Genomic DNA, 1,077,274 nt, shown 5'->3' with positions numbered 1-1,077,274 from the left:
TTCACACTCATGCATTTTGTCTCTGGCTCACTGGCTGGTGTGTGGGGGAAACCTGGCTACCACCAATGCCCGGCCCCGAGTTCTCGGGGAAAAACTCTGGCTGCCCGATGACTTCTGCTGCCCAGCGTGACCCTGCCCAGTGGAACAGGTGCTATCAGGGAGGCCTCCACCGTCATGAGATGGCCATGCAGTGTAGTGATGAAGGAGGGGGTAGAGAGGGCAGTGGGGAGCTCCTGCCTCCTCAGGGCCAGGTCAGCAGGGTCCTGTGAGAAGCCCAGGTGAGGCCCTGCAGAAGCTGGGGACTCTGTGGGGTCCCCCCACCACCCTCCATCTTCAGCACTTTCACTCAGCTCTATTTCCCTTGTTAGAGCCAGTCTGGGGATTGAGACGTTGCTTCTGGGGTACCCTGGCTCCATCCCTAGAGCCCCTGGCTGGCCTTGCTGCTCCCCATCCTCAGGCCTCACCCCAGCCTGTCTGGGAAGGAAGACCAGCCAGCAATCTGGGAAGACGGTCAAGGCTTCTTGGAAAGCACTGGAGGCTTGGCCGGGCCGAGCTGTGCTGGGTCCAAATTCACAAACCAGCTGAGTGACCTTCGGCCAGTCCAGACGCACATACATACACGTACACACCCAACACATATACATACTACACACAGAAACACACATGGCCCACTCAGCACACATACATACTCACAGGCACACACATAGAGACATGTAAGCACACATACACAAATACACGTGTATGCTCACATCCCACACCTACATGATAAACACACATGTTCCATGCATACACACGTGCAAAAGGCAGGGACAGGCTTCACCAAGGCCAGAGGTAGCCCAGTCCCGATTCCCGGCATTTGGAGGACCGCACAGGGAGTCTGTAGGGGCACGCTGAGCCCTGGCAGTGCCGCTCTTCCCGCACAGACATGGCACCGCCACGCCCCGGGGCCCGACACAAAACCTCAGTCATCCCACTTTCCGTGGGCTCATTATCATCAGCGTCATTTCATCCTGGCCGCACAGGAATCCATTCCCTGTGTACGTGTGTGCATTATGCAAGATTCAAAGTCACTTGATGCCATGAGGAAAATAAAAAGGCTCTCTGCATAGGGCAGAAATAATTTGCAAGACCAACTTGGGGTAGAGTGTTCTCAAATGAACTCCAGTGGTCCCACAGCTTTCAGAGGACCAGCCAGGCACCCCCTTTGAAGGACCGGGTAACAAAAGGCCCCGGACGGGCGCATTATAACTTGCTCCGACCAGTTGCAAGGGACTCGTATTTTCAATAGTGTGGGGAGAAATACTAATGTCACAGCACGTGGGCATTGTGCTTCATATAAATATACACACAAAAGCTAAGGGAGGGTATTTGGGACGTCTTGTTGGGGAGGATGTAATTAAATTTACCTTGGCGAACCCTTTGAAGTCTGTGGCTAACTGTTTTATATAAAGGTAACACTCCCCATCAGCTGCTCTGCCAGTTGTACAACTCTCGCAAATTGGGAAAGTTGCTGAGGCAGAATCAATCCGTTTCCACTAGGAGTAAAATCTGTCTTTCAAGAGGGAAGACGCCACCCTGCGCTGGCTGTTTGAGTCAAGCACCCAGCTCACTGGAGATGCTTGCTGAATATGCTCAGTGAGCAGGGAAAGTCCAAGGCCCCCCGCGGGACAGGGCTGCTGAGCACAGCTCCCTGTGTGTGCCATGGGCGGCCTTGGTTTCTGGCTGGTATCAGCTTCTGTTCAGGTCTCATCCTGCTGGAGTGCCGCCCAATGAGATGTCCCCACACACTGAGGCCCGTAAGCACTGGAGCTTGGCTGTCAGGTAAAGTGCCATGTCTCACTGCTTAGATGGCTCTGGAAGTGGCCTGTCCTCCACACCCAGCATCCAAGTGTCACAGTGGGAGCTGTGCAAACTCTCTGTGGCTGGAGGAACTGCCTGGGGTCTGTGTCCACAGGTTTCCCCCTGCCCCACGCCAGAGGCTTCAGCGGGGGACCCTACCTTGCACCCCAGCCTCTCGGCTGCCCCTCTCCTCTGACCTTCTTGTCACGGATGAGCCTTGCCCTCCATTTCACACCATTCTGGTCACATTTCCCCAGACCAGACCGGAACTGGCTCTGCTTTGTGTCCAGGGTTCCCACCTTCCTGGGGGTCCTGGGGGCCTAAGGGCTGCCGTGGCAGGAGAAGGTGGTCACAGTGAAGTAGATAGTGGGGTCCTGGGCTCAGAGTCAAGACAACACAGAGGACAAAAGCGGGACCAGCAAGACTGAGGGTTCTAAGGCTGGGTAGGGACACGTGTGGGGTCCTGGGGTCGCTGTTTGGCTCACTGGGTCTCGTCTTTGAAAGCAGCTCACACTTGGACAGCCAATCACTAGGCCTTGTGGTGTGACAGGATGCATGCCAGGCCCGGAGGGGACAGTGGCTGTTGACTGGGGCAGATAGGGGTTTCCAGTGAGCAAACTGTGTAGTCTCTTTCACCTATTTTTTCTCTTCTAGAGTTTCTATGCTACAGGTATTTTAAGGTGATAATGTCCTCTTACTTCTGGGCCTTTATTTAGCTGCGTAAAATGTGGTCATTTCCTATGATATTTTTCATCATTAATCGATTCCTTAAAACTCACACTTTTCATTGTTTACCACGTTATCCACTTTCTGAAAACTCACCCTAGGTGAGCTCCCTAAGGACATGTAGAGACAAAGGTTTTAGGACAAAAATTGCCGTTAAAATTGCCAGCAGTGCACAGGTGCTGTAGAAGCATCTTTGAAACCAGGAACATTTAAAGGCACTTTCCCCCAGCAGGCGTGCACACATAGCGTTCCCATGGCCCAAGCCTCCGTTTTCACATGGTGATCTCTTTTCTTTTTATTTATACTTGCTTGTCATGGCTTTTTTCTTTAATGTTGTATTCTAACTGATGAAGCAGAGCCAGAAAGATGGATGCTAGGCTGGTGTGAAGAGCCCGCTTGGCTCCTGGAGGACGCAGGCAGGGGCAGCCAACCTCCCCGGGGCCCCGAGTGGCGTCACAGGCCAGTAATCAAAGACACAGACTGTCCCTGCCCTGAAGACGAGGCGTCCTCTGACCAGACAGGGCGCCAGCTCTAAAGCTGTGGGACATAAAACAAGGGGAGAGCAAGCAGGCTTGGGGGCCAGCTGCTCACCCTCCCCATAAGCACGGGCCCTACAGCTCTCGGGGGACCCTCGGCACTCTCGCGCCATTTGTTGTGTACATTTGGTGGCATGTGAAGGATGTGGGTGCCTTCTCAAGGATGCATCAGAGCCCAGCTATTGGGAGGCGTGGCAAGCCTGGCCACAGTCCTGTTGTCACCAGTGACTGTGACGACTGTCATGGGTTGAGGGTTAAGGGTTGTGAACAGACCCTTCATGTCTGGGTGCTTTGTCCTAAAGAAAACTGGAACTCGGAGCTAGAAGGTTCTTTATGGCGTTCTCCCAGGTCTTTTACAGACGAGGAAACACACGTGGCTGCTCCCTGGGGTCCACAGGGTGGGCGGCAGGTCACCAGGAGCTCGGCCTCCTTCTTGCACTTCCCAGTGACACGTGTGGTCTTGTGGTGTCGGAACTGCCCTGTGACTTTGGGAAGGCTTCTGGCTGACTTCTCTGAGCCCTGCTTGTAAAGCAGGGATATTGTTTCCGGTTTCTGGTAGAGCAGCACTTCCAGCTTGGTGACCATGCTCTCTGGGGCAGGTGCAGCGTCCCTTCCTGCCACCCCCACTCCCACATGCAGCTGAGGCCCTGGGGGTCCACGTCAGCCTTTCCTGCCACAGCTGGGGTCCCCTCCAAGTCCCCGAGGAGCAGGAAGCAGATGCTTTCATGGCAATACCCACTCAGTGTAGACAGTAAACACACCACCGCCGCTCCCCGGGGCCCAGAAGCACCTGCCTGGGCCTCTCCCCAACTGCTGCTCTGGCCTGTGGCCCCAGGGGAGGCCTGAAGCTCAGGGGCAAGGGGGGCCATGGGCATCTGCCATCAGTCCTACTGGGGAAATGGGGGCTGTGGGAGGTGTGTGTGTAGTATGCGTAGTGTGTATGCATGTGAACATATGTGTCACATGGGGGCTCAGCACCACGCATGGGCAACCCCAGAGCGCTGACGACACCTGCAGAGATCGCACCATCTTCTCACTGGGTTGGCTCCTCCAGTGGTCGAGGGCATCGGATACTCCCTCTGCTGGCAAAGACACCCCAGTCACTGGGCTCAAGGCCACCGTCCTTGATAAGGATGGGAACTTCTCTCGTTCCTCAAGGAGTCCATTGAGAGTTTCGGGAAGAGGTGGACCAGCCTGGCACCTGCCCAGGGGTCCAGTTGAAAGGGACACCAAAACAAGGCTGGGATCACAGTGCCCTCCAGTGGAGGTTTTCAGGCACTGCTCTTGCTCTGTCATGCCCGAGACTCGTCAGGAATCTCGTGTTCTAAATGTTAAGATGGAAGCACGTCATTTTATGAATAAGTACATTTCTTTACTATTAGAAAATAAGCTATTCCCCTTGTCCAAGATGTAAATGGTTACAGAACGGCCGTTGTTAGCCAGCCTGGGGGACTCCATGTCTCAACCTACGTGTGCTCACAGGAAGTGTCCATCAGAGGGATATCTCTCCCTTGGGACTGTGTGACATCTGGGAGATGGACACGTACAAGTAGAGAGGGAGGGAAGGGTGACCAAGAGTGAGAAGAGAGTCATGAAATAAGCAATTCCTTCGGACCTATTTTGTGCAAGGCACAGTTAGCTGTGGACCTCGTGATGAAGTGTCAGCTGACCGAGTGCCAGGTGGACTCTGGCCCAGGCCAGGGCCCCTGCGAAGAGCCTGCAGAATGGAAGGTCTCAGCCAACTGTGCGCACGACTGTTGTCCCAGCCCAGGCCTGACCTGTCCGATGGGAAACGCCGCAGTGCAAGGAAGATTTCAGGCTCCTCCTTGGGGTGTCTCATCTGGTCACCAACCACTAATTTACTTCTATTGGGTTACTATCACTGGCTAAGGGCTGCCCCAGAAGAGCATGACCTTGGCTTAGAAGATGATTCGTGAAGGCATCTGTGGGGACAGAGTCCCAGAGAGCAGTTTCCAGGCTCTCGGCCTCACGTGGAAAGGTGCTGGCTCAGGTAGTAGATGGTCATCAGCTGTAACTAGCTGGCCATCAGCTGTTACCGGTTAGCCATTAGCCACTAATATAACTGCTGTGGCTGAGCTAACAAGCACGGATTGCAGCTAGCAAATAGGGTGCGTTGGTTGGTTGGTTGGTTGGTTGGTTGGTTGGTTGGTTGGTTGGTTGGTTGGTTGACAGAGAAATGGAAGGCGGGTTGCGGATTGTGTGGCTCCTGCTTCCTGTGTCTCCAACCCAGCCACCAGCGAGAAAATAGTGGTATGAACCCCCCATCCATGGCTCCGTGGGTGTTCCTTTTTGGCCTCACCATATCCTGCGTTCTTGTGTGGGGATCAGGACCAGAGATCTTGCATGACACATGGTGCAGCGAGCAGGGTACGGTGCCGGCCAAAACTCTCCGAAGGGCGGTGGAGCAGTTTGTGCATATGAACACTCAGTCTCAGGAAGACCAGGAATAGCAGCTGCTGGAGAGCTGGACCCCACGGAGGGCTGGGAAGACATGGCCGATTCTCCAACCAGCATAGGAAAAAGCCATGCAGCGGCCAGAGAGCTGGGCCCCGTGCAGGGGTGGGAGGATGTGGACGGTTCTCCAACCAGCATAGGCTGGAGAAAGCGAAGGTGTTTGCAGCCGTGTGGGCTGGGCAGTGCTTGCTGAGGCAGCCCAGGTGTGGGACTTGTAGTCTCAGGAGGAAACACTTGCTGAGTCCTTGATGGAGGGTGCGGGTGAGGTCAAGGTCGTCCCTCACCCCAGGTTGGGGAGGACTTGGAGCCCTCGCCCTGCAGAGAGGGCACATGTGAGGCCAACACACAGCCCTGGCGAATGACTGTGGACTACGGGGAATTTCCTTCCATCCGTGATTTGATGGACAACTTGACTGTTCGCTTGGGAACGTACCACCATGTAGTGGAACTGGCAGATGTTTGCTTCCTGTGTCTCACCCGGCCTCCAGAGAGACTAGTGCTGGAAGACCCCTTGTAGGGGTGCAGGCGGATGTTTGCTTCCTGTGTCTCGACCGGCTGCCATCGAGAATATGTAAGTACCTTGGCTGTGAGCCACTATTGTTCCAGCACGGTACCCTGAGAACCCTGGTTGTGCCCAAGAAGTCTGGCTGTGCCCAGATGGACTGGCAGTGTCCTGGGAAACCCTGGCTGTGCCTAGAAAGGTGGACATCGAGGGAAACCCCCTGGGACATTATTTGAACTGGGCTGAAACTTTTTCTCATGAGCTGGGTTCCTGACGCAGGGCCCCTCATGGAAGACGCTTGTCGCATAAATGGTGAGGTGAGACCCTGGAAGGGTGGAGTGTGGGGACAGAGTCCCAGAGAGCAGTTTCCAGGCTCTCAACCTCACATGGAGAGGTGCTGGCTCGGGTAGTAGATGGTCATCAGCTGTAACCAGTTAGCCATTGGCCACTAATATAACTGCCGTGGCTGAGCTAGCAAGCGCAGATTGCAGTTAGCAAGGGGTTGGTTGGTTGCCAGAGTAGCGGACGGCGGATTGCGGATAGTGTGGCTCCTGCTTCCTGTGTCTCTAACCCAGCCGCCAGTGAGAATATAGTGGTATGACTCCCCTACCTATGGCTCCGTGGGTGTTCCTTTTTGGCCTCACCATGTCCTGCATTCTTATGTGGGGAGCGGGACCAGAGACCCTGCATGACAGCACCAACCCTTGGAGTCGACACTGGCGGTTTCCCTTACAACCGAAGGACATACTCTTTCTTGAAGGAAGGTCCAGGTGAACTTCCATGGCAGCTACGGGGACCCTAATCTCACAGCAGTGTGAGCATCAGCTGACCGGCCAGCTGGCCATCTGGGCCACAGCCAGTCATGCCACAGCAACCACCCTGTTACATATAGCTTTGTTCCTTGCTTCATCCATTTCTGCTAGACAGACTTCCCAAGAGTGGCCCGGCAGGGTCAAAGTTTCGTGCACACAGAAAGTAGAGAAGGGAGTGAAAGCCACACACTGCAGGGCTGTGGGCTCCAAGGCAGGGTCTCCTGGGTCATGGAGGATGCCTGTCAAAAACGTCTGCCTTCCTAGAAGCTGGTCAAGGGCAGGTGGGAGCCACATCGGGACAGCAAGACCTGGTGGAGACTTTCTGAGCCGCTGAGGTCTGCCTTCAGAGGCTCCCCACGCTGCCACTTCTGATGGCCAAGGGAAGGCTCTGATGCAAGCTCACTACCCCGTCCCTCCTAAAGATGTCCCCACTTTATTACAGGGGCATCAGCTGGATAGTGGAGCAAAAGGGTTATGCAGTGACGAGGGGGGTGTGACCTACTTTAACCTCTGTTTACACAGTAACATTAGTGAGTTAAGGCTATGAAACCAGGTGTTTGAAGAGGCGTGATACTAACCAGACAGGCTTAATATTCAAACGATTTGGAAGAAATCAAAAAGAGTAGGAAACTTGACATTGGCCCCTTCTCCTTCTCTCCTTACCAGGATGAGGGATGAGACGTGCCTTCCCCAGAGCTACAGAATCCTGTGACTGCCCATGATTTCCTCTCTGCCTTGGCCAGTGCTGGGAGACCATGACGGCTACGCTTCCCTCATCAAACCACCCTGACTGCCATCTCCAGTCACCTGTGCGGAAATGTGGCATCCTAATGACTGCCGCTGACTGTGGAAGGGAGAGCCAGGGCCCCTTAAATAGGGTGAAATTTTCAAAGCCTTCACCCGGTTGCTGTGGTGAATCCCTGGAATGGAGATTGCCGGGATGATAAGAGGGAGCCCAACCAGGAGAATGGAGGCGATATTCGTATATTGGGGCCAATAAATCTTCTTGAAAGTTGGTTTCTTAGAGACAAGTTGGGGACACCACAGTGCTTTCACCCATGTGTCCTGCTGGCATTATTAGGCCAATAAACTCTCTAAGATTCTATGAGCCAAATGGTCTCTCTCCCTACACATCACCCCTAGAGCCCAGGGCCCAACCTCCGTGAAGGGGAGGGGTGCTGGCAGCTGAAACAGACGCTGGTGTCACATGGCCACTTCCAGAATGCCTTGGGGTCAATAAAATGTCCTCAGACCCTGCCCTGCAGGCCCGATCTCTGCCTGAGGTCCCTGGAATTTCAGAGAGGACACAGCTAGTAAGACAGGGAGTAGGCTCACTGCACAAAACAGACACCTATTAAGTAGGAAGAGTTCCTAGGGGGCCACGGCAGAGAGGGGAAGTGTTTATGCGATCAGAAAACAGACCACCAAGGAGGGGAAAGGAAGGAGGCAGGACGGCTGGATCCTCAAGGTCGCTGGATCCTCAAGGTCGCCAAAAGGAGAAAGAATGAGTGATCCAGATTGGTTGTTAAGAAGCTGCCCGGGCACCCGGGGGTTCCTGGCAGGACCTGACCTGGCAGCTGACTGATGTTCCCGCTGCTATGGCCTCCCACGGAGGCCTCACCGCTGCTTCCCTGAGCAGCGCCCCCTTGTGGGACATTTCCCTGAATCAGGATCCTGTTACTCTGCAGATTCCTCATCAGTGGGTCAGGACTGGGACCCACGATTTGGCACTTCTGACAAACTAGTGGGTGAGACTGGTGCAGCAGGTCCCTGCAAACGTTATTAGCGTCTGGAACCCACCCCAGACCTACTGAATCCAAATCTGCTGTTTATTCCATCCCCATGGGGCTCACATGCACGTAAAATTTCAGTTCTGTTCTAGGCGCCCCTTAGGCACTCGTGATCTGAAAGAGGGCAGAGCTGTTGCATGTACCACGTGTCCTTCCTTCTCATTGCTGAGTAGAGCCCCTTGTGTGGATGGGGAAAGAACACTTGTCCCGTAAAGAACATCTGGGTTATTTTCAGTTTGGGATGATTATAAGTAATGCTGCTGTGACTACTCACATACAGGTTTTTGCGTGAACCTATGTTTTCATTTCTCTGGGATAAATGCCCAGGAGTGAAATTTCTGGGTCTGTGGAAATTGCATGTTCACTTTTATAAGAAATTGCCAGAGTGTTTTCCAGCATGGCTGCACTATTTTACATTCTCAGCAGCAACGGACGAGGGGTCATTTCTCTGCATCCTCGTCAGCATTTGGTGTTGTCACTATTTCTTGTGTTAGCCGCTCTGATAGGTGTGGAGTGATTTCTCAATGTCATTTTAATTTGCATGCCCCTGATGGTTCATGACATTGAACATCTTTTCATGTGTTTATTTGCCATCTGTGTCTCCTCTTCGGTGAAAAAGCTGTTCATGTCTTTTGCCCACTTTCCCTCTTTTTCACTAAGTTTAATGAACTAAAAATCTCAGTGCTGTTTTTAGAGAAATAGGCAGCATGCATCCCTGCCAGGGAGATGTGTAGCCTCCAAAGCTCATGAAATGACCCACAGAAATGACCATAACAATTTAGCTGAATTTATTAAACAATTATTGTCAAGAAGAGCATCCAAACACTTCAGCCAAAGCCTCAATTGTTTGCCAGATTCCTGAAGGTTCCAGAAGAATATTTGTGTATAATGAACAGGTTACTACTATCTGTAGGTATTTGAAGGAGGCGGGATGGGCGTGTTCATTGCTGACTGTGTCCTAGAGGGTCTGGTAGGATGTGGTCCCATCCTCACACCCAGTGCTGACTCTCCTGCACGAGCCTGTGGCCACAAATTAAGATTCTGTTTGGGTAGAAGTGGGCATTAAGGAGCTCCTGGCTTACAGTTTTCCTGACCACAATCATTTCTTCTCTGCTCTGTGTTCCAGCATTCTGGACGATGCCTGGTATTTGAGAAAGGACACTGTTTGGAGTTGTTTTCTTTGAGAGAAGCCCCAGCCCTGGGAACAGGACTTCTGCAGCCCCTCTGAGCCGGGGTAAGGGGCCCACGGGCGGGGGTGGGATGGGCTCTGTGCGTGGGCACACCCATGTTCATAGTGGCCCAAAGCTGGGAGCAACCCAAGTGCCCGGCTATGGATGAAGGGATACACAAAATGTGGTCCATACGTACAGTGAAATATTACTCCATTTTGAAAAGGAAGGCCGCCCGACACAGGCTATAGCATGCGTGAAGCTTGCGGACATTGTGCTGAGTCAAATAAGCCAGTCACGAAAGGACAGATACTGTGTGATTCCACTTATATGGGGCCCGTAGAGGAAACAAAGTCAGAGAGACAGAAAGTAGGTGCTGGGAGCCAGGGGCTGGGGAGGGGTGGGGTGAGTGAGTGTCTAACAGGGCCAGAGTGTCAGTTTGACAAAATAAAAAGTTCTGGGGACGGTGGTGGTGATGGTGGCACTGTGTGAATGTGCTTAAAGCCCCTGAACTGTGCACTTAAAAATGGTTAAAATGGAGGCCGGCCGGTTAGCCCGGTGGTTAGAGTGCGGTGCTCATAACACCAAGGTCACCAGTTCGATGCCCACATGGGCCACTGTGAGCTGCGCCCTCCACAACTAGATGGAAACAACTACTTGACTGGCAGCTGATGGGTCCTGGAAAAACACACTTAAAAGGAAAAAAGGTTAAAATGGCAGCTTTCAGTTCTGCATATCTTACCACAGTTTTCAATGGGCTCTTTACCTACAGATGCCTTGGTCCGCTCTTCCAGGTACTCGCCCAGGTGTGCCCAGAAGCAGCCGTGGCTTCATTCCCCAAACCTTCAGGAAAAAGCTAACCTGGCAACCGATTACCGTCACCTTGCGACGCGAAGACGACTCTCCGTCTGCCGGCAGCTGCTCCAGCTTCATCCGCTCCGCGTGGCATCACTCCCGGCCCTGCTGAGCAGCGGGAGGGAGAAGCTGGCTTCGGAGCAGGCGCTTGACGGAAATTCAGGTCTTGTTGGCACAGGAGATGCACTGCCTGGGGGTTCTAAGCGTGACTTAGTCTGGGTATCGAGAGCTTCTGAGCTAGAATGGAGCCAGGGGATAATTTCATGCCAGCCGCCCTGGGGAAACAGACCACACAGGACAGCAGGAAGGGACAGACCCAGGCCACCGCCCTCTGTCCCACACCCAGCCGTGGGCCTTTGCGCTTCTCTTGTCACAGCAGGTAGGGTCACAGTGAAGTTGTTGTCACAAAGACACCCTCCCCCTGCACCCACCCCCCGGCACACCCCCTCCCCGCACCCCAGAGATAGCCGCCCCCACGTCTTACCTGTGGCCGCCCAGGGGTAAGTGCTCACTGCTGCTGTGCACATGAGCTGTCAGCTAATGGAGCGCTTGGCCTCTGCAGTGGGAATGCCTCTGGCCTTTGTTCTGAGGGTTGAGTGTGGGTAAGCCCAGGGCTAGGCAGCCATGAACCAGCCACTTAGCTGGCTGTGGGTTAGCAGGACACATCTGGCCCCTGCTGGGCAGCCTGAGCTCAGCAGCCACTTCCCGGGGCTACAGGTGAGAGAAAGCCCCTGTGGGCAGTTCTGTGAGGGGACGGTGTTGGGAGGTGGTCTCTGCCATGCCTCTCCCCACTGCTGGTTGTGTCCTGCAGGGGAATGCGGGGAAGAGCTGTGAGTGGATTTATTTCTCAACGTCCCGAAAAAAGCCTCCCCCCTCCCCTGGGGTGCCCCGCCTTGTTAGGGACCCCTGGCCTTCATGCCAGGGGGGTTCCCTCTCCAGCCTCCTAGTGGGGACAGAGCCCAGGCCAGTGACAAGCAGAGCCGAGTACCTGGGCAGCCAGTACGCTGCGGCCCCAGCTCACCTATGTTCCTTGAACTGTATTGGTCTGAAGAGTACTTAGTCCAAAGGAGACAGCCTTGTCCTTTCAAAAAAGTCGTAGCCCTCCATCTGTTTACAATAAGGCTGCTGTCCTGAAGCAGACGGGAAGCCAGAATAGAGCCGGGTGAGATTTAGATGATAAAATCTAAATCCACCTCTTGTTTCTGCATGATTTAGAGTCAGAATTTTTGTGAACTGCTAAGCTGTCTTCAGCCAACTACTGGCTTTAGGCCCCGTGGCCTAGAAGAAACACCACCCAAGTTGCTAAGGCATTGTACAGGGCTGGCGGGTGGGGCTTTTTCATTTCCGCCTGTGGTTTTGGGCGATGAAAACATATCTCTCAATGGTGGTGTGGTTACATGACTGAATACATTTGTCAAAACTTAATGGTACTCTTAAAATGAGGGAATTTTATTGTATGTGAATTATACCTCAATAAAGTTAAGTCGCGTTTTTTGTTTTTTCTTTTATTTTAATATCCACTTGAGGGTAGTTTTTTCTTTAGCGGGAGGTTGACCAATTTACTTCCACTGGTTAGGTGTGCATCCTCACGAGGAAAACTGCCTAAATGGCACCATCTTTTGTGGTTCAGTCCAGCGGCGGTTTAGCAACCGTCGTGGTGAGCTTACTGGCTAGCTTCCAGATAGCAAAGTGCTCCAAAGAGTACCATGGCTAGATCAAGAAACACCCCTCAGCCCGGGGCTCACAGCTGTCCGTCAGCAGGCAGCCCCCCCCCCACCACTCCCAGGGGGCTTTCCCGCCAGGCAGCCTCGTCTCCCTGTTCCCCCTCCTGCTCCTCTCGGCCCAGATCCTAACCCTTGACAACCTCTCTTTTCCATTAACATCCGCTCCCTGGATCATATCCCGTCTAAAGGTCTCAAATATCATCCAAATGCTGGTGACCCCCAGTTCCCATCTCCCCCCCAGACCTTTTACTCAGACTAAAGATGGACCAGGATAGAACAAGGGAGACACTGTTATTGCAACAATTCGGGTGAGAGCTGGTGGCTTGGACCAGAGGCCAACTCCATGCCTTCCTTGGATATACAATAAGCAACTCAGCAGGTCCCAAGTCAAACTCCTGCCTTACCCCCAAAGCCTGTTTCTCCCCCAGTCTTCCCCAGTTTAGTACATAGAAACTGTACCCTCTAGCAGTTCCATCTGAAACCCCTCGAGTCATCCTTGACTCCCCTTCTTGTCACTCACACAGCTGTTCTATCAAGAAAGCCTGGCTATTCTGTCTTCAGAGTATACCCACATTCCAAATTCGCCTCATCTCAGCCATTGCTACCCCCCTGGTCCAAGCCATCAGCTCTCACCCGAATCACTGCAGTGGCTTCTTAATAATCTCCCTGGTTCTACCCTTGTCCCTGGGGCCCACCCAGAGCTCAGCAACTAAGGCAGACAAGTCACCTCTCTGCTGCAGACCCTCCAGTACCTTCCCGTCTCTCCCAGCAGAAGAGCCAGCATCCTTACAAGGACCTTAAGCCCCTCTGTGGCTTAGGTCCCATTCATTCTCTAGCTCACTGCACCCCAGCCTAGTGGCATCCAGCTGTCCCCTGGACACACCTGGCCTGCTCCTTGCTGCGGTGCCTTTGTACCTGCTGTCCTGTTAGCCTGGGATGCTCTCTCTCTGATACCTGTGTGACTGCTTCTCTCCCTTCCCTTGGTGCTGGCTCCCCTGCCTTTGACACGCTGTCTGAAAAACATTCCCTAGATTTATGACTAGTTGTCTGGTTGCCTTGTCAACCACATTATACAGCCTAGGGAGGAGGGATTATGTGTTCTGTCTCCACTCTCCACCTTCCTACAGTCGTGGGAACAGAGAGCATCAAGCAGATTGTTAAATGTGATCACTCTTTAGTCTGCCCTGACCGCCACACGTGGGTGGTCCCACACTCTGGGCGATGGACTCTCACTCGGGGAGAGTTATCTTCAGCTGTGGGTGGCCCAGGTCCCTGCAACTCCAGGCCACCTGGCAAGGGACCAAGAGAGTGAGTCCCCTCTTCTTCTCAGACACATGATCCTCCCGCCAACAATGGCATCATGTGGCTGGCAGAACAGGGAGACGATGGGATCCCCTCTGCATGGCCCACCAGCCTCATGGCCCCATCAGTCTGACAGGAAGCACACCCTCAAACACACGTGCTGCTCTTACACATCTATATGAAACCAACAGCCCCCCCTTCTGTCATCCCTCTTTTGATCCCTCCTGACTTTCCCCAGGGGGCAGTCGGAACCACCCACTGAGATGTCCCCGCCCTCCTTGGTTGTAATATGTCCTCGGTGGCTTTGGTGACTGGAGATTCTTCTCAGTGGCACAGAGGCCACCGAACCCTTCCATACTGTCCTGCCATGCTCTACGCCAGCTGTCCCTTGCAGGCTGAAGACGTGAAGACGACTGACGGAGCTAAACTGAGAACAAGTCACAGCCCTTGAACACAGGGCACATCCAACATGTCAGCTTCTCAAAGGAAGCAGAAGTCAGGATGGCAAATGGGGAGCAGTGTGGAAGGTAAGATGCCTGGGGTGGCTGCATGCCTTCAGAGCTCTTCGGTGGAAACTACGGAGAATTCTGATTTGTGGTTCCTTCCCCTCCATCCTCCTCCCCTCTCACCACCAACAGAGAGGGAGCTTCAAGCCAGAATACATTTGAATGGCAAAATAATTTATGCTTAATTAGGGTGTGGGATTTAAAATTAGAAGTTGAAACGCATAATCACATGGATTGTTTAATCCCATTGTGTTGCCACTCGTTAAACACTCTTCCTCCATGTCTGTGACCCTGGAGTCTTCTCCCTATTCCCAGGTACCCCTTCGTCTTTTTTCTACAAATTATGCCAAATTAACCTTTCTAAAATGCCACCTGGTCATCCCACAAGTTTCCTCTGAAAAATTGAATAGTTGGGCATCAACAGCCAGTTCCTGGTATCTAGGACCCTACATGCCAACCCACTTCCCTTCCATGGCACCACGCCCACGCCCACGCCCAGCCCATGCTCACGCCCAGCCCATGACCACACTCACGACCACGCCCACGCCCAGCCCATGACCACACTCACGACCACGCCCATGCTCACGACCACGCCCACAGTCACGGCCACGCCCACTCTCACGACCACGCCCACACTCGTGACCACGCCCACACTCATGACCACGCCCACGCCTACAGTCCTGGCCTACACACCTGGTGGTCCCTCCACATCCTTTTGCTCGCTCTCTTCCCTCTTCCGGGAGGGAACCTGTCTACCAACCATAATGCTGCCCTTTCCTGAGGCTCAAGCCCAAAGCCACCTGCCCACAAACTGTCTGGTGACAAGAAGGCATCTCCCGGCCACCGCCTCCTCACTGCCCACGCTGATCAACATCCTCACTCGCGATTCTTAGCTACTTGGCCCTGGAACCAGAGACCTTGTTCTACCGGCCTCACTGCATCCCCTCTCGGATTCAGGGGAACTGGAAGATAGGCCGTGTCTCTCCTCAACCCTCTGATAGATCAGAGAATGAGACGTGATGGGCTCAGAGCAGGAAGCGTCCCCTCCTGTAGGTGCTACTAGAACACACAGGCTCTGGGCGACGTCCACCAATTTCCTCTTTGCTCCAATCAGCTACCGCTCCCATTAACCACAACAGATATTTCTAATTTCCACTGCTGCATTCAAGCTCTCCACCCGATCATCTCTCCCCCTCTCTCAGAAAGTGACTTTGATTCTTATTTCACCCAAACAAAAGACAGCACTAGACTTACCCCCTCATTCTTCTGGACCCTGGGACACATTTACCTCTGTCTTTGGGGCATCCAGCCCTTCTCTTTCCCTCCAGCATCAGGTATGTTCCTGCTTCTGCTGGAGGCCACGCCCCTAACTCACTCTGATCACCAGCCCTTCTGCTCCATCGTATATTTCCTTTTTCTACAATACTCCCAATATTTCTCTCTATATAAGCATTTACCTCTTAGAATAGAAGCTCAAATCTCTGCAATCTCACTCAATTACACGTCTGTCATGCAGGGTCTCTGGTCCCGCTCCCCGCGTAAGAACACAGGACATGGTGAGGCCAAAAAGGAACACCCACAGAGCCATAGATAGGGGAGTCATACCGCTATATCCTTGCTGGCAGCTGGGTTGGAGACACAGGAAGCAGGAGTCACATGACCCACAACCTGCTTTCCGCTCCTCTGCAAACCGACCAACCAACCCCTTGCTAACAGCAGTCCGTGCTTGCTAGCTCAGCCATGGCAATTGTATCAGTGGCCAATGGCTCACTGGTTACAACTGATGGCCAACTAGTCACAGCTGATGACCATCTACTACCTGAGCCAGCACCTCCCCATGTGAGGCCAAGAGCCTGGAAACTGCTCTCTGGGACTCTGTCCCCACAACGTCCATCCCTATGACGGCGCGTTTTATGTGAAGATAGTATATTAAGCAAATAGTATCTGTTAAACGTGATTTCTGGGTGTGTCTGTGAGGGTGTTTCTGGAGGAGACTAGCGTTTGAGCCGGTGTGGGTGGGCCTCGGCCAATCCGTTGAGGGCCTGACTCGCACAAAGGGCAGAGGAAGGAGCGTTTGTTCCCTCTGCCAGACTGCGTAAGCTAGGACAGCAGTCTCCTCCTCCTGGTTCTCCGCTTCTCAGGCCTTTGGACTCAGACTGGAGTCACGCCACCAGCTTTCCTGGGTCTCCAGGGGTCAACGACTGACCGTGGGACTTCTCAGCCTCCATATTACGTGAGCCAATTCCATCCAATAAATCTGGAGAGCTGGTGAGATGATTCACATGTCTCATGCACCTGGCGAGGTGCATGCTCTATCAAGCTTCTATCTCACAAAAATAGATGGTTTTGCCCATGGGTCTCTACCATTTGTCCGGAGGTCAGAGGTCATCTCCCCTGGGCAGTATCAGGAGGCATCTATTAGCATTTAGCCTCTCTGGTCTTTTGCTGACCAACCCCCATCTAATTGACCCTTTCTTGAATGTATTGATTCATTCAGTCATTTTAGAGCTGACTCGCTGACCTCAAAACCATTCTTTCTACTTTCCTATTTTTATATAAACTATATGTAAACTACATCTATTACGTGTCCTCTTATAAAAGAAACAGATGCTCATTATAGAAAAAAATGTAATGCAGATAAATAAACAGAATAGGGGAGGCCAGATGGCTCAGTTGGATAGAGGGCGAGCTCTTAATAGAGTTGCTGGTTCGATTCCCACCTGGGTCAGTGAGCTGCGCCCTCCACAACTAGATTGCAGACTACGAGCTGCTGCTGAGCCCCTGGAGGGGCGGCCGGATGGCTCAGTTGGTTAGAGTGCGAGCTCTCAGCAACAAGTTTGCCGGTTCAATTCCCACATGGGATGGTGGGCTGTACCCCTGCAACTAAAGACTGAAAACGGCAACTGGATTTGGAGCTGAGCTGCACCCTCCACAACTAAATTAAAAGACAATGACTTGGAGCTGATGGGCCCTGGAGAAACACACTGTTCCCCAACATCCCCCAATAAAATTTATTAGAAAACAAGAAGAAGAAGAGGAGGAGGAGGAGGGAGAGGGAGAAGGAGAAAGAAAAATAAACAGAATAAAATAAAATGTATCCTTCAAGTCTCTAAACAAACTTTTTTATAAATATTGGGTCACAATATGCATTCAGTTTTGAAATCAGGTTTTCACTCCACAGCAAACTGTGAACAAATCTCCAAGCCGTTAACGACTCTGCCATCACAGATCCGTCGGGCTCGGCAGCTAGAACCCCGCTGAATCCGTGTGCCGTCATTTAGTTAGCAGTTCCCTGTCGCTGGATAGTTGGGTTGTTTCCAATTTATAGGGGTTATCAAGCAGCGCCCCACCAAAGAAAAACCCCTCTGCAGAAGGACACGCAAGCCTCCAAATGACAGCTTTTCAGCTTCAACAATTTTAAGATCCAGTGTCCGCTGAGAACCGTTTCTGCCCGTCTCCTCTGCTCCATCGGCCTGGTAACCCCACATCCATAGCACACCTCCGACCACCGTCGCGCTGTGCCTTCTAGGGAAGTCCCCTTCTTTGACACACTCCTCGAACTTTTCTGAACTATGCTCACATATGTATTCTTTTTCAAAAAAAATAGCTTCTTCAGCATGATTACGCAAGTAACCCTTTTATTGTAGAAAACTGAGAAAACACAGGTTTTTAAAAATACCCATTTAGAGATAACCAATATTAAATTTGGAATTCATCCTTCCAATCTTTCTTTAAGCATAATTTCATATATATTTTACCAAAAATAAAACCCTGACTTCCAGAAATGTTACACCCGCCAGAAGTGCATGAAAATGCACCTTTGCCTGGAGTCACCTCAACACACACACACACACACACACACACACACACACACACACATTTTTAAAGCTTTGTCAATTTAATATCTTGTTTTAATTTGTGTTTTCTCTGAATATCAGTGAAGTTCAGCATTAATTTCAGAGACTTTTTGGCATTTGAACTTTTTCTTTGTGAAATGGCTGCAAATGTCCCTGGTCCCTTTTGTCCCTGGACACTTGGAGTTGTGCTTATAAGTATTAGGAAGCCCTTCACATGTGAAGGTTGGATCCTGTCATATTTCTCACAAGTGTTCTGACCATTTGTTTTTAGGGCATTTTGATATTTAGAAGTTTAAAATTGCTCGCTTGGGCTAATCAATCTTCTTCTAGATTCATCTTCGTTTTAATTCAGGGAGCCCTTCTTCACCCCAAGGTAATAAAATATGTGGTTATATGATTTCATTTTCATTGTTTAACATTTTTAATCACCTGGGACTTCTTTTGGTGTGAAGTATAACAAACTTTTATTTTTACAGTTATCCCAACTCGCTTTATTGAAAATCCTTTCATTCCTGCTGACTTCAATGCCACAACTCCAGAATCTAAACATGCAAGTAAGACAATTACATTCACAAACTCATCCTAGAAAAAGTGCCAACGTGTTTCCCCGAAAATAAGATCTAGCTGGACAATCAGCTCTAATGCATCTTTTGGAGCAAAAATTAATATAAGACCCGGTCTTATTTTACTATAAGACCAGGTCTTAATATAATATAATACAACATAATGTAATATAACATAATGTAATACTGGGTACAATATAATATAATACCGGATCTTATGTAATATAAGATCCAGTCTTATATTAATTTTTGCTCCAAAAGACGCATTAGAGCTGATTGTCCGGCTAGATCTTATTTTTGGGGAAACAGGGTACATACTTCATTGCTGAATATCACTATGGTCACCTTTGAAGGACTCCCCTTGGGAAGCTATGCACCAACGCCAGTGCGTAGTCCATCCATCAAAGCAATTTTGGAACTTTTTCTGGAATGGCCATCAGAGCTGTCGTCATATTACCCGTGATGTCCTGAATGTCATCAAAATGTCTTCCTTTCAATATTTCCTTTATCTTCGGGTAAAGAAGGAAGTCATTGGGGGCCAGATCAGGTGAGCAGGGAGGGTGTTCCAATACAGTTATTTGTTTACTGGCTAAAAACTCCCTCATAGACAGTGCCGTGTGAGCTGATGCATTGTCGTGATGCAAGAGCCATGAATTGCTGGTGAAAAGTTCAGGTCGTCTAACTTTTCCACATAGGCTTTTCAGCACTTCCAAATAGTCAACTTGGTTAACTGTTTGTCCAGTTAATACAAATTCATAATGAATAATCCCTCTGATATCAAAAAAGGTTAGCAAGGGTGGCCGGTTAGCTCAGCTGGTTATAGTGTGGTGCTGATAACACCAAGGTTGCCAGTTCGATCCCCACATGGGCCACTGTGAGCTGGGCCCTCCTTAAAAAAGAAAAACAAAGTTAGCGACATTGGTGCAACAAGTTTGCAAACTCAATTGTCAGGCCTCGTATTTACTGTTTGTGTTTCTTAACTTTCTATTCTCTCCCACTGATCTCCCACAGATTCTTTGGCTGCTACCACACTAAGAACCATTTTGCCCCCTGCTAAGGCAGACTTCCTCTCAACAGTCTTCTTTTACTGAATTTCCTGAACATTTTTGTGAACTTAATTTTCCAGGTTTCTCTCCTCTCCACCTGGCCCAGTTTCCTGACTTTGCCGGTATATTGAAAAACTATTAATTTTGCTAATTTGGAAGAGCAATAAGCTAGCTCACTGGACATTTCCATAGGTTCTAGCTAATGTCTTTTCAGTTGACTCACTTGGATCTTATAGCTGTATCGTCTGCAGATAATAATGGTTGACCATTTTGATTTTTTTTAAAGCGATTTCTTGTTCTTATTTCTTTTCCTGACTTTATGCTGGCTGAAACTTCTCAAAGAGTGTAGAACACGGTCAGCAGTCTCCTTGGCCTCATGCCTCCATATGCAAAAACTTGTGTGATGCTTCCGGCCTCCTTCTAATGTCATGTCTTTCTCCTCGGGAGCACTTTCCTGGTAAGTATCTCTGGAGAGAGCATTTGCTTGCTTGGCTTAGTCCCTTCTGGATTCGTTTTGGGTCTGCCTCTCTGAGGAGAGGGTATCCTTTGTTTCTCTGCTTCCTGAGAAGGGTCAGTCGTAGCTGGGTGTGGGTGGGTCAGAGCTCCGAATTCCAGGATTGCTAGCAAGCTCCTGTGCCTTCTGATCCTAAGCCACCTTCCTCAGTTGACTTTCTCAGTCATGAAGCTGACATTTTGAGCCCCATCTGTCTGCTGCCTCCTCTCAGTTGATTTCAAACTGAAACAGGAAAGAAGTGGTAATAGCCAGCTTGCCTGTTTTGTGTTTGCCCATAGCAAAAATATCTGTTTCAGCATTAAACACGAGGTTGGTTGTTACTTTTAGAAAGATAATCTCTATCATGAAAGAAACCATTCTTTTGTTCTAGCCTCCTAGAAGTTTTAATAAGAAATGGATGTTAGATGTTATAAAATATTATTTTGGCATCTATTAAGAGGATCATATTGTTTTCTTCTTGGACATATTATGAGATAAAATATATTAGTAGGTTTTTTAAAGCCGAACAAATGTGTAATCCTACAATAAACTCTATTTGACCATGTTTGATTCTTTCAACGCATTGCTGGGTTTGATTTGTTGATGTTTTACATAAGATTCTTGCAATTTTGTTTACAATTGATGGTGGTCTAGCTTTGTTTGTTTTTATTCCTATGATTGCTGTTATGCTTGTTGTGTTTTATTTTGGCTTTTTGTGAATATTTCTTGGGCAGATTATTTTAGTTTCATTGACAAAATTGATATACTATGGTTTTCTACACCTTCATTATTTAGTTTTTGAGGTTGTTTTCCTGAAAAATTACCCATTTCATTAAGACTTTCAGATGAATTAAAATATATTTTCTGAAAGATTTAAAATTCCATTCTCTATCTAGTTATAGCTCCTTTTTCCCCGAGGTTAAGTATTTGTGCTTAATATCTTGGGGTTTTTATTGATCTTGCTAGAGTTTTCCTTTTTTTCAAAATATCATTGAGTTTTTAACTCATCTTGACTATTTTTCTATTGTTCTATTTCATTATGTTCTAACTTTATTAGCTCTATATTGATGCTTTCTTCATTTTATGTTTATATTACTTTCTCTGTTTTTTGAAGTCAATGTTCAGTTCCTTTGTTTCTTTCCTTTCTTAGTTCATAATAAAAGGATTGAAGGTCATGAATTTTCTTCTGAAAACAACATTGTCCACCTCCCATAACTCTGTTGTTTAGTGCCTTCATTGACATTCATTCGAAACAATTTCTGATGACTGATTTTATTTCTCCTCTAACTTATGAGTAATTCATAAAAAGTGCTTTTGTTTGTTTGTTTTCAATATCCAAGAGCTTCGATGATTTTGCTTATCTATAGATATTGTTATACTTTCATTTGATTCATTTGCAGGCAGGAAACATAACTACATTTCCAAAGAAATGTATTAATATTTTCTGTATGGCCTAGGATATGAACAAATGTCCATGCAACAATAAACGTTGCATGGACATTTGAAAAGACTGTGTGTTCTTGATTTCCATACTACAAAGTACAGTATGTATCGAGTACAGCTGTTTATTTATTATAGAATAGTGGGCAACACATCTACAATGCACAGCACGTTCCAGCTGGTTTCTGTCCAGTCTTATCTCAGTCAAGAAGTGTTTTTCTTCACACCTGTACCTCACTACAAGTGTCTTGCCCGTTTTTCTACTGGGCTGCCTACCTTTTTCCAATTGATTTGTAGGGGTTCTCTTTTCAGTGGGCTTTTGAGGACCCAGACCACTAAGAGTGAGGTTCCCACAGGCTTTAGTCAAGGAGAGGGAGAGGAGACAGACTGGGCAATTCTGGGACACCAAATGTCACCCCAGCCAGATGCTCCTTGGCCTGTAGGTTGACCTTTGACATATGGGGTCTAGCAGGTGAGCTAAGGGACACTTCAGCCCTGAGTCAGTCCCCGTGGAGCTTCCCGGCATTCACAATGTCAAGTCCTGTTCCCTTTCACCTGCCCCAACCCCAATCTTTTTCTTGGTTTCAAAGTAGGAAAAAGCTCTCAACAAAAGCTCCTCTGAATATTTGTCTGGTATCTATTCCAGCTGCTTTTTTTCTTTGAGATTGTCTATTTTTATCTTCTTTATATTATGAAGTACGAAATGCATACAGGAAAGTTCTCACACACACAAAATAACTACTCAATGAATTATCACCTACAGCCCTGCGACCGCCAACCAGCTCAAGAAGTAAAACGCTACCTGAAGGTCCCCTCACATCCCTTCCCAGGGACTCTCTGTCCTGAAATGCAATCACTGTCCTGACTTCGGTCACGATAGTTTGCTCTTGCCTGCTCTTTAATCTTTGCGTAAATGGTGACCTACAGAACTTATTCTTTGCTGTTGGGCAGCTTCTGTTTAGTCACCACTATGTTTGAGCGGTTCAAGCACTTGTGCCAGGTACCTGTGGGACATTCCCCTCCACGGCTGCGGCTTTCCCACTGCACCTCCTTTTCTACTGTATGTTTCATTGTTTACCATTTTTTTTAGCAGCTTTTCTTTAACCACACCTCCACTCTTGAGTGCTTAGTTTTCATTTTTACTCAACGAACTGGAATAATTCTTAAAATGATTTCTCTCAGATGATGTGTACGAGAAACCTGAGTCCTTGCATGACAGAAGATCTCTTTCCGATGCCCCACACGTGACCATCATTAGACTGGCTAAGAATGGAGTTCTCCCATTACAATCCTTTCCCCTCAAAACTTTGCAGACATTTCTCTGTTACTTTGTGCCACTTTGGTTATGAAGAAACCTGCTACTAATGACGTAATCTGGTTTTTCTACTGTAAACTTTAAGAGTTGTTCCTTTTTCCTTGAAATATCAAAATGTCACCAAAGTATATTCAGGGATGTTTCTATCTTTTCAAAGATCTCCTGAAAGATACACTAAATTTAAAGACAAACTTTAGTTTTTGAAGGCGGGTAAAGGGAGTTTTTAATTTGGAGAGAAGACATCCTTTAGCTCAAGGAACTCATCCTGAGTCTGCTGGAACCGCTATAACAAAAGAGCATAGAATGAGGGGCTTAAACAAAAGAATTTTATTTCTCACTCGTCTGGAGGCTGGAAGTCCAAGATCAAGGTGCCAGCAGGGTAGGTTTCATTCTGAGGCCTCTCCCTTGAATTATAGGCGGCCTTGATCTTGCGTGTCCTCACGTGGCCTTTCCTCTTTGCATGTGGGGAGAGAGAACTTTCGTGTGTCTTCCTCTTTTGTAAAGACACTTGTTTTATCACTTCAGTACCCGCGTCCCTATGCCCTCATTCAACCTTTACAAAGGCCCCATCTCCAATTTCAGTCACATGGGGTCAGGACTCCAACATGTGGATTTGGGGGATGGGAACACAATTCAGTCCAGAGCCAAACTAACTTTGTACTATTTCTTTATTTATTATATTCTCTCTGTCTTGTTTCTCCTACAACATAATGAATTTCCTTAACCTGTCTTCAATGTTACTTTCCTTTATACGTATATTTTTGTCCCTTTTACACTCTGAGCATGAGAAAATTTCTCTGTCTGATCTTTCCCTGATTTGATTTCTGCAATCTCCAATCACTGCATCAACTTCATTTTGAAATCTGAAATACCAGTTTCCATCTCAGACCAATCTTTCTTGCTCGTCTATCCTTCCTTTGCCATGAATATCATGTCCATCTAGATGCTCAGTGGTAATATGAATTGGGGATTTTCTCCAATTTTCTCATTTCTTGCAGCAACTCTCTCATAAAAAGACATGTGCTCCAATGACTCAAAATAATTCATTCTTTGCAGTACTGAATCAGAGTTCACTGTTTGCTTTTCCCTGAGTGTGGAAGGAGAGAATGAGAGAGAAACGATGAGGTTTACAGCTTTCTTAAAATGGTAGTTCAGATGGTATATTCATTATGTATTGTTGCATCACAAACTACCCCCAAAACCTAATGGTTTAAAATAACACACATTTGTAATTTTTCCGTTTCTGTGGATCAGGAATCCAGGCATAGCATAGGTGGGTGGTTCTAGCTTAAAGTCTCTCATGAGGATTATCTCAGTTATCTCAAGACTCCGCTAGGGCTGACGGTTCCACTGTCAAGCCCCTTCTGTGAGTGTCCACAGCCTCAGAATATCCACTTTCAGGTTCGCTCATGTGGGTCACTCCACAGGGCCGCCTCACAACACGGCAGCTGGCTGCCCCCAGGGTGACAATGCAAAAGAGAACAAAAGAACGCACCCAAGATAACAGCTGCAGTCTTTTTATAACCTAATCTCCAAGGTGACAATCCATCACTTCTGCTGCACCATATCTGTTAGAAGCAAGTCACAAAGCCCACTCTTGAGGAGAGGACATTACACAGGTGTGAACACCAGGGGGTGGGGTCATTAGGGTCATCTCAGAGGATTACAGATTGTGTGTGTCTGTGGCCAAATGTTGTTAGACCGAGACTAAGAGAAGAGAATGGAGTTTCACCTTACAGACGTTTTCCTTTCCTATAACGGGAGGGTAGAAAATGGAAAGAATTAGCTACAGAGACGGCCAGGAGCTTCATCACTGGAGCGGAAGTTCTCTCCCAAGTTTTTTGTTTGTTCATTGATTTGTGTGGTTTTGCTTTTGATTACATGACCATCCAAGAGGGCTGGTTGCTATGCCCCTTCCTGAAACAAGCATGACTGTCCTCCTGAGAGGCCACTGCTGTCCCTGCCTGTGTGTGCTGGGCATCAGGAGTGGAGTGTGACGTACGACGCTGCTGTCACACTGGGGGTCTCCGAGCCCCTTCCCAAACCTGCGGATGCGGCAGGATCTGCCCCACAGGCCCCTAGGGCCCCTCTGTACTTCCTCCTGCCCACCCACTGTGACCTGGGCAGCCCTCTCGCAATCAAACAGCTCTAGTTCTCGCAAAAATTCCTCAAGATTTTTGTCAGTGATGTGCTCTGCCCTCGGTTCAACCACTGACACAGACTCTCTATTTTTCTCCTTTTCCTTTATTGCCATGATGATCTGAGATGGGAGGAGTTAAAAATTTGAAAGCAGATTGCTGTCTCAGACTTTCTTCGGCATCCTTGAAGTGACTTTGTACAGTCCACTTTGATCCATCAGGTTGGTTTTAACGTTTAATTCTCAGAAGGCAAGCTTCTCACCTTACATCACTGGGCTTTCTGGAGGCTTCACTGTCACCCCAATCGACTGCAGGGCTGCTTGTAATTAGCTGTATAACTCTTAAAAAGCTGTGACCCTGGTGGTCCAGCCTCCACACAGCGTCTTGATTCGGGGACACCATCCAGCCGCCAAAGACTATTTCAAAGCAGTTGCCTCTCTTTCTTTATCTAATTCCCACACTCATGACAGCTGCTCCCAGCCTTGTCTCCCAAACACCCCTGGTCCTTACCTTAGACCTTTTTTCTTCCCTCCCACCCCACCTCCATCTTGTATCACAATAATACATCTCAAAAAAGACCCAAATAGCAGAAAGAAGGAAGAGGAAAACACTGATTGTGAGAGAGCAGAAGCGGACCATGAGGGTTTGGGCAGCAGAGGAACAGGGCCACCCAGTTCTGACGAGCACAGACTGCCCCCTTTCTATCTTCGCTCCGCCTCTTGGCAGCGGTGTGACGTGGAGCGAACTGTTCCACTGTCAGTGATCACGACAGCATCTGCCCCGCAGGATCGTTGCGAGGGGACGAGTTTGTACAGGCAACACCTTCAGAAGACTGCTGTGTGCGTTACGGATGACAGAATCAGCCTGTAGCATATGTGAGAATATGTGGGTCCTATATTCTCAGCACACTGAGAAGAGCTTGGTATATTCCAGGGCTCGAAAAGTGCTCAGTGACTGAAACTCATTTGTGTGTCGTTTTGTCTTTGATGGTTGTGTGAATGGAAAACGGCCACACCTCCAATCATGCAACTCCATCTTTGTGCAGTCCTAAAACATGTCCCCATAGAGAAGAAAAGACAGTGCAAGAGCAGGGACGGCTTTCATCACGCCCAGTTTGTGCCCACATCCCATCACGTTGTCTCAAGCCTTCTACAACACAAAGGAAATGAAAGGGGCCCTGTTTTCTCAGTGCACAAAGGGTTGCCCGCTAAGACCACAGAACAATGCCACTTTACAAAGTGGCCTCCCGCGGCCCGGCAGGTTGTTGGGCGAGCCAGTCCCTCCGCACGACGGTAAATACAGTCACACAAATGTCTTGGTGACGACTGTCAAGCTGGACATCTATGAGAGATGCATTAAAAAGGAATTTAGGGAAATCTTCAGCCAAACTGGAGAGCTACTGACCACAGAGAGACACATGTGTGTTGCTGGAGCTGGGCGCCAGGGGAGCCGCAAATCAGACAGCAGGAACGGAGACAGGAGGGGGGGGAGAGATGAAGGAAGCGCCGAGGCCTGGGAAGGAAGCCGCCGTGAAACCCTGACCTGGTGGGTGCGCAGCTGGATTTGGAAGAGAGACATGAGACAAGAGTGCCCAGGGGCCGACTGACCAGGAGCCGGCGTTGAAGGAGCAGCTCTCCAGGACCTCAGGAAACACAGGGGCATTTCAGGCTCAGAGAAGAAATGGGTCTCAGGAGCGGATCCATTTCCTGGAACTATGCCAAGGTTACTTTGAGTTTATCTGGTTATGTACAGGGCGTGTCCCTTACCCTGAGGTCAGAATGGGGTCTGAGTATTTGGGACCCACCATTTCTCCCAGCCCGTGACTGACTCACTGATGTTCAGTCCTGACACGGTGCTGAGACTAAGCGCGACCCACGCTGCACCCGTTCAGGCAGTTCTTTCCCTGCAGAATAGTCCACAAGCACGAGCGATGATGGAGAAGCTGTGCCAACTGGCAGCCTCTGAAGGCCTGCTTGTGGGCTCTGCACAGCTACAGCAAACTTGTACACCAGCCTGACCTCACTGAAGACAGACCGTGTGACACGGAAAATTCTAGAAACTATTTATGCTTCTCTATGGGGATCTGTGTTATTAGTCCTCATCTAAACACATTTGTAAACATAACTTGACATAAGTCACATACAATATATCACTGAAAATACGTGAATTATGGTGCCCTCCGAGGATTATTTAAAAATTAAGGTAGAACAATGAAGGGACCGACCTCTATCTGACTCGGAGAAAGCCGGATCTGTCTCCACTGATTGCTTAGATACAGTCAAGGTCGATCACAGAAGAAGAAAGTCAAATATAAGATTTCCAAGAAGTTAGGGGGAAAACACTGGTGCTGGTGTCCTTCCTCCTCGGGTGATAGTTCAGCCTGTGGCCGAGACAGTGTGTGTGTGTGGGGGGGGGGGTCGGGGGCAGGGGTCACATGAGCTAATAATCGAAAAAGAAAAGATAAAGAAATAGAGATGAGAAGGTTTCACACCGAAATAAAAAAATTCATGTTGCCTTCAATATAATTTGTGTTAGTTACATTTAAATTCCTAATTTATACATAGCGGGGTTGATAAAGAATTACATTGTAGCAAAATTAGCCAGAATAATTAGCATAGAGTGTGTGCCTCTGATTGAACACCCAGCAGACAGCCCTGTAATTAAGACCAGCGAGGGCCATATTCTGAGGCTTTGTCATCTTATTATCTGCCTACCAACTGTTTCATCTTCACCTCCCTTCTGATTTGAAGTTTGATAGCAATCTCTAATTATTCTCGGTTTATTTCTTTACCTTACCCAGATTCCGATAATTTTCCTGTGGTCACTACCCTCCCTCTTTTTCTATTTACACAAACGTGCTGCTGTCACGTGTCTTTCCGATGTGATGCTGCAGAGCCTCTGCGCTCGGGAATTCGGGTTCCAAAATTTCTTTCAAAACTCCTAATTCTTTGGCCGAAGAAAGAACGAGGGGCCGACGACACTGTCGGCACACGGCTCACACCTCCGAACTGAAGGCTGACCCACTGAGCTCACGTCTCCCTTCCTGGGGGAGCCCGTTGCCAGTGATTCCCAGAATGCCTCTGTCAGGGTTTCTTTCAGTCCCTGTGACACTGGGAGGCAGTCCCATGTGGCCCTGCCTGCCTGCTCGCTGATGGCCCTGCTCTTGACTCGGGGAGTCTGGGATTGGCTGCTGTCCTGGCAGCATCTGTGAGAGCTTATCACGGAAGGCAGGAGTCCAGTAACCAAAGAATAGAAAACATGGGGGGATTAACTCAAGGTCTTTACCACAGGCTGGGCCATTGCCGCTGCCTCTCTTTAGACTGAGATCAGGACATTTCCATGGCTTTCAAGGCAGAGTGAACACACTACCTATATCAACTTTCAGCTGCAAGTCACAGAAAACACAGGAACAGTGCTGAAGGAATAAAGACAAGAAGTCTGGGGGTTCGCAGCCCAGAGCAGGGACAAAAAGGAGCCATCGCGGCACCGTCTCTCCCCCTCTTTCTGTCCCAGTCTCCTTCATATGTTGGCCGTTCATCTGTCTGTCACCTCATGGCTGGAATATGGCTGCCACAGCTCCACACATCATGTCTATGTCCAAGGAAAGAAGAAAGGAAAAGGAGGTGCCAGCCACTACTTCCCCTCTCCATCAGGAAAGCCGAAGCCTTCCCAGATGCACCAGAGCAGACCCTGCCGACTCTCACTGCCCAGAACTGGTTGCCAGCAAGTCTGACACATTGAGGAGCTGGCAAAGGAGACAGGACTGATGGGACTGACCTCAGCCAACAGGATTCATCACCAGGGGCCAGGCACAGAGTCACAGCAAAGAAAACGCAGGCTCTGTTAGGTGGGAGAGAGGAGAGCAGATACTGGATGGGAACCCAGGGCTGGCTCCTTGAATGCAGATGCCACACGTGTTGGGAAAAGTGTCAGTACATGGAACAGAACCTGCAAAGTCATACATGGGAGCTGAGAGGAGGGCCATATCAGTCAGGGTTCTCCAGAGAAACAGAACCAACAGGGAGTGTGTGTGTGTGTGTGTGTGTGTGTGTGTGTGTGTGTGTGTGTGTGAGAGAGAGAGAGAGAGAGATTTATTTTAAGTAATTGGCTCATGCAATTACAGAGACTGGCAAGTCCAAAATCTGCGGGGAAGCCCCTCAGGCTGGAGACCCAGAAAAAGTTGCAGTTCAAGTCAAAGGCCATCTGTTGGCAGGACTCCCTCTTGCTCAGAGGACATTAGTCTTTGTCCTAGTCAGGCCTTCAACTGATTGGACGAGGCCCACCTACATTACGGAGGGTAATCTGCTTTACTCAAAGTCCACCGACTTCGGCATTAACTCCATCCAAAAGAAAAAATACCTTTGCAGGAACATCCAGAATAATGTTTGACCAACTATCTGGGTACCGTGGCCTACCCGAGTTGACACACAAAATGAACCATGACAAGAGGAGACGAGAGAAAGTGAGACAGAGAACAGGTGGTAAGATGGGATGCAAGGTGGAGGAGGCTGTATCAAAGCTCCTCGGGGACTAGGAGAGATGTGGTTTAAGGGCATAAACATGCACCTAGTAGATAAACAAGTGCTGAAATATAATGCACCGTATAGTAATTTTGACAACAATGTTGTGTTAGAAACATTAAACTTGGTAAGATACTAGATCATAATTATTCCCACCACAGAAAAGAAATGACAGTCAAGTGAGGTGACAGAGGTATGAGCTAACACAACAATGGCAACCATATTGCGACATATAAATGCATCAGATCAGCATGGTGCACACCTTCACCTAACACCATGGCATTTGGCAAATACACGAGGTGTGATCAAACAATATAGTGAATGTTTAAATTTAAAAAACACATTGTCATAAAAGATACATTGCCATTAATGCCCCTCAAAATATGTCCCCTCGCTTCTAACACACTTATCCCATCATTTTTGCCACTTTCTGAAGCAGTTCTGGAAGTCCTATTTCATGAGTGTCTTTAGTTGCCCTGTCGTGGCTGCCTCGATGTCCTGAATCAATTCAAAACATTTACCTTTCATGGTCATTTTGACTTTGGGGAAGAGCCAGAAGTCACAGTGCCAGATCCAGTGAATAAGATGGATGAGAACACACTAATGTTTTTATTTGGCAGAAATTGCTGTACCAGAAGCAATGTGTGACATGGAGCCTTTCTGTTGTGATCACAAAATACAGTGAATGCTGCTGCCAAGTGCCATCCAACAGAAAGGCAGGGATCTTCAATATGGGAAGCAGTGCATTGAAACTTAGTAACAGTGTGTGACAAGTTTCAACTTGTTTGGTGCAGTCAGTCGGGTGTGAGCTACAGTTGAGAGAAGGTGAGTTTTAAAGTGTGCCGTAAATCATCCTCCATCATGACAATGCCCCGTGTCTCACATCGCTTCCGTTATGGCAATTTCTGTCAAATAAAAACATTATGATGTGTCCTCATCCACCTTATTCAGTGGATCTGGCACCGTGTGACTTCTGGCTCTTCCCCAAAGTCAAAATGATTCAGGACATCGAGGCAGCCATGACAGTGCAACTGAAGACACTCACAAAAGAGGACTTCCAGAACTGCTTCAGAAAGTGGCAAGAATGATGGGATAAGTGTGTTCTAAGCGAGGGAGAGAATTTTGAGGGGGATTAATGGCAATGTGTCTTTTACGATTATAATTTTTTTTATTTAAACATTCACTGCATTGTTTGATCACACCTCGTATTTCCATTCAAAAAAAAATCAAAAAATTAATGAATTTTTTAAAGGCTGTATGGCACAGCCTGGGCCGCTCAGCTGGTCAAACACAGGCTAACTGCTGGAGCAGCTGTGTTCTGGGCCCAGGTTGCCGTGGGAAGTCCAGGGACACCAGAGACAGAGATCATGAGAACAAAAGCCCCCCCACCCCCCAGGAATGCACAGAAAGCAACATGAGGTGTTTTTGCACTCCCATGGGTGGTGCAATCAGGTGCTTTAAGGCCAGTTTACCAGCCCTAAGGGGGGCGGAAGCTGCTGCGAACACTTAGGTTGCTTTTCTTTGTTCACTTATGTGATGCTTTGTCTCCTTGGGACTAGCCGGTCCATCTCTAGATTTGGAAACCAAAGATTCCACTGCATTCCGTTCAGTTCAAAACATGTCCAATTTACAGTCAGCCAGACTCCCTTTTTAGATGAAACGAAGGAGTGTGTCCTGTAGAATATCACACAATGTTCCTTTCAACAGAACAGAGGTTCGAAGCCCAGTCTCAGGAAGAGACTTTTCAAGTTTCAGGGCAGAGTCTCACGTTTGATTAGAGGACGTTGTTCAACAGCATGTCTGAGAGCTTTCTGCTACATATTGTCCCCTCTTCCTCCCCACCCCCTACCCCAAGCACATCTACTGAGACCAATCGCTAGAAAAATCCCTAACTGAGGCCTCAGGGGAGATTAACTCCCATCTCCTGTGAAGCAGGGGGTGGGGAGGACTGTTGGCAGGTGTCCCTCCCCACTGGCTGTAACACTAGCCCTGTTTCTTCTATTTATAGCAACACCCACACCACCCTAGGGCACAGCTGCTAACTTGGGACTCAGCTGAGAAGAAAAGTCTGGTGAACACACACACAGCGTCGCAATGTCCAGCTCTGATTGCTGTCCCGACTACCCGCTCAGCTCAGACTTAGCGACCAGATTAAAGTCTGCCCTGGACGCCAAGGATGAGGAGAGAGTCAGCGACCTGCTCTGCACCGAAGTCAGGCACGTGGACGCTGTGATCGAGCTGGCCAACGATGACTGGATGAAAGACCCCGCGGCTCAGCTGCCCCCCGCGGTGCTCCTAGGTAACCAGCCGGGGTGAATCTGCTGTTTGAAACTAAACACCCATCGCGTGTGTGTGGGTGGGTGGGTGGGTGTGTGTGTGGGTGTGTGACCAGTGGGCCACTGCTGGGGGTGAGAGGACTGCCGCTGGCTGAAAAGGTGAACGCTATGTGCTGGACTCTCTGATGCTCGCATCTGAACATACACATGCTGTATATACTGTGTATGTCGCATAGGCAACAATTAGAGCGCGACACAAAAAATTTAAAAGAGAAAAATTAATCCATGGTACCACCATCCTAGCACAGTGTGGCTGGATTTCTCCGCATTTTTCCCAGCTAGCCCATTTGCATGCGTAAACGTCCCCTACTTACACCCAGGTCCTAGATAGAATTTGGTGTCCTGCTCCGACAAGGTAATACCTCTAGAGTAAGTTACATGTTGCGTCTGAATTTCAATCACCTGTTGAGGTGACTGATCACAAACCACTTAAACCAAATTTCTACCAGAGGGGACCCTTGGCTGCCTGTGTGGCCACTATCAGGAATGCCGTGAATAGCATCTTTATTAGCATTCCCAGGGCTTTTACCTTATTTGGGTCATGTCCTCAGGATGAATTCCTGGGAGCTGCATATCTGAACCGGGACAGAAAGTTTTCCAAATTGTTTTCTGGAAGGACTTTTATTCTGACAATGAGGGCCAGTGTCTCGCTACACTAGTCTTTAAATCGCCAGCTTAATAAGTGTGTCGTGGTCGTCCTCTCTGCTGCCTGCTCATCATTCCTTCCGGGACTGCTCACCACAAAGTCTTGTCCACGGGGTTGTGTTTTTCCATGTAGACCTTTCACAGGTGACTTGTCTATCTGGGTCCTTGGGCAGTACCTCTCCATTTCTTTGTATCTTTTTGTCATTTTTGTAAGACTTCTTTTTTAAAAACAGATTTTATTGGGGACGAGGAACAGTGTGTATCTCCAGGACTTTATTGGGGAACAGTGTGTTTTTCCCAGGACCCATCAGCTCCAAGTCAAGTTGTTGTCCTTCAGTCTTAGATGTGGAGGGCACAGCTCAGCTCCAGGTCCAGCCGCCTTTAGTTGCAGGGGCTCAGCCCATGATCCCATGTGGGAATTGAACCGCAACCTTGTTGTTGAGAGCTCGCCCTCTAACCAACTGAGCCATCCGGCCGCCCCTACAGAAGCTCAGCGGCAGCTCGTTGTCTTCAATCTAGTTGTGGAGGGTGCAGCTCACTGGCCTATGAGGGAATCAAACTGGCAACCCTGTTGTTCAGAGCTCGCGCTCTAACCTACTGAGCCATCCAGCCGCCCCTTTGTAAGACTTCTTCACATAACATATATATAATCTCTTTGTCGTATTTGCTGACAATATTTTCCCTGACCTGAGATTTACTTTTAATTGAACTGTGCTGTTATTATCCAGCTGGTCAGATGTGCCCTCCACAGTGTTAGTCTTGATGTCTTGACCCTAAGTGATGCTCAGGGCTTCTCTTCATCCACTAGACAGACTCCCTCCCAACACACGTATGTGTGTGTGCACATGTACATGTACACATGTGCGCACACACATACACACATGCATACATGCACACTCACACATGCACACACATGCTCAGGTGCATGTATATACACATGCAGGAAAACACGCTCATATGCATACACACACATTCAAGGACACATGCTCACACACACATGCAGGAAGTGCACCAAAAAAGGACATGCATGGGACACTGGGACTAGTGAGTGGAGCTCTAACATGATGAAGAGAGAAAGCAGAGATTGGAGCTTCAGGGGCCGACCGTCCCTCTCCTGCCTGTGGTATGGGTGCCTTCCCTGGGCTGCCTCCCACCGGGGATTTGCAAGCTGCTTTAGACTTTAGGGAGAAACCATCTCCTGCTTCTTCTTTGCCTTGGTTTTCCTAATATCTGGACAAGGGCCCTGGAGCCCTGAACCTTTGTTGGGACCTTAGCTCTGCCTACATAGGCCCGAGGCCTCACTGAGTCCTTGGGGAATATCCCTGACTCCGGACAAGAGCTGCTGGGGTTCAAATATGCATGTGGCGTCCTTAGAACATTTGAAGAGTGGTCCAAACTTTGGGCAACACCTTGACATGCAGCCCGTGTTAGGAATGGACACTGTAAAGAACTTAAATCCTGGAAGGAGGGTTATGAAGGGGAAGGAATGTGACTCGCAAGAAAACAGGGCTGGGCCAAGTGAGGGGCCAGAGCTGGGAGGGGCTACCCCAACCAGGAGAGGCAGGAGCCAAGGGTCGTGCTGGCAAAAGCATCCTGGGGAACGGAGAGGGGAAAGTGGTCCAGCCCAAGGGCAACCTGGCTGACAGAATTCTCGGTATTGTTCAAAAGATGGCAATTTACAAAAAGAAGAAAAAGAAAAGTAACAATTCTCTCTGCTTCTCAACATGAACACACAGGAGAGTGAAACGTCCGTGCTCACTGGTCTGTGAACATATTACTCCCACCAAATAGAACCGAAAATAACAATAATAATTTACATATTTCAGTGCATCCGTCAGCATCACAATAAAAGCATAAGGCAAAGGAGGCACTGGGTGAGAAAATGGTGTCAACATCTTTCTCTGGAGAATCCCCTCAGGTATCCCTGTGGAACTTAACACTTTAGCCCCAGCAGATAATGAGATAAAATGCAGAAATGTAGTGTCCCTACGTGGCCAGCCAGCAGCAAGCATGAGGCAGGAGAACGGTCCGCAACCAGGGTTCCCCAAAAGACGCAACTCACCTGCTTTCCTGCGGGGCAGACTTGGGATGCCCTGCGCGATGCTTGGGAGGGCGTGGGAACCTGCCATGCACACTCAGCCCCCCACTCAGACTCCTGATCTCTCCCAGCTCTGGACTTCCCCTGCTGTGAGGCACCCCAACACTCACCCATAATCAGCTCTCCCGTCTGTGCCACCCTCCCCATCCCAACTGGAACCTCCCCGCCAGGACGACACCCAATCCCAGGCTGTGTGAGCGCCTCCCCCACTCACCCAGACTGCCCTGTCCTTCCAGCCCCCGCACACAGGGTCGCCCCACTGGAAGCCCACCCCTGCCCATCCCGACCGCACATTCACCTCCTTCACCCTTGAGAGCACAGTGCCCTCAGTCTCCATGAGTTACTGAAACACACAGCCTTGCTCATTGTTATGTCCACTGAATATTTCAAAGTCAAACACGACCTACTCAAGGTCAAGATCCTTGCCTAACCCTTGTTGGTATCCAGAGCCTGGCAAGGAGCCCCAAGAAGCAGCTCCAAGTCTGGGTACCATGCCTGGCATGGGTGAGCCGAGCTGCTTTGCTAACATTAGCTGGGTGGGCACAGACTGCTTTTCCACAGACACTACCGGGGTTAGTCTTCCTGGCAAGAAATACCTAATTCTCCTTTCTGCTAAAACCAAATCTCTCTCTACTGTTTAATACTGTGACAGTTGCATTATTTGTCCTTGCCTCTTTCCAATGCCTATCAGCTCACTAACCACGGAGAACATAGGGAGGGAGAAAAGACAGCTGGGGAGGGGTGGCGAGACCCTTCTTGCCCCCAAATGCATCGACTGTACAATTTGGTAACTGGTGTAATCAAACTACTTAAGAAACAACTGATTACTAATTGCTATTATTAAAGATGTCAGCATTCATGATTTTGCTGCTGATATATACAAGTCAAGATGCTACTTGAATTCTTGATTGAAATAGAAAACGAGGGGCATTATGTTGTGTTTGGGGTAATGGTATTTGAGCATTTGGAGGCAAGTTAAAGAAATACTAATTGGGCTTTTATTAAGAGATCTCACCCAGCAGCGTGGATAGCTGGGGAATGAACCCGGTGAACACGTGAGGGGCCTGTGCACGCACGTTAAGACTTCTCGTTCAACAAGCGCCCAGCAGGCTCGACGCTGAGCATGCAGTGAGTTCGGGGTGGGGCGCAGCCACTGCTCCGTCCCCATTCGCGGGGAGGACCCGCCCCCAGGGCAGAGCAAACAGATGTCAGGTACACAAGCACAACTCCTGCCTCAAAGGACTCATATTCAAACCAAGGACAAGAGCGTGAGCCTCGCGGGCAGCTCTGAGACATGTGGGGAATCGGAAGCTCACAGTGAGGTGACCTGGGTTCTTGCGTGGGTGCTACCACTAGCTACCTGTGTGGTCTTGAACCTGGCAGTCCATCTCTCTGAACCTTCACTTCCCCATTAAAAAAAAAAAATGGGATCAGTTGGGCCACTTTCTCAGGGTCTTTAGAGGTTGAACTAATTAGGGTCCTAAGACCAACAACCTGTGTGTGGAAGAGACTCTCAAAACTTGGCTGCCTTTGCAGCAGTGGTGCATCCGATCAGAGGTCTGTGTACACGCCCCGCCTCCACAGGGATGGCGGGCTCCGGCCAGGTGCCAGGGAAAGCGTCACCTGGAAGGTTGCTGAGACTGGTTCATGAGCTGTAAGGCACCAGACACCGTGTTTCCCCGAAAATAAGCCCCAATGAAGATCGTCAGCCAGACGTCGCATTTTGTACGTTATGACGATGTTCCAGAGGAAGATGACATGACTGTATTTGATAAATGTAGATTGTGGCACATGAAAAAATAAGACATCACCTGAAAATATGCCCTAATGCGTCTTTTGGAGCAAAAATTAATATAAGATCCGGTCTTATTTTCAGGGAAATACAGTAGGGCACAGCCAGGTCCTGACAGGGAGAATAAGTCTGCAGGCCAGAGCCTGTGAGAACTGGAACCAGCCCTAAGGGGAGGCAGAGACAGAAGAATCCTTCCACGGTGCGGACTGCGTTTCCCAAGGGCAGCTGTCTTTCCCACCTTCCCGGCTGAGGAAAATGAGGCACAGAGAGGGCGCGTTCCACCCTGAGGTCGCAGTGCAGGGAGGAGGTGTAAATCCAGTGCCCTTCCCATGTTCCGTGATGCCCGTGGTTTTCCAGATGGGCCTTTGAGGCTCACATGTGTCCCCTTACTGGTCAGTAGCCAGTTAGGAACAGCGAATAAACCAGCTTTGTTTCCTGACTTGTTGTCAAGGGCTCCTGATGCTTACCCCCCTGCGACATGTTGAAGGAAGATCCAGGAAAAAATGTCCCCATTGATGCTGTGTACAACCCTTTGGCTTTATATTATACACACACACCACACACCATCGACATACACTACACACACACACTACACACACACCACACACACACACCACACACACACGCCACACACACACCACACACACACACTACACACACACTACACACACACCACACACACCACACACCACACACACACCACACACCATCGACATACACTACACACACACACTACACACACACCACACACACACACCACACACACACCACACACACACACCACACACACACCACACACACACACTACACACACACTACACACACACCACACACACACACCACACACACACCACACACACACTACACACACACACCACACACACACACACACACCACACACACACACACCACACACACACCACACACACCACACACACACCACACACACCACACACCATCCACACACACTACACACACACACTACACACACACCACACACACACACCACACACACACACCACACACACACCATCAATAACATGGAGTCCCCGGCTTCAATTAATTCAAATAAGAGGATCAAGAAACTATGTGGATGGACGAATAGGGTGCTTGGCTACAGAATAAAACCAGAAATGGGAAGCAGGAGGTCACCGATGACAGGCAAGGGTAGGAAGGAAAGCTCTCTGCCATCTCGACTGCACACCCTGAGCAAAGAGCGTGGGGGCAGGGAGACCCTGCTCGAAGCAAAATGAAATTAAACCTTCCTAAGTGCTTATAAATCAGCACCTAATGACACCATCCCACCACCAGTCAGAGCACTGCTCTTATTACTTTGATTCACAAGCCAGGAAAAGATCCGGAATTATGCACAAATTATTGTCCCATCTTCTTAATTAACGCTGATTGCAAAATTCTTGCTAAAGTCCTTGCTAACAGACTCAATTATGTGCTGCCTGAATTGATTCACCCAGATCAAGTGGAATTTATTAGAAATACAGTTTCCTACAATAACATCAGATTATCTTTGAATATAGTTAAATTATTTAGGAATGAAATGGCCCCAGCAGCAGCCCTTGCTGCAGATACGGAAAAATATCTCCCACCACCTAGAAGGAAGATATTCCTTTGCTTTCTACCAGACACACCCCCAGGCTCTGCTCTCCCCAGAAGCAGGTGGAATCCATGTGATGAGACGAGATGCACGTCTTAGAGCCAAGTGGTCAGCTTCAGAGCACATGAGCAGGAAGAAAAATCGTACAGGGTCGCATCTCAGCTCCCCCCAGTATGAACCCTCACTGCCTGTGGAACACAGTGAAATTGCAATTAGACTAAATCAGGATATTTTCAGAATCAAAATTGAGAAACAAGTTAATAAATAATGTATGCTGATGACATACTTCTATTAGCATCACTGCCACGCATACTGGAGAGTTTTGAAAGAACAAAAAGAAATGAGTATATAGTGAAGAGGCTTTATACCTTTCCAGGATGGTGATGGTTCCTGCAACGGCATGCTTTGCTTAGAATAACACCCTGAAGGAACTACTTAGAAACGGCAAACACACTACTGATAGCCTGGTTCTACTTGCCAATCCCATCGCCTGTCATCTCCTAATACCGAATTCAGCAGCTGGATATTGGACAGGGACTGGGTTTGTCCTAGTCATCTAGTGGCACACAGTAGGTATATAATAACCAAATAACATACGGGGGGCACAAAAGATCTCCTGGGTTGGCCCTTGAAAGACGAACATGTTCCCGACAGGCTATATAATCGAAAGGAAGGGGCTGCAAATAAAGGGAGCAGAATGAGCCCACGTGGGGCACACAGGGGCATGACACACTGGACAGAGAAGTAGGACCTGCTTGGAAATGGGGTGTGAAAATCAGAGGAGAGGAAGGAAAAGCCAGGCAAGTAAGTGGGGACCATATTGTGAGGCCACAAATTCTAGACATTGCTGTGTGGAGGGCCAGTGAGGAGCCATTCAGCAATGAAATAAGATCATCTAATATGGAAAAAAACAGAAACTCTTTCACATATGTAGGAAGGATAGAGGTGGCGAGACCGGTGCCAGGAGACGTGGCCAGCTGTCTCCTCACACCCACTCTCCCCTTTTTCTTTACTACTAGAGACCCTACGGCCACACTGTGGTGTCCACCTCCCTGGAAGTTAGGGCTGGCCTTGTGCTCATCAACAGTGAGCTTAACAGCAGATCAAAGATGACAGAAGAAAGTGTCAGGGAATCTGAAAACAGATCACCAGAAAGTATCCAATCTGAAGAGCAGAAAATAAAATGACTGAAAATCAGATGAACAGGGACTATGGACAGTGTAGGAGATCTGACGTACTCAACCGGAGTTCAAGAAAGAAGATGGAGCCGAAAAATATTTAAAGAAATAATTACCAAACGTTTCCCTAATTTGATGAAAGATATAGGTTTACAGATTCAAGAAGTTCAGCAAACCAGGAGCAGCAGAGACATGAGAGAAAGGAGTTAAATACATGCCTGGGTAGCTGGCTGCTTTTCTGATGTCAAGTTTGCCTTGACAATGATGAGCGGACCTCCCTGGAGTGAAGGGTGGGACAGGTATGCAGAGAGGAGGCAGTAATAGCTTCGCATTTGGAGGCACTCCTTCCTGCAAACCTGCAATGGTTCTCTACTGCCCACACAGAAGGCCAGCAAACTATGGGCGGAGGGCCTGCTGCCTGTTTTCATAAATAAAGTTATAGTGGGACACGGCCATGCTCACTCATTTGCATACTGTCCATGGCTGCTTTCTTGCTACAATGACAGAGGGGAGGAGTTGCCACAAAGCCCATGTGACCTACAACACCCAAAACATTTACGACCTGGCACTTTATAGAAAAAGTCTGGTGACTACTGTCCAACAGCGTACAGTTCAAATTTTTCAGCTGGGACTCAGTGCCTAAGAGATGCTTCGTGGGCTAACTAAGCCTGCCATGTCTCCCAGCATCCCTTCACCCACGCTTGACCCCTTGAGGTCCCTGGGCCACCTAGAAGGATGGCTGGGTGTGTTGTCAGAGCAGGTGAAGACAGGATAGCAGAGAGATGGCCCACCCAAAGGCTGCCCAGACTGATGGACAAAGGTGCCACTCAGAGCACGGTGGGAGTTCAGGCATTGCTCTGCCGAGCTTTGCCATGGAGACTGACAGGATGCATTGAGAAACACTGATAGCAATTTGTCAATTAACACAACATCCACATATGTGATTACTGACTTGTAATTATACGTCCTTTTCCCCCACTTTATTTCTTTCTTGTAATCAATTTTAATTGTATTTTGAAAGAGAATCAGTCTGTGACAAAGTGGGACCAAAAAAAAACAAAACCACCCCTGGTCTTTGACATCCGGTGGTTGAGAAACTCTGGTCCAAATCACACCTCAGTAGGCCATCAATGTCGTCTGTGGGTACCTGGCAGGACTTCTTCTTGGCCTTTGGGGAGGCTGTCTCTCCACTCTCATCTCACCTGCTTGACAACACACCCAGCCATCCTTCCAGGGGGCCCGTAGATCTCACAGGGTCACAGTTTGTGGCTGAGTGGAGTTTGCTTGCCAGGACATTTGCTGGGGATAAACGCCTGTGAAGGGCACCTGTGATTGGCACACAAGCCCTCCAGTGCCTTGACTAGCCCCTAGGGGAGCTTTGGAGCTGGTACACGTGTCACCTTTTTCCCACAGTGGGTCAGAATGGCAGGACCTCTCCACCCTCACCTGACTACCCATAAAACGTGCCGTCTCAGGAAGGGTATTCTTGGGTGAGGCAGCTCTCTGCAGCTGAGACAAACCCTGAAGTTGCTGGCAGCTGGGTGACAAGTCCTCCCTAACTGTGGGGTCTGGGTGGCACATCTCCCCATCTGCCCACGGGTCTAGGTCCTGCTGCTCACCTGGGCTCTGCACCCTCAGGCTGCTCTCTGCGGCTTGTTTCCTACCCAGGTCCCCCCTTTGCCTGACTCTGCCTACGTTCCTGAACCCCCACGTTTCAGACCCCCACTTTCCATACCCCCCCTTTCCAGACCCCAAGCAACACAGCCCTGAGGCTCAGCCCAGAATGACAGGACACAGATCCCCACGCCACAGGTCAAGAGGAGGGAGCAGACACTCTGGAGGACACGAGCCATCCTTGCCCTTCGGCTCCCTCTGTGCTTTGTTCAGATGCCACCTTCAGAGAAGCCTGTCCTACCCCCGCTGCCTGTCACTCTAATACTGACGTGCTTTCTCGTCATCACACCTGACCTCCACTGAGCAATCATTTCATCCACTCGCTAGTTCATGATTCGCTCGCCTATCTCCCTACAAACATAGTAACACTTCTTAATGGCAAGGATTCCACGCTTTATCCCACGAGCTGCTAGTACCTGAAAAGCACCCTGTATATGTAAACTCAGTAGAGAATACTTCCACGTTGCATAGAAATTTGCCCTTCCACCTGAAAACCATGAGAGCCCCAGCATCACCAAACTCTTCCAAACTTGATTTAAAAAAAAAAAAATTCATAGGCAGAAATCTCATTATTTTAACTTGCATTTTAAAGTAGTAAAATTGAAAATTGTGCATATGTTTAATAGTCATTTCTACTTTTTATGATGTCTCTTTTTCCTGTCCTGTTGGAAGTTCCAAGTTTTTGGTTTTTTGCCAACAGAAAAACAGGTAGAATGAACTTAGAATCCATCAGACAATACGCCTCACTTTGCAAAGCAGCCAAGAGTCTCCACCAGGAGCCCACCCTCCTTCACTGCAGGATCAGTAAACGTCTCACTTCTAGAGGGGACACAGACAATGATAGGACGCAGCAATCAGACCAATCCAACTTCAAGAGGGTATTTTGCTCCCTGTGTGACATTCATAAAAAACAACCAGTCTGCACATGCAATTTGTCTCGAGAGGCAGGAGATGCAATTGTACTATGTAATTAAATCCCCATGGCAGTTGTAAAGGAACTTCGTCACCTTTATCAGGGAAAGCGTCAGTGACATGCTTCCCAGTACTGTCCCCAGAGCCTGTGAAAGTCGGCCCATGGCTATTTACTCGAGGCTGTGAGTGCAAAGGGTCTGCAGCTCTGCCCCACACGCAGCCCCTGCCATCTGCAGGCTCAAGGGCACCTTTGTCCCTGAGCTTCCAAAAAGGCCTTCCGGGGCTGCAGGGGAGAGCAGCTCTTGACCTTTGGATAAGATGGCACTCATAATGGGACGTGACTCTGTTGTTTTGCAGGAACAGCACTGGACGGGGTAGCCTTGTCAGGAAAACAAGTTCCTGAGGGGCTTGTGTCCCCATGTTGCATTCTTCCCTGTGATGGGAATGAGGTTCCTTGACACATGACACGAGTGCAGACAATTTAAGTCTTCGTTAATAGATGCACTTGATCTGAGGCAGTCAAATGTTTGAATGTTGCGTTAAATGAGGTGTGCTGTGCTAACCTCGTGGTTCAGAAAGAAGGTGGACATGCTCTGACATTTTTGGGACTATTGTCTGTGCGTGTGACCAACTCAGGGGGGTGGGCAAATGTGTCCTGGAGCTCGTAAAAACAGAGCCTTACACACCTGCCCAGCTTACTACACCTTTTTTACATTTTTAATTTAAAAAGCTGAAGGGAGCAGAGATGAAGGAGGAACAGCCTTTAGAAATTAAGTGGGAGAGTGAGAATCAAAAAAGGAACAGGTGTGAAAGTAAGTGCAGTGTAAGGCCTGGGGCCACTGTGACAGGTGGTTGTAATGCTCGTGTCTGAGCATCCGGCAGGTTTAGTACACGGCCATTCGTAGAAGCACTTAGGGTAGGAAGCACACAATGGACCAGAATGACAACGTACGTTGGCATATTTGAGAAAACGCACAGATTCTCACGATATCCACAGGGGAATGGCTTCCTGCCCTAGCTTGTCCATTTACTTGGATATCTGAACCAAAAGGAAACCAGACAGTTATCCAACAGCCTTGGAAAGAGTCCATACATGCGCCCTTCCCCAAGAACACAAGGGAATGGTGGGCGGCCTGCCGCCTCTATCTTGTGGCCCAAACGCACGGCAAGTTCCTGCCATGGACAGAGAGCCTGGCTCTGCAGGAAAGCCCGCCTGCCCCACATTTCAGCCTCAGCTGAATTATTCCACAGAGACCAGCCGTGCTCATCCTCAGATGCTTCTGAGGAAACGAAAATCCTTTGCCAATTCAATGGCAGGATGCAAAGACCTTGAGATTGTGAAAATACTAATTACCATTTGAACACGACCATTTGCTGCAATCTTTTGAGGCCCGATTGTGTCATGCTCCACGTCACCCACCAATGTGACACGCACTCTTCCATATACTCACCCTAGTCATCGATAAGCAGATTGGACAGAATCAGGCTGAAAGCTTCCCTTTTGAGCTGTGGCTCTCAACCTGGGCTGCACGTTAGAAGCACCTGGGCAGTTTCTAGCGGTCCCGATGCTCGGGCTGCACCCTACAGCCCTCCAACCAGAAGCTCCCAGGTGACCCAAGTTACTGCCAAGGTCTGAGCCACTATGCCACGCGTACCACGTCTACTGTTTCTCCAGCTTGAGTTTCGTAGCAAGAGTTACCAAAAAAAAGGCCCATATTTTTTCCATCTTTGCTAAAAGTTCTCATGAAACCTTCCATCATGGGTTAAAAGACAAATGCTTACATCCCCTCTGTACATTTATGAAATAACCATGTCACAAAAGAAAATTCTTTCAGCCCACCGTGAGCCTAGTGACTTCCCCTAGTGACCCACGAAGCTGCAAGTGCCTTTTTCTAAATATCCGCAACCCAACTTTTTCGCAATCCACTGAGGGACCTTGCCCAGGACTAATGTCAATTCGGATTTGGAAGAATCCAGTTCTTTTCCTATATGACAATGAAAACCCCCATCTTTGGGTCCTTCTTCTGTTTTATCACCACCTCTTGAAGATTTTGACAGTTGCTCAGCAACTTCATGCACAAATTCACTCTTGGAAGAAGTTGAGGTTTTAATGTGGACTGAAGCAGTCAGAGAAGGTAAGATTTGAGTTGCATCCTGTAACCTATGCATTCATTGGCTTTGGCTAAGCAGAGAAGGATGAGGATGGTAAAAATGAGGTGAAAAGGGCTTGACCCAAGCAACGTACGGATGGGCAGAAATGGTGAGCCGCAGGCAAGAGTGTGGGTCAGGAAGCAGGGTTATTCACCCACCCCTGAAGGACGTCATTCAGCGGGTGGGAGAGAACCCTAAGGAACTCCTGTGTTTGGGGTCCTCTGGTCATTGCTTTTTCCTGTATGGTGCTGGAGGGCAGGGTTACTATAATTTTTACCTCCGAATCCAGAAAACCTACAAAAATACGTTAGCACATAATATTCCACGAATGTCTACTGAGAATCGATGAATAGATTGTTTTCAGATATTTGTGGGGGTTGTCGATTTTGTTGTTGTTTGGTTTCTAGTGTTTCTTGGGTGGTTTTTTAAATGTAATAGTCACACAAATAGCTATGCTTGTTTGTTAAAACAAAGGACACTCTGCCATGCCTCTGAAGTAACCTCCAAGTCTTACTTGTGAGACCAGTGTTGTCTATCACGAGCTGCTTTTAACACTTTCACAAAGAACCGAGTCTGTTTCTGAGCTACCACTCCCCACCCACCAAAATCAAGGCTGGATATTTTGGGTGCTGTTGACAAATATAACATTTGAAAAGCTAAATTTAGCGTAGAACATAGGCAGAATGCTCTGATCCCTGGACGCACTCCAGTGTCCCACACCTTTTAAAAATAACCGTGTCAAAATACATCAGGTACAAAAGAATTCTCCAGTCTGAAGTGAAATACAGGCTCAGGCTGGACGACAGGATAGTTGTGTGTGAATGCTCGTAAGTCCTTCAGAAATGCACCTCATCACCAACAGTCTGAGGACGGTAAGACGGCAACATGGCGCTGCTTAGAGGAATGAAACAGCTGAGGAATTAACGTTGCTAATGAAATGAATAGAGCACCTGCCGAATACGTAAGTGAATGGGAAGAGTACAGGACTTCACGTTCTAAGGTACCATGACAAGGGCAGTGGCCCCCACAGTGTGTCTGTCCACCATCTTCTGTACGCACCTGCCTCTTATGTCCGACGAGGCCGTACATTCCTTGCGGACATGGTCTGTGGGCTCTTTACCACTGCATTTTCCCCAACACTCAGCAGCGCTTAAGGCACGTAGGGACCCTCGAAAATAATCTCTGCTGTTCCCATTGACGATACTGATTCTGTCTTTGCTGCTGCTGATGGAGACAAGGGAGATGAACTTTAAAACGGGAAATGACATTTTAAGGAGCCCTTATGGCACATACAATAGACAAGGTCTTCTTATGAGACTCGGTACCTTTACACACAGGGAAAGGTGGGCTGTGCAGGGCAGCCCACACCGCTGAGATGGAGCCCCACCCCCGGCATCGGAATGCCTGCCCGTGATGCACCAAGAGTCCAAAGGGGAAAAGGTAGCGGACGGCCAAGAATGAGAGGAAATTAAACGCAGTGGAGCCAGTTTCAGAGAGACAGACCTATTCGTCCTTTCAACCATTTTCATGAGGACCTGTTGTGTATGACACACCATGCTGGACACTGAGAACCCCACGGACATGAGGAAGCAGAAGGCTGTGGTCAGGAAGCTCGCGGTCAAGTGGAGTAACCAGCACAGACACGTGACCCTCGGTACCAGCGTTGTGCCAGGTACCACGGAGAGGTGCCAGGACAGACATCGGGACCAGCCGGGGAGGAGGAGAGAGGCTTTGCTGAGTGGGGAGGGAAAAAGAGCGGGGCTGGCCAGGTGACAAGGGGAAAAGAAGAAAGCCAAGCAGAGGGGACAACATGGGCACCGCAAGGCGCCGTCAGGGGACTCACTGCACATCCTTGAGCTGCAGTGTCACGTGCTCAGACAGGGCTGAGGGACGAGGCGGGAAGCCCTCGAACTCAACGTGATGTGTTTGATCGTTGACCATCTCAGGGCTTGGAAACCTTGGGCGAGCTGCCTGACTCTGAGTCCCAGCTTCGTCTTCTGCCAATGGCACGAAGGCCACCCACGTTCAGGGTCCCCTGGGCAGAGAGCCACTTATAGGGGATGGCTGGGCAGCACAGCCTCCTCCTGCAGCTCTCTCTGAGCTCCGAGATTATGGGTGAGCTGATTATGGCTGAAGCCCTTGGGCCCTTCTGCCTCCTCTGCACTGAGCCTCAGCCCAGGCACCAGACAAGCGTGGTGAAGACAGACCCACACCCATGGCAGCCAGCTCAGGGAGTGACCGAGTTTCCTGCACCTCTTGCTGTCACCAATGTGAGCCCTTCAGCAGCAGAGATGGGCAGGAGGCCACACCTGTCCCATGCCAGCACCCCTGCAGCCCTCTTCTGTAGACAAGAGGCAGGTTTAACCACTGGGGACCCCCTAGGCTGTGGGTCAGGCTGTGCATGCACATATATGCCTGCAAATCAGGTCTGCCACGATAAAACAAATCTTTATTAAATTATAAAGGCATTCAACTCGCCTCCACCTTTTCCCCCTTCTAAGGAAGGCCAGGGGAGCTCTGCTGGACCCCCTTTTGTTGTGGAAAATCTTGGTGCAAGGAGCACCCCAAGGGCCAGGTTACCCTTCAAAACAAAGGCCCAACGAACGCCTAGAGCCTGCTTAGGCTTTGGGGAGCTCAGACAGAGGAGAGGCAAGCCACGGGGTGACTTTGGGGTGCAGAAGAGATTGAGACAGAGGGACATGGGAAAGGGGTGCTTCAGAAGTTCGGCTGTGACTAAGGGTCCATGAACCCTACTCCTTGACTTGAAGACTTTTTTCCTGCTGTTTTGTTTGATTGCAACACCACATAATGATGGGACCCCACGGGTCCCCAAGTGTAATGCTGGCACTGATGGATGGTGGCTGCCGTTATCCACCCTCGGAGTCTCCACCTGTCCTGTGCCTGTGCCCCACCCTCCCCTGTGCCCACACAGGCAGTGCCCGCTCCTTCCTCCTGCAGCCTCTGGTCACAAGCGTTTAACTGTAACTCATATGGACGTGGCCGAGGGTCCCGTAGCCCAACTGCACTGGCTCATTCCAACTTCCTAGTAGAAAGAAAGCAATTGGGAAAAAAAGGTATACGAACTGTGTATTAGCTACAAGAAAAAAATGGCCTTATAAATGCTTAGACTACAAAACAAAGCCCTGCACTAAACTGTAGCAAGTAAGTTACGCATAGAGCGCTGCTACCATTCATTAATTCAAAAAAAAAAAAAAAGAAGTTGTGGCATTTCTCATCTTCAGCAAAGGATGCGCATTTTGGGATCAGTTCTCAACAACTGAACGAAACAGTCCACCAGGGACCCCAGTTGACACCTTTGGAAACCCCGTCTGCCCCCTGGAGCCTCCCACCCGGGGACACCCATGTCGAGCTCGGTCACTTGCAGCATCCAGCTGGGCCTCCCTCACATATCCTCAGACCTGACACGCCCTCAGGACACACATCCACTCACCATGGTCACAGCAGCAAAGAAAGCAGTGGGACAAAAGCAAGACGACACCCTCTAAAACAAGAAAGAGAAGGGCCGCCCATTTTATGGTGTCTGCGCTTGTGTAGAGAGCTGTTTTGGAGACACACAGATGTATCTGTGTCTGGAGTTCACATCTATATAATCACCAGGGGTGGCTGGGCTCTGTGATGTCTCAATGGTCATATGACACTGGCCATATCAAGTGACCATTGTCACATCAGATCCCACAGGAGTTATAAATACGCCACCACTGAGGCCTAAGTGGATGACAATTAGCTCACACTCCATAAGACCATCTTCGCCTTCCTGAAGAACTTGTCCGCAAACAACGGCATTGCCATGGAGAGGTGGCCGGAGCCAGTTAGAGGGGAGCTTCTAATCTCTGAGAAGAGGCACAAAGAGCCTCAGGCTAGTGCTGCGTCCCCGGAAATTGAGTGCCACGCCGCCTTGGTCACAGGAGACCTGCAGCGCCTGGCGCCTCCCCTGGGCCAGTCCTTCCAGGGCGCCAACGTGGTGTCTGAGGTCAAGGAGGAGGAGATGCAGTGGCAGGTGCAACCCCCGCCACGTTTGGCCCCTCGGGTACCTGTGCTCCTTTAAAGCTGAGTTACTTAGTCTTAAGGAGCTACTAACATCCTGTGAACGTACAGCTCCAGTCTGCAGACTGCTTACATAGGCGCTGCATGTAACACACGTGAGCAAAGGAGGCCTATAAATGAAATTGGGTTCGCATGAGTTGTAAGATGGAGGTTTTAGGCGGAGGGAAGTGGGAGATCAAACTACAAAGGCCGAGATGCTGGTATGAAGTGCCCGCCGGGCGCCTCTTGTCTTTAAAAATAGAGCATCGTTTTGGGTGTTATCTGCCGGTGCCTGCTCTGGGCAGCCAGGGAGGCGGGGGATGGAGAAGAAACCCCTTCTTCTTCGCGTGTGCCCGGAGCAGGGCCCTGGCGTGAGCTCTGCCGGTGCCAGGTCCTTCCATGACCCCGTGAACACCACGGCTACAGTGGGGTGCCTGGGGCACAGCCAACATCAGCAGAGGGAGAGCTCTCAGCATCGTCTCCTCCTGGAACCTAGGGGAGCCAGATGGGGGGAGAAGGGTGAAGAAACCAGAGGTCCCTACGTAAGTCAGATCCTGGGAGCACTGTTGCTGCCTGAACACCACTATGAGCTGGGCAGGCAAGAGACCCCACAAGAGGGGAGAGTCCCCCCTCAGCCCCACCCGGGGTTGAACAGATTTGCTGAGCAGCAGGCTGCAGTGAGCTCTCTTTTTTTTTTTTTTCTAAAGATTTTATTGGGGAACAGTGTGCACTTTCAGGACTTTTCTCCAAGTCAAGTTGTTGTCCTTTCAATCTTAGTTGTAGAGGGTTCTGTTCAGCTTCAAGTTGTTGTTCTTTCAGTCTTAGTTGTGGAGCGTGCAGCTCAGCTCCAGGTCCAGTTGCCGTTGCTAGTTGCAGGGGGCACAGCCCACCACCCCTTGTGGGAGTCGAACCGGCAGCCTTGTGGTTGAGAGCCCACTGGCCCATGTGGGAATCGAACCGGCAGCCTTCAGAGTTAGGAGCACAGAGCTCTAACTGCCTGAGCCACCGGGCCGGCCCCTGCAGTGAGCTCTCTTGACTGGCACTTTGCATTGCGCACACTCTCTCCATGTGTCCAGATGCAATACATTGAACCAAGAGGGTCACGTGTCAGAATCCACAGCAGCTCTGCCAGACCAAGAGGATTCAAGACTCTGTGGTCAGTGGGCCAAAGGCCAGTGTCCTGTGTCCCCGACTCGTGAGCTCTGGCAGGCAAAGAATGTGGAAGGTCAACGCGGAAGGTCGGCCTCCAAAGAACTGACACAGTTCTGTTTCTACCTCCCACTGGAGAAGGGAATAAACCAAAACACTGTCAGAGCAGCTCCCAGCACCCAGTGAGGGGCAGGGACTGTGGGAAGACAAATGCATCCAGTCAGGGCCGCCCCACCCCCCAGTGAGGGAGTCCGGACCCCTTCTGGGCTTCCTCCCCTTCACCTGGCCCAGATGGGTGCACATGGTCCTCAAGGGCCTCGTGGAGATTCAATCAAGGATGCCAAATGCTCAGACGCTCAATGAATGTTTGTTTTCTAATCACGTGCCTCCCAGGCTTGCACATTCAGGAAAGCTCAAATGTTGCAATTTCAAATCGATAATAATGTTACCCCATAGTCCTGCGTAACGTTAGGGTAACAAACAGGCTTTTTCCTTTTTCCCTGCTCAGTTGTGCTGTTTTTTCTATGGCACCCCTGTACCACAGGAAGCTGGGGCACGCAGAGGGACCCGAGCTAGTAGGGAGGAACAGCTCCCAGAGAGCTAGTACTAACCCTGGCCTTGATGGGGGAGGGTGGAGGGAGGGGGAAGAGAGAGGGTGGGCAGCACTCAGGGCAGCTGGACTCCCAGGCTCAGCCACCTGCCTTCCCTTCAGCCGCAGAAATGACCAAATGCTGTTTTGAGAACAGCGGCCCCACACACTCTGCCCTCTCTCATATGAAGACTCTGATGGCTAACTCCAGCTCCCTCTAAAGAAGCCATGGGGAACGCGGTACATCTCTCAGGGTCACAGGGACCAGCCCCTTGGTACAGCTCACAGTCCGAGGACAGCACTGGCATGGAGGAGTGACGTTACAGGGAAGCCCCACGTGGGGAGAAGACTACGTCCGCACCCCTCCTGTGGCAGAGCCTGGACCATGGGGTGGGGATTCTAGGACGCTGCTTCAGGCTTCCTGCTCCAGACAGCTGCCTCAGAACCCAGGTTCTCCTGAAGGCTGGAAGCTGGGTGACATCTCCTGGGACCTGGACAAGGGTGCCGGCCCTAAGCGAGGGCTGAGCTACATGCCCATCACGGCCGCTTCCCGTCAGTCCATGGGAAGACTTGGAAATCCAGGGTGGGTGAACAGAGCTGCCAGTGGGTGGAGTGGGGCTGGGAATTCAGCAGGCCCTAGAGAACGCAGCACCCTCTTCTTTGCCCCCAGTGAAGTAGACTTCCTATCGCAGGAAAATAAGTAGAATCAAGAGCCAGGAACTGGGCCTGCCGGAATGTAGGTCAGTTATCATCTGGGACTATACGCACCCTCCCTGCTCCACATCAGACCAGGTCTTCACTGGGAAAGCAGCCCAAGCCCACGCAGGCCTGTGTCCCCCCGGGGCCTCTGGCCATCAGGATGACAGGTCCCCACACACCCCCACGGGTGTGTAACAACCTCCAGGCTGAGCCGTGGGGACGCGGGGCAGGCCGGAACTCTGCAGGTAGGTAATTAGGAGTGGTCTTTCACAACTGCACAGCATGGGTCCCAGGAAGGAGGTGGCCTGTGAAAAGGGTCTCCTCAGCAGCTCATTACAGCCACGGGATCGATTCTTCCATCATTATCAGAAGGCATTCCTGCCATGTGAAATCCTGTCCCTTGAAGTGTATTCACCAGGGGCTGCTTCCGCCATTTCCACGAGCGCTCCTGGACGCTAACAACCTTCCACGGGCCTTTTGAAAGCCCAAAGTTTTCAGAGAAGTAAAATGCATGTCACCCGCTCCATTCATCCCGCAAGAAAGAGCAACCCTACACAGACACACACACACACACACATACACACACACACACACACACACACACAAAACCCTAAAAAGCGCAAAGAAACAAACCACCATCACGCTCAATGTGGCTCGTCACATCAAAGTTGCTTCTGAAACTCAGCCACTTCCAACAGCACTAAACTTTCTGAGTCCTTTTCTTGAGCAGGGCTGGTGCTGTGGGTCAGTTTGTTTTGTCTGTTGCCGTCTGCTCTTGATGATAAAGGGTACGTTTGGGGCTCAATGAGAGAGCTGGATTCTAGAAAAATCCACAACTGACTTTCCTCCCTTCAACTGCCCCTAATTCAGAGCCTGGAGAATGTCAGTTCCTCACTGTCCACCCTGCTTGGTCAGCTTTTAACACCTTGAATGGCACCGGAGTCCGCAGTCACCCCCATATTTGGCAAAACAGTCCTATCTCCATACACCCTCCCCCATTCTCTCTGGTTCCATTTTGGCCTTTCCCACCTCGTTATTCCCTTTCTCCCGTGTCTCCATCTCTGCCCCCTTCTCATTAAGTCTCTGCTCAGTTTCTGTGTGTGTGTGTGTCCCCGTCATCTTCCCACACTTCTGTTTTCCCTTGATAGCTCTCTCTCTCTGCCCATCTCTGCGCTTGTCTTCGCCCCTGTATCTCCCCAGCCCTCACCCCCATCCGTGTGTCTAGCTGGGTCTCGCTGGGTTTCTCTGACCCAACCCTCGGCATCCTTGCACATCTCCCTACACACTCACCTGGTACCTACTTTTAAGAGATGGTTTCACCCTATTTCAGCCCTAATGGACCCCGCCCCACCCTGGTGGCCCCACTCACCTTACTTCTTGCCCTCCCCCCAGGCCTCTGGACCCTGGAGTACAAGCGGGAGCTCACCACGCCCCTGGGCATCGCTGCGGCCCGCGGCCACACAGACTGCCTGCACCACCTGCTCAGCCGCGGTGCGGACCCCGACGCCAGTCCCGGCGGCCGAGGGCCCCTGCACGAGGCCTGCCTGGGGGGCCACACGGCCTGTGCGCAGCTGCTGCTGCAGCACGGTGCCCACCCTGACCTGCTCAGCGCAGAGGGCCTGGCGCCCCTGCACCTCTGCCGCACCGCCGCTTCGCTCGGGTAAGACACACCGCTCGGCCCACGCCCCAGCCACCCACCCAGACCTCTCCGGAGCTGGCCACGCCCCTCCGCCCTGTCCCCGCCCCCAGACCCAATGGCCCCGCCCTGCCCCGGACCCGGACCCCTAATACCTCGCGCCACTTGACCCCACCCAGACCCAGAACCTGCCTTCGGCCACTACCCTGGCCCTCGCTGTCCATCAAAGCCCGGCAGGCACCTCACAGCCTGCTCCACCCCGGACCCCACCCCCGGACCCCGGACCCGGCTCTGGCCCCGGCCCCGGGAGGGTGTAATTAGCCTTGATTGCGAGTGTGAGGCGGGAGGCGCCACGCCGAGGTAATGAGCGGGCTGATCAGGGCCCGCAGACGCCGCGCTGAAGAATGCTAAAAGGCCACTGGCGGGGTTGGAGGCTGAAAAATTAGGGTTTTTAATGATAATTTTATGCAGAATAATTGTCACAGTGTGACATAAATGGTTAGCTCCTCAGGCGGGGCTTCAGAGTCCCACTAGGAAGCCGAGCTGGCCGGGCATTTTGAGGGGTGCAGCGGCCCCCCAGCCCACCGCCTACCCAGGTGCTGGGGTTCTGGAGGTTCTGCAACCACCCCTTCCAGCCCCGCATTTGTCCTTGCAGAGTATCTGTCCCCACGGGGTCCAGTAGGTCCGGGAGAGGCGGCGGGGCCACCGTGTCATTGCACAGGATTTATGTCCGGGTTCTCAGCTTGCAGTATGTCATCTTGACATTTCTTTTAGTCAAAATGTTCCAGTCCCTGCCCTCGGGGTTGTAATTTCTTGGCCTTCTATCTCTGCAGCTAGGATCAAATAAAATCACCATGTTAAGTGCAGGCTGGCAGGACCACTAGGCTCTCAGGGACCCAGGCAGGGGCATCACCTCCACCTCTCACCTGACTTCAGAGTGGGAACCCAGAAAGGCATGCAAGAGCACCTCAAGTCCTGAATGACTGAAGGAACAATGTTATAACCATGTGTTTTAGAAACAGCTTCACTAAGCTGTAACTGCATACAACAAGCTGCATATGTGTAAAAGGTACAACTTGATAAATTTGCACGGACACATATGCATTCATGACACCATCCCCATTTATCAAGGGAGTGAACACACCTCACCATCATCATCACAAGGTTCCCTTTTCCCATTGCTATCTCCGCCCGCTGCTCCCCTCCTCCATTATCTCATTGATCTGCACTATAGTTTAGCCTGAATTTGCTAGAACTTTATGTAAATGGAGTGCATTCTCTCTGCCTGGCTTCTGTCACCACCACTACTTCGAGTCATCATGTTGTGTGTATCTGTGAGTCACTCATTTTCATTGCTGAGTGGTAACCCGGGGTATGGAGGTACTGCTCTGTGTTCTCCATTCATATGTTGGAAGACATTTGGCTGTTTCCAGCTTGGGGCTATTACACATAATGCTGCTATGAACATTTGTGTACCAGCCTTCGTATGGGGGTAAATACCTAGGATTGGAATGGCTGGGCCATAGGATATGATTAAGAGAGAACCATTTACGAAACTACCCCACTGGTTCCCCAAGTGGCTGTCCCGTTTTCCATTCCCACCAGCAGAGTCTGAGGGGGCCGGTTGCTCCATCCTCACCAACATTTGGTGTGGACACTCTTTAATTGTAGACATTCTACAGGTGTGTACAAGTATATTTGAGAAATGATTTGCACTTCCCTAAAGACAAGTGATGGTGAGCATCTTTTCATGTACTTATTTGCTGTCTGCATATTTTCTTTGGTGATGTGCCTGTGTTAAAAATTGGGTTGCTTGTTTTCTTCTTAAATTTTAAGATTTCTTTATATAGTCTGGATACAAGTCTCTTGTCAGACGTGTGATTTATAAATATTATCTCCCAGTCTCTGGCGTATTTTCTTCTGTTAAAAGTATCTTTTGAAGAACAGAAGTTCTTAATTTTTGTGGGACCCAGCTTATCAATTTTTTTTATTTTAGGGATTGTGTTGGGTTATTGTATCTAAAAAAAAAATATTTGCCTAACCCAGGGTCACAAAGATTTCCCCCTATGTTTTCCTCTATAAATTGAATAATTTTATACTTTACATTTAAGTCTATAACCCATTTTGAGTTAAGTTCTGAATATGGTGTGAGGTGAGGTATGGCTGAAAGCATTTTTTTTTTTTTTTTTTTTTTTGGCATGTAGATAGCCAGTTGTTCCAGCGCCATTTGTCAAAAAGCCTTTCCTTTCTCCATTAAATTGACTTTGCACCTTTGTTGAAAACAACTGACTACATATGTGTCGGTTTATTTCTGGACTCTCTTGTCAAGTACACGCAAGACAGGGCAAGGTCTGACTGATTCAATTGATAAAGACCCAAGGAGCCATTCTTAGATTCAGACCATTTATCACTTACATACACAGTGAAAGAAAATAGCCAAAGGTGCCAATTCCTCACTGTCCTTGTTCCACACACTACAAAAACCAATAAACAAAAGGGGCCAGATGGTGGCAGTATGAGTTATAGGTTACCCTGTTGCTGAACAGCCAATCTAGACTTCAGCTGAGCAGTTTTATACTCTGCAGCTGTATTGGGGGCCTTGATGCTAGGGAAGGGTGGGGAGGTGGTATGGCAGGAAGTCGCAAACCTCATGAGAACCCAGGAGGCAAAGAAAAAATGTCTCATGAAACCCTCCCAAGGGGACTTTAGCAGCTCCTTACAAGCCTCCCATCCGGGAGGATCACAGCATGTTCTGCCGAGACTTACGATCAACAGTGGTTCAAACCTCTGTTTGTGTAGCCCTACGTGGACACAGGCAAGGCCACCAGGACTCCATGGCAAAGCCATTCTCCCCTAACTCTATTATATGCCACTGATGTGTTTGTCTGTTTTGACACCAGTAGCACATCACATTGAATACTGTGGCTCAATGAAAAATCTTGAAGTCCGTTAGCAATAGTGAGCATCCTTCTTCTTTTTTGAAGTTGTTTTGGCTATTCTAGCCTCTTTGCGTTTCCATATACATTTTAAAAATCAATTTCTACACAAAAGGCTGCTACTGGATTTTGACTGGGGTTGCTGTGAATCCATTTGGGGAGAACTGACATCATAAAAATACTGAATCTTCCAACCCATGAACACAGTAAAGCTCTCCATTTATTAAGGTCTTTAATTTCTCCCAGCCGTGTTTTTCAGTTTTCAGTGTATAGGGCTTGCATATGTTTTGTCAGATTTATCCCTACGTATTTCATATTTTTGATGCTTTTGTAAGTGGTATTTTTTATTTAAATTTCTGATTGTGTGTAGCTACTATATAAAATTAATAATTTATTTTTGTATATTAATAATGTATCCTGCAACCTTGCTAAGCTCACTAATTGTTCTAGTGGCCTATTGTACATTCCATAGGATTTCTATGTAGGCAATCAGGTCATCGGTAAATAAACACAATTTTATTTTTTTTCAATCTGGATGTCTTGGATTACTTTTTCTTGCTTTATTGCACTGGATAGAATCTCCAGTGCAATGTTGACTAGAAGTAATGAGAGCAGACAATTTGTTTATTCCTGATGTTAGAGGAAAGCCTTAAATTTTTCACCATTAAGTATGATATTATATGTATTTTTTCTTGTAGATGATCTTTTTCAGACTAAGAGAGTTCCCTTCTATTCATAGTTTGCTGCAAGTACAAATTACCACAAACTTCAAAATTTACAACACACATTATCTCATGGTTTCTGTGGGTGAGGAGGTTGGGCGTACCGTAGCTGGGTCCTCACAAGACCCAGCTATGTCAACATGTCAACAAGGGCTAGGGTTTCAATTGAAGGGTCAACTGGGGAAGAATCCGCTGCTGAATTCTCATGGTTATAGGCAGAATTCATTTCCTCAGGAACTATTGGACTGAAGGTCTCAGTTCCTTGCCGACTACTGCTTGAAGGCAATCCTCAGTTTGTGTCTTTATTTTTAAAGTAGATTTGTTGTAGGCAGATTATAATTGGGTCTTTTTTTTTTAATCCAACATGCTAGTCTCTGCCTTTTAATTGTGTGTTTAGATCATTTACATTTAATGTGATTTTGATATGGTAAGATTTAAATCAAACATCTTTCTATTTTTTATTTGCATCCATTCTTTGTTCCCTTTTCTTCTTCTTTTTATCCTTCTTCTGTATTAATTGAGCAGTTTTTCATGATTCCATTTTATCTCCTTTATGGCCTATTATATATAACTTTTTGTTGTGTAATTTTAGTTGTTGTTTTAGGGTTTATAGAATACATCTTTACTTTATCACAGTGTGTCCTCAAGTAATATCATACAACTTCACATATAATATAAAAACCATATAACAGTTTACTTCCATTTCTCTCCTTCTGGCATTTATGATATTGGTATCATACATTTCACTTCTGCACAAAAGTCCCACAATACATTGTTATTATTTTTTTCAAACAGTCAATTATCTTTTAAATATAGTGAAATAATAAGAAAAAGAGTTTTTATGTTTACCTATGTAGTTCCATTTCCAGATTCCTTCATTCCTTTGTATAGATCAAAGATTCCATCTGGTTTTATCTTCTGCTTGAAGGGTTTTCTTTAACATTTCTTACAGTGAAGTTCTTCTGGTGATGAATTCTTTCATGTTTGTTTGAAAAAGTCTTTATTTCTGTTTGAGTGTTTGAAAGGTACTTTACTCTCAGTACTTTAGACACATGACTCCACGGTCTTCTAACTTGCATTTTTTAATGGAAAAATCTGTCCTTCTCTCTTTGTTCTTTTATACATATTGTCCTTTTTTTCTGGTTTTAAGATTTTCTCCTTATCATTGATTTTAAGCAATTTGATAATGATGTGCTTTGATGTAGTTTTCTTCATGTGTCTTGTCCTTGAGATTCATTGAGTTTCTTGGATCTGTGGGCTTATACTTCTCATCAAATTTGGAAAATGTGGGGCAATTATTTCTTCACATTTTTTCCCTACAATCCCCTCCTCTTTTTCAGCGACTCCTATTGCACGTATTTTACAGCACTTGAAGTTGTTCCACCGTTCATTGATGCTTTGTTCATTTTTTCTCTGTAATTGATTTATCTTGTGTTCTGAAACGTCTGATTTGCCATTAATCCTGTTCAGTGTATTTTTCGTCTCAGACATGATAGTTTTCCATTTTAAATTTACAGTCTTCCAATTTATATCTTCCATGTCTACTTCACATGTTCAATCTTTGCTCTAGTTTCTCAAACATATGGAATACAGTTATAACTGTTTTAATGTTCCTGTCTACTTTTCAACCACCTAGGTCAGTTTTAATTGATTGGGGGTTTTTTCTCTTCATTTATCTTATTGGGCACGGTGTATTTTTGTGTTCCTGTCAATATTCTTGATCTCTGCTCCGGGATGTAAAGTAACTTGAAAATAGTTTCATCCTTTTGAGTTTTGCTTTTAAGCTTTGCTAGGCAGGATCAGTGCAGTATTCAGCCTAAGGTTAATTTTTCTCCCCGGTACTGAGACAACACCCTGCGTAGTACTCAAATCCATGCCTCATCATTTATGAGGTCTTGCACTCTGGTTGTTGAGAACAGGCACTATTCCTGGACTGGTGCATGCTATGGGCTTGATTCTCTCTACTTATTTCAGGTGGTTATTTCCCCAGCCTCAGGTAGTTTATTCACACATTCACACATACACACACACACACACACACACACACACACACACACACACGTCACTACTCAACTGAATACTCAAGGGGACCCTCTGCGAAGTTTTCTCCCAGAAGTCTGCCCTGCAAAGTCAAGCTGCCTTGGCTTCCCTAAACTCCCAGCTCCATCTCCTCAACTCTAAGAATCCACTGGGCTCTGCCTGGATCACCTTCACTGAGCCTCAGTCTGGGAGCCCAGAGGCTTTTTGGGAGGTCAAGAAATTGAGTGTTTGCCAATCATGTTGCAGAATGCACTCAAACCTTGTGACCCATTTCTGTCCTCAGCTGCAGGCCTTCTCCGCTTTCTACAGGGAGCTTCTTTCTAATTATTCAACATGGGGTCACCTAGTGGTTAGGGTTCGGTGCTCTTTCTCTCTCTCAACATGGGATTAATTTCTACCTGGTTTTAACTTCCTATTTCTGTCCTTGACTCATTTGGTAGATGATTTGCTGTTGCATGAAGTTGTTGCCATCTGGTGACAACATTATAGAAAACCCATCTATTTTTGAAAAGCACAGCCCCAAGGTCAACCCATAATAACTCCATTCCTGCAAGCATTCAATTGCCTATGAATTCTGTGAGATGCTAGGACTGCATTAGATGGTCTGTACCCTCAGGATGCTTTCAGTGTCAGGGGAGAGGAAGGTAATGAAAAGCAGTGTACTAGATGCTGGGACCAGACATGTGTAGCATATATGATGTGCTTGGAAGTCTGGGGTGTGGGCTGGTATCCAACAGCTGAAAATTTTCTAGGATTTTCTTATGTCCTTTATCAAAGGACATAAGCCGACCAAATCAAAGCAAAAGTCTTTCTATGTACTAAGAAAGCAGGCAAAATAATTAATCAATTATATGTTAATTGCATTCCGTTTTTATCATATTTTTTATACTATACAATTTTATATGCTACAAGTACACATTTTACATTTGAGGCCTTGACTGAACCCCAATTCCAACACTAATTAGCTGTGAAACCTTGGGTAAGTTATTTTATATTTCTGTCTCAGTGTTCTCATCTGTGAAATAGGGATGATACTTGAGCTTACTACATAGAATGCTTATGAGAATTAAATGAGTTAATACAGGTAAAATGTTTAGAAAAATATTTAGAAGAGCCTGGCGTATAGTAAGAATTATGTAGGTGCTGAATGCAATTGCTGGGGGTCTCTTATATAGTCATTGTGTTTCTTTTAAGAGTATTGAAACAGTATTTCTCTATTTTAAATTACTGTGGGGGTGTTGTTTCTTTCCTTTACCTCCATATCCGTTGGTCATCTGTGAGTTATTTGCTGTGATACCCTTAGTCAGGAATATAGTTCCCAATTATAACAGGCTCCTGTGGAAAACATAACCCATTTGATGATGTTCCAAGTCTAAGAATACACCATGCCTCCCTCAAAAAGAAGGTCTATATTTCCTTTCCTTTGTTCAGAATTAATTTCTCTAAATCCAACATGGTACCCTGGAACAGAACATGGGCATTGTGGGAAAACTGGTGAAATCCAAACAAAGTCTGCAGTTCAGTTAATAGAACTGTACTAATCTTAATTTCTTAATTTTGAGAAATGGACCGAAATATTATAAGATATTAACTTTAGGGAAAGCTGGGTGATGGGTATTTGGGAACTCTCCATATTATCTTTGCACCTCTTCTGTAAATCTAAAATAATTTAAAAAATAAAAAGAGTTTTAAACCACAAGTTTGCTTCACGCCTTGGGTTCCCACCTCCCAATGAAATTGTATCAGAAAAAAACATTGCTTTTTACTAAGAAATGAGAATGCAACACCTATCAGAGCACAAAATTTTGTGAATCCTGATAATATCCCTAACGCGGGCCAACAAGCTCCCATCTGGACCTCATGAGGGGCTGAGGGATGCATGGAACATTGGAGTGACTTGGCTTCTCTACTGTAAAATAGAAACTAATTTCCTAGCTCAGCTGGTTTTCAGAAATCATACAGGTCTCGCACATTGTTTAATGAGGACTTTTAAAATGTCTTTGTATTAAAGTGGGGCTCTACCAAATCTCTTCTCTTTTGTCTTCCTCCTGTTCTTTCTTCTTTTTCTTCTCATTTTCTCTCGTGTCCCTATGTGTGTCTCTACGTGAGTCTTTCTCCCTGCCAATTTAATTTGACAGTTTTGACTTATTTAAATCCTGGTTACTGGGGAAAAGTTTAAGATAAGTGATGAATACAGCAGAAGTTCAGGAAGAACTATGCATTGCTGACTTAGAATCCCTCCACTATCAATGATTATAATGGAAAAGGCTGGCAGATCCATTGAACACCTCTACAATAACACAGCCAACCTCCTTGAAGAATAAAAAGTTAATAGATGTCAGAAAGGGCTGGAGGTTTTGACCACCGCTTTTCAGCTTAAAGAGTCCCCCTAAAGTTACACTCCGAGGAGGTCTAGCTTCAGGTAGTATAAACATTATCACTTTGACAAGCTACTTTCTCTAGAATCTCTTTATACATAGTAGATTTTAGGTCATCCTTAATTTTTTTCCCTTACAGTAGAGAGGGGGTCGTTGACCTACATACAGAGCCATTTCATTTTCTTACTGTTGGTGACAATGGTCTCCGCACCTAGGGACCCAGTTCTGCTCCTTCCCCCTTTTAGTCGGCAATTCACCATGGGTGTAGGACTTTCAAACCTTTGAGTCTCTGAGTTCCTGGGATTTAAAAAAAAAAATGTCTGTGCTTCCTTCCAACCAGCAAGCTTCAGAATTCAGAATTCAACACACAAAAAAAGGAGATTGGACCTTTAATCTAGGAGACTTTTGAAGAGATTTTTCCCAAAAAGAAAAGTTGCAGTAAAGTTACTCTCTTCACATTAGTAGCCTGTGTGCCAGCCTCGCCCTATGTATTAGCAGATTCCTCTCCTTGACCTTTTTTCAAATTCTGAGATGATTAAAATGAGCAAAGAATTACCAGAGTCCTGATTCTTTTTCTCATCCAAAGCTGTCTTGATTTAAATAGAAGTGAAGAGGGCTTGTTTCCTTCATGGATATATTAGTACAAAGCATGCCATTTTCCTTTTTTGTCCTAGTTGTGTCAATTCAACTAAATAACAAATGATTCACAAACCAGAGTTGGACCTATGAGAGCAACTAGTTATCTTAGGGGGGGAAGGTGGGGGGACAGGGGGAATCGTTGAAGAAAATCATTGGGCAATTCTTTTCTAGTGCAGACCCAGCAGTTTGAAATCTGGGCAGAAAGGAAGGATTGCTTTTCCTGAGGCAAGAAAGGCACTCCCTGGCAGGAAAGGATGGATCGAGTGGGGATAATTGTCAGAGTCCGCACCCCAAAGCCAGAAGTCTCCACCTGGAGCAGGAAGTTTACCTGCATGAGGTGCCAGGGCCACGCACATTGATACGTAATCCATAAAACAGTCTACTTTTCCACCTCCCAGATGAGTGATTGATTCATTGTTCAGCCAGAGGGGAGAAAACCTGGTCTGGATCAACGGGAACTTGAGGTATCGTAAGGAATTTTAAAGAACACGGTGTCAGAGAGCGGCTGCCTCATTGGATGCTTTGATATTTCTAGAACTTCACTCGTGCCAAAGCACTTGTGCTGGGAAGTGTCTTACTTGCTGCTCTCCTCCCAGCAGGCCTGCAAGGCACAGTTATCCCCAGTCTACAGATTGGAAAACTGAATCTCATCTCGCCGGCCCCTGTTTTGCCAGTTAGGTGGCACACAGTGAAAATTGGCAGAGCCAGGCTCGAAAGCCAAGTGTTATTAGAGATGGATGCTGAACGATCTCTCCTTTGTTAACCTAATTTTTTTCAACAGTTGTGTAGAGTTCGGAGTAGCTCAGCTCACCTCTAATCAGCACCTTTCAAACATGTCCTGTCACTGGGTTACCCCCTTCCTGCCCCTTCGTAGCAAGCATCTCAGGTAGATTGCTCAGCTTTCTGGTCACTTGCCAAGTCCCATTTGAATACCTAGGACTCACTGTCAGGTAATCCAGGCCAAATCAAACCTTTATCTTCTGGGCAAAAGTCTTGATTAGACACTCAGGAAAGACGTACAAATGGCCAATAAGCAAATGAGAAGGTATTTAACATCGTTTCTCATCAGGGAAATGCAAATTAAAACCACAAGGAAATATTCACTAGTCCACACCTATTCGAAGGGCTAAGTCATAAAGAATGACAACAGCAAACATTTGCAAGAATGTGGAGCAATTGAAACCCCCATTCGTTGTCATTGGGAGTGTATAATGATATAATGACTGTGGAAAACTGTTTGGCAGATTATTTTAAAGTTAAATATACAATTCCACTTCTAGATATTTACCTTAGAGAAATGAGAACATGTAAGTCCACAAGAAGACTTATACAAAGATGTTCATAGCAGCCAGAAATACCCAAATGTCCACCAATATCAATAGGAGAATGAATTGGGCCGGCCCGGTGGCTCAGGCAGTTAGAGCTCTATGCTCCTAACTCCGAAGGCTGCCGGTTCGATTCCCACATGGGCCAGTGGGCTCTCAACCACAAGGTTGCCGGTTCGATTCCTTGACTCCCGCAAGGGATGGTGGGCTGTGCCCCTGCAACTAACAACGGCAACTGGACCAGGAGCTGAGCTGCGCCCTCCACAAGTAAGATTGAAAGGACAACAACTTGACTTGGAAAAAGTCCTGGAAGTACACACTGTTCCCCAATAAAGTCCTGTTCCCCTTCCCCAATAAAATCTTTTAAAATAAAAATAGGAGAATGGATTTTTAAATTGTGGTATATCTATATAATTAAGTATGACTTGAATAAAAAAGAATGAGTTACTCATGTATGCAATGATATGGATGAATGTCAGACATTATATTGAGCGAGAGGAGCCGGACATAATAAAAGTTCTAGAAAAGACAAAACCGTAGTAGCTTATGGGGGTGGTTGCAAAGGCAAGGGAACTTCTTGGAGAGATGGAAATAGTCTAGGTATTGAATGAGATGTCAGTTACACAGGTATATCCTTTGTAGAAATTCATACAGCTGTACTCTTTAAGATCTACGCATTTATCTGTGTGCAAATTTTACCTCACTTTAAAAATACATAAACACAAATAGACATAAAACTTTTACCTGGTCCAATTCAAAGCTCCCCCGACCTCACCCCCACCCTGGCCCAAGAAGTGGGTAGAGTCTTTTCTTTCACTTTTTCTGATTCTTCTCCCCTTCTCTGAAGCTTCTGGGCCTCCCTCTTCATCCACTGGGACCAGGGAAGGAGAAAAAGGTTGCCCATTTCTGTTGAGTGAAGTTTCCAGAAAGTCATATACGACTTCATGGGCAAGTGAGGCAAACCGTGAAGCTGATTTCTCAAAGTTTGTTCCCTAAATCATTTTTCAGTTCACCAAAATGCAGGGTTCCATTTGCAATCTGGGGAGAATTTGCCCCAAAATTAAATGGCAGCCATTGCTTCATGGGAAATCATAAGGATAGAAATGGCCAGCCAGTTTCTCTCTCAAACTCCTTTCTACACTTAAGGATTTGCCTGTTCACATCAGCCATTTCAACTGTAAACATTTGTGCCCAATAGTCTCAGAGCTTAGCATCCGGGGGAAAGGCAGAGAGAAGAAAATACAGAACAGAAAGAAAGGGGTGGGTGACACATCCCCAAAAGAGAGGCTCAGCAGAATGGCCACCGCCTGGCACTTGCCCAGCATCCAGCCGCTTCTGCCCCCACCCACGGACCCAGCCTTAGGGCTCCAGCCACCCTGCCCCAGAGATGGGTCTCCAGCCCATCTGCCTCCGTGTCAACTATGAGAAGGAAAAGTAGCGACAACGAGATTTGACAAGACTGGCTCCTGACACCTGTTACTGTCACTGAACACACTGTCTACATGAAACCCCTCTTTCTGTCGGGGGTGGGGTGGGGGGCAGCAAACACGTGAGGGGAACAGTGAAGGGCCATCTGGATTGTCCGAGGACCCAGTGACTTATGGTGACAGAAACCGCTGCTCAGGAGACAGATGCTTAAGATATCCAACAAAGCGCTTGTAAGCAAGGTCTGTCTCCCCTCAGAAACATTAAGTGATTTTTTTGAATCTTGAATTCAGCCAAAGAACCTTATGGTTCTTTGTCACTGTGGTTATCCCGCTCGCTCAGTATCATCTTTTGGTGGTTGTTGAGCTGTGCTGTCACATCCTTCAAGCAGGATGTGCCGGCTGTGGGGTCACCGTCATCTCCCTGGTCCTAACCCTTGAGGTCACTGCTCAAACCTCAAAAACTGAATCCTCGCCAAAAACTGGGGAGAATGAAATCTATCATGTAGGGTTGCTGGCAGGACTGGGCAAGCAGTGGGTGACCCCTGCCAGCCCCATGGCACATAGTCCATGCCTTCAGGGTCCTGTTAGCAAGTCTGTCCAGAAATTTTTGTGGATGGCTCAGAGAAGAAAGGCTTCCCCTGCCTTGAAAGACTGTTGTTGTACGAAGCACAGACCATGTTTTCTACTGGATGGATGGATGGATGGATGGATGGATGGATGGATGATGGATGGATGATGGATGGATGGATGGATGGATGGATGGATGGATGGATGGATGGATGATGGATGGATGGGTGGATGACGGATGACGGATGGATGGATGGATGGATGGATGGATGGATGGATGGATGGATGATGGATGGATGGATGAAAAGTTTAGAGATAACTTATGGGAAATGTCTAGTGTAGCGCCTGGCTCATAGAAGGCACCCCACAAATAATGCTGATGGGAAGAGGCAGCAGGGTGGGTGGTGGGACTGAGAACTTTGAAGCCAATCACAGCCACCCAGGTCACTGCTTTGTCATGTCCTGGGTGTCTGGCCTTATGCAAGTCACTGGTCTTCTTTTAAGCTTCAATTTCCCTATGTGTAAATTCTACCCACGATGCAGATTTGTAGCAAGAACTGAAGGTAACATTAAAAATAATAATAAATGAAAAACTAAGTAGTTGGGGGATGCAGTGACTTCCTGGCTCAGGACCAGAGGCTGTGAAATCCCACTCTGCGGACTTTGTGGCAACAGTGAAGGGGAGGAGGGAAGACGAAGAAGGAGAGCCTGGAACAGGCTCTGTCTCCTGGGAGGCAGGGAGACGTGGCAGGTGATGTGAAAGGGCCAGGGAAGAGGCGAACGGTGGGAAAGCCATGATGAGGCCATCACCACAAAGGCCCTCTGCGCCCTGGAGGTGACTGGTGCTTCAGGAACATGCTAGAGGGTGGCTGGGCACAGCGTGCAGGATGTGGGCACAGAATGCTTCTTCCCCTTTAGAAATAAGTAAAATGACACCAATTCAACAGTCCTTGGTGGCTCATCTCTCCTAACTCCTGCCTTTTTGCTCGAGCTAAAGTGTACCGTCAACCTTGGTTCCCTCCCTGTAACAGCCTGTCACCGTGCTCATTATCGAAGACAGGGATGAGGGATTGGAGGGTTTGTGTCTGCCCAAGTTGCTTCGTATCAGAAGCTGTTCAGACAGCACGGTGTCTCTTTAGTGCCCTGTAAGGCAGAGACAACCCGCTCGGACGTCCTCAGATGGGATTCTCCCCTTGGTTCCTGACAGTGACCGTCACAGCAGCTCCAGACCTTTCTGACTCATCTGTCTATGGGGGTAGCAGGAAACCGCCTGACAAAATCTCTCCCGGGAGGGAAGGGCTCGGGCACAGCTAGGTTACCCGCAATTCTGCACAGACTTGGGTCATGCTTTCCCCACTAGAGACACTGACACATACCAGGTGGGGTCCAGGAGGTCCCCAAGACTGTTATCATGTCTCTGCTTATCGCTGAGCACCTCCAACCTGCCCCAGCCCTCTCCTCTCTGCTCAGTTTCTCATTGGCACTGCCATTCATCCCTTCCAAGTTGGCTGCTTATGTCTAGACAGATAAACGGAAAATCCGAGAGCATTCTGGGAACCTGGACAGCGAAGCTGACATTCTTAGAACCCATGGGCTGTGGCTGTGGCTGGTGGGGGGTGGTTGTGTTATTAACAACCTCTGTTGCTATTCCTCTTTCAAACTGATTCCTTTCAGAAATTTTGAAAATACGACAGGCAAAAAGGAAATAAAAGCACCCATCACCCCATCATGCACACGTTGGCGTGTAGATTTCTTGGCTTGCTTTCTGTGCATATACATGTCTGTGGGTTTGTTTGTTTTTAATAACACTGCTCAGTGCTGTTTTGTAACCTGATCTTTTCACATAACCATTGCAAATATCTTTCCATGTCATTAAACAGGCCCCCACACCTTCATTTTTAATGACTGCCCAGGGTATACCAGCAGAGCTGTGCCCCAGTCAAGTTGTTGTGTTGTTTTTTCTCATGCCTGTGGTCTGAGAACAAAACGTACACCATGACCTGCTCTAAGAAAGCGCCAAGGTTTAGCCAATTAAAAGCGCTTCATTAAAAATGGAAACGGCACCTACAGCCCTCCAGAGGGTGGGCCAGTATCCTCCTTCTTCTGAAGGTATCTTAGTCACAAATAGCAGCCTGGCCATCAGCCAGACCGGCTGTGGACGTGAACAAGAGGATCACTCGAATTTCCCTATGGACGTCTTTGGGGAGACTGGGATGCTTTAAAAAAAAAAAGGTAGAAGACATGTTTTGTAATTGCTTGCGAGTGCACACAGGCTCAGTGGCAAAATAACATGGGACCCTTGAATTCTAACCTCCTGCTACACTGTTCAAAATTCCTCCCAGAGAGAGGCAAGGAGGAAGCAGATCTGAAGCACTCTGATTGTGAAATTTGCATCCTCTCTGAGCTGGTTATTGTCCCAAAGGACATTTCACATCAAATTGTACTTGTTTGCAATATCTTTCACCCAAGACAGACCACTTCTCAAGATACTGCTGATACTGAGACGAGAGCAATACAGAGAGAGAATGAAAACCACTGGGAGTCCCTGGGTAGAAATATAAACAGATTTAACAGCAGTCGCTTCAGCCTGGAAACCCTCAATGGATGATGTCGTTCAGAGCCCCAGTGAGGGAAATAACATGACAGACAGGAACAACATGACGGAAAGCTGCACGATGCTCATTAAGGAAATGTCTGTATGTAACGTGCTCTTAGGGAACCCCAACAGTGGGTTCCGCACTAGGCACCGACAAGCAGAGGTAAATAAACCTCCGTTTCTACACTCAAGGAGCCAACAGTCTAGGAGAGGAGTGGCACAGGCTAAGGAACATTTGAAGCATGGTGTGATAAACGCTGTGCCCAAGCAAGCACCGACGTACGAGGCATATGACAACACAGGGGTGCGACCCTCTGCTGGAGGCCCTGGGAAGGCAGGCGCCCGAGACGCGGAGGAAGGAAACATGGGACTGTGTCTGCCATCGTGCAGGCAGGGCTTCCCCGGAGGAGCAGCATGCAATATCACAGGGGCATGAAGCGTCAGGGTGTGTTCTCAGAACCACACCTGGCCAGGTAGGACTGAAGCACAGGATGGAACCTCAGGAAAGGAGACTGGGGAGGTCCACAGGTGCTGGGTGGCTCCACGTCCTGTGTCCTGGGGACAGCGGCGCGGCTTTCTCCAGCAGGCAGCAGGAGCAGCTGGGTGTGTAGCAGGCACGTGTCTGATTCACACAGAAAGGCTCTTTCCGGGTAGTATGGAGCTTGTGAGATTGGAGCAGGAGACAAATTAGGAGACTCATTAACGTTCAGGCAAGAAAGGATTTGGGCCTCAACAAAAGCCAGTGATAGTGGGAATGGAGGGAGGAAGCAGTTTAAGTGATTATTAAAGAGACGGAATTAACAGGGGTGGTGACCACTGAAATGGGGGAGGAGGAGGGAGGAGGCCCGGAAAAAGGCAAAGAGCAAGTAACTGACAGAGCAGGACCCCCAGGAAGCAGGAAAGGACTACACCTGGGGCAAGCTGACCAAGAGGGACTCCGTTCCTTAGACCATGGAGGAAGGCGGGAACAATCGTGGTAGGAACAGAGTCTAACAGGTGTGGGAGCAGATTCATTGGCAGAGGCAGAAGGGTGGTGGTTCCTGGGAGAGCCCACACTTCTTGAGTGACATAGGAGTAGATTGCCCAGAGGGAGGAGAGTAGAACCAGGCTCACTTGAAGATGGCAATGACATTTGGAGTCTGTACTGAAGGGCAAGCCATGGGGAGCTGGCCTTCCACCACTGGGAAATGTGAACCGAAGGTCCCTGAGGCCTAGCTGAGACCGGAGGCGAATCCACCAACGGTGTTTCCTCCAGCGGCCCTCAGCAGCCAAGGTGGGAGAGAGGGTGGACGATGACTAGGTCCCAAATGGGTGACTTGGCCACCTGGCGTAGGGGATGGCCACGTCCCCTCGATTCAAGGGAACTGAGGATGCCGAGAACAGAAGCACTGGAGTGCAGCCCAGGGAAGGAAGTGAAGGTAGGAACGGCTGAGAGAATGAGGGGTCAAGGACTCAAGTCTCAATAGAGCAGAGATGAGAAGGGTCCCAACAGGCGTGCGTGAGCTACAGGGACCGGAGGGTGTGGCCTGAAGTCATACTATGCAGATCAGACTCCAAAGGTGGAACGGCCACATGGACGGACCGTGACGTCCAGGAGGTGACCCGGGAGTGGGTGACTAATGTAGAGCTGGTGTTTTGACTGCGCCCAAAGGACAGGGGCCAGCGGACTGGAGGGGGGTCTGTGTGACTGGCCTCCCACATTTAGGCTGGGGCAGACCGAGTTTCCCACTGGTGTCTGAGACCCTGAGGTCCTGCAGTTTGGCCAGCAGCCTGCCGTCGCAGGCTGAGGTGTTTAGAATTCTCCCAGGTGTGGACAAGGCCCTGAGGAGAGGACAGTCTTGAGACCCAGCTGGTGGATCTGGACGCAACAGAAGACACTCATCAATGGGAGGGGACCACAGTCTTCCTTGGGAGCCCAGAACCCCCAGGAGACCATTGGGGAATTTGGGTACAGCCAAAATCTACTGTCTGTTCCGGAGGGTCTGGTTGAAACCAAGGTCCTCCCAGTTAGGCACGGCTGTGTGTCCCACCCATGCTTCCCACTCTGAGGGGCAACCCAGTGCCAGTCTGTCAGTGCCATGAGGGCTGGGTTGATTCCCTCCATGGGACCAAAGCAAACCTTGTCACACCATCGCCAAAGCTGAGCAGTTTACGGACATGGTACATGCCAGCTGAGAAAGAACGCGCCCGTCTAAGGGACCCTCCTTAGAATCGTGATTCCCAGGCCCTCCCTTAACTGCCACCTGTGACAAACAGCCCAAGTAATTAGCGCTTCAAGCACTGTCATTTGAACCACATTACCTGCCAAAGTAGCACCAGGCAGTTAGGAATTACTCATGTGCACGTGGGTTCTTAGGAAATGTCCCCAGCTCTGTTCACCACTTGCCATAACCTCCTTTTCTTTTTTTCAGCTCAGTTTAAACTCCTGTAGCTGGAGCAAGACAGATCTGAGCTTAAGTCCTTCCTCTCCGGCCACCTTGCTCTTTCAGGGAGCCGAGTCACCCGCGGGGTGTCCAAAGGCCCATAAACGGCAGCCAGGGCGTGGTGGGTAGGGGTGGCAGGATGTGGGTATCCAGTGTCCGCCTCCGCCTGGGCCGGTGACCAGCTTCAGCCTCCCCCGCAGGTGCGCGCAGGCACTGCTGAAGCACGGCGCGTCGGTGCACCGCACGGGCGGCACTGACCGGGACACGCCGCTGCACGTGGCGGCACAGTGTGGCCTGGACGAGCACGCCAGCCTCTACCTGGGCCACGGGGCGCGCGTGGACGCGAGGAACGGCCGTGGCGAGACAGCTCTGAGCACCGCGTGCGGCGTGGCGAGGCGGCCCGACGAGTACGCGCGCTGCCTGCGCCTGTGCGCGCTGCTGCTGCAACACGGGGCGGCGGCGGACGCGCGTGACGAGGACGAGCGCAGCCCACTGCACAAGGCCTGCGGCCACGCGCCCCCCGGCCTGGCGCGCCTCCTGCTGCGCCACGGCGCCAACCCTGCGGCGCTCGACTACGGCGGCGCCTCGCCACTGGGCCGCGTGCTGCAGACAGCCGCCTGCTCGCCCCACGCCGCGCCGCAGCACACCCTGCGGGAGCTGCTCAACCACGGGTCCCCCACCGTGTGGCCCGACGCCTTCCTCAAGGTAAGAGGTGGCCAAGGGACCTCTCACACTGAGCTTTGCCGTGCGGGGACCTGGCCTGCCGCTTGGGGGCGTGCAGCGCTTCTCAAACTTCCAGGGTCCCAGGAACCCCCTGGGGACTTGTGAAACTGCACACGCTGATGCCAGGGTCTAAGTGGGAGTGTGTGTATTTCTAACCGCTCCCAGGCGAACACAAGCCTGCTGGTCGTGGCGCTACACTTTGAGGAGCCAGAGCCTGGAAGCCACCCGCTAGAGTCACTAGAAAATTAAGAGGCTGGGTGTCAACAAGCAGGCCTGAGGGTGCTTTCAAAGCGGTCACCTGGGGAGGCCCGGCAGTGACTCTGATGACGACTCTGAAGCCGTCACCAAAAAGCCTGCCCGCCGTCGCCTCGCCTGCACGTAGCACGGTGGCACCTGCACTCCTGTCATGGCGGAAATTATTTCGGCAGCTCAGCTTTCGGTGTAATTTTCAGAACAATGAAAATCAGTTTCTTGTTACCCAATCCCAATCCCCAATCTTAATAATGAGGTTAATAACAGCACTGTACAGATCTGCAAATGTCCCTCTTTCGGCCCTCACTGCACCCCTGTGAAACACCAGGCAGGCAATGCTCTCATTCGCCCTGGGTTTCACCCCAGTGAGGTGCTCTGTCCAGGGTCAGGACTGTGCGGGGACCTCAGCCCCCCTTTGCAGACTTGACTCTGAGCAACTTGTCACTTTTTCCACGAGTCAGATCTAACCTGAAATAATAAAGAGGAAGAATAGCGATTTCTCATCAGAGAAAATACTCAAATGACGGAAAACATTTCCAAAAGAAAAGTTCTGAAAATAATGGTTGGAGTAAGAGATTGTCCTTCCCAAAAGAATTTGCTGAAAGGGAGTCACTCCGTTAGATGTAAAATTGGGTGTGCTTAGTTTAAAAATGATCCCCTCACCGGTGGTGGGCAAGAGACATACTTTGACCTGATAAATTTTGAACAAATAGTTGAAAGGCTGTTATCCAAAAAGGACAGTATTCGAGGTGGTCTGATGTAGTGAGAGTCACACATTTCTCTCAAATGCTAACTCTGTATTACAGATGCATGCAGAATAAAATTTGTGTCTGTAAAAACAGAGCTGAAAAGTGGAAAATCCACCCAGACAACGCCTTGTTTCTTTACTTGACAAACATTGTGACAACGTGTCTTGAGATAACTCTCACACCAGCTTTGAGCAATTCTCTCATGGCACCCTACCAATGCAGTGATTTCAATTTGGTGGGCCCTCAAAAGGGAAGAAATGCCAGCAATTTTATATTCTATAAGACCCACCTTTTATAGCCCTAATTTACATTTTAACATTTACCAATATTAGCAGCCTTGGTTTATCGCCCCATAACGTGGAGACAAGACTCACCCACTGCTCCTGCCATTCCCACGGTGTGCTTTAAACCAAGATGCACGCGTCAGCCCTCATCATGTGACACTGCGTAAAGAATAAAAACATAAACGAGGCTTTACAAGATGGGCCACAAGTGAAAACTATCGGGGCAAATTCTTTTGAAGACAAAGAGTCAATATACTTCAGTAGTGACTAGAAATAACCCTTAGTGATGCGTGAAGTCAGTCAGTTTGAGTGATATTTGCCCGCGTTCCCAAGGTGCAGCCCATGGGCACCCTCCTGGGGACAGGACCTCTCGCACCTGAGCTCCGTCTCCAGAGCTGCGGGAATTCACCGACCTTGACCTTGACGGGCAGGACGAGGCACAGTGCCTCCCCTTCAGGGGCCCTAGCCCGTGTCAGCCACACAGGAAGGGAGCATGGTCAGTGGGGGGTGCAAGTTCAGTTTAGGTTTAGGGGGCAGTTTGTTACTGGGGGAAGGGGCAAGAGGCCATGAGAAGTGACAATGCATCTCCCAGCAGTTGTGGAAGGAATTGGAGTTTCCCTGAGAAATCTTAATACTCTGAGGCTGTCACCACACACACTGCCCGTCGTCGCCTCCCCTGCACGTAGCAGGCGCACCGGCACCTCAGTCAGTGGGGAAAGTATGAAGGGGATTCCGGCAACGCCAGGGCGCCGCCTGCCGTTAAATCCTTGCAGACCGGGATTCCGGCTCTTGGTGCCGAGAACGACCACACCTCTAGGGGGCGCCCCACCGAGTGTTGTTGCAGACCACAGCCACTAGCCCAGCGCACTCCTGGCCGGGAGCAGGTCGCGGTGGGGAACGCAAGAACCACACTGAGCGTCCTCTGAGCAAAAGCACAAGTACCCGTGATGTTCTAGCCTGGCCCCAGGACAAACACTCTGGAAATCCGGCCGAAGCATCTTCCCCCACCCAGGCCCCCTGCAAGTGTTCACCAGGGAAGGGCTCTAATCACCACATGTGACATCAAAGGGACAGACCGACTCTGCTCAGCAGCCCCGTGGAGCACGCAGCAAACACAGTGAAACGGGCCACAAAGGGGCACCGCAGGCAAGATTCTGCGCCGTGGCGAGGCGTACACAGAGGCACCGGGGAATGTCACAGAGCACGCCGTCCGTGGGCAGCAGCCATGCTTTAAATAGATGTAAAGAGACACCCACGGAGCTCAAAATTACTGAGGCAAAAGGTTTCACAGCGAGCGCATGACATAAATCACAGTCCCCCATGCCCGGACAAAGGCACCGTCACCTCGGCAGGCGGACGCCAAGCGCCATGCACAGTGCTCTGCGGCAAACATCAAAGCGAGGGCACTGCTTGGGAGGCAAGCATGTTGACAATGCCAGGCCTTTGTGCCCGGCTGACCTCTAGTTAACATCGGAGTCAGATATAGGGGCGCCAGGGCAGGAGCAAGCTGCGTGGCAGGCTGCGGCCAGGTTTGAATTCTGGAAGTTGTGAGGTCAGGTGGAAGAGAGCCGCCTGGAGGGGGGCAGGCAGGAGGGCAGAGGAACACACACAGAAATGGGGTCCCAACAAGTTCTGCCGCTGCCACGAGCTCACGTTGTGGGTTGGATGCTTGGTCTGGAAGAAAGGGCTTTGCTCACTGGTCTCTCTCCTCCTGACCCTCACCTGGAAGATGGATTCACGAAACAAGAATGAAGCCCCATGTTATCTTTTTACAACTTTTCTCAGCCCACGTCTTTGAAGAGCGTATTCCTGGCTGGACCCCAGAATACAATGCTGGCACTGCAAAGGGTTAAGTCCCGCCCCACTCTGAGATGGGACATGATCTACCCAAAGTCACAGAGCTGGAAAGTAGCAGCTCCAGGCCAGATCCCCACATCCCGGGACTCAGACCCTGCTCTCTCATGCCTTCTCCATGCGTGTTCATTTGGGGGCCACCCTGCCTCACCGCTCAGATTAAGGGGCCAGCTTTATTTGTCCCTTGGTATATAAAGGGACCCCCTTCCATGAGCATTTCTCATTTGTAGTCAGCTGGTGTGGTTAACACATTCTAGCTCCTCCAACCCTGTCCCTTGTTTTGTGCCCTTTCCCAGAGACACTTCTGTTACCCACAGGGCAGAGGCCAGCAGCAACCAGTGAAAATGCACATGCTGGCAGCTGTAAATATTCCAACTCACTGCCCAAGAGTGGGGAGGTGCAGGAACAGCACCAGCAGTGGGCAGCACATAGGTTGTGCTTCCTGCGAGCGTCCCTTAAGCACTTATTCATTCAACAAATATTTCTGCTGTGCCCAGTGCTGCAGTTAGGGATGAACAGGAGTGTGCATGTTGCCTGCCCTCATGGAGCTGCTGGTCAGGAGGGTAAGACAACCAAACACAGCAAGGTGAAATTGCTGTGGTGAGACGAGCTGCAGAGCCAACACCCTCCCCTTCCTGAAAGTGCTACATAGGGAGATCCACCTGGCTCGGGGGATGGTCACAGGCTCCACCAAGCATGGGCTTAGTGAGCCCAGATCTGAAGGCTGAAGCCTTAGCTGTGTGAAGAGGGGAAGAGAAACCATCTGAGGCAGAAGGAACAGGTACGGGCAAACGTCCTGGGGCAGAAGCAGCATCGTGACACGTGCAGTCGGAAAGGTGACCCAGTAGCTGAAAAGGAAACAGCAAGAGGAGGCCAGTTGAGGCTAGACTGCTAGGCAGGGCCCTTGTTAAGTGTTTGAGCCTTTGTCTTGAGAACAAGGGGACTCTATTACATCATCGTAAGCAGGAGAGGTGACATAATCAAAGGAGAGTTTCGGGATGATTTCTCTGCTCAAATGCAGAGAAGATGTTGGGGTAGGCACTAGTGGAAAACCACAGACTGCTGGCAATCCAGGTGAGGCATGCAAATGGGGGGGAAGTGCAGGCTGATGGCAAGAATGGCAGATTACTCTAGAAACATCTGCAAAGTTCTGGTCTTGCCTCACCTTCTGGGCATTGACCGTGCTGAAAATACGATGGATGTAAAGTTTACGTGTTTTCTGTTCACCTAATTACAGAATTGGGTAAAGTGACATCACACTACCCCAGTAAAACCGGATTCTTAGTGGGTAAATCCTGGGGTAGCAGTAGTCAAAAACCAGGTCTCCATTTCCTGTCTTCACAGAGTCATGTGCACCCTGTCCCCAGGGGGAGGAGGGAGGGCGCTCTCCTAAATAACATGCCTCTTTTTCCTGCTCTTGTTTCATTTCTCCATCTACATACAGAGCAATGTGCCTGTGTGATTTTTCCCCTTAATTTTCTTTCTGCCGCCTCATTAGCTGAAGAGAGTGCTCGTGAACTCTAATGACATCAGCATGTCAGAATAATGTGGCAGCCGCTCCTCCACAGACAGCAAGGAGGAGCGGAGATTTTTAAACTGTGTTGGCGTAAAAATAATGGAGGCAGCCAGCTGCCTGGCAAACATGAGGGGGCACAGAGCTGGGGAATTGGGGAGGGCCAGGGAGCCCCAGAGAGGTGGAACAGAAGAGAGACAGGAAATGAATTCCCAGAGACAGGCAATAAGGCTTTGTCACAGTCTGTGACCCAGGGAGGAGGGGCCCCTGAGGACGAGGACGGGCGCTTTTGCTGATGGAGGGCAGCTCTTGGGGGGAGGGGACAGGGAGTCCTGCTTGTTGCAGGCAGTCGCTGGGAACCATTTAACATTTTGTAGAGAGAAGTGAGAGGGCCAGTGGGAGGGTCCCTGGAGGGTCAGGGGTAGCCTGAGGAAGGCCCGGAGAAGCAAGCATCACCTAGGAGACCATCTATATGTAACCAGACTAGATCTGGGGGGTCCAGTGTGAACCCTCACTTAACAGTGTGGTTTTCTCCCATCACAGGAGAATGATTGAAATCAGAGACTGCTGTGCTCTAGGAAATGGCGTGTTAATGGCGGCTTGTGTAAGCCAGACATTTCAACATGTCAAGAGCACACTGCGTAGGGAGCAGCCATGGCTGGACGAGGCAGGGGCGGGAAGATGCGCGCCTGCCTGGCTCTCCCTCTGCAGCTCAGTCTCCTGTGTCCACTCTGTCTCCCTCTTTCTCTAAAGCCCACTTAAGGCTGACTTTGTGACAGTAGTGGATTTGGGGAAAAACAAATTTGGGGTACGGAGGGGATGAGGGAATTCGTACAATATGAATATGATTACCAATTTTAAAAGGTCAGCTGTTCCAGCCTTTGTACTAAGATATCTGCAAAGACATAGACAATAGGAGGGGAGAAAAGGAGGAACGGAGGAAGGGAGAGGGGAAGGGAAGGAGGGAAAACAAATCCACAGCACCAAGAACAAGATGACCTCATGTCTGAGTCTGGAAGAGCCAGGCTCCTCTGCTCACCGCCCTAAGTTTTAAGCCAACCAGGCTGACATTACAAAGAAATGTTTTAAAAGTCAACCAAGCAGCAGGGGGCGCTTGTGGAGATGCACTGCATTCTGGGGGGTGCAGTGAAGTGCAGAGGGGGGCATGAGGAACCCAGGTGCAGAGCAGTGGAAGTCTGGGAGGGAGGTCAGAGGAAAAGGCGTCCTGGCAGAGCGCAGGTCCCCCAGGTGAATGTACAAACTGGAAACACACCCTCCAGCCTTCCTGCACGTCCCCTGCCCCTCCACATTCTCGCGAGTAGGCAGAGAATGGGACCATGGACTCCCCTGCATGTTGACAACCCTCGTGTCTGGATCTCATCTTAATCAAAGATGATTAAAGAGAAAAATAAATGGGTTTATGAGGGAGGAAAGGGGCAGAAAAAGAAAATAGGACAGCATCTAGAAAATGGGAAGTCTGTACTTCTCATCAAAAGATCCGGAAGAAAATCTGAGAAATTGTGTGCTGTGTGTGCCATCCTCTATGGAGTACAACAAGACATAGTCTTTAAGTCCCTAAAACAGCACAGGTTATGATGAGGAGTCAATAGAATGACATGAAAAGGAAAATGGAGTAGATAAATTTAGACGAAGAAAGCAAGAGCACAGGGTAGAACAGATTACACAATAAAGAAAGTGAAAGACAGAAGTGATTCATAAGAAAAGAATCAAGCCAGTGACGGAAACGAGGGAGCTGCACTGTTTGCCTGTGTGTCCTCACATCCTGCTGTCCCTGTGTCCCGAGGGCGTGGGCGCAGTGCAGTTCGCACCTTCAAGCTAACACAGTCCCATATCAGCTGGCTTCTGGCTGGGTTCAGCCAAGGGAGACACCATGGGAAATTGAATGTGGCGGGAAAAAGAAGCCACGGTACCTTGCCTCCTATTTCTCTGCCTTGAGTCGCTTCCTTAGCACCACCTGCATCTCCATGGCTCCAACACCCCCACATGGCATCTCTTAATAGTCACGGCTCCCTCTGGGCAACCCCTGATGTGGTTCCAGCCTCCCTCATGTCTCACGTGACAAGAAGCACAGAGGAAGAGCAGGCTTCATCATTGGCTGTTCCTGTGTCTCAGTGACATCATCACAGAACCATATGCTTTCCAGCCTCAATGAATCAGCTTTGCCCTCAAAATGGCTCCACTCTTGGTCACAAGATGGCTTCCAGCAACAACTGGCCAAGCAGCTGCTCTTTTATGGAAGCCCTGAGGAAGTCCCTCCTTGTGTTTCATTGGCCCCACCTGGCTTAAACCTGCCCTTCCCCAAACCAAGCTGAGTTTGGGGAACCAAACCAATAAATGTCAAAGAGGATGGGACACCTTGACTGGATTAATGTAACCATCTGGTACGTTGGGAAGTCGGCCCCAGTGACTGACTAATGTTAAGAGCTCTTAAGTGCAGGGCGGCTGGTTAGCTCAGCTGGCTAGAGTGTGGTGCTGATAACTCCAAGGTTGCCAGTTCAATCCCCACATGGGCCACTGTGAGCTGTGCCATCCTTAAAAATAAATAAATAAAAATAAAAGAATAAAAGCTCTTAAGTGCAAAAGAAAAAAACGAAGCCAAGAAACTAAAAGAGAAAGTGATGGCCATGAAAGACAGAGGAGAGCACCAACCCACAGAAACGTGATGTTGGTTCCTGAAGAAGAGCTTAGAACAAATGGCTCAGAAATAACAATCGAAGACATAATAGAAACAAACTTAGCTGCACGAAAAGTCTTAACTTACAGGAGTTGAGTGGATGTTCTCTGCAAATTAATGATGGAAGACACATACCTACACACATTCTAGCAAAAATGTTCTAAAACGTTACTTCATAAGGTATAAGAATGTTGAATCACTATGTTGTACACCTGAAATGAATATATTGTTTATCAACTATAAATAAAAAATATAAATTAATGAATAAATTAAAAAAATTTTTAAAGACATGGAAAAATCTTGCAAAGTATCCAAGCAAAAAACCGCTTCAAGGAATAAAAATCAGGCCGGACTCAGATCTCTCTGATGTGATTTATCCTAAGACAGATTTTTAAAGGAAACATTTGGATGCTAAAATTCTATACTCAGCCATGATAGCTTTCACAAGGATGGCAAAAGAAAGACACTTTTAGATATGAAGAGTTCCTAAAACATGCCTTCCTAATGCATTTTTTAAAAGAATAAACATACTTCTATTTATTCGATTATTTATTTAACAATATGTTTTGAGCACCAACAACATAAAGTGATAAGATATATTTGTGAACAGATGAGAAAAAAAGTACCCTGCCCTCATGGAGCTTACATTCTAATGAAGAAGACAGACAGTAAACAGCGAACATAGTAAACAGGACAATAAAGTAATAAGGACTATAGAGAGAAGTGGGGTGGGGGGCAGCTGCAGTTTTAAGTAGGGGACTTAGGGTGGGCGACCTCTGAGTAAAGACGTGAGAGAGGTGGGGAATCAGCTCTGCAGGTTTCCTGGAGGAAGAGCCGTCCAGCAGACGAGCAGCTAGTGTGGCCCTCAAGCTGGAGGGGGTCTGACCAGTGTGCAGAACAAGGGGACCAGTGTGACTGGAGGTGGAGACAGTAAGTGGGACAGTATAGGAGATGAGCTCAGAAAGATGGAGGAAGGTCACAGACGGCGTGGGCTCTTGTAGGACATTACAAGGACTCTGGCCATTGGAGGGGTTTGAGCAGAGGAGTGGTGTGGCCTGCCTGACATTTTATAGGTTTCCAGGCTGCGGAAATAGGAGGAGGAGACATGTTAGGAGGCTGTTGCCGCGATCCATGTGAGGGTGATGGTGGCGTGGATGTCCCGGAGAAGTGGTCTGATTCTGGATGTATGTTGAAGGTGGAGCTAACAGGATGCCTTAACAGATTTGATGTGGGATGTGAGAGAAAGAGAAGAGTCAGCGGTGACTCCAACGCTTTCAGCCTGAGAGATGGAAAGGATGGGTCTGCCACCATCTGAAATGGGGAAGGCTATGGGTAGAGAAAGCTTAGGGTCTGGGGGAGACCCGGGAGTTCGGTGTTTGGTATGTTCAATGTGAGCTAACCGCCAAGTGGAGATACCAAGTAAGCAGTTGGATATTCAAGTCCTGGGTTTGAGAGAGAGGTTTGACCGCCTTAGAAATATACTTTTGAGGGTCAGCGGCATAGGGATGGTATTTAAAGCCAGGGAACTGGATGAGATCACCAAGGAGTGAGAGTAAATAAAGAAGAGGAATGAGGACTGAATGCAGGGGTGTTGCAACATCAAGAAGATGGAGAGTTGAGAAAGCTGCCAAGGAAACCGAGTGGGAGCAAACCAGTGAGAGAGATGATGAAACAAGAGCGTGGCTTCCTGGAAGCCAAGTGAAGAATGTATCGAAGTGGAGCCCATGATTAACTGTGTCACATGTAGCTGATAGCACCCAGGTGAGGACGAGTATTGACCACTGGACGTAGCCAGACCATTGTGCCCTGGGCAAGGGCAGTTTGGCGAGGCTGTACTGTAAATGATGCATGTTCTCCAACTGACTAAGGGATGATGGGAAAGTCTGTCTCAGGAATGGGAAACTCAATCTACAGATTCTCTCACTCTCTCCACCTCCTAAATATCTCTCAAATTCTTTCTCTTTTTTCCCACCCTGACTGCCACCCGCTGAGTGTAGGCCACCACAATCTCTCCCCTAAATTGCAGAAACATGCTCCTAACTGGGCTCTCTGCCTCCAAAATGGTGCCTTGAAGCTCTTCGCAACCTTGCAGCCATCGCGATACTTCTAAAATTAAAACCTGACCCTGTCACTCACCCATCCATAACCTCTCAAGGTCTCCTGTGCCCTCAAGATAAAGTCCAGCCTTGTTGTCACGGCAGACAACACTCTTCATGATCTGACACTGCTTTCCTCTCCAGTGTCAGCTCTCACTGCAACTCACGTCAAATTCCATGCCCTCACCAACAGGTTTGGTCTTCACACCTTCTAAGTTTGGAAATGTTTTCTCCACCTAGAACACGCTTGTCCTTAGAACTCTCCATACCTTGTAACTCCTATTCCATACTCAGGCCTTAGCTTGAATGTCACTTCTTCCAGAAATCTTTCCCTGACCAACTCACCACCCCATTGTAAACGCAGGTCTGAGTTAGATGCCATTTCTAGCACGTTGTGATTTCCCCAGCACAGGACCGTGGTATCTTTATATGATTATTCGTGTTTGGGACCATATTGTTGGGACTGTAAAATTCTCTGAAGGCGGGGCTTGGCATCACATCACACAGACCTAACACAATTCCTGGCTTCTAGTAGGAGCTCGGTAAATATCTATGGAATGAATGGCTTAATGGACAGGTGGTGAGCGTACAACCCAGTTAACATAGAAACAACTTAAATAATTGTAAGTCACGTTGTAAAACTAAATGCAAACACCAAAATTAATTCCAAAGGAGATATAAACAAAATATGATTTTGTAATAATCATGATCTGGAAGCAAAATGCCAGATGTTATTAAGGAGGGAGAGGAACTGGTTGAGAGAGAGAGAGAGAGAGAGAGAGAGAGAGAGAGAGAGAGAGAGAGAGGTGGAAGAAGGGACAAATGGCTCATCCAGGACACAAAAGATACTATTTAGATATTTAGATAAATATAGGTTAATGTTTATTTTTAAAGTAACCACTAGTAGAATTTTAAAATACATACTTTCAAAACATAAAAGATAAATACAAACAAAATACAAACCTGTATAAGAGAAATCAGACAACAAAGGAAACAAGAGGTGTAAAAAATTATAAAGAATAAAATGAGATAGAAGTAAGACTAAATAGATTATTTATAATAATAAATATAAATTTCTTAAACTACCCTATTACCAGTACAGAGACTCTGAAACACTTTAAAACAGAAGGTTAAAATCAAAGAGTGAGTAGAGATAATTGTAACGAAAACAAACTAAAAAAAAAAAAAAAGGTATATTTTGATATCAATATACAACATAGAAGAGTTCCGGGGAAATACACAAAATGCAGAGAAGAAGAGATTCATATGCTACTGATAAAGGATACAGTCCATAATATAGAGATAACTATTATAAACCTTATGTGCCAAAAAAAGATTATGTTAAAATGAAGAAACTGACTGAAAAAGTAATAATTCTAGGTGATTTTTAATTCATATCTCAGTCTTTTACAAATCAAGTGGGCAAAAAAAAGTGTAGAAGCTGTAAATCATAAATGTGACAAATACATGTTGAACTTTGAAACTAGCAAACAGTACAACTTCTAAGACTCCGAAAGCAAACATTATTTAAAGCTATAATACAACACACTAGAAAATTAATAGCAAAAAGTTCATTTGAAAAAATAACCTTTTGAAAATTGCATGGCACATTCCCAAATGACCACTGCATCAATAGTTATTTAATTGCAGACTATTTTAAAAAGAAAGACAGGGAGAACTGTACCTCAAAACTCATGGCAATGACCATACGTCTGTTCAAAGGGAAATCCACACCATTTAAAAAGTTGCTTTTATGATGACTTGAGGGGGAAAAAATGTTACTAAATCAACTGAGCAGTCAATCAAAGGAGTTAGAAAGAGAAATAGAGACAGGTATCAATAACAATGAAGGAAAAAACTTATGGATTAGAATATTTTAAAAGAAAACTGATTTAAAAAAAATCCAGTAGCTAGGGAGATCCAAGATGCCGGAATAGATAAACACCGTGCCTGCTTCCATCCGTGAACACATTAAAATTACAACTAAATTATAGAACAATCAACCTGGAGAACCATCTGAAGTCTAGCCAAACAGAAGTCCTATAACTATGAAGAAGAAGCCACGACGAGACTGGCAGGAGGGACAGAGATGCGGAACGGGCCCCACACCTGCATGAGGTGGTTGAGAATCAGGAGGGATATCCAAGCTGTGGAGCTTCCCCTGGAGGAGCGAGGGGCCCCCAGCCGCACACTAAGCCCCACAGCCCGGAGTACTGGTGCCGGGAAGAGGAGCTCCCACTACACATGGCTGTGAAAAGCAGTGGAGAGTCCGACCATCCCGGTGGGACAGAAGGCAGCGGGAAACCCAGATGTCTTTTAAACGGCCCTCGCACAGACTCATTTGCTTGCAGGCACTCACCTTGTGCTCCAGTGCAGGGATGGTGATTCATGGGGGAGCTGGACACATCGTGGGGGCAGACTGAGGTATGTGGCTTCAGGCGAGAGCTGGTAGACAATTGGCACTTTCCCTGTGAGGAAGTCCTCCTCCCATGCAGCTGTCAGGTGGGCACCATCTTTGCTGTGTTGAGCCCGCCCCCTGTGCTTAGGTACAACCTGAATCTGATTGGCTGGGTGAGCTCCGCAGCCCCTCCCTGCTGACTCACTGGGATCCTGCCCCGCCCAACTCCCCAGCTGGAGGCACTTTCTCCCGAGCAGCCAGCCCAGCTGCAGCCGCTCTTTCTTGGGAAACTGTCAGTCCTACACACCCACCTGTGCTCTGAGCCTTGCTGAGTAGCTCCAGGCTCAGCACTGGCACCACAGCAGAGTCTGCATTAACCTGGTGACCACAGCTCTACAGCTCTTCCCACTCTAGTGACTCCCTGAGACCCTGCCTCACCCAACTTGCTTATTGCACGAGGCTCTATCAGTGGCTGAACCTTAAGAGAGCTGGCAGGTGGCAGCAGGCCTTAGGGTATCCTGGCTTTTTGTGGAGCTACCACAGGCCCAGTACTGGTGGTAAATGTCCTCATTTCTCAGTATGGCCTCTCCCACACACCTCCAGATTTAGCACAGGCAGCGAACAACTGCAGTTCACTGTAGCTTTTACCAGGTAGTCCTTGGCTGGTCACAGGCAAAGGGTGACCTGGGCCTGCACCGGAACCCCTCCCAAGAGGCCCCAGAACCAACATACTTGGAGATTGGTTTCAGAATACAGCAGAGCACCATCCAATTACTCCCACAAATGGCACATACAAAGGGCAGTCTTAACAGGCACCAGAGCCCACTGGGACAAATCCCACTCAGTGGGGTAAGCCCCCTTCACAGCAGCCCATAAGCTGTGGACATGGCCAAACCCGTGAGGGTCAATCCCACCTATGATGTACCAATACCAATCAAAGCTCAACTATAATAGGAGAGCACACACAACCCACACAAGGGATACTCCTGGAGCACCCGGAGCAGGTGACCACGGAGACTGGCAGAGCCCCACAGGGCACCTACTACATAAGGCCACTGGACCAAGACTGGGAGACATAGCAGATCTACCTAATACATAGAAACAAACACAGAGAGACAGCCAAAATGAGTAAGCAAAAAAATGCAACCCAAATGAAAGAAGAGTAGAAAGTTCTAGAAAAAGAACCAAACAAAATGGAGGCAAGCAACCTACCAGATACAGGGTTCAAAACAATGGTTATAAGAATGCTCAAGGAACTTAATGAGAACTAAGGAACTAAAGGAACTAAGGAACTAAGAACTAAAGAACTAAGGAACTTAGTGAGAACTTCAACAGAGAGATAGCGAGCATAAAAAAGGACATAGAAACCATAAAAAAAAACCAGTCAGAAGTGAAGAATACACTAACTGAAATGAAGACTGCACTAGAAGGAATCACCAGCAGACTAGATGAAGCAGAGGATCAAATCAGCAAATAGAAAGATAAGGTAGCAGAAAACACCCAATCAGAACAGCAAAAAGAAAAAAGAATCCAAAACAATGAGGATAGTTTAAGGGGCCCCTGGGCCAACATCAAAAATGTAACAACATTGCCATCATGGGGGGACCAGAAGGAGAAGAGAGAAAGCAAGGCATTGAAAACCTATCTGAAGAAATAATGACTGAAAACTTTTGTAACCTGGCAAAGGAAATAGACGTACAAGTCCACGAAGCACAGAGAGTCCCAAACAGGATGAACCCAAACAGGCCCACACCAAGACACATTATAATTAGAATGGCAAACGTTAAAGACAAAGAGAGAATCCTGAAAGTAGCAAGAGAAAGGCAACTGATAACTTATAAGGGAGCCCCCACAAGATCGTCAACTGATTTCTCAACAGAAACTTTGCAGACCAGAAGGAATTGGCACAAAATATTCAACGTGATGAAAAACAAGGACCTACAACCAGGATTACTCTACCCAGCAAGGCTATCATTTAAAACCAAAGGACAGATAAAGAGCTTCCCAGACTAGAAAAAGCTAAAGGACTTCCTCACCACCAAACCAGTATTACAAGGAATGTTACAGGAACTTCTTTAAGATGGAAAAACAAAACTCAAAATAATAAATAATAAAATGTCAATAACTACCTGTCTATCAACAATTACTTTCAATGTAAGTTGATTTAAAAACATAGGAGGGCTGAATGGATAAGAAAACAAAACCCTTACATATGATGCTTACAAGAGACTCACTTCAGATTAAAAGATACACACAGAAAGTAAAGGGATGGAAAAAGATATTTCATGAAAATGGAAATGAAAAAAAAATCTGTAGTAGCAATACTCATACCAGACAAAATAGACTTTTGAAAAAAAAGGCTATAACAAGAGACAAAGAAGGATCCAATAATCGTACTTCTGGGTCTTTATCCAAAGAAACCCAAACGCTACTTCAAGAGGATTTGTGCATCCATATGTTCATTGCAGCATTGTTTACAATGGCCAAGAGATGGAGGCAGCCTGGGTGTCCACTGATGGAAGGATGGATAAAGAGATGTAGTACACATATACAATGGAAAATTGCTTGGCCATGGAAGGAAATGGGTCCTTGCCATCTGCGGTAGCATGGATGGACCTGGTGGGTACTGTGCTGAGTGGAGTGTCAGACAGAGAAAGACAGATACAATGTGATTTCGCTTATATGTGGAATCTAAAGAACAAAATTAACAAACTCATAAATACAGAAAACATTTTGATGGTTGCCAGATGGGTATGTGGGTGAAAAAAGGGAAGGGATTAAGAAGTACAAGTTGGTAGTTACAAAACAGTCATGGGGATGTAGGGTTCAGCATAAGTAATGTAGTCAATAATATTGTAATAAATGTGTGGTGTCCGATGGGTACTAGATTTATTGGGGTGATAGATGGGTTTGGGGGCAGAGTGAAAAAGGTAAAGGGATTAAGAAGTACAAGCTGGTTGTTACAAAACAGTCATGGAGCTATAAGGTATAACATAAGGAATATAGTCAGTGATACAGTAATAACTATGTGTGGTGCCAGGTGGGTACTAGACTAGTCAGGGGGATCACTTCTTAAATTATATAAATGTCTAAGTACTATGCTGTACACCTGAAATTAATATAAAATAATATTGAATGTCAACTATAATTGAAACTTTAAAAAGGGGTGGGAAAGGTGAAGGGGAGTAAGAGGTCCAAATTTCAGGTATAAAACAAATAGGTCATGGGGATGTAATGTACAGAATGGGGAATATAGTCAATAATATTGTGACAGCATGGACCAGTGTCAGATGGTTGCTGGACTTACCATGGTGATCACTTCTTTAGGTCTATACATGTTGAATAACTATGGTGTACCCCTGCAACTAATATAATATTGGATGTTAACTATATTTGTAATAAAAAGCTTTTTTAAAAATCCAGTAGCTGATTTCTTGAAACAAAAAGCAATTAGATGAAATTCCAACAAGACTAAACAAGAAAAAACATTGAAAATACAAGTACAGTTAATTTCAAATGAGAAAAGGTGTTTATTCCTAAATATGGTGAAGATATGAGAGACAGATGGACACAGCTATGAGGCCACTGGCCTCCATCTTGCTGGGTTTGGCCAGTACAGTCTCCCAGGAACAGGAGGGAAAAAGAGAGTGAGGTCAGAGAATGTATTTGCTTGCCCCGCCCTCTGTTTCAGCTGGCTGTGTGTACCCCACCAAGGATCACTGCCTCCAGTAAGAGCCCACCCCACCCCACTCTCCACCCTCAGGCCCAGGAGTCAAAACAGCACTGCTGCCAACTCTACGATAAGGCACTATCCCTTGTAGTACACCTGGCTAAAAGCCCTGCATCAGTAACCTTCCCGAAATAATCCTGAATCAAATATGTCATCTGTTTCATACTGGAACCCTGACTGATACATATGCAATGCTAAGTTTCTTTAAAATGCAGATTGTTTTCCAGGAAAATATGGATTAATGAAATTGATTCAAGAAGAGATCAAAACAAAATATGCCAGTAACCAAAGAAGAAATTGAAAATATCAAATTATTACCTGCCATTAAAAGACAGCTTTAGACAATGTCAATGCAAGATCAGTCATGCCTTCTTAATTCCAATAATTACCTACTTTTAAAAATCTTCTGCAGCATTAAAAAGGTAAAACTCCTCAGATAGTTTTACTAAAGTTAACATAAAGTGATATTAAAACCTGAAAAAATAGCTCAAAAAAACTAAAACTATAAACTAAGTTCAGTTATTAAACATGATGCAAAATCTTAGTAAATTGAACCTGCCATTATATTTATAAGAATAGCCAAATAGAGTCTGCTTTATGAGGGCAAGAATGGGTCAATGTTGGAAAATCTTTTTATACTAACTTAGTTTAAAAAAGGCAAAAAATAAAATTAAATCCTGAAATTTGTAGTAATTTAGGAATAGAAAGATATTTCCTTAACTTAGAACAGACTATCTATTTGAAACTAATATCCAAGATTATATTTATGGTGAAACATTTGAGACAATCCTATAAAACTTAGGGATAAGATGACGATGCCTGCTATCAATACTGTTGTTTTACATTGAACTTTAAAGCTCTAGCCAATGTAAGAAGACAAGAAAAATAAATAAGAAATAACTAGTATTGAGGAGGAGAAATATCATTATTTGCCAAAATGATTGTCTACCTGAAAAACAAACTTAATAAATAACATGTACTTACAAATCAATGAAAAAAATGGAAACACTATAGAGAATGTGAGCAAAAGACATAATGTAGCAATTCACAAAAGAAGACAAATGGTCAACCAAAACAAAAGCAAATATTCTATATTGTACCTATCAAATTAAACAACAAGATGGTGTGGGTAGGGAGAAAGAGGCGCTCTCACACTCAATTCTTCAAAAAGTGTACCAGTTACACACTCACGGTTTGACAATATGTCTTAAAAACTTTAAATGTACATACCCTTTGACTCTGCATTTCTGCTTCTAGGAATTCAATGTAAGCCAGGGATGGAATTATCTTATTACCTAAGAATGGTTGGGGACAGAAAGAGATAGCATCACGTTCAAGGGTGCTCATGGTACATAGCTAATTTACTGAAAACATTATGATCCATTCATAAAATAAAATATTAGATGGCCACTAACATGATGCTCTTTTGTAATTTTTGTTCACAATCTATTGTGAGGAGACAAAAATCAAGTTTCAAAAATATGCAAAGTATTAGCCCATTTCTGTTACATATATGAATATTTTGTCTAACTGCATAAAACATTATTATACACAAAATGTTAATAGGGTTTATTTCTGAACAAAGAAATATGAATTTTTTTAATTTTGGGTTTTTTTTTTTCTGCATTTTAGAGGGATTTTAGATGTGAAAGAATCTGGGGAAGTTATAAAGGGAGCAAACATACTGCGTGATTTAAATACCTTTTTCGATTTGTGTTCAGGGAGCCCCGGTGACATGGTGCAGGCTGGGCTTAGCTGTTGGTTCGGACTCTTACCTGCTGTATGTATTTGGTGCCTGATCTTCGAAAAACAGCTTAAACTCAATGAGCTCAACCAAAAAATATGAAGAACAATTTTACGACACTTAGTAAATCTTAAACCTCAGAAATAGAGAACTGTGAAGTTGCCCTGTCCCTCCCTAAAATCAAAAGTGAATTGATCAAGCTTCCATGCTCAACTGCTAATTTACAGGAAGCTGAGGGAGAGCAGCGTGTTCAAAACACCTCACAGGGATACAATTCGCAAAATCCCAACAGTGAGAAACTCTACAGGACAAATACCTAGTGTCTTCAACAAATAATTCATGTGAAACACGAGAGATCTAAAAATACTTCATACCAACAAATCTCACTTACGTCGATTCTTATTCAAAGAAACAAATTATTTTTTAATATAATGGCATTTAAGAGAAATTTGTGAATGTAAACACTGGCTAGATATTATGTGACACTGAGAAACTATTATAGTGATGTTGTGTTTGTGTTTCTTCTAAGGGGTCCTTTAAGAGGCACACTGAAATATTTACAGATGAAATGATAGAATACATTGAATTTGCTTTAAAATAATATTAGAGGGGCTAAGAGTGTGGATGGAGCAGGTTGGCCATGGGTTGATGGTGAGTGCATGGGGGTTTACCATACTATTGGGTCTAGTTTTGTGTGCAAATTTCTCCTTAACAACAACAAGAGCGTTTATTTTCAAAAAGCAAAGTGTTCCCATCTTTATGATGAAGCTGATGGATTTGAATTCTAAATTTGCAAAGAAAATAGGAATCCTTTGACAGTCTGGACTGTGAAAATAAAACGGAAAGGCCGAGTTAAGAGGAAACCCAACAGCAGAGCAATTCTTCTCCCCCAATGTCCTGACATATTAGAAAATTGAGATGAGAAGTTGGGAGCACCGTCCTCGGGCCAGACGTCCGTCCTGCAGGCAGAACCTCAGGCCTACCTCTGAGCAGCTCTCCAGAGCCATCAGCATAGCCCCCTGGGAAGCCCTTGGCCCAGACTTTTCTTGGCGATAGGACAGGTCCCCTTGCCCAGTGCTGTCTGTGCTTATCTGTGACCTACCTCATGTGGCCCTACAACAATCCCACTGTACTATTCCTGTGATTGCCACTGTTCCCTGTGACACTGAGGCATAGTGAGGTCACACAGCCAGGAAGTGGCAGAAGTGGGACCCAAACACACCTCCATATCTCCCCACCATGTCCCCACTTAGATCCCAAACCCAGTCAACCTAATCTTGGTCTCCCTGTGTCCGACCAGGTGCTGAAAACCTGCGCACCGGCCCCTGCGGTCATTGAGGTCCTTTTCAACTCTTACCCTCAGCTCCGCGTGTCGGAATCCTGGAAGGAGGTGATTCCAGAAGAAGTATTTCAGGTGAGGGGGCTGCCCTTCCTTCCCCCGTGAGTGCAGAATTGTCTGTTTCTGCTCACCCAGTGTGAGGCATTCTGCGCTAATATCCACATGAAAATAAGCATCTAAAGAAGGAACAAGAAAGGGCCATTAGGGGCGTGTTTGAGGATTTCGGTTTTTCTCCTGGAGGCTTAGTAATCACACAGCTCAGAGCCTATAGTATATATAGTTGGGGTGCTTTTGGCTGCAAGGAGCAGAAACCGGCCCAGGCTGACGTGAGGAATGGCAGGGCTGGAGGACCCAGTGTCCACAGCAGGGCTGGCCCTGGGGCCTCCTGGATCCACAGGTCGTGGCTCCCGTGTGTCAGATATGACCGAGGCAGCTGTGGGCACTACTGCCACACCCAACGAGGTCTACAGATGACTCCGTTAAGAAAGAGTGAGAGCATTATTTCTCCAGAAGCCTCTAGAAAACTCCTCTTCATATTTCATTGACTGGAGCCCTGTGCACATGGCTGATCAGCAACTGTGCAAAGAGGCGGGGCAGAGCGGAACTGAAAGAGATGACGTGTTTTCTGAAATCTCCCAAGACAGAGTTCCCTGGGCCTCCGCAGGAAAGTGTACAGACCCTCCTACTGGAGGACGCCTCCTGCAAAGCGGGGCTTCTCCCTGTCATGTGGCTTCCAGCTGTCGGGTGGCCTGGAAAGGGCCTGCTGTGACTTCTGGCTAGGAGAAGAACGAGTGTGGGTGCCACGTGCACCAGCTGACGCTCGCCTGCCTTCCTTTCCAGATGCACCGGCCTTTCTACCAGTCTCTCTTTGCCGTGGCCCACGGCCCCCGCTGTCTGCAGCATCTCTGCCGCTGTGCTATTCGCAAATGGTTTGGCAAAAAGTGCTTTCACCTGGTCCCCCTGTTACCTTTGCCGAAGTCCCTGCAAAATTATCTCCTGTTGGAGCCAGAGGGTGTTTTGCACTGAAAACCAGAGCATTTGGACTAAGAGTCTTGGCCTCATCTTCGCCCTTCCGCTGCAGATAGGTGGTGAGAGCGCCCTAGATGGGGACGGGCAGACCCGGCTGGGACCTCCCACTCCCCCTGGTGGATGCACAGACCTCCCCGAGCTTCCGGGTCACGAGGGGATGGAATTGGTAATAAGAGCCCTTTCTGCCTCTCACGCTTGTTTGTGAGGATGAGAATTGTGAATATCACAGTACTTGTATCAGAAAGTACCTGTCCACAGAGTTGAACTAAAAGGTGTACATATTTTTCCAAGGTTTGTCTCCTGCCCACATGGGTTAACAGCCTGCAGCCTTCAGACTCTCTGCCTCCTGGGAAATGCCCCACCCCTCCTGGAGCCCAGCTACCTGGAAAGACTGTCCCCAAAACATGACAGATGTGCATATTGAGGGAGGACACTTGCTTCCATAACAAGAGCGCTTTCCCAGGAACCCCGCCCCCCCTTCCCAGCCAGGGCATCCAGAGCTCCCCAGAAGGACACTGGACATTTTGATCCCATGTGAGTCTTCTGTCGGACATCCCCACCCAACCCCACCTGGTCCAGCTCTAATGAGCAGTGCAGGAAGCCACATGCAGGGAATAGACACAGGTTGGTCGGGCGGCCGAGAGCTCACCCTGGGCATCCCTAACAAGAAACATGTTCCAAAGGTCTAGGGCTCTATTCACCAGGCTTTTATTTTCTGTATCCTGGTGCTTTGACATCTGGGGCCTTGCTGACCCTGGGGGGACTACCCGCCTTCCCCCCACAACCCCAGGGTTAGCCAATTCCTAGGGATAATAAACAACTTGCCACCAAGCACACTTTTCTAACGCAAGCCAGTCACTCCAGATCTCACACCGCCAGCCACGCCTTTATTGGGCGCTCATACCCCAGGCCACTAGCCACCCCAGGGCCAGGTACCAGACGACTGGGGACAGCCGCTATGCCCCAGTGAACTCCAGACTAGCTGATCTTAAGCCTGTCTATCTTGCCCCCCCCATGGAAACCACAACAAAGGCTCTTGCCCACATCCCCCCACCTCCTGGCCAACACTGGTGCTTCCCTGTGTGGCCCCCATGGTGTGGCATGTCCCTTCTCTTAAGAATGCTGAGTAATAAACTGCCTTTTCAATGACCACTGTCTCCTGATCTGTTGGCCTTACTTGAACTCAAGTTTTCTAGTGAATGATATTTTAAAACAAGGACTCTTTATGGTTCTCCTCTGAGGACAAGCAGTGGCTCTCCCCCCTCCTTCCCTCCCCCCAGTTTGAACCAGTGCAAGGTGCTTCTGGGACGACCCTCAGGAAGGGCAGGGCATGTTCTCCCACAGTCTAGAAGGGAGCTCACACCCCAGCAAATACTGCAGTATAAGGGGGGGGGTGTTTTGGGCGCTATGAGTGAAGCCCGCTGTGGGGGTGAGAAGGGGGCCAGGCAGGGGGCCAGCGAAGGTGGTCATCATGAAGGGGGCAGCCAGGCTGGGCCTTGGCGGGTGGTCAGATTTCAGTACAGTGGGTCTGCCAGGGAGTGACAGGATAGCATCCCGAGAGCCTTTAGCTGACCCCCCAGAGTCACCCTTTGAGACAGACAACTCAGAGGACCTAGAAAAGTCTATGTAAACGCAGCTGCAGGAGCCCTCACACCTCCACCCCACCCCAGGAGATGGCTCTCCCAAGCCCCTCCTGACAGACAGTCAGGAGTCATAATGCAGCAAAAGGCAAACTGGAACATAGGCAGGGGTGGCGTCCGGGGCCAAGTGCAACTCTTTTAAGACATGTTGACTTTACATTTCTAAAACTCTGATGAGTAACGGCCAATTATGAGGTCTCCAAAACATGTTTTTTCTCCAAATTACAGCTTAAAATGACAGCATGATTCTCTCGGTGAGCCCCAGACATCTCCCCAGAGCTGCCTGAAAGTCTGCCGTTGTGGAAAAATTCTCTTCTTTATTACTTTCACCCCCAAGAATTTTCTTTTAAAATTCAGAGGCTCCTAGGAATTGCTAATCCATGAAGTTCCTTGGGGATAAACCATTCACTCATCCATTCAGTCATTTGTTCATTCCTTCATCCAGTCCTGATGGAGCCTGCTGGAGCCGGAGCCCACTGCCTGGGGCTGAGGACCCATCATCCAGTCAGGTGCCTCATGCAGCTCACGGTCAAGCGAAGAGGGCAACTTGTCAGCAAGGCTGTTGGAGAGACGTGGGCACCTCAGCGGATGCGTGGACAGGAAGGGCTCTTGCCACCTTCTTTTTGGTTCCATCTCTGCATTGAATGAGCCCCTGCCTAGTCCCAAGGCAGGTGGCAGTTTGGACACTTCGCAGCTTCCCTCACCATCATGTCATCATTGTGTCCTACAGACAATCAGGTGACTTCCATGATGAACACGCCCTATCCCCTCCCCGGCCCATCAGTATAACATGACATGTATCCATACCTCCAGTCTAGCACTCTTGGGCAACATGGACCCATACGCAACAGAAACATGGCAATGAACTGAGCCTCTGAAGATTTCAGGAGCCCTTTACCCTGATCCCAACTCATCAGGAACATGACATCACAGCTGTACCAGGATAAATAGGAAATAAACCGGCACTAGAAATTGGTTCTGAATGACCTGGGTTCTAGCGGCTGTCCACATATGCTGAATACTGTTCCAAAACCACGGTCCTGACGGTATGGGACAAAAATGGCTAGTGTGGTTGTTTGGGGCTATCTGATCAGCAAATGGGATGGATTTCATTCGTGGGTTTTCAGAAATTAATTACTGCTAGCCTCAGCAATCTTGAGAAATAAGAACAAAGTGGGAGGTACAACGGTACCTGACATCAAACTATACTACAAGGCTACAGTAATCAAAACAGCATGGTACTGGCATGAAAACAGACACATAGATCAATGGAACAGAATAGAAAGCCCAGGAATAAATCCATGCCTATATGGTCATTTAATCTATGACAATGGAAGCAAGAATGTATGGTGGGGTAAAGACAGTCTATTCAATAAATGGTGCTGGGAAACCTGGACAGACACATGCAAAAAAAATGAAGCTGGACCACCTCCTTACACCACATACAAGAATAAATTCAAAATGGATTAAAGACTTAAATGTAAGATCTGAAACCATGAAACTCCTAGAAGAAAATATAGGAAGAAAGTTTACAGACATTACCCGGAGTAAGATTTTTACTGATATATCCCCTCGGGCAAGGGAAGTAAGAGAAAAAATGAACATGTGGGATTACATCAAACTGAAAAGTGTTTTCACAGCAAAGAAAACCATCAATAAAACAAAAAGGGATCCTACCGGATGGGAGAAGATATTTGCCAATGATATATCCAATAAGGGGTTAATATCCAAAATTTATTTAAAAACTCACTCAACTCAACTCCAAAAAAACAAACAACCCAATTAAAAAATGGGCAGAGGACATGAAGAGACATTTTTCTAAAAAGGACACACAGATGGCAAACAGACATATGAAGAAATGTTCAACCTCACTAACCATTAGAGAAATGCAAATAAAAACCACAATGAGATACCACCTCACCCCAGTCAGGATGGCTATCATCAATAAATCAACAAACAACAAGTGCTGGCGTGGATGCGGAGAAAAGGGAACGCTGGTGCACTGTTGGTGGGAATGCAGATTGGTGCAGCCACTATGGAAAACAGTTTGGAGATATCTCAAAAATCTGAAAATGGAACTACCTTATGATCCAGCAATCCCACTCCTAGGTATCTATCCGGAGAAATCCAAAACTCCAATTCAAAAATCTTTATGCACTCCTATGTTTATTGCAGCACTATATACAATAGCCAAGACCTGGAAACAACCGAAATGCCCATCAGTAGATGACTGGATTAAGAAACTGTGGTACATTTATACAATGGAGTATTACGCAGCCATAAAGAAGAAAGAAATCTTACCATTTGCAACAACATGGATGGACCTAGAGAACATTATGTTAAGTGAAATAAGTCAGAAAGAGAAAGACAAATACCATATGATCTCACTTATATGTGGAATCTAAAGAAAAGAATAAGTGAATGAACTAATCAGAAACAGTTTTGGAAAAATGGAGGAAAAACTGAGGGTTGCTAGATGGGCAGGGGGGTGGGGATAAGGGGAAGGTGAGAGGTTTTGGGAACGTACAGAGGGATAGTGGATGGGGGGAGGGGGGTTCACACAGTGTGAGGGATATAAATGATAAATGTCTAAGTTTTGCAAAAAAAAAAAAAAAAAAAAAAAAAAAAAAAAAAAGAATTAATGACAATCCTTCTGAAACTCTTCGAAAAATTGAAGAGGAGGGAACTCTTCCTAATTCATTCTGTGAAGTCAGCATTACCCTGATTCCAAAGACACTACAAAAGGAGAAAACTATAAACCAATATCACTTACGAATATTGATGCAAAAAAATTCTCAACAAAGTACTAGCAAACTGAAATCAGCAGCATATTAAAATGTATATATATTATAAAAAAAAAAAAAAAACAAACAACCCAATTAAAAACTGGGCAGAGGACATGAAGAGACATTTTTCTAAAGGGGACACACAGATGGCAAACAGCATATGAAAAAATGCTCAACCTCACTAATCATTAGACAAATGCAAATAAAAACCACAATGAGATACCACCTCACCCCAGTCAAAATGGCTATTATTAATAAATCAACAAACAACAAATGCTGGCGCGGATGTGGAGAAAAGGGAACCTTGTGCACTGTTGGTGGGATTGCAGATTGGTGCAGCCACTGTAGAAAACAGTATGGAGGTATCTCAAAAAACTAAAAATGGAACTACCTTATGACCCAGCAATTCCACTCCTAGGTATCTATCCGAAGAAATCCAAAACTCTAATTCGAAAAAAATTATGCACCCCTATGTTTATTGTAGCACTATACACAATAGCCAAGACATGGAAACAACCAAAATGCCCATCGGTAGACGACTGGATTAAGAAACTGTGGTACATTTATACAATGGAGTATTACGCAGCCATAAAGAAGAAAGAAATCTTACCATTTGCAACAATATGGATGGACCTAGAAAACATTACACTAAGTGAAATAAGTCAGACAGAGAAAGACAAATACCATATGATCTCACTTATATGTGGAATCTAAAGAAAAGAATAAATGAACGAACTAATCAGAAACAGTTTCAGAGACAGAGGAAAAACTGAAGGTTGCTAGATGGGAGGGGGGTGGGGATAAGGGGGAAGGTGAGGGGATTAGAAAATACAATCAGTAACCACAAGATTGTCACGGGGATATGAAAGTCAATTTGGGGAATGTAATCAATAATGTTGTAAAGATTTTGTAGGGTATCTGATGGACACTTGTCTCATTAGGGAGACCACCTCAGGGATGATATAAATGCCTGATCACTGCACTGTACACCTGAAGCTGAAGCTGAACAATAATGAATGTCAACTACAATTTTGTATATATGTATATACAATTTTGTATATATGTATATATATATATATATATATATATATATATATATATATATATATATGTATATAGTTACAAGAAGCGGAGTACAGCATTAAGAATAGAGACAGTGGAAATGTAATGGCTGTATGCACCTCAGAGGGGTAGTAGATGGGGGGAGGGGGGTTGATACAGTGTGAGGGATATAAATGATAAATGTCTAACTATTACATTGTTTTATACATCTGAAATTAATTAAAAAAAACAGAAAGAATTTCAGAAAATGAAAGTGCTGTGAAGAAAATAAAAGAGTTTGGAAGCTTATTGTGAATAAAACAAAAGAAATTAATTACTGCTAGCAATTTGCTTTGTTAAGCAAAAAATAAAGTGACTGTCAATTGTTTCAATGACTATGTCTAACTATGCTCATGCTACACGTATTAGGAAGTTCTAAAATTAAGGGACTTGTATAATTCCACATGGATAAATAGAGAAAAAGGAGGGGAGTGGGGGAGGGGAGGAGAAAGACAAGACCAAGAAAAGGGCGGAAGAGGGGGAAGGGAGGAGAAAAGGTGGGAGGGACGGAAAGAAGTAAGGTACTTGAGATAAACATCCAAAAGACATTGTCCTTTGAAGCCAGAATTACCCTGGCTGACTTCTTTTCCAGGAAACAAAATATACCCTGGAGTTTCTTTTATTAAAGGTCTAAAAATGTTTTGTATTCTTTAACATGGTACCTCTTTACTTTTCTCCTTGAGTATATTACATAAACTCAATTCCACAAACCCTAAATTGTTTTCTTTAACTTCAAATTTAGTTTTTAATGATGCATTCACATGGTTCAAAATTCAGAAGGTAACAAGACTAAATGTTGTTTCTACTGAAAAAAAGAGGACTATTTCCCTCCAACCCTCAGTGGATATCTTTGACTATACTACATGTCATGTGGCCACAGAGAATTCTGAAATGCACAAGGGAGGTCTTCCACCAACACTGGTCTTGAGGAGATCCGCCGCTTTACATCCTGACTACCCTGGACAGGAGGAAATGGCCCCAGCACAGCAGGGCAGCCAGCAGGCAATCGGTACACAGATGTGGCACGGTGTGACGTAGCATGTTTAAAATTCTGAACACAGCATTGGGCCTCTCTTTTTAGCGTATTTGTGCCCATTTAATTTTAAGTTACATGAGAATCATCAATTCAGCATGTTTGGAAGAAAATCAAAACCACTGCCTCTCTCGGAAGCATTTGCTAATTCCAGTCACTGTGTATAATCATCACATTCCCAATCTCCAAAATCACCCTTTAGACACACATTGATGGGGCAGGCTGTTGAACTTTGGCAGAGAACACTTAACCCTCTACCAAAATGATATAAAATATAGGCCTGGAGAATGAGCTGGTTTGCTCCAGTGACCGGTCCTAATGCAGGGCATCGGAGAGGAAGCTTAATTACTGCAATTGGGATGTCATTAGCCTGCCAAGTGCTTCGCGTCTCTTAAGGGCTGCCCAAGGACCAGGTGATAAACCAGGAATATGGCATCTTTTATTCCATTATTTCAAGAATAAATTATTCCTTAGACACATTTTCTATGTGCACTTGGGATATTCAGAAGCCCCAGTTTCAACTATGATCAATACTTCATCTTATTTTTGGATTTAAATAAGCTTTTCAAACTCCAGGGTTTGCCTTAAAACTGTCAACATCTTTTTGTTTTAAAACAAAAATTAATTTCATTAAATTGCTAAAACAAGCCTGGGGTTAATTTCTAGAGCCCGACGGGGGATTGCAGTATTGAAACTTATTTTCATAGAGTCCTGCAGGTGGCGCCATAAGCAAACGGTCTTACCCTTCGTCCACCAACCTGCTCTCCCAGAATTAAAGAAAACAAGATTTTAGCTCACATGATAAAGAGGAGGAGAGGATAGAGAAATGATAGAATGGTGACGTATCATATAGAATTGTGCTGCTATAATAAAAACCCAGTAATTAAAATATTGGCTACGGAATTGCCTACTTCCTTAGTATTAAATATGCACGTTTTATACGCAATGTGTTTATAAATAAATATAATTTTAAGTTGACTCTTTTATGATGCCGTAATGACAGCCTAATCCTCATTTGTGTGTGAAACGTGTTCTTTAACAAAATTATCCATATTCACCATTGCAGTGTAACCAGCCGGGTTTTCCGCCTCCATCTCATCTTCCAGAATGGTACTTCTGCAGCCCTGACGCTCTGCTTAATCACTCCAATAAAAAGAGTAGATTTCTTTGTAATGCAATTTGTAAGCAATAAACATGATTGAGAATGCAGTGTTTGCTGTCGACCACGTCTAATGCAGGGTTTTAATTCGGTGTGCAATTACTCATTCGGTAGGCACTTTTCCGTTCACGTTTCTTCTCCCCGCTCCAAAGAAAGTTGGTAAGTTTGGAGAACCTGGGGGACACAGGGTTTCCGTGTACTTTCCGCAAGCCGGAGTTTGATGCAGATGTTATGGAAAGAGAACGTTTTGATTTTTTTTTTTTATCTGCTAAAGACAGGAGGTCACATTAACTCGTAATACAGACACATAAAAATGTGATTATGGGTTCTAAACAGAACGCAGTAGGCTCCTAGTTAACACAATGAGATTTCTAGGAAGTGATGCATAAATTCTTCAAAAATGACACATTTCTCACGTTTCATTCCAATTAAATTACTGAGGCAGCTAACAGCGATGAGCACGAAGTACGGGGGTAAAATGAGGGTTTTCTTCTTGTAACTATCTCTGTGAAAGTATATTTTTATGAGAAGCAGTTAATATTAAGCTATTATTTTCAACTGTGCTGGAAGGGATGTCTTGAGCCTTTCTTTTAAGCTCGCCCCAGAGGAGTCTGTTCCTTTGTTTCTTGGGTTTGCTAATAGGAAGAGAGAATTACTCCACTGGGTAACGCCCCCACTCGGGTCTCGGGAGTAAAAGCCGCCAGCCCGGAAGGGGGTGCCCAACTCCAGTCCCCAGAGCCCGGCCCAATCTCTGCCCAGAGGCCTGCGGCCACGCGAATCAAAGGCGGGGGTAGGGGCAGCGGCGGGAGATGTGGGGCTGGAACCCACCCGCGATCCGGTAACACGCGGGCCTGTTCCCCCGGGCCCGGCTCAGGTCTCTCGATCCCGACTGCCCCTCAGCCGCACGAGGGGTTCTCAGCCCAGCTTTGAGGGGACTCTAGGTGGCCAGGGGGGTTCCAATTCGGGCGGGCCTGGGGGGCGCGGGGGTCCAGGCCCACCCTCCCCCAGCCCCCGCTCTCAGAGCAAAAGAGTTCAGGGCTACGCCCCCACGAAAGAGGCCCAAGGTCCACCGGGCCGCCGGTGGGGTGCGGGGGAGGCAGCTGAGGTGGGGGGGGGGGGCTTTGGAAGACAAAAGGATGTGAAGCTTTAAATTCAAAAAGATGTTTTGAAAGCCTCGTCCTGGGGTTTGAAAGGCGCACGGAGGACAGCGGCGGAGCGATCCCAATCAGAAATGCGATTTGAAGTCCTAATGAACTTGATTGCGTGAACATTTATAATCCCCCATGGCCCTAAATGAAATCAGATGTAATCAGAAGATACAGGGAAGGGAGTGTTTACAGCCGATGCCGCGCGGCTGCGGGATGGGGAGATGCGGCCCCGGTATTGATGTCGAAAATGATGGATAACGCGGGAATGGCAAATATACTATTTGTCTAATGGCTCGGCAATTAAATTCCCCTGTAAATGACCCATGCCTCATTTCATCCTAATCTATGGAATTTTGATTGAATTCGTCAGCTCTAATTGAAAAATACTGCACTTTAATGTCTGCATTGCAGTTTCAGGACGAGAGTGGTTTTAATGAGACAGTGCCCCCCTGACCCGGGATATTTGAGACTTTTATTCGGAATTTAAAGCCAGGCGATTGCTCAACTGAGCGCTACGATTTCCTCTCTTGTATCCACGTCCATCCACCTCCAGACACGATTTAATAAACGCACTTGGGGATAAATGCGAGCCCGACCCTTGCGCGCCTGTGGCACCGGGGGCGCCCCCTCCCCAGGATAAGAGGGGGGGGTCTCAGGGAGGTGCACAGGCGGAGGACGCAAAGGGGCATGCTCAGAGGGGGGGTTGTCCCCTCCCTGGGGCACAGGTCCCCGTCCCCCTGCTATTCGCCTCTCAGGGCCACATCGCGGACCATGGCCTCCTCCTCCTCGGACAAACCCAGGCGTACCCCTGGAGGAGGAGGCGCAGTTGCCTGCGACCCCGAGCACCCGAAGATGGGGCCGGCCCCCGACGCGCTTTATATGCAAATACCGAGGCGAAGCCATCCCTGAGAAATTAGCTACTTGCTGAAGCATATTTACTGGATTGAAATGAGTTAAAGAGAAACATTTTAAGTCATGCAAACGAGATAATTGGGCCACATTAAAACTGGAGATGTTTACTCTTTTCAAAAAAAAAGCTAGGGTGGTGAACAGCGCGCCCCCACACCAGAAATAAGGAAACGAGGCCCCAACTGCTCAGAGACCATAAGTCCGGGAGTGCGCGGGACCTGTCCCCGCGAGGATCTCGGCACCGCGTCTTTCCTCTGGAGTCGGGGCAGCTCCGCTCCCCGGCTCGGAGAGGCCGATCCCGACAGCGGCCCGCAGGGGGCACCCTTGAGCCAGGGTCCTCGGGGAGAACGGAGCCGAGGGGAGCCGAGGGGGCGGGTCAGTCCGGGGTCCTTGGCCGCAGCTCTCATCGGGTCCCCCAGCTTCGTCCGCCCTCCCACCCCCGTGCCTCCGCCGTGTTCAAAACTCAGACGGTGGGGTCGGGGTGGGGGCCCTGGGGAGACAGAGTTTGAGGGGAAACAAGAGGCCACAGCGCACGGATTGCCTACCTCCTCCCCAAAAGAGGACTGTATTTGAGGTTTGTTTGCTTAGCACCTAAATAGATCTTTTATTTAAAATAAAATAATCTAAAAGGACAAAGAAGTCATTTCGCTGGAAAGGCAGTGCCTTACGCCCTTCTGATGCATAACTTGGTGATGAGAGCGACGGCAGCTAGCCGCCCCAGGACCAGGTCTGTCCGTGCCTCAGTCTCGGTGTGTGCAAAGAGGAGGACGCTGTGCCGACCCAGGGGCTGCGCTTTGGGACCTCCCTTCCCGGTAGGAGTCGTGCGTTGTTAAACACTAGACTGCATCCTGATCCATGGGCGGCCTGCGGTTTGTTTTCCAGTGCTCTAAAGTCGTGCGGTTAGAAGCTGCCTCAAATTGATATTTTCACTCTGAGCGCACACGCTGGCGCCCCTGGCGGCCCCGCGTCCACCCGGCACCCTAACGCCTAGGGCTGGCGGGCGTGATTGCAGTTGAGCTACCCCACTGAGCATTCGCTCTGGGCCAGAAGCCCGGCCGGCGTGCTACGTGAGATAGCAGTCCCTGCCACAACCCATAATATAAGATTAATTATTCGCGATTTAGGGACGCCATCAGGCCGCTGGGGGGAGACAGCCGGGATTCCCACCCATTTCGCAGACGGAACAGCAGAGGCCTTGGTGAGCCCAGGCCTCTCAGGCCCAGATGCCGGAAGGTTTCTTATCCATCCTCCTCCAGGGTCAGTGTTTTAAAGAGAACCGAGGTGGGGTTTCTATTATCATGTTCAAATCTGATCGCTATTTCTTAACACCTTGTGCAATCGTGGAAGTCCGATTCCCTACCCCCCTCATTTGTAACAAAGGCTTCCCTTGTGTCCTAGACGTATATAATGAAAAGAAATTGGGAATCTTTTTTGTGTGGTTGTAGACATGAAAAAGGCGTCTCGACCCTTCTAATTCCGCGAGAAGAGGAGCCGTGCAGACACCTACTACTACTCCTCTCTGGAACCACAGAGCCCCTAAACAGGCCCTATAACAGATGCCATTCGTCACATGACCCATAGGGGGCGCTCTGGATCCCTGAACGTTCTGCACACCTATGTGGCTTTTCAAGGTAACACTTGTGAAATTGTGAAGCCTTAAATAAAACCGTTTCCTGCTACTTCCTCATTAATTTATTAAAATATACAATACTTATTTGAGTTCTGTTTACAGGTATGAAACAACCTCATTAGGTTAAAACAAAAATGTGCGATGTAAAATTTCGCTTGTACAATAAATTATTCCGTTCATTACATTTTAAAGTATAAATATCAAAATAATTTACACTACACTGAATGAACTAAATTTGAAGCTGGTTTGGGTTAGAATTAAGTTGAATTTTAAGAAGTCTTTCATCTCTTAAGTTTTCTGGGGTTTTCTTGTTTTATTTCGTTTGCAGTTTAAGTGGGTCTGAAACTTGAGAACAGGGGGAGGATTTATTAATATAATAACCAAGAGATAAGCTAGGAATATCCAGCAACAAATAGATCCCAAAATACTCATCTTCTCAACGTCAGTCAGTCAATCAGTAAGGAGGGGAGAGGGAAGGTCCCTGGAGGCATCCTATTGGTCACGCGATGTCCAGTCACCTTCCTTTTCGGAGCCATCGTGACCAACTTCTGCGCCTTCTGAAGCTTCGTGTGCATTATTGTCACAGACTTCAGGGAACAGAAGGTCTGTCTGGGTAGAGATGCACAGAACTGCTTCTGGCTTTGGTTCATTTCCCAGCAGAGATTAGTTTTGCCACACGCCCAGGAGAAAGGGAGCTGAGGGACAGCCCGTCTGGAAGAGGCCCATTCACCAAGCCCTCGCTTCTGGCCTGCTCTAGGGTTTGTCACTGTCCTCGATGGCTGCTCTGCTGTGTCCTGGTCGGAACAGGCATCCGACACTCATGGGAGCCCCACTTCTAGTGTCATTGGCAATGTCTCCTGAGCGTAGCACTCGCCCCAGCACCGACTGCCTCAGTGTATGGTGTGAAGAAACTACAGGAGAAACTTCCTGTTTTAAGCTCACTGTGCAGAATACTACATAGGGGGCTATGAACACTCTTACTTTAAATCTCTGTCCATTCAAAAAACAAAGAAAAACACTCAACACATGCATGGGTGGCAACTCACCCCATGCAAAGTGTTCTCTTCCTACAAAACCCAGGAGTACCCCCTGGGGAGGCCTGGAGCTTCCATTCTGAAGTTTTCCGGACTTTTCCTACTGCACCTCAAAGATCTCCATTTTTCATTCTTTTTTCTTTCTACTATGTGATCCGTATCCGCTTTAGCAGGTTGGCCCCTCGATGAAAATCCTTTGGGATAAGAGAGTTTGCTCTCTATCCTTGCCTTTGGTTCCTTATTTCTCTAAAGTTTGGGGACATCAGGCTGCACAATTAACAGTATAATCGTTGGCAGCAAAGTCATGCAAACTGAGTCCTTCGTAGTTTTCCAGATGACAAATGGAGCAAATTCAAAGGCTCTTCTGTTTCAAAGGCCTAGAAAGCCACAGTTTCCAACTTTTTCTGCGATTGGTTCCAAGGAGGGGCTGTATATTTAGGGGACCTGAGGCCAAGGACAATAAAGAGACCTAAAACAAGGATGCCCTCCTTCCTGTGCCATTTCAACCATCTCAAGCAGGGGCAGGGAGCATAAGGACGGTGGATGTGTATGATTTCACTAGGGGACAGTTTTAGATTTTCCCAGCCTGGCAAATGCAGACGCTCACTACATGTCATTTCTCAAGTTTCACTGAAGGACACTGGTTCACCCCTTGGTGGCCCATGACCTGCACCCACCCTCAGGTCAGTGAGCAAAGGATCACGGAGTAGCTGAGGGTTCAAAGAGTCTGAATGGCGTGGGGGAGGTTGAGTTGAGTCCGGTGACCAGCCTGTACTGACTGCCCTTCCGGTTGGCTCTGGTTCTCAGTGGCTTTCAAACAAGAGCCAAAGAGCTACATGGGGGTTTTCCTCCAAGGTGGAATGTGTCCCCCCAGTGGTGTCAGAGTCAGCTGTATTGTAAGTCAGGTGTTCTTGTTTACCTTTTCAGAGGGGGTCAGCATCTACTGTTATCTTCACTTAATTGTTGATTAATGCGGTGGCTTTCTGCTTCCCCACCCCCGCCCCCTCAGTACACATTGCCTCCTGTCCTCTCCTTGGAACAGTCAGTCATTTAAGGCAATGCTCCCTGAGGCTTCCTCCTAGTCAAAGCTGTCCCTTGGGGAAACCTCAAGGGACTGGTTGGTCAGTTACAGACATACCTACCAACTCTTGCGTTTCCCAGAAGAGCTTATTGGTAAGTGAACTTTTTACAATGACCTTTCATCCCCACTCCCACCCCCCACCCCCGACCAGGTAGGGCCTCTGTCATTCCAGTTCTCCCTCCCTGTTTAGCCAACATCTCTCCACTGTGTTTACACCCAATGCCCTGCCCCCATCTATGTGACATCCTTTCTGGGGCACGGTTTCTTATCAGAGAGGCCAGTGATCATAGGAAACGCCCGGCTCTGCTTGGCAAGTATTTCTCTAGGAAGGAGAAACGGAGCTCTGCCCAAGAGCACTCGCTGCTTTTGATTCGTCCCGCAGAAGGTGAAGTTGGAGTGGCGTCCTGATGGGAGTGGCTGTGGATCCTAACATCCTCTTGCTTCCTCGTGTGGTTTCTAAAGGGTTAAAAGGATGAAGCGCGTCCTCTTTAAAAGACAGCACCCCTGCAGCGAGTCGGGGCCGTCGAGGGGGCAGCTGGGGCCCTGTTTGGGGAGGGCCCTGGAGTCCCAAAGGCTCTGGGTCCAGACCCTGGCCGGGCTCTTCCCGACACACGGTGTCCTCCCGAGAGTTGGAAGTTTGGAAGGCGAACAGCTGGGCCCTGGCCATCGGTCATTGGCTCGATGCTTCCTACTTCAGCATCTACTCGACACCGGCTGTGCCAGCCCGGGTCCATCACTACATGCCCGCCGCTTTCCAAGATAAGGCGGGCAGGACGGGACGTGGGGATGGTTGCAGACCCCGGCGTCCCGAGAGGGCTGCCGGTATGGCGGTCCCCAAGGCCTAGCCCAGGTCGGCGCACCCCCTCACCTCTCCGTGCCCTCTGCCCTCCTCCCAGGCCTCCGCTTAGCGGCCCCGGGATTAGCATCTCTGTGAAGTCCTACAAACAATGCCCGCTGTGCGGGGAGATGAAAGTCGGGCGCGGGGTGGCAGGGCGCGTCTGAAGTCACCGAAAGGTGGGGCCGCGGGAATCTGAGGGGTAGATGGGAGGAGATAAAGCCAGGTGAGCAGCGCCGCGGCCCGCGCCTCCCTCTTCAGAGCCCCAGGGCCTGGGGTTCGCGGACAGGCGCGGCCACCCAGACCTCGGCTGGGCTGCCCCTGCTCGCGCGCCTTCCAGGCCTACGCCCCCAACTGCAGCCCTCGGGCCGGGCTCCCGGCCGGTCCTCCGCTTGATGCTCCCTCTGCCCAGGCTGGGAGCCCCGGGGCGGGCGGGCTGCTCGGTCCTGGCTGAGGATCCCCCATGGCCGGGGCTCGGTTCTCCCGGGGAGACGCGCGGTGAGCGCGGTTGCGGGGCTTCCAGGGCGAAGGCGCCGGGCGATCCAGTAACTCCAGTGGTCAGGAACTCCCCACTCCAACTGTAGGGCTGTTCCGGAAAGGGATGAGGACGTCCCCCCCCCCCCACTCAACCCGAGCCCCCGGACGCCTAAGCCCCGGCTCCGGAGCGGAGCACAGTGCGGTGTGCAGGGGAACCCCCCGGGTCCCAGAGCTCGCGGCGGGCGCCTGGGTGCGCGGTCGGCGCGTCCACGCCAGCAGTCCCTCCGGCTCCAGCGCGGTGCAGAAATCCCACCCCCACCTGGGCCCCCAGATACGGTACCAAGAGGGTTCGGCTGGAGGGCCACGCGGCTGTGGCCCTGCCTGCTGCTCCGCGATGGGGTGGGGAGGGCGGCGCAGGTGTGAAGGGTCACGTTTCCCCGCCTAAGGCCTGCAGGGAACATTTTCCAATTCCCCCGTGGAAAAGCCAAAAAAAAAAAAAAAAGTCTCCTCCCCATCACCTCTTTGGTTGGCGGTTTTGTTTCTGCTACTTTGAGGGTGGGGGACAAAAAGCAAAACTTTCTACATAAGAACGTCTCAGGACACACAGTCCCGCAAAGAGTTTCTTTTTCAGGGCACTTTAGAAAAACCCCCTGTCCTGCTTTCTGCCTGGTCAAGGAGCAGAATAATGAAACCAAAGACTTTTATTTTATAAACCACTTGATCTTTGCTTGGGAAACTCTATTAATTGAATGGGTTTGCCTTTTTTGCCAGTTCCCTTTATCATTATTTATGGGCTTTAAATTGTTTAAAGTTCCCTTGACGTTCAATTTACAAGTTTGGGGACTTTTTTTGTTCGGCCTTTTGTCCCGGAGAAAGACATCGTGTTGGAAGTGCTTTGAAAAGCCAAACATGAGAGGTTGGCAATGAAAGGGAAGCGGGCGAGATCCCTTTTAATTCCGTCCTGTTGGTGAATGGCTCTTTTACATAATTGCAGGAGCTATTTCAAAGCCAGCCAAGGGCTGACTTCACTTAGAACCACATGGAGTCTATTTTGGGCTTTCAGATTTAAAAAAAAAAAAAAAAAAAAAAAAAGCTGAATAAAATAGTTTAAAAAGATGAGGCTTCAATGCTTTCTGCTACTTGCAAATTGGTGTGTCTGATGGGGAATTTTACACAAGCACCCCTTTGTAAGTGCATCTTGGGCTGGGGAAAGACTGTTCTGGGTTAGATGGGTGTGAATCCCAATTGCCCTTCCATAAATAAAACCCATCCCAAGCTATTTCCCAACTCCTGCCAGGAGCAAGAGCCGCGGCAATGACCGAATGATCAGGCCACTCAAAGACCCTATCAATAAAAACAACACGGTTGCCGGAGAAACCAGCCTGTGGCCTAGGACGGGGCAGCAGGCGGGAGCGCCCGGCCCGCGAGGCCCGGGGTTGCTCCGCACCCACCTCGGAGACCCGGGGTTCCCACGCTGGCCCCCTTTCCACCATCACCGGCGACCTCGCCCCTGGCGGCAGCACCGAAGCGTGCGGTTCGCACTGCTCCCTCCTCTGGGCTGGAGCCCGCAGGCCCACGCAAGTTTGTTGCATGAATATTCATTTACTTGTGCGGGTAGCACTTTACACTCAGCCTGCACACACCTGCAGGCAAACGCCGACTGGGACCGCCCCGAAGCGTGGAGACAACTTAATTACCATCCCTTTTACTGAAGCCTGAGGTTTTAAGTGGCTTAATACGATCCTGACACCGGCTTGTCACAGGCCGAGGACAGTGCCCAGGGGCTGTGGCCAACTTCCACCCGGAGGGAAGTTCCCCGGAAAAAAGTTAGCGGAAGTTATATGGAGTTGGAGCACCCAGTCCTCCCCTCGGGTGCGTCCTTCAGTTTTCATAACCGGAGGGAGGGACGGAGGGATTCTTACAGCAAAGTTGCGAAGATCTGTGTCGGGAGGGTTTCCCGCGCAGCCAGGGCCAGCTGAGCCAACCCGGGGCTCTGCACTTTGAGGCAGTTGCGAGCTCAGCAGGTAAGAATCCCAAGGCTGGATAAGCCATGGACCTGTCGCTCGCTGCCCATAAATCTCTCCGAAGAGCCCAGGAAAAACTCTAAAGGCGTTTAGCATCCGCAGTCCCCACGCTCTGTACGCTTTGCAGGTGGCTGAGGTGCCCCAAATGAATCTTCTTACTCACGGCGAAACACAAGGATCCTTTTATGACGCGAACAGTCGTTTTCTAAGCAGTTAAGCATTAGATGAGAAAATATTACTGCTTTGCATTCGAGAAAAAGCACACTAGTAAATAAAATTCATATTGATGAGAATTCTCTGAACTCACTAATAAAAGAAGATTAGTACTATAACCCCTGCAGTCAATACTTTCCACAGCAATTTATGGATGCAAATAATATGCCATCAAATTATTTCAAGTGTAGCTATAATTCAACAGACCTATATCTTCGTGCTGAACTTTAAATGTAGAATTATCACCAAAATAATCAAAGGAATTCCTGGCTCTCAGAGGGTAATCAGGCGACGGAAGTCCCTAGAACAATATTTTTACGGCGAAATAGCAAAGTGAATGGCAAGTCTGCCTGGGAAAAATGAGTAACAGCCTACACCGGCATGCCAGCGTCAAACGGCGAGGGGACCCGGCTGTAGCAACGTAAATCAAGCCAGGAGTCGAGCGTTTTTTCTTAGTATTCAAAAAACACAAGTTAACCAGACCCGAGCCTGTGGGACTGTAACTATCCCTTAATGAGAGGGAGTATTTATTATGCTCATAAAGAAATCAGCCTTTTGCCCTGGGCTTCGATTATTTTTTTCGTTTCCTTTCCCCCTCTTTTTCTTCTTTTGTAGGAGTGGAGAAAGAGGGCTGGCGCTCAGAGACCCCACAGACACCTCCTCCCCCGTGGATCCCAACGGGGAATTCATTTCCCTGCACCGCCTAAGCCACCTCGGGGTCTGGGCGTGAACGGACTGGAGGCAGCGAGCGTCCTAATGAATTCCTTTCAAACCGCCTGCTGCCGGAGCCATCTATTACTGCGGCCTGGAGTGGGGAACGCGCTCGAGACGTCTTTGTCCGGGTGACGGTGGGGCGGGGGGAGGAAGTGAGGAGGAGGGCGGCTGGCGACAGGGCCCGTGAGTTTCCGCAGCACCTTCCCCTTTCCCGTCCAGGGCCCTTTGGGTGGGCAGTGGGTCTCCGGCCAGACTTTTGGGTGGGAAGGTGGTCCGGGATTAAGACGTTCTCCCGGAGGGCCTTGGGGTGAGAGCTCGAGAAAAAGGAAGAGGGAAAAAGGAAGGCTTCAAAGAATCGGGTCGATCAATTCATAAAGATCGATTTATCTTTATCTCCCAATTAAATGTGCTTGTAAGTGATACATAACACACGTCCAACACGGGCCAACTCCCCAACCACTAGCTTCTTGGCGTGAGCTGATTTTTAATGACCGATGTAACAATGCCCTTTGCTCCTCTCCTCCCGAGCCTGGTGCTTGTCGGCTGTTGGGGGCGAACGTCTAGACCCGGGAAGTTGGAGCCGAGGCCCTGGAGGCGCGTGGAAGTCCCGCGCGCGCTGGCGCGCTTTGCACCGTCTGCCCTTGCGAGGGAATGATTCCATTTTTAAAGGAAATACAAGAGCTGAAAGTTTTGTTTTCATCACCTCTTCCCCGCCAATTCCCGTGCTCCCAAATTCTGGGGTTTTACCATTGTCCAGACGGGGGAAGCATCTTGGGGGAATTGGCTCCGTCCTGCAGGAGGTAAAGGGGAGCCGCGAGCGCTCGAGTCCTCGCCCTGGAAACCGGGCGTCGGCGCCGGGGTGAGCGCTCCCTCGGTTCTCAACGTGCTTAATTAGCGCCTATTTACAAAACGCAGCTTTTATTTGAGCAAACATCATAAAGCTTTCATCAGGATAATCTCACGTTATACAATCTGGAGGCACAGCAACTCCCCCTTTCCTCCCCGAGGATGGAGCAGATAAAGGACTCGCTTTATTATCATAATTATCGTGGCTGTTATTTTGGTGCGCGCAGGCAAAGTGTGTAAATAGGTGCGATGATTAAGAATGTCATGAAAAATGAGAAGGGATCTCTTCTTACGGGAGAGCCCAGCTTGGTATGGGGGAACCAGCAGCCTCCCCGCCCCGCCGGGAGTGCAGGGGGCGCAACGAGCAACCTCGCGAGTTCCCTGAGGCCGGCAGGGGCTGTCAGCTCCTGATCGGCGCCCTAGGGGCGGATCTGAAGCGGCAGGATCTTGCCCCGAACTCCGAGAACCTCGTCGGGACCCCTGGCGCAGCAGTAGCTCCCAGAACTTGGGTAGCCGCGGGCAGGTTTATTCCAACGCAAAAGAAATATAACGCCCTCGGCCCAGCCGCGGTGGCCCCAGGCCGGGAAGCTGCCCTTGGAGGCGGCCTCGGCGGGGTTGCTGGGCCTCGGGATTCGAGCCTTGGGGGTGCCAACGGCCCCTTTCAAGTTTGCGCGGCGCGGGCAGGGCGCGCAGACTCGGGCTCTCGGGCCCGCGCGCTCGGCTGGTGGCGCCTGCAGCTAGCTCGCGGCCTGCCCTGGTGGAAGGGGCGGAGCTTCGCCTTCCCCGCCCCTCCTGGCGCAGCCAATAGGGGGCGGCGCTCGGCCCCACGTGACGCGAGCCGGGACGGGCAGCAGGCAAAATGTGAATGAGAAAGAGGAGCGCGATTTAAAGGTGCTGGCGGCGCCCGCGGAAGACAAGTGCGCCAGCTTCGCGCGCTCCCCAGCGACCCGTGGGAGGCGACGGACTGCTGGACGGACAGACGGACGCACCGACGGCTGTAAGCCGGGGCCAAGGGCCGCGGACGCGACGCGCGCGGGCTCCGCCGGGCAAGCGGCGGGCAGCGGCTCCAGCGAGCCTGCGGGGCCCGGGCGCCCTCTCCACTCCGGGGTGCACGGCCTCACCCCGCGTACCACCCACCGGGCATGCAACGGGCCCAGGACTGAGGGGCGGCGGCGTCTGCTCTCCGGGTACCGCTCCGCCCCTGCCCCGCACGCCCGGCTGTGCACCCCGCGCCCCGCAGGCTTCCTGGTGGCGGCGCGGTGCAGGGACTTTTCGCCTCTCGGTGGCCTCTCCCGAGCGCGTCTATGAGCGCAGCGTTCCCGCCGTCGCTGATGATGATGCAGCGCCCGCTGGGGAGTAGTACCGCCTTCAGCATAGACTCGCTGATCGGCAGCCCGCCGCAGCCCAGCCCCGGCCATTTCGTCTACACAGGCTACCCCATGTTCATGCCCTACCGGCCGGTGGTGCTCCCGCCTCCGCCGCCGCCGCCCGCGCTGCCCCAGGCCGCGCTGCAGCCGGCGCTGCCGCCCGCACACCCTCACCACCAGATCCCCAGCCTGCCCACCGGCTTCTGCTCCAGCTTGGCGCAAGGCATGGCGCTCACCTCCACGCTCATGGCCACGCTGCCCGGCGGCTTCTCCGCGTCTCCCCAACACCAGGAGGCGGCGGCCGCCCGCAAGTTCGCGCCGCAGCCGCTGCCCGGCGGCGGCAACTTCGACAAGGCGGAGGTGCTGCAAGCCGACGCCGACGATGGCAAAGCCTTCCTGGCCAAGGAGGGCTCGCTGCTCGCCTTCTCCGCGGCGGAGGCGGTGCAGGCGTCACTCGGTGAGTTGCTGGCGCGCGCGACCCGGGCGCAGGGGCGGGAGGAGGCGGGGGCGAGCCAGCTCCGGGTTACCAGCCTTGCAAAGGGGGCGAGGCCGAGCCCTCGCCCGACCCCCGCCCAGGTCCCCCCCCCTCCGCCTGCGGAGCCGTAGTATGCGGCCCAGCTGCGCCGCTGGGCCGGGGTGGGGGGGAGGCGGGGGCAGGCATTTAGAGCCAAGCAACTAGCTGGGCCGGGTGGGGGTGGCATTTAGCGCCTCTGGCCAGCTGCTGGACCGGGCAGCATATCTGTCTGGTGGGGAGTTTGGCCGACTCTACCCTGCCCTTTCCCGTGCGGGGACCTGGGGTCCCCGCTAGGTTTCAGCCTTAAGGGGAGGCGTGTTGGGCTGCACACAGTGCCTGTGCTCAGGGATGCCCAGCCTGATTGAACCCCCTCACTGCTCGCCTGGGATAATCGGATTCCTGGAGGCTGTGGTCTGCATGTGTATGTTGGGGTGTCTGGTGGGAAGTTCTCCTAAGGCTATCAAACTTCCCTTTGACCAACATTTTCTGTCTCAAAAAAAAATAATAATAAGACACGGTCTGGGATCTGCACCTTCCTACGTCTCCACTCTGGCTGCGACGAAAATTGAGGTTCACCAAATATTCACTGGGGGGGGGATCGTGAACTCCCACTCAGTCCTCACCGAACCCCCATCCCTGGAACAAAGAGGACGTTCTCTTGGGCCTGACGCCTCCTGTTACTTCGGCCTTAAGCTACTGGAGGCTGGGAGGGTGCAGAGGAGCCTCGGCGGGCCCCTTGAGTGATGGATCTGGGCAAAGGGCCTTCGCCTGTCCTGTCCCCTCCTCTCCTTTGAGCTTTCTCACGCCCCCCACCCCCCACCCCTCAAAGGCCAGGAAACCACAATGTGTTAATGTCATAGAAAGACAATTCGCTAAGGGGGAAAAATGCCCAAGTGACGGTGGGAAGGGGACAGGCAGGCCAGTGTGCGACATGTAATAAAACGCCGTTTGGTTTTGCTTTCAGTCGGGGCTGTCAGAGGGCAAGGGAAAGACGAGTCAAAAGTGGAAGACGACCCGAAGGGCAAGGAGGAGAGTTTCTCGCTGGAGAGCGATCTGGACTACAGCTCGGATGACAATCTTCCTGGCCAGGCGGCCCACAAGGAGGAAGACCCCGGCCACGCGCTGGAGGAGCCCCCGCCCAGCGGCGGAGCCGCAGGCAGCACCACGTCCACCGGCAAGAACCGGCGGCGACGGACGGCCTTCACCAGCGAGCAGCTCCTGGAACTGGAGAAGGAATTTCACTGCAAGAAGTACCTCTCTCTGACCGAGCGCTCGCAGATCGCCCACGCGCTCAAACTCAGCGAGGTGCAGGTGAAAATCTGGTTCCAGAACCGCCGGGCCAAGTGGAAACGCGTGAAGGCCGGCAATGCCAATTCCAAGACAGGGGAGCCCTCCCGGAACCCCAAGATCGTCGTCCCCATTCCCGTCCACGTCAGCAGGTTCGCCATTAGAAGTCAACATCAGCAGCTGGAGCAGGCCCGGCCCTAGGGCTCAGGGAGGGCCAGGGCCCGACCGCTGTGGAGAAACCACAGCCACAACGTCGGCCCCAGGGCGGACTCCGCACGTTCGAAGCAAGACTCAGCAGCAACCCAGCTTTGGACATCCCAAGTCAATTGAGAGTATATTCATTTAACAGGCTTAAAAGACTGCTTTTGAAGGGGCTACAGCTACAGCTGAAGACACACTAAATATTTATTATATTACCCTACTTTGTACATAGATATCTATATAGACTGGATCTCGGCTGCAGTATTTTGAAAGTTCTAGGACCAAACCACCCAGTAATATTCTCCACTCACATTCCAGATGAAAACAAAACTTCTGCTGTAATCAATCGGTCACCTATAGCAGCCACCTTTCCATACTTTTCCAAAGGTAAACATGACATACAAGAACACACACTGGGGTTGCCACTTATTTTTGTTTCTGTTCTGGCTTTTTTAGTTGACTGAAAAGCAGACGTTTTGGGACAGCCTGGAAATTTGCTTTGCTTTGGTTTTGCCTGGCTTTCTTTCCTGGGGTTGCATATCCTATCTGAGCCAAGTCTGAAGCACGTCTCTGTTGTGTTTAATTTATTTCAATGTAGCTTATTTTCTTATAAGTTATGACATTTAAACAATCTCAATCTTGTGAATAATAAAAAGGAAAGAGAGAGGGGGGAAAAAACGACGAATGCCTGGTTCTCATGAGTGTGTCCAGATTCGACTGGTTTGAGTGCACCGCCCGCGCGTGGTTGGGCAGCTGGTCTGGGACCAGAACCGGATAAACATCCCCTGGCCAGTTCTCAGGCTGGCTGGACATGAGCCACACGGCACCTTACCAGGTTTTAAATGGGAGAGCAAGAGCTCCAATTGGACTATAAATTTAAGGAAACCTAATTTTCACTTTAGAAATCTAACATCACCTTCCCCCCGACCCCGCTCGCACAGCCTGATCCGTACCTAAGGGGCCGCAGACTTAGGCCCGAGGAGGAGGGAAAGCGAACGCAGTGCTGGTGGCTTTGCACAAACTCCTGATGTTCTAAATAGACCACAGCCAGGGAGGAAACGCGTTTCCTCACAACCATCCCCGACCCGAAAAGAAGCGGTGCTCGCTCGCCCGGCGGGGCCGAGCGCCCATAAATCAGGTCGGGGCATTATCTTCCGACAGGAGTAGAAACTCAGCCAGCAGAACTGGGCTTCCCGGCAGCGCTCTGCTCGGGGGCGGAGGCGGAGGCGGGCTGTGAGCTCCTGCGGGCCGGACACCTCCCTCTCCGGGCGGGGTCCGAGGGGGCGGGACCCGACCACCGTCCCACCACAAGGGCGCCCAGATGCTGAGCAGCACAAAGGGGGTAGGGGAGGAACGCAGGCCGTTGGGGGCTGATTGTAGGGGTGCTTGAGAACTGGCCGCGAACCCCGCTTGGGAGGGGCGTGTCCGCCTCCCCAATCCCACCCACCCCCACCCTGGGTACCGTGTCCAGCGAGTCCAGGCCATTGTGCTCGCTCCTTTCACGCCTCGGAAGCACCCTACCAGACTCGAGCATGCAGGCCCACCGCAGATTGCCGTGGACAGGCCAGAGGTGACCCAGGGGCGTGGAGCGGGCGAGCGAGGGTGGGCGCAGTGGCAGAGCCCTTGCGGCCACCAAACCGAAAAGCGAAGAGAAGCTGGTGGCTTCTCCAACCTCAGCCTCCCGAATTGAGGCCGTGGAAGCGATAGCTAAGCCGTCAGTCGCGCACCGCACCCACCGCGATTCTCAGCCCAAGAAGGGGAAACGCGTCGCCGTGGGTCAGTATTAATATTGACTTAATTTATACGGTGTACAACCCGTCACCTCCCCGCAGCCCAGGTGCAAGGTGTGGGCCTGGCGCAACCGAGTCACCGTTTCCTGCCGCGTTTCCAAGATTTCCCGTAGCGGTCAATGGCCCAGGCTTGTTTCTGAGCACAATAAAATGGCCTGGCCTGGCCTCCGAGGGCCTCAGCCTACTCTTCGGTGTACCGAGCGCTGCGGAGGCTCTTTGCTGTCCTCCACCCAGCGGCCTGGGGCCGGCTGGTGGGGTGGCGCGCCCGAGCGGTTTCCTGCCCTGGCGCAAGCCCCTCAAGGACGGGCTGCTCCCCGCGGGTGGCCCGCCGCTCTGCGCACTCGGGTAGCAGGTTGGCGTCATCTCGGGGCAGGTGTCCACTAGCCACACGCCACTGCCGCGGCAGTCGAGGCTGGAGGAGACGCCGCCTACACTCACCCCCACCCCCACCCACACAACTGGGCCAGTCAGTCCTCGGGCCGGATGTGTGCCACCTGCGAAACTGGCTGGTGGCGCACGCGGTCCCCGGCTGAGGGCGTGGGGAGCTGCGGCCTCCCTGGCGGGGGCGCCTCCCCCCAACACTCGGGGTCTTAGGGAGGAACCCTGGGTATCCAGAACAGGCCATCCTGGAGTCCGTCCCGCACCCTCCCCCCACCCCCGCGCCCCTATATACCCTTCCACCATAACAGGTCCTCAAAAGGCCGGTGGCAACGACCGGAGGCACAAAGAGGCCCGAACCCTTAGCTACGCAAACACCGCGGGGGAAGTGAAGCTCCCTGGGAATGGGGGGCCGCCTTCAGGGAGCCTCACCCCAGGGCCCAACCTCCTTGGCCCTCCCCAGCGGCGCGATCCTCGCCATTTGGAAGCACGAGGATGAGGGGGGGCACTACACCGGTCCCCCTGCCCTCTCGGGGCACCTTTTCCCTCTCTTCCCAAATCTCTGACCGCGGGGGCGCCCCCGAGAGCCCGGCGCCGAGGCCGAGACCCTAGCGACAGGCCGAGGGGAAGAAGATAAACAAGCGGCGCTTGATGGCCGCTGTCATCATGGCCGTCATCATGGCTTTCATTTGGCTGCCTAATGAGTCACATCACAGGCAGAGAGAAAAATTGTCAATCGCCCGGGCCCTAATGAATTTTTTTGCAAATTGTAATCAAGCCAGGCCGTCTCAGCTGGCTGATTAATGAGACCCACGAGGCTCGGCCAGCACCTCAGCTTTTTATTCCATCCCGTCCTCCCTGCACTAAATTAACAGCAACTTGTCTGAGCTTCAAATTAACTCCCAATGATTAATTCTGATGGGGGGGCCTGAGGAATCGCTTGTTCTAATAGGCGCTGGCCTGAGATGCTGTTGGAAATTAATACACTTCCCCTTTGGCTGCCGCCTTTAATCCAAGGCTGGGTTTTGACATCACTATATTTGTTGTTACAATAAATTCCACTTACATCTGCAGATCAAATCATTACACTTGGGAGCACCATGGACCTGCGGCCCCGGTCGTGTACTAGGGCCCTCTAGGCTGCTTCCACCGTGTTTACCAACCCCCGGGAAGGGGTGCAAGGCCCCCCCTCAACAACCACTCGACCAGGCGATCCCGCCCTAGCTCCTCAGGGCGCGCGGCACTCCTCACCCGCTTTGGAGAATACAGGGTACTTTGAAAAGCAACAGCCACATCTTCGTGTGCCCGGGGTAGGGCCCTGTTTAGATCGGTCATGGGCCTCAAGCAACCTCTTTGGCCAGCTCTCTGCAGAGGTTGGGAGTACCCCTTGGGGTGGCCTGGGGGACCTTCCCCAACCCCAATCCAGGCTGGAATCATGAGACTTAGTGCCTGCTTCCGCTCCCAGCTCTCACCTCCCAGTCTTCAGCCCCTCCCCCGGGTGGGGGGTTCTTTCTCAGGGCCTCTTCAGCTAAATGAAGTGGGTGGAGGCTCTCCACGTGTTGTCGAGACCGGCTTTGACTCATTGGACCATCCGGATTAGAATCTGGTTGTCTGCGGGCCAGGCCTCCCCACTCAGCGTGTAGCTGAGTGGAGCACCTACATTCCACCATGCCCTTTCTCTCCAGGTCCGAGTCCACTCGGTCTTGAGTCTGTTTGTTCTGTTTGTTCCAGTTTAATTGACTTAATCATTTTAGCTGCGTCTGGCAAGTCTAGCAGAGGGCCTCTGAGGCTGCCCCCTCCAGCCCCAAGCCTGTCCCAAGTGGAGCCATGCTGTCCCCCTTGGCAGGGGGTTCTAGGTGCAGGGGGAAGCCAGGGACACTCTGGCGGCCTCGGGATCTGGTCACCACCTGGTTCTCGCCTCGGGGCCTTCCCTGCTCCCTGTGGCGGGTTCGGCGGCAGATTCGGCCTCCACATCATCTCCTCTCGCCTGCGGGGGACTTGGGTGTGGATGCGACAGAGTGGCCTGCACGCGCCCAGCTACGGCCTCCCTGGAAAGGAGACTCCTATGCATGTGCCCCTATTTGTCCCCCGGGAGATCCCAGCCTCTATTCAGGGGCACACAGCCCGAGCAGGTGGCCTGCTTGGACCCTCTGGCTTCCCGGATGGCCACCACGCGGCGCGGCCTGCTTTCCCCAAGCTCGCTGCGGGTGATCTGGAGTAGCCGGCTCTGGGTTCTAGGGGGATCCGCAGCTGGGGGTCTCCCGCCAGCGGCCTGGGCGAAGGGAGGCAGCATTCATCTTCATTGCAGGCCCTTATGGTGTAAACAGAAGAAATATGATCTTCGTAACCCAACATGAATGCAAATCACACCGTCTGAGTAATAAAGCACCTGAAACCTCTCCACACAAAAGCAACACCATATGTGTGAAGACAACCTGCATACATCATAAATTACGTCATAAAAATTGATTGGCTATTTGAACAGTTCAGAAGTGAAAGACCTAAGCTGACTTCCGCCCTCCATGACTTTGGGGAAATGTCAGGGAGCACATCCCCTTCCAATGGCCTCGGGCCACGGACACGGGGCCCAGAATCTGGGGCCACGACTGCAGCCCCGCTTGGTCATGCTGGACGCGGGAAGCGCACTTCTCACAGGGAGCTCACAGCTGGTTCCGCGCCACAGGAGGGGCGCGCCACACGTAAGGAAGCCCTCCCAGACCTGGTGCCAGCTTGGTGAAAGGTGCCACTGATCCCGGAGCTGCTGCTGGTCAAGTCCCAGTCTGGGGACTAGGAATGCCCTGTCCCAGATCAAAAGGACTGGCCCCTGGACGCTCGGGTCTGTGCGTGGTGCTGCTGCCCCGATGCCGCTCAGATTTCTGGCTTGGACCAAAGGTCCCTGCGAGGGCCTCCCTTCCCGCGGAGTTGGCTTTGTGACGAGCAGGGGTGTGAGTGTGTGGGTGTGGGTGTGAGTGTGAGCACGGCAGAGTGTTGGTATATGTGCCATTCCCCTCGCATCTAACCCTGCTTGGTCCAGTTTCTCTGGTTTCCTGGGTCCAGCATAGCCAAGAACAGGACCCCACTGGAAGGGCCGGAAACGCCGTCCCCCAGATCCCAGCGATGTGGAGCGCCCACTGTGCACGCGAATCCGCACCTCTGGGCTTCCCGACCTTGGACTACACCTCCGCCCCTCGGGAAGCCCCTTCCCCGGGCCTGTGCCTTTGAGCTCTATCTCCCTTCCTTTCCCTCTGAGTGGAGGCCCTGGCCTGGTCTCTGTCTCCCACACCTCACTCCTTAGTCCGCGTCCCTCCCGTTTGGCCTCTGAGCTTTCCCCACAGCTCCACTCTCCATCGCGGCCGATCCATCCCCTTCGGTATCCGGGATAACCACCATCCGCAGTCCCCTCCCCACAAACCAGGCCTTTGAGCTCGCCCTGGGTCTGGGATGCACCCTCTGCGCACCCCGCCTCCACCGCAAGGAGCTCCCGCAAAGCCCACAGGTGCGTGTGGGCCCTGGACTACCCCCTTGCACTGACGTGGTCCGTCCCAGCCTCCAGCCCCTTCCTGGAACAGGCCCCGAGTGACTCCTGCGCCACACGCTGGGCTAGGGAGAGGAAAGAGGCCCGGGCAGCTCAGGGAGAGAATGCCTGACCCGGAGGGGACGTTGGTCCTGGGTCCTGCCGGAACCGTCGTGCGCCAGCGTGGGCCTCCAGGGCGAGAGGAAGGAGGTCAGTTCACACCGGAGACTCCCAACTCGAGGGAGGCCGGGAGGCCGTCGGGGGGCGCGGCGCTCACCTCACGCACGATTCCCGCCCCACGCGACCTTGCTGGGGTAACGCTCCCGGGCCCTGAGCCTGAAATTGGGGCCCCGCCTAAAGTTAGCGCGCCCACGACGGGACAGCGGCCTAAGGTCCAGGCTAAGGCCTAGGGCAGGACCCGGCCTTGGATGCTGACGTCACGCTGGGCGGCCCCCCACCTCCACCCAAGCCTTCATCTCTTTATTTCCCCTATTGGGCCCCTGGCGGCCTTTGTCATGCGGGTTCGTCTCTGGTGTGGCCGCGAGTCATCTTAAAGGACCCGGCTCCCCAGCTTGGGTTCTGCAGTCGCCCGAATGACAAAGGCTGAAATGGGATTACACAGACCTGATCCCATTAAGCCTGCCCCCTGCCCGGGCTCGGGCTGACTCTAACCCCTCAGCTCCAGCCCTCTCCCCCTCTTCCCGCCCCAGCCCTACTTCGGCGGCCGCACCTGGCTGGGCCTGGACTCCATAGGGAGCTGAGCGCCTTGGGGGTTTGGAAGTGGCCGCTTGACTCCGGGGAAGGAACGCGGTCCCGGCTCTGAATGACAAAAGCCGAGCCCTGCCGCTCAGCGGAGGGAAACTTGGGAGGGTCCTACCCCACCCCACCTGGACAGGCCTCCCTGTAGGTAGCTGTGGGTGCAGCCCAGACTGTCAGACCCATACTGGGTGGTTTGCCTCGCAGCTTCCAGGGCACCTTTCCTACCTCGCCATCTAGGTAGTGGGGGCCTACGATACAAGTAGAACTAGAAAAGGTGTAACCCTGTACCCAGCGCTTTCCCTGCTCCCTCCTGCCTCACAGCCTGGGGCGCGCGCCGGCAGCGGGGAGGCTCCTGTCTGCAGATGTAGCAGCCAGGAGGCAGGCAACCGGCCTCCACCAAGACGGTGGGGCCTGGCCTCGATCATCCTAAACCTGATCTCTCTCACCACAAGCCTTGGAGGCTGAGGCTAAGGTCATTGACACATACCCCAGAACCCTGGGGTCAGGAGTCAGGAGAAGCCATTGGCTGGCTGGGGAAAGGTGGGAGATGGAGGCTGGTGGGAAAGAGCTTTGACTGCTCTTGCTGGTGGATGTGGGGTGGTGGTTTGGGGGCGTGGCATTGCTTGGCTCTGTTTCAAATTTCCCTTTTTTATTCTCTTCTTAGCAGAGTCATATATTTATTTAAAATTGGATAGGTCTTGTAGGAGAAAGCACTGGAGGGGGAGGCAGAGTCGCGTAGGGACTCCCCTTAGCCAGCCTTGACCACACCAGTGCCCCCATCTGAGCCTTGTTTCTTGACCTGATGACCAGGCACGGACCCAGCCTTCAAGACAGCTTGGTTTCTGGGGAGGTTAATGATGTAACACCACGAAGTGCACGGTAACGTCAGGCCACAGTAGCCTCTGGCTTAGGGCCTAGGTGCACAGCTGGCTAGTCAGACCAACTGGCTTCCCATCCTTGGATGTTTAAGTCTCCAATCTCAGTTTCCCTGTCAGCACCAGCAGGGCTGATCCAAGCTGATGCGGGCAAAGGTCACCAAGCCGAGCTGGGCACACGGTGAGTCAACATCAGCCATGGTCTCCATCCTTATTGGCAGCTGGGCAGGCTCCCCTTCCAAGGGATGGACCAGAAAAGGACCTCACCTGCCCCTCCTCCACAGCACTTCTGTGGGTTAGGTCTGTTGTGTGTAGTTCAAGTTCGTCACTGACAGCCTGTCCACCTACCCAGCCCAGGTCTGTCCTGCCGTAGCTCAGGCCATTGTCCTTCAAGTCTGTCCTTTGTGGAGACAGGCCGGAGTGAGTATGACCCTCTTCACTCAGCAAACAGTGTTCAGGTCCTGCTCCGGTGCTCCCCTGCCCCAAGGTGGGGGGAGCGCGACAGTCACAGATGCTGGTGACAGCTGTGCAGAGAGATGCCTCAGTAGGATGGCTCCTCGCCTCTTCAACCCAGGAAGACCATCTCAACCGAGTTTCTTCCCGTGAAACTAAACGGCCTCAATTATCCACATGCGCTGACTCCTGGGACCTGCTGTGGTATCTGAGACCCAGAGGCAGGAGTGTGGTCTGTTTTGCCGGCAGGGGAGGTCTCAGTGAACGTGTAAGTCATGAGAGGTCACATGAAGGCTCATTTCAGAAAGGCCTTCATCACTCCTAGGATTTGCACAGTCCCCCTCTGCACAGACAGCCACCTCCCCCCAGAGGTGCTTGTGGGGCTATTTAGAAAGCTGGCAGGAGCACAAGCCCTGTCAAAACTAAGAATCTCAAGGCCGTGTTGTCACTGTCCTTAGTCAAAGAATCCCTGAGTTGTGTGAACTCTGGCCAGACTAACCGTGTGGTTTTCCACGTGCAGGTCCCTGCGCCTCCCGAACCCAGAATGTCCACCTTCATGTGACTATTCGGAGCACGTGTCATTTACCACATGCTCGTATGGACGCGATTACTTTTGGACGTCGAGTATTTATCATTTAAAAAACGTCTATCAATAGTTTCAAAGTGGATTTCCGTTTTCCATGACCACAGCTGGGGTTTTTTCTCCCCCATAATTTTCATATTTCAGCATTTTGAAAGCTATAAATTGCCAGAAAAGAATGATAATCGCCCATCTCTAAATGAGAAATTGTTAATTTGGGATTTATAAAGGACCTTTCTTAATGAATAATAGTGAACACAGATTCGTCTTTCTGCCTCATTTTGCAAAGTCACATTTGTAAAGCCAGGATTTCCCATCCTTCCCCCTGATCAGTCTCTCTCTCCAGAAGGCAGTTCTGTAGCCAAGTAGAATCCACCGGGACGAGAGGAGGGCACTGTCTTGTGTCCTGGGTTCCAGAGCACCTGTCGAGGTTTCCCTCTCTTTAGGCCACGCCGCCCGTCTGCAGAGCTTCTCCCCCAGGGCTGGTCGGCGTTGGTGGTAGGACTGTTCCATGAAAGCCGGAGCTGTGACCCAGTCACATGTCAGCCCAAAGTGTCCTCAAGGAGGGTGGCACTGCCGTCAGTTCCAAACGCTTCTGTTGTCACTGCTAGGCATGGGGGCCCAACAGGCACGTGGGTGCAGGATACACCCTGGGTGTGCAGAGCCAACGGGGAAGGCACCTCGTTCCAGTGTGGGAGATCACTGTGCCCTGAGGTTCATGGCAAGGTTTACCAGCCAGTGTGGGCAAGAAAGTGCACGGGGCAGAGGCGCCTGGTGGAGGCCACTGGACGAGCGACATTCACCAGGGCCTCTGCCACGCCCCAGGCAACGACTCTGCTCTGGAGCAGCTCCGGGCCCCAACATAGCAGTGCGCCCTAGACCAGCTGCCTCCAGCTCAGTGCCCCCAGAAATCACCTGTTCTTCTACTCAGATGCCCCCTTGGCTCCAGGGTTCCTGCTCCCAGGTAAGCTTCATCCTGCTTCAGAAGCTGGAGGAGCCATCTTGCCCATTCGAGCTCAGCGGTCACAGCCAGCCATCACTGGCCGCTGCTAATGGGACCCCAGAGTTGTGGGCACCTGGGCGCAGAGCTGACAATGGGTGTGGGGCAAGCCCACCTCAGGGGTTTTCTCTGTCTTCCCAAGGCATCTCTCTCTGCAAAGACTGCACAGCAATTACTGGGTTTAACACCCCATGCCCTTGGTCTCAGGGCCAAAATGACCCTCGGTGTGTTTTGGGGGCACTGCAGGGGTCTTCTCTGGCAGCTCCGAGCTCTTGAGGGACTGAGCTGACTTCAGTCTCCACCTGACCACTGTGCCTTTGGAATGCTTTCTCAACATGAATGAATGACTAATCATCATAAATAATAATAACTAGTCCTTCCACCTGAGGCAGCCCCAGCCACGTGACCACCAAGGAAGTGGGGAGGTTTACAGTCTAATTTGGAGACATTTTAGCCGAGTCACTGAGCACGTGGAGCCTCACCTGCCAACATCCCGGTGCCCCCATTGCTGCAGCTGGAGGAATTCAGTGATGCTTGCAGGACATTTTCTCATCGACATTCTTTCTTTTGGGCAGGACTGCCTTGGTCTTGACGGGATGACTTAGTAAAATGAGCCCACGCCCCCCTCCAGTCCTGGGTCAGACCCTCCAGACTGGACTGGGAATTCCCAGATGCTTCATGGGCACCTCCCTCTCTTGACCCCTTTTCCCTGTAACTCTGCGGAGAGGCATCAGCCTAAGGAGAGACATCAGCGACACGAGTCAGAGGGAGACTGGTGTGCGGCCGGTGAGAGGACAAGGGTTGGAAAGACGTCTGTTTCCCAAATTCACTGGTTGCTTCAGTGCAATCCCAATCCGAATCCCAGAAGAGCATCTGAAACTGGACCAAATGACACTCACACAGAAGAAATGGACGTGGCTGGGGCTTAAAATAGACGCACAATGAGGAGGGGCACTTGCATGAATGAGGGCAAACATCTCATGTCCATTGGAGGGCGATGAGTCCTCTTCTGAGCGCTTGACATTTACTCATCAGGTGAATCCTCATGGCAGCCCTAGGAGCTAGATAGTACATTTAACTATACAAAATGCTGATATTTGCTAGCATTTTTGGACCCCCAAAGTGGCATTTTTTAAAAAGATTTTATTGGGGAAGGGGAACAGGACTTTACTGAGGGAACAGTGTGTACTTCCAGGCCTTTTTTCCAAGTCAAGTTGTTGTCCTTTCAATCTTAGTTGTGGAGGGTGCTGTTCAGCTTCAAGTTGTTGTCCTTTCAGTCTTAGTTGTGGAGGGCGCAGCTCAGCTCCAGGTCCAGTTGCCGTTGCTAGTTGCATGGGGCACAGCCCACCATCCCTTGCGGGAGTCGAACTGGCAACCTTGTGGTTGAGAGGATGCGCTCCAACCAACTGAGCCATCCAGGAGCTCAGCGGCAGCTCAGCTCAAGGTGCCGTGTTCAATCTTAGTTGCAGGGGGTGGAGCCCACCATCTGTTGCAGGACTCAAGGAATTGAACTGGCAACCTTGTGGTTGAGAGCCCACTGGCCCAAGTGGGAATCGAACCGGCAGCCTTTGGAGTTAGGAGCATGGAGCTCTAACCGCCTGAGCCACCGGACCGGCCCCAAAGTGGCAATTTTGTATTATTGTCATCCACATTTTTGCAAATGAGAAAACGGAGGCACAGAGAGGTTAAGTACTGTCCCAAGGTCACACAGCTAGCAATTAGTAGATCCAAGATTTAAACCCAGACAGGCTGGCTGCAGGGCTAGTTAGTGCTTATAAGATTACATTATATAATCGACAGACAATATTACTCAGAAATAGACTCTAGAAAATATGAAAATTGAACCTATGATGAAATCTTCACAAATTCGTAGAAAAGGAAGAACTGTTGCATATGTGATATTTAGAAAAAACCGGCTAATTGGAGGGAAAGAGAACAGATCTTCACCTCCCAACTTACCACAGGTCAATTATAGATGGATTAAAGAGTTCAATGTATGAAAGGAAACCTTCAAAACCTAGGAAAGAGGATTAGCTGAATAATTATCTGCTGAGTGGGGAGCACACAAGGAAAGCATAGAAAAGCTGTCTACATAAAAAACTTAACCTCCTGTTCATTAAAGAGGTCACATAACAGTTAAAAAGATAAGGAACAATTGGGGATAATACTTGTTAAAACATGACAAGGTAGATTAATATGTTGCCACATAACGAACTTGAATAAAAGGGAAAGGGAATTGGGAAAGGGCCTGGATGGACAATTCATGGAAGGTGAAAAGCAAATGCATCGATTCCACAAATATTTACCGGGCACTTATTACCAGCTAGACACTTTTCTGGTCTTGAAACGGAGCTTGCATTCTATGGAGTGAGATGGACATGAAACAAACCAGTAAGTGAATGTGCTACAACGCCAGGTGTTATGAAGACATGGAAGCGACAGGAAGGAGAGTCAGGCAGAGTAGGAGGTAGGGAGTGGCAGGTGCTACTTAGATGGGAGGTCAGAGACAACCTTGCTGACAAGGTGACAGTTGAGTAACTCCTAGAAAGAAGCACAGGAGCATGAACTACACAGGGAAAGTGGGTTCCAGGTAGAGGGACCTGCAATGAGACTGTGTGACATGTGACATGTGAGCGGACAGGTGAGGAGGAGAGTGATGGGATAGCAGGGCCACAGGGGGAGCCAGACACTTGACTGTGGAAGGCCTTGGAGGCTCTGGGAAGAATTTTGGATTTTATTTCAAGTAATATAGGAAGCAACTGGCAGGGTTAGAGCAGACAAGTGCATACTTGTACGTATTTCTTTAATTGCTAATAAATATATAGAATTGTTCAAAGAGATACAAATTAAAGCCAATGTAACACTTCAAGTTAGTACATCTATAATATAAAAATAATATAAGAATTTATAATATAAACAATTTGTGAGATTTCAACTTTAAAAGACACTGAGATGGTACAGTGGGGCGGACACTCTGCCATGGCTGGAGGAAGCACACCTGTTCGACAAATGAAAGAGCAGCCACTGTGAACCAGACCATCTCTGGGGGGCTGGGGAGGCAGCTGTGAATCAGACAGATGGGGATCCACGCTCAGGAGGGAGGGCAAAATCCTTCTTTCAGTGTACTTTAAATTTGTTGAGCAATCAACAATACACCTTACTATACAAAATGAATGGGATAATCACTATTACTACTTTTATTCAGCATTGTAGCTAGAGGTCCTAACCAAAGCAGTAAGATAAGAAAAATAAATAAAAGACATAAGGATGACGAGGTGGGAAATGAAAGCATATTTAGGAACAACAAAAATATAAGGTCCTTAGGAAAAATTATGAAATTTTTTTGAGAGACATTAAAGAACATCAGAATACAGAGAGACACCATGGTTATGGATAGAAACAGTCAATGTCATAAATGTGTCAGTTATCCCCAAATGGTTGAGAAGTTTCATTCAAAACCTCACGAGGAGTTTTTGAAGAACTTTGGTTAAGAATAAACATGACATATGTGAAGAAGGAAATAAGGTGAGGGGATGTATCCTACAAGATATCAAGCCTTGCAAGTTTCTGATAATCAAGGCAGTGTAGTATTGACATGGGAATAGACAAATAGAATAGTGAAACAGAATGGAAAGCCCAGTGCATATACCCCATGCACCCACACAAACTTGGTTTATCACACAGTTCTCTATAAGTAGTGCTGAAGCAATTATGTCTCTAGGAAAAATGAAACTGGATGCTTCCCTCACTACACACACACACACACACACACACACACACACACACACACGAATTATAAATAGATTAAAGATGTTGATGTCTAAGACAAAATTTAAAAATTATTAGAAGCAAACATAAAAGAATATTTTTTTCCTAAGGGAGAGAATTTCTTCAACAGATAACAAGATGCACTGTTCAACAAATCAGAGCACTAAAGAAACCCACCAATTATAAGAAAATCTTTGCAAGGAATTGGTATAAAGAACAATAAAAGAACTGTTACTGGTGAAAGAAAAAAAAAACCAGAAATCAATCAGCAAAAAAAAAAAAAAAAAAAAAAAAAAAAAGAAAAAATCTATGAGCAGGCATTTTATAGATGAGAAATATGATTGACAAGTAAATCTAGGAGCCTATGCCCAATGTCATTTGCCATCAGAGAAATTTAATTCAGGCCACAATGAACTACCATTTTACATCCAGCAGCTTGGGAACAATTTTAAAGTCTGACTATACCAAGTGGAAGCAGAGACGTGGAGTAGCTGGAACTCCCGTACACAGTCAGTGGGAATGTAAATTTGAACAACCAAATTGAAAAACAATTTGCCTGTGACATTGTGAAGCCAAACACCAGCATATTTTGCCACACAGAAAGTTTACTTTTCGGTATGTATTCTAGAACAGAGAACTCAAATGGGGGCGCATAAGAGACTTTCCCAGGAGTAATGAGAAAACTGATGGTTTGAAGGGGATCTATTCAGACAAACTTCCAAATGTCCTCCTTTCTATATTTTCTCCTTTCCCAAGTCACCCTTCTTCCACTTTCCCTTCACCACATCCAAACCCTCTCTTTGGTGCATCGCCCTAGGTTGTAAAAGCTATTCTAGGGTGCCAGACAAAGGTACAATGAGACATGCTGACATTGAAAAAGTGAATAACTAACTGGCGTCTAATGAATCTTTTCTAATTTATTGTTTTCTGTGTCATGGAAGAGGAACTAATCCAGTTATCAGCTGGTATGTTGTTAAAAATAATGTTTAACTAATTAGAGAAATAAGGTCACTCCTGGGAAGTTAAAGTAAATGAAAAATCCATGTTATATACATTTTTGTATTGCAGAGAAATATAACAGAGTGATCATTAGGTGACCTTTAAAGATACATGTAATAGGACAAAATTTTGTGGGGAGAATGGAATAAAAGTACAATTTCAAGGGGGAAAAAATGGAGTGATGTAAGATTTCTTAATGCTGAAGAGCCTGTTCACGTGGTTTTAAGTAGGGTGGTGATGGATATATTGAATTGCCATGCTGCTTGTACGCCAGTGGTTATGTTTTTTAAAAATGGTATAACTTGAAGAACTCTGGGAGCTATCTGTGAAGTGAGGCAAATAATAACGTATTTATTAGCCTTTAATCATCAGATTAGGCCTCGTACTGCTTTCTATCATTGACAAAATTTCTTATTTTTCTATATTCCTTATAAAATAGGAATGAGTTAAGTATAGTGAATTTGGAATACAATGAAATAAAACTACTTTATCTTAAAAAATTAAAAGATACTGTAAATTGTGAGGGATATAAATGATAAATGTCTAAGTTTTGCTTTGTCTTGTGCACCTGAAACTAATTAAATAAATAAAAAAAAGATACTGTAATTATTTTATTTTAAAATGTTATGTTTTAAAAATTACATCCTCTTCCATTCTTATAGTTATGATAAAAAAAATTGAGATTTCAACTTTAAAAGATGCAAGAGGATAGAGTGTTTTGAATTCTGTTACAGCGTGCTTGAAGGGAAAGTTGGAAGGACCTAGAGAAACTCTTGAACACGTGTGTGGGAAAAGGGAATGAGAATATTCTTGGTAGCTTAGTTGGTGACAGCAAAAACTGTTGAAATTCGAATCGAGAGAGGAGAAAAGTGAATATATTGTGACACAGTTACCTTCTGGAACTGTACCAACGCATGAACTACAGTGAATTATAGACACACAACATAGACAAACCTTGGAAAATCTGACTCCAGTTTTATAAAGCTCAGAAACAAGCAAAACCAAGGTGCTATGTGGCTAAACTGTTTTTCAAAAAGCAACGGAACAATTAACACAGAATTCGAGATAATGGTTGCCGCCTGTGGAAGAAACACCCAGGGGGCCCTGGTGATTTTCTAGTGCTCAAAATGGGATGGTGGATTTTATCATTCACTTCCACAGCTTACGAAAATGCCATTCTACTGTCACATTTTGTCTCATTAAATATTTTCCCAAATTTTTGTTTTGCAAGTTTTCAAACATATGGGAAAAATGAATAGCAAGTAATGACTTATATACCCTTTGCCTACATTCACCAGTTGTTAATATTTTATTATTATTTATTGTTGAACCACTCTAAATCCTTCGTGTATCTTTCGAGAATACAGACATTTGCTACACTGTTCTAAAACTGTCACCCACCTAATTAATTCCCCAGTAGTATCCAACATGGGAGTCATATCTAGATTTCCTCAATTGTCTCTCATTTGATAGCTTTTGAAAAGACCAGCACTGAATGAAGGTTCATAAATTGCATTTGTTTATTATGAATTTTAGTCTCTCTTGTTCTAGAATAATCCATCTTTTTATGACATTTACTTTTGTAAGGCTTCAGGTGAATATTCTTGTAGAATGCCCTCTTGACCACATTTGTCAAAGTATTTTTTCTTCTTCTATCCTCTAGATTTCCTATTGGTGATTAAAGTGCTGGGTGGGAAGGAAACCTCTAAGAAAAGAAAAACAATGCATTTTATTGTATAAGAGTGTTACATTTTTATGTAGTCAAATCTGTCCATTTTTCTAAGCTTTTGATTTTTATATCTTGACAAGGCAAGCCTTCTCCAGCCCAGGGTTCTAAAAATATTCCATATTTTCTTAGTATTTTTGTACTGTTTGTTTTTACATTTTGCTTTAATCTATTTGGAATTTCTTTTTGCATATGGTGGGGTAAGAGTGTAAGCATACTTGTCCTCAAATGGATAGCCAGTTGTCTCTCATTTATTACTTTATTTTTTCCACTGCTGTGAACTGCTTCTTTTATATTCTCAATACTCATATATCTATGGTCTATTTTCTAGAACCTAGATATAACTGGTCTGTTTGATACTTTCTACTCTAACGTCATATCTCTTTAATTTCTGTAGTTATTTTGATATCTGGTATGGTGACTTCTTCATTTTCATTTTTTTATTAGCTCATTCCAGAATCATCTCTTCCAGTTATTTTGAAAAATCCTTTTGGAGTTTTGATGGCACATGCATTAAATTTATAGGGTGTTAGGGGAGGGTAAGGGCTTTACAACACTGAGTCTTGTCATGCAGATCATGGCTGTCTCTCCACTCAGATCTTGCCATCCTTCCATAAAGATTTAGAATTTTTTTATATAGGCCTTACGCATACCTCACATAGGTTTATTCCTAGGTTTTGAGAAATATTGGTTGCTATTATAAATGAGAGCTTTTTCTTTTTTCCATGAAAATTTCTAGCTGCTTAATGACGATATTGTCAGCATCAATTGACATTTTATGTAGGTTTTGCCTCTCCTTTCCCAATATTCATACCCCTTTTCTTTCTTGTCTTATTGCGCTGGCTAGACCCTCTACTATAATCACAGATCGTAGTGTTGATAATGTGTGTATTTGATTTCTTCCTGACTTTCATGGGAATGCTTCCCTTCAGTTGTTCCCTTCAGTTGACCAACCTGTTGCTGGGTCAGGTTGAAATGTAGCATGTGTTGGCACAGGCACACACCCACAGGCAGAGCTTATATCACTCACCTAGGGACAATAGCCATCACATTTCAAGGGTGCTCAGGCCTCTGCTAGCTTTGCTTTCTCATACTAGTTGCATGGCCTCAGGCAGGTTCCAGTGGACAGGAATGCGATATCTGGAGCTGTGGCAGCTATATTTTTACTTTGAGGTGGCTTGCTAACAATAAAAGGAGCAGCATAAAAGAAACTTATTATTTTTTTAAATAACACTGCAGGACCAGCCTGGTGGCTCAGGTGGTTGGAGCGCCGTGCTCCTAACGCTGAGTTCGTCGGTTTGATTCCCACATGGGCCAGTGAGCTGCACCCTTTACAGCTAAGATTGTGAACAACGGCTCTCCCTGGAGCTGGACTGTGAGTGCTGCTGTGGGCTGCTGTGTGCTGCTGTAAGTGGCCGGCGGCTAGTGTGTGTTGCCATGAGTGGCCAGTGGCCAGCGTGAGTGGCCGGCAGCCATCGTGAGCGGCCAGCAGCCGGTGAGAGCTGCCATGAGCTGCTGTGAGCGGCCGACCGATGACCAGCGACCAACTGCCTCATCCAGGGGAAGTGCAAGGCTCATAACACCAGTGTGGGCCAGGGAGCTGTGTCCTACACAACTAGACTGAGAAACCACGGCTTGAACCGGATGTGGGGGGAGGCGAGAGTAGGGGGGGAGTAACACTGCAGAGTCACAGCACCAGCCCTGGACTGTCTGACTCTAAATATTGTGATCTGTGATACACTGCAATGTCTGTAATGCTTAATCCTGTTACTTGAGTAGTCTATTGTTTGCAGCCAAAGCATTCCTAACTCTGTAACATCCAAATACCTATTCAGTAGTGGACAGACGAGTCTAGAGCTCAGAGGAGAGGCAAGGCTAGAGATACAAATTTGGAAGTCAATGGCAAATATTGAAAACCCTGGGCCTAGATGAGATCACTTAGGAAGATCCAGGGGGAGGAGAACATAATAGAGCAGGACTGAGTTCTGGGACTTCCAACATTTGGAAGTCAAAAGAGAAGCAGCAGCCAGCAGAGGCGCCAAGAGGCACGCCAGACGGTGTTCTCTGTACACACACACGTGCACACACAGACACACGCACACACACACGCACACGCACGCACACACACTGACACACGCACACACAGAGACACACATGTGCACATGTGCACATACACAGACACACACATGCACACACATACACACGCACACACAGACACACATGCACACACACTGACACACATGCACACACAGACACACGCGCACACGTGCACACACACAGACACACACACGCACACACAGACACACACATGCACACACACACACGCACACACACAGACACACACGCACACATGTGCACACACAGACACAAACGCACACACACAGACACACACACACATGACCTTGGCTTTGGGCTCATGCTGTATGTCTACACACTACACTGCCACTTGAATTGTTTATTTGACAGTATATCATGGACACCTTCCCATGTCAGTATATATAATCTAATTTGTTCTTTTTAATGCCAGTATTTGTCTATTATATGGCTATTTCATAATTTATGTGTCATACATTGAAAAAGACTTACATCCTATTGTTTAATGGAATTGGTACGATAAGTTAACTTTTTGGAAAAAATAAAATTTTCACAAATGGAAGATGAATGAAAAGGTTCAAGATAACAAAGTGCCATAAAATAATAGATGTGCGTGAGACGAGGAATTGAGTTTTGCGTAATCTCGGGTGAGGAAAGACTTCCTAAGCACTATGGGCAAGAACGATAAAGGTAAAGCTGATTTGGTGACAGTGTTAAAATGCTGCACATTAAAAACTCATAAAATTAAAAAGGAAATGAAACAATGAGAACAAATTTGTAACATGTGATATGGAAAAGGTAAACACCCTCCAAGTCCACACATCATTAAGAAAAAGGTACAGTACTCCAAAAGAAAAGTAAGCAAAAAACATGGACGGGTAACCACAACGAAATGCAAATTGTCATTAAGCATAAAAAATTTCTACTCCAATAGTGTTAGAATGCAGAGCAGCTAAGAGATCCTATTTTTGCTTTTCAAATTGGAATAAAATAAAATGTTAGCACCATATTGGAGCAGTGCTGGAAGCCCGCGACCTCATTCCTGGCTGGTGAGTGTTTAAATCATATTAGCTATTTTTTTTTACATGAAAAGTTGTTCATGCTCATTTAAGTTTAAAGAAGTCGGTTATCATGACAATTAAGGGCTCCGTGTGATTATTGATTGGATCTTGGATGAGAGGAAAATCAGCTATAAAAGACATTATTGGGACGATTGAGGAGATTTGAATATGGCCTGCATATTATATCACATCCATGGGAACTGTCTTGGGAGTGATAATAGTCTCGTAGTTACCACACAGAAAGGCCTTGTGCTTATTTATTTAAGGGTGAAAAATCATGGTGCTGGTGTTTACTTTCAAATGGTTCAGCATAGTGTGTGTATGTGTGTATGTGTGCCTTTCTACCTGTATTATATCTATCTATCTGTCTGTCTGTCTGTCTGTCTATCTATCTATCATCTCCATCCCTCTATCTCTATTATTCCAATTATCTATCATCTATCTATCTATTCATCCATCCATCTCGATCATTCTACCTACCTACCTACCTACCTACCTACCTACCTACCTACCTACCTACTATTATCTATGTATCATCCATCCATCCATCCATCCATCCATCCATCCATCCATCCATCCATCATCTAATCTACCATCTAGAGATCACCGTATGTTAAAATGTTAACTACTGGTGAATATAAATGAGGCATCTCTGAGTGTTCACTGAAATATTCTATTCTTCAACTTTTCTGTAAGCTTTAAAAATTTCCAAACATTTCAAGGGAAGAGTAGGCTACAAAATAGTTTGAAGTATGTTACTTAATACACGTGTATTTTTTAAAAGGCTGAAAGGACACATGTTCAAATGTTCAGCGTGCCTAGCTCTCGGGGGCTGGTAATTGATCATTCATTTTCTTTCCTTATCTTAAAAATAGTTACAGGAGTAATAAATGTTCAGTTGAATCAGAAAATTCAAATGAGCAGAGAACAAGTTAAAATCAAGATTAATTTCAGAGAGAATGCCTGCTGACACTTGCTTCGTATTCTTTTGGGGGAGCGTCTGCACGCACATAAACATCTTTGTAAGCCCGCGTGTTACTTTTCCTGCCAAAACAGGGCTTATGGCGTACATGTGGCTCTTTGCACACTCTCACTCTGCTTTAGAAACACCTTTCCATCTCCTATGAATATTTACTGCTTGCACAGGGGTTGGGGAGGCTCTTAATGCTACGTACCGTGTTATTTGGGTGTCCACATTTTCTGTGATGATGATTTTTAATACTGTGGGCTCATTAAGGGGGAAGCGCCATGTTCTTTCCATGTATTAACTCATTTAATCTTCACAGCCCTCCAAGGTTAAGTGTTATCATCACATCCATGTACAGGGGGAAATCCAGGCTGTCTGGGTACACAGTCGGCGCCTTACACAACCCGACACATGGCCCTGGCTCTGAGCACGACATCATGTTGGTAAAAAGCACTATGACGTTTTCCGGGCCAAATGGCTCAGGTGCTGGAGAAGCCCCAGCCCCAGCTCTCTGAAGAACTCGCCTTGCAGGCAACACCGTATTTTCGGGGAGTGATTTGGCAAAGCCACGATGACCAGAGTGGAAGGAAAGTGACCAGGTCTCTGTGCATTTCGAAAGCCCACACAACCAGGGCAGAGTCCTGGGCCAGACCCTCCTCCCAGGCCCTCCCCGCCTGCCTGGTCAGAGTCACCTGGACAGGTAGCACGGGTGCGAGCAGCCACTCGGGGGGCCTAATCCGTTAAGTATTTCACAAGAGAGGGCCCTGCACACACGTTAATCACTGAATTCCTCAGCCAGGAGCAGTGCAATGCCAAGTTCCCATCATCCCTGCTAGTGTGTGTGTGTGTGGTATGTATGTGGTGTAGCATGTGTCGTGTGTGCACGTGCGTAGTATGTATGTGTGCATGTGGTGTGTGGTGTGTATGTGTATGTGATGTGTGTGTGGTATGTAAATGTGTGTGGTGTACCTGTGTGTGGTATGTGGTGTGGTGTCTGTGTGTGGTGTGTGTGTGTTGGCAGTGTATCCTTGCAGCGCAGTAAAGGAGTCTTTTTCCTCCAGCTTTGAAAATAAACAGATCTTGAAAGTGAGTGTAGCTAGCGATTGGTCAATACCATATGCAAATAAATAAGTGCTAATTGCCTGCAGTGTCTTTGGGTGTCAGGTGCGGTTATCGGACCACATTTATGGGCCAATTAGGCGCCTTAACCGGATTTGAGCGGTGATAAATTGTGGCTTAGCAGCTTCTCGGGATGTGCTGGGGCTGGTGGCACTCCCACCGCTGGTGAGCACGGTGAAGCCTTTGTCCCCGCACAGCTGCATGTGGCCTTGTGTGCCCCACTTACCTGCAGGCGGGGCAGGGCAGGAGCACCAGGGGACCCTGTGGGGACTGGCTGGGGACTCCCGTGGGGGCGGTCCGAGAGTGCACACCAAGTGGATCCCAACCCTAGAACACCGGCCACCACTGAGGTCCCACCAAAGTGCCTTGGGACGGCTGGGGGGATGTGACAGGCCTGGCAGGAAGTGGTACCCTCGGTGCTCACCTGGTGGCATTCCTCCAGACCATTTTCCCTCTCAGCCCTGTCACAGTTATGACGAGGTTTGGTTTCCTGAAAAGCAGAACCACCCAAAGAAAACGATTAGTGCAACCCGACCCTCGGTACCCACGTGTCCCCGCAGGGAGGGGCAGGCAAGGCCACTGGCAGGCCTGAGTTTTCCCTTTTCCCGAATCCTTCATTCAGTGGATATTTGGGCCGGCCCTGGGGCTCCAGGGGTGACCGAGGCAGACCCTGGGCCATGGAACCCAAGTGAGGTGCGGGAGGGGGTGAATTATCTCAGACAGAAACGCACGGGTCACAGAGCCTGCAAGGGCCCAGGGCTTGACTGAGTTGGGGTGGGGTGGGGAAGGCCTCGTGGAGGAAGGGACCTCATCTTATCTGAATCGCCAAGGATGAAGAGCGAGACACAAAGACGGGGGTCTCCCAGGGGGTGGAAAAGGTGGACAAAAGTCCAGAGCAGGAAAGAGGCCAGGATGTTGGGGTATGGCTGGTGCTGAGAGGGAGGGGTCCAGGGGCAAGGAGAGGCAGATGAGTGGGGTGGGGGGCAGAGCAAGCAAACCCTGGGGACAATTTTAGGGCTGGACTTCCAGTCAGAACAACGGGGAGCTAGGAAGGGATTCCAGGAAGGAACAGCAAGAGCAGATTTCAAGAAAGACTGTTGGCTGCAAGATGGGGGTTTGGAGGGGACAAGAGCTGGCAGGGCAGGGAAGCAGCCAGGGTCCTAGTGGGAGAGGAGGGGGCTTGGAGGAGGGAGAAGAACAGAAGGAGAGGACATGGGGAGGGCTGGCCTGGCCTTCTGGATGGTTCCCAGCTCTGTGACGGGTCTGTTTGAACTTTGCTCCTTCAGATTCCATAAATTGCGGTTTGCTCCTATGCTGAATGCTTCCCAATTTTTAATCAATTTGTTTCAGTAGTATATTAATCAATTAACCAACCCTGTCTCCATTTTTCAGTATGAGTGAAAAATGTTTTGACAAAAAACCCAACCACTTTCTTCAAAGTCAGTGGCTAACTGTGAGCTTTAATATGTACCTCAAAACAAATTTTGAAACATACATTTATGGAGAAGAGATGGACAGTAAGAATAAAAAAGTAAACTACCCAGAACTGCCAAGAGAGAGACAGCACTGCGAACATTTTGGATTTTTTTTCCTGAATATAAAGTGAGGATATAAAAATATTTTTATTTAATAGAGATCAGTCTTCCATACACTCTTTACCCTAACTTTTTACTTCCATTGTGTCGTTTCCCTATGTGATAAACCCGATCTGAAATGTCTCGTCTTCCCTCTCCCCTGTAATTTACCTAACCATCTCCCTACTGTTGGACTTTGAGCTTGTTCTCCGTAGTTTGTTATTATAAATACCATAGCACGAACTGAACATCTTTTAGGCAAATGCGTGTTTCACATCCCTCCTTGGTCCGTTTCCCAGGCATTGAATTCATCCATGAAATCAACATGCTTATGGAGCTCGTACTGCAGTGTCTGGACCCTGGATTCCTGGGCCGGAGGATTCACACGGCTTTGGATATGATTCTGTATTGCTTTGCAGAAATGCTTTTCGTTTCGGGCATTGGCATGTCAGTGACAGTCCCCTGGTGGCCAGGCCAGCACTGTGTCTGTTCACTTTAAAAATCCTGGCTTATACAAGCTAAACTTTCAGTCTTGCTTTTCTTACCCTACGATCTGACAGTTTCCCAGGGCGCTGGGCTTACGGACTTCACCTCAGTGAGTCAGTTCTACGCTCTGGGGGTTAGAGAAGCTATGATCTTCTCGGACGGGACAGCGGTGAGACTGGGGCAGCCTGCCCACTGGGCATCTCACTGGGGGAGCAAGGGTCGTTGTTTGCTGACAGAGGGTGTGTTTGAATGTTGGGGAACCAAAGGGGGGCAGGCAGAGACGGTGTGTTGCCTATTTAATACTTACTCTTCCTTACGTCCAGACTCCAAACCCCTCGCCTCCCACAGCTACGTTTCCCAGCCTCCCTTGCAGCCCGAGTGACCCACTCAGCTGCCTCTTCTCGTCTAAGCGGATGCTGGAGGTGGAACAGCCCTCTGTGGGTGCCAGGAGGAAACAAGCACCCGTGAACAATGGTTGACCAGATGGTCCGCAGGAGGTTGGGCCTGGAGTCTTCTGGAACTCTCCATGCCAGCCCTGGCCTGCCGACCTCCAAGTGTCTTCTCTTGTGAGGAAAAACAATCCCTTCACTTATTTCAGCCACGGTTTTGTAAATGTTACCAAATACAATAGACGGCCAATATGTATATGTATTCAAATGGAACCGGTTTTTCCTAAACCGCTTTCTTTGTCCTTCTTCACTTATGTTCTGGAGGACAAGTTACCCTTGTAACATTCTGCGTTTGGCTTGCTGGCTGTGGCGTAACCATGCCGCGTGGCTTCTGTGACCACGTGGCTGGGTGGGATGCTGCCACCCACCTGTGTGGCACCACATTCAGCCCGTGGTGTGTAGGGTCCGCAGGCAATGGGACAATGTCAACAGAAGATGTAAATAGTAACATGTCATGAAATCAAATGGCTCTGTATCTACTGACGTGGGAGAGTTGGGGTAACAGGGCATCTGCTGACCTGCCGGGAGAAGCATCCGGAAGACGTTCAAATCGCTGATCACAGGGATGTCTGCTGGGCACTTTGGTGGAGTTTTACCCTCTTTATTCTTCTCTCATTTGGGGGGGCGGTTGGTGGTAAACATATGATGCATTTTGCGTGAGGAAATGTAAATAATATTAACAGAAGCAGTATTTGTAATCGCATCCTTCCAGGATTTATTTCCTAGCCACCCTGCTGAATTGTCATCACATGTCTGGGGCAGTGCAGCTTATGGCAAAGATACAGCAGAAGCATCTGGAACTCCAGGGCCCATCCAACCCGCAGGCTGGGGAAACCACGGCCTCAGAGTTTCTTATAAATGAAGAAGTCGGACAAGATGCTGCTGATCTTTGCCCTCGTGCCCTGAGAGCCGGGCTGCTGGGCCTCACACACCCCCTTCCATAAGCAGTCGAAGCCCCTCTTCTCTCCGACTTAGTTTGCCTGGAACAAACCCAATTCTCACGACAAGTGAACCCCCCCAAACCCTAACAAAAACCTCCAGGGAAGTGGTATAGACATATTTTCAGTTCTTTATTAGAAAGAGGCCTCTACACTATAGCCACCTCTCTCCGTTACTTTACACATTTTTCTTTTTCTTCATTTTCCCCCTTAGAATACTGTACAGCTGACACAAAAAATCCCAGGGCAGGGAAATACAAACTGGCATAGTGAATCAAAACAAGATCATATGAAATAACAAGTGAAATGTCTGTCAATGGTTTTAATTACAGTACAAACAATATAAATAAAGCATCATTGAGTCATTGTGAAACATAAACTTGCTGAATGAGGTAATATAAAAACAACCAAAAAACCAAACCAAAAAAAAACACCAACCCATCTCTGATAAACCCAGGCTGTGCTTCCATCTTCTATACATCTCTATTTACAGAAAGAGAAAACTGTGCTATGAGGGGCGGAGGCTCCGCCTTCCTGGCTCCCTCCTAGAAATAATGCTCCCTCCTACAAATAAATGCCTCTTGGTGGTCACCTTTGACTAGCTCCGGGGCCCCTTTCAGAAACATACCCTGCGGCTGAATGGGAGCCCAATTCAGAGTCACAGGCAGGATAGGGGGCCGTGTGGGGCAGGAGCCATTCCCGGAACGTTCTTGTGGTCAGAGTGGCACAGCCGGCTGGGGGGGGGGGGGCATCCCTCCAGGCTCAGTAGTGAGCCCTTGGTCGTGTGCAGGACCCCTCCCCCACACCACCCCCTTCCCGGAATCAGGTGCTCAGGCCCCAGCAGGCGCAGCAACCTCCAGAATCTGATACATTTCAGACACAAAAACCCAGGTGGGGGAGGAGGGAAACCCTGATGCTTTTCAAGGTTCGCAGAAGGCATCATTTTTAATATCAAGATGTGTGAGCGGTCGCAGAGCAGTTTCTAAACGTACCCGTCGCCTGGCCGCTAAGGAACAGCCCCAACCCTCAGTCAAGACCGCATTTGCACCCCGTCTCTGTCCTGGGGAGAGCTACGGGGACCCCTGTGGGTGGGGCTGGGAGGTGCGTGACGCGCTCACGTGAGCAGTGAGCGCTAACTCCCCAGCCTGGCACCGGCTCACGCACTCCTGGTCTATCCTCTGACCTCCCACCCCCGCAGAACCCAGGCAGGACAGACAGTTTCCCCGACGACTCTGGAAAGTCAGGTGCAGGGCGATGTCTTTGCACGAGGCCTAGCACTCAGGATGTCTGCCCCCAGGTGTCACATCAGGAGTGCAAAGACGCAGGCGTCCTCATTCAGCCCAACGCTCCTTTAATTTTACGCGAGCAACCCCTCACCCAGGGAGCTTCCAGGACTTGGGGTGAGGTCTTCTCTCCCAAGAGGTTTCCAACCAACTCAGTCCTTCGCTTCCCAGGCTGGTGTGGACACCGCCTGGCACTGGGACAATGAAGGCATAATCTGATTCGGGGGCCACTGTCCCCGACAGCTGGGGTGTGAAGGGGCCTGTTCCATCGGATGATTTGCCAACACTGTCGCACCTTGTTTGGTTCCTTTCTCTCACCTGCCTCTTGGGACAAAGGTCATGCAGTCCCTTCCCACTGACACTAAAGTCTCCTCAGTCCTAAAGGGCGTGTCGCCATCACATGGCTTGATCGCCACCCTCAGGGGATCCTTCTCGACAGACGCCACAGGCCTGGCCAACATAAAACATCAGCCCTGAGCTGGTGTCTTGCACATGCACGAAAGCACCTTGCCTCACGCACATCAAGTGGCTGCCAGCGCAGCGTCACCTGGCCAGAAGCCGGAGCCTGTCTGTCCATGTAACCAGTGCTGCTCACACCTGAACACCTGCTGCTTTCAGACCCATGGTGGGCTCTGTGGGGAACACTGCCTGACCCTGCCCACCTCCGGGCACCGCCCGCAACCCTAAAGATGGGCTGAGGGCCTCAGACAAGGGCATTCTAGCCCCAGGTGGAGACCCAGAGCCAAATGCTGCCACCAGACAGCAAAACCAGCCCCTCACAACTGAAACGTGGTAAGGAGACATTTTCAAACGTGTGGTCGTTGAATGCTCGCTTGGGGGCGGGTGTTGGCCACACCAGTGAAACTGAAGGACTGCTAGAACCTGGGAGTTTTGAAAGTCACAGATTAAAAAGAGACTTTTTGGTTTCACAGAATCCGCTACTGATGAGATACTCTCTAATTTCAACTTGGACCCAAACTGAAAAAAACAAACTGGAAAAAAAGTATCAATCTATGTTTAAAAAGCAGCAGACATCTAAAATTAAACAAGGAATCTATGGATATTGTTTGGAAAATCTATTTAAGAACAGCATTTCCTCTCTAAGAGGAAGGATGCTTGCGTTTTTGAAGTACTAATGTCTAAGCTGTTCCACATTAGTTTTTCCTCATGAGGTGAGAGGTAAGGGGTCCCCCAGGGGTGTGCTGACTCAGAGTGGCACCACTTCTTTCTAAGCACGGAAGTCACGGCATCTTGGCTTCTAGGCAGTGATGGAAGGAAAAGTCTGAGGGCTGTGTGCATTCACCCCAAGTGGCTAACCCGGCCCCTTCTCTCTCCTGCGTAACTGGAAGGCATCTGACTGAAAGGCAGCCCGACTTAGGTGCCTCAGTGACAAAGGCCCCACCGGGGGGGTAGGGCCCGAGCAGGGCAGACCCCACCCTTCGGCAGGCCTGGTGGGTGGCTGGGCCCCTGCCCACGGGAGTCGCATACTTGGGGGCCCTGGGCTGGCCGCACAGGGGTGGGGCGCACACCAGGCTCACTGACCACAGGGCTTCATGAAGAAAGCCACCTGGGACTGCAAAAAAAAAAAAACACAAAAAAAAAACACCCCAAAAAATGTCAATAATGGCTAAGGGGTACAAAGGCCCTTATTTGCTTTTGGATGAAGCATGAGGGTAAAAATCACTCGGAGATGTGACTTTACAGCATGTGAAATCCACGTGTGAGGAGGCGGTTAGAAATGAATTCTATTTCCTGGGAAAGAAAGATGTGTATCTTCAGCATATTTCTATTTGAATTCCTTCCTGACTGCTTTTCAATTTGTTTGCTTGAAGGACATAAATACCATCCAGGGGAGTTCTAGAACAGTTGTGCTGACCTTGTGGGTTTGTGGGGGAAGAAACAGACCAGAGGTGGGGGAGGGAAGCAGCCCACCGGGGTGACAGATCTGCTTTCCAATTATCCTTGCCCTTTCAGAAGTTTTTGAGACCTCATCTTACTTACTCTTAGAGGATCTATATTGTTGCAAGGCTTCTGAACCTCCCTAGGCGGAAATATGGATTTCTCCCTCATTTCCAGAACATTCTAAATGCAAGGAGGAAGGGTTGGCAGAGTTGGAGCCATGGGCACCCAGGTCACTCGCGAGCGCTGCTCAGGTGGGGGGTTGGGCAGACCTGACGACAGTCTTAAGGGGGAAGATGTGACCACCACGTACAGGTACAAGATCAAGGTCACCTTGAAAGGGAAGGCAGCTCCAGCGAAGTGGACACTCACCGTCTAATCGTGTAGCTTAGTGAGGGAGAGAAAGCGGAGGACAGAGAGAGGCGCAGTAGAGCCTAAAACCACTTTCTACCAGGGGCCTTCCCACAAGCTCCAACTCTGACATGAAGCAGGCAAAAAACATGGAAACGAGGACCAACAGTCACGTCACTGCAGCTTCTCGGTGCCTGGAGGTGGTGTCTGAACGGGGGCAGGCCCGTCAGAGCCAACACAACACGGTGTAGGAGAGAGAAGTGGTCGTTTTGGGCCTAAGACAACATTGGTGAATGGCATGAGGCGAGACCCAACCCTTTCTTTGCCTCTGGAAAATCCATCTCAGACTAAAATGATGGAGGGTAAGTGGGGCTGACGAGATGGTACTTGGGCGGTTTGGGCTCGTCCCTCTGGGGAAGGTGGCTCTCGGGGGCAGGGGCCCTCAGAGCACCACCAGGCTCAGCAGAGAGGAGGAGCCATCGTGAATGCCCAGGACACAGGCTTGAGGACGCGCTGCCAGCTCAGAGGCAGCTTTCCGAGGGCTCCGGCTCTGGCCCTCTCCAAGCTCCTGTTCTGAATAATCACGCCCCTCTCCTGAGCAGCTAGCTCCTGGCGGCCATCAGGCTGGGCCATCAGGCTGGCACTGCTCACACTGCTCTGAAATGCCGCCCCAGGGTCACAGATGAGGAAAAAGCATCTGAGAAGCTGGAAACTTGCCCACGGCTGCACAGTGGGACAGCAAGGCCTGTGACCCAGGTCTGTGTGGTCCCTGGGCTGGCTTTCTTGTCAGACGTGTTTTTCCCTAATGAGTCAGTGACAGCTCCTTCGCAAATGTGGGGGATGTGCAGATTCTCTCCAAACTGGGAAGGATGGGGGCCTGCTGGGTGGCAGAGGCTGGGTCTGAGCGGACCTCATCAGACTGGACAACACCTCAGAAGCGGGGGCGGAGGGAAGCCCGAGGCCCTGCACTGGTGCTGGACGGGGATGGCCCGGGCTCACGGCCCTGCACAGAAGGTGCTGCTCCAAGGGTTTCCGCCCCGACTCATGTAGTACGAGGTGCACTCTTGGCACCTGGCAGCCCTGTGATCAGCAAGCACCCCACTGCCTGCACCTGCTCTCTGGGGTAACTACGCCTGGGGTGTGCTTGCCAGGAGGTAGGAAACTGCACCGGCTTGTGGGACGCAAGGCTCATGGCTGGGTCACTTGCTCACACTTGAGCGGCTCATCTCCTGGGATGACAGGAGATGGAAGGGACCAGGGACCACCCCGGGCCACGGGCTTGGCAAACCATCTGTCTAACCCCATGCTCAAGGTACGCGCATGCAGGCTCGGAACCAAGGCTCCTTTGTCCACAGGGTTTTCTTGGCCACAGAAGGAACCCAGTGTGGTCACAATATGTTCAGATCACCTGAGGGGACACCCTCCACCCTCTCGTGTGACCGACTGCCTGTTCATCACGTGCCTTCCCCAGTGGGTAGTTTCTCCTCAGAGGGAAAAATCTGAATAGAAAGGTTATGTGGTTTCTGCAGTGGTGGCTTCTTGTGTCACTGTCACTTCATGGAACGTACATGGGAAGAAACAATGAAAACTCAATCCCTTTCACAAAAACGGGTGATTTCTAACCCTGACCCTGGGTCCTCGCTTCTCCAGCCTTGGTGTGAGTAAGGCTTTAAGACGGGAATGAGAGCCCTGTCAGCAAAAGAGGACTTCTTGTCTGACACTGAAATACACACAGATTAGCCACCAGTCACCTTTACTTGAAACCCACCACCGCCTTTCCTCTGGTGCTCGAACTCCAGAAAGCAGGCTGTCCCCGGGAGCTGATCAGCGCTAAAAAGAGAAGAGAGGTCGAGTTTTCTAAGGAGGAGTCAGTGAAGTCCCGCTGCTGGAGGGAGGGGGAACAAAACAATCTAGCATCCAGGCCGTGAAAGGCTAAGTGAATAAAACATCATTTGGGAAAATACTACTCATGAACACATACAGTCATAGCTACACACTCATCTACATCCCAACGAGGCCTCACTAACAGTGCAGCTCCTCTTCCTGAGAAGGCTCTGCTATGATAGAGCATTCCTAGAGTGGGAATTCACTACAATGAAAGAATTTAAGAACTTCATTTATACCGTATCTGTGTTCACCACATAAAGTCTGTGTGGGGCGATGTGTCTAGCTGGGTTAGAACAGTAACGCTTCTTTAAAAATAGGCACTGACTTTTCTCCCCCCATTCACATTTAAAATAACTACAGTGATGACACACAGAATAAAAAACCGGGTGGAGGGTGATGGACCTGTTGTCAAGATTCTCCGACTCGTGGCTTCTGTCCCTGTGACTCCTGGGAACCGCCAAGTGCCACTCAGCTGAATGAAGGTTAGAAGCGTCCATGAAACACTGACCTACATCTAAATTCTGTGTAAAGCTTTATTTTTTCCCCGTCTACTTTTTTTTTTTTTTTTTTCAGTGAAAGGGAAAGAAGAGGACACATTCTTACAAAACAGAAGGTTTAATATATGAGAGCCAGGAACTTCCCGAGGCTGCTGGGAGAATGTGGCCCTGTGTTCCTGTGCTACCATGTGACAGCCACTGTCCCCACCACGCTGCCAAAGGGCTCCAGGCATAGTCACCCCCTTTCCTTTTGAGCCTATGGTTTCTTGATTTGGTTGACTATGTTTAGCCACCATGCTGGAGGTGGCTGAATACAGCAGGCCAATACCATGACGATGGCAAATCAGGTGACATACTAAAATGGAGAGCCTGGCTGCCACGTCAGTCTTAGGGGTTCTCCTGGGACAGTCTGAGCCACAGAACTGCCGGCAGCAGTCATGATCTGCCATGGCCCAGCAGCGGGGTCTGATATTTGGGAAATCACCCCTTGCCTCGCTTGCCAGAAACGGTGTCAGATCTAAGCCATATTTTCAGTGACAAGGAACCGCATGCCTCTTTCCCCCGCTAACATGCTGCAGTGTCTTTTTTTTTTCCTGTCTTGATTTTAATAAGCAAATTGTACCACCATTGTATTCTGATGTGCTCCTTTTTAAAAGCTGTATATCACATTAATGGGAGTGTTTACCGCTGTGAATATTTTCCATGTACAGTGATCTGTAACCCTCTTATCTCAACTAGTTGTACGTTATTAGTTCACATCCAGTTCAATTTATAAATTAACAGAGGTGCCATTTGTCTGTACAAAAATCAATGCATATTTATGCTTCTTTTATTCAAATAGATTTCCACACATCTAAACACATGATACAGAAGCCTGTGTGTGTGACTTGGGCAACGCGGCCCAGGAATGACTGAGACCCAACACGTCCCCCTTGGCAAAAGGACATAAAACATCTCTCACGTTTGGGGGGGCAACACAGCCTTTTATGCATTTACTTAGGTCACTAAATGCACACAAAGTGTTATTATTAGCGGAATTCGTGATTGCCTTGTGAATTTCCGGGTTATTCTTATTTATTTTTTTCCATTTTGTTTTTGCACCAAGGAGACTGCAGTCAAATAAGACTCAGCAACTGATTTCCTCTCTTTGGACTGAAAAATTAAACAGATACTAAATTATGACAGTGAATTTAGAAAGGAGGGCTCCGAGGGCCTGGGATAATACAATGCTTCTCCGAGTATTGCAATCACACGGTGGCAATCACCAGAGCGAGCTGCCTGACTACCTCCTCAGCTAATATGCTTTCTTCCCGGTGATGACTAATCACGTTCTATTAAACAGCGGTAATGCTGGAAGAACTCAACTATACAAGTGTAATGAAGCCAGTATTCCCCCTGGACAGATTAGCTACAACTGATTTGACACATACCATCATAGGGGCTTCAAACCTGACAAACTCTGCTTGCTTCTGATTTATGCCGTCAAGCTCCTCGGAGAAGAGATGAAATCCGAGTGTTCCGTTTGGTAGAGGTGAAATGTACTGATGTGCTTAAGTGCCAGTTAAGGAGAGTTACCCCTCTCCTCGCGCCTGCCTCCCCTCCCCCTCTCGTCCCCGTCCCCCGTCCCCTGTCCCCTGTCCCTTGTGCCGTGCTCTGTCTACAGGCCACCGGGACGAGGGTCCCGTGCTGCCGTGTGCTATCGTCAACCAACCAAGGCCCGTCGGTTGCTCCTACTTGTCGATTAGGGGAGTTTATGGAAAAAAAAACAACAACAAAAAATCGTTCCTGCTGCCTGCTGGCCTCCTCTTCGGCCCTTGAGGGCTGTCCAGGTTTTGTGATTTCGCTGGGGTGAGGGAAGGTAGGTGGGTGGCAGGTGCAGTGGAGGTGACCACCAGGGAGAGTGAGGGGACGCGGCGGGACTCACGTGTTGTCACCTCCGAGAGAGGATGCTGGCGGCTGCGGCCGCCCGGGGCACTGGGCAGGTGGGTGCGCCAACCCTCAGATGATGGTGGGCACTCTCCCACTGCTGTTGTTCCGGTTATTGTTCTTCCGCGACAGGTTGGGGGTGGCCATGAGCACGAAGCGCTCGTCCGGGCAGCCGTACTGGAGCAGCACGTCGATGCACTCCTGGCTGGCGGCCTGCCGGGCGTAGGCCAGCGCCGTGTTCCCGTGGGCATCGCGGGCCATGACGTCCACGCCGTACTGCAGAGGCAACACAGCCACGTTAGCGGCACCGTGACGGGGGAGGGGCACCGCGGCGGGGTGGGGGCGGGGGAGGGGCACCGCGGACATGGGCGGCCTGGGGACCGGCTGCAGCTGGCCTGCGGGGAGGGACTAACTGTCCAGAATCCGTGCTACAACCTGGCCCTGCGTTGCATTCTTTTCAGGAAAGAATGTGCTTTCTGCACCTGAAAGGCCCTCCTTTGTGCGACAGAAACGGAGCACGGATAACTCTGGTTCCGCTATTTCAATTTTGACCTTCCAATAATTGTAAATACAAAAAATGATCACTTTTTTGGATCTCCGAGGCAATTCATTGTCATTGTAGGAAGTACATAGCTCATACATCGGAGCACAAGAAAAATTCAATAATCTTGCTATTCACAGATAATCTTGGTTAAAGCTCAGTGTATTGCCTCTGAGTCTAAATGCAGATATGCATAATTGAGAAACTTACACAATTTGTTTCTTTCATTCTTTTTTTCACTGAGCACTGTACTATGATCACTTTCTCGCATCATTAAAAATTATTCAAAAGCATGCCACTCGATAGCCATCCAGGATTTCTCCAAGTGGACATAATCCGGGGACTCTGTCTGTCCTTGGTTGCTGCTACACATTGTTTAAAATTGTCACTGGTATAAACAGTGCTGTGCCATGCACCCTCCCATCGAATCTTTCTCAGGATCTCTGATTATTAGAGTGAGGAGAAGGGGAAATAGTAGGTTAAATTGCACACTTTTAAGTTTCTTGCTCTTCAAAAAGGGTGGACTGGCTTCCACTTGCACCACAGTATTTGGGAATCTCGTCAGCATGGGGCATGGCAATCAAAGGCATTTTTGGCCAATGTGGGAGGGAAAGATGGCATTCAGTTTGCTATGGAGCTAACTGTGTCCCCCCCAAATCTATATGCTGGAGTCCTAAGCCCCAGGACTTTAGAATGTGACTGTATTTGGAGGTGGGACCTTCAGAGAGGCAATTAAGGTTTAATGAGGTCATATGTGTGGGACCCTAATCCAACGGGACTGGTGTCCTTTTAAGAGGAAGGGACACCAGGGAGTCGCACAGAAGAAAGGACATGGAGAAGACAGCCGTCTGCAACCTAAGCAGAGAGCCCTCCGGAGGCAGAGACCTCGCCCTCACCTTGATCCGGGACTTCGGGCTTCCAAAACTGTGAGAAAATAAATGTTGGTTGTTTAAGTCCCCCAGTCTGTGGCGCTCTATTAGGGCGGCCTGAGCTGACAACACTTGAACAGTTTTTAAAGTGCAGCTGAACATTTGAGTGTGTTTGCTACCTGGGCATGTCCTTCTCCTGTTGCACCATCACAAAAGTCAGATGCAAACATGGAGAAAAGTGGCGTGAAGCTCAGCTGTGTTTGACAGACCCATCTCCTGCCCGGGCGTGGGGACAGCACAGCCCCAGCAGGGGGACCCACCTCTGGGCAGTGTCCCAGTATTGGGGAACCCCCCTCTCATTCAGGTACCCTCTTGGCAGGCAGTTTTCTGCCCCCCTACCAAAGGGCTGAAGACCCCAAAGGTGTGCCTGAAGCGACCATGTGGGGACGGAGCTTCTCAAAAGCAGCTCCTGGCCAGCTTGGGCAGCGTGTCTTTTCACAGCCATGGTTCTCCCCCTTTTTTCCCCATTCAAGCTTCATCACACATGCATAGGAATTAAAAAAAATAACTTTCCCCAGTAGAAATTCATCAGAATAGCCCAGACGAAGCCTGACAAACTCCTGGCACAGCAAATCTCAAAGTTTAGGATCTAGTATTCTTATGTCATGCGAATGAAACACCCCAAGGTTTGGAAAACCGTATAAACCATTCAGTTTTTATCCTCCCTTATCACCCCATCCCACGAAAACAGATGATGGGAGGTTATTTTCTAGGATAAACAAGAGAAACACCACCGACGCTGTTTGACCCAGAAGGGTAATCAGAAAGGTGACCTTTGCAGAAACTCTGGCAAATGCTGTGCAGAGGACGCTGTCCCCATATGAGGAGCACGTCCCACTGCCAGGTGAGCCGGGAAGACAGCTCCACACGAACCCTCAAGTCCGCGTTCCTGGTGCTTCCCTTGTTCAGGCCGGTCCCCACAGCGCCCTCAGTGACCCGGCTCCCCGCTGGGCACACAGGCAACCTACCCAGATGAGGAGCTGTGCCAGGACCACGTTCCCCTTCCGGCAGGCCAGATGCAGCGCCGTGCGGCCGTCCACTTCCCCGCACGTCTCGTTCACCTCGTCCCGGGAGCCGTGTGCCAGCAGCAGGATGACGGCCCGCAGGTCCTCGTCGGCGGTGGCCCGCAGCAGGTGCTGGCCCAGGGACAGCTCGGTGCACGGCAGCGGGGCCAGGAACAGCTTCTGCTCGTATTTGGCCCGGATCCAGCGCTCCTTCTCGTCCCTGCAAGAGCCATCAGACAGGCACGGTCACAATCAGGCGGGACAACTGAGGCTGCAACCCCTGTGTTCCACGCCGTGTGGCCGGGAGGCATCAGGGAGGAAGCGGAACAGCGGGAGACAAGTGTCCTCACAGGGCGGGGAAGCCTCTGGGGAAAGGCTCCCCTGTGCGTCACAAAGTGGGCCCCTGGCAGCAGCATCGCCACCACCTGGCAACCTGTTAGAAATGCAGGCTCTCAGGCCCCTGAATCAGAACCACCAGGGAGCTTTCAGGAATCCTGCAGGAGATTCTGACGGCCTGGGCCTGACGTGTGAGAACCACTTCCCAGGCCTATGGCTTGACCTGTCACGTGATGTCTTTCGTTTTCAGTGCAGAGCTGGGTCCAGGGAGAACCCACGCCTGCCGGCATCCATATGGCACAATGCAGGATGCACGCCATGGGCCCTGAGGTCCATTCTACCATTGTCAGTAGAGACTGAAGCCACTCGGTTGGAGTCAGGGCAGGACACCGGTGGGCCATCCCACCTGGGTGTAGCTTGCTCTTAGCTCAGGACCCATCTACCCAGGACGGGGTGTGTGAACTCTTTGGGTCTCTAAACACTTACGGCTGAAGAAAATATTGCTATAGACCCACATATGAAAGGGCAGAGACTCTGACGGGGAGGTTTAGAAAAGAGACACAAGCTATATACTCAGTCACCCTGTGCAACTGTGTAATCTCTCCGGATACTTGGGGAAGGCTTACGTGGAATGCTACGAATTCCTTAAACGACAAAGAGCAGCTGGGTTTTCTGAGGGAAAGTGTGTAGGGCCCAGCTTAGGAGACAAGGCATGTGGCCCCAAGACCAGAGCTGAGCTGGGGGTGCAGAGAGCAAAGATGGCAGCTGGCGCCCCTCCCCCGACGGCACAGCCTGCTGAGAGTGAGTATGAGGAGCTGGGTGGGTGTGATGACAGACGACCCTCACAGCCCCCCAGGCTCCAAAGGGGAGAGGACACTACCTCTGACATCTGGAAGGAGGATTGGGAAAAGGAGGAGGCGGCAGGATGAAAAGCAGGGCTAAAGAAAGAGAAAGAAGAAACCAACAGCAAGGTGTGTTTATACCGACTCCCACACTCCGTGGCCACTCATGGCGGATTTTCGTTTTGGTTTCTCAAAAACGGGGGTAAGAGACATTGAAAATAACTCAGCAATGCTCAGAAGTTGGCAGCACTGCTAGGAAAAAGAGAAGAGCAAGAAAAGGCAAGAGACCGAAGCAAGTAGCTGGTGGAATGGGAGGGGCAGGAGCACAGAGGGAAGGGGGCTGTGTCATCAGATAGATGCTTTTTGATGAGGGTGATGAGGGAAGAAAGAAAAGCCCTACAGATAAGGAGTGACTATAATTACCCACAGAGACTTAAATAACACACTGATTCACAAGCGCCCTCTCCGAAAATCCAGCCTTTTCTCCAGGAGAATAATCAGGGTCCATAGCTACCAATGACACAGAGAAATCACTTAGGGCTGTCCTGATGCTCCAGAAAGAAAACTCATTACCTGGGACATTTTTTCTTCCGAAGCACAGAAAAAAGGCCTTGTTTACACCTTTTACCCGTGTTGACACAGCTCCTAGTGATCTAGTGTCCGGTGAGCCTTAATCTGTTTTTAAATACTTAGGCAAACAGATTCTTCCAGGAGTAAATCTGGATTAGTTTTGCTTCACTTCCTGGTACATGCGAGTGACCCCAGAGTGACCCCCGACCTTTTTATGCGGAGATTTCCAGGCCAAACACTTGGCTGCGGCCGGTCCACCCAGCACCTGCAGACGTGGCTGCACCACCACGCCACCGGAGGAGGCAAGAGACACTGTCCCCACTCGGGCCACAACAGAAGTGGCAGGGTGCCTGCAATGTCTCAGAAATACCGGGTAGGATGAGAGACAGAAAACCCCCAAATAAACCATGTTTTCTTGTTCTTTAAAAAACCTTATTGAAAATGTATTAAACACATGTTGATGCGTTTCATAAATCACCAGAGAGAAAGAGCAAAACGTGAATTAAATGGAAACGGACAGTGTGAAGGACACGTCCAGGGTTTCAAGTTCCGATTTGCTAACTCTCATTTTTTTGGTCGGCATTAAAATCAGAACGGTTTTATTCTGCTCTGGTTGATTTTAATCCTCACAGCCAAATGGTCCAGGGATGAACTAGCAGACTGCACTGGAGATCTAACTGCAATGATTCAATTTTCTTTTTAATATTTGAGTACCCCGAAGAATGAGGATGAGCCCACAGCTTCTGAATCCAGTCTTGTTGTCGTGTGTGCTCACGGGGACGTGTGGGGTGACCTGTGCCGTCGGATGTGGTCACCCCACAAACAAGCTCTCCTGAATTCACTGACCTCACCATGCGTCTGGATGATGACCCTGTTCAAACGATTCTTTGCTTTAAAACATCAGTGTTTACAGGGGGCCCAGGTTTGGAGGGGCTGAAAACGCCTGCTCTTTGGGGAACCTTCTTTGGGAGAGAGACTAGTATCACGTGTGTGAAATCAGGGACAGGGTCTCGGAGAGCATCCATGAGCTTCCTGGCTGCTCCGCCTGTGACATGCAGTACTCGGGGGCAAGGTGACTGTTACTGACAAGGGCTTCAGCACCTCCAACAACTCACGTACAGCAGACAGATCTGATACTAAGCCCGTCTGAGCAATACGGGTCTAGGGCTTCCAGATGGCCTCTCGGTGGGGTCTTCCTCGCCCAGCCCTATGTCCACATGGCCCCTTGTCCCCCCTAGGGCGCCCCCCAGATGTGTGGCTTCTATAACTTGACGGAACCTCGGCTCTTCACCAACATTGTTTGTGCTATTTAGAAACAAGCTTTCAGTGCCCGACTCTCGGTCCTGTATGACTGCAGTGTTTTCTCAGAGATCAGGAGGTGGCCAGAAAGCGAACGGCAGCAGGCCACCGAACTCCGTGTCTGTGTCAGGTGGCTTCTTGGAGCAGCTGCAATCTAGCCAGTAGGGCCAGCGGACCCAGACATGAACATTTGGGTGTGTGGGTACTAATTCAGCAACCCCTATCCATGCGTGACCACTACTATGACTCGGACCCCTTCCTGTGCTTGCTGCCCCCCACCCACCTCCTGACAGTCTAGGACAAAGCTGAAGCCCGTGCTGTCTGCAGTGGCTGCAGTTTCAGCAGCAGAGAGATTGGGGTTTGTGTGTCTGCTTTGTTCTTAGTAGTGCAGATTTCCGCACCTTCAGTAATGCCTTGGACCTCCTTTCCTCACCTGTAAAATGGGCACAGTGATGTCTGCAGAAGGCAGGGTGGTGTGGAGATGCAAGGTCACGTGTCTGGATGATGTGCGGGCCACAGCAGTCACGGCAGACGGCAGCGGCTGGTATTTTAGACTGAAGAGCATGACATCTGCAATGATTCACACTGCTGTCAAGCACATGGGTGTGGTGTGTGTGACAAGGAGGTGGCCTGGGGGCTGGGGTGAGGGGAAACACCTGCTGGATGCTCCAGGCTCCTCAATCCGTCTGTGGTCAGTGTGCTCGGCCAGGGGCCTTGACAAGCCCTCAGTGTCTTGTGTGCCACCCCTCACCCCCCAGGGTGCAGGGGGCCTGAGACACTGGGACGGGGGGGGGCTCAGTTGGTTTAAGTAACCCCACGTCTGGCCAGCCCATCGACAGCCTTGAGATGTCTAAAGTCTACCTGGGTGTTTGGACTGAGTTGTGCCCCCGCAAACGTGTATGTTGACGCCCTAAGTCCCAAGGAACCTGTAGTTGGAGGCAGAATGTGTTGGAGGTAATCAAGGCTGAATGAAGTCTTCAGGGTGGGACCCAATCGAATGGGACTGGTGTTTTACAGGAGGAAGAGACACCAGGTGGGTCGGTCTGTCTGTCTGTCTCTCTCCACACAGAGGAAAGACCATGGAGGGCACAGTGAGTAGGCGCCATGCACAAGCCAGAAGAGGCCTCACCAGAACCCAAGCGTGCCGACACCTTGACCTTACACTTCCGGCCTTCGGGACTGTGAGAAAGGAAGTGTCTGCTATTTAAGCCCCACCAGTTCTCTGTCGTTCTCATTTGGTTTCTGAGCCAACGGTTAACACGTGAAAGGCACACACTCTGACAACGATCCCCGTTTCTGCCGAAACCCAAATATTTTGTCTGAAACCATCTGCCCTAAGACAGTCTCACGCCAAAGCACAAAGACGCGTCGTTACTCTGAGGTCTTGGTCTTACTTCTGGGTCCCACCTGGTGTGGGCTGAGCTCTCATTTTCCCCAAGGAAGGCCAGTTCAAGAGCAGTGTAGCCGGCAGTAGATCACCTCACCTCATCGCAATCCCCTGGAGGGCCACTGCTCACAGCCTCTGTTAGCTAATGAGCTAAAAAATGAATTATTGGCACGGCCGGCCGTCAGCAGAAAGGAGGAGGCTGGGCCCCTCATTTGAGCCCCTTGCTGACACACCTTTAAATAAATCAGCCGAACGGGAGTGAGAGAAAATGAGAGAACGGGCAACTAATCAGAAGACACTGACCCAATCCCCCAAAAGTAAGAGATACAGTCAAAGACAGTAGTACCTATTTTCTTCTCTGTCTGCCTAAAATGAAGCCCCTTCTGTAGGTGGCCCTCACCTCCGGCCCCCACCCCGGATCAGACGGCAGGTAAGGCCAAAGCCACGGGAACTGTGTGTCCCCCGAGGCTTCTGGGGGTCAGCCAGGCTCCACTGGCACTCCGGTCCTGCAGCCTGACAGACCAGGCTTTGCCACTCTTGGCCTTGAGGGTTGTTGACATGGCCAAAGCTCTGTGTGTCCCCCAAAGACGGTCCCTAGGACACGTCCCACCTGCAGCCTGTGGTTTTAGCGCCTGCCAAATGGAGTCAACTGTCAGCCTCAGGAGACACAGTGTGGCCCAGCTGGCGAGGGGGTCTCTACGCCACAGGAGCACTTCCTGTCACGATGCTGATGTCACCGACAATTTCTGACAACACTGGGCTCTTCCAGGGACCCTGGAGCACACTGCATGTTTTTTGGCAAAAGGCATGTGTGTGGCCAGATTTTGAGAAACTCTGACAAAAGGGAAAGGCCTCAGGTGAAAAGGAGATGGGTCGATTTTGTTCCAAGTTTCAGAAGAGGGGAAAGGGCGGGGAGTCTAGAATTGATAGACCTGGCTTCGCCTTTTGTGAAACGGGGTGGCTGGGCTGTGAAGCACACAGGAAGGACAGGGCTGTGGATGGAGACACACCCACTGGGGACCAGAGGGAGGCTCCAGGCTGGGGATGTGCTGTGGCTCAGAGCTTGGCTGGGCCACCGCTCTCCTCGCCAGAGGAGGGAATTGGGAAAATCAACCTGCACAGGGACCGGGGACCGACTCGGCTCGAGGGGTGGGGGGGCAGGAGGTGCCAACAACCCTCAGGGACTATTAAGATAAACCAGGTGGCACGCAGAAAGCAAGGAAGCTAACTCAGCACATGACAGGATCAAGGGTAGAGCATGAAAGACCAGGAGGGGGTGGGGCCAGGGATGGAAATGAGCACTGACTTTTGCAGAAGAAAGTGTGAGGTAAGGGTTGTGGGGAAGTAGAGCTTTGTCCCAATTTCTGTGGCAAGGACCTAGGGATGGGCTTGTCTGCACGTGGGGGCTGCACAGGGTTCCGTGTTGGTCATGGGGTGCGGTCCTAGCGTAAGGGCCACTGTGCTTGGTGCTGGCAGACGACTCGGTGCTTGATTCTAGGGGACATATGGGGGGCACTGATGTGCCAGAAGAGGTGGTCTGGGAGGTGGCACTGGAAGCCAAGAAAGCCGTCAGGGCAAGACAAGTCACATGACAACACTGGTGATGACTATGGTGACAAAGGCAGCCAGTTGTGAGGGTTTATCTGCCCGCAGGAAACTGAAGGGGTGACGTGGGAAGCGTTGGTGTCCCCAGCACTTCAAGCTCCTCAGTATGAGAACTGGCCCCTCTGACCCCAGTAAGTGGAGAGGTGGCAGCGGGATGCCTTTCCAGATGGGAATTTATCAGGGCAGTGCCCTTAGAAACTTCTGCTGTTTTATGATAAACTTTATCTTTCTCATCATTCCTCCATCTTCCTTTACAATTCTGCATCAGTCAAGCGATGGGTTTTGGTGATCAACCATGGACATGTGTTTATATACAAGTAAAGAGTCATGACGGAAATAGCTGGACTCTGGTACACAGACTCGGAAACCATCACCAACGTCATAGCTCGTGGTTAAGTACTGGCGATGTGTCAGTCCTCAGGTCTTTTGTACAATTACCTGGTTTAGTTCTGACGACTCCTGGTGAGGTGTGTCCTACTCAAAAGACCCTTCGGAAAACATGAAGAGCTGAGGAGGAGCCACATCTAGGCCTGGGCCTCATCCCTAGACTTGACTCAGTGCCCTTTCTGTGTTGCTTATGCATTGGGAGCTGCGAGGACACTGTCACAACTGCCATCAGCTGCATTTTGGGTCTGGCAGGAAGGGCTCAGCACGCTGCCAAGGGGTAACGAGGTTAATGGCTTGGACTCCCAGAACAGAACGTTTTTAACAAATAACCACAAAGCTTCTCATTGGCTTTCGACACTGCTCTGTGGTGTTCTAGGAGACGAGTCATTAGAAACACAGACACTGGAGCGGTGACCAGACGCCCTGCCTGTCCTCACGGGGGCCCATCGCTGAGGCAGGACTGATGATATTTTGCGGTGCCTTTGGCTTCAGCCTCCCCCCCAATCTCCACAAGTGAGGTTTTCACTGGACGCTTCTAGAAAATACTGAGCAGCAGCCTTTCCCGAAAACACCTCTTTGTCAAGTCTAATGTGTTCATTTTTATGAGAGGCCTTCCCCCTAAATGCTGAAAGGCCAAGAATGTTTTGTGTGTGCGCCCGTCACTTGTCACCCTGCTCCTTTACAAAACGTCTTTTTTCTCCCCTCCTCACTGGGTGGGAGAAGATTTTTCAGCACTGATTTTAAAGGACATGGTAGCAAAGTGTATCACAGTGGAAGGCTGTCCTCAGGGGAAAGGAGAAGACACTGGAGGAGCCCTGCACCGTTTTACCCGGTGACGGTGACACAGTGACACAGTAACCGAGAGGAGAGGAAGAGGGAAGAAAGGGCTAGCTAGCAGCAAGGAATTTGCAAAGTGTCTTTCTGCCTCCAGCAAAACAGGAACTGGGAGGGGAGGCATGGAAGAGGGGGCTGGAACAATATGGTAGGAAAACAGAGGGGGTTTCCTGTCTGCAGGGGGAGACCTGGCCCAGTTGGCTGCCCCTGGCACGCATGCCTTCTCCCCTGGCCGCGTTGCTAAGGGGGCCGGCCTCGGGGACAGGCCTCTGACGGAGGAAGGCCAACAAAGTCTGATGGATATTTATTTACTCCTTAATTACCGAAAGCTTTTAAGAAACTGGCCACTGTAAATCCCCCCACAGAGAGGAGGCAATGGCCAAGGATTTATGTTCATGGGGCAAAGACAAAATAAATATCCCGCCTGACTTCTGATCAATATTATGACTGTTTTTGCCAACCTGCAGGGTGTTTTATGAGCTCGGAGAAACAGAACAGGACCATTGTTAATTGAATAAAGTCAACTGTATTAGGCTTATTATTTCTGTGAATCACAGTTACAAGTGCCGGACTGCAGCTGTTAGGGTGGTAATTCCGTGGGCAGGTGCCACCCCAGGCAGCCCAGGAGGGTGACAGAGTGTGCCCAGGTGCCCGCGGGCTCTGCACTGTCCCAGAAGGCAGTAGCTGAGAGCACAGGTCACCGTGAGCAGAGCTGGGTCCAGTCCCCGTACCTCAGTCTGAGGCTCAGGTGAGACTAAGGGCCTTTGTGGCTTTTGTATCGTTAGCACCGGGCATCTCCCAACACCTGGCTGTTCAGAATCTGACCAGGCTGAGTGGGAAAATATGCCAGGATATAAGCAACAATACAAACACAACCTCATCCCTCTCAAGTTTTGCGGCATCTATGGGGGTTTTACTTCCAAACCACAGAGCGGGCGTGAGGGAGACGTGAGGCTGGGCTCCGGCTTGACTGGCCTGGGAGAGGAAACACTAGGCTGATTCCTGAACAAAACCAGCTGGAAAGCCACACCTTGGTGGGTGTTGCTCATGTGCCGGGGGCTCAGCGGGAAGAACACCCAGGCCTCTCTGGGAGGCCATGCTGACTCCGGGCTTTGGGCAAGACTAAAACCCACCCTATCTGGGCCTCGGTTTCCCCTCTGGAGAGTCTGGGCAATCGGATGGCCCCACAGGAGCATCTATTGGGAGGTAGTTGTAAATGACGGAACGGAAGGGATGGGACAGCCCTGCACTGTTGGGCCAGATGTCTACCAGGCCTTCCCCTCCCTGGGTTCACTCAAAGGAATGCCTCAGCCGAACTTTCCGTTTGGACAAATAAATCTATAAAGCGCAGGCTTTATATATATAAAATCCCAGGGCAGGCACCCCTCTGTTTGGGACCCAGCACACTCTCACTGCCATATGCAGAGGGGGCAAGGAAGCAGCTGGGGGGCCCCTCCCCTGGTCCGAGTCTTCAAGCCAGACCCTGACAGCTCCTCCGGCCTACTCCTGCATGACCTGTAGATGCCATCCTGCTGCCACCAGCACCGGGCAAATGAAAGTGGAATCACTGTCCCAGCACACAGCCTCCAAGAGTCTCACCCACCACCCTGCTTGAGCACCAGGTTGATGGAACTGCTTCCTCAGTGCCTTTCATGGGAAGTGAATCCCAGAATGAAAGAGTCTGATGATGTTTATTCTTTGGCCCCAGGGCTCACCCCTCTCAGACCTGTAACTGTTCACTTGGGAGGGTACCAGGTTAGAAAGGGTGGGTGTGGGTCAGGGGAGGGAGGGAGGGGGTGTCTTTCTCAGTGATGGATGGAGCTGGGGGCAGGTAAGGGAGGGAGGCCAGGTGCAGGGGGAAGGTGGGGAGAAGGCAGAGAGTGGGGCTCTGAGAGCAAATTAGAGAAAGTCTACCTCTTAAGAAAATCACTTTTGAAAACACGTTGTACTATTAGAAAATGGCAAAACATCCAGATTGTTCCAGCAGCAAATGAGATACTTTTATTTTCGATATTCCCCCCTCCCCCATTTTCTAAGCTATTATCAAACAACACAGTGAAACATAGGAAGTTAAAAGGCAAAAAAGCAACGTAGGTACACTATCTCAATTCACACACTTTCTTATCGTGTCTGCGTTCCCGTGTCATTTTCCACTCACAGACTATGTTGTCTTGTTGGAATTGTAGCACAGACACCTTTATTACTCTATGCAAACCTAGTTTGACAAATTAAGTTTGTGAATTAATTTGCAAACTGAATGTGTTTTTACCTAGTAATCACAGCTAAGAGACGGCATCCACACACACACTGGATGTTAGAAAAAAACGCGAGCAACTGAGTTAGAGCATTAATCCCGATAAATCTGTGCCAAGTGACAGGGGGCCCGAACCAGTCATGTGAAGTGGGCCGAGATCCCACGTAATGTGGCATGAAACGGGACGTACCTGGGCGGCCCTTGCCGCAGCCCTTGCGGTAGGACCCCATCACAGCGAATTAAGTTCACCATAACAGTGGCTGATGGGATCGGCTTTGGAACATATCGCATCATAAACAGATGAAGGAAGAGAAATGGCCCTTTGCCTCCACTCGGAATACTGTACAATGGATATAGCCTTCGCTGTATGTGCACCAGTGCCCTTTAAACATCCGGGAGCAGAAACGCTGAGGCTCTGCGTAAAGGAAAACCAAGGGACAAGGCAGGGTGATTGCAGAGGGCCAAGCCTGACCTACCTGGGGGCTTCTCAAAGACCTGTGGTTGGCTAAGTGGTCGTTAAACATGGAGGGGTGGGGGGGTGGGGGGGGGGAGAGAGAGAGAGAGAGAGGCTGCAGGTTACAGAGTGGAGGCACTTGGAAAGTGAGGGCGAGCAGAGCTCTGAGCAGGTTCCTAGTAAAAACTGCCCAGTGACTAAGAACTACTGCCCTTGGTAATACTGTTTTTTGAAAGACATGAGACTACTGATTTTGCACAATAAAGAGTCTTTTTAACGTTGTTTTCCCTTTAAAGTTTGGGGGGAGAAGGAGGTTGGAAAAGTCACATGGTTCCTCAATGGCCAAACAAACAAAACAATAATGACAATAATGAAACAGATTTTAAAAGAGGAGAAGCATTCCAGAAGGATGCTAATGAAAAAGGCATTTAAAATGAATCTGCATGTTCACTTTTTCCAAATACGAAAACACAGAAACATGCTGACAGACATGGACAGGATTAGGGTCTGCCTGACTGACCCTCACTTTCTTTACAGGGGGGATGGCCTGCCAACTAGCATTCACACGGGCTAGGACCGATTCCATGCCAGTGCAATGACATCTGAAAACCTATTGACTAGATACCCCTCTTAGAGAAAACTCAAGAGTAATAGCTGGGTTATCTTTCCCAATGAATCTTAAATGTTAAAAATATCAGACCCAAACCTATACATCCATGGGTACTGTTTTTTCTAAGTTTGGTCATGCAGTGGTGGGACTGATCCTGAGAATGACTCGCCGTGAGGTACACACAAACTGTCCTAGAGTGAGGAAAGCGTTATTATTTAACAAGCTAACGTTAATTAAAAATCACCAGCCTCTATGTAACTAATGGGATCAAGAGGCAGAAACTGGTCAGCTGTTTTATTTCCCACAATTGACACAGAGTTTAACTTGCCCAATGTCATTGTCTTTGATAATACAACATTAAAATTCTGCCTGGTCAGCTTTTTCCTGGAGAGGGAATCCTAGAACAGTGGCCCAGGGAAGACCCTAGGGGTTCACTAGCCCAGGGCCGGCGTCACGGGTGTGTGACCTCTGCAGCTGCACATGCCCCCGGACCACGCCTGCCTTCATGTTCTGTCGCGGTCTTGAAATTCCTAATAATTACCGAACAAGGGCATCTGATTCTCCCTGGGTCTCACCAATTCTCTACCGGGTCCTACATAGTCCAGTTGCTTTCAAGTATCACTTGGTGCCAGTCCGCTGACAAAGGGCAAAATATGAACAGTGTAGGGAGGTTTTTGCAAAGGTAAATTTATGAATTTGTAGGATGGTTCTTTTCTAATGTTATGCCCTTCCTGTCTTCTGGATGCTAACATGTCTTTTCATGAAATGATGGAGACAGCAAATAACTTATTTTATGTCCTAACTCAGCAGAGGTAAGAACCAGCCACTCTCCATCTATCCCCCAAATATACTTTAAAACTGACTTACCTGGGAAGCCCCTCCCCACAGGGGGTCTTGCCCCAGGCCACCCTGCTCGCTGCTGCTGTGCAGATGTTCCCTCTCTACCCTCTTGCATTAGGATGTCAGAAGGCCTTTTCTTTTTCTTTTTTTTTTTTAAGATTTTATTGGGAAAGGGGAACACGACTTTATTGGGGAACAATGTGTACTTCCAGGCCATTTTTCCAAGTCAAGTTGTTGTCCTTTCAATCTTAGTTGTGGAGGGCGCAGCTCAGCTCCAGGTCCAGTTGCCATTGCTAGTTGCAGGGGGCACAGCCAACCATCCTTTGCAGGAGTTGAACCGGCAACCTTGAGGTTGAGAGGACGCGCTCCAACCAACTGAGCCAACTGGGAGCTCAGCGGCAGCTCAGCTCAAGGTGCTGTGTTCAATCTTAGTTGCAGGGGGCGCAGCCCACCATCCCTTGCGGGACTCAAGGAATTGAACCGGCAACCTTGTGGTTGAGAGCCCACTGGCCCATGTGGGAATCGAACCGGCAGCCTTTGGAGTTAGGAGCATGGAGCTCTAACTGCCTGAGCCACTGGTCCGGCCTCAGAAAGGCCTTTAAAACAGGCTTTTAGAAAAAAGGATTCCATCGAGACAGCCGACACTCATTATTTAAATGTGTCAAAAATCTAGAATCTGGGAAAACAGTATGAAGGTTCCTCAAGAAATGAAACACAGAATTGCTGTGTGAGCCAGCCATTGCCCTCCGGGGTAAAAGCTGGGAGAACTGAAAGCCAGACACTGAACAGGTATTTAGACACCCATGTTCAGAAATAGCAGCATTAGTCACTGTAGCCAAAGGCGGACACAGCCCAGGAATCCATGCCCAGATGAATGGATGAACAGCACGTGTCCCATCTATAGGATGAAATCTTACTCAGCCTTAAAAAGGAAGGACATTGGACACGGGCTACATGCATGACACTCAACGACATTGTGCTCAGTGGAACAAGCCAGTCACAAGAGAGCCAGCATGGCATGGTTCCTCTTACTTACATGGGGTCCCTAGAGGAGTCACGTTCATGGAGACAGGAAGTAGAACGGGGGTGCCAGGGGCTGGGGCGAGGGAACGGGAGTTAGTAGTGTTTAATGGGTAGAGTTTGAATTTGGGGAGTTGATGGCAGCACAACAGTGTGAATGTACCTAATGCCACTGACCTCTACACTTACAATTGATTAAAATGGTAAATGCCATGTTATATGTCTTTCACAATTAAAAAATAAATCCAGAATTGAGTGCTCTTGCTCCCTTACACAGACACCACTGTGCGATTCTCACCACATCTTGATGGCGCATACGCAAGGACCTTAATGTCACTTATCACCAATAATATGTGGGCCACCTTCAGTTTTCCCCGTCTAGTTCCCAAATATCCTTTACAGATAAATTTTTCTTCCAACCCAGGAGTCCCTCAGTGAGGACGTGATGCATTTGGTCACCGCGTCTCTTTCATTTCCTTTAATCAAACACCCTCCCTAAGGCCCCCCTCTCTTTGTGGTCTTTCATTACATTGATATTTCGAGGCGTCCAAGCTATTTCTATTGTAGAATGTCCCCCAATCCTATCAGATCAGATTAAATTCAGGTTATATACATATATACATATACATATACATATACATATACGTATACGTATACATATACATATACATATACATATACATATATATATATATATATATATATATAATTTTTTTTTTCCTCTTCTTCTTTTTATTGGGGAATATTGGGGAACTGTGTTTTTTCTAGGACCCGTCAGCTCCAAGTCAAGTCATTGCCCTTCAACCTAGCTGTGGAGGGTGCAGCTCAGCTCGAAGTACAGTCACGGTTTTCAATCTTTAGTTGCAGGGGATGCAGCCGACCATCCCATGCGGGAATTGAACTGGCAACCTTGCTGTTGCGAGCTTGCCCTCTAACCCACTGAGCCATCTGGCCGTGGCCGGGTCACATATTTTTGATGAGAAAACTACAAGGCACCACGTGCTTTCCTCACATCACACCAGGAGGTACAGGCTCGGGGTGATCCTGTTCCCGAGTCTGAGCACATAGTTTACGCAGTGGCCCCCAGACCCCTCCTCTGTCCAGAACCTTCTCCCCTTTATAACTAACAAGTGATCTGGGGGCTGGTCCCTTGAGACGTTGAATCTCCTGTTTCTCTAAGACCTTTCCCTAAGCGTTGCAGTTGGGTTGACGATCCTGCTCAGTCAATCACTGCATTCTCGGATGCAAGAGAGATTTTGCAATCCTCTCCTTTCTTCAGTGCTTATTAGCTGGCATTTTCTGTAAAGAAGAGTCCCTCACCCCCAATCTCCTTTTAGGAGTATCACTGTAGACACACAGACTCAAAAAAAATTAAACGCGTCATGCAATCTATTACCAACGAATAGACTGGTTAGCATCTTTTTGATGCTTATGTCGTTCTAGGTTTGGCCAGCAGAGCCCGTCTGCATTGCCTCCTGGTCTCTCTGACCTGTCACCCTTAGTTCCTGACAGTTTCGTGCTTTCTGGTCCAGCAGCATGTTCCGGACCTGCCCTGTACTTTCTCAGCTCTGGAGTGAGCCATTTCCCTAAGGAGTCCTGATTCTTTTTATTAAAGTCACCATTCCCTTTGCTGTACTTACTTATTGTTTTACTTAAATTTTGAGATAATTGTAGATTCACATGTACTTGAAGGAAACAATACAGAGAGATCCCACGTGCCCCTTACCTAGTCTCCCCCAAGGGTAACATCTTGAGAAACTATAGCACAATATGACAATCAGCATACCTTGATATTGACGCAACCCACCCGCCTTGTCCGATGCCCCCAGGTTTACTTGCAGTCACTTGGGTTTGTGTGTGTCTGTTCCGTGCAATCTTATCACAATAGGTGCCCCTCCCCCCCAGCACAGTCAAGACTCAGCACAGCCCCATTACAAGTGCCCCCCCCACCCCCGCCACTGGCCTTTTATAACCACACCCACCTCCCTCCTGTCCATTCTCTCCAGCCATGACCCCGGAAACCACGATTTGCTGTTCATCTCTGTAATTCTGTCATTTCAAGAATGTTCTGTAATAGACTCACAGCACGTAATCTTCGGGGACTGGCTTTGTCACTAACCTAAAATGAAGCTGTTGTATCAACATTCCATTCTTTTTCAACACTTAGTATTCTGTGCTAAAGATGGGCCATAGCTTGTCTGACCAGTCCCCACTGGGGGACATCTGGGTTGTTTCCTGTTTTAGGCCATTGCAAATAAAGCTGCTATGAACCTTAGCAAACAGGTTTTTGTGTGAACTTGAGTTTTTCTTTCCCTGGGATACATGCCCAAGAGTTCAGCTGCCTGGTCATATGGGACGTGCACATTTAGTTTACTAAGAAACTACCAAAATACTTTACAGAGTAGAGCAACTGATTTTTAAAACAATACTTGATAAAAACCAACTCCATTATCAAAATGGATTTGTGCTCAGGGCCCTCGAAATTTAGAGAAATGTGACATCTGCCTTTGAAGGACAGCATGGGACACTGGGGGACCTGGAGCCACTACACCCTCCATCTCGGTCTCTCCAAAAGCCCAGGGTGGACAGAAGCACCGATGACCTGTAATTTGCCTCTGGGAGTAGATGGGACATAAAAATGAGCAAATATGCAAGTGTGTGCGTGCGCACGTGTGTGTGCGAGTGTAGAAACCACATGGTTGAAGGGATAGTGTGTAGGGATCGAAAAATTGTTCACCAATATATTTACAAGTGAGGCTTAAGTTTACAAGTTGCTCAGTAAGAAACTGTGAAGCCTCATGTCTGCTAGCTTCCAACAGAAAAAAGTGACAAAAGGAACAAAAATCTGAACAACTGAAAACACGTTGCAGGAGAAGGGTCTCCCACACCTCAGTGTTGCGAGGTCTGGGCCAAAACGTCCCCCCCCCCCCACCCCCCCCGCGCTGGCCTAGCAAAGCAGTGTTTGCTTTTCCATGCTTTCCTCCCGTTCTTCCTGAGTCTCTTTGGGGGCACATTTGGAAATTATTTAAAAAGATAAAATGCCTTTAATCTGTTACCAATTAGAAGAAACATGTGAATATTATTTTCTAATTTGTGACTCTTGACTGTGTCTCCAACACCAGAGAGAAGTAATTGAAATAATTATGTCTGCTCCTGAATATTTCTATTATGCTCTTGAAATAAGAGGGTGGAGGTGTCCTGTGTGTGTGCTATGCCCGAGGGTTGAATGTAGCATTAAGAACTTCAAAGCCTGGACAGGAACGGCCACAAAAGTGCAATTTCTACCCGGCTCATCGGTGGCCTGAGCAGCTGGAGCCCAGGGGCTGGCAGATGACAGCGCCAGTGGTCTTTGTGAAGAGCCGGAGGGGAGCAGAGAGCAGGGGTGAGAAGCGGTGGGCTTCCTGGTCAACAGTGGCTCTTCCCGGCAGCTCCCCTTGCCCCACACGTCCCCATCCGAGCGGCTCATTTGCGGCTGGAGAGCTGCCGTACAGGGCAGCAGTCTGATTTATAACATGGGCAACATGGATTTTTTTTTTTTAACCTCCTTATAGTGTGACTTGAGTGACTAACTCCTGAAAATTGGTAATTTCTTGGTGGTTAACAGTAGAAGGTCCACCAATGAGAGGCGAAGCCCACTAATAAATTTATAGGGCGTTATATGTCAATTAGGCCGCACCAGCCATTCAGAAGGCACGGACGCCAAGCAGGTTATCCCCCTGTCCCTCCACAAATGCTCTCTTTATTGCCGACATCCTTGCAATTCAATCCCCCATTTATATGTTTGAAAAGCAGCATATTAAGGCTGACTGTACAGGAATCTGTAATTTTCAGAGGGCTTTTCTGGTTACACAACCTCCCTTTTTTTCTGTGCAAACTTCCCTTTGTTCTCCAGCGGTAAACAGGGACTTGAGATGAGTGTGAAATCTCTAAGGAGCAAGATTCATTTGGACTTCCGGCTTCCCCTCCAGACAGGCTGTTAGGGAACCTTTGGTTTAGTCGTGTCACTATGTTTAGTCACCACATACTCTTCTGCTAATACCTGCAACCCAGCAGGCACTTGTCTTGTCCCAAGGTCACTGGAAAGTACCGCTGCTTGAAGACTCAGCATCCTGGCGACTGGGAGACCGAGAAGCACAGAGGTTGTTTTGCCCTTTTTGGAACAGAGAGGAAACCTGCAAATCTGCCCAGGAAACTCTGCATTAAAGCAATGGGCTGGACTGACTTTCATTCTGTATGTTGTCACAAAAGAAGTGCACGCTCTTTGAGAAAGCCAGCCGTGCAGAAATGTGCAACGTGGACTTGCCCCCTTTCCTGCTGGACCCTCCCGCTCTCCCCAGCACCCCCAGCATGGCCCCCCCTTCTCTTTCCACTCCTCCAAGTGATGGGTGTCCACATCGCTTCCACCTCTGTACTTTGAAACATCAATTTTTTTTTTTAGTTGAAGTGAGTTTTTTGAATTTGGTTCGATTACCATCATCATCTAATGCCCTATTAAGCATTCATTCTTTCAAGAAATATCAATTGTGCACTCACTAGGAGTTAGGCAGCGTGCTGCGCCAGGTCTGGGCTGCAGGTGAGTAGAGGCAGATGGATGAGTAAATGCATCACCACGGGGAAAGGACTCCATTGGTGGCCTAAGCTGGTATAACTCACAGGAACAAAACACACTGAGTAAAAGAGAGGATTCATCTTCTCTTGGTCTTTACTATGTGGGCAGCCCTGGATTGAATTTACAAAACTTAGATCGTAGCTCAATCCATATAAAAAGTGAACATGCTTTCCTGCAGCTGAAGAACACACAATGGACGCATCAGGAGACGTGAGAGCAGCGACGGTTTGCAGCTAGCCTGTGGCTCACTGAAACAAGCATTTAAGTTCACAGAGGCATCAACCTCAGGCTATACCTGCCACCCACTAACTCAGTGGGAAAGGCAGCCTTTTTGGACATGCCAGCCAACTAACCCGTGTGCCAAAATCGTGTAATGTGTGAGATGGTGGCCGCAGAGCGTGGCAGCACCAGACCCAAACACCATGTGTGCTGGTTGCTCAACGCCATCTCCATTTTTCAGCAGAGCTGGACTCGCTAGCATCTCCTTCGGGAAGCACCCAAACTCCTTCCAACATGGAAGACGGAACATCTCTGGCCAATTTCAAAGTGAAAACACTGATGACTCGCTCAGTAAGGTTAATGAAGGAGACCGGCATCCAAGGACACCCAATGCCCCACGCAGACGCTCAGATGCAGGAAGAGGCTTCCTCTGGACAACGCTTACCTGCCTACAAGCAGGTCCTCCACAGCTCAGACCTCAATCATCATCAATTCCCTCCCCGGGAGTTTCATTCATCAGGGAAGGTGGGCAGGTGTCCCAGAGAGATGAGAGGTCGGTGCCACACGCAGGCAGACTTTGTCACAAGCGACTGTCTCCCATCTATCCTCCTATGGGCCCGTTTATCTTTCCTAAAAACCATTTGTTCCCCCACAACGACGTCTGTCCCCCGTCTTTCCCTGTGCTGCTGCTGTGTGAGCTGTCAAGTCTCACCATTATCTTGGTACTTACTTCTTTCTCTGATCCCCCCGGGCACATAAAATGAAAAGTTAACATATATACCAAAAAGTGTATGCATATTTTAAGAGATGTTACCTGTGCTCAAGCAGTAGTTTGCTGTAATCAGAAGTGTCTGGACGCTGATGGGAACCGCTTTGAGCACCTCTTGTCATCACAGAAGTCAAACGTGACTTGTATTCGTCTTCTGTTATCGGTATATATTGAGTGTTACAATGAATACAGTTTTTTCCTTTCTTAAAATGTGTATACATTTTTTTGGCACCCTCTATATATGGCTTGTCTCCTGTTAATCTGCCTGTTGTCAGATGAATTCACAGGCCCCCAGCTCCAGGAGCCCCCCATCCCCACCCCACTGCTGGGGGGGCATCTCTGAGACCTGGCAAGGCTGGGAACCAGGAGAGGGAGCATGGCTGGAGGTCCTGGGGGGAGCGTCGTGGAGACCGAGGGTCTCTCTTGCCCCAGAGGGGGGTCTTGTCAGATCAGCACATCAATAAACTGGACAAGTCCCTTGTAACCTGTCCCTCAGGTGAGGGGACACTGAGTGTGTCTCATACACTTTCCCTGACCTTGGCCTGAGCTTGGTGCTGATGTTTAATACGACTTCCCACATCTGCTTACTTTCCTTCTGTGAAAGGTGGACCAGCCCTCAAGGTCCCCCCACACTTTAGAGCAGGTGGGGGGTGATGAGACAGAGGGGATTGTGATGGTGGCACTAAATCTTCTATTTTGAGATTTGGATTTGGATCTCAAAATAGAATATTTACTGCCAACAATACAACCCCCCTTGTGTCCTCGGGGGGGGGGTCTTAACCACAGAGGTCAGTCTTATTGCCCCCTCCCCACAGAGGTGACTGGTCTACCACCTCTCGCCAGAGCCCATTCTAGAGTCTTGTGTAACGATTCACCAACCTTGGTTAACTGAAGTCGCGACCCCTGCCTTGGTCCTTCATGGACAAAGAAATCGCATGTCTCTGGTTGTCGTCTAACAGAGGATGTCCCTGTAACTGGCCTTGATGAACTTCCCTCAGCATCACAGGTCCATACAAAAGCTTTTAAAAGTGTCAGTGACTGTGTTAGCATGTTACAGGAGGATGGGTCCCTGTGCAGCACATCAGACCAGTCCCAGGTGGGCTCGAGCCAGGTCGTGGCCACTCCTGGACAAGTATGCTTTGGGGTCAGATCCTACACCCATCACGTCAGCAGGAACCCTGGGGCGGGGGCAGGCTCCCTCAGGAAGACGGTGGGGTAGATTCGTGACACATACTAGCAGGACGTGTCACAGTGTGAACGGTAAGTGCTCCTGGACAGTGACGTTCTCTTTTCTTGGAGAACACAGAACGGCCGCCTTGGGCTTTGCTCCCCCACTCCCACCTCGCCCCTCAATAGCTCTGAAAGCCCTGTCCCCTGATGGGCTCCATAATGAGAAGCGCTGTCAATCAGGGTTCCATTAGCCTGGACAGACTTTCACTTCCTGAAACAATTTATTGGATTCCCAGAAGCAAATGGGCCTTCTTCCTTTTCAGCCCCGTTTTTTAGGGAGCTATTCAGAGGGAGTGTGTGTCCCTTCTGTTCCTGCTGAGCCGCCTTTGTTTCCTTCATTTACTCATGAAAACAGTTTCCTGAGTTTACCTACCTCCTCTGTCCTGGGTTTCCCGAGTGTTTGCCAAAACTTTTTTCCCCCACTGTTCAGTTGCTACACAAAACCCACCAGCTGTTTCCAGCTACTGAACCAGAGAGGGAGCCGAGAATTTTATTTGCAGATTTTTGGAGGGAGGCAGGGCAAGGGTGGGGGAGGGGAGCGGAGGGGCACATATTTGAAGAAATGAAATGCACGCCAAGAAATAAAGAAATGAGGCGGAAGCATGAATGACACATGCCGCCTCCTTACGTGTAACTCCGGGTCCGTGCCTTCTCTCTCTCCCTTATTCCTGACCAAGAATTTAACCAGCTCTATAAAAAATAGTTCAAGATGCCCCAGCTGAAACTGCATCTGACAGACATTAAAATTTTTTTCACTGTATTTACACTTATAAAATCTATGGGATGAGTGACAATTTTCCTGTGATAAAATTTCCAACTATTAAAAAAGAAAAAACACAATCATGCGACCCACAAAAAAAGTGGGCCCACAGAGTCTGAGGTCAATCTACCTTGGTTTCTGAATAGAAAAAGAGGACTCAAAATTACATAAAATAACATTTTTCTTCTACTGCTCTTTGTAGAGTAATAGACACTGAGCAACCATACTTGGGCAGGAAGGCGAGATCCCGTGAGCACAAATCAGCTTAACTTTTAACCTGGGAAGACAGACTGAGGAAGGCAGTTACATCTCACCTTCTGAGAATTTCACGTCAATAGTAAATTGGGGTGTGTGTGAGTGCCCCTGAGATGCGATCAGGGTAAAATTATGCAGCCACGTAAGAAATTGTATCTATTAGGCTAATTTAATCACCGAATACTTTACAGATGAATTAGAATTTAGAATCCAATTATTTCCAACATTCGGACTGTCAGAGCCCGGTTTCTAAGCAGGAGGAAAAAAATGGGCAATATGAGGGCAGGTTTTAAAGATGCAGTGAGTGGAATGGCTCCTCTCCTGCTCCAAGGCTGCAGAAGGAGCAGAGAAATGACAACTGGGATCAGGGTGTCATCACCCCACCCCACCGGGCCCAGTGAACCCAAGGCCAGGACACGGGATTTGTTATCCCTGACGGACAGCCATTGTCCCCACCAGCAGCCCCTGTCCGAGGGCTGGCAAACCCTCACAAAGGACGCCGCTGGGCCACATCCTGGGGTGGCCCAAGGAGCAGGGGAGCTCCCCAGGCCTGGAAACCGCAGGGTGCCGTCAGGGGCCACTGCAGGGGCCTGGTCTCGCCCTGGGCCTGCCTAGCCCTCTTCCGGCAGCACCTGCCCTCCCGCCCCCAGCTGTCTTTAGGGCTGCATTTCTTTCTGTGGACAGTGAAGGCTGTCAGGAGATGAGGCAGAGAGAAATGAAACAAAAAAAAGAGGCAGTCGAGAGAGAGCATGCAGAACCTCTGGGATGCATAGGGGCTGTTCCTAGCACACGGATGGGGGCTGTTGTTGTTCTATGGGTGGGGAAACTGAGGCTAGGGAAAAACCAGCCTCGCCCAGTGCTGCTCTGCCAAACCCGTCCACACAGGTGGGGGGAGCTGCAGGAATAAAAGAACTTTCTGATCTGTACAGTAAGTCTTGGAAAGCACCCCCAAAGATCAAGAGTTCCCCCGCCCCCTCCATTTGCACAGGCCGGTTCAGGCAGTAATGGAATTGTGTAAACACATTCTTACAATTGTTATCTAAGTCAGGGGTGTAACAAGACACATTTGTTTCAGGGTTTCCAAGTATTTAAATCCCAAACAGAGGTTTCTCTAGAGAAAAATGAGTAAAAGATTACTTTTTTTGCCGGCTACATTTTTTTTTTTTTTTTGAGAACAGAATATATAGAAATCCTTTGCATTACGGTTGCTTTGCAATGCCCAAGAATCTCCCACATACCCAACAACAGAGTAGAAACGTTAGAGAGAAACCTCCACTTATAATTCATTCCAGAAGGACCATCACAGAGTGAAGAGAGTGAACGTACGGTGCACTGAAATCTTCACATGCCAGTGGGTCACGGGGCTGGTGGTCAAGAACACGTGTGTAAGTTGGGGGTGCCGAGCAGACCCCTCCCTCGGGTTCAGGAAGGTGCTGCTGAAGTGAGTCACTGATCAGACATTCCCTACTGGGGCCTCTCCAGCCCCACTGCCAGCGAGAGGGAAATCTGGTGTTTACAGGCCAGGGGGGTTTATGACGGGGTTGCTGCTGGCCGGACCGAACAGACAGGTCCAGCCCTCAACTTTGTGAGTTCTCCCGTACATTTTCTTCCACCTGGCACACAATGCCTCCTTATTATCCCTTTAATTACTGAGCTGGCCTGCCTGCTCCCTCTCAACTAGAACCTTTGTGTGTGCCTGTACGCACGCGCACACACACACACATTCACATTTATCTCTTTGATTCATTTAATTGAGGGCAGAGACTGGACAGGATCTCAGAAGAGGCATTCCTTGTTCTAGGATGATTTATTACAGCTCTTGAAAACACCTGTTCATCAATTTACCCTTTCATATATTAAAAAAATACACACAAAATATTAGATTTAATATCTAGTTTCTTTCAGGTATTTACAAAAATCATCCCATGTAATATATTAAGTTAAAATAACTCCAAGTAATTATAAGAACAGAAACTCTATTTAAGAATAATCATAACAAAACCTCCCAAATTTGGGTGATCATTTCTCTAGGTATTCGTGTGGAGTATTCGAAACACACACATGTGGAGTTTCGAAAATAATTTCTTAGTAATGGGTATTTTCTATGCAACAAAGGTAAGCTGGTAACTGCTTGAAAACAGACTCTTCAGAGCAAAGCAAAAGTCACCTGAAGCATTTCGGCATTCTTTTCATGGGTGCAGACCGAAAAAGTCACTTCCTTATGACAAAATCCTACATGAATCCTGTACCGTTTCTCTGAGGGGAAAAGTCAGCCTGCAGGACTGTTGCCGCACAGTGAGCCGCAGCAGTTGCTCAGAGCAAACTCCGCTCCCCACACTGAGGTCTGCATTACTGGGAACGCACGGGGCTGATTCTTCAGTAAATCCAGAGCCGTCATAAACCCATCACCGCTGCAGGTAAGTTATCGGCCCGGGAGAGGCCTCTTGGGGACCATCTTCCTTCTGGAGGGGCTGGAGCCCTGCTTCCCCACCCCTAATCCTGGGCGCTTAGGAAAAGCTCTCTCTCCCCGAGATCAAATGGGCGGCAGCCTGGAAGCAGGACCTGGTCCCGGCCACTGCCACATGCCTAATTAATGACCCTGCTGGTCGCAGCTGGAAGAGCTGAGCTGGGGGTGATTAATTAAATTAGCTGGCAGAGGAAATTACAGTGGAAAAGCCAAAGTTTGATTGCCCCATAATTAACCGCAGTGCAAATAATATCTGCATCTATAACTTCCAGCAATGAGATCAGAAGCCAATTGAATTTGGCACTGATTGAAGCTGTAAATATCCTGTGGTGAAAAATGATAGGTTTGTTCTAGAGGGAAAACTTACAGAAATGGACATCTAGCAAATGTGATCAGGGGAAAAGGGCACGGGGGAACCGGCAGGAAGGAAGCCTTACCTTTCAAGCTGCCTTTTACCAACATTCAAACACCTCTTTTTTCATATTTCTTTTGGGTTACTGACTAGGCGGGCTCTCCGACACAGCCTGTCTCTAAATTTCAGATTTGACTTCCCATGCCTGGAACCCGTGTGTTAGGGTTCCATTTCCCTTCTTCGGGCCAGGGATTAAAACTCAATTCTAAAATAATTTCACAGGCTGATGAGAGGGGACCGCTTTCATCTCCCCTAAAAGAGGAATATTCTATTTAGACCATCAAATGCGTGAGCTATTGCTGCTTTTCTGGATAATGACATTTTTTCTCCTTTGTAACAATTTCATGTTCAAAATACGGCTTCATTAGCAACAGGATTCTACTTAAAAGAAAAAAAGTATTTTATACAGATAATTGCCCTGCAAAAAACTGCAGAACTTGAAGCAGACAGAAACACATTTTCTACCATCCACATATTTCCACTAGGAAGCTATTTCGACGCAGAAGCCACACATCTTGACTGGAGGAGCTTTCACTAGTGACTTGGTGGCTTTTCACCACAAGGTGTGTCATCTGCCGGGCAACCGGTCAACATTTTACCCCATTCTTGACACAGAGAAACTCTTAAGTCAAATGGAGGGACCGCTATAGGTATGAGAATGTGACGTACGCAGTGGCTGAACTTCAAGTGGATTATGGTTCAGAAGCGCATCCCTAGGCATCTGATGATAACCAGAGGGAAGGTAGGGCAAGAATTGTTAGTCTCACTTTTTTTTTTTTTTTTTTAGAAATAGGAAAGTTGAGGCTCTGGGTGGTGGCAGAGTATGACCAGCGCCCTGGCAGACACCCTCTTTCTAGCCTCGGACCTTCCTCTTCCAGATTCTACATGGTCTGCCTTCTAAGACACGGCCCCACCGGCAGCCCAGACTGAGATGTGCCCACAAACAGCACAGCTGGACAGAGACACACGCAGGCAGGGCCACGACAGTGGTGGGGCCATAGCGTCTAGAGAGGACAGAGTGATGTGGGTCCCCAAAGATGGCCACGTCCCACTCCCTAGACCCTGCAACTATGTCCCCTCACGTGGCAACCTAACCAGGAGGCAGGAGGGTCAGAGTCAGATGTGACCACAGGAGCAGAGGGCAGTGGTGCAGAGCCACCAGCTCCAGGTCTCGACAGGCAAATGGAGCCCCCACCCCCAGGGCCTCTAGAAAGAACGCAGCCATGTCCACCCATGTTAGACTTCTGACCTGACCTCCGGACTGTACGATAATGACTTTGTGGTCATTTGTTCCAGGGGCAGTAGGAAACTCATGTCCACAGTCTCAGGAAGAGGACTGGATGGAAACGTGACGAGGAGTGGGGGCTGCCTCGGTGGCGTGGCAGCCGAAGGGCCACTGAACTCGTCTGGCAGCACCATGCCATGTGGCCGTGTGGTCTCTAGGAAACCTCCTCTGCCTTTGGCCGGGGAAATGCACAGGCCGCCACTTGCCGGGCTGTACACTGGCCCCTTGTTTCCCCCCGTGCCCCTCCCAGCCTGAGAAGGGAGGGTTCTGGACTCTCGCAGAATCTAGACAGGAACGCTGATGGAAGAGGCGTCTGACCCATGTCCCTCCCTCCTGTGGGGAAACAACCCTTCAGTGGTCCTTGCATATCTGTGCATCCTCAGCAGAGGCTGGACGGCCTTCGTTTCCACTGTCTTTCCAAGAATGTTTGCACAGCGAGCGCTTTGAACCAGACACACCACCTTCCTCAGAGAAGAGGCAAATACCCATTTTTAAAGGTTGTGGTTCCCTAAGCTCAGGGCTCCTTCCCTGCAATGCAGCCGTGTGCAGCTGTCACTGGCCCGAGTGGCACCAGCATGGGGGAACAGGGTTTGGGGAACAGACACAGACACCAGTACTTTGGCTGCTGCTACCGGCATTGTTGTAAGAAGCTTTTCTTTGTCTCTGACCCAGGAGTTGCATGTTTTCGACCTGCCCCATGAAACGGTGGCAGGCGAACTTGGCATCAGAACAACCGCAGACCCATCAGTTTCTCACTCCCTGCTAATCCCTGCCTCGGGTGTTAGTTTTCAGTAGCAGTGAGATACATGTTAACATGTGTTGGTCCTTCATTGACACGTCTTTCAGCAGCAGCCCTCCCTGTCCCACCCATTTCCTGCCTAGAGTCTCCCTGCCTGCAGCTTTGCATGTATGTATCACATGATCAAGCAATTTTTAGTGTGTCTGTCTCCCTCTGGGTTCCGGGACCCGAAGGCAGCATTGGGGTTGCAGGGGCTACCACAGTGCTTGGCACGCAGGAGGAGGGCACTCTTTGCTGTGTGGGTGCCAGACCTGGTAGAGTGGGGGAGACCCCCAAACAGCAGGCAGGGGGTGTGGATGCCGGATGCCAGGGCCCCTCATGCAAAAAGGACTGGGACCTTGCTGCTGAAGCCCTGGGGCCACCGTGTGGGGCCAGACCTTCCACTGGAACAAAGGTAAAGCCGGTGGTGAGGAAGGAAAGGGAGGGGGTGTGGTCACTCATGTAACCACACGGGAGGGGGGTGCTCTGGGTGGTGAGAAGGGCATAAGCAAGCTCAAAGCCAAGGTAGGGGCAGGTGCCACTGCAGAGCGATCAGTCAAGTATAAGATTCCTATATGGCCGGGGCCAAGGGCAGGCTGGGCCCAGTTTGTGAAAGTACCAAGTTACAAGAGCCAGGAAGGGCCAGAAATGTTTGAAACCCATCCTGTGTCGGGAAATACCACTAAGTTGTTCAAGATGTCATCTGGTAGCTAGCTATACTTATCCAGGGAGATTATTCTTTAAAAGGCAAAAGGGCCCAATAAAATACGTCCCTAGAATGGACAGCCTGTTGGGATAGAATTATCTGGGCAACGGGAGCCATGGCAGGTGTGATGGTCAATTTCATGTGTCCAAGTGAGCAGGAGTGGTGCCCGGTGATTTAAGCAAACAGTGACCTAGGTATTGTTGTGAATGGTGACCATCACCTACAATCAGGTGCATTTAAGTAACGGAGATCACCCTTGCCAGTGTGGGTGGGCCACATCCAATCGTTGAAGGCCTCAGAGCAAAAACCTGAGGTTTCCTACAGAAGAAGGAATTGTAACTAGACTGGAGTATCAACTCTTAGCCCGAGTTTCCAGCCCACTGGCCTGCCCTGCAGATTTCAGATTGGCCAGGACAATCATGTGAGCCAATTCCTTAAAACAAATCTTTCTGTGCACATGAACACACACACACACACACACACACACACACGCGCGCGCGCACTTTTGGTTCAGCTGCTCTGGAGAACCCTGACTGACAGAGCAGATTTGTGACTACAGAAGTGACTCTATCCAAGTGCTGCTGTACAATCCTGAGTCTGGAGGTGACACATGGACGGGCTTCAAGGAGGCGAGTGGCGCAGAGTGAAGACGGAAGAGAAAGGAAGGATTCTTGGGGGGAGAGGGGGCAGCGCCTTCCTGCATACCATGGCAGTAACACGAATTAAATTCCTCAAAAAGTCCACAACCTTTGATCTAGTTGGGCGCCTCCTAGGAACACATCCTTAGAAAACAATTTGTCCTGATCCCCTCAAAGATGAACATACAAAGTGCTCATTCCAGCATTCTTTCAGTATTGCAATTATTCCCAATGTCCGAAGGTGAGTGATTAAATGATGGCTCACTCATTGGAAGGATGACTGTGATTCTGTTAAAAATAAAGCTTTAAGAGAAATACATAATAACACATAGAGAGGGAGGTTCGTGCCACAATGCTAGGCAAAAAAAAAAAAAAAAAGGTTTAAAATTTTTTTCTTTTTTTTCTCTTTTTAAGGAGGGCGCAGCTCTCAGTGGCCCAGTGGGGATTGAACCGCCAACCTTGTTATCAGCACCACACTCTAACCAACAGAGCTAACCGGTCACCCCTTAAAATTGTTTTAAAGCATTATTTCTTTTCAAAATTTTGTGTAGGAAGACTCTACGTAATACATCACACTAACTGGGGGTGGAATCACAGTTATGTGTGGATGTACATATTTCATCTGTGCACAGGGTACAGACCCCCCCCCCCCCCAAAGGTGGCCTTTGCTCCTGAGTAGGTACTTCTTCAGGAAGGGTTCCGTGTCAAATAAGTTTGGGAAACACTGAGCTTGGCTGGGATGTTCCCAGCAATCTTTGCCTCTGACTCGTTTGGGAAGTTGTACAGACCAGAAAGAAGCCACTTTAATGCTGTTTACTTCAGTTCTCAAACACGTCTTTTCCCAGAAACATCTATGATCATTTGCTGAAATGAAAACTCACAGCTGTACATTCTGGAAGTCACGGCTTTGACACGGCACGCCGGATCCAAGGCTGAGGAGGGCTGGACGGTGTATGTCCCATGTTTAGGGCATTCAGGAAACAGATGCTCTCGAGACTTAAAGGAAAAAAACATACAGGCTCCTGATTGTGATAACAAACCTACGTTCCTTTCCTAGATCTTACTGAGAAGGATGTGTGACGGAGGCCTGTGACCTGGTAAAGGGGTCGTGGAGAAGAGTGGCGTGGCCTCCATGGTCCCCGAGGCCTGTGTGCGGATGTCGTCATCCGCCATGGTACTAACTTCTTGTGCCCCACGGGCCGCTGCTGTGCTTTTTCCTTGAGGTTCTTCTGAATGGTTTTCTTCTCCAAATAAATTTCAGATTCTAAGCCATTTACCCCGACACAAGCTTTCGAATCTACAACCAACGGCGGTACCTTTATGACACGCTGGGCAATTTGCACAGCTGTTCTCATTGTCAGGGTCCCTCAGAATCCGTCAGAGACATAGGGACGTCTCCGAGGTCTGGGAAGAGCATGATGAGGTGACAGGCCTGAGGAGAAGGGTTCCTTCTTACTGGGGGTCCACGCAGGGGAGTAAAGGCCATTTCCAGTACTGAAGAGGCCCCAGCAGGTTCCATATTTACCCAAAGTCTTTGAAAATCAAGGAAAAGAGATCTGGGCTGGTTTCCTCGTCCTCGTCCCAGGCTGGAATACCGTTCACTATGACAACTGCAGCAGGGGACCCTTTGTGGCTTCCACCCCCATTGATGTTGCCGCTTTTTGTCTTGTGTTTTCTTCAGTTTTGTTAATAAACCAGGAGCCCCTGGGGTGGGGGTGGCTGGTACTAAGTCCTTTTGTCTTCCTAACAGCTTTATTGAGGTATAATTTACATACCATAAAATTCACCTGCTTAAAGTATACAATTCAAGGATTTTTCGTAAATCAACAGAGCTGTGCAACCATCACAATTAGGTTTTAGAACATTTTCAGCACCCCCAAAAGATCCCTCGTGGCCACCTGAAGTCATTCTCATTTCCACCCCCAAACCGCTCTAATCTCCTTTGGTCTCTTAGATTTGCCTTTTCTGGATATTTCACAGAAGCGAAGTCACACACCATGCAGGTCTTTTGCATCTGACTCTTTTCACTGACACTCAAGTCTTTCATGTTTGTTCCACAGACGACTGTTAGGTAAATGAAAACGGGACTTGCAAAGAAAAAAAATTCATCTGAGGGAGTGCTTTGCATCGAAGCAATTTTTGGTCACTGTTCAACTAATTCAATGACATGTTCACAACATTTCCACACGTCTATTTTGGTTCAGTGGGATTCAGAAACACCTACTGTAGTTAGGGGTTAGGTTTTATGCAGACTACTATTTAGTAAGAGCAAATGAACTTGAAATTGCTGAGTTTAAACTTTTGGAAATTAAGAACAGCCTGTGTGCGCCAGATAAAATTTGATCATTAATTTCCTGGAGAGCTTAATGTGAATTAACACCTCGGTGTCTTTATCCGTTAACCCGCTGATAAAGTCGCCCCCTTCGAAGAATCACCATTTGGGTGATTAAATGGAGGGTCGAAGAAGTTTCTTAGATGGTGTCTTCAGTCTACACTCCGTCTAACTCACACCAGAGAAATGTCCGAACCTCTTATACTTGATTATAAATGGGGAGGAAGAGAAGAGACGATCGCAGACTTCAAGCTACAAGGGGCGCTGTGGGGTCTTCTGCTCAAGCTTTCCCTTTGCAGAGGACACTGTTAGGAGAAGGTGCATGACCTGCTGTGACCTGTCACCCCAGCGGGCCGAGCATCCTTGGTTTCTCACTGGGCTGACTACTTCGTCCAGCTGCTCCCTCTCCCAGGCAGCTGGTGAGGAAGCACTAGGTCAGAAAGGACCTGTGACCAAGGACACCAGGACAAATCTCTAATGAAAACCGTCAATGGGTGTTTTTTTGTTTTGTTTTCTTTTTATACGTATATTTGTACAGGCTTTTCTGACGGCAAAGCGGCAATATGTGTCACTGGGTTTTTAACGAGGAGGGTTGTCTCTGCAGGACTGTCTGGGAGTCAGAAATCATGGGCTATCTGATTCTGGGGAAGCCCATGGCCTTCTTCACAATGCCACCCCTCTGACAGCAGCCTGGAGTTACTTCAGGAAGCTGGTGGCTCTGACTTTTCTGGCAATGGGTCAGCAGATACGCGCAACACCTGGCCAGCCAGGGGCTGTCTTACCAGGCTGTCTTTTCCTGTTTGGGAAAAGGGCTAGGTATGAAGCTGGTGGTCATCAGGGGCAGGCAGACGGAGACAGGAAGGCTCTGCTGGCCCAGGAGAGCGGTGGCCACACAGGACTTTGAGTCCAGGCAGGTGGCATTGATATACACGGTCTTGGGACAGCCTGAGATGTGGATGGTCCTCACAAGGCCAGGGGACAGGAAGTTCACACCTGAAGGTCTAGGGCCCCGGGAACTGGTCCAGGCCTGGGAGGCAGGACCCCTGGCCTTGGGAAGGCGATCAGGTAGAAGGCATGTCACCAAAACAGGGAGGAGGCAGACATCCAGGAGAATGTGGCACAGGAAGCCCGTGCCAGGAAGAACGCACCGTTTACTGCTCAGCTGTTCCGGGAGGGGCTTTACACTTCTGGGCTTAGGACAGTCGTATGCAGTGGACATTCTCTTCTCCAGGGTATGGAGGGGACACCAATGTCTGTAGAGGCTAAAGGATTTGCCCAAAGCCACAAGCTAGCAGGCAGGAGAGGCAGCTTCCAAACCCAGGTTCTCTGCAGTCAGAATTCTTCATAACATGGCACTGGACGGCTCTGACAGGCAAAAGCAGGTGGCAGAGCCTGAGAGGGCCCCATGGGACAAGCGTAGAAATCACAGCCAGCGCCCCCTAAGCTTTGCTTTCTCCCTCTTTCACACCTGCTTTGCCTGCTCGCAAAGGCAGGTTGGTTTGTCCAGGGAGTGCGGTGAAGGCTTACTGAGACCCGCGGGGCCATCTCTGTGAGGGCTGCAGGCACTTTCCCGCTGTTTCTTAGCTAGGTGATGGCTTGTGTCACCTCTGCAGCTTCTTTCTGGACGTGGGCTCTTTGCATGCCCTCCCCCACCACACCTCAATTCCGTGGGCATCAGGCAAAGCTTCTAGACGTCACTCCCCGTCCCAACTCCCTGGGGAACTTTGGAAATTCCTCCAAGGGCAACCCTCACCCCTGTCCAATCGTGACCTCTGGGGTGGGCCCCGCACTGGTAGCTTTAGAGCTCCCGGGCGAGTCTAATGAGCAGCCAGGGCTGAGCCGGGCCGAGAACACCATGCTAAGTGTGATTCCTGGCCCCGCAGCACCAGCCTTGCCCGGGACCTTGTTAGGAAAGCAAACTGCCCCATGGGACCCCGGGCCTATGCATCAAACTCTGGGTGGGGTCTCCAGGATCCTGACACCCATCCACGTTTGAGAACCCCGGCATCAGGGCCCATGTCTTAAACTTGGCACTACGGAGGTTTTGTCTGGATGATTCTTTGTGGTGGGGCCTATCTGTGCACTGCAGGCTACCTGGGAGCATCCCTGGCCCCCACCCACTAGATGCCAGCAACATCCCCCCTCTCCAGGCTGCGACAATCCAAAATGTCTCCAGACATGGCCAAATGTCCCCTGGGGGCAGAACCAGCCTCAGGTGAGAGCCGTGTGCAGGTGAGGCCCCAGCAGGCAGAGCGGAGGCGGGTGACCTGGGGTCCGCAGTGGGATTGCCTTGTGGGGGCGGAGGGGACTTTACAAAACGCCAGTGCCCAAGCTCAACTGGCAGAATCTGCTTCCGGGGGCCTGGAGCGAGGCTGCAGGTCGCCCAGCATACTGCCATGTGGAGCCAGGGCCGAGCACCGGAGTGAGAGAAGGCCCATGGGGATCGTGAGACAAGGCCGTGTCCGAGGCCCGGGGACGACCTGCTCCACTGCTGACCAAGGCAGACGTGCTCCCAAGCTCTCAGAGGCTTCCTTGCTCCAGGCTGCTGCCGGGGACCCTGGCATTGGGACCAGGTTACTTAGTAACCGTTCCCAGGTTACCTTATCACATGCGAACAGCACTGTAAGGTCTGTGCAGGAGACTAGCTTACACTGCCTCTGAGAGGTGTAAAACCAAGCGTGTCGACGTCTGACCGCCCCACTCCATAGCTGGTCGGCAGGTTGAGAGGGCAAACACCGCTTCCGTCTAGACCTTCCAACATGCCGTCTAGACCCAGTGTTGAAAATGGTAGTCACTGGCCACACGTGGCTACAGGACACTTGAGATGTGGCTAGTCTGAATGGAGATGCACCGTGGGCAATCACGTGCCTGATTTCAAAGGCTTGGTATAGAAGAAGCACGTAAATCTCTCGTTCATACTTTCTGATATTTTACTGTGTTGAAATAACGGTTTAGATATCTTGGGTTAATTCGTCATCATATTAAAATTGCTTCCCAGGTTCTTCTGACATTTTAAAACGTGGCTACTAGAACTTAAAATGATACATGGGGCTTCCAGTACACTTCTGGATAGTCCTGGAGTAGACAGTGGTGAGACGATGAAAAATGTGACGGGAAAATGTGAGCCTGCTCTTGTAGAGAAGAAACCATTTTTTCCCTCCTGCGCATTACGCATCAGTTTGCTCCTAGGGACGGCCAGGGACAGCCATGGGAAGGAGAGCGCCCATGCCACTGCCATGCCCTCTATGGACACTTCTGTTCTCGACGACAGTGGGTCATTCTGAAACCTGGCTTAGCTCTGAAAGCTGAGAAAAATTCCGACGTCGTGTGCTAGCTGTGCACAGGGGTGGGATACCATCCTGCATTGCCAAGGAGGCTGCCAGGGGTGCTGAGGAGGCCCCAAAGAGGGTGGGGCAGCAGCAACATCAGGAAACATGGCCCCACTCCATGTCATGTTTTTCTTTTTTACTCTGTTATTAAAACACTCACCTTTAACTGGTCTCTTCCAGGTAATAAGTCCAAATGGCCTTGGTGAGCTGCTCAGTGTCAGTTCGCTGCAGACAAGGTGGCACTTCCCGTTTCATCCACGGTGGCTCACGAACCCCCTGGCCCACTGCAAACACAGTCTCAAGTGTTTGCAAACACGACACACGCAGGGTCTGCAGGTAACATGGCTGCAGTGTGGCCTGGGAGACTTGCGGTTACACCAACGCTCTGCCGTCCAGCCTTCCCCACAGGTGGGCCATCGACCCCGTCCGTGGGCAGCCTCAGCCTGGCCCTGGTGCTGGACCCCTCCCTCCCTCCCGCGGAGGCCAGGGCAGCAGACGTGCTTGCAGGAAGCCACCATGACTCAGGCCATGACCGCCCCAGACAAGTTCACAAGTGCCTCCTGTTGTCTCAAGACAAACCCTCTGGGACATCAGAAATCCTGCAGGTTTAGCTCGAGCGAGTCCTTCATCTTCTGGGAAGGACTGTGCGTCAAAGACATGGACCAGCGCTGCCTTCAGAGCCCAGTGGTGCCAGGCGTCCTTGCCTCGTCCCCTCCGTGCTGGCTGCCACGCCTCGTGCTTCCTCAGGGTCACCATGCGCCTCGGACACACGATTTTCTGCAGCTTTGCTTAACACTTGAGAACATGCTCTCTTTGATTTTTCTCACCACTGAAAATGTGTGGCAATTTTTTTTCCTTTAACTGGTTAACTGAAATAGAATTCGCATTCCATACAATCCACTCATTCAAAGTGTGTAATTTAATGGCTTTAGCATTTTCACAGCTGTGCAACCGCTACCACAATTTTCGAACCGTTTCATCCTCCGCAAAGAAATCCTGAACCCTTAGCAGTCACTGCCCACTTCCCTGAGGCCCCCCGCACCCCCACTGCACCGGAACCCTGCCCCAGGCCTGCAACTTTCTCTACGGAATTGCCTGTTCTAGATGTTTTGTATCAACAGCATCATACAACACGGGGTCTCCTGTGACTGGCTTCTTACACTTAGCCCAGTGTTTTCAAGGCCATTCATGTTGTAGCATGAACAAGCACTTCATTCCTTTACATTTTGCTCAGTAGCAGTCCGTTGTATGGGTAGACGACATTTAAAAAAATCTGTTCATCAGGTGACACAGCTTTGGCCTGTCTCCGCTGTTTGGCCATGATGAATGATGCTGCGTTGAACGTTACTGTACAAGCTTCTCCATGGACGTGTTTTCATTCACCTTGTGCATACATACACCCCGGCGTGGGCCTACGGGGTTATGGTGACTCTGTCTAACCTTTTAAGGACTCAGTTTTACACGTGTTCCTCACCTGCCAATAGTCCTTCAGAATTAGTCTATTTAAATACAGCTTATTCTCATTATTTATCAACAGGTGGGTGAACGTGGCATTCTGGATGTGGTCCCTCCCCACCAACCCAGCCTCTGGGGACAAAAAAGAGACCCAGGTTCTGTTAAAAAACAGGAAACCGAGGCGTCGGAAGGGCCTATTTCAGGACTATACGGCTCAAGTCCAAGTACTACGCCTCCTACAGCTTCCACCCTCTTAGCCCAGAGCCACAGCCAGCGGGTGCCAGGGCTCCTGGCAACGGCACCCTTGGGTGATGCCAAGCTGCCATTCTCATACTGCCGCAAAAGCGTGGGCACTGGCGTCCTTCACGCCATAGACACACCCCAGTCCTTCTGGGGTTTCAGTCTCACAGACATCTTATAAAAAAGCCAATCAAAATTTTAAAATGGGGGCCGGACCAGTGCCTCAGGCGGTTTCCCAACACTTAAGGCTGCCAGTTCGAATCTCACATGGGCCAGTGGGCTCTCAACCACAAGGTTGCCGGTTCAACTCCTCGAGTCCTGCAAGGGATGGTGGGCAGCGCCCCCTGCAACTAAGATTGAACACAGCACCTTGAGCTGAGCTGCCTCCCAGATGGCTCAGTTGGTTGGAGCGCATCCTCTTAACCACAAGATTGCTGGTTCGACTCCCACAACGGATGGTGGGCTGTGCCCCCTGCAACTAGCAACGGCAACTGGACCTGGAGCTGAGCTGCGCCCTCCACAACTAAGACTGAAAGGACAACAACTTGACTTGGAAAAAAGGCCTGGAAGTACACACTGTTCCCCAATAAAGTCCTGTTCCCCTTCCCCAATAAAAAAAAAAAATCTTTAAAAAATTTTTTTTAAATGGTGGAAAATTAGAAAATAAGAATAAGCAATAAGTAAGAATAAATCAAAACCCCATCCTCCAGAAATTCCATGTTAATAATTTGGGGGTACATTCTAATTTATAAGATGCTTTTAACCTAATATACTGCGACCATCTCTCCCTGGTAATACATTTTCAGCTGTATCATTTTAAAGCCTTCAAAATATCTCACTGTATGCACTATGTCCTATAATCATATTTACATTTTATATTACGTCAGTACATATTTGTAAACTAAATAAATAACTTATTTAATCACCTATTTTGGCTTCTTGCTTTATTTAAAATTTTCAGCCATTCTGACAATGATGCAATGAATACCTTTGCGACTAAATCTTTTCACAGATCCTTCATTTTTTAGGATAAACCTTATGCGAAGAACTGCTGGGTCAAAAAGCACGTTGTTTTAAGGGCTGTTTATACATGTTGGCAAGTTCCTTCCAGGAAGATTTTCCCAATGTTTACTCTAACCAGCAGTGTTGGTGGTGGTGGGAGTGGGGAAGGGAAGGGACAGGGGCTCCCTTCCCTGAAAGCCTGGCCAACAGGAAGCAGCATGACTTTAAGAAACAGAACTACCTTTTTCACCCAACAGATGCTGCACACGGATTTGCAGCCGAGGATCTGACTTCAGTAGGCACCTCTCCACTTCACAGGAGTGTCTACCACACGCCTTTCTCTGTGTTGGACCAGCCAGTGCAAGGCCACCAGCTGACCGTGAAAATGATTTAGGACACAGTGCAAATACCCCAGCGATGGTAGCTGCTCTTGGGCTTCTGTGACCACCCAGGAAAATCCCCCGTGATCCCTGAGTCTCACCCCATACATACATAACGTGTATATTGCAAAGGACGTGAAGGACGCCCCCTAAGAGATGAGGGCTCCCCCAGAATTGGAGAAGAGATAGCATTTGCTTCTCTTCTTCAGATGTTGCTATTCTCAGGCTGAGCAACAGGATGTAGCACATAGTAACATATATTACCTTACACCATGTCGTAAGAAAACAATTGAAGGGTCTTTCCAGACATTCCTTCTAGTCTGTCTCAAGGGGGTTGGCCCACTATTACCGTAGATGCTGATGAAATGTTCTGATCACTTGATTTAGGACAACGTAACAACGGTGACGTGTGTATGCCGCAATTTCTTCCTGAGCTTGTTGAACTTGACCCTAAAGTATCTGAACTCTTAGACATTTTTCTCCTTTAAGAGCTAGGTGATTTTTCCCTAAAAGACTAATAGATGACCTTTATCTAGAATTCAGACCTTTATCTAGAAGATTAGGTATTCAGCACTGTGTTCCATATAATACTCATTTAATTCTCAGAATCATCCTAGGAGGGCAGGTACTACAACTATCCCCACTTTGCAGATGGGGCGACTGAGGCACACACAGCTCGAACAACCCAGGATATACAGCAAGTCAGTGGTGAAGTAAGATTTGACCCTGGTCAGTGGAACATGAGTCTGAACTTGAATCTCAACTTCAAAACCAGGTCTCCCTGGAGTTCATTTGATATAGACTAAGCATTAAGGTCTTAGTGATAAAAAAATTTAAAAGGTTTAAAAAACAACGGTTGATGAGAACCTACTATTTCACATATTCCTTTGAAAGAACAAAGCATGCGAAAATATGCCATTGGTAGAAAATATCCTTTCCAATATATTTTTGAGGGATAGCAGTCACAAAAACAGGACAGACCACATAATGCTGTTTATAGATATTTCTAAAGGAGGCAGAACTCATCTGTTCTGATAGAGACCAAATCCATGCCTGATTCTTAACAGGGAGATTAACTGCAGGGGTCCAAGGGGGCTTCCTGGGGGACAGAAATACACCGATAGGAGAGTGGGTTACACAGGTACATGCGGTTGTCAAAGCTGGTGGAACTGATCGCATACTCAAAACGTGTGAACACACTGTGTGCAAATGATATCAGGTTGGTGCAAAAGTAATTGTGGTTTCAAAGGTTAAAAATAATTGTCAAAAACACAATTACTTTTGCACCAACCTAATACCTTGAAATAAATTTTTTACAATGACTCTTCCTCCTCTTCACTAAATAGGACAATGATTTATCTCAATACTCTCAGAAAGATGGCTTCTGACTCTTTGGTTTATATTTGGAATTCTAGAATAAGGCATTCACATTTCTGGTAATGGCTTCTGCACACTCACGACAGCCTGCAGGTTAAAGCTTCTTGCAGTAAGTGGATTGCAGATCGGGTGGTCACTCCTGAGCTGGGGAAGCGTGGCCATCGGATGCGAAGGGGAAGACAGTGGACTGACCCTCAGACAGTGAGACCATTCTTGGACCAGGGAGATGAGGCGGGGAGCGGGGTTTTCCAGTACACACGGCCAAACCACGCTCGGAAGCACATCCCACCAACGCCACCAGCAGTGACACAGGCACCGCCCGACATGCGGGGTGCAGGGCCACCCTGGTTACACGACGGCTACGCCGTAGAACCTCAGCAGAAGCGCCGTGGGGAAAAGCCATGGTGCCGTGCAAGTTCACGTTCTGTGGCACCAGGGGCTCCCAGCAGATGAGGAGCTTGCTGGACAGTAAGTATCGGGGCTTTGAAAGGTCCCCCTCACACCAGTGTCAGAATGTGGGCCCCAGATCCTTCATTTAACACGCAGCCCAGCTGGCCATCACCGGGCTCTCAAACTCAACACCAGGCAACCCTCAAAAGATGCCTCCTTTTAAAGGGCCTAGTGACAGGAGCCGTTCCAGCAACAATTGGACCCACTCTCGTGCCTTGGGGCAGAGGATTTCACTGTAAATGTGCACGTTAAGAGTTGTTCCTTTTCCTCCTCGCCCTGCGCCCACAGGCTGGCTAAACGCCCTCCTGTTCTGCAGAGAGCCTGACGGGGTCAGCAGCGTGTCCGCAGAGGCTTGCAGGCCGCCTGCGAACGGAACACGTAGGGCAGCTCTTTGATGGCTGCTTCACTGCCAGATGAAAACCAGCCACGAGGGGAGCGCATTTCAGAGAGGAATGGCGGCCTGCGAAATTGGAGTAACAAGCAGGTGCGGCAACAGGGTGACCCACGCAGGAGGAAGGCGCCCACACTCCTAAATCAAAGCCAGCGGATGTGTCCCCCGGGATGTCATGCAGCCCCCCCCCCCCCCCCCCCAGCTCACCGATTTCCAAACCACACGTGCAGACCTTGGGACAGAGCCTTCTCCTCACTGTGCAAACCAGGGGGGTTAGGACGCTGTGATTAGGTCAGAATGTGTCACCTGCACCCTGGCCACCCGCAGGGGACAGACGAAACACCTGGTTTTCCATCTGCAGGGAATCACTAGACTTGTGGCCAAGTACCCCCACCGCTGGGCTCATCTTCCTGTCTCTGCCAGCTCTGGAGGCCGAGAGAAGTTTGTGTCACTTCCAGGCTCCCTGAGGCCCAAGGCAGCTGACCTCTGTCCACTGTCCTCATTTCCTGCATTGAGGTCGGCCACCCTGAAGGACAAGTTGGGATGAACACTCTGCTGGCTTTACCTGAGGTCCTTCCCTGCGGCCGACACGTGTGGTCAGGTGAAGGAACTGGCATAGGAAACGGTGTGTTAGCACTCAGACGAGGGCCGGCGAGGCTGACATGCCAACAGCGGCAACGATGGCTGTCCTGTTCTGTGGCCGCACACCCACCCGCGAGGCCCCAGCAGCCATCTGACACTGCAGGCGGTCAGCCGGGAGCCGGGGAGAGTGAAAGCATCCCCCTGCCCCAGCTGCAGGGTCCTCACTGCCTTGGGCCTCCCGTGGCTCTGCCCGCCAAGCTCGCCCTGCCCAGTGCACACGGCAGGCTGGGTGGGGCAGAGGAAGAAGTGCCGCCTGGAGAATCAGGGGAGAAGGGTGCAGAGCTAAACCCCGAGTGTGCCCTTCAGACCTGCTATTCTCGTAGCAGAAGTGGCTGCAGGTTAAAGAGGGCTTTTTAAGGAGGATGGAAAATGCCTCTGGAGGCTGGAAGTGGCACAAACCCCTCTTGGTTCCCAGATGCCTTAGTGGGAAAGGTCTCTTGTAAGCCCAGTGACCGCTTAAGAAGCAGTGGCCTTCACATACTACGGCACAGTCATGGCTGTTACTACACACGGGGGCCTGTCAAGGGGCATTTTAAATCTTCTTCCACTTGCGAGACCTCACAGAACATTCAGCTCCTCTGGCCCATGCGGGTTTCCTCCTGGCCCTCAGTGCTCTGTCCTCAACAGAACCAGGACTGCACCCAATCCCTTAGCACGACCTTCCCGGTCACAGAGACACTCATCCCCCTGGCGTTTAGTTCACTGGAAAAGGGCGCTATGCTTCGTTACAGCTGAGTCCAGAGACAGGCACCCCTGCTGGATGCCGGTGGCAGTGTCACTTCTGTCACCTCTCCCAAGACTATCAGGGAAGCCCTTCCCTGGCAGCCATCTTCCCACATGACACAGCCACTGGTTTCTGTTGTTCTTTGGGAAACAGAGTTGATCCCAGAGGATTAAAAGAATCTCACATACCCGTTGTCAAGATGGAACAGGATTGTTAAAAAACAAAACCAAAACGTCTGGAGACAGGAGTGTAATGGAAGACACAAGGATTTTAGAATCACAAGTACTTTTTATAACCAGCATAAGGAGATGAGACAGAAAATGACATCGTATCCCTTGCTTTCCTGATGCCAAAGCTAGTTTTTATTAAGATTTTAAGCAATTTTGTGTTCGTTTATATTTTTGCTTCAGGCTTTTTTTTTTTTTTTTAAATAGCTGCGTGGGGTCCACTGTTCCCACTAGCTTAGAGCAGTGTTGATAGAACCTGGACCCGCCTGCAGGCCCACAACCCCAGGGACACTGCTTCGCACCCGAGCCTCAGGATGCCCCTGCCTCGCAGTTCTCCACGCTGCCTTCCAGGCTCTAACAGCACCAAGGAGCTGGTGCATCGATCTTTCCATGTGATGTCGTGTCCCATTTCTGAGGACCAAGGTCCCCTCTATTGCGCGTGGAGCCTGCCACTGGATTGAGACCCCACGGAGCCTTTAGCCAACAACTTCCTTCCTCATCAATCATGTCTCATGGCTCAAACTTTAGTTTTGAGGGAAACACAATCTCTCAAATACTTACTGAGCACCTACTATGGTTCCTCTGGAACTTTATGAAATATGTCATTATTCTTGGTTTCATTTAATACATTTAGAAAGCTAGACTTTGGCATTCCAGAGTGAAAACATATGTATCTTTGTCAGGTTGTCCATTCCGTGGCCCCGGAAGCAATCTCCCGGGGAAGTTCCTGGCTTCCTGGAGGCCTCCGCGGGAGTGGTTTACAGGGTGTCAGAGGTCTGCAGGACAGCGGTCCTGCTCGCTCGGCAGCGGCGTAAGTTTGGGTTTTGGCCCCCTCCTCAGCAGGGGTTCTGCTGCTATTTTGGCAAAGCTATTCTCCCTTTCAAAGGCGTGTTTAGCACCCCAGGCCTCCAGGACTAAATGCCAGTCGTACCCTCTGCCCCACGGTCATTTTCAAATGCTCCCTGAGCTGAAAACCAGTGCAGGTGTGAGAAGGCCTGGCACAAGGGGCGAGCCACCCGCAGGTCCAACTCCATGCTTATCAGCCATGCAGTCACCTTCCCTGAGGCGCCTCTGGATGATGAGTTTGCTGGCTACTTAGGCTGGTCCGAGGCACTGGGTTACGCTACAGGCAAGCATGTCTCCTGTCTGGGTGTCCTCGTCTCTGGTTTAAACAGTTATCTCCTAATTTCCTTAAGGTCATCGGGATTGGTGTGAAAGCAGGGCAGCCCTTGAGGAGAAAGTCATCTGCAAGTCATCATGAATACGTCTTCATTCTCCAGGGTCATTTGTCTGAGACCATGCACATGAGAGATGCTTTCTGTCTGAGTGGGTCCCTAAGTCTGAGTGATGTGTGCTCCAGGTAACGTCTGTCTTCTGGACCCCAGGCTGACGAAATTTTGTATTAGTTACAAATGACATTTAATTATTTGAAGCTTTAATGGAGTTGCTACTGCTGTCCCCACTCTCTGGGGCCCCAAGCAATTTCTCAGAGAAACAGGGACTTTGCAGCAAGGGGGAAGGCTGGCTTTGTCCCGCTGGCTTTGGATGGTGTGCCCCAAGCCCAGAGATCCCGCTCCAAAGCCACAACTGGGGAGGCAAGGCGGGGCCCTGGCCGGCCGGGCTGCTTCACCACCTGTTGACACTGCTGGGCATGACTGTGTGCGCCTTCTACTTTTATGAGCACACAACCAAACCATCAGGATTCTACGACTGAAATTACCCTTTTGTCCTGCTGGTCATTTAAAGGCCTTGCCATCTGCCAGGGGCCTATAGCAGAACAGTAAACATCACCTGGGTAGTTGTCTTCCCCCAGGCCCCCCAGTTTGGGGGGTCGTGACGGTGTTATGCCTCTGGACCCCTTTGGCTGCCTCCTAGGAGGGCTGTGCAGCCAGCAAGACGGGCTGTACTCTGGCTCCTGCACGCACAGACTGAGTTTCTCGGGCCAGTTTCCTTCTCTGTCAAGGTGGGGAATGACGTTGGTCTGTCCTGTGGCTTCCAAGAAGCCCTGGCTGTCGTGCTGGGACGCTCACGGGTTCCTTGAGGGTCCTCAGTGTCGGGCGTGATTATCAGTCCTTCAGACTCACTCAGTGGAGACACGAGGCACCATCTTCTACCGGGCCTCACTCTCACAAGGTCTGTCCCCTCCAGAGCAGTTGTGGCTACAGCGCAAATCCTGCTCAGGACATCACGCTGGACAGACTTCTCCACTGGCTGCCCGTGCACGCGAGGACCCCATTCACTCAGCGTGCTGGCAGGGCTCACTCTTGTAGCGCGTATGACACTTCATTCCTTCTCGTGTCTGAGTAATATTCCACTGTATGGCGAGCCACGCTGCGTTTATCCATTTTCATTTGGTGGACCTTTGGTTTGTTTTCACTTTTTGGCTGTTATGAATAACGCTGCTGTGAACATGTACAAATTTTTGTGTGGACATAGTAACGTTTTCATTTCTCTTAGGTATGTACTTAGAAGAATTTCTGGGCCATATGCTAACTCTACGTCTAACTTTTAGAGGAACCGCTGGCATTTTCCAGAGTGGCTGTGTCATTTAATGTTCTCACTGGAAGTACACGAGGGTGCCAGTGTTTCCACATTGGTACCAACACCTGCCACTGTCTTTCTTTATTTTTATACCCATCCTAACACGTTTGATTGACATTTTCCCTAATAAGTAATATGTTTGGTATCTTTTCATGTGCTCGTCGGCTATTTGTAAATCTTGAGAAAAATGTCTGTTTAGATTCCTTGCACATTTTAAAATTGAGTTATTTGTCTTCTATTGCTGAGTTGTACACATTGAAAATATATTCTGGCTACTAACCTACTAGATATGCGGTTTTCAAATATTTTCACTCATTCTGTGTGTCTTTTTACTTTCTTGATACTGTCCTTTGAAGCACTAAAATTTCTAACTTTGATGAAGTACAATTTATCTATTTTTTCTGTTGCTTGTGCTTTAGCTATCATCAAGATTTACCTCTGTTTTCTTCTAAAAGTTTCATTGTTTCAGTTTTTATATTTAGGTCTTTGATTCACTTGGAGTTAACTTTTGTATATGGCATGGTATACAAAAGGGGTCTACCTTCATGATATCCAGTTGTTCTAGCACCACTTGTTGAAAAGACTATTCTTTCCCCACTGACTTGTCTTAGCATCTCCGTTGAAAATCAATTAACCCTAGATGTACGGGCTTACTTTAGGACTGTCAATTCTATTCCACTGATTTATAAGTCTGTTCTTAGGCCAGTACCACAGTCTCGGATTACCGTAGTTTTCCAATAAGTTTTGAAATCAGGATGTATGAGTCCTCCAATTTTGTTATTTTTCTTTAAGATTGTTTTGCCTAGCTGAGGGGCCTCTTGAATGTCTATATAAATGGAGAATCGGCTTGTCCATTTCTGCAAAAAAAAGCCACCGCATTTGTGATTTTGAAAGGGATTGTGTTGAATCTATACATCAATTTGTGGAGTTTTACTATCTTAACAATTTTAAGGCTTCCAATCCATGAACACAGATGTCTTGCCAATTATTTAGGTCTGTCATTTCTTTCAGTGATGCTTTGTGGTTTTCAGTATACAGCTTAAATTTATTTCTCAGCATATTATTCTTTCTGATGCTCTTATAATTGAAATTGTGTCCTTAGTTTTATTTAGAATTGTCCACTGATCATGTAGAGAAGCACAACTGAGTTTTGTATATTGACCCTGTACCTTTCCACCTTGGTGAACTCATTTATTAGCTCTAATAGTTTATTGTGGATTCCTTCAGATTTTCTATATACAAAAAATATCGTCTGCAAATAGTTTTACCTCTTCCTTTTTAATCTGGATGCCTTTGGTTTCTTTTTCTTGCCTAACTCCCTAGCTTGAACCAACACTGAACAAAAGTGGTGACAGTGGACATCCTGGTCTTATTCCTGCTCTTAGGAAGAATGCTTTTAGTGCTTTCCCATTAAGTATGATGTCAGCGGTGGGTCTCTCATAGATGCCCTTTACCAGGGTGAGGTAGTGCCCTTTTATTCCTGGTTTGCTGAGTGTTTGTACCAGGAAAAGGTACAGATTTTCGCCAAATGTATCTCCTGCATCTTGAGATGATTATGTAGCTTTTGTCTTTTATTCTATGAATGTGTTATATGACATTGATTGATTTTTGTGTATTGAACCAACCTTGCATTCCCGGGAAAAATGACATTCGATCATAATGTATAATCATCTTACTGGGGCCAGACACCGAGATATTCTATGGGTTGGAGCACTTGCTGGGATGGTGCACTGGAGATGCCAGGCCACACCAAAGTCAGTAAAGAAAGAGGGCACATACCTGATTTCTCAAGAAATCAGGAATAAGTTCAAGGATTTGGGCTAAGACAGGGAGGGGGACTCCAGGAAGGATTGTGGATATTTGTTTATACTACTTGGTGCAGACCAGTGCTTCCCAAACTTTAATGTGCATAAGAGTCACGTAGAGAAGTTATAACTCATCACTGGGCCCCACCCCGGGGATACTGACTGGGTCGGCTTGGTGTGGGGCCTGAGAATGTAAATTTCTAGGTAATGCTTAATAAACTACTCTACAGATACCAAGCACAACACATATAACTCTTATATGTCAACAGACCCTCCCTAGAACTTGAGAGGGCATGGGCCACTTGTTTCTCTCACTGCCAGCATATAGGACCCAGGTACAAAGCTGATTGCGTTTTCCAGATAAAAAGGATCCCAGAAAACTTCATAAAGTTTTCTTTTAGCATTAAATCTACATGATTAACTGGGTGGAAATAACGGCTAGTCTCATCTTACAAATAAGAAAATGCCCTGGTTTTTAAAAAATTAAAATTGCAGAAGATGCTGGCCATGCAACTGAAGCAGAAATCCTCTGGCCCAGCTCCACATGTCATCAGGCAAGTAATGCTAAGTGCGAGGCTGTCTGAAATACACACTGAACGTTTTCAACTGGCAGTGCTGGGTCAGGGACATGCCCAGAGGGCAGGTCAGGTGGGAGCACGTGGTTACACGGAAAGCTAGGGCTCGAACCCCAAGCCTATGTCGGCCAGATAGTTAGAGGTCTCAGCACTGTTTTCCACGAAGCTCTTAAGATCAACTACAGAGAATTAAGACTTTGGAATCATGACTGTGTGACTTACCACATCAGGTTTGCCACATGAACGCAAATTAAAATGCATGATGCTTTATTACTCTTATTTAAGTTACCATAATTGAGGCTACTAGATTTTGTAAGTGGAAAAATGTTGTAGTTATGTTATCATACATAATAAATTTATACTAGTTTTACACACACACACACACACACACACACACACAATGGTTAACAACAGTATGAGCTGGGGCCACGGGGAGGAGAAGGACAGGACACTGGCAAACACAACGGCATCGCTAGATGCTACAACGGACCACTGGGTTTGGCCACATGACGTGGGACATGACAAGCAAAGGAGCAGAAGGACCCAGGATGGGTGTTAGGAGTCGGATCCAGGGTTGAAGTGATCTGTTCCATTGTCCCGTGTGACCCTGGACAAATGACTCAAGGACCCGAACTGCACATTCTTCATCTAAAAACTGGGGATCATCCCGTGTCACCGGATGGCTCCATGCTAAGGAGAAGCACACGGTGCACTGTGAACCCTGGACGCAGGTTTGTTTCTGTCTCCATTATTAGGAAGAAGAAAGCAGAACAGGTCCTCAGAAGAGAGAAAGTTTCTAGGGCAAAATGATCAAAACACCACCGAAAGCAATGACCCTTTGGAAATGCTCTTCTGTCGGAGGGCTCAAAACAGGCAGCTATCTTCGAGAGTATTTATAGGTCCATGTTTGGAATGTCTTCCACGATATGTAATTCAAGTCTAAACAGTTTCACCTATACGTTATATTCCTTTACAGATGCTCACAAATGGACAGAGGCTTACACGTGGTCAGGGCACCTAGAAGACAGCTGATGCTTGCTGGTGACTTGCATTTTCATCTACCAGTGACAATACAATTTCTTAAAAAACAACAAATAAAACAACTCCTTAAGTGTCTCCATGGCTACATTTCAGAGAGTAAATGATCAGGATTTTCAACCCACGACAGACCCCTGGTCGCAAAGCTGGCTCCCAGTACACATTTGGTCTCCTGCAAGATCAAATAAGTACCTGGGGTCTGTGTGCAGCAGGAGGCCGTAATGAACTGACAGCATATTTGTCCATCTGGTTCAAAGGCAAACGGACGGTGCGGTTATCCTTTAAAAAGTGATCCCATTTTGCTCGACCTTAGGGAGAATCTTCTTAAATTCGCCTTTCTTATGATTAGAGCTGGTCTACGCTGAGCGCTTCTTCGGAGAGCAGTGCGGCTGAGCATGGAATCCCGCCAAGCTCCCTGGCCATGGCTGACTAGATGAATTGCTGTATCTGTTGTCAGCTGTAATCTATAGGTATTATTTTTGAGGCAGTGTTAATGCACTTGCACTTCTCATTTGTACATTTTCCTAATTGGCTTAATATTTATAGTGGAATATTTCTGATCTGGGCTCAGAGCTCTGGTAAACTAGAGCACATTTAGCAATGTGCTAATGAGGACCACTCAGTCACGAAGGGTCCCTAAGTGAGCTGTGGCTCTTGGAGTCTGATTCCAAGCCGGCCTGCTACGAGGAATCACTAAAATATCTTAAGTAAAACCCACGGTCCCCAAGCAGCTGTTGCATTTGCAGAGCCGTGGCCGCATAAACTTTACTGGCAGTAAATGTCAGTTCTGCACACAGACTGGCGTGCCTGCAAATCCCCGGCTCCTTGGCGCCTGCCACTGTCGCCCCTTGCTCAGGACATCGTCTCTGCCTAGCTGGGAGACCAGGAGGCTGGGCCCACTCTGCAGGCACAGGCCGGGGCAGGCCCGCTGACGGGCGCATCACGATGACAGAAATTCACTCTGAGTTGCAATTAGTGGCACTGTCATTTTCGGGGGCTCCTGCCAATTAATTAAGCCTGTCAAACAGGGAAACCACAGTGCTCACATGATAATTTATATTAGAAGAGACGAGCCTCACGGAGCACAGCGGCTTCTCCACTAACAGAATACTCCCTCAGAGCACTGGAATAAATAAGAGAAACTAAATAAAACAACACAACAAAAAAAGTGCGTGGGGGTGGGGGCGGTGTGCGGGGGAGAAGACAGTGAAGCTGCCCTTGTTATGGCTGTAACTCTGATCGCAGGAGTAGAAGACAGGCTGATTAAAACTCCAAACGAGCCCCCAGCTCCCTGAACCCTCGGCGTCCGTCCGGGATGATAGAATCAGAGGAGTTTATTCATACCATTAAGCCCCAGAGAACTTAATTGAAAGGAGAGCACAGCCCGGACCTTGACAAGCGGGAGGTCACAGTAATCGCTGCCGGACATACTTAACATTAAGATAATCAGGCCATTAATTACCCTTTGGATCATTAAATCAGCCAGTTGCAAAATGAAATTTCTGCCTCTATTACTCACTTGAGAGACCACAGGGGTGGCCTTTAATTTATCAGGGAGCTTGAGATACAAAGGCTGGGGCTGGGGGAGGGCAGGCGGGGAGGGGGACACGCGGTGGCGGTGACGCAGGGCAGGGCATCCATCGGCCATGCTCGGTGATCGTGGCAAATTAACTAGGTAAGATAACCTCCGCTTCCAAAGGCAGGAGCTGGGGGTATGTAAATAGATGAGGGCAGGCAGGGAGACCAGAGTCTGCACACCACTTAGGAGGATAATAAAGGAAATCATCCTTGATTATCAGTGCTAATTTGGACACTGCCGGTAGCTTGTTATGCGTGTTCTGAGTAGCATTTAATTAATTCAATTGCTTGTTAATGAGGGAAGTGACATGTGGGGAGCAGATGCCACCCAACTGCAGATGGGTTCTGGTCATCACTGCAAAGTCCTTTTTTTTTTCCTTCTATTTCTCCCCCTGCCCATTTTCTTTTCTTTCCTTTCTTTCTTTCTTTTTTTTTTTTTAAAGAAAGAAAATAGGAGAAGGTTTCAAGCATAGAGGAGCACTCAAAAGAGACAAAACACTGACCTCGGCGGGCCAAGAACTGTTGAAAAATAATAAGATGAGACAGTCCTACGGCGGTGGGTACCTGTGCTCCCTGAGGCCCATCTGGAACAGGGCGTCTCTATGCCAGAAATTTGAGCCTGAGATTACTATTTTGTGATCTTATGATCAAACCCAACGAGACAAAGACATGGCCAAGTGGTACTGCTTTTAATATCTCAGAGTTAGCGGTGGGGCTCCAATTATTTTCAGTTTGGATCCATTTCCCCTTTATCAATACCTCCCTGTGCATAAATAAGATGAAAGTGGCATTGCAGAATCAAAAAGAGCCGGAACTCGGATCACGGGGCGGGCGGACTTGGCCCGTCTGGAAGTGTCCAGCCGGTCTCTCCCACGCAGATTTCTGGCGTCCGGCCCCAAGTCTTCCTCCCGAAGTGACATCTTTTTATAAGTTAAAGGCGAGAGGGGAGTTTAGGTGCGCAGGCGAACTGACAAACAGTGACAGGAAGAGAAAGGATGCTGAAAGAGGGACAAGTGTGTATGCTAAAGCAGACTCCACGTGGGAAGGGGTGACTTCAGCTGGGCTTAGCGCTTCTCTCAAGGGCTCTTCGTGGAACACAGACCTCCCCTTCCAGGCTCTTTGGATTTCCTAGACTAACTCGGCAGACTCCCAAACCACCATGTAAATAAGCTGTCTGCGCTCACATGCCCTAGCAGCTGGTCCCTGCAGAACTGCATGGGCCCAACGCCCGGACACCGGACACCGAGACACAAAGATGGGAGGGAGATGAAGGGGGAAACGCAGCAGAGGGCTCTGTGCTCGGTTCTGGCAGGGAGTGATTTTCACCGCAGTCGATCCTAACCGCTCCTAAGTGAACCGGGGCTGAGAGTAAAGGACGACCCGCCATCGGCATGCAGATCGGCCCCTCAAGCCCCCCTGCGTGGCCGCGGGTGAGCGGCTGTTCACGTAGGTTTGCTGTGCGCAGGAAATGTCCAAGTCCCAATCTTAGTCAGACACACGAGGAATTCCGAGGCCCCGAGGTGGCAACAGCACCTGACAGGTGTATTCCAAGCTAACCAGTTCTATCACCTACTCATTTGTTCATTCATTCACGCAAGAAGCAGGCACTTGACTGTTTTAATATCTTGACCTCTGAGCTTATTATTCTTTCATTTGAAAGGGTCACTGAGGAGCTTGGTGACTTCTCCCTTGGGTCACAATGTGTGTCGTCACACTGGAACCAGAGCCGTGCTTGGCTGCTCCTGACCCCAGTGTCCACATGTGTACAACACACTGTACAGTGTCAAACACAAACTCACAGGCGGTGCCCTCAGGCCCAGCAAACGGCCCCTCCGCAAGCCCCTAAATTCTAGCCAATTCTGTCTGCTGTTAGTACCTCTACCCCACGTCAGCACCCCCATTTAAAGTCAGTATTTTAAGCGTGTGCTTAAATGGTATCAACGGCAATTAGAACGGGGAACTCTGATTCCACCCCAGATGTGGTTAATTGTTATAGCATCGATCTCTCGTACACGCTCCTTTCTCCAAATTAAACCTCCATTACAGACGGGGAAGGTAAGGGTAGCCTCTCCCCTCCTGTGACAATACATTTAATATCGAATGCACTGGAAAAAATGGCAGTTGTTGCAGAATCCATCCAAAAAGATTTTTTTTTCTTCCTGGGAGTAATTAAAAGATGCTTTTCTTGACTAATGATGGCCGGTTTCGGAATGGGAAGTCAATACGGCTCTGCCGCCGTCAGCTTCGATTGATCACAATACTGGTCAAGTTTGAACGGCAGTTCTCAGGGTGGCTGAGCACGGCTGGAACCAATTATGAGCCGTCCGAGCTGCCCTAATCAGGGAGTGGGGACAACAAGCCGAAAGCCAGCCAGCTGGGCAGAGGCGCCTGCTCTCCTAACTCACCCGCAGGTCTGGGTGACTCCAGTGGGCAGCGGTTTCTGAGGTTGTTTCTCTGGAGAAGGATCTGCCTTGTTCCACATCCCCATGGTGCTGGTGTGTGCGTGTGTGTGTGTGTGTGTGTGTGTGTGTAACAACACATTTCTAATTATATTTCACGGTCAGAATGAATCTTCTAAGCAAGATGGAATGGACTAGAGCGTCTCAGGAACACAGCTGGGCCCTTTTTTCAGAGAATTAGACTGCATATGTTGCACTTGACTTTTCCTTGGACAGAGATATACATTTATTAAAACATTTCTTTTTAGTATTACCTTAGGGCCACGTTACAAGAACCCTCCAGCTGCTTCTACCAACAATGACAGGTTTTGCAGAGACCAAAGTGGGGTGGGTGGGAGGGGATGTCTTTCCTTCTGATCCTGACTAGACATGCGTTCTCACACCCCACACGGAAGTCCACATGGGAATGCTAGCCCCCACCTTGAGTTTTTCATTTCTATTTGAGGAAACTGCAGAGGTAGTAAAGGTGGCCGGTGTCTGAGTTACTGTATGATTCCACTATGACCCATGTTGGTTTTTATTTTTTCACAGTGTATCTAAGGTTGGCATATGTGCCACCAGGACCACAGCCTTCCGACGGGTTGTCTCCACCCCTTCCAAGGATGCCGCTAGCTGCCTTCGGACCTCCTGCCACACGCAGAACATACGCGAACACGTAAACGGATCCAACAACCCCCCCACACCCCACCCCCAGCGTTGCTGTTATATCACCACCCCGGCGTCTCAGGGGCTCTCCCAGCCTCGGCTCTGGTTTGGCCCCACCGACCCCACTTCTGATTTACTCGAGGGAATAGCCCTATGGGTGACCGCCCCTCTGACGTCCACACTTACCCCCAAGGCTCCACACGCCTGTCCTTGCCCAGGGCACTCCCGGCCTCCAGCACATGCCCCAGCCCCTTAGGCCTGGAAATCGCCCCAGATTTCAAAGTTCAGCTCAGCTGTCATCTCTCCATTGAAAGTTCCCTGGAGCACAGTGGTGGTGAGAACCCCTCCATCGTGGGATTTCTCCCCAGTCCTGTGCCCTCAGCTGGCCCTGAGACCATCCACCAACCAATGCAGGGGTATAATTATCCTATTCTGTGAGAGGGCACTCAATGAATATTGGCTGAATTTAAGTAAAAACAGAACTTCCTGGGAGAATTCGTTAAAGGTACAGAGTGGTATTCAATTCTCAGGCGGGTTTATCTCCTTAGAGAGGGACGGATTTCAGAAGCTCCACAGCTACCTCTGGAATCACCAGGTTGACCACACCCCTCCCCATCACCTTGGAGAGGAATTACAACTCGGCACCGCTCTTTAGGGAAGTATGTGTGACCGAAGGCTCGGTGGGGATTAACGGCAGTCACTCCATTTATGTAAAAGGAAGATTGAAATGGCTGTGAACTATAGAGATGGCATGTGTATAACACTAGATGGGAGACAACGTCACACACTCAAGAGCAAATGAGAAGTGAAGCACATCTATACACAGTCTTCACTTAGGAATGAGGAGAACACGAATACAAAATATTTACCAGTTAAAACATTAACCTATATCTTTCTAAAAGAAAACAAGTAAAATGCACCTAAGCCATCAAAAAAAAAAAAAAAAAAAAGGAGAGAGAGAAAGAAAGAAAAAACTAACCCACGACTTTGTTTCCAATCATTCTAAATGCTCCTAATTAGGACAGATGAAAAAATTAATTTTTCTAATTCATGATGCTAACAATGGTACATATGCTCCTTTTACACATAAACAGGAAAGTGCATGAAGTTCATTTTTCCAACTTATTTTAATTTTCTGCACTCATACACAATCTAATTTCTACTCGTTTTTCATTTGCAGACCTAAATATCCTCCAGGGAAACTATATCTATGAAAAAATGTTTATTAAAACACGAATCAATCTTTTAAGAATGTCGCTCATTGGTGGCCTGGCTGATTTCTATGTCAGTGTTAAACATATCGAGATAAATAATTTTTAAAAGTGTATCAGTTCTTCAGTTTGTAAGGAAGTTGCCCACATTTACACCACATGCTACGTACAACTCGCATACTAACAAACCCGTCGCTGTAAACAGATACGCTTTGGGCACCTTCCCTGCGTCCCGCCTCGCTCTGCCCCCACAGAATATCTAACGTGAAGAGCGGGACTAATAACATACCAACTTCCTTCTCTAAAGTGAACCGAAGGTGGCACCACAAATTCATTTTTCAGGGCTGAGGAAACAGAGTCCACCCACGGTCAGCACTTAACACCACTTAGCGGGACAAACCCGTTTCTTATCCTTCACGCGCGGCCCAACCACAGGCTGTGCTTGGACTTCTCCTTCTCTGACCACCAGCAACACCCATCAGAGAAATTTAAAGAGTTTTCAAGTTGGGAGGCCTCCTCTCCCTTCATTTCTCCACACACCTGAGACGGGAATGAGGAAAGGGAACCCCACAACTACTTCAGACGTGGGAGATGCAACCCCAGAAGCCCCTTCCTCCAATACCGCAGAGCCGGAGCGGTCCTGCCTGCTGCTGGAAACAGGCCTCCCCAGAAGGCCTGCCATTTCCTCACCTCTCAGGTACATTAAATATGTATGTGTACTCAAACACGGTTTATAATAGCTGTAAATGAAAAATGGGAAACTAAATGGCCTCAAAATAAATGCGTTTTTTACACTGGGTAACAATTAACAGTAATGAGGAGTCACCATACATTATGCCACACTTGGCTGATTAAGTGTTTAGAAAATAAAGTATATTCTGTTTCCATAAACACTCATTTTGTATGTGTGTGCGCGAGCCAACTGAGGAGATGCTTATCAAAGATGTAAGAATGACAAAATTAAAGAATCAAAAATTCATAATTGGTGTTAACAGCACAGCTTATGCCTATTAGAAATGTATTAATTAAAGTGATATATTCATAAGGTTATAAGCTTAATACGTTTCTAAGAGGGAGAGAGGAATCCCCAAGGTGTAGAACAAACATAAAAATGCAAGAGCTTGAATTAGCCACGTCTGCTGAAGACCAATTTTAAATACAGGCATCTCCACGCTGGTCTAATTAGCACTCCTACAGGTTGCCAGGGCAGTTGCAATTGTGGCTGCCATTAAGGTCATTTCCAGTTGTCCGTTGGCAAGATGCCCCGTAGCCACCCCCTTCCCACGTCCCTACCTTGTGGAGTCCAGTGAAGGCTTCGTCCGCCCCTGGCTGTTCTCTTCCCAGACGCTGTTGGCCAGCTCGTTCCCAATGGACGACATCACCTTGATGAGCTCGACGGGCCAGTCGTCTAGGTCCAGAGACCGGACTCGGGAAAGGTGGGTGCCAAGATTCCGGTGGATCCCTGAGCACTCGATGCACATGAGGGCGCCCAAGTTCAAACTGGCCCAGTTCGGATCTGTGGGAAGAGGGACAGGCGCCACGTGAGGTCACATCACCCTCGCTCACCCCCTGCGCTTAGGGTCTTAGCAACAAAACAGCCCGTCAGTGAGACTGCACCGACTCCCTCCCTAGAATCACACGGCTCGAAAGCACATCCCTGCCAGTACTTGGTACTGGCTTAGGGGTCTCAAAAGATTGGACATGCTGGTGGCAACTCTTAAACACCTGGCTTTGGATAAAGCCTTGGAACTTCCTACACTTTCCGATATTTTCACAGCAGTATTCCCCTCGAGGCCAGATGCACATGAAAAAAATCCATGCGTGATTTGGTGTCCACTGTGGTGGCAGCTGATAGAGGGAACGGTGTGCTGACAGGGATGGTGACGGACAGCTGGTCATTCCCAAAACTAGAATGTCCCTCACAACTGCCTCTGCAACCATGGCACACCCAAGTTGTCAACAGTCACATGATGGGCGTGTTTGCAAATTTCAGAGATGAAAGAGAGGCACACTAGGATGAAAAAATATGATTTTCAGTGACTTTACGGGTACCCACTGAAAGAACTGCCCGTTTTCCATTCTCCACGGTGACAAGATGGCGGGCACAGCCAGTCCTTTGCTGAGGTCACTACCCAGCTCCATCACTCAGCCCTGACTCAGAGTGAATGGCAACATGCTTTTCTGATACTGGCCCACAGTGGATCACTCCCTGTGTGACACGGGCTCACATCACAAGACTGAGTACTCGGGCCCGGGGCTGGCTCCGTGCTGGAATCTACAGCAGATCTGTGGAGATGCGGCTGGCCTTGACAGTCAATGGCTTTCTCATCATTTAGGAACAATCGATGTTTACTTGAGGTGCACTTGAAGAGTCCACAATAACAACAAAAACCCAGGCAGCTGACATCATATTTATTTCGAGTCATTCTCTAGATGACAAATGACCAGGAATGGCTGCACGCTAATTCATCAGAAATCAGCCAGCCATTTATTTAATGTCTAAGTGGCACTCAGGAAGGTGGTGACAGAGGCCATGGGGAATACACGTGAAGTCTGTGACCTCAGAGACATTCCAATTGGGAAGAGAAAACAAATGCCCCAAATAATAGTAAGTTTTAAAAAATGAGTGAGGAAATGCAGACTAAACATTGAAGAGTACAGCCAAAAGAATAAACGCACAGGCTGCATGGGGGAGGGTTTGGCCCGGGCCTTGTGGGGTGTTTAGGGAAGGCGGTGGCGTGGCGAACAGTCTGCGGAAACTCAGCATCCCCCCACCCCCGGCTCTCACCTTGTCTCCACTCCCCTTCACGGCCCAACTTCTAACTGGTTGCCTCTGCTTCTGTGCCTCCCAAACGTTGCAACCTGGCCTCCATCCCCACCCGTCTCGAACAGGGCAGGCAGAGTCACCAGCCACCACTGTGGGCAAAACTCAAAGGACCCTGTTTGGCCACCATGTCACTTACTTCTGATACTTCTGACAACACTGCCTTCTGATGCCTTTTTGGTCAAGACGCTCCCTGGAATTTTCTCCCACCTTGATTTCCTTCCCAGCTTTCCCACCTGAATCTGCCCCTTACCTCAGGGGGTCTTGCAGGTGTCTCTTCTACCTAGTATGTTCTCTGCCAGGCAAACTCAACCCAACCCAGGGCCTTGCTAACCACCCAATGCTATCAACCACCCACAAATGTCCTCCACCGGCTCCTCTCCAGGGCCCACATGTAGCTACCACTGCACATTTCCGTTTGGATATCTTGGCAGGTACCTCCCATCATCTTGCACCCTGTAAGTGTCGTCTCCCAAAAGGGACCTTTCTGCTGCAGCAAACGGCTCCGGCATGCACCGTTATTCTGTCAGGATCCTGGGAGCCCACCCTGATTCTTCCATCATTCCTCCAGGCAATCAGCAAGTCTTCAGTCTCTCTCAAATCCCCCCCTTCTCGTTCCCAGCCCTCCTGGTTCCCACCGTGCCCACCTGGTCCATGCCACTGTCACAACGCGGGGTGCCCCAGCCTGTCTGCGGCCTCACCTTCCACTTCCTGCAGCCCACACTCCACACATCCGCCAGGGGTCTACACGGAGAGTCCTATCCTGTGGCAGCCCCAGGGACTCAAAACCTGCCGGGGGCTGCCATGTGCCATTGCGACCAAGCCCAGCATCTCTATCAGCAGGACCGGACGCTGGAGTGAGAACCCCGGGGCCTCAAAGCTCTGAATAGTCTCCTGCCTGCATCTCCGGCATCAGGCCCCTCACTTGCCAGCGTCGTGACTCCCAGGCTCTCCCCAGCGGGAGGCCCTGGGCTTGGTCCCCAGGGCTGACAGCCGAGAGTATCACTGCACTTTCCTGAGGCACGGAGTCAGTAGCAGAGGCTATGGAAGCCCGAGTCCCACGGTGTCCGTCACACCTGTGGTCATCGGGCCCGCCCTCCAGGCCAACCTTGGCTCAGACCCATCTTGCCTGCCAGACCCCCCAGGGGGCAAGAGGGGTGCCTCCTGGCTGTGACGCCTGAGGAAGCTGCAGTGGAACCCCATGAAGAAACTGCAGAGTGGGGCTCGGGGGAGATGCAGACAGGGCACTTTCCTAAGACATCTGTGTTCTATAGAAAAATTAGACAACCCTGATCACCGAAGACCCTGCCAGTCAGATACCTGGGGTTAAAACTAGAATGCATCCTTACAGATCTTTACTCCACAAACACCTGAAAAGCTTCACTGGGCTCTCCATGACGTACTGCCCTAAACACTGCCTCATTTCACGAGGCATCATGAAGTTTCTCCATCTCTGTGAAGACGTTTTTACACAACTGTTTAGGTTTGTGTATGTTTGTGTACGAGAACAGTTATCCTGTTAACTTGTGCACCGTTGGGAGGCTGTGACGTTCTGCTCTGTGAACTGGGCTGTGATGGACATTTGAGGCCAGTCTTTGCCGCCCGTGTCCCCGGCTTAGTTCCCGGAGGTACATGGCCGGAGGGAGGGGACGACCACTCGATGAGCACTTCTTGTGTACGCAGCCATACCGCCCTGCGAGGTCGTTACAGTTCTCTGTCCATGTGGACAGTATGTTTTCTAGCACTTTCACCCAAACTGGATGTTCTCACTTAAAAATAAAAAAGCCTCTGTCAATGTGTCATCTACTCGTGTCCTTAGTCTCTGTCTCTACAGCAGACGGCGGAGGGGATTCAAACCCTGCTACACAACTGCTGTTTTCATGACCTGGGAAATAGTATTGGCTGTCAGACTCTGCATTTCCTCCCCTATAACCGGGGCCCACTGGAGCTGCAGGAACTGAAGAAGACAGACGTGGGACCCCTGCCATTCCGGCTTCGTCTGACCCCCCACCGTCCACTGTGGAGCCCAGGCCCACGTTCCCCGTGCTCACTTACTCTGGGTCTCGCAGTCCACACAGTGGGAATTCCCTCGGATGTTTCGTATCGACTGCAAAGCCATGGCCTCGCTCTGGCTCGTCAGCCGCGACTGGACATAGAGGAAGACACACAAACGCACGCTGTAAGAATTCCGAGGGCAATGCTCATATCTACTACTAATGTCAGGGAAAAACAAACAGATCACGAGCAAATATAGGACGAGGGCGATTTCAAACAACTACGCCTCTGCTAATGAGAACGAGTGAGTGATGGAGAACGCACTTTGCATCGCGAGCAAGCGTCCCCTGCGAAGGTTTATCCCGTGAGACTGACTCTTCCCGACATGGGAACAAAGATTAAGTTCTGGATCATTTGTGAATGAACGTGGACAAAGCATATACTTGGTTAATGTACTTTCACTGTTGTGTGTCCACTAGGTATGAAGATTAGAAAATGAGAAAGAAATAATCTGCTTATAAGCAAAGGGTGAGGTTTAATCGGCACTGTTAAGATAAATGAGGTGTGATCAAAAACTACGGTGAATGCTGCTGCTGAGTGCCACCCAACAGAAAGGCAGGACCTTCAACATGGAAAGTGGCTGAACCACAGTAGTAAGTTTCAACTTGTTTGGTGCAGTCAGTCGGGTGTGAGCTACGGTTGAGAGAAGGTGTGTTTTCAAGTGTGCCGTAAATCGTCCTCCATTATGACAATGCTCTGTGTCACACATCACTTCTGGTATGGCAATTTCTGTCAAATAAAAACATTACTGTGTGTCCTCATCCACCTTATTCACTGGATCTGGTGCCGTGTGACTTCTGGCTCTTCCCCAAAGTCAAAATGATTCACGACATCAGGGCAGCTACAGCAGCACAACTAAAGACACTCACGAAAGAGGACTTCCAGAACTGCTTCAGAAAGTGGCAAGAATTATGGCTAAGTGTGTTCTAAGCGAGGGGCAGTATTCTGAGAGGGATTAATGGCAATGTATCTTTTACTGTAATAAAATTTTTTAATTTAAACGTTCACCGTATTGTTTGATCACACCTTGTATATCACGATTCCTTGTCAGGAGACCATGTCCACACCACACTTCAAGTTTCATTTTAAGACGAGCTCAGTGGCTACAGTAGCAGAGTCACTAACAGGTACGGGGCAGGGAGGAGTGGGAGTACAGCTGGGGCGTTTATCCTCACACTTACACTTGAATGCCTTCTCTAAGCGAGTTTAGAAAATACAGCAGGGGAAAGAATGACATGAAGATCTATAAGCTATGATATGATTATCACACGTCAGTTTAATTAACATTTTGATATCTGCTCCTGTAGCCTTTTCCTAAGCACATGTACGCACACGTTAGTATGTTTTAAGCCAACACACTATCTACTGTTTTGAAATCTGCCTTTCTAGTCTAATGACATATTGTTATCTTTCAATGCCACCACTTGCTCTCCAATACCATCGTTTTAAATGGCTGCTTAATATTCCACTTACGATGACTTATTTAAGACGTTCACTTTGATTGACATTTAAGTTGTTTCCAATTTTTCTCTCTTGTAAACAATGCTAAGTCTTTGCATGTATTTGTGATTACTTACTAAGGATAAATTCCTGGAAGCTGAGGTGTTAGGTAAAGCAATATACGTGTACCGTTTTTAAGGCTTATGCTGCATACGTTTAGCATAATGGTTAAAGCCAAATAAATTTCAGAGGGCACTTAGAATAAGCTTCATTTTTGTATAAGAATTCTTCATAAATTGAACCATCTCCTATCAAATTGTTTGCCATGAAACAATTTACTGCTTACCACTTAACAATAAATTATAATTTATTAATTGCTACTGACTAATAGCACAATGCATTATTGGGGGTTTATTCCCTTTGGTTAGATACCCAAGTATTCCAAGAATGTTAAACAATTTATATTGGCATCTGGAGTGTGTGTGTGTGTGTGTGTGTGTGTGTACACATACAGGGATGTGTCTGTCTGTCTGCACCTGCTACCCACTCTGAATTATCCACAGGCAGCTAACATTCTCAGCTGAGTCTACATTTTGCCCTCAAGCTATCCCTGTGGGTATTACTTCCATGCTGTACACTTTCACACCTGTTCAGCAAGCACCCAAGGTGAACAGGTGTGACTCTGCCTTCCTGAGTCCACCCAGGAACAGCACTTTCCTAAGAGTACACACGGCTAGCAGGAGAAAATGGGCAGCATTTTAAGGCTGGTGCGTGTGCACCAGGCCGAGGTGATGCCGTCTGTTTGTACAGAGAGCGGGAAGAGCCTGGCCAGGTGTGAGAAAGGCCGTCGCTCTCCCAGGTCCTCCTGAGTCCGGCTGATGCGGCGTGGAGTCTGGCCCGGGTGAGACATGGTGACTTTATACAAAATTTGAGATGCGTCTGTCACAGGCCCTGTGCTTGGCAACACAGGCCCTTCCCACTCCTGAAACTCAACTCCTGTGCTGTGTGGGTGACACGTGTGATCGCTCCCCATCGGCAAGGAGACGCAAGAGCATCGTCTGTGGCTGTGGGACTCATTAAGCCAAGGTGCTCAGAAACGAAAGGCAGTGATTCTCCCCACCTTGGGTATAAAACAGCTTTAAAAAAGAGAAGCAAATTACATTATAATAATAATGACTGTGGTCTGGTTTACCCTGGTTAAAGAGGGTAATAAAATAAGACACTCCATCTTTCTGAAAGATAGACTCTCTTCTTAATGACAAAGCTGGACATAAATCATTGGCAGAAATTTCTTTAAATTGTTTCAAATGAAACTGCAGGTCGGTGGGCAATGTCCTTTCTCTTAGTTTCTAGTTGATCATAGTTTGAAACTGACTCTGGGTGGTGAACACACAATGGGATTTATAGATGATGTAATACAGAATTGTACACCTGAAATCTATGTAATTTTACTAACAATTGTCACCCCAATAAATTAAAAAAAAAGAAAAAAAAAAGAAAAAAAAAGAAAAATCAAAATGTTCTCTAAGACTCTAAAATATCCCAGAAAAGGGGTTAAAAACATCCAAGCATTAACATTTGAAGGACTCTTTAATGGCAAAAAGGAAAAGGAAAAAAAAAGACTTTTGTATAAGGGTTATCACTGGGCAGGAATCTAGAAAATGCAGGTTAAAGTCTTTTTTTCCCCCTGGCTAAACAAGTGTGAAATAATTACCTCTAATTATTGACTGAAACGCATACCAGATTTTATCAGCAGAGTTCTGAAAATGCGCACGGTATCCTCTCTAACTCCCTGTATCTCACATCTGCATGTCTACTTTTCCTGTCTGTAACAAGAAACAGTTTCTCACTTGACATGGATTTGAGTTTTGTGCATTTATGAGAACAGAACAGTGCCCGGTTTTAGTCTGCATCTCTTTTCCTGAGTGTATTCTGCCTAAAACAAAAATAAATGTGGATGCATAAGTGACAAGAGCCTAAAAGATGCCATCATATACAATAAAAAGGTCCATGGTTTACATTTGGGATTAGGTGAGAGTAAAGATTTAAAAAGGGATTTATCTGTTGTCCGAAAATGGTTAAGCTAGGATACGAGTATTTGATATTTGATACAAATTGACACAAAGTGTTTCTTATCTTTTCCATTACTTGGCTTTTGCTCAGAAAGAATACCAGGGTCTTGTCAATCACACGTATCATATGATGCTTCCGCTCCCTTGGGCATCTCTCTCGGCCTCCATTTCCCTTTAATGATCAGCGGCTCTTGATTTCGGGGGGCAGCCTGCTAAGAGCCTTACCTTATTCTTGCTGCTTTCACACGACTGTAAGCTGGCTAGGATCTGGCTCTCGATGGCTTGGACCCATGCATCTCGCTCTTCATACGTGGTGGCTTCAAAGTGCCACGTCTGGCCAGTGAGGGACACAATGATAAACTCAAAGTTTTCTTCTTGCTCTGAAACACAGAGTGGTGGGGATGAAGAGTTCAGCTTTCATGCGACTGCGGCCCCTCTGCCAGCCCTCGGTCACAAAAGTGCCTTTGGGTTCAATCGTGCCCGCATGGGGCTGGAGGCACAGAGCACAGAGTTGCATCCACAGACCTGCAAACACTCCAGATCTGGTTCCCACAGCCTGCCTGGCTCAGCTAGGTTTGGATCAGTGCCCAGGGGAGAAGAAAAGAAAAGCAGCGTGTGATGTCAGTGTTTCTGTGTTAGGAACCCACAAGCAACAACACGGAGCAACTTAGGAAAATAACAGTGTAACTTACTGCTGACCACTGATACCTGTGGGATGCAAAGTAAGTTAATACTGCGAATCTCAGGATACAGTTTTGATTTCTGTGTAGGCCTCTTTGTACATCCACAGATACACCTGCAAAGAGGGGTGCCTGGGGTTTCTGCTCACTGTCGGCAGAAGACCCTGTTACAGTGCGGAAGGCTTTAATACTTTTGTCTTCAGAAGGGGAGAGCGAGCGGGATCCCAGGCGATTTAAAGGGATTTCACAGCTGCTGTGGGGCGACCGGACTGGGAAGAATTGGACTTGCCGCAAATCCTGCTGCTCTGCTAGCCACGTCGGGCACTTTGGACACAGTCCGGACCCCTCTGAGGCCGTCTGTCACCCTTACTATGGGGGAAAAGGCCACCTGCTTCATCGCGTGTCCCACTGGCTAAATGACATGTATGAACTCAGGTGGACAGAGTCTGGGCCACAGGTGACAGTCCACAAATGTCGGCATTTGTCCTGTTTTCTCATCTACCCCCCGGTCCTGCCACAGAAACAAAAGGGAGAGGAGGCGCCACCAGAAGCAGCAGAATCAGTCACAAATAACCACTAGGAAACCTCCAGCTGGAGTTTCAGGCATCACATCTCGTTTGATTCACAGTTTGCAATCACAGGCCCGTGAACGAGCTTCATTACATCACCTGGTGAGCACGTGTTATTAATAACGATAATAACTGCCGACCTACCTAGCTGACCACTGCTTCAGGTAATTATCATCTCAGTCATCTGCACACGGCCACTTGGCTCACTCATCTACTTCACGACCCTCCCACCTTCCTCTAGCCTGTCTCCAGAGCGCCAAGCACCCCTCACAGACCCTGTCCCCCTGCCCCTGACCTCTGCTAGGCTCCAGCTCAGGTTGGCCCCGCCCCTTCTCTAGGGGCTGTCAGGCCCTGTCTCAGCAGGCACCTTTCGACCTCCACACAAGGACGCTCAGGGCTCATCTCCGAAGCAGCAACAGCCATGTCCAGCCGCCCTTGCCTCCTCCCCTTCAGTGTCAGGAGAGAAGCAGCCCCCACTCTGTGGCTGAGACCTCCCACCCGATCCCATGGATCCCAGGGGGTGGGGACAGAGCAGGAAGGAGACGCTTGCATCCTTCCTAAGGCACAGCCAAGTAGAGGGAACAGCTTCTCTAAACCACCACCCATGGCCATGGAAACGGGGCCATGCCACTTTTGCACAAAATCTTTACACGCTCTGATAATTATGGTCTTGTGTTCTATGCAAAATCAGCATCACTGCTTTCTTAGAATTGAACGTCCTGGGGAGTTGTGCTTAACTCTATGGAAGTAGCTTTGAAGGGAACCGGGACATAGGGAAGGTGAGCACATCCTTTTGCAAAGCTACTGGTGGAGGGCTTCTATCTGTGCCCAGGCCCGGGAGCGTGAATGACGCTTCCTGAGGGTCCACTGGGGCTGTGGGAAAGTACAGGTCAGGCCCCCCGGGAGAGGGGCCAGGCTCCGCGAGTGCAGAAAGTGGGGAGTCACAGGAAACTCAGTCAACAAATAACCCCTGGCATTATGCAGAACACCCCACCTGCTATGGAAAAGGGAGGTGGGAGGAAACTGGGGGAGAGGGGTCTGCAGGCCCCTCCCCACCCCAGTAATGCCTTCGGACACAGGGCAGTTGTTGGGATTTTCACTTAAAAATTGGCTGTGACTTACAAATAGGTGTCCCCATGGCTGACCTGCAATGACTGGCTAGGGCACTATATCTGTGGTTTTTAAGAGGTCCAGCTTCTTGACTCACCGACGTGTATGTCCCAATACTATGAATGACAATCTTTTCTACATGGCTTCCTGTAAGACAGTGTTCTCCAGCTCATGTATTTGAGGCAACACCGTCCCAGTGAATGGACAGACAAGGCAAGACAGCACTGCAGAAGTCAAAGCTAGGCCACCAGGCAAACTTGCTCACTCAGGGCTGGGAAGCGGCACCTGCTGACGAGGAGATTACTGCACAGGCTCCTGGCTTGTGTTAATCTGTGAAGTTCAAAGGCACATTCAAAAGCTCCCTGAATTTACTGGATCTTTCAGTGAAAAAAATTACGACCATGAGCTTCCCATTCTGTAAGGCTGCGGTAAAGCTTTTCTGTTCAAATTCCTCGTCACAATCCTGAGCTACATTCACTAGAACGAAAGCGAAAGACCTAAGCTTGCTTTGCTCTGATGCAGGGCTCAGTCACTGGCTGTCCGCCCCTGCCGGATGTGCAAGGCTTCCAGAATGCAGGAGACCGTCTGCTCTGTCTCTAAGTGACAGGGACAGGAGCACACACACATCCTCAGATGACTGAACGTAAAGCACTGAAAACACTGAGGTCTGTAGCACGGGGCCGTCTGTATTTTTTGTCTCATTCCACCGCAGCGGCTGTAGTGGGCGACCTCCACTGAAATACTCAATGCTTCATGCTAAGGCCGAACTTCCAAATTCAAGTGCTAACATACAGTCGGGCTTTGCGCTACTAACTATGTAAACAAAATTTACCTATGCAAGCAAAATCTTCCTAAGGGAACGAACACATGGAAGCGTTCACAGGACCATCAGAATTCCTTTCTTGCCAATTTCCAAACGTACTCGTCCTACAGTATCTGCTCTGCAGCTTCCCAATCGATCACCTTAAAGATCAACTCCACCACCTATTTCTACTCATCCTGGACACAAGTTTCCTTTTCTAGTATCTTCTATGTCACTAACCTTTTCTGGCTCTACTTTCAGTAGATTCTCTCCACCGACACCCCCCCCCCCCCGCTATACACAGATGGAACAGCCACTACTTTTGGATTCTACCCCCTTGAGGGGTACAGCCCTTGTTGCATGGCCTTCTCAGAGAGAGTCTGGAGGAAACGGAGCATCGCAAAGAGGCCCAGTGGGGCCTTTTCAACTCTGAGATCCCACGGGAGAGACGCACAGCAGTGCTCAACTCCTTCGACTGTCCCTAAGTCCCAGAGCTTTGAACAGCTGCCAGGACGCCTGTATTGAGGATTCCAAGGTGGGCTCCCGGCTCGCGGAGAATGAGTGCTGGGATCAGTTAGCAATGTCTGCCCTGGAGCAAGCAGGGGCTCACCTGGCGCGCTTGCCGTCTGTCTGCCACAGCCAAGCAGCGTTTTCTTTCTAGCTTTTGAAACCATTGCTTCTTTTCCTCCTTCCGGGCTCCTCTGCAGGCGGCCGTCAGTGAAGGCGCAATCCAGGGTTAGTTCCCGGTCCTCCCCACTCCCTCACTGCCTTCCTAGGCTTCACTTCCTTCCAAAGCTCAGACAGTCACTTCCATATATGTGGACAATTCTCACATCTGTATCTGTGACCCCAAATGCAATCATTTGAGGATTTAAAAAACGTGTACAGATACTCTTCACACATTTGGTCCTCACATCAAATGAACAGGAATAACGTAGCCCTGTGATAACTTTCAAACGCTCCACTTAGGGTCTGTTAATGGTAACAATGCTATTTCTAGTGATGGAACTTCAGAATCACCCAGACTCCAGCCTCTGCCTCTTCCCACTGCCACCTGGTCACTTACAACACTGCCCACCAACGTCCCCAATCTGTACGTTTCTCTCCATTTCCTCGTACCTTCAGCCCTTGCCTGACTGTTCCTCTGGCTCCGGCTCAGCCTGGTCACGTCCCTCCAAGTTTCCCGTGTAACAGGTCTATGATCTCACTCCTCACACCAACACGTGAGCATGTCTCCATCGGCCCTGGCCCAGCTTCCGGGGCCATGGGTGCTGTGACCCAGCCTCTTCTTCCAACCAGACTGCCCCACAATATGGTGGGTAACATACATGGCAGGGTCTTCGCTATAAAACACACTTGTTATTGTGCTGATGGAGCAGCACTAAAGTATCATCTCCAAGCCCCAAGCCCACCCTCGTCTCCCCACCCAAACCAAATCTATGTGATAAAAAGCCAGAACCGTGAACTAAGTGCCAGACACCTGCAGAAGTGAACGCCACCCAAGGGGCAGACACTCCAGTGGCACAGCGACCAGGTCACCATGAGGTGTGGGAGAGAATCCCGAGCCCCGCATCCAGCAATCCTGGAAGGAAAGGGGCTGCGGGGGCTGCAGGGGCCCCAGGCCTGCAGAGCCAGCCTGGCTCCTGGCATCTTCTCGGAAAGAAAGCATTCCATACAGATCACCCATGTGTGAACTCAAAATTGAAGACACCGAACACACAGGAAATAGGACAACAGAGTTAGGTCCAAAGTATGATGGATACAGAATTTAAAATAACTATTACTGAAATGTTCAAAGAAATTAAAAAGTGGAATCCCCCAAATTTTCAAGTAAAAGACCATGAAAATGAACCAGGCAGCTCAGACAAAAAAAGATCTTTTGGAAATACAAATGATAATCGTTAAAACCCCCCAGAGTCCTCCATGGCTGGGTTCCCAGAGGAGCTAGTGAGAATGGTTGGGCTGGATGACAGACCTGGAGAAATGGGTTAAAACACAGAACAGAAGACGAGGAGAGTGGACACTGTGAGAGGGACAGGGTGTGGTGTGGAGACAAGTGCCAGAAACATAACCTACGTCTGCTTGCCAGACAAAGAGTGAGAATGTTACTGGACCGTTGAACGACAGAGTTCTAGACACAGGAAGCACAGGTACCAAGAAGGATTATGACAAGGAAATCCACCCCAAACGTTCACGCCAGTGTGGAAAACCAGAGACAAAAGAGGCTCTTGAGAATGACGCAGGAAAAGGCAGACTGCTCTTACAATCATGTCAGTAATACAGATGACGGACTTCTCAAGGGCAAAGTCATACGTGCAGGACAGAGAATAACATCCTCAAAGCGCCCAGAGAAAGTGATGCCATTTTAATATTGGGATCCAGGAAAACCCACTTTCAAGTAAAGAGTGGAATGAAGATATTTTCATGCAAAACATCGGAAAGAGCCTATTACCAATAGAACTTTACTAAAGAAACTAGCAAAAGTTACACTTCAGAAGATTCTAGAAAGAAGGTCAGAGCTAGAAGTGTTGTGGAACAAATGATTACGTATATAGATACAACAAAACCAAAATGATATCAAATACTACTTCTCATAATAATGTCTAATTTGGGGAAGGTGTAAACACTAGAGAAATGGAAATGGAGGTGAGGACATGAGTTAAAATGTCCCAGGACTTTGCACTGGTCCCCGGAGGAATATAAAACTAACTTTATGTTTTGGTAGATTAGGTACATAGGATAGAATATCAGGGTTGACCTCTTCAAGAAAAGTAGAATGTGTGACTTCCAATCAGAAGACGGGAAAGAAATTAATAAGAAAAATAAATACTAACGTCTTTGACCAAACTAGGAGGAGAAGGGAAACCCTTTACCCATCCAAAGCCACTCATCACCCTAATGATGAAATGTGAGAGGCAATCGTTCCACATCGGTTGGAGGGTGCCCAGGGCAGATACGCTGCCTAACAGCCTTCGTCAGGCCCGCTGGCCAGCGTAGTGAGTCAGAATAGAGAAAGGAAAGACCTCAGGGCGAGAGCAATCAAGACAGAAAACCGTCGTTCATGGATTACATGTTTGTTCGCACAGGAAGCCCCAAATAACCTACAAATGATGAGAAACAGTAGCTGTGAGCACATGGGCGAGATACAAGACCAACAGGACGAAATGTTAATTGCATTTCTGAACACGAGGATCAAATAGAAATAATATTTAAACACATGTTTACAAATACATCCTCTCCATTTGTGAGGCAGGGAAGGAGAGATACAAAGAACGGTGAATAAGCCAAACAATCCCCCTGAAGTCCCAGCTTCAAGGCTCACTCAGAACTGCAGTCCCGTAGCAGGTGGCGAAGAGAAGACCCCACACTGTGTTTGGAGGTGACGGATTAACCAGAGGGTGACAGGCGCCAGAGCAGGTTACATGCCTCGTCTCCCAGAACAGGAACCCCTGGCTGGGTCGCCTGCTAATTATAATGAAATGCCAACAGGGCTCAGTAGAGCCAGGAGCAAACGGACGCAGGACATTGCGTAACCTCGGCCTGGCGGCCCCCAGCTCAGGAGGGTGGCTGAGCCCGAAGAACAGGCCTGAAGGACCCTGGAAAGTGCCACCATGTCTCACGTCCCAGGTAAGAACCGACTGCGCAACTGTGCAAACACACAACGCTCCATCCATCTGAGACCGTTTTTCTCTTTTCTGGGGGTGGGGTGGGGGAGGAGTCCTGTGGGGTAACTGTAAACCTGGAAAGGCGCACAACTGCAGAAATAACAGACATGAAGAAAAATGCTTCTGGGACAAGGCATGGGGCCACAGTAAGTTTCGTAGTCACTGTGACACCCTGTGTGCGAGTCGTCCCTTTTTAAGGTATGACGTACACACGAAGGCCCCTTTGGACACAGCCAGGTACGAAGGTCAAGCCTTGTATTCAAGGCTGTTCAGTCCCAGTAGTGGCTGAATATGCAGTGAAACACTGATGAAGAATTCTTCGGGGAATTTCTTTGTTTGCACGGCTTGGCTTACATGCGGTCTTGTATACAGTGTCCAGCAGACACTCCCAGATAATGAGGCGATAGTGCCTCTCAGGTGGGACAGGCTGATGGGGCTCCTTGCCGAACCGTGCATGCAAACACCTGGACCCCCTGCGGGAGAGGGGTCCAGCTCACTGTGGAGAAGACAGGAGGAGGAGGGAGATGGAACCCCCACGCCGTCTCAGTGCAGAGGGGACCCCACTGGGGGCGCTACTCGGAGCCTTGTTTTGGACTTCAGGCCCTGGCAAAGGTGTCTTCCCAAGGAGCCTGGCAGTGGCATGGCCCCGCTTGCTGAGATTAAAAAACTGCTCGGAATCTGGTTGCAACCACGTGACACCACTGCCACCACATGGAATCCAGCTGTGCTCAGGGCACCCTTTTTCCCAGGGTACTGTCTTTATGTGGCTTTTTTTTGTTTTTTTTTTTTTTGAGAGAGAGTAATACGTTAACACCTACAGATACAGTTAGAATTGCAGAATTGAATTATATCTGCCACATGACTTTTGTCTGCCTCCCAAGATTAAAAAATAAGATCGAGGATTACACAGCAGTGGCATATTGAATCATGTTACATATGACTCCCACGAAGGGATACTTTGTTTCTTTGTAATGAATCCACTGCAACAGAATAATAAATACAAAAAACAATTCTACTGGGAGCCACTTGTGCCAGGAAAAATGCTAGGGCTTTAGAGGCATTATCTCAGTTAATTCTTTTTCTCTCTCTGAGTGGCCAGCAGTGTGCTTTCTCCATTTCCTAAAAACAAATGGACACTAAAAGGAACTCTCCTAGGGTGTCCAGTGGGAGTTGACAGAATCTCCCCAGTTCCCAGGGGCTTTGTTATTTCCCCTTACTGCTGATGCAAGAGCAAGGTGGTGGCCCTTTTAAGACTAGCTGTCGCAGAAATCTCTGCCCAGCTGTCACTACTGTCACATTTCTTTTTAACTGGTCTCGTCTGGAGAAGACTAGGGGACGTGACGAGTGGCTGTGGGAAAGCATTTCCGCTGTTGTCATCACATCTCCTGTGACGTGGACATGGCAGTCATAAGCCGGGACTTTCCAGCTGCTACCTTCCTGGGCATATGGCTCCCTGACAGTGACTGGAGGAGGTCAGCACGTGGAGGAGGACAGTCCCATCTGCACCAGGAAAATCAGAGCACATGGTGCTCTTGGTTGCTCGGCTCTGTTCTGGCAGGGGGCACACGATTCACATTTCCTCCTCCAGGTTGTCAGATCTGGGTGGGGGCCACAGAGCCCTGTCTTATCTGGGACCTGTCAAGACAGGTCCCAACAGGTTCAGGAGCCTTTGTCCCTCCACGGGAAGGAAAACCTCTGCTATCCAGGCCGCCAGCTGTGCAAGGTGACAATGCTACTGATCACAGAGTAGAGTGGGGACCCTGCTCTCTGCTCCAGACACCTGACCTACAGTTGGTGCATGAACCAATCCATTCTCCCCTTCCCCCTCCTTAAATTTTTTTTTTTCTTTAAACCCCTTTAAGTGGGCTCCTGTCACTTCCAAACCCAGTCCTGACAGCTCCAGTGGAGAAAAGTCCTGCACCTAGTGGTGGTGGTGGTGGTGGGGTCCAGGCTGCTACCTGGTCAACACCTGGTGCACCTCTGGATTTCATCCCTGCTTACATTTCCATATCGCTGCAGCGACTATTACACTCATTAAGCACTTAGTAGATGCTCTACCCAAATAGTTTTCCTTCTTCTGTACAGACAGAACATTAACGTGTTCAAAGGAGAATTTTCATCAGATGACGCAGCCTCTTCAAATCACTGATGGAGCAGGGAGAGTACATCACATTCTGAAGTGACACGGTGACGCTATTTTAGTTATCGGCAACTAGATAAAAAATGATAAAAATAGTAATTGGCAGTGTGAGGCCGATCAGTCAGAGAGACAGACGGAGCATCGCTCTTCACTGTCACACTCATTTAAAACGTGAAGAATGAACGCTCGGAGAGTGACAACGTACCATCGCCGTTTCATTTCGAGCAGCTTCATTTCCCTAACACAAACCTACTCGTAGGGACAATTATAGTGGCTTATATTTAATTCATTCTGTAAAACCGAACTCTGGTTGTAGACATTCCTGATTGCGTCTCCGTTAAAAGTATGTTTCTGTTTTACGATACACAGGGGATCAGCAAAGTTCCATCCCTTAGCCCCCCCCCCCTCCCCGCCCCATAATGACAAATCAAAGCCTCGCCACACCCAACGCCTGAAAGGAAGCCTGTTGTTTCCCAGCGGGACATCCCAGGGCTTAGCTGTTTCATAAAGTCTGTCACTGGGCTCCTAGGGATTTAAACAGTTTTCCGTGTTTAACGGTTAGCTGTGGAAAGGTCCACTATAATAGTATTTTAGCACCATGAACCTGTCGAAATCAACCTTCCCAATTATTCCCAACGACATTAATAACACCGGATATTACACTAATTGCGTCCAGTTTCTATGCAGACGAGGCCCCGTGGGGCTAATTTTGCCTCCTCAGGGGCAAGCAACTCAGCCATCAGACTGATTTCACAAGGAATCCCTCCTCATTACACAAGTCCGGGCTGTCAAACTTTTTTTTTTTAAAGGTTAATGGGCCAATCAGTCATCAATTATTTCCGCGGAATCCTAGCAGACAAAGGGTTAAAGGGCTAGAAGCAGCTGCAACTGTTTTACATTTGGAAGTTGTTTGCAACAGGAGACATCTGACAAAGAAGCATTGGGGGGGGGGATGGGAGAAGAGACGGGCAGATGCAGCCGTCTGTCTTGGGGGAACAACCACCCCATGTTTTTGCCAAGGCCGAGAGGACCCAGACCTCTGCACCAAACTGACGCATGATGGCTCAGAAATGTCCGCGGGAGGCAGGTGTGGGGTGATGCTGCTGGGTCGATTCGTGTCTTCTGAATTGAGAAGCATGCAGTGTGTGTCCGCGACCACTCACTCCAAGGTCCTCACTCAGCAGCTGAGGGGTCTCCGTGCATTCTGCCGGCTCCCCTACAAACCTGGAACCCAGACCCCCGGCCCGTTTCTATGCACAAGGCTAAGTGTCCTTCCTGACATATTTAAGGACGAACATATGATGAACAGTGTCATCTACACTATGCTGACAGGACAACTTTTAGCACGGAGGACGGATGTGTCCACGTGCAGAGGTGGCCAACAGGAGCCCAGGACGGGCAGAGTCCAGGCTTCCAGGGGGTCACCATTTAAAAATGATCTGAAGATAAAAACTGCCACGGCTGGCAGGGACATAGCTGAGCTCGCCACTTGTGACCTTTGCTGTCACAGAGTTAGGGCATTTGTTCTAGGAAACACAACGGTGTTCTGATTAGCGTGTTAACAGCAGCGCAAACCTTTGGCCACGCCATTTTTTCCTCATTAACAGGAGAGTATTAGCAACGGGTTTCTCCCAGTTTCTGGCTGACTCTCCACGTCGTCTTTTTCTTCACATCCTTTAGGTCTTGGGCTCCCTCCCCTTTTGGGGTTCTTTCTTCTGCAATGCACTTCCCTCCTTGCCCTTTCTGCTCTAACATCTACTAACTGGGGACCCACGAGCAGGCCAGTCCACCCTTTCAATGTCAGCTTGATTGGCAAGGGAGGCCCCAGGCTGGACTGGGCCCACAAAGGCCTGCTGCCCCCCTTTCGTCTGCCAGGAAAGACATTCGTAACTGATCTCAGAGAGGCTGATGCAGCCTCAGAAGCCTTCTTAACCCAACTGGCCAGGTAGCTGCTATCAATTTCCTCACATCAGAAACGGCAATGGCATGTGTCTGCCAGGTCCGCCACAATCTAGCCCTGAGAGTACACGAGGCGAAGTCATCCGGAGCCCCAGGCTTTTATGCTAATTTTTTGAGCCATACAGCTTGCAAAAAGCCTTCTCTATTTCTGCTTTCAAAGCCTGTATAACATAGATAGTTTATGCAATTCTGATGAAAACCACACACTTGTTTAAGCATCTAGCCCAAACCCACCAGAACATAAAAACTCAGTTTTCTTTAAATTTTTTCTCTCATTTTTGCGGGAAAAGATGAATGTGAAGGAAACCTGAAGAATACAATGCAGGTCTGTTGAAAACCAAGACCAAGGGCAAGAAAACCCCAAACCAAACCAAAACGAAAACCATAACATCACAACCTCTTCCCACTGGAGAAGTTGATCCTTTTAAACCAACCAACAAAAGACAATTTTTTTCTGGTCATTGTAAAGACATACATGGACCTTAGGTAAATATTTTTGCAAGCTCTGAATTTGGTAAATATCTTTGTTTAGTACAGCGTCCAACAGAGGGGCTGCACTGCGCTTCATTTAGAAGAGCAGAATTAATGCGGTAAAAAAGTGAGCCCCCCCAGGGAGGTCACAAAGTTAGGGGTGTTTGCTGCCAGGTGTTACCCCAGGAAGGCTCTCACAAAACACTGAGGTGTGTATTTTCCCAGCACATTGGATAGCAAGAGCTGGGAGAGCCGGCTGAGAGCCAGGGGGCCAGAAACTCCCTTCTATGAGCTTGGGCTTCCAGAATCATAGGGTGCCACGCATTTCGTAAATTAAGGAGAGTGTCTCACACAAAGCTCCTGAGAAAATAAATGATCAGATCCCAAACTGAAAACATTTCAGGATGCAGTAGACGGACGTGGCAACACATTCCCTGGCACTCGCTCGCTCGTGGCCCGGGCACCCCGTGAAAACTCAAGGCTCACCCACGCTTTTGGTTTAGAAAGAAAAACTAGAGGCGTCTGTTGGAATCTGTCCTTGTCACTGAGCAGTGTTCACTATTTGTGACTCATTCGAATTGTATTCATCACTTTTCAGAGGCCCGCTCTCCTGACGGTGAACCACGTGGGCTCGGCCACACTGGGCGGGCACAGGCTCCTTCCCAGAGACCTGGCTGTGCAGGTTCACCAGACCTTTGCGTGGGCCTTCACTGCCCACACGTGTCCTCTGCCAGGCGCTGCCCAACGCTCAAAGGACCGCCAGGACCATCCTTTTAAAAGTCGAGGGCTGGAGACACCAGCAATCTTGCTTCTCTGCCCAAAAAGTCAGTGTCTTCCCATGAAAGGGTTTCTCAAATTTGAATTTATCTGCATGAGATGTTCGTTTGGACTGTTCCCATCAACCCCCAGTGCTGGCTTTGGCCGATTCTGCCCTGAACTGACATACTCAACAGGCCTGAAAAATGGTTCCATGGACACTCTCCACAGAGTGTGTTTGTGGAATTATTTTTCTATTAGTGAGGTCTTCACAACAATTAGCAAGGCCCACTGTGGTCACTGTCATATGTGCCCCACTCTAGGTAAGGGCTTTGCAGGCTTCAGTCAACTTCTTCAATTACACTTTGAGGTAGGTTTTACTGTGTCCACTTTAGAGAACCCTAAGCGGGGGAAGGCGATACCCAGTAACCCATCTGAATTCACGCAGTTGGGATCGGTTCCCGGCGTGTCCGATTCCAGAGCCCAATGTCTACTTTTGTTGCTTCTTTAGAGGATGACAGTAAGTGGAGCTGGGAGGGGTAGATTTAAAAGTCTGGGGGGAAAAAGCTCGATTTTAAATCCCCCTTTACACTTTTGGGACATTTCCTGTTGACTCTCTCTGCTCCTTACTATGTAAATGACGCTCAGGCGTGTGAATTTTCTTTGAATGATGGGGTGTGTGTCACTCCCGACAAGAGGCAAGTACTAACAGTGATGACGGGGGAACTGTGGCGGCACCTCTGGATATACTGCCTCACTGACATGTCATCACAGCCTCTGGAGGAGGCCCCATCTCCCAGTTTACAGGTGGGGAAACCGAGGCACAGAGAGCAAGAGTCAAGGACCCAAGGTTGAGAACTGGACCACAACCACCCTGCTCGTGTCTGGGCTGGAAACCAGTGTCCACAGCGCACTTAGCAACACAAGGTTTGCAAATTTCCAGTCGAGAATCAGAAGGACTGAAAATGCGTGAAACGTGCTAAGAGTGAAGAGGACCCCCGCCTAGCATGGGGGCAGCCTGGAGGGGGGGGCATGTGTGGCCTGGGGGGGGGGCATTGGGGGTGGGGGCGGGGTTCAGACCCTGTAGGGAGTCCCTCAGGACGCAGGCCTGGTCACACCCCTACGGCGGAGCTGCTGTGTGCTGGGCGTCACAGCCCCCGGCCCCTCGCCGCTCAAGCCTCAGCGTGCTCCATGCTTGTGACCGAGCCCATGTCCAGGGCTCAGTTGGCAGCTGACCCTGATGCCAGCCTTGTCTCCATGTGCAGGTGTGCTTTCCTGGGGCTCCTGGCTGCTGTTCTCCATGCCTCAGTTTCTCCTCCTGTAAAACGTGAAGGAAGTGACCCCCCCAAGAGGTTGCTGGGGAGACAGGACAGGATGCCAGGCGATCACAGTGCTACAGTCACGGCCCCCATCAGGTCTCGTAGCTCAGAAGGCCCTCCCTTCCTGAGCCCCTACTTGAAATGCAGCTTCGTTGTGCAGTAAGCCCCCCGGGCCTCATTCAGAACATACCTTCCCTCCCCCCACGTCAGGGTCTCTGTCCGACACCCGCTGGGCTGCCCACCAGCCCTCCCGCTGTCCACGTGCCGGGACCTGGCACAGGCTGCCCGCATGGCGGCAGGAACACGTCCCTCTCAGGGGCCAGCGTGATCACGGCCTGCAGTTTGTTTAAGTCACGTTGAGTGCGGTGGACGCCTCAGAACCGGGACACCAGGTAGTGGACAGGGCGGTGACCGGAGCAGGGCCTGTTTGGAGCCACAGCGTCGGGGCTCCCTGAGTCCATTCATGTGGCTGCGGAAGGCACGCAAACCACAGGAGTCCCAGGTCTCTATGCAGGGCAGGTCCAGGCCCACAGAAACGGACGTCAGCGCAAAGGCTGAGCCGGGATGTCAGCGCAAAGGCCGAGCCGGGACCTCTGTGCAAAGGCCGAGCCGGGGCTTCAGGTAATGCTGCATCTGCTACCTGGATGTACACGCTGTCTGCAGTATTAAGTGGTCAGTTCAGCTCAAATGCTGTGGGTGACCTGACACCCTAAGAAACACCCCTTGCTCCCCAGTACACTTTTCCTTTACCCCTTTCTGCTTTATAAATGCACTGAAAGTACTTTCTTTGTAAAAGCAAAGAGGCCTTGACCCTCCCTGACAGAGTCCATCTGTTCACCAACTCACAGTGGACGGACATCGGCCTGTCTCCAGGTGTCCAGGGGACGGGGAGGCCCACAGACAGGCCGGTGGATTCTGGGGCCTCCCACGGCTGCCGGGGGTGGAGTGCCACGCACACAGCCCCACAGGGCTGATCCTCCTGCCCAGTGCTCTGGGCTCTTTCCCAGAGAGGGTTTTCCGTGCAGCCTCCCAGGTCGTCTCGGCACCTGCCGTGCAGGAGGCTTCTCCTCAGGTGGGGAGGCCGCTACAAACTGGGGAATCCCGTCATAAATATACCTTCCATTATACTTTACAGGCTCCTGAGATGGAAAAAGGAAAGCTGCGGTCTTGTTGGAGGGACTCAGATTTCACCAACCTTAGGAGAGAGTTGAATTTTTATAAAGTAACAAAGCTTTAAAAATTAGTGCAATATAACACACACAAATTAGGTTTCCATCTTGGTATCACAGACCATGAGCTTGAATGGACAAAAAAGAAGCAAAAGAGCATGTTTTTGTTTGTCTTGTATTCTTGCACGTGTGCTTCCCTAATTAGTTCTGTTTCATTTGTTCTCATCCACTCCTAACATCTACGCATTGTGCACCCGGGAATAAGTCCTGGAGTTGAGACATCTGGGCACATGTCCTGTCCCCAGAATGGGCTAGCTGTTGGCCCTGCAGAAAATCACTTGATTTGTCTACACCCAGATTTCCCATTGTACCAACCGGGCAGGTTACTCTGGCGTCTAAACGATAATGGAATCAGGGCCTGGAAAGAGTTGTTGTAAGAGAAAAGGGGCTTCAGAGTAAGACCATCGGGTCCAGTGTTGGTCGTGCCTGGCTCTCACCAACCGGAGCCCCCCCCCAGGCGAGTGCCATGTCTGAGCTGGACTCTCCAGAGCTGGAAAGGGGACTGCAGACCGCCGCCACTCCCCAACTGCAGCGAGGAGCCCCAAATGAGTGCACAGGCTCCCTGGGCAGGGCCGGGCTTGTAGCGGGCACCCTCCCCTGACTATTGAAACTCGAGTTCCAACTCCACAGGAAACTCTGGAGTCAACTGTATTTTGTGAACAAATTACTCAAGTGGACCATTTTAAAAAATACTCCATTTGGGGATGGGTACATTTAGTGTAACACTCAAGGCCTCAGGTTACAACAAAAGGTAGACAAAATTCAGGATATGAATTTTCATAAAGCATCATGTTATAAACAGACTATGTGATGACATCCTGCATTGAAATACTGGCAATTAGAAATGCATTTTGGTAATTTATTTTATGTAATTATACGAATCTAGCAATATACTATTAAAAGCTGTATGAAATGAGAGCGGGTACGCACAGATATCAATCTTAAAAGAAACCCAAAGTAAATGAAGAATGATCGTGTCGCTTAATTGAAGATTCATAAATGTAACTGAACAATGAACAAAAATGAAAGCAAACACTGAGGAAGAACTGGCTGTGTGGTCACTATTTACTCCAGTACCCCCAGAATTGCCTTTGGTAGCTGCTGCTAATGGAGTGAGGGGCCCTGAGCCGCAGCGTTACCAGGTATTGACAGATTTCAGACAGTGGCACTGCCCCTCCCTGCCCAGCGCCCTGGGCACTGTGGGTTACCTGATCGGTCAAGGTGAGAAGTTCCCTCTTCTGCAAATCGTCACACCTGTCGTGAGCTGCCGCCCACCAGGGTCTCCAGGAAGGCCCCATCAGCAAGTCTCGGGGGGACTGTCTGCCTCCTTACTGCCCCCCAACTTTGTATACAGTCTCATCTCGCGTAAAACTGCATGTCATGTAACTCATTCTGTTTTTTTTTTAAGGCCGTAAGTAAATAAACAAATTTGTTGTGACAGATGCACATACATACAAAAAAAAAACCCATGTCTGATTAGGTCACAGTGAAGAGAAATAATAGGCACCTTATGTTGAAAAACTAGTATCAAAAATAGTATTTTAACACCTTTTGAAATACAACAAAAATGAGACTGCATGTGACTGGTCCTAAAATTCTACTATGTTTCCCTCTCATTTTGCTTCCTCGAACGAGTGCTTTGAAAGAAGGCACCAAAGGGGTCAAGCTCCATTGGTAACTTAACAGACGACAATCTCCCCTTGAGGAATGGGAAAAAAAAATTATGATTAAAAAACAGGTCTTTAACAAGGCATCGTGAAAATGTAGTTTTGTTTTCCAGATTCTTCTTTTTTTTTTTTTTTCTTCCTGGCTGAGAGCAGGGCTTCCAGCAGCGAGACAGGAGTAATTGTGAAAGGAAGAAAAAAAAGGATGGTGCTATAAATCAGCAAAGGTTAATGATCAGATGTGAAGAGAGGGACTTGTTTACAGAAATACCGTGCAATTTAAAATTTACAAGAGATTTAATGCCACTGCTTGGCAATCACTAAAATCAACAGCCCAGAAAACAGTGACATTAAGAAAAATATTACAGTTATAATCATCCCCAAATAAGTCAATTAGTGTTAGGGCACGAGCTTGCGATTACTTGACCCATTTGGCTTGCACTTAAGTGAAAAAAAATGTCCCCCTATTATACCAAGATCGCTGGGTTGTGACCTATTTTGCATCGCACATATTGTACACCAACCTCCTTTACAAGGGCTGGGGCTGCCTGGTGGTGGTTTTCCTTTGCCTGGCATCAAAATAATTCTGACCCCTGACATTTGTAATCATAAAAAAAAGGCAATTTATAATTGTGTTGTTCAAATGAAGGTGGGGGAAAAAATTCAATCTGCTATTATACAAAAGCAATGACGGCTGTCTTCGGTGAAGAAAGCTACGCAAGTCAATTTGTGAACTTTGGCACTGGACGACCTTTAGAAACACAACAATATACTGAATTTACAAGCAGTAGCGCCCATGCAAATGACCCGGGCCTGGCTGCCTCTGGATTAGAGCTGCAGAGAGCATTATGGAGAACGAATCCACAAAACAAATTAAGACTGTTACTTAAATGTCACGGCACACTATTGTACTATTGTATTTGGCTACAGATCATTACACCTGATACTAACACTTTTAAAAACTGTAATAACTTGGGAAATATTACACTGAGTGCCCACATGTATAAAGGAAAAGAAAAAAAGAGGAGAAAATAGGTTTCTCAAGTAATTTAAACATCACTACTCTACGACTGAAGGGAAAGGTCAAAATTTAAGTAAGCTGAAAGGAACATGAATGGTAAAATAAAACACACAAACAAAAAGATGGAAAGACCACAGGAATGAGTCTGCAAACACAATGAGGGTGCATGCGGCTTGGGGACTCGCATTTCCGTGTCTGCACGGGGAAGGCAGGGGTGTGGAGGGAGGGTGGAGGGGGCGCGCGTTACCTTCGGTGTTGGTGCTGCTGCTGTATATATTTCGCAGGCTACCAACACGGTTTAGTTTCCATGCTTTGCGTTTGGCTGCATCCCGAGAGCAGAAAGGGGAGAGGGGGAAGAAGAGAGAAAACAAAAAGGAGAAGAAAACAAATGAAAAGGGGAGAAAAGAAAATGTCAAAGTAGCCCGTGACGTCACCTCCATCCGTTCCCGAGGGGCGGGCGGACGCTCGTGGGCCTCCCCACCCCCCACCGGCTCCGCTTCCCCGGTTAGGACACGCACTTACTCGGGAGGGCGGAGGCGTGCATGCCAACCAGCGTTATCAGGTTGGCACAAAATGCAGCGGCTGCCCAGACACGGAGTCCATGCTCCCGTGCCCCTGCTGGGTTTCCACACGTGGTGACTCCACACACTGCCAAGCTGGTCTTTTCCTTGGGGGCTGGTGGCATCTTTTGAAGGAGCTAGGGTGCCAGTAGCCCTTTGATTTGGCAACATACTGGCAGCACGTGAAAGCCAGAGACCCTGGTGACTAGCAGTTCCGGTGTGTGCAGCAGAAAGGAGGTCTTAACACCCAGGGCTGTCAAAAAAGGAAGTTTCCCCCCCCAACATATTTGGATCTGGACAGTAATCTACACCAGCAAAACTCAGCTATCTGCTGGCTGTGGTCAAAGGGTGGAGTCCCCTTCCTACAGGGCCCTTGGAGGCTCTGGATGGAGCTCCGAGGACCCCAAAGGGCACATACCTCCTTAAACGCTCAGCTCACGGACGGGAGCACCCAAAAAACAAGACAAATGACAAATGCCGACTTACCCACAGAGGAACCCTGGGTGTGGGAGTCAAATGCAGAGACAATTTAACAGGTGAGAATGCCCACCTCACACAGTGAGCTGTCACTGGCTGGAGAGACATTCTCACCTCATCAGCCCCCACCCTCCCAACCCTCCTCTGACTCAGGAATGCAGACACCTGTGGCCAGGTGGCTTTTGTGGAGCAAGTTACTGCACAAATGTAGCTAAGGCCTGCCACACATCACACATGTCCATGGTCAGTGATGGCCACAACCACCCGTGTTCCTGAAGAAGGGCCACAACTGGACCACCTGCCTCTCTCAACTCCCACGGCCAGGAAGAGAAACCAGGCAAACCTCCCACGAGGCTCTCTGATAACCGTTTGATTAATGTAGGTAAGAAGCGCTCCCCTGGGGAAGGCAGGTGCTTGCATTTCCACAGGTGTGTCTGAAGCTCAAAGCGGGAAGTGGGCGGACGCACAGACACAAGGTCCACCCTGCACTGGCCAGTGGTCAGCTCCCTCACCCCCACCCACTCCGGACTCAGGACGGGTGGGCTGTTCTCGCCTGCTGTAGGGCTAGAGCCCAAATACTCTACCTCCAGTGGTGCAGTGTGGGCTCTGGGCGTCACAAGACGACCCAGGGGGATGACCAGGTCTCCACGAGCAGTTCTGCTGAAGCAAATGTCATGTCCTTTGGGGCATATTGGGTTTCTTTACAGTGACAATACACACTTCATGCACGAAACGGGCATTAGAGGAAGTAAATGCCAGTCTGAAACTGTGCAGTCCTGTGTACCCAGGATGGGAATCATATTAATGGCGAGTAAGAACTAGCTGTAATTTACTTGCCCCTTGATTTAAAACAAGAAACAGCTAAGTTATAACGAAACACCTAAGAGTTACTTTGTACCTTGACAACGACACATCACTTAACAGTAAGAAATACAATCTCTCAACTAGTGGGCATCTAAGTTTGGTGACTGAGGCCTTCTGACACTGTATGGGTCTAAATTTAACTTTCCACATCTCTACATACTCAAGTCCCTCATCTCTGCATACTCAAGGCACCTTCACTATCTATAAGGTACCTGTCCCAGGTAACACCTAAGTCCCGGTCAGGTAAGAGCACACTTGGGAAAGGGGGCTTCCCAGGTGTGCCCACCAGTACAAACATCTTGTGTTAGAGACAAAAAGCCAAAACTAATGAGTTTTCAAATGTTTACTTTAGAAATGTTCAATGAATAGTTACCAGGGTCCTTAAGTATAACGGATTTTCTCAGAGTTAAGCATGTGTTTCATTTCTCCAATAGCCGAAGCTGTGCCATCTTGGCGCATGTTTCACGAGTCCCAGAAAGTAGAAGGCAGAGTCTGCCCTCCTCAGTGGTACACTGACCTCTTTATAAAACATTTACATATAAATAGGCAGAATCTAGGCAGGGCCCCCCTCCGGAAGGGGGGGAAGCCCCTGTACAGAAAACCTCTTTTCTCGCTTTGCATTTTTCAAACTCTGGGTTCCCATTACCTTAGGGATGTATAAGCAGGAAGTGAACTCGCAGCCTGGTTTTCTATTAACCTATTGATGAAATAATCAATTTTAATGTGTAAAATGTCATGCCTTTTTCTTCTCCTTAAACAAATGGACTTTTTCTGGCTGCTACCCAGGTCCTGATATGTGCATTTGTCTCCTGGGGCATTGATTGCCCAAAGTCCACTTGTTCAGAAGCTTCAACAAGAAAATACAATCATATCATCATCGATAAAATCTGGGGCCATGTGTGGTGCGGCTGCCTGGACTCACTTCCTAGGGAAATGGAGACACTGCAGCAAAAGGACGCATGGCGCTCTGGCTGGATGCCTGGCTCCATCTCAGCATTGTACTCCTTGGACATCACGCCGGCCCCTTGCTCTCAGGCTTTTCCTGAGGGCGTCATGTAGACTCACTCAAAAGACTACCTTTTCTGGGTCATCTTTATTTGAATTAAGACACGCAGTTTAAAAAAAAAAAAAATTTTTTTAGGAATGTAGTTTCTTCCATTTAAACATAGGCAAACTTACTTTGATGTTGTCACTAATGTTATTTCTCACAAAAACTATTCTTTTCGTATCAGAATCTCACCTTTTATCGCATGGAAAGCAAAGGAAGCCAAGTGCGAGCATTGTTAGTGTTTTCCATTCTGCAATCTGCGGACTGGATAAGCAAGTCTCTTCTGTCAGTCCGTCAGAATGCCTGGCACAGCTACTGCCTGCCATGGCACACTGTCTCAGCACTGTCGGAGGTCTGAGAACACAAATGAATGCAGGTCGCAGGGGACACAATGCCCACAACATACAACTTCAGACCTAGTGCAAAGTAAGTGGCAGCCTGAAAGGGGACGGTGAGACTCCTCTCGTCTCACTTCAGCCTGCACATTCAGTGGAACTTTCTGAACCCCAATCTGAGTGGGCAGAAAAGTCAGCAGGCCTGGGGAAAGGAAGCCATGAGCAGGACGCCCTGTCCCCACGACGGCGCCAAAACGTGAATGGAGAACTCGTCTAACACAGGCTGCTGTGGATGTGACAGTAAGACGTGGCACAAGGGACACGGCTCAGGGTCGAGAAGTAAAAATAGACAAGGTCGTGAGACTCATCATTATCCGAGTTGGAAAGTACTTTCCAAGGATTAAAAGGATCAAAACTTTGAAAAGGCAGGTAAGACAGTACAGAGACTTACCCCCAAACTGTAAGTTAAAACTTGACCGCCATGTGACCACAATGGTATTGCTAATTTACCCTTAAAATTAACACAGACACTCTTGGTTATGCACATTGAAGGTATTATTAGGAAGCTGAGTTTACAAGGCAATCTTTGCATTGCAGAGAGGTGCCTGTACCTCTGGCACCCAAATCCTAGGGGATGGCAAATGACACGGCCCCTTCTTAGAAGCTGCCCTGCTGTGATGGCTGCCTGGTTTTTCTGGTACTGGGTCACCAGATTGGCCGGTGGGGTGGCTGTCACCCACCTCATCCGGGTCTCAACTGCTGCCCATCCTGAGTGATACGTCCAAAGAAGAGAGGCTGGTGTGAACTCTAACTCGCAGAACATTTCTTTAAGGTGTCTGATAGTTACAAACGATGACTTTTGTGTCCGGAGGACGACACGAGATGTGGCATAAGACACTCAGCTCATAATTACTAACAGTCACAGCCTTTTCAAAGGAGACGGAGAAAAAGGGAAAAATGTGCAAATTATGGCTGCGTACTAAGAGTAGCTGGAATCATTTAGAGTTAACGACTCCCAATTATTACACACGGCCTTATTTTGTGGAAGCTACAGCTTTTCATATGAGTTCATGCAATCACGAGGGACTTAAAATTTTATTTTAAAACAAAGTATCTGTTATTTTGTTTCTCTAAGCGAAAAAAAAAATTTTCTTCTTACTACAGCATGTGAATGCCTGAGAACTAACGAATCGCAGACATTTCCAACACGAGAATCTTCTGACTAGCTCTTCATACGTGGAATAACAATATTCCTTAGTCTGTTGGCATGCTCAAAAGAGCAGGGTTTTATCCTAAACTCTTCCTCCATCGTTGTACCAGACCACAGGCTTATATTAATGTCGCCTCTGATCTCCTTCTGACAGCGCTCTTTGTTGATTAGATAAATATTCCTCAGATAGCTGATTAAAAAATGGTGCAGCCGTGAGGTTGGGTGTCCAAGCCTCGTCAGCCATGCTGGATATTTCAGGGTGCATGAATTACATCCTTGGCGTGAAGCGCACAGGGCTGGCTAAATGAGGCACGCTGCAGCCCTCAGAATCAATTATGAGAACTAATAGGATCTTTTTACCTCCACGGAGGAAGAGGCTGGGTGGAGGGTGTGCCATTCACTTCTAAGAAAGCCCTGTCTCAGAACGAAACAAATAACCCTCTCCATTCATAGCAGAGAGGGTAAACCTGGCCCTCTCAGAGAAGCCACATGACAACCGGGTCTGACGACGCTACTCCTGGCCCACACCACATGTGTATTTATCTATCTTTCAAGATGCCACGGGCATAAATGCCACTTGTGCGTTTCAGGCTGACTGAGGCACCAGGACACTTTATGTAAAGACCACCCCCAGGGACCGCCCCACGCGGGAATGGATGCCGCTGTGATTTTGTGTCACTTCAAATTTAGTGAGCCCGGTATCCCCGGGATCTTTTGTTGGTAGCGATTTCATTGTGGGGTTAGAGATGGGAGATTTCTTTTGTGCTGGCCATGTGAATGTTCGTTTGCTCAACAAGACTGTGTAAACGCTCTGTTCTCTTATAAAAAGGCGGTGGGGTTTTTCATTTCATAAGATGCAACCCCGAAGATTCTTACACTATGTGAACACACTACTTTAGCTGCGAAGGGGCTTGACATAATGGTCGTTTCCTAGGGGCTACCACACAGAGAAGTAGTCATGTTGAAACGTCCATTAAAAGGGCCTTTGAGAGGATTAAAAAAAAACAACAAACCCCGAGGCCAATATATATAGGACATATATTCGGGAAGCAAAATAACTTTGTCGTTACCAGCTTCCAGCAAGACTAGGGTCTTCTTCGGAATGTGAAGCCACAGAACTTGAGGAAGGTACAATATGTAACTAAATAAAACTCTGAAATAAGTAATCGACCTTTAATTAGAAAATTTTAATTCCATTTCTAATAACTCATAATGGCTTTCTTTACAGCACACACAATTTCCATGTTGGTGACTTCTTACCATCTGAAAACTGCCGAGGGCTTCTGCATAGTGGGCTAACGCAGATGCACACAGAAAATACCATTAACCCTGGAAAACAGCGAAAATAAAAACTGAGCAGAAACTCCAGGATACGCCATAAAACCCGAAGTTCCAATTAGGTAGAGAGTTGGTTTTCCTTTCGGCCTAGAAACCTACTGAGAGCAGAGCATGGGTTCAAGTGTATCCAGAATTAATTGGGTATTTCGTTCTGACACGAGTGTACCTTTTCACAGGGACTAAAATGAGAAGTGGGTTTCATGGAATATACCCTTCACGATACGTTCTCAGGTGGAAATTAGAATACATCACTGGGCAATGGAAACGTCTCTGCATGTCTTCATGGAATAGCTATTCATTTTGAGAAGGGAGGCTCTTTTTCTGGAGCGGGGGTGGGGGGGACGGCTTATTAGGAAATAGAAATTGGGACTCCTTGGCCTCTCGGCTTCATTCTCTTCTGGGTGTAGGATGAGGGTGAGAACAGAAACTGACCATGACGGGGATGGCTGGCTTCCCAGCATCACCAGGAATAATCCTCTGCTTTTTCAAGGCCTAGTTCCTCAGTGGACACTGTCCTATGTCCCCTTATCACTGCACAGGATGGGATCAGACACCTGACATTCAGAACAGAAGCAAAAAGCAAACCAAAATCTCACTTAAGAAAAAGGGAGGTTCAAGTCAGTTTCTCCAAGCCGGAGGGTGTGCACGAATTGTACCTTTCATGAGGTTTGTTCAGTTGTGTTTATACACAGGCAAGCAGGGGCAGTGTCTGAAAGTGGTGGCGGGTCTCCTGCCCCGGCCCCATCCCACGCCCCCTCTGCCAGGGCTGCTCACTGCTCTGTGAAGTGGGCGACAGGCGCAGGGCCGGCCGTGTGGGCGGGGGAGGCTGGGGCCCGGGGACCACCTCAGGCTCCCCGACACAGAAATGAGTGCTAATGGGAACCACTTGTCTCCTCTTTTCCCCTCTTTTCTTTCTTCTCTTATTTCTTCTCAATCTTCTCCAGCAGAACATACTGCAGGCTTTTTTTAAAACACAAAATCTTTCTCAACAATTCCAGAAAAAAAGTTTTTTAATAAAACTTCAAATTGTGCTATCGTATTTCAAAGGCAATGACCAGTTAGAGCAACTAATCAAAGGCATAATTATTAAATGACTGCTGCTCGTGCTCCTGGCAGGGCTGTAATTGAGGGGCTGTGATCACTGGACCACCACCCGTAACAATGGCAGACACTGCATTTGATCTGCCATCTTTGTAGCTGACTTCCTACAAATGCCCGAGTGAAATGATACACTTTAGGGTTATGCAGTCAATCACACTCCCCTCCTATGTGGCCATATGAATCTGAGAAGACCAGTGAAAATACCTTCGAGAAAACATTTTTAACCTTTTGCATTTCAGAAGGGCTTGCCTGGAAACTCCCAATAGTATTCTGATTTGTGGCTTGAGAAACCACAGAAGCCATAAGATACGTGGTATTTATTTAGTAAATCAAGTACAAAGAGCAGAGTGGGAAAACAAAAGAAGGATTCTAAGCTTTTGATTCTTCTTGCTATTATGGAAATACATTCCTTTAACCACTAACAGATTTCTGCCCATAAAACTACTTTGACTGTAAGAGCACAGCTTTTCGCACATCCCTTGGTTACTGTCCGGGATTACACAAGGTCATTATCATCCTAGGAGGGACTGCAGAAGTACTGCAAGTGCAGACACAACAAAATATAACAAACGTCTCATTTCTTCTATTTGAAAATAATTTAAGTATACTAACATTATTCAGTTTCAAGCAGGAACACACTGGAAGACTATCTTAATATTGCAAAAGCAGAGTGAATTTCACGTTAGTTTAATGTGAAGAATAAACCATGCCCAACCTGACTATCCTTTCCACTTTCCTTGTAAGTTGTTATCCACATACGTGCATAATTATCACATTTCTAAGGACAGCTCCGATAGATGCCCGTTCTACTTTTGAATGTAAGGTGTTATGGTACCACAGTTTTCAAAATTGTCCCTTTGGACAGTTACATTGTTGAGTTAGCACATCACAGCTGTCGCCATTCTTTACTGTTACACATTTACTTATTTTCAATATTACGCTATTAAATATACTACATTCTGCTTAACTTAATGTAGATACAGATGGTTACACATAGAGATATGTATACATACGGTGTATATACATGTTAATATACACACATATGTTTCTTTGCTGTTTCTGCTGAGAAGGTGGAGAAGTCATGACACCCCATGACCAACAAGCACACCTGGCCCCCAGGTCTTGGTTTCTAATACCTCTGGAGAATCCAAGAACCAGGGCTCCTTGGAGAAATGGCTGATGCTAGGATGGGGGCAGGAAACCAAAAGATGAGCCTGGACCATCCTGTAGTGCCAGAAAGTAAGGAAGGGCTAAAACAAACAATAAACAAACCCCACACTGATGGGAATATGACAAACAGGCACAGGAGCCAACTTCAAGAGCTGCCAATGGCCGAAACTGGAACAATTTGAGCAAGAAAACAAACAAAGTAGTAATGGGTTATAACCTGAAGCATAAAATAAATATCCAAGAGTCCTTACTGATACCAATAAATGAGTGAATAAATTAATACATGGGGAGAAGAGACAAATCTTCCATGCAGAAAATTCCAATTTATGTGGCTACCGCACCCTAAAGAAGTGGAGCACAACCCCCTACTCCTGAAGTGGGGGCTGTGCTGAGTCCTCCCAGAGGGCCAAGTGGAAGTGGGGAGGGAGGAACTTCTCAGAGGAGAAACCTGACAAGCCAGGTGATGAAGGTCAACACCGATAGTCGTAAGTCATATTGCTGGTGTATTCCCTTGACATGATGTGATGAAAATGGCACTTTTATCTCTGTGGTGTCACTCTCCGAATCCCATAACCCCAGAAAAATCCTGAAGAAAACAACAGACAAATTCCAATAGAGGGACATCGCACAATGTACCTGACCAATACTCCTCAAAATTGTCAAGGTCATCAAAAACAAGAAAAGTCTGAGAAGATGTCCCAGCCAAGAGGAGCCTAAGGAGACATGGCAACTACCTGTGATGTTAGGCAAAAACCAAGGAAATCCGAAGGAAATACAGACTTTAGCAAATAATAATGTATCAATATTGGTTCATTAATTTAAAGAAATATACCACACTAATAAAAGGTGTAAATAATAGGGGAAATTTTGCACATGTACGTGTGTGTGTGTGGGGGGTGGGGTGTATATGGGAGTTATCTGTACCATCTCAATCTTTCAGTTAAGTCTTAAACTCTTCCAGAGTATAAAGTCCATTAAAATACTATTATGAGCATCTTTGGGCAGGAATATGATTTTTTTTCTCCCAATCATTTTGTGTCCTTAGAATAAAATGCCAGGAGTAACACTGTTAAATGAAAGAATATTTTGTAGCTTGGAACATATACAGGGAGAACTACTATCTCATCACAAGATACCATTTATTCCACTCATTAAATCAACTTTTACAAATTAAAGACAATTTGAAAGCTTAGTGTGGGTCACACGTGCTGCTGAAATTCCCAACAACCTGAACGCCCACCCCAAAGGCAGTTGTGCTGAAAGACATGGTCTTTACTTCTGATTGTGAGGATGGGCTACCAAGTACGTTTGCTAACTAATATCCTTTAGAGGCAATGATTGCCCCATGACATTCTTCAGGGTACCATGCTGTCTCCTTGGACTTCATCTCGAATTGTTGACCTTGAAAGTATTATTTTTTTCCTGTAGGGGCCTGCAGTGTGCATTTGACTAGAATGTACCACGTTTGAACAATTTTCTAGGTAACTTCCAGGATTAGCTTTTCATGCTCAGAAAACAAGCTTTGGCCCATTGGGGTAAAAAGTCTGTGCTCATGGTGACTTTAGCTCTCAGCTTCTAATCAGCACAATAAATACCACATTTGTAATAAAAGTGACGGAGTTTAATAAAATTAAAGATGGGTGTCATGCTAAGCTGGCTGCATGAAATTCACTGACTTACCGATTCTGGGAAGGTTTGAACTCGGGGATGATGACCTCAAGCCTCTCAAGGGCTAGGGTCAGGAGACACAATTAGTGCCTTTTCTTAGAGAGGACCAGTGATCAAATTCTATACGAAAAATGAGTTTGTCATCACAGGTGCATCCAGAAAACACTGACCAAAGTACATACGTGTGTTGCTTGGGCACAAGCTATGAGGTGCCCGTTGGCTGTTCTCACCAAAGTCTGCTTCACATATAAACCCCCACAAATCTACGGCAAGAGAAAGAAATCCTACACTGCCTTATTCCACAGAAATACTAAGCTCACAGCCTGATGGTTTTATGGTTTTCAACCATCATTCTCACGAACGGGTATGGAACACATGAATCTGGAACCACATGTCCATCACCTGGGAGTTTTCTTTCATTATTTATTTTCCGGTTCTTTTTGGGGAGAACGGTGATATTTTATAGAGTGTGTAAGATGCGCAAACTGCCAAGAAGAAAGTATCAGGGCAGAATGAGGACAGCTGGGAGCCGCTCCCTCCCCGAGGAGACCTGGCTGCAGGGTGTGTCGCTTTCCGTGGGTTGATGACCGAATTTGACCAGTGTGGCGAGTGTCTACTACACCAGCAGCGCAAGGTGCAAGGTAAGATAGACAGCTGAAAAACGCGAAGGAGAGTGGAGGGGTGGGAAGCTGGTGCTCGGGCACCAATGCTGCCCTGCCCGGCAGGTGGCTGGGGCGGGTGGGGGGGACGTGGGGCTCTGCGCTGTGGTCCCCTTGTCTGTACACGAGGATCACCTCCATACGAGGGCCGTGACGAGCAGTAATGCAGGCAACACACCGAGAGGGGCGCCAAGTCTGGGCCTCCAGCGTCCCCCCATACTGCACGCGAGGTCAAGACCACGCAAACCACACTGACCCACGGAGAGAAAACCGCAATCAGCATGAAAGACACCAGTGAGGGGAACACTGGTTGAAAAGCACGGTTTGAAGAAAACTTTTCTAAGGAACTTCCGGGTTAGTTGGCTAGCGCCTCCATGCTCCTTTTTTCAGTTAGCAAAATGTAGGAAGAGTTGGAAGTAGAGCGGGTGTGTCCTGGTTGGGTTTCAATCCAGCCCCTCGGGGCGTCCTACTCATGCACATACAGATTTCACTATCAGGAAGTGTTGTCATTTAAAAAATAGACTTAATTTCAGAACATACTGAATTCAAGGCAAGAGATGATACAAATGGAATAAAATAGCGTCACGAAATAGGTTTCTGCAACTTTTGATGAAGTTCAATAATTTTATGAAATGCAGCCACTCAGGATGGCTCTTATGGCATCGTCCATCTCTAATCTGTGTCCCTCCTTTTTATGTTTGAATGTCCCATCTGGAAAGGGCAGGAGGAGGCAATGAGCGCCACCGTCAACGGCCAAGAACCTCTGATGACAAGAAACAGATGAAATTCTTTCTCATCAAGAAACTCTGACAACAGCCTCACGGAGGGGTGGGTGGGTGCTGATACTGTGTTAACATGTTTTCATGTCTCTTGTCAGAAAAGCTGACTTTGAAGCAGCTTATGACGCATACACACTAGGAAGAAAGTAAGTACGGGTGGAAGACAGGAATTCCAACAGAAGAACGACTGAAATTAAGAGGGTAAACCAGAACTGTCCATTTGAGAGGACTTTGAACTTCTCAGATAACAAGAAGACAGGTTTGTATTAGTCGCCCTGGAGACTGATGGCACTGGGGAAGCTGCAGCCGCTCAGAACTTCTCAAAACTATGCCTTCTTCAACAATACACCAGACACCTTAACAGGGGTCAACAGATGAGAAGCTACTAACCACTATTGCATGAGTCCCTAGGCACAGACGCCATGGGGCTCGGAGGCACAAGATACGGCCCCACCCTTCACAGAAATGTGCTGCCGAGCAGAAAGAATACAGAAGATTCACCTGAAGGTAGTATGGAAATATTTTCAGTAGTAGAAATACAATTCAGAATGATTTCTAGAATGATAGTATTTTAAAAGGTCTGCATCAAAGGCAATATGTGTGTCTATGTTCTCTCTCTCTCTCTCTCTCTCTCTCTCCATGACTGGCCACACAGAGCGCTGGTAGAATAATTAAATTATAGTCTCAATGATATATAAATAAACTCAGTGATGTTTTTCCCTCTCCTACTGTTAGCTAGTGGTAGAATCATATTTTCTGATACACTAAACTTGGGTGAAAAAGTGAAAAATTTAGCAAAACACAATCTCTCTGTGGCTCCCAATTTTTTAAAAATATGCAGGCCCTTTAGACGACCCTGATGTGGCAGCACTCCGAAACGACTCTGCCTGCCTTAGCCCCTATGTCGGCGTACACTCACTGGCGTCTACACAGCCGACACCTGCACTCAAGGCCCTTGGCATCTCCAGAGCCCCTTACCGCACGCTCGGAGCCACGGCTCCGCCTCCCCCTTTCTGTCCTCCAGATGCCTGGGGCTGTAGGCCGGCAGCGAGTCCCCGACGGGCAGCCAAAAGGCCAACACGCAGGCTCCACCGCACGCTCAAGCCGACATCACTGACTGAGGGGCAAGTATAACACCATCTAATCAAGGTGGCTGCCGTTTAAATCAAAGGGCGAAACTGTTTTGCATAAAGGCCCAGTGGGAGGTAAGAGAAACATGCCCACCCATGGACTCTTCTCACAACGACAGTGGAAATTAACCGTGCCACAACAGCATGACTTACAAAAATGAGAAGACATACATCAGACACTCACTATCTCTCACGTGCCAAGCGGCAGTGACCGGTGAGTCTGGCATAATTCCCGCCAGGGAGGTGGGCACTGAAGGTGTTTGCATCTCAGGCCTCAGGTGCAGGCGCTGGGCGGCTGCCCAGTCGGCAGAAGCTCTAGTTCTTAGCTCTGGGTGACTAAATGATGACGGCTGCTACTAATCGTTTACTGAATAATGAAACTGACACAACTGATAAAAGGTTTCCATCTTGAGAAAAATGATTGATCGCTGTTCAGTTCCCTGGCACTGCCATTTGTGTGACAAACGGTTGGAAAGCCCCCCGTTAATCTCTGCACACCTCCAAGCCTGAAGTGGCAGCTTCGGCTTGCGTACCCAGATAATCAGGAACAGCTAATAATGCCCTGTGCGAGGCTGTGCGGGCGCCACACTGGTATTTTATCAAGGCTGGTCTTTGAATCAATTTGCACAATGGATTTTTTTTTTTGGCGATGGGTGAGAGAGAGAGGAGACAGAGGAATAAAAGAAAGGACCCAACAACAACAAAGACAGATAAGCCCAGCTAGAAAGCGTGGTCCTAACACCCAGAGATGGAACTGTCATAGGATCAAAGCATAAGTGACTTCCGGTGGGCTCTGGGTAGCTCAGAGATTTTCTGGGTGGCACAATCTGAGCTGTGGCATCAAAGTGACCGATCAAGCTGGTTTGTCACCCAATAGTGCTGGGCTGCTGTGTGTGGCCAAACTGCCTTCCTCCCACGGATGCTCAGAGTATGTTTCTTCTTTAAGTAGATTTATTCTTTTTCCTTTTTTTCTATGGGAGGGTGGTAGGTAATGTGGCTTTAAGTAAATTAAAGGTGTTATTCATAAACAGTGCTCAAAACAACACATTTATTTCTATGGCACTCTATGGTGACGTTTATTCTCATTTTGGTGAAAATCAAATCAGTTCAACATGCTCTTCTTCCCCGAGAAACCCACATAACGTGGAAACCAACACAGTTCAGGGTTTTTAGCCCTCTATTGCTGCTTGCTGCTTGTGTCATCAGGTTGGGGAAAAGGTCAGGAGTCCAAAAGATAAGGCGCAGAAGGCGATTAGTATGTACCCTGTTTCCCTGAAGATAAGACCCAGTTGGACCATCAGCTCTAATGCCTCTTTTGGAGCAAAAATTAATATAAGACCCAGTATTATATTATATTATAGGAATTATATTATATTATAGCAGACCCGGTCTTATATTATGTGAAAATAAGACCAGGTCTTATGAATTTTTACTCCAAAAGACGCATTAAAGCTGATGGTCCAGCTATGTCTTATTTTCGGGGAAACACGGTAGCTCGGCAGAGTGTAAATAAAGAATACTAGCTACGATGATGATGATGAAGATCTACTTCTCAACTTTCAAAACAGAAAGGAACAAGCCTCTATCTATATTATCACCTACTGTACCAACAGGCACATTCCAGACGGACGTAAGTATACGCTCTAGAAGACTTCAGCTACATGAAAAGAAAGGGTTTGAGGTGCACTTTATCAAGTACGTTATTATACAGCTGGAGAAGTCGCGCAACACCCCTAAATGTAACTAACGTTTAGGAATGTGTGTAAAGACACAGGCACGGAAAAAGTGCTAAATGCAGTGGCCTGGGGACCCGGGGGAAGAGTCTGTCCTGGCAGTGAGCCCCAATGGTCATTGCGACCTCCCAACGCTGAACAAACACGCAGGGCCTGTTGGAACGTTCTGGGTTTTCACACGCGTGACCTCCCGTGTGCTCACCGAGTGTTTCCCAAATTAGAAGGGAGGAGGTTTCAGGGCTTTCTGAGCGCTGCTGCTGGAAAAGCAGTTACAACGCTCTGTGGTCATCGCATTTCCCCAGATGCGTTCCCGGGCAGGGCAGCGGTTCTGAGCACCGAGCCAGACTCTAGCTGGGCCAGAGCGAAAGCAAGGGTGCCCATGAGCTACATAAATTAGACGAGGTTTCCTCACCTGGTGTACACGAGGCCTGCTCAGGGCCTCCAGGTGCTCATGCCCACCTAACACTCCAAGAGGACTTTCTCCAAACCTTTCCTTTCAGAGCATCTTGCTGCATTCAGGGTCCACAATACAGACTTTGGGAAACACTGGTGTGTATCACACAAAGCCATACGTGCACCCAGAAAACCCACTTGGCACCTCCATGTGGGCCCACAGAGGTCCTCCGCCTGGGCACCTGCATTCACCAGGTGCACGTCACATGCACGCACAGTGCTGGCCTTGTGGGGACACTGACAAGTATGAGATGGGCCTCCTGCCTCCCTGGGCTTTCTATCTAGTTGAATGGATACAACTAATCCACGTGAAATGTTTCAAACAATTGTATCATGTACAGTGTACAAGGCTGCCCCCCGGCAGTAGGCAATTACCAACTGACTTGTCTAGACCAGTAAGAGTTGAGGATGAGACCAGGGTGTCCCCTGGACTCCCAACAAAGGACCAGGCTCTTTAGTTGTACAACTAGAAACTGCGGACATTCTATAGAGCGTGCTGTCAATGCGAGGGAGAACTCCACGTCTTTGTTAGGCATTGTCAGGCCCTGCCTGCCTATGAAAATCCATGCCTTGAAATCGTTTTTCCTTGCCATTAAGGAGAACCCTTCCTCCTGTTTCACCAGGAGGCTTCTCCTGCTAACGGCAGTCCTGACGGTGCCGACATTCTTTGGTGACTGTGGCTGGATGGGCTCTGCGGCCCCTGCAGCGGAAGACCAAGGATGATGGGTGAGTCACACCAGAGATCCACCGTCAAGGCGTCGAGAAGAGCCTGGTGAGGGGGACCCTGTAACCACTCGCCCCTGCTGTGTGCAAACAGCTCTCGTCCAGCGCAAACAGCAACGGGCCTGTCCACTGTCGCTGGTGCCCCTCTGCTCCCTCATCCACGGTGGCTAGAACGTTAGTGGGTTGGGTGCCCTGGACGACCTGAAGAATCAGCTAAAAAATGTTGGTAATGCTACTTAGCGGATCATCTCTGACTGTTAACCATCTTCAACCTTTGAAAAGAACAGTTTAACAAGTGCTCACTTAAGTCAGAGCATAATGATATCGCCGAGCCTTTCTTGGGTGAATTGGTTTAATCTCCAAATACACTGCACATAGTCTGGCTCTTCAAAGTCATAGTCTGGTATCTACAAAGAGAATCCCAAGGAAGGAAGCAGGGGTAGGCTGCGCTATGCACTCACAATGTCTGAGCTCACGGCACCCTGACGCCAGCCCTAGGAGGCAGACAGTGAGGTCGTCCCATTTGACAGCTCAGAGCACAGAGGCAGGAGGTGATACAAACCTGCCCAGGTCATTCCACCAGTAAGAGGTGGAGCTGGAATTCAAACCCAGGAGGCTTTGCTCCTCAGCCCAGTTCTCAACCACCACTATTTTCTTGGCGTCATTCCTGCCACCACCATCACAACCATTTTCCACGCACGGCCACCTAGCTGTCTGGACTTGCCATGCCCCATGGAAGGGGACACACCAGGGGAGCAGTGTCACTAGCCACTGAGACAGAAGAGAACAGCCTGGACACGTGCAACACTGGCTGAGTCACTTTCATGGCCAGCGAGATTCTAAGCATTTTTTCCAAAGTTTGACACTGTGGAGAATGTTTCAGTTTTTTTTTTCTGACTCACAATTCAAAAAGATATTACAAGAGACAATCAGAAGTAAAAGGAACATTTTCCAAAGTCGGAGCAATGAGTAGAAATAAAGCCCTAACAAGAAATATTTCAGTCAAAGAGAAATTTCTTCTTCATTAGAATAAGGAACTGCAGAGTGAAATGCCTTAATTACCCACGAAGCGAGAGAACCGTATGCAATTGCCTTCATTTTAAGAGCACTAGAAAAGAGACTACTGCATTAAATGCTTATGCCTTTTTGCAATTGTTGGAAAACCTCTGATACAATTCACCAACCTGAGAACACTCCTGGGCAGAATAAAACTATTTGAAAACTTTTTTGTATTTCATCTTCTTTATTTTAAATGGTTAGAGTGATATGCATAAAAATCGATCCATTTTTCTTGAGCATACTCTGTATTTGGTGGTTCTTTGGGCTGCTTTTAGAAAACGGCACAATTTTCTGATTCAGAGTGCTGCTTGGAGAGAATAAATTCTATAAGTATTGGAATATAATTGTACGTGGGGAACAAACTAGAAGACACCGAAATATTTTTAAACCGGCTTGCCCACTAAATGGAAGAATGGAAAAATAAGAAACGTATAACAATTCTTTAAAAATAAAATAAAACCCGACATACTACTTATTTACTATCTGTGGCAAGTCTCCCATAATGGCAAGAGCAATATTTTGGGTCCATGTGCTAGAATCTGGCCGTAATCTTAGATGATCTTAGCTAAACCGTTAGTTCTCAACCTGGCTGCGTGTTCGAGTCACCTGCCACCCAGGATCCCCGAGGCCACCTGAATCGAGAGCTCGGTTTTAAATTAGCATCTAAAAGCCAGAACTGGCCGCTGGCCACTCCCTCGGTTTCCTCCGGGCTGAGGGGTCACAGGGCTCCCTGTCTGTGGTGTCCCCAGCTGTGGGCTGGTCTGGCCCTTCTATTCCTCCGGGCTTTTCCCAAACGGATTGCCTGTCATGCAGGGTCTCCAGCCCTCCTTCCCCATCACGTGGCCTCATCCTCAGGGTCTCCTTGACTTGCTCCTTCCTCCGACACACCCCCAGGCTGGCCCGTCCTTAACGCTCCTGTCCCTTCTGCAGCTTCTCTCGCATCGCCCCCCCACAGCCCGCAGCTTCTTGCATGGTCCCTGTCCCCACATCCATGTGGGGACCTCCTCCCCAGAACAAGTGTGTCTGACGTCACCACCAAGCTTTGCACCACCCTCCCATGTCACCCTCTGCTGTTCTGTCTCCTGCCCACGGCACAGCTGAGGTGTGGCTTTAGGATTTGGGACACTGTGACCTTCTACAGTTCCTGGAAGGCCACACACCATGCCCCTGCCCCTGGGCTGCCTCTAGCTCCCTTCCGTGTTTTAGAAGCAACACAGGACAGTGTCCTCAGGCAGCGAGTGGCCAACAGGGTGTGTGATTAATCTGAATTAAAGACACTTAGATTCCAAGAAGGGCAGAAGGAGGGCACTGCGGGTTGCAAAGATCTGGTGTTGTCTACGTCTTCAGGGCAGTTTTACTAGCACTACTAATGCTAATGACCCCAAGACTTTATTTGAAGGATACTGGAGAGGACACGTCAGGGGATGCAACTCTGCAGAACAGAAAACCCCAAAAAACTGTTTAACTGTAAAGGGAGCTATGAGAACACAGAGTTCCTAGCCATGTGGTGCGCTCCCCAAAAGCCTGAACCCAAATCTGTGACGACAGAAAGGCACAAAAATTGATTCCACTGCCGTGCCCAGAATGGTCTTACACAAAATGAAGAGACTAGTACCAGGTATCAGAAGTCATCTGTTGGAAAATTCTCCAAATGATGAGAATTAAGGTGGTGACAGTGACACCCAGCCTTGGAACTATGCGCTGACCACAGCAAAATGAGTGGTGAATGAAGGGGCCTGGACGCTAAGCCACTAATTCTGAAGTGAAATGTAAAAGCTAGGTAATCTTGGCCAGTGTGAAGTCGGCAGGAGAAAGAAATAATCTCTTGTCTTTAGGATCCCATTTACCCACTGTCCCGTCATTACGGGAAAGTTATAGAAAAAATGCAAGCGTTTCAGAGATGATGGGAAAAGCTGACCTCTGTAGACAAATTGAAGCAGTGAGAAATGCCCGCCTGCCTCGACTAAGTAACTGCTGCTCGGGAAAGAGAGCCCTGGTCTCCAGGGAACACGGACCCTCAAGTTTAGAAATCGTTTCCTGATCGGGAAGAGCATGATGGGAAATGCCAAGGAGCATTTTAGGCAGGGTACGGCTGACTCGTGGGGGCGGGAGTGGGGATGCAACTGTCACTCACATGCCAATGAAAGGAACTAAAAATAACTACAAATATTTAGTAGGACTCTTCCAAAGAAAACTAGGAAATATTTAAAATACGTTAAAGTCATGCATTTTTGTAATTAAGAGGGAGCCAAAAAGTTGACTCACTCAATTGTAGGAGCTTCTTCAAGTCCATAAGTCCATAGGATGGGTGAGGAGAACAGGGAAGTTACTACTGAAAAACGGGAATTCAGGGGTTTCCACGGCGAGCTGAGCACACGCCTTGGTGTGTACGAGGTTGGACAATTACGTTCGCGAGCTCACCCTAGAAAGAGTGCTACTTACCTCAGTGCTGAATATCACTATGGTCACCTTCCAAGTACTCCCCTTGGGAAGCTATGCACCGACGCCAGCGCCTAGTCCACCCTACAAAGCAATTCTGGAACTTTTTCTGGAATGGCCATCAGAGCTGTTGTCATATTACCCTTGATGTCCTGAATGTCATCAAAATGTCTTCCTTTCAATACTTCCTTTATATTCGGGTAAAGAAAGAAGTCATTGGGGGCCTGATCAGGTGAGTAGGGAGGTTGTTCCAATACAGTTATTTGTTTACTGGCTAAAAACTCCCTCACACACAGTGGCGTGTGAGCTGGTGCATTGTCGTGATGCAAGAGCCATGAATTGGCGAAAAGTTCAGGTCGTCTAACTTTTCCACGCAGCCTTTTCAGCACTTCCAAATAGTAAACTTGGTTAACTGTTTGTCCAGTTGGCACAAACTCATAAGGAACAATCCCTCTGATATCAAAAAAAGGTTAGTAACTTGTTGCAACAAGTTCGTGACTTAATTGTCAGACCTCGTATGCACATGGCAAACAATTGATAATGGACTCAAACAGACATCCGTATGCCAGTGGTCATGGTGACATTACACGGTGCCCAAAGGTGGCAGCAACTCTGTGTCCAAGAACAGACGAGCAGATAAACAATGTGGTCTGTGCACACAGTGTAGTATTACTCAGCCATGGAAAGGAAGCTGGCGCCAACACTCGCTATGGCACGAACGGACCCTGATAACACGCTAAGCGAAAGCAGCCACACACCAAAGGATACCACTTATATGACATGTCTAGAACAGGCAAATCCAGAGAGATAGAAAGTAGATTAGTGGTTCCCAGAGCTGGAGAGGGGACCTGGGGAGTCACTAGAGTTTCTGTTTGAAGTGACGAAAACGTTTTGGAAAGAGCTAGAGGTGATGGCTGCTGAATGTAATGAATGCCACTTAAAAATGCTAAATTTTATGTTATATATTTTGCCACAATAAAAAGAAAGTTCAAAACGAGAAAAGGAAGGAAGGAAAGAGAATAAGAATGTGAGGGAGAAAAAGAAGTAGATTAAGGTGTGGGTGGGAAAGAGAGAACCAGAAAATAAGAGCGGAGAGAAAACAAGCAAGAAAGTCTTGGATGGAGGGAGGAGGGAAAGAAAGGAGGGGAAAGCGCCGGGGATGAAGAGCTAAGGAATCAAGAGACAGAGCCCAGGAAGGGGCGAGGTGAGCGCAGGCCACGCCAACCCGCGGAGCACCCCTGCACACGGGCCCTCCCGCCTGTACCCCTGCAGCCGCCCTGGTCCTTCTGCAACACCTGAGCCCCTGCTCCAGCCACTGTCTGCGGGCCCAGGCCCCTCCCCCACCCTCCTGGGGGTCCCACCTGGCCCCAGCTTCCCAGGAAAGAGCTGAGTCTCCGGGGGCAGGCTTTCTCTCCCAGCTTCCTTCCAGGAAGACCACCCACGCTGGCCCAGCAGCCGTGAGCACGGAGCACCCATGGAACCTTCCATGACATTCACAGCATGTGTGCACCCTGACAGTTGGAGGGGTGACCTGAAATACTGTTGGGGTTCGAACAAAAGTTACACCAAGAACTAGATTTCACCTATCAATTAATGGCCAGCAAATCCTGGCTTTGAATTCTTCAAGACCTTGGGAAAAAGTAAGCGTCCCGGATGAACTGGGCTGACTAACCATGCCTATGTCCCTTGCGACACTCTGGAAGAACAAAGAGGGAGGATGCAGGTACCTTTCTCCAGTGTCCCCAACAGCCAATGACAATGACAATACAGGTAACAGTCACTATTTACAACTTATTCAAGAAAACTGTCCCAACTGCCAACCACAGTGGTGGCTCCTGCTGACCCGGGCACACGACGCACGCAGGTTACCGCAGGAGATGAATTCCTCGCCCCCTCGCCCGCTCGCTCTAAGCGTGTGAGGAGTGAACTAATGTTCGGGGGAGAAACAAAAAAAGAAAGTACTCGCTGATCATAAGCTGTTTGCATTAATTAATTGGCCTGTTCAGGGTAATTACATGTTAATGACAGGAGGTACTCTGCATTCACTGATGAAATTATACCTTCAAGTTTACTGACTCTTTGTCTTTAAATATGACCACTGGATCCACTTGCTCAGGTGAATCACCAGGCTGTACAGATCATCGTAACGCACGCCAGCCTTGGAAAATCACGGCCTTTACAGCCTGAGTCATTTGCTGGGTTGTGGATGTGATATTTTCCAATTGTTGTGAAGATACATTTTGTCAGCCTATTGACACATAGCCATGGGTCAAGTGGCAGAAGTTTTTAACCGCTTGAATATTAACTTAATAAAATTAAGAAATAACCTTTTGATAGCTTATTACAAAATCCTTCATTTTATATCAACCTGATCCTTAGGAAACATCTTAGAGGAAGGAGCCAAGATGTGGCGTGAGGGAACGCCACTGAAAAGACACACGCGACCTTCCAGAGGGAAGGAGGCCAGTCACTGTGGGACAGCGTGAGGCACATGCTCCTGCGAGGTTACACAAGGACACACAGAGAGGTTTAGTCACAGTGCCGGCTCGTAGCAAGGAGTTAATCATTGGTTGCAGTTACTATTGCCAATAGATGGTCAACCTGATTTTCTGTTGTGATTGATTTTCTCTTTTAAAGACTTGCCACTAAATCTAAACTGAGATAGAAAATATTTCCATGAAATTGAAAATGAAAAAAAGACTTCCGTGTGTGTGTGCACATAGAACATAAAGTTAGGGCTTGGGGTCAATTCTCCCAAGAGTGTTCCATAACTCTGCGTTCAGCATATCATGGCTTCTGCAGAGAGCAAACTGAAGAGGAAAATTACTCCCACCTACAGGAAGCAAGCAGTATCCAGATGCAAACCAAGTGAAAGAACACAGCGACCCGTTTAATTAGGGAATCACGTCAGGTTATCGAGGAACCTACTGGCAGACTGCCAGGGTTACTGTCCCTTATGTCACCTCAGTAACTGGAGGTCACTGAACACTAAGCTCTTGGTGGATTCAAAATGGATTTCTGGAAACATCTCATACTGATCACTTGTGCTTGGGCGTGTTCAAAACCCTCAGCTTTGTACACCAGCGTGAAGCAGGGCTCTGAAGTTCTCCTATCTGCGGATTCTGAGCCAGTCTACACACCAAGAATCTGCTTTAAAGAGTGTAACATGAGGGAGAACAAATATTGATCTAGCAGAGTTTTCTCTTCGGTACATATTATGATTTGCTTAACTGTATGAGCTCCGTAATGGGCAATATCAAGCAATCCTTTTGGTAGGAAAAAAATCCCATCCTTTCAAACATCACTAGGCTTGGCGATCAATCAAAATGGGAGATAAACAAATGGATAAAACTCCGAGTAACAACCTTCTGGGCACAAGGCAGCAGGGTGTGCGAAGCCCAGCCACGTCCACGTCTGCTCCTCAGCTACTCCAGACCAGCGGTCAGCTGGAGGAAGCACTCAGCACCTATTTCCTGCCGACAGAAAGACCTCGAGACAATGAATGCCTTTTGCCAAGATGGAAACGACCCAACAGAGGTCCGTCTCCTCGAAGCTGGAGCCTCACCTGGATGAATCTGGGAGCCTGGCCATGGTGGCCCCGTCATCACACGTGTCCTTGACGCTCGACATGTGTGCTCAGCGGCAAACGCGATGAAACATCTTAAATGTTATCAAATGTTGTATCGTGAAGCAGAAATTAGACGGAGACAAGGGAAGCCTAAAAATTGACTAGGAGTTCAGATGCTCTAAATGGCTAATCCGTCCATTTTTCACCTGAAGCCCTCTCCAAATGCAGTTTTGCTATTAAGCAAAACCCAAAGAAAGGTAATCAATTCCAACTAAAAAGCACTTATCCTGGGAGGATGGTGTGCACGGCGCTTCAAACCCTTGGCTGCCTGCCAAAGCCAGACAACAGCCATCAATGTTTCTGCCTATCCGGGGAGCACAGGGGCCATGCATAATTGACTAGAAGATGGGCTAAAACTGTGCCCAATCAGTGTGTGATCAAAAACGCGTGGAATATTCAGCACCACTTGATTACACGGACCTCGTCCTTTCACTCTCCTCATGAAATCTCTTCAAGGTCCAGAGTACTGTAATAAGACCATTACTGTCAAGCGGTACAAATCGCAGGCAATGAGTCTTGGGATAGGAAGTCATACTTCACAAGCTCCCCTGGTTTCTCTCTCTCTCTCTCTTTTTTTTTTGTATTTTACTGCACGCAGAGGCAGCAAGGCGAGGAGGTAGCAGATAATGATCACATCACTGTGTGGCAACTAGAAAGGCACTTTTAAGAAAAAGCGGAGAGAAATCAGCTTAAGAGAAACTGAAACATTGTCCCTTTGCTTTTCTCCCCCCTTAAAAAAAAATTAAATGGAATTAAACTGTCCTGGTCGCTTTTCATGAACTGTGATACAATGTCATTGAACTTAAACATGTGAGAGACGTTCATATGGCAGCAAAGCCCATTACCCCAAGACAAGTGGCCAATTTTCTCCATGTCCCGTGTACAAAAGCAGCCCTGGTGTGTTGTGTGTGTGTGTAAAGGGCCCTACCTGCTGACTGCTTCACTGGACACACTTGTTTCATTGGTGACAACACCCTGGTGCCTATTATGAGTCTGAGTCGAGAAATGGGTGGCGTGGAAAGCAGGCGGCATTAGCAAAGATAACTAAACAAACACAGAGTTTATCTCCAACCACGCCCGCACCAGAGCATGCATGACACATCCAGGAACAGCAAGTACGCCACGACCAGACCTGGCAACCAGGGTGAGGCAGACATTTGATACTTAAATCAGCCACGAGGGACTCAAGTGAATGATGGGGGGAGGCGGGACGTCATCCATCACTCCCCTCCTCCCTGCATCAATGGCTTCACTCTGCTCATCCAAAAGAAAAAAGACAAAAAAAAGACTGTCGTTCCATCTGAGTTAAGCATCTGTTAAGTTCAAAAAAGTTTCAAGAGCTCTGTCCCCAGTCACACTGTCACACAGAGCGGAGGGGGCCTGAGCTCTGACCCAGCAGGTTCTAACTGCACAGGAGCGGAGGTGGTGGCGCCCTCTTTCCCTGGAATGGACCAGACTGCACACCCACCCACACACCAGAAGAAACACTGTTTGCAGAGAAGCCATGACACCACACGGATCCTGAAAACAGAGGCTGCAGTCAAAACCGGCAACGGGATGACTGCTTCCCAGTCCTTAGCGCTGCTGGGGACCGGCGGGTGTGACCCCACCAGGCTGCACTCAGGGGAAACGGAAGGCAGAGGGGAACCATAGCCAGCAGCAGGTGGCGGGCAGCCAGGACCTGCAGGAGGCCCCTCTCCATGGCAAGGCCCCCGAAGCCCTCTCCAAGGGGATGGCACAGGTGCAAAGTGAGGTGTGCACCTTCCACGTCTTACAGGCCGGATGTAGGCCCCAAATGTGCACTCACCTGCTGGTCCTGGGCCATCACGCAGCATCACTGAACCTTTTTTCCTTGCTTGTGAAAATGGAGAGAACACCACCCACTCACCAATATGATGGAGTGGTCTGAAGAATGCAATGAGCTAACACATGCTTAGGAGTATTGAACCAACCGTGTCTTCCTTCCTTTGTGCTTAAGCACGTTTTCTAACAAGGGACCAGAGACCCTGGGGAGGGAGAAGTGGGGTGGAGAGAACGGATGTGATCTGCAGAGCTGCTGTCGACTCAAGTCACTGAATCAGTGAAGGATCTTCTTCCTCATCTTCTTCCCTCGGGCGGGCACGTCCACTCCCAGACAGGAACAGAACGCTACAAGGCTCTCTGGGTTGAATGTCTGTGTGCCCCCTAAACTCATCTGCTGAAGCCCTGACTCCCAGTGTGATGGCACATGGAGATGGAGCCTCTGGGGGGAGATTAGGGTTCAAGTCGTGCGGGTGGGGCCCTTGGAGTGCAGTTAGTGGCTTTATAAGGAGAAGAACAGATCTCTCTCTCTCTTTTCATACTAAGAAAAGGCCATTCCAGGACACAGTGAGACGGTGGCCTCTGCCAGCTAGGAACTGGGCCCTCACCAGGGACCGAATGGGTCTGCACCTTGAGCTTGGACTTCCAGCCTCCAGAACGGTGGGAAACACATTCCTGCTGTTTAGACCTCTGTTCTGTGGTGCTGTTATGGCCGCCCGAGCTGACTGAGACACAGGTGTTTTACACTTTCCATTAGCCAAGCTGCTTTTACATTGAGTACACTTTGCATTTAGTCACTATCTTTTTTATTTGTTTTTACAACCTTAGGAAGAGGAATGAGGTCTCTTGTACGTGTGAAATAAAACACTGCCGAGCGTTAGTATGGCCAGGGCTGGGAGGAAGAAGGCAGGGTGCTCGGCTGGGATGTGTAAACCTCCCAGGTGCCTTCCTGTTGAAGCCCGGGACATGTGTGTCTAACGTGGAGTGTACAAACATCTGGGGCTGCCGGAGGGGGAGAAGCGTGAGACGCAGACACATCACGTCTTTCTTCTGAATCTACATCTGAACCTTAGTTTCAATTTGCATCCCTGCACTTTTTGTCATAAAATACAGGTAGCAAGTAGAAGCATGGAAAGTATACAAGCAGTTAGAACAGTAAGGAACACCCTAGTTGAAGCCCTGCCCTGCCTGCCCTGGCTGTGGGACCTTGTCTGAGCAGGTCACATCACATCCTGGGGCTCAATTTCATCGCTGATTTAAGTGATATCTCAAAAGGGCCTGACAGCTGTAACATTGTGAGAACATCCATAAAATGACTGCGAGAGATTATCTCGGAATCCCTGAAAGTCGGCCTATGTGGGGGTCTCCCAAGCTAAGCAGGACGCCAATCCCAGGCTGCCCAGAGGAAAACGTGGCATCCTGAGTTCTGTCGATGGACACGGAGGCTGTGAGTGGCTCAGGCTGACTGAGCCCCGCTGGCAGAAAAAGCATCCCTAAGTTTAGGGAAAAGAAAAAGCACACCGGTCCATTGCATGGGTGTGCTTTTAGAAGGGAACCTTGAGAGTAGCTGGCATTTCCCAAAGGTGAGGCCACTGTGCTGTGACAGAAGACCAAGGAGGATGAGCTTGTTCCGTTTCAGCAGGAGTCTCCCCAAGCCCCCCTAGAAGTCCCAAGTCACCTTGTAACAAGGTTTACCACATATCCACTCTTCATGTTGTTTCTTTTTTTTTTTTTAAATAACAGATGTTTCATTCTCTATGAAATGGGACGTGAACAGCTTGTGTCCTCTGCTAAACCTCCCCGAGGGGCTCCCAGGATCCTGAGGTGCTCCCTGCACAGGCTGCCTGGGTGGCCACGGCCTATCTATAAATCTGCTTTCTCCACTGGATGGTGGGCATCCTGAAGGCAGGGGCCACTTAGTCACTTTTATATCCAGTGCCAGGCACAGCTCGTGGCACGCAGTAGGTGATGGATGCACTTTCACGGAGTGGAAGCTAACTCTTTAGTTTGCGTGTACTTTAAAAGAAAGAAAAAGTACCCGAAATCCTTCTCTTGTGGTCAGTTCGTCATGATGGGAGTCCTGTGTTCTGGCTTCTCTTGCTGTGATTGACTCATCTTTGTTTATTTGCAACCTGCTGACTCCCACAAAGGATCTGTGTGCAATTACGGCTTGTGTGTGTTTGTGTTGGAGGGACTGTACCCTGCAGGATGGCTTTTGAGTCAACTGTGCCCTGTCTACAATGTCAATGTCTAAGTAAACCCAGGCCTACTCTATTTCAGCAAGTTCGTTCTCACGGAGGCTGGAGTTATAACCGGAGAACTGTCTCTGGCAACATGACCAGGTTTGTGGTGAGGAGGCCCGTGCATCAGAACACACGGTGCCTCCTACGACTTCCGGCTCAAGGGCAGGCACCCAGCCAATCTCTGGCTCCCTTCTCAGAGGCAAGGACGCTGTACTTTCGTGGGCTCTTCCAGTAAGATGCTCCGATTCTTGGTTTTTCACATTCACTATAATTAACTGCTGAGCTCAGCTATTCAGATGCACTAACCAACTGGGTGAAGAAGAAAGAAGTTCAATTAAGAAGTCCTTATTGTTATCAAAAACTATTGACTCTGGAGTTTACAGAGTCCCTTATGGAGACTTCTTGTTCCCTCTCCTTCCACTCAAGGTAGCTGCCAAACTTTAAGCAAGGAGGGACACAGAGCACTGCTGGTTTGTGTGCAAAGATTAAAAGGGGGAAATCCAAGAGTGACACGTGGTGGTAGCACCCACACAGCTCCCCCCCTTGCCCCTCCAGCCACGCCTCCAAATAACACAAAATGAAACAGGAAACCACGATGGCACCCCCTTGGCCCTGACTTCTTGCCGGTCCTGTGTCATATGCCATCACATATAACACGGAGTAACCAGCGTGTTACTCGTGCTCCAAGAGAGAGAAAAGATGAGAACAGCCTGGTGATAAGATACTTTAAATAACAAAAGAGGCAGCTGCCCTACCTGTCATGATGTGCAAACTCCCCAAATTACCCTATGATGCCCCAAACTGCACATGTTAACACAACCCAACGGTCACAGATGAACACGGCTTCCACAGACCTGCTATTGCTTTCTTACAAGTATTGTAATGGAAATAAGGAAAAAAGACCTGCACAATGCCTCATGCATAATTCTTTATTTTCTCTCCATAGTGTCTTCCTAAACATCAGATAGTAAAATTTTTTCCCCTAAAGTAAATAAAGAATAGCACCGTTGTTTTTTCCCCCCTAAAGTAAATAAAGAATAGCACCGCTGATTTCTTAGAAAACTTCCTTCTGTGACTAACTTAACCAGAACTGGGGTTTTAGGTTGTTGTAAATAGATGACATTTAATGAAAACGCGATGCTTTTTCTGCAGCGTTTTCTTAAATAAGATTACTGGTGTGTAGTAAGTCTGCAGAATATGAAATTAAGTTCTACAACAGGTTAGTTTTCCCAAACTTCCACAGCTAATGCTGTTTTATCCTGCCCAGGCCTTTCGGATAGTCTGCCTGAAATCTGGGTGTACTTTCCAGGGTGTTTCTCGTCTCGAGGCTCTGAGGGCCTCGAGTGAGAGAGGAAGCGAGTTTCATTTCTGGGTCTCCCACGGAGCCAAACATACAGTGCCTCCTCTGTGCTGGCTGCTGGCGATTTGATGAAAGAATGAAATGATTCACAATGTCAGGTTCTCCTTTCGAAGAATGAAGGAAAACCCAGTCCGGGCTGACCTTTGCAACTTGGAGTTAATGAAATTTGTAAACAGGCTCGGGCCTCACCTCTGATTGCTGTGGAGCAGCTGTGATGGGCAATTCATTTTCTACCACAACGGAGAGAGGCCAGTTTGTGACTTTCCCTCTATCAGATAATATTTCAATATCCATCCAGGATCCACCATACAATGGTTCTATAAAGACCCAGAATGAACAACCAAGGGATTGTGGATGATGAGAAGGATAAAATCAACTCCCTTCTGAGACCTTTAGAACAAAGCACCGTGAACCCAAGGGAGGAAAGAAAAACCACCAGGATTTCTGCATACCCTCTTGTATAACAAGATTGGGTAAATCCAGACTGAGCCTGCAATTTAAAAGAAAGGTCTATGCTACACAACTTCTAGATGTTATGAGCCATATAAAAGCCAGTGTCTTTACATGGAATCTGAAAATATCAAGGCAGCCACTCCGTCTGCCCCACTCCTACATTCAAAAGCCGCTTCATATACCTCAAAGACTTGCTTTTTGCCTGGTGGAAAGAGTTTGAGGCAGAGAATCAAGAGACAGTTCTGTCACCTACCAGCAACGTGACCTTGGACAAGAAAGCCACTTAACCTCTCTCTACTTCCGTCTTTTCACTGGGGAAACAGGGAAATTAACACTTGATGCAAACTTGCATGAATGTTATAAAACTAACGAGAACCACCGGACTCGGGTCCACAGGACAGGACTGCAGACACCACTGTTTCATTTTGCCAACGTTAACCTCACCACCGGACCCCAGATAAGAAGATGCCGAGAAAGCATCACAATTCAAAGAAAATGCCAGAAAAAGATGGCAAGTTGTTTAAGAGCTGCAAAATCCCCAGTGCCTGGAGCTTTCCAGGCACTTGCCCTAAAACTTGGTTGTGGTAAAAAATATGGGGTCCCTGGTGCCATCATCCTTCCAGAGTCCAAATTCCACTACCAGGGCCCAAGCAGTGCTGTGTCCACTGCAGGGGAAGAGGAAGTCCTGCCTCCCCGGGCAGCCCTGGCTCTTAGTTTTCCTTTTAATACCAGAACCAAATTCCATCGCCTTGAGGCTTCCACCCACCGGTCCCAGTGAGACGCCCTGGGGCCACCCAGGACGAGGTAGGTCTGTGTCCATCCTCTGAACAGTCACCATGCCGCCACGCCCGTCACCACTCGGCTCCCCACCTCCCCCACTTCAAAGGTGTCCCCGTCACCATGCTTTTGACCCACATCTGAATTTACTTATGTTGGTTGACAATCACCCTAGAGTACAGCATCCAGATCGGAACATACATTTTCTTAAAAATATTTAATAATTCTGAGCAAATCAAATCCAACTTGACATCAAGAATATCACGGACAGGGGAGGCTGGATGGCTCAGATGGTTAGAGTGCGAGCTCTCAACAACAAGGTTGCCAGTTCAATTCCTGCATGGGATGGTGGGCTGCGCCCCCTGCAACTAAAGACTGAAAACGGCGACTGGACTTGGGAGCTGATGGGCCCTGGAGAAACACACTGTTCCCCAATATTCCCCAATTAAATTTATTTAAAAAAAATCACAGATATTTTAATATCAATGTCCCCAAAGGTCTATTACATAGGAATAAAGTATAAACAGGATAGGTGAGGTTTTTTTCCTTTTCCTTTTTTTAAAAGCTTCATACCACCTTCACATTTTCACGCTAAGTCTACAGGACGTTGGTTCTAAGAGGCGCTCTCTCTCAAGATGAAGCTCAACCGTCAGTGTCCTAGTTCTGACATTCTCCACAGTCTAGTTTTCCTGGATAAAAACATCACCAAGTCACACAATATTACAAAGTCACACAATATTACAAAAAGGGCCACAGTCTTTGAAAAACTCTCAGACTTTTAGAGATTAAGAACAGCTCTAAGCCTCGGGGAGACCCGTGGCCGGCAGAGGGATGCCAAACGCCCCATGAATGCAGAGTACACTGGGGGGACACAGGGGTCCTTTCACGGCCAACACGGCAGCACCCCTCACCTGGCCAGAGGCAGCGCCTCAGGTGGCAGTCTGGGCACAGCGAGCCATCCATCCACCTGTCTGAGGCCCTTCTGCTAAAGGGACAGATGATGTCATCATCACAAAGCGAGCGGTCTCTGCCCTCGTTTGTACCTCACACTTCCGTCCGGAGGGGGCTGGACTACTTTTCCTCATAAAGTTTTGACTCCTTAAATGAGACCAGTAGTTACATACGAGCCCAGTGACGGCCTTGGTCATCCAAACACCTTCTCTCTGACTCGTCACGCACGTGGGCCAATGAAGTCACCACACCAGCACTTAAAATACTTACAAAGGAATTCTTCAGCCCGTCTTTGCTCCTATAATTAACTACATTTCTTCCATTCATTTAAAATTGTAAATGTAAGAAAATGATTGTGCTACTGAAGCTAGGTTACAGCACCTTCTGCCACGGGGTGTAGAACTCAGTCATTGTTCTCCAGCAGAAAATGAGTGCTGTGCCCGAGCAGAATGGGTGTGGGTGCAGTGAGGCACGCGGTGACAGGAATATCCCCATTCCCACCAGCCACACCAACAGCCCCCTTGGGGACAGAGGGTTTCTGGCTTTGAGGCAGCATGAAGCTGAGGAGACCCACTTAGCGTCTCATTTCTGAACAAGCGTGCCACAAGGCAGGACATACCCGGGGCCAGAACCTTGGCGCTTGGCGGAACGTCTAGAAGCCGTGCGGTGGCCCCTTCTCACGCCTGGCTGGGGAAGGGCCCTGAGGTGCATCCTCGAGGCTCTGCCACTCCTTCAGCTGGGCTCTGGCCGGGCCCCAGGGGACAGCGGACAGTACATAGTCCGGCCCTTAAGAAGCTTCTGGTCTACTGTGCTAATGAAAGACTAGCAGTGGGGTCAGGGCCAGACAACCCCGAGATTTGCAAGAGGCCCTGTGCCAGGCGGTCTCCACCTTCTCTGCCCTGGAGGCAGACGTGTGTGGCAGCAGCGGCAATTCTCACACCCTTTGGCTTCTGGTTGGGTTTGGTCAAGCAGCGGGGCAGGTAGGAGACCAGAGGTGGGAGGAGAGTGAGCTTACAGTGCTTCCCCTGGGCTCCCTCACGCTCGGGTGGGTCACCACGGGTGGACATGTCCCTGGTTGAAGACCACAGCTCTTGAGCAAAGGCCCTCCCCAGACAACTCTCTGCGTCCTAACAACCGCACTCACCTTTCCCCATTCCCAACGTCACAGTTGTTTTGGGGTTGATGATCTGTTCCAGTCCCTGGGGCTCTGCACCAGCCCTACAGCTCGCCCCGCACCTCTGTACACAGTCCCGTGTCAACTGCCCTCAATGCCACTTGAGGGAGCCATGTGTTCTCCAGGACTCTGGCTGAACTAGTTGACTTCCAGTGGGATTTTTCTTACATGCTAAAGAAAATTAAATCTAGTCATTTGTTCCAACGGGGTATGTCAAAAACCATAAAATTCAACTCCTTTACGATATCATCTATAAAACATTTTATACCTGCAATCACGACTTTTCAGCATGAGGTCGGGCAATAGACAATACCAGGCATAGTGGCCCCGCAGGAAAGAGAAACAGGAATATTTTCTTAAATTGAAATTAAACGGTATCCTCTAAAAATAAAATGTAACCTGACCCTGCGCAAGAAGGCCACGTACCCTCTTTCTACTACCTTTTGAGGGGAAACAGGGAAATGAACACTTGATGCAAACTTGCATGAATGGTATGAAACCAAAAACAGAATGCTTACATTTTCATGGTTTACACAATAGACTTCAAGGAGTTAAAAGCTACTGAGACTAATAAAAATACTGTCTATCATTGAGTCCAAAATGACCTCAACTGTAGGATGCATGACGGCCTCAGAGACGTTAAGATGGAGGTGGGGAAATGTGCCTTACAAATAATGAAATACAACCAGTAGTTTGTAAGTAGCTTTTCCTAGGGAAAAATGACACATTTTCGTTTTAGAGAACTTACTGTCTTATTTTCTATTGGAAAGATGCCATGGCCGTTGGTATTACATGGAGACGACACTCTCTTAACTAGAAAGTGCAGGGCGCTTTCGTCTCTGATCACTGGCATTGAACTTCTGAACACACGTCAACCTGTACTCATCATCCGTGCCCGAGATACCACTGTGACTTCTGATTTGGGTGTTTCTAGGGTGCCCGGGGAACTTGCTATTTACGTCACAGTTGTTCTGGGTGGATGATCTGTTTCAGCCTTGTCACAGGTTATTGTTCGTAGCACACAGTACAATCTCAGTAACTCACGACACTTCCTGAGGAAACACTCTGGGCATCCAGCTACCTCATGGTCACTTCTCAAATTTCCTTCCAACTTAGCACTCACTGGCTGACTGGGGCACTGGTTGAAACAGCAGTCGATCTAATTCAACACGCCACCGCTACTGACTGACTTTCAGGCAGTCTCTATTCACACCGTTTTCACCATGTCAGCAGGTGGGTGGGATAATTAAAATGTGTAAGGTACGAGATGACAGGTGTAATGTAGTTATAGGTGGACTCGATAACCAGTTTCTGCCAAATGGTGCTTTTGGAAGAAAGGCATTGGTTGGAAACGCACGACAAACACAAGAAGCTGTTTATGTGTGAAATGGGCCGGGGGCCTTCCCTAAAGCAAATCTCACTCCCCCCCAGGTATGCGTGACACACGTTACTCACTCTGGTGACAGGCCCCTCTTCGTCCTGTTTTTACCCCAAACCTGCGTCAGGGTGGGTGGGGTGTGGCCACTCGTACATGGCTCATGCTCTTTCCTGAACACTTGCAGGAAGGAGTCGCATCAACGCTCAGCATCTGTGGCCTCATCCTTCCCAGTGGGACATGCAGTGTCTGTCTGGGTGCTGTGACCCACGGTCATTACTGTTCACTGGGGATAGAACGGGCTCATTCTCATTTATCGTAACAGGACAGAAGTGGTGTTTACTGGCTACACTTGTTAGCAGGAAGCCTATGGGAGGCAAAGTGATAAGAAACGTGGGTGGGGAAGAAGCAGAGCTTCCAGTCGCTTCCCTACTCGGCGACTGTGAGAGCCCCAGCAAGCTGCTTGACACTCTGAACCTCGGTCTTGTTCATTACACATGAAACAATGCGGCCCAACTCACAGAATTACGGTAAACCCCACATTCACACATGTACCATGAACTCTCCTTAGTTCATCTCTGGCTACGAGAACGAAACAGGCCACTTTGGCAACACGGCCACATCTAACAATGCTACTTAGTCTGGAACAGGCAAACGTGTAGAAAAAGTGTGGCGGAAACCGAGAAAGAAATAGCATGTAAGTTCCAAAGGCAGTTTTGGGTATGTGGGGCCCTTGCTGAGAACACACCCTCTTACTGTTGTTGTCCTCCCGAATAATAATCCACATCCCACAACAAAGTTTTTACTTCCCTTTGAAGTGTCTCTTTAACTTGTTTACTACAACGGCATGAATCCCACTTCTGCTAACGTGGCTGATGTGCGCATGCGAGCGTGTGCGGACCTCCACTTGCATCCGTAGGATTGAAAAAAAAAAGGAAATCTAGTTGAAGGAGCCACTTCAGAGAGATCACATCCAGCCATCACAGAGTGAGAACTAAGGACTGGACAAGCCGTGAGCATTGGAGAATTCACGGGGCCACAGAACAGGAAGAGCGACAGCCGCTGTAGGAGGGCTCCATCGTCACCGGCCGCTGAATGCCAGCCCTGAGGCAGCTGATTAGAATTAGGCCCAGCCCATATCAGAGAAGATTCCTACATCAGGAGAGGCGACCGTCTTTATTAGTGTGATACAACACAGCACCCCTCAGCTGGAGTGGACACTGTGGATCTGGTTCCCCAGAGGTAGGGCAAAGCCAAAGAACCCACCTGGCCCGTGGCGGGGAAGCCAGCATTACCACCCGCCAGGCAGGGATCCTCTACCCGAAGGTAAGACAACTGATTTGGTGGAATCATCTCGAGAATCAGTGAGTGATGACAAGGTTGGAAACAGAATCACACTAAGGGCATGTGATTTCACCGATCTGAAAAACACAAGCCAATTTTCCGAAACGCAGACTCTCACCCTGACGGCCAGGAAACCTTACCTTCGGCGGTGCCCGAGAGACCGTCGGCTTTGAAGTTGCTGGTGCTTTTCTTCCTTCGGTGCTTCTTTCTGTTGGCGTGAGGGGAGGGGGGCGGGTCGAGCTTGGGGCTGGTGGTGCTGGAGACACTTGGGCTGGAACACACGGAGTCACCTAGCCCCGTGTCTGCCATGGGACCGGAAAAGGCAGAAGAACGCAAGGTTAACACTTAAAAAGTAGACTCTGCAAAAGTACTGAAGTAACGTTCTTCCAAGATCATGACAAGACCCACAGACACTATACTATTGAGCTCTAACACACATACACTACAGCATATGTAACATATAGACTACAGTACGAGACTGCCGGGTGGCAGGCCCAAAGCGTCCAGTGCTCAAGGGTCACAAAGGTGCTCAAAAGGTACAAACTTCCAGTTACAAAGTAAAATAGTTACTGTAATTAGTCTACATAATATAGTTACGTATGTAACATAATATATAGTTTATAGTACTGTAGCGTATATTTGAAAGTTGCTAAGAGAATAGATTTTACAAGTTCTCATCATAAGAAAAAAATGTCAGAACTGTGTGGTGATGAATGTCAGCTAGACTTCCTGTGGTCATTACACACACACACACACAGATACACACACACACACACACACACACACACACACCCCCGAATCAGTGTTACACACCTGAAACCATTATAGTGTGGTATGTCTATTATATATCAAGAAAAAAAGGCAAAAAGCAGACAAAATAGATCACGGTGTTCTCTGCTCTAATGTACCACCCGCCACCCAAAACCAGCCATTTATTTCTGCATCCTCTTTGTGCTGCAGAGAGTTAAATGTTGTCTACTGTGCATGACTAGCGTTCTGGAAAAGGAAAGTGGGAGGTCATGCTTTCCACGTGCTCCTTGTTCTCTTCCCATAATTACCTTGATATGTTAGGAAGGAAATTAAGACCCTTAGAAATGCATACGCAAGTGTCACCTTGAGTGGACGCGGTTCTCTGTGCCTACACACAGAATCAAGGTGATCCTAACTGCCTCTCTGTTCCCCCAACACCCCATGTGACTGGAACGTCAGCTCATTATCAGTGGCAAGCAGCACCGCATTTCTCTCTCTCACCAATGTCCCCTATTGCGTTTGGAAGTCGATATAGCAGACCAGCCCTCTTTGGATTCACTGAAGCTATTTATAAACTTTTACAACCAATGCACAAATGTGATAATTCTCTGTACGGGAAACTCTCAATTTATTGTATATTTTTATCTTTATTAAAGAGAAGACCAAAGTTGTGCTAGAAGACCAGCAATGAACATGTAATTCAACCACAGCAAAAGAGGACACTGAGAAAGTGATGGAGAAACACCATCTAAACACCTCCAACGTCTTACCAGGTGTTTATTTCATGACTCAGCATCTCTGTAATTCAAAAGGCAGAAATGCAATATATTTCATTCGTTCAACTAGTGTTTTTGAGCACCTACTGTGGGCCAGCCCCTTTTCTAGATGCTTGGGACCCATCACTGAGAAAAACGGATAAAGATGCCCAACGTGGTGGCACTGACACTGTGGCCGGGCCACAACCCAGAGTACATCAGGTGGTGGTAAGTGTTAGGAGAGAAAAGGGGCGTGTGGACGACTGGCAGCTGGGAGGTGATGGCAGAGGTGGGGATGGGGGTTGCCATTATAAACAGGTGGTCAGGGAGGTCTGGTTGACGAGGTGACATTTGAGCCAAATTTGAAGGTGGTAAACGAGTGAGAAGGTGGGTCACTGGGGGTGGAGGAAAAGCCAGAACCTGGCCCTAAGATGGAAGCACGCCTGGTGTGTTCCCCTGACAGACAGAAGGCACTGAGTGGCTGGGGAGGAAAGCAGCGACACGCAGGGAAGGGCATCAGAGAGGGGACGGGGCTCAGCTGCAGGGGGCTTGTGGGCCACTGTGAGGACCCTGGCTTTTACTCCACGGGACATCGGTTTGAGAAGGGTGACATGATTTCAAAGATAAAGATACTTGAAATCAAACTTTCAAATATTTTCATTTTGCAAAGTTCTAGAAAATTTTATCACACATTGAGAAATGTAAAAACATACAACTTAAGATATCTTTTTAGATACATAAATGTTTCCCCAAAATGCCCTAGGATGCAGTTTCCTAGATGTGCCAAGACCAGGGATCACGTGGCCATGTCGGAATTACGGGAAGGGTCCACCTTCTACCCATCACACGCAGAGGCAAGGCTTCGGAGCCCCGCCGGGGAGGCGCGTGAGGTGCCGGCCCACAGCTCCTGCAGGAGAACCTGGGTGGCGCCCAATGGCACGAGACCCTTGAGACTGTCAATGGGGTCCACTCTTCGTGCGCACACACTTGCTCACAAAATGCTGCTGAAATACTGTTAACCATTTTAAGGAACTGCAGGAACTGTGACAGCGGGTGTCGCAGGTACTGTTCTTGCCCTAAAAATGACCGACACCTTTTCATTTCTGCCAGACTCCCATCTTCCCATCCTCCCACCTGGTAAACCTCTCTGAGTAACTTGACCCAACGTGCAGAAGCATCCTGAGTCCCCTCTCGGCTGGTTCTGGGTGGGAAATGCAGGCTTAACTAAGACACGGCTCTTGCCTTGAGGGTTCTAAGTAAGTCTCTTTTCACAAAGTCACTCTTTCTGTGCAGCCTCTCCAACGAGCCACCCGCTCTCCATTGAAGCCACACGCACCCGTGGTCCTGTCCTAAGCAATGACTCACCCCCACCTCGACTGTGTGGCCAAGTCCAGGAGGCCCCTCTCCTTCCAGCTTTTCCCCTTTTAAGTTGTCTCAGTTTTTTATGACACTCACCTTCTAATAGTAGTGTTTCTTATACATATTTTTAAAATACTACAGCCCACTGACTATCAGTTAAGCTGTAGATATCCCAGGAAAAAAGGCTAGTCTAATTAATGTTTGCATACAATTTCAGAGGGTTCATCGCTAAAGGGTCTAGAGACCCCAAGACCGTTAGCTGTCTTTAAAGCAACGCTTTTACGTGTTATTTCATGCACCAACCTTACAATGAATATTTTGGTTCATTTCAAATATTTCCTGCCCAGGTTCCCAAAGTCTTCACCCTCTGACCCCATCCTCTGGGACAAATAAGTGTTAAGGACCCCCCGTGTCAGGAGGGTGACAGGCCGCGGGAAGACAGTTTTCACAAGGACCGACCTGCTCTCATTGGGCTGAACTCTAACCACGGAGGCAGGCAAGGAGAATGGCTGCCGTCTGCTCTACGACACTGGTGTTTTATCACTCCTCTCTGTCCCCTGGGCACCCACTCAGTGCAATGCACCCTGCTCACTGCCACCTCTGAGTCCTAAGCCTTACGTCGCTCCACAGCTGTGATGCTCTCTCCCAATCTAACATTTCTCATCTTGGATCTCCTGCTAAAGCTTGGGTTTTCTGTCACTTATCTGAATTAAACCATCACGCCCGTTCCCCAAGGCAGATAAAGGGGCTCATTCCCCCTGTGGTGAGCTGTGCGACGCTGAGCACCATTTTAACAAAACACCCTGGAGTCCCTTGCATTATCCAGCGGTTCTTTTCTAAGGTGTGTGCCAATAACTTCTTTTAAGGTACTTCGAATATATGCACATGCAACACAGTCCATATGAGGGGTGGCTCCATTTCGGCTGTCTGTTCTTTTCCTCTGCTCTTCCCATCTGCGTTTAACAGCACGTGACCCTCCTGTCTGCGTTCTAACGGCAAGTGACCCTCCCGTCCGCGTTCTAATGGCACGTGGTCCTCCCGTCTGCGTTCTAACGGCATGTGCTCTGGAAAGCTGTGGCTGTCTGAGTGATGTTGGGGCCTCAGATGGCAGGGCAAGTCTCCACACTGTTATCCTTCACAAGTGTCTTAGCTATTCATGGCTGTTGTGAGCATGCAGCTTTGTACTTCTCCTTCTAAATCAATGACAAAGGTATTGAATAGGTATTTTCCTTCTATACCTATTACATTAAGTGTCTTAATCATAAATGGATGTTGTGTCTTGTCAAATGCTTTTTCTGCATCAGTTGATATAATCATATTTTTGTCCTTTATTTTGTTTACGTGATGTATTACATTGATGTATTTGCGTATGTTGAACCATCCTTGTGCCCCTGGGATGAACCCCACCTGGTCGTGATGAATAATCTTTTTAATAAATTGTTGCATTCGATTTGCTAGAATTTTGTTTAGGATTTTTGCATCTGTATACATAAGAGATATTGGTCTGTAGTTTGTTTTGTGTGTGTGTTATCCATACCAGGGTAATGTTGGCCTCATAATATGAGTTAGGGAGTATTGTCTTTTCTTCAATTTTTTGGAAGAGTTTGAGTAGGACACGTATTAGATCCTCTTTGAAGGTTTCGTAGAATTCACTAGTGAAGCCATCTGGTCCCGGACTTTTGCTTTTGGTAAGGTTTTGGATTACTGATTCAATTTCCTTACTGATGATCGGTCTATTTAGGTCTTCCAATTCTTTGTGATTCAGCCTAGGAAGGCTATATGTTTCTAAGAACTTGTCCATTTCTTCTAGGTTATTGAATTTGATGGCATATAGTCCTTCATAGGATGGTCCTTTGTATTTCTGTGGCATCCGTGATAACTTACCCTCTTTCATTTCTAATTTTATTAGTGTCTTTTCTCTTTTTATCTTAATGAGCCTAGCCAAAGGTTTGTCAATTTTATTAATCTGTTCAAAGAACCAGTTCTTTGTCATATTAATTTTTTCTATTGTCTTTTTGTTCTCTATTTCATTTAGTTCTGCTCTGAGTTTTATTATTTCCTTTCTTCTGCTGACCTTGGGTTTCATTTGTTCTTCTTTCTCTAGTTCTTTAAGGTGTAACGTGAGGTTATTTATCTGGGATTTTTCTTGTTTCTTGAGATGGGCTGTAAAGATATAAATTTCCCTCTTAAAACTGCTTTTGCTGCATTCCAAAAATTTTGGTAGGATGTATTTTCATTCTCATTTGTTTCTATGTATCTTTTTATCTCTCCTCTTATTTCTTCTTTGACCCGGTCGTTCTTTAAAAAGTATGTCGTTTTATCTTCACATATTTGCATTTTTTCCTGCTTTCTTTTTGCAGTTGATATCCAATTTCAAAGTCTTGTGATCAGAAAATATGTTTGGTATGACTTCAATCTTCTTAAATTTGCTGAGGCTAGTTTTATATCCCAATATATGGTCTATCCTTGAGAATGTTCCATGTACACTAGAAAAAAACATATAGTCTGATGTTCTAGGATGAAGTGCTCTATAAATGTCAGTTATGTCCATTTCATCTAATGTGTCATTTAGGGCTGCTATTTCGTTATTTATTTTCTGTTTGGATGATCTATCCATAGCTGTCAATGATGTATTTAGGTCCCCTAGTATAATTGTGGTTTGGTCAATTTCTCCCTTCAGTTGTTAGCAGTTGCTTGGTATATTTCGGTGCTCCCTGATTGGGGGCATAAATATTGATGACTGTTATGTTTTCTTGTTGTATAGTCCCCTTTATCATTATGAAATGTCCTTCTTTGTCTCTTGTTACCTTTTTTATCCTGATGTCTGTTTTATCTGATATCAGTATGGCTACACCTGATTTTCTCTGGGTACCATTTGCTTGGAGTGTCAATTTCCACTCTTTCACTTTGAGTCTATGTTTGTCCTTGTAGCTGAGATGTGTCTCTTGGATGGTTGGGTTTAGTTTTTTGATTCAATCTGCTACTCTGTGCCTTTTTATTGGTGAGTTCAGTACCTTCACATTTAGGGTGATTATTGATATGTGAGGATTTCCTGTCATTCTATCTTTAGTTTTCTGGTAAGGCTGTGTCTCCATTGTTCCTTTGCCTTTTTGTTGTGTGACAAACCCTCAGCTAATATCATAACTAATGGTGAAAAACTGAAGCCCTTTGCTCTACGTTCAGGAACACGACAGGGCTGTCCCCTATCACCTCTGCTTTTCAACATAGTGTTGGAAGTCCTTGCCAGAGCAATCAGGCAAGAGAAAGAAATAAAAGGCATCCAAATTGGGAATGAAGAAGTTAAATTGTCACTCTCTGCAGATGACATGACGCTATATATATAGAAAACCCTAAAGACTCCACCAAAAAGCTATTAGAAACAATAAACGAATACAGTAAAGTTGTCAGCTACAAAATCAACATACAGAAGTCCACTGCATTCCTTATACTAACAATGAAATCTCAGAAAAAGAAAAAAAACAAAACAAAACAATTCCTTTTGCAATTGCAACAAAAAGAATAAAATATCTAGGAATAAACTTAACCAAAGATGTGAAAGACCTATATGCTGAAAACTATAGGACATTTTTAAAAGAAACTGAAGAAGACACAAAGAAATGGAAAGACATTCCGTGCTCATGGATTGGAAGAATCAACATAGTTAAAATGGCCATATTACCCAAAGCAACATACAGATTTAATGCAATCCCCATCAAAATCCCAATGGCACTTTTTAAAGAAATAGAACAAAAAATCAATTTGTATGGAACCACAAAAGACCCTGAATAGTCAAAGCAATCTTAAGAAAAAAGAACAATACTGGAGGTATTACACTCCCTGACTTTAGCTTGTACTACAGGGCTACAATAATCAAAACAGCATGGTATTGGCAGAAAAACAGATACATAGACCAAAGGAATAGAATTGAGAACCCAGAAATAAAACCACATAAATATGGACAGATAATTTTTGACAAAGAACCAAAAAACATACAATGGAGAAAAGACAGCCTCTTCAATAAATGGTGTTGGGAGAATTGGATAGCCACGTGCAAAAGAATGCAACTGGACTGCTATCTGTCACCACCTAACCAAAAATTAATTCAAGATGGATCAAAGACTTAAGCATAAGACTTGAAACAATAAACTGCATAGAAGAAAACATAGGTCCTAAACTTATGAACCTTGGGTTCAAAGAGCATTTTATGAATTTGACTCCAAAGGCAAGGGAAGTGAAAGCTAAAATAAATGAATGGGACTATATCAAACTTAAAAGCTTCTGCACGGCAAAAGAAACTATTAACAAAAGAAAGAGGAAACCAACTGAAATGGGAGAAGATTTTTGCAAACAGTGCCTCTGATAAGGTGCTAATATCCAAAATATAATATACAAGGAACTCATACAACTCAACAAGAAAAAAACAAACAACCCAATTGAAAAATGGACAGAGGACCTGAAGAGACATTTCTCCAAAGAGGACATACAAATGGCAAATAGACATATGAAAAAATGCTCAACATCACTAACCATCAGAGAAATGCAAATAAAAACCACAATGAGATATCACCTCACCCCAGTTAGAATGGCTATTATCAACAAGACAAATAGTAACAAGTGTTGGAGAGGCTGTGGAGAAAAAGGAACCCTCACACACTGTTGGTGGGAATGCAGATTGGTGCAGCCGTTATGGGAGGCAGTGTGGAGGTTCCTCAAAAAATTATGAATAGAATTACCATATGACCCAGCAATCCCTCTCCTGGGTATCTACCCAAAACATCTGAAAACATTTATCCATAAAGACAAGTGTGCTCCAATGTTCACTGCAGCTTTGTTTACGGTGGCCAAGACATGGACACAACCAAAATGTCCTTTGATAGATGAATGAATAAAGAAGTTGTGGTATATATACACAATGGAATACTATTTGGCGGTAAGAAAAGATGAAATAGGACCATTTGTGACAACATGGATGGATCGTGAAATTATAATGCGAAGCGAAGTAAGTCAGACAGAAAAAGCAGAGAACCATATGATTTTACTGATATGTGGTATATAAAACTGAAAACAACCAAAGAACAACACAAACAAATGAAGGAACAAAAACTCATAGACACAGACAATAGTTTAGTGGTTACCAGAGGGTAAGGAGGGAGAGGGGTGGTAGATGAGGGTAAAGGGGATCAAATATATGGTGATGGAAGGAGAACTGACTCTGGGTGGTGAACACACAATGGGATCTATAGATGATGTATTACAGAATTGTACATCTGAAATCTATGTAACGTTATTAACCATTGTCACCCCAATAAACTTTAATTTAAAAAAAGGGGGGCTGGCCGGTGGCTGGGGCGGTTAGAGCTCCATGCTCTTAACTCCGAAGGCTGCCAGTTTGATTCCCACATGGGCCAGTGGGCCCTCAACCACAAGGTTGCCGGTTCAACTCCTGCAAAGGATGGTGGGCTGTGCCCCCTGCAACTAGCAATGGCAATGGGACCTGGAGCTGAGCTGTGCCCTCCACAACTAAGACTGAAAGGACAACAACTTGAAGCTGAACGGCACCCTCCACAACTAAGACTGAAAGGACAACTTGACTTGGAAAAAAAGGCCTGGAAGTACACACTGTTCCCCGATAAAGTCCTGTTCCCCTTCCCCAATAAAGTCTAAAAAAAAGAAGGTATTGAATAGGGTGGGGTCAAGGTGGAGCCTCGACCCTTCAGACACGCCCACCACACCTGGAAGCCTTCGAGAGCCATCACGCTGCCTCTGCATCTGGCCTGTGAAGAAACTATGGGACAATCTCGACAAATACATACTTTGCTTCAGGCTAGACGGGCACCTGACTCAGACCTTAAAAGCAACAAAGGGAAACCCACGTAAGAGTTTCTCTCCTCAATGAACGGTCTCTGTTCAATTAAACTGTTGCCTTTCCTGTGCACACTTAACACTCCTTTGACAATCTACTCAGAAGCCTCCCTGGGCCGACCTCAGTCTCAGGGGAACAGGGCTCAGAATTCACCCTTCTGGAAACCAGAATGACACGTGTGTGTTCGAGGCCCCCCTCCCTTCTATCTGCAGACAACTTTCCCCAAAGCAATTGACAGCGGCCAGGCAATCTCATTTCCAAGTGCTCTGAGTATCCTGGAATACTTGTAAGTCAGGGAGAAACTCCTGACTCACTTGAAGCAAGTAGCTAAGTGGCATCTAGAGGAGGAAATCCTTGGGAGCAGTGACACCCACTTTCCCCGAAGGGGCCATGACAGCCAGGCCCCTCGGCATCCTTGATAGACTTCTTTCCTCAGGTGTGTTTCCTTCAATGCCTGTGCGTCTGCCCCTACGTGGCTCTGTGTTTCCACTAATCCACGGCTCACTAGTGGGAACCCCTGCTCTGGGACATCTGCCAAAGTCTGGATATATGTTTGGTTATCAAACTGAGCGGGTAGAGGGGCTCCTGGCATCAACTGGGCAGGAGCCCAAGATGCTGAAAAACATCCTACAACACAGGACAGCCCCCGCCCCCACAGGAAGAATTATCTGGCTGAAAGAGTCAAGAGTGAGAAGCCCGCAGAATCGACTGTTCTTCTGTTCTTCACCCTCTAAAAGTCCTCTGCTGGCGTGATGGTCTGTCAGTGCGAACTCCCCACACCGGGAACAGGTCACCTTCTCAGAAGGCTCTCTCCTGGGCGCACGCCTCCCAGGTGAGAGCATGTAAAGCCCCGTCCCCCAAAGCACACAGGTGGGCGAGGCGTCCGCGTTGCCCCCGTGCTGCTTTCAGACCACGCCTGCCTCCAGCCCAGGCCCTCTGACGCTAGGCTGCTGAGTACCCCAAGCTCCCCACTGACCTCCAGGAAACGCCCCTTCTCACCCCCCTCACTTGTGATGGCGTCCAGTTCCTCTAGGGTCCTGGCCGCTCGGGCCTCAGGGCCGCCGCCCCCTTCCCTGTGAAACTTTCCTTCCTCCTCCCTTTGCCACCCCCGTCACGGCCCTGACCCAGGCCCGCCACCAACAGGAACCAGCTCCTCTGGTCTGTGAGCCCTCCACCCCGTCTCCCCAGCTCACTACGCCAGGACCCCCGTGTCTGTCCTCAGGCCTGACTGGAGGAAAACAGCGCTGTGCTGCCCGGCCTCCTTTACATTTGTGCCCCCAACATTCCTGGGGTGGGTGGGCAGGGGACCTACTTCTGCCCCCAACATTCCTGGGGTGGGCGGGCAGGGGACCACATTATGGACTAAGCCCACTGCTATGCTCCTCAAACATCCCACACCTCCCCCCATCCCCACGAGGACCTCACTTCCCATGTCACTGAAAACGAAGAGCAAAACAGTAAAAGCAGTCATCAGAAGACGGCATCCCCCTTCCTGTCCCTGGTCCCCTGTCCTCAGGAGCTGAGGGGCGTCCCTCACCCTGCCCCCACCATCCTGCCCCTTCTTGCTCACACAGGGACTTTGCCTCCAGCAGGGACACCCTCTGGCCGCATCTCACCTGCTGTATTATCACCTGTGCCTGCTCACGGCTGCCCACGCCTGATCCCGCTCCTGTCCGCTCACATCCCACCAGCCGCTGACATGCCCTTGCTGAGGACGCCAGCGTCCCCACAGCGTTATCTGTGGGTCGGGCCCGACGGGAAGGAGTCAGTCTCAGGGAAAGGCCACAGGGATTACCCCTCCCCCTTTGCTGTGCTGAGGCTTCATGCTGGTTGGGTAGGACTGAAGCCGGGGGGGTGGGTGGGGGTGGGAGGGAGCCCCAAAGAAGCTCCCCACCCCCTTGTGTTCGAGGTGGCACTCACTACTTGGTGACACCACCGCACCTGTGCGTCTGTTTCCTGGTTTACTGGACACCTTTCCCGTGAAAGCATGAGCCTGATGGAGGCAGGGCCTTCACCAGGACACAGCCTGAAACATTTTCGCGGTGAATAATGGGCGTTCCATGTGTATTTGTACAACTGAGTTCTATGAGGAGTTGACCTCTCTTCGAGAGGTGCTCACACAGGTGGACGGGCTGCTGTTCGGTGGCCAATACAGAACTACGAACAGCGTGGCGGTAAAGCTGACCACGAGCGTGCTGCAGTCAAAGCACCGTTGTGTAAGTTGCCCTCCGTGTGCAATCTAGTTTTGGTGAGCAATCAAGGCCAGGAATGAACTCTGTTTACACTGCAGAAGCATCGCCCGTAAAACACGCCTTATAGTTACCGCGCACGCCTCACGAACTTGCTCTCCTGAGCCAGCTCTGTCCAGGGACCTGGGACACCTCAAAGAACAAAGGCGAGACCCCGTGTGCATGGAGCCCCGGGAACGAATGCCTGGCTAAGCTCGTGCTTGACGTCCTGATGGACTGTCTTTCTCGAACAGACGATGAAGACGGGGAGCCTTGTTATGGTGAACACGTCCACTGCATGGCTGTGAATGCGTGTGAGAGAGCTGCCTGCAGGGGAAAGTCGGGTGAGGGAGTGTGACGGCCGAGCCACGCTGGCCACCCTGTAGGCTCCCCTAAGAAACAGGGGTGTGAGTCTGGGACCACTGGCTGGGCTGTCAGGACCCAGAGAACAGGACTGACAGGGGGACAAAGGTACCACCGAGTGGGCCCAGGAGTGGGGTTAAGGGGGGAGAGAACAGGAAAACAGGAGCCCTGTTCTGTGACTGGAGGGAGGGGGCTTTATGATGACACGGGGTTGTCACATAATAACTAATCACAATAATGAAAACAGAAAGCAGCATGTGGAAGCCCCACCATTCCTTCTCAGACAAGGAGGAGCGTGAATAACATAACTGATGTGTGCAAAGCATCCTGGGATCCACGGAGGAAACGTCCATTGTCTGACTTGCTGCTCGCAGGGCCGAGGTCCCCCAAGGTGGGCGCCGAGAAAAACCATCTGGGGCCCCATGTAGACACAACAGGAGGGGAACTGACTTTCCCGGGCAGCCTGAGGGTAAGGGTGGAGCCTCTTCCCACGGTCTTCTGCTGTCCACGGCAGCGCTCCCCCCTACAGACCGGGGACCACTTAGAGCAGGGCGTTCACGGTGGTCAGGCTAAGGGGGGGGTGGCACCTAGGAAACAGATGCTCGGGGCGGGGGCTGGGGGGGTGGTGGGAGCAGGAGTCACCCAGAGGGGGCGCCACGTTCCAGGACCCGGCGGCCAGGAGCACAACTATTATACAACCACAACCCAGGCAAGGTGATCGCGGAGGCAAATTACGGCAGATCAAGGAGGGACGGCGGCGGTGGCGAGGGCGGCGGTCTGGCAGGGAGGGCAGCTGGGGGCGAGACCAGACAGGACCGGGGCTCATGCGGAGAAAGCCATGGTTTCTAGTGACCTGGGCCCCAGCCCCGGGGCCGGGATGCTAATGGCTCTGGCTGCCAGGTCTTCAGAACTTCCAAGAGCAGATGTTTAACACGCCCCTGGTTTAACATATGAGCCATCCAGACGCACGAGGCGTCCACGCGGTGACAGTTCCTCCTGCCTGACAAGGTATCCCTCAAAGTGAAGAGGCCCCGAAAGCCCAGCCTCACACACTGTAAATGAGGTCTAGCCGCAGCCCTGGGAACGCCGCCCGCGCCTCCTGACTGCATACAAATAATGCATTTTATTTTGTATCAATTACCAGGCCCTGCGACAGACGACAACTGTCGACAGCATTAAATGTGGGAGGGGAGAGGCGAGGAGAAAAAAGGCACGCCAGATTAAAAAAGCAGGCGCCTCATTACTCCACGTCTAAAGTGGCTTTGATGGGGGGGGGGGCACGAATGAACACGAACACACACACACACACACACACACACACACACACACACACGGCGGAGTCCCTGAGCCGCGTGCGTGGCACTGAGCCGGATGGGCTGGTCCACCGCCATCCTGTACGTTCAGTGTCAGCCATTAGTTCTTCCCAATCGGGCATCAATGTTCAACGCACACCCCAAAAAATATATAATCTGAGCACTAACGCTAACACTCTGCAGTCTCTCCGAGCTTCGGGACGTGAAGCATGAGTCAAAGAGGCAGTTTCGCTCTTCACTCGGGGAGCTGACAAGCATGACTACAGGGGGATAAAATAACACTCCGTTCGCATAAATATCAGGCAGCCTGCTCCAGACTGATGGGCCAGCGATGGATTCTCAGCTATCATTCCGGCAGACAGGCCCAAGGACACTCATAACTTATTTTACAATCATTTAGTTTCAGCTCAAGTGGAAAACGTGACAACTTATCTCTGCTGACAAGATGCCATATCGAACCTTACAATTAACTCTCCTCCGATTATCTGCCCAGCCGATCATTAGCGGGGCCGTTTTCGATGAACTGCAGCAGGGTGTGTGCCTCGGCCCTCGGCTGTCACGGCCAGGTGTGTGCTCTGCTCTGACTGCCAGGTGACACTCACACAGACGGGCTGCGAGCCTGCGGTTCCCAGGGCCTAGAAATGTGTCTGCAGGGGAGGTACCCTCCTGCACCGTCCCTGCCACTGCACGCGGGGACTACGACAATGAGCACCGTCACCACGGCCAGTGGCCTTCCCTGCGCACGTCCCTGGTCCCCACCAAGGTCAGGTCAGGCCCTTCTCCAGATGTGGAGTCTATTTCAGGGGGCCGTGGGCCCTCTGGAGAAATGCCTGCCACCACTCTTCCGTCGTGGGCTTGATCTGGAGAAGGGCACCAAGAACTGGCTGCCGGGAACCATTCACAGTGTTGGGAGGAGCTGGCTAACGGCCCCGAGGGCTGGCCGACTGCGAATTTCCTATGTGTCGATTAAAGATACAAAATGCTTTAAAATGCACGGGCACAAGAAGTGAGCGTGTCTATAAAAAAGGAAAAGAAAAAGGGGCAAGGTGTATGCGTTACCAGCACTGCTCTCCTTCACACATACCCTAACTTACTCATTTATCAGTATTAGGAGCAATATATGACTAAAAATCTTTTTTAGTTTTTGTATTAAAAGAATTCAAGATGATCAAAGCTAGGACCACTTGTCAGTGCTGGGGTGGGGGTGGGGGATGGGTTGAGGGCTCAGACCTTCTAGAAACTCAAGATGAAGTCTTTCATTGCAGGCTCTAGCAAATTAAAACCCGCTTCCTCTGAGACAAGGCCAACAATACAAAGCTAATTTGGATCTTGAACGCGGGCTCTGTTCCTTCTGAAGCCGAGAGAGACGTGCGGGCTGGTAAATAAAGGACAGGCCACCTCTGCCATCCAAGGAAATCACAACACCCCGGCCTCCCTTAGAAGGCGAGTGTGAAGCCAAGTTCAAAACCTCGCCCCTTCCCACAGTCCTTTTGACGGCCGCGTTCAGCGGGGGGAGGGCGACTTGCATCCCCATCTGTGAACATGTTCAGAGACGGCACATTGTCACGGCTCACGCAGAGGTACACGGTGTCAGAAGACGGGGCAGCGGGCACACCATGGGGGGTCGGGGAAGATGACAGGTGTTGGGGGAAAGGCAGCGACAACACAGTGTTAGGCTGAGTTACAGAAGTGGGGAGGAAAGGGACACAATAGGAGGGGGGGACGGAGAGAGAAATCTAGGGAGAAGCATGTCCTACCCGGGCGATCAGGCGCTTCCATAAATGAAGCTGAAGAAACTGAAATTTAGGGAATTCGACCTTCATTTAAATGAAGCCCTTGCGGAGTCTGTTTGACAAAGCCTCGAAAAGCAACCAGCACAAATGCTGGCCACTGGTTAGGGTGCAGGGTTTCTTTCTGAGGCAGTGAGAGGGCTTTAAAACCCACGGTGGCGATGGCTGCCTGCATCTGTGAATACACTAAAAATCTATTGCATTGTACACTTTAAATAGGTGAAGTGTACGTTACGTGAGTTTTGTCTCAATGAAGCTGTTCTTTAAAAAAGAAAAAACTAGAGTGGTCATTGTGTTTAACACCACAAAGCAATCAAATGAGAAGACAAAGAGTCAGCTGGACAGTCCAGCGAGAGGCAGTGCTGTGTCAGAGTGGAGAGTCAGGAGGGGCCTGGGACACTCAGGACCTAGAGCTGAAGGCCACTCGCAAGACTTGGGCCACAGAGCTGAGTTTGAGGGGACTGATGTGGCCGCCTGGGCCTCCAGCCACCGGCCGGGACCTGGCTCAGTGCTTCAGACCAATGGCAGGCCCTGGAATCTTCTGCCTCCTGAGGGAGCTGTCCCAGCCTCCTCCCCGTCCGACAGAGCAGAGCACATGCCTGCATTCCTCTCAAGGTTCCTCATGTCCCTTCCCTCCCAAGTCACCCGCCTGTCCTCGCCCACCTCCTGGCACACACACTGTCTTTGTGCCCATCCTCACCTGTCATCTCTCCCTTGGCACCCATTACGGCAGGCACCCGCAAATCCCTTAGGTTTTTCCTCACACCCGACGGCCAGCTCACACCAAATACCGTCATCTGATTTCAGGGGGTAAAATAAAGAATGTGTAGTGGTCCAGGGAGGCAGAAACCTGAAGTCCATGTGGGAACATGCCAGGGAGGAACGTGTAAGGGAATGCAAGTCAGATTTTATATTTAAGGGTCAAAAATCAAATTGTTCTCTGGTTGAATTTTAACTGCATGCCAGCTGCACACAGTGTAAATTAATCTGGTGTACTCCGAAAAATGTAAAGGCATTCTGAGCAGGACTGTGAGGTGGAAATGAAACCATTTCAAGAGATTCCTGTTTCTCTCCAGCCTCATCTCTTTTTACATAATCAGCCACAACCATTTCTCAAGTTTGGTGCTTACAGCTGCGAAATTACAAAGGGATTCTGTTTCACGTGGGCGCTCCTCTGGCTGAGCAGGCTGGGGAAAAAGACTGAGCGTGTCTAGAAGAAAACTCAATTAAACAGAGACGTTCATTAAATGTATGATCCCTCATTGATAACGTACATTTCCTGTCTTTAGAAACTTAGCTGTTTGTATTACAAGTCGCATGGAGTCGAATTACTGACCACTACACAAAGTGTCCTGTTCAGTGAGGCCAAGGCCACTGAGGGCTCTGTCCAGGGTCCTGAATATTTTGTGTGAGATAAAACATAACATACTCCACTTCATATATTTAAAGTGTACAATTCCGCTCATTGTAAAGAAACACCAAAACAAGGCTGCTTCTTCATGGCATGTCCCTGTCCCTAATCTACCAACATCATGTGGTTTGAAAAAGGAGAGCAATGGTGTCCCCAGCTTTAAGAAAACCTGATATACAGAAACCAAAAAAAGGGAGGTAATTTGACTTTGACCCACTGATCTAAGGTTACATGTCAACACGGTACATAACACATTTTTCTCTGACATCATAATGCACCTTAGTTGGCTTATTTCCCTACTGTTCAGATGGATTTCAAATTTTTGACCATAAATGAATACCTTTGAACACTTTTCAATATTTGGAATTGTTACATAAGGGCAGCTTTCAAGGTGTGGGTCCAAGAAAATGAGTCTTTGTGGGGCACTAGCTACATGCTGCTCAACTGCTTCTGGAAGTTCTGTGCTTCTCCCAGCAGCGTGCGTGATGGCATCCCGAGTCAGGTCCCTGAAGCCTGCAGACGGCTGGCTGACTGCAATCTCAGGTCCTCCATTAGGGCTGCCTAATACAGAAGTGGCCCGTCCCCAGCATGGCCACATCAAGTGGCACCAAAGGACAGCACAGTGAGGGCAGGGGAGGGAACTACACAACACGCTCCGTAAAGGAGCCAGCCCAGCCGTGGAATCGGAGGGAAGCTCAAAATCCCGGCCTGGCCCGCCGCCTACGCGACCCTGGGTAATTCGTCTCTTTTAGCCTCCATTTCTGCACAAGTAAATGGGCAGACGAGCCCTCCTGAACACCTGCTCTCCTCTCCATCTTGGTCAACAGCAACTCCACCCTCTCAGGGCACAGGCCGCCCTGCTTCCTCCCCCTTCCTCTCACGCCCCACACCAAGCCCTGAGGATGCAATGCTACGCAGGCCTTCAACCGTGGGCTCGGTGCAGGGCTGGACCAACTGCCCGGCAAACGATGGACAGACACACCCAGGCACCAGCGTCAGGCTCTCTTCTACACTTGTAACAACGGAAGTGAACAGAACCCAGCTCCTGTCCTACGTGGCTTACACTCAGGAGAGGAGGTATTATCAATGGATACGCACACACTCATGCTCACAGACTCACATCACACTCTAACGCACACACATACACATCCCCACGCAAATACTAACACACACGCACACACCCAATGCACACACACCTCAGAGGGATGACGGTAAGTGCTGGGGTCTACACCTGACGCACAGAGGGCGGAGGGGGAATCTGGGTGGGGGTGGGGGTCACCGCAGGCTGGGAGCCTCCCTTAATCCTGAAAACCATGTGGACACGGAAGCAAAGGGGGATCGAGTTGTTTAAACCAATAATCATTCAGTAAGTTAAAACGAAAGGCTCTCAACGCAGAACTACACCAGCAAAGCATACATTACTGATACAAAGGATTCTAAATTTAAAGGAAAAAGTTTTGATAACTGTTAGAGAGGATCTTGGGAAATCTCTATGTGCCACGATTAAAGCCGGACAAATGACGGTGCCAACTGACAACCTGCTCGACATGCCTGCAGTGGTGGGGACATCAGGGCCCAAGGACCTGCACTGAGACGTCCTCCCGGCCGCTAAGGAGGCCGCCGCTCTCTCAGCTGCCGCCACACCGGACCTTCTGAGCGCCGTGATTGGTTCTGGGAGGTTTCCCTTATGCGGCAGCGCCCCTTTGATTTGTAAGGTTATTCATTACGTGTGCCCAGTGGCCAGTAGGCACCAAGCACCAAGACAGGTGCTCAGTAAAAAGGTCTTTCCAGTAAAGAATCTTCCAAGGTACAAACTGCAGCACAAAGGAAATAACATAAATTTGAGTAGAGCTGTTCACTGTCAGGAAACAAAAAGTCAGTATATCTACAATGTATGAGTATATATAAGACCTAATGGAGGTTTTAAATATTATTTAAATACCAACTTTAAAAAACCTCTGTATTAAATATCCTCACAGTTTGGGGCACTTGGGAGAATAAATTACCACATGAAGATGATAAATTATATCTTCTTTTTAAAAACATCTTAATTTCCCTCAGGCATCACATATGATCTTTTGTTATATTGGAGTCAACAGCATTTCTTTTTTTTTTTTTTGGATGAAATCAAATGCTAATTTGCAAGGTCACAGAAATAATATCTTGTGAACATTTAAAACTGGAAAAACTTCTGGTTCTGTGTAATTTCACTAGTCTCTCCTAAGCCACGGGACAGGAGGTCTGCTTATGAAAGGGGTCCCTTGTGGTTCCCAAGCCGTTACTCATGTGGGTGGCACGCCACAGTCAGAGAAGCCAGCGACAGCCTGTGGTATCAGGTGCCTCAAACGGAAGGCCCGGTCACTTGAAAGAGGGGCCCCCAGGTCTCAGGAACGCCACTCCTTTCCGCCACACCTGGGTCCTAACAATCGCCCCAGTCAGTGGCCGTGAGGTTAGGGGTGGGACGCCCTGAGTCCCTGCACCATGGGGAAGCTTTGCAGGGCTGGGTGATCCCCCCGCAGTGGTCTCGCACAGAAAGCCCTGGGACTGAAGAGAGGGGCCGGCAACCACTCAGGCCCACAGGGGACGAAGCTCATCACTCAGGAGCATGACCTGCAGTACACTCCCAGGGAGCGTGGGCAGGTGTGCGAGGGCACGCACCGGACAAACTACCCAGCAGTGCTTTCGGGTCTGGGGAAAGAGCAGCAAACAAAACAGAAAGGTATTTTGGGTTTAAAACACAGACACAATTAACAGTGTGAAAACCCAACAGACCAATCCAATTGTGAGTGTATATTAAAGTCCCAAGAGGTGCTTGAAATACATTTACCTAAAGGGGCATCATGAGCTGCCTTGGCCCCCTGTTTTATACCTGCATAACCTTTCAACAAAATAAACATTTTTGATAAGAATACAGAAAAAAAGCCCCCACACTTAAATGTGAGGTTTCGGCCTATGCATTTTTTTCAAAGTGGGGGATGGCTTCCTTAACAGCCCCTGAAAAGAGCATTTCTGTTTCCTGCTGTTTGAGAATTTTCATGAACTGCTGCTAATGACTAATGACTGTGCTACACATTTTACGCAGATTCTAAGGCTGGGGTTGACCTCTAACTTCCCCTGCCTGAAAACCAGACGTGATCAACCCACGCGTGTGCCCCCACGGTGGCCGTGCGCCCTCCAGCACACTCACTGGAGTGCAGAGGTCGACACGTGAAGGTCGTCTGTGCACTGACTGTTGGACTCAATGTGGTGTGGCGTTCATGGGAAGATTCCAACGACCTTCGACCCTTGATGGCACTATTAAAACACTGTATTTAAAATATCTACCACGTCACAAATATGTGGCAGGTAGAACGACAGCAAGTTCCCCAAATCAGATGGCCAATGAGTAGATCAGAGTGAACTGTTTCGTTTCCACCCAAAATCTGTAGTTAAAACTTCTCTTTCTTTCAAAGGAGGCTGACAGTTGCTGACACGTAGCTAACTCTGAGTTCTGAGGGCATGAAAACCACCCTGAGCACGAAGGACTGGCAGGCTGGCCTGGTGGGATGCACGCGAAGCCCTGGGGGAGGCGATATTGTGGGTTTTGTGCTGGCACACACGGAGATTCCTGTGGGGGGTTCCAGGAGAATCAAAAGCTCCGTCTAACCTACTGTGATGAACCACCTCAATTAGGGGGACATTGGGCTGCTTTAGGCCCGTTCCCCAGCATAACGATTGTCACACGGTCATTACGATCTTAGCCCCACAATGCAGTCATTTCCAGAACTGACAGAAAGAACCAAGTTCCAAGAAGAGCAACGACCAGGACGACTAAGCTTGGATCAAGTAAGAAGTTTCACGAAAATGGAAAAGCCGCTCTGAACACCTGACCGCCAGTGTCCCATGCTGCGGAATCTCACGTCAGTCTCATGTCAGTCTCAGATGAAAAAACACCCCTGGGTCTGGTAAATGCCGGAAAAGTCTGTAACATGACAGGTCATTTTAACTTGCCTGAAAGTCTGTCCAATATTATACCTGAGGTAACTGTCTCCACCAATACCCCCATAAAGACACCGTGGATAATATCTTCACTCAAAACCGTAGACCAAACATCATTTCACCTCTGAAGTGCTCATTAAAGTATTGTTTTTTCCAATAGTTTAATAATATTGGCCAAATGAGTAGCTCTTATTTCGTCTTTTCCATTTTTCTGAATGAGAAATCATTCAGAGTGTAGTCTCTAAAATTAATGGTGTTTAAAAACGAAAATTAAACTTACTTCAGGAAAAAAGCAATTAATAACTCAGCATTCATTCTAGAACATTCTTTTAAAAAAGGAACTGACTTCCTTTGTACCACAACAGTTTTATCGTATTACTTGTACCACGATCTTGGAATTTGGGCTTTGTCCTGGCAAAAAATACAATAATACAATAAAATACAATAAAATAAAGTGCGTGGTGACCCTGAGTTGTACTTGCTTTGAATTGAAAGCATTTTCTTTATCATGGCTAAAATTTTGTCAATATAGTTCAATCAGATACTATGGTGGATCTTTGGGGAAACTGCTATAAAATAAAATGAAAGATAAGATTGTGTTCCCAAACATAATAACTGACATTTTTCTCTTTTTCCTTAAGCAGGAACCCAGCCCCCTGTGGCTGACGGAAGGGTCAGTGGAGGGTGCAGCAGCCCAGCCCAGAAGTGGAATCTGCAGTCTGCTATTCATCAAAGCATCCTCATTCCCATTCTTCCCGACTGTGCCCTTTATCCCCTGGGGTGAGGGTAAAAGAAACGACTGCCCACCAGCCTCCCCAACCAGGATGGGAGCCCTGCCAGCCCCCCACCCCCACCCCGTCCCTCAGGAACACGTTTCTTTTTCTCTTCTCCCCCATTACTGCAGAAGCTTTCCGCTGCCATCCGTCCGTCATGCTATCTAGAACACACTCTCGCCGACTGCTCCCGCCACACACCCAGTCACGTCCCACTGATAGCTGTGTCCTGTGTTTTGGGGACCCCATCGCCTGCTGGGGTGGAGGAAACTCCGAGTCCCCAGCAGGAGGTAGTGTCTTCCAGGCCGCCGGGGGCTGTAACCCCGGTCAGACACTCACACGCACCCCGTTTTCCACGGTCTCCAGCAAACACCTCACTCTGCAGTTCCCAGCAGGGAAGGGCTGCAGGGAGCAGCTTCGCTGCAATCTGTAGTGTCCCCTGAACGCCCTGGCTCTGACTCACAAAAGGAAGAAACAGGTGTACGTAATCTCCATGAAATTCCGGTTCACTTTCCAATTTTGAGCTCAGGACTCTTGAGCTCAGGTGAGGGAGGTGTCTCTGCCTCTCCCGGCAGACCTTCCCATTCTGCACGAATGAGACCCTGACCTTGGGATGGCAGTCGTCTAGGGGACAAGAACAGCCCACAGGCCAGGGACACACAGCGGGGCCTGGCTAGCTCAGCTCTGCCGGGGGTGTAAGCAGCTGCAGCAACTAAATTATGGACTTGGTCTTATATCTTGAGGATGAGTGGAAAACAGAAGAAAGAAGGTGCGATATGAGTGAAAAGAGCATGGCGCTGATAAGCTCCACGTGCAAAGAGGGCACCAGAATGGAATTCTGCGGGCATGCTCGCAGCGGCCGAGCCGAACAGCCCGGGACACTCGGGCAGTGCAGCCGATCTGGGCAACAGTGAAGAGAGAACACAATGATGATATGGAGACAGAGCAGACGAGGAGGCTGAAATGAGGCACAGTGAGGAATTTTGTAGCATTTCTAGCTCTCCGGAAAAGCCCAGCCCAGCCACCACTCTCCTTTCAAGTGTTATAGCTACAATTCTTACAAATTCAACTTTGATACGTTTCCAGGAAAAAATTAAAAATGAAATTATATATGGAGGTGGGGGCCTGCCTGTATCTGACTTCACATCGGGTATTGCTCCCAAATACTGGTCCTTCTAACTGTGCTTGCAGGGGCAGGGAGAGGGGCTGGGCCAGTCAGGGAGCCGAGGACACCCCGGCTGTTAGCATTATGACATGCGCCGTGTAATGAAACTCCAGTTGTGATCCTGTGATCCACCTGCTGCCCACACCTCACGCTTGTGAGAAATGCCCCTTTCTCCCGGAGCAAAGTCTGCTGTGCCGGAGACGGGACAGGCCCTGCTGAGCTTCTGCGTGGTTCTGCTTGGTGCTCGGAAGGAGCTGGGACTTGCTGCCCCTCTGGAAGGCTTGTCATTGTGTGGCAGGTGGCAGAACAGGGACAGGGACCCAGGCATCCTGACTGGTCAGACACTGGTCTTTCCCACAGCTGCAAACACCCCCTTGCTCTTCTCAGCTCCTCTGGGCTCTGTCACTGCCAGGCGAGGTCCACTTTCTTTCACCACAAACTCCCTGCTCTCCCTTTTTTGATAAATGACAGTTTCAAACTGACCATGTCCACTGCGAGGTGCACGTGGAAATTCTCTTGTGTTCACTGCTTAATTGGCTTCTTTCTAACTACAGAATCCATTTTGGAAAATAAGTTTATTTTACAAACATCTTTTCATGAATAACATGTATTCACTGCTGAACCAGGTAAAAACAGTTAAAACCTTGTGTCTCTTCCCCTGCTTCCATCCACGTGACTTCCGCGCACACACGTGTGCAGGTGGGTATACAGGCACCCCAGTCCAGCCCACAATTTGGGTTTCCATCTGCGCGTCACACAGCAGAACCGGGCCAGCTGTGCGACCTTGCGCAAGTGACTCAAATTCTCTAAGACTCAGTTCTGGCATTTAAAATAAGGGTAAGAGGAGCTCGTCACTGAGTTTACGGACCAGATGCTTCATCCAAGCCAGGACTTGCTACATAATGACATTCAGCTCTTCAGATAAAACCAGCGGGGATGTCCTCAGGGCAGTGCTGCTGAGGCAAACCCTGTTCTAGGCCTTGGGAACAGAGACCAGAGTCCTCACCCTTAAGAAACTGAACGTCTAGTTGGGGAAGATGACAGATAATACAATCAATGAGTAGATCACAAAGGTTGTTGGAAGGTGGTAAGTGGTATGGAGAAAGTCAAGCGGTGTAGAGGGCGGTGGTCACAGAAGGCTCATGTGTACAGGGAGCAGCTCCCCGACACAGCACGTGAAAGGCCCTGGGCTGGGAGGGCCATGTCTGGGTGGGACCAGCTGAGAGCGATGCCGAAGCAGGTTCCCAGGACAGTAACACCCAGTATTTACATGAACATCTTCTCTGCCTCCGTTATCACACAGAAAGCAACCTTCTAATGGCTACAGGGCATCCCCTGGGAGGGGTTTACTGTAAAGTATTTAATCCTCTCCTGCTGATCATCGAGGTTGTTTCCAATTTCTGAACTGTTTCCAGATACACTGGAAACAGCATTTTAACAGAAAGCCAGTTATGACATAATCCAATTTTGGGAAATAAGTAAGAACACAGACATGAACTGGAAGGGTATATACCCCCCACACTAAAACCTCAGTGTCTGAGCTTTTTCTGAAAGCAAACAGCTTCTCTGCGTTTTTTATTTTCCTAAAAGGCAGTGTTTTATAATCAGGGAAAAATGCCAAGTTATTGCTGCACAAATTCAGGAAGGGAAAAGGCAGTGAAGCCACTTGCTAGCGGGAAGAAGGCAGGCTCACTGAAACAGGACGAAGCACGCACGACTGACACCAACGCCACACTGTGTTCTAGCCACACGATGGATGCCACATCCACTTCCTGGTAGCACCTTTACACCAGTACATTCATGACCCCCACTTCTAGAAGTGAAAAGAATTTCAAAAATGAAGAAGAGCACAATTAACACACTTTTAAGGAAAAAAGGAATATGGTTTGAAAGGACAAATACTTTCCTTTTTTAAAAAAAATGAATTGTCTGGGAACTTGTATCATGGGATTTGACTGTGAACACGTGGGTGCACAGACTTGCCACAGCACCCAGACGACAGGCGTGTGTGACAGCCAGATGTTGCTGGCTCCAGGAAGAACCCAAACCTTTACTGCTTCAGATGGCATCACGTGACGGTAATTTTTCCAGAGTGTGTGGCCTGGATGGATGCACAGCCTTACAAATCTTATCTGGGGGCCTGACCCGTGTGTCTCGTTGGCGCTGCCACTGCTTCTGATTGATGGGGCCTGACGTGCCCCCAGACTTCAATTTCCCTCTGTACCCCTACCATAAAAGCATCTTGCATCGAGTGAAAGCACGGTGAGTGCTGCTTTCTAGACCTGGCTTTCCTGGATTCTGATGTCAAAGGAAAGTGACAGTCAGACAGAAGATTGCCGAGGTGCCGTTTTGGGGAGCAAAGATGCTTATTTCACCTTTCACATGAATGCAAATCGTGGTATGAAATGAAGGAAGGGTCAACAGCTGGTTGAAAATCGAGTTTCCAATCTTGGACAATTAAGCTTAAAATTCTGAAATACGCAAAGCAATTCTGTTCTCTATATTATACATGGAAAATATTTCAAAAGTAGCAATGCTTATCTCACTTATAATTTCAGAGTCCAGCTAAGGACTACTTTACAAACACTATGAAAAATGGAGTGAGTGCCCATCGAAAAAGGTAACTGATAAAGCTAACTTGACCTAATGCTGCAGAGAGCAAGCCTCGTATTAGAGATGACTTCTTGAACTCCAACCTGATGGAAAGGTCAGGAGTGGGAACTGTACAATGTATTCATCAATAATAATATTAAGCCCCCAAACTGTGCTTTAAATATAATTATAATTGTTTTCCTGTAAATAAGCATATATTTTAAGAGACTCTGAAACATACATAGAAACGCTGTCCTGCAAATGTAGTAAGATTTTAAAATCCCACTGCAGAAATAATGTAGCAATTAAAATAGCATTTATAACTAAATATGTTTAAATGTTTCTTCATATAAAAGAGTAAAATTTTAAGTCATTTAAAATAACCATCGGTTTCCCTATGATATAAAATTTTTAGTATCATTGTATAATTAATATTAATATCGCTTTTTGTTAATAATCTTATCTGTCAGATAATAAAGCAAAGATGTAATGAAAGATATATTCATGGAGAGAAGTTTTAGAATGTAAAACCAATGCAATATATAAACACTAATGAAGAAAATACAGAGGGTTTGAGAATGACTTTGATCAACCAATACATAGCTACATCCATCCAGCCACCGTCCACCCATCTTTTTAACCATCTTACAACTACTTGCATTTTAAGAACCATTCGTCCACCACCGTTACTTCCACTCCTTTCTTCTTGGTTCCCCCAAATTTTAAGGCCCTTTAGGCCTTTCCCTTTTTGCATGTATTTATAGATTCTGTAATAGGAAGCCAGGGAGGGACTGAAAAGATCTGACCAAATTGTATTTTATAATTGACAAAGTCACCAGGGAGACAGTGCGACGGAGTTTCTAAAGCTACTGATCCCTAGGTTGAGGGCCTGAGCAAAGCACAGAAATACAAAGTAAATGTTTCCTGGACCAAGAGTGGCATAAACCCATGAGAAAAAGTCCTATGTTACTTAAAAAATAGACACTGTTATAAAGTAAGATGGTTTAATGTTACAAATACAAAAGGTCACTTGAAATTTTCTTTCCAGTTGGAGAAACATCATATCTTTTTGACAAATCTTTTTGTACTCCGCCACCTCTGTGATTTGATATAGGTATTTGATGTAGGGTAGTAAATGGTGCTTTCTATCTTAAAAACAAACAAACAAACACTAAAATTCACAGTTTTCAATTAAAACTGTAGGGACCAACCCCTCCGCCCACCCGCAAAAAAAATCCCCTCAAAACTTCCTGGAGATTCATGCGTGGGCTGGGACCAGGCTACTCTCTCCTAGCCCACTTCTGCATCGCTCTGTACGTTAGATGACAGCCCACGCTGACTCAAGAGTTACCCTGTACCATCGCATCGCTCTCCTCCCAGAAAGCCACAAGCACCCTCCTGCCCAGGCTCCAGTCCAAAGCTTTCCAGGGTCCTCTCTCATCCGGATCTGGCGAGAACCCTCCCTTCCTGCCTCGTGTCTCGCCTCCAGCTAGTTCTCCTTGTTACCCACCCACAGAGCTCCCTGGATGAGTCCTGCCGCTCGCGGCCGCTGCATGGCATGGCCACGTCCTCCGGCCTGCTGAGTTCTGATGGCATGTAAGGCTCAGTTAACCCGGAGCTGTCTTACCTGGGGCCACTTGCAAACCCAGGGCACGAGTACACCTGATGAAATGCTCCCTAGGAACTTGGCGAGTGAGTGAGTGAGTGAACGGATAAACTGTTTTTATAAAAGTCTCAGCTGAACGCTCAGTAATTCCCACATTCATGCAAGACTCGATCAGAACGCAAACCGGACGTCTCAGCCACCCCTTCCCCTCTTTTTACGTCTCCTCACTTGACAAAGTATATTTCAGTTTGGTTACTTGGTGATTATTTGTCTGTCCTTCGCTCCCCCTCCAGAGTCCTGGGAATTCTGTTTTGATCCCTGCTCCCCGGCCAGGGCCAGGTAGTGGGTAACACACAGTAAAGGGTCAAGAAATGTTTGTGGAATAAAGAGTTAAATACGAAATAAAGCTGTGCAATGCTCCTAACTCGATCTCCCCACTTAATTTAGCACCGGTTTTACTTATGATTCTGAAATGGGTTGAGATCATCGAAGGCAGGACACTCAATTTGGAACTCTATTTACTATTATAAAAAAGAACATGTACAACGTGCTTCGGACGGTCCCTGGCGACCGTCAGAAACTGACTGTAGACATTGTCAGCGACACTCTCTGCTCTACCAACGGGCACCAGGTACGTCAGGAAGCAGCTCCTGGAGCACCACGCAAAGCATTTTACTTAAAAGCAAAAAACCCAAAACTTGATCTTCAAAATTTAAAGAATTTTATCACGTAAAACTGGCAGGGGCCTTGGGGCTCATTTTGCAAAGCCACCGTGCCACCCTGTCACCACGTGGCCCATTCCTCTTTGGGGGTGTTCTGGTAAAGGCCCACAAGAAAACAAGGCAGGATAACTTCAGGCAAAACAACACGGTAATGGGACCGAGAGGTGGCGGGGTGACCACTTCTGATTGGGTAGGAGGCAAACAAGCCAGATCTCAATCAAAGCACGCAGGTCAGGATGTCTTGGGAAGGGGTCAGAGGGGAAGCGGACAGGCCATCTGGGACGATGTGGACACACAGGAGCTGAGCCCCGAGGGACGTGGACGACTCACCAGAACTGGAGCCAAGGGGAGGGAGACTGGACGAGGGGCTGGGAGACCAAACAAGCCTCAGGGGCCAGGATGGCTGGGTCTTGTCGGCCAGAGGTAAAATACCAGGAATACAATTCACGTGCAGGGAGAAGCCACTGGAATGCCGTGTGGGTGGACTGGCAATCCGATGCATCTTTGTTTTTTTAAGGATGAGGCTGGCGCGTTTTAGGGAAGCAAGAGTCAGAGGCACAATTGTGGCACCAGCTGGACACGGAGGCCAGGGAGGGAGTGGGCAGCCCAGCAGGGATGCTGGGAAGTCACGGGGAGAGAACCAACCCCACGTGCTGCTTCTGCGAGGTGAGGTGGAGAGAACACTTAGGCAACTGTGTCTGTGGCCTGAGCTACTGGGAGGATGAGATGGTGGAAAGGCTGGGGAGAACACGGACTTTCAGAATGAAATCTGGAGTTCCACTTTGAATATACTGAGCGTGAGCTGGTCAACAGCCTCCCAAGTTCAATGGGGGAGAGAGTGGTCAGGCTGGCGTATGAACTCGGGAGTCTCTCGTGCGCAGCAGATGCCCAGGGAGAAAAGGTCGAGTCCTGAGCATCCTGACTCACAGTGGAGGCAGGTGACTGAGCAGCAGCCAGAGGACAGCAGGGAACCCAGAGAACATGTCGGCAGAAGAGCTAACAAGAGAGAGAGGCGAAGCAGGAGGCAGTGCTCAGTGGGCTCGCCACTGCTCAGCAGCCAATGCCGAAGGGAGGCAAGGAGCCCGGACTGACAGGTGGGCGTCTGGTCACCTGGATGACAGCGGGGCTCTCTCAGTACTGGGCGGAGAGGGCGGGATGGGTCAGAGAGCAAGTGGCCGGTGAGCAGCAGGAGACGGTGAGGACAGACAGCTGTCTGGGAAAGCGTGGGAAGCAGGAAAGCTGAGACAGGATGGCAGCAGCGGCAGAGGCCATGGGGCAGGAGGAGCAATGCAGGGCAGGTCTGTTTGCTGCAGGAGTGACCCGGCCGCCGGGGAGACTGACGGGGCAGGAAGGAGACAGGTAACCGGAGAAGCAGAGCCCTCTGGAAACGAGGTGATGGGTCCAATGAGAAAGGGATGACCTTTCACAAGGGCAGGGACACCTTGTCCCTTGTACGCGCAGGAAGAGATCAGATGCTGTAGCTCTGGGTGGGGGTTGGGGTGGGGAGATGAGTGAATCCCTGCCCTGTTTTACTGGTGAAGCACGGAGGGTCCTCAGGTGCCGGAGACAGTAGAAGATGCCAGAGGAAAACATCTGAAATAGCCACTTAGAAACACTACATGGCAGCATATTACTTTATGCTCCCTTGTGTCAAACTGTACTTCTGGAAACGTGAACCCGGAGTTCCCAGTTCAAGTCTCTGGATAGAAACAGCATAGGGCTCACATTCCTTCCCCGTGATCACCGCCCCCCCCCCCCCCCCCGCCCCAGGACAGTGGATCTGAACCCTGGCTGCACATCAGAGACTCCAGAGAACAGTCTAGTCCAACCCCCAACCCCCGTATGAAGCACATCCCCAGTCCCCGGCCCTAAGAACGCTCGAGAGTAAGACGTGCACCCCGGTTTGAGAACCCTGCCCAGGGGCCCACCCCTCGTCCTTCAGTCCCTCCCCATATGAAGTGGATTTCGGATCCTTCTCTTCCTCCCCACCTACTGCTTTGGACACTTCCCAATTTGCCAAAATCATTCTGGAAACATGGCCCCACAGAAGAACCCCGCAGGTGTGGTTTGGGAGACAAGGGGCCTCTCGCCGCTCAGGGTGAGGGAGTTTCTCCCCCACTTTGGCAGACCAGCTGCACCCGCTCTGCCCACCAAGCTCGGCAGTCCGTTCTATATTCGTCCCACTGGTTTGCTGACACTGAATTCACGATATTTATCTCTAAGTTTCACTTTGTCAGCTTAACCCACTGTGTGGCCTCTACATCTGGAGGGTGTCACGATGATGCCTGTGAATGTGTGTCATCCACACGACCTCGCACAGGCAGCAGGCAGACCCGCCTGACAGCCACAGCCATCCCGCCTGCGATGTGGGGCCGCCGCCCTCACGCAGGGGTCTTGGGGACAGCAAGTGTGGCGGTTACGAGAATGGCACAGGGACCTTAAAACACAGCTTGAGATGGAGTCTAGCCACGGCGGCCGGCCTGCGGTGTTCATGTAACCGTGTCTTCGTCTGAAAAGGGGACCACACCTGTCCTCATCCTGCTGGGTCCTTGTGTCCGGAGCAGCGAGCATCTGATGGATGCCACGTAACATCGCAATCGGCAGTAGCGCAGGACTGCCGTTGAGCCCACCATGTCCCCGTCTTCCGCCTGGGGGGATGGTCTGAGAAGCTGAGTTGAAAGTCTCACTGTGCGCAAGGCTCCACCATGGGTTGGCTGCAGGGACCCTCTCCAGAGAGGTGACAGGCTTCCATTTCTTCGGGAAGGATACGAATTCATGGTAGAATACAGTAACAGAGGCTGGAAGGGACCACAGAGCCGAAGCTTTTGTCACCTCACTCCCGGTTTCTCGATCTCGGCGTTCCTGACATTTGGGGCTGGATCGTTTTGCTGTGGGGGGCTGCCCTGTGCACTGCAGATTACTTACTAGCATTTCTGGCTTCTACCCATTAGATTCCAGTAGCCAGCCACTCCATGTCACGACCCCAAATGTCTCTAGACATCACCACATGTCCCCTGGGGGACACCAGCACCCCCAGTTCAGAACCACTGGTCTCGATGAAGATACTGAGGCCACAGGGCCTGCGGGACCTGACCCAGGTGCTATAGCAACTGGCAACAGTATCCCTCTCAACCTTCCGTTTAAAAGGATGTCTAGACTTTTGCCAGGCGAAATGAGAACCGCTGGCCTCCAGGCATGAAATCCACAGCTCCCCATTCTGATGCGGGGGCAGCATCTCGCCTGGCCAGCTCCTGCTGCTAGAAATAGCGGATCGGAAGCGACTAAGGAGACAAAGTACAAAGTACAAAGTTCTGGCTGGGAGGAAGAAAACATACCTTTACCCCCTGTGGCCAGTCACCCTAGGAAGTGCCTGCTTTCTCCTGGCGGCACGGAGAAAGGAAGCAGCTCCGAGCAGGGAAGCCAGCCGGGTCATCCCTTTAATTAGGCGACTAGCTGGCGAGGGGAGCAGACGGGCGCCTGAGACAGGGAGTGCCCGCCCAGCTCTGAGAGATGAGAGCCCACGGGCCCTTCTGAGCTACGCTGAAGGTTGATGACAAACCCCAGCAAACGGCCTTTGAATGCCAGCCAAGATTTGGGAGGAACCAATGATAAAGAGAAAGTTCAGGAAAGTGAGAGAAGGGGAAATGTGCAGCTAATTATATTGACTTAAAAAGCAAGCTTTAGAAAAAGAAACAAATTTTATGACACAATGTTTCAATCGTATTCATTTCTCCTGTGGAAAATAAAGCAGCAGAGGGAAAAACTATAAGCTTTGGAATCAGAAAGACCTGGTTTGAATTCTGGCTACTTGTTACGGGTGTGGTTGTAAGTTTCTCCACCTTTTAGAACCTCAGTTGTCAAACAGGGAGAATGAGTCTCCGGAAACGGCAGTGAGACGTCAAGCTCGGGAAACAGACGGGAAACAGAGCAGTCCATGTTTCCTCCTCCTTAAACCCCCTACAGAGGAAGCCTCCAGGTGAGACAGTGTCACACTACCACCACCTGCTGGTCACATACTAAAATTGTCAGCATATTCTCCAAGAGGAGACAAAAGAGCTCCAAGTGTGAAAATCAGAATTGACCAACCGCCAGTAAACAACCCAGGAACCCACCGTTGAAGCACGAGCTCTGTACCCTCAAATGCTGGGTTCTGACCCTGCTGGAGCCGGCTCTACGGGGAACGAGAAACAAAAAGAAGCACCAAAGCTGAAAGTTGTCTTTCTAACCTCTGTCATTACAACAGCCACACCAAAAAAATGTCCATCATGGGAAATAATACATAAAAGTCAGGAACAACTCAGACGCTCCGGACTCACGCTCCACGGCCTGCCAACCACAGACTCTGACAGGAAGACACGCAATGAAACGGTTAGAAGGAAATGTGTGCACACGCTCCTTCTACACAGAGGAGCAAAAGATGGATGTAGTTTTATACTCGGGGCTGACAAGGCTGGACGGTGGCCTGCTGGAGGCGGGTTGAAGTGACATGCTCGAGAGCCATCTCAAGCACTGCAATATTGACGGTGATGGCCAGTCAGTGCAACAGAGATTAACAGCTGGAATGAAGCAATCGGGGACGGGGTGGAGCCCGCGGAACAACCTGACAGTCAAGGGGCGGGGAACGTGGCTGTCATGGCAACAGCAACAGTTGAGGCCGTGGGGCCAAGGCTGGCGCTCTCGGGAGACGGGAGACAGGAGATGGCCCGCACGGCTTGCTGAGACGCTCGGCGACACATGCAGACAGATGTGTGGGGTCTCTGGCCTGTGCTGCGGCCGTCGGCCCAGGTGTGATGTGTCTAAAAACGCACTCGGCCTTGGAGTGAGATATGACAAGCAAGTGTGCTACAGATGACCCCCTGGGGTCCCCTCCTACCTACAGCAAGGCTAACTCTTGGCTAGGACTTCTAGAGAAACACCTATAGAAAAAATGATTCATTGATAGAAAAAAAAAAAAATTCACAGCCTCCCAACAAGATTCAAGAAAACCCTCAGCCAATGGTTGCTGCAGAGATAATTGTTCTGAATCTATCAATAACGCTAAGCTGCCCCTTCATTGACTGCAAACACCAATTTCTTTCAGCCAGGATTATAAGTTGGTGTTCACGAGCTCACCGCTGCCATCGAGGTGATAAACAGTTTAAACCACAACAGGCTCTGACATGTAGATCAATTCCAGGTCCATAAAGAATCTACACAAGGGGTTCCAGGACAGGAATTTACAGCCACCAGTTTTTATTCTCTCTTGCTGCAAAAATTACTTCTGTCAAACACTTAGGAAAGTGAGAAAAAATGTAAAAAAATTAATTTTTCATGCACTACGGGAACAGCCTTTTTCCATGCAGAAGCCCAAGACGAATATGTCTCTGCATTTAAAAAATTACGCTGAGCTGCACATGGTGCCTCAGTCGAAGAGGGACCAACCCTCTGCGCTGCCTGCAGGCCGGCAGACGGCCATTTGAAACCCTGAACGGAGCTGTCTGGATTTTCTCTGAGGCCAGATGCGGGTCTCATGTTAGCAACGCCAAATTATAGTAGACATTTCATTTTAAAGCTCAGGTACTTAAATGTAAAACCTCACAACAGTAATAGTCATAAAGCAGTGGGGCACTGCACTGCACAGAATGGGTTCCTTTCTTCCCCCGTTAATTTAACGAGAACCTCCTGTTTTGTAGTTTTGCACACTACAAAGTGATCTATCTAATTAGGAGTTGCTCACACATGCTTAAAAGACAGAAACCCCCACGGTACCTGTATGTCTAGAGGGGAAGACTTTGAAAAGTTCTCTGGAGCCAAAGTCTTAATTTAGTGTGGACAAGGGGGCAGAGAAAAATGGAATCCCAATGTTGTTATTATTATTATGTTTTACAATAAAGGCATGTGACAATGGGAAGGCATATTCACCCATACACGGGCATTTGAATTCAAACGCTGCCTAGCTTCTCCCATCCCTGCTGCTAGCACAGTGTCAGCTTTTTATGACTTCCACATCCACACTGGAGACTCAGGGGAAAAGGATAAAAATGACAAAAAAAGAAAAAAGAAAAAAAGAGGGTGGGGTTTGTACCAACTGCACCCAAAAAAGGAAAAGCATAGCAGAAAGCTCCTAACCCTATTGGTTTCTTTTGTGGTTGTCTTCCAAGTACAGACGGGAGTGCTGGTGCCTGAGTCCAAGTCCTGAAATCCACTCATAAATGTGTTTTCTTGAAGTCGTTCGACAGATCCTGTGCCCTGATGGTCATTAAAAAGGGCTCTGGTCTGGCTACGTGACAAATCAGGGGTGGTGGCAGGGATGGTGGCCAGGATGCTACCCTCACCGCAGGCAGAGAGGACTTCTCAACACTGAGTCGCCCGGGGATCTTGGGAACATGCAGCTCTGAGCCAGTAAGTCTTGGTGGAGCCTGGGGCCCTGCTCACTTCCACGGGCTGTCAGACACTGCTTGGTCCGTGCACCGGATGAAGAGGGGTGGTTGCAGACTTCAGCAGGCAGCGTCATTCCATGGAGGGGCTTGTTACCACACGGGTCCCTGGGCCCCCTGCTGTTTTAGATTCAGTGGCTCTGGGATGGCACTTAAGAATCTGCATTTCTAGCCAGGTCCCAGGAGGTGCTGTTGCGGCCATACGGGCGGCACACCTTGAGAAGCACCTAAGAAGACCTAAGGCCGGAATCAGGCCACCTGAGCTTTATCCCCGGCCTTATCAGCATGTGGCTTTGGACAAGTGATATTGAATCCTATGTACCAGTCTGCCCATCTGTAAAATGGAACCAATAACAGTGCCTACTCCCTGAGGATCAAATGACATAATCCACAGGAAGTCCTCAACCAATGTTAGCTTACTATTGTTACTACGACTGCTTTCCTTTCCAACAATATCTTGTGTATGACCTTCCATCAATCCTTGTAAAATATAGCCATGAAGGAAGAATCCCGAAAAACTGTAGGAATCATACTTCTGGGTAACATTTTGCAGTGATTCTTGATTTTGCTATTTAAAATGTCAGCTGTATGTTTTATAATATGATGCTAATTAATTTTGCAATTTTGGCCTCATACTCATTCCTTCTCTGCAGCTCTTATTTTACGGCACTCCAACGAACACCTTTCACTTAACTGTAGCTCCTCGGTGCTCCCATTTTCCCTCACCTCCTCTCCAAGTCTTTGTCCAAATTGCCTCAATGCTTATAATAACCTCCTCCTGCGGTTTTGCACAGAAAAAGTCCATCTGGTTCTTTAAGCATCGCTCAAGTTTGAGTCTTTCTGGGAAGTTTGCCTTGATTAACTCCATCACTCCTTCAGCTACCCGCACAATTTCATCCTGGCTTTCTCTAAAGTTCTCCATCCAGATCCCACAGCAGGCTTATACTGGGGCACAGACCTGTGTTTCTTTTCTCCTGTGTTCAGGGTTCAAAGCTGTGACAAACATGCTATATGAATGAAGAACGGCTGGCCGAGGGCATTCATGGACGAGAGATCACTTTGGACATTCAAAATCGGCATTCGTACATAGGCGACGTGTCTCGCACAGGTACTTCATAGAAATGGGGGTGTAGACTAATGCAAACAACTGTGGGAAGACATGTCCAACCAAAGCGAGGGTCTGGAAGTCACGTCTTTTTAGAATCTGGTGTTGTGGCGACGCCTACCTTGTACATGTATAACCACACACGCATAACCGGACACCAAGAGCTACGAAGTAGAGGGAAAGCTAGCTAGCGAACCATTACCAAAGACTTAACTGTTCAGAAGGGAAGTCAGTAGAGAGGGATTGTAGATTCATATGCTGATTCCAAAGCCTTCTCTATAAAAATATCGTGAGTGTAGGGAAGGCAAAGATTGAGGGTGATGGTTTCTTTCAGGAATTTTTTCTTCTAACCTCCTTCTTCCTCCCCAACTATAATTCCTACAGCACATGAGGAACAAACCTAAAGACTAACCCTCTAACACAGCAAGTCTCAGAGGAGGAAGGCTTTAGAAGGTCACTGTCTGACAAGGCAGGGCCCAGGCGGGGCGTGCACCAGGCTCTGGGAAGGCCAGCTTGGGTTCCTCCCACCCTCACACATCTTCACAGCAAGGCGGTGACAGAACAAACCCAATCGGCTAGCAATACTGATACTAATGGAAAAATCAATGCATTTCAAAGTATTTGATAATGCGATAATGAAATGCGTTAACTGCTTGCTCCTAAAGAAAGTAACTATGGTAAAAATAGTAGATATTCAGTACGGAAGACACAGAACAGGTGTAGTGCTACACACCTAGCGACTACCCAAAGGAGGGAAGAACACACCCATTGAACAGGTAAGAACACAGAGGCTCAGGGAGGTAAGGTTACCTGCCCAAGGCCTCCTGGGAGGCAGGTGGGGGCCTCTGAATGAGGGATGAGAAGGCCCACCATGGGGCCTCTGGGGCCGGCCATGGCTGTGAATGCGCGTATGTCCCATCACAAGGGAGTCAGCGGTGGGTGGTTCATTTCCAGTGACGTAGAACTCCCTTCACTGGGCTTCTCACAGTATCGTCATGATTTCAGATGAAAGGTGGAAAGCCTTGACGCGTCCCTGAAGACGAAGCAGGCAGACCTTCGCTGTCTACCGGAGCATCTTCTGAATGAGGAAGGCGTCCTGGAGCTGGAGCGTGCTGGGCACCATCCTCATGTGCTCCGAGCCACCAGCCTCCCCAGACCCGTGCTGCTATGGCCTCAACGTCTCCCCCTCCTGCGGTTTGGGGCTGCCTTTCTTTAAGGCCTCCGCGTGGCAGTGTTTGCTGGAGGACCGGAGGACCGCGCAGTACCAGAAATACGGATGGTGTTTACCCAACGCAAACGTCCTGAGCAGCAGCTGGTGGGTCTACAGGGAAGACCTGACGCTGAATCTTTTAATTAGAACAAATTATGCTAAAATTACTCTAAAACCCTGTCTGATAGATGACAACAGTGGGAATTCCTTTAAATACCGGTGAACAGGCCACAGACAAAATGCCACAGGCAAAGCATGTTGCGGGGAGCCGGGTAGCCCCGACGCTGCATAATTCATGTTTTCACATGTATGTCAACAGTTTCTGGTGTGCCACGTGTGCTTCCCAAGGGGCCGCCCCCACTTGTCAAGAAAATGGGGGTGTGAGACCACCCAAAATTTAGAGGATGTGCCAGGAACCTTGGAAAATGGATAAGGAGAAAGAATTATGCATTTTCCTTTGATGGAAAACCCCCAAACAGCATAAAATGAGCACTAATAGGGGGAGGGAAGCCACCGCGGGTAGGAAGTGCGATCAGGGGAATAAAACCTGCCGTCATCTCTCAGCCCTGCCGCTTCCCCGTCACGTGACCCTGAGTCTGTCCGTCCTTGTCCTGTCTGTGGCCTCACTTTTCCAATCTGTCAGGTGGGGATGGGCAGCGACTCCTCCCTGCACCAAAGAGGAACAAATGAGCTGACGTGGGCGACACAGCCCATGGAGGACACACCGCTCCACAGAGGAAAGGTGAGGTGCGCAGGGCCGCTCCCCGGTGCTGCCCGCACCGTGGGGCCGAGCTCGGGGGCGCTGTGACCAGCCCCTGGCCTACGACAGGACCCTGAGGTGGCCGCGGATCCGTGGGGCCGCGCCTCTCTTACCACTGCTGATGGCCGAGTTTGCAATGACCGTAGCGTCACTCCACTGGTCCGCACTGGAGACTGAGTAGGACCGCTGCTGCATGCCGTCCGGTCGGCTGCCGAAGGAGCCCAGGCTGACGCCGCTCGCCATCTGAGACCCAGACGCACTAGTGACATTCCCTAGGAATAAACAAGTCACGTGAACACCACCGCGGACGCAGACCCCAGAGCCAGCACGACGCAGCTTCGGGTGAGCGCACACAAACAATCCGCAAAAAGCACCCGCAGCATCAGGCCATCTCTGGACGGAGCAGCGGCAAAGACACTGACCCACTTTTGGGAAAAGCCAGCTCGGTGTCAGCGCATCGACGGACAGGGAGGTGGGCCTCGGTGGGGAGTCAACTGCCTGGGGCCAGAGGGCTATTTCCACGGTGAAGATGTACTTTACGATCAACACAAATCACAGTTCCTAGACACGGCATCGGAAGAAACGCAGGCTCTTAAACCAGGTAAGTTTACCCTTAACCTTGAAAAGACTACGCGGAGGAAACATAACCTCAGCAATTTCAGGGAGCGCATGGACTGTGATAAAAAATGATCCCACGGTACACTTAATGATTTGAATCAGTTGCTTAACATCAAAATGAATTATTATCTGGTCACACCAATTTTAGACTCAAAAACATAATTACGTGCATTTGTCTAAAGCTCAACCGAACATACCTTGCTGCCAGTGAATTAGTTCGATAGATCTACACGCAGCGCTTCAAACGTATTAGGTTTTCTTTTTTTAACTTTCCTCCCATGGTTTTAGTTTAGAACCAATTAAGTTCTAAATTGTTTTGGAAAGAAATCCTTCCGAAAGGGTGTCAGCCTGGGCCTCTTCCCAGGGGGGACCCTGATCCGCCACACCCACCAATCAGAGCTGATTTGGGGACGCGGCTCCGCCCCACACGCCCGCCTGGGGCTCCCAGGCCCCGCCCCCGATTCCATCACGTGAACCCCTGGCCGACAGAGGATCTAGGGCTGCTAACATGTTCAGGGTGGATGAAAGGAAAACGAAAGGCTAGAGACCAAGGGAAAACAACGAGAAGATACACGAAGCTGTGACCCACTGCTAAGCCACGCCCCAAGTCGACACTGCCCAGGGGACACCTGCCATAGAGTGAAACGTCAAGGAGACGAATCTTTCCTGCCGACAGTGCCCATTCAGACCTCTGGCAAGTCATTAAGTGTGGAAATCTGCCCACAAAACCTCATTTTATACCAGCTTAGGCACACAAGGCCAAAACGCCTCAAGAAACAAAAATAAATTCACTGTCTGTGGTTGAATGGACGATGCCAGACGACGCTGGGGCCCACTGTGCCACGCCCCTTGTCCGTTCTCTCCGGGGGGTGGCTCTCAGAGGATGACCAGTCTACAAACCTGACGTCTGTCCCTTCAAAGGCAGAGCGTTATCTTAGCGTGTCTATCCCAGACTGCCTGAGGCAACACCGGGAAACCAGTGTCCACACGCACACAGGACAGCCCTGGCACCCTGAACCCTGGCTAAGGACCCCGTGACGTGTTCAAGTGGTCTTAAGTTGACAAGTTCCGCGTGCCAAGGCCAAACATCCACCGCAGGAAAAGGAAATCAGCCTCCCTACTGTACACGCCAGTGCAATATCAGGTGGCGCTGCTGAGCGGGCATCTGTGGCTGGTCCACTGGTTTTCAGACTTCTGGTGGTTTGTCTGTCACGTGACATTCCAAGCCCAAGTCCACACGTTAACATGCCACTGAGCAGCTCTGGGGTTGGCTCCTCAGGGGGTCCCCAAGGAAGCACAGTGGGATCTCTGGGGTGCAGAAACGCCAGCCCAGGCTGCATGCTCTGGCGTCTGATTGCAGAATGCATCCCCGACCCCAAACAGCTGTGCAGAATCCTTCAGAAAGGCGACCTTAGGGCTCTTCGGCTCATGATGGTCTTCTGATCCCAACCACGCTCAATTCCCAACTGTTGCACTAAAGAGAAACGACATGATTCAATTCTGGCCAAATGAGCGTGTGCATACGGATACAGATTTATGAAAGTATAATTTTTAAACAGATCCAGAGACGTGTGTCCGGGAGTCCGGGTTGAGCTCATAGATGCGTTTTTACTTAGTGGATAATGACCTCTCTTGAAAAGTAGAATTAATTTGGGCGAGTTCATCTAAAGAATCTGCGGTTTCTGGCATCACTTGAAAAATGACAATATCGGGCAGCTATGGGCCTGTATTTGTGCTGACTACAGATGTTCCCCGACTTCCAATGGGGTTATGTCCCGATAAATTCATCGTAAATAGAAAATATTATAAGTCAAAAACGCATTTAATCACCTCACCTACTGAACATCAAGCTTCCCCTTGCCCCTGAAACACATCAGCCTACACTTGGGCAAAATCATCTCACTGAAGCTGCACAGCGTCATGTGACATCAGACTACTGGCTGGCCCACAGGTCACTAGCCTGGGAAAAGATTCAAGTTCAAATTCCAAGTACAGTTGACCCTTGAACAATGCGAGGGCTGGAGACGCCGACCCCCATGCAGTCGAAAACCTGCATATAACTTTTGACTCCCCCCAAAACTTAACTAGTAATAGCCCGCTGTCAATTGGAAGCCTTATCGATAACATAAACAGTCGATTAACACACACTTTGTATGTCGTATTATTATATACTGTATTCTTAAAGTAAGCGACAGAAAAGGTTATTGAGTCATAAGGAAGATAAAATCCATTTACTGTATTTATTGAAAAAAATCTACATGTAAGTGGATGCATGCAGGTCAAACCCATGTTGTTCAAGGGTCAACTGTACAATTTGTACTGAAAGTGGATCATTTTGGGATGGTCTTAAAGTCGAAAAATTGTCAGTCAAACCATCGTACGTCAGGGACCATCTGTCTACCTCCGAACCTGCCTGTAGGACTGTAGCCTGCACGGCGAAATCCAAGATACACACTGCCCTCCTGCCCACCACACTTCACTCATTACCCACCCGCCGGGTTCCTGGTCTTTGGTTAATGTGAATTACGAAATCTCCAAAAATATGCATGGAAGTAACACATTTCAGAAGTAAAATATTTCTGATTTTCTCTTGGGAGAGTAAATCTTTTTTATTTACTCATTCACTTTATTTGAATTTCAGTTAAAACTTTCCTGAAGATCAAATAATAAAAGACTAACTAACTGGGACATAAAGAAACAATAACATTTTCTGGGATGATACAGAAATACGCTTACTGAACTGAAAACAAACAACAAAATTGTGAAGGGGAAGAAATATTGTTTCTGCCTTAAATATACAGTTTGCAGATCCATAAACAGATTTTGCCTCTCACTGTAAATGCAAAGACACAAGCATTAACTTCCAGGCAAACCGGTGGTCTGTGGGCCGGGCCATAACACCGTGTTGGCTTGGTGGGGCCCGTGAAGCATGTCACTCCACGGTGGACAGTCCTGGGCCAGTGGTCACACTTGGAGGCATTTCTATATACTTGAGTCAATGCATCAGTCAAAGAAACCAACTACTCCCAAATATTTCGTGAATATTTTAAATAACTAGACAGACTTAAAATCTAATGACAGTATTTTATGTCATCATTCCTGATGCTTAGTTTTACACACACCCCAGCAAAGGCTAACACGTAGTTTCATTTCTGTTCCTGAATGAAGGTCACTAATTAACTGGTTAAGTAACACTGTCCCTCCCTCCAGTTTTTTCATTTTTTAAAATATGGATGCATCCAGTAATATCTGCCCTATACGTGAGCACACAGGGAGTTGTCCCTTTTGAAAACCCCTCCAAGCAAATTTAAAATCACTTTATTCTCTCTCAAAGTACTCCAGGGCTACTCTTTCCTTGAATGGTAATTCATTCCTTGAATGGTAATTCATTAACAAGTAATTAACCAAGGCTGAGAATCTGGAGTTCTCCTTTGTGAAAGGAGCCCATGACTTGTCTGATTTCCTAAGAGCTGAGGACCTTAAGGTCAAGACCACGTGGGACGCAAGTGGTGGCTAAACGCAGTTCTAAATGCCATCGGTCCTCAAGCCGCTCGGAGCAGCCTGCCTGGGCTCGGCTTCTCTCTCCGCAGCTGGCAGGGACGAATGGGACCTGAAACCCAGATGGCCACCGACAGTCAATAAAGAAATAAAGCTCTGGGGCCACTACATTAATTAGTTAAATCAAATTGACACCTGTACCTGATTAATTACAAGTGTGTTCAAGAAAAGCCCTGAGCTCTGGCTATCCCGCCATTAGAATCCTAAGTACAAGACAGCCAGTCGGACTGGAGTTACAACCCCAAACACCAGTAGGACTGGAGTTACAACCCCAAACACTCAGGGCAGGGCGTGTGCACGCCCTGAGCCAAGCAAGGGGCACATGGTTGGAGAGAAGCCCCGGCACGACCTGACCCATGGCCCTAGTGAGGCCCAGGAGAGAGACTCCTGTTTCCTTCCCCAGTAGGTGAGCACCTACACACGTATCGGTTAGTGTGGCTGAGAAGATGGGGGGGGTCTGGTCCAGGGGCGAAGGACTCTCAGCACATAGCTGGAAATCAATCCCTTTCTTTGCAGGCATGTCTGTCTTTTCCTAGAGGGAAGAGATTCTAAAAGCCAGGTTGGAACGTCTTCTCTCCTGGAGCAGAGGCGGCAGGTCCACCAGCTGGTTCTAACAGCAAGCGCTAAGCCAGGCTCAACAGACAGACGTGAGGTCTGACGGGGAAGCCAACGGCACACACGCCTCCCCGGGGTGGGCTGTGCTGTGGACTCCTTGAGGGTGGGACGGGGGTACTTCCCATGCTCTCCTTCCCCTCATCGTCCTCATGCCCGGCTCCCACGCTCCCTGACCTGCCAGAATACCCCACCCGCTGCTGACAACAGCTCCACGGGGCAAGTGCTTCTTCATGTCTGCTGGCACGGACGCCGCACCCTTTTGTTACGATGGTCTTTTCAGGAACAGACTTCCTTCAGAGGAGGGCAGGTTGGCTTGCTGTCTGGGATCACGACATCCCTGTCTAGGGCAAAGGTTGGGCAGGCTTGCTCGAGTCCCATTATAAAAGACTGGGGTTTGCTCAGCTTGGAGTTCCGAGGACATGACATCCCAGGACAACCCCAAAAGCTATTCTAACTGACTCACCCAATGTGAGGCCTTCACAGAACAGCCCATATGTTTTTTTCTCTTTCTTTCAAGATTCCTTGTTTTCTCTTATCCTCCAAACTGAAATCACACACACACACACACACACACACACACACACACACACACACACATATACACACATACACACACACACGCGTGCGCATGAACACACCCACCAAGGGACATGTGCAAGAATGTTCATGGCGGCATCTGCAGAATAGCCCCAACTGGAGATGGCAGGAATGTCCACCCCCAGGGGTACCACGTGGTCTATCCACACGATGGGACATTACACACCAGTAAGAACGGAAGAACCGCCAACACGAGCCACAAGAAGACGAATATCACAGATGACGTGGAGCCAAAGGAGACAAGCAAGACACCAACTGTCCTGATCCCATCCAACAGGTCAAAACCAACCCCACGGACCGATGTGGTGAGAAATCACACGGTGACCGCACGCGGGCGTGTGTGTGTGTGTGTGTGTGGTGTGGGCGCAGGTGGGCGACAGGGTGGTGCCCACAGGGTGGCGCTTCCTGGGCTGCTGGCCACCTGCTGCTCGATCTGTGCGGGTCGCCTGTACACTCAGCTATAACTTAGGATTTTGCACTTTCTATGTGTACATTGTATCAATAATTCTTTACCCCCTCCCACCCAAGGTCGTCTGAATGGTTTGTGAATGCAGACGTCAGGTCAGGAAGTCCGAGTGACAGAGTCGGGTGAGGCAGGAGACAGTTTCAGCAGGTCCCAAAGAGTGGCCAGACCTCCACAGCAAGGAACACTGGTGTCCATCGGAAGCAGGTAATAACAGCACCGCTTTGGCACCGTCTCAGTATTTCCCCCCCAAATATCTGCATGACCGTGAAATACATAGTCGACTTCCTGGCCCATTCTGAACTCAGCAAAAGTGTTTCCTCAAAGACCCCACTGGGATATAGAGTACAGCATATGGAACAGAGTCAATGCAATTGTAATAGATACATCCGATGCCAGAGGGGTAACAGATGGGGGGAGGGGAGTTATTACTTTGTGAGGGGTGAAATGTCTATTGCATTGTTTTGTACACCTGAAACTAAAAATAAAAATAAAATAAAAAATAGACCCCCCCGAGGGACTGGGGGCTGCCGGCCTGGTTAGCGGGGGCGGCTCCATTGGCACGCTACTCCCCGGAGCCTGTGCCATCTCCCTGGCACGTGTGCTCACTGGGCGCCCTGACAGGTGCACGCTTCCCTGTGTCAGAAGCACCAGATTCTTCGCCAAGAATCATTTCAGCTCTACTTACAGCCCTAGAGTGTCAGAGTTGATTTGAAAAGGTACTTACCTCCACCCTAAGCTCTTTTTCTTTAAACAATTTGCATTTCAAAGTGAATACGGCATTTTTCTTCGAATGAACATCAGTATGTTGCCTGAACTGATCTCAAACGCATGAAAAAGATGCTGGTTTTCTATTGAGCAAGAATGTTTTCATCCCCCAAATGACATCAAAGACACAATTCCTCTTTTAAGCTATAGGCTTATTATATTAAAAATAGCCTGTTCTGATTTTTAAAAATATACTCTGAAATAGGCTTTTCACTGCATTCAAATAAAGATTCATCAACAATCGTTTCTTTTAAGATACAAAACTGTGCCCGCTGCACTTCCTGAGTTTGGGCCGTACAAACAAGACTTGACCTTCCCGAAGGCTTTACAGAGGAAAACGATCCTCGGCATTTGACTTGTTGGTTCAATTGCCTGAAAAGCAGCCACTCTCGGTGATAAGTGATACTGAAGTGTCATGTCCTTAGAGTGGGAGAGAAAAACCCAAACAGGACTCTGTAAGCAAGTGAGTTGATAAGAAACATTCACTCCTATTGTGGAGCTTTATAACTTAAGAAATCGTAAAAAAAAAAAAAAAAAAAAAAAAAGAAATCGTGATTACAGGAATGGGAGTGATAGCTCTTCCCCTCGGAGGCCTCGCCCTTAGAAACATACTAGACTGCTTTTGAGGGTCCACTCTATCCCTATGCATCTCCAACCCAGTTATGAAAGCTCAGAGTGTGAGGACACCTGCAGTGCTCCTGGGAAAAGCAGGTTTGCTGGTATCAGGACTGGATGCTGGGAGCCTTCCCAATGGCCAGGTCTCTTCAAACTGGGCCTTCACCATCTGTTCCGTCCTCTAACTGTAACCCCCAAAAGCATACAATTCACAACACTGCCATAAAAAGTGAGATACGATGATTTAAGTACCTGTGAGCAGGGCCCCTTCGCCTCACTGCATTGGAAATCGGCCTATTGTTTCACAACCAGAGTTTCAGGCCGAGAGGATTTGGTCCCAGGACACATTCAGTACCTTTTTTAAATAAAAATACAGATGTCAAGGCCTCTGCATGATGTGACACCTGTTGCGTAAAAGTGTGCCATTCGACATGTCTAGTTGAGATAAAAATCTTGTCTTCCTCAGACGACTATGAGTTTTTTGTTAGATATTTTCCACAGCATGTTTACCAGAGGAAAAACAGAATGTACCGAGTCCAGACCCAGTGTGATGTTAAATGTAATTACTGCTAAATACAACATTGTGTTCAGAATTAAAATCCTGGAACTGGACAGTTCGCTGTTATTTTCTCCCTATTCTAATTATGATGCCGAGGGAAAAAATGGGAGTCTGTTTTGCCATATAAATTTCTTAGAGGTTCTCTTGCAAAATTATAAAGATATAAACATAATGTAAGTTAGCGATCTACAAAAATCCCACCTAACAGACCATCTCTATATTAAACACGGCATAAATTGTTCTTAGTTATGACCATAGAAAAGATGTAATTTTAGATTATACTCCTTTACTATGACTTCCCTCCATTTTCCATGTTGTCCCACAATCTTCACTATAATTTAAAATATATGACATCTTACTAATTTAATGTAGATAATCTCTATTATTACAGTTTTTTCTACTTTTGGATAGATTCAGTTGTTTCTCGTTTCTCACTAATATAAACAATACTGCAAAGGACATCTACTGTTAGATGTTTTTCTCGGGATAAAATCCCGGAAGAGTTATTACTGGGTCAAACAGCATTAACATCTTTCTGACTCATTATATATGTGTTTCCAATTAGTTTTCTTAATGACCAGAGGGCTAAAAGAACATGGAACCTGGGCATCTTGAAAACAATTCACTCCATCATTTGTAAAACGGATATAATAATGGTAACAAATGTTGATGATAATAATGATAATAATATGCCCGTATGGCTTAAATTACATAAAATACTTTGTAAACTGCAAAGCTTCTGCAGGTGTTAGTTACTAATTGTACCAATAGTGGGTTTTTCTTTTCTCGAGAGTTTATGTTTTTAGTAAAAGCGTAAAATGGTACTGTTGCTAATTTTGTTTGACTTTATAACCTAAAAAGTCTGAGTATTTCACTTATGTTTCTCTCCTGTTCTGTCTCTTCATGCATCAGCTGCTCATGTTGTTTGCCTCGTATCTGTGTTTTAGTGTTGTAGCCACTGTCCCTTTGCATGAGCCGAACACTCATTCTCTCGATGGCACTTTCTGAAGCCATGGACAGTGCAGTGCTCAGCAGAGGGACACCTCAGTGACACTCTTACCACTCAGCTTTCCAGAATTCCTAAGGCATGACGACCAGCTGTGCCCACACTGTCAGAGCTACAGCTGATAAAAGGCCAGAGACAAAGAAAGGAAATCCTGTGCTTGGGACACCATGCAAGCAAAGGGATGAAGGACGACGTGATGTGCGGCGAGGTGAGCGAGGGCCAGAGCCCCCACCTACACCCCATCACTGGCTACTGGTCCACCTTGGGGATGGATGCGCTTTGGTGTTTGGTATAATTCAAGATGAAACTACGAAGCACATCAGAAGGTAAGTTCTCATTTAAGTGATTGTGTTTAGAAATAAGTTTGAGTATTTATTCCAAAGACAGAATCTGCTTTTTCTGGCTACACACAACACTCATCACTGCAGGACGATGCTCGCACTTCTCACCTTGCCCATTTTTATCTGTGTAGAGGACACTTGCCTACAGATTCTCAGGTGACTGGAGAGACCGTGATGTTTACTTACGCTCACTTAATGCAATGGCTACGTAATGCTTCCTTAGCTACAATCCATTTCTTAGTAGGGGTTACATGAATGAATTCATACACAATATGGTAATAATAAGGTACGGCAACACAACACAAAAGGAGCATGGATAACACTGAGCATTTTCTTTTAAGTAATAAAATGTGGTTATAGCATTCAGTGATAATGTTTTATAAAACCTAAGTCCAAGATGCCCATATACTGTCGTCTAGGTTCTTATTTGGCAGTATACCCCCAACCATTTAATTCAATTGTTCATTTTCTTCTTTTGCCAAGCATAACAGTTCCATCTTTAAAATATGCTTTCTCCTTTATGTGACAAATGCAATTATGGGACAAATGCTTTGCACAAAATTCACTTTGATTTGACAGCACTGTTTGGAGGGGAGATTTCTCTGGCTACCACTGAATTTTCTAATCCTTTTCAGGGAAGAGGCCCAGGTGGTCACAGGCTCTACCCTCAGAAGCACTCATGTCAGCTTCGTTTTCTCCCTTCAAAACTGTCTTGGAAGCGAATAGAGAAACCACGTAGGGAGCAAGCGACCCAAGGAACACCCGTGGTCAGAACCTTGATGACGTGTAGGTGGGCTGCTTGTTCGTAGGTCAGGATATCTTTGGGTTTTGCCTCTCATTAGAAGTATTCTAGAAAGTCGTACGTTCTCTGTCAGAGAGGTTAACTGCAAAACAACAGGCCACAAGGCTTGGAGACGGCAAAATGCCATGACTAGCGTAGTACACTGAAAACCTCTCCCCTGCCAATGTGGGAATGAGAAGGTAGCACGCAGGCCAATCACACACTTGCCTCTAGCACAGGAGGCTCTTTCCCGAGGCCCCGGCTCCACCAAGGCCCAGGCCAGCCGTCAGCTGCCTCCCTGAAGGCTGCTGGGACAATTCACAGAGACCATCTCAGCACCTTCCTCTCCCACAGCCCTTCCCACGCTGACTATTATGCTGCTTTTGCTGGGCTGGAAAGCATCATGTCAACAATTGAAACACTATTTCTTCACCAAACACACATTTTTGAGAGGGGGAAGAAAAAAGTGTCTAAAGCAAATTTTTATTTACGTATAGGGCTCTCTATTCCCACAGAGATGTACTCTGCCATCCCTCTAATGTTTTTAACTAAAATCATTAAGGATCAAGCTGTTTTCATCTGTTTTTACAGAAAAGAACACTCCCAGTTAGAGTTCACATAACTGAAGGTTTCCTTAAACTGGAAAGTATGATCCTGATTTATACTCAAACTGTAACCCCAATAATCTTGACCACAGAATGCTACAATGAGGGCACTGTTATCCGAAAGAAAGTAAACAATACTTCTCAGTATTTATCACTTACATCTCATATAATGGGTGACACTCAGTAATATTTACTTAATGAAAAAATAATTGCTAGGTCACAAAACTAGGAGAGGATGACAAAGGAAGAGAAATAATGGTCTATGCCTCAAAGAGCTTACAATTTAATGATGGAAACAATGTAACAGAAATTTGCCAGAATCTCAGTGGGAGAAATGTATAAACAGAAATAACTAACAAGAAGAATGTGTTTCTCATAAAAGCTGATGATACCACAACTCTCTGTCTTAATTTCAGATGTAGCTAACTTCCTGAAATTTTAGTCTAAGAGAAACCCCATAAATCGTTTATTTTTACCCCCTAAAAATAATAAATTATTAAATAGCCGTCTCAACCTACTCCAGTAAAACTCAGTTTGTGGAAGCAGGTATCATCACATGGTACTGATTTTTGGATAACCTTTCAGCAAAATAATTCTCAACTAAGAAGGCTTCCCTTGCAAGTGTTCCCCAAGTTCTAGAGAAGAGTCTAGCAAGTGTGGCCCATGGACACCTCAGCAGATTCAGTGTTATAAACAAAGCCCCAAGTGTGGGAAATGAACGGGTGACAAGGGCAGACAGGGGGTGAGACCCCAGGTTCGGAGGTTCCAGCGCGTGGTGTGCGACGTGACAAACTGGGAGGGGACACATGGGGACACGCACAGCTCATTTGGCACACGGAACAGACTCCGGAGTTATTAAAATGTTTTCTAGACCATTTGAAACTAAACAAAGAAAAACTTTGCTTCTGTGAGACAACGGATGTAGTTTTGACGTGGCGTTGTTTTTTTTAATAGCTATTACCACTGTAACAGCAGCTCAGCGACTCGGCGTCTGCAGTGTGAGCAGTTTTGATAAACAGCCTCTGCGGGCCACACAACGGGGATAATGTATCCTTAAGTACCGCCAATGAGCTGCCATTCTGCACAGCCAATTACTTCTGTGCGTCTGTCACTCAAAGGAAAAATGACTGAGCCCATTAGATGAAACCTTTGTCACTGTTCCTAATGCACTCTTAGGCCTCATTAATCTCCGGGAGCAGCAACAGAGCCGCCGGTGTCTCATTGCCTCCCCCGAACAGGCCCACGTGAAGCCTCTCATCTCTCCCCCAAGTGCACGGCGTTAATCAGGCTCTCCTTATTACCCCGTCCCTGTCACGGCGGAGAGCGCGCTCCCTCTTAAATGCTCTCATTATGACCCATCTTTAGAGCCGGCTAAGTGGAAAAAAAGAGAGAGGGAGAGAGGGAGAAAGAGGACGGGAGAGAAAGACGAGAGGAAAAAGCGAGTCCGATCACATTAATATTCATGACAATAATTAGTATTCTAGGTCACTGAATATTCATGCTATTAGTTTGGTTTTTTATGGGTTTGCTGGATGTCCTGATTACTGAAGTGTAGAGGGAAACAGCATGGTTGAGACTTTAGATGTCAACGGCAGTTCAATACTCAAAACACACTGAGATCCCCGCCCCCCCACCCCCGGAAAAGCAGCCTCAACCCTCCGAGGGCTTTAATATTTTGAAACCACCCGGGGCCTGAAGTGAGGGGAGGTAGAGGAGGAGGAAAGGTTTCCTGTGACAAAGGTCTAAGCATCAATCTGGTTAGGATACAAACATATTCACAGTTGCAAAAACCCAACAAAGACACACTTTAGGGACAAGAAGATATCTGTCATCTCAGAACAAAATGTCACAATCAGGAGTTAAGAAGAAAGCCAGAATAGGGATGATGGGACAGCGTACTCTGTGGAAATCCTGCGAAGTCCCGGAGAGCACCCCTCTCTCCCTCCCGCCTGCCGGCTGGCTGCCATCAGGCGGGGAACACTGTCTGTTGGGGGCACGGGCTTGTTAAATCTAATCCATTACGTCTACTCAAAGGCTACGGAAACACTGGATGGCATTTAACATATTAATTCAAACACATAACTTCTCTCCCCTGTTCGTTTCCTTCGTCAGTGATGAGCACAACTGTGCTGGATTCCATCCCTGGTACAATTCTGAAGACTCACCTTGGGCCAGGCCTGGGAAAGGCAGGTAGCGTGTTGTCCTCGTAAGAATAGACGTGGGAATCATTGTTCCATTCTAAAGATGAGAAGCTGAGGTTTAGCGACAGACACCTGCACAAGGCCCTAAGATGGGGGAGGGCGGGTTCGATGGAGTGTTTCTGGGTCCCAAGCCCCTACTGTTGCAATTATGTTTTCCTGCTCTCTACTTAAATGTCAACATGATTGTCAGAGCTAATACAACTCTGCCTTCCATCATATGTGGATATAATTTTACCAAAGCAGCCTGACAAAAACTCGTGTCAGAAAATACCTTTGGACATTTGACTGTCTTCTCCGGAAGCAACCCTGAAATTACAGTTGGGTAGATTTTCTAAAATGTGACTTCTGATAGATTCCCCAGAGAATGGCAATTTAAGGCACTGTAAGTTCCAAGCTAAAGCAATGGAAATGACAGACTACGCCATGGGTACCCCGAGAGTGCGACCTTGGAGGAAGGGGGAATTAAACAGGCTGCAATAATATCTTTTGGACTCTTCTTTTTCTCTTTCTCTTTCTTCTGTTTTCTTTTTTTGCTGGAGTAGATGCTGAAGGCATTTTTTCAAAAAGCCATTGAGAGGGAAATTTATAGCTCTCTATGTGTTATCTAAGATGGTCATTTTTTCCCTCCCTTCACACTTAATTGATAATAATTTGGCTTGGCATCGGCTTCTGGGTTCAAAATTATTTGCCCTTAGAAGGGAATTCTTCTCTTATCTTTAAGCGCGGGGTGTTGTTCTCGAGGGTCCACAGTCCATCAGAATTCTCTTCCCTGGGAGGCGACCTTGCTCTTCTCCTATCTTGGCTGCTGTGTAGGACTTTCTCCATGTTGACAGCGCTTCTTCTCTCCCCATCTCGATCCCTGACCTTTCAGATGGGAAGACGCTGGCATGTCCCTCACCACCTCCAGCATATTTTCTTCTGTTATATCTTTGATTACCAACAGTGTCTTTAGCTGTGTTCTTTATAGTATTTTTTCTATGACATTTTTTTTGCAAACTTTTTTCTTGAATTTCCAATAACTCTTTGGGTTTTTAAAACTCCCCATGTTTTTCATACAATCTTTTGTTTGTCTCATTTTATGGCTACAGTAACTTTCTGATGATACTAGTTAGAATTTCCTCTTAAATTCTTTCCCCAAAGTATCATTCTCCCAGGATCCGCTGTCATTTTGCTCACCTTGTCCCTTCCCATTTGTACTGTCATTTTCCACAAATGTGTTGGCTGTCCGTCCATCCCTATGAAAAGGGGCGTGTGGGCTCATCAGGCAGAGGAAGGGGTTTTCTCTGCTGCCTTGGAGCAGAGCAGCTGTGGGGCACAAGTTGACTGGTGGGTTCTGGTTAAGCCCGACCGTGTGGGCTCCATAGGCAGGGCAGGCTGGTGCACTGTAGTCACACCCCTCATGGTCGGAGCCGCCTTTCCTTGCTGGTCACTTATTTTTGTCTGCGGTTGTGCAGAGGTCTGGGCCTCCCCATCTACTCCCTTCTCATTCGGGCACCGGCACGTCCATCAGGAGGCCCCGCCCTCCCAGGAGGGGGCGCCACTGGCCAGCTCTGCGTGACCGTGTCCCTCAGCTTGCACGCCACAGCCGCCCAAAGGAGCTTAGAACAGCCCCATCTTCACGGCAGCGCTCCCGCTCTAGTTAAACTGCATCCCCCCCCCCCCCCCAAAGTGAGACCTGGGCTTGGTCATCAGCATGTAAGGTCGCACAATAGCGTAGAGATTCAGTTCCTACTCGGACAGTGTGTTTTCTTCTCCTCACCCAAGGCCAAATACGACATTAAGAGCATCAGATTCCCAACATTTTATTATTGTATGGAAGGCAGTCAACATTCCAATACTGGCAAACCAACCCTCCGCCCGCCCCACCAGAAATAACATAAGACCCTCTCCCACCAGTAATTTTCTATCCAATTGCGTCCTTGGTCCTGTTAGCACTTATCCCAGCTTCAATGGTCTTATTTGTGTATTTATCTTCTGACTTCTTCACCTGTGCTGGGGTGTGAGGCCCCTGGAGGGAGGGTGTTGTACTGCCCCCCCCCCCCCCCCATCTCCAGAGCACTAATCGGGCCTGGGCACACAGCAGACTCAATAACGATAAGCGAAGGACACAGGAAGCAAAGCAGGAAGATACCCAAATCCTTACATTGGTTGGTAGAAACAAAGTCAACGTTGGCACACAGTTCGGCATTATAATATTTGAAATACGGGCTGCGTTATGACTGTATACTAGAAAATCAAGAGAAATATCCAAACAGCTATTACAACTAACAAGAGCTCAGCAAGATGCCTGGACTTAGAAGATACACAAATTAGCAGTTTTCTTATTTCTTACCAATTAGATGATATAATATACAACCCCCCCAACCCCCCAAAGATTAGCCTCACAATTCACCAAGAAATATAAACAGAATGAATTAACGAGACAGATAAAGGAGCAAAATGAAGAACCGTGTTAAACTCTACTGACGGATATAAACCAATTTGAATAAATTGGGAAAGAACTGTGTTCCATGGTGAGAAACTCAATATGGTAAAATTTCCGTTCCTTTACAATTAATTGGTAGGGTAAAAACCATGGCAATCAGAGTCACAATTTTGACGGGGAAGGAGGAGGTTTCAAGTTATTCTAAAATTTACTGGAAAAAAGAAATGGGTAGCAAGTGCCAAGGAAAACTGGAGGATAAGAGAGTAATACTAAACTGTACTAGACTACCAGTTATAGACTGGGCCACACAGCTAAGACAGTGCGGTAAGTCCACGTCAGGTAAGACAATGTGGAAATGGTAGGCCAAGGGCATAGATTCTTGAGCCCGGAAACACAGCTAATTTGATTACATGAGAGTTAGCTGCACAATAGTGGGACCAACAGAATCAACAGGGAAAGGAAACAATTCAACAAAGAGAGGAAGGACCATTAGTTACCTACTTGAATGAAAAATTTAATTAGATTACATGTAATGGACACAAATTAAAGGTGGATTAGAGGTTAAATTTAAAAAAAGGAAAAACAATAATAAAATGGTAAAACTCAGAAAAGAAAAAAAAAATATACATATATATATATAGTATATGAATTGTGATCTGATTTCAAAATTATTCAAGGCTTTCTAAGTGCCTAAAGTAGAAACCACAGAAGTAAAAAGACTTATGATTTGATTATATATTAAAAAGAGGAAGCCTCTATATGTAAAAAAGACCATAAAGTATGAAGAGCAAATAAGAAACGGGGGAAAATTCTGCAAAATATATTATAAAGGGATAACATCCTCAATATACAAAGAGTTCTCACATATCAGTAAGAAAAAAACAAGCAAAAACGGACAAAAGATACCTCTAAACAACTATGACATAAGAAATAGGTAGGATCAATAAACATGTCATATGTTCACCCTCACAATAATTGAAGAAATCCAAATAAACAAAGCATGAGGTATTTTAATTGCTTGTCAGATTAGCACGGAGTCTAAAAATGCTACTTAAAGCAATGCTAGCAAGTGTGTGTGGGTGAGACGGGCACTCACTTTATGGATGGAAGGGTATGGTATACAAAACCTCTCTAGAAATTCATTTGGAAATGCGGATCAAAAGTCTTATAAACGTTTACGCCCACTGACGGACTCACTTCACGTATGGACTTGTAAGACAATAATTAGTGTCACGTACAAAGATTCTGGTACATGCACGTATCAGGTCTATGCGAGTGGAAAAGGTACTAGAAGGGAAGGCATGAAGCACTGATCTAACTCAGTAACACTGATGTAAGAAAACAAATAAAAAAGAAGAGAAAGCATAAAAAGAAACAAACGTGTCCAGGTAACACAGAACTCTGAAACAGCTGTGGTATCTGCTCCAGCGAATGTCACAGCCTTACTTCCGCGTCTCTACCTGGGACCCAAAGAGGGAAAACTGGCCGGGCTCCCTGGGTGGGGACTGTCTTGGCTTGGGGTTGAAAGGATATGTTGTGATAAACTAAGGGTGGGTGTGACCACTGAAAAGGAATTTCAACTGTGTTCCAAACTCTCCCATATGCCCAACAGCAAGAGTCTTCAAGAGAATGAAAACGGCATTGAAAAACGAGCCTTCAGAGCACACAAACTCACTCCCTTAGCAGAGGCCCATGACATAAGCCACTCCATGGAATAATTATACAGTTTACATGGCATTTTGGATTTTCGAACTGTTATCAAACCTTACCTTTTCCTTAGGACGACAAGTGGCAATTGAGCACCAAAGACCACAAGTGTCAAAATGAAGCTCAAACTCCCAGTCTTACGTGTCCAGCACGTCAAATCATTGGAGCTCGTCCCTCAGCCTGTGCGCCTGGCGAACGCCCATCCTTCCTTCACACCCAGCTCAGCCTGGGGCAGAGCTGACCCTGCCCGTAGCCTTACTATGAGCTGCTGCCCCCATCAGAGGGCGAGACTCTGGAGGCCGGGTACTCTGTCTTATTCTCCATGGCCCCAGGGCCCACGACTGTGCCCAGCATACCTCAGAAATTCCATGAATGCTGGCTGACTTGAATAAATAAATAGCTAGGTGTGACATGGTGGGTTAGAAGGGGAAGTGGACAATTAGCTGGTTATAAGGTGACTGCCTCTTATGTGAATTCTGGAGGTGAGGGACGCATTATCCACAGCACATGCGATTCCTGGCACCGAGTGGTGCTCAGTAAGCATATGGTGACTATATGAAAACACAGTAATAAAGACATCAGCTTCATACTCACGATGAACACATTTGTTTCTTGGGCACTTCTTGTCCCAGAGCCAGCACACCATCCTGAAAAGGATGCTTTGTATACCTCAGATGCCTTGTATATGTCAGCAGGTCCTAAGAGACCAGGCAAAACAACCTCACCACCTTTCTGGAAGGAACTGATGTCTCCGTTAGCAGAAAGCCTGGTTTTATGTTGATTAGTAACACAGCTGATTGTCTTGTCCTTTACGAGTTCCCCAGCACTGTCACACGTTACCTCACCTGCCATCCCAGCTCTGACCCGGGCAGGCCGGTTACCTGCCCAACGCCGCTTGGCATCAGGCTGCTGGACCCCAGATGTTTGCTCCTTTTTAAGACCCCACTTTCTCCACCCAATGTCCTTTACGCCACAGAACCGTGGGGTCAGCAGCACCCCTCTTCAAAAGCACTTAACATTTCAGAAAGGGGAAAAAAGCAGCATCTTTAAGAAGCAGAAACGTATACTAGAAACCACTGCGGAACAGAAATTCATTACGAGAAGACTGGATGTCGGTCGGAGAGAACAGACTTTTTGCTGGAGAAACACATGAAGAGATTGCACATGATGAAGGCGCCTCCGTGTGTGAGGGGGAGGGCTCAAGCAGTTCTCAGCACCTGTTCTCCGGTGAGTAACCACGGAAGCCTAAAGCCAGAGCAGCACCATTTGCAAAGACTCTTCACCAAAAATGAACACGTCATCTTGACTTGCACACAAAGGCCAGGAATTTCTATGCACATCTCCTTTTGGGAAAAAAAACAACAACAAAAAAAACCCAACAAAAAAAACCCCCACTAACTTTCTCTGATGCTGAATTAAAAAGCAAATTCTCCCTTAAAAGAGAAGAAAACAAACGCCGTGTTAAAGAACAATATAACAGTTACAATACAAAGCAGAGAGAATGAAAATTTCACATAGGCCCAATGGTTTCCTTTAAATCTTGCTCCAAATGGCTTTTCCACTTTTATGCCCTTGTTCACTACCAATCAGTTCATACGAATGCTTGACACCTTAACAATTAATTCAGGCGCCTTTAGTCGGCCCTAAGAGCCTCAACCACACATAAACTCTACTTGAACTGCGCAGGCCTGGGAAAACCCAGTGGTTTGGTTTGTGCAGCTGTGACTCAAAGTGCCACCATTTGCCTGTTGGCAGGCACGGCACCTGCAGGTGCAGAGGAAAAGAACCATCCACAGAAGAGATGAGGCTTCTAAACCTTCACCGACACCACAACGGCTCGAGTCTCCACGGAACCCCCAAAAAGCTCAACAGCGCCCTCCAGCCAGCACCGACCACGGCCGCTGTGGTACCTGAGGTGTCCGCCGTAAGCTTACCTGAATTTGGTGAGATGTGTAAACTGCTCATGTCCTTGGACAGGCCGTTGGCTTTGGGGCTGGAGATGGGCGCGCAGGCCGAGGTGGCTCGCGGGGGCCTCTTGCCTGGGACTTTCACAGTGGTTCTCAGGAGATCAATCTCTTTACCGTGGACATTCTGCATGTAATCCTGTTCAAAATGTTAAACATCCAAGAGACATTAAAAACAAGACCTTTTCCAATCTAGGACAAGACGCTCTAGTACACATTACGTGTTGTAATCCTACGCCCTTTCTGTGGTGGCAAGCGCCTCAAAAATAATGGGGTCTGGATCTGTCTGTTACGGTACTGGTGGCATCAACATTATATTGCAGTCAGAGCTCTGCCTCTGAGTCTTGAACTAACCCAGGCCCTGGAAATACGAGGAGGCACAGGAGAGGCGTCCATCAAAGGGGATTAGAACCCAGCTGGAGAAAACAAGTATGGCCACGAAATCATAGTTGTTGTAACTGATGCTCATTACTTGGCACATCGGACACCGGGGCACTTTCTGTTTTTGCTATAATTCCACGGAGTCGGAATTATTCTGCAATAACCTTTTTTTCTCAGATGGCAACACCATGACACATCTAGAGAACACTGAAGCTGTCTGGAGGGAAGTCAGGTGAAAACTCAAGCCTTTTATTAAGATGGGTGAGGGACTGGTGGTACAGTGTTCAAACACCATGGAGTCACGGACGGGTATATAATGGCTGGGTGTTAAAAGAGTAAGTACATTGCTTGGCACTCAAGTGTTCTTTCCTCAAGGGGTTCACCGTACTCAACGCGTCTTGCTTTCTCTATGCTTTGGAGGCGAATGAGCAGCCATGATCAGGGAGCCACAGGTAGACAGTGACCTCTTTGTGCAGTCACCCAACCACTACCAAACAGCTCAGTGTGGGGTAAAACATCACCTAAAGATGGGTGGGTGGGCGGGGGAAGAGAAGGCATCTCAGAGCCAGGGTGAGGGGCCTGAGGACAAATTAGGAGTGGTCGTCCCCTCCATGCATTTTTTTAACGATCCCCTTTGCCTCCATAGATACATTATTAAGTCGAAATTGTATGTTACAAAAGGATATAGTCTAAATCACTCGTGTGTAAATCACATTTCAAGTGTTCTAAGACTAAGCGGCAATGGAATAAACAGGTTCCACCATTCTTACAGAATCTTCGTGAGTTCCTTTTAGAATATAAAGGGAAAAACCAATTAATTCATCGTTAGTATAAGCAATTAAGTTCATGTCAATGTCATTTTAGAAGAACTGCCAATCAACCGGTGTGTGGCTGTAAGGGACCCAGGGAGGTTCGAAAAGTTGGCTGTTTGCTCGTAACTGCCAACCAGCTAGCTAACTGATGCAGAGAAAGAACCCGCTAAAGTTCTAGAAGCACAGTGCAAAAGGTGGAGACCCCAGCCTGAGGGATGAGGGCAGTCGGTCAAAGTGTGTGGAGAAGCTTCAGGGGACCCAGAGAGCGGCATGGACGCCAAGAGAAGGACCCCCGTGGCCTCCGGGAAATGGGGCGTCGGTCTTTTAGTTGTAGGATGACGTCCACATTCTCATAGCTCAAGTGGTTGAGAAGCAGCCATTGGTTTATCAACAGGCAGGAAGTTAGCTGATGGCAGGAGGGCTACAGAAAGGAACCGAAAGTACAAGATTCTAACACGGAGGAAGGAACCCAGCGCGGTTCCTTGGACCGAGAGGGTGAAACAGCTGGCCTCTCTCTGCTGTCTGTGGGAGGCAGGGCCCGTCCTGCGTGTCCAGAGAGGAGACCTCGCCCAGAAGCCGACGTGATTAGAGGTGGCACTGCCTGGGAGCCCACCCGGACTCAGGAGAGAGGGGGGAAGAATTCTCAACAGGAGGAGGAAGGGCGGGCAGAGAAACTACAAGCTGGGCCACGGTGGGGAGACTGCTGCTGGGGAGGACAGAATCCTACAAGGTTCCCCAAGCACTGTCCCCGAGGAAAGATGCTTCAGGGTCGCTGGTGACTTCCGAAGGACAGGCCTCAGATGGCCAACCTTAGGGCAGAAGAGAAGCTCAGAAAGCCAGGCCCGGAGGAACAGATGGAGACAGGATGAGAACCAGCCACACGATGGGGACAAATTCGGCTGTGCTCTTCAGAGGGAGGGGCGAGGCTGAGCCCTCCACAGCAGATGTCAGTCTTAGACGCTGGGAGCAGAGGCCGGACCCACCCTGAGCCAGAGCAGTGCGATTTCACTCTCCCAGGGGCGGCCGGAAGGGAGTTGCCCTGACGTCCACCAGGCAGGCTGGCCGGGCTCAGCCATGGCCATGCTGGAGGAGAGTTGCGACTTTGGGGGAGGGGAGGGCTGGATCCAGGTCAGGACAGACTGAAGACTCCACAAGGATGTCAAGATGCCTGGAAAACTCCCCCAAGTATAATGGACCAGCTGTGGCTTTGAAAGGATGTGGACCAAAGATGTAAAGAAAAGTTATTACCATTAAATCAGACTGCGGGATAAGGCGGAGTCTGTGCTGAGCACGGGGCCTGAGAAGCACATAAAGGTGAAAGGGATGCTGGTGAGTGTAGAGCTAAGGGTCAAGGTTATTTAACAAAATGATCCTTCCTGAGCATCTTTCGTTTACTTCCTTTAACATCCATTGAAAAGATGCAAATCCAAGTTTCGAGACCACAGTGAAGGCTCGTACACAATGAAGCCCTTCTTGCACAGTTACTCCTTTAAAAATATCAACTTGCCATAACTTTCTTCTTTGATGCCAATTCTTAACAAATTAAAATACAATAACAGGAGTGTAATTGAGCATTTATTGCTTATGGGCTCTAAAATGAGGCTAATCAGATAGTGACTAAGCCTCAGCGTGTGCTCTTTTAATAGGCATGTTTTAACATACAATAACCAGGACATTTTATTTAAAATTATGATAGAAATCTACCAAGTGTCTGCGCTTAGGGTTTGAACGCACCAAGGGCTCCCCTTTATCCCTGGCCCAGCATGGGCCAAGGGACGATCTGTTCTCTTGCCTGAGTTATGTAGGCGCTGAAGCTTCACCACACCTAGTTCTAAACAGATCAGAATATAAATTTGGCAAGTGTTAAACTTCAAGCCACTACAATTTTTGTAAAACTTCACAAAGTGCACGTCCCGATCCATAGAAGCCCGTCCGGGTGGCACTGCAGGAAGAGGTGGGATACAGACGCCAAGTCTGTGGCTTCCAGGTTCTCCTAAGAGAAAGGACGTCGAGTTTCCTGTTTCTGAAAGAACTCATCCGTTCCAGGCCTCGCCAGCCTGGTACGGGAGGAATTAAAGCTACAAGCACTAAGCAACATGGCCTCCTCAGAAGTGGGATGATGCAGCCGGATGGGTCTGAGCGGGGACCTCCCTGGGTAAAATAAAGGCAGCAAGCTTGATTTTGATATGCAAATGTCACAGATACTACCCTTCTCGGTTCCTTGTAGAAAACGCTGATCTAAGATAAAAGGGGAAGAAACCCTTTAACAAGGCATGAGGGTAATTCAAAGCCAAGTACTTTTAAACAGCACTTAACAAGTCCCTGGGGCCCACTCAAGAGCCAGGCCCCCCCAGAGGTGCCATCCCCTGCCCCTCACCAGCTTGAAAAAGTAGTAATTGCAAACCGATTTGCATTTTCCTTCTCAACTTGTCCATGTTCGGCGTGCGGATTATTTTTTACAAGCCGGCGCCAGAGCAAAGGGACCCGTCCCGCACGGCACGCGTGGATAGACTTGCAGCCACGCTGCATGTCCCCCTGCCACTCTGCTCCTCCACCTTTGCCGTCCCTTGTTTTTTACATTTCGCTCCTAATTATGTTGCATCTATTGCCGTACACTTAATTAGCTGCATTAATGTGATTTCTTTTCACATAGTCAAGCAATTAAGAGCTATGATTGAGTTTCATTCAATTAGCCTCAACAAACATGCTAATTGATGTCCCAGATGCAAATGAGGTGCAATGAGAGAAACCTGCTAGCAATTGAGAGGCGTCAGAGACCCACAGCTTTCAGTTTGCTGACAGCAGCATAGCGTACATGGCTCCCACCTTCTGTGGGGCTGCCTTCTGAGAGAGACGTGGAGTCATTAGTGCCTCGGTTACCCGATCCCCCGATAGGGAGAACTAATTGATTGGCTGCTGTACAATGTCCTAGAATCTCAGTACGGTCTCGAGGACCGGGGAGATCATTAACTGGGTAACACTGCTCCAGCAAGGAGAGTGGTACAGTCTCCTCATCACAGCACCACAGGAGGCTGCTTCCAGAAAACCACAGGGGTTCTCTCCAAAACTACCAAGGGAAAAGACATGCATGTCTCATCTTGGCGATCCCAGAACCCTCCATGTGCGTGATGGCCGATCGAGGTCTCAGTAAATGGTGAGTTCATCTTAGTCAGCTCTGGGGCATTCGGCACTTCACGTTAAGCTCAAAATACAGCAATCCATCAACAGTCCCGAAAAATACTCACTGTATTGATTCTCACTGCCTCCCATCTGGACGGTACCTTTGGCTGTCTGGTGAAAGATGGTTTGTTTGACGTGTTCACAGAGGTACCAAAAGCAGTTAATAAGCTTTTAAAACTGAAATGCATAAATGGTACGACTGGCACCTCAAAGTTAAAAACACTTTGAAAGTCTACTCCCTTCAGGTATAGATGATGCAATCAACACCACCCCAATTGCACACATACTTTAAAAAAGTATTCAGTCTCTTCATTTCCAGTTAAATGATGGAAAAAATTGAAATTTTTGTTCCAATTTGGTTTTCCAAAAAAGTTCTGGTTTCTACCTGTACATAAACGTTGCGAAATTTAACACTTTATATTAATATGTAATATTTTGTCTAAGACAACTGTTAGGACGTGCTGATACTTGCTTTGGTCTTTGTGCCATGGTCTATCTAATTGGGTTTTTCCTCTTTGCATGAGCTAGCTTTGCAGTCCTCAAACAGTGGGCCTTCACACCCTATGGGGGGGAGGGGGCGGCGGAGCACAAGGTCAATACTGTTTTCAAAACTATTTCCAAGACACTGTCTGCCTTTTTCACTGTGTTGAAATTTGCCTGCGTGGTGCAACAGTGATGGTGGATGAAACTGCTGGCTCCTTAGCAGGAATCAAGGCAGTGGCAGGAAAATGCACTAGTTTGGTCATTATTTTATTCATTGTCATGCTCTCTAAACACAAACAAACAAGAACAGTTTCACTTAAGAATGGTCTTAATAACCCTCCCAACACACCCCCGTTTTTTAAAAACTGTCAACCCTTGAGTAAATGTCTTTTTAACGTTCTGGGTGGTGACCTGGAAAGCATACAGAATGCACTCCTGCTGCGTCCTGAAGGCTGAGGTTATCCTGTGGGAAAGCAGTCCCGCAATCGTTTGAGCTACAAGCTGAACTAGCCACTTTTTGCTGGGACGACATTTTTACTTGAAAGAATGACTATGTCAGACACGAACTATAGTCTTGAGTATTGGGTAGATACTTTCTGGGAAATGAAGGAAGTGAATGCTGCAAAGAAACAGCTGACAGTACTTGTGGTGAATGATACAATTTGAGCTTTCCAGTAACAGTGAGAATTTTGAAAACTTGTATCTTTCACCATAAGCTTGCCGCCTGCCAAATACTTAAGCGACTTTTCTGGCAAGACTGGTGGTGATATGTGATTTGTGGATATGACATAATGAAGTATCGCCATCTGGAAATCTGTGTACCTCGGTTAAACAACACCTTTGAAATGAGTGATGCATGGAGAAAACATCATTCAAAGTTCAAGACAGACCGATGGATTCTAATGGAGCAGAGAAGGAAAATGTAGTTATGTTGTTTCAAACCCCACATCGCGTCCCTAAGCTTTAAGGAAGTGTCCCAGGTTGAGTTTCGATGTTGTGTCCAAGAAGAACATCCACAAGCGTCGGAAATGGCTATTCAGTGACTCTTGTTTCCAAAAAAATATGTGTATAAGGTGAGAGTTTCTTCACATACTTTCACCAAAACAACATAGCACAACAGATTGAGGACAGAAGCAGCCATGACACTCCAGCACTCTTTTATGAAACCAGGTATCAAAGAGCTTGGACAACAATGTAAAATGATGCTATTCTCAGGCTTTTCTTTTGGAGGAATAGAGTTTTCATAAAAATCTTACTCATGTGATAATATTATGTAACTGATGGCTTATTATTATTTTAAATGAATTATATGAATATTTCAAAATTTTCTGTTTTAATTACTAATACGATAAATACCAATAGATATAATCCACAGAAACAAAAGCTCTTTCAGGCCTCCTCAATTTTTAAGAAAGTAAAGGGGTCCAGAGGCCAGCAGGTTTGAGAACCACCGTTATAGCTCCAAGTTCATGCAACAGCCAAGGGCTCTGTGCACAGGATTTCACGCACGTAGCGGGGGGGTGGGGGTGGGGGGGGCTCAAGAGCTGGACCTACACGAAGAAATCAGAAATGGTCTTCAGATTTGTCTGTCTTGTCCTGGAGGAAAGGAATGACTCATTATCCCTATTTTCACTGAACTTCACGAATTGTCTGTGGTTCAAAGAGGAAACAGTAGTTTGCATGAGTTTTACTTTTATAAACCATTACTTCTGGACTCAAAAAGCAGTATATAAGAGAAGCACTGTTCAATGTGCTGCCATTCCCAAACTCCACTTAACACTGTTTTCAAGGAAAACTAATCTATAAAGACATAGGAAACACCATCCATTCAAAGAAACCAAGCAAATGTTCGACTAGTGCAACATTTCAGAACAACAAGCCGGAGCCTCACACACAGTCACGGGCAGAGGAAAGTGAAACCCTGAAATTACTACAAAAAATCTTCTGGCCATGTCCTTCCGGATCACATATCTCTAAGAAGACCATTTCTCCTTCTCTCCAAGGGTCATCGTCACAATAACAAGGCAGGAGGCAGCTTCAAAGTGAACCACCGTATGAGAAAGCATTTTGTTTCCCCAAACTGCCAACAGAATTCCAGGGTTTCACTTTCGGAGCTGCCTTTGTAAAGAGCACTTGACTAACACTTGCAAAGGCATGTCAGTGTGACATGGGGCCACCACAGGAAGAAGGAAGGTACCTGGCAGACTGATGTCTCACGGTGACAGGCAAAAGTAACAGTTAGGACCTGACCGCTTACTTAACAAATGCCTTATTGGGCCTGGAAGAGAGAAGTGTCGTGGGGGATCCGGGGCGGCAGGCTTCACAGACAGTGGAGACAAAGCTTGGACCCCACCACGAGGACCACGCTCTCTAGCCCACGCGCTCCAGCGGCCAGCACCCAACACTGCGGGTTACAGCGCGACAGTAGCTGGGGGGACAGGTTAGTATAAATCAAAACGGCAGAGAATTCCAAACTGAATTATGAACACCTTCGGCTTTTTGACTGTCTCTGTCTTGATTGACCTAGTGTCCTGAGCTTCCCACAACGAGAAAGATTTTTCTCGTTTTAGGTTGAGTGTTACCCAGTTGTAACCCATGCGTGTTCAGACCTCGCCTGTACGAAATGCATGTGTCGGACATGAAATGGCTTCCTGTGTCTCAGCCATGGCCGGTCTCGTCCCAAGGCAGGTATGAGTGAACGTCACAGCAAGGAACTGCAGGGAGCCAGCACCATTCTTGGGTTATGTGACTATTTTCATAATCAGACATGGCTTCAAATACCTGGACCAGGAGTTAGACGCTTCACATTTCAAGTTATATAGGAATCGTCACCGTAAGGATATCAGGTCTATCGGAAGCTCTTTAAAACTTGAGACTTGGGGGGATGAATTTGCTAGAAGATGAAGTACTTACAGACACAGGTTTTTAAGGCAGAAGAGCACACACCTCTGTCCTCTGAGGGCATTAATTATCTCGAGGCCTTTCCTTCTGCTGTGTCACCCAACCTGGGACAGAAAAAGCCCCACTCCAGCCTTTGCCGGTCACAAGATTTAAGTCTTTCTCCTGATTTTTAAACCTTCATTAGGCCTGTTCAGAAGTCTCACTGTTTATTTTATCCCCCTACGTTGCTTTAATAGGCATTTTTCTATTTCCCTAATGCTACTGCCCGCCAAGGAGGTTTACAGGAATATAATCAGATTCATTTCAAATGAATAGCAGTCAATTCTCTGAGTAATAGAATTTTCTGGTTTCATACACTAAGTAAGTCTGCAGAAGACACAGCTTCCTCCCGGCCAGAGCATGGCCTCGGAGTCACAGCGCCTGGGCTCCAACCTCGACCCTTCAGGAGCAGGGCGCTCGGGGCATGCCACTTCACCATTCTGGGTCCCCGTTTCCACACCCCTGAAAATGGGGATCATAACAGTTCCTGCCTCATGGGACAGTGGTGGCGATGAGCTGAGATAATATATGAAGTGTTGGAAAGAATGCCAAACCCTCGACAAATGTTAACAATTATGACTTTTGTCCAATAAAAACACTGAAATAGCTGCCCTCTGATTTTATGTGGGCATTTCCTGAGCTAAAGGTGCTGTTCCCAATGAAGTAGCAATTCGGACCCGATAAGCCATTAGAGGAGCCCTGCACAGCGATTTTTCACTTCGCAGCATAGGAAAAAAAATCGTCCTCTGCAAACGCATGACATTTCCCACTTTTCCTTCCTTTTCTCCCCTCCTCCTTTTTCTTTCTTTCTTTCTTTTTTTTTTTTTTGGTGGGGGAGGCATGTGGATGGTAGTCAGACATTTTTATTGCAAAATGCCGTCTGGAAAAGATGCAAAACAAAATTGCTGAAATGCAAGGGAGAGAAATAAGGGGAAAACAAAAGGCCCCCTTCCCCTTGCTTATTGAGTCCAAAGGCATAACATGCTGCGCCCGGCAGCAAATGGGAAGCCACACTAATTTTAAAGCCATAAAACGCTATCAAGTGCCCTGCGGGGCAGGACTACACTGAAGCTCCCGGCACCTAAATAAGACATGGTTCATTTACTTCGCAGCTTAGCCTAATGTAATCATCAGCGGATTTTTAGCCTAGAGTTGTAACAGGCAAGTAGCCGCTTGGGGAGGCGGCACTCCCAGCCATCGAGGGGGCTGCGGCAAGATTGCTGTTGATTAGAAAATTTTTCAGTTTTGACAAGCACTTAATGAACATAAATCGCACCTTGATTGGTTTCCGTTTGGGGCCACAGGCACACCTGAGAAGCAGGCCTCTCCACCTCCACCTCTTCCTTCCTTGCAAGGCCTTAGCAACAAGCCGGCAATCAGGTTACGAGCCATGGAGGAAAATATTTATAAAATACCATAATGAAATGCAATTTCTTAGGAGACGTGGAGGACCGTTTCCTCACTACGTCCCACGTCCTTCCTCCGCTCCCACTGAGTTCTCGGTTGCGACTCACTGTCGGTGAAGAAAAGGGATGGTTTTGATTTATTTACCTCTGCTAAGAATTGCCAGCCATAATTAGTAACACAAAAAAGACCACAAAAAGGAGAAACAAAATGACACAGACTGGCTGAAACGGCCTCTGTGTACGGATAAGACAACGTCTGGTCGGCTCTACTAGAAAGAAGCTTAAAGACTGAGATCCACAAGGTACATGGTTAAATCTGTGTACTTACAAACACATACATATACACGTACACTTTGTTTTTGCTTTGCTTTTTAATTTAGAAAATTAAGAGGGAAGAAGAATTTTTCAATGTATAAAAAAATAGATTCAGTAAGATTGAGGGTGTTTGGTGGTTTAATTTATTTATTGAAATATGAGGCCTTTATTTTGTCTGCTCTCATCCTACTGTGTTATCAGGATAACCTGTCCCACAGCGAGCACACATTTTGGCCCATTCTTCAGTACACCCTAAACACTTTCCAAACCCTGAGGGTTAGCTATATAAAATAACCAAGGAATTCCTCAGGCAGAAATAAGACTTTGATAAAGAATCTAACTTTTTGGTACGTGCAATAATAGTATGAGGTTTTCAGTAGTCATTTTTTTCTAAGAGAAGTTATAGCTGTTCCCTGAAAATGTTCCTACCACCATGGCAGACCCATTCCATGAGTTTGAAAGCATCGATATATGGGAGAAACAATTTTTCATAGTATCTGAAACTGGTTGGATCAACACCAGAAACATTTCCCAGGTCCCCCCTGCCACACCCGGCATTTGGCAAACACAGGACAGCCCCTGTGAGCAGGGTTGGGTGGGTATTTTCATGCTGTGTGGGTCACGGGCCATCATCCAGGTTATTAAACCTCCATAATCCACTACATTCACGGCCGGGCCAGTAACTTTCCCAACAGCTTCTCTCAGCCAGGGCCCTGCTTCAGGGTGGACGTTTTCCTCTGTAGTTCTCCCACGTCGTAGATCTTACACTAAAACTTCACACTCCAAAGGCATATCTGCACACCCACGCCCACATAGCACCGTTCACAATAGCCAAAGGAGGAAACAACCCAAATGTGCATCCACAGATGAACGGATAACACAACACGGTCTTTACATACAATGGGATATTATTCAGCCCAAACAACAAAAAAAAGAAAACCCTGTAATAGGCTACAACGTGCATGACAACTGGGGGCACTATGCTGTGTGCAATAAGCCAGTCACAAAAAGACGAACCCTGCATGTGCATGATTCCAGTCACACGAGGTACTCAAGAGTCATCGCAAATCAGAGACAGAGCGAGAAGGTGGGTGCAGCGGCCGAGGGAGGGCGAATGGGGAGTGAGTGTTTCATGGAAGGGAGTTTCAGTTTTGCAAGATGAAAAACTTCTGGGGACGGATTAAACAACAATGTGAACAGACTTCACACTCGTGTACACTTAAAAATGGGTAAGATGGTAAATTTCATGTTAACGTCTGTTTAGCACAATTAAAAAACAAACTAAAACTAAAACAAAGCTAAACTCCAAATCTCCAGCTCCTCTCCTACTTGGAGCTCTTTTCTTTATAGAACGAGAATTACAAGGCGGAAAAGGAGAATGGAAGGCAGAACGCTGTTCCCTGCACAGGGACGGGTTTTGCAAACCCGACGGGCCCGCTGCTGGCTGCACCAGCAGACACACAGGTCTGCGAGTTCAGGAGATGCTGGGCTTGGGAAGCCATTGGGTCCGCCCGGCAGGAGGGAAGGTGGACACCAGGACGACAGTGGACGAGGAGGAACCACACAGTAACGGCCTTGAAGGGGTGTGGTGATGTCCACAGTGCACCACCGACACCGAGTGCCAGCGCGTCACAGGGCCACCTCCAGGCCACCAAGGTGGGGTGGGGCCACGCCAGGAGGGAACCCACCACAGGTTCCCAGTCCAGGGTTCTTTCCACCTGCACACGAAAAAGAATCGACCTAGAGGAGTGGATGAAACACCTTGGAAAGCAAGGAAGGAAGGAATTTCAGATGGATGGAGGTGATGGCATGGAGATCCCACACACACCTTGATTTCCTTCTCTACAGGACACAAGTGAAAATGCAGTCAAGCCCAGAGCTCTACGCGTACACGTGTGGGCCTATGTTGTCACGTGACTACACAGGTGTGCATCTACAACGCACTTTCACATCAACTGTCCGTCATAAGCGGCCTCAAAGCCTTTCTTGGAAAGAGGCAGAGCTTTAAGGTGCCTTGAAGCAGACAAATCGACACAAGGTCATGCCACATGCTGGCTGGAAGGGCCAGGTCTGCCCGTGACACGGACCCGTTTGGGTAACTGACAGTGGTTGTTTCGGGAAAGCAGAGACGCTCGTAGACCTGAGGATACAACCTGCTGTCCCAAACTCAACAAAGCTCAGACACTGAGCATTTATCCCCTTTGTCCCAATAATAGTAGACAAACTTGGGGTTTTTCTGCCTTTCCCAGAGCTGACTCCCGCCCATTTAGAAACTCTCGCAGAAGCACCAGCTGTGGCTTCACAGTTTACAAACCCATTCCCACTGCCCTGAAAGAGGCAGGCAGACAGAATAGAAAGGTTCGTTTGTTGCCAGAGAGCTCAAGACCTCTGCTCCTTGCTAGCTATGTATTTTCCTAATACACAGATTTTAAAAGGATTTTTTTTTTAAATTCCAGCTGTGTTTTCAGATTTTGTGGCATTTGTATAATGTCACATGTGTGTCCCTCCCCACCCTGATGTGAGCTAATTTACACTTAGGAAGGTCAACTTGTGCGACGTGATTAGTTTTCCTGCTCCTAATCTCACCGGGATTTTTAAAGCAGAGCCGGGATCATTACCGCTGAGGTTCCAAGCCAGGGCATCCGGGAGCAAAGACACTGCAGGGGCCACGTGACTCGATGCCGTGCGACCCACAAGTATTCATGTGTGTCATGTGCACACTAGCCCTGGGCCAACAGCAGGAACAGGCACAGTGCTTGCCCTTGATTAGGCTGCTCTAGAAGGGGCAGTACAGAGACATGGAAGGTGCCAGAACAGCTGGGAGCACTCTCACGGAAGAAGACCACGAAGGTCCACCTGGACAGCAGCCTGGAAATTCTAGAAGCCAGACTGGAAAGGAACATACAGACCAGAACACAGCTTCCAGCACTGAGGCTTATCTAGGGAAACAAGGTCAAGTCACCCTTCATCACAAAATGAATTGTGCTTACTGCAGGAGGTCACAGACGTGACACATCTGAAATCATTCTTGGGAGGGAGAGAAGGTCTGCCTTCTCAGGGTTATCGTCATTCCGTGACCCCAAAGGTTCTACACCTGGAAATCTGATTGTCTGTCTTATTGTCTAGATGCAAGCTAGTCTGACTTCTGCAATGTTCTGGGGAAACCATCCAAGAGTTTCTCTGCGTTAACTCAGTGTTCACCACTTCGAGAAACGTGAGGTCGACCTTAGCAGGTGTGTGAAGCTGGTCCAAGGGACTGACTCATCACAGGTGCTTAGTGACGCCTCACTCTGCAGGTAAAATGTCCTCATTTTATGAGACAATTGTGTGTACCCTGAATGACAATCACCAGCGGTGGGTGTGGGCAAGGGCTGTTGTTCTCACAACATACTGTAAGTACTTCTCCCTTTGTTCCTTGAATTTTCCCTTTTGAGAAGAATACCTACTTAGGAAATCATTCTTTCTGTTGTTTTTGCACCACCAATGAAGTGGATTTTGTTTGATTTTGAAACGAGAAACTTCCTGAAATCAGCCTTCCGATGACAACATAGGCCCCAGCTTGACTCTGCTGATGTGGAAACAAAACACACGTCAACCACCTGCAGAATCAAAGGCTTCGTGTGGCCGGAATGGGCCTATCTCGGGATGACTGTCCGGTAAGAAGGAAAGTCAGGGAGAAAGGACAGCACCATGGCTGTTTCCTACTCAGGCCACACACACACAGAATGGGAAAGAGATCCCAGAGGAGGTTTTCAAAGTGTGAGCTCTTCAAGCCCAGGTCAGCCGGGGGGGGGGCGCCTTGCCAGCCCTCACTGTCCTCACAGGAAGCCCAGGAGAGCCTTCATGGCCAGGGCGGCCTGAGGTCCTTGGCTTGGCTCGACCGTGCGGCCACAAGCCAATCCTTCCAGGTCCTCTCAGGAATCCCACCACACACCCTTTGTCAGCAGGAATTTCAGCCGTGCCCTCGACGGCGCTGTCTTGACATGGAAGATGAATGGGTGACGCTGGACGGTGAAGCCCGGCGGTCCAAGTGCTTTCTCATTAGCCCCTCCATTTTTCTATCAAGGTGCTCCCTGAGGCTGATATTGAAGTCCACAGAACAGGCCGCCCTTCGCTCAGCCCGACTGTGATCCAGCAAAGCGTCACAAAACCATGAGACACTCATACGTATCTCCCCGAAGGAAGTTAAGCGGTCAGGGCTTCTGAAAGGTCTTGCACATGGACGACTTTTAGAGCAACAAAAACACAGACCACGGAGCAGCTTCAGAAGTCTTGCTCTCCACTGTTTTAGTGTTACTGACGTATTTTGGGTTGTCTTAGCAAAATGTCAGTTGAAGTTGAAGGAGCAGTTAAGCTAATCAGGCCCAGAGGGAGGGTGACCAATGTGCCCCAGGTTGCCTGGGGCACAGCGCTGGAAGCCCTGCGTCCTGGGAACCCACTTGGTCCCGGGCACACAGGGCCGTTGCTCACCCTACTTGAAGCATCTCCAGAACAAAAGCAGCTTGTTTTGGTTGCACTTGGCATCGGTCTTAAAGTGGGTTATAGGTTTTATTTCATTTACTACCAGCATTTTGAGAAAGATGAATTGTGAGCTGGGTGTGTCTGGGCCCCGTGTTTGCCTTCCCACGTAACTGATCCCAGCCACCAGCTCCCATCTCGGGATGGGCCTTTCCTTAGAAATCCAAACGGACTCCTTTAGCCTCAGTTTGTTAAGAGATTTTGGTGAGAATTTCAGTCACAGACTCTTAAGCCTGAAGCGACCTTAGAAGACAATATCATCTCCCTTCTCACCCAGTAAAAGGATTCTTCCCCCAGATTTACAGACACCGTCCAGCCAGTTCTCAGTGCCCCCCTTAAAACGCAGCACGTCGACAGAAGGGGGCGCGACTACGCAGAAGGGCATGGAAGATCGGAGGCTTCCGGGCTGCCCCAGTTTCTGAGGAGGTGGCGTCCCAGGGCCATGCTGTACCAGCCGCTGAGGGCTCTGCTGCAGGTCCTTGGAGTGCTCCCCACTCGTCTGTCACCCTGCCCCTGCCGCCAGGCCCCGGGCTCTTGTGGGCACCACTGACCGTTAGGACACCTGGGGCTGAGATGCACTGTCATGTCCTCCCCTCGCGCCCGCGTCTCCTGCCCTCTAGCTACAATGCAGGGGGTGCGGCGACCCCATGGGGCCAAGGCAGCCACTGCAGAGGCGCCTAAACCCGGGGAAGGGCTGAAGCCGGCAGGACGAGTGGCCGTGGGGAAGGTGGGGTGACGGCTTCGCCGAGCACAGAGGGGTCTGGCGGTATTGCTAATATCAACTTTTAGGGAACTTTCTCAGTCGGGGTTGGATCAATGCTTTGCCCATTTTCCCTCTGATTTCCAGAAAAACTACCACTTCCTATGCTCTCAGCACACAAAGGCAATTCTGTTCTCCTGCTTACAGACAGCGGCCCTCTCCTCGGCTACAGAACCTTTGGAGGTTTTCTGCCACAGGAAACATGCCTGGGGCCAAAAGGTCCCCTCAACAACTTCTCTCTCTTGGGCGGGGGAGGTACAGGGAAAGCATGTGCTCAACGAATGACAGAGGCCAGGCTGCAGCTCAGAGGGACCCAGGGTTGTGGTCTCCTGAATAACCGTGCATGAGCCGAGTCTGTGGCTGGGGTAGGGGTGGGGGAATGATGCCACAGGACTGGGCTGACCTTGAGGGCCTGGGAAGGAGATGCAACTCAGGGAAAAGATGTGAACAAGGAAAGGGAAATCTGAAGCAATGGTGACCAGTGGGAAGTGACAACGTGGAGCCACCACCCAGCTGAGGTCCCCTGCTCGTACTCTTGTGCATGTAGGAGCCTGGCTGAGTTCTGAGGCCGCAGGCGGTCCACAGATGCCAGCATTGGGGCGCTTTCTGGCGCTGACCCATTCCAGGCACAGGGGGGGCCTGCCAGCCGCATGCCAAGCCCACCGGCTGCTGCAAAGCCCAGAGTCCCCAGTTCACAGCTGGCAGCCTGTTTCTGAAGCTATGGGGCTTCCACGGCACAGGGCACAGTGGCCCACACCCCGACTGTTTGTTTTGCTAAGAGGTCCCTTTCTGCCACACCTGTGTCTGCACTACGTCTGCTTGGGATCGAGACGTGGTCTGTGTCCAAAGGATGACCTTTTCCATAAACCCTCCCGAGGACATCTGTGGAATAAGGAGACCGATCTGTTCCCTAAGGAATGGAACTGACCTCCTCTCGGAGATCTTTTCTGTGAGGGCATCCAATCAAGGTATTGGAAAATACTTCCCAGGGTTCTTAGCAAGACTAGGGAATGGTGCCCTGAGCGAGTTATAGCTACAGCCCCTGCCCATGAGCATCTTTTCCAATCACATCGGCATTGCCAGGAGCGATGCAGCAAGGCTGGGGTGGGGACAGCTGTGTCCTCCAGCAGCAAACATGTGTCCGTCTCAGTAATTCTGGCCGCTGCCTGTCTGCCTGTCCACAGCACTGGCTGGGATGCTCACCTGGCAACTGAAGTCGGCCAATGAACGCAGGGGGTGCCTAGAGCAGCCGTGGGCGGGAGAGCAGCCTTACAGAACCATGCTCTCCAATACAGGTGACAGTAACACCCTGAGGGCCGCCCCCAATCCTGAGCACTGTGGCCTTTCCGTGAAGGGACCATAACCAAGGGATGACATTAAGGGAAGCCACGCCAGCCCTCGTATTTCCCTCGAAACTCGATTCCACCATTTACTCTTGCTCTGCCCTTCGATGTGTGTGAGACCCTGGCCCAGTTCCCTGGGCTTACCGTGATCAACTGGTCGAAGGTGGCTAGTGGTAAGAGTCAGGGTCCGGCCTGGTGGGGCGAGTGAGCAGCACACATGTGCACAGGGATAGCACACGTCTGTGCCCGCACCACAGGGCCCCCGGGCAGCTCGTACACACTGGGGCTGAAGGGGCGGCCGCAGGGCCCCACCTAAGGTCTGCTCGAGTCTTCTGTGTTTAGTGCACCCACAGGCCTGTTGCTCTCAAGCCCCCAGCACTCGTCCCATTATAAAAGTATTACCTCCTTAGAACCCACCCTCAAAAAGCACACCCGTTTCGCTTTTGGTAAACAAATCACCTAACCACTAAAAATTAGTGGTCTGGCAGCGTCACTCCACCACTGATAGACACTGGCTACCTGCAGAAAGCTGGATCTAGAAATGTCTTGTTGTTCAGCCACGCTGGTTTCCTTGGCCCCTTCCCTGGGGAGTTGTGAGCTAGGGGCTGCACTACTTGGCATCAGGCAGACCCCCTGGGGGGCCAGTAACAGGGAGGTGACCAACAGTGATGGAACCCAAAGCCACTAACCTGGGCAGATGTCCCCAATATTTAACCACTTATTCAGCATCACACATGGCCAACAAACTCACTTAGTGGTCTTTCTGCCACTAAGTGTCTCAGGGATAACCTAGAAAGTGGCTGTTACAGGGCCGTCGGGTTGGAGAGCATTGGGTTCTGTCACCTTTTGAAATTTTCCAGGCTAAACCAACCGGGCCATTCTTCATGGTACAGAACTCTGGCACCTGAATTTGCAACACATCTGCATACTCCCAAACTTCTTATCAAGGAGAGTCTGGACTCTGCCCAGGGGCAACCTCTTGCATGCCTACTCCCAGTCTGAACCAGACTGCCAGCCTAACTCAGCCCCCCAACAACTCAGATAGAATGTCTGTTCTATTCGGCCAATCTACCGGGAACTCACTGTCCCTCCAAACTCTCACCCAAAGCTCGCATGTGAAAATAAAGTTGGCGAAGGATTACAGTAAAGGTCATGCCATCGCTCCATGCCCTAGAATTGCCCTCCATTCCTGGCTTCAGCCACTCCCTGACGGAGGGAACTACGTACCTGTGTGAGCAATTTCAGTTCCCAGGCGGTGAGCCCTCACTGAACAGCACTTTCAAATGACACTGGCTCCTGCCGGCCACATAATTATGTAACAAAGCCCCACTGTGTTCCTTTCCTGTATTCCAATAATATCCATGCACACACGTTTAAAAAAGAAAAAAAAGGATGGAACTGACAAACATGGAGGGGCGTCACACGACGGAGCCTGTGTGAGAGAAGTTCTGAAGACCCGACTGATTATGTAATCAGAGGTGGGGATGAAGAGTAAGCAGGCATGAGCCCTCCTATGGGAACTTCCGGCTGCATACTGTTGTGGCTGTCGCCCCCGTTCGCAAGCAGCAGCAAAGCCCCTGTGACTGGACCTGGGCTTAGCAGGTGAGTGTCAGGTGCCCTGAGCTGCATTGTCAAGATCTCACTTTTTACTGCTCAGTCGTCCCAGCAAGAAGAGTATCTTGATTACACTTTCCTCTCTAAATAACACAAAGCAACTGGGTCAATAATTAGATCTTTGCTGTCTGACTGGGTCATAGGAAGAACTCAGCCAATGAGACCTGGTAGGACTCTGGGGTTCTGATGGGCAGGGGCTGGGGGTGCAGGGAGCTGCGTGGCCCAGGAGACCTGGATGGGGCAGGACTGGCGTTGCGTCCCAGACATGGAGGCCACCTGGAGAATCACCCTGACAAAAGCAAACAAAAGCAAGCACATAGGAATTTCCTGAGCACAATAAAGCATTGATATCTCAGAAGTCTCCTTCCTGGGGAGGCGTGGGCGCTACTCCCGCCAACATGAGAAACAGGTCAGTGGCGCCTCATGAAACCTGGTTTTCCACACGGCTCTGAAGGCGGGGCTGCTGCTCTAAGACAAGAGGTTGAAGGGCAATTCACCCCAGCAAGCACGCCATTGTTACCCCTCGTGTTGGAATGTATGTAAATTTCCTCTTTTAAAGTACACGTTCCCGAGGGTGCAGTGAGGACAAGCCCTCGGTATGCTGCCAGCGGAGAGAAGCCGAGACACTCTTTCCGGGACTTCGCCAACACACACCGGAAGCCCTAACAGCACGGATACTGTCCAACTGAGAAAGCCGATCGCTAGGAAGCTGTCTGGGGGAATGGACAAGGGCACAGCGATGCAAACAGAGGGTGTTGATTAGTCACGTGTAAAACTAATACAAAGTAAATCTATTTGCCAAATATCCCTTTGGAGATGGTGTGAAATCCATTCGGGCATGTCTACATGATGAGTATTACGTAACCATTACAAATGGCAGCTAAACGATTCAGCTGGTTAGAGCACAAGCTCTGAGCAACAAGGTTGCTGGTTCGATTCCCACAGGGGCCAGTGAGCTGCACCCTCCACAACTAGATTGAAGATAACGAGCTGCTGCTGAGCTGCTGGAGGGGCAGCCAGATGGCTCAGTTGGTTACAGCACGAGCTCTGAACAACAAGGTTGTCGGTTCAATCCTGCATGGGATGCTGGGCTGCACCCCCTGCAACTAAAGACTGGAAACGGCAACTGGACTTGGAGCTGAGCTGCGCCCTCCACAACTAGACTGAAGGACAATGACCTTGAGCTGATGATGGGCCCTGGAAGAACACACTGTTTGCCAACATTCCCCAATAAAATCTTAAAAAAAAAAAAAAGGTGGGTAGAACCGTATTTATTGGCTGACACGGGACGGTGCACAGGTCTGTCATTAGATAGGAAAGGGGACCAGAGGCAGAATACACAGGCCGACTGACCGTATGCTTGTGGAAGGACATAGCACACAATGGCTGGGAGCAAACACCCCAAGTGCTGGCAGTCATGTTCTCCAGGCGGTATTTTGGGAGTGATTTTCATTTTCTTCAATATGCCTATTTCTAACGTTTTGTCAATAACTGTGCAATTTTAAAAATATTTGAAATTTGAAATACAAAGCTTAACACAGTGATACAATCAGCTGACCAGCTGACACTATGTAGTCTAATCTACACATTTATCTACATTAGGACAGATTCAACGAGATGGAAAGATGTGAATCTATCGTTAACACCCCATTTTCGGAGTTTATCGAGGCTTTCTGAAAGAATTCACCACGGGTAGAATGTCTGCATTTCCCCCCCAAAATAAAATGACTTCTGCTTTTCACCTGTCTTACATAAATCACTAGTGTAACAAATTTTATGGACGCACAGAGAAAACTTCTCTTGCTTTAAGAACTGGTGTGTGTTGTTATTTGACAATAAAAACCGAGTCATGAATGACATGTAACTTCTTGCTTTTGCTCTCAGCTGCTCAGAGCGAAACTTGGGTGCTAATGCATTTGGGTCCCCTTTTCTAGATTTTCAGATAGATGGCTCTCTTTCCTCCTTTCTCTGTTACTACTTGCTCCTGTCTTTTTACACTCATTGAAAATTTTACTTCCTCTGTGCCTTTCATTGTGATTCTCTGTAGAATTAATTAGAGAGCAACAGACAGACCTGGAGGGGAAGAGCCAGGGTCTAACAGAGTGTGAGGGGCATAGCATTTATCTCCTGATGGAGCAGGAGACCCAGTCCGACTCCACCTTCTGAGAGGAGAGGCCTGACTGCTCCGGCATCCACCCCCCACCCGCACCCCCCATGCACAGTGAGGTCTGTGCCTGCTAACAGCTCCCAGGAGGCGACACTCACATGTAAGCTGGGATGATAGGTCAGCACGCCATTGTCACACAGGGTGACATACTTCTTCTTCCACTCTTTGTTCAATGATTTGCCACTTCGCTTCAGCAGCATGCCCTATAGGAAACAGGAGCCAAATATAAATTAACAAATACAAATTAGGAAGTCTTGTGTAAATTTTTCTTAAAGTAGGCACATTGCTAAGTTTTAAATTTTTAAACTATCATTTTAGTCTTGCAATGTCAAATGAAAATCATACCTATTTGCAGCTTGATAATTTGGTTTTCTCTTCCTTTTTATATACAACATATACATTCAACCAATTTCCTTTTGTGTGGATGTGTGTAGAACTTAACTTTGTGATACTAACGAGTGCTAAAAGATGTGCTATTGGTTCAACAAATGTCACACAACCTTCCTTACGCTAAGCAGGGAGTGAACATGTCAGTGCCTGTAGGCATAATATTTTAGAAGAGGAAACCTAAATTTTCTTTTCTAAAAATAAGACATTAACTGTATTCGTACCTTCTGCAAATAGGGACATTTTATTTCACAGTTTTTCATATCAGATTTTCAATTTATTAAAAACGAAATTCCATTTGCAAAGTCAGCAACAGCATTTAACAGATGAATTGTGTATAATTTACTTTAATCCCTTTTTAATGAAATCATATTAGGGCTTCTTGAAAAGCATTCAAAATGTGAAACTAACACACTATTGAAGCATGTGTAATCCAATTTTCCTGAGATGACTAATGAGAATTTATTCTTGTTTTAACTACCAATTCCCAGCAAACCTTCTGCCTCGCCTAGGCTTTCCTGGGCTATGAAAACCGACGGCCAGGGCTGGGCTCCTCCTGGCCCGTAACCTTGACCCCGCACTTCTCCTACCTGCTGGGTCTCCTAGCTCAGGAGACGCCAACTTAAGCTTTCATCTGTGCACTGTTCTAACTCCTGTCCACATGAAATGAGGACAATGGAGGACCCTCCTCCCCTGCTCTCCCTCTTACTGCCACAAACTCACATGGTCACAATTATGACCGAGAAAGCATAAGACGACTGAATGCTGGTGAATTCTCCCAGGTTGAGGCAGAAGGCAAGCTGTAAGTTTGAAATACGATTCGACACCTTGAAGAAGCAGGGGTGCCCTTGGGAGTGCTACCAGCCTCCACCGACCTCCAAATCCTGCCATCCCCCAGGAACCAAAGTTAAGTAAGCATTTTTGTGTGACCGTTAAGTTCCAGTTCCAGTTAATTACCAATATTGTGACGACACTGCTCTTTATACCAAATTGCACCCAGGCAGTGGGTTATGAGCCAACTTGGGACTCTGACCACCTCTTACATATTGCTCCTGGGAGAAAGTACTTCAGTTTGAAGCAACTCTCATTGGGATCTTGGAAGGATTATTGTAAGTTATTATTATTTAAGACAAACAAACAAACATGTGGCATAACACAGCAACCCTTCATTCTTAACCAATAAATACCAAACATGGCACTGAAACCAACCGAGTGAGCCAGGCCCAGAGGAAAACGCCCGTTACAAACCCAGGTGACCCAAGCCCTATGGCAAGAACCTGTAAGAGCTAGTGGGATGGGCGGTCCCTACTTGTGTCGTGATGACAAATAAGCAGTCACTTAAAGTCTTTAAACGTCCCTCCTGAGTGGGATTGCTGAGGTTTGTAAGCTCAGCACAGCGACGTCCTGCTGTGGGTTCCCATTCTCCCACGACCCGTCGGATGGAATCCCAACAACAGCAGGGCCGGGCTGGGGTCGCGGGCTGTCACTGGAGCTGAGCGCTGCGAGGGCTTCAGAGCTCAGTCCCTCTTCCCGCAGGTGCGCGGGGCCTCAGCTCACACCCCGGGGCTGCTTGGGGAGGCGGCTAGCGTGCAGTGTGGCTCCGTCGTGAGCAACCCTGCACCCCGCGTCTCCTCTTCCCAGTGAGGCCCAGAGGACTCACTTCTTAGGAGGATGAAGGGAAACGTTCCAACAGGGAGGCCACGTGAAGGGATGACATCCGCGGGCACTAACCTCAGCTGATTTGTTTTGGGACCAGGAAAACGCAATAATGGCTGGTGAAAGGAAGTCCAAATCTTGACAATCTTAAGTAAATTTTATGGTTCACCCTGGAGGGTAATCTCACATTCCATGTACTAATCAAATGCCGCAAGTCGGCGGGGCAGGAAGGACACCCCGTCCTAGAAGCTGGATTTCTGCCTCCAGCCTGGCCCCGCCCTCCAGCCTGGCCCCGCCCTCCAGCCTGGCCCCGCCTCCAGCCTGGCTCCGCCTCCAGCCTGGCTCCGCCTCCAGCCTGGCTCCGCCTCCAGCCTGGCCCAGCAGGGGGTATTACCACCTACCCCACCCACCAAGACTCTTGTGGACACTGAGCTCGCCGACCTGCTCCCCACCTCACAGCTGCACCCAAGCCCAGGCCCGCCCGGCTGCGGGTCTGTGGTGCTGCTGTACCAGGTAAGGCAACTGTTCCTTAAGTGGCCTGAGTGCGGACTCGCGCTGACATATTTCTGAGCATGTCACGTACACTCTCCCTTACTCCCCATAAGCAACAGGTGAGGGCCACAGTGTCATCCAGCTCCTTGTTACAGACAGACAAGACTCAGTCACAGACGTGAGGTCACTTGTTAGCTGATGGAAGTGCCAGGACCAGCTAGCTGCCTGCCCCCTTCATTCCTGCCATGCGCGGGGCTGCTAAGCCCTACTTGTGGGCACCGCCAGCCGCGGTCAAACCTCCAAGGGGCCCCTCCTCGGCCTGGCCTCCAGCCCGCAGTCCTGAACCAGCGGCGCCTCCTCCCAGAGCTGATACCGGACCTGAAAGGGGCAGTCATTCAGGGTCCTGGCAGGTGCCTGCAGCCCTATCTCCCCGAGGGGACAGTGAGAATCCAGAGACTGCAGACTGCTGTGACCCAACGATGCTGTACTCTGCATTCACCCAGCGAGAGAACAGACAAGCACCGCTCTGACACACACAAATCCAAATATATCCCTTAGAATATATTGCCAGTCGACCCAGAGCAAGGGGTTCCTGTTTGCTAAGTCAAGTACCCCAGGCATGCCCCAGACCCTACGAAAGAATTCCAGGAAGGGGGCGATCAGGCTGTGGCAAACTGGAGGGGCCAGACCTGCTTACCGGTGGGGTCCTTCACCTGGGACACAACTGGGCCACACATGCCCAGGAGCAGCCCCCTGGACTAGACGATACGGTGTCTCTTCAGGGGGTGCAGGGTCTCTGTGTCTGTGTCACCAGATTTCCCAATTACCCAAGAGAAGGAGAAAAACTGGAGTTTTATGTGATGGCTCCTTATGTTAAAATACTGGCAAAAGATTATACACTAGTTGCATGTAACAGAGGTCAAACCACACAAGTCTGCACGTTACACACAGGCAGGCTTTGCTTGTGACCTCTGGCCGGGTCACCAGAAGTAGGCAGAGGGGGCGGGACGCAGGCGCTGGACCTCCCACGGCTGGGCCACCTGGGACCTCTATCCTCTCCCAGACAGCAGCCATCCACAGACCTGCACATCCTGTAGGGCTGGTCCCCAGGAAGCCCAGGGCTGGAGGTTATGCCCACAGCTCTCTGAATTCAGGGTCCACGTCTGCACTTACACGTATTCACCTTTACAAAAGGCAAGCTGACTCACTGGGAGAAGCCAGAAAACTGTGCACTGTCTTTCTGTAATAATAAAAAGAGCCCATCCTGAAAAGCAAAAGCACGATGGACAGGAGCTGTCTGGTGAGTTAAGGCACATGGCTAGTGCTTCCGGGGCAGCAAACAAGATGGATTTTCCATTGGACTGAAAATGAGGAGACTCAGGAAATAGCTTCTGTGGACCTAAAACATGTTTTCTTTCTTTCCTTTTTTTTCCCACTTAGATTAATTCCAAACACTTATTTTTTTATGAGTATTTGTACCAAGTGAGAAGCACAGAATTTCAGAGTCTAAAGAGACCCCAGAAGTTGTTAAACCATTCAGTCCCGATCCGCTAGACTACTACGTCTGCACGATCCCTGCCCAGGGTCACGCCCTGCGGAGAGGCCGTCCGTGGCTCCGGACAGCTAGAGCACCTGCACAGGCGTCTACTGCCCGCCGAGGGGCAAGCCTGGTTCCCAGCTCTGGCGCTGCAGAGACGGAGCCGTTACTCTGCGGGACCAAGGAGACGGCTCGTCACACAGCCAAGCCCCTTAGTCCCAGACTCTTCCCAAAGCGAAAGGTTCCAGATCTCTGCCACTGTGAAACTCTCTTCTGAACACGGGATCCTCCAAAGTGCCAACGGATGAGAGTGAACCCATCGTTTCCCTTTGGCACAAATTTCTACGGATGCGACCAGAATACGTCCTGGCAGCCCCTCACTGCATCTGGCTGAGCCCTCCATGCTTCTGTCATTCTGAACTTACACACTTTCTACTCTACCAAGAAAATGGAAAGGCCTAAAAATAGCTCGTTTTAAACTTTTAAAGGACATGAAGCCACGATCCCACTGGCCAGAAGATGACAGAGGCCAGAAGGCTCTCTGCCTGAGACACACAGACGGGCAGTTCCCATGTGCGAGTGACAATGGCCGTTATGATTCTAAGTCGCTTTGATCCTGTGTAACCCAGGGCAAAGCCCCATGGAAGAATGTCAAAATGCGTACTTGGTCTATCCTTCAGATGCCACTTTTGAACATGTAAAAACGATCTCTGGCTCAAGACTGTTTCTCACTGACTGGCTATCACAGTGTAGACATCAATTATAATTAACGCTTTATTTGACTTTCAAATGGCCTACACATCTATTTTTTAAAATTTTTTATTTCAAAACAATATTGGGCTCAGCGTGAGCTGGGAGCTACTCTAACAGCCTTACAAGTATTAACCAATTGAAACCTTACAACGGACCTGATGGATTACCCCCATTTTACAGATGAGGCCACTGAGGCACGCAGAGGTTTGTAACTTGCTCAACTTGCACATTCAGCCTGGAAGCAGGTATGAAGACAGCTCCCAATGTAACATGTGTTGCGGTATTGTGCCCGTATAAACCATCCCACACTGGCTCGGGGAGGCCCGAGACTCACTTTAACCAACAGAATCAGCGTGAGTGACACAATCTACACTGGGTTTAAACCTTAAGAAATCCTGGCAGCTTCCTCGTTAGGGACCTCTGACAGAGAAGCCATGCTAGGCTCTGTCCAGAGTCCTGAACCTCCAAATGGCGAGAAATAATAAAATACCAGTTCTCTAAAATCACTAAGCTTCGGGGGTGAATCCTCATACAACAACAGATAAGAAAAACAGAACCAGCATCTTGTACCACTATAACAAAAATAAAAAGCACGTGCACTGGCTGAGGCTGGTGGGGACATTGCAGCTGTAGTGGAGGCCGGAAGGACAGTGAGGGAAATGCTCCCTGAGGCTGGAGATGGGCCCCAGTTGTGCACTGGCGGGAGGGGCCGCAGACCAGCTGCCTGTGGCACGTGCCGCACGTGCCGAGTGACCCCCCCACCTGGCTGAGGGGAGCACAGGGAGAACGCTGGACTTGCTCCTGGCTCTGATACACCTGGGAGGAGCGAGTTTTCAAGTAGTACTGCAAGAAACGTTTCCAATTTAAAAACCTCGCGGGACTGGGCCATGAGGAAAACTGTTCCGCACCTCCGCCCTCTAAAGCTTCTGCCAGTAGAAAACTTTCAGAGTAAGAAGTGGCCTCAGAACAAAGATCCAATCCAGGGGATGCCAGCCACGTGACCTCAGAATACGGGCCCCCATCAAGGGTGCGGTGGTCACCCCCTCTTCCTGAGAACTCAGGAAGATCGAAGGCAGGGCCTCCCGGACCCTACCAGTTAGAGGAGATTTGTGGGTTAGAGATACAGAGCTGTGGAGTGGCTTCTGTCTCATGGAATGGATGGTAATTTGCTACAAAGGACACCCACAAGATGTTTAAAGGAGTTATATATACCACCAGCACTAAAAGGCACGAAGTCCAACAGGAAAAGAGGCACCTGGGCCTCAACCTAAATGCAACAGGAAGCAGGCTGTGAAAACAGGCCATGTCTTACGGAAAAGGAAGGTTGGCTCAGACAACAGAGCCCAGGGCCAAGGAGGGTGCCCCGGGAGAACACACTCCGCGCCCAGAGCAGAGGGTCAGTACATGGCCCCGCTGGGCTCAGAGGTGCTGTGGACCAGTCACTGCCACGTGTCCCTCTCCTCCTCATGGAATAAAGGTGTCTGCTGCCGGCTTCCTGTCTGTCAGCACTGAGAGAGAGAGAGAGAGAGAGAGAGAGAGAGAGAGAGAGAGAGAGAGAGAGAGAGAGAGAGAGCGCTTGTCTGTTGAGCGCCCTGGTCTTCACATGGAAATGATCAGAGCTGAGAAGCCTGATGCACATGACGGCCTGGGACTTCGAGCTGGACGGAGCCAGATGCCACGACAGGATGAGGCTGCGGCTCTGGGGACAGGCTGAAGGCGTCCTGCGTGCGGGAGGGCAGATGAACGTAGCTGGTCTCCAGTGAAGACCCTCAAAAACCACCAGCTCCTGTGTGGCCCGGGCCCTCTGACTCAGTGTAACCAATAGAACGTGCTGGAAATTACACTGTGCCCACTCGGGCTGAAGCCTGAGGAAGGCCTGGCAGCTCCTGTTTTTACGCACGGAGCCCTTGCAGCCTTGTAAGAGATCCGGGGATTATGCTGTGGAGACTGTGAGGAGGGACAGGCCCTGACACATGCAGGAGACGCCAGGTCTCAGACACACAACTGCAGCTGACCTGCCAGCGTCCACTTCTGCCTCTGAGTCCACGTACCAAACGAGGGTCAAGGAATGACCTTGGACGCTCCAGCCCTCCAAGGCAGCCTGGGCAGTAGAAACGAGCTGTCCTCACTGTGCCTGGCCCAAATTCCTGACCCACTGAATGATGAGAAATGATGAAATGGTTATTGTTTCAAACCATTATGATTTGGGTTAACCACCAGGTAACCAGCCTGGCAGGGGGAGCCAGAAGCAACGCTCTATGCTTGTCACCCTGATGACACGCTGCCTCCCTGGGAGTCATCTCACCCTCCAGACCAATTTTAAAGCGTTAACACATCTTTTACTTGTATGTATAGTAAGAAATTTAAGGGCTTTGTGACATCTCAAACATTCCTCTTATCTTACTTGGAAATGGCAAATGTTGATCTAATTGCTACCACCTAGTTAATTTACTGATGCATCAGAAAGACTGTGATTTTAATGATCTACAACCAAAATATCAGATTCCAGGCAGGTGCTTCATGCTTTTTTGCTCAAGGAACTTTTTCTATGGGGGAGCAAATAGTAGAATTGTCTTCTGATTGCCATCTCTTTATTAGTCATGTGTATTCTTTGCCTAGTCCCAAGAGGTCACTGAAAGCCAAAAGCAATGTTAAGTGTACAAGCTTTAAATAACTTACAAAGTTAATGTAATGAATGAAAATGCTATCTGAAATCCATCACTCAGTGCTTGCCGCAGCCCCAAGCTGTGATAAAACACCACTCATAAATTTATATTAAAACTCTGCTCAATAGCAATTATTTACCAACAAAGATTTACTGACCGCATTCAAGACTGGGGGTCTTAAGCAGGCAAATCAGTCTTTGTTTCGGGTTGGAGGGACCGGGTGGCGTCGGCATCTGCTAGCACAGAGATTGTCATGACACAGGAGGGACATTTAATGGCCAGGGTCCTACATGGCAAGGGAGCCCGGCCGGCCGCAGGCGGCTGCCCGGAAAGATCAGATCACCACCAGGCACATCCACGAAGCACTGATCTCGTCTCTTGGGGCGGCATTTCTCATCTGCGTTAACAGCCGCTGGAGGCTGTGCATGCATTTGACTGCGAGGAGAGGAGACTACGTGTGTGACTTAGCAGTGATACAAATTGAATTATCCTGCTGCACCCGAGGGGGTGCCAACAGCTGCCTAATTACCAAGTTTAAAAAGACAATAGTTTTTCTATGCTTTAAAACAGCCACACAAGTTCAGAAATGTTTAATGTTTCTACTTCTTAAAAAAAAAAAAAAAAAAAAGAGGGCGGGGAGGGGGGAGGTTTGAGTCCTTTCTTTCTTTGGTTCTGTAGTGAACACCTGTGAACGGTGTCTCACTACCTTAGGATCCGCGTCCTTAATCCTTTTGAGTAGATTCTCATGATATGAGGGTCTATGAATTTTAAACTGTTGGAGAGAAAAGCTGCCATCTTTTTTTTTTTTTTTTGCCTCTTTCATCAGGTTTTCGTTCGACATGAGCTGTCCACATGATCTGACCTTAGGAATAAACACATGTAAGTGTCGGCCGCCGGCTTCTTTCCTTGTCTGGTGGGGTTCTTTTCTGTGGGCTTCTTCTCAGCTACTGGTTTCTTGGTCGCTGCAGCCTTTTCCCCACCAAAGGCTTCTGCTGCTTCGTGGCGCCACCAGCCTTCTCTCCTTCTTCCCCACTGGAGGCTGCTCGCCGGGAACCCCCTCCCATCGTTTGGCTTTTAGTGATGTTGCTGCCGCTTTACCCACTGGAGCCGCCAGTTCTTGGCCTGGCGGACAGGAACGTTCCAGCGCCTGGTCTTTGCACGTGGGTTTGGCTTCACTGAGATTCTGCTAAGGTCTGTGCTGGGTGTCTCGTGCCCCAGAAGGTTGCAATGACTCTTAAAGGAGGCAGCTTTATGCCAAGTGCCACACAGATCACCAATGCAGAAACGGCCCCCATGTCCATCTGTGGCAACTTTCAAAATGCTGGGTGTGCATACAGACTGCAGTTATCCCAGGGATGTTTCCGAAGGCTTTGATGATGCAGTGTTCTTATTACAGGTGACACAAGGTCCCCTCCCAGACATGACAACAGTTTCTCACTTGGCCCTTGCCAGCTCTCATTCGCTGAGAGGCACAGACCTTTCTGATATCATTACAGGCCTTAAGTTTGTAAAGGAGCAAAAGAGCTTCCGTGGTTTTCTTGTAGCCTTCAACTTTATCTTCTGCCACCAAAGGAATTTCAGGAACGTGCTCGATACGATGACCTGTACATGTGCCCAGGCGGCCAGGGCAGAGCAGGTGGCATATCGCTGCTGTGTTGTGTTCACTCTGCGGTGCCAATGGTACCAGGTTTTGGTTGGTGCACCCATGCAGCCCCATGACACATACTGCCAAAGCACCCTGGCCAGAACGATGTGTCTCACCTCTGGGGACGCTGGGAACCCGAACCACAGCCCTGCCAGGACCCACGGCTCAGCAATGGCTTGGCGACCAGCTAATCCACGGACAGCACAGGGTTGCCTGTTGTTTCTGCGCTAGTTGGAGGGAACAGAGTTCACTCCATGTGGTCATGTGAGAGGAAGCCCGGAACACAGCAGGCAGAGCGACATTTTGCTAGATGATCCCCCTTTTTGGAGTACGCTGAGGTCAGTGGACGAGCACAGGCCATGGTGGGGACAGGAGACGACCAGGCTACTCTCAGCCCCACGGCCCCCACAGGAAAAAGCGGAAAGCTGGCATTTTTAACTGAGACCCAAAGAGTGTGAACACGAGTCACTCAATTTTCACACGAGCAGTTATTACTTTTATTCTAATCAAGATTTTTCCTGTAACATGTACTAAACTTCTGGTTTACTTAATGCTTAATTGATAAACAACACAAAACAAAACAAAAACCTAGAAAATTTGAGGAGGTGGTAGGTGGATGGAAACTCATCACTGGCAACTGGGGAAGCAGAGGGGTTGTTGGTGGGCCTTCTCCCGTGTAGACATTCTCCCGTGGGGGCCTTCTCCCGTGGGGGCCTTCTCCCGTGTGGCCTTCTCCCATGTAGACATCCTCCTGTGGGGGCCTTCTCCCGTGGGGGCCTTCTCCCGTGTAGACATTCTCCCGTGTGGCCTTCTCCCGTGTGGCATTCTCCCGTGTGAGCATTCTCCCGGGTGGGCATTCTCCCATGTCATGGGCTCCTGTGGAAAGTGGTCCTTCTGGGCGTCGCTCCTGCTGGGCCTCTAATACCACACTCCCCCAGAATGAGAACGTATGTATCCTGTCCCTGCCCTCTCATGATGCTAAGCTGTCCCTGGCAGATAACACACTTTTCCAAGAACATTCCTAGACCCATGGGAGTGGAAATTCATGCACGGAAGTGTCTGCTGTGGGGGGCAGTCTGCTCAGGCCGCCTCCTGGCACCCCTCCATCACTCAAACACGGGCCTAGTGCTGACGTCAGCAAGCTCCTGTCACGGGGGACAGAGGTCTAGTTCTGAACATCTCCCTCATTCCCGGTTCACCAGGGGCTCGCCGGGCCAGTGCCCTCTAAGATACACCGTTAGTTGGGATCCGAAGCTGGCATAGTCTAGCCTGTGGGCCGGATCTCATCTCCTGCCTCTTTTTGTAAATAAAGTTTCATCAGAACACAGCCACGCTCACTTGTGCACATGGCTGTTTTCTGCCTGCCAATGGCAGGGGCCAGCGGCTCCAGGAAGGGCCGTGACTCGCAAAGCTAGAGTGCTTGCTTTGTGGCCTTTCACAGAAGGCAGCGCTGCTACAGGACATGAAACTATGCAGAAAGAATCAGCAGCCATCAATTTTCTTTAAAACTGGCGATTCTCTTCTTTCTCCCTGACATGCCTGAGTCCCCACCATCCTGGTAGACACCCTGCCCTTTCGTCCTGAGCTGCAGGGTCAGGGCTCTGGGCTTCCACCACCTTTGCCGAGTGAATGAGCATCACCCAGACCCTGAGATGAGGGCTGTTGTTTGAGCTGTGAGTGAGTCACACGTTCCCTGAATTCACATGACCCCCAGGACCTCAGAATGTGACTGGGTTTGGAGATGGGTCTTTAAAGTGGTGATTCTGGTTAAACGAGGCCATTAGGATGGGCCCAAATCCAGTATGACTGTGTCCTTATAGGAAAAGATTAGAACAATGGAAGACGATGGGAAGACACAGCGAGAAGACGGCCGTCTACAAACCTCAGCAGAAACCAGCCCTGCAGACACCTCACTCTCAGACTCCCAGCCTCCAGGACGGTGAGGAGTTCCGTTTCTGTTGCTTGAGCCCCCCAGTCTGTGGGGCTTTGTCATGGCAGTCCTAAGACTAACGCGTGGTGTATGAACAGGCCATAAATTGCTGTAGCAGAGAAGCGGTCGTCTTCCTCAGCGTCCCTGCGGCACCCAGCACAGGAGCTGTATGATGCTGGGTCTCGCCACACACGCCCTGCAGGTCCCTATGTCACACTTGTATCTTCAGCTGTCACTTTCCCACTGTTTGAGTCCTCACTTTTCATTCCCAACGGGGGGATAAAAAGGGGGAAGGACATACTTAGGGACGTCCTTCCCTGAGTATCTGTAGGCACCTCAAGTCCAGCACACCGCAGACAGACACACGACCTTCTTCCCCCGTGGACTGTCTCAGGGGGCGCTGGCTCCCAGATGCCCCCCAGTATCCGGCAGAGGGCTAGTCCTGACACCATCATCCCAATTTTCAGACAGTCCTACTTTTAAAATGTCTCCAAAAATCCAGTCTGCAAATAGCAAAGCAATCCGCCGAAAACCTGAAGTGGGGCGGGAGTAACATCCTGCCAATCAATTAAAATGCCATCGAGTCACCTCTGGGTGCGTGAGCCACACATTACGGGGAGCAGAATTTAGCAGAAAAAAGCAAGTGTGACAAAATGACAAGACCACAGAAACACCACGGATCAAAACAGCTTGTGGTTCAAGGTGTAGAAAATACTGTTAAGTGAAAGCGGTCAGTCTCAAGCGTTCACGGCGGGCTAAAAACTCATCCGGAATAACTGGTCTCCCCAGATCCTCCCGAAACGGAACACTTGCAGCAAACTTGCACACGTGATGCTTGGATAGATATTTTGGTAAAAAGGGACGGCCAGACGGCCAGTACACGCGAGCTCTGTCACCACCACACCATTCCAATTTTCTATCTAGTTTAAAGGGATTCCACAGAAACAGCAGGAAACCCCCTTAACTGAACTCTTTTTTTTTTTTTTTAACAGTAATATCTGCCTCCCTAGCCCTCCTCCGGAGGGTCCATTATACCACAAATGGAGGCTTTTCTCCCAGCTTGCGCTGCACGGGGAGGGGTGGGGGAGGGGCAAAGAGAGGAGAAGACGATTCTGGATCTTTAACCAGCTCCCTCGTGACGCCCTCCCCTGTCTGGTTAGTAATATTTCTGTCATTCTGCCAGGTTGTAGGGTACAAAGGGTTACACTTTAATTGAGCTGTCAGCATCTCCAACAATCCTATAAAGCCCCGATTATGCACGGCGGGGTTAGTGACACACTTGTTATTGTGGGTGCCCTATTTGCGAAACCCAAACCTGCGCCACACACAGGTCAGCTAACCCGCGTGACCTTCCTGTCATTAGCTGCGTCTGTTCCTACCTCACTGCTGAGAAAACCACACGGCACAGGCTTCAAAGCACCGGCCGGGACTGGATTCGACCAGGAGCTAATCACCCACAAATCCAGCTCAAATGGCAATAATTGGCTAAACTGCTCCCCTCTCCAGAGCTCAGCAGTAATTTGGGATAATAAAGAAAAGAATTATTCAGCTAACTGCCCCGAAATGTATGCTTTGTGGCCAACACACTTCACATTTTAATAATGATGGACACAGAATCCAATTTGATACCTTGTCACCTGATTAACGAGACCGAGAACAAGGAGGGGGAAGGGAAGAAAGTTTGTCGCACCCCCACCCCCCCTGTAGAAAACCACGCTGAGTCTGAGTAACACTGAGGAGACGTTACTTCGCATTGGGTCTGGCTGGAGCTATGGAGTCCCAACGAGAGCCAAGTGAATTCTGAACAGGGGCGGAAGGAAACAACAAAGCTGCGACACATTCGGATACGAAAACAACAAGTGTAAAAAACCTCCCTCATGCAAAGAAAAGAAAGGAGAAAGAAACTAAGAAAAAACATTTTTCCAGCTGGACTGACAGATCCCTTCTTGATTTTTCCAGTTAATAGTATCTCTTGATCGTCTCGTTTTTCTTCTCTTCCACCTGCCTCCTCCTGTCACAAGACTTTCAGCGGCAGGGAGGGATGACAGCATCTGCACAGAACAGCTGCAGGTGACACCTCCGCAGGCCGCCCCTCAATAGTGACCATCGTCCCGGGCCGCTGGGGCCGCTCAGCGGAGCAGAGCTGCTCTATCGCTTCCCGGGGGCCCATCCTGTCCTCCCACCCAGTCCACCTGCCCCTGGAGGCGACGACCACAGACGCAAGCAATGGGCTCACCCAGGTCTGGAAATGGACTTCACTCGGAGTCCAGGAGATTCCCCCTTTAGCCAGAGAAAATGAAACCGAACTCAATGCTGCCCAGGAAGCTGGCCCCAGGCGTCCGGGCAGGTCAGAGAGTGAGGGCAGGGATGGCCGGGCCAGACCCCTCCGTGTGACGGCGGGCACATCACCAAGTACCAACGCTCCATGCAACGCCACAGTGACATAGGCACGTGGCAGAGAGGAGTCCCTGCAACAGCAACCACAGCAAACCTGCGGCTGCTTCCTCACGGAGGCAAATGATTCCGCAAGCCAGGCCTCACCACAGAGGTCACACGGCCACGACCGCTGCTCATTAAAGTACGTGCAGGACATCGATCTCACGAGGGTCGAAGCTGAAACATCGGGCCAGCTGTGGAGGAGTTTATCATCTCTTCCTAAACTACGAGAGGTTTTCTGCATGGAGGTTTGCCTCCTCTCCCCTCGCCGGCATCAGTAAATGTGTTCTCCTCGAAATACGTTCTGTTCTCGCTCCCCTCTGGTCTCCCACCTGGCTCCTGAGTGCTGCCCTTGCTCAGAGCCCGTTTCAAGTGACGCTCTTCCTGTAGACAATGTCACCCACAGCTGTAGACACCACCCCCTGGCACCTCACCGCAGGTAGCTTGCTGTCAACTTGTCCAGCCAGGACACCCCGTCACGCCCACACCCGCTTCCTCCGGCTCTGCTGTACTTGGTGACAGCTGCAGTGCTGTCGTGTGCCCACCCAGGTGCCTCGGTGGCGCGGGACCCCCTCCCCTGCCACCCTGCCTCCCCAGCTCAGTCTCCTCGTCAGCATGAGGGTCACCACCAGCCCTGTGTGACAACTGATGATGCAACCCATGGTCAGTTCTGACACGTGCTGTAAATGTAAACTACACACCAGAGTTGACAGTTTCAGTAGGAAAAAGGGTAACTTTTTATATTGATTACAGGCTGAAATGATTAAATTTTAGACATACTTGCTTAAATAAAACATGTTATTAAAATTAATTTTACTTGTTTCTTTGGTACTTTTAAACTCTTTCTAACGTGGCTACCACAAGAAAACAGAAATCGTAGCTGCGGTTCATGTGGTTTCTAACTGACGGTGCTGTGCAGACATCCAGACCTCGTCAGGTCCTCCCGTCCGGCCCCTTCGCTGCTGCATCACCAGCTAAACAATGGTCGGGACGCTTCTCATCGTGCCCGTGTTTGTTTCCTGTAATGTGGCAAATAACATGTGTCCAAAAAATGCTTGTTGAATGAACAAACGACTGAATGGCTATAAACATGGCCGTGAAAGGCGAAAGTTACCACGGAGATGAAATAATTGTGCAAGGTAGTACAGCCAGTGAGTGAGCAGGAAAACCTGAACTGAAATCCAGGCTGTCTGCAGGGCTCTGATCCTACTGTCCCCACACGGCAAACGGGACTGGAACTAGCATGTTCATAAAGAGATCCCAGCAGAGGCCAAATCAATACATGCGCTCTTACTGCACATGTTATACGTGCCACTCGCTACTCTGGAAACGGGAGGCCTAAAAACACTGCACTCAGGGCCTGGCCCCGGATTCCTCCATCTGTGATGGAGGACGTGGCACGGGGAGCGGAGGGGAGGGCAGTGCAAACCTGGAGGGAATGATCCCTCACTTGCCTTCTGGTTAAAAAACAAAAGGTATGTGCAAACAGCCATGTTTCAATTTTAGGCCAAGACATAAACCAGGGATGACACCCACTCGGCAAGGGGTCTGCCATGTCTTTATCCTGCGCTGACAGCAGACGGCACTTGCAACCTGAGCCTCAGAAGCCTTCTCAACACAGCCCTCCAGGCAGCCTCGACTACGGATTACAGTGGGCACAGAAATGCATCGCACAGCTGTCCCTGGGAGGCCAGGCCCTCGTCTGCAGGAACATGCCACAGCTGACTTTTTACGAGCAGCACAAGTATGTCCTTCTGCCACTATCCCTCTGATGGCGACAGCGATGACCACCACTGCTACTGAATTTCTTGGCATCTGAACACCATCATGTACAGACTAGAAATTAAGAAAATAAGATTGTGCTTCTGGAAAACCAAAGTGGGTTCTGGTCAGTGCCACGTTCTGGGGGGTGTGTGTGTGTGTGTGTGTGCAGCTATCCCTGAACACTTCAGTTTTCTTTCTGAGAGGGTCACTTGCCAGGTGCTCAGGCAGCAGGCAGTCCGACCTGGAGGGATGCACCCTTGTTCTTGCTCTTTGACGAAAGCAGTGAGCTCACGTCAAGGAACCTGGGACACTTAGGACCCCGTCGGGCCGGGACCAAAATGGTTCTCTTCCTCCTAAATGGCCCTTTTTAAGTTGTATTACACCTAAGATGTCAGGAGAACTTTTCTATAGATTCCAGCATCTGCCTCATCAGTTTCATTTGAGGAAATGTCAGGTTGCTGCAAATTGCGATCAAATGAGGATACATGCTTATCAACAGATATGCCTAAGGAAGGTGAAGGGTTAGCGCCGGAACCATTCCCGTGGTGAGCAGGAACCCATGTATCTACCTCCCAGGCCACCAGGGAGTCTGATGACAGACACCAATCAGCTTATCTGTCTGAACTTATCTGGAACCAAGGAATGGAATCCAGCCGTCAGCATGCACACCGCACCTCACAGGCAGGGGCTACCCTGGGAACGGACACAGCGCCTGTGGGTGATGGTGACAGCTTGGATGTGTCCCTTTCTACCAAACATCAGTGTCTTCTCTGCTCCAACTTAGAGGCAGGGACAGGCTGCTGTCACCATCAACAAGAAATGCATTCCCTAATTATTGGGTACAATCAAGCGGCACCTACGATACCTCACTAATAGAAAACATCTGGATGAAATTCCCCACAGCAGTCCAAAATGCACCGTGGAGGTGAGCGCATAAAAGAGTCTATCCCTTATTTCCCTCCAAAGTCTTCAAATGCCAAAATCTAAGCTAGGAAAGAGGACAGAGCGGTGTTCAAAAAAAAAAAAAAAAAAGCCAAATCCTATTTCATCGCATTAAAAAAAATTACTCCAATGGCCTCACTCTAGAAGTTGATTGTTAATCAGGACAGTTTAATGATGAAACACTGCAAACATTGTGTCAGCAGTTAAAAATGGCCTCGTTGTTTCAATGTAAGAATCACTTAGTATATACTATATATAAAGTATTGTATTTCATGCCCCATTTACTGTAACATATTAGTGGGTTCAGTCATCAAGTAACAATTGTCTCTTTGCCGGGTTCAGCTACTGGGGAGGGGTCGGCAGGGGGAGAACAGCCGTCGGAGATGCCGAGGGCCAGATGTGTGTGCAGAGATTTGGCTCTCCGTTCACTTTATGGGCCCATCAACCATATTACAGAACCACACATCCACATTTCTGCAAATAGAAAGTCTCGGTGAAGACTTCGTTTCCAAATGCAACTAACTGAAGGACGGCCTGACAGGTTGGTCCTTGTGTAACTGTTTAAGATTATTTAACAAGACTAGCAAGCAGAGCCTTCCAGCAACTACTCGATTGATTCTCTTCACTATTGAAATGTCAGTATTTAGAAAAACAACAGGCAGCGACAATGACCACCTGTCTCAAAGCAAAAAGATTTGCAGTCTTTAATTAGGAACTTTTTGGAACCTCAGTCACTTTTTATGTTAAAAAATAAATAAACAAAAAGAGTCTGAACTTGAGACTAAACAGATAAGCATGTTTCACTTGTTGGATTCTCCTTCACACAATACGCGATCCTACTCATATTTATCTATGTTGTGAGAGCAGAATGTAGGGGAGACAATGCTGATTGGAAACCTGTGGGATTAGAAAATCTAACGCTTATATCATGATGCCATAAACCGTCTCCGTGAAGGAAAAGCCAAAAAAGGCAATTGCAATTCATGGTTTCAAGTCAGTCAAAACGGGGTAAAGGAAAGGAAGCAAGCACCTCCATCGGGACGCCAGCAAAGCTCGAACTGTATTTTCCTTTTGCCTTGACGGCCAGGACGCTCAAGATCAGTTTTCCTGAGTGTCGGTTTTCTGGTACAAATGCCTTTTCCTCTGTTGCCTGGCACCTAACTTTCTGTTGTTTGAATGAGAATCTGGGTTTCTTTTGGTGTAAGGTATAAGTGAAAGATAAACAATCAAAGGAAGGTTGGCCCCTAAACGTAGCATCACTCAGAGCATAAGAAAGCAATTAAGAGACAGGTTTGGGAGGGGCAGGTAGCCTGTGCGGATGGTGGTCCCGGACTAGTTCCTTCTGGAGGGGCATCCGAGGCAGCCATACAACCCCGGCTCCCGGTGGGTCAGCGCACAGGCCAGGCCTGAGCTGTGCTAGAATCCGGCCTGTTGGTTACGTCCAGCTGCCCAAAGAGATGCCGCTCTGGGCCGGAGGCATTTCTGGCCTCTGAACCGCTTCCAGCACTGCGTAGGGCAGACCACGGCTTTTCAGACAATCGTTCAGAACTTGTTCAGCAAAGCTCAGATTTTGTTTCCTTCAAAGGCTGAAACTTGTTCTACCGATAAAAGAAATGCCTTTGGGGAAAATAACGCTAAGGCCTTCTTGATAAACGCAAGTCTCTCCCACCGAGGACGGGCTGCTGTTGTGCCCAGGCACAGTCAGCTATGGGCACACAGGCAGAAACGGGAAGCCAGAACTTAAAAAACAAAAACATGGCTCAGAAAAGAGTAAGAAACTAGGTCCGATGCTAATTAGTCGTTCTTCTCTGAAGCTGGCCGACCCGCAAAGTGAGTATTTATCGGGGGGCTATGCTCCCATTTTGAAATGGGAGGGAACAAAAAAGGAAGCTTTGGAGGTTTCAGGATATGGCTCCAACAGGGCGAGTCACAGCCTTTCTTCCCCAAGAACAGAGAACGGTTCTCTGGCCTCGGCGAATAATTCCTCCCGTTTAACTTCTTTTAAAACTTCTCGTGGGTGGACAGGGAGTTAATAAAAGAAACAATATGGATAAGAAAATGCAAGGTGCCCAGAGTATGGCTAATGGAATCTGACGCTGGCTTTAATTTTAATGAACAAAGTTGCCACTAGCAACAAAACTGTCAGCAGCCACCGAGCACCATTAATAAAGCTGGAGACGACATTAGTGCCCAGCTCCAGTACAAAAGGTTCCCCTCGCTTCATGCTGTGCTAAATTGGCTGCCCAATTTTTCTTAAGTGTCCATTCTATTTAGAAGACAATTTATTAATTTTTGCCATTCATTGTCACTTGACAGGCCATCATTTTGTAGCCCGAATTTTAGATGAAAACTAATTGAAAAGACTGGCAGTATTTATGAGGGGTATTATTTGTCAATTACGGCAGCAAATACTCCTGGCTCCCACCAACTTTGACGCTCCTGTTCTTTGGGTGTGAGGACTGCTAGTGCTGGCATTAAAATATGAGGAAGTCTCTCCCAGCTCATCAGCTCATCAATTTCATAGGCACAGAGGGAACCCACCTTTCATGTTACATGGAGCTTTCAGGGTAGATGGATACATTGTAACTTCTGACAAAGGGAAGTACACATCAAGTAATGAGTACATTTAATTGTGCACACAAAATATAATTCACTATGAAATAATTCCGATTCGTTACTTTTTATCACGTCTAGATAAGAGTCACAAGAACTACTTAAAAGGTCTGCTTTCTTAATTTTGTAGTTGTAAAATAATTTCCCCCTAAATAACCATTAAACAAATTCAAATAAAGGTATATATTCTGCCCAATCTGCCAACTTGAAGGCTCAGTGTCTTCAACAAACAAACAAACAAACAAACAAACAAAAAAACCCCTAAGCCTTATCTTTTACAGGGAAAACTACTTTTAATTGGTAGAGAAAGACCTCTAGAACTTGGCAGCTGAAAGTGTGATGAACACACTTCTTTAAAGATGTTGTGTTCATATTCTACAGCATTATCTTTTCATTTTTTCACTAATGTTACCGAAACGTTGGATGAAATGTGTTGCGGCCATGCATAGTTATTTGCTTATCAACTAAAGAAAAATTAAATGAATTACAATTTTATATGTCCACCTTACGTTTCCTTTCTGCAGTAATGTTGATGATGGAATTTGGTGAAGGTTGCTACATAGCCTGGATTATGTTCAAATTCATACAAAGTTAAAGGTTTTAGCAATCAAAATAAGCATTTTCCCAAAATGACAAAACTAAATTCACGTACAACCAGGGTCTTGTCAGTTATCCCCAGTCCTCGGCCAGAACAATGAGAATTCCCCGAGATTCCCTAGGCGGCAGCGCCGAGTGGAGCGATAGCCACCTAACACATTCACTAGCAAAAAAACATGGCACAGATCAAAAGGCATCATCTGAGGATGAACTTCAGCAGACTTCTGGGTTCTTCAGGGCTTTTAACTGGGAAACCTTTCTTTATACCTAAATGACTCATGTGCTGGCTTTTTGAAAATCAGTTACAGGCATGCATAGAAAATGCTTGTCTGTTAGTTGTTCCTTATCACGAACTGACCTTGTACTTGCTACTATCCCAAGCTAGTTGACACACAGGAGATGCTCTTTGTGTCACTCAGGCAGGGTGCCTGGTGGAAAAACAGACAATGTGTGTGTGTGATATGCAACAATGTGTTTGCGTGTAACCACTTTTGCAGTTTCTGTTTTAACAGCAATGGCCATACGAAGGGTAGCACGCTCTTTCCAATGGATGTGCTTTGAGCTAGAGACCCAGGAAGGTGGGGACACCAGGGGAGGGAACTGTGTCTGAGGTCTCCTTGCAGGTGCTCAGGGAAGGCCCCAAGAGCAGCACCCCAGGAATGAACCACCCCTCCACTGAGAGCAACCGAGATGCTGACCCAGAATCTGGGGGGGCTCCAATGAGGGCACCCCACATGGAACGCTTGGCTCCCTCACAGATACATCTGCACCCAATAAAGACGGTGGCATTGAGTTTGTGTATCTTTCTGCTTCTCTACAGCTGTTCTTTCAGGCTCTGCTCTCACACTGACCATGCCTGACCAGCTTCCACACTATGGAAGCCGAGTGGCTTCCCAGACACCAGAGCTCATGGCACGAGGTCTTCGGGGTTTGGCCCCGGGCAGGCAGCACTGTCTGAAGTGGTGGCATTTAGGGTAGCTTTGGCAGGGGACATTGATTGGAGGCCATCCTGCATCTAAGCCCTCTCATGGCCACAGGTTTCTGATTCTGAACAGGAAGTCCACCCTTCCCACCTTCCCTGTGCACTCTGGTCAGCACGTGGCCTACGTCAAGTGCATCGCTCGCCACTGCACATTTCGTGCCCAAGTCACAGGGACTGGTCCAGTATCGGACTGTCAGGTGGCCCATGTGGGGCTGCTGAGCTCTCTGAGAGCCACTTCCAGGACTTGTGTTTGACTCAAGTGCACCGCTGAGCAGATGTGGACAGGACAGGAACTTCCAGTGCCGGGATCAGACATGGGGCACCAGACGTGCAGGGGTGACGGCGGCCTTTGCCCAGAGGGCGGAGCCAGGAGGTGCGTCCTGACGCCGCTGGGGGCGCCACCACTCGACCAGGGAGCCGCACCCTCAAATAGCAGGAGAGGAGCATGTTCCCACACACAACCCAAATAATTCGGGGCGAGACTAGGGACTGGGACAGACCCAAGGGAACAAGCTATAGCCTCTGTGACGCTAAATCACGATGAAAACTTAACACACGCTCGGTCCTTCTGACCCCAGGCTGACCCCTGGGAAAGCAGCAGCCTGTACGCATCGCACGGCCACCAAAGGCACACAGCCCACGTCTCTACCGCACGGGGGTCACGGATGTCTCCTCCCTCCCAGACGCCCGGTCACCCCGTCTCCAATTCAGTCAGATGGCCTTGACTTGTACTAAGTGGAGCTGCTCAGATCCCCGGTTTTCCAGCACCGTGGAGGACGAGGTCTGAGTAGACGTGTATTTACAATATAAAAACTGGAAGCTCGGAAGCTTGGGACAATGAATGCAAAGGGAAGGAAGACTGATGCTCTTTTTATTTAAACCTGGAATCACTCCATGTATAATTTAGTAAAATTACACTTTTATAACGTCAAAATATATCCCGGGCAAAATAAACTCAGCATTAGGTTTGAAGAATGACAAATCTGTAACTGGCTTAGTAACGCTAAGTACAAAGTAGTGATGCTATTTAAGTAAAGGAGAGCAGAGAATTGCAGGAGACATTCCCTCTGAATAAACGTGTGAACGGCGGGATTTGAAATGCCTGCCACACTACTGAACTACTAATGCCCTGATAGAGCCAGCTCACCGTTTCCCAGGTAGACGTCCGCTACCGGCCACCTTACTGGCCATTTCCTCGTGTCACTGCAATGCCCAGCACCCCCACACATCAGCAACCCCAAGTGCCTACGTGGGAGGACGCCGGTTTGGGGACCATCACACACAGATACCTTCATCTTTTCTTCCTTTAAATCTTTTCTGCTTTTCTTGCCCTTCACACAATTAGGTAGGGATCCATGAGTCACTCTAGTTTAAAATAACTGATGTTGGGATTTTAGAAGTAACAAATATAGAAAGAAAACCTGAAAGGTTTTCCTCTGTAGCATCCGACCAGGAGGAACATGTCACAAAGTGAGAGCTTGGACCAAACGTCCGGCTAAGGCCGTGAACATGATCTACACTTGGAGGGGTGGGTACTTTACAAAATAATGGCTTCAAAAATAAGGATGATCAAAGAACTTTCTTGTAATTTGCTCCATTAACTTTCATATTAAAAAAATAATAAGCGGGAGAAAAACGAGCCATTTTTTAGACCCTACCATCAGATTCCACCTGTTCAGCCTGGTAACCCACAGCTAATAGATGACACAAGTAAAGCTTAGACAGGTAAGAACTGCCCTAAATCGTGGCTAGTGAGTGCAAGTGGCTGGAGCAGGCACCAGGTGGCCTGGAGCCACAAAGCCCCTTGTTCCCACCACATGTCCAGGCCCTGAGCTAATCTCGGGGACCCACCTGTGGCTGTGCCCACACCTGAACCAGCTGCTGCAGAGCTGGGTGTCATTCTGCAGTACAACGGCCGCTGAAGGTGGGACAGGAGCTCGCTGGGCCCCGTTCTGTGAGATCGACAGGAGTGGCCCATCTGACACCACTCAAAGTATGGACCTCACCTTCCTCCTGAGGGGAGGGGAGGAAGGGAGAAAAAGGTGTGGGCGCACTCTCTCGGCTCCATGCCCCGTGGTTTGCCGATGGCCCTGGGGATAACTCCACTGGAAGCAGAAGGGGGCACGTGGTCTGCTCCAGGCCACAATCTCGATCTGTCGGCCTCGAACAACAGACGGCCAAAGCTGTGACAGGACTTGGAAAGGCTTGGTCATATTGGTCCTCACGGGTTTGTTGGAGATGACCCCAAGACTGCTGGCAGGTAAGGCAAGGCTGAGTGGGGGGAGTGTCTGCTAGATCATCGGGCGGTGCCACTTTCTCCAGCTAAGGGACGTGAGTCCCACAGCTCAGTCTCCATCATTCCAGGAGCCCACTCACTCATCTACCTCCGTCTTGTTCCCCAAAGAAAGCCCACAACTGGCATATTTACTCTATTTGCTCCATTAAAAAATTGGAGTCATTAGGTAGTGTTTCCATAGTGGAAGCTGATGAAGGCAGATGGCACTTACTAGGAATTTTTATTAATAATGTTATTTCCCAAATTAATTCTGAAAGCACTCTACATTTATTTCTAACCAAAGCCCACACAAACTGCCAATCATCCTTTCTCCCATCACAATACATCCGTCTGGGGCTTTCTTGTCTCACTCCGCTCAAAACGGAACTCGTTTGTTCTATAAATTTCAGCACTTGTAAATGCACTTATCGTACTTTACTCCCTAAATGAGGCTGAATAATATATTCGGTCTGATTAAATTTTCATTAACATTCAAAATCATTACCCAGTCATATTGCCTGGTAAAACATCCTGGCTTTGGAGTCCCAAAATAATTACCATTGGGTCTTGAAACGTGATACCTGGTCTTGCTAACAAAGAAACACAGAACTGTGGCCTAGTCTGTCGAAAACAGAGCAACTGCAGATGGAAAGAAAGAGTCCATCCTCGTATGTGCGTCATCCCAGCAGTGTGGAGAGATTTATCTGTACCTGCCTGGGGGTTAATTAGAGAGACAGCTCAAATCAGAAGGAAGTTGACAATCCCAGTCCAGAACTTTTCTGACTCAGTACCATAAGCAGCCACAAGTCACACTATGTTCCTTAAAAAGTTCGTCGCTTCACCTGGGCAAAGCACAGGGGCTTCAATCTTTAAACAGAGAAGGGGGCAGATTTTCCTCCCCATGCAGTCTGTGAAATGCAGTGAAGACAGGTCCTTTACACGACCTCTGATTTTACACCTTCCATTTTCACCATGGCTTGTGCCCCTCCCCCCAAACATGCAAAGCTCCAAAACAGGGTTTTTATTTTTATTTTTTTTAAATCAAAGAAAGAGTATTCGCTCTCATCGATTTCTTTCCTTTGTGGAGTGAATCGCCCGCTATAGAAATTCAGGGCTCTTTTGTAAGTGGCCCAACTTTCCGGGGAGCACTCCATTTTCCTTCTCTGCCTTCTGTAACCTCTTTGTTGGGAAGTGTCAAAGATCAGAGCTGCGGTGAAGTGGGGACAGACAGCAGCGGCCTGCGAGCTATCGGCCGATCTGCAGTCCACCTCTGCGTTCACTCCCACCGCTAATTCATCACGGCCCAGACAGCTGGGCTGACCGTGGGCCTCCAGCACAATGCGAGCCGGCTGACCACCCCTTGGCGCTGGCCGGCCGGGGAGGGCTGACGGCCGGGGCTTCGCTGGCCTGGGCTGAGATAAGTGCTGGTTGTCAGTGCAAGGACAAAGAAGGGCAGGCCCTGGGGAGAGAAAGGAGATAAAAAAAAACAGGAAACTCCTCACAACTGCTTTATCTGATGAGGGTTATGGCTAATTAATTATAAACTCAATTACCTAACCCTTACTTCAGCAGTCTCTATTCATTAAGAGATAAAACTTGACTGACGGTTAACTTTCCTCGCAGACACATACACACACAGCATACTTGCTTCCATTTAAGGCTCTCCAACACTCAATTTCCTAAAAGGATCTCCCCAAAGGCACCCATACCTGTCAGGTGCTTGTCAAAGGCTGGGAGGGTCCGAGTGTCCCCGTCTTCCAGCCCAGGCCCCTGCAGCTCACCACCCTGGGCCCTGGCATTAAAACGCAACACCCAGACACCAGACAATAGACATTACGTACACACGCCCCATTCACAGCTTCTCTCGCCTCTGCCGCATGTTAAGTGGATCTTTTAATTTGGGTGCAGAAATTGGGTAATCGGCTGCAAAACAGTTTTCCTTCTTCCCGAGTGAATCTCCCCAATCGGGAAAAGGGAGGAAACGAACACGCAGGCATTGATGAATTTTAAATTTAAATTCCCGTTTCCCCCCGAAATCCTGGACAGGCCTGACCTTCTTTTCCCGTTGCGGCACCTTGTTTCAGAGCCGGCGCAGCCGCAGGCCTCTCATCAGCAGGCTCCATTCAGCGGAGGCTGTTAATCTCTTTCACCTTCTCTGCTTTGCCCACTTTAATGTATTTTCATGTCTATAAGTTCTTTTAATAAGCTGGGAGGGTCTGGGAGAGAAATACTTCAGGTTTCCTTACTGCTCGTCGCCAAAATTACCTCTGGCGACTGCAGATGACACGCGCTGGCTGTGCATCCAAACACTCGGGCGCTTTCTTTTCTTAACGGGAGGCTCCTGTTCGAGCCCCGGGCTTTCGCATCCCCGGGATTATTTTTTGGAGAACCGTCCGGAGGCGTTCCTCAGCCCCTTCCTCCTTCCATCTGCTCACATGCTTCTGCACGGGTATTTCCCAGGGGCCTCTCAGGCGGCTCCCGGTGCTGGGCGCAGGTCTCAGCACCGTGCCCTGGCCCCGGCGTCCTGGCCCCAGGTGCCAATGACCCGAGATGGGGAAACTGAGGGCTGCTGCTGGCAAGGCAGGGACGAGAGCAAACAGCACATCTTGCCTTAAAAATCTCCAAAACGAGCTTCGTCCCCGGGGTCCCACGTGGTGCATGTGTGGAAGGTGAAGTTTAAGGGCAGGACGGTGCTAGGGCGTGAGTGTGGGTGGCGCTTCCCCTGCATCTCCCAGGAGTTGGCCCCACGTGGGTGCTTGCTCACCACTGCGACCTCCCAGCCCAAACCCCAGTTTGCAAAGCCCCTTCCCCCACTCCTGGCTGGGAAAGGCAGCAGGAACATCCAGAGGACGCTGACGATACATCCAGCGTCACCACTGGCTCCAGGCCAGGCCGCGAGCTCAGCGATGCAGGCAGGCCCAAGGCCAGCCAGCTGAGAGGACACCTAGTGACCAGGTTGGCTGGACAGGGGAGATTCCTGTAAAGGCCAATCCAGCCAACACCCGCCTGGGAGTGTCACAGTGCGAGGTGGAAGAGCTGGGGTGCGGGCCCAGCAATACCAAGTACAGACTCACTAAACAGGCCCAGGCAGGTCAGTCACCCACTGCCCACAGCAGACCACGGCCCCCCAGGTGGGTGCAGACCTGAAAACACAAAGATGCCCTGGAAGGGACGTGACACGAGTAGGCTATGGGCAGCCATGGGGCTGCCCGACTCTGCAGGGCAAGCATCATCTGTTCAAGTCTAGAACGTCCATGGTGGACTAAGGCCAACCGTGTGCGGGGAGTGGAGACCCAGCGTGATCACGAACACTCTTTGCAAAGCAACTGTCTTTTCAAGAATACAAGCAGCTAGTCACAGTTGTCCCAGAGCTTCCTTACAAAGCCCTCCCCGCCAGCGGCTTCAAGTAAAAAAGAAACACTGCACCAGCATTTTCCACATGTGGACTCTGAGATGAAAGCTGCTGAGAACAACCTGACTGCCAACGGCTACACGTGCTAATTCTGTGACGTGGAGACTTCTGCAGAGCTCACAACACACGGGTGCTGGGGGCCCTAGGAAGCCAGGTCACGGCCCCGGGGCATGTAGTTGTTTTTAGAACTGGAGAAACGTCACCAATTTATAAAGCAAGATTAGGAAAAGAGGCAGCAGTTAATATCTTGTGGCCACTGATATTTCTATTGTATTTAAATAAAACAGACTTTCTCATGGAGGAATGCGAATCGCTCTGTGCAGGTCCAAGGGGGCTTCCTCCTCCCTCAGGCTCTGCCCCGTTGGCTCCTGTGCACAGTGTTTCCTTCACGACCACGTCAGTAAGCCGTCCCATGCCTGTATCATCTGTGCATCAGAAAGAGGTGCTGCTGCTGGCACGAAGGCAGGTGGGGACGAGGGAGCCCCGACTTCCCAGAGCATTAGCACATCTCACTTCCTTCCCCCTTGTTGTCCTGGACCCAAGAGGAAGTGTCAGGGAAGAAGGGGGGGAGTGAGAGGCAGGGCAGGAAAGGTGCGCTGAGAGGCAGAGTACTTCACGGAGTGACACGGCCTGCATGGGGGCCAAGAGCACACCTTCTCCCCCAGGGGCAGGGAGGGGGAAAGACCCTGGTGCTGGAGAAGGTGGGGCGACAGGTAAGAGCCTGCAGTGGGCAGCGTCTCTCCTTCCCGGCTGGCATCCTGGGAGCAGAGATAAGTCACAGGTACAGAGGCTGAGCTTTGCACAGGCAGGGCAGAGGAGGGTGCTGGTTGGGGGTACTCAGGAACCCTTGCAGAGCTGCACACTGGAAACCTGCTCCCCAGCTGTGACGTCACACACCTAAGCCACGGACCAGCACAGGAGGAAGGGCCGCGGGTGGAAAGCTGCTTGGCAGCTTGTTTACATCACAGCACCCCTCCTCGGGAGGAATCGCTTTCAAATTCAATTGCAAACAATGAACACTGGGGGAGACAGGACAAAACCAGTTAATTATAGTCATACGTGGTGTCATAAGGGGCCCGAGTTGGCCAACAGAAGGAAGACGTTGGCAACTTTTCCCAGGAAACGATATTCTGACTCCTTCTCGAGGTGGACCTCGTCCTTTTTCTGAGGAAACTTGATGGCGGTCTTTAGTATTCACCGGCATAATTAGGACTGCAGTTAATTTCATTAAATTCTCTTGCTGCTAAATGAAGCAGATTATGAGACATCTTTTATTGCAAGGCGTGAAATTACAGCCTGTCAGCTGCCAATGGTGGGGTGAAACTAATGAATTACAGGGTAAATAACACCAGAATTAACCAGCCAATTTAACATACCGCCACGGAACAAAGTCATTTTTACTTAGAGCTTTAAGGAACAACACAGCCAGGACACCTCCACAGTACACACATGAATGGAGAGCTGGGTCCATTGGGGGAGAAAGGCCCCAGGCGCTGTGGGGAAAAGGCCCTGGACGCCAGGGGAGAAAGCAGCTGAGGACACAACTCAAAAGCCCTCCCCAACACTGGAAAAGCACCAAGAGCCAGACGAGAAAAAGCCCTCCAAATATTTACAGGCTGGGGGAGAAAGTTAAAGAAATAAATGGTCAAGGTGCATCTCGGTGTCCCTCACGCTTTTCGTTACGAGGACCTGTTACCTGCGTGCTGCGGGCCGATGCTACATTTCGACACACAAAAGAGCACCTTACAGGTGAACTACCTACCTAGTCAGTGCTATTCTCACCAGTAATGACGTCAGCATGGGCATCACAACCAATGGAGTCTTCTTTTCGGGTCAATTATCTCCCCTTGCTGCTAAATACAAATCTTTGTTGAGTCAACCATGCCTTTCCTCTTTGTCTGAGCTGCGTCCTAATACGGCCCAGGCAGGGCGACAGCTCCAGTATTAGAAGGATGCTACTTGCCTGTGAGGGTGACTGTGTCCCTTATCCACTCACCAGGTGCAGACTCCATCTGGTGCTGTGCCGCGGAGGGACGTGTGGGTGTGACGATGTGGTCCTACCCTGAAGAAGCCCAACACCGGTGGGCAAGTCTGAGAGGGGAACAGAAACCGGCGGGTCGGAGGATCGGCCAGAAATTATTTAATGCCAAAGGTTTTAGCCCCTCGCCCCAACCCCCAGGGTACTGACCAGACAGACTATGAAACTGCAGGGCTGTAAACGCCTGCAATGGGCAGTAACTTTCCAGGACACCCCGTAAAGTCCAATTGCTTGTTTTGATGGTGTAAAAGAAGAAACGAGAAGGAGAGCTGTAGGGAGGTCGGTGCAGGCTGCACCTTCAGACGAGACACCACAGGTCAGGGCCGTGGAGGAAAGTCACTGTCTTGGCAAATGAAGCCCCGACAGGCATCCATCTTAGGACATAGGAACCTAACTGGAACGGCAGACCGTCTCTTTAGGGTGCTGGCTGTACTACTTAAGTTATGAATGTTCAAAAACACTGGGAATGTTTCTTGTTTGATAAAATGACAGTTTAAATTACTGTGACTAGAACAGTTTTACGATAAATTTGATTCATTTTAACCCTGTCATAGCTTTTCAGAGATGTAATTTTCTATAGAGAATGAGCTTCAAGTTAAATAATTTATGAAGAGTTCACATTACTTATGCATTTAACACAGAGTATGTATACACACTCCAACAAGGTTGTTTCTGCCAGGGACCATTCTTCTTTGACAAAACCCAAAGCAAGAGTCACATGGATGGAAAAAGGGCTCTGAATTTGGGGACAGTATAAAAAGCCAGAATGGCCAAACTCGCGAGAAAAACAAAAAACACGACCAAGGCTCCCTCTGCTCTAGTTTCCTTTCTAAAGCAACGTTTTTTGTTGTTTTTTTCTGATCGGAACTATCTTTTCTTCCCTAGTTTCCGATTCTGTCTACACCCCCCCTCCCCTTCTTACACCCACTCGCAAACCCCAACGTCCCACGAGACGCTCCTGGTTTCAGCCTCTGGGATCAGACGCTGCCGAGCCCGGGCCCTCGGTCTGCCTGTGTGACCCCCACCGCGGCCTCTGCCACCTTCTCCACACACTTTGCTCAACATGTTCAAAGGGGGATGTCGACCGGTCTGCAGCTCTTACCACGTGGGCTGGGAGGGGCGAGGCCACGGCCCTTGGAAAAGTGTGGACCCTTTTCTGAGAAGGACCTGCCAACTCTACACTCCACTGGGGTTTCAGGGGCGTCTATAAACTCCGGGGTAAGAACTTACAAATAAATGGCTTTCTTCCAGTCTCCTTTCTTCTGAGTCCGAGACCCCATCTTCCCACTGTCCAGTAAACCGTTTTGGAGGTGCCTCTTTCAAACTCACCGGCTTCTGGAGAGAAACACACCTGCACAATCTCAACCAAACGTGGCAGGTGTGATGGGAAGTAAGTCTGAGCACACACTGAAAGACTGACTTCTAGAACAGACGTGGAGTGTTGGGGGCCCCCAGCCACCCCCAGGTAGATGACTCGCTAGGACTCAAGGAGCCGGTACAGTCGTACTCACAGCTGTGGTTTGCTACAGCGAGAGGATACAAATCACAGTCAGCCAAGGGAAAGGGTGCGTGGGGTGAAGGCCGGGGGGCGCCAGGGACAAGCCTCCAGGAGTCCTCGCCCAGTGGAGTCACGCAGGACATGCTGAAGTCCTCCCCCAAGGAGCTGTGACAACACGTGTGAAGTGCTGTCTGCCGGGGAAGCTCACAAAGGGCTCAGCACCCAGGGGTTTACTGGGGCTGGTCACGTGGCCACGCGCTGCCTGGCACGTACCCAAATCCCAGACTCCCAGGGGGAAAGCAGGTGTTCAGCCTGTACCACACTGTTTGTACAGTGTAGGCACAGTGAGCCGCTTTCATCGGTCAGTCAATGCTGGGAACCCTCCCCAAATCCAAGTTCCAGATGCCAACCAAGGGCCGCCTCGCAAGCAGGCTTCCCAAGGACAGCAGGCAGGCCTGCCGTGGGACCTCTCTCCTGCAGTTGGCCAGGTGGGCAGGGGAGTGGGCAGGAAGCCAAGTGAAGGCGCAGGGTGAGGGCTCAGACCAGGTCCCCAGGAGCACGAGGGCTGGGCCAGGACAAGGGAGCAGCCCCCTGAAGAGGGCAGACTGGCCAGGTATTCAGGACGACACGTGGGCAGGACAGGGTGACTATCCAGGAGCCGGCAGGGAAGGGCCTGGGGCAGCCCCTCGTTCCCACACAGCGATGCCACGACTGTCCCTGCGACCGACAGACGGACTCAGGGCTCAGGGAAGGAAGCGTAAGAAGAAATGGTCGTTGCAGATTGTAGGGCTGGAGGTGACCCCATGGCTAAGGACAGGGGGCGCAGCCTGTTTCTGTGTCCGCATCTGTGAACACCAGCCTTCAGGGAAGTGGGGGCCGAGTCTGGTTTGGCTCCGGGTGAAATATGAACATCATATGACTCAGGGTGTGGCTGGGGGCGTGTGGTCACCCCTGCACTCCCTCTGCCCCCATCTGAGAGCCTGGGACAGCCCTGAGGCTCCCTCCCAGGGCACGTTTCTGCTCCTGTCCAGGTAACTTGCCTTGTCAACTGTTGGACAGCAGAGCCCAGCTGCCAGGCCTGGGGACACCCCAAACCATAAGTTGTAATTGCCACCCACACAAGAAGCACCATCTAGGGAGGGTGGGGGTGGAAAGGATCACCGTCAGTCACCCGGACGCGGTGTGACAGGTGTGATGAGGTGCGTGTGCAGAGGCCATTTTAGGAATTAATGCTGGTGCACAGAAACAGGCACCTGCCCAGGCTGGGGAGAGGAAAGCCAGGAGGGCTGCTGAGGGGAGGCCGCTCTGACAGGTCAGGCCAGCAGGGCGAGCCAGGTGGAGGAGGGTGGTCAGGGAACACTGTGCAAAGATGTGGGGTAAGGGGAGGCAGCACACAGGCAGGAGACATAGTGGCGGCGTGGGTGGGACACGGGCTGGGACAGAGGCTGGGGCTGGGGGACAGAGGCAGGGCAAGCCCGGCCTGGAACCAGTGCTGAGATGCGTGCCATCCTGGAAAGGTGGGGTGAGGACCAAAGCCGAGATCCTGCCTGCTGGCTTGGGCCCCACTTCCAGCTCCCAGATGTGGTCACGTTCGTGTGACAAGTACTTAACGCTTTCTGAAATCAGCTGCCACCATTTAAAAATGACAAGATTTGAGACGCAAACCCCGATTCCTGGCTTCCTTTATAAACTAGCACCATCTGGGAATGTGGGTCACTGAGTAAGAGTGGCGTGGAAGTGACGGCTGCCTCTGGCAGAGGGAGCTGCCTTCCTCATGAAGCAAACCCACAGCCCCCACTCCCCGAACACACTCGTCAGAAGGGCCTGCGTGGCCCTACCGCACTCTGCTTGCAACTCCTGCATTGAACATTTTTATTCATTTGGCCACAGGCAGCCCAAGTCCACTGACGTCTTGAGGTCGGGCGGAGAGGTCCCACCCGGAAGTGTGCTTACGAGATCGAAAAGGTCCCACCGGCTATGGAGCTGGTCGGCCTAGAACCAGAGCTCTGTGATTCAGGGCCGAGCGGTGCAAGAGCTGGAAGCCCAGGGATGACAAGTGTGCTGAGTCACACAGCGCGGGACGTGACGCTGGCACAGGCAGGGACCCAGAGGTGCTACAAGGAGGGGGGAGCGCGAGGTGCAGGAACCCAGAGAAGAAAGGGGCGTCGCTTCTGCGGAAACGGCCGTCACTCCGGGGCCCAGACAGTAAGTACCCTTCCACGAGGAGAGTGGGGCGCGAGCGGAGAAGCAGAGGGTGGGGAAGAGCTGGCGAGGGCAGGAGGAGCGAGTGTACAGCGTCCCCAAGGAGAGGGGGAGAGAGTCCAGCGGGGGCAGGAAGAGTGGACAGAGAGGAGAGAGAGGGAGACAGTCTAGGTGAGAAAGAGGAGACAGTGGGGCCGTGAGACCCCGGAGCCTGGGAGGATGGAGCGAGAGCACAAGTGTCCCCGAGATGCTGCAACAGGACGGAGGGAGCTGACTGGTGCGGGGGTGGGGGTGGGGAGCGGGGCATCAACACTGACAGACAGATTCCCACGGCCTCGTGGGGCTCCAGGGTGAAAAGCGAGAGGGGGGAGGGATACCAGGGCAACAAGCATTCCCATTAACTTTGAAGACCTGTATCCTCAACTTTATATAGAAGCCTACATACGCGATGAGAACATTTTCAGTTTACAGAACTGACAGGCTAGGATAACGCGAATCCGCAGGGAGGTTTGCTAGGGTGAGTCCTTGGCGCTTCCCGAACAATCCCTTCTAAGAACAATGTCTTTTTAAATTCACAGGAACACAAAAGAACTGACTAAACTGAAGTACAGTAACCAAAATATTTTTTTAAAAAGTCTGTGGTAAACAATGCGTGTTTAGCACTCAAGTAAGATCTAGCGGCAGATGGCACACCTACCACACTCCCAAATAGTGCGAGTGTAAAGCAACCCATCAAATGATCAGTGACACCTGCCATGGGAGGTGAAATGTGGGTGACAAGTCACAGGAGGCTTGTTGCCTACGCTCACACCTGCAGGCGACGTCAGATTTCAGTCGGGGTTGGTAGAAATAAGATGCATCTCCCCACCCACGTTCTCGACCAACCCACCGAGGCCTCTAAAGAGCTCTGGCCATAGCACGTGGTCTGGGCCCTGGAGCAAGCGATTGCTCTGGGCTAAGACGTCGTCAAGCTGCAGTGGCTGGCGAGTGGGCGTGGCTTCTGTGCTCTAGGACAGGCAGGTCGTCTTTGCTCCGGAAGTAAGACTAGAGAATGGGAGGAAAGCCCAACGCCAGGCCACGCGGAGGTGTGAGCGCGTGCTTCTGGGAGGGGACCTCAGCCACACAAGTGGCACCTTGTAAGAGGAGGTACAAGTAGGTGCTCTCATCTGCGGAGTGGTGACCCCAGATTCCTCTTAGATACAGAGACATTTCCTAATTCTGGGCTCCAAGTTCTTTACCACACTGATGAATGTGAAAGTCAGACTTCACAAATGGTTAACAGAAGGAAGCGGCACCCACCGCTCTCTGAGAAGGGTGGGTATGGGGTGAGGAGACAGGAAAACATGAGGAAATGATACCAGAATGAGTCTGTGAGAAGGGTCGGATGCTGGAAATAATTTATTCTTTCAGCAATGGTAGAAGACGACAGAAATCCAGTGTCGTGTGGAAGGAACGGGCCTGCGGGAAGGCCCAGGCAGTCACACACGTGAAGCCATGTCCCAGACCCTAGCGTGGCGTCAGTACCTGGTAAACACGGGGAATTATTTATACATTGCTAAATGGTAAGCAAGTGACTATTCTGAAAATAAATGCATATCTAGTCAAGGTTCCTTGACGAGTGAGACTGTTGGTAACTTCTCTTCTGAACAGGAACTCTCAACATCGTTACCGCATGGTTTATTATCACACATTAACCCGTAACTTCAGGACCCCTTTTCCACCACAGGCAGGCTCCCTGTAAGTGTCACGTCCACTCACCGTCCAGCACCTTCCCCTCCTGCTCGTCATTCCATAGCCCGTCACCTGGCTTCCTCTCCATCACGTACAGTGTCATTGAAGACCTTGCCCCCAAGCCAACGCATGCTTCCCAGTCCTTTTCCCAGCCTATCTCCCTCTTTAAAACGCCGACTTCTTTTCCCCTACGATAGCAGTCTCTTAGTCTTTTCCTTGCTGTCCTGGTGCTATTTTCAGTTTTCTCTATGGGCTCTGCTTCACCTGCCCTTTCTTGTAACACCCATGTCCCTCAGAGGCCATCCTCGCCCTCTGTTCTCACTCTGTGATTCTTTGACCTCAAATACACTTACGTCTTCAATTGCCGTTTCTGTCTTGATGACCCCCAGACATGCACCGTTAGGCAGACTGCCTTCATCTATAGGAACGTCCACGACATGCTTGCTCTGGCTATTCCACTGGTTCCTGAAACTTAGGACGTCGAAAATCCACACTCGCCGCTTTTCCCGTGGTCCCATTCATCCTGTCCCGTGCATCCCCTCGTGCCTGGAGTGACTTCTATGAAGGTGGCCAAGCCAGAAATCTCAGTGTCAGCCCCCCTTCTTCTTTCTTCCTCACCCTCTACATCCAATCAACCGATCAGTCCTGTCCATTCTACTCCCATCAAGTCTCCCAGGTATGTCCTTTCCCCTCCCCTCCTGCAGCCATGACCTTCATGATCCAGCAGGTTCTCACGTGGATCACTGCTCTGCCTGCCTTCCCCTCACAGGGCTCCTGGTCCCTCTGACATGCTGCATCCTGCAGCCCGAATGACAACGCTTAAGCCCATCAGGTCTGAATACTACAAGTAACACCTGGGCCGATGAGTGTTGAGTTTTGACCCAGCACGTGGCAAGGCTTCCAAAGGCAGGAGCCAGAAAAGGAGCTGAGAAAGAGACCAGAGAGAGGGAGTGTTCCCAACTCCTTCTGGGCAAAGGTGACAATACGGCGGAAGAACAGCTGTGTTTCCTCTCTCCCCACATAAATAGCAGGTGCTGTGTCTCTAAGCCATTTGTTTCCTTAAGTGGTATCACAATGGTGGAAGCCATCAGAATCGTTGCCACTGGATAGCTTACTGTCACGAAAAGCTGGTCGTCAACAGGTGTGTCACCTCTGGGAATGTGCCTGATGTTGACCTAAGTCCAGGAGGGAGAAACCTGAAACCTCGGGCTGCAAGGAGACAGCGAGTCCCCGAAGATCACAAGAGGATATGATTACAAACATTCCTCTCCAACGTTTTGAGTAAACAGCTAATACACTCTTAGCTGGGAAATTATTTTGCTCATAAATTATTTCAGATTTTAATTTTCCCCTTTTCTGGTTATGCTGCCGCCCTTCATTGACTTTCTCATTTAAAAAAGAAGTTCATAATTCTTTATAAGTTTCTCTCATCCTGTGCTGGTGACATCTATTTCTGAGTGGAAATCAAACTACAAAAATATCTTTCAAATGATGAGAATCTGCAAATAAGGAAGCATTTCATGTGTGAAAGTACAGATACGCCTTCCTAGGACTCCTGGACAGGAGGCAACAGCAGCCTCCTTTATCTTCGCCTAAGGTTCCCCTAAAGTATTGATTCCTAATGGGGGTGGAGGTGGGATGGCCGGGAGAACTGATTGGAAACAAGCCTCCCCTCCTCATGAGAGCCCGTTCACAACACTGGGCTGTGGCTGCTCCAACACTAGGCTGTGCTGGGTGTGCGAGGTCTCCAGGTAATTCTAAGGAACAATCTTTGGCTGAGAATCACCAAAAGACTGGGAACCAGACTCAACCCAAACAGACCTGACTCTTGGCGGATGGAGGGGATGTGTCTGCATGTGTGCGCACAGACGTGTACGGATGTCCCTCCAAGACTGAGGACCACGGCCCAGAGGCCTTCTGCAGGCCCTTGTACAATATTTACACGGAAAAGGTATGTCTGCATTCTCAGACATTTAATTTCAAACTCAGCCTATTGTTTATAAGCTTTTCCCACAAAAGGTTGCTTCACACTAAAATGCAGACGTCAGTCCCTTGGGGACAGAAAAGCCATATGCATGTCTTCTGACAGCTAGACCTGTCACATTAAATATCCAACATGGTTAATTTGCTAAATACTAAAATATCAACAATGTGTCTCTTGAATAAATGTTGTTTGTTGTGGGAAGCCTAAAGAATGGCTTTTTACTTCAAACTTACATTTCTGAATGGCAAATTTTATCAGAACGTCTAAGAAACTGGATTTTCATTGTAAGTCTCCAGAAAATTATGTTTGCTTCTAATGTATGTTTCGTTTTTTTGTTTTTTAATATTGAACCAAGTTTAGCCTCTCAGAGCAAAAGGCTTTCTGTTCACAAAAGGTCCTCTATGGCAAACCCTGAAAAGCTGAGTACTGAGCATGAAGAATGCAGAGCCAGGTGAATGTTTCCCTCTGGTTCCCCTGGAACTTTCTGTTGCAGCAACTGGCAGAGTCTGATACCTATGATGGTTACTGAGACAAGCTGGCTTTCTTGCTAGTTTGTGAGTTTCCGGAGTATAGACTGTATCTCATTCAAACCAGTTTCTTTTTGTAACTAGTGATGGTGGTTAAGCCATACACGGTCGGCAACTGCGGCCTGAAATCATTTGTAGTTACTTGAATCATCTCATAATATTTTGGAGCCAACCATTTTGAATTATGTTAGTTTCCTAAATACTCATGCACGGGAAAAATTGCAAGAAAGAAAGAATACTTCAGAAAGCCTGGCTCCAATTCTTCCTTCTACTGTATGAAATGTCACAGCAAATCATGTCTTCTTCCCTTTTTAGCAAAATTAGTTTGGAGGCAAACCGTCACCAGCGGCAGCTTGTTCTTCATCAGGAGTGCCATTTAAATGACATCATCAGGTGTCTCAGTGACCACTGAAACGTGTGACACACACGTTAAGCTTTGTAGGAACTTGGCCGCTCCATCCTAAAACTCTCTATATGCTTGTATTCCACTCCCAGCTACCATTTTCATGCTCGCTAAAACCTTTAACACTTATCTAAAATTAAGAGTAATAAATTTATTGATGAAAAAGGAAACTCTCCTCCCACAGGCAGTTACTATGATCTAATAAAGTTGAATATATGGTGTTGACATACGTTTACTTTCATACAAATGCAGAGCTTATAGCCAGTATTTCCTGAGCTGTTATTATGTGCCACTTGCTGGACAGAGGCTACCTGTGAGCTCATGAACCCACCCAACAACCCTGGAGGACTGGTGGACCGTTCCCATTCTACAAACGAGTTAACTGAGGTTCAGAGAGGGTTGGGGGTTTGCCCCAGGTGCACAGCGGGTTCACACGGTCTCATTCTGAAAAGCTCAGATCTCTGCACCTTCCTGTAGGCCTGCACTGAAGGCCCGTTTTAAGGCTCATGCCAGCACTGGGCTTTGATCCTTTATATTAGACGTTCCATTTCAGTAAACACTTACTAGTACTTTTTTTTTTTTTTTAATGTAACACTGTCACCATATTTAACCCATTCTCAAAACCCTTGAACTCAGTCTCCATCTGCCCATCAGTTCATGACCTGCAGTTTAACAGACGCATTCTGAAATATTTGTAGCGGTAACCATGAAAATAAATGTTCCCCGGGTACCACATTCCTTCCCTTCTTTTTCTGCTCACATCTCTCCTGCCTTGGTTCTATTTCTCTGTCCCTTAGCCCTAAGCCAGGAGGCAGCTTTAGAGGAAACCCCAGGGGCTTGATTCTTCTGGAGCTGTTAGGATGCAAAGAGGCTGCCTCGCGAGGCAGGGGGCTGCCTGCCTTCATCATCTCCTGGCAAAGTCGATGAGCCCTGAACTTCTGGAATCACCCGTGTAAACTGGTTAATTTTAAATGCCTGCTCTTAAAAACATGACGAGCGTCAACGGAGTTTGAAATCTGAGAACCCAAGAGGAGACAAAAGGGTGACGGACAACAGATTTCAAATTTCTGGCCAAGCGCCCTGCAGCCTGCAGGCTGAAACGTTTACTATGCTATTATCACGGGAAGCATTACGTAAGTGACAGCGTGTTGAGGCAATCTCAGCATTCCCACTAGCACCCCCCCCCCCCCCAGGATGTGTTTCCCATGGGACCACTTATTTGGGTCTTCTCCCCAACGACTGCAGACTGGACTCTTTGGGGTCTCCGCCCCCAGCACTCTAATTGGACTATCACTCATTCGATACTGCTTTTGATGACTGTACCTTCACCAAACAAGGAGGGTAACAGGAAACTGACAATATGTACGTCGTCAAAAGTTGGCTTTCCGAGGGAAAGCGGCTAAAGGGCTTTCGCGGCTTGCTGTTCAGTTTACTCTTCTGATTGCTCTGCCACTACTATGTAAATCAATTTGTTAATGTTCCTTACAAAATGCATGAGCCAGTTACACTGACAAACACACAAAGCTCATTCGTAATTAGCAGTTAATTAGTAAGAAGGAACAGATGCTGTTAGAGTTTCAGCAGGCAAACAGGTTCTGTAAACAATGCTTATAAATCTAAATGAATTTATTAACCACAATACAACTGTCAACATTTTGTTGGCAGCCACACAAAATATGGCGGAATCCCCAAAATGTCTTTCTTTACAATGTATCACTAATCGCAGTGACAGCCGTGGCCTCAGCCCCTCCTCTCTCTTCCTGAGATGTGGCAGCTTGGTCATTGCTTTCTACCGTATCCCCCACACAGACTGGTTACTAACAACGTTTCACTTTCCGCCAATGAGAAGTGACCTTTCGACAGGCGAACAGGGCGAGAAGCCAGGGACCTGGAGCCCTCCAGGAACTCACTGTCCATTGGCAGGGCCACATATGCACGACTCCCCCTGCCCCACGAGACAAGGCTGACAGAACATGCCAGGTAACATAATAAAGAAACCGACAAAGTGCTACGAGGACCGTGGGGAGGAGGCAGCCCTGCCTCAGGTAACTATAGGTCTCAAAGGACAGTGGCTTCCATGAGCAGCATTTTAAGGTGAGACGTTTAGGAGACAGAGAGGGTAGAAGACAACACACCATGAGCTGAAGAACGTCTGTGGAAGGTGAGGAGGCACCACACACACAGTGTTTGGAAACCAAAAACCTTTCTGGGGTGGCTGGGTGCTACAAGGCTGTCTGAAGCCAGACCAGGGCGGGGGTGGGGGAGGGCTCCCGGCCTGCCAAGGGCGCTGGACGTCTTGGAGCAGGCAGTGGGGAACCACTGAAAAGTCTAAGCTCAGGGATGACACAAGCTAACTGGCATTTTCTGAAAGCCGCCTCTGGCCTCACTGGGGGACATGGGTGGAGGGGGAACATTTTGGGGGTGGGGGTTGGCTGTCCTTTCAGGGAGGCTGTCCTGCCATCCAGAGTGAGGGGGAGTGAGAAGAAGGGCTGGGGGGGATGGACGTGTGAGGCATTTCTGGTTGAGGACTGAAGAATGGCCATGGCTGGAGGGTGGGGACGTGGGAGGCAGCAAGTAGGTGACACCAAGGTTCTGAGCGAGTCTCTTCCTGACATAGTTTCTGAAAATCACTGCTGCCCATCACAATTAGTGAATCAAATGCTCTCACGAGATCACACAAACGATTCTGAAGGTGCCGGGACTCCGTCTGACCTCTTGCCGGGAGGGATTCCGACGGGCTCTCTGACGATGGAGGAGCCGCCCCCCATCCCGAAGCCGACCCTCAGCATTCAGCCCACGTCCCGAGAGTGGAACGTCCCTCCACACCAGCCTTCTCGCCAACGGCCTGCCTGATTTCAGAGCTTTCGTTCTGGGGTGACCTTTCATTTACATGGCATTTTCCTATCCTCTCGTGGGGACCTCCTTCTTAATAGTCTGTGAGATGAGTAACGGGAAAAATGAATGCCAACATGAGCAGACAGGCCCCCCCCCGCCCCCAAACTGACATTCCAGGTCAAACATTTTCTCAAGGCCGGCACGAACGTGTGTATCTGGAGTGGTTGTGATGGGTTCGGTCTGGAGAAATGTGAGGACTCCATCCTCCGGCTCGTTGGGCTGGCTCCGCTCAGCGCCCTTACCCAGCTCGGCAGCTCGGCTGGGGCCGTGCCAACCGACAGTCAGACGTCGCTGTGAGCAAGGCTGTCCACGCAGACGCCTCAGGGCTTCCCCAGGGCGCTCAGACTTCGCGGCTGACCTGGGATGACAGGTAACACACAAACACTGGCACAGGAGCCAGTGTTCCCAGGACGGCACTTTACAAAATGGGAGTCATGACAATTAGTGGGTGAAATCACGTTGGTGGGTTGCAACGAGCACTTTATAAAAAGAGAGAAGAGACTTGGAGGGAGTGCAACACACTTTAGTAAGTACTCCTGCACAGAACTTTCATTTCAATTACACGTGTGTGTACACATATATGTGCGCACATTTGTACACAAACTGTGTCGCAACGTAAGACGTATTTCTTACTATGTGCTGTGGCCAGCAGAGTCCGCGACATGTCAACCAGCTGGGAAAGGTTAGTGGGGACGTGTACGACCATCACCACATTCAGATACGGCCAAAGTGAACTTACGTCGTTACTGCTCTGACTACATCCTGGGATGTTAAACGTACACAGACGCGTAATGTGAGAATCAAATTGCTCATGTCTCTGCAATGAACTCATTTTAAAAAGCAAAGGGATGTGTTTAAAAAAACCAGTCCTTTCTGAAGCCTCAACATCTGGGCATCAGCAGGGCCTCCTCCTTCGGCTGGACCGGCTAGTATCTGCCGCTCAGGACACAGCGACCACGCGTCTCGCACACAGGTACCACCAGGAGGGGCGCCCAGGCAGGATGCCCTCCCTGCCTGGGGAGGTCACACTTGGGGCCTCTCTCCACTGCCCCCAGGGGCGAGGCCTTCAGGGACCCTTGGGGCACAGGCTGCTGCCTCCTGGACAAGGCCCCTCTCGCCCCCGCCCGAGAGCCGCAGCGCTCAGCCACCAGACTCCTAGACACCAGGTTTCCGGGGCCTGGCCCAGACGTGATCATTTCAGTCAAGCTGTGAAGACACTAGAAGGTCGTGGCCCCAGGCCAGGCCTAGACCACCCTGTGGTCAGATAAGCCCTGGCTTCACATGTCTGTGTCACCGTGGCCACTTGCACCGTGTGTGCTCACAGTCTGGCCCCCTGGGTGCCCTGGCCCAATGCTTATGAGCTGGGGGACCCTGGGCAAGTGATACCACCTCTGTCCAGGACCTAGGGCTTCTCTCTACCACAGGCCTCAAGGACCACAGGACAATATAAGCAAATTGGCAACAGTGTCTGGCCTATGACAAGCTCTCAGTAACTGCTGGCTATTGGTGTCATTTTTACTGTCTCACATTCTCTGCGGAACGTGCTCTTCCTCTCACCCCCATGGGAAACCGACAGCCTCCCTGGTAAGTGGGGACAGAAGGAAGGGGGGGCAGCATAGGCTTCCCTCCCCAGGGTCCAGCCATTCCTCCCCACCCCATAAGAGTCCCTCCTTCTGCGAGACCTCTCCTGCGGGATTTCAAAGCTTCGTCCAAACCTGCAGAATGAACTCGATGGGGTGTGGCCCGGGCAGCTGCGTCCTGAGACACGGCTGCTGACAGGACACGGTGGCATTCAGATCGGTAGGGTCCGGGTACACTCACCGGTCTGCGAAAGGTTAGCTGCCTGGAAGAATCAAACAGCTAAACAGTAAAAGGATGAAGTTACCGAGGGCTTGGAAGGAGAGGTGACCCTGAAGGCACAATTAACGAAGGAGGAAAATTCAAAATGAATAAGATTCAACTACAACATTTTTAAAACTTCTCAATGCAAAAAATGACGGTGAATAACGATGACGGCAAAACGTAACTGGGGGAACTGCGCAACATACACAAAAGCAAGTGGCTAACAAGCTTGGTGATGAGATTAACAGGCCAGGAATGACGATGCCAACAGGAAAATGAGCCACATTTAAACAGGCACGTCACACAAAAAATGCAAGTAGCCAATAAAAGTATTTTTAAAAACTGGTAATAGTAAAGGCAGTTTGTTTTTTAAAAAATAGGATGCAATTCTAACCTATAAAACTCACTAAGATAAAAAAACACAGTACATATATGTGTGTGTGTACACACATACACACACACGCACACACAAAACACCCAAATATAGACTAAAGTATGTAGAAATATCACTTGTAAAAGAGTGAATTTCAATATTTTGTCTAGAAAACCACTTGGAAATATACCTCCAAAGCCTTAAAATTCCTGTCCCCTTTGATTAAGCAAATCTTCTGCTAGAAAGGTATCCTGGGACACCAGGAAGGAGCACAAAGCAGGTCTGGCTCCCTGAGGTCCCTGCGCCCTCTGCGCCCCCCCCGCCCCCCCGCCCCGGTAACTGGGAGTTCAAATGCACCTGTGCAGACAGCTCCAACCATGACGCCCCGGGGGCTCAAAGGCTGGAACCAGAGCAGTTCCCAATGGCCTGTGCAGTGCGGTCTCACTTTATAAATAGATTTAAAGACACACCAGCTATTTTTCCATTTAGTTGTTCTTTCACTCAAGAAATATTTATTGTAAATCTATTATGACATTAACTGTAACCAAGAGTCAAGATTTCTTCCCTCACGGAACCCAGAGCAGGGGACCAACCAGGATGACATCAGTGCTCTGAGGGGGCCAGGGTGACAGGAGAGGGTCTGAGCACAGGCGATGGGTGTGAGGGGGACCTCACGGAGGGGAGGTAGGTTAGAAAACGGTTCCAGAGAAAGGGAACTTGCTACAATGAGCATTTTTTTTTTTTTTTGTAGTTTAGAAAACAATTCCATCCAGCCCTTTCTTCCTTCCCATTCTGGCCACCTGCAGCTCCCCTCACCATGCTCGGGAGCTCTTCCCCTCCCCTCCCCCAGGCACCCCTGGTCTTCCTTTAAGCACCAAGCCCTGCCCAGCAACCACCGCACCCAGCTGACATTTTCTGGCCTCCCAGGACTCAGCGAGCCTCATGCTGTGCCCCTGCCAGCACCTTCGCCCTGGCTGCAGGCTGAGGGTCCTCTGCAGCACCGCCCCATTTAAGAACCCTGCACCCAGCAGCCTGCCTGCTGACTTCCCGGGGGTCCTGCAGCAGCCCTTCCACCCTTCCTCCCGACACCTGCTCTCTGGCTCCCTTGTTCTCACTGCTACATTCCCCAGCCCATCTGCCCCTCCAGTCCTGGCTTCCAGTGCTGAAGTAAGTGCCTTGGGAGTTAGATGTGACATGGTGTCAGAGCCAGAGGCGGTCTGGGTCAGTGCTGGGGGCAGGGTGGGTGCTGGATGCCTTGTGCAGAGGGCCGCTTCCCTTCCTATGCCCATGAGAGGGGAGAGAGCAGCCCACGTGGCCCCACCCACAACTGACCTGAGTTGTGGGCTGGCTGCTCCCAGGCCTTCTTATCCAGGAGGTGGATACCCTAGCCTAAGGCCCAAGGGCTTAGTCTGCCCATGGTTACTCCAGCCAATGAACCCAGAAGCAAACAGGTGATTGATCACTTCCCCAGATGTTAATTACAGATGTCCACACTGACACAGGGCAGGGAGAATTATTATCCATAAGAACTTCACATATACCTGAATGCTTATTAACTGGAATTGAGTTTAGAAGGTCTACAATACGTAACCTGTAAAATGTCTCACCCATTCTTAATTAGTACCGTGTATAAAGTACCTGCAAGAATTAGAGCTGCTTCTGAGCGATTGTGTAAATCAAGAGTTAACGATTTTGAGGATGCACTTACCTACAACATATAATGGTTGAAATGCACGCAGGAATTCTACCAAACTGTAAAGAAAATGCTAAAGAAACATTACAGGCAAACTAAACAAACCCAAGATCAAAATGGAAGGGCACATTAAAAATGCCACGGCAAGCACGAAAAGACAATCATTAGACGTGGAAAGAGGGGTTGATCAAGACACTGAGAAGATGAGCCAGAGGCTGGGAGAAGAGATTTGCAAAGGACACATCTGACAAAGCACTCGTATCTATAACATAGAAAGAACTCTTAAAATCAACACTAAGAAAACAACCAAATGGAAAAATTTGAACAGAAACTTCACTGAAGATGATGTACAGATGGCAAGCAAGCATGTGAAAAGACGCCTGGCATCGCAGGTCACTAGGGAATAGCAAATGACAAGGCGCCACTACACACCTGTCCGAATGGCCCAAATCTGGGACACTGACAACACCCAATGCTGGTGAGGACGAGGAGCAGCAGGGACACTCAGGCACTGCTGGGGGGACGCACAGGGAGCAGCCTTTGTGGGAGATGGTTTGGCGGTTTCTGACAAAAGTAAAACTATTCTCACCATACCATCTAGCAGTCATGCTTCTCGGTATTTACCCAAAGAAACTGAAAATTTATGTTCACATAACAACCTGCACAGAAATGTTTATAGCCGCTTTATTCGAAATGCCCCAAATTGGAAGCAACCAAGACGTCCTTCCATAGGTGATGGATACACTGTGGTACGTCCATACAATGGGATATTGATTAATACAAAAAAGACACGAACTAGTAAGTCATGAAAAGACATGGGGGAACCTGAAACGCACACGACTCAGTGAAAGAAGCCAACTGAGCAGGCCAGATCTCATGATTCCAACTGTACGACATCCTGGAAAAGGCAAAAATACGGAGACAACAGAAAGGTCAGGGGTTGGCAGCGGTGGGGGCGGGGAGGGGTGAGTGGGCAGAGCACCGAGGATTTGGAGGGCAGTGGGACTATCGGTACGATAGGAATGATGGGTACCTGTCACTCTACATCTGGCCGAACCCACAGAACGTAAGACTCCGAGATGGAAAGCCAAGGTAAACTAGGGACTTGGGTGATTAACGTGTCGATTTGGTTCGTCGACTGTAACAAATGTACCAGGAAGAGGAGGAAGAAGAGTGAACCGCTGAGGACCCAGCACGTTCAAGTGCAGGGTGTGGACAAGCAGCGCTTTCGTCACCACACAGTGTCTTGGTGGTGCCCCGCCGTGGGTCCTGGGGGCTGCTGCTGCGCCAAGGGACATCCTGTAAGTGACAGACATGCCACCCGCATGGAAACACTTCACGGCTCACTAGTGGGGACCCGCCCGTGAGGACACAGCGCCCCACCTCTCCTTATTAATAGCTGTGCACGGCTAAGACTGACCCTTTAAGCGCCGACTGCTGCCCTCACTGAGAGGTGGACAGGACGAGAATGAGACTGTTAATCAACAGTGGATGTAAGAGAAGCGACTAAAAAATTCCAAGGAGCATGTTTCGCCAACGCCTTTACAACCCGCCGTAAGGTACGCCGTCTGGGGAGCAGCATGTTAGGCTGAGGTGGGCATGCTGGGGGCCAGTGGCCTGTCCTGCACGTGTCTGGGGACCCGAACCCGCATCACCACACACGCTCTCCATCCAGGAACCCCCAGTCCCCTCGACCCCCAAGGTCTCCTACAAAGCACTTTCGGCATAACAGCTGCTGACCTGGAAACTTCCCCAAGGAAAGGACACTCCTTCTCAGTGGCTTTCTGAACTGTCAGATGCCCACTGAAATGACTACTTTGAGAGAAAGATGACAAACACATCTGACTGCCTCCACACACCTTCTCATCAGAAATCCCACTGGGCTGGCTTTGACCTGAGTTACGGCAACACTCACTGACTGACAACAAGGATTTCTTTACAGACATTACCGAAGTGTAAAGAAAAATTTAAACTGCTAAATAATTAAGTACTAATAACTGTGTTAAATACAAGTCACTTATACTGAGTAAACCGAGCTGTCATGGCCACCAAAATGGCCAACTCGTCCCGCCCACCAGGTTGTCATCAAGAAATGCTCCAGAGCCACGTCCTTCCTGCCCCAAGTCTCCCATGGTCTCCCTGCTCCGTTCTCACTGCTGTTTCCGGCGTCGGACCAGTGGGAACCCCTTCTCGCCTCGGCCCTTTGCTTCTGTCGTCAGAACTAGGAAGCCCCTGCCTGCTGTCCAGGCATCATACAGTCCTGTCCCCAGTCTGTGTTCCTGTCTCCAGACAGTATCCAGGTGTGCCTGGCACTGTACACCGCCTGTCTTTGCCCAAAGCCCTCCTACCTGCCCCCACCCCACTGCCCACGGTGCCATCGTCCTCTGCCCTCCCTCCTAGAAGAGGGTGTCCCGGCTCTCTGCCAGCACTTTCCCACTCAGGCCTTCCCGCCCACCGCACTGAGACGCCTCAGGGCCCAAGGGAGCGCCTGTGCATCCTGCGTCTGCTCCACAGCCCAGCTCAGGTGGCTACTCAGCGCTAGGACTTGCCCTCGTGCTAGCAGACCAAACTCTCACGTAAGTGAAAGGCTTTCACGCAAAAAAAAAGATGCAGATATACAGTCAGAAAAATTAAAAAGCACTTTTCATCAACATTAAAAAATCTCTTCACAATATATAAAAAGCTAATGTTGTGATTAATTTTCTCAGAAATGTAGAAAAACTACAAAACTGGGTCCATCTGGAATGTTGATGAATTTTCCAGAAACAATCAAATACCTATTGGGTTGAAATTACCTCAGACGTCCAACTGTGGCCCTTTCTTGCTCACAAGGTCTCAGAGTTCTTATTCAAGTGCAAACTTGGTGAACACGGCATAATATTTCCATCGTGAAACAACTTCTGCTTTTGGAAATCAGGTAACAGACTTGCTAATGCGGCCTCCATGATATAATGGACACAGAGAAAATAAATCCTTGACCAATAAATGGAATTCGGACGCAGGTCATGGAGGTCCATTCTCCCTCTCCAGGGAGTAAAACCCACCATTGGGGACAGCCAGGCCAGCAGCAGGGGCGCTGCAGAGGGCACAGGGCCTGGGACATGAGCCAAGGATGGCCAGATTCTGCTTCAGGCCACGTGGCACAACAAGCCCTTGAACTCAGGTTGCAGAGACAGTCCTGGTGCCACCCCTCCCTGCCCCCCAGGGTCAAGAGGCGACAGGAACAAAAGAGAGATGCCGCCTGGTCCTATAGGATGACCTGCTCCATTTCCTTGGACACCTGGTCCCCAAATTGAAGAGTGACAGTCCCGCGAGACGTCTCTCACAAGCGAGGACGCATGCTCTTTCCTGGAGGTTCCACCACTTAGCAGAACAGTAAAGGTGCTATGAGACCTGCAATCCTTGTGTGACCCAGCATGTCAACGTGTCACCCAGTGACACCCGGTGACACCTACATCATGAATGGAACTGACAGTCTTGGAATGCACTTTGGGAAATGCCGGGCGACCGAAAGCACCCAGGATTCTCTCCTTGACCTTCCACTCTTAGGGAAACATGTAGTCAAAGTAAATTTGTGCCTAAATTCTACCCTGGGTTGTTCTCTAGACTTCCAGCACCAGAAGTTTATCATCTAAGGCACACACTCCACTGGGAAATTCTTCACAGGACCTCCCTGGATTCTTCCAGAAGAAATGTGACTCATGGCGAGTCCTACCTAAGGCATAAACCTCAGCGTTCTCCTTTCTCAGCTGTGTGACATCGAGCAAGCGGATTAACTTCTCTGAGTATTCGTTCTGTCTGTAAAATGGGGATTACACTAATATCCCTATAAGGTGAGTGTGAAACTGAGATTTTTTTTTTTTTCATTCAATACATATTTATTGAGAGCCCACTGCTCCAGGGGCTTGGGACACACCAATGGCCAAAGAAATTAAAACAGAAAAAAGTCCTGACTTCAAGGGGTTTACACATTAGGGTTCGGACACACAGCAATACTCAACATAGGCTAGCTCTTACTTTGTTGTCAAAAGATTTCCTCTATCAAGTCTTGTGCCCAAGAAAGAGTCCATGTTGAGCCCATTATTTCCCAGAAACCTGAGGACAAACCAGAAAATACGTCCCCAGAAAAGCAAAATGCAGGATTGCTGTGGATGCTAAGCTTTCCTTGGGACACTTGTCTTAATTCTGTCGACACGTGTCACCTTCCTGTGCGGTCATCAGAACCCACAGGGGCCGCTCGAGCTTAAGTGTCTGAGCTGCCCGCACCCAGCAGGAATCTGCCAGGCGGCATTTCCAACCCCTGGAAGCGTCTTTGTGGCCCGTCCTCCCCCACACACGGTAGTTCCCAGCTGGCCCTCCGTGGCACACCTTCAAAGTGTGATCCAACGCCTCGGACATGATTTAGTGAGGGAGGAACAGTATCCTCGCAGCCGGCGGGACACCCACTGTTGACTGCTCAGAGAGCAGAGGGAGGCTCACGGCTCTGGCCACTGCCCTCCTGCAGGGGCCGTGGCAAAGTATCCTGGCAGACTAAAGAACTTTTAAAAGTCATTGATAAGGCTCGTTAATGTATCAAAATGTCACCTACTCGGTATGATCCATTAAAAATTATTAGTACAAGTATTAGGAGAAATAGTCATTAAAGTGCAGAAATATGAGAAATATCATGGAGAAATATTCATCACCTTGGGCCTCACTGCCAGCTGTCACCTCCTGCTCCGACACCCTCAGCCTTGGGTGCCAGGAGACGCACCCTCGGGTCTCAGGCCAGGGAGGCGGGGGGCAGGACAGAGCCCTCAGCCACAGGGGTGGTGTTCGCAAAGCACTCACAACCACAGGCACACGCCAGGTGAGCCCTGGTGGGGGCCAATCTCCATCAGACACTTAGGGACACAGTCAGTAATTTAACTGACACATAGTCAGTAATTTAACTGATACATAATAGAAAACACATTCAAACACATGATATGCTCATGGAGCAGTAGATGAAAGTCACATATATTGTTAAAATAAAATGTTTACAGCTATGTCCTTCTAATCCCTCAAGGGGACATATTTCCTGTCCTTTGCAATTTGGGGAGAAGCATGAGCAAGACTATAAAGCCGCCCAGGGCTGTAAAACCCACGTCCTCCCACCCTCCCTCAGGCCAGTAATGGGAGCGGTGCTGAATTCTCCAGCCAGGACCCGCCACCTGAGTTATCTGCAAACTGAAGGCAGACTGATCTAACAGTCAGGGTTTGAGGCCACAAGGAGAAGGGCCTAGAAATCCATTGCTTCCAGGCTAAGCTAAATTCTGGTCTTTCCGAATTAACAGGCAGAGGAAGGTGCTGCGAAAGACAGGTACCTGCCTCCACAGGAACTTGTGCGACGTAACTTCCAGGGCAGCTACTGTGACCAGATACTTAAAATAAGGAACGGGGAAGCGAGCGGAGGAGGTGGATTTACAAAGAATAAACCCAAAGTGTATGATGATGGGACCTGGGACACACACAGCTTTCTTTTATGCCACGTCTGCCCGAGCACATCTCTCAGCAGACAGTGGCTGGGCTTCACGGGTCCCTCACAAACCCAGTTAATGAAGAAATTGCCAGCAATGCCATTTGGGGGCAGCTGGAAGGACTGTACCTGGAGTAAGGAACACGTGGCGGGTTCCTTCTCTGGGTCCTTGAGCCAACCCCTAGCACACCTGCTCGTTTTCCTCAAGGGCAGGACACCGCGTCAGCACACCTTAGCACAAGCACCGAAAATGAGCATGGCTTATGCATTTCCGATGAAACATTATGCTTCTCTATACACTGGCCGACACGCAGACACACTTAACTTGGTAACTAAGAGAATAATTGTGTCAAGTCTATGAAGAAGTAGTTCTCGCCCCAACTTTATACTTTGTAATAGAGACAATGCTAATTGCAAGCTTTTCCAACATTACCATTTTTGTTGCCATTGAAATAAACAACAGTTGCCCTGAACGTAGAAAAAGTGTAATGACATTTATACACGTAGGTGACTGTGGGGGAGGGCAACAGAAAAAAATGACAGACTGACCTAAAATTAATGTAATGATGCTGTTTTTTAAGAAGTCTTTTAAATTGCTTTTTGGGCCATAAGCACAGTCCACAAAATATTGAAAATGTGTTCTGTGCAACGACTCCGACGACACCATGCTAGCAGCTGTCCAAAATGACTGTCAGTTCTCCTTTCGAAAATCCAGGAGGACAGCAGTTTCTGCCTCCTCCTGCTCTGCAGCACAAACACGCGACAAGCCCAATGTCACTTCCCGTCTGTCAGCCAGCAGGCAGGGATGGGACAAGCAAGCAGGCCCCAGAGGCTCTCATCAGCCCCTGGTTCACAGCGCTCCTCTCTGATCCACACTCAATTTCAAGGCGGAGGACCCGGTCTCATTTTCTTCCATTATCATTTCTAGGAGCAATTTGCACGTTTCTACAAATGGTCTTTTGCATGGTTATTCTTGCTGAATTGCAAACAATAAGAAAAGACTTTCATAAATCAAGCCACCCGAATCTCCTCCTCGGTTGATAATAAAAGGAGGGTTTCCATTATGACAAAAAAAAAAAAAAAATCAAAAAAAAAATCAAAAAAAATCAGGGAACCTCTCTCAGACACGAGACATAGAAACATGCTTTCCTTTTGCTGAAATGATCCAGTCCCATGAACCAACTGGTTAGCTTGATGAGTGCTCATAAAGCAACAATGTACGTGCTGTATCTAAGGCAGATACATATACATATTTGTTTCTGCAAATATGAATGGGGGCAGTCTGATGTAAGAACGGACCTAATCTAAGTGTGAAAAATATTTTTATTGCTCCGGGAAGAGTCACTGTTAACTGAACGCAACAACAAAAAGGGGGGAGAACAAGAGCATGCAGACCCGAGGGAATTACCAAATCAATTAACAAGTAATTCAGGAACTAATTTCTACATTGCCTCTTAGCACAAAATTGTATCTTTAATTTCTCCTGCAATAAGCATCTCTGATGGTCCTAACGCTGCCGCTGTAAATGAGTTTACAAGGATCTCTTTTTGATTGGCTATACAACATTATTTCTTCACACTTCAGTGCTACTGCAGCCAAGTGCTCTAAAATATTTAATTAGACTGGTAGCTACCAGTTACCAATTTGCAAGACCCACAGTGAGTACAGTACATTTTAAAGAACTAGTAATCAACTAATTAAAACCACAGTGAACTCCAGATACTTCAATTACAAACAACTGCTGTGGAATAATACACTTAGAGGGTTCCTGCATTCCAGGGACGGCGACCTCGCAGGTCTGGCTGTACCATGGAGCGCGGATGCCACCAACTGAAGACCCCTCAGCACTGGAGCTATTTTGGAAACACGTCTGCTCTGAGCAGTCCCTGGGGTGGCCCTGTGCCTGCATTTTTCAGACAGCCAATGAAGTCACACTGGGAGATCAGCAAAGTGAATTAAGACCACGGGGTTTGGAAAGGGACAGACCTGGGTTTGAATCTTGTCTCTGCCTGTCACTGGCTTCCTGAAGTCAGGCAATGAGACCTCAGCATTCTCATCTCTAAAATGGAAAGACCGACGCCATGAGGCTCACAGGGTTTGCTGGGGGATCAGGGAGCCTGCGGGGCAAAGGGATGCCCCACACTGGTTCTTCACCCTCGGGAACCAGGTCTTTTCAAACGTAATGGTTTTTATCCATTCTCTCCCTCATTTTGTAACTAGACCAAAACAGTATGAAACTTAAGGATTTCACTCAGGAAAAGAGGTCTGGTTATAATACAATCAGAACATCTCCAAACATTATTTGTTATTTCTGTTTTTTTAAAAAAACCCAAGGAAGAAGAAAATGCCTTGATGTTGATGCTGAAAGTAGTAAAGCACTGGAGTAAAAATCGATGGTCCTGGTTCCTGTGACCCTGGGCAAGTCATTAACCTTCCCGGGACTCAATTTCCCTACGTGTCAGGGTCCCTTCCAGCTTTGAAACTGTGTTTTGTGTCCATTACACTGTAATTCTGTAATGGACACAACGAGAGCATGTGGTTATTGGGGCAAAATGGAAAGATCACAGGGAAAAATAAATCTTATTGGTAATATATTGAATTAGTATATGTCACTATTACATACATATATACACATATGTATTTTTTATTCTGAGGTAAATTAAGAAAAAAAGCAAGCTCCTGAGTAGTAGAATTTCAATTTTCATGCAAAAAGAAAAAAGAGAGATCTGAGACCAAATCCAAACGAGACCATGGAGTATGGCAGGGCCTTCCGGAAGCTTCCTTCCTACTTTACACCGAGTGCAACAGCTGGACGACAGTGGCACTCATTGCACATGTGCTGTTTGATAAACAGACCAAAGTGCTTTTAAGTGAAAGAAACCGACATGTATTCATCATTCCTTCGGGTTTGTTGAGAAGATACCACATGCTCACCGCCAAGGCCCACAGCTTCGGGTCAGCTGAGTTTGGGGACCGCCACCCGCTTTCACCAGGTCCACTCACCCCCCCCACACTCGCAGCTCCTCCTCACCCGTCTCCTGCAGCTTCTTCCCAGCAAGTTTCAAAACTGTCCCCGCGTGTCCCTTCCCTCCAGCACAGGAGGGGCTAAACAGGCATTTAAGTGCCTGTTTTCACACAGCAAATCAATGCAGAGTGAACAAAAAAATAACATTGGAACAATCTTAGTTGTCTTCTGACTATGAAATACTGCTGAGTTGCACATAATACTATGTCAAAAGGCTGAGAAGTACTTCAATGTTACCAGTTTACGTGTAACAACTGCTCTTGAAATCCCCTTGATCGGAAGAGACACTTCAATGTACTTAGACTTCTGACTCACCTAGTGTGAAAGAGGGAAATACATGCTTCTCTCTACTTATGTGCACACACACGTGTGCACCTACACACGTGTGCACCTACACACGCACCCAGGGCACTTTCAGACTATGCACATTTGTCAAAAGGAAATTGTCATCATTTTTAAAAACTTACGTGTTACTGAATGCAATTATTACTGAATACAATTTGTGTCAATAAAATGTTTTTACAGAATATCAGCAGTGCCCAGGTATCTCCCCCGGATATCCAGTGATACCTTCCAAGGGGAAAAATAACTTCCAGTGGAGCAACCCGGCAGACCCTACCTCCACCAAATGACCAAGGCTGATGTCACCAACAAGACAATGTGGGTACCATGTGCCCCCTGCTGAGGACACTGAGAAGGACACAACACTTCTGGGGGGTTCCTGCCCAAAAGGCATAACCTCAGACTATTCCGGAGAAGACATCAGACAGTGTAAACTGAGAGACATTGTACAGTGGAACCGATCAGTGTTGCTACACATTGCCAAGGTCACTGGAGGTACAAAGACCAAGGAACTGTCTCAGGGTGGAGCTGAAGCGACTCAGTGCCCAGAGGGAACCTGGACTGGATCCCGATGGCTGTGGGACAGGGTCTGCATGTGAGCTGTGTCACCCCCTGCCCATTTCCAGTCTGATGGCTATACCACGGAGCTGTCAACTGATAACACCAGGGGGAGCCAGGTAAAGGGCATATGGGAACTTTGTGCAACTTTTCCTCAAGTTTAAAATTATTTCACAACACAAGTTAAAAATTTTTTTAAATTCTCCATTACTCCCACCCCAGTTACACTTGTCTGTGTGCCCTATTCATCCAATTTCAGACCCAGCGTACACAGTTTCAGGTTTTAATGATGTGTTTTGCGCTTCCACTTATTTTATAGACACGTTTCACACCTCCAGAAGTCTCCCACCTGACCATGTTTGTGGCTATACGTCCTAGTACTGTTTATTTGACAATCACTAATTTAACTCCTTGCTTGCTAGACACTGGTTTTAATATTATAAATAACTCTGCTATGAACGTTTTTGTACACTGAAGGTTTTTTCCCCATTCTCCTAAAGAATTATTCCCCTGGGATAAATTTCTAGGTGAGAGATTATTGGGACAAAGTGAATAAAATTTTTTATGTCTTTTACCTACTGCTATTATCCCCTGGGGAGGACTGGGCCATCTTTTAGTAACACAGCAACACATTTCTAAGTGTTTCCCCCTAATTTTAGGTAAAAGTAGAATTTTATCATCTTTTGTTAATTATAAACCAAAGTATAAAAGGGTAACTCCTTGTTTTAATTTTCTAATACTTGAGATGTGAACAAAGGAAGGCCAAACATCCACCCATGTCTATCGACGTCTTTTGATTCTTATTTCCAACCTCTGCTATGTTACTCCTGTCCCCACTCGTGTGTTTATAAACCTGGTATATTCACACTTTTCTATGAAATTAATTTTTATGCATTACTAAAAACAATATAAATTATTTTTCTATACAAGAACTTCTTGACAATAAGCATTCTTTTCTTTTTTTTTTGCACTATTGCATTCATGACTATGGCTGACATGGAATGACTAGTGGGGTAAAAATTTGGCAATTACAAAAACAGTCCAGCATTACTAAAATTTGCGGGTCTGACATCAACAATTCCTATAAACAAAATGACATAATGAAGACATTTGTTTGGATGAAATTTCTTCTGCATGAATATTGAAGAGAAGTTTTAGAAGAAACCAGTTTTCCGAAATGATTTTGTTCACTGACAAAGGCTTTATTCTTTGAAGATTAAAAGACGTACCTTTTGTGTTTCACCTAAATAGGGGATCGACACGAACGAGGTAAATTTGGAAAATGTTGACTTAACTAGTATTCTGTACATTAAAATATCACTTAATATAGAGTGCAACTTCATACACACACACACACACACACACACACACATTTTTAAACATAAAATTTGTTTTGAGGAAAGAAAAACATTTTACATTATTGCCTTACTCAACCGACTATTACTACTACCCCATTACTGCTGCCACCACTACGATGACCACAACTACCACTACTAGCCTGGCTTCCTGCCCTGCCCTGTAGACCCTGCAGGAGAGAACCACCACCTAAGAGTGTGTACTCTCCGGAAGCACGTGGGCAAGGAGTCATGTGGAGGACACATATGTTCATACAGAGAAGATGGCAGCAAGTGCCCAAGACCTGATGAGGTGTCAAGGCAGGGAGGAGGGGAAGACACCACATCTCCTCGGGGACCAGGTATGTTTTCCTGGAACAGAAGGCATGTGACATGGGCCCTGAAGACGGGCAGACTATGACAAGTACAGATAAAAAGGACCAGAACCACCCAAAGTTGGGAGTCACATGTATGCAAAGAGGGAAGGGGCCCATGTGAGCCAGCCCTGACCTCATGGTCAACCCCTGTGCCTGTAGGTGACCCTGACACAGACTGTAGCATGAGGACCACAGCCAGTCTACGTGCCCGACAGCACGTGCTTTCAAGGATGGTCCCCACATAAAACACTCGTGCTGGAACCCCATGAGGAGTATACCATTCACTTGCTTTTTTATCTGTTTTAGAAAAGATGGTAACCTAAGCAAAGATTAAATCAGGGATGAATGGGACAGGCAAGACTGTTCTAGAAAGACGTTCTAGAGCACTCCTGGGTTTGAATCCCAGCTCCACCACTTATCAGCTCTGGAACCTTCACCCATGACTGAACCTCCCCCAGCCTCAGACTCCTCCTCTGTGGTCGGCAGTGGGCTGTCATGGGTTGGCAAACAATAAAATGAGTTCATATGATTAAAGTGACACAATTGTTTAGGATAATTTTACCACAGGAAAGGACCCAATGAAATCACGTTGGCTGCTTACTGGTGCTTTGTTTTTCTTTTCAAAACCAATCTGAAGGGTCTCCACTGACCAGGAGTAAAATATCTTAAGTTATATAACACACTGCATAGGGGGAGTTAGATGCTTCGTAGAAGGGTACATTCTAGAAACAGTCTTATTTCAAGTATCAATTTAGTGCAACTTAGGAGGATTTAAGTTGAAACCCTCAAATCAGAATGGTTTGAATCTTGCATGTTTCCTATCCGATACGCAGGGCCTCGTAAAACAGGTCCTTTTGATTCTCAGTAGGAATCAATGGAATAAATTGGCTTTCCCTTGTTAACACCAGAAAGGCCTAAGGGAGAACACCTAGAGGGAAGGAAGGTCACAGATGGCCCTGGGGGTCACAGACCCCCCCAGCTCTGCTATTCTTCGCCAGCTGTGTGTCACAGGCTGAACTGTGTTCCCCCCAAATTCATGTTTAAGCTCTCACCCCCAATGTGGCTTTATTTAGAGGTAGGGCCTTTAAGGTGGTAATTAAGGTTAAGTGAGGTCATATGGGTGGGGCCCTAATCCGAAGATTGGTGGCCTCATAAGAACAGGGAGACACCAGGACTGAACACACAGAGGAAAGGACATTGTGAGGACACAGAGAGCAGCTCACTGCTACCATAAATCTCACAGCCTCACACTGTCGCCTTGTGGAAACATCACGAGCCCCCACAGCCGATGGGGGACACCACCACCCCCTCTATATCTCTCCAAAGGGCAGCCACAGCCCTTGGTAGCTGGACACTGCTGTATTTTCAGGTTCCCCTCCTCACACACCCTCCCGCACCCCCCCTTCCCGTTGCTGTGGTCATTCCACATCCCTTCTACCTCTGGCTACCTCCTACTCCACCTCAAAGTCCAGTGGGATTGTCCCCCAACTTCGTGTCCCTGTCCCTTGTCATCACTTTTCCAGCTTAGTAGAATCCACCATTCTGTTGCTCCTGGGGCACCTTTGCAACCCTCACCCACTAGTGCTGGAGGCCACGGGTTGGGGTCTTCACTGCTCATCTGAGCGCGGCCTGGGTCGTAGACATCTTCTGTTTCCCCAACCCCCAAGGTATGTCTACACAGAATGAGCATATGATTGTCACCAGCTGTCTGAGTCTGATAGGAAATAACGCCCCAAACGCGTATCTTCTTATTCATCAAGACAAAACTAAATTCTGCTGATACATGCCGACGTTTGCTTTGAGAAACGTTCCTATATTTGTACAGGAGTTTATGTTTCTGAGCTCATAAGGAATTGCGTTTCACCATCACATTGAACTTTTAAAGAAAATAAACAACATTTTGCTGAAATGCATCACTTAGTCAGAGGGACACACTTTATCTTAAAATGAACTTCCCCTCTTGGAAAAATATGATGTTGCTGGCAGTTTACATTGTATCAAGCCCTTCAGCATATGTTACATTGTATCACCCTCCTGCAGCCCTAGGGAAGGGACCAAGGAAAGTATTATTATTTTAAACTGTTTCAGACTTATATTTAAATGATGGATTTTGCAATTTTGTTCACACAGTCTCTTTAAGCGTTTTGCACAGATCAGATGGCCATCCACTTACACTGCCATAGGGTCAGGGGTGGGGGAGGGGGTGCCCTATTCATTCAAAGGACAGATGACTGAATTCCTACATAGGCATCCTGGTATTCTGAACTGTTCTGCCAACGACAGTAGGAGATGTGAGGAGTCAAGTTAAAGGCACGTGATGCACCCACCTGACCCATTAAATGAATAACCGTAATTGGCTGAGCCTGGCGTGCAGCAGGCTGGACTCAATGCTCTCAGAGAGTTGTTCACCCAAGTGAGGTAAATTAGCTTTCAGGGCACTGGGGCCACGTCAGTAAATTATCCGCTTCTGGGGAAGTAAATGGGCCCCCGATGCCCGGGCCGGGCAGATTTGCCACATGGGTGAACAGCATATTCTCAGGGCGCCTTCTCTCCTTGTTTCCTCTGTGGTCAAACATAGCCACGATACCTCTGCAGACACAGGGACCTGCAGAATTCACTCTTCCTGTGTTCTGAGTGCAAGGGCATGGCAGCCCTTTCTTTTTCTCCCATCTCTCTCAAGTTTCAATGGAGTCTTCGATTTTGTTTCTTCCATGACAGCACACGACGGCTGAGCAATCAACCAACCAGCTGTGAACGGTGCCAACTTTCAGGAGATGTTACAGTGAGTGTCATTTGGTGGCTTTTATTGTGTCCACACCACACAGCCCACCCCCTCGTGTGGCTCCCAGGTACCAGACACCATAGGTCGGGGCCCGTGGCAGGCTGGCCAAGGGGGTTAACGCCAGAGGTTCCTTTCACTTCACTGACAGCTGCTTCTTTCTACTCAACTGAGAATCAAAACTGCGCACGGCTTCCAAACAGCTCACAGGCCTGATGGCGGCGTGCTACCGGAAAGTTCCACTCGGCTGGCTCTTCCTCTGACGCCTTGGGGAAGGTTTTCCTGCAGTCCAGGCGGCTGCTGAAGTATCTCTACTCTGACTGGCTGTCTACTCTAGGGGTGACCACGACCTACGGTTTATGGTCAAAATTAAGATTGTTTGAAGTCTAGTGAAGCCACGTGGTACCTCATGGAGCATCACGAAAGCAAGCAGGCCTCCAGCAGCCCCGCGTGGGCCCAAGTTCCCGGAAAGTGTGCCCTGGCTCGACGAGGCAGAGTAAACCCAGAGCAGACGACCCCCAGTGCCCAGCACAGCTGTCACCACAGCTCACATCTGCCTGCATACAGCTCTTTGCCTGAATTTCTTCAATGTTGATGGAGATTTGTTTCTCTGAAATGAGCAACCACTTGATGAAATAAATAAAAAAACTTCCAAAAGCAGTAAGCGGAGGCGGTGCTGCGCCCGTAAGTCTCCGAAAGCTCACTGGGAGTCCTGCTAGCTCTTGCATCTTTAAAAAACAAACCGACAGGCAAGGGACACACCAGCCATGACTGAGACAGCCTGTGGGGGTCCTTCTGAGGGGGCTGCACGGTCGGTGAGGGGTCTGTGCTGCAGCTGACTTACACGGTGGCCCCCGACACTTCCTGGGTCTCCCATTCCTAAGTGACCCTATGGCCCAACTAGGAACGTGGGACGGGGGGAAATGACTGGATCAACGCCGCTGGCCTGTCTGGAGGGGAGGAGCAGACTCACTTCCAAACAGAAGCAAAGACAGTGTTTTTTCTTTTTTTGGACTCATTTTCATTCTTTGAAATCGCCCAGGAGCCAACATCCTGCCTGGAAAGATTCAATGAGTTTTCTTATTTGTCCTCACCAAATAAAAAAATACATATGTACTTTCAATTGTGTAAGCAAGACAAGATACACTGATCAAGATTTAAAAATTTCCAATACACCCGAGTGTATGTTAGACAGTGTGAGGCTTGGGAGCTGAGGCCATTCGGCCCGTTTTTGCAGAGTGAACAAGCGGGGACACGGGGAAGAGAGGAGAGGGCCCCCTCCGGCCAGCAGTCTGTGGGGAAGGGGGCCGGGCCAGGGCCAGGGCTGCAGAGCTGTACCATAATATAGAGATTAACACACGCGGAGGGGAAAGAAAGAAAGGAGAGCACACAGCTGCCGTCCCCCAAACAGACCTCCCATCTGCCACCCACGATTTGCATGTCACCTTCTCCGGGCTCATTTGTACTTCATTAACTGCCATTGACTTAACAAGATTTATGCAAATGACACCATAGGAGCCCCCTAACTCCCACTGCAATCAAGTGATTATGTGTGTACAACTCTCCACAGCAATGAAAAATTAATACATGACAAGCCCACTCGCCGCTGAGCCGGGCCTCTGGCTTTCTATTTTTCTTGCTCTGCTTTTTAATTTTTATTCGAATAGACCTCATCTTATTAGTAACAAAAGAAGCCGCAGAACTGTCTGCACCAAATCTCCTCTGAGGCCGCAGAAAGGACAGAAAAAGGGGAGGTGGGCCCAGGTCCTCAAGAAATGAAGTTATTTTGCAGAAAATAAGTCATATGCTTGATGAAAAGTCTTTAACGGGGGAAAAAAGGGAAGAGATGAAACCACTGCCTGTTGCGATGCGACTCGCTCCCACGCTGCGGGAAGAAGCATCTGTCCTTACAAGGCACGAGCTGTAAAATGTGAGTGAAACATGGTTACCATAACTCACGGGAACACATGCAATCTGTAAAACCACGAGTCAGGTCGCAGAGCGCACTGAAGACGGCCTTGCCTGCGTCCTAAACCATCCCTTACAGGATCCCTGGGAAGGGGGAAAGAGACTGCAGCAGTCACACTCACCGGCCAGCCCCAGTCCAGTGCATGGCCAGCGGCACAGGGGTCCCTAAGGTACCCTGGCAGCTCGGCGAAGGGCCCATGAGCGCGGGTGAGGGGCCCCAACACGCAGACCAGGCCGTGTCCGCTGCTGGTGAGAAGGGCTGGAACCGAGCGTCCCCATGGGAGGAAATGACTCCTCCCCCACGAGAGCACATGCGTGAGATTTCCCTGGAGAAACGTGCTGCAGGCTCTGTCTTAGAAGTTTCTCGACACGCGCGGAAGGTATTTTTGCCTGAGGTCAGGGTTCATGCATCTTAAACACATAACTTTGCCCTCTAAGCCTTCTGAAGGCTTTTTGCCAAGGTAGTGGAGCACACGGGTGCCGGCCGAGAGAGAAGGGCCTGGGTCTGATGCCTGGCCCCACGGCCTCCGAAGCTGCCTGGTCTGGATCACTCAGCCTACCCGGGTTTAATTTACAGTGAGGAAAACACAGCTGGTGACGCTGGGGAAGCAATGGGATACTTATATGAGAAGCGCTGAACAAGTAACAAGCACTCATTTAATTGTTGGTTTCTTCAGCACAGGTCTGCCAAGTGTCTCGGGCGTGTCGGGCAGCCCCTGCCCCATCGGGCTCCTTCTTCGCAATCCTCTCATTTATTTCTCTGCGTTGAAGTCATCACACTGGGAGGGTTAAGAACTCAGACTGTCTCTAACGATCTCGGCTCCTTTATAAACATGGGCACACGTGTGTGTGAGATAAATCTATACAACTGTCTATAAATCCGCATCGATCTGAGCGACAAAGGTGCCGAGCATGACTAATTGGAAAATCCAGATCTCCCGGAATTTAAAAACAAATAAGTAAATAAATCTCTCTGGAATCTCCACATCCCAGGGTTTCGAGGCACTCGCATCGCCCCATTCGACAGATGCGGCATCTGAGGCCTGGACCATCCTGCCACAGGGGGACGCACGTGCCAGGCGTGGAAGGAGCTCGTGTGTGGCCGCACACGTGAGGACGCAGACGGACAGGAGCTGTGCGTGCCTCCGGTGACACCTCCAGGAAATCAGACCTTCACTTAGATTTCGACAAGACTCGGCTGCATGTTCACAACGAAAGGCTTCTAAGGACTGGATGAAGCTCATTTTCTGCCTGAGGGCACCCCCGTCCGCACACAGACGGGACACCTCGCCTGTCCAGTGAGCGCCTTCCACATGTGAGCGAGTGCAAACCGAGGCAAGGCTCCCGTTACACCAGGGCCCGCCCAACTCCATCCAGCACCCTGACTTGTTGACAGTAGATGAGAATTAAGGAAACAGTCTAGTATTAATTTTTAATATTCCCCAAAAGGAAATGTCCCAGGACCAATTTTCTAAATGAAAGGAAGAGTAAAATAATTTCTATAATTCTAGTAGAAACAGCATCAATAGCATAAAAATTACACGTTAAAATTACCTGATGAGAGAGTTGCCTTATAAATAACGGCACAAAGAAAGAATAAGCCACTATGTGCGTGGACCTCGCCAGTAAAGAAACTGTCAGTGAAGACATCGCCCACCGGCAGCGGATGGAAGAGGATTTCTCTGCAGGTGCCCGGGCAAGTGCACGCAGTAGCTCGACGTGCTGTGTAAGAAACCCTGTGGCCTCCCTGCTCTGGTGCCCCCTCGAGGCCCTTCTAACCACACTCTCTGACCCGTCCCTCGCCACGCTGCCACGCGAAAGCTGGGGCCCCCAGCTCCAGCTGTATTCCTGCTTGTTTCAGTGGGTGCAACTGTATTTGCAAAAGACTCTAGCTCTTTAAGGGTGGCCAGTGCCAACACAAGTCCCTGAAGGATGCGTAAAACCATCTCGGTACCCACAGAAGATGGCAAAGAGTGATCATGCAGAGGGACAAATCAGCCACAGCAGTGCCCACAAGAGGCAGAGCGGTTACCCTGCCCACAGGTTCTATTTCCAGCTCCGAAGCAGAATGCACTTTAAACAAAATGGCCTTCTTTTACGAACTATAAGATGACATTTCCAGAAACCACGGTGCCAGGTCGAACTCTTTACTTTTATTTTTTTCTTGTAAACATAACAGCAAAAAATGTCACGTGAATGCCGTTTTACTTGCGACAGCAAGTCATCTGGTGTCTGGATCCTGGGCTAATGCAAACCTACCTCGGGCTGGCAACCCAGGCCAAAACAAATGCTGGGATTCAAGTCCCGTTGTGTAATGAGGAAGTTTAATTAAGGCCCCACATTACAGCTGTAAATGTTCCTTTATATAATAAGGCCTAAATGAAACTGAACCTAATCAAAGTTACAATTCCTTCATTAGCAAATTACAAACAAGAGCACACAGCTGACACACCGGCTATGATTATCACAAGTAATTGCCTCGTTGTTACAAACGAGCCTGAAACAGTGCTCAGAGGTCCGTCTGTGCGAGCAAATTAGGGCCACGTCGGGCTGTTCCTGTGATCACAAGGGGCTCTTGTACGGAGATCTGATTTACCCCTGTCGACTGGCGGCCAGCGGCCCAATCAAAGCCAAGCGACAAAAGCCGCCTTTGAAGCCAGCTCAGCCTCGAAGCGCACTCCATATGCAGGCGGGCAGACTACTTCATTAGACCTGTTGCCACATTTCCCTCTTCTTATTCTAATGATCCTATTTTAATACACACAGGAACCTCTTCTAATTGATGTCAAGTGAGTGACTTCTACATTCATCAACACAGCACATCAAACAAACCTTGGTGCACGATCGGCATCAGAGCAAGGAGACCGAGGTGTGTCCCAGCTACAGGGACGGGGGAAGGGGGGCAGCGTGTACCTGCTTAATTGGGATGGCTCGACCGCTCCCGATGCTGTCCGCTCGGCTCTCCAGGCCTTTCTTCTCTTTGTCTGGGTCACTCCCTTTCCGAGACTGCAAAACGAAAACAAAGTTAGCATTTGGTAAGGGCTGCAGCTCACAGATGGCAGGGGGTCTGTCTGATGGGCACCGTTTCTGCAAACACGTTATGGCAAGGCCACAGCCATAGACGATGCGCGTGTATACAAACATACACGCACCTCCCAGAGCAGGCCCTGGATCTGTCCATTGCCACAGATCTGTCACGTCACAAAGAATTTTCTAAACTTTTCCCCCGCAAAATTATCTTTTCATTCTTTTTTACAGAGTTCAAAATTCAATTACTAGGAACCAATGGACCATATAGGAAAGTAACGCCCAACAGGAAAACACATTCTAAAGCTGCAGTTAATCCAGCCGAGGAGAAAAGGGCTCTCGGATGCCTGTTTGGGAAACCTGCGACATAAATGTATATATTTAATTACCGTCTGAAGGATTTAAAAAATTCTATTACCGACTCGGCTGTGCGATGTGATGCTACACTCTTGTTTCCTATCAAGGTGTTGTTGATGTTTCTTTTTATTGCTGCTAGATGATTAGAAAACAGCAAATTCAAAGTCAAACTAGTGTACAATACTGCAAAAAATAACAAGTGGGGGGAAAAAAGCTGAAAATATCTTTTTTGACAAAACGTCAGGACTCAGGGGAAAATGAGCAGCTTGGTTTATCAAGTTTCTGGAAGAGTTTTCCCGGCCGTCCTGCTGACATTACGTGAACGGCCCAGGAGCTGGTAGTGCCCCAGCCGGGAAGCCACACTTGAAGGCCACCAGGACCTGGGGACATTGAAGGAGCACCACAGCTCAAGTCTCCGTCTCTTGATGGCATGAGGAAGTGAGAGCACAATGATTTTCTGACAGATTTATTTTATTATGAGAGAAAGATCTGAGACTCGTCCTCCTTAATAACTGTGCTGACAAGTGACAACTTCACTCCATTACTTTTCAATGGGAACATTACTCACGCAATATTGAAAATGGAGAAACATTTTCATGTGCTTTTCAAATCTGAGATGATATATGAAATGAACAGACTTTGTGGTGTCCAGTGCTGCAACGAAAAGCTAATGAAATCCAGTTTCAAAGGGGTGTGAGACGGAGCAGCTGATTTCATTTTATTTTTCAGGGTTAAAGGGGGCAATATCATAGAAAAGTTCCCACGATATAAACTCTGAGGAGACACTTCAATGGGCCCTTAGAATCCTCTGCGGCGATTATAAGAGCTGACACTTAGTGAACACTTATGCCAGGCACTGCACACTTTTTCCTTTAGGACGGTAGAAGCCTGCAATGAGACCTTAGAAGAGAAAACAAGCACCAAATAGAAAGTTGCAGGACACAACACGTCAGGGTTACCCCGTGGGCTAGAAGGGAAATGGGGACATTTATCGATTCTTCGCCATGAATTTTGGCCAGGGGTTAGGGTCTCACTTTTCTCTAACGAGTTCTTTAATTAATAATGTATAGTAAGAGCCATGTAATAATCCTAAGTTCTCTTTTTCCCACGTCTCAGCTCATGGGAAAGCTGGAACTTGAGGTTTCTAGTTGTTAAATAAAATTCAAAGCTCACAGTGATAACATTTTAAAAAATTTTAAATCCACAGAGATCATTCAAGGGACTTTGGGAATGTCATGAATTCTAAGTTTCTAAATTTGGAAACCCATCTTCATTAGTCTCTATTAACCAGAATAATTAACAAAACAAACACACAAAAAATTAACATCTTCCTCAAGGCTGCACATCTGTCCCCAGAGTCACTCTGAGCAGAATTTCCAGATTCTGGGAGAAGCAGGACTATTAGGAAGGAACTACCATGTTTCCCTGAAAATAAGACCGGGTCTCACATTAATGTTTGCTCCAAAAGACGCATTAGGGCTTATGCTCCGGGGACGTCATCCTGCAAAATCATGCTAGGGCTTATTTTCTGGTTAGGGCTTATTTTGGGGGAAACCCGGTAAACTCAATGTTTGATCACACACTCTTAGATGAACAAGATTGAAACATTACCAACGTAAAAACAAAAATTCCCTGACAACTCTCCCATCTTGGTGAGAGTCCTCCTGCAACTAAGATGTCAAACGGAGAGCAGCAGCAAGCTGGAAGGCCGAAGGGCTTGCGCTCTCATTCCCACGATTCCTCTTTACAACAGGCTGGACTCTGATCAGTCAGATCGAAATGCAACCACTAAACGGAAACAAACCCGTCGTGCAGAGGACACTGCAGCACACCTCAGCTCCCAGGAAGGGCTCCGGAGTTTCTGCAGACGCTGAGACCACAGCAGGGGGGGCACATGCGCGTGTGGCTACGGGGATCGCTCCATGACACCACCACGTACAAAGCAGCTCTCGGTCCCCGCTGCATGTGTCAGCAGTGACTCTGCCATGTCCCGCCTAACACGCACAACAAGAAACCTAACGAGACTATCACACCCACCCCGGAAGGTTGGTTTCAAGCCAGAAGAGGGGCTGCTTAGCCTCTGCAAACACTGAATACAGAGGAAAGGGCTGTTAAGAGGCTCTAACAATCACCTCCTTCTGCACAAAAATGTTTAACTTTCTCCTGTGCGATGAAGGAAGCCAGGAAGGGAGCCCCCCCCCCCCCACTACATGCTCCAGGGACAGGAAGCATCGCTGCCAAGAGCCCTCACTATCAAGCGACACCTGCTTTCCCCCCGTGACCAGTGAGTAAGTCAGAGGCTGCTGGAACACACTGCAATAGGACCCACGCTCTCCTCCTCTACAAAAGACAAAACCCCATTCAGACCGTTCTTTTCACACTGTCAATGCTGATGCCTTCTTTTTAAGCAAGCTGTGATGAGCCGGGGAGCGTCTTCACAGTCTCTGGTTACAGGGTAGGTTTGGCTCTGTTCAGTGGTGTCAGCATTATACGGTCAGCTTGGCAAAATCCCACGTAAGTGACACCGTTATGATAAAGCTCGAAGCAAGGCAAAGCAATGCGATGTCCAATTATGGACACCTAGCAGATTAAGTCTGAAATGGATACAGACGACAAGCCCCAAAGTGAAAGCAGTGCTGGTCCCTGGACAGGGAGGAAGGGGGTGTCCCGGGGACACACCCGAACAGGCCCCAGCTGTTACCTGGGATGTGTTTGTTTCTTGAAGCAGCAGCAGCTGAGGCAGTAGCCACAACACGCTTGCTTGAGGAGCTGCATGGTGAGTAGATTCAAGTGCTTTTTATTCCCGTCTGTTTGGATTTACCTTCTAACGAAACATTGTAGCCACATGTAAATCTTGGCTACTAAACTAACTGTTCCAAGAACCCATGTTACAAAACCAAGAACTGAATGGATATAGCCTTTTAATATTTCTCTTCTCAAAATAATGATTTCCCCCCCCAAAGACATAAGCAAAATAAAATACAATTTTTGATTAGTAAAGTATAATCCCTATAACACACACATAACACATAATTTGCTCCTACAGAAGAGATTTTAAGTTTGTACAATTTTGTAAAAAGTGCATGTGATTTATTTTTGTTTAAAAATATGTATATATGCAAACAGAAACATCCAGGACAGTAAAACATGACTGTAAAATGTACATTACAGGTCTGCTTTATCAAATTTATAAGCATGGTATTTGAAACACGATGGTGTACTACTTAATTAACTGGCCTGTGTGGGGGTCTAATGAAAACGGTGGGCAGTGTGCCTTCACCAGGGTGTTACAGCCCCAGTCGGCACAGACCTTTATTCATGAAGACTGTCCGGCACACGGCATATCTGTGCTCCTGCTACACACTGTCGGCCACTTGAAGCCCATAATTACCAACAATCACCAGGGATGCAGAATCTATGAAATGTTACCTTTAAGAACAGGTGTAAATTGGTAACAATGAGAGTTTAGTTTCTTAATTGCTACAATTTCAAAATTAATTTGCCTTCTTTTCATTCCCTGGATGACACTGACATCTAGTGGAGTTGCTGTTTCCAAGCCCTTCAACTTAAAATTACCTACACATTACGCCCATGGCCGCCACCACCACCACCACCACCACCACCACCACCACCACCACCACCACCACCACCACCACCACCACCGTTTTGTTCATTGTCAAACCCAGTGATGACCAACACACAGGTCCTTCCTGGGATTTTCACTGGCTTCTCCTTAAACGTCATGAAGGAAACCCATTGTGTTTCCGTCTGTGACCCCAAATTTCTTTTCCCGCTAGTAACAGTTGTGCAGCTGGATTCGATTTCTAAAATGGTTCACTCTCCGACTGTCTTCCAACATTTAAAGAGAAAGAACAAGCATGACCACACATAGCTTAATAGGCAGGCCTTCGTATTACCAGGTACATTAATTATGACACAGTCGACACCATAATTCAGTCACCAGAAGGATGTTTTTATTGGCTCCGGCACCCACCGCACCTGGCCTGGGCAGCTGGGGTTCCCTGCTCTTCCAGAAGGCCTGTGCCAACTCGCACACGTGTGTGTGGTGTGAGAAGGCGGGAAGAGGCCCCATCCCTGCCTTGTCTGCTCTCCTCTGAGCACGCAGAGCCCCCCCCCTTTTCTCCCTAACCCCCCTTCTCTTGAATGTGGCTGACTCTGGCAATGACGATTCCTGCCAGACATGAAGCATGACGGGACCGGGGACAGTAGAGGGGAAGGAAATACTGTTACTGAGCTGCTGCTTTGATTCTTCCTTCCCTCAGGTTTTCTCCATTGTCAGCTCCCCCCGGGGCAGAGTCTGGGATACCATTTCTGTCACACCCCAACGCCAGCGCTGCCCTGCACCTGTGGGTGGGGTCACGCTGGGGCTCTCCTTAGGAACAGCCTCGCTTTTAAAGGTACTTCCCAGCTTCTCATCTCTTGCCTTAGAACAGAAACCAAAGCCAGTGAGCAGTAAACACTGCCCTGGGACAGTGTCCCGAGCCTGGGTGCCCTCTCCTCTCGCCACGCCCCCTCAGAAGTGGCAAAGATGCAGAAGACTCTGGTCCACGTTCCAGGCCGTCACTCCTCCCCGCCATGCTGGTATACCCTCCCCCGGCGTCTGACAACTGGCTTCTCAAGTAGGCTGAGTCACGAGTGAGGTGCGGCTGTTCTGCGAGCTGGTACTTCCTCAACCCAAAGTCCCCGAACCAGTGTCTGGAAGTGGTGCAGGGGTGGACACAGCCGGGCAGTGCTATTTATTTAGGTGACGGTCACTACTCTTGCTATGTGTGAGGAAGTGTCGCAGCAAGACCCCCTATTCATGTACCAAACTGAAGCACCTCAGATACTCACCTGTGTTCTGCAGAAACCTAAATGCCTCCCTCCCAGTCTATCCACTGCCCTACAAATTCTTCTGCTTTGTGTTGTCGGAAATCATTTCATAACGTCAGTGGTGGTGGGAAAGAAATGAAAGCAATGCCACAAAGACTCTGCCCCCACAGGAAATCTTCCCAGCAACCCCACTGCAACAGCTGCTATTTTCAGCTCAGAGAGGTTAAGTAACTCGCCCAAGGTCAAACAGCCGCTGGCAGTGGAGGCGGGGGTCCGAGCCCGCTCTGTGTGGTCCTCACTCTGTGCCTCCAGCAGCAGCGTCTGCCAGAACTCTGGTGGTGCAGGGCAAACAGTAAAGGAAAGGGGACACTGGAGGAGGGGCTGTGCTGTGGGCTACAGACTTGGCAGTCATGACTGCCCAGTGGTAAAACCGCCACGAACACGGTGGGGCAGGGATGGGGGTCGGGCCCTTGGCAGCGCGTACATCACGAACGCCATCCCCGAACGAGGGCCACAGATCAGATCACAGACACCCAGCCTCCCTTGTAGCGTCCTCCTTTACCTCAAGACCAGAACTACTGAGCTTGGACCGTTTTGCATCCAAGTCAGCAGTAATCAACCAAAAGAGAAGTCGAATTGCTTCAAACAGGGCCTCACTGGCATTAGAGCTGGCCATTCTTTTTGTGGGGCCGCCCTGCGCACTGCAGGATGTTCGCCAGCATCTCTGTCTGCTACCCATGACTGGGTGCCTGCAGTACCACTCCCCCAACCCCCAGTTGTTACAATTCAGAATTTCTCCAGAAATTTCCAAACATCCCCAGGGGAGCAAAAACACAGACTGAGAACTACTGGTTTAAAAGCATATTTTGTAATGCGCAGACCTAGTCCCGGAAGGGAAAATGTTCTTTAGTCAAATGACTCCCGTCACTCTGCCTGGAGTTCTGTGCTCGGAGTTCTGGGCTCAACTGCACAGCTTTCCATGATTGATTGGTAATGTCTGCTGTGAGTAAGGGAAGGGTCAGGGAGGCAGGACGTCTGCGTCCTCTGTAGTTCAGGGGTTCTCTGCATCCCAGGGAGCTTTTGAAAACTACCCATGCCTGGACCCCATGCAGATTCCAAGTTCATAAGCCTCAGTGCCAAGGGCTGATCTAGTTTTAAAACGCTCCACAGATGACTCTGAAGAAAAGCCCATGTAGAGAACCCTCAGGCTAACAAGCCTCTGAAACCCTCGTGGTCAACCCTCAGGCACCCCAGGCTGGGGAGAGAGGGTCTGTGGATGGACGTGGCTCCCGCATCTCATCGGAACGGCCAGAGGCACATGTATGGGGATTTGGGGAGAGTTTTGTCATCTCCTTGTACCCAAATGTGACCAGTCTCTAGCTAGAGACCAAAAAAAGTCTGAAGACAATAGACAGCTTTATGCAGACCCCTCACTCTTCATTTTTGACACATTTCTCAGAACTCACTGCACACTGAGAAATTCCCATTTTACTCAAAATCCAAATCTTTGCATCTCATAACTTTCTCAGACTTTCACAGAAAGTAATACTGTTCTCATTAATTTAGTTTGGATTCTATAAATATCACCGAACCATCTGGTGGCCAGATCGCAACTACGTGAAATTCTTTGAAATCACACTGATTTCTTTCCAGGGTGGACACTCACGGTGAAAAGGTTGGACCGGCGCTTGGACTGCTTGCGGACGGGCGTGGGCGTGTTGGCAGTGGGAGGCACGTCAATTCGCAGTTCTTTCTGGCTGGTGCTTGGCGTCGAGGGAACGGAGGAGGAATAGTCGCTTAAACTCCCACCTCCGTTGCTTGTCTGTAACGATGGAAAACCAAGGTTTCGTTAAGGACACACTCCAGGAAACCTAATGCCACCCTGTAGGCGGGGTCACAGTCACCCCAAAGAGGTGTCTGCACGACAGGCCAGGCAGCTGCTCTGGCTTTGCCAGCTGCACTGGCGCGTGGATTCTAGGACATACCAATCCCCTCAGAGTCACTTTATCTATGAAAAGTGACTTAAGAAAGAAAAGTCTCCATCATTTCATTTAAAAATTCTTCTGAGTGACCATGTCACTGTTTGTATTTTCTCTGAAAATGAAGGAGTTGGCGGAACTACACGGGTCCTATGGCTCCATTGCTCTCCATTTGACGCAGAAAGACCACTGTTTTGCGTAGTCGGACCACAACTCCCAGTTTGAAAAGGACGTTTTGCAAATGTGAATGCATCTGGAAGGCATTTCAAGACTCACAGGAAACCACAGATGCCTCAGTGACAGGAACAGCCTACAGGCCTCCACTGTACAGGCGGCTGTTTCCCGACCCCCCAAGGAAACGGGAAGCACGGCACCAAACCTTCCTGCATCCTTTCAAAAAGTGCCAATATAACGCCTGTCCAGGGAATGTTAATCACAATACAAGCGCAGCAAAAACAAGCCTATGGTTTTCTTAATGAGTTTTTTTGGTTAGGTTCTTCAAAGTGACAATTATGTTGTTTGCTTCCAAGTAAATAACTGAGCCAAGTGTTGCTACGGAAAGACAGTTCTGAGAGGGCCTAAGGGACATGGTGATTATAACGGAGGGCTGCTACCAGGTGTCAGCATCCTGGGGACTCACTGCCGAGAGCCACCCACCGCCGGTCAGCCTAGAACGGACACCAAGGCAGCTCGTTTAAATCAACAGCCAAGACAGAAGCGCACGCCTCACCTCCCGGCTCGAGCCAGCATGCCTCATCACGCAGGCAGCACGACAATGGGCAACGTTAACCAGTGGTTCCCATAAAAGCCACCGGCACAGCAGTTTGTGAAGGGAATGTTAAGGCAGTTGCCAGCATGCTGTTCTTTACCAAGTTTTGGAAAAGAAGAGGAAAATCCCCCTTAGAACGGGTGGAGGCCACGCGTTGGACCGGCACGTCCTCCTGGGCTCTGCCATGCCTCTCAGTGTCACCTGCCCTGAGCCCAACGTACCTGGCTGATGTGCACGGCAGACACCTGGGCGGAGCAGACGGACGAGTGGCTGGGAGAGTTGGGGAGCGACTTGCAGGGCCCGATGGACAGCTGCTGCTTCTTCCTTGTGGCAACGATCTTCTGAGCAACTAGTGGACAGGGAGACAAAAGACAGCAACGTGAAGCTGGTTCCCCGGTGCAGAGAACGTGGCAGGGACCCCGGCTTGTCCCTGTGTTACACTGTCCCCACGGAAACAGATTTCCTGCTTGTTAGCTGGGCACGGCATGACCGGAATGCAGCCTCCTCTGGTCCGTAAATGCGCCTGAACGTGGCCCCGCCAGTAAGCCCTGGCCAAGGGGGTGACAGCAGGCGGGCATGCTGCATTGCCCAGGGCTCTTCCTGGAGACAGCACCCTGCGGCCATGTCTTCCTACGTCTCAGTCCCTCTTGCAGCTTAAAAAGCGCACGTCACCCTGGGGACAGAAGCCACCCTGCTGGGACATGAGCAAGAAGGATCTCAGCCTCTGGCTCAAGAGCCCTGCACAAACCCCCTCAGAAGTCGTGAATGTAAAACAGAAAAATAGGCACCTATCTTGTTTAAATCATTCTAATAATATGATGTTTTTCCAGTTACTTCCAGCAAAAATACTCCTAAATAAGACAGGGTAACTTAAGCAAACCCCTCTGAAAATTAAAAATCTATTTATTTTTATTTTTATTTTTTTGCAGAGCCTAAAGAATTACTCTTAACTTTACAAGCTACTGCATAGAATTATATTCAAGGACATGTAATTATATCAAAGACTTTTTTTATTTAAATATATTGCTACACACATTAGAAGTTTCTTAATCAATACAAATCTAAATTCAACCAGCCATAACCTCCCTTGGCAACCAGTCTAGCTGATAAAGCATATTGGATTTAATTGGAAAGGAAGTCAACAATTAGAAAGCTCTTCCTACACCGGTAGGTGTCACTACAGGAGAATAACTACAGCTTTTATTGGACTAGATGTGTGTCTTTAGGGACCAGCTGTAATTAAGCCCAATGATATTCAATCCTTGTCTTTTGCCCACAGAGCTGTTATTTTTCGACCCCCATGCAAAGGAACACGTCACCGTCCCCACCGACAGGTTACAACACAGAAGGAGCGTCCACGGAGTTTCTTTTCCAAATGAATACAATTTTAATAAGGAACTGGCCTGTCCACAGCTTATGGCTTTCATGTAAATGAATGATTGTATAAATATGATTAAGTGAAAACGCAATCTATAAAAAATGGCTCCCGAGTTGAAGCAGCAGCTTCATTAGCTACAGCCCACCTCCACGCGGCCCCTTATCATCCTGAAAGGACGGTATCAATTAATTTATCTTCCCGTCGTGTATTGATCATAACCTTCATCAGCTAATCATGTTTAAATTACAGAGGAATATCGCGGCACTCTGTCATCTCAAAACCACTGGCGTATTGATCTGGGGTCTTTGAAGACGTGTATTAGAATATTTTATAAATCATTATGTGAACGCAAATATAAAATTTAAGATCAGATTCCAACAGCTGCAAAACATGTGTCATAGGGGTGAACTGAAATACCAAAGACCAAAAGTAAATTTACTTAAAATCATGATTGTTTGGGTGATTGCCAATTTACTTGTTTTTGGGTTTTTTTGGAAAGAGTGCAAAAGGGCGTGTTTGATTATCAACTCTAATGCATTTTTATTTTATTGCCAGCCTCAGAATTACTATTCACTTGGACGACCAGGCTGACTTTGATCTTAAAGCTCATTGGAAAAGTACAAATGTCAGAATTAAACAGGGCTAGGCTGTTTGGAGAGCTCTGCAGACATTTCCTATAAATGTTTTCTACGCAAAGGGGAGATACGAAAAACTAAGTCAAATATATTATTGAAATCACTTTATGGAAACTGTAGATGCGAATGAACGTTCCATCCTTCCTACTTGGAGGCCAGACAGCAAGTTCAAGCGCAAAAAGAGCATTTTTACATTACAAGCCTCTCGCTGAACAACAGGCAGCGTTGTGCAAAGCAGGGCCCACAGGCTAAGCACTAAAACTCTGTCCACGGACTTACTCTTCTACCACATTTACTTCCAAAAATTGAAGTCACAACTTCTAATAAATGGTAGCATTTTTTAAAACCTTATTAGCACTTTCTTCACATTTGTTCTGTTTCCCCACGATTGTTCCGTCTACACGCAAATAGAAGAAAGGAAATGATTTAGGAAAATGTTGTCTGAAATATACGGACTGCTTTATGATGAAACGATGACCCACAAAAGGAGGGGACGCTTAGGGAAGGACGACCACGTATGCGACTTGCACAGGAAGAAGACCAGGAAGAGGAAGAGGAGGAGACCACGTGACTGTTTTGTAAATGTGGGCCACCTTCTCCACAGGGAAGACGAAACTTACTGCACCCACGAGGCGGCGCAAGCTGCTAACTGCTGCTGTTGTCACTGCCGTGAGTCCTGGGAGCCGGGGGCGGGGGAGCGGGGTGTTTCGAGCTGCCTCACTTTAAGACTCTTCTAGATGAGCTGCTTGGGTGTGCCCAAGCTGAAGTGACCACTGCCATCCAAGAGTACCTCGGTCCATCTCTCAAATGACCTTGTGAAAAGTCAGGGTGAATTCACAAGTGCCTCCAGGCGGGAGAGCTGGGGTGCCCTGAGTGGACGAGCCCCCTCCTCAAAAACAGCTCAAAGGAAATGGAATGGCGGGGGGGACGGGGAAGGCACTGTTCTCTTGCAACTAAAATCATGAACTACTCATGATATTAGAACATTTAAATGTTAATAGATTTAAAACATGACTATTACCCCCGATTATACTGGCAGGGCAATTTTTACAACCACTGAGTTTTGTCTACATTTGATCATTCAACAAACGAATGTTACACATTTTATAAAAATACACGCGAAGGAAGAAATAAAACAGAAACACAAGCGCTTGAGGTTACTTAAAAGAATATAAAATCTTTATCACTGAGATGTGATGTTTTCTCATACTTGCCTTTATAGTAGCCACTGAGCTATTACACACCTCAGTCTGAAATGGGGTCTTCAGCAGAGACTGACCGTGTCCACTCTGTCCCCAGACACTCACCAATTTCACTAACCTCCTGATAGTCCAATACTAATAATGCTCCCTGTTGTTTTGAAAGTCACTTCCTCCCCAATTTTGAAACGTTATTAGGATAATACACAACAAACACCCTTTAATTAGCCCTTTCCATTGGATCTGTAATTACACTGTATAAACTTCACAACCAAGCAACCCAATCACCAGTGCCCGCGGGAGGGCAGGGGGGCTCCTGGAGGCTGGTAAGGGCCCCTTCTTGACCTGGGTGATGAGTCTGAGATCATTTTTAAAGCCCATTTTTCAATGAAAAAGAAGTTTATTTAAGCAATTAGGCAACAGGAAAAGTGAGTTATATTTCTACTTTCTCCACAAATTTTAAGTTTTCTCTTGGATACATGATGAAGTGGCACCTTTAATTAACGGTAAAAAGAAAAAAAGACTCTCAGCTCCTAAATAATCTCACTAAATCCTGGCCTGATGCCCGATTTCTGTTGTTTTCCCAATCGCCCGCTTTAGACGAGGAAGAGAGTATCACCTGGGCTGGACGGAGAGCCAGGCCCCGCCTGTCACACGCGCCTGGACCGTGTGCTGGGCAAGCTCCCTCCCCTTCCTGTGTGTTGCTTACATGTGACAACAGGCCCCATCCATTAAGTCAGTCCTCACGGATGAGGACACAAAGCAGAGGGGATTCCAGCAGTCAGCCTGGGTCCGCGAAACACCCTCCCTGCCAGCTACCCCCACGGGGCTCCACTTCCCCCAGGAAGGGCCGTGTGTCCCTCTGCTGTGCTCACCTTCTCCACATAAAAGGGCCCGGCCTGTGACGGGCACCAGGACATGCTCGGCCAATGCTGGTTCCAACTCCACTGTCACCATCAGACTCCTTGAAAGCAGGTAGACTTTCCCTGCCATCCCTTCCCGTTCTCCTGACCACTGCAGCGTGGCTCCCACCTCCGCCCCCCGGCAGACCCCCCCTTGCTGAGGTCCCTGGTGACCATCAAGCGGCCAGATCGCATCTCAGCTGACCTCTGGGCAGCATGCGGTTCCGTTCAATCCTCAAGCACTTCCCGGTTTCCTCCCGTTTGGAACTTCTCTCTCCTCCTCCTTCACTGGCCCTTAATATGGGGGCTTCTGGGCTTCCTTCTTTGGCCCTCTTTTATCTCCACATGCTCCCCCTGGGCAATCTCTCCACCTCAGTGCCGATGGCTCCCTCATATACACAGCCTGAGCCTTCCGTGTTCCAGAAGCGTCTCCAAGTGGCACCTCCCATCTCCCCGAGAGAAGACCCCGTGGCCCAACCGGAGCCTCGCCCTCTCCCAGAAAAACGGCTTCTCCAGCTCTTTTAACTCTCGACTGTACCCCACCCCCCAGGCATGGAGAAAGGAGCCGTAACAGATCACTGATCGTACCACCGGAATTTCTCTTCACCTCACCTTCACTGCCGCGGCCTGGATCCAAGACCTCACGCTTCCCTGGTCGGTGACAGAAATGGCTCCCACTGCAGTTCCGGTCACTGCAGCCCAAGGAACAACGCAGGGTGACCTTTGCCAGGCAGATCGTGTCACGGCATCATTCTGCTTATTCAATAGCTCCTGTCGCCATCCAGACACCCAAGCTGAAACTCCTCAGCAAAACGGGCCCTTCTGCTGGCGATGGCTGGGCTCTCCGCGCCTGCTCACGCCCTCCCACGCCTGGCCTCCCCACAGGGCCTCCTGGAAGTGGGCCGACCCACTGAGAAGTGGCTTATTTGCCTGGGAGTTTGGGAGAAGCCATCTGTCCCTGCTTAATCCCTCACCTGGGTGTCCAGGGCACAGGCGAGAGCGCGGGCTCCCTTGCCACCTGGAACCCGGCGGGCTCGTCTGTGTGATTCTGGTTTCCACAAAAGGAAGCCCGGACAAGCTTCATTTTCCAGTGCAGTTCTACCAATAAAAAAGCAATCATTTGACCTTTCAGGGCCTCTGGTCTTACTTCTTTACTGGTCCAGAGCCCCAGGGAGGACTAGGATGCCTTCTGAACCCAACATTTCACTTCCGGGGCCTCGTCACCACCGGGCACTCACTGCCCCACCTCCGCCAGGCAGGACTCAGCACGGCGGTCACGGCCACTGTGCTCTCTGAAGCAAGGTGCCACCACCGCCTGCAACAGGCCTCGCCGTCTCCCCGTGGCCAGCTCCTTCTCAGAGCCCCCATCTGGGCACCACCTCTCCTGGGGAGCCCTCCCCCGCTAACCATCCAGATTCTTCCATGGGGGCCCACACCCCATACCCACAGGCTCAAGGTGCTCAGCCCCGTGTCCCACCCACACCTTGACTAAACACTGCTGTGTGTGCAAGGACACGTCTACACACGTGCACACACACGCACGCAGCCAGGGCCTTCGTGAAGGTGGCAGCTCTACCTTTCTCCCCTGAATCCCTAGTATAGAAACTGCTCAATAAACGACTGTGCAACAAACAGCCCCAAACCAGACACGCGATCACCCCACACCAGGTTCTGGGTCTCCTGCTCTCTGCTGGTGGCCAGGGGCTGTCCCTGGGCGTCCTCCTGCGTTACACACCTGGGATCCGCAACACCAAAAATGCAGCACTTACATTGAGCCTGTTATTTTCATGAATGATTATGACATTTTGGGCACAGTCCAAAAAATGCTATTAAATTTAATCAGCAAAAACATCCTCTGTGGCTGAAATGATTTACTCGAATTAATCAATTAACAAGAACTTTTGCAGTGCCACCTGCGAGCCCAGCAAGGTAGGGAAGGAGGCAGGGGAAGAGAGGTACCACCTGGTCTCTAACCTCAGCAGCGTCCAGAAGCGCCAGGAGCCAAGTCCTCTGCAGCCCACACCCCCACACCCGTAGCTCCAACTTCCACAGCAGAGACAAGGCCACGGGATGGTCCCTCTTCCCCCACCCTCCTGTCTTCACTCATCATTTGCTCATCAGACCCTGCGACCCAGCCCTCTCCTGTGAGGGCTGCTAGGACCAGAGGCTTTCTGACCAGGCCCCAAACTGGCCTGCGCGTTCCCTCCTCTCACGCCAGTTCGCTGGCGCATGGAGGAGACTTACGTAATCAATGACCTGCTTTCTGACATGCTATGTTCCTCCAGCCTTCACAGTATCAACTTCCGCTATGCTAGCACGACTGGGAGCAGCCCAGCGTCCTCTGGAACGAGCAGAGCTCTCGCCGAGCCCCACGCACAGCTCAGGCTGTGTTGGGGGCAGAGGACTCATGGGAGCGGGGAGAAACGGGGGCCGCAGCTAAGGATGGCACTGTGGAAGCGTGGAGACTTCACTGACATTGAAGAGCCAACATGAGATGCCAAATGGCGACTTGGTATAAACCACGCCACACTGGAGAAAAACAAATGATTCTTTAGCTACTGCAACAAGCTATACACAGCACGCTGAGGCAAGTACAGGGTTGGGTGGCGGAGGCACCATTCTGGGTAGGCAGTGACAGAGACGCATTTGAATATGCACAGCAAATTTAATAACGTGTTAGACTTATGTCTGTTTATAACAGACACATTTAGAAACATCAACTAGCTTGAGACTCTCATTTTACCCCACAAAAATATGTTAGAAGCACAGCCTCAGGCTGGGAGTCCCGGCATGTTTCACCTTCCCCCGGTGCTGTCACCCCGAGGAGCATTTCTCACCGTTCCCTGAAAGGCTGTTCCCTTAGCACTGGGTGGGGGCGGAGGGCTTGGCCCCAGAATGCCCATAAATAATGGAAGCCACCAGGGACTGTAAATCTCCCAGCAACAAATAAAAGATCCCCTAATGTCTCAACTCAGTTTTAAATTACAGTTGAGTGATCATTAAACTATCTTACTAATTAAGAAGAAATTAATTACCAAATTATCTATGTAGTTCTGAATCTGTGACTCAGGAATGAAAAGAAATCAGAAGTGGCGTTTTTCTCACCATGGAAATCTCCAAGTTAATGAAGTGAAAGGGGACACATTCTGTGCCTGGTGTTGACCTATACCCATTCCCCAGACTTGTTTTCGTCTGATCTTAAGTTCTGAGAATAGAGGAAGCCCTGCCGGAAAAAACTAGCAAAGTGAAAAAGGAGACATTCTTGAAGGTCTCCGGGGTTGTTTGAAGCTCAATGACAATTAGGGACCCACAGGGACCCACCCACAGCCCGGCCTGACACCTACGAACCTGTGCAGTTCCTGCCAAACTGTGCTGCCGACTGGAAAACTGAGTCAGCTCACGTTCCCAGACAGCGGGCCCACCCCGTGGACCTCCAAACTATTCCGGAAATGACACGCACCAGGCTTTATTCACCTGCCCAGGGCGGACCTGTACCTGACACTCAACAAGCACTGGCCAACTGGCTGAATGACTAAACAGGTAAATCAACAGTGGGGATGGGTGAGTACGTTATGAGAAGGTGAGGGGAGAAGAAGCTTAAAAGGACAAGTGGAAACACATTTTAAGGATCTCATGCAAAGAAGAGTGACAAGTGTGGACTTTATCCTTAAGGCAACAGAAGGTCATCAAACCTATTCAAGGGCAAGTGACAAGACCCATCTTTGGAAGGACACCCAGTGTGGCCTGGAGAACACAGGGCACCTGTGTGGACACTGGAGACGGGGGTTGGGGGGGACCCTGTGACACAGCTGCGGGGTCGGGACTCCGGCGGCTCCCACAGCTTAAAGAGGCACCGAGCTGCTTGTTTGAGCCTCTCCTGTCTACAACTGCTGTGACTCCGCCCTTAGAACTCATTAATATTTCTGCGAGGCACAGAATTCTAGGCTGATTATGTGTCGTCTGATGATTCAAAGCCACCAAAAGACAGCTTGGACCCCGATTTCCAACTATGTTAGACGTTCCCGTCGGCACAATGGCCACACAATCCTTGTTCTAAAGAGGCTTCCATCGGGCTTGCCACCACCTTTAAAATCACTCAAGCGTCCTCTCAGAAGCCAACCTGTCCCACTGCACGCCATCCTTCCCACAGACACCGCGGTCATCGTTGTAAACACAGGTCCGGCCTGATCCGTCCATGTTGCAACAAAACAAACTACAAGCCATCACATTAGTTTGCTCATTTTAAGAAATATTAACAAGAAAGAAAAGGTCTTCTCTAACCGAGCAGGTCAGACAATTACTTTGGGGCGTGGGGGGTAAAAGGAAACACTCTTCTGTGCGTTGGCTTTTGGGTTCTCTGTCGCTGGCTTTTGGGTTCTCTGTCGGTGAAAACCTAACGACGGCTCTGGCCAAGAAAAAAAACACCTCGAATCCAAGACAGGCCATGGTTAAAAATCCAAACTTGCTTTGGTTAAAAACCCAAACTTGCTTTACTTTCTTCCAGCAAAGCTTTCAAGTTTTGTACCAAGGAACGAAGTCTGAATTCTTCATCTGAGATTCTGTTCTTGTCTGTATTCTTTTTATCTCGTTGTATTAAAACAAATTTATCTTCATTTATGTCACAGTTACCTATTAGGGTTGTTAATTTGCAGGAAATGAAGCTATTGTTTAATTGCTCCTATTAATTGGGGGGTTTAAATGCCGACTGTAATAAACAGTTACCTTCAGGACGGAGCAAAGTCACGGCTACTGACATTAATTTCAGAATTTGAGAGTGAGGGGAAATTTGTACCGTGTCCAAGGCAGCTGGATTTCCCTTTCCCTTTCAGAGAAAGTAAAAGAACGTAAAATTAAAAAACACCCTCATGCTGAAGTAAATATGGTCTATTTGACGTTTTTTACACGTGTACCCAATTCTGATATCAGGTTCTTATTTGTGGCAAGGAGGACACCAAGTCATCCTGTAAAAAATGCACGTCCCTCTCTTACATGTTTCTTCACAGGACAATCGTCTCTTAAAATTAAGTCCCAAAGTGCAGCTGCCACGCAGGTGTGCGAGTGCCAGAGCTGCTCCCGACAGGGGCTGGAGGGAGTGGGAGCCACGACGCCGGGGGCCTGCTGGGGTTCTGGGCCCCTGAAGGACACGGGGACCCTGTGTCCAGACCCACAGGGCTGCAAACACTCACTCTGACAGACAGGTCACAGTCTACACCAATAGCACCCTGTCAGGTGTCCTCTACCTGTCTGACCATGGCTGCTGGGGCTCCACACGGCTTCAATCAGCATTTGTCCCCTAGGAGAAAAGGAAGGCGTCCCAAACGGCCCAGAGTCCCCTCCAGGACGGCAGCACAGGCTCCGGTCTGGCCCAGGCACCCACAGGACGCCCCGTGGAGGGTCAGCTTGGACATTCTGGGGGACCCTCCGCTCACACGTGCTGTCGGTCTCCCCTCAGCACAACACGCACGGCCATGCCTCCTCCACCTCACATCCCAGCAGCGTCCTCGTCCAGGGCCTTGCCCCTCCCCCTCCCTCACTGTGCGGGCTGCTGGCTGCTTTTCCTGGCGACACGCTTCGCTAATTTAAAACCTTCCACTGCTCCAGCCTTCACTATGCTCAGGGATGAGGGGTTTCTCCACCCAGGTCCACCTGCTGCCTGAAGGACATTCTGTCTCTGGCTGGCTGTCCAGCACCTTAGGACGAGAGGGTTAGAAGGGACACAATCACGTGGCACCATGCTTTGCCCAGAGAAGCAGGGCACCCGCTGGGACAGCCTTGCATTGCTGACAAGTCCTAGCCCGCAGCCCCGTCCCCTCCGGGGTACACTTGTGCCAGCCTGCACTGCCTGGATCCTGACGGGTGACTCTCGGGGGAACAAAGGGGAGGAAGGAGGCACCCGGCCGCCCCTCTGACCAATCACTCACACGCAAGAGTGAACCCCACCCCTCGGGCACAGGTGAGGTCAGGAGGCCCCCGAGGGTGCAGCATTGACAACAATGACCCAGGAGGGTCCCAGGACATCCACGGCCACGCCACGAGTCTGCCCATGCTGTTTACTATGTGGAGTTGGCTGCTCTCCTTTCGTGTGTCAGGGTTCGCCTTTATCAGGCTTTATGGTGCCTCTCACTCACTCGCTATTTATTCTTTCCGCACATCATGGAGCATGGAACATGTGCCACGGGGCATCGTGGGAGCCAGACACACCTACGGCCATGCCACTGAGAAAGCGTGGCCGGAGTGGCTGGAAAGCGAAGCACCCCTCATGGCCTCCCTGTCAGAGCGCCCGTGGAAGAGACGCTGCACACAATTCCCATGCCCTCCTTTACCAAGGTCCCCAGCACCCGTCCATCTTGGTCTAGAAGCCCCAAACCTCTCGGCTCCTCGGCACCTGGTGTGCCCGCTGAGTGACAAGTGGTGGGGATATTAACAGTGCCCTGAAGAAAGCACGTATTTATGACACAAATGAAGCAGGACTCGTTTTCAAGAGGGAAATATGGAGAAATTACGAATACTGCACAGATACTGAAGAATCAATAAAAGCAGGAGAAATGTGGGAGCATGGCTAGTGAGGCATAAAACGTGCGAGCGTGTGGGGGCGGGCAGGCAGTGCTGACTGCAAGGTGAGTGCAGGTTCTCAGGACACGGGAAACTGGGGGTGGGGGTGGGGGAGGGGGTGTGTGTTTGTGTGGCACGGAAGCAGCAGCAAAGGGCTCCTGTGTCCCGTCAGCTCAGTTCGGAAGCAGGAGAAGGTGAGGCGTCTGAGAAGATGAAAACTCCAAGCGAGAGGGCTGCTGCTGACCACCGGCCGGAAGGCTGAGGAGCTCCGGGTCCGGAGCAGCTGACCTCTGAGCATCACCAGAGCAAGACTCCAGGTGGCAGGAGCGGTGCTCTGACAGGTGCTGAGATCCGGACAGGAGGCAGAGTGCCCGTCGGTCACCTGAGGCTTATGGACAAAGGACTTCTCCTTCAGGACCTGGCCAGCTCGGCAGTAAGAGAGATTTACTCTTCTGCTATGATGCTACAATCAGATTTTAAGGCTGAGTATCCATCATTTCATCCAATGTCCACCTAGCATTCATTATTATGATTCCACTTAATTGAATAAATAATCATTAATACAAGTCAGCAAAGTTTAAAAGCAGCTAACATGGCTTCGGGTCATCTGAAATGTAGAAAGACGTGCCAAAAGCACACATTCAAGACCTTTCAGAGAGTGACGCTTTCTGGACGAAGGAACCACGACATTCTCCCCAAGGTCCAGGGTAGCACGGAGCTGACCACGGACTCTGATTAGAAGGCATTTCAGGTGCTACAATTAGACCCAGTGCAGATCTGCTTAAGAGGCCCAGACGTGATTAACTTTCTCTCTCACTTATTCTCAAGTTGGATGCAAATCAGCATCTTTCAAGATGAGGCTGGTGCCTATCCCAATAAATTGGCAATACAATTTAGATGGCAGGCGAGGGTCTGAAAGATAAATGGCTTAAACAAAGAAGGGAAAAATGAGCCTGTCACTTCTTCTCACGTCATCAGGCTGTCTTGCAGAGGAAGCTGATGATTCCGGAGCAGAAGTGTTTCTGACACCCCCTGAAGGTGAAGCTCACTCCGGAACTCTTGCATGTGTAACGGGGAGGCTCCCCCCAGTCTGTCTGCATCAGGGAGGCCAGGGGATTCACCTTTTGGACCCATGATTTTTTTTTTTAAAAGGGCCCATTACGGGTCACAAAATACACTAACACAGTGTATCAGTGACGTGAAAGAAAGACCAAGGATAAACACCAATTAATGTGGTGATGCCAGCAGAAGATGACTGATACGCTACAAAGGAAGAACTGACAGAGGAAAAAAAGTACCTGCAGCAAGGATTTTAAAACATGAAAAAAATACCGTACAAAAAGGAGACGCGCACGGAAGTGATCGAGGTAAATTACCGAAGCTAAAGAAACTGCATGAGAATTTAAAGAAACATAGGAGATGCAGATAAATGAGGACTCGGAGATGAAAAGGGCCCAAAATAAGAGCCTACATGACATAAAAAGGCCACGATAGATTATGAAATCAGGAACCTCGAGACAAATACAGGCAAGGACAAAAACTGGTCTTCTTTTTAAAAAAAATTAATAGTTTGATTAATATTGGCTTAACCAAATTTACCAGGAACGATTTGCTTCCTAGTTTCCCATTATACACACCTGCGTACAGAAAAAGGGGAGAAGCTTCTCTAATCCCATTTGTCACAAGCACCAGCTCCTTCAGACACCTTGTAACTTTCAAGAAAAATGGACTTATCTACCACAGCTGTTTTCCCATATCCAGAAATAATTATCCTTACAACAATCTCCATAAAAAAGACATTTTCTTCTTCAGGTGGGGAGAAGACGTCTTGGCTGGAACCTGAGAAAATCATCCCTCTGCTCCCGGGTCCTGCTGATAACGAGGCAGCAGCGGTGGCCCCTGGTACGAGGCCTCTGAAGAAGTGACAGTGACACACGGTGAATTATACAATGTATTGTGATGCAATTAGGAAGAAGGATGAGATGGCAAAACAGATTTCCACTTGGTCTTCTGTAGGCCGTTGTGCAGGAAGCCACTGTAATGCCGTCCCCACCACCCACCAATTATCATTTAACTGGCACCACCACCCAGAAACCCACCTCTTCAAATTATATAAAAGTATTTTAGGTAAGAGTCACCTTTTGTGATATTATAGCGACATTAGACATTTATGTTACATCAATTTGAGGGCCCAAATAAAGAAATGATACATCATTCTAGGTAATTAACATAGAATTTGAGATCATTCTTTTCCATTCATCATGGTTACTAAAGAGTTAAGCATACAGTGCAGAGAAGCTTTCTGATGTTTTTTTCTTTATCAAGAAATTAAGTTTATCAATTGCCATGGTAATGACTCACAGCACCTTGGGTAATTAAATGAGATCCAAATCTAATTTTATTTACATTTAGAATACCTGAGGTCATGACGATCAAGATTTCACGTTAGTGACTAATAATGTGTAAGTGTTAATTAGAATACAGTAGAGAATACTGATTGATTTTGAATTTGTAATCAGCTGTAGTTTAGTCATGGTGACGAAGTCAAACTGCCCCTATCTGTTACTGCCAGTGTCTAGGAATTACTGAAATTCTTAAAAAGCATCATGCATGCATTTTAATCCCGGAAAGCCTCATTTAAAAAAAATTAGCGCTCCTAACAATACTGCACCCCTCCACCTGTGAGTGAGAAAGTACTCTGCATTAAATCTAGTTTACACAGACCCATCTAGTGTAAAATACCTACAGTGATACTTTAAAGGGATTAACAATTGTTCTGATTTCCTCCTAAATTATTATAATGCAGATTTTTAAACATGCGCAAGAAGTTGAAAGAATCTGAGGGAACCTCAGATTTTATCACTGTAACATGTTGCTAAACTTGCTTTATTACATATCCACCTGTCCATCATCTTATTTTTGTTACATTGTAAATATGTTGCAGACATTAGTTCACCCCTACACATCTCAGCATGGGCATAATTAATGTTCATTCGTTAGCTGTTTAAGGGTCCTTTTTTTGAGACCAAATGTCCATACCGTGAAATGCCAAAATCCCAGCTGCACCCTTCCACGAGTTTTGACAAATGTCACGTACCTGAAATCCCTTACAAAAGTTCGAAACATATCCATCCTTTAAGGAGTCCCTTGTGTCCCCCACCCCTCCCCCGTCAGTCTCTCGCTCTCACTCCCTCAAAACCATTCTCCGCTCTTTCTTAAACCTGAGGACCTTCGCCTGTTGTACAACTGCGTGTACACGGAGTCGTTCATTTTTCACTCTTCTGTACATACACCTCTTGTCACTCAACACCATGTTCTGTAGACACACCCGCAACGAGTTTTCAAACTCACGTCATCACCGGCAGAGAGACAATCACATAGTGAGAGGGACACAGCAGTTTCTCTCTCTCTCCCCGTGAACCCATCAGTCCTCTGCTTTCACTTCACAGGCCCTAGGAGAAGATGGCCCTCTCCTAGGTACGTACCGTCACTGACCTGCCAAGGATGAGAAAGAACAAAGGACCCACAGCTGTAGAACACTAAACCTATTTCTAAAGTTACTGGACCTGGGGTATACGTGTTAGCTGTAAATAAAAGGTTACAATGACTCTTTACACCTTAAGTTCAAAACCCGTCCGTCTTTACCCACAAGTCTCACTTTCATCCATTCTAAGAAAAATATCCTTCATTAACAGAAACCTGCGGAATGCTGGACTTGGTGATACCACAGTCCAAACTCAAATCCATGGTGGACACGTTGGAAACAGGCCACACACATACACACACCCCCCCAGCAGGTCACAGCAAGTTACCATTTGTACCTCAATAAAGGTTAAAAACTAAAAAACCCCACACAATTTTCTGCATGTAGCAGCTGAAGACAGCCTCTTCCATCCCTGCGGGCGCATAGCTGCTCTTACAACCACAAGCAGAGACCCAGCTGCAACTCCACACCTTACGGCTACTGCAATGTGGAAAACTGTGAAAATCACGCAGGACTGTGTTCCAACATCACGCCAGGGCAACAAAACAAAGAAGGAGCTGGTCGTGACTTTTATTAACTTCTACCACATTTAATCTACATACGCTGTCTACATACGTTTTTCTAGTGAAGCCTTTGGAAATTCATCTTGAGGAAAGAAAACCCAACATAGACAGAAGGAACTCAGGTTTCCGCTCGTTAATAACCCAAATCATCTATCTCAAGATTTAGGGAAAGTAACTCGAAAAGAACACTCTTGGTTCACTGAGGACACTCAAAGTACATCTGTGGATGAGACATGATAAGGAAAAGGCAAGTTACAGCCCAGGAGATTTAGTACGCTAAGTGACTTTCTTTTCAAAGAAAGTTTCGAAAATCCGGGCATTTATTTCCTTCCTCCAAAAAAAAAATTTTAAAACATAAAAATAAAAATAATAACATGAATGAGAAAAGATGATAAAGGTATGTATGGCCTTTGTCCTTAAAACAGATTCCCCTTTTGACGGGCAAAACCAGAAAAACCAAGGTTGCGGACAGGGCACAGGCAGAGCGGGGAGCTACCATGGGTGCGGATTCCAGAACCCGCTATAACGCGACTCAAAATCTTTTGCTGGTGGAGGGTCGTGCCTTCAGTTTGTGAAAACCACATCCGTGAAGCGTGAGAAGGGGGGTGTGACAAAACGAGGGTGCCTGAGTGGTAGCTGCAGCTGGCCTTCCAACGTGTTAAAAACTGACCGTGTGAGTCAACGCTCACGACGCAGATGACACACCCTGAGCTCCAGCCCCATCTGGAGGGCACCCTGCCCAACTCCACCTGTGCCCTGCAATGGAGAGCTGGCCCTGCACGCCAGTCCCAGGCCTTACAACAACAAATCCACAACAGCCGAACAGTGGCAGTCCAAGGTATCGCACTGTGTCACTGGCTAGAAAGTAAAGAAAGTGTCACAGCTGCCAGGATTCACCAACCTGTGGCTTTGTGAAGCCTCTTCGAGCCTCCAAAAGGAAGTCCTTACAAACTAGAGGCATTCCATTAGGGAAAGAGACATCCACGAGAAGATGAATGTACACCCCTCCAAATCAAACTGGTGATGGGAACAGAAAAGTGCTCTTTGTGTATTTTCACGACTGCTTGGGTGGCTGTGTCGTGGCTCGAGGGAGCGCTGGACACACTGCCTGGCATAATGAAGCTTCTGTGAGCACAGGAATGGCCAAGCATCCACTGGAAAGACGGCTGCCTCCGGAGAGCAGGGTTCAGTATCCCGTAAAGACTCAGCTCTTCCTTTGTGCCTCCCTGGCCTTTATAAGCATCTTACTGCCATAACATCTATAACTCAGCACAGAAAAGGCATCACGGAGCGTTTATGATAAATCTTACCAAACATACAAGGCCCCTTTGCACTTTAATCATTTGCTAACAGTTCCAATAAGATTGTATTAAAAATTTAAACGGCCCTACTTAAGCAATTTACCTTCAAACGTCCATTTCCAGGGAATGAATCCAGGGGTATGAATGTCGGACTCTCGGTCAGATTTATTGCACCAAAGAATATCCCTCCTGAAAGAGCTCTGATGAGTGAAGCCTAATGACTTTAGTTTTATTACTTTTTAAGCACTTAATGGGAAAATTTAGACATTTTCCCAAGACCGAGCTTCCATAAGAATGGTACATTTAAAGATGACAGGTAAGGAAAGGTCCACGAGATGACTTTAGACATCCCAGATTAAGTACAGCCAGTGGAAATTTTACGAAAATCACGAATACCATAAGTTTGCCTCTGCCATTATTACCCCAACCCCCGATCCCCCCATCTTAAATAGTCTAGAGGCTATTTAGCAGAGAGTAGCCAGATAATTTTATTATTACACCTGTAAAAATTTAAAGCCATTTAAAAAACGCCACAGTGTTCCCCTTTCCCCTCCCGCACGTAGAACCACCTACCATAGGGAGGTGACAAAGCAAACACCGTCGTCATCTCTGTGGGACTGCCTGAGCCCTGGCAGGAGCAGGGCTCTACGCCGATCATCCTGTCAGCAGGGAAGTGATCTTTAAGACACTCAGAAGCAAATCGGAAAGTTTTCCTTGACTTGAAGTCATTACCCCCCCCAACTTAGGCCCACGCAGCTGTGATCCCTCAGATTTCAATTAATGCCGGGGCAGTAATTCTGTCAATCACCCAGGACCATAAATTATTTTCTCTTTCTCATTAGCTACACCGTCGTGCAGCTTAAACATAAACATACCTTGCCACACGACGGTAAATCATGTGGCACGGGCAGCTTGACCCACCGTCGGAGGGGCAGGAGTGAGCCGAGAAAACGTGGGCACGCTCGCTACACGGAAGCTCATTTACACGTCTCCAAACCAGAAAGGAACAACCGACGTCCACACTGGCAGCTCCTCTCTTCAGGTTTGCTTATTTGGCTGGAAACTGGTAACGATCTGTCTTTATTAGTATTACTAAGTTTTATGGGCAAAATCCAATTTTCTGGGGAAATATATTTTTTGCTGCATCTGCCAATAATATCTGTGGCGGTTACCTGTAGCGATTAATTTTTTTTTTAAGACCTAAATTCCTCGACTTATTTTTTAAAGCTGTAAAAGGAAAAAAAAAACCCAATAAAACTATCTTCTTGAAGTAAAATTGGGCACAACTGTTAAGAGACGGCAGCCACAGGGGTTGGGAGGGACAGCCCCTCTGGAGGCACCTGTCACCTGCTTTGCTGAGACCTTTTTAAAAAGGCTGACAGGGTGATACCAATATTCCGAGCCTCAGGTGAAGAGCTTTGTCACGTTCTCTCTGATGGGACTGTGCAGTCCACTCCTTAAGGACACAAGACCAGTGAAGTTATTTGTCTGCAAGGAACAACCTTTAGGAACGGAGCAGCGCTGCCACTTTGGCCATTTGTTGCAAAGCCAGCCGCCCAAGGGCTCGGGCCTTTGGACAGCACTGTTTCAATAGCTGACCATGCTTCTGCCGTGAGCTTCTTGCTTCCGATCACATCCACTGTATGCTAATTTAATTAATTGTAGCTCTCAAATTAAAATTGATGTGGCACATTAACTGCCCACGTTCAGTCTGCAAAGCTTACAGGTTGATTCTCTCACCTGAAGGAAACCAAGGGCAGGGCACCGCTGGCCGTGACTGCACTGCCATCTAGTGGGCGCTGCTGTGATTACCCGACCTTCCCGAGCAGCTTGGGCGCCCGCCTGACAGCATTTCTGAGAACCTCAGGGAACGGCTGCGTTTTGATATATTCTAGGGCAGCCAAACATGCTACTGAAAGAGGTTCAGGAGAATATGCTATGATGAGAACGATTTACTTCACATGATAGGAAGAGGAGACGACATTCATCACAAATTGTTTTCAGACGGCAAACCCCCCAAGAGCTGAGGCAAAATGCCAAGCCAAAACACAAACCTCAAAATGAAACAGTTTAATAGGTCCCTTAGAGGGTACGTGAACTGTATCCCCAGTTATCTAAAAATAAACAACTCAGTTCATCAGTTCCCAAAGAGTTTCCTTTTTCAAGTCCTCTAGGGACAACTTCTCAAGTCCCTGAGGATTTGTTCGCTCCATTTAGAATTGTGGTAAATATTTGCCACCACAAAGGTGGTAAGCGCCACAGGGAAGGGCACGGGTGCAGGAGCAAGACTGCCTGGGTTCCCCTCTCAGCTCTGCACTGTCGCCTGCTGACAAGTGACCTGGCCATTACGAGCCTGTTTCCCCATCTCTATATGCTTACGGGGAGCAGGGTGAGGGGGCAGGCGCGCAAGGCAGGCCGACCTCGGAGACACTGTGGGTTAAGTTCCAGAACACTGTGCACTGTAACCTTTTTGCTGGTGAGGGTCTTGCCTTCAAGTTATAAAACACACAAGAAACAAAAAAACCCACATCTGTGAGGCAATAAAGCGAAACGCAATTAAAAAAAAGGTATACGTTACGTCATTTGATCAACATGGAGCAATCGGCACGTGCTTGACTCACGCAGTGAGGACCCCTGAGGTGCTAGTGATGAGGATGATGGTTAATGGGATGTTGGGGACACTGATTTGAGCCCACGTGGGGCCCGCTCTCCTGGGGCGTGTAGGCCCGGTGGGCGGCACGCACGCCAGCCAGAGCCCCACTGCGGAGCTCGGAGCCCTTCCTCTCTGTCAGAACCGGTGCTGAGCACTGGGCCATGACTAACTTGTGGCCGGCGCTCGCTCTGCTGTCACTCCGTTTACCAGCTGAGGAGCCGGGCACTCCCCCAGGTCACGAGGCAGGACGGCCGTCGGTGGTTCAGCTGGCTGACCAGGCACCCTGGGTGCACTGGGAGAAGGGCTGGAGGGGGAAATCGGGAGACACCTACGGAGTGGAAACTACAGACACTACCCCTGGTGGGAGGCGTGGTGGCTCGGCCACAGTACTGGTGGCAGTGGTCACACCAACAAAACTTAGTGACTACTGGACTCAGGCAGGAAGGCGGAGAGGTCAGATCGTGCCTCAGCTGTCTGACCCGAGTGACGGACAGATGCACTGGCCCCGGGATGGACAGGACACGAGCTGAGCTCCACGTGCCTCTACGACACCCGACAGGACATGTCAAGAAGATAGCTGATGACCCCGTCTCGAGCTCAGAAAAGAACTCTCAGCTGGCAGAAATGAGAAGCTTTGGTTAAACACGTAGATGATACTGCCCCATCAGAGGGGACAGGCGAGGAGGAAAACCAGCCCAGGACCGAGTCAGGCCTCCCCTCCCCTCCTCACAAAACCCCACTTTATTACGAACATTTTCAAGCACATGGAGACAGGTAACAACTAGTACAATGAACACCTATAAAGCCACCTACTACATCCAACGAATGCAAATACTTTGTCAGATCTGTTTGATTTCTGTATTTGTTAAAGGAACCAACTAAGCCACAGGTACTATTTCACCCAGACCTAAATACTTCCCATGTTCCTTTTCGAAACAGCCTTTTCCCACACAGCCCGTGACACGGGTGACGGTGACACTCAGGGAGGGGCCTGTGTGTCTGTGCCTGAGTGCGGGAGAGGCCTGAGCCTGCAGCCGTCAGTGGTCAGGACCCCAGGCTCCCCTCACTGCCACCTACAAACCTCACCCGTTTCACCTCAGGACCCTTCCTGGGCAGCGGCCCACAGCTAGTCAAGTTTGGAAACCACCACGGTGATCGCCAAAGACTTAGAGCGACTTGGAAAGAACGTACGTGGCTCTGTTCTAGAAGAGCCTGGGGGAAGACAGTGGAACAGAGCCCGGAGCAGGACCGTCTCTGCTTGGAGAAGGTAGGAAGCTGCCAGCGGTCTGGGTGAGACGCTCGGAGGCCTGGACTTCGGAGAGGGCAGCGGGGGCGAGGCCGACGGGCTGGATGGAGACCCTCACCGCACGCTGCTTACAAACCAGCCCCAGCCTCCTCCTTTGTGACTCTCCCTCTTCACCGACCTCACTATACCCCAGACACTGGGACCTGCATTTAGACACATATCCACTCCCTGCCCTTGTAAAGCTCGCACGTCTCACGTCTGGTATGGATTCCAACCAAAAGGCTCAGTGTGCTCAGCAACCTGACGCCCGTGTCTATGCTTCCCCACGAAACTGAAGAGACACTGTAGGACCTGCAGAGGACGCTATTTAGTCGACGCACGCGGCTTGCTCGGGCCTGGGAAACTTAGGCTTAAAATGAACCAACAGGCTGCCTGCAAATGAAGCTGTGTTGGCAAGAGGGCATGACAGCGCCTCCTTGAAGAAAACTGTCTCAAATTCCTAAAATTCATTTCCAATGTTTTCTAATCTTTGAAATACTTCCCGGACACTCGTGTCTTGATGAGTCACATGGACGTAGAACATAAGGCCGTGCAGGCTCTGACATCTGCCTCACCCCCAGGAACCTTGGCAGAGCAGTCGGTGAGCACACCGGTTTTAACCCTCAGTCTTGACACTTCTCAGCATTGGAAATTCGTAAGCATTTCTTTCCTGGCCACAGAGAAATCCAGGTGGATGGTGACAGAGGAAAGAACAGTGTGAAGCTTTCTGTGCAAATGAGCCCTGTTCGGCCATGAGCCCCCAAAGATGACAATTTTCTTGTTTCAACACAAAGAATGTCATTACATCTGTGATTATCGAGAACAGTTTTTACTCTCCTATAAAATTACATCTTGGTGGTTTAAAGTGCTCTCGTGACATACCATCAGGGCACCTCAAATGAAGGGGACATCAATGCAAATCCCCTCCCACAGAGAGTGACCCACCGTACAGCTCTGCCCAGCGGGGGGTGGTCAGTCTGGGACGGGGAGCTTCACGCTGGGTCGCTGTCCGTCACGGGCCCGAGCCTGCACCCCTGGCAGCACGTGTGGGCTCCCACACCCGCTCTGCCGGCAGATGAGACAGCCTGCAACGCCCTCCCCACACTGGCATTGTACCCAGCCGTCTTCTTCTCATCACGACGGCGTCAGCCTCCTCTCAGTCTTTCCCAGAAGCTACATAAAGGCAACCCCTTCATGAAAAGAAAAGCTGGACTCTCAGAAGACTTTCCCAGGTTGACACTGTTCCATGCACACGGTGACCTCGTTTTGGTGGCCCTGTGACTAACTGGGAGATGTGGGTGAATGGACAGTGTGCTAACGGTCCAGCACTCATTGGGATTTCTCTCCTGCTGCACACGTCTCTCATCTGAATTCTCTCTCACAGGATGGAAAACGGCTAGTAATTACTCCAGAACTACATCTGTTTTCGACTCTGAGACTTCACTGAAAATACCAAAATAAGTTCATTCGAAAGCTGATTGGAATCTAAGCACCTCCAGAGACGAAGGCGGCCCGCTGTAATGAAGGTAATTGGGAGCTGCCTAACAACTATTTTAATTACTGCATTTAAACCAGGTTTGACTTTGGAGCACTGGCGTTATTTCCATCTTAAACGCTACATTTCTCAACCCCAATCGCTTTACCATCAGCAGTGTTTAGGCTGCAGCCTTGAAGGTTTTGATTAGTGACTCTTCGTTTCCCAGGAGCCTACGTGTGTCCAAATCCAAGCTGACTTGGGGAGAGGGACTGAAGGGATGGGACGGAAGCATTTCATCCACAGACACTGTCCTCTTGTAAAACCGCAAGTGTGTTCACCTCTTGTCAGCACCATCCACCGTCGTCACAGGAGCCTCCTGTCCCCTGCAGACACCTCCCTTCTCCTCCACAGAACGGAGATCACACCAAGGACGCCGACGGGCTGTGGGGGACGAGGCAGCTGGTGGTTCTGTTCTACGGATTTTCCAGACGTGGGTTCCTCATTCGCCACATTCTGAGGGGAACGGGTAATATCTAGAGGAAAGCTGTCTGTTATTGGAATTGCCTTTTTAAGACTTACTGCAAAGAAGCTCAGGGATCGGGCCGTTTCATTGCAGGACAGTGTATCAACGTGAGCAAGATGAAGGGAGTCAGCTTCTGTTTGAGTAACTAGTAACTACTACCTACTGACGCCGTCTAGTTTTGCTGAGCGTTCTAGAGAAAAGGAGACCGACTGAACGGACCAGCAAGTGAGAGTCAAGCGATACTCATCTCCAAACAGGAAAAGAGTCTCTTCAATGAATTTTAGTAGTATTTTCAAGAGGGCATTAATATGTTTTGAGGTGTGAAGACAGAAAAATAAACCAGGAGGACTCGGCTAATTAGTAAGTAAATGACCCAAGGAGACCCACCGGTCCTCTCAGGGGCACTGTGACGGGGAGACGCGGTTCGTCACACACCTCACTGAATGGGTCCTTGAGAACCACTTTTACTGAGTTGGTGTTATTCATCTCCTTCCAGAACACAGAGGGAAAAGGTGCTTTTGGTCCCACATCTGGATGGACCTGGATAGGACAGAGCCATTTCAACACTGCTACTGGACAGGTGAGGAGCTCAAGGGCCAGTGGGCTGTGCAGCCTCCCAAAGGGCAGAGTCCACAGCTCTGGGAGGCCAGCTCCTGAGGGAGGCCGCCGCGGCTCTGCTCGCGGCTCTGTCTCTAGTCTCTGCCAAACGGACAACGCAGGGCGACCGCTCTGCTCTTTGCTGGCATCACGCCACCCCGGGGCCTCCCACTGCTGTCCTAACAGGTAGGGATTTCTTGCAAAGCCCTCCCAGCAAGCTATAGATGCATCCACTTACTAAGGGCAGTACTAGAAGTCGGTAATAATGGGAAAGTATTCCATTCCACAGCTGGGTAAACTGAGGAAGTGAGCTGCCGATTCACGTATAAGACAGAGGTGGGCCCAGAGCTCTGCCATCCGGCCCAGCCTTTATCCACGGGCCATCCAGGAGTGATGGTGTCCTGGTAACTGACTCAGCAAAATCTGAGATCACGATTCAATATCTATTGGACTCACGTGCCAACAGCCAGTAGCTGTTCAATAGCAGCTGTCTTTACAGAATTAAATCTCAAGTGCATCAAGAGAAATGGCATCTCTCAGTGTGTCACGTCATTTGCAATGGCTCAGCTTCTCTTGTCATTAGCAAACTTATAAGAAACATCTGGGTTCTGGGGCATTCCATTTACTTCAACTACCTTCTAAATAGAACCGGTAAATAATTCCACCGGAGTTTGCAGTTTGTGTTGCAAACCTTGGATGAATCTGCTTTCATTTCCACTGCACTTATTTTCAGAAAAGGCTGAACAAGAAAATGCAAAATACAACAGAGCTAAAATGAGAACAAATTCTGACTGCTAGTCATACTCAAATATTTTTCTAATGGTCTACACACTTTCTCGAATCAGCTGCATGATTTTAAATGTTTTTTTCGTGCTCTGAAAAGGCGAGTTGGGGCAGGTACCCAGGTGTGAGGTTTGGACATGTAATTCAAGGCCAGCCCCCACACTGGACGATCAGGAACACGTGGGCCTGAGGGTACATACTCTGGTGGTCATCTCTGGGCTGTGGAAAAGAACCCAGTGTCACGCGGTACTCAGTGAATCCTTGTGAGGGGGGGAGGTCAACACATGCCAACACTGGGGGTTGGTCTGCCCGCCCTGCTTCTCACCGCTGCATACTCGGTTCCTCACGCATAAAATATAAATATTGAATCAGTGACATGGATTTGGATTCTGTTTGTGATGACTGCAGAGGGAGAAATGCAGAGGCCGTCAATAAATTCCATCACTGGAAGGCTGGGCAGCAGAAACCCAGAGGAGGAAGAGCAGGTGTGCTGCGGTGGTGGAGTGGGGGACGCATAGGTGTTAGTTTCCAGGCAGGGCGCGTGTCAAGGTCAACAGGTGAGCACTAGATTTAGGAAAGGTCACTGGTGAGGCTGGTGAGATGGAGTGGGGGTGCAGGACTGCACAAGATTTCAGTCCTCAGATGAGGGACCAGAACCGCAGGAAAACAGCCAGCAGTCTGACCGCCCCTCCTCCAGCCCTGACCTTGAGGGGCCCGGGCTCACTCCTCTGAGCAGACAAGGAAGGGCAGATCCCAGCTCTCCAGCTGCCGCCTACCCTCCCTCCCCCCACCTTCCGCTGCCACTGAACCTGGGGTCCTCCAAGCCACTGATCAGAGACCTGCTTTCTCCTTACCCTCGGCCAGACTTGAAAAGCTGCTCCTGCTGTCCTGCGCCCCTTATAAGCCTGCGGTCATCCTGGCTGCTGGCGTGTGGCGGGTCCCCCGGGGCCCCTGGTGGTGCAGGTCTGCAGTGCACAGTGGGAGTCTGGGCTCCCTCTCCTCGCCCTTCTCCACTTGGGCACAACGGGGGACGGGGTTTCTCCTGGGACCTTCCTGTGTCACCTCGCCCCTTTCCCTACGCAGAAGCTTCCTGGGGCAGCTCTAACAAGTTCCCACAAACCTGGCGGCCTAACACAACAGGAATTTATTCTCTCACGATTCTAGAGGCTGAGTCCAAAATCTGTCACGGGGCTGACATCACAGTGCACGCTCCAGAAGCCCTAGGGGACATCCGAGCCTTGCGTGGCCTGGCCGCCGGTGGCCACTGGCATCCCCTGGCTTGCGGCCCGTCTGCAGATCTCTCTGCCCCTCTTCACATCGCCCTCTCCTCCATGTGGGGTCACATCTCTGCCCCTCTTACAAGGATACAGGTAACTGCAGTCAGGTCACCCAAAACCATCTGCCCGTCTGAACTTCATCACAGCTGCAAAGACCCCCATTTCCATGTGGGGTGCTAGTCACAGGACCCAGGGATTAGGACGTGCATATCTTTGGGGACCCACTTTCCAGCCCCCCACACCTCCTCAGCCATGGCTCACGTTCCTCAGCTTTGGAATCTGTCACGTGGAGACTAATTTTCCCAGCACTGTAGTATCCCACCAAAGGCATTTTCCCCACATATCTACTAGCTTTTCAATGTATTATAGTTTTAATACGATTCTGAATGATTCTGAGTGTCCTAAGACTTGTTCTTTAAGTTTCTATTTAATCTTTTAGAAGAGCTTATAGTTGGGTAAATTGACATGAGATTTGGGAATTAATCTTTATAAAATCTGGCTTAGTTTGGTAATTTGCCAGGAAAAGGGGGCAGGGGATTGAAAAGAGCCTCTCTGGTCCTTTGTAATTTTCGTCCAGTGTATGTATTAAATGATGTCAATCCCTGTATTTCCCATGAGAAACTACACATCAAGAAGACAGACTCCCTTCTGATGGTGGACCTGTCGTCTTGTGGCAAAGTCTACCTGGAAGCCAATTATCAGCCCGATAAAAAGTTTACTACAAGGTGGGACCACAGGTGATTTTAATTGGCTTCTTCATCGTTTTCTGTATTTTTACAAATGGGTTTTATTCAAATTAGGAAAAATGTGTTTGTTTAAATATATGTCAGTAGATAAGACAGAGGGCGCCAAAACAATGTATACACATTTTAAGAAAGGAAAAAACTATGAAAATTGTAGTACTCAATATATACTGATAACAAAAGGTGACTACAAGTCACGTTTGACTTCTACAATTACAAGAGGTGCTCAAAGTGGTTACCATCAGCGTCCAGACACTTCTGATGACGGCAAACTACTGCTTGAGCAACGCTGACCAAAGTGTCCACTTGTATACAATGTTGTGCCTCCCCCCGTATATGAAATATACATAAATGTGCATTTTAACAGAAATGGACGTGAACCATAACTGAAAATCAAAACTCCATGGAAAGGATATGACAACATTTTAGCCACTGAGGGTAACGGCCCCCCCGGCCCCCCACCTCCCAGTGCAGGACTCACTCAAGTACAAACGAAGTTGCCTCTGCTTCGCACACCCTGACCAGTTATCAAAACTACAGAAAAAGCACCACCACTGAGCTTCTGCTCGCACTTCCCCACTAGTACCTGACCAGGTCAGCGGTGGCACACGGAGCTGTCCCTTTAGTCATTTGACTGGCTTTACTGAACGCTCCCTCGTTATTTTAGCCATCATAATTTATAGCAATTACGTCAATTGTATCTTATGTTGAAAGATACCCTTTGTGGAGCATTTCTTCAAGGGCTTCCTCAGTGTTCTCACATGACACAACAGCGTGAACTACAACTGTGCCTTTCTTTAATAACCACTTGGGGAAAGAGGCTGCCAGGAGAAAGGGCAGAAAACAAAGGCAGGGGTGGCCTCCTCGTAGCACCTAAGGCACAGGCGGGAACCCCAAGAGGCAAACACAAAGAGCCCAGAGGTGGGACGTGCCCAGGAGAAAAAACATCCAGGAAGCGATCCAGCATTACGATTCTAATCTGATTTTGTGGAAATTCACTCACATTCACTCTGAAGTGCTTGATCATGAGGACACGCGCTGAGGTCTGTAATCAGGGTCACACCTAGGAGGTGTTTCTCGTACTGTATTTTCACAGCTTTTCTCCTTCCCTAACAACTTCCTCGTGCGGCTCTGACAATACAGACCCATCCGCAGCGGCTGCCCCCAGCCTCCCCAGAGCAGTACTCACTTTCTGCACGTCCTGTGGACTCACTTCGGCGCCTTGCCAGTAGCTTAATGCGGCTAAGTGGTTACTGAATTCAACGGAAACATCCAGAACTGAGGCCACTGCTCTACCTCCAGGGGCTCTCCTGCTGAAGTTCTCCTTCGCAGGGGCTGGGAAAACATTCTTCTTTGGCACCGAGACTAGTCTATGGAAGCTGCCCTCCGACGGCAGACGTTCCTCTTCATTCCGATGAAATTACCTAGCTGCGGTCCTCACTCACAAAACTCTGCCATGTTTCCACTCTTCCGAGGACTGAAAACTGTAGAATGCTCCAAATTATATTTGCTTCCTTATGAATCCTAAACACTCAGTCTGTAAGGAATCTGATAAAAGAAACTTCATTTGTACAGAATAGCCTGTGATTTGATGTTTCTCATTTGAGTTACACATGTGTAACCAGTCCCATTTTCCAAATAAAGAAATTGAAAAATGTCTGATTTGAGATGCTATAATTCCTAATGGAAATTACACAGGGGGAGAAAATACAACGTAAAAGCAAGAAATACGTAGATGGGGAAAAAAGCAGTGAGAAGTCCTCACTCAACCGGAGGGGTAAAATGTACTAATAAAGGAGAAAGTTACCACAAAACCCTCAAGAAACTAGAAGACTCAACCCAGGCAAATGTGTACGTACCACAGGCTCCTCTGTCCCCCATGGCCCCCACCCACCTGAGCACACGGAGAACAAGCACTGCTAACTCTCCAAAGGGCCCTCTGCACCACCAGGTGACCAGGAACCGTCAGTACTTCACCACTTTCAGCAATGCTGCACCTCTGCAAAAACAGCATCTACATCTCCAAACACGGATCAGACCCTTTCCCTGTGCCAGGAACATCGGCCAGACTTTCTCATCTGCCTCGTTTCCAATTACCAGACTGCAGACAGGAGCCCAGGGGACCCCATACAGGAAGGGGCAACAGCTGGACAGAGAGGCTGGCGGTAGTGTCTCCACCCCAAAGCCACACAGCCACGCTGCTCAGCCTCGTGTCAGGAGAGGCCTGTGCTCTACCTGCCTTCAGATCAAGGATGCAGATACTCAAGTGGGAAGCCTGGGCTGTCGCTCAGGCCAGCAGAACTCTTGGTCACTTAACACAGAACAACAGGCTTCCAGTCAAGATGGTGATGTAGGTAAATGCTGTGCTCACCTCCTACAACCTATGACCACTTCAAAATTATAACTAAACTACAGAACCACCAGCATTGAGAATCGCCTGAACTCTTGCTGAACAGAACATATATGAACTACGGACATACATGTAAAAGAAGCCAAGTGGACACTGGTAGGAGGGGCAGAGATGCAGAATGAGCTGGTCCCAAACCCACTTGTGACCATTAAAAATTGGGAGGGATATCTCAGCTGCAGAGGTCTCCCCGAGGAGTGAGGAGTCCCAGCCCCACACCAGGCCCCCCAGCCCAGGGTTGCAGTGCTGGGACACAAGTCCCCACGACTTCTGGCTGTGAAAACCCGCAGAGATTGTAGCTGAGTGTGACAAGGGCGGCTGCAGTCCCAGGGGATCCTCTTAAAGGGCCTGTGCATAGATTTACTCACTGACGGACTCACTCGCTCTGAGCTCCAGTGCTGGGACAGCAGCTCAAAAGGTGCCAGGGACATCCAGGGAAGAACTGAATTGTCTGGCTTCAGAGCAAGGGCTGGAAGGGCAGCTTTCCCACAGACAGAAGTGCTGACAGAAGCCACTGTTCCTTTGTTTGACACCTTCCCCCATAGTGTGCACGTGCAGGCAAAGGTCGGCACATATCTGAGTCTCCACCAACCTGGTTAACACTGTTCTCCCCGCCCCGGATGATTACCGGAGACCCCACCCCATCCAACTTGCAGGCCAACCTAAGCTGCTTCCAGTGTCTTTTCCATTCAAACAGCCTGTTCTGGTTCACGCTGAGAACTTTCCTAAAATCTCACAGTTTCACAAACCCTAAACAGCATCATGCCCCGTACCTCTTGCTAAGGATCCTCCAAGCCTGGCACTAGCAGCAGCCAGCCTTGGCTCCAGGCTCAGCACAAATGGCAACTATCTGAAGATCACTTTGTAGGTCAGATCAAGTGGCTCTAGGCATTGCACAGGCTGTGGTTGTCCTTGGCCTGCACTAATCCACCCCACCCCCCGGCCATGAGGACCCAAAACCAATACACCCGGTGGCCAGCTTCAGACCACACCAGAGGACCACCTAACCACCTCCACAAATGACACACCCAAGGAGCAGACTGGGCAGGCACCACAGCCCTGCTAAAGCAAATTCTGCTCCATAGGGTCAGCCCCCACACCACAGCTCCTCCACTGTAGCCACGGCCAGTCCTCATAACCAAGCAGCCTGAGGGTCAATCCCTCCCAATGACATGCAAACAGCAACCAAGATTCAACTACAATAGGAGGGCACACACAACTCACATAAGGGCACACACAACCCACACAAGGGACACAGCTGGAGAACCTGGATCTGATGACCAGAGAGACTGTACCACTGGGCCTCACAGCACACCTACTATATAAAGCCACTCTACTAAGACCAGAATACATAGCAGCCCTACCTAATACAGAAAAATAAACACAAGGAAGGAGGCAGCCAAAATGGGGAGACAAAGAAATATGCCCCAAATAAAAGAACAGAACAAACCTCCAGAAAAAGAACTAAGCAAAATGGAGACAAGCAACCTACCAGATGCAGAGTTCAAAACACTGGTTATAATGATGCTCAGTGATCTCAGGGAGAACTTCAACAAAGAAATAGGACACATAAAAATGGAGATAGAAAACGTAAAAAGAACCAGTCAGAAATAAAGAATACAATAACTGAAATGAAGAATATATTACAGGGAATCAACAGATTAGATGAAGGAGAGGATCAAATCAGCAATTTAGAAGGAAGCAGAAAACACCAAATCAAAACAGCAAAAAGAAAAAGAATCCCCAAAATGAGGATAGTTTAAGGGGCCTCTGGGACAACATCAAACACAGTAACATTTGCATCATAGGGGTACCAGGAGGAGGAGAGGGAGAGCGAGGAACTGTGAGAACCTATTTGAAGAAATAATGACTGAAAAGTTTCCATACCTGGCAAAGGAAACAGACATACAAGCCCAGGAAGCGCAGAGAGCCCTAAACAAGATGCACCCAAACAGGCCCACACCAAGACACATTATAATTAAAATGCCAAAGGTTAAAGACAAAGAGAGAATTTTAAAAGCAGCAAGAAAAAAGCAGTTACCTACAAGGGAGCCCCCATAAGACTATCAGCTGATTTCTCAACAGACACTTTGCAGGACAGAAGGGATTGGCAGGAAATACTCAAAGTGATGAAAAGTAAGGACCTACAACCAAGATTATTCTACAGCAAAGCTACGATTTAGAACCGAAGGACCGATTAAGAGCGTCCCAGACAAGAAAAAGCTAAAGGAGTTCATCACCACCAAGCCAGTATTACAAGAAATGTTAAAGGGACTTCTTTATGAAAAAAATAAAAAATATGAGTAATAAAATGGCAATAACTACATATCTATCAACAATTACTTTAAATGCGAATGTGTGAAATACTCCAATCAAAAGACACAGGATGGCTGAATAGATAGGAAAACAAGACCCTTACATATTCTGCCTACAAGAGATTCATTTCAGATAGAAAGATACACACAGACTGAAAGTAAAGGAATGGATAAAAATATTCCATGAAAAAAGAAAAAAAAAGCTGGGTTAGCAATATTTATACTAGACAAAATAGACTTTAAAACAAAGGCTATAACAAGATACAAAGAACCACTCAGTAATTCCACTCCTGGGTATTTATACATAGAAATCCTAAAAACTAATTTGAAAAGACATATAACTATGCATATATATGTTCATTGCAGCCTTATTTACAATGGCCAGGATATGGAAGCAACCTAAGTGTCCATCAGTAGACAACTGGATAAAGAAGAGGTAATACACACATACAATGGGAGATTACTCAGCCATAAAAAAGAATGAAATCTTGTCATCTTGCAACAACATGGATGGACCTAGAGGGTATTATGCTGAGTGAAATAAGTTAAACAGAGAAAGACAAATAGCGTACGATTTCACTTATATGTGGAATCTAAAGAACAAAATAAATAAACAAGCAGAATAAAAACAGACTCATTGATAAGTAATGGTTGCCTGATGGGAGGGGGTTTAGGGGGTTAGGGGAAATTGGAGGAGGGATTAAGAAGTACAAATTGGTAGCTACAAAATAGTCATGGGGGTGTAAAGTCAAACATAGGGAATATAGTCAATAACATTGTAGTAACTGTATAGTGTCAGGTGGGTACTATATTTATTGGATTAATCACTTCTAAGTTATACAAATGTCTAATCCCTATGTTGTACACCTGAAAATAATAGAGGGTGCCAAAAAAAAAAAAATATATATATACATATATATATATACACATATATATACACACACATATTTTTAGAAAGGAAAAAACTGTATTAAAGTTGTAATACTCAATATATACCAATAACAAAAAATGAATACAACTCGTGTACACATTTTTTTTGGCGTCCCCAGTATAGTGCATGCCCACTGTAATTGAGAAATAAAAAATTATTAAGAACAAAAGATTAAATAATAAATTTGGTTACTCCATTCTAAGAAAAGCATATCTTTTGCCAAATTTTGTTTCTTCTCTAAAGTCACATGCAAAGCAAAAAGGTAGAAGGGATTGGTAGTTAAATAGAATGTATCATTTCATCTTTTTAATTTTGATCTCCCCATTCCAATAAGCTAAACTTTTTTACTTCTGCATTCGTGTGCTGCTGACCTGGTAACTTACACTTTACGGAGTGCATCTTATTACAGGTCTAAATGATCTCTCAAACCGTGAGTTTTAGTACGTCTGTATTCTCCATAGTTAACAGCAAAAGGGAAAAATAGGCCAGTGAGAATAATCCTTATGCACGCCATTGGTGCCCCCTAGTGGCGTTTTACTAAACTACAAAACCGAGTACTTAAAAGCAAACCCTCCTTCCTTTTCACAGTATTTTCACTGACTCTCAGAGACCCTGTCACAGTGTTCTATTACCCACAGTCTGTTACATGGAGAAAACAGCCTGGGTGAGTTTCTATCAAACAGCTTTTTGGAAATAATTTATATGTTGATTACAGTATTGCATTTCACCCCCAAACTGTGAGTACTGAGATGGCTTACATTTTATTAAACATAATTATAACTTAACAGAGCATTTTTGTTTACCAGGTTTTAAAATGCAAGCAACAGCTTTTAAGTATAACATTTACTGAACAAAGATAAACATGTGCTGCTAAGAGACACAGACCTAACTTCTGGCTTCTCACTTGCTACTGATGAGGCTGAGGGGACGGCCTCGCGGCCCCGCCAGCTCATATGCACTGCGGGGCACAGCTGGCCAGGGCCTCGGGTCCTCCCATCGGAAACTCCGCATGTCTGTAGGTCAGGCAAGAAATGAATGCAAATGCAGAAGACACCTGGGTGTCTCATTTAATAACGGAATCTTGGTGCAGGGCCGGGAGTAGCTCCTAGCAGTTAGATGACACACCGGAGTTCAGAATCTCACACCTTCCAGGGCACAGACGCCTGTGCAGTGAGCTAACTCGGGACATGGTGGAAAAAAATGAACAAATGCTCACGATTTAATTCCTTAATTTTCACAGGAGTGATTTGTGTGAGTTTCCCAAATTGTGACATTTTAAACATTTAATAATGAAATAAGATAGCTATGACATCAAAAGTGGCGGGTGAGCTTTGAGGGTCTGGAAGACACCAGTCCTGATGAGCTCCAGGACCCCCCTCTAGGACAGAACACAGCAGAGAAAAGACACACCTAAGCTGCAGCCACCACAGACCTGCTCTGCGACCAGGGAGGCCCAGCCCTTCCCTGCAGCTCCCACTGCCTGGAAAGGAGGGGTGGGTCTGCAGGGCTTCTTGGGCCCTTCAGTGCTGCCATGACATAAAGCCAAGGGGAGGTCCAGACTCAAGGACCTGGGAGGGTCACTTCCTCTCTGTGCCCCTCAGAAGGTACCTCACGCCAGGTGACACGGGCAGCATGCTGATAACACCGTTCCTTGAAGAGACTGACAAAAGCTCGAGGACAGGCCATTTTGGCATCGAGCTAACCACCAAGGTCACAGCTACATAGGGACTGGGGACCAGCCTCTGTGCCGCCTGCCCTCTGGGGAGCTGGAGTGCTCCAGTCTCAGAGGACCTGCCTGACACACCCGACAGGGCACATCTGCAAAAGCAGCAGGGGCCACCTGGTCCCCATGTCACCTTCAACATGCCAGACCTTTTCCTGCCCAAGAGGCTGCTATCTCTTAACAAAACAACTGTGTGTGTGAGATGGGCTTATTTTCATAGTAAGGGACAGATCGACTGAAAATAATATTTAGAACACTAGAAGTTATGACTATTTGTCTATACGTGAAAAGTTTTTAAAATGAAAATGTCCAGTGTGGCCAGAGTGCAGAAAAGGGACACCTGTGGAGGAAACATGAGTCAGGACAGACTCCCTAGGAGGCCACAGGACAACAAGGACCAAAAGTGGAAAAGCGACACAGCTCACTGGCCCAGCAGTCAGACTGCTACAGTGTATCCTAAAGAAATGATCAAGGATGGAGACAAGCTTCAGGTCAAGGGCCTCCCACTGATCCTAAAACAAATAAACAAATACAGGGAGAAAAACATTCAATGTCTAATAGGAAATTACATTGTACAAAACGTATCCATGTGAGCAGGCAGGATATAAAATGTTACAATGGATTGTAAATGTTACAATCCATTTACACACACACACACACCAGGCCTCAACAGTAACTGCCACTGGGAGGAGATGCTATGGGTGGTTTTTATTTCCACATTTCACATCCTTTAAAAAAGTCCCCTCTCTTTTCTTTGGCAAATCTCACAAATTCCAACGTCCTCATCAAGGCTTTTACAGTCTGTTTTTCTTTCAGACAAACACGTCTGCAACCCGCTCCTCATGGTTTGCTTTAGCCTGAGTCAGGGAAGAGAGAGAAGGCTGTCAGTGTGTCCCAGTCTTCTTCACAAAACTTCCCATGGCTCCACACTCAATACGCAAGGCACCTCCAGATTCTGGGGCCTGTCCTTCGGGGATGCCTACCACCTGCGCCAAGCCTGACTCCCCACATACTCGTGGAGCCAACACCAGGCCAGGCCCACCCCGTAAACACCAACAACAAAAAAAACAGTCCATGGGGTAAGCGATCTTTTTCTCGTGTCAAAGATTTCACGGCTGAAAAGTCAGCCTCCTGGAGAATGACTTTTCCTTATGTTTCATGCACTGAACATTTGGGGGCTGCTAACCTAGTAGTTAGTGGATAGTTCTTCGATGAGGGAAGGTTAACGTCTAGCTCCGTCCATATTCTACAAGGGAAAAAAGTGATAAAGAACTTGGAAACATCAGCTACAGAGCATCACGACGTCTCACAACCCAGTTAAGTAATGTTTTCATATTCTTTCGCTCAGAGGCTCTGCGGAGGGTTACACAGGTCAAACAGTACATCGCTGCTTAATCATTTTAAAAACATTAGAAAGCGCAGAATGCCGTGGCCTCAAGAACAAAAACAAAAGCCATTTATTTGCATGCATTAATGATACATCAAGCTAATTCAAGCTGGCTAAGGTCATTAAGAGGGATCCTGGGGCAAAACACAGCCTCACTGCCGCAGTGCAGGAAAGTATTAAAATAACCATTTTCTATGTCATTGATAAAATTAATTCCGCGAGCAAAAGATAGGAGTCTCAACACGAAAATCAGAACCGAGCGCCTTCCCTAACTGCTTAATGGTCTCATGTTGGCGGCGTGAGACTTAATTCGGGCATTTCGGGGCAACACGAACATCGGCGCCGGCTTACCATCTCCAATAAGAGAAGCACAGCGTGAAAAATTGCAGACTTGGGGTAAGAGACTGCCAGAGGGAGCAAAGCCTCCAGGAACACACTGCTCCACAGCATCATGAAATGAGACTGTTTACTGTCTCTCGCCGTTTGTAGTAACATCAGTCTTGACAAAGCCTAAGATGACTTCTCAGGTTAGTTTTCAAAGAATCGAAACGCCTTTCCTTGAAACGGTTCCTTCTACCGGGAGCATCACCTGGCGGCAGGGTTATCAACTTTCACACTGAGTCCATATTTCTTAAGGCCGGCAGCTGCGGTCTACGGAGAATGGAGCACACTGACCATGTACACAGTACCCCTGCCTGACAACTTCCATTTTGGATGGGTGATTTTCAGCAGATCAACTGATACTCTAAGGAGATCATTGCCTCTTTAAAAGTCTGGCCTCCGTGTCCCCTGAACAGTTCAAAGGACAAGAAATAAACTCTTACAGAGAGCAACTTCTTGACAAAGGTCTACAAACAAGAAAGAAGCGGGTTTCTTACTTGTGACAATAATAATATTGAAAAACACTTGGATTCCGCAATCAAATCCTCAAATCAGTGCTGGAAACGCCTGCTGTCGCCAGTTCCCAGTTCCATGTCGGCTGAACACGCTGCTGTTTGTTGCATGTGTTCGGAAGGTCTGGCTGGGCGCAGATCAATGTGCCAGACGCTGGGCTCACTTGGCAACACGACTGCAGCTTCTCAAGTGTAGGAATTTTTGAACTCAAACTAATTTTTTCCCTAAAAATATTAACTCAAGCTTTGTTTTTCTTTTTGGATGTTTTTCCTTTAACCTCTAAAAATACGGTTTCCTACACCAAAAGTCTGTCTTTTGGTTCTGGTATTAAATCATTATTTCAATTTGTGGTTTAACTTTGTTACAGGTAAAAGCTTCTTTGGTTAAGAAATAAGCTCAATTTGCAAATGCATATAACAAGGGGTATTGGCATGTTTGTGTTTTATAAAAATAATCACTATAAATCAGTTATGCACGTTCCCACCCTAACACAAACCAGGGCTACAGCACAAAGGGAAGGACCCACCAAATTACACACCCTGCCCCCCACAGGCTCAATCCAAAGCCTACACCTGTGAAGACCAGGCACGCTTCTCCAACTTAGTGAGAGACGACCGCCACGGGCCAGTGGGGGCAACGTGCAGATGGTAACTTCAATGGGACTAGACCGTGTTAGAAGCCACCAAGCAATGACGCTGTGGTTACTGATGACAGCAGGGCAGCTGCCCAACCAGGAAGGAGCCGGCCGTGTGAGGCTCACCCATGAACTTGAGCATTTCCTCTTCATTTCCCCACCTTGGCAGCTCCGTGGAAGATCACACTGAATCCTGACACAGGCCCTGTTCTTAGAAAGCTTTAAAACACTACTCCCCATAATAAAGTGTAATTTAAGCAGCTGAACCTTTCTTGCCGCCCCGTCTTAACGCAAACTGCCCACCGGTCCTGGGGGTCCGTGCATGGACAACCTTCCATTGCAGAGAGGGCGGTGGGGGGGGTGATGGATGCGGTGACAGTGACGGGCAGATAGATGTACAGTGAAAACCGTGGGTAGAAAAGAACCCACTGGCCTGACACCAGGTGTATGATGGGACTGGGAACGTGGCTCCTGCTGTCTGTTGTTCCGGCCTAATGAAGATCTACTGTCTTCCAGCATAAGCCCTTAAACTGTGAAATAGTCATTACAAATGAGAAAAATACACAAGACTTGACAATTAAGGCCATGAACTCATCCAGAAAAAGCACTCCATACCTCATTGCTGAATATCACTATGGTCCCCTTCGAAGGACTCCCCTTGGGAAGCTATGCACCCACACCAGCACCTAGTCCACCCTTCAAAGCAATTTTGGAACTCTCTTTCTGGAATGGCCATCAGAGCTGTCGTCGTATTACCCTTGATGTCCTGAATGACATCAAAATGTCTTCCTTTCAGTATTTCCTTTACCTTCAGGTAAAGAAAGAAGTCACTGGGGGCCAGATCAGGTGAGTAGGGAGGGTGTTCCAATAGTTATTTGTTTACTGGCTAAAAACTCCCTCACACACAGTGTCTTGTGAGCTGGTGCATTGTCGTGATGCAAGAGCCGTGAATTGTTGGTGAAAAGCACAGGGTGTCTAACTTTTTCATGCGGCCTTTTCAGCACTTCCAAATAGTAAACTTGGTTAACTTTCCAGTTGGTACAAACTCATAATGAATAATCCCTCTGATATCAAAAAAAAAAAAAGGTTAGTACAACAAGTTCGCAAACTTAATTGTCAGACCTCGTGTATAACAGACACTCAATGACTCCTTAGTTCACCTTTCGACATGTATTAAATGCCAAATGCACACATATATTTGGATTGCTTTTAAATGTGAAAAATCTTATTTTTGAAGGCACACCCTTAGGGGGGAAAAGAAAATAAATTGGCTCCAATCTAATCTCTAACATTATAATGGAAAAAAACAAGAACAAAAATAATAGGCCACCCACAATAAAAATTAAGCTGTTCCAGGAAAGAGTGACCTCGGCCAGACAGACACACCTTTAACAGCACAAACAAAAGACCGCGGCATCAGCAAGACTGAATGGTACAAGGTGATGCCGCCCTCAGGAGAGAAACCCCACAAGGCTGCTTCACTTCATGATGCTGTAACGCACGCAGCTAGGCTGTGCCACCTGGCCTCACTGTACTGCCACCCTTGAGCTGAACACGCCTGTAACGAGGACCAACGGCCGCAGACGTTTCACGTGCAATGGACTCTTTGTCCATCAGGATTTCCATCTGTGGAAGCAAAGGACGGGAAGCGAACTAAGGCTCCCGGCATACTGCGTGACCTTGGACAAGTCAGGGGGCCTCTCCCTCCCGGCTCAGCCCTTCACACGGGTATCCTGGCCCAGGTGAGCCATCCCCAGGCAGGTGCGGGGGGTGAAAGACTGACATGGGGCTTCCTAGAACTGGGAGTGCTGTCAGACAGACGCCCACCCCCCAGGACAAGACATACTCCCAGCACTGGTCACCGACAGACACACCCTTTCAACGCTACTGCCCAGCTTTCCCGCCCACACGTACCTAAAACTGAATTGTTTCTTTTAGTATAAATCATGCAGCTCTATCGTAGAATGAAAGGTCTCCCATATGAAATCACGCAAGTATCCAATTATCCTCGACAAATAACACACGACAGAAACCGGCACAGAATGAAAGGGACAGTTCTGTTATTTGTAATTTAGCTACATCTTGGTCTTTATGGGTCTTGTACGTAGGATTCCCTACTGTCCTATAAACAGAAGCTTAACAAGGTAAGAGATCAAAACTTTATTGGGGAGTCTGCCTTCATATTTGTAACAGGCCTCTTTAGGAATTCAACAAATGACTACGGTTTAGGATCTATGTACAAGAGTATTAAATTCTGCACACAAAGCAACCGGCAGTGCGGAGCATGAGAGAACCCATCTACAGGATGAAACTGCTTACCATTCAGATCAATCTGCATCAGCTCTTTCTAGGAGAGAGAGGGGCAGAGGGGAGCAGCGGACGGACTAGTCCAATCGGGGGAAATTGAAACATGAGGTTCCACTCCTCATTCTGTGTGAAGGGAAACGACGCTTCCGTAGGTACCCAGGACCTTTACCTTTTTATCACATGCCAGTCAGATACCATAGTCTAAAAAAATAATAAAATATACCCCCCAAAGCTTAGGGGCTCCCTTGGCTCTATTCCATGAAATGTGAAAACGAAGAACTGACTCCCTCCTCCTCAGGCTGCATGAGGCTGTACTGACACAGCTCACTGTGCTCGTTACACGGCCGGTAGACGCCACTGTCACAGCAAAACAAGCCACACACATGGGCACTATAAGGTGAGAAGTTCCGAAGCGCTTGAAAAGAGACTTGAGTTCAATTTCCAAAAGCCAACTGCAGGGGAATAAAAGAAAGTGCTAGGGCATAGAGGAAGCCGGGACATCCAAGGCGATCTGACTAAACTGAGTCCATGGTGGTGGTGGTGGTGGGGGGGCGCCTGCGTGCTGGACGTGCCATCTGCCCGGCGTGCCCCGGGGGAGCGCTCAGGACCCAGGCTCCAGGGTGTCCAGACGGGGGCCCAGGTCAGCTGAGGCACCTCTGGTCACGTTACGGGCTTCTCTGAGCCTCGCTCTCTTGCACTCTCAAGCTTACACGTTCATTTCCTAGTTCATTAACATGGACTAGCCTCGCGAATGACTTCTAAGTACTGAGTACAGTTCCCACGCGGGTAGCAACTGCTCTGACCACTAACAACAAAAGTGTTCAGGATTCAGTAATAGTCACAATTGTGTGTCGTGGGGAGTATTTCCTGTGCAGACTCTATACAATCGAAATACTTACTGGGAGCATACTGCTTCTAAAATAAGAAGTGAGACGGACCGAGAACCTCCCAACCTTGTGGAAACCACACGACAGTGTAATGAGCTTCACCTGTCAATCTCTGAGGCGGTAGCCTATGAACGCCCACAGCAACGCCCACACTTCAATAGTTTATATTAACACGGTGACATTCGGAAAGGCCCCTCCCATGTCCCTGGGCCAGGGCTCCGACCTGGGGGTGGCAGAAGTGCTTCGGGCACGTGGCCATCACCTGACCACCGCCTGCCCATTCTGGATGCTGGGCATCGTAACCATGGCAGCCGTGTATGAACCAACTCAGTAAGACGAGTTCATCTAGTTATAAATGGATGAGTAACACGGTAATTGCGGGGGATACATGCCTCTGTGCCACTGAACGTGTACATCAGGGATCAGTGAACTTCCTGTGAAGGCCCGAGAGCCACACTGTCGCCCTTGGGGCCCACAGGGTCCCTAGTGCCACGACTCAGCTCTGCGGTGAAACCCATGAGCGGCCCAGCCCGCACGTCCCGCAGCCTGTGAGCGGCACGGCTGTGGCCAGAGAAGCCGGTCCACAAGAACAGGCGGCTGGCCAGCTCTGGCCGGTGGGCTCTGGTGTGGGGACGCTTCATGGCTCAGACTTCGCTGTAACTCTCAGGGGCGCTGGGGCTACTCAATGGCAAACGGCAACCTTGCCCTGTCAGAACCCTGAAGATGCCACATGCCTCCTGCCCTGATTCCTCAGTCTCACTAACGTTCATGGAGCTGTAGTCACTGGATTTAAGTGGGGGTTGCCGCCCACCGGTCCATGGGGTGGCCCGAGGAGGCCCACGGAGAGGTGAGGGGCAGTCTTTGAAATTTAATAAAATGCCAAAGTGTGGACTTCTTAACCATTTCATCAGAAAACTAATGTGGACATTTAAAAGAAAAGCTCCATCCCCTGGTTTGGGGGGTACAGCAGTCCTCTGATGACTGCTCCCACTATAATAATATTAGCGAGTGTTCGCCAGGGCTGGGGCGGGGCAGGCCTGCAGGACCTCGAGGCCACCTGGCCGCCTGCTCTGCCCCATCACCTGGTGGCACCAAGGCCAGATGTGGGCGTGGGCGTGTTGCTGCGGGTCTAACCCAGTAGGGGAGGGGCCTGGGGTTGACTCCCCACGATGCCCATCAGAAATGGGACCTGCTGCCCACAGCACCTTCGTCCCAGGTCAACGCTACAAGAGTCACTTTACCCCAGACAGTCCTGACCCCGCCAGGCTAGACACCACCTTCCCTCCCAGCTGCCGTCATCCGCCCCTCTCTCCCGACCAACATGTGGCATTACAGTTACTTGTGTGAACGTTTCACCCCGGCCCCCTCCCCCGGGGAACCTCACGCTCCTCCAGGAGAACGTCCCATGTGACGTGTGGCTGTTCCTGGAGTGGGTGTTCAATAATGAACGAACTCACATAAAGACAACCCCCACGTGCCCGCGCCAGCTCCCAGCCGTGCGTCCCAGGGTGTGATGACTCACACCCCCCCCCCCCCCCCGCAAACTTGACTCTCTCTTCTTTCAGCTTATTCTCCTCAAAGTCTAATGTGAACTATTTAAACCTTTATAAAGAGATGGGCTTGAACCAGGAATGGTCATCCACAGCGTAGGAGATATGGCGCATGTGTTTTAAATGTGACACATCGGGTACATAAGTAACAGTCTGAGAAACTTTTCATCCTGTACACAGAGGCCACATGACGTGACCCACAGAGCTCGCTGCAGGAGTGCGGTCGCAGCCTGTCAACACGCTGTTCTGAGTGGCACAGAGTCACCTCTCGAATGCAGTGCTCAGCTTTGACACTGATGCCCTCGCATCGAGCAATGAGTCCACCCTCCGTGGGGACAAGGGACCTGCAGTGGGAAAGCCATGCTGTATTCACAGCAGCGAGTATTTACCATCCTGAAAGACCCTCTCCACGTTCAGCCCGTACGTGGCACACGTCTCGTAGTAGGTGCACCTCTTCAGGTCGCTGGACAGCTTCCTCGCCCTGGCGTCGTCGATGACGCGTGGGTTCGTGGAGCTGATGGCATCTGGAACAGACAAACGCAAAGGCACCACGGGGTGACCACGAGCCACTCTGATTCCTCCCCCGGCAAACATCTCCGAGGAGCTTAAATCCTGCACCTACTGGCACTGACGTAATTCTTTTGGGAGTTTTGAAAACACAGTCTACCCCCAAAATCATAACCTCGAATGCTAGACTGGTCTTCATTAGTAGAAATGTTTCAGAGGATCTTGTTTCTGAAATGGAAAAGGATGCCCAGAAAGACCAGAGGAAGAAGTAAGAGTTAGATGTGGCCCCAGAAGAAAATATTTTAAGAAGGGAAACAAAGCCCAGGGTCACTGTTTGCGGGTGACCTTGGACACACAAAGCAGCCTACTAAGTGCATCCTACTCTGCAGCATGACTCCTCCGGGGGGGCCATGTACCCGCTCAGTACTTGTTCACGAGCCCCCTTGGGTCTGGTCCAGTTCTGGGCACAGACACCCCAGCAAACACAACAGGTGAAAATCCGAGTTCTTGTGGGGGACAGCAGGTCAGCTGAGGAGGGAGGCAGAAAATCGATAACAGAAACGGGGGGGGGGGGGGGCTATGAATGTCGGATGGTGGTGGGAGCAGAGATCAGCAGGGGTGGGTGGAGGAGGTCGGTACTCGGTGTGGTTTGCAGGGGAGCCTGGCCTGTGGGAGGTGGGGTGGTGGGGTGAGCAGCTGCGCAAGGGAGAGCCTGGCGTATTTAGGAAGGGCGGAGGGCGTGGGCAGGAGCGGGAGGCGAGTGAGCTGGGACGCAGGAAGGCAGTAAGCGCAGGTGTGCGAGCCAACCCGTCCTCACAGGAGCCCCCGCCTCCCGCAGGAGCTGGGTACAGATGGGGGCTTCTGAGCAGCAAGGCGGGTGTCGGGCACCAGGCATTAGTCTCCAATGAATCAATCAATCAATCAGCCCTTTTTCAGCTGGGCCTTGGTGATACCACACTCCACTCACTCCGTTATCGATGAGTTACGAGCGCCACCCTGTGCCCGGCACACGAATGGAGAAAGGGCCAAGATGTCAACGGCCGCTGTGCTTACATGTGAGCCAACAGGCCTTTTCAAGGACGTTTTCTAACGTGAAATCTTCTCAAAGGGTTTGAAAGCTCCTCTGCTACAGAAAACCCCCGACAGCCCTTTAAACCAAAACCCACCAGTGGGATGCCCTCTGCTCCTCTCACAGGAACAGTCGCATAACATAAGTGACACCAGACGGGGACAGTCTTTCCAGTTCTGTTTGCACAGGAAGTGCATCTGGCACCCGTTCTTTTAAAATAAAAACAGTGGTAACTTGAGGGAATAATAAATAATAAAATTTATAATTACATATTGAAATATATTTCAATAAATATAATTTAACAAAATTTTTATAATGAAATACTTTTAAATGATATATGAAAATTATTCATTTTCTCCCCCTCTTTCTCTTTTTCTTTCCTTGATCCCTATTTTATTTTTTTCACTCTATGGAATAAGTTTGACCTGATAGCCTTAATTACTCCGAGGGCAACCAACTGATTCAGGACTAGTTCCAGAACCTTCGCTGGCAAGGCCTGTTAGAGGCCTTTTTCAAAGAACGGCTCATCCTGCGTTCTTGTCTTACTGATCAATAAATGTGACTTGAATTTCACAACACTGAAGGAAAAGAAGTATTTTTTTCAGGTGTAAGCATCTTTTAAGAAAATAAAGTTAGAAATCCATAAGTTTTCAGTGCTCTTGAATAATCTGGAAAATACAGGCCACAGAGCATCAATCCTGCCCTGGGGCCCCCAAAACATTGCACAGCCCCTCCATCCTTGGGGGGATGCTCACGCTGTTTTTTTCCATCTCGTCTACACCATCACGGCCGGAAACGGGCCTGGTCGACTTGAGCTCTGCATTTCAGTCTATGCTGTGCCATTTTTCATTCCATCGTAACTACACGTAACTGTTAGAGCTGGTACTTCTCCCTCAAATCCATTTACTCCACAAGCCTTAAAAACAGAACTGTTTAAGCAAACATCTCAGTCACCTCGTTCACAAATGTCTTGTCCACTTAGGAATCCTCAGAGCTCCCTGACTGTCCCCAGAGAGGGGACATGTCCTCAGAGTGTCCGCCCACTTCTGGCTGAGGCCCTGCTACCTGCCAGGTATCTTAAGGAATTCACGTAACTCTTCCTCTTCTCTTATCCCTCACTTCCTACCTTGAGGTCACAGACCCAGCCACCTGGGAGGCACACTTCAGATTCCCATCTGGGACCTGACTCTCCCTGGCATTCCACCAAACCCGTGCAAAAAAGAAAGCATGACAAACACACAGGCCTCACATGAGGAGCGAGTTTGCAAGCAGTTAACCTGCAGGTAAGAGTGGAACCTGCAGAAGCCTCCCCTCACCCCAACTTCCTGCCATTGGGGGGTCTAGGGCACTCTGGGAAGTAGAGGTAGGGCTAGTGACTGGCCTTCCCTCTGCTAATGCACGCCCCTACCTGGTGATGCTCCTTCCTGACCTGCACATTTGGGGCGTGGCTATGCTGAGTATGAAGAGCATCTCAGGACACCTTCTCCAACCGTGCTCTGGGTGCTTATCAAACTAGTGGGAATGAAAACGGGTGGGGTCTTCCACTCAGGGCTTCCCCAAGCCTCTATGGGGCCATCCACAGCCCTCCTGGGCGGACACGCGCACCGTCCAGTGGGAGGTGTGGGCGAGCCCTCCTTCAGCTGGGGCGGGAGACACTCAGGGCCAGGCTTATCTGCCAGGGCCGGAGCACAGAGACGTTCTTCCAGCATCCCAAGCAGGGCTCCACTAAAACTGCCCAGTCACTGAAATACAAGGAACAGCAGCTGCCACGTCATCGCCACTGTTAGCCCATGGATGCTGAGTGCCCTGCACAGATTCTCCATGTAACCCCTGCCAGAGCCCAGGAGGCAGCAGTCAAGGTCACATGGCCAGGAGGCAGTGACGCTCCACTCCTGACTACCCAGAACCCTGTGCGAGACAACAAATCCCTCAAAACAACCTCTGGCCTGACTAAAACTGACCTGCTCCTTAACACAGTGAGTCTACAGCAAAAAGGCATTCCGAGTCCTAAATACAAACCCCTGAACTCAAGCAGCTCATAAGGAGACGCCCACACACACGGTCTCTGACTTTGCTCAGAAATACCCTGGACAGGCCTGCAGGAAGAGGCACTCGTTGCAAATGAATCGCTTCCTATATAAGAAGCTTTAAGCAGGGTCTGCTCCGGGTGAGCGACCCGCTCTAAAACACTATTTTCAAGACACCAGCTCAAACATGCCAATTCTATGCATTAGAACAAGACCGAGCACTTTCTACTGGTGTGCCCTTGTTTCTGGAAACCACTAGAGGGTGCTCTAGGCACAAAGAATCTCTTCCATTTGGTTTTAGGGCTACATCTGCCTCTGAAGACCACGGGCCATTACATTACAGGTGTGCTAAAAACACGGGGTGGGGGTGGCTGTGGCTGTGTGTGGCTGTGGCTGTGTGTGTGTGTGTGTGTGTGTGTGTGTGTGTGTGTGTGTGTGTGTGTGTGTGTGTGATGCTCTCCATGAAAACCCAACTCTAACATTTTACATCTAGCACAACGAGAAAATGCGTTTAGTTTATTCCACGCAGCTTTGTTTCTCCCAATACTCATAGCCACTCCATGAACGGGGCTTCCCAGGGTTTCCTCCCTGCCCGAGCTGTGTTCTACCAGGCGTTGTACGGTGCATACAGCTGACTGTGCCTGCTTGTTCAACACAGCTAATTTCTCATTTAGAAAAGTCTTAGCCAGGGCATGGAAGGGCATACGATGTGCTAATTCTAAAGGAATTAACAAAAACAGCAGATGAACAACAACAACAAAATAGTATAATCCAATTTTTCTTGACATGATTATTTTCCAAGTTACCTGTATCTCGGACAAAGCAGTTTGAAGGTTACCCTTCACCTGAATTTTAAAATGTTCTATGTGACACTTAGTTAGACCCCAGTGGAAGACATCAGTGGGTCTGTGAGCAAGAACAGGGGTACTAAGTGATGACACTTTGCTAAGAGACCAAGTTTTAAGTGACCAAAAAAAATAAGAAATGTGCTCATAGGATATGATTCTACACTCTCGGAGGGACCTGCTAGATTAAAAATAAGACATAGATCATAAGACATTAACAAACAGCAGAATAAAGCAAAACTGCTATCTGTCAGAAATCAGTATTATTTTAAAGGTGCAATGAAAGTTAAACAACCTTTTAGATGCTTATAAATTGCTTTACATAACAGATGAAGATATCCTAATACAGAAAATAGAAAATATATTTTATATTTTCTAAAGCACTTAGGGTGCGTGCGTGCGTGTGTGTGTGTGTGAGAGAGAGAGAGAGAGAGAGATTTTAAGGTTGCTGACAAGTGATTTCTCCGTAGCATCAACTCAGAAAATGCACCAATTTCAATTTTTACAGATTTTCACTGTAAAAAGTGAGCCTTCAGTAGGAAACGATTTCTTCTTTCACCCACTTTCAAATTCCTCCACACAGAAAACAGGGACCACGAATGTGCTCACGGCTGCACTGCTGGAGCCCCTGACACAGTCTGCAGGAGACACCACTCACCCTGGGTCCCCACGAGAACCAGAGGAATCTCGCTCGTGTTCCGGTAGTTGGCCATCCGACTGTAGTAGTGGTAGACAGTCTGGAAGCTAATCTCGTCCTCCAAGCTGAAGACAAATATAACAGCGTCCACCCACATGGCAAACTAGGGAGACAAGAAGGGGAGAGAGAGGAGGGAAGCGAGTGAGGAGACCCACGGGGAGAAAGGGCTGGAGCATCTTCACGAGCACAGGCCGCACGGCTGGCAGACCCCCTTCAGTCAGGCAAGTCGATGCTTGACGTCTGTCGTCACACGGTGCTGAGGCATCACTAACATCCTGCCCATCCCGAGCACAACTCGGCTGGAATGGGACCACCACCCACTTCCCATCGGCCACTCCTGTCTCCAGAAAACGCCCACTGTCTACCCTTCCCCATGGGAACCAACTGCCGTCCTGTCAACAGGAGGTCCCAGGGCCAATCTGGAGACTGAGTGACCCTGAGGCTTTCTGCTTCACATTACACTCCCCTGCAGAGCCTCCCGAGGAAGGCTTGCTGGACCCCTCTGAGATCGGGGTCCTCCCCTGGGCTCCCACAGCCTGCTCAGAGTCCTTCTGCCCCCCACCCCCTGACGGCCGAGTCCTCTGTCAGAAGAGGTCTTTGTAAAGATCAGCTGCCACTGAATTCCTGCAGTGCCCTGTGAGGGTATCGTCATTTATAGTTAGAGGAATTAACAAAATTAGCAAAAATTAGGGGAAAAAATTAAAACCTCACCACGACCTGACTCTTGTCATTTTATTCTTGTTTTACCTACATCCAGCTGAACCTACACCAAATCCACCTTCTGGCAGAGAACCACAGCAGTCAGGCACTATTAGCTCATGTGATACTCAGAACCATCCAGTGAGTCCCTGGGGCTCAGCCGCTCCCCAGGGCCACACGAATCCCAACAGTAGAATCAAGGCTGGCTCATTCTGGCACCAAACACACTTCTCTTTCCAAATGGAGATGTGTAATTCAACAATAATAGTAATAATAATAATAATAATAATAATATCCTGTTTGCTGTCTCTAAAAGAGGCAGCAGCTCCTAGGTAACAAGGCGTCAGCTCTAATATAGCTGGGAAATTTTGGGTGAGGTAAGCTGACTTCCACAGACGTGAAGAGTGTATTCAGTTACATGTGAAAATCTGATATGATAAAGTGCAAATAAACCCAAAGTTCAAAAGTTAAATATAAAATAAAGTGAGAACAAGAACGGAGGGTGAAAGAACCCTGAGACGGGAGAGAGAAAACCTGATGTCCCTCCAGAGCCCAGGGACCCAGGCCGACAGAGGCATCTTTCCTTCTCTACCACGAGGTATGTTTTCCCTTTCTCTTCCAAGAAGTGGGGAGAAGTCAGCTTCCTCAGCGTGTGAGCCCCTCAAGGACGCTTGTCCCCCAGGAGTAGCCCTTATCTCCCTGCACTGAAGCTGACAAACATCCGAACCTCCTGCAGAGGAAATGTAAACCATGCCTCATTCTCTCAATGGTGCATCCTGTCTGCCCAGCACCTAGCAGGCGTGGGGGGCGGTGCGTTCCATAAAATAGCCCCCACCCCAATGGCTTCCCCACCAATTGCTGTTAATTAGCAGAATTTTCACAGTACTCTAAAATGACACTAGTGGCCACACAAAGTCTTGTGATTTCATCCATGAAGCCATTATCTCTGGGTAGACGACATGAAATGATCTGAAATAATGAGAACGGAGATCATGCTCTCACACGCCTAGGAACCGTAACTTGAAAACTGATTGTTTTTCTAAAAAAATCACTCTGCCTGATTTTGTACAAAACCCTGTCCACCGTTTTGAAAGGCTCCATCTTGATACCCTCCAAAGTAGGAATCTTCAGGGAAAGCGTCTAGGCTAATGGCTTCTGAAGGAAGTGTGGCCTGAATGAATGGTCCTCAAAGAAACTGGGTGAACACTTTCTCACCTTCTGGGGTCCTGGCTCTACCTGCCCCCAGCGCCAGTGTCATCGGCAGGCAGACCACCTGGCTTTGTGCCCCATCACCTTGTCCAACCTTGGGTGAGACCTTAGGGCATCTGAGAGGAATGCTGGGAGCACCCTCCCCGAGGGGCATCTGGAGAATTATGCAAACGAGCTGACTCACGGAGGGTGGGCACTGACCCCGTGTTACCAGATTCAGCTCACAATTAGGTGTTTAGCTAGTAAAGTATGTCAGTAAAACACTAAACAGGAGAGTAAGTAAACCACACTCATGCTTTTTCATTTCCAGAATGTGCATCTTTCAAGGAACTTTCAAAGAAACCCCACTATCTATGCTGCCCACTGGTTTTCAGGGGGGACGGACTTGGCTCGAGAACCCGGGTGAGCAGCATGGTGGGGGTGGTGGTGAGGGGGGGGGGAAGACTACAGGAGTTTCCAGATGTCGATTCCACTGAGTTGACAAATTGGTGCAGATTCTACTTTCCCTTCCTTTTGAAAAACACGGAAAGTGAAAAGTCCCGAACTTCCTCTGGGATTTGGTCAGAATGAACAACAAATGTAATATCTTCGAGATGAGAAAAGCCTCAACCACAGAACACGCTGTCATGGGGCTCCTCCATCACCTTTTCTTGAGCATACTTGACTGACTTCTAAATCCACACCGAACTTGTGGAATCAGAAAGAACCCTGACAAGGAAAGAAGGTGACAGGCTCGTGGTTGTTGGCATGTAATACTCACCTGTGCCTCTGGGGGGCCCCCTTCATCTCTAATCAGCAGCAGATAACTCTGTCCGTCAACAACAATCTCTTTCTTGAATCTGCCACCTGCCACACACACAAAAAATCTCGTTACACAAGAAAGACAGAGTGTGAGGAGGGCAGACAGACGTGGGCTTCGCTTGTGGAAAAATACACCCTAAGCTGTCGCCCTGGAGGCAGCTCTGAGCATTTAGGAGCAGGTTTCGGATCTGCCTCCAGCAACCACTGGATTTGAAAAGAACTACTGAACTCAGACTTAAGTATGTATGTATCTTTAAGGACCCATGCTCATTTCTCTCTAGAATACACAGCCTCCCATGCAATGCCAGGACGACTTACGGCTGAGAAGGTGGAATTTTAGTGTCGGCTTTGTGCATCAATTCAGGAATTCTCACTCACTGGGAACACTTTGATCCACAGAGTTCAGAAACAGAGAACACTGAAATTGTCATTCTCTAGTTCACTTTGCAAAAGTGAAACGAATTTCTCATGCCTGCCGGTGCCTAGTCTGCAGCATGCAGACAAATTCAAGGGCCGAGAACCTGTATCCTCCTCAAGAGAAACCCAGTTCTTGGTGGGAACACAGAACATCATGGGGATGGTGTTTCCGCAGTCACAGTTCACAGGTGAGGGAAGGATGCGGCACTACTACACACGGTTAGACACACTACTGGATGGCGTCTCCACACACGAGAGAGAGCAGTGCAGCTGGCTGAGAGGCGTTAGCACCATGTTCGGTTAGTGAGAAGCCACCAGGGACCCCCGCTGGACAGAGGGCGGGGAGTGCCACGTGGAGGTGGCAAGGGCTGTCCTTGGACACCTGAGCCCCACACACACCCTGGAGGGGGAAGGGCACGCCACGGCCCTGCGCACGCGCATCTCCCGGTACCGCCCGGACACCGCCGGGCCTCTCCTGGATGCGGGACAGATGGCCACTCTGGGCTCCTGTGTGTCTCCAAAGACAAACCACCGTCCAATAGTCTGGGCTCTGGGTCCACTCCAGGTAACGCTCACTGGGCTTCTGAATTCTGTTTCTGAGCGAGGAACGCATCAGTACCTGCCCTCATTTTCAGCTCCTTGGCACAGGCGCCTTCCAGAAACGCCATCTAAACCTCAATTAACCGGACGGTGGAGAACCACGCTGGCGGAGTTCCCCACCGGCTCAGAGCCTGCGTGTCAGCCCTCTGCCACCCAGAGCCACATCTGGTTCCCACCTGTGGCCTCCCCGCCGATAAGGACCTTCCATCCCAAAGTCGGGGGTCTGGGTCATTCCAGCCCCTGTGAGGTAGAAACTAGGGTCCCACCCCAACCCTGAGCAGTGTCCGAGGCCTGCAGATGGGGTGCGGTTGTGTGAGGCTGGAATGGGCAGCGGGGAAGTGACCTTTCTGAACGCACACACACCCACTCCCACGCTTCTTCCAGGGCCTGATGTGACACGTAAAATGCACCTGCTTTATTGGGTATTGTCTACTCAATAATAAAAACCGAAGAAAACTTTCCAACATTAAAACAAAACATAAACTCTCATTTCGATCCCCTTCGCCAACACCAAAAAAAGGGCACAGCCTGCAGAGAAGGGTCAGAAGGAAACACATCCACCTAACAGGAGAACCTCACAGACTGTCTGCCCACCGGATCCAGACAAGCACCTGCCACTTCCAGCCACGGAAAATGACTTTTGGTCCCCAAATCGCTGGCTCCTCATAGGTAAGAGGAGATAACACCCCCTCTGGCGGGGCTGTGGTAATCACAGAACAAGCGAGCGAGGAAACAGCCAGCACACAACAGAAACCCTCACCCGCACCTCCCGTGACCCAGCCACACTCGGACGCTGGACCAGCTCCATGCAGACCCTGGTGCTGCCCTGACCAGCCCTGCCAAGACCTGGTTCTTGGATGTCTGGCCTCCAGGACTAAGAGACAATAAATGTCTGTGGTTTGAGCCCCAAGTCTGTGGTGTTTGCAGCCCTGGAAATTAACACAACCTCTGCTTACAAGTTCCTGTTCTTGCTCGGTACGTTCACCTAGAGTGTGTGTGCTCGCTCCTCTATCGCCCTCCTCCACCTCTTTCCCTCCCTCTGCGTTTAGCTTACCTCCAAAACATTCTCAAATCGCCTTTCTCTCTCCGTCCCTGCTGTCATTATTCACTGAGTTTGTCATTATTAAGTTTCCTGCCACCCCTGCGCCCAGCCCCAGCCCCACCTCCCTCCAAGGCCCCCCATAACTAGAGGGATCCTGCCACCATGCTGGTATGACACATACTCTTCTGCACCCGACCCCCCCCCCTCACCCCCCAGCCCGTGCTCAGCCCTGTGCCACCAGCAGCTTCCCAAACACACTCATGGGACACGTCAGGCCCTGAATGTACACGGAGGCCCTTGCTAGGTGGACTCAAACTGAACCTCCACGAGGGTCCACCCGGGCACACTGCTCACACGCGTGTGACTGCTCACTAGTCTGGGTGGTCTCCAAAGCAGGAGGGGAGAGCAGAGCCTGTCCCTGGGCCCACGGGAGTTCTAGTCCAGCTGCCTCCAGGCGTCCCCCAGACCTCTCTGCGGGACAGAGCCTGGCGGGCAGCACCACCCAGCTCTCCTGGAAGGACACTGGGCTCATGACCCTTCTGCTGTCGAGCATCTCTGCCTTGGCGCGTCTTGACATGGTAAGCACCTGCTGGGTGAACTCCACGTCTATTCTTTCACTCACTTCCTTTAGTATGTTTCTGTAGAGTCACGTTGGCAAGTTATGCTTCTAAATGGTCGGATCACAAGACTGAAGTCAAGCAAGGTTTCCTGGGGAAGCACCGGGCCCCCTGCGACCCTACCTCCTCGCCGCCGCGTCTCTCCTTTTGCCCTGCTATGGTCTCAGGCTTTGCAACCTCAAGCAAGGACTCCAGACCTCATTTTCACCACCTCCATCTGGAAGGCCCCTTCCAATTCTAAAATCACTTTACATCTCCCCTCCACCCCCATGCAGAATTAATATGTACTTTCAATATTTTACACTAATGCAAACATCAGGCAACTGCAACTGGCCTGTGTATTTTTGTCTGGTCGTATACGTACATCAGGAAACAAAATTAAATACTCATATCTACTTGCCATGAACCCAGAGGTTTAATAATTAGATAAAATTCAGCCAGCTGCTTAAGCCCCAGATTGTGAGAGTTATATATAAAAAATAAAGTCCTGCTGACTGCCACACGTTCAACTGGAATGTGACAGTTGGGGACCGGAGAAACATCGGCCAGCAGGTCAGTAAAATAAGACTTTAAAATTCGTTTTCTGCAGTTAACTTTAGAGACACCAAGGGGAAGCCTTAGGATGAAAGCGTGCGTGGCACCCAGCTGGCCTCACATGCAGCAGGGACACCGCTCAGGTTATTTTTAAGTCAAACCCTTCGTCTCACCCCAGCTAACATCATTTTCGACCAAAATCTTAGAGGGCACCACCAAACTCTACATCCAGTTTCATTTTTAATGTAGGTTTCGAAAATGCCTATTTTATAATCCGATTTCCAATTATTTCCCTGTAGGTCTATTTCACCCAACTTTGGCTCCCTAGCAGCCTGGCCCAGGGCACACGATAAATTTGTTACATGAAAGGTGTCCATCCTTCTCTGGCTGCCAATTATTATTACATGACATTAAATTACTGCAGGGATCATTTTATTTTTAGAAAGTGTCCCCTAACTTCTATCCTAGAAGCCATCAACCTGTGCTCGGCTCAGCACACCTGCATACAGGTGTGCAGGGGGCACGGCAGACGGGGACAAGCCGACTCTGAAGCCAGAGCCCGGCACATAACTGCCTGCCCGCCGGCTACAGTGACACCAGGGCTCTATCCCTTAGATGAGAAGGGAAAAACGGAGGGACCCCCTCACTAAATCTATGCCTCCCCAAGGTGTGGTGAGATCACTGAAGGTGGACGACAGATACCATGTTAACAATTCAGCCAACAGGTAGAGAAAGGCGCTGGCCAGAGCTAAGCATCACTCCTGGGCTGGATTTCCTTGCGTTTCACGGGACAGCAGAAGCAAGTGCTTTCACCTCACCTGAGCACAGAGGTCGGCTCTTCCTGTCTGAACTCAACCGTATGTGCAAGTTAGTGCATCTCTGGTTCACCCAAAGGCACGCTGCCAGCTCTCAGGGCTCCAAGAGAGCGGCCCGGTTACCTTCGTGTGCCCTTGAGCTTGCACTCTTCAGTGAGTCATTTCTTCCAAAGCCGGGTGAGAGGTGGCACTGAACATACCCATTTAGAACAGGGATGCAGACACACGTGTGTTGGGAACAGCACACCAGGAGGAAAAGGGTGCTTCCTTTTTCGTTGTTTTTTCTAAACATCTTTTAGAAAGACTAGAGGGTATCTATCCCTTACACTCCATAACCAATTATTCTAAAGGTTTCCAGGTCACTATCCTGAGTCCTGGTCTCCTGCCATGGGAACCAGTTTTAAACTTGGGATGCTGAGTTAGTAAAACAGCTAAGTTCCTTCCACTATTTAAACCCCAGCTAGGTAGGCTGCAGCTACGACAGAGCCCTCTTAAATACCAGGGCAGTCCACACACAGAGAGGAATCAGTGTCCCATCTGTGTTGTCATTTCTGCTTTGGGGGTGGGGGGCAGGGAGGGGGTGTTGTCATTTCTGCTTTGGGGGTGGGGGGCAGGGAGAGCAAACTAAATTTTCCTATTCCAAAAAGAAAAAAATATAAAAAAAGTTTTATTGGGAGTCAACACTGCCACAGATGTTTGACATTTCTAACATTTCGGCTAATTGGACTGAAAGCTATGAACGTAGTAACAGTTCTCCAAGCAATAGAAAGTAATAGCGGCAGCCTTATAGTACTTTACAGTTAACACAGCACTTTCCTTCCACCATCTCCATCATTCCTCACTCCATCGTGTGATGCAATGACCACCACCAACGTCCAAATCTCCTGGGAGGACAGCACGTCCCAACGCTGACCATGACTCCCACAGCCAGCACGTGGCAGGGCTCAGACGCAAATCCAGATGTGCTGACTCTTACCCTCCGCTCCTCGGGGTGAGTTTCTGCGAAGACAAGCTCTACCTTAACACCCCACGGCCACACGAGCCACACGGCCTCCGTGTCATCGTCTAGCGTCCACGGGGCCGACATGGAGAACACTGGGGGCCCTGACTTTTCCTCACCCCACTCTCCGCTCCACAAGGGGGTTGTCTTCAGTTCCAAAACTCATCCCCGTTGTTAGGAAACTAAAAAGAAATGCACTTGCCTATCCCTTTGTTTCCATGTTTTCACTGTTGGTTTTCATCTTTACTTGTCCATGCATAAACAAAGGGATGACAATTAGCCTTGAGTTTCAAACTGCATTTGTACAGCACACGATTTCCCGTTTCGCTAAGAAAAGGGGCAGGGCGTTATTCTAGCCTCTGATCTGTCAATCAGCTGTGATCCTTGCTGTAGGAACCAGCTGGCCGCAGGCCGACCCTCACCGGGGCTCTGGGTCTCCTACAGTCACAGTTTAGAGAGTCTAGGCCATGAAAACGTTTTGTGTATTTACCTAAAATTTTCTTCTTCCTCACTCAGCCCCATGATAAAACATAAAGAGGAGCTGCAGATTTTATTGTTTCCTAATTGTTTAAGACACGTGGAATGGGGGGGGGGGGGCGGCAGTGAAAAGGTCTGTGACTCTTACTTCTCCTTAGGAGGATATAAAAAATGTTTAATCACAAACGTGCCAGACATTTTTAAAATTAATTTTGCTCTTTTAACGTTGATAAAAATACTGAGGTCAGTAACTTATTAACATTGAGGGTTTGAAGAAGTTTTTGTATTGTGACATTTAAAAGGAATTTTGGGCCACATATTATTTTTAAACTGGGAAAAATGTTTTATTTGCAACATGTTAGTTTACAAAATTTAACCGAATCAGATTTCATTTGCTCTGCCAATTTTTTTTAAATTTAATTTTTTTTTTTAAATAAAGTAACTGCTATAAAAATGTACTAACAGTAAGGATCTAGTAGTGACTGCTGAGTATTTCCACGGGGGAAACGTTTGGGGCTGTGACGGGGTCTCAATGCACCGGCCAGGACCTCTGACGACTTCATTTCATCCTCATCCAAGTAAAATTAAAAAAGGAAGATGAGGAAACAAGTCCAAGTTCCAGGTTAAGACAGCAGATTTGAATGTCACTAATAATTGAATTTCCTTTCCTCCGTTCCTAGTAAAATGAGGGGAAAAGTAAAAACCAAAAAGGAAGAAAACTCACCATCCACCAAGAAAAGGGGCATAGCTTCATGTAACAAAAATCTCAAACACTGGCCTTAAGAATGAAGAGGGGCTCCTAATACCACACCCCCAGTAGACGACAAAGTGTGGAGGAAGAACTGGAAGAAGTGACCCCTCGGAGGACCGGGTGGGGGGTAGGGCACGTCGGACTCATTTGGTGCCGGGATTCAGGAAAAGCGCACCCAGCCTCAGGTCCTGGGGCCCCAGCACTTCCCTGCGGGCGATGGGTGACAGGTCTGGCAAATGCGAATGCGGGCGGAGGGGTCTGTCCCAGCACACTCAAGAGTAGGGCGTCTCCTCCACCCCTTTCTCCTGCCACAGGAAACCGGGTGATGGGGAGCTCCCCACACCCCATTTCTGACTGGGACTGAGTGAGACAGAAGCCTTCGCCAGAGCCAGCCGCTAAGATCTGCCTGCGGCCCCAGCCAGTGTGAGTGACCAGCCCCGAGCCGTGCAGGGGTCCCAGGGCACAGCCAAGACAGCATCCGTCTCAGCAGACAAAGGTCTGGGCAGGTGCCCAAGGAGGAGAAAGCTGGAGAAACGGTAAGGACATCATGCAAAGATACCACCAGAGGGAAAAAAGCGGAAGTGAAGAGGCGGCGGCAGGAAGGGAGCATGCGGAAAACACAGCCGGTGGAGAAAAAAACAAAACTCAAAAAGCAGAAGGAAACCCGTTCCCATTGATCCCCTCCCAGACTCAAACAGTCATTCAGAAAGACAAGAACTCCAGAGATGAGAACCTGCAAACAGTGTGGGATGAGATGGAAACCTCTAGAACTGCGGACCCAGAACATTTTGGAGGGAATGAATACAAGGTGAAAATGGAACAGAAGAGACACTGTTGAAAGCTGGGCTTCTGACACTGAGGAGTGGCTTGAAATAAACAGTCAATGAGATGGAAAAGACAGAGATAAAGTATTTAGAGAGACGCTAATTGACAGGCAGACAAACAAATGAACGGAACAAGAGGATAAATGGCGTGCCTGACGGCAAATCCCCCCCACAAGAACGAAAAGACTATTCAGAGGTGAAAACACACAGGAAGTTTCCTGAAATGCAGAAAAGATCCGAATCTGCTGATCAACACGATATTCCAGGAAAAGGTGACAGAAACTCTCATCACTGTCATGACGAGCAAACTGAGGCCCTGGTGACAAACGGCATGCCAGCCAAGGCTGTGTGCCTCACCACACAGCAGGGTGCAAAGGGGCTTCCAAGGGGCGCACCACCAGGGATTCTGGAAATGGCTGATTTAAGCAGTTCTTACATGTGTGTAACTGTTTTTGAAACTGTGTCGCAGTAACCAACCAGCCTGCCCTGGAGAGTAAGTTATACACTCAACAAAGAGACCAAGAACACACGGATGGGGCCGTGTCAGGTACACTCTTGTGCAAACACAGAACCCACCTTCTGAAACGCTGCGAAACGTACCACTTCGCACTGGCCTTTTAAAAACCCCACAAACTGTGCAGACAAGCACCCTGCGATGTCCCGCCTTCTCAGGCGTGACCAGCCGGCACGTGCGTGGTGGTGGCTTTCTGTGTGTGACACAAATCAGGGAAGCAAAATCAAGCACACCGAGGGTCCCCACAGCACATTCAATGGTCCCCACTTAGCCTTAGGGGAACTACTTTCTGAAACTGTTTGCAGAGCGAGAGCAGCTGCTTTTAAGAACTCAACTTGCAATTTTCAAAGTCCCATTATTCTTACTACTTGAACACTGTTGGATCCATTAGGTCGGCGCAAAAGTAACTGCGGTTTAAGAGGTTAAAAATAATTGTAAAGCCCGCAATTACCTTTGCACCAACCTACTACTTACTGGAAGAGTATCTTGAAATTGAAAACAGGTTGTACATTTATTTTAAAAACGTCACTAACTTGTGTAGCTCAAGCACTCGACGTCAAGCAAACAAAGCCGAAATTAACAGGCTGAAACAACAGATGTAGCACTGAAATTGGAGACCCTAAGGTCCTCCTGAGTGTCCACAGAGACAGCTTTGTTGTGGTCTTTGGTAAGCAATGGTCAGAAATGTACAAACCAGAAGGTGTACAAGTTTTATGAATGAAACGCCATCATGTTCCAGGGACCTACATAAACCGTGTTTACAAATATGCTATCGCTGCACAAAAAGAAGTTGGAAACTGATGTTTGAGGAAGTGGTTTGTTTACCAATAGTTACATTCAATTTCCTTACATCTCAGCATGACAGTTCACAGTTATATAGAATAATAATAAATCGAGTAGTAAAATGAGCAGTTTAACACATAAAACCTATTAAGAGCTCTCTCCTCCACGTAATGTCATTAAAGACTAAAATAGACACACAACTCTGGCCAGGTGTGCAGGCTGGTTTACCTGGCCAGTCTTTAGTCATCAGCATCTAAGTTCACTTTTCCTAAGTTTTATTAGCATCCCCCTAGAAAAAACACTAAAATTGCACTAAACTAACCTTACCCCCAACTAAATGATGCCCGTAGCAAAGGCTGCAGAATCTCAGGTACTTGGCCTTGGGCTTGGAGCCCCCAGACCCACTATGCGGTCCTGGCTCCACACACTCAGACTTTCCTGCAAAGCAGTGTTTGGAAGTTAGAACCAAACCCCCACAAAGCTAACACACTGCCCTCCACACAACTCAGTACTTTCCCCCATAACTCAGTGGCCTTTCCAAGGGTCAACTTCAGGCCCACATCTCCAGGCTTTTCCTAATATTTTGTGCTAATTCCACGTTTTCTGGAAGATTCAGGATAACACTTCCTTCTTCCCAAAGCAGAGCAGCTTCTGAAATAGCAAGTCGTGGCCGAGCTGCGCAGGGGGCCCCAGGAAGACAACACAGGGACGCCCCCTTTGGCAGAGCCCCACTATCTACCCAGGTGCACGTGCTTCGGTCTCAGAGCGGGACCCCCGTGTAAGCGAGTGATAAAATAACCCAAGGGAATTTATACCCAACTAATGACACTTTGGTTCTCACCAGTACATGTACAAGTGTCCCGTGTGCCTTCTGCCTTTTCTTCAACTGTAAGGGCCTCACTGCCAATTTCCCCGTGTTACCTCCCAATAAAATCTTGGGCTTCTGAACCACTGCTCAACCAGTATTTACTGTGTTCCCCCGAAAATAAGACCTAGCCAGACCATCAGCTCTAATGCGTCTTTGGGGGCAAAAATTACTATAAGACCCGGTCTTATTTTAATGGAAGACCAGGTCTTTATAAGACCGGATATAATACCCAGTTAATTTTTGCTCCAAAAGACGCATTAGAGCTGATGGTCCGGCTAGGTCTTATTTTCGGGGAAACACAGTAGCAAGTCCCCTTATGTGCAGTGCTGGTGCCACCAACAGGATGAACACGACAGAACCTCTGCCCTCATGGAGCTTATTATTGTCAAGGGCAGTGGACGGAAAAGGAAACTGATAAGGCGAGCTGGCTGGGCGGGGGACCAGGGGCTGGCACCATGCGCAGACGCAGCCTGTGCCCTGCAACCGAGAGGACGGGGCAGTGGGGGCTGGGTTTCAATCACCACTCAGAAGGAGAAAATAGTCATATAATGATGCCCTCCCCCAAGATAATCTAATTTATAGCCAGCGAAGCAAGCTGTTTACTGGAAATATTCCAACACCCACTGCTGAGTCTGTACTTGGATGTTCCAGCATCTACTACTATCTGGAAATAGCTTGGGTGGGAAATTAATAAAATATATTTAGTCACGCATATTTGTTTCTCTGGGAGAAAATGTACCTAAGGTTATTTGTTGGTTTTATTTTTAGTATTCTGCACATTTATTTTAAGCACTAAAAAAAAGTACAATTACAAGGAGCACTGCAGATTGGGGAGAAAGCGCTTCCCTCCTCACCTTGAGTATTTAAACAAGGCTTCCTGGCAAGTCACACCCCCCGTGGCCTGAGACGTACACTCCCAGGCAGGAGTGTGCAAACACGTGGGAGTGAGCAGGTGAGCACCAAACAGAAGCCGGAGGGGGGGTCATCCGGCTACCAACACTCGGGCAGATGGTTTCTGGGTCCCTCACATGTTACTGTTCTAAGCTAGTGTTTCCCACGTGAAAATAACTTTTTATTTAAAAAAAAATTTGTCATGTAAACTACTCTTGTGTGTGCAATTTTAGAACCGAACACGTGAAAGTACTACCTAGAAATCGTTCACACAAAATCTCTAAATATAAATCGGGTGTTTGTTTCAAGAAACTAGAAAAGGGTGGTTGCTGGTAGAACTGACCGTAGGGAGAAACCAAGAAAACCTACGCATCTTAGCGCTCCATGCGGTTTTCACAGGCTGCAGAGGCGGGGTCAGCCAACCATCTCTGTAAAGGGCCAGGTAATAAATATGCTGGGCACTGGGGGCCGCATGCTTCTTTGTTTCTGTTGGGGTTTTGTTTGTTTTTATAAACCTTTAGAAATGCCAACAATCCTTCTTCGTTCCTGGGCAGTAATAGCCCAGGTAGGGGACATCCCGGTGGGACAGGCAGTGTCCCCTTTGACATTTCTCTGGCTGACGCAAGCTTACTGTTTGGCCTGTCACTGCCCACTTTCTGTTGGGGGACTCTGTTACATTCCTATGGAAACAGTGTAAGTACTTTAATGGGAGTTCAGCAGATTTTGTCTCCAGGTTTCTGTCTCCATCCTAGAGAAGACTTTGGTTCCCAAGAACACCCTGGAGAACTGGCACCCTCTGAGCGGGGCACCATCAAGTCCTGGAGCAAAGCCTGGCATCCAGTGCGAGAGGAGACAGGACTGCCCAGGGCGTCCTCCCATGTGTACGCGTGTGCGTGTGAGTGTGTGCATGTACGTGTATCACGGCCTCTCAGGCAGAATCCGACCCTGCAGGGCCCAGGAGCTCCTGCACCTGGAACATCTTAGAAGCAGCTTAGCTTGCATCTGCCACCTGTGCACCGCCAGGCTGCCACCCAAGTGGAACAAGGTGCCCGGGCCTATGGCCCTGAACACGCCATGCAGCGGAGTTTCTCAGACCTAACAAGCAGCATCACTCCTCGTGGGGCTGCAGACGGTTCAGTGGTCGGTGGGTTCCCACCACGATGCGAGTTAGTTCCAACGCCCAGAGGGTGTGAGGGCTCTTCCCACTTGTCCTCTGGTGTCCCTCTCCAAAGCCAGCACTCGTGGAATGACCTGGCAGGAGCCCAGAGGTGCGGCCGCCCTGACTCCCCTCAGAATCCTTCTGTCAGCCACTCCCCACGGGGGCTGCTGTCCCCGCCCCTGGGCCCTGATGGAGGACGCACATGCCAGCCAGTCTGATCCACTCAGATTGTGCAGTGACACCACACCTGGGTCTGGACAGGCCCCACACACCTCCCTCCTTCCTGACCAGGCTCCAAACCTCCCTTCCTCATTCACCTAAACGCGGGTCCTCTCGTGCTCGTGTAGAGGTGAAGACATGCTGTGACCTGCTTTCTGTTACCAGTCCCCCCGCAATCTCCCCCACACACTCACACTTTCTACACCCCTGGCCCGTTCACGTCCCCAAACAGCACAAGGGCTGGTTCTTCTTTTGTTTGTGGTGGCGCTGTTTTTAAAATAAGCAAAACAGTAAGAAATGGGGCTGAAAAAAGGGTAACAATGGCTGGGCACAGGTGCTGCCCTCAGGGCGGTGTGAACAGAACACCAGCAGCTTCCAGATGCAGAGCAGGAGTCACCCATCCCACACACAAGGGATGTGAGGGGACCGAGATCCTGCCTCCGAATCCTTCCCAGCACAGGGCCTGCAGGAAGCCACCTACGATGGACAGAAGACTGACTGTGAGCTGACTCTTCTGGCCTGGGTCAACCACCCCGAATTCATGGTCAATGCGTATGCATCACACCAAACTGTCCTCTGGTGTAGAGAACTAACAGCCGTCGGTGCCACACGTGTAAGGACAGGCGCGCGTGCGCACACTGTCTGTCCCCATCTCAGACCTCACGCCTGCTCCCACCGGTGCCTCAGCTCTCAGGCTGGCGGGACCCGACTCCTGCAGGACACGTGAAGCAGAGGGAGAACTGGGGGGCCTTCCCATCGCACCACCACTTCTCCTTTATGCAATTTTCTGTCTTATTTTGCTGCTGGTGTTTGAACCTTGACCACCCTTCTCCCATGACCTGGCCCTGGGAGTTTGCCATGACCCCAAATAAAGTTTGCACTTAGAGTTCTGAGGTCGAGCACGATCTTACAGGATGCAGCACTTTCCTCACACAGCAGGTTAAGTTCATCTCCTACCAGCCACAGAGGGGATGTGTGGTCCGCATGTTGGCATCAATACCAAGCCTCCTCTGCCATGCGAACCCCTCCATCCTGACCCACACCATGGTGCTTGGGGAGCTCCCCACCCCCCGGCCTCCTCCCTCTCGTCTCCCCAGCTCGCCTGAGGCAGACCTCTACCCACTGTTCCTTCTTCTCTGTACGGTCTTCCACTGAAAACCTCTCACCCTCACGTCGGATCGCCTTAGTTAAAAGCCGGTTATGAGTGTCTTCTTGGTCCTGGGACCAATAAGACAGATTGAAAGGGAACAAGAGGTGGTGAATAAAGACGATGGTGGGAAGGGGGATGCAGAGAAATGATTCTGTGAGCTGATGCTTCAAGATCCAAACAGCGCACAATGACCAAAGAGTACGTCTTCTGTCCTTGAAGATCAAGAAGGAAAATCTTTCTGAAAAGCCTGAGGTCCACCTAATGAGAGATTTGCCAGAGGTCACAGTGGGGTGAGTTCCAACAGTATCCATCACGTCTTTAAGGCCACCAGGGTCTCGCGAGACAGACTGGGTCTAACAGACCGGTGAATCGGGAAAGTATCTAATCAGAAAGCCCCCTTAACCTACTGGTTAAGATGTAGGAAAAGTGCGGGACTCAAGCGATGCCAGTCAGAGCTGCCAGTGAGGCTTTCGCTGGAGCTGGGAAAAACCTTCCGTTCTTCCTCCCCATGTCCCGTGAGCACTAGGGACCAGGTGGCAAGCTGTTGCCACCAGGCAGGCAGACCCAGCTGAGAGCATGACGCCCAGCGGGGCAGGAAGCGGGAGAGGCAGCGTCCTCGTGAGCGTACACTGGTCAGCAGATTAGGGTCTTTCCACAGCGAAATCCATCCCCTTAGGGGCTCCCAGTATGCGAGTTAATGAAACCCCTCTTTTCTAGTTAAGCTCATTTACGTTAAGTCCTCCATTCTTTCCAACCTAGAAAGGCTAGTCTTACAATGAACACTGACCCACATCAGATCAGAGCCAGCCGCTGCCCGGGTTAGCGGGGGTCTGGCCGGCTGCCATTTGGGTCCCTGGACCGGGGCCGGCTGCCAGCAAGATGGCGCCATCAAGGCCAACGGTCGTGGGGAGGAGCAGCCATGGACCGAGGGGCCCACGCCCATGGTGACCCAGCTGTGACAGAGCCAATGGCTATTTTCTAACTTGCAATAAAAAGCGCAAGCATTTCAAGTTTTAAAACACACCTTAGGAGTTAACAATTTCTCTAGGAAAAATGATGTGGTAACTGCAGATGTGAAACGTGCTACACCCTCGTCTCCGTCTTCCGACGAGAGACATGGCTTTTGAAACAACTTTCAGTGTCACGAGGTGTCAGGGCAGCAGTGGTGCCTACAGCACGCATATGCTATTTTGGGGGCTCTGAGAGTCCAATGACATCAGTGAGCATCTGTGGGCTGCCGGGGGGCCTGGGGACTCTTCCCAGCAGAGGCCAGCACGTCCTCTTCCGAGCGCTCACAGATTCTCACTTGGCCAGGTGTAAATCACTACCATGAATTAGAGTTATGTCCCCAGCAGCCTCCTCTCTCTGGAATGCACGCCCGACCGCAGGCCCAGTGCCCAGGGCGCAGTGGGTCCGCGGTTTCTTGTCGACTTAATGAGAACAATATGGGACGAGTGTGTGTTCCGAGTTCCAACCAACGCAAAAACACATTTTGTACTGCCAATTTCATCAATGCCAATAACATGACAACCTCCTTATTCGAATTTTACAGCTTTCTTTTTCTGGTTCAAAATAAGGTACAGCATGCTTCTCTTTTATGCCTTGGGAGTGCTGGTAATATTTCAGTACTTCACCTGGTGTAGACAGTACCACCTGTTCCTCCACGGCTGCCGTGTGAGGACGGCAGACTTCGCTCACTGTTATCAACATGACGACAAGAGATGAGCAATGGCATTGCCGTGGTTAGACACTGGCTTAGTATCTGAAATAATCGGAGAAGACGGCTGAAATGATGTCTGTTTCACCCATTAAACCAACCAACCTACCAGTAGGCTCCCAATATAAGGCTTCCAGATAATACTCATTAAAATAAATTATCACATACTTATAATCATTTGGTTGCAAGTAACAGTAAAATTATGTTGAAAAATTTAAATGGCTGGATTTCAAAACTACTCAAATTTTATTAGAGTTTATAATTTTTTTTTCCATTGGAACATTAAACAGCACCCATGAACGTGTTTAGAAATAAACCCTAACATCTGCTGAGCAGTGGTAGCTGACAAACATTTTTTTTTATTTGATTTGGAAAGGGTTTCTGGAACTGACAGCTTAAATGCATTTCATGTGTCCCAGAAAATGGGCCCAAGTAAAGTTTACCACATGGTCTGTTTCTAAGAAACGAAGTAAACATTCATTAAAAAACTATTTAAGAGACATGTGCTCCTGAGAACACACTTACTGCCTGAGACAGATGCATCTGTTAGAAAGCAATTCCAGGCCGAGGCCTGAAGGGAAAAGGCAAGACTAACGGAGGGACAGCCAGCTGACCTGACAGCCAGCAGAAGTGACCACCAGAACTGTCCACCAGCACGTGACATCGGCAGCTGGGAACAGGCAGGGCAAGCCCACAGTGGAAACCCCAGGGCCATTCACCCAGGGAGGACAGCAGTGAGACTCAGAACGCCGGCAGGACAAGGCGTGGTCACCTGCTGTCCCACGCACTGGAACTGTCACGGTGCATGGAGTCTGTTCCTACCACCAGAGACGCTCCTGACGTGCGTCCATACAGCACCCCCACCCCCACGTGTGAGGAAGACCTCACAGAACTCAGCCCAATCTGGAAAAACCTGAGCGGGGTAGTCAGCCCACTTTCAATTCTCCTCTTTTCTCTAGTTTCTAGATCACATCATTGGGTCCCAGGCCACTCGCACAGGACTCTAGTTTTGATGACACTGTCTCTGAGCTCCAGTGAGAGCACTGGTGAGGGAAGGCCTCAGGCACTGCACAGCCTGGTCTGGGTGCGATCAAGGAACAGAAGAGCTGGGGTCTGATCAGAGCAGGATGCGAGGACCAGACGTCACTCCTGGGAACAGCCGAGGGGGCTGGGCTGACCACCTGGCACGGGAAGGCGAAGGAGCCGGGACCCACGGCTCCCAGGTGTGAGTCACTGAGCCAGGGGTTAACGCAGAGGCTTCCACACCCGTCTATGGGCCCTGCACCAGCCGTGAAGCAGCGAAGAGTAAGCTGAGGTTCAGTAGGACGGCAACCTGCCCGAGACGGCAAGAGCAGTGCGCTGCTGAGACAGGCGGGGAGGCTGTGGGGACAGAGCCAGGACTGGTTTCCAGGCCCTCGGCCTCACGTGGAAGGTGCTCACTCGGGTAGTAAATGGCCATCAACTGTGATTGCATGGCCATCAGCTGTGGCTAGTTGGCCGTCAGCTGTAACCAGTGAGCCATTGGCCACTAATATAACTGCCGTGGCTACACTAGCAGAAAATGGGGGGCTGGCAAGATGGTGGCTGAGCCTGCAAGCGCGGATTGCAGTTAGGATGGCGGGTTGCGGACAGTGTGGCTCCTGCTTCCTGTGTCTCCAACCCAGCCGCCAGCGAGAATATAGTGGTATGACTCCCCCATCTATGGCTCCGTGGGTGTTCCTTTTTGGCCTCACCATGTCCTACGTTCTTATGTGGGGAGTGGAACCAGAGACCCTGCAGGCCGCCCTGCATGACAGAAGCCCAAATTTCAATGTCCCTGGGTTGGAAGCTTCCAGAAGGTGTATCACGGGGGGTGTCATGCTGGGTCGCTGGTCCCACTCCCCACATAAGAACGCAGGACATGGTGAGGCCAAAAAGGAACACCCACGGAGCCATAGGTAGGGGAGTCATACCACTATGGTCTCACTGGAAGCTGGAGCCACACAACCTGCAACCCGCCATGCTAACTGCAATCCGCGCTTGCCAGCCACCATCTTCTTGCTAGCCCCCATTTGCTGCTAGTGTCGCCACGGCAGTTATATTAGTGGCCAGTGGCTCACTGGTTACAGCTGATGGCCATCCAATCACAGTTGATGGCCATTTACTACCTGAGCCAGCACCTGTCTATGTGAGGCCGAGAGCCTGGAAACTGCACTCCTGGCTCTGTCCCCACAAGGCAGTTCTTGCAGACCCTCAAGAGTCCAGGCAGGATGGGGACTGGGCCGCGGGGTGGGGGAGGCGGCCCCTCCAGCCCTGAAGTCCCACGTGCCAGGCTCCACGAAGCAAGACGCTCCAGCTCCCCACACACCCCCTTGCTTCATCTTGTCATGTCCGGCCTCCAAGCCTGAAGCCACTCCACCTGCCACACCACCCATCATCACAGCCCTGATCATTAAGGAACACGCCATGCGTTTCCAGATCTCTCCCTGGAATGGGGACCTCACTCCTTCTGAGGAAAGCTCCAGGTCTTTACCAAACTCCATGCATCTGATATAACCCCAGAAACAAGACTCCGGAGATTTAAAAGCTGGAACACACCCAGTATACTTTCCTACTACTCAGACACAAAACAAAAGCACATTTTGGAATTTCCTATTACTTATGTTCAAAGAGTCTAATTTCCTACCTTCAGTGATATGAACTGTCAGCCTTACTATCTCAACCATTTTCTCTTTCCTTACCTAATAGTTACAATCACTTAGTATCTAACATTTTTCCTGGAACTTTTCCTAATCAGGAGACACTCAGGTTTCTTCCATGTCCCTTGTCTGTTTCAGAGGATTCCAAAAGGAGAAATTTCCATCTGGGAGGACGCTGGCTTCCTCTCCCTGTCCTCCGACCAACTCCTACTGGGAGATCCACCTTTAGTTCTTCGCCTGTGCTCGTCGGACTATCTTCACTTGTTGTATCTGTGCAGTGATGCAGGGCCAGTTCCTAGCAGTAAATCCACGTTCTCCATTTTGGGGAGGAGTGGAGAGCCTGCTGTGGGAAGCTCCCGGTGTGGCCACACACGTTCAGTCACAGAGAGTAACGGGAAAGCACAGGGACGGCTCTCCCGTCACTGCGGAGATGACGGTGTCAGGCTCCTGGAGGTGAGAGGCGGCACGCCCCCCCCCCGCCCCCCCCAGGCTCTCGGCCAGACACTGCTGGCTGCCGGCCTACACAGGTTCGGGGCTGCCATGTCCTGAGAGCTTTCTGCCCACAAATGTGAGTTGACAAGAGCCTGTGAGAGGCTGAGGGTTCATCCACCTAAGGAATGAGTCCCTGAGGACTTCAGCTCACGAGGAACCAGGAATGTCACAGTCAGTGGCTCCTAAGTCACGCAGGCGAAGGCCCTTGTCAGCAAATCCCTTCCTGTGGCTGCAGCAGGTAATGACACCGCTGACCCCTGCTCCCGGGGAGGCAGGTGCCTGCCCTGCTTCCACCCCTTCCACACCCGGGCGAGGGTTTATTCCCAATTTGAATGAAAGAGACTCTCAGACAGCATGACTTCATCCAGGCACTTTCACCTCATTCAGAAGCCTAAAGTTCCTTAAAAAAATTAGCTGAGAGCAGTTAGTTTTATAATCACAGGAAGAAAGATCTCTGGACATTTCTACGTGTGTCACCACCAACCTTACAGTCTTCCGCTCACTGCACCAGACGGTTTAGGTTCGTCTCAGAGAGCAAGTGGTTCCTGCCCCGTTACTGCCACCCGGAAGGCACCCGCTGGGTTTTGGCTTTTCTGGGCCCAAGGTCCTTTCCTGCGAGCTGCGCTGCACAGCTCAGCATGGCCCACGGTGTGAGCAACGGGAGGAGCGGCAGAGAGGAATGTCACAGGGACGAGGTTTCAAGCAATGACTCGGAATCTCTGAAGGACACATGAACCCTGTCCCGCAAGGGGTGACGTGTCTCTGGGCAGGTCCTTGTTTCAAATTCTCACATAATACTGGGTGCCTGCTTTTCTCTCCTTTTTCTGAAGGGAGAGAGTTAAAAATTGAGTGGCGGTCACATAGGATATGATGAGATGCAGTGACTATTAAGACCCTAAACACATGAGGTAGAAACTCAAATTATACACCAAACGTCATTCACAATTCTAATTAGCAGCCATTAATAGGACACTAATGGCCACGCAGTCATTTTCATCTGATTCTCTTTACCGAGCGTGAGTGACAGCTGTGAAATTCCCATCAGACCTGTGAAGGTCACATGTAAACCAATTCATCTTTGTGAAGTTCTAGAGTATCAGTCGTTAACATCACAGGGAGGTCGGGGGCGTCCATTGCACGCTTGTCACCAGAAGTAACGGGCCCCTCACCCGTTCTGAGTGCAGCTTCTGTTTGAACACCATGTGTGTATCCTGTACACACTGCTGTGGGCTGAACTCTGTCCCACAAAAGACACATTCCAGTAGGAACTGCCAGTGCCTGAGGTGGCCTCATTTGGAAACAGGGTCTTTGCAGATACAGTCAAGTTAAGATGAGGTCACACTGGAGCAGGGTGGGCCCTAACCCCGTGACCAGTGCCCTCGTGAGGAGAGGGAACTCTGGACACAGGCACAGGAGAAGGCCAAGGAGGTTTATGTGTCCTTTCGGGAGGACAGCGTCAGAGGCTGGAGGGATGCTGGGGTCCAGTCACCACCAGCAGCGAGAAGAGGCACGGAACAGCCCTGTCACCACCCTGACCGACTTCTGGCCTCCAGGGCTGAGAATCCATCTGTTGTTATAAGCCACCAAGTTTGTGGCAATTTGTTACTGCAACCCTACGACTGAAAATGCATGAACATCACTCTCTCACTTCCTGGAGAGGGTATTTGCCGGTACAAGAATTTTACTCTTTGGATCACTTTCATGGCACCACAGGCTCCCTGCTGAGTTGCCCACTTTTGCATTGTTAATTCACTCATTAAAAAGCACATGTAATATTTACATCCATCCCTCATTTAAACTGCATGTTTAAAATTATCTAAATTGTGTGAGTCAGCTCTTTTTACTATAAGAATAGCAACCAAAATGTATCACACCATTAAAACACAACAAATGTTATCCTCTAAGACGCAGCTAAAGCCCATCTGATCTGATGGAAAGTGCGCTCAGGTGAAGGCTGGGAGACCACCCTGCATCAGAGTTTTCTACTGGGGGTCAGGGGGTCAGGAGGGGGGGGGCAACGAGAATGAACTCTTCTGGACACAGGAAGTCCCTTGCCACCTTACCCCTCCCAGCAATCTAGATCCCTGCCACGAGTCAGAGGAACGCTAAGGGATATCTGCACATTAGCTAAATCAAAAGACCCGCCATATACAGACATGAGGAGAGCAGGGAGCTCCAGCGAGCGTGTGGGGGCGATCACACAGCCACGCCAGCGGCAACATGCCTTCCACGGCAAGTCGCTGCCCACCTGGAGCCAGAGGCAGCCCTCATGCCAGCAGTTGTAAGAGGACAGGAGGGAAAATGGGAAGGTAGTGACACCAGGGATGGGATGGCTTCACAGCTCACGCAAAGTCCAGTCCCCTCGGCCTGGCACCCACAGGCTTCCGTCACCTGTGGTCTGACCTGCCCTTCTGTCTGTCTCCACAGTAATGGGGGAGTTGTGCAATCATGGCCTCATCTCCCGCCTGCATGACCAGGAGAGCAGTCCCGCTGCCCCATCTCTCCACAAACCTGGGCCACCACACAGAGCGTAAACTTAACTCCAGAGCATTCTGTATGTAAAGCTTCTCGATAAAGCACACGTAGGCGACTGGCATTAACACATTCGACAAGAATGGAAATCCCTTGCTGCTATAAGCTCCCTGACCGTGAGAAAACACTTCAGCATAGCAAGACAGCGAGCAATCACGCTGTAAATTCCTTTTCTTTCATAAACAACCAGCGACCATTCCTCCCTACTGGCGTTTTGAGACAGGATGTGGGAGTCAGTTGCCTGTTCTCCTTAAGACGTGGACACCTGCCCGTTCTAGGCATGCATGGGTGGCCGGCCCCAGGAAACAGGGATTCGAGGGGCTGACAGGCTTCCAGGTACAAGGCAGTACCTGTATTCACGATTCTTTTAGCACCCGGAGCCCACGGGAGGCACCTGGGTGGGGTGCCGCTCTGAGCTCCTGGCACCCAGTCCCCTGGACCTGCAGTCAATCAGTGAGAGGACAGGTGGCCAGCTGAGCTCCTGAAGTTGAGACAAAAGACTGGACAGTCATTCCCCTGCCCCAGGAGGCCTTGGGACAGACCCACAGAGGGAGAACATGTCTCCACTCTGCAGATAAAGGCGGGAGGCCCCTACAGGTACTTGCGTTGGCTTTTCTGCACTTAAAAAAATCACATCTTTTTAAAACTGTAATGCGATACCACAAGATTCGGTGGAGTAAATGGGTTACTTGAAAAAGCAGAGAAGCTGGGCTATTAGAGACCACAGGTTAGGTCCCCCCACAGGGTGTAATCTTTACGCTGTTGTATGAACGAACATTCAAGAGAAATGCCTTCATGCTAATCAAAATATAAGGCCGGTTGCAAAGACATCACAGTCAGGTCCAAATGCGATGGGACAAACTGAAGACGCGAAGGGAAAATGGCAGATGGCACTGGAGAAGGAGGGAAGAGGTGCCCCTGAGTGAAACAACCAGTGAATCCGCACCAACCACACCACACAGCGGAACCAAACGTGAGAAAAGCCAGAGCCTTGAGACAAAATCTGGGGCCCAGACCACAGAACCTCAGGACCCAGCTGGAATCGGAAAGCCCACGGCGGGTGGGGAAGGATGCAGGCAGATTACTCGACGAGGTGGTCACTTCACCTGCACTCAGGATACCCAGGGCTCAACAGCTCATGGTATCAAGCTATATAACAGCTAGTCCCGAGAAGTCAGTAGAAAACCCAAGGAAAAATCTCTAAAGGACCCTCTAGGGAAATCAAAATGACTACGGCTAAAAGCCAGGCTCAGACACAAAGCGACAAATACACCAGCATGGCCCAGGTACAGATCCCAGGAAAGGAATTAGAGACTCTTCACTTCCTCAGCTTCCTCACCTGTCTGAACCACACAACTTTCTAGCACCTGTACACACTTTCCATAGGACGGCCAGGTGCTAGCTCGTGGAATCCCACACTCAAGCCTTTGCATTAACCTCTGATCGTCCAAGGCTGGCCTCTCAGGATGGGTAATGCAAAAAGTAGGCCTCTGCCTGATGTGACCACCGCGAGGCTGTTACATGTGTGAAAACGTCTGCAAATCAATGGCAGAGCCCAAGCCAAGATGCCACAGAATTCCATCCCTCAGTACTTTTCCGAGCGGTTCCACAGTATCCGGGACAAAAGTTAAACACTAGAACAGGTGTTACAGGAAACACAGGAAGCTACTTAGGACTACTTCTAAAAACACGTCTAAGGGACACAACAGGGTGAAATGTTTAACTTACAAAAAAAGATAAAATGAAACAAAAGAGGATGGGACACAGAACACGAGGGAAGGGACGACAGTACAGTACGAAGCTGTGCCTCTTCTCTTCAAACAAGACAAGCGCTGCCATGAAGAAAACGTATAGTTACCTGCATCCATATCTGCAAAGAATGGAACAGCCAGTAAGAAAAAGAAGGAACCAGAAATTCAGTGTCTCAGAGTTGGATTTTGAAAGGTTATACGGAGAGAAAATATAATTTAGAAAAATTGCGTGTGAACTATACCTGGATTAGGGAACATGGGGGCTGAATGGGTATTACTACCATAATTTTACTTAAAGCAGAAAAAAACCACAACATCATGGAGATGTTAACTGAAGAAGTGAAAGCCCAATGGCACACGAAACGTCTTCTTCTCACACAAAATTATTATTAAAAGTTTATAATACAATATAAGGGGAAAACACACTCAAGCATAGAGTGGTCGGTGATCTGAAAGGCTCGTGGGTATGACTGAGTCACAGGACGGACAAATTAGGTATGAACTCAATATCGAGATCAATGTCTGAGCCGTATTTAAAGGACTAACACTGGATTAACATTTGACAGGACAGAACTATCGGGGGGGAACTAAGTTCCACCTCATTCCATGGTTCGACTGTTGCTCCCAAAGGCACATGGCGTATAACAGGTCGGCTAAAACACTACGCAGGAAACACTATCCCTTAGGATTTCTACAGCCTGGTAGTTTGGTGCTCTGACATGTGACACATCACAGTAACGGCTTAGAATAGGCTACAAAACAAATCTGAAATGCTCAGGCCCGAGGCTGCCCGCCCCCCAGCGTACCTTCGGGAGACTCTTCCTGGACGTACGTGCCGGTCAGGTAGCGGTGCACCAGCGCAGACTTGCCACTGGCCAGATTGCCCACGATCCCCTGAAACAAAGCAACAGACGGCCGTTACGTACCGTGACGTCAGGCTACTCACCAACGTGCAAAAGCAGGCAAAACGTGCAGCGAGTCCCCAAATCACAACTACACACCAGCTGGACGGTCAGAACTGGGCTCACTGGATCCGCCTGCTGGAGGAAAAAGGACCCCAGCAGCTTCATTACCGCCTCCCCTTCTCATCAGCCTCTACGGCTCTGAGGGTGTGGACACTGTCCCCACACACACCAGTGACGGCACTCTTCCAGACACTGTGTGCAGTGGGGACATCAGGAAAGGGTGTGTCAGCCAGCCCATCATTTATCATGAACCCTTCACACCCTGAGCAAGGTATAGGTGTTAAATGGGGCACTGTGGCCGGAGGGTAATACGCAAATGCGGAGGATATCCCGGTGCATTCCTTTGGGGCTTTGGGTAGGAGCCTGGAGCCCGGTTGGACTGGGTGAACTCAAGTGCACCGGGAGGGGACTGTGTGGGGGAGGGACCGAGGGCGAGGCCAGCACTGGCCGGAGGAGGAGAGCAAGCTGCTTCTCTGGAACGCAGGCTCCATGCTGCAGGGCTGAGAAAGGGACAGAGCTACATTACAAATGACCGTGAAGAGTCAGGGTGATGAGAGGGGCACAGCCCTCGCCACTGAGAGCAGGCTGAACGGGCCGGCACTTGCTCAGAAAAGGTCCCGTCACCATGGCTGAGACACCTGGACGTGAGGCCCCTCGGGAAGCGTCCCTCACCTGGGCTCACTCCCCCGTCACCTTCTCTGAGAAGCTGCTTATAAAGAACGTCTCCCTCTACTTTAATCTCTTCCTTCCCCACTAGAACTTTCCTGTCTGTGTGCGCGCCATCAGATGCAACAAGAAAACAAGAGACCCGCCCTGGGTATAGGTCCCTCTAAGGAGGAGCCTGCCCTCTGTGCTTGGCCACCAGCCCCAGGCTCGAGGCTACACCTGCTTCCGGTGGCTACAAGGACACAGCCCCTGAGGTCACCAATGACTTCTATCGCTGCATCCCCTAGCCTTTCTCTTGCTCTTGGCCCAGCCCCAGCCACAGACGCTGTAGACGACGTTCTCTTCCTTCAAACTTCCCGTCCTCCCCAACCCCCCTCCGTGCATGTGGGCTCCTTCCCTGGAGCTCAGCTTCTCCTGGATCTTCCGCTAGTTCCTCGACCCTAACGCCCCCACGTGTGCCTGGTCACATCCCACCTACGCCCAGGAAGCTGCTAATTCCAGAATCTCGTTCTCCAGTGTCCTCACCCCGCCGCCCTTCCAGGTACAACAATACAGCAGCTACAGTGACCGTTAATGACACCTCAGCCTGGCCAGTTCTTGCCATTCTCTCCCCAACCTGCTCACCAGCCTCTATGACCCCACCCGCCCCTCACACCAGATACCAGGAGCCATCCGCTGTTCCCTCCATGCCCAGAAGTCAGGGACCCTTGCTCGCACTTTGAAGCTCCTTCACAAACACAAGGGTAGGCTGTGTTGTCTGCTGGGTCGTGGGAGGGTGTTAGCTCATCTCCCTGTCTGTGAGCTCCGCCTCTTCACCCCGAGAAAACCAGAGGGACTCTGACATTATCTTAGCAAAAATGTTACTCCCTCATTTCATGTTCCTGGCAGCACTCCCACTGCCCAGGCCACAGCCCAAGTGTTTGAGGAACTATACCGAATGGCCTCCCTCCCAATCCGGGCACACGGCTTGTCTGCCGACACACAGGTCACAACACTAATGCTCACCCGCCCTTTCAGCTGGGCACCCGTCCCTTCCTCACAAGGCCAGCAGGGCACCACCGCTGCATCCCTACACTTACCAGGTTCCTACCCAACAAAGTGCCTGGTGAATATGGGGGGATGGAGGGAGGGAGGGAGGGAGGGAGGATGCATGAATGGAGGGAGGGAGGATAGATGGATAAATGGATGGAGGACGGATGGATGATGGATGGATCGATGAAGGAAAGGGAGCAGGCAGGCAACTTGAAGCTTGTCGCTGCAGAAAGACTGACGCGGTTGTGATGGGTCTGTTACCCTGGAGGGCAGCCTGGGGAACGTCCAGGGATTTCCGTAGTGAGGGGTGGCTTTCCAGGCGTGTCTGTTTGAAGTATGTTTTGTAATGGGTAAAAATGTCACTAAGGTTCAGGTCCTTTCCTAACTGAATCTTTTAATGCTTAGTCTCGACTGTGCAGTAACATGCAGAAAGCTCAGGAGCTTCAAGACCAAAGGAAACGCCAAGTACGCCAACGTGTGGCTTGAACATTACACCCTGGCAGGGCGACAACCTGGGGTGGGGAGGGAAGGCGGGGCTTTGTCAGGGGGGGACGTCTCTTCATCCTGGCGGACTTCTGTGGGGGCGCACGGCCTGGCTCTGAACAGGGGCCCCCGCCTTCCCTCAGCCTGTGTCTCAGTGGGCAGGGCTAGAGGACAAACGTAACAGTCTGTGCCTGCGTTCTTATAGCCACGCACTTTTGGTTTATTTTTTTTTTGGGGGGGCTGGGTTTGCTTTGATTTTTGGACATGTTTTATTCGACTTTTGGGGGAAGTATTTTTTATTATTATATTTGCTTTGTAAATAAAAGTGTGAAATACTAAAAAGCACAGAGGAGAAACCCCACATTATCTGCAGTCATGGACCCACCATTAGTTAATGGTTGGGGTGTATTCTTTAACACCTTCTTCTGCTTAAATTAAAAAAAAAAAAGGTAATTACAGTGTATGTTATAAACCTCTAACATTATTTTTAATAAGCAAAATATGCCTGAGAACATGAGACAATATAAAGAATACAACCAGCTTTTTTATTCAGTGTATCTTGAACCTAGAAAGTGAAGGTTTCTTATCACCCCAGCCCCAGGGCTGACCACTAACTAGTACAGCTTGTTGACTAGGCCTCTAACTCACCGATTCTCCAACATTTTGGCTTCAGGACCCCTTTACACTCTTAAAATTTGAGGACCCCCCAAAATATGTTGTATGTATAAATGGATGGATGGGAGGCAGTGAGGGAAGGAGACTGGCCAGTTGGATAAATGGATGGTGAGATCAGTTTGATCTAGTTGTTGTAACTAGAACAAACATGGGAGAGAACAAATTTGGCACGAAACTGAAAAATAAGTTAAAATTTGACCTTTCTGTATCTCATAACCCACCCTGCTCTCACCCAGACCACATCCTAACAGGTCTTGCTGTCTCTAGACACCTAGATCTTTCCACATCAATCACTGCCCGAAATACTACTCCTACTCATGGGTCAGCAATGAGCTGTCACCTCCTCCGAGAAGACCTCCTAATGCCACAGCTTCCACTGGGGGCCTCTCGTCAACGCACCTGAGCCACCTCCTTCTAATGCTGTCTCGTGACTTCCCCCTTCATCTGACCAACATCACTGTGTGGCTCTGACTCTCCAAGAGCCGGGACTGTGTCCCATTTGCCCCTGGGTCCTGTGTGTCCCAGCACGGCACCCAGCGCAAGGCAGACTCTCAGCGACACTGGTTAAATGAATGAAAGAATGTGTGAACGCACAACTCCAAAGCTAGTGAGTCTAAATGAGAAGCTTCACTACTGCGGCTCAAAGCCAGACTGTGGACAGGCCCTAAATAAAGTTGTTTCCCTTCCTGATTTGACTTCTGTCTGCTTTTTACCTTGGGCCTCTGTGAGCCGAGAATTTCCACCTATTAATTATTCTTTTGCTCAAGGGCACCTGCTGTTTGTCAGCTCCATGCTGAGAAAATCCAAAACAGTATGCCACAGAATGAAATTTTTAATTAAGATTAGACTTTCTCTTTCCCGAGGAGGCAAATGCTCAAAATCAAACACTGTTCAGCCTGGCAGCGGCCCTTCCTCCTCACACCAACGCTGTGCAAAGCAGAGCTCAGCCCTTAGAAAGGGCAAGTCCATCAATCCCGGGGACGGGATGAGGAGGGGTGGGGTGGGGTTTCACCGGGTTTGTTTTCGCACATGAGGGGCATTATTCTAACGTGAAACACTGGCAGAAACTGACCGGCAACTGCGCAGAGGAAATAAAACAACGAAGGAAGAAGGAAAGCCCCACGAGGCCCCTGCACTGCTCAGGCTGGGTCTCCAGGCTTTGTCGGGGGAAACAAGGCAACAAGGCTGAGGTTGTCCTGAAATCTGCAGAACTCTGGGTTTTAGGTGGCCACACGTCGTCACCACCGGCCCTTCACCCTCTGGGCAGGGCCACGAGCGGTCACGGCCAGAACCTGACGTCACCACATGACGAGAGCAGAAAGAGCCCCAGTGCTTTTTAAACTGACTCCTGACCGTGCCTACACCTCACTGCTTACCTGCAAACATGTGGTTTGTGGAAAAGGAAACCAAGGCTCAGAGCAAAACTCCCAGCTTCCCAGCAATGAAAACCCACAAATAGGATGTGACAAGTCGCTGCCTAAACCCGTCTGCAGGCAAGACGGCAGAGGTGTCTGTTCTCTCTGCCCAGAGAGCAGCACTGAGCGTGTGTGTGCTGCCTGCTGGGCACAATGAGAGCAGCCGGCGCTGGCAGCCACTGGGGCACCAAAAGCGACTGGTCACCGACTGCCCGACCGTAAGACAACCACAGAATGCACAAGGCATGGTACCACCACGCGTGACAAGAAAGCAAACACTGACATTTCTTTCCTCGGACAGACTCCAGAAGCTGTCTTGCAAAACAGGACATAAAGAGCCCATTTGAGGCTTGCTATTATGTCACTTCATCGCTGCGTTTGTGAAACAGTCAGTGCTTCCGCAGGCACTGACCTAACGGGCCACCTGTGTCGGGCTTCGGACGAGGGCAGGAGACAATTGCAGGCCTATGGACACACACAGGCTGGACAAGGGACACTTTCTGTGGACGCTGAGAGCCCCTTGGCCAGGAAGGCAGCTGCTGAGGCAGCCGGGGGAGGAGCGGCCGGCGGCCTGCACTTCGGGAGGAGCCAGCAGTCCTGCTGGGCTGTCTGTCCACACGCAGGTGAGGGGACAGGACGGAGAGAACCTCCCTCCTCCCACACCCCTGCACAGTCACTCACACTTCCTGAGCCACAGACGCAGTCAGGCCCCGCGGCAAACTCAAGCACTTCCAGAGAGTGTATTTGTGGGAACAGGAGGCCACGCCACCTTTGAAGGTCGTCACCTCCTACAATCCCGGGCAGTGACTGCAGACGATTACGTGCTGCTGAAATGCCAGCACAAAACAAGTCTTTGGTAGTTAGCACCCTCGGCCCCGGCTGGCACGAGCTCTGGCAGGAGCCCCCACACCTTTACCCAAACCGGTCTATACCAGATGGTTCAATATACTCGGTGAGCACAGTCAGTCTGTAACACGGTCAAAAGCGTGGCTTCAGTGGCTACTTCAATTTAAATTAATTACATACAATGTTCAAATTCAGCCCTTTATTCACACCAGCCACACTTCAAGTGCTTCAGTCACAGGGGGCCAGTGGCCACCACACCGGACAGCGAAGACGCAGAGCGTGTGTAGAAAGTCCTACAGGCTGTGCTGGTGTGGACAGAAGCACACGGTCTGGGCTGGAATCCCCGCTCCGCCCGTCCGGGCTGCAGCTCCACAGGCAATGTCTTCATGCAGCAGCGGCTCCAGTTCTTGTCCATGGAGTGGGGACAGTAACAGCACCCAGCTCCTGGGTTGGCTGTCAGGGCTGAATGACACACTCCCAACAGGCCCCGCCCAGAGCAAGCGCTTTCAAAGCATAGTCCGTCCTCACGGTCCCCAAACACCATTCCGGTGCTTTACGCTGACTGCGGAAACCACAGGGCACGTTGGTCTCACGAGGGCGTATGTGAAACTGGCCAACCTTTCTGAAACATTCCTGGTGGTGACAGTGCCAGCTTTGCAGCATCCGTTTCACAGGAATGTGTCCTGCGGGGTTCACACCATGCCAGGCATAGTGGTGACAACACAGACAGCGGACAGGTGGCAGTTTCAAGGTCAGTCTTGCAGAACCCGGGCTTCTGAAATGGGCACAGGGACTGACGGACCCTTTGTCATCCGTGAGAAAAGAAACCCGCTGGCAGGAGCCCAGAGCAGGCTCAGCACTCTGGTGGGAAGAGCGAGGGGGGAGGAGAAGGCCCAGCCGGCAACACCCGGCGATGGCAGCGGGGACGGGCATGCCAGACGTGACAGGGCAGGACCAGGAGGGACCACGCCTCCCAATGGCAGGAGGCCGTCCCACAAGTGGTCCTTGTTTTTAAAATGGATCCTTTTTCCTGCTGACAAAAGTCCCCTCCTCAGAAGCTGTACACGCTCCCTTCAGAACCTGGGTGCAGAACTGTGCAAGCTGCTCAGCTCAGAAACGAGAAGCCTGTCCCACGTCCAACCGGTGGGAGGAGGGGTCCAAGGGCCCGTGGGTCCCGGGGCAGACAGGCTGCAGCTACTGAGCAGTGTGGAGCTCGGGAGACCTGAGCAGGTCCAGGCCGCAGCCAAACTTCATCAGAGGAGCGCTGTACCTGCTTCCTCTCCTGTCGGAGCCCGTCACTTCCGAAGTTAAAACCCACACACACACACACACACATACAAATACATCCCCCAAACGCCCCTTACTTCGTAACAAAGAACATGTCTACTTAAAAGTTACGTGTTCCCTTCCTTCATCCTGAGTGTGGTGTGGGCACGTAGTGGGCTGGTGCTCGAGACCCAAGTCATTTTTTATAAGCTGATTTGAAGCTTCAAATAATCCCACTGAAAGAACATTTAAGGTTTACAATAAAAACAAAGTTCTTCTTTTAATTTTATGCCACTACTTTGTAATGCAGTAAAAAGTCACATTTTTTTAACGATGAATTCCAAACCTTGATGGATCATTATAGAAACCTTCCATGATATTCCACAAAGAATAAATAAAGCCATGGTTCTGCGTGTGTGTGCGCGCGCGTGCGCGCGAGTGAGAGAGCGAGAATCAGAAACATACACACAGACAGAGCCAGTGAAAGGTGGGTTCTGCCCTGCGCACACACGGCTCTCGCTGGCCGTCCAATGTCACCATCACAGGCATGCTCAGGGCTCCAGCCCCAAACTGCCAGCTACACCTGGCCCTTCAAGGGACACACCCAGAGGCAGGCTCCACCTCTGGGCCCCAGGGACGAGCAGGCCCCTCGGGATGCAGGCCTGGGTGTCTCACAGGCCACCCCACCTGCCACGGAGCCCAGGCCACCCCCTCTCCTGCCCCAGGTCCTGCAGGTGAGGAAAGACAAGTGCCAAGGCCACGGGAAGCACTCACCACTTTGAGCTCCGGGACAGACCGACTTAACGTCCATTCCTGGCTGTTCACAAAAGCATCTGTAACACAGGAAGGGAACACAGTGTTAGACGATGCATTGCTGTCCTGCGCGGTCAAAGGGCCTGATGTGCTGCTCTCCACACACAAGCTCACTGCAGATGGCGCAGGCCACCTCCTCCTGTCACCTCCACCCCACAGAAGCTGCGGTCCGCCTGGGTTCACAGGGCGGTTCCGATTCCCAGTCTGTGTTCTGTCCCGACCTTATGGCACACGCTGCCTGGAGAGCCAGGCCCCTGCAGCCCTACAGGTCCCTCCCCGGGGGGCGTGGAGACCCTTCTGACTGCACAGGTTTGCAAGTGTGAAGATTCAGGCGGCTCCTGGCTTTCCAGGGAATGACCCTCAGCCAGCCTGTCAACTTTTCGTCTTTTGGTTTTTCACTGAAACAGTCACTTGTCTGAAATCACACCAACCAAGCGATGGTAGACGACGGTTGGATTTTGGAAATCCAAATGTTGACAATACAGCATTCTGTGGTTTAGAGTTTTGTTGGAGTTTGGTTCCACACAAACATATTAGACACTGAAGGTCCCCTCAGCACACTTCAGGATGTCAGAAAGACAAGGGGTCCCCAGCCACTCGGGCGGCCTCCCCTGTCCAGCCGCCTGTGCCTCTCACCCCCGTGTGCGCAGGGGGACGTGGACCCACTCGACACAGACGACCCAATGGCCTGACTTCCCATGCCCCACGTGTGACACTTCTCATCAAGGGGCCCCCACGACACCAGAGTGTGGCAGCTGCAGCAGCCACCACGAGTGGACAGCAAACACCTCTCCTGCCAAATGGCACACACTTTCTCTGTATTTTCCACAAATTCAGGAATTTTACCTGACTCTACGTTATGTCCACGCACAAGTAAGTGACTCACAAAATGCCTAAAAGTCAAGCAACGCCATCAGTTTCACACCGACGCACGGTATTCACATGGACGGCGGCGGGAATGGCCGCCAGGGCCGTGCAGCTCCGCTGGGGAGGGCGCGGGAAGCCAAGAAACGCAGACGGAGGCAGGGAGGTGAACGCGACCCACGGTCACACGGTAACAGGCAGGCGGGCGGCCACCTGACAAAGCGGACACCGCTGGCCCTGCAAAGACGGAGGCAGAGGTCCACTGACGCTCGGGTGGGACGGGCCACCAGGGGCTCTGGTGCTGGAGGAAAGGATCAGGACGAGGGGTCAGGACGACAGTGGCCATAGCGGTGGGGAGAGATGCAAGGCTGATGGAGACGCCTGGGGAAACTGACACCTTCGCTGGAAGAGTGGAGGTCAGCGCTGGGCATCACAGGCTGGACTCAGGGAACCGAACGCCCGGCCAGGTGGGCAGAACTGCACCTGGAGGAGCTCAGAAGACGTTCACAAACGTGAAGACCCGAGCCACTGCCCCCACTGAAGTGAGCACGTTGGGGCTCAGCACTGCGGTGCACGGGGGGTTGGGCACCTGAACACCCACTCTTTGGTCAGCCAAGCGCCACCCTAACGTGCCCAAGACAGGACATCACCGGCAAACAGATAAATGTGGCTGGCACGCGCAGGGAGCCTGACCATGGCAAATGGTAAATAACATCGTTACCAGGGAAGAGCATCACCAATTAAGTTGCAAAACACTTATTTCCTGTCATCCACTGCTCTCTCAGGAACTGAGAATGTGGCTTATAGGACCTGTGGCGTGACCCCAATGGTCTGGGGAAGACAGGAGAATAAATGACAGTTATCCCCTCGACATGAAATGCACAACCAAGACGTCACTGTACGTGTAACACCCAACACGGGTCCACAATGTGGACACATCCCTACAGAGCCACAAAAAGAACACCTGAAGTCTCCACTTCCAAAGTGGTAACAACTACCCCCCGGTATAGTGATGGGGTGTGTGCGTCTGTGTGCACATGCGCGTGTGTAAAATACACGCGTGAGCTGGCAGGCTGAGAACATCTTGGGGCAGGATTACAAACTTAACAGTTGCTGATTTGGGGTCAGGGAACCAGGCGGCTTAGGGATAAGGGTTCTGAGACTTTTTTTCATGATCTTTTGGTACCTTTCAGACTTTATACGATTTGGCACGTAAAAACTTAAGTAACACAGTTTTTTTAATATGAACCTTAGTGGTGAAACAAAACGGGTAAAGTAGGAATTAAAATAAGCTCAATCCATTAAGGCAATGCTGATTTTTAAACACACACCACCAAAAGCTGATGTTTATGACAACAAATATTAAAAGTTCATTATAAATTGAGCAGGGCTCCATTAAACAAGGATGCCTGACTATATAAACACTGGAAGCGTGTGTAGCACCTTCTTACTTGCAAATATTTCCTTAGTCAAACAGAACACACTGGTGTTCATGGCAACTAGATTAATAAAATAAATGCCTGACTTAACTGACAAAAAACTCCTCTCCCATTCAAAGCCATTTGTTTTAAAACCTTTCATTACCTCCGTCGCTGCCCCCGTCAGAATGGAATGCTGCCGCAGACGAGGCTAAATGAAAAACGACGCAAGATTAGCAGAAGACGTCCATCCAGGACACGCCTTTATCCAACTCTTCTCTCGGGACCTCTGTGGGCTGGACACGATGCTAAGTGGGGCCGCAGAGACGAACGAGGCGCAGCCCGTACCTGGAAGGGTTCACCACAGGGTGAACGGGGCGGGGGCCAGAACAGGCTGGCGGCCCCGTTTCATGTTCACGGTGCAGCCACGCGTGAAGAATAAACACGCTTTGGAAACCCCTGGGAGTGTGTATGTGTGCGCGCGCACATGTGTATGTCCCTGCACCAGCTAGAACCAGAAGCCACAGAAGATGGGTGTCATTTCAGAAGAGGCCATTCTGCGCCCCACTCAACTCCCCCACTTGGAGCAGGACAGTAAGCAGATGCATCCATGCACTGGCTCAACGCCACTGAACTTGAGATGTTCACGGCACACACAGCCGGTGCCAGCGACGGCGTGTGGCCTGCCCACGATACGGCAGCTCCTTCATCCGCCCTCCTGCAGGCAGGTCAGCAGGGCCTGGCTGCTGGGGCCGCACACGAAGTCCTAACACAGTTTAGGAAAAGAACCGACTTAATAATTTCTTACCATTAACATGGCACCATTTCAAATGACATTCTATTATTTAGCTTGAAATAATATGAAAAAAAAAACTCTCAAAGAACCCCAAGGTCAGGGAACATAAAGCAATGAGCAACGTTTAGCAGGACTAAATCTCCCAAACTACTAGCTTCTTGGACAGGAATCTGAAGGCGGTCAGAGGAAACACACGACCCTGCAGGCAATGGTCAAAACAGACCCACCGGGACGAGGCATGAGGACACAGGAGGACGTCACTCCAAGAAGTGGAAAACCAGTCACTGCACACGGGGGTGGAAAGGAAAAGGCGAGCAATTCAATGGGGATTCTTTCTTGGCCCTACTTACGGAGAGTCGATGACCAAAGCACCTGAAGTTTAAGGAAAACACACCTACCCCCACTGTCACCGGCTAAGGGCCCATCGTTCATATTCGTGGCATATTATCATTATTTGCGTTCTTAAGAAAAGGAATTCTAAATCATGAAATGTGGTGCCAGCAGCAAACCTTCCTAACCTTACCCCGTGTTAACATAAGTCCAGCAAGCCCCAGCGTGTGGAAATGCTTTGTGACCACACACACGCCACTGTCCTGACGCAGGGTCACGAAGCCACCAGGATGGCACTTGCGAGGTCCAGCTGCCGGGGTCTGGACAAAGGGCGCCGAGCAGTAAGAAAAGCGAAATTCCACATGCCTGGGTCATCCATCTATGGTGCCTTGAGCAGGTTGTGTTTGTTTGCTTTTGCTGATCTGTCTATTTTTATCATCAGCTTTCGTTAGTCTTAACAGTCTTTTTAAATATGCAATTAAATAAAAGTAAGTGGGTGCTTTGCACAGACCTCCGCCAGCACTGCTGGCCGGGGAGGTGGGCTGGCCTCTGTCATTCCAGGCTGGGGAGGGCAGCTGAGACGTGGACCTGTTCACACCACGTTTCACTCCCACTTTGGTCTCTGACACTCTTGACTGAATGGGTTCCTGAGTTAACGAGCACGTTTACACACACAGCACACACGGAGGCAGACAACACTGCTGGAATGAAGCCAGTTCCTGCCCTGCCGGGTGAGAAGGAAACGGTGGCCGGGGCCTGGCTGCTGGCGAGTCCCTGCAGGTGGCCACCTGAGCAGGCCCACGGGGCTGTCGTGCTGTGTTCACCCCCAAACACTCCTGCTCTTACGTCGAGTAGTGGGCATGACTTTGGACTTTTTAAAAGAATTCTGAGCGTGTCTGCTTTGGAAACAAAAGACAAACAGTGGAAAACCCCTTCACCACAATCTGCAGACATCCCTCCTCTCCTCCATGTAGACCCCCTCTGCCCCATTTGCCGCTGTCCCCCGCACCCCTCTTTTACAACCTCAGAAACGTGTGTGGCGGCCAAGGCACCCTGCACCCACCTGCCTCCCTCCGCTCCCTCCTGTTAAGGGGCAGGGCCGGCCGGCGAGCTGGTCTGGGGTCTGCTGATCGCAGGGTGTGGGTGGGCAAGGCAGCTAGCTTCATGTAACTAAGAGCCACGGTCCCAAAGGAGCCTGGACTCCAAAGCTGCCCCACCCTCCTGGCCCCCCAACCCTGGTCTGTCTCCCAGTGGCAACCCTGAATCCTAACACAGTCGCCTGCACTTGGCTGTCTTTGAAACCGTGGACGCGCGCTCCAGAGGACACGGAGATCGAATGCTTCGTGGGCCTCTTGAAAGCATCTCAAGCGCTTGCCCCCAGACATTGCCCAAGTCCCTTTCCTGTTCTTTTTCAAAAGAGACACAGCTACAAAGGACTCCAGGCTTATGTCAGAGAAAAGATCCTAGCCCAGCATACAAGCTGCTTCTCTGAACCTCCCCTTCCACGGCCACCTCCAGCCCCAGACCAGCCACGTCTCGGTCACAAGGACAAGACTCTGGACCCCAAGGAACACAATTACCCACTGACACTGACAGATGACAGGAGCCCAGACCTGAGACCAGCTGGGGCAGCAAGCTGCGGAACAAAACCAAACCAAACCAAAACCAAACAAAACCAAAACAAAGCCATCGGTTGTTTATTTGTGTGTTCACGCCTGGGTAAACTGTTTCATTTCTCATCCCAGACTTTCTTAAAATTCATCCCGACCATAAAGTCCCTTCATTCTCCACTTGCTAATAAACACCAAGGGATGCCACTCCAGGTCCGTTTTCAAAAACACTCACATGCAGAACTACAAATGTAACCAGGAAAGTTAAGATCCTCATTAGACTCCACACAAAATATGCGCTCCAATTTGAAGGCCGGAAATGTTCCTTTCTGCAGAAGCCCGTTGGACCAAAGAGCAGAAGCCAGGAGGCCTGGGGTGGGTGGGGGACACAGGCCTGACTGCTAGCTGCTTAATGAGCTCCTACTGCCTCCAGGGATCGTGGATTAATCACCTAATGCCTAATTACTAGGAAGCCCAGTGAAGAAACAGTCCAGCCTGCAGACAAAATAATAGTTAATTCCATACTAGACAGCAAGGCTCTGCTTTTCCCTCTGCGCTCCTGGATCATTTTGTATATTATCAGAGCACTGACTCTTCCACTCTCTTCACTTGAAGTATCAAAAGCCCAAACTTCAAGTCATGAAACCAATAGGATTTTGCAAAGTAGCTGAAAAAATTGTATCCTGTCCTTGAAGCATTTTCCTCCAGTATCTCCGAGTGTATTTAAACTGGCGAGCATGCAGACCACTAGAGACTACATTAACCTCCTGGTCCCAGAAATAACCAGCAACGCTGGGGTTGAGATCCAGCAGTGACATCACCCCTTCATTATGTGCCTCTCCCCTGAGCCTGGACTGTGACACGCAGAAAAGCATCAAAGCTGTAGTGACTTCCTTCTTGCTCATTTCAGGAGAAAAACAAGCACCCGGGAAGGACAATCAGGAACTACTGGCAGAACAGTCCCTTTCAGTTAAACTAATTAGTTAGGAGGGACAATTTTATTAGCATCTCTGGTATTAAAACTCAAAAAAAGGGGACATTTTATTTTCTCCTGAGCCGCCTGTCCTGACCCTTCTGTAGACGCTAACATCCCTTCTCTCCAGACAAGACTGTGAAAGACTTTTCAGGAGCACAGAAGTTACAAAGAGTAAAAAGCACAAGTCTTCTGTATAAGACGCAATCAAGTCTGCGCAATGCAGGCAAACAACACAACGTTTCCATCCCAAGTAATGTGGTTTGCAGACAATGATTTCGGTAACAAAGAAAAGTGCCTTAGACAGAACACCACCCACGTCACATGACTTTCCCATCGTCTATGTAACGCAGAACGGCGGCCCTGGACCTATGGACTGAGGCAGGCAGAGAAAACGATACAACATTTCATTGGAGTTTTGTGACTGAACTTGTGATACTGCTGACACCCACCTCCTGAGCAGCTGCTGCGCTCCAGGCTCTCACTGCCCCACCCCCCACGTGTGTGGCTGGAGGGGGGGTCACTTCCGGAAGGTCCCGCAAGCAACACAGCTTGTAATCCCTCCCTCTTTACCTGCTGTGTTCCTCACAGTGCGCTCACTGGGACACGTGCTGAAACTGGCTGCCCAGACTCACCCTCTTGGCGCTGCAGAGCCTGCTTCTAACAAGCTCCCTGAAGGATTTCTTTACCCACCCTTACTCCTTCCATGTTTCAAATTTGCTAAGCAGATGTTGCAAAATGTAAAATTCCGACATCAGGGATTCAGACCGGGGATTATGGGAGCCCCGCTTCTCCCACCTGGCCCCACTCGTCCTGACGGCGGGGACCACAGCAGACGGAGACTGTCATGCGGGAGACCCTGCTCACTGCGCCATGTGTCGTGCGGGGCGGCCTGCGGGGTCTCTGGTCCCGCTCCCCACACAAGAACACAGGATATGGTGAGGCCAAAAAGGAACACCCACGGAGCCATAGGTAGGGGAGTCACACCGCTATAGTCTCACTGGAGGCTGGATTCACACGACATGTGACCTGCTGTCCGCTTTTCTGCCAACCGACCGACTCGACTCTCGACTCCCTCTCCCCACAGCTGTGGCAGTTGTATCAGTGGCCAATTGGCCAACTAGTTACAGCCGACGGCCAACTAGCCACAGCCGACAGCCATCTACTACCCGAGCCAGCACCCCTCCATGTGAGGCCGAGAGCCTGGAAACTGCTCTCCGGGGCTTTGTCCCCACAGAGACCCAGAGGAGGCAGAGGGAACTCGGTGCCCGGGAGTCACAGGCTGACCGCGACCTCAGTAAATTTCCGGGTCTCTTGACACTCAGTTTCTGTGCTGTTAAAACGCAAGTACCTGTATTTCCCTCCAGCTCAGAGAGGACATGCGGGATGGTGTCGCACGTCACCTGCAAACGGGCCACCTACGTGCTGTGGGAGCCCTCCATTGCCTTTGGGGTGTGATTAAAGAGCAAGGCTTCTGACACCCCATTTCCTGGGTGCTGCAGCCACTGGGGTGCACACACGCTGCCGAGTTCACTGCCTGTACCGGGGCCACAGGGGACAATGGGCCACAGATGAGTACAAAAGAACATGTGACCTGAAAAGCCTTGATTAAGCAATCAAACCCCAACTATCAGCTATTGCAGTTCAAAGCAACCCATCGACTTCAAAGGGAATGAAACCCCCAAAAAGTAACATCGGTAAGTTTCAATCCCAGGCCAAGTTATCGTCACTGAAGCTGATGGAACTGCCGTTTTGTAGGTCAAAGTGCGCACGGAAGGACATGCGTGTGCACGGAAAATAGGATCCATGTGGTGTGATGACAGGCGTGTATCAGAAAGTCTGCAGACTTCTAAAGCAATCCTCGGAAACACCTCGGTCCATTCTATCTTAGCAAAAACCAACAAGATCAAAGGAACTGAGAAGAGGACTCTGATAAACCAAGAAATCTCCCAGCGAACTTGAACGGAGATGCCGGCACGCCTGCACCACCTGTGAGCCGGTGGCATCTGGGGACCGCGAGGGCCGCTCAGCTTCTGCACAGGCCTCCATCTCCACAGCAGGCACCGCGTCCCTTCCTCAGGGGCTCAGCGCCGTCAGCCAAAGGCCCGGCATCCGTCAGACAAGGGAGCCCAAGCTCATGTTCAGGGTACTGAGCCGGCCACCCTCGGGCTCCTGGGCTCACTCCCCAGCAGGGCCAGGGACTTCCAAATTATCACCCAGAAGCACAGCATGTGGCCACAATTAGAATGACTTTCTGGTCTTTCTTTCCCAATCCCGTTTGGCTCCAGTGACCACAAATACAGGTTCCAGACAAACCTCGCGAAATTATACACGAGGGTAAAAAAGGGAGCCTGAAATTGCAGGTGAAATTTTTAAAAGAACATATTATCTTGGGGATTGAGACGTTTATTTGAAACCTTACATTTCACAAGCATTTTCTTTAAAAAATTCTTTTTAGCAACTAAAGCAGGAGCATTTATTTTTAGTTTAAAGCATCCGTAATCCCAAAATATAAACGAAAAGCACGATGGGAAACAGAAAGCACGTCCACAGAGCGGAGCCCACGACTCCCGCTGCGGCTCCGTTTCTGTGCTGTGGCAGGAAATGCATGTCCTTAATAAAATAAAGAAATCCATTTCGAGGCAGCAGGAAAGAGCCACCCTGCAAGCTGCTCCTACATAATACGGTGATGAGTCTCAGCTGCAGGACCCAACAGAAGCTCACTGGCACAGTTTGCCAGGGTATGATTTAATGTCTTATTTAAAAATCCTCAAATCTCTATAACAAATGGAATAAAGCATAAACCCTTGGGATACCCGATTTATTTTAGGCGTCCCTGGAAGTTCAAGTTGTTTTTCAGGGGCCTCAAAGATCCACAAACAAGACAGTTTCCCACCCCCACATCCCCACCAGCCGCCATTCACGAGGTGCACATACAGGGTGACGTGCGCCCAACACCAAGCCGGGGCCTAAAATGCCAAGCACCGTTCCTGAATCCCGATGCAACTCAGAATCCTTCGCAACACTACCAGCGTCTAACCAGAGCGTTCTCTTCTCCCCAAAAAAATTCTCCACCCCCCACCCCCCCAAGCAAGTGTGGCCGGCCCAGGCGAGCTCTGGGGGACTTGCAAGCTTTTAGAGGATGGATGACCCCTTTTCCCACATTTTCCTTAACAGTGCCCCCAAATGCTTCACACCACACCTGGTCCCAGAACTCTCTGAGAACCACACCTGGTCCCAGAACTCGCTGAGAACCACACCTGGTCCCAGAACTCGCTGAGAACACCACTGCTGTGCTGGGGGTGTGAAGAGCGGCTTAAAAGATACGGGTCTGAGGACAAGGAAAGAAGGGGTAGAGGATTTGAGAATGAGAACGGAGAGAGAGGATGATTTTCCTTTCCTCCTTCAAAATGTGAAAATGTAACGGTGACCCTATAGCTTCCGTTTTTGAAATTTAAACCTCTGATGAAATTCGATTTGACTTGGGACTTTTTGAAAGATTCCCCCCCTCTTTTTGTTTCCCTCCCCTTCCACCAAACTTCGAGGACTCTGTTTACTGTGCGTTCGCTCCGCACACCAGTTCCAATGGTTCTGTTTACTTCGGACCAGTGTGCTCACCTCACCCGGTAACTTGGGGGGGTTGTTTTGCATCTGTGTGGGGTTCACTCCTGACCCTGGGGCCGACCAGCCTCCAGGAAGGGCCTTTTCCTGAGGTTGCCTGGCCAACTTCTTCCTTGGCCCCTCCCTGTATGTCTATAAAACCTTTGGCGGTATTGAGAGGGCAAGGCAGCCTTTGTGACAGGGCGTCCACTGTCTTCCCTTAATGCTGGCATTTTGGAATAAACCTGCTTTTCTTTCCACCAACCTCACCTCTCAAATTTTGGCTTTTGTGCGGCGAGCAGCGGACCTTCTGCCCGGTAACAAATACAGGTGCCCGCCTCCAGCCTGGAGGGCACAGGACAAGTACCTTCAAAGGCCTTCTCCAGCAGCACTGACAGCTTTCTGTTGTTTCCTCCAGGAGGACATGCATTTCGTTAGCTGGTGCTGCTTCGGTATAATTAATCCATAAATAACGCAGCACTCCCAAAACCTGCGGCCTGGTTCCATCTGCCTTCTGTTTCCTGGCTTGTAAAGCCAGGGTGATAATGGGTCTTGCTGCAAATGTCTTTCCAGGGCAGGCTTTGGACCCCCAGGCAGGAGAAGCCTAAGGCCCCAGCTCTTATAACCTAAGAGACAGGATGCAAGCATTTTCACGTGCACAGGGCACAGCTCCGTCTCCAAGTGCCCACCAGGGGCCTTCTCTCAACACTGAAGCCCTGGGAAGACCAGCGTGGGCACACCTCTAAGACACTTCCTGCTGCTCCCTTGGCACCCGGGGCAAAGCATCACATCTTGCTGTTTCCTTCCTTCACCGGGGTCTCACCTCCAGTTTTAGCTCCCAAACCTCCACAGCCTGGGAGTGAGTTTAGACACCACCATTTGGAGATGACGGAGGACTGCACTGCAGTCCTCATAAAGCCTTGTCTGCTCACTAAGGTAAAGGAGAGAGAACATGTGCCTTTCATGTGATGGAAGCACCAGCATTAAAACAAAGGCTGCATTGCCATTGTGTTAACCCTTATGGTGGCAGAATGCAATCTGGACGTGGTCATTCACTTCTGGAAGGACATTTCATGGCTCTAAAGAGTAGATTTTGGCCAAGAAATGCACTAGGGGGTTTACAAAGAAGGAAAGACTCAATCAAGTGCTTGGGGATCCCCTTTAGCCAATGGGCATTCAAAGCGGGTAACAAAACTTTTGGGGAAAAGTACATTCACCTTTGAATATACTGCATTAGAGTTGAAAGCTACCATGTTATGAAAAGTCCACCCCAATTTCCCCTGCTAAACCACTGCGACCGAAACCTTATTTTCTATTTCAGCTTTCTACACACACCAAGACACCCCAAACCAAAGACAGTGCTTGAGTATGCAGGACGCCTCCCCACACCCTGGCCCCAACACCTGCCACCTGCCCCCCCACAAAGATATGGGGGAAAGGAGGGCACAGGTCTGAGCGTGGGGTCCTGGCGAGCCGCACCCACCCAGAGTCCTCTCCCTCCTTCCGTCCCGTATAAGCCAGGGGTAAGGGCTTGTGGGATGCCCAGACCGCCTCCATCTCCCCGGGCCCCCAGACCAGTATCGGGGACAGGCTCACGTCACTCTCCAGTCTGCGCCCCAGGGCACTGCCAGCGGGAGCCGGTTAGAGACCCAGCACAGGGACTGCACACAGAGCAGACATTCGACTGAACCCCACGAGGACTCACAACTGGGCCTTGGGAACAGTTTCTATAAAGTGGGACGACGCACAAGAATTTAAAACTATGGCTGGTGTGATTCATAATTATGGACTAATAAAGCCACCTTGCACATCGAGCTGCGACAAGGAAATGTCCTTGAGACAATGACCCTAGGAACACACTGTGTCGTGGCCCCACCACTAAAGAGCCAATTGCCATAGCCAAGGACGCACGGGCTCTTGCCGGTGGCTCCTGGAACTTGTAAGAAACTAAAGAATGTGGTTATCTCAGATCAACATCAGAAGCCTACATGTTACATGATGTAAAACTGTAAACAGACTTTAAGGATTCTTTAAAACACTGTAATATCTAACATCAAATTGCAGAGTCCTTGAAAGTGAAAAGCTGAAGGACAGTTTGTGAAAAGGTCCGAATCAGACATTGCCAGAGAAAACAAATCGATAGGTTAAATTCACAGCCATTATTCTGAAATGAAAAGGTGGACAGCTGTTCTTCCTTTTGCAGTTTGAGTGGCCGTATACATTAAAAGGTCATTTCCACTGTGCAGCCGAGATGCTGAAGGTAGGCGAGAACCACTTTATTTGTGGAAGTTAAGACAACGTGAAAGAATCAAGAACAAAATCTCCTGATTAAAAGAAACACTGAATTAAACAGGAGAGAAGACTCAGATATTTACAGTTCATTTGCTGAATTTCTGTCAGTCCTGTGCTGGATATAATTGGACCTGACAGTTTTAATTCCATAAAGAATTGTCAACAGTCAGTAATATTTTTAATTCATGGTGCAATTAATGTTTATAATAAGAGATGGCTTGCTAACAGAGGACAATGAATCCAGAAGATTACTACAGAACAAGCAATCAGAAGTAACTCTTTTCCTACCGCCCCTGAATTTCGGCCAGAACAGCCAGCAAGGGGGGGGGGGGTAAGGGGAGGCCACGTGGTCCTCAGGCCAGGGTCACGCTCCCCCGACAGCAGGGCGGAAAGCACAGGAGCCCACTGTGTGCCACCAGCACCTGTCCATCTCTCCAGCGGGACTGCAAGGAGTCGTGGGGGCAGGGGAGTGCTCACGTGGTCGGCCTCTCCTCAAGGTGCTTCGTGAGGACTCACGACATGACACAGAGACAGTGAATAACCAGCCCTCCCGAGGCTGCAGGTGGGAACGCCTGGCTCAAGTCCACGCTCTGCCCAGCAGGCAACTGCAAGCACGTCGCTTGGTCTCCTTGGACCCCACTCCCTTCATCTGTAAAACCTGGTCCCTTCTGGCTCTCACGACCCAGAATCTTCTCTCCTATGAACACGTGCAGACCACAGCCGGCTGGGGCCTGGGGCCGTCTCAGCTGCTCCCAACTGAACAGGCCTGGGCTGACCCAGAGGGAAGTTTCAAAAGCCCTGGGTCCCACACGGGGCTTCACAATGACCTTCAGGTAAACAGCCCTTGGCTTAATGGAGGTAACAACAAATCAAAAGAAAAAGAAGTTGGGGTAACTCTGTCGGGTTGGGGCAGGGCTCATCTCGGGAGTCAGCGAGAGCAATATCGCCCCACAAATAGGTCTGCAGCCCGTGCACAGGAAATGGGCAGATTTCACGGTGCCACTGCCAATTTTGTGGCTGCATTACATGATGAGAATAAATGCTGCCCATTAGCTCGTAATGCCCAGCAAATCTAATCACAATTACAGTCCTGGTAGCACAGACCCACCTCTCCTCTCCGTGGGCGTGGGCCTGGCCTCAGGTCCAGGAGACGGCCAGGCAGGCTGCAAAGGGAAGGGCCTGCCTCTTCGTCATACCTAAATGTCCACTGTGCACTCCAGGACCTCAGGTGACTGATAGGTCCCCCACTGTCACTGTCATTCAGGGTTAGCATGGGTCTTGAGCAATGGATTCAAAAGTGGAAAACAAAACACGTGTGCAAACTCCCCCCCCCCCCCCCCCCCCGGTTCAGGGCAGCGCCCGTCACCGCACTGTAGTCCTGGCACCCCACCCCCCATGCATGCATGCACCGCTCAGCCCCCGTTCCCAGCATGAAAGAATTTCCAGTGGTTGCAGAGAAAGGGACTAAAACCTGAAGTCCACGTGGAGGGGCAGGGGGTTGTCACAAATACCGGGGGCACCGCAGCCCGATGATGCCCATGGCCTCCGAAGCACCCGGTCACTTCTCCGGCAGCTCCCGGGCAGGACCGCCGCACCCTGCTGTCTCCTATGGCCCCCGGGCTTGGTGCGCCCTCAGTCCTATGCCCACACAGGCTCTCTTGGTGCCACCTGCCTGACGTATGACCTACCTCTTATCTCCTTCCCCCCGCACGGTACCCTCTACTGCACCTGACCCTGTGCCCTGATCAGCTCAAATTGACACCCCACAAAATACCACCCCATGAACAGAATCTGGCTGTGCATGGAAAAGCCCCATTCTGGATTACGTATAATACACTGGGTTACAGAACGTGTCACCTGAGCCCACAGCTGTACACCAGGTAATTAATTAATTAGTCAGACAGCATGTAAACAGCTGCAAGGAAGGTCATCTGGACTCCGGCAACTAGTCTGAGGGTGGTGCCTAGCTCTCAGGTGTGTCTGGGCGTGTGGGGGAACGGCACTGGGGGGGGGGGTTCTTCTTCCGTCTTACACTGACTTTGGTCCTGTTTTAATTCTTTACCACGGGCAGGTACGAGGAAGGTGATAAAACTACTTCCTCAGACAGGAGTACTACTGTGAGGTGACCCATCCATGTGGTGACCAAGGTGACAAACTAAGAAACCTTTAGAGATCAGTCTCAATGTCTAAGCAGCAAAAAGCATAATTAGGGAGGAAACACAAGAAAAAGGTCCCCGTTATTTCTGTACTTCTTATTCCCCAGACTACGAATGTCAGAAAATCTCACTTGGTTCTGAAATTACAAGGTCCGGGTAATAGTAAAATGATAGACATGGGATTTATATACATAGGTGAGGCACTCTCAACCCCCCACACACATGTGAGGCACTTTCAACCCCCACACACAAGTAAGGTGCTCTCCCCCCCACACACACAGGTGAGGCGCTCTCCCCCTGACACACAGGTGAGATGTTCTCCCCCCACACACACAGGTGAGATGTTCTCCCCACACACACACAGGTGAGATGTTCTCCCCACACACACACAGGTGAGGCGCTCTCCCCCCGACACACAGGTGAGGTGTTCTCCCCCCGACACACAGGTGAGGCGCGCTCCCCCCACACACACAGGTGAGATGTTCTCCCCCCCGACACACAGGTGAGGCGCGCTCCCCCCACACACACAGGTGAGATGCTCTCCCCCCACACCCGGCAGTGACTGCTCAGAGCCCCCACCAGGAAGGCGCCCAGACCACAAGGCCCCGCCCACCTGCTGAGCATCTACATCTGACCCCCACATCCTGGCCAGAGGCAGGAGTACCCGTCCCTTTCAGGAGTCCCTGTCCCTTTCCCGGCACCCTGCCCATTCCCTGACACCCCCCCCACAGCAGTGCCTACGGTTCACTCCCTGACACAGTAACTCACCCGGGCTCTGGAGTCAGGCCCCGCACCACAAATCACCCACCACCACCACCACCAACCTGCCTCTCACCCTTGAGAAGCACAGGACTGGAGGGGATGAGCCCACGAGAGGTGTCTAAGGACAGACTGATCACGCTGGGCAGGAAACACAGGGTACTGTGGTCAAGGGCGAGCGGGAAGGCGGCCTGGGGGAGTGTCCCTCAGGAAGGGGTCTCTGCGGTGCTGCCATTTAAGTTCCAGGACCTGGACCCCAAGCAGCTGGGAAGAACGTGGGGGGAGGGGTGTGGCTTGGAGCCCCAGTCAGGAGGGCAACTGGGGTGGGGGGAGAGGGAGGAGGACGGGTGGGGGGGCAGGCGGCATTCCCAGATGCTGGAGGAGAACGACAGGCACCCAGCTGAGGGGCAGATGGAAGGTGGATGTCAGTTCGGGGACGGGGGAGGGGCCAGAGGGGCAGGTGTGCGGCGTGGTCACCTCCGGAGGTATCGACACCCACCCTTAATGATCATGGGCACATGGGGACCCAACCCCGTGTGGGGCCTGATGTGGGGCCTGCCCGGAGGCCCCTCGGGCTCTGGCTCTGGGTCCACAGAACGCCTCCCACCCAAGGCCCCTGGATGGATGTCCAAAGCCAAACTCATTCTGCCGGCCCGGTGTCTGACCTTATTCTGTGTAACCGATTTACATCCTCTGAGGAAAGCTGTAAGGATTCTGGTAACTCAATCTATCTTGCAACCAGATAGCTGGCTGCCTAGCTATCCTGAGGGTGCTCATGGCTTTGAAAACTCTCACATACATTGCATGTTTATTTCTAGGAAACTGAATTTTGCATCTCCGCCTTGCCTCTGAGTTCCCTGGATGTCATTGGCGACTGTTCCCAAGCTTGGTCAGTGCTGCATCCCAGTCAGTGACTGAGGGCAGGTGGGGGAGGGGCACCACAACGGAGGCCACACTGAGGACACAGGAGGGAAGTGAGACACCGGTCCCCAGGGCAAGGCGGCCCCCCCCTTGAGGGCTCCGCAGATGTGAGCCCCCAGGGACAGGTAACAGCCTTCCTCCGCCGTCCACTGGAGTCCTGCCCACATGCGACCTTGCTGGGGTCACCCCCACGAATAACCAAGTTTATCTGCTTGAGACCCGGTGTGGCTGCTGCGTGGCAGGGCAGGGAGAAGGAAGAGGTGAGTCAAAGGTAATCAGACCCCTCGGAGCCCCAGCGGGATGTGGCACATCTCACATGAGTATCCGAGTTGCGGTCTAAGCAGCTTTTAAAGATGGGTTTACTTGTGCTTATTACAATGGAAGTGCGTAAACAGTCCCACCTCTGAGAGTATGTCATTGGCACCACAACATTTAAAAGGGACCCCCTTCTTCTCCCTGGATGGACAGTGTCCATCTGGACAGGCTGGCCTTTCCACGACGCAGCCCTTGGCCAGGAGGGCACACAGACCAGCAGCATGTGCCAGGAGGAAAGACGGCACTAGGTTTAGTACCCCAGAGCCCTGGCCCCTCAGAAAGGGGTGGACAGTCCTGGGCCCTGCCTGGCCTCAGCAGGAAAATCTGGCGGGAGGGGCAGAACCTCTCAGAAACAACCCCACCCCAATGCTCTGGCACTGTAAGTGGGGTGCTCTGAGATCCCAAGCCCAGAACCTAATCAGAGAAAAACCGGGAGTGCCTTCCAAGAAGGCTTCTGGCATATTTAAAATAGCAGCCAGGACTCTGTGCCAAACCCTCAGGCCCAGACTTCATGGGCTTGCACGGCTAGATTTAGAACTCGGAAAACAAAACCACCGACTTGAACTTCTCAAAAGCAACACAAGACGGGACTGGAGGGGAAAAAAATCACGAGCAAAGAAAAACACCATCACTTCAACCAAAGATACTGCAGGAGCAACAAACATCCAAGAACCAGGTGCCACCCCAAGCGTACCTGCGTCTGCCCAGCGGGGAACAGCTGCCCGGCCAAGCACCACTCCTGGGACAGAAGCGACAACCGAGGATGTGCCTTGAAGCTGCTCACCGTCCAAGTCAAGGAGCTAAGAATAAGCCACCTTTTGCTTCCTGGGGTATCACTTGTATTTTAAACTAAATGTTTCAAATGTACAATATTAAACTCTCCAATTTGGGCTTTGTAACAAAATGTAACCTTTAAGCCAGGCCTGCTGGCTGAGAGGGAGGGAGGCTGGGACGTGGACGGCTCACTCAGGTCCCCGGCCTCCCTCCGTGCTGCTTTCACCTTCAAAAGGGTGGATGGAGTGGGGGGTCAAAGTCCCTTCTAGTCTAACTTTCCAGGCTCATTCGTTTTAGAAATGCATCCTCTGAACACATTTCAGTAAAAGTGAAGCCACTAAACTGGCCGCATATGTGAGTCAGGAAGGCAGGTCCCTCCCCACACAAGAAAGGGGTAAGAAAAGCACCTTTGGCCCCATGGTGACTGGGAGAGAAGGGACATGTGTCTGGTGACGAGTGACAGGCAGTGGCTCCCAGGAAGCCATGCATTTACTATCATCTGATTTCCATCAAACATACGCAGCCGTCAGATAAGTTTACTCCAGGGAAAACAAACCAAAGAAGCATTTGTAAAAACAGTGTCAGTGGCACTTAATGTCCTTAAGAGCTCGACTCAGCCCCGGAAGCAAAGGACCCAACCTGGCAGCTGGCACCTGAGCTCCGGAGCCCCCAGGCAGGGTGCAAACCAGCAGCTCACTGCCCACCTGCTCAGACGGCACAGGCCTCAGCCCTGCCAGCCAAGTCTCGCACGCATGACCCAACACACGCACATGCCATGTGCATACACACACGTGCCGGCAGCATGTACCAGCGTCCGAAGTCTATGACTGCTGTGAAGAGGAAACCGCAACCCAGGGGAAATGGTGCAGGCCTTTCATTACCGGGGTTTGAGAGGGAGGCTGCGGGTTAGGGGAGCTCCCACCTGTGACCTGCCAGGGGGAGGGGGGCAGACAGCAGGGGCCTGGAGCTCATCCCTTAATCCCTCTATCACCTGGGTCTGTAGATCTCCAGGAGATCTCTCTACAGAGAGCAGACTCACCCAGCTGACTTATGGGACAGTCATTTACTTCACGGGGTCGTTGCTGGAACCAAGGAACGGACGTAGGCAGGGGCTCCCATCAGCGCCCCGCCTGACAAGCAAAGGCGGTGAGGCGGCCTTACTGTGACACAGCGACACAGCCAGTCTAGAAACAGGCACAGTCTTTTCCTCAAATAGCAGTGTGGTGGAAGGGGCTCCCAGGACCTCGGACTGCCTGCCACTCAGCCCGCAGCTCCCGGAGCTGGCGATCACCCCGCGCCCCAAGCGCCTTCTGTCCGCGGGGAAGGCTGTGAGTAGCTGCCGGGCGCTGTGGAGGAAGGGCGTCCCCTGAGATGAAGGACAAGTTTCATTTCAGCAGCAGGGGCTCCCTGTGTCGGTCAGAATGGGCACGAGTGTGCACAAGAGCATGACAACAACCTCCACCAAGGAAGAACCTCCAACCCCCACTTCCACGCCCGGAAACTGGAAATGCTCAAACAACAGGCTCCAGCAGGGCCTGGCGTCTCGTGTGCTGGGACCTGCTCTTCCTGAGAACAGGCTGAACCTGCAGGGGTCCAGAGGGAAGCAGAAAGTTCCAGAAGCGTTCTGGAAGCACAGGGGCTGGCAAAGTGAAAGGCCGTTGCACTGATGACACCCCCACTGATGCCCGGAAGAACAGGAGATTGGAGGGAACGTGCTCCCCAAACGCCAACAAACCACAGAGGAGCCTGACACCTGTGGTGCAGACTGGCCACGACCAGACTGACAGGTCAGACCTGCTTGTCTGAGCACAGAGGTTCAGAGGGGAAATCCAGGTCCATCCCCCCACCACCGAGAGCCTGGGCTCCCAGCACGTGTACTCTCCCCTCAAGAGATGCTTAATGATTTAAATTGTCCTGGCTTCCCTCGAGAGTCTGCAAATAGCCCCAGTAAATCCTTCACCATGTCTTGTGAATGAAGACAACACTCCTGTTCGTTTTGGAAACAGACAAAACACAAAGCTGACAGGTCATCTAAACAATCTGTTTCAAACACTGGTGAGCAGGCATAAAACACAGTTTTATCTGCCTGTTTTATTCAATTATAACTGACAGGCATGAAGCACATCTCAGTTTGGAAACTCACCGGAAATGGACTCTGTAAAAGAAAAAAAAACAGAGGGCGTCCTGTGGAAAGTCACCTCACAACAGGGTGCTCTGATCATCAGTTCCCACCTGGGCGGGTCATGGAGGGCACTGACACCCCAGGCACATAAGTTCTTCAGTAAAAGGTTATCTTTGCCTTAAGCAAGTCCGTCTATTGTTTCTGTGCAGCTAGGTTAACACACCTTTGAAATACGCCACAACCACCCTCCGGAGAGCACGTACTCTGGTTAACTATCCTGGAATCCAATCCCCGCCTGGCTTCTCCCACCTTCATGTTATCTTCCTTACTTTATGTTCCCTCCTTAGTCGCAAATACATAAAATAAACTGGGAAACTCATTCTCCAGAGCATTGTGAGATCTGGCTCCCCAGCATGGCGTCAGTTTGGTTCAAGCGAACTCTTACCAAAATTCTTACAGGTTTGGACGTTTCTTACCTTGACAATTTTAACCTGGTACCTACAGGAATGACGTTTTTAGGATTTATGTGGTATTAGTTATACACATCCTATTACTGCCCCAAAGGTAAATTTACAGGGAATCAAAGTCACGTTTCAAAGGCTGGCGTGGGGATGAAATCCCTGAGTATACGTAAAAAGTATTGTCACCATGTGCCACCTAAGGACAGTAAACCCGAAATCATGACCTGAGGAACCTGAGAACTCAGTTTCCTTCTGGGGACGAGTATCTATCTTAAGACTTTAAAGAAAAGGGAAATGCCATGAAAATCTCCCCCAGTGTGGAAAACTAACTGCCCTGGGAATGCCAATACTCGGTATTTGAGAGCAAATCCCCCAGGTTCTTGTGTTGAGAACTGTGTTCACTTCTAGGGCGAAGGTTCATCCCTTCATCAGACACAGGGGAAACCGAGGCCCGGAGAGGCTGGTACCAGCCCGCCCACCTGAGGTAGATGGGACTCATCAGGAAGAAGGAGCGAGCCGGGAAAGAATCAAGAAGGTGGTTATTCAAAATGTCTTCTTCTCAGCCACAGAGCAGGGGCTGTGTGACCACCCCGGCTGTGAGCGCTTGAAACCGTGGACCGCTCGAGGGCCCTCACCCGTTTACTGCTCTTCCTATATGAAAACAAGTAGTACCAGGGTGTAAGCGTGCAACTAAGCTAGACCCTCGGTCGGACGCGATGCGATGTGCCCATCGGAGGAAAACGACGCAGTTCCCCAGCACGCTTCACTCTGAGCCAGCTCACCTACCTACTCGCGATCTCCTCTTAAAAGCCAGTCACTCACCAGTCAGGACGCGCCACTCCTTGAGCGCTGGTCCACGCTAACGGGCGGGGAACTATGTTACACTTTCAGGTTCCAGAGCACTCAACACCCACTCGTGTCGGAACCTTGAGACCTATGTGTCTGTGTGTCTGTCTTGGGGGAGGGACGGCCAGGGTAGTTAACCTGAGGGGTGGAAGTCAGCTTAGGACAAAAGCGCTACGTTTGAAATAACTCTTCCGCTCCGTGTGCTTTCTACCTGGGCAGGCACTTGGAAGGGTCACAGCGAGTGTAAAAGGAGCACACATTTTCAGCTGACCAGCTGAAAGGGTCGGAAAGCCTAGCTGGCTGCATTCTGGATCGTGGCCGTGGACACGGCATCTCACCCGGTGCTCCAGCCTGTGTCAGCCCAGGTGGATGCAGGGAAGCGCGCCCAGGGGGACCCCATAACTGGTAGGATCGGCTTCAGAGCAGGGCCTGTAGGGGCCACAACACTCTTCCCACTGGGCCACATGCTCTTCCTAAAGATGGCAGAGCCGCCAGAACAAACATTTCCAGCAACGTGAGCCGTGGGGCCTGTGCTGGGCTCCAGCCCCCGCTCCCATGCACAGACACAGGGAGAGCCTTCCCTCGTGGCCTCTCTACACGGATCCTCTTTCACTGGCCGAGGGAGAGAACCACAGAACAAACATGGGGGCGGAGGGCAGGGGCGGGGGACCCGTCCAAATGGCCAGGCCCAAAGGCAATTCCTAACTTGCAGCTTCCGGAGGAGACCGCTCTGGACACCAGCATTCATGCTCAGACCCCCACGGGCTCAGGCCCGACGCTTTCCCCCACAGCCAGAGCAAAGCCTCAAATCCTGCTCACAGTTGCCCAGTTCCTTAAATACATAAGCCTCTTTCTAGTGACACAGCGGGTTTTCTCAATCTTATGTGAGTAGATATTTAATTTCCACTCCTCGGTCTTGGGGTGAGGGTCCCCAAGAGGAAGTCTGGCCTTGGGGCCAGCTCCCCGCCCTCTGACCTCTTGCATGTAAACCTGACGTGCCTCTCACTAGTTACTTCCTGGCACCAGTGAGGAACAAGCTCTGTGACATAATCTGAAACGGTCAAACCCCAGCGCTTTTATCCAGACGTTGTCCCCCTTATCCACGGTTTCACTTTCCCCGGCTTCAGATACCAAGGTCAACCGCACTCTGAAAATATTAAACAAAAAATCCCAGAAGTAAACACTTCCTAAGTTTTAAATTGCATGGCGTTCTGAGTAGCGTAATGAAATCTCGTGCCTGCCGGGGACGTGAATCCTCCCTTTGTCCGCGTCTGTTCATGCTCCCTGCCCTTCAGCCACTTTGCAGCCGTCTGGGTCATCAGACAGGGTATGAGACACAGACAGCTAGACAGACTCCAGTCAGATAACTTTATTACAGTGGATTGTTACAACTGTTCTACTTTATTATTAGTCACCGTTGGTCATCTCTTACTGTGCCTAATTCGTAAACTGAACTTTATTCTAGGTATGTACGTACAGGAAAAACATAGTATATGTCGGGTTTGGTACTATCTCAGGTTTCAGGCATTGACTGGGGGTCTTGGAACGTATCCCCTGCAAATAAGGGGGAACCATTGTACTTTATACACAAGAGTCAAAATGTTGTGTTGAGACCAACGCAGGTGCAATTCTACCATAATTCTACCATCTGTATCCTCGTACTAGAAACCCTAAATATTTGGAGATAATGTGGGGTGCCCCAATGACGTTTATTACACTGACTTCACTGAATCAATGTGATCAACAGGCCATATCGATGCTGATTGCTCTGAAGGCTGCAAATCATCCCCAGGAGCGCTTGTCACTGTTCCCTACAGCAGCCAGACACTTTTCCGGGACACACCTCTGCTTTTCAGGCCCCTCCCTGGCTGCTGTCCGTCCAGGAGGAAGCGCGAGCAGGGGTTACGAAGGGCAGTGCTCGCACGCAGCCCTCAGAATACGTTCTGGAATACATGGCTGCTCTCAGGAATGCAGTGAATCCGTGCGTTGCAAGGAACAGTCACTCTTCCAGTTACATTAAAGAAGGGAGGAGGAAGTACACCAAAGAAAAAAGGTGAGTGTTTCTCTATGTATAATTTTAAGGTATAGTGGTCAACAATTTAAAAAGAGTGAGAGTCAAAGGAGCAAAAATGTGTAGTTTTTGGTAGTTACAGAACAGTCCTGGGATGCACGGGGAATATAGTAAATAATACTGTAATAATTACGTGTGGTGCCGGGTGGGTACTAGACTCATCGGGGCATCACTTCGTAAGTTATACAAATGTCTCATCACCATGCTGTACACCTGAAACTAATGTAACATTGAACGTCAACTGTAATTGAAAACTAAAAGAGAAGCAGTAAGCTGAAGATCATGGGAAAATATAGGCTGACGCAGGAAAAACAAAATACGAGATGAACTTAAAACCTGTAGCTTCAGGAGTGGGTCTGCCCCCCCACCACCCACCCCCCCGGCAGACGTACAGCTCACAGCACATCAACTCAAGCGCGTCCACAGAGTTTACCTTTTCTGTCTTTGGATCTCTTGCAACACGACAGGTAATCATCCCAAAGCAAAGACCTGCTGTTGGTGGCAGAGTTCAGGACCTGCGTTCAGTCCTTTCTGGCCTTCCTGAGAATCAGAAAGGTGGTAGCTAGCGGGACTGGAAGGCTTTTCAAACAAACGAGGCAGAGGGGGCCCAGGGCAGTTCAAGGACACGGCAGCTCACTAGCCTGAGTGTCGCAGCCAAGACGCGCCCTCCTCCGCTGACTGAAGACCCTGCGCTCCCTCCCCGTGGCACCTGACAAGGCTCCCGCCACACACAGAAGAACGTTCTTTCCTCCCCCCACCACCGTGCTCCTCTCACACCTGCAGTCAGCTGTGAGTGACGGCACTAAGAGAAAGCTAGAAAGCGGCACAGGCTGCGACAGAATCAGAGTGCTGTCACTCTCGGACATCACCCACCCTGATGCCAGGAGGACAAATGGCTTCAGGACTGTGAGGGCTCAATGCCCCCCACGAGCCTGAAAGCAACAGCTACGGGGCAGCTCCTGGAGTGGCAGCGGGGAAGGGAGCAGACGGCCTCTGCTGGCAGGCGGACTCTTGCTGAGCCTCAGATTAGCCCGCAGAAGAAAGCAGGAGCCACAAGTGGGACAGGCAAGAGGACAGACCAAAGAAATTACCGACGGAACCAGCGCCCCTTCCTGAGTTCGGGAGAAAGCTACATACTGAGAGAAGCCCAGGGACAAAAATCATCCAAGTGCTAGATCCTGAAAGGACTCTCGGACTTAAAAACGAGGATGGAACCTAAAGACCGTCCCTTCTAAGCCCCAGATGACACACACAGCATCCCTCCCACAAGCCCGACTAGCCTTGCTTGAAAGCCGCCAGCGACGCAGTCTCCGTGCAAGGAGGCGGCCTACTCCAAAGTGTGGCTCAGCTTGTGAGGAGTGACTTCCGAATTCTGAGTCAAAATCCCTCTCTCTCTGCATCTCACTAAGCAGTACTCACTACCGGGTCCTCCTTGTGTCTACTTCTCAAACACTGGGAAACAAGCCTCCGTGCTCCCAGGCTTCTCCTTCAAATGAAAAGTCCCCAGTGCCGTCAACGAACTTGGCTTCTGGACTCCCCCCCAAAGCAGATTAGGCATCTCCTCTTCAGAGGGTTGGGATTCTAGCTCGGGAACTAAAATAACCCGAACAATCCGTATCCTGGAGCTATCGATGAGCTGTGTGACAGCAGGACCAGCTTTACCGGGTCTCCCACACCACAGGTTACTAACTCTGCCCACTTCTAAGGCAGCAGGACTCAGGGTGCAGGAAGGCCAGGGACAAAGCTGCACCCCTAAGTCCACATCCTGTTTCTCGTATGTCACAGACCGTCTGGTTTTTCTGTGGTTTTAAAGCCCTTGCTAATTGGAGCAGGAAGGTACCAAGGGGATAAATTCCCGCCACCTTCCCACCTCCATCTACTGAAAAAGTGGCATCTGAGTAGTTCTGGTCTGGTGTCAGAACGAGACACGAGAGAGAGCAGGGGCTGCCTCAGAAAAGCTGGTGGCAATGTTCACGGCGTCAATTCTCAAGTGTCTGCCAGGCAGCAGGACGGCTGAAAGACGCCCTTGCAACAACGACAGGCACAGAGGGTGAGGGGGAGTAAAATTCCTTTTGACAACCACCTCACACGAATGGGCATCCACTCAAAGGCACTTGTATCCCACTGGTACCCAAAGACCGTCCACTGAATAAAGGGAGAGGCCCTGCGTGGTGACCCAGACCGGCTCCCTACGTCCTGTAAAACCTTACAGCTAATGCTCACACCACCTACAGATTCCACGCCGTGTGCTATCCCCAACAAGAGCCGTTGGAGAACATAGCCCTCATTTTCCCTTTCACTCCCACCAACCAAAATGCACCTCTTAAAACTATCTTCAGTTAGATAAGGTGACCCCGTCCCACGCCTCTGGCTGGTACACCCTGGTACCGAATGAGTGACGTCTTCCCATCTTCTAACCCACGAAAGCATTTTTTCATAAACTTTCTGAGTCTTCACATCCATTAGTGATGTTAGAACCAAAAGCCAAACACAAAAACGAAAATAACAGGAAATTATAAGAAAACAAAGGGCCAAGGGCCAAGTTTCAATTAAAACCAGCCAAATGAATAGGCATGCACTAACATTTTCTTTCTTTCTTTCTTTCTTTCTTTTTTTTTTTTAAATTTTTAGAGCATCTACAGTAACGTCTTAAGTAAATTAACAGGAGAAAAGGGAACAGACAAATGTGAATGCCTATATCAGCTGAAATACATGAGAAACAGACTTCTAAGGCTGGCTCCCATAAACAAGCCACTATCAACACCAATTGGGGCAGAACAAAGCCTAGATCAAAACAGTGGCGGGCAGATGGCACTTCTCTGGGAATGACGCAAAGACAAACATCTCTCTTTTTTCCGCTCACTGGCTGACCTTAATTCCGCTTCTACCCACCACCTGGGGGTATAACTGCGGCCACACATACTTCACCTCAATCACCGCCCTCAATAAACAAAACCTTTACTTTCTTCATGATTTTGCTCATTGCAACATCATTTTAAACTGATATCATGATTTCAGATCATCACAGGGGGGAAAAAGCCTAAACATTTACCATCAAAAACAGAAGAAACCTTGCGCCAAAAAAATATTTTTTAAGAAAGCTCATTAATGTAAACCTAACACCCTTTTCAATGCTGATGTTGGCATTAATCATATAGATCTGGGGACGGGAATGATTTCTTGAGAGTTGGCTACAGAAACCGCAACACCTTGCTGGTAGAGAAATCTCCTCTATGCCTCCTGGTAAACTCCTACTGACCCTGCAAGACCCAAAGTGTTTTATCCCTCTGTGAATCCTTCATTAACTTCTTCTCCTGCTCATGGACATTTGCTGCCTTTTGTATCCCCGAGTCCTCTCATCCATTCCCTCCACAAACATTTATCCAAAGTCTGCACGCCAAGCACAGCGCCCTTAACGGCAGCACAAAGAGGGGTAACACAGGTTTCACGTCCAGGAGGGACTTCCAGTCAGAACTGGCAGACATGGAAACAAGGTGGTTATCACACACTGGGATCAGTGCTCGTGCAGGTATGCTGTGTGGAGAAATACACTCAGAACTCCCTTCCCGTAAGTGTCCCAGGAACTTCGCCATCTCCCCCAACAGCTTACTGGCCTCGGAATACAGGAACTGTGCTCTGCTCCCCACTCCCAGGGCAGAGCCCGTCATGGAAACTCAATCAAGGCCTGCTAATGCAATAGAAAAACAAGAGGACAGAAAGAAGGGAGCGGGGGGAAGGGAGGGGAGGGGAGAAGTATCACCGCTTTGTAGCTGGGTCTTACACTTCCTAACGAAAGCTCTCTGTTAACTGTATAACCAGCCAGATTGCTGCAACGGGCCTATGTTAAGAGTGGAGGACCCCCTAGCACTTGCATTTCTGGACATTCTTTTGGCAACAGGGTATTCCAGCCCCAGGCTGACATGAGGAAAGATACTAACCGGTGATCCCGCTGAAACATGGGCTCCAACTTGAGAAAATGCAACATGGCAAGATATAGCCCGAGCCTCCAAGGCCTGCTCCGCGGGGCCGTGGCTGACCTTGGGGCAGCTCTGCAGGTACCCGGAACCCCGAAAGAGCTGCTCTGTCTCCAGGAGGGCAATTCAACCTTGTTCCAAAAAAACTGGGTGTCCTAAATTGCTATCTGGAGTCACTTATAAAAAGCAAGTGAATTCCTAAACACTGAGTATGTAATTAGTTCAAAATGTTTCAGAGGAGAAGCTGAGTTACATTGTTTCTTTAAAACTCAGTATGTCCTTTTCAGTAACAAATCAAGTTTTAAAAATAAAGAAGTATCGAGTTATTTCAGTAATTTTATTTAATTGCTGCTTCCTCCAGTGAAAAAAATTTTAAAACTATATAAAACAGTCTATCATGCTGCAGAAATTGAGTGATACAAATCAAAGGAATCAGAAATTAAAGAACAAAGCCACTCATAAAACCGTGCTATCGAAAATCAGTTGTAAATTACTAATCTAAAAAGCTAGTAACCTCAGTCAGGGCGACGAAGGAATCACTTTATTGCTGTAATCAATCCTCCCAACAGCAACAGAACCCCCTGGAGACAGGGCAGTTCTGGCCTGGCACTGCCGATGGCTGGGTCCAAGGAGTGTTAGGCTGGCTGAGATGCAGAGAGCAGGTGCCAGAAAGTGACACCCTCCAATGGCATTAATCTTTTATTATTTGATCTTTCTTTGTATTAAATTATACTTGTGTCAACAGACTGCCCTAATACATATATATCAGGTCACAGGAACATGCCCTTGAGCTGACACAGGGCTTCCCTGGACTGTTCTGGGGCTCTGTAATAGTTACGAACCTTACAGAGAGTGAGTTGCCAGGGGTCTCTAGGAAGTGACTATGGAGGGGGCTGAGGGGGGAGAGGCAGAGCCTAAACAGATGAGAACCGGCAGGGATTACAAAGTACAGGAGAGTCATCCCACAAAGGCGGGTGCCTCAAGCCTTCCACCACGACGCCTTGAGTTAAGAATACAGGAAAACCACAGGGCCGTGATGTGGGAGCCTGTGTGTGTTTTAAAATAAGGCTCTAACCATAGCATCGGTACTTTGTCTAAGACTAAACACGTAACTCTAAGAGGCCAAGTAAACCATTTCAACTATTTAAGGAGTAATTACTTAGATAGTCCTTTAAAGTTATTTTTCTATCGTTAATTCAAAAATGTAATAGCTGAAAGCATGTAACAAAAGGAAAGCCTTCCTGATAAGTCTTTTCTAATTTCCTTTAGACTTGAAATCAACTTCAAATTTGAATACATTGCAGCCAAGATTTAAAGAAAGCTAGCGCTGCTGCTCACTATATATCATGCCACAGGTTCACAATAGCTTACCTGCAATTCTGAAAGCCAAACATGGAAGCTTTATTCTCAAATGTCTAGCAGACTGTTGGTGGCAAAACGTATTTATCGCACTGAGTGTGAGTAGCTCAGACTTGGCTACAAATTCCTGGTGTCTGATTATCGGGAGCTGGGGGACCTCACAGGCCATGTTCAGGTACACGCATGGGGTTCTGCGCACCCACCTGGCCCCTTGCTTTGGGCAAGGCCTGTGGGCCTTCACCCGACAGACATTTACAGGGAAACTGAGCCCGTGTTCCACCACGTCAGAATGTTACCTTAGAGAATTTTACCCTAAATTCAAAACCTCATTTAAACAGCACCTAAATTCTGACAAATCTATGTCACACAAAGCAAATGTACATAAAGTGGGAAAGTATATAATAAAATAAGAGCTGAAAGCCACGGGGGGCTGCGCCTTTCACTTGTAAGGACACTGGCCTTAGAAATATCTTAGAACCATGACAGTTCGGGCATTTTAACCAAAGGCAGGTGAAAGAGGCAGCACGTTTTGTGATTACCTGGAGCTTGGGAATAAGGGCCTGCAGTTCTGGCTGAGCGCCGTGACCCAGGCAGTTCTGTAACATGAAGTGTTTCTACACAACCCAAATGCCGGTGCTGTGTCTCAGACAGAAGCAACTCCACCCTGAGAAGGAATGGCCGCGAGGGACAAACCAACCAGGCACTATTGCGATCATTACTGTTAGTATGCTCTTCTGCCCTGCAGATCAAAATTCCAACACACTCCACACCTTTACTATTCCAAACCTACCAATCCACTTGACTGACAGGAAACCCAAAATGCCAAATGCTTTTAGTAGGTCCCACAATGGACAGTTCCCCCCCTCTCCATGATGCGTACTTGTCTGGAAGCGGGCGGCTAATTACTACTTTCTACAAAGCTCCTGAGAACAAAGATGCAAGCCTGCTATTAGAGGGAGAACCAGGACCTGCGTATTGGAACTTCCACTGAACGCAAATGACGGAAGTAGCAACTTCATACAAACCAACTGTTTTAACCACGTAATTCACATCGTTTAATATTTTCAGAGAATGCAGAAAGGGATGGGTTAACGGTTGGAGTCAAACACGGTGTCTTCCAAAGCAAGGATCCCAAGGCAGGCTGAAACACAAGATGTGTACAGCAAGCTCAACTGACGCCCACCTGGCAACAGGTAACTTTGTATTGCATCCTCACTAAGATAAAACATCAGATTCTAACACGACTGCACATACAATTGCTTGGTTTCAAATATTCTCTCACATTTGGAGAAACATAATATCAAGTGTTCAGAATATCAGATGTTCGCATATGAGAACATGACATTATTTGTTTTCAGTTCACCTTAAAAGTAAAGTGAGAGCGATTTCTTTGACTTGGCTGGTTTTAATGTGTACCCCAGGCAGTCAGGTAACCAGGGGAGGGTGGGGAGGGATCCTCTCTCTCCGGGGGGTGGCAATTAGCAGTTGAAAGTCTAATCAAAGGCCACACTGCAACCACCCTCATCTCTAGCAGTTCCACCAGAGTTGTGGTCATCAGCATAAGGGACATCACAAATGATTTTTCAGTGGTGAAATGCTTGGGGACGACATCCTTACACATCCTCTCCTGGCCCCTCCAGGAATGTGTAACATTCTGCCCCCCCCCCCAGCCTCTTCCTTTGGGGATGCCCAGGCAAGTGGGGAGATGGGGTCTGTGCTTCACAGGTTCTAGGGGATTCTGCGCCCCAAACACTACTAGGAGCTACCTGATCTGTGCAAGAGAATACTATCACATCTGCCTGGGGAACTGCCCTGCGAGGTCCATGTCAGAAGACATAAGAGAACAGACAACCAAGATGTCAGCACAGCCTGCGGGCTGCGATTTCCCTACCTGTGTGCTAGGACACACGACCAGGAAACAACCCTCTCCTCAAAAGATACCACTTGGCCGTGAGGCCTGGGGACAGCGGCCTACATCCCTAACTACTCGGATGAGTGGTCCTTACCAGGAGTGCAATAGGTGACAACTGCAAATCAGCTGAGGCCACCTCACAGCACCCACAGTACCATATCATGGCAGCGCCTACAGGGAGACGAGGCTTGGGGGTGGAGGAAGAAATGAGCGGGGATGAGCGCTGCTTCTCCCGGCCAGCCCTGCACAAACCACCTGCTGAAGAGCTTCAGGGCCCGAGGCCTGGCTCCCCGAAGCAGCCCACCGCTATTACAGCCGGCAAGTGGGGCACAGAGACCAGTCCCGGGGCCTGCTGATGGCGAAGGCTGCGCCAGCACCGGCAGGAGAAAGGCACCGTTGGCCAGGTTCTCTCTCCCCCACGGGCTCACAATGGCTGAGGTCACACACCGTGAAAGGTGCTGCCACACGCACCTAGGGACGGGCGGTCGACGTCAGACCGCCGCAGTATTACCGGGGAAACCGCCCGCAGCACCCGGCTTCACACCCAGCATGGCTGGTGACTTGGGAAGGCAGGTCCCTTAGCTGGTTCCAAGTCCCAGCGCGCTCTGCCGAGCTGACCCGCTGCGCGGCCGGACCGGTTCCCACCATCGCCCTCCCCACCTCGCCCGCGCTGCCCACCTCTGCGCGGGGACCCGTCGATGCTCTCAGCGCTGGAGGAGTGCGCGTCGGTCGGGGCGCGCCGCAGGCTGAAGTAGCCGCGTGGCCACAAGGGGCCGCTCCGCGGGGAGGGCCCTCCGGCGAGCGCGCTGTCCCTGCGCGCGAAGATGCCGCTGAAGAAGCGCAGCAGCCGGTGCTCGGAGGTCGAGCCGGGTCCGGCGGCCGCAGCGCGCGTGCGCTCCAGCCGCTGCAGGTCGCTGTTGTCCAGCGTGCGGTTCTTGCTCTTGCTGCGCTCCCAGCGCTCCAGGTCCGAGAGAGCATCGTTCTTGCTGAGCACCTCGCCCACATCCAGGGTGTTGCGCTTTTCCGAGGCAGGCTGCGCGGCGGCCACAGGCTCTGGGATGGCCCGGGGGCCGGCCGTGGCCTCGCCAGCCGGCGCCCAGGCCAGGTTCCCGGAGCTGCTGTGTCGCCTCCCGCGGCCCAGGACTGGGTCCCGCGGCACCTCCGACCCACTCCAATGCCTGAAGCTGAGGCTCCGCCGCAGGGGTGCGGCCCGGGCCCCCTCCACGTCGGGGCTGCCCGGCGCAGGCGAGCTGGGCTCCTGCCCCATGGTCGGGGAACTGCCGGCCAGGTCCGTGGGCGGCGGGCCGCGTGCGTACGGCCGAAACCGCCCGAGCTCCAGCTGCCCGGTGCTGCGGGTGCGGAAGGTGCGGAAGTCGCCGGCGCGCGGCTGGTGGCCCTCCGGCTCCTCAGTGTCCGCCTCCTCCGCCTCTTCCTCCACCAGGCGCCCAGGCGCGTCCGGGGAGCGCGCGGGCCGGAGCCTCCGAGCGGGGCGCAGCTCGGAGCCACCCGGGGCTGCCAGCTGCTCCTTCCTGACCATGGTCACGGAAATGCGGTAGACTGTCTTCCTGGGGGGCGTCCCGCGCGGCATCGTGTCCGCAGGCGGAGACGCGGGCTCGCAGCTGCCGTCCAGTAGGTACATTTCGTCTGGGGCCGCGGCCGCAGCGCCGCCCGCCGGGGCCGCGCCGCATCCGGCGGGCCGCGGGCCGGGACGCGTGGTCAGGCGGTCGCCGGACGAAGCGGCGAGAGCGAGCGCGCAGGGAGAGGGCCCACGCCCCCTGTTCACCGCGAGGGCCCGGCTGAAGCTGCGGGAAGGGCGCCCCTGGCGCCCACCAGCCCGTGCGCCGCGTGGCCAGAGTGCGGGGGTCCAGGCCTGGGGCGCCCAGCCATCCGCCAGCGGGGCGGGTGGGCGGAGCGGCGGAAGGGCGGGAGGACCGTCAGGCGCAGGGATGGTCTCGCCGGCAGGTGCGGCCGAGGCGCGCAGGGCCCGGGGCGGGCGGCGGCGCCCGCGGCTTCATTGTCTATGGCGCCGGCCCGCTCGCATCTTCAGGCCTTTTTTGCACAGTTCGGTGGCTCCGGAGCCTGCGCCACTCCCAGGGCCCGGGACGCGCGGGCAGCAGCGCTGGCCTCGGCAGTGGGACCGGCAGGCGGTGGTTTAAAATGGAAATGCGCGCCGGGGCGGGGCGGGGCGGGCAGGCGGGGGCCCGACGTGCGGGGACCACGGGGGCGCGCCCAGCCCCGCTGCCGAGTCCCGGGAGCGCAGGGCAGCGGGAGCGCGGCCGGCGGGCAGGCCGAAGCGCCGGGTTGGATCGCCGCTGCGCGGATTGGAGCCTCCGGGGGACAGCCTGGTCCCTGTCTGAACCCTAACCAGGCACCAAGGCTCCGGACTTTTACTGCAAAAACGAGCAAAATAAGGGGCCCCTCCACCTGTTGTGGGTTTATGAAGCACCTCTTCTAACCATGGTGTTTGAAGAGGCCCAAGACTCAGACAAATGACTTGTTCAAAAAAAGGTATCTTAGGTGCTTGTTACCCACTAACTTCACACAGGAACACCGGCACTCCCAGGAAGGAGGGACCAAAGAGGAACAAGGGAGGAGGATGGCAACTCAGGGACATGGCCATGTGTTTGCACCACTGCCCTCCAAGTGACGGACTTGCAGTTTCACTCCTCAAGATTTGCCGAATGTGCGGGGAAAGGCTTGGGACATGTAGGCACTTGCTCCCTCAACAAGAGGCAGGAGAACACAGTGCTTAAGAGAAGGAAGAAGTCATGCCTGTCCCAGCGAGGCCTGTGCACTTCCTAGCCACCTCAGTTTTTACACCTGTAAAATGGGGATGCAGAAAACAGGACCTAAACTCTGAGTACTCGTGAGAACTACAGTAGCTATGCGACGGCGCGCCAGGCATTCTGTGTAAGCACTAAATAGTCGCGGTGGGTACCAAGTGCTGAGTTTCTCTTTCATCACACCCCCCACGTGCCATCTCTTGGCTTTGCAGATCGTGGTTACCTGCCTGCTGCAGCAGTGCCCATACGTAGCTGAACAGCCTATCAGTTTTTCCCGATGTCCTGAACAGAGATGTTTCAGTTTCAGAAGGAAATGTCATCAATACAACGTCCACTAATCAAACGGGATGCGCACACGACCTGGAAGAGGCCACTCCAGGGACAGCCCTCCTGGCCCGGCGGTGCCCTGGGATTCCACGACTGTTTGCAAGTGCTGCTTTCCCCTTCTCTCATCTTTTAACAAATAATTATGGGCACCTAGTGTGTTCATGGCACTGAAAGCATATAAAAATGAGTCCTGAGGTGTCTTATGAAGGAGGTTATGACCTCACAAAGCTGGACTTATACCTCAGAGCGAAATTACATATTCAAATTTAATGAGGTACATCAGAAAAACTGCTAGTTGCTTCAGTTTATTTCTTTTTAAGCTACTTGAAAGCACAGAGGATTTTTAGGGCAGGAAAAATACTCTGTGTGATCCCGTAAGGATGGATATGTGCCATCATACATTTGTCCAAACCCACAGAATGTACACCACCAAGAGTGAACCCTAATATAAATTATGGACTTGGGGGGATACTGATGTGTCAATATGGGTTCATCAACTGTAACAAATGTAGCCCCCAGGTGGGGATGTTGACAGTAGGGTAGGCTCTGCATGTGTGGGGTGGGGGCACATGGGAAATCTTTGTATAATACCTCCTGTTCAGCACCGCTGTGAACCTAGAAAGAACCTAAAAAGCCTCTGAAAATTAAACTCTTTTAAAAAACACTTGAAAACACACTTGAGCGGCCTCATTGGCTCTCCGTGGGCATGACCGCCACCAATAGAGCCCGAAGCTCTAGCCACTTGCTGCGGGCACCCAAGGTTTCGGGAGCAGTGCCTCTGATACACCTGCACTGCAAAAATGGAGACCCCGGACAGATGGGCCTCACCTTCTGAGTTGCAATAAAAAGCCCTCTGATAAGACCCAACTTCTGATCAACTTCTAGAATGGGAGCCAGGCTGTAACATTCTTAACAGAATGAGGTGTCCAGAGCCCATCAGGTTAGGGGGATGTGTGTGTGTGTGTGTGTGGGGGGGGGGGGGGGGATGCTTTCCCCAAGGCCACACAGCTCATCGCTGGGGTCACACTGCCTGTCCTCATCCCCATGCTACAATGTCATTCCTTTGTCTTAGTGTCAGCATTCTGCTTTGTTGGCTACGAAGAGAGAAACAAATGTGTGACAAGTAGTGAACTTGACATCCATCAAACAGAAATGATCGTCCACCATCTCAGTAAGTTTTCATTCATTCATTTTTCTACTTGTTCATTTATTCATCAGGTATATTGGGCACCCACTGCAACGCTAAGCAGTGAGAAGGTAGGGTTTCCATCCTCAAAAAATTAAAAAACTCATGAAAAATGATGCTGTTTTCAAGGCCAAATTTTAACATAAAAACACCAGGAGACACTGCGTTGGTGACAAAGCAGGGCCTAGCACGCTGACAGATCAGTACCACTCAGATTTGGCAATTGTCTAACAATTTACAGCTGCAGCTAGACACACTTACAGGTCAACCCTGCTTGTACGAGGAGAAAGTCACACTCAGCAATGGTGAGACCAGAACCCAGTTCATTCCTAACTTGGCTTGGAGGCCATTCCCACTATTTGAGACCATGGCAACTTTCAAATATTGAGATGAATTTTAATGTGAAATTAGCTGGCCCGTAAGTGATATACACATATATCCTGTTATCTGAGGCAGTCATAGCAACCAAGGTTTAAAAAAAAAAAAAAAAAAGAAAGAAAGAAAAGGCATTCCTATAGAGCTCAACTATTCCTGTTAGTGTCTTCCAATTTTTGCTTGGTTGTCTAGAATCCAGCCCAGGTTTTACACTTAGCCATAGGAGGATGCAGCCTGCAGAGTAGAAGATTCCATTCAATCCACCTTAGATGACACTGAATCTTAGAAGACCCTGAATGAGGGAACGTCTTCCAGCCATAGCCCAGTGTGTTCACTATATTTCAGTGCCTTCTGCCTGGCAAGGAAGCATTGATCTTCTACACGGAACATAATGATTTCACACTAGCCGCGACTGTTTGGGCTGAAAAACCAGGAGAATCGCCTCTCCCCACTGCCTTGGATACATGGGCTCTTCCGATGCAAAGAATCAGAGGCTCAGACAGAACCTGTCACTCCAAAACCTAAATTCCCTTTACAAATCCAGACCTGCCTTTAAATAATCGTACTACGTGTGCTCAGGTGGCATTATGCTTTATTTTCCTGCTGCCTTTTAAACTGGCCCCTCTGGACCATCTTTCTTGAATTTTTCCATGACCTATCACCATTTTGGCTTAAAAAAAAAAAGGCTGGTGTTGATCTCACTACATCCAAACCCAATAGCAGGCAGGCAGGCAAAGCTTCCATGTTGCAGGGACTCGGCGGGAAGGCGTGCCGAGGGGGTCCAGGAAAGGGGGACAGCCCTGCCTCTGCCCCTGTCATCACCCTGGCAGCTGGCTGTGCTCTCCCAGTTGCAAGTCTAGGAGCTTTGGCCACCCTCCCACCACTTCCCTGTCCTGTGCCATTTCTAGCTGCCTATAAATTAAACATCCTCCACGAGAATATTATTTCGCAAGCGTTACTGGAGCTGATAAGCCTTATTTAAGGAAACCAGGAAACCGCTGGTAGTCAGCAGAGCCATCTGCTACACAAGCTGCCTTTCCAAATAACAGAACTCGCCAGTTAGTAATCACGTTTAGAGGATCTTAGCAGAACCACATCTGTGGGCAACAGAAAGCGGCCAACCCCTGAGTTTGCCCCGGCCCCTGAGCCCCCACCCCCCACCCCAGGTCACAGCCACTTAAAGGCTATGTTCTGGCAGCAGGTTGACCGACAGATACGGACAAGCAGCCAAGAAAGACATTTATGTTTTACTAACAATTTTATGTCTTACCTTTTGGCGTGAGGCCCAAGTAAGATCATTCCAGGAGGAATGGTCTCTGGTCTCAGAGCCACCAGGCCGCTGAACTCCCGCAGACAGACACCTCTGCCTTCGACCCGGCCCGGGCTGAACTCACCAGGGGCCCATCATTCTCATTTCCGAAGCTGAAGGTTAAAAGTGGAACAGTGAAAGAGCTAAGACCCTGACCCTCATCTCTGACTCACAGGAGGCCCGTGTGCGTGTCTGGTCCAGGGCGCCGTGAGCCAGCGGAGGAAACACCCCTGCAGGTCCTCTGAGCACCCACAGCCTGCCTGCTCATCCTCAGGGGACGCAGTGCAATTGCTGCCCACGGAACCGGGGGAGAGGGTGACGTGTGTGGACACACAGGCCCGTAAGGCAGCACCTGTGCTGCACACTCTCCTGTTGTAACCTCCACAGTTAACACCAGCTCGCACCACGAGGTGAAGACACCCGTCAGCGACTGCTTATCAAAACCCAGTTTGTGTGACCTAAACTCAGAAAGCTGTCTGCAGTCCGCCTTCGTCCAGAGGCATCCACGGATCTGAGAGTCGGGCAGGTCTGCCAGGGGAGCTGGGCACCTCTGTGGTGGGGCGGGTGGGCAGACGAGGAGGGGGAGACCCAGCCCCAGGGGTACCCTGAGTCCAGCTCAGTGTCCAGCCCACAGAGGTCGCACGACCGATCAATGGTAGGAGATGCTGACACCCTTTACTTGCAGAGCATTTCATGCACAGGGCCTCTCAGGAACGCTGCCCGACATGTGGCGGGCCTCCAACATTTCAGCAACAGGCCCCCCTGCTTTCAAGCTTCCATTGTCCAGAGGTAAACAGTGGCATGAAGTGCGGTAACCATGCCCAGAGCACTCTGCTCAGTGATGGGGGGGTGGGGGGGGTAATGGCCAGAGATTGACAAGGGTCACAAATACCCAAAAAACCCAGAAAACACCCAGACAAAAGTGTTATATAAAAAGAGGCAGGTAAGAGGAAGGCAGAATATTATTATTTCCCACCGAAACACTAAAAAAAAACAAGGCTTCCACAAAGGAGGTGGTATTAGGCTTTCACCCAGAGCAGCGTCTCCAGCTCAGTGCTGAGGCCTTGCTGTGGGCTTGGTCCCATGCACAGAGAATGTTCAGATGCCGGTAGACCCCTCCCTCAGTCATGACAACCAGAAACGGGGCAGATGTTGCCAGCTGTCTCCTGGGGGGCAAAATGCCACCAGTGGAGAAGCATTGCTGCAAAGGGACAGGCAAGACACAGATGGAAAGGGGCTGCGTGTTCCTATGTCTTACTAAGTTTTCATTTTATGTTTTATTAATTCAACCATTCCTTGAATCCTGCCACTAAATATCTTAATAAAAAGCTCCAGAAGGTCTCCCTATAAAAAGAGAAGCAATTATTTCCAGTAATTCCTCCCCAAATAGGGAGAACAGCAGTAGTTATCCATCAGGCCACTATAGGTCCTCATGCTGTGATTGACACGTTATCAGTTACAATTAGTTTCAATAAGTACCATGGACGTGATTAAAACGCTGGGAAGAAAAAGGTTAACTGTTGCCAACAACTGATTACTTAAATCTACAGCAGTGGATTATTTTTCATTAGAAAACAGCCTAAGGAAGATGTGTGAAGGCGGTGACCATGAGCCCTTGGTGGGAGATGGAGCCTGGAGAACACGCAGGTGTCCTCAGCTAAGCTCACTGTGGCTTTGCATGAGTGCCACCAGGAGCCCCTGCAGGGACTGAGCCCAGGACTGGACAGGCCGATGGACCCAGGCTGCAGCTGTCCTGTCACACTGTCCCATGTCACGCTTGCACAAGGTCAGGGGGACATTACTCCATCCTCTGCAAATGGGAACAGCGGTTTAAACTACAGCAACTAGGTCTGGGAGAGACCTTAACCCAACCCATTTTTTCAGTAAAGATGCTGATTCCAAGAGACGCCACCTGCCTGAGGCCACCGTGGGGACAGGAGAGGGGGTCCAGCCGCTGTTCTCTCCTCCGCACAGTGAGCCAAAAGGAAGCATCTAAACCCAAACGGAAACTCCAGACCCAGGGAGTAGGCCGATGAGAAGAAGTCCTGACTTTGAAGCTAACGCAGGAAGTGTCAGATACAGTAGATCCTCACTGAAACACAGGAAAATATCCGACATGTCTTGTTTCTTGCTTGCCACATGTCAGGCAAAGCTGACTAAAGATAACATTAAAACCACATCTATTAACGGTCACTTTAGGGAAACAAATACAAACACGCCTGCCTTGGTGTGGCAAAGGCAGCGGTTCCCGGCTCCCTCCCCTGTTCCTCCCTCCAGCCTCCAGCTCTCTGTGGACACTGAGTTGAGGAATCAGGAGGATTTACGGGCAGCACACACTGTGCACCTGTCCCCGGGACAGCTGCAAGGAAGCTCTGGAATTTGGGAGGAGAAAAACCAAAACACTCCTACCAAATGGCGAATCTTCCCAGCCTTCAAGTGCACCCAGGCCGGGCCCACCTGGTCACGTTTTCCTCTGCAGGACTCCCCGGAAGGGACCCCTCAAATAGTAACACCTGCACGACTCCCTACAGACACTACCAGCGAAACACAGGGCAGTCTGCTCTGGACACCCCCCCCCCAGCAGCCCCCCCAGAGCTCCACATCAATGACAGCTACCTAAAGATGTGTGACAACATCTGGTGCTTGCCGAGCTTGTTTTCAGAGCCACTGACCCCAACAATTTGTCAAATCCAAGATTTCCATGAAAATAAAAATGGAGTCCCTGGGAATTTTTATCAGTACTGTTGCAAACATCGCCATCAAGGAAAGCCTGTTTTATCAGACTTATCGCCTGTGCATCCCATGTGGCACTTAGCTGCAGAGGTATCTGAAATCTTTTATCTGTGCTCAGGGAACTTGAAGGTTTGATATATTTTTTTCTCTCAATGTCGAAAGCAACATGACTAAGATGCCTGTTCAAAGCCCAAATCCCCCTGCCCCCCACCCATTAGCAATGGGAGACACGTGACCACCTCTAGCCTTTCTGAACCACTGTGTCACCAGCTCAGTGTTCCCTAGGCTGGGAGGATGGACACAGCACGGGTGGTGGCTGGTGGCAGCAGTCACCCCCTTCCCCGGGCAGTTACAATCGGCATTAGAACTCTGGGGAGAGAAGTGGGTCATGAGAATCATTTCTGACACAATAACATGAAATAAAACAGCTGTGTATTCTCATCTGCTGGCCCCGCACTGGTCATCAGCAACCAGCAAGCAAGGAGCATGGGGAGGGGTCCCCCCGCAGAAGAGCACGGGGTGAGGACGCAGGCTGGGCAGCTGCTGGGCTCCTTCACCTGGTCGCCTGCTGAGCTCTGCTTGCCTCCTTTAAAAGAATCACCACCAATGACAGAATCATCCACGATGGAAGTGGAAGGAGATAAACTTGCCAAAGAATTTCCAGCATTCAGAGTCTTCACTCCCCTCCAATGTCACCTCTGTCCCCAGGCGCGCTGCTGAAGACGATCTGGCCGGTTACAAACCAACATAAAACTTTCCCAGTCTGGAAAATAAGGTTCATGACACCTCATCCACCTGGCTCTGGGCATGTCTGGCAGTGCATCAAAGGCTCCCTGAAAACCTCTGAAAGACATGAAGTTCCATGACCATCTAAGGTATTCTGACGTGGCTTTGGATTCATGTGCCATCCCCTTGGGTCCCTTGTTTCCTGTCATCACTCCCTCACAGCCACTCCACCCAAAGGAGGGGACCAGGGGAGTTCAGCGCCAGTGTGGGGCCAGGTCCCCAGCCTAGCCCACTCCAGGGGTGTCCTCCTTCACCTGGCTCCTAGGCCCCTCCCATGGCCACGCCCTTGACCTACCCAGCACTGCCATCTTGGCCTCCAACCACCCATTCTCTACCACAACCTAACATGCTGGTGCGGATGAAAAAGGGGTTCTACGGAAAGTGACCTCAGAGGGTGACCTGATCACAAATCCCTAACTGGGCGGGTCATGGCGGGCAGTCACGCCCAGGCAGCTAACTGCTTTAGTAAAAGGTTGACCTTTGCAATACCTTTCAGACCCCTCAAAGCAAAACTACCCTGGAGAGAGCACACGATCTTGTTAATTATCCTATAATCTAATCCCCACCTTGCTTTCTCCCACCTTCGTGGAATCTTCCTCCCCACCCCCACCCCCACTTTCTAATGCATAAAGAAACTGCAGAACTGTCCTTCTCGAGAGAATGTGAGATCTTGCTTCCCAGCAATTGTCAGTTTGGCTCAAATAAAATCTTATAAAAATTCTTTACAGGTTTAGATGTTTCTTACGTGCACACTGGCCATCCTTCCTTTCCAGAACTTCCACTGCAGCAGCCCGGAGGCTCATTTTAACACACCCTCTCCTGCCCAATCCTCCAGAGCCTTCTCTACACAGGAAAGGCCACTGGGCATCACACTGTCTCCTCCAGCCACTACTCTGACTGCCCCTTCCAGCTGAGACCTCAGCCTGGGTCCACAGACCAGCAGCATCGCTGGGAACCCGGCCTTGCCCGGCTGTCCACGCCTCCCGGAGACGCATGTGTGCACAGGTGTGGGCACACCCAGCCTGCTCCCCGAGCCCCATGCACACACACTCACACACCTGCATCCCGCAGGCCTCCTCGCAGCCCGGGGCAGCCGCTAGCCCACCCCAGCGATCCCAGCTGGCTGCCATCCCTGCAAACAGCACAGCACCATGTCCCCCTAGGAAAGTGCATTGGGGGCGGCTTCACTGGGGCCTCCCAACAGCACCCATCTCTCCCATGCAGAGCTGGTGCCATCAGTCACAGTCAGCGCCTCTCCTGGGACCAGCACAGAAAACACTCCATCATCTCCCATTTAATGAAAACAAAAACAGGAAGACCAGGAAACAAAAGCGTCTCCTCCACCTGCATGCCCTCTGGCCTCTACCGCTCACCTCCCAACTCCCGGACAGGCCAGTCTCCTTCCTGCCTCTATTCCCACCTCTTCATCCTTCCCTGTACTCCCAGAGCAATGGGGGGGGGGGGGGTCACAAATCTGCTCAGACCCCCACAGAGAACCCCGCCACTCCTTTGCTGGCATCCCAGCCCCCACCCAGCCCCGCTGCACCGAGTGGCTAAGGGACTGGGCTCCAAGGCCAGAATGATGGAAACCCGAGTGACTTCACCAAAGTGACCTTGAGTGTCTGCGTCCGGTTTCACTTCTGCAGTAAGGAGATGATAACAGGGAAGATGTGATGATGGGACTGCAGAGGGCGGGGGCGGGGGGTATAGGTTATAAGTTATCTGTACCCATCACAACCTAAATAAAGCACGGCAGCTGAAATATCTGATGATGTTTATGAAGATTCTGCCCCAGTGCTCAGAACAAACGTGTGTTGTCTGCTGTGTCCCAGGGAGCTGCACCCCACACGTCACCCAACACACCACGCCCAGTGTCACCACTGCCTCCTGCTGGGGATGGACTGCTGCAGCAGTTAAATCCTACTTGTCACAGGGACCTGGGCTGGGGAGTTCCCGCTGGCCACACACATCTGCCTGGGAACACCTGGGCCCTTCCCTTATCAGTGTCAATCATCCAGCTCTTCTGCGCCGCAATTTACATAAGCACTTCCCCCAGAAGACCAAGGTCCTTCACACAGGACCCAACTTTATCTCTAAATCCAGCCGTGCCGGTGTTCTGCTTAGCACATGCTGCCAGATGGTTAACTTTATCAATCCAGGTGGCTGACCCAAAATTAATTCTGGAAGGGAGCAGCAGTGCCTCCGTCACATTACAAGTAACAGCAGGGGTCAGCTGACTTGCTTGACATGCCACACACACACACACACACACACACACACACATATACACACACCCATTTACACTGCTACACCACATAGCGGTCCTCTACCCCCTTCAAGTTTATCTGTGAAGTCTCCAGTGGTTAGGGAAAGACACTGAGAAGAGGGTGATTCATTTCTTCCCAGGCCACAAAGAACCTCAGCTGCAGCTGATCTTGGGTGGCCGCCCCCCACCCCCACCCCCGGGAAAGCATGCCCCTCCCTCTGTGGAAAAGATGCCTGGGGAGCTGGGGGTTCCCAGAGTGTGACTGCCTGCCCTATAGCAGTTGCTTCATTTCAAGGAAGGGGGTGGGAGGGTGGGGAGGGTCTGGAACCTCAGGAAAGCCCTCTAGGGTGGGGTCCCTGGCAGGGAAGCTCCTCCCCTGCCCCCCCACCTGGGCCACGCCCACTGTGGGAAAGGAGGCAGGTGCTGATTGGCCAGTCCCCAGCAGGTGCTCAGCAAGTGTAGTGCAGGGCTCCCCGCAGAGCACTAGATATAAAGAAATGCCCTTGGTCCAGGTGCTTAGAATACCCAGGAAGAAATAGAACACTTGAAATAACTTAGAACCATTTAAAGGGAGGGTAACAATGGGCCCTATCCCAGCGTTAATGCAAAGAGCTTAGTGCCTGGTACTTCAGAAGTTCTCAAAATAATGGTTTCCATTCTTCAAATGGCACATTCAGGGTAGCTGTCAGGAGCTGCAGTGGGACCCTGTGCAGACGTCACAGTCAGATGAAGCCACAAATGGCTGCTGTGCACTGTGTGCAAACCCCCCATCCGACCACGCCCACCCCCCTCAGCCCCAACCTGCAAAGAATTCCAGAGAAGGAACAGCTGTCATTGGAAACTTCTGAGCGTCAAAAAGGTAACACTTGGCAACAGAATGTTCACGCAGAAGGACTTTTTCTCAGGAAGACTGCTCTGGGGAATTAAGAGTTCAAGCCCAAGGAAATCGAGCCCGAGAAGGCCTTCCAGGAAAGGAAGCTTTGGAGACTCCCAGTAGTTGCACACCACTCCCCTGGAACTTTCCAGCATTCACAGGCTGTCATCGAACATCGAGGCAAGGGGCCAGGCAGGGCCTCGGGGCTGCTCCCACCCCCCTCCCACCACAGCGCAGCCCCCCCCTCCCACCACAGCCGCAGCCTGGCAGAGGCAGATCTCACCGTGACAGAGCTGACGGCATGGTGCAGCCATTCTGTGTGAGCCGTGCGTGCAACACACTTGCAGTTCACCCATTCACTGTCAGACAGGATCTAAGAAGGCACACTGAAGACTCCCAGAACCCAAACGCCCTAGCCCTGTGGGGCCACCACCTACTAGGCAGCTTTACCTGGACTTAAGACACCAGTCCTCCGGACCCCCTCGCCGCCGACAGAGACCCAGGCCAAGGCTTGAGGACGGCACCACGGGGGCTCAGCTGGATGGAGCACCTCACAGATGTTAGTTCAGTTCATCCATTTCCTTCCCCCAGAGCCCGTGAGGCAGACACTATTATTATCCCTGTTTTGCAGTTAGGGAAAGCAAGTCACAGGGAGGCTGAACAGGAGCCCTGGGTCCTTGCCCCCCGCCCCCGCGCCAACCTCATCTGACCCTCAGCAAAGCACCCTCAGCAAAGCACCGTGGGGAGCCCTGCAGGGATTTGCAGAAGGAGGCTGGTGTGGAAGTCGGGTGAAAGGGAGGAAACAATGCAAGAGCCTGCAAAAGACGCCTCACTTAGCCCGGCTGCTGATCCAGTGGGGGGAAGGGGGGAGGGGAGGGAAAAGGAGGAGAGCACGTGGTCAGGACTTGGGAGCAGGGAAGCAGAAAAGGTAGTTACTCACATACACACGCCTCACCCACATTCCAAGGGACGGGGCACCGAACGTTCAAGGCCGATGGGCTAAAACAGGCTCCCATCTCCCATGTCATTCAAATCTCAAGGCACAAGGTACCAGCCCTGAGGTTAGGATTATCCCCCAAAGCCCCCCTCAAGACTCCCCTTTCCTTCTAGGGTCCCTGGAAAGGCTGAGCAAAGCCCTCAGCTCCCCCCACGCCCACCCCGACCCTCACCCCACTGGCTACAAGCTGGTTTCAGCCTCCACCTGAGACTCCAGGACAGCCCTCCCCAAAAACCAACGTGGCCCCAGATGCCACATCACTGCCCAGACTATGTTGAGCCCACCTCCTCCTGGGACCCCCCTCCTGCCTCCCCCTACCCCCACCCAGTGTGACCCCAGTGCCCTCTTGCCTGTCCTCCACCACAACCCTTGACCTTGACCCTGGAGGGCAGCAGGGAAGTCAGTCAATTGTAGCCCTCCTTCCCTAAAGCGGAATACTCACTTCTAAAGCCATAAATTCTTCCCATCAGACACATTCCAGATATGAAGAGACCAGTACCTAGGCTTGGCCATTAGAGAATCGCGCATTTCTCAGATTCTCCGCAGGTTGATCAACTCAAACCCCAAAGGGGAACGTTAGCAGCGTTATTTCTAAAGTAAAATCACGTATCTCGTAACAAGGCATTTTGCTAATAGAAAAACGTGTGCACGAAGCAGCAAAAACCACCACAGAAGGGCTAAAGAAAAGTGTAAAGGAAAAATTTCCGTAACTATTTAACTGGGTACACCCAGGTTTGATGGCCTTGACTATCAAGACCAACATTTTCAAGTTCATTATAATGTTCGAAATTCAGCGGGGGTTCCACAACCAAGTACTTCAAACCAGGGGGCTTAACCAGCAGTTGCTTTTCTCACTGAGATCAAGGTGCCATCAGGGCTGGTTCCTTCTGAGGCCTCGCTCCGTGGCGTGTGTCTGTGTCCTAATCTCCTCCTCTTATAAGGACACCAGTCAGACTGGATTAGGGTCCATCCTAGCGACCTAATTTGAACTTCCTGACTTCTGTCAAGACCACATCACCCAATACAGTCACATTCTGAGGTGCTGGGGGCTAGGACTTCAACAGATGAATTCTGGGGGACACAATTCAGCTCAAACCAGCTGCCACCATGGGTAGCAAATAACAATTCTTAAAGTAAGGGAGCATTCAGTGTGTAACAGTCACACTGGGATTTACGAAAGGCATTGTTCTCAGTGCAAACGCAAAGCAAGCTGGATACCCACAAGGCCCTGCAAAGCACAGCTGGGCCCCTGGGCTGCCCAGCGCCCCTCGTGGAATAAGTCACCAGCTGGTGAGAAAGGCAGGCCTGAGCGAGACCAGCTCCCCGGCCTGAGGGTGACGCTGGGCCTCTCCCCCCTGGAAGAAGCAGAGTCCCTCCCCTTCGAGTCTCTGGGGCACCCTATGAGGGAAACTAGGAAAAGTAACCGCACATGTGTGGGGGTGACCCTGCACTCGCTCCTTCCTGCCTGTCAGTGGAATCTGTCACGGAATTCATTTAAAGCCAGGAGTGTCTCGCTCAAATTTAAAGCAGAATCCGTGTGTTTGTGGTCAGCAATTTCAATGAAAGACCCCCAGCACGGAGCTGGATGGAGTGTATCTGCTTCTTCTGTGTGGCTGTTACGGTACAATGTGAACGCTTAACCTCGTGGAAATCAAGATGTGAGGCTTGAAGCCACTGTTTCTTGCTCCTCTTTTTTGTTTTTTAACACAGCCCTAAAAACAGGAAAGGTGCATCTTCTTTAAACCCAAATGTCTGTCCCACGGTGGCAATAAGGCACCCGGGTAAATGACAGCAATAGTCTCCTCTTCAGCAATCATGGCAGGAGCGCCCCCCAACCCCTGCCCCAGGGCGGGGCATGGAGCCACAGTCTTGGGGTAACGGACAGCGCACCCATCGTGGCAGAGAAGGACTGCAGGGCAGTGGACGGCCTTCCGGGGCAGGCTGCTTCTCCACGTGCCCGCGAGAGCCAGCCCTGCTCCTCGTCATCCGCAGTCAGAGCAGCAGCTGCCTGGCTGCCGTCTGCATCGCCCCCTCGTCTCTAAACGTTCAGAGCAAACACCGGGATCTCATGCCCACAGCGATGCCCGCACGGCACCCAGGACGAGCCTCACTGGGGTAAAGAAGGGAGCCTGGCAATCCCCACCGAATACACTCGAGCATGAATACAGCCTGCTTTCTGAAATGTGTTACAATGCGTGTCATATGTATGTGGTTACTTGCCCACTAGTACAGCAGCACCTGACACACGCTCGCACCTGTGCCTGCTCTGCTTGGGGCCCGATTCACACACGGCCTGGCCTGAGAAACACTGTAATTGTTACTAGTTGGTCAGAGAAAAGCACTCGGCACTGGTCTGTTTTTTCTACCAGCTGCACTTTGGAAATTGGGGGCTGGGGGACGGATAATCCTGGTGAAATAAAGGCAGATAAAGGGACAAAGCACAGAAGGGAGGCCCTGACGTGGAGAAGGGCCAGGAGCCTGAGCTGGGCAGGCTTGATGCAGCGGCTCTGAAAACGGTGCCTGGGCGTCATTAGTAGTAAAATGACCTGGAACCAATTCAGGACATCACCTTCTAGCTTTATGCCTATTACCATTTCCACCTCCTCGGTTTATTAACACGCCCCTGAAGAATGCACGTACCCCACCCACAGCAAAGCGTGACACCCCAATGGAAGAAAGTGCTTTAAAGAACAGAAATGGAGGCAATGACCCTGCCACCTTCCAGCTTCTGTACATTTAATTAATTCCACGTTCTCAATTCCAGCATGAATAAATTTTCAAAGCGTATGTCTGCTTTTAAATCTATGCTGACCTTGTATGGAATAACAAATGTTTCTGTTAACACACAACTTAACAACAACAAAAAAAGCTGGGGAATCACTCTGGGTATAGTAATTAATACTCTTTATTCATGAAAGAGCTTTGTTTGAAATTGCATGATTCAATCCGAAAGTCATTCTCTTTCCAACTTTGCTGGGCTTCCTACATGAATGCAAATTGTAGTGACAAAGACAGCACATTGGGATTGAAAACGCACTTCTTACTCCTTATAAATGTTTAAACTTGGTCTACATTTAGCCCTGAGAAGCACTTTGGAGATTCTGATAGAGTATGTCGGAAATGTTTATTCTCATTTTCTTGAGCCCACTTGCCTCCATGAAAATAAAGCAGAGACCCAGATGGAGACTTTTCAGATGAGATTATCATTCCCTGTCATGTGGGAAGAGAAGAGGTCTTTAAAAAGTCCTATGGGCTAAGATTACAGCATGTCAGTTCCAGGGCTGGCCAGGGGGACTACTGACCACCGACATCTAGTTCATGTCACTTTAACTGTGTCACTGTCCCGCGATCACTTCGTCTGCATTAAACCCGCACAAGGACCTCTGCAGATGACCTTCCACTGGGCAAACCACTCTGTTCTCTGGTCTCCATGTCGGGACAGTGAGGTACCTACTGGAAGTATCTTGTCATCCAGGCAGCTCCGTCCGTGATGGAGAATATGGTGTCCCTTTTCCATCCATCATGTGTTAAAATATTCACTTGGAAAATCTGTTTCCTTCATCTTGCTATTGTAGTTACACAGTTAAGCAACCTCAGCTGTCCAGGAAATACCACCGCAATGAACACATTATTGAGCAGAGAAGAATCAATTGGCTTTCCTGTCACATTTCACAGGCCACAAAGAGGGGGGAGGGGCGCGTCACACTAAATCTACAGTTATGAATAAAATCCCTCCATTGCCTTTTATCACTCATCACAGTCCAGAACGAAATAAGCTAAGAAACTGATGATACTCTCAGTAACAGTAAGATTTTTTTCTTCTTGATCTTTATCTGTATTTTCTAAAACTGACATGTATTGCTTTAAATAGGAAGGCTATGTTTAATTCTTAAAGTTTTATTTAGGCTGGCTTTTCAACAAGTTTGTTGGTGCTCTGAGCAAAATATAAATGATATGTAAAATCTCTCCTTACATCGGCCTGTGGTCTGCTCAAGCCGACGGCCTTCAAATGTTTCTTGGGGAGTTTCCCCCTCACTGCTTAATCCATCTAATAATAAACAAAGTTGGGGCCAGTCAGGGAGAAGAGCCCAGTGAATCTGCACCCCTCTCCCTTAAGTAGACAAGTAAGAGGGTGACCCCCACAGCAGTTGGGTGTTATTTCCTTTTCACAGGAGGAAACTGGCGTTGAGCGGTCACGTGACTTGCCCACGGCCAGCGAGCTGGTGAGTGGCCGTGCGGGACCTGGAGCCCGGGCAGCTGACTGCAGAGCCACACTGTCCCTCTCTGTGCCGTGCAGCCTGCACACCTGCTGGTCAGTGGAATAATGGGTATTGATCGCTCTTACACTTTTCATCTCCAGCATTCAACGCCCTCTTCCCTGAGGTTTCAGCAATGGCTGGGGTCTCCCGCGTTCGTTCACATGCACACCCCTGCCCGCACGCGTACCCTGCAATACCCCTGCCCGCATGCAATACCCCTGCCCGCATGCAATACCCCTGCCCGCACGCACCCCCCGCACGCACACCCCTGCCCACACGCGTACCCTGCAATACCCCTGCCCGCACGCACACCCCTGCCCACACGCGTACCCTGCAATACCCCTGCCCGCACGCACACCCCTGCCCACACGCGTACCCTGCAATACCCCTGCCCGCACGCACACCCCTGCCCACACGCGTACCCTGCAATACCCCTGCCCGCACGCACACCCCTGCCCACACGCGTACCCTGCAATACCCCTGCCTGCATGCAATACCCCTGCCCGCACGCACACCCTAGAATACCCCTGCCCACATGCAATACCCTGCCCGCACATGTACCCCTGCCCGCACGCACACCCCTGCCCACATGCGTACCCTGCAATACCCCTGCCCGCATGCAATACCCCCGCCCGCACACCCCCGCCCAGCCCCCAGTAGAGCACTCTTCATTCCAAGTGCAAGCCTTGTGGTCACCTCACAGACACGTGACCAGGTAACTTGCTGAGGGCGGTCTGTTGAGGTCGCATGAACCAATGAGGAGAGTGCAGGAGTGTGGGTCTCAGGGCACACAGAGGGGCCCAGGCAGGGCCTCGGACTGGGAGGGCAGAACCTCAGCCCACGACGCACAGAGGATGGAGGGTGGCCTGATGGCCTGGATGCTGTCCCCTGATTAACACGGAAGCCAGGGCCTGGCCGCTGGGGGTAGAGCGGGCTGGTCCCAGAGCCACAAGCTAATAGCATGTCAGTCAGGGAACTCAGCACAGATCCTTTCCTACTGCCATCTGGAAAGCTGGTCAGCTGGTCTCTAGCCCAGCCCAGGTACATTTTAAAATGAAGGTAAGCATACTTTCTTTGATCCATGGTTAGCACCATTCTGTATTTTTCTCCCAATTAAATAACCATTAAAAATCTGAGTTCAAAAACCAAAAAAATGGAGCCCCCAAATGCTAAGGATTCATGGACAGAAGACCTTTCCTCAGATGGTGCCTGGCCTTTCAACACCTGCCTGTCACTGCAGGCTGCTTTACATCCTTGCTGGAGAAGACAGGGTAGAAATATACATCAACCCATCAATCACGGTAAAAACATTTCTTTAGCTGAGATTCCTAGAAGTATAATTTCTGGGTCACAGTGTACGAGCCCTATATCTGGTCATATTTCCAAACTGCTTTCTAGAGAGAATGAACACGTTCGATTCCCACCATCACCATGAGGAGGGTTCAGTGCTGCCCGCCCCTCCCTACATGGACACACAGCCTTCCTCTGGTAACAGCCACCCCTCATCCGTGTTATGGTCACAGGAATGGATACTTCAATGTTACTGTCAGCAGTGGTTTTAATCTTTGCTTATTTGTTCAAATAATGGCATCTCAGACTTATTGGGTTTTGTCCATTTACCTGTGGGAATCTCTGTTTTTGTAATCAATTTCTATGAGCTTTTCAGACAGCAGGCATAGCCAGTTGTCTGTATCATTCACTGCAAATATGTTTCCTTTGACTTGTCAAAGTGGGGGTCCGGCGTACATCAAAAACAAAGAATTTTAAGAACACTGTTGATGTAGATTTTGGAGCATAGTTTTCTGAATGGTAGCAGATTTCCCTCCCGCTTGCTGTGACCCACGGAGTGGGTTCCCATCTTATCCACAGACAAGAGGTGTCTGTCGTGGCTGACTCTTCACACTGCCAACAGCCACAGAGGGTGGGACCCTTCTGAGGCACATGCCATCTCTTTCCACAAAACATTCCTTTAATAAGTCTTTCTAGACTTTTAACTGCAATGGAAGCCAAGCTCACAGGTTTGTCATACACAGGAACCACTCCTTTTCTATTCTGAGAACTGGTACCTTTTTTTGAATTGAGTTTGCTCACCTTGAAGTCTGCCAGGGATAATTCAGAGCAGGAGGGAGGAGGATGGGAGGACAAGCCCACTTGCAAGAACACCCAGCAAGAGCGTGCAGAGTTTTATGTTGTTCTTTTCTGCTGTATCGCCAGTGCCTAGCACTGCCATGTAAAACTAGCATACAATGGATGGATGGATGGATGGATGGATGGATGGATGGATGGATGGATGAATGGAGATAGATGAATGGTTGATGGATGGATGGAAGATGGATGGATAGGATGGATGGGTGGAAGGATGGATGGGTGGAAGGATGGATGGATGGATGGATGGATGGATGGATGGATGGATGGATGGATGGGTGAATGGAGATAGATGAATGGTGGATGGATGGATGGATGGATGGATGGGTAGGATGGATGGATGATGGATGGATGGATGGATGGGTGAATGGAGATAGATGAATGGTGGATGGATGGATGGATGGATGGATGGATGGATGGAAGATGGATGGATGGATGGATGGATGGAAGATGGATGGATGGATGGATGGGTGAATGGAGATAGATGAATGGTTGATGGATGGATGGATGGATGGAAGATGGATGGATAGGATGGATGGGTGGAAGGATGGATGGGTGGAAAGATGGATGGATGGATGGATGGATAGGATGGATACGACAGACGGGTGGAAGGATGGATGGAAGGATGGATGGATGGATGGATGGGTGGAAGGATGGATGGATGGATGGATGGGTGGGTGGGTGGGTGGGTGGGTGGATGGATGGATGGGTGGGTGGGTGGGTGGGTGGGTGGGTGGATGGATGGATGGATGGATAGGATGGATGGATAGGATGGATAGGATGGATGGGTGGAAGGATGGATGGATGGATGGATAGGATGGATGGATGGATAGGATGGATGGGTGGAAGGATGGATGGATGGGTGGGTGGGGAGACAGCACAGGGAAGGTAAGTGAATGAATGAACCCCCAAACGCACAAAGCCACACCGCTCCCAGAGCAGCAAGGGGCTTCCTCACAATCTCTTCACTCCATCTAGGTCTGATCAGTGCGTATTTTCATCTTTTCCATCCAAACATCACCTTCCAATCAAAAAGACATCCTTCTGATTGCCCACCAGCATTGTTATCCAGTTTGATTTACTGAATTCTGTTGCCTCAGAAACTCCATAAATTAACCGGAACTGGGAATTAAAAAGCTACTACTTTGATGTAAAGGCACTCCAGAGTAAATAATAAGAGGAGCCAGCCCACGATCTAATAGAAGAGCCAAAGCATTTCTAATCGATTTCATTTTCATCAACCTCTGGTGCTGCCCAGATCCTACAATCAGTGACACCTGCCACACTGTACGTGGCACAGCAGCCTTTAAATATACGTGCCCACCCCCCACTAGGGCAGCACCCCCACAGAACTAGGCCTGGGGGGTAGAAACGCAGACTCTCCAGCTCCACCCCTGACCCACTGAATCAGAATCCCTGGGTGTGGGGCCCAGGAATCTGTCTCCAGAAACTTCCAGATGCCTCCATGCATTTCTACACAAGTAGCCAAAGCAATGCTCCGGGGCACAGTGTGGGTACCTTGTCTGACATTTTGGGTATTAACAGCGACGTTTAAGCACTTTCCTCACACGTCTCCAAATGACTGCTCTAGGAAAAAGCCAAATGGTCTCTTTTTCCCACCCTTCCTTATTTCCCCCCAATTTTGGAAAAACAGTGCCTCACATTAAAAAATCATCAAAGTAACACATGTTTAAAAGACTTATACAAGTGTGAGAGGCTTTTAAAGTATGACAAGTCAACGATGGAATAATGGAAAATTTACAGTCTTCTGGAAACAGAGTGAGAGCTGCACCCAAAATGTCACGAAGCCTTATTTTGTAATAGAAAAATAAACACTGCTAGACTCACTCCCCAGCTTAGATTAGACAGACATTCCCTCAGCCCCACGAAGGTCTTGCCCCCCCCCCCCCCAGCTCTCCGGCCCGTCACCACACCCACCTCCACCAGGGCGCCCACCATCCCCTTTAGTTGTATTGCTTACAACTAAATTCCAAGGCAGGTCAAGTTCAGGGCTTTTTAAAAAAGCCTCTGAGAAGCGTCTAACACCCTCCTTTGGGCCCTCACAGAAGTCACACCATCCTTTTGTCCTCCCAGATCACAGCTGGGATGGAAAACAACCCCAATCAAAGTTAATGGCATCAGGTGCTCCGAACACAGCAGACATCTGGACCCATACATGTTAGGTGTGACTGCATTTAGTTCCCAGCAAGTTTCCCTCTCCTTTTTCCAAATAAAGAGCTGGAGGCGTAGAGGGGAGGCGCTCAGTCACACAGTGGGGGTTTGGGGTGGGGCGGCAGAAATCTGGAGCCGGGCCAGACTTGGTTTGGGAACCCTGCTCTTGACATAAGAGAAGGAAAGCCAGTTAAGAGGAAGGGGTGTTCTGAGCGGAGCTGCCGGGCACAGACCAACACGTTCTTTCTTCCTTCCGGCTTTAGCACGGGGTGCCCTGCTTCTCACATCCCGGGAGCCCAGCTAACACCCCACAGCTCCAGCACTGAGTCAGTGGCCTTTGTTCCTGCCCTAGTGTGGCGTTAGCTTTATGGCAGTCACAGTGACAAGCGGGCATGATCCCGACCAGGAGGGAGCACTTTTCAAGCTGTGGCTGAAATCACATTATAAAGGGAAAACCCTCTTTCCACGGGAAGAACCACCCAGAGGGAGAGACCACCTCACCACCCGCCTCTGGAACCTCTGACTTCAGGCACATTAATTTTAGCAAGTTTGAAATTGTCTTCTGCCAGCTCGTCACAGGTCCTTATTACGCGGCTCTCCGTGGGACGAGGGGCTGGAGCTGTTCCACCAGCGGCCTGTCACTGGCCTTGAGGCAGGGACAAGTGTACTGTCAATTTCAGGACCCAACCTAAACAGCCAACCAGAGGAGAGAAAAGAAACCAAGCCAGGATCAACGCGGGGGGCAGGGGATGGGGCCTGGAGGCTAACTAGAAGTTGCTAGAAGACAGAGACAGGGACAGAGATGGCAGTGGCATCGTACAGACATGACAACACACCCACAGCCAAAGCCTTCTCCATACTAGCCCACAACTCTGTGCAGCTTTCTAAGGGGCGGGGGGGGGGGGCTCTCTAGATAAGAAGTCACCTGTGTTAATGTCTGTCACCCCAGTACTGCTGACTTTTTCTGACTGTATTGGGGGGGAGGGCACATTAACTAAAAAATTAAATTTGTCTGAACTGGCAACAGTCTACTATAACCCAGACGGACGAGGGAAGTGAGTGGCTGTGTGGTCCCTGAAAGGATAAGAAAGAGGGACCCGCAGGTTCCACCTGCTCCCCCCTGGCCCCCCCGCACTGGTCAGACACTAGCCTGGACAATAAGAAAAGTGATGAGATGAGATTAAAACCATGGCGGAAGTTCATTCCAGAACTAAAATTCTATCATGTTAATACTAGGATTTCTCTAAAGGTGATTTCGCAACCGAAAACGTCTGTAAAGCTAGTTCAAAGGCCTCTGTGGGTGCTGAGACGTCCTGTTCCTCAGGTGCCCTCAGGAAAAGATTTCTCCCAGCTCAGCAAACCATGTAAATACTCTAACGGCAGGACAGACTGCGATCTATTGTCAAGATGATAAATTACAAAACTCATTTGCATGCAGCAGTGGCCAAACAGCCCAGGTACCTTAAAAAGCAAAGGAAAGGCTGCCCTCGGTGTCGTGGGCCACGGTTCAGTGTCAGAATTCACTTTCCAGGTCCAGGACGACCTTGCCCACCTAACCTCTCTTCCGCTGGCTAATGAATCTCTCTTCGTGAACAAACTCCTAAACAGTTACGTGAGCCTCCCTTTCACTGTACGGACAGGTCGTTCTTTTCCCACCGTAACTTGCATGGAGGCAGCACACGGGTCTAAGATCAGGGGTCTCCTCCCGTGATCGGCGCTGCCCCGTGACACACACAGGTTCCCTCTTGAAAGACAGCCGTGCTGAAACACTCTCAGAAATACTTCTGTATAAGTCAAAACATCAAACGTTGGGGTTCTCAGTCAGCAGACGACTGTGAACCAGTGGATGTGACAGCACGTGGCGGGACCTCGCCACCGCAGCCCGCCGTGCTGCATTCTGTTCTGTCTCCAATCCCAGAGCGCGTTGGCCACCCCTGCTCCTCGGTCACCTCGCGTCTGCAGGTCTCACCCCGCGGTGCCTCGTGCTTATTCAACGCGGCCGTACGAACGAGCCCCTCCACGTGACAGACCGTAACTGATCTCCAACGCGGGGGATGAAGGTTCTACAAGCAGCCTGTTTATTCCAGAGCAGACAGTGATGACGAGCTTCTCTCCACTAAACGGGGTGTCCTCTGTGGTTTCAGAGTGTAGACTCCTTGGAAACGCCTGAGGAAGCACCGGCACAGACAAGAGAGCAACAGCAACAATGAACTCTCGGAGAAGTCCCCACGGGGACACACGGGTCGGTGAGGCCGCCACATGACAGCGGAGTGGGAATGACACGCTTTGGCAGTGTGCTCACTCCCTCCTTCCCACTCTTCCTCGGAATTACTTCATCAGGAAGAAATCCAAGGGTCCTTCCAGACCGTCTTCTCCGAACCTCTCGTCTGGCCTCCCAGGATTCATCCAGGCCTTCCCACCCACCTGCAGCAGAAGCAGCTCCAATAATCCGGTGACATCTCCAAGGCTGCCCTTCCAAGGCTCAACGAGCACCCCACTTCCCGAGCGTGGAGGCTGCTCTGCCACAGACTGCACCCCTTTGGGCTGGGGGGCGCCTCCTTCCTGCTCATTCCAGACCTCCAGGCCCTCCACCACAGGCTCTGCCGTCTGCTTCCTCCGATTAGATAATCAGTTCTCTCTCAGAGGAAGGTCACAGGACGCAGGAAAACCCAATGGGCATCAGCTGACTCAGAAACTGGGGACCTTATTAAGAGACAGCACAATGGGAGATAAGTCGTTTTGTACCGTCTATTTCTAAGTTATGTTTCCACACTGTGCTTCTCGGCGTCTGGCTTCCTAGTCCAAAAGGAGTTTGCACTGAGTTGTGCTCCGACGATGAGCACGATAGCCTGACCTCCAGGACCCCTCACGGGCCAGGTAGCCTTAGCATTCCCCGGGGGATGTTCTGGGCATCTGTCACACAAAGAGCCTTTGCCACGTTCTTCCTTTCCTGTGTGTCACCATCGTCACTCCACCCTGACAAACACAATTAAAGGATAACGCGGGGGAAATCTTTCAAAGTTCCAAGAAACCACATGTCCACGGCACCCCTTCCCCATGCCTCAGTTTCCCCCTCTGCAGCAGGAGGCAGGGGGAAGATGGTTGCTACAGTCTGATCCAATTCTGTCCTCCCCGTCCTCCCGAGGGAATCCACTGTGAAGCCCAATCTGACCCTCACATCCCTTTTTTCTTCTAAAAGCAAGAGCTACGTGTGCGTCCTGCTAACTGGAGCCAGCCACCACCCGTGACGTCCTGAAGCAGAGGACCCACCGCTGCAACACCACCAGCTCACCTCCCAGTGGGCCGGCCACCCGGAGGCCCGAGCCCGCCTGTCCAGGGCGGGTCTGACTGTGGACAGCTGGCCCCTGTGGACGCCTCTGCCGACAGCTGTTAGGACACATGGAGGGTGGGGAGGATAAGTTCAAGCATGACCGTCCACTGCAGTCTTGGCAAAAGCAACACCAAGTCTCTGTCCAGATACCTTGGCTGTGCGAAGGCTCTCCCGCCGGGCCTACGGGGACAGTCCCTGCAGACAGATGCAGAAGGCATCTCAGGAGCCTGAGGCCAGTCTCTCTTCGGTCAGTCAGTGTATGTGGGCTGCCCAAGGCCCAGCTTCCCGATTCTTTGTAAAGCATCCCCCCCCCACAGAATGCGCCCCCCACCCTCAGTGAGGAGAGGGAGATGCACTTGAGAAAGAAGTCCCATTTCATGTGCAAGGAGCTCCCAGGACTCAGGAGACGGACGCTGGTAAGCGGAAGGCTGAGCTGGGAGGGAAGGAGCACAGAGGGGGGGACACGTTGGGAGGAACCGCTGGGATTCACGTGAAAACACAGGAACACGCGTGAAGCCACTGCAGGAGGGCTTCAGACTCAGGTGAAACACAAGGTGCTGGAAGATGACTGAAGAAACGGCCCCTCAGTGGTGAAGCACCAAACACTCCCATTCAGGGCACGAGGACGGACAGACAGACGGAGGCGCGGCTGACAGGACTTAGCAGCACTGCGCCGACCACGGGCCTGAAGGTGAGTGGCAGTGTGGGGACGCTGATGACAGCTGCTCAGAAGCACTGCATTAAGCGCATCTCTGCACAGAAGAGCAGGTTTGGAGGAGGACATGGGGAAATGAACACAGGTAGGGTGTCAGGGGGGTGACATCGGATTTGGGGAACCGTCCGTTAGCGAGTATTTCCTGCAGTGCAGTCACATCAGAGACGAGCAATAATGCCACTTGTGAAATGTCTAGCTTTTCCATTTAAAAGACAATGTCATGGAAAGTATGAAAGAATAAAGTAAAGCCTTTGGACAAACAGCAGAAGCAGGTTTGTGAGGGGACAAGTCTGTTGCCAGGAGTGCAGGAACGGAGGGGTCCGGAGAATCAGTGACGCAGCCAGCTCGGTGCCTCCAAGTTTCTGACATTTACCAAAGTGCTGCTTCAACTGCTACCTTGGAATACAAAGGCAGGTATCACACACACACACACACACACACACACACAGAAGCATTTTTTTTCTAATTACAAGTTTCCCTAAAACACAACTAGGGCATATTTAAAAAAAGAAAAAAGAAAAAAAGGATTCCACATTTTGGGGACATACACATATTTCTGTATAGTTCCATTTGCCTGAACTGTATGTGTAAGATTAGAGGGTTTTTTTTTGTTTTATTTTGGTTTTTTTGAAGTTCAAAACTCCCATCATGCACTGCTGTGGGTCATGTGTGGGTCTGCCTGACTCCATGTCTGCAACTGGCTGGTGGGCAGAGCGTGTGGTTTGGGTGGATTATGAGAAATACCCTCCAATCACAAACCGGAATGAAACTCCCAGAGGTTCAAAGAACTAGTGTAGGCACAGGTGTCAGGCCGGTTGTGACAAAAAGGCCGAGCTGGAGACATCGTCACTGGGCAGGAAAACACACAGGCAGACAGAACTGCTTTGTGGAAACTGACCAGCACCTGTGTCTCCCATCCACCGAACTTCTGACATGTCTCCTTCAAGTGGGAAGGAAAGAATCGGCCCCCAGCCTCACTCTACGGACAGACAGGCTAACCAACCATGACGTTCAAAGGGTTCGCCTGCCACTGCTCTTTACAATTTGCCCCCAAGGCATTCTCAAAAGAGGACGGGGAATAAAACGGGCGGTAGGTAGGAGAGAGCTGACGCATGGGTGAAAGATGGCAGCCTGTTCCACTTCCGGCCGCTGCTGCAGTCATTCCATTAGAAGCTTAATTACAGACCGCAGCTGTTTATGGACTGGAACAGCCAGCAAACAACCAGGAAACACAAACTCTTTACTGGTCTCTAATTAAGCTGAGCCTGTCGCCCAGCACTGGGGAAAATGATATGTGGAGTTTTAGGGTCTCCTTGCTTCTGAGTTCTGAGATGGGGGTCAGGATTTGGCAGGTAACATTAGGTGCATTCCATTTCTGGAAGACAGTCCTGGGCCCTGCGTAGAGCTGGCCTCTCCTGACCCCTGAACTCTTGGCGGGGAGAACAGCACCTTCCCTCCTGGCCTGGGGCCATATTGGCCATTAGGAATCACTTTTCCTTTGTAAGCGCACAGTAAACCAGCCAGACTCGGGACACGGGCCAGCCTGAATCCAACAGAGGCAGAAAATGTCCCAGTATCTCAGGCTCTCACGGCATGATGTCCCTGTGCCCCTGGGACTCCCTGGCGGCCACGGCTGCCTAGAACCGGCCACCTGGTGGGGGCGGGGGGTGGGGGGTCATGCACCACGGGAGGGAAGAAGTGCATGTGACAGAGAAACGGAATTAGGTGGCCCTGGAGGCTGGTAACTACCCACTAAGGGGACACCACAAACCAGTGGAGATCCTCAGGCCAAGGAAAACTAGAAATGCTCTTGAGCGACTAGGGGTGTCTGAACCCTGTAACGGACAAATCACAACTATAAAGATGCCAGTTTCCAAGAGGGCAAACTGTCTACTCCTGAGGACACGATCCATTCCTAGATCCCTTGAGACCTTGCAAATAATCCAAAAACCAAGTCCTAGGACAGTCTGACCTGCCCTTGAGTGTTTCCCACAGCTCTGAGAGGCAGAAAGGGATGGCCTGCCAATGCAGGACAAGACACACTGCTTGTGGTTTGACAGGCAGAATGCAGCCAGCCAAGCGCTGCTGTCCTCTAAGAGTGAGGGGGACTCCCCGTGATTCTTCCTCAGCCAGAAACGCACCTCCTGGACGCCCAGACACACAGCAGCCGCCTGACCAATCGTCTGGGGGGACTAAGTGGATGATTGGGCAAGTCCCACCCACAGTGTCCCCACAGCTGCCCGGGGCCTCCTCCTCACCGCCCAGCGGTCCCTGAGCAACAGCTCTGACCGGAAAAATAAATCCCCTTCTGGGCTCCTCTTCCTCTGGGGACTCCCCAGAGCTCCAACCCGGGCCAACCTCCTGGGCCACACAGCACCCACGGCTGCTTCTTGTCTCTGGATAACCTTCTAGTGGACACCCCTGCTCACATCGGAGCTTGAGGGCCACAGGCCCAACAACCTTCTGGACAGCACGGCTCAGCTATCCCCACGACGATGGCAGGACTGAGGCAGAACTCATCCCCGTGCCCCCAACCCAAGCGCCCCCATGATCTGCCCAGTTCCTTCCCCAAGCCTTACTCCCACCCTGCAGACCTGCACCCACCAAATGCAGTCAAGCCCCTAAGTCTCTGCAGTCTGTCCCCTTCCCGCCATCCCACTGCTACTCCCTCAGGCAACGGTCTCAAGGAGCCACTTTGCCCACAGGGGCTATCTGATCTGAACTGTCTGGACACGCTTTTGTTGTTTGGCAAGGGGTTACTGCTTGCATCTAACGGTCACAAGGCCAGGGAGGCTGTGAAACACCCCGCCATGCGCAGGGCGGCATCCCCCCTGTTCCCCCAGAACAAAGTTATGCAGCTCAAAATGCCAGCAGTGCTGAAGTTGGAAAACGCTGCCCTAGGCCGACCCCTTCCTTCTCCGGGATTGTTCCAAGCTTCCTGAGTGGTCTCCCCTCTCCCAGTCTCTGCTTGCCCAGCCTGTTCTCTACCAGGGAGCGAGAGAAGCGCTGGACTCCAGGACACGCTGAGCACAATGCTCTTCTCCCCCAGCCCTGGAAACCAGAGCTAGTGACTCCACTCTCCCCTCACAGGCAGCTGTAGTAACGCTGCTGTTTTCCTTCTGGTCTCTTATCTGGGAATACAGAGAAGATTTTAACTTTTTTTTTTTAACCAAATTGAGATAATAGTCAACCTACTACTTCGTAACTTGTTTTGACTGAATACAGTAACGTTAACATCTCCACACATTGTGTTGACGTTTACTTTAGACTATTCACTACTTTTCGTGGCCCACACTCCAGTTTTCTGCATCGTTGAGTCCCTGTGTACTTTCGGAACAGCCACTATGTGCAGTGCACCGGACAGCCCTATACGCGGTCTCTCCCTCACTTTACACACAAAGAAACTGAGCTCAAGTGCAAATGCCTCACACAGCACCCTGGGTCACACAGGGAGGCCGCTGGCTTTTTAGTTTCCTAGGGCTGCTGTGTTTAAGCCACAGACCGGGCGGCTGAAGCAGCAGAAATGTATGGTCTTAAAGTCCTGGAGACCAGAAATGCAAACTCAAAGCTGCGGCGGGGCTGGTCCTTCTGAGGCCGGGAGGGAGAATCTGCTACCAGTCTCTCCAGCTTTTGGCTGTTGGCTGGCAACTGGGGGCTCCCTGGCTTGGAGAGGCCTGCCTTCATCCTCACACAGCCTTCTCTCTGTGTGCAGGTTGGGCTCCAAACATCCCCTCTTCATAAGGACACGTCACACTGGAGTGGGGTGCACCCTACTCCAGTGTGACCTCACCCTAACTAATTATATCTCCAGCACCCCCATTTCCAAATAAGGTCACATCCTTGGGTCCCGGGAGCTAGGACTTCAACATAAGGATTTTGAGGGGGGCACAATTCAACCCACAGCAAGTGGAGATACAAGGGATCATTTGGTCTGGCTGAGTCCTGATGTGGGGGGTCCTAGAGGCCAGGGCCGTCGAGGAGTGGGCGCCTGGGCCTCCGTGAGGATGGACACATCCTCTTCCATCACCGACAACGTACCCGGAGGGCTCGCAACCGGACGTCACGTCCCTTTCCAGTACAGCAAGCCCAGAGAACCTCGGCAAGGTGGGTGCTCCTTCGTCAGCAGTCACCCCAGAAACCACGGCACAGAGGATGCCACCCTGTCCCTCTGCACATGGCCCGAGTCCTAGAAAGATGACCCAGGGGGAAAAGACCCAAGGCACTCACTGAAGTGGAGGAAAATTTCAGGACCAGCCTTGTTCTTCAGAACCCTTCTCTCTGCAGGAAGAGATGTCAAGATCCAGCGTGGAAAATGGCTGTCGTACCCAGGACAACGAGCGTGGGGTTTCCCCGCCTCACACACCACACTTGCAGGGAACAGCGGCTCCCTGGGGCCCACATGGCTTTGGGGAAGGGAGACAGCTCCCGGAAGGGGCCCACAGGTAACTACCTTCTACACCTACCCCGGCTAAGTCCCTGATCTAGTCAGTTCTTTCAAAAATAAAACCCAAGTGTCTGCCTCCTTATTTCTCAGAGACTTAACTCACTGTTGCCAAACCATTTTAAATGAAATTCTGGAGAAATTGGAATTCTCTGAATGATGGAGGAAAGAAAGAAACCTGTGTATGTATCTAAAAGCTCTACCAACTTTTCAGAGCACCTTGTTTTCCTGGGTGGGCCTGTTCCCGAGCAGGGTGAGAGCGGAATCCTATTAGACAGAAGGAGAAATGGAAGAAACACCCTGCATCTACCGGGAGTTTGGCGGTGACACAGCCTCGCCATCGGAGCACAGCAGGTCCTCGGATAGCACGGTTCCGTTCCACGGTCCATGAGACGCCGGAGCAGCTCAACTTGTTGACACGAACTAGCCTGCGGTAACACTGGTTTCATTACGCTTGCTCTGCGTAGAGTCTCAGACCCCATCAACTTTAAGTGAGGACTTACTATATGTCGCCTCCTTCCTCAGATAAGCGTGGGCAGGTGTCCTCATCCCCACTTACAGACCAGGAGGCAGAGGCTCAGAGAAGTTCAAGGACTTCCCCACGGCCACACAGCTGGGCTGTGACGTGAGGATTCAAACTCAGGACACCTGTTTCTTACACCACAGGTGCCTCCCGGCCACAGGTCCTGGGGGAGCAGGTTGTACAAGATTCCCCCTCGGGAAAGAAACGTTCCCGCTTCAGAGGCTGAGGAAGTGCCAGAGATCACCCATGCAGACCTCACAACATACAGCTGGCCACTGTCACTGCCAGTTCAGAGGGATGTGGGCCGAGGCGGTGGGGCAGGCAGGGGGCTGTCTGCTCCATCCACTCTCTTATCCAACCAGTAGGTGCAGTGCCCCCAACAACAAGCCAGAACTCAGCACAAAACGCAGGCTTCCTCGTGGAACATAAAGGCAACCCTCCCTGAAAAGCCAATGCTCTTTTCAACACTTTGAAGAGACTTTATTTTGACCAAAATGAAAACCAGCTCTCTCAGTTTCAATTGCACAACTGAAGTGGGAATGTAGAGAAACTGACGAGGGGAAAGCCACCGAGAGAGGGGACTCAAACCTCCCTGAATAGAAATGCTGAGAGAAGGGCTCGCTGACACAAATACAAGAGGGACGAGTCCCCCGACACCCACCCAAGGGTCCGCTTTTCTCTGACGACTCACAGGGTCCTGGGCAGAAATGGGCTCAAGGTGGTGAATTGAATAAAATGGGTTTAGTTCTTAGGCTGAGATTTGGCTTTGACAGAAGAAATAACTTTCTGAGGGGCAGGGTCTGGGCTCCCATTCCCATGAGAAGTTGTAAACGAGCTTGAGGGAACCTTCCCAAGTCCAGGCTCTCCAGGGTTTCAAATGGCCCTGGGCCCGAGGTCTGTAATTATCACAATGATGTCGCCACTGCTGCTGGGTTAAGACCCCTCAGGCTGCGGAGATGAAATGTAAACACACAGTTACCTTGTTTACACCCAGCACTCTCAAAAGCCTAACTTTCATCCAGCAATGCACCCAGGCAAAACTCAGGCATGGATTTCGGAACACATACAATCCATTATTACCAGGACTCAAAGAAGAAATTCAAGAGAGAGAGACGTAATTGTGGGAAAAATCGAGTGAAAAGCCCCACATTCGTCTTAAAGCCACAGAGGCCCCACTGGTCGGCCCACACGGTGGGTCCAGCAAGCCCAGGCTTTGAGAAAAATCAGGAAACCAGGCTGAAGCTTTTGGGGGAGGGGTTCAAGCAAAGCAGAACCCAGGAGCCCCCCAAGCTGACCCAGGGTGAGGGGCTAAGGCTGCACACTTCAGATTTTTAAGGAAGCAGAGACACCCTCCTGCCGTGCTAGGGCCAGCGAGGACTTCCAATGCCGCCATGTCGCCGTGTTTGTTTTCCAGCAGCTAAGCTTCAGCACCTGCCTCTGAAACAACCATGTCCCAGGTAAACAGGAAAATCAAAGCACCAGAACACGCTTTATGAACCGACACCCACATGCCAGCGGGCACCACCAAAGCAAGAGTGGGCAGACGAGCAGGCGACTGCTGGCTTTCCTGTCTCCTCATTAAATGGCAGGTGCTGTCCTGCAGCAGAAACACCAGCACCTAAGCAGCAGGAGAGACGACAAAGCCTCGACCCCCGACCCCCGAGAGAAGTGGAACTAGGAAAACGGAAGCCGCCAAGACCTGGATATGCCCGTCCGATTCTAGCTCGGAAAACCAACCCTGTAAAATGTGGCCCTTGGCAGATGGTCACCGGACAGGGCAGTCCCAGGTGTATTTAGGATTTGCCAGTTCACCACAGCCCATCACGTCAGCCAAGTTCAAGCTGTTGCAACTGTCATGGAAATGGTTAGGTAGGCTCGCCTCAGAGAGCAAGCTGGGGGCGCCCCTAACAATTCCCCACGTCCAGGGCACAGCCAGGCAGTCTCCTGGGAACACAGGTCAGGCGGAGAGACCTGAAGCCAGAAAGCCAGCTTAATTCACCCTAAGACCTTTCACTGCACGGGTGGCTAATCTCGCGGGTCTAGTAGATGACATATTTTCACCGTGCGTGAATTCAGATCATTTGGCCACACATAACTGAAAACCTCAAATAACAATGGCTTAAACAAGACAGAAAGGTAATTTCCCTCTCACATGAACGAAATCTCCGGCTGGGCTGTCCCAGGGGGCTGGGGACTCCATTAACCTGGACCCCTTCCAATTCCAGTGCAGCCCTTGTCGTCCGGTAAGAACGCATGCAGGCAACACGGGGGGGGGGGGGGGGCAGGAGGGGGCCCAGGCACCCACCTGCCGCCTTGTAATGAGGTCCTCCAGAAGCTGCCACACACCTCCGGCTGCACCTCAGGGGCGTGGCCACACCCAACAGCGAGGGCGCTTTATTCGGGCACCACAGTTCAGGGCGCGGACTAGCGACCACCTGCACTTCATTAGCATTTCCCATCTGCCACATCACCTCCCAGGGTTCTTCCATGCGCCCCTCACTGAATGCTCTCTGCAACCATGTTTTGTGGGTATTACCACCCCACCGCCTTCCCGCTGAGGACACTGAGGCACAAAGAGGTTAGGTCACTTGCCCAGGTTCACAGAGAAGCCAGGCGCAGGGAGACTGGCCCCCGAGGCTTTGCCGTCACCCGGGATCACTGCCCCTCCGGAAGGACGCAGGATGGGGGCACACGTCCCCTAGGAAGGGTGCTCCAGGAGGCCTCCAACCTTAGGCGGGCAGGCCTGCAACAACAGGCACAGGGTTTGGGCCTCGGGCGCACTCGGCCAACAGTGGCGGCGGGCAGCTCTCCCTCCACCCAGCCTCTCCTTGGCTACGTCCCACAGCCTGGCTGGTCACAGTTGCCCAGTCCATTATCTGTCCTTAATCCATGCACGGATTTTTCAGTTTAACGCTCTTAAAGCAACCTTTGCGAGTCTCTCGGGGACACCGTTCCACTGCCCCCAGTATGACAGCATCAGAACCATCAAGTCAGCTATTGACACATCAGAGCGAAACACAGCATCTCCTCAGCATGTTTATTTGCAGGAGTGATGAGCCCTGACGACAGTCCCCCCGTGGGTGGGTTTACCCTGGTATCAAGGCACTGCCGACACATTTGCATAGGAAGGAGCGAGACTGTGGGCCCTGTCAAAATATTTTATGACAGGCCAAAGACACGGTTTATGACACGAGCCTGAGTTAGCAGAGAACGTGTTCACAATATGTTTCCACAATCTGCCGCTCTCGCAGAGGCGGGCTCTGTGTTTGCATCAGGCTCCGCATGGGCTGACACTTGGGTTCATGCATTATGCAGACCCAGCACCAAGCTGGGCAGGCACAGGCCTGGGTTCCAATAATTAGGAGGAGGGAGGAGGAACCAGAGAGGAGACGGGGGTGGGGGGTCGGGGGTGGGGGAGCGTTGCCATGGCGGCAGCAGGGGAAGGTGGTGGTGCTGGGAAGAAGGACACAGGGACCCCCACCTGAGCGATGCTGCCACAAGGCAGTGACAGTGCACGAGCATCACGACTGACTGTGAAAATTGCGGCACAACCAGCCGCGACTCCCCCAGACACGCCCTAATCTTTTATCCAGTTCAGTCCACAGGGCAGGGCTGTGCTGTATTGTCACGTGACGTGGGAACCGCTCACGCCGTCAGGCTGCAAAACCCGACCGCAAACGTCTTTAAGAAATAACGTACAGAAAAATGTTCAGGAGAAATTCCACCAAAATATTAACGAGGACACGTGACAGGACTCTGGGTATTCAAAAAACAACTTGTCTTCCAATATGTGTTTTATTAGCACAAAGTCTCTCTGCAGTTCTCTGCTTTGAAGTTTCATATTCATGTTACTTTCCCAATAAAAACCTCAATGAAATATCCCACAGAAAGTGATGAGATAGTTAGTATCTGCTTCAGAAGGTGGTTTTGATTAATAAGGTGTCATTACATTCCGCCAAGTAATGGTCATTTCCTGCCTTCCATAAAGTCTTTTCACGTCAGATCCGCAACAGCGGTCCCCACTCTCGACACTTGGTCCCCACGCCTGGAGACGTTCCTCCTGTGTGTCCGTCCTGTTCTTCTCATGGGCTACACCGTCTGGCTGCGGCCACAGCACCCTCACCAGCTGCGTCCCTCCTCGCGCCCCAAGTCTGATCGTACGTATGTCGCTCAGCAGATCCGAGGAGGCTCGTCCATCCGCCCAGCCCAGCCTGGGTCCAGCTTCCCTCAGGTCCTGCACTTTCAAGCCTCTGGGCACATCCACCTTCTGTCCCCTCTGCCACAGCGCACCTGCTTTCCAGCCCCGACCGGTGCCCGGGGGCTCCCTGCCCAGTGTCACCCAACACCAGGCACAGCCCATGGCAGTAGTCTGGCCTCACGTCCTCTGTCCAACAGCAGCTTCACACAGGCGGCAGGAGTGAGGCCGCGTGAAGGGCCCCCGCCCCCTCCTCCTCTGTGGAAGGACCGGAGATGACACCATGGCAGTGCCCAGTGCGGACCTGTGTGTGCGCATAAACACACACAATATAAAACAAGCAAATGTGGTAACGTTGGAAATCAGGGAGATGTGTAATGACATCCATATGGCCTTGTCTCAGGACTTTAGTATTTGAACCATTGAATACTTCCAACAATTAAGATATAAGGTTCTCTCAATGGTTAAGGAGTTTCCTTTCAGCAAAACATCCCTTGGGGTGGCGGCTGCAGAACTGGTATTTGGCCACGAGCTCCCGAGTGGGCCGGCCACGTCTCCGTGTTCCTCTGTTAGTGATTAGCGGCGGTGCCGTCCCCGGAGTCCCGCTTATGGACACACTTGGTGTGACCTCACTTAGCCATGAGGCAGTTCCCACTGGAATCATCTTCCAAACGGAAACAAAATATTCCTCTTGGGTACTCTACCTTGTTAGACATGACCTTTTGTCATATTACAAATACTAAGTGTTTCATAAATACTGAAAACAGTACAACACTGAAAAAAAAAAAAAAATCGAACGTAGAAAGTACTGACTTAGGGTGGCAGAAAGCAGAGGCTGTCATCCATTCAGAGAAAATGCCTAAAGCGAGGGGCGGGGTGAAGAGCCAGAAGTCAAGAAATACGCCCCAAATGTGTCTCTGGGAGGCTTCCGGAAGTGCAAGCTCGTCCATCACAGACCTACAGCACAGCATCCCAGCCTCCCATTCCCGCCCAGCCCTGCGGGAAGGCCCCGGTCCCTTGCTGGCCCCTGGACACCAGTGTGGGGGCCCAGCATGACTGGGACAGGAACACAAAAGCCACCAACTAGGGGCTGAGACCAAGGTTCTGACCCAGGAGGAACAGCTCGTGATACCCTGAGACTTTGAAGCAGAAACTCTCAAAGCCACCACGTGCAGCACAAGCGAAGTCTAATTACCCGTCATTTCCAAATTAACTAATTTTCCATCCCCAAACATGTTTTGCTAACGTTTACACAAGCTGGCACGAGGCAAAGCAAAGCTTGCTGTGTGTATGGCTCCACCCAAAGATCTATTTCTGTGATGTGTGTGTCCAGCGTCCAGCATCAACAAGCAGAGGTCAGCCCGCAGAAGCACCCAGGTCCCCAGAGCCGGCCATCCATTCAGATGCATTGTTGCTGCAGCTGTATTGAAATTTCCAAAGGAAAGGCCCATCTGTGTGAAAACACCACACATGGCTCTGGCGCCCAGAGAACACGGAGCGAGCAACAGGAAAATGAGCTCGACCCTACAATATGTGACAGACCTCACTTTCCTGTGTCTGCAGATACTGTGCTTTTTACGAATTGAAGGGAAGACCCTTTACCAGCAAAAAGTTTATGACTTGAAGGTTCATACCGTGTTTCCCCGAAAATAAGACCCAGCCAGACGATCAGCTCTCATGCGTCTTTTGGAGCAAAACTTAAGATAAGTCCGGGTCTTATATTAAGTTTTGCTCCAAAAGATGCATCAGAGCTGATTGTCCAGGTAGGTCTTATTTTCGGGGCAACATGGTATTCCCTCCCCCCTCCCTCTGGGGTGCAGTGGGAAAGCCCAGGAGCATGAGCCCCAGCCCACCGAGACCTGTGCCCTCTTCCTTGAAGCAATGCTGACTGGCAGAAGACACTAGAAGCATCACAATTCACTTCCTGCAATGATTCACCGGTGTGTGTGTGCAAGAAGCAACACGTGTGCCCTTCCTGGGTCACACGTGTACCAGGTTCGGGGTAGATGAGTTAGCGCTAAGAACAGAGCCCGGTCCATGCATGTGCTCAATAAGCATTGACTGTCATGGTCCAAACAAGCCCTAAGGCTGATGTGAGCGGCCACGGAACTGCCCACGTGTCCTGGCTGCAGCTCCCAGTGTTACAGGTCTGGTTTCCAAGGGGTCAAGGCTGACTCTGGTGAGTCCACGTGCAGGGGCCACCGCAGATGAGTGAGAGAAAGCAGAGCAGCAGGGACCAGCGCTGAGCTGTCCCACAGCCGCCTCCGATCACGCTTACCTGGCTCTGTGCCATGAGACCAGGCACAAGGTCAGGTTTCCATTCAGCACCCCGGGCGCGTGCGGGCACACAGGTGCGAGCAGCGCATCCGTCACGCAGCCCAGGGAGCGCTGGAGAGGGAGGGTGCTACATACAGGCCACGGGCTGGCCGAGAGGAGGGCAGATAACTGAGTCCCTCTTTCCAGTACGCGCTGACAGCCGAAGCGCAGTGAACACTCCAAGGCCAGCAGGACGGCGTGCCCTTGGCATGCTGAAGGGACAGCAGGATGCCCGCAGGGCGTGAGCAGCAGCAGGTCAGGGCCACACAGCACCTGGAAAGCCAGGGGAGCGTCACCCCTGACTGGGTTTTGAGGGCTGCCCCCAGCTGCTGTGCGAAGCTGCCTGTCTGTCGGGGAGGGTGGGAGCAGCCAGAAGCCTGCAGCAGTGACCCAGCGATGTGACCACCTGGGACCAGGGTGCTGGCTGCATGAAGCCGTCACATCTAGACAGGCTGTGAAGGCTGAGCCCGGATTCGCTGACCCTTAGAAGGTGACGGATCTCAGCAAGGGACATGGGCGGCTGCAGATGTGACAGGAGTGAGGTCTCGGGGGGCCACAGGCAGGTGCTGCAGAAGCCCAGGAAGGCAGCACCCCGCTGGGGAACACGCAACGGGGGCGATCACAACACGGCCCTCCCTGAGACACGTCACCAAAGGCAGTGAGCCCATATCAGAAGGGCCACTGAGGCTCAGGGAAACCAAGCCCAGTGAAGACTCAGGCCGCATATCCTGGACAAAGCCCCACAGAGCAAGGCAGAGCAGGGTCCCCCTTTGAATGCAGGAGGAACCCCCCGCAGGTCAAGGCACCGAAAGGAATGATCACAGGGGCCAATGAGACCCTGAGCAAGATGTCCGGGAGACAGCGGAGGGTGTCACTGGCCGCACCTGCTGGCCCTCAGCAGACCTGTCCACTTGCAGCACAGCCCATGCAGGACACCCATGGAGCATCCCCATGACGTGGGGAAGATGCGTCCGCACAGAGCCTTTCCTCTCATCCAGGCCACGTACAGCAGAGGGCTATGGAGACTGAGCTCTGCATCCCACAGTCAAACAGTCCCAGGTTTGAGTCCGAGCTACACTGCACGACTAGCTGTGTGACCCTGAGCAAATTACTTAACTTCTCTGAACCTAGGTTTCTTTAAGTGTAAAAAGCAGAACAAACTTAGTGGCTTAAAGCAACACAGGTTTCATACGTTACATCCAAACTCAGTTTTGCCTGAAATCAAGGTGTTGGCAGGGCTGTGCGCTTTCTGGAAGCGCTCCGGGAGAACCCATTTCCCTGCCTTTCCAGCATCTAGAGGCTGCCCCTGTTCCTTGGCTCGTGGCTCCAACTAGGGTTTCCAGGCAGGAATTCTTGCCCATTCTCAGGAATTTTTTTTCGCTTTCCTGTTCCCCAATCCCAAGATAGAAACTGTTTTCTGTTCTCCACGATGAATCGTTTCCACAAAGTGACGGCCGATACTACCAACCACCTGGGTTCAAGGAGCCGATTTTCCCAATTTCCTGACCAAATTTTCTCGTGATTCGGGAACAGAAAAGCAAAAAAATTCCCTAGAACGGGCGGAAATTCCCACCCGGAAACCCTAGCGATAAATAGGAAAAATGTCTAAGAGATACATTGCGAGTAGTATGTTTATTTCCCATTGTGGTATTACTGGGTCCAAAGAGCCGATTTTCCCGATTTCCCGACCAACTTTTCTCGGGATTCGGGAACAGGAAAGCGAAAAAAATTCCTGAGAACGGGCGGGAATTCCCACCTGGAAACCCTCGCTCCATCACTCCAACTTCTGCTTTTGTCCTCACGTCTCCTATTCTGACTCTGACCCTGCTGCCTCCCTCTTGCAAAGACTCTTGTGATGACACTGGTCCCACCTGGGTGACCCGGGGAACCTCCCCACTGCAGGGCCTTATCTCACCTGCAAAGTCCAACTTACTGTGTAAAGTCACGTAGGCACAGGTTTCAGGGATTAGGACATGAACGCCTTTGGGGACCATTATTCTATCATATTTAAGCTTATTGTCCCAAATTTATTTTTCTTTTTTTTTAATAGGATTAAATGAGGCCATACATGCCACTTACCCAAGGCTTGATAAAATGTAAATATTACTATCAAAAGCTTATTAATAATAGTGACTAACAGTCACTATTAAAAGTCTTCTAATTTCAAGCTTTTATGGTACGTCAACTAAATATAAGCTCCGTGATGGATCTTATTAATGAAAAAGAAAGCTAGGATAATTTAAGCCCTGGTAGTCTATAAATCCTTAACTGGAAGCTTGCTCATTTGTGCCTGAAAATTTGTGCATCGATGTAAAATAAATCTACAGGAAAGTGAAAGTTAGGGAAGGACAGCAGGAAAGCCAATTAAACGGGACAGATCGGGGCTTAACGGACAAGAACAGACCAGGTACCCAACAACAACATGGACTGGCTCCTCCGAGTAGGTGTGGAGCCCACAAAGGCCAACTGCTCCAAAAAAATCACCCACAAAGCCTACTGGAAGCCTTCAGCCCCTGGTGCAGTAATGACGAGACAGAAATTGTTATTGGATCCTATGAGTCTGGAGCTCTGGGTGGAGACCAAAATACAGTCAATAGCCCCAGGTACCCACAGGTCACAGAGCACAACCGGAGTAATGGTAAGGGGAGCAGAACTTGCATACGTCCACGAGACTGAATTTACACAGCCCCGAACTGTGTGTTTGGGGTGAAATAACGACTCGAACTTTCCAAGCGCTTTCGCAAAATTAGGTCACGAAATGGTGGTTACTTAACTCCTTTCACTGAACTCTCTCCCCCCACTCCTAGCCCCCCCCCCCACCACAAAGGAGAGTCAATTCCCCAAACCGCTGCCTCAGTATTTAAACATAAACGTGAACTCATTTATGTCCTACAACTGGTCACTGTATTCACTCAATAAAAGAAGTCTGACTTCACAGAGTTAAAAAAACCCCACAAACTTCTTGAAGGTAAATATGGGTGGGGGTGGGGAAGGGGGAGAAGGTGAAGGGATTAGAAAGTACAAATTAGTAGTCACAAAACGGTCGCGGAGATGGGAAGTACAGTGTGGGGAATGTGACCAACAATGTTGTAAAGACCATGCAGGGAGGCCACTTGTCTTGTTAGGGAGACCACTTCACGGACCGTGTAGAGGCCTGACCACTGCGCTGTTCGTCTGAAGCTGAAGTGGAATAATACTGAGTGTCACCTATTATAAGTATATATTCACGGGATGTGGAGCACAGCACAGGCAATAGAGTCACTGGGATTGTAACGGCTGTATAGAATGTCACAGGGGTAGATTGGGGGGTTATCACTTTGTGAGGGGGGTAGATGTCTATTACGTTGCTTTGTACCCCTGAAACCAATAAAAATACAAAACTACAGAAAAAATCTCGGGAACGTAAAGTATAGCCTAGGAAATATAGTCAATAATATCGTAATAACCATGTATCGTGTCAGATGGGTACTAGACTTATTGGGGTGATTCCTTCATATGGTACATAAATGTGTAATCACTGTTGCACACCTGAAACTAATATAATATTGTATGTCAACTGTAATTGGAAAATAAGTTAATTTTATGGGAATGGAAAAAAAAAAGTTTCTGCCCAAACCTTCATCTGGGTCACAGATCAGAAACTGTAACTCAAAGCTAATGTTCTTCACAAGCACGAGAGCAGCAGTGAGCACAGGGCCAATGGATGGGGTGGGGGGTCATTGTTTCCACCGCTGTCCCTCTTACACTCCAGCGTTGCAATAATGTCTGTACAGAGTCACTCTCTGTGCCTGAAACAGAATAAAATCCAAGTCTATGGACATTTTAACCTGGTTTTTACAAATTATTCTTTTGATGGATGTCCCTCATCTGTTCACATTACAAAAGTTTTTCCTACGTTACAATTAATCCCTAAAATTAAAGTTGCCATCCCCTGCAAAGGCCTCTTCAGCACGCCAAAAATGACAACAAATGTTTCCCTTCATTACAAATTTGTAAATGGGAGCCCTGCCCAATCCCTGGAGAACTGCTGGGACTCTGACTTTTTAATTCATTCGAAGTTTAAAAAAAAAAAAAAAATAAAGATTCACATTTGTTCATGTTACAAGCATCTCTAGGGAAGTTAATAATAACATAATTTAAAACTTACACAATATGATCCCCCCCCCCCGCCTCAATGATGCAACAAGAAAGGCTTCTTTCTCAAGCTTTTGTTAAGCTGCAAAGGGATTTTTTAAAGTTATATGTTCAGAATTTTTCTTTTTACTATTAATTTTTAAAAACCTGCTCAGGGCAGAAACATTTATGAAAGGTCTACCCAAGTTAACCACAGATGGGCAGGGTGAGACCCCCAAATAGAAGCCATAAACCTTGGAGGGTTTCTATACCCTCACATGTGTGTTCTATTTAATGGGTTGAATTCACCCAGGGTTGAGGGTTGATAGGCAGAAGTGAAATTGCTAGGTCAAAAGCCACATACAATTTTAAGGCTTTTATTACATTTTGTCAAATTTTTTTTCCAGAAGGGCTGTTCCACTTGACATTCCTTCCACTAATGAAAAAGAGGGCCACTAAGGTCTGAATATGTATCCCCCAAATTTGTAGGTTGACATCTTAAGCCCCAGGGTGGAGGCATTGGGAGATGGGGCCTGTGCGGGGTGATTTGGTCATGAGGGCAGCGCCCTCAGGAACGGGGTTAGTGCTCTTGTGAGGGAGACCTCGCAGCAACCCCTCGCCCCCGCGTCACATGAGGATACAAGAAGTCTGTGGCCCACGGACGGCCCTCACGCAGCCATGACGGCACTGATCTCAGCCCGCCAGCCTCCAGAAATGTGTGCAGTTCATTTCTGTTGTTTAGGAGCCAACCAGCCTGTGGTTTTTTGTTACGGCCACCAGGTCAGACTGACAGGGACCCATTTCCAGATCCGTTTGTCAACACGGGGTCTCTACCTGTGTTTATGATTATACTTAACGAGGTTTGAAAAAGTCACCTCATCTTTTTCATTGTTCTTCTTTAACTGATAAAGCTAAACATATTTACATTTTATTTGCCCCTTTATTTCTTTTTTGTGAATCTGCGTCTGTTCCTTTTGTTGAGGAATTTCTTTTTCTTATTGTTTTGTAAGAACTCTTTACATATAAAAGGCAATCCTTTGCCATATGCTGTAAATATTTCCCCCCGTTTAGTTATTTGCCTTTTAATTTTGCTTCAAGTGTTTGCGATGTTCAGAAGATACGGTCAGGGCAAACCTCTTTCTTTCCATTTCTTTTCACTTTTTCTGATGGCCATCCCAAGACTACACGACTTTCAAGATTTGCTTTTTGAGGAAAGGGTTCTGTCTTTGGAATGACTATAGGCGAAAAGAGAAAAACAACTTGACCTAGTTTCACAATAACGCAGCTCCCGGAGGGAGGCAGCTTGCATAGTTATCCTGTGTTATCAGGGGGCCAGAGCACAGCTGACCCCACTGCCTTGAAATACTTTCCCTTGGCATAAAAAATAGGCTACAGTGGCTCAGAGATGAGAGCAATGCCAAACATACATTTGATCCAAGTTTACAGATAAATTTAGGCAAAATGGAATAAATTCTCTGCCGAGAACCACTAGGGAGATAATGCTTTGACAACATTTCTCAGGCTATGAGTAAAGCATAGGCTCGTTCCAATTTTAGGTCACTTTAGATGGCTCCAGTTTTAGCTGCACTGGCAAGCTCTGCAGGGTCACTTAAAAGACAGTACAAGCTGGAAAAGGATGGACGTTGTGGTCAAGATGCCCTGTGACGTCTGGTTGGCTGACGCCCAGTCATGTGACCCTGGTTGACTAAACTGAGCCCTGGACACTGCCCTCCACAGCTGGACTGTGGAGGTGACAACGCCTGCCTCTGACCAGGTGAAGTAGCAGAGGCCACACATCTTCTCGTCTCTTCACAGAGGACGCTACAACCATTCGCGTTTTATGAGAAAAACAACCCAACAGAAGAACCACTCGCCTCACTCGTGCGCGTGGGATTCTTTATTCGAGCTCACTGCCCATTAGGCAGAAGGTACTTGGCTGTGGGGCTTCGGGAGCCGGCCTGAGGATGACTGAGGTTGGGTGAACTGAGTCTGTTGTCAGAGTATCACATGCGGCATGTGCTCTAACAGAAAACATCTGAGCTCAACAGTTAACAGCTACACACTCGAATTTATTCCTAACAGGAAAAGAAAATGGAGAAAGACAGCCGGTGATGGCACCCAGTGTTTTGTTCTATTCCGCACAAAAGCGCTCACGGGGAACACTGAGGAAGCTGATCTAGCCCCTTCCCCAACCACCGGGACACCTACGTCTGCCCCCGGGCCTGACACATCCCAAATCCCAAGCCAGGCTGCCCAGGAGGGAAGGACAGGGGGACCCACATTCCTGTAAGGACCCTCACTGCTTCTGCTGTAAGTGAAAGGGCTCTCACTGCTCCCAGACGTTACGAAGAGCAAAACCCCTACCCTCTGCTCCATGCTTCTTTCATTCTCTCCTCTCTGGGCTGCAACAGCCTTCTTCCACTTCCTCAAATGCATCCCTCCCACCACAGGGCCTTTGCACATGCTGTACCCACTCTGGGATGAGACTCACTCCCACTGCCACCCCACCCCCACCCCGGAGAGCAGAAAGCAGGCAGCAGCTGGCTAGCAAACTCCCTCCTCATCAGAAGCCCAGCACCAGCCACCTTCTCTCTAGCAGCACTGATCACACTGCTAATTTCACGGTTACTGGGGTGACTCCAGCCTGAATTGACTCAAAACGTTTACCTTTCATGATCATTTTGACTTTGGTGAAGAGTTAGAAGTCAAACGGTGCCAGATCTGGTGAATAGGGGGGAAGAGGACACACGGTAAAGTTTTTATTTGACAGAAGTTGCTGTACCAGAAGCAATGGGTGACACGGAGCCTTTCCATTGTGATCACAAAATATGGTGAATGCTGCTGCCGAGTGCCATCCAATGGAAAGGCAGGGTCTTCAATATGGGAAGCAGCGCATCAAACCTTAGTAACAGTATGTGACAAGTTTCAAGTTGTTGGGTGCAGTCGGGTGTGAGCTACGGTTGAGAGAAGGTTTGTTTTCAAGTGTGTCATAAATCATCCTCCATCATGACAATGCTCTGTGTCACACATCACTTCTGGTTTTTGGCAATTTCTGTCAAATAAAAACATTACGGTGTGTCCTCATCCACCTTATTCACTGGATCTGGTGCCGTGCGACTTCTGGCTCTTCCCCAAAGTCAAAATGATTCAGGACATTGAGGCAGCCACAACGGTGCAACTAAAGACACTCAGGAAAGAGGACTCCCAGAACTGCTTCAGAAAGTGGCAAGAGTGATAAGTGTGTTGAAACAACGGGGAGTATTTTGAGGGGGATTAATGGCAATGTGTCTTTCACTGTAATGAGTTTTTTTTACTTAAACATTCACCCTATTGCTTGATCACTATATATGTGTGTGTGTGTATATATATATATGTGCATGTGTGTGTATACACACATACACACACACACACATATGAGGAAGGTAAATGTAAGAAGAAAATCATACCAAAGATTTGAACTCATCCATACCTTCCTAAATGACAAAGAAGACTTACGGGCCACCGCAGGCCAGGTGTCACCGGGGCTCCCTACACAGCAGATGGGCAAGGACGCCAGAGGACTAGGACAGGGCTGCAATATGCTAATTCGCTATTAATTATAGCCTCTCCCCAGCAGCAGGAGAAGCAGCTCTGGGAGGGCTGTGCCAATTAGGCATGTTCACAAAGAGGTATGTTAAAGTAATTACCAGCTATTCTAAATAACTTCATCAGTAGGTCACCTGGAGTAATAAGCAATAAAGTGGTTCTACTTACTTGTGATATAGTTTCCTCTTTTTTCCTTTTCCTTATAGTTTCTAGTAGTTTTTACAGGAGAGCAGGAGACGAGGGACCGTCCAGGGGCGAGAAGCCTTTTCTGTTCAGATAAAATTCTTTCCCCAGCCTCTATCTTGAACACCCAGGAGAAACAGGGTGTTCTGGTAGTTTCTGGATGCACAGTTTCTATTCAAATGAGTAATACTTCTCATTAAGGGAAGCTGAAAGGTCTGGAGGAAAAGCATTTCGACTTGTACATTAAATGTGAACAAGTTCAGATCACAAGGCAGAATCCGTTTTCTTATAAAATAAGTTGCCCAATTATTCAAGCACTTACGTCCCTAAGATGGTTGGCCTCAAAATCTCACATGAAGAGTATTAAGTGTAAAACTACTTCAATGCGACTTACATTTATCTGCTCACCTCCCCTTGGGAAATGGGGCCAATGCCACCTAACTGCACATGAACAGGTGTGTGACACCCCAGCCATACTCCGAGAAGCACGACACTTGAAAGATGGAAGGACGTCACGACCACCGCGCTAAGTCTCGCATGGAGGCAGAAGCTGGAACCCAGAGATGCTGGCGTGTGTGTCCACATGAGCTCGGTGTGGCTGGAAGGACCAGCTGACGTGGAGGCAGTCACCTGCCACCGCACACACGCCCGGAGAGGTCACTGAGCCTGGCTCTCTGGCACCCAACGCACAACGGCCACCAGACCCCAAGTGCCCTTGGATGTGCTGGCTGGGAACTCCCAAATTCTGTCCCCCCGAACCGCGACTCTTCTTACACTGATGTCACTGAGTGGCAAGTCCTCAAGAGTGGAGGGAAAGCCACACAGAGCCATGCTCGTTCCCTCAGCACCTGAGTGCAATTAGCGACTGAGTGTGTGTTTGTCAGTTTGAATGCACACAGGGGCCAAGCCCACTGCACAGATCATCTGGAGGGTCGCAGGCAGGCCCCCGAGGTACGGCCCCCGAGAGCTCATTACCAGCGGCAAGAGCCGCAGCTGACAGGAATTACTGACTGCAGCCCTGGCCCAGGATTATGCACAGGCCTCCTGTGGAAGAAGGTGCATCTGGACCCCGCTTGAAACAGACCACTGTCCAGCGGCACCTGCTCCAGCCGTGAAAGGTGCCATCAATGAACAAGCATCCAGAAGTCCTACCTGGGGGGCAGGACCCAGTGCCGGGGACCAAGCTGTACAACCCTCCCTCCAGCACAGCGAGCCCGCCCCACACACACTGGAGCTGCGGGCCATGGGCCTCCGCGGGAAAAGAGAGAGTGCGAAACAACAGCAATCTGGAAAACCAAGTCCTGAAACGGGGCTGGGCTTATGATGACGATGAGAAAAGAAAGTGTGTCTGTCCTCCAGAGACTGCAGGCTGCAGACCAGAATCATTTCACGTCGTTTATTCACATCAACACAGCCTAAGCGCTGCGAGCAGACCTGCTGTGCCCGCGGTTCCTCGGCACAGGCCTGAGGCGTGGTTTCTGAAGGACGGACCCACAAACATGCTACAGAATGTTCTAACACTGTGACAGAACACTGACGGATTTCTTTGCCTACCGTGTCAACATACTGGTGTGAAAATTCCTACGAAGAATTTCAAATCACAATTAGTGAGTGCTCTTTAAAGAAATGAAGACATTTACACCAACTCTACACTGTAGCACAAACTCAACTGTGCACTTTTTACTCTAACTGTGACGTACGCACACTCGTCCTTTGTAACAGGCTGTCTCCTGCTTATCCGTGGGGAGACCCAGCCAGCCTTGGACTCCTGTTCAGAGAACACACTCACAGAGGGATTCTCTGATTACCCCGTCCGTATTTGAGGTCTGAGCACCCCAGTTTTCTACACAGGCACGAAAATCACAGCTTCAAAACACCCCACGCACTCCAGGGTTATCACCTGTGCATGCCGCCAGCTCGCGACAACCCGCTCCTGCAAAGGTCAGTTCCTTAGAGATACTTATGCATCATGGCAACACCAAGGCTGTAGTGAGAATGACCGTGACACTGAAACAGGATCACGGTTTTGGTCTTTCAATCAGTGGAAGCATCCTGACCTCAAAGGGGCTGCAATTGGAAAGGGGCGCTCTTTGACCCCAGAGCATTTCATGGGTCATCAGGGCACCAACCCAAAGTGACATGTCAGCTGCTGAGAAGGCGCTCTGGGAACAGCATGGAAGCCGTGGCCCCTGAGCTGGCAAAATGAAGCAAGAGGCAGAGCCCGGCCCTCAGAGCAGTGGAAGGTCAGCACCAACCCAGCAGGGGCCCAGCACGGGGGAGCTGACATGGCCACAGGGCCATAGGGAAGTGGGCGATGCTGGGTTTCGAGCGGCCCTCTGAGATGCAGGGAGAGGATTCCAGGCAGGAGACAGCTGGAAAGAACCAGGCAGCAGAGTAAGGGTGAGAAGGGCGGGAGGGGGAGGGGTTATGGCGGGAAGGGGGCCTGCAAGCATGTTCTGACCCAGCGCACACCTGCAGCCCTGTTTAGAGCCCCCGAGGCCCCAGCTCCAGGGCAGGTACCCCAGGAGCAGAGTGTGCATCTCAGAGAGCATGTGAGTGGAGCACGTGACAAGGACCGAAATGTCCTTCCAAAATCCACTGAGTTGGAGCCCTAACCCCCAGTGTAAGGGTATCTGGAGGTGGGGCCTTTGGCAGGGGTTAGGGTTACATGAGGTCATGAGGGTGGGGCCCCATGAAGGCATCCGTGCCCTTATAAGGCCAGCCACCAGGCACCTGCTCCTCTCCCCACCAGGTGAGGGAGGACAAAGTGAGAAGGCGCCCTCTGCAGGCCAGGGAGAGGCCACACAAGCATGTGACCGGCTGGCACCCTGACCTGGGGGCTCAGCCTCCAGGACCCTGAGAAACCTGCGTGGGTGAAGCCCTCTGTCTGTGGCACCGCATTACTGCAGCCTGCGCTGAGACACGGGGACTCCGCACTTGGCATCAGCACAGCAGGTCCTGCGTGATGGACTAGGAAGCCTGGGAAGCAGAGCACAGAGCACGACTGGTTTATCAGCTAGTGTGGCATCAACACAGAGCAGGAGCGGGAGCCTGGTTGGAGCTTCTGCCAAAGGTGGGGACAAGCTGGTCACCCTGTCGGTCTGTGACCTTGAACGCCACACATCAGCCCTGCATGGGGTCAGGGAGCTCAGAAGGCAGGAGGGGCACGGCGAACGAAGGCCTTCGCAGTGAGGACACCTGGCCGGAGGAGCCTGTGTGTTTACAACTCTGTTTCAATTCTGATTACAGAGCATTTTGTAACAGGGAAGATGGCTTTTTATGTCATCTAAGAAGCACACACCATCGGTGGAGACAGAGGAAACCACGGTTTAGAAACAGAGGGGTAAACAGAAGGGGCTCAGGAACCGCCAGGCCCACAGCGGAGGGAGTGTGGGCCTCCCTGGGCCAGCCGTCCAGCTGCAGACGGGCCTGAGACGGGGCCTGGGTCCGAGCAGGAGACCAGCAGGCTCGGGAAGGAGGGGCAGACACAGCCCACGTGGGTCCGGCGGCCAGGGCCACGCCTCCCGAATGTCACTGATGCTGACACAACTGAGCATTTGCAACTGTCTTAAATGAAAAGCAACTTCCTTCCTAACCCAGAATTAGGCTATGCCAACATTTCTACATGACTGAGTTGTTCTTAAATACATTACTAGAGGCCAATGTGTTCATCTCAGAAGCTTCTACAGTGTTCACCTCTCAAGTTCCCTATGGAGACCAGAGGGCCCAGAACGGCCACTGCTCCTCCCAGAGCCCCCTAGGGACACAGCAGGGCTCAGAGATGCCTCATCTTGCAAAGGGACTGGCTCTCGGGCATTGCTTTTTCTGTTTTCTTTTCCCAAAAAGCAAGAAAGTATGAGAGTTCAAGCTTCCTTTCCCAGCCCTGCTGCCCAGCCAGCTACGGTGACACCTTGTACGGCCTCTTCCCGCCTAAGAACTGAGGGCATTTCAGTTCCTGACGTTCTTCTTCCCAACTCTGAAGACCTGGCTCACCCCCATTTTTCCATGACAGGACGTGGGGCACAGAGGCATCAGCGCAATGTGCACGAGTCACACAGCAGAGCAGGGCACATGGAATGTCAGTACCACTGTCCCGCTACAGGGGAAACCAGACCCGTGGTCCCATGGAGTCCAGCCCAAACCGGCCTCTCCCTCTCCCGATCCATCCAACCCTCATGAGACTCATGGACTCGGCGAGCTCCATGTCCAGCTCCAAACCATCAGGCCACAGAACAAAGGAGGGGATTCGATGGGAACGATGCACAGGCAGGAATGATAATGAACTGCTGGTGTAACACTCCCTTCCCCACCTGCTGGTCTACCTGTGCCACAGCCCACCCCTGCGGGTTCTCCCAGGACCAGCGCCCACAGCCCACCCCTGCGGGTTCTCCCAGGACCAGCGCCCACAGCCCACCCCTGCGGGTTCTCCCAGGACCTGTGCCACAGCCCACCCCTGCGGGTTCTCCCAGGACCTGTGCCACAGCCCACCCCTGCGGGTTCTCTGAGGACCAGCGCCCATGGCTCACCCCTGCGGGTTCTCCCAGGACCTGAGCCCACAGCCCACCCCTGCAGGTTCTCCCGGGACCTGCGCCCACAGCCCACCCCTGCGGGTTCTCCGAGGACCAATGCCCACGGCCCGCCCCTGAGGGTTCCCCGAGGACCAGAGCCCACAGCCCACCCCTGCGGGTTCTCCAAGGACCAGCGCCCACGGCCCACCCCTGCGGGTTCTCCCAGGACCAGCACCCACAGCCCGTCCCTGCGGGTTCTCCCAGGACCAGCGCCCATGGCCCGTCCCTGCGGGTTCTCCCAGGACCTGCGCCCACAGCCCGCCCCTGCGGGTTCTCCGACCACCAGCGCCCATGGTCCGTCCCTGCGGGTTCTCCGAGGACCACGCCTGGGCTTGTGCGGCTCATGCCCCCTCAGGGTTCGGCACAGCACCAGCAGGAGCTGTTGGGTGAACAACCGGATGAGAGGAGAGCAGTTGGCTGGAAGAATTATTCCCACTACCCTTAGCCAACAATTTCAAAATGTCATTAAAGGATGTCGGTACCTGAGTAATGCAGCCAGGAAACTAAAGTAAGGAACTCTAAACACACAGGCAAAGCACGTCCACAACTCATTTTCGTAATGTGGAAGATCACATTGCAAGAATACACGCTTCCTGACTTCAGAGCACTGTCAGGTAAGAATGGCCGTGAAATAATCAGATGGCTTCAAGTTGAAATCCACTCACCTGTTCACCCCAGCGCCAGGCCAAAGCTGAAGAGCTGACAGTCCAGACTTTGGAGCCTGCTACCATGTACCCATGAGAGTCTCCAGGTCTTATGAAAACCCTAGATTAATGGTTCCGAGGTGCTGACCCTCCTTATAAATAGTGCCAAACTGTCCCTGAGGAAGCAGATATTCAGTTCCTCTAAGGTGGTCGGCCAATCAATTCCTGTCCCCAGCCCAGTGACCTGACTCATGCACCTCATTGGCAAGGCTCCACCTGCCACCTGTGAAACACGAAGCCAGCAGTGGCATCTGCAATTCTGCTGCAGCCCCAAACACTTGCACACCTGCCCACCGCACTTCTTGGCCCACTGTGGGCCTGTGGGAACACTGAGCCATCCTGGCCAACGAGTTCTGAGAAAAAGTGACCCGTGTCACTTCTGAGCAAGAACATCTAACTGCAAACACAAGACCCCCCATTCCCCCCACCCCCAGAACTTTCCCCCGGCACAGAACTAGGAACGTTTCAAGTGACGACGCCTCCATCAGCCTGGGCCCCCGCCGGACTGAGACGGACCACAGCCCCTGTGCCTGGCCACACTGCACGTGCACACCTGGGCTGACCGAGACTGCTCGTCACTGCAGCATGGCCTGGCCCATCCTCACTGATCCCCTTCCTGCTTCCTTTTTCCACTGCCCTCGCCAGCCCCCAGCCTCTACTTGTTGTTGTTTTGCTAAACCTCACATGACAGTAAACCAGTCAGTCCCCGGGGGCTCCTGCTCATTCCCAGCCCTAATCCCCCTTCACTCTCTGCTTCACTGCCCCCCTTGGGCACACGTCATTGTTTTCTTCCAAGCACCACTGGGCACTTCAACTTTTCTCTTCCTCCCCTATGTTCCCACAGCTGGTTTTAGGATTACAATCAGTGATCGAGAAAAAAGTGCTCAGACAGCTGCTTCACTGAGACCTGGCCACGAATCTCCCCACACATCAAGAAAGAAACCCACCAGAAGAAACAACGAAGGAAAAGAAACCACCAAGCCCTGGGTAATAAGCATACTTCAAAACGACGAAGTTCGGCGCTGAATCACCTCTACGCAGCACTTAACCACTGCTTGCTTTCTCTGCGGTCGGTCCCGTAAATTGCTCTTCTATTTCTATTATTATTATTATTATTATTGTTATTATTACCCTTCCTACTACGTCTACTACTATCATTACTCTCAATGTGAGTACTCGGGGGGTTACCCAGAAAGCAGAGAGAAAAAGAGGTTTAATGACTCAGGGCGGGTCAGGCCAGATCCAACCTTCCCGGAGGTCCTAACACGGCTTTTGCTCTTGTCTCCTGCTTCCCCCGGCCTCTGTCAGACTGACCTCAAGGTCGTCCATCAGTTACATCTCACGGAAAATTGCTCTCTCTCTCCCACTAAAAGTAAGTAAGCAAAAGGAAAACAGTTTTTTGTTTGGCAGCTGCGAGGCAGCAGAGTCCAAGGAATCAGGGACCCTCATTCCTATTCCGGCTCCACCGTTTCTGTGTCTGTGACCTCGGAGGAAGGAGCCATCTAACCGTTAAGTCCCCCACGCCCTCCCCATTCATCCAGACGGCAGGGCCGGACACACAGGGAAGGCGCATGAGGCCCAGCCCCACCCTGGGCGGCGGGCAGGGCGGTGGGCCTGACTGCCCTCCCTGAGCATCTCTGGTGCCCTTCCTGGGACAGTGCCACCTCCCAAGGACCACGCCCGGCGGAATCCCTGCCAAGCCCTCGCAGCTGGCAACTCCAATCAGCGAGTCTCTTCCCAGAGTCACATTACAAGGGAAAAACACACACATGGAATTTTCCAGAATACAGTCAGCCAGCTCTGGTACCGACAGTCTCTGGCACTACTGGCCTGCAGTTTCCCTGTGAGCGTAAGAAGGGACCGAGACGTGCACCAGGCAGAGGAGTAGCCCTGAGGCTCAGCAAGGGGGCATGTGGAGCAGGCTGCTGTGACACCGGAAGTAAGAGCTACCCAGTGGGTGTGCAGGACACGGAGTCTCAGCCCCGCCCCCACTGCCGCCCTCCACACCAGGGCACCCTGCAAAGCGCAGGGCCGGCTGGTCATCGGTCCTTGCATCTGGGAGTCCATGGGCGTCCACTCAGTGCATTTCCGAGGCTGAGGAGGTCTGGGTGCGTTTTTGTCCAACATATTTTCAAAAGAACAATATTTGTTTCGGTGAAACACAACATCTAGATATTGTCTGTCCTTTAAAGATTCTAAAATACTAACACAACCTGAAAGAATGTCCCCCCACGGTGTCCTGGGGCCTGGGATCCAAGCCCCAGGAGCACAGCAGTAGCCTCTCCCCACTGCCCCCCCACTGCAGCATTCTGGGGAGACGCCAATCTGTCCCCCACCCCAGTGTGCTGGCTGAGAGGAGCCCCGGAGCGTTCTCAGTGGCCCTGGGGTGAACAGCCAGGCTCCCAGCAAGTGCTCCCGACCCCAGACCGCGTCTCTCCTGCCCTGGGCTCTGTGTGTCACCTTAGTCCTGCGGAGCACTGAAGGGACAAATGCAGCTGCAAATAACAGCAGCCGGCTTTCCACAGAACTACTGGGTTTCAGGAGTAAGAAGGTACAGCTGACCACGCACACTGCTTTCAGAACAAAGCGGTACAACTGGAACCCAAGCATCAATTGGCTGAGTCATGCATTGGTCTTTTATAAAATCTCCACACAGGACCCTCCCCAGCATGGCTGGGGACAGCCTGGGGTTGGGGAGAAGGTGGCTCTAGGCTCGCAGATACAGGAACTCATTTTGGCTCCAACTCTGCTACTTGGGAACCTGGGAGAAGTCCCTCAGTCACCTGACCCTGTTTCGTCACCCACAGGATGCAAACAAGAATCGAGTCCCCACCCCCAGCCTCAGTGGGCGAATGGGATGACATGTGTGGAAGAGGTTTGCGAATCATTATAATTTCCCAGAGGAAGTGCTGCTTCTTGCTTACAAACCGCACGGCACCAACACCTGCTTCTGCCATTATTCCCCGACCGCTTTGGCGATATGCAGGAGTCACTGTGATACCCAATTACATTTTTTGAAAAAAAACACCTCCTTCTGGATACGAGACATCAGCCCCGCGGACAGTTTCCTCAAACCAGGCCTGGACTCAAAACTGTGGAGACCCCAGCGGTACGGCTGCTCTGCCCCCACCCCCAGTGCACTGGAGGACGGATGGCCGAAGGGGGAATTATGTCCGCCTGGTGCAAACCAGTTTTGCCTCCACTAAAAATGGGCGCACCGTCAGCTCTCAGCCTCAAGCAAGCATGGGTGCGGCGGAGACAGCAGACCTCCATCCTGCCTCCCGCACCAGAAGGCCAGGGAGGTTAAAAGACGGGGCATGGTTGGGCAGCTGCAAACACATCAGGGCAGTAGTGCCCAGCATGACTGACCGCAGGCGGGCGACTGGCCGTAGCAGAAGCCTCAGTTTACACCTAAAAAGGCCTGGACAATGGTCAATTTGGGAAACCATGAATAGTTGCCAGTATCCACAGAATTCTTCTCTGCAGACATATAAACACATTTGCTGGCTTGATTGTTTTCTTTATGAAACACATGCTTATTACAGAAAGTCTAGAAAATTCTCAAAAGTGGAAAAGATCAGAACTCCAGCCGGCAAACACGTCTTCACATCGGAAACAACCGGCGTTCCATGAACCACCAAACTGAAGCAGCGGGAGGAAGAGGACGCAGTGTGCGTGTTGCCATGGTAACAGGCGCCGCGGGCAGGCACCACTTCCTCCACCCGGCAGATCTGTGGCTGAAATCCCAGAGTCATCAACTCACTGCTGGTTAAGGAGACTGTTGCACAACAAAAATGTGCTGAGCAGGTAGCGCTGGTCATGTGTAGAGAGCAGCCTCTTCAGAGCCTCCCCATTTCCAGCGCAGAAAAACAGTTTTTAAACGTACTTACTAGTTCTCAAAAGTTGGTCTCCTTATGTTTTCCCTCAGGGTGTCCTGACTGGGGCTCCCACCTGTTACACACCCACATGTCACGGGGCAGCACGGCCAGGAGAAAATGAACAGATACACACAAGATGGGGACAAACGCCATCAGGCTGAATGACGCGTGGAGAGGTTCAGAGCAGACTCAGGACGAGCGCCTGCGGCAACATTCCGCTCCCTGGGGGATGGGCTGTGCAGCCAGGGGTCAGCTACAAATTCCCCGACCTCAACGTTCCTCGTCTTTAAAATGGGTTAACACATATCAATGAAGATGGACGTGACATGCACGGCACGATTCCTGGAACATGGAAAGCACTCAACCAATGTTAGCCCCGCTTATCACTTTTTATTATTGCTTAATATTGTTTATCAGAAGAAATATAAACGTGCTACCCGAAGCAAACCAAAAAAACAAAAAGGCAGAAAGGATAAAGTGACGAGCAATGTACTAACCTGAGAAGGAAGGCTACGTCCCAAACAAATTTTTAAAATTCTATTCCCGATGCCACGTTATGCAGCTGGAGGCGGCCTCGATTCTGAGGGCAATGATTATATTTATCTTAAAACAAAAACATGAACAAACGAATCGCATGGCTAGAGAGCTTTTTAACAAGATCCAACTGCTACGCAGCAGTTTTTTATCTAGACGCTTAGATAAGGGATCTATTAATAGTAAACTTTCCAAAAGCAACAGAAAAGTGAACATGGGGAACGAGGGCTGGCACGTGGCCGTGACCTGGTGGAGGCTGCAGGGAGCCAGCAGAACCACAGGGCACCATCTGAGGGAAACGTGTGCTGGGCAGTGCGGCCGCATCTGACCTGGAGCTGGGAAACCCTTCTCACAAACTGGGATAAAACTAAGCTGCTTCTCTCTCAAGAATCCTAGGGCTCAGATTCCGCCCCACCCCCACCCCACCCCCAAACAGCCAAAATGTTTACACACTGGACTTTGCAGCTCTGGGAAAATATTTCACACATGCGGAGAGACACTCACTGTGAAGAGGAAAAGATACTTTCTTTCACTGTGAAGTAAATAAATAAATACATTTTTACTTCTTTAAGACAAAATCACTGCAAGTTTCATACTTACAGAATCTAGTGTGTTTTTTATACACAAAAGAGGAGGCCGCCCATCCAAACTGCCTTCTCTGGCCTGCGCTACAGAGTTTCTGAGCGTTCATTCTCTCTCTGACATGCACCTCCCGTCCTGAGCACCTAAGTTGCACAATATCTGTTTCACATTCAGTCATTCGACAAACGCGACTTGAGCACTAGGAACTGCTGGCTCCTCCTCAGGGCCCAGAGAGAGACGCAGACCCCTGTCCTGGGGGCGTCCAGTCAGCGGTGGAGGACAGGCTAGAAACAAAAACAGGGATCAGAAGCATGTCAGACGCTGATAACTGCTCTGGAAGACAAAAATGGAACAAGAGGGCCTGACGGCCTGTGCGGGTGGGTGGAAGTGGCACTGACCGGGGGGGCCCACTGAGAAGCTGAGATCTGAGCTAGGAATTGAGGGAAGTGAAAAACTTGAGAGGGAGGGCACGCCAGGAAGAGGGCACAGCTGCACTGAAGGCCCTGAGGCTGGCACATGGGAGGGAGGGCAAGGAGGTCAGGGGCTTGCAGAGGGAGCCGAGGGGCGCAGCAGGAGAGAAGGTCGGGGAAGGGGCTGCAGTAGCCCTGGCAAGCGCCAACTTTAGGTTTCTCGGGCCACGAGACACAACCGAGCGTGTGGGCAGGTCTCTGCCACAATCTCTCAACTCGGCCAGTGTGGCCTGAAAGCAGCCATCGAGGACGCGTGAGCAAAGGGGGTGGCTGTGATCCAATAAAATGCTGACGGGCACTTTCCTGACTGACGAGTGACCCTGAGCATCTCTTCACCACCTCGGAGCCATCTGCACGTCTTCTTCGGGAAAATGTCTATTCAAGTCCTTTGCCCATTTTTTAATCGGATTGTTTGGGGTATTTTTTGCAGGTTTCTGTCTTGGAGCTGGTGAGTGGGCTCTCGAAGCCATTTCCAGAAGGTTCTGGAGGCACATGAGCAAGGGCTCAGTGTTATGGGCAGTTTTCCAAAGCTGAGGGACCAGAACGTACAAGCCTGACTTGTGGAGAATGTTGTTTCTGTTTAGTCTTGTAGCCATGGTAACCCTCATGGGGCTCTGCGGGCATCGCCTGCACTGGCGATGGCATCACCAACTGCCACCCTTTTCTCTCGCTGATCAATGAAAGCACATGCCCCTGTGATCGACTCCAGTGCGCCAGCAGTGCCACCTCCCTGCCCACCCCTCCAGGGCAAAAGGCAGAGACCACCTCCCTGCCTCCTGGCCCCCACCCCCACCTTCCCTGTCACCCAATTCCTCCCGGGCAAAACTGGGCCAGGGAGAGAGAAAATACACACGCCTGCCGCCAGCACATTGCAACTCCAACTCACACCCCTGCACAAAACATACACCTGCAGGGCTCTCGGCATACGAGGAGGGGGTCGGCTACTGTAAACTGGGGTGCTCTCGAGAAGGGGCTAGAAGTTTCCATTTTGGCTTTAAGTTATCCACAGGAAAAACAGAGGAAGCATTTCAAACTGATTTACTACAGGCATCCAAAAGCATCCACTAAACATGTTTACCTGCCTCGAAGAAAACAATGAGCTCAGCTGTGTATACGAGCACTCGGGGCGAGGTCACCAAAGGAGAGGCTCCTACTCACTGTGCCCACCAGCCACACAGCTGAGCCCATCGCAGCCCCAAATGTTTAGACTAGTGAATGAAGAATTTGTTTTCTGGGTGCTGTGGAGCACGCAGCAAGTGAGAGGAATGGGCCCTAGCTCATCTGCCCATAGATGAGAAATAACCACCCCCAAGGGGCTGAGGCTCACAAAGGGGGAATAACTCTCTAGGGTCCATGACGGTGCTCTGAAGAGTGCCTCCCCCGCCCCCTGGACCACCAGACCTGCCTGCCTTAAGCGCCACCCAACACCCAAGCTCTCTGCTCCCTGAACAAGACAGAGGGCTCCCGACGTCACGTCCGCCAGGGCGACACCTCCCCCCAAGGCCCCCGTCACCTGCTGGGGCTTCTGACATCACTAGCCAAGGGCCTCACCTGCGTGCAGCTCTGTCTGCTCAATGCAAGGTCTCTGACAAATCCAAGCTGCCCACAACTTTCCCTTCTAAACATGGTGCCTGTATCTTACCGGCCAATGGATGGAAAGTGAGGATTGGCCAGTACGTACAGCAAAGCACCGGAACCGTTGCCCAAAACGCCACTAGCAGCTGGGTCTCAGCGGCGTTCAGGGGATATGTGTGCTTTCCTTTTGATTAAAATCTACACAACTTAATGATCCTAAAAAAACTAAAGACTTTGCCACGAGGCCCGCAGACACAGATGAGGAACTAAGACGTCTCACAGCCGAAGGAGACACACACCAAATGCATGGCCCCGGGCCACCCCCTGACTGCAGCAGTCAGACCCAGAGGGGCGACTTGGTGACAGAAAAAGCACCCACCTGTCACACTGAAAGTGGTTCCTTGTCACGTCCCTGCATTTAGTAATTTTGACTAAGTAGTCAGATTATCCAAGAGTGATGAGTATCAAGAGAACAGTCGCTTCGGGCAGCGCACCGTCCAGCCACCACTGTGGGAAAACTGGACATTCCCTCTGCGAGCCGTCCGTGCGTGGTTCAGAGCTGAAGCAGGACCCTGACTGTTCTGGGGTTCGGGCTCTCATCCCAGGAGACGAGTAACCACCCCACAAGGAGGAAAGGAAGAGGAACGGAAACAGCAGCAAACTAAGGGGCACCTGGCAGCCGGGTGGTCAGGATAAACGCCAGACGCCTGGACCATTCTCAGGGGCAGTGCCGGGGCCAAGTCCCTGGAGGAAGCGAGCCCCACCTTCATCTCTGGGGGCTGCGCTCCCTCCAACGCCACTACACTGTGTCCCAGCTCTGGGCTGGCGGCCAACCGTGGGAGTGGCCCCTGGCCCTGAGGCATGGGGTCGGGAGGGGCGTCATTCCCCACAGAGGCCTCCAGCCCTGACTCTCTCACTCCCCATGCCCTCTGTCTGCTGGGCTCCTCAGCTCGGCTACTACAGCAAAATCCCACAGACTTGGCCGGGACGAGAGAAAGTCACAGCTCTGGAGGCTGGAAGCCCAAGATCAAGGTGCCAGCACTTCTGTTCGAGGGGAGAGCTCTCTCTGGCTTCCACACGGCCACCGTCTCGCTGTGTCCTCACAGGTGGAGGGAGGAAGGAAGCAAGCTCTCTGGTCTTACGCTGAACAGCACGAATCCCATCACGAGGGCTCTGCCCTCATAACCTCAGGCCCACCTCCAGCTGCCATCACAGTGCGGGGCGGGGCCTCCACATACGGATTCTGGGAGGGACATGATTCTGTTCGCAGCTCTGCTCTTACGAAACACTGCTTTTCACGTCTCTAGGACTGGAGTGGGCAGGGGAAGAGTTAGGGCTGATCGCCAAAGTTTCCTCAGGATCTAAAATTCTAAAAATCCATTGCACAATTAATAACTCCTTATACAACCCCGTCAAATGCAGCCACATGATGACACGGCACTCCTGCTAGCCACGGGCTGCACAGGGCTCGCCAGCCTCACCTGCCTCTCCCGGACCAAGGACCTACAGCAGAGGCATTACCTGGGAGCCCATGAGAAAGAGACTCTCGGGCCCAGCCCAGACCCGCTGACGCTGAACCTGCAGGTGCCAAGGTGCCAGGTGGCCCTAGGCACTGGTGTTCGAGCAGTGCCCGCGCCCGGCCCGTGGTTCTAGTCTGGGACTCCCAGGAGGTGGCAAGCCCATCCTTGGCCACTGGAATGCTCCTCCCCTCCCCACCTCCCAGTGTGAGCACCTGTTGAATACGTGTGAATAAACACCTGTGGCTGGGTCCCCCGACTTCCTGTTTAAGCCCCTCGTATAGACCTGGGATTGTTTACAGTGTCCACGGATGGCTGTGCTACTCCCACTAGGTTTGACATGAGAGCAAAGCTGTGATTATGGGCAATTCCCAAGGAACACGGGCAGCCCTCTCCCATCGAGAGCACAGCAGGCCCCTGGGGCAAACCACTGCAGTTACATGACCAAAGGTCTCCAGTGACAGAGCCTGGTAAGTGTGACAAATGCCTGACAACCAGTGTACGACGTACGCAAGGTCACACACCATCGCTTCCTTCTGAAAAGAAAACATTTTGACCTGGTGTTTGCCGTAATGTTTTAAACCACCCTAGTTTGTGTTGATTTATTCTTAAATAGTCTTCTTAGCAAGGCAAATACATGGATAAATTTTTCTTCATTTTCAAGGACAACAGAAACATTCTAAAATAGACAATTCACATTGCGGACCACAGCTAGGTTTGTACAATTTCACATACTCCATCGGCTCTACCCGTCTCAGCTGAGTCAGCAGGGCGTTTATTAATGAGCTCCACGGAGCAACGGATTTACACCAACACCATGTAGCAGGACGGTCCTCTCTCCTTTGTTTACACATCTCACTCCATCTACTGGTGGCTGCTGAAAATGAGTGCCAGGAAAGTCCAGGCTTTTGTGTTAAAATGACTGGCACAGACGCATCTGCATAGCATTGCTTCCTTCGTTATAAGTAACGACATAATATGAAATGCTACATGCATTTAACCAAATTGAAAGAATATGAGCAGGCAAATGAAGACAACAGCGAACCTGAATTCTGGACTTCAGGAACGTTTCGTTCTGAGATGTCCGTGTATACACTGGACGTGGCTGCTGCAGGTTAATGTCACCTTTTCTGGCCTTCCCCAGGGCACGCTCCCTCAGGGGAAGCCTGCTTTTCTAACAAGTGTCTGCTGTTGGAATTCAAGAAGAGACCCGCAGTTGTGTGTGGGGTTTTCTGATGCTGGAAAAAAATACTTTAGTCAGCTCAGCAGTTGTTTACAAGGCGTCATAACCATGTGATGGACCCCCAGCCTTCTGACGGCACAGCCCCTTTCACCCCTCTTCCGGGCACTTGCTCAGGGCTGCCCCCCTACTCCCTGAGATCCCTGCCTGGGGACATCACAGCAGGGGTTTCAGGCCTGAAATAGAGTCCCCTGGGTCCACACCTGTGTCACCTGGGCCATTTCCCCTCAGGGGTCCCAGCACACAGGTGTCTCTCTTTCTCGTCATCACTGCTCACCTTTGGCGTCCTGATGCCAGCCACCTCCTCTGGATACGGTGGGAGGGAATTTCTTTAAATATTCTTTCAATGTTCTTATAGTTATGTTGATATCATTAAAAACACAATAATCTGGAAAACTCCACCTCGTATTCTCAGTTTTCCTTAAACTAGCCAAAGTGCTAAGTCTCATACAATGTCGGGACACAGAAATGCTCCAGGTATCGGCGGCAGGCAGGCCAGTGAGGAGTGAGCTAAAGGGAAATATGCTCATTTAAAATATCAGAACAGGGGGGACATCAGGTAGTTATGCCTGCGTCTCATGGAGCAGGAGGGAGACAGAGGAAGAGAGACCACTGCTGATCCCAGCTTTCTTTTACAGGTTTAATAATAAAAATAATATTAAAACAGGCAGGGGAAAAAATCAGAATGCCTACCGGCTATTGAGAACAAGCTCGTATAGCATTAGAATCACTTTATTCACCAGAAGGGGGCACCATCTTAAAGCGTATGTAAGAACGTGTAATTTATTCTGTCTCCAGGAAGAATCTCAAATACTAAAAACACACGGGAGAACCAAAACATCCCAGGTTTCCATTTAAATATCTCAATCTGCATTTCCTTCACATTGCTTTAAAATGTATATTTTTATTGCATGTGATTCTACAGATTAAATTTATTTATTTTATTTATTAAATGTATTTATTATTAAAAATTAAATTTTTAATAATTTTTATCTATTTATGTCTTATAAATTAACCTAGCTATTGGTCCATCTTTTTTCTTACTTAGCTGTCATGCTGTCTTACATTATTTGAATATACATTTTTTGAAAAATTCAAAGTCAAGAACACAGGCTGTATATGTAAAATATATCACTCTACACATAGGAAAACGTATTTATGGGATCCACTTAGCAGACAGCATCCACTAAAACACAGCAAAAGTCTTTAAAATTCAAAGTCATCAGAAACATTAATAATGTAAGTCCAGTAGAAAAACTGCGATAAAACAATTAAAAACAAATTCTCCCCGGCCCCAGTGGAAGTTCATGAATCTCCCTGTAACTCATTCTCAAACTAATTTTAAACTGTTGCTTTTGAAACGAAGCTATTTCTCTGAGTCTGACCGGTCTCATCCCAGGGCCTGTCTGGAGGGGCTGGAGAGGGGACACCATCCTCCTCCACGTCCAAGGACGGCCCACGTTCACGCACCGCGTCGCCTCCATCAGCTGAGAGCCCTGTGAAGGCGGCCATCTGGACCCTGCTCAGGAGCCACGGGCGGGTGGTTCCAATGCGCCGCGCGGGCTGGGAGCCGCGGACGTCAACACACTGAAGACCCACAACCTGTACTTCATCATTGTCCAGCCATCGCACACCTGGCCAGGTGAGGAGGGCCCTGAAGCAGGATGGGTCACCTAAGGCTTGTTATAGAGGCTCAGAGGTCCTCAAGGCCACTTTCCCTGCCACAGTCCCAACACCTATCCATGTGGTCATCACTGGTTGGGGTGGTCAGAGCGCCTGTCCTTATTTTGAGATAAACTACTCCTTTCTGGGACACTGATATTCTTGGAGGCGGCGCAGAGTAAGTTACACCCATTCCATCTTCTCTTTCCCATCTGGTCGTCTCTTATCCAGGAAAACAGTCCACCCAGTGTCTTCGACCCCGAGAGGCACGGTTTTCTGGCCATGGCCCCTGAGCAACCTCAGCCAAACTCAGACTTCACATGGTCACTGAACCAGACTTGCTGTGCGGTCCACCTGTGGCCACCAGGGCTCCTACGAGAGCCGAGGTTCTCCTCTCCCGTCATCTCACAACTGATACGACTACTGGAATTCAACACCCACCCACCCCCATCCCTCCCAGCAGGTCTCACCCATAACAGGAGGGGTCAGCTTGGAATCACTGACCACACTCTGCATGGACAAGATTCTTCATCTGGAGAACCCTCTGCGAATCGGCGCCCCCAGCCAGAAACCCACCATGGTGCTCGCTCCCCCGCATCAGCCTAGAACCGGCCTCTTCTCCAAAATCACTGGGAGACAGGGTCTTCTCCCAGATAAAGGTCCCCTCGCTCTGCGACACAGTGGCAAGGCCCCTTCCTTCACCATCCTGCTCATTCTAGAAGCTATGCTTTGTCTCCTGCAAGAGTGTGGTGTCCACACTAAATGTCCCCTCCCAGGGCTCTGAGCTGTGGAGGACAACACTTCCTTTGCCCCCAGGACAGATGACCAGCACAGCTCCTGGCCATCTCACTGACCCTCCCTGGACACAGCTATCCATCCTGTTGGGCCTGGACCCCTCAGAATCAAAGCCACGTCAATTCACCAGGTGGTCAGGGAACTAGACTCCCGCCTCAGACCTGACGTAAACATATGGCGCACAAATGAGGCACCCGCACTCTTCTGGACCCACATCGACTAAGGAAAAACGAGTGATGAACTCTGAACCCAAACCGGCACATTACTTCCTACTCGATTCCATCTCATTGAGTTAGTCCATTCTCCTTTTGCTGTTTATGGAATGTTTAATCTGATCTCAGAAGGCGTGGCCTATGTGGGTGGGTTTTGTTACGTTTAGATTTGATGGACGGGCTGTGGTGGTGGCGGGGGCGCTGTGTGGGGCTTTTCCGATGGCCTTCAGGGAGACGCTACCTGACCTGATCACTGTCTCCAGCACCACCTCCCAGGGAGCCAGAGGGGGCACAGCAGCCCTGCGGGGGACGAGACAGCACTCGGACGCCATCCCATGCCGGGGTCTGCCCCTTTCTTCGCATTCGACCCCAAAATAAGACAGATCCTTTTACTAAAATCATACTTAGCTTCTTGGCCAGGCTCAGCGTTCCCGACACTCCTCTCTCAGCTTCTTCCACGACCAGCCTCAGGCCCCATCTTGCCCGTGGTCGTTTGTCACCGGCTTCAACGCCCAACCTGGACACCAGGGACCTCACCGCCAGTGTGTGCAAACACGCAGGAAGCACCACACCCCCGGGCGACGCGGCACCCGGAAAAGCGTACAGGACGTGCACCAAAAAGGTAGGAACATTGACCTTTGGGTGCAGACGTTAGGGGTGCTTTCTACTTATGTTTGTATAATAACTAGTTTTAAAGAAAGGTTACCTTTGAGTGAAAACTGGGGTAGGTGGTAACAGTAAGAGAAAAGGAAAGATACTTCCTAATCTTTCCAAAAGCCTCCTAAGAGGTCACACTTCTTTCACTCCCTGGATTCCCTGGAACTCAGTGTCACTCCCCTGGGAGTGTACCCCGCCCGTGCCTTTCTCCTCCTTCCAGAAGCCTTGAGGACTGGGGCCACGGGGGGCCCAGGAAGGGCACTTCTGGGGCCCCCTGGAGAAAAGGGTGCACTTGGATCACCGGGCAGAGGTATTGCTACAGACAGAACTGTGTCCCAGAAAAACTCCTAGGTTGAAACCTAACCCCAAGGCAGTGGTGGTAGGAGGGGGGGCCTGTGGGAGGTGACAGGGTCGTGAGGGTGGAGCCCTGAGGAACGGGGTTAGTGCCCTTATACAGGAGGCGCCGGGGAGCTCCCGGCCTCTGCCTCCACACGAGGACACAAGGAGGAGACCGCAGACTGCACGCCAGGACGCGGGCTCCCTGCAGACACTGAGTCTGCGGGTGCCCTGACCTTGGCCTTCCAGACTCCAGAATCATGAAAAAGATGCCTGTTGTTTAAGCCCCCGGTCAATGGTGTTTTTGGTACAGCAGCCCGTACAGGCCAAGACAGATACACTGAAGGTAAAGGACACACAGGTGCACCTCAACACGGAAGCAAATACGTAAGCCCAACAAGAACAGCACAAAGTCCACAGTGCTGATAACTTAGGGGCTGGTTAAAATTCTGAAATAAGCTGGGAAAACCAGCCACTTGGGACCCTCCCCTCCCACCCCCCACCTCCCGCCGGAAGATTCTTTAAAGGGTCCCGACAGTAATAACAATATACGCTATAAAGGGAGCCCAGCTGTGTTTGCAGAGCCCGTTGATAAATTTCAGTAATGACATTTGTGGTATTCCTGATCTATAATTTACACTAATAATCTCCAAGTAAAAATGAACTTAAATGGAACAGAAAAATAACTACTGTGTCACTGTGAATTTAAGGAAATCCAGAAATTTTCCCCAAAAGGAATTTAGGAATTTGAATGGAGTATTAACTCCTTAAATCGACTGCTTGAAGACTGTTAATAGTTCTACTAAAAGCCAATGATTATTTTTAATCAGTTTAATACACGGAGGAATTAAGTGTCAGAGGCCAGACGAGACCAATACTCGCGTGAGTCGTGGGTTCTAAAGGTTTGCACATCTCAGCCTCAGGGACGGGGAAGGTGCAGGGTGAGGGGTGGGCCTGGTATTAGAGAACTGGGGCAGGGGGTTGAGCGCAGACAAGAGGCAGCAGGAGAAGAAACCCTAGTTGTCACTTTCATCTACATTTTATCCACAACTTGAGAATCTTGAGAACATCCCTTGGCCGTAACAATTTTCATTCAACAGTGGTGGGACAGAACCTGCCAGCCACATGAAAGTTCCTGATGCCACCAAAAAATGACCAAACCTCCGGTCCCGGGAGGCTGGGGAGGGGTTGGGGGCAGCAGGGCGCAGAACCTGGTGTTTCCTGCTGGCTTCCCACCCCCACCATAGTGGCCTCGGGCAGGTTCACTGACAAGCCCCCGACTCCAGCACCCTCTTCGGCAAAACAGATCACGGTGCCACAAAGGACACGACGGCTTTCCACTCCTTCCGAGAAGGCCAGGCACGCGGAGCTCAGAACCCCAACCTAAAAGAAGCTGCTGCCTCTGATTGTCTTCCATTCTCCAGCTGTCTGGAGCGCCATCTGTTTTAAAAGGCAAGACTCGGTCCTCCGTCAACTGAAAGCTCTTTCCTACTTTTCCACCCGCTGGTCCCTAGTCCAGGACTCTGCCCACAATGAGATAAGAGGTTGTTTGTTCAGTCAACAAGTGAAATAAAGTGGTTCTATTATTACCACCATGTTTACACCGGGGGAAGACCTTCTCCTGGTCTTTGAACAGTTCAGAAATTACTCCATTCAAGCCAGCGACTCATCCATTCAATGAAGAGTTAGCGAGCCTTTCCTCATTAACCTGCACGACACTTAACTGACGACAGCCAAGCAGAGTGTATGTGTCCTGATCTCAGTCACAGGACTACAGCCTCGCCCTGCGAACTCCAGGTGGCGGTTAGCACACGCCAGTCCCCCTCGCGGGAATTCTTCACATTGCACACGGAGGAGCTCCAGCGAAACACGTGCCCAAGAAGCCGCCGTCCCGGGTCCTCCCTCGCTGGCCATCCCCTCCTGTCCTCAGGGCGTGGGAAGGACCTGCCCTGCCCCCAGGCCACGTGTTCTCTGATGGAACAAGTCTGTCACGTCTCCTAGTGATGTTTTATTCACCTATACAACCTGTCCTCTACAGGAAGAGGGGAAAACGTGTGCACGTCCCTCACACCCCACGTGACAACAAAGCGGAAGGCTCTGAGGCTAGGACAGGAGACGCATGGGTTACCTGCCAGCCTGGGAGGGCTTTGGGGCCTGTGGTCCCGGGCACAGCATCCTCGGGCGTCGGCCTCAGCCAGGACGTGGGGAGCTGGCTCCGAGCCAACGTCAGGCGCTGTGCCTGCTGGAGCCCATTCCCTTCTGTCTCACACGTCACACAGAACCTGCCCTCCACCATCTCTCCCACGGGACAATCTCAACATTGGGGACGTCACTGTCCACCCAGCACACAGCCTCTCCCCAGGCTGATTCCCTTCTCCCTTCCAGTGTACAGCTGAGGGCGGATCAGCTAAGCCCGCGCTCGGTGCCCTTCTGGCTGCGAGTGTGCAGAGGTCAAGCAGAGGTCAACAGGTGGTGCAGCCTGCAGTGACAGCAGTGGGCTCCTCTCCCTTCCAGATAATGCGCCCCTATAGGTGGCATGAGGGCTCAGCCCACCCCAGCTCGTGAGTGTGTGACTGTGTGAGTGTGTGTGTGTGTGTACACATACGCCCGCACGCTATACGCCGACGCACACTGAACTGAAAGTCAGCTAAAATCCTGACTAGTTTTTCCAGGAGGCATTTCTTTCCAGCCCCACTTCCCCAGCCTGTCATCTGAGTAGCTGATGACCCAAGCTCCTGAGCCCCCTTCCCTCCCGCCCCACATCTAGTCTGCGCTCAAGAACCTGTCTAAGCACATGCAGCCTTCAGTGTCACTGCAATCGGTAACCTTAGAATGTAACTGATGTCTCCACTTAGCTTTGGTTTGTACAAACCCATGCAGCAGGGTTCCAGCTTCTAACCGCTCACCTTGCAATCGCAAGCTACTTACTCTCCAATTAAACAGAAACGATGAGACAGGCTTTATTTTGGGGTCTGCACAAAACAATGAGCTGACCCCACAGCAGAAGTTGAGACAGTGGTGGAAGCCAGTGGTGAAAACCTGGTGTGTCATAGATCTGAATGTACCTGTTGCTTTTAACATCAAGTTTTCAGGAAGGAAATAATATATTCAGTAAAAATGCACCCACATTTCTATCAGATCGTTTTAAGTTCCTCCTGCAATCCTACCTATGATCCCCCAGCCTCTGCAGGATGGCATCAGCCATCCTCACTCCTTTCACAGACCGGAAGTCAGCATGACACTCTGCTCTGCCCTCTTCCTGGCAGAAAACCACAGCCTGAAATAAAGTCACAAGGGTCCAAACACATTTCTTCAGCAAGATCGCCATGGCAGTGACTTTGTAATGTTGAGGCTCAGGGTGAACGTCGGATGCCCAGGCTGGGGCAGGCGGCCCCCCTAACTCTGGCCCCTGCAGTTGTCCCAGGGCCCTTGGCTTTGGCCTTTTACTTGTATGAATCAAGGGGAAATGAGGATTATTCTGGAAAATGCGCAAGTGGGTCTGGAGATGGCCAGTTTACTAGGGACTCATTTCAACTTTAAAAAAAATAAGGGCACCCAGCAGGTTCAGAGCCAAATCCTAGCAACCATTGTAAATGAATGGAAACCTCTTTTAAATGCCCCGTCCATTCCAGAAACACATCCTATCAAAAAAAAAATTCTTTCAATTCTTGCCGAAGCTGCTGCCTGAGGTCATTTCGTGTTAGAAAGGAAAGTCAGGACCAAAACAGAATGCTTCGACTCCTGAGAAGCTGGGAGGAAGGACGGGACCAGGCCCCTGCTGACAGCAACGGGTGAGACAAACTCAGGCTCCCAGTCACCTCTGACTTACCCTGGGCGCCGTCAGGCCATCACGTGGGGACATTTACACGTCCTTCCAAAAGGCGTCGGCACTTGTATCTGAGAAGCCCCAAAGCCGGTGCCCCTTTAATCTCAGGCTGCCCCCTGAAACCCAAGCACTGGTTGCACACACATCCCCATGTCTGACCTCTGAGGGCTTTGTCAGTCCACGAGCTGCCGTGATGTCTAAGGAGACACCTGTGTTTCCCAACAGGCCGCAACTGGCATCTGGAGCAAGTCGGTTCTGCACCATACGGGCCTGTCCAGCACACGGGGAACATGTGGCAATCCTGGCCTGGGGGCACGGAGGGCTGTGGTGTGACATCCCCACCAGCCACCGATCACAGCGCCTCTGGGAACAGCACCACCCCGGTGTGGAAAGTGCCCACCAAACGTCAGGCTCACACTGAGGCCACAATGTGCTGAAACCACAGCCAGGAGCTCGGGGGCCACATCTGGGGACCAGCTGTCTGTTCTCCGCCTAGAGAGTGGACACCCCAAGGCATCATCTCCTGACTCCCTCCTCGAGATTCTTTCCAGCGTCACAGCCACCACGCCACCCGCTGCAGGCTGGCTCCCTGGATGGGACGAACAGGTCACATCTTCTAGAGGCTTCTCTGCGTTAGTACACCAGGTTCTTGAAGAACATCAACACCGAGACCTTGGAGCTCCCCCAGGGTGAACAGGGAAAAGTAAAACCTTCCTGTGAGCTCTTCAAACAACCACGTTCCACGGTTTCCTTCGTATTTCGAGTTTTGACACCAATCGTCATGCTTCAGGATGTCCCTCTGACTTCAGGATATCACGTGGTACCCTCACTGGTTTTCCTTCTTTTTAAATGGCTTCAATTAATATATGTCCATCCATTTCACACTCAGTCCATTAAAAACAGAACGGTACAACCATTGTACTTCACAATCAAATTCTGTATAAATCTGGGTTCAAAAAATATGCTGTAACTCTCGGCACCTCTGCTTACAGTGTGCAACCCAAAGTCCCAATCTCTCTGAGTCTCTTGGTAAGGAAAGCTCACTCCATTATAAGGATCAGATCGTGTACCACTACATGTAAAAGTGTTGTGTAAACCGGACAGTCATGGAAACACGGCAGTTAGTGCCTATTCACTGTAATCGGAGCTCCATTGCTCGGAGATTACAGCAGAGAACCCATTGCTCGGATACGGGCAAATACCTCTCACACAGAGGCTCATGCAAAGCTTCTCTCTGGATTCTGTCCTTCCACCCTGTATGTGAACTGTCTGATTTTATTCACTGTTGGGTACCACCGAAATACTACTGCTAAAACATTAGAGGCCAAAGAAGGCAAAAGGAAGTAAACACAAAGTGATAGCCCTCATTGGTAATAAAACAATCCTAGATGAACGACACACTGAAAGGATTCTGGGACCAGAGGACGCCCAGAAATATGAGCACACAAGTACCTCTTCTTTATACACAAGAGTCATTTAGTCTAAGGGTGAAAGCACCCTGCATTCACCTGATGGTGCCCAAGAGAACACCTGCCTAACAACCGTCTCTACCTGGCACCTCCGAAAAGCCATTGTGACGGAGGCAAAAAAGGAGGAAACAGACCAACCCACAACTGGCAAGCAGCCAGCATGTAGACATTCTCACCACTGATTTAAAAAAAGGGGTGGGAGGCTGGGGGCAGAAGTTTGGTGGTGTCGTGAAAAGTTAGATGTAGAATTACCATATGACCCAACAATTCAGCTCCTAAGTATATTCCCAGAGGAACTGAAAACAGGTAACTCAAGCAAATACATACACAAATGTGTAACCCAGCAGCTCTCATCACAATAGCCAAAAGGTGGAAATCACCCGAACGTTCAGCAACAGCTGAGTGGACACTACAGACGAAGCACTGACCCTTGCGACGACATGGATGAGCCTCACACACACGACGCTGACAGAAGCCAGACGCAAAGGTCTACAGGCTGCACGAGTCCACTTATATGAAACGGCCAGAACAGGTAAAACCACAGAAAGAAGTGTGGCGGTTGCTGAGAGCTGGGGGGCAGTGGGGGGAGAGGAGGAGTGACAGCTAGTGGGTACGGGGTTTCCTTGGGGTCAAAGAAATTGCTTTGGAACTAGACAGAGGTGCTGATGGCGCATTATTGAGAATATACTAAATGTCACTGAAGTATTCACTTTAAAATGCTTCCTTTTTAAGTATGTGTGTGCTGTGTACCTTAACAATTAAAAACAAAATGGGCCACTTCACGGGCTGGGAGCCCGACAACCTAAACGTAAGGCTGTCCCGAGTCCCAAGAAGAGTGACATGCCCAAGGAAGAAGGCTTTTAAAGGAAAAGGTTTGTGACATGAGGCGGGGTGGGGGGGGAGCGCATCTCACTAGGAGGGACCAACCAATGGGCAAAGGCTTCGCTGGTAGCCCTTCAGGAACTGCCACGAGCTGCCTGGAGAGACAGTGGTCCGACTGCCCCAAACGGTCCCTGTCTGACATCCCAGTAAGACGTTCAGGGGCTTCCAAGACGCTTCCCACAAGGAGAAATGAGGCCGGGCCACCAGAGGCCGGCGAGTGGGACTAGAGGACACCTTTCATTTCTGACGTCCTCGCTGGGCAGACTGGCCCTCACATAGAAGCTTCATTGCAGACGCGACGTGAGAATGACCACGCCCCGTGACGAAAGGAATGCTGTGCGACGGTGACCACTTTGTTTTCTCATTTCCTTTCCAAGAGTATTAAACTGGGGGCCTTTGGACTTTAGCCGGTAGTAATAAAACCCTTTGCTCTTCTAAGACTCGGGCTATCAGAGGACAGGAAACGGAAATAACTTACATATCTATATGTAAACATAAATATATGCGTAATTTGAATTTTTTGAATGACGATAAATATAAATATACTACACATGTATAATTTTGACCCTACACTGAAAACGAATTGGGCTTGAACACAAATATTTATTTAAATAGTACACGCTAATCTTCGAATTGTGGTAAAAACATCCATGAAACTGACCACTCTGACCCTTTCTGAGTGTCGACTTCAGTGGCAGTAGTGCATTCATGTTCTGTGCTCATTAGCCGTTTCAAGGTCTCCCCAGGTCACTGACTTCTCACTAAGACGCCAGGAGTGAGGACAGTAGAGTAGGATGTGGGGGTGCTGCCCAGCAGGCCCCAGGCCCCAGGCGCCCTGCGGAGCCCCAGTCCACACCACAGTCACCTGCCGCTCACAAGGTCACCACCACGGCAGAAGCCTGCGATGGTCTCAGGTGCGGGCCGGGCCCCTGCGAATCTGCCCCCTCTGCAAAAGAAGCCTCGGCAAACAGCCCTATTCAGAGCAGGCCCGGGTTTCGGTTTTTCAGTCAGTACAAAGGCAATCAGTCAGGTCCCAAGCCTGCAGACATGAGGCTTTGTGCAGGCCTGAAAGGGGGTTGCATTTCAGAAATAGCCAGCCCACGCGCCCTCCTGGAGGAGGGGCAGACGCGCCCCTGCTGAAGGCACCTTTTGTTTATGGTTCAGCTGGCCGAGCCATCGAGCCATCGCAGGGTGACAATACACTCACCACACACTCCCCACTCAGTGAGTGTTCAGAGTGCTCGAGTTAACTGCCACACAGAAATAAAGAGATTGGGGGCAGGGCAGCCAATCGCCTGCCTGCCCCCAGCCACATAGCCACGCTCTCAGCAGAAAGGACGCTAGGCCACCACCAACCCCAGCAAGTGACACGAGAAATTCAGATTATTTCCGAACAAACACAGACTCCACTCCAGGTGGGCACATAGCGAGCAGCAGCGTCTCTTCTGGCAAAGGCTCTGGGCCAAATCTAAAGTCCAAATCTGAAGTCCAAGGCCACGCTGTTCAGCACGGAGGCCGCCGGCCACAGGGATTACAGGCCACTTGGAATGTGTGACGCGCGGTGACCGAACAATCCCACTGCAATGCAAGTGTGACATCCCTCCGTAATGAATGCCACGTAACTGCACGTCAGAAGGCACTGCTTTGGATGCACTGCAGTCAACAAAATGTATCAGTAAAATTAATTTCACCTGTTTCTTTTCACGGCTTTCTGTGGCTACTAGAAAGCTTGAAAGCCTTCTGTTTCCACTGGACAGAGGTGGTAAGGGATCTCAAGAAAGTCCCAGATTTCAACACAGTATCAATTCTTTCCTCGGGGAAGACACAGAGGTGGAGTCTGCATTCAGGGTGCGAATGGGAGAGGAGATCTGTGGACGGAGAGCAGGAAGCAGCACGAGGAGAGGAGAGAGAGAGGCCCGAGGACGGCACGGTCAGCCCCAGGGGGGCGTCGGCAGCGGCCAGGATGGGCCCAAGCGGCCCGACCTTCATGCCCAGGCAGACTCAGCCAAGGGCAGAGGGCCCAGGAGGATTGGCCCTCGAGGAGGCACATCTTCCTGAAGGGGCCACAGCCAACAGTGCTCCTGCAGCAGGCTGGCAGTCCTCTGGGGGGATGGGGAGCCCCAGCATCCCAGCGGCCCTCTCTCCTCTGCCTCCTCCTCTGGCTTAAACAACAGACATTTACTTCTCACAGCTCTTGAGGCTGGAAGTCCTAGATCAAGGTGACGGCCAATTTGCTTCCTGGTGACAGTCACTACCTGGCTAGAGGACAGACGCCTTCATGCTATATCCTCACATAATGGAGAGAAAGCAATCCCCAGAGTCTTTTCTTGTGAGGGCGCTAATTCCATCATGGGGGCCCCACCCTCTTGACATCGGCTAACCCTAATCACCTCCCAAATGCCCCACCTCCTAATACCCTCACGCAGGAGGTCAGGGTTTCAACATATGGCTTTGGGGGGGACACACCTAGGTCCACAGCGGGGTACACCAAAACTCCGTCATCCGTCGGCCCTCACGCAGCTACAGGAGAAACCTCTTCGGTGAAATTGTGAGTGTGACCTTGAATTGCCTCTATCTGGCTCAAAATCATGTTTAGTTCTAGCCGGAATCCGCCAGCTTGAAAGTCAGAGAGGAAACTGCTGTGTGAACACTCTGTCCATTCCTCACTGCCCCAAACGCTGCATCGTCACGAGGAGCGATTCTGGACACTGACCACGTCTGACTCTCAGGGTGTGAGCAGTGCCTTCCCCGCACACGGGATCCCGGAAGGCTGCCATGTCCTCTGCGGCCCTGAGTGGCCACAGCCAAGCAGACGCACGAGATACAACGGGACACGCGTCTTGACTCAGAGGTCCATGGAGGGGGCTTCAGGGGGTCTAGAAAGACCCCGGAATTGTCTGCAAACTGCTGGGTTCAGGCCTGTGAATCTTTCTGTAGCTCAGACCCCAAAAGTTAAAGAACTTCCATCAGTAGTTGGGGTTGGGGTGGGGGAGGAGTCGGGCGGGAAAACCCAGTGACATGGAAATTAACTACATGTCGTGACTTCACCTTGGCCTTGAGAATCCCCAACGCTGAGTCAGGCATGTCGGGAAACAAAACGCCCGTTGCTATTTTTACGAGTGGCATGAAGACTGAAATGCAAAGGAAAAGTGCTCGTGAGGCCTTTCAGTTGTGGATTTTTCTTTTTTAATACATCAAGAGCAAAACACTCTTTTCAGGGAACATAGTTTTGAAAGACTGGACGTCAAGAGGGAAATGAGGCAGCTTCAGCTGCAAAGCTTCCGAGAACACCCTCGTGCACCCACAAGAATAAAGTGGACCGTCCGCGGAGACGCAGATTTAAGTGGCCCCAACTCTAAAGAGGAGGACGGGTCCATGGACAGTGGCTTCTCCTGCACTTGGCAGGATGGCACAGAAGGGACAGGAAGTCAGCCCTAAATGGATATGACCCTATTAAATAATAAATACATAGAAAAATGTATTTAAAACTTTCTACCATGTTTCCCCGAAAATAAGACCTAGCCGGACCATCAGCTCTAAAGCATCTTTTGGAGCAAAAATTATAAGACCCAGTATTACGTTGTATTATATTGTATTATAACATATTATATTATACTATATTATATTATACTGTATTATATTATATTATACCTGGTCTTATAGTAAAATAAGACTGGATCTTATATTAACTTTTGCTCCAAAAGATGCATTAGAGCTGATGGTCCAGCTCGGTCTTATTTTCCAGTAAAATTAAGCTGGTCCATGAATACCACTTGACCTTGCCTTTACTCCCGTGCCCATTTCTTCTTCTTCTGTTACAACCCTGAGTGCAGGGAATGATAACGTGACAGTCCATGAGAGCTGTCTGGGGACCAGGGCCGGCTCTGTGGCCTGAACAAGTCATTCAAGTGCTGTGGCTCAGTCTCTCTACCTGTCACCTCCGGGGGTTAGTTAGCCACCTGCAGGGTCGCACGGCTCCACCAGGAGAGATTCACAGGACCCGATGGTCAGACTGAGGCAGAAGTGCAATGTCCCGATTCCGAGCTCCCGATCTTCCCGGTCTAGGACTCACTCATTGAGACGTTCTGCATCCACACAACAGCTCCGACATCAAATGTGTGGGTTTCTCCCACATCAGCAACGATTTCTCCATCTCCTCAGGCACCAAGTGTCCACGATTCACCTGAAATCTGACGCTAAGTACCCACACGGACTTAGCGTCAGACCGCACAGGTTAGGGGTCCCGTCTCACAAGAGCACCCCCACCTCAGACACCAGTACGAACCAGTCAGACGTCTCCCATCCTCCTGACCAAATGCATGGAAATTGGGGGTCTCATCTCCCCCGCCGTGGGTTTGATAATTTGCGAGAACAGCCCACAGAGCTCAGGAACAGCTTCCTTACTCTGACCAGTTTATGATGAAGGTACAGCGGGTCACACAGATGTGCAGGGCAGGGGATGGGGTACGTGGGGCTTCTGTGCCCTCTGGGCACACCCTTCTCCCAGCACCACAGGCTGGTCGGCAACCTGGAGGCTCACTGCTCAGGAGTCTGTACGCGCTCAGCCTCCATCTCCAGCCCCTCCCCTTCCTGGAGCTCAGGGGTCCGCGTGAAGGTTCCAGCTCTAATTACTTGGTCTTTGGGTGACCATCCCCATCCTGGGGCTATGCAGGGGCCCATGCAAGTCACCTTGTCAGCACGAACTCAAGTGTGATCCAAAGGGGCTCATCATAAACAACAAAAGTGACTCCTGTCACTCAGGAAATGCCCAGCATCTTAGAAGCTCTGTGCCAGGAACTCAGGACAAAGACCAGATATATTTCTTCTTGTACCCACTCATGTAATTAGCCCTGATAGCTGTCAGGGAACACTTATTTACTCTTTGGCCCTGAAGGAACTTATGTTTTCTGGAAGGATTCTTACAGCCGTCACCCACCAGAAGGGCAACAAGCAGGACACGTATTAGTCTGTTTCAGGGGAACAGAATCGGGGAAGTGAGGGGAGGGCAGGAATTCTTGATTTTCATCAGAAGCCCTTTTGCTCTGTTTCATCAGGAACAATAAGGAATCCATAAACGACAACCACCAAAGAGACAAAAAATCAACACAAAGAGGAAGAGATACTAGTGGAACTCTGGACAGGTGGCCCCTCAGGTCTCTCCACCCACCTCACTCCATCAACAATTTGATCATTTCAACCCATTGTCTCCCGTGTATTTCTAAAACACAAAAGTGCTAACCCCAGCAGCCACATCCTCTGTCTCGTCCGGGACATGTGTTTAAGTTCTTGACCCCCCGCGACTACACCTGAGCTGGATACAGAGTTCCGCTTGTCTGCACCCCACACCTGGCTGCCACAGTGTGTGCTTTCGTGGGAGTGGGGACCCAGCTCCCGAGTCCCATCCCTCCACCCCTGGGGAACAGACAGCTTTCAGCAGGGAGGGAAGAATGCTCTCACCCGTGTATTTCTCCCTTAGCAAATTCTCAGCTCCTTTTCTATGACCACGAGCGCGTGTGCGGCGCACGAAGTGTTAAGAGCGGTGCAGCCTTGCCACGCGTTTTGCAGCCTTGCCCATAGAGAAGTGCCATCAGCTGCAGAACTTTAACATCGGACGTTCTTTCAGACGAAAGGGCCCCCCCTACATAGGTGAGCGGCCCTTCTGGTCCCCCACGACATACGTGCACCACTGCCTGCGAACAGGGCCCTGGGGCTGGGTTTCACTGGCTCATTTCTCGAAGGCTCATGATGCATCGCTCAGACCCTCTGGAATGGGCAGCGATGGGCTACTGGCCCTCCGAAGAACACAAGGCAAGAACCAGAAAGTCTTCTGGCTTCCCTCAACCTTTCCCTATTCTGCCAGCCTTGACCAGTTTTTCTACTTGTTTCCTTTATAGAATCCTCGCTCGAAGGACTTTTGCATCTAAGCACTGAGCGCTCCAAGGTGGCAAGCAACCCTGCCCCGAGCACCGGGGGGCCCTTCCGGAACACCTCCCCGGCCGCCCAGCTCCCCGCCACCTCATACCTGGCCTGGCTGCCCACTCACATTCTCCAGGGCCACCACTCCTGCATCCCCGCTTAGTCCCAAGGACTGTGCCTGTCTGGCCTGTCCTCACACCGCGGTGTGGCTGGGAGCACCGTCCATCAGAAACAGCCACAGCCAAGGTCAAGTAGGGTGGCTGGGTCCCAGGAGTCCTGGTGGCACCCAGACGGCCACGCAGCAAGCCTGAGGGGAAGCCAGGGGACTCCTGGCCAATGTGGGAAGGGTTGGGCTCAATGCAGAGGCGACACCAGAGTGGAGGAAAGCTGCACAGAACGCCGACGGGCCAGATGACCCTGCCTGGAGATGGCTGCGGCTGTGTGACACAGTGCCCCCAGCCTCCGAGCTGGCCGGTCCCACTGATGGGGCCCAAGGAAGAATCTGGACTTCAGAAATGCAGTTTCCGTACAGTAACAGCTATCTGGACCGACCACCCAACCTGACTCTCCAGCTGAACTGGGCCTCGTGTCCCTGCTGAAACATACCTGCCGCATCCACCCACGCGGGGCTCAGGCGGGGCTCACTCCACCCACCAGCAGACAAGACAGGAGCCTGCAGCGTGGTTTCCAGCCTCCTTGTACCCACAGCTGCACTCACAACTGTAATTATGTCACTTAATTAAATATTACACAAATCGATTAAATGGGCGTTTTAATAAGAGGACCTGTAATAACATCATTTGATTTAAACATTACACAAATTGATTAAATAGGAATTTAAATAAGGAGGTTTTTTCCTATGGAAATTAAGTTGAATGTTTTGAGACGACTCAATGAAAACAAGTTACTTTTTAAAAATATGCCGTTCAAGTAAATGTGTGCGAGACCACTTTAAAGACGGGGAGGCAGGAGGGTAGGTAAGACCCTAACGGCAGCCAGCCACTTTCTCGTTTCCTATTTATTCTGTGTCTCTGTTCCTGTTCCCACAGGAATACTGGGAAGAGCGTCGGCTCGCCGCCCACCTCCATGCCCTGGGAGCCCCCGCAGAGCTGGCCTTGGGTCTCGTTCATCTATGAAGCCTCAGCCTCCAGCACATACTTGGCACACAGTAGGTCCTTGTCAGCCTGCCTGAAATCAGTGAAGTGACAGGTGTCTGCGCAGAGCAGACCATGGACCTCTGGGCTCCCAGGACGGGGGTGGGATGGGGGGGGGACGAGGGGGGTCCCTTCTCCTTGACTGAGCGCTGACACTCTCACTACCACAGGGCTGCTTGGCCTACTTCCTTTAGGCCAATCCATCCTTCTTTTAGAAGAGCTGCCTTTAAAACAAAGATTCACAATTTCCCTGTAACACACACGAGTTTTCCAAGTAAAATAAATATTGGAAGAAGGCCCAGGAAATTGGTTTATATAGAAAGGACGTACAGGTGGCTAAGATGTTAACCTCGGCCAGACCGGCCGACAGACTGTGCAAGAATGGAAACGGTCCTTACCTTCACTTTCCAAGATGGCAGCCACCAGCAACACGGGGCCACTGGACACTAAAGCTGTCTGGTGCGACCGAGGAACTGACTTTCTCATGTAATTTAAATTTAGCCCCGGGAGGCTGGTGGCTACAGGAGGACGCAGGTATAGACGTAAGGTATAGACGTCGTAAGTCTTTGCAAAGCAAGGCAGGAATGAGGGGGGTGCTTACATATATGTATTGTGCTTCCCACACGAAAGGGGCCCAAGTTTATTTGCATGTCTTTGTCCCCTTTTTGAGACTCTTGAAACAACTACTTGACTTGGAGCTGATGGGTCCTGGAAAAACACAAATAAATAAACTTTAAAAAAAAAAAAAAAGACTTTCTTGTACATTTTAAGAAAAAGATGTGGCTGTGACATTCTGTTGGCCGGTAAGACGGACACCAGGCTTAATAAAGCTGCTCTTGCTTTGGAAGGAGGCCCCAGACATCCATGGCTTCCAGATGGGGTGGGGCTGGTATGCGGGGCAGCTGCCTGTGGGGGCAGATGCGCCTTCTCCACCAGCACAAGGGCACCCGCTGCTGCTCCAGGAAGAACCGGAGCCTGACAACCCCTCCGAGGCAGGCTCAGCCCAGCAGGCTCAGCCCAGCAGGCAAAGCCCAGGCTGGATGGCAGCGGGGCCTGGAGGCCCTTTCTGCACAAACGACAAGGAGCGCCCACTGGCTTTCTCTCTAAAGAGCGAAACAATGAGAGAAACAGACAGAAGGAGGGAACGGGGAAAGGCACAGAGAGAAGCAAAGACAAGACGCCAGGTTCCCTAAACATTTTTCATCACGGGCCACAAACAGCATTGTTTCCTGTAGACAGACAATTTTGGTTTGACTGTTTCATTGCATAAACATATTAAATTTATACTGTTCTGACTGAGGAGGTAAAGAGAGCACTGAAAAATGAGTGTCCACTTTGGATGCTGATTATCAATGGGAATTCTGGCCCCCAGGGGCCTGAGTACTGAATACAACACATGGGTTAGTCTCTGAACCAACGAGAGGAAGGAGACCAGCACGTCGCCTGACCAGTGAGGCCAAGAAGAGCCCAGCCAAGGGGAGACTGCAAGCCCTTCACCTGAGCACAGCACACCCCGGCTACGCGGGGACACCTCTCACCTGGCACACACCTGCTACGCGGGGACACCCGTTCTGGTGGCCTCCCTCCTTCAGATCCCCGAACGCGGGCACAGGGCTTCCTCACAGACTGCTCTGATGGAGGGGGGCGGGATCCTGGGCTCAGACGCTTAGATGCTGGGCTCTCTTTCCATTCTGCCCATTACTGCGTGCAGGCCCCAAACAATCCCAGCCTCAGTTTCCCCATCTGTAAAACTGAGTAACCGTCGCCTTTGGGAGGTTGCTGTGGAGATTAAATGAGAACATACCTGAAGGGGTGCTTGGCCCAAGACAGGATCCAGAGCGGTCATGTTACTGCTCTGAGATCCTTCTCACAGTGTGACGGACACTGGAAGAGACTTCCTAGTCCCCTGAACCCGCGGACATGTCACCTTACATAGATAGCAAGTGGGGCTTTGCAGGTGTGAGCGAGTAGCTGAGCGTAGTTAGCCTGGATCACCCAGGTGGACCCAGTGAAGCACAAGGTCCTGATACGAGGGGAGCGGCAGAGCGAGAGTCGGATGGAGAGTAATGTGATGATGGAGCCGAGGGACAGAGAGACACTGAAGCTGGAGGAAGGGCCAGGAGCCAAGGAACGTGGGCAGCCTCTAGCAACTGGAAAAGGCATGGAAATGGGTCCTCCCCCAGAGCTTCTAGAAGGAATGCAGCCTCGTGGACACACGTAAGCACTTCCAACCCCCAGAACTCTGAGAAGACCCGTGGGTGGTTTACCGCCACGCATGCAGCACAATTTGTTACAGCAGCCACAGGAAACGCACACGCGGACACAGCGGTTTGCTCCTGTGTCTGCTCGGTGATGGTGGAAGAATGCACATGCTCTTCCGCAGTGGACACACGGAACTCCTGTCTCCTGCTCTGCCACTCTGAGCCAGCCCTCACCACATACACGCCCTGGGTGCCCAGCCCGTGCCCAGGCTTTGGGCCACGCATTCACCTTGCCCGTGAGCCTCAGCTTCCCTCTCAGCAAAAATAAGACGAACGCAATCCCAGTGGGCTGCTGTGCCAGCCACAGAGAACGGGTGCAGGTTCGCAGAGCGCCCAGCACGCAGCGCTGCAGGCAGCCAACGGACAGCAGCTCTGATTCCGTAAGCGCGGACGTGCGTGTCATCTGTAACACCCTTCACCCTCACTTAGGTGGGTGGAACTCCACAGACCCAGTCAGGGGCGAATTCTACATGGGCCTCGATGGGACAGCTTGTGCCTTTGAATGTCCCCTTTCAGGACACCTTCTAGGGGCCCCGATGGCACTAGAACCACTGCCAAGTCAATATGAAAATCCCCACTGAGTCAGAGCACCAGAGATGGAATGGCATGGGCTGTGTCATCCACCCCCACCCCCAACACACGCTGGGACAACCTCCCAGAGGGCGTCCAGCCAGCATTTCTAGAATACCAGCAAGGACACTGGCTGCAAAACCACCTTCCGGAAATTTCTCAGCTCTGGCCCCAAGGCCTCCCCCATAGTAACAAAGAATGTACACATCCCTTCTCTTCACAACTTCCCCCACTTGGAGACTGCTGTCACCCTCCCTGTCCCCTCCCAGCCGCATCACTGGCCTTCCCTTTTCCTCTTCCCTACAGCTTCCTCAGCCACCCCCACATCAACAATTCCCACCCTCCACCACGCCCTAGGCAGGCGTCCTCTTGCCTGCCCCATGGGATGCACCTCTCCTTTCCTCCCTCCCTGAGGGCCCCCTTCTCCCCAACCCCGCATTTCTGGGTGACAATTCGGACAGTTTAACAGTCCCACAGTATGCTATGGGGGGAGGAGGCTGTGGCTATAAGTTTGCCAACAGCGTGGAGAGCTCCCAGGCTGTTCACTGGCAGAAGACTGACCCGCGGACACGGACACGTGGCTCAGGTACAAGGAAGCGAGGTCCCTGCCCGTAAGAGGCCCAGGCAGAAGGGAGGCAGCAGGAGAGCACAGCCCAAGCAAAGGCGCAGAGAGGGATGCGGGACCTCCCGCAGCGCCAGCCGACTAGAGGGAGGGCAGTGCTCCGAGATAAAGACCAAAGACAAGACAAAGGGCAGATGATCTGGCTAAACGGTACCCAGCGCCCGGCTCCCAACCAAGGGAGGGAGCCATGGCTCACAACTTCTCTTGGGACAGACAGACTGACAGCAAGGCAGGCCTTCTCCCAAGAAGCAGACTGTTTCCCCCCTTTTCCAGGATCTCCACTTCCACACATCCTTCCAACAGAGATTCCAGCCCACACATTCAGCTCTGCGCACACCCTCTGCACAGCTGCCGGATGGCCCGGAGGTGGGCAAACTGGCAGCATGGACCCCTCTCCCCCTTAGGGGGAACCTGAAGAGGAGGTCCAGGCAGCCCACAAAACCAGGCTCGGGCCTGCAGGGCAGGTGATTCCCTGAGAATTCAGGAGACCTTCCCCTGGGCGACTGCCTTTCATCCTGCAAACTGTTGTCAGCCCACATGACCTTTTAAGATGTACTGATGAGCATGGCCCTGGCCCTTATCCATCGAATCTCACGACCAAGATGTGACATAGGATGCTTTTGGGGGCCACACCAGCAGCAACACACATTGTGTCCCATGAAGAGGTTTATGAGGGAGCATGGGTTTGAGAGCCCGAGACCTGTAGGGACTGCCCACTTCTCCTTACAGCCACGTGACCAGGAGCGAGCTTCCCAGCCCGCCCCAGCCTCAGTTTCCTCATCTGTAAGAGAGGGATCCACCTCCCACTCACAGGGGCCGTGACAAGGATTAAATCATACAACACTTGTAAGCAGCTGGCCCAGTGCCCGACACACACCAGACACTCAATAAATGCTGGTTTCCTGCTCTCTCTCCATGCAGGACCCCATCCCAAGCCATACAGAAAAGAATCTAGAATCAAGAGAATACAGCACATTTCTAGAAGTTACCCAGAAATCACAACATCGCCTTACCAAGAACAGGATGAGGACTTGCTTGTAACACTCAGTCCCCGGGGTTGTAATTTACACAGAGACTTACACACGACAACTTCCGATCTGGCTGCAAAAATAGAACAGTGTTTGTCGAAGACCCTGGATCCAATTAATGCATTAATTTCCTCCACAGGAGCTGGCGTATCCTAGTCTGTGCCCACGTGGAGGAGGAATCGGAAGGATTAGCAGGGCTGGGGACCCTTCTCAGGGAGCCCCTGAGGTCGTCTGGGCAAGAGTCAGAGCACGTGTGGACAGAAGCCACTGCCCCGAGGGTGAGGGCAGGGGACAGATTCCAGGGGGTGGGGTGGGCTGGGGTGGGGGCGCAGCAACAACATAACCAGACACAGAGGAAAAAGGGGCAGGACAGAAAGAACTGCCACCCTGAGGCCGGGGACACTGTGGAGTCTGGAGCTGGGAAGCACGGCCGAGGGCAGGCAGGGGACACCGGGACCTGCGACCTGCAGCGCACAGCAGACACACTGTGCTCGCGCGCGCCAGACACTGCACATGGGCTCACGTGTGGCATCTCCACAGCAGCCCCGGGAGCTAACAAAGTGCATGACTGCCCTCCCCACTTTACAGGTGGGAAAGTAGAGGCACAGTGACTTGTGCAAGGTCACCCAGCTAAGAAGAAGCAAAGCCAGGATTGGAACCCGAGCAGGATTGACGACTTTCACAACAAAAGCTGCAGGCAAGGAGGGTTTCTAGGAAAAAAGCAGGACTGAAAACACACCCACTGTGCTGGGGATGGGGGTGGGGGTCCGTGGGATCCATGCCATTCAAGAACGAGGTGATCCACTCCAAAATGCACAAAACGATGCAGTTTCAACTGGCCCTCCCCACGGTTAGTGAGCAGCCGTGGAATTAGAAACTCACCAACCCTTCAACCCCCCAGCGATGATACACTCACGCACTGTAGTCACCGCGGTGGCCGTACGTACGATGCTGTGATGTGACGACACTGCTTGCTTATTACGATACGAGAAAATAAAGGAAGTGTTTCGATTCCAACTAGTATAACAGATGCCTAAAGGATTCACTTTCCATCATAGTGAACAATAGCCTTAAAAGTTAACACAATTTCCTTTAAGGAGAGAGAACACCTGACATCATTTTTACATGCAAAACTTTAATACTATACACACCCCAGTCTCTAAGCTCAAATATTTCATCATTATTTGTTGAGTTTTGACAATGTCACAGTATTAGCGAGTTTGTTGGAGAAACACCTCATACTAGTCCGTGGAAGAGCCATAAACGTGAGCTGAAATTAAAAGCCTTGTGTTTTATAAAGTATGACAAAGTCAAAGTCGGGAGGGCATAAAGGAAGTTATGTTTCAACTTGACTGCAAGTCAGTGGCTTTTCTCTGCAAACAGAGGCAGCTTAGGCTCATATCTGTCAACAGTTTTTAAATCAAAGGCCTTAGTTTCTGCCTTAAACACGAAGTCAATTACAGTTCTAATCTGAAAAAAGGCATCTAATGGGCCTTTACGTTCACAGATATTTTTTCCAAATACTGAATTGGCTATTTAATCCTCTCGACGTTCTCACCAGACAGGCAGATGGCAGCAAGAGTGTGAGGTTTAGACGGGCGTCCGCCAATGCCCCGCCAAGCCCTGGCTTCCTTTCCGCACCCCCAAGATGGGCAACCACAGGAAGACGGCGATAAAGGGGGCAAGAGTTACACACCTGAACCAACTGGTGTGATTACACATCTGAATCAACTGGTGTGATTACACATCTGAATCAACTGGCAGGAACTCAGGAAAATGCCCACATGGCTGGGGAAACCCGCTAGTTCCCCCCACCAGCCCTGCCCCTAAATCAGCAGATGGGTCTGGCATCCCCGGAACTACAGGGCCTGCAGTGCCAATGCCAGGACACTCTGAGGGTGGCATGCCACCTTTTCCTTCCGCAGGCCTCCTCCACGTGGCCCAAACATCAAGGTAACAGAAACACTCAAGTCCTCTATTTGAGCTGATAATCTGGTCAACAGTTTTTAGGACTTTTCAACAAAACCTGAGGAACTCGGAGAGCGGGCAGAGTGTCTGCAGTGGCCTGAGATTTCCGGGGGCACCACTGGGTCTAGCAGACGACGTAACACCTGAAGTTTGACACATGTGAAAAAGCAGGTATATTCCTTTCCTACACTCTGTGATAAACCGCCGCAAATTCGGTGGCTTCCCCACAACAACTGCTGTCTCACAGTTCTGGAGGCCGAAGCCCGACTGGGTCTCACGGGGCTAAAATCAGGTGTCGGCTGCAGGGCCGAGGGGACAGTCCCCTCCTTGCCTTTTCCGACAGCTTTCAGAGGCCACCCACAGTCTTCCTGCCACCTCGAAGCCAGCAACGGTGCCCTGACCTGACCCTGGGCCACAGTCACGTCTCTCTCTCAGACTCGCCTCGTCCACTTGGAAGGACCCTCGTGACGACACTGGGCCCACGAGGTGATCCAGGACCGGCCCCATCTTGAGCTTCCTCACCTTTAATCACACCTACAAAGGTCCCTGTTGCCGTGTAAGGTAACCTGATCACAGGCTCTGGGGGCGAGGGCACGGACACCTTTGGGGGTCACTATTCTGCCAACACCGTAGGGGGAGACGAGGCAGGTTCACCCTCGTGCTCACAACGGCTTCTCAGTGTGGCCGCTGAGGACGGTGCCCAGAGCACTGCGGGGAGTTGGGGAAATGGGAAGAGAGCAGGCGGCGCCGCCCAGGTCTCGTTAAACAGGTGACGATGCCCCGCCGTACAGGGAGCGACGCGGGTCTGACAAACAGGTCTGGAGACGCAGGTGGAGACGCGTCCACACCCCGCCTCGGGAAAGCAGCAAACTGCACAACGGTACTTCCAGGAATCCATTTTTCTTTTCGAAAGTGAAGCATTACCCCTTTCTCACACCATATACAAAACGTAACTCAAAATAAGTCAAACGCCTAAATGTAAGCAGTAGAGCCACAAAACGCTCAGAAGAAAACATAGCAGTAAGTCTTCATGACCTTAGAGTGGGCAGGGCTTTCTGACACACGACACCAAAAGCCCACCCAAAACAGATCAACTGAACTTCACTAAAAGCTTCTGTACATCAAAGAACTCTGCCATAAAAGACACCCCATAAAATGGGAGAATGTATTTGCAATTCACAGACCTGATAAGAGCCTCCTATCCGGAATATAAAAATAACTCTTACAACTCAATAAAAACACAACCCAATTAAAATATGGGCAAAAGATCTGGAGAGACATTTCTCCTAAGAAGACACAAAAGTGGCTAATGCACACATGACAAACTGCTCCACACCACTAGTCATGAGGGAAACCACAAATGAGATACCACTTCACACCCACTAAGACGGCTGTAATCAAAAACACAGATAATGACGAGGATTGACAGGACGTGAGGAACTGGAACCCTCAGGCACTCCCGGTAAGAACTTACAAGAGCTAAAATATGGGAGCAACACAAGCGTCCACCCTCAGATGTCTGGATCACCAAAATGTGAAGCATGGAAAATAGATACCGAGATACACACATAGAGATACAGGGAGATAGGAATTCAGTCTTAAAAAGGGACTAACACAGGTCACAGCAGGGACGGACCTTGAAAGCATTATGCTATGAGAAAGAAGCCAGACACAAAAGACCACCATATTCTATTTACATGAAATGTCCAGAATAAGCAAATCCATGGAGACAGAAAGTAAAGGTTGCTGGGGTCGGGGAGGAGGAGAAATTAAGAGCATCTGCTAATGGCTACAATGTTCTTTTTGGGGTGACAAAAATGTTCTGAGATGAGATAGTGGTGATGGTCACACAACCCTGTGACTGATAATAAAAACCACGGAACGGTACACTTTAAAGGGTACGTGAATTTTATATCAATAAAGTGGTTATTTCTTTTAAAGTAAAAAGTCATATATTGGATTCCATGGGCACAGCACATTTCTGGAAGTCTCTCCAAGAAACATAAGCTACCTGGGGACTTACCTCTGTAAGTTCTGTGCTACCTAATTTTGTGTACAGTGAGTACACAGCACTCTCATAATGAAAAACGGAAGTGAAATCCTATTAGAGAATATAACACTACAACGAGAGACGCTGCCGCGGCATAACCACCACCCAGCGTGACCCGAGAACGCCCAGCCATCTGACGGCAGCTCGCGGCAAAGGAACGTCTGCTCGCCACACAGAGCGAGGGCGCAAGGACACAAAACAAGACAACAGTGCTCACTTCCCCGGACGACTTTCAGTCATAGGACATGCAAATCACCTCGTAATCCGACTCTCACCAATTCTAAACTGACAAATAATTAAAAAAACAAAACAAAACAAAACAAACAAACAAACCCAGCTTCAATGAAACGTGTACTAAACTGTTTTCTGATTACAAGCAGACCTGCTTGAGGCTACGGTCGGTAAGGGTTCCCGGAGTCAGTTCTGTATACGCCGAACCTTCACCCGCAGTTCCCTGCGGATCCTGGGGAATCAACCTGCACAGGGTATTCGTGGCCCAGTGCGTCACTTTACTATTACAAACCACAGCGGGTGGAAGCTGCGCCTCTGTCAGCAGAGCCTCCGCAGCTGCCTCTGCTGTGAGGGATGCAGCCCTGATCCTAGGGACGCAGCATCGTTCCTACGGGGAACCCAGGCGAGCTTCCTGGAACTGGTGTGAGGAAAGTGGGCCGGGCTCTCCTCAGGACTAAGGCCAGAGGGTGGCTGCGGTGACGTGACGCAGAAAGAGAAAGGAAGTTGATGGAGACGTGAAAACATTCTGGAAGGGCTGTTTTCAAGGCTGGAGAGGTCAGATTCCAACACATGGTTTTCCTGGTCTTGTTCATTCTTAGACTCCATCACAGGCATCACAGGCAGCGAGAAGGAGGGAAACCGAGGCCGAGAGGGAGACACACAGAGGACCCACGAAGTACAGACCCTGTCAGCCCAGCAGCAGACATGTCTTCATGGGGAACAAAGAAGAGTTACAGAAAGGATTTTCAGGGGATGGAAAGCGATTTCCATAAGGAGCCAAGGAGCCAAAGTCATCTGACGTAAATATGCAATGAGGGCAACACAGACTCAAGTAAGAGGTAAGTCCTGAAATGGGGACTAAGACAACCTGTGTCTAAAGGGCAGTGTTCCCACTGAGAGGAGGCCAGAGCATGTGGGGAGGGGGGCAGTCCTGAGCCGTCACCACACGCACGCACAAGCACATACCACGCACACTCACACACACAGCCTCATCCCTCCACAAGGCAGCCCTAGCGGGTACACACAGCTCTCCCTCCACGCACAGACTGGGGTCTGAGGCTCAGATGGGCCAAACACCAAGTCCAAGGTCAGCAAAAGGGGTGAGGCAGGGACTTGGCACCAGGCACGTCTGCCTCTACAAGCCCGTCGCTCATCCCACACCTATCATCTCACCAGCAGGTGAGCTAACCTGTCCAGGACCAACTCTCATTCGCAGGAGGAAGGGCTCAAGGAAGCCCCACCGTGGACCTCAGATGTCATTCAGGCATCACTAGTTAGCTGCAAATCAGAGCTACAGTGGTGACTGCAGCGACACAGATATAGCTAAGATGGGGACCCCAACACACACACACCGGTGCACACGGGCAGGTGGGAGTGGGCCATTAGGTGGCACTCTGGGGTCAGACAGTCTGGGTGGGCTCTGGTCTCCCCCATTATCCTGTGGCTTATGGCAAGTTTGAGAAGCCTCTGTGCCTCAGTTTCCTCATCTGGAAAGCAAGGAAAATTCTAGTATAGGATGACGATATATATATAGTATAGGAAAATTCTAGTATTGGATCAGAGGACGAAGTGGGATCCTTCAGGTTAAGCATTTAGAGTTCCTGGCACAGAGAAAAAGCCAATAAATGCTCACTGACATCACCATCTCCACCATCACCACCATGACTGTCACCATCACCGCCACCATCACCATCATCACCACCATGACCGTCACCATCACCACCACCATCACCATCATCACCACCATGACCATCACCATCACCACCACCATCATCACTACCATGACCGTCACCATCACCACCATCACCATCACCACCATGACCGTCACCATCACCACCACCATGACCGTCACCATCAACACCACCATCACCATCATCACCACCATGACCATCACCATCAACACCACCGTCACCATCATCACCACCATGACCGTCACCATGACCATCATCACCACCATGACTGTCACCATCACCACCACCATCACCATCACCACCACCATCACCATCACCACCACCATCACCATCATAACTACCATGACCGTCACCATAACCGTCATCATCACCACGATCATCACCATCACCATCATCACCATCATTTCTCGTTTTCCATTTTCCATTAGTTCTCTAAAGACAGAACCTTTGGCTTGAGTTCAGGCTCCATTCCATTCTCCAAGTCAAAATGGCCCCACGCCTCTGCCTGTACCCTGTTTCTGAGGAGTTACCTGCTCATTCCCTCAATTCCATCATGGGTCTTCCCAACGACGGTCAACAGAAAGGCTATGCAGCCCTGAAGAAAAGTTGCCACCCTGCAAACAACAGCTCCCAAAATAAAAAAACATTAGTGAATGACCAGGAGGGGCGGAGGCCTGGCGTGCGTGCCCACCTTCCCCTCATCCCTGAGCAGGAGCCGTCTTCGGTGCTCCCCCTCACAGGCCCAGGAATGCACGGGCCCCTTGGCCTTCCACCTCTGCTCACAGCCAGGAAGGAAGCAGACCTAGCTGACCAGGCAACCAGACCAGCAGGCTCCGGGTTGCTCCTTCCCACCCAGAGGCAGACAGATCCCAGATCCCCGCCCCCTCCCATCCCCCCTGGCTGGGAAACCCAGGACTGCCCCTCTGCTTCCACCCTCAATCTCCAGAAAGCCCAGGCGTGATGTGACAACAGTACCTGCTAAATGCTCAGTGTCCCTGGAAAATTATCAAACCCAGATCCAAAATAATATACCCTTCGGTTCAATATCTGACTTCTATGCTCCCCCCACGATAAAGCAAAACGGCACACAAGCGTGTGTCGGGGACTCAGCCAAAGCGAACTTCTGGAAACACATTCACAGGGCGATAAGTGCATTGTGACACTAGGCAGCAGTGCCTAGTCAGACAACCAAAATCCATTTCTAGACTCCTCACCTGTGGCCTGGTAGAGAAAAATGTTGGTATTCAGCCTCCTGCACTTTCTAAGGCAGGTGATAAATTAACACCTTGGGTTTGTATTCATTTATGTTAGCTTACACACTTGCACGCACGCACACGCACACACACACGCACGCACGCACTCCCATGCAAGGAAAGGGAGGGAGAGGCCACCCGCACACTGTGAACAAAGGCTCCCCCAGAGCTTTGCAGGAGGCTCTGCCCTCCCCTCTGCCCCCCAGGGCAGCTGTCACTCTCTGGCCCAGGCACAGTCTGAGCGCCAAGGGCAGGCTGTGGGCACTCATGGCCTCTCTGCTGAAGCCTTTCCCAGAGCTGTGTCACCTCAGTTTCCCACATGGCTCATCTATGTGAGGGGCTGGGGGCAGCCCCCTGAGCAGTGTCCCATCCGGGAAGGTGTGGGCAGCCGGGGAGAGCTTGGTGTGGGCTGTGGGCAGCTAAGTCGCAGGATGCAGAAGGTGTAGGCCAAGGACAGAGGGAGCAGGGGACACACACCTGTTCCTGGAGTGGGAGGCCAATGGATGGGCTGCCAGAAAGAGCCCCCTAGGACGCCAACCTCACCAGGAGGCGACTGAGGAGCCAGGGCCATCTCTGCTGAGCAGCAGCCGGTGACAGGCCCGGCCCCCAGGCCGTCTCCCACCAGCGCATGCCCCCCCTTCAGTCTCGGTCCACCTGTCTCTCCTTCCAGCACGAGGCCGCAGCCTGTCATATGTCACCATCCCCTCAGAGCTCTGACAATGAGCCGTCACACTCGGCCCACAGACAGAACTCAAGGAAGGTGGGAGCCAGGCTTGCTCCTCAGTCTGTGGACCTGGCCTCACGGTGGTATGTCGCACAGAGTAAGTGCCCAAATACGCAATAGCACAACCCGTCAACCACCCAGCCAGTCACCTGTCTAAAACTGCAGTGACATCAGCCACAGGCCACAGCCTCAGACACAGGGCACGCCATGTGCCAAGTAGCTTTTACCCTCAGACACTCAAGACACAGGCGGCGACCCCCATTTCTCTTCTCCTGAGCTCTTCAGCCAACCGTGGCTTCACACAGAGCCAGGCTGCCAAGACACGAGCAGGAGTTCACACACGTGCTGTGGGCCAGCTTCCTCCTACGCTGTGCAAGTGACCCGATGACAAGATGCCAGCACGGAGCCGCGCGTGTACAGCTCAGCCCCCGGACACGGCTGTCTTCCTGCTGTACAACAACTGGGGCTGACGGACGGGGACACCTGGAAAAAGCCTCTTCCGCTTGCAGCGGTGAGCCCGCTGGCCCCTGTCCAGCCTGGATGCGCCTGTAGCATGCGCCCTGACATGTGTGCCCCCACCCGGCAGACACAGGACACCTGTGAACATACAAGTGTCTCCCTGTGCACGCAGCCAGGCCTCAGGCACTGGACTGGGGGTTGCTTCATTCAGAGGCGGGAGATGGAGACCCATGGTACACATGCACGGGGAGTCCGTTCCTCGGCCCCTGCCCCTCTGGTTCTCAGCTGGGCAGACCTGCCGTGCAGGCAGAAGGGCCCACAGAGGATAGCAGCAGGCTCTCTGCATCCATCACAGACGGATGGGGACAGCCAGGGGGGCAGGACAGAGCAGACAAACGTCTGGCTCCTTTAAGAAGTGCTTTGCTCCCAAACCCAGAACCCTATGGAAAGGATCCATCTGGAGAAAAGAACCACAGAGCCCGCTAGGCCTGCCTGGGGCACCAGGGGCCCTGGACCACTTCCTGCCATCTGACCTCGCCAGGACTCGCGCTGGGTTTCAGCTGCTGAGAAAGCAACTGCTCCCACTGTGGGAAAGCACCTCCCCAGACCTCGCCACAGTTTTAGTGGCTGGAGAGCAAGTTTGTTTGGCAAACTCAACAAACAGCTCCAAGTGGCATCATGGCCTTGGCGAGGACCCTGGAACCGCCACCCGGAGACCAGTAAATGGACCGATCTTCTTTCCCTCGCTACCTGGTGGGGTCCTCAGAGGCCCGGAAGCAGCGGGCCACGTGCCATGGCAAGGGGCTTCCGGTGAAAGGGCGGTGCTATGGCAGCCTGGCCCTGGTGTTCTTTCTTACCAGGAAAGCTCCAAGTGGACCCAGGGTGCCCTGCAGATGGAGCCCCGCTCCCCCCAGCCCAGAGCTAATCAAGGGCCCCAGCTGCAGGCACACTTCACATAAGAAGCCGAATAGATGCTGAGGAGCCGCTGAACAGGCCGTGTGCTTGTGCACAAACACCAGCGGGCAGACGGTGCTAACGAGACGAGATGCTCCAGACCAGGTTCTCACCACCCGCCAAGTGGAGGTGCTGCTCGCCAGGCTCCCCGTCCTGCTCGCCAGGCCCCCCCGTCCGCCTCCCCAAAGCCTGCTCCCATCACTACCCCTTTCCATTTTTCAAGACCACGCCCCTGGGGTCCTTCTGCAGTGACTTCGTGTTACAAACAGGTTTCCCCGAGTTTCTGGCCACAGGTGACTCAGTGGAGAAAAGCCTCTGTGTGCCCAGGGGTCTGATCTTGGCTGGCGTCCCACCCGTTGGGGAGGGAGGTGGAATGGATAGCGGCGCCTGAACCCTAAGCTGAGGTCTTTTCATGCTTCAAGGGACCTCAGTTAAGCTACTTGTGTTGCAGAGCACAGGGGACTCCACTTAGAAATGTCACCTGTGCTTACAGGTACCCTGAGTGGCTCCTCCCCCTGCAGCCACACCTGCTGAAGGTCCTGACCTTTGCTCCCTGCAAATCCACACCCCGGAAAGCTGGCCGCCCACCCAACGGTCCTGCTGCGGTGCCAGATGTGAATTGTGAACACGGGCCTCCCTGGGAAGGGGACCCCCCCCCCCCCCGGTGGTGGCTGCCCAGGGCGCTGTCAGGAACCCTGGGACGAGGTGCAGTGCAGCAGACTGCACGGCCGGGATGAGTGATACCCACACGTGAGGGCATGAAACCAACTGACTTGTTGGGGGACAGACTGGACTGGCTTGGCCTGCTCTGGTGACGGCTACCGTGTTTCCCCGAAAATAGGACCTAACCAGAAAATAAGCCCTAGCATGATTTTTCAGGATGACGTCCCCTGAACATAAAAGCCCAAATGCGTCTTTTGGAGCAAAAACTTAATATAAGACCCCGTCTTATTTTCAGGGAAACACGGTAATCCCACGACCCTGAGTTTCTGCCCTCTGACCCCTCCCGTCACAGACACGCATCGTGTGGAAACTGTTCCCTCCAGAAGGCAAAGAAGACGGGGCTTGATCTTAAAGAATGAGGAGGGGCCAGCCAGGCCCTGGGGGGTGGGAGGTGGGCCTCCAGGCAGAGAGGCCCCATGAACAAGGGTCTGGGGGTGAGAATCTCACCTGCAATAGGCAGTGTTTCTCAAGCTAGTTTTCACTATTACCCACCTGAAAAGACCTTTTCAGAATTTTTTTCCTAATCGCTCTCCCCTATGAAATTTTAATTACACAGGAATACTGTGTATTTGTTTATGTGCTGCAGCCTTTTGACAAAATCTGGGATTTCTGTCACCTCCCCAAACCCCTTTGTTGCCCTGCGGAAATAAAATGCCTGGTATAAAGGGTTACAGGCAGCTCGAGTCCTTGAAGCAACAAGCATGGGTTTGCGCTGCCGTCGGTGCCCACCCCGTCCTCCAGGGTTGGGGGTCTCCTTCTGGGCCCTGCCTGTCCCCCGTATCAGAAGACCTACCACCTTCATGTTCTGTGTCCCACAAGTATTCAGCAAATGCCAGCCAACACTTGGTGCTTTGGCAAATAACAGGGTGTGGACAAGGTGGGCCCGGACCTCAAGTACCTTCAGACCCGTGGAGCCCAAGCAGAGTCCAGTCTGTCCATCATTAAGTGACATCCAACAGGGCCTTAAAAGAGTGTCACTGAGGGAGAGGAGGGCCAGGCGGTCAGGGCCTGCCTCCTGGAGGGGCAGGGGGGCTGGTACACACACTCCTCAGGGAGCGCTGCAGGCAGAGGCCAAACAGCAGGGACACACACCCAGCTGCAGCCTAATAGCACAACGCCTTCAGGGAGTCAGGGGCTTCAGGGAGCAGCTACTGAGTCGGACTAAATCTGACCATGTGTCAGACGCAGAAAACCAGCTACTATTTCCCCGCTTCATTATCTGCAGTTGCAAGAGACCCAGGTAGGTTTCAGCCCAGACTCAAATTTCCTCTGAATAGGCCTCTCAGGTTTCATTGTCGGCCCTGCAGGATGGCAGCTCCACGGACATTGTTTCTCCGGGAGCAGCATCCCTCCTTTCAAAAGCCAAATGCTCACCCTTAGGTTACACAGTTGGACTAAGGTGTGTTTCACTAGCATTCTTGCACACTTACGCTGTTTTCGGCGTGAGAAGGAAGTGAGAGCCGAAATGACTTTAACCAACAGCACTGTTACTAACACGCCCTTTGAACCCAGGTGGGTCACTGGGATCGGGTTTGGGAGTGTCCGCGCCATTGAGAGTCCAGGTCATGTTTCCCCCTAACAGACCGTGGTCTGAACAAACAAGACAGTGGCCATAACCAGCATGAGTGAGGGAATGGGGAGGAAAAGTCGAATTCTACTATGCAGGGTATGAAAGATACATCCAGTGTTCACGTGACAGCTTACCTCATTAGAATATTGTTTAACTCAAGCCAACAGCTGAAAACGAAACTATTAAAAACTTCCATCCACAGAATACAAGCCCATTGAGAAGAGGTAACACGACCCGGGACCAGTGTTACCCAGGAGGAAACAAAGCAATTCTGAAACCTGGGACAAAAAGTTCCCTAAAGTCAACATTCCAGTAGGAAGATACATTCTACAGTTGAATCAACTGGAAATTCAAGTTTGACAGTTAACATGGTGAGAAGGCCTCCAGTGGAGGGCCTCCTGGGAGGAGGAGCATTTGTTGTTTAGGCATCCACTGCGCGTGTGTGCGCGTGTGCGTGTGTATGTGCGTGTGCGGTGTAAGTGCATGTGTGTGCGTGTGTGCGGTACGCGTGCATGTGTGTGTGTGTAAGTGCATGTGTGTGCGTGTGCGGTGTGCATGTGTGTGCACATGTGTGCGTGCGCATGTGTGTGCGTGTGCGCGCGTGCATGCTCGGAGAGGGGTGTCCAGCAGGCCCCGCCACCCCCACCCAGCTAGGCACACACTTCCTCTCTGGTGGGTGACAGAGTCTGGGTTACCTCACCAGTAATTGCTGGGGCAGGGACTCACGTGGTCAGCCTCCACACTTGAAAGTTGACTTCCAGTGAACAAAGCCTATTTCCAGCCTCCCTGACTACAGGAAGAAGCCCTATTTCTATCCCCAGGAGGCTGGGTAAGCCCCAATGAGCAGCCGTTCCTTCCACTGCTTACATAATAGAAACTGAACAGACCCCTCCCGAGGGAAAAGTGGGGCCCTGTGGAACGGGGGGCCCTGTAAAAAAACACAAGTCCCCCACAGTCCTCACATATTTTTCACAAAAGCACTGCAGCCATCCCTGCTGGCTTTGTTCCGTCCACCAGGCCTGCCTCGGGGCTACCGCCTGGACCCCTGGACCGGAGATCTCTGCCACCCACTCCGATCAAGTTCCTGAAGCCAGTGAAAGCCCTATCGGGGCAATCAGTCCTCTGAGAAGACACTAGTCCCGCACTCCCTCACTCATGCTGGTTATGGCCACTGTCTTGTTTGTTCAGACCACGGTCTGTTAGGGGGAAACATGACCTGGACTCTCAATGGCGCGGACACTCCCAAACCCGATCCCAGTGACCCACCTGGGTTCAAAGGGCGTATTAGTAACAGCGCTGTTGGTTAAAGTCATTTCGGCTCTCACTTCCTTCTCACGCAGAAAACAGCATTAAGTGTGCAAGAATGCTAGCAGTGAAAAACGGCCATTCGCAAGTTAAAGGTCTGCAAGCATCTAAGCACATTCCAGCTGGTTAGCCTTATAAAAAGTCACTCCCGGTCATTCTGCATTCAAACGTGCTTCCTTGGATGGGGGAGAGGGAAGTGACAGGGCAGCCAGCACATGAGGACCGGAGCACGACCGGGGAGCCAGCCTGATTTAAGCCGCAGTGTCACAAGCATGGGCGGTAGACGTAGGAATTGCCACATCCATGCAGCAGGGAGAAACAGTGCCAAGCCCTTGGAGTGGCATCATCTTAGATCTGTCCTGTGATTTCCCGCATGAGTCTATATTTCAGGGGGCAACACTCCACTGGATACCCCAAAGTACACCTGCTAGCACAGGTGAGGGCTCAGAGGCCCCTCCTCCACCCCACTCAGCTCCCACTGCCGCGCCCGCAAATGCATGAGACCCCAGCTCACTGCGGGCGCCCGCAGCTGTAGTCACATCTGCGATTATTCGGCCAGGGGTGGCGGCAGGAAAATGAATTAACCATAGTTGTCACAGGAACTGAAGGATTCAAATAAGAGCCGGTCAGAAAAATACGTTCTGCCTTCACAGGCAGAACTGACGGATGCTTCCCTGAGGAGTTCTTTCCCTCCCCAGGAGCACCTAGCCTGCTGAAAAGTGCTCCAGAAACTTCTGAAAAAGGTACGGAAAATGGCTATCTTCTCTTGCTCGATCTGTTTGGAAACAAAATGTCAAATAGTGCCAACTGACCCCACCCAGAAGGAAGCCATGGTCCAGAATGGGTGACTCTGCGTGGGAGGTGTGGCAGGAGTCAGATGCGCCCATCCTGGGGCACAGCCTGGCTGTGCCTTCTCTCCAGGGTGGCCCTGTTCTGGGTCCTTCTCTGTTGTAACCTGGTCTACATCCTCTGGAGATGGTTGGTAGTTAACAGATATACTTTGTTTCCAAAGCAGGAAAAGCGACCTTTCCAAGCAAAGCCTGGGAGGCACTTCAGACTTGGAGAGCCCTGCAGGCCGGAGAGCTTCAACTTTCAAGGGAAAGCAAAGCAGAAAGAGGGCAGCCTAGCGCCAGGTCAGTCTCAGAGACGGCTTCTTGCTAAAGGTTACAGTTTCATCCCAGCCTCCGAGCCTGCAGGGCAGAGCTCCAGGAGGCACAAACACCCCCAACAGGGCAGGCTTGCTGGTGCCTTCATGCCGTCAAGACTCCAGGGCATAGCTCCAGGCCTGAGTAAGACCCCAACACACCCCCAGGCAGCCAGAGCCCTTGCCCAGGAGCCCAGTCCAACCTCCTTCCGTCAACTTGTCACCTGGGTGCTCTGACAGGCCCTTCACCTCCTAGTTATGATGGAACACCCATACACCGTGACCGGGCATGCCGACCGAAAATCCAGACTCGGAGTTAACCAAACCCTACTGAGCATGCTCCGCAGGACTAGAAACGTACTAGCAATCCAGTGGGTACTTTGTATCCCAAAGAAGAGCCGTTTCCCCCCTGGGGCACAGGCCAACTTCCTTTACTGCACTTGGCTTTACTGTGCTTCCCAGATCAGATACTGCATTGTTGTTTTTTTAACAAATTGATGGTTTGTGGCAACCCTGCTTCCAGAAAGGCTATCAGTGCCATTTTTTCCAACAGGCTCAGATGATGGTTAGCCTTTTTTAGCAATAAAGTACTTTTTAATTAAGGCAGTGCTATTTTTTTTAAGACAGTGCTATTGCACACTTAAGAGACTACAGTATAGTGTAAACATAACTTTTATATGCACTGGGAAACCAAAAAACTCGTGGGATTCGCTTTATTGCAATACGATAACTGTTTTATTGCTGTCGGGAACTGAACCCCCAGTATCTCAGGCCGGCCTGTATTTCTTACTGATGCTTCAGCACATGCTGCCCCTGCTCGGTCACCTCCTCACACAGAACCTGCCAGTGACCCTGAGCTCGTGGCCCTCCCCCTCAGCGTCCAGCCTGACCCACACAGCGCCAGGGAAGGGCCATACTGCCCAGGGAATGACAGTGCCTCAACTTGCCCACCAGGTCCCGGAGAAAAGGCAGCCCTCAGCCAACTGGTAAACAGGGAGGTCTCCATCAGCACCTCCCCAAATCTCGAAGATGAAGAATAAAATCCCAACTGCACTTTGCTTCCCCTATTCTGGTGGTCCAGCTCACACAGGGGAAAATAAAAGTCTGGGCCTTTTTTAAAAGCCACTTTGGCTATTATTGGGACAACTGGGAGTTGTAAATGACACCAGCACAGTAGAGTGGTACTGAATTAATGGTCCACAGTGAGTGGTTACTGAGGAGAACGGCCTCGTTCTCAGGAGAGGCATGTGGCAGTATTTAGTGCTGAAGCAACCGTGCTGCAGCCTCAGATGGCTCAGCAGCGAAAGGTACACGTACGTTCACATACACATAGGAAGGTACAGCACATGGGCCAAACTGTTTTGTAAAAGTTTCAAAGAAAATCAGTTTTCCTTCTAAGACCATCTCATGTATAAAATCTAGACAGTTTTATAAGCATTTTTAAAAATCTGAATGGACACATCCAAGTCATGTATTAGTACCAGGTAGGTGAGCAGGACTCTCGGATGCGGGGTTTTCCTGGTATTGTTTGATGTTTTGCTTGTTTGTTTGTTTTAGGCATTTTTTTGTTTGTTTGTTTTTGTGCTTTTTTTTTTTTTAACAGCGAACAGGTATTATCAGAAAGAAAAGGAGATTTTACTTCTCAGTGACAGAAGCTGGGAGCCGACGCCCGCTTTTGATCTGACGGCCACAGCACCGCTCAGACCCAGGAGGAAACACGCTCCATCAATTGCTTCCTTTTCATCTAAGGATTCACTTCCGCTCTCACGTGTCCACACAAAGAAGGCCGCCCTGAAGGTCAGGGCCGTGAACCCAGCCGTGATCCTTCTGCTCAGCATGGAGCCCTGCCCTCTGGCTTCCAACTCCGGACCTCGGGCTCTCTGACAGCTGGCCTGCAGGGACCACTGTGTCAACTGTACTCAGCCCTGGGCCCTGCTCTGAAGACTGGTCGTAACGTAGGACCCGAAAGTGAAAGACACAAGGCCTGCAAATAGGCAGCTCCAGCCTGCCGAGCAGTAACTCGGCTCCCACAGAGGGAATCAACTTCTTCCCTAGAACAGACTGATCATTCATAACCTGGGTCCGTATCCATTTTAAATGTCAGCTAATATCCAGTGTCTGCAGGGGGGAAAATGATGCAGCCACGGGAAAGAACAAGACAGAACCACAACGGGGGTCATACTGCGTGATTTGTAAAACAGACTACTATGCACCAGTGAAAACAAAGACGCCAAGTACACATATTATCACAACTCAATAACAAAATGATGTGTAGCCAAAAAAGCAAGTCACAGAATCACAGACAGATAAGTTCCATTTATGCACAATTTACAAAAACAGGCAAAATGGAGCAATACACATCATAGGGACACATATATTAAATAGTAAAACTGTAAATAAAAGAAAGGGAATCACGAACAGGAAATACAGGACAGTAGTTACACGTGTGTGCGGGGGGGGGGGGTGTTTAAGACGAGAAGAGGCATGTGGGCCAGCTGAAAGGTCCCTGCGTGTCTGCAGCTGGGGGCTGCGTGGGGGACGCTGCTGCCACCACTGTACGACCCCTGACCCTGTACATGGTCCCTGTGTCCAGTCCCCGGATGCAGGAGCCTGTCCAGCAGTTACTGTTAAACAGAGACTGATTAGAGATACGCGCTTCTACAAGCGTCGCGATTTTCTGGAATATCCCAAAGAACATTAACTATAATTACGTTGGTATTTATACTCCTTTTGCCCATAAACAAATATTAATATCACTTTTTAAAAAAATAAATTCTCTTCAAGTCTGTATCTATCCAGACTTTGCTCAAGCAACTGAATGGCAATATAAAGAACCATGTTGGGTAAAACATGGCGGCCAGCCTCCCTCCAAATCTGCGACTGTTGAATCTATGCCCCTAACACACCAGAAGCCGTTTACGTCACCATGAACTTTATTCACCTGAATGGCCGTCTCCTCACTTTTTATGCTGCCTGGGGCACGACGTGGATAAACTGTCCTCATAGATAACTGCGTGTCCTCCTGCACTTTCCTTCGTCCCTTCATAATGGTCTCTTCGCCCCCTTTTAATTCATCAAAGATTTGTTCACCACCTGCTCTGTCCCAGACACTCTAAGCAGGTTCTGTAGAGATTTCCTGTCTGCTCTTCCCCTCCGAAGAGGGTGCCCCCAGGAGAGTAAGCAGAGGCTTTCTGGGATCTTGAGAAAACATCACTTCTGTTGTTTTCCTGACAACCAGGCTCTTTTCTCTTTTGATCTTATGAAATAAAAATATTTTCTCCTCAACAAAGATAGAGAAAAGGACAGAGAGGGAGGACAATGAGAAAGGTAGTGTCCTCACCTGCTTTCATTTGTCCCCTGCCCGCGCCCCACTCTGGGCAGGACTGCGGGGCCCCAGCCCTGTCAGCCTGAATGGGGCCCCGGGAGGACCGGGGGGTCCCCAGGTGCAGGTGGCAGGTGCTTCTCTGTCCACACTAAAGGCCCTATGTGCAGGGCCCAACCCCTAATGGAAAGGAAACCCACTTTCCTTTTCATTTTCTCTCCTCTGCACCATCTCACATCCCCACCTCGGGCACCCAGAACTCACACACGCCCCACCCAGGCCCCACAGCACGCGAGGCATCTCTGACCTCAGCTTCCCTTCACAGAAACAAATGACTCACGGAAGGAGAACTGAAGATGAGGTGTATTTCAATTCCTTTTGCCCCACAGCTGAGTACCTCTGGGGCCACCTCCCCCCTAAGTGTCCTCCCTGCCGCCTGATAGAGGAAACATGGGATGGAGGGTGGAGGGGAAAATTACAAATCTACGTGCAGCACAAAAACCAACCACTCACCAAGAAGGGGGCAGCACGGCATCCTTACAAGGACTGAGCCCGCGAGGCAGGTAGCTCCGTGCAGGAACGAGATCCGTGACCCACCCCGTATCTCAGGATGAGTGTGGGGGTAGGTTAGAAAAATCCCCAGGACATCAGCTACGGAGCACATTCTAGGATCCCAAAGCACTGTTAGTGCTTATGCTCAGTGGTTTCGATTAAGCAGAGACCATCCAACGCACCGTCGATTTCAGCCAGAGGGGGCCATCCCTAACACGGTTCCCCAGGGGCAGGTACACGGGTGGCAAGGCCCTGGGGCCTCCAGACCACAGGTCACCACTTCCAACTAGGAAAAGGCGGATGGATGCACCAGCTCACTGCACTTCCTTACATCGCCTGGAAGTTTATGGAGTGTAAGAAAGGGCTCGTAAGAATGCAGCTGCACGGGGGCGGGGGTTATCACTTTGTGAGTGGTGTAAATGTCTAACTATTATATTGCTTTGTACACCTGAAACTTTAAAAAAGAATGCAGCTGCTTTGCGGTCAACAAAAAACAATGTACAAAGTAGTCGACACACAACCAAGACCAGGTTTTGCTTTCTGCCTCTCTCCCACCGGGAAAATAAATGGTTTAAAATGCTGCAATAAAGTAATAGTAAGCTTTAAAAACATCTTTCCTCTTGTTTTCTCCTTATGGTAACCCAATTCTCTCCCACTGGGTATTCTGTCCTGCTCTGGAATTTTAAGTCCTGCCTCAGACAACACACTCCAAAAATGTCCTCCCCAGGGAAAAGGCGTCCAGAGGAGGCAACCGTCTGATGAGAAGGTGGGAAAGAAAACCCAATGGCCTGAGATGGTTCGGTCTGGACCAAAGAGGCAGAGGGCGGCTCCTGCAGTGTTAAGGACCCCACGTGACAATCTGTGCCATGCACTCAACAAAGTGACAGGCGGCAAGGCCTATGGAATCCTGTGCAGAGAGAACTTCCAGAGATTGGGACCCCGGGCTCAGGAGCATCCCCTCCCCACCCTCTGTGCGGAGGTGCGCAGGTACACGTACACACACACACACACACACACACACACACACACACGGGAGAGAGACTGCACGTCCTCAGACTGTGTGAGTATAACCCACTGCATTTTGGGAACAAGCAATGCTTGTCACATAAAAATAAGGAACAATATGCCTCCGCCAGAAACTGATCTTGTCCCTGCCCTGGAGATTCAGACTTTACATTATAAGTAAGGAACACCCAATCTGTACGACCATAAACACTGCAAGGCTCCAAATAAGCCTGTAACCCTTTTTCCTTTCAACAACACCACAATATGGATTAGGCTTTTGAGTTGCCTCTGATTTATCCTGGGAGAACAGGGTATAAGCTGAGACTTGGCTTTTATCTTGAATGTGCAACAATTATGACTATATCGGGTGTGTTAGCAGCCACAGAAAACATGAATTAAGAGCAAACTTGAACCACTGAGTGTGGCCAGTACAAAATATTAGAAAAGTCTTTGGGCCTGCTAGTTAAGGGGAAAGCATGCCAGTTTTCCTGGTGACAGAGGTGCAAAATTTTCAATGTGACTGATGCAATGTAGGAAAAAGGAGGGCAAAAGAAAAACCAAAACATGCTAGTGACTCCCAGCTGTGAGTCCCCCGGGTCACTCAGTGAGTGACGCTGGCCTTAAAGCATCCGTGACTCCCAGCCAATGGTATCGCAGTTGCTGAGAATTATTGGACTGGATTCAGAATTCAATAATTTGAACTTGAAAGCCCCTGCAGGTTCAGCCATGTCAATATTGGAAATGACGGTCAGAATCCAGGGCAGTATTCAGACGGAGAGCTGTGCGTTCCTAAGGTTTCTCCTGTCTTACCCGTGGCCACAAACGGGGGAGCTGAGATGCGCCCGAGCTGGCTGTAACTGCAGTGCCACCCTCTTCCGTGCTCCGAAGGTCCCAGAGGCCATCGGCTCCCTGCCCCTACTCAGCCTCACAGGGCTGCCTCCTCAGGCCTCTGCCCCGCCCCCATTCCTGAAACCCGCAGGGCCCTCCCACCACCGGGCTCCGCCCCGAAGCTCCAGCCACCCCATCCGGACATGTCCACCCTTCCACACTCCCTTCCTCCAGGTCTGCGGTCAGTAGGTGTGCGGTCAGACACCCCTTCTCAGCCCTGCCTTCCCCACCTTCAACACCCCCACCCCACACACTCACACCCTTTCCCCGCTGTATTCGCTCCTTGGCTCGTTTTACTAGTGTTTTACTTGATCCTGTTGGTTTGTACCCTCTACCTACCCACGTACGTTGGTGCCAGGAAGGTGAGCTTGTGCCTGTTTTGTTCACTGTTGACTCATTGCCTGGCAGGGGTCTGGCACCTGGGAACCACTCAACCTGCTGAACTGTGAGTGAGGGAGCGAGTGAATGAACAAACGAACATTAGGCTCTGGTACCTGCCCCCATCGGACAAGCAGGGAGCTCTGAGTCTGTCTTGTTGGCAGGGACAGACAAGCACAGAACAGGGAGGAAAACAAAGCCACTGGGAGCGGAGAAAAGCTGACACACTGCCTCAACCGGCCACATGGTCTAAAACCACATGTGTGACGCTCTCCTCGCCTCTCGGGTGGAGCTCAGCTGTTCATCACACGTCTGCTCAGTACCAAGCACCAAAGTGCACAGTGCGGGGGGGCAAGGAGGGCCAGGGCGGTGCCGGTGCCCTAGGGACACGCACCCATGCCCACGTGTGCACACTCAAACACACTCACATGTACCCACGTGCATGCCCACACACGCACCCATGCCCACGTGTGCACAAACACTCACACGTACCCATGTGCACACCTGTGCACATGCACTCGTGTGCACACACATGCACGCACACACACCAAGTACTATGTGTTTGTGCCATAAGAAAACAACAGAGCCATGAAGAAGGGAGGCATCCCCACCCGGGGGCCAAAAGGAGAGCATTTTCATGGAAAAGTGAATGTTTGATCTGTCCTTGAAAGATTATTAGGACATCCACTAATGGGAACGCGGATGAATTCTTCTTCACGGGACAAAAGTCACCACCAAGGGGAAATGCAAAGTGACATAGCAACTCAGGCTGTAAAAGGTGACGCTCCTTCCAAACCAGCCAGCGAGGGGGATCAAAGCCCTGAGTGCAGCAGGACAAGCCAGGAAGGCCGCTGCGGTCAGATCCTGGAGAGCGCCCAGAAGCCAGGGCCTGGGGCTCTGAACGCGGCCCCACGCGAAGGCTCTGGAACCCGGCCCCGCTGCCTGCCGGTTGTGCAGACGGGCAACGTCCCCCCACGGAACCTGTCTCCACATTCAACTCTCCAAGTTCACTGTGTGTCACACACGCTCACTTATTAGGCATGAAAATGCAAGTTTTGTTAGAGGCAGAAAAAAGCCTTTTCTGTTGGAATGAAAGTGTGAGCCTCAGGCAGCGAAACGCATGAAAGACCTAGAGCTGCAGGCCGAGGCCTCACCAAGGGGCGCCGGCCCAGCCCGGCCCGGCCCCCGGGGTCTCTGAGCAAACCCTCTGCCAGGACACCTCGCCTCACTACCAGCAGCGAGGAACAGAAGGAGGGAAAATCAAGAGCAGAGGCGGTCATTTCATGTGCTGTTTAAACGCAAAACGCTGCCCTGAGATCAGTCCCCCCGCGCCTGGCCTGGGGCGGGCGGCCGACTCCTGATTGCACTCGGGAGTGACTGACAAGGGAGGGCCGGCGCCCGCGGCCTGCACTGCACGTCCTCCTCAGTACACCTGCTCATCACACAGTCTTTCCGCGTCTTGAACGCAGTCCTACCTGGAAGTTCACGTGTGCCCGTGCATGCGGTGAGACGACTGGCACAGGGCCCACGCACCCTCTCCCACAGGCACTCTCTCCAGCCAGGACCAGGATTCGGACGCAGCGGCCTCGCCCCCCCCGCCCCCCGCCCCAAAAGCTGGGGCGGAAATGCACTCACCGGGGAGGCTGGACCTTCTCCATCTCCAGACGCCTGAATCCTAGCGGAGGAGGGTGGGGAACTGGGCGAGGAAAGGCATCCACGGGTTGCTCCCTGGAGGCTGGCATCTGCTTCCCACTGTCACTGCCAGGCTTTCACCATACTGGTTTGGAGAAAAGCTCACTGCTACAAAGGATGACTCACCCAAGGAAGCCAGGACACGGCGGCATGAGGTTAAGACAGAAGGCCCTGCCAACGGGCAAATGAGAGAGGAAGGGAAGCCCGCTACCATCGCTGGGCAGTGATCCGTGCCCGGGCTGCTGCGAGCACGGCCAGAGGTGAACTTCCCAACACTGCTCTGAGGACGTCCCACCACTATCCCCGTGTTACTGGATCAGGAAACTGAGGCACAGGGCATCCCAGGGGTTTAAGGAAACCCTCTGCAGTGGGCATGCAGCATCAGACTAAGTAGCATAATTTAAACATGAACGCGTGTGCACAAATAAACTCCTGATTAGATTACTTTTCAAGCATTCATCGAAAAAGGCAAATGGCCTTGACACTGACACGGTTATGGAGACAGAAATCCCAGCCTGATGGGTAGGGGAGGTGTGGCTGAGGGGAAAGGAGCCGTGGGACCGAGCTAACAGTTCCTGCACGTGAGAAAACCCCAACACCGAGCTCGCGCTGGCTTCCCAGGACCATTTTCTGAGTGTTCCTGTTCTTTGGAGCAAAAGAGAAAAGAACAAAGACCACAAAACATAATAAAGCCTGGCTGATGATTTTAAAAACCGGAGGATACTTGCCACGTGTTTAACCTCAGCCAGAACGTAATTTCGCTCAACGTGCCCAGCAAAGTCTTCGTTTTGGTCCTGAGAACAAAATGCCACCCAGTTTCTAATTATCCGAGAGGCTTCTACACAATGGTAGTGATAATACAGTAAACTAAGGAGTGAGGGAGGTACACATTTCCCTAAGACCACTCTCCACTTGTCTGATCCAGAAAAATTAGTCATTAAGTTTTCTTACATAATTTCGGATTAAAATCCGCTTGATTTCCTGCCGGCCACAAACATTTGGATGCTCATTAATTCTACAAAGAAAGCCAAGACCTCTTTCATCAGAACGTGCTTGACTGCGGTTTTTAATGAACGGGACCATTTCTGGGTTTTAATGGACTATTACTAGACTGAAAACTAATTCTTTTTAAACAAAAACATCCCGAGTTGGGCCGTAACCCCACGCATCCTGGACGGTTATGAGCCTGGTCACGACCCACTGTGTCCCCCCACTCTCCCCACACTGGCACTGCGTACACTTTCTTCCTTTCTAAAATCAGTAGCAATACACGCTTCTTCCTTCGTTCCCTGCGAGGACCACCGTGACGAGTGTGAAGCCCCAATGACACAACCAAACCAAGGAGCGTAACCCCCGTGTTTGCCAACTTGTAAAAGAGGCAATGGGTGGCAGGGGCACCGGCTGCTCAAATTGATGCCCAGGGTCAGGCTGCCATTCAGCAGCCCCAGGAGGGAGCGGCCCGGAGGCCATACTGTGCACAGGTAAACTGAGGCAGGGGTTCTCAGCTCTCTTTTCATCTGGTTGAAAACATCAACTTTTGCCATTTTTTTCTCTATTTGAAGCCACCCACTCATGTAAAGAAGTTTTGTTTGTTTTTTTAAATCATCCAGTTTGGGATGAGTCAATTCCAGTACATCCATATGATTACATATCCTGCAGCCACAGAAAAAAGACCGTTGATGGAAAGGTGAGAACCCAGGAAAATGTCACTGTCACAAAGATTAAGAAAAAATTCTGTATGTGACACACGAGGCCTGACAATTACGTTCGCGAACTCACCCTAGAAAAAGTGCTCCACACCTCACTGCTGAATATCACTGTGGTCACCTTCAAAGTCCTCCCCTTGGGAAGCTATGCACCAACATGAACGCCTAGTCCACCCTTCAAAGCAATTTTGGAACTCTCTTTCTGGAATGGCCATCAGAGCTGTCATCATATTACCCTTGATGTCCTGAATGTCATCAAAATGTCTTCCTTTCAATATTTCCTTTACCTTCAGGTAAAGAAAGAAGTCATTGGGGCCAGATCAGGTGAGTAGGGAGGGTGTTCCAATACAGTTATTTGTTTACTAGCTCAAAACTCCCTCACAGACAGTGCCGTGTGAGCTGGTGCATTGTCGTGATGCAAGAGACGTGAATTGTTGGCGAAAAGTTCAGGTTGTCTAACTTTTATACGCAGCCTTTTCAGCACTTCCAAATAGTAAACTTGGTTAACTGTTTGTCCAGTTGGTACAAATTCATAATGAATAATCCCTCTGCTATCAAAAAACGTTAGCAACATCACTGCAACAAGTTTGTGAACTTCTCAGACCTCCTATACCAACCCGCATAAAACACTTAGGTGGGAAAAACAGAAAACTGCCCGAACGGAAGGGCAGCTGCCTCCAGATGGAAGATTTAGGGTGATTTTTCTTCTTCTTCTCTCTAGTCTCCCACATTTTCTATATTGAGCATGTAACACACTGATATTCAAAAAAGGGCATTGAATTCATTTTCTGCAAATTCTACTTTTTGTGACCAGAGCGCCCGTTCCTCCTGTTTTCTCTTTCCTGTTTGAAAGTCTAAAACCTAGACAAGCACCTGCCAGGAGCCCAGCCTTCTCGGGGTGGGGCCCTGCTCGCAGTTCAGAGGCGACGCTGGGCAGAGAACCAGGGTCAGTCAGCCCCCTGGCAACAACCGGGTTTTATGCCACGGCGTCTTTGGGACCCCACACCCCGGCAGCACGGTGGGTTCACTATCACAGGGACCTTATAATTCACGCCCACTTACCACCCTTCCTTCAACAAAACCTCCCGCTCTGTCCACTTCAGGGGGTGGCTGATAAACGTCTGGACACAGGTAAGAGGCATGAGACACGGGCTGGCCAGACCCCCTCTTCCCAGTACCTGGGTGCTGATTTCTGCCTCCCCAGCCCTACTTGAGCCCAAGGCCACACTGAGGCTTAGGGCTGAGAGGCTGTCCCTTATTTGAAGTGTCCAGGCCCGGACGGACAGGTATTCTCCAGCCCAGCCCATCACCCAGGAAGGCGCACTCAGCCTTTGCGCAGCCCAATTATTGCGGAACGGCCTAGCGGGAGCGGGAGTGGGAGTGGGAGTGGGGGCCGGCCCAGCCTCACTTCTCTCCTTCACCACTCAACCTCTACTTCTGACGTTGCCAACAGCCCTGACTGACAGTCAAGCCGAGGGGATGAAATGCATGACGGTCCCAAAGATTCACCTGCAAACGTGGGCACCTCACACAGAGGGTCACGCCGCTGGGGACAGAGCAACACAGTAATGAAAATAAACAGGGTGCAGAGATCCATCTCTCCCTTCCAGCTCTCGGCTTTCGCAGGGTGGGAGCTGAACTCTGTGGGCTGGAGCTCTCAGGTGCTCTGCACTAACTCTTTGGAGCTAATGGGTCTGTCTGACGCTGGCTGTGACTCTCTGTCCCTGGTCCCATGGAAACGCCCAGACGTCCCACAGCTCCTGCCAGCTCAGCCCCAGCTGTGGGCTGGAGTCAGGCACACCTGGATCTCACACCGGCTTCTCCAGTCACCACCCGCAGACCTTCCACGAGGTTCAGTCTCCTCATCCCCACAACAACATAACAATATGGATTTTGCAGGTTTTAAGAGGGAGCCAATGTATGTGAAATTTCTGGCACACAGCAGAGGCTCATTAAATTGCAGCTATTACAACCACCAGCAGAGAGCAACCTCTGGCATATGGTTAGAAATACTGGTTCCCTGGAGAGGACTTACAATGATTGCCTCCCACAGCCAAAAAGGATCCGTGTTCTAATTATGACAAGCACTCTGTGACACTGGATGGTGACAGAGGCTTTCTCACAGTGCCACTAGAAATCTTACCAGGCCACAGAAGGTGACCTGGGGCCACTCTCCATTCCCAGACAAGGGAACTGGGTGTTTTGTAGCCCTCGGAAGCAATCAGTCTGCAGACAAGGAAGGAGAGGGAAAAATCCAGAGTAGGACAATCCAGTAACCAACAGCCAAACTGTGATCCGAGCCAGCGATCACACATGAGCACACCTGTACACACCGCAGCTCACAGGAAGAGGACGGCAAGGCGTGTTCTCCCAGAGTTAGTTCCTGTGGGAAGTAAGTGGGGCAAACATGTGTGCGGAGAAGCCAATCTCTCACTGATGACATGACAATGACAAGCTCAGCCATCCCTCCCTAGGCAACGCCCACACATACTCTGCTGCTCCCTTCCCCAGTGTGGGGGGCACTTCTCCATCTCACCATCTAATTCCAGACCTGCAGTCAGCCAAGAGCCCATAATTACTGTTCTTATGAGCCTAAGAAATAAAAAGCACCAGTGGAGGGGGCAGGTGGCCAGGGAAGGGGTCCTGAAAACGCAGGTGGCAGTTTGTCCCTGGGGCTTGCTGGCGTGAAAGAATTAACTCAGCAGGCGGGCGGACGAGGAAAGGCGACCCCATTGCAACACTTCCCTCAAACATGCAAGTGGGAGTGGGGGACCCTGAGAGTGGGGGACCTACTGGGAGGAGGGCGGAGGATGGGGTCCGTTCTCCACGCTGGAGGGTAAACTGGTACAAACTTTCTGGAGTCGATGCAACAATACGTTGCTTTCATTAAAGAACATTTTGCCAGATCAATGACCTACCCAGGACAACGTCACGAAGAGGCACTCAGTGTGGTTATTATGAAAACATCCTTCATTGCTTCATTTAGAATAGTGAAAACTCCAGAGCAACTTAAATGCCCAACAAAGTGTGGCTGGTTACAAAACAGCCACTCACTTGAAAGGTGATGGAGGTGCAAACTGGTGAAGAATTCCAGTTCCATGGTGAGCTGTGAAGAGCAGAATTCTACACGCTTTCCGCGTCATGCGAGCCTCTGTTCTAAGATGTGAACAGGAGCGAGCAAAGAACATCTGAACAACACATGCAAAAATGACACACACATAAACGGTGCCCGCTGAAGTGGGAGGTTATGGGCTTTTTTTTCCTGTCTCTACCCCTACAAGGAACACAAATTATACATGTTTAAAGCAAGAGTCAGAAAAAAATAATAGGACGGCTATTTTTCAGGCATTTTCCCAACTTGGTAATTTCCTGGTTATGGTCACTTTAAATGCGTAACAAGCCACAGGCTCCACACTGACAATCGTGCCTGGGAGACGGCTTACTGACACCTGCACCCTCCTCTAATCGCACACCACACGTCATTTCCTGCTTGATGGGGATTTTGCAACCTCCCCTCCCATGTCTATTCCTAGTGACAATTACCGCTGCGAACAAAGTACTAAGTTGACACAGAAGAACTACTGTTTCACTTTTACTTGCTAGAGTTTCATGGAAGACTCCAAGTTGGAAAGTGTTTCCATTTCAGAAGAAACCCAAGAGGAGCCCACCACTATCCCAAAGGTTTGGAGAGAAATGCTTCCCCAAATCCACTGTCTCCGTTTCAGCGTTTCATTTCACAAGTAGAAGTTTGCCCGTATTTCTTTCTTTTTTTTTTTTTTTTTTGACAATTGCTACCAGAATTCACCCACATTCACTTACGATTTGAGAGAAAAAGTGTTCCTTTAACTTCTAGGTTCATTGTGTATCATACTTATTCTCAATCTAAAGACGCAACAGAGCCTCCAATTTCCAGCCTGAGGATGGTGATGGCCTGTTGCCCATCACCCCGCAGTTCACGTCCTCCTCGTATCTCCTTTTGATTTTAATTTATGCACAGTCACCTTGTAAAACTCCTACTGCTTGTAAGCTTTTTTTATCTTTAGGGGTTTTTTTTTTTTCCTTCTCCAAATAATTCATTCCTTGTTACCCTAACTTACTCACAAGATGCTTTTTTAAAAATGTAAATCGTTTTATGTAACAGGATTATAAGAGGGACATTCTACATTGTCAAACGATTTTCTTGCTGCAAAAATAAACATCTAACTCCCCAGTTTCCAAGTCAACAGAGATGAATTATAAGAAAAGGCAGCAGCCCTGCCCAAGCCGTCCCCTGGGAGAAGACGGCCAGGACACCTGTGCTCCACGAAGCCCCCCTTCCCCGGTGCCCCCCACGGACACCATCACAGTGGGTGCACAGGTGCACACCTTCCGAGAGAAGCCAGATATGCCTCCGCACTCACGTGCACTCATCAGCCACCGCGACACAGGCCCCACTCAGTCTACCCACCTGATAAACCAGTCTCTCCACCATGTACTGGAGACATTTGCTGAAGATCTATCTCATCAGTATCTCAAGTCCAAAGGAGACGACGTAAAATACAAATCTAACATTCAACAGTTACCACCCCAACAGGAAAGGAAATGAGAATGATCAGTCTCAATTTTCTTTGTGGCATTTCATGTCCGCCCCATCTACCCACCATTAGAAATTTAACCCTGACATTTTCAGGTGACTTTCATGTTATGCAGACTAAAGAGGAAGACATGATACAGTTTAAAGCTTTTTTTTTTTGAATGAAAAATCCTAGTTTGCAACAGAGACCGTTTACCTAGAATGTGCGCACAGAATTTGTTTATCTAGGATTTGATACCCAGTGAGCCAGCAAAATCCAAGACTCGAGACCCCAAGAGATGCCTGGTTCCCTGAGGAGGCCCTCCCTCCCCTTACGCGGAGTCCAGGATGAGCCAGAGGAGGCTGACGTGCTGCCGTCTCTTCTGGAGGCACGATCTCTCCCTCCCTCAGACCAGGACCTTGCTCAGCCCGCTCTCCAAGGTACAACCCTCCATTTCCAGACTAGGGTGACGAGAACGTGTACTGGAAGGGAGAGGGAGGCGTGTACAGCCAACGAGTCCCCTGGGAGAAGGTCTCACCATACAGCGGGTGGGTGGGGCGAGACACGTGGTCAGAACACGGTGGTACCCTCAGCGACGAGCAACTGTCCACCTGCATCCGCTCCTCACTCTAGTGCTCAGCTGAAAGGCTCAAGATTTTCCGCCACTGCCCGAGTCTTGATACAAATGTGTACTTTTATTTCCACAACCCTGTAGTTTCCTAACCACCCTGTACTTTTATTGCCAAACTGGACAGCCAAAAACAAGACGAAAGGCCCGGCCTCACACCAGCACGCAACCCACGCTTCTAACCAGAACCAGCGTCCATGGGTGTCACTGGATCCAGGTCTGCAGCACTAGCCGTAGGGACGCCGAGTTCAGCCAAACATAACGTGACAATGGTGTCTCCATGACAACCATGGTAACGGCGTAAATTGGGAACACCGATTAATCAGCGTCTACACGGAGCCAGGCCCTTGCTTGTGTGACGCCGCTTTCAACACTCACCACACAGCTCAGGCAATGGGCGGCATCATCTGGATGGAGGATGGGGAAAGCGGGACACAAGCCCACAGCCCGCTGAGGTGACACTGCGGGGTGGGGGGGAGGGGCTCAAACCCAGGCCCTGCAGCCACTGCCTGCCACCTCCCGCTCTGCACCACGGGGCCCCTTCCCTGCAGACACCCAGGAGGGCCCGCTCTGCTGCTGGAGAAACAACTGCTGTTCTTCCTCAGGTGGTAGGAAATCTCCTCAAAACCGGCTTATCCTGGTGCCGCGGCTGGACCGGGACACGTCTCGCAGGAGCCGCATATCCGCAGCACGGCTCAGGCACTGGAAAATCGGGCTCACAGGAAACTGCTCTCTCCCCGACATGCACTGGCAATCTCGATGCCCCAGAGCTGGGCCAAGACTAGACCTGCACAGAGAAAGAAACGCCTTCTTCCTGAGAGCCTCCCAGCAGCCCGGAAAGAATGGGGGGCAGCACCACAGTCTTCATCTGGCGGCCCCCAAGCACACAGGGATCCAGACAACATCACCAGCAGCTGCTAACGCCCACAGAAAGACCACCAGAGGCACGTCCTCCTGAGGACACCCAGCCAAAAAAAAAACAGAACCGGAACCGAAACAAGCCCCTGAACCACCAACTTACAGGGAAACACAGAAGGCAGACAGGAGCATGTCATGTAACTCCAAGAGGAGGCAGTGAAAAAACTCCAGACCGAGGCAATGCCACAAGACACCAGCCCGGCTTCAGTAACAAATGCATTACATGGGGAGACGACAAGACGGCCCTGGAGCCTACACAGTGAGAGTCAGAAGACGTATCAACCAACTGCAATGTGTGGACGTTATCTCGGTCCTGATTCAAACAAACTGAAGAAAAACCAATTGTGACGCTTCTGAGACCACGGCAATTTGGTATGTGGTGGTTTGAAGGAACAGCTCATTGGCTAAGCGTGATGTGGTCATGTGGTCACGGGTGCTTTAGTTCTGAGTCCTCACCCTTTGGAGACAGATACTGAAGTGCTTGTGGATGAAATGACGGGGTGCCTGGGACTTTTTTCAAAATGCATTGGCAGGTGGCAGGGTGTATACAGGCGGTAAGATCGGCCATGGGTGGATCATTACTGAAGCTGGCTGATAGTTATGCTATTCTATATACGTTCTATGTACTTGCATTTTTTAAGTTTTAGAAAATAATACCTCAAAAAGATCAAGTTTAAACTGTTTCTTCTGCCTTCACTCACCATACACACAACACAGACACACAGGGAACACACACATACACACCCCAATTCGATAGTTTCTATGTGTATCATCAGAGCTCCTCCTGGGGGGTGTGGGGGAGGGGAGGGATGCACTGCTCAGCACTCAGCACTTAGTCTGCAGTTTCCACACCTGTACATCAGCAATTATATTTCTATCTTTGAGTTGCTGTGAGGATGAAGCCAATTAACAAACGTAAGCTAAGTAACACAGTTCATATCACATAATCTACACGTTGCTATCGTTACAGTACCAGTTTCAGACACGTCAAGGTTTCTGCCCTGACAATTTTGTTGTTCCGAACAGCAACGGCACGGGGCCACCCGGCCATGGCCTCCTGCTGCTACGGCTGAGATGGGGCCCAAAGGCAGGGGACCTTCCCAAGGGCAGGGAACCTCCCCAAGGGCAGGGAACCTCCCCAAGGGTAGGGGACCCCCCTCAGCTGCAAGAGAAGCATGCCTTGAAAAGGTGCTATCAGGGGCGGCCGGATGGCTCCGTTGGTTAGAGCACGAGCTCTCAACAATAAGGTTGCCAGTTCAATTCCTGTATGGGGTGGTGGGCTGTGCCCCCTGCAACTAAGATTGAAAACGGCGACTGGACTTGGAGCTGAGCTGCGCCCTCCACAACTAGATTGAGGGACAACAACTTAAAGATGATGGGCCCTGGAGAAACACGCTGTTCCCCAACATTCCCCAATTAAATAAAAAAAATTTAAAAGAGATGAGGAGGGCAGCCCTTAATATTAAAAAAAAAAAAAGTTCTATCATACTATACACCCAAAACTAATATAAAATATATTGAATTGAAATACAATTAAAGTACAGAGGGTGCCAAAAAAATGTACACACATTTTAAGAAAGGAAAAAGCTTTATTAAAGTTATAATACTATATACCGATAACAAAAGACGAATACAAGTCACGTGTCTACATGTGTTTGGCACCCCCAGTACACACCCTCACAGGATGTACAGTACTGCCTAGGGAATAGAGTCGGGGGTACTGTAACAGCCACGTACGGTGGCAGAGGGGTATCAAACTTGTTGGGGTGATCACTTTGTGAGGGGGTAAATGTCTCATCATTATTTTGTTTGTATGCCTGAAACTAATTTTTAAAAATTATTTTAAAAAATAAATAAGACTTGAAAAGTGCTACGCGAGTCAGCAGCCTGGAAGAGATGAACTGAAGGAGTATGGTTACCGGTAGCCAGGCCACTGTCGCTCTGCTTTAAGATACAGAAATCACATTATTCTGAAGAGTCAAAAAAATCATCACTCATTTTTATCCTTGGCTTGTGTGTGTTGCTTTCCTATCAAAGCACTCAACACTGGATGTGCTCCCCGCTCTCACTGTGCTAGAGCAGGGGACACCAGCGGAAGACACATTCTGGAAACTCAGCACCGCTCCCAAAGCAAACTGCAGGGCAGCTGACACAGGCTGACCCACAACGGCCATCCTGCCTTCTGTGTCAGACGGGAGGTCAGAGTCAAGTCCAGGAAGACAGTGGGGGGGGGGGGGGGGCGACCACAGACAGTCTTGACAGACTCCAGACACCACTGGAGGCGAGCGGTTCGGGCTGAGAGCTCACTGCACTTCTGTCACCTTTAACATTCTTTATTGAAACCTGTTTTTAAAAGCATTCAAAGATCACTGTCAGTAGGTGTAGGAAGAGCCAGAGTCTTCAGACTGCCCAAAGCTGGGTTTGAGGACTCCTAATACAACTCAATCAATTGATCGGTATAAACATTTAGGTTGTTTCTGCCCGGATCAAATACCAGAGCTACAAAAAGAAATGTGGTGAAAGGAATGCGGCAGGACACAGGTCTTCAGGCAAAGACGGTCAGCCCTTCCCTCTTCTTTTGATGTCATTTCTGGGCCGAGCTGGCGGTTGGCATGGGCTACGGGTGGGCTCCCTGCTCCAGCCCCGGATGGCAGGCCCGGCTGACCCTGCGTCTACACATCCGCTGGCAAGACAGGACCATGCGGACCCGGGAGGCGGCCTCGCTGCCAGCAGTCTTTTCTACTTTTCATTTGGCTTCTCTTTGTAACTAAATCTTATGATTTTTCATAATTTAAAAGAAAAGCATTGCTTTGCTCTAAACACACTTTTTTTCATATTTTTATAAATAACCTCATTATTACTTTTTCCCAGCAAAACTTAGTCTCCACCTCAATTAAGATAAAATTAAACATATAAAAACATAGATGTTATAATTAAATACGTTATGCCTAATGGAAAGATATTATAAAATATACCATAAGAGTGAATTATAATAAAGATAGGAAGTAAATTGGTTCAAGTTCAGAAACTCACTGTCCCCTGGATCCACTCACTCTGGATGTCAGCGGCTGAGGCACCACCCACACCGCGGCGTCTGCCTGACACAGCCCTGCAGACAGAGCCCAGAGCCAAGCGGATAAACACCGTGATGCTCCAGCAACAGCAAATCCTCGGAAATCATGTGCGGGTGATATGGGGGATGCAGGGGCCGGGAAGGGCACTGCGATGGACTGAGTTGTGTCTCCCCAAAATTCATACACTGAAGTCCTAACCCCCAATGTAGCTGTATCTGTCACAGGGTATTTAAGGAGGAAATCAAAGATGAAGTCATTAGGTGAGCCCCTAACCCAACAGGCCTGGCACCCTCTAAGACGACAGACACCAGGGGTGCACACACAGACGAGGCCCTGGAGGCCACAGGGAGACAGTGTCCGTCCGCATCAGGGAGAAACCAAACCTGCCGACACCCGATGTCGGACTTACCGCCTCCAGAGCGGTGACAGTAAATGCTGCTTAAGCTCCCCAGGCTGTGGCAGTTTGTTAGGACAGCCCAGCAGACTGGTACAGACTCCAAACCCCTCCAGTACCCACTGCGGCCTCGGCCAATCAGATCTTACCCTGCAGGACCAAGGATGCTCTGCCTGCAGCTGTCCATCAACAGCAGCTGCCTGGCTGCCTCCTGGGTGCACCACATTCCAGAGGGTGAAGGCCCTGCAGCGACACAAAGGTGGGGGCAGCCCCACAGTTACTTCACAAGCTGGGCACCCACTCCACTGAGCCCCAGAATATGGTGAAGATGAAGTCTCCTAAGGGAGCAGAACGAATGTGCGTCCGCCGGACAAATAGCCGCCCTAAGGTCTCCGGGTGTGACAGGAGGCCAGCGTAAGGCCAGCGGGAAGAGCAGGACCTCGCACCGGCCTGAGGGTGCCAGCGCTGACACGCGGAGTACTCCCTCCGAGTGACGAGTGACGTAGGACACTCAGGCTCAGCATTCAAATGACCTCCCGGAGGCACAGAGCTCGAATGAAAGCAGCAGCAGCACATTTCATTCAAAAATGCTCCTTAAATACTACAGTATATGCCCCTCGATCAACGATGACATGACGATGAGCAGAAACCGCCACAAGGAGGGTTTAAACAGCCTACCCGTACATGACAGATGGAAAGAGCACAGCATCTCTGCATTGTCTGTTTCCAGGAGGGGGGAACAGAGCACACTCAGGAAGGGCATTACTTCCCCAAGAGTCCCCTGAGCACGGATTACGGCCAGACCTGCTCGTAAATGGGGTGCCATGAGTCCTGGGGGAGGGAAGATGGAACCGCAAAGGCTGGGAGAGGACACATGTGTCCGTGGGAAGCACCTGGTCTGCAGGAGCAGCAGTAAGAACCCAGGCCCCAGCGCCGAGGGGGCCCAGCCCCCCACCGTGCCCGCAGGACGACTGTCAGCCAAGCCCACACGCAGCCCAGCAACGTGTCCAGCACCGGGAGGCCCTCAAGCCGCCGGGACACTCAGCCACCCCACTCTAGGAAGCGTCTCACTTCCAGGGCGACTGACAGGCAACCCTGCCCTCTGGCATTTCCCCAGCTCCCTGTACGCTGCATTTCCATCCTTCATATTTGCAGAGAGTAATTCAAAATGTTTGGAGCCGCTTATTAGTTTGCACATCTTAAAGGTTAGCACCTGTGTCAAAAGTCACCAATGAACTTGTCACATCCTCTTTCAAACACTGCAAAATGTCTGGTGCAACCAGACACTTTCCTGCAGAATTACAGGAAACAGTGGACTTGGGCAGACGCATGAAACCGTGGTCATGACTCACCAGCAGCATCTCGTGCTAACAGGACAGACAGTGCCTGTTCTCCAGGCGGCTGGACAGGCACTGTTCCTGCCTGCTCAGCATCAACACCCTGGCTTTCGGAGACAGCGTCTCATTAGCCCTTGAGGGCCCGCTCCTCTTCTGTCCTGAAATCCTGATGGAGCTGTCAATCAATGTGACCAAAGGGTGTCTGGCTCTGAGCCACTGAGACTCCGGAAAACAGGAAACCCCAGTGGTGTCCGTGCAGAGAAGGGTGGTGCCCTGCCGACACAGCGACATGCACGGCCTGCTCCCTGGACCTTCCAGCGGCCTTGACTCCATCCATTCCCCCTGCCTGGTTCTCAGGCTGGCCACTCACAGTCATCACACATCCTTCTGGCAAATTCCATGTTGGCCTGAGTAAGCCAGGACGGGATTCTAATGTTTTCAACCAACGACCCAAACAGACCAATGTAACAACCATCCTCCCCAACTCTTTAAGAGCAAGCAAATCCTGAGTGTTCTGAGGGCAAAGACCGCCTGCTTAGGGCAAAGACTACTTAAATTTAGGAGGATTTTTTTTTTAATGCCCTAAACTCTGAAGACAATTCCCAAAATGGCAGCCATCGCAACCTTAAAGTCCTGGGCACACAGCCTCGCTGACTGGTCACCATGGCCGTGGGGCTCTCCTGGGGCACGTCTGAGTCCTTGAATGTGTGGCACACAAGATGTGGTCCTTCTTGCGACACACAGGCCCATCGAGGGATGATGTCTTCAAGGCCCCGGCTTGGCTCTCCCACTCTCTCAGTCAAGATCCATGGAGCTCTCACCACACCGTGGTCCTAAGATACGGGGTCTGGTCCCCAGACCACAGTCCCTGAGCACCTTGAGCCCAGGCTGGAGAGATGGGTGAGCCCACAATTAGACAAAGTGCGTCAGCCACACGCCTGGAATTGCCATCAGGCACCGTCTGAATGGCCTCCAGGGAGCGGTGACACCTGAGCTGAGTAGTGCAGGTATCAGTGGGGTTAAGGAAAGAGGCACAGCTCCGGGCAGGCCCAGACCACCAGGGCACGACCTGCAGTGAAGGTGCCCGTAAGGAGGGGCACGATCAGGCAGGCCAACCGCAAAGGGCCCTGGGTGCTCGGCGAAGCAAGGCCATTTCTGTTTCTTTATTTGCCCCGTGACTTGTTCTAAAAAGGTTCAGGGGTGAGGCCTGGAATTTCAACTCCATTCTGAAACCCTGCTGAGCCATTAAAGCTTTCCAGCAGGGCAAGGCCTGGCCAGATCTGTTCTGGAATCTACTTGTGGGTGAGCCAAGCTGCCAAACATGAATCCCCACGTCAGCGTCCTGGGACAGGCATGTGCACAGGTGCACGGCCTGCTGGCACACACCTGGCAGTGAGACGTGTCAGGACCGCTTGTGCTGAATCACGTAAATATCAACGGCAAAGAGGCAAGGGAAGTGCACAGCCTGGACGCTGAACATGAAACACCCTGACAGGATCCTAGCGGCACTCCCACCATTAAAACCTGAGGAGCTGTAAAACCATTTCCTTGGAAGAGCTCAGCTACTCTCAGGAAGGATTAATGCGAGCGGTCGTACGTTGGAACGCCTTTTGGTTTTTTGCCTGAGAAAGGGCTAGTGAATGGACCTAACTCACGGGTGTCACATGACAGCAAATCCGCACTGAGGTGTCCCAGCCCTGTTAGGTCCTCGGTTACCAACACGGATGTGCCCACAGGAAGTGCCCATATTTCAGATTCCTTTCCTCATGGCTCAGGTCATGACCCCAGGTTTGGGAGTCCCCAACGTGTGGCACCCAACCCAGCCGTGGGAGCAGCTGCTGCACCTGGGAGCTTCTCAGAGACAAGTCCCAAGCCACGCGAACCTCCTGACTGCCCAACCTGTTGTCACACTGACCACGGGACTCTGAGGCAGGCTGAGGCCTGAGACCCACTGCTCTCAAGGCTTCTGGCCCTAAGGTCAGGCCCCCAGGTAGGCCGCCAGCCACAGGCAGGTGCTGGGAGGACAGAACACACCTGCAGATGAGGTGTGATCAAAACACACGGCAACTATTTAAATTTTTAAAAATTTACTACTGTAGAGGATACAATACCATTAATCCTCCTCAAAATCCTCCCTCTTGCTTCAAACACATTTATCCCATCGTTCTGGCCACTTTCTGAAGCAGTTCTGGAAGTCCTCTTTCATGAGTGCCCTTAGTTGCGCTGTCGTGGCTGCCTCTGTCCTGAATCATTTTGACTTTGGGGAAGAGCCAGAAGCCACACGGTGCCAAATCCAGTGAATAAGGTGGATGAGGACACACCGTAAAGTTTTTATTTGACAGAAATTGCTATACCAGAAGTGATGTGTGACATGGAGAATTGTCGTGATGGAGGATGAAGTAAAGACACTCACAAAAGAGGAACTTCCAGAGCTGCTTCAGAACGTGGCAAGAACGATGGGATAAGTGTGTCTGAGGTGAGGGGGAGCATTGAGGGGGATTAATGGATTAATGCGTCATTTACTGTAATATTTTTTTTAATTTAAACATTCACCGCATCTTTTGATCCCACCGCGTCCGTGTGGAAGAGGGGAGGTCACACTCACAGACAGCTCCAGTAACACAGCAGCAATGTGTGAACTGACGTGAACGCGGGGGTGGGGACGAGGTGACACAGGACATATGGTCAATTTCGTGATTCCAAACCTTTAAGACAGTTTGGTATCAAGAAAAAGCTAGTGACGCCACACTGGAACTAGAAAAGCATAAACAGGCCCAATAAAACTGCAAACGAGATTTGAAGAGAAGGGACCACACCTGACCTGGAATGACACTGCGCCGAGCCAGGAGTGCCCAGCTCTAAGCAGTGCTGTCACCAAGAACCTTACAACTCGCCGAGGGCCCAGGCCAGCCAGCAACCCCTCACTCTTGTTACCGGCACAGCGCATTTTTCTGGTAATATTTTTCCTTTGACCAGCACTTAGTAGTATTTCACTCGTGTATCTGAATTTCCTGGACAGGGAGGCAGAGGTTCTCTGGCTGCGTGAAAGTTCCGTGGCCCTCGAGGGACAGGGGACCTCCTGAGCAGTGGCAGGACCCGGGCCGGCCAGGGTCTCCCTCCAGGTCAGAGCTCTCTGCCAACGGCACTCACGTGGCCCATCCTGAGAGGGAAAGCGAGGCAGGAAAGGGGACACACACGGGTTATCTTCTTGTTCCACGTCAGCAAAACCAGCAATTCCCATCCTTGGTATTCTTCCCCCAAAAGTAAGAAAACTGGTTTCCCAGCTCCCGACCAAGAAAAAGGCAGCTCTCCAGCACTTCGCTGATAGGGTGTGTGGGGAGGAAGTGACCGCGGACGTGGATGTGGACGTGGACTGCCGTCTCTCCACACACCGAACTGCGCCCTGAGCACATTTATGAGCAGCTTTGCAGCAGCAAAAGCCACGATTTACAAGAGGTTTTCTCCCCACCCCGTACGTAACAGAACTGCCAAGGGAACGTTCCAGAAAGTGGAGCTGTCAAAAGGATTTACACAGCAAAGTTTTGCAGAGGTTTCCTCTCAGCCAGAGAACAGTGAGTAGATTTGCTGAGCCTCGCCGAGGTTAAAAATCAAAGCAGCTCGTTAAGACGGACCTGGGCGCAGGCTGCCAGGCTGTCAGTCAGACAGAGCTGGGTGGAGCGTGCCTCCTGCAGCTACTGGAGGCAGCCCAGGACAGAAAGTCACCTCCCCACTGCGGAGTCAGTTTCCCAGACAACTGGGAAAAGTTGCTGACAGGCTCCTGCAGCCCCCACGCCCCCATCCTGAGGGCCTGGTCAGACCTGAGCGCTGCGGGCTCTTCAGCAGGGTCCCTGGTCCCCTCCTACCACGTGCCAGTTACACCTCCCTCCCCAAAGTGGTGACAAACACCAATTTCTCCAGACACTGCCCAACTTCCTCTGGGAGCAAAACTGGCCCCCTCCGTTTGTTCAGAGCCACTGATCTTGGCCAAACCCTGGGATTATGAGCAGGGGACCTGAGGTCAGCAGTCACGAAGCACCGTGGAGGAACGGCGCCCTAACCCCAGATGTCCCCCTGCCACCTTCTGGCCGCACCTGCGAGGAGGCAGCTCCTCACCGACTCTCTGAGGTCACCCAGAGGGCTGTAATTGTCAGTCACTTTGTAAGAGTCGGAACAGGTGTGACTTTCACCAACGTGGACGTGTGTAATCACAGCTCTTCCTCCCGTGGGCTCCTCAAGTCCAAAGCAGGGGTCACCTCTTTCCCACTCCTGCCCCCCATCCGTACAAAACGCCTCCCAGCCCATGAGACATGGACGCCAAACCCTCTTTCTAAGGACAGGTGTTACCCCCCCACCCACCCCAGTCACTGCCAGCAGCCTGTGGACTTGAACCCAAAGCAGAGCCTCTCACGCTGCAGGCAGGAGGGGGAAATCAGGCGCCCGACGTGGAAAACAGCCTGGAAGGTTTTTATACAGTTGACTATACACCACCGCACCTCGCAGCCACTCCTAGGTACTTACCCAAGGGAAATGGAAGCACCGCACGTGGGTGCTTGCAGCAGCTTCACTTATACAAGCCACACCCTGGACACAACTCAGTGGGTGGGGATCCACCCACAGGAGAAACGGTGTAAGGCAGCCCCCACGACGGAATACGACTCGTCAGGGAGCACAGCACACGAGGCCATGCAGGAGTGTCAAAGCTTCACACAGGCTGAGCGGAGCCAGGGCAAGGGTCCGTCACTGCGTGACTCTGTCTCTATCAGATTCCAGAAAATGTAAGCTGATCCACAGCGCCAGACAGCAGATGGGGCAGCAGGAGGGGTGGGTCACAGAGGGGGTAGGGACACATCTGGGAGATGGGCACGTTCAGTGTACACCTCGGCAAAAATCATCAAATCATCAACTTTCAACATGTAGTTTCTCTACATAATTGTAACTCTGCAAAGTTGTAGAAAATAAAATGACAGCAGAAAGAACACGACAGCTGTCATATTCACCAACTATTCTGATGGTAACACCAAGTGTTGTCACCTGAGGGTCACAGACGACTGCACAGGTGAGTCCTGCCTAAGCAGGTGAGGACTGCGCAGGTGGGGGCTCTCAGGTAGCGCTGCACAGACCTGTACGCTGCGCCAGCACCAGGAGCCAGAGAGGAACACGACCAGCCCCACTTACACTCCTTCCCCACCACCCAGGTCCCAGGCCCATCGCCCGCCCTGAGCCCGGGGCCAAAGGCAGGTGCTGTGGTCAGCTCCGTGCACAGGTGGGGCAGCGTGACTAAGCCATGCCTGCAAGGCCAGGCTGGCCTAAAACGGAGGAAGAATCCAGACTGCCACCCAATGCCCTTGGAAGGAATGCAGTGGACAGAGCACTGGACAGGAAGCAGAGGAACCATCCTGCAAAGTCAACTACAGGGCGACTCTGGGTGGCTCGGCCATTCTCTCCATCCCTGGTGCCCCCATCTGAAAGATGGACAGTGCCATCTGACCCACTGCCCCACGCCTGTGACAGAAAGCACAGCACCTTCCGAGCTCCCCAAGAGGAAAGCTGGCTCTGCTGCTGTGCCCAGGACTCTGCCACTTGCAGCTCTGCCACCGTGCTTGGCGTGACCTCGGCGAATCACTTTGATTCCCAGGGCATCAATGTCTCCCTGTTATGCTAATGACAGCTCAGAGGGAAAGTAACTTCTATTTATACATGTTAAAAATTAACTGCTTGCGAGCATCTCCAGTATTAAAATGTCACGTGATTCGCGTGGCTTACATTTAAGAGCTATCCTGTCAACCAGCCCAGATAAAGGTATTGCAGAACTCGGGGGGGGGGGGGGGGTGTTCAAAGGCACACTCTGGAAATTCTCCCTCCTCCCAGCCGTGAGCCTGTAATCATAGGCAGCCAGCTTGCCCCGTGTGTCCTCCTCATGGAATCACCACCGCCAGACGGAGCGTCCCAGGACCACCAAGCCTCAGCAGTGGGGCAGCAGGGAACCAGCAGCCGTTAGGCTCTTTAGACCCTCGGTGAGTAAAAGGCTGTGTGATGGGAGCTATGAATAACAAATCGGAATCAGCAGGAGCGGTGCACACAGAGAATTCCCCCGGCACCTCTGCTGACCTTGGGCTGACCTGAGAGGGTCCTTTCTCCTTTACTGAAACTTCATACCCAGTGGCCTGTGTGAGCAACTCCCGAGTCTGAATCCTGGCTCAGCTACCTCCAGGTGTGGGTGGATTTGGGCAAGGCTTTAATCTCTAGCTCTCGACCTGTGAAATGGGGGTTCTACCTCCTCTGTCCTGGGGTGACCGGGATAAAATGACAGAAAGTATATTAAGCCCTTGACACAGGGTCCCACAGATGGCACACACACAATAAACAGTTGGTGCTATTCTTATTTTATTAAGTGAGGGGAAGGGAAGAAACTAGGAAGGTGTTCATGAAATGTTCAATAGAAATTCCTGGAATCTGGAGCAGGACCAGCTGTCAGAGATGCCTCCAGGCAACAGTGTCATTTACAAGGCAAACCCAAGCCTGACCAGGCCTCACCCAGCCCCACTGCTTCTCGCTGACTGGCCCTCACAGCACGTGGCATTTAAGGTATCTGCTGACATCCGCTCTTCCTAAAATTCATAACCAAATTTGAGACAGAACCACAGCAGGGCAGAGGGTGCTCCGGCTCCTGAGGCAACAGGCATCGCGCGCTGGGCCGGGCACACAGGCCCGCCTGGTAGCTGGCCACCTCCCGACCACGTGACAGAGTCCGGACAGCTGCTTCCCTGGGGCTCTCCAGAAACAAGCTCTGCAAAAAAAAACCACCACCACACGTGATGGCAGTAACCCCCAAGGAAAGGGCAGGAAGACCAGAGGAAGGACTCAGCCCCAAAGGGTCGGTCAGCGTGGATGAGTGTGGCCTGGTGAGCGTGACCCGGCTGCCCCGGGGCTGCTCCAGCTTCCTTCCCGCTCAGACAAAAGGCTGGAATCGCACCGAGATGATAACACACGTGGAGAAAAGAGCAAGAAAACAGACTCTAGCAGCTCCCTCAGCAGATGGCCAGGGTCTCTGCCCGTTCAGCTCCCTGTCCACCCCAAACCTTACTTCTTCCCATCTTTACAGAGTTAACATCAACACGGGCTTGGTTGAGGAAAACAAGAGGAAAGGCTGGGCTTCCATCAGTGGCTTCCAGCCTCGGTGGCCCTGCTCCTGTGGACGCGACTTCTGACAGCTCCTAAGCAAGAATGTTCCCAGAGACATCATATTTTCAAACCAACAGAGTAACTCGTGGTCAAATACGAGTAAACTCAAGTTTCTGATTAAAAGTTCTGTTTTTATGTCCAGAAAACCCCCAAAAGGCAATGTCGTAGTCATCACAGTTTCAGGTATGTGTGTTTAAATATTGGAACCAAAGCTTTAAAAACCCGGAATCTGAATCTGAATCTAACAGGAGTTATGCAACAAGAGCCAAGGTAACAGTAACCATGGAAAATGTATCTTCCCAACACAAGTTTCTAGAGAAGTTCACTGCAATTAGCTTTGCACTGTACCTTCCTACAGAATTCTTAGGCAGGGCTCGTTTTAAGAATCAACATGTGTGTGCAGCAGGATGGAGAACTGTGAGAACTGTGTCCCCCCGGCACTAGCAGGCATAAACCCCAACCATGACGGCTCGGCCCACGCATGTCTCCATCCCCACCCACCACCCGCCCTCCACCCTGTTAACAAACAACTGCAAAGGCTGCTGCTTTAGGGATAAAACAGAAGACCCCCCCCCCCCAAGCTCCTGCCCTTGGGGGAAAAGACATCCAAACACATTCAAACACACAGGTATCTATAAATCGCATTAAGCTTCTACGACAGAAAGCGAGACGTGGCAGGGACGGGTGGGTAGGTGGGTGGGTGATGAACAGGGAGTCTGGCCAGGTGGGGGGGCCACGACAGACGCCCCGGGGTCCCTCCAGAAGTGGCATCTAAGACAAGGCTCGGGAGTAAGAGGCCTTTTCATACTTAGAGAAAGCCAAAAAGTTAAACTTTCTCCTCTGGGGGGCGTGGGGGTAACAGTGAGGCTGTGAGCCTGTGGGAGAAAGACTCACCAACCTTTCAGAAATTCAATCCCCAGCTGCATTTAAAGAGGAGACAACTGCACTATATTTGGACATAAATTCCCTTCACCTAAAAGCCTCCCCAACAAAATGGAGATGAAGGCCAGGGCTCTGGCAGGAGAGTTCAGACCCACTGGCTCATTCGAATGGAAATCTGGGCTGGAAGAGAGTGCCCTGCAGTCCAGGAGACTATGCGGTCCCGTTGGCCCCTGTGACAGCCTGCGCGTGTCACAGAGATGCCCTCTGGGACAAGGGACAGCAGCACAGAGCTGTGGTGAAGACTGCAGAGACGATGGGGGAAGGAAGCTGCTGATTCAGTCCCTGCCAATGCCCTGTGTGCACAGTCCAGCTCCGGGCAGGATGTGGGGAGAGCTGCAGGGGGTCAGGTGAGCAGGAGGCTGGGACTATTAGCCCAGGGTGAGGGGAGGTGGTCGCTGGCACAGCACAGCCCAGAAGACGTGCCCCATGTGGGCCTCGTCGGGTGCTGTAATGAACACTGCAGAGCCAGGAATCACGCATAACTCGGCTCCCAGGTCAGCCTGCAGATGAGGCCAGTTTGGAGGCTCCTCCCTGCACCTCATGACTGACAGCTGAACTAGACTCGTAGGGTTGCCTTAACACCTTCCGTCCACAGGTACAGACTCCTGAGTTGTCCCTGAGCACCCACCATGTGCTCACACAGTGACAATGACATGCCATCACCGGGGTTACACACAGTTCACACCTGCTTTTTACTGTCTCTCACTGAGCCCGGAGGGAGCAGGATATGGCAGAGAAGTTGGTCCTTCTGCAGACGCTGCACACACTCAGCTGAGGCCTTCGACACGTGTGCACATGTCACAGGCACACAAGTGCTAGACCATCCACGTACTACGTGGATTACATACACACACACAACGTGTTTCCTTTTTTGGATATTACTCTATTGAGCAGAGTTTCGCTGTTTGTTGGGGGAAGAGAACTGTGGGTAAAACAACTGAACACAACGCCCGAAGGCAATCTGCCCTCGTTGGACCGAGACTTCTCCTCCCCACCCTCCCATCCGCACCTTCGCCAGATCAAGTCAGTTCAGGGACTGAGGAGCAATGGATGGGGCAATCGCAGTCACTCTGGAGACAGGAGGAACCTTGCGATCAAAGTTTAACCCCATGGATTCGAGCCTCTGAAACTGAGGCCCAAGGGACACCCGCATTTCTCAAAGGTTCCGTGGCAGGAGCCTGTCTTGGATCCCCAGGCCAGGATTGTCTGCCCCCTACAGGACACAGAGAGTCGTCAAGGCAGTGGTCCTCCATCGTTCTGCTCCCAGGCAGCTGTCATGGTATATAACACGTTCCAAGAAAAAAATGCCTGAATTCTGTCTCAGTACATCGGCTGCTCCTAACAGCAAAGTCCTGGGACACAGAGGACTTTGTGCCACCGCTCTCACCCTCAAAACTACCGCGGCCCAAAGAGGGGCTGCCCTCCCCCACCCCCACCGCACACACACGCGAGCTCCGCTACAGATTTCCAGTCAGAGTTCAATTCAAAGTGTCCGTTTGCGTCCAAGTTTGAACTGTATCAAGATTAACACGACAGAAAGCTTACTTCCGAAGCACAAGTTAGCCAGCTCCCCCTGCAGAACGAGGCACCCTTGCATTCGACCCACACTTAATAAGCACGTGCCCCGCTGTGCCAACACTGCACCTGGAACCTGAAGCCACGACGCTGTTGCCAGAAATCCACTGGATTCCACGCCCAAGTCAGACCGGCCCTGGGAAACTTCGCATTCTGTAGAAAGTGCTGGCTCTGGGTGGACGGAGAGAGACCTAACGCTGACGAGTGGACAGCCAAGCCGATGGGTTGAAAGAAGAACATTCTTTCAACTCTTTCATATGTTTGACAATTTTATCAGAAAATGTTGAGAAAAAGATCATCCTCAAGTTGGAGCCAAATGTCATCTTTTAGCAGTGAGACGTCTTGCTTCACTAAACCCACGCCCTAGACTGTGGGACACCCCTTCCCCTGGGCAGAACTAGAAGAGCCCCCAAGCCCACAGGTGGGTCGGGGCTCCCTCGCCTCAGGGGAGCAGTCCGTTGTTGCCCCCCCCCACCCGCACAACACACAGCGCCCCAAAGCTTCTGTCCCAGACAGACAAACCAGAGATCCTTTGATCTCCGAGCAGGCAATCGGCAGACAGACTGAAAAGTCCGAGAGTGCCCATTCAAGCTGCATTCCACCAGAAGCAGAAGCTCGGACCCTGGGAAAAAATGCAGGCTCCCTCCTAAGTGTGGAGCTCGGAACCACTCCCAGGAAAAGCAGCCGTGCCATGAAGGCCCAACCCAGCTCACCGGCTCCGCGGGGCCTCTAGACTCTGGAGAGAAGCATGGAACCCAATGCCCAGGTCTTTGGGCAAGCTGGGAGGTGAAGGACAGCACTGGTGGCGCTGATGGGGAGGGAGGGACTCGAGAGTAAGGCTGCAGGCAGAAAGAGATGTATAACTTTCTTACTCCCCTGCACAGGATGACCAGAAAGGCAAGTACAGACTGAGACATCTGGGTAAAAATGAAATTACCTTAGTGAAAACTGGACACTGACTTTTTTATGTGAAGACAGTGGGATTTCTTTGGGCAGAAATGAGAGTTTCCCAAGGCCTCCTGCTGAGGCAAGATGACACGGCACCTGTCGGTGACCCCCTAAACGTCGTCAGCTCCCCATCTTCAGGAGCTCGGACAGGGCTTCCTCCTGGGCCTTCTGTGTACACCCTCTCCTCTGCTTGCCCACCGGTCCTGGCCTCGCACAGCCAATGGCCAGCTCACCTCTGTGGTCCAGCACCTGGCCCTACCAGCCCATGGATTAAACTCCCGGAGTAAAAAGTACACACCCTCATAGACAGACAGATAACTACAGATACAGATACAAATATGCAGACGTGGATGAACACGTCAGCCAAGCATCACTGGCCTGTGCTCTGCATTGCTCTGCAGAAGGCACAGCATCCAGGAGACCACCTGGTCAGGCAAGCAGCCGCAGGGGCCACCACAGCACAGGGTCTGTGAGCTGCCCGATCACATCCCGCCCGCAGACCGATTCAGCTCCTGGGGAGTGAAGCACACCAGCCCTCCTGCCAAGATGGCTGTGTACTTCAGACACTGTTACAGAACCTGCAGAGGAAGAAGAGGCTACAGTACATTCCAGACGCCTGCCTCTCAGCCCGTATGACAGAGGTCGTGGCCCCTGAACCTCCACATCCACGCCTGTGCTGTAGCGACAGGGCCCACCTTTACCAATCCCGTGACCATCCCGTGTGGCTGGCACTCCCTGCCACCTAAACCTGGGGGCATCTGCGATGGAACCCTCCCAACAAGCCCCCCGCTCCTGCGTTCCCAGGACCAAACCTCCGTCCCCCCCCCCCCCACTCCTCCACCCTGAGACTCACAGGCAACCTCAGGCTGCCCTCTGTGTCCACCTTTAGGGGCGCGTCTGCTTTCTCACTGCCTGGTTCCCCGCCTTCCCTCACAACCCTCTGAGCTGAAGCACCCTGCCACTCCCCACGACCACAGCCCCCATTCCTAGCCCATTGGCAACAGCTGAGCACACTGCCCCTCCCTCCCTACACGAGGGTCCATCCTCAAGAGCCCGCCCTGCCCAATACCGCGCCCGGCTGCTCTCTGGGGCCCACAGGCTCCACTCCATCCTCCCATCCTCCCCGCCCTCCCGTTCTCAGCAGACTGAAGAGATTCGGTCTGGAGGCTGCACTCCTGCTGCCCAGGGGCCTGGAAAGCCCTCCACTACTGCTTCCCACTCAGGTCCCCAGCACTGCCTGGCTCTATCTCTAAGGCTGTGGGCGCCTGGGCTAGCTCTGCAGGGCGCTCGCTGGGAGGAAGGCTCAGGTCGCCACAGCTGCCTAGCCCCCGCCCCAACACTGGCTTTGCCCGGGTTGGTGCCTGATAACATCTTGCCCAGGGATTCTCATGTGAACCACTTCCCATACTAAACAAAGTAAAGATAAACATGGCCCGCCCACTCCCATCCCTCAAAGTAAATATTTGCGTTTTGTGAAGCCACTGGAGAAGTTCGCACAAGCACACACCCCTCCACCCCTCGGTGGGGTCCTTATAAGCTCCTGGCCTCGGAGAGCCAGCATGGCCTTTGTGGAGGGGACAGGCAGTTCCCAGGACACTACAGAACCAACAAAGAAAATAACCCCTTGAGAATAAAAGAGTTGGCAGCACTTAGCTTTTGTTTTTCTTTTGTGCCTTTGCATAATTGCTACAAACAACAGAAACTGAACAGTGCTAATATGTAACTATTAAGACCACAGAACAGTTTAGGCCAAAAGTAGCAAATGAGTTTCCTTTCAAATACTCACCCAGATCCAAAGGCTCCCGAGAACCCAGGCCCCAGGTGGTGAGAAGGACTCCAGGTGGTGCCAGAAAGAGTATCCCATCGGCTAAGGAGGTCTCCCTGGAGCCAGGAGAGCGGAAGGGACCGGCCTGACTCAGGGGAATGGTACCATCCTCGTTCTAAAGGAAAGTACTTCTTGGTAAAGGACTTCACTCACCTAGCTCCATCTAGAAAGCTGGAATTAGTCAACTAACAAGGAATTAACCGTCTATAGAAAATCCTGCATTTGGAAAACCTAATGTCTAAAACAGTGCGGGGGAAATATATGTATTCGCCACTTAAACATTTGTTAACAAATAGAAAGAATGTAAATCAAAGGAAGGAGGAAGCAGCGACAGAGCCATGGTGAGGGGCAGGAACCAGACCTTGAACAGCAGTGCAAGGTCTCTCCAGACGGCGCCGGCCTGATGGCAGTGTTAGGATGGCTGAGTCAAGCCCAGGGAGGAAAGGTTAACAAGACGCAGCAAGCACTGTGCTCCCAGGCGGACAGGCAACACAACGGGGGCACGTGGGCAGCAAAAGGCACGGACGGGACCATGCACAGCCGCACTGGTCACACCCGCCCCAAACATGACCCAGACGCCCATCGATGGGAGAACAGATGGATAAACAAAGGCAACCACCTCTAACGAACGCACTGTGATGAGTCTCCCCGTGCAGCCGCCTTCTGGTTCTTGATCTGGATGCTGCTCACACACAGCGCTCAGTCTGTGGAAACGTCCTCCCTGTCTGTATTTAAGTTCTAGGGCCAAAAAGGGGGTTCAAAAAAATGAGCAAGTTTGAAGTGGTCTCATTCCCACCAATCCCAAACTCCAAATAAGAATACATGGAAAATCAGAGAGCAGGCAAAGCTAAAATCAAAACAATGATCCTTTGTTTGTTCGCATGTTTGCTTGTTTGTTTGTTTGCTTGAAATCAGGTTGCCAGCCTGCACTAACAGGAGCATGTCAGAAGAGGAGGAGACTGAAATCACTGCCCACAGCAGCACCCCAGATCTATGAAAAGAGCAAAGGGCGGGTGGACGGGTTTCCGGAAGTACCCTCCCTGGAAAATATACCAATTCTCCCCTCACAGAAAAGGACAACTGGAAACATGCAGCAGAATTTCAGGGCAATCAACTCCCCCCAAATTTCTACTGCATTGCAACAGCTCGCAAGTAACCTTCCCTGTAACAACAAACCTTGTGAAGCCCACCGTCTGCCCTGGCAGGGAGAGTATGTAAGAAGTAAAAACTCAGAAAACTAAGGTAGATCTTGTTTAGGGGTAGGCGTTCATTACAAAACATTCTCCTTCCTTCAAGTATCCTCAGTATGGTTAGTACATCCATTATCAACTACAACTCACTGAATTAAAACTAACTTCACACCCTAAAGATACTGTTTTCCCTTAGGACTATCACCTAAGAAAATGGTAACAGTAGCGTTTGGGAAGCCCTGATCCTCAGCTGAAATCAACATGGTTCTATTTGCGAGAGCTTTCTCAATGTTGACATTTCTAAGAACAAACATAAATCGTTTGTGAGCATGGCCGGGAATTATTTGGAATTCTTCTCCCAGAACCATGAAAAGCATTTCCCACCCCTTTAAAAAAAAAAAAAAAAAGGAAGAAAAAAGAAAAGAAAGCAGCTTCTAACCATGATACTAATGACAACCAGACGGCATGAGCAGTTTTAAAGATTAGACAGTTGCTTGTGTAGAAACACTGTGCAAATACTCCAACACTGCAGCCCAAAAAAGACAGTCCCCATCAAACAGCGGGAGAAGTGTGAAATTTGCAAATGAGCCCCTGGTTAAACAAAACACCAATCTGTTCCCAGAGAGCTCGGGGTGGCCACCTGTTCCGGGCTGGGGCTGGTGGCGAGTTCTGACTACCAGTGGAAGAAACAATATCGGAGCGATGACAGCCCCCCTCGGCCCCGGGCCCCACCCTCGAGCCTATATTTAGTCTGCTCTTTATAGAATATCTCCCAACCTCGCACACAGACAAGCTATTTGGCTGGTTATTCAAAGGGTCCATTAAGAGCCTCTTCTGGCAGGGGTGGTATTTGTTCTCCTTCCCTCTCCAGGCCCCAGACGCAACCAAGACACCCCTCCTGGCCCTGGTCAGCGTGAGCGAGGACCACAGGGGATGGAGGGACTGGACCCACGACAGTGCCAGCCTCACCCCGGGTGGGTCCGCACTACACAACGGGGGCCACCGATCCCTGTCCCCTGGGAGGCCAGCTCACTACAGCACCCACAAAGCCTCGCACTCATACCCCGTACCGAGATAACAGATGCTGCAGAGATTAGAGGCTGACATCTGCAGAGTGCATTTTGCTCCTCAGAGAAAAAGGTACTTAACAAAAGGAAGGAATTATGTAGCTAAGCACCAGATCAGAACCCCGAACCCCGGACTTTAAAAATAACTAAGCCTGATCTGCTTTGCCAAACTCAATCACTTAAGCGAAAGACTCAAGGGATCTGGTGTGTTGGGAAGGGGGTGGGGCTGAGGGAGGGGGTGCGGGTGGGGGCACGGGTTTGTTTGAAAGTTGAGAAACATGAAACAAGACCAAATCAGTAGTTAAAACAAGCCAGAGCCAGACTCACAAACTATAAACACCTGCAGGGTACACAGGCAAAAAGGATGCAAAATAAGGGATCTTAGTCTTAACAAAATAAAAAAGTCTGGTTTAGACAGAAAACAGAGGTGGTAGTAACAGGGCCACAGGTTTTGTTTTGCAGGTTCCTGTCGCTGCGTCTCCCTTCTGGCTCCTCTCACAGCCCTTTCAAGCTGCTAGTAACACCCAGCTCCCCACTCACAGAAACGCTCCTTCAGCTCTAAAACAGCAACTTCACACTGCGTCGCCTGCTGAACTGTCCTACCAAGTGAACTGTGCAGCGCCCTGTCTAACCGCACCGGAGACCACACTAAGACTCAACAATCTCCAGCGGAAAGGAGGAAGGTCCCCTAGAAGGAAACGGGACGTCCGCTGGTGCTACTCCCTCGGGCTCCCCAGGCGCTGACCACTTCCCCTCGCAGGGCGCTCAGTGGCATGGAGGTAGAGTGAACTCAGACAGGAACCCACTGGGACCTGGGTTTAAATCCCTCCTCTGCTATGTTTACACTGTGTGACCCCGAGCAACACCCTGGGCTGCTGGCCCTCCCCTGCAACCTGCAGGCCAGGTGAGAGCAGGCCGTCCGCATGACAGCGCTGCCCCAGGGGACTCGCCCTGGTCAGGGGGCTCCGGCCACCCACGGCCCAGCTTCTCCAAGTGCTTCTCTGGACCAGAGCATTGGCAGCCGCTGGAAACCCATTAGCACAGCAGGTTCTCGGGCCGCTCCGGACCTACAGACCTAGGAACTCTGGGGGAGGGGTCAGCATGTGCTTCCCCAGGTCCCCCTGCCCCCATGTGATCCGAGAACCACTGCTCTCAGTATTGCTGAAGACACTACACTATGTCGGCCACCCAGTGTGTCACTCATTTGTCTCCATCACTGAAACCGATCCTGTCTGAAATGCGCTGACACGCAGCATAAAGAAACATGGCTTTGCACACGGTCGGGTTGAAAACTTCGCCAGGAGTCAGCAAGCAGTCGGTCGTTGTCTTCCACTACGTACACGAAAGGAAATCCCCTCTGCACCGCCAGCACCACACGGCATTAGGTCTCCCCCCAAGCTCACCCACCAGACCCGAAAGGTGCGTGGCCCTAGACCTGTGCGCTGTGACAGGTGTCAAACGCCCTGACGCCCGTTTACACGGCCCCAGGAGGCGCAAAAGGACCCAAACTCCAGAGGAAAATGTTCGCGCCTCTGGCAAGTCAACAAACAACTCCTGACCATCCTGCGAGGACCAGACAGGACCCATCGAATCACACAGGAGATGAGCAATGACCAGGCCCTCACTCGTGCCCTCCCAGAGCTCCCGGCCTGTCAGGCTGGAGCGGTGTACGGACAGGAGCTGCAGGCAGCGGAGGGCACGGGGGAGGCGGACCTTTGTTTTGACTGGGAGAGGCCGGGAAAGATGCTGACATCAGCCAGACTGGAAGGGACGCCAGGACTGTCCCAGGGTCAGACCCACGGCCATTAAGGTGTGAGATGCAACCTGGAAGCAACGAGCAGCCACGTGAGAATTATGTTCCAGAAGGAGACTGTGGCATCTGTATCAATAACAAAAAGGCCCCCTACCTTTTGATTACACTGTTGATCACACTTGAAATATCGCAACTACAGTCGATAGTGGCAAAGGGAAACTATGCTCCTCGTGGCAGAAGAAGAAATGTGCTCCCTGAACACACGCACTTGCAACTCCCAGATGAAATACATTTCCGTACGGGAACACACTTGCAAAAGTCCTGCAAAAGTCCTGCCGTGGTAAGGACTCTACAGAGAACAGGATACTTCCAGGTATTTGCAGCATTCTCAAACCCTTCCCGTCCTGGACGAAGGGGACACACGACACATGCTTAGGACGGCTTGCACGCAGGGCTTGTGGGAACTGTGAACAACCACGCGCTCTATTTCTATGTCCAACGGAGCTGGAGAGCCGTCACGAAGGTCGGCTCTGCCCAGCCCACCTCTCTCAGGCACATCCACGCCTTCCGGGCGTCAGAGGTGGCATCTCGGTCACGGGACTGCCACAGAATGAGCTGGGCACTCTGCAGAGCACAGATGCTGAACAAAGGAGCTGCATCATGGGAGGAAGTGGGCCCCCACCTCATCTGCCCAGGTCCCCCACATGGGGGCCCAGCCCTGGAACCTCCCTGTGAAACGGCCCTTACCAGGGGTGCCGGGCAGAGCTCTCCTGCCAAGGATCAGACCATTGTGACCTACCTGGAGCCCTCAGAGGAAGCCACACAAACCACGGGTGGGGCCAGTGGGGAGCGCCGATCCTGGTGACCGGCCGCCTGGTGAGGGTGTTAGCACGAAAGCCGCTGCGGGCTGAAGCAGTGCCCTGCTGGCTGGGCTATCACTGGCACCACAGTTCTGCCACTGCCAAGCAGAATCACAATGTGCAATTGCCAACAGAGGCTTTGCCCCTAAAAGAACAGCTTTATTTAATAAGAAAGGCAGTTGACTCATTTTCCTCAACCCCATCAACCCCAGACAGGCTTTTTCAAGGAGAACTGAAGGGGAAACCTAGCCAAGCTGTTCGCACTGGAGGCAGGTCACTCCCAGCCTCTCTTCAGGGCACAAAGAACACCCGTGCTAGGGGCGGCACGTCACAGCATGCCACACCCCCATGGGACACTCCAGAAATCTGAAAACCATCAGCAATGCTTCCTCAAACTCCAGAGATTTGGGGAGAAAAATAAATCTCCCGAAATCTGAAATCAAGATTTAAAAACAGAATTTTTTTTTTTTTTTTTTGGCAAAGTAATGTTTTAAAACAAGACTGAGAACAAAATCACACTTCCCAGGCCTACAAACGGTCACAGACCCAGGCGTCTTTGGGGTCTCACTGAGCTCTTTCAACTGAAACATACACCACTGAGTCCATCTCATTAGAGATGTTTGCCCGCCAGGCCCACTCCAAATCCCTCTGACACGCGCATCAGCCTAAGCAGCGCTCCGTCTGACAAGGTCACTCCTTCCAACAGCAAAAGCTCCTGGAGCTGCCGGAGAAGAGGGAAATTTTAAATAAACTACAGCACAGCCAAATGCTGGCACAGTATGCCAACATGAGAAAACATATCTTCAAACTTTTTCATAACACGGAAAGGCGCTCACGTTGCGCTTGTCACAAAGCTTTGTAAGTTTCACTTCAATGTTGCGCATGCACGTGGGGGGTGGGGGGGGATCCTAGTAGCCGGAAGAGTTTCTCAAATGCACACTATTGTCTCTGTTTGGTGGGACGGGCGATTTTTAAACTATGTGCCATGATGTGCATATACTTTCCTGATTGGAAGTGGTTCTATTTTATAGTTTGGAACGAATGATTGACATTTTGCCGCTGTAACATCCTGACCTGCGAGGTTCACGGGCAGGGCAGATACGATGTTTCTTAGTCACTGGGAAGCTCCCGGAGCACGTCTAGTTGTCCCACTGGGTCCCTCCAAATACATCTGCAGTCGTGTCCCATGGCATGCGCTCGGGTTCGGTGTGAGTAGACAGCCCACACCCCACACAACACACCAAACTGTTTCTGTATCGTCCTCTCTCCTCATACAAAAAAATGTTGCCATGTCACCTTTGAGCAAACCTCTCAATTTCCTCACCATATCTGAAAACTGGCACGGGGGGGAGAACATTTCAGTGTAACACGTGAACCTACAGTTCATGAGAAGGGGCGGTGTGAGGTGCTGAGCGGCTGCAGAGCTGGGCTCTCCGTGCAAATGCTCGGAGACCAAATTCTGAACGGCCTCAGTAATGTCCAGGAGGTCATTTCCCCCCAGGACCTCCATCTTCTACAAAATGAAAACGAAGCCAGCACACATTCTCTCACAGGGTTGGTACAGCCACACAATGAGGTGACGAATGCGAGCGCATTTCAGAAGTTCTATAAAAATGAAAAGTGGTATCATTGTTGATAATGCAAAGAACAGAAGCATATCTGAATGATTCTTAAGCCTCGTTAAATTAACAGCTCTGACATAACAATACTATAGACATCCCTTTTATTTTTTTTTAACAGAAAAATCATAACACTATCAAAGTACCAAGCAGGATTCCTTCGCTGATTCTGAGTCTTATTGAAAATGACAAGGATTCCAGCACGAAGTCTCCCATCATAAAGGTAGACATCAAGCTACTAAAAACCATCCTCTGGGAACCACATAACATTTTTTTTTTTTTTTTAAAGAAACACAAAAACCACATCCTCTTGCTAGAAAGTCAAATTGCTTTGCTGGAAGTGCTGGAGACCCCAGAGCTGGGCTTCAAGAATGGGAAATGAATGCCAGGTGCCTCATGCATGACGCTCAGCCAGCGGTCTCTGCACAGCAACGCGGTGCTCTCAGCCAGGTGTGTTCAATACCTGGCACTGGCTTTCGAAGTGTTTCATCAGACTCCTGCGGGTGCTGCCAGAGAGCTGCAGACAGTGGAAACAGGCACAGCGCCCCTTCACTTTGACGGCAACAGGGCCGAGCTCAGGCCCCAGAGAACTTTCCTGCAGCACCACCCCACCGTCACAGTCTCCCACTCGTCTTGTCAGAGGCACACCAGAGCCCCTGCCTCTCAAGAAGTCTGGAAGCATCTTCAATTGCCAAGAGGGCAGCCTGGTGCCCTGAGAGCCAAGCCCCACAGACGGCTGGAGCGCCGTTCATACCCTGTCTGGGAGTGAACAGCCCCCTACGGATACAGTGGCCAGTCGGCAGCCTGGCCAGGCCACTGGTCAAGTCCACGGGGCTGCCAAGAGCACCATCAGTACCAAACATTCACTGCCTCCACCTGACTGGCCAAGCGTCAAACCAAGACACTGTGGGGTTAGAAGTGCAGATTGCATGGCGCCAGAGCAAAGCCTTCCTGTGGCCAATGCCCTGTTACTCACAGATGGAGAGGAGGTGGGCGACTGCCTAGGGCCGGGCTTTCGGACACGCTCCTGCCAGGCCTTGGAATGTTCTCAATGTTTCTCAACAGCGGCCCTAGTGGCCTTTGGTTAGGGCAGTTCTGAATTACAGACAAGCCGCCCCGTGAGCCTTCCACCATCAGTGGCCAACAGTGACAAGAGGGGAAAAACTGCTTGCTGACTGACTGGGGCTGAGGTATAACTCCACGTTCCACGTTTGCATCCCACCTGGTCCCCCAGGTGAATCTTGGCAGGACCAAATGGATAAAGCACGGAGACGATCCAGGAGCCCAGGAGCAGAATAGTAAGAGCCACCGGTAACCCTGAGGGAACACCAGCCCGGAAGAGACACGGTGCCGCACCTTTCCTGCAGGGTCACAAACTCATCCAACATGCAGGAAGAGGGGGTGGCCTCCAGGCAAGTGAAAGTGAGACCCTGAGGCTGACGGACCCCCGCCCTCCTGGCAGAGTTATTCTAATTCGCCCAGGACTTTTGCTAGAAAGCACTCTATGGAGGCCAGCCTTTGCACGGCGCAGGTGGACCTGGACACAACGCTACCTGCAGCAGGAGCTCACTCTCTGCATGGGCTCAGTTCAGTGGCCTCCACTGTGCCCCGGAACTGAGCAAAGACACGCAGCGGGCGGCCGTGCCCCGCCTAAACGAGCCGGCCAGAGCCTCACCCCAGCAGCAGCACTTCTCAAAACACATCTTCAACGTCCAGCAACACGCTCGGCCCTGGCCTGGTCACCTGTCACGGGTCCGGTGGCGCCAACCTCTCCAGCCCCCCCCAGGCATGGGCTGGGCCGGGTCACTCGGGCGATCCAGGACAAGACCGCACTAAACCACTGTCTACAGGAGAGGCTCGACAGCCCATTATCAAATTGACGCTGACCGCCCATCTTCTCGGACAGAGCTCGCTGGCCCGGCCCTCGGCCTCCCCGCCACCGCGGGTTCTCGCCCGGCCTTGCGGGGTAAGAAGCACCGCAGTGCTCACTCGGCGGGGCAGCCGCGTGCCACGGCCCGGCGCGTGTGTACACACGCACGCACACGCGCGCGCACACCCCGACGCGCCGGGGGCGCCCGCTCCCCTGCGTTTTCCAGCAGCCCCGCGGCGGCCCGGCCCTCACCTTCGATGGCGATGACGTGCTCTCGGATCTGGTTCTGCAGCACCGGCTCCTCCACGCGCTCCAGCAGCTCGTAGATGGAGTAGATGTTGGGGTGGACCGACTCGAAGCGCTGGATCTCGGCCCGGATGGCAGCCGAGTTGGCCAGCTGCTGCTGGTAGTTCATGGTGCAGGCGCCGCGCCCGGAGCCGCGCGCCCCCCGCCGCCCAGCGCCCCGGGGCCCGCGGGCCGCCGAGCCCGGGGCGCCGCAGCCCCCGGGGAGCCGGGCCCGCCGGCTGCGGGCGGAGGAGGCGCAAGAAGAAAGGAGCGGGCGGAGCAGGCGCGGGGCCGGCCCGCGGACTCAGTTCATGGCTGGGACGCGCGGCCGGCGAGCGAGCGGGCCCCGGGTCAGCGGGCCCCCATGGAGCGCGCCGCGGCGGGCGCGGCCAGCCCCAGAGGAGGCTCGCTCGGGCGCCTTCTCGCGCCGCAGCCGCTTCCACCCCTAGGCGCTGCCCCTCCGAGCAGCCATTAAAGCCCAGGCAGCCGCCGCGCTCCGAGCTCCGGGGCCGAGGGCCGGCCCCCGGGCAGTGGCCGCGCCGCTCCGGGCGCCCGGGCGCGGTGTGGGTCCGCGCGCTGCGTGCTGCGCTGCTCGGCTCGCTGGGGCCCCTGCGCTGAGCCTGCCGTGCGCCGCCCGCCGAGCCGGGACCGAGCCGCAGGCGCCGTGCAAGCCGCTGAGCCCGCTCCCAGTGCCGCCAGCCCGGCCGGCCCCCTCCCTGGCACGCAGGACTCTGGCCCACGTCGGCCCCGCCTCCGCCCTCGCCCCGCCTCCCGCGCGCTCCCCGCCCTCCGGCCGCTGCGTCCTCCGCGGCGCTTCCCAGCGCGCCGGATCCCGGGGAATTGCGCCAGGCTCCGCCCCGCGCCGGCCTCTGGGCTTCCTGGGACTTGTAGTCCGCGCCGCGTCGGCTCCCCGCCCGGGCAGCGGTGCGGGGGCGCGCGGGCTCGTCGCCAGGCGCGCAGCCAGGGACCCGGGACTGAGGGAGCCGGGCTTTCCCGCCCGCCCGCCCGCCTCCGGCGCGTTGCGGCTCGTGCCCCAGCCCCCTCCGCCGGCCCCTGCGCCGCCCCTCGGGACCCGGGAGGCGCTGCGCGACCCCGCCTGCCCGCGGTTTTGTTGTTTCCAAGTGGCTGGCTTGAGACTGCGATTCGCCAGTGTCCCCCGATGGCACTTTGTTGGCTTCCCTCCCCACCGTTTTTAACTTTCAGCCTCCTTTTCCGCAAGTGACATGCGTGCTCCCTCGGGGTGTGCGTGTTCATTCCACGAGTAAAGTGAAGTTTAGATAAGGATGCGCGTTAGGGGCGATGCAGTACCGCGGAGGCTTCCTGGGCGTCCTTCTCTTAGTTAAGGGGGGGCGCGGGCGGGGGTGGGGGGGAGAGATGGATCTCAAGCTGCAGCCCCCTGAGCGCTGCCGCGTGCTCGGCGTGGGTCCCCTGCCAGCCCCCACCCCAACCCTCGCGTAGCTCAGCCCCTGGTGACCCAGCGGAGCTGGACCGCACGGCACCAGCGGCCCCAGCGCGCGGAGGACTCGCTGCTCAGGTTTGAGGCACTTCGAAGGGTTGCCGACGTACCTGGTTTGTGCGCACCGGCCGAGTCCCTGCCCCACCCGTCTTTAAGGAACAGAAGTCCTCGGCTCTGGCAACCCCCAGTACAGCCACCTGAGGCTTCACCTGGTCCCATGCAGCCTGTATCTGGCTTACGCACCCAGGTAGCCAGCCTAGCTGGGTTACAGTCTCTGGGTTCACAATTCTCCAGATGAATGGACCCACCATCTTCTGCATTGTCACAGCCTCCTCCCCACGAGGGCCTTGTCACAGCCTCCTCCCCACGTCCAACTCCCAGCAGAGTCCCTGGCACAATTAGGCAGAGTTCATCACTCCATCCGCGAGATGCTTCTGGCTTTCAATGATCATAAGTAACTGCAATAACTGAGATGTCGGCAAGTGGCCTCGCTTCCCTTAGCCTGTCCGCAGCCATTGATCATTCCCCCTCCTTGAGAACCCTCCTCTTGGCTGTGATAATGTGCTCTCCGGGCTTTCCTTCTGCCTTCCTGGCTTCTCAGTCCCTTTAGTGATGCCGTCTTACTTCCATAACCTCTAAATATGGAAAGCCGCAGGGGACTCATCCTTGGGCCTCTTCTCTGTTTTATACGCCACATCTCTGTTTTTTGGCTTTGGATATCATATCCAGGTTAATGGACCTCAAATTTATATCTCCAGCCCAGGCCTCCCCCCTGGATAACATTTGTGTGTAACTGCCTCAGCATCTCTTCAATGCCCCTGGCAATTTAAATCCAACGTGTCTCAAGCTCCCTCTCACACACCTACCAAGATTCTCTTGACCACCATGTTGTAAGGAAGCCCAAGCCTCGGGGGCAGATTGCGTGTGAATAAAAGATCCTGAAGACGATTCCAGCCACCAGCCTTCAAGTCTTAAGAGCTGGAGCCCTGCACATAGTCGAGCGAGCCAAACTGTCCCCTCTGTGCCTTATCTGACTTCCTGACTCATAGAAACTATGAATGATAGTACATGATTAATGTTTTAAGTCACTGTGTTTTACAATAATTTGTTCTACAGTGATAGGTGCTAATAGAGAGAGGATCCTTGAACCTTGTGAAAACATGAGAATCATGGTATGTGTGAGAGAGACATCTTTGTTTCTTGATTCATCATTTATCGAGCGTTTACCATGAATAAGAGACCCCTTGAGAGACAGCCCAGTTCCCACACTGGCTTTGCTTGTCTTCTCCAGGGAGCCTTTATCTGACGGCCATGACTCATCTTCTTCCTGAGACCCTATTAGTATTACTTACTGTTGCTGCCATAAACTTAGTGGTGTTACTAGCACAAATGCATTACCCTGTAGTTGTGTGGGTCAGAAGTCTGACACGGGTCTCTCCAGGCTCAGGCGACAGACGCATTCCTTTTTATAAGCTCTGTGTAGGATCCCTTCCCTTGCCTTTTTCAGCTTCTTGAGGCCACCTGCTCTCCTTCACTCGTGACACTTTTCTCCTATTTCACAGCCACCAAGGTGAGGTGAGTTTTTTCTCACATCACATCACTCTGCCCCTCTCCTGCAGCTGCTTCCCCCACTTTTCAGAACCTTTGTGATCGCATTGATCCCACTCAGATAACCCAGGATAATGTTCCCATTTCAAGCTCATCTGATTAGTAACCTGTATTCCATCTGCAGCTTTAATTCCCCTTCGCCATGTAAGGTGATGCATCCACAGGTTCCAGGTATTGGGACATGGACATCTTTGGGGGCTAGGGGACATTATTCTGCCTATAACACATTAATAAACTCTGCCACTGTCCGATATGCACTTACTGTTTACTATTTGGAGGTGGTAATGTAATGGTAGTTGATTTGAACCTACACTTGTGTGTAAAGAGAAGAATCTTCAAAGGACACATTGGGTTGCCAGAATCAGCCTTGGACCCACCCACACGCCCTGGGGGTCAGGTATCCATTGGGAACTCACGAGCTTTGTGTACAGTGATAAGTCACCTACCACTAACATGTTCAGAATCTCACCACAGTGCCCCACAGACATGCCCCAAAGTGATGGAAAACAGAAACACAGGTGACCACAATGGCTAAATGCTTCCTTTGCACTTACACCTTTAGGTCAGCCAGTGTTCATTTGTAAGGTTAAAGGAATATCTTCACGTGCAAAGTAAACAAAATGAGCAGTAGTACTGTTTAGCTTAAGGTCATTTTTAAAAGGTTTTCACAATTATTGAATATCCTTAAAATTAATGGACTACATAGGAGCTTCAACCGAGATTTTCACTATCCCACTGAAAATGCGGAAGATTTCTGTATGGACTCCAAGTTTTATTTTGCCAAGTGTCACTAAAATGAGGGTGTTTCTTAAAGACACTTACAAAGCTTGAGGGGTAACAGAAGGTGGGGCAGGGGAAGGCAGGGTTCAGCAGAGATGGAGGCAAATTAACACTGAACACTGGACTGGGCTTTGCTGAGAAGCTCCTCGGTTAATGGCTGTCTGGAGAGCCCTCACTCGTCTTTCCTCACAGGCCCTTCTTTTCTCCTGCGGACAATTGCGCTTCCTCTCACTGTCTCAGCAATCTTGAATTGCCAGGATGAAATTTGCCCCAAACCATGATGCTTTAGAACTCTCACTTTACCTCTTTGGATAAAAACCCAAGGGGCCAAAAAATGTCCATCGCCATATTTTCTTATTAAAGAGGAATGGTTACTCCGAGATGAATTCTATGGGCCATGAAACTTTAATAGGTTGTGATCACTCTTATCAACAAATTGGATAGGATAGGATAGGATAGGATAGGATAGGATAGGATAGGATAGGATAGGATACAACAGAATAGATATCACTGTATAGTTGGAATGAGTTCTGTTCTGTGAGATTTGTTGTTGAGTAAAGACAGAAGAGGTACGATTTCTCGGAAGACAGGCATAGAAGCAAAACCCTCATCCTGCCTTTCATCTGGGAGTCTTTACTCAGCAAAACTATTCTGAAGCTCCCGGGTTGTATCAACTTCCTAGAGCTGCTGTAACAAATTAACACAAACTTAGCGGCTCACAACAACTCTTTACCTCACAGTTCTGAAAGACAGAAGTCTGAGATGGGTCTCACGAGGCTAAAATCGAGGTGTCAGCGGGGCTGTGTTCATTCTGGAGGCTCTAGAAGGGAATCTGTTTCCTTGCTTTCAAGTTTCTAGAAACTAATTGGATCCCTCGGCTTGGGGCCTTTTCCTCCGTTTTCAAAGCCAGCCGCACAGCATCTTCAAATCTCTCTTTGACCCTCCTGCCTCCCTCTTAAAAGGACCTTGTGATGTCATTGAGCCCACCTGGGTGATCCAGAATAATCTCCCCAACTCAGGATTTTTAATTTAATCGCACCTACCGAACCCCTTTTGCCAGGTAAGGTAGCGTTTTCACAGGTAGCTGGTCTACTCACTACCATAACTTTGAATTACTTATAAACACTATTTTAAGATATTTGTAACTGGAATGTGATGGGAACTTGTCTGATTTCTCTTGGTGACAAAGCCTCAGATGCTGCTAATACTTCTGTGGTCTGTTGTTTACATTCGTGATGGAAGGAAATACTGTATTTGAATTAGAGCTTCAAACACATTAAATTAAAGATGTAAATGTTTTCCTATCCAAGTTCACAGACACAGCCCCCCCCACCACCCCATCCCACTTTAAGGCCAAGACAGAGCTGGCAAGATTGGGTGTCCGGCCCAAGCAGAGGGTTAGGGTCTTCTAAGGCAAGTGCTTTTTAAAAAAACTGTAAAAAAAATACACATAACACAAAATGTATCATTGCCATGTGGGGCGGCCTGCGGGGTCTCAGCTCCTGCTCCCCACACAAGAACACAGGACATGGTGAGGCCAAAAAGGAACTCCCACAGACCCATAGATAGAGGACTCATACCACTATAGTCTCGCTGGCACCTGGGTTGGAGACACAGGAAGCAGGAGCCACACAATCCGCAACTGGCCGTCCACTTCTCTGCCAACCAACCAACCCCACTTGCTAACTGCAATCCGCGCTTGCCAGCCACCATCTCCTTGCTAGCCCCCCCTTTGCTGCTAACATAGCCACAGCAGTTATATTAGTGGCCAATGGCTCACTGCTTACAGCTGATGGCCAACTAGCCACAGCTGATGGCCATTTACTACCTGAGCCAGCACCTTTCCACGTGAGGCCGAGAGCCTGGAAACTGCACTCCTGGCTCTGTCCCCACAATCACTGTAACCACTTTTAAGTGTATAGCTAGGTAGTATTAAGCATATTCACATTGTTGTGCATCCAATCTCCAGAACTCTTTCCATCTTGCAAAACTGAAACAATATACCCATTAATCATCAACACCCATTCCCCTCTCTACGATTTTGATCATTCTAGGGACCTCCTGCAAGTGGGATAATACAATGTTTGTCTTTTTTGACTGGCTTATTCACTTGGCATAATGTCCTCTAGGTTTGTCAATGTTGCGGCATGTGTCAGAATTTCCTTTATTTTCAGGCTGAATTATATTTCACATATGAAACATTTTGTTTACCCATCCATCTGTTGATGGACTCTTGGGATGCTTCGAACATGGGTGTGCAAATGTCACCTGGAGACGCTGCTTTCGGTTCTTTGGGGGCATATGCCCAGAGGTGGGATTGCTGGACCAGGCAAGTCCTTTAAGTGGCATGGCAGAGGGACGCTCAGTTCCACCGAGGTCAGTCGGCTTTCAGGCCAGGGTTACGCTCCTAGGATTTGTGCTGGAGAGAAGGCTGTAGTCTCAGAGTGTCACAGAATTGATGCTATGGAGGGACTTCAGAGTCCTTTCATACACCAACGAGAAAACTGAAGCCCTACCGATGAAGTCACTTTCCCAACCTGCACTATTTGTTTGAAACAACCCAGGAGCAGAACTGAGCCTGTGAAAGCTACCAAGTCCTGGACCCACACGGAGGCCGGGGGTGGGGGACTCAACATGGCTACAGACCCCACAGGCTGGAGGTGTCAGGCAACCCAGAGCAGAGGGTGGTACCCGCCCCAGTACTGTGTAGTGGACACACCCCGCCCCTTGCCTGATGGGAATAGCCACACAACAGCTGTAGCCCTAGAACGTTTCTGTGCTAGAACGGCCAGGTGCTGTTCCTTTCTCGTTTCCAAATGAAGGTAAAAGGCAGAGACTCCCATGGTCCTAGCAACCCCCTCAAGCCCTCTTCTGCACGTGCCATGAGAACACTGGCCCATGTTCATGTCAGCTACTGGGGTGTGAAAGTGCATCTGTCATTTGCACACCGACCTGGGATTGGCAGCTGTTCTTAAAGTGGGTGTTTCGAGAGACACACACTAACACAATTGCGTAAATCATTTCCTCTGCGTAGCAAGGGCAAAGTGCGTGATAATTCTGAGTGTATGAATCCTTCTCTCATAAAACGGAAGATTAATTTGCTTCTACACATTCTGTGAGCTGATGAAAAAGCTGGTTTCATACACAGAGCTTTGGCTGATGAACAAATTAGACAGTGAGAAATCAGATGCAAATGAGTAGTTTCCAGAGACTTCTGAAATTTTATAATCACCTCCCAGATCATGACAAAACCAAGTAATAATTAGAACAGATTTAAGGCCGCTAAAAGGAGGGTCTCTGTAATGTTTACTGAGTTTATTTTTTTCTCATCATATTTATCATATATTTTTGAAAACATCTATACCCTGAGTTTTTTGTTTGTTTATTAGATTATCTGCTACAATATCTTTGGGGGTTTTGTTAAACTTTCAGATTTACTACATTTGGTAAACTGTTCCTTTTGATGTACCCTCTGAATGTACAGACAACAACCAAAAAATATTGCTGTTCTATTCTTCAATTTTCATTTGGTTTCCAAATATAGATTTAGTGTAAATATTTATCAATATTTACTTAGTGTCATGCAGGGCGGCATGTGGAGTCTCTGCTCCCGCTCCCCACATAAGAACGCAGGATATGGTGAGGCCAAAAAGGAACACCCACGGAGCCATAGGTAGGGGAGTCACACCACTACAGTCTCACAGGTGGCTGGGTTGGAGACACAGGAAGCAGGAGCCACACAACCCGCAACCCACTGTCCGCTTTTCTGCCGACCAACCAACCCCACTTGCTAGCTGCAATCTGCTGTGCTAACTGCAATCCACTCTTGCTAGCTCAGCCACCATCTTCTTGCTAGCCCCCATTTTTCTGCTAGCGTAGCCACAGCAGTTATATTAGTGTCCAATGGCTCACTGGTCACAGCCGATGGCCATCCAATCACAGTTGATGGCCATTTACTACCTGAGCCAGCACCTTTCCACGTGAGGCCGAGAGCCTGGAAACTGCACTCCTGGCTCTGTCCCCACACTTAGCCCAACACCTTTCAACCTTATCTCATTTAACCTTCAAAGACCTTGCTCAGCAGGTAAGGAAGGTGATTTGTCCAAGGTTGCAGCCAGAAGTGACACACCCAGGATTTAAAGCTCAATTGTCGATTTTCTAAGTGTAATCACCACTGCCTTCCATCCTAAGCGGGGTCCCTTCTACTTCTAAAAACACAATAGAATGATTCATCAGCGCAATCGCAGGGACATTTTCTGTGATACGGAAGACAAGCCCATTACATATCTGGATCCATGTGCGTGGTTACTGTACAGTTTCCCGTGTAACTGAAGAGCATTTTCCCCCGTCCCAACCTTGCTCTCCTCTCCTGTTCTCACTAGGTACTGCTTTTGGACTGTGAATGGATGCTTTGCTAAGCTGTAACCCACCCAGCAAAACGTGCTGGCTAACAAGAATGCCTTCCCTTCCCGTGTGTGGTTTCCGTCACGCTCTGCCCAGAGTGAGAGCGTGCCCTGCAGAGGAGGACCTGGCAAAGCCCGGCCGGGACCCCGGGCACACTTGGTATACAGCACACTGGCCAACTTTCCGCAGATGTGCCAGGAACAGAAACCGCTTTTGGAAAAGGAACAGCCGCCAATTGTTTGGACTGGCCTCCACCTTTCCTTAGAACAGAGGTTGTCAAACGGTGTTCCTTGAAGCCACGCCTCCCCCCCAAACCCACTAGCACTGGGCTGGGCCTCAGTTCACTGGGCTCTCCCATCTCCGCTCCCCCATCTTGGTTCCCTTTGCATAAAAGCTCCCCTTTTCTCTTAATACAGAGGGTGCCCCCAAAAATGTATACATATTTTAAGAAAGGAAAAAACTGTATTAAAATTGTAATGTTCGATATATACCAATAACAAAAGATGAATACAAGTCGTGTTTGACTTCTGCAATTACAAGAGGTGCTCAGAGTGGTTACCATCAGCGTAATTTTAATACAGGTTTTTCCTTTCTTAAAACGTGTGTACATTTTTTTGGCACCTTCTGTATATGAGGTTCCCTATTATAATAGCTTCACTTTGGGAGAAATTAAAGCGCAAGTGTAGGTATAGGGCTTGCAAATACTTTCTAGGTATTTGAACATTTTCTAGGCCCATGACACTCCTTCATTACTATCCACTGGGGGACTTTTTGCTCTGCTCACCATGGCAAGAGGCAGAGCAAAGGGAGGATGTGGGCAGAGGGGCGATTGGTGAATAAGACCCTCCTTTGCTTTCCTTTTTGACACCTCTCTCCAATTCTATTTCTTTTCCCTCCTTCCCTCCACCCAGAATACAGAGAGCCTATCAGAACACGAGGTTGGCAGCTGGCAAACTACCGTCTGTATGTCAAACCTTCCCCGTGGCCTGTTTCTGTGTGGTCTGTGAGGTAAGAATTATTGTATACATTTTAACTGTTTTTTGAAAAGTCAAAAGATGACTATTTCACAACATGTGGAAGTTATATAAAATTCAAAACTCAGTGTCTCCATAAAATGTTATCAGAACACACCCACGCCCGCTCTCACGCTGCAGAGTTGAGTAGTCATGGCAGAGACCACACTGGCCTGTGACGCCCAAGCTGTTGACTGCCAGGCCCTTTGCAGAGAGTGTGCAGAGCCCTGCATTAGTGTCAGTGGGGTCTGCCTAGTTTGGGGGGGTCTCTAGAAGATGTTGTCCTAACAGCAAACCTCTAGTGGCAACAGAACATGGGAAATCACAGGAGAGGTCTGGACCAAAGTCAGGGAGTCCTTAATCCTGCTGGTAGCGGCAACTGGCCCTGTGGGGGACCTCCGAGGACATAGTAAAGGGGCAGCAACGTAAATACAGAGCCTTTTATTTTGATGCCCATGGGAGCAAGGAAATAGGAGTTTTATGACTGTGCCAACAGTATACATCAACCTTTGGCAACTCATTTCTAAATTTCATTGGTTCTGTTGTAGCAACCAAATATTTGAAGCAGTTATGGAACCAAGAAGAGCTTACCAATCATCACACAAAGCTGGACAGAGCTGGCTGCGTGGCTTGGAAGGATAACAATTTGACACCCCTCCAAACCAATGTTTGCTAAACATTTAATATATGTAGATACAAAGCTAGGTTTCCCTAGGAGGGTAAAAAAAAATTTTTTTTTTTTTTTTTAAATAGGTGCCTGGGGGATATCTTGAGCCAGCCCTTGTCTCTATTCTTTATGGCAGTTCAGCTCTGTCCCAAACCTGCATCGCCCACTCAGCAAAACTAAAGCTCTGGAAGGATCTGGAAACCACCCTCCTTAGAATGCAGCATGATGACCGTCTCTGGGCTTCTCACCCCCCAGTTCAGTTGGATTTCTTCAGAAGCCAACTTTGAGATGAGGACTTGATTTGGGAGGTGCCCGAGGAAACTTCAGAAGGCATGTTGGGAAGCGAGAGAAGGAAAAGGCGGACGCCCATTTAGGGCGGACTCCTGAGAAGGGTGCTGCTGTCGGCCGCTGGGGCTCAGCCCCCCAGGGTCCGCTAAGACACTGCAGAAGATTCAGCCCACAGTGGCCCCTTCCCCCAACCAGTGGGGAAGCGAGGTATTTGTCCACCAATTCATTGGTTAAGGGCTGTTCTCTGAGGCGTCAGTTCCCTGACATTTCAAACTTAGCACATTCCCATGGTCCAGGAAGCCCTCAGGTTCTCACAGGGAAACCAAAGTTCCCAAGGTTCCCACAGAGAAAATCCATCTGTGTGTGTGGGAGGTGAGGCTACAGCGAAGGGAGAGGCACCCGCCACATTCTCCACATCCTTCTCCAGACACCGTGCAGCCTCTGCAGGGATTCTGGGACCTGTGTTCCCCACCTCGGTTCTTCTGCAGGGGTGTTTTGTGTCCCCAGCAGTTGGCTGCTGCAGGAGGCCACTCGGCTGTCCATCCTCCGACCGTCTCTGGGGCTACAGGAAGGGAAGAGGGTCTCAGAACTGGGGAGGAGGTGTCCAGGTAGAAGAAGGAATAGCAGTGGCGCCTCAGGTGGGGCTCCGCTGGCACCAACTTCCTGTCACCTGGAGTAAAGGACTTCCTTCCCTGGACTTCCGTTTCCTAACTTGAAAAATGTCAGATGGACCAGAGCACCTGTAGGTCAGCGCTTCTCAAACGCTCATGTGCACACAAATCACCTGGAATTCATTAAAAATGCAGGTTCCGACTCAGGAGGTCTCAGGTAGGGCCTGATATGCGGCACCTCCTACAAGTTCCAGGGGAAGCCACTGGTCCCGTTTGCCCATTGCAGGTTGAATAGCCAGGCTGCAGGGGACCTGCCCACCGAAAATCTCTGGTTAACCAGGATGGTACAAGAATGCGGCCTTACAACTTACGTAGCTGTTAGTGGAAATATTTTTGTTGCTGCTTTTTTAATCCTTGCTATGAAATTTCTCTCTAAAACAGTTTAGACCACAGCCCTAGTTTAGGAAGCCCAACGTATTCATGCAAACCAAAGCAGTTTCTAAAAGTTTCTCAGAAATGAATGCCATCCCCATTTCTTTCCCTGAAAAGGCGTTTCTCCGGGACTCTGAAGGCCCTGTGTGTGCCGTGATCCTGCACTGCCTTGCCTGGTTATTACAAGCACAAAGTCACTCCCCGGCTTGTCGGGCAAAATGCCCCAGGTGGGTCGAGGTGGGCATTCCAGCCAGTGCTTTTCCCCAGACCTGGAGGAGGATTTCATGGTCCTTGACTTCCGGCAGCAATTCTGGGCCTGGGCAGGTCACCCGCCTCCGTCTGCCAGCGGATGGGACCACAGCCTGGCTCGCTCTCGGCCACACCTCCCTTCCTGGAAACGATGATGGGCCCGGCCAGCCCTTGCGTGTGATGTCAGCACGCCACACCTGTGCACAGCACCTCCAGGTGGCTCTTGTTTACGGATGAGCTAACACAGGCGTAAAGCTAGCCTCAAGTCACCCAAAGGTCAATGGCAGAGGCAGCAGTAGCACAAAGTGTCAGGTCCACTGCCCTCTGCAAAGACCCACTAGATCTAACCAGAAGCAGAACTTGCAGAAGCCAGTTCACTTGATTCAAATTCTGGCCCTGCCATTGCCAGCTGTATGGGTGCATTCGTCCTCATCTTCAGCCCTTGGTTTCCTCTCCTGTAAAACGGAGCCCCCCCTGCCCAACACCTAGTACATACAGTTTTATGATTATGTTCCTGGATATTGACCCCACCAGCAATCTTATCAGTAACATCAGTTACTAATTCAATTTACACACATGCAATTACAATGTTTGCTTGTAAAAAAAATTACATTTGTTGTCAAACTCAAAATACATCTGAATTTAGGTTAAATATGCGCTTTGCAATCTTTTTATTTTCCAAAACTACGAGATCTGACAGTTAAGTTTGCAAACTTGTTGCAATGATGTTGCTAACGTTTTCTGATATCAGAGGGATTATTCATTATGAATTTGTACCAACTGGACAAACAGTTCACCAAGTTTACTATTTGGAAGTGCTGAAAAGGCTGCGTGAAAAAGTTAGACGAAAACGACCTGAACATTTTGCCAACAATTCATGGCTCTTGCATCAAAACACTGCACCAGCTCGCATGGCACTATAAGGGAGTTTTTAGCCAGTAAACAAAGAACTGTATTGGAACACCCTCCTTACTTACTTACCTTATCTGGCCCCCAGGGACTTCTTTTTTTATCCGAAGGTACAGGAAATATTGAAAGGAAGACATTTGGATGACATTCAGGACATCAAGGGTAATACGACGACAGCTCTGATGGCCATTCCGGAAAGAGAGTTCCAAAATTGCTTTGAAGGGTGGACTAGGCACTGGCATCTGTGCATAGCTTCTCAAGTGGAGTCCTTCGAAGGTGACCGTAGTGATATTCAGCAATGAGGTATGTAGCACTTTTTCTAGGCTGAGCTTGAGAACTTAATTGTCTTGTGTCCTCGTATACATTCATAGGCTAAGTTGGGGGTTAGCATAAAAATGGGGCCAGTTAACCTGTCAACAAATGTTTACTGAGCACCCACAGATTTGGGACACCACAGTAAATGAAACAGGAAAGTCACTTCCTTCTCAGAGCAGTCAGAGGGGACAGAGGTAAGGAAATACTTTCTCATCACTAATTCACTTAAAGTGTGTGCTGCAGCGGACTTGAGGTAAGTTACACTTCACGGCGGCCTCAGTGTCTTTGGCCCAAGGGTCTGGGCCAGATTTCCGTCTTCCTTTCCCCCGGGTTCACGTGTTCATTACCCGAACTACCCTGTGACCTTGACCTTCGTGGGCATGATGAACTGAAACTCCAGGGACAGGCTTGAGGGGAAGAAGGTGACCAAGTTTTAGCAAATGACAGGGTCGTTTATTTGCTTTGAAGAGAGCGAGTAAATGTTTATAGAAGCAGAGAGCTGAAAAGCCTCTGCCGATAATGGTGATTTTTTGAGGCTCTGTGGGAAGAGATGGGGAGAGGGTGAGATCCAGTGATAGGTAGACTGGTCTAAAACCTAGAGAGAAAAACAACATGACTAATGGGGATGTTTCATGAAATTTTACTACATGACATGTGATTTTTAAAAAGTATGTGGCATTCTTTTCTTCCCATGGGAAATCGGTAAAATCTACCTTACTTGCACATGCACTGGATCCAGATGTGGGTTTTTTAAATTTTGGATGGGAGGTGCTCAGACTGGTGCGGGGGAGGGGGGAAGCAAGCAGCAATACTCGCGGGTCCTCGCACAGGTACAAGTGTGTAGGTGGGGTAAGAGCAGGGCTCCTAGTCTCGCCATGCTTGCTCAGCAACCCCATCCACCAGTTCTGGTCTTGAGGGAACCACAGGTCCTTTCAGGAAGAAGCCCTATGGCCTAAGTGTTGAACCACATGGGGCTGTCCAATGCCGACTGGCCAGGATGTAGCAAAGGTCCTACAGGGAACACGATGTGGGAAGGAACACCATTATAGGCACGCTTCTCCATCTTGCCTCCAAAGGACCCGCCCCTGCTTACATGGGATGTCTCATCGTGGTGATGGGATGGGGCATGGGGGCTGAACTGAGAGGATTTTGGAAAAGTGATGCAATATGAACCCCTCTCTGTGAAAGTCACTCCTTTGAGCTCAGCCTGAGCTCTTGTATCACCTGTCACCAAGCTGCTGAAGATGTCTGGAGGCAGAAATGCTTTTACAGGTTCTCTAACCAAACGTACCTGTCTTCATGACCTACCCTTGGACCCCAGGGAAGCTGGGGAGGTCCTGGCGGTGGCATCAGGTCAACCAAAGGGCCGACAAGATTGGAGGCAGAAGAACCTGAGAGCGGACTGCTCAGTGGCAGGTTCAGATCTAGAAGGTAAGAGCCTCGCTCCCAGTTTGTGTTGGCTGAGCTCATACTTAGGGAAGGTTGTCGATTACAAACAAACCCGGTTGGGGGCAGTTTCCAGGTTTCAATATGGAAATCCAGCCTTCGCCACCCCTCTGATTTGTTGAGTTCCCCCCAAACTCATATTCCTTTTTCACACATCACACTCTGATTTTTCCCAGAGAAGTGGCTGAGGTGGTCCTTGGGCTCAAGTGGTCCAGGACCTTCCCTGGTGGGCAAGGCTGCTGTATGGACTGAACTGTGTCCCCCCAGTTCATATGTTGAAGCCCTAACCCCCAGTGTGACTGTGTTTAGAGATGGGGCTTTTAGGAAGTAATTAAGGTTAAATAAGGCCGTAAGGATGGGGTCCTACTCTGATAGGATTGGAGCCCTTATGAGAAGAGGTTGCTCTCTCTCTCTCTCTCTCTCTCTCTCTCTCTCTCTCTCTCTGTCTCTCATCATGTGAGGTCACAGTGAGAAGGCAGTCATCCTTAAGCTAGGAAGACAGCTCACACCAGGACCCAACAATGCTGGCACTCTGACCTTGGACTTCCAGCCGCTAGATAAGTGAGAAATAAGTTCCTGTTCTTTATGCCACCCAGTCCATGGTGTTTTGGTATAGCAGCCCAGCTCACAAAGACAGCTCCTGTTTTCCTGGCTTTGTGCATCCACCCTGTCAGATCCATTCATCTCTGCAGCTCGTAGGCACTGAATACTATTATAACCGGCTAGAAAGCAACGTGGCAGTCTGTTACAAAAATGTTTGTGTCTTCGGTCTTGTAACTTCAGACCTGAGTATTTTTAGGAAGTAATTTAACAGGAGGAAAATACTCTATACCCTGAAGATGCTCGTTGGAGTAATAGCTTTCAGGTCATTGTATCAGAAGTCCCCAATGATGTGGAGGTAGCCAACAACAGAAACAGTGTGTCAACTATGGGGCATTGAAACCACATGCAGGACCGCTACGTAGAGATGTGGAAAACATGTTTTCTTTTACATGGTTTAAAAAGGCAAAATGCTACGTTTTGTGTATGTGTTAGTTAGAAACGTGAAAAATGAATATTTATGTGAAGGAAGACAGGAAGAGAAAATGCCAAAATAAAATGAGTTGACTTTGGGTAGTGGGATGTTAGGGAATTTGAAAAATTTAAACATTTTCCCTGATCCTTGAAGTGCCATTGTTTCTACGGGGCCCAAAACAAGGTTTGCACTTGTCAGCTTACATCCTCAGCAGCGCCTCCGTCCAGCGCGTGTGTCTGCTCCGAGCTGAGTTTCCAGACCACACGAGGCCTTCTGTAACATGGTCCCAGGGGCTGTATTTTATAATAGAACATCCACTTGTCACCGGAACCGCGCCCTCCACAGCGGTGTAAACTGTCACAGCGGTCTCCGACAGCTTGCTCCGCTCCTTTCCATGAGCCTCACACGTGAGTTCACCTCTGGTTAATAGGAAAACCTCTGATAAGCCCTAAGCCAAGACCAGCCTCAGTTTACCACTGCTTTACACTGGGCAGCTGTTTCTCTCGCAGGCGTGTCACATGATTTGTTCTTGATGACAAAAGTCCCTGGAACCAGATCCTTCTATGAGTCAGAGCTGGGTGCTCTCGCCAAGTATCTGGTGGCTGGAGTTAGGTGACACCTGGCCTGGCGTTTTGACATTGAGACATCAGGACAGGGTGCTGTGGCTTCCCCCGTCCTGCTTTCAATGTGTGTTGGGCCGAGTTTCATCTTCTAGCACCTAACCTCATCCTAGTCCCTTTGTCTACCTGACTCGGGTGTACTGTCCTTTTGGCATTAAGTTTAGGCAGGAAGTGATGACCATTTTCCGTTTATACAGCACCTTATCAATTTTTGAAACTATTTCCTTTCTAATGTAAACAAGTGAAGGCATGCGTGAAGAACAAAAAGCACAAAAGTTCTAAAGAGAAAAACAAAACTATGCCCCCACCCACCAGGGCTACTCACCGGGACTAATTATAAGGAGCCATGTGTGTCCCTTGTGTGCACATATTTGCATATATGCAGAATCTATATGTATATTCTCTACATCTTAAAACGAAACCAAGCTAGGATCATACCGTGCACTGTTCTAGCCTTACATTTTCCACTTAATTATATGTCTTTTTTTCTGTAGGGTATTTATCAGCATATACGTTTGGAATGTGTGCATGGTGTCACCCCATATGACTATAACATGATTTATTTAACTAGATCTTTTAATAGACATTCAGATTTTTTAATTTCTTTTACTGAAACAAATAATGCTACAAGTGGCTACTTTATGCCCATAACTTTGTATACATTTGCAAGGTTATTCATAGGATAAATTCTTAATGATGAAAATACTGGGTCAAAGGTAATATGCATTATAAATTTAGATTTCTGCTGACACACTGCCTCCAGAGGGGGTTCTAGTTTATTCTTCTACCAACACTGTATGAATCCACCACACTTTCCACACTCTAGCTCATGATGCATGCACACTCTTAAATTTTGCCAATGATAGTTGAAAAGTGGCCTCTTTCATTGTTTAATAATGAAATCAGCATTTAATTTGCATTTCCTTAATTATAAGTAAGGTTAAACATCTTTTCATATATTTGTGCGCCATTTATATCTTTGGTCCTATGAAATGCGTGCCACCTGGCACATTTTTTTCTGTAGGGTATTTGTCTTTCTCTTATTTTGTTAAGGAACTTAGCTCTTTATCTGCTTATGGGTTATAAGTCCTCCCCTGGGTTTTCACAGTGTGAAACTTTGGTTATGAGGTTATCTTTCATACAGAGAAAATTTTAATTTTTACTTCATGATTTGAACGATTTTTCTCTGGTTTCTAGGTGTTAAAGTTGCTTTTAGATACTTCTCCATTCCAAGACTTTTACATTTGTGTTTAGTTTTCTCCTGGTGCTTTAATAGGGTAAGTTGTTACATTTAAACATTTGAACTATTTAAAGCAGCTTTGTTCAATAGAATTTTCTGTGATGATGGATGTGTTTTGTGTTGTCCAATATGGTAATCACCAGCTACAGGTGGTTTTTGAGCCCTTGAAATGTGGCTGATGGGTACTTACTTTTATTTAATTTTAATTAACTTAGGTTAAGCAGCCACACATTGGCTAGCAGCTACTGTGTTGTAAACCACACATCTAGATTTAGTTTGGTATTAAGACTGCGGCAAGGACCACGTCTCCTCTTCCTGCTAAATGCCTAACCAGTTGTCCCAATATTCTCCCTTAAACCTGTCTTTCCCCTTGGGTTGAAATAACCCCATTGTCACATGCTCCATTCCTGTATGCACTGGAGTCTATTTTTGGACACTCTGCTGGGTTCCATTGATTATACAGAATCGTCACTTCTGCAAAGAGCTTTTAGAGCTTCTCTAGTTACAGTAGGTCAGCGCCTTAGGATTACTTAACAGACGCTTCCCCTTCTTTCCTTTTGCATTTAAGATTCTTTCCTTGTTATTTCCTACATTTCTCTATCTCATTCTATTTTTCATTTTAATAGTTAATATTTAATATCCAAACTAACAGTGATGGCTGAAAACATAGAAAAACAGTGGGAGGATGGACACGTGTGATTTTAAAAACTGAAATGCACACACACAGATTTTCCCAGGGTGTCATGGGAGCCAGCTGGATGCAAGTGGGGCAGAGGTTCAGTGTCGGCGCCGTCACCTATTCCAGGCCTTTCCATCTCAGCAGCAGTTACTCCTCACCGAGCCTGAGCCTCAGCCTCCTCACACCCTCCGCATCTCACTCGCAGGAAGGACTGGGTCAAAGCCTCCCACATGAGAGCAGAAGGGGGCCTTTCCAGAGTGATGTGCATTTCCCAGGGGAGAAGCTCTCTGGTTTTATAATAATAAAGACAAATTGTTGTGGAATTTCTGGTACCACCATTGAGAAGGGGGCAGTAGTTGGGAGTTAGGTCATCCAAGACATATGATTTCCTAGGTTTGTAACTACAGTATGTGGAGTGGGTGAACCCTAAGAGCATCCGTCGTGAATGGCCTTCACTCTCGTGCTTCCAGTCCCATTCCACGGCCTGCCCCCCCACCCCTCCCGTGACCCTTCCGGGCAGAGCACCGCTGTTTGGTCTTCTCAGCTGTCACAGGCTCCTGTAGGTAATAGTGATTCCCTTCCGAGGATTAAATGATCAAAACTTCCATCTCATAACCAGGGTTTGCCGAGTTCCTCCAGCTCAAGCCTGGAGGGGAGAGATTCTTCTACTCAGCCCTCCTGTCTGAGACTCCCCGGTCAGGGCAGAAGGGACGAGCAGAAAGGAGCAAACACCCTTCCAGGTTGCAGGTGTTCTTTTTAGTTCTCTCTTGTCCGTAGAAGCTCTTGGTCACGACAGTCATCCAAATTCTGGTTCTTTGCCGCACTCCAGGTATCAGCTCTTTGGAGGACCCGCTCTTTGCTGATTTATTGCAACTTTCCTCAGCTCCTGCCCCACCGCTCCACCCCACAGCCTCTCACAGCTGAGGTCCCCAAGGCCTCGAAGGGTGGGTGCTCATAAAGTTGGCTCTTTCTGGCCATCGTTTCAACATCCACTTGACCCAAAGAAAACTCATGCATTTGTATCACACCAAATGTTGGGGGTCTGTGCAGCCCTCAACATTGGTATGGCTGCAGTATGGCTGCCCTCTGTCCTAGCCCTGCCATTGCAGGGGCCCCAGGCACCCCCACCGTCACAGCCCTCCATGGGGGAGCAGATCATAGTTCCCCAAAGCCCTCCCATCGAAGCTCTAGCCCAGTGTCGCAGGATTGCCAAGTTTCTGCAGCTCAGCCACCATTCAGGTGGGAATAAGACACAGGCAACCACAGTCTCTAAGGCGCGTGCTCCTGGAGCCTGTTGGGGCTGGCGGTGGGAGTCGTGGAAAACACCCAGGCCCCCTACCCCGCCCCCACAGTTTGAGGATTCCTACCTGTTATCTTCAATGAGCTCTCATCTTTGCCTAGAGAGCCTGCTTATGGAGCTGCCTTGAGGACGGCAGGGCCTACTCACCAACGCAGGATAAGTCCCATGGACATGTCTCCAAGCTCTGCGTTTGACCCTGAAGTTATTTATTTCCTATTGTTCTCAGGAATGGGCCTGAGAAAAGAAATCACCTGCATGGCACGGAGCACCGCCTTCCGCTGCTGGGGATCTGCTCCAATTCCTTTTTTCTTCTCCCTCTCATCCTTTTATCATATCCCAGTTCTTTTCTCAGAACTTCTAAGACTTTCTTTAGAACAACCTACTAGGAAAACAGTAAAATAAAAAGAGAAATAAAAAAAGGTTGGCAGGTACTCAGACCCATTTTGAAGTTCTTTTCAGCTCCTGGGAAGCTGACTTAGCCCCTTCCAGTCCAGTTCCCTGTGTGCTGTGAGCAGGTGACGGCAGGAGTCCGGCTGTGGATCGGCAGCTGGGCGGGAGCCAGCCTGAGGAGTCCGGGTGCAGGCAGCAGAGGTGGCCCCCTCAAGGTCTAGCATAGCTGTAGGGTCTCCCCAGGGGAACAGGCAGAACTTGTGCTGCGTCCAGATAAGAGGTATCCAATTAAGAAGAAATTTAAGGAGGACCCAATTTGTGCTCCCCGGTGCACAAATTCCACAGAGCTGTGGCTATTTAGGGACCACACGTTCACGATGGACCTGAATGTCATTTATTGGAAACCAGTAGCACGCAGCTGAGAGTCAGAGCTAGGGGTTTGGGAAATGGATCATCAGCTTCCACGTGCATAGTCTTCAGCTGCTTGTGAACAGAGACATTTTCCTCACGAATGAAAAACAAAGACTTATTTTCCTCTGTGCCGATATTGAGCTTTGAAAATCAGGTCAGAGGGCTTTGGTCTTGTATTTAAGTATCAATAATAATAATAATAATAATAATAATAAAAATAATAAAAATCTGTGCCTGGAGCTGGCCAGACCGCTTCGTCAATGCTGGAACGCCTGAGCATGGCTCCGTTTATGTTAAATGCTCTGAATCCACGTGTTTCGGCATTTTCTCTCGAGTGGAGCAGTTGTTTGGCGTAGCCCACATCCCTTGAAGAACATTGATAACAAGCCCCCAGGTGACGAGAGGTAGGTGGAAGGAAGAGGGTCAGCAGACGGGGCTTTTCATCCCGGTCCTGGGTGTACCTCTGAGCTGAAGCAGAGTGCCACAAACTGGAGGGCTTCAAACAACAGAAATGCGTTCTCTTGCAGTTATGGAGGACAGCAGTCAGCAGGGTTGGTTCCTTCTTGGTGGGGCGGGGGGGGGGGGTAGAGGGACTCAGAGGTTAAATTTGTTCCACGCGTCTCTTAGCTCTGCCAGCAATCCTTGGGGACCCTTGGTTTGTGGACGCATCACTCCCATTTCAGCCTCTCGACACCTTGTGTTCTCCTGTGTGTGTCTCTGTATCTCTTGTCCTCTTCTTATAAGGACACCAGTCACATTGGGGAAAGGGTCTATCTAGCTTTACTCTAGTATGAGCTCATCTTAACTTTCTTCATCACATCTACAAAGACCCTATTTCCAAATAAAGTCACATTCACAGGTACAGGGCTTAGGACTATCAGTCTATCTTTTTGGGGGACACAATTCCATCCCCAGCACCCCCTAACCCTGGCTTCCGCTGGTTGAATTCTTACTGTGAGAGTCCTGGGGAAATCTCTGAAGCTTGGCCAGCTTTCCTGGTGATGCTAGCTGGCTCACGCACAACCGCCTCTTCCCCAGTGCTCTAGGAAAACACTCCTGGGTACTAATGGCAGACCAGTGATTATAATCTGTTGTCTTCCTTTGGTCACAAAAACCCCCAAACTGATGCATAAAAAACAAAAGCAGAGGGTCACAAATAGTAATTGAACTAGTAAGAATCTCTTTAAAAATCTCTTCTGCACAAATCTCAATTTCTTCCAATCCACTGGCCTTTGGTCCACTTGAGTTATGGTACATGTCCCCTTGGTGTATTCATGTCCTTCTGCGATCTGAAAGGAATGTTCCTGTGAAAGCACACACTGGCCATGTTTCTTCTGAATTCTGGTCCCTTTAATTCTGATGCTTTGTCACCAACAGCCGTGCTGTTTCCTGTGCTGACAGACCAATGGCTTTGCTCGTATCTTCGCTCCCTGGCAGCACAACTCTGGGCTGTGTCCCTAGATATGGGGTAATTTCCACCAGTGTTTATGGAACATTCCATCTGTCCCATCTCCTCCAGGCTCTCATCATGTTCATTTTGGGAAGTTCACACTGGCCCATGTTGGTGGTCAGGGTGGCAGATGTGACCCAAGAGCCACAGAAGGGCCAGTAGCTTTCCTTCCAGAGTCACCTTTTTTGCCCTTTGCAAAACCAGGTCCCAGACTCCTGGCCTTGTCCATCTCCTCCGGTGGCTGGGCACTTAGTAGGGTGTTACCCATACTGATACCTTTAGGCCTTTTCCAGGGGAGCCGGCTCCAGCGTCTTGCCTCGAGCTGAGTTCCTGTGGCCCCTGAGAGCTGTCAGAGAAATGGCACTAGGGTTTCCATGCCCAGAATGTAAACATACACTTAACTTCCTGTCCTCAGCAGGGGCCCTGCCCTGCATGAAGCCTGGGGTCTTTTGCTTTTCTCTCTTCAGAGGGTTTACTTCTGGGCTTTGCAGGGTGGGGAAGAAATATTTCCTTACCCATTTCTCCTCGTTTTAGCTCTATACCCCCAACTCACCCCACTTCTAGATGCACCTGGTGCCCCCAGTTCCCAAACCTTTTGGGGATTGTACACTTTGGTTCTTAGCCTTCTCATTCCCTGCTTAAGTTTTCTCAGCTCTGCGAGGTCCTTATCAGCTCATCAGCCTGCTTTCCAAATTCCAAATCTTATGGCTGTTGTTTGTCTTATTTGTTTTCCTTTAAACAACTCTTTCACTGTTGGATGACTCTGTTGTAATGTATTTAATCAACCCACTATTGTTTTGGATATTCAAATTGTTTTCATTTTCTGTTATTATAACGACGCTGCATTAAACAGCCTTTTGTATATATGTTTCCACAGCTCTTTGACTAGTTCTTAGAATAAATTCTTGCAAGAGAAATTGCTAGATACACACATATATGCACAGATATATTTACTATATATGATATATATGTATCAAAAGACTTGTGAGTGTATATATGCTGATATATATATTCATATATACTCACACATATACTCATAAACTCACATGTGAGTGAATATACATACTTGTACATACTTATGGGTACATATGTCACACTGTCATGTATTAGAGAGCTACAATACATACACTAAAAAAGTTTTAGTACTCTCCACATGTACTTTTCATTCATTAATGTTAGGGTTCTGGGGTCAGACTACTGGGTTCCAAGCTCAGCTCTCCCATTCGCGGTGGGAGTGGTATCACCTCGCCTCTGCCTCAGTGCACTAGTGATGACAGAGTGCCTCCCTGCCAGAGCAGTAGTGAAAACCCAGCTCAGCGCGATGGTACCAGTCCTGGAATGTCCGGGCACGGAGCCTGGCACAGGGCCAGCCCTCCGTGAAGGTCGGTAGTATTTGTTTTTAGGGTCCATAAATGGCACTCCTCTCCGTCCTGATTTCTCAATAGCAGTAAATGAAGACAAAACAACCAGCAGATAGAGAGCTCATATCACCTTTACGACGGACTAGGACAGGTTCAGGAAACGGCCTGCTAGCTCCCTGCCTGCAGTCGAGACTTGGCACAGGCTGGAGAGGGACAGAGACTATGCCCAGCTGGCAAGTTTTACCGTCCTACCACGCTGGTCTGAGTGGGGAGAGCCGGGGAAGGCAGGCTCTCAGGGCCCAGACTCCTGGTGGGCGGCTCCATCCGTCACATGCAATGACGACTGGTGCCATTGGCTACAGAGCGCTTGCTCTAAGGCTGAGGTCCGGAGTGTTCTGGGGAAACCCCTCTTTCGTAGGTCAGAGGGGTGGCTGCTGTACTCGCAGCTTACTGTCCTTTTCCCCCATTGGGCTTACCTGTTGGGCCAACGGGCAACCACAGGCAAGCCCCACGTCTCAGACGAGGAGATCGGCAGTTTGTCAGGGCAGGTCTGTCCCCACCTTAGCACGATGCTGTCCCCAAGCCAGTCGTTGTCTTTCATGGATTCTCTCAGGGACTTGGAGAGCGATACAGACGCTGCTCCCAAACAGCTCCGACATCAGTAGGAACACAGCATGAGTTAAATCAACTCAAGGTCACGCTTTCCCCAAGGCCACACACAACTCACTCTGTTTTCTGTTTCCGCTCTCAAATGATGCCTGGCCGTGTTATTCGGCATTGTCTCGCAGAGGTTCTGCAATGGGATCAAATGACATCCTAAAAATCCTCCAAAAAGGAAGAGGCAGTAGGAAGTTGCCACGTATTTGAATAGAAAGACTTTCTTCGCTAAGAAGTTTCTGGGGATAAAATAAAATCAGAAGATGGGGTCCCTTGCAAGTTACACTTCAAAGAAGTGCAAATCCAAAGGAATCAAAGTTGGAATCACGTTTTTTCTTGCCCTTGTGAGTTAAAAGTCAAAGAAATTAAAGACCGAAAATCGAGTTCCTGGGTTTCTTGACGGGGTGTGTGGGCAGACCAAGGGTTCTTGGTGCCACCGGCCTGTCTCCCACTGGCAAGCGTGAGGGTCGCCAGCCTCACCACACAGCCCCGTCAGCTGGTGCGTCAGTTTCCTGGGGCCGCCGTAACAAAGCACCTCAAATCGAGGGCCTGAAAACCACAGAAATGGATTTTCTCGCAGCTTTGGAGGCTAGAAGTTGAAAATCAAGGGGTTGTCGGGGTTGGTTCCTCCAGGAGGCTCTGGAGGGGAGCGCATCCCAGGCCTTCTCCGAGCTTCTGGCGCTTGCTGGAAAGCCAGGGTGTTCCTTGTGAACCCGTCCCTCCAATCTCTGCCTCTGACTTCACACCGACTTCTCTGTGGCCCTTTTTTGTCTCTTACATGGACACTCCCATTGGACTTAGGGCCCACCCTCATCCAGTGTGCTCTCATCTTGATTTTTAACTAATTGCATCTGCAAAGATCCCATTCTCAAATAGGTTACTTTCTGAGGTTCTGGGTGGATAGAGATTTTTGTCCCACGACACCCGGAGAGTATGTATAACTCCCAGCACCCAGACCACCGCCCACACCTGTTCGTTCAGCATCTCTGGAGACCCGGGCATCAGTACTTTTTCAAGGTTCCTTGGGTGATTCAAATGTGCGGCCACAGCTGAGAGGCTGGCGTAGGCCTCAGCAGGTTGCCTGGGTCTCCGTGTGTGCCTCTTTGGAAGAGTCCAAGACTTAAGAGGGTAGGGGTGTCAGAGCACCCAGGTCACACCCCCGCGTTAGTGAGGGAGGCCAGCGCCCAGCCTTGCACGCAAACAAAGGGTGAGGGTGGAGACAACCTGGCTTTCACCCCCAGCCCCATGCCCACCAGTCTGGGACACTGGCTCAAGTCCTGACCCTGAGTTACACTTGACAGGGAGAAACCTGCCATCATGATGTTACCATGGTGCTGTGTTCCCCTTGTTAGGGGGCTCCACCTGCACACATGAGACGCCTGTCATTGCCTTCTGGAAGAGCTCAGACGTTGATTGTGTAAGACCCTTTCTTGGGCCCATCTTACATAAAGAAACGTCTGCTTTGGGGATTTGGTGCTTTAGCCCCCACTCTGGGCTGCTCCACTGAGAGCCCCTTTAGGGGCCTGGCCTCGCAGCGTTCGGTGGCTGGGCTCCCTTCTGCTGTCCTACTCCTCCCGAGGGCTCTTGAGTTTCTAGCAGCTTGAGTCCTTTCTGAAAGCCTCCTTCTCCTTCTCACGCATGTCGGGTTAGTCTGGGTGCCTTCCCTTCTATTTCCTTGTGGCTTTTGTTTTGCAAACATATTCCTCCATATGCTGCCTTGTGAGGCTGCTGGAGTGAGAAAAACGAAATTAAAATGCCCTAGGCCTGTGACAACCATCCACTATTCAAAGGGTCCTCATCTCCCTTCCTGAGGGGGACCATTCCACCAGGGGACATTCTCCCATCAGACGGGCATTTCAGCCAGGCCTGGACTCGATCTATTACTGTCCTCCTGGCTCGGGGCATCTTGGCTGGCCCTTCTCGTAGAATCCTCGTTCCTGAGGCTTGTTCTCACGATGCAGGATGTACCGGTACCACATCAACTGTGTCACCTTGAAACACACCTCGGGAAGTTGCTTGGAGTGTTTCACGCAGGTCTGGGCGGCCTTCTCTTGAAGCGTTCAAAATTTCTGTAACCACTTAGAATATCTGTCCAACTATTAATGGTGGTCGGTCCCTGCCCCCCAGGGAAAGAGGTCTTCCCAGCAGAGCTTCTGAGAGGGCAGACTTGTTAGATTTTGGGCTCCCTCACGTTCTGATCTGTTAACAACCAAGTTCCTGTCACACATCTTCCTCATTCTCTGTGAGAGCATGAGACCTGGGGGCGTCTTCTTTCCTGTTTATGTCTGTCTTTCTTGGATCTTAGATGTGCTGTTATTCCTTCCATACTTCCTTGGATGTCTGCTACAACCCCACCCTTCCTCCTGTCTCTTTAAGAAATCTCTCGCTGTCCAGTTTAATCCTCCCAATCTGCCTTATTTATTTTTGTTTTTCTACACCCCTGTTCTGACTATAAGCCTAAAGATTCCTGTTTGTTTTTACATGTTTATTATTAGAAATCCACGGGAAGGTGAGTCGGTTCAGGTCTCTGAAATCCAAAGCCAGGAACATAGCTTTTTTTTTTGGTAATGAACATGTCCAGAGCCCCTGTAGGCCCTGTGTGGAGCCACGTGATTCAGGCTCAGTCCCTCTGGCTTTCTTGTTGGCCGGGCATGTGACATGAATCTATCACTGCCCGTCTCGCCAGGCTCGGCCCCCATGTGCTAAAGCAAGAGCTAATTCTCACGGTGGGTGCAGAACTCAGCTGCCTTGCAGCTTAAAAGCACAAAATCAAGATCAAGGAGGTCTCCGCCAGCGGTGGCCTCACTGGTCATGCTGCTCTGCAAGTTTAAATGTCAGCTGCGTCTGCATAGCTCAAGGTTAAGCCACAGCAGCTGGCAGCCCACGGTCCCCGCACAGCTTCTGTCTGGCTAATGCACCGGCTTGCCCTGGTGGGGCGCACCTTTCCTAAGGCCCCTTCTCAGGTCCTGGGCTGCTCTCGGGGCTCATGACCCCTCCCTGACCCCAGGCTTGCTAAGGCTGGCACAGCCCGGGAGCACTTGCTAAGGTGTGGTAACGTGCTGGCTCAAGGTCAGGGCCTGCTGTCCTTCCTACAGAAAAACAAAACAGCCCAGAGCTGTTTTGACCAACGATTTGACCAAGGTCAAATCTCACCTGGTCTGTCTTAAATCTGCATGAAACTGTCAATATCCAAACCTGCGAGGCCTGTTCTCACTGAAGCCTCGAGGGACTTGTGTCTTTTGCCCCCCAAAGCACTCCCGGGCCAGATCATGGCTTAGGGGTGCAGCAACAGCCGGCTTAGAATGCGACCGACCAGCTCACACACAGGCAGCAGCACGGAACAGCACCTGTGCACAGGTGTGATTCTGGACCCGGAAAGCTTGGGGCTGGGAGGAGCCCACCAGAACCTCTGCTTTATGCTGCCAGGGGGGGCTGGGCTGCCCGCGCATGCCTGTCCTTTCCCTGACTTCCCGACCGGGTCACTGACTCCCGTTCCCTTGGGAAAAGTAACAGGTAGGAGAAGGAAGCAGTATTTAGGGAAAATTCCTCTCACGGGGCCCAGTGTAGCAATGGGAAAGCTTCGACAGGTGACTACTATCAAGGAGGAAGAGAAGTTGGCTGCCTTTTGGAGTTTCACCGCTGTCTTCGGGGCGTCACTGCTAAGCCTCACGTTGGTGCACAATACGCAATAGACACCACATCACGTGAGCATCTGAGCGCTGGGATTCCCATGTGCCCTTAAGTGTTAACTCAAATGACATGCATCTCTTTCAACCAAAATGCAGTTACTTGCTGTGACACTGGTAGAGCTTCAGTGTCAGCAAAGTGTAATTTTAGAAATAAGATTCAGCATAGTATAAGCATCTTAATTTATCGGACTCTCCGGTAGCCATAACACTTGGAGAAATGACAATAGTAATTAGACCATTTTAATTCTCTTTTGTGTCCTTGGCTTTGTGATCAAAACACAGGGCAAGTGTGGTTTACTTGTTGGTCATGAAGGCTGAGCCCCTACATCCATTTTAAGTTATGGCCCTGCAGAAGGATCTCAGATGATGTGTAACCCTGAGGTACGTCCATGAGCCTCAAGGCTACAGGACGAACTGGGGGGTTCTGGAAAATTGGTTTTGCTGTCATTTCCATGATGCTGGTAGCCTTTCCCATGTATTTACTTAAAGAAGGCTAAAATGAACCCTGTGGTGTTGAATTGGGATTAGAGGTATTAGTATAAACTCATGATTTGAGAGAGAGAGAGAGAGAGAGAGAGAGAGAGAGAGAGAGAGAAAGAGAGAGAGAGAGAGAGAGAGAGAGAAGATAGGGATAGAGAAACATAAATGTGTGTATACACATGGCTTACTATATATACATATATTTCTTAGCTGAGAGAGCCTAGAAGCAGTAACACCTCAGGAGCCATGAGTACACCTGCGCCCACATCTTGGTCCCTAAACACCATTCTCCAATGAAAGTAACCAGGGAAACGGGCTGATCCCAGCACTGGGGCAGCAAAAATACAAGATGAGCCTAGAACATCTTGTGGTGCCAGAAAGTAAGGAAGTGCTCAAAGAAAGATGGGAGCTTGTCTAAAGAACACAGGCACCAACCGGAAGGAACCCCAAGTGGCCAAAGCTGAAATATTTGAGCAACAAACTAAGTAATGATAGTATGAAATTTCAACACATAGAATAAAACAAAAAGCCATCCTGAGTTCATACTGGTATAAATAAATAATCGAATAAATAAATAAGAAAATACATGGGGGAGAGAGACAGCCCTTCCTGAAAATAGAATTTTAAATACTAAAGAAAGACAAAAGGAGGGAAATGGAGAAAGCCCATTAAGCAAACAAACACCTTAGTAATAACTGTTGCAGGCAAGAGCCACTGATGGGGGAGGAAGTTTGAGGAAAAGTAAAGTTTGCATAGTCTCAGAGTACCTCCCCTAATATTCTTATCCACTACCAAGAATTTAAATGGAGAAACCCAGGAGACACCAACGTAACCAGAATATCTGTTTGTATTAGTGCTACAGGTTAGTGCACCTTATTCTGACCAATTCTGTTTACACAATTCCCATAGCAAAATAAAAAAGTACGGCCCACTGAGAGCTGTGTGTGCTGCATTCTGGGGGCATTCCTGGTGGGAGAGGAATTCCATGTCACTAGGAATCTGCGAGAACTGAATCCTCAGCTTCCAATTATATACATGTACTGATTGGGAGGATTTCCCACAGTCTAGCTGCTGGCTTCTTCCTTTCAGCTTATTTTTGCTTCTCTACGTACATACTTGTGATGCTGGGAACCCAAGGATAGCTTTAAGTCACAACATGGCCACCAGGTCCTTTCATCAGGGACAGGCTATAGGACTATTCCTGACAGTCATTCTATGCTGAGATGGCGAGACATACCATAAACTATGTACAAAAGTAACCATGAACCAGATAAGTATGTCCATGAAACCCCAACGAGGAAACTTCCCTTCTGTCAGATCTCAAAAGTGCCCATTCCGCTCTAATGCCATAGGCACAAGCAGAAGCAGATGGAGAGGAAGGAGAGTGGTCGTCACCAACTGCTCTTAAGACATCCTTCTTCCACAAAGTTTTCAAAGGCATGGATGACCTTGTCAACACCTTTCTTGGCCTCTGCAAGCTGCCCCCCTCAAGTGAAAATGGATCTTTCCTGAAACCTTGGCTTTCTCCTATATTCGATTCCTAATTTCCAAATTGGCTCCTGTCAGATATTTGGCCTTTTCAGTCTCCATTTCTCGCCCCCTCTTTTCTAGTCCCACAGTGTGGAATCACTTTTGTCTCATTGGCTGCCTTTGTTTTCCTCTTCAAGACACTGCAAACAAGAGTCCTTCCCCTGGGGAAGCTGGGGGTGAGGGGTGGGAGAGAGGAAGCATGGTCCTGAGCTGACATTGCTTGTCTTGGTTCTACACTAGCAGTTTGGTTTCTGTTGCAGCCATCATTAATGACTGATACTTAATCGTACTGGGTGCCAGGCGATTCTCGAGCATTATCCCGCTGAATAGTCCCAGTGACTCTAGACGAGACAGGCTGTTCCAATTATTCAACTATTTCAACCTTGTTAGGGCAGGAGAAACGATTGATCAAAAGTAGACTTGCCACGGTGATAAAGCAGGGTCCTGGAGACTCACCGATGTGCCAAGCAAAAACCCTTTAGTTGTGGGAGAATGGGGGGACAGCCCTGGGGGAGAGGCAGGAAGAGTTGACAGGAAGAGTTCAGACAAAGAGATGACAGTGGCTATTTACCAAGTGGTAAATAAAAAGAGAAGGGCTATATTATTATGGAGAATTTACTATGTTTCCTGAAAAATGGAAGATCTTACTGTTAAAGGGTTATTTGTGAAGTGGTCACCGGAAACCAGCAAGGGTTCACTTCAAACAGGTCGTGTCGCTCACACAAGAAGCCCTTTTTGGTTGGGAGTTTGGAGGAGCAGATGAGTAGAACATGGAATTCCGGGGACATTCCTCGAGGTTCTTAAAATCTTCATGATATCAGTGGGGTGAAAAGCTCACATGTCCTGGATTATAGTTAATACATCTTGTATGGCTGTTGAAAAATTACCCCCCAAGACTGTTGATTAATTGACCAATGTCAACATGTGGGATGGTTTCCTACCGTGCTTTCTCTTGTCCTGGTCAACATTAAAAAACCTCTGAAGCCCCTTACCCACTTGTCCTCGCTACAGCCCCACAGCTTAGATCAGCCGTGGACCTGGCTTTGCACACGGTCCCCTTCCTGGTTGTCACGAAGGCCATGATGGCCTGTCTCCCGGGGCCCCTCGGGTCCACGGCACCCACGAGCTCCTCCTTGTAGCTTGTTATTAGCAGTGTCGGTTCTTCTTAGAGCCTGGTTACCATCTAGGCAGCGAGCTGGGTATTAAAACACCCTGAGACATTTTCAGAGGCTCTGCTTTTAGCCAAATGAGACATCCAGTGGACACCGAGTTCCGCCATGTATTTCACACCACACTTCGCTTTTGTAACAGAGGTTTTTGATGTAGGATGGAATCATACATTTCCTCTGAAAGGTCCCATGACCTTCCACCTTAGGGCGTTTACCCAACGGGTTTCTCCTGCCTGGAATCAGTCTTCTCCCTCCCTCCTCCTTTCCCCAAATTAGTTTCTATTCCTTCTCTATAGGCAAACCTAGGTGCTTCAGACTCTGCCTAACTTAGCCAACAGGGTTTAGCGCAAAGCTTAGAACATTTCCTCTTGGAATGGAAAATGAGAATTCTTCTTAATTAAACAATGGTGGACTATTTAGGGCTGAACGTCAACCTTTTTTGATAATTACAAAATTATTTCCCCTATAAACACTTAAACCTGCAAAAAAAACTCAAGAATGTACAAGGAAGTATTTCAAAGTCACATTGGAGATTGTATTCTGGGCTGTGATTCGATTTTCATTTGGGAATAGGGCACGCAGTTCAAGTATGTCTCTTCTAACTTTGGAAGTTGTTTTATAAGTTCCAGGAAAGTCTTCGTGGGTCCTGGGCAAGTTTCCTTTTTCTCCGTTGCGTTCTCTACCAGGGGAGAGAGCCTGCCTCCTTGGGTCGAGTCCCATCCTGTGAAGTCACAGTGGCCTGCGTGTTGTTCCTGGCGAAGGTTGCTTTTGTGCCCTGAACCACTGTGGTCTTTGCCTTGGGCTCCTTCCAACAGGCTGGTGTGGGCAAACGAGTGCCAAATGACCCAGAAACAGGCAGCCAGCTGAGTCCAAAGTGGGAAACGACTTTATATCCGGACGCCCAGCAAACAGCTCCGCTCCACATGCAGCACAGGAAGAAAACCTGCTGACATCCACATCACGGAACTGCATGAATCCATTCTCACAGTCGCATTTTCTATATTTAGGCTTTTCCTTCGTGGAGGGAAACACCTGCAGGTCACTCATCGTCTATCTCAAGGTACTGATCTGTTTTGTTTCTTCAGAAATCAACACATCTAGAAGTTGATATGCTATCATGACACAAAAATGGTCAGACGCTTGCAACCACTCAAGTGTGTTAAAAGAGCCTAGAGAGTCATGCTTGAGAGTTGGCACATAAGCCAGAATTTCTTACTAAATGAAAGCTCGATTTGAAAATTTTGTGTTTCTCTTTCATACCAGTAATGTATGTTAATTACTGAGCTATCAGAAGATACAGATAAACCAGGAGAAAAAGTGGGGAAAATACTTGTAAATCCCCAAAGTAACCACACTGAAGGATTTGCTATATATCCTTTCAGAATTTTCTCTACGTTTTGTATGAATCAATCATATATACATTTACATTTTAATTACAATTGATATTCAGTATTATTTTATATTAATTTCAGGTGGCCGACATAGTGGTTAGACATTTATGTAATTTACAAAGTGATCCCCCTGACTAGTCTAGTGCCCACGTGGCACTACACATAGTTATTACCATGTTATTGACTATATTCCCTATTCTTTACATCCCCATGACTATTTTATAACTACCAATTTGTACTTCTTAATGCCTTCACCTTTTCTACCCTGCCCCCAACCCCCTTCCATGTATCAGCCCAACAAATCTAGTACCCGTCTGACACCACACATAGTTATTACAATTTTGTCGGCTATATTCCTTATGCTATACCCTATATGCCCATGACTACTTTCTAACAACCAATTTGTACTGTTTCATCCCTTCACCTTTTCTCACCTATACCTCCAACCCCTCTCCCCTCGGGCAACCATCAAAATATTCTCTGTATCTATGAGTTTGTTTCTGTTTCATTCGCTTATTTTGTTCTTTAGATTCCATATATAAGTGAAATCACATTGCATCTGCCTTTCTCTGTCTGGACACTCCTCTCAGCACAGTACCCTCCTCCATCTATGCTGCCACAGATGGCAAGAACCCATTCCCTTCCATCGCTGAGCAATATTCCATTGTATATGAGGTACCACCTCCTCTTTATCCATTCCTCCATCAACAGACACCCAGGCTGCCTCCACATCTTGGCCGTTGTAAACAAAGCTGCAGTAAACATATGGAGGAACATGTCCCCTCAAAGTAGCATTTTGCGTTTCTTCAGATACATACCCTGAAGTGGGATTACTGGGTCTTTTTTTGTCTCTTGTTATAGCCTTCGTTTTAAGGTCTATTTTGTCTGGTATAAGTATTGCTGTTTGTTTGTTTTTTTTGTTTCCATTTTCATGAAATAACTTTTTCCATCCTTTTACTTTCCATCTGTGTGTCTTTCAATCTGAAGTGAGTCACTTGGAGGCAGCATATTGTAAGGGTTTTCTTTTCTTGTTCATTCAGCCCTCCTATGTCTTTTGATTGGAGCAGTTAATCCATTTACATTGAAAGTAATTGTTGACAGATATGTAGCTATTCCCATTTTATTATTCATAATTTTGATCTTTTTTTTTTTCCATCTTAAAGAAGTCCCTCTAAGATTCCTTGTAATACTGGTTTGGTGGTGATGAACTCCTTTAGCTTTTCCTTGTCTGAGAAGCTCTTTATCTGTCCTCTGATTCTAAATGATAGCCTTGCTGGGTGGAGTAATCTTGGATGTAGGTCCTTGCTTTTCATCACTTTGAATATTTTGTGCCAATCCCTTCTGGCTTGCAAAGTTTCTGTTGAGAAATCAGCTGACAATCTTACGGGAGCTCCCTTATAAGTTACTAGGTGCCTTTCTCTTGCTGCTTTCAGGACTCTTTGTCTTTAACCTTTGCCATTCTAATTATAATGTGTTTTGGTGTGGGCCTCTTTGGGTTAATCTTGTTCGGGACACTGCATTTCCTGGACTTTTATGTCTATTTCCTTTGCCAGGTTAGGAAAGTTTTCAGTCATTATTTCTTTAAATAGTGTTTCAATACCTTGCTTTCTCTCTTCTCTTTCTGGTACCCCTATACTGCAAATGTTGTTATGCTTGATATTGTCCCAGAGGTCTCTTAAACTATCCTCATTTTTTGGAATATTTTTGCTGTTCTGGTTGGATGTTTTCTGCTACCTTGTCTTCCAAATCACTGATTTGATCCTCTGCTTCATCTAGTCTGCTGGTGATTCCTTCTAGTGCAGTCTTCATTTCAGTTAGTGTATTCTTCACTTCTGACTTTTTTTTCCCCATGGTTTCTATGTCCTTTTTCGTGCTTGCTGTCTCTTGGTTGAAGTGCTCACTGAGTTCCTTGAGCATCCTTATAACCATTGTTTTGAACTCTGTATCTGGTAGGTTGCTTGCCTCCATTTCATTTAGTTCTTTTTCTGGAGTTTTTTTCCTGTTCTTTTATTTGGGATGGATTTCTTTGTTTCCTCATTTTGGCTGTCTCTCTGTGTTTGTTTCTATGTATTAGGTAGATCTGCTATGTCTCCCAGTCTTGGCTGGGTGGCCTTATGTAGTAGGTGCCCTGTGGGGTCCTGGCACATTCTCCCTGGTCACCTGCTCTGGGTGCTCCAGGAGTGTCCCTTGTGTGGGTTGTATGTGCCCTCCTGTTATAGTTGAGCCTTGATTGCTACTGGCTCTTCAGTGGGTGGGATTGGCCTTCAAGCCAATTTGCTTTGTGTTTTCACCACGTCCACAGTTTACAGACTGCTGTGCAGAGCGGGGTTTGCCCCAGTGGGCTCTGGTGCCTGTTGAGACCACCCTTTGAGTGTGCCACTTGTGTGGCTAATTGGGTGGTGCTCTGCTGTGGTCTGAAGCCAATCTCCAAGTATGTTGGTTCTGGGTCTCTTGGGAGGGGCTCTGGTGCAGGCCCAGGTCACCCACTGCCTGTAACTGGCCAGGGACTACCTGATAGGAGATACAAAGTGATCCACAGTTGTTCGCTGCCTGGCATGTGGGAGAGGCCACACTGTGTACTGAGGACAGCTGCCACCAGTTATGGGCCTAGGGTAGCTCCGCAAAAGGCCAGGACACACGGAGGTCTGCTGCCAGTTGCCGGTTCCCTTGAAGTTCAGCCACTGATAGAGCCTCATGCAGTATGCGAGTTGGATGAAGCAGAGTCTCAGGGAGTCACTATAGCAGGAAGCATTGTGGTCACCAGGTTAATGTAGACTCTGGTTCAGTGCAAGCGCTGAATTTGGAGCTACTCAGCAAAAGTCTTAGAGCACACTGAGGCCAGTCACCACCCACCTGGGGCCCGGATACTCTGATAGTTTTCCAAGAAAGAGTGCATTGTGGGTGGCGCTGGCTGCTTGGTGAGAAAGTGCCTCAGGTGTTGAGGAAATTGGATGGGGCAGGGTCTCAGTGAGTTAGCAGAGTGGAGCAGTGGAGCTCACCAGACCAATCAGATTCAGATTTGGCCTGTGAGGGCGGGCTCAACACAGCAAAGATGGCACCTGCCTGCCAGCAACCTGGAAGGAGAACCCCACACAGGGAAAATGGCGACTGTCCTCCAGCCGTCACCTGAAGCCATGCACTTCAGCCTGCCCCCCGTATGTCTCTGATGCCCCCCAAGTCATCGTCCCTCCGCTGGATCCCAAGGTCAATGCATACAAGTCAGTCTGTGCTTGGGCCATTTAAGAGGACGTCTGGGTTTCCTGCAGCCTTCCATCCCACTCAGATGGTTGGAATCCCCAGTGTTTTTCACAGCCAAATGTTGTGGGGGCTCCTCTTTCTGGCACCAATACTCTGGGCTGGGGTCCCTCGCTCCTCTGGGGGGAAACTTCCGTGGCTGATAGATCCCTCTTTATTCTCAACCGCCACACGGAGGTTTTAGGTCCATTTTGCATCTCTGTCCCTCCTACCAGTCTCAACGTGGCTTCTTCTTTATATCCTTAGTTATAAAATTTCTGTTCAGCTGGACTTCAGATGGTTCTCCAGGTTGATTGTTCTATAATTTAATTGTAATTTTAATGTGTTCACGGAAGGAAGCAGACATAGTGTTTATCTACTCCGCCATCTAGGATCTGTCCTCCATTCATACTATTTTATAGTCTGCTTTTTCCCTTATCAATACATCATGAATAATTTTCATATCAGTTAATTTACTTCTACAATTACTGTTCTGACTCCATTTCCAGTGTGTGGATTTCCCCCTACAACACATTCAAGCAATTCTCAGACACCAGCAGGGTGCCCTACAATTTAACTCAATTCTGACGTGCTCTACCTGGAGATAGCATCCGATTCCACAGCTTGAGGGCTCAGCCGCACAAGACTGTCCTTCTCTCACCCCCCAATTTCAGGCGCCAATCGCAAATCTGGGTTGGCACCTGTGCTTCTGACAGGCTGGCTATATATTGGAGGTTCCAATGGCCCCCTCCTTGGGTTTGATTAATTTGCTAGGGCATGTGACTGCGCAGGTCCTGTCATCACCCAGGAGTCCTGAGCTCAGCCCAGCTGGTCCATGCTCTGACTTAGGCCTGGTTTCGCTTCCAGGTCACAAGGTCGATTCTAGGGGAGCAAGCTGAAGGTTCTAGGGGGCAAGGGATGAGGCCATACTTTAAATGCAGCTTAAAGTATAACTTGTAAGTGTTTAGACTTCCGGTTTGTGGCCCTCCATTTCTACCTGTGTGTCCAAACATAGTAAAGGAGGAACCTGGGCACAAGTCACCTGATTTTCCACATACCCCTTCTTCCCCTTCTCTGTCTGACTGCACTGACTTGGGACACCCACTCCGGTCCCCATTGTGATCCAGGGTTAATGATGTGCAGAGAGAAACCAGGGGAAGGCTGGGGCCGTCTGCTGGCCTGGGCTGCACCTTCCTGGTGGAGAAATATGATGGCAGCACCTACCTGGGAGAGAACATCTCACGGGACACCTGGTCCCCTTGCCCTTCTCTGTGAGGCAGAGCAGACAGCCTTCAGGTGAGATGGAAAGTTGTGTGCCTGCCAGGTTACAGAAAGACAGGTCACATGCAGGGTAGTGGGTGTCTGCTGAGGACAGCTCAGCATGGACTTGAGGTGCAGGAAGAGGCCTTACAGAAAACCATTTGCTCTGTCATGCATCACGGAGACTGACGTCACGTGTGACTGGCCCGAAGCACCATCTTCACAGTCCTGGTGTGGAGGATCATGGGTACCCAGCGGTTCTCACCCCAGGAGGGTGGGCGGGCCCACTGTGGGCTAGTTCCTGTTATCTTGTGGGTTGTGGTGCACAAATCCAGGCTCTGACATTTCACTTGTGACCGAGTGTTCTTGCTAGTGAGTTGTCACCAGCTTCTACAAGTCGGTGTTCATAAGCTAGAACTGAAGTTACTAGCGTGTGTTGGTTACTTTATTGAGCTGGTTTCTCAGAAAACTGGCTGCCATGGGGAGTGGGCAATTTCTACCCAGCCCATGTACTTGTGGATTACCAAGATTCCTACTTGGAGGCAGGTTTTTCTTTTCTTTTTTCGTATCAGTACATTATGATGTTATCTTCAACTGAGCATGCTGACTAATTTCAGCTATTTTTTAAAAAAAATCAACTTTATTAAGTTCTAATTTACATAGAACAAAATGCATTCATTTTTAATGTACAATTTTATGAATTTTGATAAGTATATTATCCATATAACCACCATCCCAATAAAAAAATAGACTATTTCTATCACCCAGAAAATTCCGTTGTACCATTTTGCAATCAGTCTCCACCCCAGCACCCCCACCCCTCCAGGTAACCTTTGAGCTGGTTTCCCTCACTGCTGGTTCATTTTGGCTACCCCAGACTTCATATAAATGGGCCATCCAGTACGTAATCTGCTTGTATGACCTCTTTTCCTCAGCTTGATACCTGTGATAGGCATTCAGGTTGTTGAGGTTCGCAGTTTATTCTTTCGCATTGTAATTACAGCGATTACACTTTTGTATTATACATTCGTTATTTGAGCTTTGTCTTTATACATTTAGAAAGTTGTGGGCTGTTTGGTTATTCTTTCTGTGTGTGGTATGTATTTTCTCAGCCATTCTTTTTCGCCTGTAAGTTTCCCAATAATTGTAAACGTGCATGCACTGCCGTACGTGTGAACTATCCCCACCCCTATTGCTAAGCCAGATGTGTTCATATCCTGCAAGTGTTCACGAATGGGTGACACTTACATAATTTGCAGCGCACTTACATGGTGAATGTACTAAAATGTCTTCGTCGTGTTTAGTTTACAGGCCATTATTTGATAAATGGAAAGTCATATGTAAGGATATATGCCCATATTCTTCTCTTGTTTGTTAGTAACAGTGGTTACCTTCCCTCTCTGACTCTCTGTCTCTGTCTCTCTGTCTGTCTCTGTCTCTCATTTTTCCTCTGGATGGAAACCCTGGAGGAGAAGCCGTCACCCTTGGTTTTTGAATTGCCTTCTTTCTGGGCCATCAAGAACCTCCATGGCATAAAAGCTGGGTTTGGCCTGAGCCCCCTTCCAGGTCTACACCCCCGTAAACCTCACCTCCATCTGGCCTCCAGTTACTGGCTCTCCTACCTCACAGGGGACCTGACACTCAGCTCTGCTGTTCACATTACGGGCCCTGACCTGCTAGGGGGGCATGACACCAATTTGGAGGGTTACGATCTGCTTTAAAACAATGAAATAGAATAGAGAAAATGTCAGAGTGCATTGTACGAAGAATAACTAACGTTTTATGGAACTCTTGTTTCGTGTGTGTGTGTGTGTGTGTGTGTGTGTGAATATGTGTATGTAATGGGTAACTGTGTAAAATGTACGTTTTGTTTATGGGTCAGGGACAAAAATAATGTTTGAGAAACAATGGTCTGGACAAGCCCCAGAATCTCTCGCTTCCTCTTACGCTGAGGCGATTCTGGCTGCAGACACGGGTCAAAGATGTGTCTTCAAGCTGTCGCGGGAGAGTGCTCTCTGGGGTCACCCAGCCTTCCCTGTGGGATGTTCTGGCTGTCCCCCGCTCCTCCTCAGGACGGAGCAGGCTGGGTGACACCTGTCCTGCTGGTCGGGCCCAGGTCGTTAGAACTCTGCTGCAATGGTCCCACCTTGGTCCAGATGCCATCACCCCATTGCCACAGCTGCTGTCATCAGGACCCCCACTGCTCTTCTCCCGATGGTGCAGCCACGTCTGCTCTTCTAAGACCTTGTGGTCTCCACTCCTGCTTGGCAGCTGCTGCCGCTGCTCTGTTCAGCTCCATTTGGCCACTCTGGCTTGCTGCTGGCTCAATCCAAGGGGCATTATTAGAGGCTGGGACCCTGAGACCTGGGCCAGATGGGGTGAGAGCTCCACGGTGGTGGCCCAGGTGGTGCCTCTTTGGGGAATCCTGGTCAGTGAGGGAAGGCACCAGGAGCCAGATTAGGGAGGGGGGAGGAGGGCACATGTGGGGAAGTGAATCACCAGGTCGTCGGAGGGATTTGGAGTAAGTCAGGTGTGCCTTGCAAGTCAGCAAAGGAGCACAAAGCCGAGTCTGTGAGTGGGAGGGGACATCGGAAGCCATTTCACTATGCACTGGGCACCCTGGGTGGGCAGGGCAGACTGGGTGTCTGGAAAGAGCCCTGGGAGCCAGGTTGGCTGGCAGACCACCAGGCCACCTTCTGACTTCCTGTGGTCAGTGAGCTCCCTTCTTTCCTGAAGTGTCCGACCCAGGACTTACTGTGAGGTACCTGTCTCCTCCTCCTGCTGCTGTCTAGACTGGGAGTGTCTCCACCTAAAGGCCGGTGATCTAACCTGAGCCCCGAGTCCTTCCCAGAGGCCCTCTTCATGGAATTAAGGCTTCCTATACAGACGGGGCTTTAGGACATCCCAGAGCCCCTGAATCTAACCCAAAAAGAGAGCCCTCAGCTATACCAGCGCCACAAGTGAGCATTTGGCGAGGGCACAGCACACAGCCCGGCACCCCATGTGGGTTCTGTGTGTTCCAGGGACACGGGACCTTGTCCTGCTCTCACAGACATGGAACCCCCCCCCCCCCCCCCGCAGGTAAAATGTGGGCCCTGTCGCTGGTCTGGCTTGGGGATGCTTCCTGTCTCCCACCACTAAACACACCTTACTTGAATACATGCTTCCTTCCTCTTCCAAACTACATGCTCTTTTGAAGCCAGGCATCATGTGCCTTTATCTTTTATTTTCTCATCAGCGCTCAGAGCTGGGGACTTGCACCCAGTAGGTGCTAATTGAGTGTTTGATGAACCTGGAGAGCCAGAGGGAACTGTTCTCATTTCTCTTTCAACACCTCCTTCAAGGGCTGCACTGCGATGGTTGCCCAGACCATGAATCTGCGAGTGCCAGCTCCTGTGATGCAGCAAAAGCATCTTTGTCTTTTTCTTTTTCTTTCTATTCTTTCTTTTTTGCAATTGCTGAACCCCCCCCCCCCCCCCCCCCCCGGTTCTGAAACTTGGGTTCTTACTGGGCAAGCAGCTCAAATTTGTCCACTAATTCCTCACTGGAGAGGTGGGTGTGGGCGCTGGGTGGAACAGGGGGCAGGAGGAGGTGTTCACACGCCATGGGAACAGGATGCATTAAAATAATTGAGGGGCAAGGGTGACGCCTGTCCTCCCATTTAATTAAGTGACTAACACAGTTCTTGGCTAAAGGGAGCTTCACGCAGTGGATGCCCCCGCTGGATCGGCTGCAGTCAGAAGTGACAGTAGCACAAGCACTGGGACACGGAGGGCAGCCTGGGCTTAGCCCGATGGCCTCCCCGCTCCTGTGCCCCACCACGAAGGGAACCATGCCAGTTGCTACAAGGCCACCTGGGGTGGGGGACGGGCAATAGCCTGGAAGTCCCGAGACTGGGTGCAGCCCCGGGCTCCGCCTCTATCTCACTGTGGTCAGGTCACTTTGCAATTCAATATCCTCATCTATAAAAGGGTTGGACGAGTGACCTGGAGGTCCCTTTCACCGCTGCCATTTTGAGTCTGTGATTTCCTCTGGGTTCTAACATTCTCTGGTGGAGAGGGCAGAGTAGTGAGGGAACAAGACAGAGATTCTGAAGTCAGGCAGGGTGGGGGGTGGCCCTGAAGAGGCCCAGGTCCCATGGGCCTTAGTGAGACTGTCTTGGTCCAGCACGTAGGTGCAAGGGAAGGTCTGACCAGTGCTCGGCTCCCTAAAATTCTCAAGCCACTGGAGTGCTTAATTACGTAATTTTTCAGTTTTTCAATAACACAGCCATGGAGGCCATTTATGAATCTCATGTGCAAGCAGTTAGGCTGAAGAGTTTTCTATTGAGGTTCAGTGCTGCACACCTCGCATACAAGCATAGCTGCTAACACACTTGTGTCTTGGAAAAGTAACATGTGACCTGTGTGTGGCCTGATAAAGTGGCTGGCGTTCAAAATGGAGCCAAACAGTGAGGCATGTTGGATGTCGGCAAGTGATATCGTGCGCCCTGAAATAACATGCGGTGCCTGTGGAACAACGATGTTTTACATCAATAGCTTCAAAGAGGACACTTGGTTCTACCACCCCTCCTTCCTCCCTGACGCCAAGTTTCCCCACAGGTGAGCTAAGCTGGTCCCGCTCAGCATTTCTCTGATCTGCTGGGCAGCAAAGAGACTCCAACATTTATGCTATTTGGAAAAGTGTGCGTCCTAAGTTACACCATTAAGATTGTATTTTGGATGTTAGCTTAACATTGAAAAATACCAAAGTGAAACACATTACATAGTAAAGTAGTCTTACATATAGATAAGTATAAGCACAGCGCTTTACACAGAGTAAGAGCTCAAAAGAATGTTGTCAGGCATTTGTGTTCTCTCACACCTTAGAAAACCTGGAAGACTCCAGAAGCAGGAGCCAAGATGATAATGAGAAATTAATTCACTCGATGCTGCACTGTCAGGAGGGGTCTTTACCAGATGGCAAATGGGTTTCTTGGAAAACAATTAAAAAAATGAACTGTGGCTTTAAAAGCCAATAAACTATTTATAAAGAGCAACATTTTGTGTTTTGCATAATTGTAATGGAGAACTATGTCACGAGTTCTGCCAAGAAGTAAATATTTTTGTATGTATATTATCTTAGTCATCTGGGGCTGCCGTAACAGGATGCCATTGACAGGGTGGCTTTAAACAGAGATTTCTCACAGTTCTGGAAGTCCAGGGTCAAGGTGCCCACAAGGTAGGTTTCCTTCTGAAGCCTTTTCTTTGGCTCGTGCGTAGGTGCCATCTCGCTGTGAGCTCACATGACTTCTTGTGAAAGTGGGGAGACATTGAGAACTCTGGTGTCTATAACTGCGTCATGGGGGTCCCACCCTCATGACCTCACTTATTCCCAATCACCTCCCGAAGGCCTCATCTCCAAATACCATCACACGGGGATTAGGGCTTCAACATATGAATTGGGGGGAGGGGCAGGGGACACAAGCAGTCAGTTCATTACACATATTGTGTGTGTGTGTGTATGTAGTATAAATATATAGACTTGTATATATATACTTGTATTTAGTCTACAGGAAAGTCTGCAGCATGAGCCAAGGCAGGCGGTTTGTATGAAAAAGCCACTGCAAATGGCCTGAGAGTTGGGTGGGGCAGGATTTCAGAATCACCAGAGCATGGCACATAATCAGAGTTAGCCAGCTTGACAGAGACTCAGATATGGCGTCTCCCTGCATCTGTACACTGGAAAGGGGGGAGGGCTCAACAAAGAAACAATGGCTCCCACCAGTTCCTCCGTCCGGGAGAAAGCTGCCCCTCCATCCCTCATCCTGAAACCCGACAATTCAGTTCCTCCCTATATGTCCATTTCGCCTTCCAAGCTGCTGCCCCAGCACTGGAGCAAGTCCATCCGCAAATAAGTCCATGCGTGGGCCCTTTAAGAGGAGCACCTGGGACTGCAGCTGCCCTCTGTCCCACTCCGTGACAATCTCTGCCAGAAACTATGGGGACTTCTCTTGCCCACACTGGAACTCTGGGTTGGGGAGCCTGCTGTGGTGTGGGGGACCTCTACAACCGAGATATCCCTCCCAATTTTTAATGGTCACACACGTTTCTGCCCCTCCTACTAGTCTCGGGGTGGCTTCTTTTGTGTGTCCTTAGTTGTAGGGCTTCAGTACAGCAAGATTTCAGGTGATTCTCGATGGTTATTTTGTAGTTTAGCTGCAATTTTGAGCTGGTCATTGTAGGAGGTGAGCACAGTGTTTTCTACTCTGCCATCTTGCTCAAAAGGTATACATCTTTTATTTATTTATTTTTATAGGGCCAAAGAGAGATGTGGCATTAGTATGGGTGCCACATCTTTTTTTAAAATATATTTTATTGGGGAATATTGGGGAACAGTGTGCTTCTCCAGGGCCCATCAGCTCCAAGTCGTTGTCCTTCAATCTAGTTGTGGAAGGTGCAGCTCATTGGCCCATGTGGGAATCAAACCAGCAACCCTGTTGTTCAGAACTCGTGCTCTAACCAACTGAGCTCTCCAGCCGCCCCAAAAGGTATACATCTTTTAGACTGTTACTTTGACAGCCAGCAGCCAGGAAAGTAAGAAACACCCAGCTAGTGCCAGGGGGCCGCCAGAGAGGAGGTGAGTGGAACCAAAGGGACATAGTTCTCAGCAGGGAGCCGGCCCTGGCAGGGTAAAGGCTATTGGCAGGCCCTGAATCCATGACCAACTCTGTGGGGACTCTGCCTTATCCCCTCACCCTGCTCAGTATGCCTGGGGTAGTGAGGGGTTGATGTATTGGTAACACAATGCTGATTCCATTTGTCCATGAGTTGACTAAAGATGAAAAAACTCATACAAACCATGAGACCATCATTGGGAATGCTGACAGCAGCCATGGAAGGATCTCTAATGATCACATTTAATTAATCAAAGTCATGTGTGTGGAATAGCAGGAATTCCAAGAGTCCCTTTTTCACCACTAGATTTCACACTCAGTTCCATGCGAATTCTGCTCAACCAAAGTTTTACTCCCTTCCCATCACTCCCCAGACACCTTTCCAGCCTAGGCCTGGCTCATGTACCAGTTCCTCTTTGGAGAATGTGATGGCCTTCCTCTTCAACCAACCAAGTCTTGCTCCTCTTTCCACCTTTGATTAGGGACCAGCTTCTTCATGACCTTCCAGAATGCTCAGCCTCCTGGAATCTCTCTCCTGGGTATGCAGCACATTTTCTCTGTACCAGTTGAACCATCTCGCCAATTCCTTGTGCTGTCAACTCTGAGAGTTTGAGGTCCTTAAGGTCAGGGGAAAATATAATCAGCTGTTTCTTTGAACTTGCCCAGCTGCTGAGAACCAGGCTAGGAGGAGGTGCAGGAGTGTTAGCTGATGGCATCAGGCCCCAGATCCCTTGCCAAACAACAGAGCAAATGCATGAGAAACTCCTCTCCTAGACCCAGGGAGCATTTTGTTGTTGTAACGAAACATGCACAGTTATGGAACTCATGACAGTGTCCTACTGAGAAACTGCCCCAGTCGAGTATTAGGAGAAAGAGAAAGGAACCAAAATTTATTAGGTGACCACCAAATGATGGGTTCTTTTAATATATTATTTAATTTAATTTTCATGAAAAGCCTAGGAGGTAGGTATTTGTTTTCCCATATGACATACAAGAAAGCTGAGCCTTATATAATTTGCCTGACTAGAAGCTGGATTCTAGATTCTGGATTCAGGAAGCTGAGGGTACAGGACTTGCCCAAAGCCACGCAACTAATGAGTGACAGAACAGAGAATAAAATGGGTTTATCTGATTTCTAAGTCATACATTAAAGAGCCTTCCAACACATTGCACATATACCAATGTATTTAATTGTGGTAAAATTCAGATTAAAATACCCTCTTCCACACCAGGACTTAACCCATGAGGGTTCTCAGAGCTTCTTCCTTTCCATGGTGGCTCCTTTCCCACCTGATAGCTGTGACCCAGGCCTACGTTCTTTCTGGGTCAGGCAGCACTTTACCCAGCCAATCTGAAGTGACATCCCTCGGCTCCTTCTTGTCACTTCTTCTTTTTTTTTTAATTTTTATTGGGGAATATTGGGGAACAGTGTGTCTCTTCAGGTCCCATCAGCTCCAAGTTGTTTTCAATCTAGTTGTGGGGGGTGCAGCTCAGCTCCAGGTCAAGTCGTTGTCTTCAATCTAGTGGAGGGCGCAGCTCACTGGCCCATGTCGGAATCGAACCGGCGACCTTAATGTTACAAGCACTGTGCTGTAACCACTGAACCAACTGACTGCCCTCATGTCACTTCTGAAGCCAAGCAGTCAGGCATTTATTGAGCTTTAAGAAGGAACTCTTAAAAAAAAAAGAAAAAAGAAAAGAAAAGAAAATGAGAAGCTATACAATCTCATTAGTCTTTAGGGGAATACAAACACAAACCACGGTGAGAGAGCATTTTATACCCACTGGGATGGCTGTAATCAAAAACACAGAAAATAATAACTGTTGGCAAATATATGGAAAAAACTTAAGGGAATATAAAAAAAACAAAACAAAAACTGGTGGAGAAAACTGGTGTGAATGCAAAGTGGTGTACCTCTGCTTTGGAAAAGAGTCTGACAGTTCCTCAAAATGTTAACCATAGAGGACCATAGGACCCGGCATTTCTACTTCTAGGTGTATGTCCAGAGAAATAATAAAGTACGTCCACACAAAAACTTGTATGTGAGTGTTCATAGAAGTATTATTCATAACAGCCAGAAAACGAAAATAATCTAAATGTCCATCAACGGATGGATAAAAAATGTGGTATATTCATACAATGGAGTAATAATTAACAATAAAAGGGAATTAAGTCCTGATTCATGCTATACAACAGGGGTAAACTTCGAAAGCATTATGCAAAGTGAAACAAGCCAGTCATAAAAGACTACATATTGTATAATTCCGTTTTTACAAAATGTCCCGAAAAACAAATCTATACAGACAGGAGTAGGTTAGTGGCTTCCAGGTGCTGGGGAGGAGGGGGAGTGACTTCTAAAGAGCATGGAATTTCTTATCGAGATGACCAAGTATTTTAAAATTAGTGGAGATGGTTATGCAACATTGTGAATGTACTAAAACCCATCGAACCACACACGTAACTAGGTGAATTGTATGGTATGTAAATTATATATCAATAAAGCTGTTATTAAACAAGAAAGGAAGACAAATGAAAGAAAAACTAAGAAAGGGAAAGAAAGAAAATTAGAAAAAAATGAGGAAAGGTATTTCTACTTCCTGTTCTCGTAGAAAATGGGAGCTAGTTCATTGAGGGGACGGGTCTCCTACCAGTTTCTTGTCACCAGGTGCCCCTCAGCTCCATGCCTCTACTTACCCCTTTGTCTTCATGGAATGCTCTGCTCACGCCTGTCTGCTTGGCAGACCTGCTCTTCTACCCTCAGGGCTCTGCTCCCCATGCCTACACTTCTCTGTGGTTTTCCTGGTCAACCTGGCAGTCACCTCACTCTCTCTCCTCTGTGAACCCAAAGACCGTGTTCCTTTTGGACCTGTCACGTGGTATCGTGGTTCCTGGTTTCCTGTCCGTCTGCCCGATGACCCCATGAGGTTCCCGGGGAGCTGAGTTCCCAGTAGCTGGCACAGGCCTGGCAGACAGCAGTGGGGGGGTGAATGTGAGTGGAGTGGAGCGGCAGGTACCCACACAAACAGCTTCCATAAACATGCATGGCGGGGAGGGAGGGGGAGGGGAAGCAAAGGAGGAATTTACTGAGTTTCTTTGTAGCCAATTTTCTCCTTCCTGTTATATTTTGGGCAAGTGATCAGGTACACATGTTCCCATTGTGCTTAAAAAAACAAACACACCCTGGTTTGAAATTTAGGAAACTAGAGACTTGACCACCCAGAGCTGAGAAAAACTGACAGATTCTGCTAGAAATCAAGAATGCCAGAAAGTCAAAGGCAATTACCTTAAAAACAGCAACTTACCTTGTGCCACCAGTGTATTTTGACTTGCGTACAATAAAGAATGATTTAATTTAGTAATTTGTTTGCCAATTCCAAGAAAGCTTGGTCAGAATAGTAAATAATTTGAAGGAAGATTTGCCTGGCTGCCAAATTGATTTGTTCAAAATTTAGATGCATTCTGTACATGTTCTTGAGTGTATCAATGGAACATTCTGATTGCTAATTGGTCAATGCTAGTCTTTCTCAATTATAGTTTGTATTACTTAGGAATTTTGGCTGCAAAGCCCAGAAAGTCATGTGAGCTGCTTAAGCACAAAGCGAAATTCATTTTAAAGGCATAGAGGCCTGTATGCATTCAAGATCTGGAGGCTATTGTGTTTCAGGGTAGCGTGGAAGCGGACCCAGGAGCTCGGTGGGACCCTCAAGGACCACTCCCGAGCACGCCGGTCTCTCCTTCCCCCAGTTTTTGCGTCAGTCTTCCCTCTGCTGTGGAAGGGCCATCTCTGTGCCCTACTCAACACATGTTCAAAATGGCACCCAACAGCTCCCACATTGGCCTCGGCTCCATTTAAGACAAGAGGCAGGCTGACGTGGAAAGTCTCACTTCCGTATTACATTATACATTAGGCTCAAGCACAGTAGGTTTCAGGTTAAAAGCGTCGTTTTCAATATCAGAAGTGAATGAACGCACTGATGGGTTGTCAGGGTCTCCCTCCCTCACCGGGAGCTCCTCGGCCTGGCTTGGGTCAGCTTCCCAGCATCACGATGCAGGAACCTGGGCGTTCCCACTGGGCCATGCAGGTGGACAAAGTGGGGGAGGTTTTATCCCAGCAGATGGAAGGGGCTGCTGGGCAGACAAAACAGTAGGGTCCTCTCCATGCAGACAGTTTTAGCCCCTCCCCACAAGCACACCAGAATGTCCCTAAACTCTTTTATACTCAGCTGCATTTTCTGAATAAAGGTGCTTTGTTTCCCTAGCAATTTATAACCCCCTGCATTGCATATGAAATATTTTGTAGGCAATACTTGGAAAAGTGGAGGTTCCCCGGACATGTGGAGGTGCTGGGCTCTAGCTGGTGCAGTACAGTAGGCAGGGTCCTGGGAAAGACAGGGGTGTTAGGACCTCAGACCTCTTCACAATATGTGAGGTGGCCTGCATCGCCCACAGAGGACTGGGTGGGGGGCAGGAGTTAGGTGCGATATCTAGTCAGTAAGACAGCAGAGCAGAAGGCGTCCTTTGACCACCGCCACATGTGTCTGCAGCTGGTTCCCTGGGACCCTGGGCTGAGCGGTTATGACGTATAAACCACACCCACGATATAGAACCCAGCCCTGCTTTCTGCAGGGCCGAGTCTGAGGGAGGCGAGGCTTTGGTACTTGGAGCTGGAGGATGGGACTGCAGGGCCCGGGATCTGGGGGAGGGGGCAAGGGGTGTGGAGTGGGGTGGACTGGCAGATCTCTGTAGGCTTTCAGGCCCTGAGGCTGGATGGGATCCAGAGATGGGCCTGGGAACTTCAGTTTGAATTAGAAACCCGGGCAAGCTCCTGCTCAGTGATGAAGGCAGGGGGCAAGGGACAGAGATCCTGAAAGAAGGAAAACAACGCTGGCTCCTCCCATGGGTAGGGCTGAGGCTTCCTTCTTCTCTGTCAGGATTGGCTGGGAACTGGGGCTGGGGCTGGGGGCTGGGCAGGCCACCACAAGGTGACTGAGACGGGAGAGGCTGCCTCTTGGAGCCTGAGGACCTGGGCTCACCTGAGACCTCTGTCCTCAGCAGTTATTGATCTGGAGGAACCACCCACCTCGGACCATGCATCCCAGCTGTAAGATGGGAAGAATAGCACCTACCTATGAGGCTACGTAAGATCACACACCTCAATCCCCTGGCACCGAGCTGGGCACATGGTGCAGTTTAAGCATCACAAAAGTCCCTCCCCTTGGCTTTGTGATGCTGAAAAACAGTCCATCTCCTTGTCTCCTAAAAAGGATAACAACACCTTCCCTTTTTATTTCACAAGGATATTAGCAGATGCAAATGTCGTAACACACAGCAGGGTACCTGGGCTGTGCCAGTTAGTGACTGCCAGACGTTCCTCTTCTCCTCTGCCTTTCCTGGGAGTTAGGCTGTGATGGGGTTCCAGCTCAGGATGTGGGCACAAGTGTGAGCTACTGCCAAGGGTGACTTTCAGAACCTCCCTCCAGGTTCTCCGGTTCCCTCTCCCCCTGCCATAACAACTTTGGAAGCCACAGAAGTAAGTGGGCTGCCCAACCTGCTTTGTGAGAAATCCACCTTCATTGAGGGTTTATTTGTTATTGCAGCATAGCTGAGACTATCCTGACGAATTCAGGGATTTTGAAATTCCTCAAGGGTTATCCACCCCCCCCCCCACCCTCCAAATCCCTCCTCCCCCAAGCAAGACATTACCTCCAATACAATGAAGATTGTAAACTCTTCATATAACGTTTCACTGATGTGACCTTGGAGGGCTGATGGCCAATATCAAAAGACTTGGTTTTCATTGTGTGGCCAGCTTGGCACTCAGGTGACTCTAAAGTGGCTTCTTACTTACAGAGAATTGTTTGAGCAAGCGTGGCATATATAGCCGATTACAGCATCTTAACTCTCCGTGGACATATTTTCTACAATTTAATGTCGTAGGCGAGAGAATTGTTTTACGCTAATCTTTATATTATAAAATTAATAATACCTGCTTATGTTAAAAAAGAAAATTCAGAGCGTAGGAGGGCATAACCTGATAAGCAGAAGTAATTCTCCCCCTCGCTGTGCCACCAGGGCCTCCACTTCTCCCTTCCTTCCATAGTATCCTTCACAGCAGTCTCCTGGGGTACTCTGGTCCACCAGGTGGGACCCCTGATTCTCACTGTGCCCTGGCCTCTGGTGTGGGGAGCTGTGCGGGATTTGGGGCCTAGAGGCCCCAGTTAGTGGTTTGAAAGCTGTGTCCCCTGGGTGTTCACAGAGCAATTGGGCTTCTCAGTTTTCACCAGTGAGCCCTTGGTTATGACCTAAATCTGGAAAGGCATGTGGTTTTAATTCATTCCCAGAAAGAAAATCTGACCGTAAGCCGGCCACGGGCACACGTGGCGGGGAGAGGCAAGTGGAAGCATGGCTTCTCCCAGGGGCTTGGGGCCCCAGACCCAGATGCAGCCTCCCAGGGACCTGACATCCGCTTCGTTTCCCTGCGTCAGCTCCTCTCCATGTCCCCATTGCCACTCTTCCCCTCTGTCCTTGTCGCAGTGGTGTCTGGTCCCTAGATATCGTGGGTCCCTGGAGGAGACTTCGGGTCCCTCAGGTTCTATGGACTGAAATATTTCCAAGGCAAACAGCCCTTTTTCTTATAAATATTGGCCAACTCTCAACTTCAAGTTGGTGAGTGAAGCCAACGAGATTTCTGTTCTTAAGAAAGAGATCCTCCCAGACGGGGGATTGGGAAGGAAGAATGCAACAGGGGCTCCCACATAACATTTCGTTTAAAGGAAGTGCTACTGGTTCAGAAGGAAGGAAGGACGGGAGGGAAGGAGGGAGTGAGGGAGAGGGCGAGAACAGGTACATTGAAAAGCAATGTCTGAAACCGCCCACTCCTGGTCAGTGTCAGGGGTCCAGCTAGGAGAGGGGTGACTTAGGACCGTGTTATGGGGTTCTGGTATATGGTCCATTTTGGGAGCCCTGCTTTTTCTTTCTGGAGGCTGGGATAAAGCATTTGTGTGAGGATTCGTCTCTTAGCCAGGAGGTTCTTTCTTGGGAGTGATGACCTCTGCGTGTTGAGAAGTCCCATGCTGTTTTCCACACAATTTCAGCATAAACACACTGCGTGTTTAGGGCATGGGGAGGACACACGGGCGTCCCCAACTCTGCCCCTCGGAGAATAATGAGTCCCCGGCCCATCCCGTTCTGCGTCGCAGGTGTCCTCACAACCGCACCAAGGGCCGTGGCTCACAGTCCCTTCATCTCACACGGCCATGATTTGCAGAAAAAGCAACAGAACCCAGCGAGGTTGCATGAGGATGTCTGTAATTTCATGTCCAGACTCCACAGCTCCTTGAACACGAGGTTAGCTAGAGAAGGCGTTGCACTGTCCGTGGCCCCCACGTAAGGAATCCTGCACATTACCTAAAAATTGTTCGAGTTGCCAGCAGTACATACCTGGCCACTAAGAGTCATAATGTCATTTTGGGGTAGGCACAGGGTGAGAACAGGAAAAGATTTCTTTTTTTGGTCAAAGTTTATCTGTAGTGTATCCTACCTGAAATGTTTACCAAAAGCATACGGGGGTATTTCTTTCTTAACATAAAACTGCGTGTGGATCAAGTCTTAAACACGGTATAGGTATTATGAGGGTGATTTTAATCTAGAGAAGGAATCTACAATTTCAGAACTGTAACGCGGGTTGGAATCCGTGCAATTGAATTTCTTACATAGTGGTGCTGATATGCCATCGCAGGCAGGCTGCAGAGTAAATAAAGTCCCTTCCACGCTTTTCTCATAATAATACGCTGTATTTAAATTGTGCTTTCAAGACTCGCGGCACTAAACATACTTCATAGCCACCCCACATTGTGACTCTGGGAGGCACAGATTATTTTTCTCATCTTACAGCTCAGGAAACTGAGGCCGAAAGAGATTAAGTGACTCGTCTGTCTCAAGATATAAAATGAGGGCAGAGCCAGATTTGAGATAAAAATCGCATTTATTCTCCTTCATCCCTGGGACCTGTAGACTGTTGCTCCTCCTTCAACGCGAGCAGGCCATGTTTACGTGCTTTATGTATTAGATTAGACTCTGTACTGGAAGACTCTGTGTCCGTAAGTGTGTGGCTCGGGGCTGGTGGCCCTCAGTCCTCCTCTGCTCGGCTCCCTCGGCACCTTTCAGGGCAACGAGCCCCGGGCAAGGCTTCCAAGCCAACAGGTTATAATTAGAGGGCTCCCTCCTCCTGCGGGCTTTTCACTGAGGGGAGTTTCAAACTTTGTCTTTAAGATCCCACGGAAAAGATCAGATATGGGAACATTCCAGGCCTGAGACGGTGCATGTTGCCTGTAGGGACAGGGCCCCAGAACTTTGGTTTCCTGGACAGTCAGACATGCTGCAGTCGTATGACGCTGCTGTCACCGGCATCCAGTCACCCAGTGATGACAGATCTATTGAGGGTGGACTACATGTTGATACTCACACCAAGGTCCTGATCCACCCTGTTCGTCAGCTAATTGAACAGAAGCATGTTCAGGAACAGAGACATATGTGGGGTAGGTATTTCGCAGTGCTGCTCACATTCCAGAAATGTCTTGATTTTCTCAAAGTTGTGTTGCCTTTGCGTAGGCTTGATGGGGTGACCAGCTGTCCCAATTTGCCCGTAGTAAACATACTTCATAGCCATCCTGTGCCTCCGGGAGGCACAGATTATTTTTCTCATCTGACAGCTCAGGAAACTGAGTGTGGGGTTCCCGGGATGCAGGACTCTTGGTACTAAAACTGGAACATCCCAGACGAATGGGATGGTTGGTCACCCTAAGACAGAAATGAGGCTTGGGAGGAGAGGTCACCTCTCTTCCAACATCCTATTTTCAGAGCGTAGGTTCCTTCTGAGAACTAGTTGGCTTTGAATTGACCATGGATGCTCTTCACTCTGGAGGTATTTATGTGTGTGAGAAAGGCTCCCAATTAAACAGCCAGTCAAAAAGGGATCGCAGGGGTACTTGAATATGAAGTCCAGGTGGCAATTGGAAACAAATGCTCCCTTCTAAACAGCTACAAATTGTACTGGGTTGAATGGTGTTCCCCCCAAATTAATGTCCACTGGAACCTGCGAATGGGACCTTATTTGGAAATAGGGTGTTTGCAGCTGTTATTAAGCTAAAATGAGGTTATCCTGGATTAGGGTGGGCCCTAACTCCAGCATGACTGTTTTACTTATAAGAAGAGGGGGTTTCGACACACAGGAGAGAAAGCCATGTGAAGGAGACAGAGAGTGGAGTGACACCTGCACAAGCCAAGGAATGCCAGGATTTCTAGAAGAGGCGAGGAAGCATTTTTCCCCGAATGTTTGGCGAGCGCAGGGCCTCGCTGATGCCTTGACTTTGAACATCATCCTTCAGAACCGTGAGAGAAGATACTACTGTTGTTTCAGTCACTCAGTTTGTGGTCGTTTGTTACAGCAGCCCTGGGAAACTAACACACAAATCAAGCTTTTTTTGTTGTTGTTTTTTTTAATGAACAATTGCTAAGTGGGTAATTTGAAGAGGAACTTGTAGCTGTTCCCAATGAGAAAATGTTCCTTAATATACTTGACATTTGTACACATACTCTTTTCACTACATACTCACTGCCCTTGCAAATACTCTCAATCATTACAGCACAGTGGGATTACTGTTTACTTGTCTCTTATTAATCTTGAATCTTCAAAGTCTAGCAAAGGGTTGGATCAAGAATTTATTCTTCTTTTCTTTTTTTGTGCAAGATTCATACTTTATGGATATATTATTCTCACACATCTGGGTGACAGATTTAATACAAGAATTTGTTCTTAATAATATTTCTTGAATAAATGAATAACTATAACAATGCAGATTTTTTCTTTCTTTTGAGAAATCGATGATAATTTAAGCATTATTTCAATCTTTTGTCTGCCATGCAGGATAAAGGACGTTATTTTACAACATTGACTTATTTGAGACATGGAGAACGGGAGTTAAGACGCTCAGCTCTCCTAAAGACAAAGACCAGACTCTCATATATTATACAAATTCCCTCAGTGCCAGTCAGTGTGAAATTGTTCTAGCTCAGGCTTCCCACAGTTAGAAAGCGAACAACTCTGCACTGTTTTAGGATGCTTGCGAGGTTGCGATAACTTAATTTTCCTTCTAACTTGAATTGCACAGGTTAGATCCTCAGTCATATTTAAAAAGCATCTTGGTTATTTGCAGGTACAGAAGATTCCAGCTCATCTTCTGGGCATGAGAGCTGCTGCATACCCACACTGTCTTTGTTCTTCACGTTAATTTATTTTAGTCTTTATGCCTCACACTGTACCCCTTATTGGATTGAGCAAACGAATTCAAAGTCTTTCAACGCAATCTATGCCTTCATCAGTCTCATTCTGATCTATTCTCATTAAGTAAAATTTCTGGTGGGTAAAAAGTTGAAATTCAGGATAAAGGGAACATTTACTGTCTAGGAGAGTAAAGAAAACAACAACAAAACAGCCTAGAATTCAGGCATTCTGGTAGTAACCTTCTTAAAGAGAAAGGGAAGCCATTTTCTGTTTTTGACACCTAAAAGTAGTTTCGCTACTTATTGCCCATGAAAATAACTTAAACTCTATTTAATAACAACAAAACCAACAATAAACCAACCTTGTTTAATAATGTTTGTTGGGAGATTTTCCTTGATGGGGTTGGGGACAGGGAGGAGAGTAGTATCAGCCAGAAATTTTTACTTTCATTATCTGTATATTGCTTGAATTTTCTAAAGCAAGTTTGTATTGCTTTTGTGATCAGGAAAAGTAATAAAGGGAAATAATTTCCTTGAGGGTAAAAATGTTGGGAAGGTATGAGTCCTTTTAGAAAACAATTTCTGGAAAGCCGGTATACAATTTCAGGTAAGCTTTTGTTGCTAGGGAGTTGCTAAGGAACGTTAAGTTTCTAATAGAAATCTACTGAGCAGTGATTGATGGGTGGAAGAAAATGTCACACTACTATAATGACTAGGAGAACATTCTTTCCTTCAGATTGGAAGTGATCCAGGCAAAGTTCATGGTACCCTACCAGGAGAGAATGTCTACTTTGTCTTCTGGAAAGTCAGTGAGAGGGGTTAGCGACAATGGAGATGGGAATAAATACCACATAGGAACACAGGTGGCACAGAGGTTGGCACAAGGCAGACACTCACGAATCTTTAAGTCTCACCATCAAAATGGAAATCGTTGGGCGACGACCTCCAATAAAAATGGCAGAGGAGAGCAGTTGCAAAAATGAACTGAAATATTTATTCTCAGCCAGCATCAAATTTTTTTGTCAGTAATTGGTGCTGATGTGACAAAGCCAGGTGTAGCCTTGGAGCATTGGATTCAAGAAAGGATTAACTGTTGTAAATGACAGAGATATATTTTAATCTATGTCGCTGCATGAGAGGGTTGGAATTAGTTCACGACAGTTTAGAAATACTGATGAATGTACCAAATTAAAATCAGACATTTTTATGATTTCAATCATTGCTAGAGAAGGAGAAAAAGAATGGATTGTTTTGGATTTGGGGGAATTTTTCTCCATTATTCTGATGGCTTCAGGAACAAGGTCATGGCCAGTACCTGGGTCAAAGCCCACTCGTTACTCCAAATACCTGGTTTATGGGAGGGCTGAACTTATCAGCCTGGGGCACCAATCAAGTGTCTGAGGACCGGGAACTGTATCGGGAAGGGGAGCGATTCTCACTCGAGACAACACTGGAGAAAGCCTAGAATCTAGAGATAGGGTGAACAAGCACTTCAACTCCATGTGTCAATGTGGGGAGACAGCATTGAAACCGAGATGATGACATCAGGGGTGTAGGTGTCCAGCGTGAGATCAGGGTCCTAACAAGGACAGAAAGCCGGGGCGAGGGTCACGACTGTCTTGGGATACCCCCAACTTCCTGTCTGGCTGGTGTCTGTGTCCTGTTGAGCTGAGCAGATCCAATGGGACCATACAAAGAAGAGATGGTTCCAGTGGTTCTAATCTGGGTGCTTGGACTGGCTTCATGGAAGGGCTCCCCGAGAATTTGTTCTGCTCTGACCCCCACCTGTTGGCTTCTTCTCCAGTGAGGTCTCCGCTTCCTTAGCTGATGGTTTTCCTCATGGTAAGAGACATCCATATGCCAAGGCTGCCGCCTCTAGACATTTCCAAAGCTGATGGTTCTTTGTGCACTAAGCATGGAATTGCATTCCCAAAGGTCTTTGCCATGCTTTGTCACGTGGTCCCTAAGTTCTGAGGCTCACAGGGTTCTTTCATAAAAGCAGTTCTATCAGCAACCACCCCAACTCTCTAAACACAGGGCCTCAAACCTTGTTCAAGGGGCATGGGCTACAGAAGGGAAGAGCGATCCCACTACTTTTCCTTCTCTTTTATTTGCTGTGTTGCTGTATTAGTTTCCTATTGCTGCTGTAACAAACGATCACAGACTCAGTGGTTTAAAACAACATGTTTTTTTTTTTTGTTTTTTTTTTGTTTTTTTTTTTAAATCTTACAGTTCTAGAGGTCAGGAGTGCAAAATGGGTCTCACTGGATAAAATCAAGGGGTTGGCAGGACTGAGTTTCTTCTGAAGCCTCTAGAGGAAAACCCACTTTCTTGCCCTTTCCAGGTCCTGGAGGCCGCTGGCGTCGTCTTCTGTCTTCAAAGCCAGCAATGTTCAGTTGTGTATATTTCATAGCATCACGTCGCTCTGACCCTGACTCTCTCGCCTCTTTCTTTCACATTTAAGAATCCTGGTGATTCTGTCAGACCTACTCAGATAATCCAGGATAACCTTCCTATTCTAAGGTCAACTGATGAGCAATCTTAATTCCCTTTTGCCGTGCATTGTGACAGTCCCAGCTTCTAGGGATTAGAATGTGGGCATCTTTGAGGGCCATTCTTCTGCCTCCTACCCTATAAAAAGCCTCCATTCATAATTCTAGATGCTGACAATTTAGGTGGAAGTGCTTATTGCCTACAGAAGGAATCTGGACTACCTTAGCCAGCCAATGTTTCCTAGTATGGTCATAGCTATTCCTGCTGCTACGTGAAATGTGCACGTATGTCGGGGACATCCTACGGGTTTGTTCTGTCCATCCAGCTCTGTCCCGGTGATAGCACTTCCTTCCATTGTGTGGGTGGGTTTGAGTTCCTAGGGTTGGAGGACTCAGGGCCAAGAGCTAACAAGCACTGACTCACAGTCTGAGCCCCACATGAGCACCTGACCCAAGCCAGGCCATGCAGCATAGCACCCTAGGACTTTCCACACTGCACCCAAGGGCAACACAAGATGTCCAGCTTGATAGGTGCTGTTTCCATATTTGCAGCCACACGGGGAAAGCAGCCAGAGTGACAGGGCATGAGGCTGAGAAACAGAAAGAGGCCGAGATGAGAGAAGACTGAGAAAGACACTTGGCACCCAAATCTTGGTTTCTATGGTTTCAGCTGCTCCCTGACTCTTCCATGCCTGGGTTGGTCAGTCCCTCCTGCCAGTACATGAATTATCTCTCTTCTCAGAATTCTCCCCTCTGCCTAAGCTAGGAGGGTTTTGTAGCTAACCAGTAAAATACTCTCCAGTAATTCCACTTAGATGTAGAAATAAACACTAAGGGTATAAAAGGGATCAATAGTTAATAAAAAAAGATGTGTGTTAAAGGGAGGAGGAAGAACACTGCAATGGAAAATGCTGGCATTTTGAATGTTAAAAGAAAAAAGCAAGGAAGACATGAAGAATCAAAGCAGAGCTAGTGTTAAAACGGGAAAGGGGTGCCTGCCTTCCCAGATCTTAAAGCAGAGGCTGCTGGAGAGAGAATTTGCCCATCTGGCAGCAGTTGGACGATGATGTTTTATTTATATGTCTGAAATTCTATGACACAGATACTCCAATAATATCATTTCTGTCTCCCTTTCTCTCTTTCTCTATGACGTTTACTCTCTAGCTTTCAATTTATATAGAGAGATTCCAAACTGAGATAGAAACCACAAACCAGAGGGGAAGACAACAGTAGTAGATGGCAATGATCTACGGGGCTGTTCTTCATGTGATTCCAGAAAAATCCTGAATCTGAGACCTGCCCTCCAAATCGGGAAAGGTTTGTAGAATGAAGGTGTTCTTTGTGTGACCTTGCATGGGAGGTACGTCCCAGGTCTTGTGGTACCTCAGTGGCCACCTTTAGAACTGTAAAGGAGAGCGTTACGTTAAAATTCCCAAATGAGAGGAATTAAGTAACCCATCGAACAGTGGGGGAGTTTGGGTGTTGGGTATAGAGGAACTGAGTGTTGGCTTAAACAGAGCTTTTATTAAGGGGCCGGAAGAGAGCTGCAGGAGGAAGCAGACCCCGGGAAGGAATGGATTCCGGTATTCTTACACCAGCATGAGGTGGGATGGGCAGAGATGGGTTAGGAGGGGAGCCATTCCAGGTGTTTTGCTCACATGGTCTTCTAGTTAATGGAGTTCAGTGGCCATGAGTTTATGGAAGCCTTTGACCATGTACCAAGTGGCCTATAGGTTCTCCTGAAATGAATGGAGTGTTCCCTATTACTGGTTCATGTTGTCCTCCGTGGTGCTTCATGGGGAAGGTGTGGAAGGAGATACTGGGTTGGTCGGGGAGGCAGTGTCCCGGGTGGAAGTGTGACATGACAAAGTTGAGTGAAGATCTATCTGGGACAGGGTAGCAAATGCTAGAGTCCAGCACAGTTTGTCTGAGAGCAGTTTGGCAGAAAGGAAATTGGTCAATACGACCATTTGGTTGACACAATAGTTTTGTCGATAATCCATGATATGTTGAGTGTTGGTAATTTTTGTGTACCACAAAGATGGTTTTGCAACAGTTTTTTGGTCATTCCCCCCAAATTTCATTGCTCACTGAATTTACTTAAAAATTCAGATTCACTTCCACTAAATTTTTCTTGGTCAGCTTAGCTGGAGCTGGGGGGACACAAGTGGTCTAGACCTTTTGCTCCACGGAGTGGCAGCATCTGAAACTGGGGAGAGAACATGGTCAAATTCCAGAGTTAGGACAGGAACTGGAGTCGGAGAGCTTGGAAAAGAGGATGGACTCAGGCTGTTGGTGCGGGAATGAAACAGAGAGAGCCACTGGAACCTGAAACTTAAGATCAAGAAGGACCTCAGAGCACAGGTCGTCATGGTCTTGGGTCCACAGGTTAAATGGTCAGGGTGGAATAGCTCCAAATTCGTGGCTTTTTGCATGCTTAAATTCCACCCATGGGAGGCACCCCTGAGGAATAAGACAGTGGAGTGAGTGCCTGACATAGCTAAACCTAAGACCAGTGCAGGCTTCCAACGGCTGCCTCTGCTGTCTTTCCACTCTGTGGGGAAAAATTGGGGGCTGCTGGGAGGCCTTGAAACCAAAAGGACTCTACAGCAGAAATGTCACATTAGGTAGGGAGAGCTGGCTGCAGCCATGCCGCCCACAATAATATTCTCTCTTGCAAGAGAAGCACCCATTCACCCATGCAGCTAACTGGCTGCAGGAGCTTCCCACTTACTTGGATGGCATGTTACCGCTACAAGCTAAGCAATCAGATCCCTTTAGCTGTGCCTGTCAGTGCACTTCCACATGGCCCTTCTAGGGTGTTTTACCGCCTTTGCCTTTATTTATTTTGATTCTACAAATCCTAAGTAAACTCATTCATCAAACGTTCTCCAGGGTTGTGCGATATGTGCAAACACATCACAGAGTCTCTGGAAACCATTTGGTGGCAAATAATCCTCATTGAAATCTGAGGATCAGAGCTTGTAGAGAGGCTGAAAGTCTTAGGGGAGTGTCTCTAATCAAAAACCTAGTAAGCGCACATGTCACAGATTTAGACAGAACTGAAGGATATGTGATGAGGTAAAAATTGTCCTCCTTCCCCAGGGCTTTGATTCTCCTTCCCAGCGGAACTCCTGCTATCTCCCAGGGGAACAGACTGTTGCCCATGCGTCTTTCCAGAAACTTCTGTGCACGTATTCATTTTTGAACGAACAACCAACCTCTTTCAAGCACTGGCTATTTGTTTGCTCTGGTAACTCTATCTCAAAACCTGGCCACAGTACCAGGGAGGCCTGAGGACATCGCTGTTGCAATGAGAAGGAGGAAGATGTCCCAATGGCACGAGGCCGGGAGGTGGCTGTTTTTCAAGGGCAGCAGTTCTGAGCGAAGGGCCAGAGGGTTAACCACTGAGGATGTCATCAAACAGCGGAAAGCTGGTTTCCGTTGCGCTCTCCGAATGCCTCACAGTATTTTTATTAGTTGCTGATGGCTGTCTCTTTCTGTTGAAAGGTATTATTAGATGACAACCCAGATTGAAATAGCTTTGTGCTAGTGACCGTCAGTCACTGCCATATCTGGGACACGAATGGAGAGGCATGCTTCATTTCATCCCCTCTCCCCTGGGAGGCACAAGCTACTGATACGGCCTTCGTGCTTGGCAACGCTGTGTGGGCATTCCTAACTGTCTGTCTTGTCAGGGAATTTACGGCCGGGAAGGAGAGAAGGCCACGTTAGAGTGTGTTGGCTTCACGAGCTTCATTGTTTTTTATGACAGCTGTCCATGGAAAGACTCAAATCCCAAGGAAGTGGAAGCATCACACCCCCTTCACCCCCAAAGAAATCAGGCCAAATGCTAGCACCCGCTCTCGTTTGTCAATTTTCCTCCTAACTCTGTGGAAGCCAGCTTTGCATTACGTGTACCGAGGGAAAGCCGGTCGATATGTTCACATGTGGGTGCCTAGAAAGCCACGTCATCACAGTGCTTCATCTACTTACAGAAAACATATGACTCGGTGGTGTGTTGAATATATACCATATATCGATATGTTGCTATTTTTATGTCTATATGTTAAACCATAGACTGTTATAGTTGAAGGAGATGGCAGAGATCACACTTTAACACGTACATTTTGTTTCTCTGGTTCATTTTCAGGTGAGGAAAACAAAACCTAGAATGAGGGAAGGACTTGCCCAGGAAGCAAATTATTTGGTGGCAGAACTAGGCTAGAAGCAGGAAGCCTGGCTCCTCCTGGTTCCCCACCCCACCCCCACCCCCTGCCCAAGCAGGATCCGTTCTCTGCATTTCTCTGCTCTCTCTGTGGCCCTGGACACCAACCCCCATAATTGCGTCTCCTGAATGCCCTTCCCGCTGGCTTCTGGTTGGGTTCGGCCAATGGGAGGCAATGGCCTAAGATGAGGGGGCAGGACGGAGAGGCTTGGGTATTTGCTGCCACCCACTCCCTATTCTGACATCCTGTCTCTGACAGTAGCTCTGGCCTTTCACGACGGCAGCTCCCTCCTCTGGGTTCTAGCTCTCACCTGTCTCCCCTTGTCCCTGTGGCCTTGGGGACGGTAACACTGCCCACTGTGGCGAGTCCCTGGGTTCCCCACCATCTCCTGTGTGGTCCTGGAGCCCTGCCCACACCTCTGGGCTAGGCAAGAAACCCTTTCACCAGAGTCTCTTCGTTTGAACTGCTTCCTGCCAGGTCCCTGACGGGAACAGCGGTGTCCTAAATCCTTATCCAGTGTTTTCTTACGTCCCCGTGGTGACTTGTGGGCGTCTACGCAATCTAGCACAGTGCTTGGTGCACAAATGGCAGCAAGCATTTGTGGAGTGAATTAATGAATGTGCATACATTCTAACCAATGCCTGCAGAAAAAAATCATACATTCCAAAAAGGTGGATTGTTGTCAAATATTTGAGTAAAATGTATTCATTATGAAGTTTTCCTAAAATTGGAAAAATAATGTTGATGAGCAGAAGTGTTGACACAGAGGTATTGTAAGACAGTACGAAGATCGTGCAAGGAAAACTGACCTAACAGAGAGGTAACCTCATTTGTGCACCATGCTAGTGAAGCATGGCTGGCAGGTGACATGACGTGCAGCAAATCAGAAATGCTCTTCTGAGCACGGCTGACCACACGCCGCAGCGGGAGAAGGTCTTAGAGGTCTTCTCGTTCTGCTTCCTCATGTTACAGAAGAGACATCTGTGGTCCAGAGGGGTAAAGTCAACGGGGGAAACTGAGCAATGGCCCCAAAGAGGTCCCCACCTTAATCCCTTGTCACTTTACATGGCAAAAGGGCATTGCGGGTGTGATTACGTTAAGGACCTAATGAGGAGAATATTACCCTGGATCATCTGAACGCTCAATGTCATCACAAGGTCCTTACACGAGGGAGGCAGGAAATCAGAGGCAGGAGTGGGAGATGTGATGACGGAATGAGAGGTTGGGATGATGCAAGGAAGGAGCCATGAGCCAAGGAACACAGGCAGCCCCTAGAAGCTGGGAAAGGCAAGGAAATGGAGTCGACCTTGAAGCTTCCAGAAGGATTGCAGCGTTGTTGAAAGTTTGATTGTAGACTTCGGCGGCCCAGAACTGCAGGGCTGTTTTAAGCCACCAAGTTTGTGGTAATGTTACAGCAGAGCTATGGACAGAATTGTGTCCCTTCTCCCAAATTCAAATGTGAAAACCTCACCACCCGGGTGACTGTATTTGAAGACAGACTCTTAGAGGTAATTTAGGTGAAATGACGCCATAAGGGTGGGTCCCTGATCGGATAGGATGCGTCCGTATAAGAGGAGACCCAGGGCGCACGTGTTCTCCCCCTCTCCATGCGCCCTCCGAGGAAAAGCCATGTGAGGCCCAAGTGGCCACCTGCAAGCCAGGAATAGGGCCTCACTTGGACCTTGAGCTAGAATTTTGAGGCTCCAGAACTGTGAGAAATACACTTCTGTTGTTTAAGCCACCCACCTGCAGTATTTTGTCATGGCCGCCACAGCAGGGTAACAGTCATGCTGTGTAGGTGAGCAGAGCTGAGGTCTTTCTCCGGTCTGTCCATCGCTCCTGGGCTGTGGGATCATGGACAATCGATCACAGGTCACCTCTGCACCTCAGTTTCTCCATCTTCAAAATGGAGCAAACACTGTGGGGTCTTGAATACTTTATCAGAAGGCACTGAGGGTCTCGTGCAAGAAGGAAATGTTCTTCTGAAATTGTACAATGTTGGACAATTGTAGTGGGCAATAGTTTAGCAGCTTGAGGCCTGAGAGGTAGTGAACTGTCCAGGCAGGTACGTCCTAGTACCTGGATATCTCATCTAGAAAAAGACAGACGATGCCAGCTCACTCCCAAGGATCCATCGGCATCCAGACTCTGCATACTTGGCACTACCCTTTCATTATCCACAGGACCTCAGGTGTCAGGTTCATGGGAGAAGGGCGTGGACATGGAAATGCTGAAACCAGGGTTGCTGTCTCAAGGCCGTAGTTAGTACAGTCATGCTTTACAGAGTCCCTAAAAAATGACTCAGGAACCTGGCTGTTTGATGGCAGATCTGGCTCATGAAAACCATGAGCCCGGTCAAAAGGGCTCTTATTAGGAGAACATCAACCCTGAACTTGCAGCAGTTTCTCCTGGGCTATATTATGGGGTACCTAGAAAATTGGAGGGTGCCCAAATGATCAAAGTCCTACCGGAACTCCAACGCAAATAATTATAGAGGTACTGATGGAGAAGAGGGGATACTTTTCAGGGATCTACCCCCACCTGCCATGGGGACAGAGCCCTGGGGCCTTCAAAAGGGGCCTGGCTGGTTAAAACAGTGTGGAATTGGTGCGAGAACAAAGAGACAAAAGGAACAGAATAGACCAAAGCAACAAGATAAGGAGCTCAGAGACAGACGTGGGTGTGTATGGAAACCTAATTTATGATAAAGGTGGCACCATAAATCAACGGGAAGTACAGGGTGTTTCATAAATGGTGCTGGGAAAACTGGCCAGCTAACTACATGGAGAACAATGAGAGATCACCGTGCTCGTCACATGCAAAGATGGAATCCAGTGGGACCTAAACGTGAAAGGTAAACTATTAAGGTGTGTGTGTGTGTGTGTGTGTGTGTGTGTGTGTGTGTCCATCCCTGTGACCGAGGGAGGGGAGGCCCTTCTTAAACAAAACATGAACACCACAAACCGTAAGCAAAAACAAAGCCAAAACAAAAACCAAACCTGATGTGATTACATCAAATTAAGGGTTTACCTTTTGTTGTTCAAAAAGTACACTGACCTGGTACAATTCAATGATAAAAAGATAAATCATGGGACTTAAAAATGACAACAGAGCTGAATAGACATTTTTCCAAAAAAGATACACAAATGGCCAAGTACATGCAAAGATGCTCAACACCATTATCCATTAGGGAAAGGCAAACAAAACAATGAGATACCACTTCACACCTACCAGGATGGACGTAATGGAAAGGACAGACGTAACTGTGGGTAAGAATGTGGAGAAACTGGAACCGTCAGGCATTGCCAGTAGGAATAAAGTGAGGCAGCCACTGTGGAAAACCGTTCAGCAGTTCCTGAAAATGTTCAACATAGAATTACCACTCTATTCCTCTCTTAGGTACACATCCAAGAGAAGTGAAAACATATGACCACATACAATTTGTACACATAAAGGTTCATAGCCGCATTACTCAAAATAGCCAGTAAGTGGAAGCAACCCAAAAGTCCATTACCTAATGCGTGGATAAACACACGTGACATAGCCACACAAGGGGATATTATTCGGCAATAAAGGATGAAGTACTGAAACCTGCAACAACACAAGTCAACCCTGAAAACATCAGGCTACGTGAAAGGAACCAGTCACAAAAGACCACATATTGTGTGATTCTCTTTATATGAAATGTCCAAAATAGATACAGAAAGTAGGTTGCTTGTCGCGGGTGTGCCTGGGGAGGGTGTGCGGATGGGTAATGGGGAGGGGCCACGCTTAGGCATATGGCTTCTTTTGGGGATGATGGACATGCTACTAAAACTGATGGCGATGATGGTTACACAGCTCTGAATGTACTAAGAAACATTGAATTGCATACTTTAATTGGGTGGATTGTAGAGCATAGTGATTTATAGCTCAATTAAGTAGTTAAAATGCACTGTAAAGTTAACAATATATAAAGGTGAGAGAAGACATTTATAATGTCTAAAACTGAAAAGCAAATACATAAAGAAATACTGCAAATCAACAAGTATAGGATATGAGCTGGTCATTTATAGAAGAGAAAACTTAAAGAACAGCAGTCACATGAAGAGATACTCGGACTCCTTTGTAAAAGGAGAAATGCAAATTATTAATAAATCCACAGTGAGACCTCACTTGAAATCTATTAGATTGGCAACAATTAGAGAAATATACGCACACAACTCGGCTATGCCTTTATGGACAGGTAGGAGATGGTTGGCAGTGCGTGTTTGTGCACACGTGTGTGCATGTGTGCACGTGTGTGCACGTATGTATACTTGTGTGCTCACATGCGTGTGTGTGTGTGTGTGTGTGTGTGTGGAGGGATGAAGCCGGCCAGAGCGCCCATCACTCGGGGGGTGAGAGGTAGAGTGTGGGAGCCACACACCCCACGGAGCTCTGAGTGGTACTTAGACACAGGCAGATACACGATGCAGCCTTGAACACCTAGTGCAGGAAGAAGAACTTTGGCATAAGCTCTGCCAGGCAAACAAACCTATTTACGGAAGTCAAAAATATGGGCACACAGCAAGAAACATGCACTTTTTAAGGCTATAGCCCACTGAGAAGAAGCATCCTAACCCATTGGCACAGTTGCCTCTATGGGGCAGGGGTTGAGATAAGCGCGTAAAAGGGGACAACATAAATAAAACGAGAGGAGGGAGATCATTTTTTTTTTGAGTGATTTACAAGGTTCTGGACTTCCCACTTCTTGGAAAAGTGACCTGTAAACTTGTTCTGACCCCCTTTGTTTAGCCTTAAATTGCCACGTGCTCGGGTGGTCCACTGGAGTGCTTTTCACAATGCAGGTTCCTGGGCCAGAGCTTTGGAGCTTCTTTTTCGATTGGTTAGGGTGAGAACCAGGATTCTGAAGGAACAGACTCATGCTGTGGTTCTGACAAATGGAACAGACTCACGTTGGTCCATTTGAGAAACTGAGCAAGGCAGACCTCGTGCTCCTTGGCCGGACACCTGTGCGTTGTGCCCGCTGCTGTGGGTTGGCCTTGGTTCGGCGTGTGGGTTCTCAGTCCCTCTTGCCTGCTGGGATGGCCGTCTGCTCTGTGCTAACCTGACAGCGGGCCTGGCCACGACTCTGGCTTCGCCTGGTGGACGTGGCATTGGATCCTCACTGGCTGTCATAACGGTCATCACCCCAACTTACTGCTCCAGCTCCTGTGGCCTCATCTCCAAGACCAGAGACAGGGTGATGTCTCTGGTCTTCACTGCAGGTGATAGCACGTCATCTGGGTCTGAAGTGAGAGACACCGTGGGCTGGGCAGCCTCCAGGAGCCCCTCTGCCCACAGGGGACACCCTGCCGCTAGTGGTTTGCATGGCTGGGGGTACAGTGCAAGTTGGGGCTCTTCCTTCCGGGCGGCATATACCATCCTGGCAGAAAAGCAACGGGGTGTCGTGTGGTCATGTCGCCACAGAGCCATTCAGAGGGCATAAGGGAACTCACAGAGCAGAAATGAAACGTCCCCTCTCAGGGCTGCCAGGCCAGATGACACCCCTAACAGTCACCACTTTCTTTCTGAGGATCAGAGCTGCATAATGCAGGTCCCGGAATCGAGCCCCATCACCCAGAGAAACAGAGGCCTTTTCTTTCGCAGGCTGGTGACTTCATTATACATTCCAGGCTGTGGGACGCCTCGGGCAGCCTCTCTTCCGCCAGGCCTGGCACAATGGCTGGGAAAGCAGAGAAGGGAACACAGAGCAGGCCCTGGCCAAGATTAGGCCAGAGGATCAGGTGGGAGAGGGCGAGTCGCCTGTCCCGAGCCCTGATTGTCACGCTGGTCATGTCCAGCCTCGACCAGGCACAAAAACGCCCTCTGTGTGCAGATCCCCTGGGGCCAGGGCTGGTTTCCTTTCACACCTCCCCAAGGGGGAGGTTGGGACAGAAAACAGGAGGCTAAGCTGAGCTCCGTAGCGAGGGGTGAGGGTGGGAACCTGCCAGCACTGGTTGTGTCCTGGTGAGGACCAGAGTTTACATGAAGTGTTCCCAAAGCTCCCAGAGACCCTTCCACTGTAACAGGAGACCCATCGTCCACCTCATGGGATGGTTACAGGATTACATTACATCAAGTACATAATAGCCCTCGCTAAAATAAAAGTCAGGAATCAACAATCTCTCCCCAAACACTACCATGGCCCAATCAGACCCTGACATCAATGGATACAATGTAACACTAGTTTACAAAACAAATGTTCTTATTTCATTCTGACAGCCATGATGATGGATAGGTACCATTAGCCCATTTCACAGATGAAGAAATCAAAACCTGGATAGTTCAAGCAATGTGTCCGCTGAGCTGCAGCACTTGGCAAATCTTTTTTCCAAGTTCCATGGTTGTTCCCCTGGTCGACAATGTCCCTTCTCTGTTCTGTGTCCTAAGTGTTTACCCACCTCCTGGAAATTCTGCCCCTTTGGGGAGTTCGATCTGGTACTGCACCCAACACGAAAGAGATTCCTTCCCAGATTACTGTCCGCTGACAGCCCCACACCTCGCCTGGCCTGGCCTCCTTCAGCCTCCCTCTTCCCAGCTGTGGTTCCTCTTTGTGACCTGTCACTCCTCACATGGCCTGATCTGAACGGTCTGGGTCTTCTATGGTGTCCACCCAGCACCGCCAGCCCATGTCAGCCAGGGGTCTAGCCCTAGCCATGCAAGTCAACTGGCACCTGGAAATGTGTGCAGCCAGTAGCTTCAGAGGACAAATGCTAGCTTTTCCGTGGCCCTGGGGACTCCTCAGTAACTTTTGTTGGGATGTGACAGGATGTGGGTCTCAGTATAATGGCCCCGACTCCGAGCCCCTCTCCTGGGCTTTAGCATGACATGTCTTGCAGAGATCCACGTGGTAGAAACCCAGCCCCTTTTCTTTTCTAACTAAATAGCCGGGTGCATAATGGTCCCTGTGAAAGGTGGTTGACTGGCAGAAGGACACACGGGCAATAGAAGAGGACATGGGAACCAAGTGTCTACATAAGGCAGGACATCCCTGGCATGTGCTTCCAGAAGCCCCAGAGTTGCACACACTGGGCCGTGCTCGTGGCTGACCCCACCTTCTGCCAGGTGGGCGAAGCCACTGGCATCTGGAGAACATCAGGGCATCTCCGTGTGTGGGGTCCCCTTTGCCATTTAATACATTTACATGCTGTCCCCAGAACTGCTGGCATTTTTAGTCAATTGTTTCAGTGATCACCTGACATCACAGCCACGACAAAGTAAACAAGCAGATGAGGGAATGACCGCGGCACGGCCATGCTGCTGAGCACGCAGACGCAAGTCCGTGGTCTGTCGGAGTAGATCGGGTCTTGGCCTGGTCCTGACACAACCTGCGTGAGCTTTGCCAAGTTCACTTCTCTAGACCACAGATCTCTTGTCTATAAAATGAGCGTATTCGTTTATATTGCTTCTTGTGTCAGTCAGGGTTCTCCAGAAAACCACGATAGGATCTATCTATCTATCTATCTATCTATCTATCTATCTATCTATCTATCATCTATCTATCATCTATTAGGTATTTATCTTTATATATATCTTTATATTTATCTATATATACCTATATATCTATGTCTATATCATAAGAAATTGGCTCACATGATCATGGAAGCTGACAAGTCCCAGGATTTGCAGTCAACAAGCTGGAGACCCAGGAGAGCGGATGGTGTGGTTCTGGTCTGAGTCTGAAGGGCTGAGAACCAAGAGAGCTGATGGTTCCTGTCCAAAGGCTGGCAAACTTGAAATCTAGAAAGAACCAATGTTCCAGTTCAAGTCCAAAGGAAGAAAAAACAAGAAACAAAAAAAACATGATTCAATTCAAAGGCAGTCATGCAGGAGGAATTCCCCCTTTACTCATGGGAGGACAAAATCTTTTTGTTCTGTTCAGACCTTCAGCTGATTGGATGGGGTCCACCCATTAGGGGAGGCAACCGCTTACTCTGTCTGCTGATTCAAATGTTAATCTAATCCAGAAACACTCTTATAGACACATTCAATGTTTGACCAAGTGTCTGGGCACTTGTGGCCCAGTCAAGTTGACACATAAAACTAACCATCACAAAGACTTTGCCCGAGAAGTATTCTTTACACTGCAATCACACACATCATCTTTCTAGCAACTTACGAGGAATTTCACTCAAAAGACAAAGACTGAAGCACTAGGCTTGTTGTTAGGTCCTAAGATAACTCGGGACAGGTTTCTAGAACAGATAGATTTGAGGAAAAGGTCTGACTTCAGAATGCTCCTCCAGTGTTAACCATCTGAGACCTTATTCTGATGTAAAAGACAAGGGTAGAATGCAGTGTCCACTGAAAATCCCAAATTTGCAATGTGGTGAGCAGGAACCAAATGGGAGAGAATGGGCAGAAATTCTGGCCATAGTCTTGAGAAAACAAACACTCTAGTCCACCAAACATCATACCAACCACCAAACTAACCAACCCACCAGTCAACCACCAAACCAACCAACCAACCAACCAACCAGCCAACCAACCAATCACTAACCTAAGAACCAACCAACCAACCAACCAACCAACCAATCAACCAACCAACCAGCCAACCAACACCCAAGCAATCAACCACTAACCAACCAACTAACCATCCACTCGCCAACCAACCAAGCACCAACCAACCAACTAACCGACTACAGCTGTTGTTGAGTGGAGGGTGCTAATCCCCTATCAGAAATCTTCTCCACGCTTCTTTAACTTGTGTTCCAGCGATGGCATAAATCTGAATCATTCGGGGGAAGTTTGTGAAAGACACAGATGCTAAGCCTCACCTCATTCCTGTGAGTCAGAATTGCTGAGGGTGGTGCCCAGGAATGTGAATTTTCAGTATTTCCTAGGTGATTCTAATGAACACTAGTCGGAGAGCTACTGCTGCCTAGTGTACACTGCATATACCTAGAGCTTTGCTGGCCTGCAGCATGAAGCTTTATTGGACCTTGACCATCCCACGTGAAATAAGTAGATTGGCTTTTCCATCACAGAAACAAGACTTAATTCTTCCTTCCCACCTCATTATTCACTAACGCAAAGAGGAAGTTGGGATCCAAAGCGATGCATTTGTGTGGCTGCCCTAATTTCTCCCCAGGTCGTGTTGGCAAGTGAAAAATGACAGCATGAATCAATCCCACATGTGGGTTGTGTGTCTGGCTAGTTCGGATCCCCGCACGTCTGTGGGCTGCTCTGTCTAAACTCTTCAATACTCCAGTCACATGTTATGCCTTCGAATCAAGTGGCTATTGAGGTACTGATTTTTTTCTGGGGGCATGAGCTTTATTCCTATTGTCAAGGACAGCCCCTCACCCCCCACCTCCACCACCCAGGTGGTGTAAGGATACTGTGAAAATACTTAGTCTTTTACATATCTTTAAATCTTCATATTATTTTGAAAAAAACTGAAAGTTTTAGAAGTATGCCCTCATTTTTGCACCATGTAGAATTAACAACTGTTAATATCTTGATATATTTTCCTCCAATTTTTAATTTAAAAATTAAAACATGACAGAGACAGCTAATGTCTGTATACCTATCACATTTTCCCGCTCCCCACTTTAACTTCACCTCCTTCTCATTTTCCCCAAAGCCAATACTCTCATGAGCTCGGTACATATTCCTCTGTTCCACTTAAAAACAATTTAAATACATATGTGCATATAAGAAGAGCATCTAGTATAGTTTCTGTGTGTTTAGACACTTCACACACATGGCGTAAACTTGTTCTTGTCAGTCTGTGTCTTGTTTTTCTCACTCAGTCTTAAGTTTTGAATCTATGCGTATTGCCGTATAGAGACCTGGTGTATGTATAGACCTTTTAGCAGCTGAACCTTACAGAGCTGCGGTTATTTCGTTCGCCGGTTCCTGCCCTGATGGGTACTGCTTCCACCGTTCTCTGCTGCAGACAAAGCAACAACAAACACCCTCGTCCTTGTCTCGTGGTGCCTAGAGGTTCTCTAGGAAATAGAACTGAAGGTAAATTGTTGCATTGTAATGTGCACACGTTCATTAGGATAGATATTACAACTACTTTCCCAAATGGCTGAGCTGATTTGTTTTCCCAGCAGCAGTGTGTGAGAAGGCCAGGCCCCCTCCCGTCTTTTGCTAATGCTATCTCGAGTGTACCTAATTTTTATCAGACTGACTGATGAAAACGATATCTTGCTGGTTTAATTTTCAGGTGGCATTAATGGTTATTGAAACTGCATGTATTTTGTAGGTTTGATATTTTTTGATGAGTAACTCGGCACAGTCCTACAGATAGGGAGAATTTGAAAGAGATGAATCATTTAGAGTTTTTAAAAGAGTATTTCAGTATAAAATAAAGGATGCTAACTCTTAAAAAATGGAAATTCTACAGATTGCAATGAAGTGAAAAAGCAAAACCCTCCATCCCGTCCAACTCATTCCGACAGGTTGCTGACCATGTGATTTATCCTTCATAAAGGGACCTGCGTGAGAGGGAAAGCGTTGCATCCCAGGACACGTGGTGGAAGCCAGGACTGTCCCCGCAGTGGTCGCTGTGTCCCCTGCGTGGGTTTTTTGCATCTTCCCAGGTTCCATGTTGAGTTCATAACTATATCCTGAGAGATAACAGGGCATTAGGGACACGTTCCCACGCCAGCTTATGGCGACTTACTTAAGTTTTCTTCACTTTGTATTTTGAAAAATTTCAAGGTTACAGGAAAATTGTAAAAACAATGCCAGGCATTTCTATATTCCCATGACCCAGTTTCACCGGTTGTTACCACTTCGCCATCTTTGCTTTCTCTCTCTCTCTCTCTCTCATGGTTGTTATTGCAGATATTTGGACTAAGTTAGGGACACCATCATCTTTTACCACTAAATACTTCAGTGTGTATCTCCAGACAAAGGGCATTCCCTTACACACGTAATGTACAAAACACTTTAAGGGAATTCAGCATCTGTGTCACAACACTGTATTACACTGTGCATATTCAAATCCCACCAGCTGCCCCAACAATGTTCTTAACTGCAATTTATTTTTCTGACTCGGGATCCAGTCCAGGGTCACTCCTTTCATTTGGCTGTCACGTCTCTTTAAGCTCTTTAATCTGCTCACCCTTTCTCTGTATTCCATGGCACGGACATCTTCTGAGGGGTACAGGCCAGCTGTCTTGTAGCACGTCCCTCAGTAGGAGTTTGTCGGTTTGGTATCAGAAAGTTCATTTCTGGCAGGAACACGGTGTAGGTGACGCTGTGTTGTTCTCGGCGCACCATACCAGGAAGGTCCTGAGGTCAGTTTCTCTTTGCCTCATTCCTTTTAACAACTGCAGGATAATTACATTCCATCCTGTGGATGTAACATCATTACACCAAGCCTGCCTCTGTGGATGGGCTTCGAGGTGGTTCCCCATTTGGCTGCAATGAACGTGAGGAGCGGTGTTTTAAATGTTAGCGTAATTAGAATGAATGTGAACAAGGAAATAACGGAGAGGAAGAAGCATTTTAACTTGAGTAGACCTACGTGGGAAGCTTGAAGGAAGGATGGTTGGCTGAAGCGGGGAGCAGGATGTGTCGGTATCAGACGTGATCACTTTGGCTGCAGCAGAGAAGATGGGTTGGAGAGGCCGGGAGCTCACGTGAGAGGCTGTTCAAACGGAAGAGAGAATAGAACCTGAAAGTTGAGCAGTGGTGGTAAGGATGGAAAGACAGGGAACAACTAATAAAAATTCAGAAGTACTGAGACATTCTACAGCTTGGACGGATATTGAAAACATTATGCTGCGTGAAAGAAGCCAGTCACAAAAGACCACAGGTTGCGTGACTCTTTTTATATGATATTCCCAGAACAGGCAAATCCATGGAGACAGAAAGCTGATGAGCGGTTACCAGGGGATGGAGAAGGGGGAATGAGGAGCTATTCCTTCGTGGGTACCTGGTGTTTTCTGGTGTGATGGAAAAGCTTAGAGGCTAGAGAGAGGTGGTGGGTGCACAACAAGTGAATGTACTAAATGCCACTGAATTGTACACTTCAAAATGGGTATGTGAATTTCACTTCAATAAAAAAAATTGAGGAGCTAGAAAGCACCAGGACACAGGATGTGACAGACTCTGTAAAGGGAGGGAGAAGGGGGAGAATTGGGTATATTCTGGTTTAGGTACCTGGGTGTAAGGTGATGCCATTCGCTGAAATAAGACTTTTCAGAAAAGGAGCAGCTCATAGACACAGACAATAGTTTAGTGGTTACCAGAGGGCAAGAGGGGAGGGGGAGGTAGAAGAGGGTAACGGGGGTCTAATATATGGTGACGGAAGGAGCTTTGACTTTGGGAGGTGAGCACACAATGCGATGTTTAGGTGATGTATTATAGAACTGCACACTCGAGACCTATATAATTTTATTAGCCAATGTCACCCCAATACATTTAATAACAAAACCATCATTTGCACAAAAAAGAAAAGGAGCAGCTCAGGGGAAAATGTGTTCAGATGTTTAAAAAGCTTTTCATGGTAAAATGTCAAATGCAGCATCTCCAAAGATGCAAAAAACAAAAACAAAGCATTTGACAAAAGGCAATACCCACTCAATGAAACAGGAATTGGTGGATACTTTCTTAATGTGATAAAAAAAATTATATATCTCAGCCCCCCAGCTGGCACTTAATCAGAAAACACTAGAGGATTTCGCATTAAAATGGACCCATAAGACAAGATACCCACTACTCTCACTATTAACAATGTGTTGAAATTATTGACTGTGGCACTTTGACAAAGGAAGGCAATAAAAGGCATTAGTGCTGGAAGAGAAAGCTACATTATCTCTATTTGTAAACGATATGCTTATATATCTGGAAAACACAAACTACTTGATGAAAAAGCTGTGAAAAAGAGAACTCAGTAAAGCCTTCACTTATGCAATTACTGCATAAATATCAATCCCTTTATATATACAAACAATACAAAAGATATAATCGGAAGAAGACCCAATTTATGACAGCAAAAAAAGTAAATAAAATAGCAGAATAAGCTTAAGATATGCCTAAAGAAAGATATAAAACCCTGCTGAAAAACACAGAAACTGAACTTCAGTAAATGGAAAGATGCACGTGTGCTTCACTAGAAAATTCAACAACTTAAAGATGAAAATTTTATATATTAATTGATACATGTAACATAATCTCAATTAAAACAACTATATTTTCTTTCCTGGAGTCAAACTAGTTGATTATAAAGTTCATTGGGAGAACAAATGAGCTACAATAGTCGGGAAAACCCTGAAAAGGATTATTTTCATCTTTGTGATGTTTTTCTTAAGTGCCTGTGGATTGGGGGGTGTCAGGTGGGAAGGTGCAGCCAGGAATTTGGTGTGTAAGGCTGCAGCCCCAAGGTCCCAGGATGACCCCCGTGGGTGGGGTGAAGCCAGGAGGGCCCCTGAGAGTGGACTTTCCCTGGGAATGGGGGGCTTTTCCAGGGAGACCATAAGGAGGGGGTGAGTCCCAGCAAAGACAAGCATTCGAGGTTGCTGCAGGTGAGCGATGATGAAGGCGGGATGGGGTGGAAACACCAAGGGAAGGAAGAGAACTGAGAACAGATACCCCAGAAACCCAGTGTGCAGCGTTTCCAAAACAGGCAGCAAGAACAAGCACTGAGATTCTGGAAACAACAACTGAACATTTCATTGGAGTCTGGCAGTTGGATTCCATGGTGCCCAGTGGGGAGGGGGAGTTTGACACCTGCAGGCACAGGCAGAGGTGTGAATGAGATCACCAGAGACAGCTAATTCCCATGACTTGGTGACTTTGCTCCAGGACACCACCCTCTGGCTGTGCCCAGGTAGCGTCTGTGTACACACGTTGCAAATACAGGCAGCCACACTAAGCACACTCTTCTACAGCTGCCTTTTCCACTCAGCTGTATGTTGTGAAACTCATGAAGTCATGTCTTACTCGTCTTTCTAAATCTGACTTAACACAATAAAAATTTGGTGGAAGTGGACTGAATCGGACGGATTCATTTGTTTAAATATTTAACGAGTGGCTCCCATATGTCAGGCATTGTTCTGGGTGCGTGGGATACGCAGGGGACAAAACATGCAAAGATCTCTCTATTCCAGACAGACAATAAACAGTAAACATAGTGAATAAGAACATATGTAGACAGTGGTAAGTGCTACAGGGAAAAACAGTACGCAGGGGAAAGGGGCCGGGGAGCGAGGGGCGTGGCAGCTGGCAGTTTCAGGAGCAGTGATGGGCAGGGGTCCTGAGAAGCTGAGCTCTGAGCAGAGACTGGAGGAAGTGAGGTGTACACAGGTGCTGTTCATGGAGAAAGGCAGTGATGGAGGTGGGAGCCGCAGGGGAGGGCTGGGGTCAGAAAAGGATCATATGATTTCGACATGTGGCGTCAAGGTGCCTGGTAGACGTCAGAAAAGGAGGCGTCCTGCGGGGCATTGAGTTTGTGGGTCTAGAGCTCACGAGACATGTTTGGCCTGGAGAAAATGGTTGGAGGTTTAGATGACATTATGGAGAGCAATGGTTTCTAAACGTTACTATGTGTGGACTCCAAACCAGGAATTTCTGACTCCGTGTTTGGTGTGGGGCCTAAGGATTTGCATTTCTAGCAAGCTACCAGTGGGTGCTGCTGGCTCAGGGAGCACCCTTTGAGGACAACTGGGAAAATGGATGAAGAAGGCCTTCAAAGAGGTGTCCAAGGGGCAGCGGGTAATCCAGCAGGAGCAGGTCTCAGAATCCAAGAGGGGGAGGGTCTGTCATGCAGGGTGGCATGCAAGGTCTCTAGTCCCCCTCCCCACATAAGAACGCAGGATATGGTGAGGCCAAAAAGGAACACCCACGGAGCCATAGGTAGGGGAGTCATACCACTATAGTCTCACAGGCGGCTGGGTTGGAGACACAGGAAGCAGGAGCCACACGATCCACAACCCGCCATCCGCTTCTCTGCCAACCAACCTCACTTGCTAACTGCAATCCGTGCTTGCTAGCTCAGCCACCATCTTCTTGCCAGCCTCCATTTTCTGCTAGTGTAGCCACGGCAGTTATATTAGTGGCCAATGGCTCACTGGTTACAGCTGACGGCCAACTAGCCACAGCTGATGGCCATGCAATCACAGTTGATGCCCATTTACTACCTGAGCCAACACCTTTCCACGTGAGGGCGAGAGCTTGGAAACTGCACTCCTGGCTCTGTCCCCACAGGGTCTCAAGGAGGTAGGATGGGACAGCAGAAGTCAATACTCCGACAGATATGGCAGAGACGCCCTGGCTACATTTGGTCATTGGGACCTTCGGGAAAGCTCTTTCAGTGACTTGGGAACTGAGAGTGAAAGAAACCGATGCTTATTTAGGAAGGAAGGGACGACGGCTCTGACGACCACGGCCATGGTTAGGTATCAAACAAGGATTCTTCCCCGATTGCATTACATTTTCTTGATTGCTTGCTGCTTTGACCTGAACGGTGACTAAACGGCAAGACATCATCACAGAAGGAGAACAGACGTCGACTAGCCTGGTGGAAGCACGTGTTCGCTACTGACAGCTGTCATTGCCTGTAGAAGGCATGTTTGAATTTGCCTTCAACTTGAACCTACTTGTAAGTGAGGAGCAGGTTTCTCATATTTGTAGGAGAATCGGTTCCTATGAGCAACTGGAGCTTCCTATATAGTGACAAAAAATTGGGTGCACTACAAACGCCTACGAAGAGTAGAGTCAAGCAGTATTTAATTACCATATACACTGATGGCCACAATCTATAGGACAACACGGCAGAAGCTATTAAATGCACGGCAATTCGAAGCATAATTTAGCAATGAGTTGCTGCTGTGCAAAGCAGAAATCACAAAGCAAAATATCGGTAGACTTGACTATCCAGAAGAAGACGTTAGTATCCCCAAACACATCATATTCAAAAGTAAAAGATAAATAACAAATTAAAAAAGTGTTAACTGTATATTATGTGTTATATGTACTAAAGGGTCAATAACTTCATACAAGATTTTAAAATTCTTTGAAATCAATAAGAAAAAGACAAAGACTTCAATAAACAAATGATCAAAGGACAAGAAAAATTCTCAAATAAAGAATTAAAACGTGCCGATGTTTTTAAAAAGTGCATCCTTATTAATATTTTTAGGAATGAAAATGAAACTAATAATTAAATAATTAAATTTTCACCTTTCAAATTGATACAGATTAAGAAAAAACATGTTAAAAGTTAAATGTTAAACATTCTCACCGGGTAGTTGCATGTTGTGGAATTTTCCTGCGGGAAACACTATTTTTAATTCTGCAAGATTGCTATATGTTGAGAGTAGGAAAAAATCAGAAGCAACCTAAATATGTAAAAATAGGAGATTGAATTTATAAACCATTTTTAAGGCTGTGGGGCGTCCTTAAAGCGGCTTTCCTTGTAACCTAGAAACATGATAGTACAGGGTCGGCGTGGTGAGTGACCCTCTCTTTACCTGCTTGGTTCACTGGCCCTTCAAGATGCAGCCCTGGGCTGTCACCTTGACTTTCAGGCAGAATTACCTCTCTCTCCTTTGCTGGGCTCCGGTGGAACTTTGATAATCATTTTGACGGCGACCTGTTCGCTGTGCACGGCAATGACTCATTCATATGTCTGTTATGTGAAGTTGACAGTGAGCGTCTTCATTGTAAAAAGCGTGTCCTGTTCATTTCTCATAAAGTCCCTCCCCCACGCCCTCTGCACGTAGCACAGCACCTGTCCACAGGACACGTGTGCTGAAGAAATGAGGATGGGTGACTGCTGCTTGGTAGAGATGCCGCAGGGCACGGAATGTGGAGCAGGACCCACGGCACGGCTGGTGCTCACAGGACTGGCCTGACGTCAGAATCCACTGGGCTGATTCTGAATGAAAGGATTCCCAGCCTCCAACGCATACAATGTATGGGCCTGGAGATCTGCATTTTAAACTCCTTCTGCAGGTGAGAACGACGCTGCCACACCAGGTGAGGTGTAAGAGCTGCCTCTGGGAAGCCCTGGGCAGAGCAGGTGCTGTGCTGAGCTGCCTGGGGCTGGCAGAGGACAAAGAAAGCCTTTGCAGGTGCGTGGGGAGGAAGTTTAGGGTCTGCAGGAGAGGCCCAAGTGAGCCTCTGGTAAGCTCTGACCTGGGGCTGTTTTATCCTCCCCTGGAACTCTGGGAGGTAGAACTGTGGAAACCAGATTGGAGTTCTGCTAGAGCCGAGACGTTGATGAGGGATCCATCCATCCTGCCGGCGAAACTGAGTAGAACAAGAGGAAACTGGTCGGTCAGCAAGTTTGGAGACAAAGGACCCAGACTCAGGGCGTTGGACGCAGCGAGCAGGGCCAAGGGGACCTGCGGGTGGCACCGCCGTTATACCTCACGGTGGCACCTGTGCCTACCACGGCGTGCTCTGGAACTGCTTCTTGCCTTTGGGTTTCATTTCAGTGACAATATGAAGTATAGCAATTGCAACAGAACTCTGAATTACTACTTTTACTTACTTGATTATTTTGATAATCACAGGTTAGTCGAGTACAAGCTAACAATTTGCTGTTGGGGAAGCTAAATAGCTGATGATAGTATCTGCTCCCATTCCCGGGGCAGTGCCATGACCTAGAGTCCTGGGGAATTAGAAGGGACATAGGACACCCATGGCTGGACCCACACTTTTGTGAGAATGTGCAGTTACTGAGGAGAGTGAGGGCCCATAGCTTCCTCTTGAGTCTGACATGAGACATAAAAAGGCCAAAGGGTTTGGTGAACTCGTGAAATAAGTTGCATTTACAGTCTGGAGGACAGAGGCCCATCTCTGCTCATTTGGGGTCAGAGAAGCAGCTCCATGCCTCCAAGCTGGGGTCAGGGTGAGCCCCCAAGTGTGGCCATAACACTGAAGCCAAAAGGCGGGGTTCTCTGGAGTGTCTGGGTTTCCCTCCCTGGGGACAGCAGCTGTGTGATGCTCAGACAGTCGTCTCCAAGAGCACAAGGCCTTTCCACTCTGAATCAAGTTCAAGTTCTACGCGAGCCCTTCAGGGCCTTCCCTGCTCTGGTACTGGCCTGCTCGAAATGCTTTCTCCTCTCCCATCTTGCCCTGTGCCTGGCACTGCCCAGCAGCCAGACCAGACACCCGGTGCTCCCCGAAAGTGCTTCCCCGCCCCTTGCGGCTGCACGTGTCGGCCGGCTTCCTGGGAGCCCCTCCTTCTCTCTGGCATTCACACCCCTGCACGGTCCTGATGCCATCTCCCACAAGTCACCTTTTGCCTCGCAGGAGCAGAATGGAAACTTCCCTTCCTCTAGGCCCCCGTTGCATTCTGTTGGTTCTTCTTTCGTATCTCAGCGCTTTCTGCCACGAGAAACAGGGGCTGCCCTGCCTTCACTCCTGATCTGGGGTGAGCTCCCCAACTCTAGAGACTTTACCTCCTTCTTCCTTGGGGGTGGGGGTGGGAGGGTAGGAGGGCACGGCACCACTTCTGCAGCGGCTGCTGCATGCTGCCTGGGAGACGGCAGGGGCTCTGGAGACGCTGGCCCAAGACCGATGGGAAAAGTCACTACCATGTGCATGAGGGCAGCACAGGAAGCTGAGCAGGATGGGGAAGGTGCAGCCTTGGTGAGACTGGGCCTCTGCAAAGGGAGGCTGGGAAGAGCTTCCCAACTTTCACCGGGCTGATTACGTGTCCCTAAGAGACCTCAGGGACTTGGTCTCTGCGCCTGAGCTCTGCGTACGTGTGAAAAGGCACAGCCAGATTTTATTTCCCATCTTTATTTACAAACCTTTGAGCTGACAGGCGAGTGGTTTGTTGTAAACTATTCACCTTGTGTCTGCCTCCCTCTAGTTCCCATAGCTGATGTCTCTTGAAAACGTGAGAATTCACTTTGCTTGGAACCCACATTTTGAGCGCCCGATGTGTTTACACCATGATTTTGGAGCTCTTCATGACAACAGTCTCGCTCTACTTCATGAAATGAGCAAGGACCTATGTTAGCGAAATTCATTTTCTCTTGCTCTGATGCAAATTCTTACAGATTGAGTTTGCTGCTCCTTTTCTTTGCGAAAACCAAAGCCAACAAGTGATGATGAAACCTGAAAAATGCGTCTATTCCAGAGCTCCAAAAACGGAAACAGGATTTTCTCATTTAGCTGTGGGTTTTGACAGATGCCTTTCCTTGTGGTGGTATCTAGATTTTCCCGAGGTGTTTCCTCTGACATGTCATCAAGCACGCTTTCCTTCGTCAGTTGTCTTATTCCAAATGCCTTCATAAATGGTAAATACGTAAGAATCCCAGCCCAGTATCCACACCTCAGCTCTCTTGGCACACCTCACCTTCTGGCAGACGTGCAAAGAGGAGAGTGAATGTTTCCCCAGGGGACCCGCTCATCTCTCGCACTATGTCCTCGCTAAGACATCTCGTGGTTTTATAACCAACGAGCACCCGTGTGTTCCCATGCGGGTGTGCTGCTCTCACCAGCAGGTCAAGCTGAAACTTAGAAATCTTGAGGTCCCTCTGTAATCTCTGCCGCCTACTTTCCCCCGACACTTTGAAGGGACAGGACCCAGGCATGGAATGAGAAGCTTCAGAGTTTTCAGAGCTGACACAGACAAAGCCTTTTTACAGACGAGGAGACCAACTTTTGAGCGGGGAAGGGCCAGGTCCAATTTAAGTTGAAAAGGGACAGCAGGGGCAGTGCAGAGAGAGAGTGAATCCACTTGGAAGGTGTTGCCAGTCTGGGGGAGGGGAGGGTGCTCTGGACTGGGGTGCTGTGGTGGGGTGAGGATTGGCCCTATTCTGGATGTATTTTGAAGGTGGAGCTGACACGATATGCTGATGGGTTGGATGAGGGGAGTGAGGGAAGAGAGTCTAGACAGAGGTGGTTGCTTTGGTCTGATCCAACTAATGGATGGGTTTGCCCTGATGGCTCTGGCTGGGTTGGTGGATGACTTTGTCCTGATGGCTCTGGGCTGCTGGATGGCTTTGTCCTGATGGCTCTGGGCTGCTGGATGGGTTTGTCCTGATGGCTCCAGCTGGGCTGGTGGAGGAGTGGTTGTGAGGAGCTAAAACAAGACTTCAGCTCAGACAGGGTAAGTTTGAGAGGGTTATGAGACATCCAAGCAGAGATCAGGAGTGGGCATTGGACACACACAGAAGAAAGCTCAGGGACGACACTGGGGCAGGACAAACACATTTAGGAGTCAACTGGCCAGTGGACTTGGCAATGGGACATGGTTGGTGACCTTGAGCAGGTTGGGTGAGTGGTGGGGAGAAGATCTTGGTGGAGTGGGGTGAAGAGTGAATGGAGGGTAAGGCCCTGAGGCATATGTATGGACAACTCTTGGCAAGAGCTTTGCTACAAAGAGCAGGAAAACGGGCAGGGGGTGGATGTGGGGTGAGTCGGTACCGGGCCTGTGTGGACGAGTTGTAAGATCCTGGCCCCTGCGGACCTGCCCCCGCTCCCTGCAGTGAGCCATAATGGCTCCCGCCCACGGAAACCCCACCTAGGACAGGTGTTAATGTGCATCCTTGGACAGAATGAGGTGCCTCGTTAAAGCTGACACAGCCTACTCTAATGACGCCTGGCATCACGCTGGAAACCCCCTGACTGAAAATAACACTGCGGAACCCTTACCCAGCACTTGGCCGGCTAATTAGCTCATTGTGCTAATGATTCTGTTTATGTAGCCCCTCCCACGCTGAGGTGAGCTGCCAGGTGAGGAAATGCTGAGGTCCTGGTAACACACAGAGGACGTGCAGAGCCCTGGGTTCGCAGAGCCAGGTCCCGGCCCTCCACTGCCAGCTTGCTGGTAGCTCCGCAGGCCGTGGAATGGCCCCTGTCCCTGGTCGGCTCCTGGCTCGGCGGCCAGGAAGCCATCCTTACCCAGGCAGTGAGGAGCGCTTCACCCTTCTGGGCACAGGAGCTAGAGCCTGGGGCATGGTTGGAGCAGATGAGGCCTCCAGGAGGACAGTGCAGTGGGAAGTGGGGTGGAGCGTAAGGCTCTACCTGGAAGCACAGGTGTGAGCGTGCTTTGCTGTCTTCCAGCCCTTCCCTGCTTCCTCCCCGTTCCCAACCTGGCCATCACTTCTAATCACACCAAAGGTAGGCTTGGTGCTGGGTTTAAACTTTCATTCATTCAGTTGCACTGTCATCTGGTTCTAAAGCAAGGTGTTCTAAGTGCATGTGGGGGTGGCTGCCCCAGAGCGGGGCTGTGCAGGCCAGGTGGACCGTGCCTGGGTGGGTGGGTGGGAGGGTGTTGGCCCTAAGTGCTCAGGCACAACTTTCACTTGAGCAGCCTGGCCAGCTCTCTGACCACTGAGACCCTCCTGGACTTTGTCACCCACTGGGAGCTCAGGCCACAGACAGGGCTGTGGTTCAGGAGGAAAATGCTGCAGCTTCCATCAGCCAATGGCCAACGCTCCCACTGCTTAGCCAACGGCTGATGGACAGCAAGAGAAGAGGGCATTGTGGGGGAAAGTGGACACAGGCCGCCCGCCTGGGGGAACCTCCTTGAATTAAAGGGAACGTTCTATATTATCTGTCCAGGGCTATCAGTCACGGCAAATAATTATAGTCCTGCTCGCCCTGAAGATTGAGAAAGTCTCCTACTGCAAGTAAAAGGGCCCCCCGCCCCGTGTTGTCTGAGCATGTCGGGGCTTCCTTTGCTTAGTGGACCGTTCTGCTTCTAGACCTCGGAGAGGGAAGCTGAGAAGCCCAGCTCTCCGAGGGGACCCTGCTTTCGGCTGCCGGTGCTCCGGCCACCCCGTATAGGTGGAGGAAGTGGGCCTGCCTCCTGTGGCGTGTCTGGCCCTACCCCAACAGTGCCCCCATGTCCCAGGCCCTGCTCTGCTTGGCGGGTCCAGCTGGCTTTATTTTACACTCCCATGCTCTGCCCCGGGGCGGTGGGGGGGCATCTTCCAGGGTCAGCTCTTCCTTGCTAGCCCAGACCCCTTCCCCACTGTGACACCCCCCCAAGGACACCCCATGCCCTCGGAACTTTTTCCTGCTGGTGAGCCCCGGTGGGTGCTAAGGGAGATCCTTAGGGACTCCTGGGGTATATGCTTTCACCTTCTAACGGGACCGATGAGACTAATAAATCAGGAACATTGTTCTTAAACAAGTAATCTCCAGCTGGCCACGCTTTTTCCGAGTATATACTGTAGGTCCTAACTGAGCTCAAATAGTACATCCCAGAATTCAGGTGCTTCAAATGGGAAAATTTATTTAGATGTCCTACTTCCCTCTCGCTCTCCCCTGTCCCCTTCCCCCCCACCCCAAGTCTCCATGGACACGTTATGAAGAAACTTATGTTTTGCATCCCAAAGAGGGGAGAAGGGTGTTAAAGTTGGACTTTAACTATGGCCTTGTAACTTTTGTTCCACGGCACGGAGAGAAAGCTTCAGACCCTCCTCCAGCCTGGTGGTCCTGGCAGGGCTCACAGGGGGTCACAGCGAGGCCTGGGTCATCCCCTCTCAGTCACTGGGTGACAGCCACTCTGACTCTCTGGGACACTCCCTGGGTCTCAGCCACTCCCAGCGTTGCCGAGCCTCACATTCAGGCAGAGGTCGGGGCGCTGTGGCAGCTTGTGGTCAGACCATGGTGGGCAGAGGGCATCCCTAACTGGTTTCTGTCCATGGTGTCCGGAAGGTCTGTTTCATTGAAATTAGCACCGTTAGTGTGACAGGGGCTCCTGAGAGTAGGCAGCACCTGGTCCGGCAGATGCTTTGACAGGCGACTGTCTCCGTGTCAGAGAGAAGAGGCCCAGGTCTCAGGACCTTAAGAGCCACCAGAAATGGTCCTGCCAGCCACCCCGCCCCCAAGGCCATGGCTGGCTAATGACATTATTTCCAGGGTGTAGGAAAGGTCACTCAAGTGATTCTTCCCAGGACAAAGAAGTCACTACAGGGTGACCGGGGACGGGACAGAGGTGGCTGCTGTCCCTCTGTCAGGAAAGCAGCTGGTGGTGTTAATGGCAGGCCTCTTGCTGATCCTTTTAAAGTCCCCTCCCCCAGCCAAGCCCCCATCACGAGGACAGTCGAGAGTGGAATGTCGCTGGCTTTCCTACAGCTGGTTGATGATTTGAGAGGCAAACCACCTGAGCTGCAGATTCCTGGTCTCTGAGGGCAAATATTTTACTAAGTTAGTGGGAATGTTCACACTTGGGAGCCCTGTGAACACATAGGTGAATGTTTTCAGCATAGAATTTTAATGCTTATTATTCTCGCTCCCTCCTAAACAGTAATCTTCTTGTCTGTGAAAAAGCAGGCTGAGATGAAGACACAGACGACTCAGTGGGGACTGACGAGATGGACTCCCCGCCCTCCTCTCCTCTGTCTCCGCGGACCTCAAGTCCACTCTGACCCAGAGGCAGAATTTTCAGTGTCTCCACGTCTTTCCCTCAGAGCCTCCTAAGTTCACACGTGGCTTTGGCACCGAGTCTCCAGCTGCTGTCCTGCTAAGTGGTTGTGTTCCCTGTGCTGTGTTGGCAAAACATTCTCAAAGTCTGTCCCAGGGAACACTGGTTCTGTGGGATGTCCATGGGCAGAACGGAAAATTCCATTTATTATTCAGGAGGTGCTGGGCTAAACGGGTCTTCTCCCAGGACGTCAGGGTCCTGACCTGTGACGTATGTGCGCGTGTTGTCCTCGAAGGAGGGAGGAAGCATAGATGGCACTTGCCAAACTTACCTGACCTTTTTGGGGGAACACCCCCTGGGACCCACAGTCTCAGAAACAGATTTTGGGGACATGCTGCCATAAGAGCAATGATCACGCTTAGCTATCTTCCAGGCCAGCGTCGTCCAATAGCAACGTCACATGAGCTTCAAATGGGAGCACGTTGGTTGGTCGTTTTCAGTTTCCGATAGCCACAGTCCCAAAGAAAACTAAACAGGTGAAATTCAATTCTTTATTATATATTTTTATATACTTTATATATATATATAATTATATAATACAACACATTTATTATATATTATAATGTATAATAAAATTATATCGTATTATGTATTAGACAAATAGTTAATAATATACAATTATATGTTACATAGGTAACACATATGTCAAAAATGTTATCATTGGAAAGATAATCAATATAAAAGTATTAACATTGACATCCTTTTCTTCCTAGCAAATCACCACATCTGGTTTGCCTTTGACCCTTGCAGCACAGGGTGGCCGAGCCATCTGCCGGGGCCCCGTAGCCCCCTGGGGCTAGTGGTCGCTGTGCCCAACAGCGTAGCCCTCGTCCAGTCCTTGTCCGGTGCGGGGTCCACCCACCGTGCAGCACCTATCAGAGGCCACACAGACTTGGTGAGACCCCTGAAGGGGCTCAGTGGTGGGGGTTCGGTGCCAATAGGGGCTTATGCTGCCTTGGTCTTCGCCACACGGCCCGGCCATCTGCCTAATGCCCCACTAGGATCTGGGAAATCTGCCACGAGATTGCTGGAACCAAACACGTTTTTGTTGTTGTTGTAGGGCAGGTTTCTGCCCAGAATCCGATCTCCTGTCCTAGCTGGCGAGGGCAAGCAGGAAACCTCAATGTAAATGCCCCCTTGACCTTGGGGTCTGGAGCCTGGCGCTTCCAGCCCTTGGGGACTTGCCTCCTTAGCCCCTGTCCCTACCCTTCCTCCTTAGACAAGGGCTGCCCCTCGGCTTCAGCCCCTCCCTCCATAGCACCACTTGGGAGGGAAGTGGGGGTGAGAGAAGGAGGAGGGGCCATCACGATCCCTCCCTTCTTCCCCAGGAGGCCTTACCCTGGTTCTGCGATCCTGGTCGTGTCATCCTCTGACTCATCTGGACCTCCCGTGTCTTCTGGGTCTGCTTGGGATGCCCTTGGTTACACACATGCCTGTCTGAGGAGCAGGAACAGAGCTTGGGGTCACAATGTGTAACTTGCAGGACACCTCCTTCTGCCCAACTTTAGGCTCTTACTGACCCCACGTGCCTCTGTGTATAGCTCCCCTCTGTTCATCGTGTTGCAGGGGCTCGGTCGTATGCTCGCGCAGCACCCAGCAGGAATTATTCCACTTAGCCTACAGCAAAGGTTGCAGGTAAACGCTACCACTCCCCTCAGGTTGCAGACAGTCACTAAGACTTAGAGAGAAGCCCAGGACGTGGCTCAGGGCCGACAGCTGGGCAGTGGGGGCGGCTGTCCAGTCCCGTTGTCCGACTCTGGAGTTCATGCTGAAACCGCTCTCCCCTTTAACTGCCCCCGTCTCTTCGCTCAGCTTCGGGCACACAACCCAGGGCTAAGGCCTCTTGCAGAAGACAAGGCTTCAAGTGTTCGAAACCCCATCAGGCCTTTCCTACGTTTTCTCTCATGCAGAGTGGTTTTCATCTCATTTGGAGAGAGGAAATGACTCAAAGAACAGACAGCTGCCACCCGATTTCCCCTGCCCACCTTTCTTTAACACTGACAGCAATGGCTGCTGTATCTAGAACGTAGACCTACACAGACACCCCTTTCCATGGCGTGGGAGCACTTGTCTCACCCCCGGCCCAAAGGTAGCCGTGTCACGCAGACGGAAGTGTTTATGTCTCGAGCAGGTGCCCAGACATGTGGCCGGCATAGGATGCTGGTCCCCTGCTCATGGCGACCAGGGCTTGTTACTCTCAAAAGCACGTCTTGTCCAGAGACAAGATGTGTGGAAATAGCTGTCTTGTCTTGTAAAGAAGCCTCACACTGGAGTCAGAGCTGAGAGTCATGAAATCACCCCATGTGGGAGCCCAGACAGCAAAGGGCCTGAGGGAGGGGACCCCTGCATGGGGGGGGGTGCCAGCCACGGGCATTGGCATCGGCACACCCATCCACCTGGCCTCTGTCCCCTGAGGCTTGGTGATACTAGGAACCTCATCTCATTTGTGGACAATGACAGCAAATGCTCCTGGTTTTACAGAATCGTTTTTCCTCCTGTGTGGTCTCTAATGCAGCAGGTGAGCAGTCCCTGGGCCAGTGTCACTGACAGCTGGACAGATACTCAGGTTCTCAGGCCCCACGCAGCCCCACCAACCCGGAGACTCAAGGGTGGGGCCCAGTAACCTGCGTTTGAATAAGCCTTCCAGGCCTGCACTGTCCTGTGTGGCAGTGGCAGCCACTACTGTCACTGTGTCAGTTGAACACTTTAAATGTGGCTGGTAGGATACACTTCAAACTTGCACCTAGTATGAAAAAAAAAAAAAAAAAAGGGAGGTCAGATGCTGCGTTACCTTTTTTTTATATTGCTCATATGTGGAAGTAATAATATTTTGAATGTACTGAGTTAACTAAAATACATTATTAAAGTTTGTACCTCCTTCCCTTTACTCTTTCAGCATGTCTGCCAGGAAATTTAAAATCACCAGTGTGGGTTGTTCTAGGTGATTCTGAGGCAACTGAAGCCCTGAAGCCCAGGGCGTGGAGGAACTTCAGGAAGACCAGGCATCACTCCTAGGTGAGTAGGGACGTGAGCCACACGCTCCAGGCCAGGAGGTGAAGGGGAGATTAGCTGCTAGGACCAGAGGCAGGTGGGACGGGAACTTGACCTTCCTACTTTCTATCTTTTGGTATTTTTTGTCATGTACTCTTACAAAACGAAATAAAACAAACCCAAACCAAACAAATAACCGTCCCCCACAAACACCAAACAAACAAACAAATCCTTCCAAAAACCTAGTTAACAAAAGCACAAGAAGAATTGGGGCAAAGGATGGGAGGTGTGGAAACAGGTATTTGCCGCCTTTACTTGAGAGGGGAGAGGAAGGACGAAACCCACTTGTATCACTGCTGACTCCGGACGGTCTATAGATTGCAAATACACTTGCCCACTGATGCAAATATGCAACTGCCATGCAAATTGGTCCTATTGCTTAGAATAAATGCTATGAAAACAAGGCAGCTTTGGGCAGTCTGGTCTGTCCTTTCAGTTCATCATGGCAGCCCCAAGCTTAAAATAAATTTTTCATTGTTTATTATTCTTATTCTTGTGGCGTTTATGGGTGAACTAAACGAGGAGGGTTGAACTGAATGCATGCAAGCCTGAGGGTGGAAATCATTGTCAGGCGTGATGTTGGAGTAAGGAAATGGATGGACCTGGATGCGGAAGAAAGCAGGGCACGGCTGGAGTGTTCTTTCCACCCCTAAATGACTCTCTTGGATGCAGATTTCGAGAGCAAGTCTCAAGCTTTGGGAAGAAACTAGACGTTTCCTGTCTGTGGGCGTGCCCAGCCTGCACAGCCACTTAAATGTTAAACGGAGGTGTTGAGACCGGCCGGCTCAGGGCAGCCTGTTTTGCTCCCAATGACAGCCTATTTAAGATTTATTTTTAAAACACTTCTGGCTGCCCATGTTATGTTTTCGAAGAACAGTGAATGAGGTGAAACAGCTTATCAGAAAGCCAAATCCTTTTCAGTGTGGAATTCTGTCTCTTGTAGGTGCAGTAACGGGACAGATATTTCCAGCTGAGCTGAGCCTGAAAGATTGGAGGGTCTGCTATGTTTGTATTGCCCCAAACCAGGTGTATTAGTCAGGGTTTTCAGGCTGCATGGCCTCTCTGAGCCTCGTGCTCCTAATTTACAGACAGTGCCCACCGCAGACCGCTGTTGGGGCCAGAGGGGGCACATCTGTGAGGCGCTTTCTATAGGGTCTGCCACCCAATAGACTCAACAGCAGTCTTTTTCTTCTTGTCCCTCAGGAGTTCCCATTCTGCCAAATAGGAAATGTTGAGTCCCCCTTTACCACTTCCATTGCCAACAATATAGTCTCAGCCCCTTAAGGCAATGCCAAAGACAAACATTACATTACAACGAATTTACAAATTTGTAAAATGAATTTGTCTCGTGCATTGTGAAATTAGGACTCTTACTAGAAAACTTTCTGTCTGTGAAGCTTCTGTCTGTGTCACTCATGACCAACGAGTGAGTCACCTTCAATCTTTCCGCCGTCTCGATGCCCTGCTGATTTCCTCGGCCTACATCAGACCCACCTGGTTTAAGATGAAGTGGAAAGCTGTCAATTACTCAGTGGCTCAGAGATACAAGTCTGAATGAAGAAGCACAAAGCTTCCGGAAGCCAGACCACATTATGTCAGTGGGGTGTCTCCTCCATCACTTACTGTGTGTCTTGGATGGTGTTATATCCACCTGCATGATGTTAAAGCAGTCTCCTTGTGGGACCTCATTCCAACTTCTTTGTAAGAGAGAGCCATGGAAAATAAATTAAGTAAAGCTTATGGAGACATTGCACTTACACCAACAACGCAAAAGAAAACCATTTCCTTTTGTGTTTCTAGTCATGTCATTTCCTACAGGCCGACAAAATCAAGAGACAAAAACCAAACGCACACAACCCACAAGGCTAAAAAAAATCCTCAGACCACCAGGCGTGTGGTGTAACCCTTAGAGTCTGAACAATGAGACTGAACTGCTATGGTGGCCGCAAGAAGAACAAGGAGAAACAAAGTCCACAGTCAAAGGCTCTCTTAATATTTTACTACGTTATTCATGGCTTGGAGGGGAGGAGCTTCACAGAGACCCGCCCTTTGAACATAGAAGGCAGTTTCAGTGTAACAATTAATTCTGACTTTATGTCTACTTCAGTTTAGATTTTCATTTATTAAGGAAGCAACAAAACACTCAACAAAAAACCAAGCTTGACGTCTGATTAGAATGTCCAGCCAATTTCTTTACCCATTACTCTGTGTACAACGCGAGGCTATATTTTTACTAATCCTTTAAGGCATGTCATTGGCTAGCTTTCATTACCGTTTTCCTTTTAAATACCCTCAAGGTACCAATCTCAGAAAGTGCTGTGTTCTGGTAGCAGAATCGTTTCCGGTTCTGGTGTGAGATGAGATGATACAGAAGTTGATGAGGCAGAAGGTCTGTGTAAAAATTTAGAGCAGTCGTGCAGCGAGGTTAAAAACAAAAACACCTGCCAGCCCCTCATGTCTTCCATTCACATTAACCTCTGCTTTCCCAATGTCAAACCATCAAGGTAGAAGGGAATAAAATACATAGAAGCAGGGCTGCCGATTACACCATGAGTAAATACAGCATTTGTTTAAATTTTCCCCCAGAGATAGTGAAGGCTTTGCCTTGATCTCTCCATGTCATCTGGCTTCATCCCTTTGGACCCAAGTTTCTCACCTGTGGTACCACATATTGACATTTTGGACTGAGTCGTCTTTGTTGTGGTAACTGTTCCATGTATTGTAGGAGGTTTAGCAGCATCTCTGGCCTCTGTCCACTAGATGACCCACTAGTAGCACTCTGTACCCACTGTTGAGATAACAGACAATGTCTCCAGACATTGCCAAATGTCCCCCCGGTGGGGCAGCAGGGTGCAGACCCCCTGCTTTTGTTTGTAATGGCTTGCATTGCTCTTGGAGGACACTGTCGCTTACCTTCCCCTGAGAGTGAGTAGGCTTCAAGGTCAATAGGGCCATCCAGTGGTTCCTTTTTTGCAGGATTTACATGGGAGAAGTGGGAGGGAGGAAGGGCGAAGAGCAGAAGGAGGGTCTGTGGAATTCTCCTTTTTGCCTTTCTTCCCCGCTGGAAGGGGTAACGGGATGGGTAGGACTCCTCTTGGAGAAGCTGATAAAAGATCAGAGGGCAGCTGGGGGTGGAGGGGCGGGGGGTGGGAATGGGAGAACGGGAGCCAGGTTTTATTTCATGTCTGTAGTGCTCCAGTTTCCAGCACGTGGTGGGTGCTCAAGCTTGGCCCATCTCCTGGGCCTGAGTTGCATTTGCATGAATTTCATCCAGAACACGTCCTTAACCAGCGGTAGTGGTGTCCCTCCTGACCCTCACAGCAGCGTCCATCCTCGTTCACAAACAAAGGGCCTTGGAGAAAAACCACCCAGCACGTATCATGTCTTCTTGTATAACTTGATAGCAATGTTCCATTTTTACCACCTTCCTTCCCACGTCCTGATATTTTTGTAGTTCTTTTAGTCACTAATCACTAACTGATAGATTTTTCTGAAATTTCCTTCTGTGGTTTCGACAGCTTGTTGGCTGACTAAAACGAAGAACTAACTTCTTTGTTCCCAGGACACCAGAGGTCTGGACACAGATTGATCTGAGATGCACACTTAGGGGGGTAGATCGCAGGGGTCACGCTTGCAGTGAGGTGATGCTGTGGGTATTTTACACATTTTACATAGTATGTAATTATTTTTGTAAGCACATGGCAGTATCTGATTCAAAGGAGACTGTAAATGAAATTCCCCAGAGCCCACCAGGTTGCACATGACACATTTGTGGATTCTGTGCCGTGACTGAGGAAAACATAGCCATGCAACTCTGTTCAGAATGCAGCCTTCCTGATGCAGCCCAGGTGGGTCTTTGCTGAGCTTTGTCTTGACTCTCAGAGGTACATCTTTAGTCTTGACCTCCCTCCTGAATTCCAGGCATCTAACTTGACTTTCCCACGTGGACATCCAGCAGACATTTCCAAGCTGTTGTTTCAGTCTGACCTCCCGGGCCCTTCTCAGGCCTGTTCCCCGGGCTCCCTCTGTCTCAGCTGATGGCCACGTCAGGCTTCCAGTAGCTCCTGCCCAAAATCTTAGAAACCGCCTTCCTTTCTCTCTTTCTGTCGCTCCCCACATCAAAACCAGGAGGAAATTCTATGGGCACTGGATTAGCTTCAGAATTTATCCAGAAACTGACCCTCTTTCAGGACCCCTTTGTTATTTTATGTTATGGCTGTTTCTCCTCTGTGACTGAGGTCCTCGTCACCACAGCCCTGAGTCCCCATCTCCTGCCTGTTCCAACAGAGTAGACAGAGTGATCCTTCTAAAGTTACATGTGGCCATGTCACTCCTCTGCTCAAAAATTATCTCAGAGGGGTGGTTGCCCATTTCCCATCTCATTAGAATAGAAGCCAAAACTCTCACAATGGCCTTTAAGGCCCAACATACGTGCCCACCCATGACCTCCTGGCCTGATCAGCCAGCATGCTCCCCTTTGTGTGTCTTGGCCATGCCAGGCCCTCTCATCCTGGGGCCTCTGTACCTGTCCCCTCTGCCTGGGACGCTCCTGCCCAAATAACCCCATGCCGGGACCCTCCTGCCAGTCTTTGCTCAAATAACATCTTCCGCATTGGGCCCACTCTGGCCACTCTTTAGACGACTGCCTCCCTCATCCCCAGACTCCCGCCCTTTTACCTGCCCCACTTCCCCCTTTCCTGTAGCATTCAGTGTCTTCTAGCCTCTCTCTGTGGTCTGTCTGCACCAGCAGGGATGCTAGCCCCTCAGTGACAGGGGTCTTCGTCTCCTTCGCTCCCTGATGCATCACAGCTCAGAGTTGGGGACACAACAGGTGCTCAGTGAGTATTTATTACATGTATACCGGCATGAATTAATCTCTCAGTTCCCATCTTATCTTTTCTTTACAGTTCTGGAAGCATTGTTTTCCTCTGCTCTGTTAGGTTACCGTTTGCTTCCTGCAATAGACCAGCCACCCTTTATGGCCACGAAGTGAATGTTCTATTATTGTATTTTCCACGCTGGTCTCCTCTGGATTTGCAGAGGCTCTTTTTTAAAAAAAGTTTTTTTCCCCCACCATAGCCTGCTTTGATTTTAAGGATGTAAAGTCCTTTCCGATCATCCTGAGACTATAGTAGAGTTTAAAATATTTCGTTCTACTTGCAGTAACTCCTCTACTGGGCTTGAATTTGATTGATTTGATCTTCCTTTAGGAACTGGCAAATCTTTTAATATGCTCAGTGATCATTTTCTCTCTGTTGACACTTGTTTGGGATTTGTGGCTGAGATGGGCTCCATTGGAAACTGTTTAGGTCACTGTTCTCATAGTTTACTTACGACTGTCAAGAGGGAAAGGGAAATATTTAGACTGTATTTCTCCCTGACTGATTAAGCTGCCAATCGTTTTTTCTAAGGAAGGGGCAGAGCCACAGGAGAGAGGGGCAGCTGTGCTCCTGGGAAGCTGCCCTCCCCGGAAGCAGAGGTTGGCGCCTCCTCCAGCTGTGCCTGGTGGGGCATCCCCACCATGTCTCTGCTGTCTTCTGAGGGTCATCCCTGCCTCGTGCAGCCTTGGGGAGCAGGCTGTTTCCAGATGCTCGGGTTGGCTGCGGGGCTGGACCAACATGTTCCTCACATTGCCATCTTTTCACCCTTAACTGTCCATCCGTCCTTAGCCCCTTCAGGTCCAAACGATTTGGGTTTTCTAGGATAAGCGTGGGGAGGTGGGAATGGCCCTCACTTGCTCTTCCCACAGACTTCCCCACCCTATGTTTTGCATGGAGGCAGGTGATTGCCCCTCCCCCCACGTCATTCCACTCTCTGGTGTCTCTTGGCCACATGATCTTGACTTTTCAGGAAAGGAGTTGAGAGTCCTTTCATTTCCAGCAGTATTTTAGCATTTCTTCTGTTATGCTGGCTGGGTGGGAGAATAGAAGAGAATGGGCGATGACTTTCTGATCCTATATGTTTTACTTAGTAACTACCCTGCATAAACTTAGTGTGTATGGCAGGGTGCCAAGGAGACGAACACATGGTTCCTACACTCAAGAAAGCCATGATCTGACTGGCACAGAAAACACATCTATGGAAGCCAACAGTCTATGATTAGCGCCCCTCCTCTCTGCTTCTTCATAGCACTTGACTCGGTTTCCAGCCCCTTTTCTTGAGATCCTCCTTTCCTTTTGCCTCTGTGACAGACAACGTGCAACCCTTGTCACTTCCCAATTTCCTGGACCCCTTTACCCTCTCGTGCTTCCTAAGCATTTGTGTCCCATTGTCAGGCACCTGTGCTCCACGCTGCTTATTCCCAGCCATGGACCTCTCATGTGCCTTTCTGGTTCTACCGTCAGTGGCGTCCGCGTCTGTCACAGGACTCCGTGTCTAGGTCGAATGGCTTTTCTATCTATTTATTCTGCAGTTCCGTCTGCCTGTTACCCCCTCCACCTCAAGAAACTTTGATGACACCCCTCCTCTCTTAGTGGGCTCAGCTTGTACCCCCTCTGCCTCCCTCCCACTCTGGTGAGTCCCGTAGCCTCTCAAATCCTTTCCATCGGTACAGAAGTTCTTCCTCCTTTTCAGTTGCCCTGCTGTGGCTGTGGTTGGATGCTTACTATGTCCCTTCTGGGCAGTTGCGTCTTCTTTTACCCATCTACCTGCCCCCTCTCTGACCTCTCTCCGTCTAACTCACACACCTAAATCATTGCTCAGATCATGTCAGTTCCTGGGCTCAAAAATTTCTTGCCAGCACAATAAAATTCACGTTTCTTAGTTTAGTAGGGATCCGATGATGGTTTGCTTGTCCCCAGTCTATTCAGTGTCCTGCTCCACACACACCACCTCTGGCCACACTGGGAGCTGAGAGCTCCTGGATGCGCCCCCCATGTGGCTCAGTATCCCCGCCATGGGGGAGGCCTGACACCCTCTGTTTGCAAGTCTTCTTTCTATCTCCTCTACCCCGCTCCCTAATCACCCAGCTGCAGTGGTCTGTCCCGCCTCTCGACCCACACACTTACCACACACTACCTGTGTACTTATGTGCACAACGCATTACAGAGTGCAGGGCTGAAAGAAATATTTGTCAAATGAACAACGACCAAATGAGTGCTACAGGACACCCTTAAAATTCATGGGGATTGTGTCTGCAGACCTTTAACGGTTAAGACCTTGGAGTGGTTTCCAGCTGTGTCACTAGCTGTGTGATCTTGCAAGAGTTCCATGACTTGTCTGAGCATCAACTTCCCAAAATAACTCTCTTATGGGATTTCTGTGAGATGCAGGAGGCAAGGCCCTCACACAGTATCGGGCATGTAACGAGTGCTCAAAAATAGTAACTATTAATATTACTTGCTTTTCCTTCCACCCGAACATAAAAACAGTACTAGAAAAGTGACCCTTTAGATCTACATCTAATGATGAGCGGAGGGGGAAGTGGGGATGAGAGGCCGACGCTGGCCAGACAGCCAGGTTTCCTCACTGGTCAAGTGACCTCCCAGCCATGACTTTCAGGATGCCCCATCCTTGCCCGAATGACGCTTATTCATGTGCTCTGGACCTCTGAAGCCACTCAGGAGTATCTGAAATTGAGTAGAGCCCATCAGGACTAGGCTGGGCAGACAGAGGGAGCAGACGAGCCCATCACGCATGCTGACCTCTGAGCGCCCTGTCGGGCTGGAGCCACCAACACATGTGACATGATCTTAGGTCCCATGTGTGCCCTTACTTGTTAGCGGTCTTCTGATGACCGAGTCCAGATCGCCAGGGGCAAGGCCAGCGTTGGAGACGTTTCGCTTCTGTATTTCTCTACAATACAATCTTATCTCCCTAGGCATCATCTTTCTACAAAATGGAGAAAAACAGGTGTCCTAGGGCAAGGCATTATTTTATCGATAACAGTACAATAAGTCATAGCAGGTTTCAGTCATGGTAACAAAGCCAGAAACTTTATTATTTTTCTCTTATTTTCAGATGTTCTTAAATGCAGCACCATCCTTAATAAAAAGAAATGTATTTACTTGGAATCAAATTCATAAGGACCGTCTAGAATCAGCACAACATGGTTAGCTGAAGCCACCAATCTCTTTCTCAAGCTAAAGTATGTGTCTCGTTCCCTGTTCTTGGCAGACCTGACACTGTCTAGAATCTGTTGATGACACACTTTCTTTTCATTACTACTTCCTGGTGTCCTAGCTAGTCCTTTAGAAGCAGAACGATGACTGTTTTAGAGCTCCCTGGCTGGGGTGTCTGAGTCACCTGGTCAGGTTGAAAGGGAGGGTGACCCACCACCCTCAAGAGCTTACCTTGCTCAGGTTTCCCAAACAATAAATGGAAAAGTGAGACTTTGGGAGAAGGATTGAAGCTTAGTGATGAAGTCTAGGATTGGGGAGACCACTAGAAGTTTGGGAGTTGGCCTTACGAGAGGGGACATTTGGGTTTTGGTCCCTGTTGTGTAGGTCAGGGTGGGAGTTACTTCCGACGAGCTCTGATGATGTTGGGGTGTATGTTTTAATGGAACAAAGGTTCCAGAAGGCAGAGCAGTAAGGTCCTGAAGGAGGAGGATGGTTGGGGGGGGGCAAGGACAAAGCAGAAAGGAAATGGGGTCTCTGGGCACAACTGCCTGGAGACGCTAGCACTGATGTTAGCTGGGGAGGTGGCAGCCAGGGTGAGAGGTGTGACACGACAAGCTACCTTGAGGATTTGGTAGGTGGTGCAGGTGTGACTTGGTTCACTAAGCATGTTTTTCCTAAGCTTGGATGACACAAAGATGTAATGGTGGAGAAATGAGATAGGAGGTGTTTGTATAACCTCGGGGTATCCGTGGAGTCCTGAGAAGACCTAGATGGCGCACACAGGTCGTTTGAGGGGAGTTGGATGAGGGGCAATACACAGGTGTGGGAAAGATACAGGGTGTGTCTGTCTGGGTGCTGTGATCTCTCCCAGGCCTGAGGGGCAGAGGACAGGAGTGGGACAGGACCCTTTCCATAAGTTCAGGTCTTGGGTCAGCAGATGGGGCAGGCAGCCAGCCAGTGGAGACTCCATTCAAGGGAGTAGGGGGACCACCCCAACTCACTCTGCCCCTCCTGCCTGGGCTCTCCACTGGCCAAGCCCACCAGAACCCAGAAGCACTGGACCTGTTCAGGTGGTCCATACTGGCCCACCTCTGAGGCAGAGGGAGGGAAAGGAAAGGTAGAGAGTGGGTCTGGGGGGCTCAGCAAACTGCAGCAGAGGTGATGAGGTAGCCGCTGGGCTGTTTGGGGGGGGGCTGTCAACCATCATCAGCCACCTTCCCGGACATTTTGCCCAGAGACAGCTCTGCTTTTTCTTTCTTGGAGGAGACCCCAATAAAGAGGCCGCCATCACCCCTGCTTCTACCTGCCCCCTCCTTGCTCCGCCCAAAGGGGAGCAGGTGCAAAGTGACACTCAGAAGGGAAAGGCTGGTGGCTCCACGGTCCTTGGTCCCCGGGCACGGCCTTCGCGTCTGCTGCCTCCGGCCCCAGGACGGGGAGCGCATTCACGCCTTGTCTCCATTTCTGGACTTTGCTTTCAAGGGTCTTCTGATTACGGGCCTCCGAAGACCACCTGCCAAGAAAACCAGTTTGTCGGGGAGGAGGAATATTCTGCACGGGCTCTTTGACCCGCAGGAAGGTCTGAAGCAAGAGCGAGTGTCCGGGCATGCCCCGGCCAGCCCAGTGATGCAAGTCCTCTCCTTGTACGAAAGGGAGCTGCTGTGACTTTCGGAATCTAATTGTTCACAGAAGCTGATGGGAAATCCTGAACTTTCTTCTGCCCTAAAACTGAATTTGCTGATGTTGCTCAGAAGTGGATTGATTGGATAAGCTCTATTTCCAAAAAAGAAATTCACCTTTGAGTCGGGTTCAAGCTGGGAAAATGGCATTCGTTAAGAAGACTTGAAAAGTGGGGAAAACCTGGAAACTAGGAATTTAGGGGGAAATTTCCTTCTTGGTCATTGCACTGCTGCTCTGGATGCTGTTGTCGTCATGTGTACACACACACACACACATACACACACCCCATGCACACACCACACCACAAGGACACATACACTTCATACCACACCACCCAGCACACACATGGCACAACACACACACCACAACACACGCACCAAACTAAGCACACACATGCATATCGCACACGCACACCGCACATCACAACACACCACGTACAGCCACCACCTCCCTCACCTCCCCTGCTTCTCCTGGAAGTCAGACTGCTCTGACAGGAAATTAGATTTTCAATACAGAGTCGAATGATTTTCTCTTCTAGAGAAAAGATGGTCACAGAGGAGGCTGTGTGAGCTGGCCCTGGGTCAGAAACTCTGTGGTCCCTCTGCAGCCCTACCAGATGGTCCATTGTGACAGGGCAACAGTCTGAACCAAAGCTGCATTTGCTGGAGCTCAGGGGTGGCCCTGGCCTTCGCTGCTTCCTCAGATTCCGCAGCTGTGTGTATGTGAAAGTGTGTCAGGGAAAGTGTGTGGATGTGTATGAGTGTGTGTGTGCATGTGTTTGAGTGTGAATGTGTGTGAGTGTGAGTGTGTGGCCTGAGGATGGGGTGGGGAGAGACAGTTCTCACACAGGTGGGACAGAACCCAGTACAGTCAGCTTCATAAATGATTTAGTTAAACTCTGGTTTCCAGGAATATGTTTGAGTAAATTGCCACAATCCGTGTTCCATTTGAAAATCTGGGTTTAAAAACTCAGAAGCAGCATGATATCAGATTTCTAGATTCAGAATCTTTCACACACTCAGTGCAAACCAAGGTTGTTTCTGTGCAGACTCTCTGTTGCTAGATTCTGTGTGCAAGGCCCACAGGCCCCAGCAACAAATCATCTTGTGGACACGGCATCCGACAGCTATGGAATCTTCTAGTCATTGCTGCTGGGACTTCTCAGTGGGAAGAGCAGAGGTCACTGCGCACTGCCCCCATGGCCCTCCAGGAGGCTCTGTCTTCCCCCGGAGCTGCCCTGGTGTGACAGGCGTAAGGGGTACCTCCTCTAGGCACGTGGCAGCAGGGTGGCACCCAGGAGAAAGGAAAGATGGAGGAAACAGCTCCTCTGTGATTCCCAAACTTGGTGAGCATTAGCGGTCGGAGAATTTATTTATAGAGCAGATTGCCCAAGCCATTTCCAAGATTGCCAAGTCAGGATTTCCAGAAGTGGGTCCCAACATGGGTATTTCCAAGCAGCTCCCCAGGGAGACTGAGACAAACCCCATCTGAGGCTTCTCTGTGGTTTCACCCAGCCCACCAGGGAAGGAAAACAGGGACTTGGGACAAGAACCCCATCTCGAAACACGTGCTGTCACTGGATGGGGCCCTGTTACATCACCGTTTGTCCACAGTTTGCCCTGTCACTCCTACTCATTCTTTTGGTCTCAGTTTGTACTTTGCCACCTTCTCTGATCCGATAACCTGGGTCAGCTGTCCCTTCTTTTCAGTTCCACAGCAGTCTGACATTTTTCCATCAGAGTCCTCAGCCCATGAAATTGTTATTTGTTGTTAACCTATCCATGGCCCTCATTAGCCAGCAAGAAGGCAAGGATAATGTTTTGTTTGTGTTGTATTCCTAGGACCTGGCAGAGAGGTACTCTGTGAAGACTTTTCAGAGCAGGGTCGGGGAACCCCAAGCACAGAGCACTAGAAGGGAAGTGACTGCATGGAAACAAGCCGCACAGGAAGCATGATTGACATTTGAAAGGTTTCCCTTATTCCCAGGCTTTGACCCACAATGGCATCATTGCAGCATGTATCAGTCAGCTATTTCCATAATAATGCTGCGTAATAAACAATCCTAGAACACAGCAGCTTAAAATAGCAATCATTTACCTTTACACTCATGGGTTCATTGCAACAGAACTGAGCTTCAGATTGTAAGCTGAGCTCAGGTCGGTTCCACACGTGCCATTCTGGTTCGCAGGCTAAATGGGTAATGGCTACCCACGGCATGTTCTTCTGGCAGAGATCATAGGCCTAGAGATGAAGCCAGATCAAGAAAGCATGGATCCATTAAAATTCTATTGGCCACAGGAAGTCACATAACCAAGTTCAACCCCAGCTGGGCAGTACAGTATATTCCATCTACAGCGTGAAGGAAAACAATGAATATTTTCTGAATTACAGTTCAAACTATCAAATAACTGAATTTTATTATCTTAATATTTCTGTTAGTAATTAGAAATATTAATAATTTTATTATCTTAACATTTTGATCATTTCCTGCTCAGGAGGGACAACAATACCAATATTTAACATTTGCAGAGTCCTTATTAAATGTCAACCGTAATTCTGTGGACTCTTTAAACATTTTCTCAGTTAATCCTCATAGAAGTCTAGGACGTATGTACAACATGCGTGCGATTTGCCTGAGTCAGCTGGAAACAGGATGTGACCCCAGGTACTTCTGGTTTCCCAGCCCAAGTCTAACACTGTTCACTAGTTTCTTCTACTTTCCTTTTCAAACCTGAGGCTGGGTGAGGGTTTAATTGTTGCCAGTGCTTTGACCTTGGTGCAAGTGATTGAGGAGGTTATGGTGGGGAAGAGGCTCCAGAGTGGAGACTGGGAGAGTCGCTGAGCTGGAAAAGCCAGAGACAAGCTCTCCCGTTTCACAACCTGGCCTTGAGCTCCCCCAGAATGAACATGCATATTTCCAAAACAACTAATGGCCACTTACCAAGGATGTGGGATGCGATAGGTGGCAGGTACCGAGATGTTTCACTAGCCCAACCTCCTTGCTTTACAGATGAGGAATGGAAGCCTAAGTGAGGGGAAGTAGCTTGCCCAGGACGTATGACTCATTAAGGGCAGACCTAGATGAAAATGAGATTTGTGATGCTAAATCGAGTGCTCTATGGGAGCCGTGAAGGCGGTGTTGGGAACCACCGGTCTGGGAGGGTTTTCTGGGTAATTGGCTGTGAGAGAACGTTCCATTGATTCTACAGAAACAGTCAACGCATTTGCATAGTCAGGTCCAACAAAGCAAAGAGACTGAAGTTTTCAATTACAGCTGCAATTTACAACTGCATCCTGTAAGCACTGCTGCGACAAGTTTTACTTAATGTGCAAGCCACCTGGCATTTCTACCCTCCTGCAAATTATTTAGTGGCAATAATGTAAATATTAGCTGTCGGTTGATCTGTCTTATTTTATTTGACAGTGAAGAAATGCAAAGCCAGGTGAATGATAGGTTTAGAGAGGAAAAATTGCCCAGAAATGGGGTTTGTTGTTAATATTTTACATATTTACTATTTATTATTTTCAACACCAATCTGAATGTTATAAAGAGTAAGATTGTTGGGTTGGCTTTAATTGTGGTTTTTAAGGGCAACCGGGATATGGGTAAAATAAAGGGAGAAGTATGCAAAGTTTTACACACTTGCGCAGGCGGTAAGATTAAGGTTGCCAAAGAATAGGTAATTAGGAAGGAAATAATATAAATGGCATTGAATGCATGTTAAAAAATTACCCACCCTTCTCGCACAAATCCATCTGTGCTCTGGAAACTAGCAGTTCTTACTGTTCTCAGGTCTTCTGGAAACACTGCTGTGGCATTCTGACATTCTGGTCTGGCGTTTTGATCATATCTCTTATTCTCCACTGTGTCCTGAACAGTGGGCATAAGGTCTGGTACATAATTTACTGACAGAGGTTTGTTAAATAGGAGTTTGTTTTTCAAGTTAGGATAAAGCTATCATAACAGACTATCTCTTGCACCATCTAAGAACTGTCATGCAAAGAAGTGCAAAGAAACAAATTCCACAGAAAGGCAACTCGCTCCTAGGGGAAGTGAGATCAGCAGACACCTCCCGCTCTGAGGGCGATTGTCTGAGCAAAGCAGACAGAGGACATATTCTGGGGTGGGAAGAACCCAGAGGCATTTTTAGGGCCATGTGGGCTGGTCACGTGGATAGAAATCAGGAGGAGATCCAAATGCACGTTAATTCTCCTTGCCCACTTATTCACTCTCATGGGACTGCTGAGTGCCTCGTCTGCAGAAATTGAGGGATGGGCTGGAAAGTGAGCGGCTGGCGGTAGAAAGTTGGAGAAGCAACAGAACCTCCTAAAGAGGGAAGATAAGGTGGAATAACTTTGAGAAAATACTTAACACAAAATAATGCTCGAAAAGAGAAACAAAAGGATGAAATAGAAAGCAAGATGAAAGATTTAAACCCAATTATATCAATCATTACATCAAGTATATATAAGCTAAATAATCAAATAAAAGATGGAGATTCTCAAATTGGAACAAAATAAAGACCTATTTATATGCTTTAAAAAACAAATTACTTTAGATGTGAAGAGAGATACATGGGGACAAAAAGGATGGAAAAAGATCATATACAGTCACTAAGCACAGGAAAGCTAGAATGGGTATGTTAATATCAAGGTCAATTTCAAGACAATGGATATCAGCAGAAATAAAGGACATTACCTAATGAAAAAGGGTCAATTTAAGGCATACTGATAAAAATATATATGCACTTAATAACTGCTAGAAAATATGTAAAACAAAATTTACGTAACTTCAAGAAAAAAACGGATAAATCAGAAAGTATAGTTAAAGATGCCAAAACACCACTCAGTAACTTATGGAATAAGCTGAAAAAAACTCATGAGTATAAAAGATTTGAACAACACTATTAATCAATTTTTACCCGGTTTACATTTATAGACCTCTGTGTTCAATAACTACAGAATAAAGATTTTTTTCAAATGCAGATGGAACACTCACCAAAATAAACCATATGCTTAGACACAAAATAGATATCCATAAATGTTCAAGGATTGAAGTAGAATAGAACATTATCAATAACAAAACTAATAATTTTCTAAAAATTTGTAAATTCATCAACACACTTATATAAACCATGGATTGAAAACTAAATTGTCACGGAAATTTTAAAATATATACATTTCAAAATGAATAATAATGAAAATACAGCATATCAAATTTGTGAGATGCAACTAAAGAAGAGGGAATTTTATAGCCTAGTACCATGTTTTCCCCCCAAATAAGACCAGGTCTTATATTAATTTTTGCTCCAGAAGATACATTAGGGCTTATGTTCAGGGGATGTCCTCCTGAAAAATCATGCTTATTTTCCAGTTAGGTCTTATTTTGAGGGAAACATGGTATAAGTAAACAAGAAAATTTAAAAATAAATTTTCTAAGCTTTCATCATAAGAAAATGTAAACATAAGAGCAAATTAAAACCAAAGAAAGAAAGAAAGAAGGAAATAATAGGGGTAAAGATAGAAATCAGTGAAATAGAAGACAGACTCATAACGGAGAAAAAAAACACAAAGTCAAATGTTAGATATTTGGAAATATTTATAAATTGATATACTTGTAGCAAGACTGAGCATAAAAAGAAATAAAACATCATTACCCATATTAGGAATAAAAAAGGGGGAAATTACTACATATCCTGTTATTTATTGGATAATAAGAAGATATTATGATACTATATTTTTATTACATTTTTATAAATAATAAGTTCAACAGCTTTAAATGAAAAGGAGAAATTATTATAATGAGACAACTTATCAAATCTGACACAGAAAAAACAGAAAATAATTGTTGAATGTATAAACACTTATGTTTTGCAGTTATGAACTTTTTCCAGAGTTTTGACCCAGCACTTACTGGTTGGAAGATAATGTCTTTTACCCTTGAAATTTCCCTTGAGTTGTTTTTATATGTTTCATGAAAAGACTTGTCTGACATTCAGGCATTTCTAGTAACAGTTGTGGGCTTTCAGGCCACCTGTTTTGAGGCCTGGGCTTCGGCCCATACACTCAGCAGCCTGAGCATCAGCATTGCAGATGCAGCAATGCAGAATATGCTTCTGCATTATTCCATAAATATGACCCAGCAGTTTATGAGAGAGGAAAGTGAGACTGCTTGGGGCTCTCTAGAATTCTTGTGGCTTAAAATCTAATTATTTTTGGAAAATTATCTGCTATTTTCTCTTCATCTATTCCTTTTGCCTTGTTTTCTCTCTTTCACCCTCTGGGATTGCAATTATGTGTATGTAAGCACGCTGTATATTGTTTCATAATTCTTCAATAATCTGTTCTTTTTATTTTCTTACATTTTATTTTCTTCTTGTACGCCAACTAGATAGTTTCTATTGCTCTATCTTCAAATTCGCTGATTCTGTACTTAGCTGTGTCAGGTTTACTGATGAGCCTGGCAAAGGCATTCTTTATTTCTGTTACCATGGTATATTTTTTCCTACCTTTTTTTTTTTTGGGGGGGGGGGTTATAGTTTCCATCTTTCTATTGAAATCCTCATCTGTTCATACTTTTTGTCAACCTTTTCCACTAAAGATTTGATTTAATAATCATACTTATTTTAAATGCCCTGTCCAATAGTAATGACACATGGGTCACCGTTGGGTCTAGTTTTGTTGATTTCTTTGCCTCTTGGAAGAAGATTGCTTCTTCTTGATTTTTGGTATCTCAGAATTTTTGTGTTAATTCTGGACATCATGAGTAGAACAGTAGAGGTTGGAGCAAATAGTATTATGCCTGGAGTGAACAAGTTCTTTCTCTTAACTACTCTGTGAGGGTGGGGTGAGTCCCTTGTCAGGAGCGGCACTGGGTTTGGGTTTTCTTGCTGCTGTGGCTGTGTTCGGTGCACCACCGCCCTCACTGAATTCCTCTCGTGCTACCTTATACCCATGGAGGGTCCTGGGGTGCTAGAGGATATTTCTCAATGTTCCTTCTCCACATTCAGCTTTAGGCTTTCTCTGTGTGCCTCTGTTACAGACGGGGTCTCTCTCTGTGCTCTTGCCCCTCTCTCAGTGGTAGCTCCTGCTTCTTGTTACTTGGTGCTTGGTAGCTGGGTGGTCGGAGTGCTTGTGCTCTCTGTTGGCCTGGTCAAGCCTCAGTCTTAGGCAGGCCTATGTGCCACTGTCTTTAGTCTGGGGCTTTCTAAGTGATATAGTCCCTCCTCCCTAGAGTAGCCAAACTCTGCCTTCTGTCTTTGGTGCAATGTTTGTGGGAAAGGCCTTCAGTGGTATTTGTATAGGACTCTGGGCCTAGATCTGTTCACTTCCCCACCGCAGGAGGAGAGGATTTGTATTTTTACCCTGCTCCTAGGCCCCAGTGGGTTTTCTCTTGTGCTCGGTGGGAGGTAGGGCTTGCTGACTGTCCCCCAGAGGTGTAAGACTTTTGTTCCCAGTGGAGTAGGGTCCAGAAGGGGCTTACGTGCTTTTTCTGCATCTATGGCCACTCCCTTCCTCTGGGCCTGTACCACTGAGGAAGCTTGTCTCTGTCTTTTCCCCAATCCCTGGCTCTTTTTGTAAGCATTTTCCAGAAGTCTGTGGAAAAGATCCTGCGAGTGAGTGCAAATTCTCCTTGTGTCTGCCGGGCTCTATCTTCTAACGCAAGCCCATACTCAACCTCTTGCAATTCCCTAGAATTGTAGCTGAAGTCACCTTACCTGCTTACATGGTCTCCGCTCTCCTTCCATGCTCCAGGTGAGCAGCTGCTTGCGCCGCACCTTGGAGCTGCCTTCATTTCTTTGGATTTCAGGATACTTGGTTGCTGCAATCTCAGATCTCTGATAAGTCAAAACATGTTATGATGTTGTCATTTATTCTGCTTTTTCTCATCCTGACGGTAGGAGTGATGCTTTTTCCAGCGTTCTACTTCCGAGATGGAAGCGAAATGTCACATTTTATTTCTCTTTTCAACTTGAGTCTTTCTTTGGGATTTTCCTCTAAATATTTCTGGGGGAAAAAAATCTTGATTTCTTTCCAAATGTGATGCTGGGGTTAATGAAACTGGCAGAAGCAGCTTTCGTTTTGCAAGCCCTCTGAGTCTTCGTGCTTCAGAGAGGCCCCAGTGATTGGATTTCATTTTAATTTTTAAATTTATAACATATTTAACCTCATAATTAAAGGCCTTAGGATGACCCAAAATTTCTTTTAAACACATAGGCTTGACCTATTTTATTGCCTCATTGTGACAGGAGCTGATTAACGAGCGTGTGAAATTGTTCTCCTCCGTACCATTCCCCACATTACACCAAATAGTCCTACTTTTCTTTTCTCCATATGTCCTTTTGGAAGTACAGATATTCAGGAAAGCCCAGACAAAGATTAACTACCCAGAAATCACAGTGCAGTGAGGACTCATTGACCTAGCTATTCGGGAATTCCAAAGCTATGGTCTGTGTTCTTTAAGAGAAAATCTCTCCTCTTGCACTTTTCCCTGGGTGATGTTTTCTCAGTTGTCGTGGCCCAGATTTCTTCTCTGCCTCTGCACGCTGGGAGCATGAGAGGGGAGCCCCACCTAACAGCTCTCCTGTGCTCATGGCAGTTCAAATCTCATCCTCTTGTAAACACAGCCTTCAATGAGCTTTACTAAAGTCTAAATTTAATGGCCACTGGAGTCATTTCCAGCACTGACTACTTAGGGTGGCAATTAATTTATGGTTAATTAACTGGTGTGAAGTTTAGTCTTGGCAATGCTCTCAAAGTTTAAAGAGGGGAAAAATGGAAGAGGAGGAGGGCTTAGCCAGGCAAATGACAAAAACATAGCTGGAGGATGCAAAGGTAAATATGAAGAATTTGTGCAGGAGTATTTTATGTCACTACTTCTGTGCAATGATGTTTCACTTAGATTAATGCCCACAGTTAGAGTGGCTAAACAAGCTTCTTTTGTTTGACAGAGGGTATTGGCTTTAATAAGCAGTGCTCTTCTTTAGGCAGCGAGACTCATTAATAACACCATTCATTGTTCCAGGGCTTCCTCTGGGAGGGGACGGACTGGGCAGTGCGTACATTCTCATCTGCATGACTGGGGAAGACCCCACAATGACCTGGTAGTTCTGGACCAGGGGTGCGATCCGGGGCACAGAGGGAAATCTGCCGATCTCACCCCAACTCCAGCAGAGTGCAGAGGTTAAGGGGCCAGCCCAAGGCTACGATGAGATGACAGTTCAACCATTTAACACTTGAAGGTCCGAGTCTAAGATGTCCCTTTTCTCTCTCACCTGACATTGCTGGTAAGTGAGGTGCCCCATAATATGAATATTCATATATAGATATGAAATCTGTATAGCCAGGGGCCCAATCTGGCCCACAGATGAATTTTGTAAACAGAGTTTTATTGGAACACAGCCATGGTCATTTGCTTAGTGTTGTTTACGGCTGCTTTCGTGCCACAATGGTAGAGTTGAGTTATTATAATAGAGGTTGTATAGCTCTAAAAGAAAAAGTCTGCCAATTCTCGTCCTAGATCACTGAAGCACCAAAACACAGTGATGCTTCAAGGTGGAAATCCACCCAGAATGCACTGCGTAGGTTGTCTTTGTCTTTAAGATGAGAATACATGGACGATAATTTGACCTTCAAGAAAAATGGCCGCCACTGGCCATTCAGTATATAAACGAGCATTTTTACTTCACCCAAATTGTGCTGTGTTTCCAGTGATAATCTTAAACCATCAAAAGAGTCATTTTGTCTTTTTTGGTTCATTTTAATATACATATATTTTTGTTTCTGTCAGACTATTAGCATGAGTTTTGCAGCTGTCACTTACCCCTGCCTCTGAATGTCCTACCCCTACTGTTGGATGGCTAGTTTGATGCCGCTAACCACAGTAGTCTAGGGGGAAAAAAGAGAATAATCCTGTGAGAATTGCATCTAAAGTAAGTGTCAAATGTCTGCTTCTAATTCTTTTACTCCAGGGCCCACAGTGAGGGCTGATTTGTTGGTTCCGTCATTCAGCCAGTGTGGTGGAGTGACTCTGATTTTGTCCCTGTTTTCAGTGTCTAGTGAGGGAGCTGGTCATTGACCTGTCACCCAGATGAGTATTTAAAGACAGAGTGTGGAGCAAGTTCTGACAGAATGGAGCTTGGGTCTTCCTTAAGCATCTGACTGAGGAACCTGATCTCACCAGGAAGACTTCCATAGGCAGGAGGAATTGCCCTGTGAAGGACGCTGGAGGTGGGCAGCCACCTGCAGGCCCTCAGGGGAACGGTCCATGGTGGGGTGGAGGCCATGTGGCTGGGCCTGCAGGGAAAGCGCTGTGAGGTGAGATGGGGCTGTGTCATAGCCAGATCCTATGGGGCCCTACAGACCATGGAGGAGAGATGAAAACTCTTGAATGGTCTTGGGGGACAGGAGCCCAGATGGAGACCCCAAAGTTTTACAGAGTACCTTAAGTTCCTTGAGGGCTCTGAGACCAGGCCCTGAGCTGGCGGTGGCAACTTCCTGGTCATATGACCTTTCTTGCTAGCACCTAGAGGCCAAGAGAAGCCAGTGGGAAAGTGTCAGACCTCCATTCTGATCTCAAATGTATCCATAACTCTGTGCAAAACAAAGAATCCAAATGTCTGAGACCATCCCCCTCCCCAGAAGTCTTGTGACTAGAAGACTCTCATGCAGGGCCCGTTACAAGCCGTCCTTGGCAGGACTCAGTCTGGGCCCAGATGTTGAGGCTGACCTGACTCTTCACGTTTCACATGTCACAGACCCTCCCTATCAGCTTCCTCTAGGCCTGTCGGAATTTTTAAATTGTTACATCTTTCTGCTTTTGAAAAGCAAACAAACAAAACTTCTCGATTGCATTGGTGTTGCATTTCCAAGGACATAGGTGATAAGAGAGAAGTATTACATGAGCATCACCATTGGCTACCTGGCCAGTCCCACGAAATGGCAGAATCTTGTCTTGTTCCGAGGGCCTGGTTTTTAACGTTGCATTTTCAGAAACTTGATTTCGCCCATGTTTCTCTGCAGAGCTATGGTGTGTAGGTATGCACCGTGATATATATGTACGCATGCGTGCGTATGTTAACAAACCATCTGCTGGCTTGCTAAGTGTCAGGAGAAATGTGCCCGTGACGTACATGCTTGAGAGGGACCGACCACAAGGCAAGTCACAGAACATGTGTTTCCTTGGGAGCACAGAGTCAGCACCAAGAAAGCTGGTTGATCTTAGAAAGGTGGCCCGGGTCACTGCTGCATGGGGTGGCCTTGCCAACCATTGTTATGGGTTGTATTAGTCAGCTTGGGCTGCTGTAACAAAGTACCATAGACTGGGTGGCTTAAAACAGAAACTTACTGTCTCACAGTTGTAGAGGCTGGAGGTCTGAGACCAAGGTGTCATGTCAGCAGGTGTTGTTTCTTCTGAGGCCGCTCTCCTTGGTGCGTAGATGGCCATCTTCTCCCTGTATTTTCACATGGTTTTTCCTTTGTGTGTGTCCCTGTCCAAATTTCCTTTTGTCATAAGGACACCAGTCATACTGGAGTAGGACCCACTCTAATAACCTCATTTCAACTTAACATCTTTAAGGACCCTATCTCCATATAAAGTCCCATCTGCGCCGCTAGGGGTTATAGGACTTCAACATACGAATTTTGAAGGAACTAAATTTAGCCCGTACATGGTCAAATCCAGGCTGCCTGTCACGTTTGCTCCTAAGAGTCTCTTTTTTTTGAATACTAGCACTGTTGACCCACCCTTTACACAAACAGACAATGATACAAATGAGTAGATTTCTGCTCATTACATGCCAATCACAGTGCAATTCTGCCTCCCTGAGATTTCCCATGGTTTGCCTTTTTGCTGTCCTTAAACTTTTCTGTCACGCATTAGCACCCTGTCAGTTCATTCCACAGATGGCTGATCACACCCATTACATGAGAGTTTTACTACCTGAGCTCAGAGAGAGAGTGTAGGAGCACATTCTTTGGGGGTAGCTTTCTATCCTCTGCCTCAACCCTCCTCCACCAACTGCCGACAGGTATGACTGTATTTCCAGTAAATAAGACAAGGCAGATAAAGACTTATTGGACCAGGGCTGGGAATTTCAGAGAGAAAAATCTGAACAGAGAAAACATCTTCTGTGGGTGCTACGATGTTGGGAGAAATCCAAAAATATCTTGACAGCCCAGTGGCCTGACTCAAACAACATCCATCTGATTGGGGAATAATTGTGCAGCTGGGTACTTACATTAGGACAATTCAGCCATAAAACATAAGACGGAGGAGATGTGGCCTTACAGCAGGGAAATGACGTAGAAACGTTGCTTGGCAGTGAGTTTGCTGGGACTCAACCACATACCTCAGCTCCCAAGGGCCAGTCAAACCTGCAATGATAATGTTTTGTCCAAATGAGGGATGAAACGGTCTTGTTTTTCTTGAGACATGTCAGATTACTCTAGGACTAATTCCTTCAGATGCGGGCACCACGCTTTAGCACAATGGAACCACACTGGTTCTTGACATTATGTCCTGGGGAAAGGGTGGGAGAACAGGAGTATGACAAAGAAAGGACTTGGGGTTTGATACTATCCATGGTCTCAGGCGTCCATGGGTGTCCTGGGAGGTGTCCCTGGCATGCTGCACACATTACCGTGTTTCCCCGAAAATAAGACCTAGCCAGACAATCAGCGCTCATGCATCTTTTGGGGCAGAAATTAGTATAAAACCCAGTATTATATTATATTATATTATATTAATTATATTATATTATATTATATTATATTATATTATATTATATTATATTATATTACTTATATTTATATTATATTATATTATTTATATTTACATTATATTATACCTGGTCTTATATTATAGTAAAATAAGACCAGGTCTTATACTAATTTTTGCTCTAAAAGACGCATTAGAGCTGACTGTCTGGCTAGGTTTTATTTTTGGGGAAACGTGGTAGAGTATTTGCAATGTAGTCAGGTCAAAGATAGCGCAAAGATATGCTCTGTGTGGCTACAACATGAAGACCACTGGGTGGAAATTAAGGGGAATTTTGTTATTTACCAACCTAGTATCTAACAGATACATCAGAGGCTGAAGAGGCTTAAGCAGAAACTGGGCTTGGAGAAAAATTTAGAAAAGGTGTTGTAGAGGTGATTCAATTATTGAGGGTAAAAGAAAAAGCAGTTAAAAAAAAAGAAAACAATATGGACGAAATATGTCCAACATATGTAAATAATCACAACAAACGTGAAAGCATGAATGCAACTATTAAAGATGCATAATCCAAATAAATATGTAATGTTTACAAGAGGAAAATATAAGCTGACAAAAAAGGTTAAAATTAAAGAGATCGCAAAAGATATACCAGATGAATATTAACAGAAAGAAAGCTAGTAGCTTGTAGCTAGAAAGTAGCAATATTAATATCAGAAAAGAAAAAAAAAAAATTCCAGGTCACATTTGTTTCTTTATTTTAATTCTCCGTACAGCGCTTTACCTGATATTTTCTCTCCTCCTCTCCTCCACGCTAGACGATAAATTCCATGAGAACAGGGACCTTGTTTATTCTGTTCATTGCTGAATCTCCAGTGCCTGGAACATTTCGTGGACCACAGAAAATACTCAATCAATATTTGTTGAATGAAGTGAGGCTCCCAAGACTTTTTCGAGGACTGAGAGTCTACGATGAAGGGCGTACAGACCGGCCCTTGTTCTGGTTACCTGTTGCTGCATGACAACCCACCCCAACACTTAGTGGCTCCAAATGCCGAGTTGTTATTATCTACTGTGTTTCTGTGGGCTGACTGGGTTCAACGGGGCAGTTCGTGGTTGGGTTCTCTCATGAAGTTGTTCTCTTCGTGGCTGGAGCTGGAAGTATCTGAAAGCTCAACTATACATCCAAGATGGCGCATTCACATAGTTGGCCGTTGATGCTGGTTGTCAGCTGGTAGTTCGGCTGGGACTGTCCCAGAGGGTCTATATATGGCCTCTCCATGTGGCTCAGGCTTCTCACAGCCAGGAGGCTGGAATCCAGCAGCAGGTGTTGTAAGAGACAGGAAGTAGAAGCCATCAATCTCTTAAAGCCTGAGCCCTGAAAATGACACAAGGCTACTTCTGTCACAACACAGTCAAGCACAGGTCAAGCAGTCATGGTGTCTACCTAGACTCAAGGGAGGGGACATAGATCTCCTCCTCCACCTCCTTCTCAACGGGAGAAGCGTCAGAGACTCTGTCGTCACCTTGGATCTACCACAGACATCCGAATGAGGGGAATTTGTTTTCTGTCTATGAATGACAGTACTTGACAGATATGATTTGCTGAGTCTGAGGCATATGTCTTTCCAGGGAAGGAAATGCCACCACAGAAAGAAAAGAGTGCTCTTCTAGAATGTCTGCAGGATGTGTGGGCTGGGTGAGATGCCCTCCAAGCCCCCTTTGCAGCACTCATATCCTTAGACGGAAATGTCAGTGAACCAACCAGGGAGGAAGTCACCGTGATTGAGTTAAACCTCAGAAGGTTGCAGGTTTCACCGAGGGACAGGATTTGTGGTCTGCCACCAAGAATTAAACACGTCCTCCTGTTCCTGTCACAGCCGTTAAGCACTCCTGTCTAGAGTTGCCCGTCTGGAATCTGTTGCCAAGAGCACTGCTCTAAGAACGCGGCACCTGTCTTAGGGGACAGGCGCGAGCACACTGTGTGAGTGGTGACACCCCTGTGGTTCCCTGGGACATGGAACTGTACCTGTGACTTGTGGCACTTTTCCTCTCAAAAAGCAAGGCGATATACAGTCATGTGGGCTTGCCAGTGCTTTAGTTAGGGTTAAGTTTGAGATGTTGGACTCATTTCGGAAATTGTTAATTTCTTTTGCTGTATTAACCTCCTCTCCTGAAGATTGTCGAGCTCTGATCTGGAGGTTCTTGGGAAGAGCCATCAGGTGCCCGAGTGGGGTCACAACCTCCTGCCCTGGAGGCGCTGACAGAGGAAGGATGTCTGCTCTGAGACCCTGGCCCACATGGTCATGGAGAAGACCCTGGAGCCCATCTGGAAACTCATGTTATCTGCTTGCTAGTTGCCCAGAGCCTCCTGGGGCACCGAACAGTGGCAGGGACAGCACGGGGAGCCTGCTGGAGGCCCGGGCGAGGCTCAGAATGTCTTCACTGACTGCTGTGGTCCTGGCACGAGGCCCCGGGCATCCCTAAACATGCCGCATTGATAGTCCTCAAATGAGCCTCTCCTCCCCCCAAAAAAAGAATCAGGCACTGTGGATAGTTTATAGGGGAAATTAGGTAATAAGTACCCTATTAGCCTCTCAGGGCTGCCCCAACCAAGTGCCACAAACGGGGTGACTGAATACAACAGACATTTATGCTCTCATAGCCCTGGCGGCCAGAAGTCTGAAATCAAGACGTTGGCAGAGCTGGGTGCTCCTGGAGCTCTGCGGGAGTATCCCCTCCATGCCCCGTCCAGCGCCTGGGCGCTGCCAGCAACCGCTTGGCGTTCCTTGGTGTGTGGACGCATCACTCTCACCTCGCCTCTGTCTTCATGTGGCCTTCTTCCGTGTGTGTGTGTGTGTGTGTGTGTGTGTGTGTGTGTGTGTGGGTCCTCTCTTCTTGTAAGGATGGCAGGTTATACGGGCCGAACCCTAATCCCGTGTAACCTCACTTACTAATGAGAACTGCACAGACTCTAATTCTGAATAAGGTCACGTTCCGAGGTTATGGATGTCCTTGAACTTTGGGGCGGACATGACTCAGACCACTACCAGCGCCAGGGTGGAAGGGCAGACAGAGGTCACGAACCCGGGAAGGTTTCAGGGAAGCCACGCTGTGTTGGGTCCCCAGCAATGGGCAAGGCTTTGGGACTCAGCGTCCTGCCGGCCGTCACTCATCCCTCGTGACAGCCCGGGGCTCCCTGCCAGCTGCCTCATCACTTCATCTGCTTCCTGCACTTTCCTGGAATTTTAGGTTTCGATGACCTGAGTCTCAAATTGTCTCGGGAGCATGTTGTACTATTTTATTGGTAGGTCATGATTTTGAGTATACAGGCTTGTTTCTTTCACTTCACGTCTGATTGTTTTTGGATGAAGAAGTTTTAGAATGTCTGTTCTTCCCTTTAAAATGGTCCTACTTTTAAATTTTAATAATTTCTTTTACCTTTTCTCTTATAATGTTTAATGCCCATTTTTGAGCCTTTAAAGTTTTAAAAATTACTTTTTAAAGTTTTAAAACAATTTTTAAAATTGCCTTTTCGTTTGTTACATTACTCTTTAGAATATTTCCTATTTGATTTTTATCATAACATAGATTTACTATTTTTATATTGGCCAGTAAAACATTTAAATTGCATTTTACTACCTTGCCCTTTACCCCTTCATTATAAAACTTCTAATCATTAATATTTTTGCTTTTAAAATCAATTCTATTTCTCTTTAGTGTCCTTTTATAGCTTTTCGAAGTATTAAATGTTGTAGATAACCCCTCAACATCTCTTTTCTTTTTCTTTTTTTTTGAGCTTATCTGCTTCACCTTTGTAAAAATTTTCAGTTTACAAGTTTATGGGCAAAGAGCAGGGACGTATTTGAAGAAGAAGAGAAAATCCATGCCATAAACAGAAGGTGGTATTCGTTTTCTATTGCAGCAAGACAGCTTGTCACAAACTTAGCCTCTTAAAACACTCATTTATCAGCTTCTAGCTTTGTAGGCCAGAGGTCTGGGAGTGGCCTGGCTGGGTGCTTGCAAGGCTGAAACCAAGATGCCATTCCAGCTGCGTTCCTCTCTGGAGGCTGCGGAGAAGATTCCACTCCTAGGGTCATTCAGGTTGCTGGCCACATTTAATTCCTGTGGTTGCAGGACTGAGTTCCCGCTTCTTTGCCGTCTGATGTCTGTTCCTGGAGGCTGGCCCGTCCTCCTCACACGGCCCCCTCTGTCTTCAGAGCCAGCCACGAATCCGTCATTCTTTGACCCTCTTTCCAGGAAGAGCCTCATGCTAAGTAGGTTGTTTAAAACCATTCAAAACTGTTTTAAACAGTTTGATTGATATATGATCACGTACCATAAGATCCACCCGTTTAACGTGTACAATTTAATGTTTTTCAGTAAATTCACACAATTGTGTAACCATCACCACAATCTAATTATAGAACATTTTTATCACTCCCCCACCACCAAAGAAACCCCACACCCCATTTCCAGTCACTCTCCATCCCCCCACCGCCTGAGTCCCAACAGTCTACTTTCCATTTCTGTGGATTTGCCTATTCTGCACATTTCATATAACTGGAATACCATAAGATTTGATCTTTTTGATTGGTTTCTTTCACTTAGCATAACGAAGTTCATTGATGTTGTAGCATCTGTCAGTACTTTGTTCCTTTCTGTGGCTGAATAATATTCCATTGTGTGGGCATACCACATTTTGTTCATTCACTCATCATTTGATGGATATTTGAGTTGTTTCCATGTTGTAGCTGTTATAAGTAATGATGTTGTGAACATCCGTGTACAAGTTTTTGCGTGGATGTATGTTTGCTATTCTCACAGGTATAGACTTAGCAATGGAATTGCTGGGTCAAATGGTAGCTCTATGCTGAACCTTATAAGAAAATTCCAAAATGTTTTCCACAGCAGCTTCACCATTTTATAGTCTCTCCAACAAGGTATGAGGGTTCTAATTTCTCCACTTTTTACCAACACTTGTTATTATTTACCTTTTTAATTATCCATCTAGTGGGTGTGAAGTGGCATCTTATTTTTGACAGGCATTTTCTTAATGACTAATGAAATTGAGCATTTTATTTTCAGGTGCTTATTGGCCAGTTGTATATCTTCTTTGGAAACTTGTCTATTCAAATCCTTTGTCCGTTTTAAAAACTGTTTTTGTTTTTTTATTAGTGTTGTAAGAGTTCTATATATATATATATATATATATATATATATATATATATATATATATATATATATTCTGGAGATTAGACCTTTTTCAGATATTTGATTTGCTGATATTTTCTCCTATTCTGTGGGCTGTCTTTCCTCTTTCTTGATAGTGCCCTTTGAAGCATGCAAATTTTTAATTTTGATAAAGTCCAATTTATCTGCTTTTTTCTTTGGTTGCTCATGTGTTTGGTGTCATATCTAAGAAAACGTTGCCTGCCTGAAAGTCAAGAAGATTTACTTCTATACTTTCTTCTAACGTTTAAGTCTATGATCTACGTATATTTTGAGTTAATATTTTTATACCATGTTTCCCTGAAAATAAGACCTGGCTGGACAACCAGCTCTAATGCGTCTTTTGGATCAAAAATTAATATAAGACCCGGTCTTATTTTATTATAATATAAGACCGGATATAATATAATATAATGTAATATAATATAATATAATATAATATAATATAATATAATATAATATATATAATACTGGGTCTTATATTAATTTTTGCTCCAAAAGATTCATTATTGTCCGGCTGATTGTCCGGCTAGGTCTTATTTTCGGGGAAACACGGTATGTATGAGATAGAAGTCCGATTTCATTCTTTTGCATGCAGATATCCAGTTTTTCCAGCATCATTTGTTGAAAAGGCCACTTTTTCCTCATTGAATTGTCTTGACACCCTTGTAAAAAAAACCCAATAAATCATGTGCATATGGAGTTTTCTCCCCCCAGATTCTCATTTCTAATCTATTGATCGGTATGTCTATCTTTATGTCAGGACCACACTGTTTTGATTATTACCATTTTGTAGGAAGTTTTAAAAATGGGCAGTGAGTGTCCTCTAACTTTGTCCTTATTGTTAAAGATTATTTTGGGTACCCTGGGTCCTTGCATTTCCATATGAACTTTAGGATTAACTTGTCTATTTTTGCCAAAGAGGAATTTGGGATTTTAATAAGGATTTCACTGAATCTGTAGATCATTTGGGGAGTGTTGCCATCTAAATAATATTAACTCTTCCAATCCATGAACATGAGATGTTTTTCCATTTATTTCAGTCTCTTTAATTTCTTGCAATAATGTTTTATAGTTTTTGATGTTCAAGTTTTGCACTTATTTTATTAAATTTGTTCTTGAGCATTTTAGTTTTTGGCTGCTTTGTAAATGGGATTGCCTTCCATAATTGCACTTCAGAATTGCCAGTGTAGAGAAATAGAATTGGTTTTTAATATCGATCTTGTATCCTGAAACATTGCTGAACTCATTTAGTAGCTCTGACAGTTTTTGGGTCAATTCCTTATGATTTTTCTATATACAAGATCATATTATTTACTTTAGATAAAGATAATTTTACTTCTTCCGTTCCAACCTGTATGACTTTTGTTTCTTTTTCTTGCTTAATTGCCGTGTCTAGAACCTCCCATATCATGTTGAGTAGAACTGGCAAAAAGAGAAATCCTTGTCTTATTCCTGATTTTAAAGAAAAATGTCAGTCCTCGGTCATTAAGTATGATGTTCATAGTATGTTTTAGTAGATGCTCTTGTGTTGCTACCTTTTATGCGACTTTATCTGTGGGAGATACCTACTGAAATATATACAGATGAACTAATGTGATGTCTACGCTTAATCTTAGAATAATCCAGCAAAAGGGGAATCGAGGGTATGAATGAAAGGGGATTAGCCGTTATGTCGATAATTATTGAAGTTAGGTGATGAGAACAAAAGAGTTCATTATCCTATTTGCTCGAATTTTGTATATGCTTGAAAATTTCCATAATGAAACTTTTAAAAAAGTCCATCAGACACACACTCTCTACTGAGTCTTCAGCTCCCTGTGATAATTGGCTAAGGGCTCTAGAAAAGGAGGAAGGCTCAGCTGGACTTCATTCCCATGTAAGTGATGGAGCAGAGGTCCAGCTCTATGTTCTGATGCCGGAGGAGCATCTCTGGTCACTAAGTCTTGGCGTAGGTCTTGTTCCTTTGTGAGATCAGGGTACACACCTGATCAGGCCCCGGGTAACTACAGTTCCTTCGAAAGAGAGGACTGTCTAGTCCATCTTCCCTGGATGCAGGCTCTGGGTGGGGCAAAGATTTCAGCCTCTGGTTTACTTGAGAGGTAACGCTAGGCACACTAGTAGCAAATGGGAAAGTGAGATGGGGAAGGGAAGAAACCCAAGAAACTGCATTATTCAGCCAAATACTGCACAGGACACTGGACCTTAAATCACTGAGGCACTTTGGGCGACATCATGGAACATGCCTCAGAGTCATTCCAATCTAGGTGCTGGGGTATTGACACACTAACTCCTCTGGAGTATTGAAAAACTTACTCCTCGGTCTTTCATTAAGAGTTGTCTCCTGGGGGCTTTAATTCTCCAGCAGAAAGCCCTCAGGCAAAGAGATGCAGTGGCTGGGGTTGGAAGCAGAACGGCCTTTATTGCAATGGCAAGGCTTAAGGGCATGGGTGGGGCTGGGGAGATCACTGACAGCATCTGCTACGGAGAAAGTATTTACCACACAGTGTATCTACCTTTAATGCATTTTCACACCATCCTGTCCTGCCATAAATGTTGGATGTCATTGAACATTTACCAGAAATTCACCTCTTTCCCAGGAAATGGAATATAGAGTGGGCTTATTAGCCACTTACTTCAACCTTACCTTTTCTTCCAAGGTCATCCCACAGATTCCCAGAGAAGCAATATTGAAGATGAAAGAAAACTAAGATACACTCTCCCAAGCTGTCCCAGACATCTGTTATGCAATTTGACTCCGTGGAACGCAACAGAAGTGACTCATGTGTTTGAGGCCAAGTGGAGGAATATCTCTGATTAACCTCTGGCTTCGACCACGCTTTCTTCTGGGAAAGCTGATCCCGTCAGCATCATCTTCGTGGGCTCTGCAGTGACCTGGAAAGCAATCAGGAACTATGTGTCTGGTTCTCCTGGTAGCCAAGAAATGACCCAGCCCCAGTGGCATGCTCATAAATATAACAACTGGCTCTATGGGAAAACAAAACAAAACAAAACAAAACAAAACAAGCAAAACAAAAACCCAAAGCCCATATTTTAAACATTTGCCCATTTCTGTGGTGTAAATATTCACACTGTGGCTGATTTCAAGTTACCAGTGGTTTAACAACTGGCTTGCAAAAGCCCTGAAAGTTCACTAATTGGCTCCTGTGAGCAGTTATAAGCTGGATGAAGCACACTGCAGCCACAGGGAGCCACTTCCGTCCTGGACACTTGTGGTCCAAAGCCAGTCTCTGCAAATCCTGCCAGGAGCTTCAACAGCACGGATGGTACCAGCTCTGCAGGGACCACAGGAAAGCAGTGGCTGACCCATGTCCCTCTGCTAAGGGGACCAGAACCTCACAGCAGCCGTGCACAGACCCTTGCCAGCCCTGGACCCAAGGGAAGGTAGAAGATGAGAGTTGGGAAGATGGCTGTTACTGACCAGCAAGGCCAACAGCGACAGGGCGCCCTCATCAGGCTAAAAGGCTGTGCTTACTGTCCTGTGCTTACCCTTGGAGTTGACAGAGTCTGATGTTCTCTGTCTTGATTAGCACACCCTGGTGGAGGTGTCCAAGTCTCACTTTACATGAACTTGACCTGAGTTTGGTAATCACACACTCTTCATACATCACTTCTTAAGAAAACCAAGTTAATTTTCGAGTATTGCACAGAGCCCAGTGTTTGGGGGGACAGCTAATGGAGCTAAAGACAAGCACCCATTGCCAGAGGCCCTGGGCCTGCGTAGCCAAGAAGACAGGAAGTGAAAACTCTGGGAAACTTCATGTTAAACCTAATTTAACTTGTCGGGTTGTAGTTAAATTAGTTGACTAATTACATTTAAATTAGTCAACTAATTTTCTAAATTGGTGTTTCACTAGAACTCCAGGAAAATATAGATTGAGGGGAGCAAACTGGGTTGGGAGATATTTTAAAACATACCTAAATTTAGGATAATGTGAGAAGTTACTTTTGGAGATTCACCAGGAAAATTTTATAATTAAAGAACGTGGGCTTTTGTTTGAGCCTAAGTTTTTAATGCAACTCACATACTTGTACCACAAGACTGTATTTATCCATCGTGGGAATGGACAAATCAGAGTGTTGGGTATTTCTTTGGAATGCTGAAAGAGGCTACCGTCAGCTGAAAACCTTTCAAGCTTCCCAGTTCTGGGCTGAGGAAAGGTGGCTTCAGCTAATAATGCTGACTTTTCCTCCCGCTGGTTTCTGCTGTGACGCTGAGAGATTACTGTTTTATTAGCAGGTTTCCACACTGGGAACAAGCAAGTAGTTCTGTTTATTTTTTATCTGCTATATAATATCTCAGGGCTTCACACCGGAACTGAACAATAAAAGAGAAGGAAGGAAATCCTCTTCACTTACCCCACAGAACCCCTGCAGATGTCATCTTTGGAGAAAAGGAGCTTGGCAGTGGTGTGCAGTGAAATGCTGAGAGCAGTGGGTTCGAGAAAGGTTGGCACGGTGGAAAGATGTCTTTGAAACTACATTATGCTCCCCAAAGTTGTCTATCTCTGTCTGTCTGTCTGTCTGTCTGTCTATCATCATCATCTATCATCTTCTAGCATCATCTCTCATCTCTCTGTCTCTCTCTCTCTTCGAGAGCAGGCTGGCAGCTGTGGGACTGGGAAGAAAGTGTCATCGGGAGATATGTTTTAAAGGAAAGGTGGTGGGATGTGAGGGAGCAAAGAGGGGTGGGAGCCAGGCTTTCTGCCCAGCCTCACTCCTGGACAAGCCCAGCTGCCCCTGTTTGTCACCGGGACCACCTCACCAGCCTGTCTCCCTGCTGCCACGCTCGCTTGTGCCAATCATTTTCCACCCAGTGCAAAGGGAACTGAACACAGAGGGAACTGAAAACTGACTCCTCCCCATGGCACTGCCCTCCGGAGGGCTTTCCCCTTGCACCTGGATGAGGCCTGACCGGTGTGCACACCTACCTGCAGCTTCATCGCATGGCACTTTCTCTTGGCTACATGGGTCTTTTCTCAGTTTCTTAAAAGTGTTTATTTCTTCCTGCCTCTCAGGTCCCTGCTGTTTCCTCTGGACTGTCTCCTTCTCTTCCAATGGCTGCCTCGCTCCCGTCTTTCACTCAATATCATTCCCGTTCCCCTAGAGAGGCTTCCCAACCAGTCTTCCTGAAGAGTTATTCCTGTGCTCCCCTATTTAGGCCCTTGCTTCCTGTAAAACACTTCACTCCATTCGTGTTATTTCCTTTGTGAGTCTGTTACTCATTTGTAGTAGTTCTCTCACAACGGAAGCGTGGCCAGTGTCGCCAAGGTTGTTGGTCCACACCCTAGCCACAGCACCGAGCGTGGGGCCTGGCGAATGAATTCGTGAAGAGATGAGATTTTTACAAATGAGGATGCTGGGCGGAGTCTAGTTTGGAGGCGAAGAGTCTGATTTCAGTTTTGAGCAAAGCACTGGCCTTGGTCTTCGGTACTCACACAGCTGGCAGGGCAGGGCCCTCACCTCCATCCCTGCGTAAGGACACAGAGGCTCGGGGAGATTCTGGCTTGCCAGGTGTCCTGGTTACTAGGCGACATAGCCAGGCTCCAGTAGCACAGGCTCCTCTCCAAAGTGTGTGGCGTTTCCCGCTCTCTCTAACTCATATGAGTTTGCAGTAACTATTGACTGCCCAAGTTCAAACGCAGTCAGGCAGGAAGAAGGGGCGGATCCAGGCTTTGGATTCAGCTTACCTAGAAGCTGTGGTTGAATCTGTGGGCTGGGGTTGATGAGAACACGAGGGGAGAGGGTGCAGACTGGAAAAGGTTGCCAAGTTTCTTGGGCTCCTGGTCCACCCTTCATAGCTCTTCAAGGCCGAAGTATGTGGATGGCCTTGTTTCCCTCAGAGAACTGCCCCCACAGCTCGGCTCTTCAATGAGTCCCCCGCCTCTGGCCCTGGCTGGCAACATGAAGTCTCAATGGTTGCGGTGAAATCAGAAGAAAGCCAAGGCAGGATCAGGTTTATCTCTTTCCAGAAAATAGTCATTTGAAATCTCTCTCGGCTTCCGAATCACTTTGAGAATCTGCAGAAAACAAAGCACTTTGTAGAGAAATACATGCAAATGGTCATACATAACATCAGCAGCATCATGGTTCCCGCGACCAGTACCCGGACGTCTCCTGGGGGCCAGAGATGCCAGGGGAAGGACTACCTTCCTTGAAGGTCTTTTCCAGAAGGATTAGAGAAGGCTGTGTGTGGAAACTCTCTTGATCAGAGTTCTCAAGGGCATGACTGAGAGCAATCGTAGACAGCCTTAAGCAACTTGGTTTTCTAGAGCAGAAGTTGGCGTGGTGTCGGGACAGAGCCAGGAGTGCAGTTTCCAGGCTCTCAGCCTCACGTGGAAAGGCGCTGGCTCAGGTAGTAAATGGCCATCAACTGTGATTGGATGGCCATCAGCTGTGGCTAGTAGGCCGTCAGCTGTAACCAGTGAGCCACTGGCCACTAATATAACTGCTGTGGCTACACTAGCAGAAAAATGGGGGCTAGCAGGAAGATGGTGGCTGAGCCAGCAAGCAGCGGAGTGAGGGTTGCGGATTGTGTGGCTCCTGTTTCCTGTGTCTCCAACCCAGCCGCCAGCAAGACTATAGTGGTGTGACTCCCCTACCTATGGCTCCGTGGGTGTTCCTTTTTGGCCTCACCATATCCTGCATTCTTATGTGGGGAGCGGGAGCTGAGACTCCACATGACACCCTGCATGACACATGGTGCAGCGAGCAGGGTACGGTGCCGGCCAAGGCTCTCTGAAGGGCGGTGGATATTATGGTGATGGTGGCCAGAGGTACAGATGGACATCAGCTAATATATGTACTGGGACAGTAGCGGGGACAACATGAACTGCATGACCTACTCAGCATGAACGATGGCCAGGAAGGCCCTACTTGTGCCAGTTTCTGAGTGCATCCTTTGAAGTTGTTCCTTTCACTGACTTTGTGAATTCCTTCATTCCATCATTTACGATCTTTGCCAAACTGCTACTTCCAGGTGAGCGTGGTGAGCTGGGGGGAGAAGTATGGGCCCAGGTGGCAGAGTCCATTCCTTGGGGCCCTCTGGCTGTGATCACAGGCAAAAGTATTATTTTCAAGAGGTACGTAAACTTCAATTTTCCAAGTAGTGCCTGTTACGTAGTCTATATGGGGATGCCCTAATAAAAAAAAGTTTTGGGGAGAATTAAGCCTCTTTTAAGATAGTTATATATATTTATAGATAATATTTAGTGATTATGGGACCTGAGGAGCAGGAGGAAAGGAGAGAGGAGTTTTTTCCCACCCAGCACAACCCCCACCTCTTTGGGAACTTTGCTCATCTGTCTTCCATTCCACTTCTTGCTCCCATGGGAGCTGCCATGACAGAACTCCATGACCCCGCCCCTGGCTGCAGTGGACTGGATCTTCCCTGGGCACCTGACTCAAGATGGGCAAGAGTGCATTGTGGGGTTTTGGACTTGGGACTGAGAAATAGAACTCAGCCTTCTTCAGGTGTCTGGTGTTTAGACATGCAACTGTGCTTTCTGTCACGTGGGCTAACGAGGAGAAGGGAGCTGGGTAGAGTGACAAGAGATGGAGAGAGACTCTGAGACTGCAGTTTCCCCCCCAAGATTTGTTTCTGAAGTCTAGATAGACTCTTACTTTTCAGTTCTTGAGACACCTTAGAATTCTTTAAATATGTCTCCCTTTTTGCTTATACTACTTTGGGTTGGGTTTCTGATATTTGCAACCCACAGAATTCTCACTGTTGAAACCTCAAGAGATTTAGGGTCATGTCTGTCCACGGCATAACCTTAGCCCAACTAATGTGAACACGGCTGAGCCAGGGCACACAGCAGAGGGAGGGGCCTCTGCCTCTGAATTATTGATGGTGGAACAGCAAAATTGGAGAGGGGACATCCCACAGAGGGCACAGGAGGCCAGGAATGGGTCGTCCATCTTGCCTAGAGAGGAGGTTAGGAGAACAAATCTCAGGATCTCGCCAATGGGGGGAGCCTCAGCCCAGAGCACAGCCCTCGGGTTCCAGTGTTTCTGTTTTGGTGCAGGAGTGTCTAATTAGACACATTCCCTTGGAGAATCAAGGTGTCCTTGTGTGAAGTGCATAAAAGGAATTACACTGCGATACATAAAGAATGGGCATAAATCAACGGGCTAACATTTCCCCAATAGGCACCTTTTGGATGCATTGAGTTAATGACTCGATCATAGGACCAGGGTCGATGGTCACCAGAAAGTCTTAGATATGAAGATCGAAGTGATTAGAATGTTAAGTGGGCATGAGTTACGGGGGGAAAAATTTAAGCTCCCATCAGGGAAAAGGAAAAACAATTTCAAAGCATGGAAATATTTGTGGTCTCAGAAAAAAATGTAAAGTATGCCCAGCATCTGGCCATACCCAACAGCCTTTTTCCTACTGGCACTATAGCCGTTCTTTTCCCACAGTCTTATCTGATCAGAGACCCAGGAGAGGTGTGGAAAGGACAGCTGCCCTTTAGGGGAATCTGGCAGCTTAGTACGTCCTCATTTTTTCCCTCTTCCTAAGAGGCAACTTCATCATATAAAAGTTAAGAGCTGGCAGAGATCTAAGGGGCTCTTTAGCAAGGACTCTAGAGCGGGTTTCCCTCATTCCACAACCCCCTGAAACTGTCCATAAATGTATATTACATTCTTTTTGGGAGGAGGTCCATGGCTTTCATCAGGTTGTCCCAGAGCTCGTGACCCCAAACTGGTTAAGACTCACCATCCAACTTGTTCCGGGTGAGGAGACAGGCCTGGGGAGAGGAGAGTCTTGGTGAAAGTCTCGTGGGTAGGTCACCACAAAGCTTAGATGAGAAACAAACTCTCCAAAGTCCCTGATTGCTCTTCCCTCACTGTTGTGCTTTGTGAAGAACCCATCGGTAGGTTTCTAAGGAAACTTAATTTGCTTCAGAAAAATGTGACAGCTGTAAGCCATGCTTTCCTTAACTGGGAATTAATGAGTAAATAAGAGCATTCTAGCTTCCAGAATGGAAGAGGTTATTATAATGCTTCTGGTTATGACTCTGTATTAAAGAAATACTACTCTCCAATGTTCTTAAAGCTCTGTGTAAATATTAACTCATCAATCTCCATGTTGGTTCCACAAGACAGGATTTTTTCCTTAATATTTAAAAATTATACTTCAACTTCCATTAAATTCATGGCATCTTAAGAGTTAAAACTCATACAGCAAAACAAAATACCTAGAAATAAATCAGGAAATATATCTAACAGGAGGAAAAGGATCTGAGATGAATCATTTACTATAACTGGGCGCTGAATTTGGCATTAAGATTCCTGGCTACACAGGCAGAAAGGAAACATAGCTTCTATTTTTCATTCATTTTCCCAAGACAAACTAGTATTATTTCCATTTTTCCATAGAAGAAATACAGGAGCTTATTTACCATGTGTGCTTAAGCAAATAACTTGGCAATTCTCCGTTGGTTGACCTGTTTATAGAACCAGGGTAGTAATGGCTGATGTCCCTTCCCAGGGAAAGCAGGATGGACAGTAATGAGAATTTTAGAGGCGTCACCACCCCACCACCGTGGAAATTTGGTTCTGTGATAATAATGATTATTTTCTGCAGTTCACATGTTTTCATTTTTCTAGAGGTTCCTGCAGAGATCATTCTTAATCCCCATGAACTCATTCAATTCCTCATGGACTCAGCTCCGTTCATGTGCCCGCCCTTTCATCTTTGCCTGTTGTCATGGTGGATGCCTCCTACACAATGCCCCAATCTCCTCTCATTCAGATGCCCACGTGCTGTGACCCCACACTGCAAAACCCCCAGGTGTCAGCCGTGGCACTGGAAGGTAATGCAGGGTGTCTCATGAGTCATCATAAAAACTCTATGAGGAAGCAATTTAGTAGCCATGTTACTGATCAGGGAATTGATACACAACTACTTCCTAATTTCCTTTCACCTGCCTTCCATTATTGTAACTCTGCCTTTTAAAAGGTCATCAACGACCACGAGGTACAGTGAGAAAAGTGCCAAGTCGATCAATTAGCGTTTATAAAATATATTTATGTTTTTTGGGGACTATGAAAGTAATACAGTTCTTTGAAACAGAAGAAAATCATAAAAAGCATACAGATAATTATGAAAACACCTATAATAGTGCCAGGGTATATGAACCGTGGAGGTATGTTGCTTTAATCTTCCTTCAAGAAAAAACTTGCCATGTAGCTGCTGGCCTCCAGCAGTTGGTGCTTTCTGGACCTGCCTCAGCATTGAAGAGACCACATTCTTGACCAGCCTGCAGCCATTGAGAGAGAGTGATCAGGATGTGAGAACCTGGCCAATATGAGTCCTGCCCAAGCTAGGACTCGCCTAACGGGCAGTCTCTGCTCCAGAGTTTCCTGTTGAGTGGGCAGAGGCCAGAAGATTCACGAGAGGATTATGTTCCTTGTCCACGGGAAGGGCTGGGGACGTGCTGTTCGTTACGGCCATCAGGAACGTGTGGTGAGACGGGCCCCAGTATCCCTTGAACATCGTAGGAAGTTCAAGGGAGCCTCTCCCAGGTTGCTCCTCTCCAGCACATCCACTGTCCCGAGCCTTCTAATGCCTTCGTTCGCCATCTGCCAGGACAATTTAGGCATTTCCCCTGTGTCCCATGTGGGCCATTGGTTTCTCCTTGGAGCTACTTTAAGCCAAGCCTAGTAGCAGGAGAGGCTGTCACAGAGCTTAACTCATTGACAGTGATTTTAGGGACACTGGAGGCCCTAAAGCAGTGGAGACCAGGGGCCAGCACCTAACCATCAGAAGCCAGATGGCCACGATTATGAAAACAACCAGCAAAGCTGGAGCGACAGCAAGGGGCACGACCTGCAAAGAATTGTATTTAATATTTAATAAAACATGGCACCCTAGGGGAAAAACAGATGGGCCTCCAACAGTGGTGTGTTTCACATATAAAATCAAAAGCAGGAACAAATGAGCAGGAGGCTAAGGGAGGTCATTCCAATAAGAAGTCAAAACCCTTGGACCTGAACCAGGTTTTCAGACTTGTAACCCATTGATTGAAGACTTCCCCAGGTTCCCAGAAATAAGGGCCCCCGAACATTATTACAACTATATGCTTTAACAATCCCCTTCGTCTTTCCCCAGAGGGAATATGGCCATTTATTCAAGTGCTTAGACACTGCAGAAAGGAGAAAAGCAGGACTTTTTGAGTATTTTCAGTAAAAGAGTTTGTGTTGACATGCATACTCAGAGACCCAAGTGTCCCCATGATCCCTGTTGTAATGAGGGCATATAGGGGGACCGAATAAAAAATGGCATCCTGGCCAAAGTCCAACTTAGAATGTGTCAAGTAGTTTGGTGAATCCATCTGGTGCCCACCTCCCAAGTTCCCCATTATGTAATTGGGGCTGATATATTTCATAGTTGGAAGAACCTCCATATTGGTTCACTGGTTCATGGAACGAGAGTTATCATAGTGAGATAGTTAAGAGAAAGCCCCTGAAAATGCCTTCTCTCTCCAGCCCAAGATAATAAATAAGAAATAACATCACATCCTAAGGGGTGTGGGGGGAAGAATATGGCCATTAGTGCCACCATCAGAGACCTAGCATGCAGGTACTGGTCCCAGTCATAATCCCATTTCATTTCCCAGTCTGGCTCGTGCAGCGTGGATCTGGGTACCGATGGACCTGGAGGGTAGCCCCAGACTCCTGCCATTTCACCCAATCATAGCCCCCGTTCAGCTGCTGGTTGGACGTGGCATTGTTGCTGGAGTAGGTTAAACAGCCTCAGGTACGTGTCCTACAACCACCGATTTGGCGAAGGTGTTCTTCTCTGTCTCAGTCAGGAAAAGGATCCATGCCACTCCTATTCACCTGTGAGGAGCAATACTGTGCATTCACAGGTTTTCCCAGGAGCTGCAGTGACTCTCCTGACCGCTATCACAACATGGACCAAAGAGCTTTGTCCCCTCTGCACCTCCTGGCGCTCATCACATCAATCCATTCCATGGGACATAATGAACAGTGAGCAAGAGGCGGCTGGTGTGCTCGACGCCTTGGTAAGACGCGTGTGCTCCAGGGGTGGCAGGGAAACGCTATGAAGATGCAGGGACCTGGTACTTCGGGGTAGGTTTTAGGGGTTCAGTAGTCAGGGGCACATTCAGAATCCCCATCCAAAGCAGAAAGCAAATTGCTACATCTTGCATCCTTTTCCAAAAAGAAGGAAGCGTAATACCTGGTAAGCTTCTGGTTCTGGAGGCAACATAACCCATAACTAAAAACACTGCTTTGGTCTGTATTCTAGGTGACATGGATGATTTTTTTAAAATAATTGAAGGATTTGCTATTTGTCTAATAAAAAAAGACACAGCAACTTTTATCAAACAGCAACTATTACAAAAGGAATGATAGAAATAAATGACTACAAAAACACACCAAAAAAATTCACAACTTTATGCAGGAACCACCAAAGTTTTCATGTTTAATTTTTAATAGTACAACTGACCAAGGTCCAAGATGTGAAGTTACTGTGTTTAAGAAACTGGAAGGAAAAACATCATCTATAAAGTAGTTAAATGTGATAAGAAGAATGCATATTTTATACATAAAACCTGTCTGTAAAGAGTAATTCATTGCAAAAAGCCATGCTGTCTTCTCTGGGCTTGTAAAAACGGTGTTTCAGATTTCAGCGTAAATTAGCAATCTTCAAGTCTTCTGTGTGGCAGGTGTCTTGGTTTCACCTTCCAGTTCTCCCACCCCTGCCTGTGTCGTGAGGTCTGCAATATTTTCCTCCAGGTCATCAATGCGACTGCTCTTGTCACCAGTTCTTCCCGTGATCTGGTCAGACGTGGTCTGAAGCTTCTCTTGCATCGCTTGCAGGAATGTCTGTCACGCCGAAGTGGGATTCTGCATCGTCCTGGCGTCAGTCTCAGCCGTCTCCCTGGTTTCCCGCTTGGCGGTGATGTCTCAGATGAGACTATCACTTATACTCCATCAGGGCAGGGAGGGACATGTATGGAACAAGGTGAGTCCCCTGCTTCCTTTCAGGGGAAAACAAAACAAAACAAAACAACAGAACTCACCTTTCACCAAAGTAACTTCTAAATGGATTAAAGAGTTAAAAAACTATAAAAAAGCCATAAGAAATTAAAATTGACTACTGTAAAGGAGGAGTGACTTCTTAAGCTTACAAATAATAAAAGACACCAACATATCTGTGTGATAAAAATGGAAAATTGTGAGCAGAGAAAAATGCAAAAATAAAAAGGCGAACAACAGACGGGGGCAAAATAGTTCTAAGAGACACCAAACCTTTGTTTTCTGCTGTGGGGGCTGTAGACAGTCTTTTCTGTTTTCTCCAATGTGGTTATGTAACTCTTCCAAGAAGAGTATATGTTCATCTAAAAGAGAGACGAAGAAAAACAGAGCATTTTTGCTTTTACTGAAATCAATCACACTTGTAAAATAAGCAGTTTGAACCAGTACTGAAATAAAGGGGTTCCGAACATTAAATAATAGAAAATCTGTTTGGATGCTACCTCTAAATTATATTAATATTAAATTAAAACACAAAGTTTGAATTTTGAATTACTTTAGTTTCTACAGTCCAGAAAGAAAGCATTGTTGTCGCACATGTCTTATGTGGTTTTCTTTCCTCTCTGAAAAGCATGCCAAGCAAACTCTGGATGGTGAGGCAGGCACATAAACATTCCCAGAAACTAAACATGGGATTAGCATCTTCACAGCCCTTTAGCTAAACAGATGGTAACCAGTGAATAGACAAGAAAGTGGAAATTTTGACTTGACAATCGAAACAAAACAAAAGTCGCATTCTCCCTACACAAAGGGGTTGAGTGGAAACCTACAATTTCCATTTCTCTTTGCTGCGAATCTGTTTTCCCAGTTGTAACGGCTGAGTAACTTATTCTGCCGGGTGGCTCATTAATTGAATTCCCTACTAGGCTGACTTCAGGAACCGGGAAGCCCAGAGCTGGGATTAGCAGCAGGGGCACTTACGGTCCGTGATTCAAATGATCGAGTCAGATCTGGAAGAATGTCATTATTCTCCTAGTGTCACTCGGGGACAGGGAAGCTCACCATATGGTGCTCACCCCGAGGACTGTCTCGCTATGTTTCATTTGAACGGTGACAAGGAACATTCAATGTAATAAAAATGCTGCAATTCACAGGAGACCCTCTGCATGCGGGGACTCAAAGCCTGCCATTTGAGAATTATGATTGCCTGCTTCTTGCAGAGGCAACGCTGTTGGAGCTAATGAATCCCAGGGGCTATTTCCAAGGGGTTGGGGCATAACAATCCCAAGACTGCTTAAGCACCAGCGACCCACTGGTTTGCAGAAAACACTGCCCCACTGTGTGTCAGCTTGCTACCCAGGCTGTCATGTAAAGCAGCAAAACATTTCTACTGGCCTGGTAGCTCCTGGCTAAGCACCTCCCCACAGCTCCCTCTGACCTGGAGGGTATCGGTATCCTCTTTGCCTGGCAATAAGGCTAAAGAGAAATGGCTTGTGCGGGGAACAAATAAACCTCCTGTTGTCTGGTCAGCCATTGGGCCTACGCTCTACCCCAATTTGGGTTTTCACAGTGACGGAGCCCTCCTGATCTGGTAGCTGCCCTATGTGTCATCGTCTGTCTCAGCAGGTTAGGCAGTGTCCCCATACCATCGCTGCCATGATAAATGCTTAATCAAGCCACCAGTTCCATCTTGAATCAGTCTTTATTATGATGGTTGCCAAACGGTGATTTTTCTAATTTCATGATTCCTTTTACATGTACTAGTTGGTATTTTACTGTAAGGAAGATAACTTTTTTCTCCCTTTGTTTGTTTGTATCTGTCAGTATTTTATTATTATTTGTTTTGATGCCCAAAGTGTCCCGTATTTGGCTCGTGGGAGTGCTTTCAAGACGGTCCTATTGACATGTCCTTTTGACATGTTCCCATTGTTCTTTGAGCAATCTTTGTCTTCAGACTAAAGATGCTCCAGGTGCTTTTCCAAGGTGTTTTTCATCTTCAGAACGGAAACCAGCCATTTCTCAAACAAACAAACAAACAAACAAACAAACCTTGGTTCTCTTTATTGGGGAATGGTATTTAGAACCCAAGATTTGGGTAATAGGTTTGATTTATTACCACTTGGTGTCATTGCTTCTACATTATTTCAGCAGACAGAGCAAAAAACAAAATATATATCAATATCTACTCATCCATCCATCCATTTATCTATGTATTTATTCTCTATATATCATCTATCTATATCTATCATATCTATCATCTATCTATCTATCTATCTATCTATCTCTCTATCTATCTATCATCTATCTATCTATCTATCTATCTATCTATCTATCATCTATCTATCTATCTATCTATCTATCTATCTATCTATCTATCTATCTATCTATCATCTATCTATCTATCTATCTATCTATCTATCTATCTATCTATCTATCATCTATCTATCTATAATCTTTAAAACCATGTGTCCATATGATACCTCCAATACATCACTTGAGGTTTCACTCTAACTTTCCTTCTTTCCACATTTTAAATTTCCTGTTCAGATAATGAGAAGCCTGTCTCTTATGATCCAACATGTATTACTTATTTCCTCAATGCTAGAACATGTAATTTCAGAAGAGCTAACCCATACTACTGAGCAAAACACACCTCATAGCTAGAGTTCAATATTTGTTGACTGTTCTTTCTGTTTCTAGCCTGAGGATATAGAGTCAAACCCTGTGTTGAAATGTTATTTGGGTTTGTTCTCCCTCCTCATCCTTCGTTGTGGTTATGTTATTCATTTGAAATCACATAATACTTAAGTTCATTTGTTTCTGTTTGGCCTTCGTTGTTAGTTTTACTTTTCCCATTGTAATAGATTTTAAGTATATGAAGCATTAATATGGTTCCAAAAGTCAGAACTAACTTAAGGCATATTTTCTTCCCCATCCTTTCCACCCTGTTGTCTGGAGGTAACCAACACCATTAGTTTCCGGTTTATCCTTTCTGTGTCTTTTTTTGCACAAATGCACAGATACATGTATATTCTCTTATTCTCCCTTTCTTCCCTCCACAGATGGTAGCATAGTCCCCTTATGAACTTTGCCCCCCAACCTTTTTAACTGAATAATGTCCCCCAGAAGTCCCTCCGTATCATTTTGCGGAGAGTCTGTCATTCTTTTGCATAGCTGCACAGTGCTCTGTCATGTAGGTGTACCATCGTTCAGTCATCCACTCTCTTAGGTCGGGCATCTAGATTCCCATTAAGAACAGAGTGGAATGAACAAACTTGTCTTCATATGTCAGCTCAATAGATTGCAAGGGAAACACGTATGCAGTTTTGTTAGAAATTGTCAAACTCCGCTCCTAAGGGTTAGCAGCAACATGGGAGAAGACTGTTTTCTCATAGTTTTGACAATTCAATGTACTGTTATACTTTGTCATTGAATTTTTGTCAGTCTAACAGGTGAGAAATTGGATCTCAATGTATTTTTAATTTGCATTTCTCTTATTATGAGTGAAATTGAAAATATTTTTATGTTTGTTGACCACTTTTGTCTTCTTGTAAATTGTCTGCTCATGTTTTTTGCCCATTTTTCTACTTGATTTTTGGTCACTTTCCTCTCATTTTTAGAATTCTTTATATTAGTGATCTTTTCCTTTGTCCCTCATATAATTTGTGAATATATCCCTCAACTGTCATTTGTCTATTAGCTTTATTTATGGTGATTTTTTTCTGTGCAAAAGATTTTTTTTAAATATGGAATCAAGTTTATCACTCCTTACTTTTATTGCTTTTCCACTGTGTCATAATTGGAAAGCCTTTCTCTACCCTAAGGTTAAAGAGAATTCACCCATGTTCACATCTAATGGCTTTGAGTTTTTACATTTAAATCTGATCCCTTTGGAGTTGATTCTTGCGTACTGTGTGAGGTGTGGATCTAATTTTATCTTTTCCCAAATGGTTACTTATCTTTTCCCAAATGGTTACCCAGCACCATTAAAAAGTTTGTCTTTGCTCTGGTGATTTGAAATTCTATCTTTACCGTACACTAATTTCCGTATGTACTTGAGACTGTTTCCGGATGTTTTATTCTATTCCACCTGCCTGTCTACCTAGTCACGATCTAGTCTACACTGTTTTCCTTACAGCGGCCTTCTAGAATGTTTTCATATCTGGAAAAGCTAGACCCTGTCGTAGATTTTTTCTTCCCTATGTTTCCTTAGCTATTCTTGCATGTTTAATTTTCTACTTGAACATCAGTGTCAACTTTTCTAGGCTCCTAAAACTACTTGTTGACCGTTGTATTGGAATTTTGATATTTATAAATGAAAGTTGGGAGAACTGAGATCTTTACGATATTGAATCCCATTCAGACCCCACCTTACTGCCTGTTTCCTCAGATACTCTTGGTGTCACTGTATTAATTGGGTCCTTGGGAAGCAGACATTGAAACAGAATTAGGAGTGGAAGAAGTTTATTGGGGGGTAACTTTTGTGAAAGTGACTAAAAATAGTGATGTGATGGTATTGGGTGGGGGGAAGGGGGGGTGTTGACTTAATGAGATACGTCGTAACAGAAAGCCAACAGCAAATAAAAAGCAGGTAACTCAGAACTGCGTAGCATGTGCATAGTATTTGGATCTACAGGACAACCATCCAGAAAACAAGGACAAATAGTTAAATGGCGTTGCCTCTGGAGCAAGGGTTAGGGAGAGAAAAGCAGAGCAGGGATTTGTTGCCTTTCACTGTAACTTCCTGCATTTTTTGATTTGTCTAAATCCTGCGCAGGTTTTGTTTTGCTAAACAACAAATAAATCAAGGACATCAATTTTTAAACAGATTAATAACGGTTATAGATAATCCCTTAATAGATAACCCATTAAGGACTAAGTAATAGCACTGCTGGAACTAATGTCTACAAATGCAAGGAAAATGCAAACCCTGAAAAAGAGGGCAACTGAAGGAAACGGTTAATTCGGAAGTTGGTTAAAATGCCAAGAATGAAATTTATTCCATGCATCAATGTTCTAAAGTCAGAGGGGGATTTGTCAGCCTGCATGAGCTGGCTTCTTAATTACATCCTTGCCTACCCGAGACCCATGGAGGCGTCAATCACCCTTACCCATGGAGTCGTTCCCAGCACAAAAAATCCATTATTTGACTCACATCCTTTATGTGTGAAGGCTCTTTCTAGAGTTGTCAGTGGATGAAACACCAGTTAAAGGATAAAAAAACGCATCGTTGGTTCAAACAGCTGCTTTGTTTATAATTGTTTTGCTTGTTATTTTTTGAAGCTGATGGGTTATTTCGATGTCAGGTAGTTGCGGTCTCAGAATCCCCAGATGGCTTAAAGTCAGGCGGTGTCAGTGGAGCTGGGCAGCTGCAGCTGGCGCTGTGGGAGTCGGAGGCTCCCAGTCATGGCAGGAATCATCAGGGAGGCTCAGACATCATGTAGAAAGACACTGTGCAGGCCACCATGGCCACTTAATAACCGTCCTCTTTCTTGGTAGTGCCAATCTTCCTACAATTTGCTCCAGAAAGGATCAACATCTGAAAGTTCACGCTGAATGGGGGGTGCTGGTGAGAAATGTACCCATCTCTGTGTTCCGAAAGTGTCCAATAGACTTATTTTAAGCACCAGCGTCAGTTAATTTGCAGTGACTGCCTGGTGTGCAGTTTGAAAAGGATTGACTTATTTCACTTATTTCACTTCGCTCAGCACCCTCCAAGTCCATCTATATTGTTGCAAGTGCCAGGACTTCCTTCTTTTTGTTTATTTTTTAAATAAAAATTGCATATACTCCAAGTGTACAACCTGGTTTGATACACGCATACATCTACACCGTGGAATGACTACGACAGTCAAGCTAATTAACATGTCACGTCACAGTTACCATTTGCGTGTGTGTGATGAGCAGAAATCTACTCTCTTAGCAAATTTCCAGTATTCAGTGCAGCATTATTAACTGTAGTCGTCATACCGTACGTAGGACCCTAGACTTATTCATCCCTCATGACTGCAACTTTGTACCTTTGACGAAGGATTTCCTTCTTTGTTTAAGGCAGAATAACATTCCTTGTAGAAAGACAAATACTGCATGATGTCGCTTCTACATGGAATCCGAAGCAGTCAAATGCACAGAAGCCGAGAGTGGAACAATGGTTGTTAGAGGTGGGGGGCCAGGGAAATGGGGAGGTATTGGTCAAGGGGTACAAAGTTCAGTCATGCAGAATGAGTTAGTTCTAGAATCCAATGTTCAACCCTGCGAATATAGTTAACAACACTGTGTTGTACATTTGAAATTTGCTCAGAGGGTAGGTCTTAAGTGCTCTTACCACAAAAACAAAAGTGGTAACTTTGTGAGGTGGTGGATATGTTAATTAGCTTCATTCTGGTGATTATTTCACAAAGTGTATGTATGGTAAAACATTACATCATATGCCTTAAATATATACATTTTTATTTGTCAGTTATACCTGCTATAGTCTGAATGTGTCCCCGCCAAAAATCAAAAGTTGAGATCCTAACTGCCAAGGTGATGGTATTAGGAGGGAGGAACTGTGGGAGGGACTGTGGCAGGTGAGGAGGTCATGAGGGTGGAGCCCTCGTGAATGGGATTAGTGCCCTTATAAGAAGAAACAGAGGGAGCTCTCCTGCCTCCTTCTGCCATGTGAGGACACAAGGAGAAGTCTGTGACCTGCAAGATGGCCCTCACCTGACTCTGCTGGCACCCTGGCCTCAGACTTCCAGCCTCTAGAACTGTGAGGAATAAATTTGTATTGTTTATAAGGTATCCAGTATTTTGCTACAGCAGTCCAAATGGACAAAGGCAATCCTTCAATAAAGATGAAAAATAAAAAGGGAATAAAAAGAAAAGGCTATGGATTTGGTCTGCGTAGTAAACAGAATAATGGTCCCCAAAAGTTGACTACATCCTAGTCCCCTCGAACCTGTGAATATAGCAACAGCTGTTTTACAGATGTGATTAAAATGAAGATGAGATGGAAAGACTATCCTAGATTATCCCTGTGGACCTGATGTAATCATATGAGTCCTTAAAAGTGGAAGCAAGTTGGGTCAGCATAAGAAGCACATGACCCTTTGATATAAGATGTAGGGGGTTATGTGCAAGAACTTGAGAGAGGCCTCTAGTTGCTAAAGGTGGCCCCCAGCTAACAGCCAGGAAGTGGAGGCTTTAGCCTTACAACAGCATGGAACTGAATTCTGCCAACAATCACAATAAGCAAGGAGCCACCCTACAGTCTCCAAATGAAACACAGCCCTGACGCCACCTAGATTTTCGTCCAATGAGACCCGTGTTGGATTTCAGACCTACAGAATTATAAGCTAAGACATTGATGCTGTGTAAGCTATTAAGTTTGTGGTAATTTATCTCAGCAATGGAAGACTGAGACTACCACCAGGTCCACATTTAGATTTAGACCAAGCAAGTGTTGATTGATTAGTGATGTCTGTCAAAGGTACAGGACTGGAGAGTTGCAGCACATGTGCTAGACACTTGTCATCAGATTGGAAGCATTCGTCAGTTACCCAATGATGAAATGAGTGACATGGAAGAACAAACGTGTTCTGAGAAGACAGAAGGCACCGAAACCAAGAAGGACCTGCCTAAAAATGGAGGGACATACCCCTAGAGAACGTCCAGTCCAGGAGCACCAAGCCTATTAGCAAGGAGGAGGCAGTGGGGGCCCGAGGGGGAGACTGAGATTCAGTTTGAGAACAAGTTCAAAGTCCTACACTGGAGACAGACTAAATATTGTTACCATTTTTCTGTGGACATTTCGCTCAATAACGGAAGGGGAAGTGGGGTCAGGAGGAAAAGAAGTGCAGTTGCTTCAGCTGACCATGGTTTCCATAAGCACGCCCAAGGGAGAGAAAAGGATGGGCACCATCTTAACTCCAATCTCCTGAAAATCTAGCTGTAAGTGGACCAGACACCTACACAACCACCATTGATGGCTGAAAGAATGGGTGGGACGGTGGGATGGTGGTGGTTGGCCAAGAACAGAAAAAAGTTTTCTAGAGTTCCTCAAAATCCCTACATAAAATAAGTTGATGATGTTTCCATTCACCTCCTAGACTTTGTCAACTTGGCATAGGTAGCAGCTGGGACCTTGATACCCCGTCTGCTCCTGAGCACACACCTACCTTATTATTCCACAGCAGCACATTTTTATATTCTCATCCTTGCCCACCCACACATTCAGAAAGGTAAGCTTTCTCTTGGCCGATCTCTTCCAACTGACCCCATACAGAGCATCCCCACAGGTGAGCCCTAACCACCTGCCTCACTGCCAAGTAAGATTGTGCATTGATCTGCAGCACAGCAGAGGAAGTCTACAGAGGTAACCTATACAGATCCACTTAGTCTTTCACTGGTGAAGATGAGAAAACAGTGAGAGATTGTGGGTCCACATTCTTCCAATGAAAGCAGGAGAAAATCAATAGGGTGTAGGGTACTGTTCAAATTAATGATTAGGAGAATAAGTGGGAAAAGTCTCTCAAAACATTAAAAAAATAATAACAATTATCAAAGAACGACTAAGCCATCCACTTTGCCATATCTTTGTGACATGTGTGCCTTTCAAATGTGGGCAGATAATCCTACTTGATTTCAGTTAGGGGGGCGGAAAGAGATTATTTAGACTGAAAGATATAAAATTTTGTTAAGCTTCTCAATTGTAATTCAAAATGAAAAGACAGTGATTTTTATAGGGTTTTAAGGAAAAACTTGTGACCTTGGAATTTTATTCCCAAACTCATTATTGTTCACATAAAAGGCACAGTTATTTTAAAATATTTAAGGACTCAGAAAATAATACCACAGTTGCTCATTATAAAAAGATTCTTCAAGTAAGTAGTAAAGCAGAATGAAAAATAAATCGGAATAAAAATGCCACAAAGGGGAGATAGACTATAAAAGAATCAGTGAGAACAAAGACACTGATCTAATTGATAAATATCTTTAAAATTTTCAGTATTATAATGATGACAGTTAACTCAATGTTTAAGAAAGGGTTCTTAAAAAAGAAATGTCAGTCCTGAAGTAAAAAAAATCACATGATTTCCATAGAACCTGGGGGGAGGGCAGGCAAAGAGGGTGGTAGGAGGAGAAAATGAGGGAGCAAAAGCCTGATAAAGTCTCTTGTTTGAAGACAGGAAGTTGTTGATATTTAATTATTGACGTAAAAGAAAAGATGGACTTTATATACATATGTGTAAAAAATTAAGTCAGAGAACACATATAGGACCTAACACTTTCATAGAACTATAGAAACAACAAACAAAGCTCCATATTAAAACTTGAACAATTCATCAAAAGTCAGAAAAAAAAGAAAAAGACAAATTTTTAAAACCTGGTGAACGGGAAATACACAAAAGTGTGTCCATAATAAATCCAAATTAGATAAATTGCCTTGTTGAAAGACAAAGGTTTTCACACTGGGTACAAAAAAATTAAAATTCAGCTATATAATATTAACAAGGGATCCATCAGCTATATAATATTAATAAGAGATCTAGCAAAGTCACAAGAAGTCGCCAATAATGAATGGGCAAATATATATGAACTAAATACATACGTGAGGACATATATGTGTATGTAAATATAAAGTGCAATTTTAGTATCAAGCAGAATTTGATGTAAAAATAATTAAAAGAACGGTGAGTTTATATTAATGAAAAAGATACCCAAGGCATCTGTCTGGTAAACCTTTGTGTACTGGACACAGCTATCTATACAGAAAGCGCTATGAAAATGAAAAGCAGAGCCCGAAGCAAACTTTACTAGAAGATAATTGCACATCATCCCCATGATTCGATGGATCAAATAGAAAAAACAATGCAAGCACTTGAGTAATACAATTAGCACATAATGATGTATATCACGTGTTTTCATTAGTTAATTTTATCCGGTTTTACTGAACACCTGCTTTTTGTTCTATACTGGGAAATGAACCATGGTTAAGACAAACATTTCCAGCTCCAAGGGAGCTAGACCCGTGAATTGGCTGTGTTTCACCTGACAGCCGCCTCTGAGTTGTGAGGGGTGCTAGGAAATAGAGTTTCTGGCACTCAGGGCCAGGGCTGGTTACGTGATTTGCAGGACCCCACGTCAAATGAAAATCCAGAGCCTCTTGTTCAAAAAGCAAAAGGAAAGCTTTTCCTTTCTTCTGCAGTTTCTATCTGCCATGGTGTTTTTTATTTGCTGTTTAATGTTGTGAGACGGGGATGATCAGGAAGGAAGGGCTGACACCCCCCAGCGCCCAGGCTCTCTCCTGACTCAGTGCGTGAGGCCTACCTGCTGACCCTCCCCCGCCCCAGTTGCAGTCGCCGAGGTCAGGGGAGAAGGTGGCTGAGAACTCGTTGCCAGGGAGGGTAGGGGCGGTGAGCCGAGGCTGTAAGTCCTCCAGTGCATGCTCCGTTGTCCCATGGGACTTCACTCATACAATACTAATTCAAAGAGAATAATGATTGAGAATTTTACGATGACGACCACAGAGAATTAAACCCCAGGCTGGGCCCCCTTCTGAGAGCACATCTCTGTGTGATCAGACTCCTGTGAAGCCAGCCTTGCGTGTGGCCTCTATAGGAAAGGCAGGCGGGGAGAAGGGGGCGGGTATGGATGTCAGGTGGGCCCACCCATGGTCTCTGCCACCCTGTCATGTGTGAAAGGCGGTCCATCACTCTGGATTTTCACCAGCACAGAAAGAGGCAGAGTTAGTCCACTTGGTGACTCAGAGCCTAAAGGCATAAGGGCCGCGTCTGAAAACACAGTGTTAGCAATTCCTTCACACTCTCCTGTATTTTCAGCCTTACTTGTTTCATTTGGAGATAAAACTGAGAGATGAGGGGAGGGTAATTTTGCGTAGAATATTTAATAGGAAATACATCTGTTCATAATGTTCCATCATTATGCGTTTAGTATCTGTAAAATCTGTAGTGGTGTCACCTTGCTCATTACCATCATTGGTAAATTGTGGCTTCTCTTTTTTTCCCCTGAGCAATCTGTCGAGAGAGGTTTAGCAATTTTATTGATATTCCTGAAGAACCAGCTTTGATGTCATTGATTTTTCTCTATTTTTTTCTGTTTTTGTTTGTTTCTTTCTTTGATTTCGCTCTGATATTTATTACTAGGGTTGTTTAATTTGTTCTTTTTTGTATTTTTAGTTTCTTAAGCTGGAAGCTGAGCATGATTTGAAAACTTTTTTCTTTTCGAATGTTGGTGTTTAGTGGTGTACATTTCCCTGTAAATACTTCCCCTCTCCCCCACCCATTTTAATATCTTCCAGAAATCCCTCCATATCAGTTCATAGAGAGCTTCCTCGTTACTATTATTTTTTAAGTTTTTTGGACTTTTTAAAAAAATAAACTTTATGCTTTAGAATTGTGTAGATTTACATAAAAATTATAATACAGAGAGTTCCCATATATCTCACACCCAATTTCCTCTATTATTAACATTTTGCATTAGAATAGTACATTCGTTATAATTGATGACCCAATATTGATACTTTGTTATTAACTAAGGTACATATTTGATTCAGACGTCCTTAGTTTTTATTTGCTGTCCTTTTCCTTCTCCATGGTCCCAGCTAAGACACCATATTACACTTACTTATCATGTCTCCCTATGATCCTCTTGGCTGTGGTGAGCATGACAGTGCTGAGAAGTACCCGTCAGGTATTTTATAGAACATCCCAATTGGCAGTTTTCTGATGTTTTTCTCATGAGTAGGCTGGGGTGACGAGTGGGAGGAAACTGGAGACAAAGTGCCATTCTTTGCACATCAAATCAAAGGTACATGCCATCAACATGACTTGTTATTGATGATGTTGACCTTGATTTCCTGGCTTAAAGTAGTGTTTCAGGTTTCTCCACTGCACAATTACTCTTCCCCCCCCCCCCCAATAGTACACTCTTTAGAAGGACGTCACCTGCATGATCCATACTTACGGAGGGGGGGATGATGAGCCCCCACCTTAAGGACAGAGTATTTAATTACGTAATTATTTAGAATTCATCTCTATGGGAAATTAGTCTATTCTCTCCAATTTATTTATTTATTGACTCATTTATTTATACCAGTATGGATTCATGGATATTAATTTTATACTGGGTTATAATCCAATAGTACTATATTTTATTGTTCAAATTGCTCCAGCTTTGTTCATTGGGAGCTCTTTCAGTGGCTCCTTTGTCCCTTTGACATAAGGTTGTATGTGGTTTTTTTAAGTAGTTCATTACTTTCCAGCACTATAAGATGTTCCAGGCTTGCCTTGTATGTTTCCTGCTCCAGTCCTAGAATCAGCCATTTCTGCAAGGAACCCTGGCTCCCTTTATTGGAGAATGGCATCAGAAACCCAGATCTGGGCAATAACTGTGCTCACAGCTCCTGGAGTGGCATCGCTTCTAGGCCCTCTCAGCTGACAAAGCAAGGAAATAGCTGCATGTACCTCATTCTTTTTACAGCGGCATAATATTCCATTGTATGTATGTGCCAGAGTTCACTGAATCAATTTCCTTGGTCAGTAGATTTCCTTGCTTGGGTATTTTGGTAGTTTCCAATAGCTTGCAATTATAAACAATGCTTCGAGGAGGAAGTCATCTTGTACATTTATATTTTCATATTGTTGGAGGTAAATTAGGGTAAGTTCCTAATATCCTTAGGATAAATTCCTAGGGATTGTGGGGTCTAGGGATACATTCACGGGTAGAATTTTTGGATATCATTAAATTCCTTTACAAGGTCACACCATGTTTGCATTCCCACCAGCAATGTATGAGAGAACGCCTGTCTCCTGTGACTTTGCCAAAAGAGTGTATTGTCCAACTTGTGAAATTTTGCCAATCAAATGGGTGAGGAGTGGGTGCAGGGGCCACCCAATTCTCATGGAAGGATTTAAACTTTCTAAGCTGAGAAGCTGACAGCAGTGAACCAAGACAAAGGAACCTAAAGGCTTGGGAATGAAGTAAAGCATATGCCTCTCATGTACTCCATTCTTCTAGAATTGTAAGAATAATGCATAAATAGATAATCTCGTTTCACACGTGCTCAAAGGAGCACACAGATTTTGGACAGGCCCAAAGAAAATCTGGTTCTTAGCAGATGAATTACAACCATGTGGCAACTTGTGATAGCAAGTTCCTTGTGGTTGCCTGTAACCAAAATATAACTTCCTCCGAGATTCTTTATGTCTCTGTGGCTGGCCACTGAGGTTGTGGTGGTGTCACGGCCACCCACATTTTTTGTTTTGTAATTTCTCTGGTATGCCAGGTTATGGTATGATCCCTTTTAGAATTCAATATTCTTGGTCAACCCACATTCTTTCCATCACCCAGGATTTTTAACATGAAACGAAGAATTCATAGACATCCAGGAGAAAGTTTTCCTAACAAATACCCAATTATACCAAAGTTATGAAAGAAGGATCATCTTAAGTAGCTTTCAGTTGACACAAAAAAAGAAAGGGTTAGTAAAATGTCCGTCACTGGTATTTAATGTCAGTTTACTTTTTCAAAGCCTACCCACAGTTTCATCTGAGGACCCCGCTCCCCATCTTTGGTGGGGTAGCTTGTCTAGCAGGCTTCCTTTTTCCATTGTATGGATGAGAAAAGTCAGTACAGATGGAGTGAGAGTCTGTCCCAGATGTGTCTCAAGGTGAGAGATCTAGGGGTGTATGTTCTGTTAATACCCCGTCCACCATGCAAGGCAACTTGGAACGGAATGGTGTTGTTGTGTTTTTGGGTTTTTTTGTTTTTTTTTAAATTTATTGGGGTGACAATTGTTAGTGAAATTACATAGATTTCAGGTGTACAATTCTGTATTACATCATCTATAAATCCCATTGTGTGTTCACCACCCAGAGTCAGTTCTCCTTCCATCACCATGTATTTGATCCCCCTTACCCTCATCTCCCACCCCCCTCCCCCCTTACCCTCTGGTAGCCACAGCCTCAGATCTGTGAGAAAATCAATTTCTGTTGTTCAAGTCACCCAGTCTGGGGTGTTTTGTTACGGCAGCCTGAGCTGACTAATACGATATCTGATATAAAAGAAGTCACCCATAGATATTTGTCCAGTGTTCCGTTCTTGTTGCGTTGAAATGACTGGTACATGGTACTGGGTCAGACAGGGCTCCATGACGCTCACAGAGAGCCGCAGCTATCAGGGGCTGTCCTGGGGTTGGAGGGGGGCCAGGCATGTCAAAATGTTCCCCTCCTAACTCTCCCCGTCACCCGCTCCACCCTATCCCGCTCCCAGCTACTGACAAAGAGAGACGTGTGTTGTGTAAAATATGTTAGGTTACATTATGGTTCTGAGATTTGGGATGAATTCATGCATAGTTGAGAATATATGTCATGTAGAATTCTGTTGGTTGAAATAAAATATACTGATTCCGCAGAATAAGACATCTACCTTGACTCGGAAACACTGTCTTTGTCATCATGATATTTGAACACAAAGACGATACAGAGGAAGAGATGGCACAGTTTTGATGGTGAGAGGGAGGGAGAACCTGGGGTGGAGAGAGGGCAGTAGTGGGGGTCATGGAGCAGGGGCTTGGTTGGGAATAAAGGGGTGCGTCAGCCTTCTGTATGAGGGCTTTGGCTGTCTGGCCATCTGGGGTCTTGGGGAGGGGGACACAGCCACTCCAACCCACAGGCCAGCAGGTGGGGCCAAGAGAAGAGACAGCAGGGCCTCTCTCCCCTCCTGCCCTTTGCCCCTGCAGTGCCTCCCGCTGGCCAAACCCACTGGCCCACGGAGGCCAGGCCCGCTCTGCCTGCTGGAGGCCCGACCCACAGGGACCATCTCAGAGTGCCAGCTTCAAGGCTACCGCGCCGATCCAATTATCTTATTGCTCTAATTAGACTCCAAAGTCAATCATGCATTTCGTTCTAACTTGCGACATTCTTAATCGTTATATTATTTATAATTGAGCACCATAAATTTAACAGTAGGAAATGTAAGGATTTCATTACATCTATTCTATCCTGAGGGATTTTTTCTTCTGAATTTTTCTCTTCCTACTGAGCGTAACCCTCAGGCTTGTCAGGTTCTGGCAGTGGCCACGCTAACTCGCTTTGGTACGTTCACCTGTCTGGTCCGGTCTGTCCCCTAGAAACGTGAGCCTCAAATGGGGCCACATACGTCGTTTAAAATTTATTTATAGCCACATTAAAACAGGTGGAATTCACCTTACTACTGTATTTTATTTAATCCAATGTACCCGCTGTGTTACCATTTCAGCATATAGTCACTATACAGAAATGATCCGTGAGCTACGTGACACTCTCGTTTTCACGCTGTCTTTGAGACCTGGTGTGTGTGTCACACTGACAGCACAGCTCACCTTGTACTTGCCACCTGTCAGGTGCTCAGCAGCCCCTGTGGCCAGTGGCGCCTTTGCCAGACAGCCCAGGTCCACACGCTCTTCCTGCTCCCCTGCCGCCCACACCCCCTCGCTCCTGCCCATAAGTCCCATCTCTGCCTGATGCACAAAGTGAAAACAGACCTGTCTGAGCACATGAACACGTGGCTTTGACTTCTGGAACAGTGATCCAGGCTGCCGAGCTGGGGGGAAAACAAGGACCACTTGCGTTCAGGACTCTGCCTCTTTGAGAGGAAACTTGCAACTGGGAGATTGATTCTTTGCAGCCCTCTAAGACTGCTCCATCCGCTTCTCAAGGCAGGGGCGCAGTCGCTTTCCCTGGACTCCACAGCAGCGGCTGGTTGGAACCTGTATGCTGAGCAGCCCTACAGGCTGAATCCTGGCTCCATCATCTCTGAACAGTGTGACCCCGGGCAAGTCACTTAACCTCTCGAGTTTCAGGGTCTTAGTGTGTCAGGTATGAAACACATACCTGCTCCTTATGGGTTTTGTGATAATTAACTGGGTTAATGTATCTAAAATGCCACATACGGAGTTTGAACTCAGCAAGTGGTTGCTATTGTTCTCCGTTGGTGAGGAGCAGATCAGAGAATAAAAAAGGAAAAGTGTAAGTCAGGCTCATTGCTTGCACCTTCTGAGAAGCACAGAGGCTTCCAGGTCAAAGTGTTGATGTCAAGTAGCCTCTGTGGATGAGAAAAAGTCCTCACTTTAAAAATGATGGAGCGATTTGAAAGAGGTGGCTGTGGGGACAGAGCCCCAGAGAGCAGTTTCCAGGCTCTCGGCCTCACGTGGAAAGGTGCTGGCTCGGGTAGTAAATGGCCATCAGGTGTGACTAGTTATCCATTGGCCACTGATAGAACTGCCGTGGCTGAGCTAGCAGTCGCGGATTACAGTTAACAAGGGGTTGGTGGGTTGGTTGGCGGAGAAGCGGAGGGCAGATTGCAGATTGTGTGGCTTCTGCTCCCTGTGTCTCCAACCCACTCGCCAGCGAGACTACAGTGGTGCGACTCCCCTATGTATGGCTCCGTGGGTGTTCCTTTTTGGCCTCACCATGTCCTGCGTTCTTACGTGGGGAGTGGGAGCAGAGACCCCGCAGGCCGCCCCGCACGACAACGTTTATATTCTTCCTCTTTTTTTCTCATAGTCGCCTTCTCTCTTTTACACCTTCATGACATGCAGAATTTAATTCATTCTTTGCCATGTTTCTTCAACCAAGTTTCATGTTTTTTTTTCTTATTTTGAAAATAAGAAGGATAAATGATTTCTTAAAGCATTAAAATCATATAAAACTGATTTCTCCTTATAAGTGATGATTGCTCCCCGTCCCCCACCCTGCCATAAGTGACTGGCCTCTAATTTTTAAACAGGCTTATGGCAGATACCTACGCAAGTGATTTAAAAAGAACAACAATATCCTGCTCTCAGCTGCAATTAGGGTGGGATCAAGGCTCTCCAGGGGCCCCTCCAGGGGGTGCAGGACTTCAGGGGCTGCTTTCCTGGTTGGCTGCGGACGCACTTCCTGCAACTTCCACTCCCAGGTGCTGCTGCCACAGCCTCTGCGTGTCTCTCTGATACGGGAGCCCCGACCCAACCCTCAGAACTTGGCAGCGCCTGGCAGCTCGTTTCCCCCTGAGCCGTCGTGAAATTGCTCCTCTGTCGGAGTGGAGAGTCACTGTCATGCAGGGTCTCTGGTCCCACTCACCGCACAAGAACGCAGGACATGGTGAGGCCAAAAAGGAACACCCACGGAGCCATAGGTAGGGGAGCCATACCACTATAGTCTCACTGGCGAGTGGGTTGGAGACACAGGGAGCAGAAGCCACACGATCTGCAATCCGCCCTCCACTTCTCCGCCAACCAACCCACCAACCCCTTGTTAACTGTAATCCGCGACTGCTAGCTCAGCCATGGCAATTCTATCAGTGGCCAATGGATAACTAGTCACACCTGATGGCCATTTACTACCCGAGCCAGCACCTCTCCACGTGAGGCCGAGAGCCTGGAAACTGCACTCCTGGCTCTGTCCCCACAAAAGTATAAAGAGAATCATAAAGACCATCTAACCCAGTGAATTCCAATTTGTCCAGCCCTGCGTGTAAATAAGGGCATTTTGGTTTATCCCAAGTGGCAGAAATCCAATTCAAATTTACTTCAAGAAAGAAACATGCCTTTACTGGGGAGTCTAAGAGTTAACTTACCTCAGACAGAGTCAGAGCCTCAACCTTGCTAGGCATCAGGCTGGGTGGCTTTCTTTGTTCTTCTCCCTCTCCCATCTCCTGGCTCCATTTTCCTGGGTGACGGCTGACAGGGAGGCAAGGCTCACAATGTCCGTATTGTCCTGACAAAACAGTGGCTTTCCTTCCCTGGGGCCATCAGGCGCCCCCTCTGGGCTGGCCATGTGTGCATCAAATCTGTGCTCAATGGAAACATGGGGTTGGAGTGGGGGAAAAACAGTTCTGCCACCAAAGGGGGGCTGCCACAGGAAGAGGGAAGGGGTGGGCAGCACTGCTCTCCCTGCTCCCAGCTCGGACGCCCCGTCCCAACCACTAGTGCGGTGGAAAACCACCCGATACCTCCCTTGCTACCTTCTCTCCCAAGATATTTTGCGAATAAAATGGCTGACACTAAAGAGGAAAAACAAAATACAGCTGATTCTCATTATTTGAAGATTCCGTATTTGCAAATTTGCTGACCTATTAAAATTTCTTTGTGACCCCAACTGCCACCGTCCCAGCTGAGGTAGGACAAGGTGACACATTTTGGTGCTTTCTGTTGGTGCTTTCTGTTTCAAGTGGCCCCGCACGTCACGCTGAAGGGCTGTCTAGTGTCCCTGAGTGCCAGGAGGCAGTCATGTGTCTCATGGAGTAAATACGTGTGTTAGATGAGCCTTGCTCAGGCGTGAGTTACAGCACCGCAGGCTGTGAGTGCAACGTGAAGGAATCAACATATTGTTAAATAAGGTGTCTTTCAACAGAAACACACATAAACAAGGTCGTGTATTGATCGGTTGACAAAAATGTTGTGGCCAGAGGCTCACCGGAAGCTAATCCTGTATTTTGCCCAGGAGCAACGGTTCAAGAGTCACTCACTCCGTGTTCGTGGCCACGTCATAGACCATGACTATTACACATAATGAAAATTGACTGTAACCTTTCTAGACATCCAGCGTCACTGACTGGGCCAGTCCCCTGATTGCTCTCCCTCCAGAGACACACAGGGGAGGGAGAGAAGGAAATGGCAGGGTAGATAAGGAAGAAAAAATGAAGCAAAAATTTGCAAAAGGCTGAGGGGAAAGAAGAGGGAAAGAGAGAAGTTGAGTAAGCAGAGACGTGACCAGCTGAGAGATGAAATGGTAGCATCAAAGGCTCAGTGGGCTTGTTCCATTGTCTTTGGACGTCAATATCATATTTGTCCATGGGTGAGACGCTCATCAGCCCCCAATACTGTACTTGACCCTCGTCGAAAAGTTGTGTAAACACAGCCATGAGTGTCCACAGAACTTAAGAAGAAGCTGCTCATGACCTATTTACACGTATGCTTTTGAGAATGTGGAACTTTTGGTTGGCAACATTGCCTGACTTAGCAAATAAGGGAAGCGAGAGAATATAAAAATAAACCGTGAAATTTAAATGAAATGAGTACTTTTGTTCTCTGTCTTTAAAAAACATTTCTGAGTCTGCTTAACAAAAGGGGCAAGGAACTCTGTCGTAGTTTGAGGTTTGCATTAATCCTTGTCTTCTAAAGGAGAGCTGATTCTAAACTGAAGGATGTGTAGGAATATTCTAGAAACTGCATTTGTTAAGAGACTTGATGTGAGGAATTGCATTGATTAACTTCCAGTTGTAAATTCCATCTGTCATAAGAGAGTAAATTTACTCAACGGCTATAGCGTGATTAAAGCACTGACTTCACCTTCACCAATTCTGTCACATTTAACCCGCCAATGCATCAAACCTCTTCCTTGTGGAAGTTATTTTGACAAGTAAACAAGAGACTGATATGAGCAGGTTAATATTGAAACATAATTTGCATTTTCACAGCACTTTTCTTTCATGCATAAGTCATTCTCTGAGTCTCTGCTCTTTGAAATTCTGATTCGAAGGCTCGATTTTCAGTATCTCAGAAACTGCTTTCTTTATCCCAGGAAAATTGTCTGCCTTTGTTTTCAAACTTCCAAATTTACTTTTTAAATAGAATTTTATTTATTTCATTTTCTTAAGGAGTTCTGAAAGATTTGAGCATGTATAAATGGAAAATTTGAGATTTTAAAAGGTCTCCTCTAGCCGTAACATTACCTCTTAATTTAGTGGATATATTTGCCATTCCCTTTTTGCAAACACAGAACGTCCCACAGCCCTCAGTGTCCTCGTTGTTGGGTTTGACCGTTGAGATTCATGCGTGCCTCCACTGAAGAAGCCTGCAGGTTATATTTAAAATTAATGTCTAGTTCTGTTCATCAGCCTCTTTTTTTTTTTCCAAGCAAACCTTGGTTTTCTCACATGTTGGTCTTAGAATGACAAGGATTTGGAAAGATGCTTGTGTTGCTGTTTTATGTGTTTAAAAGTAGGGTGACAGAATAGCCTGCAGGAGTACCCATCCGTTCCCAGAAGCAGATGTAAGGCTGGAGGAATGTTCCGGCCAGCCTCGTCTGCGGGTAACTGGGGGAGAGTGTGCTCCTTTGTCATTTTCCTGTATTGTTAAACTTTTGTACACTGTGCAGCTGCTATTTTAAGCATGGGAAATAAATATGCTTTGCTTTCTTTCCAGAACCTGTACAGGAACAGCAGTAACTCCTGCCTCTTCTGCCAGCCTTTGCCTCTCAGGAGTGTCTGCTTGGGCTTCTATGCACACACCTGTGTGGGACCCCAAGGGCAGTGGGCCCACTTGGCTTACTGGTGGCTGTGCCCCTCTTCAGGGCAGTGCCCTGACTCCCCCGGGCTCACCTCTCCGATGGCCATGGCTTCTCTGCCTGTGTTTGAGCATCTCCCCCCGCTTCCCAGCCCTGTGCCATGTCCACATGGGTGCACCCTCTGTGTCGGCGGGGAGCACCTCTTGGAACACTCCAGAACATTGAGAGCACTGACCTTCGCTTCCTAACTGCCCCGAAGGGTGAGCACAGCGTGAGATGAGAGCCGTTTCGGAGGCCCTGACCAGGCCTGCAAATCAGAGATGGCTTCCCTGAGGAGGCAGCCCTGGAACTCTGGCTCTGGTTTTAACGAATTGATTTTTCTTTTTAAAAATCTTGTTCTGGATATTTTTAAAAAAGCATAATTACGGTGGTGACCATAGCTAATAGCACTGTATCGTATAATTGAAATTTACTAAGAGAGTAGAACTTAAATGTTCTCGCCAAAAAAAAAAAAAAAAAAAAAAAAGTAAATATTTGAGGTGCTGGTGTGTAATTCAATGGGGGGAATCCTTCACCAGGGACACATATATCAAATCATCACATTGTACACTTTATTTATTTATTTGAACCATTTTAGAAAGCTTTATTAGGACGGGGTTCTTGGTGCTCATTTACTTTGTGTTTAAGAAGCTCACCTTAGGTGTGCCTGTGGAGTGAGAACAGGTATGGTGACTGTACAGGCCAGCAAACTCCCCTGACCAAAGCCCTCAGTGGGAAGAAGTGGCCCAGGTGTCCCTCCAGGGGACGTTGTGAGCTCTGTGGCCCAGTGATTGCCGAGCCTGCCTCTGATTCTGTGAGGCCGGTACACACTGGAACCTCAGGAGAACGTTTTCACGAACATCTGTCATTACGTTTTGCTTCCTTCCCTGGCCTCCAGTGGAGGGACGGTGACTCCGGGGCATCGGAGGCACGTGGGGGGCAGACTGAGGGGTGCGGCCTCGGGGCCAGGGCTGGAGGACAGTCCACGTTGTACACTTTAAATATTTACCATTTTATCTGTCATTCGTACCTCAGCAGAGCTGAAAATGTGCAAATACAAAAGCCCAAAATGCACCCACATTCACCTTCGACAATTATCAACATTTTGCCAGACTTGTCATGTCTGACGTTGTTTTGTGTCAATACTGTGAGGGCTTCGGTTTATCGTTTCATTTCTTTTTGGTTTTAACCTCACAGCAAGAGGGTTGAGCTAATAACCCTTCTCAGCTCAGGGCACATTTTGTATATTAATCCATATGCAAGGTGCCTCTTTTATTATTCTTTTACGTCTATTTTGAATTTCCATCCTCTGAATGGCAACCATTTAAATGTATTTAATGTCTATGTTCTTGTTCATATGTCTGTTGGTTTGTAGGCCTCCTGGAAGGAAGCACCACAGACAGAGGGGTGTAAACAACAAAAAGTTATGTTTTTGAGGCTACAAGTCTGAGATCAAGAGCTGGCAGAACTGGCGTCTTCTGCCGTCTCTCCCTTGGCCTGTAACGGCCGTCTCTTCCCTATCGTCACGTCATCTTTCTCTGTGTGTCTCTGTCCTAATCTCTTCTTACAAGCACACCAGGCACAGTAGACTGGGGCCCACGCTAGTGACCTCATTTTTAACGTAATCACATCCTCAAAGACTCTATCTCCACGTATAGTCACCCTCTGAGGCACTGGGGGATTACAATTTCAACATATGGATTGTAAGGGACACAATTCAACCCGTAACAATTTAAATTCCTAAAAAAGGTACGATTTTGTTTGGCTGCATTTTTTTAAATAAAGTTGAACATCTTTTTATGCTTTTATAGTCTTGTACTTGACTGCATTTTCCCTCCCCTGAAACGTGTTTCTATTTTATTCCTTTTTGATCTTGAGTTTTTGATTTATTTTCAAATTGATTAGTTAGAGCTATTTTAAATATATTAATATATTCTAGATACTGCTCCAATGTCTGCGTGCGGATTGCATTATCTTCCTCCAGTCTGTTGTTGCAAACATCCTGAGTGTGTAGCTGAAGGAATTTTTCACATCTTTATCTGGTATAAATAACAGATAAAAGTATGTATTTAAAGTGTCCAACGTGACGCTTTGATATACATAAGCATTGTGAAATGATCCTCATAATCAAGTTGATTAATATATCCATCGCCTCACATAGTTACTAATGTGTGTGGGTATGTGTGTGTGTGTTTTAAGAACACTTAATATCTAGTCTCTTAGCAAATTTCGAGGATACAATACATTATTGTTAACTATTGTCACCAAACATAAAGGACAATGGTGTCAAGGTCAAGTGTAAGTAGAGTCTCTTCAAATATGATTGTAAAAAATCCTTGAAAAACAATGACAAAATAAAGATGTATTCCGATAAACAAATCGGAGAGAAAGGATTGTAGGCAGACCTGCTCTAGGGGAAAAATAAATAGTATTCTTAAGCTCCTAGTGAGTGGTGTTATCTTCTAAGAGCGCTTTTTTTGTCTCTGGAAGGCAGCTGCTTCACTGCAGGCATGTCACCTCAGCTGGGTGCAGCGTTAGGCTGGTTCACTGCTGGCTGGCGGGTCTTGTGTGGGCCAGTCTGTTTCCTAGTGTGCAGTCTTCAGGGTCCCATTGAAAGCTTTGTGCATTTACAAGGGCCCCACCCTGTTGTTAGGTCCAGAACACCACTTTTTATCCATCCAAGCAGGAGAGACAGCTGGAAGCTTTGCTTGGATTCTCAGCTTCCAGCTCTTACTGAAAAGGAGTGGTCCCTCATTCTTTCCTTTTGGAAAAGAGCAAATGCAACCCAAATGCTGGGTTCACCTCTCTTCATTCCATTCTTCTGATTGTTCTTCAAATAAACACTTTGAATATTTTGTTCAACTTATTCAGTTTTACTAAGTGGGATGCTTGGCCTGAAACCATCTAATCAGAATATACTAGAAGATGGACTCTGTGAGTGTATTTTAATACATTTAAAGGTATTTAAATGGTATTCAAAACGAACACATGTAAAATATTACATGTAATGTATGTAAATATGATATAGTTCGTACACATTTCATTGTGCTTTATTAACTTTTCACTAAGAACTGTGGTTTTGAGATCCACCTATATTAGTGAATGTTCTTCTAGTTGCTGCATAATATGCCAGAGGGTACATGCACCACCTTTTTTATTTCTCGCTCCTGGTCACGGACACTGGGGTGCCTCCAATTCTCCACCCCATAAACAACGACATAATGAACATCTTTATGCGTGCGTCCTTATGCCCGTGTCAGGGTTTCCCTGTGATAATTCACCCAGGCACAGGATTTCTGCCTCGTTTCTGCCCTCGTCTAATTTGGCCACATAATGCCAGATTATTTGCAATGGCCCATCCACCTACCGCCCTTCAGCGGTGTATGAGGGACTCTATATTTTTCAGTCTTTAGTGTGTGCTCATCTATAGCTGTAGAGTGATTTCGTACAGTTGTTTTCGCTTGCATTTTTCTGACTCAGGTTAATGAATCTGAGCAATCATCATACTCACATGCTTGTTTGACTTTGAGTTTTCTCCCCATAATTTGCTTGTTCATGTGTTTTTGCCATTTAGTTGTTTATTGCCACATATTCCTGGTGGGTTTGTAAGAATTCCTTGTATGTTCTATCCCTTGTCAGTTTTAGGCATTGCAATTATGTCATCTGTCTAATAACTTTGCCCATTGTACCCTTGAATAGAAACCCTTGATTTTAATGTACACAAATTTGTCAGTTTTGCCACGTGACTTGGACTCTTGGAGTTTTGTTTCATAAGTAATTTCCTAACCCAGATCACACTAATGTTCTGCTACACTTTATTCTAATAACTGTATAATTTTACCTGTCACATTTTGTTTTTCATCTGAATAGAACCCATTTTCATGTGGTTTGGTGTAGGTATCAAATTGAGTTTTCTTCATATAGAGAGCCAGTTTTCCCAAAATATCTGCTACTGATTTGTCCTTTCTCCATGGACATATGCCATTAACACACACTAAATTCCCACAATACTGAGCTCTCCCTTCTGTCCCACTCATCTGTTTGTCTAGTCTATGGCCAATGACACTTTCCCAAGACCTTGAAGTATGTCTTACTATCTGGTGAGGCAAATCCTCTAATTGTTTTTCTGTAAATATTTGTGGACTTTTATTTTTCTCCGTATAATTTTGAGTAAGTTACTGAGTTTCTAAAAAAAACAACAAAAAACTAAGTTTTGATTGGGATTGTAGTAAATTTATATAACAGTTTGGCAATAACTGATATCTTCATACTATTGAATCATTTCTCCCAAAAGTATACAGCACCTCCGTTTAGTCAGACCTGCCTATGTCCTTCATCATAACTTTGAAGTTTCACCACAGAAAGCTTCTGTATTACTGGTTAGGCTAATTTCTACATACTCAAGAATGTATTGTTCTGGTGAATGGGTTATTACTTTTATGACACTTTTTGTTATTAGTACTGATGTAGAGAAATGCTACTGTAGGTTGATCTTGTAACCAAAAACTTGATGAATAATAGTTTTGAGTTTTAATACTTTGTCTCTGGAGCTCATTAGTTTTTCTAGGTAAGTTATCGTTCAGTTTGTAAATGATGATGGTTTTGTCTCTTCCTCTTTAATTCCTATATTCTTTATTCCCTTTCTTTCCTTTTACTGTTGGCCAGGGCCTCTGACAGTACCTTCAACAGTACCCGTAATAATGGGTATTCTTGTGTTGTTCCCAGTCTTAAAAGGTATGTGTCAGTTTCTCCATCTGGACTATAAGATTGGCTGCAAGTATTGGGTATTACACTTTATCAAGCTATGGACTTTCACTCCTTCCAGTCTGCTAACAACTATTTTTTCATTAATAGCTGTCGAGCATCACTGAATACCTTTTCTATATCAATTCAGATAATCTTTTTTCTTCTTTAATCTATTATTGTCCCGTGTTGAGGTCTGATGCTAATTCTGCAAATATATTGAATGGCTATATGGTGGCATTCTTTCTTCAATAAAGATTTAGACACTCGATTTGGTGAACTGGTCTAACCTGTTTTTATTTATTTTTTTCCAAGGGTGGAACATTAAACCCTGTGCTCAGAAGAGGGCTCTTTAAGGTTACAGTCCAACCTGGATGCCCTTGAAATTCTCTTAACTATTGTCATTATTTAAAAGCTGCGTTGTTATCACTATATTTCCAGAACATTTCAGCAATCATACTTACTGTTGATATGAAAAAAAGGAGTGCAGAGAAAAAAAAATGTGAGAAATAATTAGAGTGTCGATGCAACATGGCATCTCTCCTTCCTTTTGTCCAAAAGTTGTGGTTCCTGGAGTCAGTCTTTGTGTTTATTTCTAATTTATCTGACCCGTTTTATAAGCCAGTTATCAAAAACTCCTTTGGGTCTCCTTTGGCCATTGTGATGAGGTTGTAAATTGAGCTCATCAGCTGTAGGGATGGGAGAAGCTGGTGCTACTCAGCCACGAGGACTGTGACATAGGTTCCTGTCTCCAACAGCAGCTAAACCCATGGCTGAGATGCTGGCAGAGACAGCTTGGCTGCAATCGAAACCAACCCAGTAAGGAGCTAGAAGTACATTGTGGCTTCTGAGATATTTTAAATCTCCTACTAGACTAAATTTAATTTAAAAAAATAATAGGAGAAAACCAAGCTCTATTTAGTTTTTAATAAATAAATGTCATTTCTTGTTGTCATTTGTTTATTGTCAAAACTAAGTGTGTTGTTCTTGGGCTGCCATTATATTCAACTGTGCTCTCATTTTTGATTACCCTTTGTTGCAAAGTCCCATCAACACTGAGTTGCATTATTACATAAGCTGAAGGCTGACGGGTCACCCCATTTCTCTTGGAAATGCATGTGTTTTGTGACCGTGGGAACAGCCTGTTCTCCCGCGAAGCATCTTTCACTTCCGGTGAAGGATCTGTCCAGTTATGGAAGGAAGACTCGCAGCTCTCCCTTCCCATGTTGGCAGGAAGCCTTCTTCTGTCACATTTGTTCCTGTTGCAGTTTTTGTGGTTTTTCAAAGAGAGCAGGAATGCTCAGCCATTACGGTTTCCTCTTTTTCTGAAAACCCAGTATTATCTCCTCATGGACTGGCATTTGTAAAATTTGATTTTGAAAAGCATTCTGTGCTGTGAACGCTTATATTCATGTCTGGAAATATCCTTCTGTAACTCTTGCTGTCGGGCACCGGAAAAAGTTGCTGTTTGTTCCACCAGCATGGGCTCTTCTCTGCTTCTTGTCACCAGCGGACGTGCAGACAGCCCCTGTGCTTGATGAGACAGCTTCTCCCTGAGGCCTGGGCGTTGGGCCCACTGAGAAGGCTGGTGCGTGGGACAGGAGTGGGGTGCCAGCTGTGGCGTGTCCTCTAACTCACTGACGGCCTGGACAAATGTCATTTTTCAGGCCCTTGATTTCACCCATAATAGGAAATCAGGCTCGAGGATCTCCAAGGCTCCTTCTAGCTGTCCATTTTTAGTTTTGTTTCCTTCTCGCCACCGTTGCTTTTATTAATTGGGAAATGCCCTGAACTGTAGAGGAAGCATGTTTTAATAAATAAACTGAGTCCTTGTGACACACAGTTGCCTCGTGTTGTTTCCAAAGTGAGACATCAAGGTTTTGGGAAATGGAGTTTGCGTCGTAGCGGTGGGTCCCATCTAAATCCTTCTTGGTTCTAGAGGCCATTATGAAAAGATCCCAGGAAAGTTCCATGAGGGCATTTTTCAGTGTGGCAGAATAGTTTTTTGAGAGGCACACTGTGGTCTTTGCTCCCCCGTATTTCTTTCGTCCCTCTGCCCTTTTAGCCGAAGGCAGCTGTGGAGCGTCCCGGCCTCAGAGCAGGCTGGGGGCAGGATGTCCTGATGATTGTTTCCAAATGCTTTGGCAGTGAGGGACACTGAGGGTGGGCGTCCTGAAGGACATGAAGTGACACCATGTGCCTCTGGGGAGATGCAGAGAGAGGGTTGTCCAGACCAGAGGCAATTCCAAGCGACTGGGGAGAAGGGACCGAGGCCCCAGGCTCTGTTAGCCAGGAAGTGTAGGCTGCGCTCCTCATCAGTGACTCAGATGTGGCTGACCTCAGAGGCGGGTGGTGAGGGGACGTGGGTGAGAGCGTGCCTGGCTGGGATTTGGCAAAGGAGACACTGTAGGACTGGGAGCATTACTGGACATAATGCGATGACTGCTAGGCCCTCACCTTGCCATGGTCCTGTGGTACCCCCGTGTGTCCCAGTGCTCTTACTTTTAGGAAATAAAAGTGACTTTTCTTGCATACTCTAATATGTGACCTGCAATCTCTTCCTTCCACAGTAATTTCCAGCAGCCTGGAAGGTTAGCACGTGTTTATTCTAGCAAATTCCGTGGAACATTTTGAGGCCAGTACGTGCAGAGATGTGTGGGGAGAGGAGAGCCACGGCTGAGTGGTAGAGCACAGGCTGAGGGAGACACCCAGAAAGGCAGGCAGGCAGGGGCCATGCAGTGCTGACAAGAGGAGCCTGTTAGGACAGGTAGAACCCAGAAACGCCTCTGATGGGAGGCCCCCAGCTACTCTCAGAGGAACTCCCACAAGTTCCCAGCTGCCCAACAGCCTGGAAGAAATCCTCATGACAGGGCCAGGAATGGAGGGTGGCAGAGCAAGACCATGAAGATGGAGGGACAACACACCTCCACTGGCACACCGCTTTCCCAGGCAGGAGCCATCAGGGAGAGGTGTCAGCTGAGGTCATAGCCTTGCAGGGTCCTTAAGATTGGTGCAGCGACAGATGGCAGAGCATGGGGTGAGAGCCTGGGCTCAAACAGCCTCCATCTCCCAGGGGCTGGCGACTTACCCTCCCTGTAACTCAGTTTTCTCACTTCTGAATCATCATGATTCATAGTCACCATGGTTAATTGTATGACTGGGCCAGGGTCTCTAGGTATTTGGTCAAACATTGATCTGGATCTCTCTGTGAGGATGTGTTTTGGATGACAATCATATTTAAGTTTGTGGGAGATGAGGCAAGCAAATTACCCTCTGTAATGTAGGTGGGCCATGTCCAATCAGTTGAAGGCCTGAATAGAACAAACATTGACCTCCCCTGATCAGGGAAGAATTCTGCCAGCAGACAGCCTTTGAACTTGAACTATAACTACCCTGAGTCAGCTGGCTGGCAGACCCCATCAGGTTGTGGACTTGCCAAGCTCCACAATCACATGAGACAATTGCTTAAAATAAATCTCTCTCTGTCTGTAACACAATAGTGTTACCCACCTCCCGGAATGCAGTGAGCTCTGACCACACTCAGGTGAAAACTAGGGAGACTGGAGTAGTGTGACTGGCCAGAGTAAGCTCAGTCTTCTTAAAATAATCCTTTAAAGACCTAAGGCCTGGCTTGGTGGTAGCCGGGGGCTGGGGCAGGGGGACGGGGAGCAAATGTTTAGTGGGTGCAGAGTTCCCTTTCAGGCTGATGAAAATGTTTTGGAACTAGATAGAGGTCATGGTTTCACGACATTGTGAATGGACTAAATGTCACTGAGTCGTTCACTTTTAAATGTTTAACTATGTTATGTGAATTTCACTTGAACTTAGGAATAACGCTTCAATGTTTGGGAAAAACAGAACAAAAGAAGGGCCCTGTTTAAAAGAGGGGGCGCTTCTCGGGAGAGTTGGAGGAGTGTGTGTGGACACAAAACTGCGATGAAGGAGGGTGCTGTTAGGAAGTTTTGTACTGAGTTCTGGTTAAAAGTGGCAGGTGTAACACAGCAGGGAGTAACCCTTTTTCCTAAAATACCACTGAAACAAGAAAAGTGGCATAAACCCGCAAAGATAGCCTGAAGAAACAGAGAACCAGAGCAGTGGGGGAGCCGTCTGACTTACACCACAGCCCCACGCCCCAGCGCAGGTGTCATGCAGGAACTCGGACACCAGGCTCACTCCCCACATGACCCCTGACGCGTCCCTGGGGGATGAGGCACTGGTCAGCCAAGGTCCAGCCTAGAGGTGAGCACTTACTGTTATCTTAGGGTTCCCACACGTAGAGGCAAACATGGAGATCCCCTGACGGTGAAGGCTGACCCCTACAGTGACCCCACCGCCAACATCTTCCCCCCGCAACTTCCAGTTCACTTCTCAGGGCCTGGCTCTTGGATACAAACCGATTGCCAAGGATGATAAGACAGTCTGGGAAGCAGCTGTTTGGCATCTGGAAAGCTCTGAACAAAGACACTGCCTGGCATCCCTCCCCCCGAAGAGTCTTACCAATTGTTCTGGGGTGGGGTCAGGACAGTGTTTTTTGTGTGTTTCTTTGTGTCTTTTGTTGTTGACAAATTGCTTTTAACTCTCCAAGTGATTCGGGGTTAGGGAGGGACTGAGACTATGCTGTGGAAATAGACGTTGGCTTTGAGCCCTCTTGACACCAGTTAACAGCCCTGTTCATATATGTACGTGTGTGTACGTGTACGTGTGTGTACGCACACGTGGGGGAGAGAGCATCAATATCACCCAGATCGCTGGGTTCCACCCAGAGGCTCTGATGCAGAACCGAGAGGAGGGGCGGAGAGTGCGTGTCTGACCACTTCCGCAATGATGGGACGCTGCTTGTCCGGGGACCCCACTTTGAGACCCGCTGCCTTAGGGGCTAAGTGTCCTTAGTGGTTGTGCTAAGGACTGCTGAGTTCAAGCCCCGGCTTTCCCATTCACTGGTTGTGTCATCTTAAGAATCTTCCTTAAACTTCCTCACCTTCATTTCCTCTGTCTATAAAATTGTCATCCTCATACACACTCGGCTGAGGAGCTGTGCTGTTCGTGCAGACCCAGGGAAAAGCCCCGACTCTGAAAGTCCACCCCTGTCAGCGGAGGGCAGGGAAAGACTGGAGAAAGAGGCCGGTCACCCCAGTCTGGTAATCAATGGAGTTTATTCAGGGAAACTTACATCCACGCGAGTCTTGGGCAGCTACAAGACGAGAGGGATCCCTGAGCAGCTTGGCAGGCACAGGGTGAGGGGGCATAGTCACAGGTATGTACGTGAACGCTTCCAGGTAGGAAATTGCCTTACATGCTTGACCAGGTCAGGACAACCTGTTCCAGGAACCGGCACATAGCAGAAGCTGGGAGGGGTGCTGGCTTAGGGCAGAGTGAATGTCTGTTCCCAAGGGGGTTTGCGGGAAGCAACCTGCGTTCTGGCCCAGGCCCAGCTGGTCCGACAGGCGACAGTCACATCGTGGAAGCCTCTTCTCCACACACGCTGAGAGGAAAAGAGAGGAGAGGGGGCGGGTGAGCCGCAAGTGCCCCGTGGGACGCTGTTGTGGGTGTCAGCTTCGTTAGAGCCCAAATCAAACAAGGTGAATGCAGCTCTAAGACTTCAGAGGGTGGGAACAGACAACGAGCTGACCCGCGACAGTGCTGTGAAAATGACAAAGTACCGATTTGGTTGCTATCATGGGAGCACTGGAGCATCTCAGGATTGTGGTAAATTCGCCCTTCCATGTTCTCCCTAAATGTCATTCAGTGTATCCTAAAGAGGGGGACTTTATGGCTGGACCGTCTTAGGCAACCCCGTGCAACAGCACCTCCGTCCCGCCTAGGTCAGTGGGATAAACAAAAACCTCACTTTCGGGGCCGTTTGAAAGAGCACACAAATTCTCTTCAGTGTTTTACATTGAAATTTGTTATTTGGAAGAACATGCAAGTTTTAAAGGCGTTGTCATTATAATGGAGCTCTTGGAATTAAGGTGATAAATTAATTATGTGACATCTCAGTTGAATAGGCACACACGGTCTTACAGTCCCTTCCGACAGGGGAGATTCCCCAGCGATCTTCCCATTTATGATGCTGTGGAACGCCAAGCTTAAGAAACCCGGCATTGGTATTCTCCGAGGGAAAATTTGCGTTTTCTGAGAGACGTGATGGCGCTATTACACTTTGAATTCTTCACCAAACACTCCTGAGCCCGGCTCCCTGTCAGGATCTAGGGCTGCAAACGCAGAAGGTGTGGCCACACCCTCAAGGGTCTTCTGGGAATCGCAGGCAAGAAAAGAAGTCGGCCTTGCGAAGTGGGGAAGCGGGCTGCTGTGGAGACACGGAGCATGGCCGTGTGGGTGCCAAGAAGTCCTCCCAAAAGGAGTCATGAGACTGGAGGGTGACGCACAGGCAGCTGCAAAGGGGTGGATGGGCCCAGAGTGCCCCCCAGTGAGGGGGTGCTGTATTGGGGAAACACACAGTTCTCCTACAACGTGAACTTGTCCTCTCCGACCACTACTCTCATTTGACGTTACAGGGGGATTATTCGTAACCAGTTTCCACTTTCTATGCATCCTTCCCTCCTAGTCTCTCTGCATGGGTGTTTTACATCATGGCGAAGTAGCAGGCATGACACTTACGTTCTTTTCACTTAACATTATATATTTCAAGTTGCCCAAAATTGGTTTAATTACAAATGTAAGGACAGTATAACATTCTTCAGTTGTCGTTGAGTTATTTCAGCATTCCCACATTGCCGGTGGTTTCTATATTTTCACCACGATGAATCCCGCTACGTCCACATCTTCATGTGCTCAGCTTCTGCTTCTCGCTCGACCCTGGAGCTGTAGGTAGGACAGTGACCAAGAGAGAGGACACCCTGGGCTTGCACCCTGGCTTTGCCCCTTCCTGGCTGTGACTGTGGGTGAGCCCTTTCACCTCCCGGTGACTCATTCCCAACATTCTCTCTCCGAGGTGGTTGTGAGGCTGAACGGAGCTAATACGTCCATGCTTACTTAGGGCGACGTCAGCATATAGGGAAGACATGTTGGTGTTTCATTAAATGTTCTTATTCAGCTTCCCACCTAACACACACGAGTCAATAATAAAGTTTGCTCTGTGGGTTGAAATCCTTTGTCCACTTACCTGTGGGATTTAACATTTTTTTCTAATCAGTTTCTGAGATAAGACCCTGGATATTTTCTGGGAATGTTTTATTTCACCAGGCCCTCATGACACATTTTAAACAATTTTAATTACAAAATTTTTTGAATGTCTCTTTTGTGACTTTTTTTAAAATTAAAGTTTATTGGGTTGACAATTCTTAGTAAAGTTACATAGATTTCAGGTGTACAATTCTGTAATACATCATCTATAAATCCCATTGTGTGTTGCCACCCAGAGAGAGTTCTCTTTCCATCACCATATACTGTATCTCCTTTACCCTCTTCTACCACCATCCTCCCCCCTATTTTTTTATTATTAGGTTGGTGCAAAAATAATTGCTGTTTTTGCAATTGTTTTTGCCCTTTTAAACCGCACTTACTTTTGCACAAACCTGATACATCAGAGCTCATCAATTAATCCTGCATCCAATATGTATAGGCAATTACATTTTGAAGGCATGTAATTTTGAAGGCATTTTCATTTATTATTATAATTTTATTTCTGTATGTAGTGTTTTATTTTCTAAATCAAGTTCTTTATGTCATTTGTTATAGGTAAGTACTATTCAGGAGAACTCTTGAAAATGTTACAAAGCATGGAGCGTCTCTGGCTTAAATGTAAATGACTAATACTAGATATTATGTTGCGGTCATAAATATGGATTGTAAGATTTATACTTCTTTAAAATGTATTGAGAATTTCTTTATGACCTTGGAAAAAATATAATCACTTCCCACAAACATTATTTTACATCTTGAAAATAACTAACACTCTTGTGCTGCTGTATGGTTTCCAAAACCCTTTGTATCACGCGTGATCCCCAGATAACAGTTTGTGGTGGCTGCCGTTGTCTGAATTTGGACAACAGTGAATTACAATCTCGTACGACAATTGTATTGCTGTCCATTTTCCTTGTATGTCTAATAAATTTTCCTTTGCATATTTTGTTGCTATGCTGCTCAGCACAGGAAATGGAAAGGAAATTGATTGAGCAGCTGTTTATACACATTATTGTGCAATGTTCACGAACACGCCATTGAATTCCACGGCAGCACGGTGAGGTCCCTTGTGGTATTTCTGCTGTTAGGGATGAAGAAACTGGTGCAGAGAGAGAGACTGGGGTTCCCAAACTCCTCTGACCAACAGCAGGTTGATGGCAGAAGCTCAAATTCACAACTAATTTTCCGGGACTCTAGGTTCTGTCCACCACACTGACCTAAGTACAGGTCTGAGGACAGCCAGCCTTCCCTGATTAATTCCATAATTCATTCGTGTTAAATGACAAGGTTTCTCACAGTACATCTGAATAGGTGTCAGCGTTGTCTTATATTAATATTAGAGGGCTGCCTGTTTTATTTTTGCTTTCCCGCTCTTTTCCATCCTGTGTGGTCATTTTGTAGTGAGTCCATCAGATTTATTTATTTAGTTTTGCTTCTCATCTAACCTCATTAGACCCTTTTCTTTTTATTCTTGGAATCCCCCAAACCATTTAGACTCATTGCTATATGTGTTCATTTTTATTTAATACATTAATATGTACTGGAACCCAGAGTGGAATAGTGGTTGGTGGGGGCAGGGGGTGGGCAAATGGGGGAAATATTGGTCAGAGGGCACAGATTTCCAGTTAGAAGATGAGTACATTCTGGGGTCTAATATATATAGCACAGTGACTATAGTTAACAATACTGACTTGTGTACTTGAAAGTTGGTAAGAAAGTAAATCCGAAATGTTCTCACTGCAAAAAAAAAATAGAAGCTACATGAGGTGATGGATGTGTCAATTAACCTTATGCTGTAATCATTTTGAAACATATATGTATCAATTTATCACGTTGTACACCTTAAACTTACATAATTTATATGTCAAATATATCTCACACAAGCTGGGGGGAAATAAATATTAAACTAAATAAAATAAAATGTGCACTAGAGAATTTTGCAGATATTTGTACAAAATCTCATTGTAGAGATTTTAGTAAATACTGTAAATCACCAATGATGTTTTTAGCCAGATAGAATTATTCTTAAAATTGCTGTTTCCATATGTATAATATACTATTTCCATATACATGATATACATATATATATACGATATACTGAATATAGTTTTATGTCCTTTTTTTCACTTAACATTACCTCCTGAGCAATTTCTCGTGCCACTGAAACATGGATTTTAATGGCTTCATAAAGGGATGTATTATAATTTTTCAGTAAGTTCCACCCTTTAAGTTATTTAAATTCTTTTAAATTTCTGCTTTTATAAATAAAGCTGAAATAAACAACCTTACATTTAAAGCTTTGACTGTGTCTCTGATTGAGTCCCTTTACAGATTCTTGCAAGTGAAATTAGACAAAGATCGCGGCCATGCTTAAGGCCCGTGTAGCATATTACCTAATCATTCTTCACCAAAAAACACACCAGTTTATGATTCCATTCTTTGTGCATGAAAGCATGCTTCCCCCTAATTGTCTCCTCATCCACCAACCCCCACACACAGTGTCTGAAATGTCCTGCTAATTGTGTGCTGCCAGCGATGAAATGGTACCAACTTTCAAACCAGGAGCCCCAGATCCAGGCTCACTGCTGGCTCTGCTGCTTAAAACAAGTCACCTGCCTTCTCAGAGCCTCGTGACAGACACAATGAGCCATCGTGCAAACAACGTTATTTCCTTCCCTGGGGAAGCAGGTAGAGGGGAGATTCAGGATCCATCTGGTGGTAGTTGGCCTACTCAGATCTGGTTAGCTCCTTGAAGAAGGGGCTTTTTACTGGGTCACACAGACACCCAGAGAACGGGAGCAGGCCTCGGGGGTCCAGGACCTGATTGCAAAATAAAAAAAAAAAAAAAAAAAAAAAGGCCTTTGTAAAATATAGTTTGTATGAAAGGATAATGATATTGTTTCTCTCCACACAATGGTAGATGGCTGAGAAGCTACTGTGTATAGTAAAGAGAGACACATGGCCGCAGGAACATTCTAAGAACAGGAGGTCAGGCCACTGAGCCCTCACTGTGCACGAGCTGTGTGAGAGGTACCTCACGTGCGTCTCTTCTTTTCACGGGGATCCTGTGTGCGCCAGACCTACTGGTATCCCCCTAGGAAGACAGGGAAACAGGCTCAGAGAGTGAGGCGTGTCCTGCATCCTGTAGCTCCATCAGGATGTGGTGGGGCCAAGACAGGGGCCGAGGAAGCCTGGCTTCAGAGAGAGCTTGGCCCTTCCATGATATCCAGACTAATGTGCACCAAGTGAGGAATGAAAGACATGGTCCCTTCCTGGTTTTGTATTCACTACAGCAGTGTCTCCATATCGTTTTTTGTGTGGCCAGATACTTGTGGTGGAAGTATGAACCCCTCTGCAGGTCCACTGTCATGGGAGCTGGTGACAGCTTGGGCTGATTGACCAGAGAAAGAGTTTGTGCAAAGGGGACTGGGCAGCACCATGGACAAAGCTGGGAAACGGGCAAGAGAAGGGAGGCCGGGCTGCACCATCAGCCACCAGCAGCCCGCAATGCAGGCTGGTGAGGAGCCCACCACGGGGCCACAACTGACTTGGGGCCTTGATGCAGCTGGGGTCCATCTCTGCCACAAGGGTCTGCCTTCTCGCTTTGTGTGTCATCAACTCCCAGTCCAATTGCAAGGGATGCTGGGTAAGAGACGAGCTGGCATTTCCCGTTCTGCTTCCTACCAAGATTCAGAAGACGGGGGAATTCCTAAAACACAGGGATGGGTTTTGGATTCTGGGGAACCAAAAAACAAATGACAAATACTTCCCTAACAAAATCGAAGAATAGCTTATGTCTGTCTATCCTTAAAATACGTCACACAGTGTGATCTGAAATATTTAGGAGACGTAAAGTCTTAAACTTACTCTCAAGTGATCTAGAAAAAATGAGACAGAGCGAGACAGAGAGAAAGAGAGATTGTGCAAGTAAATTGTGTGCATTTCTTTCCAGCAGTGCATTCAGGGGTGTCATGTTTGCTTGAGATCAGCCTTGGAGGCAGTATTTACACCACAGAAATGGGCCAACACTTTTTCCCCAGGCAGCTGGTTTGTTAAACATTTTCCAGCTCTCCACTGGAAAGGTCCCCCCTCTCTGCCCCCTCCAGGCCTGTCAGAGTCCAGACAACACACCTGTGAGTGAGGGCGGTGGGGGATGGGATGTGTAAAAGTGTGGGAGAAATAACACTTGGAATTTTGGGCTGGGGACTGTCTGATTACTCATTAGTGCTAGCTATGGTTTTGAGCCGGAACTGCCTCACATTTAGAGCAGAAAAAAAGGAGAACAGTTGCGAGTGGGCCCACGGGGGAGAATCTTGGATAAAGCTCCTGCACCCGCCCTACCCCCTGCAAAAAGCTTCCTTTTTTCTCTGGAGACTTCATTGTCCCTTGGGAGCTGATTGCACAATAGGAATATTTTCCTACATATGTTTTCAGAACATTTTGTAAAATAGCCTCTAGCTGGGCTTTCGACAGACAGTGGTTGTTTCTTTGGGGTATTGGTGCGTCCAACGGCCTTTGAGAGAATTCTCACCATCTTTGCAAATGCTTGAATATACCTAAAAGATGCAAATGGCCGCCAGAAAACAGTAGTCTTTTACCACGTGAACTACAGTCTTTGCATTTCCTCCTGTTAGCAGCTGACTGGCTACTGGATTTCCCCTGCATTACTACTGAACACATAATTGCTTTGCAATTAAAATGTAATTATACCATCAAAGAATAATTCCATAGTTACTCCAGCACAGTGATTTACAAAACTGCAAATGTATTTTTAAAAGAATTCTGAAACTTCCTTTCCACACAGCGTTGCTAAATCCTTTAATAATCGGTGACTTTCTGGGCATCTCTCCAAGAGCTTCTTAGCTGTCACATGTTTAAGGTCAAGTGTACAAATATTAGCTTATCATCTATTCAGAGCTTCTGAAAACATGATATTAGTTCTCTGCGATGATCTAATTATTGCTTTGTTTGGAAAATAGATAATAAATTCTTTGTGCTTCTGAGGCATTGCACATTCCAAGAGCTCTAAACCTTGTCATAAGGATGAAGAATTATCCATACTTCCTTGAGGCTCTGAAAAAGGAAAAATGAGAGAGAGAGAGAGAGAGAGAGAGAGAGAGAGAGAGAGAGAGAGAGGAAGAGAGTCAGAAGGAGAGAAAGAGGAAGGAAGGAAGGAAGGAAGGAAGGAAGGAAGGAAGGAAGGAAGGGAGAGAAATTGGCTTTGCTCTTCAGGCTTCGGGAGAAGCTGGGGCCTTGGTGTGCTGCCAGCCTCCTGGGTAATGCATGCCTCCTGTCCCCCCACCCCTGCCTATCTTCCTTGCCTCTCTTTTCTCTCATTTCTCCCAGTCTTCCATCTTTGCCACCTACCAGCACTGATAGGGAATGGAGGCTCTGAGACATGAGCTGGTGCCTCGTGATGCCACTGAGCACAGAATGGGGCTCCTTATCGGTTTCTCCAGACCTGCATCAACACATCCTGAAAAGCTGACATCACAAGAAAAGCTTATCTCCGACATGGACGGCATGGGGTTTGCTGTAACATACAAAGTCTGACTGTGCCAGGCATCTGCTGCCCAGTATTTTGGCTGAAAGCTGGCCCTCTCAGAGAAGCCTTGCTCCCCTCTCCCCTGGGACCCTGACCCAGAGTGTGTATGGTGAAAAAAAAACCACATTAGGGGAGTGATTGTATTTCCGTTGGTAGTTTCACAGTTGTTTTAAAATGAAAAAACAAGCAAACACAAAAATCAAGCAAACGCAAAATCAAGCAAACAATAGGAAAAGATCCATGCCCCTGGCTCCCCAGCTGGTTCCCCAGTGGTGGGTCTGAGCTGGCCTCTGCACACCCACACGCTCTTCCTCCCATCAACCCTGTGTTCTACCAGGCTCAGCTCCAGTCGCTGCTAGATCATTCTAGAACACGCAGCCCTGTATGCTTAGTTGTGTGTAATTGGAACTTTGCTTCATCCCACATGACAAAGCAGGGGTTTGGGTTTGTTTCGTTGCATTATGCCAGGGGCAGTGTCATTTGAGTACCCACTTTTCTTTCATAATTATCATTTCCTATGTGCTAGGCATCTGTATTTTTGTGCTAGTGGGAAAAGAGCAAGATTCATTTTGTAATTCTTTACTCTGATCAGTTCTTTGTGGTATGGAATTTGCTAAGCCCAGCCTGTTTCTTACAACCTCAATTTTTTAAAATTTAAGTTTAGCTGGTCTACAATAGTATCCTCGTTATATTAGTTTCAGGTGTAGTGACTCGACCTTTTTACACCGTACAATGGAATCACCCCGCTAAGTCTAGTAATCACCGGTCACCATGCACACCTCTCACGATATTATTGACTCTGTTCCCCTTCACCTTTCCACAGGTCCTCCCTGGCCTGGGCAGACTGCTGTGTTAGACCAGTTCTGCCACCCTGCAATTGTACTAGCTTACGGGCATTGGCTTTGAGTACCAGGCTAGGCAGCTTGTCCCCTTACACAAATGTCCAGCCATCAAAGAGACGTGCTCGTTCTGAAAATGAGGTGCGGGTTTTGTGCTGCACCAGTGAAACAGGACACCGTGTGTGTTTCAGCTTTTCCTCTGGTTCCTCATCAAAGCTATTCAGCAGTCTGGCCTCAACTGAAGACTGTTAAAAACACGACCCGTCCATCTGGTCAACCTCAGTGCCTGGGGGTGGGGGGCGGAATTTGCAGGGAAGGCTCTGAGCGTATGATCAGAGCTCTCCAGTTTTCTGGCAAACACCAGAGGGGAGGCAGTCTCGCCTCAGGACTCTGTCAGTCCACAGAACTGTTCTCTTGTTTCTGGAACACAAAACAAACCAGAACAAAATAACACATTCTCCCCTAAGACTGAACATAGGGATTCTTGAAAATTGAAACTCCATGAATTTAAGGAGACAGGCCTTTAAACCAGGTTGGTCCTGGATTAGGATTGTAGGGGTTGTTCAGGCTGTTGAGACAGTAGATGGTTCTAGGTCACGTGGTATGGAGTCACAGTAACAAGGTAGAAGCAGCAGCGATGGCAGGTCGGGTCAGAAAGCTGTACAACAAGCCTTCAGGAAACTGAGGACAAAAAAATGCATGGGACCTCAGAGCCTGATCCTGGCTTTTATGTCAGTTTATGTCCACTTAACCTCTCTGAGTCCCATCCTTATCATCTGTGAAATGGGAGGAACAACAGCAATCTACTTGGCGGTGTTTTTACATTGGGAAATGATTGGTAAGAAAACTCAGCTGGGTTATACAGGTAAATCGGTGAAGCATAGATGCTTTAAAAACCTCATCAATACAATGAAAGCTTTATATTCCTACACACAGCTCTTAAAGAGAAATAAGAAAAACACAAACCACCCACTTAGAAAGCGGGGCAATGAATATGAACAAGCAATGAACAGAAGAAATACAACTGACCTTTAAATTTAGGAGAATGAAGAGATAGTTATCGATACAGTATTATGTATCTGAAAGTTGCAAGAGAGGTCTTAAAAGTTCTCACAAGGAGAAAAAAGTTGTAACTGTGGGAGGTGATGAATGTAACTGACTTTATTGTGTACCCATTTTGTAATAGATACATATAGCAAACCATTATGTTGTTCACCTTAAACTTATACAATGTTACATGTCAATTACATCTCAATGAAACTGGAAAATAAAATAAATAAATTTAGGACAATTTAAAAACTTACTAGCAATTATAGAAGTACAAATTAGAGGGTTGATAGATATTTTTTTTTCCAGCCAAGTTGGAAACATAAGAGCTTGATAATATTTGGGGCAGTGAGGGCGTGGAAGCAGACATCGCCGCACAACAAAGGTGACTGCGCAGGTTGCAATAAGCTTTTCCAAGCGCATTTTCAAATTACACATATGAAAATTTCACTTCCAGGAATTTATGATTAAGGGAAGGTAGCACAAGTGCATTAAGGTATATATGAGGATATTTAAAATAAGATTTTGCCAGATGAATGATATCGGGGGGGCGGGGGGGGGGATTCTTCTTATTACCTCTACTAATTCCACGGAACGTCAAACCCCAAATAGGGATGCGTATAAACTCAGGAAACTTGTTGAAATTTTTTCCCTATTGCGCTAGGGTGAAGTTTATTTAGCAAGGCAACATGTGAACTATAGCTTCACTCCATGTCACTTTGAAAACACCCCAACTGTGGTTGAGTTTTCAATCTTCACGGTAAAATTTTTTTGGGATGAAATAGAGCAAGTCTTGCCAAGAGCAGAAACTCATGTCTGGGTACAAATTAGACCCTGCTCGTTTTGTTATGGTGACCCCCTCATTTAAGAAATTGCAAACTCATACCTTGGAAGAGTTAATGAGCCCACGAAAGGCTGGATTACATTCGGGGAAAAGAGACTGGCTGCGTTTCTGAGAACATCAGTGAAATTACTGAGCAAAGTGATTTCTGTGCAACTACGTGTGGTTTGGCTAAATTTGGTGGTTAAAGGGGTTACACGAGAGGCAGGACAGTTGTTCCATAGACTGCTCTGTAAATAAGCAAACACTAGTACAGCTCTCTAGTCCGTATTTTCACACACCATAAAAGTGCTTCGGGATGTGTAAAGTCATGAACGTGTTTGATATAAAACAGCATAGCACTGAAATATGTAAAAGTGAAAATCATCAGAATTGCTGGGCGAAATGATCAAAACACAGTAATAATGGAAAACATTAGTGCATCAACTCAGAATTTGCCAGAGGGAGACAAGAAATAAGTAAGGGGAGAAAAGGATCATTACAATTAGCTTATTTATTTTAATAGAGAGACACTGAATTTTTGCCCTACAGATAGAAACAAGGTTTTTTTTTTACCTCCCCTCCAAATAACCATGAAATATTTACGATATTTGGTTATATGTAGGCTTAAGGAAAACTTAATTACATACTCCAAAGTCAAAATTATACAGGTCGCACTAGTTAACCAAAATATATTAAAACCAGAAATAGACTGCAAACAAATAATGAAAAAAATGAATCTTAAGTCTGGGAACATCTTAAAAACACTCTTTCAAATAGTTTTGAGTCAAAGAGCAAATAAAGTACTGTCAAAGTAAATTCACAAATGATTTAGAAATTAATAATAATGATGAAATACAAATCAAACCTATAATATGTTCTCAATTCAAATTCATAGCTTTAAAAATGTTTACAATTAGAGAAGATTTTTGAGGAAGCAACTTAATACTCAACTGAAGAAGTTACATAAAAATAAGGAAAAAACAGGTATTAATTATGATAAATTTACATGATAAATTAGAAATAAAATGTGTATAAATAATAAAAAACTCAAGACTTGGTTCTTTGAAAACATCAACAACAACAACAAAAACATTAACAAAATAAAGAAGCTTTCAGGAAGTATGATCGGGGGAAAAAAAGAAAGAAAGAAAAACATAGCATTTGGATTTAGAAAAAGTGTAACAACAGAGATAAAACCAACTAAAACTCTTAAGAATATTTTTTTTCCCATCGATGCAGTGTCCTTAATAGTGACAAGCAAGTAAATGTCCATCAGTAGGATAAATTAAATGTGGTCTATCCATTCCGTGAAATACTATGCTGTCGTGAAAAAGAATGAGACAGGCCTTTAGGTACTAATGTGGAAAAATCAGAACTGTGTATATAGACTATTTTAAGTTGTGTATAAAAAAGGATAGATATATTTTTGTCTTTGCTTCCATATACATTAAAAAGTTCTAGAAGAATGCATCAGAAATGGAGGACACTGGATATATGCTTGGGTATGCATGGTGGGAATTAATCAGATGGGAAACAGAAGAAGAAGATTTTTGTTGTATACACTTTTTGTTCTTAAAAATTGGTGAATGTACTACGTCATGCAGGGTGTCATGCGGGGTCTCTAGTCCCGCTCCCCACATAAGAATGCAGGATATGGTGAGGCCAAAAAGGAACACCCACGGAGCCATAGGTAGGGGAGTCAGACTGCTACATTCTCGCTGGCGGCTGGGTTGGAGACACAGGGAGCAGAAGCCACACGATCCGCAATCTACCATCTGCTTCTCTGCCAACCAACCTCACTTGTTAGCTGCAATCCGCCATCCTAACTACAATCCCCACTTGCTAGCTCAGCCACAGCAGTTATATCAGTGGCCAATGGCTCACTGGTTACAGCTGACGGCCAACTAGCCACAGCTGATGGCCATGCAATCACAGTTGATGGCCATTTACTACCCGAGCCAGCACCTTTCCACCTGAGGCCGAGAGCCTGGAAACTGCACTCCTGGCTCTGTCCCCACATACTACATATTTAGCAAATTAAATAAAGAAGTTAGTACTGCAAACATAATTTAAGCGAGTAAGTTAAGAAATCTGAGTGTGGTCGATGTCTTTCCAATACAAGCTGCCAAAATTGCACAAAGAAGAGGTATCAGACTTACAAAGGCAGTGCCCTCAACCTTGTCTAGTGAGGGATCTTTCTTACCCACTGCCCGTACCTGTAGACAAAGCCATGCAAATTTTCTCTTTTAAGACTTTTTCAAAGCCGTCCGTCATGTTTACCACCTGCCCCTGCTCCGTGCCAGGAACAGCCGTCTGACCAGGCTTCTGCCTCAGCCACTCCCCCGGTCATGGTCTGGAGTAACTGATTGGGCCACCAGCTCTAAACACCACGAGATGGGAATGGCCACCCTGCCTCTGTCACTTACCAGCCTTCTGATTCTGAGTTAATGTTACCTTTCTGAGTCCCTACTCCTCATCCGGAAAAGGAGAAAAATTATAACAGCAGCTGCACTACAAGACTGTTCTGAGGGTTGGATGAAATAATGAAGGCAGCCTGCTCAGCAGAGGGCAGGCGTATGGTGCCCCCAATGAGAGAACGATTCCTAATACTCTAATGTGCTTGGGCTTCCTGCGGCAGACTCAGGGACACGCCGCTCAGCTCTGCCTTCGGGAGACGCGTGAGCTAAGGGCCCCCACCTGTTGGTTCCTTCAGAGGTCACCTGAGAGGGGGTAATGGGGCCTGGCCGTGTCCACCAATGTGGACTTCCTTTCGTGGGCAGCCTCGTGGAGGGGAAGGGCTTTGTCAGTCCTGTACCACTGTGGGAGCTTTCCCACCCTGTTCCACATCCTCCCTTTTCCTTCCACAGACGTCACTCACAAAAGCACCAACACACCTCTTGTACTCTTTTTTTTTTTTTAAAGAAAGTGTTTTGGTTTTTTTTTTCTTTTTTCAATTGGGGAATATTGGAGAACAGTGTGTTTCTCCAGGGCCCATCAGCTCCAAGTCGTTGTCCTTCAATCTGGTTGTGGAGGGCGCAGCTCAGCTCCAAGTCCAGTCGCCATTTTCAGTCTTTAGTTGCAGGGGGTGCAGCTCACCATCCCATGTGGGAATTGAACTGGCCACCTTGTGGTTGAGAAACGCGCTCTAACCCTGAGCCATCTGCCCGCCCCACCTCTTGTACTCCTAACTCTGCCTCAGCTTCTGATTCTGGAGGAACCCAACCTGCAAGCTTATCAGTTCGCTTTCCCAGAACGCTCACTGAGGAAAGTTTAAGTCCAAGCTGAGAGGTTTGGCCTCTGTGCTCTGGCCGCTGCCCTGGAGGCCATTCCCTCATTTCTTCACCCTGCAAGTTCTCCTCACCCTTCAAGAGAAACGTTTCTTGCTCAAGTCTTCCTGGAGACCTGCAGACAGTCCCTTCCCTCCAAGCCCTCAGAGCACGCCATCGTTCCTAGGACTGCCTGGGTGACAGGCAAAAGTGGGGACTGACATGGGCAATGGGGGCACCCAACCCCTCGCTCTGATCCTGCCTCGATAGCCATAATGAACCTGAATGTTCCTTGTGTACTCTACATGCCCAGGAACGATGATGGCACTGTTGAATTCAAATTAGAGGTTTCACGAGATAGAATTCTCTTCTTTTATTAGAATTATCCATTTAATAAAATTCTAAATTTAATAGTCAATAGAGTTCCCCATGTGATTCTAATAAATGGAACCACCCAGGTCCTTTAAATGCTCAATTATGCCAGTGGGGGAAGGGGGCATCTGTTTTATTTTACACAGTATTTTTTATTTTTTTTATTCTTATACAACAGTTGACATTCAATATTATTTTATATTAGTTTCAGATGTACAACATACTGGTTAGATATTTATGTAACTTACAAAGTGATCCCCTGATTAGTGTTGTACCCGCCTGGCACTATACACAGTTATTACCATATTATCGACTATATTCCCTGTGCCGTACTTTACATTCCCATGACTATTTTGTAACTACCAATTTGTAGTATTTTGATTTTTTACAAATCTGAAATGAATCAACGTTCCTTCATACACATTTTGGTAAACATATCCATGAAGTCATCGTGCACAGCTCCAGGGGAGATTCGGGAATCATAACCTCACACAGCATTTGGGCTGTCATTTTCAGGCAAATTAACACAGCCAAAGGCTGGACAAGATCCTTGAATGCCCAGTGTGTGAAAGAAACCGTGAGGAAGATCCTGAGGGAGAATCAGACAGATGAAGTGGGGATGTAGAAATCGCCCTGAACTCTGGGGCATGGTGTCAGCTGGGGCTGGATGTGTTTCCTTTTATCGAATCTCTTTGCACGGACCTCTGAACTCAGTGCAGGGTGAAGAAGGTGTGAGATGTAGCTGCGGTCAGCTCTCAGCAACGCCCATCCCGCTCTGCCAGCTCCCATTAACCCCAACGTCCTTGCCTGAGACAAGTACACTCACAAACACCCACTCTGTTGGGCTCTTTAGAAAGTACATGAGACAATGGCATGCAAAAGGGGTTTGCTGGAAGGATGAATTGGAAACATGGGATTTAGGAACTGGATGGATCTTACACGTCATGTGGGCCAAGGGAGGGGACAGAAGTCCAGAGAGTGGAGATTTTCTAGCTCATTTCTGGAAGAGAGTCTCGCGATCCATGTCTCCAAACTTCCATTCCTGAGATTTCCATCCTCTCTACCTCATTAATGATAATTATAATAACTAACGTTTTTTGTTTTGTTTTGTTTTTGTGACTGTTTATCCTGTGCCAAGTACTTTTCATTCATTATCCTATTTAGTTCCACCAACCGCCCTACAAGGCTGGGACATCCATCACTCTCTCATACATGAGGAAACAAACCTAGGCTGCAAGAGTTTGGAAACTTGCCTGAGCTTATGCAGCTCGTAAATGGTGCTGTAGGATTGGGACCCCGGGGAGTACCCAGAACGCTGCCTGCATCCACAACCAGTCAGGCCTCCTGGAAGAGTCTGTCCTGCACCCCAATCCTCAGCAGTAGTGGGAACTTTATTTCATCCTCCAAACAGGTGTCACCTGTGTGATAGTTGGAGTTCATGTATCTAAGTGAGAAAAAACGTATGATGTCTCTAAATAACGCATTTTTAAATGAATGTAATTAAATGTATCCTTTTCAAATGTGTTTTTCTTTTATAGTGATCATTTTCCCAGTTTTATGGTCCAAGAAAGAAAACAGAAGTAAAGGACACACACACACACACACACACACACACACACACTTTCCTTCCTTACACTCTTCTCTCTTAAAAACATCTAACTTGTGCCTTCCTCAAAATATTTATGTTTTATTAAAATGGCCTAAGGCAAAATTAATTTCATGGGGGATCCCTCCTCACTGATCTCCAATTACAGGTAGTTACTATAGTTACAACTGAATTAAGCAAGACACATGATACAATAACTTTGCAAGAAATGCTGAGTATCTTAATAAGTGTAAGAACAGCGGGGGATCCCAAGGGAACATGAGAAGGTCACTGCGGTGGTCCTGGATTTCTGAGGGGTCACTGTCTCTTTTGTGGAGATGATGAATAAAGCATGACCCTTTAACAAAATCTATGGGTTCGTCAATTAATCAGCAGTGACAACAATTTCTGCCAAGGCTGAAGTAGGAGGGTCTCCCCCAGCTTGTGCACCTTGGGCCTCCATCAGGCGCATGTTTACAGTGTACAGTTCCTTCATGGTCCTACACGAGGACAAGACCATAGATGATTTTTAATTCCATAGAGAAGCTGTCAGAAGAACAACAACATCAAATTACATGTGGCATTGGCTTCCATGTTTTAAAAAAATAACCCCTCGTTGGTCTTGCTAAGCAGGACAGAAAACGACGACTCAGAGAAGGCTGAAAAACAAGTATCAGAAAGGGAAATTTCTTGGATATTGAAAAATATGAACCACAAGTTAGAATAAAGTTGCTGTTTTTCCTTTACACTTAGAACATAGTTGGATTATCTTATAAATAGTCAATAATACACGTTTGGAATATGTATGTCTTAAATTCCTATTCTAAATATGTCTTGGGAAATTCTTAGGGGTTTTTCCCAAGTCCTAGAGACTGTGAGTCTGGATCTTGTACTATCTGCTTCCCCATAGTTTTTGCTGTACACACAGAAAACGGGGGAGAAGAGGGGCCAGCTCTTAAGGAGCCCCACTCAGCCCATCTCCCTGTTGGGGCACCTTCAGGACACCCCCTCCAGGCAAGCTTCAGGACCTTGCTTGGGGTCAGGGAGTCAGGCTTCCCAGAGGTAAGCAATTTGCTCACCTCCGACTCCGGGCTATGTGTGTTTTTCCTTTTATGCATGAAGGTGACCTTGAGGTCACTTTGGTGCCACGCTCTCCTCTGTTGCATGCCGACATGCAAACATTTTAAGAGAGAAAAGAATAATAATCCAGAGTCTCTGCCCCATGCTTCGGCTCATCAGTCAGACTTTTAAATTTGTGTTTCCTGTATTTTCGCAGCATTTTTCCTTTTGTGTTGCCCCAGTTTCCTAACCCTTGTATGATACTCAGTTTCTGTCTTTCTGTCACAGGGTTAAAATATTACTATTTTTTGTACTATTTGACTCTTTTTGTAATAGGATTTATATTATTATTGTTGTTGTTGTTGTTGTTAAGTACAGGTCATTTTGACATCTATTCAAACTCTCTGTCCCTTCAAGCCACAGTTGCACCCCTGTGAGAACTCTGTCAATTTAATTGGTAATCTGGACCCCCTTGTTCAGCCCTGTTCATGTGTTTTCATCTCTTCACACAATGACTAATCTTATTAACAGGACATAAATCCCATGTCTTGATTTGTTACATCTCTCAAAACCAAATCCAACCCTTTTGGGGAGAAAAGATGCACCTGTGTCCTGAATTTGGAGCCCGATTACAGAGTTCTGCTGCCCAAACTCCACAGCCCTTGCCTGGGCACAGCTGGGGAGGGAAGCTCATTGGGATGAAGCCATTCTCGTGGTTTCTGACCTCCCTGCTGTCCTGCCGTGACTTTTGCTGGGTGTGGAAGGTCCACCTGGCACAGATGTTATGTTGTGCCTCTCGGGTCCTACCTCAGGCTGGGGACTGGGTGCCAACCTAGATGCACACTCCTTTCAGGCAATTTTTACAACAGCTTTACACACAAAAGCAGTGATATGCTAAAACAGACTCAGGTGGTTTTCCATTCTTCCTTCATCTGTTGCCAGTGGCATTTCCAACAAAACTGAGAAAGAGGCCACATGTGTCCTCTGACCTGCTGGCTTTCCTTTGTCCACTCAAGTGTCCCACCGGCCAAGCCCCTCGGGCCTGCCTTCCCGTGCCCCAAACAATCTATCCCTCTCCTGCCCACTTAGCGCTAAGCACCGACCCTCGTGATTTCTGCAGGAAATAATTAAAGAACTCACAATAGCAGACGGAAGACCCAGCAGCTGTTTTCCAGTCCTCCCTCAGTGGAGGGATTTGCCACCTCACCCTGACGAACGTCTCTTCCACTGGTTCTCTGAGTAACACACTGTTGAAGAAGGAACGAGGACAATGGGCCACTATGTGACGTTTCCTGCGTGCCAGGTGGCGCTACATGCTGCGGCTCTAGTATCTAATTGCATCTTGCCAAGTCCTGGGACACTTGAGAGTGACAAGGGGGCCGTAATACGTGTGCCGGGACAACAGGCAGGAAGCCAGCCGGGTGGCAGGTGGAGGAGGAAGCTGGGTGGCGAGTGGAGGAGGTGGCAGTTTGTCATCAGCTGTTGTTGACTGTAGAGTTCTGCTCTCGTCATCTCAGTGCCAGGAACACAGGACCAGGCCCTGGGCAAGGGGCCGGGACACGTGGGGAGCATCCTGGGGCCGCTCCCTGAGGTGCCCTGGCATCTGCAGGGCCTCGGAGCCTCGCTGGGGACCGAGCTGGCCCTGCGCTCACACAGGCCGTGAAGAGCTACACCCTGGAAGAGATTCAGAAGCACAACCACAGCAGAAGCACCTGGGTCACCCTGCACCCTGCGGTGTATGATTGGACCAAATCTCCGGAAGAACATCCTGGAGGGGAGGACGTGTTGAGGGGACAAGCTGGAGGTGATGCTACTGAAAACATGGAGGATGTCGGGCGCGCTACAGGTGCTACAGAATGGTCCCAACCACATGTCATTGTCCAGGACATGTATACCCCAAACATCTCCCTCTGGATGACAGATCAGAGATAACCAGGCCTTTGGAAGCTTTTAGATCACCATTGATTCTAATTCCAGCTGGGCCAGTGGGGTGATTCCAGCCGTCCCCACGGATGCGCTTTGTGACATGAAAGAGACCACCTAGGTTATTGGATCCAGAGATGTTTATTAGATTAGACAAAAATGTAATTTTTTTCCTGCTACTCAGCTCCCACCAGAGTGTGAAATCGTGAGAGGAAATCTAGTTTCCTTATTTCCTTACTGTAATAAATGTAAACTTGTAACCCCATGATAGAATCTTCACTGGGGTTCAGAAATTCTATATAAAAACCAATCCGGGGGGGCAGCCAGGTGGCTCAGGTGGTTAGAGCGCGAGCTCTGAACAACAAGGTTGCAGGTTCAATTCCCGCATGGGATGGTGGGCTGTGCCCCCTGCAACTAAAGATTGAAAACGGCAACTGGACTTGGAGCTGAGCTGCACCCTCCACAACTAGATTGAAGGACAACGACTTGGAGCTGATGGGCCCTGGAGAAACACACTGTTCCCCAATATTCTCCAATAAAATTTATAGAAAAAAAACCAATCCGGTATCCATAAAAAGCAGATCATTCTGGAAGGATTTCTGGTGAGGGTTTCAAGGGTGACCATGGGAAGCTGCGTCTGGGACAGGATGCGAGCTGTGCAGGGCGCTGATAGCACAGGTATCCTCTCTCCTCCAGGGGCTCCCAGTCCTGGGGGACGCAGACCCCCCAATCCCAGGACAGCAAACGCGGGCAACGTGTGCATCGGGAAGTGAAAGTCAGCGAGCTCTCCCTTGAGTGGTTGAAAGCTCCGTTGGACAGAACTCGAGCGCATCACAGGGCCATGTCTGCGGACTCACCCAGCATGGCTGCAAATGCCCACTGGAGCTTGTCTCCCTCTGCATTGTGTTTGTGAGCCAGCATTGGGAGCCCCTCGGTTGAGTATCGAGGGACTTCCTTCTCTCTCATTTCCGGGATAGCTTCAGGCCCAGAACCCAGGGGAGTATAGTTTCAGTTTTCCACTTTCTTACAGGCGTGCAGCGGTCTCAGGAACCCCAACCCACCAGGACAGTTCCTGCGTCCATTCCAGGGAAAGCTCACAGCACCCCTGGGTTGCATGTACCGGGGTGGGAAAGGCCTCCAGCTTCGTGAAGCCAGAGGCCATTTCCCACCCGGGGCTCACGGGCTTGCTTTGAGAACTTCCAAAGAAACTTTCTCACACTTGGCAACTTAATGAGCTTATTTACTTCCTCTGGCTTTGTATAAGATGTGAAAATCCCTCTTCCTAAACCATATGTGGACTCAAAATACTGCTATATTAGGATTTTCAATCAGTTTTCTCGTCTGTACCCAGCACGGTATGATGAATCACTCCCCTATTTTCAATGTGTCTGCCCAGGGGAGGTCCTCAGCTGGCAACGAATGCCTGTACCCCACGCCCAGGCAGGGCCGCTTGAGCGTCCTGGGAGAAAAACAGGAGCTTGGAGGTTCCCAAGGCCCAGACATCACATCTGCTTGGCAGTCCTCATCCATTGTAATTCCCAGGATTGGTCGTGGCCTTTGTGAGAATGACAATGCGACCCTGTGTGCTGAGACTGCTTTCCTGGAACTTGCTGGAAAATGGCGCCAGGATGTGCTTATGGGGTCTCTGCCAATGGGTTCTCATCCGCTGGGCTCACTGAGGGGCAGTCTGTGCGTTCACTTTCCTTCCTGACCCCATGATGCTTCTTGTTCCCACTGACCACCACCTGTCCAGTCTGCATCTCGCTCGGGTGACCCTTACTGAAAAAGCCCCAGTGGCCCCAGACCAGAATGGCTCCCGTTCCCATTCAATGTGAAAGAAGCTCTTCTTCCAAACACCTGCCCTACATTCAGAGTCTACAGGACATCCCCTTTATGCTTAAAAAAGAGGAATAATGCTGTCCTTTTGTGTCTGTGTCATAGAACCAAAATTTTCCCATTTAGGGTTTCTTTTGTGACTTGGGGGTCCCATATACAAGTAGGGCTCCTCAAAGAAGATCCCAGGAAAGAGGCAAGTGCAAGTTTTTTCCTGTTTTCCTTGGACCCAGATTGATTCATAGACATATGATCGAAATAGAGGTCATTGCAATGGAAGTGTCTTGGAAGATGGCTGGATTTATGGCAGGTGGATATGAATCGTGGCCGATACCTCTGATTAAAACAATATTTTCCATTAGGGTCCCATTTAGGAAGTTTCACATTTTAGTGGACAGTGAGTATTAATTTATATGCGAAGATGAATGCCTGTCCTGACCACCTGTCCATAAATCAGTCTGTAGGGTACCGGATTATGAGCTGAAAAGTTAGGACCAGAATATCAAACCCTATCTGACACATACACACCTATGATGGGTTGTTCCCATGCAGTAAGGAAATTGCTCTGTTGGAGTTATTATCAGCTAAAAACAGGAAAATAAAGGGTGATGGGGAAATAGTAAGCCATGAAGAGGGAGAAGTGTTTCTAAGATATAGATCTGCTCCAAGACTCATATAAAGCATTCTTACACGTTGCCAAGAAAAAGAGAAAGAGAAAACAGGCAACAGACATGACCAAGTACTTCACAAAAGAGACTATCCACACGGCCAATACATATCTGAAAAGGCGCTCAAGCTCGTTAGTTGTCAATACAACATGAGGCCATCAGGAGATGCCACTGCACACTCACTAGAACAGCTGAAATGAAAGGCAGATACGACCACATGTTAGTGACAGTCTGGGGCTATTAACTCTCTCTTCCTCTGCCGATGGAGTGTAAATGGGCACCGCCAGTGTAGAAACTGAATACGCTCGTGCCTGTGACATCCTGGTACTAGCAGTTTCACGCTCAGGTAGATACCTGCCAGAGATGCAGGTGAATGTTCACCAAAAGACACGTGCACTAGAATTTCACAGGAGCAGTGTTTACAACCGTCCCGGTGTAGAACAACCCAAAAGTCCACCGAGAGAGAACAAGGTCCAGTGATGGAAATGGACAAATTAAAACGATTTACAACAACACAAATGAAGCTGACAAGGATACTTTTAAGTCATAGAAGCCAGGCACCAGAGATAGAAACTGTGTGATTCTATTTATGTGAAGTTTGATAACTGACGCAACAAATCTATGATATTCAAAGTCAGAATGGTGGGAGGCGGGGGCGAATTGATGAAAGTGGACATGAGGGAGACTTTGGGGTCTGTGAGTGCTGTTTCTTGATCTAAGTGATGCTCTGTTGGTGATCTATGGTACATGAGTGTTTTTGAAAATGTATTCACCTATTCACTTACTCACTTTGTGCATCTCCCTGCGTGTGTGTTACACTTTCATGACCCTTCAATGAAAAATTTAGTAAAACATGAAAAAAACAAGAGAATGAAGAGAGACTTGCTGTGTTTTAGGGCGCTAATTAGTAACAAGCCCTAAATTTCCCTATGAGTTAAGAACCTACTTGAGAAATAAGACACAAGAGCTATAGAAATGGAGTTTTTAAATCAACAAAAAAGATTTTGTTTCTTTCTAGGTGAAGAGTTTGACTCAGATCTCTGGCCCCACCTGGGGTTCTAGTCAGCCCCTCTCCCAAGCCCACCCTTGGGCTGACTCACATAGAAGAGAGTCGGGGTCCACAAAGCAGGAAGACTCAGTATGCCCACCACATCACCAACGGGTCCCCTACTCTGGGGACAAAGAGAGACTTTCTGCAGCAAAGGGAAGCTGAACATACCCTCAGATTAGGCACTGCGGTCTGTGCCTCTACTTGTTTGTCACTACAGCGTAACCCAGCCCGCACTGACCAGTGCATCTCCCGTCTGCAAATGTGAGAAGTGAAGGATAAGCATTCACCCTGCCCTTTGTGCTCTCAGCTCACTGGACCGTGTGTCAGGCTTGTGGTCTACTAGGGTCTGTGCGTGGGCCCTTCTGGAGAGAAGCATCATCCAGCAGTGCCTGCCCATCTTCATGAGGTCCCTCCCTGATTTCTACCACTGCTCCTTCGGTTATCCACCAGGGACCCAGGATGCTGGTGAGCTGTTGTTTCCCCAGGATGGTTCTGGAATGTGCAGAACAGAACATTAATCCAATTTGCCTGATGACATATTGTACCTGAGGCTAAAAATACACTCTCTGTTTCAGTACTTGTCTTAAATTACGTCTAGCTAGTTGTGCCACACAGCTCGCCGAGGCTTCGCAATGTGATCAGAAGACTGTACGAAGACTGCATCAAGACACTCCAAAAAGGCAAAGCCAACAACATTTGCAAAGGCGACCGTAGAGATTTGTGTATCTGAAAGAAGACGGGACAGAGGGAAAGTGAAAGAAAGCTCTTCTTGACTTCGCTCTTGCCTGGAGCATCTGTATCATGTTTCTATAACCAAAACCTACAGGTCTACACTCCTTTGAGAAAAATCTATCAGGAAAGTGGTGAGTTGGATTATGGGTCCCAGTCCCTTACCCCCTCTTGGTAGTGGATTCCACATCCAGACTTTTATCCATATGACTTTGCAGTCTCCCAGTGGACTGTATGGAGGATGATTTATATCTGTGGTTGATTTAAAGCTTTCCCTAATGACTTGCTTTTGCTGGCCAACAGAATATTAGCCAGAAAGATGCTAAGTGAGGCCTCAAATGTGCCTGCAAGGTTTGGCTTGGCTTCTTGTGCTTCTGGCATAAAAGATACATGCTTAGCTAGCTACTCTTTTAAGGAGAATGAGGAGATTTATTGAGCAGACCTGAGTCAAGCCCACAGCCAGGAGCCAAGCCTAGCAGACCCTAGCCAGGCCCAGGAGAACTACAGCCTACACACAAACCTATGAACAAGAAATAAATACTGAGGTTCTAGGCTTGTTTGTTAAACGGCATTATCGTAGCAAAGCTGTCTGCTACACAGAAAAGAAGTCAAACATCCATGTTTCCTCTATCAAAGAGTGACAGCTGAGATATCCTACCTTCTTTTAGGCAACATTTAGGGAGTTCAATGATGACAGTCCAATCACCAGGTCTGAGATTGGGGCTCCTCTTTGCACATTGCAAGTATAGAAGGACCTTTAATTTCCACTTCCTTCGGAGCCCTGCACTCCTGGCACCTGGGGCTGCATTGAGGGTGGGCTGTTTAGGTCCTGGCTCCCTGGCAGCTACTGCTGCCTCTTGCTGTAGAATTTCTCCGGCCAGTGAAATCTAACTCCTAGAGGTTAGCTCTCCTTGCTTCTCAGCATTTATTTCGGCAGGAGACTCGCCCTCAGCAGATTCCTGAAGAGCAGCAGCTATTGATGATTTTGAAGTGTCCTGGTGGCCTGGTAGGACCCACGCTCCTGCTAGCTGCTCTTCCCCAAACAAATCTTTGCTCAGTGTTTAACTGCAGACCCAAGGCCCAGTGCGGGAGACGGCTGGGCCTGGACTCATCTCTACCTGTTTAGTCCCATCGCATCCTGAAGCTTCGGTGACTGCCACCCTAGGTTTGGCAGCGTCTGTGTCATCCCTCCTCACACTTAGATTTACCAGATAAAAGTCTCATGTCAGGATTATTTTGCCCTTTACCTTTATGTTAATATTATTGAACTTCACCTCCACTTGCCTCTCCCTTGTGGGTCTTTGCACAGCTCCATTTGTTTGTTAATAAGATCCACCACGCCAACCAAAATGAGAATCCTAATTAGCACATTTGTGGTCTCGGAGTGAATGCAGAAGGCCACACAACTATGACACGATGAAGAAGATACAAAAGTGTCCCCTAGTGCAAGCACTGAGCTGGCTAGAAACTGGAGAAAACCAATGAAAGCAGCTGCCCACTAGTGCCTGAAGAACCCACGTCCGGGGTTCTGCTTGGCTGGGGCCACAAAGACTGTCTGGTTCTCCACTGCCTGCTGTGGCCCAGCTGGGCGTGGGCGAGTCAGGTCAGGGTGATGGCCATGGGAGTCCTCGCGAGTTACCCACCCGCCCACATCTGCCCCTCTGCACACGGAGCTTCCCTCAGCAGGAAAGCTTAAAGCAACTGGCCTGTTCCCACCGAAACTTCCCTCTCTCCACCCGTAAATTCTGGCCCTCACGTGCCAATCCTTTCCAGCCACCTCTCCACTTTATCTCACTCCCAAATCCCAAACTAGTTGAAGGTTGACAGAATTCAGATACACAGACATAATAAATCAGTTGGGATCTCAGACCAGAGTCCAGCTTCTTCTCCCCTCAGCCTTCCCTCGGCACCTCAGGACAACAACACTGGAGGGTTTGGGTCTGCTTACTCAGGACCCCCAGAAGGCAAGATGGAGTCTGAGCACACCTGCTGAACAAAGGGGAAAAGAGACACAGAAGTTGTCTCTAAGGCACAGCGAGGGGAACAAGAACGCCCGGGGGGGCTGAGCCACCCATGCACGCTGCGTCCCCCTTCCCATCTCAGCCTGCGGAGAAGGGCCATTGCTTGATGTAATTAGTTAAGGTGAGGTTGTACTGGAGTGAAGTGGGGCCTTCACCCAGTGTGACTGGTGTCCTCATAGGAAGAGGAGAAGAGGCAGAGAGGGAAAACACCTTGTGAGGACAGAGGCAGAGAAGGGAAAAGTGTGTCTACAAATCAAGGACCACCAAGGACTGCCAGCAACACCAGAAGCTAAGAGATGATCATGGAACAGACTCTCCCTGGGCGTCTTCAGAGAGACCGCGACCTGGCCAACAACAGGATTTCAGACTTCTGGCCTCCGCATTGGTGAGAGAATACATTTGTGTTGTCTTAAACCACCCAGTTGTTGATGCTTTATTATGGCAGCCATGGGAAACTAAGACACATTTCAAACTTTCAGTGGTTTAAACCCATCCAGCTGGAGTTTAGTTCCTGCCCACTCAGGGAGACACTGGAAAAGGAGGAGGCAGAGGAGGAGGGAAGATGCGACTCACCCAACTAGATAGTGGTATGTGCCCTGCAGCTAGTCACTGGGAACTTACACTGCTCTGGGGGAGGCAGATCAGCGGAACAGAACACAGAGCTCACGAACACGCCCTCGAATTTAGAAACTGAGCAGTTGTCCTGGGCTGGACGATGGGGTACAGCTGCCCGATCACCTTTCTGCTGCTGTCACTTGCTGTCTAGATGTGTTTGTAGTCACTTAACCCCTGGAAGCCTCAGATTCCTCTTGTATAGGCTGGAGCTAATAAGAATATCTGTAATGAAAGCTGGTTGTGTGCATTAAATGAGCTACTCAGATAAAGTTCTTAGCACACTGTCCAGCACGTAATAAAAATGCTTCCTTCTGTCTTTCCTTCTTTCCTTCCTTCCTTCCTTCCTTCCTTCCTTCCTTCCTTCCTCCCTTCCTTCCTTCCTTCTTTCCTTCCTTCCTCCCATCTCCTCGCACAAGGCCAAACCGTCACGTTCTGCCCTGTCCCACCCCCCTCATCTTCCTCCCTGGGTGTTACACAGGTGACTCTCTGACAAGGCTAATTCTGCCTTGGCTTCTGCCTCTCAGAAAATACACATTAACAAATTTTTTAAAAAAACAACATTTGGAAAAAAATGTCCAATCTCCATTGTGTTGAAAGATCTCATTCAAGTTGCAATAAATAAATAACATGATGAAAGGTTTTTTGTTTTTTGGGCTTTTTCTTATTAACTACACTGCCCTAAGCCGGCCTTTTCCAAGGAGCGAAGCCTGCTCTGCTGGGTGAAGTGCAAAGTGGTTCACATGTTGTGAAAAAAATGAGAACTATGTCCCAAGAATCTCAAAAATGATCCTGATTTTGATCTTGGAATTTCATTTTGAGAAAACTCGCTTAAGCAATATAAATATTTGTAAATAGGCACTAAAAATATTCAACTTTTTTTTATCATAAAGGAAATAAGCAGTCATTTAACTTAATGGCGATGAAAGGAAAGCTGATTATACAGTAGTGCTCGGTGGGGCAGTCGCTTAAATCTCCCTGCCTTCAGACCCTGGGGGCAGTGAGCTGGCTCTTAGCCATGCCAGGCTGAGCTTTGGAGCTGAGACCAGGCCCTTCCCGAGCCCTGGGGCCTGGGCATGTCAGCCTGGAGCAGAGCTCCTCAAGCCTGGGGTCTCCACCCTGGGGTGCCCGGCTGCGTTGCCCAAGCCCCTGCCGGGTCTGCATTGCGGGCTGAGTCCCTCCCTGCTTTCCATTCATGTGTCACATCCCCATCACATTCAATAGGCAGCTCTTGCTTTCAAGAACTGGCTGAGCTTTGGGCATAGGTCCTCGATATCCAAACTGTCAGCATCTACAAACTCACAGATGCATGGCGGGAGCAGGAATACAGGTGTGACAGTCCTGCCTCCACCCCCTTTACCTTCCACTGGATGCTTCCAATGGGTGACGGCTTTGAGAACTCCGCATGGGCTTGACCACACCTCCTTGCTCCTCTGTCCCTCACAGGTGGCAGGACTGTGGCGTCTAAGGCTGCCCCCCACCCCAGATGCGCATTCCCCCTCGGGAGCGCTCGCGCTTGTCCAATCCCATCTTGACGTCTGCACCTCAGGGGACCTGAGCCAGCACCTCCTTCCCAAGGACCCCCCTGGGAGGTGGGGGAGATGCTTGCAGGGCATCAAAGGGTTAGAACTAGATGACAGATGGACATAGCCTCGAGAGGGAGAGGAAAGGGTCACGGGTCACCCTCAGGTGTCGGACGGGGCATTCATGGAGAGGGGAGAGTTGAAAAAAAACTAAAAATTAAATTTCAAGCTTTTCTTATTTAGAGAGCCAAGCATCAGATACCCCTGCTTTCCTACTTAGATTTCCTCGTCTCGCTCCAGCTGTCCCTCTGTCTTTGGTCTCAGATGAGAATCTCTTCCTGGTCCAGATCCCGGCCCGGCCCCAGTTTCCCCCCCTTCCAGACCATTTGTGTGCGGTTTGGGAGGAGGTTTCCAGAACCTGCCCGCATATCCCTGCTGAGGTCCAAGGTACACGCTGGTCCCCAGTGCTCAACTCTGAACCCTCATACACAGTCTCAGGGCTTTGTCTACCACTGTGTGGCTGTCAGAGACGTGGCGTCACATTTACCAAGCTCCCCAAGTAAAATTTCAGTGTGGGGGAGGCTGAATTTCACACATTGTTGATGTCTTCAGGAGAGGAGGTATCCTAAATGTTGGAGATGCAAACAGGTAGGTATTCACAGGTGCTTGCTTTCAAGAACTGGCTTATGTTTGGGCATAGGTCCTCGATATCCAAACTATCAGCATCTACAAACTAACAGATGCATGGTGGGAGCAGGCATACAGGTGTGACAATGGGTAGCAACATAGCATACACACACACACACACACACACACACACAGTTGTGTGTAATCACCTATGTGACAAGCAGACACAGCCAGTCCATTTGCCAAGGATGTCTGCAAGAGCCCAGAAAGCAATGTTTTTGTTCCCATTTACTGGTGTCCGTGTTTGTGGGTCTGTTCCCATGATGAAACAGTGGTCTCTATGATAAGGGGATGACGTCAGAGCATTACCAATCTTCCCAAGTGATCTAGGTGTGCTTGCTTTGCACCTGTGAGATGGGACACGGCACAGAGTAACAGAACTTTAATTTCTATGCAGAGCAGTTGTTGCATGGTGGATGCTGGTATACCTTCCTGTAACTCCTACTTCTTCTCGTGTGGTTTTCCATCCCACACTGGGTCACTGGAAAAGCATTTGGTTCCATGGAAAGAGCATGAGCTTTTGATCCCGACATACCTGCTCCAGTGCCCGATAGCCTGGTGGCCTCAAGCAAGTTCTTCATCCTCTTTGAGAGGAAGATCTTCATGTGTCAAATGGCCTCATGCCACCTGCTGTATAGTGCGTTGTCAGGATTAGAAGCGCGGTTGGCTGGTAGAGACTCTTCCACTTCCAGTGGTCTTGTGATTGATAGGTGGTTTGTGGATCAGGGACAATCTTGAATGAACTAAAGAAGAAATTGGAATATAATTTGTGTGTGTGCACAGATGTGTGGGCCCCTACACATGGTGTGCGTGTATCTTCATGAGTGTTGTGTTGGAGACATGTTAGAGTGTCAAGAATTGTTAAGTTCTTCAGAAATGAATATCTGTCCCTGGAATGAGCACGTCAGGGTAAATATCTTCATGAAAAGTGACTGACTCTGCTGGGTTTAGTACCTTTTTGGAGGAGGGGAAGTTGAGTGGAGTTGTAGAAGGTCATTCTTGCTCTAAACCTGACCTTTAAGAGCTGATTTCCCTACAAAAGATCGTGTTGGGCTTGGCTCGTGCCTGGGCACATAGCAAATTACTCTCCGGTCCTCAGCACGCTTTTTCTCTTCCATTGCACACACGTTTCTACTGACCCCCGGGGACCTGTGCAAGGAGACAAAGAGTGCAAGTCAGAAGCAGCAGCTGGTCACACATGCTTGGACCCCACGTTACGTAACCATGTTATTCTTTCATCATTGCTTCAAATAGAGAAGGTGCCCAAGTGGCATCTTGAAAGTGAACAAATCTAGAACAAATTGGATGGAGTAGCAAATCGCTAATTAAAATGAACAACTCCCACATCAGCAGACTTGGCTTTTGTAGATCAAAGTGCATGGAGCAGCTTTGAAATGAAAGACCCAGGAAGAATGCACACAGCTGTGTCCAACCCACAGAATCGACTTTGAAAAGAAACGGTGTTTATAAAACAGCCTGGCCCCACCAGGCTGCTTCGTTCAGCCTGAGTGTCTGTTGGCTGCCTGGTCCCTCCCAGGGAGGCTGGTCAGGATGGCTGGATGGTCCCAGCCTCACAGGGGTTGGAAATGCATCCGGGGAGGGTGGGCCTGGCGGGGTGGAGATGGGCCACCCAGGGATCAGAGGACGATGCCTGGAGCCGCTGGGGCACAGAAGGCCCTTCTTTCAAGTCCATCTTTTTATTTTCCCTTTAAAAGGACTGAAACCAATAACAGCAACATTCTCATGCAGCTGACATGACAACAAGGATATTTGTTTTTAAAACAGCTTTATTGAGATATAATACACACACACACACACACACACACACACACAGTTGACTCTGAAACAACATGGGTTTGAACTACATGGGTCCTTATATGTGGGGTTGTTTTTCACAAAATACTGTAAATGTATTTTTTCTTCCTTATGATTTTCTTAGTAACATTTTCTTTTTTCTATCTTACTTTATTGTGACAATACAGTATGTAATACATATGCAAAATATATGTTAATCGACTTTATGTTATCAGTAAGGCTTTCAGTTAACAGTAGGGCAGCAGTTGTTAAGTTTTTGGGGAGTGAAATGTTATATGTGGACTTTTTACTGCATGGGGACCAGTGCCCCAACCCCTGTGTTTTCAAGGGAAACATATATAGTCAAAGTTGCCAATTTAACGAATTTAAGTGTACATTTCAGTGGCACAATGTTATATAACCATCATCACTATATCTATTTCCAAAACTTTTGCTACCTCCAGCAGACACTCTATAAATGAGAACTCATTAAATGAGAACGCCCCATTCCCTCCTGGTAAACTCTAATCTGTCTCTTTGAATTTGCCTGTTCTGGATATTTCGAATAAATGGAATCGTGCAGTAACTAGTCCTTTGTAACTGGCTTCTTTCGTTTAGCGTCACGTTTTCAAGGTTCATCACGTTGTAACCTGTGCCAGCCCTTCGTTCTTTTTCATGGATGAACCATATTCCATTGTAGAGGCCACATTTTACGTATGGATTCTCCTGCTAATGAAGGAAATACTTATTTTATAGATATTATGAAAGATTCCTATTTTAATCAGTGAATTTGAGGAGATAAACTGGGCTGTTCTGTTATTCACATCTTTCTGTGTTTTAGGCGGGAAGTCAATGTGCTTGCCTGCCTGTTCTTAGATGGTTTAGATGCAACACTGCTGACCATGAGAGACAGCTTAACGCACATGTTCTATCACAAGTAAAGATGGAAGTTGCCAAAGGCCTGGCACACTGAGTCCTGAAAATGACCATCATGTGCTGAGTAGCTGAGGCTGGGGCTCTGGGGTCAGAAACGTGAGCATCAGACTCACTGCCCGGGGCTGGCAGGTGACCAAGTGACCAGGAACAAGCCAGGAGGGCTTGCAAGCAAAGGAGGTTCACGTCCACATGTGGGAAAGCCTCGTCCAATCAGTTGAGGCCTTTAGAGCAAAAACTGAGGATTCCCAGAGAATAAGCAATTGTGCCTCAAGACTGTCACATAGAAAGCCTGCCTGGGCATCCAGCCTGCCCACCTGCCCTGTGGATTGCGGGCTTGCCAGCCTGACAATCATGTGAGCCAATTCTTTACAAGGTTTCTCTCTGTACATCCTATTGGTTCTGTTTCACGGAGACTGCACTGCAGCCCCTCCCCTTGGAGCCAGGCTCTGTGACAGACAGAAGGAAGGGCTGGTCCTACGGCTCTGGGAGCCACCGACATGGCGATGCTGGTCCATGGTTTCGCTGTGACACTGGAACCATCTAAGGCTGTAATAATTTATGAAGAATGGTAAATCTGTAGTTTTCGCAGAATCTCAACTTTCATTCCCTCCAAGTCTCCTAACCACCCTGTCAGAGGACATTCTCTTTGCCACTACAAAGCCATACCTTTCTGGAGCCCAGCGGCCCCTCCCTGGAAGGACACTGGAGCCCCAGAGAGCCCTTCCTAAACTCGGCAGTGGGAGCTCATTCCGAGGAGGACATACCATGCACAGCCAGCGATACATTATGTCAGACCCACTCATGACACCAATTTCCTTCTGGGCCACCTTTTGGGACAGCTGGACATGCGTTGTTGTAATTACTTTGGGGCATGTGTTACTGTGGACTCTAATGCTACTTTATATCACAAATGATGGGGCAGGTGCCAAGTACCCACCAGAGGGCCTGCATTCAAAACCAGGAGAGCGAGAGGGACCAGGACGTGGTCCCAAATGACACAGAAATTGCCCACAGAATGTGTACCCCCATCAGTGCAGAATCTCCCAAGTGCAGGCCATGCCAGGGTCAGGCCACCCCAAAGCAGATTGAAATGTTTTTGGTATAAACATTTGGTACCACAAGGGGACTGAGCAGCATGAACTCTCACCCACGGCTGGTGGGAATGCAAAATGGTCCAGCCGCTCTCGAAACCAGTTTGCCGGTTGCTCACAAAGCAAAACCGTTTTATCAGACAATCCAGTGATTGTGCCCCTAGTTATTTACCCAAATGAGTTGAAAACTTACATCCACACAAAAACCCGCACACAGATGTTTACAGCAGCTTTATTCATAATTGCCAAAATTTGGAAGCAATCACAATGTCCCTTAGTAGATAAACAAACTGTAGTGCATCCAGACAACGGAAATTCCGTTAAAAAAAGAAGTGCGTTATCAAGCCACGGCAAGACACGGAGGAAGCTTACACTCCTATCGCTAAGTGAAAGAAGCCAGACTAAAAAGGCTGTCTCATTCTGTGTCATTCCCACTCTGACATTTTGGAAAGGGCAAGACCAGGGAGACAGAATAAAGCTCATGGTTGCCGGGGGTGCAGGAGGGGGGGGATGAACATGGGGAGCACAGAAGATATTTAGGGCAGTGCAATGATTCTGCACGATACTGTGATGGTGGATACACGACGTTAATCCATTTGGCCAAACCCACAGCATGTACAACACCAAGAGTTAATCCTAAAAGAAGCTATGGACTTTAGTTAGTAATAACAATGCACCAGAGTTGGTTCATGAATTGTAACGAATGTAACTCACTAATGCGAGATGTGAATAACAAAGGAACTGTGTGTGTGAGGGGATGGGAAGGTATACTGGAGCTCTCAGTACATTTTGCTAAATTTTTCTATCAACCTAAAACTTTCCTAAAATTAAAGTAGATTAATTTAAAAAATTTGCAACAAATCTCATCTCATCAGTGGTCATGGGAAAATATAAGCACACTGGTGGATTTTCTATACTCGTTTTGCATTTTTCTTTCAATTGTGTGGTTTGGTTTCATGTGGAGGGTGAGGAGAAAGACACCATGGGTTGTATTTTTATGCGACGGGCCTTCAAATGTGAATAAACATATCTGTCTCTAGCCTGGGAGAAGCGAAATGGGCTTTCTCCACACACAATCACGCTGTGGCAATCTGGAGTGTTCCACGGGCCTTGTCTAAAGCATGACGTGCTATTACTGGAATATAATAGTGAGAGGATTCATTTCTCCCTCTGAATAATCGAAGTCCTCGCTCTCCAGCCACCCCGAGCAGCAGGGATGAGGAGGTGGAGGAAAGGGTCACCGGCCATCTGACCCCAGTCCCTGACGTCACCATGCTTCAACCTCAGCTGACTAGAGGAGCTATTGTCACACAGAACTGCCTTGTTCCACATTTCTACCGAGGGGCCGGGGCCCCATAAGTCTCTCTGTGTGCCCACCTTTCTTGGGGGGACATTTTTATCCACCTGAATTTGAGGTTAATGGGAATCTCCACAGCAGTCACCATAATGTGGTACCCGGGAGGGTCACAAACCCACAAGTGAGGGGGTGTCTCCTTGGAGAAGGGGAGAGAGGCCATGAGCAGGGACACCTTTGTCCTGCATCCTCTTCTGAGTTTGTAGCATCCGCCTCCCTCCCTCCCTCTCTTTTTATTGTGGTAAAACACACATACCATAAAACTTACCATCCTAACTATTTAACAATTTTTAAACGTGTTTTTCAATTACGGTTGACATTCCACATTACATTAGTCTCAGGTGTATAGCATAGAAAAACCATTTTTAAGTGTCAAGTTCAGTGGCGTTGAGTATATTCACATTGTTGTGCCACCATCACCTCCATCCATCCACAGAATTCTTTTCATCTTGCAAAACTGAAACTGTGTACCCATTAAACACCAGCTCCCCAGACCCCGGGGCCCCAGGAAACCACCCTTCTACTTTCTGTCTCTATGCATTTGGCTACTTTAAGTACTTCAATATAAGTGGAAGCATATATTAGGTTGGTGCAAAAGTAATTGTGGTTTCAAAGGTTAAAAATAATTGCAAAAACCGCAATTACTTTTGCACCAACCTAAGAGTATTTGTCCTATGTCACTTAGCATAATGTCCTCCGTGTTCATCCATGTTGCAGCATGTCAAGATTTCCTCCCTTTGAAAGGTGAAAAATATTCCATTGTATGTATATGTCACATTTTGTTTATTCATTCATCCATTAATGGACTCTCATTTTGGGGCTATTGTAAATAATGCGGCTATGAAGATGGGTGTACAGATATCCCTTCAAGTTCCTGCTTTCAACTCTTTTGAATTTATACCCAGAAGTAGAACTGCTGTATCGTTGGCAATTCTATTTTTTAATTTTCTGAGAAACCTCCTTCGTGTTTTCCACAGCACTGCACTATTTTGCATTTTCACTCATGGTACACAAGGCTTCCAATTTCTCCACATTCTTGCCTGCACTTTTTCTGTTTTTCGATAGTAACCATCCATATGGCATGAGGTGACATCTCATTGTAGTTTTGATTTGCGTTCCCTAAAGATGAGTCATGTTGAGCTCACCTTCTCATGGGCTTATTGTCTACCTGTATCTCTTCTTTGGACCTCTTTCTCTTTTAAAGGGAGGATCTGGCAGGATCCAGGGCCCAGCTTCCTCTGTTTCCCTATAGCTGCTGTGGTCAGGCCTAGTCTGGGCTGCCCAAGGCCCTGGGGATTTTGATCTTCCTGTTGGGACACTGTTCAGCTTCGTCACCTGTGCTCACTTATTTGACATTCCGGTTAGACTGGGACCAGCATGAGGGCAGGCACTGGGTCCCACCCACTGTTGTTTCTCTAGCACCTCGGACAGCACCCAGTCCACACTACACAGCCAAGAGCTAGTTTTTTGTAAACAAATCTGCTTGGGTCTGTCCAAATCCTTCAGCATTTATAGTCATAGCACCTTGCTGAAAGTAAACTCTCCTAGGAAAGCATGCCTACCCGTGGATCCAGAAGCTCCATTTTCTGCGTCTTTAGTCCTGTGGTTTTACTCTGTAACACTTTCTCATTTAGCTTTCTCTCTCTTCTCTATGTATCTTCTTTTTAGCCTAGGACGTTCTGAATCAATGATGGCAGGAGAAAGACCTTCCTCTGAGGTTCCTCTGAAGAGGTCATCTTGCACCTTTTGTCCGTTGAATAGCTTCACTCAAAATCTTCCCATCTCTTCCTCCACTTTCAGCCTCTCTTCTGATGCCCAGACAAGTGGTTTGAGAAAACCCATGGGAAGACCTAGCTAATTTCCTCTCATTAACAACAATTAGCAAGGTGGTATCTAGCAGCTGAGGTAATCTGAGAAATGTGCCCTTTCTCTCTTTTTTTACCTTGCACTCTTATCTCTCTGTATTTTTCTTCCCAGAGAACGAATGTCTACTAACCAGCCAGTGCTCCAATGCCATAAACACCCAAGCGTGTATATTTTTAATACTCAACTCTGGGTTTAGGTCTGCTAAGTTCAGCTAAATCCAAATGCATTCTTGTTCTTCTCATGGTATTTAAGGATTGCATTTAGAGCTACTTTGTATGCATGGGAAATTTCTCCTAAACTCTAAACAATTAGATATACCTCTTATAGACAAGCTATGTTATTTTGATGTAAGAAAATCAATGGGACCAATACCTGCCTTGCAGGGTCATTATAAAAATGAATATAAATCATGCATTTAATGTATCTTGCATGTTAGTAGCAACTTGATAAATACTTTTTATGAAAATCAGATTTCATTTGATGACTCTGAAAATAACAATCCCTAAAATTGAATAACACATTCCCGTTTAAATGGGGGCTTTCTCAAGCTTTACCTTACTTAGTCTCCCTAGCAACCAATTGAGGCAGTTATTACACCACTAGGAAGAATGCTAATTGCAAATCATCTTGAGGTAAGAGATATTTCTGTGTCAAGCAGTGTTGATCAGTAAAATTTTAAGCTTTCTAAGCTGGTGCCCTCTCTTTTCCCAGAGACCTTGAATGTGTAGCCTGAAGGAACTTTCCAATTTATTTATGGCCAAAGGCATCCAACTTTATATCATTATCTTCCAATTATCCATCCATGTCCTAGGAAAGCTGGCTTTTAGTTTGTTGGGGAGATTTGTTTTCCTTTTCCTTTTCCTTTCCCCTCTTCTTCTCTTCCTCTTCAGCAACAAAAATTTCTGCTGGGAGTTTCTCCACCCGGATGTATTTACATCATCTTCTGGGGAGACAGAGCAGTTAGTTGACTGACCCATAGTACAAATTTAGGCAACTTATCTTTACTTGAGAGAAAGAGGACAGGAAAATCTATTGGATCACATGACGTTCATCCACAGTTTGGATTCCTGGGAGGAAGATACATCTTTACCTCGAGGGTCTGCAATAGATACAGATGCTACCAGAAAATTTGATGCTTTGGTCAAGCTGCTGCTCTGGAAGAAAAGCCTGGAAGCGGGTGAACTTTCCAATCCTGAAGTAAGCATGGTACAAGCTGGAATCAGGATGAAAAGACCTCGTCATCACTTCAGCAGGAAGAAATCTGTGGGCACTTGGAGACCCTGCAGAACTCTGGATGATTTCTTTCCTTAAATGACCTTCACATGGAAATGTAGATGTATCAGCCTTTCTTTGCCAGAGTAGACAAGGAAACGATGCAAGGCTTGGCAGAGGTGACCTCATTGCCTTGTGGACAAAGGAAATGATGTAAAATGAATTCAACTCAAACAGCCTTGGAACACTCTGGAATCTTTTGACAGAATGGAATCCTCAATTGGCAAAGTGAACTAATGGAAGCTCTGAGTCCATTGCTTACAGATACTTATAAATTCATAGTTTTCAGCTCATTGGCTTCAAACCAAACATTAACACCAAATGTCAGGGGTCATTTCATAATTTCAGCTTTTTATTCAAGACAAACAGCTGCAGCTTTCTCATTGAAATTAACTTCTGAGCAGGTAAGTGTCCACTGCTGGCCCCTTAAGACAAAGGTGAACGGTTACAAAGATTTGAGTTTGGCTTTGCTTTGCTGTTGTTTTTCTTGTTTTTTTAAAGCCACTGAAGCACACACTTGTTGCCCAGAATAAATACAACACAGCCTTCCACGTGATGTGTGAGCTGTTCTTCCCAATGCTTACGTAGTGCTCAGCTGGGTGGGTTTCCTGGCTCCCCTCACCCGACTCCCATGGGCTCCAACCCATTCTGGTTCTCTGGAGGCTGCTATGGCCAGCTCACGTGGGCTCAGGGAGAGTATCCCTCGCGTTGGACCACTGCTGCTTTCCCCACACCTTCCACCCAGAGCTCCACGTCCTCATCTCAGCACTCCTCCTGCTCCTAACGATTGTTCTGTCCCTTCTTTTTCTTTGAGGTCGCCAGTTGCAAGTTGTTAAGCTTGTTAAAACTGTAGGCTCTCCGGTAAGAGCTGATGGCAGTCTGTCCTTCCAAGCATCAGCTACACGTTCAAGTCACATTTTGGTAAAGTAGCTGGCAATTCTTTGTGGGGAGGGAGGCACAGCTTGCACCCAGAGAGTGTGGACAATTTAGCCCTGATATTTTTTGGGGGAGTGGACAGCTTGCAGGAAAAGGCCTCTGAAATTGGATCTGAACCCTTTCTCCCATTTGCATCCATCCATACGCATATACCGAGAATCCTGAGTAGTACCAGCCCTGGTAGGTAATTCATCACACTCCACTGTCCCAACAGACTTCACGTACAAAACACTAAATCCAGGAGGAAATGGTTAAGGAGTTTAAGACAGCAGCCCTTCGAGTATTAACCTCAAACGCGAGGCCCCCTGAGTCTGGGTGCTGTGTGATCGCGCTGCTCACATATGAAGCCTGTCCCGTGTGGGGGGTTGAGAATCTCTTGGAGGCACTTGTCAAATGTTCCGATTTTTCTGAGCACTGCAGCCTTAACCAGAATCTCCACTGCTGGGGCCTGGGCCTGTCACCAGTAAGTGTCACAGTTCTTATAACCGGGCGTATTTGGGGAACACTGCCCACACGCTTGCTCTCTGCTGAAGGCACAGCATGCGCCACATCTACAGTCTGATTAGACCAGGGACAGGTGCGTGGCCCAAGGACAGGTAACCTGTAATTGGGCCAGCACCCTATGATGTAGCTTCATATAAAAAGGCCCAAACAGAGAAAATGGCTGCTACCCAATCTTATCAGAATGCCTTTTCTAGGACTGCAGACTGGAGAGAGACACACACAGACAGGAAAATTAGCCGAGTCGTGTTAATGCAGTACGGTTGGGATGAGTCGATAGTTCCTTGTGAGTAACCACCCCAGAGCCCTTGGTTGGTCATTGTTTCAGCTGTTGGACCCTTAAAGCTATCACTCGGAGCCTAACACAATTCAGGGTCTTGGCACAAAGGCCACATGTTCAAGATCCTTGCCGTTCTTATTTTTAAGGGTCTCCTTACATCTTCTGATGTAACGGAAGGAAATGAGTCTCTGTCCTTACAAAAAGAGGATCATTCCCATTTGACAGATAAGAAAATTGAGGCTCAGATTGATAAACTAATGAGCTCAACATCATAAAGATGTGCTGATGCCAAAGATAGCAAGACCTAGACTGTTGATCGTTGGGGACAGTGGAGTAGGGAAGAGGTAACCGATCTTCCTTGGTAAAATGTGTTCACAGCTTGAGGCCAGGAGGCTGACCAATGGCCTAGTTCCACCACCACCCTGGAGCCCCGGGCACACTACAGAGGCTTTTCTTCTGACACGGTTTCCTGGCTGCAGTCCCCATCCCTGCCCCACGGGATACTGCAGGGGCTTTATAAGTAGCCCCAGGCAATGACAGTAACCTCTTGCTAAACTGCTGAGAAGGAATTTGTGATCAAAAGAGGAGGAAGGCAGCCCCCCCCCCCGAGCCCATACGTGGGGGCCCATGCACTGGCACTCCCAAACAGGCTGAGGGGAGAGAGCTGCCATTTCCGATGGACCTGAGTTTTGATGCCCGCACTCCCCTTGATGCTTGGACTTTACTGGACATGTGCGGTTCATGCACACAGAAGCCCAGAATCTTTTCAGAATCATCCACTCCCTGCAACTTTCACCCTGGGAGTTGGCAAGAACTGCTTGGTTGGACTTTCAATAATATTCTTAGCAGTAAATGCTGTTGACCAGGCTTCAGCTACAACAGACAGGGTTGGAAGATTATTAGCGGGATTGCTAACAGGGGCCCTCAGGGGCCCTGAGGGTTGGGGCTTGTGGTAGGAGAGGGTTTCTACCAATTTCGTGAGTGTCCTGCCCCAGGTGGGAGAGCTAGTTCAGAGGGAGACACTACTTCCTTCCCACCCTTCAAGCGAGATATTTGTTTGCTCTAACTGATGTCTGTTTGTCCTAACTACTGGCTCAGCTCGGGCCATCGGGCATTGTTTCCGATTCTCCTTCTACAATCCAATCTACTTTAGAAAACAAACTATGTGGAATATTGCTGAAGTTCACTTTTATTCCAATAAACTGAAAATATTCAGTCTAAAAGTGATAACCTTTAAAGATCCAATGCCCTTGGGAAAATACAGTTGCTGAGGAAGGCCCCGAGGCCTTGAGAATTTGCCTTCAGAGGCCTTTGGGGATTGAGTGACAGCATTTTTCTTGTCACAAGTCTCAGATTTCTAGGACACAGGTAAAGACATATGACTAAGACAGAGGACTGCTGATGACTTTTTAATTCGCAAGAATGAACACAAAATTCCCATGTGTGCTGGTTAAATTGAGTTTCCCACTGGGGAGCACACCACGAATTATTTGCATGGGCTGCAAGAAGCAGCTAAACTTGGCCTTGCCCACGAGGGCGAAAGGCCTATGATACTCACCTCTCGAATGAAGGACGTCCTTCAGAAGCACAAGCAGTGGATGGTGCCAAGGCAGTTCTCAGTCTTCCTTCAAGTGCCGGGCACAGTCTTCTGACTGAAAGACAGAGGGTCCGGGAGCAGGGGGCCTCTTTGCTCTGATGAACATGAATATGTGGAAATAGAGCTGCTTTTCCCACATTTGCCAACCAGTACCCTCTCGGCTGTGGTATCCAGGGCAGCATAAGATAGTCGCCCAGCCAAGAGGTCCCAAACCTGGGAGTTACGATACACTGGAGTTTTACATCACCATCATCACCACTGTCATCACCGTCACAACCACCATCACCACAACCACCATCACCACCACCATCAAAACAACCACCACCATCACCACCATCACCATCACCACAACCACCATCACCACCACCACCACCAAAACCACCACCACCATCACCACCATCACCATCACCACCACCAGCATCACCACCACCACCATCACCACCACCAGCATCACCACCACCACCAGCATCACCACCACCACCATCACCACCACCAGCATCACCACCACCACCATCACCACCATCACCATCACCACTGTCACCATCACCACCACCATCACCACAACAACCATCACCACCACCACCATCACCACCACCACCATCACTACCACCATCACCACCACCACCATCACTACCACCACCAGCATCACCACCACCAGCATCACCACCATCAGCATCACCACCAACACCGTCACTATCAACTACCATCATCACCATCATCATCACCATCATCATCACCATCATCATCTTCACTGACACGCCTTGCTTGCATATCAAGGTAGAGAGCATTGTCCAGTACGAAATCTAATTTCACCCTTATAACAACCTTATAGGTGAATACAGGGAAAACTATGCCAGTTCGCAGGAGATGAAGCAGAAACTCAGAGAGGTGAACGTGTTTGTTCAATCTCCTCTTCAAAGAGCTTTTCCCAGGGTGACTCTTGAACTAACATTAGGAAGTGTTTATCAGACAGATGGTGAGAAAAGGTGTGTGAGGTGTGTGTGTGTGTGTGTGTGTGTGTATACGTACATGTGGCATGTGGTGGCTGGCATGTGTGTGTAGTGTGTATGTGAGTGATGTGTGTGAGTGTGAGTAGAGGGCGTGTCATGTGGTGTGAGAGTATCTGAGTGTGGTGCGTGTAAGTGTGTAGTGTGTGAAGTGGTGTGTTGTATATGTCAGTGATGTGTGAAAGTGTATGTGTTGTGAGAGTATCTGAGTGTGGTGTGTGTTGTCGGAGCATGTGAGTGTACTGTGTGCATGCACGTGTGAGAAGGAGAAACACGTCCCAAGCAAAGGCAGAGGTGACAGCATGAAAAGATGCCATGTGCTCCCAGGTAACTGCCGTTCCTGCCAGGCTGCTCTTGGCAGTGCTTACATTTTCAGGGCAAAGAACGTCGGCTCCTGACTCCAGTCTTGCACACGTCTCCCTGCCGAGTGTCCCTCCTCTGTGAGGCATGGCGTCAGGCCCCGCTCTGAGCCACGCTGCAGCCTGTGCTGCTTCTGTGACCGCAGTGTTACTTTCTCATACGCCAGGGCAGAGCTCTGGCTGGAGCCCGATTCCCAGGGTCTGGCCTGTGGAGCCAGCTGGTCAGAGCAGGGTGGCCTTTGCATGAGGCTGAGGGCCATCCTGGGAAAGGCCTCACACTGTTCCTTCTGCTGGGAATCAGATGAACTTCCTGATCAGGCAAACAGGTGGGCTTCTGACCGGGACCGTGGACGGAGGGGAACCGAGAGCCTGTGGGAAGAGACTTCCTCGTGAGAGGAGGAGCCGGGCAGCACAAGCTGCCTGATAACAAAGTCTTGGTTGTCAGTAGGACTGGGGATTCTGATGACGGCATCCTGGATGTTAATTATCCCATGGTGGCCCCTCTCCTGAACCAAGGTCCTGGGGGAAAGAAGACTGGAAGTAGAGCTGTGTCCTTTCTGAAAATTAATAAACAGAGACCTCATTTAAAATGGAGCTGGGAGCGAGAAGAGAGAACTCTCACCCATGTCACTCAACCACACCACTGACCCCAACAGGAAGAGATGTACTTTGCATCTCCAATGGGAAGTGACACTATCCCAGTAGGAGGAAGAGATTCCTCTTTGCCCAGTAACAGCTCAGCCAATGGGAGACTGCCAGAACTCAGCCAATGAGAAGCTACTATACTTGAAACTTTCAGTTTTCTCCAATGAACTCTTTGTTTACAACCGCTCCTCCAAGTCCATAAAAAAGCATTCCTCTCCTTTGTTTCTCTGGACTTGTGCCTGGTTCAGCATTAGACCCCATGTCTAGAATTGTAATTCTTTGTTGTCCCTGAATAAACCCATTTTGCTAGAGAAATATCCGGCTGTCTGTTTGTCAAAGATCAATACCTGGCACTCGCCTGCTAGGGCTGCCCTGACGTGGTACCGCAGGCTGTGAGGCTTACACAGAAATGTACTGTTTCACAGTCTGGAGGCTGGAAGTGCAAGATCAAGGTATCACCAGGGTTGGTTCCTTCTGAGGCTGAGGGAGAATCTGTTCCAGGCCTTTCTCCTTGGCTTGTAGATAACAATCTTCTCTTTATGTCTTTGTATCATCTTCCTTCTGCATGTCTGTCTCTGGGTCCAAATTTCCCCTTTTTAAAAGGACATCAGTTATATTGGATTAGGGGCCCACTCTACTCCAGTATGACCTCATCTTAACTAATTTGCACCTTCAGTGACCCTATCTCCAAAGAAGGTCACATTCTGAGGTCCTGGAGGTTAGGACTTCAACATATGAATTTTCAGGAACACAATTCAGCCCATAACAGTCATTGTACCCTATAACACACTGGGACCCTGGCACAGCTGCTATACCATGTTGGGGAGGACATATATCACACCGCTCCAGGCCACATGTCATTGGGTATCCTGGGGGCTCAGGCAGCCACCAAGACAGACATCTGTACCTGTGGAGCCCTGAGGCCAGCTGAGTGACAAACCCTTGTCGTGCCCTCCAAAGTGGCTCTGATGACCCTGAGCCATGGCTGGGACCTTGGTGCCAGGAATAGCAGGTGAAGCAGGGTGGCAGCAGCTGTACCTGCCACACCCCTCGGTCTGGAAGCGGATGTGTTCTCTGTGCACACAGGGCTCCCAGAGATGCCTGGTGGAAGGAGAGATCTTCGCGTGATCCTTTCCAGAAAGGAGCCCCCCCACCAAGCTGCCTTCAGCACATGCCTCCCTCTCTGACTGATCTGTAAGATGATGAAGGGGGGGTTTCTATCTTAATTCATCTTCGTAACCCTAGAAAACAGCACAACATCGAAGCTTAATATCTTTGTGAAGAACGAGTGGGTGCCTGAGAGAGACACGGCGTTTTGGACCCCTGGCAGGAAAATCAATCCATCTATTACTCCTTCTGTTAGACACTCTCTACCCATAGCCGCACTGGGTGTTGTGAAGAGCACCCAGAAATGACATGGCCCATTAATTCAGTCATTGACTCAGTAAACAATTTATTGAGTGCCTTCTGTGCCAACGGCTCCATTAATGCTGGGTTACTAAGATGGACTGGTCCAAACACTCCGATTAACAATCCAGAAAAACAAATAACACTAGAATAAGAGCCCAGTCCCACGCTGACTGTGTGGTCCTGATGGCTGGGCTGCAATCAGAGTTTAGCCAAGAAGAAATCCAGGCAGCATAGGAATCCAGCCAAGGCTTCAGGTCTGCACCACCCAAGGTGGGGTGCAGGGGGGAGCACAGGACATGGGACGGAAGTCATACAGCCATGAGATGGGGTGACGAGGTCAAAGGGCAAGGCCATCTTTTCATTTTCCTGGGAACAAGTGGTGCAAAATCATGGGAAATTTGGTGAGATGAGTATGTGGGTTCTAATCCTATAGCTCAACTATTGGCCAATGTTTCTTATAAAGGACCAGAGAGTAAACATTTCAGGCTTTGTGGGCCACGAGTGGTCTCGGTTACAGTGACTCACCTCTGCCACTGTGATGTGAAAACAGCCATAGAAATACCCCAAGGAATGAGTAGGCTGTGTTCCAATAAAACTTCATTTATAGATGTTGAAATTTGATTTTCATATAATTCTCGTATGTCATGAAATATTATTGATTTCTTTTGATTTTTATTTCCCAACTGTTTTAGTCTGTTTGGTCTGCTATCACAGAATACCACAGCCAAGATGGCTTATAAACAACCACAGTCAGAGGCTGGAAGTCCAAGATCAAGGCCCCTGCAAGGTCTGGGGAGACCCCACTTCTTGGTTCACCGATGGCTGTCTTCTCACTATAACCTCACATAACAAGCTGGGCTTTCTGGGTTTGTTTTCTTTTGTTTTGTTTTGTAACCCAGTTTTATTGAGACATAATTGACTTACAACTGTATTACTGTCAGGTGTACAGCAGGTGATTTGATAAACGTATATACTTTGAAGTAATTACAACAATGTAAACCCACCAGTGTTAACATCTGCCACTTCATATAGTTACATTTTTTTTCCTGCGATGAGAACTTTTAAGATCAACTGTCTTAGGAACTTTCAACTAGAAAATACTGTATTGTTAACTACGTTCACTGTGCTGGATATTACATCCCCGGAATTTGTTCATCTTGTAACTGGAAGTTTGTGTCTTTTGACCACCTTCACCCATTCGCCCCACCCCCTACTTCTGGTGACTGACCATCATTCTAGTCTCTGTTACTGTGAGTTCGGTTTTTTTTCTTTTTTCTTTTAGAGTCCACATTTAAGTGAGATCATACAGTATTTGTCTTTGTCTGACTTATTTCACTTAGCATGATCTCCTCAAAGTCCATCCATGCTATTGCAAATGGCTGGATTTCCTTCTTTTTTATGGCTGCATATTATTCCATTGTGTATGGTCTCTTTTCTAAGGGCACTGATCCCATTCACAAAGGCTCTGCCCTCATGACCTAATCACCTTCCAAAGGCCCCACCTCCTAATGTCATGGCATTAAGTCTCAACATATGAATTTTGAGGGGACACAAGCATTCACTTGATAGCACCAACCATTTAAAACTGTAAAGACCATTCTTAGCTTGTGGGCCATACAGAAAGCGGTCGTCCATGGATTTAGCCCGTGGGCCAGTCTGCCAACCCCTGGTATACACTGGGGTTTCTCAGACTTTAATGTTCATATGCAGAGTCTGACTCGCAGGGCACAGGCAGGACCTGAGACTGTTGGCTTCAAACGAGCTGTCAGATGCAGCCACACAAGGGGTCCTTGGGCCTCACTGTGAGAACCACTGGTGTGGAATCTCAGAGGTGAGCAGACGTAGGTAAGCAAGGTGCATGGGCAGAGTGTCTGCTGAAAGGGGCAGTGAAGGGGACAGGTCTGCATGGGCTGTGGACAAAGGGGCTGCTTGACCATGGGTACTGGGGTTTCACGTCTTGCCCACCCACCACGCTGGGGAGGGGCAGCCCCACACCAGGCCTTGAGTCCAAGGAGGGACAGTCTACCGTAAGCTCGAGAATCTCGCACCTGTGTCCAGGCAGTCCTTGCCAAATACACTGGCATTTGCCAATAACCAAAACGTGGCGTCTTTTCCTGATTTGCACATGTTGCTTTAACGTGAACGGTATCTGGCTGTGTGATGTGGTGATTTACAATAAGAAGTATATGCTTGGTCTTCATCCCATTTCTGGCACAGAGCTCCTAAAATCCTTGGAGTTTCCTAAGTGATAAGAGAATAAAGGTATCTTTTGTTATATTGATGAGGTGACTTTTAGAACGCACCTAAGGATGGGGTCTGACTGCCAGGGGAATTGACCACATGGTTAGAGGGTTGGAACTTTCAGTCCCACCTTCTGACCTTCCAGGTGGGGAGAGGGGCTAGAGGTTGGATCAATCACCAATGGCCAAAGGTTTAATCAATCTTGACTATGTAATGGAGCCTCTATAAAACACCCAAAAGGATGGGGTTCGGAGAACTTCCGGGTTGAGGAACACAATGAGGTGTCGAGAGAGTGACCAGCTCGGAAAGAGCAGAAGCTCCGCCCCTTCACCATATCTTGTCCTGTGTATCTCCTTCATCTGGTTGCTGCTGAGTTATGCCTGTCCTTGTATGATAAACCTGTGCTCTAGTAAGTCAGTGTTTCTCTGAGATCTGTGATCCGAGGGGATCATGGGAACATCTGATCTATAGCCACCGAAGGGGTTCAGGGCCGTCCTCCTCCAAGCTGTGCCTCTTTGGCACGTGGATTGTTTTGAGCTGAAGGCGATTGAGACCCTGTGGGCTCATGGGAAACTTATACCGCTCCCTTAAAGAATTTAAATTGGGGCCTTGCCCATAATAAGAGTTATCACCAGAAATAACTTTTTATGACCTATCTATAGAGCAGGGCACACATCTAATGACTGAACGTCTGCTCTCCATCTTGTCCCATGAATGACCTTCTTCCCTTCTGAAGCCCCAGGATCCTTGCCTCATCTTTAGCTTGGAACGTCATCTATACCTCATGTCTTCTTTCTGTCGCTGAATCATTCATGGATGTGGGGGTCTCTGACTCTCTCATGTATGCAGGTTCCCATACACGCATATGTAATTAAAGTTAGTCATTTTCTCTTGCTAATCTGTCTCAGGTCAATAATTTTTAGGTCAGCTGAAAGAACCTAGAAGAATAGAGGAAAATGTCTTCCTAGCCCACACTGGTCAGTCAGAAGCCCAGGAGACAACCTGGTCTGACAACTGCTGTCTGAACCCAAGGTGGGGGCCTTTAGAGACTGGTTGGTCAGAAACAGGTGACCTGGGCTCTCTATTGGCTTCTGAAGTGGCTCGGAGGTGAGGGTTGGGGAAGTAGTGGAGGGCGGTCTTGTGGGACTGAGCCCTCAACCTGTGAAATCAAATGCTGTCACTGGGTGGATAGTGTCAGAATTGAGTCAAATTGAGTTGAATTCTCAGACATCCTGCTGGTGTACTAGAATTGCACACACACACACACACACACACACACACACACACACACACACTGGAATTGGGTCCAAGACCTCATAGGGCTAAGTATCCAGTGAGCCTTCCCCTCTTCTCAGCAAATGCAAGTGAAAATGTGCCACATGTCATTGGGAACGGGTATCCCCATTTTTCATGGCAGGAGTCGGGGCAGTGAGCAGCTCTGGGGAGAAAAGGTTCCTGCTGAGAGCTGGGGAGGCAGCAGAGCCCAAATCCACAGGTAGGAGCCAGCTCTCCTGGCTACGCTTTCCAAGGTCCCCTGAACTGTGACAGCTGGCGAGCCAGGGCCTGACACTGCGAGACGCAGTCTCCTGATGTCTAGAATGCGGGCCTCTCTCGTGAGCAGCCCTATGTTCTCATCAGGTGTGCAAGCCTGAAATAGAGCCTAAAACATGTCGTCTTAATAGCAGCCAATAGGTATCATTTGGCTCAATATATTTAACAGACATTTAGTAATAATTAAAGCATGAGATAAAGCAGATACTTGAAATATTGTGGAAGCCAACTTGTTGTTATGTGCAAAACATATCCAGAGAATGCTTTGGTACTTAAAAAATAGTACAAATGAAAAACACTTTTTTGGGGAAGAATGAAAATAGCAGACAAGCGAAAAGAAGGGTTGGTCCCCCAGGGGTCAGGCAGCTGGTCCTGAGAGCTCGTGTCCTGAGAGCTCGTGTCCTGAGAGCTCGTGTCCTGAGAGCTCGTGTCCAGAGCCTGGCTATGCTGCGCCCGGGCCCTGGCCCACTGTGAGGAGCCCGTGTCTGCTGCCAGTCCCTACAGTCTCTCACAGACCACCACTGCCCATCACGCCTGCGTGCCCGTCACGTGACTGAGACACAGCACTGGCTTGGCTGGGCAGTCTGGACTTCAATTGTGTGTGGGTCTTTGTCTTTGGAATATATCTCTTTTGTCTTTTTGTAATTTGTCCTGATCTCCCAGGGATATGATTTCCTTTGGCAAGTCTCCTTGCGTACCCTCCAGGAGGCATCGGCCTCTCGCTGGTCGCATCACCCCCTATATTGGCGGTCCACCCAGGGTGGGGATCGTGGCCCACCCTGCTGGCCTGGCCCACACTGTAGCACAGGGGTTTCATGGGAAATGCTACCCAAGGCCTTGCTGAAGTCACTATGCCTGGTTTGGGTAGCCCTGGGTTCTGTCCCTTGAGGACATTCTAGCAATTAGATATGCATTTGAATAACAAGCTATCCTTTAAACTGCTAATATCCCCTGATGTTATATTTCCAGGGCTCTAATGAACTAATATATTCCAGTATCCAAAGGTCAGCAGGACCCAGGGAACCAGCTCTGAAGGAGGCAGCAAAGAAGCTTGGCACAGAGGGGATGTTTTGAAAAGCCAGAGGGCAGTTCAAGGACACTGGCACCTCCGGAGATGGGAGACAGGGAGGAGAAAGGGACAGAGTGGAGCGGAGGAGAGAAGCAGACTCACCTGGTTCAGCTTTGCATAGGGCTGTGGTGGCCACAAGGCAGCGAAATCTGGGTCTGCTCCTTCCCGGTGGCCTGGGATCAGTTAGCTGGTGCTGAAAGGCAATCCCAAGACCGGCTCGCTCAGCTTCCCTGCCTCCCTCTTCTCTCCCATCTTCCTGCCTGCTCTCCCATTCTTGCTTCTTCTCTCCCATCCTCCCCTCTATCTTCCCATCCTCCCACCTCCTTCTCGCAAGGTGTGGAGAGAAAGTGCAAAGCCTATGAGCAGGAACGGGAGGTCAGCCCTGACCGATGTGTCTGGCCCTCCCGACTCCACGCCCCTTGTTTTGGTTCAGAATCTGCTGGTTTTCCTGTTAGTGGGGAACTCAGCGGCGGGCACATGCTCTGTCTCCCAGGTGCCGCTCTTAGTATTTCTGTAGTTGTGGTAGAATTTGCCAGTAAAGTGCATCTTTATTAAAATAATGAACATCTAAAGGGAAGAACCGTCCTCCCGGACGTGTGTCTCTGGAATCAACAGTTTTACTGAGCACTCACGCTGTGCCTGCTGTCTGTCTGTCTGTCTCCCCTTCCCCTTCCTCCTTTGCTCTCTTCCCTGCCTGTCTCCAGACCCCCTCTCTTTCCCTGCCCCCACCTGCCTTTCTCCTGCTGGTTCATTCAGTCCCCACACACGAGCTTTGGCTCTGGACAACATTTTCTGTTTGGGGCACTGCCTGAATATCACCAATGCTGTCTATTAAGAAGGAAGTTCTTTCACGCGCTCCCTGTTGCCATGGCAACCACTTCCTTAGGATCCAAAACATTAATATCTCTCTGCTTTGCATCTGCTTTCTGGTCAGATTTTTTCCTGCAGTGACATCTAGTGACCACAGGGGGGGAAAAGCAACAACAATGATGGATGTAGAAGAAGATAATTTTAGAGTAGGAAAGTCCAGGTGACACCCCAGCTGTGACACCGCACACCCCTGCCCAGCCTCAGGCCCACGGCCAGCGCTCCTCCAATCCTCACCTCCGGGGGAGCCTGCTGCTGGAGCCCTAAGGCTGCCAGCCTTAGACATTCCCACATGTGGGCAGTTCCTGCTCCAGGCCAGTGCTGCTCATCACAACAGCATTTGTAAAGGGGCTGCTGCTCTCTTCCGCTTGTGTGCGGGAACCTCTTACATTGCCCATGCGGGTTTGTTTACTGTGTGACTCGTTCCAGGTTTGCGGTGGCCTGTTTCTGGCACCTAGCAGGAATCTGGACTTCCTCCTCCAGCTGTCAATCACTGATGCTAGAGCGGATGCAGATAGACCTAACCATCAAGCTGAGGACATTGGGACAAATGGTCTCACGATGTGTCACAAATAATGGTGATGAAACCCTTTGTTAGCCAGACCCCCTCCAGTGATCTTGAGAAGGGACACGTGGGAACACAACACAGATAGACTCTTCCCCACAGGCCAGGCGCCTCCTATCCCAGGAGGAACAGCCCAATCATTTCTCATGGGGACCCAGGAGGCGCAGATGGCCAAGCTCGGAATGAGTTCAGGACCTGGACGGTCTTTCTGTTTCTGGGCAGATCATGGGCTGCATTTCACTGGGTCAACCTGGTTTCCACTACCGTCCGCCGGGTGGGACAGTCCACCAGTGGCCACAATCCTTCATACCTCCTGGGATGCTCACCCTTTGCAAGGTGACTTTGCAACTTGTCCCATCAAAAGGTGGCATCACCAGCCTGCTACTGCACTGAGAACAGTGCTCAGCACTGAGCAATCAAGACCAAGCAAGCCAGACAAGCGGAGAGTCGAGGGAAAGAGCATTCTGGGCACAGGGGAGAGCAGTGAGAAGGGTGGAGATGGGAACGGGCTCAGTAGAAAGTGCGGAGCGCGAGGCTGAGAAAGCAATTGCACGGCATTGAGGCATTTTAAGTGGGGCGGTGATGTGATCCAACCTCTTTTGGTAAAACAGCCCTCTGGCTACTTGTACAGGTGCACTAGACAGGACGGCAGTGAAGCAGGAGGCGTTCAGGAGGTCACTGCTGTGCTCCGGGTGAGTGAGGTGCTGCCTCGGATGAGACTGCTGTCAGCAGGTGTGGGGAGAAGAAAAGACATCGGAGCTCTGTTGTCTGGGAGGTGGAACCCTGGAGACACCACAATGAATTGGAGGCAGAACCCAAAGGGATGTAGCATTCAATGGTTTGGTGGGTGTGGGGCGGAGGCTGAGATATGGAGATGTCAGGGTTCACTTCCAGGTTTCCAGCCTGAGTGAACTGGTGAGTGTGGTGCAATTTGCTGAGACGGGGAAGGCTCTGGAGGGAGCAGGTGGGGGAGCAGGAAGAGAGAAGCATTGGTTCTTCCAGGCAAAACTGAGGTGCCTATGAAACAAAATGGAAATATCAAATAGTCAATTGGACATGTGATCTTGAAACTCAGAGGAAAGGAATGAACCAGAGATGTAAATTTGTGACCCATTAGCATATAAACGGTCTTGAAAACCATGCCAAATTATCAAATTAATTTATTCCCGTGGCTTGAACTTGCACTCTTTCAGCTGCTGTGATCCAGGCTGTTAGTCAGGTCCTAGCAGGAGGCAGACAGCTCGCTCCAATGGGGATCATTTGAGGAAGGGTTTATGAATGTGGTGGGCTGAATCGTGGCCCCCAAAGATACCAGTGTGAATTCTAGGAACCTATAAGTGTTATTTGTAGATGTGATTAAGGATCTTATGATGGGGAGATTGTCCTAGATTGTCCCAGTGGGTCCTAAATACAATCACAAGTGTCCTCATAAGAGAGAGGGAGGGAGCTCTGACTACAGACAGAAGAGGAGATGGTACCTTGATCCTGGAAGCGGAGATTGCAGCCATGCAGCCGTGAGCCCAGGAATGCCGGCCGCCACTAGAAGCTGCAGGAGGCAAGGACAGGTGTTCCCGAGAGCCTCCAGAGGGCGAGGAGCCCTGCACATCTGTCTCCTTGATTGCAACCCAGGGATGCTGACTTAGGAACTGTGACAGAAAAGTTGTTTTATGGGAAACTGATACAACGGAGGAACTGTTTGCAAAGGTTTGGGCTCCGTGACATAACAAGGCTCAGAGTGGCCTGCTCTCTGGGGCTAGTGACAGCATCTTTAGATCCCGTGGGACAAGGGGACAGAACAGCTTGGAATAGTGGAAGAAGAAGGACACCAAAACTTGGATGAGGAGAGAAGCAGTGACAGTCAGCCTGAGGGGACCTGCAGGGGCTCAGGGGGATAAATACCCTAGCCTCTCCCCCTTGAGCATCCTGCTGGGGTGCCCCATGGGCCAGGCCTCCCAGCCAGAGCATCAGGTCGATGCATTCCTATGGGCAGCCTCTTGGGGCTCAGAGCAGGGGAGACGGGCGGGAGCGGTGAGTGGACCTGGAGCAGAAGAGGCAGAAGGGAACTATCCAGCAAAGTGGGGGCGGCTGTCAGAGGGGCTCTGTGACATTTGTCAGCCTGTCTCTCAGAATGATAATAGTACTCACTGACTTTGAAGGGTTGTTGTAGCAAATAGGTCAACATGTGCAAAACCACCAACATAGAGCCGGTGCTCAGAAAATGTCAATTAATAGAAAGACTGGGGCAGATGGCCTGTCTCTCAGAACAATAATAGTTGGTTAGAGCGCGGGCTCTGGGCAACAGACCTGCTGGTTCGATTCCCACATGGGCCAGTGAGCTGCGCCCTCCGCAACTAGAATGAAGTCAAAGAGCTGCCACTGAGCCCCCAGGTGGCCAGATGGCTCAGTTGGTTGGAGCCTGGGCTCTCAATTATGAGGTTGCTGGTTCGACTCCCGCAAGGGATGGCGGGCTGCGCCCCCTGCAACTAACAAAGGTGACTGGACCTGGAGCTGAGCTGCGCCCGCCACAGCTAAGATTGAAAGGACAACTTGATTTGGATGGAGCTGATGAGTCCTGGGAAAAACACACCACTGTTCCCCAATAAAAAGAAGTGCTGGAAATACACACTGTTCCCCAATAAAGTCCTGTTCCCCTTCCCCAATAAAATATTAGAAAAAAAAATAGAAAGACTGAAGCCCTGACTCATAAATCACATGAGCACAAGTAGTGCAACACAGCACAATGAGGCGTGGCCGTTGGCTGGGGCGAGAGAGACGGCGTGACACGCAGCCTTTCTAGGGATGAAGCATTGATGTGGGAGACTATTTTGAAATAAGTGGAAAATATCAGTCCAGTTCATTATTAGGGGAGTTAGCTGTTTGCTTTTATGAAGTTTACAGACAGTGAGTGCTCCGAGGGAGGGGCATGTGAAACCACAGAACTCGCCTTACTCACGGCTGTGTCCCTGTAACACCTGTGTCACATCAGCGCTTTCCTGTTTTTCCTTTTGTAGGTGTTTCTGCGCTCACACCTGCACTCTACAGCAGCCCGCAGGTGTGTGATGCTCACGCTCCCCTTTCACACAGAGTTCCACCCACCTCTCCGAGTTTCCACCATAGTTACCCCTCAGCAGGTCGGGAATTGAGTGACATCAGTAAAGATGTGAGGAGCTAGGGGGATGTCACGTGATGTACCACGTGGCCTTCTGCCATCGCACTGGCCTCCGCTCCCTTGCCAGCTGTCCTCCACTCTCCATTCAGGGTCTGTGATATTGTGATTTATAATAAGAAGTATATATATTTGGTCTTCATCCCATTGCTGGCACAGAGCTCCTAAAACCCTTGGGATTTCCTAAGTGATGAGACTGAGAAGGGTGTCTTTTGTTATATTAATGAGGTGGCTTTTGGAGGGCATCTCAGGATGGGGCTGGTTGCCACGAGAACCAACCATGTGATTAGAGGGTTGGAACTTTCAGTCCCTACCCCTGACCTCTGGGGAGGAGACAGGGGCTGGAGATTAAATCCATCCCCAGGGGCCAACGATTTAATCAATCCTGGCTGTGTAATGAAGCTCCATAAAAACCCAAACAGACGGGATTCAGAGAGTTTCTGGGTTGGAGAACTCATGGGTTGTGGGGTGAGTGGCTTGGTCAGAGGGCAGGGAAGCTCCATGTCCCTTCCCCATACTTTATGTGTCTCCTCCATCTGGCGTTCCCAAGTTCTATCTTTTTCTAATAAACCAGTAATATAGTAAGTCAAATGTTTCCCTGAGTTCTGAGAGTTGCTCTAACAAATTATTTGACCCCAAGGAGGGATTCATGGGAAACTCTAATCTATAGCCAGTCAGTCAGAATCACAGGTGACAACCTGGGCTTGAGATTGGTGTCTGAAGTGGGTGGGGGGAGGGCAGTCTTGTGGGACTGAGCCCTTCACCTGTGGGTCTGACGCTCTCTCAGGCAGATGTCAGAATTGAGTGGAATTGTAGGACACCCGGCTGATGTCTGAGAATTGCTTGGAGGTGTGGAACACCTCCCCATCATAACTGGGTGCAGAATCAGATATTGCCCCAAACCAGACACCACCCAAGAAATGGAAATGTCTTTACATGGAATAGGGTAGCTTCCTACAGGAAGCCCTGCAAGAAAAGTTGGGCAACGCTTATAAAAGCAGATGGAAGGCAAGAAACTGGGTGGCTGAAAGTTTCCTGAAAGATTACGAACTCTGTGTGTGTGTGTGTGTGGCGGGGGCGGGGGGGACAGAGCCAGGGGTGCAGTTTCCAGGCTCTCGGCCTCACATGGAAAGGTGCTGGCTCAGATAGTAAATCACCATCAGCTGTGGGTGGTTGCCCATCAGCTGTAACCAGTGAGCCACTGACCACTAATATAATTGCCATAGCTACGCTAGCAGAAAATGGGGGCTAGCAAGAAGATGGTGGCTGAGCTAGCAAGAGCGGATTGCAGTTAGCAAGTGAGGTTGGTTGGTTGGCAGAGACAAGCGGATGGCAGGTTGCAGATCATGTGGCTCCTGCTTCCTGTGTCTCCAACCCAGCTGCCAGTGAGACTATAGTGGTATGACTCCCCTATCTATGGCTCTGTGGGAGTTCCTTTTTGGCCTCACCATATCCTGTGTTCTTGTGTGGGGAGCGGGAGCTGAGTCCCTGCATGACACCCTGCATGACAGTGTGTTTATGTGCGTATGTCTGCATGTGTCTGTGTGTCTGTGTGTTTGTGTGTGTATTTGCTTGTGTGTACATTTGTGTGTGTGTGAGTGTGTGTGAGTGTATGTGAATGTTTTGATGACATTTATTTTGGGTCTCTTCTGGCAGATAGATAGTTGGTCCCTGGAGCGCTGAGCTCAGAAGGACCCCAAAATAGCCTCAGAGGGAACGGATTGCAAAATGCCTGCCAGTGAGCTGCAGGCCCTGAAGCAAATGCCAGAAGCAGGTTTGGGGGGCATTCACACCTCCACCGACCAGCAGCAGCAAGCCTCAGGGGGGCACCCACTACCTGCACCCCTGGGGACCTCCATTTTTCTTGTCAGGAGTTTGCACTTTGTACCAACTCGAAGACTTAAGCTGGTTGCTTGGATTTAACCTCAAAACTGGGTTTGGATTTCTAATCAGCAGACAGAGATCTTCTAGCACTTTCATTGAAAGTTAAAACGGGGAGTTTATGCAAGAAAAGAAAGCTTTCCTCAGATGCATGTGGACTCTTGCTACCAGCCACTCCCTGGCTGCGGGCTCTCTACCCTGGTCCCAGGAGTGAGGGGCCCAGAGTTCTTAGCTCCCTTTCATGGAAAGTCTCCAGTAGCTCTCTGCTCAGATGCTGCAGAGACTCAGAAACAAACAACACACACACACATCGGCACCTTAGAATCAAGGCCCAAGGTGAGCTCTGCAGGGGATGCTTCAAACAAGTTATTTCCCCAGAATCATTCTTCTAGAACATTCTTGAGGGGGAAAAAAGAAACTCAAGAGTCCACCTGGGAAGAAGAATGGAGAATTGAGACCTGGGGCTCAGGCATCACAGCCCAGTGAGGACTCGCCCCTCGGCCCCTGTACAGGAAAGGCGGGGAATTGCTGTGTATACATGTTTAGAAAATGCCGGCGTCTCGGCCTCTGCTTCCGTCTGGGAGCCAGCCCATGGGGAACCACACCGTCAGTGGCTTGTCTCAGCTCACAGGAGGTGATGGTTGGAGTTTCAGGACGTTTGCGAGCCAATCATTGAACATGTCCATTATTAAAAATCAAGTATATAAACTCAGAAGTAAGTTACGTTTAAAAAGGAGTAACAGGTACTCAAAATTCATCCCTCGGTTTATTCTACTATTATCACTGCTTTTGAGGTTATTTGCATCGACTGTGTCTGTGCGGCCGAAATCCTACATAACAGTGATGGTTACTGTGTGTCATTTCTTCCCAACTCTGAATTTAGTGATGTCATGTTGGTAGTTTGAAATCGCCCACGGTAAGAATAGTTACACCCTCAAAATCAGTGAATGCTGACTGGGGCTTTGTTTTGTTTTGTTTTGTCTTACCCGAGGGAGCTGGTTGGTCAGCATTTACCAGCACACCACAGCTCACCCTCCTCCTTACGTGGAAGGGGAATGAGAAACAACGGAAAGAATGGCATGACCCCTGCAGCCCGGACAGGGGAAAGACGCGGGAGAGAAGCACACACAACTCGCTCCTTCCTCTGGCCGGAGGAAGCCCTTTTAAATCAATGGCTTGCACACACATTGGTGTCGCACACGCACACTGGCGACCTCAGTGCCTGCCCTTCCTGGCTGCAGAGAAGGAGGAGTCACTCCTGGCACGGAGATCAGGCCCAAAGGGTGGCATCCGGGGCAGCAGCCGTCACAGGCTCTATCTCCCCAGAATTCCAAGCCCTCCATCTGCTGTGAGCTCAGCCTGGCAGATGCTTTCCTGGCAGCGGGGATCCAGGAGGGCGGGAACAGGAACCAGGGAGGCAGGTGTGTCCTGCCTGTCCCTGCCCCAGCCACGGGCTTTCCGAGTGAGACCTGCATCTAGAAAAAAGCCTGCTTGCTATGCCCAGGACTATTTTTAGCTGCTAATGCGGGTGCATCAGACTGGGAAGAAGGCAGTGGCAGAAGCAATCTCTGGAATGAAATGCGATGAGGCTTTGAGATCGGTAGGCATCCAGCTTCAAATCCTGACATTTAAAGAACACGGGAGCAGAAAGCAGAACAGAATCCCAGTGGGGAGCCAGCAGGAGCTCTGGAGGAGAAGGGTGGAGCAGCCAGGTGAGTTCAGAATCACGCCGGAAACGGAAGCACCGGAAGTGCCGAGATTAAAAAGAGCAAGAACTGGGGCAATTCGGAGATATCAATCCGGTCTAAAAATTTAGCTGTTCATTGACCCAACAGCTCCACTGACAATGGTGAGAAATGGCTACAACCTAAATAATCCACAAAGGGAACCTCTGCAGCTGTGGAAAGAATGGTGTAGGTATGTACCTCTGGACTTGGGGAAATGCTTACAATGCGGTGTTAACAGGCAGAGAAAGGGCGAGCAGGAGAAAGTGAGAGGCAGGTTGATATGCTGGATGTCTGGGACGAAAAGTACCAGCAACAGCAGCTACCTTTGGGGTAGACGGGGAGACGGACTCTTACGTCTGTTTTACACACTTTTGTATTGTCCTTACCTTAAAAAAAAGAATCAGAGAGCAAGATGTGATAATATTCCTTCACCTGGGCATTCGATCGGCCCTCCCAGGTGCCTGGCTGGGTGGGTCAGGGTAAGACGCAGTGCCCCTCCTCTGGGGCCCTCTGGGTTTTCAGTCACAGAGTCCCAGGCTCTCAGCTGTCACAGCCCAGACCAGGCTAACAGACAAACGATGATGCAGGTGAAGTCCCATCCACCCCCAGCTGGCCTCTCTCCCTCTCTTAAAACCTGCTTTACCCCGGGGAAGTTTAAAATTAACTAATTTTTAAAAACAGGGCACTGACACAACTTAGTTGCTCAAGGAGACCAACCCACCAAGGGGCAGCTGGAGGGACGTTTCGCCTTCCTGCTCGGCCTCAGAAGACGTGCAAGCAGCTTTGTGTGGTGTTGCTGCTGCTGTGCTTGGAGGCCCCTGGTGCTGGACCAGGGCGGGCAGGGCTGTCTGGGGGAGGCCCCTGCCAGCGACCAAAGCTCAGAAGGGTTTGCCTCGGCGATGTCAGCGCACCTCTGGGATGGCAGTGCTGGTGTGTTTTACCCCGAAAAGTCCCCTTCAGGATTCCAGGGTCCCAGGTGTATGAATTTCCTGTTGCTGCCATAACAAATCAATACACACTCAGAGGCTTAAAAATCACACATATTTATTATTCTGTAGTTCCCCTCGGCCAGACGTCCAGCAGGTGTAGCTGAGTCTTACTGAGCCCAAATCAAGGTGCTGTCGGCTGAGCACCTCTCTGCAGGTGCTGGGGAGGACCCGCTTCCAGGCTCGTGCCCGTTGTGGCAGTTCCTTGCAGCTGTGGGGCCAAGATCCTGTTTCTTTGCTGGCTGCAAACTGAGAACCGTTTCCAGCTTCTAGAGGCCACCGCTGCCTGGGCTCCCGCCCCCTTCTTTCATCTTCGAAGCCAGCAACAGTGGGTTGAATCCTTCTCACCCCTCCGATCTCTCCTGCCTCGTTTTCCACTGTCACGTGTGTCTGACCCACCTTCCCACCTCCCTCTTCCATGTTGGAGAGTCCTGTGATTACACTGGGCCCACTTGGAGGGCCCAGGATAATCTCCTAATTTAACCTTAGTCACATCTGCAGAGTCCCCTTTTCTCATGTAAGAGAATGTATTCACAGGTTCCGGGGCCTAGGGCGTGAACATCTTAGGGACCACTCTTCAGCCAGCCACCAAGGTGACCCTCTCGATATGACGGACACTGTCAGTCCAAGAGCCAGAAGGCCAGGGACTGAGGAAGCCACCATCAGCTAGCTGCTGCCTCTTTCACCAGGACTCCGGGTTCTCGGAGATACCGTCCAGTTTGCTACAGTTCAGCGCTCAGTGGCTTCAAACCAGAACAACGGCCATCAGACTAGAAGGAGGGGGGAAGATGGAAACCAGAGAGCACTAAAGAAAAGAGCTACCTCACAATTTTGCCTGGTTGGGTCTGTTCTGAGATCCAAGATCTTCATAGTGCAATTTTCTAACTTAGAAATTATGTACAAATTTAATTATAAATTAAAACAGGTCAGCAAGAGCATTCCGGCCTCAAACAGTATTTATCCAGTAGCACTCAGTTAACCATTCAGATGGCCAAATGCACAAGCATGAGAGGGAAAAAACAATAGAATTATTCTCTGGTACCATGGTGGTGGCAAATGGGTTAATCTACGCGACCTATTTATATAATTACTACATACTTGAATGGGCAGAGTGGGCAGAGGCATTAACAGATAATTCAAACACCAGGAAATGAACACATAGAAAATGCTCAAAATCCTACTAATTAAAGGAACGCCAATTAAAATACCAGTATGCCTTCCACACATGAGCTGCGTGTCCCCTTCTGTCCCAGTCAAGCACGTCACTCCAATACCCACCACGCCTCCCCTTCCGTCACTGGTTGTTTTTTCTCTCTGCCTACCATTTGGATCAGTAAGTCAGCCCACATTTTATCAAAACTACTAGCCACCTACCGCAGAGACGACAGCTATGGGCTTGCTCCTGCCCTACGAGCTACAAGGTGGGACGAGGCCACTGAGCGCAGAGGCCATTCTAGCCCGAGTTTTTGGATCTGCTTTGGTGATAGGATCGTGCTCAACCTGCACATGTGAAAGGAACACGAAGGTGCGCCTCGTGGAACTCGGAAAGATGTTGTCACTATTTTACTCCATTTACCATCAAAGGCACGTTTACCAATGCTTGAGAGTAGTAATCAGCACACATAGGTCCTTGGTCAGTGGCAGTCCCTCCCTCAGGGTGCTGTCCATCTCCCGCTCTGGCTGCCCCATAGCTAGTCCCCTTCCTTATGACCTTACATGTCCATTTTCACTTGGGAAAGTCCTGTCCACCACACTCAGTCCCGATGGTTTGGGCCTGACAGTTCCAGTGTATTCCCTTCCTCTAGCCACTTCCCCATCCACACAAACTAAAGAGAAGCCCTCTACTGGCCAATAGTCGCCTTGCAGCCATGGGCAAGCCGCCCCTAAAACCTGCAGCCAAGCCTTGCACTCCAGGAATACACACGACCTGAGAATGGAAACAGTGACCTTCATATTTGCGAAGGATGCTCCCAACAGCTATCAATATCGATAAATCTGGATCTTCATCGATAAATATGAACCCACATACAAGGATTGTAAGACTTTGGAGGAAAACCAAGTGCCTGAAAGGGGCAAGCATAGCAAATGACTTGCAAGGAAACGTGGTTAACCCAAGAAAGAGAAAGAGGTCTTGTAAAAGCCTAGTTAATATTCCTAGAGAGTTTTGCGAATCAATACCACATTCATTAAACCAGAACAGGCTGCTACGAAAATGATCAATTACAGGATGACAAACTTCTTGGAAATTAAAAACAATAAAACAACAAAAAAAATAACAATAGCTATACAAGAACCTCCGTGAAAGAATTGGGTGGTGAAATGGATGTCACTGAAAAAACAAATTAGTGTTTGAGAACACAGAACATAAAGCAAAATTACACAGAGAACAGTGTTCTGGAAGAAATTCACAAGCCTGTCATTAGCAGTTCCAGGGCAAGGGAGGACTCTTACATTTGACTTTAGACACTCCCTGCCGTTTGAACTGTCTACAATGAGCATGTGGTGTTTTGTAATTTTAGAAAAGCAATAAGCATAGAGTCATTGGAGCCCTTTTATGAAAGCTTTATGTGTGTGTCCACAGCCCCATGTTTAAAGGACGTCAGCCAAAATGTCAACAGCTTTTTTCTCTAAGTGGTGGGATTTAATAGTTTGCATCTGCCTCAATAACTAAGTATTATTCTTATAGTAAACTCTAAATTTCCAGTGCAGACGGTCCAGTTTGCAGGCAACTGGCCCCATGTCATCGGGAACTGGGAGACGACTCACCTGCACAGCGGGGCTTGGCTGTGAATGCTCAGTGATGGGCCTGGACAAGCCGCTCCAAGAAGCTTGACCGGTGTGCCTCGAGTCCCTTGCCACCTGGGAGAACTCATTGCAGCGCTCAGAAACACAGCTCATGCACAGCCAAACGCTGCCTGTGGTTAGGGTTTTATTACGATTTGCCCTTATGACTCTCAGTTTCTAAAGAGTTGCCAGTTACGTTATTGCTGAGTAACAAACCACCCCAAAACTTAGCGGCTAAGAAAAGCAATCATGCATTTCTGCTTACAGACCCAAGCTTGCCTGACCAGGCTCGGCTGGGCATGAGTGGACATCGGCAAGCTGGCTGGAGGCTCCCTGGTCTAGGATGGTCTCAGCTAAGAAGACAGCTCTGTTCCATGGAGTCGTCTCATCCTCCAGCTGGTTAGCTTGGGTTTGTTCTCTTGGCGAAATCAGGGATCCTAGTAAGAGGGCAGAAGGGCACAGAGTGTCTGGAAGTCTAGGTTCCGACACTCCCTCCATGTCCATTGGCTAAAGCAAGTCAAAGACCAGTCTGGATTCAAGGGACGGGGAAATAGCCCCCAACTCTTGATGGAAAGAGTTCAAAGTCACATTGCAAAAGGCAATTTGGATTTGGGAAGGAGTGGAAAATCGGAGCCAAGTTTGCCATCCATGTCCTGAGAGTCAGTTATGATACCTGCTGGTGTGCCCAAATCTCAACAAAGGCATGTCGAAATAGACCATACACAGTCACACTTGGGCCATGCTGTGAACTGCACTTTGCCACAAGGTAGCTTCTGGGGTACACAGAGTTAAATCTCAACGGGTGTCCAGGAGTCCCCTCTCTGTCCAGTCTAGTGTTTCTCCCTTTTTCTACCCCATCTGCCTTCCTTGCCACCCCTGCCCCAGGAGCCTCTCTCACAGGCCAAGCAGATTCGTTTCCCAGAACGGAGCCTGGGGGGCAGTACCCAGCCTTTGGCCCCTCCCCAGGGGCAGGCTTGTCCTGCCTGCCGCTGAGTCTCTCCACACAGCGGCTGTCTACAGCACACACACTGTCCCCTTGCTAATACTCTCCACCTCTCACCTCTCACAAGATAACTTTATTGTTTTATTGCCCTAAAGGACTTTTTGCACCAAAGGTGAAGAGAGAAACAATAGGAGGGAGGGGGCATTCTACCACTTACCTTAAAAAAATAAAAGCGAGAGCTCTTTTTATTTGCAGATGCAAAGAAAGCAGATGACTGATAGGAAATGTCTAACGCCCTCAAAGCCATTCTGGCCAATTCTCCCAGCGCTAACATTCCGGCCTTGCTTATTGGTGGTCAGCTGCAGAGGTGCCCGCTTCTCTCTGGAAAAGCAAAAGCAAAAGCAAATGCAGCTTCCTCTGCAGCCACTGTGTCAGAGGAACAATGGTGTCCATTGGTTCCATTCGTCCTTCCCGAGCCAGATGATGACCTCACGGAGGCATCTGATGTCCCCGCCACATAAAAGAAGATTAATGGCTAAGACCACAAGAGGGACTTTTGTTTTGCCAGCTTTGTTCACATCGGTGGTTAAAATACTTTCTTTCACAAAACGCAACATTGCCCCAGAGGTAACAAAAACCCCTCTTCTGTGGTGTGCCTTCTCGTCTCTGAGAAAGACCACACACAGGAACCGAGCTACGCCCAGTCAATGGCCCTGATTGTCGTGGGTCCAGATTCCCCACTATTAGCCGCAGCTGCCAGGAAATCAGAAGCTCACGTGGAAGAGCCACAGTAAAACAAACATGTTTGGGCCGTGGTCAGAAAAAAATTCTATTTGTCAAATCCAATGGTCTTTAAGATGCTGGAACCTGAAACTTAGAGTGTCAGGCCTGGCCAGTCGACCTACATTTTATCAGTTGGGCTCCATGCCATTTGTAGAAAGACTGGTGGATGAAGAGGCCATCTGAGGGGCAATGTAAAGCTTCCTTCCTTAGACCATGGTGCTATCAGTTTACTGTGTTACCTGCCATGGAACCTCGGGGATTTTCCGACTACAAACAAAGCCTCCTCTTCATTCTATGGGGTCCTTGGGTCTTGCAGCTGTTTATGGGAATTTGCCAAGGCCGGGAGGGCAGTGGGTCTCCATGGGCGGCTTCTCTACATGGACAGCCAGCTGCTCCAGTGTGAACAATAACTTCTCCAGGCTGCTGGACTCTCTGGTCCTTGGGCAGCTCCAAACATTAGTTCTGCAAAGCGAATACAAGATGGGCTGATTCCTTTAGTGACTAGATTTGGCAAGGACACTACTGTTTATGTAAACAATGGTGAGAAACACTACCCAGGGCTTTTAAAAACACCTTTTGTCCACATCAATGAAAAGGCTTTTATTCTAAAACTTGGTTTTTAACAGTGATGTGTGGCAGACTATTCCGGAAGGATGGACATATCTTATTCTATCTATAAATATTACTCTGTCCCAGATGTGGCTAGTGAGTACTTGAAATGTGGCTACTGCAACTGAGTAACCGGCTTTTAAATTTTATTTAACTTTAATTAGTTTAAACGTGAATGGCCATGTGTGTCATCTATACAACTTTTACAGTTATGCAATTCCTGATAAAGCTTAACAGACACCGAAAGGTCCAGAGGTTCTGCTCCTAGGTATGTGCCCAGGAGAAATGAAAACATAGGAACACAGAGAACTGTATTCAAATACAATAGCCAGAAACACCAGGAAACAGCTCAATGTCTATTAACCGAGGAGGGGAAAAGCAAATTGTGGTACTCCATACAATGGACTACCGCCCAGAGATAAAAAGGAAACGCACTTCTGATACACAGCACTTCTGATACACAGCACTTCTGATACACAGCCACTTAATGCTAAGTGGAGGAAGCCAGACTTTGTAACTGTGTGATTTCATTTATCTGGAAAAGGCAAACTACAGTGGCAGTAAGTAGGTCAGTGGTCGCCTGAGGGTGGAGGGTGGGAGCTACGGGAAGAGGGAGCCCGCCAAGAGGCACAAAGGCGCTCCAGCAATGGGAATATTCTAGATCTTGATTGCAGTTGTGGTTATATGACCCTGTACAGTTGTCACAAAACTCACCGAACTGTACACTTAAAATAGGTGAGTTTTATTTGATGTAAACTATATGCCCATAACTCTGACTTTTAAAAACTCTCTATGTTTCCCACAGGTTTTTTTGCTTGCTTCTCTACTTACCTACGAGGCAAGTCGTCAGCGCTACCTCAAGCCTGCAGGTGAATTCAAGGCCTCCTGGCCCCCTGAAGTCCATGATGTGAAAGAAGGAAAACGACTTTCTGAGAAACAGCTTCTGCACTTGAAGATAGTTGTTCCGTGACCATGGCAGTGAAGTCAAGCCAACGCCAGGCACGATGGTTTCATGAGCTGCCTTGGGTGCTCATCTGAATTGGAATGCTTCATGCTCTGTGTAGACCCAGTGACACCAGGGCCCCAGACAAGTGCCCTGTGGGCCAGACAATCCGCCAGCCCAGGTCCCTCCGAGCCAGTGCCCAGACCGTCCCTGCTTCCCCAGGGCAGAGACGAGCTGGTTCTGCCCTGGATACTCACAATGTCCTGACGTCTTTAATAGGAAGAACTTCACCTCGAAGGATGGGGCGTCACCCAGCAGTCTCCCAGGGAGTTGCGTTCTTAGCTAAGGGTGCAATGAGGGTGTTGGATGTTGGCTGAAGATTCCAGGAAACCAGGAGCCGTGCTTCGAGTCGCCCCTCACTTAGCGTGGCAGGATGGTTACTGAGCACAAGAGGATTCTTAGCCCAGTCCCCAGCAGCTGGCACCCAAGTGGAAAGAGACTTCCACTTGCCCCTTCAAGATGAGCCGTCCTGGGGCTGTGGAATGGCACCGAAGTGGGGGTTATGGAGGGAATAATTTGGAATCTGCATGTAGCCGGGAGAATGCCTGCCTCCCGCATAGCCATCTCCAATCCCTTATCCACAGGCTTGGGAAGAACAAATTGCCTTGGATACAGAGAGCAGAGGGGAGATGCCGGACCCCCTGGGGAGGTTTAGTCCAGGTGAGGAGGCAGGAGGTGGGACAACTGACATCAGGGGGTGTGACGAGGGCTCCAGGGTGGCAGAGGGAGGCTGGGGCACTGAGGAGGAGGTTTGAGGACAGAAGAGGGGGTTTGCACTGGGGACAGTGGGGAGGAAGATGGGACCAGACAGCGTAGGGTTATCTGGTGATGCGCTGGCTGACCAGGTGTGGAGGCCCGAGGGCCTAGCAGAGGGGAGTCTGGTACCTGGACGTGCAGAGACACCTCCTAGATCCAGGCCTGGGGGCAGGTGTCCTTTCCTCACAGTGTGTACTTTCGTTTGCCAGACATCACACCCAAGACATGAGGAGCTCATTCTTTAACACAAACTGCACCGGCCACCAGCCACGCCACCCTGAAGCTGTCCGTAGTCGTTACCCGAGGGTGCCTCGTGATGTCTGCCTGTCTCGCTAATGGACACTTATTTTGGATTTTGTTTTGTTTGTTCTAAGTTTTTAAACTGGCTCCAACTGTTTTTAAAGACCTACACACAGCCTAAATCAAAATAATAAATTAATTCATCACCACCTTTTCGATCAATGAGTAAGTACGGCCAAACCCCAAATGATACATTACCTAGTAACGAGTAATTAGGAGTTACATACTGAATTCCTTTGGGACTCAAGCTAAACATAAACTGGAACAAACCATCCTAATTCAGGAGACAGAGGAGTGAACTAGAGCTAGTTTTTAAAATTATTTTTCAAAAACAGCAAGAGAACCCTGTAATAGCCAAGTAACAATCCCCCGCCTCGCCCTCACCCCCACCCCCACCCCACATGCTCCCATCCTCATCCCTGAAAGCAAACTCCAATTCTTTTAAGGATCCTGAGATGGAGAGCTTTTCCCTGGATTTCTGGGGTGGGGTGGGGTGGTACAGGGTGGAGGGCACATCCAATGCAATCGCAAGGCTTCTGACCAGAGAGAGGCAGGAGGGCAGTCAGAGATGTGACAGCAGAGACACTTTGAAGATGGAAGAGGGGCCCACACAAGGGGGGACAGCACAAGGCCCCCACTTTCCAGGTGCTGGGAAAGGCACGGATGGATCCGTCCCCCGGAGCCTTCAGAGAACGCAGCTCTGCCAACACCGTGAGCGTAGCCCAGAAAGACCGCGTCAGACTCCCCACCTCCAGAACTGGCAGGTAACACATGGGAGTTGTCTGTAAGCCACACGTTCATGGTAATTTGTTACCACAGCCATAGGGAGCCAACACGAGCCCATATGCGACCCAAAAATATTACATCTGAGAAGTTAAGACGAGTCTCTGAACTGATCCTGCCATCAAATATAATGTGGGTCAAGTTTCCTCTCCGGCCGGTCACTGGGGTGTCACCCAGACTGCAGGCTGAGGACCTCCACGCCCTGGACACTGCTCACAGCCTTAGTGAGAGGACAGTGGCCTAAACTCCAGGCCCGTGGTCCAGCTGGGAGTCTGCTTGTGTCCGGGGCCGGGCCCTCCGTCCCTCCGCACTGCAGACAGGTCCTGCTCTGGCTGCTGTCCTGGTCCAGCCCACCCTTTGCACATGTCCTGGGATGAGGATGTGGACATTTGGGGGCTACCACTCTGTTTACCACAAGACTCCAGTGCCAACCTTGAAGAATAATCTTGAGTCACGAAAAAAGGTGAGACCTGGTCTGTTTGTTTTCTTGTCTCCCACATTAGAACTATTTATTCCAGTTTATGTTAACTTTAGTCCCAAAGAAATTCAATATGCATCTAATGATTACTAGTTATTAGGCTAATTTTCCAGTTGGCATTTTGGGCAGTTGGGAAGACTTTGTGGAGGCCTGAACAAGAGCTGGGCGTCTGGCAGAAGTGAACGCCGGCCTGGGGTGCTCGGGGAGGGAGGAGAATAGCCGTTAAACACACAAACACTTTCTGCAACTTTGCACAAAGCTCAGGCCCAGCTGTCCTCAGGCCTTTGCCTAAAACCCTCTCACAGGGAAGATCCCATGCCCACAGGCCTGGGATTTCAGGATTGGGTTGGGGGGGGGAGGGATAGCTAAAACCCACGGTGGGGCTGCGGCTTGTGGTATCCTGCCTGGAAGGTTCCGGAAGAGGTTTTCCAACCGGTATTTGGAATAAGCAGGCCTCCTCACAGCCATTTCCTCTCTATTACCATATCCTGCAGGTGGGGATCAAGTTGGTTGATTTGTTTATTTCTACCGAGCAGGTGGCACCTTGCCCAGGTTGTAGGGGGTCTGCAGGGAGCAGACAGTAAGGGGAGGGGCATTGTCTGCAGGACGGAAAAGAATAATAAAAGCAGCTAAATCTCCATCTGCCTTTTATTATCACCCCGTGCCAGTAATTGTAAACAATGGCGGTGATAAAAATTCTCCTATGTGAACGGAAATCTTTTTATTGGTCTAAGTTGCAGACAGCTGCTGCGGTCACTGTTTCAGTAATAAATATGTAAGCTTCAATTTGCACGTTTATTATTCCGCATACCTTAATAAACATTGACGCGGAAGTCGATTTGGAGAACGCCTGGATATGTGGATGGAATTTTACACACTCACTCGGGTGTGTTTTGTGTCTCCAACTCTGGGCTACACATCCTGCCTTTCACAGGAGATGGGGGACAGACGGTGGCTGCCGGGGAGGGAGAGAACAAGACTCCAGTGACGATACTCTTGGGCTTGTTTGAGTTCATAGCAGCAACTGTTTTGCTGAATTTGAATACTGTCTTGAAGCTGAAATGTATTCTCTTGTCATTGTTAATTGTTTTAAAACTAAAGAGAAAATCAAGAAAATAAAATTTACAAAAATGGCATGATGTGGTGGGAAAAATTATTCCCAGGGAGAAAGGGGACTGAGACTCCCTCTCCCCTGTCCTTCAGGCTCAGAAAGATTGAAAAACGCCCCAGGGACTGGACTGGCCCTAATGGGACAGATTGAAGGACAGGAGCCCAGGGTTCCTGGAAGGGACTGCACCACAAGAAAGGTGAGACCCTGGAACCAGGAGCACCGGAGGCCGGTGTGAGAGCTGGCTGTGAGCCCTCTGGGTGGATGACAAGAAATGCCATCTGACCCCGTGACCCTGGTGCCGTCTGTGCCTGGTGGAAGAGGCTTGTCCGAGTGTGGCCTGGAAGAGACTTGCCTGAGCGTGACCTGGGGGTTGTCACAGCTGGCGCCAGGCAGTTTTTCTGTGGACACCCCTGACTCCTTATTCTCCTTCTCTTGAGGAACCTTCACCATCTGGATACAAAGGGGACAGTCTGTGCTGCAGGGCACCTGAGATGCTGGTCTTGTTCAAGGACGTATACAAGCCATTCTGGTGTAGTCAGTGTTAGTATTAAGCAGAGAAATACTCAGAAAAGTTTGGATCCATTTCAGAAGTGCCAGGGGGCCATTACAGTCTGGGCATAAGTGCCAATGTGGCCTCCTCTGTATTCCAGGCTGTTCAAGCCTGCACCAAAGCACAAGTCACCGATTAAGAAGCTAACCTTCAAAGCAATGGGGTCCCAGTAACACTGTCCACTGCAGGACTGAGCTGCTTCTATGAATTAATTAATTTAGCCATCTGCAGTCCACGTCTAGAGAAAGTGTTACACGTCCAGGCACTGGGCTAGATGTAAGTTGTAAGCATACTTGCTTTTTCAAAAGAGCCACAAACGTGTTTGATCTATAGAGATACACTTCATCCAGAAAAATGTCAGCAGAAAGATGGCTCTCTGGTGACAGGTGTTTGAGAGCTCAGAAATGGAGGAGGAACGAGAAGGAGAGGAGACAAAAAGAGTAAGCCTCACTGGGGAAGGAGCACGCTGAAAATCGAACAAGCAACACAGAAGCGTGGTTGCAGAGTTCAGGGACAATAGGAAAACGGAGCAGCTGCTGACAGGCACCCCTAACCCTCAGCCTGGGCTGGGCCCACGTGGCGAGGACAGGGCTGGCTGAAGGCACTCCAGTCTGTTGTGGTGCCGTTGGTTTCCAACCAACAGCTCTGCCCTCCCTCTAGAATCGCTTTGGCTCCCACCACCTTGCTATAGTCAGCCTGTCATGCAGGGCGTCCGGGAGGTCTCAGCTCCCGCTCCCCACATAAGAATGCAGGACATGGTGAGGCCAAAAGGGAACACCCACGGAGCCATAGGTAGGGGAGTCATACCACTATGCTCTCGCTGGCAGCTGGGTTGGAGACACAGGAAACAGGAGCCACACAATTCTCAACCCTCATTACTCCACTTGCAGGCTCAGCCACCATCTTCTTGCTAGCCCCCATTTTCTTGCTAGCGTAGCCACAGCAGTTATATTAGTGGCCAATGGCTCACTGGTTACAGCTGACGGCCAACTAGCCACAGCTGATGGCCATGCAATCACAGTTGATGGCCATTTACTACCTGAGCCAGCACCCTTTAGCATGAGGCCGAGAGCCTGGAAACTGCTTTCTGGGGCTCTGTCCTCACACAGCCTCTTACCCTCCCCACCAAAAAAGGAAACCTACTCAGTTCAACCTCTTCCCATCGCCTAGCAGTCAGGCCCTCCTGCTTCCGAACCCTTCCTGTGCCTTCCTGACCCTTCTGTGGATTCATGGAGGGCAGAGGGACAGAGCTGGTCCAGGCAAGGAAGGAGGCTGCCTTTGGAAGGGAGCAGAGGAGACCTTCACAGCGGCCCTGCCAAAGCCTTCCTTGGAGACAAGGAAGTCCCCTGGCAGTTAGTCACACACGGTTTGAATTTAAACCGCAGCAAAAATGACAATGAAGGAAAATCACTAGCAATATGCATGTTCAGGAACCACGGCGACCAGGAATGCAGGAAACCAATGCTGACCATCATTGGAAGTCCTCAGGATAAATAACGGGGGATATTTGTCACTGGCACCGTCTGTGAAGACGCTCTGGTTTTGCTCCCTGAGAGTGATTTTTGATCATGTTAAGACCCGGAGGAACAACACCAAACAGACTGTGTCTGTAAAGAAGAAAATGCTCAGTCACTCAGGCGGGGACTTCCTGAGGACCCAGGATGACCTCTGACATGGTGTCACCAACAGTCATCCCAGCGCTCCAGAACCTTCCAATGTACTGAGTTCCTGAGAAAACCCTGCCAAGGGAAATTACGAGGTGAGGAAGAGAGAAGAGATAGAGGGAGCAGGATACACCATGTGGGCTCTGGGGGAAATGATGGAGGCCGTACAAATCTCTCAGTGCTTTGTTTTAGATTTCCTGGGGGGCCGGAAGCTGCTTTGAGCAAGTCACATCTTTAATATACAAAGCAGTTACTAAGTTTTATTTTTATGCCGAAGGAAATCGCTTTATTACCAGTCAGCAACCTAAACGTTCTAACTTCTACTCAGAGAAAACACATGAACGGTGAACGAATGGTCCCTCCTGAATCCTTATTAAGTCAGAGGCATTTGAAAGTCAGTAAACTCCAACTGGCTTTAGAACTTTTAAAGTACAGTCCTGATGTTGACATTAAAAAACATAACTGCCTTGAACTAGCGTTTTATTAAAAAAAAAAAAAAGTGTTACCAGACCCATATCATTTCAGACATTGTGATTCAATCCATGTGGGTGAGTCTTATTGAGGAGCGGATGTTCTGCAGTGCGAAGAACAGCACTGTCATCCTATGTCCTGATGATGCTTAGCTAGGTGACCATGGCAGATTCTGTTTTCCAATGATGGCTGCAACCATGACTCTCATTCAGTCTGGGCTGGTCTTAGTAACAGGTTGGACAATAGAAGAACTGGAACTTCTGAGGCCAGGGCCAGCTCCTGCCCAGGGCTCTTGTAAGGCTCACTCTTATCTGTCTCCTTCTAGGAACCCAGCCTCCACGCTGCGAGAGGGGCCGGTGTGAGTGCTGTGCTCAGGGCCCCAGCCAAGTTGCCAGGCCACAGCCACAGGAGTGACCATCTTGACGACCATCTTGACGGCCGGCCCAGGTGCCTTCAGGCGGCTGAAGCCTCAGCTGACATTTGACTGCAACCTCATGAGAGACCCAATGAGAGCCACCTAGCTGAGCTCGGTCAACCCACAGAGCCAGGAGAAACAATGACATAACTTGTTAAGCCACCAAGCTTTGGGGAGGTTTGCTACGGGGTAATAGGCAGTGGGAACAGTGATTGTGGGAAAGCTTCTCCACTTTTCAGATCCTGTTTTTGTGTCTGTTAAAAAGAGAAAGAAAATAATCTGAACTGGTCGGTATGTAAGGCTTTCGTGATAATCAAATAAAAGGATCTGTGAAGAACCATCAGTTATTACGGCTTTTGTCTCTCCACTGCATCCTCCTTTTCCTAGTTTTTAATTTATTTATTGGGGTGACAATTGTTAGTGAAATTACATAGATTTCAGGTGTACAATTCTGTATTACATCATCTATAAATCCCATTGTGTGTTCACCACCCAGAGTCAGTTCGCCTTCCATCACCATATATTTGATCCCCTTTCCCCTCATCTCCCACCCCCCACCCCCTTTACCCTCTGGTAACCACTAAACTATTGTCTGTGTCTATGAGTTTCTGTTTCTCATTTGTTTGTCTTGTTCTTTTGTTGTTTTTGGTTTATATACCACATATCAGTGAAATCACATGGTTCTCTGCTTTTTCTGTCTGACTTATTTCGCTCAGCATTACACTCTCAAGATCCATCCATGTTGTCACAAATGTTCCTATATCATCTTTTCTTTCCGCCGAATAGTATTCCATTGTGTATATATACCACAGCTTCTTTATCCATTCATCTATCGAAGGACATTTTGGTTGTGTCCATGTCTTGGCCACTGTAAACAAAGCTGCAATGAACATTGGAGCACACGTGTCTTTATGTATAAATGTTTTCAGATTTTGGGGGTAGATACCCAGCAGAAGGATTGCTGGGTCATACAGTAATTCTATTCGTAATTTTTTGAGGAACCTCCACACTGCCTTCCATAACGGCTGCACCAGTCTGCATTCCCACCAACAGTGTAAGAGGGTTCCTTTTTCTCCACAGCCTCTCCAACATTTGTTACTATTTGTCTTGTTGATGATGGCCATTCTGACTGGGGTGAGGTGATATCTCATTGTGGTTTTGATTTGCATTTCTCTGATGATTAGTGATGTTGAGCATTTTTTCATATGTCTATTTGCCATTTGTATGTCCTCTTTGGAGAAATATCTCTTCAGGTCGTCGGCCCATTTTTCAATTGAGTTGTTTGTTTTTTTGTTGTTGAGTTTCATGAGTTCCTTGTGTATTTTGGATATTAGCCCCTTATCGGAGGCACTATTTGCAAAAATCTTCTCCCATTCAGTTGGTTGCCTCTTTATTTTGTCGATGGTTTCTTTTGCTGTGCAGAAGCTTTTAAGTTTCATATAGTCCCATTTGTTTATTTTAGCTTTTACTTCACTTGTCTTTAGAGTAAAATTCATAAAATGCTCTTTGAACCCAAGGTCCATAAGTTTAGTACCTATGTTTTCTTCTATGCAGTTTATTGTGTCAGGTCTTATGCTTAAGTCTTTGATCCATTTTGAATTAATTTTGGTACATGGTGACAGATAGCAGTCCAGTTTCATTCTTTTGCATGTGGCTTTCCAATTCTCCCAACACCATTTATTGAAGAGGCTGTCTTTTCCCCATTGTATGTTTTTTGTTTCTTTGTCAAAAATTATCTGTCCATATTTATGTGGTTTTATTTCTGGGTTCTCAATTCTGTTCCATTGGTCTATGTGTCTGTTTTTCTGCCAATACCATGCTGTTTTGATTATTGTAGCCCTGTAGTACAAGCCAAAGTCAGGAAGTGTGATACCTCCAGTATTGTTCTTTTTTCTTAAGATTGCTTTGGCTATTCAGGGTCTTTTGTGGTTCCAAACAAATCTGATGATTTTTTGTTCTATTTCTTTAAAAAATGCCACTGGGATTTTGATGGGGATTGCATTAAATCTGTATATTGCTTTGGGTAATATGGCCATTTTAACTATGTTGATTCTTCCAATCCATGAGCATGGAATGTCTTTCCATTTCTTTGTGTTTTCTTCAATTTCTTTTAAAAATGTTTTATAGTTTTCAGCATACAGGTCTTTCACATCCTTGGTTAAGTTTATTCTTAGGTATTTTATTCTTTTTGCTGCAATTGAAAAAGGAATTGTTTTTTGTATTTCTTTTTCTGAGATTTCATTGTTAGTATATAGGAATGCAATGGACTTTTGTATGTTGATTTTGTAGCCGGCAACTTTACTGTATTCGTTGATTGTTTCTAATAGCTTTTTGGTGGAGTCTTTAGGGTTTTCTATATATAGCATCATGTCATCTGCAAAGAGTGACAATTGAACTTCTTCATTCCCAATTTGGATGCCTTTTATTTCTTTCTCTTGCCTGATTGCTCTGGCAAGGACTTCCAAGACTATGTTGAAAAGCAGAGGTGATAGGGGACATCCCTGTCGTGTTCCTGAACGTAGAGCAAAGGGCTTCAGTTTTTCTCCATTAATTATGAGATTAGCTGAGGGCTTGTCATATATGGCCTTTATTATGTTAAGGTATTTTCCTTCTATACCCAATTTATTAAGTGTTTTAATCATAAATGGATGTTGTATCTTGTCAAATGCTTTTTCTGCATCAATTGATATAATCATATGATTTTTGTCCTTTATTTTGTTTATGTGATGTATCACATTGATGGATTTGCGGATGTCGAACCATCCCTGTGCCCTGGGGATGAACCCCACTTGGTCGTGATGAATAATCTTTTTAATGCATTGTTGTATTCGATTTGCTAGAATTTTGTTTAGGATTTTTGCATCTGTATTCATCAGAGATAGTGGTCTGTAGTTTTCTTTTTTTGTGTTGTCTTTACCAGGTTTTGGTATCAGGGTAATGTTGGCCTCATAAAATGAGTTAGGAAGTAGTGTCTCTTCTTCAATTTTTTGGAAGAGTTTGAGCAGGATTGGTATTAGATCCTCTTTGAAGGTTTGGTAGAATTCACTAGTGAAGCCATCTGGTCCCGGACTTTTGCTTTTGGGAAGGTTTTGGATGACTGATTCAATTTCGTTACTGGTGATCGGTCTGTTTAGATTTTCCAGTTCTTCATGGTTCAGCCTAGGAAGGCTATAGGTTTCTAAGAACTTGTCCATTTCTTCTAGGTTATTGAATTTGGTGGCATATAGTCCTTCATAGTATTCTTGGGTGATCCTTTGTATTTCTGTGGTGTCCGTGATAACTTCCCCTTTTACGTTTCTGATTTTGTTAATCAGTGTCTTCTCTCTTTTTATCTTAGTAAGTCTAGCCAAGGGTTTGTCAATTTATTAATCTTTTCAAAGAACCAGCTCTTTGACACACTAATTTTTTCTATTGTCTTTTTGTTCTCTATTTCATTTCGTTCTCCTCTGATTTTTGTTATTTCCTTTCTTCTGCTGACCTTGGGTTTCATCTGTTCTTCTTTTTCTAGTTCTTTAAGGTGTAACATGAGGTTGTTTATTTGGGAGTTTTCTTGTTTCTTGAGATAGGCCTGTAAAGATATAAATTTCCCTCTTAAAACTGCTTTCACTGCTTCCCAAAAATTTTGGTAGGATGCATTTTCATTGTCATTTGTTTCTATGTATCTTTTGATCTCTCCTCTAACTTCTTCTTTGACCCAGTCGTTCTTTAAAAGTATGTTGTTTAATCTCCATGTATTTGTGTTTTTTCCTGCTTTCTTTTTGCAGTTGATATCCAATTTCAAAGCCTTGTGATCAGAGAATATGCTTGGGATGATTTCAATCTTCTTAAATTTGCTGAGGCTGATTTTATGTCACAATATATGGTCTATCTTTGAGAATGTTCCATGTACACTAGGAAAGAATGTATAGTCTGATGCTTTAGGATGAAGTGCTCTATAAATGTCAATTATGTCCATTTCATCTAATGTGTCATTAAGGGCTGCAATTCTGTTATTTATTTTCTGTTTGGATGATGTATCCATAGCTGTCAATGATGTATTTAAGTCCCCTAGTATAATTGGGTTTTGGTCAATTTCTCCCTTTAGTTCTGTGAGTCGTTGCTTGGTATATTTCAGTGCTCCCTGATTGGGGGCATAAATATTGATGACTGTTATGTCTTCTTGTTGTATAGTCCCCTTTACCATTATGAAATGTCCATCTTTGTCTCTTGTTACCTTTTTCACCCTGAAGTCTGTTTCATCTGATATCATTATGGCTACACATGATTTTCTCTGGGTACCATTTGCTTGGAGTGTCAATTGCCACCCTTTCACTTTGAGTCTATGCTTGTCCTTGTAGCTGAGATGTGTCTCTTGGAGACAGCATATGGTTGGGTTTAGTTTTTTGATCCAATCTGCTACTCTGTGCCTTTTTATTGGTGAGTTCAGTCCATTTACATTTAGGGTGATTATTGATATGTGAGGATTTCCTGTCATTCTATCTTTAGTTTTCTGGTAAGGCTGTGTCTCCATTGTTTCTTTGCCTTTTTGTTGTTGTCTATTATTTTTGTGTGGTGGTATTCTATGATGTTTCCCTCTGTTTCTTCTTTTATTGCAGTATATATTTCAGTTCTGGATTTTTTTTTTTAATTTTTTTTTTTGAGTGGTTACCCTTAAGTTTAAAAGAAAGTTTGATATTTAGAGTATTCCATTTTCTTCAGCATGCTTACTTTCTCCATTCCCATATTCCAGTTCAAGCCTTTACTCTCCCCCTTTTTATGTTTTGGTTGACACAAATTGTCCCTGTTGATGGTGGTTGAATAGCCTCCTTTAGTATTTCTTGTAGTGCAGGTCGTGTATTAGAAAATTCCCTCAGCTTCTGTATGTCTGGAAAGGTCTTTATTCCTCCTTCATATCTAAAGGATATCTTTGCTGGATATATTATTCTTGGCTCATAATTTCTTTCTTTCAATAGTTTGAATATTGGATTCCACTCCCTCCTGGCTTGTAGAGTTTCTGCTGAAAAATCTGATGATAATCTAATGGGCTTTCCTTTGTAGGTTACCGTCTTCTTTTCCCTGGCTGACTTGAAGATTCTTTCTTTGTCATTGATTTTAGACAGCTTCAATATAATGTGCCTTGGAGAAGGCCTGTTGGGACTGAGGTAATTAGGTGTTCTATTTGCTTCTTGGATTCGAGGGTCCAGTTCTGTCCACAAGTTTGGGAAGTTCTCATCGACAATTTGTTTGAATATATTCTCTGTTTCTTCTCCTTCTGGTATGCCCATTATTCTTATATTGCTCTTTCTGATGGAGTCAGAAAGTTCTTGTAGAGTTCTTTCATTTCTTTTAAGTCTCAAGTCTCTTTCTTCTTCCATCCATGTAATTTCCAGGTTTCTATCTTCAATGTCACTGATCCTTTCCTCCATCTGGTCAACTCTACTACCTAAGCTGGCTATTTCATTCTTAATTTCTTCTATTGAGTTCTTAATCTCCAGAAATTCTATTTGGTTCTTTTTTAAAATTTCAATCTCTTTTGTAAAATGCTCATGGTGTTCTTTGATTGTGTTTTTGAGTTCATTAAACTGCCTTTCTGTGTTTTCTTGCATCTCGTTGAGTTTTTTCAGAACTGCAATCTTGAATTCTCTGTCATTTAAGTCACATATTTCCATATCTTTAAGTTCCTTTTCTGGAGACTTTTCACTTTCTTTCTGAGCTGTCTTGTTGCCTTGGTTATTCATGGCAATTACTGATTTATTATTTCTCTTCCTAAACATCTACAGGAGTGGCTTCTGCAACAGGTTGATAGGAAGAGGTCTTTCTTTTGTTTTCCAGTACTTGTTGGTAGAATGTTTTATTGTCTCTCTGACTGTAGCCTTTTTTTCTCTCCCACACGGTAGTGCTATGTTTTCTCTGCACTATTCCAGCTTCTCACACAATGGGGGGGATTCCCTGGGAGATGGGCTTCTCTTCTGTTAATAGTTCGCCTGGGTCACAGTGCGCAGTGTCCGTGTGGGTATGTGGAGAGCTTTTGATGTTCCAAAGCTCGTCCAGCTCCTGATTCAGAGCCCGTATGTTTCAGCAGTTCTGTTTACTCCTGCAGGGATCCGCCCAGATAGGTGGGGTCAGGGGCAGGGTGAGTTGTGAGAGGTGGCCCAGAGCAATGGCAGCGACCACCACCACAGCCGGTCCTGCTTCCACAGCTCCCTCCCCTTTGCCAGAACTAGTTGGGCTGCGAATCTGTGTTTGCGGTCCACAGTTCTCAGAACAGCAAATATTCTGTTGTTTTGATCTGATACTGCTACTGTTTCGCTTCTAGCACCGGGCAGGTGGGGGCAGGGCGAGCTCTGGGAGGGGAGGGAGGGGGTGGCTAGTCTCAGTGCCTAAGGCTCCGTTCTCTGCTCAGCAGTGCGGGCTTAAACCACCGTTTTCAGCCTTTTTCCCTCAGTCTTTTCTCCGAGGTCTCGGCCGCGAGTGTTGGGTTCAGCCGTGTTATATGCTGTCCCCTCAGCCCTGTGGGCCATAAGCGGAGCCCTAGCAGTCTGAGTTCTTCCCTCTCCCGCAGCTGCGGTGGTTCCGGGAAGCAGCGAGCTCGGCGCACTGAGCCAGGTCTGCGTCCTGCGCCTGCGCGGCTCCGTCTCCGCGTACTTCTCCCTTCCCTCCTCCTCCCCCTTCACAGGATTCGCCCACCTGTAGGTGAATTCAGTAGTGGGCCTCTTCGTCTTGCCTGTCTGCTGTGCAGGGAGTCCTTTGTGGAGTTTTTGTTGTTTGATTAGTTGTAAATTCCAGGGGAGCTTTACAGAGGCTCACCTCACGCCGCCATTTTGATGACGTCTTCCCCTTTTCCTACTTTAATTTTGTGGGTATTTCTTCTTTTTTCTATTGAAAAAATGTCTGCTCGGATTGCAATAAGATTATGCCATAGATTACAATAAGAATTTACCATAAAAATGTGATGAAGAGACAAAAGCTGCAGGCAGATATTATAGTTACTTATAATCTTTCACAGAGCTAGAGCCACTGTTACCATTTTAGAATTATTTACCATCGATCTTTCCTATAGCTAATATTCACATAAATAATATGCTGTAGACCCGTCTTATCTAACAGTGGAAATGATTAATTGGTTAGTTAATCAAAATCTAAAAGTAGGAAATCATTAAAAAATACATAATACATATGGACTTTAAATATTGTATTTTAATGTAAAACCTATAACAAATAAAAATAGACAATATTTTAATGTGATGACCTGGCTCTGATTGGAGCTTCAAGTCGTTTTTACATAAATCACACCCGTGATGCCCTCTGTATGATGGATTGTTTTGTTTTCTGCAAAGTCAAATAAGTCCCTAAACATCCTCATGAAGTATCAAATTGCAGAATCCTTCTCAATTTTAACCTTTTTTTCCCAGCCTCTACAATGGCTAACATCCCATCACTGAATTCCATATATATTTTAAAGCAAATCTCTTGTGTTTGTCTTTCTACAGGATTCATCAATGATTTTGTTGAAACACTATTTTTGTAGTGATATTTCATTTGCTTATTGTAATTAAGCACATATAAATTGCTTAATTACTATAACAGATACAATAAACAAAAACAGATTTGGGAACAAATAAACTCCATTAGTCAAATTTAATTAGAAAAGCTGAACAACACAATTATTAAGCTGGAAATCTCCAACAGTAGAAAAAACACATTATTTTCAAGTACCTATAAAAAACCCACAAAAACATTGATCATGTTTTAGACAAAAAGAAGTCATAGTAAATTTAATTAAAGAATACATTTCGAAATCAATAACAAAACCTAAAACTTTCCATGTGATTGGAAACTAAACAACATTTTTCTAAATAAAGATTGGACTTAACAGTAAGCATACTTAAAATAATGAAATATTTAGAAGTAAATAATAATGAAAACACTATGGGTTAACATTTTTGAAAAACAAAGAAATCAATACTTACGGGAAAACATACAAATATATTTATTAAGAAACAGGAAATATTGCAAACAAACAAGGTCAGCATTCAACCTAGAAAGTTAAAAAGAACATCAGATCAAACACAAATCAAAGAGAGTCGGATAATAAAGATAATGCCAGAAATAGGGGATAAAAATAAAGAAAATCAAATAATGCATTTTTAAATAAGGAAAATTAGATAAACCTCTAGGAAGACTAAGATAAAAGATAGAAAATACAAATAAATATATACAAGGAATAGATGAAAAACCACAGATTTTAAGATAGTATATTATAAACTACTATATTCTAAAAATTTTAAAGCTAGACAAAATAAATACATTTCTGGAAAATTATAGAATGTGAAAACAGGCATAAGAAGAAATAGAACACTGGAATAGAACAACAAAGGTTTAAAAAGTTGAAATGGAAATTAAAGACCATCCCTTTCCAAAAATAAGCCCTAGCTTCAGTCCGACAGTTCACCAAACGTTCAGAGAACAGATAATTCCTATCTTACATATATTATTCTAGAAAATGGAAAGCTGTTAAGTAAATTTTAGTATGCTTGTGTAGCGTTTATTCCAACATTGGATAAGGTAGTACAAGAAAAGACATTTATAATTCCATTTCACTCCTGAACACGCATGCAAAAGTCAACAATAATGTGTTAGTTGACTGAAACTAAGCAGATATTTAAAAAATTATATTCTGATCCAGAGAGGTCTGTCTGAGTACTGCAGAAATGATTCAGTATCAGAAAAGTCTAAGAACGGAATATACCACATTATCAGTTGAATGAGACAACCCTTAGGATTATCCCAATAGAGTCAGAAAACAATCTTTATAAAATTCAATACTCATTTACGATGCATCCTCTTGGCAAACTAGGAAAGACAGATAACTCCATAACCTACACCTTGCTTAATGGAAACATGTTAGACACATAGACTTTAACATATAGATCCAAATAGGGGCGTCCACGACTGTTTAAGGAAATACTGGTGACATGTAGTGATGTAAGAATTAGAAGGGGTGGGATAAAACCGCATTTGCTGCAGGTCATCCGGCCCTGCAGGCAAACACTGTCCCCTTGTCCCAGCTCCACTCAGGCACCTCTGGGCCCTCTTGCCAACTAGGCTGACACTTGGCCAATATGAAGTACAAACTCGCATCACAAATGATTTTATCTCTGCCTCCTAGTCCCTAGGGGATGAGCAGCCCAATTGTGATAAGCACCAGTCAGCAGACACAGATGGCCTAATCTCACTGACCAGCCCCTCTGCCCACTGTTTGTAATTTTCCACTCCCCAGATTCTGCCCCAGCCCCCACTGACTGTTCCTCGGGACTCCCCCATCCCCCCTCTAAAATGCCCAGTGACCTCTGCACAGATGGGAGGTGAGCTAGTCCTGCACTGAACTCTCTCCCCCATGACAGTAATCCAAACATCTATCTTGCTATTTTTTTTTAACAACAGTCTGGGGAACCATTTCTCTTTGACTCTCTCTATATTTACAAAACAAACATAACTGACTAGAGAGTTCAGAAATAATCCTAGACGCCAGAGCAAATTATGAAAACTCAAAAGCATTTGTCTACATGGATACACTACAAGTAGAAAATATAATAAAAAACAAGATACAACTCACGATAGTCACATAACCATATAATATCAAATTATTTCCTTATACATGAGAACCCTATGAAAGAAAAATATGCTTTGAAAGAACATATAAGAAGACTGAAAACAAAAATGTAAAACTATGCTATGGATGAGATGACAATGCTGTAAATATATCAGTTCTCCAATTTTTCTATAAATTCTAAGCAATTACATTAAAATTTCAGATAGATTTAAAACATTTAAACCATTTTTTGAATTTATAATTCATTTCACAATGTAGGGAAGAATAAAGATTCACGATAGCTAAGTGAACCCCAACAGACTTGTCCTACCAAACTCACAAGACATAGTAAAGCAACAGTATGATATGATGCCGGCAAAAGGCCAGACAGTGACGAAAGGGACACAGAGCTCAGACTTGCCCTGTAAATTGAGAACCTGGTGTGGGCTGGAAATGGGATCAACGGGGAAAGGCAGGCCACTGAGTAGGTAGTGTCGGGAGAACTGGCTGGTGGGATTGCCTGTCAGTCCAGCGGGGCAGGAGCCCCTCACGTGGCTGCTGGGTTAGCAGAGGGGTCCATGGTCAGCATGCCTATCCCAGGGCTTTGGGTGGCCGTGACCCCTGTCTGGTCCCTGGGTGGAAGGGACAGCCTCCAGGACCTTGGTCAGTAGGGCTGGTGATGGGACAGGGGCCACTTCAGGTCCACAGAGGCCGGTCTGCTGCCCCCCTTGGGTGCATGGACAGCTGTGGTTCCCACTAGACAGGTCCCTGTGTGGGCAGGACTGGTCCTGGGACGCAGAGGAGAGGAGCTGGGACCCAGTCATATGCATGGTTCAGGGTCCGCAGCTGGGACTGGGGCCTGCCGCCAGGGCACAGATTGGCTAAAGATATCTGTGACACTTGTAACTGATAAGGGATCATATTGTGAAATTACAAATCTTGTTTGTTCTGCAAATAATAAGAAGACAAGAAGCCCAATAGAAAAAATGGGATTAAATATGAATGGGTAATTCATAGAAGGGGAAATGCTAATACCGTGTTTCCCCGAAAATTAGACCTAGCCGGACCATCAGCTCTAATGTGTCTTTTGGAGCAAAAATTAATATAAGACCTGGTCTTATTTTACTATAGTATTAGACCAGGCCTTATATAATATAAAATATAATATAATGTAACATAAGACCAGGACTTATCTTAATTTTTGCTCCAAAAGACACATTAGAGCTGATGGTCTGGCTAGGTCTTATTTTCAGGGAAACATGGTAGTTTAGCAAGAATATGGAAAGAGCCCCAATATTCTCATTAATCAGAGAAATTAAGATAAAAGCCACAGTAAGATACCACTTTAATCGTCTCACTATGACAAAGTAGAATAATATCTAAATTTGGCAAGGACGTCGAAAAGGAGGAACGTGCATCACTCAGGATGGGAGTGTAGACCGACAGCACCATTCTGAAAAGCAAAATTGCCAGGACTGAGGCAAAGCTCTCTTTTTCTCTCTGTCGCAATCTCTCCAAGCGCACGTGCGCGTGCACACACACTCACACACACACACTCACACACACACACACCCCGTTATCCCACAATCCCACTTGAAAGTAAACGTCCCAGAGTGACTGTCACATCGGTCCTGTGGGAACGTGGAGAAGGAAGTTCTTCACAGTATTTGGGGGGCAGTTAGGTGTTGGAGGCAACCCAGGCGTTCATCAGTGGGGGACGGATAAGACAGCGTGGAGACAGACGGGGAACAGCTGCCAGGGCTAGAAACCATGCGGTAGATGTTGAGCAACTTCCATAGCCCTTCAAAGTACCATGAAACGGTAACAAGCATTTAATTTAAAACGAGAAACAGAGTTTGCGATTCATGTGAATTAACCAAACTCATTTGAATTAAAAGCAAGAGCCTGCGTCTTTTAATAAAATAGCCTTTAGTATTTGTCAGGTTTTATGCTCTTTTTTTTTTTAGTAACCGTGTTGTTTCTTTTCTGTTCTCCCAGCTGCTCTTGGAAACTGTGGTTCACTTGCACACCTAAAATCGTTTGTAAGGTGCATAATCCATTTCTTCATCTGGTTGTAGTTACCGTCTCATTTTTGAGTGGCAGTTTAGGAACAGCCCCCTGCTTTTCAATCAATCAATCAATCAATCAATAAATCAATCAATCATCAATCCATTTCCATCACAGCCCCACCACCATTAACTACGTTTGTCACCGGAGGTAAGATTCTTAGTTTTATTTTTTGAGCTCTCTGGTTTGTCACCTATAAAACAACTCAATCAGGCAAAATAATTCATTCGCTGGGAGTATATGATAAAAAGTAATGTTCTATTAGATTTGTTGTTTGTTTTGTTTTACTCATTAAAATATTTGTCCACAATATGGCTAAAACAGATTTCTCAGGTTTAGATGGAATTACATCAAGCAAAAGTGCTATTTATGTTCATCAGCTCAGATTATTTAGTTAGATATGTGTAATTAGCTTCTAAATGTAAAAACAGTGTTAATATATGAAGTTTGAAGAGATATAATAACTTTCAAAAGGTGTCTTCATTTGCATAACACTACGAAAAAAATTAAATTGCAAGACCACATACAACATCGTAAGACGGGGAGGGAAACAAAGACCGTGTTGCAAACATGGACCAATAGAAAGGACATGATTGGTTTTGGCGTGAAAAGTCTGGAAATAAATAGACTGGATTTTCCTGGCTAGTCCTTTTACATAGGCTGCAATGGATTCAGGAAAAGAAAGATCACAATTGTTATAGCCTATTTATTACCACCAGGGAGCAGTGCAGGATTGCAAATAAAGCAAAAATAGTTTAAGAAGTAGGGTAACAGATTATGACACAAAATGTACCTTTTGCTGGTTTTGCTAAGAGAATGTAGGCGAAGCATAATTCTATGACTAAGTGGATGGGCCTTTCACACATGATAAAGATTCCACGAACTTCTGTGGGAGAGTCAATAAAATGTGTTCTGCTTCTTCAGGAGAAAAGTCCTACTGTAATTCCGAAAACAAATGTATTGATATAAGCCTCACCTTTGGAGTACGTCTTCCTAATGTGGCTGTATTTCCAACTAACATCAGTTACAACTTTGATCAAGGCTAACTGACCTGATATGAGTTGACTGATAGTGACTGTGGATTTTACAAGTTAATTTAAACAATCACTGGTGCATAAGGAAAGACGTAAATAAGGGTAGCTGCTGGGAAGGCACCAATAATTAAAGGCTGAGAAGGTTAGTGCTATAGGAGATCCAACAAATGAGAGGGGAGAAGGTAAAGTGTTTGAGGCAGACTCACGAGGCTGCAAAGCCTGTGCTAACAAGCAAGGAAGACAGAAAGTGGATGGGCTGAAGGCCGAGGGGTGGTGAGGGGGTGGTGCGGAGCAGAAGGGAGCCGGCATGGACGATGCGTGCAGCAGGCAGGGCCATCGCCCAAGAGGAGAAGGTTTCACTGTCAGGAGCAGGACTGGGGAGGGGGCTGGACGGCTCAGAGTGCCAAGGATGAAGGCTGTGGCCAGATACGGCCAGCTGACAGCGGCATTAGGCAGGATGCAGGTGGGAGAGGACTGTTCAGTGGTTCTGAACCTCATACAAGAGATCTAGGCTCAGTCAACACTTTCGGATGCTCACGTCTCGTCAAGTCAAAGAGCTCAGATAAAGCAAGTTTCAAAAACACACACGTTGTGAAGGACGATTCAGCTGCTTTTCTCCACCTTGTGAAACGGGAATATATTTCCGAGCCGCCCATGTCCCCTCTCACCACACAGAGTGATACAAAACAAAATGATTATCTATTAGTAAGATAATATGACACATATTTCAAACTACAGGAGGCACTTACAGATCCCTTTTCTTCTTGCTCTTTGCTCTCCTCTCTCCAAACCCCCAAACACTTCCAATCCCGGCCCCCCTTGCCATGTCTGCTTTTTGCTCCCTCCTCCATCGCTCAGTTCCTCACCGATGAGTCAACTTAGCCTTTCTGCTTCCTCTTGGGTTTCTTTCCTCTGTAACCATTACCAGATGTTCCACAACCAACGAGAACTTGGATCTGAGTCAAGGCAAGTGTGTCACCTGCCATGTGGCCAGCTCTGTTTATACTTTTCATTGTCTGTCCTGATTATACAACATTTTACACGGCAGGCTTTGCCTATCTCCATATGGTTCCTTCTGGGGCAGCATCCCTGGGCCTCTGTTTTGCAGAGGCCTCTGCTAAAACAATAGCACACATATGACAACACTGCCGTGGCTTTCCTCAGAGCCCTTCGTCGCCACTCCTCCTGTCTCAGGGACACGCTTTCTCATTTATTTTTCAGCACTGGTATCACCACTTCTCGATGGCTCAGCTGACATTCCAACTGGAGGGAATAACCACGTTACAATTACAGCTCAGTGATGGCTCACAGGTGCAAGGGAACAGCAAGGTGGTCCACACACGTTGTTTTAAAAGGATGAACGGGCATTTCTGTTGACAGTTAAAGTGTCCCTACCATAGGACAATAGCATCAAGACAATTTGGAATTCCCTCAGCTTACTGGCTTTGAAATGACAGTATGCAGCTCTCAGTGATATTATTTCTTTTAAGCTTGGGGAGGATCCAGTTTATTTGGAGTGAGATTTTATTCATCTTTTCTGACTCTATTATTTTTCCTTCACATACTTCAAACCTCTAGAAGGACACTCTGTGGGATGGCTTTTCCTTTGCAGCAGAAAAGAGGTGGTGGAAACAAGAAAGCATGTGCTGGATGGAAAAGCCTAAACTAGCCTGGACCCAGATCCCAACAATGACCCACAGCAGGTGGGGCGGGTGGAGGTGAGCGCTCCACCCAGGTGGTGCAGTGAGAGGCCGAGAGAAGGCCAGGAGGGGGCACTGAGTGCCCTTGTGTCCTGTCACCATCTTACACCAGCAGTGGGGCCAGCAGATGGAGCAGGTGGGTGCTGGGTCCATCCCTCCATCAGCTCCCTGCCCACTAAGAGGGCCCCTGGTTGGCTCCAGCACGGGTTGTCACCTTGCCGGTGGCTGACCTCCGAGGGGGGAGTCTGCATTTTACACCACCCAGCACCACTGCCGTTCAAACAGAGGGGATCGTGGGAATAAACTGGGCGAGCTCAAGAGCCCCGAGCCAGGCGAGGCCCCTTCACTCAGGTGCAGTGTCACCATCACAGGTCCTGAGAGGGAACACCCTGCTTTGCTTTGATGTCACTTGCAACAGGAGAGTCCACCTTGCCTGGGGCATTGTCACTTCCATGAGGAGGTGCCTTTGGAGGAGAAGAGTAAAGGGGAACTAGGATCAAAGTGGGGGTGGGCCTGGGAATGGGAGGTACCACAGAACATGTTGATGTGAAGGGAGAGAAAGAGACACACTGACATCGAGATGTACTTATTTTAAGGAGTTGGTTCACATAATGGTGAGGGTTGGCAAGTCTGAAGTTCTCTGGACAGGCTGGCAGGCTGCAAATTCTGTGAAGAGCTGATGTTACAGCCCAAATCTGAAAGCAGTTGCAGGCAGAATTCTGTCCTGCTCAGGGGAGATCAGTCTTTGCTCTTAAGGCCTTCAACTGATTAGACTAGGCCCACCCACATTATGGAGGGTGATCTGCTTTACTCATAGTCTACTGATTTAAATGTTAATCCCATCCAAAAAATATATACCTTCCCAGTAATATCTAGTCTAGTGTTTGACCAAACCATAGCCTGGCCACATTGACACATACAATGAACCATCACGCCAAGGAAGCCACTTTTTAGTTCAACAAGTCACATAGTTTCTGTCTGAATTTTCACAATGTTCAAATGTGGGGGGAAATGAGTACAGGATTTCGGAGAGTACCAGGAGGGTTGGTTCACTTTAAGATGAGCTTGCTCCCAGCTGCGGCTGGTATATTTTTCGGATTTCTATTGTGAGAGGGTGTAAAGGATCCATTTACATTTTTATCCTGCACACCATAAGAACGCTGCCACCTCCAGGGAATAAAGGACAGCGTTGGTTTTAACACGAACACAAATCCACGCTGGCAGCCTAGGCTGAAATGCCAGTTTCACCCTGAAATGCCTCTATTAAGAATCTGGGGATGTGATTTTGGGGAGCAAGGCTGCGCGTAAACACCATAAAGAGTTTCAGCTCATTTTGAGGCTCTTGTGTCCAAGAAACATGTGGTCTGCCCGGCTTGGGCTATCGTTTCAAGTTTGTCTCACTCCTGCAGGCTAGAGTTCTTCCCTAGAAATCTGAGGACTTCATGTCACTGGACAGTCCCTTGGATGACACCTACTTCACTTACAAATATAGTGACCACAATGTAGTAAGGAAAGCGTTATGAGAAAACAAAGACGCAGCATTCCATACCTAGTAGAAGAGTTAAAATCTGGACACTGACAACGCCCGATGCTGGTCAGGATATGGAATAACAGGAACCTTGTCTCAGTCATTGCTGGTGGGGATGCAGAATGGCACAGCCTGGGTGGAAGATGGTTTGGTGGTTTCTTACCAAACTGAACCTCCTTTTATCATGTGACTCAGCATTCGTGCTCCTTGGTATGTACTCAAAGGAGCTGAAAACTTATGTCGACACAAGAACCTACACAGGATGTGCATAGCAGCTTTATTCATCACTGATGGAGCTTGGAGGCCAGCGCCAAGTGCCAGACTCAAAGGGGAGCCTTGTGTTCTTTAATATATTTATGGGGGGGAGTGTTTCTTATAATCGCGGCCCTCTAAGCTTGGGGCCAAGGACGCGGCTCCCCTTGCCTAGATCAAAGGCAGAATCAATTACGTAGCAACTTTGCCTGAGAACTAGATGGCTGGAGTCTTGGCACAGAAACCAACTGAAAAAAGTGAGCTTCTGGGGCCGGCAGGTGGCGCTCGCTCTCCAGCCAGAGGCTCCGCTCAGCTCCTGGCCTGCTGGGGCCTTGGGGAACTCCCCAGCCCAGAAATGAGGACCGTGGGTGCAGCGTTTGGTGGGACAGGAGTGTGTGTGTGTGTGTGGGGGGCACCATCCAAATTACTAACTAGTTTAAATCCCTGCTGGACTTCACCGCGAAGAGGCTGCCATGCGCCCATGAAACTCCCAGCAGCTTGTTGTAGGAGGGGCCACACCGGCTTGGTTCACTTCTGTGCCCTCCAGAGATGGGGACTGGCGGGAGAGCACCATCGTGATCCCACTGCCCAGTTCAGGTCTCCCCTGGGGTCCCTCGAAACATATGTGGGAGACAGGGCTTTAAAACAACAAACACAAAAAACATCTTAATGGGAAGGCAGGGTTCCCTTTAGGGCCAGGGGGGTTCCAAGGTCCAGCCCAAAGGGTGCGCATTCCTGGGCGGACGATCCAAGGAAGCCGCGCACCAGAGGGGCCCTCGAGTCCTGTGAACCAGCCCAAGTGGGAGACCAGAGTCCACAGAACCCCCACCCCAACAGAAAGGCCGTGGGGACGATCGCAATAACGACCACGGCGTGCCCACTGCTCGCCAGGCACCGCACCTCTCCTGGGAGGCCTCACACAGCCTATGAAATGCATCCTGTGATCACCACCCCACTTCCCATGGGAGCTCACTAGGTGTCGAGAAGCTTAAGGACTTGGTTAAATGGCCCAGGTGGGACCCCAGCCCATCTCCTCCATAACCATTGTCCCGAACACAGGTGGAGAGAACTTCCACCCAGGCAACACCACCAGCAGCAACAAACCGCAAGAACGAGCAAACAAGACCTGTTTGGGCCTTAGAAGCTGATGGGGAGCTAACCACATCCAGTCCCATCAGTTTCCCCCTCCCAGAACAACTCCCGTCTGAACTAGAAACATCTAGAAACAAGACTCGGGCGCCAATCCAGCTTCAGGCAACTCATCCACCCAAACCTTCCAACCAATGCCCAGTCCTTGAACCTCAGCCCTCCCCCGAAACATCGTGGAAATACTGCAGTCATCACTTGGCAACAGGTGGGCTGGACCTGCCACGGAGTGACAGACGGGCTGACCACTCACATTGTAAAGTTAACCTCGCCACTCACCCACACAGATGTTAAGTATAAACCTCCAAGCACATGAAATGCGCACGTGTACTTACAGCAAATGTCCAGGGACACCGACGACACAGTCGCACAAACTCAGCAGCTGGAAACAACAGCATTTTTGGTCTCCTGGTTCCACTGGTCAGAAGTGTGAGATCAGCAGGTCGCTGGGTGTCCGCAGGGCTGCGTGTCTGGAGGAGGGGGATAAATGAGCTTCAGACGGATTCTGGGCGAATTCAGTTCCTTGTGGGACTGAGGTCCTCGTTTCCTGATGGCTGTCTGTGGGGGCCGGGCTTTGCTTCCAGAGGCTGCTCACGTTCTTCTCCTGCTTTCCCTGTGGCTTCGCCTCCGGCAGCAGGAGTCACGGAAGTCCCTCTCCAAGTCTCCCCAGCTCCCGCTTCTGCCGCAGCTCCTGCCTCCAGCTGCAGAAACTTCTCTGCTCTTAAGGGCTCCTGCGATGAGATTGGGCCGGCCCATAGAATCGAGGATAACCTCTCTCCCTTAAGATCCAGAACGCTAATCGCATCTGCAAAGTGCTTTTTGTAACATATTCACAGGTTGTAAGGATTAGAGTGTGGCATTGGTGGTGGTGGTGGTGACATCCTGCCCACAGTGGGTTTGGGGAAGGGCTTATGGACCTCGCTGACATGAAACGACCACTATATTATATCCAGGTTGAAGACAGCCTGAGATTTTCCCCAGTTTTCCGGTCATTTCTCCTAAACAGATCCTAATGGTTGCGATTGCCTCTGAGGAGGGAAGGTAGGTTACTCAGAGAGAAAAGAGGCAGACAGACTTCTTTTTACCATTTTCCTCTTTTGTGTCTTCTGACTTATTCCATAGGCATGTATCACCTGTTTAAAAATTGTTTTTTAAGTCATAGCTATTATTCATTTCTCATTATCAGCGTGCCCCCGCCCCCACCACACACACCCACTCTGACTGCCATCTAGAGCCGAAAGCTGTTCACTCTGATAAAAATACAGCCTCTGGTAAGGTGGGGGTGCCGTTCCATCATTCTGCTGTTCCATTAGGTACTGACTCAAACATTGTTTTAAAAATCACTTAGGAAATTCACTGGAAATCCAAATTCCCAGGCTTCATTAGGACCGATGGGGATTCTAACATGGGTGGTCTATGGAGCCCACCTTTAGAAATAGTGCTTAGAAGACGATGTCACCCTTTGCCCCCATCTAGCTGTGGGACTGGACACAGTCTTAACACCTCTGGGACCCAGTAGCCTCACCTGAAATGTTGGGGTTAAAATAAAGTCCCCACCTGTGAACAAGGAAACGACTGGCTACAGGGCATGGGGTCTCAGCGCCCGGAGCCCAGGAGAGCTCGGCTGTGATCCTGACATTTCATTTACACCAGCGTGTGCTGTTTGGGGGACACTGGGCCATCTGCAGTATAGAGCCTTTCTTTCTCAGGATAGTTAAAGAAGGAAAAAAAGGAGGCAAAGACTAACAAGCTCAGTAGCAGAGATCTCTTAACGAAGACATGAGAAAAAAAGAGAGGGAGGCAGAACAGCCGCCACATTCGATTGCAATCATTCAAGTCCAGAAATCATAGGAGCTATGGTTTTGCTCCTCTGTCCAGTGTCCTTTGGGGCTGGTGTAGTGTTAGGTGACCAGGAGGAGGGCCAGAAGAAGCTGGTCAGGTGGCAACAAGTCTCTGGGCTGCAGCTGGTGGCCGAGATTCAAACCGCAGCCCTGGAAGCCCCGCACCCAGGCTGTTCCCTCTGAAGCGAGCTTTCCCGTATAGTGTTCTTCCATCTGCAAGGGTTGGTACCCTCCACATCCCGCCCTTGAATAGCAACGTTTATCAACAAAGCCTAAAGCTTCAGCGAACTGTGGCTTAAACATGATCTTCCGTTGCCAAAGAAACAGCAGAAATCGGTCCCATATTTATGTAACTGTTTAAAGTAACTTGAAATGCCCCGACTGGATCTTCTCCCCATTTGTCAGTCCAGTGTAAAACAAAATCAAGAGAAAAGAAAAGCCCCTGCGAGCAGAATGGCTTCAGGCAATTCTTTAGCACAGCAATTTCCTATTCCAGATAAATGCAGCCTCAGAGCCGCCAGATGAAGCAGCTCCTTACCGGGGCAGAAAGAGTCCTCCCTCAGCATGCTGGGGGGATGTGAATCCCGGTGGCAGCCCCTCCGAGGACAGAAGTGTGCCCCCCCCCCCCACTCCTCACTGCTCAGAGAAGGCTCCTGGCAGAGCACAGTGCCTTGGTGGGAGTTCTGAGTCCTCTATGACCCTCTGTCTCCTTTTCTCATCAGGAGAGGTGGGAGGGCAGATGGGCAGCAGTGTTAGAAACAATTTCCTCCTTTTCTTCCTTCGCATACTCCTGTAGCTGCAGAAATCAGGAGATGAGAGGCTGGGGAGCCTTTCACCTGCTTGCTGGTAACCACCCCCCTGCCTCTCCCGTGGTGTCACTCTTCCTGGTGCGTTGATATTCCTCAGGTGCTGAAGATTCATCCTTGATTGCAAGGTGGTACCTTTGCCCCATCACTACATTTAGGGCCTCAGCTGAGGAAGAGCTGTGAGAGTCTGCGGTGCTGGCCGGGAGAGAAAAAATGCCCCCCGATCTTGGACGAAGGGCCTTAGAAACTCTCCAGCTCCGATTCCCCAGTCTCTTTACCAAGGATCCTTGGGTGATGGGCCTCCATTTGAAAAGAACCTCCACTTGGAAACTGTTCTTATTAATAATGAATACTATTAATGATTAATAATCGATTAATAATCAGCCCTTTGTAATTACTCAGCTACATGGCTGAAGAGCATCATAACATAACCAGTGTCAGGGCAGCAGTGCTATGATTCCAGCCCTAACAACACGTCCTGTTAATCTGAGCTGTCCTTGTCTCTGCCGTGTGTACCCCAGTGCTGCCGCATGTCACCTCCCCTTCTGGGGTGTCAGGAGGGGCAAGAGTCTGTCTTCGCCTGCCTCACCACCTGCAGCTTCTCTCAAATCTGCCTCCTTCCCTGCCCCCCACCCCCGTCCCACCTAGGACCTTGACCGTGTCACGTCTGCTCGTTGCCCGGAAACCCAGGAGTCCGTCTTTCCAGCGACGTGGCCACACTTCAGGATGAGGATAGTGCCCAGCACGCGTAAGATGCTACGCAGCGTGCTGCAGGAAGGAGTGGCTGGAGTGAGTGAACGTGTGCGTGGCGGTGGGGCTCGCCGTGGACCCTTTGTCCTTTAACTGTCCCCACGGCAGCCTCCCTGGCTGTCGTAACGTACGTGCTAAGTCTAGCACAGAGAGACACTCCATCCTGGGCTGTAACTGTAGCTGTTCCCAGCGTCCAGGACAGAGTGGGTGCAGCCGCACACAGGAGTTCCGGGACCCCTCTTCACCCCCTCCTCTAAGACAACCCCTTCTGAGGCTGTCAACCCTTGTCCTTCCCTTAGTAACCCATCACCCTTACCCTCTGGGGCTGGCATCTTCCCAACTCAGCTTCCCTCCCGTCAACCGTGCCACTGGATGTGAGTGACCACCACATGCCATGTCCACACTCTGAGTCACTTATCTGGAAACCACATGGCATCTGTCCACTGCAGAGCCACCCCGGGGCCGTGGCCCTCCATGTCCAGTCTCCTGTGAGGCTTACCAAGACCCCCTCCATTGTTCTCTGATTTCCTTGTCTTTGGTGGGCAACTGTGGGAAAATATACTCACCCCCATATGTACACACACATGAATACAGCCACCTCCGTACACAACACACACTCACACATATATACATACCCAAATACATGCAACACATATGCACTCACAGTCATGCACTCACACACACACACACACCTATGCACCCACATGCACAGACACACACACCCCTCAGAAGCGCAGTAACGCTCAGAGGCAGCAGAGTCTGAAGTTCCTTTTGAGGAAGAGAATGTTATTCTAAAGGCGACATAAACTACCAGTTTCCCTCCCCACCCTGGAGCTGTGGCCTGCTTTCCTTTGCAGCAGGATTATCTACCTGTTCCCTTTGTCATGCCTCAGAGCAGCAGGCAGCAGCACCTGTGCATGGGGACCGTGGCCCGTTTGTCCTGGTCACCCCTCTCCACTCCACAAAGCCCCGGAGAAAGGATGGTTTGTTTCACCCAGAGGAGTTACAGTAGCTCTTTACAACACTGACAAGAGATCTCTTTCTTACATTATTTTGTTTGTGGACCTCTGGAGTCCCAAGTGCCCAGTTTGGAAATCACTGATTGAATAACTCCTTCCTTGTATAACAGAGAGAAAGCAGGCTCCGAGAGGCAAAGTGACTTGGAAAGCGTTCCCAGCAAGCCAGCGGCAATGAGTATAACTCCTCAATAGTGGGTTAGGACTGTCCCCCCGAAGTACATCCCGCGATTTGGCAAAGCTCTCTGACCCTCCTTCGAAGAGGAACAACTTCTTACAGATGGATGTCCGTTTCCACCAGAGGCACTCTCCCCAGGACAGCCCCCCAGTGCTCGGGCCTTCCTGCTGTGCTGCTCAGCACAGACCCCACGCCTTCCCCACAAAGTCCCAGGAGCTCGGGCCACGCACGCACCGGCCTCAGTCCTCACTGTCCCCGTACCGGACACCCTCAGGTAGCTGCACGGCTCCGACCTCACTTCGTTCACACCTTGTCGCAATTGCATCTCATCGCACAGACTTTCCCGGACCACCCTGCACAGGACATAAGCTCCCGAGGGCGGGGGGTTTTGTGTCGTTTGTTCACTGCGGTCGCCCCAGCACCTAAGGAGTGAATGCACTGGGTAGGTGTCTAATAGATGTTTGCTGAAGGAACGAGCAACCCGAGAAGCAAGACAAAGCAGTTTTATTACTGCATTGTATAGATAAGAAAAGTGAGACGTGACCAGGTTAGCTTGTTCAAAGGTGTACACACCTACTGAGAAAGGGGCCCCTCCAAGGCTGTGGCTTAGCTGGGGTGGTAGGTGAGAAGGGAGGCGGAAAGACAAGCGAGACACACTGACGAGGCCGCCCGCGTAATTCGGACTTTGGAAATCAACGAGGGGGGCTGACTACCACAAGGTCTGAGCAGGCAAGTGGACGCTGTCATTAATAACTTTTCTAACCAACGGAGACACTTTGGGGAGTTATTGACACAGTGTTTAAGGTAGAAGAAAACAGGAGGGATTTCGCTGCATTTCCTCATTTGACAAGGCCGAAAACTGACGTCTGTTACAGGGAAGTGGCTGGTCCAGGTCAGCCTGCCAGTAAAGAAAGGGCCAGATCCCGGGGTTTGACCGTCAGCCCGGTGCCCTTTGTTCCGTGATGCACTGAGATTTCTGGTTTTCATCCAACCCCAGCTCCCCGCTACTCTGATAGACGGTACAATTCTTTTTAAAAGCGCTGACTGAAAAATGATGCTGACTTTCTGAGAAGGTCTGTATCAAATTTGATGATGTAACAAGCTTTCTCTTGTATACCAAATTGGCACAAACTCAGAGGCTTAAAGCAATACACATGGATTATCTCGTAGTTTCTGTGAGTGACTGCTCGCTGGGTTCTCTGCTCACCAGGCTGAAGTCAGGGCGTCGCTGTCCGGGTGAACCCAGTGCCAGGCGGCTGTAGCCCTGAGGCCTGCCTTTCTTTGCTTGCTGGCTGCCAGCCAGGGGTCACTGTCAGCGCCGTGAGACCTCCCTCGGGTGCTCGCCCTGCTGCCCCCTTACATGACATGGCAGCTCACCTCGCAGCTGTGTGCTTCTGCGAGGCCAGAGGGCTGCCACGGAGCTGTGGAGTCTCGGTCACATAATCACAGCAGTGACTGTCCCATCACCTTGGCTCAGGATGGAACCCCACCCTCAGAGAGAACTTCCCATGCATTCCCAGCCCAGGCACATTCACCAGGAGGGGACCACACACGCGTCTACACCAGGGACTGGAGCCTTGGGCCCCCTCAGGGATCCGTTCCCACACAGCTTCGTACACATCTCTTTCAAATGGCATTTCATTGGGATTCTGCTCAGTTCCATTTTTTACGTGATTTCCGAGAAACACTGCGCCCAAGTTTGTGAGGCCCTCCAACCGGCTGGCCCCTGGACCGTCCCCAGTATTTGACCGTATCTCATTCAGATGTTTCGCAGGCCCCACTTGGAACCTGGTTTTGCTGAACGTGTTCTGTCTCCACCAGAAACGGCACGTTTGGAATGTGATTTTGGTTCGTATCATCTGCATCCCCAACTGCCAGGCGGCAGGACGCTCCAGGAGGCTCAGAGCTCTTCTTTTCAACCCCCTCCCCTAGCACATTTGACCTTTAGTCCCCCCGCGGCCCTGAGGGGGAGGAAGACAGTAGAAACAAAGAGCTTTAGAAAACAACGTCTTTGTCCACTTTGATGTTTTTGGAAATTCCATGATTAAAGAATACAAAGTTCTTTTGTTTCTAGAGCCTTAATTAATGAGGAGTCACCACGAGGCCGACTGTGGGATTAAATCAACAAATCCCCCTCTAGGAGGCAGATGCATGGGCGACCTATTTGTTTATTCAGCACAAGTGGTGTTTGTGACTCGGTTGCCAGTGCTTTAACAAGACGGGAGGGAGATCCTTCCGCGAGAGCTCTCCATACAAGAGAAGGAAAGAAAAGGCTGCTTTCCTGTCCCTTTGATGCTTACTGCGTGGCTCAGGGTCCCACCCGTCTGTCTCTTTGCCCCTCAAGGCGCTGCCACCTGACCTTCATCTGATGACCCAACTTGTCGCAGCAAACCTCTCAGAGAATAACTCAGGTTACAAATGACTACACTCTCCTTACGTTTGTGTGTGTCTCTAAGAACTGGAATTTCTCCCTTAAAGAAAAATGGCCTCGCACTGAAAGGTTATCATATCATAAACTATCTCCAGATAAATTATTTGATCAGAGCAATAAATACTGATTTTAGAGAGTTGGAGGGACTGTGGGCGGAAGCACCTCCTCTAGCTCCATAAGAGAATGATCTTTACTAGCATAAATCTGGACTCACAGCAAAATAAAACTCTGGTTCTCAGACTGCTTGGGGATTTGATGCCCCGGTGATTTAATTTTCTGGTTTCATGAAAGCCAGTCTAAATGTTGGTTTCTGCTCCTGTTGTTGAAAATCTTTCTAAAATGTGATGGTTGGAAACCTAGGGAATTCCCTCTTGAAAGAGGAAATGCAGTTAATTCTATTGCCCTAATAAGTTAGTTTATTGGACTGAATATAAGGTGCTTTAAGGACTTTTGTGATCGATACATTTTAGGATGTCTGCCCAGCTCAAAATGACACCGTTAGGTTGTCGCACGTGGGTGAGTGTTGGCCAGGCTTTCGTGCCATGACCCCGCCTCTGGCCAGGGTGGAGGGAGCACCTGATCCCAACAGACCCAGTGAGGACCTCTTCCCTGGGAATCTGGGACTAAAACCCGAGCAAGAGGTCAGTTTCTCCCGGTGGCTGGAATTATACCACGTGAACTTGGGAGCTGGGGCAGCCATTTCCTATACACCACGTGGACTAAAGAAGAGAGAAAGGACTGTTAAGGGAAAAGATTGAGAAAAAATGAAAGACGGAGAGTGTGTTCGCCCTGGTCCCAGCTCTAACTCGGAAGCGCAGTTGTGTTTCTCCCTTTAGCTTCAATGGGTCCCCTTCAGCCTTACAGGAAATGGCCCATTTCTGAGTAAGCCGGCTCCAGCTGCCCGATGTTCCTTGGATACTAAAGAAACAGTCTACTCATTGAAGCCATCATGCTGACCACTAGTCCCGTGGTCTGGCCCTGGGTTTAGCTCCTCCTTTCCTGTCTTCTGTTTTGTTCTAGTTGGTTCCATCATCTCCCATCGTCCACACATGGATCTTCGATGCCACTTTCAGTTTCACCCTCTGTCATGCATCCAATCTGATGCCAGGACCCATGGATTCCTCCCCTCTGTCTTTCCCGCTGCCAACATTGTTTTGTTTAAAAAAATATTTTTAGTTTGAGGTAGTGATATATTCATATGCATTGTAAGAAATGACACAGAAAGACCTCATATACCTCTCACCCAATTTCTCTAAAGGTAGCATCGGGCACAACTGTCGTACAATATCGCAGCCGGGAAAATGACACCAATACACACAGAGACAGAGAAGAAGGCCGTGTGAGGATGGAGGGGAGATGGGAGTGATGTGGCCACGAGTCAAGGAAGGCTGGAGCCCCCAGACGCTGGAGGAGGCGGGAAGGATTCTGACCCCTTGATTTCAGACTTGCCCTCCCGAACTGAGTGAATAAATGTCTGCTGTTTTAAGCCACCTGGTTGATGGTCATTGGTGATGGCGGTCCTGGGAAACTAACCGAGCTCAGGTTTCATCCAGGAAATGCACTTATCTGTGGTTTCAGCAATTTTATCACATGCATAGTCATGTGACCAGCATCACAGTCAAGACACAGGAAAATTCCGTCACAACGGCGCCCGTGATTTCACACCCTCAGCTACTTCCTTTCCTTTTCCCACCCTCGTCCCAGGAAAATCACCAGTCTGTTCTCCTGCTCCATAATTTTGCCATGTCAAGTAGGCAACCTCTTGAGATTGACTCTTCCACTCAGCTCCGTTCCCTTCTGCTCCCCCCCAGGTTGTCACACGTACCAGTGCTTTGTTCCTCTTTCTTGTTGCAGGGGTCCATGCTGTGAATTGACCATGGATTTTTAGCTATTCCCCTGTGAGGGACATTTTAGTTGTCTCCGTTTGGGGCTATTACAAATAAATCTACAGTGATCATCTCTGTAGTATCTTGTGTGAAAAGCAGTTTTCACTTTCCTGGGAAATGCCCAGGAGTGCAATTGTGGGGTCATATGGTAACCACATGCTTAGTTTTGTGAGCATTGCCTATGCTTTCCCAGAGTAGCTGGACCACTTTACATTCCGCCAGCAACGCATGACTGCATCAGGGATCCGTTCTTCTCACCCTCATCAGCATTTGGTGTTGTCGTTATTAGTTTTGTTGTTGTTGTTGTTGTTTTTAGCCATTCTGGTAGGTGTGTAGACTCCTATCTCATAGTGGTTTTAATTTGGCTGACGGTGTTAACCGTCTATTTGCATATTTGCCAGCTGTATATCCTCAGCTGTGAAACCTCTGTTCATCTCTTTTGCCCCCTTCCTAACTAATTGGATTGTTTATTTTTTTTACTAAGGAATTTTGAGCGTTCCTCTAGTTGCAAGGCTTTTGTGAAGTACGTGCTTTGCAAATTTTTTCTCCCCATCTGCAGCTCGTCATTTCACTCTCTTAACAGGTCTTTCCCAGAGCAAAAGGTTTTCATTTTGGTGAGGTCCAGTTTTTCAGTTTTTCCTTGTATGGATTGTGCTTTTGGTGTCAAGTCTGAGAACTCTGCCTAGCTCTAGAGCCTGAAGATTTTCTCCTGTTTTTTTTTTTCCCTAAAAATTGTATAGTTGTACATTTTACATTTAAGTCCGTGATCCATTTGAGTTCATTGTATAAGGTGTGAGGTTTAGGTCGTGGTTTTTTGTTTGTTTGTTTGTTTGTTTTGATATGTGGATATCCACAGCTGCTCTGTGCTAACTTTTAATAAGTGATCTCCATCCTGTCAGTGTTACTTTGGTATTTTGCTATATGGATGTGTGGAGGCAATGGGGGGTGGGGGGAGAAAGAGGTGACTAGTGGGACAGGGTTAGTTTTCTTGGATCAAATAACACAACATTTGAACCCTAATTCCTGCCGGAAACTGCCCTGCCCCCCTACAGGGTTGTGAAGGTAAATGAGGGCATGTATGAGAAACACCTGTCACCATGAAGCTCTTGGCAGATCTGGAGTATCTGATGCTTGTCTGTGTGTGGCCAGTGTCCTAGTGAAATCTCACTGGGTCGGGGCTGAAATTTTCAGAGTCCAGGCCAGTCTCTCTTTTTTCCAATGTCCCATACTTTGGATTGTATTTGTCTTGTTTTCTCATGATAGGTTTGAGGATACACATTTTTGGCAGGAATATCACAGAGATGATGTGTATGGATCAGGGCACCCCCTCAGGAGACACAGATGACAAACGTGAGTTTGTCCCATTATTGGTGACATTAAGTCACTATTTTAAAATATACATGATCTTTTAGTACATAACCTGTGGTGTGACCTTTTCAGAGCACGTGACTATGCTGTTCCTCAAAACCCTCCTACCAACTGGTTTAAGCCTCAACTATGATCCGAACTTGAATCAAATGTGAATAATTATTACATCAGTGGCTACAAAGTAGTGATTTTCCTAATTCTATTGTTTCTTCTCTATGTGTTAGCGGGCATTAGTCCATAAAAAAGACCTGTTCCCTCCCTACTTGTTTTAAGTATTATTTTGGATTTGTGAACACTTTTGTAAAAAATTCAATGTGTTATAATCATTTTTTCAATACTCAAATCATCCCCAATTTGTATAGTGGGAGGCCCTTCAAGTCAGCTATTTTTATGCTAGGATATTCCAGGCTGACCTTGTACTTTCTCTGCTCCAGGCCTGGAATCAGTCACTTTTCCCTGTGGTTGAGAAAGGTATTTAGAAACCAAAGTCTGGATACTCCCTGTGCTCATTGCAGCTGAATGTCATTGTTCCTATGCCTTGTCAATGGAGAAAAACTCAAAATATGTTTTTTAAAACATCGTGAGTTCATGCCGATGGTGTCTTCACCTCCCACCCAACTTCAGAGGGGTGGTCCTCACATCCCACCTTCTGTTAGCTTATCTCCTCTCGCAGCAAGAATCCCTGTTTTCAGTCCTTCTATATGGACTCATTGGCCCAATCCTAGAACACGCATGAAACAGTCTTACAAGTACTACACCAAGATCACTACCGAAAACAAACCTATTCAGCGAATTTCAACATTTCTTTGTGGCTCTTTTGTCCTTAAAATATATCCCACTGGAAGGTGTACAGTCAGAGTCAACTTGTCAAAATTTACTTGGATTAATTCTTATTGTTCTATGTGGTTAAGATACCAATTTGCCATGGAGCTGGAGTCATCTGTTTCTGCGTATAGTCCGTTGTGTTTGGTCCCAACGACAAAAGCCAAGGGAAACAGAAGAGTCACTTTACTCTTGTATAAACATGTATACAGCACCACGACAATGGGAAACATGTTAATTTCAATTTCAAATGTTAATTTCAATTACACAGAAGCTATTTCTAAGCAATGTAGGGATTTTAGATTGACGGGTCTTAGAAGAGGGTGGTACTTCGCTTTTCCACCACTGTTCTTTTGAGCAATATTCAGTAAGCTAAGGAGACTTCCTGAATAGTCACCCAATAAACGAGGACAAAGGCAGATTTGAAATGCAGGTGTGGGTCCTGAAAGAGGATCATGGACCAATTAAGGAAAAATACTGCCCGTGAAGGAATGCAGAAGCACCTAGTAAATGCAATGGAGGCAGTCAATCAATCAATCAATCAATCAGTCAATCAATCAATATCAAAACCCAATATCCATTGGAGAATCAGACTTGCCGGACCTTTTTCTGACTGGTAAATAGGGGAGAAGTGACTGGCAAGACAGAGTCACAGCAAGGACAGTCTGGCATGAAACACCGAGGGTTTGGGTCCTCTTTCACGGAGCTAATTTGTCATTGCACCATTTCTTCTAGGGACACCACAGCCATTTGATTTAGAAACTGTTCTGACCAAGATTTGGCAGCTGAGTTGCTACTTTAAATCTGTATTTTCCCAAAATGTAATATATAGTATCAACTAAAATTTTGATTTTCTTGTGGTTCACAAATTCCATAATTTTTAAACTTTGTGTAGTATCTTAAATTGTGATCAAAATAATGCTGACCTCCCCAAAGAGTCACTGTACGTAAGACTACACAGGTAATAAAATTAAAATGTCAGATGTGAGTGAAACATACTTTTCTACCTTGATAAACAGCTAATACTCGCATACTGTGAATTCCAATCTGTTCTGTGCCTCTTCTTAAAGTTACCTAGCAAGGCTCCAATTGTCAGCCTGGGTTTCCCTGGAAACCATTGATAAGATTTCAAAACACTTCAAAACAAAAACTGTTCTTAGGAGATGTTTCCTCGGTTGCCGAGGAAACCCGTCTCTTATTTTGGCTCAGCAGTGGACGCAGTGGAGATTCCTATGCCAGGAGTTAAACGGTATCTGAAAATTCCTGAAGGGGAGATCAGCCCTGAGTATGATGGTCCTCAGATGTTTTCATCCCTCCACCCCTTTCCACTGCCCTCCTGTTGGGGGCCCTCAGGCCCCAGGATGAGAGGTCTGTGAGCGATCTCTGCTCCCAAGCACAGCCCTCATTCCTCAACCTCCTCAGGCACAGCCAGAGATGGAAACTGTTGGAAAGCGTAGTGTGTGGTATTGTGGGTTCCTCTTCTCCCTTTCTTGCTGCTGTCCAGATAATTAATAGAAACCAAGCATGCAAAACCAGGCCCCACCCGCTCCGTCTGCTCCAGCCCACCCCCTGGTGGTGCAGAGGGGTTTGGGGAGGGGGGCAGGGAGCAGTTGGGCTCCTGTGCCCACTCCCCAGGGAGCAGAGGGATCCCAGCACCCACGGGGGCCTCTTCCCCTGGACTGGTCAGATGGAGAAGTGGGGCTGCAGCGGGCTGGGGGGTGGAGGCAAGTGCACCATGGGGACCAGGGCGGGATGAGGGGGCAAGTGGTGGGAACATGTGGAGACCCGCCTGGCCATGTGCATCCAGGAGTGCCCATGGCTGGGCACTGGGCCAAGAGAGGGTGAGACCTGAGGTAGAGGCTTAACCCCACCCCCATCCCCCTGGAAGAGGCTCCATGGGGGAGGGAGGAAGGAGGTGCTGAGGAGGGTGTTCCCAGGAATGTTCCAGAAGGATCTGGAGGTATCAGTTCCCAGCCACAGGGTGGAAAACTTCCACACAAATAAATAAGTCAACTTTTTAGAGAAAGCACCAAGACTTTCAGGAAAGTAAAACTGTGTGTCACTCGGGCTCAATTGAGACAATGAGTTTGATTCAACATTAGGAGCGGGTCCAGGCTCCCCCACCCTGTCTCTGAGGGGGAGCATCGGGGCCCGCCTTGACTGGAAGAGCAGAGACAGCTTCGGGAGCCTGGCTGCCTGGCTGCCGTGGGGCACACAAGATGGATGGGACCAGACTGAGCCCTCAGGACACACAGGTGGCAGGGGAGGCTGGGAGGGATAGGCAGGGGAAGCTGCCAACACTTCACGTGGGGGCAGCATTTGAATTAAGCCTAAAATATTACCTGTGGCTTCTTACAGTTGACAAAGAAGAAAGGCCCTCCAGGAGCTGCAAGATGGAGAAAGCTGAGTGTCCAGTTGTGTGAGCTCAGGGTTTGCGAACGGGGAAGTGGCAGGGGGGTCTGAGCTGGTACAGGAAGTTGGGGGGGGGCCTCTACAGACAGGCAGCGGAGCCCACACACCAGGCAGTGGCTTAACCAATGCCAAATGAGCCCCCTTGGAAAAGTGGGGTGTTTTCCTTCTCCCAAGAGAATGGGGACGAAGGCAGGGTTCTGAGGAATTTTGGGCAGGTGGAGGGGGCTAGTTTGGGTCTGTGGCTTTTCAAATGCCCACAGATGACAAGATGCCCCATATGTAAAGTAGGTGGCTCCTAAGCTGGGCGGCTGATGGGTACCTGGCAGAAGTTTTAGGTAACACCTGGCCTCGTGCTCCTCTCAAGACGACACCTTGTCAGGTGGGAGTAGGGCTTCCTCGCAGATCCACTGGGAAGGGAAAGAGTTTGTTTGCTCCAAACAGGTAAGCTCCTCTGGCACTAGGTCACATTCCCTTTACCTCCTCAAGGGTGTCTGTCCCGAATCCCCCTCTGTCCTGCATCATCAGATTTCCACACCTTCTCTCCCCTATATTCACGTTCCCTCTTCTCTCTGTTCAGGTTCACGTCCACAGACCTGGATAAATCGCAATCCTTGCTTCCTGGAATGCACTCACCGTTGCTCCTTGGTGACTCACATTAGTGTATGTACTTTTTTGGTTATTTTTAAGCCCCTGAGAACTCACCACCCCAAACCAAAGCCAGCACTTTGACAAGGAGCTCCATGCGGCCGTGTGGGTTTCCTCCCTTCACATCCTCCTGCCTTCCTCCACCTGCGGCTGACCTCCCTGAACCCTGGCCCATCATCCCCGTGCTTTCCTTTCTGTAGTTTTATTACCTGGCTGTGTGATGACGAGGTGTTCATTTGTCTGCTCTCCCTGTGGCCGGCATGAGGTGGTTTCCAGGTCTTGGCGGAGGCCATCAGGGCTGCAGTGAACATTCCTGTACGTTTCCTGCTGTACGTGAGCCCAATCTCCTGGCTCTCGCTCTTCCTGGTGGACGACTTTATCCAGAGCCATTTTCAGTGCGCACATGTCCCTTTTCCTCAGGAAGCGCACACCGCAGCATTTCCGCCTGCTTCCACTGTCCTCACTCTCATTGAAGTGGCTGCAAACTCCATCATCACAGGGACGTAGCCATTTACCTGGCAGCTCCCTTATTGCGACTCCTGGATGACGCACACAATCCCACCACGAGTGTCCTGATGGCATAACTTCTCTTGCATTCAGATTCAGTTCCCTTTTTTCTGTATCATCACAGAGAATTGAGAACTAGGGTAAAATGAAGCAAATGGCTGAATGTGGGCCTTCCACGCCCCTCCCCATCTGCATGTGCCTCTGCGGCTTCTCTCTTTGGCAGATTCATGTAGATTTGTAAGGATTGACTGTTTGTTGTGAACACACAATGGAAAGATGCTCCTTTCCCTTCTCTAGAAGGACCAGAAGAGCTCAGGACATAACAGATGGCAAGTGAAAGAGAGGGAAGGCGTAAAGGAGAAAATAAAAGAGAGAATCCGTGTCTGTGTGGAGACCCGGGAGCAGAGTTATCAGGTAACAACCTGTTACCCTGGTTGTTACAGAACAAACTTCCCCAAACATCAAGGTGGAAAACAAGAGCCACTGTTTTATGTTCCCAGAGTGTGTGGGTTGGGGATTCAGGTGGGCACAGTCGGATGGCTCATCTCTGCTCTGCAGCATGAAAGACCTGAGTGCTGGAGTCTTCTGGGGGCCTCGTCACTCACATGTCTGGTGCCTGGGCTGGAATGGCTCAAAGGCTGGGCTCAGTGGGACAGGTGACCAGAGCACCTCCCGATGGCCTCCCATGTGGCCTGCACTTCCTCAAGCACGGTGGCCTCAGAGTAATCGGACCTCTTCCATGGCTGTCAGGACTTCAAGAGCAAGTATTCTTGTGAACATGAGAGAAGCGACATGGCGTCCTCTGTCCCTGCTTCAGATCTCACACAGCATCACTTTTCCCACACTCACCTGGTCGACGCAGTCACAGACCTTCTGGTGTCGGTGGGAGGGTGAAGAGAAAGCACACCTGGGAGGAGGGGCTCGGCACCATTTTTAAATCTACAGATAACAAGCAAAGAACCTGAACCTGAAAGAAAGGGCAGCGCTGCCATTCTGGGCATCCCAGGAGGGAGCCCCCGTGGGAGGGAGGTGGGGTGTCAGCAGCCCCACCTGGGCACTCTGAAGACTTAGCACCCACAGTTACGGTCTCTCAGAACTGGAGAGCTGGGAGCCTGCACAGCACATATGGAGAAGGGCTGACTGTCCAGACAGAAAACTGCTCAGCGGTTCATGCCTCATACTCTTTAAATGTCCTCACCATCTGTCATTTGGGTTTGGCAGCTTGTCCCTGAGTACAATAAAATGAGTTGGGGATAAATCCATCCTAATGAGAAAGAAGAGAATCTTGGCTAACTCTAGTCGAATAGTGTTTGGGACCCACTGGCTTTGAGTTGGCGAGAGGGAGAGAGCCAGGGGAGCTGGCAGAGGGTGCATCCGACTGAGCAGGAGGCAACCAGTTGCCTTGATGAAGCTGTGGGGCCAGGAGCAGGCGGAACTGATGGCGTCTTCATTGCAGAAGTGGGAAGGAATAGGCCTCTACAATGCTACTCCGAAGAGAGAATAAAAATGTGACGTGAGAGCTTCGTGCGAGAAATTTATATTCTTCATTTTGCTGTCTTTTTAAGGTGTCAATATTTCCCCCTTGGGGATCATTTTGAGAGGGGTGTCTGGGATCCAGGTCCAGTGTTGGGGACAAAATTCTGCCTTAACAGCATTTTGATCTCCCTGTTGTCCCTCTCTCCATGCTCTGTGAATGTTTAAACCTCGCTGCTACCACGGTCATGCATCTGGCTTGGGTCCACCCTCTGCCCCTCACCATTCCAACAATGACTTTGCTTTGGAATCCCCGCAACTCAGTGGATAAGAAAAACTGGTTTAAAATAAATAAATAAATAAATAAATAAATAAATAAATAAATAAATAAACAAACCCACCAAACTCCGAATCATGTCCTTGATTAGGAATTGCTGCTCAAGGGAGTTTCTCATGGGAGGCAAATGGAACCGCCTGCCTTCTAGGCGTCCTGCATGATCCCCGAGGGCTGGCCGGGCATTTAAACGATGCTTCTCAAGTCTTTCTTCCCTGCAGAATTCCTGGGGAGATTTTCAACATTTTTCACAAAGATAACTGCATTACAAAGAAAAACTTTTTACATTGTTTTCCTTCAAAACACATCCTTTGGAAAATCATTCTTTTTTTTTGGGGGGGGGGGGAATATTGGGAACAGTGTGTTTCTCCAGGGCCCATCAGCTCCAAGTCATTGTCCTTTGTTGTGGAGGGCGCAGCTCAGCTCCAAGTCCAGTCGCCGTTTTCAATCTTAGTTGCAGGGGGTGCAGCCCACCATCCCATGCGGGAATGAACCAGCAACCTTGTTGTCAAGAGCTTGTGCTCTAACCAACCAAGTCATCCGGCCGCCCCTCTGGGGGCTCAGTGGCAGCTCATTGTATTCAATCTAGTTGTGGAGGGTGCAGCTCACTGACCCGTGTGGGAACCAAATTGGCAACCCTGTTGTTCAGAGCTCGCACTCTAACCAACTGAGCCATCCGGCTGCCCCTGGAAAATGACTCTTTTGGTGCACACTGCACCTCTTTGAGCAAACGACCACACTGCATTGTTACTGTGCGGGCAGGGGCAGGGTTCCTGTGGGCCAGAATATTCTGTGTTCATCGTATGATTCAGACAGATCTGGGCCTGTCTCCGTGGACTCTGGGCTGACCCCACCAAGGAGACATTTGCTGAGAGCCTTTGGATCTTCCTGCTAAACAACTCCTCCTAAGAGGAAGGAGAGTGGAAGGGCAAAGAGTGGCCCAAAGCCAATGACCCAGCTTGGGAGCGGAGGGGCCACTATGATTCAGGACAGTGTCTGTTCCACAAACTGTCACATGGCCCAGCCCACACAGACTCGTGTGTCTTAGGAAGAGGATCCCAAAATTAAAAAGTGACTGGGAATGAGCAGACTTACAGTTTCACCAACCTTCTCCCCTTCTGCCGTATTAACCATGGTGGGGAAAGGATGGGGAATTGGTGAGGTTTCATGGTGATCTCAGCCGCTTTCCTGAAGGACTGATGGCTTCAAGGACATGCCACAGCAGATGTCCCAGCAGGGAGCTGGAGTCAGGGCCACGTGTCTCTTACCTACCTGTGGCCTGGAATGTACAGACAATTCCTGGGAGCTATGCGTGGGATGATTTCTGTATCAAGCTGCCCACAGAGCTTGCTGAGATGGAAAGACAGGATGTGGACCAGAGGTGATCAAAACCCAGTGAGGAGGTCTGCAAGGAGGCAGGGAGATGAAACACGGATGAATCCCCCTGACTTGAAAAACAAGCAACGAATCAACATTGACCAACTAAACCAGGTCCAATTTCTCAGCTATTGAGGTGGCAAAGGTATTTAAAAATGACAATTCCAAGGGGGAGGTAAAAGCATTAGGTGAAAAGTTGATGGGGAACTTGGATGGATCAGGCTGACAGCAGGGGATCCCGCTCATCTATCTCAATGTCGCCAAACGTGGGACAGCCAGACAGCACATGCCTCCTGAAGCTCCAGAACAGGAAGTTCACAGCGCCCCCCGTGACATATTGTTGTCCATACACTGAACCTGAACTCAGTCGAGCCTCTCGATCTAACTACCCATTCACAGGAAATATGAGGCTTAGAAGAAATTTAAATGACACCTAAATGACTGAGTCAGCCAAATCCAGAAGTGAGACATTCTATCAGGCAAATGACCTGGAAAATCACCAGACTGTTTCCAACAAACACCTGGTATGGATAAGGCAGAGGTGAAACTGTTAAGAGTACGAGAGAATTAGGAGACATATCAGTTAAAAGCAATGAATGGAGCAAATGAACCAGAAAGGCCAATTCCAATTTTCTGAGACAATCAGGAGAAACTGGAGATTGGTAATTAGGTAATATGAAGAAATTATTGCTAATCTTTTGAGTGTGACAGTGGTATTGGGTGTGTGCATTTAAGCTTTGATCACTTATTTGTTACAGATAAACACTGAAGTATTTATGAATGAGATGATATGATATCTGGGGTTTGTTTTAACGGCTCCAGGAAAAAAAAAAAAAACGTTTTGGAAAGACAGACAAAACACAAAGAACAGAATATGGGTAATTGTTGAAATGGGGGATGGATACTGGGATTTCATTATACTTTTCCGTGTATTTTTGTGTATGTTTGAAATTTCTTTCATAGTAAAAGATAAAAAAACAAAACAAAACATAGTTCCTATGGATTGGCAAACGTGTGGAGAATTTTTAATTTCAGATATAGTGTCACCCAGTTGAGCAGTTTCCTTTGGTTCTATCTTCAATTTCTTTCCTCATTAAGTTCTTATTTTCCTTAAATTTCTTGAGCATATAAGACTGTTTTAAAAAATAAAGTCCTTCTCAACTAAGTCCATCACATCTACATCACCTACATTTTTCTGGATCTGTCTCTATGACCGATTTTTATCCTGGTTCTGTATCACATTTTCTCACACCTTCACATGTCTAGTAAGTTTTGATTGGCTATTAGACACTGTAAATAGTACATTATGGAGTGTCTAGACTTTGTTGTCTTCCTTTAAATAGTATTGCAGGGTTTGTTTGTTTTTTTGACAGGCAGTTAAATTATTTTTGAATCAGATTGATCGTTTTGAGTCTTGTTTTTATGTGTGTGTGTTTTTTTTATGACATGTTTAGAGAAGCCTTTACTCTTGGGCTAGTTTTGTCTATGACTAAAGCGTGACCTTTCTATTTTCTGAACACCCCTTTTATTCAATGCAGTCTAACCACTTAACTAGTTGGAATAGTGTGAGCTCTGGAAATTGTTACGCTTATAAATTCTAATAGTTGTTCTTGTCCTGACTTTGAAGATTTGGTCCTGTGCACAGTATGGTTTTCACCCAAAGACTCAAGGAGCCTGGAGGAGAGCTCTCCAAGAGCAGTTGTTCTGTGTAGCTCCTTTCACTCCAGTACACTGCTCTGCAAATTCTGGCCTCCTTGGCCTCCGTGACCTCCAATCCCTGATCCTCAACTCAGTGAGAACTCTACGATCTGCTTTGCTTCTCTCTCCTTGTGCTGTGGTCCAGAGAGTCCCTCCGGGTGGAAATCTTGGGCCGGTGGTACCTCCAGTTGATGAAATCTGAGGCGTTCACTTCATTTGTTTTCCTTCTCTCAAAATCTGGCACTGACTTTGGTCCAATGTCTGAAATCTGTTGTTTCCTATACCTGGTCCAGTTCTCAAGTTGTTTATGGTAGGTGAGCAAGTTCAGTACTGGTTACGTTTCATGGCTAGAAGCAAGAGTTCAACTTTACCATTTACTTTTCAAAAAATCACTTAACCAGTCTAGAGGCTTCTTGAACTAAATGAACCAAGACAGAAACGAAGTTTAGACAAAAACATGGTCAGTGTTTTTTATGGCCAGTATGAGGGACACTTAAGGGAAGATGTGACCATGACTCACTATAGTCTTCCTTCATTTGTTTTCTTTGCAGGAAGAATAAAAAAAATGGAAAAATAGAAAAACAAAAACAATAATAAACCAGAGTAGGAAAGGGAACCAGTTCCCATAGGCCTGAAAGACTTTGAAATGAAATTCAATCCTTAGAATGAATAATGAACAAGCTAACTGGTAAAGAAACAGAACTATCCTTGCTCCCCCAGGCGCCCACCGTCAGTAAATCCAGAGGACATGGTCTGCTACCCACATGTAACAGTATCTGGATTCAACACATTATAAACACACATTGATCTCCACGTACAGAGAGCTTTGCATTTCCAGCAACAGCACTTGAGTGGATAGGTGTTGGTATAAAACCACTTTTACTGAGAGTGTGAATTCAAAACAAACGAGCCTGGTCAAGAGCAGTGCACGCACGTTCAGAGAGGACCGGCAGCAAAATCCCTGCGAGTTTTCTCTTAAGGAAACTGCCCTCCCTCCTTTTTCTCAAGCCCTCAGGTCCAGGGCAAAGCAGGCCTCCCTGTGTGCTGCTGGAGGAGTGGTGGGCCTGGTGGAGCTCGCATCTGACCTTCCAGGAGTGTCCTAGCATGCCGGCTGCTAGCAGGAGGCCGGCCAGCTGCAGCCACGCACTGAGCCGCCTCAGCACTGATTCCTACTTGCAACACAAAGAATCAAAGACATTCCTTTATGTGAGCTTCAGGTGGACTTCGCAGAGGTTAGACATTGTTTTGTCTTTTTTCATTTAACCCAGGATATGAATGTATAGCTCAGGAAGAAAAGGCAGCTGCCGAAAACATTTGTTGCGGAGCGAAAGGCAGTAAGTGTGATTAAAGACCCTGATATTTCCCAGAGGACTAAAAAGGAACTTCCATGAGCTCCTGTTGGCCTGTGGCAGCCCTTCATGTTGACAAAGTTGAGCTCTAAAAACCACAGGTAATAATATTAGAACCAAATGCCTGCAGGCGATTTTCAGAAGCCTACCGTACGCTCAGATCTCTGGGTATGCAATAGTTTACAAAATATGATGGCTGTTTGGTTCCTTTAAGTGACTCGATGCACGATGGAGGATGCGGCTTAGAAGTGACATGAAGAATGGTGAGTGAGCGGCAAGGAGGTTGGTCGACTTCTCCAAGTAAAGGAAATGCTCGCTTTAGGGCTGGCGATGGCTGGCTGTTGGCATTTTGGGCATAATCAAAGCACCTCGTAAAATAAACACTGTGCTCAGCTCCAACTTGGAGCTTGGTAGGGCTGACAGACCAGACCATTCATGTGAGAATTTGGGAGACTCGGGAGTGTGACCCTCTTGTCCGCTTCCCTACTTTTACCCCGCCCCTTCCTCCCCTCCCCTCCCCTTCCCTCCCCTCCCCTCCCCTCCCCTCCCCTCCTTCCCTTCCCTTCTCTTCCTACCATACGTGTTTATTGTGCCAGCCCTGCACGGGCCACCGGAGATACCATGGTGAGCAGAATCAGACAAGGTGCCAGCCCAGAGTCTCGCGGGGGAGACAGACGTCAAGGAAATAATCATATTAAAGATGGTGTAACTACAAAGTGCGAGAAATTCTCTGGAGGAAAGGGTCATGGATCTAAGGGTATTTAACAAAGGAACCTGCCCACGGCCAGGGAGCAGAGGGCCCCCCTAGTCAGTGCCGGAGAAGTTACCCAGGGGAGGGCCAGGACAGAGTACGATGGAGGGGGCATCTCTAAAGGGAGGACCCCACTTATGCTAAGGAGGGGCCAGAGAAAGGAGAGCAGCCCCCAGATGTGACTTTTCAAGTCTCAGTGTCGCCTTCTTTGCATCCTGGCCTCGCTGACAAGGTGGTATTTTGGTCCTCCCTTGTCTATCCAGATAAGACAACGCTGCGTCCCTCCCACTAATGACTGGGGTGCAGGAGGAGGGGCTCTGCCAGACAGACACGTGGTAGGTGTTTGTGGGCGGACTTCAACCACAGCGCTTACAGCCCCCTATGTTTTTTTACTGGATAACCCTGAATTTTTATGCAGCTCCCACAGGGATGACCTAACGATTCACAACTCTCGTAGAAAGCTTCAGAATTCTCTACGGAATCAGACTACGTGACACCTACTCTTTAAAACATTTTAGAGCTGTGATACACAGAATATTTATGTTAAAGAATCATGGATTTACATTTATCTTCAGAAACTAAAGACAGGACTCATATTTCCCCCACATTATAGCTTTTGAATCACCTTACAATTATTCCCTCGGGTGTGTGAAAAACATAAATCGAAAGTATTTTGGATGATTTTTAAAATACCATCATCCTGTGTAACCATGGAAAAGAAGCTACGATCTGAACTCACTCTCGAGTTATTTCTCTAGATGGCTGAGCAAGCATCCAGGTATTTTGAGTTTTCTCTTTTGGAAACAAAGAAAATCTTACTCTTTTCCTAAATCTGTGGGTACTTCTGCAAGGACACGCTTGATAATTTTTCCGTCGTGCACTAAATTCTGATCCAGACAAATCTACCATGTGTAGGACAACCATTATATTGTAATAACCAGGAGGGAAAAATTTGAAGACTATATTTTTCTAGCAGCATCTCTTTAAATTACAAGGTTTTCAAATTAAAACTTCAGAGTTAATGTAAAGAAGATGGAAGGTTTCTAAGGGAGAGACTGCTTTTAAGTTTATATTCATACTTAGTTTCTGGTGAAACGTTACTGTCAATTAGTGGGTTCCTGGCCTTTGGAGAAATGCCACATTTGCTAAAAAATGCAAAAATTTCCTAGCAGAACGTCCCCCAGACATTCTGCAGAGGAAAAGGCGGCTCAACCAAGGAGCTCAAAGGCAGTGTGGTGGGTGCAGTTTGGACTGCGGGCTGTTTGGGTCGTGTGTGACAGATGAATGGTGAGTGGCGTGATCCCCGGAGGCTGGCTGGCATCCTACACGGAGCACGCTTTCAGTTAGAATTTGAGACGACATCATGGTAATAATAAGCCAGTGCCACTTCATTAGTCTCTGTAAATGGGGACCTATTGCTTCGATGATCAGTCACACATTCAAAGCCTTGTTTTGTCATTTGGTTCAAGACTCTACATCTTGTCACTTCCGGCTCCACTTTCTTCCATCAAACAGCTTCATTGGTGACCTGGCACACCCCCTGCCCCAGCCCCAGGCCTCTGGTCCTTGGTGGGGAGAACGCCATCCCGTACCTGCTGGTGTCCAGGAAAAGGGCTCAGAGCAAAAGGCCTCCTCGTGTTTCTCACAGTGGAGAGTGTGAAGCACCGTCTGCCTAAGGGCCAGGCTCCTGGAAGTTGTCCCTAACGGAGGTGCCCTGAGAGCTGCTTGGAATCACAACTTTGCCTGAGTCTCCTTTCATTTATTCTTTTCTTGTATGTCCGTTTTATTAAAATGTATTTTGCATTAAACTTATAAAACTCCGAAACCTGACATATATACAGCACTGCATGTCAATTATGTGTCAATGAACAAACAAACAGAAAAATGCCTTGTGCTTTTGTCAGGAATCGTTTGCGACCTCCCAGCTGTACAACGCACTTTTATCAGAATTACACGTGAGTAAACGTTAGTAATTGTATTCATTTTGATCCCAGTGGCACTAATGAATGCAGGTCTGTAAGTTATAACCCCGGGCTGCGTTTTCACAATGAGGGTATTAGACCAGTTTTCAGGTCCAATTGACCAACTAATCTGTGCATAACAGCTCACGGGAAAAACAGGTCCATATACACTTGCTCCCACACAGCGTGGGGCTCCACTTGGCATCCATACGATCTCCCCTGGCTCCTATTCCTCCATCCTAACAGGAACTCGACTTGGTCCACGGTTATATTGCAACGAACTAGGGAACACAGTGCTCCCCACCCACCAGCTCCCTTGTGGCCAGGAGGTGACTGTGTGACAATATTGTGGCTAATGAAACGCGATGGAATTCTACTGAAGGCAGCTTCCAGGAAAGCTCTTGTTTCCCTTTGAAAAAGAAACAGACTTAGTGGGCGGGCCCCAACCCCATTTGTTTTCTCCCCTTCTTGCTGCCTGGATCATGGACCCGGCACTCAGCGAAGCGTGCAGCAGCCATCCTGACTGTGGGACAAAGCCACATCCTACGCAGGGCAGGGCAAGACACAAAGGAGGCTGGTTCCCTAAGTGAGTGGTCAGCCTGGACCCTCACCCACCCTCGACAGCCTGTCAGGGGAGAAAAACAAACTCTTCCTTGACACACCTGCTCTTGGCCAGCTTTCTGCTGAGTTCAGCCCCGTGCAGTCCTGGCAGACAGGTGGAGGGACGTATGTCGTCTATGGGACACAATACGCGGCGGATCTGGGCAGGTGTGCGCTGGGAGCAGGCAGGCCACCGGTCATCACCGCCAGTGTGGGCCCCTCCCACCCACTTGGTTTAGCTTTATGCAGCAGCGTCCGTCTCTAATACTCATTAAAACTCTGAGTAGTGTAGTCTTTCATGCGAACACCATCTTTTTTCATAGCCTGTAGGCTAGTGGTTGTTAAACTTCTGTGGATGGTAAACCTGTCTGAGAATCTATTAAAAGCTCCAGACAGTCTCCTCAGAAGATGCACAGACCATAATAAACAAAAAGCTTAGGGTACTCTTTGAGGGGTCCATAGGCCCCCTAAAGCCCATCTGGGGGCCCTGGTGAAAACGTCCTGTTCTAGGCATACAAATCAATGGTGATTATCTGCCTATATACGGAGGCCCACTTGGCTGATTAATAATATACAAATTAGGTGCTTGTTTGATTTTTAATTTTGCAAATGGGGTATTCGTTCTATTCCTTCCATACTTACAGCTAATTCTAAATTACTCTCATTTCATAAATTATTATCTGTAGCAAACAGTATGTGTAGAATTATGAAAATGTCACTAGTCCAGAGCAAGAAATCAAATGGCACAAAAAGACACATGACAGAAACCAAGTCCTTCCCACATGCAGATATCCAGACCCCAATAAGCCCATGTCTTGGGTGTCATTCTAGGAATGCTTTGTGCGTGGCCCTATTTTTTTGTTTTTTTTTTAACAAAATGGGTGATATTATACTCACTGTTCTATTTTTTTCCACTTACTATATCTTGGAGCTCCTCTCACATCAATAATTATAGATTTGCTTATTCCTTTTAATGATCGAACACTATTCCATTGTGTAACGCACTGCAATTTATTTAACTGCCCCATTACTATGCACATTTAAGTTGCGGCAAATTTAAACAATGCTCTTGGTTCAGCCTCTGTGCTGTCTGCTTGCCAGCCACTGACGTAGACAGAGAACGTATGAACTCATTAGATCCGCTTAACCAATGGAAATTAAAAACAAAAAGCCTTCTCCACTTTTCATCATCTCCACATAACACGTTCCCATGTGAAAAATACAAGTTTTGCTATTTACCACTTTCAGTTATGAAGGTCACCGTCTCCTTCTCTTGCTGGGGTTTTTGATCCACAGCAAAATGTCACCTGGATATGACCTTAATGAGGTACAGCAAGGACCTTAGAGCCAGGCTGCCTGGGTTTGAATCTCAGCTCCACACTTCATAGCTGTGTGACCTCAGGGAAGTTACTTAACCTCTCTGTGCCTTACTTTCTCACCTGGAAAACGTGGATAATAATTGTACCTCTCTCACAGGGATGTCTCGAGGATCAAATGAGTTTTAAAAATCTCCAAAGTTCTTCGGACTGTGACAAGCTCAGAGAAAGCACTAGGTAAGTGTTGGCTGTTTTCAGTCTGGGTGGCATTGGAATGAAACTGAGGAACCCCACGCTTCTGCAGTGGTGCTGTTGTCCGAGGCAAGGAACACCGGGAGGCCTGTCTCTGAACACTCCTTGACCGCTGATGCAGACACACTCATGCACCTGTGCACACACACACCACTCCACACAAACCTCCCAGGTGTATCCGAGACGATCGGGCCCACACTGGTGTGCAGGACGCACTTCTGCCAAGTCCTGCCTGAGCATCAGCATTAATCGAACGAGAGGAACGGGCATCTGCCCACACCGTGCGTCCCACGGGGACAGGAGGCAGCTGCAAATCCCCACAGCCCTGGGGCTTACGAGCCCCTGAAGCCAGCACTGGGTCAGGCCCAAGCCTCGGCCTGCCTGTGGAGCGCAGTCTCCAGCAGGCATAGAAATCACTGCCTCTGACCAGCAGGAAGCTCGAGGAGGCACAGGGCGGGGAGAGTCTTACCTGTTGCCCATTTATCCCTCTCAGCAGGGACAGTCCAACAAGCCCCAGTGACTAGCTTGTGTCAGAGGAGATTCCTGAAAACAATTGCCTGGGTTTTAATTAATGTTCCGGCAGGAGGTGACTGAAAGTGGGACAATGCATGGAAGCCAGGAAGCACAGGTGAGGAGCTGTGGCTGCTGAACTATTTAGAAATCACAAAACAATCCACGCGCATAACCTCCTACCCGGAAACGGAAATCACTTACGTTACTTTCCTGTCTAGTGTTTTACCACACAATTTAAAAATTGAGCTCGTCCTCACAGCTTAGGGCACCTAAGAATCAGATGGGAAGCCTGATAAGGTGCAGATTCCTGCCCCCCCCCCCCGCCCCCCCAGCATCTGATTCTAAAGGCCCTGGAAGGCCTGGAGTCTGCATTTTAATAAGCTTCCTGCTGGTGAGTCTGACTCGGGTGATCTGCGTGGCCTGCGCTTGAAAAAACAGGCGAGTGGTTGCAGAGATTAGGTTTGAAAAACTGATCTTAAATAGTTGAATTCTTTCATTTTCTCAAGATTGCTAGGCTGGTACCCACTTCACCTCCTCCCGGAGCTATGGGTAGGAGAAAATATAGGGGATCAAAATAATAATGATGTTTCAGCCAGAGCCCTGCTGTGATCTGATTGACTTGCAAAACACCCCGGTAAGAGTGAATGTAATAAACATTTAAATATAAAAAAATAAAGTATTACATTTTGAAAATAATGATACTAATTCACCACATTGTTTAAAGTGAAATACTATGCAAAGCTCTTTCATTTAGGGAGAGAAAGCTGCCTGTCTCCAAGAAAGCTATCCAGTACTATTGGAAGCAGAATTTTGGAATATGTCACATGTCACAAACAGAAAATGGAGTTAAACAGAGTTGCTTTTACTTAGGTATGAATTTCTGCATGCAAAACAAATGTGTTCTTGTTTTGATGGCTGGAGCTATTCTCTGCATGGCATGTGATACCAGCAGCCGCACATCTATGTGTATTTTGCACAAACCTAATATTTGAAGAATGATACCTATCTCCCAGGTCCTGGGAAAAATATGTAAATCTCCAAGGTCTGTGTATGTTATTTCTAAGTAGGTCAAGTGCCCTGAGTTCCTCAATACACGTTCATCACCTTTTCTGTCTTTAATTTTCTCATGTATCACAGGGAAAATGTGATAATTAGGAATACAGAAAAGTGTTTTTCAAAATGCCATGGAGAACTGGACTCTGATCATTCGAAGAGATTTTTCACGCACAATTGTATTCTTCAGAATTCACCAGTGAACACAAAAAATACACCTTGCAGCACTTCCGTTTGCACACACAGGGTTGCCTTTGTATGTTTCAATGTTATTAACACAAATCCTTAAGCTGAGTCGTCAGTATGGATTTTTACTATTGTCTTCATTCTGGAGATGTTGATTCTAACCAGGCACAGAGGGAAAACTGAAAGGGGCTCAACTCTCCAGATCCTTTTTCTTCTAGATAAGGAGGACCAGGCCCTGTGATTGCCTGAGTTGCCAGGCAACCGCCCTGTCTGCCCGTCCTCCTGCTTCCTGCTTTGCTCAGGTGTCAGGGTGACTATTTAGGGAGGCCTGTGACACCAAGACAGCTCTCTCGAGGCTCTTGATGTTTACCCAGTGTCTGCTATTCTCACTTAGGTGTGAGCATCCACACCTTGGGCGTGATCTGATTTTGCATTTGGAGTGGAGTGTAGAAAAATGTGTGGATGTGTGAAAAACAAAGCACATTTGTTATTCCAAAGTGTGAGCTTCAGTTGAGCTAAACATATGTAATATTAGAGTGGGAAGACCAGTGAACTAAAATGAGTAGAGATAGAACTTTCTAGAAAAAAATCTAGACTGGACTCCCCACAAAACTTGTTTGATGAAGAAAACTGTAGCTGCAATCACACATGAAGCTATTCAGGCACTAGGACTTAGCCTCCATCCCCCTAAATGAGTTGGTCTACAGTGCTACTGGGAAGTTGTTCTTTCAATCATTCATCTCAGAATTTATTGAGTGTGACTTTGAATTTACTGGGTGTCAGTTGGGCACTGTGGCATCTGCCTTGCCAGCTTACAGTCTTTGGCACAAGCAAATGCACAGCGCTCATAGAAAGATCCGGATTCTGTCAGTGGTAAGGGCAGAGGGCTGCAGGAGATCACAGGAAGGGCCATTAGCCCGAATGGCATGTCCCAAATGACTCCCCAGAGGAGTCTGACAATCAGAGCAGAATCCTGGAGGGAGTCCGGTACATATATGCAAGCAACAGAAATTGGTAATGGCAAATTCTTCCAAAAGGGACTTATTAAAGGGTGACAGGGCAATTCAGCAGAGTGTTGGGAGAGTTAAAAAGCACGCTCAATGCTGAGCTCCCAGGACTGGCTTGATGAGGAATGTGGCACCGTATCAGACTCATCAACTATCAGGGCAAATGCCACAGCGGCCAGGACCTCTCGCTGTGACCGCTGCCACCCTGCAAGCCCATGCGTCTGCCACCGCCCTCGCCTCTTGAAGCTGCTGAAATCCGAATCAGAGATCCGAGTGATGGGCGCTAGACACACACCTGCATTGAACTGCAAGGGAAGCTGCGAGTTTATGTTTTCTGGGTTCCAAACAGAGCATTCTCAAGATGTGGAACACCCAGAAAATACGACAAAGCCTCTGGCAAGGTCAGGAGAGTGGTCTAGGCAGAAACAGCCCCAAGTGCCAAGAGCCATGGAAATAGACGTTTCATCTCTTACGTGCCTTATTTGTCCAAAAACCCAAGTCTTGAAAGATGCATGGATGTTTGTCATCGGCCTACATTTTACTTTGTCAGAAAAGGCATTAAAGCAACAACTACTACGAGTTACTATCATTATCAATTACCAAAATAAAGAACATTTTAACACCAAAAAAGAATGAAGGGCTTAATCTTAGGATTGGGAACAGTTATTTCATTTGCACAAATTTGGCTTAATGAAAATCCTCAGTGCACTGTGCTTGCTTCTCTCATTTTGCCTGTGGAGGTGGCAGTTTCTTCAGGACCAATGGGAACCTGTCAGCTGGCATCTGCTCTAAACACGGGGGCCACCGGAGGTGGGGTTTAGATAGAGAGGGGCTTGTGTTTCTATTTTAGAACCATTCTGGTGGAAGAGGAGGGGACAAGGCTGGAGTCGCAGGTGTGGGGGAGATGACAGTGGCCAGGACTAAAACAATAGCCCCAGAGAGAGAGGAGAAGAAATGAAAGGTAGTTGAGTCAGAAGCCTTAACGGTCAGTATGACGGGAGTGGGTGTTGGAGGGGAAAAGCACAGTGGATGATGTCGGGTGTCCACAGTATTTCCTAGCTCTTCTCACTGGTTCTCTTGGTCTATGATCTTTCAGCTGCCCCTTAAATCCTTCTAGTTAGAAGCAGAGTCCCAGAAGTCCTCTCCCCTCCCCCCCACATCTCTGTCCTACTCAGCTGCCCTCCCCAACCACAACTGTTTGCCATCCTCTCCCCACTTCCCAGTAAAGCCACTCATGGACGCTTGGGGCCTCCAGTCCTGACCCAGCCGTATCCCCAGAGGCCACCAGTCCCCTTGGCCTCCCTGCTTCTGTCCGTCAAATGTCACACTGAGTTGCTTGTCCCTCCCCTGCCTCCCACCCCCTGGGGTCCTCTGACATCCAGGTCAGTCCAGCGGCTTTGGGACTCCGGGCTTCTCCTCACTAATCCTACCTAACACGACCAGGGTGGGTGGGTCGCCTCCCCCACTCCATCCACAAAGCCCCCACTCGCTGAGCACAATCCAGAACCTACGTCTGGCATTCCAGGTTGCTCACCCCTGGCCCATCTCCCCATCCCTCTCCTCACCCTGGCCCTCCCCCAACTTCTCTAAACTGCCCACTAGTCCCCAAACTTTGTCTCATCAGAGAGACCTTTCCAGGCTGCCCTGCGCTACAGCTCCCACCTCCCTCCAGGTCAAAGTGTGTCACCTAATGTTTCCTCATAGCACTTACCTCCACTTGACTTTACACCAACTGTCGATCTGGTTTGTCATCTGCTTACCCTCTAGTGTGGGCGCCACCTCAGGGTCCAGGGCAGTGCCAGGCACATACACTAGAAGCTGCTGATCTATTAGTTAATCCCTCCTCCTCCCCTTTCAGTAGCTTCTCAAGATTTCCCCTCCACCTTTGGCGTCTCTTCTCCGAATACTCTACCCACCCTCATTCGAAGCCCCTTCCCCCAGCAGGCTTTCCCCTTTCTGATTCTTCCCTGATCCACTCTGAAGGGAGCCCTTCAGTCTCTCTTGAGTTTCAGGTACCTATGGGCTCCTGAGTCTGGACTTTCCTTATTGGAACACAAACTTCTGTGGGGCCAGAAACTAGTTCTCTCCCCCTTCATGGGTCTCCCTTCACCCTCTGTGTGCCCACGACGGGCATCCAGACATCACACACCAGCCGCTGGCCCTGCCACCAGGCTGCCTGCCTCTCACCGCAGTTCATGCTGCACCCCCAGTTCTGGTGGTTCTTTTGCTGCCCTCCCCCCCACCACAAAGGGAAAATTACATTGAAAGTTGTAGTATATAATACATACAACATGAGTATAGAGGTATTTTTTTTTAAGTAAACCTATGGAAATGGGAAATTAAGAAAACCGAGAAATGATATTTAAACAGTCATAGACACAACCAATTAACTTCTTCAAGTTCCCTTTCTCCCCTGTTAGGTCAAATATCAGAGCAGCAAAGTTTTAAAATACCATTCTTGCCAACCTGGAGCAGAAAATACTAATGCAAGCAATTCAAAGCCAGGGATACAGCAAATCTGGGTGATTAAATTTCCTTAGGGTGAGTTTTTAATTGTTTTTAATAAGGGAAAGAAATTGCATCATTATTTTTACTAACCTTTAACTACACATTAGCATTTCCTTCATGTAGCCAAGGAACTTCTGTGATATTACAGATGCCTTGATTTTGACAATAATCTCTAGATCTCAGATGATTTTTATATCCATTAACATTTTGCAGCAGTGTTCGTCCCTACGGAGACTATGGTGGATATGACGTCGACTACTACATTGCGTTTTTTAATGCACAGAGAGCACATATATTACTACACCACAATTGTTTTTCCTAAAGATTTTATTGGGGAAGGCGAGCAGGACTTTATTGGGGAACAATGTGTACTTCCAGGCCTTTTTCCAAGTCAAGTTGTTGTCCTTTCAGTCTTAGTTGTGGAGGGCGCAGCTCAGCTCCAGGTCCAGTTGCCATCGTTAGTTGCAGGGGGCACAGCCCACCATCCCTTGTGGGACTTGAGGAGTTGAACTGGCAACCTTGTGGTTGAGAGGACGCGCCCCAACCAACTGAGCCATTCGGGAGCTCAGCGGCAGCGGGGAATTGGGGAATTGAACTGGCAACCTTGTGGTTGAGAGCCCACTGGCCCATGTGGGAATCGAACCGGCAGCCTTTGGCATTAGGAGCATGGAGCTCCAATTGCACCGGGCCGACCCACTACACCACAATTTAAAACAATCTTTTGGTGACTGCATGTAAATATAATTGCTTTTGTTTGTGACCCCAGGCTTATTTTATGCATGTACATCATTCTGAGGCGCCTACGGGCTTTACCAAGATTCCAAAAGGGGGTCCATGGCATAAAAAGAGTGAAGAACCCTGAATCTCATTCCACCCCTAACTCTAATCCCTATTTGTCATAACCAGACACTGGGAGTGCAGGGAACTGGGACTATAAATTTTTTTTTTTCACATGAAAAAAATTGCGATGAAATATACGTAATGGAAGTTTGCCATCTGAACCATTTTTCAGTGGTTCACTTCAGCTCAGTGTTGCGAGGCGCATCCATACTGCACAAGGGATCCAGGCTGAGCTCTTTGGATGGAAATGACTGGGTCTTAAAAAGGAAAACATTGTTTATATGTCGATTACACCTCAGTCATGCTGAAATTTTTTTTAAAAAAGGAAAATTTTAGCTAAGTGCAACTATTTTAAATACTTAGGATTTTAGGGAAATGGGCACAAAACAATAATGCCTGTCCTGCACATACATTTCAGAAGCCATCTGTGAAGGCGGGAGTGGAGGGACAGCCCATCTCACCCCATCCCAGAGCACAGCTGTCTGTGGTACTGCCCTGCTCTGGCTTTGGGCATTTGCTCCTCATGCAATGGCTAGTATGCTGTTTTCTGTTTCTAATGCTATTTCTGAAGTGGTATGTGGGCACACCTGGGGGTGGACAGAACTGGGGACTGGCCTCTGTGCCAGCTGGGCTTGTTTGTCCTCCCTGAGCCTCCATTTCCCCATCTTTGAAACCAAGGTCATCACGAAGGTTAAACGACACAAAGCTTTCATAGACTGCAGGCGCAGAGCAATCACGGGGCACTTGGTGACACTCCCTTTCTCCCCCAAAATCAGGTTATTTCTGACTATTTTGGATGTGAGTCGATTCCAATCTATTTTATGTAAAAGCAAATTTATCACAGCATAAATCACGGACCAGACTGACAGCATTTCCCTCATCAGGAAATGAATCATTAGGAAATGGAATTGCTTTTGGTGCACACTTCATTGAGTTCCACCCCTACCATGTGTTCCTCTTTGAACCCTCCTTAAAATGGAAGTGGGTTTTGATGCACTCATTGCTGGGCAGGTTTTCACTTATTTTTTACATTGGCTGTAAACACAGCATGAAGTTCATTCTCTCCTCTCTGATAGCCAGAGCCATCGGCACTCTGAAATGCATTTCCATTGCAGAGATATATGGTCAATTCCCTCATGCAACACTTACTCCATCAGGCTTTGGGGATTCAGCAATGACTTTAGACATGATTGCTGCTCTCAAAGGGCTCAGTGTGCCCGCTGACGGAAGACAGGTGTTACAGCTTGGGAGACAGCTCAGAAAAAGGGAGGTTGAGAAGGGAAGACGGTCAGGTGGTTCCAGTTGTCAGACCACACAGCGGGAAGTAAGAGGGTCTCTGGGTCTCTCTTGTACCCCATGGATAGGGGAGCAGAGAGATAGCGGGCAGGTGTCCCGGGTGGGGGGAGGGTGTGACAATAGCTTGGTAGAAAAAAGGAGTGAGAGCAAAGGGAGAAGGTGTAAGTTGTAAGACATGGCAATACTGGTCATGGCAGTAGGAATAGTGGGGATACCTACAGGCTGCTGGATCTGGTGACCACTGGTGGGGAAGATCCCAGGACCAAGCCTGGCCTTTGCTGCTGTGGCCAGGTGACATGAGACTACTCAGAGGGGGTGGGGCTGATCACAAAGTAAACAATTTCTCGCACGCCCCATTTGATAAGACTGCACAACAACGATCCGGTGACGACCAAGGCGGGAATTAATCACGGGCAAAACTGCTCTTCTTGGAAAATCAAAGCACAGTTTTTTCCAACTAAATCTTTTCCCTGAATGTTTGGTCCTCAGGAACACCTACCAATACCATAGCTTTATATGCAAATTGTTATCATTATCAATGTCAAAATCAACTTTGATAAAGGACTGGGGATCTTAACGGAGCTTCTTGGACTGGCCTAGAGAACATTCAGTAAAACAGTTGTTCGTATTCAGACTGGTACCTACCCATTCTGGATTTGCACAGGCCAAGAAAAAGAGTGTGACTAAATTCTTCTCGTCTTTACCTGATATAATCCAGATGTGGTAGGGATGTTTCCCTTTCAAGAGCAAACCCCTCTCCCCTCCAGCCTTTATATTATAGTAACAATCTGGCTACGCTCTACCTGAGATTAAAGTCACCAGCCTGCTGCTATAACAAATAAGCCTCACAGCCTCAGTAACCTGGGGATAAACTAGTCACAGTCCAATAGAGACGTCACTGAACACTGAAGCGGTCAGGAACCCGGGATTCTGCTGAGTCTCCCTCATCTTTTAGGTCCTTGGAGTTGTTTCTGTTCCACTGGGAGAGTGGAGAACTGCCCGAAAGGTTCCATGGGCCAGGCTTGATGGCAGCCGCATTATTTTTGCTCACATTCCACTAGCAAGGGAGACTGGAAAATACAGTCTACTGTGGTTCTCTCCTTATCTGCTAGGAATATGTTCCAAGATCCCCGGTGGAAGCCTGAAACCACGGATGGTATCAAACCCTATACTGTTTTATCCTATACAGACACAGTTATGATCAAGTTTAGTTTGCATATTAGGCACAGTAACAGATTAACAATAACTGAAAACTAGAACAATTATAACAATATATTGTAATAAAAGTTATGTGAATGTGACATTAAGGGTTCCCTGCACACCAGCAGTGATACCATCCATCTAATCACCGAGACGGCTACTAAGTGACTAACGGGCAGGGAGCATATACAGCCTGAAGACGCTGGACAAAAGGATGGATGATTTACATCCCGGTCACAGTGGAGCAAATTTTCATCACACTACTCAGAATGGCTCGCAATTCAAAACTTATGAATGATTTGTTTCTGGAATTTTCCATTTAATATTTTTAGCCAGTGGTTGACCTACCAGGAGGGTAACTGAAACCAAGAAAGGCAAAACTAAGTTTGGGGGGGGGGGGGCTACTGCAGCTGTTTGCTCAGGAAGAAAGTGGGTTTTGGTGAATACAGCAGAGCCTGTCAGAGTGGTTTGCCCTTTTAAGAACGACCTCCCTCTGCCCCTCTGGCTTTTGCATTACCTTGGGTGGAGGGCACCGAGGTAGATCAAACTGGATTCCTTCCCCTTTCTCCCAAGCAAGCCACATCCAAAGGCCGTGTGCAGCAGGCAGTTAGGGGTTGAACTGTGTCCCTTGAAAAGATATGTTGAAGTCCCAACCCCCTGCTACCTGCGACCTTATTTGGAAATAGGGTCTTTACAGATATAAGAAGGTAAAGATGAGGTCATACTCAATTCAGGTGGGCCGTCATCCATGACTGTATCCTTATAAAGAAAGGGAGATGTGGAGACATGCACAGAGGGAAGGCGGCCATGTGACGCCTTATTTTGGACTTCTGGCCTCCATAACTGTGAGAGAATAAACTTCTGTTGTTTCGAGCCACCTTTTGCGGCACTTTGTTATGGCAGCCCCGGGGTTAAAATCCCCACCTCTGCTCTTAGCTGTATGACAGGAACACACTGATGTTTTCCTCAACTGCAAAATGGGTGTGAGGCCTCAGCTGGCAGGGCTGGAATGAAGACGGAGACAGAGGGGCTCTCAGAGGCCACCCTCGCTCATCCGACATGCCCCACACCACGGGAGGGGTCAGCCTCTTGTGGTCCCCTTCACCCTCTCTCAGTGCTGTGCTGCACACACCCTGCTCCGCTGGTCTGGTCTGGCTTTGGGCCAGCTTGTTCCTACTCGGCCTTCAGATCTTGGGTTACTTTTCAAGGAGGCTTTCCTGAGCCCCACGCCTTCCCCCACCTCCAGGTGGGGCTGGGCTCCATCAGTCACCCCCCCACCCCATTTTCTCCCTGGACAACACAGTATTCCTAGAGCAAAGAGGGGAAGGCCGGCTCGGGGGAGTCCTGCGTGCTGCAGCGAGTCCCTAGGGACGATGCCTGACACGCAGAAACGCTCAGTCCTAAACTGTGTATTGTAGGATCGGGAGTGCCAGGGGCACTGGGCCCAGAAAAAGGCAAGTCATCCATTGAACCCTTTGGGTGCTCTGGGCCACACTGATACCCACTGGTCAGCGACGACGGAGACCCCTATGTTCCACGAGCAATTAAATTATTAGCTAACCCCGCCGTCACACTGTCACCCAGGGGAGACTGTTAGGGGAGGAGCCACAGTCCTATGCACAGACACTTACACTAGGTCGTATTTCAAGTTTGGTTGGGTATGGAAAAAACACACACACACTTAATAGGTCAAAATATCCAAATAAAATTTACTGCAACTTTTGTAGGATTTAATTTGTGCTACAAGACATGTTGCATAGGAAACTATTTTAAGCCCCTGAGGAAAAATATCCATGGTTTAAGGTGCAACTGGTTTTGTTTCTTCTTTGGGGAAAAGGTGAGAAATGATCTCTGGAAAGGACGAAGGCGGACAGTCGAAAAGCAGGATTTAAGGTTGTTTCGTGATGACTGGGGAATTGTGTGTCTTGGTTCTTGCAGCATAATATACATAGTGGTATTGTTTGTGTGTGTGTGTGTCGTTTTTTTCTAGCCAGTTGATCTTCCGTAAATGAATCAATAGAGATAAAAGAATGTCTCGGCCCAACAAGGGGTTATGCATTGATTAGACTAAGTAGTTAACATGTTTCAAAAAGCAGACGAGGGGAATGAGATTTGGGGCCCCAAGCGGCCCAACATCACGTCACACGAGCACAGTGCGTGTCCTGGCACACGCCTGGGGACCAGCTCTGTGGACCCGCCAGGTACTTCTTCAGTTCTGCTCCTTCTTCCTTGTAAGATGCCAGCTACAGTGCAAGCACAGGACTCACCAAGGCAAGTTGATCTACAACCAGAAAGGTCACCAATACGACACTTTGCCAAGTCCTAGTTTTTACGTGGGAGATATTTTCATTTTCAGAATGTCCCGCCTGCTCAGATAACCTATATTATAAATAAAAATGGCTTCCTGATACCATCCATTTCCAAGGAGACATGGGACACAGCAGGAAGGCAGAGGGGTTGAATGTGAGATGAAATGAAGTGGGGTTTGGCAAGTGGCCGCAGGCACCCTTGCCCATCAGCACAGGGTGCCCTTTGTGGTGAAGTGTCCTTCATACCCACCGGGGGGCGGAGCCCTGCAGGAAGCGCTCCCCTGCCCCCAGGGAGAAACTTGACGATGGCACCTTAGCTGGCAGGGCCCACCTCACTCACAGCTGGCACTGTTTCTTTTGAACAACTAACTGCGTACAGGAAGGGGCATGAAGATCTCCCCAGCTGAGTCCTCATCGCAAGGGCACCAATTACTCGTGGGGGACTTAGTGTTGCCCACAGAAAGGTCCACGTGTGCCGTGGCTGGTCATTTACTGCACCATGAGGCAAAGGGACGGAAAACAGTAACAAGAGGGGACAGTGGGACCCAGGACGCTCTCAGGGAGAACGAGCTTGAGCTGCACTGACTGAAAACCCATGGTTCCCACCCGGTTTACTCTTTTACGAGGATGGAGTGGAAAAGGTCCACCACTCCAACGAGCGTCTTCCAGTGCTAGGTGTTGAAATGCCAAGTGTGCCTGGGACCAAGCAATGCCCCCAGTGACTTTTAAATACATACATACACCTGTCACATAATTTAAAAAGGTCTTTATGGAACATAAAAACCTCAACAGCATCTTCCCCTAGAGGTTTTTTTGTTTTTAATCTTTACGGTTCATTAAAAAAGTTAGATACCACCTTTCGCGTTTGTCCCCTCCCCACCACACTTTAAAAAAAATGACTTTAAATTTAAACATATGCTTAACAAATAGAAAGCTATCTGATTGGCAATGACCTGCAGTAGAAATTCCCTTCAGGCCTCCCCGCCGTGGTAGCGGCAGGTGGAACGTGGCATGTGGTTGGCCCTGGGGTGCGGCTCCGGCCCAGAGCGACCCTGGATGTGTCTGAGCAGCCGGCCCTTCCTCCCTCCCCACTCCACGTGACTGCACGGGCATCCAGGACCGTCAGAGGACGCGCGCCCCAGAGCAGCAGCAGGTGGGGGGCCCTGTTCAAATCACAAAGTCATCCTGGTCCGCAGGACTGAAGGCGGCCGCTCTCAGAATGTCCAGGGAGTTCACCAGAATCAGCGCGCCCGTGAGGTGTTTCCAGCGCTTGGTGATGGGGTTCTTCATTCTGTCCAGGCCCGTGTGCAGCTCCTGGATGACATCCCGGTAGCTGTCCCCGACCTGGTGGCTCCAGGTTAGTAAAAAGTCATACGCGGGTTTCCACATGGCCTGGATGGTGGAGTCGTCCAAAACAAAGGGAAGGAAGGGGGGAAATGATTAGAGGACAGTAAGAGATTCAATCCCATTACCTGCTCCAGTTCCTCGGCTCATTATTTATGCTACTCTTTTAAAAGAGTAAAACAAATGCAAAGAAGCAGGTGGAACCGTCTGTCCCAGGCCAGCACATTCCTGGGACAACGCAACGTGCACGATACTAGCAGGTACGTAGCACATGGCGTCCGAACAAACAAAAGACTTCTCTCCTGACAATCGCTGTGGCACTTTTGATCTGTGCCATTTATTTAGAAATTCACCATGTTACTAAAGGATGCCCTTACGCTTGGGACTTCCTGCTTCCTAGGTCTCTGGAAGCGTAAAGCGACCTCCACACACAAGTGAGAGAAGAAAGAGTCTCCGAGTAAGACCCGGGCCAGCCCCGGCCCGTGCACCCCAGGTATCCACCCAGCAGGGTCCTGGGTAGAGACCCAGAGCAGAGCGGATCTCAAAGGGCTCCGCTCGTGCGTTATTCAATCGGGATGAAGACGGGGATTAGCCAGGATGGCAGTTCTGCCCACGCGGTTCCAACTTCCCATTTCTTGGCAGAGTCAGAGTGGGACTCACAACTGTCGACCCCAAGAAGGGTGAGACCAGGCCCCGCTCAGTGAGAGCCCGCAGTGTGCCCCCCCTCAGCTCATTCTGTCCTCGTAAAAACACTCTCAAGTAGACACTGCTGCAATTGTGTCTCCCCGGCCGAGGGCCACGGCCCCTGCTCACCTCGCTGTCCACGACCCCGTTCCTGTCCCGGTGGGGAGACTCGTACGCGTCCATCTGCTGCTTGGACACCTTGGCCAGCTTCTCGGCCAGCTCCCTCCAACGCTGCGCCACCTCGACGGCCGTGGTCAGCAGCACGAAGTCCTGGATGAGTCTGACCACCAGGCCCTGGCAGTCCAACTTCAGTAAGGCCTGGGGAGGAAGGAGCAGGGTGAGAGGCAGCAGCGAGGGCGGCCCTGGCTGCCCGCGGAGTTCCCTTCCCGGGCAGAAGCAAGCGCTGGGAGGCCCAGGAAATGTCCCCGGACTCCAGCTCCACTGCGACTCCCGGGATGCAGGATAAGCCATGATTTGCAGGGTGGACAGGGTTTACCAGTGTCCTCCTTCAAAACCTGTGTCCACCTGGAACCTCAGGATGTGACCGTATTTGGAAGTAGGGTCTTCGCAGATCAATTAGTTAAAATTAGGTCATACTGGATTGGAATGGGCCCCTCATCCAATGACTGGTGTGATTCCAAGGAGAGACACAGACACAGAGACAGAGGGAAGAAGTGCAGGTAAGGACAGAGGCAGAGATGGGGTGAGGCGGCCACAACACTGGAGCAGCCAGGAGCCGGGACAGAGGCACAGACCGGACCCCCCTCACCCACCGCCTCCAGAAAGGAACCGACCCTGCGGCATCTCCAGAACCGTGGAGGATACACTTCTGTGGTTTTGAGCCCCCGTTTGTGCTGCTTTGCTGCGGCAGCTCCAGGACACAAAACACAGGGTGAGTGTGGGTGACAGGTGTACATCCTGCTCCCACTCCCAATGGGGCAACTGAGAGCAAACGATGCTCTTGGCTAAGAGAGACGGCCTGGCCTGGGCTCCAGGGAGGTGAGCCGGACTTGCCGAGTGTGACTGCTGACTTGGCCCGCGGGAGCGCTGCATGGGCACAGGAGCTGCGGGATGCCGGACTCCCATCAGGGTCTGCAGCTCTGACTGAGACCAGGGGCTCAGGTTTGGGGGACACAGTGAAGGCCCCCATGGAGGGGAGAATAAAGAAAGCAGAAGAGGTCTAAGGCTGATACAGGGCATACCACCAAGAGGCATTTTCCAGAATTAGTAGTATTACTCTTTGTCAAGGTTGCAGGAACTTTCTAGTGCCCTTTAGGACAGGGATCATTAACAATGGAGGGACTGGGGTGGGGTGGGGGGGACTGTCAATCACCCCGGGAAGGAGGGAATGGGACAGCCCTGCTCAAGTCCCTGCTCGGCCCTGACAAGCACGCGGCCGTCTTGGGACTTGGTTCCTTTCTAGCAAAGGGCCTGTTTCCACAACACAAGGCTCAGCCACCTTATGTGTTCTCTGCAGCCTCATCATTTCCGGCATAAGAAACGCAACCAAAGCAGCTGCACAAACCAGCAGGTCCGCTGGTCTGCACACGTGAGACGTATATGGGTTGTCACCCCAGTTACATGTAGCTGCTGGGTATCACGTAAGTGGGTCTGGTGTGACCCTAATAATGGATGAGGCCAGCACGGTTAGCATGCGGCTTTGAGGTGGCCAGGATGTCATCACCGACAGGCCCCAGGAGGGCAGGAGAGGGCGTGCTGGGAGTCACTGTCCTGTACCATGGAAGGCTCGTCTCAGCCCCACTCTTGTCCACGGAGCCTCTAACACCCGCACACCCCGATGATGGGAAAAGACTTGGCTTCCTGGGCAGCGGGCCTCCGAGGCACCCCTGGGGATGGTCTCTGACACTCCCTTGGGACTTCGGACAGGTAAGGATGAGACCGAGGAGATGCAGGAGCAGAAGCTGTCACCAGGACTGGCGTTCTCTCCGTCCCTCTGCCCTCTGCCCCAGCATCTCATGTCAGTCACGTCAGGACTCCTCAGATCAGGTGTTACAAGCACAAGCCAACAGTCCCACCCCCACTGAGCCACACACGGCTCCCGCACATTCTCTGCTACCGGTTGTGGGAAGAGGCGCAGCCCCGAGTCAGGGCTACAATGTGCCGGACGGCTTTCTTTACAAGGGAGCAGCTGTTTTAGACTGACCTTCCTGATCTATACTTTATGTTTACCTGGGGAACCTAACAACACGAAGGAGCAGTGACTTCTCTGGTAAGAGCATTGGCTGGGCTGGGTGACTCAAAAACCTTTCAGCTGGACACCCCGGCCGCTCAATGCCTGCACTTTAAAACACGAGTGACGGTGACAGATTACTCTGATGCTGGATGGCAACTAGCTCTACGTGGGGCAGGCCGGCAGGGAGCTGGGGGACCACATGGTCCTTCTCTGGGTTTGTTTCTTTAATAAGCTACTATTACTGAGCACTTGCGGGGAGCGGGACGCGGCTCACCCACAGCTCAGAACCCAACAGGAGGCAGCGCCGAACTCACCTCATTTTGCAGGTTAAGCTGAGAAGGGGACGTGAGGGGCTCCCACACCCGCTGAGAATCAGAGCCAGAGCCTCCAGGCAGCCCGGCCCCAGCTCTTCCCTGTGTGGGCCGCACGCTGTCTGTGTTACAGACACCTGTAGACTCCACGTGGCTGCCCAGGGCCCTCCCAGCGCGAGGTGACAGAGGTGGAGGGAGAGCCAGACCCCTTAGACCTCAGGCCAATGGCCTTTCCAGCTTGTAGGCCCCACGTGACATCAAGAACTATAGCACTGGCCTGGGTTATGTTTCATTGCAACTTCTGATATTTTAACACATGATGTTTCCATTTGAATTTTGATATATTCAAGTGAAGTTGTTTCAAACACTTCAGGGTTTATTAGCTTTGAATTTCAGGAGATACAAAGAGTGCCTACCTATGTGTTTATGTGCACGGGGGAGGGATACGTGATAAACTGGTGAAATTTCTGATAATTTAGATTCTTTTGGTGTGGAGTGGTTTAAGCCCAGACCCACGAGGCAGGCAGGCTTCCCTCCAGCCACACTTGCTGTCCTGACAGGGCGTGCTGGTTGACCACAGGACACAAAAGGCAAACGCGTGTGTGCTCAGCTGCCTGCCTCAGAGGCGGCCTCGCTTTCTTATACAACACGCCAATCACCTGCTTCTGGCTCAGGTCATTCCTGGAAGAAACAGTCCAAACTGCTCTCTCCCCAGGGGCTCTGGGCGCAGGACACACAGGTTCTGAGAAATGCAAACTGTTCTCTCTGTCCACCTGTCGACCGTTGGAAACACGAGCGTGGACCCCGCCTAGGGCAGGCCAGGTGCCACTTTCATGGAGCAGGAAGGGTGTGCGTACTCACACACAGGCATCATTCAGTCCATGTGCTTCAGCCACAGCAGCACTTGACACTTGCAGGGCTTTTAAAATACTTTTCTGTCGTTCTCAGGCCTTGCTCGCCCCAAAGTGACACTTGCTGCCATGGAGCCAACACGTCTTCTCGACTCCCTGCAGTGGGCCTGCAGCTCCCAGAATATTGTCATGGAACAAACTTGGATGAGCACGCAGGCACACACGGTGAGGGCATCTGTAGAGGGCCGACGGAAGCCACATGCCCCTCCCAGACCGAGGACCAACAGCAGCTGCCCACACCGAGTGCCCCCGGCCTCCACTGCAGGCACAGAAAGCTCGACTAGGAGAGGCAGAATGTGGGACGGCACTGTGGCCACACCCCAGGGGGCTGAGCAATCACCACAGCATACGCCTCTGGGTCACCTCTGGGAAGACCTCTGCTTCTGCTCTTGCTCTTCAGCACTACAAAATATCAACGCCAAAGAAGCATGTGCTGTCTTTACAAATAGAAAAACCAATGAGGACTATTTTCATTCCGGAAAAAACAAAACCCGGGCGGAGCCAAGCCAGCTGTGCAAACCCAAAGACCCCTGCAGCCCCGAAGGTCACCAATGAGAACAAAGGGCATGAAAACAAAGAGCCTGTCACCAGCACCGCAGGGCAGGTCCGCGATGCAGGTCGGACCGCAGACCCCGGGCCAACCAGCCATCCAAACCCTACCTGCCGGGTGAGGAGGGAGGAAGGGAAGGGCTGGCTGCAGAGCGAGCCCCTCTCACCACGGGCTGCCAGGTTTGAAATCAGATGGGGGAGGTAAATGGCCAAGGAATCTATGCACAAGCTTGTGAGGGTGTCCCCAACCTGGCAGCCCTTTAACTTGGCCTGCATCTGTCACCTGTCACCTCTGCTAAAAACGAACTGCCCACTTGTTGTCTTAACAAGAGTAAATCCAGGATGACTATGAAAATTAGGTCCCTACCCTCGGGCGTCGTGTTCTTCTGAAGGGATGACACGCAGGGCTGAGAACTCACTGACTGCCACCTGAGTGGCTCCGACCCTGGGACACGGCAAGGGGCAGGGACACACCTGGACTCACAGAAGCAGGGATGCGGGGCCCACTGGGACTCCCATTCACTTCCCCCAAGACACTGAACCCCTCAGTGCCTGTGGGATGAGGAGCAGCACCACCACCCCACGCGGCTCCAGGCCACCACCCCACGCGGCTCCAGGCCCCCACCCCATCGCCCCACAAACTGTTATCCGTGCCCCGCCCGTGCTCCTCTGCACCCCTGCCCTTGCCCACGCTGTTCTCTGAGCTGACAGCCCCTCCCCATGGAGTGGGGGCCTGCACGGCCCTCCGGCGTCACCCCCCATGTGCCTTTCCCTGGTCCACCTTTTCTTCGGGGCCCATTACAAGTCGGCCTGGCACTCGCTGACCCTTCACTCCAAGTCTTCCATGAGTGAATGGTCCGCATCCTTCGAAAGCCCAGTGCCAGCACCACCCGTCAGCACTGCGCAGGCACCAGAGACGTCCAGTGAGCGCCGAGCCAATGCCCACTCCTGCTGTCTGCGCCAGCCCTTCTGGCTGTTAGAAGCAGCCGCCACACACCTGCTGCTCAGCTGTCCCTGCCCCACCTTTGACAACAGACTCTGACTTCAAAAGCTCATCAGACGGGTGGTGCCCACTCCAGTGTCTCCCCAGGGGTCCATTCAATGCCCTCTAACCCCCAGGGCTCCATCGGCCCTGCTACTGTCTTTGGAGCCCAGCACCACCCCTCCCCCCACTTTCAATGGTCTGGGGCATCCTTGGCATTGGATGGCCATCGTCTGTCACTGACAGGCATGGCTTCTACTGGAGAGCTCGGCGGGCCGGGGACAGAAGGGCCATCCTCCCACAGAGATCACAAACCATGTGGGTGAGAATGTGCAGAGCACCCCAGGCGGCCCACGTGTCACACAGGATGCCTCGCGGACAAGCTCTGATACGGAAAATATGCACTGAAACAACAGAGAGAGGGAATGGAACCAAAGAACAGAAGCAAGATCTGACCACAGAAAGCTGCGTCCAGGCCAGATTCTCAGCCTGCGCCATCCATTCATTCATTCATTCATTCATTCTTTCATTCACCAAATGCCTGAGTGTTTCCTACATGCCAGGGTCCTTTCTCTCGTGGATTTTGTGTTCAATTGGGGTAACAATAAGACACATGAATCCGAGTATGCAAGGCCATTTCGGATTTCAGAAAGCGCCACGACAGTAATACGAATGATGAGGGGCAGGCCCCCAGGGGCACAAGGCAGCTTTGTCGTGGGAAAGGTGTGAAAAGATGAGGCTTGAGCCGGTACCTACCTGAAGGAGATGACAAGCCAGCCACGTGAAATCAGAGGTGGGGAAGAGAATTCCAGACAGAGGGAACAGCACGTGCAGAGGCCTGAGGCGGGGGCAGCGAGAAGGGCAGCGAGAAGACCGGGGTGGCTGGTGTGCAGGGAGCACATATGGCCCACAAGATGGGAGGCGGAGGAACAGGCCTCACAGCCTGGGGGCACAGGAAGGGGCCTGGACCCCATTCTGATGGCAGTGGACAGACGGGCAACTCTTATTTGATTCCTTTCCTGCCCACCTCCCTGCACATTTGCAGTCCAAAACTTTCACCCCGTCTAATTCATTTAATCATGGTTTCCGAACCAAGGAATCATTATTAAACAGAAGACTATCTTCACGACCAGAGTTTAGGAAAGCGGGGGTCTGGTTGTGACAGGGTGGAGGGGGGCAGGTTAGCTCCATGGTTGAGTTTGTAGCACACTTGACTGCTCCATGATTTCTAAGTCCCTGGAAATAAAACACCTGGTTTCCAGGGACTCCTCAGACACGCTGGGATAAGTCAGTCTGTGGTTTCTAGAAGTTTGGCCAACCATTCAAATCTGCTGCTCAGGGATGATGAGGAGATAGTAACCCTGCAAAACCGGTTTCACTTCAGCACCACAAGTCTAACCTTGCCTCAGGCCATGCTCCTGCCAAGATCAAGTTTCATTTCCTCCTCTCTGGGAGTCTGGGAGCCACAGGGGGTGTGGGGCTGGCAGGGGAGGAGGGAGGGCCCAGCCACACACACACACACTAACCCAGGGAGGCCGACCAAAGAATCTGCTCTCAGAGAAAGACCCCAAGTTGGAAAAAAAGGGCGATCATGTAAGTCTTCTGAAAAGAAATGAGGAAATGGAAAAGCCACCCCCTCAGACATTTTTCCATAGCTGGGAAGGCGCTGCTCAGGTTGGTTCATTTTCGCCTGCACCCATTCTGGGCAAGCGTTTGTTAGCTGTAACGAAGGCACAATCGATACTGTTCATGCTCCATTGAAAGCACGACTCCACCTCCGTGCCAGGTCCATCCATGGAGCTCAGGCCTGACACGAGCTTTTTCGGGAACTGATTGTATAGGTGGGCCAGCGAGGTGTGCCCTGAAGGGGGGGCCCACACGGTGTCTAGGGGATTCCCTGCTGCCTCTGCTCACCCCAAGCCATGGCAACCCCGTGTCCTCTCCGCTACAGCTGCCATCACGGATGCCACAACAACCTCCTGGTTGCCAGGGTCACTTCTCTACCCGCCGCCACTGAAAGTTTCCAGCTCCTTCCTCTGGGCAACGTCAGGTTCTCAGTCTGCTCCACGCACCTGACACGTTAGATTGCTGTGGGCCACTGCCAGGGGTCTTCCTTCATGCCCCGCTGCCTCCCAGGCTGCTGCCCACTCTCCCTGCAGCAGCGGCCATGCCACAGGGCGCAGTACCCGCCTGTCCCCTGGATCCAGGGGGCGGCAGAGAAACATGTGTGCAGTAGGTCAACACTTGGCTGACCCGGTCCAAGAAGTACTCACACCAAACGGCAGGTACTGAGGGGAGTAGACGTGGCAGAAACGGCACCAAAAGTTACAAAAGTGAGGAGACAAAAAAGGTTGTCTGCAGTCGGTGGAACTTGGAAGAAAAGCATATGACCAAGTCCCACAGGTTTTCCCATAGGAACAAAAACTAGAGATGTGTCCTTATCAGGATGGGGAAGGGAGCTGAGACGGCTTCTAGCCTAGAAAGAAGTCGATAGAGACTGTCCAGCAGACTCAATGACAGATGCCAAGAGGACCTTTCCAAGCTTCTCCAAGGTCACTACCAGAGCATAACCAACTTGTAAGAGTGGGGTTGCCTGTGGGGTGTGGGACTGGGGCAGAGCCAGGCCTGCTGGAGCCATGAAAGGGTCCAGTGCGTGCGTCCCAGTGGGCTGGTGGACCAGGGTGCATCCGTAATGTGACACCAACTTCCCCCTTTCACTTCTTAGGATTCCAGTTCCCAGTTGCGCTGGCAAGACAGAGGCTGTCCTCACCCCCGACTTGAACACACAGGAGGAGGAAGAGGAAGCAGTAACACAGAGAGATGCTGGCAGCCTTCAGTGCGACACAGAGAGAAAAACTCACATCGAAATAAAGACAGACTTTTGGCCAGTGGTTCTTAACATTTTTGAGTCACAGATCCTGTTGGGAATTTGACGAAAGTATAAATCTTCTCCCAAGAGATCAAAACAGAGCCAGTTGGAGCACTGGGCCCCCTTATGTCCTCATCCCACTGGGAATGAGGAGACCCATTCTGACACCTGTGAGGGGCTCACAAATTCAGTGGGAAAAGAGACTGGCATGACCCTCACAGGCCCCCAGTTGCTTAAAACCCGCCCATGTATTTCAGAAGCAAAGATGCGCCCAGACACTGGTCCGGGTTCACTAAACCACACCTGTGCCCACGTGGGTTAGGAAAACGCTGGATTCCGCCCCCTCCGCCCCAGATGCAAACCCCGTGGGGCACTTACCATCATGAGCTCCTTCTGGAAGGACTTGCGGTCTTTGTTCTCCGTGTTGTTACAGTCCTCCTTCAGCTTCTCCAGGACAGACGCCACCCGCTCAGGCTCACTGTCCAGCTCCGCGCGGCAGAAGAAGGTGAGCGGGAGGTTCCCGTAGCCCAAGGCATCGGCGAAGGAGCGCCAGCTGCTGATGTTCTCCATGAGCAGGGTCCGGACGGAGGCGTAAATGTAGGTGAGGAACTTGCACGGCCGCAGGATTTGCTCCAGCAGCAGCGTCGTGCTCAGCTCGGGCCCGGACAGCAGGCTGGGCCTGGCCTTGCCCACCACGAGCACGTTCTTGGCATGCACCAGGCCCACCTTCCCCTGGTGGTAGCCGATGTACCACTCCTTGGTCCACAGCTGCCCCTTCAGCCGGATCTTCTCCTCGCTGAGCAGGGCGATGGCGTCGCCTTTCTTGTACTCCAGCAGGTAGTGGTTCTTGCTCTGCCGGACCACGGTCTTGAGCAGCTTGCCGAACTTGAGGCTGGACACCGGGCGGTCCTGAAAAGTTGGGTACTTGGTAGTGGCAGCAAACGGGGACAGAATGATTTTCCCGACCTCGTTCTTCTTGAGAAACCGTCTCTGCCCGGATGGCTTGACGGCACTTTTGGGGGGAGGCTGAGGAGTCTGGACGCAGAACTGGGTCAGGATGGCCTCCTGGTCGTCTTTCACCTGGACCCGCAAGGTGAAGTCGGAGAGCTCGCTGGGGTTCTGGCAGGTGATGGGGAAGATGAGGCGGCTCACCTTGCCCAGCTTCACCTGGAAGCCCCGCACGACTTTGGCCTGCTCACCGGCTTTGACCTCGTAATTGGTCATGTTGGAAAACATGCAGACTTGGAGGTCCTGGGGCCGGGACAGGACGAACTGGTGCTTGCCCCAGAGCTGCAGGGCCACGGGGGCAGGGCTGGGGGCCTGACGGGTGACCTCGCTGACCAGGAGAGTCTTTGGGGCGCAATCGTGCCCAAAAATGGTCACCACGGTCTTGAAGGATGGGTGAATGTGTTTGGGGCCGTAGAGACCCACTGTGACTTTTTTATTGATGAAGTCCCATACGGTGGAAGGGTAGAGAATGTTCGGGCCGTGGGCCACGATGGCCAGGTACATACAGGGCTCCAGGTTGTCCACATGCACCTGGACGGTGTCCCCGTAGCTGCAGGCGAGCGGGATGGGGACATACGGCCCTTCCTTGATGTCGCTCCTCAGGCACTGGAGGCCCACTGTGCTTTTGCTGAAAATGTCATTTTTCACCTCGGCTGAAACTTTCATCTCCAAGATGATAAAGGTTTTCACCTCCAGGGTGCTCAGCTTCACCTCCAGCACGGGGCTGACGCTGCTGCACTTGTCGCTGTTGAGTTCCAAGGGGGGGTCCAGCAGCGCTTTCATGGCGATCTGCTGCGTGTCCCCCGGAGCCACGTGGCCCTCGGGCACATGGATGCTGATGCTGGTATCAGGCAGCTGCACAGAGCCCCCGGAACTATCCAGCTTGCACACAATGTTCGTCTCCACGGCTTGGGTCTGGCCCCACCCGGGGCTTTGGCCCAGCAAGTCCAAGTCGTGGCAAGACCGGGCCAGCTTCCGGTGGCTCAGCCAGGCAGCTCGGAAGTCCTCCCGGCTCTGGAATTGCTCGGGGGCTGGTGACTTCAAGCCCGTGAAAAACCCCGAGGACGTGGGCGCATCGGACTTGGCCTGGAGCACAGAGAGTTCCGACAGACTGTAGGAACGTTTGCTTCTGAAGAACGGGTTGTCCCGCCTGACAGGCAGCTCCGCGTGGAGTTGATTTGTGGCCGGCAGCTCGTCCAAGATGTTACCGGTGCTGCTCGTAGTGGCCAGGCTGGACTCGGTGAAGGAAGACGGGCCGGTATCAAAGAGCAGCAAATCCACAGTACTTCTGGGCACCAGCTCATCCACGCTGGGCATCGCTGGCACGTTCCCATTCAGAAATGGGTTTGTTTGGACCCCATTCCAGAAAGGGTTGTTACTGTAGGTTTTGCCGGATCCCTTCTTGTCATCCGTCCATCCTCCGAGCAAATCTAACTCCTTGGCCACTTCGTCTGGGCTGTCGGGAAGATTGTCAATCATCCCACTGTCACTTAAGGTGGAGTTCCGGTAGTTTAAGGGCTGCACATATGAGGACGGGATGTAGCCCATCTCTGTAGTGTTGTGCGCATACCACCACTCCCCACCTGACGTGTCCAAGACGTAGAGATGGTCACCCTTGGAGAACTTCAGGGTGGTGAAGTTGTTGGGGCAGTAGTCCTTGATTGCAATCACTTCCTTTGCATTCCCAAAAGGTGTGGGATTGTCTCCTAGCAAGGCACTGGGAGAAGGCACTGCGCAAAACACAAACACAGAACAGAAGGTGAGGACATGGCCGGCTGCAGGACACTGTCCAAAACCAGGCGGAGAGTGGCCTAAGGAACAAACCCCAGCAGACACGGGCAGGGAGCCAGGCAAGTAACTCACAGAAACCACCCAAAGTGAAATCTGCTGTGTGATTCACTGGCCGACAAACTGATGAGACCATGGGTGCTTCAGCACATGCCATCACGTCTCCGTGTGACACTCAAGTCAGGGGAGGCCATGCAGGAAGTGTCTCTACCATCCGCAGAAAAGCAAGTCAGCACAGCGGAACACTTACCATGTCCCTGTGTCTCAAACATCTCATTTTGACCAAAATTTTCTTTATCTAACTAACCGACAGGAAATGCTGCTAGGTAGTGAAGGGGAGCAGAACAGGCCCCCCCAAAATGTGCCTCTACTGAGCTGAAGACAATCAAAGCCCAAAAGACTCAGGAAAACCTTTTTACCTTCCCCTGAACGACCTAAAAGAATTTAGATAGGGGCCTGTCCAGGAAGAGAACTATCACCAGAGAGAACTACACAGAGTGTGAGCCAGGCATGGTGGGCTGGGACACTCCTCTCTGCGTCCCATTGTGTCTGCATGGCAGGGCAAACATTTGTTTATTAAACATTTGCTCTCCCATCATCCTAGGAACTGTCTTCCCCCCCTTTGAACTTCCAGCCCCCCAACCTCCTCCTCCTCAGCTGAGGACGGCATAGAAGCTTGTTTTGGCCTGACTGCCCTGCAGTCTTATATTCTTGTGGGGCCCCAATGTACATATGTCATTAAATTTGTGTTTCTTCTGTTACTCTGTCTTACGTCAATTTAATCAGACCAGCCGAAAGAACGTGTAAGGTTAGAGGACAAACTGCCTCCCCGACAGCAGAAGAGAAGCTGAATGTGATTTACTTAGAAAACACAGTGATGTTCAGAGTTAAGTGACACGTGGCATGTAACCAGGTACTGGAAAAGAGCCTCTAAAGCATTCCTCGTGTTTAGGAGCGGATCCTGTATTCTGCCATCAACACGAAATGTGTAAGTGGAGGGGACAGTTCCCTTGACTCTCAGGCCCCTTTCTCTCATTTCCAAGTTGTACCCACTCTTCATCAAACTGTTTATATAAAGTAAAACTTCTGAGGTCTCTTTCAACCTCCTTCAAATGATCATTCAAAATAACAACGTGGCAATGGCCTCCCCCACATACTTTAAAAATCAAAGGTTTACGTCTGGTTGGAGTTCACATTAGTTTTGAACTGTTTAAATAGTCTGAAAAATCTCAACACTTTAGACAGTGACGCAAGCTAATTTATGGTTCTTGGCGTCCAACGACGAATGTTTCCAGTGTAGACAGCAATTGGAATAGTCAAACATAAGTCCTCGAAAACAAGTGGTGTGTGTTTTGAAAAAGAATGGATCATTCCAGACCTAAGTGTTTTATCTCCCTCCCATACTTGACAAAGTGTATACAGAGGATGACGTTCTTTCTGAGGGAAATAACCCCTTATTCTTCTTCCCTTCCCCCACCCAAACTGCGCCTTGGTTTACAGTGTGCTGGTAAACTGGCTTCCTGTAACACACAATTGAAAGGAAGCTTTTCTTCTAAAGCTGCCTCTGTACCAAGCAGAGAAAGGACCATATTTTCAGTTGAACTACAACCACATATGATTAAGTCAACATTCTATTCTATCAAATTCTATCAAATTCGCCTTCCGAAAAAATCCCCACCTGCCAGTTTCCCTTTCCTTTGAAAGGAAATAATGAAAATTAAATTGTATTTCCTTGGCCAAGTCTTAGGAAATAGAGCAGGGCGTTTCTATTTATTTACGTGAACTAAGTAACAGAGACGTGCTTGGTAGAAAGCACACCTGGGCTTGAAGGCTGTCACTTCCTGCCCTCTGACTGGGTGTTGGGAGACTCTGGCTCTGGGAATCACTAGACCTGGGTTTTTAACCCAGGACCTCAGAAGCCGTGTGACCTCTGGAACCTGAAGTCTTCACGATGGATTAAAAGTTCCTTCAATGGGCTCTGGTGAGGATTAAATGAAATCATGCTGATAAAGTACTTAGCTTATCGATGCTTAGCCCAAGGTGAGGACTCACAGAATGTGAGGTTACGGTAGACATCTCCACTCCACATTTTATTTTTCTCCATAGCACTTATCATCAACCAATATACCACGCACCTTACTTATCTGTCTTGGATTTTTTTTGGGGAAAACTCCATCACCCTAGAGTGCAAGCTCTATTAGGGTCTGTTATGTTTCCCCATGGTATCCTAGGAATAGGGCCTGGCACATGGCAGATGTTCAATAAAGATTCATGGAATGAAGGCGCATCTTGCTGCTTATAACAGAGAGGTCATGGCCAGAGAGAGGCAAAGTGAGAATGCCCCTCCCCCTGCCATAAAATCACACCAAAGAGAAATCACTTAACCAGGAAGGGAGGGGACTAAATAAAAAACAGCCAAGTAAAAGGAAATGGCTTTGAGGAGGAGGTGGGAAGAGGGAGAAGGGTCAGGCTGTGGTTAGGGGGTCAGAACAGACCTTCGCCCCCACCTCGCTGTCTAGTCATGGGCTCCAGTCATAGAAACCACGTTTGCTTCCTGACGTAGCTAATGAAAATGTCACATGAAAATTAAAACCAAATGAAAATTAAAGAAAGCCTGCAAGCTATTAAAATCTTGTTACAGTCTCTCAAAAGTTATATCGCTATTATGTTCCCCCAGAATAATTCCCTTACAGTAATGTTTTCTTTTTTTTAATTAAAAAAAACCCCAAAGCGATTCAGCTGGCTTTGTAGGTAGCCTAAGAAAGCGTATCCATGCAAATTATCACTTTAGTCTCACCAGACTGAAAAATAACAAGTTTCACTTAAAATTCCAAGTACTTGCCTTAGAAGGTCAATGGTTCCACTCAAGGACCAGGCTGGCAAGGGGCTCCCCCTGAGTGGGGGGGGCACTCTGGGCCCCCCCAGAGTGGTGGACAGTGGTGTGAACTCCCTTCTAGAAGGGGCCCCCACCGGTCAACCGCCACAGAGCACCTGGGGACCCCAGGCGGCAGGGACTTCCATCCAATCAAATGCAGGAAAACTTCCATCAAGTTCCATCTTGAATTCTGGGGAGTGCTGCCCAGATTCACAGCTACCTTAATTTTAATACAGAACAGCTTGCTCCCTGGGTGTCAGGAAATTCAGTGCACTGAACAGTACATTTCCTACCCTCCTGCCTCAGTTCTTATGCAGGTAAAACATGCAGCAGAGGAAGAAGGTTGCACAGCTGATATTTCGGCTGGAATAAATTCCCACCTTGAAGCCTGTTCACCATGCGGGTTTGTGTGCAGCGGCTGGGCTGGAATGCTGCCCTGGACAGTAGAGTCCAGAGGGCCTGTGGGCACCCCCCGCCCAGGAGCTCACCAGCCCCTCCTCACACCCCAGCTGTCCTCTGTCTCCCCACCACCCCGAGTTGTGGTATTCTTTTTAGGAAAAGTAGCTCCTCCCAGATCATTGTCACTGTTTGTTAAAATTCAACTCTCTGCCCCTTGTTTCAAGACTCTGACCCCAAGCCCACAATTTATACTCACACTCTCCAGCATTAAGTGTGATTCTCTGCGCTACGGTCAGAAAATGATGGTCATTATCAGTCTATGAAAAATAAATGGTTCAATTATTTAGAGCAACACCCAATAACTCTGCTGCCCTTATCAATAGTCTCCCAACTCCCAGTGTCAGCCTTCCTTTGAAGAGCATTAAACGCGATGCTCTGGGCCACACGCAGAGGTGCAGAGAGGAAGAGGAAACGTGGAGGATAAAGCGGGAGGGAGAAGCATGGACATATGATTGTCAGTACTGCAGGGGAGAGGTCACCATTACATCTGGGAGATAGCAGTTTAGTTCCAGAATTGCTTGTTTAGCTGACGTTGTGCGAGGGGCTACAGACATAAAAGCAAAGGGGAAGGTCCTACTGCACCTCGGTGATTTCAACAGAGTCTGGTTAACCCGTGGAAAAGCCAATTCATGATGATGGTGGGTGGGGGGTGGGGGGGCACACGGCACCAGGAGAGCTCGTAGCAGACACTGACCGTGGCCGAGTGAGGTCAGGGCGGGCTTCTAGGAAGAAGATGGATGACACACCAATAGCAACAAAAGGTGGGTTTTCCCCCCATCCTTGTGGGTATCAGGGAAACCCACAGGCACAGGGCGCTTAAAAACCCGGAGCCACCTCTAAAGCAGGTAATGGCTTTGTAAATAAAGTTGTATTGGAACTGTTGACTGGACGCAATAATTCTCCAGGTCGTCCACCACAAGAGGAAAGAAAACACAGCAGCAGTGTGAGGACGCACGCCTCCAGCCGTGTACCTCTGGCCAGCCGCCCACGTGCAAAACGTGACCTCTTCCAAAGGTGGCCCCTATAAAATAAATGCCTCTCCTGGAAGTTGGAACCATAAAGTTTTAACAGGAAGTCAGGACTAGAGAGTAACGGGGAGCCAGCTCTGCCCACAGACCTCCCAGTTCCACGGTTAGTCACCTGAAGATGCCAGTTCACTTTCATCAGAACACAGCCATGTCCATTTGTTTACTCTCTTCCATGACTGCTTTCAAGCCACAATGGCAGCGTGGCATAGCTGTACAGACATCAAGTCTCTTGGAAGGCCTGAAATCGTTCCTGTACGACCCTTTGCAGAAAAAGCCTGCTGACTGCTGTCCCAGACGCCCTTTTACTTTTCTGGTGTTTCTCAATAATTCATCCAGTCTCCTCTCCCCTAGTTTTCTATTCCCCCAAGCTCCCTACCTCAATGTCACCAAAACATATCAAAAGAGAAAACAAAGGGCGGCCGGATGGCTCAGCTGGTTAGAATGCGAGCTCTCAACAACAAGGTTGCTGGTTCAATTCCCACATGGGATGGTGGGCTGCGCCCCCTGCAACTAAAGATGGAAAACGGCAACTGGACTTGGAACTGCGCTGCGCCCTCCACAACTAGATTGAAGGACAACAACTTGACTTGGAGCTGATGGGCCCTGGAGAAACACACTGTTCCCCAATTAAAAAAAAAAAGAAAACAAACATTATTCTGTATGAAGACATTTCATTACTAAAGGGAAAATTCAAAACCTCCCAACACATCAAAAACAAAAAACAAACAAACGAAAAAAATCCCAAAACAAACACAAGTGGTTACCGTTCCAGGGCTGAATCTATAACGTGATGAAGTTTAGAGAGCTAACCTTTAATGATCTGAAAGGGAACTTGGCAGCCTTTCAGCAGGACGCCCTTGGGTGTTCGAGCACTTGCAACCCCAACCCCCTCCCTCAGCCACAGTTCTGTCCCCAGGAGCTCACCTCTGACATCATTGAAGCTTGTTTCTGGAAACCCCTCACTCAGGTCAATCAAGGTCCCCTCGGACTTGCACCGAGGGAGGCCGCTGGAGTTGGCGGCTCGGATCCGCTGCGCCGCCATCTTCAAACTCTCTTCCTGGGTGAACTGCTACAGTTTCATATTTCTTCCTCCAGTTTTTCCAGCAATTGCTAAGCTTCTGTCTCAAGCAATCATGCTGCACGGTGGTGTCGACTGTGTAATGTGCTTCTTCCTGAAAGTAGAGAGAGGAAAAAAATAGAACTTCCCTGGAGCAAGTGTAACATGGGTGAAACACTAATTTTATGGGAAATGGGGCTCCTCTTTCTTCCAGAGGCCATTCCAATAACGACAGGCCCAGTCCTTTTCCTGGCCCAGGGAAGCAGAGCAGGACTCCGTCACTGGGCTCTGTGCCCACCTCACCCTCATGTCCTCAGTGCTCTGGGTACACACAGCCCACTGGTGCTGCCTGGCCTGCTGTGGGCACCCTGTCTTCCTGGGGCACAGTGGGGTTTGTGACATTTGTTCTAGCACCTGGCCAGCCATGCATTCCAGCCAAAGAGGAGGACACAGGCTCTGTACAGTCTACACTGCTAGTTCCAGGTTCAGGAAAGGAGAAATAAATCTCCGCCTGCCCAGAGTGGCTGGTTCCATTGCAGGAGCAGCCACGGCTGTGCCAGGGCAGCCGGGTGGGGGGCACTTAGCACAGCCCTCTCACACTCTGTCCACTCCCCTTAAACCCTCCTTGGACCCCAAATAAGCAACTGTAAGTAAAATACCCAAGTGGCCATCTGCATATGTGAGGTGTTTTCGTGTAACTTAGGCAGGTGTGACCCTGTATCTACTGAGCCGTGTGTCCTTACTAAGCCAGTACAGGAAGTTTCTGTGGGAAAGCACACAAGAATCACTCCCAAGGCCTCCGTTATTTTCTTTCTGGGAAGGCGCACACAGCCCTTTAGCGGGTTCTGGGATGGATGCAATGATTGGCTGCGAGCAAATCTTCACCAGGGTCCACGGACAGGAAAAGGACCAGCCAGTACCAAAGCTGTGAATTTCACCTGCTCTCCCACAGACCCGGGCACACACACCACAGCTGGCCACAGCTGGCCGGGAACCTGAGGACAGAATTTCACCCCCAAATAACTGGGTTCATGTGACCTAGTTTGAGGTCCTTTGCTTTGCTATCCAAAGACAGGTGGAAATGCCGCTTCTGACCCAGTGTGTCACCCCTACTGAGGGACCCGAGGGCCCCAACACTGCCCTCTGCAGCCCCTGTGCTGTCGGGGTGACTAGTTTGTCCAGTGCCACCTCCCTCAGGCTCCCAGGCAGCATCGTGACAGAGAGCCGGCTGTGCAGTGAGAAGCCCCAGGTCCGCCTCCACCCTGCCATTCCGGGGATGGTCTTATGTTTAATACTCAGCAATGTGAAGCCTGTTTTCCTATGGTGGCATGTGGGTACCAGGGCCACAGTCCTGATCTGAGCTGTGTGCAGAATCAGATAACCCATGTGAGGTGCCTGGACCGAGCAGCAGGGCCTGGTGGCTGTTGGCCCACAGCTGGGGCTCAGCAGCCCTGGTCCTGGTGAAGGGTTCAGTTGTTGCCCTGGAGAATCTGGGAAGCCACAGAAGGTTCCTGAGAAAGAGAACTTTGGCTGCAGATGAGAAAGATAGAAGCAGCAATGCCGTTTATCTTTGAAAACTACCGGCACAGGTTAGGCAGGCTACTGAGAGCGCCGGTGCTGGCAGTGGGATGTAGGTGGACACGGCGAGGACAGGAAACATTGGGACGAGACCCCCCACCCTCACAGCCCCGCACAGACAGCCACGCTCCCGACAGACGAGGTGGGTGAAGTCTGGGTGGGGCTGAGTCTACCTGGTTGGGAGAGTGGTGGCCAAGCGCTCGCTCACACACCTACGGGACGCCACGATGGCTTTGCAGAGGGCACCTGGAAGAATCTGGAGGTTGGCAGATAAGAGGCAAACATTCCAGAGTGATTAGGTTCTTGCTTTCCCTGTCACTGCCAAGAAGGCAGGCCGCCGGGTCAGAGCAGGCCCTAGGGGTGTGGGCATGACGAACCACAGAAAGCCTGGAATTCTGGGAGACGGATCATATTTCTTTATTATTGATGGGGGGACATAGTTATGACCCTGAGTCAGTGGAGAGCCAAAAAGTGCTAATAGTTTATGTAAAGAGAACCACAGTCCTTTCAAAAACACAAAGATACCCTCACAGAGGTTGCCATTCAAGGAACAGGTAATCGTCAAGTGATGTCCCAGCGGTTCTTATGTGTCTGCACTTGGTGAATGAACAAGAAGGCGCAGTGTGAACAATCTGAAGGCCAACTGCTCGTGGAGAGGAAAACTCAGACTGGTGGATGGACTTTGGTTTGAAGGGATCAAATGGGATTTGGAACTCCGCTGTCATAAAGATAACAATCTTCACTGTCCAGTTAGTTAATCAAGTCTAAACATCCACATATTTCCATGAGTCCAAATATTTGCCAAATGACCATGAATGCTTGCCTGGCTTCCCCTTTTGGGGAGGTATTTTGCATAGTGTAGATTTGGTCTCACAGCACGCAGCTTGTAGTGGACAAAACACTGACCATTTCTTGTGCTCCAGACACTGCAGCAGGTGTGTTTTACACATAGCCCTGGATGCTTACCCCATCAGGAGTATGTTGCTCTTCTTGCCAGGAGGAAGCTGTGCCCAGGCCAGGTGGGCTGTGTATTTAAATAAAGATGAAGGCCTCAGAGATAATCCTTTGGTATCCCTGAGATAACCTCCTTGGAGGAGCCAAAAATCACAAGTGTCAAGTGTCCTCTAAATGGCTGATGTGACTTGATTTTATACAGCAGGCTGAATTTAGGAATCCCATCCTATTCTGGAAACCTCAAGTTACATACATCCTAAAACACTGATGGGTCACTTGGGTGGGCAGCTTGGACATACCTGGATGGCATGGCCTACAAGTTTGGCCACCCCACAAGAGGGACAGGACTTCACCTGCTGGCCCCAGGGGTCGGTCCCCTCTCCAGGGCAGCCTGCAGCTGCATGCGCCCTTGGCCAAGGCGGCCAGCACTGGACCTCAGGACCCCGGAGAAGGGCAGGCTGTCACAGCCACCCCACACCCACTGCTGACCACGCCTGGACTCGGTGAAGGCGCCACCGCTTGCTGCTTTGGTGGAAATCAGGAAGGGGCATTAAAGCTTACTTGTATCTGACTCATAACTAATGAGTTTTCCTTTTCTTGTCCAAAGGCCAATTCATTTAGAGAAAAGGGCCCGCTTCTAGCTCCTCCCCAGAAACTGGGAGGTTGGCTGCTGAACCGATGACATTGAGCACAGGCAGAATTATTTACAGGTTCTGGTGGCAAACTCAGAAACCCTCGGCTCCCCTGGCAGACTTCCTGAACCACAGAATATTCTTGTGGGGTCCTAGCTGCCAACGTCCTGTCCGAGGAACAATTAAAAAACAAACGAACCAGGAAAAACAATAGATCACGAGCAGGTTTGTGAGCCCAGACTGCGTAGGCGACCTGCCAGGTGCCCTGGTGGCCATGACCTCTGATGGTGCCGTGGGAAGGCCGTCTGCAGGAGGTCCCGGGCAGAAAGAGGGCTCTGGGTCCCCCTCTGGCGAACTGTGCTCCTGCCTTGTTCACAATGACTCATTCTTCACATTGGATTTTAATTCTGGAGTAGGAGTGTCATGGTGATTTCATCAGATTTCCTCCAGGTTAAAAGAAAGCATGAGTTTCGACCCACCCTCGGTGGTTGCCGTCACCAGGCTCTGTCACAGAAACTCCATCACATCTGCCTACCTCACTCACGCCCCAAACAGTGTGTCCCGGAGAAGCAAAATCACCCAAAGACACCCCTCCCGGCTGACCTGTCCTCCTGAAAGCAACCGTCTGAAACCCAACACCCTGGGCTCCTGACCGGCAATGCGGGGGCCTGTGGGGGACACCTGCCTTTCACAGAGTCACACTGAGGCTGGAAGGAAGGTGGGTTGGCAGTGACCCAGCGAGGCAGAGAGTGTGCAACTGTGCACCTCTAAATGTCTAACTACCACTTTGCCTCCGACACCAACAACCCTGGAGGGAGACCCATCCGCAGCCTCTAAACCAGCACCCCCATCTCTCTGCCTCTTGACTCTTGACCCGACCGGTCTGGGCAACAGCCCAAGTGGAAAGCCAACACGTGACTGGTGTCCCCTTTCCAGGCTCTCCCTCCATGGAAGGGAAGGCACAGGCTCCGGTTACGGTTACGAGACAGGGCCTGCACTGCACGGTGAAACTCGACCCTTCCCCCGACCTTGGGGGCCTTTTCCTCCCAGCGACAGAAGCCTCACCTCTAGAACCTTTCTGTGTCCACCTAGAGCACAGGACGAAAGTGCTGCCCTGTGGTCTCAAGGAGGGCTGCCTCCTTTTGGGGTGAAAAGAGCACAGCCCCATGGGAGTGTCCCCAGGGCGCACTGGCCTCATTTACCAGTGTCGTCTGCAATGTTTTTCACTTTAGTTCCACAACTGAGCTCAGTTTAAGGGGGGGCCACCGTGGTTTGGAGCCCCTGAGCAGGCCGTCTGGGTAGAGTGACACGGTTTGTGGGCAGAACCATGCCCCCAGCCCCGAGTCTGAGAAAGGTGAGCATCCCAGGTGGGGATCCCCCGGGCAGGTGGGCATCACATCACCTCGGCGAACACCCGCTGAGCACCTACCTCTAGGCACAAGGCTGCATGCTGAACATCTGTCCAGGGGACAGAAATAAACGTTAACAGCAGTCGTGTTCAGGAACCATGTCTAAGACAAACACAAGAGTGTGAAACTCGGTGGAGAAGGAAGGTTCTGTGTGCCAGGCACACACATTCAAGTCTTTATCTGTTCACCCAAAGCTGATGACCCAAAACTGCCCACAGGCCCTACAGGGAGGGGGCAAAGGACCTGTGTGGGGCACCTCTCACTCACTCGCTGTTTTTACTGTGCACAGTGTGATCGCTGCAGGCACCACTTGGGACATTTGCAGGGGTCAATGACAAAGTCAGAAAATCTGGGTCTGGAGAATCAGAAGGTTGTGGGTGGGGGCCGGGAGGGTTGGGGAGGGTCTCTGCAGCCTGAGCTTTCTACCACCTGGCCTTCTCCCTGCAGGCGACTGGACGCCCGGCTGAGGGACTGCTCCTTGTGGCCTGCTGGACCAACGCCATCATTTCCTCGGGCAAAGTCAACCACCTCAGGCTCTTCACCAGAGGCTCCCCAGTCTGCAGAAGACAGTCCAAAGCTCCTGCCCTGTCTTTCCAGACCCTCACGCTCTAGCCTGCTCTCCACGTCTGTATCACGCTTTCCTTTGTATGCCCGGAACTTTTGTCAAACAGCTACCATTCCTTTGACCTGGCTCCAAAACATCGCAGGCACCACCCAAACTTCTGTCATCTTTCTCCCCACCCCACCGTCTTGAAGACCCAAGAGGGCCTCCCAACTTCTGCTACATTGAAACCTACCCCTGTGAGAGGAACCCCCGTCAGACCGCGCCGTGGCATGTGGACTCCATCTCCTCTCGGAGCTCCCCTGGGAGGCACCCGTCAACTTCACTGCGCCGTCACTGCTTTCATCCTGAGCATCACAGCTGAGACTCTGCACGTGATTTCTTAGTTCCCTAACAACTACACTCGTTTCCATGGCTTCTCTATCTTTATAATCCCCCAGTAGCAAACACACTGTCTGGCCCAAGTTGGTGTTTGGTGCCATCTGTTGAACAGACAAATGTTTTGTTCAAACACTTATTCAGAACCAGTGCACTTGGGCGACCACCAGAGATACAAGGCAATGCAGGACCCGGTCCTTTCCCTCTACCACTCATCATTTAGCTGGGACAACATCATACATGAGACTGACACCAAGAAGAGAGAAGGAGGGGTCCCACTATGTCTCCTGGGCTCGCATGAGACTGGACGCCCAGACAGCTCGCTGGCCGATCACAGCCCGTGTGGACGCTTTTCATCTGCTCCATCACCCAGCTGCTGAAAATGGGAAGGAGTTCAAAGACTAACCAACGGGTGGCCTGTCAAGTGCTCATCTAGCATGGGATATGGTGGTGGGGGGCGGGGGCGGGGAGTTCATCACGATGGCGGCTGTGGTCTGCCTCCCCGAGTCACATGGGAAGGCCAGCCCACCCGTGAGAGCGAGCTGGCAGCAGACAGGCTGTGAAATAGGATCTTGTGATCAGCCCAGGCCAGAAATACTTCTGGTCCCCAGCCAGTGACTAGAAAGAGAAAGCGTGACCATCGCTGCAGAAGTTCTGACAGCGATGGATGGGATCCCACTCGCTTAACTGGGGCTGACCCGCCTGACACATTCCTCAGGAGTGCAAAACATCAGCCCTGGAAGGATTTGTGGTTTCCAAACATTAGTCATTGATTTTGTGTCTTCCTTAAGAAAAGAAAAAATCAAATATTATTTATTCTCCTTTGTCAACTTAAGTTTATTCAAGGCAGTTATGTTAAAGGCGGCTTTCTGTCGCTTTAAAGAGGAAGCTATTAGTTTACCCACAAGATATATTGACATATCTTTTCTAGTACATATTAACTTACGAATTAATTTTTTCAGGTTCAGCTTAGATACCACTCTGAGAAACGCCGGAGCCACCCACTATACAGATGAAGAAACTGAGGCTTGTTTTTTGTCAAAAGGGTTTTCTCGGAGGCTCGTTTGTGAGATGAAAACGCTGGATTCCAACCAGCCAGGGAAGGGAGGCAGCTTCTGAGGCCCTAATGCTGCCCCTGGTTCAACTGACAGTTCTTGACACTGATACACACACGCCATGGCTGAGGCTCTAGTTCGAGATAGGAATTTAATACCACGAAGACACGGCAGGAGCCACTGCCACCAAAAGGGACATGAGGATGAGCGACAGCCCTTGCAAAACTCCACCGTTGGTTGAACCAGCGAACTGGTAGTGCTGAAAAATAACCAACAGATACGAGAGGGGCCTGGTATAGTGTTCCCAGGGACACCATCGGCGGGCGCTGGTCCTGCCCAGGAGGGAAGCCTATACGTAAGGACTCAGTTCCCGAGGTGACTTTCCATACTTGCCTTGGGTGGTGCTTCCCGTCAGCCATGGGAGGGAATCAGTGCAGTTCCACCCACCAGTTTCCTGAGGATCTAGCATCTGCACAGTCAGCAACCAATGGACTTCACGGAGGGAAGGAAGGAACTGCTTTCCTAAGACCTACTGTGACCATCCATTACTAACCAAGATGTCTAGAACAATACACCGATTACAAATCTATAAACTCCATCCATGCTCCTTAAGGAAATGAGAGAGGAGGGGGCCCTTATTCCTTCTCCCATCCCACTGCCCCACAAATATCCGTATCTTTAGGATCAAAGATGTACATGAAATGCCTTATCCACAGCACTGCTCACACCTACCTACCCAACACAGGCCAAGGGTGTTCCATCTCCATGGAGGGTTACAAAGCCATTAAAATTCACTTTCTAATATTTAACAGTATGGAAAATCCACACAACATAATATCAAGAAAAATTAAACCCACAAATTTTACAATGAAGTCCTATTCCACTTTGTATTAAAAATTGTGTATTTGCTAGGAAAACAAGGAAATTTCACACAAAATGCTTAATTATGTCTAGGGGGCAAGGGTATGGGTAGTTTTGTTCTTCATCTTAATTTTCTTAAACCTTCTACTTGCTGCAATTAAAAATGCATTTCAGAAAATAAACTTCCATTCTTATTCCCAAACAGCCGGGCAGGGGTTCCAGTGGGGTCTTTCCAACCTTTCAAGGCCGTTTTCTGAGCAGATATAAACGTATGCCACGCGAGGGGTTGACTCTGAAGCCTTTCAAACACTTGAACGATGTGTCCACCCCCACGCATCTAAATCCAGGCGTCTCAGTTTCAGCTCTGTGATTTGGGGACTCATTTGCCATTAAATGAAAATCAAAGGGACGCCTGGCCCTAGGACTCTACTGACTAGGAAATGCAGGCTACCTGACGGTGACACTGTGATTCTTATCAAGAAAAACATATTTAGTGCTTGTCGTCCCCTTTCTGGCACCGAGATCCTAAAACCCTTGGAATTTCCTAAGCAAAGAGAACTATGAAAGTATTACTATCTTCTGCTAGGTTGCCGAGGTGAGCTTTGGACTTCTCCAGGGCACCTAAGGATGGGGCTGGTTCAGGAGAACCAACCACGTGATTAGAGGGGTGGGACTTTCAGTCTCTGACCTCTGCAGGGGGAGAGGGGCTGGAGGTTGGATCCACTGCCAAGCCCATGATCTAATCAATCATGTCTGTGTAATGAGTCCTCCATAAAAACCCCAAAAGGAAGGGGTTCGGAGAGATTCTGGGTTGGTGAACATGGAGACTGGCGAGACTGGTGAGCCCGGAGTTGAGTGTGGAAGCTCCATGTCCCCTCCACATATCGCGCCCTGTGCATCGCCTTCACCTGGCTGTTCCTGAGTTATGTCCTTTTACAATAAACCCGTAATCTAGCAGGTAAATGTCTCAGTTCTGTGAGCCACTCTAGCAAATCAGTTGACCCCAAGGAGAGGGTCGGTGGAACCTCCCGTCTATAACCAGTCGGTCAGAAGCACAGGTGACAACCTGGACTCGAGATTGACTGACGTGGGTGGGGGGACGGCAGTCCTGTGGGACTGAGCCCGTCACCTGTGGTGACCGGTGGCTCGTGTCAGAACTGAGCCGAATTCGAGGATACCCTGTTGGTGTTGGAGAATTGGTGACGTGGGGAAAACCCCACACGAATTGGATTTGGGTACAGAATTGTTACAGGTAGAAAGGAGATTCGAGAAGGGACAAAGTCAACATCAAACAAGTTTCAGAAATGTGCTCGGTCCGACCAGACTGTCTGAGCCTTATTTTCAGTTCTGCAGAGGGGGCGCACTTGACCCTGACTCTCCCAGCAGCTTCCGAATGTTTGCAGCTCTACGTGGCAGCGCTGTGACCGACTCTATACCTAATCTTCCCGAGCATTTTGGATTATATTCTTAGGACCACCGTCTAGTAGAGCAGGAAGCACTGCCAAACACGTTCCTGGAAAGTTGTAGCAATTTCTACTCTCAACAGCAGCAGATGTCCATTTGCCACCGTTCGCCAGCAGGCCGGGCAGAGAGCTCTGCGAGTCCGACAAGTGGGGGACGGCTCATCGAAGCTCAAATGCACGTTCCTTTGACCACCAGCCAGCAGTGTCTTCAAACGTCTTCCACATCTTATTTCCTATTTTGTGGCTCTCATTTTGGGTTCTTTGCTCAATGACAGTCTTAAATCAACATACCGTTGCTCCTGGATGCACTATCCATTTGCTAACCTGATACAGTCTCAATCATGCACCTGCACCCATCTTTCCTTTATTTCGCCTTGTAGCCCAGAAAGGCTTCTTCTAATAAAAATTTGATAAACATTCACATCTAATCTCCTTTATTTTAAAGAAATGATTTGTGTACTGACATTAATGCACGAAGAATTTATTTTGCTGCTCAGTGAGGAACTTAGAAAATTAATTGGCAAACAGCTGAGCAATTACTTCTGCTTGGGTTCCTGAACAATGTGTCCCCTCCTGACTGATGTGATGTCATCCTAATGCATTTTAAATGTGCGTGGACACTGGGATTTGAATCTGGCCTACGCTGCGACATTCGTCAGACGATGTGTGTAACACTAGTCCTTATTTAACTGCACTGGTAGCTTTACCACGTGGGGCTGTCTGGAAGGACTAGTTTCCACGAACCATTCTATTTCAAAATCTCCTATCAGTTATTTTTTCCCACTTTTTTCTTGCAAGTGAATTTTAGAATAATTTAATAAAATGCTTTCCCGCCTCTTGCTTCCTTTACAAAGCAACCCCAGTAGGATATTGTTGGCATTGGTAAGAACTGACATCTTTGTACTATTCTCTTTTCTTCCAGAAAAATGGTGGGTCTCCCTTTATTTAAAAATGAGTTCCAGGGTAGGGTAGAGCAGGGACTGGAAAACCCTTTCTGTAAAGGGACAAAGAGTAAATTAGGCTTTTTTTTGGGGGGGGGTTTGGGGGAGAAGCGGGGGCATACGTCTTCTGCCCCAAAGCTTCACCTCTGCCCTCGCAATCAGTCGATTCTGCAGGTCCAATCAATTCCACCCCCACAGTATGTCGGCCTGATCCTTCCCTCTCCTGCCTGCCCTTACCTAAGCACCTCATGTCTCACCTGGGCTCCCCACAGCAGCCTGCCACCTGTCTCTGTGGCCCCACACCCTTCACCCCCAAGCAAACACACACAACGAAGCCATTCTCCTTAGTTAACAAATGAACTCTCCACTGGCATCTCCCCGTACTTCTGATAAGTCTAACCTCTTTACTGGGACTGCCTGACCTGGCCCCACCTGCTTCTCCACGACCTGTTTCCTCCTTGGTGCACTCCCTTCCTGAGTTTAACTCATTTCTGCCCCAGGGCCCTTGCACTGGCTGTTCCCTCTGGCAGGTAAGCTCTGTCTCCCCCTTGCCCCGCCCCCAATGTCACCTTCTGACAACTGGTGTCACAGGTCTCAGGTCAATGTCACTGCTTCAGAAAGGCCCCATGTAACCCCTCACCAACGCAGCAACGCTCCCCTGACCTCTGTGCCTCGCTGTCCCCATGTGCAAGAAGACGGGACAACAGCAGCAAAGGTTCAGATGTGAGACTGTGCACACACATGGTGCATGGTTAATGCTCCAGAGAGGTCAGAAGTCACAGCTCGTCACGTAGGACCTAGTTCACGCGCAAGCCCTGTGCTTTTTATCTACACATGCGCTAAGTCTCTGTGAGACACCCCCGTGTTTTTCACACGGCTTTGCTGTTTCTCAACTGCACCACTGTGGTTTGGAAGGCTATGATTTCTGCTGCGGCAAAGAGTGAAACCCAGTTGGGTTTCTAGGTGCTTTATTAAATGAGCTAGTATCATTCCTTTATAAACCACTAATCAGTTCATAAATCCTAGCTCCACTGCTAATTATTACAGCTGTGGGTTGTGTGTAATGAAGGTTTAACAATGTTCACTGCACTTTCTTTCCATTTGTTTCAGCGTCTTAAGGCCTGACCAAGGGGTTGGGGTTTTAGGGTCACACAGCAAGCCATGCACACAAGCAAGTAAGTGCCTTTGGTTAAAACCTAAAAGCCACCATGCCAGGGAAGGGATGACACTGAGAAGTCACGTATGCTCACATTTTTCTAATCTCTTCTGTTATGAGTTGAATCGTGTCGTTCCTCCCCCTGCCCCAACGAAAGGTGTTGAAGTCCTAACCTCTAATAGCTGCAAATATGACCTTGCTCGGAAACAGGGTCTTTGCAGAGGATCAAAGTCAGACGAAGTGATAGGGTGGGCCCTCGTCCAATAGGACTGGTGCTCTTATACAACAGAAAGGGGAAGTTTGGGCACAGAGGGAAGATCTCGTGAGGCCTCAAGGGCAGCTTGGGACAGACTCTCCCTCACGGCCTCAGACGCAACCAAACCTGCAGACACCTTGGTCTCAGACCTTGATTGCAGACATTTGGCCCCCAGAACAGTGAGAACATGCATTTCTGTTGTTTCAGGTCCCTGAGCTTGTGGTCCTTTGTTACGGAAGCCCCAGGAACCTAACAGGCCACCAGAAGCTAGAAGAGAAAAAGGTCTGGACACAGATTCACCTTCTCAGAACCTGCCTCTCTTCTCTGTGGGTGTGGCCTCCCGCGTTCTGGGGAACCTGTCCCCATCTGTCTTTTCTGTCACATTGAATACAACCGGAACTCCAGGAAGCAAATGAAGGTGAAGCTCCCAAAACCCAGGGTCACGGCCTCTATCGCAAAACGTGGTCTTGCCTCCACATTTCCGGAACATTCTTTTCTAAGATCCCAAAGTGGCAGGCTATGGCCTGACGGCTGCTCACTACACATTCCTGAAGGATGAGTGGGATGTCGGCAGCCATGGGTAATTACACCTCCATAGCCACCACATTGTTGTAAAGCTCTTGCCAAATCACCCCAAGAGACTCCCAAAGGCATTTCTCAGTAGCAACCAAGTAACTGAGGCTTTGAAACAGCTACTTTCACTAAAATCCTGGAGCTGTCGGAACACTGCGATTACCTAAGAATACGCTCCAACCGCCTGAAAATGGGAGGGGAGGACGGAGCAGAGCAGCGCACCCTCAGTGCAGGCAGAACGGGGCAACGTCTCGTCCCCCACAGGGCTCCACCTCAGGAGCTCTGAGGAACAAACGACCTGGCCACAACGTCACGTTCCTTGCACTGGGGTCCCGCCAGTCTGCAGCAGTACATGTCCCAACGAAGACAAATATTTAGTCATTCAAATAGACACCCTATGTAGTCACAGCGCTGAAAACAAACACAGAGGCAAAACCCAGAATAGAAATTCCAGCAGCTGGCAGAAGAGGAGGGCGCGAGAGAAGGCTGCGGGACGCACTGGGGCTCCAGAGAGGCAGGGAGACAGGACACAGCTCCAGGTACAAAGTTCCCGCCTGATGGCCGCGAAGGAGCAACGGGACCTTCTGCCAGGGAAGGGGAAAGGGCTGGCAGCAGGACGGACACGCAGGTAGAGCGCTGAGGCCTGGAGGTCAGACGGCGGAGGCCAGACAGCCCCTGTCAATCGGCAGTTAGACTTTTAATGTGTCTTCTGGCACAAACTGAATCTCACCTTTACTGATTCAAGAGACAAGAATTCTGGAAGAAGACCAGGCAAGGAAAGGCTGTTTGGGGAACGTGTGTTGTAATTGTGAGTACATACGTACTTGTCTTCTCCCAAGTAGGCCGACCTTCTTCCTCCTGCGAAAGGCGGGTCGTTTTGTCCCTGCGCTTACAGATAAGACACAGTGGGTCCGTCTGAATGCTCAGCACCCTGCCTCCAGCCCCACAGCTGGAGTCGGGGCCCAGATCTGTTCCCCGAGTCCTGGCATGGTGTTCTGGCTTAGTCCCTGCTTTCCTCACCTGACCTTTAATAAATTATTACAATACCACCAGTGTCTTCCTCTTCCTCCTGGGACTGCAGTGGGGACTAAATTTGGGTGATGACATGGCACAAAGAAGGAAACACAGGGTTTTTGGAGTTAGATCTGAGTGCAAAGGCCTGCTGTGTGATCTCAGACAAGTGACTTAACCTCTCTGAGCCTGTTTATATCACCTGCAACAGGAGGACAGTAAAATCTGCCCAGCTAGGGGAGCATAGAGTACTCAGTGACTATCATTTCCCTTCACTGTCTTCCTTGGAGACTGAGGACGTGTGGGCACAGCACTGGTGTCCCCAAACAGCCATGTGCCAGGGACTAAAATAAACCCAGTCTCCTACAAACCACACATTCTCTGCATTTCTACTTGGAGGCGTCCCTATTTACTCAACACCACAGTCACCATCTTCTCACCTTCGGTGACCTCCCCTTTCATCAATAGAGTCACTTTGTTCCAAGTCTGAAACCCCTCAGATGGGCAAGTTACTTAACTTCTTGGTGCCTCCACGCCTCCATCTAAAAAACAAGGACAATCACACCATCTATCTCTTCCAAGGGTGTTGGTTTAAATCTGCTAACTCGTGCCACGTGCTTGGTGAAACACCAACACTCATCTGCCTCTCCCAGGTCAGGGGTTCCCAGTCTTGGCTCATTAACTGCTTAGACGGGATCACTTTGGGTTGGGGGCCGCCCTGTGCATAGTAGGATGTTTAACAGCATCCCTGGCCTCTGCCCACTGCAAGCCAGAGGCATCTCTGCGCCCAGCAACCCAAAATGTCTGGCCATTGCCAAGTGTCTCCTGGGGGGCAAAACCGCCCCTCCTGAGAACCCCCGTCCTCCCTGAGGGCTGTTATCAATGTCGTTGGTACCCTGTAAACCTGAGCCACTGGCTGGGAGGCTCCTGCCTCTCTCATCTCTCACCCTCTTCCCTTCCATTTCCCGCGACCGGCAGGACTCCCAGCCTCCACCTCCCAGCCATGTCCACACGCTTATTCCCCAAAGGGCGCCCGGTTTAACAGTTTCTCAACCCTGGGTGCTGAGGACAAACTCCTGGGGTAGCTTTTAAGCAATAATTTCACTTTTAAAAAGCTCTCATGTAATTTTAACTCGCAGACAGGACAGAGAATCACTGTTCAACCTGGACCCCACTCACTCACCCACTCACCCACCAAAGTACAACAGTCGTTCTATTTAGAACCCAGAGCCCATTCTCTCAGCCTCAACAGCAGATGGTGATGGGAGATGGTCCCCAGCCTGGCCGCCCCTAGGCCCAACCAAATTCTCCCCATCTGTGAGGACTTGGCCCTTCCCCAGAGCCCTTTAAGCCCCCCACTACCTGCATGCCCTCATTCCTTGGGGAAAACCCACTCATTCAACAGCCAAGCCACCATCTCCCGCCCAGCTTCCCAAATGCAAGCCCTTAGGTTTGGCACTGACCACATCAGCCTAACCTCTGACCAGCTCAGAGAGCCTGTCCCACTGAAAACCCAAATGCAGCCTGCTCAGGTGGGCGTGCCGCTCCCCTGGCCTGGAAGTTTCTGCTCGGCCACACCTGGTCGAGCTCACCTGGCCTTCCACCAAGTCTGCCTGCACTGCTTTGCTGTCACCGACTCCCGACCCCTGAGCCCGTCACAAAATCACTCAAGGGCAGCAGTACTTTTTGGGTGTCACACACAAGCTCCTGAGTACCACACCCACCACAGTAAATTCTGCGGGCGAAGTTCTTTGTAGACGTGTGCCAGGCACACGCACAAGGGCCCTCGAAACGATGGGTCATCCGTTGGCTGCAGAACTGGAGTACCCAGGGGAGGGGAGCTCTTCTCACCGCTGGGCAGCTCTGCCCTTAAGAACATTTTGATTTTGAAGAGATCAATGTGTCTTAACCGATGAGTGACACCTGGAACCCCCACTGTGGGCTCGCTAACGAGCAGCCCGATGTGGCTTCCGGAATTCCGGGGCCCTTGCGTGGCCTGGCAGGTGTGGTTCCTGCCGCAGAAAGGTCTTCCGGCCCTGCCTGCACAGCTGATCCAACTGAACTGCACTGGGCGGGAATCTGACTGAGCTTTTCTCCTGTGATGGGGCAGTGACTGGACCAGGTGAACACACAGCCAAGCATTTGGGAAAACTCACCGCTTTGCAACAGGTGCGGACGGCCCAGCAGCCCCGTGGGCACTCGGCTGGGCCGGCCAGTCAGGTGAAGGGGACACGTGAGTGTGGCCTGGGAGGAGGCCAGGTCTGGGGACACATGGGTTGCTGGTTGTAAGAGAACAAACAGGCTCTTCTAGTGGAGTTGCTCACATGCCCCACTCGGACACAAGAGGTGTAAGCACACTTCGGAGCTTTCTTTGTGTGAGACACGCACACGTATGGGAGCACAGTAAGAAGCGCGAGAACTTGGCAGGGAACGGCAACTCCCTCAGCTCCCGTTAAAAGAACTTCAGGGAGCACATTCTGTACTATCGCCCTCGTCAACCAGCACCAGCTGGTCCTGTGCAGATGACCTGCCTGTGTGCTGAAGACCCCAGGCCACTCAGCGTGGCCGTGCATCACTGAACTGTGTGTGACATGGGGGGACCGTGGGACCCACCACAGAGGTCCAGGCATCTTCCCATCAGTTACTGCTTTTGCTGCCTCCTCAGAGCCAACGCTAGGGCACAGGGCATCTGCCAGGTCCACGGGATGGCCGGTCCTACACCAATAAGCTTCCCTCCGAGTCAACACCCCATCTGTGGTCCCCAGCCAAGGCACCGTACAACAGGACCTAATGAATAGACTGTAACTGCTTATCTCATTGTGTTTCCCCAGTCAGGCCATATGCTTTGGCTCAGCCAGGACGGCGTCCAGCACCGCCAGCACCCCCCAGAACCCCGCACAGCCACGGCCACTCAGTATGTAGAACTGAAACCGACGCAGGCCCTGGGGTTGCTCCAATCTCACTGTACGTGAAAGTGACTCTACTCCAAAGCAAGACTTCCTGTGTCCACAGCCTTCTTCCTGTCTGTCCAGGGAGGTTTCTGTCCTGAAAACCTAACGGTCATCAGCAGTGGTGTGTTTCTTAGGTCAGGGCATTGACTACACAGGCACTGGGCGTCAGCCGGGCCTGGGGACCACAGCAGGGCCCCCAAAGGGGAACAGATGCAACGGCTGCTCCCATGGGTTTCTAAACATAAGCATCAAGTAAACCTCATGTGGATCAGCGTCCTCTTCCACAAGCTTCTGCTACAAGCCTGTACCAGACAGGAAATGGACTTCAACCGACCTGATGGCCGCCTGCAGGGGACAGTTTGCCAGACACTGCACCAGGCCGTGCCTTCAGGTAATTCAGCTTGTGTCCCTACAGTTCTGACGGTGACTCGAGACGACCCACATGACCCACACGACAGGTAGCCAGTGTGGCCCAGAGCCCGAGGGCATAGCCAGGACCCAGGGCAGCGGGGAGAAGCTTTTCCTTTACCTCCAACGATGAAGTGCCTGAGAGTGATTATTTTATACAGAGAATAAAACTCAGGAAAAGAAACTAATTACCCACAAGCAGAAAGGGGCACCACCGCACTGTGTCTCTGTCCTCTGCTTTGCTTTGTCGTGGTTGACACCACAAATCCAACCTGATTCTCAGTGGCACCTTCTCCCTGGCCCCTCCTCCTCTCGGGAAAGCTGTGCTGTCAATCACCGCACAGCCCCAGCCTGGAAGCCACAGCCCTGAGCAGCAGGGGCCTCCTTCCCTACAAGCCGGCATGGGGCTCATGCTGGCAGGCTGGTGCTGAGGAGGCTGGGAATGGGCCGCCCTCCTTTTAGCTCATAAACATCCTCCATGGCACCGGCTGTCCCCACAGCTCCTGCAGCCGCTGTCCTTCCTCCTGCACAGACAGCTCGGCCCTGCTGCCCTCCTCTGGAACCAGCTCTCTCTCCCCCACCCACAGCTCGGACACAGTGTTCTCACTGGGGCTGGAGATGAAGGCCCACAGGGACCCATGCCCTAAGGGTGCTTTCCTGAGCCTGTCTCACCTGGCAGCTTGCGGCCACCCACACAGCTGGCTTTTGAGGGGTCTCCCCAGCGCCCCTGTGACTGGGCCGTCCCACCTTCCATCAGGTTTGTCTTCCTCTGCCTGCCCTCGAGTGTGCGATGTCCCCAGTGTCTGTTCCTGCCTTGCGCTCTGCTCACTCTCTCTCTTTAGGGGCCGAGCCACAGTCCAGGGACTGGCTAAGAGCCACCTAGTCTCTGTTGAAGCCCAAACCCATGTCTCCACGGCAGCCCTGTCTTGTATAACAGCCGCCGCAGCCCCATCCAGAGCGGCACGTACTCCTAACCCCCATCCTCGCGAAGGGCACGGCCCAGAGGCACTCACCCCAGATGCCTCCTTCCCCCCATCCAGTCCAGTCTCTGGTCTCCAGCTGAAACAGCAAACTTTTTCTAGAAAGCAGCGTTTCTTAATCCCGGCACTACTGACATTTGGGGCCTGCTCCTTTTTTCTGTGGGGGCTTCCTGTGCATACAGGACGGCACCACCCCAGCTTCTACCCACCCCACCAGGGGTCAGCAGCACCTCCCAACCCGTTATGAGGACCAAAAATGTCTCCAGACCTCGCCAGATGTCCCCTGCCTGGTGACACCAAAGGGCCAGACAGTGAATGCATTAGGCTTTGCGGGCCATGTGGCCTCTTGGATCCACTTGGCTTTAGGTCTAAAAGGCAAAGACAGTCATAGCTGATGAGTGGGCATGGCTGGCTTCCAATAAACTTTATTTACAAAAACAGGCAGCACGCAGGAGGTGGCCCACCTGGTCCCCAGGCCAACCCAGACTCTAGACTCTACCTGCTCTCTGGCCAGGTCACCCTCCACCCCCCCTCTGCCTTCTTTCAGATACTCCCATTCCCAAACTGCCTGCAATCTGCCTCCCTGCTCTATTTCCCAGGTATGGGTCCACCTGACTCTGGATAAACAGCAGTCATTTCAATTCTCACCTGGTGGATAGAGCCCTGTCCCATGGGCCAGGCCATGCTGAGGGCTTTACCCACTAACTGAAATCTCCCAAGCATGTTCGATGAGCAGAGATAACGAAGCAGATTTGGAGAACCAACTTGCCCCAGGATGTACAGACACTGTGTGATACCCCAAGCCTTCATCTCAACCTCCACACCACAGGGGCCATTCGCTGCTGTCACTGCGGCCCGCCTGGTCCCTCCTCCACGACCTCCCTCTGTCTCTGTCCCTCTTCGAGCCACAGGCTGGAGGGGTGACCCTGGAGGCCCACACGGCACAGACCCACCTTCCCATCTGCGGCGGGCTCACGCCCTGCCTGGACCCTGGAGGCCAAACAGCCCAGGTGACAAGGTAGAGTAAGGTGGGCCCAGAGTCCAGAGACCAGCAGCTCTGGGCGTGCTGCGGTCCTGGCTGCACTCGTCTTGCTGGCTTGCTTTCTGGAATGTTTTTGTAACAGTTAACAATGTACTACAAATAAAGGGAGTATGTTTCTTATACATACAGGCGACTCCACAGCTTTCTGACTGATCCATTTTTACCCAAACCCATGAATTTGGGTACGATACTCCCGAGGCAGCAAAGTGGACCTTTTGAGATTTTCTGACCATGCCCTTCCCCAGAGGAAGGAAGGAAGGACGGAAGGAAGGAAAGAAAGAGGGAGGGAGGGAGGAAGGAAGGAAAAACTGTTAGAATAAAGCAGGAAGAGACACAGGAGGCCAGGCTGCCCCCCACCCATCCCGGCTGTCCTCTGTCCAGCCGCCCCTACAGGAGGGCAGCTTTCTCGGGTTTCCGCCACTCCCCGCCAGTCCAGGTCAGGATTAGTGGCTGGAGCCAGAGGGCTGGGTGGGAACAGCTGCAGGGACTCAGTCAGGTCCTCACCCTCTGGGGGGGGTGGGGGGGGGGCGGGGAACTCCACTTCCAGGGGCACAGCCAAGGGATTGCAAGTGAGTCGCTGAAAGGAAGCTAAGTGTCTGTGCACAGGGGGCCTTGGGGGTGGGGTGGGGGTGGGGGTGGGGGGAGTCATTCTTACAGGCATACTACGTTTTGCCTGTAAGGCGTGTGTTAAACCTGCAAAATCTGGAGGTCAGGAAGGGTCGGTAAACGTTTGCTTCCACTGGCGGATGCTCTGAAAGGCATAAGGGCGGTCAGTCCAGGGTCTGGACACAAGGAAGCCGAGAACGCCAGTGACCTACTGGGCCAGTGGTTGCCCAGCTCCAAGGAGTTCAGGGTCTGTGAAATGCAGGTTCCTGGCCCTGCCTGGCCACTTTCGCTGGGTAGGGACAGGCGGAGCTGTCATGCAGAGACCCCACAGGAAAGCACCGTGGATTAGCATCATTTTAGGTGAGTTCATTTACAGAGGTGAAGGTGGGGAACAGGAACGCCCTGGGGGTTGTGACTGCAGAGGCGGGGGGCGGGGGGGAGCAGTTAGGTGACTGTGACCTGGGGAGATGGGCAGACGGGGACCCTGGGTCAAGGGAACCAGAGAGCTTCCCAGCTATGCTGCGGGGGCGGCCACCCTGCTTTCTCCAGCCTGTCCCTTCAGCTGGCAGATCAGATCAGGATGCAAGGGAGCCCCCTTTGCTGCAGTCACTTCAGACCTGCCTCACAGCAGGTGTGGAAAGGCTGAGGGATGGGGGGCACCGAGGAGGACTGGAAAGCTGTTTGCTGACAAGTCTCCCCTGTGAACCTGATGCAGGTGACAAAGGACCACACCTGGAGAAACACCTGGCCTAGGTCTGTACTGACACCCCGCCTCCCCTTCCTAGTAAGTGACACTTCCTGCCGGTGACTCACCATTCCTGGCACTGCTGTGTCAATACACAGGTGACTGAATCCACAGGGACAACCCCAAACTGGTTTATGTGTGACAGTGGCCCCAGCTTGTCCACCAACTCAACACCAGGTCAAGCCCTGCCTCTTGGAGGTTGATAAATTCCTGGAGATTGGAGATGGAGGGCGCAGGCATGAAAGCTAGGGTTTGCTCCCAGAACTTGGAAGAGAAGAAAGCTCTTAGAATCAAATTAGGATTGCAAAATATGACGCTTAGCTGCACCATTCATAAGAGCCAAAAGGAAGAAACAACCCAAGTGTCCACTGACGGATAAACGGGCCATCACACCGTGGTCTATCATACAATGGAATATCACTATAAAAGGAAGGGAATTATGACACATGCTACAGCATGGAGAATCCTGAAAACAGCATAGCGGAAGAAGACAGGTCCAGAACATCACATACTGTCTGATTCCACGTATAGGAAAGCCCAGAACAGGCAGCTCCGTAGAGACAGAAAGCAGACTAGTGGCTGCCAGCAGCTAGGGGCAGGGAGGGACGTCCAATGACTGCTCAAAGGTCCCCCTGTGGGTTGGTGAAATGTTTTGGAACGCGGCAGCGGGGTGGTCGCACAACTCTGTGAATATACTACATACAATTGAATTGTGACACTTCAAAACCTGTATGTTCAAGGAAAAATGTTTAAGAAAAGAATCCTTGTAAAGAAGACAGGTCACTCTAACAGGACAACGGTGACACGCCTATGTCTCTTAGGAATGGGTCTAGCAGAACCCATCTGGAGCTAAAATGTCACGTACGCCGCAGTCTGAAAAGGTACCTTTGTTAAAAAGGACTATATACCCTGAGACATATTTTTGTTACCATCAGGAATAAATTACTAAAGGACCAGAAAAGAAAGCTATGTGTAGATAGGAGGGGGCCTGGTCTGTCTAAGGAAGAAGCTATAAACAGGAGAGGTGAGCAGACTGCACCCCAGCAACGGCGGGAGGCGGTGATTGGTCAGAGGCGCCGACGAGACCTCAGACCCTGCGGTCCCACTGGAGCAATGCACCCCAGATAAGGACAGCAGTGGGGCCATCTTGGGTGATTTTCAGGACTCTAAAAACCCAACTCAAACTCGCTAAGGAAAAATGGAACCGACTTGGGCACCAAAATCAAGCTGAAGAAAGGACGGGGGTGGGGCAGGCCCTGGAACCACCTGGATGCAAGTCAATGCGGCCCGGCCTCCAGGCCCTGGTCACCGTCCTGTGGGGTCGGCTTCCGCAGCCCAGATCCACTCCACGACACGGGGGGCACGGCTGTGAAGCTTCTCCTTCCCATTTCACAGATGAGCAAACTGAGGCACCACAGGGGTCAGTCAGCGAAGCCACAGAGCTGTTGGTCACTAAGAGTCCCCCACAGACAGGCTCACCCTGCCAGCACCACACAAGTGAAGTGGGAGGAAAAGGGTCCCCAAGAAAAGGGGGTCTTTTTCTCAACTCAGGAAACCACACGCAGATGCTCCATCTAACTGAGGACCCTCGTTTTGCTCTCAGCCCACCCGCCCATCTGCCAGCCAGGTTGCTCTATTTGTATCACCAAAGGATCTGCTTTTCTCCTGTCAAATTAATAAACTGGTAGCCCGGCCTCCATGGGCTGAGTGTAGGATCTAGGCCACCTGAGTCCCGTGTTTTAGGGTCCCCAGCCCCTGGCCAGGAGGGAGTTCATCTCTGACTTGCTGGCCGCAGCCCCCGTTGTGCTTCCTGGACCAGCCTCAGGGAAGGACAGCAAGGGGAGGGCTCCACGCCCCTGCCACCAGGCCACACCCTGTCCTCCAGACCCTGTCAATGGCAGACGCACGCAGGCGTACCGTCCGCACTGAGGTTCCCTCAGAGGCCCGCTCACGCGTGGGACCCTGACGACTTTCCATAGAAACACAGTGTCCCAACGTGGGCACACTTTCCTGCTGACTTACAGGCAAACTGCCTCCTGACAAATATTTATGCCCAGGCACACAGAGACCCATTCTCAAATTACATTAAGTCCTTTTGAAATCAAGAGATCTAAGCCAGACGGAACCTGGCGTGCAGCATTCCTGTCAGAGGTCCACCCAGGCCCCACGTGGCCTCTGCTACCATCAGGCCACTCCTTCCGCTAAAGGACAGTTCTAGAACCCTGCTGAGCCTTCCATCACCCGACCCCAGGCTTTGGGCTCTGGGGACTCTGTGTGAGGGTGTCAGAAGGTCCCGTCTGACCTCAGTCAATCAACGTTCAGCTTCTCTGAGGCACAAGATCTCATCTAAAAAGAGGCTCAAATTAATAGCCGGCTCGACCCACATCTCCCTGAGAAAACAGGAACAAGCCTACAAGAGCGCTGCAAGCTGTAAACCACTGGGAGAAATGTAAATATGAGACAAAGCCACAGAAGAGGTTGGCCAACGCTGTACATGCCATTTCTCTCCCGGAAGCTTCCTCTTTGCCAAATGCGCCGCCCCAGCACCTCGCGCGCCGTTCACTGGAAACCCCAACCTCCTCGCTAGGAGCCAGAGCATTAATTCCTCTTCAAATGCCACGGTGAGACCTGCACAACCTGTAGCCTGAACACCCCCTTTTCCAGTCAGCTATGCACGGACAGCCCGTGAGTCACCTGGTGGATGCTGCCCGTTCACCTGGACCCCGGGTTTCCATTAACCACCTGGTGAGCACCTTTGATTTTCAGGTTTCGTTCAGACTTAGTCCAAGTTCAACAAAAATCCAAAGATAATTTTCATAAGTCAGGTCTCTTTCCCATTCTGTAAATGAGCAAATAATATCTGGACTTAACAAAAAAGCAAAAGAAATAACAAATAGAGGAAGGGAATGAAGAGTTTCCGTGGTCTCCGTGAAGCTTACTCTTGGTCTAAGCTGAGCAGTCCAGCGCAGGGGAGACAGTCCCGCAGTGGGAACCAGCCCAGGCCAGCTTATCTCCAGTTCCCTTATCTCCAAGCAGGTCCCAGGCCTTCCTGAGCAAATCCTTTGAGGAATCCGATAAGGGCTATGGGCTCTGTCTTGAGAAAACCACCCAGGCCTGTAACGTTTTGCCCAGACTCTGAAGGGACCCTGGCTAAGAGTCCATCAGGGTAAACACACACCTCTTCTGTTACTGATAAAAATTAGGTTCAATGACTAGGCCCAGACGACTGTTCTCTATCAGAGGGTACCCCAGGCTAACCCAGAGCATCGATCAATGCTTTTTATAATTCATCATCAAAACCTGAAGGCAGAGGTGCGACCACACATTCCAGCTCATATGTAGACACAGCAAGTATCAACAGGATTGTGGGCGCTGACAAAGAAGGAAAAAGAACCATGTTGTGTTTACTGAGCATGAAGTCCAGGGCTGCACGGGGATGGGTGGGGGGTAGGAGAGGGACAGCGCCCCTGTCCACAAGAAGCCAGGACAACAGCCACACAACACAGACAGGCACGGCGAGGCAGACCCTACCAGGGGCCGAGCCCCATCGGGTGGGGAGCGGATGGTGCGTTGTAATGGGAAGACACGGTGTGACCCTGGCCAGCCACTGGCTTTTTAAGTCTGCTTCCTCTGACAAATCAAAACTTGGCTCACTGGCCTTTTAGGTCCCTTCCTGCACCACACGTGGGACACCAGGACCTGTGTCTATCGAATGGGGACAGGAGTACCTCAGCTTGCTGTCCTCCAAACACCATCAGAGCACGTCCACCAGGGAGACCCCAGTTAGTTCTACTCAGCCTTCCTTGAGGCCACCTGCTCACCACTGGGAAGGAGGGGCCCTGAGTAATTCACTGGCCAGCAGGTCACGTTAATCCTGCGTGGACCTCTGGGACCCCTGGGGTGGCCTGCGGTCAGGGCAGTGTGCTTGAGAAATGGCACGAACTGAAACGTCAGCACAGGGCTGCCCCTTGGCCACATCAACTACACGTCCACAGAGGAGGCAGAGGGTTGATGTGCAGGGCCCCTCAATAAAGACACGAGAAAAGGGAGGCCCAGAGGCTAAATGACTTGCCCAAAGTGATGGGGTTGTGGCAAAATCAGAGGGAGGAGTGGGGCAGGAGGGCGAGGGAGGGAAGATGGAAGGAGAGGGAGGAAGAAAGGAAGGAGGGGTGGGGAGCTTGCACATAAGCCCGGGTGGGAATGAAGCATGCCACCTCCTCGCTTTCCTGCGAGCACCTATGGCCATCACTCCCTGGCCCAGGGACGCCCCCAGCCTGGCCACCCCCATGGCCCTGCCTCCTCCCAATGGATCAGCAGTGGACATCGATCCACAGTCTGCCGGCTCAAAAGAGCGAGCCAGCCCAACCCTCCTCTTCTGAGAGCTGGGAGCTGGGAAATGCACACGTGGTCCAGGGGCAGGTCCTGCACTGGACAATTGTGCCTTGGCTGCGGCCATTCCTGGGCCAGGTGTGCGCTGGGCAAGCCGCAGAGGCCGAAAGGAGAAACACGGGTGGGGGAAACATGCGGTTCTTGAAGAGCAGCTTAATTTCTCAAATTCCGGTTTGTGGGTCCTTCCAGATCTCCTGTGCTTCGTCTCTGAATCTTTGTGATAATCCTCCCGTTTCCTTGTCGAGCAAGTCTGAGTGTGTATTTGACTGTTTTTTATCTTTGAGAGCCTCCTGAGACACTGGCTCCATTTGTACAGAGGAGGAAACTGAGGGCCAAGGAAATTAATTTACGTAAAGTGCTTATATGCTCAGAACTGAAATTCGGTTATATTTACAAAACAAGACCAAAGCTATAAGCTCTTTGCAGAGACATGTTTCTAGCTCGAGCGTGAAATACGTTCTCCCTGCCCTTCCTAACTTGCAGCCCGCCCAGTCAATTTTAAATAATGAACTCACAAAGCCGGGGAAAGTCCAGTCAGAGAGATAGGAAGATGTGGGGTGGGATTTGTGATTAGACTGGAAATTTCTTCCTAAGTCTAAGCAGGTTGTAGCAAGAGATTGGTCGGCTCTTGAAACAAACCCTGGTGGAATCCTTCTTCACTCACACCTTTTACCTCCAATGCCTCAAGTACGTCAAAAGTTTCTCATTGTCCTCACGCCATATCGGCTTTAAGGAGGGTGAAAAGGCAGGCTAGTTAGGAGGCCAAAACACAAGGCTTTTTAGAACACGTAAATGCTATTTTTAGTCTAATGTGTGGCTAGGGTACAGCTTCAGGTTCCTGTCATTTCGGGGCTCACGACCTCATGCATAGTCAGTGGCAGCCCTGTACTTAAGGAGCAGCAGCATATGAAGTACTGTACTGCAGTGGTTTTGACAGAGGCTGAGAGATGTCTCAGGTTGACACATAGCTACGGGGTTCCCCTCTCTGTGCTCCTGGGTCACCCGCTGACAACTGTGAGGTCAGACCTGTGGACAAGAAGGGGTTCTATCTACAGGGTGATCTGACCATAAGTTAATTCCTAACTGGGTGGATCATGGTGGGTAGTCACACCCCTGGCATATCCCTTCAAGAAAAAAGTTTCTTTGCCTCAAGCAAGCCCTGTCCACTGTTTCTGTGCACACACCTGTGCAACGCCTCTTTTTCAGACCCCTCAGAAGCAAAACTACCCTCGAGAGAGCACATCATTTGGTTAAGTATCCTGGCATCTACTCCCCGGCCTGGCTTTCTCCTACCTGTGTGTCGTCTTCCTCACGTCCCCTCCTTAAGTCCAAATGCAACAAGAAGCTGCAAACTGTTATTCCAATGGAGCATTTTATTCACTCTGTTGAGATTTTGTTTCCAGGTGGATCCTCTGTTTGGCTCCAATACATTTTTATAAAAATTCTCTACAGGTGTGGATGTTCTTACGTCGACAGACCTTACCCCAAGAGGCGCCCATGCAGGCAAAGAACCAGTGCTTCCAGGTCACCTGGCCAGTGACAGCCCCCGCAGGCCTGGATGTCATGATGTTAAGGGCACTGGCCTTCCTCCATCCGTCCCAAGCACATGTGAAAGCCAGGACCTCTCCTACGTACAGGCTGGAGCCCAATTCATACCTCCAAAGTAAACGAATTAGTGGATGCCAGTGGCTGAAGGCAGGGGGCACTGGGAATAACCAACCAATGGATGGGGGCGTTCTTCTGGGGTGATGACAAGGTTTGAAACCAGAGAGTGGCCATGGTTACACAACACTGTGGCTGTAGTAAGGGCCAGCGAATTGTCCCCTTTGAAACAGATAATTGGGTAGTATGTGAACTTCACATCAGAAAAACAAACAACAAAACCCATACAATCAGAAAAGTTGGGCGATCCCCAGCCTGAAAATTAATGTAAGAAGAGCAAGAATTTGTCAGTGATTCTCATGTGGTACAGACAGAGGGTACCCAGCCAGCTACCTCTACAAAGAGTGGGTGAGTCCAGGTCATTGAATGGCACAGTTCTTTAAGATCACCCAGCTCATTTCCTAATTGCATCCTCGACTTTCAAGTAAACTTATTGTTCAAAGAGAAAAACATCTAATTTCATCTACTTTAAAAATTAGCTGTGTGGCTCACGCTTGTGGCTGGAAATTCATTTCTGTTGGCAGGTGCTGGCCACAGGGACCCTTGCCCACCTAGCTCCTGCACTCTCCTGGGCGCCAGGTAAGGGAGGCAGCAGGGACGGAGTGGCCTGGGGCACACAGACTCGGACTCCAGGCCTGGGCTTTGCTACTTGTTAACGATACTCCCCTGATCTTGGCCTCTGAGCCTCATCTATAAAAGGGCAAGACGCAGTGCCCCAGGGATGGAGTGTCCTGAGCTGGAGCTCCCACCTTGACCGGCACCGGCAGAGCCCTGGGACCCAGCCTGGGTCTCCCCACCGAGCTCCTTCCTGGGATGGCATGCTCCCCAAGGATCGGGTGGGCCAAGTTCCGTTCTATCCGGGCACACCTGTCTTCACACTGGTCTTAGTGACGGGAACTGGGGTCAACACCATTCCTGCTCCCTCACTGGGTCCATCTCTTGACAGCAGCAGCCACGGGTGCTTAATAAACTGTTACTGATGGGGATTCACAGCGGGATCAGTAACAGGTTAAGACCATCACTGGGAGGTGCAGGGATTACATGCAAATCCAGGCACCAAGCAAACCTCTGGACATAGAAACTAAAACCCCGCGAGCTCCATCTCACAATGAAGTTGAGACAAATCAGATCTTGAAACACAGAAGGGCCGGCCCGGTGGCTCAGGCAGTTAGAGCTCCGTGCTCCTAACTCCGAAGGCTGCCGGTTCGATTCCCACATGGGTCAGTGGGCTCTCAACCACAAGGTTGCCAGTTCAATTCCTCGAGTCCCACAAGGGATGGTGGGCTGCGCCCCCTGCAACTAGCAACAGCAACTGGACCTGGAGCTGAGCTGCGCCCTCCACAACTAAGATTGAAAGGACAACTTGACTTGGAAAAAAGTCCTGGAAGTACACAGTGTTCCCCAATAAAGTCCTGTTCCCCTTCCCCAATAAAATCTTTAAAATAAATAAATAAATAAATAAATAAATAAATAAATAAATTTAAAAAATGGTTGTCTGTACTGAAGGCGTACAGATTTAAAAAAAAAAAAAAAAAGAAACAGAAAACACTGCATGTATGTTTTGGGGGTGGGGGGGGGTGGAAAGACATAAAAATTGGCCAAATGTGTCAAGATTCCCCCCCTTTTTGTTTCCATAGCCAGTGGATGGTCTTTTTAAATGCTGTGAGACACACGGGTCCACTCTGCCAAGGCAGGTAAAAGTGCATCTCCCTCGCGACGTTCCCAGGAGCCCTTTATGCTGAGATGGAGACAGAGGGCACCGCGTTGGCTCATCTCCAGATGGCCAGGCCCCATCCCACCCTCCTGTTTCCTCTTCCCAGACATTCAGCAGCTCTGGTAACTCTGTCTCAGTGCCAGAAAAAGCAAACCACATAAACGACACCCAGGGAACTGCCAGAGCCAAGGAGGGGCCACAGGCAGGGCCCCTCCATTAACCTCCTCCTGCCCTGCTCAGGATGGGGCCTGCACTGGGCAACCTGTGCCCCGCAGATCCAAAGGTGAGACCATGGGGGAGAAAGGAAGCCACTAGCAACCCGCTGGTATCAGGTTGACCTAGAGAGAAGAACCCAGCTGTATACTTGTGTTTGACTCCGGGAACCTCAGCTTCCAGCCAATGCCCAGCCAGAAGAATGTTAGGAATGTGGCGGAGACCCAAACAGACCACAGCCTCCAGGGAAGGGGGTTGCTCTCGGAAGGCAAGGCCGGCCTGAGGCTGCTTCCTGGACAGAGGTATTTTAAGTCTCTGAGACCTCAGTGGGTGAGGATTGACCTGGGACCCAAACATTCCGGAATTCCTCACTTCACTATTAAAAGCCCCCAGGTCATAACTGAAGAGTCCCAAGCATTCTTTCACTCTAAAGCACAGGGGGTCCTGCTTGCAAGATATAAAAGGTGGGGAGAGGAAACTGTTGGGACAAAAACCAATCACCTTCCCCCCATGAGGACGGCAGATACATATGATTTTTAAAAAAGAAAAACCTGAAAAAATTCCACTGGCTGCCCAATTTGGAATGGCTTTTATTATTCAAACATGACCCTGAAAAGACCGCAGCCTCTGAGCTGTTTCCTCTGAAGTCCCCCCAATGACCCAGGGTTATGCAAATGTCCATTTTAAAGGCAGTCCAGTCCTTTCACCTGAGGAGGAAAGGCTCTGTTGTTTTTATACACAAGAAGGCAGCACACCATGTGACTCAGAAGCTCTTAACCCAACTGACTTTACAAAAGATGGTTTCCTTCTATTGCAAAGAACAGCCAAGAAAATACCCGAGAACATTCTAGCAGGATACGCTTTACTCTTTCCTTTATGCTGGGATTTCCAAAAGCCTCCAGTTATGTCTCATGAACCACCTAGTGTTTCCTTTTAACATTTTCTGCTATTGTATTCCAAGGACAAACGCTTTCCCAGAGCCCCAGCGGGACTGACCCGGAACCAGGGGGCCAAATGGAGCTCCCCAACTCCCATCTCGGCACTGCTGGCCATTGTCTGGGAACTCAGAACCTCTTACATTATAAGAGTAACTGCTTTGTGCAGGCACGACAGGACCGCCAGTCTGGGCTCTGTCCCGTGGTTGTCAGGGTGGAGAACGAGCCGCCCATCTGGTTTCTGGGTAGAGCGAGAAGGTTCCATTGGTGGCAACAGAAGGGAAAGTCACAGAAAGTAAACAGAAAGGAGAGACTTTTCTGGGAATTCTCCTGTGCCAGGCACGACGGTGACATCTGACCTTCCCGTGCGGAGGGCATGGAGAGCTGACCAGGATGTGAAGACAGAGCCGTGAGGGAGATGTTTGCAGCGCCCTAAAAGACCAAGCAGGCCACTGGCAGCTTCTGGAAGCTACTTCGCCCTCCTGAGCTGCTGTGCACACATATGGAACCCATCTCCCTACACGGGTCTGTGCTTCTCGGTTGTGACACAGCCCAGGTACGGCGACTCGGTCAAACTCCCTGGCTGCATCGCTTACCTACAGCAGGCCACCAGCTCCCTGACGTCAGAGGCAGGGTCCCGGGACCCAGCCTTCCATCCAGAAAAGTAAGGAGATGCTGCAAGACAAAAACGGGAAACATGGCTAAGATTCAGTCTCGTTCAGCTGAAAAACTCATCTCTGCGCTTTCCCTCCAAGGCTCGTCCACATCTAGAGTAGACTATATTCTGCACTGAGTTTACGTGGTAAGGTGAGGACAGCGGTGGACATGCCATGTGGCACTCAGATGCCCCGTCCATCCCAACTGCTGGGAGAGTGGCCTGCAGGACCCTTTCCTAAAGTGCCCTTCCTGGGGCAGCCATGCAGGGGTGAAGAAGCGGCCCCTCACCCTGCTCCCTCCCAGGGTCCGAGCTCTGCTCAGACAGCACTGCAGCCCCACTTTCCCTCTGCCCGCCCCTCCTCCCGTGGGTGCTGACCCCAAGAGTGCTCCCCAACAGACATCTTCCACGGCGACGTGTGTCAGAGTTGGCTTCCCGGGGAGCCCAGCCTGCAACAAGGACTTTTTTGTTATTTTTTCCCCCAATGCTGTGTCTTCCCTCACCTGCCGTTACAACAGAATCCTTTTATCAGCTGAACCCTGAAGACGCACTTCAGTCACCTTGGCAGAAGTGGGGCTCCCTCCCCCCACACCGGGTCCCTAGGAGGGTGCGCGAGTCCCACGGCACTAACATGAGAAGTACAGAACCAGATGGATGCCTTAAAGGGGCTTGAACTTTACAATGACGAGAAGCGGGACTGAAGGTCACCCCGTGACTCCCCTCTTAGCCACCTGCAGACAGACAGGCGTCTGGACAGGGTCACAGAGGGGCTCTGGCACTTTAGAGGAGCCCTGGACGTGGTCACGCTGTAAAGGGGAGGCGGGAATCCCATTCTGGACACCTTCCCGACATTAAGACACTCGGACTGCGTTGGTTTCCCTGCTGGAACAGACAGCCCAGAACTGACCCTCTTCTGTGTACATATTTCATGTACAATTAAAATAAGTATCACAAGAGGACACGGACTATGCCCTGTGATGCTGAGGCAGCTGACTTGTCTTGGGGACACTGTGTCCCCCTGGGGCTTCAACAGGAAAAGGAATTCCAAAGGTACAGAAAGGTGGGAGGAAGGGAAGGGGATCAACCAGAAGGAAAGCCAAGCTACCCTGTTTCCCCGAAAATAAGACCTAGCTGGACAATCAGCTTTAACGCGTCTTTTGGAGCAAAAAGTAATATAAGACCCAGTATTACATTATATTAATTATATTATATTAATTATATTATATTACACCTGGTCTTATAGTAAAATAAGACCGGGTCTTATAATTTTTGCTCCAAAAGACGCATTAGAGCTGACTGTCTGGCTAGGTCTTATTTTCGGGAGACACGGTAGCACAGATGCAGTTGTGCCAGTAAAGGCAGACCTTCCAAATGTGCAGCAGTGACGGAAACCACACAGGTAAAGGGAAAGGCTCCATTACAGCCAATGAACTCTTGAAGATGGCAGCGACGTGAGAAAACATTCAAACACGACCAAAAGTTAGACCCCCGAAGGAGACAGGAAAACAGGGGCTCGGGACAGGAAACAAGGGGCCGTTGTCCATCCATCCTTTATCTTGGACGCGTCTCCAGGGCCAAGATGACTCGGAATGTTCTGAGAACTCCAGAATGCTTGCGAATTCAGATTGGTAGGGACAGAGCCGCTGAGAACCTCATCAAGGTAAAGGGGGGAAAGGAACTGAAAAAAGGCCTGAGGAAGTGAAAATATTACCAGAAGTGGCCTCTCAGAAGTGGGTTGATGGGTGTTTTTCTGTTTCCTCAGACTTCTCTGACTTTTCCAATTTGTTCTACCTTGTGTATGCATTTGTTTGTTTGCTTTTCCCTGATTTTTAAAAGGCCCTCCTCAAAAGTCCCTACACCAGCCTAAGAACTTGGCTGTCTCCTTTCCTCTCTGCCCCCCCCCCCCAAATCTAGGATGGGGTGACGGGGGTCTCCAACCTGCATTCCCAACACTCTGGGCCTCTTCCCTCTGCACTGGTCCATCTGCGGGCCCCTCACGGATGGCGAGAGGCGGGCAGGGGGCTGGCGAGGCAGGCTCCTGGGTGTGCACCCCACCCCAGGCTGCCCAGCGCCCATCTCCCAGGCACAACGTGAGTGCTGGCTGAGCAGCTGCAGACTGCGACCTGGTCTTACCTGCAGAAAGCTGCCAGGTTTTCTCCCGTATGGAGCCTGGCACGTTCACTTTCACAGCTCATTTACCCGCCTTCCTCACTGCTGCTGAGCACGGAGGCGCTTAGCACTCTGGGGTAAGGGGCTTGCTAGGTCTGGGGCTTCTCACTCACTCCTTCCAGAGGACCACTTAAGGCAGGGGCTTTCGCTCTACCGCCCTCAGGCCCTGAAGCTGAGCCGTGTTTCCTTACAGGAACCCCTGGCAGGTCCCCGGATGGGGGTGCCCTGGTAAACTCACACCTCATACCCAGTACGGGAGGCCCCAGAACCGCCCAAGCAGGCCGGCTCAGAGACGTCCTGCTGGACTCTGGGCAGGGACAGAGGCACACACGGAGCTGTCTGCCAACTGGTGTGGGCATCGGGACGGGGAGGGGGTCTGGCTGTGAACAGTCAGGCCCGTGAGGTCCAGGGTGGGTGTAACAGGTGGACTGGTCCTGTCCACCTTCCCAGCTCCATGCTCTACCTCTCTGAAAGCCTCAGCTTTCTGCAAACACCAGCCTTCTTTCTTTTCTTTTTTTTTTAAACACCAGCTTTCCTGAGGGGAGAGCAGGCACCATCTCCTGGCCAAGCTCTTCTCCCGAGGGAGCTGTCATCAGGCCCCATTACCCCCCACCGCCCAAGTCACAGGATTCAGTGTGGGTTCATCAAGTTAGAATACAGTCCCGAAGTCTGCAAGATGCCTTAGTCCCTGATTGAGTGTGTGTTTCAAGAAACATCAACGCTGTCACTAGACCAAATTGGGGGGAAACCTCCAAGAACCACAGAAGTGTCAAGAAGCGACGCTGAGAAGAGTCCGTCATCTGCAGGAGCCTCCAACACATGTGTCTTCTCCTGTGAGAATGGCATTGATGTTCTCTGCGCACCTCTTAACAGCAGTTCTAACAACAGCTTACCGTCTCAGCTGATGCTAGAACCACAGAGAGTTTATCCTCCCCGAGGAGGTCTGCAAAGCTCAATGGATACACAAACAACTAGAGGCTCACGAAACTTAAGACGGAAAGCCACATTCACACAAAGAGATGAACTCTGTCCCAAATACTCCTTCCAGGACAGTCACCAACAAGACACACACCCATTCCTTCCACTTCCCTTTGCTATGGATGGAACTGCCCGCCCCCTTCATATGTGGGAGTCCTAACCCCCGGTACCCCCAGAATGTGACCTTCTTTGGACATAGGGTCCTTACAGAGGTGATCAGGTTAAAATGAGGCCCTACCCTGGTATAAGTGGCCTCTTCACAAAGGGGGAAGTCTGGGGCAGACACACACAGGGGGAGTGCCATGGGGATATGAGGGCGGGATCTCTAAACCGAGGGACACTAAGGGTCCCAAGCAAACCAGCAGAACCCAGGGAGAGGCCTGGCACAATCAACCTCACAGCTTCAGAAGGAACCAACCCTGCTGTTACTCGATCTTAGACTTCCAGCCTCCACACCTGTGAGACCGTCAGTGTCTGCTGTTTCACCCGCCCAACAGGTCCGTTGCCACGGCAGCCCTAGCAAACTAACACACTGTATCTACAAAATGGGCAAACGAATGCCCACGACAGGAGCTACTGTGCCCGCAGCAGATTTGAAAATGCTCTGTAAACTCTTTAGTCACCTCAACCAATAGGTTGGCTTGCCAGCATCAAGCCACCAAGGGCAGGTCCTTGCTGCAGGGTACGCCTCTCGGGGCAGGACCTGCGTGCTTTCCTGAGGCCAGCAGACTCCTGCAACGTCACGCTTTGTTCCAACAGCCTCAGTTTGGGCTAAACGGCCTGAGCCACTCACGTGCCCAGCACGCAGCTCTTTAAGGCGGAGATGACGCAATGTCAGGGTGGCTCTGGGGAAACTGGGAAACTCCCAAGCCTACTCCTTAGGTTTGAAGGCCACCGTGCTGGATGCGTGTGGACACATCGGCCAAAGGACCCTTCACAGCCCGCGTCTGCGAGTGTGTAGACTGGAGGTCTCTCTGTGGCAGAAATGGGCTCTCCCTCCGGCCCCTACCATTCCTGAAAGTCCCAAGGAGGAGGACAAGAGGAGAAAGTAGAACCCAATACATTCTTGTCACAAACCGAAGGCAAAACTGTGGCCCGTGTGCCAACTCCAGTGTGTCACCTGTTTTGGTATGGCCCCTGAACAAAGAACGTTTTTAAATTTTTAAATAGTTGGGGGTAGGCGCGGAGATCAAAATAAGAATACTATTTTGTGATGTGAAAATTATATGAAATTCAAACCGCAGTGTCCGTAAGTTCAGGTATTTGTCCATCGTTCTCCCTTCTGTGTGTGAGGACACAGAAACCTTTGGCCCGCAAAGCTGAAAGTACTTACTGTCTGGCCTTTTGCAGAAAACATCTGCCCACCCCAGTTCTCCACCAGCCCGACTTATGCAGTGGGGCAAAGGTCAGGCTGCGGTGGGCAGAGAGAAGCACAGGACAGTGGGCATCACCCACAGGCGTGGGGCTGGACGCCAGAAGCAATGGCCAAGGTAGCAGGTGGGACAGGAGATGGCAACAGGGAAAGAAAGAAAAACAACAGCAAGGTGTGGCTAGAAATGGAGACAGACACAGCCCAAAGGGGAAACTTCATCCATTCAAAACTGCTACCTGGAGCTGGCTCCCACCTTGAGAGGGGAGGCGCTCCTGGTCTCCTTCGGCAGCACAGGGACCCCCCCACCCCCTGTGCTTATGCGAGTGACAATCAGTCCTTATGTGAGTGACACTCAGGACAGTCAGGAGCTCACGGCCTGGCTGTGGACCTCACCCTAAGGTTTTCATCGTTTATGGGAGAAATTCTAAGACAACCAGTTTACAAAACTGAGAAAATAACACTTGGGTAGACTGGCAACGGCCTTTATATTTCACGCTATCAAAATCAACACTATGATAACTGTTAACCAGAAAAAAATTCTGTCATGTGGTGGACCATACGGCCCAGTCAGCGTGGGTGACACCTCACTGACTGACGTGGCGGAATTTTTTCACACGGAAGAGAGAACAGGTTTACTTACCTTTCCTATAATTACGCAGCACGTCGAATTCTATACAGTATGTAGTAAGGAACATTCCTTCCTCTCTCCTGTATTAAATCTACTATATTGAATATTATGCACAAAAGGGAGGGGCTTATTGAGAGAAACAGCCAGACACCCATAATGGCTTCATGACATGTCTATCCATTCACTCTACACATCTGTGGTTCCTACCTGGTACCTGACAGGGTATCAAGTCGGTGGTTTAATGCACTGTGTGTGGGGCATTTCTGGCTGTCCTTCCTCCCTGGGTGGAGGCTCCTGCTTGTCTGTGTGGGTGAAGACGACAGGCCCCGGCCGTTACTGAGCCCACTCTCTCTCTGGGGTACGTGGACTCCCACACCTCTGGCCAGAAGGCCGCTTCCCCCGCTGTGGGCTCCTGCTCCCTCTGGTTGGAGCTGGGAGGCCTGGTTACAAAACTGTTATGTATTTAATTATGCCATAAATGAATGACCCCACCAGAGCAGCCTCCACAACCACCCAAGTGGGGTAATTCGGAAGGACCCCACAAAGGTGCATCACTTAGAAGCAGGCTGGCAAACCAGACCACATTAAACACTGGAGGAAAAAGTAATAAAACTCTAGTAAAGGGGATCAAATATATGGTGATGGAAGGAGAACTGACTCTGGGTGGTGAACACACAATGGGATTTATAGATGACGTAATACAGAATTGTACACCTGAGATCTATGTAACTTTACTAACAATTGTCACCCCAATAAACCTTAATTAAAAAAAAAAAATCTAGAAGAACTCTGGACTTGGACCTTCACCCGCGTCCTTATGTCACTGCTTGATTTTAAACTGGAAATCAAGAGGACGGATCCCATTTGTGGTTCCTGCAAGACTCTGCTGTCAAGCAAACCATGGTCAGAACAGACCTTCACCCAACGTTAGAAGGACTGGCAGATAAACATACATTTGGCTCCCTCTGCCTTTTTTCATTTTTATTTTTTATATCTTCTTCTTTTAGGCTTTGATTAACTTTTCCAGTTCACCGACCAGTTATTGCGGGACGTTCACCGTCTGCCCTGGTGCCCCATTCTGGGCTCAGTGGGGCTGGAGGTTCAAGTCCAATGTCATGACAATCACCGCGTATGAGCTGATGAAGGAGACCTGCCCAGGCAAGTCCTGAGGCTTTTGGTTCTGACCCCGTAACCTTCTCCCGTGAATAAATGGGGAGATGGCGGCTGCCTGTGTGCTGTCCAGGTGGTGGGGGCAGCCTGTGAACGGAGGACTTCTGAGATGACCCGACTCACACAGTGGGGTCCCATTTCAGCTCCTCCCTTTACTAGCTCCATAACCTTTGCTAAATCACCTAACTTGACTCTGGGCCTCAGTTTCCTCAGGTATAATACAGGGCTCTCCAGACCATGCGGGAGTATCCCCACCGAATGTGGCTTTTTCTTGTTCTGTCCTTTCTCCTGGCCTGTGGGTCACACTGGGGGCAGGGACTTTGCCCTTTTCTTCTTTGAAACAGAAAGGACCCGATACTTGGTGCCAAATACATAGTAGAAACCTCAAAAACACGCTTGTGGAGTAAATGGTTGAGAACCTAGCTCCTTCCATTTGAATCTGGCGTGGTTCTCCACATTAGCAGGATCAGACTTGCCCCCGGAGGGCTGACTGAAACACAGGCTGCAGGTGTCTCCCCGAGAGGCCAGGGGCCTGACAATGGGCATTTCTAACTTGCCCCCAAGTGAGGTTGAGGCTACTGGTCCCCGGACCACACTTTGAAAACCACTGGTATAATGCAGGATAATTGATAATGTACTTTTTTTCCATTTGTCGCTGGTTTTCACAACAGTGAGGGCAAGACAGGCCTCATCGTGCTCTCTAGCAGAGGAGAGAGCTAAGGCTCACCGGTTTCAATGACTGGAGATCAAGTGGGAAGCTGGGATCACACCCAACGTGGTGGCAAAGTCACTTTGATACACAGAATCGTGGTCAGATGCAAAGAAAACAAAGGAAGACTGAGCAGCTGCATGCAGTAAGGCAGGATATCTCCAAGTGAGGGCACAAATGCTGGAAGAGGTCCCAATGTCGCACTTCCTTCCTTCTTGCATGACAGAAGTTATAAAACCTCCCAGGTCTTTTAAAGAAGGAAGAAGTGAAATCTCCTGCCTGCACCAGATAAAGGGAGTTTCTGTGTGAGTCTCGGGAGAGGCCACAGAATAAACAGCCTCCGAACAAAGGTAGAAGAGGCTGGACATATTTAGGACAAGTTAGTGTGTGAAAGCTCAGACCCCATCTGAACACGGACTCGAATCCTGGCTGCGCCTCTGAAGCTGGGCCACCCATGTGCTGAGCGTTGGTGGGGTGGGGAATGACCCCGCCTGGTGCGTGAGTAATAGTGAAACAACGCTGCCGCCAGGGTCTGCACATGTGGGGTTCAAGTGCTGGTTCCTTTCTTCCAGAAGCCCCACAGCTACCCCTTCCTCAGAGTGTGTCCTCGAACGGAGAGCTGTCCCCATCTAACCTCTTGGATCTCCTTCCTGGAGGTTAAATCTTCACCCCAGTCACCTCTCACCCTAGCAACAGGGAAAGAGGGAAGAGTGGGAAAATTGCAACCTGATGCCACCCAAGACAGTCCTCCTGCCAACAGATACGACCTCCCTTCCACGCCTGACTGGTCCCAGACTGAGGCCCTCAGGAGCCCCCTTCCCCATTCAGCTTTGCAAAAGGGGCGCGGGGCTTCCACCTGCCTTCTGTCCGGACCGTGATAACACCCACAGTTCAGAAAACCTGGCCAAAGCAATGGGGCAAAGGGCAGAATGCTGATTTTATAAGAGCAAATGATTCCTAATTCATTAATCTATGTGTTAGACTCCCCACCCCCTCTTCAGACAACAAGCCATACTGTCAAAGAAACTGGGTCACAAACAGAATCACTGGAACAAACATTTTTCTGAAGCCAAGACCTGAAGAAAGTTGTAAGACGACCATTCTGTATTTTAAGACATTTCCCCCAAATGAATCCTCAGTTTCTAACCTCTTCATCAAGATAAGCACAGTGTTATCCAGAAATGTGAAGCAGTCTCCAACCTCAGGGACTATCCTACTTTGTAAACGAGATATTTTTAAAAACGCAATCTCAAAAAAAAAAAAAGGTTTTTGTTTTTTTTTAAACGCAAACTTGAAGAAGCCAATCCCATGGACGCTGTCCGCTGGGGTGGTATGCGTTTGGGGAGACGTTTCCTTCCATCGGTGGTCACACGAAGGGGTTGGGTGACCACGAAAGGGCACAGCTGCCCAGGGGGTCCTTTCCCTCATGATTAAGCTCCTAACTGCAGGTTGAAATGCGCGTGAAATCGGGTCCTGGCCAGAACACAGCAGTCCAGGGTGTGACGAAGGGACAGGAGAGGCAGGTTCTGTCCAACCCCTCGCTTCCCACGGAGCCATGAGGACCTATGTGGTTAGTCTCTCTGCTCTAGATGCGGACTTACTCTTACCTTCATCACAAGCCACCGTCAGCTGGCAGGAAAGGGTAACACCACTGTCAGTGCAGTGCAAGCTTTCTGGGCGCTGCTCACCTGGCTTCGAGGGACAAGGGCTTCATTCAACCCATCACCGTCATCTCACAAATCTTCACTCGGGCTCTGTTCCTTCTAAGCCACAGAGGGGCTGACAAGATAACTAAAACACGTGGGTCCTGCACTCTAGAAAGCAAGGGAAAGCAGGTACCTAAATATCACACCAGGCTGAAAACAGAAGACAGCAAGATATAAAGCTGCTCGGAGGAGAACAGAACAAGATGGAGAAGGGGCTCCTGGGACAAGGCGAGGGACCACCTCGGCTGACTGGGCTCTAAACAGGTGTCAGGAGAGGATGCCACACAGGAGTCCAAAGTCCCACTGCGGTGAGGGGCACGTGGTCTCTGTGCCCCCCCATGCCCACCCCCGAACACCTGAGCTTTCTCCGACGTTCTGAGCGCCCTCTGTCTCCCTGGTGGCTGACAGTTCTTACCACAGACCATGCCAGACGCCTCCGTTCTTGTGGGATGGGGCTGAAATACATGCCTTTCTCATGACCCCCAGGGAAGCCAAGCCGGGATTTCACAAAGACGCCGTATGGAATCCACGTACAACCAGTGACTCCTGCCAAGATCCTCTCTATACGGGTGGGTGCAATCTGTCAGCCCCCGCCCCCCACATCCCAGCCCCCAGCCCTCGCTCTGCCTGCAGGAACACACCACACTCCCCAGGGCAGCGCTGGCGTCAGCGCCCCAGCCTCCAGCCCTGCAGAGGGACGATTCTGAGGAACATGCTCATTGTTCCTCAGGAGGGTCCCCAGAGGGTCTCCCAGTCCCGGTGCCAGGAGCTCAGTGCCTCACCCGCTGCAACTTTCGCCCTTTCTCATCTCACTCTCCCAGTCCCAGTTCCTTCCTCCTGCTTCGGGAGCCCACCTCTCCCAATATATCAGCCCCCGAGTCCTGGCCCCAGGCGTGGCCTTGGGGGTCCCCAACCAGAACAGATGGCAAATGTGAAATGGGCACTAGACGCTGGGCTTCTTGGACAAGTCACACACACAGCTGGGTGATACCAACGGGTACTTTGGGTCAGCTCTGGGCAAAGCCATGGGCTACTGGACAATGTTAAATAGTCCCAATTTAGAAAGCCAAGGAAATACTCTGTTCCATCAATAAGATACATTTATACTCGGCTAAATCTGGAGAAAAGCAAAGGGTATTTATACTGCAACTGACATTTTTACATTCAAAATATATAAATTCTATGGCTCCCATGCAGGCTAGAGGCCACGAGCGCTCACGGTTCCCAAGGAATTCTGACTCCCCGCTGGGCCTGGATCCTGGTTCAGGGCCCAGGGTCCCAGCCCACACGTCAGCAGGAAGCACACTCCACCCTCAGAGAGAGCCACGAATTATGACCTCGAGTCACTGACATTTGGGGCTCTGCTCAAATGTCACCAGGCCCCTGTGTTACTTTCCTGGGCCTGCTGTCACAAATTGCCACAGACCTGGTGGCTTAAAACACAAATTCATTCTCCTACAACCTGGGGGCCAGAAATCTGAAACGGTCTCACTGGCAGGTGTGGTCCCTTCTGGGGGTCCTAAGGAGAGAACCCACTTCCCCAGTGTTTTCATGCTCTGGTGGCACCCGGATTCCTGGCTCGCGGCCCTTCCTCCATCCTCAAAGCACAGCTCTCTAATCACATGGCCTTCTCCTCTGTAGTCAGCTCTCCTTTTGTCTCCTTCTTGAAATGACACTTCTGGTTACATTATATTTAGGGCCCCTCCGAATAATGCAGGGTAATCTCTCCATCTCGAGCTCCTTAAATTAAAAACCTCTGCCGAGTCCCTTTGGCCATAGAAAGTAACAGTGACAGGTGCTGAAGATTAGGGTCTGCATATCTTTGGGGGGCCGTTGTTCAATCTATCACACCGCTGTGGGAAACAGCCGGGCTTCCACTCCCCTCTCTCTCTCCTGGCTTCAGCTGTCACTCGTGACATTCTTTGTCTATCATTCGTTCATTTCCTTTCTCTTCCACCAGAATAAATGCTTTCTGAAGGCAAGGACTTCGTTCTGTTCACCCAGAACCAGCTGGAATCAGCAGGCACTCAGGAAATTGCTATGGAATCCCCCCAAGCAGTCAGACTCCGTTTCAGTAACAAACGCACCTGTCGGGCCGGGGGCAGGACACAGCCTGTGTCACGCACTACTGTAGCTCGGTCCGCAGGCCTGCACCCAGCACCCAGTAAGATGCCCCGTTAGCAGGACCTGGTTCCTGAGCATGAAGCCCCCGGTACCTGCGACCTGCAGCTTGGTTTTGGAGCCACTAGATCTACTGCGTCCCACCTGCCTCTCTCCACCTTCCCGCTGGCTCACCTTCGGTGCATGCCTTCCCCTGCTCACAGATGCAAAGTGCCTGCTTCCTCTTGCCACCTGCCCACCTGGAAGCCTATCCCACCTCCAGCCTCCTTAGCACCCGCTGCCAATTCCCTTCCCTCTGGCCTGCTCAGCAGCCCCACCCGAAACCCCTACACACATCCCACCTCAGGACCCTCCCAAGGCCCAGCTCCCACCCGCCTGACTCCAGGTGTCAGCAACACCTCTCCCTCTCCCACTGAAGGACAGCACTTCTGGCAGGCCGGCGCAGGTGAGCTCACGAGGCCCCAGTTCCCTGGGGAGGAGTCCCTGCCGAGCTCGAGCACTCATGCTCTCTGGGGAAGGTGATGGGTACATTTTCCAGTGCCCTCCAGCTCCTGGGCTTTGCCTCCGACAGACCAGGAGGGCTTGCGAGCCCTGACTGCAGTCTGAGAGCTACATGAAGCTGGGCAGGCTGTGCACCTGGCAGCACATGCTCCATCCTCCATCAGGTGGGCACAGCACATTCCATGACCCGGGATCGCAGGCTTTACTACGGCAGGGACAGCAGCCAGCCCAGTGCCAGCGCCGGGAGACGTCCAAACACAGAAGTGGACAAACCTAGGGAAGCTACAGGTCTGCCCACAACTGCTACCAGCCAGCTCTTGGAAGACGTCCAGGCACCCCAAGAAAACAAGATCACAGATGGCAAAGTACGGTTGGAGGTAAGAGGGGGATTCAGTTCAGACACACAGCAATTTTACTAGTGTAAGTATGTCCCAAACAGTCAAATGTACCTGGCTGTCCTGCAGTTTTATTTGCTAAACCTGGCACCCTAGAGGGGAGGCACGGGGTGGACCCCCAGACTGGGCCAGTCAGAGGGGTTTCCCAAGATTTCCGGCCTCAAGGAGAGAGGTGGGCAGTGGCCTGGGGGGGAAGAGGGGTGGTCAGGAGCCAAGTCCAGGTGGGGCTAAGGCTTACTCCCTCCAGAGTTCACTAACACACCTGTCCTCTCCATGACACTCACTTCCCATCAAAGGACTTTTGAAAAAATAAAGTATTTCTTGCTAGCTATGAAAAAGGGTTGTTTCGATAATATGTTTCCATTCCAGCATAGCTCTGCAAGAATTCAAACAAAGCAGCAGCGCTCAACTACAAAGATTGCCATGGAAACAGATCCCCTCCATCTGACAAGCAGGACCTCACCTCCCATCCCACCAGAAACCCACTGCAGACTGACCAGAAGAATCCTTGTGAAAACAAACACAAACGACTGAATGGCAGGAAATGTAGCAGCTCTTTCTAATTTTAACTTTCTCCAGGAATGCATTCCCTCTAAGTGGCTGGGGCGTTCTCCCCAGGCCCCACATTCCTTCAGTAAAACCAGCCACCTCCAGAGTCCACAACAAAATGCAGATTCAAAGTGGCTGCCGGCTGGCGGGGAAGGATGGAGCCCAAGGTGCAGTGTGGACTCAGTGATTTTCTCCCAAATGACCGGGAGACCAAAGCGTGCTATTTGAACAGGAAAGCACGCCCAGACTGGAGGGGGACAGAGCGCTGACTCCGCCTCAGAAAGGCAGTGCCAGAAGGTTACAATAAGCAGGAGCCCGTTTCCCAGGCACGATGCCAGACAGGAGCACAGCCAGAACTGGGAACACCTCAATAACAAGCCTGCAGATTACCCCCGCCCCCCAGGATTCATTGGGTTTTTACAGCCCACGTGGGCAAGCGACAAACTGGGAGGCAACATTTGCAATGCTCATAGCCAAGAAGGGCTCGTTTTCCAGAAAATTCAAAGAACTCCTACCAGTCAATAAGAAAAATGAGCAAAAACCATGAAAAGGATCTTCGCATCAGAAGGAACCAGAATAGCCAATAAACATCAGTCTGTAGTTAATAATACGGAAAGCATAAAAGCAGGTCGGATGCCCTCTGATATCCACCAGGCCCCCTTCTGCCCCCCAGAGTGAAAGGTCAGCTGAGGGCTCAGCTCCCTGCCACGTGGGCCTCTCTATATGGCCGCTGGCTGCATCAAAACCAGCAAGACAGCAAGTCTGTTATCCAGAAGGAAGCTATCACCTTATGTAACCTCGTCACGGAAGTGCCATCCATCACTTTTGATGAATTCTATCAGTCAGACGCAGGGTGCCAGGCCAGCCAGATCAGGGGCGTGAATACAGGGAGGTGGGGACCCCCGGGGGCCGTAGTGGACATAGGCAGCCACAAACAGGGCACGGGGCCATTTACACCGAAGTTAAAACCATGAAACACAGTGACATTGCATCGGGACACAATGTGTATGGGTGATGTGGTAAAAACTAGAAAATCCAGGCTAGGGACGACCTTAAATGCGTTACGCATATTAGATCAAGCCCCTTTGCAGGGGGAGGGGGGAGAGGCAGGTGAGAGGGAGACGGGTTGGGCAGGGGCATCAGGAACCTCAAAGTGAAGGGTGAAAGTCCACTGCTTGGCTGGGGAGCGGCTATACAATCCACAGGAGTGTTACTGGTTTCGGGATTTTCTGTTCACCCCAAATATTTTCAAGCACTACTACTATCTCAAGATTTAGGGGCCGCAGGATTTGGCCCCTGGGCCCCATGGAACAGTCCGGACAGGCGCCCTGCACACTGCAGGACCTCGGAAACCCACCGTCTCCTCACGCGCCCGGCCCTGCAAAGGAACAGACCAGCTCCGACCTGCAAGCAGGCCCTCCACCCCGGAAACACTTGTCTTCCTCCACGCCAAACCAAACGTGAAGGCCTCCAGCGTTACCTGGCAGCCTTCTCCTCCCAGGCTGGGTGATGACTCCCGGAATCTGCCCCACCCCTTGCCCGCTCCTGTTCCTCCCGTTCCCGTAATTAAAGGCGCGAGTTGTGGACTCTATAACTCTCAGTCTCTCCTCTTCTCCTCATTAGCCCAGGGCTCCCCTCCAAGGCCTCGAAACGCCCTGTGGCTGGGGGGTTTGTCCTTCTCGAGGCATCTGAGAACGAGAGCCACTGATGGCTGCATGTTGGGAGCCACCCAGACCACATCCTGTTTGGCTTCAGCACTGACTCAGTCATGCCAGGACCGCGGAACAAAAGAACCTTCTGCACAGGCTCACGGGAGGCAGGACGCCTGTGGTGGGAAGGCGGCCAACCAGGGCCCACGGGTGGGTCAGGGGCACAGACGGCCCAAGCACACGCCAGCTCAGCCTCAGGGTTTGTGGGGCGCGAGGAAAGGGTGTCTGGTTCCTACAGCCCACGGATGAAAGCAGGGCCGGTGCCCAGGGCCCTGCATTTTGCCTACCCCTCTACACTCCAACGCCTCAGACTCCCAAACACTGCGGAATGAATGACTGACAAAGCACTGCCAGGATGGAGTGAGGAAACGCAAACCATAAACGGATCGTGAGTGACGTGGAATTGCTTAGAGGAGGAAAGCAACCTCTTGTGAGGCCTTCCCTGGAAGTCCAGCACCGAAAAACCAGGGCTCCTCTAGAAAACTCCCCACAACTGCACAGCCGGCTCCTACTGAAGAGCTGAGGGCGGGACCAGAGGGGCGTTTTCTCTAACATGCGTTAGGCGCGTAAGGAACCTGGATGGGGAATGTTGTGGTTTTTAACTGAAGCGGGCTGACAGTCTCCGTGGGGGACAAGGTCTGTTTGCCCGCATTTGAGAAGCAAAGGGTGGCGAGGAGAAGAACCTGCTGGAAACCCCAGACAGCAGGGAAGGGGCTAATGAGTAGCCCCTGGTGCAGTCAGGACACCGAAGTAGCCCTCTGGCTCTGTCACATCATGTGAAGTTCACAGGAAGTTCACAGGCCTCTGTGTGCACTCAGCGTGGGGACCACACACTCTGGCCTGAGGTGTGAACCTGTCACCTGGGACATGCCAGCTGTCCCACCTGAGTAGCCGCAGGTGCCATGAGCAGCGTCTGGACTGCCCCACTCCCCCCCTCGCCCACCAGCGGAGCCCTGAGCATCCAGCAGACCTGCCCTTGTCTCTACACAGGGCTGCTGTGAGGCGTGAAGAACACGGGCGAGGCCCTTACCATGGCTGCAGGTACAGCTGGCACTAACAAACGTGCTCCCTGCTGGTTTTCTCTGATCGTGGAACCTCGCATGTCACCCACAGGCCACCTCGGACCACTCCCAACTCTACTGCTCCCCCCACCTGCAACCCCCTGGTCTCTTTACAGCTGAATCTTACCCCTTTACTCACATTCAGGCTTTTTTTTTTTTTTTTTTTTTTTTTTTAAATCTCCCAGTTTCTCCACCTGACAAAATTTCAGTCCCGGCTTCCAAGGAGTGAAGCGCGAGCCCCACTCCTCCCAGAGGCCACCCCACCACCCGCCCAGTCCGCACCTCTGCTGAGCACGGACCCCCTGGCTACTCTGTGCGGTCCTGGACCAGCAGCCTCGCCCCCTCCCTCCACCTGCTGGGTCAGAGTCTGCATTTTAACAAGACCCCAGGCGAGCTGAGAGGGGCTGAGCTGGACCAGGGCAGGTCCAGTGGAGACCAGCATTTGTCGCCCTGCTCTCCTGGAGATGGGTCCTGGAAGAAAGCCTTCTCACCTAAGATTACAAGCTCAAGTGCAGGGCCAGGGGTCTGCATGCGAGCGTGTGCATTCAGTGACTTTCCCGGGACTGGGTGTGCAACAGTGCTCATTGCCAGTGCCAACTCCTGGCGTGAGCAGAAAACAGCTAAAGCAGCAGATGGCTCGATGCGGCTGTGTACACTCTGCACATACTTCATTCAGCCATCTTTGGAGGAGACAACCTCCTCCTGTTTTCCGAGCATCTACCCCCGACATATAGTCCACAGCAAGATTAGTGGGGGCCCTGGGACCCTGCCCTGAACACCTGACCGCCCCCCAAAGCCTAACGCTCCAGACTCTGAATTTCGGAGCAGTTTATAAACAGGCCCATTGTCCCCACCGCTCGGCTCCCTTTCTCAAGTTCACCTGGCAGAGAGATGAGCGTGTTTGTGTCTGCAGACCAGCTCCCTCGCTGGCCAGGAGAGCAGCTCACCTCTAAATGTCTGGTCCAGGAGAGAACAAAGCATGCACTGTGGGGAAACAGGGCCCCAGCCTGACCCAGAGGGGGCTGGGCCCACCATGCGTGGCTTTTGGAACTGAGCGGGTACTGGCAGGGTGTGGGGGCCCAGGCTTCTCCCTGGCAGGAGGCACCCGCTCCTGCTGGCCGTACTGGCAGGGCACCCAGATGCAGACACCAGCTGTGGTCACTGCATGAAGCGGACACAGGTGCAGAGGGCCACGCTGGCCCGAGAGCCAGGCCCTGACACCCCCGCCACCACGGCCTCACTGCCGTTCCTTTTAAACAAACTCTTTCTTTCAGAATAGATTTAGATGTAGAGAACAGTTGTGGTGAAAAAGGGCCTAGGGTATGTATGAGACATTTTACACAAACCTCATGGTAACCGCAGGACAAAAATCCAGAGCTGAGACACAAAACCAAAAAAAGAGGAAACGGAGAAAAATCAGAGAAGTAGGGAAGATAACACAGGGGGTTCCCATCTACCTCCCAATACCAGCTTCCTCTTACTAGTAACATCTGACGTTAGGGCGGCAGGAATGTGGATACATTAGGAGTCACTGAAGTCCACTTGCATTCAGTTTGCCTTAGCTTTTCCCCACTGTCCTTTTTCCATTCCAGGATCCCATCCAGGACACCACATGACGTTTAGTCAGGTCTCCGGAGGCTCCTCTTGGCTGTGACAGTTCCTCAGACACTCGTTACTTTAATGACCTGCACAGTTTTGAGCAGGACCAGCCAGGAATTTGGTAAGTGCCCATCGGTTGGGACGTGTCTGATGTTTTTCTCCTGGCTACTCTGGGCTTATGGATTTTGGGGAGGAGGACCACAGAGGTGACCCTGTGGCCTTCGTATCATCTCTTCATATCAAGGGCGCATACTGTCACCACCACTCACCACTGCTGATGTTGACCTTGGTCACCTGGCAGCTGTTAACTCCCTTCTCCAGGCCCCCGGTTCCTTCTCTGCATAAAGACTTCCCCACATCCACTGCCAGCCAGAGGGGGTAAACACAAGTTCCGCTATTTATACCAAAACAAGCCAAGGAAAGTACCCAGCACAAGGCTGAGGACAGACCTGGCTTAGCTGCAGGCAGCTCTGTGTAAAACATCGGGCGACCTCCTCACCACATACACACGCTGTTCCCACCTAAGGATTTAAGTTAGTGACACAGAACTGTCAGCTGTCTATAAGATCAACAGGAGTTTAAAACCTGAGCGGCTGGATAAATAAACAAAGGTGATAACGTGGCCTGTTTATAAAAAAGGCAATTTCTAGACGAGCCCCGCTCAGGGTTTTGACGCACACCTGGTCAGGTGAGCGGGTGCTGAGGGGAAGGTGCCACCCTGCATGGATGGATGGGTTACCTGATGAGGTCCCTCAGGTCTGTGGGTGTCCTTCACAGGGGTCATCGGATGACAGCCTCTAAGCGTCGGGGACACAGGCACATATAGAGGACACACAACGTCCCAGGCACTGAACGTAGCTGAGCTGGGCCCATCACTCAATTTGGAGAGATCAGTGTCTGTGTGGGGCTGGAGGACACCTGAGGATGAGACGGGGAAAAGAAACACAGCCTCTTTTAAGTTCCTTTTGGGAAGAGAAGCAGGGAGGCAGCTGGCGGGAGTGGGGGTTAGGATGGAATGCTCTAGGTCAGACTACTTTTGTTTGACCTTCAAAGCTTAGGGGAACTGTTTGGTGCCTCAGTTCACCCACAGGCTAAATGAAGATGGTCACAGGACCTGCCTCACAGGTAGGATGCCAGGATGACACGTGAGTTCCCCAGGAAAGGGCAGAGGAAAACTGTTACACGATGGAATTCAGGCGCTGGGTGTGTATCCAGGTTTGAGTCCTGCCACTGTGACCTCGGCAGGTGACAGAACTTCCCTGGGGATGTCTGTTTTTCCACCTGTACAAGGGCAGCAGCTCTGGGCAGCGCTCAGCACTGCCTCACACCCACTGAGCACAGAGCAGCCGCTGTGGAGCTGCTGCTGCCACTGCCACCATCCTTCGGAGGCCGGAAGGATTCAGTCTTGGGATAACAAACTACTCAACAGACACCGAACTCGTCGTCTGCTGAGGAGCTGTCCAGTGCAAAATGACGGACTCCAGCAGCAGCGCCCAGCTTTGCACCACAGCCGTTCACCTCACCCCTTACCCTTCCACAGAGTGCGAGGCAGAGCGATGCCTGCTGGGCCTGGCTCAGCCTGCTCCAGGGGCAGGGCCCAGACGTGTGCCGGGTGTACGGCACACGCCCCATCTGTCACCAGGGTGTTTTATGACTATCCCCATCACAAATCGCCACGTGTTGCGGCCCGGCAACCAGCTGTGGTTAAAGATGAGCCACATCCCCTCCCCCCGCAGAGCGGGCACGCTGACTCGCTCAGAGCTACCTGATTCCTTCCCCTCCTCCCACCTATAGGCCAAAGAGCACCCCCACACCAGCCTGTGGTGCCCGGGGAGGGGCGAGTAGGAGCTGTGCCCAGCAGCGAACCCCTTGTTGTCGCTGAGTGAGACAGCTCGTCCCTGGTCCATGCAGCATGGAATGAGCCCTCAGGCTCCCTGCAGTTGAGGGGTCACTGGGGACACACAGGGCCAGCCCAGCACCAAGAAGCTGCTGGGTTGCAGGTGAGCCCAGGCCACCCTGAGCTGTGATTCAGGGCATCGTTCTTAGCTGAGGGCTGAGTGCCCAAAGGGCGACACACCCCACTCCACCCAACGCAGCAAAGGGGGTCAAGTTCACAACTCTCCCAAATCCCTGAATGACAGTTTTCCCACAGCTGGGGAGGAGCTGAAAGTGAACACATTCCTTCTCCATAGTTCAAGCGAACTTCCCAAACCACACCTATCAAACTAGACCCAGAAAAACACTCGGTGGTAGGCAGCCCATGTGGGCATTGCCACCCACAGCTCCCCCAAAAGCCAGGCTTCAGAAAGGGGAGAAGGGCCTCTGGGCAGCCTGTGGCTGAGGGAAGCGAGAGAAAGCATCTACTGTCTGTTCTGGGGGGTCTGTAACATGCATGTGTCCCCAAGAAGTCGGGGTGGCTTTAAGACCGGTGCCCGCCACGTACAGGGCTGCCAGTGATGTCTGCCGGCTTCACTTCAGGACAGAGCACTGGGACCGCTCCTACAAGGGAAGCTGTTTGCTGTGCTGGGGTGCTTGCTGAAACCCCATCTCAGGGAGCAGCTGGGAGGGAAATTTTGGTGCGTGCACTGGAGTGGGCGAACTACTGCGTCCATCCCTGCATGGGCCATGAAGAAGTGATGCAAACATCTGCCCGGAAGATGGCACTCACCTCGGAGGGAGGGCTAAGTAGCTGGATGGCACACAGGTGACGTCAGTGTGGCCAGCAAGCGCTGTCCCCCATGACTGCTGAGTGAAACAGCAGGTTGCAGGAGCAAACGCGAATGGCGCCGTTTGTGAAAAGATGCCCGGGTGTTGATCGCACAGCAGTACAGTTACAGGTAGTCAGACGACTTCTGATTCCTCCTACCGGCTGTACTTCCCAAATCTCGGGTAAGTGTGGTTTACTCAGAGACAAACACAAGACACAGTCAAGGGCCAAACTTCAGAGTCACTGGGTGGCTTCTCAGGTTTCAAGTCTGCAGGGTGACGGGCATTTTATTTATGTTACTCATCACAACGGACTTTAACCATGTCGACTCTCAACAATTTGCAGGGGGAGGCGGCTTTCTGGGAGTAAGGCCAGGGGAGGCTTGTTCCCAATTTCATGGAAGGAAATCCTCCTTCTAAATGGTCTGTTTAGAAACAAGGTCCCCAAGCACATGTGAAATGAGAGACCCACGATATCTAAAACAACTCACTTGAGTTTTCATTTTTACCACAAGCAGTTCCTGTACCTATAAAGAAAACGGCTGGTCAAAAACACTTGACAGAAAATCTAAGTAAATAAATGCTGTTTAAAAGGGGCAGGCCAGCCAACAAGCACATGAAAAGATGCTCCACGTCACTAGTCCTCAGGGAACGCAAGTCAAAACCACAGGTGCTATCACCACACGCCCATAAAACCCAGAAAATAACCAGTGCGGGAGAGGATGGAGAAACTGGAACCATGTACAGTGCTGGTGGGAATGTAAAGGGATCAGCCACTGTGGAAAACAGTACGGAGGTGCCAAACAAAAATTAAAAATGGAACTGTCATATGACAAAGCAATCCCACCTCGGGGTATAAACCCCAAAGAACTGAAAGCAGGGTCTCAAAGAGATGTTTGCACCCCAATGTTCATAGCAGCAGGACTCACAACCGCCAAAAGGCGCAAGCCAAACGTCCATGGACAAATGGATAAAGAAAATGTGGTCCATCCATGCAAAGGAATAGTATTCAGCCTTGCAAGGAGGGACATTCTGACACCTGCTACAACATAGATGAACCTTGACGACATTATGCTAAGAGAAATCAACCAGTCACAGACAAACACGGTATGCGTCCACTTAATCAAGCTGCCTAACACTCAAATTCATGGACATAGAAAGCAGACTGGTGGTTGTCAGGGGCTGGGGGCTGAGGGGTAGGGGGAGATGCTAGTTAATGGGCGACTCAGTTTTGCAAGATGGAAAGTTCTGCAGGTCTGCGGCACAGCAAAGTGAATACACTTTTCACTATCGCACCGCCCACTTAAAAACTGTTAAGATGGCAAATCTTCTATTGTGGGGGGTTAAAAACAAATAAATAAAATTAAAAATCATAAATAAAAATGTTTAAAAAGAAAGGGAGGTCATAAACAGGAGTCTATTCGTTTTCCTCATGTAGTTTCTGAAATGATTTGTGTCTGGCAACACCCTGCCACCCTGCAGCCTAAGTCCCTTCACTTCAGGCCTGGTGCCGCACAGCTTAGCTCTAAGGCAGTTTAGAAACACAAACACACGCCTGGGCAATTGCTGTTCGAGGCAAAGAGTGACCCTGATTCCCAAACGATGCCTCAGCCACTTGGGAACACAGACGTGGAAACCTGCATGACAGGACAGTCAACAGAAGACTCCCCCACAGCCCAGCGGAATTAGCCCCAAAAGTCAAGGCTGAGAAGTCAAGGCCGGAGTCCCAGGAGAGCCCAGAGACACAGCCTGTTCCAGGGGTGAAGAGAGACTCACTTCTCACTTGCCAGGTGCCTGTCATGTTTGGAATTGTTACAAAAGCACGTACTATGCTTAGAGCAAACAAATGTAAGCACACCAAAAGCTCAGGAAAACCATTCTCTCAGGAATGAGACCATGCAACACGTATTCCAATGGCGTCACCGTAAGTGGGTGATTTTCAGTCTGGCTGAGTATAGTTACCTAGGATGCTTTTAAAATTAGGGATGCGGGGCCCCAGGCCCAGGCCAACTGCCTCTCTGGTGGGGGGGCGGGGTTGGTGAGCAGTACCTGTAAGCATGAGGAGCCCTGCGGAGACCCCCCTTAAGTTTAGGAGCAAGGTAAGGCCACCTGGGTCAGCCCCCAGGATCAGTGCCTGCAACTGCTGAGTTCTGACCCATATCTGGAACTAAACAAGAAGTGAGGAAGGAAGGGGGAGCGACTGGCGGTCAGAGAGTGTGTGTGTCTGACATGGAGCCTTAAGGCCTAAGGAGGCAGGTCTCACAGGCAGGAGGTGACAGGAAGTGACAGGGGGAAGGCCCAGGAAAGCAAACACATCATGGGGGACCACTATGGCATCTGCAGGCCTGGAAGAAACACAATCAGATGGTGTTTTCTGTTCTCGGCAAAGGGTGGAGACCATCGCTGCAGCACGCCCAGCACGCTGATGGCATCAGTGCGTGTTCACGAGGGGACCGATGAATGAACATGCAGGAACAAGGGGAAAGAGGTCTGCCACTCAGGCAGAGGCCCAGGTCACAAGCTACATCACTCGCAGCAGAAGTCGGCACACACGGGACGTCATGTGACTGTAGAGTCCCACAGAACCCCACTAGTACACATAGTAAGACACAATCTCCCAAATACAGAGAGGGGGACCCTGAGCCCTGGGTGGGGGATGAACCTGGGTCACCTCCTGATCAGGGCATTAAACACACAGAATCAAAACCACACACTACTGCAAAAAAACCCCAACTCATTAAGTACTCTGCGCAACAAGAAATTCATAACAGGATTGGCAGATTTAACAACATGCAATTGAAACTTCTCGTGAAAACTACGCCCCCAGACACTGGGAAGAGAGAGATGAGGTCACCCTGCGAGGCACTCACTTTGCCGCATCCCGGAGTTCCAACACCACACCCATTCTTGACACTCATCAAACCATTTCGGCTGAAATGTTCTCCTGGTGGTAAAGGTAACCGAGAGCCCAGGTACTTAAGTCACCAAATCATAAAACCAATCCTGTGTGTCACTACACCAAGTAGGAAATATCTAGAATGAGACTTGAACCCCGTGAAAAGAACCGCTCATATACTGCGGGAAACAGACCTATGACAAGCGGACCCAGCAATAAAGGAGTGTCAGGAAAGGCAAAATTCAGGACCAGGCACACTGAATACACCCACACAAGAGAGGATTTTTACATCGACAAAATGTAAAGTGACAAAAAGATCCAACGACCATTCTGAAAGAACGTACATGAAGAAAAACCGTTAGTGTTGATCCCGAGAAAACGACAAAACCGCAGCCGGGAATCACGCGCCCAGCTCTCGAAACCTGACAGCCCGACAGACTGAACAGATGGGCCGCAACACAGACCATATTGGAATCAATGAACTTGGTCTAATCGATCCAAGTCGAAACCTGTGACAGAGAAAATGATGTGTAAGCACCCAAGGACATTCGCCAACACTGGAAACATTCTTGAACCTCTGTAAGCGTCCCCAAAGTAGAAATCTGTACAGACATCCCCTGGCCCCAATGCAATGATGCCAGAAGTTAACTAGAAATAAGATGGAAGAAAGAAGGGAAAATAGAGAAGAGAAAAATTAAGTACTTAAAAAAATAACTCTTAGGTTAAAAGAGGATATTAAAATAAAAACTAGACCCCTTAGAAAGAACAAGGACCCCCTGGGGTCCACCTGGCTGTAAGCACTCACCAGGTGACTCTCCCTGGAGCACCTGGTTAGGGAAACACAGATGAAACCACCCCTCACCACCCCCACCATTGTTCTAGCCATGTTGCTACTTCCAAATATCCCCTCCGTGTTCACACATCCAAAGAGGCAATTCTGGAACTTTCCATCAATCCATCACCATTATCACCAAGCTATCCTGAGTCCCAGATCTCTTGGTGGACTAGGGCACAGATGGTCCTATTCACCATCCACTCCATCAGCATTGATGGACAGGTGAGAGGACCCGATGGCCCTGGGTGTGGCCACTGTCACCTGATGAAGGTAAAGTCCTGTGGGGCTTCCCCACAGGTGGCAGCAGGAAAACCAGAGATGGCTCAATCCCGGGCAGGGCGGGAGTGGGGAGGCTTCCCATAGGGCACTAGTTCCTGCAGACAATGGCTAATCAGAAAAGCACCAGAAAACAGAGATATTTGAGGGCAGGCTTCTCAGGTATAAAGGTTTATCTCTAAACCATCTACCACTTGGTGGTGAGGATCCAGGGCGCCTTGCGAGGTGTAGACCTTGACAAACGACAGTTTCGATGGAGATGAGGGGGGGATGTGGACACAGAGACACACCTCACAACAGCAGGGTTCCTGTGTGCTTGCCAAGCGTGAAGGTGAAGTGGGGGAGAAGACGGAGCCCCTCCTGCCCAACTACCCCCTCTCCCAGCTTTCGGGTCTCTTCCCTGTGCTCAAGCCTTGGCTCCTGCTGGTGGACGGAAATCAGCCCCTCGGACTATCCACCTGCCTATCACCTGCCCATCCTCCTCTCACCCGAGACCTCACCTTGCCTGCCTCCCCCACGCTGCTCCCTGGTCTGGTGGAAAGCACCTTGTTTGCCCCGGGACTTGCCTACCCTTGGGGAGAACAGGCACCCAGTGAGGGGCTTATCAGTGACAGTCTGGACTCAAATCCTGACTGCTGCACTCACAGCTCTGACGAGTCCCACCTGTCTGGTGCCTCAGTTTCCCTATCTGTTATAGAGGCATCGCCAAGAGTGCCTCGCCTCACATGAGATGTAAGGATGAGGAGTTTATAGGTAAAGTGCGAAGACATCGGCTGGCACACAGCAAATGCTACTGACGTCCCAGCTGTGATGGTTATAAGCCCCATATACCTGTGCTGTGCAAGAACGCCCAACAAAGGCAGAAGACATGGACACGACCTGTTAGCAAAGGGGGATCCGTACTCTCTAGTACTTGTGTTACCAAGCACGAGGTTGGCGCACTTAAGCAGAGTGCTACACTTTCTCTGCCAGACATGCGGCGCTCACATTAGTTTGTCACCAATACTATCTGCCATCCATGAAAACGACTTTATTGGGAGTTTCTGAGCATCCTTACAACTCCAAGGAAGATGAGGGTTCAAAGGCACAGACAGCCTCCAGTGTAGGAGGTGCAGTCAGTGTGAAACGGAATCCAAGACGCTGGCGTGTAAAACACACACCGCGGGCAGGGAGGTGGAAGCCACTCCATGGCAGTACCCACCTGAGAATGAACGGTGGCCGCCAGGGAAACGTCTGGTGGCGTGTCATTTTCAGTGGCCCCAATCCTCCCGTGCTCGCGGTCTGTGGACCTGCAATGGCCGCTGCCCAGGGAAGCCTGGCACTCACGGTTTGGGGTCAGCATGCCTTCAGTTAGCATCCAGGCACAAGCAGCATGTAAGGCCGTTTGCTGCCCGGTGTTTTCGAAAGTCGCCATGTCCATGGACACTTGGCCTCAGCTTTGTTGTCGGCAGGGTGTGAACAATGCCACTTACCCCACTGGGTTTCCATCAGGGTCGGAGAAGTCAAAGGCCCTGGCACACGACTGCCTGTAGGGGCTTTACGGACATCAGCTACCACTTCTCATTTCTCCCCAAACATTTTACATCTACAGTGGCCTTCATTTTGTTACAAATGCCAGGAGACCACTGCCCCAAACTCGCCCAGGGACCCTCGCACCCAAACCACAGCCTCTGCCTGCGTACTCCCTTCCAGCCCTGTTCACAGGCTCCACTGAGGGGCCTATTTGCAATTCCCAGCAGTAAAATCTGAAGGCAAAGGACAACCATGAACAACCTAACATATTCAAAGTCACGCGCTCAAGTTTTCCCAGGACGCCTAATTTACAATCATCGGCTAAGCCGTAAATCGCCATTTCGTCCTGAATGCCTTAGTCACCTGTTACATGCACCAGCCCCCACCCACCTGATCCCCGGGAACCACTGCTCTTCTCTCCATTTTCCTGCTCATCAAAATAACCCCGCTTCTCGCCAGAATAATCATACTCCCAATTTAGCAAGCAGCCAATTACTTGACAGTTTCACTGATGACGAGAGAGCAGTGTTGATGACATCATTTTCTAGCTCTTAGTCATATCCTTTTCACCTGGAAGAAGTAATGGTTTTTATTCTGAGCACCTCAAGGACGGCTGGTTGTCCTACTGGAGCACAAGGCTCCACTGCAGTTTCCCCAGAAGCAGAAACGGGATGGGCCAGGTTCATGTGGGTGAAACACGAAATCTGCTGGCTGGCCAGCAAAGCCACAACCTCCCAGCAGTTCACGGGGGCCGAGAAGGGGACAGTCAGGAGGGGACCACTGCCTATCCTGGTGAGTTTCAGAAGCTGACACGGCATGCCAGGACTCGTCCATCCAGCCTGGTGCCCCGTGTGCGGTGGCCTGGGGGCACAGCCACATTTAAAGCTGGTCAGCGGCTCAGGGGACCTGGAGGTACTCCGATCCATCTCTCCAGTCCCTCCGATGTCGTTTAAACTGGAAATCTTCACATCTTCATCAACACTTTTCCTTTCTAGAATATAAAATGCTGCGGCGCTCTCGATAATCCGACCGTCAGCTTCGTTTCCGAAGTGTCATTTTTAAATAAAGATAACTCTTAATTAAAACTGTACAGAGGGGCCATTTAATCAGATGATTTCAGGAGCCTCTCACAATAATCCGTGAGGGAGAAGCACTCCTGTGGGTCACACAGTGGGGTCCCGGGAGCCTATAGGCTGCAGGGGGTGTCAGGGCTGTGAGGAGGGATCCAGGATGAGGTGTGTGCTGTGTCAGGTCCCCTCCCTGGCCCCTTTCAAATCATGCTCGCACATTGATCCAAGTCTCCCCAGTGCCCCAAGACAAAAGTTCAAAGCCGACTGAAGGCCAGAAGGCTCTGTTCATCCAGCCATCTGCCTCTCATGTCCTCTGTGGTGCTCCCAGAAAGCTGTCACCCCTTTTTGACTTGCATTCACCCAACCGCCCACTGTCCCCAAGCCCCCTGCGTGCACCTGTGCAATTCCTTCCAGTACCCCCACTTAGTGGGCTTCTTTGGGGAGCCTGTCCTGCTCTCCCGGCACATCTCGTGCACCCTGACCTGTTCTCCCTAAACAGAGGCATCTCTGGTGGTCTCTCCATCCCCTGCCTGGCTCACAGGGGAGGGATTGAAGTTCAAGTCACACAACAGCCAACCAGAAGCAGGAGAGACCCAGGGCAGTGTCCCAGAGGGTCACAGAGGGGCTCAACTCTCAGGCCTGGTCAGGGCCTCCTGACCCCCAAACACCTGAGGTGGACCTGGCACCAGAACAAATAACCAGAGTGAGCGAGCCAGCCTCCCGCCTTCCCAGCAGCCCCCAAAGTGCCGTGTCATGTCCCAGCAGATGCTTGATGCCTGAGAGAGACCGCGTGGTGCCAAGACCCGAGGAGGCAGCCACGCTCAGGACACAGCCAGAGAACATTCCGCCCATCACTTAGTTCTTCTCTTGCCAGAATGAAGAAGTCCTGTGACACCAGACAGCAGTTAGAAATAAGAACTACGGCCTCATCATCAGTGGACGGCATCACGCACGTTCTCCTCTTGATGAACCTGGAGGTTCTGAAAATCAAATCTGTGCCAGATCAATATGCCATTCAATTGTCACAATATGCCAATCAAGGGACACAGCCCCCCAAGTCATGCATGCCTGGCTGTCTACAATGACATGACCCTGAGGAGCTTCCAATGACCATTCCTGAAGCTGAACACTTGGAAGTCCATCACTTACCCCTTTCTAGGAGGGGGTGGGCCCTGAAGACCTCCCAACAGAAACATCTCCTCTGCCTGAAACACACGGTTCCCCCCAAATGCTAATGTTCCTGAAACTGGCATGTATGTGTGCCTCCTAAAACTGAGGGGTGCACTTCCCACCACCACCCCAAAAGTGCACCGTGCAGCACGTCAGGACGTGGATAACGGGCGATGAAGTCTCCCACAGGGCTGCCGACAATCTAAGATGGTCTTCAAGTTCACTGCATTTTATTCCACAGACGCAGGGGTTGCCCCCGTGTCACTCCCTCTGGAGGTGCCTTTCTGAGTAGCGGTTATACACTCACCCAACAACGAATACAACTACGAGTTCTTTATGGATTTTAAGCAGCCTGAAAGTGAAAAAAAAAAAAAAAAAAAAAAATCATCCCAAGGAGAAACACGCACCATGGAAAGATGTGTGTGTCCAGATATTCACTGCGTGTTTATAATGAATAAAAACTTGTTAAACAAGTAAGGTGCATCCCTGTACAAACCTGACAGTAAAGTTGAGGACCTAAAACTGTCCTTAGTCACCTGAAAATGTCAGCAACAATTTTAGATAGAAAGCACTTTTTTAAAAAGCATAGTATTCATTGCACAAATGCTTATTGAAGAATTACTATGTGCCAGGTCCAAGCAGACAAAACAAGCGCTCGCTCACTCTACCATCCATTTTGTTTGGAAGGTCTAGCTTCACATGTGAAAACCTGTGAAAGACTCACAGGAAATGGTCCAGAGTCAGGTTATGGGTGGGTGGCAGACTTTCAAGGGTTGTGAACTTTTCTCTCCTTTTGCATTTTCTAATGTTTCTATACGAATAAGTAATTACTCCAGTGATTAAAAAACAAACCTTAAAGTGCAGAAGTATTTTTAAATAAAAGAAGGGAAAATCATAAGAAACTCATCCCCAAACAATTCATACTCACATATCTAGGAAGTACTTACACTGAACACAAAATGCTTCTTCACCCCACCCTCTCCCGCCCCCCAGGGTAGGTCAGGCCTCCTTACAACCCCTTCCGCAAGCAGCTGCTTGTCGCCCATGTCACCAGCCAGAGCCACACTCCATCCCAGCCTGGGAGTGTGGTGGGTGCAACTTGCTGACTCCACCTCACACATTCCCTCCTGCTCCCAGGAATTTGAGGAATGAGGCCAGGACTGGGGGTCCTAATCCTTAGGTAGGCCCCACAGCACCACAGCGCGAGTCCACACCTGTGCGCTTTGTAAACGTCAGACCGAACCCCTAAAAATATCCAAGTCCTGCGTTCCTGTTTACTCGGGTGCTGAAACATCACAGAACAAAACCTCCATTTACTCAACACGGAAGAACAGGACTCAGAAGAGACCAGTGACCAAGGGCTCCTGACAGGTGTGGGGCTGAAGCCTCAGGTGAGGCAGTGACGTCCACCATCTCCACATTTCCATCTCTCAGCCCCGGGGAGGTAAGCAGCACCACCACCATTTTACAGAGGAGAAAGCTGAGCCTCAAAGAAGTCCAAAAACGTGCCCGAGGTCAAAACTACAAGTAAACAGAAGCCAAAGATTCAAACACAGACGGGTGTGTGCCACGGAGAAGCCTTTGATGTCACCAAAAATAAAACAGGTCCCAAAGAAGAGCCACTGGAGACCCCACTGCAAAAAAAAAGGAACTTCCTGCGGTCCGGCCTGAAAACGTCATCTCAGCTATTTCTGTTCCCCGACAAGGGCTTGGATGCGAAACAGTTAGAAGAACATGATGGATGGTTAGTCACTTAATTCTTAATAAGGATTTTCCTTGACTCAAATACGATGACTTTCAGTTATGCAAACCAGGCTGTTTCGTATGTGATTGACCGAAAAGAAAGAGCCATTTACAGAAGATTCGGGCACAGTGCCTGACAGAGGAAAAGCCCAGTAAATACATGAAATCACAGAAAATCCCGTTCAAAGGTGAATGTGAGTATTTCAAATGTGTGCGTGTGTGTGTGCGTGTGTGACCACCTAGTAACTATATTTGAGATTAGTATCTAAATGTCAAATTACCTGAAATCTGAATGACTCAGATGCTTAAACTATTTGAGAATAAAATGGAAGTAAGGAGACTGACAAGCCCCTGGTCCCCACCTGAAGCAAATGAGTTCCTGGCAGCCGCCCTCCTCCTTCTCTCCCAGGCTGACTGACGCGCCCTGACTGGAGCTGAGGAAGTTCAACACTCAACAGATCCCCAATCTGTCTCTGAACATGAACTTCCCTCTAAATGAACAGCACTGAATGCAGAGGTGCTTCTACTAAAATATAAGCAAACAATGTGCAGTCAGCAGACTCCGGGGAACTCATTTTGGATGTCCGGCAGTGACCGATGTGCTGTGATGTCACCCAGAGTCGGCACCTTCCAACATGGGCCTGAAACGTGACCAGAATTCGAAATGTTGGGGTAATGGTCCTACAGCACCACTAAGGCGAGCTAGCCAGTGGCCAGCGGACCGGCACATAAGCACAACAGAGCCCTCCTCCTGTAAACAGCCAAAACACTGATTTCTGAAGTCACAAGGGGAAGAAACACCTCACCACTTCTGCCAGGGGGCATGTGGGGTGGGGGGAAGGGGGAAGGAAACACGAGATGACCTTGTGTTTCGCTCCTACCAACACCGTCCACACCATCTTCAGAGAAGCTCTGCTCTCAGGCCCTGGGCCCAGCACGCTACACGAATTGTTTCTATGTATCACGACAGCTGCAATTACTACTTCCAGTTCAACTTGAACACAGCACCTTTACTTTCCGTGTGTGCACTGGACACATACAAATACCTGATACCACTGGTCAAAGCTACAATTCTAAGGGTAATTTTAAAATGTCTAAAAATACGTGCATTTTTAGAATATTTCATGTACTTCTTTGTATCCTGAAGCTATTAAAAATTCCAATCCTTTCAAAAAGGGCAAGAGTGTAAAATGGGTCAACAAAGGTGGGTAGTAAGCCTCAGTGAATGAAAAATTAAATTGCACAGAACCATGGGATGGCCACTTGACAGCAGATCTAACTAAGCAAGCCGATTATTATTCATAGGCCAGAAATTACGTCTGTCAGATACGGTAAGAAGTATCTGTTTAAACTGTTAAGGAGAAAATATTAGCGTTGTCCCTACATGGTTCTATGGGGAGTCGCCACCCTAAGTTTTCAGCCTGGCCGCCCCCTTCACCTGTCAATCTCTTCCTTCATGGGACATTCTGTGCAATGAGGACATGGACATAAATAAAATGCAACCCGACACCCAGCAGCGCCCCGTCTAGGGGGACACCAGACATGTCAGGAAGCAGTGGTCAGCTTCTGACTTGGGGAGACAGGACAGGTTTCCCATGAGGCACCTCGGTCTTACGGACGAATGAGGCCCCCAGCTAGCCTCTCACAAAGGCTGGTGAAAACCAGTAGCCGAGGTACAACCTGAAAAGGCATTTGGGGAAGCCTTTTAAACCAGTCCCTCCTGATGACAACCATCCACGCCCATCTCTGGCCACTCGCCCACTCACTGGACCCTCCATGGCTCCCTGCTGGACCACTCCACGTCATGCCCACCAGACCTCGCCGGCAGCCAGCACCCCGGCTGCTGTGACCCAACCCTGGGTCCCTCCTGTCTTGACACTCTCCCGTGACAATCTTATTGAGTTCATCACTAACATTCTTCTCTGTGGTCTATCCTCCGTGTTCTCTATTTTTTCTAGAAGCTTCCCACACCACAATCACACGGTTTGAAGAAGCCAAACCCAGCCCCTCCACCCCCCCCACCTCCCGGCTTCCAGTGGCCATTTCTCTGATCATTCCTTACCCAGAACTCTCAGGTCTGTGTTGGGCTCCCAATCCCCTTCCTCCACGTCCCCAGCCTTCTCCTCTTTGGCCTCAGGGACACACGCAGGACATTCTCTCCCACTGCCAGCTGCTTCAGTCCTGCCCCTTGGCCTTCCTGCCCCACCTTCACGGCTGACCAAGACATGTGCTCCCAGGACCCACTGTTCCACTCAAGTCTCCACTGAGCTCCTCCACGCTCACGCGTTCCAGTCCAACGGAATGAGGCCTGAGTCTGCCTTCTCTCCACCATCGGTCGATCAGCAGGGCGACCCCTACGTGTGTGCAATGCCAAGGGATGCCTCCTTAAATTCCACACCCCAAGGCCATCGTTTGCCTCTTCCTAGTCCCAGATCTGCTAACAAGACTGGCTCAGAAGTTCAGTGACACTCACTTCTCATGTGCTTGCTGCCTCCAAAGAAAGCTCTCACGTTTTCAAATGTTACTGTTTATTATGATAGTGAAAATATAATCAGATTATGTGCAACCAAGCTCAGGGACTCTTACAAAGTCCTGGGCTGTCGAGTGTCTCCTTTCTTCACATGCGGTTCCCAAAAAGCTTCTGTAGACTCTGTCTCTCTGCTTTGACATCCGAGGTTAGCTCGCCACGCCCACCCAAGGAGCCATCTCCTTGCTTCAACTGGACCCCTTCTTCCACCAAGACCCTTGTCTGTTCTAAACCAGCAGACACAACCAAGGCAAAATGAGGATGTGGCCCACCATGGCAGAGGGAAAGGGCCACTGGAGTAAGATCAACAACTGGCAACCGGAAGATCTGGGCCTCCGCCGGCCTCTTCCTCACACTCAGAGCTTCTTGCGGGAAAACTTTTGCTGGCCCCACAAGGCAAAGTTTCAACTCATTGGCCTCAAATACAGGGTCTGCCATGCGTGGCCCCAAACTACCTCTTGTGTATGAAAATGTCCTCTGTAATAAATCCGACCAAAAGTAACCCCACAGTGCGATCTGATCACACATTCCTAACTGGACAGGTCAGGGTGGGTAGTCACACCCCAAGCCTATGAAAAGGTTATCTTTGCCTTAAGCAAGCCCTGTCCACTGTTTTCTGTGCATCTAGGTTAACTCACTTTTGAAACACCTCTTTTTCAGACCCCTTGAGGTGTAACCACTCTCGAGGGCACATATCTTTACTATCCTGTAATCCAATCACAGAGATTTCCCCACCTTGCTGTCTCCCACCTTCATGCTATCTTCTTTCCGTTCCCTCCTAATTCTCAGTGTATAAAAGAAACTGCAAAACTGTCATTCTCTGGAGCGTTTGAAACCTTGCTTCCCAGCATGTCCATCAGTTTGACTCAAAGAAACTTAGAAACATCGACACTCACTCACTTTCTTTTTCCACAAATTCCCTGCATCAATGGGGTTCATATTGGATAGACATAAAGGGGGCTCTTCTGGGAGCTTTTAAAAACTATTCATGTCTGGGCCCCACCCTCAGAAATTCTGATTCAACTGGGGAAGGGTGCTGCAAAGGATTAAAAAGGAAAAAAAAATTGTTTTTCAAAGTTCCCAGATGATTTTAAGATGCGGCCTGAGTTTTGAAGCACTTTACTCTTGCTGCCCTCATTAGGCTCCTCCATGACACCCAAATTCTCTCCGCACAGCTTCTAAGCAGACATGGTTCAAGCAGAAGCCAGACAGCCCTTTCATCCATTATACGAGGGGGCTGGGCAGGCGGGCTCAGTGCAAGAAAGGTGAGCTGGAGCTGGCTCTGATTGGCTCACAGATTGTTACTGTTTCCCCGAAAATAAGACCTAGCCAGACCATCAGCTCTAATGCATCTTTTTGAGCAAAAATTAATATAAGATCTATTCTTATTTTAATATAAGACCGGGTCTTATGTAATATAATATAACATAACATAACATAACATAACATAACATAACATAACATAACATAACATAATATAATATAATACCAGGTCTTATGTAATATAACACTGAGTCTTATATTAATTTTTGCTCCAAAAGACACAATAGAGCTGATGGTCCGGCCAGGTCTTATTTTCAGGGAAACACTGTAACAATGTTGCCACCGCAACACTGGTAGCTAGCACTCAGTTATGGTGGGAGCATTTACACCTTGGTAATTGGCAGATGCTACAACCTCAGCTCTTTGTTGTTTTTTTCTCAGAGAGCAGGTTTATCAGCACACTACAGGCTCAGGAAACATTTGTTTTCCTTTCAGGCCTGCAGACTTTAAAGACTTCCATCAAGAATGGAGTCAAGTTTTCCTCAGTTGCCTGCAGAACTAGGGGGAAGGGAGAAGACGGAAAGAGGGGAGAGGATGATTTGTGAGAATTTGGAACCACAAAATCCTTTCACGAAAGTATTCTTTTCAATCTGTTCAGAAGAGTTGGGCTAACAGGCTTCAGCAGAGTCCCCAGAGACTTGCTTTCATTGAGCAGATAAGAATAATCTCATTAGTATGTAATTTCTTAGGCTGTAAGTGGAAGGTGGAACCCTTATCTTCCACTTACTTAACAGCCTTCCCATAATCTGAATCTTATTCTAGTGACCTCATCTGCCCAGAATACCCTCTTTTCATGGTGCAAGGACAAACTCCATAGTGGATGCTGAGTTATCCCAACTTCAAAATACGCAATCTTCTAAATAAATCAACCTTTAACCTGCAGACAGGGGGAAAGGCAGTGGCCTTGGGGGACAAAAGTGCAAACTGGCTACCTTCCATAGCAGCTGAAAAGCTTTCATGGGTTTTAAAGAGTGCCTCACCTTCAGAGGAAGAGCTTTTTTATCACTGTGTAAGGGACGCAGGCAGTCTGCTATTTTCATGCCTGTGTCTTAACGCTACCAAAGTGCATGACTGACAGCCATTTGTTTCTTTAATCTCAGCACACTGGGAGATGTGAGCTGAGAGAGCTCTGGGCCCAGGCACATCCAGGCTCGAGTCCCAGCTCAAGCATTTACTGAATGAATATTGGAGTTGTGAGCCTTTAAAGTGTGCACATGGGGCCTCGTACATCTTGAAGCCCCCAAATGCCAATTTAAATTAGGTAAACTCGGTCTGCCATCCTTTCCCTCAATTCCACAGGCACTGACTGGTGGTTTGGGAGGGTATTTGTTCACCTGGCGGATGGAAGGGAGGCTGTGTGCACTGTAGGGGATTTCACCCTTCCCTCCCTGACACACACCACACATGCCTTTTATTTCCAAAACACCTTCTGCAGCCTGTCTTCTTCTAAAGGCTCAACACTGCCACCCTCTCCAGCAGCCGCTGGTCCTGCCGTATCAGGTGCTCTTATGTAACACAGGGACACCCTTGGGGCCCATAGAGCAGCAGGGGCAGGTTTCCGGGCTGTGTGGGGGCTTGGTGAATTATTTTTCTGTCACTCCCTCCAGAGGGTAATGGCAGGATGTGAGGCTTCTACTGTGCAAAGAGTTGGGGAGCCAAGATCCAGCTCTGGAAGCCGGTGCAAACAGAGGGAGCAAAGCTGGCCTGTGTGCTCTCTGTGGAGTCTCTTTAGCTGCTGGGTGACCTTTCACAATCCTGGTTGTCAGGCAGTGACCTGGGACAAAGAAGTCCTAGTACCCATCTCCAGGGCCTTAGGAAATAAAATATCCCAGGGGCCTGACTCCAATTCTCAGAAGAAACATCGCCACACAACCCAATTCGGTGTCAAATTGGAAAACAACAAAGCTAAGAGGAACCCACATCGCTGGCCACAGGCCCACATGCTCAACATTCAAAACAAGGTTGGAACGTCAAGCCAGGAGCCAGGGAGGCTTGCCCCGCGCCCAGGAGGTGGTCAGCAGAGGCTGAACCCCATGGCTCCTAACCTTGTTTGGGTCAGGGGCTCCCGTGAGAAGCTGGTGGAAGGAAGCCAGGTGGCCTCCTCCCCAGGAAGAAGAGGGAGCACACTCTCCTCTCACACTTTACTGGCCAGCATCCTGGGATTTAAACCCACTTCCATTAGCAGATCTTATTATCTAGAAACCAGTATTAGAATAAGAAAGAAGTCTGTTCAAGCATCCTGCAGGAAAACCATTGCCGGCCACAAGTTCACAAACAACAGCAAAGCAGAAAATCCAGCCACACTCTCCCTACCGCCCTACCCTGAGATAAGGGGGAAGCACATTACCAGACAATGAGCCTAGCTAAGGAAACTTATCAGTAACCTGTCCAGTCCACTTTCTGGGTCCTTCCGGAAACCCCCGCGTCTGGGCTGCCATCAGCTACTAGACCTTGGGCAGATCAAAGCATTGGTGGGAGCGACAATAAAAAAATGAAACTATCAAATGACAAACTGGAACCCGTGAGACCGTTTACAGAAAGAGGATCTTCCAGCATGGTTTCTGTGCCAGGGGAACAAAAGGCAACCTGTGCGGCACCTCTCCCTACCCAGGCTTTTCATACCTGAAATTCACTAATGGTATGAGTCCCTCCTAATTGTTTTTAAAAGGACACTGAAGTGTGGTGCCTGAGTCTTGGTTCACTAGGGGGGAAAAAAAAAATTAAAGCTCACAGAAGCTTCTCAGGCCCAGCAGATCTGAGCTGCTCATTGTTCATTTAATAAACAAGTGAGCCATAAAACAAACCCCCAGGAAGCCAGGTTTGTGCACTTTCTGAGTCATTCTCCCAGAACTAACTGTTCCCTCTAGGATCAGCGTGGCCTTGGCAGTCCACAGATGGGCAAGCATCAGCCTGGGCAACTTGGGGCCCATCTTAATATCGGTGCCCCCGACTCTCTTCCCATCGCCCACATGCAGCAAGCAGAGGGGGAGGTGGATTTGGGCCTGTTGTCTCCTTCCTAAGCCCCATTTTGAGGGGCTTGGCCTGGAAACTGCCCTGGGCAGGGGACTAGGATGGTTCCCCAGGCTGCACCAGGCATTCCTGGAGTTTGTCTCCTGGTCAGGATGGCCAGATGGGAGCTAGACTGTTTTATTTGATGACCACAGCAACGTAGGACAGCAGAATGCTCCCTAGCCCGATAAAGTACAGCCGCTGTCCATCCAAGGATGGCAAAACACTTTGCAAACCACCCATTAATTTTTATGGTGGCCTGAGAAACAGATTGAGAATCATTACCTTCATTTTTACAAGGCAAGGAACCAAAACCACAGGGGAGGGTGGACAGGCACAAGGCCAATCCTATCTGAGCCAGTGTTCCAAGCTGACCACTCTTGTCTCTCTCCATCTCAGGCCTGCATACAGAAGGCAAGGACGACACCACCCACAGGAAAGGGGGCTGGCGGCCTGCTGAGAAGGGAGCCAGGCCCATAAACCCAAACTCTGGTGCTCAGAGACAATCACACTTTGAAGGGTGGGGAGGGAAAGTTGCAATGAGGGATTACTTTTGATTTAAGCTAGATAAGCTCCAGTTGTAACTTATTGATTAAAGATGCAAGAGTGTGATCCCCAAGTAAGATTAATAAATATTAAAGGCCAGTAGGAACTGTGGGATCCGGGATGGTTTCTGTTTTACTGTGTATATTTCTCCTCATTTCCATGTTTTCTACCCAGAGCATACACTGTTTCTGAGATCAGAACAAAAGTTATGCTAACTTATTACTACTGATAAGCACACAGTACCAAGCGGCTGCACTAACTTGAAAAGAACAAGCACGAATAAAATCCAGCTCAGCGTTCCCTTTTTAAATTCCATCGATCCATGAGGCTCCCCAACCAACCCTCTCCGCACGTAGAGAGCCCGGCCGCCCTTCCGCTGCTCCTCCCCGGCCTCTCACCACCCGTGGGAAGGGGCAGGGCAGGCCTGGGTACCCGGGCTGCAGGGAGGGCCAGCCCCGGGCTAGGACTCCAAGGCTGGTCGATCCTACAGACCACCAATCCGCTGCGTGGAGCGGGCTTCCCCGGGAAACATCACTTAGAGAACAACGTGTCTCTCCCAGCTGTCCCCACCCGCCGCCCGCCGGCGCTGTCACCTCGCGGCTGCTGGGTCACCGGACGGCCAAGCCAGAAACCTGGGTTTTCATTTTCATCTTAATAAGAGGGATCTCCGAAGTTGAAATATGCATTGTCACCAAGTTTAACCCGGGACCGCGCGCCCTTCCCTACTCGCGCGAGGGGGCGCCCCGGCCCCTCCAGTCCTCGGGGCGCCCCACGGCCGCGCGAGCCGAGTGCTCCCCGCCGCATATTCCTGCGGGGTAGCCTAGGAGGACCTCCCCGCAGGGGCGCCCCGGGAAGCGCCAGAGCTGGGAGAGAGTATCTGCCGATAGCACGCGAGGGCTCCGAGTGCGGCTTGGAGCCCGGAATCCCGGTCCGCCCTCCCGCATGGGGTGACCAGGGCGCCCGGACGAGCGGCTAGGAGCGCACGAGGCTTCCCAAAGCCGCGCGGCACCCCGATCCCGAACTCAGGCGGCGGGGGAACTACCGGCTCCCGCGAGGTGAGCAAACCCGCCGAACCCAAGCAGGCGCCGCGGGAGCGAGGCGGGTCGTGGGGCTGGAGTTCCCGCAGGGGCCGGCCCGGCGCACCGCCTGCCTACCTGGCTCGCATTGCGTCCCGCTGGCTCCTGCGGCTCTCCTCGCGGCCTGGGAGCTTGCACGGCCGGGGGCGCGCGCGGTTCCACGGGAATCACCGCGCGGCGGCGGCGGCGAGGGGCCGAGACCGCCCAGACTGCCAGGAGCGCTCCGACCCGCCTCCGCGAGCGGAGGGTGGTCCCTGGGGCGGGGCGGGGCTCGGGGGCGGAGGTGGGGGCGGCGTGCGAGAGGCGCGGATTGGGGCGGGGACCCGCGGGGGCCGGCGGCAGGGGGAGGTCTCCGCGCGCGGGGGCGGGGTCTCGGGGGCGGGGTCTCGGGCGGGGGCGGAGCCTGAGCAGAGGCCACTAGGGAGGAAGGGGGTGGGAGGGAAGGGCGGGGAAGATGATTGGGGAGTGGGCGGGACCCAGCGGTGGCATCCAAGAGGCTGGGGCGGGGTGCGGACACAGCCTAGTGCGGGGCAGGCGAGTGCGGAGTGGGCGGGGCCGAGCCGAGGCCGCCGGGATGCCGGGGGCGGGTGTGGTTATTAGGGGGCGGGGTTGAGCTGCTGCCGCTAGGAGGCCGGGGGCGGGGCTTGTTACCAGGTGGCGCGACAGTCGCGCCATGAGGGCGGTGGGGACTAGGGGATCCCACCTAGATCCCTCCTGCTCCCCGTGTTCTTTACCGGCGCGGGCCTGGGAGCAGGCTCTTGGCCGCCGGGCAACCCCGGGGTCGAGGTCCCTGGTACCGAGCGCATCTAGACGCGGCTGTTTCATCGCGACCTTTTGGCCGCGCTCCTGTGCCCTCGGCATCCCCATCTCTCATCTCTTCTCGGGCGACTCCTAGCGGGGTCTCCTGGGTGAAGTTACGATCCGCGGGCGGGCGTCGTCCAGGCTGCGGAAGATAGCGCCCAGTTCTAAGGTCCCTTACAACACGCTTATCGAGGGCGGTGGAAGGAAGGCAGGTGGGAGGATGTAGGGAAAAGAGCAAAGTTAAAAAGTAAGAAGAAAAAAGGCATCCACATTGAAAATTACAAAAACGGAGAATTTCCTGCTGAGCAGGATGCAAAAGGAATACATAGCATCACAACCATTTACACTTGGTATGGCCGGAACACCGCTGGGTCCCCAGCGCCTAGAACATTCCTGGCACGTAGTCGGCGCTCAATAAATGCCCAGTAAATGAACGCACCGCTTACTGTGTGGTGAGCACTTTCCATAGATTGACACACTCAATCCTCAGAAAATCTCACACTTGGCTACTCTCATTAGTCCATTTCACACATGAGTAGACTGAAGCTTAGAGAGTTGATTTGACAGCAAGAAAATGGTACAACCAGAATTTGACCAAAGGCCACCCCAGAGGCTGGGTTCTGATGCTGGATGCCCTGCAGGGCTGGGGGCACCCTATCATACAGAAACTAGGAGGAAGCACAGGTAGGTCTTCAGGGGAAGAAGGTCCAGAGCTAGACACCCTTTGAATCATTCCTCACAGTTACCTCGTGAGACAGATATGATTATTCACATTTTATAGATGACTTTAGACCTTACGTATTGCATCATGATCACATAGGTGTGTGAGTCTAAATTAAAACCCAGGATTTTTTTAGGCTCCCTCAGTCTTGGAGACTTCTCTTTAGCTAAGGAATCTGGTTTCCAACCTCTCAAATTGACGTCCGAGTAATTTTCAGAAGGACACACAGGAAGACAGAGACATGGATCTAGAAGGGTGGAGACTGGTGTTCTGATTTTGGTGTCATCCATGTGTGGACCATTGAATTCCTGAAAATGGATATAATTAGCCCTGTTACAAAAAAAAAAGGGCCTTTCAAAGTGAGAACCCATAAGCATTTATTTGAGATCAATTAAGAGTAGCTATTCAGGAAGCACTGATTCAGGCAGAAGCCCAAATAGTGTCCTGATTAGGAGACAAAGGCAGTGGGTATTTATGAGAAAGGGAAGGGGAACAAGTCCACCAGTAGAAGACAGGCATTTCTATTGGTGCAGATAAAGTAACAGAGTGGTGTTAATTCTAAAAAAATGTTTTTAATTTTCAGACTAGTAGTCATAATAACCGCTTCTTGTTATCTTTGCCATCAGTTATTTGAAATACAGTGCTGGTTTAGGCCCAGTCCGAAAGTTATTTTACCCTGTTTCAACATTCCAAAAATTTGAGGCATGAGAACATGCAAGGCAGTTCCTCTGGGATGGTAGGTCCGGCTCCATTTTAAAATGGCTCTGTTTATATTATTTTGACAGCCCTAAAATGCATGCTGTAGATTTTAAAAGGAGGCAGTCACTCAGAAGGGGCAGGTAGAGAAGCCTCAGAGAGGACGATAGGGTATAGGGCGCTTGGGGACCCAGGTCATCCTCAGTGGTACAGAGACACTCACTGGGGACCTGCCTGCTGGGCTGGAATCTCTGGCAAGTTATTTTGCCTCCCTGTAACTCAGTTTCCTAAATGGGTATGAAAAATTAATGCAGCCTGTAAAGTACTTAGCAGAGTGCCTGGCACAGAGTAACATTCAATAAGTTGTAGCTACTATTCTTACTGCTCTTGCAAATGACTAACATCCTCACTGCGTAAAAAATGCCTACAAAGCATTGCAAAAGACAAGTTGGTAGAAAATGGACAAAGGTATGAAAAAGCACTTCCCAGAGGCACCAGAATGGCCCAAAGCATGAAAAGCTCTGCAGCCACATTGATGCAGGGAGTAAGGGCCAAAGACAAAAATTAGTCAAATAAAGCCAGAGTCCAGTCTGGGAAAAGCTGTCTTGGAGACCTGCCTTTAAAATCACAAAGGACAAAGTGCTGTGGAAATGCAGGATACAGTGTGAATAAACAAAGCACTTGCTCATTTCCCCTGGGGCTGAGGGTAGGGGCAGACAGCGTGACTCATGGTGTGCATAGTTGTGAATAATATGTATCTTGGTGCCATGAGCATCTTCAAACCAGCCCACATTCTACAAGAGGAGTTTATGGAGGTCGGAATGTTTAAAGAGAGTAGCAAAAAAAGGCATGAACACTTATCTTATGCTTTTACCCGATAGCTTGAATCGCACTTGAGGCTGTTGAGAGCTGGGAAATGGTGTTACATATTGAGGTGGATGTTGTTTGTGGACGGTTTTGTTTTTCATGCTGGGAAAGGTAAGGAGGCCTCAAGATGCTGCTCCCTTGTTGAATTTCTGCTTTCTCGTTGCACCAGTTTTTATTACTTACCTTTCCAAAGACAAAAGAAAAGGAAAAACCATGAGCTATTCATAACATTCAATTACTCGGTAAGCATGTCTAATGGGAACATGTACAGCAAAATCAATAACTTGGTTTTTTGGTACAAAAATAATACATGTTTGTTTTAAAGGATTCAAATGATGAGAGAGGTGTGTAGAATAACAAACAGGCATCGATCCTCAATTTCATACCCTCTCGCAAGATCCCATGGTTAACCGTGGGTTACATGTCCATCCAGAACCTTTTTCTTAGCATTTATATACATGTTATATACATTTCTCATCTTAAAATGTGTATGCATGTATGTATGATGTATGTGTGTGATGTGAATGTGTCTCTATATATACACGCACATATATATGTGTATATATATACATATATACATACACATGCACAAATAAATAAAGACTGAGTGTGGTGGGGTCTGAAATCAGACTGCCTGGGTTTCACTGTCAGCTCCACTACTTAACAGCTGGGTGTTTTCTCATCTTAAAATGGGTGTATTATTTGCAAGGATTAAATGAGGTAATGTATGCAGGTTGATCAAGTGTAATGCTGGGCACACAGGACATACGTCATTTATAAATATGAGCTACTGTCATTATTATTTACACATATACACACTGATAAGTTATTCTTTGGTTCACATAAAAACCAACAGAATGATCCCCGGTTTTTTTTATCAGTTAGACATAGAAATGTCTTTTTTCAAGTCACCGCAGTTATCAAGAGGCTCACCACATTGCCTTGAGGGAAAAGGGTTGACAAGACAGTCCGAGAACATGAACTTCAGACTTCACAAAAGGATTTCACTTGTCAAGTCTCATCGTGAGCATGGGCTCCTCGCTAATGGCCTCTATTCACTGCATAGGGAAGAGGACATTTTGGGAAGTCTCCTGTGCATGGAAAAGTAAAATGCATGGGAAGTCAGAGGACGGGTGTGAGATGCGTTTGGACTGCCAACGTGGCACCTCCTATAAAAATTGGCAGTAGTTTAAAATGAATCCACACCAGCCACCACCAACAACCGATTCATTCTAGAGGCTTCTCAAAAATAGATATAACACTCCCAGAAATAGCAGCTCAAACAGGAATAACTCTCCAGGGACATGTATTATCCTGAACTCTACCAAAGCTGCTAATATGTGATAGCATTCTAGTCGCCTATAAGATATACTTCACATTAGGAAGTAACTACTTGGAAATCTCATATGTGCTCCTCATAAAAGTATCTCTCCACACACAAGGACATGCTCAACATGGAAATAAAAGAAGAATGTTCCTTTGGTGAAGTGAAATCGGTAATGGCCAAAATGGCCATGTCAAGGGGAAATTAGAATGAAAAGACACAAGACACGGCTAAGGGAGAAAAGAAAGAGCGGAAAGCATAAGGTCTTTTTCCATGGACTGTGTACCAACAGAAATTAAATCATCATTACGGCCAAGTGGAATGTCAAATGTGTTGTCTCTGACTCAATGTGAAGAGGGGGCTGTTGGGAAACCCTGGCTTGGATAAATATGCTCTATGGGTGAAGTTGAGGGAGAAGGTGCTTCTTGCATGATTCACAAGCCTGAAGAATGATATTGGTACACTCGAGAAATATGTATTGGACGTGTACGGTGTGCCAGGCCCTGGGCGTGGCCCTGAGAATATGAGGCAAGACAGACTCAGCTCGCTCTCATGGTGCTGAGATTCCAGGGATGGTATGAGACCGAAAGAGAGGGACACGCCTGCAGGGGTCAAGCGCTCCATAGGAAACCGCCATCGGCTGAGAAAGGAGATATCAAGAAACACTGGTAGGACTGCTAGACAGGGCCCTCAGCGGAGGTGACGTCAGACCCAAAGGGAAAGGAGTCCGGGAGGGATATGCCAGGCAGAGGGAACAGCATGTGTGAAGACCTGGAGGCTATAGAAAGCTTCACACCCTATGGAACTGCAATGACACCAGTGCAGCTGGAGTGAAAAGAGGGGGCGGAGAACAGAGAGAGGTGAGAATGAGGAGACTCACAGGTGCCGAGGCCCCCAAGCCCGGTGACTGTGCAGGGGTGTGAAGTATCGCCAGGTGAGGAGATGTTGCTCCATCCTCTGCCGCTGCCCCAGCAGCTTGGCCAAGAATTCAGTAAGACACCAGCTGTCAGAAATAGTCTGTTTTTGTCAGAAAACGTTGGGTGACCTGTTTGCCATTCTGGGAAGCCTCTATCCTTCCAACCCTAAAATGCTGTGACACTGAGCCATCCGTCCTGCTGGCTGTCCTTAATTAATTCATACCCACAGGGGCATAGCGAGAGTATCACAGGAGCACAGGATTCACTAGTGTGGAAACCAGAAGGGATGCAGACAAAATAGTCAGCTAAAAGGAGTTCTGTGGCTTTTAGGAAACTTCTAGAAATACTTCTAAATAAATATTCATGTCCTTGCGCATTTATTCAGTTATCCATTCAACAAATATGTCTAGGATGCTTATGGTATGCCAGGCAGTGTGCTGGGAGCTGGGGATAGGAAAGTAAGTACATTCTAGATCCTTCTATCTAAGAAGCATAGTGGTCATGGGGCAAACAATTACTCTATAGAGTGATAAGTAGTCAAACAAGTGTCAGGGTGCACACCTGACCCAGACCCGGCAGGTGAGAGTAGGTGTCCTCAGGGCTGATGACCAAGTGAACGTAGGATTTGCACTGGCTTAGAGGGGTGGCGGTGTCCCAGGGGAATCCACAAGTGCATGGAGCTTGATTGGGCTGTGGGGAGGCAGTGAGCGGCTTGCTGTGTGAGGTGCTGCGGGCTGAGGAAGACGAGGCTGGTGAGCTCCACTCCTGGGTGTCCTGCACAGCACATGCTCACATGCCTGCAGGCAGCTTGTTTACTATCTCTAGGAAATGATCCCAGATACCAAAGCCTCAGAATACAGAAAATAAAAGACATGGTTAATACAGACACCAAGGACCAGAGAATTTGAACGACTCAGCTGAGATTGACTCTAGGTCTGCCCCACTCCCAAATCGGAGCTTCCAGCCACCGTTGGTACATGGAGACCCATTTGTCCTTGACACTGGGTGTCAAGGAGAGGTCATGGTTCTGGGACTCTAAGACAGTCTCAGTGTCGACCTTATTATTCATTCTTCCCCAGCCGCCAGCAGACCTCATTGCTTGTCTAAAAGCGACAGCTCAGTCCTGGAGAGGAATTCTGAAGCTGTTAGGCTCACCTGCTCTGGTCAGCAGACAGCAGAGCACCACTGGAACCATGACATGGGAGGAGGGGACGGTGTTGGGAGGTGGCTGCAATGGCTTAGCTTTGGGGCCATCCCTCTCCAGTGGCTCCCTTTGAGCTGCTGGTCAGTGTATCAGCCTGAGGTGCTGCAGCCACTCTCCCCAGACAAGGTCACGTTAGAGTCGGGTAGGGCAGAGGACAGGTGGCAGTTAGCCAGATAATAACATGTTCAGAGAGGGCTGCCATGGGGCGGTAAGCAGGTAGATTTGGTCCAGATATGCTTGGAAAGAGAGTTGAGGGGGCTTCTTTGTTTTCCCCTCTGACCATCAGATGCTAAACTTTCATAGACAGGGGTACGAAGCATCATCTGTTGGTGGTCTCGTATGTGACAACCTCGTTTAGACAGTAACAAAAGCACTTGTCCTGAAGTATGGATCAAGAACTGTGCTATGTTAAAAGTGTATCACAATATACTGTACACTGAAAGACATCCGGGGTATCTGATACCACTTTCCAGTTCCTTCCTTCTCCTAGCGGCCGTGGTGCAGAACGTAAACAGTGGGACGCTGGTTTCTGGGCTGCTTTCTAGTCCTTTGTGAACCTGACCTGTTTCATTGGCACAAGGACTGGTGACTAGGTCCTCATCACCCGCACCTCTCAGGCCCAGGTGATTGGCTCTCTGTTGGCACTTCTGCTCAAAATACAGCCTGAATTCCAAGCCTTTCTCAGCTGTTTCCCCTGAGAGCCTTTCTCAGCTGTTTCCCCTGAGAGCACCTTGCAAGTGGCCCACCCGGCATGACCTGGGGAAGTCTGATCCCCTTGCCTTAGGGTCTAGAAGGAGTCAGTCAAAGGCACAGGTTACCTCTGTCATCTTAGGATTCCACATAGACTTTCCAGGGTAGCACCTTCCTTAAGAAACATTGAGTCCAATTTAACTAACAGCTCTGAGTGCTTCTGGAGTCCCAGACGTTATGCTATGCAGTTTACCTCGTTTTATTTCTATTTCTACAAAAAAGGATTCTCGTTGATTAAATAGATTTGCTCAAGGTCATGCACAGCTTGAAAGGGACACATAAGACTTGAACCCAGCTCTCGTCAACATTAGATGTTCTCCCTCAGCAAATCTCCCACCTGTCGCTGCTTCGTAACAAGTAAGCTTGTGCAGTCCTAGGTGTGCCCACTTCTGCCCTTGTGGCCCTGAGTAGGTCACATTTCCTCTGCAAGTTTGGGTCAAACAAGCAGATGCACATCTCTGAAGTCCCCTCAAGCCCCAAGATTCCAGACTCATTTATTCACTTAACAAACATGTAAGAGCTGTTATGGACTACATGGTGCCCGTCCCCCCAATTCCTATGTTGTAGCCCTAACCTCCCATGTGACTGCATTTGGAGATGAGGCCTTTGGGGATGTGATTAACGTTAAACAAGGTCATAAGGGTGGGACCCTCATCCAGTGGGATTGGCATCTTTATAAGAAGAGGAAGAGACACAAGAGAGCTTTCTCTCTTTCAGCTCACAGAGGAAAGGCCAGGTGGGGACACAGTGAGAAGGTGCCATCTGCAAGCCAGCAAGAGAGTTCTCACCAAAAACCAAATTTTCTAGCACCTTGATCTTGGACTTCCAACCTCCAGAACTGAGAGAAATGAATGTCTGTTGTTTCAGGTGCCTGGTCTGTGCAATTTTGCTACGGCAGCCCAAGCAGATCAACAGAAGCGTTTGCTATGTGCCAGGCAGTGTTGTAGCTGCAAGAAATACAACAGTGGGGATGCTCCTACAGATTTTAAAATCTGGTAGAGGAAACGGACAATAAATAACCATATAAAAAAGTCCAACTTAGCGATTTTCCTATCTCCTCTCCCCAAATGTGACAACCATTGCCAAAGAAGACTATGGAGGATTCTGAGGGAAGAAAGACCCATTCAGGAGGAGTGGATGTTGCCATAAATAGAGACGCCCTGGGCTGCAGGTAAGCTCTGAGCAAGAAGTGGGACACACCTGGGAAGGTGTGATGGAAAGAAGGGAGATCTTCCTTCTGGCTTCTTTTTCTTGCCCATGTGCCTCCAAAAGGGTTTAGACAGGTTATGGTAAATAATACATAGCCATAAAACTATTAAATAAAAAATAAGTGTTGAAGAGCTTTCTAACATGAATTAAAGATGGAAGGAGTTGTTTATCCTGACAAAACTGGACTGATCAGAGTGCCTGCCATTGACCATGGATCTGAACTCTGAGCTCCCTGGCAACTGTGGGGAAGGGAAGACAGTAAGTTATGAATCAATGTATGATCAACTAACAGGAATTTTATCACTTTACCCTTAGACGTCACATTTTTCACTTCTGATGTGCAGAGACCATCTTATGGGTATGTTTTTTTCTCTCTCTCAATGTAATAAAAACTTCTCTTTATTCCCAAGGTTGTGAAGTTTATTGAGATATCTTTTGATATAGTTCCATTTTCATCTATTATGATTTGTGATGGATAATTTAACAGCCTTTTCAATCTGGAAACATGTATCTTTAAACTGTGGAAAACTATCCTGACTTTTTTCTTTAATAAAAAGAAAAATAAATTGTCCCTCCATTTTCTGTTTCTGGAACACATATTATTTGCATGTTTGACTTCTTGGATTGATGTCCATTTTCCTTATTTTATTCACCTCATCTATTTCCTTTTTCTTTGTCCTTTTGCTCTGTTTTTTTTTTTTGTTTTTTTTTTTTGAGATATCACCTCCATTTTTTTTTCAAATTTTCCACTGAATTTTTTTTCTTTCTACCATTATATTTCTCTTTTTTTGCCATTTGAAAAACGATAATTCATTGTTTTTTTTCCAAAGTTTTGTGAACTTACAAAAAACAAACAAAAAAGAAGACCAAAGTTTACAGACTGCTCAGTTTAGACTAAATATGCAAGAAGTGACAACCTGGGCCGTCGTGGTCACTGGGTGACCACCAGATATGCACTGACATCTGGAACAAGCTCCCCCAGGCATGTTTTCTGGCCTTCAGAGATGCTGCATTCCTTACACATCATCTCACATGACATACTGCGTCATTAGTCAGTCTCTTGAATGGTACAGAAATTTTCTGAGGTGTTTTTTTTTGTTGTTGTTGTTGCTATTTTTTTTCCCCTCCTGCTATAAAATGAAATTTTCCATTCATTTCTGAAAAAGAAATTGGTCAATAAATTCATTTTGTTCTGTTGCTACTTTACACAAAGCTTCATCTCCAACCTGATTCCTCTCAAGCTGCATTTTCTTTTCTGCTACCAGTGCTTGGAGTTGCTGCTCTTGGGCTTCTCTCTGCTTTGCTATAGATTGGAGCAACTTCTGAGCACCAGTGGTCTCCATCTTCTCATTTTCTGCTTCTTCTGCAAGTTGGTCAACAAGCTCAATTAAACCACCAACTGTTTTCTGAAACTGGCCAATTTTGCCCTCAAGGTCTTCGCATTCTTCCTTGAGCGCTGTGGTCTGCTGGGTAACCTCTGGGTCCAACACCCACAGCGTTGGGCCAGCACTGCCCTGCGTCACCCAGGATGTCCTTGGTCATGGCTGTTTCCCTCCCAGCTTCCCTAGATAGGAGAGGATCTGCTCGGAAGGAGTGAGTGTGGCAGTTGGGAGGAAATGTGTCACAGGAGCAAGGGTCAGGAAAGCATGAAGTCCGGTTGCTTATCACACGATCGTTCATTCAATACATATTTCTTGAGCACCTACTATATGTCGACCCTGCTAGGTGCTGGGGGTGCAGGGATGAGTGCAACACGGTGGTCACCCCGGGGAAGCACACAGCTTAGCTGCCAACTCCGTAGTGGCGTTGTGCTGTGGCCCAGGCTGACGTAGGCGGGCAGCTTTGTATTTCTAATATTCATTTTTAGGAAAATGATGGCATCCCATGCACACTCTCTTGCAACTTGTTTTCTGCAGACACAGAATATCCTGGTGCTGGCTCCGAAGCAAACTCAGAGTTCTGCCTTCTTCTTTTGAATGGATACAGGGTTTCACTGTGTGGATGTGCCAGAATTTACTTAACCAGTTGGGGTTGTATTTTGAAAGATGACAGGCATGAATTAATTGAAGAGGTTCTGGGCATTACAAGCAGAGGGACAAACAGTTGGAAAGGCAGGAGGATCTGAGTGGCATAGATATTGCAAAGGGTAACGGTGGTGACTCCGGGTGGATGGGAGAGTGTGTGTGTGTGTGCACGCACGCACGGGCACACAGGTGTGTGTGTTGGGGAGGAATGCATTTGAGAGTTAAATGATGAACAGGTCACTTTTCCAAGTGATTCGGACTGAAAACTCTTGACTTACAGCAGAATGGGGACATAATGAAATCGCAAGTCCCCTCTGTCGGGAATATGGAGGGTGGACCACAAGGGCACGAGACTTAGGTCAGGGGGAACAGTTACCTGGTTGTTGTAGACGTTGGGGCAAGAAGTGCTGAGCGTTGGGACTAGGGCTGTGGCTGAGGAATAAAGCGGAGAACACAGATGGAGAGAGCAGATATTAAAGAGACAGGAACTGTACAGTTTGCAGGCTGTGTGGAGGGAAAGAGCGAGAAGGAGTATCTAGAGTGACCCCTCGATTTCAGCTGAATTGACCGAGTGGCCCCTGTGTGTGGTATTTGTTATAACAGCCTGAGTTGGCTGAGACTAAGAGAGGGAGAAAAACTGTACCAAGGACAGCTCTAAGATTATGGATAATAGCATTTCAGAAAGAGCGTCTAGAATGGAGATGGAACAAAAGTGAAAATTAAAGAAATACTGAAATATAATATCAACCATCCCTAAACTAGAACTCAAAATTGAGGCAATTATGACTGGGAAAAGCAGGTGGTGTGCAGTTGAACATACTCAGGGAAAGCTGTGTCATTGTTTAAGACACTATTTTAAAACATATTTTTTGTTGTTAACAAATAATTTGCAGGGTATAATTAAAAAGATAGTGTTTAAAGGTCTGGATTAATTGAACATGAATTGTGAGGGTGGGGTAGGGAGACAAGAGGAAAAGACATAAATTAATCTCCACACCACAAACCTACCATCTTCCTGAAAGGACCTCCCAGGCCTGTTTTCTTACTGATTCTGACGGCTAGTTTCCTTAAGTTTAAAAATGCATTTTAAGTGCATTTTAAAAAATCTTTGATGTAACAATTAACAGAATCAAAATGCCACTTGCCCTACAAATCCCTGCAGAAGTCTATACAGCAAAAGCCAACAGGGGGGAAAGACATCTAAACAAAACAGAATAGAAAGCAAACAGAAGGACATAAAACACAATGACAGAAGCAAGACCAAATATAAGTAGTCCTGACCAGTAAACATGGGTTCATTCTCTGAGTAAAAGGAAAAAATTGAATTAAACAAAATCTAACAATGTTATCCTACCCTAAGTCAGGCCTGAGACGTGATGCCAAGGAGGAAATAATTGAGCAAACGTATGTCAGGTAACAAGAACTAAAAAGGAAGTGAGGGAGGATGTGTTAGGGTCACTCACCGTGTTCAAAGTGAAAGCGTCCCCAGGAGCACGGAGGTCACTTCACTTTGATAAGAGACACGTTCCATAGGGGTGTCATCCCTGCACCCCCCATTAATTATCAACACACTAACACCCCAATCTACAGTTCCCGCCACATCCGTTCCGTCACCTCCATCCTCTGGCTGCAGTTTCGGTGCTCAGCACCCCTTCCCAGCAGTGGTCATTCCTGCCTGACTCAAGGACCCAACTCAAGTAGTGACCGATTGTTCCAGTTTGCCCAGGACTGAGGCTTTCCAGGGACTTTGGGTACAAAACTGGGACAGCCCCAGGCAAAACAGGGTAGTCGGCCAGTCTGAGTCCCTCTGTCACAGAGACGGGAAAGACCCTTTTGCTTTCCTCCAGGGTGCTCACCACAGATTGCAATTCCAGGCTTACTTCTGTTTCTTTTGTCACCGAGGGCAGGCCAGCAAAGCCTGTGCTTGGGATTGTCCCACGCTGTCCCACAATGTCTGACGCTCAATCAGTGTTGGTGGAATAAAAGAATAAAGGAGCGATGGTGTAATATGCAGGAACCTTCACGTGCTACGTGCTACGGAACAGCCTCAGAATATGCGAGACAACACTCAGATGGTTTGCTCACTTTGATACATCGTTTAAAACAGTGTGAAATGACTAAACATGACTCGTGCCTGTGAGCACACGCGCACTCTCCCCTCTCACAGAGATCATTCAGGAACACCTCCATTTCCTTAAAACCATTCCATCGTGTTTCAATTGTCTGTATCCCTTTGCTTTGCTTCCCAAAGCTTTAGTTTCCAGAGATTTTGGAATGTCTTCAGCTTTGTTGAGTGAGTGTGGATTCCCCAAATAAAGAATTAAAATAGACTCCCCATTTATTACTAACTGAAGATGTTTCTTCTCTTGGTGCAAGAATTGCTCATCTGGGTACCATTTACAGAAACACTTTCATTTCCCTAAATATTTATTAATGAAATATTTTTATCGGCAAGCATGCCTTCTAAATATTTACTTCGTAGCAATCTTCTTGCAAAGTTCTGTTTATGGAATTGCCTGGAGAAAGTGAGGGCAGCTCTGACTCCACAGCACTAGTGGGATATGAAGAACAGCGAAGGTTTGTTTGGCTCTTGGCTTTGCCGCTCTTTTATGAATAGATTGGGTTCTGCTGTGCTTTGCGCAGTGGTTCTAACGTTAAGAAATACGTACCCAAAAACAAATGCATGCAAAGTGTCAGGAGGAGGGGGTCTCCTGTCAGTCCAGAAGAGAGGAGTGAAACCAGAGAATCAGGAGTGGGCTTTTTCCCATTTTTGGCTCACAGCAGCGCGGCCTGAAGGGCACAACCCAGGGCCGCCTCGCTGGGCGCCAGGACACGCACAGCACACACACCTCGTTCTCACTTGGAGAGAGCCTCTGGCTCCTCGGTTCTTCTCTGCCTTTCTAGAACTGCTTCCTTTCCTACTGTACATCTTCGTTCCCATTCAGGCTGAGTGGCACAGCCTCTCCCTGGTCTGACTTCATGCCATCTCTTAGGTCTCAGAGGACCATCTTGAATTTAAATACTCAGTCTGTTTTCTGACCGCATGTGGCAGATTTGTCCTAATTGGGGCTTGGAAAATGTGACACTATAACTGGGTGCCTTGCGGCCCTTTACTTGGTAAGAGAGAATGGCTTTTCTTAAGCCTATCTACACCTAACTGTCCTTGGAGACTTTGGGCTTAAGTTAGGTGTACATAGTTGCTTGCAAAACAAATGCCACTCTTTCTCCCCCCTTGGAGTGTGTCACTTAAAATGACAGGGGCGGTTTTATTCTATTCCCTATGCCGGCTCTTTTCATGTGGGAGTCACACGAAGGTCTCAAGTTATTTGTTGCTAGCAATGTGCAAAGGACCAAAGTGGGCAAATGGTTTACTGTAAAATAAACTAGGGCTGTTCCCTCCAGGATGGCATCCTTACCTGGCATCTGTTTTACTTTACTGGAAGAGGAGAAGGCTAGAGTGACAGCAGCCAGAAGCAGGGCCTGGCTCCTCAGCTCCTCTGGCCAGGACAGTGCAATGCCTGTGAGCCGCATCGCGTCAGGTGTAACTCAGGGGAGTCGCGCTGGAGAATGCCTGCCTTGTTTTCCAAACATGCTGCCAGTGCTTTTCTTTCTCTCTAAAGCGGAAAGAGGCAGTTCTGGGAAAGGCATCCGATGTCTGATTGAAAATGAAAACCTTGAAGCAGAGCTAAGGAGAGAGTTTATTACAAAATTCATACTTGCATAATAGCTTTGACGTACTTTCTAAAACTAAATTATTTGTGCTAATGGAGGAGGTAATGAGAAGATAATGTAAAATGGGCATAAAACCTAATGGTCTTTATTTTTAGCATTAGAGTGCATCTCCGTGCCTCCATCAATGGTCCTGCCCAGTTGTTTTCTTCGGCCAGATCACACGGAGTATGAATTCTCACTCGTGGTGAGCAAGCCCCAGCTAATCACAGGAAAGATTTCCAAAATAGCTGGCGGAGAAAACCTGCAACTTAGTATTTATTATAGAAATCCACAAATTGGGTAATCCACATTCCTTTAGTTAGGTGTTGGATAAAAACAAACAAACAAACAAACAAACAAAAATCAACACTGTGTCCCACTAGACAGAAATGTAGAACCTTATCGAAGGTTCTAATAATGACTAATGTCACCAAGATTTTTTAAAACTGACCACTTTGTGAACTGGTCCTTATTACCCATCCTGCTGAAAAGTCTGTTTTCAAGATGTCTGTGGGAGTTTGTGTACAATTCTATAGTCTACAAATAGCAATGTTATTTTTAAAATTCACCTAGCAATTATTCCTGAACTGCCATATGGTATCCACCCAAATGTTATCTTCAGCTGTTATTTAGCATTTTAATTATTCAAGTTTTTCCTGGCTTTATTTGTCATCATTTTAATGACAAGGACTGTGTCTTTTACTAACTGGCACCCTGTGATGTGCCCAGAACAGCGTCTACACAGAGTAGAGTTCCAGTAAATGTTGAGTTGATTTGCTTCTCTCCTCTCAGAGCAGCGGTGTTCACAGATCTCAAGGGGGTCGTCCTCACATTCTGAAAAGTACTGGGGATTAGCACATCGACACATGAATTCTGATGGGACACAATTCAGCCTATAACAAACACAGAGTATGGCACACTGGCTGCGAGCGTTCAGTCAGTGTCAAATCCCATCACTTCCCTTGCTATAGACAGGACTCACCCCGCTCACCCACCTGGACCCGGGGTTCAGAAGACATCCCCTCGCGACTGGAGAGCCGACCACAGGGCTGTGTTGGGTGGATGGAAATGTGCTGTTATTGTTTTCAGCTCTAGCCACTTCCATGGCATTGCTGAGGGACCTGCTTGCTTTCAGGGTGTTAGAGACCAGTGTGTGTGTGTGTGTGTGTGTGTGTGTGTGTGTGTGTGTGTGTGGTGAGAACCACCAGGTGGCCCTCTTTTATTCAGGTCTGGACATCAGCTCCTTCTTGGCTCATCCCCAGAAGCTCAGTTCTGTTCTTCACTGGTTTGTCTCCAAACAGTGGTGAGCCATGGGCTTTCACTGTGAAATGCATTGTTGCAACAATGGGCTCCTGCTCAGCTTTGGATGTGGATTTGATGCGGACAGGCCAGTCAGATGGGACAGGCTTTCAGCCATGTTCACCGATGAAAGAGCTGGCTTGTCCACAGTGGGCCCTTCTGTGGCCTCACCCTTCCCTGGGCTTCACGGGTGTTTCTGCAGAGAATGGTAGGTGATGCTGAGCACATCTTTTGTGCTGGAATGGCCTCCCAAATCTGGCCTGGGCCTCTGGAACCCATTCCGTGGTGCACCCAGCTCAGTCCTGGGAACTCAGCTCGAGCACTTGCAGGGCCGCTGGCAGGTGCCCGAGACCTACACTTTACTTTTTCTTGTCTTCTTTTTGATGCTCCAATGACAAAAGTCATACAGATGAATGCATTTTCTAGAGAAATAGAAAGCAAATCAACAATACAAAAGGTTCTCGAGGTCTCATACTTTGTGTCCTAAAAGAGGCTGAATATAAAGCTATGTCCATTGGAGTCTTGCTGTTCTAGTAGCAGACTTTATGAGTTGGGATTATGTCGAGAGGCAAGTTTTACATACGGGTCCCCTGGCACTTCCAGGAACCTGCCGCTAAAACGGGCTTGGAGGTGGAGGCTGAGATGCCCACCCTGTTCTCCTGGGGATGACTCTGAGTGAGCTCTGACGAGTGCTAATGCAGCATTCCCGTTTCCTGAATATTTAACACCCCATAAATGTGTTTGATGTACAGTCTGAATGCATGGGCTTTTACGTTTCACTGTAAAACGCATTGTCAAAATGATGTACTATTCACTCAGCCGCATATCCTGGGTTTGATATCAAATGTCATAGTCCAATTATAAGACAGCTCAGAAAAGGCAGGTATGGATGGAGGTACTACATTGCCATAGAAACTGGAAACTTCTGACTCACAGAGAGCAAAACAATTAGGATCATGTTAACCTAGAATCCTGAAAATGTAGCAGTCTTAAAGAATATTATGTTTCTATGTCTCTATCTATCTTCCATATGTGTAGGAAGATGTAAATTTTATTAGCTTAATAACTGAACGAGAATTATTCTTTGAAAGGGAGTTATTTAAGAAAATACTGTGATAAGCTGCTTCATAAAAATCCAAAACCCTGAGGGTGTTAGACGGTAAGGGGCAGAGACAGAAAGATAGCTAATCTGCTTCATTTTAAAGAAATATACAGGAAAGTGGGCAAGAGTGACAAGAAGAGATCTCGGAGGACTGGTGTCCATGTTGCTGGAATCTGGGTTGTGGAAATTGGTAAAAGACTTGTAAGACCTGGAATGTTGGCTGGAGGCTCAGTCTGCCCCCAGGGGTTGTCAGACCTGTTGACCATCTAGGTGTGACGCAGGACACTCCAAACTGGAGGATTTTTACAACTGAGTGGAATTGAGCTCTGTGGTAATGTGCCAACTTTCTGTATAGACCATGGCTTATGAAAGGGGACACACAGGGCTCCAGGGATGTCTCTTAAAGGAACCACCCACTCAGCCAAACTCTGTTCAAGAGCTAGGGAGCCTGGGAGCCAATGCCAGAAGAGCTACTGAGCACCCATTGCAAAGACTGCCCGCCCATCATTCCATTCCTTCATGCAAAAAAGGACACTTGGGCAAGGAAAGAAAAATTTGCAAAGACTGAAAAGTTCTACTTGACAGAGGGAAACGTGGGTCCCCAGCTTGGGATCAGAGCTTTGTTTGCCCAACACTGGACACAGCCACAGGTCACCAGAGAAACCAGAATCTCTACGTGACCTCGGTGAAGTTCCCCTGGGGATTCCTGGTAATGACTGGGGCTGAGGTGGGTGGGAGAGAGTTGGCAGCTGACATGGCAGATGGTGGCCAACACAAACAAACAAACAAAATTCTCTGAAAGGCCATTATTGGAATCACGAGCTCCTCTCCAGGGTGGTGTTACCTGGACGACTTACTGTGTGTAGCTCTAAAATGTACAAGGCTCTTGTCATGTGTCATGCTGTCACCTGCCACACCACAACGAACATACGTCAGAAAGCTCGCGTTTGCTCTTCAACACAGTTTTTATCAAGGAAGAGTATTATACATATGATACTTAAATTAGAGACCAAAAATAGCATTAAAAGAAGCAGAAAAATGTTGCTAAACTCAGAAGTCAAGGCCAGGCTTCTGTTGGATGTGGCTGTAGATTAATTTCAAATGGAACTCGGAAGAGAGGGCTCCTGAGTTAGAGGGACGCCATTAATCCAAGTAGAAATATGCACCCCCTCCGCCCCCCAGACACTAGGAAATGAGACCCATCTGCTCATTCCTCTATTTAATAACTCCTTCTTTATGGGAGATTTAGGGTCTGTTAACAGGAAGTGGTTTCTAAAATATATACAGGTCCTAGGACCAGAATTTTATTGGCTCTAGGGACAATTTAAAGTTATGACAGTGCACTTTCCCACATAAGATGTGATTTTTCCGAGGTGAGTGAAGATATTGAAAATAGGACTCTCCTTAAAGAGTTGTTTTAAAATAGATTTCATGTTGATGCATGAAGCAAAGTGAGAGGAACAAAAAAAAAAATGTAGGCTTCTCATTTGAGCCATGAACACAGACGTGATTAGACATTTTTCTCATGGGAAAAAAAAAGGAAGATAGTAAATGAAGCCAAGATAAAATTATGTATAAAGACCATGGGAATGTTACTGTGTGTGACTTGGGACTTGTGTGTGCACCTCCCACATCTGAGCGCTTGCCTTGATTTCCGACCAGAGTCGCCCTGGCAATGGCAGGGATCCAAGCCACGGTCACCTTAGGCACTTACCCAGGTGGCTGCTCCAGTCCTTGGTGTGGCCTGAGGGCGAGATTGGACGGTGCCCTGACTCACACTCACGCCACGGGTCTCTTGTCTCCTGCCTCTGAGCATCCCGGTGGTCACCGAGGTGTGGCCCTATGGGACCCCCATGTCTGTACTTGCCCAGACCAAAAGTACGGGGCCCTGGTGCTCTGATAAGTAAGTTTTGACCAACAGGGGTGGAAGCCCGAGGATCCACCCTGTCCACTCACCCCTCTGGGTGGACGGTTTGGATGTTCAGTCACTTCTCAGAGTCTCTGTAAAGCTGACCTGTAAGACGAGAGTCAGCTTGTCCTAAACTGGTGGCCAGTATCTTTTTCTACCCACACCCCTTCTTCCCAAACCTGGGCCTACAAATACTCAACAAAGATGTGCAAATGAATAACTTCTAAAAGTTCCATAGATATTCGGAACATTTCACTGTTAGATATTCTGAATATTCATACATACATACATACATGGATACATACATACATACATACATACATATATACATATATGAAGATGTATATATATTCTGAGTATACATACATATGTACATATTCAAAACTAATGGTTTCAGTTTGTCAATTCACTTATACCCTCTCCTTTATTTCAAATTGAAATTTGCACGGGCCGTCATATCTGTTGCTTATTTGATTGGCCAAAGATAATTTGTGTGTCAGGAGGGCTGCTTTTTCTACCACAGGACAACGGCATTGAAACCTCTCTTCTGGACACTGTCACTGCCAGGCATTGAGCCCTGGGTCTGTGCCGTCCCTCAGCCATGCGCCTCCTTCCCACGTGCCTCTTTTCAGTGAGCAAAGTCCTGTTTACCATCCCTGCATTTTTGTGGGCAACAATAATTTGCAGTAGTATCAATTTTCTACAACTTACAGGCAAATAAAATAGCTCAAAGACAGTGAGCAGGGCCCCTGGCAAGGTGTGCTAGACAAAACACAGCGACTTTTTTATTTCTTTTTGCCCACTTCAAAGTCTCCCACGATTTTTCCTAATAGTCGCAGGAACTGAATGTGTGATTTAAGAATTGAGGATCTACAGTAACACATTTTTAAACAAAAGTTTCTTTGTAAATGCCGCCTCTTGGTAAATGCACTATTCACTTATCTACCAGAAATCTGATTTTAATAGCAATTAAGTGTGGGGACACTAAATTCTATTTATTGCCTCCCCTTCCTCCCTGATTTTTACGATAGGAGGTGTTTTTTTTTTACAGTCATATTGGGTCAAATCTAACGGTTTTATAGCCTCTGTGGAATGACTTCAGTCTAATCGTACTTTCTATGTCGGTTTCACTCCTTCTGCAGCCCAGTCTTGAGGACTCTCTTCTTCCTTAGGCTGGGGTCCCAGGGAAGTTGCTTCCACTTTCCATCTTAGACAGACATTTAAACTCAGCCAGACCACCTCTGAGAAGCTTAGCAAGGTTCCCCCTTTGCAACTAGCCCAACGCTGACAGGGTGGTCTGTTATAAATGAATCTCCTTTATTTCTGGGCCCCAAGACACTGTGCTCACCACAGGTCCAAGCAATTCTGCCTGGTCCTTGGCTTTGGTCCTTATTTTCATTCTGTGGTGTCTGATGTCTGTCCTATTTCCATGCCCGGTCCTGTCCTGCTGGGGCTGGGTCCGTCCATCCCAGGGACTGAAATTCAGCGTATCTCTGTGCTCCCTTCCCTCCACCTCGACCAGTGTCAGCTTCCTGCCTGATGTCTGCTCATTTTCCATCCCACACTGAAAAGCCTGCCTCAGCATCTTGCCATAGATTTCCTGAGCCATGTCTGGATAGGTTTGCATCCCTTTGACACGGTGGTTCCCACGGGATGGACCATCTCTGTAAGTTCTGCCAGCGTCTGCTCCAGTGTGGGGGCTAGTGCCAAAGCCAAGGGCTTATCTGCTGCAAAACTGGCCATAGGAAGTTAGCAGCTCAAGGCCTCACAGCTAGATTGTGCTATTTCTCAGAAACGGTCATGAAAACAGCGCTCCTGGACACGTTTCCTTAACATTCATTCAATAGATCTTTAACAAGCACCAGCTATGCGCCTGAACTCGTAGGCATATTGTCCTTAACCTTAGAACACAGAGGTGTCAGCTGTGATGTGAATTTTGACTCATTGCTGAAGGACAGCTATACCTGAACACCAGCGGTGTGACCTACGGTGAAACAGCTACCTGAGGATTTTTTTTTTTAACTATAGCAAAAGTGATGTAATTAAAATTATTCATTCGTCTATGTGTATCGGTACTCTGGCTATGTCCAGACTGTGTCAGCTCTTTTGGTGAAGCTTCTTCTGTCTCTATCTCAGTAGCAGAAAAGCACAGTGCAAATAAGAAGAACAGCAACAATGATAGCAATTGCTAAGAGGTTTCAGTAATAAAACCTTGAGATGAGTTTTTAGACAAGAGCAAAGGAGGGACGGAAGTTGTCTTTTATGGCCTTGGAATTTTCATGGCTTATTGAAGCTCCATCAGTGAAGATTTCAGAGGCAGAAGAAAATGACCTTGGCCAGTGTTAGTGGCTCTGTGAGGGGTCTTTGGAATAAACATCGCCCCACTCCTGCTATATCAGACTCAAGAGGGGTTTATATCGGCACTCTTTCTTGTTCTTCCAGATAGCGTTTATTTAGCAAAAGCAGATATAATTTCAGATAAAACCCAGAAAGCCTGCTTTAGCCACCACCTTTGAAGTTGGCAAGTGATAGCACTTTCATCTGCAATTTTTTATTTCGGGAATCAAGTGTTATTTTCAGGGAGAGTTTCTCTGTGAGGTAGAGATGGTACTCTGTGGGGGGAGGCCCAGGACGGTAGCAGAGCATGGTAACCTATTGCAGCAATAGAACACAGACTTAAAAACAGAAAAAACCCAACTAAACAATTTTTTTTAAAACTAAAATCTGGGGTTGTAATTATCTCAATTTAGTTAAAACTTGGATAAAATTAGTATCACTCTCTTTAGCCTAGTATTCCAGTGAGAATGTGGCTTGGAGAAGGGTGACTGAGAAAAAAGTGTGTTACAGTTTTATCTGGGCCTCTGTTATTTAATAGATCAATCTGTGACGTGGTGGCAAATAGGGGTGTTTTCCAAGACGTGGCTCTTGTAATATTTCCTTTTAATAATGACTTATAATGTCCTTTGCTAAACAGAAAGTGCTCAGCACAATTAATGGCAGATGAAAATAAGTTATTTTTAAATACACTGGCGATTTGTCCTAAAATGTAGTTAAAGGTTTATTGCTAGTTTAAATTAATACTGGTAGCCAAAAAATTTTAGCTCTGTGTTTAAAAAAAAAAAAGTGATGTTTAGATGCAAAGTCCAATAACTACAATAACTAAGCAAAAGCTGGTGATTTTAATTTCCATGCTAATAAGAGATATGGCCAATTAAAACAGCACCCAGGCCCCTGCCCCGCAAAGCAAATCCCCATTTGGCACAGCCACGGGTTACTGACTCGCCTTTCAGAGGTCCCTGGGACTTCCCCAGAGCCATGGACTGTATTTTGTCTCTGGGCAAATGAGGAAAAGGCTGTCAGATTTTAAACAGGTGCCCTCTGGAAGTGTCTAGCACACTGTGTGACACGTAACGGGCCCTCAGAGCAGCGGTGATGATGGTTATATGCCGTCAGCTGGCATTTGTAATCACAACCAAACACCACGGGGGAAAGTGCAGCCTCTCTTTCCTTCATCTCCTGGCTCCTGGGTCTCTCTGAGGCCTGGGAACCGCCCCCCATTCCTGCACTTGCATCCTTGGCGCCCTCACCATTCTCCTCCTAGTTCCTGTCCTCATGGGCTCCCATCCCCTCTTTTCTCAAAAAGCAGGTCTCCTAAACTTGCAAACAGTGAGGCCTTAGGCCGCTCAGGAGCTGCACCAGGGTCTCCGCCTGGAAGGCCAGGCCTATTAGCAAGTTTGAATGACACATGTACATATAATGTATATGTACATATGTACGTATCTATTGTTTTTCTTTTGTGATTGTCTGGTGTCACTATCTTTGCACATTTTACTTTGGGGGCACTTGTAAAAATATTTGTAAAGTTTTCTTTATTTTACTTAATGATGATATCAATCCTTGGTTTGTCGTGTATATTGCACAGCTATACTCTAGTTTGCTTTTTATTTTATTCATAGATTGTTTTGTTTTGTCTGTTTTACGAGAGGGTTATTATTATTTTTTTACTGTGTCGCAGCCCATGACTCCTGTGGATTGGGTATGCAGAGGGGTACAGAGGGGTCCACTCCCTGAATAACAGCTGTTTTGACTAATGTTCAGGTTCCTGGAAAAAAATGTCTCAGCTCTTGCCCGTGTCCTCGAAACAAAAGGTGATCATGTCCCAACATCAGGATGGCATGTGTGCGGTGCCCCCCTGAAGTTGGGAAGCCCTGCTGCTCCTGAGCAGACAGGCGACACGAGGGCTTTGGGGGAAAACCCTGCCTCTTGGAGAGTGTGAGTCATGTACAGTCTAGCCTATTAAAGTCCAACTTCGTGGTCAGACGGAGTGTCATTTCTTGCTTTTTGTGTGTGCAAATTCTTGGATCTGGGGACCTTCCAGATTAGTGTGACGTTCACAATTGCACATGGTGCTCAACCAGCACATCACAATACTGAATAATTCATATATACGTGTACAGACACATCACTCTCTCTGTAAGAATTCGTCACACACACACGTGTGTAAACAGAACAGGTGCGATGCATCCATTTCCTTCTATTGGCAACAAGGACAGTGAATGTGGGACTTGCCTACTGTGTTATTTTTATTAAAATATTTTGTAGGACTTAATGAAAATAAATTAAAATGTTCAGCTCTGCATAAATAATTGTGATATACAACTCTGACAGCCATTAATTAAAACTTTGTCTTTTAATTTTAGCAGAAAAACCTTGGCTATTTTAGAAGAAAAGTATTATTTGACAACTCATGAAAATAATTTTAGATTTTAAAAATCTTCATTCAAGATACATTGTTGAAGAAAAGCATTCAAATTTTGTACATTTGGAATGCAATTAAATTGTACTCTTTAATCCTTTAGCTCACTAGTGTCAATGGGATGCAAATTATGTGGAAAATTAGAGAAATAATATGGTGATGATTTTTTTTCTGAAGTGAAGGCAAGAAAGTAATTTTTATAGAGTAAATACAACATTTATCAGTCATGTATATATTTATTGTATGACTTACCCAAATACAGCTTGCTCAGCAATAGAACACCCAGTCACGACAGTGATTATGAAATTCAGTCTTTGATATTTTGCCAACTTCCAATGATATAAAAACCATGGCTTTATGTAAATTTTTTGTTTTTGTTTTTTGTTATGACTGTGCTTGTCAAGTTAGAAGGAGAAAAGAGATCTAATTTAACAAAGTGTTAGCCTGATTTAAAACTTTTGGACATTTGCTCACGTGAACGTGGGCCACCATTTGTTCTGTGTTTCAGGCCTTGTCCTGCTCAAAAACAACCTGTTGACGTGTCTGACTTCAGTGTCAAGCTTTTAAGTCCCGATTTCACCTTGATATAATATAAATATTTCACCAGGGGTTTTTTTTCCTGTTATAATTATGGATTTGTTTTACTCAAAATCCTTAATCTGTCTGGAATTCCTTTTGGTTTAAGAGGAAAAGCAAGGACGTAATTTTATCTCTCAAATTTTTAACGAATTGTACAAATATAATTTTGATAAAATGTCTTTCATTTCCTTACTAATTTGTAACTTTATCCTTATGATACGTTGCATTTATTTATGTGTGTGTTTGTCCTTTCTAATTGGTTTGATGGTATCTGGCTCGTCACCACACTGTTTTAATTTTGCCATCGTTTTCTGTTTCACTTTATAATATTCTTTATAGTATGCCTCACTTCATTATCTTATTTAAAAAAATATTAGATACTCTTAGGAATGTATTTCCCAGATAAACTTTACTACGTTGGGCAAGTCAAATAGTTCTGTTCTTTGTTAAAACAAGAACAAAATATTTATAAACTTTTGGGGGTAAAAGAGAAAGAAAAGTCATCTGATAACTGATCCAGCTATTACGGCATTATTTAAAAAAAAATTTTCTTTCAGGCTTTGGAGACTATGAAAACACATTCTTGCATACTGATGAGTGCTGTTCTGCTTTGCTTTCCAAGGAGAACCTGCTGGGGCATGCTGGGAATGCGTGTCAGCGGTGGAGTCCCATGCGGGGGCCACGGGACCCTCATCAGTCGGTGAGGCAGGCTTTGGCTTTGTTCAGTGGTGAGAAGTCCAGGCAGGAATGGCAGTGGGAAGCTGCTCTGACAGCCCTCGAAAAGCACTGAGCAATCCTTTGAGGAAACCACTAATGAGAGTGGGTGATGCTGTGTTTCTGGAGATCTGTCCTGCTGTGGCTGAGGCTCAAAGGGGAGGGGTCCGGCAGGTCTCAGGAGGGAGGGAGCGATCTAAGTAGAGGGTCAAAATGGGCCTCAATTCTGGGAGGGACTTAGGCCAGGAGATAAGCCAAGGTGGACTGTAGGCTGCTGGTTGGGGCCAAGACTGGGTCTCTGGGCGGAAGTCGGGGGAGATGCTCTGCAGAGTGGGGTCCGCAGGGGCCCGGGGCTGCCTCCGGGACAGGGGTCCTGAACTTTACCATGTCTACAGATCTAGTGGATCTTTCCAAGCTCCCAGTAAGAACTGAAATGGCACCTAGCACCCCATGAACCTCCTGTAGAATTCCTCGTTGTTCGGTCACCTCTTTCAGGGACTGGAAATTGAAAAAACACATATTTTTGCACATTGATGAGTTCCAGTCATACGCGAAACACACCACTTTTGAGGCAGGCTGCCTAGAAATGCTTTCAAAGAGACTGGCTACAGAGCTTCTACTGGGCTTCCTCCCATGAAAACCAGGAGGGAAACTCAGCGACACCTGCCCACGCCTTGCATGGCCAGCCCTTCCTTAATGGACCTGCCATCATATAACACAAAGTGTGTGCAACTGTCTCAGCTCCCAGTGGTTAAAGACATGAGAGGATGGATTTTAGAAAAATGCTCCTTTCCAGATAGAACTAGCTACAAAATTAGAAGGGCCTAGAGTGGAGTATTAACCTAGCACAGCTGTCTGAGCCCAGCGGGTCCCTGTGTGACAGTGAGGGTTGCATGTCCCCCAAGTGACTCTCTCCAAAAGGAACTTGGTGTACGATGTAAAAACAAAAACAAAAAAACCAACAAAACAAAAACACCACACATTCCAATAATCAAATGTCTAATCTGTGCACGGAGAATCATAATTGATCTAGGGGGAATTTTTTTCTCTTGTTTGCAAGACAAACAAGAGTCAGCACGGAAGGAGATGGAAGGTCTCGATTGAGGGGACTTGCAGAGCAGAGAGAAAGGAGAAAAGTACCCAGCAGCCCAGGCGCCTGTGGGGCGCACACGTGACAGCCACAGCTCTTGAGCTCCATCACACAAACTGCCACGTGAGAAGAATGACAGTGACGGCGACCAAAGTTAATGACACCAACCTGAGACGTACTGGAGAGGACCAGAGGCAAAAGATGACACGTGGCCCCAACAATAAAAGAAAATAGAGGGGGCAAGAGAAATCAAGTGTAAAATAATAAACGATTCAGATAGATAAACAAAATCAGACTTTGAGACATAAAAATGATGTTATAATGACGAGACTAAATGTAAGGGTAAAAATCAAGCCAAGATTGAAAGGAAAATAATATAAAATGTGTTTCAATGATTGTAGCATAGAAAAAAGTAATCAAGACTTTGAAAGATAAAGTGGGTCTAGTTAGCCAGAAGAGAAGCTACAAGGTCTGGGAGAACAGCAGGGAGAAGAGACATTAAAACGTCACGCTGGCTGGGCTTCAGAGAAAACTTTTCAAGGGGCTTATCTGGTGAGAGCAACAGCGTTGGGGGAAGCAGTTGTCAGTTGTGGAAATAGCGAGCCAGGAGAAGGGGAAGGAGGCCATGAAAGACAGTTTGCTCACAGGGTTTGCCTGTTTTCCCTCTGGCATCTTTGAGTCACTGAAGACCTGAATCCCTTTCACTGCTTTGTTTCCTTGGCTGTGCCATGCAACCCTTGTATACGGATTGCAATTTGCTCAGTATTATTTACTGAGCACCTACTAAGTGCAGGGAGGATACAGCAGTGAATATGATGGGTATGACCCTCTCTCTGGGAAGGTATTTTCTAGCGAGCGAGCTAAGCTGCCTGTGTGCAGGGTGAACAAAAGCTGAGTATGCCGTCCAGCTTTCCCTCTTATTACCTAAATGACTTCCAGCAAGTTTCCAAACCTTCTCATTCTTTCTCGCCTCATTTGTGATATGGAGATAATTAATAATATTATAATGTTATTATAACATCGCTCATTAAAATAATTAATAAATATTAGCTCTCTAGCAGGTTTCTGGTCAACACGTAGCAGATGTGAGATGTTATTCTCCAGCTAAAAAGCAGGTGTGGAATGCACAGTTTGTTTATAGCCCGTCTACACTGGTCATGTCCAGACCACCTAGTCCATCCCCACTTTGCCTGTGCGAGTGTCCACTGCTCTCTTCGCAGGGGGGGCCTTCTCCTGGTGACCACTGTTGTGGGTTCCACCTGAGCTGTTTCAGGGAGGGAAACTCCGAACATTTAGTCTTGGTTAATTATTATTCATCTCCTGATCTCAAGCTTTCAAACATGAGTGATGAGGTACCAAATAAGGTACAAAGACAAATGTGGGGTAGGACATGGGATGTGTGGTCTCTGGGTCACCAGGCCCTGTGTTGGTGGCTGGAGACCCAGAAGTCATGCTGGAATGTCGCTTGGAAAGAAGACACTGGTTTCCACTTGCTTTCCATCAGCCTTTTCTCCCTCCAGCTGTCTCCAACTCCAGGCTCTGACTGGGTCCTTTGAGAAGGAGAAAAAAGAAGACACTCCAAGAAGCAGAGTGAGTCAGCACAGGGTGGGCAAGATACTAATTATCACACAAAAGGACCAGAATATATTTGAATGAATAACGAGGAAAATACATCCATTTTTGTCCTATTAGAATATTTGAAATTCAAGATAACTGCTGTTTATACACATAATAGCATCTATTATATGTGTTAGTCACCCATTCCATTTGAAAAGATGTAGTTACATAACTAGGGACCAGTTCAAAGTGACTTACAATGGACCTGGAGTTGCATCCCTGCCCTCAACTCCCACAGTCGCTGTGCAGATTGGGGAGTGGCTGCACCTGCCTCCTCATGGTCTCAGCTGTGCCCATCTGCCCCTTGGAAACCAAACTTATGCTTGACCACACCTGTGCAGGATGGCCAGGGAAAGTCCTCAGGGGGACTCAGGTATGGCCAGTCCACAAAGTTGAGAAAACACCCATAAATAATGTCAGTAGGGGGTGAACTATCTGTTAAGCAATAAGGATTATTCATTCCAATTCATATGTTTTTGCCATTAAGTACAAACATATCTGTTATGACGGTGCCAATATTTTTTTTTATGGCTTCTTGGGGCAGCTACTGAAAGAAAATTTATTTTATTTGAGTGTACTTATGCTGGTTGGACAATCTATGAAAAGTAAGGTAATTTTCCCCCCAGTGAATTCATTCGATTTTCTGCAATACCCAAATATTTTCAACTCAGAGATGATTTCTAGATATCCCCGATGATTTCCATCTCATTGCACACTGGACACCAGAAGCGTATACGCAGAAAATAACTATGTTGTAGGGACAGAGTCCCAGAGAGCAGTTTCCAGGCTCTCGGCCCCATGTGGAAGGGTGCTGGCTCGGTTATTAGATGGCCATCAGGTGTAATCAGATGGCCATCAGCTGTAACTAGCTGGCCATCAGCTGTAGCTGGTTAGCCATTAGCCGCTAATATAACTGCCATGGCTACACGGGCAAGGGGTTTGGCAGAGAAGCGATGGTGGGGTGCGGATCGCGTGGCTCCTTCTGCCTGTATCTCCAACCCAGCCGCCATCGAGATAGTATGAACCCCCTATCTATGGCTCCGTTGGTGTTCCTTTTGGGCCTCACCATATTCTGTGTCCACCCGCGTGCAGCGGGACCAGAGACCCTGCATTTCTTCAGCAAGTCAGCTTATAGGCTATCTGTACATCCACCTCTATGGATCACAGGTTTGCCATTAAGAATGCATTCCCCTCGGCTGAAACCCTGTACGTATCATTATATTACGAGGCCCAGTATCATAGGCAACATTGATTTCTGTATAATTTTTATTGTTTTTAAAACAACTTCTCCAGGGAATTAATCTCTTTGGAATATACTGTTTGCGTGCCACTTTTTCCAAGTGGAATATGGAAGGGGCTCTTAACATAGAATGACACTGATGTTGCTTATATGAAGGTGGCAAACCACCCATCTTCCACCAAGCACTGCAATTCTGTCACTGAGAGTGACTGGCAGCTGGCTGATGGTGGACGAAGACGTAGGTCTTTGTGTTGACTTGATGTTCTACTCTCCTGATGGTCATGTGTGCTGCCCAGGGGGACTTCTCTATTCCCCCTTCTCCCCCTCACCCCCGCCATCTGTTCTGGAACCGCTAGGCATGGACCATGTCACTTACTCAGCCCAGCGCATTCTCTGGAACCCGCCTTGGGTGTGGCCGGGAGACGGGAATCAAAACGCCCTTCAGCGGTCATTGCCATGTCTTCTGTGCCACCTCTGGCCCCATTATCTCTTCTCTCCTTTTCTATCTCTTTGTTGGGGTTGCCTGAGAAAACTCCACATGTTCTTTCTATAAGGAGAACGTCCTAACTGGGCTGCTGCCAACCATCGTGTCCATGACACTGTAAAGGGCGTTCAGAGTCACAGGGTTAAGAAACTGCTTGAAAACTTGGCCAGAAGATCACTTCCTTGATTGAGATTTCTTTAAGAACTTTTAGTTCTAAAACAATTAGGAATGTTTCTAAGCAAAAGAGTAGTAGACATAACTTGAGGCGAAGCAGCATCGTGTGGGAGTGAAAGGCACGAGCTATGGAGATAGATGGGCCCAGTCAAGGGCCACTTCCCAGCTCAGTGACCTCTAGCGGGTCGAGCCACCATGCCAAGCCTGTTGTGCTTCTTAGAAACAAAGATCATGATGGTAGATCCGTAGCATATTGGCTGATGTGAGCATGAAATGAGATGGTATGCCAGGGTCCCGTGCCTGGCACAGGACGCCCTCAACAAGGGTGGGAAGCAACTGTTCTTGTTTGGACTTTAAGGAAATAAAAGTGTGTTCTTTATTCCCCCAGTGAGACACAGGCATCAGAACTTCTTTTTCCATCCATCTGCGTCGGGTAGAGGTGGACAGCAGGGAGGTAAACAATATACGCCCTATATGAGCACCTAAATGTCACCGTCTCCTGATCAGACAGGACTTGTTGGCAGCTAGTCCCTTCAGGGCTGAAGGGACAAAGCTGCCTTCTGCTGAATTTGTCCACCACCACTAAGATGCTGTTATGGGCTGAATTATGGTCCCCAAATTCAGCCCCCACTACCTCATTGTGATTGTACCTAGAGATAGGACCTCTAAGGGGGTGATAAGATAAAATGAGGTGATTAGGGAGGGCCCCAATCTGATCTGACTGGTGTCCTCATGAGAAGAGGAGATTAAGAAACAGAGACACCAGGAATGCAAGTGCACGGAGGACAGACCAGGTGAGGACATAGTGAGACGGTGCCACCTACAGGTCAAAGAGAAGCATCTCACCAGAAACCGACCCTGCTGACGCCTTGATCTTGGACTTCCAGCCTCAGGATGGAGGAAATAACTGTCTGCTGTTGAAGCTGCCTAGTCTGTGGTACTTTGTCATGGTGGCCTGAGCTCATAAGACAGGTGCCTTGTGATGACAGTTTGTGGCACCACAAACCTGTGGATGAATGAACCTCTGCAGTATAATGCTTTTCAGGTATTGCAAACTCCAGCCAAACAGGCTTCCTCCAATGAGCACTTCTTCCTGGTTCCTTACCGCAGTTCAGAGCCCCCTGCAGCCATCTTGGCCCAAAGCCTCAGTGGTTCTCGACTCCGGCTGTTTGGCGGAACGACCCAAGGATCTTTCGACAGAAATAGCATTGTCCTTGCATCACTACTTAATTGACTTGTCAAAAAGCCCCCAGGTGATTATCAGGGGCTAGGGTTGTGACCCCTGTCTAAGTGTCCTGATGTGGGGGCAGAGCCCCAGAAAGTAGTTTCCAGGCTCTCGGCCTCACATAGACAGGTGCTGGCTCAGGTAGTAAATGGCCATCAACTGTGATTGGATGGCCATCAGCTGTGGCTAGTTGGCCGTCAGCTGTAACCAGTGACCCATTGGCCACTAATATAACTGCTGTGGCTACGCTAGCAGAGGGAGAAGGAGAAGAAGAGAGAGAATGGGGGCTAGCAAGAAGATGGCGGCTGGGCTGGCGAGTGTGGATGGCGGTTTGCGGACAGTGTGGATCCAGCCTCCAGTGAGAGTATAGTGCCGCCAGAGAGAATATAGTTGTATGACTCCCCTACCTATGGCTCCGTGGGTGTTCCTTTTTGGCCTCACCATATCCTGCGTTCTTGTGTGGGGAGCAGGAGCAGAGACCCCGCAGGCCGTCCCGCATGACAAATGGTGCAGCGAGCAGGGTCTCCCGCATGACACCTGACCTGCCTCCTCCTCCTTCCAGCCGTAGGCCAGTCCTCTCACCTGAACTTTCCTTTGCCTTCCTCCCTCCTCTCCAATCTCCCGTCCTGAGTTCTAGATCGGGCCCACGGCAGTGGCTTCCAGATGAGTCAGCTTGTGTCTGGTCCTTATATCTCCAAGCGATACTCCAGAGGGTCCTTCTAGCACCCACCTGGTCACATCTACCCTCTGTCCTCCCTCCTGTCCAACATCTGTTGGCTCCCCCTTCAGTTTAGGATGGGTCTTACACTCTCTCTTTTTTTTTTTTTTAAAGATTTTTATTAAAAATATAGTTAATATACAGTATTATATTGGTTTCAGGGGTACACCATAGTTATTCAACATTTATATGCCTAAAGAAGTGATCACCATGATAAGTCCAGCAACCATCTGACCCTGTACCGTGCTATCATGTTATTGACTATATTCCCCATGCTGTACATCACATCCCCATGACTTATTTGTTTTATACCTGGAAATTTGAACCTCTTATTCCCCTTTTCCCTCCTTTTAAAAATTTTCAATTGCAGTTGACATTCAATACTATTTTATATTAATTTCAGGTGGACATCAGAGTGGTTAGACACTTATGTAATTTAAGAAGTGACCCCCTGACTAGTCTAGTGCCCACCTGGCACTATAAATAGTTATTACCATATCATTCATTATATTCCCTATGCTGTACTTTACATCCCCATGACTGTTTTGTAACTACCAATTTGTACTTCTTAACCCCTTCATTTTTTTCATCCTGTCTCCAACCCCCTCCCATCTATCACCCCAACAAATCTAGTACCCGTCTGACACCTTACATGGTTATTACAATATCATTGACTACATTCCTTACAGTATACCCTACATCACTATACAAATTTGTAACAACCAATTTGTATTTCTTAATCCCTTTCTCTTTTTTCACCCATACCTCCAACCCCCCTTCCATTGGGCAATCATCAAAATGTTCTCTGTATCTATGAGTTTATTTATGGTTTTTTTTATTATTTATTTGGTGCTTTAGATTCCACATATAAGCAAAATTACAATGAGTCAGCATGGGGGAGCAGCAGAGCTCACCACACCAATCAGATTCAGATTTGGCCTTTGGGGGTGGGCTCAAGACAGGAGAGATGGCGGCCACCTGCCAGCTACATGGAAAGAGGACCCCACACAGGGAAAATGGTGACTGTCCTCAGCCCTGGTCCCACAGCCACACACCTCAGCCCCCCGCCCCACATGCCTCCGACACCCCCCAGGTCACTGTCCCTTTGCTGGAGCCCAGAGTGAGTGTCTTACAAGCAAATGCGTCTGTGTGGGGGCCATTTAAGAGGACGTCTGGGTTTCCCGCAGCCTTCTATCCCACCCAGGCGGTCGGAATCCCCACTGTTTTTCACAGCCAGATGTTGTGGGGGCTCCTCTTCCCGGCACCAGTACTTCGGGCTGGGGAACTTGGTGTGGGCCTAGGGACCCTTGCTCCTTTGGGGGGAACCTCCATAGCTGAGATATCCCTCCTGATTCTCAACTGCCACATGGAGGTTTGAGGCCAGTCCAGTTCACATCTCCACCCCTCCTACCAGTCTCGATGTCGCTTCTTTATGTCCTTAGTTATAAAACTTCTGTTTGGCTAGACTTCAAATGATTCTCCAGGTTGACTGTTCTATAACTTAGTTGTAAGCTTAATGTGTTCACAGAAGAAAGCAGGCAGAGTGTTTATCTACTCCACCATCTTGGATCCTCCTAGAATGAGTTGTATACTCTTGACAATCATTATTTGGCTCCGCCATTTATTTCCACCCTCACTGCTGTCCCCTCCTGCCATAGATCCCTTCCTGCCATCACACTGTGCTGTTACAACATCTCAACCATGGGGAGCCTTCACGTCTCTCCATCTGGGCTCTCTGGCTGTGACTGGGCTGGACCAATCTCCTTCTGCCTGCAAGGTCTCCCACTGGGAAGCCTTCCTCAACCTCCCCCACTGCACCTCTCTGGGTGTCCACAGCTTCCTTCATGCTGGTATACATACATACAAATATATGCAGTGGCTCTCCCCTTATGTGAGGTTTCACTTTCTGCAGTTTCAGTTACCTGCAGTCAACCATGGTCTGAAATTATTAAATGAAAAATTCCAGAGATACACAATTCATACGTTTCATCACACGCTCTGAGTAGTGTGATGAAATCTCCAGCCATTGTGCTTCTCCATCCTGCCTGGGCTGTGACTCAGCCCTTTGTCCAGCATAGTCACACTGTAGACATTCCTGGCCCAGTAGTCACTTAGTGGCCTTCTGGGTTATCAGGGAGAGAGAGAGACCACTTTCACAGAACTTTTATTACAGCATATTGTTGTCATTGTTATATTTTATTATCAGTTAGTGTTGTTAATCTCTTACTGTGCCAAATTTATAAATTAAAGTTATCAGAGGTATGTATGTATAGGGAAAAACAGTATATATAGGGTTCAGGGCTATCTGAGGTTTCAGGCATCCACTGGGGGTCTTGGAACGTGTCCCCACAGACAAGGGGAGACTACTATATATGCATATGTACAAAATGTATATACATACATACATGGATGTTCATGTATATAAGCATATATGTTCATGTATATACATTAAACATAGCCTACATTTGTATATGTAAACTGTGAGTACCATACAGGTGGGAATGTTTTGTTTACCTTTATTTAGTCTTTGTACAATTTATCTATGTGGAATATATATACAAATATTAAGCATTGTTCAAAAGCAGATGTATAAAAATACATAATAGGTATTTAAAATAAATGCATAATTTTATATTGCTACATAAAAATAGAAATAGTTTACAGAGACATGTCAATATACAAATATGTCAGCATACAAATGAATATTCACAAATACATTTTTTCCACATGAAAAACTGAATTTGTCCCACATCAGGAAGGGGAGGATTTGAAATGCTGTCTCTGTGTTAAGCTAGATTTCCACAAATACATGTCTATTTCTGAATTCTCTATTTTGTTCTATTAATACATGTCCTTTCTTATGCCAATATCACACTATTTTAATTATAGCTTTATAATGTGTTCTGACACTTGGTAAGATAGTTTCCTTCTCATTTTTAAAAAAATGTCATTGCTATTCTTGCATATTTTCTTTTCCATATAAACGTGATAATCAAGTTCTAATAAATTCCTGCTGGAATTTTGATTGAAATTACATTGGATTTCTAGATTAATTCGGGTGAAAATTGATGTCGTATGAAAGCAAAACTTCCCATCCAGAAACTTTCTATTTGTCTATTTGGATCTTTAGGTTTTCCAGTTCGATGCAGTTGATTTCTTTATGTAGGTATAGCACATTTCTTGGAAGGGTTAATTTAGTGTGTTTGATAGTTTTTGTTGTTATAAATGAGATGCTTTACAAAAATCTTTTTTATAGTGGTAGGTTTCAAAAGTATATACAACTTGAGAGAATAAGGGACTCCTTTGTCCCCAACCCCAACCTTCTACAATTATTAACTCATAACTAGTCTCTTTTTCTCTCTCCCCCACCTCATCCCCCCTCCCTGCTCAACTATTTTGAAGCAAATCCTGGATTAAATTTCATTGACTTTTTCATGTTGATTTTTGGCCTGACAACGTCTTTAATTTTCTTATTAGTTTTAATAACATGTAGTTACTTTACCTCACCTTTTTTTTTTAGGTGGAGTCTCTTTTTATCTCTCCAGTCTTCAACATGTTACCGAACACAAGGTAAGTCATTAATACTTCGTTGCTCCACAAAGAAATTTGTTCCTAACTGTCATGATTACATCTCTCAGGTGGCCATGTGCCCCACTGAGGTCATTCAAACCCCTAGTGTCATGTGACACTGATGGGTAGTTCCTCCCAGTAAACAGCAGGCTTCAACTTATGCTCAGGTTTAGTAGGGCAGTGCCGGCCTCCTATGCTGTTTCACATTCCACAGACAATGCAGCCCTTGGCCATCAGGAAAACATCCAATAGTTTGGACCAGCCTCCCCCCAACCTCTCTGGACTCCCGGGTCTCAGTACTCAGAGATGTGTGCCTTGGGTTCATTCTCGAAGAGCAGCAGCAGCAGCAAAAGTGGGCCAAGGTTCACCTGAGCACAGCCTGGCTAATCATTTATGGAGCGTTTCTACTGCTCAGAACCTGAATCTATTATTCAGCCTTAAAGCCGGAATAAAATATGCAAATGCAGCATGTAGGAAGTGCACACACAGCACACATCATACTTCAGTGTTGGCAACTGCTGGGCCCACCAGAGTTCCAGAAAGAGGGAAATGCTTCATTTCTTCTGCCTGCAAATATATAGAAAGAGATGCAAAACTCAGTTATGGCCCTGGCACGTCTTATACAAAAGCTCCAGGCCAATTGTCTATCTGCAGACCTGACCTTCAGAGATGCCCTCATCAGCACACAGCACACACAAGCTCTGCTTCCAGGGAGCTTCAGGGGTCCCCCAAAGAGGTAAACTACGTTCTTTGGTGTCAGTTTCAAATGCAAGGATGTGCCCTTCTCAATCCCATTCCCCTGTAAAATAATCTCTTACGGACGCCATCCACACATTAGTATAAACCCCCTTGCGATATTCTTGAACATTTAGGGTTATCTCTTCCTGCTATTTACTGGGTAAAATAAACATGCCTTTACTCTGATGTTGAACTCTGTCAGGTAACTCGCTGAGGAATGCTCTATGCTTGCCTTACTCACCCCGTCAGGATTTTCGGGTCTCATCCATAACACAGCCTTGAGAGTTCTCCCTTTGAAAAGCTGGCGCTCCCGACAACTCCCATGGCGCCCTCAACTACAACTTGTCCGTGGTTCTTCTCCGGGCCTGGTGTGGCTTTCTTTGGTTCTCTCATCTGAAATAGAACCAGCTTGGTCATTTGCCCATGCTGGGAAGATTTATCGTCATTTCAAAAGCAGCTGTTGTTTAATGAAAAGAGGGCTGAATCTGAAATCCCCAAATATGAGTTCAGGGCCTGCATGCACATCTTATTATTGGAGCCACCCTGGTGGAGTCAGTTTACACACATCCTAGATTGTTCAGTGGCTGCATCGGTGACATGGGGATAAGAGTTATCTCAGAGTCTTATTGTGGAATCAGACAGGGTGATGAGTGGGGAAGTATCTGACAAGGTGATACCAATGTCACTGGAGCCGAATCCAGCTGACAAGCGCTGGAGGAGAGTACTGGTTGTTAAAATGGCGAAGTACTTCGCTGCTCTTCCAAGCCCCCCTCGCCCCACTTCCTGGGGCTCCTCACTGCTCTGACCACCCCAAACCCCAGCCTACCCCTCCCTCCCTCCCTATTTCCTCTGTCTGGCGACCAAAGGGTTAATGCCTGGCACTAGTCACGACACTCACAATTCTATGCCTTTGGCTCTGAGCAACACACATTTGTTTCCAGCATTAACTAGAGCTTAGCCCCAGTGTTAAAAATTAGAAAATGCAGAAATTGAAATTGGCCACTTAGGTAAATTTCCTCTCCCTCTCTCTGAGAGTATGAAGCACTCCTTCTACCTTCTGGGTAAGAGGAACTGAATATCACAGCCCTGATCTCATTTGCTCCACTAGACTATTTCGTTTGGTAGAGGAAGGCTAAATTATGTGTTTTGAAATTCCCTGTGGCTGCAATTCAAGGAACTATAATTAAGCCCCAGTAGTATCAAAGCGTCGAAAATATTTTTCTTGCAATTATCCTATGGTTTTTAAACTATTCAGGGTTTTGACTTTTCTGACAGCAGTGTAGATAACACATCAAAACTCTACGCATGCTTGTTAAACAGACAATGAAAGGAGCACATTTTCTTATGTTGAGAGATGTTATATTAGTTTCCTAGGGCAGCTGTAACCAATGATCGAAAACTTTGTGGCTTATAAACAAGGGAAATTGGTTATTTGACAATTTTGGAGGTTGGAAGTCTAAAATCAAGGTGTCAGCAGGGCTGTGCTCCCTCTGCAGGCTCTGGGGAAGGTCCTTTCTCAGCGTCTGGTGGCTTCAGGTGTTCGTTCCTTGGCTTGTGGCAGCGTTACTCCAATGTCTTCACATGACCATTTTGTTCCTGCCTGTCTGTTTCAAATCTTCCCCTGACTTTTTGTTCTCTTAAAAAGACATCTGTCTTTGGACTTAGGGCACCCCCTAAATTCAGGAGGATCTCATCTCGAGGCCCTTAACCTAGTTATATTGCAAATTATTTTTTCAGTTAAGGTTGCATTCACAGATACTGGGAGTTCAGGTTTAGTCGTATCTTGGGGCCACAATGTAATTGACTACAGATATATATTTAAAAACCTGAGGAAAGTACTGAAGGGATTGATAACAGCGGTTATCTGTTTGGAGAGAGAGGTGGGATTCAGGGGGAAAGCAACAGGGAAAGAAAAGACAATTTTATGTCTATTTCATTTTTAAATTATTTAAAGTTTTAAGCCCAGAAAATTGGTTACTTGTTAATATTAGATAAACACATTTAATTTAAAAATAGAAGTTTATCAGTTATGATGGCAGCTTAGATCTTCAATGTAATTAAAGCCTAAAGACAGAACGTGAATTCCTGCCCATTGCGATGAAACATAGCATTAAGATTTTTTTAATAAAAGGAAGTTGGAGATTTTAAAAGTTGGTACTCATTTGTACATATAGCAAGTGAAATATCAGCAAAAAGGTGTAGAAAAATAAAATTACACTGGTCTGATTTTCGTTACGAGTCCCATTGTCATTTGCTCACGTGTGCACATACGTGCATGGTTGTTTGTACATGCCCAGTCACTCACTTAATATTTATTGAGCAGCTACTATGTGCCAGCTACCCTCCTAGTCATTTCAATGTAAAATGAACAGAATGAACAATAAGCCCTGCTTAAAGGGAATTTATCATCTCATGTAATCCTTATAACAACCCTGAAAGTGGTCATTTATTGAAAACCTCATGTTGCAGATAAGGAAACTGGCTGATGGAGGTTTCTTGCTAAAGGTCAAATAGCTAGAAAACGACAGACCTGTGACTTGAACCAAGAGCTGTCTGACTTCAGAAACATCATCATACTTCACTGCACGAGAGGTCAAATTACAATTATAAAGTTATTTATTGAGTATGGAATTATACTGATGGGAACTTAATAAATTTTTGGAGAAATTTATTTTTGGAGAAATAAATTTCTCGAAAAAATGTATTAGTATTTTTATTTTATAAAGCTTAAAATACATTAAAATAAACATTATAAAATGGAAAATAGAAAAAAACACACACACCTCTTAGTACTCTAGTCCAGAGACAAATGGCTTGTAAAGAGCTTGTTTTTGTTCTATTTATATAAATGAGTAAATATTTATACTGTCAGAACGTAATCGGGATGTTATTATGGTCATCTTGACATGTACACTGCTAAATATTCTTTTAAAAACAGACTTTTCACTGCCTGAAAAAAATACCATCCAATCCCAATGATGTAATCTATTTACCGATCCTGTATTACTGGACATTTAGGTTGTTCGTAATTTTTTTTTGCTGTTATAAATAACTCAGGAAGAAAATCCTGCTGTGTGTTTACATAGTTCCATCAGTTGGATAATCTAAGAACTACTGTCATTGATTGCTTCATCTCTATTTGCCTAAGAAGGGAATTGCTGCTTGAACAGATATCACCTCACCTGGAAGTGCTAAGGACATTCACACGCTCTTTTTGAGGGTTAATTTATCTAAACTCCAGATGTCTTTCCTCCTTTTGCTCTAAAACGATAGCATCAATAACAACCATTCACCTTAATTGTGTCAGGCTCCTAGCTGCAAAAAACATAGAATGGTGGCAATTATGCTGAGTAATGAGGGGTACAGTACGAGGGTAAGTGTGGTAATAAGTGAAGTTTCAGCCACATATCCAGGCCTCATGTGAAAGGCAGAAACTGTGGTAGAGCTCAGACCACATAGACATGGAAATGGGAGGTCATCAGAAGCTCAGGAAAATTCTAGATAAGTCGGGTTCAGAAGTTTGTGAATTGTCTTGACAGTGTTTTGTTTGTGGCTCAGATATTTTTTCCCTCTGCTTCTTCTCTTGGTACTTAGTGACTGATGCTTCTGTCATTGCTACATCTCTGTTTAAATTCCCAACAGAGAGACTGATTGGCCAAGCTAATCTGATCCTTGTCACTGAGGAGCAGGGCCACTGTTGTGAATGTGTGAGACCTGTGTGATACAGGAACCTTGCACTCAGCAGCCCCCGGGCTTGGTTTATGCTCTGCTGCTCAAAATGATTAATAGTAATTTTGAACTTGGGTTTTGTAAGCGAAACCCCGTGGGACAAGGGACCACATGTGTGAGCAGAGGAGGCGCATACAACACTCACGTCCCCATTCACGTATCACCTTTGTGATGCCCCATGAGCACGGAATGGGAGTTCTGAGAGACTCAAAATGAGTACAAGGCAAGTTGTAATCCTCTTACATGTATGACTGTTAAGGGCAGGGAGACAGAGATGACCCCCAAAAGCCATACTTTCCATTAGTTCCAGAACTTGCTTCAAATGCAGGGAGAAGTCAATGGTTTTGTGAGAAACACAAATGACCAGGGAATCCTGTCATACCCTTTCTTACTCATGTTATTTCTTTGTATTAGCCAAACATTCAAGCTGAAAAGGGTGGCAAAGAAGGAAAAGACGTTAGTGGGAAACCATTTTTTTCCTTTTAGTCCTTTCTTATTCATCAGTAAGCTGAAAGCAGAGTGTTAGATTATGCGTGTATAAAGAAGTGGAATAAAATCAGTTGAATTCATGTTTTGCAGCATTGTCAATGTTCTGGTAAGAAGCAAATAGATATGCATGAGTGAGCTAGAAAATATAAATTGTGTAATGTTGGATATTCAGCAAATGAATTAAATGCTCTTACATTTGCCTTTATGCAGGAATTGCACAATATAGAGAAGAATGGTAAAATTCATGGTACAAATTTTAAATTTTATTTTTCCCTTACTTATAATAAAATGACATTAAATAGCAAATAAAAACCTCCAGAGACTGAGGAAGACAGGAAAAAGCTTTAGAGGGAGAATGCCACATGACAGACAATGGAGGCAGAGATTAGAGTGGTGCATCCATATGGAACACCTAGGATGGCCAGCAACACCAGAAGCCAAGAAAAAGGCATGGAAAAGTTTCTTCCTTAGAGCCTTCAGGCGGGAGCATGGTCCTCGTGACAACCTGACTTCTGACTTCTAACCTCCAGAACTATGAGGAAATAAATTTCTGTTGTTTCACATCAAAAAAAAAAAAAAAAAAGGGAAAACAAAGAAAAAGGAAAAAGCTTTATATTTTATTATATTTAATGACATTTTCTCCCTGCTTTTTGAACAAATGAACCCACATTATTTATTTTGAATGAAAATTGTGTAACTCTCTGCCCCCAGTTGTATCACAGGGTTTTCATGACCTTATAGAGCAAAGGGAGGTACGACGTGGTTGGGGGGCTGGGGGTGTGGCCACCTGTGGTCCAATCAGTTTGTGGGCTAAGGGTCACATGACAGAAAACATGGCTGCCTCTGCATTAACCTGGGGCGACTTCCCTGAGTAGTTTTCCTTAGGAGGAAAGGCAATTTTTTTAAAGCAGTAATATTTTGGCAGTCTCCCCCACCTGCCTTCACATGTGGGTGCATTGCTATGTTTTAAACAATATATCTTTCCTCAGCCTATTATGCGTAAGAGTGTCATTTTTAAACTGCTTCTGAGAAACTGTTAAATTGGGCGTCACCTCCCTTTTCATTGGCCTAAACTACACCTTTCATGTACTAGGCTTCACATTGCTTAGACAGTAACGGATTATTTTGAGTAAAGGCAAAAAATGAAATGGTTTGAGGACATTTACACATTTCAGGTGACTCAGCACAGTGAATTATTCCAACAACAGAACGTCCACGTAGTCTCTCTGAAGAAAGATTCTCTTTCCTAGGCAGCAGGTTCTGACTTTAGCACTTCCTGAGCACAAAGGACTGAAGCTGCAGAAACCTTCCCTCCCTGGCTCTTTTCCCGGTGTTGCCGCACAGGGCTGCTCCCAGCCTGGGCATCATGACCACCCACATCGGGTTGTGCAAGTCTGTGCATTGGCCCAGGCACCCACCTCCACCCACCTGCACACCTACACACTCCGTGCAACCAGAATTGCAATCAGGGACTGTTGATCCCATCTCAAATGCCAGTAACAGAGCAGAAAGCCCAAAGTTTGCTGGGAATGTGGGCTTTCCTCTTCCATGAAGTCCCCCAAGAACAAATTTTCTGGAAGACTCACCGTCCCAGAGGCTCCACAGCTCTTGACAACCTCTCCTCTTTCAGGGCAGAAGTGCAAACCGGGACTCACGATTTTCTCCACCAGGTTCCATAGAGAGTTGATCTCACCAGGTGAGGTAATAGAGATATCTGCAGGGGAGGGGAGACCTGGTGACCTCTCTGTAATCCCAAGGTTTGCTTTCCCTGGTTTTTGTAATCTGTCTTCAGCTCTTTGAACTGCATCCAAGCAACTAGCTCATGACATCATAATTGCTCACCCGGGACAAGGGCAGATATCTGATTTTATACCATGAAGTGCAGTGCACCTGGTACCACATAATAGCTCTGCTAAGAGGTACATTACATCAGCTGTGATTCATTTCTGTGATCTGGTTCTAGGCCAGAATCTGATAACATGAACCAAGTACTTCTACTGCTAGAAGATGCCGATTGGAAAAAAACAAAACAAATCTTTGCTTTTCCTTTTGACTTTAGTCTTAAACTATACATACACATATATACTAAATACTGTACATGAGTTTTAAACAACAACAACAAAAGAAGCCAAAACAAAAACAACCCCTCCCCAAACCCTCAAGGGAATAGAATCTAAACTATATTTAATCACGCTGAACTTAGATGGGACTTCAGGGTCACTTGCAAGCTGGGCCAAGCAGCATATGAAATCAGTGAGATAGGCTCTGATGCATTTTAGCTGCCTGAACTTAGGCAAATGATTCAAACTCTCTGGGCTGAAATGTCCTTATTTGTGAAACAAGGATGGCAGTGCCTATCTCAAAAGTTGTTGTGAGGCTTAAAGTAAATAATAAAGGTCCCTTACTCGGTGCCTAGTACACAGTCTGGCTCAATACATGTTGTTTTTTTCCTCCTTTTCGACCATGGAAAATTCTAATGTGATACACAGAGTAGGTTTCTCATGCCTCTGCCTGGCCACCTCTCTCACTGTGTGGCAGCTGGGCGTTGTTGAGATTCGCTCCTCTGGGGCTTGGGACATGTATTGATTGCACTCAATCAATTATAGTTACCTATTCCTTTTCCTGCCAGTGTGATTGGTTCTGAACACTGCAGCCCAAAGCCAATCAGCATTTGTTAGTCACCTGACCATGGGGATTGGTTGAGGGGTGGCCCAATCAGCTGAAAGCTCAGTGACTTATTTTTGAACCTCTGGATGTGGGCAAAGCAGCTGAAGCCCTGCTAGAAGCCATCTTGTGACCTTGAGATAAACCAGCTGGAGGACAAAGCCAGAGACAGAAAAAGGTGGAACAGACAAAATCTCCAAGAAACAGGCGGGAGCCCTGCTTTTATAAAGCCTGTGCTGGACTTACCATTCTGCCACCCTTCAATGTACAAACTACCTCTCTGAGCTTTCGTAAGAAGAGAGAGCCGTTGGTACTCACCCTGAGGTTTGGATCCAGAACTACAGCTTGGCAAGAATGCAGTTGCATCATGCAGGACCTGTTCCAGCATTTCCAACAACTGAATCTTTCCTAATGGATTTTTGACACCAAACCCTCCACCCTAGCACAAGAGTGAAACTTGAGTTTTAGACAATACTCAGTTGTGTACAGCTGCTTCTATTTTCCCTGATGGTGGGACCTCCTGCAGAATTGATGCACCTCTGTAATCACTCCAGACCATGAGAGTTGGCACAATACTTTTGAGAGCATACCATTTAACCCAGTAATCTAATTTCTATATACATCCCCTGAGACATAGCTCTAAAGAACAAAACCTTTTTGTGTAACTGTTATTGCAGCATTATACATGTACATGTTTTAATGGAAATTATAAAAGCATCACAATTAGTTGTAAACACTCTGGTAGCAGAAAGAGACATAAAGTGAAATATATCAGTACATTCCTGCCATATGACGTTCCTCTCTGATCTTCTTCTCAGAGGTAGCCACTGTTAACAGTATTATTCTAACATTTTTATTTACGTAAAAGAATATATTGGAGATATTTTTGTAACAGTCCTTATTTGAGTTTTGAAAAGATTTAAGGGAATACTGAAATAATAAGGGGATCCATGAAATCATACTGCTAACAACCAACCAACCAACCAACCAACCAACCAACCAATCAATCAACCAATCAATCAACCAACCAATGAATCTTGAAGCAACTAAATGCCATCAATATGGGACTAGAAAAGTGAATTTGCTATCATCTAATGGAATGCTATACATACCTAAAAATGAATGAAGAAGACCTACATGTACTAAAATGGAAAGATGTCTAAGGTATGCCATTAAGGGAAAAAGCAAGTTAAAAGTAGTATGTACAATAATATCCCTTTATAGTACAATAATGTCGTGTTGTATACTATACTATTACTTAACCTCATGTTCTGCAAACTTGCTATAATCACTTATTAGTTCCAGGAGGATTTTTTTTTTTTTTTTTTTTTGCCAATTCTTTCAGGTTTTCTACATAGATGATTACATCATCTACAAACAAAGACAGTTTTATGCCTTTCCTCCCAATCTGTGTACCTTTTATTTCCTTTTCTTGCTTTCTCACATTAATAAATACTTCCAGTCCAGTGTTGAAGAGGAGTGGTGAGGATGGACATACTTGTCTTGTTAGGGTCTTAGTTGGAAAGCTTCTTGTTTTTCACCATTAGGCATGATGATCACTGTAGGGGATTTTTGTAGATAGTTTTTATCAAGTTGAGAAAGTTCCCCTCTATAGAAATAGTCTGCTGAGAGTTTCTTAAATCATGAATGTCTGTTGGATCTTGTCAAATGCCTTTTCTGCCTCTGTTGACGTGATCGTGTGCTTTTTCTTCTTTAGTCTGTTGATGTCATGGACAAAAAAAAGGGCTCTGTAATAAATCTCAGTGAGAGTATCCTCACAGGGTGATCTGATCATAAATTCCTAATTAGACAGGTCATGGTGGGTTGTCACGCCCCCTGCCTATAAAAGTTTTATTTTTGCCTTAAGCAAGCCCTGTGCAAGCCCTGTCCATTGTTCTAGGTTAATACACCTTTGAAATGCCTCTTTTTCAGACCCTTCAGAGGGAACACATAATCTTGTTAACCACCCTGTAATCCAATCCCCCTCTTGCTTTCTCCCACCTCTATGTAATCTTCCTTATTTCCTCCTAAATTCCAAATGCATAAAAGAAGCTGTCATGCTCTGGAACATTTGAGATCTTTCTTCCTGGTATGTCATCAGTTTGGCTCAAACAAACTCCTATAAAAATTCTCTACAGGTTTGGACATTCTTACGTCAACAATGTGGTGGACTATTGTACTATTCTTTCATTTGCTTTGTGAAAATCAATAAACAGCAACCTCATTTAAAATGGAGTCAGGAGCTAAAAGAAAACTCTCATCCATGTGTCACTCATCACACACAACTGACCCCAATAGGAAGGGAACTACTTTCCATCTCCGACAGGCAGCCATGCTACTTTTCAACCCCAGCAGGAGGAAGAAGAGATTCCTCCTTGCCCAGTAACCGACCAGCCAATGAGAGACTGACAGAACTCAGCCAATGAAAAATCACTATGTTTTGAACTTTCAGTTTCCTCCAATGAGCTCTTTGTTTACAACCGCTCCTCCCAAGTCCATTAAAGAGCATTCTTCTCCTTTGTGTCTCTGGACCTGCACCTGGTTCGGCATTAGACCCCATGGTTAGAATTGCAATTCTTTGTTCTTCCCAGATAAACCCATTTTGCTGGAGAAATATCTGGCTGTCTGTTTAAGGTCAACAGCTTCCATAAGTCGAGGTATTTTTAGATAAGTCTTGATATTTTGGATATTTTTGGAGTATAAGTCTCAGAATTTATGCTCAAGTATTAATTTCTGGGTGTCAGAAGGAGTATGGGGAGAGGCTGTCTAGTGCTGCAGCGGTGCTACTCCCTGTTGCTAAAGCAGCTGGTCAGCCTTCCTCCTTTGTCTCTGCAGCGCTGGTACCTGACTGGCTAAGGAACTCTCTGTACATGTGTACAATTTTCAGTAAGTCCAAAGAATCTGGAAGAAATTCAAACAAGATATGTCAGAATCCATGTTGATTCTTGATAATAAACAAGCAGGGACTACTGTTCATTAGATTTAACAAAGATAGAAAAAAATTAATAGCTTTATAAAGAAATAGTACGAAGAAAATCACTAGCCAAAGCAGCAAACGGCTTCACAAGAAACCAGAGCAAATGTTTTTCAGTGAAATGGAGTTCCGTAAGGAAGTGGAGTAAATGTTGTACGTTCTCTGCTGTGTGTTCCGTAAAACACGCAGGAGGAGGTTGCATCCGTGATCAGTGAGCAGACAGTCAGAGAGAAAGAAGTGATGTGTGGAGATGAAAAACTCAGTGGTGGAATTCTAAATCCTAAATGGAAGCAGCCAGGAACAGATTCAATGTCACAGAAAATTGGATCAGTTAAGTAGATGAGAGGCATGAGAAATTCCTCTTGTACCTGAAAGTGGACAAAGATATGACAAACAGGAGAAAGTGAAAGTGACAAGAGGAAAAGAAGGGACACAGACGACAGATCAAGGAGACCCCTTGTACATATCAAAAAGTATAGAACAAACGGAAAAGAAGCAGTAAACAAATGGAAACTTTCTTGAGCTTAAGAAAGAATTAGACCTTCGAATTGAAATAGTTCATTAAAAACAAGGCAAAATTAACTAAAAGAGCCCAATATTTAGCCTTAGCATAGTGACACGTTTATATTTCAGGCATAAAGAAAGGACTCATAAGAAACAAACAAAAGAAAAGCAACAGCAACAAAAACAAATGGGGTAACTCCAAAATAACTAAAAATCCCCGTTTCAAGCCTGGCTTCAGACTTCTCCACAGAATCCAAATCCAGAAAGCAATGGAGTAGTGTCCTTAGAATTTTGATGGAAAATGATTGTGACCCAGTTAAACCATCTGCAGAATAGAGGTCAGCACATTTGGCAAAAGACTGGCCAAATATTAGAAATATGGAGAAAAAGGGCTCTTTCCTTCTGTTTCTTCAGATGTGCAAATTTAAAAGCACCTCTTATCCGTAAAAATATGAGAAAAAAGCCTGATAAACACCAGACAAGAGAAAACGATGACAAAATGGAGAAAATAATGTTTATGTATGCGTTTCTGGCAGCAGAGAGAGAAGGCAATCATTTTCCTTTAAAACTCAGGGAAGCTCTCTTTCTTTCTAGACTCCCCAAACATGAGCTTGCCTGACTGTTGAAAGCAATGACAGCAGGTGACATCCTGTACAGAAACAGTCTCAGGAAGCACCCAATGCACCTCCCCTTTCCCAGGTTCCCTGGTGCTGAGGCCGGTCTGCACCTTTGCTGGGGGGAGTCTGGCCTGCCGATTCAGCAGCTGGGATGCTTAATTGGAGAGCCGCTGTCTCCTTGCCAGAGAAAGTGAAAGAATCCCACTGGGCTCACCTTATGATTCTGTCCCGCCACCCCAGAGCCACCCAGCCGTGCTCGCGTGCCCGCTCTGGGTACCTCTCTTCTACCCTCCGGGGGTGCAGCCTCCCCCTGAAAAGCTATTTGACTCAGTGTTACCCAAATACCCACGGTGGTTTCCAACCTTTTCATCTCCATTCATTTTCTTTCCACACCTGGAATCCCCTCCATCCTCTCAATTTGATGAGTCCCAATTCTCCCCAAGCTCCAGACACCGGCTGTGCTTTGCAGACGCACTGGGCGGGGCCACCACTCCAAGCAGTTGCCTCCCCAGGCTTCTCCTAAACACTGGTTATGAAACAAAGCAGTGCCTGGACATCTTTTCTAAGGGAAAAAGGCCTCAGCTTTTATTCTCAGACTCCTAATTAGCTTTTCGGTTGTCATCTGTATTTCTTTTCTAATTTCCCATGCAATTGACATGGATGTATTCTGAGCTGGTTTCCCGTGCTTTCAGTCCCACATCTGCCCTGAGGATGCTGGTCAATCCCTGTTTCCTCAGAGCTGGAAGGGGCAGTTCCTGAGGGTTTTGTCCTGCTACATTTTCAAGGTGATGCTGATCTTTCGGGGTGCCCAGGGACAGAGGCTCGCTGCCCTTGCCCTCACACACATGGTCTGTCCAGGCCACCTCTGAGCTGGTTCTCTGATTTTCCCAATACTGTTGGTTTTCCCCTGAGTGTAGGACCCTCCTCTGACCCCCCCACTCCTTTTCTGCACCCTCCCAGAGTGACTTCCTGCCGTGTTCTGTTCGTGGATCCAGTGTGAGCTCACCACACCCTAGGACTCAGTTCAGATCAGCCCACAGAGAGTCAGTCCCTCACTCCAGTGTGACTCTTTTTTCCTGCCCTGATTGTATCTTGAAATCCCCCTGCCTCATGGCCAGACCTCCTCAAGCTGTCCTATCACGATCACCAAGGCCCACCCAGCCGTCCTTTGAGCACTGGGTTTAGGTCATATCTGAAGATCACCCTTTGCCATTGTTTCATGGATGGTTCTTTTTCTCTCCATCTACTTAGTTGTCCAATTTCTAGGCCACATGCTATGTTATTCAGCAGGAAATTGACTTACTGCTTTGCTTGAGGTCACTGGTCCTGAGGGACTGCCCTATGGCCCTTACCCAGGGACACAGGCTGGCACAGAGCTGAATCTCTGTTCAAATCTAGACTCTACTAGCTGGAATGACCTTGGGCAAGACATGGACCTTCTCCGAGCCTCAGTTTTCCTCATCTGTAATAGGAAAATAATAATACCAACTTCTGGGGCTGCTGTGAGAATAAAACGAGATCAAAAGTATAAGAACACAGGAGATACTCTATGACTACCACTTCTCTTTCTTTCCCTGTCGTGTGCCAGGAGCCCACACCTGGCTATTCAGACAGGATCCAGGCATATCAACCTTCAGTTTAAACATAGTCAGATCAACTTTGATGTGAAGCTGTTTTATATTTGTAAAATACTGTTATTTGTAAGGCAGACATAATTACCTTAGTGTGTTTGGCAAATATTATTTTTGCATTTTCGGAGACATATCACTAATATAGATATGGGGAATCTAAAATGGAAAATTGCCTAGTGGAGAATTTTATGTAATCAGATTCAGAAAGCAAGCAAACTTGGCTCTGGCCTTTCATGCCATTTAAAATGGGACGCCATGAGGTTTATCTAGGGAATTGGCGTGGAAACATTTTGTAGTTAAGGAAGATACAGAAATTGGATATATTTAATGGGACGACACGTGGATGGTCGTTAAGAGGCAGGGGAGCAGAATGTTTTTGAAATATCATGGAGCTAAAATATGTGACCATCTCAATAAGACACAAACAGTGCAAATGAAGATGGATCTCTGTCCCTCAGCTCTCAGCAGAGTCAGAAGATGGTCAGTGTAAACTGGACATAAAAAGAACAGCTTCAGTCCAGACTCCAGCCGTCATTCCGTCATATCTGACTATTAGAAACGACTTTCAAACCACACAGATTGCTCTCAGAGTGCAGTCAGGCCACAGCTATCGACTTCACTCCTGTGGAGATGCTGTTGGCCTTGACGGGACAGCTCCAAAGAGGTTTCTAGTACAATCAGCCTCCTCTGTCTACCCCGGGAAGGAGGCCCTGCTGAGTGTAGTGTTTTTCCTGCCTTGCTTCCTTCCTTCCTTTTTTCCTCCCTCCCTCCCTCCCTCCCTCCCTCCCTCCCTCCCTCCCTCCCTCCTTCCTTCCTTCCTTCCTCTGTTTCTCTCTATGTTTCTCTTTCTTGCTCTCTTTCTTTCTGTCCCCACCCCTTTCTTTTTTGTTTTTAAAGAAGGCTAATAAAACTTGCAAAGGCAAAGTAACTGACATAAAATGGGGCAAATTCCTGTGGATTTGAGACAGAGCCTAAAAGGGGCATCCCTCACTGAGCTTAATTCCCTAATCTACCCAACTCCAAGATGGAGGTGAACGTCACAGTGCATTATTCCCGGACGCCACCTTTATGGGGCAGAGAAAACAGTGCTGTGGCAGCATCAAGGCCACGACACATCGTCAGCACTGCCAAGTGTCTTTTGTTGTTCTGGGCGCCTTTTCTACAGGATGATGGAACAAAGAATAAGAGCTGTCAAATGCCATCTCTGTGCCTGGGAACTGGCACACATCACGACCTTCCCCAGGTGAGTGTTTTAGTCTGAGCTTTTAATGAACTAAGAGAGGGACTTGCGTGAAATCCACTTAGAAGGAGGCCTAGGGTCACCAATCACAGTTTAGAATCCCTGAGTTGGTTCACCGAGCTGGGCAAAGTACTCATCAGGATGGCTAGTGTAGGCCACCCGAGAGCAGCAGTGACCCCACACTGTCCTCGTTACCTGATCTCGTGAGCTAACCCAGATCCTCCCACACAAATGTATTACATCCGAGGCCATAAAAGTTTAAAGGAAGAATTTCATAGAACCCTGAGTAATATCTTGGAAATTTTGTTTTCCTTTCTTTCGTGTAAAATGGCCAGGTTTTCTCTATTTACCAAACATTTCCTGTCAAAACAGATATTAGAGGGGCAAGTCTTATGTTTGCTATAACCCAGAAGAAGTTGATTGTGATTTATCAGCAATACATTGGTGGGACGTGGAGCGGGAGGGCTCTTTTCTGGTACCAGAGAAATATGAAAGTAGCAAAAAGTCACCAGGAAGAGATTTCGACTGTTTTAATCTCGCCAGTTGAGTCAGAAGTACAAGTGAGCACGGAGTCCATTATGCAAAGGCTTCAATTAAAGAGGACCATGAGCCATGTGTATCATGAACAACCTAAGAATGGTGGCAAGATGGGACACGCCACTGCAGCGGAGTCTGGGAACTGGACCACCCGGGAGTGGCACGACCACAGGCTGCTGCTGTTTCTGTAAAAACCCAGTGGGAAAACTTCTGTCAAAGTGGACACATCTGTCTGCAGAATAAATGCCCAGAGGAAAGGTGCCTTCCTGACTCAGGTGTGTCTGTTTTAACCCTTCCTGAGCCCTCAGGTAACCCATCTGAGAATCTGATGACCACTCTGAACCATTTCTCATGAGAACAACAACAACAAAAAACGTACACACGAAACATGCTGCAGATGATTTCAGTGGATTCACGGGTGGCCTCAAGTCCTCGCAAGACTCCCCTAAGCACGACTAACACTAGAATGATGACTAGTGTTGTCCCCACGTGACAAACAGGATAAAAGGATTTGGGGTATGTCCACATGAAGGGACAAATGGGCAAAAACCTGTGAAATACTTAAAACTATGACTGTAGTATGCAGAACACAAGGTGGATTACGTCTGTCTTGGTGTTGGTTGACTTGGCTTTTGGGGGGGCAGGAAGCAAAAAGGATGGGGCATCTGAACCATAACTGCCTTGACACATTGGGTAAGTTCTGTTATGTCTTGAATGGAGCGAAGTAGAAACTGAAGGCTATTCTCCTAGAAAGCACAATACCAACAATACAAACATGCAGAAATGAATTTCAGGTTAGGAAAAGAATTAGGTGCCATAAATTTGAATAAACCACAGGGGACTGACTGTTGGAACGCTCCACCGAGTTTATCAGGCAGTCAGTAATCTCTGTGGACACATCACAGGTTTTGAGCGCAGTGAGGTGGTTCGCTGGGCAGGTCACGTAGATGGTTTGCAGGATGTTAAGAAATGATTCGGCTCTGATCAATGTGTCTTTACAGAAAAGAGTTCAACTTGTGTCCCCTGGAAGCCATTTGTATCCTAATTGGAAAGATACAATTCATTGCAGCCCAGCCAATCTTATAAATGCTCTGCAGTTTACATTTATTATAAATCCCACAAGAGGTAAATTACCTCGGACTTGGCAACCTCTCCTAGGCGTGTGTCCCCACGTCATGATGAAGAGGCCCTGTTTAGCTTCAAAGGGTCTCGGGTGGATGACAAATGATGTGGTTCTTTTATTAATCAGGTAAATAGGAAAGACTATTTCTAATGGGTAGAATGTAGATTTGTGCAACTAAAAGGGAATGATTTGGTGATGGATTTCTGTTCTAAGTATGTCAAGCCCAGTAATTTCTTAAGGGACCAATAAAGAAGAAGAATATCCAGGAACTGCCATTGTTAATGCATTTTGGCCCAATTATAATAATAATTGTGTTATTTTTTTTTTGTATCAGATTGCTCATGTTTGAAACATAGTACAATTAGAAGCATTGGAGAAAAGGCATATTTCACATGGAATCATAGCCCTTTTTTGGTAAGTTTTTTCTACTAGACACCCATGGAATTCTCCTGTCCTTAACATGTTTAAATAATGAATATATAGTTACACAGTTAATTTGCTTAGACATTAACTCACTCTCTCTCTCTCTCTCTGTCTCTCTCAGAAAATCAGGAAAAATAAACACAGAAAACCAACAAAACTTCAGTTATGTCTCCATACCACAATAGAAATGTATTTTAATTAGAACAGAAATGAAAGCTAACATCGTTTTAAACCAGTCCTCTAAACTATGGTTGTTTCATCTGACTTTTCTGTGAAGTTTCTCCTCTCGTGTGTTTCCCAGGCTAATATTTCACATGAGGAAAAAAATACTTCTTTATTGACCATTCCAACCTCATTTTCAAATCTCATGAATCCTTTCAGAGACCCTCCATGCACACATACCAGAAAACATAAGATAGTCTTATTTTCTATCCCCTCTTTGTAACCCAAAAGATGGCATGTTATGCACACTGTTTATCTTGGTTTTTTTCTACTTAAAAAATATATCTTGGAGATGTTTCCATGTCACCTAGAGAGTTTTATCATTTTTATTTACAGCGGTGTACCTGTACTATTCCACAAAATGGATGTATCATTATAAAACCAGTCTCCTATTGGTGAATGTTCTGGTTGTTTCAATGTTTTACTATCACAAACAAAGCTGCAGTGTGTTATTTGACTTCTCTGTGGGCAGGTCTGTCAGATGAATTCCCCAAAGGGATGGATGGACAAAGGGACCAATTTACTATTTTGATAGGTTGTCAAATTACCATCACATAGAACTGTACAGACTCCCACTCCTGCCTGCTGTGTGTAACAGCCTTTGCTCCTCAAGAAACAACAGGTAACAACAACACATTGTTATTACACTTTTGAATTCCAGTGTAGTTTTAATTTGCTTTTCTCTTATTATGAGTGAGGTTCAGCGTATTTTCATTGCGTCAACAGCCCCTTTTCTTTTCCATGAAGTATCTGCCATATCTTTCATGTCTCTGTTTTCTTTTCTTTCTTTTTTTTTTTTTTTTGGTCTTATTCTCAATGCTTTCTAAGAGCTCTGTCTATACTAGGGAGCTTGGCCCTTTGCCTGTGATTTCAGTTGTCAATATCTGTTGATGGAATACATTTTCATTGCCTTTGATTCTAAAAATGGAAGTGATTATAGAAACTGGATGGACAAAATGCAGACTGCTGGTCGCTGATGTTTACCCACAGGCTCCATGCTAACCCTCAAAGCCTGTGTTAATTTCCTTGCTTCGTGCTTTCTCCAAAGTTCTCTTGCATTAACTTCTCTTTGACTAGAGTAAAATCGAGTGTTTGCTTATGAGTACTGGAGGATAAGAGCAAAGCAAAATAAAGGAGCGCTCTGGTCATCTGTTATGCCGTTTGGTGAGCGAGCCCCTGCAATGTGCCAAACATGCTGTTGTCTTTGCTTCCGCACGAGAAACCAACGACAGTGCAATACAGGGCATGTTTTAATTCCATCTGCGACCTCAGTTCCCCGTTGCCATGCAGGTAACGTCTTCACAAGTTTTAGGAATTAAGACATGGACGTCTTTTGCAGGGAGCATCCTTCTCTCAACAATAATACCTATTGACAGAGAGGTGCTTTTAAAAGAGGATTTACAAGGGCCCCTTGGAGCATGTCTCCTGGTCCTCTCTGTCACAGAGTAGGGGAGACCCAGGGCCCTTTCTAGTGGCTGGGAAACAGGCACTGCCCTTCACTCACATTCTCTTCAGTAGATTCTGGGCACATGAGATGGGTCTAGAAGTGCTTCCCAGACGGTCTCTGGGGACGTCTGAAGGCGTTGAGCTGGGTGATGACGGGGGCTGTGGTGTCCTCCCAGCTCCCAGCTGGCGGAAGCACCTGTTCCAGTGTCCACACCAGGATGACTTGGAGTATCTGTCAAAAATAATAGAGGCCTACAGATTCGCATGTTTCAGTCAGGGTTTAACAAATCTATATTTTTTAACAGGCTTCAGTTGCTTGTTTCTGAGTAAACCAATGTTCTAGACCGCCGTGCGCCACACGTGAATTCCTGACACTTGGTGGGGACCAGACTATATCCTAATTGGATTTGGATTTGAAGATCTCTCTCTCTCTCTCTCTCTCTCTCTCTCTCTCTCTCTCTCTCTCTGTCCCTCCCTCCCCCCAAGTCCTGGCTTCTATAATGGTCTTGCTTCCTTACCTCTTCTTACCTCTTCTTAGCTCTTATCTGTCTTTTCCTTAAGGTTGTGAGGTAGGACACGATCACAGAAGTGAGCTTTCTGAATAATTGCTTCTACTCTTGCGGGTATTTGGTTGAAACATCTTTTGTTGTTTTGTATCAAATAGTAGCTACTGTTTTTTTCTAGCACTCTGGCTGGAAACATGGCCATAATAGCCTCTCCCCTATCAAGATGTGGAGGGCTAGTTCTCCCCTCTATGAACTTGGGCTGTCCCCTGTCTCACTTGCAACCAAGAGAATGGGGCGGAAGCAACACTGTGTGACTTCCAAAGCTAGATCGGGAAAAGTCAGGCTGCTTCCTCCTTGTTCCCTTTGGATGCCCACTCTGGGGGAAGCCAGCCACCACGTGACAAGTCCAGGTACCCCAAGGCTGCCATGTGGGAGAGCCCACATGCACACGCCCTAGGGGATAGTCCCAGCTGTGTGCAGCCATTGCTGCAAAAATACCAGAAACAGCTGACCTCAATATTCAAACTCTGAATTTGTGATTTCTCCTGCTCACGAAAATTTATTTGTAACTCCAAGATGAATACTTGCACCATCCTTGTGTTCTTGCCCACATGGAGGTGAGCAGAGTGGCAGAAAAAGCTGAGTTGCCCGATAGGCATGTTCTCACCTGGAACCAGGTGATGCTCTGCCTCCTGGTTTCAGCTCAGACTGTAAACAAGTGTCCTTCTCATGATCCACTGACTGCCACGTTTCTCACATTGGTGTGCTTTTCGTTGGTGATTTCGCTGTTTAAAGTGGCCCCAAGCGTCGGGTGGAAGGGCTGTCTGGCGATCCTGAGTGCAGGAAGGCTGTGACATGCCTCATGGGGAAAGTATGTGTGTTAGAGGAGCTTCGTTCAGACTTGAGTTTTAGTGCTGTCGGCTGTGAGTTCATTGTTCATGGTCAACAATATAGTATAAAGAGAAAAAGGAAGAGGAAATTTGCCAATCTGTACATACGACCACTCTTGCATCGCGAGAGTAACATGTATAGTGTGTGATGAAGCTACGGGAAATATGGAAAGTGGCTAAATTTGTGGATTCATGGGTGATGACCGATTAAAGATAAGGTGGCGTAGACAGCACAGGGTGAGTCTGAAAACCAAAGAAAGCCATGGTCACGTTACTCAGGGGAAGGGGGGTGTCAAACCTTCTCAGCTTAGTATCTAGGATAAAGGATATGATACTGAATTATAATTCGTAATTGTATTTAATGTAATTAACTGTTTTGAAGGCACGTGTACTAAATAAGGTGTCTTTAAACAGAAGCTCACATCAAACAAGGAAGCTTACATGTTGATCGGTCAGCAGAAATATTGTGACCAGAGGCTTGCAAGGACCTTACCCTGGATTTCCCTTGGGAGGAATGGCTCAGTGTTCGCTCCCTGTGCCCGGGGCAGTTTTCTAGAACATAACTACTGTGAATAATGAGAATCCACTGTTCAGTGAAGCTGTCCCGCCCACCCCCGCCCGGAGACGTCAGCCGCCAACATGCCAAGCAGAGGCGTCCCCTGGCCACGCCCTGGCCGAAGTGCTGCTCATAGATCTGTGAGATGTGATGAAACGGGTGCTGTTGGAACCACCATATTTTCGGGTCGTTGGAGACACAGCAATGGGTCATCGGAACAGAACTAGGTACCAGCTGTGGTGACTTCGGCAGCTGTTTTCTCTTTCCTTTCTAACCATAATTTACAGATGAGGAAACCGAGATTTGCGTTTATCTCGCTCAAGGTCACACTGCTCGAAAGCGGTGGAATAATGCTTCAGACCCAGCCTGGACTTCATCCAAACTCATCCCTTCCTCCCTGTACCGCTTCTAATTCACTCATTTTATGTGGTAACGAATAGGCCTCTTCTAACCGTTTATGTCCTTCAAGTTGTGTGGCTATGGTAACGAAGGCAGAGTTTGCCCATTTCTACAGCCCACTTAGTGGAGAGGTTTAGCAGAACCTTTAGCTACATGGGGATTGCACAGACTGTTATCATGACGAATGGTGCGTACGTTAAGCAGAAAAAACCACCTGGAGATGAGGGTGTCCTGTCAGTTAGGAATTGTTCAGGCTTTAAAGGACAAGGCTGGCTTGAGGGAAAGCTCCTGAGGGCTGCGGGGAAAGACTCCGAGAGAATGAGAATGGGGGATTATTGTACAACCCGGCTGACTCATGTCAGTCTGGAGACTCACGTCCCCACTGTGTCAGGGAAGAGCTTGACCATCCACTTGTCTCCTGAGAGTGAGACTGAGCTACTCCAAAAGCATGTAAGGGGGGTGTCTGGTCCAGGAGGGATCCTGGAGTTTGGCCCCCAGAGGTCAAAGGGGAGGTTCATGGATGTGTAGTTGAATGTGTCCTGGAGTTCTAGTGGGGACCCCACTCAGTGTCATTGCTGCTAATGGGCAGGATAAAAAATAAAAGAGTAGGTTTGGGCATAAGGTGTGTTTGTCATTTTGATTCCAGGCAAACAAAGGGAAAAGGGAGGTAGACTGAACCGTAATGGATCATTGCTTTGTCCTAAGATTGGTAGGCTAGGTTGGCAAAGCTGGATGGTAGCCTTTACTGGGACAAGCATGTCCTAAGGGACAATGCAAGATGGTACACATCTTCCAGTTTCCTGGTGTTGATATGCCCCAGTGTCTTCAGCTTCTGGAGAAAGCCACTCAGTTATATGGCAGCACTTGCCCTCGTGTCACCCTCACCACCACACTATGAGGTAGGTCTTGCAGTTGGTAGAATAATGGTCCCAAAATATGCCCATGCCCTAATCCCCAGAATTTGTGACTATGTTACCTTATATGGCCATGGGGAATTAAGATTGCTAATCAATTTTTATCTTAAAACAGGAAGCTTATCCAAATGGGTCCAGTGTAATCACAAGGGTCCTTATAAACAGAAGCAATCGTCCTTATAAATGATCCTTATAAATGGCAGAAGTCAGTGATGCAATGTGAGAAAGACCTGACCAGCCATCAGAGGCTTTGAAGATGGAGGGAGGGGACAGAAGCCGAGGAATGTAAGCAGCTTCTGGAAGTTGGAAATGGTAAGGAAACGATTCTCCCCTGGAACCTCCTGAAGGAATGCGGCCCTGCTGGTACTTTGCTTTTAATCCCATGAGACCCATTTCAGACCCATTCTGGCCTCCAGAACTATAAGGTAACTTTGTTTGTACTAATCCACCGTATTTGTGCTAATTTGTTACAGGAGGAATAGGAAACAGATACAAGTTTTATTCCCCATACTTTAGAGGTGTCGAATTCAGGCTTAGAGAAAACAAAGTCACTTGCTCAAGTCAACAACATTCACAGGCAAAGGGGACAGCAGAAATCTGGTCCCAGGCCCGTGCCACCCTGCGTCCACACGTGCAGCTCCAGGGCGCTGCTTGTCCCCCGGACCTCACGTCATTTTCTTTGGAATTGTTGGATTTGGCAAGTGTTCAAGACATTGATGTGAAGGAGTGAGAGGGCCGCCTCAGCTGTGTGGAATGTGTCCTGACAGGGACACTGTGACATTGCCACCAGACCTAGTCAGGAATAACTCAATACAAATGCAAAATTTGAGGTTTGGGTGGGAAGCATCAAATGATAATATAATTAAACTCAACATTTTATGACATTGTCAGGACTGCATCTCCATCTGAGCTGGCTCTTCGTCCCGGAAAGTGCTGAGACAGAACTCAAACTTAGAAATATTCAGAAACTGCTGAGCCAACGGCATTAATATTGATGAGGTGTCAGAGCGTGCTGACAGGTTGGCGGGAGCAGCATGACGTCCCAGGTTTGGGCCGCTCTGCTCTCCGTCACTGCCCAGTCAACTGAAGGTTGCCCTGACTTTAACTTCTCCATCAATGCGTGTGCTGAGCTGTCGTTCCTGCTCCCCCAAAGGGCCCCCTCTCTTTATCGTGAGATTTTTCAAATGCAGCCCTAGGAACAGCCGAGAGGAATCACTGGGTCAGCCGAGAGGAACTGGCTGGGCTGTGCAGGGACCCCCGCCCCATCTCCAGTCACAGTGAGTCCTCGTTCACCTGGTGTGTGTGTGTGTTTCCTTCCGCTTGAGGTTCCATTTCAAAAAAGTGGTCTGGTGCTACAAAGAGCTTGAGACCTGACGATGTGAAGGTCTACCGTGGGGAAACGCAGTGGGAAACTTATTTAATCAGTAACTACTGACACGACGATATACCAGACACGATCCTGGTCGCTGGAGAGAGAGCCTTAAATAAATGAGACGATAACACCTGTCCTCCAAGACTTACAACCTTAGTGAGGTAAAACATGATGCCCCAAATTATCACTGGGGAATGTCTGGGCGTTCCTACATTCTGTGCTTTCTTGGCCCCCAAGACTGAAGTTAAAATGTAAGTAATGTCACATTTAAACACGTACTCTCTTGCACCTGACCATTATCTGATGGCATGCCCCCTCCCCCCAGGGACACTGGGAGTCTCTAGACGTCTCATTTGTATGTAAGAATGTGTGGCATTGGTCTTTCCTTGGGGACCCCGCTGGTTTCCCAGCCCTCACTGCTCTGCCAGTCCCTTCTGCTGACCCCTGCAGCCCTGTCTCAGGGAGGTCGTCCCCTCTGGAGCACAGCGGGGGCGGCTCTGGGGAGAAATGGGGATGAAATGCTCTTTTTTTCTGGTGCCCCCAAGTCTGGCTGGTTTGTGATGAGGACCCCTCCTTCTGTTTTGGCTCCAAGTCTTGTGTCCCCAGGATTTCGGCCGATGTCCATGAGCTAGATCAGGTCTCCTGGCCTGGGCACAGTCTGTTGTCCTCTGCTGACTAAGTCTTTGTTCTTGCCTGAAGTTACCTCACGGCTCTTTTGGGAAAATTCTCTCCCAAGAAGTTCCTCCATCAATCCCTTCTCAGAATGGGCTTCTTCTGGGTGGTCCCACCAGTTTTCCAGACAACCTATCCTGCCCCCATGCTGGCGGAAAATTTCACTTTTCCTCATTCTGTGCCTCTCTGTGTCCATCTTCTGCCCTCAAACTAATCAGGAACTCCTCTCCTTCTCAGACTGGCTGGGACGCAGGCCAACTGCGCTGCCCTCACATGGCCTCACTGATCCTGAATGACATTGTCATTATAACACAGTCATCACGAGGAACAATTTGGCAAGTCCCAGAGACTTAAATGTTGTAGAAAATGCCCCTAGACTTGCAGACCTTGGGGGGTGGGGGTGGGGCTTGCCTTTCATTCTTAGAACAGAAGGACTTTTTACCTGGGAAACAGACTAATTCCCGGCCTAACCCATTGGCCCAGTCTCCGCAAGGCTTTACTGAATTCAGAGACACAGCGTGGTGGCCAGAGTCCTTCTAGGTGTCCCTGAGCTTCTTGAAGAACAGTGGGGATCCCCTCATCTTGGTCACAGCTGTCCAGTTCCCTCGCCGGGTGATGCCACAGCACCCACACTCCCGTCCCCTCGCCTGTCCCAGGCCCGGCCTGCACGGTCCTCCCCTCCTGGACTGGATGGACGAGGGAAGGCGGGACGTTGGGAGTGCTTGCCTCTTAACGCATTTTGTCCCCACAGATCGCTCTTTTTCCTCTGGAGGGTGGAGCAGGTGCAAAGGTCCAGTGCCCCTCACTGTCTTTCTTTCCCTGAGGGCGCTTGTCTCTGCCTCTGCTGCTCTGAGAGGTGGAGAATGGAAGGGTCAAGGCTGTGACCGTAGTCTGGTGTCTCCTGGCGCTGGACTGACCTCACGACCCTCCTGCTCCTCGTCTTTCTTCCTTAGTGTTGGGGGTGGGGGGCCGGATGTTGCTGGCCCTTGCGGTATCTTAAAGATTTTTAACTACATTTGAAACAGTGCATTTCTTATGAAAACCGTTTCTTCTTTGTCCTGAGAAGTTGGACAGTTCCGTAATTCTGGGTCCCCAGGGGGCAGTCAGCTGGCCACTTCCTTCAGCCAGGCCTTGCTCCCTGCGGTTCACACGCCTGCTTGGGCCCCTACACTGGCTTTCCCTGTGCAGCCCCTGCAGGCTTCTGGGAGTTCAGGCTCTGCCTTTATTGTCATGGCTTTTGAATAGCCTGAGTTATTTGTAGAACTTACATTCATTTCCTCCAGGCCACACACGTTTTGACCCAAGTGAGAACTGTATGCCCAGAGACAAAGAAGAGGGAAGGACTCTATTTATCCCCACTGATGAAAAGGAGGAAAGGGCAAATGAAGGTCACCAATTGCCTACCTTCATTGTCTCACTCCCCACTGCTGGTTCAAGTCAGGGAGGGCGTCTCCGGATGGCGTCCTTCCTTGGCGGCTGTGCCCGGTGGTGCAGGTGACGGCATGGCCCCTCTCGGACCCGGGGCTGGCGGCCCTAGACAGCATTTTCTGTTGTCCAGAGAAAGGAAACCCTCTCCTGTTGTCACAAGAGTGCTGGCGTGGCACTAATGGACACAGTTGTGAAGTCAGGTGGTGAAGAGGGGCCTCCCCTCTTGCTGTGAGACCTGTAAGCAGACGACGGGCTGGGGGGATGACCGACACTGGTCTGGACATCAGGGGGCCAGGGCTGAACTCAGCTTTGACGGGGTCCCTGAGTGAGTTTGGCCTCAGTTTCCTGTGCTGTACAACGGGGAGAAGTTTCATCTGCTCCAGAGAAAGTGACTGTGGAGACAAAATGGTGTTTCTGTGATGACCCTGACAGCACATGTGGGAGAGACAGAAGCAGGGAGGAGGCAGAGCCAGCAGTGAGGGAGGTGGTGGTGGAGGAGGTAGGAAGCAAGAGGCAGGTACGGAACAGACAGGGGTGATGGCAGAAGTGGGGGGGCCATCCTGGGGACTCACCACAGCGAAGGGCAGGAATAAGTGCCTAGAATTTACATTCAATTCCAACTTTAAAAAAACCAGGCATTTTCTGGTTTTCGTGTATGTACTAATTACTCAGTCAATCCACACACGCTAAGCTTCTCCTCTGACCTGGGCGTTCTGCTAGGTGTTGGGCCACAGAATGACAAGGTTGGGTCCGAGCTAAAGGACCCAGCCTTGGTCCTTTATCTGTGTTCTTATGAGGGATACAGATAAGCCCCACAAGGGGTTGCCTGGAGGTCTGCGAGAGCTGGGGAGCCACGGCCCTTCCTCCCTCCTCATCTCTGGATAGCATTGGCTTTCACTGCTCTTGCCTGATAAAGGAGAAATCACTTGATCAGGTCCTGATTTGGCCATGGGACCACGCGCTGGGTCACTGTGCGAAAAGGGCCACCTCTTGCGTGCCTCGCTCTCTTTCCTGCCACCAGGCCCTGGCAGAGCCTGCCATCCTGGGTGGGACTAGCCAGGCATCTTCTTCCAGGCCTTGTAGCACCCACGGGGGCTGACCCAGACTGTCTGACCCTGCTGACCCCGTGTTTTTGTCATCTCTCTCTCCATCCCGTTGGACAACTGGCTGTGCTGGGCCCATGGTCTGTGTTTCAGTCTAATCCAGCCATTTCATTTTAGCTCTAATCTGCGAGGCCAGCAGGGGCATATCCCGAGCTTCCTCGTCTGTGACATGGGGTCACACCGGTGCCTGCTTCCTGGCGTGGGCGTCATGTGACGGTCAGGTAAAGCTTGCAGATGTGCAGGAAGTACTGAGAGAGTGTTGGGCCCCACTGGCCAGCTGTTAGTACAGTAACGTTGTTTCCTCTTTGGCCATTGCTTTTGAGTTTGGTCCCATCAGGAGGGAACCCCATGGAAAGCAGGTGGCAGCAGCCAGCAGGCTGGTGTTTCTCCAGACGCTGACCATAGCAACAGACCCAGCAATCCCCCGAGCAGGGAGTAGGGGTCTCTGTACTGAAGGTCCACCGTGAGCCTCCCCTGGCCTGGGAACTCTCATTAACAAGAGGCGTTTTAATGAAATGTGGAAGATGTCATTGGGAATCGGCCTGTTCGAACACTTAATTCTTATGGTGAATTCATGAGTTAGGAACACAGAGGATCCGGGAGGTCGCACCACCTCTCCCAATGTCACCACCCATTGTGAACCTCCCACCCCAGCAAAGCTCCCACTCCCCCAGGTTCCTGCCTCAGGAGGTAGGAGGCTGCCCACTCTTCTGCCTGTAAAATGCTGTTCTCCCTCTTTCTTTCAACAGGTAAAATATTTCTCTTTGGGGACAGAGGAAATGAAAACTTCCTGTATTTTGATGTTATGACTCTTTACCCTTTTGAAATACCAGGCTTTTTGCTATTTTTACTTTTAGCTAAAATATTGTGTAAAGGTCTCAAAATGTTATAGGACTCGGACCATCTTAGAGATGGTTTTGGGATCGATGCTGTAAGTAGAATCTGGGTCTCCCATCTGAACTAAACTTTAGTGCTTTTTTTTATCTCATCTCCATAGCTGCTTACATTCATATCTTCTCCCCTGCCCCACACCCTTTTCTTTTGGAGTTTTGATTTGAGAATAAGTGCCTCAGAATGTCAATGTCACAGCAATATATTATTGTTCACAAATACCCTCCCTCCTAAAAAAAATAAAAGTTCAGTGCTTTGGTTGCATATTTGTGCTCCTGAACCAAGGACATTTGAAAAATAATATGTTATACGCCAAAAAGATGCTCATCTATACTTATGTTTATAATCTCTGCAAATGTCAAAGCAAACTGTGCATATTAAATGTGTAGTTAAGGACGTATGGTTCTCCATCCACAGGACGTCATGCAGCCACTCCAAGGCGACGCAGTGGAACCACTCACCGCAGGTGAAGGGGGCAGAATGTGGGGAGCGCAGCCTTTGCCCCAAGCACTTACCGTTCTGCGTGATCTATGTTCACAGGCCCACCACCCATTAGACTGTGCCAGGCACCGTGCCAGGTGTTTCCTTGTGCCCTTTTCATTCATGCCAATGGCAAAGGTGAGCCAAGCATCATCACTTCTTAGATGGAGGTGTCTGAGCTGAAGGTCAACGTCAGGATGTGAGTATCTGGCAGGTTTGGGTTACAGGACACTGAGCCTTTTCCAGCTTGAGAGTCCATGATCCACTTATAACTCTGATGCATGAGTCCTACTGATCTTCTCTCCAGGGCAGGATTCCAGTCACCTCTTCCTGAACCCCTCTCTGCCCTTGTCACTGCAAAGCAGTGCTCAGTCCAGTGAAAGCACAGTATGTGTCTGCAGAGGTGCCATAGTTCATGGACTTTCCTTCTTTCTTTAATTATTTTGGGAAACTTACATAGGCAATGTACACACAATTCAGAAGATGTCAAAGGAGTAGAGAGTAAATGTTCGGCCCTCTCCACTGGCCCCGCCCCCCTCAGCCCTAGTTCCCTCCCTCGGGGGCCATCGCTGTAGCTCATTTCTTGTGTTGCCTTCTGGAGATAGTCCAGGCATATAAAGTACATTCCAAGCATGAATATCTCTACCCCACCCACTTTGTACATCTACAACTGTGCATATTTTTCAAACATTTCCCCTACTCTGATGTTTAATGCTACATCTTAGAGCTCATTTCGCGTCAGGGCATCTCAATCTGCTTCTTTCTTTTCTAAAAGACTGTTTAGGTTCCATTTTATGTGCCCTAATTAATTTGAATATTTATTTAAGGATATTTAGGTTGTTGGCAATTTTTCATAATGCAAACAATGCTACAATGAATATGTATGGGCATGCAATGGATTGTTTTAATACTTTGGTATTAGTACAATAAATTCCTGGAAATGAAATTGTCAAAGGATGCGATAATTTAAAAACTTGGCAGACCCTTCCAAACTGCTTCTCACAGAGGTTAACATAGTTTAATCCCCTCAGTGGTGTTTGAATTAGGCTCCAGACTGCTCACATTTTAGTTCAAGTACATAGTTGTGGGTTGTAAAGAACACAGATTAGTCCCAGTGGTACAGACCGGGGCCACTCACTTCCCTTCCACGAAGCTGTTTCCACGGCCCCAGAAAGGTAATACCACCTGTCCAAGCCACGCCATGGCTTTTGGTAATGACTAAGTTAGACAGCCTTTAGCGCCATGCCCTGTCAACTCCAGAATGTTCGGCACTGCGCATCACCAACTGTACGGTGAGCTCCGTGGGTGTGCCTGCCCAGGGCTTGTAGGAGGTTTTGTCTTCTCACTCCCTTGCTCTGCGGGGTGATGAACACCCTGAGTGTCCTCAGAAGCAGGTGAGGGGGATGAGTAAGTGGCATCACCTCTGAAAGGATCTGTAGACAGTCTCCGTTGGTCTGCTCTCCCCCTCGGAATGCAGGCTGGAAAAGGGCCGACAACGCTCAGAGCTGCAAGATGGACAGCACAGGGAGATACACATCGTCACATCTTCGGAGAACCACTTTGCCGTCAGAGGACCGCCACAGGAGCTGGGAACCATCAATTTCAAATTTTCATGTACCTTTTGAGGAGAAGGACAAGTTGAATTCTAATTAAATCATTACACTCAGAACGAAATGATTTGATGAGTGAGTTCTGCCTGCTTTCTTGCAGATTCCATCTTATCCTTATAAAGATAGCTTCTATAGTAAATAGAAACTATAATAAATAACATTGTTTTAAATAAAAAAAAAGAGTCATTGACTGAAGTCAGGATTTTTGTATCTTAATTTTTTAAATAATAAAATAATACACTGTGACTGTCCTTATTGAGTAAAAAAAATAAAGTAATAAAATAATACATAATTATTATGAAAACTTCGATCAGTGCAGGAGTATATAAAGTGTGAAATTCTCCAGTTCTTTGTCCTGATCCCAGCCCAGCTACCTCCATGCATAGACAGGGCACAGTTAGATATTTATGCTTTGGGAGGCTTTTTTCTGTGCATATTAAAAATTATGTGTGTACACATTATATATTACTATACATAAATAAGCATTTTACATGTATACGAGGTCTAACTATCAAGTTCACAAACTTGTTGCAATGATGTTGCTAACCTTTAGTGATGTCAGAGGGTTTATTCATTATGAATTTGTACCAACTGGACAAACAGTGAACCAAGTTGACTATTTGGACGTGCTGAAAAGGCTGCGTGAAAAAGTTAGATGACCTGAACTTTTCGCCAACAATTCATGGCTCTTGCATCACGACAATGCACCAACTCACACGGCACTGTCTGTGAGGGAGTTTTTAGCCAGGAAACAAAAAACTGTATTGGAACACCCTCCCCACTCACCTGATCTGGCTCCCAATGATGTCCTTCTTTACCCGAAGATAAAGGGAATACTGAAAGGAACACATTTTGATGACATTCACGACATCAAGGGTAATACGACGACAGCTCTGATGGCTATTTCAGAAAAAGAGTTACAAAATGGCTTTGAAGGGTGGACTAGGCGATGGCGTTGGTGCATAGCTTCCCAAGGGGAGT

The 1,077,274-nt window shown here is 48.9% G+C and overlaps 4 protein-coding genes, 6 long non-coding RNA genes and 2 pseudogenes across 29 annotated transcripts; 5 read left to right on the top strand and 7 right to left on the bottom strand.

Moving 5' to 3' along the window:
* Nucleotides 1-9,453: 9,453 nt before the first annotated feature.
* Nucleotides 9,454-12,177, bottom strand: LOC148754922 (uncharacterized). Its single transcript, XR_016019717.1, has 2 exons — nt 11,726-12,177; nt 9,454-11,509 (listed from the first exon to the last, which is right to left on the bottom strand). It is a non-coding gene; the product is annotated as an uncharacterized LOC148754922 (long non-coding RNA).
* A 19,383-nt stretch (nt 12,178-31,560) lies between these two features.
* Nucleotides 31,561-90,726, top strand: ASB18 (ankyrin repeat and SOCS box containing 18). The gene is given in 7 exon segments (XM_019740949.3): nt 31,561-31,907; nt 47,933-48,025; nt 48,028-48,054; nt 51,880-52,147; nt 69,377-69,881; nt 88,515-88,628; nt 89,394-90,726. Coding segments are annotated over 7 exon segments (1,398 nt in total). The 5' UTR covers nt 31,561-31,702; the 3' UTR covers nt 89,580-90,726.
* Nucleotides 90,727-109,087: 18,361 nt separating this feature from the next.
* GBX2 (gastrulation brain homeobox 2) lies at nt 109,088-112,266 on the top strand. The gene is made up of 2 exons (XM_019740879.3): nt 109,088-110,036; nt 111,058-112,266. Exons 1-2 carry the CDS (start codon nt 109,517-109,519, stop codon nt 111,579-111,581), a joined length of 1,044 nt encoding a protein of 347 aa, XP_019596438.1. The 5' UTR covers nt 109,088-109,516; the 3' UTR covers nt 111,582-112,266.
* Nucleotides 112,267-136,224: 23,958 nt separating this feature from the next.
* Nucleotides 136,225-647,815, bottom strand: AGAP1 (ArfGAP with GTPase domain, ankyrin repeat and PH domain 1). 12 transcript variants are annotated; one of them, XM_074315453.2, is made up of 20 exons: nt 510,506-512,007; nt 480,236-480,294; nt 472,920-473,007; nt 472,221-472,232; nt 450,242-450,327; nt 447,535-447,676; nt 442,818-442,952; nt 402,263-402,390; nt 400,960-401,115; nt 393,990-394,082; nt 332,022-332,126; nt 311,975-312,143; nt 293,295-293,453; nt 257,163-257,324; nt 223,419-223,493; nt 206,012-206,166; nt 202,275-202,365; nt 198,689-198,911; nt 146,393-146,648; nt 136,225-144,230 (listed from the first exon to the last, which is right to left on the bottom strand). In XM_074315453.2, the coding sequence occupies exons 1-20, from the start codon at nt 511,464-511,466 to the stop codon at nt 144,027-144,029; spliced, it is 3,459 nt and encodes a 1,152-aa protein (XP_074171554.1). In that variant the 5' UTR covers nt 511,467-512,007; the 3' UTR covers nt 136,225-144,026. The 12 variants fall into 12 exon arrangements, with proteins under 12 accessions (XP_074171554.1, XP_074171624.1, XP_074171586.1 ...); XM_074315523.2 differs by lacking the exons at nt 472,221-472,232; nt 510,506-512,007 and adding an exon at nt 647,502-647,815; XM_074315485.2 differs by lacking the exon at nt 293,295-293,453 and having other exon boundaries at nt 510,506-512,008.
* A 750-nt stretch (nt 647,816-648,565) lies between these two features.
* On the top strand, nt 648,566-661,028 carry LOC141567600 (uncharacterized). The gene is made up of 3 exons (XR_012490395.2): nt 648,566-656,054; nt 656,694-656,790; nt 657,549-661,028. It is a non-coding gene; the product is annotated as an uncharacterized LOC141567600 (long non-coding RNA).
* Nucleotides 661,029-774,066: 113,038 nt separating this feature from the next.
* LOC109451474 (heat shock factor-binding protein 1 pseudogene) lies at nt 774,067-789,892 on the bottom strand (annotated as a pseudogene).
* A 41,966-nt stretch (nt 789,893-831,858) lies between these two features.
* Nucleotides 831,859-852,522, bottom strand: LOC141567596 (uncharacterized). 2 transcript variants are annotated; one of them, XR_016019682.1, is made up of 3 exons: nt 852,168-852,510; nt 843,745-843,996; nt 831,859-833,305 (listed from the first exon to the last, which is right to left on the bottom strand). It is a non-coding gene; the product is annotated as an uncharacterized LOC141567596 (long non-coding RNA). The 2 variants fall into 2 exon arrangements; XR_012490392.2 differs by lacking the exons at nt 831,859-833,305; nt 843,745-843,996 and adding an exon at nt 847,231-849,445 and having other exon boundaries at nt 852,168-852,522.
* A 7,025-nt stretch (nt 852,523-859,547) lies between these two features.
* Nucleotides 859,548-870,830, top strand: LOC141567595 (uncharacterized). The gene is made up of 3 exons (XR_012490389.2): nt 859,548-860,461; nt 864,309-864,440; nt 867,182-870,830. It is a non-coding gene; the product is annotated as an uncharacterized LOC141567595 (long non-coding RNA).
* Nucleotides 870,831-927,270: 56,440 nt separating this feature from the next.
* Nucleotides 927,271-1,012,719, bottom strand: SH3BP4 (SH3 domain binding protein 4). 6 transcript variants are annotated; one of them, XM_074315406.2, is made up of 8 exons: nt 1,012,513-1,012,719; nt 994,414-994,720; nt 992,485-992,663; nt 975,020-975,098; nt 945,817-946,064; nt 938,113-940,472; nt 930,048-930,236; nt 927,271-929,282 (listed from the first exon to the last, which is right to left on the bottom strand). In XM_074315406.2, the coding sequence occupies exons 5-8, from the start codon at nt 945,932-945,934 to the stop codon at nt 929,058-929,060; spliced, it is 2,892 nt and encodes a 963-aa protein (XP_074171507.2). In that variant the 5' UTR covers nt 945,935-946,064; nt 975,020-975,098; nt 992,485-992,663; nt 994,414-994,720; nt 1,012,513-1,012,719; the 3' UTR covers nt 927,271-929,057. The 6 variants fall into 6 exon arrangements, with proteins under 6 accessions (XP_074171507.2, XP_019595346.3, XP_019595349.3 ...); XM_019739787.3 differs by lacking the exon at nt 994,414-994,720; XM_019739790.3 differs by lacking the exons at nt 975,020-975,098; nt 994,414-994,720.
* LOC109451501 (uncharacterized) lies at nt 1,007,991-1,076,545 on the top strand. 3 transcript variants are annotated; one of them, XR_016019796.1, is made up of 6 exons: nt 1,007,991-1,012,413; nt 1,047,086-1,047,135; nt 1,061,647-1,061,724; nt 1,063,716-1,063,795; nt 1,064,499-1,064,648; nt 1,067,283-1,076,545. It is a non-coding gene; the product is annotated as an uncharacterized LOC109451501 (long non-coding RNA). The 3 variants fall into 3 exon arrangements; XR_012490387.2 differs by lacking the exon at nt 1,061,647-1,061,724 and having other exon boundaries at nt 1,007,999-1,012,413; nt 1,067,283-1,069,049; nt 1,069,211-1,076,545; XR_012490384.2 differs by lacking the exon at nt 1,061,647-1,061,724 and having other exon boundaries at nt 1,007,996-1,012,413.
* Nucleotides 1,022,075-1,022,465, bottom strand: LOC109451473 (intraflagellar transport protein 20 homolog pseudogene; annotated as a pseudogene).
* LOC109451500 (uncharacterized) lies at nt 1,046,066-1,053,942 on the bottom strand. Its single transcript, XR_012490368.2, has 3 exons — nt 1,053,678-1,053,942; nt 1,048,115-1,048,299; nt 1,046,066-1,047,702 (listed from the first exon to the last, which is right to left on the bottom strand). It is a non-coding gene; the product is annotated as an uncharacterized LOC109451500 (long non-coding RNA).
* Nucleotides 1,076,546-1,077,274: the final 729 nt, after the last annotated feature.

This window comes from Rhinolophus sinicus, chromosome 17 (assembly GCF_057876585.1).
Source record: "Rhinolophus sinicus isolate RSI-liver-muscle chromosome 17, RSI-T2T, whole genome shotgun sequence".
NCBI lineage: Eukaryota > Metazoa > Chordata > Mammalia > Chiroptera > Rhinolophidae > Rhinolophus > Rhinolophus sinicus.
Note: the sequence above shows the minus strand (reverse complement) of the source record. Positions and strands in the feature narration are given on the sequence as shown.

Excerpts from the sequence above, each read along its gene's own strand:
- SH3BP4 (XM_074315406.2), bottom strand. The coding sequence starts at position 945,934 with ATGGCGGCGCAGCGGATCCGAGCCGCCAACTCCAGCGGCCTCCCTCGG. Across the intron at positions 940,473-945,816 it reads AAGCTTCAATGATGTCAGAG|TGCCTTCTCCCAGTGCCTTG; the intron begins GTGAGCTCCTGG and ends TGTTTTGCGCAG. Across the intron at positions 930,237-938,112 it reads TCCAGAAGGAGCTCATGATG|GCCTTACTGAAGTTGGACTG; the intron begins GTAAGTGCCCCA and ends CTTCCTCCCCAG.
- GBX2 (XM_019740879.3), top strand. The coding sequence starts at position 109,517 with ATGAGCGCAGCGTTCCCGCCGTCGCTGATGATGATGCAGCGCCCGCTG. Across the intron at positions 110,037-111,057 it reads GGCGGTGCAGGCGTCACTCG|TCGGGGCTGTCAGAGGGCAA; the intron begins GTGAGTTGCTGG and ends TTTTGCTTTCAG.
- AGAP1 (XM_074315453.2), bottom strand. The coding sequence starts at position 511,466 with ATGTACCTACTGGACGGCAGCTGCGAGCCCGCGTCTCCGCCTGCGGAC. Across the intron at positions 202,366-206,011 it reads GTGAAAGCAGCAAGAATAAG|TCGCGGCTGACGAGCCAGAG; the intron begins GTAAGGCTCTTA and ends CTCTATGTCCAG. Across the intron at positions 144,231-146,392 it reads TGGCACAGCTCCTCATCTGG|TACGGCGTGGACGTCATGGC; the intron begins GTAGGTTGCCTG and ends TTGCCTCTGCAG.